This window comes from Carcharhinus amblyrhynchos, chromosome 20, assembly GCF_965287045.1.
Source record: "Carcharhinus amblyrhynchos chromosome 20, sCarAmb.v2.hapA, whole genome shotgun sequence".
NCBI lineage: Eukaryota > Metazoa > Chordata > Chondrichthyes > Carcharhiniformes > Carcharhinidae > Carcharhinus > Carcharhinus amblyrhynchos.
In genome coordinates, this window is record NC_137343.1 from 5784601 (window position 1) to 6816366 (window position 1031766).

At 41.0% G+C, this 1031766-nt stretch overlaps 3 protein-coding genes, 1 long non-coding RNA gene and 1 other non-coding gene across 15 annotated transcripts; 3 read left to right on the forward strand and 2 right to left on the reverse strand.

Moving 5' to 3' along the window:
- The first annotated feature begins 930 nt into the window (after window positions 1-930).
- fbrsl1 (fibrosin-like 1) lies at window positions 931-884963 on the forward strand. Of its 11 annotated transcripts, none has more exons than XM_080208005.1 (23): window positions 931-1215; window positions 153379-153447; window positions 269739-269939; window positions 456127-456228; window positions 457430-457540; window positions 480717-480797; window positions 484977-485012; window positions 669422-669451; window positions 786086-786134; window positions 845150-845513; window positions 850705-850973; window positions 852821-852981; window positions 854868-854918; window positions 855950-856045; window positions 860037-860108; window positions 862388-862420; window positions 863909-863950; window positions 866233-866304; window positions 867053-867188; window positions 869936-870016; window positions 878245-878328; window positions 879282-879507; window positions 882324-884963. In XM_080208005.1, exons 1-23 carry the CDS (start codon window positions 931-933, stop codon window positions 883552-883554), a joined length of 3882 nt encoding a protein of 1293 aa, XP_080064131.1. In that variant the 3' UTR covers window positions 883555-884963. The 11 variants fall into 11 exon arrangements, with proteins under 11 accessions (XP_080064131.1, XP_080064140.1, XP_080064132.1 ...); XM_080208006.1 differs by lacking the exon at window positions 852821-852981 and adding an exon at window positions 853050-853288 and having other exon boundaries at window positions 984-1215; XM_080208007.1 differs by lacking the exon at window positions 852821-852981 and adding an exon at window positions 853050-853288 and having other exon boundaries at window positions 993-1215; window positions 862391-862420.
- On the reverse strand, window positions 683882-709967 carry LOC145355723 (uncharacterized). Its single transcript, XR_013889036.1, has 3 exons — window positions 709883-709967; window positions 705119-705270; window positions 683882-683924 (listed from the first exon to the last, which is right to left on the reverse strand). It is a non-coding gene; the product is annotated as an uncharacterized LOC145355723 (long non-coding RNA).
- Window positions 731917-732107, forward strand: LOC145356221 (U2 spliceosomal RNA). The gene has a single exon (XR_013889088.1). It is a non-coding gene; the product is annotated as a U2 spliceosomal RNA (small nuclear RNA).
- Window positions 884964-923572: 38609 nt separating the features above from the next.
- On the forward strand, window positions 923573-952324 carry chfr (checkpoint with forkhead and ring finger domains, E3 ubiquitin protein ligase). The gene is made up of 16 exons (XM_080208017.1): window positions 923573-923760; window positions 929860-929956; window positions 933431-933540; window positions 935277-935336; window positions 936119-936574; window positions 937307-937463; window positions 938007-938161; window positions 939475-939637; window positions 941381-941499; window positions 942772-942891; window positions 945779-945862; window positions 946378-946448; window positions 947709-947796; window positions 948558-948665; window positions 949946-950018; window positions 951938-952324. Exons 1-16 carry the CDS (start codon window positions 923622-923624, stop codon window positions 951978-951980), a joined length of 2043 nt encoding a protein of 680 aa, XP_080064143.1. The 5' UTR covers window positions 923573-923621; the 3' UTR covers window positions 951981-952324.
- A 20753-nt stretch (window positions 952325-973077) lies between these two features.
- Window positions 973078-1022404, reverse strand: LOC145356179 (uncharacterized). Its single transcript, XM_080208788.1, has 7 exons — window positions 1022321-1022404; window positions 1004187-1005223; window positions 993732-993783; window positions 991483-991603; window positions 989942-990075; window positions 979357-979602; window positions 973078-975163 (listed from the first exon to the last, which is right to left on the reverse strand). Exons 1-7 carry the CDS (start codon window positions 1022402-1022404, stop codon window positions 974567-974569), a joined length of 2271 nt encoding a protein of 756 aa, XP_080064914.1. The 3' UTR covers window positions 973078-974566.
- Between the last annotated feature and the right edge of the window lie 9362 nt (window positions 1022405-1031766).

Here is a 1031766-nt window from a genome sequence, read left to right on the forward strand (position 1 = left end):
CCTCCTACCCCACCCCCGCTTCCTACCCCCCTCCTCCTACCCCACCCCCGCCTCCTACCCCCCTCCTCCTACCCCACCCCCGCTTCCTACCCCCCTCCTCCTACCCCACCTCCGCTTCCTACCCCCCTCCTCCTACCCCACCTCTGCTTCCTACCCCCCTCCTCCTACCCCCCCCGCCTCCTCCTCCCCCCCCCCACTCCCCCCTCCCCCCCCCACCCCACTCCCCCCTCCCCCCCCCACCCCACTCCCCCCTCCCCCCCCACCCCACTCCCCCCTCCCCACCCCACACCCCACTCCCCCCTCCCCACCCCACCCCACCCCACACCCCACTCCCCCCTCCCCACCCCCCAACCCCCCCAACCCACCCCTGTGCAGAACTTGAGCGCCGACAGTTAATGTCCGCGCGAGGAATCGGGCGGGGTGCCAGTCGGGCGGTTACCAGGCGCGCGGAGTTTTGGTGGGGGGGGTGCGGGGGCTGGGTTTGGACGCGCAGGCGCAGGAGCAAGGCGTCCGGGGAGCCGTGGGGGGGGAGCCGGGCGGCGCGGATCTGACGGCGCGTGCGCGGCGGCTCGGGGCTGGAGTGCGCAGGTCTTTGGGGCTGGAAAGCCTGAGAGCTGGCAAGTCCTGAATGATTAAAAAAAAACAGGCGTCCCGGAGCCGCTGACTCGAGGATTTCCATTGCAGTAAGCAAAGTTTTCACCGAGGCAGTTGTCTCCATGCTGGCTGCGGGCCTGCATTGTTTTCTGTTGTGAGGAGGAAGGAAAAGCTGGTTTGGGGAGGGGAGGGGGGGTGATCGTTTCTTTTTAATTTCTTCTCCCTCTTTCCCCCCCACCTCTTTTTTTTCTGAGGTTTTTTTTAACCTCAGGATTTTTTTTGGGGGGGGTGGGTGGTGGAGGAGGGAGTGGGGCTGGGGGGGGGGCAGAGAGGAATATGGAGGGCCCACGGTGTAGTGGGCTGAAGCAGAGCAGGCGATCCCGGTCTCAGAGGGACAGAGTGAGGAGACGGGAGGCGGCGAGCCGCAATGCCCGGCCCCACAGCCCTTCCTCGGGCTCCGAGAGGGACGAGAACCCGAGCCCCGGCAAAACGGCGGCGATGCCGGCTTCCTCCCGTGCCTGCCGGCCCCCCCGCCGCAAGAGGAGGGCATCCAGCTCCCAGGAAGAGGATATCATCGACGGGTTTGCGATCGCCAGCTTCACCACCCTGGAGGCTTTGGAGGTAAGGAAAAAGAGACAAGACAACCCTACCCACCACTGCTGCACCACTGGGGGGGCTTTGCATAGCTCAATTTTTCATACACATTTATGGATCTATCTGTGAGTGCCCACTTGCTATTGACAGTCCTGGCAATGCCAGTTTATCCATTGCCTGATCACTATAGAAGCTCTCAGTGCGCAGATAAGGTAAGGTTTATTGTCACGTTGTTGCTGTCCTTGTATTTAAAAAAAATTGTACTGTTTGCTAAATAGACTTATTTTTGAGCAAATTTGTTTTTAACCTTTGAACCTTCCTTCAAGCCTACTTATTTTGCTTTATTTCTCAAGTTTTTGTAATAGCCCTTCTAAGTTGATGTTGAATTGGCCATGAATAAAATCTCTAGAAGAGATGCAGATGTTGGTCTGAAAAATGTGGAGTGCTTATGTTCTTATAAAACAAAATCCACCCCACATCCCAATTCTGTTAAATGTGATGATCTCTGAGCATCACAGCAGTGAGCAAGATATGTTCTGAAATCTTGAGCATTAGAACTTCTGGTGACATCACCAAGAAGGTTCAAAGTTTAAAAATGTATTTTAAAACTAATGTTGCCTGCAGAAATCTTTGAGAAACACATCTCTTATTCTACTTTGATTATGTGAACAGTTAGTTGGTCTTTGATTCGGTGGTAATTTTCATTACCTTTTGACTGCAAGAGAGTTTGATTTCTTTTCATTTCTTGTTCAAGTCCATATATCTTTGGGCACACTGCAATGTTACTTAGTTATTCAGTGTGATTTTGGATGTACTTGTTGGTACATTTTGTGCTGCCTGAATTTGTATTTTAATCTGCTGTGGGACTTCAGCTGTTGTAAATTTAAGCTACAATCCTGCTTAGTTTGAAAAAAAAACACATCTTTTCTGTCCCTAAATTTGCCTAAAAATGTTCTATTTTTAAAAAATAATTAGCTTCATGTCCCTGTCGAGTTTACCCTTTAACCCTATCTGCGTTCCATGTTTATTATAGGGGTCTAGCAGCTTAAAGCCAGGTCAGTGATATATGTGCACAAACTATTCATTTTGTTGCCAAAATTGACTGAGGTTGCAACAAATTCTGTACATTTACAGCTATTATGATAAGGAATTATTTTTGTTAGAAAATATTTGAATTTTTTTAGTTCCTAACTTGGGAAAGTGGAATCACTTTGCAACTGCTGAAGTGTAGTAGATCAGAACACAAATTCAACATTGCCCAAACTGTTCTATAAACTACTACCTAGTGTCCTGTATTAATGTCTGGAAAGGATGTATTTTAGTCAGTTGGATGACTGTTTCATTGTCAGTGCCCTGGACATCAGCCATGTTTGTCAGCAGATTTTTATTTACCAAACTAGATTTGGAAAATATTTTTAAAACATACAGCTTACAAAATTTTCCTAACATTTATAAATGCATTCAGGTAATTGCTGGAGTGCTGACAGTCTATTGCACTTTGGGGTAAATTTTGGATGAAGCATGATTTCTCTAGGATAAAGTTTCTCCCTCTAACATTGGTCATGAATTATGATTTAATTGTTGTACCAGCAACAAGATTCACAGCAGAAAAACAGTGAAAAGATTTTCAAAATGGTGGTTAAACCTGGGATATTTCAGTCTTTAGACAATGGCTGGAGAAGAAAATAAGGTTAGGAGAGATTTTGAGCCGAGAAAGTTCAGTGAAAATGAGGAAGTTATTTTCAGTCAGATGTACTGTTGCACTTGGGAGCATGACCATAATAGTAACTTTCATCTAGTGATTCAATCGAGTAATTACCAATCCTTGGTGTTAGTCTGGCTGCAGGAGGATGGTTATTTCTGAATTAAAACTATGATTCTGCAATATTTGATTGAATTAATTCCTTCGCTATTTTTATCCGTCCTTGGCAAGATTATGAGCTTGTGCTTTTTTAGTTTGAAATAAATAATCCAGGAATGTTTACTAAAACAGCTTTTTAATGTTGTGGGCAGCACATGGCACAATGGTTAGCACAGTTAAAGGGGAAAATAACTCGTATCGATCTAACAGTAATGGCAGCCATGACCTGGGTTCAATTCCGACCTTGGGTGACTGTGTGGAGTTTGCACGTTCTCCCTATGCTTGCATGGGTTTCCTCTGGGTTCTTTGGTTTCCTTCCACAGTCCAAAGATGTGCAGATTAAGTGAATTATAGAATCGTCCAGTGCAGGAGTGGTCCTTCAGCCCATCGAGTTTTCACTGCCACGCAGGAAACACCTGAACTCCCACCTAACCCTATGAGCATTTGACCCATAACCTTGAATGTTGCGACATGCCAGGTGCTCCTCCAGGTACTTTATGAAGAATGTGAGGCAATCTGCCTCTACCTCCCTCCTAGGCAACACTTTCCAGACTGTCACCAGCGTCTGGGTAAAAAGGCTTTCCTCACATCCCCCCCGAACCTCGTGGCCCTCACCTTGAACCTATGTCCCGTCGCAACTGACGCTTCAACTAAGGGAAACAACTACTCCCTATGCTCTGTCCACGCCCTTCATAATCTTGTACATGTCAGTTAGGTCACCTCTCAGTCTTCACTGTTCCAATATGGATTGGCCATGCTAGTGTCCAAAGATGTGTAGGTTAGGTGGATTAGCCACATTAAACGTACAGTGTTACAGGCCTGGGACCATGACCATAATAATAACTGGGTGGAATGCTCTTTCAGAGTCAGTGCAGATGGCCCCCTTCTGTGTAGGGATTCTATGAATGGTTTTAAAGTTGGAGCTAGTGGTACCTGCTCGTCAAAACTTGGGAGTATGTAAGCCAAAGCTGTATAGTGTATGTTTTCAAAGTCAGATGTATTTTAATGACTGAAGCATGTGGGCTCAAACTATTATTCAAAAGTACTGTTGTGATCTTTCTGAACTGCACATCATCAGAAATGAATCTACCATCAACTTATGTGGGATATTAAAGATTTAAAATGAAAACTTTAAAAATGGAGATTGATGTTTTAAACTGGTTCTGCTGATCTGGATGGCTCCAAGTTTACTGATTATCTAAAAGTAAAATAACCGACTAAGGTTTTTAATTTTCTGTGATATTTGGTTGGTTTTAACAAAATCTGAAATTAAAATGTTGCATAAGGTTGGACAGGCTGGGCCTGTATCCACTGGAGTTTAGAAGAATGAGAGGCAATCTTATTGAAACATACAGGATCTTGAGGGGACTTGACAAATTGATGCTGAAAGAATGTTTTCCCTTTGTAGAAGAGACTAGAACTAGGGGACACAGTTTACACAGAAGAGGTCTCCCAATTAAGACAGAGATGAGGAGAAATTATTTCTGAGGGTTGAGAGTCTTTGGAACAGTTTCTTCCAGAGACTGGAGGAGGCTGGGTTATTGAACAGTTCAAGACTGAATTGGATGTGTTCTTGATTGACGAGAGTCAAAGGACATAGGGGATAGGGAGGAAAATGGATTTGAGGCCACATTCATATCAGCCATGATCTTATTGAATTGTAGAGCAAGCTCAAGGGGCCGAATGATCTGGTCCTGCTCTCAATTTGTATATTTGAATTGTTCATAAAATAGATTATTTAAAACTCTGGTAGGATATCAGAATAAAATGCTTCCACATTTTATGTCCTTGTGATGTTTTTGTTTTGAGACTCACTGTGTAGCAAGCAGTCTTTTAGTGACTGTTTTTTGCAAATGTTGCATATTATATGATCTGAGAATTCTGCATGCTTTACTTAGGAATTGCTGACTAGATACAGAATGTGTTAAAAAAGAAAAATCCCATATATTGTTGTTGGGGGACTTTTGGGTGTAGATTCCCCATTGACTGAATCACAATACTTATTTGTGTTCACTCATTTATTTATTTGATTGAGTTTTTACTTTGGCTTGTATGGTACTGCCTTTTTTTGTTCAGTTCTAAACTGCATATTTTTAAAAATCTGGATGCTGCTGATGCAGTTGTTTCTGAAGTGAACGCCATAGGCCAGGCACTGTGATGATAGAATATAGGAGCAGGACTAGACCATTCAGTCATTCTATCGTTTACACATTTGGTAAAATTGTGGTTAATTTGTTTTGTAACTCCAGTTACATCCCTTGGCTTCAAAGGCCTTAATGGCTAATGAAAATATATTGATCTTGTATATGAAAATTAATTGATCTAGGTTCTACTGCTTTTCTGTGTTTTCTAACATCTCTGGCTCTGATTTTAAGGTTATGTCCATTTGTCCTAGACTCCCCCCACCCACCCACCCAAACTGCAGAGAAAAGTTATGAAACAGTTAAATTTCTTCTTATTGACGTGAAGATGAAATTATCAGATGTATTCAATCTTTATCTATGTCAGCCAATCGCTTTTTTGACAAAAGTTTCTGGATGTTCAAGTAAATTACAACTGAAGACAAGACTCCATACACAGATTTTTATTGGGTTCTATAAAATTGTATTGTAATTTTATATTTTGAATTAACTATGTAAAACTTTGTCTGATAAATTAGTTTTTTAATATGGCGTTTTCCTTGGAGTTATTTTGGTGTATATGCACTTTATACCTTGTTGGAATTTTAAGAATAAATACAAATGGTATTGGCATGGCTCAAAGAATAAACTATCATTTTCTGAATTAGTAGTTTGAGTTCCTGTGATGGTAGAAGTATTTGCATTTCATAACTAATTATAATAAATTTAAGTACAAAGTTTGGTAAATGAAGATTGTAGTTTTGCTTTCAAATTGCTTAAACTGAGTAAAGTGGATCTGTCTTCAAGTGATTTCTCTTATAGCTGATCTTATAGCTGAAATAGCTGAATTTTTTTTCCTTCTTCCCAAAGCAATTAGAATGAGACCTGCACAATACATCATTTAGCAGTTTGAAGGAAAATATGTAATTTCTGCAAGATGGTATTTTAAATAAGAACCAAATGCAAGGTGATGCATTTTGGTAAATCCAATTCAGGTGGGAGTTATAAAACAAAAGCAGAACCAGCAGGAACATAGAGACACAGAGAAATCTGGGAGGACAGGCCCACAGTTCCTTAAAAGTGGCAGCACAGGTGGAAAAGGTGGTGAAGGAAGCATATGGCATGCTTGTCTTCATTTGCTGGGGCATCGGGTATAAAAGTTTGCAAATTATGTTATAGTTATATAAAACATTGGTTAGGCCACATTTGGAATATTGTCCAATTCTGGTCACCATACTGCCAGAAGCACATGGAGGCTTTGAAGGGAGTACAGAAAAAATTTATCAGGATGTTGCCTGGCATGGAAGGTTTAGCTATGAGGAGAGATTGAATAAACGGGGATTGTTCTCCTTGGAAAAGCGGATGCTCAGGACAGCCTGTTAGAAGTTTATAAAATGAGGGGTATAGATAAGGTGAGTAGTTGGAACCTTTTTCCTAGGGTAGAAATGACAATTTCAAGGGGGCACAAGTTCAAAGTAAGAGGGGAAATGTTCAGTGGAGATGCGCGGGGTAAGTTTTTTTTACATGGAGTGTTGGGGGCTTGGAATGCACTGCTAAGTGAGGTGATTGAGGCAGACAGATTAGTGACATTTAGGACTTATCTGGATTGACGCAAGAATAGGCGGGGAATAAATGGATGCAGGTAGTTCGTCTAGATAGGACAACATGATTGGTGCAGGGTTGGTGGACCACATAGCCTGTTCCTGTGTTGCACTGTTCTTTGTCCTTTGACTAGGAGCAGGAGTAGGCCATTTGGCCCCTTGAGCTTGCTGCAACATTCAATAAGATCATGGCTGATCTTTTTGTGGACTCAGCTCCACTTAGCTGCCCGTGCACCATAACTCTTTGTTCCTTTCCTCTTCAACAATCTATCTGTCTTTGCCTTAAAAACATTCAACGAGGAAGGCTCAGTTGCTTCACTGGGCAGGGAATTCTACAAATTCATAAACCTTTGGGTGAACAAGTTCCTTCTCAACTCAGTTCTAAATCTGTTCCACTTTATTTTGAGGCTATGCCCCCTAGTTCTGGTTTCGCACGCAAGTGGAAACAAACTCCTTGCTTCTTTCTCATCTATTCTCTTCATAATTTTACATGTTCCTAAAGATCCCCCCTCATTTTTCTAAATTTCAATGAATATAGTCCCAGTCTACTTGGTCTCTCCTCATTAGCCAACCCTTTCAACTCAGGAATCATCAGAGTGAATCTCCTCTGCACCCCCTCCAGTGCCTGTATATCCTTTCTCAAGTAAGGAGTCCGAAACTGTATACAGTACTACAGGTGTGGCCTCACCAGCACCTAATACAGCTGCAAAATAACCTCCCTGTTTTTAAACTCCATCCCTCTAGCAATGAAGGACAAAATTCTATTTGCCTTCTTAATTTCCTTCTTAATTAATGGTGGTTTTTCAATAATTGGTATGTGCTTGTTGAAATAGAATGCCAAATCTTGATGGCTCTCATGTGTATTTGATTTGAAACTTGGGCATGGTGTTAATTTATTAATTTTTAAAATTTGACTTTTCACTTTAGCTTGTGCAGTGCAGTCCTTCTTTAATTCAGTCCAAAGCATTAACTAATGAGACCAATTTTAAATTTTTAGTATTCTTGGCTGGTTACAAAAATAAACAGTATTTCAGCTAAACATTTCACAAGTATGCAAATTTTTGTAATTGGAAAGTAATATTATGGCAGAGGATACACTTTTTAAAATTTATACATTGTACAAATCTTTTTGTTCAAATAGCAATCTGGAAAGCTTGAATCAGGGAACACATGCATCTTGCAATAATTGACTAAAAGCTGTGAAAATACTGAGTATTTACCTATATAGATATGTGGTGCTAAATATTACTGTACCTGATTTGAGCTTTTAGATGGTGACAGTAATTGTGCTTTTGAAAAAAAAACATACCTGGGTATGTCTTTCGGGTAAAAATACTGGTGTGTATTTTTATGAGCTGCTTCTGAGAGTTTGGGTAGTTTAAGCTGTAATCCTCATTAGTTGTAACTGCTTTGTATTGGACCTGTATGATTTGATTATCATTGTTGTTTGTGAGAAGGGCTTGCCTGTCTGACCCTATTTCAGAATTTCCAATTTAACAATGTGGGCTTTTTTTATTCCAATGTCCTTTGGACAATGACTTGGTCATTCACAGTCATAGTAAAATTGAATGTTTCTAGAATACAAGCAAGGCATGTAATTTATCATTCATATCCTTAGGACAAAAGTATTTGAATTATTTATATTACTAATTCATCAAGGTAAATGTTATGTAACTTTAGAATCCTCTGGAAACCAAATACAATATGTTTTAATCAAATTCTAAACACATAATTATATGTTGGCTTTAAATTATTCAAACTGCAGCAGAGAAGGAACTTCTTGGATATAATGTATATTTCTGTTTCAAACAAGTTTGTGTAATTGTTTGACAAGTATAGAAAAGTGATACTACATGTATATGCTTCATAACAGTCAGGAGTTTAAAGCTGCAGAATAACATGGCTGCCTTGGAGTGTAATAGTGCCCTACAGGGCCTGGGATTAAATAGAGCCTTTGGGATTAACACAGTGGGAGGGTGGAGGAAAAACTGCTGTGTTCCTTTTTCGATTAGTTAGGCATTAATGGAATAGTGTTTTTAGATAGACATTTTCCAAGACTTTGTTTCCCTCTCTGTTTTGGCAGAGGTTGAGAGGATGGGTAGGTGTTGTGAGAGGGAAAATAATAGGTATCAACTATTTTAATAAATCTGTGCAAAGTTGTTTTAGGTATTTGTGTGAAGTTGCAGTGTGGAATAAGGGCAGGGTTTTAATTAAGAGATATTTTGAAGTATGAAAATTTTCTGCCAAGTGCTGCCAGCAATTTTTCTCAATGCTCGTTTTGTAAGGAATTCTCCAGCATAGATATGGGAGTCTGTCAGGCACAAAAGTCATTTTGGATGAGGTTTGAAACCATTTGTATATTGTGAAGGTTCCAAGTATCAAAGCGTTGTTAGGTATTAAAACAGCATTTAAGGAATCACATTTTTTTTCTGAACAACTGTGTCAGTGATCATTAAACTTAAAATTATATGGGGTGATCTCGTATTGTTTTACTTTTTAAAAGCTACAATGATTGGAAATTCTGATGTTTTTTGACATTAGCAACTCTGGAACCAAGTGGGAGCTTTGTTTTGATAGAAGTGCATTAATGTGTCTGATGTACTGCGCATTTTGACTTTCCAATTTTTTGAATTTCCTTTTGTATAATTTATTTTAAGTACAGTGTTTCTATAACATAGTGATACTGAAAAATGTTAAAGAAAGTATTCTATTGTGTATCAACATTAGATTGTGACATCCTGTAGTATAACTTTAGCAAGGTACCTTGTTACCCAAAACACTCGTGCTATCACATTGAGTTTGGGATTCTTACTGCTGATCATTTTAATTATCATAGGCACTGAGCTTCTTGTGACTTGCAAATCAAATTTTACTAGTGGATCCTTTAAAATGGTTTATAAAAATTACTAACCTATTAGCTAATTCCCACAGTAAGTGTTTTGTGAGATGGTATATAGCACATCTGAGTGACATTAATTTTAGTGCAAGGTCTGTTGTAATTATTAAAATGCTGAGCTGTTTTTTGTTGTCTGGAAATCATGGTCATTCAGCGGTGTAAAACTTGGTTGACTGATTTGTTTATTATCTCTTGATCGTCGTCAAGTATGCCAGTATGTTTAAGATTGTTTTTTAAATCCTTCATTGTTGATGACTTCAGAGCATGTTTTTGTGTCATTTGATTAAAAATTATTAGCAATTAAATGATTTTCTCTAATGAGATTAGTTTTACAAATGCTTGGTTGGGGAAGAGTCAATTCTCGCGCTATTCAATCCATTAGTTCACAAGATGGAGAAAAATCTTGCATTTTGTTTTAAGCATTTCTTGGTTTCATGGTTGAACTTTGTTACTGCATCTTCTCCAAATTGTTGTCCTGCGATTGTTTGCAGAATGCCTCTTGCATGCCTGTGCAGTGCTTTTATTGCCCTGTAATTCAGTTACTTTGCAGTCCTATTATACAAGTGCAAATGTGTTGTGTTTTCTTCTGCATTACAGGTTCTCCCTCTTGATGGTTTGTTTCCTTCACAATGCCCTGCCTCCTCTGTCCCTGGATGCATCTCTCTCTCTTGCTTGCTGTCTCTCTTCTTTCCCCCTCTTTTGTTTCTGCCTGGGCTTCTCTCTATTAATCTGTCTAGTGTCATTCAATCTTGTAAATATCCTAGCTATCTTATGCACAGTTAGATTAGATTTATATACATGAACACAATTGTGGTATTTTTATGGGCCTTATCTTTTCCAGATATTTAAGTTTACTTTTTCACTCGTCTACCCAATCTGTCATGAAATTGGTAATTTATTTTGTGTTGTGGTTCCAAAGGTACCAGTTGTGTTTTGATATCTTACTCGAATAGGTAACTTAAACGTGTATTGACAAACTACTTGATTATAGGGACATCACAAAAAGGTTCAGTACTTTGATTTGATTATTATCGTCACATGCATTGGTATACAGTGAGGGGTATTGTTTCTTGTGTTCTATAAGACAAAGTATACTATTCATAGAACAGATGGGGAAAAGAAAATAAGAGAGTGCAGAATATGATGTAACAGTCTTAGCTTGTGTGTAGAGAAAGATCAATTTAATATAAGATTGGTCCATTCAAAAGTCTGATTGAAAGCAGGAAGAAGCTGTTCTTGGGTGGGTTGGTATGCGATCTCAGACTTATGTACCTTTTTTCTGACGGAAGAAAGTGGAAGAGAGTGTGTCCGGGGTGCATGGAGGTCCTTGATTGTACTGGCTGTTTTTCCGAGGCAGCAGGAAATGTAGACAGTCAACGGTTGGGAGTCTGGTTTGTGTGATCGATTGGGTTAGGTTCACAGCCCACCCTTTGTAGTTTCTTGTGGTCTTCGTCAAAGCAGGAGCCATACCAAGCTGTGCTACGTCCAGAAAGGATGCTTTCTATGGTGCATCTTTAAAAGCTGGCGAGAGTTGTAACGGACGTGCCGAATTTCCTAAGCTTCATGAAAAAGTAGAGGTATTGGTGGGCTTTCTTAACTGTCTGTCTGAATGCACATTTTAAGCAGGAATCAGTGGCTAATAATCAGTATGGGATGATATTCTTTGTTAGCCTTTGGGTTCTTGGGCCAATTTAGCTACTGCTGTCCAATGCTTTCATCTCTGACTGAAAGTGAACTCTGCGCTTAGTAAAATCTCACCTGGAATTATTAGAAGTTTCTCATTTACTTTTCCACCTGACATTGTTCTTCATTGAGCTCTAGTTGAAACAGTTAGTAATTTTAACAGCAGTTCCCAAAAGTATAAGTCTCTCCTTATGAAGAGATCTCATTGAGACGTAAAAGATGTTGAATGGGATGGATAGGATAGAGGTGGAGAGGCTCTTCCCGCTCAGAAAGGACAGTAGGACTAGAGGGCACAGCCTCAGGATAAAGGGGGGGCAGTTTAGAACGGAGTTGAGGAGGAACTTCTTCACTCAAAGGGTGGTGAATCTCTGGAATTCTCTGCCCGTTGAAGTGGTGGAGGCTGCCTCGCTTAATATTTTTAAGACTCGGGTTGATAGGTTTTTGATAGGCAAGGGGATTAAGGGTTATGGGGAGAGGGCGGGAATGTGGAACTGAGCCACGACAGATCAGCCATGATCTTATTGAATGGTGGGGCAGGCTCGAAGGGCTAGATGGCCTACTCCTGCTCCTATTTCTTATGTTCTTATGTTCTTCTCCTATATGAATGTGAATGGAATTGTATTGAACATACAGATACGTTGTTCATGTTACGTGTGGCTGAGTCAATGTCACATGCATTTTTAAGTGCAGAAGTTTTTTTTAAGTAAGCATCTATAAAGCACCATTCATGAACATAGCTTACCCCAAAGCACTTCAGTCAATGAAGTACCTTTTGAAATGTAGCCACTGCTGTTATGTAGGAAGTACTGCAGCTGATTTATCACAGCAAACTCCCCAAAAACAGCAATGTGATAATGATCAGGTAATCAGCTTTTTTTGTGCTAGCTTTCCATTCTTTTGAATAGAAACATTGGCTAGGATATTGGAGAGAATTCTTCAAAATATCAACATAGGATCTTTTACATCCACCTGACAGAGCAGAAAGGCTTTGGTTTAACATTTCATCCAAAAGACTACGTCTGAAATGCAGCACCACTTTGGTCCTGCACTGGAGTGTCAGTTTTGATTTTTTTTGTGTTTGGGTCCTGGAGTGGTCCTTGAAACCACAACATTGTGACTCCTGAGACAAGAGCGGAACCAGCTGAGCCACAATTGACACTTTTTTGTTTTGAGATTTGCAGTTATCCCATTGTTGTTTAAAGAGTTCAGCAACATCCTTTTATATAGATTTAGAATCTTAGTTTGTCATCAGGTTCTGAAATGCAGACAGCTAAATAAAATGTGGATATTGTGTGGTTTTGACAATTTAAAAGATGGTAGTATAGATTGGGTGGTTGCAAAATGTGCTGTGGTATTCACAAAATTCGGATATGCATACAACACAAGTTTCTGAATGTTACAGTGCTGAGTTGTCTGATTGTTTGTTGTTATGGCAACCAGATATGGGCTGTGAGCTTGTGCCAAACTTAAAGCACACAGTGTACTTACTAATGGCTGGAGGGGAGAAAGAAAACAGCCATCATTGTAATTTTATATAACTTCAGTTTCTTTTGACAGTGATTGAACAACATAAAGACAGGAGTAGGCCATTAGCCTCCCTGAGCCTGTTCTGCTATTTAGTTAGATCATGGCTCATCTGAACTCGGCTCCATTTACCCACTTTGGTACCATATTTCTTGATACTCTGCCCTAAAATAAATCAATCTCAGTTGTGAAAATTTCAATTAACTCAGTGTTCGCAGCGTATTGGGAAAAAGAAGTGCAGATTTATGCTTCCCTTTGTGTGAAGAAATGCTTCCAGATTTCACTCCCAATGGCTTACCACTAATTTTAAAATTATGTCCTCTTATTCAGGAGAAAATACCTTTTCTGTATCTATCCTATTGAATGTCTTATCATTTTAAAACCCAACTAAATCACCCCTCGACAGGTATAAGTAATAAAAGCAAAGTTTATGCAATGTGTCTTTGCAATTTAACCATTTATGCCATTGTAGAATCTATGCTATGTTCTTTTCAAGGTCAGAATGTTTTTCCTATGGTCCAGTGCCCAAAACTGAATGCAGTACCTGAGACAGGGTCAGATTTTTTATTGACATTTTTGATCAGTTGATGTGTTTACAAATGTTCAACTGTTCATTCTCACACTCACTGGTCATTACAAAAAGATACCAGTGGCTATAATTCTAGTAGACTTAATAGCTGGTGATTATTTTTCAATGTGCTATTTAGAATGGTTGGTTATAAGAGCAGGTTGCAAAAGGTATGGCTGATTGTGTACTGCAACTATTACTATTTGAGTTTAATCCAGAAATTATATTTGCATGGCATTGTGCTGAACCCCTTTAAAAAGATCCACCTAAGATATATTTTATGGGTGTCCAACCTTTCTAAGCTCAAGAGCTAAAAGAAAAGACTGCACATCAACAAAAGATTATTTGTTTCAACTTTAACCAACATTAAGTTCTTGAGGATGGATTCTTGGTGGTTGAAGGGAGACAGCCTCTAAGAAGTGTGTAAAAGTTGCTGAGGTAATGCGTGAAACTGGTTTGTTACAGAACTTTGCAATTGAATATTGCAAAGGGATCCTCATGTTTCATGTTGCAATATAGCTGAGAAAATTGCTCATTATTGTAAAAAGATAATTTAAAATCCAATCCAAACACATTTTAGTCTAAAATAAAGCAAAATATTGCAGATTAATGTCACAAGTAGGCTTACATTTACACTGCAATGAAGTTACTGCGGAAATCCCCCAGATGCCACATTCTGTGTTCAGTTACAGTGAGGGAGAATTTAGCATGGCCCACGCACCTAATCGGCATGCCTTTCGGACTGTGGGAGGAAACCCATGCAGGCACCGGGAGACTCCACACGGTGACCCAAGCCAGGAATCAAATCCAAGTCCCTGGTGCTGTGAAGCAGCAGTGCTAAACACTGTGCCACCATGTTGCCTTGTCAGGAGATCTGAAATAAAATCAGTGTTGGAAAAATTTAGTGGGTCTGGCAGCATCTGAGAAGAGAGAAACAGAGTTAAGGTTTAGAGTCCAATAATTTTTTTCAAGTCAGAATGAAAGGAAGACTTCCAAAAGCAAAATATTGTGGATGCTGGAAATCTGAAATTAAAACAGTGTTGGAATGTTCTGAAGGCTAGGCAAATCAGAGTGGATAAATCCCCAGAACCGGACGGGGTATTCCCACGGACCTTAAGGGGGGCTAGTGTTGAACTGGCAAACGTATTTAAAATGTCAGTATTCACGGGGGAGGTGCCGGATGATTGGAAGGTGGCTCATGTTGTTCCGTTGTTTAAAAAAGGTTCCAAAAGAAATCTGGGAAATTATAGGCCAGTAAGTTTGACATCAGTGGTGGGCAAGTTATTGGAGAGTGTGATAAGGAATAAGGTCTACAAATATTTGGATAGACAGGGACTTGTTAGGGAGAGTCAACATGGCTTTGTACATGGTAGGTCATGTTGACAATCTGAGTTTTTCAAGGAAGTTACCAGGAAAGTGGATGAAGGGAGGGCGATGGATGTTGTCTGCCTGGATTTCAGCAAGGCCTTTGACAAGGTCCCTCATGGGAGGTTAGTTAGGAAGGTTCAGTCGCTAGGTATACATGGGTAGGTAGTAAATTGGATTAGACACTGGCTCAATGGAAGAAGCCAGAGAGTGGTTGTGGAGGATTGCTTCTCTGAGTGGAGACCTGTGACCAGTGGTGTGCTGCAGGGATCGGTGTTGGGTCCATTGTTGTTTGTCATCTATATCAATGATAACATAAGAACATAAGAAATAGGAGCAGGAGTAGGCCATCTAGCCCTTCGAGCCTGCCCCGCCATTCAATAAGATCTTGGCTGATCTGTCGTGGCTCAGTTCCACATTCCCGCCCTCTCCCCATGACCCTTAATCCCCTCTCTTATCAAAAACCCATCAACCCGCGTCTTAAAAATATTTAGCGAGGTAGCCTCCACCACTTCAACGGGCAGAGAATTCCAGAGATTCACCACCCTTTGAGTGAAGAAGTTCCTCCTCAACTCCGTTCTAAACTGCCCCCCCTTTATCTTGAAGCTGTGCCCCCTAGTCCTACTATCCTTTCTGAGCAGGAAGAGTCTCTCCACCCCTATCCTATCCATCCCATTCATCATCTTATATGTCTCAATGAGATCTCCCCTCATTCTTCTAAACTCTAACGAGTACAAGCCTAGTTTATTCAGCCTCTTCTCATAGCTCAACCCCCTCAACTCCGGCATCAGCCTAGTAAACCTCCTCTGCACTCCCTCCAAGGCCAAAATATCCTTGCGTAAGTACGGTGCCCAAAACTGCACACAGTACTTCAGCTGCGGCCTCACCAATGCCCTGTACAGCTGCAGCAAGACCTCCCTACTTTTATATTCAATTCCCCTTGCCATGAAGGCCAGCATCCCATTCGCCTTCCTGACCACCTGCTGCACCTGCAAGCTGGGTTTTTGCGACTCATGCACAAGGACCCCAAGGTCCCTCTGCACCGTCGCCTGCTGCAGAAGGTTCACGAGAATGTTGCTGGGACTTGAGAAGCTGAGTTAGAGAGAGATTGAATAGGTTAGGACTTTATTTCCTGGAGCGTAGAAAAATGAGGGGAGATTTGATAGAGGTGTATAAGATTTTGATGGGTGTAGATAGAGCGAATGCAAGCAGGCTTTTTCCACTGAGGCTAGGGGAGAAAAAAAACCAGAGGGCATGGGTTAAGGGTGAAAGGAGAAAAGTTTAAAGGGAATATTAGGGGGCCTTCTTCACGCAGAGAGTGGTGGGTGTGTGGAATGAGCTGCCGGATAAAGTGGTAAATGTGGGATCACCTTTAACATTTAAGAAAAAACTTGTACAGGTTCATGGATGAGAGGGGTAAGTGGAGGAATTTGGTCCAAGTGCAGGTCAGTGGGACTAGGCAAAAAATGGTTCAGCAGAGACAAGAAGGGCCAAAAGGCCTGTTTCTGAGCTGTAATTTTCTATGGTTCTATGGTTTTCTATGAATAGAAACAGTTAACTTTTCATGAAGGCCTATGAACTTTCATGGAAAAACTTCCTGTTTTACTAAGGGTAACCTTGTCCTCTACTGTACTCCTGCGATCAGGACAGTGTATGGACAAAGCAGATAAACAACATATTCACAGAGCTGCAGTTCAATTACACAAGGGTGTATGTACTCCTAATACAATACTGTATGTACTGCATTGTTCTCAGCTTACCAGTGACAACCTTGCCATAATGGCAGACACTTCAGCAAATAATCCAGGTTGGCAATTCAGTGAAGTCTTGAGAGAATTTTGCACTGTCGCAAAATGCTGTCTTTTTGGATGAGATGCTAAATTGGGCCCTGATTCCATGGCATTATGGTATTTTGAAGAAGAGCAAGGGAATCCTGCTTGCCATCCCAGACAATAGTTATCTTTCCACCAGCAACACTTAACAAATGTGAGCAGATAATCTGTCTTTTTGTTTATGGGACCATGGTCTGCAACATTTTCGTCCTTCACAACAGTGTTCACTTTAAAAGTACTTAATTGGTTATGAAGTACATCAGGATGCCCTGAGATCATGTGTGGTTCCACATAAATACCCTCTCCTTAGTCTATAGCTGGCTCTTTTACTTTGAAACACTGCAATTGGTAGCAGGCGTGCAGTCTTCTTGAGAGTGGCAGTTTTTAGTGGAGGGATATCTGGAGTCTCAATAATGTTGTAGATTTTCATGGATGGGATTAGACATCTCCTACTATAGCCAGCCAATAAGCCCATGAATCTGTGCAGCTGTATGCTTGTGTTATGCTGCTACTTTGTGTCATTACACAAAAATACAGAAGTAGCTCTGCATCAATTGCTAGCTCATGCTGTGAAATTGACACGTCCTTGCACACACTATCTGTAGCTGCACTGCCAAGGAGATTTTGCTCCAGTGAAATTTCTTCTATTGCCTCTAGAATTACTTAGTGAGACTGTTTCAAGAGACTGATTTTATTTCCGCCCCCACATACATGGACAGCTGTGAAAATTACCAGCTTGTAAAGCACAGGATCCCATTTGAAATAAAATGACCCTTTAATAGTCTGTGATTAGGTGGCTCAGAAGCAACTAAGTTGAATTTTGGAGAATGGCACTCGGTTTCACAGAGCAGCAACAGCAGTGTAAAAGTATCTTTAAAGAGCAGTTATTATGAAATTGAAAGCATTGGAGATCAGGGATGAACTCCATATGAATCAGTCTTGTATCCCCATTGGCATTGCACAAGAAAACTTACCTTGAGCAATGGTATTTTACGGGCAGTATAACAGGGAAATTCTTTCCAAAAATAAACTGTCTTGCAGCATATTTGTTTATATTTACCATTCTGTAATGTATTTTGTAGGAATGTTCTATCGAGATAGCAGTCATTTGATGACATCAGTAACCTTGGTGTAGTACTGTGCTGTTAAAACATCAAAACTCAATGCCATGGAGTAATGGTTTGATTTTCCACCCCTCTGCCCCAAAACTGCTCAATTTACCATCTTCACTCAGTTGAGTGGAGGTGTGCAGAGGATATATAGCTTGTTGCAAGCATCTAGTTCATAATTCACGTTTTAATTTTAGGAATCAGTGTAAAATGAAAGATAAGTGGAAACATCTGGTTACAAAATGGCTGTACATCTTAAGTGAATCCACTAAATGCTTAGACTTAATTATAGTTAAAAGTTGACCTATGTTTATCTTACAAGGTCAGACGTAGAGGTGTTAAGGCAATAAACAATAGGGGGTCTTGTATCTGAGCTTAATGGAGCCATTTACTTCAACATAAGAATTAAATTATATATGAAGTTCCCAGATGAAGAGAGGGTCAGAATGAATGGGGAAAAGGTTGTAAAATTCCATAACGGATACCTATTATTCACATGGGTTATATAATCAGAGTTGTATTGAAAGTAAAATAATTACTTTACATTTCTGTTTGACATTGTCCCAAAGGATGGCATGTTTCATTTGAACCCCAAAGAAATTCCACAACACCAGTTTAAAGTCCAAACAGGTTTATTTGTAGCAAAAGCCTCAGGCTTTCGGGACAGCCTGTCCCTTCGTCAGCTGGTTGGGAGTTCTGGTCATGAGCAGAGCATATAAAGGCACACACAGTTTACAGAATACTGATTAGAATGCGAGTCTTTACAACTAATCAATTCTTAAAGGTGCAGGCAGTGTCAGTGGAGATAGCATTAAGCATAGGTTAAAGAGATGTGTATTTTCTCCAGACAGGACAGTAAGCGAGATGTTGCAAGCCCAGGCAAGTCATGGGGGTTACAGATAGTGTGACATGAACCCAAGATCCCGGTTGAGGCCATCCTCGTGTGCAGAACTTGGCTATCAGTTTCTGCTCAGCGATTCTGCGCTGTTGTATGTCGTGAAGGCTGCGTTGGAGAACGTTTACCTGAAGATCAAAGGCTGAGTTTAAGAACTGATTAGCTGTAAAGTCTTGCATTCTAATCAGTATTCTGTAAACTGTGCCTTTAAATGCTCTGTGACCAGAACTCTCCACTCACCTAACGAAGGGGCAAACCCCGAAAGCTAGTGGGTACTATCAAATAAACTTGTTGGACTTTAATCTGGTGTTGTGAGACTTCATACCATGTCAAATGAAACATGGTATGCTATAAGTGAATACTTGGAGGGCAAGTGAAAGTTAGAACTGAGATCATAGCATAAGTAATTATAACCTATAGTGCTAATGTATTTTGTTTACAACTTGTTTTTGAATGAATTTGTAAAATCTTGTGGTGTAGTTCTTTTAGTTAATTACTGGGATTTCAGCTTTCTCTTTAAATGTCAATGGCCCCTCATAGGTTTGTAAGTTGCCTTTTGAAAAGGAAAAAAATTCCAGTGGCTAACTGAAAACAGCAGGAGTGTGTTGTCAGGAGAGAAAATAAGGGGAAAGAGAAAAATAAATGTCAATTTTATTGTATTACTTTTGATTCAATGAATTTAGACTTCAGTCAGAAATATCTGGTGACTTTGCATACAACCCTTTTATATGCAAGCTATTTAAACAAATGATGATCACTCACTAGCCTAGGTTGTCCTTCCTTCATCTGAGTGGGCCGCAAGATTGAAATTGGGTTTTTTCACTAACATTTCTGCCATGAATTGGATTAAACATTTAATACATGCTGAGTATGTCATAAGTTACAAAAGATGCTTAATCACTTACATATAAGTATATCATTGACTTCAAATGGTAAAAACAAAAATATTTATACTTTGGATGCAGAAGGAGCGCATGGCTCACATACTCAATGTTGTGTGCAATCAGCATGCACCTCATTTCATTTGCCCTTGTTTTATGTGCGTATCACTTCAATCATACCGGTAGGAAAAATATCAGACAGAAATAGGCAAGTAGATAGTCAATATCTTTTCCCAAAGGTAGGGGAGTCTAAAACTAGAGGGCATAGGTTTAAGGAGAGAGATACAAAAACGTGCAGAGGAGCAATTTTTTCACAGAGGGTGGTGAGTGTCTGGAACAAGCTGCCAGAGGTAGTAGTAGAGGCGGGTACAATTTTATCTTTTAAAAAGCATTAAAAAATAATAAGGGCGGCATGGACAAGTTGGGCCGAAAGGCCTGTTTCCATGCTGTAAACCTCTGTGACTCTATGTGGCAAACATGAGTGGGCAATGGTTGGCAAAGTGTCTTGTGGGCTGCATGTGGACTGTTTACACCATAGTGGTATCAGCACGTAACAGAGTTGATTGAGGCGATTACTTGGCATTGAGTTGTAAACAATCCAGCTACCTATTTTGTATACTTGGCAATACAAAGACCAGTGAAGTTTTTCAATGCAGGATCACCTGCATAGTCCCAGATTGCTTTTTGAGACACTTCTCCATCAAATACTTGGACAATTAATAGCTTCTTGGAATAGCAATGTCAGCGCAAGATTGTAAAAATAAGTAACTGTGAAATTTTTGAACTGGACTAGAATAAACTGCCATTAGTGACCAAAGGGGGTGTGCTTTTGCATTAGAAGTGTGTTTTGATGGAATGCCTATTATAATTTTTGTTGTCTCTTTTGTCAGTCAAAAGGCATGTTGTCGCATTGTTTTTTATTTTGCAGTCATTAGGAAAATTCGTAAGAATATTAAATGTAAAGGGAACAATAATAATTCATGAGAAGAGAGTACTGATTGGTTGGCAAGTGATTTCTGATAGGTAGAGGCATTGACATGGAGTATGCGCCAGTTAACTGATGACTGATAGGATAGCTGGGAGTAAAAGAGTTCAAACTTAACCAATACCTCTTCCCTTTTCATGTGGAATGAAGGCACACCAAAATTGAAACTATGCGCAAGAACCAACCCATCTTTTTCCAAGAGTACGTAGAGTGATTTACTATATGCCTGGCAGCTTCACTAATCACATTGCCAAACTGCTTCTGCTTAAGTGAGTTTAAGTTTACAGTGGAGGAATGTTTCAAATGGATATTATTTATGTTTGGTCATCGTGGCATAAACGGATAAAATTTAAGAATGAAAGAAATTTGTGCACCGCAGACCAGACGTAGAGAAGGGCATGATGTAAATTAGTAACCCTTTACCAATTTGTTCAATCTCATCTTGCATAAATGCTCACTCAATTGTAGGATAATGTCTCACTTTAGCACTATCAATACACTTGGAAATTAAAAGTTTAGTTTATTTATTAGTGTCACAGTAGGCTTGCATTAACATTGCAATGAAGTTGCTGTGAAAATCCCCTAGTCACTATACTCTGGTGCCTGTTCGGGTACACTGAGGGAGAATACTGGCACAATGTTAGATTTAACATATATTCGAATTTGATAGCTTACCTTTATATTTAGTAGTTCTTTCATTAATAAGTATCTTTTAATTTATAGACAGAAATAACATGTACATACAGCATGCTTGTTTCAACTAAATAAAATAGGTGACAGCCATTTATTCTCTGGTTCATTCCCGAGAGCAATGCCTGATTATCAATCAAAATTAACCTACCCAGTTACCCATCAGTGGCCACTTGGCAGCTAATTGGCACTCCTCATATGTGAATTATTGTTTCCTTTACATTTGTTATTATTGCAAATTGTCCTGATGAGTGCAAGACTAAAAGTTTCAACAACATGTGGCTCTCTTTTTTTAAGTTACCTTTGGTCTGTTATCTGCATAAACTAAAGTGAAGCTTCAACTTAGAGAAGCTTCATTCAAATTTGGAAGGCCATTTGTTAAACCCTTAACTAGAAATGCCTATGCTTATAAATTCTTGACTGAGTTCAGTTTATCCTTTTGAGTACTGCTGTGTACTTGCCCTTACTTGAGATTATTTTCTTAGTCTGATGGAGTACTAAGGTTCTGCAGTTGAGTACTATGTTCTGCTATAGGATATAGTGTTCCAGCTTTACTTAATTTAATTTCCTGCTGTAAAGTTAAAAGACCCAAACTGTATATTTCTAAACTTTGTTTTGTTGACGGTTGAACGTAATTACATTGCACTGCACGGGATGAAATCACTGTAGTCTGAAGGCTAAATTGAGAAGTCATAAGCATGTTTCATGAGACCAATGTGCAAATAATTTCTTGGTCTACTATTAAACATTTCCAGTAGTAGATTAACTCAGCATTTAAAAAAAAATCTTCTATAGATTGTTCGTTGTTTGAACTTTAAGTGCCACAGGGTTAGACTGATATCTGATGGTGTTCCTCTAAACACATTCAACATTTTCAGAAACGTAATTGACATTGCTGCCTTGCCTGTTTTTTGAATGCACTATTTTCTCCCTAATTCTCAGTGTCCTCCCCTCCCCCACGTCTAAAAGTGAACGATTGGCTAGTCAACTTTCAGTTTCCACTAAATACACACACAGGCATAATTTGTAGTTTGGATCACTTGAGAGGGATTAGGAACCTACCTGATTTTTTTTTCTCTCTCCCCTGGTCCCTTCAAATTCAAGAAGCAGTGTGTCCAGTACTAATAGCCTACTTATTCTGGTCTGCCCCAATGCAAATATAAGATTAAGAGTCAAATAAACCTTAATTGGCATTTGTGTTGAAAAATAACACACATTGAAAATTCAGACTTAGTCAAGTTGCTTTTGCTCGGTTGTGAAGCATTTGATTAAAGGAGGCTGCCTATTTCTCATCTAGCTGGAAACAGTGTATTTGGAGCAGGCAAGTAAAACCAGACTGTTAAAACATTAATATTAAAATTGATAATTTTTTGAGAAATCAAATCAAAGCTTTACTCAAAATGGAGTGAGGAACCTGGACTTTTCATTAAGGTTGTTTATAGCCTGCTAATACAGGATTTTTTTTCTTATAGTAGTGGCTGAAAAAGACTCCACCTAAATGGTGGTTCAGCTTATGAACGTGTGCAGTATTTGCTGAGCACTATCACTCTCCTCTTTATTATCACAGTAAGTTATTGATCTCAGCCATAGGAGAACTTTACTATTCATGAAACCAAAGTTAAATGTATTTTTGTAGCGCAGATAAACACCAGGCCTCAGATGAGATGTACTCCCATAGAATAAAGGAGTTGTGGATCTCACAACATTATCTTCATAACAGTGATTTAAAAAATGTCTTTCAGATCTTTCTTCAGCTAAAGCAGATAGAATACTATTAAGTGTTTTAATTTGTTGTCACGTCCTGCAGCTGGCTATAATTGGGTTTGTCACAACATGTTCTCCTTTTTGTTTCATTATTCTGCTATCCGCTACTTTTTTGAAGGTAGTCTGTGACATTGGCGTGTAGTTCCACCGACAGTCGGCCCACAAGTGCCCATTCCAAATTTATGAGCTTAGACAGGGATTCATGTTCTTTCTAACTGGGGTTAGCAAGAATGAGGCCTGATCCTGCATCCTCATGCCCTCCCAAGGCATGCAACCAGATTGATAATTCCTCATTAAAATATCTCAACCTAAGGATAATTATTATGTCACCCAACAACTACTGTGGCTGAAGTAACTCGGTAAGAAGTCTCACAACACCAGGTTAAAGTCCAACAGGTTTATTTGGTAGCAATGAGTTTGTCTTTATATGCCCTCTTTGTGAATAGAACTCCCGCTCACCTGACAAAGGGGCAGCGCTCCAAAAGCTAGTGGCTTGTGCTACCAAATAAACCTGTTGGACTTTATCCTGGTGTTGTGAGACTTCTTACTATGTTTACCTGAGTCCAACGCTGGCATCGCCACATAATGAGTTAACTCAGCACATATCAAGAAATGAACTGGGGCCGTTCTCATCTGTTTAGCTCAGTGACTTCTCTCGTCTTCCCTTCAAACTACATGTCTAGGTCTGAGCCCTATAGGCTTCTTGAGTTAAATGATCAACTTGGACAGAAGTTTGAGACATAGGGTGGAATTACAGTTTTTATTGGTCCAGACTAACGAAGGAGAAAAATCAGCCGATCTTCCAAAAATTTCTATTGACCCCTACTGAAGCTGGGTTTGTCTGGATATCGAATGGGGGTGGACCAGGGCTCCGCTTTGATGGTCCAAGTTTGTTTTCCATTCAGGATTACAGCACTTCTGAAAAATTGTATGATGCTAAGAATTATTGCCATCCAGAATAAAGTATTAATTAAGGAGAAAAGTGACAGTGGCCAAAGAAAATTAAGAGGGATCTGGGTGTACAGGAACACAAGTCATTGAAAATGGCAACACAGATGGAGAAGGTAGTCAAGAAGGCATACGGCATTCTTTCCTTCAACGGCTGGGGCACTGAGTTTAAAAATTGGCAAGTCATGTTGCAGCTTTAGAGAACCTTAGTTAGGCTGCACTTGGAATGTAGTGTTCAGTCTTAGTGGCCACACTACCAGAAGGATGTGGGGACTTTGGAGAGGGTACAGAAAAGATTTACCAGGATGTTGCCCGATACAGAGGGCATTAGCTACGAGGAGAGGTTGGAGAAACTTGGTTTGTTCTCACTGGAACAACAGAGATTGAGGGGGTGATCTGATAGAAATCTACAAGATTGAGAGACATGGACAGAGTGGATAGTCAGAAGCTTTTTCCCAGGATGGAAGAGTACAGTTACTAGGTCACACAGGTTTAAGGTACAAGGTACAAGGGTCAAGGTTTAAAGGAGATATGAGGCAGGTTTTTTACAGAGGGTGGTGGGTGCCTGGAACTTGCCGCCAGGGGAGTTGGTGCAAGAGATATGGTAGTGACTTTTAAGGGGTGTCTTGACAAGTACATGAATAGAATGGGAATAGAGGGATATGTCCCCAGAAGGGTAGGTGGTTTTAGTTAAGTCGGGTAGCATGGTCAGTGCAGGCTTGGAGGGCCTGTTCCTGTGCCGTAATATTCTTTGTTCTTTGTAATCTTTTGTTGAAATATTGTTTACCTTGTGCTGCATATTTTATCTTGTCTAAAGAATAATTCAAAATGATTGGCAGAAACCTATAGGTTTTAAAGTTTAAAGTTTGTTAATGTCACGTGAGGGCTTACATTAGTACTGCAGTGAAGTTACTGTAATATGACCCTGCACTCTGGAAAAGTGTCATTCTGCCAGATCAATTTTGATCCTCTAGATGCGTAAAAATATCAGTTCTGTGGCTTTGAAGTTAAGGTTGATATTTGAATTTCTGGAACCATTTCAAAAAAGAACAATGGTACACATCCTTTTTAGTTAAACTTGTCATTAAAGTGAGCTACTGAAGTCAACTTTTTGGATGAACTGAGGCCATGCCTGCCTCCTCAGTGGATGTGTAAAATCCCATTCTCCTATTTCAAAGAGGAGCAGGGAATTAATCCTGGTGTCCTAGTCAATATTTATCCCTTAATTGACAAATTATTTGGTCATTATAACTACTGTTTGTGGGAACTTGTACACAAACTGGCAGCTACATTTCAGCAGACACTAATGTTACTAAGATGAAGTTTATGTGATTGTCATGTTTAATTCTTTAATTTGGAGTTAAATGGAGGAATGAAAGGTGTCATGTGTCCTCTGAATCTTGCCTGACAAACTTGGGTATCTTCATTTATAAAAGGGAGCACAGATTGTTTTATTGGGAAGAAGTTTCAAGTAGGACCTTGGCGTGTTTGTCCTTAAATCTCTGGCGGAAGGGCATGTTAGTAGAGTGGTGCAAACCTTATTAATCGAGGCACAGATTACAATAGCAGGGAAGTCATGTTGGAGTTGGATAGAACTGTGGTGATGCCACAGCCAGACTACTGTATGCAGTTCTGGTCGCCATGTTATAGGAAGTATGTGATTGCACTGGAGCGGGGTGCAGAGGAGATTCACAAGGATGCTGCTTGGGAAGGAACATTTTAGGTTATAAAGAGAGGTTGTGTAGGATTGTGTTGTTTTCATTGGACCAGAGAAGGTGTACAAGATTATAAAGGACATGGACAGAGTGGATAAGGAGCAGCTGTTCCTCTTAGTTGAAGAGTCAGTCATGAGGGGCCATAGGTTTAAGGTGAGAGGCAGAAGGTTTGGGGGGATGTGAGGAAAAATACCTTTTTACCCAGAGAGGAGTGATGATCTGGAATGCACTGCCTCGCAGGGTGTCAGAGGCATCACATCCTTTAAAAAGTATCTGGATGAGCACTTGGCACATCAAAACACTCAGGGCTATGGGTCAAGTGCTGGCAGATGAGATTAGAAACACCTGAACTCCCACCTAATGTGTTGGTACAGACTCGATGTGCATTGCATGATTCTAAAATGTTCACCCTGTAGACAATGGCAAAAGCTTCTGTGCTGACAATGGGTAGACTGATAATCTCCCAATCTCATAGGGACGTTTTAGGGCAACACGGTAGCACAGTGGTTAGCATTGCTGCCTCACAACGTCAGGGACCTGGTTCGATGACAGCTTGGGGTCACTGTCTATATGGAGTTTGCACATTCTCCCCATGTCTGCATGGGTTCCTCTGGGTGCTCTGATTTCCTCCCATGTTCTGAAAGATGTAATGTTAGGTGCATTGACCCGAACAGGTGCCGGACTGTGGCGGCTAGGAGAATTTCACAGTAACTTCACTGCAGAGTTAATGTAAGTCTTACTTGTGACTAATAAATATTACTTTTAGGAATGTTGGGTTTCATAAAAGACCGTACTTTGAACAGTCCATTTGATTTCAAGATAGAATGGAGTTTTAAGGGATATTTTGTTGGCATTTCTGCCTGAATACAAGGCTAATGTCTTTCATATTGTTAGAGAGATGGACTTTGAGAGGCAAAGAGTCCATAGAAAGATATTTTGGGATCAGGTTATTTGCCTACAGTGTGAATACCTCAGACACAATTAAACTGCAAAAATCCGAGTAAGGGAGACAGTCAGTATTATTCACCATACAGAATATGGGTGGGATTCAGAATTGGATTGAAGAGACTAGCGCTGGAATTCTGCCGGCCCGCCTGCCATGGAATAAGAGCGAGTGAGGGGCGGACAATGGGAATGTCCGTTGACCTCACTTGAGTGAGGCTGTAAAATCCTGTCTTAGGTTTGTAAGGATTTTTAAATGAGGCTGGAGGATTTACCTACTTTTGGAGGAATCTCCAGGGTAACCTTCAATGTGAAACCAGTTTGGGGATTAGCAGTTAACTGGCTGAAAAAGGAAGAAAGAAGCAAACCATCGGGAGCTGAGAATAGTTTGCAACTGTTCCCTGGGTAATTAAGTGTCTGCTGAAGGGGTGAAGTAAAGTATAACTGTGGAGCAGGTTTTTCAGTCATTTTAAAAGTTAAATGGGGAAACTGAAATAGTGTTTAGGCAGTATTGCTTTTAGTTTATTATACAATGTCTTCAAACTTGGAAGTCTCGACGTGTGATCTTTTCAGTCAGTCACTGGAAATTCAAATATCGTTGTACAAGTTATCAGTCTCTACGGAGATTGGTCACACTTCAAAAGTACTTCATTGGCTGTAATGTGCTTTGGGAAGTTCTTTGGTCCTGAAATGTGCTATATGAAAACTTTTTTTTCCCCCTCTGTGGAAAGCGAAAGGAGGTTGCATCCTTTATATAAGTATATGTTGTATATCCCCAACGTATACTTGTCAAATGTATATTGGACCCTGCACAATGTGTTTCTCTGCTGTTATAGTTCTTGCCTGAAACATAAGAACATAAGAAAAAGGAGCAAGAGTAGGCCATCTAGCCCTTCGAGCCTGCCCCGCCATTCAATAAGATCATGGCTGATCTGTCGCTGCTCAGTTCCACTTTCCCGCTTTCTCCCCATAACCCTTAATCCCCTCTCTTATCAAAAACCCATCAACCCACGTCTTAAAAATATTTAGCGAGGCAGCCTTCACCACTTCAACGGGCAGAGAATTCCAGAGATTCACCACCCTTACATTTTTTTAAAATATCTTCCAGTTCAACCGAAGTGAAAATTTAAGATCTCCCATCTGATCTGGATGTCCTTTCTCAAATACCTTCAATTCCATGGAATGAATAGCACATGAGTTCAAGTGGTGTCTCACTCCAATTCATCCGCTCTTTTCTCCATCCAAAACGTAAGATTGACACGACATGAGAGAAAAATTCAGTGTTCTGTGTTTTACTTAAAACCACGTGGTTCATTTCTGCAGTCATATCTAAGCGACATTTATCTAAAGTAATGGATATTAAAGTGGTAAATTCTATGGAAAAAGTCTTGTTGGGCTGCTAATGTAGTGTGGAAAACTTGCATTGAGTTAATTCCAGTAAGTCAGTGATGGGCAATGTAGGATACTATCTGGACCTTTGAGTGACCCTCCTTCATCTCAGTGGGCCGCAAGATTGATATTGGGTTTGTTCACTAACCATCTCTCTATGAATAAGTTTAATTATGTGGATTAAATGTGTTTAATACATACCGAATATTTCATAACGAGTTATAGAAAATGCTTAATCGTCCATATTAGTACAACTATCATCAATTTCAAACAGTAAAAGCAAAAGTATTTACATTTATTATATAGAGGGAACGCACAGCTCTCATAGTCAATATGTGAGCGCGTACACCTCACTTGCCCTTGCTTATGCATCATTTCTGTCATTCCAGTAGAGGAAAAAAACTAGGTAAAAACAGAAAAATGCTGGAAAATCTCAGCAAGTCTGACAGCATCTGTGGAGCGAGAGTAGAGCTAATGTTTTGAGTCTTTCTGTTGGGTCTCTAGAGTAACAGCTTCGTTTTATATCACCATGCCTATTCTGACTCAATATTTCCCATTTTTGTTGACAGGATGCCAAACAAAAGCTGCGCTTTACTATCCTAATTTCTATGCATCACGACTTAGGAACATAGGTGCAGGATAGCCCATTGGCTCTTTGAGCCTGCTTTACTATTGATGGATGATTTGATCTTGCATTTGTATTGTACTTTTGATAGAGTGCAGAACATATTGAGACTATAAAAATCAGGATTTTGACAAAATGAGTGGTTCAAAGATTTGATTTTGAGAAGGCCTTTAAGATTTGGGCAAGGATGTCTAGAGTAGAGGACCTGAATTACTAAAAGATCTGCCACCAATTGCAGAGTGCTAGAACACAGAATTGTGCAAGATGATGCAGAAGGATTTTGATTTGGTTCCTTGATGGATAGGGAACAAGTAGGATGAGTAAATAGAATTTTACTGTGGCATAGCCTGCAGCTGTTTTGGATGAGTCGGAGTCAAGGTGGAAATTGGCAGACTGGTTTTTTAAAAATGCATAAAAATTCAAATCTTGATATAATGCAAGTGTTAAAAATTAGCAGTAGGTGTTACGGATATCCAAGGATGCTCTCTTGATATGTCAGGAAACTAAGGTACTTAAGCCAATTAAGAACTGTTTCAAATCTGGGTGTAACAACCAAGGCACCGGCTGCTTGACATGTCAAGAAGGTCAACCAGGTGAGTGCTCAGCAGAAAAAAACCTGCACACTAAAGTTGACAAAGCTGATGAGACTTTAATTAGTGGATAGCCTATGGGTCAACTTGGACACCAGAATTGAAAACTGGTTCAATTTGGGTGAGCAATAAGGGATGGGATAAAGTTAGGGAAGTGTATTGAGTTTTTGACAGGAATGAAGTAAGATGGCTTTAATTTTCTGATGTTCAGTTGGAGAAAATACTAGACCATCCTCAACTTTAATGTTGTGACTTTGTTTGATAATACAAGGCTAGTCGTGGATTAGAGGGAAATGGTGGAGTGATAGTGCTGGGTGGAGTACATCTGCACATTGTTTACATGCTGGCCATCAAAGATACTATGGTGGGCAGGCCAAAGCTGGAATCTTTGGGCACCTGGGGTACTTTAAAGGTGGCAGGTTTATTTTACTATGCATTATTTATGTACAGAATGATGGAACAGTGAAACACAAAGGATCACCTGGTGACTATCTCACAGCACTGGTATTAATGTGGTTAAGGAATATTTCTCAGTTGTTAAGAAAACTACCAATTCGATTTTTTTTTTCCCTCTAGACTGGGTAATCTTATTTAGTAGATAATTTATCCTAATTGGACAAATTTATAGATGTGATGCTCAAGTGAGAAGGATAGAGGTAGCTAGAAGTAATTTTGTGAAAATGAAGCTTGTGTTAATAACAAGAAAACCTAAGCTTGTAACAAGGAAAAAAACCTCATATGATGGATGCTACATTCTATTTACTTTCTTGTCAGTCTCAGAAACCTGGACATTGTGGAAGAAAATAGAGGCCTTTGAAATGTAGAAACTAAGATGTATGCTTAAAATTCCATATACAGGGAGTAAGATAAATGAAGAGGTGTTTGAAATTGCAAGAGCAAAATGAAAACTCTTAAGTGACATCTGAAAAAGATTGTGTCAATATTTTGGCCATGGGGATCTCTTCTATAGGGCAAAGTGGAGAGAAGCAGAAAAAGGAACAGTTGAGTTATGAACCTCACCGAGCGGTTGCAGACAAGCTTCAGTGGATGTTTGAGGATGATGCAAGGCACACATAGTTGACATATCAGCGTATCTGGTTGGGTAGCTACAAGCAGCAGTAATCTGTTGAAAATATTTGTAATGCCTGCAGTTAACTGTGCAGTAGTCACCATACTAATTGTGCAGATATATTGGATCACTCTTCTGTGTGTTTTATTAATTGCCAATTTGATATTTTTGTTACATAATCGGTTATTAGTTTCTTGTTTTGTGACTTTCAATCAATTTTGTGGAATAAACTGGATGGGTTTCAAAGCACTGGATACCACGGCTAGTACAAAGCTGCTCCCCAACCCCTGTAATATAAATAAACCATGTGATTCCCAACTCATCTCAATTCCATGGTATGATTTTGTTTTGGTAAGGGTAGAGACTGACCAAGTTCATTTTATGTCAGATCTTCAGTTGACAAAGAAAAGTGGTGTAAGCACTTCAATTTGGTCAGTTGAAATTTTGGATCCCAGAGGCAAAGTGACAGTGTGATTAACCTGCTCTTTGAGACCAATTGAGAGATTTTCAAATGCATACATTTATGAAAGCTATGCCATGACATTGTACTTAAAATGTCTTTTAACTGGAAATAGCTATTCCTGTGCTCACAACTACTGTTTTCTGCATTATGAACGCAGACAATCCATTTTCTGGCTTTAGCTATTTTATGCTATTCAGTACTTCCTTTAAAAAAGATGTTCAGTGAGTGGAATTGGGGATTTTTGATGTATTTGCCTCTGGAGCAAACAGTATCAATATGTAATTGTCCTTGTAAGTGAATGCTTTAGAAGTCCTCAGTCTCTTGTTGCAGCCTAACAGATGACTATTTGAAAATGGTTTCTTTTGCAGTTATTTTCACACCTGATAAGTCTGCCTTTTGAGTGCTTGTTTAACATTCTTTCAAGCTGATTTAAATTCTTTTGATTTTGCATGCGTTGTCAAGCAGCTTTGTTTGAAATCTATACAGTGACTAAGCTGAATCATTTCAGAAATTAGATTAATCGAATTGAACATGATGTGCATGAACAAAGGTATATTTAGATAGTAACTTGTCTCCTTTGCCTTGATGGCTATGTGGTACTTCGTTCTGAGCTGTTTATCAGAAGACTCTTATATTAAGCTTTTTGAAAAGTTGTTATTTTAGTTCTGTGATTGATCACTCCAAGTAGTTAATTTGCCATTTGTATGTTATGTATGTTAGCTTGGTTCAATTAATAAGTACACTGTGAATTACAACGGTAAAGATACAAGCCCCATTGCTGAACTTGATCTAGGCTGCTGATACCGGAAGGACTTTTCCAATGTTGGAAACGCTGTTCTTGGGTGAGAAATTAAACTGAGGCACCCAGTTGTTCAGGTGGACCTTAAAATACCAGGGTACTAATTGATGAAGTTCAAGGACTTGTCCTGGTGGCCTGACCAAGATTCCGTTCTTAATTGACAGCACTGAAAATAGAATAATTGGTCATTCATCTCATTGCTATTCAGTTGATCTTGCTATGTGGAAAATAGAAGCTGCTTTTGTGTACATAACAGTGACTGTTTCAAAAAGTAATTTATCACATGTGAAGTGCTTTAGGGTGGGCAGAGATATAATCAGACACCATATAAATCAAGTTCTTTCTTTATGTACATGATTGAATTTTATGAGAATGATAGCACTCTGTAAAATCTACCATCTGTTTCCTTACTTTGCATTAAAGCTGCCTTACTGTACAAGTTGACCATAATGATTGCATTTGTAACCCTATAGTAAACCAGAAAACAGGGTATTTTGTACTAAAAATTTGTTTTTTTCTTTATTCTGAAATGAGATCAGTAGAATTCCCTTGCAAAGTAAAAAGTGAAAATGGCATTACTCATTATCTATTATACTGTACGCACACAAGGAATTTGCTAATTCAGATTAATGAGAATTGAACAAAATGAAATGTACCATGTAATCTATCTGCAGATTGTATCTAAATTTACCTTTCACCTATTAATTTGAATCAAGCATGTTTTGAAAATACTTTAACTTTAGTTTCTGTCTGTAATTTTAGATATGCTCCATTGCATGTTCCTTTGTGTTCTATGAAGCTGTTGTACAAGTAATTGCATATAGAGAAACATTGCGTTGTTTTGGTACTTTGCGTTGCAGCCATGAACACATACACTAGGTGTATCTATCTTGGGATTTGGGTTTGGTGGAGACAGCCACCTTGCTGCTTTTATGTTTACTTCAGCATTGCACCAAACAGCTGTTGGGATGAAAGGTTATTTCCTTTTTAGTGGGGAGCAGAATTTATTCTAAGTTCTTTTCTTTTATGGATATTCTTGATACATGTTCCTATGTTTTGATCCATTATGTCATTGGAAACTGGGTGGCAAAAATGAAGGACGTGCAGTCCATTTATTCCAGGCATGCAGGTGAAAATCTAACATGCCAATGGTATAGAAATTTCTGGGAGTGAGCAGTTGTCGATGAGTTGTTATAATCTAGTCAGGGACCAGTAATTTTTTGTCTCAAGTAAACAACGTTTGAAATTCCAATTATCCACTAGGAGAATAAAACCACAAGATTCCACAGTTTAAAGATACAGAAATGCCCATAAGTGTTCATTGCTTGATTGGATTTGATTTATTATTGTCACATGTTAGTATACAATAAAAAGTATTGTTTCATGTGCGCTATACTGACAAAGCATAATGTACATAGAGAAAGAAAGGAGAGGGTGCAGGATATAGTATTATTACAGTTATAGCTCATGTGTAAAGAAAGCTCAACTTAATACAAGGTAAGTCCTGTTCTGCCCAAGACTGCAGGGAAGAAGCTGTCCTTGAGTCGGTTGGTACATGGCCTCAGACTTTTGTATCTTTTTCCCGATGGAAGATGGTGGAAGAGAGTGGGGCCCTAGATTATGCTGGCTGCTTATCTGCTGCAGTGGGAAGTACAGACAGAGTCAATGGATAGAAGGCTGATTTGCATGATGGACTAGGCTTCATTCATGACCCTTTGTAATTTCTTGCGGTCTTGGACAGAGCTGGAGCCATGCCAAGCTGTGTTACAGCTGAAAAGAAAGCTTTCTGTTTGGCCAAATTCCCCTCCAACTCAATTTTCAAGTTTGCTGAGAGATTATGCTGGCTGCTTATCTGCTGCAGTGGGAAGTACAGACAGTGTCACTCGATGGAAGGCTGATTTGCATGATGGACTAGGCTTCATTCATGACCCTTTGTAATTTCTTGCGGTCTTGGACAGAGCTGGAGCCATGCCAAGCTGTGTTGCAGCTGAAAAGAAAGCTTTCTGTTTGGCCAAATTCCCCTCCAATTCAATTTTCAAATTTGCTGACGATGCTGCTGTAGTGGGTCCAATGTCAAACAATGACGAGGCGGGCATGAGATAGAGAATCTGGTGAACTGGTGCTGCGACAATAATCTCTCTCTCAATGTCAACAAAGTGAAGGAGATTGTCATCTACTTCAGGAAGTGTAGAAGGAAACATACCCCTGTCTAAATCAATAGGGTCGAGAGCTTCAACATTTTAAATGACCAGATCACCAGCAACCTGTCCTGGTCTCTCCATGCTGACACTATAGTTAAGAAAGCCCACCAATGCCTCTACTTTCTCAGAAAACTAAGGAAATTTGGCACGTCAGCTACAATGTTCACCAACTTTTACAGATGCATCATAGATAGCATTCTTTTCTGGTTGTATCACAGCTTGGTATGGTTCCTGCTGTGTCCAAGACTGCAGGAACTACAAAAAGTTGTGAATGTAGCCCAATCCATCATGAAAACCAGCCTCCCATTCTATCTACACTTCCCACTGCCTCGGCACAGGGGAGATGTCAGGGGTAAGTTTTTCACTGAGGGTGGTGAGTGAGTGGAATTGGCTGCCGTCGGTGGTGGTGGAGGCGAACTCGTTGGGGTCTTTTAAGAGACTTCTGGATGAGTACATGGGATTGAGGATTATAGATAAGCATGGTAGGTAGAGATATGATCGGCGCAACTTGTGGGCCAAAGGGTCTGTCTGTGCTGTAGTGTTTTATGTTCTAAAACAGCTAGCATAATTAAGGACCCCACGTGCCCCGGACATTCTCTTTTCCGCCACCTTCTATCAGGAAAAGGATACAAAAGTCTGAGGACATGTACCAACCAGCTCAAGAACACCTTCCCTGCTGCCATCAAACTTTTGAATGGACCTACTTTGCATTAAGTTGATGCTTCTCTACACCCTGGCTATAACTGTAACACATTCTGCACCCTCTTGTTTCCTTCTTTATGAACAGTATACTTTGTATAGCGCACAAAAAACAATACTTTTCACTGTTTGCTAATACGAGTGACAATAATAAATCAAATCAAATTTCTATGATGCACCTGTAAAAGTTGGTGGCAGTCATAGTGGCCAACTAAATTTCCTTAGCGTCCTGATAAATAGAGGCGTTAGTAGGTTTTCTTAACTGTAGCGTTGGCATGGAGGGACCAGGGTAGGTTGTTGCTGATCCAAATACCTAGAAACTCGAAGCCCTCGACCATTTCCACTTCATCCCTGTTGATGTAGATGGGGGCATATCCTCCACTCCGCTTCCTGAAGTTGATGACTATCTCCTTTGTTTTACTGACAGTGAGGGAGAGATTATTGTTGTCGTACCATTTCACCAGATTCTCTATCTCTTTCCTGTACTCCATTTCCTTTGAGATCCTCCGTGAGGAAGGTTGGCTCAAAGTTGATGAGCTGGAGTCTGACCTTGGGACACTGCGATAAATTAGGAAGAGAGGTACCTGAATACTGTTTTAACTAAGATGTGACTGTGAGTGAGGTAGATCCATGAGGTAAGGGTGCAGGAGCCTCAGTCCTTGTCCAACAAGTTTGAGATTCTTTCTCTGTGTGAATGAGAGCAGGGACTATGGGGAAGATGAGCAAATTGACCACAGCACTGTGATACAGGGAGCCATCCAAGTGGGTGGAGAGAAGAGAAATGTAGACATAATCGGAGATAGCATAGTTTGAGGCATAGACACTGTTATCATTGACTGGGATGGAGAGTGCCTTAGGCTGTGTTGCCTTCCTGGTGCCGGGTTTGTGATTCTCATCTGGGTTGCAGAGGAAGTCAGAGTGGGAAGGTAACGATCCAGTTGCTGTGGTCCAACGACAAAGGTAGAACAGAGCTTTCGCTCTCATTTATCCTTCCAGCACTACTTTCGGCCTTGCTCATTTTTGCACCCTCTTATCTCATAGCTCTGCTTTCATTTTCACAAAGTCCACTCTCACACTCTCAACAAAATGTCTCCTAAGCCAGTCAGAACCATGATGGGCTTCTTGCAGCCCACTGGCCTCAGGTTGCCCACCAGCAGTTTGGAGCCTGCAACAATTGCGTGCTTTGTGGAGCTTAGTCCACAAAAAGATCAGCCATGATCTTATTCATGGCCTACTCCTGCTCCTAGTTCTTATGTTCTTTCCTGCTGTGGAACACTCTGATCAATTGAAACCAGAGAACCTTTTTAAGCTCCACCCATCTCCATGGTGGCATCGTCTTTTGGAGTCATAGAGTGCTTCTAAACTTACTATGAAAGAAAATCTCTGAACTGCACAAATTTACAAACTGTGTAGACATCTCCAAGCGGCATGTTGGCACAGTGGTTTGCACTGTTGCCTCTCAGCGTCAGAGACGAGGGTTGGTTTCTGATCTTGGGTGACACTGTGGAGTTTGCATGTTCTCCTCATAAATGTGTGGCTTTCCTCTGAATGATCTGGTTACTTCCAAAGATGTGGGGGTTAGATTGCCCCTTAGTGTCCAAACGTGTAGGTTAGGTGTATTAGCCATGGTAAATGTGAGGGGTTACAGGGATAGCATGCAGGTAGGCTTGGGTGTGATGCACTTTTGGGAGCTCAGTGCAGACTCGGTGGGCCAAATGGCAGCTTCCTGCAGTGTAGGGATTCTATGGATTATGTCTCCAGCTAAGTGAGCTCACTTTCTGTCTTATGGCTGCATCTCTTTTATTCACTTTCTATTAAACTTGGGTAACCTTCTGAACTGTCATTTTCTTTAAGGTATTCGAGCAAGCTCTAAAGCACAGCATTTTACTTACTTTTCCATTTCAACAACTGTCTTCCCAGAACTAAACATTACCTCTAACGTGAATCATATAAAATTTGTAACAAGGTAAAATTTCCTACAGTAGTGTACTAGGAGTATTCAGGAAATTGCACTTTAGTTCACACCTGTTTTACTTAAATTTTTGTTGCTGTTAATTTCCACTGAAATCTCTTGGGCACTTAAACGCTGTGATGCAGTCAAAATTAAACAAGAATGTGATTTAAAAGAAAAAGAGATGCCCTTTGTTTCTGCGACATGCAGCATGGTTCTAAATTTGCCCCAACTTGTGTTTAAAAAATTTGTACATATTATCCCATTATATGATATTAATGAATTAAAGGTGATACAGTTCAGTGTGATCTGTGTTAACACTTGGGGCTTATTGGTCCAGGGATACTTGGATTTGCTGAATGCACAATGATTGAATCTTGAATGTAAAATTGTACTTTGTATTTACCTTTCTTTGTTACTTGTCTGCTTAATCACACAGAAATTGTTAACATTTAAGATAAATGTCTGACATTGGGATATCTGGAATTGTTTTCTTTCAAATTCACAGTTCCTACTACCTCGTGGAAGCACATGTTCTAATGGGAAGATGGACATATATTAATATTCATTTAACATGCATCAAAAAAGTGTATAAAACTGCTTTTTAAAGAAAGTGTAGTTATATTGCTTTGCGATCATGAAAATTAAATACTGGGTTTCCTTTTATCTGCCCTGAACAAGTGGAAATGCAGAAAAGCCTTTATGCTGAGATTCAATATGTTCAGGTGGAGCGCCCAATAAGCGCAGAAGGTCAAAGAAACTCAGACATAGCATAAGTGCTGATGTTACATCCACCCACTTTAATTTTCCTTGATCTTTTATGTTGAGATTTAGCATTACATCCCAAATGCGTGAGACTTTGGACATATGTGCAGAAATGTTTTTGTTCCTCTGGCACAATTTTTGGCCAGATCAGAAGGAGCAACTCTATGAGGCCTTTCTATGTTTGGTTTAAAATTGATATTTTGAAGTCTATTTGAATCAGAACGAAGTTTTTATTTTAGAAAAAAAACTCCAAAAATTTCACTGCACATTTCTGGGATCGATCTGAGTGATGTAGAGGTGCCGGCGTTGGACTGGGGTAAACACAGTAAGAAACCTGGTGTTTTCAGACTTCTTATTGATCTGGGTGAGCAGGACCAGCAACTGTATATCCCCTTAATCAACCAGATTGAAGAATTTTGAAATGAACAATACAAGACCTGAACAAGTAATTGTAAAGTAGAATGATGAATTCAATATCAAATCAGGTACTGAAGGAGAAGAAAGAAAAATTGAAATGAAAGAAGAGATGCCAAAAATAAAAATGATTCCATTTTATAAAGGTCTTCCAACAAAAAAAACCAATGAGATTTTATACTTGCAATAGTTAAGTTTCAGACCCAGAATGGTTGATCAGTAATTTGTTAAAAAGATACTTGGATTTTAAATGACTTAACTTTATTGGTGAGCTTTCTTTGTATCTATAACACACAGAAACTTCAAGACATTTAATTGTATGAGAACCAAAGGGTAAGATGTTGTTTTTGTGAAGCCAACACTGGAACATTGCATGCCTGCTAGCAATGTCGCGATTTTCATGCTTAATTGTACATCTGCCCTTCCTTAAAGCTGCAGTAGCATTTGCACTTTACAGCAAGCACAATTAGGCTTGTAATTTTGACAGCAATTTTTGGGCCAGCCAGAATGTATCTATTAATCTAAAAGTTGTGGTACCTTTTTAGAAAATCATTGACCTATGTTGTGTTACACGGTCCACATTTGAAGTTGCATTTTGATATGCATATTCATTATAATTATTTTAATTTTACATTTAAAATCAAGACTCACTCGTTGCAGCATTATAAATTACTCCTTCACGTTGTTTTCTTTGGTTGTAGATAACATTTGTAACCTAGGCAATGCATTTCATAAACTTGCATCTGTGACTGTGATCTTTCTTAAGAAAATTGAACTATCTGAAATCAGATTTGTGCTACAAGTATGGTTTATTAAAATTCCGTTGATATGTTGGCTGGAAGAATGGGGATTAATGTGTGGAAAATGCTTATGTACTAACAATGGATTGAATTACTGCCAATCAGTGGTTGTGCCTTGATCTGCGTCTTGTCCACAAGGAGCATTAACGTGTTCCAAAGGCCAAAGAGATTATTAAAACATGAGGGGCTGCAAGAATACTTTCGTTAGGTCTTAAGTCCTTTGACCTAACATGGCATATTATAAGTGGAACATTTTGGATTCTGCATTTCAGAAATCATTTTATACTGTGTAAGCTGTGCGTCTAGTGATGCACAAAGAAACACATAGCACAATATCACTAATGCTGCATTTTCAACTGGTAAACTACCAATTAATTGTTAATCCAGACATCTATTCAATTAAGTTCCTGCATTTGACTTTAATAGAGTTTTTGTGCACTGTGAGCCACAAAAAATTACATTGTTGTGTTACAATGCTTATAATCCTAATCAGATCAAAATGCCAAATTAATTGTATCCTAGTATCTTAAATGGTGGTGGAGATGAATTTTCTCCAAGCAGGGCTCAGATGATGGAACAGCTTCCTGAATTTGTGGATAGAACCGATTTGCAGAAATAAAAGCTGCATCTGTCTTTTAATACATCTTTAATTTGCCAAGTGAATAAGACAATTTCTGATGTGTTTTCAAATAGCTGTTTGCACAGTGCTCCTCTTGCTAAGGAGTACAATGAAACTGTTATCTATGACGGATCATGGCTTAACATAGATTTTTAATTGGCATGTCAACGTAGAATTCATGTCATGCTCCAAACATTGCATTTTTTTTACATTTTCCAGTAGAATGTTGAATGCAGATCCAGTCTTGTAGTTGTTCCAATATGATAAATCATTTAGCAGCAAGTTGTCATTTTAAAGCTAGTTTTTCCACTAAAATTAGTTTTAAATGTGGCTATCTGTCTACAAATTACAGAATGATATGTTGTTGTGCATTTCACTGAATTAAGAAGCTGAAGTGTCATTGGATTGAGTTCATTATGTTTCATCTCAATCCAGATCTAAATTTGTACTGATGGTGGCTTGATTTTTTTTGCCTGGGAAGCCATGCCCCTTATTGCTCTTAAATTGGGAGTGTAATAGATGGCCTGTATTCACATGGTATTTAATATTGTGAAGTTAGTTATGGATAACAGAAGAAACTTCTGTGGTAACTAGGGCGGCAAGGTTATCACTGCTGCGTCACAGCGCCAGGGACCTGGTACAAGTCCCAGCTTGGGTCACTGTCTGAAATTGGAATTTGCACATTCTCCCTGTGTCTACATGGGTTTCCTCCGGGTGCCTCTGTTTCCTCCCACAAGCTGGTTAGGTGCATTGACCTGAACAGGTGCCAAAGTGGTGAGAAAGGACAGTAGGACTCGGGGGCACAGCCTCAAGATAAAAGGGGGGCGGTTTAGAACGGAGTTGAGGAGGAACTTCTTCACTCAAAGGGTGGTGAATCTCTGGAATTCTCTGCCCGTTGAAGTGGTGGAGGCTGCCTCGCTAAGTATTTTTAAGACGTGGGTTGATGAATTTTTGATAAGCGAGGGGATTAAGGGTTATGGGGAGAGGGCGGGAATGTGGAACTGAGCCACAACAGATCTGCCATGATCTTATTGAATGGCGGGGCAGGCTCGAAGGTCTAGATGGCCTACTCCTGCTCCTATTTCTTATGTTCTTATGACTAGAGGAATTTCACAGCAACTTCATTGCAGTGTTAATGTAAGCCTTACTTGTGACTAATAAATTAACTTTAACTTTGATTGTGGCATGGAATTAATGTATTTCTCAGATGCCTCTGCAGCATCTGGGATATGCACTCAAATAGTGTTTTATTACTGAATGTGCCCAAAAGAAATCATATTATCAGATGTTCAAGCAGGGAACCTTCAGCAGCAGGTCACTACTGCTTTATATGACCTACTGACATCTTTTCTAGTCATAAGCATACTAACTCAACTGGGTGTGGTGTGAGACTGTGCAGCATAACAGGATTAAATTTCAATGAAAAAATGAATGATCTTAGGTGGAACATTACATTTTTCTACTCTGTAGAAAATTCCTTGTTTTGTGTTACTTTAAAGGTAAATTGGCAGTGAGGTCCTCAGTGCACCATTATAAAGTTCATGATACTAAACTGTTTACAGGATTTCAAGGTGACTGATGTTTACTTTCAGGTTTTTAGATGGAGTACTTTGGAAGGATTACCATGCCTGCAAAAAGCACATCTTATCCAATGGAGGTTAAATGAGGAATGGCATTGGTAAATTTTGTGAGCCAGACGGTTCTAACCTTTTGATCATCTGAATGAAAGAGAGGAAAGGAAGAATAGATTGTAGAAGGTTTTGCACAAAGTTGCATTGTTTTCCTGAATAATTCTAGAGAAGACTTCTTCCACTTTAGACATGTGATTTGTATGGAGGAAGGATGGTTAGTTAGCATATTAGACATTGATAACCTTTGACATACTGTAATTGTAATATTTAATTTGCTTGCATCATTTAACTGTCTCTCTTGAATATTAATGCTGTTGTGATTTGGAACTATTTAGTACTGATATAATATTTTAAACAGTAATTTGTATTATTGAAAATAGGCAAATAGAGAAGAATTATAATACAGTTCTTAGGGAAAAAAAACCAAAATCATAACATTATAAGCACAATTCAAAGGAAGCTGATAGTGTTCATTTTATTATGCCTGTCATACATTGTGGCTCTTTCTGGAAATGATTTCAAACTATCAAAAACTGATCAAAGCAGGAACTGCTCAGTATGACGACTGGTTAATTGAGACATTTGGGAATTGTAATCATTTTTAGAAGTATCCATTTTCTAAACTATGAAACTCCCTAATGTGATTGCTTGCCTGAAAAAAATTTTAAAGTAGATTTCTCAAACTACACCTTCCCACTTATGGTTTGATAAGAGGTATAGCTGTAAATATTCCTAACAGATTAAAAAATGCTATTTGACCACAGGCAGGTAACAGTCAAGCCTGATCCTGCCTGCTTGCCTGCACTAACACCTCACAGGCACATGCTCTTCTCCCACTGTGAGGTAAGCTTAATCAATAGTTTGTTTTGCTCAGTTGATGACTATATAAATGGACTAACCAATTGGCGGGGGTGGTGGAGACAGTCTGTTTGTTTTCTTCTGATGGACTTTTGTAAGAACATAAGAAATAGGAGCAGGAGTAGGCCTTTTTGCGGTCTCAAAATAGCTTCAATATTTTGTTCAAAACATAGTTTGCACTTCAGGTAGTCACAGCACCCAGGTTCGATTCCCAGCTTGGTTCACTGTCTGTGCAGAGCCTGCATGTTCTCCCCTGTCTGCCTGGGTTTCCTCTGGGTGCTATGATTTCCCCTCTGTCTGAAATGCATGCTGGTCAGGTGCATTGGCCATGCTAAATTCTCCGTCTGTGTACCTGAACTGAGTAACTTCATTTTGTGTTCATGTAAGCCTACATGTGACACCAATAAACAAACTTTTTAAAAGCTCAGTGAAGGATAAACAACAGAAGTACAGATCAAAGCACCTATATGGAATGTAAGCACATTTGTGTCTGACTGTTCAATAACTTGAGGAGAACCAATATTATTGTTCCGATTGTATGATTTGAAAATTAATCAACTTGAGCCAACCTGAATCATTAATTAGTTGAATTTCTCAGTTAAGGGTTTACTTTCTTCTGCACCATTTCTCCTCAGCCCTTCTGAAGGCATCGATTCAATTTAAATGGAAGCCAAGATGGTAAATTCCAAATGGGCGTTTGGTTGCTGAGGAATTACAGCTGAACGTGATTCTGTCTCATGTGATAGTCATATGATGTACTTTTCCAATAAAGGCCATTGCATTGCAATAAACTGATTTTCTTAGCTATAACTGAAAGATGTGGAGTTCAATTATAGTGTTCCTACTGTTTGGCTGATTGACTGCAGACTGAAAATTGCGCTTAGAATTATCTAGTCTGCTCATATCAAACATAGGAAGCTGAATTTGTTTTAAGACCCAGTAATCATTTCTAATTAAGTAATTCTTCAATATCCATAACCTGGTGAATAGCATCGATTTTAGAAAAGCATTAACTATACATTTTGTTTGGATGCATACAAGATTGACCTTGCTTTCCATGATTTGAATGGGAATGTGAATTACCCATGAAAATCGGTTAAAGTTTGGATCCCGCTTACAACTATAAATATTTGAGTTTTGTGCAATCAGATTATTCATTATAGAGCTTGTACAAGTTTAAGTGGAGGTTCAACCTTTTGGTATTGACAGTAGGAGGTTGATTTAGGGAGAGCTTTGCTTGTAATATAGATAGGTTATCACTGATGAACCCGTGGTATTTCATCTTATTAATGAGTATGCAATTTAAATGGATTTCAGACCACAAGAGCTAGTGTTTTAGCTCCAACCTCTGCATTTGCAGATCTGTAGGTGGTTGACTAAAGTGCAGTTCTCATCAGTTTCTATCCACTTGTTACATTTCCATGCAACAATTTTCATTTATGTAGCATTTTAACATAGTAAAGCACCCAGGATTCTTTACAGGAGCGTTGTCACAAAATTTGAAACTGCCAACAGCTGACCAAATGCTTAGCCAGAAAGGTCGTTTCCTCTGAAAGGATGAGAGAAGTGAAGAGTTTTGGCCTTGGCAATAGATGCATGGTTGTCAATGTTGGAGTGATTTATGTAGTGCAGAGTTGATGGAGGCATCACAATAATGAGTCTATGGGTAATAAAGGCATGGATAGTAGAATAGAAAGCCACATATCCAAATTTCCTGATGTCACAAAAATAATGGCATTGTAAGCAGGGTAGATGGAAGCATAAAGTTACGGTGATATCGATAAATCAAGTGAATGAGCAAAACTGTGGCAAATAGATTCCATTATAGGCAAATGTGATTACATCCACTTAGTACTTATACAGGATAGAAAAAGCAGAGTACCTTCTATATTTAAATATTTAAAAACAGTAGCAATTCAGGGAGAGTTGGGAATCTAGGTATATATAATGAACAGATGTGTTCAGTTTTGGGCTCTTTATGAACTAGATCTAGAAGAAACATCCTTTCAGCATCCACCCAGTCAGTTGCTCTCAGGATTTTGCATGTTTCAATAAGGTTGCTTTTCATTCTTTTTGGCTAAGCATTTGATCATTTGTTGGCAATGTCAAATTTTGTGACAACACTCCTGTAAAGCATCCTGGGTGTTTTACTATATTAAAGTGCTACATAAATGAAAGTTGTTTCTTGGAAATGGAACAAGTGGGTAGAAACTGATGGCCTCTTTACTTGAGAAAGAATATAATAGCAGTTTGGCAAAGGCTCACTTGACTCATTCCTAAAATTGAGGTTAGTCGATGAGGAAAGGTTGGACTGATTAGGCCTGTATCAATTAAAGTTTAGAAGAATGAAAAGCAACCTTATTGAAACATGTAAGATCCTGAGAGCAATTAAGTGGGTGGATGCTGAAAGGATCCTTAGCATCCTCTAGATCTAGTTTCTCCCATGAGTTTAAAAATAAGGGGCCTCCAATTTAAGACTGAGATGAGGAATATTTTTCTTCCAAAGGCCTGTGGAATTCCCTACCCCAGGGAGCAGTGCAGGCAGAGCTACTGAAAATTTTTAAGGCTGAAGTAAATTCTTGATTCACATGAGTCAAAGGGTAAAGGGGGTAGTCCGAAAAATGAAACTGAGGCCACAATCCAATCAACCATGATTGTATAATAGAATCCTACAGTGCAGAAGGAGGCTGTTCGGCCTTTCCAGTATGCATCAACCATAATCCTATGCATTTAGCCTAGCTAATCCTCCTTACACTAAGGGCCAATTTTAACATGGCCAATCCACCTAACCCACATGTTGTTGGACTGTGGGAGGAAATTGGAGCACCCGGAGGAAACCCACACAAACACGGAGAATGCGTAAACTTCACGCAGACAGTGACCCAAGCCGGGAATTGAACCTGGGTACCTGGCATTGTGAGGCAGCCTAATGGCCTACTCCTTCTAATTCATAAGTTTTTTTAATTTATTCTTTCATGGGATATGGGCATTCTGTGTTTTTGCCCATCCCTAACCTAATTGCCTTTGGAAGAGAGTGGTGAGCCATCATCCTGAACAACTGCCGTTTATTGGTGTACACAGACTGCTCTTAGGAATAGAATTGTAGGATTTTAACCCAGCAACAATGAAAGAATGACGATATCCTTCCAAGTTGGGAAAGTGTGTGGCTTGGAGGGGAGCTTGCAGATGGTGACATTCCCATGTACCTAATGTCCTTGTCCTTCTTGGTGGTAGAGGTTTGAAAGTTCTGTGAAGGAGGCTTAGTGAATTGCTGCAGTTCATCAAGAAATGGCGGAGGTGATAGTGGATGCCTTGGTGTTTATTTTCCAGATGTCGCTGGATTCCGGGGAAGTGCCGGATGATTGGAAAACGGCTAATGTTACGCCGTTGTTTAAGAAGGGTGCCAGGCAAAAGGCGGGGAATTATAGGCCGGTTAGTTTAATGTCTGTGGTAGGTAAAATGTTAGAATCTGTCATTAAGGAGGAAATTGCGAGGCATCTTGAAGGGAATTGCTTGATAGAGCAGACGCAGCACGGTTTCATTAAAGGGAAGTCGTGTCTGACAAATTTGCTGGAGTTCTATGAGGATGTGTCTAGGGCGGTGGATGTGGTCTTTCTAGATTTTCAGAAGGCATTTGACAAAGTACCTCACAAGAGGTTATTGCAGAAGGTCGAGGGACATGGAGTTGGGGGTAGGGTGTTAGCGTGGATAGAGGATTGGTTGTCAAATAGGAGGCAGAGAGTGGGGGTCAACGGGTGCTATTCGGATTGGCGGATGGTGACTAGTGGAGTGCCCCAGGGGTCAGTGCTGGGGCCTCAGCTTTTTACCATTTATATAGATGATCTGGAGGAGGGAACCGAGTGTAGGGTGTCGAAATTTGCTGATGACACCAAGATTGGTGGAACGGCAAATTGTGCGGAGGGTGTGGAGAGTCTGCAGAAGGATCTAGATAGGCTGGGCGAATGGGCCAGGAAATGGCAAATGGAATTTAATGTTGGCAAGTGTGAGGTGGTCCACTTTGGTAGGAAGAATGGTAGGAAGGACTGTTACGGGGCGAAAAACTGCAGCAGGCGGCGGTGCAGAGGGACCTCGGGGTCCTTGTGCATGAGTCGCAAAAACCCAGCTTGCAGGTGCAGCAGGTGGTCAGGAAGGCGAATGGGATGCTGGTCTTCATAGCGAGGGGGATTGAATATAAAAGTAGGGAGGTCTTGCTGCAGCTGTATAGGGCATTGGTGAGGCCGCAGCTGGAGTACTATGTGCAGTTTTGGGCGCCGCACCTGCGCAAAGATATGTTGGCCTTGGAGGGAGTGCAGAGGAGGTTTACTAGGTTGATACCGGAGTTGAGGGGGTTGAGCTATGAGGAGAGGCTGAACAAACTGGGCTTGTACTCGTTAGAGTTTAGAAGAATGAGGGGAGATCTCATTGAGACGTATAAGATGATGAATGGGATGGATAGGATAGAGGTGGAGAGACTGTTCCCGCTCAAAAAAGACAGTAGGACTAGGGGGCACTGCCTCAAGATAAAAGGGGGGCGGTTTAGAACGGAGTTGAGGAGGAACTTCTTCACTCAAAGGGTGGTGAATCTCTGGAATTCTCTGCCCGTTGAAGTGGTGGAGGCTGCCTCGCTAAATATTTTTAAGACGCGGGTTGATGGGTTTTTGATAAGAGAGGGGATTAAGGGTTATGGGGAGAGGGCGGGAATGTGGAACTGAGCAGCGACAGATCAGTCATGATCTTATTGAATGGCGGGGCAGGCTCGAAGGGCTAGATGGCCTACTCCTGCTCCTATTTCTTATGTTCTTAGATGGTGCACAATGCTGCCAGTATGCAGGAGAGATTGAATGCCCAAGCTAATGCATTGGGTGCCAGTCGAGCAGGCTGTTTTGACCTGGATGGTATTGAAACCCTTGTAGTATTGGAGCTGCACTCTTCCAGGCAAGTGGAGAGGATTCCATCATACTCCTGACGTGCATTGTGGATGGGGGACAGACTTTGAGGAGATAGGAGGTGAGCTACATTCTGCAGAATTCCCAGCTTCAGGCCTGCTCCTGTAGCCACAGTTTTTATAGGGCTGATCCAGTTCCGTTTATGGTCAGTGGTAACCTCCATACTGTTCAAGGAGGATTCAGCAATGGTAGTGCTAATGAACGTCAAGGAAAAGTGATTAGATCTTTCCTTGTTGGAGATAGTCATTACCTGGCATTTGTTTGGGGCAAATGCTACTTGCCACACATCAGCCCAAGCCTAAGAGTTTTCCAGATCTTGCTGTATATGGACATGGACTGCTTCAGTATCATGAACTTCCTTAAAAATACATCACTTTGACCAAGCTATTGAATAGTCTCCTAATAAAGGGTATGTCATTCTCTGACTTAACATTTTTGTGTCTGATTAAACCTCTATAAATCACCATTGGGTGTTTTTCTACATTAAAAAAGTTATAAAAAAGTTATATAAAAGTTATATAATTGGAAATCTGAGAAATAATATTTATTTGGCTGTAAACATTAACTGTCCCAATTGTGAAGTACTAAATGAGGTACCACAGGGCACCTTGGGCAACTGTTTGCACACAAAGCATGCTTTCATCAATATCTTGAAACAAGTACTTGAAAAGGTCAATTTGGAATAGTTTTTAGTGGGGATGTTTTAATCTAATTTGCAATCTGTCAGGAAATCAGACGTTTTCACTCGATGTGTTTAGGGTGCAGTGCATGCAAAACCATTAGAACCGGCTCACAAATTGTTTGATTAACGGTGTGTTGCAAAACCACAAAATTGTGCAGTAAAGTGATCTTGAGGGTGACGTAATCCAGTTTAGAGTCCATCTTCGACACTGATAGACATTGGTTGTCAATCAACTTTCTGTAAGACTGTGACTAGACTGGCACCACAGGTTAACTGGTAGGGTTTACTCTTAATTGCTAGCAGTGGGCATTTGGAATGTTTATTTTAAGAAATAGACTGATTTGTGTCAGATACTGCTGCCGTCCTACAAAAATGAATGTTAGTGACCTCCTGTAAAATTAAGATTTATAATATATGATTCTGGTCTATTCAGCTTTGTATTATTAATAAGGTACTCATTTCAAACACCTGTGTTAGTGCACAATGTAAGTGCGTTTTTTGTATTTTCTCTGAAGCTGGACTGCAAACAAAATATGGAACCTTTTGCCAATATTCTGATTTGATTTGATTTATTAGTATCACATCTATTAGCATACAATGAAAAGTATTGTTTCATGCATGCTATACAAAGCATACATACATATTGAAGGAAAGGAGCGATTGCAGAAGATAGTGCTACAGTTATATCTAGGGTGTAGAGAAAGATCAATTTAATATGAGAATGGTCCATTCAAAGTCTGACAGCAGCAGGGAATAAGCTGTTTTTGACTTGGTTGGTATGTGTCCTCAGACTTTTGTATCTTTTTTCTGACGGAAGAAGGTGGAAGGGAGTATGTCCGGGATGCATTGGGCCCTTAATTATGTTGGTTGCTTTGCCTAGGCAGTGGGAAGTGTAGACAGAGTCAGTGGATGGAAGGCTGGTTTGCGTGATGAACTGGGCTTTGTTCATGACCCTTTGTAGTTTTTTTGCAGTCTTGGACAGAGCAGGAGCCCTACCAAGCTGTGATGCAACCAGAAAGAATGCTTTCTATGGTGCGTCTATAAAAGTTGGTCAGAGTTGTAGTGCCAAATTTCCTTAGTCTTCTGAGAAAGTAGAGGCATTGGTGGGCTTTCTTAACTATAGTGTCAGCCTGGAGGACCCAGGACAGGTTGGTGATCTGGACACCTAGAAACTTGAAGCTTGTGACCATTTCACTTTGTCCCTGTTGATGTAGACAGTGGCATGTCCACCACTCCGCTTCCTGAAGTCGATGACTATTTCCTTTGTTTTGTTGACATTGAGGGAGAAATTATTGTTGTTGCACCAGTTCACCAGATTCTATCTTTTTCCTGTATTCCAACACGTTATTGTTTGAGATCCGATCCATTATGCTGGTATCATCAGCAAACTTAAATGAGTTGAAGGGGAATTTGGTTACAGTCATAGGTATATAAGGGACTGAGTCACTGCCGTGTGGGACACTGGTGTTGAGGATGATTGTATAGGAGGTGCTATTGCCTGTTCTTACTGATTATGGACTGTAGTTTAGGAAGTTCAGGATGCCGTCGCTGAAGGAGAAGCCGGACCTCAGTTTGGAGATGAGCTTCATAGGAAGAATGGTGTTGAAAGCTGAGCTGTAGTTGATTAAATAGAGTCTGACATAAGTGTCTTTCTTATCTAGGTATTCCAGGGTTGAGTGTAGGGCCAGGGAGATGGTGTCCTCTGTGGACCTGTTGTGACAATAGGTGAACTTAGTGGATCAAGGCAATCTGGAAGGCAGGAATTGATTCGTGCCATGACTAACCTTTCGAAGCACTTCATAATGATGGATGTCAGAGCCACCGGATGATTGTCATTAAGGTACGCTGCTTGTCTTTTCTTTGCTACTGGGTGATGGTTGTCGTCTTGAAGCAGATAGGTACCTCAGATTGGTGTGAAGAGAGTTTAAAGATGTTTGTGAATATCCTGCTGACTGGTCCACGCAGGATCTGATTGCTCATCCGGGTCAGTCGCTTTCCGGGATTGAGTTTTGAGAAACTGCTCTAACGTCTGATATGTGTATATATCCGTTGAGGGACAATTGCCAGTGTCCCGATCTGGTCACATTTCCCATTGGTTCATTCTTGCAACATTTGCCATTGATGTTCGATTCATAGATCAACTTTAAATAGGAACTCTTGTCTGAACGTCAGATCATTTTAATGCTTTCTGAAATTGACGTCATTCAGTATAAGTACTACAGATTTCATTCAATAATACTCTAATTAATCTGTGCTATGTAGTTCTGCTTTGTGTATAATTATCACATTGTTACCATTTCCTTGCCCCTTCCCCCTCTACTTTTGGCCAGTAGATTAGCTGGCTGTGCTGACAATTGCATTGCACGTGCTGTCACTGACTCCGACAGGAACCTGTGATAAGAAATATTCACACTTGGTTGCTCAGTCATAACCAAGTAATAGAACTGAATTGCAGTGCAATAAACAAATCAGTGGTACATTGTGAAGCATTTCTTTGCAGTGACAATTTAGTTCATTCTTCACTGACCCAATAGTATGTCTGTCAGCAATCTAAATATGATCTCTTGTAGCAAGGGGTCTTCTTTAAATGTATTAATCTCTCATGCGTTCAGAAGTTGGAATCCCTTTATCTGTGTCTTTTTTTTTGCTTGACTGAGCTGATGCCTGACTGCTCGAGGATAAATTCCGTTTTCTATTGTGCTTGAAGTTTTTGCTCTCTGGGAATTGAAGGACTGGATTAGTATTCCAACCATGTTTCAGACAGAACCGCCTATTCTCAATGAGTTGGATAAGGAGCACAATCAATTGTATTACTTGGCTTGTCTCTTGATTATTACTTGTGTAATCCCAAGAGTGAAACACAGGAGGTTGGTTGTCCACAGCATGCAGTTGAAATTGTGCGTTTAGTTTAAGAACCAGTCATGGTTTTTATCTGTTTTGTTTTGCACAGGGATATTCATTCAACTGGAAGGAAACACATTCTGACTTTTTGTAAACTGCTAAAGAGAAAGGCTAAATTCAGACTTCATAGTTATGGGAATGCTGAGCGGCTGTCTTTCTAGTTTTTGTTAGCATGCTATTATTTTTGTGCATTAGTTAAAATTATAATTAAAAATTTTTTTAGCAAGTTGTTTTTCCTGTGTACCTTAGCCAGAGATGTCTACCATAGACTTGCAAACTGTTTTGACAATTGTCATTTGCACAAACCATATCAAAGGAACTTGCTTGTATGTATAGGGCTCGTTTATGTGCTCAAAGGTCAGTTTGATGTTTTATTGACTAGTTTTAATCTATATAATTATGGATGGGGATGGGATGGGGGTGCTGATGGTGTGTGTACTATTAAGATAGTTGGTTTGTTAAAGCAGCCTGAGACCAGTGATTTATACTGTGATTTTTGTATAAGACTTCAATAAGTAGAATATATCCAGCTTCTTCCCACCTTTCAACAAGCAAATAAGGACACCATCATATATTCAGGAAATATGTTACATAGAAAATAAAAGCAGGAGTAGGTCATTTGGCCCTTCGAGCCTGCTCTGCCATTCATCTTAATCATGGCTGATCATTGAATTCAATATCCTGATCCCCCTTCCTCCCATATCCCTTTAGCTCCAAGAGCTATATCTAATTCCTCCTTGAAATCACACAATGTTTTGACTCAACTACATTTGGTTGTAATGAATTCCACACATTCACCATCCACTGGGGAAGAAATTTCTCCTCATCTCAGTTATAAAAAGTTTACCCCTTATCCTCAAACTGTGACCCTTAGTTCTGGACTCCCCCACTATTGGGAAATTTCTTTCTGAATCTAACCTATCTACCCCTGTTAGAACTTTATAAATTTCTGTGAGATCCCCCCTCACTCTTCTAAACTCCAGTGAACATAATCCTAACCGACCTAGTCTCTTCTCACCCTGCCATCCCAGGAATCAGCCTTGTAAACCTTTGTTCTATTCCCTTTATAGCTAGGATATCCTTCCTCAAATTAGAACACCAAAACTGCACACAGTACTGGAGGTTTGAGTTAGCTTTGAGTTTCACAGTGTATTCACTATTTGCACCATAATACCTAAACAAGGTGGCGAGGACAAATAGAACTTCATGAACAGACTATATATAGTGTTCCTGATTCGGTATGTAATGCAATTCCCTTGGAAATACGGAACTGATTTTTGGATGTGGCTGCTGAAGGCCAATAAGTGTGAACGTTTTAATATAATACATGAGTATTCCAAACATGACCTTTTCTGTGACCAGTGCAAGGTGAGCTCATGGCAAAATGAAAGTGAAATAAAAGAAATGAATGTTGAAAAAAATCTGAAATAAAAGAAATGCTGATTACATTTCATCAGAGCTAGGCAATTATTCCAGTGAACAGAGTATTTTTCTTCCTCTAAAAACTGAGTGTAACATCACTTAGTTCTGGCCAAATGTCTTTGTCCAGAAATATTAACACTGCCTTTCATTCTCCACAGATACTGTCTGACATGCTAAGTATTTCTGGCATTTAGTGTTTTTTTGTATGAAAATAACACTGCTTATTACATGTTGGGAGTAACCAACGTGTGGCACATTTAATCTCAAATTGGCTGAGCGCATTCAATTTTTATCTGATCCAGTGTATGTGCTGAGGAACTATGGAGCACCACTGGGGAATGATGGCAAGTGGTTTGACACTTTGCATAAGACAGCAGACGACAACTGGATGAAAGCAGTAAAATGCGCTATTTTACAGCTGTTAAATCATGGTAATGGAGACTGTGAATTTATTGGAGTACATTTCACCTCAGGGTATTATAGAGAATGATGGAGTACTTCGTGAAAAGCATTGTTTGTCAATTTGCACATTAAACTTCAAGCATTTGCAGACCTGGGACTGAAATTTCATAATACGAGCTTTTTCAGTAGGATTTCTGTTGAACCAAGGTAACTATCCAACCGTATATTTAAGACCACATGCATTTCTAACTATGCCTTTATTATTGTAAGATGGAACCAGACAATGAACACTAAGAAGACAATCGGAAGAAATTACTTGAAGACATTATTAAAGTGATGTATCTTGAGACTTTTGAAGGTGAGGTGACGGGGGAGCATAGTTTAGAATGTAGGCACTAGATAGCTCGAGAGTTCAATACCAATAGAGTGATGGGTGATACAAAGTGATAAGGTCATGGACAAACATTAACAGCTTATGTATTTTAAATTACGCACAGGGTAAACAGGAAGCCCATGAAAATTGATGTTAAAAAAGTGGAACGATAATGGAGTGTGGCTTGGCGCAGGATTGGGTCTGGCAGTTTTGGAAGAGGGCAGAAAGTGAGTGCTAGAGAAGTCAAGTCTGTGGGTGAAGAATGTGCAAGGTTTATCAGTGACAATGTCAAAATGACTGTTACCTAATTGAGTGCAAGGAGGGATGACATAGTTCTATTGTAGGATATCATTGTGGCTATGCTGTGACATATTGGCCAAATTTAGCCTTCATATCTAATGACTTCGTCTGTAACTCTGATCCAGAATTGATGACTGGAGCTCTGTTACTTAGACAGTCAGAGGACAGTGGGAGCTCTTTCTGCCTTTATTTGACTCAGAGCAGCCTTTCATCTACATTTGAAAGATCATAAATTCTAAGGATACATGATTTGACACCAAGATTGGGGGAACGGCAAATTGTGCGGAGGGTGTGGAGAGTCTGCAGAAGGATCTAGATAGGCTGGGCGAATGGGCCAGAAAATGGCAAATGGAATTTAATGTTGGCAAGTGTGAGGTGGTCCACTGGTAGGAAGAATGGTAGGAAGGACTATTACTTACGTGGCGAAAAACTGCAGCAGGCGACGGTGCAGAGGGACCTCGGGGTCATTGTGCATGAGTCGCAAAAACCCAGCTTGCAGGTGCAGCAGGTGGTCAGGAAGGCGAATGGGATGCTGGCCTTCATAGCGAAGGGGATTGAATATAAAAGTAGGGAGGTCCTGCTGCAGCTGTATAGGGCATTGGTGAGGCCGCAACAGGAGTACTGTGTGCAGTTTTGGGCGCCGCACCTGTGCAAAGATATTTTGGCCTTGGAGGGAGTGCAGAGGAGGTTTACTAGGCTGATACCGGAGTTGAGGGGGTTGAGCTATGAGGAGAGGCTGAATAAACTGGGCTTGTACTCGTTAGAGTTTAGAAGAATGAGGGGAGATCTCATTGAGACGTATAAGATGATGAATGGGATGGATAGGATAGAGGTGGAAAGACTCTTCCCGCTCAAAAAAGACAGTAGGACTAGGGGGCACAGCCTCTAGATAAAAGGGGGACGGTTTAGAACAGAGTTGAGGAGGAACTTCTTCACTCAAAGGGTGGTGAATCTCTGGAATTCTCTGCCCGTTGAAGTGGTGGAGGCTGCCTCGCTAAATATTTTTAAGACGCGGGTTGATGGGTTTTTGATAGGAGAGGGGATTAAGGGTTAGGGGGAGAGGGTGGGAAAGTGGAACTGAGCAGCGACAGATCAGCCATGATCTTATTGAATGGCGGGGCAGGCTCGAAGGGCTGGATGGCCTACTCCTGCTCCTATATCTTATGTTCTTATGAAGTTGAATTTGTTTTAAAATGAAATCAAATGAATGTTCCCACGTTTAATGGTAGCCTTGGGTAAGCGGTAGCATATTCACCTCTAACTCAGAAGAGCCTGTGCAGGTGGACAGAAAAGGTTGCTCAAAAAGTGGCAGGTGATTTGTCCCAGCATCTTGCCTTAGCATCCATGGCTCAGTTGGTAATACTTTTACCTCTGAATGAGTTCAAGTGAGGAGACTTGAGCAGAGAAATATAGGCTGACATTCCACTTGAGTGCTGAGGAAGTGCTGTACTGTTAGGGGTGTTGTCTTTCAGATGAGACATGAAACAACAATCCTATCTCTCTCTCTCTCTCTCTCTCTCTCTCTCTCTCTCTCTCCCCCTCCCCCTCTCCCCCTCCCCCCCTCAAGTAGGCATACAAGATCCCATGGTACTTTTTTGAAGAACAATTTTCCTAGATGCCCTGGTTAATATTTATCCCTCAACCAACATGACTGATCATTATCAAAATACTGTTTTTGGGACTTACAAATTGACTGCCACATTACCTGCATTACAATAGTGACTTCAAAATACTTCCATTAGCTGTAAAGAGCTTTGAGATGTCCTGAAAGGCATTAGATTGGTCACTAAAAATGGACTTTCATGCCATTCACTACTGCTGTCTCTTGGACCTTGCTTTGCTGTGTGATGTCTTGAGTGTAAAAGGCACAACATAGATGTAAGTTCTTTCTATTTGAACACAATTAGAAGCTTCTGCCAGCAGACTCAATGTATGCAGATCCTAGCTGTTATATACCTCGCCTGAGTCATTATGCATATGCTGGCCATCTGATGACATTTGAGTGTGCTGTAATTATTCCCTAAATGTAGAGAGAATGCCTGCATGTAAAACAGGTTGTTGTGGTCACACATTCTTAGGTGATACCTGCTAGCAGTAACCATTTTTAGAAATGATCTATATGTGATCAAGTTGGAAACTCATTCAAGTCACCCTCTACTTAACAGGTAAATTCTATTTTGACACTAGATTATTTTAATTTCTCAAAGGGAAGGAGGTGGGTTGAAAGAAAATATATAATCTGATTGTGCACTTTGTGTGTCCACAGAGCAGTATTCAATCCATAAGATATGAATTGCCTGATAACTTTGCAAAATAATTCCTAATTATGCATTAATATCTTCTGATTCTTGAATCCTTAGTGTGTTACTGCCCCTTGACCTAAGTTTCTGGAAGAAAGATGTTAAGGGAATTCATTGTGCTAGAGTGCTCACAGTAGAGAGAACCAAATGTTCCCAAATAAACAGATGACTCTGATCATTGCAGTAACAAGGGATATTTTGATTTAGAAATGAAGTTTAACCAGCAAGACTTGTGATAGCATGTTGCAATGATGTTTATATTGTGAATTAATTGTGTATAAAGGTACATTGTTTTGAGTTTTTTGTAATGTTGAGAGCAAATGAAAGTCCTTGCGTGATTCTTCTGTTTGAATTCTTTAACTGCACGTGTTTAAGGCAGCTGGTAGTGTGCTTAAAGACTCGATCCATAAATAGGTACCATTTAATAGCCTCTTGCCAATCTGACAACACTCCTGAAGGGGAAAATTTCCTATTTGAACATTAAACGAGTCACAGGATTTCCTTTTGTTTTTCAACACTATCTCATGCAGTTTGCCTGTCTCAGCTTACTGTTAACATGGGTGACTTCATTGCTTGTTACTAGTCTGTATCTAGTTCCTCTTTCTTGCCAAAGTGTAAAGTAGCTTTTACCAACAGACGTTTTGACGCTAGCGGCTATATTTTGGAAATCCTTTTGAATGACCAGTTTGTTGCGGAACGGTACTTAGAGATGGAAAGAAGAGAGTGGAAAATGTGGTTTAACAGTCATAGCTAGAGTGTAAAGAAAGATCAAGTTAATGCGAGATAGGCCTATTCAAAAGTTTGATGGCAATAGGGAAGAAGCTGTTTTTGAGTCAGTTGGTATGTGATCTCAGACTTTTGTATCTTTTTCCCGATGGAAGAAGTGGAAGAGAATATATCTGGGGTGGGTGGGGCCCTTGATTATACTGGCTGCTTTTCCGAGGCAGTGGGAAGTATAGACAGAGTCATTGGATGGAAGGCTAGTTTGAGTGATGGACTGGGCTTTGTAGTTTCTGGTGATCTGAAACAGAGCAGAAGCGGTACCAAATTGTGATATAGTCAGAATGCTTTCTGTGGAGATCTGTAGAAGACATGCCAAATTTCCTTAGTCTCCTGAGTAAGTAGAGGCTTTCTTAACTGTAGTGTCTGTATGGGGGGACCAGGACAGGTTGTTAGTGATCTGGGCACCTAAAAGTCTGAAGCTCTTGACCATTTCTACTTTGTTCCCATTAACGTGGATAGGGGCATGCCTTCCACTATGCTTCCTGAAGTCGATACTCCTTCATTTTGTTGACATTGAGGGAGAGATCATTGTCCTCGCACCGACTCACCAGATTCTCTATCTCTTTCCTGCACTGTGTCTCGTCATTGTTTGAGATCTGACCCACAATGGCGGTGTCATCAGCAAACTTGAAAAGAGAGTTGGAGGGGAATTTGGCCATACTTAATATGATTAATATGAGTCAGAATTAACAGTAATATCTGATGATATATTGGTTCAACACTTAAGATGAGAGGAAAAAGTAGTCTTGTTTCTAGCAGTTTATCTGGATGGCGCTTTCCAGAATTACAGCTTTTACAAACTTTGAATTAATCTTTGATTCAGAACAAGGGATTCCAGATTTACATTTGCCATCATTTGAATTATAGCCTAACTTAGTGCTTCTGCACTTATTCTATTTCTTTTATACTGACTAACAGTAGGTTGCTTAACAAAGAGACATGTTGAAACTTTTTACCTTGTACTCATCAGGATACTTTGCAAGAATACTAATATATAGGGAAAACAATTTATACTGTATGAGAAAAGAGTGCATGCTTGGCAAGTGGATTCTTGATTAGTAGGTGCATTGCCAAGGAGAATGCACCAGTTGATGGTGACTGAAGTTACGTACTCTGCCCACATACACCACGAGCAGGTTGCTGCTATAAGCCAAAAAGACGTCTGCCTGTCTCACACATTAGTGATATGGCATGTGGATTTCAGTGCCATTGCAACAGTACGTAGGCCATATTCCCCAAAGACTGGCAGATTGTATCAAATACTATACTTCAGCCACTGTTTGCAATGGGCAAGGTAGAGACTGTACCCCAACCAGCCAATGCTTGCAAAACTCAATACACAATGTTCAACATTAGATGTGATCTCACGATTGGACAATGTTTGCTAAATAATTGTGTACTAAAAATTAAGTGATTTAAAATTGTCAGTCAGGTTCACAATTTGGTGCATTGACGTGTACTGGATGCTACACATATTACTTTGCAGACAAAAAAAAGTACACACATTGCACCTGTTTCATCTAAACAAAGTAAGTAACGGCCTTTTGCTGACTCGTTCCTCAGGGCATCAATCAGAGTCAGGCTACTTGTTTAAAATATCAAACAATGTTTGGCAGTTAATTGTCGGTCGCCATCAGCTAGTGCATTCTCCATGGCAAAGCCTCTACCCATCACAGTCCACTTGGACGATATAAATTGTTGTTTTTTTTCTCGTTTTTTTCTATAAACATTCCCTGCTTCCTTGGTTTGAATTCATATTGTATTGTAGGGGCTGGATAGGCAAATTGTTTCCAAATTCATGCCAATAACTTTCTAAAGAGGCAGTGGCATGAGAGTGTAGAGGCAGTCTGTTGTCCATTATTGTGATACTGGATTGATGCTGTTGAGTTTGGAAACTTATTGGCACGAAAAGTGATTAGCAAGAACCCACATCCTGTGTCCCAATTTTAAACACTTGTTAATAAGATCTATAGTTACAATCCTTGGCCACACGCAGGCAGGCGCATGCGCAGACAAACAGACAGATGGACGCACACACGCATAGACACACTCTTGCTCAGTGAATAAAGCCCCAAGATTCCATGAGTCTTGAACAAAAGCTTCATGATACAAGTTCAGAAAGATAAAACAATTCATAATACCTATTTTGTACCTCATTACTCTGAATGTTAGCATATATGTGAATTAACAAGCCAACTGTGGTGGCACACACCACATGATAAACGGCAGAAGCAACCAAGGGAGAGTCCATGGGTTTCTCAACAACTCATTATCTATATGTGACAATCAGTCTCATTGAATTACACTCTCTGAATCTTTTTCAGGATCCCAGTCTTTACCGTCACATATCTAACCTGAGAGTTTTCTCCAAAAGTTGCTCCAAGTTAAACATCATCAGTGACGGCCTACCTTGCAGGCTTTCAATCTCGTCACCTGTGATTCTATTTTCTTGGATTTCTGAATATGTATTCAAACACCAACTCACAAGCATAAATTCTGATCTTTGGCCATGCCAAGCAGAACGTTGCTTCAAAGTTGCCCAAGGTGCTCATAGCACTGAGTCACTGCCTCCTTGGATCTTCAGGGCTTCTCTTGGGCCTTCTTTACTTAAATTTTGCCATCCTCAGCCCTTTACTATTTGGAGTTGTTTTCTATGCTCCTTTCTTAACTGAACTGGGACCTGTTCCTGTCCTTGACACCTCTCTGGGACACTTCCTTTGGGACCTCTCCTTGTCCCCTGTGAGGGGCACTCACCTGTCATGGTGCTGTGCCACTGGTTACCTTGCCTTGTGCAGTTTTCCTTGTATAGGTATGCTGGACCCTCGAGAAACTAGGACTGCATATGTATAGCCTGCTCCTGGTCTGCACGTGCACAGAACCTCTGAGGTATTTTGGTATTTGAAGTTTGTGACTTCCACTTTCAGCACCAAGTTAAGTTTGGTTTTTGCAGTATACTCTTGAAGGTTTCATTGGTTACTGCTACCAAATCTATATTGTCATAGTGATTTGTAAAAGATGGATTAATCTGTAAAGTTTAAAATTTAATTGGATTAGTTGGGCAGCGCTCAGAACAACTGGTGTAATCTGGCAATTTACTAAACCAGATGGTTTCATTTAAAATGCTGTTCTCTGATTCAGCTCACTGAGCTGAGATGCTGTTTGAAATGAATTGATAAAGTCTTGGAAAAGCTGCTCTCCCAAGCTTACTATCTGATCAGATTATGTAGATGTCTCAATTATTAGGTATTTTTGAAATTTCTATTATATTGTAGCATTTCTCTTAATGGGCTGAGTTATACAAAACAATTAACATTTCCTTCCCAAAGCTCAATGATTATATTTGGTTTTCCAGAGTAATGGTAGCTTCTGGCAAATGTATAACCATGATTATCATAGGAGATTTTCAACATTATGTGTGTGTTGTGTATTCAAATAGCATGTTTTATATTCAAATAGTCTCCTTTTTTAACAATTATGTTGCCTCTGGGTTAATTTATCTAAAACAAACAAGTGCAAAACAAATCAATTTCTTCTCTATAGAGCAACATGTACATTTCTCATTGGGAACTGTAAGTCAGGCTAAATCTTTTTCCTACCTACTATGACTGTTTATTGCTTTGTGATGAGGCCTGGACTCCTTCTGAACTAAACCTAGATTAATTTCTCTTTACAAAAGAAATAAAGCACTTATACATTGTAAATGTGTGTGAGTTTCTCACAATCTACATTTTGGGTAGTGAGATTGTCATTCCTTTTCCATTTTTCCGTCTTGCACCATTCCTAGTGTTTTGGGAAGAGGCAGGAGCCTTGACATTACCTGTATCATTCAGAAACCATCCGTTAGGACTTGCATAGAGAGGGTGTTTTTCCAAAGAGAGTATTAGAAACTAATGGGGAGGAGCAATTTGCAGTTAAGAAAAAACATAGTTGTATTAGAGGCAATACAGTGAAGTTCATCAGATTGGTCCTGGGATGAGGGGGCTGTACTATCATGAGAGAGAGAGAGCAAATTGGGTTTGTCTTTCAGGGAGTTTGGAAAAACAAGGCGCAATCTCACTGAAACATAGAAGATTCTGAAGGAACATGATGGGATAGACACTGAAAGAATGTTTCCATTGTTTGAAGAATCTAATACAGGGGCACACATTCCCAGGATCAGGGACCAGTCATTTAGGATTGAGATAAGGAGAAACTACTTTACTAAAAGATTTAAGAATCTTTGAAATTCTCTGCCTTGGGGGTTGTGGATGCTCCATTTATGAATACATTTAAACTTGGATAGACAGGTTTTTGGCATTTCATGGAATCAAGGGCTAAAGGAAGCCATCAGAGAAGTGGAATTGAAGTCCATGATCAGCCATGATTGTACTGAATGGCTCAAAGGGCTATATGGTCTACTCCTGCCCCAACCTCTTGTGTTAATAGCCATTCACTGCTTCTCCAGTTGCCTGGTTGGAAGAGAAACGCTGGCCAAGGGGATGTCTTGGTGTGAAATGGCCTTTTGGTGCTTCATGATATAGTGAACCTGGTCTCTAATGTTATTTCGCAGAAACCTCTTTAACATCTAGACAACTGTATCAAAATAGAGGAACCAAAAATGCCTTTTTCAAAACAGTATGTTTGGGTGTCCTTCTATCTGTGTCAATCCTAATGAGCATTGAAAGGAAGAAAATGGAAGGGGACAATAGAATGCATTCATTTTTAAAAAAAATTTAACCACTGATTCCAGAGGGTTTTCTGCAGTATGGAATTGATTGCTTGGGGATAGTGGACGCAGCGTAGAGTCCTGTTTGCTCATTTATTAGCACACTACAACACAATGTTTGGTGGCTTCTGCTATGGTTTTATATTTTTATTTGTCTCCTGCATTATTAATAGCCCCCTTGTGATGTAGGAATCACTGATTCTATTGTAACATGTACCTGTAGCCTGTTCGTTTTATTGTTTATGGAGAAGCACCTACATGGATTTTTTCCCTATTTGAAAAGGCCCAATGTTGCATCAATTAGAATGTATTGTGTCAAGATTGGAAGGTTAAGGACAGACTATTGAACAGCATTAAAAGGTTGCATCTTTTACATAAACTATTAGACAAAGAACTAGTGGCATTTGAACTTATGGGCTGAATCTGCTGTTGTCCACATCAAATCACTTTGCATCACAAGCGTGCAGTGACAGTTCTGCTGGTTTATCTCCATCCTCTTTCTAGTTAAGAGGTGATGTTGATTAAAGTTCCATTACCTCTATTTGAGAGGTAATTTAAATCTGGCACGTTTTCTGTGTGGGTCTGTTTGACATGGCGGGTTAATTTGGAAGTGCCTGATAGCCCTGATCATCTATTTAACAAAGTAAGACTTTTCATATTACTGAGTTGTTTTTAGAATGATCAAGATTAAATGGTGATTTAGGCTATCGTCTTCAACTGAAATGATAGTTTTCTGAATATACCTTGAGACTTGGCAGAAATATAAGGAACATGATCATTCTTGACAGAGCTTGTGTCAGCAATTTTACCTGAAACACCTCAGTTTTTTTTCATCTTGCGGAAGTTTTTAAGAATATCATCAGATAACAGAGCTCCATTAACTGCTTAATGTTCTGAAAACATATATTTGTTTTGAGAGTTGCTGTGAGTTTGTTTGGTTTAAGAGTTTTGTTTTAATACCACTACATTACACAAACAAATGGAAGCTGTTTCTCCAGTTCAATTTTGGAGAGTTTAGTTGATCCAAATTGTCCTATTTTAAAAAGCAGCATGTTAGATTATTACAGGAGGATAGGCACATTGGCATATCTGCTAATCAAATGCACTGCTTCCACTAATGAGTCATTTGTCCCTGCAGTGCTCCACAGTGTCTCAATGGGGTAGAGCTTAAAATCCTGCTGGGTCAAATTTTGGTGGAAAATGCATGCCATTGTTAATGCCAAAGCAACCATCCAGTTTGCGATCAAGAGATAGGTACGTGAATCTTCAAACTTGTTGGTCAGTTTGCACTACTTGCTTTGTACGAGCTTCATTGTTATTTTTAAGGTAGAGCTTGTTAGGTTTGCAAATTAATTGATTCTATTAATTAATAATTAAATTAATTAATTTATAGAATCAGCGATCCCTACATCACAAGGGGACTATTCATCATGCAGGAGACAAATAAAAATATAAAATCACAGCAGAAGCCACCAAACACTGTGTTGTAGTGTGCTAATAAATGAGCAAACAGGACTCTAGGCTGTGTCCACTATCCCAAATAAAAATGTAAGTACCCTTTTAAAAATGTGATAGTAATTCACTGCCAATCTGATTCTTTCTCCAAAAAAAGAATATTTTTATATATAATAAACGCTTAAGGAGAAAAAAAAATTTCCTTTTTCTGTCAATCTGATCTGTCCTTCAATCTTAGTTTTCTGTTTCATTCACATTTTTAAAATCTCATTGGTTAAGGAGGATGGCCTGTTGCTCTCATTGTTTACTAAAGGCCCAGATGTACTGTTAACTTCACCTAGCTGATATCAGCTTAAATCTTCAGCAATTTATTTCTTTCGAGCACAAACTTGGATATATAGGTATGTGATATATGTCGTGAATTTCTCACTCTAGCAAGATTTGGCCAAGACTTAATGGACCTGAATATCAATATTGCGACCATTTTATGGTATTAAAGTTTTGAATGTAATGTTCGGGGTTGTGGATTTTAACGGAAAAAGTAAAGACTTAGTTTGCGAGCGCGGTTTCAAACAAATACACAACAGATGATCAGCTCTCTTGCACTGCATGAAGCAAAAACAAAGTAAAACAGCAGCATGAGAGCACACCCTAATGATATCACCATCAAATCATGTGCTCAGCTCTTAAAGCAAAGGGCAGTACAGTGGCACAGTGATTAGTACTGCTGCCTCACAGCGCCAGGGATCCAGGTTCAATTCCTGACTTGAATCACACTCTGTATGGAGTCTGCACGTTCTCTCTGTGTCTGCGTGGGTTTCCTCCAGATGCTCCAGTTTCCCCCCACATGTGTTGGTTAGGTGCATTGGAAAGCTAAATTCTCTGTGTACCCGAACAGACATCGAAGTGTGGCGACTAGGGGATTTTCACAGTAACTTCATTGCAGTGTTAACGTACGACTACTTGTGACACAAAAAAAACTGCACCTTTTTAAAATATATAACAGTGCAGAGGAATTTTTTGTTGCTTTCATGGCAGAGTTGATTGAGAAAAGGATGTACATTTTTTGTATTCTTTCGTAGAATGAGCGTGTCTCTGGGTATTCGGATTGGCGGTTGGTGACTAGTGGGGTGCCCCAGGGGTCGGTGCTGGGGCCTCAGCTATTTACCATTTATATAGATGATCTGGAGGAGGGAACCGAGTGCAGGGTGTCGAAATTTGCTGATGACACCAAGATTGGGGGAAAGGCAAATTGTGCGGAGGGTGTGGAGAGTCTGCAGAAGGATCTAGATAGGCTGGGCGAATGGGCCAGGAAATGGCAAATGGAATTTAATGTTGGCAAGTGTGAGGTGGTCCACTTTGGTAGGAAGAATGGTAGGAAGGACTATTACTTACGTGGCGAAAAACTGCAGCAGGCGACGGTGCAGAGGGACCTCGGGGTCCTTGTGCATGAGTCGCAAAAACCCAGCTTGCAGGTGCAGCAGGTGGTCAGGAAGGCGAATGGGATGCTGGCCTTCATAGCGAGGGGGATTGAATATAAAAGTAGGGAGGTCTTGCTGCAGCTGTATAGGGCATTGGTGAGGCCGCAGCTGGAGTACTGTGTGCAGTTTTGGGCGCCGCACCTGCGCAAGGATATTTTGGCCCTGGAGGGAGTGCAGAGGAGGTTTACTAGGCTGATACCGGAGTTGAGGGGGTTGAGCTATGAGGAGAGGCTGAATAAACTAGGCTTGTACTCGCTAGAGTTTAGAAGAATGAGGGGAGATCTCATTGAGACGTATAAGATGATGAATGGGATGGATAGGATAGAGGTGGAGAGACTGTTCCCGCTCAAAAAAGACAGTAGGACTAGGGGGCACAGCCTCAAGATAAAGGGGAGGCGGTTTAGAACGGAGTTGAGGAGGAACTTCTTCACTCAAAGGGTGGTGAATCTCTGGAATTCTCTGCCCGTTGAAGTGGTGGAGGCTGCCTCGCTAAATATTTTTAAGAAGCGGGTTGATGGGTTTTTGATAAGAGAGGGGATTAAGGGTTATGGGGAGAGGGCGGGAATGTGGAACTGAGCCACAACAGATCAGCCATGATCTTATTGAATGGCGGGGCAGGCTCGAAGGGCTAAATGGCCTACTCCTGCTCCTATTTCTTATGTTCTTATGTTTATGTTATTTGTTGCCGAACCTAGTTGCCATTGCGAAGGCTGGGATGAGCTGCTTTTTTGAACAGTTTCAAAGCAGTCTAACAGATCCAGTTTTTGAAGGTACTTTTCTAGGTGGATGGGGGGAGCATCATCATTCCAAAGTGAACTCTATTTCCCGCCATCTGCTCTTTCTCCATCAGTGATAAAGAGTGCAAGAACAGGAGTACTGCAGAAAGAGTGGGGAAGCTGCACTTGTTTGGTGTGATGTTTCAGCTTTCCGTTGGTCTTGGTGCTGTCCATCAATTGAATACTTGCACAGGGTTGACTAGGCATGCATGTGGCGGGCAAAGGCATTGGAGCACTGCATGTAACACAAGGCACAGGGAAGACAATATAACTGTGAGTCAATCTGGTTAGTTTTTTTAGGACTTTGAATTCTTGGCATACACAAAGCAGTTAATTTAATCGATTCTGGAATTTAAAAATTTGATTCACTATTTGGCCTTTTGAATTCTTCACCTATTTAGATCTATAAAATATATCTTGCTGTTACATTTGTACTTAACCTAGTTTATTTCAAGTAATTTGCATTATATATTTAAGGCATTAAACTTATTTTTTTTGGATAACAATGTGCTGTACATTTTAAGTGACCCTGAACACCTAACTCTTGTAGGTAACCAGTTAGGGTGATTGATTGGATGGTTTCCAAAACTAAATAAACCTGGCTCAATTTTTTTAAAGGAGGTGAATAACTTACCTTTAGGTGATTGCAACCTCATAATAGGTTGAGGGTGATTCACTGTGGCTCATAGTAATGAAAGGTTTATTGCCAAAGGTTAAAGGTATTTACAATAAAACGGTCAGATAAAATTAACCATGCAACTATACAATACTCCTTCCTGACCTGAGATATGTGCCCTTGCAACTGGCTCAACTTCCTGCCTTGACACTCCATGTGGTCCAGGTCGATTACATGGCCCTTGGGGAATGCCCCCTTAGAGAGGCCATGCTACCATAGAGCATAGAACATTACAGCGCAGTACAGGCCCTTCGGCCCTCGATGTTGTGCCGACCAGTGGGATGAATCTAATGACCCTCTAACCTAAACTATTCCAATGTTATCCATATGCCTATCCACTGACCATTTGAACGCTTTTAAAGTTGACGAGTCCACAACTACTGCAGGCAGGGCATTCCATGCCCTTACTACCCTCTGAGTAAAGAACCTACCTCTGACATCTGTCCTATAATTACCACCCCTCAATTTAAAGCTATGTCCCCTCGTGTTAGCCATCACCATCCGAGGAAAAGGCTCTCACTGTCCACGCTATCTAATCCTCTGATCATCTTGTATGCCTCAATTAGGTCACCTCTTAACCTTCTCTCTAATGAAAATAACCTCAAGTCCCTCAGCCTTTCCTCATAAGACCTTCACACCAGACTGGGCAACATCCTGGTAAACCTCCTCTGCACCCTTCCCAATGCTTCCACATCTTTCTTATAATGCGGTGACCAGAACTGTACACAATACCCCAAGTGCGGCCGCACCAGAGTTTTGTACAGTTGCAACATGATCTCACGGCTCTGAAATTCAATCCCTCTACCAATAAAAGCTAACACACCGTACACCTTCTTAACAACCTTATCGACCTCGGCGCCAACTTTCAGGGATCTGTGCACATGCACACCAAGATGTCTCTGTTCATCGACACTACCAAGAGTCCTTCCATTAGCCCTATATTCTATATTCCTGTTACTCTTGCCAAAGTGAATCACCTCACTCTTTTCCGCATTAAACTCCATTTGTCACTTCTCAGCCCAGCTCTGCAGCTTATCTATGTCCCACAAAAAATATTCATTTAGTGCCTCTCCTATCTCTTCAGGCTCCACGCACAACTTCCCACCACTGTCCCTGACTGGCCCTAATCTTGCCCTAACCAATCTTTTATTCTTGACATACCTATAGAAAGCTTTAGGGTTCTCCTTGATCCTACCCGCCAAAGTCTTCTCATGTCCTTTTCTAGCTCTTCTTAACTCTCTCTTTAGCTCCTTCCTGGCTAATTTGTAACTCTCCAGTGCCCTAACCTAGCCTTCACATCTCATCTTTACATAAGCCTCCTTCTTCCTCTTCACCAGAGATTCAATTTCCTTAGTACACCACGGTTCCCTCGCTCGACAACTTCCTCCCTGCCTGACAGGTACATATTTATCAAGGACTTGCAGTAGCTGCTCCTTGAACAAGCTCCACATTTCAGTTGTCCCCAGCCCCTGCAGTTTCCCACTCCAACCTATGTATCCTAAATTTTGCCTGATAGCCTCATAATTACCTTTCCCCCAGCTATAACTTCTGCCCTTTGGTATATACTTATCCCTTTCCGTCACTAAGGCTGATACCGGAGTTGAGGGGGTTGAGCTATGAGGAGAGGCTGAATAAACTAGGCTTGTACTCGTTAGAGTTTAGAAGAATGAGGGGAGATCTCATTGAGACGTATAAGATGATGAATGGGATGGATAGGATAGAGGTGGAAAGACTCTTCCCGCTCAAAAAAGACAGTAGGACTAGGGGGCACAGCCTCAAGATAAAGGGGGGGCGGTTCAGAACGGAGTTGAGGAGGAACTTCTTCACTCAAAGGGTGGTGAATCTCTGGAATTCTCTGCCCGTTGAAGTGGTGGAGGCTGCCTCGCTAAATATTTTTAAGAAGCGGGTTGATGGGTTTTTGATAAGAGAGGGGATTAAGGGTTATGGGGAGAGGGCGGGAAAGTGGAACTGAGCCACGACAGATCAGCCATGATCTTATTGAATGGCGGGGCAGGCTCGAAGGGCCAGATGGCCTACTCCTGCTCCTATTTCTTATGTTCTTATGTTCTTATGTAACCGAATTGTGGTCACTATCACCAAAGTGCTCACCTATGCCCAAGTCTAACACCTGGTCTGGTTCATTACCCATTTCACATACCATATATGTATGTGGATGGTTTGTACTGTGGGAGTGTGTTATCAAAGCCAAGCAGGAACCCAGATCATTGTTTAATGAATAGAAGAACAATGCATTCCCATTTGAGGCTTTGTTACGGAAAGTTAGAAAATTCATTACTTGTAACTTCATTTATGAGAGTTTTGGAGAGGTTGGGACTGTTCTCTTTGGAGAAAAGAGGGCTAAAAGGAGATTTGATGGAGCTGCTCAAAATCATGAGGTGGCTGGATCGAGTAGTTGGGTAGAAACTGTTTCCGCTCGTAAGAGATCAAGATTGAGAGGTTAGAGAATTAATGATTTGCAAAAGGAGGAAATGTGATGAGAAAAACTTTTTCATACAGTGAGTAGTTTGGCTCTGGAATGCACTGCCTGGAAGTGATGTGGAGGCAGGTTTAATTGAGGCATTCAAGAGGATGATTACTCGAACAGAAACAATGTGCACAATAATAGGGAAAAGGCAGGGAAATGGCACCAAACCCCGATATTTATTTGGAGAGCCGGTGTAGGTATGATGGGCCAAATGCTGCTTTCCTGAGCTGCAGCAATTCTGTATAATTTATTCAATATTACATCAGTTTGGCACTTTATGATGGAAAGCTCAGCTTAGTGTTGAATGAGATGTTGAGATTGCAATTTGGTTCAGCTTGAGACCGTGAATAGGGAGCAAGATAGAATGGTGCTGTTTCATCTGGAGGCTGTTACTGCTCCTTTAAGACTTGATCTCCGATGAGGAGGCAGGCAATGTAATGATAGTGTAGTGAGAGTTGATAGAGAGGGTAGAGCTGGATGAGCTCAATCAACATGTGGATTCCTGCAGAGATAGGGAGAGAAGGCATTGTTGGAGAAGTTGTGCTGCTGATCAGGAGGTAGAAGTGTGGGAAATCACAAAGCTGAATGGCAATGAAAATGAATGTATTGGTGGGACCACATCAAAAGAAGATCAAGGCCAGATATGCACCTCGGTTGCCGTCACAGAGGATGTCATTGTGACTTGGCCAGAAGCTATTTTAGCGCTATTGCAGTGGCAGAATCCTGATTGGAGAGGTTCAGAAATGGACTTGCCTGCAGTGCCCATCCTTTCTCCAACTACGTATTCAGTGGGAAAGACCATTGGAGATGGAGTGGTCATGTGCAAGAACAGAGATTGAGAGTTTTCTTTAGGGGAGGACTTCTGAATGTGGAAGACAGCACCTGAATGTTTTAAACTAATTCAGCTAGCTAGGGACCAGGAAAGTAAGCTGTGGGGTCAGCCGTTTTGTGAGAAGGGGGTGAATAGAGTGCAAACATCTGGAAGATATTCTAGATCTAAATAAAGCACAAGTTCCCTCCACCTTGAATTTCGTGATCAATTCTCGGCACCACACTTAAGGGAGAATGTGATGATTTCGGAGAGACTGCAGTTTAGATTTACTAGAATAGTTTTAAGAACGTAAGAACATAAGAAATAGGAAGAGTCTCTCCACCTCTATTCTATCCATCCCATTCATCATCTTATACGTCTCAATGAGATCTCCCCTCATTCTTCTAAACTCTAACGAGTACAAGCCTAGTTTATTCAGCCTCTCCTCATAGCTCAACCCCCTCAACTCCGGCATCAGCCTAGTAAACCTCCTCTGCACTCCCTCCAAGGCCAAAATATCCTTGCGTATGTACGGCGCCCAAAACTGCACACAGTACTCCAGCTGCGGCCTCACCAATGCCCTATACAGCCGCAGCAAGACCTCCCTACTTTTATATTCAATCCCCCTCGCTATGAAGGCCAGCATCCCATTTGCCTTCCTGACCACCTGCTGCACCTGCAAGGATAAGGATAATCATAGAAGTGGCATTGTTTCCTTCAAGCAAAAAAAGTGATTTGATAGATGTGTTTAAAAGCACGAAGGGTTTAGGAAAAGAAAATAAAGAGAAACTGTTTCTAGTAGCTGAAGGGTCCAGAGCCAGAGGATACACATTTAAGGTGATTGACAGAAACCAGAGGCGACACGAGGTAAAACATCTTGTTTGCAGTGAGTGGTTGGAATGCTCTGCGTGACAGGGTGGTGGAAACTGGTCCAATAGAAGTTTCCAAAAGGAATTGGATAAGTATTTGGAAGGAGAAAAACATTACAGGGAAATCGGGGAAAGTGTGGAACTAACTGGATTGCTCTTTGCAAGAATCTAGCTAGACTCGATGCGTCAAAGGGCCTCCTATGCTTTACTATTCTCTCCACTTTTTAGGTTCCTAAGTGTGTGGCTGTCTGCAGGAATGGTTCTTGACTCCAAATCACAAAGGTTTAATCTTACAAATCATAGAATCATACAGTGGCATTTGGACTGCCATTCATTCTCCTCTGAGTTAGAGGATATGACATGAAAAATTCAGCAGTTCAAATGATTTTGGAAAGACATTTGAACAGAGCTTGAAAATTAATATTGTGCACGGTGTTTTGACGAGCTGATTGTTCAGTTGCTACTATTAACTATCTGTGTATAGTTTAACATAGCATATTCAATTGAAATGAAATTGGTTTTGTGTGTAAAAGAAATTGAAATTCCAGAACAAACAGAATTGTCGAACTTATTTAACTTGAATAATGTAAAATTGCTAAATAATGTGATCAGTGGGCCTGGAAATAGGGAAGTACCAATGCCTACAATTTCTCTCCCTGGCCTGAAGGCAGTGTAGTATATGGTTTGGAAGGGAACTTGTAGGTTGTGGTCTTCCCATTTCTCTGCTGTCTTTGTCTTTCTCGGTGAAAGAGATCACGGGGTTGGAAAGTGCTGTTGAGGCAGGCGTGGCAGGTTGCTACAGTGCATCTTGTACGTAGTGTAGACTACTGCCATGTGCATTGGTGTGTAGAGAGTGAATGTTATGGTGGTGGATAGGATGCCAATCAAGCAAGCTGGATTGGTCCTGGATGCCGTTGAGCTTCATGAGTGTTGTTGGAGCTGCACTCATCCATGCAAGTGGAGAGTATTCTTTCATCCTGACTTGTGCCTTGTCGATGGTGGAAAGGCTTCAGGAAGTAAAGAGGTGAGTAGTTTGCTTCAAAATCCCTGTCCTCTGACCTTGTAACCACATTATTTGTACAGTTGGGCCAGTTTTCTAGTCAGTGAAACCCTCAGGACGTTGTCAGTGGGGAATTCAGTGATGGTAGTGCCACTGAATGTCATGGGGAGATGATTAGATTCTCTCGTTGGTAATGGTTGGTCATTGTCTGGCACTTGTGCAGCACAACTTTCACTTGCCACCGATCAATTTGAGCCTGAATGTTCTCCAGGACTTGCTGTATTTGGACTCCTTCAGTGAGTGAGGAGTCACCAGGACTGTGTGTTTAACCCAGGCTGTTTCAATATGCCATTTTGATGCTGCTGATGCCTGAAGCAAAGGGAAGAAAGGTGAAAGGTTTGATGGTGCCTTTTTTTTTAAAATAAGACTTATAGTTAACTTTTCCAATTTGTATTAACATGAAGAATGAGTTAAAAATAAATCGGCCTCAAGAAACTTGACATATAAACAATATTGCAGGATTAAATTTAAAGTTCACACTTGTTATTTACAAGTTTGTTGGCAACTGGGGAAAACAGCCATATTTATCATTTCGCCAATAAGGATAAGATACTGTGTATTGTCTGCAATCTCAAAGGTTATGTTTGAATGGTATTCAGTTGGAAGCAGTTTAAAGTTTTAAAGTTTACTTATTAGTGCCTCAAGTAGGCTTACATTAACACTGCAGTGAAGTTACTGTGAAAATCCCCTAGTCACCATGCTCTGGTGCCTGTTTGGAGACACTGAGGGAGAATTTAGCATGGCTGATGCGCCTAACCAGCATGTCTTTCAGACTGCGGGAGGAAATTGGAGCACCCAATGGAAACCCTTGCAGACAAGGGGAGAGCGAGCAGACTCCACTCAGACTGTAACCACTGCTGTCCCAATTTGCTAAATTATTCTCAATGGTGCAAGCTATTGAAAGAGCTGGGGTATTTAATTGGAGAAAGAAGTAGCAGTGGCTGGGGTAGTTGTAGAAGGCAGAATTAAAGGCACATGCATAGGGAATGAGAGGCAAAGCTTACAATAGTTGTGTGGGTCATTGAGTGCATGTCTGACATAAGCAGAAATAAATCTAATTCTAAGGCAAACATACAATGGTGTAATAGTAGGCTGATTGCGAATTGTTACTTGGGAGAGGTGAGATCACCTGTTTAAGTATGTGCTGGAAAACACAGCTATTTTGAGTTCCTTCAACAATCCTCTGACCAGTGAATTTGTGGAACACTTCAAGAAGGTGAGATTTCACCAGGGCTGATAACATTTTTGTGTGACCTGGTGCAGAAAGCTTGTTGTTTTCCATTCAGCAGTTGAGTGGGCATTGATCCAGCAATTGTCTGAGCATCGGTCAGATAGAACAAGATTTAGTTCATCCTGTTGCCCAGCTTGGACTCTTGCAGGATGAAAGTGTACTCCGAGAGAGTGAAACAAGCGATTTGCTTGAAACCAAAATGGCTGGCTCTTACCTGCAATAATTATCCATAATGACTGGTCAAAGGAGCCTTTAGAATATCACAATTAGCTAAACTTTTTTAAAGTAACTGCATGTAATGTTTCGAATAAGACTTAATTGTCCAGCAATTTCTTTCATAATGCTGTGTGCTATCTATCTGGCTTATACAAATGATTGGATCTGTGATATTAAAATGTGTTTCTTTGACATTAAACCATGTATATTTATTTACGCTACCAGTAACAAACGTGTGCTATTTCATCTCTAGATATTTACCTTTCTGATTGGGAACTCCTCGTGCTACGCAGAAGTTCTCTTAAGTAAATATTTTGCTAGCACTGGAATGGTGATCTAAAATGATTTATTAAAATGGATCCTGCAATTACAAATGATGCCTGAAATGATTAGTTTTGCAGCTTTGATTTTCTGGTACATTATGAAGTGTTGTACTTAGCCTGTTGGTCTTTTTTTTTGCTAATTCTCAGTTAAACCAGTTATCATTTCCTTTCTCACTTTCTAGCCAACAGCATAGACAAACATTAACCTTAAAATATGGAAGAAGAAAGGTCTTTGATCAAAACAGGTTGTTCTCTTTTTCAGATGTTGCACAGTTTTCCCTATTGCAGGCTGTACTCACACAGACAATTTCTTAAGGTAAACATCCTTACCAGTACTTAAATTTATCCCTGGAGTAGGAATTCAACCTTAGGGCAACATTGGAACGCATGACAGTTGCAAAACAAAAGTAATTTATCCATAAATCTAACCACACATCAGCTATAAATAGTTGATAATCAATGTTCTCCTAACCTAAGTTTGTTCTTCACTAGAAAGTTAGCTGTTAGAATAATGAAGCTGTCTACCCATTAACTTTAGTACAAAGGAACATTTTCTTGGTGGGTTTTCTGAATTAAAATAATATTGGTCAGGTTTTAAACCTGCTAGATAATATTAGTTCAGAATTTAAACCCAAATCTCCTGGTTTAAAATGTGAACTAATGTTATTTAGTAGGTGCTGCATTCATTTTAGAAATCTGAATTGACATAAAATCAGTTAATAGCAATAACTTAATACTCCAGAGTTGTGCAGTTTTAGTCTTAACAAATGCATTTAAAGCTTATTTGACAGCACTGTGTTCCATTGCAAAATTAACAGACGGTCATATTAATTGTGGCATTGTGCAGCAAGCTGCTGTCCACTTTACAGGAAAAGACTTCAGACTTTCTGGATCAACAGTTTATGTCTGAGATGCTTATTTCAGGCTACTGCTAGCTGGTGATGTCACTTCCTGCAATAGCTGTGAAAATGTCAGGCGAGAAACTCAACAGGATTTGTCACTTAGATTTCAGAGTCTGTATAAAGAAACACTGTACGATGCATGGTAACTGGTAACAGACGGCACATTGCAATTTCAGCCAGCCAATAATGCTCCCTCATCGATTTTAATAAAACAGATGTCCTCTCAATAGCAATGTTTGCAGTGGGGATCTCACAATGCTCTGGCAGATGTTTGGATGATATACTGCAATATTTATCAGTGATGTGCTAAAGCAGGATTGCCTTCAAAGATTTGTTTTGCCATCCCCATGTTAATACATTTAACTTACTGCCTGAGAGACCCATCATCATATTAGTAATATAACAAAAATGTACGATTCACAATAAAGCCTTTTCAGTGTTTTGTTCCCTTTTGTCTTCAGGAGATTGCTTCAGCCAGGAACAATATATAAGACATTCCTAATTGTTACTACATTATAATGGTCAGGCGGTTTAGGAGAGCTGAATTGTTTAGAATTTCATTTAATTCTTTGGGTCATCTGCATCTTTAAAATTGTTAACTATTTCTATATAAGACACCCGAAAATTTTATTTCAAATTTCAGAACTTAATTGGTTGTCTTTAAAGCATTTGACGCAAGCTCCAAAAACTGGTTCTAAACTTGTTGCCTTCAAATGCTTTTAGATGCGGCTAATTCATCTTTGAAATTAAAAAAATGTTAATTTTCGCTTTGCATAGTCATCTTGTTTGGCATTTTAGAATTAGTATTATGTCAGATGTAGGATACCTTTTTTAATAGTTTAGTCATTTGAAAGGTATTAAATGGAGAATGGTGAGGCAGGGTTTGCATGTTATAGAGGGACAGCTAAAACAGATCAAGTACGTTATGGCAAACAAAATTATATTGACTGCCCTTGTGCATTGTATAGATGTACATTAGGCATGCATGGCTGATTCAGAAGTGGGAGCACAAGCCTTCTGTTTGGTATGTTGCATGCTGCTTCAGTTTGCCAGTGACCTCAAATTTTCAATGCAAAATATGTAAAATCTTGTGACTTGTCATTTTACATTCATGCTGAAAATAGACTGGTTTCCCTGCTTTATTACGCACTTGAAAGGCATAACGTTCATTCATAGGTCCTTGAAATCCGCATGATCTCGCATTTCTGTTCCCACCCCGAAATGTTTTAAATTTGGGGCAGTTCTTTTAGCCCTGTTGCCTCACAGCGCCAGGGACTCAGATTCGATTCCGATGAATATTCTGTGTGGAGTTTGCATGTTCTCTCCATGTCATAAAGTCATTGAGGTTTACAGCATGGAAACAGGCCCTTCAGCCCAACTTGTCCACGCCTCCCTTTTTTTAAAAACCCCTAAGCTAATCCCAATTGCCTGCATTTGGCCCATATCCCTTCATACCCATCGTAGTCATGTAACTATCTAAATGCTTTTTAAAAGATAAAATTATACCCACCTCTACTACTACCCCTGGCAGCTTATTCCAGACACTCAGTACCCTCTGTGTGAAAAAACTGCCCCTCTGGACACTTTTGTATCTCTCCCCTCTCACTTTAAACCTATGCCCTCTAGTTTTAGACTCCCCTACCTTAGAAAAGGTATTGACCATCTACCTTGTCTATGTCCCTCATTATTTTATAGACCTCTACAAGGTCACCCCTCAGCCTCCTACACTCGAGAAAAAAAAACCCCAGTCTATTCAGTTTCTCCTTTATTAACCCAATCCATCAAGTCGCAGTAGCATCCTAGTAAATCTTTTCTGCACTCCTAGTTTAATAATATCCTTTCTATAATAGGGTGTCCAGAATTGCACACAGTATTCCAAGTGTGGACTTACCAACGTCTTGTATAACTTCAACAAGACGTCCCAACTCCTGTATTCAATGTTCTGACCGATGAAACCAAGCATGCCGAATGCCCCCTTCACCACTCTGTCCACCTGTGACTCCACTTTCAAGGAGCTATGAATATGTATCCCTGTATCTTTTTTCTGTAATTCTCTCCTACGCCCTACAATTAACTGAGTAATTCCTGCACTGGTTCAGTCTACCAAAATGCATCACCTCGCATGTGTCTAAATTAAACTCCATCTGCCATTCGTCAACCCACTGGCCCAATTGATCAAGCTCCTGTTGCAATTGGAGGTAACTTTCTTCATGTCCACTATGCCACCAATCTTGGTGCCATCTGCAAACTTACTATCTATGGCCCCTACATTCTCATCCAAATCATTAATATAAATGACAAACAACAGTGGGCTCAGGACTGATCCCTGAGGCACACTGCTGGTCACAAGCCTCCAGTTTGGAAAACAACTCCCTATCAGCACCCTCTGGCTTCTCTCAAGAAACCAATTTTGTATCCATTTAGATACCTCACCCTGGATCCAGTCAGATGTAACTTTATGCAACAACCTACCATGTGGTACTTTGTCAAAGGCCTTGCTAAAGTCCATGTAGACAACATCAACTGCACTGCCCTCATCTACCTTTTTGGTCACCCCTTCAAAAAACTCAACTAAAATTGTGAGACATGATTTTCCACTCACAAAGCCATGCTGACTATCTTTAATGAGTCCTTGCATTTCTAAGTGCCTGTAGATGCTGTCTCAAAATACTTTCCAACAACTAACCGGCCTATAATTCCCTACCTTTTGCCTGGCACCCTTCTTAAACAACGGCGTAACATTAGCCGCTTTCCAATCTTTTGGCACTTCCCCGGAATCCAGCGACGTCTGGAAAATAACCACCAAGGCATCCACTATCACCTCCGCCATTTCTTTCAGAACCCTCGGATGCATTCCATCCGGTCCTGGGGACTTGTCCACAATCAGCCCCTCCAGTCTGTCAAGCACCGCCTCTCTAGTAACAATAATGTCATTGAGACCCTCCAGTCCTACCACCTTTCCATCGCTAACACCCAGCAGATTATTCACGTCTTCCTCTGTGAAGACTGAAACAAAAAATTATTCAAGACCTCAGCCATTTCCCCATCCCCTACCACTAAGTCCCCCCTCTCATCCTCTAAGGGTCCAACGTTCACCCTCGCCAGCCTCTTCCTTTTCATATATTTATAAAAACTCTTGCTATCCTTTTTTATATTAAGCACTAGCCCAGCTTCATAGTTTCTCCTACCCTTCTTTATCAACTTCTTTGTCAATCTTTGTTGACATTTAAACCTCTCCCAATCCTCTTCTCGCCCACTACTCTTAGCTAAACGCCTCCGCTTTTAATTTAACACTTTCCTTCACCTCCTTTGTTATCCACGGCTTATTACCTCTCCTCCTACGGTCCTTTTTAACCATCGGAATAAATTTCTGCTGAGCACCAAGAAAGGTCTCCTTAAAGATCCTCCACTGCTCCTCAGCAGACCTACCTTCCAACGCGCTCCCCCAGTCCACATTCGCCAATTCTTCTCTCATCCTACCGTACTCCCCTCTGTTCAAACAAAGGACGCGTGTCCGGGAACCCACTTTCTCCTCCTCCATCTGCACCAGAAACTCCACCATACAATGATCACTCTCCCCAAGAGGATCCTTCACCGCAAGGTCCCTAATTCTACCCGCCTCATTACATAGCACCAGATCCAAGATAGCTCGCTCCCTCGTCGGCTCCAACATACACTGTTCAAGGAAACTATCCCGGCAGCATTCCAAGAACTCCTCCTCGAGCCCACCGCGTCCAACATGGGTCGACCAATCAATATGCAGATTGAAATCTCCCATAATTACGGCCGTTCCATTCCTGCATGCCGCACTTGTTTGCTCGTTAACAGCCCGCCCCACCTCCAGATCATTATTCGGGGGCCTATAGACGACACCCGCCAGCGTCTTCCTCCCTTTGCTGTTCCTAATCTCCACCCACAACGATTCCACGTTCTGCTCTTTGGTTCCTATATCATCCCTTGCTACCACCCTGATGCTATCCTTAATCAGCAGAAGGGTGTGTTGTCTGCCTGGTGCTCGGGTCCGGGATGTCGCAGCTGGGCTGCAGAGGAACCTGGAATGGGAGGGTGAGAATCTGGTCGTTGTGGTACGTGTGGGTGCCAACGACGTAGGCAAAATGCGAACTGAGGATCTGGGGAGAGAGTATGAAAAGCTGGGAATGGAATTGAAAAGTAGAACCGACAAGGTGGTTATCTCTGGCCTACTGCCTGAACCGAGTGCAGACGGGCGTAAGGTTGATAAGATTAAGGAAGTGAATGGGTGGCTCAGGGATTGGTGTGGGAGGAATGGGTTTGAATTTATGGGGCGTTGGCATCAGTATTGGGGTCAGTGGGACCTGTTCGGGCGGGATGGGGTTGGTCTGAATTGTGCTGGGACCAGAGTCCTGGTGAATCGTGTAAATAGGACTGTAGACAGGGCTTTAAACTAATTTGGGGGTGGGGGGGGGGAGAGAGAGAGAGAGAGAGAGGGTGCGAGGGTAGGTGACATTACGGGGCCTAAAGTTAAGGAGAGGGTACAGGTAAGGGAAGAGGCCGAGGATGTCCCAATAATAAAGGGAGTAGGGGGCGTGAGTATGGTTGGTGGCGTTCTGGCAAATAGGGTCCAGGTGAAGGCTGGGATGAAGGCACTTTATCCGAATGCACGAAGCATTCGGAATAAAGTGGATGAGCTGGTGGTGCTGATCAGCACAAATGGATATGATCTGGTGGCCATTACAGAGACGTGGCTGCAAGGTGACAGGGACTGGGAGCTGAATGTCCAGGGGTATCAAGTGTTTAGGAAGGATAGGCGGGAGGAACACAGTAGGACTAGGGGGCACAGCCTCAAGATAAAGGGGGGGGGGGGGCGGTTTAGAACGGAGTTGAGGAGGAACTTCTTCACTCAAAGGGTGGTGAATCTCTGGAATTCTCTGCCCGTTGAGGTGGTGGAGGCTGCCTCGCTAAATATTTTTAAGACGCGGGTTGATGGGTTTTTGATAAGCGAGGGGATTAAGGGTTATGGGGAGAGGGCGGGAATGTGGAACTGAGCCACGACAGATCAGCCATGATCTTGTTGAATGGCGGGGCAGGCTCGAAGGGCTGGATGGCCTACTCCTGCTCCTATTTCTTATGTTCTTATGTTCTAAAGATGTGAGGCCCACTGGCCTGTAGCTCCCAGGCTTTTCCCTGCAGCTCTTTTTAAACAAAGGCACATTTGCCACTCTCCAATCTTCAGGCACCTCACTTGTGACTATTGATGGTCGAAATATCTTGGCTAGGGGACCATGTCTGCGTGGGTTTTCTCCGGGTGCTCTGGTTTCCTCCCATAGTCCAAAGATATGTGGGTTAGATTGATTGGCCATGCTAAATTGACCCTAATGTCAGGGGAGTAGACGGTTAATAGGGGGGTTACAGGAATAGGGTCTGAGTTAGATTGTGTTTTTTACAAACTTGATGGGCTGAATGGCCTCCTTCTGTACTGCAGGGATTTTATGATATTCAGCATTTTTAAAAAAATGACAGCTTTTTAAATATATTTAAAGTTAATGCCCTCTTTGGTATTTCTTCTGTATTATAAATGCTATGTAATTTAGAAAATAAGTTTACTTGAGTGAACAAGCTGACTAATTTTATCTAATGTTCAAGGATTGGTTTGGTAGCTTCTGTCCTCTAACACAGCAAAAGCCGTTTTGTTCTACTCCTGGGCTATGATTAGTTGCAGATTTCTACACACTGAAGACAAGGTACCTTGTTAAAGCAGAAGTAATTAATCCTTTTGGCTTCAACACATTGTTCACAAACTGAAGTGATTTCTCTCAAAACTGTGCTAATCCTTTGTCGTCTTAGAAGATTAAATTCCTGTTTTTGATCTAAATGGCGAAACATAGCTAAAATCGTGTTGACTTTTTAAAATGAGAATTAGTGTAGACCGAGGTAGGATTTGGCATCATTAGAGAGGAAGTTATGGTGTTTGGGGAGGAAACATTTCTATCCTTTAATTTCAGTGCAAGCAAGGGGGTAGGATACAGCTGTTCACATCAGTATTAGACAAAAGCAAAATTGTAGGGAATTGTAGAGAAGTACTATATTGCACAATTAACTGAGAATGAATACCATGTATTATTCTGTTAGATTTTTTACAACACTGAAGGGTAATACAAAAAAAAGAATAGTTTCTATCCTAGGGAACAAAGTTCACGTTAGACATTTGGATGTTTTGATGTAGAAATGAGGGCGAGGAAGATATAACCTGATATCTGCAAATTTAGCACTAAGTATAGTTTATTTCAAACCATTGGTCTCATCTTATGCCCTGTAAGATAGTGAAGAAGTGATTTTGTTGCACTGATGGGCTTTGCTTCTCTTTTCAGTGAAACCTGTGGGTATTTCTCACATTGGGATGAAAATGAGACCCAACATTCTGTTGGCTCTTTAGATCTCAATCCTGTAAATAAACTTCACCTCAACATTTCAAAATTAAACTCTCTGTGTGACCCCCAGCTGAACATTAAGATTTAATGGACAAAGCAGCCCACTTGATTGGCACTACATCCACAAATATCTGCTCCCTTCACCACCCTTGCTCAGTAACAGCAGTGTGTAATGCAGAAATTCACCAAAGATCCTTGCACAGCACCTTTCAGATCCATGGCCATTTCCATCTAGAAACAAAGGGCAGCGGATACATGGGAACACCACCACCTGCAAGTTCCCCTCCAAGCCACTCACGATCCTGACTTGGAAATATATTGTCCTTCCTTTGCAGTTGCTGGATCCAATTCCTGGAGTTCCCTCACTAATGGCATTGTGGGTCAACCCACAGCCCATGGACTGCAGCGTTTCAAGAGGCAGTGCGCCTGGCACAGTGGTTACCCCTCTGTGTACACAAACAGGCACCGGAGTGTGGTGGCTAGAGGATTTTCACTGCAGTGTTAATATAAACCTACTTGTGACACTAAGTAAACTTTTAAAACCGCCTTCTCAGGGGCAACTAGGGATTGGTAATATGTGCTGGCCAGCCAGCAATGCATATGCCCCATGAATGAATAAAAAAATTGTGCTGCAATTTTAAACCCCCTCGATTAAAAACATTCTTCAACATCTAGGACTCTCAATAAAATTCCGTGTCAACATGAAATCCCCACCTCAGCACTAAACTGAATGACTTGTATTCAAAACTTCCTTTATACTGTAATAATTCTGAAATAATAATTCTAAGACTCCACATCTGAAATGTGGAGCTTATTCAAGGAGCAGCTACTGCGAGTCCTTGATAAATATGTACCTGTCAGGCAGGGAGGAAGTGGTCGAGCGAGGGAACCGTGGTGTACTAAGGAAGTTGAATCTCTGGTGAAGAGGAAGAAGGAGGCTTATATAAAGTTGAGACGTGAAGGCTCAGTTAGGGCACTGGAGAGTCATAAATTAGCCAGGAAGGAGCTAAAGAGAGAGTTAAGAAGAGCTAGAAGAGGACATGAGAAGACTTTGGTGGATAGGATCAAGGAAAATCCTAAAGCTTTCTACAGGTATGTCAAGAATAAAAGATTGGTTAGGGCAAGATTAGGGCCAGTCAGAGACAGCAGTGGGAAGTTGTGCGTGGAGCCTGCAGAGATAGGAGAGGCACTGAATGAGTATTTTTCGTCAGTATTCACGCAGGAAAAAGTCAGTGTAGTTGAGGAGAATACTGCGATACCAGGTAGTAGATTAGATGGGATTGAGGTACATAAGGAGCAGGTGTTGGCAATTTTTGAGAGTATGAAAATAGATAAGTCCCCTGGGCCGGGTGGGATTTACCCTGGGATTCTCTGGGAGGCTAGGGAGGAGATTGTAGAGCCTTTGGCTTTGATCTTCGTGTCATCATTGGCTTCAGGTATAGTGCCGGAAGACTGGAGGATAGCAAATGTTGTCCCCTTGTTCAAGAAGGGGAGTAGAGACCTTCGTGGGAATTATAGACCAGTGAGCCTTACTTCTGTTGTGGGCAAAGTTTTGGAAAGAATTATAAGAGATAGGATTTATAATCATCTAGAGGGAAATAAATTGATTAGGGAAAGTCAACACGGTTTTGTGAAGGGTGGGTCATGCCTCACAAACTTTATCGAGTTTTTTGAAAAGGTGACCAAAGAGGTGGATAAGGGTAAGGCAGTTGACGTGGTGTATATGGATTTTAGCAGAGCATTTGATAAGGTTCCCCATGGTAGGCTATTGCAGAAAATGCAGATGCATGGGATTGAGGGTGATTTAGCAGTTTGGATCAGGAACTGGCTAGCTGATAGAAGACAGAGGGTGGTGGTTGATGGGAAATATTCAACCTGGAGTTCAGTTACAAGTGGTGTACCTCAAGGATCTGTTTTGGGACCACTGCTGTTTGTCATTTTTATAAATGACCTAAATGAGGGTGTAGAAGGATGGATTAGTAAATTTGCTGACGACACCAAAGTCGGAGGAGTTGTAGACAGTGAGGATGGAAGTTACAGTTTGCAGAGGGACATAGATAAGCTGCAGAGCTGGGCCGAGAGGTGGCAGATGGAGTTTAATATGGAAAAGTGAGGTGATTCACTTTGGTAAGAATAACAGGAGTACAGAATATAGGGCTAATGGAAGGACTCTTAGAAGTGTTGACGAGCAGAGAGATCTCGGTGTACATGTGCATAGCTCCCTGAAAGTTGGCACCCAGGTTGATAAGGTTGTTAAGAAGGCGTACGTTGTGTTAGCTTTTATTGGTAGAGGGATTGAATTTCGGAGCCGTGAGGTCATGTTACAACTGTACAAAACTCTGGTGCGGCCGCACTTGGAGTATTGCGTACAGTTCTGGTCGCTGCATTATAAGAAAGATGCGGAGGCATTGGAAAGGGTGCAGAGGAGGTTTACCAGGATGTTGCCTGGTATGGTGGGAAGGCCTTATGAGGAAAGGCTTGAGGGACTTGAGGTTATCTTCGTTCGAGAGAAGAAGGTTAAGAGGTGACCTAATTGAGGTGTACAAGATGATCGAAGGATTGGATAGGACAGTGAGAGCCTTTTACCTCGGATGGTGATGGCTAACACAAGAGGACATAGCTTTAAATTAAGCGGTGGTAATTATAGGACGGATGTCAGAGGTAGGCTCTTTACTCAAAGGGTAGTAAGGTCATGGAATGCCCTGCTTGCAGCAGTTTTGGACTTGCCAACTTTAAGGCCGTTCAAATGGTCAGTGGATAGGCATATGGATAACATTGGGATAGTTTAGGTTAGAGGGTCATTAGATTTTTTCCACTGGTTGGCGCAACATTGAGGGCCGAAGGACCTGTACTGCGCTGTAATGTTCTATGTTCTATAATTAGTCCTTTCCTTCCTCTCCTGACTCTGGTGTGTCTCCCCCAAGCCCATGCTAGGTAGGCCATCCTATATATTTAATATAAAGTATTTAATATACAAGGATTGAACCCCTTGGGATAAATATTGACCCTATCGATCCCTTTCTGGCCTGGCTTCCTACCCCTGAAAGTATCATGACAGCGCTTGTGACGTCAACTACAATGGCTGGGGCCGTGTCATCAGAGTGAGTTATGGTTGCCTACCAAATGATGAGAGCTTTCGCGGGTGCCGGTTGACCAAGGAATCATGCAATTGAAATCATTTTATGCTGGATTGATGGTTGTTGTCTGCACGTGATGAAAGCACTTGGCGCTGGATTTTCCAAACTGAAGCATGGAAATTTAAGGAACTATGTCCTCAGATTGCCACAGAAAAGCACCATTATTAGGATGCATGCGGCCATAGCCTCTTGTGGGAAGTTTGCCACTTCGGAGTCAGACTTGGAGGTTCAACAAAACAGTTTTATTCAGACAAAGCTTTGGGAGAAGCGCTGGCACTTCGCAGTACTGGCAGCCACCTTCTCAACTACACAGTGGCAGTTGAGCTTTTATACTTTTTAGATAGTAGTACAGACATTAGCCATTAGCACGTTGTTACAGGTTGAGTAGACAGATATGGACATCAATGGTTAACACATCGTTATACACAGACAAGTATGGACGCTGACAGTTATCACATTGTTGTATATAGAGTAGATACATTTATGCAGTTGTGTCCTCTACCAATGACTGGTTTTGTTATATACATTTTATGCATTTATGTCCCCATCAGTGGCTGATTGCGTTATCAAACTCATTGTTCTGGGTCTGCTCATCTCGAGTTTTAAGGTGTCTCAAGGTCTGATCAGTTTCCTGCAGCGACTTAAACACTACAGGTTTAACTCTTTGTGTAACTACGTGTGCCCAAAGTCAGGACTACTTAATGTCCCATCCCAGAGCCTATTTTGTGTGCCAGGTAACCATTTTGTGTCCTTTACTTCGATTTCACCCTAACACACCTGCATCAATGAATGATGACTTTTGATGCTACCATTACAAGAGGTTATTGCAGAAGGTCAGGGGACATGGAGTTGGGGGTAGGGTGTTAGCGTGGATAGAGGACTGGTTGTCAAATAGGGGCAGAGAGTGGGGGTCAATGGGTGCTGTTCGGATTGGCGGTTGGTGACTAGTGGAGTGCCTCAGGGGTCGGTGCTGGGGCCTCAGCTATTTACCATTTATATAGATGATCTGGAGGAGGGAACCAAGTGTATGGTGTCGAAATTTGCTGATGACACCAAGATTGGTGGAACGGCAAATTGTGCGGAGGGTGTGGAGAGTCTGCAGAAGGATCTAGATAGGCTGGGCGAATGGGCCAGGAACTGGCAAATGGAATTTAATGTTGGCAGGTGCGAGGTGGTCCACTTTGGTAGGAATAATGGTAGGAAGGATTATTACTTACGTGGCGAAAAACTGCAGCAGGCAACGGTGCAGAGGGACCTCAGGGTCCTTGTGCATGAATCGCAAAAACCCAGCCTGCAGGTGCAGCAGGTGGTCAGGAAGGCGAATGGGATGCTGGCCTTCATAGTGAGGGGGATTGAATATAAAAGTAGGGAGGTCTTGCTGCGGCTATATAGGGCATTGGTGAGGCCGCAGCTGGAGTACTGTGTGCAGTTTTGGGTGCCGTACTTACGCAAGGATATTTTGGCCTTGGAGGGAGTGCAGAGGAGGTTTACTAGGCTGATGCCGGAGTTGAGGGGGTTGAGCTATGAAGAGAGGCTGAATAAACTAGGCTTGTACTCGTTAGAGTTTAGAAGAATGAGGGGAGATCTCATTGAGACGTATAAGATGATGAATGGGATGGATAGGATAGAGGTGGAGAGGCTCTTCCCGCTCAGAAAGGACAGTAGGACTAGGGGGCACAGCCTCAAGATAAAGTGGGGGGGTGGTTTAGAACGGAGTTGAGGAAGAACTTCTTCACTCAAAGGGTGGAGAATCTCTGGAATTCTCTGCCCGTTGAAGTGGTGGAGGCTACCTCGCTAAATATTTTTTAAGACGCGGGTTGATGGGTTTTTGATAAGAGAGAGGATTAAGGGTTATGGGGAGAGGGCGGGAATGTGGAACTGAGCCATGACAGATCAGCCATGATCTTATTGAATGGCGGGGCAGGCTCGAAGGGCCAGATGGCCTACTCCTGCTCCTATTTCTTATGTTCTTATTACAATAGAAAGTGCCTTGCTCAAATTGGAGTGGATTCTCACTTGATTACTCCCAACAGCTGAGCAGTAAACAAAAACTGAAAAATGCTGGAAAATCTCAGCAGGCCTCTGGAGAAGTAGGAAATCTCACAACACCAGGTTAAAATCCAACAGGTTTATTTGGTAGCAAATAAGGTGTTCATTCATCCGTTGTCGTAGAATCTACATAGTCTCTCCAATATACGACAACGGGTGATTGAACACCACTTGACAACACCAGGCAACACTCTTCCTGTTGGGGAACACTTCAACAGTCACGGGCATTCAGCCTCTGATCTTCGGGTAACTGTTCTCCAAGGCAGTCTTTACGACACACGACAGCACAGAGTCGCTGAGCAGTGACTGATAACCAAGTTCTGCACACATGAGGACAGCCTCAACCAGGATCTTGGGTTCATGTCACACTATCTGTAACCCCCGTGATTTGCCTGGACTTGCAAAATCTCACTAACTGTCCTGTCTGGAGACAATACACATCTCTTTAACCTGTGCTTAATGCTCTCTCCACTCACATTGTACCTTTAAGACTTGATTACCTGTAAAGACTTACATTCCAATCATTATTTTGTAAATTGAGTTTGTGTCTTTACATGCCCTGTTGGTGAATAGAACTCCCACTCACCTAATGAAGGGGCAGCAAGTGCTCCGATAGCTGCTGGCTTTTGCTACCAAATAAACCTGTTGGACTTTAACCTGGTGTTGTGAGACTTAAATGTGTCAGTATTCACCACAGAGAAAGGCTTTGTGGATGATGAGCCTGGGGAAAGGGTGTGTAGATAGTTTGAGTCATGTTGAGATCAAAAAGGAGGTGGTATTGGGGTTCTTGAGGAACATTAAGGTAGACATGTTCCCAGGGTCTGATGGGATATACCCCAAAATACTGAGAGAGGCAAGGGAGGAAATTGCTGGGGCCTTGAGAGAAATCTTTGTATCCTCATTGGCTACACAGGGAAGGTCTCAAAGGATTGGAGAATAGCCAATGTTGTTCCTTTGTTTAAAAAGAGGAGCAAGAATAATCCAGGTCATTACAGGCCGGTAGTAGGGAAATTATTGGAGAGGATTCTTTGAGCTGGATTTACTCCCACTTGGAAATTAGTGGACATATTTGCGAGAGACAACATAGAAGAGAGTGGGTTGCAGTGGAAGGGTATGTTTCTGAATGGAGGGCTGTGACAAGTTCTATAAAACTGCAATATGACTTGCCAACATTTAAACTCAGTGGCCTGGCTGATGAAGGAAAGCATGCCATATGCCTTCTCGACTACCTTCTCCACCTGCGTTGCCACTTTCAGTGATCTGAGGTACCTGTACATCCAGGTCCCACTTAAAGGTTCTGCCATTTACTGTATATTTCCTATCTGTATTAGACTTTCCAAAATAAATTACCTCATATTTGCCCAGATTAAACTCCACATTTGGGTTCAATTCTGGTCGCCACACTATCAGAAGGATACGGGGGCTTTGGAGAGGGTACAGAACAGATTTACCAGGATGTTGCCTGGTATGGAGGGCATTAGCTATGAGGAGAAGTTGGAGAAACTTGGTTTGTTCTCATTGGAATGGCAGAGGTTGAGGGACGACCTGATAGAAGCCTATAAGATTATGAGGGGCATGGACAGAGTGGATAGTCAGAAGCTTTTTTCCAGGTGTAAGAGTCAATTACTAGGGGACATAAGTTTAAGGTGCGAGGGGCAAGGTTTAAAGGAGATGTACGAGGCAAGTTTTTTTACACAGAGGGTGGTGGGTACCTGGAACTTGCTGCCGGAGGAGGTAGTGGAAGCAGATACGATAATGACTTTTAAGGGGCATCTTGACAAGTACATGAATAGGATGGGAATAGAGGGATATGGTCCCCGGAAGGGTAGGGGGTTTAAATTGTCAGGCAGCATGGTCAGTGCAGGCTTGGAGGGCTGAAGGGTCTGTTCCTATGCTGTAATTTTCTTTGTTCTTTGTTTTTGCTTGCTGGCCAGCCAGTGAAGCCCATGTCCCACCAATGAATAAAAATAAAACTCCAGTTGGTGTTACTATTGGCACAATGTTATTTTTCTGTAGTGTTGACAGTTTCCTCTCTCCAAGTAGGAAATTTGATTCATCTTCAAATCAGGTTGAATATCTTGCATTGTACAATTTACTTGTGCTTGACTAAAGCCTTGCTTTGGGGTGGCCCCATATCTCATACAGACGTACACTCACCTCTGTGTGTTAAACCCTTCCAGCAGACTCCCAGATATATTCCATTTGTACCCTGCAGTGCAGAGGGAGGCCCTTCGGCCCGTCGGGTCTGCGCCGGGCACGGTCCCATCCGGGCCCTACCCCCCTGTCCCTTCGTATCGTGCCCACTGATCCCTCTGGCCTGCGCATCCCTGGATGCTGAGGGGCGGTTTCTTGGCGTGGCCGGTCGGCCTGGCCCACGCGTCTTTGGACTGTGGGAGGAAACCGGAGGAGGCCCACGCAGACGCTGGGGGGGCGGTGTGCGGGCTCCTCACGGGCGGTGGCCCGAGCCAGGAGTCGAGCCTAGGGCCCTGGAGCTGTGAAGCAGCAGTGCTAACCACTGTGCTACTGTGCCGCCCTTTTGGATGGGTATTGTGTATGACTGCCATCCCAAATCAATCCTATACTTCCTTCCTGATTATTGGCAATTACCTGACTATTACCTGATAGAGGTTTATAAAACGTTGAGAGGTATAGATAGGGTGGATTTTCGGAGGCTATTTCCCAGGGCTGAAATGGTTGCCACGAGAGGACACAGGCTTAAGGTGCTGGGGAGCAGGTACAGAGGAGGTGTCAGGGGTAAGTTTTTCACTCAGAGGGTGGTGAGTGAGAGGAATCGGCTGCCGTCGGTGTTGGTGGAGGCGAACTCATTGGGGTCTTTTAAGAGACTTCTGGATGAGTATATGGGATTTAATGGGATTGAGGTTTATAGATAGGCCTGGTAGATAGGGATATGATCGGCACAACTTGTGGGCCGAAGGGCCTGTTTGTGCTGTAGCGTTCTATGTTCTTATTGTGTTTACTCCTGTCCAACGCCGGCATTTCCACATCGAGAGAGTGTAAAGCCAGCGTTGAGTCTAGATGATTCGTCGTCAAAGCTCTGATGATGGTCATCTAGATTCAAAATGTTGGCTCTACTTTCTCTCCATAGATGCTGTCAGACCTGTTGAGATTTTCCAGCATTTTTCTTGTTTTTGTCTCAGAATCCAGCACCCTCAGTATTTTGCATTTATCTTAGACGAGCAGTAGATATGAATAATTGGCATTGGTGCAAAAAAAATTAAAACACAGGGAATAGGCAAGGAGCTGTCTTTCTGGGTCATCAACACCCCAAACACACTTTCAATGCTAGACTAAAATATGCTAGTGTGTGTAAGCTATAGATAATATAACTGCAATATAAGCATGAGTTTTTCATTCATGAACCAGCTAAGACATTGCACATTCAGAAAACTCCTCATTACAACAAACAAAGAACAACCCAGCACGGCAAACAGGCCCTTCGGCCCAATGAGCCCGCGCCGCCGCATCCTCCTACACCTACCCTGCCCTGCGTGTCTGCGAGTGGAACCCCTAACTTAGCCAGATTCAGGGGAGAATAGTGTCAATTTGGTATACCAATCAGCCTAAGAGCACATCTTTGGGGTGTGGGAGGAAACCGGAGCGCCCGGAGGAAACCCACGCAACCACAGGGAGAATGCGCAAACTCCCACAGACACAGGCCCAAATCCATGTATCTGCGCAGCTAGCAGTGCTAGTCACTGAGCTGTTGCAGCGCCCGTCTACCGCTCCAGGATCAAGCACACACACCGACACGAAGTACTAGGCCACTCCCGGAACCTCCAAGAGCAGCCCACGCACGACCCACCGTGTGCATGCCCCTTGTTTGACAAGGTGGACCTCCACCTGCGGAATAAAAAGACAAAAACGTTAACATATAAGTCTGCATTTCCGGTGTCTCCCGAGGCTCTGACCCTATTTAATACCCCCTACTATAACCCTCCATCCTTGTTTCGCTCATGTGTCTATCTAAGTAAACCTTAAACAAGTCCAACGTTCCTGCTTCCACCACCCTACTCGGTAGCGCGTTCCATACCCCCACAACCCTCTGCGTGAAGAACCTTCCTCTCACATCCAAATTATACTTCTCCCCCCTCACTCTTAGATCATGACCTCTCGTAATTGTACCCAGTCTAGGGAGTAGCCTCTCACTATTGACTCTATCTATTCCCTTCAGTATCTTATATATCTCTATCCTATCATGTCTCCCCTCAATCTCCGTCTTTCCAAGGAGAAAAGTCCCAGTTTCTCCAACCTTTCCTCATAACTCAGTCCTTCCATGCCAGGCAACATCCTAGTAAACCTCCTCTGCACCCTCTCCAGAGTCTCCACGTCCTTCCGGTAGTAAGGCGACCAGAACTGGACGCAGTACTCCAAATGCGGTCTAACCAACGTTCTGTACAACTGTAGCATTAGACGGCAGCTCCTATACTCTGTACCCCTTCCTATAAAGGCTAGCATTCCATAAGCTTTCCTCACAACCTTCTCCACTTGTGTCGCAACCTTCATAGACTTGTCAACCTGCACTCCCAGGTCCCTCTGTATTTCTATACTCCTAATCGGTCTACCTTTTATCACGTAGCTCCTCTCTGCATTATTCCTTCCAAAATGCATCACCTCGCATTTGTCAGGATTAAATTCCATCTGCCCAATGTACCAAACTATCTATATCCTGCTGTATCACTTGACATTCCACCTCAGTATCCGCCAACCCTGCCATCTTGGTGTCATCCGCAAACTTGCTGATCACACCACGTACGCTATCTTCCAAGTCGTTTATGTATACTACAAAGAGGAGAGGTCCCAGTACTGAGCCCTGCGGCACACCACTGGTGACTGACCTCCAGCCAGAGAAGGACCCTTCCACTACTACTCTCTGTCTCCTATTGCCAAGCCAGTTCTCAATCCACCTAGCTACCTGCCCTTGTATCCCATGTGCCTTAACCTTTTCTACCAGCCTACCATGAGGGACTTTGTCAAACGCCTTACTGAAATCCATATAGATGACATCAACGGCTCTCCCATCGTCAACCGTAGAAATCTCAGTAAACCTTTCTTTGACCTATATCATCCTATAACTCAACAGACATCTTAACCAGTCTCATTGTTGGATTACAACAGCTTGGGATGAATTTGCTACATTGTGATGGCTGTGCAATTGGAGTGAGAATTGTTTTGTGGAGAAAACCTGTTTAATTTGTACTCGGGCGTAGTTTAGGTTTTTAAGAGACATAAAGCCATTATAAGATAGAATGCAATTGTGTTTAAGTGAGCATAGATGAATGGTTGCAATCCAAGTCGATCATTTAAGGAATGCAAGTGCTGCACAACAGTAGAATGTAAAAGATTGGTCTTTTTAGAGTGAGACCAGGAAAGTACCATGGTTAATTGATTTGTTTGTGGTATGCTGTTAGACTTTGTGAGCAATATTTCAAGAGTCAAAACAAGTAGGATTGCTGATTGTCTAATACAAATATTATCAAGCTGGAACATAGTTTAAACTCCTAGAACAATTATTACTTTTTCCTTGTGCGTTGCAACGTTTGACGTATCTGAAGAGAAACATTGAATATAGTGGCTTAATTAATATGAGTTGTGAATAGGCTGGCTAGTATTTGAGCCTAGCATTTTGGTCAAAATTTCAATTTTTAAAAAATTTTGTTTTGCCCTGACATTTTTAAAAATTTTCAGTTTTAGATGTCAAATACAATATAAATATGACAAAAGTATCCAGTGTACTCATTTAAAAATAATTACAGAAATTAAGTTAGCCTAAAATTGTAATGTCACATGCCCAACATCTGTTCAGAATTTAACTTTTTTCGTGAGTGATTAGAAACTTTTATGCACAGGTAGAGCTACAGAATTTAGCTTTGTTATAATTACTAGAATCATGTAGTCCACCAATTTTTTATGACTCGCTGATCTCTTATTTTGTTAGATGTATTGACTATAGATCAACAGTTTTGTATCTCCGAATAAACCACTTCCTGTGGTCATTGGTTCTAATAATTACCTGAGTTTCACAGAAAGAACAGTGCTTATTATCGGCTTGTAATCAGAATGAGATTTTGAATTGCATACTTCTGAAAATTGTGGCTCATTCTCATAGGCTTATGGATTTCTATGGGATCCCTATAATCAATGAAAATTTGGTGATTTGTACCATGAAGATGCATTGGCTAATGGTTGTTTTTTTTTGCTTTTATAGTGTAATATCATCTGTTTTATAGTTGTTGGCCAACATTCAAATAGCTTAACATGCGAACAATTTAATTGAAAAGAAATTACTTGAAGAGTTTTGACGAAGGGTCGTCCAGACTCAGTGTTAGCTGTGTTCTAATTTCATAGTTGCCACCAGACCTGCTGAGATTTTAGAGCATTTTGTTATTGTTTCAGATTCCAGCATCCGCCGTAATTTGCTTTTACCTTTTGTCTGCATTTGAGTAGTGTATATGCAAAGATGGATATTCTAATTTTTCCTCCTTAAATATTGGGTTTCTGTAACTATTTAGCAACAGCACACCACAGGAGAAAAACTGCATAGATTGCAGATATTCAGTTCAAGTGACGCACTACTTCTGTGAGATTCAAAATAAAGCTGAGCAGAAGAGTTCAAACTGTAGTTCTCCATATAATTTGTATTTCACATTTTATAGATTTCCAGATCATTCATTCTCAGTCAACTGAAGATCCATGTGGAAAAGTTTATTAGATTGTTAATTGAATTTTGATGCTGACTGAATCACATCTTACGAGTCCGTGATCTGTTGCATGGATCATTGCTGTGTTAATTGCTGCTGCTCATGAAGCACTTTTGCAATCGTTCCAACTAATGAAAAACTGGTTTGAATTACAAATTATTTTAAAAAGAATATAACTATATTTAAAAAAATCTCCTATGTATAGATTGATGGTTTGAGACAAGCATCCAAACATTGATGTATACTTCAATGTTTGGATGTCTTGTCTCAAACCAAGTCTTAACTTTTCATTACTCCTGTCTTTACTGATCTGCATTGGCTGTATATTAACTGACCTTTAACCTAACATGTTATTCCTTCCCTTCAAATCCTTCCACGACCCCATCATCCTATTTCTTGAACATCCTCCACTGGCTCTAGCCCAGTATTCTCTTGCCACAAATTTTTTACCTTCTCCCATTCACTTTGCTAAGCATTTGACAACTGCCTTGTACCAATCTCTGTTTTCTTTGCATTTGAGAAACCTCCAAAATGTTCTCTACATTAAAATCTATGTAATAAGGAGGGAATAGAGGGGAATGGACCGATTAAGGGCAAAAGTGTTTTTCAGTTTAGTTAGTGTATCATGATTGGCATGGGCTTGGAGAGCCCACAAATAATAAATTGTTCTTTGTTCTCTTTGTAAATGCAAGTTGTTAAATGATTGGTGAAAATGACACTATTGAATTGGAATATAAAGTTATACTACAATACGTGAAAATGATAAACGCACAAAAAAAGCACTTGCTTTTATAGTGTGCCTTTCATATTCTCATGATGCTAAAGTGCTTACTTAAACTTAAAGACTTTCGCTGTGCAGTTATTGTTGCTATGTATGCAAATAATAGAGCCAATCTTGGCATAGCAAGGGCCCACAAATGATAAGGTGAATTTGTTTTGGCTCATTAGTAGAGATAGTAGTATTGTTCTGGATATTGGGAGAACGGCCCCTGCTCCAAATTAAATTATTACCTGCTGACATTGTAGCACTGCCTCAGTGCCGAACTTGATAGCATTTCTTCATATTGTTTCAAAGCATTACTTGGTTTCTAGGAGTGTGCAGTTGTGTTCTATGCATTTGAGAAAAAAGAAACTTCTTGGTTAAAAATGAAAAAGAAACCTCTACCCAAAATGACAATTATCTTGAGAAATGTGTACTTCTGTTTTCTTAATGCTGCTACCAGCTATTATGACACTTTTGTCTATCAAACCTTAGCCACAAACTAAAAAAAACATAATAGTTTGATTTCAGTTGTGGTTTTGTTTGGGAGAGCTGCCAGAATTGTCTTACCATTACATTCTTGACTATCAAATCTATCCTTATGACCTATACCAGCTTCCTGCTAGCCAATGCCTGAAATGTAAACTTTTTTTAAAATCAACAAAACTTTGTAAGGCCTCATTTCATCCTGTCCAGTTACCATCTCCTGATTTGAATCTCTTCAAATCTTTGACTAGTCTACATTCTTTCTCTCCATGCCTTTCTCTTCTCAACAGCAGATGTAAAGGGAAGAATAGTCGTTTTTGGAGTTGGATGGCAGAAAAGATGTTAGCTGTGAGTGATGGTTACATCAATTTGAACTTTTTGGAAATCCAGAAAGTTAAAATAGTGATCTTGTGAATGTTGTTCTGTGGATCAAGGTACTGATAAATTGTCATGCGAAAATTTGACACAATGTTCAAAGTTATTTTCTTTTTATTTCATGCCAATAATGTTCATCTTTCCTCCCTATGGAATAGAAAAAAGTCTACATTTCTGTAGCACCTTTCCTCATCTCCAGTCATCTCATCTCATAGCACTTCGCAGTCAATGAAATACTTGTTGAAATGCAGTCACTATTGCTATAATTTAAGAAGTTTGGCAGTTTGTGCGCAGCAGGCTCTGACAAAACAACAACGTGGAGTGACCATATGATCTCTGTTTTGTGACATTGTTCGAGGGATATATATTCCACTGACATGTAATACTCTGCCTGGGAGATTTTAAATTAATTCAAGGCAAATGGACTTCACTGGCTTTGCCAGCATTTATTGCCCATCCCTAATTGGCCTTGAGAAGGTGGTCGTGAGCTGCCTTGTTGAACCGCTGCAGTCCAAGTGCTGTAGGTACGTGCCAGTGCTATTGAGGAGGGAGTTGTAATCCACAATTATGGGTTTACTCAGGAAATGTTGGGTATGCCTTCTGTGACCAGATTCCCTGAAGAGCAAATTGATTAAAAACAATACAAAAAAAATCTGTAAACTGCCTAATTAGATTTGCTGGATGCTGATAGATATTTATAGAATAGGAATCCAGGCTGACTCCCCGTGCAGTGCTGTGCTGAACAAAGAAAATGAAGAAAAGTATAGCCCAAGAACAGGATCTTCAGCCCTCTGTGCCTGTGCCTCTCACGATGCCCTAATTAAACTTAAAAAAACGCCTTCCACTCCTACTTGGTTTGCATCCCTTTATTCCCAGCTGACACTTGATCTTACCCAAAAGGCTGAGGAGCAATGCGTTGCTGGAATCCCTAAAGTGCAGAAGGAGGCTATTTGGTCCAGCAAGTCTGCACTGACCACAATCCCACCCAGACCCTATCCTGTAACCCCATGTATTTACCCTGCTAATCCCCTGCCACTATGGGCAATTTAGCATAGCCAATCCATCTAATCTGCACAGTTTTGGACTGTGGGAGCAAACAGGAGCACCCGGAGGAAACCCACACAGACACTAGGAGAATGTGCAAACTCCACACACAGACAGTGACCTGAGCTTGGAATTGAACCTGGTTCCCTGGCACTGTGAGGCAGCAGTGCTAACTACTGTGCTGCCCTTAATTAACCAGCCTCACCTGAGGGCACTCTTATCCTTAACATTTCAGATAGTCATGGATATGGAATTATGATTGCTAAGCCCAAAATGCTCCCCCACTGAAACATCAATCACCTGACCTGGTTCATTCCTGAATCCCAAGTTAAGCATGGCCCACTCCATGATTGGACTGACAACATACTGTATGAAAAAGCCCTCCTGAACAAATTGCTCTCCATCCCAGCCCCTGGTTGTAAGGGAGTCCCGGTCAATAGTGGAGGGGAAGTTAAAGTCACCGATTGCAACTTTTTTTTGCACCTTTTCAGTATTTGACAACTCTTCTGTCTCCTATGGGCAGCTGGGAGCTCTATGGTACACTCTCACCATCGTGATTTCACCCTTCCTATTCCTGAGCTCCACCCGTAATGCCTCACTACAAGCTCCCTGAGATGTGTCCTCCCTCAACACAGCTGTGACGTGCTCCCTAATCAACAATGCAAACCCCCATCCCTTTTGTTTCCTCTTCTGTCCCGTCTAAAACAATTCTATCGTGGGATGTTGAGCTGCCAGTGTGTCTGTAATTGCAATAACGTCATAATTCCATGTAATAATCCATGCTGTCAGTTCATCTGTCTTACCTGTTATACTACTAGCATTGAAGCAAATGCACTCCAGATCACCAATCCCACTGAGCCCTGCAGTTGCTCTCTGCCTGCCCTTACCCTGCACTATGTTTATCTCAGTCTCACTTTTTTCCCCAGCCCTTACACTGACTGGCTTGCTGTTTTATGATAGCTTTTAAATGGCGCATGAGGCAGTGTCTGTCTCAGGTAAGGGCAGGTGAGTCAACTCCAGTGTTGTGATAAATATGTATCATTTTATTAATGTCACAAGAAACAGATTATCTGATCAATATCGTAATGCTGTTTCTGGGAATTTGTGTTTCCAACATTGACAGTGACCACAATTCAAATTTAGTGCTTTGGCTTTAAACCACTTTGGGATGTATTGTGGTTATGGAAGGTGCTGTATGAATTTTTTTGTTGCAGTTTGCCTAAAGCTACCCTAATTTTTAGCACAAGTTTTTGATCTAATGCATTTAAAATTTTTCAATCTTTAAAATGTTTTCATCCAAAAAGTATTTTGTGCCGTGATATTTGACAAGAAGTAGTTTAGAGACAGGATCACAAAATGCACTTCGTATTAATCTGTGAAAAAGCATTGTACTGTAATTGAATTGTGACTGAAAAATAGTGGAATGTATGGGGCACATAACTAGATAGTACATGTAAAAATGTGTGAGCTAAGCAGCAGGCTAATTTCGAGGAAAAGTTTAATATTTTTACAGAGAGACCTGTATGGCCTTCAAACTAAGATCCCATAAAATTGGCATGAAGCACAATATCCTGATTTAAGAGGCTATTTGCTTTGGCTGACATGGTTACAATTAGCAAAAATCCAAAGGGAAGCTGGTGAGCTATCTGACAATCCTATGAAAAGAGTTCTGATATTTTCTTAACAGTTTGGTAAATTGTTCGTAAGTTGTATCAAAACACAGCTGTGGTTAATTTCATTAGTGTTTTGCTGACTGACACCTCAAACAATGTTGTTTTAACTGTTTTTCAAATACTGCTTCAGAAAACCTTATAAAGGTGCTGCTAAACTGAGTTTTCCAAGTACCGCTGTATAGTCTTTGTTGTGTAATTGATGGTTCAGTTGCCTGTTATAGTTTGTTGTATACAGAGACAGGGAATTCTAACTGGAGTTAATAGGCAGATTTTATTTGTAGATATTTATAGAGCTGTCAAATCGAGTTTCACCACATAATTACCATATTCAGCAAATCGGTATTTACCTGAAGTAATTGTAGTTTAGGCATACAGTCATTGAGCCTCTGTATATTCAGCTAAGGAACAGATTTATTGAACTTGTTTAAGGCATTTTCTATAATATCCTAATCTGATTTTAAAAATACATGGAAATAGACTGTCTTGTAAATGAACATGTTGGGATGGGACTAATATCTCTCTCTTTCACCCATCCCCCTTCACTTATTTCTAGCCTGTACCACAGCAGAGCAAAGAAGTGTATGGAGGGAAATCCAGCTGACGATTGGTATACATTCAAGAATTGAGGATTGCTCAAGTTGACCATTAATCCATTGCCTATGGCAAATAATCCATGCCACAGGATGATTAAATTCATTAATTGCTGTCCAGTAAAGCAATTGATGTCAGTGTTCAATAGATGTAGAACCAAATTATAGGCATGGTGTTGCACATTGAGCTGCAAGAGGCAAGCTAAGATTATAAAATCAGTTCCTTCACATGGTTCACTTATCCACATGATGCCAAATGCTTGTTTTTTTTTAAAATTTGTTCATGGGATATAGGTGTTGCTGGCTGGTCCAGCATTTATTGCCAATCCCTGAGGGCAGTTAAGAGCCAATCATATTGCTGTGGCTCTGGAGTCACATGTAGGCTAGGCCAGACCAGATAAGGAGAGCAGGTTCCTTCCCTGAAAGACATTAATGACCCAAATGGGTTTTTATGACACTAGACTCCCTGTGGTCGTCATTTGATTTTTAATTCCAGCTTTTTATTGAATCCAAATCTCACTATCTGCAGAAGTGGGCTTTGAACCCAGAGCATTACCTGGGTCTCAATTACTAGTCAAGTTTCAATACCACTATGCCTCTGCCTCCCCAGTGTTCCCTTGGCAACAGCAGCTTGGACTGGTTTTTATTATGTGAAAGTTGTTGTACATGCCAAGGACTTTTATAGGAGAATTATTAGATATTAGGATGTGACCAATAGCTTGATCAGAGGTAGATTTTAATAAGGATCTTAAAGGAGGACAGAAATGGAAGGAAATTCAAAGTTATGGGCCTGACCACATTGGAGTTTCTTATCTATTCTTCAACATCAGTGTTAAATTAACAAGTTATGCAAATTGCTGTGCATATTACAGATCCTCCTGTCAGATATAATGTATTTCAAAATGAGGTTACTTTGCATATACGAGTAGATGAGTTAGGGAAATATACTTAACAGATGGACATGAAAAGTGCTGCAGCATTCCATGAACTCCCCATTTCCCAAAACACAAGCCAGCTAGTTGAAGTAGTTTTGAAAGTGTTGTCACTGCAAACTTAGCAACCATTTTGTACACAGCAAGGTATGACAAGCCATTATGTGATACTGACCAGGTAATTTTTTAAAAAAATATTGGCTGAGGAATAAATATTACCTATGACATTGGGGAAAATGTGCCTTTTGTTTTTGAAATAGTGCACTGGATCTTTCATGTCACCTGAGTGCAAATTGGGCCATGGTTTAATGTCTATTTAGTTTATTCATTAATATCACAAGAAGGCTTGCATTAACATTGCAATGAAATTACCGTGAAAATCTGTTCTGAAAGCCTGCACTTCTGACACAGTAGCACTCCTTCAGTGCTATGTTGATCTGTTTGTCTAGATTTGGACGGCACATTGATTAGCACTGCTGCCTCAGCGCCAGAGACTCTGGTTCAATTTTGGCCTTGAGTAACTGTGTGGAGCTTGCATGTTCTTCTGCGTCTGCATGGGTTTCTTCTGCGCTCTTGTTTCTTCCTACATTCCAAAGATGTGTAGATTAGGTGTATTAGTCCTTATAAATGTACAGGGTTAGAGGGATAGGGAGGGGTTTTGGGCTTGGGTAAGATGCTCCTTCAGAGGGTCAGTGGGCTGAATGGCCCCCTTCTGCACTGTCAAATTCATTGTCATTGGCATCCAAAATTCATCAAATTCATTCTGATATGACTGCAATGTGGATATTATTTTTTCACAGGTGACTCATGATCTCAGTTATATAGGATCTGAACGCGTCCCACACTAATATAAGAACGTGACATAAGAAATAGGAGCAGGAGTAGGCCATCTAGCCCTTCGAGCCTGCCCCGCCATTCAACAAGATCATGGCTGATCTGTCGTGGCTCAGTTCCACATTCCCGCCCTCTCCCCATAACCCTTAATCCCCTCGCTTATCAAAAACCCATCAACCCACGTCTTAAAAATATTTAGCGAGGCAGCCTCCACCACCTCAACGGGCAAAGAATTCCAGAGATTCACCACCCTTTGAGTGAAGAAGTTCCTCCGTTCTAAACCGCCCCCCCTTTATCTTGAGGCTGTGCCCCCTAGTCCTACTGTCCTTTCTGAGCGGGAAGAGTCTCTCCACCTCTATCCTATCCATCCCATTCATCATCTTATACGTCTCAATGAGATCTCCCCTCATTCTTCTAAACTCTAACGAGTACAAGCCTAGTTTATTCAGCCTCTCTTCATAGCTCAACCCCCTCAACTCTGGCATCAGCCTAGTAAACCTCCTCTGCACTCCCTCCAAGGCCAAAGTATCCTTGTGTAAGTACGGCGACCAAAACTGCACACAGTACTCCAGCTGCGGCCTCACCAATGCCCTATACAGCCGCAGCAAGACCTCCCTACTTTTATATTCAATCCCCCTCGCTATGAAGGCCAGCATCCCATTCGCCTTCCTGACCACCTGCTGCACCTGCAGGCTGGGTTTTTGCGACTCATGCACAAGGACCCCGAAGTCCCTCTGCACCATCGCCTGCTGCAGTTTTTCGCCACGTAAGTAATAGTCCTTCCTACCGTTATTCCTATAAACTGTATTGTTTATGTAAGTTACCAGGACATCTGTTCCATAACTTAAATTTCTTTTTAATCAAATCATTGTCATGGGCATGCACAAAACCTCTTGACTGTTTCTTATCAGCAATGTGGTGAAAGGTGTCGTCAACAATGTTTGCTCATCAATAACCTATGATTAGCTTGGGTTTTGCCAGGCCTACTTGGTTCCAGGTCTCTTCGCAGTTTTTGCCAAACATGGACAAAGAATTGAATTCCAGGGGTGAAGTGAAATTGACAGTCTTTGACGTCAATACAGAGTTTGACCGAATGTAGCATGAAGGAGCCCAAGTAAAATTGAAGTCAATGGGAATTGGAGAAAGAGAACTCTGCAACGACAAGTTACCACAAAGGAAGATGATCATGATTTGTGACCAATCATCTCAGTCCCAAAACATTGCTGAAGGAGTCTATCAAGGTAGTGTCCAAGGCCAATTTTCTGATGGCTGCACATTGTTCAGTTCAATTTTCAGCTTCTCAGATGGCGAAGCAGTTCGTGCAAGCATGCAGCAAGGCCTGAATATGCAAAGTTGTCCATAGTTGTGCAGGTAGGCTGATTGGTCATGCTAAATTGTCCTTGATGTCAGGGGATTAGCAGGGTAAATACATGGGAGTTGGGGGATAGGGGCTGGTGGGATTCTTGAGAGTGCAGTCTGTGGAGGCCAAATGGTTTCTTTTTGCACTGTAGGGATTCTATGATTATATGGCTGATATGTAGCAAGTAATATTTGTGATACCGAATTGCCAGGTAATGGCTGTCTCCAGCAAGAGAGAAGCTAACCATTTCTCCTTGATCAATTGTGCTTCTGTGTTGAACCCCCTGCCATCAACATCCTGGGTAGGGGGGGGGAGTTAACTGAATATCTAAGTACAAGAGCTGAGACTGGGTATTCTGTATCATAGAATTATAGAATCTACAGTGCAGAAGGAGGCCATTTGGCCCATCGAGCCTGCACTAACAAACCAATCCATCCAGGTCTTGCCCTATCCCTGTAACCCCACATTTACCCACCTAATCACCCTGTTGTTAATGGACAATTTGTCATGACCAGTCAGCCTAACCCGCACATCTTTGGACTGTGGGAGGAACACAGTAAAAAGTCTGACAACACCAGGTTTAAGTCCAACCAATTTATTTGATAGTAAACTCACTAGCTTTCGAGGTTCCCCTCTTCTTCAGGTAAATGGAGAGTTCTGGCCTCAGACAGAGCATATAAAGCACAGACAGTTTACAGATTACTGATTAGAATGCGAATCTTTACACCTAGCCTGCTGATCAAGTCCTAAAGTGGCCGACAATGTAAGTGGAAGGAGCACTGATCACAGGTTAAAGAGATGTGTATTGTCTCCAGACCATACACGTCCAGTGAGTTTACTATCAAATAAATCGGTTGGACTTAAATGTCTGGAGACAATACACATCTCTTTGACCTGTGATCAGTGCTCTTTCCACTCACATTGTTGACCACTTTAGGACTTGAACAGCAGGTTAGGTGTAAAGATTTGCATTCTAATCAGTAATCTGTAAACTGTCTGTGCTTTATATGCTCTGTCTGAGGCCAGAACTCTCCATTCACCTGAAGAAGAGGAGAACCTCGAAAGCTAGTGAGTTTACTATCAAATAAATTGGTTGGACTTAAACCTGGTGTTGTCAGACTTTTTACTGCGTTTACCCCAGTCCAACGCCGGCATATCCACATCTGTGGGAGGAAACCAGAGCATCCAGAGGAAACGCACGCAGACATGGGGAGAATGTGCAAACTTCACAGGGAAAGTCACCCAACGCCAGAATTGAACCCAGGTCCCTGGCGCTGTGAGGCAGCAGTGCTAACCACTGTGCCACTGTGTTAAGTGACTCACCTCCTGAGTCCCTTGTGTCAAGTGACTCACCACCTGAGTCCCTGAAGTGTGTGCATCTCTCAGAAACCACAAATAAGAAGTGAGATCGAATACTTTTCACACACCTAACTTAATGCAGACACTTAAGAAACTTGACGCCTTCCAGGTCATTGACACATCGTGGCCACAGTGTTTACCAACTACAAGATGCAGCAACTCAACAAGGCTTCTTTGGCAGCACCTCCAAAACCTGTGACCACTACCACTTAGAAGGACAGGGACAGCAGGCACATGAACAGCATGAGCTCCAAGTTGAAGATCATCCTGACCTGAAAATATCAGCATACCTTCATTGTTGCCAGCTCAAAATCCAGGAAAACCCTGTTGCCAAAGTCTGCAGCAGTTCAAGAAGGTGGCTCACCACCTGTTTTTCAAAGCAATCAATTCTGACTTTGTCAGCACTGTCCATATCCTGAAAATGAATGGAGAAAAGATTGGACATTACTTTTCACAAGAATGATTTACTACTTTTGTCACTTAAAAAAAAGTGACCAGAAACCACTCTTGACAGGCTGGGTTTAATAGCATTGCTGAACTCAGCTGGGTGGCAGTTTGTGCTGCGAGAAGGATGCTGAGAAGCTGCAAGGTGATTTGGACAGGCTGACTGAGTGAGACACATGGCAAATGTAATATGATGTGGATAAATGTGAGGCTATCCACTTTGGTGGCAAAAACAGAAGGGGAGTTTATTATCTGAACGGTGGCAATTTAGGAAACTGGGAAATGCTCTGGGTGCCATTGTGGAACAGTCACTGAAGGTTGGCATGCAGGTACAGCAGGCAGTGAAGAAAGCTAATGGCATGCTGGCCTACGTGGCAAGAGGATTTGAATATAAAAGTAAGGATATTTTGCTGCAGTTATACAGGGTTTTGATGAGGCCACACCTTGAGTATCATGCCGTTTCTGTCTCCTAGTCTGAGGAAGGATATTCTTACTGTTTAGGGAGTCCAGCAAAGATTCACCAGATTGATTCCCAGAATGGCAGGACTGACGTATGAAGGGAAACTGGATCGACTGGGCTTCTACTCAGTGGAATTTAGAAGAATGAGAGATGATACTGGACAGGCTAGATGGGGGATGAATATCCCCGATATTAGGGAAGTCCAGAATTAGGGGTCATAGTCTAAGGATAAAGGGCAAGCCAGTCAGGACTGAGATGAGGAAGAATTTCTCCATTCAGAGTTGGGGACCTGTGGAATGCTGCACTACAGAAAGCTATTGGGGCTAGTTTGTTAGATATGTTCAAGAGGGAACTGAATGTAGCCCTTGCAGCAAAGGGATCAAAAGGTTTGGAAAGAAAGCAGGAGTGGGATACTCAAAGTGCATGATCAGCCATGATATTGAATGGTGGAGCAGGTTCGAAGAACGGAATGACCTACTCCTCCACCTGGTTTCTACGTTTTATAGTTATTGTGAACTGGGATTTGCTTGAATAGAAGAATTAGATTGAAGAGAGAGCATTAGAGTGGGTAATTCACTCCTGGTTCACATTGTGTATTTTGGCGTGCATATGTGTACAATATATGTTTCTATTGCCACCCAGATACCTGACAATGGTATGTTACTAGGTTTTGATTCTGAAAAGAAAATACAAAACTCCAGCTGCCTTTTACAAGGTACTGCCTGACATTTTTGTGGAGATGGCAATAAATAATGTCAGCCTTATGTTTTTATTTTTTTTTAGTTCAATAAGTGGTAATATGAGAGGTGAATTGCTCATGCACAACACAAATATATGAATTATAGTGTTCTCTGTAATCCTGTATTTGTGTGAGTAGCAGTGAATGATGTATGAACTTTGGCCATTAAAACCAGCCTTGGAATAATACTGCCTGCGTAAATTGCACTCTCAGTGAATTACTTTTCTTATTTCCTCTTTTCCATCTGCTCTATTTCAGCAAGTTAGGCATTTGCAGGATGTTTATTGCAGAGTGCTATGTGTGTTCAGTGGAGAAGAAATCTGATTCTGTCGAATGTTCGGAAATAATAGTGTTGAATAATGTTGCTGTGCATTTGCCAAATGTTAAAAATACACTTGAATGCCCAAGGAGCAGTGGTCCATCATTTGACTGAAGAATGGGTAATCTCTGCAGCATTGGCAGCGATTATATACAACATGCTCAACTATTTTTCTCCACCCTGCACAAATTATTGATGTGTGGTAGGTTAATTTCACAAGAAAAACTAAACACCCCTCCATCTATTGCAGTGTTGTTTTTGAAGCATAGATTTTTGTCTTTGGTTTTCACCAGCACTTTTGTCTAAAGACTACAATGGTCAAGCACAGGAGAAGATTGAGAACTGATGAGAAAAATTCTGATGTTTATGCTAACATCTGAACTGTTGAGAATTTGTCACTGTAAAATCAGTGCATCTATTGCATGAGAGTTTGTGGGCAATAAAATGTTTCCCTTTAACTGAAGGTTAATTTTCTAACACTGCTCTTCGAACTCAATGTGTTAATGATTCTCCATTCTGCTGCTTTGTTATTTATGATGCCTTTTTGATAACTGAAGTTATCTTTTTGATGAGCTGTCCTTAGATTTTGAATCTCTTATTTTTAGTTTTATAATAAGATGTAAGTAAAATCTCAAGGCACTTCACAGAGGAGCAATTTTTAAAAATGTAGGAAACCAACCTGAAATTGGAAAATTAAGCGTTTGTGATGGTTTAATGCTGTATTTAATCAATTTTACAAGGAAAGTTGAGATTTTGAAAGTGTTTTCAACCTGATCTGAACAAAGGCAAAAAAAATTGTAATTCATCTTTCAAAGCTGTGCAAGTTAGGTGTACTTTTAACAATGTGTGGGGCTGTGGGGATAGGGCGGGGGAGAGAAAAACTGCAGCAGGCGACGGTGCAGAGGGACCTCGGGGTCCTTGTGCATGAGTCGCAAAAACCCAGCCTGCAGGTGCAGCAGGTGGTCAGGAAGGCGAATGGGATGCTGGCCTTCATAGCGAGGGGGATTGAATATAAAAGTAGGGAGGTCTTGCTGCAGCTGTATAGGGCATTGGTGAGGCCGCAGCTGGAGTACTGTGTGCAGTTTTGGGCGCCGCACCTGCGCAAGGATATTTTGGCCTTGGAGGGAGTGCAGAGGAGGTTTACTAGGCTGATACCGGAGTTGAGGGGGTTGAGCTATGAGGAGAGGCTGAATAAACTAGGCTTGTACTCGTTAGAGTTTAGAAGAATGAGGGGAGATCTCATTGAGACGTATAAGATGATGAATGGGATGGATAGGATAGAGGTGGAAAGACTCTTCCCGCTCAAAAAAGACAGTAGGACTAGGGGGCACAGCCTCAAGATAAAGGGGGGGCAGTTCAGAACGGAGTTGAGGAGGAACTTCTTCACTCAAAGGGTGGTGAATCTCTGGAATTCTCTGCCCGTTGAAGTGGTGGAGGCTGCCTCGCTAAATATTTTTAAGAAGCGGGTTGATGGGTTTTTGATAAGAGAGGGGATTAAGGGTTATGGGGAGAGGGCGGGAAAGTGGAACTGAGCCACGACAGATCAGCCATGATCTTATTGAATGGCGGGGCAGGCTCGAAGGGCCAGATGGCCTACTCCTGCTCCTATTTCTTATGTTCTTATGTTCTTATGAGAGGGCCCAGTTAAGATACTCTTGACAGAGTTGGTGCAGACTTGTTGGGCCACATGGCCTCTTATGCGCTGTAGGGATTCTGTGATTCTATGATCTTTGGAGAGAATAATAAGTTGAATGCATTAATAACTGACCTGTCTGCATGTTGATCTATGCTGAATAAATGTGATTATGTATTCATTCACCCACACCACGAGAATGCAGATTAATCTGCTTTCTTTGAAACCTAAATCTGATTAAGATTTATCAAGAAGATAGCAACAAAAATCTTCCAGATATTGGATTTGTGGAACTTACAACCTCTGTTGCAATTTTTAAATGCTTATCTTAGCATGTATATTGAATAGAATACATTTAACAATGCCATTCTTATTTTTCTATTTTTGCACATCTGTTGTGGCTGTAAGTGTCAGCCGCATTCATACTGTGATTTGAACACATATTGAACAAAATCCAATGGTATCACATGGAAGTCAGTTTTGGCTGAACTAATTGTTGTCACAACTTCTTACTTTGGTTCTGACTTTCAGAGGAAATGCATGCCCCCTTACCAAGGCACCTTCCAGTAATCGCAGATGTAACACCTGCCCCTTTCCCTCCACCCTCCTCACTGTCCAACGCCCCAAACACTCCTGTCAGGTGAAGCAGCGGTTTGCGTGCACCTCTTTCAGTTTAGCATTCGTTGCTCCCAAGTGATCACCTCTACATTGGGAAAAGTAAACTCTGACAAGTTGATTGCTTTGCTGAACACATTCAGTCAGGCAAGCGCAACCCCAATCTTCCTGTTGCTTGCCATTTCAATTCACCATCTTGCGCTCATGCCCATATTTCTGTCAGAGCTTCTTAAAAAGTTCAAGTGAAGCCCAACACAAAGTGAAGGAAGAGTACTTCATCTTCCGATTAAGCACTTTACGGCCTACTGGAATTAACATTTGAGTTTAACAACTTCACACCATGAATTCTGTTCTCCATTTTGATACCCCTGCCCCAGAAGGCTAACCTATAACCTGTTCTTATGTGTTGTGCTGACCCCTATTCTGCTTTTCACACATTGTTATCTGACCCTTTTGTCACTGATAATATGAAAGCAAATTACTGTTGCTGCTTGAAATTGAAACATAAACAGAAAATGCTGGAAAATCTCAGGTGTGAAAGCATCTGTAGAGAGGGAATAGAACTAATGTTTTGAGTCTGGATGACCCTATGTCTTATGTCCATGACATCTTTGTCAAATCCCTCCAGAGTTCTGATCTACTCCTGACGTTCTAATTAGCTCCACACCCTCTCTTCAATGGTATAAAACCCACCATATTTCTATCTCTCCAGCTGTGAAGAAAAGTAATTCAGATTCTAAACGTTAACTGTGTTTCACTTTCTACACAGATGCTGTCAGACCTGTTGAGTTTTTTCAGCATTTTCAGTTCCTATTTCAGAGGAAAAATGCATGTTCAGTTTTGAAAGTTGGTCTTTGGCTCGTTGGAAATTGGTAATCTGGGCACCTAGAAACTTGAAGCTCTTGACCATTTCTGCTTCTTCACCATTGATGTAGACAGAGATATGTCTTTCACTACGCTTCCTGAAGTTGATGACTAACTCCTTCATTTCACTGACATTGAGGGTGAGATTATTGTCATCACACCAGTTCACCAGATTTTCGATCTCATTCCTGTACTCCATCTTGTCATTATTTTGAGATCCAATCCACTGCGATAGTGTCATCAGCAAACTTGAAAATGGAGTTGGAGTGGAAATTGGCCACATGGTCATAAGTATATAAGGAGTTTACAATGGGGCTGAAGACACACCTTTGCGGAGTATTGGAGTTGAGGATAATCATAGATGGTGCACATGATTGCCACTGTCCATTGGCGGTGAGGGAGTGAATATTTGAGAATGGGGTGCCAATCGAGTGGGCTGCTTTGTCCTGGATGGCAGTGAGCTTCCTCTGTTATTGGATCTGCACTCATATAGGCAAGTGGAGAGTATTCCATTACAGTCCTGACTTGCCAAAAGTTACTTGCTGCAGGTTTTCTAACCTTTGACCTTCTTTGGTAACCATAGTATTTATATGGCTAGTCCAGGTCAGTTTATGAGCAATAAAGCCCCCAGGTTGTTGATAGTGGGGGATTCAGTGATGTTAATGCTATCGAATGTCAAGGGACAATGTTAGGTTCTCCCTTGTTGGAGATGGTCATTGCCTGGCACTTGTGTGGTGCGAGTGTTACTTGCCACATATAAGCCCAAGCCAGGATATTGTTCAGATCTTGTTGAATTTGGACATGAATTGCTTTAGCATCTGAGGAGTTGTGAATGGTACTGCATCCCTACTTCTGACCTTATGATGGAACAGACTGTTTGGCCTGGGTCCTTAGCATTTGCATTTAATGCACTGTTATTATCTCTATAGAGACCAGTAACTTTTTAAAAATAGAAGTAATGTGAAATCCAGGGTTTTTTACTACAAGAATGAAGCCACAGTGAAAAGCAGATGCAATTTTACTATGTTTGAGTCAGCAATGCAAATACTATCTATCCTATACTCTACCATCCAGAATGAATGCAAGTATGAATTAACAGATAAATTGCAGTCAACTATGAACAACAAAATGTACATTAAATGGCAGAAACAACTATGACGGATCTTGTGAATTGGCTCAACAGTCCACTCCGATTTTAGTGATTGTACTCGGTTACAAAGTCCTTCAAAACTCTGTCATCATTACAAAGAATTTTAACTCCTCTCATTCTAGAATGTGGAGTTACCGGCGTTGGACTGGGGTAGACACAGTAAGTAGTCTCACAACACCAAGTTAAAGTCCAACAGGTTTATTTGGTAGCACAAGTTTTCGGAGCGCTCACCTGATGAAGGAGCAGTGCTCTGAAAGCTTGTGCTATCAGATAAACCTGTTGGACTTTAACTTGGTGTTGTGAGACTACTTACCCATTCTAAGAGCTAATCTGATTCCCAGTTAACAGCAGTACAGAACTAACCGTAGTTCTATGGGCACAGTCTTTGCCACAAATATCATGCCTCTGCAGAACCCGCTCAACTCAATCAGATGTAGATCCAGCAATTTTATCTTCAGATGACAAAAAAAGCTGCTGCAACTATCATTGTTTATTTTCAGCTTCTGGATTTAGTCTCTGTCTTTTTGAATTTTCTCAAATTTTCTTCAGCTTGTTTGTACTGCACTAGTGAGCTCATCAACTACTACTGTTCAGCCTGGACAGATCTATGCCCTTTAAATAAACGGGGTCAATTTGCCGAGATGTTCTCATTCCCAAGCATCAGTTTTTTTTCTGTTTCCTGTTATGAAGATGTGTTGTGTAAAATATTAATTTCTGATGTCTGCAATTGGCCATACTTTGTATTGAACTTTTTTTCTTAAATAACACTTTTCCTGCGCAATGGGCACTGGCCTACAGCAGCTACTGTATTGCATTTGTGAAGGACACAAGCTTCTTTTAAAGAGGGACAGACTCTATGGGACACTGAGGGAGATCACACCAATACTGGCTTTTTAGATAGAGGGAGACTTCTATGGGGGCAATAGTCTTGCCCCATGTCTCATTCTTTTGAAACCTCTTTTGTTAAAACTGTTTGTGATTTGAAAAACTAATTAGAAGATCTCATTGCTGCAAACCAAAAGATCTTAAGTAAGAATTCAGAATCAACACTGCTGTCTCCAGTGAGAAACCCCAGGAGCCAACAGCTACTGTGCACCGGTATCTTTCAACTGTGCAAATGCACCTGGATACTCCATTAATATTTTATTTCTGACTTCTTTCTTACTTACGTTTTTAATATCTGATACTCTGCAGAGTTTTACTTTTTTGCATGCTTGGGGGGGATTATGTCTGTTTTTGCATTAGTGGATTGTTGAGCATATCTATACATTTTAAATAATCTGTTAATTACTGCATCTGTACCTAAATGAGTTTAAGCAATAAAACTAAAGTTTATTTATTAGTTACAAGTAAGGCTTACATTAACATTGCAATGAAGTTACTGTGAAATCCCCCATCTCATTAACTTAAGGAACGTGGATTGCTTATTTCTTGCACCGAGCAATGTACAGTTAAACTGAGGGTCAGTTTCCATTCTACGTTTGCTTGTTCTGTTTCTCATTCTGTTCCCTTTTCAGTGCAGTTTCTATTTTAGTTATGGTCTGCCTCAAAAACACACAAACTAAATTTAGAAAACTCAGAGTACCCCTCAGCCTGCAGAAGCAGCTTGATGAGAATGCTGGCATTTTTGATGTTGATGTTTGGAGGAGGCACTTTTGGCAGAAAACGATTGCAAATACTTCAAATTATCACTTGTACTTGCAATGCGTTGTACTATTTTTAAGGATGGGAATGTTCACAGATCTTCCCTAGTTTGATTGCCCATTGCCATTCTGAGCATGATAATATTTGCACTGTTTTTCTATCTATGCAATGAGTCAAGGTTGATGATGGTTTATGCAATTTAGGAACCTAAGTCAGTAATGGATGCCTGGGAGTGATTTCAAGGTTGTAATTAAATCGAGTGGATCAGATCACAAAGCACATAGCTGGTGTTGTAATCATCAGTGCCCGAAGGATTATCTTAGAGCCTTGAAATTACTGATTAATTCTTAAATAGTATTATTTAGGCTGGCTATTCTGTTGTGTTGGCAGTAGCTGTTAGTGCTGCACTACCTCAGCCTTTTGAATACTCTTGTGTGATGGCATTCATTACCGGTAATTGTAAAATGGAGGATTATGATCAATTCTTATTTCCACCATGTATTTCTTTTTTATTATTCCAACATTAGATTTTATAACTTTATATTGTCTCATGTTGCAGTATTTATTAAAGCTTTGAAATGGCAATTGTTTCACTGCTTTCATTAAATTGAAAGAAATAAGTGAAAATTCCTGAATATAGTTTCTCTGAGCACCATTGGTTGTTTGTAGATGGATTGCATGGTTTGTGAACTTGTGATGTTGGCACTTTTGATGGATTTTGGCTCTGTGGTTAGTTGGAATGCAGCTGAAGAGAGATCACATGAGAGTATGCCCATTTGATATTGAAGTTGGTCTCTGTTCAGACAACTTGAATACCTTGCAAAACAGTAAACAAACATATTAATTTTGTTTCCATTTTATCTCCTCCTCTGCTCTTTTTATTTAGGATCTGTGCAGAGAAAGTTAGTCTTTACCATTTGGACGTAACAAAACTGTTTTCAGTGACCACATGTGTCAGAGTTGGCAGTATCCTGTCACATCCTGTCTTCACCAGAGCACTCACGAGAAATTTCAACAGGAGTTGCATAGAGCATATCGATTTTCCCCTCTTTGTTCCAATAGCACTTAGGCCATTTTTGATGCCCCTTCTGGTTCCTTAGCCAAGGTCGGCGAGGTATTTAATCTGGAACTTCCATGGTTTATATAGGTCGCTTCCTCACCCAAATATATTTGCCGAACTGACTTTACTTTAAAATGTAAATGGTTTTATTCCAGCTGTTAAGCCATTTTATAATGTATTGAAAAGGCACACTTAATTTTCTAACTGCCTTACTTACGCTGATTTGATTCCCAAAACTGTACTTGCCAATATGAACAAGGTTACTTAAACAAGCAGAAGCCCTAGATACCTGCAGCTCAAGCTTTGCTCCGGATTATCCATATTTGTCGCAACCCAGGACAAGCACAGCCCCAACTTGAAATTTAAATTCAAGGACTAGAAGGTACATACTAAAGATGTGAAAACTAACATTTTTGTGTGCAATTTGATTTAAATGCATCTCCACCAGCCAACAGACAGAACATTGCTCCCCAACTGAGACTACATGTGTTGAGCTGATAAGAGATGACGTTGAAGTAGCAGTCCACATTTTCAAAGTCATCTCTAAAAGGAATTAGACTGTGTGCTTTTCCAGATAATTGAGTTCAGCAATGAGATTCTGTCAGCACCACAAACTTCTTTACAATTCCTTATTGCAAAATCTTTCACAGTTGACATTTAAAAGGATTTGTACCCATTAAATATTTGTACAGATTCTATCTGAATCACTTTTACAAGCATCATCACACAGCTAATGCAGAAAATGTGCTGCAGAATAGTGGTTATATTTAAACTCTACATTTATGAAGTATATATGATGTTTAATGTTATCTACAACGAGGTAATTAACTTGATATTAGAAGCAAGATGGGTACAATTGTGGTTTTGAAAAAAACAGTGAATCAGAAAGAGCTACATCACTAAACTCATTTTCAGTCATACAAAGGAAGAGCTTTAATCGAGAGCCCTCAGGCTTGCAAATCTTCCAACTCCACATTTAGGCCAGTGGACAAGAATTCCCTCTTCCTCCTGTTCCACCACTTTGTAACAGAGCAGTGAAAGCTACTCATGTTGCAATTCTGGTGACATCATGGCCGTGGGGCCGAAGCAAAGTCCCCAACAATTGTCTCAAACCTCAGATCAGTGTGTATAGAGTCCAGATCACCACCACCCTCCTAGTACTACCACTCTTTTGTTGAATGGATGGGATCTAAATTGGAATCGTAGTGAATCCTCCTTGCACTTGTTTACATGATTAGAATAGCCAGAGATCGTTCTTTTATTGCGTATCTTGAAAACTGTAATAGGGAGGAAACAATGCAGTACAGGTATCAGTAACCTGAACAATGAAAAAGCTATGGCATTGCATAATGTACAAATCCATTCAAGTCATTGCAGAAAGTCAATATTCAGTAAGATTTTCAGCTCCATGTTAGTTTTGTCATTCGATTGATCAGTTGTACGTGTCTTTGGCAGTCTTTACCTCTGAAAAATAAAAGGTTAATGGGCAGCATTTCAAACGATTATTTTGCAAGTGGGCCTCAAATGTTGGCAGGACATAGCTGGAAAATAAATCTGAATGCAAACTATGTAGTGCAAAATGGATTATATGGTTTATCCATTACAGTTTTAATGCCTCAGTTATATTTACCTGGTCTCAAGTTTAGATTTTTTGTAAGCACATCCAAGGTAAGACTAGTTGTGTTGTGATTAATTGGAGGATGGTCACACCTTGGAAGTATTGTTAGTAAAAGCTGCATGGCTCTCCAGCCCTTAGTGACTCTTAGATCATAGACCATAGAATCCTACAGTGCAGAAGAAGGCCATTCGGCCCATTGAGTCTACACTGACCACTATCTCACCCAGGCCCTATCCCCATAACCCCATGCATTTACCTTAGCTAGCCCCCCGACACAGAAGGGACGATTTAGCATGGTCAAATTCACCAATTCACTTAACCTGCGCATCTTTGGAGTGTGGGAGGAAAGCAGAGCACCTGGAGGAAACCCACACAGACATGGGGAGAATGTGCAAACTCCACATGACAATGACCTGAGCTAGGATTCGAACCTGGGACCCTGGCACTGAGAGGCAGCGGTGCTAATCGTTATGCCATTATGCCACCCAAATCCTTGCAAATAGGAAATGAGCTAAACTGTCATCCAACTACTAATGGACTAGTTACTTCCTAAGCTGGATTTCGGAGTGCGCACCTTTTTGCCTAAATCATAAAAAGTCAGGGATTTGAAAAGTGAACTCAGCCTCTTGAGGTCATCCTTCTAGCATTTCAACCTAACGTTTTGAATTTTTGCATAGTGTCCTTTGAACAATTGCATGTTGTGTTGGAGATGTGCAGAATCAGCTTTACATCAACTCGAGTGAAATAAATCAAAATTTAATTGCTACAAAAACCTGCTTCAAAAAATTGCTTCAATAAATTCTTCTTAAATCATACATATGATGATTTTAAATGTTAAGATCCAGGAAGATCATGACATCGAGTCCTTCATCCCCAAACAGCCACAAAAATGCTAAGCACAATCCACACTAAAAACAGCTTGGTCACATCTTGATTTGCAGTGGGTCGGGAAGCAGAGTATTCGGGCATTAAAGTACGATTGTTTAAAGAACCTAAGTTAAATAATCCTGTACCTTTTGCTGCTCAGGCAAGATGTGTTTGAAATGTGCAATTAATGAAAGCAATTTGAAGATGCTGGCCAGCAGTTCCACTGCTATAAAGTACTTGCACTACAACCAGTTTTAACACTAGGAGCTGGACTCATCTGTACCCAATTTAATACAGCACTGGGAACTGTGCACCACCTCTTGGGAGTAGTTACTTGTAGCATCAAAAGTGGTATATGACATTAGAAGGGATTTGAATCTTTCTACTCAGTGTCCTTGGCACTGTAATTCATGCTTATTCATAGAGGTCTTAAGTACAAAAGGGGTGCGCTACAAACGCTACCTCAGAGATCCTGAGGAAAATGAGTGTTCCTGGCATGAACTGAGTGTGACACACTTGAGTCTTCGTAACTCTTAAGTATTCTTACCTTTTGGAAACGAGCTATCATATGCAGTAGCCGTATGCCATAGAAAGCAAATAACAAGATTCAGGAGATTAATTCAAAACATTTAACTGATTGTGGGATTTCTCCAAAGTATCAATTTTTCTGAGAAACTGTACCTCCAGGAATAAGGTTGCAGTAGAACATCAGCACGTTTAGTGCCTCAATTAGTTAGGCACTATTTACTGTATACAAACATCAAAGTACAAACTGATTAGGGAATTATCACAAGTTTTCACGCAATAACTGCTGTATTTGCATTCATTGGATAATCAGCACCATTACGTTCTTGGTTTTGTATAACTGTACTTGGGAGAGGGACACACTTGACAACTGAACACAGTAATTTGCAATGCAGTTATAGTTAAATAACAGCTCCCCTGCTGCCATCAGACATTTTTGAATGGACCTACCTCGTATTAAGTTGATCTTCCTCTACGCCCTAACTATGACTGTGACACTACATTCTGCACTCTCTCTTCCTTCTCTACATATAAGAACATAAGAACATAAGAAATAGGAGCAGGAGTAGGCCATCTAGCCCTTCGAGCCTGCCCCGCCATTCAATAAGATCATGGCTGATCTGTTGTGGCTCAGTTCCACTTTCCCGCCCTCTCCCCATAACCCTTAATCCCCTCTCTTATCAAGAACCCATCAACCCGCTTCTTAAAAATATTTAGCGAGGCAGCCTCCACCACTTCAACGGGCAGAGAATTCCAGAGATTCACCACCCTTTGAGTGAAGAAGTTCCTCCTCAACTCCGTTCTAAACCGCCTCCCCTTTATCTTGAGGCTGTGCCCCCTAGTCCTACTGTCTTTTTTGAGCGGGAAGAGTCTCTCCACCTCTATCCTATCCATCCCATTCATCATCTTATGGTATGTTTTGTCTGTATAGTGCACAAGAAGTAATGCTTTTCACTGTATACCACAACGTGACAGAGTCAAATCAGCTCAGATGAAATAATGCTATGCCTAGTGAATGAGAAAAGATACCAGTATAATTCTAATTGTTATTTGGGTAACTTCAGAGTTTGAGAACTAACTTTATTTGAACTGAAAATTGGAAATAGTTTATGTCAATCTCTTGTTTACTCTCTCTTTATGTTCATGTGTTTAATCCTGTATCTATATGTCCTAGTTCCAGCCCCTCAGTCACTGGGAACACTCTGTTTCTCTCTCCTTTTTCCCATTCTTTACCTTCTATCAAATCATCCCTAAATCCCCTTTGTTCTGACATGAACAGCATTACTTGACTAAACAAGCAGATCCTGTTGATCAAGTGAGCTGGAGTTACAGATTCGATGATGAGATAATCACTATCATTCTCATATTGCAATAAGAAATCGTGGTAGACTGTAGTTAAATAAGACCATCCTTGGCCAGTCCACCACCTTAAAAAAAAATCCAAGTCATAGCAGGGTAATATGCTCCTTCTCTTCTGCCAAAGAAACCTATTTAGGGCCATTCTGACAGCAAGAATTTGCCATATTTTGAAGTTACAATGCACAATCATTCCCAAATTTGAACTGCAAAGATCTTTCATTGTTCTTTGGGATTTCTGTAGATTTTTACTTTATGGTGCCTTTCATAGAATTGTTTTTATCCACCATTTTACAAAATTGGCCTCCTATCAAGCCAAACATTGCAAGCAGAATTAGGAAAAGACATGTATTTTAGAATTGGCTACACAAGAATTGTAAGACTCAGCCTTAGTGTGAGAAGTTCAGAGCCCCCTATTGTTGGGGGTGTTTTTATGAGTTCCCATTGTTTTGTGCAGCTGTTCAAGTCCCTATTGGATAGTAATGAATGAATTCAACTGAAGATGGATAGTCGACCGCCCAGATTGTCCTGCTCTCCACTTGAAGACAGTAGCAGGGATAATGAAGGAGCAGCTGCAGGAGAAAATGTTTCTGAGTATGTTTAGAAACTGCATGTTACTTTTGTCTAGAATAGCATTACAGTCCTTATAGAAATGAGCACTCCATTTCTTAAGGTTGCCAATTTGGTTTTCTACATTTTCAGCACTCTGTTGCTCCTACCTTCTTCACATCCACATTGAGTTTTCTCAGGAAACGGATTTATCTTTCAGCAGTCCTTGGGCATTTTGACATCTCAGCAATCTGAAATACCCGAGGGTTTCAGACTGCAGGCCTCAACATTTTGTATTGTTTTGTTTTCCATCAAAGTCAAGGAATAAAGACCTTGAATTCCCTTTTGTGTTTTTATCACCTAGCACTTTAATCGGATCTGCAAATGTTGTGTTTCAGCGACTTTTACGTGTAGTTCCATGTTGGACTCCAAAGTAAAATTTGTGGCAGTAATGTTAACATGCATGAACCATTTAGATAGTTTGGGTACTGATGGGAACGTTTTATTTTGCTGCTTTAGTATAAGACTTTTTTCATGGAGCATTTAGCAAAAGCAAATCTTAAATAATCAGTAGGTATATAGTTAGATGCAGCCACCACCTTAAAAGAAAATCCAAAGTCAATCTTTTGGAAAATTTAGAACTCAAAGCTACTCCCAGATCATAATATTTTACATCCTACAATAGTCACAATTGATGGTGTACACTTGATATACTTTTGGGGGACAGGAGAGAAGAAAAAATACATAGTCTGACACAGAAAGCAGAAATGGGAATGTCGAGGGGAGAAACTGAGGGAGGCAGTTCCAGTTAACTTTGGCTTAAGAGCTGAAGCAGCAGTTGTTGATAATGGATCAAAATACACAATGATGGAAATAAATGATGCAAGGTCAGCTCATGGCATAAAATATTGCACATCTCTGCTGTTAGAGATGGATTAATTTAAATTAGAAATGACAATGAAAGCTTCCTGCCTATGATATGTTGCCTTTTAGTTCTTTACATTTAAACTTAATTTAAAGTTATGCTTGATCTACCATAAATATAAATTATCTGAATTAAATGTCTTATCTCCCAGTCTTGTTGGTTCTCCAGTTGAGGTGTACCTAATGTTGAAGAAATTGTTTGTTATTTTTCTTCTGTTTAAGTGAATTAACATAGGAACATTTCTCCAGGAAAATGGCAGTTGGTTGTCTGACTATTGACTATATTAAAGAAAGGAAAACTGGTATTGTACTTTAGATGGTTTCCAAACAGCCAAACCATTTTACCATCATTCAAGTACTTCTGGCATATATTCATTGTTGTAATGTAGGAATGATTTCTCATAACCATGAATCCAACCTGTGCTGGTAATCTGTTCCAATTCCTTCCCACACTTTTTCATGAAAACATTCCTCCTTCAATTTTTCATTTAAAATGTTCATTGTAAACATATTAGAATTTTTTTTGCAATAGTCCACTTTTTAAGTATAGGTATTTTGTGCAGTTGCATCAGTGTTTAAACATATTTTAGAATTCCGCAATCATAGAAACAAAGCTTTTAATGTTTCATCAGCTACAATTATTTAGCTGGCCAAGGAAATTCCTTCCTTTTTTAAAAGTCTGATATTTTGATGGAATTAGTGAAGCATAATGACTTGACGTTCCATTAAAAATGCAGGTAAGGGATTGAGGCCTAAGTAAATATTTGAGCAGAGTCCTGATATGTGAGTTTGGGGTGTCTAGATGTTTGTCTGACACAGTTCTTAAGTCCTGCCATCTAGTCAGCTGACTCATCTATTTTCCTGATTATTTTGATTTTTTTCAGCTCTGCCAGAAGACTATTCTCAATTTTTGCCTGAAAAGTTGACATCTCTTTAATATTTTGTATTGATTCTGCCAGCATATTCAAGTAATTCAACTGCAGTTAAAAACTGATGACTGATGCAATTATTTATTAGTCACAAGTAAGGATTAAGTTAACACTGCAATGAAATTACTGTGAAATTCCCCTAGTCCCCAGCACTCCAGCACCTGTTTGGATCAGTGCACTTAACCAGCGCATCTTGCAGATTGTGGGAGAAAACCGGAGCACCCGGAGGAAATCCATGCAGCGACAGGGAGAACTCTACACAGACAGTGACCCAAGCCAGGAATCGAACCCAGGTCCCTGGTGGTATGAGGCAGCGGTGCTAACCACTGTGCCGCCCCTTTTAACTTCCTAAATTACTGTTTATAATTCCTTCTATGCTTGTCTGGCTCCAGGTACAGCCACCCTTTGCTTTGGCTGATTTACAGCCCATTTCTGAAGGGTTCCACAGTTTTGTGCCTTGCAACCCAATATGCAAGATGGCGCTAGATATAAAGCGGTAAACCTAAATAAATGACCCCTCCCCTCAGTGCTGTGTTTTTAAATAACTCAGATTTCGTATGCTTAATCTGCTTCATAAAACTGCTGGCTTTCTATTCAAGTTTCATGATTTGACTAGTGATTCATCATTCAGTCTTTCAGGAATTCTGCTAATATTGATAGATGTCAAGCTGCCTTGTCCTCATTGATGCCCCTGCTGAGTGAATTAAACTAATACTTTAGAAGTGTGATTTTCATTCTGTTGCACAAGGGACACTAATTATAGCGAATAGCATGTATCTAATTTGCTAAATTGTTAAACAATGCATGGGATTGTAATATTAAATTCATTATAGTATTTGCATTCTTTCAGTAAAAGCTATCTGGGGCTTGGTGTTATACTCATCTCTTTAAATATCCATTGATAAAAGAAATGGAGAATATGCTGTAGAATAATTGTCTATACTATAATTTGTCTCTAACACCATCTAGCAATTACTGTTAGCCCCAGTCTGTCTGAAATAATCATTGGGGTTGTGTCTACTCGCACTGTATACAGTACAATCCATGGGTTTCATTGTAAACATGACAGGTGTAAAGTTTCACTTTTTTCGCTAGTTGTTTTGCAGTTGTACATTTTGAACGTTTTCTAAAGTTTTATTTTGTCCTGTTCTTACCAAAGCCCAGCTATCCCTTTGCACTGTTGAACCAGACCAACTTTTAAGTGGGGCTATGAGCTTTTTTAACTTCCTAATAATTTAGGCTAGATTTGGGCTAGAATTGCTCTTTATATTTTTTTTGTTTGTCTATTTGTTTAAAACTGGAGCACTGCGCTTGCTATAAATTACTGTGTATTTTGTTATGGTTCAGGTTAGAAACTCCAAAGTGTTTTCTGGAGCCTGCCCTGATCATAAGTTTTACATCTTGAATTTGGCTAGGATAAGCAACGTGTGTTTCACTTCAAGTATGATTCAAATGACCCACTAGGAAGCTTTTATCAAACAAAGCTTATTTAAGAATATAGTTAACATGTACAGTAAGAAAATTAGCAAGAATAATCACATTTTAAAAAGCACTTGGATAAGTACACGCATGGGAAAGGATTAGAGGGAAATGTGCCAAATGCGGGCAATTGGGACTAGTAAGAAGACGCAACACCAGGTTAAAGTCCAACAGGTTTATTTGGAATCACGAACTTTTGGAGCATTGCTCCTTCAGATGAGTGGAGGCAGATTCACAGACATGGCATATATCTCACCTGATGAAGGGGCAGTGCTCCAAAAGCTTGTGCTACCAAATAAACCTGTTGGACTTTAACCTGGCATGACACTTGTACTGTGCCTACCCCAGTCCAACGCCGGCATCTCCGCATCACGGCATATATAGGCAAAGGCACAATTGCAAGAGAATTATAGATTAGAATGTGAAGAATGGTTTGAATGTGAGTCTTTAAAGATACAGACTGTGTGTGTGAAGAGAGGAATAATCACAGGTTAAAGCGGTGTGAATTATCTCTCAAGCCAGGACAGTTAGTAGGATTTTGTAAACCCAGGCAGTATGGTGGGGGTTACATGCAGTGTGACATGAACTCAAGATCCCAGTTGAGACAGTCCTCCAAGCATGTGGAACTTGGCTATCAGTTTCTGCTCGATAATTCTGTGTTATCGTGCATCTTGAAGACCGCCTTGAAGAATGCTTACCTGAAGATCGGAGACTGAATCCCCTTGATTGCTGAAGTGTTCCCTGACTGGAAAGGAACACTCTTGGCTGGCGATTATTGCGTGGGGTAAGCTCATCCATTGTTGTAGTGCCTGCATGGTCTCGCTGATGTACCACGTCTCAGGAGATCCTTTCCTGCAGTGTGTCAGATAGACAAAATTGGTCAAGTTGCATGAGTATGTACCTTGTACCTGATGGGTGGTGTTATCACGTGATGGTCGTATCCATGTTGATGATCTGGCACATCTTGCAGAGGTTGCCGTTGTGAGGTTGTGTGGTGTCATGGTCACTGTTCTCCTGAAGGCTTGGTAGTTTGTTTCAAAATTTTTTTTTAAAGTTTGTTGATGTCACAAGTAGGCTTACATTAACACAGCAATGGAGTTACTGTGAAAATCCCCTAGTCGCCATATTCTGGCGCCTGTTTGGGCACATCAAGGGAGAATTTAGCATGGCCTGTGCATCTAACTAGCACGTCTTTCAGACTGTGGAAGAAAACTGCAGCACCCAGAGGAAACCCACACTGCTGGGAGAACATAGTCTCCACAGAGAGTAACCCAAGCTGGGAATCAAACCTGGGTTGCTGGCGCTGTGAGGCAGTAGTGCCAACCACCGTGTCACCATATTGCAAACAATGGTTTACCTGAGGTTGGGCGGTCGGTTGAAGGCAAGTAGTGGAGGTGCGGGGAATAGCCATGGTGAGATGTTTGTCATCACTGATGACATTGAAGGCTCCAAAGAAAATGTTGTAGTTTCTCTGCTCTGGGTAAGTACTGCACAACGAAGGATACTCTGTCGGTCATGTCTGATGTTTGCCCTTTGAAGAGGTCTGTGCTTTTTTTTGCTGTGGCGCATCAGAACTGTTGATTGATGATTTGAGGACCATATCACATTCTTACGAGGGCGAGTTTTGAGGTGTCTGTGCATTTCTCTTCGTCTGAGCAGATCCTGTGTGTACTGAGGGCTTGTCTGTAGGAGATGGATTCTTTAATGTGTTTAGAGTGCAAGCTGGAGAAGTGCAGCATTGTGAGGTTATCCGTGGAATTGCAGTGGAGTGAGTGCTGAGGTGTCCATCCTTGATGGAGATGCATGTGTCCAAGAACTTAACCAATTCTGGAGGGTAGTTCATGGTGAGTCTGATGGTGGGATGGAACTGGTTGTTGTCATCAATTGAGACTAGGTGGGTGGGTACCATGGTCAGTATGGACCCATTGGACCGAGGGGTCTCTTTCTGTGCTGTATTGCCCTATGACTCTATGATAGCGCCTGGGACACTCTAATGACTTGTAAAGCATGCAATTGATATTTAAATCAACAAAACAGGACTGGTATGATCACGAGCAGTCAAAAACCAGGTGTGAAACTGAGTTTTCACCGCTTACGCAATCTTACTGGCTCATCATGCTGACCAACCAGTGCAGTGAGCCAGTAAGACTGCTTGTTGTCTTTTTTGATCAAGTTGCAGGATATGACACAGTCTAACACGCTAGTGTCTTTTGTCAAAATCTCAAGAGTACTCCCTCATGGGTTATAAATACCATCGAACTATTAGTTTGAGACAGATGGTTCAGGGTGCGCATGGGTGATGAGACAAGCAACTGGCTTCCTAGGATCTTGTTATAGCCCCAACCCTTTTCAATCTCTATAGCAACAATGTGCTTCCAACCCTATCTTGGAAGTTCATCTATTCTGACGATATCTGCTTTGTCTGTTAGGCTCCAGTGAGTTGTTTAATTGTCCATTTATGGCTAGATGTGGCAGGACTGCAGAGCTTAGATCTGATCCGTTGGTTATGGAATTGCTTAGCTCTGTCTGTTACTTACTGCTTTTGCTGTTTTGGCATGCAAATAGTTGTGTTGTAGCTTCACTAGGTTTGCACCTCATTTTTGGATAAAGCTGGTGTTGCTCCTGGCATATGCTTCTGCACTCTTCTTTGAACTACCTTATATTTACTATGCTAAAGCCAACATAAATGTCATTTGCTGCTGCTGACAGCAATTATAATAACTTGCAGAATGAAAGCCAAAAGCAGATGTTGGAAATCTGGTACAGAAACAGTAAATGCTAAAAAAAATTCAGCAGGCCTGGCAGCATCTGTGGAGAGAGAAAATAGTTAACATTTTGAATCCACATGATTCTTCAGACAACTTAATGTTATGAAATGTTTTGAGGCACTTTGTAGGAATATTGACACTGAACCAAAGAAAGAAATATTGACAATTTTTAAAAAAACTTTCATAGGATGTGGGCATTGCAGACTAGCATCCTTAATTGCAGCCACTCTCACCTTAGCTCTTTTGTCCATGTTTGAACCAAGGCTGAACTGAGGTCAGGAGCTGAATGGCCTTGGCGGAATCCAGACTGAGCGTCAGTAAGCAGGTTATTGCCCAGCAAGTGCTCCTTGATATCATTGTTGATGATCCTTTCCACCACTTTTTACTGACGGTAACAGACGGATGATTGGCCAGGACGGATTGTCCTTTTTTTGAACAGGACAAACCTGGGCAATTTTCCATGTTGCTGGGTAGATGCCAGCGTTGTAGCAGTACTGAAACAGCTTGGCTTGGGGAGTGGCAAGTGCTCAAGCACTATTTTCAGGGCTCGTAGCCTTTGCAGTATCCAGTGCTTTCAGCAATTTCTTGATATGTGAACTGGGTCAAATTGGCTGACACTGGCACCTGTGATGCTCAGAACCTCAGGAGGAGGCTGAGATGGACAATCCACTCAGCATTTTGGAGCTTGTAACAGATACCTTATTTTTTACACTGATGTGCTGCTCCCTCATTATTGAGGATGAGGATGTTTGTGGAACCAATGAATTGTTTAATTATCTACCACTATTTGCTACTAGATGAAACAGGATTGCAGAGCTCAGATCTGATTTGTTTGTTGTGGAATTGCTTGACTATCCCTTGTTGTTTATGCTGCTTGGTACACAAGTAGCCCTGTGTTGTACCTTCACCAGGTTGGCATGCCATTTTCAGATATGTCTGGTGCTAATCCTAGCATACTTTCGTGTCATCTTCATTCACTCAAGGTTAATCCCCTGGCTTGGTGGTATTGGGAGAATGGCAGATATATTGGCCCATGAGATACAGATTGTAGTTGAATACAGATCTGCTGCTACCTGTGGTCGAAGTGTCTCATGGGTACCTGGTTTTGAGTTGCTAGTTAAAAATCTACCTGATTTGGTATGGTGGCAGTGCCAGACAAGTCAATAAAGGGTATCCACAATGTGAAGATGGGATTTCGTCATCACATGGACAGTGTGTTGATCACCCCTAATGATACTGTAATGATGTAGTTCTGTGCAAACCGTTGTTCTCCTGAGATGGCTGCTGGAACCAACAATGATTGAAGAACTATTTAATTGATCTGCCAGATAATGATGATACTGTCTACAGAATAAACAGCATGTGCACGAACATTGTTGTTTCAATCCATTTCTTTTTTGTTTGAGGCCTAAGATGAAATATCTCGGCGGAAGTCCCATGTGCCAGTTTTTGTTATTGGCTTGCATGAAATCAAACAGCTTAATACACATGCAGCACTATTCCATAGTTTTATTTGGGTTTCTTGAGCACAAGCATGTCTGTTGAAATTGATTAGAAATCTTTTCAAGTACACTTGCCATAAAATTTAATCCCAGTATGTGGACAACTGCATTTGCAGTGTTTATTTGACGCATCTTTCACACTCTGATGCGTAAGGTTGGCAGTATATTCAATTCAGTTCTGGGGTCAGAATCTGTTCTGAGTTTGAAGTGATGCACTTCTCCGGGAAGTCTCAGCACATCATACTCTGGAATCATTTGGGACCCAGTTCTGGGTTTATGTTGCAACTTTAGCTTTTGCATCAACACTTAAGCTAAAATGCATTCTTAAGAGCTTAATACAATTTGTTAATTTTCACAGCCAATGCTGCTGCAGCAATCTGGAATAAAAAGTCTAATGATTACCATGAAACCATTGTCAATTGTCTTAAAAATCCACCGGTTCACTAATGTCCTGCAGGGAAGAAATGTGCCTTCCTTATGTGATCTAGGCTACATTTGACTCCAAATATACAGCAATGTTGTTGACTCTTAAATGCCTTCTGAAATACCATTCAGTTCAAGGGCAATTAGGGATGGGCAATAACTGTGGGCCCAGCCAGTGACACCCATATCCCATAATGAATAAAAGAAAAACCCTGGAAACTGGGAGGGTCAGCAACTAGTTGAGAATTAAAAATATTTGCATTGCATTATGTATACCGTAAATTTAATTTGTCAAGCAGTACTTAAATGTATGAATCTTGTTCGATGAAAATTGCAAGTAATGTAGAACAATAGGGATAGGATGGATCTATTTCTATGGTAAGACTGATGTTAGCACATTCACATATCTACACAATTGTGAAACATGCTACGTTTAAACTTGATTGGTTTGAAATGAGTAGGTCAAAGCCAACTGTATTTCGTGGTGGGGCTTCTGCTGCAAAGTAGACTTTGTTTTATTGTATGTTTACTTTTTAACTTAATTGAGCTTGATAAATAAAAGTATAATTTTGCTGTTTAATTGTTTCCTAATTGTGAAAAGCAAATTTGTTTATTCCAGCACAAGATAGATGAAGTGCATAACATACCAATGTAATAAGGAATTGACAGGAAATTTCAGTTAACTTAAATGATCAAAGCCAGCCATTTGTGGAGAATTTCTGATGGTAGCCTATGAGACACCAAAGGTTCCCTTGGAAACCAGAATGTGGAGAATCTATGAACTCTTGCCTTTTTTGTTTTTGTTTTGTTTATGTTACATTACTGAACCCGTATAACTTTAGCCAGTCTGGTTCCCACTTGCAAATAAACACACACATATTATCTCCAATCACATGCCAGTAATTTCAGTGTTGATTGCTTTAATTGGAAGATGATTAGTATTGGGTAACTATGTTTTTTTACTCTCTCTCTCTCCGTTTGAGTTAACAGAATAAAAGTTTTTTTTACTAAGTACCAGAGGATGCTGGATCAATGATTCATTTCTACATACATAGACAGCAGTTACAGTCATGTTATGGGCAGTTGCCAGATGCATGTACTTCACAGTTTCTGATGAAAAATTTGTTGATGGGTCCTTGTGCACCTCTTTGTGGATAGTTTCAGAGAAACACTCCAGATGTTAGGGATGTGTTGGTTGCCCTTTTGTCCATGGAAGAGCTGTAGCCCAAATAAACCAGAAAGGAGGGAAGAAAAGCAAGAGAATTCACAAAGTAAAGAAAAAAAATCTTGTTGACCTACTTTTCAACCTCTGAAGCAACAATAATTTAATTCCATTCTTTAATAATGGTCAAATTACCAATTAAAAAGCATCAGTTACACACCTTCATGTACAGTAAAAGGGTGACTTGCCAGTGGAGGAAGTTTGTTTCTTTCACTTAAGCTCTTACAGGAAATGGTGATAGTGGTTCAGCAGCAGAATTAATTTGTGGACCAGATTCAATTTGGAATTCAGCAGGCAAATATAGACTCTGTGTCATGTATTGTTGGACCATAATGATCCAGTGTTTGTCCATGGTTTACCTTGAGTTAGCTAACCTCAGTTAATGTAATAGTAGAGATACCAAAGTTGCCTTCCATAGCTGCTGAGTAATCTATGCAGAATTTTCTGTCCGATTCTCCACCTCTGTAAACCTCTGTGCAGATACCATGCATCTGATACCACTTGCCCTTATCCTTGCTAGCTGCTATTGATTCCTGATATCCAATTACCTGTAGGCTCAAAATTCTTAAACTTGCATTTAAATTCTTCTCTAGGCTTGTCCATCTTGACTACCTGAAGTTCTGCAACCATCCTTCACTCAAAAAAGCTTTCTCTGACTCTGGCCATGTGTGCTTTCCCTTGTCCGTTCACTCTCCATGTTAGCAATGCTTTCAGCTACTTTGCATCTCTGTTTCCCTCAGTTCCCTGCCCCCTCCCCAGTGTAGGGTATTACTCTGTAATAAATGTAAATTCAAGTTCTTGTTTTCTCTTCCAGTTAATTTTCCCCTCATGGAAAGTGCACATATTTGTGTACAATTGAGCTTACCCTGAGCTCCCTAAATTTGAATGATCATTTTCTTCTTATTATCTAGGCAAATGGGTGAGGAGGAATAGTGATTTTGATGAGATTACCAAAGAGAGGCCACCATGTTTGCATCTTAACACAAGTAATGTCTTTCGAGAAAGTAAAAGGGCCTGGGATGGAACCCAGTTCAAATTCTGAAGTTTTGTTTCTGTTGTGGATGCTAATTCTTTCATGACATTCTGTGCTGCCATACATATTTTAATTGAAAACAGCTTGATGTTTCATTTCTGATCCTGTCTGGTTCTATTCTTAAGCTATCTAGTTGTAGCCAGAAAATCATCTGTAATTGTTTCTGTTCCTGCCCTGCTGCGTCTTGTGCCAGAGGATCTATCCACGACTTCATCCAAAAGTCCAAGCTGAGGACACTGCAGGCAACACCCCACTGCCACCTCTGTCAACCACTGCACTGCTTTTAAATTGTCTGATATCCAACACTGGCTAAGTAAATTAAAAAAACCCTTCCTTTATAAGGCACTTTTCAATACCACAGGACATCTCAAAGTGCTTTACAGCCAATGAGTTACTTTTAACATAGAACATAGAACACTACAACACAAACAGGCCCTTCGGCCCACGAGTTGCACCGATCACATCAACACCTACCAACCTACAGACCTATCTATAACCCTCAATCTCATTAAACCCCATATACTCATCCAGAAGTCTTTTAAAAGACCCCAGCGAGTTCGCCTCCACCACCACTGACGGCAGCCGATTCCATTCACTCACCACCCTCTGAGTGAAAAACTTACCCCTAACATCACTTCTGAACTTCCCTCCTTGCACCTTAAATCTGTGTCCTCTCGTAGCAACCATTTCAACCCGGGGAAATAGCCTCTGAGAGTCCACCCTATCTATTCCTCTCAACGTTTTGTAAACTTCTATCAGGTCGCCTCTCAACCTTCGTCTCTCCAGGGAAAAGAGTCCCAGCTCTCTCAACCTAACTTCATAAGGCATGCCTCCCAGTCCAGGCAACATCCTTGTAAATCTCCTCTGTACCCTCTCAATAGCTTCTACATCTTTCCTAGAGTGAGGCGACCAGAACTGCGCACAATACTCTAAATGAGGCCTGACAAGGGTCTTATAAAGTTGCAGCATTACCTCCCGACTCCTAAACTCAGTCCCTCGATTAATGAAGGCCAGTACGCCATACGCCTTCTTGACCACCTCCTCCACCTGCGAGGCCGATTTAAGAGTCCTGTGGACCCGGACCCCTAGATCCTTCTGCTCTTCAACACTACTCAGACTTCTGCCCTTGATAGTGTACTCGTTCATCCCGTTGGTTCTGCCAAAATGGACGACTACACATTTATCCGCGTTGAAGTCCATCTGCCACTTCTCCGCCCAGTCCTGCATCCTATCTATGTCCTGCTGCAACTTTTTCCATCCTTCCAGACCATCCACAACACCACCGACCTTAGTGTCATCAGCGAACTTACTTACCCATCCCTCCACTTCCTCATCCAGGTCATTTATGAAAATGACAAACAACAAGGGTCCCAGAACAGATCCTTGAGGCACTCCGCTGGTGACTGACCTCCATTCAGAAAAAGCCCCATCCACAACCAAAAAAGCCCCATCCGCAACCATAGTCACTGTTGTAAAAAACACAGTAGCCGATTTCTGATTTAGTGATATTGATTGAGGAATAAATATTGGCAAGCATGCTGAGGAGATGTTCCCTACTCTTCACTGAGATACTTCCATCCATCTAGGTTTAATTTCTCATCTGAAAGGACAGCGCCTCCTATCGTGCAGGAACCCTTCGGTACTACACTCGATCATCAGCCTTGATTTTTGTGCTCAAGTCCTGGAGTGTGACTTGAACTTGCAAACTTGTGACTAAAGTGCTACCAAGTGGATCATGGCTGACACTCTTGTCTTTGGTCCCTGCCATAAACTCCCTTTGCTAGCCACCATTTCCATTCAATTCACTGAAAACAGTCTGAGGTTGAACCAGGCTGTTCTCAACATTGGTGTCATCTTTAATCCTGAAATGTACTCTTGAGTGCATAATCTGCAATGTTACTAAGATTGCTGTTTCCATCTCTGTAACATTGGTTGATTTTGCTTCACTTCACCCTTCTGCTGGAACCCTCAGCTATTCTTTTGTTACCCACAGACTTTACTCTTCCAATGCACACTTAGTGTCCCACATTAGGTGAGGCCGCAGCTGGAGTACTGTGTGCAGTTTTGGGCGCCGCACCTGCGCAAAGATATTTTGGCCTTGGAGGGAGTGCAGAGGAGGTTTACTAGGCTGATACCGGAGTTGAGGGGGTTGAACTATGAGGAGAGGCTGAATAAACTAGGCTTGTACTCATTGGAGTTTAGAAGAATGAGGGGAGATCTCATTGAGACGTATAAGATGATGAATGGGATGGATAGGATAGAGGTGGAGAGACTCTTCCCACTGAAAAAAGACAGTAGGACTAGGGGGCACAGCCTCAAGATAAAGGGGGGGCGTTTTAGAACGGAGTTGAGGAGGAAATTCTTCACTCAAAGGGTGGTGAATCTCTGGAATTCTCTACCCATTGAAGTGGTGGAGGCTGCCTCGCTAAATATTTTCAAGAAGCGGGTTGATGGGTTTTTGATAAGAGAGGGGATTAAGGGTTATGGGGAGAGGGCCGGAAAGTGGAACTGAGCCACGACAGATCAGCCATGATCTTATTGAATGGCGGGGCAGGCTCGAAGGGCTAGATGGCCTACTCCTGCTCCTATTTCTTATGTTCTTATTATACCCTCTGTAAACTTGAGGTCATCCAAAACACTGCTGCCTGTGTCTTAACTGACACCAAGTTCCATTCATCCACCGCCTAATGTTTGTTACCTGCACTGGCATCCAGTTAGGCAACACCTTGATTTTAAAATTCTCATTCTTGATCTTGTCTTTCCCTATATAACCTCCTTTAGTCCTACAACCCTCAGATATCTGCACTCCTTCAACTGAGCGTTTTCAGTTATAACTCCACCATTAGTGGATATACATTCAATTGCCAAGATCCGAAGCTCTGGAATTCCCTTCCTAAACTTATCTGTCTGCCTTCCTTCCTGTCTTTCCTCCTCTGAGGTGGTTCTTAAAATTTAGCTCTTTGATCAGCTTTTGGTCACCTGTTCTAATGTTTCCTTATGTGCTTTGGGGTCAGGTTTTTAGAATAACATCATCACCACCACCTCCAACACCTGTTTTGTGCCTTGGGAAATTTTACAACATTGAAGTTTTAAAGTTTATTTTAGTGTCACAAATAGGCTTACATTAACACAGCGATGAAGTTACTGTGAAAATCCCCTAGCTGCCACACTCTGGTGCCTATTCGGGTATGCTGAGGAAGAATTTAGCTTAGGTGCACCTAACCAGCACATCTTTCGGACTGTGGGAGAAAACCACAGCATCCAGAGGAAACCCACCTAGACACGGGGTGAACATGCAGACTCCACAGAGGCAGTGACCCAAGTCGGGAATCAAAGCCAGTGAGGCAGCAGTGCTAACCGCTGTGCTCCTCCAGTGTGCAATATAAAATCTCATGACATTTGGCCTGTGGACAGCACTCTGTTTTTATGCATCTGTATCAAACTTCATATAATGAACACAGCACTTGGCTTATGCCACTTTGAAAAAAAGTGAAGCAATTTTAGATCCCGTAGATTGAAAGATAACTGGTTTAAGTTGTAAACATTTACAAAAATTAGGTTCAAAAGGTTTCGCAAAACACTAGTTAACCATCCTGAGCATCATCAATATTCAGTGTTTGGTTTAGAACTGTTGCAGTAACTTTGAAGTTAGAAATGGGCAGTTAGTATTTTGAATCAATTTTTAAAATAATCACTAAGGTAAAAAGACTGTAGGAATACTCTGCAAATGATCCAACTATAAGTTTAGAACAGTACCTTTGTAACTGGGACCAATAGTTATTCTAGGAGGAATATAGTAAATATTCAATATAATTCATAAAATATAGCAAATCTAACTAATTTATTGTGCAATTTAATCTTCAAATTCCAGTCTCTCTTTTTGGGCACGTTGTTACAGGAGTTAATGCATTTAATTGAAAATGTTTTGACATGTTCACATGGAATATTTTAAAACTCTTTTGAGGACTTTAGGTTCTGACCTTAAAACTAATTTTTTCTGAAATTCTTGAACAACCTAATGGCAATTAAGAATACATAAATGATCCGTGTGCATGTTTAAAAGATCATTTCTAAAAACATGGGAGCACTGTATCGGAATTCTTCAAAGGATTGCTTAGTTAAAAGGATACTACCAGACCGATCATTAGTCATAGTAGCTCCCAGAGTTCTAAGTTCCAAGCACCTTAGCCGCAAGTGATGGTCTTCCACGTGAATGAAAAGATTTTTAAACTTTAGGTCACTGGCAATGCATTCTGTAATACATAAATATTCATCACATTAACAGCTTCCAACTAAAAGGGAATAAAGCATACACACTACTGTTGCAAAATTATTATTTTTGATGATACTGAGATTTTTTTTGTATACCCCCATTCTTTCTAATCGTTAACTATTGCACTTGCGAAATCATTCACTCTTGCCATATCCAATGACCTGTGAAATTTCTGCTTCTGTGCGTTTTGAATAAAAAAGGAATCCTTCTGTATTTAAGTATTGCAGCAGATTTTTGCAAAGGAAGTAAGACTTGCATTTATATACCTACCATCTTCTTGTGACTACCAAATGTCCTGAAGTGTCCCACAGTCATTGAAGTACTTTTGAAGTATAGTCACTGTTGTAATGTAGGAAACGCAGGCAACTAGTTTGCGCACAGCAAGCTCCCACAAACTGTAATGTAATAATCTATTGTTGGTTGAGGAATAAATACTGACCAGGACATTGGGGATAACTCTGCAACTCTTTCCTTGGCACTTTTTCAAGAATCTTTTAGATCTACCTAAGATGCCAGACAGGGGCTCAATTTAACATCTCATTTAAAAGACAACCTTCGACAGTGTAGCACTCCTCAGTACTATACTGGAGTGTCAGTCTTAACTTTGGCACTCAAGCCTGAGTGGGACATGAATCCGGAAGCTTGTGATTCTGGCGAGAGTACTTCCAGTTGAATTGTAGTTGGCAGGTGTCACAGATCAGGTCAGGTATAGCAACACAGCAAACATTTTTACAATATACTGTGGTTCCTGATATGAATTAGGTATCATAAATTGTGTATCATAGATTGGTAACTTCAGGTTGTTCATTTAATAAATGTTTTGATGGTTCACAATCACAGCAGCTGTGATTGATATGACAATGCACAGTTGTTGTGACAGTGCAGTGAACAAAGGTTTTATACTAAGCCATATGGACTAGAAGGTCCTGGTTCATCTCAGTTGTAATACTGCAAATGACCTCTGTTCCCCTGTGTTAGGGAGGGGCAAAGGTCACAGTTTCATATTGAACTAAGCTAATAGTGCTTCAAGCATTTTGTAAATGAATTGATGCTTGAGAAATATTGGTGCCTAACAGCGTAGGGGATCCCTTGAAGCAATTTGTGTGAGTGCATGTTATCAGTTGGTTTAAATGTCCTTGCCCTGGAGCTCGATTGAAGAAATTATACTATTCCAAGTGATGTAACTGCAAGCTTCCAAATATTATTTCAAATAAAGGAAGCCATTAAATGATGAGCAGTAGTATTTCTGAATACACAGGAAACCACTGTTCAGACATTCAAATTGAATGTTTCTCTCCTCCCCCTCTTGGATTATACTTGTTTTGTTTTGGTATGAAAACTTGCCATTGTAAAAATAGGTGCCCAGTCAAATGTAGGCTTTAGAGTTACTAACTTTATGAATGTACAGCTGCCCCCAATGAATTAATCTGCATTTTACTCCATTTTCTCATTTAATGATGTGCCTCCTTCCACTTTTTTTCCTAAACTTGATGAATCTTGCTTTGTTTGTGCTGGTCAAATGTTAGAATGTTAATATGGTCATATTATTTCCAACATAAAACTTTGTCTTAGATGTGGCTTCATTGGTAGCATTCTTGCTTCTGAGTTAAAACGTTATGGGTTTGAATATCACTCAAACTTAAACATGTCATAACATTAAAAGACGTTCCACCTGCCCTCTGCCATGGCACTATTTAGAAGGCTGACACAGTAAGTTTAAAAAAAAATAATTTTTGGAAGCTCTTACCCATCCAATCTTATTCATCACCCATTCTCTGACTGATTCTTCTAGTTTTATTTTAACTATCCTTTACTTCATTCTAGCTGGTAAACCCTGTTGAAACACTTTGTGCTGCTTTCCGTATTTTTTCCCCCAGAATCTCTGGTTTCGCAATCAATTTTGGAAAATGAACCAAATTTTGAGAGGAAATGCTAGAAATACACAGGACCCCCAGCAAGTGAAAAGAGGAAAAAATGTTCTTTATATTTTGTAGTTCCTCAAACCATCTTATTTTGTTCATTCCTTTAAAGGTTTATTTACCAATTACTAGTTCTAATGAAGAACTTGCAAACAAAATGTTAACCTGTCTTCTTTCTTAAGCTGCTGATGGGCATTCTTTATTTTTGGAGCAGTTTCTGATGCCATTGACAATTGACCTTCGAGCCTCTATTGGCTCCAAGTGCCAAGATAAACTAAGTTTTTCAAGGTGGAAAGAAGCTTAGATGGATAAAGGCAGAAAAGATGGCAGGATTAGAATTGGAGTTTGAGGATAAGGCTGAAGTAGTTAAATACTCTTATCACAGGTAAGCAAGAATATTGGAAATTCACAGAAGGCCAGAAAGAAGAACCCAAGGATGCATGGGCGAGATAAAAGTCTGGAGCAGTTTGCAGAGTACATAGGCTGAATGGGGATTTCTTTTTGTATTGTTGATGCAGGTTAATAAGAATTGATAATTGGGACATGGTGCCGGCCTGATATAGTATATTGTATCAACTTTCACAGCCTCCTGCATCCCAGTTTTTAACCACCTCCACCCTTAACAGTATTTGACTCTATGGCCTGTTGTGCACTAGCATTAGGAGCTGTATCTTCAGCTGTTTAGACCTTGTACTCTGGTATTTCCTCCATAAAGCTCTGTGCCTTGCCATTTTTTTAATGCGTCTAGGCTTTGTGCTCCAAAATTTCCTTCCTGAAACTCGGTGCCTTTCTCTCTCTTCCTACTCTTTACACCTCCTTGACCAAACTTTTAACTCCTTCCATCCAACCACCGATCCTCACCAATATCCCCTCCTTTGACTTCATGTCCACTTTGGTCTGATTTTGTGAAATGCCTTTGAACCTCTTTATTACATTATAGGTGTAATTATAAGGAATGATAATTCGTCAGATTTACTTGCTGGTTAAATTATTTTGTGTTGCAGTAGTCTGACTCTGTTTTGCTGAGATAGCATTCATGCCGCAATAAGGAATAAATCAGTTTCTTTTAAATGGTCAGAATATGAAGAACTGGAGCAGAGCTTCAAACTCCATGACCTGTTCTTCATCTAGACTTCTCAATTCCATCACTATCACATTGACCAACTCCACCTTTACCTCAGTGCCTCTGCTGTTGAAATTGGAATCTATGTTTTTGTTATCCAAGACTATTGTCTCTCAACATCACCTCTCCAAATCTCTGTATCTTTTCAAAAAACCCTTTTGAATTCATCTTGTCAGATAAGTTTTGTTACCTGTCCTAGTCTAACTTTTCCTCTGTTCATTCATTTATCTACCTCTCTTCGTGAGATGCCTTGGGATCGTTTTTATATTAAACATGTTGTGTCAATAGACATTATCAATTATGGGCTGAATGGCTTGATCCTGTGCTGTAAGATTCTTTGATTTTATGAATAGCGCCATGGGACATTTTATGCCCATTTGCGAGAATAGATACGACTCAAGTTTGATGCCTTATTGGACAATACACCATTCCCTGAATATTGCAATGTGTGGAATGGGAATCCTGTCTTTTTAATCAGAGCGTGAGCTCCCATCTGCATTGGTTTGATGAACCATAGAGACTTTAGCTACTCTCCCAAACAGACAAATTTTCTCTGTGATATATACAGTGATATTTTAGGGAAGCCTGTAATCTAATCCTCTGCTCACTTCCTCTCTCAAAACTCATTTGCTGGCAGTCTGAATCACATGGGCCTCCTTGGGCCCAAGTAGAAGTGCTGATTACAAAAACAGAAAATGCTGGAAAATCTCAGCAAGCCTGACAGCATCTGTGGAGAGAGAATAGAACCAGCATTTCAAATCTGGGTGAACTTTTGTCAAAGCAAAAAAAATCAGGTGAGATTTATTTTGGGGGTGGGGGGGGGCTGTAATTGGACAAAGGAAATGTAAATGAGGATGAAAGCTGAGAAAAGTGCTAGGAGTGTTCATTAAGTGAACAGAATGTGCGAATGGCAGAATAGCTGTACAGATTAAGTGCTGATTAGCTATTCTTTAGATCCCACTCTACAGTTTCCTGGAATCAAATGAACAGTTTTAAGTATAACCATGTGCAACCTGACAGTCTCAACACATTCATGGTACTTTGGAGAACACAGTAAGAAGTCTCAACACCAGGTTCGTGTCCAACAGGTTTATTTGGTAGCAAAATCTCATTGAGACGTATAAGATGATGAATGGGATGGATAGGATAGAGGTGGAGAGGCTCTTCCCGCTCAAAGGACAGTAGGACTAGGGGGCACAGCCTCAAGATAAAGGGGGGGCGGTTTAGAACGGAGTTGAGGAGGAACTTCTTCACTCAAAGGGTGGTGAATCTCTGGAATTCTCTGCCCGTTGAGGTGGTGGAGGCTGCCTCGCTAAATATTTTTAAGATGCGGGTTGATGGGTTTCTGATAAGCGAGGGGATTAAGGGTTATGGGGAGAGGGCGGGAATGTGGAACTGAGACACGACAGATCAGCCATGATCTTATTGAATGGCAGGGCAGGCTCGAAGGGCTGGATGGCCTACTCCTGCTCCTATTTCTTATGTTCTTATGTTATGTTCAAAAGCCACTAGCTTTAGGGCCTCTGACACTTCTCAGGAGAGTGGTGAGAACTCTCCACTCACCTGACAAAGGGTCAGAGGCCCGAAAGCTTGTGGCTTCTGCTACCAGATAAACCTGTTGGACTTTAACCTGGTGTTGTGAGATGACTTACTGTGTTTACCCCAGACCAACACTGGCATCTCCACATCGTGATTACTTTGGTGAATGCCAGTCTCACCACTGTAAGCACAGATTCTGCTGCTTTTGTGTCTCAGTATGAACGCCAAACACATTCTTCCCAGAAAAGCAACCCAAGCCTCCTTTTAATCTTGAACAGCCATGTCACCCAGGCCTGTTGTCCCAGAACGGGTCAGATGACTCCCTTCATCTTATCCAAAACATCATCATCATCATTCTAACACAAATGACAGGCAGAGCGTATGGAACATAGAGCCTAACAATATACGAGATGTGCCCTGCTGGGCATTGAAGAAACACCAGCATAAGATGTTCACTGTGTGAAGGAATTTTGGGCGATCTGAATGTGAAAGATGATCACTTGGCCAAATATCGGTTAATTAAGAAAAACTGTTATTGATTTGTTAAAATGAAATAATATTTAACTAACTAAAGTTCTTTTGAGATAAGGATTATTGTGGATAATAAGGTTGGTCTGCAATCGGAGTGCTAAGAAGTGTTTAAGGTCCCACCTAATAGGCTTGAGGGCAGAGTTGAAGCCCATGGAATGAAAAGGAAGTGGCAGCATACATACATAAGTGATAGGAAACTGAACAGTGTGAAGTGATACATTTTAGTAAGAAGAACATAAAATAAAAGGTATAATTCTGAAAGGGATGCAAGAGCAGAGACCCCTGGGGGATATGCAGGAGATTTTGAGAACGTGATTAGTAAGGCATACGGGATCCTGGGCTTTATAGGTAGGGATATGAGTGCAAAAGCCTGGAAGTTCTGGTAAATGTTAAGAAATGTTGGTTTACGGCCTCAACTGGAGTAATTCTGGCTACTATGCTTTAAGAAGGATGTGAAGGCATTAGAGAGAGTGCTAAAAGATTTACAAGAATGGTTGTTGGGTTGAGGGATGTCAGTCTCATGGATAGATTGGAGAGGCTGTGACTGTTGCCTTTCAAGAGAGGGTTGAGAGGAGATTGGATTGGACATCTTCAGAATCACAGGTTTAGATGGGGAGAAATGGTTCTCATTAGTGGAAGGGACAGTTGCCAATGGTGGATGTGTGGAGAACGAGAGAACCATCAATTTGAAATGAACAGCAAAAAAGGAAAAACATTTTTACACAACAAATGGTTAGGATCTGGAATGCCTTTCTCCTGCATGAGTGTGGGGGAAGCAGATTCACTCTTGGCTTTCAAAATGGAATTCGAAAGCATGTAAAATGGAAAGGTGCTGATTTAAGACAAGACATTGCACTCTGTCATGGATACTAGCTGGAATGAAACACAGCTGCTTATAACCAGAGCTTTCAAAGTGTACTTTTGTGGGGAATAATTGCAGAGTTGCTTGTGGAAAAAGGATTGATAGTAGATTGTTGGGCTTTACTGTGAAAAGAGTACTCTGCCGTCAATAAGGCTTGCTGGAAGCATATGGCGGCATGCACTTGATCATAATAACTATTACATAAGCAAGCATTGACAAGTAAATCCCTGTGATTGTTTTCTCAGAGAGAGGGAAAGGGGGCAAGGAGGATTGGGTGAGGACCCCAATAAATATTACCTGACAACCACTGTGGGCACACTCCCTGGAAGTCATAGAACCAAATTTTAAAATTTGCATATGTGTGATCCATCTGTTGTCACCATGCTGTGCAGCCCTGAATTGTGCTTGTACAGATGTTTGCCCAAGCAAAGGCTGATGCTGGCAGCCTTGGGATCCATGGAATGATGTCAGATTTCTGTGCACGCGCAGAGCAGTGCACAAGTGCAGACCGTTGTCTTGTGTTGACAAGAGACACAGTGATTTATTAACTGAATTTAGTGGTGGGGTTTGAACCCATTTCTCCAGAGCATTAGCCTGGCCCTCAGCATTACTAATCAGGGATGTTACCACAATGCCACCATCTTCATTATTTTGAAATATTGGACATGAAGTATGCTTTGTTGCTTTTCTTAAAAGTTCATTCTATTTTAATTTCGCTCACCTCACTTCTGGTTACTCCAAGCCTTTTCCACACACTGACATTTCCTACCATCTCATTGATCATATAGATTACTGCATTTTTTTGTCTAACTTTTTCTTTAAAAATAAGAAATATGAGATTGCATTATCAGCTACATGTTCAATTATCGTATGTAGATCATTCAGTTCTGAGAATTGAAGCTCTTGGAATGATAATTGTAGATGGTGATACATTCAGGTGGGTGAATTATATCCCCTATGAACAACTTTAAAGCTGGACAGAACCTAAATTTATAAGTATTTTCTATTTTATGCTTTTATATCAGTGTTAATGTTTAGTAAATCACCACCTGTCTAAAACAATCTAGTTATTTTAACAATGAATTAAAAAGATGAACCTGAACTTGAATGCAAGCAGCGTTTAAATCCATGCTGGAGGCATCTAGTATTAGAAAGCTAATGTTTTTGTATCTTCTGCGGTAGAGCTTCTGTTCCTTTCCTCCTGGCAGTAATGGTAATTGGTAACCAATGAAGTAATTGAAAGGAATCTGAAGTATATTACACCAGTGATCACCCATCAAAAGTGGTAATTTTCCTTTGGGATGCCCTGGGGTTGTATAAGGCTTCCTTATACAGGATATTAAGAATGTAGTTCTGAAGCATATAACAAGATTGCAGGAACTTGTTAAAATTCAACAACTTTTAAGTTTTGGCTTTGGTATTTTTTAAAAATTGTTTTATTTATTCCACTTTGCTGATAACTTAATATTTTGTGTATATTCAAACTAATTCCATTATATTTTGGTTAATCCTTTAAGAGCAGTTTAATTTTTATTCATTAAAGAAAATTTTCCTAGATGAGTCTATTTCAGCCTGATTTTATAGATAGTGAAGTTCGATTTCATTTCGTTACACTTTTGCTGCAGCTTTTAAAAATCTCCTTTAACAATTACACAAATGAAAGCTTTGGGTGCAAGTTAAGTTTATGCTAGTCTATGTTGAATTTATTGCAGCTCTATTCACAATGTTAATTAAAACGAGAAATTTTTAATTCTAACCTGTGTACTTGATGAATATTGAAACTATTTTGGAAATGTGGGAGCGGAGGAAATAAGTGAGAAAATGGGCAAGCTTTGGAGCTAAGATTAGACAGCTGGCAATATTGCTACCCTGTGCTTCTTGTTTTGTCTTTGGCAATTGGTGCTAGTGTTTAAGGATTGCAGTTAAACTCTCCCTCCCACTCCATTGTAACCAGGCATATTTACTTGGCTGACTACTGTGCAACAAATGGAGATTCGCAGCTCTATGTTGATCTGTTTTTTATGAACAGAAATGCTCACAACAAAATATAACATTAAAAATATACATTTCACTGCATGGTAAAACAATTGTGCAATGATGTTGGGGGGTTAAAGATTTTTGAATTGGCTTCTTTACAGCTGTTTAATTTTGAATGCAGTTACTGGCATGATTGAACAGCTGCCAGCCCCAGTCTAAACCAGGAGTGTTGTTGTTTCCTCCTCTTGATGGACTGCCAAGTTTCCATCTTGCTGTGGGGGGAAGGAGGGAATCTTGCATCAATCTTTCAAAGATTGACATTGACTCTGTTCTGCTGACTGGCTAAACTCTAAAAAGCCAGTCGAGAATTGCACCCTCTGTGGTTAATAACTTTAAGACTGCAAAGTAAAGCTTTGAACTTGGCGATGTTTAAGTTGCGTTCAAAAATGATTCAAAATTAACCTCCTCTATAACCTTTCCACCTGCCCCAACTCCGATCACCAAACAATTATTTTGCCTCTTGTGGCTCTATTTCAGTTTCACTCCACTCTTGCCTCTGAATTAGAAGGTTGTGGATTCAGATACAATGCTAGGACCAAAGTACATACTAGGACTGATATTTCAGTGAAATGTAGTACCGGGGGGAAGCTGGACTGTCAGAGTTATGTGGTGTTAATTCTGCCTGTTCTACTAGACATTGCATATCATCATAGGATTCCCTAAGGCAAGTAGGGAGTTATCCTACTGATGTGGGTGACTTTTATCTCTCAATTAATGCTATCGAAATAGATGAGCTGGTCACTTTTCTTGTTGCTGTTTGGGACTGAGGCATGCCCAAATTGGTTATGATCTGTTTATCTGAGGAAGGATGTTGTTGCAGCAAAGGTTTACCAGACTGATTACTAGGATGGTGGGACCAATGCATGAGCAGAGTTTGAATCAGTTAGGACTGTATTTGCTAGAGTTTAGAAGAATGAGGGGGGAATCTCATAGAAACCTATAAACTTCTAACAGGACTAGACGGTTTGAGGTAGAATGAATATTCCCAATGGCAGGGGTGGCTAGAGATGGGGGTCACAGTCTGAAGAAATGGGGTTGATCATTTAGGATTGAGATGAGGAAAAATGTCTTCACCCAAAGTGGTGAACCTGCAGAATTCTCTACCACAGAAAGCAGGTAGGCCAAAACATATTTTCAAGAAGGAGTTGCACATAGATCTGGGGGGGACGAAGGTGATCAAAGGACAGGGGGGAAGTGGGAACAGGTTACTGAGTTGGATGATTGACAATGATTGCAGAGCAGTTTCGAAGGTCTAAATGGCTTGCTTCAGTTCCTGTATTCTATGTTTCTCTGTTTGTCTACATAATAAATACCCACATCATGTCTACATAATGACAGCAATTGCACTGCAAACATAATTAATTGGCTGTGATGCACTTCGGGGCACCCTGAATATGTAAAAGGGGATATATCATTGTAAGTTTGCTTTAAATAGAGAATTAACTTTGGCGTTGACAGGTTTTTGTCAGTGGGCCCTAAATTTGCAGAGATCCTTCTTCTGAGGTTGACTTTGAACTGGGCACTGTAGCAGTGCTGGTCTGCATTTTAGCAGCAGCTGTAATAACTGCACTTTGTTGTTGAAAGAAAGGCTGCTGTTGACAGTTACATCTGTGAAGTCTGTGCTGTGGGCTAAATTGGCAAAACTGGTAAGTTTCTGAATGGTTGTAATTGATTTTCAAGAGACACTTCTGTTTGCTACAAACAACAAAATCACTAGGGACCTGTGGAAAGTCTCTGACATGGAAAAGAAAGCAAACTACTTGGTGGTATTTGATGTAGCTAAACAAAATTGTAGCCTGAGACTTTTTTTATTATGAATTCTCAAAACACTTAATTATTTAAAGTCAGTGAAGACATATGTTCTAATGAAACATAACATTAGTTCAATTAAATAAAAGGGGAGTTTTGCTCTTTTAATTTTACACACATTGTAAGATTTTGTAATAGAAGCAAATCCCTCTACCTTGAGATCAGAAAATAATTTAATCGGGTTGTCTGGGAAAAATGCCATGCTCAATTTCAGATTGTGTTTGTTGGCTTGAACAGTTAAACAGCAATTGGATCCAGACCTTGCAAAAAATGTTTACTTGTTAGATTTGAGGAATATGAGTAAAACTTGTAAGTTGTCTGTTGCTTGCTGTTATCATTTAAGTACCTTATCTGGCTGTCGGTGATAAAGACAGACTTTGGAAATATTTATCATGTCACTAGTGCCATCCAAATTGCAGTGTCATCTGTGGTTTATCTTGGAGGTTGAAATGTAGGGTTACTAACAATAAGGAGATGTCTGAATGGACTAAGTGTCTGATGTAGGTTTCTTCCCAAAGCCAGTTATACATCAGATTAGCAATTTATAGTGGCTCACTTAATGATTTGCTCCAGAAGTTCCCTGGGGGAGTTTTTACTCTAGAAGCTGAATATTTGAACTTGGGTACCTTTTGATTTCAAGGTGCAGTTAGTGGAAAAATCTTGAGCAAATATCAAAAACGTCATGCAGCAACTAAATTCTGACAGTCACTTGCTTTAGCCAAATAATCCAGTAATGCAATGAATAAAGCTTATAGCTTTTTGCTCCCAAAAAAATGACATTGGGATGTATTAAAACAAGCGCAAGAAAACTTGTCATATTGAGGCAGTTTGATACCTTAATTCCATCGTTCTTGGTGTTGGTGTCATACGGGCATCAATTGATACAACTGCATGATAAAGTCGTAGATTATGCATCACTGCCAGACTTTGAACTGTAAGAAGGCCAACTGAAAAAGAAAGCCTTTCAATACTGCCATGGGAAAAAATTAACTGATTTTAATAACTCAAAAGTGATACCCAGCTTATGTGAATTTCCTTGTATGGCCAAATTGTTGCGCAGTGCAAATTGCATCAAAGACACTTTACCCTCCATGGATGTCATAAAAAGTGAAAAGATGATTTGATTTTGATTTGATTTTGATTTGATTTGTTATTGTCACATACTAGAATACAGTGAAAAGTATTGTTTTTTGCGTGCTATACAGGCAGAGCATACCATTCGTAGAAAAGGAAAGTAGAGAGTGCAGAATGTAGTGTTACAGTCGTAGCTAGGGTGTAGAGAAAGATCAACTTAATGCAAGGTAGCTCCATTCTAAAGTCTGACGGCAGCAGGCAAGGAGCTGTTCTTGAGTCAGTTAATATGTGACCGTAGACTTTTGTATCTTTTTCCTGACAGAAGAAGGTGGAAGAGAGAATGTCTGGGATGTGTGGATCCTTACTTAAGCTGGCTGCTTTGCTGAGGCAGCAGGAAGTGTAGACAGAGTCAACGGATGGAAGGCTGGTTTGCGTGATGGATTGGGCTATATTCACGACCTTTTACAGTTTTTTGCGATCTTGGACAGAGCAGGAGCCATACCAAGCTGTGATACAACCAGAAAGAATGCTTTCTATGGTGCATCTGTAAAAGTTGGTGAGAGCCGTTGCTGACATGACAAATTTCCATCATCTGAGAAAGTAGAGGCTTTGGTGGGCTTTCTTAACTGTAGTGTCGGCATGGGGGGGTGACCAGGATAGGTTGCTGGTGATCTGAACACCTGAAAACTTGAAGTTCTCGTTCTTTTCTACTTCGTCCCCATTGATGTAGACAGGGGCATGTTCTCCTCTGTGCTTTCTGAAGTTGATGACAGCCTCCATCGTTTTGTTGACATTGAGGGAAAGATTATTGTCGTCGCACCAGTTCATCAGAATCTCTATCTTATTCCTGTACTCTGTCTTGTCATTGTTTGAGATACAATTTACTATAGTGATGTTGTCAACAAACTTGAAAATCAAATTGGAGGGGAATTTGGCCACACAGTCATTGGTGTATAAGGAGTAAAGTAGGGGGCTGAGAACTCAGCCTTGTGGGGCACCAGTGTTGAGGGTGATTATGGAGGTGTTGTTGCCATTCCTTAGTGATTGTTGCCTGTGGGTTAGGAAGTTCAGGATCCAGTTGCAGAGGGAGGAGCTGAGGTCTGGTCCACGGAGGTGTTGAGGGCTGAGCTGTAGTCAGTAAATAGTAGTCAGACAACGGTGTCCTTGTTATCTAGGTGTTCCAGGCTGAGTGCAGGACCAGAGAAATGGTATCTGCTGTGCATCTATTGCGGCGGTTGGCAAACTGTAGTGGACCCAGGAAGTCCAGGAGGCTGGAATTGATTTGTGCCATAACTAGCCTTTTGAAGCACTTCGTAATGATGGATGTCAACATATTTCTATATGAACTCCCTCAGAGCCACTGGACGATAGTCATTTTAGCATGCTGCGTGGCTTTTTTTGGTCGTCTTCTTGAAGCAGATAGGGACCTCAAATTGTTGTAAAGAAAGGTTGAAGATGTCTGTGAACACTCCCGCCAGCTGATCTGCGTAGTATCTGAGCGCTCATCCGGGTACCCCATCTAGGCCAGTCACTTTCTGTGGGTTGACCTTCAAGAAAGCTGCTCTGATGTCTGCAATGCTGACCTCGGATACAGGTTCATCCAGGGCTTCCAGGATGGAGGGCATGCTCTCTCTGACCTCTTGCTCAAAACGGACGTAGAATGCATTGAACTCATCAGGGAGGGATGTTGGAGCCAGCGACTTTACATGCCTTTATCTTGTAGCCTGTTATGTCTTGCAGATGTTGCCATAGTCGGCGAGAATCTGTGTGGCTAGCCTGGGAGTCTAGCTTGGTCCAAAATTTAACTTCCATTTGTATTTTGTTTTTCACTTTATAACAGGACATAGAATCTTTAACAGTCAAAAGCAATGTAATGTTAAGGGAGCATTGAATAGAATCTTGTGCATGGGTGTGTTCATAACAATTCAGAGAACCTTTTCAATTCTGTCTCTAAACAGCCTATCTATTCTTCTGTTGCATCCTCAATGGAGTCTATAACAATACTTTATCTGGGAATGACTGAATCCCAAAAAATAAAATCTTAACCTTTTAGTTTAGGTCTTTGTCTAGCATTACGTGAGTGAATATGCCTGTTTACTCTTTTTTTTGTGTGTGGTGGGGAGAGAGAGAGAGGATTTGCGTGTCAATTGCCTAGGAGTGCAAACTTCCCCTGGGAATCTTCCGAAAATACCATTTTAATTAACGAGCTTCAGATGATTCAGACGAACTGACTTGACCTGACCAAAAAACCCACTGTCTACAGTGTAGGCCTGACTTATCTGAGGCCCAATCTTTTGGCCTCTGGCCTCTCTGACCTGTAATCCCTCCCGCCTCCCTTACATATTCACTGTCTCCCCAGTCTGATGCTAATTGCCACTCTGAGGAAGTTCATATAGAAATATGTCAAAATCCAATTTTTCTTATCAAAGAAATTGTAATGAATAAAAGTGGCTGCAATGTTCTATGTGGCTGGATTAAAATAAGAGAGTCTGATCTTTTTCTTTACAAAATTCACACCAGCTCCATCTAGCAAGGAATGGAAAACTGGCAGGTGACTGCAGGAAGTTGCACATGGGGAATTATGAGCTGTTTGCTTCCAACAATCAGAAAAACGATGTTATTTATTGGAACTATTTGAGATACGACATTATGGTGTCACGGAGTACAAATATCCTACAAATTCCCTCAAAATCTCCAAGTAAAAATTCTTGCCTATTTAATACAGTAATGAAAAGGTTCAACATTACTTGAATCAAAAATGCTGGTTTGCATTGATTATAAATTTTGTAACAGTTTTAAATTTGATATTTATCTGCCTCTATATGACGGCATACGAGGATTATATTGAAATAATTAAGGCCTTAATGCTGGATTTTTCACCCTTGGGGACAAATCCAGCCTTGGGAAAGAGCTACTATGGAATTTTCAAGTTTAAAAAGACCAATGAGTGCAGCTCGAGAAGCTCTTGGATAGAAATACATATTGTAGAAGGGCTGAGGCTAAAGGAGTAGATCGTCTATCCACGTTTCCGAGACGTATGAGTCAAATCTTGTGTTTGCTATATATTCACTGATAAAATAATGTGACTGTGCCTTTTTACAATGATCAGTTTTTATTGCCATGACAACAGGGTAGAGACACAATGTATGACAAGTGTTTACAGACACATTAATGTGATTTATTATGATGATATTTATTGTAAATCAGCACTTCAGTAGTGTTGCCATAAATATGGATTTGAAAAATGTTATGTGAATTGATATAATAGCTTCATTTTTCCAAATCTGGATAATTGTTTGTAATTAATAGAATTTGCTCTTTTCACTTGCCTCACAGTATGCTTGATGACTAATCTAATAATAGGCTGCATGTTGAGTTTGTGACAGAATTGAACTGGAGCCAGTTGAAAAGCCCACTGTGTAATGGTCTCTATTATTGTAAAGGATGGTGATTCTGAATGGGAGAACATTATTAGTATAATAACTGTTTCCTTCCTAGGCTGAAAATAGCGTTCTGGTACCAGATTTTGATGAGTGTAAGATCTAACATGGATGCAATTGCACAACAGAATTTGGCACATGTAAACTAGTTGAGTGACCACAAAATGCACATTTGAGCTATAATTCTTGTGTGATTTTGAAATTCAGTCTAAAATTATTGGCACCTTAAAATAACAGCTTAACACCTCGGTTACAATTAGTGTCACAGTTGTGTTTAATTTTTTTGGCAGGGGTGGAGAAGTGGAAAGCAGAACCTGACTTTTAGCAGATTGTGTTGTCTGATTTTGAGTAATGTTAATCAAGTGTGACCCTGTCTCTCAAATTGAAGGCAAAAGTTACTGACAGGAAAAGTGGAAAAGGAAGGGGAAAAAAAAGACAGAATATCTTGTATCCTCCAGACATCTCAAAGTGCTTCATAATCAAAGCATTATTGCTAATAGGCTGCCAGAGCAGAAAATGAGCATATAACTAGATCCCATAAACAGCAAATGAGATGAATGACCAAATAACATACTTGAATTTGGAGCCCTGGGATGTGTACTGAAATTTTTAAAAAAGACTTCTAAGATCTTTTTATCCTATTTGGGTATTTCCTGTCTATGGGGAAAATGTTTGAAATAGATGTTGCTGAACAGTTGTGGAGTGTGGTATGACCACAGTGGAAATCAGTGGATGTGGAGAAAAGAAAGTGATGCTTGGTGAAGAAAAATAACCAGTTTCTTGAATGTGTAGTTCTGTGAGACTTTGATCTAACAGGTTTATTTGGTAGCAAACAAATAGTGTGAACAGAACTCCCACTCACCTGACGAAGGAGAAGTGCTCCGAAAGCTAGTGGATTTTGTTACCAAATAAACCTGTTGAACTTTAACCTGGTGTTGTGAGATTTCTTACTGTGTTTACCCCAGTCCAACGCCAGCATCTCCACATCATAACTTTGATCTTCACAAGGCAATTCAAAGGGTATGCATTTCCACAGCAAGGGAGCATGCTTATCCAATACTCCATATAATTTGCAGGGCATCCCTACCTTTGATTCATTTTATGTCAAAGCATGTTACGAGGCTATGCCTCTTTATTTTTGAAAATATGATGTTTCAGTTGGAAATTGTGCAGTTTAAACTGAGACAAAGCAAAGTGCTTAAAAATGTGAAGCTACATTCCAGGTCGAAGGAGAGAAACTAACAAATCACCCTCAAGGGAGTGTGAATGGAGAGGCATTTCCTATAATCCACACAACCACCAAAACTTGTAACTATCACAGGAAGAGACAATAAAAATGCAATAAGTATTGAAACAATGGCTGCCACCAACAGACGCACCCAAACTTATTGGAAATAAAAGGAATGAAGAATTTGAAGGCAAGACTGTCAGCCACTAGAGAGAGACTGCAAATGACACATAATGCCCAGAAAGTCTTCAGCAGAGGAAACATGCTAAGGGCACTCTTCCTCCTTACTTGGAATAATTGTGTTGCCCAGTTCAAGAAGTGAATTCCACCAGACACCTACCAGCAAACTGAGATCTCATAATAATTGTAACAACTGCGCCTGACCATATCCATGACGTGGAGATGCCGGTGCTGGGCTGGGGTAAACACAGTAAGAAGTCTCACAATACCAGGTTGAAGTACAACAGATTTATCCATGACACCAGCTAACCTAAATCAGCTGCAACATTTAAATTCTACACGTCAGGGATAACCAAGCAGTTTGCAACTTTGGTATTCTGTTTACCCCGAGACAAGCTACTGACTACACTGTGCTTCAGCACCAAGACTGGCTACTTCTACCTCTAACACTGTCCTGCTTCCAACCCTGTCACTGCTTATCTGCTGAAGCTATCATCTGGATTTGACTATTCTAATGTTGGCCTGGCAGCCCTGCCATTTTCCACCGCATGTAAACTTGAACTCAGCTAAAGCCTTGCTACCCATTTCCTGACTTATCCATCATTCCTGTGGTTGCTGACCAAGATTGGCTCCTGACCTCCAACAGCTCAAACTTTTACATTCTCCTACATGTTTTCAAGACCCTCTATGGTTTTGCCCATTTCTATCTCTATAATGCCTCCAGTCCTACATCCCTCTGAGAATATCTTATCCCTCCAATTTAATTTCGCCATCTGAGGCAGCTATGTTTTGAGCTTTTATAGACAGCTAATTTTGGAATTCCCTTTCTTAACCTCTCTACATTTGTAACTTGTTCTCCTTGTTCCTTAAAACCTCCCTTTTTAATCAAGCTTTTAGTCATCTGTCTTAATAGATGGCTTGGTGTCATATTTTATTTAATAACGTTCCTATGAAACATTTGAGGACCTTTTATCATGTTAAAGGTGCTATACAGTACAAATATTGGTTTGTTTAAATATGAAGAGAATTTTGAATTTGAGATCTAAAAGAATTAGAAGCTGATGTTGGTCAGCAAGGATGGCGTTAACAGTTGACCAGGACTTGCCTGCAGTTTGGGGTCCGGCAGCAGCAATATTTTAGATGACCTGACAGGTAACATAGTGCAGACTAACAGCTCATATTAGCATAAGTACCTGCATAGATGAGATGGTCTGAATAATTTATTTCTGTTCTGTAGACACTTGTAATTCTCTGCCCTTCTTCCTCTGACATAAAACTGAGAGTTGAGGGTATATAGGCCCGGATCAGTGTCAAAGTGGAGACATGCACTGCTGACCTCATTTAGATCAACGTTCTTTCCTTCCTGCACCTGGAACTTCCTTTTCTGGCAGCTGCAGCGTGGTAAGATCAATAGGGAAGCATAGTGACAAGGCGTGATTCTAGCAAATCCATGCCCCCTTTGATATCACAAACTGAAGACAAACCCCTTGAGGTCTGCCATGAGCTCAATGACAGGCAAGTGTTTTTGTGCATTTATTAATCTCCGCATCTGGCTCTGCTCATATCCTCCCCATCACACTAACTCTTTTGTGAAATCCGTGGAATTGAAGGATGTGGATGTGGCTAGTGGTGATTTTGGGCTGCAGAATGGGTTGGAGATGATGGGGGGCAGGGGGCGCACATATCTCCATGCAGTATTTCCTGTATAACATTGTACAATTCAATAGGGTTTCCAATTTGCAGCTCGCGCTCTCTCACGCATACAGATTCATTACCCTGTAACTTCGTTGGTGGCACGGTGACAAAGTGGATAGCACTGCTGCTGACAATGCCAGGGACCTGGGTTCAATTCCACCCTTGGGTGACTTTCTGTGTAGAGTTTGCACATTGTCCCCATGTTAGCATGGGTTTTCTCTGGTTTCCTCCCACAGTTCAAAGATGTGCAAGTTAAGTTGATTGGCCATGTTAAATTGCCTCTTACTGTCTGGAGGATTAGCAGGGTAAATACACAGGATTATGGGGATAGGGCCTGGAAGGGATTGTTGGCGGTGCAGGCTCAATGGGCTGAATGACCTCTTTCAGCACTGTAGGGATTCTATGATTCTAACTTATAGTTCAGAAGCCATAGATTCAGTAATCTAAGCAAAATTTGCCAGTGCACAATTCCCATTATCCCTATGTAATCTTGATTTTAAATTGCTCAAAAGGAGATGTGCTATAAATAGTACAATTATCAGTAGATGTAAACTGGATTATAACAGTTGCATCCCTCTCGATTACAGGATGGTTTAATTTGGAAAAAATGGTTCAGGAGCTGCTTGAAAAAGCAATGGTCAGAGTGCCTCATGTAGGTTTTCATCTTATTTTAATACAAGCTATCAAACAATTAGTGGGTTTTTTTAAAAAAAAGTGTTTATTTTTTGAGTGGCCCCATCAAGTTCAATGTTAATTGTCAAACATTATAATCAGTGGAAGACTTTATACACAACTTACCAATTTGTCAGCAGCTATGAGGCTACAAAAAATTATCCTGATTTTAAAGCGTATCCACTAGAACTATTACAATGCTACTTCACTTTCTTAATCATTAATTTTGTTAACACTCGTTGGGAGGAATAGCCCACTAGGCTACAACTTGCTCACGTGCAGACGCTGATGTATTGGCATTATTTGGATGTGCAATTTTTAATGCAACCTAAATAACAGTGATAAACCTCTAAGCAATTCTCTGCCTGAGAATATTCAGATTTATACAAAATTCAGTTGTTTCTGCCCACCTGTGTCTCCTTGTCTCTTGTGGGTGCTGTCATGTAGAATGTGGTTTCAAGCTCCTGGCTGCCTCCTGTCACCACCTGAAATGGTTGGCTTCATGTAAGACCCTGTACTGCACATTTAATATTATTTGACTATGGAACTGTGACTCAATCTGCATCCATACAAATATATTTTCCAGCTGTGACCATTACATTGTGATTAATAGCAACAGTCTTGGATAAGTTCCACTTCTCAGTAGCTGCACCCCACCCTTGCCCAACTCCCTGTTCAGTGACATGGTACAGACAATTTTGGTCTAGTTCCAAAGTGCCACTCTGCCACTGTAAGTTGATCTTATCCTCAGTTACACCAATAAGGTGAATCCTAACTAAGTAGCCTTACTTACATTGACACTTGCCTAGTTGACAACTGCACGTGCGAGCTTTGACAGTGAGTGTTTGACAAGTTGTAAAGCTTAGGAATGGATATTACAGTGAAGCTTGACAGAACCCTCAGGTGACGTGTACTTCCGGTTAAATTGTCACACAGGAGCAGGGAATTCTGTGTTTTTGTCTAGTAGCTGAGAAGCCAGTTGTAGCCATCTCCTCTGACCGAGGGCAGTGTTGAAAATTGTTTACAAAACTCAGTCTTTTTGTCATTCTTGCTAAGTCATATGCAGTCTGCCCTGAGGTAAAGCTATGCAGGCAGCTATACTTCCTAAGGCCAGAAATACCTGCTTTAAATTCCTTTCTGGCCAGTATTGGCTAGCTGTTTTGCAGATAACCTCAACCTTTCAGGGAAGCTTTTTTTTAAAAACTGAAGATAGATTCTAGTTTAACACAATGTATAATTTTGCAAGAGTATGAGGTAGTTTCCTTCTAAAATAATGTGTCAAAAGGAAAATGTCTTGTAATATTGAGCATGCAGGAATGTGCCTCTTTGCAGGAACCACCCCTTTGATAGATTGACTTAATTCTTGTGTAGTTTTGAGATACTTCTGTGCTGTTCAGAAAACATAATATACGCTATCTGAGTTTAAAAGGCCAATACCCATATTTTTCTCCCTCTCGATGCCTTCTCCCCCAAGCCAGCAACCAGCTTCCAACGTGCATTTTTTTTTAGAGTGAAGCTTATAAGAACATAAGCCCTAGGAGCAGGAATAGACTATCTAGCTCCTTGAGCCTGTTCCACCATCCAGTAAGATCATGGCTGATCTTTTCATGGTCACAGCTCCAGTTACCCGCCCGCTCACCAAAACCCTTAATTCCTTTACTGTTCAAAGCTTTATCTATCCTTGCCTTAAAAACTTTCAATGAGGTAGCCTCAATTGCTTCACTGAGCAGAGAATTCCACAGATTCTCTAGTCAGAGTAATATTTGCCATACTACAAAAACATTAATGGACCAGTGTTTGAACTGAATGTTTATCGAAACCTAAGGGAAGTTTGTAAACCTGTTTTGGATAATATGTGACCTTTTTTATCTTTTCTCTTGGCACATGCTAGCTAATGTTGTAGCTTGTAAATTAAATGTTCTAGCGTCTGAGGATTTCAAACCTATGCTATTTAGCATTGTCTCTGTCACTGATGCAAATTCAAGTTATCCAATCTGTGCTGTTGATGCTTTCTCACATTGTGGGATGGCAAAGGCAGTTATTGCAGTTGAAGTGAAATTTTCTTGAAAAATAATAAATGATCGTTGGCTCTGGGTGCTGATCATTGATTTTTATGAGGTTTTTTTATTACAGTCACAGTGAGTGCCCGCTGTTCTCATATGATTTGTGAAGATTAGTATTAGAGAGGAGTCAAGAGAAATAAAACTAAACTAATTAGAGTAACTTTTGACTCTGCAGCTGGAATTTTAGGCAGGCCTGAGGAAGGACTAAGCAAGACAGCTGTGAATACATAGCTCTAGGTGCAGTATGATTGCAAAGCAAAAAGCCTTGCATATGCAGATCAGTTTTCACAACAAAAGTGCTTTGCAGCCAATGCTGATGTTTAGGCATTTGTCATTATGTTGTAGGTTTGGCAGTCAGTTTGTGTACAGCAAAATCTCCTAAACAGCAATGTGATCATATAAGTGTACAGAATTGACTCTCATACTATTCTTCAAATAGCACTGTAGGATATTTTACTTCTACTTGAGATAACAAACAGGCCCTTGGCTTAATACTTCATATGTAAGACAGCACCTCTGACAGCGCAGCACTGCCTCAGTACCACACCAGAGTATCATCCCAGATTTTCTGTGTAAACCTCTGGGGTGAAACCCATGACCTTCTGACTGAGAGGCCAGAGCGCTCCCCACTAAAGTAGCATTCAGGTCTGCCTGCAACAGTTCATCTGTGTAAATTGTTCACCTTTAATTCCTAGCAGGCAGTTTGATTCTTTTTTTCCAAGATTACATTCTCCAACAACAACTTGTATTTACAGTTTGGCTGCCTGCAAAGCTTTGCCTCAGAGTAAGTGCATGTGACTTAGCAAGAATGATAGCAAGGCTATGTGTTTTCTAAACAAATACAGAGCTTGACAAAATTAGAACAATGTAATAGGTAAAGATCCAGGCAAAGAATGTAAATAAAGAAGGTTGCAAACTATATCTGGTTGGTGAATGTTATTGTACTTCAGTCTAGCTCAGTGACTTGTAGTGGCTAGGTTTCAACTCTTTGCACATTCAGCACCAAGAATTTACCTGAAATCCTGTTTAATTTATGGGATGTGTATATCCCTGATGAGACTAATGTTTATTGCCTTTCCATAATAGCCCTTGTAAAAGTGATGGTAAGCCACTGCCTCAACGCCCATATGCTAAATGCTAAAGCTTAAACTCCCCTCCAAAACCAACTTGCATACCTTTGCAATGCTTTTCTTCTTCAGACTGTCACTAACATTGAGCATGTTCACTTCTGTCAAACATAATCCTGAAGTTGTCTCTTGTCAATCAAAGAAACTTTTGTTGGTATTTGCAGGAGCAATGGGCTAGCACTTAAATAGGTTTGTTTTTGTACTGTTGTTCCTTTAGTTATAAATTTCCAGTAACTGAGTGAGCAGGAAGAATTGGAATAAAAGTGATCTTTTTTCAACCTACAAAAATCAGTGTTGTTTTGATGTAGATGCTGGATTCCACATAGCTTAAAATGAACTGGCAGCTAATCTTCAAGGTTCCAGCTCCAGGATACGGTTCAGAGAAGGAGAACATGCCCCTGTCTACATCAACTGGGATGAAGTAGAAAGGGTTGAGAGCTTCAAGTTTTTAGGTGCCCAGATCACCAACAATCTGTCCTCCTCCTCCACCCCCCCCCCCCCCCTCCCGTGCCGACACTATTGTTAAGAAAGCCCAACAATGCTTCTACTTTCTTAAGAGACTAAGGAAATTGTCTCTCTCCAACTTTTACGGATGCACCATAGAAAGCGTTCTTCCTGATTGTATCATAGCTTGGTATGGCTCCTGCTCTGCCCAAGACTGCAAGGGTCTACAAAAGGTCATGAATGTAGCCCAATCCATCACACAAACCAGCCTCCCATCCATTGACTCTGTCTATACTTCCTGCTGCCTCAGCAAAGCAGCCAGCATAATTAAGGACCCCACGTACCCTGGACATTTTCTCTTTCACCTCCTTCTGTCAGGAAAAAGATACAGAAGTCTGAGGTCACATGCCAACTGACGAAAGAACAACTTCCTGCTGCTGTCAGACTTTTGAATGGACCTGCCTTGCATTAAGTTGATCTTTCTCTGCGCTGTAGCTATAACTGTAACACTACATTTTGCACACTCTCGTTTCCTTTTCTATGGACGGTATGCTTTGTCTGCATAGTGTATAAGAAACAATACTTTTCACTGTATCTTAATACATGTGACAATAATAAATCAAATCAAAGAAGTTGCTAATTTGTTAAATTGTTAATCCAATCATTTATAATAGTAAATGGAAAGTATTTTTGGTAGATGCAAAACAAAGTTTCTTACTCAGTTCTGGATAAATAAGGAGCCCAGTGTAGTGTTTTTTAATATTTTTCGCAGGATTTATTGAGTGTTGGTAAAATTGGTCCGTGTTTCTGTTCCTATTTCTGGTCCACTTTGGTAGGAATAATGGTAGGAAGGATTATTACGTGGAGAAAAACTGCAGCAGGCGGCGGTGCAGAGGGACCTCGGGGTCCTTGTGCATGAGTCGCAAAAACCCAGCTTGCAGGTGCAGCAGGTGGTCAGGAAGGCGAATGGGATGCTGGCCTTCATAGCGAGGGGGATTGAATATAAAAGCAGGGAGGTCTTGCTGCGGCTGTATAGGGCATTGGTGAGGCCACAGCTGGAGTGCTGTGTGCAGTTTTGGGCGCCGTACTTACGCAAGGATATTTTGGCCTTGGAGGGAGTGCAGAGGAGGTTTACTAGGCTGATGCCGGAGTTGAGGGGGTTGAGCTATGAGGAGAGGCTGAATAAACTAGGCTTGTACTCGTTAGAGTTTAGAAGAATGAGGGGAGATCTCATTGAGACGTATAAGATGATGAATGGGATGGATAGGTTAGAGGCGGAGAGACTCTTCCCGCTCAGAAAGGACAGTAGGACTAGGGGGCACAGCCTCAAGATAAAGGGGGGGGGCGGTGGTTTAGAACGGAGTTGAGGAAGAACTTCTTCACTCAAAGGGTGGTGAATCTCTGGAATTCTCTGCCTGTTGAAGTGGTGGAGGCTACCTCGCTAAATATTTTTAAGAAGCGGGTTGATGGGTTTTTGATAAGAGAGGGGACTAAGGGTTATGGGGAGAGGGCGGGAATGTGGAACTGAGCCACGACAGATCAGCCATGATCTTATTGAATGGCGGGGCAGGCTCGAAGGGCCAGATGGCCTACTCCTGCTCCTATTTCTTATGTTCTTATTCTACCTGCCAGTTAGTGTACATGGACATTGGCTGATGATAAAATTCAACTATTCAGTGATGTTCTCACATTTGAATGGCTTGCTTATTCTTACTGCCCAGGCATGATTCATTTCTACTTGGGCTGGTTATCTGGTAATGGTCAATTCTAGAAGAAAAATGCTTTAACAGAAAGTTGGTTGGGTTGATAGACTGCAACTTGCACAGTACTGCAAAGATATCAATGACTTAGACATAACTCTCGTATCTTATGTATCCAAGTTTTCTGATGATAAAGCTAATGGTGAGAACACAAAGCAGCTGCAAAGAATATCATAAACAGGTTGTCAGTGGGCAAAATGTGACAGATGGAATGTGACATGGGAAATGTAGAATTATCCACTTTAGAAGGAAATTAGGAAAGCAAAATTTTTCTTAAATGGCGTGGGCCTGGGAAACATAGGTATCCAGAATGACTTAGGCGTCCTTGTTGCACACACAAACAAGGAGCAGGAGTAGACCATTCGCCTCCTCAAGCCTGCTTAATAAGATCGTGGCTGATCTGATAGTAACTTCAAAACATTAATCCCAAAAGTTAACATGCAGATGCAGCAAAGAATTAGGAAACCATTTGGTATATTAGCCTTTATTACAAAGGAATTGGGATGTATGAGTAAAGATGTTTTACTGCAGTTATACAGGGTTTTGTTAGGTTTACACTAGATTACTATGTTCAGTTATGTACGGTTCTGAGCTCCTTACCTTAGGAAGGATATACTTGGTGGCAGTGAAATTGAACTATGAGGAGAGGTTGAATGGACGTGACTTAATAGAGTAATAGTGAGGAAGTCTGGCAATGTTAAATTGATTCCCAAAAGCACAACCTGTGAATGAATGAGGAATCACTAGTTGGACAGCAAATTCTTGTATGTTTAACTGTGCAAGTGCAGATGCCAGAAGTTGCCATCAGCCTCATAGTGATAGCAATGCTCTGATTTGCTGTCTTTATTGTCATAAAATTTGGAGATGCATTCTGTAGATTCAAATAGATTATATATGTTTGAAGACTGACTGTTCCTTTTCAGTTTTAACTACAACTTCTTTTAAAAAGTGCAGCACTTTCAGGTATTATAGAACTTGCTGTGTGATATAACACAGTATTGTACTATATATCCAGAGTGGATACTATTTTCCTGTGTTAATAGATCTTGCCAATGGCACATTATTAGAGATTGCAGCTTGGGTTATTAAAAATTAAATGGATTGTAACATTTAAGTATTGCAAATAGATGTGTTTTTTAAAAGTATTTATTATATGAAATCTGTCATTTATTTGGCAACTGATTTTGTAAGAACTTCGCTATTTTACCTTTTCAGGAAGAAAAGCATGGTGACATCCCCAATCATTTTCTTCATTTAGATGTGTTTCAATTTACAATCGAAACCGTGAGTCAAATATCTGTGTTGCCATTCGAACAATTGTCATAAAGTACAGCTTTGCTGCTGGTTATTATCATTGGATTTTTGGGACATTCTTCATGTCAGCTATGTGTTGCACTGGGATTTCCAGAAAGTTTATTAAAATAAAAAAGGATAAAATTACAGTTCACTCTTAGTTGATTTGAGAGCTTATTTGATCCTTAAAATAGAAGTTTTGTTTACAATTTACATGAACTGAGATTCAGAGTGCCCCAAAACATGATGTGAGGAAGATTGAATTTCTGAGAGTGGCGGATTGAATTATGTCGATATCAAGAGGAAGCCTTTCATAAGTACACTTCTACCACTGCTTGGGATAAAGAAACATTTCTAACTTAATTGAAATGTCAGGAAATTTATCAAAGTAAAATAGCAGAAAATAAGTAGTAGTAATGAGCTGTACTATTTCTTTGCTGAGAATTAAGATTGAAAAGTCTGCTTTCAGAATTGTTCATCATCTCAACCTATTCATTAGTTTCTCAGTACAGTATAAGCAGCCATCTTTATTAGATGCCTTTTGTCCTGATTCAGTGTCTGTCTTGGGCAGATTTTTTTATAAAAAAAGTAAATTCAGCAGAAATTATGACTGGCAACTGTGAAATAAGGAAAATGTTACGATTACATGATTGATGTTTCTTGACTGGATGAAATTGAAAGAACAGTTTGAGACTTGGTTGTGTTGTTTGAGATCAGCATTATCTGAACTAGCACAGGCTACTTCCTCCTAACGGAAGGTAGTTTGCATTTACTGAAGTGCTCTGGTAGTAAAGTGATGGTCAGCTGTTTGACATTGGAGATGTCTGTATATGAAGGATATTTTTGACTGTGCGCTACAAATCTCTCCATTTAAGATGGGAGCTACAATTCTATAATAAACCATAATCTCAGTAGCCTTTAAGTTACTCCAAACATCATATTTCCAAACATAAAAATATAATAGTACCTATATAGTTATTCCAGTATTCTGCTTTCCAACAAATGTTGGTTCCTGAATCTGCAGATTAGAAGTTTTTGCTCATTGAGTATGAAGTACATCAGTTTCAAATCTTTCGTATGTTATTATCAAAGTTTTAAACCTGTATATCACATCTAAGCAACCCTTCCCTAAAATTTAACCATCTCTCTGAGATAGAATTGACAGACTTGCGGTTCACCTCACAGTACCTACTAAATTCAAACAGTTTTAAAAAATGTTTTGATGCCTCTCCGATTTTAACCTCAGGATCTACTTCGTTACACTCTGTTGGGAACTATAGAACTGCTTACACATGTTTCCATGTTTGATTACTGTTAATTCATGTTGCTGGATAATTCAAAAAATATTACACCTTTTTGGCTGATACATCAGCATAACTCACTTCCTAGCATCCCAAGCCCTATTCAACAAGTCAGATGTAATTAACTCTCAAAAAGAAAACCAGGAAGTTTTGGGAGGGAGATTGGGACACCTTTTAAAATATTGCACTCATTTCTCAACTTTTGTTTTTCAGCTTCATCCAGGAATGGCTGTACGTTTAATTAATACCAGCAGACTATAATTAGCAGAAAGTACTTGGTAATGCTCTACCATGATGATCTAAATTCTGATAGCTACTGAAGTAGGTGATCTGGTGCAGCATAATATGCACATGCAGATGCGGCTATTTGTATTTTGGTGAATCAGTGCTGGGGATCAGGTTGGCTGGCCCTGTGGGTATCGTCATTTTTGTTGATAACCTGCTATTTGCCATAGCTCTGTAAATATTTAAAAGTGATTTTAAAAGAAGGATGATGAGGGAAGCTGCCTGTGAGTGGAGTTGAACAGTACTTTTCGTGTATTGTGATTGTAGTGGCATTTACTTTTGTGAATGATTGACAATGAAACTGACTGAAAATATATTGCAATCGCATAGTTCTCTGAACCATCCCAGAATTGGATATGTTTCTTTTGCATGCATATTGTGCATTTCTCCAATCTTTTCCAGGATTGACAGAAACACTTAGTGGAATGACAGGAAATATAAATTAATGGTTACTTCATTTTATAGAAGTTAATTAATATACAGAGTAATGAATGTAATCAAAACTCATTTCAGTTCAACTGACTACAGAACTTGATGACAAGGAAAATATAAATATGCAACACTCTCAATTAGCGGGCTTGTTTAGTTTTTAACAGTTCATTTGTCCGAACGTGGCCAGTGCTGATCTTGTGTTTTTCCTTGTTTTGTACAGGCTTCTGTCTTGGACTTAATTAGCAGAATAATGGTGTCCTTTTGTCTTTGTACCCAGTTAGTGGTAGAATTGAAAGGAAAACAGAAAATGTTGGTAAAACTCAGCAGGTCTGGCAGCATCTGCGGAGTGGGAAACAGAGTTAATGTTTTGAGTGTAACACGACTCATTAAATTCTTAATCAACTCTGTCCTGTCTTAGCTTTGTAATGGAACCAATGAGTCTGGTAGGATTACAAGTATCCCTATTAGAGGTTTACATTATTCATATTTCCCCAGATCAGAGAAGGGTTTGAAAGCCAAGGGTACAAAAGTACGTTTTTGAAATCAAAGGGCAGGTTTAAATTTGTAAGTTAATTTAAATTTCTGTCTGGGGCATCTTAAGTATGCTATGTTGTCATGGGGATAGTTACATAAAAGTATTTATTTCATTTTTAGATTTTATCTCTGTGATTTCTCACAAAAACAGTCATCTTGGAAGTAGTTTTGAAACAGTTTGTATCTGGTGCGTGGAAGGAGCTGTGGACCAGGAGCAGGGGAATATCGGGAGCCAAGAGTATTTTCTGATATGGAGTCACTACTCGGGAATTATGAGTGAAGCTCATGCTTGAACTGAGGAGTCCATAATTGTGAGGTGCTCAAAAGAAAATTGGAGGGTTGTCTTGTGGAAGGACCCCAAAAAATCTCATAACTCGGAATAGCGGGTTCACTGAGTCAAATCAAGATGAATTCCTGATTGCTGTGGTATACCTTGCTTTGTCCCAGAAGAAGTGAAGGAACTCTCGGGATCCTGTGAAGTAATGGGGAATTCTTGGATAGAAATAAATAAAAGTAAAATGGGAAGTGTCATGTTGAGAAGTTGGGCCTTAACACCAATTTTGTAAACACTTTTAAGAACATAAGAACATAAGAAATAGGAGCAGGAGTAGGCCATCTGGCCCCTCGAGCCTGCCCCGCCATTCAATAAGATCATGGCTGATCTGTCGTGGCTCAGTTCCACATTCCCGCCCTCTCCCCATAACCCTTAATCCCCTTGCCTATCAAAAACCCATCAGCCCGCTTCTTAAAAATATTTAGCGAGGTAGCCTCCACCACTTCAACGGGCAGAGAATTCCAGAGATTTACCACCCTTTGAGTGAAGAAGTTCTTCCTCAACTCCATTCTAAACCGCCCCCCCTTTATCTTGAGGCTGTGCCCCCTAGTCCTACTGTCCTTTCTGAGTGGGAAGAGTCTCTCCACCTCTATCCTATCCATCCCATTCATCATCTTATACGTCTCAATGAGATCTCCCCTCATTCTTCTAAACTCTAACGAGTACAAGCCTAGTTTATTCAGCCTCTCCTCATAGCTCAATCCCCTCAACTCCGGCATCAGCCTAGTAAACCTCCTCTGCACTCCCTCCAAGGCCAAAATATCCTTGCGTAAGTACGGCGCCCAAAACTGCACACAGTACTCCAGCTGCGGCCTCACCAATGCCCTATATAGCCGCAGCAAGACCTCCCTACTTTTATATTCAATCCCCCTCGCTATGAAGGCCAGCATCCCATTCGCCTTCCTGACCACCTGCTGCACCTGCAAGCTGGGTTTTTGCGACTCATGCACGAGGACCCCGAGGTCCCTCTGCACCGTCGCCTGCTGCAGTTTTTCTCCACGTAAGTAATAATCCTTCCTACCATTATTCCTACCAAAGTGGACCACCTTGCACTTGCCAACATTAAATTCCATTTGCCAGTTCCTGGCCCATTCGCCCAGCCTATCTAGATCCTTCTGCAGACTCTCCACACCCTCCGCACAATTTGCCTTTCCACCAATCTTGGTGTCATCAGCAAATTTCGACACCATACACTCGGTTCCCTCCTCCAGATCATCTGTATAAATGGTAAATAGCTGAGGCCCCAGCACCGATCCCTGAGACACTCCACTAGTCACCAACCGCCAATCCGAATAGCACCCATTGACCCCCACTCTCTGCCTCCTATTTGACAACCAGTCCTCTATCCACGCTAACACCCTACCCCCAACTCCATGTCCCCTGACCTTCTGCAATAACCTCTTGTGAGGTACCTTGTCAAACGCCTTCTGAAAATCAAGAAAGACCACATCCACTGGCTCTCCTCTATCCACCGCCCTAGACACGTCCTCATAGAACTCCAGTAAATTCATTAAACTCCATTTAATTCTTAAATTTTCTTTAAGTTAGTGAAATTTGCTTTGTCTAGTACTTGTACAGTAAGTTTTTTTTTGTTTAAAATGTGAAGCCTTGTGCGGTAATTCTTTCAATTACTGGCGTTCAAATCTATTTTTAAAAGTTACTCGTCTCCACTGAGATCAGAACACCAATCTTTGCTTAGATGCAAATTACAGCTATCTGGGATATACTTGATTTCTATAACCTGTACAATTATTCTCCATTTCTTACTGTCTTAATGAGTCATCTGTGCTTCCAGTGAATAGGCCAAAATTTATTTGTTCCAGCATTTCCCTGTGTGAAACCTCCCCCTTCCCAAAATGTGCAAGAAATCTGAAAGTCTTACCTTGCAAACTGCTGTTCTTGTATGAATGGCAGGAGGCTATTTCATCATCACAGCCAGATCTGATCATGTCCTTAGTGTTCATCCGACAGTAAGGCGCTTCTATTGTAAGCAATAAAAGAACAAACTTCAGATAATAAGTCAAAAGAAAAAGTTTAATAAAGAAATTTCATTACACCACATCTCAGGCTACACAACTCCCACAATTCCCATATGCTTTCTATTTATACCAGCCCAGCTGACCATCACATTTTGCTATTGGTTTCATTGTCTGCCTGGTCAACTGACCCTCACTGCATATTACCATTGGTTACATTATAACAGATTCCAATGTTATATTATAACATTGTTATATTATAACACTTCCACACACGTATAATTTGCAGCACAAGTTAATGGAACTGGAATAACTTCTGGTGACTGTGTATAGTTTAGTACAGCGTTGGATGGTACTCTTACTAGACCATTGAGAGAAGTTTTATAACCCTTGAATAATAAATATCTGTTCAGTACCCTGTTCTACAATATTTTTTAGGTCAACACAGTAGTTCTTGGTTGTTGATAGTATTGCTAGGTGAAGGAGTTGAAGTGATTTGCCCACCAGTCTTTTTATATTCCTAGAGAGATCAATAACTTTAAAAAGATTTGATCTTTCAGTTCGTAGCCAAAGGATAACACAACAAGATTTCATGTTTTAAGATTACTGTTGTAACACGACTAAAATGCTAATGATTAAACGCTACCTTTGTAGGCAACATACACTTTAAATCACAGCATAGAATTTTCTCTTTTTACTTTTAGCAAAACTGCGAAAGCACACTTCATAGGTGTATGCATACTTCACACTGCCTTTTAAGTCGACATTCAGTTCGCCCAGAAGCAATCTAAAGTGAATCTTAGTTCCTGAGAGTTATTTCCCTTTGTCAACTTGGTTACTTGTAATCTCAGAACCACCTCTCACAGTGAGGTTTTCCCTTCTAGCATTACTGCCTCTGGTGAAAGTGAGGCAAATTTTCCAGCCTGTTCCAACTCCTCACAGATGTGGTCTTCCCAATCCAAGGTGAGAACCCCCAACTGCATTACTGCACAGTGAACCATGGAGACCTCTGGTCTCCAACTGCCGTCTTTCTCTTGGACCCACAAAAGACTACCTGTGTCTGAATATCATGGGTATCCTTGGCCTTTCTTTTCTCAAAACCAATCTCCAGACAGCGTGCTTTGTAAAGGGGAAGAAATGTTAATTAGTTATCCTTGAGATTCCAACACTCCATCTTGGAAGTAAGTGGACAGCTGTTTATAACCTGACTGTTGGGAAGTGTATTTCATCTGTCCATATCTTAATCCCTGCAACAGGCAGCTGTATATTTAAAGACTGAAACCACAAATAGTTAAAAACATAACAAAATGTTAAATTTTCACAAGATCCAGCTTCTTGGATAATTTCTTTTCAGTTTCCAAGCCAGTACCTTTTAGTTGCCAATGCAGGAGTTACGAGGTTAACCCGGTTTAACGAAGCAGCATAACGGAAGTGTTAAGTTCAATTAATTTCATTTTCTAGGGATTACTTGCCTCTTATTGATGCGCCTTTTAAATATATTCCATGTTGGTCCCTGTACTGTATGGGCAACTGTTTATTGAAGGATAAATTAAATTGTTCCATTTTGTCTTTAATTTGTTATTAATTAAGAGTTCTCTAATTTTAATATTGATCAGTATTACATTCTCTCTTGTTTGTCCTTCAGTATTGAAGAAGGCCGTCTTCGTTTGTCATCCACATGTTGGGCTGTGTTGGTGTGAAGATGGCTGATGAGTTCCATCTTGACACACAAAGTTCTAGTGCAGTAAGGACAGGAAAATGAGGCTGCAGGTAGCTGGGGGCACTGTTCTCATGGTTTTTATGTTTTGGACTGATGCTAACCATTGCTCCTCATCTGCAAATGCACCTTCAGCAATTACACTCCTGTCGACTGAGCGACTCTGGGCAGTGTCAATTTTAAAATTCCTAAGGGTGGTTTTCAGGGTACTCTCAAAGCATTTCTTCAAGCCACCACGGGAATGTACTCTGTTCTGTAGTTCACCATAGAAGACTTGCTTATGAGTTGTTTGTCAGACATTCTGGTGACATGTCCAGTCCATCAACGTTTGTGTTGTAACATTGTGAAGATGCTGACCATGCCAGTTCTCCTGAGGACCTCTGTGTCTGGGACTTTGCCTTGTTGCTTGATGTTAATGTTGAGGAGCTTGAGAGGCAGCAAAGCTGGAAGTGATTGATTTTCTGTGTAGGTCACTGGTAGAAGTCCGGGATACTCATGCATTGAGGAGAGTGGAGAGGACGACTGCTCGGTAGACCTTGAACTTGGTGTTTAGATTCACCCCCTTACGCTCCCATACTGAATAGCGAAGTCTTCTGAAAGACGTACTGATCATGGTAATTCTGGCATCGGTCTCATGTCAATATGCACACAGTGCTGCATAGGGAGGTGAATTTGTCCATAGTGGTCAGCTTCTGGCTGCTCACTTTCACTATTAGAGCTTTCCTGGAGCAGGTTGGAACATGACTTCCTGTCTTCTTTGTGCTGATGGTGAGACCAAAGTTACCTTAGGATGCGGAGAACAGGTCCGTAATGTGCTACATATCTATCTGACTTCCAGAATTTAGTGCATAGTCATCAGCAAATAGAAAGTCATGCAGTTTTTCAGTGAGGACTTTGTCTTGGCCTGGACGCACTGCAGGTTGACGAGCTTGCATTTATTTCGCAGTCGATGTCTATGCTTGTGTCTGCATGCCATCATGGGACTGTTGAACAATCTGAGTGAATTTGCCTGGGTACCCAAACTTGCCCATAATCTTCCAGAGTCCTTCGTGGCTGACAGCAATATTACTCTCATGTGTCCAGCTGCTTTAGTAGGAAATAATGTGATTTATGAACAGTTCATTAAACAAGAATCCCAGTATGATCTCGAATTCGAGAAGTTGCAATGCACAGATGCAACAGTTGAGACCATAAAAGGTGACTGGCTCAGATCGTTCCCACATATCATGATTGAAAACTTTCAGTCTTGCAGTGGTTTTCTAACCATGTTTTGATCTAAATTTGGAATTACTATGTTGGACTTTTTTTTAAAAGTCAAGCTTAGGGAACTTTTTCACAAGCGTGTTCAATATCTTCCTGTCTGTTAGTGGAGAGCTTACTCAAATTGAACATTCGGCTTGAGAGGCTCAAAAGTAGTGTGGACAAAACAAAGGCTAATCATGTGGTTTTAGGACATAAGAATAGGAGGATTTCTGACATGCAAACTATATAGCTTTTGAACATAGACATATCTTAATTTACACACCAGCCTAGCTTACTATGTTGGAGACAACAAAGCATTTTTTGTTTGACCACTAGGTATTAGATTCTACTACACTCAATCCCTACCTGCAACCTCCCCACCCACCAAACCGATGTATAAAAATATATTTGGAATGTATGCTAAATTGCTCTTTGGTGTCCCAAGATGTGTCAGTTATGGGGATTAGTAAGATAAATTTGGTGGGCAGTGGGGCCTTGTTGTTGATTCATTGTTGTTGAGTTGATGTGTACCTGATGGACCAAATGACCTCCTGCATTATAGGGATTCTGTATGTTGTTGCTATCTAGGATTGGAAACGCTTGTGACATTGGGCAAATGGAGTTGTATGCACACTGAAGACATTTGATGCCTATCCATAGGAACAGGGCTGTAAGGGTCATTAAGACTATAGTGATGTTTAGCCATAGCAGCATTGTGCCCCTTTAATGACAATTCCCTGTTATTCATCATATCCTTAATATCCCTACTTTCAGAGGAAACACTTTCATACACCATAGTTGATTGTACGCTGTTGACTTTCTGGCATCTTGTGTTTGATATTCTCGATCAGCATTTGTCTTTGAATTCGAAAGCTATTTCACCTCATTGTGGGAAGATTTATTTCCTATCTGTCAATTTCCTTCATTATTTTAATTATTTCAATTGAATCAATCCTAGGTATTCTTGTCCCTAGCTGTATGCATCCTTTATCATATATCCCATCATTTTAGCTGTAAGACCGTAATAAAATCAATATATCCTTCCCACTATCAGGTATTAAAGCTGAACACATCAGTTTAATTGATGTCTCTCCAGCACTTAGCTGCAGTAATACTTTCTTTGATATTATTGTCTTTCTCTTATGTTGAAGTTCAGCATCTTGTTCATTGTCTTGACCACTTATGTGCCTGATTCCTTAAGTTGTTCCATCAGTCCCCTCACCCAGTGTTTGTGTTGAGACTGTATTTGTACCTCTCACTTCCTGTTGAATTGCTTTTGACTACTATTGATTCAATCATTCACTTAACTTATTTATGTCCTTTTGCAATCTTCTGCTGTGCACTTCACTATACCCCCAAGTTTGTTATCAGTTGTGAGCTTCAATATAATTCAATCCTTGTAATTTCTGGTCATACATAAAGAAAAACTGGGCCCAGTTTCTGCAGATGCAGTTTGTCACCTCCCTTTGATTCAAGGGTGTCCCCTTTATCCCTTTACAATCTACCTCATTACTGATTTCCTCCAAATTAATCTATCTAAATGTTAGTCATAAGCCTTTTATCAAATGCTTTCTGAAAATCCATATATATATGACATTTAATTTTTATGTACCACCCCATTGACACCATCAAATAATCTGTTGCATTAGTTAGAGCTAACTAACATTTCACACAAAATGCTGACTGTTTTTACTTGGCTTGTAAGTTTTCATTTCTTGTATTTGGTAATGGGTTCCAACAGTTTCTCACTACCTTCCAGTTAGACAAGAACATGTAAAATTGATGGGCAGGCAAAGGCCAGCAGGTCTTTCAAGCCTGCCTGTCACACTTGGCGGTTCCCTGCAACTCTACCGAGCTTTTGTATCTCAAATTTTTGTGCCCACTTGTTTTTAATAACCTTAACCATCTATGCCTGAAAATTAGTTTGACTTTACTTCAATTTATTTAGCGACCGGTGAGTCTAACCTCAGTGGTTGGTAAGTTGATGGAGAAGATTCTGAGGGACAGGATTTATGAACATTTGGAGCAGTTTAGTATGCTCAATAGTAGTCAGCGCGGCTTTGTCAAATGCAGGTGGTGCCTTACGAGCCTGGTTGAGTTCTTTGAAAATGTGACTAAATACATTGATGAAGGAAGAGCGGTAAATGTGATTTATATGGACTTCATCAAGGCGTTCGATAAGGTCCCCCATGCAAGACTTCTTGAAAAGGTGAGAGGGTGTGGGATCCGAGGGGCTGTTGCCTTGTGGATCCAGAACTGGCTTGCCCACAGAAGGCAGAGAATGGTTGTAGATGGACCTTTCTTTGCATGGAGGTCGGTCTCCAGTGGAGTGCCTTAGGGGTCTGTTCTGGGACCCTTGCTGTTTGTAATTTTCATAAATGACCTGGATGAGGAAGTGGAGGGATGGGTTGGTAAGTTTGCTGACGACACGAAGGTTGGTGGTGTTGTAGATAGTTTGGAGGGATGTCAGAGGTTGCAGCGTGACATAGATAGGATGCAAGGCTGGGCGGAGAAATGGCAGATGGACTTCAACCCGGATAAATGTGTAGTGGTCCATTTTGGAAGGTCAAATGGGATGAAGGAGTATAATATCAAGGGTAAGACTCGTGGCAGTGTAGAGAATCAGAAAGACCTTGGGGTCGGGGTCCATAGGAGTCTTAAATCGGCCTCGCAGGTAGAGGATGTGGTTAAGAAGGCGTATGGTGTACTAGCCTTCATCAGTCGAGGGATTGAGTTTAGGAATCGGGAGATAATGTTGCAGTTTATAAGACCCTAGTCAGACCTCCCTTGGAATACTGTGCTCAGTTCTGGTTGCCTCATTACAGGAAGGATATGGAAGCTATTGAAAGGGTGCAGAGGAGATTTACAAGGATGTTGCCTGGATTGGGTGGCATGCCTTATGAGGATAGGTTGAGGGAGCTTGGTCTTTTCTCCTGAGAGAGACGAAGGATGAGAAGTCACCTGATAGAAGTGTATAAGATGTTGAGAGGAATAGATCGGGTGGATTCTCAGAGACTTTTTCCAAGGGCTGGAACGGTTACTACGAGAGGACACAGGTTTAAGGTGCTGGGGAGTTGGTACACAGGAGATCTCAGGGGTAAGTTTTTCACTCAGAGGGTGGTGGGTGAGTGGAATCGGCTGCCGTCGGGGGTGGTGGAGGCAAATTCGATTGGGTCTTTCAAGAGACTTCTGGATGAGTACATGGAACTTAATAGAATTGAGAGTTATAGGTAAGCCTGGTAGGTATGGATATCACTGGCACAACTTGTGGGCTGAAGGGCCTGTTTGTGCTGTAGTTTTTCTATGTTCTATTTCTATGTTCCTTAATCTCATTAGTTTGTACATTAAAAATATTCTGTTTTACCTTAATCCTTTTGGAGTTTCTCTTCACAAATCACTGGTACTCTTGCACTTGGTGACTAAAGCAATCTATTTAGTGGTTTTGCATTATCTTTACTTTTATTTTCTTTCCTAGATCTATTTTTATGGCCTATCCACATAGTTACTGGGAAAAAAAACTTTGTACCTTTTGATATTGTTCATCTTCTCTCATTATTTTCTTGGTCTTTTTGTTGTATATTCCTGGCCTCATTCATTTTAAAAACCATTCCAACCATGCTGAAATAGACCACGATTACATCACCCCAGAAGTATCTTGTTTTGCCTTGTTGGGTTTATATTTCTTTTGTATTTGGCTAACTAACTTTTTAAATAGATTGTACTCATTAGACTGTAGATTTCCCAACTTAGCATTTCTTTGTCTGATTTTAGTCAATTTATTTTTCATTCCTTCAAAACGTAGCCACGTCCTTTTTCTTCTCTCTCAAGCCCTGTAGTGAACTCAGTTATTTTAAAGCCAAGATTCCAAAGATGCTTTCGTAGCACTACATTAGTAACCATTTATTTCACTGCTCATAAATGAATAGTACATTGTCTGCTTGATAGCTTTAAGGCATAATATTGAAGAAAACTTTTTAAAAATGTAATCAGTACATCCATTTTCTTCCTACCTATATGCAAGGTATTGTGTTTTCTTGTTAAAAGCATACGTGTGCTTATTTCTAATTGTGAAGTAATAATCATAGCTAGATGCACTAAATTCCCCCACCAGTGTTTTGTATCTTCTATTGTTCCTCAGTATGCATACTGATTACATTAAGTTAGATGTTTCCTTGCTAACATCATGGTGACATCTTTGTTAATATTGCCACACCCCTGTTCTCTTACCCTATCCTTCCTACCCAGTGCACTTGATTCCCAGTCGTGTTCAGGCTGCAGCCAGGTCTGTTTAGCTGCCTATGAACCACCAGATGCATTTTGTTTCCAATGCCTCTTTTTTTATTTGCAATTCTCCAACAATTTTTTGAAAAACGGTAATTGACTGCTTTCTTTCCATTTCTCCCTCCACCTTGTACCTTGGTTAGTTTATTATGTTTATTAAACTTGTACAAAAGAGGATTATCTCCACCATTCCAACTTTTCCCTTTGTTCCCTCACCGCCCCATGCCATCTATCTTAAAACCTTAATTTGCTGCCCTCAAAAAAAAAGCACCCCATTTTCTAAGGTACAGAAAAACGAAAAACTAAAAACTGCACGATGATTTCCCATTCGGGTAAGTTTGGAGTTGTGGTCACCTTCTGGTTCCTGATTTTTAACTGTGGCCTTGGCAGTTAACTGGCAAATCATACTTCGATAAGAAAAATTGAAACATGTTGAAAATGAACTGATTGGATGGGAGAGGTAAAGAATCTAAGGATGCAGATGAAGAAATCATTAAAAGCAGCACCATAGGTCAGCAAAGCAGTTAAAAATGTTACCATGCACTGGGATTCATTTCTCCAGGTATAGAATTCAAAAGTAGTGAAGTTACTTTACAGTATCCTCTTCAGGCTATGGTAAAAATTAGGTGTCCAGATCACCGACAATCTGTCCTGGTCTCTCCATGCTGACACTGTAGTTAAGAAAATCCACCAAAGCCTCTACTTTCTCAGCAGACTAAGAAAATTTGGCACATCTGCTGTGACTTGCACCAACTTTTACAGATGCACCATAGAAAGCATTCTTTCTGGTTGTATCACACTTTGGTATGGCTCCTGCTCTGTCCAAGACTGCAAGAAAGTACAAAGGGTCGTCGTGAACGAAGCCCTGTCCATCACTCAAACCAGCCTCCCACCTACTGACACTGTCTACACTTCCTGCTGCCTCAGAAAATCTGCCAGAATAATGAAGGAATCCACACATCCTGGGCATGCTCTCTTCTATCGTCAGGAAAAGGACACAAACCAACCGACTCGAGAACAGCTTCTTCCCTATAGCCATCAGACCTTTGAATGGACCTATCTCGCATTAAGTTGATTGTCCTCTGCACTCTAGATATGACTGTAACACTATATTCTGCACTTTCTTCTTTCCTTTTCTTTGTATGGTATACTTTGTCTGTATAGTATGCAAGAAATAATACTTTTCACTGTATACTAATACGTGTGTCAATAATAAATCAAATCAAAGTAATTTACGTAGTTCTGTTCTCCATACTATAAAAAGTAGAAGCAATGAACAAATTGCAAAAATGGAGATTTGCAGAATGGTATCAGAACTGAGAAATTACAGTTGTTGGGGAAAGTTGAACAAGGCCTTTAGAAAGGAAAGTATTTAGAGGCGACATTTGTTGGTTGGACAGAATGGATTTACAATGTTTCCACTTGTGAGAAAATCCAGAAGAAAATATAAGAAAGTTATTAAATCCAGTGAGCAGGAACTTTTTTTAGTGGGACTCATTAGCGCACGAGTGTTTGAGGCAAATATCATAGATGCTTTTGTAAGGGAAAATAGATGAGTATGTGAGAGCAAAGGATTAGGAGGTGGCACAACTGAAATACAATCACTGACACACATACTTGTTGAGCCAAAACGGTTTGTTTGAATGCTATAGGTTCAAAGTGGACTGATCTTTGTTTCAACTTTGAATTTGACACCTATCGTTAATAGAATTGATGGATTGTTTTTTTTAAACTTCAGGTAGAAAAAAATCTATGCTATTAGCATTCCACAGACTGCTAAGTTTTAACCAATTATTTGAATTTGTGTTTTGGATAGAGGTGTAGTTTGTCATAGTGATTTTAACAGTAAAATAAACATTGAGTTATTTTTTGTTAAGGGAGGTTATTGCTGACATTGGTAAAGAATTCCCTTTGTAATATTGCTGAAGGACTTTCGTCTTCACTATCTTCCTTTTCCAGTAGTCCCTACCTGGAGATAGCTGGAAATGAGATAAGGTATAATAGCAACTTGTTTTGAACTAAAGTGCTTAATTTACATGATACTGGACAAATGATGCTGCAGCACAAATAAGTAAAGACTTCAAAATTGTTCGAACTAAGGCATGGTACATGGATAAGGATATGAATTGAATGCCTGTGACTGAATGCTTACAAAACCAATTTATACTTTGTCACTTATCAAGGTGTGTATGGAACTCTTATTGGTTTCTGCAGGTTAATCTAACCAATTTTGAAAGGTTGAAGTAGACTCACTCAGCAATTTTGACCCTCTAACTAGATGCAATGACAGCTCAGCGAGTTTTGAGTACATTGAGCTATGATAGAATTGACAAAAGTTACAATAATAAATGCCTAGCATTGTTATTCTGCCTGGGTAAGGTGCTCTGTTGGAGAGTCAGTACAGACACAATGGGCCAAATGGCTGCCTCCTCCACTGTAGGAATTCTGTTTCTATGAATGTCCGCACCTGTGGTAATTTGTTGGTGAGGTGCAGGATTGCAGCGAGGAAAATGGAGACTAGCACTGCTGTGATGACACAACTTGGTTGAATCCAGTTTTCACTTAGAGCCTGTGTGCTTTGGTTAGGATCATGACTTGCATGCCATCATGGAGAAGGTGGATGATAAAATTTTGAAAGGCAGCCACATTTGAGATGGTTTCATTAGTGCCAGTTGTACTGAAACTCAAGCAAATGGTTAGGCTTCATTTCTAAAATTATGTTCTATTCTAATTGGGTTTTCATGCTCAGAACTGACTTTTTTCTAGCCTAGCAGCCACAAATCTCCTTGAATAGCAATCATGTGCATGGCTAATTTCCTCATTTTCCTCCTCAGTGCCAGGGCACTAAAGCCAATTATAGCATCCCTACTGGTGGCTTAGCTGAGAGTAATTAATGCAGCAGAGACCAAGGACTGGGATGGAGTTGTCATTTTCATTGAGATACTTGGGTGATGCATTTATGCACTTAATATATTGGAACACCCCACTCAACATTATTTTTTCTACCTCATATATTTCAGTGATTTCTTGCCTTTTGCTGTTTAAGAAGTATGTGCTAGAGTGGTGAGCGGCCCTTTTTTGGACGTAGCATGTAGCTCTGTATTATTTTGACTGACGTGGCTGTGATAGTGTTATAATTGTCATTGTTGTCTTTTTTTCTGGTTGCTTCCAATGCTTTTAAAACCCAATGCATCACAAACCTTGTCTGATTGGACTTGTTTATAGATTTCTTTACCCATGATTAAATATACTTTCTCACCTTATCGGGTGGACAGCTGTTTGACTACAATTACAGCTGAGCCCAAACCTATCCTTGCCCAATGCCTGCATCAACCCTCCCTCCCTCGCACATGCACAGACTTGCTTCCAGGAGAGTCTTAACAGCCTTTCTGATAACTGATCAATTTCTCTCTACCTATTCCACGATAATTCATTTCAAACAAGCATGACTTATTTTACTTTCTGGTTATTTATTGTACTTTTTTTGCATTGAATTATGAGTTTTTTTGGCCTTTTAAAAATTCAGGGAGAATAATGACAGAAGTAGCTAGCACAGTTTTTTGGCAATGTTTCTCTTTCACTTTAGAAATACAGTGGCTGATTTTGTTTTTTAATTCTAAAATCTTTGGACAGCATTGTCTAATTCTTTGAAGGGTAAACGTATTTTCAGCAGCTGAGCTGCATTGAATTTCCCTTTGCGATATCAGTACTAATTACTTACAGTTTCCTGAGGCTTCATTTTCTCCTCAAAGAGGTGGACTGGGCCTCTGCTTCTGCACTTCTTTCAGTGCTGTTGACTGATGTGCTAAATGGAAACGATAATGCTTTGTGACAGGCCAGATGTAATAGACTTTACAGGGTGTGATTGAATGATCTAGTAATTAGAATGGAAGGCTATTCGTACAGTCGTGAAGTTTGATGAGAACAGGCCCTTGTCACTCTTTGCAAGTGCATACAGAAGCTTGTGTTTGAGGTGTTAATACTTCATAACAAAATTAAGAATTTTCACGTAGATGTTTTATTGCATATTATCCACGACTTACCCTTATTTTTAATATCTCTTGTCTCCAACTCCATTGAAATGATCTATAGTATAGTTGGAGCATGAGGATATTCATAATACATGTATAAATGATGGATAACGTGTTGTTTCAGGACAACACAGAATTAACTCCACTTGGCAAAAACTTGTTGGCTGGAATACGGGAAATAGGACATTCAGCCTCTCGAGCTCGTTATGCCAACTGGGAGGGGAAGTGGGGGAATGACACAATGTTGGGGGGGGACGGTGTCCTTGGGGAGGGCTGGGGGTGAGGGAATGATGCAATGGTTGGGGGGTGGCGTTGACAACACAATAGTAGGAGGGACAACATCGGAGCAGGTGGGTGACAATGATGCGGTGGGTGTGAGGGGGACAACACAAAGGCAAGGGATGACACAGTGATGGAGATGGGGTGTGTGAGGGTGGTGGATGACACAATGGCTTCTGGAGACACAATCCAACCTGTGGGCAAGGTGAATATGGGCACAGTCTGTTCTATTTCTCCTAATGGGTCAATCAAACCATCCCAGAGATCCGTCTGATGAACCTTTGTTACACTTCCTTTATGGCAAGTGTATCCTTCCTTGGGTAAAGAGACCAAAGCTGCACAGCTTGGTGTGGTCTCATCAAGGCCCTGCACAACTGCAGTCAGACATCCTTGCCCCTGTACTCAAGTCCTCTGACAATGGAGACAAACATACCATTTGCCTTCCTAACTGCTTGCTGTACAAAGCGTCCTTCAGGGACATCAGCCTGCATTCTCTAGTATATTGCAAAAAAACTAAAAATTTGCATTGTAGATTTTTTATTGCATATTATCCACTAATTACCCTTATTTAATTTTTAATATTTCTTTCCAACTCCATTGAAATGATCTATAGTATAGCTGGAGCATGCATATATCAGAATATATGTAACAAATGTACAAGTAGTGGATGACATGTTGATAACATGTTTGTTTCAGGACAAATCATGTCCCTGATGTCCTTGAAGGTGGCTTTGTACATCAACATTTCCCAATCTATCGCCATTTAAATAATACTCTACCAAAGTGGATAACTTCATAATCCATGTTATTCAGCATCTGTCATGTGTTTGCCCACTTGCTCAACTTGTCTGTATCACCTTGAAGACTTTTAACATCCTCCTCACCATTCACATTTCAGGGAGGCAGTGGCATAGTGGTATTGTCAGAGGACAAGCAATCCAGAAATCCAGGCTTCAAATCCCACAGACCATAAGACATGGGAGCAGAATTAGGCCATTCAGCCCATCAAGTCTGCTCCACCATTCAAACATGGCTGATAAATTTTTCAATTCTATTCTTCCTCCTTTTCCCTGTAACCCTCGATTCCCCTACCAATCTATCTCTGCTTTAAAAACTCATTGACCTGGCCTCCACAGCCCTGATGGCAAGTTATAGGTATGTAAAAAGAAGATTAACAAAGGCAAAAGCAGCTGACCGTCTAACATGGCCTAGCAAACTACTCAGTTCAAGGGCAATTACCGACGGACCCAATAAATGCTGGTCTTGTAAGTGATGCCTACATTCCCTGAACAAATGTTTTTAAAAATTTCCATCAAGTTTTGTCGTCAGCAATGTTGGCACTGCCCAGAGTATTCAGATTCACATCTTATTATAATAGATTCTGAGCATTTCCCTAATAATGTTAAGTTGACAGATCTGTAGCTCCCTGTGTCTCTTATTCTTTCCTTAAATAGTGGGATTGCATTTTTCACCTTTCCAATCTGCAGAAATTGTTCCAGAATCTATAGAATTTTGAAAGATGACCGCCAACGGATGTACTCTTTCTACAGCAACCTCTTTCAAACTCTGGGAAGTAGAGTAACAGATCCATGGGATTTATCAACTTTCAACCCCATCAATTTCTCCAATATTGCTTGATACTAATTTCTTTTCAGTTCCTCATTCTCACAAGTCACTTGGTTCTCTACTATTCTTTGGCGGTTTTGATACCTTTATCTATGAACATAGACACAAAGTACTGGTTTAGTTTCTCTGCCATTTCCTTATTCCCCATTATATAAATTCTCTTGTCTCAGCCTGTAGTAGACCCACATTTTTCTTTGTTAATCTTTACCTTTTTGCATGCTTATAAAAGGCAGTTTGTCTTTGTTTCCTGTAGAACTTTCACATTCTATTTTCTCCATCAGTTTCTTGGTTCTGCTATGAAATCTAAAATGCTCTCAAGCTCACAACTCTCTTTTTAGGCAACTTTAGAAGCTTATATCTTTGATCTAATCTTGTTAGTCATAGTTGGATCACCTTTCCTGCTGGGTAGTGGAGCTAAAATGGAGGTGTTTCTGCTCTGCTGGCAATTTTCTAGGGCCTTACCAGGTGGCTGAAGTGTTTGCTTCAGTCAATGAGGAATATTTTTAAACTATTCAAATTGGGGTCATATAACTTGCTGAAGCCCCTGGTATTAGCTACCTGCTAGGAGATATATCTGTCGTGGAAGCTCTACTCACTAAAACCTGACAGTATAGCAGAAGAAGCCCAAATGGTTAATGTTGAAATTGTTTTTTATCTTGGTTCAGGAACAATTCTTCAGGCTTCACAGAAATGTGGGCTGCTGCCATCCAAGGTTCCTCACCCTGGGACCTATCCTTTTGCCCTTCCTTGGTTAGTCTGCAAACAGAATTCCCTACAATTACCATAAGCAGACAGTGTGAGCTGCATTGGTAAGCCTATTGCTGTTAGTAGCCCACGCATTTATGTTACTGAGACGCTTCCCACAAGATGGACCTCCCTGTGGCACTATGGAGCATGAGTTAGCTTTCCAATTGTTAAAATCTAAACTATGATTTCTTAAATAAGTTTGTGTTTTTTAAGTTAATTTGTGAAGAATTATCTGGTTCATCATGATATTAGTTATCGGAAGCACAGAATACTTTGTCAGTGGTCTCTACTGGCAAACTTGTACATAACCAACTTACCACTGTTGCCACCACTGGGTTGAGGAACCACTGAGTTGCAAATCTTCAAATGTAGGTTTGAATAGAATGGCAGTACTCCTGTGGTGTTTCACCACATGGACTTTAAGCATTGTATCTGCTTGAAAGATTTCCATTTGCATCAGTCTTTGATTCCAATAATGACATATAGCTGCAAGCAAGAGCTATTTGATTTACTTTGTTCACATAGAACTGCAGTCCAGTGTGCTCCCAACTGACTGATCAAAAAGGTGTTAAATTCAGTCTTTGACCTGTGCTAACTAGTTTTATCTTAATTGGCATGGTTATATTACTTCATGAGAAGAGAAGTCAGGACTCCTGTTTCTCATTATCTTCTGATTTCTATCCTCTATTTGAATAGTTCATCATCATTTGTTGAGGCTCATGCATAAAGGCTGCCCAATCGGGCAAAATAATGCAGAGCAGCAGTGAAACTGTATCTGTTTGAGTCATTGTATTTAGCAATAAGATAGAGGAAAAATCTGGAGAATGAAAGGAGAAAGATGGCTGGGGGTATAAGTATGGATTTGTAGGAGGTGATTTGTTTGAAGTCTTCCCCTCACCAGCGAAAAGTTGGTGGGGCGATGATGCATACATTAACTAAACTTGTATTTCATGCACTATGTTGGATGCAGAGCAGGGAAAAAACCAAGAAGTATCTGAATGTGAAGCTGTTCTTGCTATCACAAAGATATCCCATGGCATAAAAGTAATATAAGAATTATTGTTATTAGCATTGTCTGGTTTTCCTTCAACTAGATATTGAGGCTTTTACACTGTTATATCTATTGCTTGATTCAGTACTTCACTGTGAATTCATAGGGTGCGTTTTCCTGGTTCTTGGCTATAATAGTTAAAATAGCTCACCAACGCTTTGTCAGACGATGAGGAAATTTGGCATGTCAGCTATGACTCTCACCAGCTTCTACAGATGCACCACAGAAAGCATTCTGGTTGTATCACAGCTTGGTATGGTTCCTGCTATGCCCAAGACTGCAAAAAAACTACAAAAGATTGCGAATGTAGCCCAATCCATCATCCAAACCAGCCTCCCATCCATTGACTCTGTTTACACTCCCCACAGCCTCGGGAAAGCAGCCAGCATAATTAAGGATCCCACTCACCCCAGACATTCTCTCTTCCACCACCTTCTGCCAGGAAAGAGATACAAAAGTCCGAAATCACGTACCAACTGACTCAAGAACACCTCCCCTGCTGCTGTCAGACTTTTGAATGGACCTACCTTGCTTTAAGTTGATCTTTCTCAACATCCTAGCTATGACCATAACACTACCTTCTGCACGCTCTCCTTCCTTCTCTATGAACGGTATGCTTTATCTGCATAGTGTGCAAGAAACAATAATTTACTTTTCATTATATACTAATAGATGTGACGATAATAAATCAAATCCCCTCAAAATCATTAGAAGACTCATGAAATGCTGGAAAAATGGTCTAAGTGGTTTTTAGATATTTTTCTGAGTTGACTTTTTTTTAGAGCTATGGTGGACAAACTGGAGAAACTTTGAAAAAAAAATCACTCTCCATTTGTTTTCCAGGTTACCTTTGAGGCACCTCTGCAGAATTTTTTTTAAGTATTCACTGATTTTCTAATGATGGTGTTGAAGTCAACAAAACATCAGAAATCCTTATTTCTATAAGGATGTGACTAGTGCGGTAGACAGGGGAATCGGTGGATGTGGTGTTTCTGGATTTTCAAAAGGCGTTTGATAAGGTGCCTCACAAAAGGTTGCTGCAGAAGGTTAGGCTGCATGGAGTTGGGGGTAAGGTGTTAGCGTGGATAGAGGATTGGTTGTGTAATAGGAGGCAGAGAGTTGGTACCAATGGGTGCTATTCTGATTGGCGATTAGTGGAGTGCCGCAGGGATCGGGCTATTTACCATTTATATAGATGATCTTGAGGAGGGGGCTGAGTGTAGGGTGACGAAATTTGCTGATGACACAAAGATGAGTGGAAAAGCAAATTACATGGAGGGTGTGGGAAGTCTGCGGAGGGATTTGGATAAGCTGAGCGAGTGGGCAAGGACCTGGCAGATGGACTCTAATGTTAGCACGTGTGAGGTTATCCACTTTGGCAGAAATAATAGTAGGAGGGATTATTATTTAAAGGGCAAAAAGCTGCAGCATGCTACAGTGCAGAGGGACCTGGGGGTCCTTGTGCATGAGTCGCAAAAACCCAGTCTGCAGGTGCAGCAGGTGATCAAGAAGGTAAATGGTTTGCTGGCCTTTATAGCGAGGGGGATAGAATATAAAAGCAGGGAGGTCTTGCTGCAACTGTACAGGGCACTGGTGAGGCCGCAGCTGGAGTACTGTGTGCAGTTTTGGTCACTGCACTTGCGCAAGGATATTTTGGCCTTGGAGGGAGTGCAGAGGAGGTTCACTGGGCTGATAGCGGAGATGAGGGGGTTGGACTATGAAGAGAGACTTAATAGACTGAGTCTGTACTCGTTGGCGTTTAGAAGGATGAGGGGGGATCTTATAGAGACGTATAAGATAATGAAAGGGATGGATAGGGTAGAGGTAGAGAGATTCTTCCTGCTTAGAAAAGGTAGCAGGACTAGAGGACGCAGCCTCAAAATAAGGGGGGGAGCAGTTTAGATCGGAGTTGAGGAGGAACTTCTTCACTCAAAGGGTGGTGAATCTCTGGAATTCTCTGTCCGTTGAAGTGGTGGAGGCTACCTCGCTAAATATATTTAAGTCACGGGTAGATAGGTTTTTGACAGACAAGGGAATTAAGGGTTATGTGCAGCGAGCGGGAAAGTGGAACTGATCCACTTCAGATCAGCCATGATCTTATTGAATGGCGGGGCAGGCTCGAAGGGCTAGGTGGCCTACTCCTGCCTCTATTTCTTATGTTCTTATCAATAATAAAATAAACACCTCTACACCTTGTATGGAAATTAAATGAGGTGTGTGTCACTCAGTGAAAGTGATTTCTAATATTGAGTATAGAAAGTTCAGAGGGGAATAAATGAAATAAAAGAGGGAGTATGAAAAGAGACTTGTAGCCAGCATAAAAGGGAATCCCAAAGTCTCTGTAGACGTATAAGTAGTAGTAAGGTAGCAAAAGAAGGATTAGGACCGATTAGAGACCCTAAAAGGGATTTACACATGAAAACAGAAGGTAAAAGCAGAAAGCAAATCGTTGAGGCACTAAACGAATACTTTGCCACCCAGGTCATGGTAAACGATGAGGCAAATCAGCCATTAGATGGGTTTAAAACCTGGGTCCCTGGCGCTGTGAGGCAGCAGTGCTAACCACTGTGCTACCATGCCGCCCAACCACTGTGCTACCATGTTGCACCCTTTTCCTTACATCCTTTATTGTTCAATAAAGGGTGTAAAGAAAAGCGCCGCAAATATAGGCCAGTTAGTTTAACTTTGGTAGTGATGAAACTTAGGAATAAAAATTTGGGCAAAATTAGCAGTCACATGGGTAAATCAGTATGAATTTCCTAAGGGAAAAACATATTTAACTAAATTGCAGGTATTTTTCCAAAAAGGTCAGAGAGAGTTGATGAGGGCAGTGCCGTTGAAATGGTGCACATCGACTTTGCAAAGGCATTTGATACAGTGCCATGTAACAGACTTCTGAGAAAAGAAATAGCTTATGAATAAAGCGCCTAATAGCAACATGGATTCGGAATAGCCTAAACCACAGGAAACAAGAGAGTAGTGGTTAATGGATGGTTTTTGTGTTGGAGGAAGATTTGCGGTGAAGCTTCCCAGGAATCAATGTTGGGACCCTTGTTTCTCTTGACATACAGCAATGTGTACAGGGCTTAAATTCAAAGTTTATAGATAAAATTTGAAGCATTGTGAATTGTGAGGAGGATAGTATAGAATTTCAACAAGATATAGACAAGTTGGCGGAATCAGTGGACAGGAGGCAAATAAAGTTCAATACAAGAGAAATGTGAATCGATTCATAAAATAGAATCGTAGAATCCCTACAATGCAGAGGGGGCCATTTGGCCCATCGAGTCTGCACCGACCACAATCCCACTCAGGCCCTATCTCCACAGCCCCAAGTATTTACCCTGCTAATCCCCCCACACTAAGTGGTCATGCTAAATTGCAAATCAACCTGGCCTGCACATCTTTGGACTATGGGAGGAAACTGGAGCGCCTGGAAGAAACCCACGCAGACATGGGGAGTGTGCAAACTCCACACAAACAGTGACCCAAGCTGAGAGTTGAACCCGAGTCCTTGGCGCTGTGAGGCAGCAGTGCTCACCACTCTTGCCACCGTATTGTGTGATGATGAAATAATTCATTTTAGTAGGAGGAACATGGGAGACAATATAAAATAAGGACAACTCTAAATGGAGTGCAGGAACAGAGGGACCCAGCTGTATATCATTGAACGTGGCTTGAGAGAATAGTGAATAAAGCATACAGGAGCATAGAGTGCAAGAGTAGGGAGGTGGCACTGAACTTGTATAAATCACTAATTCGGCCTCAGCTAGTGTATTGCTTCCAGTTCTGGGCACCACACTTTAGGAAGAAAGTGAATGTATTAGGAGAGGTTGCAGAAAATATTCACGAGAAGTGTTCCAGGGATGAGAAACTTCAGTTAAGAAGATAGATTGGCTATATTGAAGAGGTTAGGGTGGTTTTCTTTAGAGAAAAAAGTTGAGAGGAGATTTGATGGAGGTATCCAAAATCATGAAGCATCTGGACAGAGGAGATGGGGAGCAATGTTCCCATATGTGAAAAGATTGAGAGGGCACAGATTTAAAGTAATTAATGAAAGAAGCAAAAGGGATAAGAGGGGCCATTTTACACAGCAAATGGTTTAAGTTTTGGAATATCCTGCCTGTGTGTACTGGAGTATTGATGGCAAAGGGATCCGGGTGTACAGGTACACAGGCCACTGAAAGTGGGAATGCAGGTGGAGGAGGTAGTCAAGAAGGCATACGGCATGCCTTCAGCCGGGGTATTGAGTTTAAAAATTGGCAAGTCATGTTGCAGCTTTCTCGAACCTTAGTTAGGCCGCACTTGGAATATAGTGTTCAGTTCTGGTCTCCACACTATCAGAAGGATGTGAAAGCTTTGGAGAGGGTACAGAAAAGATTTACCAGGGTGTTGCCTGGTACGGAGGGCATTAGCTATGAGAAGAGATTGGAGAAACTTGGTTTGTTCTCACTGGAGCGACGGAGGTTGAGGGGAGACCTGATGGAAGTCTACAAGATTATGAGAGGTATGGACAAAGTGAATAGTCAGAAGCTTTTTCAGAAGGGTCAATTACTAGGGGGCATAGGTTTAAGGTGTGAGGGCAAGGTTTAAAAGATACACAGAGTGGTGGGTGTCTGGAACTCGTTGCTGGGAGAGGTAGTGGAAGCGGATATGGTCGTGACTTTTAAGGGTCGCCTTGAAGACCAGTGAAGACTTTTACAGTCGTTCTCTAATAAATTTAAATAAATATTAAACTGTAAAATGCATGAGAAAGGAACTAAAAACATGCGCTTAATGACATTAATGTTGGAAATGTATTCTGGAGGATGTTTGATTAAAAGAGAGCAACTTATTTTTATGGGAGTTTGTGAGGAAGATAGATTGGTTGAGGAGAAGGAATTGATGTCTTCAAATCTATCTTCGTGTTACGCCAAATTGTAAAAGATACAATTAGAAACCGGCATTTCAAGTTTTCTTTCTGGGATTTGTAATAGGTAGGTTCTTAACACTGCCACGTACAACACCCTGCGGTTCAGAACTTACACCATGATATTTGTACCTTTAAATTTTTCACTAAGCATATTAACAAAAGTAACATGGCGAAATGATTTTACAATAGAATCGTTACAGCACGGGAGGCCATTTGGCTCATGGTTTGGCACTGGCTCTCTCTCAAAATCCTACACATTCTTCCTTTTTAGCTAAATCCAATTCCATTTTGAATGTCTTAGATCACCCTCTTAATGACATGTCTTACATGAATTCACATTTTAAAATGCAGGTATGAAATTCATCCTTATCTCTTTTGAACTTTTGCCATCTTTGCTTTAACTCCTGAATTTCTATACCCCATTGGTATCCACTTCTCTTAGGCAAACATTTGCTTATGCTGTTGTTAGGCTAATTTGCATATCAAAGACATCAATTCCTTCTCAACCAATCTGTCTTTCTCATAAACTCCCATTTAAAAATAGGTTGCTCTCTTTTAATGAGTATATCCACCAAAATACATTTCCAATTATTAGGTTCCTTCACTTTCATTTTATCCCAATTTCTTAACAGGGAGCCCCTGAAGATTCACTGCGGGCCACTTCCCACTTCCACCCCTGGGGCTTGCATAGCAATTGCCTGTAAAGCACAAACTTCTTAAGGACAATTGCCCCACTCTGGAAACCATCTGAAAATGCAATTTAAATTAAAAACCTCAATGGTTCTGACTAAGTTACACTAGTAGTTCCACCCCAAAAAGCCAGATGTATTAAAACCAATTATAGCTTTTCTGTAACTATTGTAAGACCCACATCTGTCTCTGTAAACTGACTCTACCCATTAAAGATTTTTACAATTGGATGTCTTTAATTTGAACAGAGTTGATCAAATTGAACATTTAATCAAAATGCCAGAACATTCTGTGTGTAAAATTGTATAGTGTAGGTGAAGATTGCTGAACTGATGTGCAGCGCAGCACTGGAATTAATACATACTATTCAGAAGTGTATTTCTCTACTGTTTGAATAGAGTCTTGGCTGTTCTCTAATTATGCTAACTGAGAAGTGTCCATTTTGTGATCACAAATGTGCAGATGTTGCAATTATTTTCAAACCTTACTTCAAATCTCACTAATCTTATCTGTTGAGCTCTGGGCATTGACACATGCACTCCAAAAGCCATCTTAGTCTGCCTTACATTTCCCCATGTCAAATTCCTCATCTTTCTGAACTGTTCTATATTCAAAAGCTGTTGTCTCTCCCAGTCCTCTGAACACCTTTATATTTCCTCTTTCATCCTGATGACCTTGTGCAAAATAATTAATAAAATGCCAGATTGTTCATAAAAAGGCTAATCTTTTAACTGACACAGTAGAGACATGCAGTAGCTACATCCTTCATCATTCTCAGTAATATGAAACATAGAAACTAAGAGTAGGCCATTCAGCCTTTTGAGCCTGCTCTGCCATTCATTACGATCATGGCTGATCATACAACTCAGTAACCTGTCTCTCTTCCCCCTCCCATTTACTTTGATACCTCTAGCCCCAAGTGTTATATCTAACTCCTTCTTGAAAACGTACAATGTTTTGGTCTCAACTGTTTTCTATGGTAGCAAATTCCACAGGCTCACCATTATCTGGGTAAAGAAATTTCTCTTTATTGGAGATCAATAAGTCTTTATTGGTTCACCCTGTATCCTTAGCCTGCAATCCCTGATTCTGGACTTCATTGCATCTATCCTGTCTAGTCCTGTAGAATTTTAAGGTTTCTATGAGATCTCCATCTTCAGACTTCTAAACCTTTTTGTTTCTCATTACACAATAGCTGGTCAAGGATGACCTGTTCTCTAGTTGGTTCCTTAAAGTATTGGTCCAGAAAACCATCCCATACACACTCCAAGAATCCGTAGCCCTAATGTTCTTATGCATGAAGTTCCGAGTTATTTTATGCACAAGTCTCATTTCAGTTAATTGGAGCTAGTTTCTAAGTTGCATGTGAGAAAAAGTTATTTTGAAAAACCAAATGAAGGTACCATATTTGAACACACATTTGTGGAAGGTGCAAGCAAGTATTTGTCAGAAATACCGAAAATGTTCATTTTCTCTCATTGACCACCAGTTGTCAACCAAAATTCCAATTTATGGTTAATTTGAAAGAGAAAATACATACTCAGATATTCATTTTATAATGTTCTCAGTTAGCAAAGTTGCTCTGATAAACTTAAATAAGGTATTCAGCATATTGAAGCTTTATGGCTACAGCAGTTTGGACATTGAGATGGGTATGGCCTCCTTCATTCTATGTTCATACCAGGGAGTGATCAATAATAGATTTCTTCCGATCATAAATGGTTCACAGCAATTGCAAAGCACGTCCAGCTGCTGTCAATACTACATTGATTGCCTCTATAAAGTTCATTTATACCCTTCTTGGAGTCCATTGCCTTGATGTAGTGGGGTGCCTCAGCCTGTTGACTTAAAAAGTGACTTTTCCAATTAACATGTGTCACCTGAAGTCATGGTTAGCCTTTGATTAGGAACTATGATCTTCTGGTTGACTAGATTATTAGCTGTTTGGTAATAGACAATTGTATTTGCCATGCCATGAATTCTGTGCTCCCTTCCGCTTCAAATGGACCGTTTTAACTTGGTGAGCTAGATTAGTGAACCATTATAAACATCTGTTCGCCAATACAGCATTCAAAAGAGTTTTTGCTTTAAAATATTGTTTTTAGGAAGCAGCAGAGTAGAATTGTAATGTTTCAGACCCTGGAACTCCAAATTTGGCTAGAGCTTTAAATATGTCATGTAATCTCTGTTTAGCCCAAAGATGCCCAGTGTTGTGGAAATTTGGCTGCAGTAATAGCATATTCCTAAGTGTAGTGTATGGTCTTTGGGGCGCAGATTTTAGGTTCTAAAAATTGTAAACAAAGAAAATCATGAAACATTGGTCAAAGTCTGTATGTTTCACAGATTTAAATTATAGTTGCATTTTTTATTTATTCCATCCAGCATGTACATCTGAATTGGTGCCAACGTCATCAGTTTGTTCTTCTGAACCATCAAATATTTCAAAAACAATCTTTTCAAGTACTCCAATGTTCAACCATACTGTTTGATTTTAATAAAATGAGAATAATCGTCGGGGTCAAACCTGATGAACTTGATGGTGTTAATTTCTGCTAAATTTAATTAGTTTCTGAGATTGCAGAGCCGTGGCAGATTACGTCTTAATTAAAAACTGATAAGTTATCGTTGGCCATCATAATGTTGTGAAGGAGCCAGAGAGGCCTGCAACTGGTTTAGTGGTTTAGTCAATGTAATGTTTGACCAGAGGTGTTTGGGTGTTCCAGATTATGAACAATGTCAACTCTGCATGAACCCGTGGGCATGCTTGTAGGTCATTGGTTTCGTAGATTTCAAATCATGCTGCTAAACAATTCAAAGTTGAACAACAAATTTCTGATTTTGGAGTGACAACCAATAATTAACTCCCTATCCTGCCCACTTTGCAGAAAGATGAATGCTGGTTTGAATCTGCAAATTGTGGCTTCAGTCATCTGCAACATGTACCAGACAGCAATGGACACTTGCAGTATGTTTGAACTCTGACAGTGCAGTGCTTCCTCAGAAATGCCATCTTTCAATGAGATGTTAAAGCAAAGGCTTGTCTGCTACCCTCAGGTGGACATTAAAGTTCCAATGACAAAAGCAGAGGCATAAAGAAAAGCAGAGATTTCCCTAATGTCCTGGCCAATATTTACTGTTCAACCAACACCATACAGATTATTTGATTTGATTTATTATTGTCATATATTAACATACAGTGAAAAGTATTGTTTCTTGCATGTTATACGGACAAAACATACCATTCATAGAGAAGGAAATGAATGTAGTGTTACAGTCATAGCTAGGGTTTAGAGAAAGATCGACTTAATGCAAGGTAAGTCCATTCAAAAGTCTGACAGCAGGGAGGAAGTTGTCCTTGAGTTGGTTGGTGTGTGGCCTCAGACTTTTGTATCTTTTTCCCGAAGGAAGAAAGTGGAAGAGTGTGTTTGGTGTGCGTAGAGTCATCATTATAAAAATGATAGAAACGCTACTGGGCAGAAGGAGCCCATCAAGTTTGCACCGACAACAGGCCCTATCCCATAACCCCACATATCTTCCCTGCTAATCCGTCTAACCTAGAGTCAATTGATGGGAGGCTGGTTTGCATGATGGATTGGGTTACATTCACAACCTTTTGCTTTTCCTTGGCATCTTGGGCATTATCTGGTTATTATCACAATGCTGTCTTTGGACCTTGCTATATGGTAATTGCTTGTGTGTTTCTGACGTTGCAATTATGTCTACACTTCAGATGTACTTTTTAAAAATTCTTTTATGAGATGATAGTGTTGTTGGCAAGGCTGGTATTTGTTGTTCAATCCTAATACCCTTCTAGGATGAGTGCCATTGGCAAGGCCATCATGTTGCTCATCCCTAATTGTCCTCAAGAAGATAGTGGTGAGCCATTTTCCCCCCATCTACTATAAGACAAGCTATCTTCCACTCATCCATCTGGACTAATTGCCTTCTGAGTGCCAGCAACAAATCGATACTTGGTCTATATATCAGCGATCTACTTTATGTGCTGCTGAACTATTCCAGAGACTGACACCCATGTAAACTTATATAGAATTAATTCCTTCTGCAGAACAAGCATGTTTTTTTTAAAGATGCTTTTAGTTACATTATTAATAAACATGCAGCAATGACGTAGCTCAAGACAGGCCTCGTGGTATCATCGGTAGACTGTTAATCTAGAAACTCGGCTAATGTTCTGGGGATCCTGGTTCGAATCCCACCGTGGCAGATGGTGGAATTTGAATTCAATAAAAAAAATCTGGAATTAAGAATCTACTGATGACCATGAGACCATTGTCCATTGTTGGAAAAACTCATCTGGTTCGCTAATGACCTTTAGGAAAAGAAATCTGCCATCCTTATCAAGTCTGGCCTACATGTGACACCAGAGCCACAGCAATGTAGTTGACTCTCAGCTGCCCTCGGGCAACTAAGGATGGGCAATAAATGCTGGCCAGCCAGTGATGCCCATGCCCCATGAATGAATTTTTTTAAAAATCAAAATTATTATAGCCTCTGGTTTAACTCTTGCTAAAGTAAGGTAGAGAGCACAAAGAGTAGCCTGGCGGTTGATGTGGATTGCAAAGACCTAGATAGGTTGGCTTTCCTTCATGCAAATTAGAAATTAGATGTGCTCAGGTCATAAGAAAGGCAAAGGCAGATTATTATAAACATCAATTTATTATTTCGGGGTGTAATCCAAAACATTTTGGAAAACTCTGAAATGTTTAGAGAATAAATCCTTCTCCTTCTCAGTTATGTAGTTCTGTAACTTGCGACAATATCATACTTCACAGATAAAATGCATGTAGTGGACCTGTTCAATTCTCGTCTTATTAAAGCAGGTCAGGTATTCAAAATGGCTATATCTAATAAGGGAGCTATTGGGGGCTCACCAATATTCATCAATATCAACTGTGTCCCTTGTCCTTATAGTTTTTCCTTATCACCCCACATAATAGAGAGGTGTTAGAAGAACTACCCAACTTGGACCCTATTAAGGTAATTGGTCCTGATTACTTGGACCCCATTTTTTTGTCAGAACTGCAACTTATGTAATTTCTGCCGTCTTAGGCCATCTATTTAATTCCTTTATTCAAACAGAAAAATCTTTAGCACGGAAGTCTGCCACTGTTCTATCCCTTTTTAAGGGCAGAATAGTTCAGATACAAACTGCTACAGACAATTTTCTGTTTTTGGTTTTCCAAATTATAGAAAGAATTGTCCATAAGCAGCTAGCTTCTGTTTTAGACAGTGAAAACATCTTGTTAGATATGCAGCCTGATTTTCACTTGTAGCATAGATGCTTCGCATTATCATTTAAAACTTTCAACGCAATTACAACTGTCTTAGATAAGAAACAAACTAGTGCTGTTATTTTTATTGTTCTGTCAGTGGGATTTTGACACAGTTGATCATTCTATTCTCCTGAAAAGGATTGTCTTGCGTGATTCATTCAACTATCTTTCTAATCATATTGAATGTGTTAAATCAGACTTGTTTCTGGTCCTCTTCAATTAAAAAAGGGTGTCCCACAAGGTGCTGTTTTAGGCTGTGTTCTTTCTATTTATATAAACAATATGGTTCAAGCAATATGGAGCTCTTTTATTTATTTGTATGCGGATGACACAATCTTATATTCTGTGGGTCCATCCATTCCTTCTCTTTTGCACAATTTGCAACTCAGTTTTGCGAACATACAAAAGACAATTTTTGGTACTCATTTTTTGCTGACCTCAACTAAAGCCATGTTTATGCTGTTTAATAGGAAAAAGTCTTACTCTACTTTTTGATCACAAAATTTTAACACTCGTTAATTCAAAACTTGAGCAAGGTCCCACTTATAAATACCTTGGAAGCTGTTTTGACTATGCTTTGACTTTTAATTCCCATGTTGATGTGTTACAAGCTGAAGTTAAGTTTAGACTTGATTTTCTGTATTGCAATATGTCCTGCTTTACTCGCTCTACCACAAACACTTTAGTTCAGATGTCTGTCTTGCCTGTTTTGACAACGGTGACTGTTATTGATAAAATAGCCTCCATTGATAAAATGCACCAAAACCCTTCAGTGCATTTTGATTTAACATAAAGCTGATTTATTTGACTTTAACTCAGCATGTTAAACTGGACTTATTAACCTCAACATAGACACCAGTGAACATGTTTCAGTCCTGGATGTGATAAACAGCAAAATCCCATTATTGCAGTTAATTGTGAATTTGCCGGTGTCTCAGCAGAGTGGATGACTGAGTTTTCACATTCTGAGCAATTGAATGGCCTCTCCCGAGTGAGAACTCGCTGGTGTTCCTGCATGGGGTGTAAACTCAGTGGGCCAAATGGCCTGCTTCTGAATTGTCAGGATTGTATGATTCCATGTGGGATGACCGAGTGAATTCCTTCCCACGTGGAGCAAGTGAATGGCCTCTCTGCGGGTGTGAACCTGCTGATGTGTATGCAGGTGGAATAACTGAGTAAATCTCTTCCAACGCTCAGAGCAGATGAATGGTCTCTCCCTGGTGTGAATCTGCTGATGTGTCAGCAAGTAAGATGGCTGAGGCAATCCCTTTCTACAGTGTGAAATTGATGGTGTGTCAGCAGATGGGACAACTGAATCTTTTCCTACACAGCAACAGGTGAATGCCTGTCCCTAGTGTGTGCATGCTGGTGTATCAGCAGGTGGGACGACTGACTGAATCTGTTTTCATAGCCTAGGCAGTGAACGGCCTCTCCCCTGTAAGAACCCATTGGGTCTCAGCAGGTGGGATGACTGAATGAATCTGTTCCCACACATGGAGAAGGTGAGCGGCGTCTCGCTAGTGTTGAGTGTGCTTATGAATTTCTAGTTCAGATGATAATTGAATTCCTTCCCGCAGTCTTCACAGTTCCACAGCTTCTCCCTGAATTGACTGCACCTGTATTTTGACAGGCCTAATGATCGACTGAAGCCTCAATCACACTGCGCATATGGTTTTTCACCACTGTGAACGGTGCTTTTTTCTTTCTTGTCCAAAATCTGATATTCAGTTCAGAATAAATTGAACAACTCTTGCCCAATCCTGATGTGATGTTTCGTTTGAACTTCTGAGCTACAAATCTCCAAAATGACTCCAGCAGGACACCCCTCAAAGAAAAGGTTTTAGTTTTCTGTTTATCCTCGCCCCTTCCTAACCCCCATGTGAAAGGAGTTTTGTGAAAGTGCAGTGTGGAAGTTACTAATTGGGGTTTTCAGGCTGTATTGCTGCTAGAAGCTCCCAATCCATCCTCTTTAGATGTCCTCTTTCACTCCGAAATTAAATTTATGATTAGTGCCCCTTTTCACACCCGTCACTATGTCCTGTACTCTGTGATTAACAGTCTCTAATTTCACACAAGGTGCCAACTCCACTGGCTTTTGTTAAATTTGTTTAAACCCATCTGTTTTACTGATCCCTTTTAGGGAAGGAAATCTTCTGTCCTTACCCGGTCTTGACTACATGATTCCTGAGCCGCAGTAATGTGGTTGACTCAATTGCCCTCCAGGGGCAACTGGGGATGGGCAGTAAATGCTGGCGCAGCCATGATGCCCACGTTCCGTGAATAAATAAAAAAAAAATTGAACCTTGAAGGGGAAAACACTTGTTTATTTGATAAGTTTGTTCCGTTTTACTGTCTCCCAATCTGAGGTCATATGACTTGATCAGATCAGTTACTCCAAATATTATTTTCATCCATAATTCATTTGAGTTTATACCTGCCAATGACTGGAATGAGGTATAATGAAGTTGATGCTGAATAATTTTACTGTGGATGCCTTTTGCTGAAAGGTTAAGGGTCAGTCGACTGATATTTGTAATTATTAAGCTGTCAATTCTCTTTCACTGCTAGTTTGTATTTTATTGTCTCCATGTTTAAATGAGTTACGTTGTGTAATTTCTGTGCTGTGGCATTAGTCTCTTGATCAGGTTGTTGTAAATGAGAATTGGTTTTCAATTGACTTATCTAGCTAAGTAAAGGTTAAATAAATAAGATGACTGAGACAATACTATCAATCATCCAATCTAATCCTAAACTTTTGTAGCTTGTACTTGTGTCCTCTGTTGCTTGCCTGACTCAAGTAACATGTCCATTTGGACTTCATCTAATCGTGTCATTGATTTTAAAGGCCTCCATTGTATCCCCTCATGAACTCTGATTTTCAAAATGAAAAGCCATACTTGTCGAATCCTGTCCTGATGACTAAGGGCCCTTAGTTCTCCTGTGTACCATTTACAAGGCCTTGATATTCTTCGACATGTGTGGAATTAGAAACTGGAAATGGTAGACCAAGGCCTTGTTTAGGTAGTACTGGTTTTATAATTGTCTTAGCTAAATGTCTTAATATCCTATTGTGCTGGCCTTCACAACAGCCATTTGAGATTCAGGACCCTGGTCTCAGGATCAACTAGTCACTATCCATCTTGACAAAGAATTCTACCATATTATGGGCACTCATTCCCAAGGGTTCTCTCACAACTAGATTGCCAACTCATCCTTTCTCATTGCTCAACACCCAGTCCAACAACACAAGCAGCCAAGTAAAATTAACTTCTAAATTTACTCAGGCAAGGTGGGCTGAACGGCTTCTTCTGCACTGTACAATTCTATGATTTTATAGAAGTAGCCAGGTAGAACACTTGGTCTCACTGTGTCTTTTTGCTTGCAGCAGGTTTTACTGGGCTAGTAAATATGTGGTTGTCAGAGCATACATCAGAAGTGCTATGATCATCATGTTTTTTTTGATTGTTGTTGTGCTCGTGACATGGTGTCACTACTTCATATATGTGCACTTTCAAAATGTACAGATGGAATTTTACATAATTTCCCTGAGACTTCTGCCGAAGTTGCCATGGGAGATTAGGAGAAACACCATGGAAATCCTTCCCTGTGATGACCAGCCCAAACTAAAGCCTAACATAGAAGTGAAGAAGATAAGAGCAAGAGGAGGCCATTTGGCTCTTCAAGTCTTCTCTGCCGTTCATTACAGTTATGGCTGATCATCCAATTCAGCAGCCTAATCCTGCTTTTTCCCCATAACCTTTAATCCCATTCACCTCAAGTGCTATATCTAGCCGCCTCTTGAATACATTCATTGTTTTGGCATCAGCTACTTCCTATGGTAATGAAATTCCACAGGCTCACCACTCTTTGGATGAAGAAAGGTCTCCTCACCTCTGTCCTAAATGGTCTACCCTGAATCCTCAGACTGTAAGCCCTGGTTCTGGACTCCACTGGGAATATCTTCCCTGCATCTACCCTGTCTACTCCTGTTAGAATTTTATAAGTCTGTGAGATCCCCACTCATTCGTCTGAACTCCAGTGAAAACAATCCTAACCTTAGTCAATGTTTCCTCATACATCAGTCCCACCAGCCCCGGAATCAGCCTGGTAAACCTTCGCTGCACTCCTTCCCCAGAAAAGGAGACTAAAACCACACACAGTATTCTAGGTGTGGCCTCACCAAGGCCCTGTAGAATTGCAACAACACATCCCTGCTCCTGTACTCAAAACATCTCGCAATGAAGGCCAACCTGCCATTTGCCGCCTTTTTCGCCTGCTGTACCTGCATGCTTATCTTCAGTGATTGGTGCACAAGGACACCTAGGTCCTGTTGCACACTCCCCTCTCCCAATTTACAGCCATTCAGGGAGTAATCTACTTTCTTGTTTTTGCTTCCAAAGTGATTAACCTCACATTTATCCAAATTATACTGCATCTGCCATTGATTTGCCCACTCACCTAACCTGTCCAGATCATTCTGAAAGATCTCTGCATCATTGACACAGTTCATCCTCCCACCCAATTTGGGGTTACCTGCAAACTTTGAGATGTTACATTTTGTCCCCTCATCCAAATCACTAACATATATTCTGAATAGTTAGGGTCCCATCACCGATCCCTCTGGTACCCCACTCGTTATTGCCTGCCAATTTGAAAAGCACCCATTAGTTCCTACTCTTTGTTTCCTCTTTGCCAACCAGTTTTCTATCCATCACAATACACTTTCCCCAATCCCATGTGCTTTAATCTCACACAACAATCTCTTGTGTGGGACTTTATCAAACTTGTTTACGTGTTGCACTTTTAGAGAAAAAGATGAATATGGCAGAGCAGCTCATCTAACCTATGTTTCTGGGACTTGGGCTGCATTGCAAAGCAGCTTTAAATATAGATGTGTGGTGTAGCAGTGGATCCATTTTCAATGAACTTTGGTTCTCATTCAAAGTGAGATAAGAGCTCTAATGTATGCAGTAAAATCTGTCCCACCTGGGGACCTTGCATGTTCATTGTTTCAATTCAAGAACAATTGAGTATGTTGATATGAAAACGCAGGTGGGCAGGTTGAGTGCACTGTGATTTTTCATGAATTTTATTTTAAGAAAGAGCTGTTACTTCCAATCCAAATACAAGCAATGTTTTTCTCAGTTGTTGTTGATTTTCCAAATTAATTTGCTGCTGTTCTTTTCTGAGTGGGAATGTCGTATTTAACAAAACTGCTTTTCAGTCAACAGATTGCTAGCTCTGTATAACTTAAGTTGTACTTACTTTGTAGTGTTGCCAACTCCAAAGGCATTAAGCCCTATCTAAAGAGATAATTTTCATTGACACAGTCTAAGCTACAATGTAAAAATTGCCTCTACCTTGGCCACCATCATTTCGGCCTTGAGCTACCATTAGGAGAGCAGTGCTCTGATGTAATGCTGGTTTGAAATATTCCACTGTAATCTTTTATAATGCAGAGTGTAGAAAGGCACTATTTGTATTATAGTGTATTACAGCTGTACTCAGGGGCTATCATGTCTAACTGAGTTAAATGACTCAAAACTTTGTAGAATTTGCCTGTTTTCTGAATAGGCCTAAAGAGTTTGAAACAGGAAACAATCCTGTTTCCTGTTGAGCTGCTGAAAGAGGTTCTATTTTCAACTTTTGTTGTCAGTCACTTTTTTGAATTATCTCTAGTAGTTCACCTGTGACATTCTAGCAGAATTCCAATAATGAAGAAAAAATAGCTTCAGTAAATTTTGACACGTTAGCGGATGTAAGTGATCAGGGCTCAAGTGCTGGCATATGGTGAAGCTGGTATCACTAATTTATTTATGGTTTGCTAGATCACTGCTCACTGGTCATTCTGAAATGCAATGCCCACGATGTGAAGCTCCTCTTTTTCAAATTTCATCAGCATTGAATAGCAGAGATGTTGTGACTAGAGTCTTGACAAATTACTGGAAAATGCAAGACTTTTAATGCTGCTTCATTCTTTTTTCTGTAACCAGAGCTTTATCTACTTAATTCTTTCCCTGGTTCTGTCATGAAGGTGACTGATAGAGGAATGAATATTCCTGTAGTTTGCATTCAGCAACAATACAGTGCTAAGCACAAGGGTCAGCAATAATGAGCGTCAGAGCTTAGCACAAAAGAAGCAGCATCATTTCATGAAATGTATTGTTACCTGTGCGGTTTTCCTTCTCGGGGGTGGAGAGTAGGGGATTGTCATGTGCATGTTGGAACCCACCCTTGAAAACCATTTGGGGGTGGCTACAGGGACTGCTGAGTGCCAAGGTGGGCCGGTTGAAAGTCCTGTCTTGGTTCTTTGGGAATTCATCCCAGTTTTGTTCAATCTTGGACCCTTGCACCCCACTCACTTCCCATGCTCCATCCATAGCATCACTATGCATTTCTATTCTCCCCTAACAGTTCCTAATATCGTCCATGCCAACTCATAGCACTGCCATTCCTAGTCACCCAGTATGCGCACTTTTGAAAATTAAGATGTCCTATTATAACGTTTGGCACATGTGGAAAAACTTTAAAAAAAACACCCATGCATAACTTCCTTTAAAAAAAATTGCATTTATTCCAACCCTGTAAAAGTATCAAATATCCAAATCTTCAAAATGCCAAAACAAAAAGTACTTTTATGTAAATAAAATAAAATATTGCGTACCGATCTGCATGCCACACTACCAGAAGGATGTGGAGGCTTTGGAGAGGGTACAGGAAAGGTTTGGAGAGTATTAGTTATGAGAAACGATTGGACAATCTTGATTTTTTTTACACTTGAACATTGGTAGCTGAGGGCGACCTGTTAGAAGTTTTCAAAATTGAGAGGCATGGGTAGAATGAATAGTCGATCTTTTTCCCAGGGTAAAAAGATCAGAAACGATTTACTCGGATGCTACCAGGACTTGATGGATTGAGTTATAAGGCTGGATAGACTGGGACATTTTCCTCTGGAGTGCAGGAGGCTGAGCGGTGATCTTATAGAGGTCTATAAAATAATGAAGGGTACAGATCAGCTTGATAGTCAATATCTTTTCCCAAAGGTAGGGGAGTCTAAAACCAGAGTGCATAGGTTTAAGGTGAGAGGGGAGAGGTACAGAAGTGTCCAGGAGGGCAATTTTTCACACAGAGGGTGGTGAGTATCTGAAACAAGCTGCCAGACGTAGTAGAAGAGGTGGGTATAATTTTGTCTTTTAAAAAACATTTAAATGGTTACATGGGTACAATGGATGTAGAGGGACATGTGCCAAATGAGGGCAATTGGGATTAGCTTAGGGGTTTTAAAAAAGAAAGGGTGGCATGGGCAAGTTGGGCTGAAGGGCCTCTTTCCATGCTGTCATCTTCTATGACTCTAAATGTCAATTACAAGGGGATATAGATTGAAGGGACAAGGAGGAAAGTTTAAAAGAGATGTGAGAGGCAAGTTTTTTTTTAAATGCACAGTGCCTGGAATATGCTGCCAGAGGAGGTGGTAGAAAAAGATACAATAGCAATGTTTAAGAGGCATCTTGAAAAGGCAGGGAATAGAGGGATATGGATCATGCAGATGCATAAGGTAATTTGTTTAGAAAGGCATTATGTGTCAACGTAGACTTAGTGGACCGAAGGGCCTGTTCCTGTGCTGCACTGTTCTTTGTTCTAATATTTCTATGTGGTTTGGCATCAAATTTTGCTTTATACCACTCATGTGAACCACTGTGCGTCGTTTTATTACATCAGTGGTTCTGTATGAATACAAACTGCTGCTGTTATGCTTGTGTAATACTTGAACCAAACTAAAACGAGTACTGAGTGCAGTTCTGGGCTCTATTATTGAAAGGGTATAGACACATTGGAAAAGGTAGAAGAAAGATTTACAAGAGTGATAACAAGAACAGAGAGCTTATCAAAATGACCGAACAACCTTGGGCTCTTTTCTCTGGAAATGAGAAAGATGAGGTTTAAAGTTTAAAAGTTTAATGTTTGTTTACTAATGTCACAAGTAGGCTTATATTAACACTGCAATGAAGTTACTGTGACAATCCCCTAGGGAAGCGGTAAGCTAACAATGCTTTTTAAAATGATGAAGCAGCAAGCCAGAGTCGGCTTAGAGAAAATTTATCACAATTTAATAGATTGAGCCATTGACAAAACAGGTTTAAGAAAAATAGCTGCCAATTAAACAATGTTTTCTCTCCTGTGCAGCAGTTTCAACAAAGTAATCAAAGTCTGTTTGGACTTGCAAATGAGGAATAACTACTTGGGCAAGGAATTGGAGAGCTATACTATATTTTATAAATATATGCCATAGCATGATTTAACCTTTAAGAAAATAGGGTGGAAAATTGTGAGGAAATTAGCAGTTAATTGTAGCATTTGTTTAGGTATAAACATATTGCCTGTCACTAAGAAGTGGGACTCAGATTTTCCTGGTTTGCATAATATAGCTTTGTGCATCTTAACCCACACACTTTTTATCATTAAATTCATAATTCAAAGATCTGACCTCTATACCTTGAAACATTACATTCTCACAGTAATCATTTCTAGTTCAATATAATTTCTGGTCTTTCTGGAATATATCTTAAATGGCAGTGATATTATTAACCTCAGCCATAATGTTTATATTATCTCTTCCTAGAATCGCTTTATCACCAGCTGCATGATTATTAAAATTGCAAGTATATTCAGTAGACTACAGTGACTTTTGGAAACCTTCCAGTAGCTTCCAGTTTGCTTTGCATTCTGCAGCTTGTTTGTTTCAGTGGAGTTGCCCACTTTAGGTGAATTGCCTTTGCCTGCATCAGAGTATGCAAATTATTCAAGCCATTTGGGTGGCAGAGTGATTAGCACTGCTGTCTTTTGGCACCAGGACCTGGGTTTGATACCCAAACTTGGGTCACCGTGTGTGGAGTTTGCAAGTTCTTCCCATGTCTGCATGGGTTTCCTCCAGATGCACCGGTTTCCACCCATAGCCTGAAAGACGTGCTGTTTCGGTGTATTGGCCTTGCTAAATTCTCCCTCAGTGTACTGGAACATGCACCAGACTGTGGCAACTAGGGGATTTTAAGAATAACTTCATTGCAGTGTTAATGTAAGCTTGCTTATGACTAATAAATAAGCTTTAACTTTAATCATTAATGTATATTGTTCAATATCATCACAAGCATGAATAGAACTGCCTTTTTGCTGAAGCTCTATTAGGTTATTTCGTACTACCCTCAGTTGTTTAGTGAACATACAAGGCAAACGTGTAAAGCATTGACAATTATTTTCCCCTAAACTGTTCACTTTGGTCTTGAGGAGAGATGGTGATTTAATGGTACTGTCAGTGGCACTAGTTGCCCAAGAAACCAAGCTGATGCTCTGGGGACTTGGGTTCAAATCCCATCATAGCAGCTGTTGGAATTTAAATTCAATCTGTAATATAAAACTAATTCTGCTGATGGCAACTATCATTGATTGTAAAAATCCACTTGGTTCTCTAATGCTCTTCAGGGAAGGAAATCTGCCAAATTTACTTAGTCTGGCCTGCATGTGACTCCAGCTGCACAGCAATGTAGTTGACTCAACTAATGTCAGAATTAGCCTAGCAAGCCACTCAGTTCAAAGGTACTTAGGGATTGACAACAAATGCTGGCCTTGCCGATGATGCCCACAATTCATGAAGAGAAAAAGAAACTGTTGTAACTGAACTTCAATTTGCTGACTGAAACAGAACAGAAAACCAGACTGTCAGATTTAAATTGGAAATTAACTGCCAGAATGTTTAAGTTTTCCTGCAGAATTCTTAGAGATATGAAGTAACTTTGACTAGGTTTTTGCCAATGAATCAGAGCCAACAGCCGTCATTAAGTGTGAAACTTGCTGAAGGGAATTTGTAATGCATTGCGCTGCCAATCTGAATTTTATGCGAATAGCAGAAGCCTGGGGAAGTGCAAGAGTCTTTAATTGCTGGTAAAAATGGGATGTGTAAAGAGAAACTTCTGTTCACAGTACCAGAAATCATAAATCAATATTTTGGGAACAGGCTAATTGATGATTGCATTTTTACAGTTACTTGGAAATTACAGCTCGGAAACAGGCCTTTAGTATTGCTGGACCAGTCTGTGTTTTTATGCCACATGAGCCTCCTCCCAGCCTACTTCGTCTAATCCTATCAAGAAAACCTTCCGTTCTTTTCTCTTTCGTGTGATTTTCTAGCTTACCCTTAACTGTGTCCATGCTATTCAACTTGTCAGCAAGTTCCACATTCTTACCACTCTCGAAGATATTTTTTCTAAGTTCCTTATTGGATTTATAAGTGCAATATGCAAATGTTTTCTCTAAGCCAACTGTAGCTTGCTGCTTCATTTTAAAAAGCTTTGTCAGGTTACCCCTTCCCTAGGGGACTGTCACAGTAACTTCATTGCAGTGTTTATGTAAACCTACTTGTGACATTAATAAATAAACTTTAAACTTTAAACCTCACCTTTCCCATTCCTAGAGAAATGAGCCCAAGGTTGTTTGATCATTTTGATATAAGCTCTCTGTTCTTGTTATCACCCTTGTAAATCTTTCTTGTACCTTTTCCAATGTGTCTATACCCTTTCAATAATAGAGCCCAGATCTGCACTCAGTACTCGTTTCAGTTTGGTCAAAGTACTATACATGCGTAACAGCAGCAGTTTGTATTCATATAGAACCATTGATGTAGTAAAATGACCCAAGGTAGTTCACAGGAGTGTTATAAAGAAAATTTGATGCTGGACCACATAGAAATATTAGAATAAAGAACAGTGCAGCGCAGGAACAGGCCCTTCGGTCCACCAAGTCTGCGCTGACACATAATGCCTTTCTAAACAAATGGCCTTATGCACCTGCCTGATCCATATCCCTCTATTCCCTGCCTTTTCAAGATGCCTCTTAATGCTATTGTATCTTTTTCTACCACCTCCTCTGGCAGCATATTCCAGGCACTGTGCATTTAAAAAAAAACTTGCCTCTCACATCTCTTTTAAACTTTCCTCCTTGTCCCTTCAATCTATGTTCCCTAGTAACTGACATTTCTACCCTGGGAAAAAGATTGACTATCCATTCTATCTAAGCCTCTTATAATTTTATAAACTTCTGGTTGCCCTTCAGCCACCGATGTTCGCGTGAAAAGAACCAAGTTTGTCCAATCTCTCCTCATAGCTAATACCCTCCAAACTTTTTCTGTACCCTTTCCAAAGCTTCCACATCCTTCTGGTAGTGTGGCGACCAGAACTGTATGCAATATTCCAGATGTGGCCTAATTAAGGTTCTATACAGCTGCAGCATGACTTGCCAATTTTTATACCTATGCCTTGGCCAATGAAGACAAGCATGTCATGTGCCTTCTTGACCACATTATCCACTTGTGTTGCCACCTTCAGGGAACTGTGGACCTGCATGTCTAGACCCCCCTGTATGTTAATGCCATTTACTGTGTGCTTTCCTCCTGCATTAGACCTTCTAAAATGCATCACCTCACATTTGTCTAGATTAAATTCTATCTACCATTTCTCTGCCCAAGTCTCCAATCGGTCAATATCCTGCTGTATCCTCTGGCAATCCTCCTCACTATCTGCCAATCTTTGTCTCATTTGCAAACTTACTAATCGGACCACCTACATTCTCCTCCAAATCATCTACATACATTACAAACTTTGCCAAAGAGTTAATTTTTAAGGAGTGCCTTAAAGGATAAAAGAGAGGTAAAGGCAAGAAGCTTAAGGAAGGTATTCCAGCATTTATGGCTTTAGCAGCCACCAATGATGGAAAATTAAAATCAGGAGTGCTCGAGAAGTCAAAGTGTTTTGGGCCTGGAGGAAATTACCTGGAAAGTGAGGAGTGAATATTAGATGATCAGGGAAGCAATGCAGAGAAAGGAATTGAGAATGTAGCATTGTGGTTTTTGACACAAATAATGAAGATATCTTCAACATGTCATGATACCAGTGTAGAGGTATTAGTTGAGACCAAAAGAACTCTTTTGACCAATGTCATCAGGAAGAAACAGTTGGAATTTCTTGGAAACGGAGTAATAAATTTAGATTTAGTCTAATGCTGATGGAAAAGGTCGCAGGGCGGTGTGGCCTAATCCGAGTTTCTATGTCACCTGTGTCCTCTTAGGTCATGATGCCTGAAGAGAGAGAGAGTGAATATTATTGCTATTTTTGATAATTTTTAGTGAGTTATGGGTTTAATATTTTAAGTAAATTGGTGTCCTTTACCCCTGGATGAGTTCTTAAATCTCGTAAGATCCCCTACTGACTCAGTTTCTAAGTTCAGTGACTGCTGTGACACTATGCCCTGCAGATCTGGAAAGTCTTGGGTTTGATCCCCAATCTGATTTCAGTTGGGAAGCCATATTTCTCCTAAACTATTCTTGGTGTGACAGGGGAGAAAAATAAATTGTTGTTTTCATTCTTGATTGCTTTGCACAATATTGGGCAGCACAGTGGTTAGCACTGCTGTTTTACAGCTCCAGGGACCTGGGTTCGATTCCCAGCTTGGGTCACTGTCTGTGTGGAGTTTGCACATTCTCCTTGTGCCTGCGTGGGTTTCCTCCAGGTGCCCTGGTTTCTTCCCACAGTCCAACGATGTGCAGGTTAAGTTGATTGGCCATGTTAAAATTGCCCGTTAGTGTCCTGAGATGCATAGGTTAGAGGGATTAGTGGGTAAAATACATAGGGATATGATGGTAGAGCCTGGGTGGGATTGTGGTTGGTGCAGACTTGATAGGCCAAATGGCCTCTTTCTGTACTGTAGGATTTCTACAATTCTACGAATATCTTATGGAACAATTATTAAGTAGCTGTTTGACTATTCTGAGTGCACCTCAAAGATGGCTACACAGTGATTACAGTAAGAAGTCTCACAATTCCAGGTTAAAGTCCAATAGGTTTATTTGGAAACACAAGCCACAAGCTTTCGAAGTGCTGCCCCTTCATCAAGTGAGAGGGAGTTCTGTTCACAAATGGGGCATATAAAGACACAACTAAACAGAACTCCCACTCACCTGATGGAGGCAGCACTCGAAAGCTTGTGGCTTGTGCTACCAAATAAACCTGTTGGACTTTAACCTGGTGTTGTGAGACTTCTTACTGTGCTTACCCCAGTCCAACACCAGCATCTCCATATCATGGCTACACAGTGATTACCAGAGGGCAGGCACACCATACCAATAATGTATTCAAGCTGGCCACTGTCTTTCAGAAAGTAGGGAGGAATAGTTTATAAACACAGCAAGTTTCAACTAGGACAACTGAATGCATCTGTAAAGCTTTTCATAAAACCTGAGTTATGTTCCATGATTGGAGGCACGTATTTTCATAGTTGAATTTTACAATATTTCACTAATATATGCAATATAGATTCTGTCAAAACTGATTATCACTGCTGCCAGGTACCCGGGTTTGATTTCCACGCATGGGTCACTCTGGGTGGAGGTTGCACCTTCTCCCTGTATCTGAAGTGGTTTCCGGGTGCACCAGTTTCCTATCACAGTCCAAAAGACGTGTTGGATAGGCGTATTGACCATGCTAAATTCACCCTCCATGTACCCAAACAGACACTGGAGTGTGGCAACTAGGGCATTTTCACAATAATTTCAATGCATTGTTGATGTAAGTCTACCTGTGATGCTAATAAATAAAGTTTAAACTTTATAAACTTTTATGGTTCACTCTGACTTCACAGTATAGTAATAGGAGGCTAATCTTCAGTTAGTTTGGAACCATTTGTTTATTTAATAGAACAAGTATGCTTCTGAATTCACAGTACCTTGTTTCATAATTGCAGTTATATAACTAAGGAAAAAATCCAACGAGTTCTTCGGAAGAAAAAGTAAAGCAACTGTATGAGATTAGTAGCGACCCAGGGCAAAGTTATTTGTGTCCTCTTCGAGCTATGATTGTGATTTAGATGAAAGGAGTAAAGAAATTTTCATTGCTCTATTTCTTGCAATTTGTTTGTTCCCTCAGCATGTTTTTGCTGATAAGTTAATTTATGATGGTCAGTCTGGACAGATGTCTTATCATGAATGACTGCCACTTTTTTGCACATGTCCACGGAGTCCATTCATTTTTTTGCACAGCTTTTGGGATCCAGTAGGAACAACTCAATTAGTCATTCGTTCATTCTTGATTCCCAGTATATTCTCATGATTATTAACTGCTTTGATTCTAACAAATCAAATTTTTCCTTGGTAGCTAGGGGGCATAGATTTAAGATAAGGGGAAGGAGGTTTACAGGGGGGTTGAGGAAAAGATTTTTCACCCTGAGGATGATGAGAATCTGGAACACTCTGCCTGAAAGGCAGGAATCCTGACAACATTTAAGAAGCATTTAGATGAGCATTGAAACACCATACCATATAAGACTACGGACCAAGTGCTGGAAAATGGGATTAAAATAGGTGCTTGATGGCTTGTGCAGACATGATGGGCTAAAGAGTCTCTTTCTGTGCTGCAAAGCTAGTATGTTGAATGCAGACGCTATTATTCTCAAGTCAATAAAGAAGCCAGTAACTCAATAGTAAATAGACTATTCTGTCTAAAACTCTCTGCATTATGAAGAATTTCCACTCATTTTGGTGTGTTAAAATTGGTTTGGTCTCCCGGGTAGAATTAGGTGCTAAGTAGAATATAATGTGTTTTCTGTGTAATGATACTGCATTGGAAGAGTTCTATTTAGATCTGCACATCTCAGAAAATGACGCAACCCTGTACATTCTTAACGTAAACTAGGAATGTTTTCCCAGTGGAACACTGATTTACTGTGGCACTCTTGGTTTAGTTTAAATCCAGCTGAAAAATGACAAATGGCCACAGGTGGCTTTGTGTAAAAATGCAGTCTGGGGAAAGTTATACCATTTTAGTTTCCTGCTAATGGAATAAAATGGTAATGCAGGAATGTCTTTCTTCTGACCCCTTAAGGATAAGAGTAACATTTTACACCAGTGTAAAAGAAATAGGAAGGAGCTACTCTGGAACCGTCAAATTTAAGCACAACATTTTGTCTTTGAAGCGCCTTAGATGGGAAGTGTTTATAGGCTTAGTTTTTTTTTACACCAAGTCTTGTTTCCACATATGAAAATCTGGAGAGAAACTGTTTTTGAGTCAGTAAGTTTGACAATCCAGAAATGTTACTGCCATCAGAAGTACTAAATTTCCTTGTGAAGGTGGAACCTGTGATTTTGCTTGGTCATCTTTGCTGTTCTCATGTCACATTATCTTTGCTGAGTGACAAATTGGTGTGTCTGTATTTCTCATTGTTGGAGAAATTTGTAACAGGTCAGAGAAATTTCAAACAATTAGGGATTTAAGATATTAATAAGTTACCAACACTGAGTGAAATGACCTCCGATCAGACTCTCAGACTAACAGGAGAACTGTCTGAATGAAGACAGTATGGGATTTAAACAAGTAAGAGATTTGAACATGTATTTTGGATTTTAAAACATATTTTAGCAGTATTTTTAAAGTAATTGTACACTTTAGCCAAAGGCAGGTTACGGCACAATTTGATAGGGTGAAGACTTAACAGATGAACCACTTTCTTTGAAACAATGAAACCACAGAATAGGCATAGTTTTATCAACAAACGTTACAAATAGTATGGTACCCAAAGACACTTTATAAATAGGGCTGTTCAGGTTGTCTTGATAAGACAGTTCATCTCGGATGTGAGAATTTTAGCTGTTTGGTTCAGCCATTGATGTAAATGAGAGTTGATGGGAACAGTAATTTTGACCTTTGTCACTAAGCATCTGGGGTTGCTGAGCGACCGGGGAAGAAGCATCCAGATTGTCCAATGAAATCCCATGATGTCAGAGGGTAGAGTTTAATTAGCTAAGGTATGTGACAGCTTATAAAGTTCATTTATTAGTCACAGGTAAGGCTTACGTTAACACAGTGTAACACGGTGAAATTCCCCCAATCGCCACAGTCCGGCACCTGTTCTGGTCAGTGCACCTAACCCGCATGTCTTTCAGAATGTGGGAGGAAACAGGACACCCGGAAGAAACCCAGGCAGACACAAGGAGAATGTACAAACTCCACACAGATAGTGACCCAAGCCGGGAATTGAACCTGCATCCCTGGCACTGTTCTGTTAACAGTGATTGATTTGTGCTAATATTGACTGGCCCATAATGTAATAGAAGGCAGGAAAAGCAAACTTGAGAAATGTGTGATTGTTCTGACAGCTGTATTGTAACTTTTGAGTGATATTGGAATGCTCAGAGCCTTCTTTTCTAGAGTTGGACTGCCCAATGCTAATCTCTCTCTTCGATCGTTGGTCAAATAAAGATGCGTCTTTAACAGGGATACTGACTTTGTGAGTCTTTGTATTAGCTGAAGTTTTTGGCAGTACCTAGTCTCTGAAAAGACACTGCAGCACTCACTAAAAGTAGTAAGTCAGAACTGGGACAGAAACAGAAAATGCAGGAAAATCTCAGCTATTTATAGAAAGGGAATAGAGCTAATATTTGACGTCTGGACCAGGCTCAAAACAGCTCTATTTTCTCTCTCTACAGATGCTGTCACACCTGCTGAGATTGTCCAGTGTTTTGTTTTTGTTTCAGATTCCAACGTCTGCACTATTTTGCTTTTATCTTGAGTCAGAATTTGGGTTGAATTAGTCAGGCAGATGACATCATAGATTGTGAAATTTTCCTCAATAAGCCCAATTCTTAGAATGCAGTACACTCATCGCTTAGTGTACATTATTTAAATTTACTGTAATACATAATTTTGAACACTCCATCAATCTCCTCTATTCCTTTTTTAAACCAGTATCGTCATTCATCAACTCTTAGTCTCATCATCATCTTTCCAAAAAGCTCTGTCCCCTATTGGGAGGATCATTCTTGGTTCCAGGTTCTTTTTGTGCAAACAATCAAGTGAGTTTCTTCATGGGCAGCAGATGTTGCTAACCAGGAGGATTGAAAGCATAGTTCAACGTCGCCCTGTGAGACATAAATAGTATTAGCCTTGGTTCCGTGGTAGCACTTGAGAGTTGGGACTGTTTTGGGTTCAAGTCTCACTCTGGTGACCTCCATAAATAATCCGTACTGAGGGAATGAGTGCTGCCATTTGTCAGATGCAGTGTTAAACTCTAGACTGATTTGCTGTTTCAGATGGATATAAAATGTTCCATGGAATTATTTGAAGAATAAGGTGTTGTAATGGTGTCCTGTCTAATGTCTATGTCTTAACAAACATCAGTATAGTACCTGATTGTTTATCTCATTGCTGTTTATGGAACCTTGCTGTGTGCAAATTGGTAGCTATATTTGCCTACATTATAATAGTAACTTCACTTTAGAAGTACCGTATTAGTGATGAATCGCTTTGGAACACGCTGGATTTCCCAACTCTCTCAATTGTCAGGGTAACTAGGAACGGATAATGAATGTTTGCCTTGCCAGCAATACCTACGTTCTGAGAATTAATGGTGGTGTATAGAAAAGTGAGTAATAAATCACAACACCAGAACTGCAGCAGTGATAGGCCAATATGTAAAATCAATTGGGAATTACGACATTGTCTTCCAGAGCTACTTCTGATTATCTTCTATGCAGCAAATTATGCTCTTTGAAAATTACTTACTTACAAAAGAACCAACATGATCAGTAAGTATTCGGAATGCGTCCACCTGTGAACGTTTCTGTTACATATTGATGTTTGATGAAAATGTGCTGTATCTTTCTTTACTGTAGGGTCATGTTTTTTAATCTAATACATTTTAGGGGCTGAATTTCCATCAGATTGAAGATAATCTGTTTCAATGGAATTTAAATCAATGTTTTGAACTGTAAAGAGTGGATTGGGAGGGAGCATTAATATTATACTATCTTTAAAATGTTATCTCTAATGCAGGCTAAGACAATTGCAAAGAATTGGTTAAAAAAAAACTATCATAACATGAGCTACCTGATTAGAAAAGTAATGGAGAAATACATCTCACTGCTTCATTGAAATGTATATCTACCTCATCTTTTAGCAACTGGAGCTTTACAGATCTTTTTATAAGCTGTTCCCAGTTAAAATATCCATTTGTTCTTGGAATAAAGGAAACAGGCCATTTTTGAATATTTCACCACATATTTATAAACTACGCAAGCTTCTCCAGAGTATATCTGCATATACAGTAAAGGCACCTGTCAACTGGTGTGCTTTTAGGCAAATTAATCCTGATTTCCAGCAAGAAACTCTCCAGCTTCCTTTTAATCTCTCTGGGTAAAGGGTGTTATCTCCATCAATCCCAATCTGCATGCACTCAGTTTCTCTGCTCCTGTCACTATAGCAAGTGATTTGGCTTGACAGGAATTGCCAGAAATCATGTACCAGTTGTGGCTGTTTAGTTAAAACTGTGGGCATCTTACTTGAAATCCCATTTGGTTCTTCCTGCCCTGACTGTGCTTCAATTTTAATCAATGTGTTGTAAGTGCCAGTATTCTATCTCTGTCGCTCTGCACACAAGTGAAGGAAGTTACCAGCTAGTGATTGCAACTCGTTTGTTTGGCAAGTGGCCTGCTTATTGGCAGTTTCCAAATTGGAGTTTGAAGTCAAAGTGTCATTGAACTGTATGCTTGCTGCCATTGAGCAAATGTTACAGTGATAAGATGGTAACTTCTTTCACTCATACATAGGCTGATAGAGACAGAGCACCAGCATTTTAAAACACGTTGCTTAGTATTGGAGTTGAAAGAGGGCATACATTTGAGACTGATGTTGTCACAAAAAAATGGCTTCCATTACTTGCCAGCAACCTTTAAAAATTGAAAGCAAATGCGACAAATCTGAAACAAAACAGAAAATTCTGGAAATATTCACCAGTTCAGGCTGAATCTGTGGAGAAAACAAATGAGTTGAAATTCTACATATTGGAAATGTTACAGCAAATTGTTTTTAAAAGGAAACACAAAAAAAGGAGAGGAGAAATGAAAAGAACCAACATGCAAGGAATTGAATGCCCTGCAGTGTTTTAGTGGAGAAAGAAGTGGTAAAAATGATTAAAAATATGAGAAAACAGGAGTCATAATGAGAAATCACAGCAAAAAGAATGGATGAATCTACAGGATATGATTGTCATCTGCACACAGATGGGTGAAAAAGCTCCCTGCTGCTTGAATCATATTGTGGTACTGAGAATGCTGCACTGTTAGAAGTCTCATAGTTCAAAAGAGACATACCAAGTCCCCGTCTGTCCTCTCGGGTGAACCTAAAAGATATCACCATACTATTCTGAAGAAGGAGGAGAGTATTTCCGGATGACCTGGCCAATATTTATCACACTGCCAGCATCATTGGAAAACAAATTACTGTATATGGTCATGATATTAATGTGTGAACATTGGCCGCCATATTTTTAATATTACAACTGTTACTTCAGAAAGTAGTTCCTTTGATGAATATTCTTTGGAATGCCTTGAAGTTGAAAGGTGGTAAAGTTTAAAGTTTATTAGTCGCAAGTAAGGCTTACATTAACACTACAATGAAGTTACTGTGAAATTCCCCTAGTCGCCGCATTCTGGCACCTGTTTGGATCAATGCATCTAACCAGCACGTCTTTCAGACCGTGGGAGGAAACCGGAGCACCTAGAGGAAACCCATGCAGACACGGGGAGAATGTACAAACTCTGCACAGTGACCCAAGCCAGGAATCGAACCTGGGTCCCTGGCACTGTGAGAGACAGTGCTAACCACTGTGCCATTGAAATGCAATGTTTTATTGACATTTATTGAGCCCCTACAAAGATCAGCAATCCAGTACAAATTAGGGGTGGTGGGGGGCAAACAAGCCTTGTACCTTTTTGGTCTGCATGTTTCAATCCCACGTTCATGTGTGCATTTACTCATGCTATAGGGCACCTAAGAAATAAACATCTAAATAAAAATCATGTGGAAAAAATCCATAGCTCTCCTTACAGAATAAACTTCCTGGGGAATGGGGAGCATTCAGGCTTGTGCAAACCACCACATGAAGATGCATAGCATGGGCAAAATTAGCCAAGATTAGTTAATTGTTTGCAGCACTACAATTTAAATTGATTTAATACTTTGATTGAAAGTACATGATTTAATTAATGAGTCTGCTATCAACAATGACACCCACCAGAAGAAAATCCCATGTGTGTTAATAGCTTGTACTTTTAAACAATATTTTTCGAATAATAGCCTACAGTAATATTAAGTGGATATGCAACAGATTATGTAAAGCTTTGGTCAAGTCCACAGCTTCATTTGTATAAAAGGAATAACACAGCTGAGTTTGTTTTAAGTGTGAATTAACTGTGACTCTTGATACTGTACTTTATGATATCAACTGATCTTTCTTGCTCTCTTACTTCCTTATAGAACTGGTTCCACATAAATTAAATTGTATATTTAATTTATACAATGATATTTTCTCAAATCAGACTGCTACCTGTCAATTAAGTCCCACTTTGCATCCCACATCCTTTTTAAAAATTGCCTCCACGTATATTTGTTTGAGATGTGTGTGTTGCTGACAAAACCATCATTTATTGCCCACTCCTAATTGCCCTTGAGAAGGTGGTGAAATGCCTGCTGACAAACTACACAAGAAAAATTTGTCAGTTGTCTTGATGCCAATTAGTGGTAATAACTACATATATTAATTGTAATAGAATTACAGATGCAGTGGAACCCCAATTATCTGTCATCCTATTATATATGTGCTGCAAGCTTTCAGTTGCTTTGGGTAGGGTCCTATGTTCAATTAGGTGAAAATTGTATGCACCTTTTGAGTTAGGTTCAGATTGCTAGTTAAGTCAAATTGCAATTATTTTGCTGTGTTTTTGATTGTAGATCAGACCTTTGACATAAAGTTTCATTATCATTTGCTCTGCTGACCTCATTTAACTGATCTACAACGTTCTCCCTTTTTTGGAAGTCTCTTATTAACCTCCAAATAACAGTTGAGGGCTAAAATTGAATCAGCATATTAGCCTTTTGAGCTCCTAATGCTTGACCTGTGTATCTGCACAGCTGAGTTGAAGCTCAGAGGGCAAAATGACATTTTCCTGCCCCTGTTCTCATGAACTGGACTCTAAATTTCTAGATAAGTGCAATCATCTGCTATCTGACTTCAGGAGTTTCGCAGTCTGACTTGTTCCACACCTAGACAGACCAATTCTGCACCAAAGAAACGCTTGGAGGTCATCCAGTTTGACCAAAGGACACCTGTGGTATTTTTGTTAATTGAAAATTGCTAAAAATGCTCCCTTTTTTAAATAGGTGAGGTGATTTAGAAATTAAATGACTCAATTACTGCTTGGTTTTTGGAACTATGCATAACAACTTCCCTGTTTTTTGATTTTTATAATGCGGCTGTTTACCAGTGTGGGAAATGTGAATCGTGTGTGTAACCATAATTAAATTGGAGGCTTGCGATGAAGAACAATTGGCCTATAAACTCCCCAGATGGATTTGCAGATCAATGACGTATGGCATGACCAGAATACCGAGTCTAGACATATTGTTCAATGAGACAGAAGTAATCAATAATGTTGTAGTGTAGGAGCCACCATGCGACAATGAACATAACATGGTAGAATTTTATTTTCAGGTGATTGTAAGGGTTTGAAAACAGAATTGGCTAAAATAGACTGGGAAACGATGCCCCTCGGGCGTCCTCACGCTAGCTCAGTTTAGTATTGGGTGAGAGAAGTTGTATGTTTAAAAAGTTGTTGTTTGTTGTTGATGGTTATGGTTGTGTGAGCGACAGTCAGGAGGATTGAAGGAGAAGTTGTTGCTGCTGCTGACTTGCTCTCTCACATTCCCTCTTTCTCCTGTTTGGACAAGGTCGAGAGCTGCCATTACGACACAGACCCTCATTGGTTATTGGCTGCCAGGCCCAAGCAAGAGCTGAGGGCAACTAAAGAGACAAACTGTAATAACTGGGGGAAACATGCACTGTTCAAATGACCTCTCATTCATAAAAATATTTCTATGTAAATGTGTGTGTATGCACAGCTAACCTGCATTTCTTTTTTCTCCTGCCAATTTCTCTCACATGCATGCAAAAAGAATTAGCTTGTTACATGAACCCTTCGTTTTTAGTTTGCTTAAATCACAGATAGATGAACACTTGGCCGCAGTGGGCAATTGTGTATACAGGGACTTCTGTGCAGGTAAACAAAATTGTAAAAGAAGTCACAAATTGCGGGACTTTATGTATCTGGCAAAAGAAGCAAAAGTGATGTGAGAAAAAAAATTCCACGCAGTGCGTGACTAAGGTCTGGAATGCACTGCCTCTATGTGGTGGAGGCAAGTTCAATCAAAGCATTGAAAAAGGAGTTGTTCTGTTTCTGAGGAATGTACAGGGTTATGGGGAGAAGACAGGACTAGCTCATTTGGAGAGTCGGGGTAAACGTGATGGGCCCAATGACCACTTTCTGTGCTGTAACATTGAATCTGTGAAATGCTAACTTTTTCCCACTCCACAGGTGCTGCCAGATGTGCTGAGTATTTCCAGCAGTTTCTGTTCTTATTTTAAATTCCCAGCATCCGTAGCATTTTTCTTTTATTTTGCTTTTTTTAATCCTTGCAACAGGAGTCTTCCCAAGTTTAAAAATTTGTATCAATAAGCTGTTGAGGCAGCTGTGCAGTGCAAGTGTTATTCAGCTAGGGTTGAAAAGAAACCCTGGTGCAACCAAACACAGGATTAATCTCATGCTTACACTTAATATTTGATATTGCTTTTAAATGCTTTGTTCTTCACCATTTCGTAGACAATGCTAATGTGTTTTCAATAAGTTAAATTATTTGTTTTTGTTGTAATTTTGGGAACAATTGTCTGGTGGTTGTGGAGATGAAATTGATCTTTGGTTATCACTTATTCTGCGTGACCATGGTAAATCTGCTTAACACCTCGCCTCATTTCCCTTTTCCATTGAGTTCCACAGGAGGAGGAAAAGATCAGAAGGGGTATGAAACAGATGTTAATGTGCTATCATCTATTTTGTACCACTGCTAAATACCAATTTATCCTTCAACTACTCTAAGTAACCCTGTTAATGGCTCCTGAGAGAGAGTGCACAAGTACTTTTTTACTCTACAGTCTACATGTAGAAAACCAGAAATGTACTGCTCTGCAATTGTCTGCGACTTCACCCAAACTTTGGAATCAAATGGATCAAGCTGCATTTAAAACAGATGTTTGAGACTCTGGTGCTATTTGCAGGTATTTAAACTTCATATGGATTGTAGAATGTGAACTCCCTTCTGATTTTTCAATTATGCGTAAGTTTTATTTATGAACTTTAAATACCTATGCCCCATACTGAACGTAATTAAATTTTATGGCCATCGGCAATAAATTACATCTGTGGTTTGAAGGCAGCTAATGACAGCCCAGGGATCTGAAGATCTGTTTACAGATCGTAAAATGTATCTTACTGGTTTCTTTTATATGGGGGGTAAAATTGTGATGTTATTCCCAGGTATCTGCTAATGTTTTCGATTCACAGATTTAATGTTCAATGAATTTCATAGCAATGGGTTCTTTCTGGCTACTGTGAAATATCAAGTATCTAGATTCTGTATACATTCTCAATTCTCCGCTGGATAGACTCTCACATTGGTACATAGAACATAGAGCACTACAGCACAAACAGGCCCTTCGGCCCACAAGTTGCGCCGATCACATCTATACCTATCAAGCCATAGAACTATCTGTAACTTCCAATGCCATTAGGTCCCATATACTCATCCAGAAGTCTTCTAAAAGACCCCAGCGAGTTCGCCTCTACCACCACCGACGGCAGCCGATTCCACTCAATCACCGCCCTCTGAGTGGAAAACTTACCCCTAACATCTCCTCTGTACTTGCTTCCCAGCACCTTAAACCTGCGTCCTCTCGTAGCGACCATTTCAGCCCTGGGAAATAGCCTCCGAGAGTCCACCCAATCTATTCCTCTCAACATTTTATAAACCTCTATCAGGTAGCCTCTCAACCTTCGTTTCTCCAGGGAGAAGAGACCTAGCTCCCTCAACCTATCTTCATAAGGCATGCCTCCCAATCCAGGCAACATCCTTGTAAATCTCCTCTGCACCCTCTCAATAGCTTCCACATCCTTCCTGTAGTGAGGCGACCAGAGCTGCACACAGTACTCCAAGTGGGGTCTGACAAGGGTCCTATAAAGTTGCAGCATTACCTTCCAACTCCTAAACTCAATCCCTTGATTAATGAAGGCCAGTACACCATACGCCTTCTTGACCACGTCCTCCACCTGCAAGGCTGAGTTAAGAGTCCTATGGACCCGGACCCCAAGATCCTTCTGCTCTTCAACCCAGCTAAGACTCCTACCCTTGATATTGTACTCCGTCATCCTGTTGGTCCCGCCAAAATGGACCACTACACATTTATCCGCGTTGAAGTCCATCTGCCACTTCTCCGCCCAGTCTTGCATCCTATCTGTGTCATGCTGCAACTTCTGACATCCCTCCAGACTATCCACAACACCACCAACCTTCGTATCGTCGGCGAACTTACTAACCCATCCCTCCACTTCCTCATCTAGGTCATTTATGAAAATGACAAACAGCAAAGGTCCTAGAACAGATCCCTGGGGCACTCCACTGGTGACCGACCTCCATGCAGAAAAAGACCCATCCACAACCACTCTGTGCCTTCTGCAGGCAAGCCAGTTCTGGATCCACAAGTCCAAAGCCCCTTGGATCCCATGCCCTCTCACCTTCTCAAGAAGTCTTGCATGGGGGACCTTATCAAACGCCTTGCTGAAGTCCATGTAAACCACGTCCACCGCTCTTCCTTCGTCAGTGTTCAGTCACATCAAAGAACTCAACTAGGCTCGTAAGGCACGACCTGCCCTTGACAAAGCCGTGCTGACTATTCCTGATCATTCTAAACTTCTCTAAATGCTCATAAATCTTGTCCCTCAGAAGCCTCTCCATCAGCTTACCAACCACTGAGGTCAGACTCACTGGTTGGTAATATCTTGATGCTGTGCCCTCTAGTCCTGCTATCCTTTCTAAGCGGGAAGAATCTCTCTACCTCTACCCCTTCATTATCTTATATGTCTCTATAAAATTCCCCCCCTCATCCTTCTAAACTCCAACAAGTACAAACCCAGAGTCTGGACCTCTGCCTAACCGTCTGCAGGGGGCTGAGCCTCTATCTCTGGCCATGGAGGGAGTTGGGGTGGTGTGATGCTTTATCCCCACCCCCAGTTACTTGTGCTTCACCACTCGAATGGCGGCCAACAGCTTCCAGTCCCTTCTGTGTGCTCCTGTTCTCCAATCTCAGGCTTAGTTCTCTCCCTGTAACCTCAGCCTCTCATCATGGTGGCAATGGCAATTCTGTATCAGAGCGAGGTTGTAACTGACCAGAATGCAGCAGAAGGGGGCAGATTCAGAGTGCGGGCAACATAGAACTGAAAATAGTGACACAAATCTAAAAAATGGACCAATTCAAAAGAACAAGCAATGTTAATATAGAAAGTAAAGCAAGTTCTTATTTGTGGAGAGTCTGGCTCTTCCATTATGTGCAGTGTAAGAAGTCTCACAATGCCAGGTTAAAGTCCAACAGGTTTATTTGGAATCAGGAGCTTTCGGAGTGCTGCTCCTTCATCAGATGAGTTGAAAGGTAGGTTCGCAAACACGGCATATATAGGCAAAGATGCAATAATTATATATGCCATGTTTGTGAACCTACCTCTCCACTCACCTGATATAGGAGTAGTGCTCTGAAAGTTCGTGATTCCAAATAAACCTGTTGGACTTTAACCTGGTGTTGTGAGATGACTTATTGTGTCCACCTTAGTCCAACACTGGCATCTCCACATTATGTGCAGTGATAGTCAATGAATTTCATGAATATTGTTGATACAAAACACTTGTTTGATATTCAGAGCTTATTGGAAATGTATTTCACTGGCCGCTAGTCAAATTTTTACTATTAGGTTTGAGATCAAGGAAAGATTCCAATTCAGGAAGTGCCTATGTTTTATTGGTCATTCTCTGCTGATTCAGGCAGCTCCTTTATGGCATTACAAATAATTTCCCAATTTTTGTTCTACAAATTAAAGTTGTGTTTATGCTGACACTCTTTTGTCATGGGGCTAGCTGCCATGATTTATACCTGACCCCTTATCCACTTGGCCAAGGCTTTGAATTTTGTAGGTTTATGAGTCTGCCATTTAGATAAGAAGCCAGCTTTGATCATATAAACTTGGAGAACGAGCTCAAGGGAAGTGCCGTCTTAAATTCTGAACTAAAGCAGCAGCATCATCAAGTAAACAGCTTGAATTTGCCTCAATGTTTTTTTTCCAAAAATCGTATGCTATAAAGCTTGTTTGTGTTGTGTTGATAATCTGCTTTGAAACTGTTGGAAATGTAACATCGGTTATTGTTGTTGAGGTTTACTGTCCTGGCACATTATTGGAGAAAAATGATTCAAATTATCCATTCACATTTGGCTGTTAAAGTGACTGAGCACTTGTATCAGCACTGTGCTCTTATCAATCTAGATTGAACATACTATTTGTATTATAATGTACTCATTCCTTCTCTGGTGTTAACTCTATTAATTATGTTAACAGCCATGTCAGTGTGACAGCATGCAATTATGCCATATGGCAAATTTTAAAACTTGCCTGTAGCAAGGTATGGACAGTAAGAAGTCTGTCAACTCCAGGTTAAAGTCCAACAGGTTTATTTGGTAGCAAAAGCCACTAGCTTTCGGAGCGCTCCAAAAGCCAGTGCTTTTGCTACCAAGTAAACCTGTTGGACTTTAACCTGGTGTTGTCAGACTGCTTACTGTGTATACCCCAGTCCAATGCCACGGCAAGGTATGGACACAGAGGATACTGAGCACCCTAGCTGGATGATGGCTACTATTTCAGTTACTTAAATGGATCATTGCCAATTGCAGGTTATTTGTCTCAGAGCTGAGGAATGATAATATGGCTATAAATCCTGAAGAATGTGGAGAAGAAAATGTTTACACAGCTATGAATAAAAGAAAAATCATGTTGAGAAGATAAAACTCAGGAGTTGTGTTTCCAGATTTGCTAGAGTTGAAGTGGGGGGTGAGAATAAAACTTGTGGTAATCCAGTGGTTAGATCATTTATGTAGTCCAGTAGCGAGCTTTCTTTAGCTAGAGGTTGTTGGGTTACTTATCTCAGTGGATTAGTAAGGCATTTGACAAGGTCCCACATGGCAGACTAGTACAAAAACTAAAATCACATGGGATTCAGGCTGGCTAGATGGATACAGAACTGGCTTGGTTATAGAAGTAAAAAGTCTGACAACACCAGGTTTAAGTCCAACCGATTTATTTGATAGTAAATTCACTAGCTTTCAGGTTAGCTCCTTCGTCAGGTGAATGGAGAGTTCTGGCCTCAGACAGAGCATATAAAGCACAGACAGTTTACAGATTACTGATTAGAATGCAAATCTTTACACCTAACCTGCTGTTCAAGTCTTAAAGTGGCTAACAATGTGTGTGGAAGGAGCACTGATCACAGGTTAAAGAGATGTGTATTGTCTCCAGACGGTACAGTGAGTGAGGTTTTGCAAACCCAGGCAAGTCACGGGGGTTACAGATAGTGCGACATGAACCCAAGATTCCTGTTGAGACTGTCCTCGTGTGCGGAACTTGGCTATCAGTCTCTGCTCAGCGACTCTGCGCTGTTGTGTGTCATCTATCTGTAACCCCAGTGACTTGCCTGGGTTTGCAAAACCTCACTCACTGTACTGTCTGGAGACAATACACATCTCTTTAACCTGTGATCAGTGCTCCTTCCACACACATTGTTAGCCACTTTAAGACTTGAACAGCAGGTTAGGTGTAAAGATTCGCATTCTAATCTGTAAACTGTGCTTTACATGCTCTGTCTGAGGCCAGAACTCTCCATTCACCTGATGAAGGGGCTAACCCGAAAGCTAGTGAATTTACTATCAAATAAATCGGTTGGACTGAAACCTGGTGTTGTCAGACTTTTTACTGTGTTTACCCCAGTCCAACGCTGGCATATCCACATCTTGGTTATAGAAGACAGAGAAGCACTAGAAGATTGTTTTTCAGAATGGAGATCTGTAGCTAGTGGTGTTGCACAGAGACTGGTGCTGGGACTTCTGTTTGTAATATTTATAAATGCTCTGGAAGAAAATATGGGTGGTCTCATTAGTAAGTTTGTGGATGACGCAAAGATTGAGGGACTTGCCAATAATGCTGAGGATTGTCAGAGGATACAACAGGATATAGATAAATTGGAGACTTGGGCATTGAAATGGCAAATGGAGTTTAGAAGGGTACAGAAAAGATTTACCAGGATGTTGCCTGGCATGGAGGGCATTAGCCATGTGGAGAGGTTGGAGAAACTTGGTTTGTTCTCACTGGAAAAACAGAGGTTGAGGACCGACCTGATAGAAGTCTACAAGATTGAGGGCATGGACAGAATGGATAGCCAGAAGCTTTTTCCTAGGGTGAAAGAATCAGTTATCAGGGGGCATAGGTTTAAGGAGGGGCAAGGTTTAAAGGAGAGGCAAGTTTTTTTACGCAGAGGTGGTGGGTGCCTAGAACTTGCTGCCAGGAAAAGTAGTGGAAGCAAATATGATAAAGACTGTTAAGGGGAGTATTGACAAATACATGAATAACATGGAGATAGAGGGATATGGTCCCTGGAAGGGTAGGGGGTGATAGTTCAGTCAGGCAGCATGGTCAGTGCAGGCTTGAAGGGCCTGTTCCTATTCCTGTGCTATAATTTTCTTCATTCCTCCTCCTCTTCGTTCGGTATAGAGGGGTACGGACCAAGTAAGGGCAGAAGGTTTTTTTAAGCTAGGGCATCATGATTGGCTTGGAGGGTCTAAAGGCCTGATGCTGTGCTGTACTTTTTTTTGTTCTTTATTCAGTACATTTGATGTCGAGATCTGAACATTTGAGTGCTTTCAGGACCATTCTGGAAAACTTGCATTTTTGATTTTGTTTTGGATACTATCCATCTCAACTACTTGTGGGAGCGGATTTCACATGCTTATCACTGTCAAAGTTCAGAATTTCCTTCTGGATTCACTGTTTGACTTTTTCAGGACTATCTTATATTGATAACCCCTGGTTTTAAAAATATAAGAAATTGGAGTAGGCATAGGCCATTCAGATCCCTCCGTGGCTGAACCCTCCCTAGTCTTGTAACATCTTGTAATGTACCAACCTCCAAGATCTTGGCATTCCTCCAATTTTGGCCTTTTGCATATTCATCACTCCATAAATGATGGCAGTGCTTTTGGTTAACTCGGCCTTAAGTTCTGGAATTTTCTCTTTAAATTTCTCCATAAGACGATTGTTTTTGTGAAGCTCCATATAAATTCAAGTTGTTGTATTCATCACTTTCTGCATAAAACAATGCTTCTTGACATCTGTCCTGATATTAGTTTGTGCTTGTAACCTTTTGATCTGCAATCATGGCCCAACTTGAAATATATTTCAGATTGGTTTCCTCCTTTGAGCTTGCTTCCTTTATTAGTAAGGCATCCTCACAAAGCAAGGGACTTCCTTTGACACTTGGCTAATCCTTATTGCTCTTTCTTGGCACCACTTAGATATTATCCTCAACTGTTGAGGATGGTGCTTGACTGATTTTCTGATGTAGCTTGGCTTGCTTAGTTTAAGAACATACGAAATGGGAGCAGGAATAGATTATCAGACCCTTTGGACCTCCTGTGCCATTGAGTAAGATAGTGGCTGATTTTTAATCTCAACTTCTGATGCCTGCACTAGTCCCATATCCCATAGCTCCTTGAGTGTATATAAATGAAGATTTTATCAATCTCCTGTTTTGGATATTCTTAACAAACTGAGCTTTTTGGGGTAGATGATTCCAAAGATTCACAATCCCAGGAATTTAGTGAATCTTTGGTGCACTCCCTCTAAGGCAAAGTATCCATCCTTAGATGAGGAGACGCAAGCAGTACGTGGTACTTGCAGCGTGGCCTTATTATGGCTTTATACTGTTGCAGTAAGACTTCACTTTTATGTACCAATCACTTTGTAATAGAATCTAGCATGCTATTTGCTTTCTTAATTGGTTGCTGTACCTGTATGCTGCACGTTAACTTTCAGTGATCATGTTCAACGACATCCAGGATTCTGAATATCAATATTTCCCTGTTTCTCATCATTTACAAGTGGCAGTTTATTGCTGCCACACCATTAGAGGGAGCGCCTCATGCAAAAGTTTAGTTGCAGTCAGCATCAGCTCACACCATTGCAACAAAGTTAGCTTGACGCAGACTAACAGTAAAGATCAAGTTACCCATTTTTTTGCTCTGTGCAGCCTTTATCCAGTTGCAGGTTCTTGTATCCACTCTAACTATGATTTATCAATTATTCTTTCCGTAAAGCATCCTTCTGGGATTCAGTTCATGATGAAGATGTATAATCGAAACATTTCCGTAAATGAGGTTTTCAACTTCCAATGTGGGTTATGGATTGCAATATTCTGTTGCAGGGAAAATGCTTTTTCTCAAAAAAAAAGCCAGTAAAAACGCAATTTGGGTAATGATCAATGTAAGATTCTAAGCAATGACCTTGGAATTAAGAGTCCTACTATCTACGTAATGAACTTTCCTATCTAGACTACATCAAAGCTCCTTGCGCAGACCTGTAACACACTGGGTCCAGTATAAGGTGAAGACACATTCATAAAATCTCATTGAGATTAAGAGCCCATTAGAGATTGAGAACTGAAATGAATTGTAGCCAGCAAATTATAAATTTATTTTCTTTGTTATTTGCTGCAGTGAAATTGATGCCAATTGTGCATATCCCAAGTTCCAAACAGTTACAATTTGTGCATATGCACAGTTGCTCCTGGTGGCTTTCTGGTTGCAGCAGGAGTGACTGTTTAGAAACTATTCCCCTTTTCTATTTTTTTTCCTACTTAAACGTCACACATCATATCAGATTCCATCTGCTGCATTCAACCCATTCACTTAACCCATCTATATCCCATTACAGCCTCTTTGTATCCTCCTCACAGCTTACTTTCCCACCTTATTTTGCAACATGAGCAGACTTGGGTTCATTATGCTCAATTGTTGCAGCATGACATAGATCTTTTAAAGAAAAAGATTCATACACAAAAATGCAAGTAAAAAGAAAGATGTGTGCCATAAATGAAGTGTAGTATCCAATTAGATATGTACACAGGAGTGCAACATGCATATATGCTTCCACAATTTAACAAATCAATTTTGAAATAACAAAACCAAGACTGCCTAAATAAAGTAAATTAACCTACTTGTTTTCTCAAAAGTTGCACAATGATTTTTAGGCAAAATGGGCAATACAAAACTTGCTGCCCTGCCATTAGAGAATGCTTTCTGAATTAATTTGACTTTGGACATCGTTTATGTGCAGCTAGAATGAGGCTACTTGCTCTCCTTCCTGCCCAACATCCTCTGCAAGTAGAATGCAATTATATAGCTGACCCTGAATGTGCTGTGTTTAGTCTTTTGCTGCTTGTCAGTGCAAAGGGTCACAGAAGAGTGAGCTTAGACTAAGCAGTTCCTTGTGTTCTCTTTGTATTCTTGATCCATTGAACACAACTTGCATGTCAAAAGTATTCAGGCATTCTGTGATTCAGTTAAATGTCACAGTATGTCAATAGCAACAGGCAGTATCTCCCTTCAAAGGAGCAGACAACCTTTTATTTAAAAAATAACTATTCATAAATATATAACACCTTTTAAAATGGGTGTTCAGTTCTTTGATTACTGAATGTGGAATATGCTTGCAGCCTGACTGCATTTTTTAATATTATGCTAAAAGCTGTACACTAAAACTGTACCAATCTATCACCATTATTGTGATACAAAATAAACTGTTAACTTAATGTGTGATTAACTTCGAATGTTCCTCTAAAAAGACAGCTTGATCCATCTCCTAAAAAAAAGTTTTGCGCCAGGCTCTGTGAAGTTTCAGCTAAAATAAATTGGAAAGCTGTGAAAATCACAGATAATAGTGAATTAATAAAATAGGATGTTTTTATTTGAAAAAAGGCAAAACATGGTAAGTGACAATTAAGTTGGACTATTTACGATCAACTTGGCTTGATCCTGTTTCTTTATCTGAATGCAACTCCGGAATCAAAGCCAGCCTTAGTAAACTGGACCAGTGTTTCTGAAATACATGTTTTTGTACTGGATCTGATTTTGCACCACACTGATTCCTTTGCTGAGTAAAAGGATATCATCAGCATCACAGTGAATAAGATGGTAGGAAGAGATCGGACTGGATAAAAATGAATGAAGAGGCAGGGGTCTCTTAATGAAGAGTAGAAGTAGTTAAAGTCTGGGATGCATTGCTGAAGGGGCAAGGGAAATAGTGGAAGCTTTAGCTGCAAGTTTTCTGTCATCCTTGGAAATGGGTTGTGGTGCCACAGCACTAGAGTTGTATATGTTACTTTGCTGTCCAAAAAGAGGAGTCGCTTAAACTAGGAGTTACCTCTGATGTCCTGGCTAATGCTTATTCCTCAAGCAATATCATAAAAGCAGGTTACCTGGTAATCATTACATTGTTTCATTCACAAAAGAATACAGATGTTAGTTCATAATGTTGACAAAACCAGCAACAGAGACCAGCCCAACCACACAGATGGAGGAAACCTTTCAGACAGTAGATCAGACCAAAAATAACTCATTTGGCAAAACATGATTGATAAATGACAGCCAACACAAACCTGTTGAAGGCCAATTATGTCTGACGTTTGATTTGAGTCTTTTGAAGTAACAGATTTGAAAGAGGTGGCCTGGTCAATGATCTATCTGCACTTCCAAAAGTCATTTAATAAAGTACCATGTTTAAAAAAACTATTTGCAAAACTGAAACCCATGGGATTAAAATGACTGACAGTGTGGATACAAAATTTGCTAAGAGTAAGAAAGCAGAACACAGTGGCAAATGTTTGCTTTTCAGACTGGAGAAAAGTGTGTGTGTAGTATCCCCCAAGGTTCTGTATTAGGATTGCTGGTCTTTTGGATATGTATTAACAATATGACTGTGTACAGGTGTAATTTCAAAGTTTGCAAATGGCATGAAATTACAGAACATAAACAGCAAAGGAGGATTTGATTTATTATTGTCACATGTATTAACATACAGTGACAAGTATTGTTTCTTGCGTGCTATACAGACAAAGCATATCATTCATTGAGAAGGAAATGAGAGAGTGCAAAATGTTAAAATATTGCATTAAAGCATTTAATAGAGTTAGAATAAAGTTTTAGGAGCATAGAATGACAGTAAAAGCTAGAATTAGAAGGTATGCTGGGCACAGTTTGCAAGAAGCCCCCTCGCTCTGGCGCCATCTTGAAATTAACAGACTCCCGGAGGACATAGCTTAGTGAATTGAGCTTACACTGCAGATAAAATTTAATGCAGAGAAATGTGAAGTGTTGTATTTTGATAGGAACAATGAGGGGCAGAAATATAAAATAAATGGTATAATTTTAAAGGGACCTCAGCTCAGAGAGACCTGGAGGGTTTAAGTGTGCAATTATTTGAAGGTGGCAGGGCTAGTTGAACTGACTTTGTTCTTTTTAAAAAAAAGCACATGAGATCATTAGTGTAAAAAGTAAAGGCAAAGAGTACAAAATCAAGGAAGTTGTGCTAAACCTGAAGTACTTAGTAGAACTCTGGGCACTATCCTTTCAGAAGGATGTCAGGTTCCTTAAAAGAATGCAAATGGAATTTACTGCAGTGATGGGAGAGATGACGGTCTTGAGTTATGTGCAGAATTAGAGAAGCTGCGATTGTTCTTCCTAGGGCAGAGAAGGTTTAGGAGAGATTTAGTAGAATTGTTCAAAATTTTGATCAGTTTTGATGGTTCAATCCCTGTATCACCTGATGTAGCTCATGCAGGCCTATTTCCTTGCCTTGTAGAGTGCCCCTCGAACTAATAAACCACTTGCCTCTCTAATAGAGATAGCTATGGTCCCATTTAGACTATGGCTAGCTAACAAGCTCTGAGGAGGAGCAGTTTCCAAAAGAATCAGAGGGGAGATGAGAATTTTTTTTGTGCATTGAGTTGTTACAGTCTGGAATACACAGCTTGAAAGGGTGGTGGAAGGAAATTCTAAACTTTCAGAAGGGAATTGGATAAACGCTAGAAGAGGAAAATATTGCAGAACTGTTTTGTCCACAACTGTCCACTTTGGTAGGAAGAATGGTAGGAAGGACTATTACTTACGTGGCGAAAAACTGCAGCAGGCGACGGTGCAGAGGGACCTCGGGGTCCTTGTGCATGAGTCGCAAAAACCCAGCTTGCAGGTGCAGCAGGTGGTCAGGAAGGCGAATGGGACGCTGGCCTTCATAGCGAGGGGGATTGAATATAAAAGTAGGGAGGTCTTGCTGCAGCTGTATAGGGCATTGGTGAGGCCGCAGCTGGAGTACTGTGTGCAGTTTTGGGCGCCGCACCTGCGCAAGGATATTTTGGCCCTGGAGGGAGTGCAGAGGAGGTTTACTAGGCTGATACCGGAGTTGAGGGGATTGAGCTATGAGGAGAGGCTGAATAAACTAGGCTTGTACTCGTTAGAGTTTAGAAGAATGAGGGGAGATCTCATTGAGACGTATAAGATGATGAATGGGATGGATAGGATAGAGGTGGAGAGACTCTTCCCGCTCAAAAAAGACACTAGGACTAGGGGGCACAGCCTCAAGATAAAGGGGAGGCGGTTTAGAACGGAGTTGAGGAGGAACTTCTTCACTCAAAGGGTGGTGAATCTCTGGAATTCTCTGCCCGTTGAAGTGGTGGAGGCTGCCTCGCTAAATATTTTTAAGAAGCGGGTTGATGGGTTCTTGATAAGAGAGGGGATTAAGGGTTATGGGGAGAGGGCGGGAAAGTGGAACTGAGCCACAGCAGATCAGCCATGATCTTGTTGAATGGCGGGGCAGGCTCGAGGGGCTAGATGGCCTACTCCTGCTCCTATTTCTTATGTTCTTATGTTCTTATGTTTTAGTTTATTTGTTATTGTCACAAGTAAGCTTATGTTAACACTGCAGTGAAGTTACTGTGAAAATCCCTAGTCATCACACTCTGGCACCTGGTACTAATTGGATAATCCTTTAGTCACAGGCACAGTGAGCTGATTGACTGACTGCCTGTTGTGCTGTATGGTTCTATAATGTGTGAACTATTTCATGTAGATGTTTCCTGGGAAGTGTTATCGTGTTACTTGATAGAAGGGGAAGCACAGTATGAAGGGTGAAAACACTCCGGTCTTTTGTCTTTGGTGATCACTCGCTAATGTGTGATTGTTCAAAGAAACTCTGTCACTTTTTTTACACACTGTGGGTCCATACATGGCTGACGTGCCCGATCCTAGAGCCATCTCCGACTTGGAGATGCTTCCAGGAGGTGGGATTGGTCCTTGGACTTAAATTGCTGATATTCCTTTCTGAAGCTGCTTTTCCAGGCCTCCTTTTGCTGTCGTGTTCTCGAAGAATTGTGGCCCTACAGTCAGCAGGTTTCTTCAAGTAGGCCTCTTCTGAGCAAGGGTCTCCCAGGCATTGATGTATATGTTGCATTTCTTGAAGAAAGCCTTCAGGGTGTCTTTGACGTGCTTCCTTTGTTCTCTTTTTGTTCGGGAGCCTTCCTTGAGCTCGGCAAATTGGTTTTGGAAATTGGGATTCTGGTGTCCTAAGCTCCTGGCTACACCAGTGCAGCTGGTTTCAGATGATCATGGTCTTGATGTTGGTGCTCTGGAATCCTTCAAGGATGCTGATATTAGTACACTGTCCTCCTAGCTTACCCGTTGAATTCATATCAAACAACGATGATACCTGTGCTGGATCTTGAGGTGGTGTCTGTACATAGTCCAAGTTTCTGAGCCATGTAGAAGAATTGGGATCACATGATCCTCAAGTTTTCTCTCCACAAGGAGTGTAACTACCACCACCTTCCCTCAGCTGCCTTTGCTTGTTCTTCAGATCTCTTGCAGGTTAGAGACATCAATGTTGAAGTGCCTGAGCCAATGGGCAACAAGGGCAGTTCTCTGTTTTGGTTGATTGTTTTCCAAAATGGTTCATACATTCCAGATTTGGAGATTAAGTTTAACTTTGATTCTCTGACCATGTGTAGTTGAGCTTGCTGAATGTGGTTATCCAGTCAGATGGGAGACGGAGCAGGCTATTTTTAGGGCTCCGTTCTACCTGAAACCCAAATGCAGTTTGAAATATGTAGCTGGCAGAGCAGTAATCATTGAATTTTTGCTTTTTCCCTCTGACATATTGAAACCAGTTGTGCACCATTATTGCTGTTCTTGCTAAGAATACTTTACGAAAAAGAAATCAAGGCTTGAATTTTTGGTGTTGGTCACAGCACAGGTAGCTCTCTCTCCTCTGTCAGAAAGTAGTTTCAAGCTCTTCTTCAGAGAATTGAACACACAAAGCTGAGGTAGCTGTGCATTGTTTAAGATCTCATCTTTTGGATGCTCGGAAATGGACACAAAGAATGCCATTGCACTATTTTGGAGAAGAACAAGTAGATTTTTGACCAATATTTATCCCTCAACCAACGTCACCTAAAAATTGGAATTAAAAATCTAGTCTCCACAATGGTGGTAAGTAAAGTACCCAATTGTTTTAAAAGCCCATCTTATTCACTAATGTCCTTTAGGGAAGGAAATCTGTTATCCCTACCTGGTCTGGCCTACATGTGACTCCAGACTCTCAGTTAATTCTTAATTGCCCTCTGAAATTAGCAAATCACTAATGCTACAGCAAATTACCACTGAAAAGTCGTTAACAGCATTGTATACGTACCTCTCTCAGACTCATAGCATACCTACAGTGCAGAAGTTGACCATTCAGCCCATCGAGTCTGCATCAACTTGCCAACAGAGCATCCTAAGCAGGCCCTATGCCATAGCCCCAAATATTTACCCTGCTAATCGCCCTAACCTACACATCTTGGGACACCAAGGGGCAATTTAGCATGGCCAAACAACCCAACCTGCACATCTTAGGACTGTAGGAGGAAATGGAGCACCTGAAGAAACCCATGCAGATATGGGGAAAATATGCAAACTTCACACAGATGGCCACCCAAGGGCACCAAGGCAGCAGTCCTCGTCACTATGTCACCATGCAGTTTAGGAAAGTGGCTCATCTCCATCTTCTCGAGGCCAATTAAAAATGGATAATAAATAATGTCCCTGCTATTGACAGCTACATTCCACAAATGCATAAAGATGAATAGTTGTTCAGGTCATTGTCACACAGTATCAAACAAAGTGTTTGTGGGAACTTATAAATTTGCTGCTGTGATTTCTACATTACCACTATGATTACGCTTTAAAAATATGTAATTGGTATAAAATACTTCAGTGTATTTCAAAATCAAGAAAGATGCTTTACAAAATAATATATTATTTCTTTTTGGGAACCTATTAGTCCTTGGGACTTGTTGGTACATTTATCTGCAAATAAATTTATTGAAAGTTATGAAATATGAATCAATTTCTGTTGTTGAAATATAATAATTTAATATATAGACATACACTGTCTTGGGTATAAAGCATAATTACAATTTAATAGCAAGTTAAATATCAACTTAACAAGATTCTCAGTATTCTGATTGCAAATAATTCCTTGATGAGGCAATGGTGTTCCTTTGTGATTAGAGATTTGATCAGCTGTATCACTTCAGATCTTTGTGGCATGGTGTGTATCTATTTTAAATGGTGATAATTAATTCTAAAATTTCATGTTGCAAAGCAAATTACAACACAGATAATATGGCATTTCGTAGTTGTTCTGACTGAACAACCAACCAATGTGATTATCTTCCGAGTGTTGAAGCTTTGCATTACTAAAAACACCTCATCATTTGGGTAGAATGAACAGATTAGCAAGTTTAAACAGGCACTCCAGAGACAATTAAGAATAAGTAGGCTGGTTCAACAAGCATTGGACAATGAAGGGAGCACCTTAATGTTTCGCCCTATTACTGCGATTCTCAAAGGAATATGCATGGCAACTCTGGGGGTAGTGATGTGGAGATGCCGGTGTTGGACTTGGGTAAACACAGTAAGAAGCCTGTCAATACCAGGACAATGAAATGTCTTCCTGTTGGGGAACACTTCAGCGGTCACGGGCATTTGGCCTCTGATCTTTAGGTAAACGTTCTCCATGGCAGCCTTCACGACACATGGCAGCACAGAGTCACTAAGCAAAGACTGATAGCCAAGTTCCGCACACATGAGGACAGCCTCAACCAGGATCTTGGGTTCATGTCACACTATCTGTAACCCCCACAACTTGCCTGGACTTGCAATATCTCACTAACTGTCCTGTCTGGAGACAATACATATCTCTTTAACCTGTGCTTAATGCTGTCTCCACTCACATTGTCTGTACTTTTAAGACTTGATTAGCTGTAAAGATTCACATTCCAATCGTTATTTTGTAAATTGAATTTGTGTCTTTATATGCCCTGTTTGTGACCAGAACTCCCACTTACCTGACAAAGGAGCAGCGCTTCAAAAGCTAGTGGTGTTTGCTACCAAATAAACTTTTTGGACTTTAACCTGGCTTTGTGGGACTTCTAACTCTGGGGGTAGGTGAGAGAAATTGTTGAATGGCAGATCCGCAGCTTGCATGCTCCCTTTGCACTTCTCTCATTTCACTGTAATTTGTTGAGACTTGCTTTAAGTTAGGAGCTATGGATCTCGGTCTCTGAAACCGATGGCATTGTGGGCAGTTTAATACAAGGATCTTTGACATTTACTGGATTCACTTGATTGGCTTAGACTGGCTGACTAATCCAGTCTCTGTATAATAAAAGCAAAAAGGAATCTGAAATAAAAGCACTGAAAAAACTCAGCAAGTTCTGGCAGCATCTGTGGAGAGAGGAAGAGTTAACGTTTCGCATCCCATATGACTCCTCTTTGGAAGTCATGTAAAATTGCGGGTTTCTGTTAAGTATGAACTGATGCAATTTGAATCTGAAATGTGCATCTTGACTAAGCAGCATAGCATCATTAAAATGTGAAACGTTTTAATTTAAAATGTGAATTTTAAAATGCAGAATGTTTTAATTTAAAGTGTAATACTTAAAAGAAACAAAATATTCAAAGCAATTCTGCATGCAATCCTATTTTTAACTGGGTTTGATTGCAAGTTCAAAAGGATGCGAAACAAAATGACACCAAATGTTGAGAATCACAGAAACCAAAACTGATGAGTTTGTTTTTGGGGAAAAAGAATAACCTCCACATTCTTGAACTTGACAGTGAAATGTCAAGTAGGCAGGAATGGTCAAAATTGGAAGTTCCTTAATTATAAATCCTAGATTTATATGAAACTGGTGATAGAAGTTCATTCTTTACCCATCTGGGCCTTTAACAGATTTCTCTGCAAAAGAAATTTGTCAATTTGCTGGTTGAAAACTAATGTTGGTCTACTTTTAAATACTGTTACATCTGGAGCACTTCCTTGTCTTAAGAACAAGAAGACATAAAGTCTCTTGTATGCTACATGGTCATGTAAATCTTCCATTAAAGAAGTTGAATAGACTATTCTGTAGCTTTTGGGCAACCTGTCCAATCATTTTTAAACAGAGTAACAAATACAAGAGAAGAGCAAACACAAATGGCTGCGATATTTTCTTCAAAATTTAATTAAATCCATCTTCACCCCAATGGAATTAAAACTGATAAAAGAAAGATGTGCATTTACATTGTGCTCTTCATGACCATGGGGTGTCTCAAAGCACTTTACAGCCAATTAAGTACTTTTACATAGAAACATAGAAAAACTACAGCACAATACAGGCACTTCGGCCCACAAAGTTGTGCTGAACATGTCCCTACCTTAGAGGTTACGAGGCTTACCTGTAACCCTCTATCTTACTAAGTTCCATGTATTTAAAAGACCCTATCGAATCCATCTCCACCACTGTTGCTGCAGCCCATCACCCTCTGAGTGAAAAACTTACCTCTGACATCTCCTCTGTACCTACTGTCCAGCACCTTAAACCTGTGTCCTCTTGTGGCAACCATTTCAGCCCTGGGAAAAAGCCCCTGACTATCCACTCGATCAATACCTCTCAACATCTTAGACACCTCTGTCAGGTCACCCCTCATCCTTCATCTCTCCAAGGAGAAAAGGCCGAGCTCCCTCAAATCTAACCTCATAAGGCATGCTCCCCAATCCAGGCAACATCCTTGTAAATCTCCTCTGCACCCTTTCTATGGTTTCCACATCCTTCCTGTAATGAGGCGACCAGAACTGAGCACAGTACTCCAAGTGGGGTCTGACCAAAGTCCTATATAGCTGCAACATTATCTCTCAACTCCTAAACTCAATTCCTCGATTGATGAAGGCCAGTATACCATATGCCTTCTTAGCCAAAGCTTCAACCTGCGCAGCTGCTTTGAGCGTTCTATGAACTCGGACTCTAAGATCCTCCTGATCTTCCACATTGCCCAAGAGTCCTACCATTAATATTATATTCTGCCATCTTATTTGACCTGTCAAAATGAACCACTTCACGCTTATCTGGGTTGAACTCCACCTGCCACTTCTCCATCCAGTCTTGCATCCTATCAATGTCTCGCTGCAACTTCTGACATCCCTCCACACTATCCATTACTCCTCCAACCTTTGTGTCATCAGCAAACTTACCAACCCATCCCTCCACTTCCTCATCCAGTCATTTATAAAAATCACAAAGAGTAAGGGTGCCAGAACAGATCCCTGGGGCACTCCACTGGTGACCGACCTCCATGCAGAATATGACCCATCTATAACCACTCTTTGCCTTCTGTGGGCAAGCCAGTTCTGGATCCCATGGCCCCTCACTTTCTCAATAAGTCTTGCATGGGGCACCTTTTCAAATGCCTTGCTGAAGTCCATATTTACTACATCTACTGCTCTTCCTTCATCAATGTGTTTAGTCGCATCTTCAAAAAATTCAGTCAGGCTTGTAAGGCATGATCGGCCTTTGACAAAGCAATGCTGACTGTTCTTAATCATATTATACCTCTCCAAATGTTCATAAATCCTGCCTCTCAGGATCTTCTCCATCAACTTACCAACCACTGAGGTTAGACTCATTGATCTATAATTTCCAGGGCTATCTCTACTCCCTTTCTTGAATAAAGGAACAACATCCGCAATCCTGCAGTCCTCCAGAACCTCTCCCATCTCCATTGATGATGCAAAGATCAGTGCCAGAGGCTCAGCAATCTCCTCCCTCACCTCCCACAGTAACCTGGGGTACATCCCATCCAGTCCTGGCGGCTTATCTAACTTGATGCTTTTCAAAAGCTCCAACACATCATCTTTCTTGATGTCTACATGCTCAAGCTTTTCAGTCTGCGCTACAACCACCAAGATCCTTTTCCATAGTGAATACTGAAGTAAAGTATTCAATAAGTACCTCATGCTATTTCTTCCGGTTCCATACAAACTTTCCCACCATCACACTTGATAGGTCCTATTATTTCATGTCTTATCCTCTTGCTTTTCACATACTTGTAGAATGCCTTGAGGTTTTCCTTAATCCTGCCTGCCAAGGCCTTCTCCAGACCCCTTCTGGTTCTCCTAATTTCCTCCTTAAGATCCTTCCTATTAGCTGTATACTCTTCTAGATCTCTAACATTACCTAGCTCTCTGACCCTTTTGTAAGCTTTTCTTCTTTACTAGATTTATTACAGCCTTTGTACACCATGGTTCCTGTAACCTACCAGAACTTCCCTGTCGCATTGGAATGTTGCTATGCAGAACTTCAGAAAAATATTCCCTGAAAATTTGCCACATTTCTTCTGTACATTTCCCTGAGGAAACCTCTTTCCAATTTAAGCCTCCAGTTTCCTGCCTGATAGCCTCATAATTACCCTTACTCCAATTAAACACTCTTCTAACTTGTCTGATCCTGTCTCTCTCCAATGCTTTTAATGTGTCATCACTGTTATAATGTCGGATCACATCAGCTAATTGCACAGAACAAATTTGATTTATTATTGTCACATGTATGAGTATACAGTGAAAAGTATTGTTTCTTGCGAACTGTACAGATGAAGCATACTTTAAATAGATAAGAAACGGAGAAGTTGCAGAATGTAACATTACAGTCATAGCTAAGATGTAGGGAAAGATCAACTTAACAATAGGTCCATTCCAAAGTTGACTTGGTCCCAGGCAGTTCAGTAAACAAACAGTGCAAAAGATTATAGTAGCTCTGGATGAGTGCCATTGCACAGGAATAACATTAAGTTTAGTAAAGGTTCAGAATCAAATGCAGGCGAAGCACTGCGTGTCAGTGGGAATTAGCAGCCAAACGATGACAGGGCTGAAATGAAAACAGCAAAACAGTTCAGGGTATCTGGCAACAGGACAGAAGGAGTTCTTGAGTCGCTTGGTACGTTATCTCAAAATATTGTATCTTTTTTCCCGATGGAAGAAGGTGGAAGAGATTATGTCCAGGTGCATGGAGCGCTCGATTATGCTGGCCTCTTTTCCGAGGCAGTGGGAAATGTAAACAGAGTCAATGGATAGGAGGCTGGTTTGAATGATGGACTGGGCTTCATTCATGACCCTTTGTAGTTTCTTGCACTCTTGGGGGGCCCTATACAGCTGCAGCAAGACCTCCCTACTTTTATATTCAATCCCCCTCACTATGAAGGCCAGCATCCCATTAGCCTTCCTGATCACCTGCTGCACCTGCAGGCTGGGTTTTTGTGACTCATGCACAAGGACCCCGAGGTCCCTCTGCACCGTCGCCTGCTGCAGTTTTTCGCCACGTAAGTAGTAGTCCTTCCTACCATTATTCCTACCAAAGTGTACCACCTCGCACTTGCCAACGTTAAATTCCATTTACCAGTTCCTGGCCCATTCGCCCAGCCTATCTAGATCCTTCTGCAGACTCTCCACACCCTCCGCGCAATTTGCCGTTCCACCAATCTTGGTGTCATCAGCAAATTTCGACACCATACACTCGGTTCCCTCCTCCAGATCATCCATATAAATGGTAAATAGCTGAGGCCCCAGCACTGACCCCTGGGGCACTCTACTAGTCACCAACCGCCAATCTGATGAAGCACCCATTGACCCCCACTCTCTGCCTCCTATTTGACAGCCAATCCTCTATCCACGCTAACACCCTACCCCCAACTCCATGTCCCTCGACCTTCTGCAATAACCTCTTGTGAGGTACCTTGTCAAACGCCTTCTGAAAATCAAGAAAGACCACATCCACCGGCTCTCCTCTATCCACCGCCCTAGACACATCCTCATAGAACTCCAGTAAATTTGTCAGACACGACTCCCCCTTAACGAAACCGTGCTGCGTCTGCTCTATCAAGCAATTCCCCTCAAGATGCCTCGCTGTTTCCTCCTTGATGACGGATTCTAACATTTTACCTACAACAGACGTTAAACTAACTGGCCTATAATTCCCTGCCTTTTGTCTGCCACCCTTCTTAAACAACAGCGTAACATTAGCCGTTTTCCAATCTTCTGGCACTTCCCCGGAATCCAGCGACGTTTGGAAAATAACCACCAAGGCATCCAGTATCACCTCCGCCATTTCTTTCAGAACCCTTGGATGCATTCCATCCGGTCCTGGGGACTTGTCCACAATCAGTCCCTCCAGTCTGTCGAGCACCGTCTCTCTAGTAACAATAATGTCATTGAGACCCTCCTGTCCTACCATCTTTCCATCGCTAACACCCGGCGAATTATTCACGTCCTCCTCCATGAAGACCGAAACAAAAAAGTTATTCAAGGCCTCAGCCATTTCCCCATCCCCTACAACAAAGTCCCCCCTCTCATCCTCTAAGGGTCCAACGTTCACCTTAGCCAGCCTCTTCCTTTTTATATATTTATAAAAACTCTTGCTATCCTTTTTTATATTAAGCGCTAGCCCAGCTTCATAGTTTCTCCTACCCTTCTTTATCAACTTCTTTGTCAATCTTTGTTGACTTTTAAACCTCTCCCAATCCTCTTCTCGCCCACTACTCTTAGCTACTCTAAACGCCTCCGCTTTTAATTTAACACTTTCCTTCACCTCCTTCGTTATCCACGGCTTATTACCTCTCCTCCTACGGTCCTTTTTAACCATCGGAATAAATTTCTGCTGAGCACCAAGAAAGGTCTCCTTAAAGATCCTCCACTGCTCCTCAGCAGACCTACCTTCCAACGCGCTCCCCCAGTCAACATTCGCCAATTCTTCTCTCGTCCTTCCATACTCCCCTCTGTTCAAACAAAGGACGCGTGTCCGGGAACCCACTTTCTCCTCCTCCATCTGCACCAGAAACTCCACCATACAATGATCACTCTCCCCAAGAGGATCCTTCACCACAAGGTCCCTAATTCTACCCGCCTCGTTACATAACACCAGATTCAAGATAGCTCGTCGGCTCCAACACACACTGTTCAAGGAAACTATCCCGGCAGCATTCCAAGAACTTCTCCTCGAGCCCACCACGTCCAACATGGGTCGACCAATCAATATGTAGATTGAAATCCCCCATAATTATCACCGTTCCATTCCTGCACGCCGCACTTATTTGCGCGTTAACAGCCCGCCCTGGTGAGGCCGCAGCTGGAGTACTGTGTGCAGTTTTGGTCGCCGCACTTAAGCAAGGATATTTTGGCCTTGGAGGGAGTGCAGAGGAGGTTTACTAGGCTGATGCTGGGGTTGAGCTACGAGGAGAGGCTGAATAAACTAGGCTTGTACTCGTTAGAGTTTAGAAGAATGAGGGGAGATCTCATTGAGACGTATAAGATGATGAATGGGATGGATAGGATAGAGGTGGAGAGACTCTTCCCGCTCAGAAAGGACAGTAGGACTAGGGGGCACAGCCTCAAGATGAAGGGGGGGCGGTTTAGAACAGAGTTGAGGAAGAAGTTCTTCACTCAAAGGGTGGTGAATCTCTGGAATTCTCTGCCCGTTGAAGTGGTGGAGGCTGCCTCGCTAAGTATTTTTAAGATGCGGGTTGATGGGTTTTTGATAAACGAGGGGATTAAGGGTTATGGGGAGAGGGCGGGAATGTGGAACTGAGCCACGACAGATCAGCCATGATCTTATTGAATGGCGGGGCAGGCTCGAAGGGCTGGATGGCCTACTCCTATTTCTTATGTTCTTATGGGCAGAGCACGAACAATACCAAGCGCCGACCATCAATGGCTTTGCACGTTCTCCGCAACCCGCCTGCTAAAATTCCATGGTGGGTTTGATGGAAGAATTCCGGCTGCTGTCTCTGTCTCAGCAATCGGAATGTGAAAAGTTCAGTGATGTAAATTGGGGTGGCCATCTTTACTTAGGAAATGAAGCCATCTTCAGTTTTTGTGGATGAAGAAATATTTTTAAAACTTTAATTCATGTTTCCAGTGGTGAATTTTAATATTATCTGACATGAAGCACAGCCCTCTGACATAAACTCTTCCTTGAGGCTTTCCCTTTCCTGGGTGGTGATCTGTAAGTACAAAGCTGAAAAAAAATCCTTTTATTAAGAGCTTCCATCTCATTGAAGAGACTTCAGGCCAATCCACACACAACAACCTGTTCTGAAAATTCATTACGTTTTGACGGCTGAGACAAATTCCATCACCACAGCTGGGATAATCATGAACATTTTAAATGAAACAACCCGTAACATTCTTTTTAAAAAATTGTTAACAGATCTTTTAAAAATTCCAATATCCAGATCCGCATCTTTGCTGAAAACTAATCCATTCTTCATTGGGTCATGTTCTATCTCTCTACCATGTTTCATTGAAATCTGACCATTAGTTTTTGAGATCTGTTGCTTATCCACAAAAAGACTAACAAATGGGCTAAAACATTACCTCTGCCGACCTTCAGTGACCGAGGTAACAATATGGAGAAGATTGTATTTTGGCATCAAAACACCTAGTACTCTGTGAAGTTATTTGGTGCTTAAAAAGAGGATTTAGAGTAAAAAAAAATTTTGAATTACAGCGAAGCTGAAGCTTGTAATGAGATTCATTTTTCTACAGAAGTTCACCCATGAATTATTCTTTACCAGAAAATGACCTCGCCTTCACTTGAGCTGCTACTGTATACTCGCTGCTAAATATTATATGCAAATCAGCACAACTTGACTTGTCGCCTGGCTTTCTCTATCCCTCATAATAAAGAAGATTCTGACTCTTCAGAATTTCCTTAGGCAATAAAACATTAAGAAATTTTGGAGAGCCATCAGTGGATTGACTTATAAGGTCAAGGTAACTTGTTTTATGCAATCCATTTTCTAACATTCAAGGAATATAAATTTTTCACAGCTGCTACTTTTCTTATTTAATGTTCTTTTGCAGTTAGATTTTTAATACCTCCTGGTACTTCGTTTTTGTAAGAGAATTAATCTATTGCTGGACATCGTCTGAGAGCCGGATACAATTCAATAAACACATTATTGCTATACTTTTACGGTAGGCTTTCTACCAGGCACAATGTTAGTACAATAGGTCTGTAACAAAGCCAAGATTTTGGATCTAATTGAGAGTGTGTTATTGTAGACTTGCTTTAGGAAATGGGCATTTACAGTCAGCTGCTTGTCATAAATTCAAGTCCAGATTATGTACTTAAATCTACTTAAAAAGAGGACTGTTAATTACTGTTTATGGGATCGATATTCTCTGAGGCAAACTCAACTTCACAGATGGCCCTTATTCGTTTGTGGGCATTCCTTACCTAATTTGATTTTTTTTCCCCCGAAACACAGTTAGTCTTCTATAATATGATCGGTCATAGGACTAAGTATTTGTGATTGTGTTTCAAAATTTACATTAAACAATCCTGTTCCTGTACTAGAATGATTTAATTTTGGGCCTCTAGAATGTCCTAGCTAAAGACTATGTTATGATCTAAAGACACTTTTTTCGACCTTTTTTTGATGTATGCTCCTAAAATTGTGATCTGGAGTCATGCTTAATTCCCCAGTGATAATTAAATCTTTTTATGTGTACTTTGTGTATTCTTTGTGGCCTTTTATTATGCAATTACTCCCAGCCTTGTTATTTTAAGGTCTCTGCTTTCTATTCCTCCCATAAGTACTCCTATTTTATTGTATAAGGTTACTGACTGTAATTTGCATTTGTTTTTTCCTTCAATTTAAATTGCCGCGCTAACTTCAAAAGATCAATCAGTGCAACTACGAGAATTAATGATTCCATTGAAAGCAGTACCCGTGTAGTTAAAATTATTTAGTGACGTCTTGGTGCTAGTTTCAGACAAACTGGTCTTGTGTGATTGGCAGAAACCCCCAAATAACCTAGCAGGATTAATTAAAGCCAAATTCTGGAATACCAGCAACAAAAACAGAAAATCCTGGAAAATCTCAGCAGGTCTGACAGCATCTGTGGAGAGAGATTAGAACCAACAGGAATACCAGTTTTTCACTGGGTCTTTCTGGTGGCCGACCTTAGTGAATTGAGTAAGTTTGCTTCTCAGTTGCTGCCTGCGTTGGTAGATCCATCCTATGGGCACTTAGTCTCACAGGGGACACCTGCACATATACAACCCACCCGGGGGACTACCAAGCCACCCACCCCACCCAACCTGACCCCCTGACATGGACGGGGACACAGACGGGAGCACCACCACTGACCATTGAAACTTACCTGCTCCCTTTACGGAAGCTACTGCCGTAATGCAGCGGAGTGACCTACTTCCCTGTGCCCAGTTACTCTGCACTTATGCAGCCTGAGTGAGGAAGGTTGGGCTAGACAGGAGCTGCGCAATTAAAGCAAAGGCAAATTTGTCAAGAGTGGCATTTTGACAGATTGTCACTCTGCAGAAGTTGCAAGCCCATTATAATGTATAAAGTAAGAAACTGACAAATGTCAGGAGTTAGCTCAAATTTTTGAAAATTGTATTTTTTTTCCATTTCAGGTGTTTAAAGGAGGAAATGTGTTTTCTACAGTAACAGTAGATGATCTAGGTCATTGACTTTTTGAAATAATCCTTTTGTGTTGATACAGTATAGAAACAGAAAATGCTGGAAATACAAGGCTGTTTGAAATTGCAGAGACACTGAGGAGGTTGAGAATTCTTGTGTTTTCTCGGGTGTATGATGCAAAAAAAAATTTCTGATAATGTAAGGTCAGAGTTTAAAAACGACAAATGGTATGTCTAACCATCTAACGTAAAATGATGATCATCAACTGTGTACAGGAACATCCCCATCCTCTCCCTTATGGGGAATCCGAAGTTGGTTCTGTGCCAGTTTTCTGCACAGTTGCAGCAATTATGCGGAGTCTTTTTTTCATTCATTCATGTAGGCCAGACCAGGTTAAGGACAGCATTGTTCCTTCCCTGAAGGACATTAGTGAACCAGATGGCATTCTATGACAATTCCAAAGTTTATTTATTAGTGTCACAAGTAGCTTTACATTAACACTACAATTAAGTTACTGTGAATGGTAATGGTTTCATGGTCATCATTAGACTTTTAATTCCAGATTATTATTGAATTCAAATCCCACCATTTGTCATTTGTGGGAGTTGAACCCAGGTCCCCAGAGCATTCTCTGGATCACTGGTCCATCAACAATAACAGTATGCCACTGCCTTCCCCTGATTTGGGTATGTCACAGATTTAATGTTTAATATCACTGCCATGATGAAAGCACAGTAATGGTGCTGGTCATCAATTCAGCAAGCTGTTCTTATGCTGGAGCATAAGGAATAGCTTACTTTGTGGGCACAGTAGGAAGCCTCATAACATCAGGTTAAAGTCCAGTACGTTTATTTGGAGTCATGAGCTTTCGGAACACTGAAGGAGCAGCGCTCTGAAAAATGATTCCAAATAAACCTGTTGGACTTTAACCTGGCATTCTGAGAGTTCTTACTGTGGCCACCCAAGTCCAATGTCAGCATCTCCACATCATGCTTATTTGTGGGGTGTGCATGGAACTGTATTTGGGAGTGAGTAGCACGCAGTCGCTAGAATCATTAATTTGTATTATGTATGTAACTGATGCTTGATGCCTTGGAAGCTTTTCCATTCTTTGCTTTTGCTGTGACTCTGATAGTGCTGGATTCTGCTAGTTATGTGCTCAGCAGTCATTTATTTTTGAGAGTCAAAGCTGGCTATCTGACTTGGCAAGGAAGACAGTATGCCCTTGCCTGACATCCACATCTGCACACTTTCTATAAGAGATGAAGTCTGTAGATAGCATATGGGTAAAGGAATTCTGTCTCTTCTTGTTTTCCCTCCTGCAAGCCAGACACGATGAGAGGTCACTCATTGCAGGCAAATATCTAACTTAAGACCTCCTTGGTGCATTTCAGTTTTGCGTTAAGCAATACATTTGCTAATTAATCTTTTGGGGAAATCTACATATCTATTCTGGATTTTATCATCATGGCTTTTTTTTTTCAGGTTTTGTGATGGATTAAAGCACTGAATTCTGTTTAAAGTTAAGGCATTTTATCTAATGTGAGGGCTATCTATTTCTGATGCCTGATTGTTAGTAATTTCTCCACAATGTAAATAATCTGATTGCTGTGAATTTATTAGTTCACATCCAACTTTTTCTAACTTTTGTAATCTGCCCTATATGCTTTTCTTGCTGAAGATGTGTCATAGAGTCATAACCATAGAGCTTTACAGCATAGAAACAGGCCATTCGGTCCAACTTGTGTTGACTAAATATGCAGAAGTACTGAACGTTTTATTTCTGAATGGTCTTTAATAGTCTACTGGAGAACTACAGTGAACAAAGTTAATATCCTGGAGAATGATGTTTAGTAATCAGTTTTGTCTTTCCATCCCAGCTTCTGATTCAGCTAAAGGAAAAAGATCTTTTCGACACATCAAATTGCTGTAAAATTAAAACTAAGTCCACTAATTTCCTTAAAATGTGTGACATTGAAAAACGCAAATGTAGAATCTAAAGCCATAAATTGTAATCGGTCAGGTTTGTTTTTCATGTTTATTTGTGATGCCCTTACCAGCAGAATTCCAAGCATAGTTTAACATTTCTTATCTAAATACAGTCCATGTTTGAGTCCTTTCTTACCATTAAAAAATCTTTTTGGAGCTCATTCAGTAGAAATAAAGTGACTAAAAATGTTTTCTTCAGGTTGTAATTAGCCTCAGGCAATGTGTTGTAGCAGTTGTCAAGGCCAGATTAGATCATTGCCTCCAATAGATACACTACAGGAATGGAAATTGATTTTATTACAGTAAGCACCAAACTACTCATTGTCAGACAGTACTATTTTATAACAACTGGATGTTATTGAGGAAGTGTGACAGGGAAGTGTTACAGGAAGAAAGTGTGACATTAATAACAGAAGTGCAAGATGCTTAACATATATTGTTCTCATTCAGGATAATGAGAATGAGCAAATCTGGGACTATACTATGTTATCTGAGGAAGGATGTCCTTGCAATAGAGGAAGTACAGTGAAAGGTTACCAGACTGATGTCTGGGATGGCAGGTCTGTCATAGGAGAGACTAAATTGGTTAGGATTTTATTCATTGGAGTTTAAAAGAGTGAGAGAGAATCCCATAGAAACTTATAAAATTCTAGCAGGGTTAGAGAGGGTGGATTAAGGAAGAAGGTTCCTGATGATGGGGAAGTCCAGAACTAGGGGTCATAGTTTGAGGATAAGGGGTAAATGTTGTAGAACTGAGGTGAGGAGAAATGTGTGGAATTCACTGGCACAGAAAGTAGTTGAGGCCAAAATGTTGTGTGATTTTGAGAAGAAATTAAATAATGCTCTTGGAGCTGAAGGGATGTGGGGCATCAGGATATTGAATTTGATGATCAGCCATGATCATGAATGGCAGAACAGGCTCGAAGGGCCCACTCCTGCTTCTAGTTTTCATAATTCCTTGATTGTATGACCTCAAGTCCTATTTGTCCATTTCACTCCAACCCAGCCTCATAGCCTGTTCCTGGATGTTGTTCGTTGTCTGAAGGAAGGCCTTGTATATTACGTACAGCGATGAATTACCTGAACAGAAATCTTAAATATTACAGATTTAATCTGTATTGGAATATCGCTGCATTTTTAAGAGTTTTTTTAAAATTGTAGTCCCAAAGTGGTCATGTAGATTGTTTTGTATAATTTATAAATCTTGTTAAAACTCTGTCTTAAAGTGGAACTGTGTGCCACATTTAATTGACAGAATTACAGAAGAAAACTTAGATGCACATTTTTCTGCAATGTCCCAAAGTGTAGCAATCTTGGGCATAAAACGTTTTGCAGCCTAGCAATGAAAGACTGGGAGAATTTACTCTGAATGCAGATGGTGTTCTTTGTCATTTATAAACTAGATTGCACAGGAAGCTGGAAAAGTTCCAGCTTCCAATTGACATTATAAACAGGTCACTGGATTCACTACAGTGATTTTAGAGTAGTTAAGATAAGGTTGCCATGCCCACCTGCCCTCAGTGTGTGCGCGCACACTTCGAAAGATAAAATTTGGCTTCATCATCGTTGACATACTCATCTTGTCCTTGCAAGTAGTTGAAATTGAGATGCTTTTCGATTTGGGCAAAGGACCAATCTCTCAACCCTCATAGTTGCAGAGCTGCCAGTGTGCAGTAATAAATGCAGAATTAGCACAAAATATCCACATTTGTAATAAGAGACTGGTGAGTACCTTTATTAACCGTCTGTCAGCCTCCTGCTGTAGCTTCCAATTTGGCACTTGAAGTCCTGGTTTATTTATTTTTGTTGATATTGTAACGGCTTTATAATTCTTGTTTAGTGATTTCAAGTATTTAATATCTTAGCAATGTTGATCTTGTTATGACATACACCAATAAAAGAAACCAATAAAATAAATGATTGCAGAGCGAGGCTCTATTGACTTTTAAGAGTACAGTCTCTTCGCATTCCTAAGATCAGTGACTCTGAATCACCAAGTAATTCAGGGTACAGATGGGAGCTAGAACTTCTCATGTTCTTTTGTGATTCAAAACAAATGAACCGGTTTCATTTCTCTAATTTTCCATCCAGTTTATTTTCCTTCACCTCAACAAACCCGATAACCATGAATTTGTAGCTATCTGGCACGTTGTCTAATATGAACATTAGGTAAAGGGGAAATCTGGGCATCATGTCAGTTGTTCATGTCTTGTGCTGTTGTAGCTAAGCATGGTCATTTCATTGTCATCAATCTTGCTCAGCAAAGTTATCCTAAAATTAGCTGAACCATAAGAGTGCAAAAATGGTCCTGGTTTGATTCCTGTATCTCAAAAAGTGGCAGAAATGATGTTGCATTGCTGCTGTGATGAGGTGATGACCCTGCTTGTGATCACTGTTCAGTGATCAGTGTTGGAAATTTGTAATTGCAGGAAGAGCAGACCTGAGCTTAGGTGGCTCCATGATATCGAAACATCCATCTGTGATCATAGAAACATGCACATGCTACAGCAATTTACACAATGCCTTGAATATGCATGCTATCCAAAGAGGAAATGTTAGCAGGGATAATCTTTGGATCAAAAGTTGGACTTTAAAGAGTACCTTAAAGCCAGGAGTTGGGAAGGCGGAATGGTTTTGGGAAGAATTCCAGAGCATGGAGCTTGGTTAGCTGAAGGCACAGTTTCAAGGGACTTATTCGCAAGGGGCCAGAGCCCAATTTGGGGAGAGTTTAAGGGTTGGGTTGTAGGGCATGGTTGTAAAGTTGAGGCTCACGAAGGGATTTAAACCTGAAAATTAGAATTCTGAATTTCAGATGTTAAGGGAAGTGATGGGCTGAGTAGGACATGATGTGATATAGAATGCAGACACCAGTTTGCAATAGAGGATGCAATAGTTACCAGGTTATTATTACAAAATAATGAAGTCTGAAAGTGCGAAAGCTGCTGATGGTTTTAGCAGCTGATGAACTTGAGGTGGGGGAGAAGGTGGGCAATTTTAGGGAGTCAGAAATAGGTCATTTGTGATATTGAGAACATATTCTGGTTTGACTTGAGATGGTGGCTCAGGAACAGATTGGATTTGTTGATAGGGCTGTGGGTTTTGTGGTAGAGGTTGAAGGTAACAACTTTGCTAATTCCAATATATAGTCGGATGAAATAGACTATGTGTCCGACATTGTGTCAAACTGCATGGAGGCAGTTGAAAAGTGCATGTGATTTTTTAAATTAAATCCATGCCCAGCTTGTGTCAATGTGTTGCCAAGAGGTGGAATGTAAATGAGAGATAGGGATAGATCTTTGGAAACAATGGATGTAATGGTGCAAATGGAGAGAATTGGTGCCATTGTTGGAGATTCTATGGTTATGATTAGATCAGTAAGAGCAAGAGCAGCTCCATTGTTTCTGAACATTGAGGGAATATGGTGTGGTCGACCATATTGAAGGATGCAGAGAAAGGCCAGGAGGGTTGATTAAACATAGTCACAGAACACATCATTTGTGACTTTTATTAAAGATTTTACAGCACTATATGAAAGGAGGAAGTCTGATTGGAGACATTCAAAGTAGGAATTGTTGGAAAGTTGGGTATGGATTCAATTTGTTCGAAGGAGTGAGCAAGGGAAGGGAAGTTGATGTTGCAACAACAGAAGTTAAAGGTTAAAAATAGGTTTTCAAACAAGTGCTAAATGTTGAAAATAATTCATTGAAACAAATAGGAAGTGTATTTTTTGTTTATCTGCCACAAATTGGAGTAGATCATTACCATACTGTTAGACAATCCAGTATATATTACTCACAGGTTAATGACATTTATTGATATTTGAGAATACAGTTTAAATATACTTTATCAGAGATTACTTTCTTAAGTTTGCTATTTAAATTCTGTAGAATTGTATTGCCATGAACTGGCAATGTGAAACTGCAATGCAAACTTTTGTTCCTGTTGAATAGATGTTAGATTTTCAAAACCATATACTTACTGAAAGTGATACTGGATATAATTATATAGTACATGTTCATGTTGCAGAGGCACATTGAATGGTGAGTTTCTTGACAGAAATTGAAATGCTTCCTGGTTTTATTTCTCAGTTTAGTAAATTAGATCCTCCACACATATGCTATATACACTTTTTACTCATTTGGCTTGGCACAGAAGACTGCAGCTGTCTTTGGCTGGCAGTGATGTGGGCTGGAAGGTAGCTAAGCAGTCTCATACTAAAATGCTCTTGAATTGAAGGGACGTGTTAGGAATGTGAAGAATTTCACTCTCTTTTGTCTTAGACCCTCATTGCTGCCATGTCAAGTCTCTAACCTATTCAGTGTATTGTATGTCTGACATAGTCAGTCACAGTTGTTAATTTGCCCACAAGGGGCTTTTGACAGGACATTGTCAATGAATGGACAAGTTGAAAGGAGCATTTTCATGCTTGAGTGTGCTTCCACTAGACCCTGTATTAGAATACCAAAAAAGGTTGCCATTGCATAATGTAGGCAGGCTTAAAAGAGTAGTTAGCCTGATCCTAATTGGCATGAAACTCACTGAGCTACTTTCATTTCCTTTTGATTGGAGAATGAAATTATGTTTGTATGATATTGACATTGATCTGAGAAAACAGCTAAAAGAATTATTTGCAATTTCAAAAATGTTTCAGGGTGCAATCTGATGTAGCTAATAATACTTTTACAAATCTGCACATTGTTTCACTAGTAGAGTTGTTTTGTTTCAGTGCTATAATTATTCTTGTGTATATAATACATCACTTTTGTTGTAATAACAGTATGATGTATTAACAATCCTTTTCACACTGATGGACTGTTGAATAAAAATTGTCAACTTATAAACAATGGCTTCACTGTATCAGGGACCTGGGTTCAATTCCAATCTTGGGTGACTGTTTTGTGGAGTTTGCATGTTCTTCCCCTTTCTGCATGTCCACATGATGCGCAGGTTATATGGATTGGCCACGCTAAATTGCCCCTTAGTGTCCAGGGATATGTAGGTCAGGGGGATTAGCCATGGTAAATGCGTGGGGTTACGGGGATAGTCATGATGTGGAGATGCCGGCGTTGGACTGGGGTAAACACAGTAAGAAGTCTGAAGTAAGAAGTTTAAACCTGGTGTTGTCAGACTTCTTACTGTGTTTACAGGGATAGGGCAGAGGGTGGGATGCTGTTTTGGAGAGTTGGTGCAGAGTTGAGGCCGAATAGCCTCTTTCTGAGCCAAAGAAGGGGAAGAGTGACCAAAAATTTGATCAGGGAGGTGTTAAGAAGGATTTAAAAGATGAGAGGCAGTTGGATGCAAAGGTGTTTAAGGAAGGGAATTCTAATGTTTTGGTGCCTAGCTGGCTGAAACATTGACTGCCAATGACGAACCAGAGGTTTACAGTCAGGAAAACAAAAAGAGAAATAAACAAAGAACTTTCAAGTCAGCAGGCTGTGAAGACTGGTGAAGTGCTACGCAGATCAGTATTGGGGCCTCCAGAGTTTCAATCTATATTAATGACTTGGACAAAGAAACCAAGAGTAAACCATTCAAGTTTACTGATTATACACAGCTAATCCGAGTGAACCTTCTCCAAACTGCATGCAATGAAATAAAATCTTTCCTTAAATAAGGGCACCTAAACTGCACACAGTACTCCAGATGTAGTCTCATTGGTATCTTATACAGTTGCAGCAAGACCTCCCCACTCTTATATTCCAACCCCCTTGACATAAGGGCCAACCTTCCTTTAGCCTTCCTTATTACCTGCTGCACCTGTGTGTTTCGTACACAAATGCCCCCAAGTCCCTTTGTCTCGCAGCTTCCTGCGGTTATTCTCCACTTAAATAATACTCTCTTTTTTGTTCTCCCTCCCTAAATGAACAGCTTCACATTTGCCCCATATTATACACCATTTGTCAACTTTTTGCCCACTTACTTAACCTATCAATATCTCTTTCTTTGTATCCCAGCTTACCTTTTCTTTTATATTTCTGACATCTGCAAACTTTGCTATCGTAGACTCGCTTCTTCCAAGTCGTTAATATAAGTTGCAAACAGTTGCGGCCCCAGCATTGATCCCTGTGGAACCTCACTGGTCACCAACTTGATAAAGAATCCCTTATCCCCACTCATTGTTTCCTCCTCAGTATCCAATTTTTTATCCATGCCAATATACTACTTCCAACACCATTGGCTGTTATCTTAGGATGTAATCTTTTGTGAAGTACCTTGTCAAACACCTTCTGGAAGTCCATCTTCCTTGAAAAATTCTAATAAATTGGTCAGACACAATTTCCCTTTCACAAAGCCGTAATGACTCAGCTTGAATAGATTATGATCTTCAAGTGTGCTGCTATTACTTAATTGATTCCAATATTTTCTCAACAATAAGTATTAGGCTAATCGGCCTATAGTTACCTGCTTTTTACCTCCTGCCCTTTTTTGGATAGGAGTGTCACATTGCCAGTTTTCCAATGTTCCAGTACTTCTCTAGAATCCAAGGATTTTTGAAAAATTGCAACCAAGGCATCCACTATCTCTGCAGCTACATCTTTTAGGATCCTAGGATGCAAGGCATCAAGGCCAAGAAGCTTACCTGCCTTTAGCCCCATTAGTTTCTCTAATTAATTTCTCTCTTGTATTCTTTAGTATTAGTGAGATATTATCTTCCACTGTAAAGACTGATGCAAAATATCTGTTTAACACCTTTGCCATTTCCTTGATCCCCATAACTATCTTCCCAGATTAATTTGCTAAGGGGCCTATGTTCGCTTTGACCTGTCTTTTCAGTTTTATATTTTTAAAGACGTTCTTATTGTCAGGTATTACGTTCCTTGCTAGTTTGCCCTTGTAGTTTATTTTCTCTCTCTTCATTACCTTTTTAGTACTCATTTACTGAATTCTGAATTTATCTTAGTCTTCGGGACTACCACTGACTTTAGATTCCTTGCATGCTTTTTTTCCAACTTGATATTTTACTTCCTTGGTTAGCTATGGTTGATTTATCTCCCCCTCAGATTGTTTCCTCACTGGGAAATATTTATGCTGAGTCATGAATTGCATCATGATCTCGTTGAATGACAGAACAATTTTGGTGGACTGGTCTACTGTTCCTACATCTTATGGTCTTATCCTTGTCTGGGAGGTATATCAAAGGTTTATTGGATTAGCTCCTGGGATGAGAGTTTTGTCTTCTGTGAGAGGCTGAGTCTGTATTCTCCAAAGTTTAAAGAATGAAGGGGGGTCTAATTGAAACATACAATTGACTGGGTACATACAGAGGCTGTTTCTGTGGGAATCAAGAACAGAGGAACATGGTCTCATGAAAAGGGGTTGATTATTTAAGACTGAAGTCAGGAGACATTGCTTCACTCTTTGAATCTTTCCACAGTGGGTTGTGATTGCTCCATCAAGGTTGAAAGAGAAATATTTTTAGGGAACCAAGTGACATGGGGAGTGGGTGGAAAAGTGGAGTTGAGGCAGAAAATTAATGGACTGGTAGAGCAGGCTTAAGGAGTTTTATAGTCCACCCTTACTCCTGTTCCTTATGTTCTTCTGTAAGAATATGCACAAGAGGCCATAGCCATAGGTGTAATGGGCAATCTAGGCCAATGAAGGGCTGCATGAATGGTCTGCCTTCATCTCATTGATTAAAACCTGGCTTGTTCACTCGCTATGACCCCTGAATAAGATTAAATGCATATAATACAGACTATCTCATAAGTTACAGAAAATGCTTGATCATTTATATATTAATAGAACTTAAAATGGTTAAAACAAAAGAAGTATTTACACTTTGGGCACAGGAGGCACGCACAGCTCTCATAGTCAATGTTGTGAGTAATCATCACGCACCTTGCTTTATGTGTGTATCATTTCAGTCATATCGGTAGGGAAACAATTATGCAGATGGAAATCAGGGAATGTGACAACCCTGCATGTGGGCGACAGTCAACAAAATGCACTCAGAATCCAGATGGCCCAGATGTGGCCCCAGGCCACAGGTTGCTGAACACGGATGTGTAGAGTTTGTCAGAGATGGGGCTGGAGGCAAGGGCCGTGGAAGGAGCAGCTCAGTTTTGGATGGCCTGAAGTTATGAATGAGAGGCTTTAAAGCAGTTGAGCCTGGAGGTGCTGTAGCATAGTTGAGGATTTCAGAAGCAAATGAATAAAGGTAGAGATGGAGATGGAAGTAGGTACTTGTTGTGATGGAGGGGATGAGAGACCATATGGTCAATTTGGATTAGGTTGACAATGGTAGTTCCAGTATAGCCATTGAGGGAGTGAAATCGCTGGCTGGTATGCCGAGTTTCTAGTAGACGAAGCTTTGGTCTTGAATAATTAGCTGGAGGAATATTCCAAGACTGAATCTCGAGCAGCACTGAGACAGAAGATAAAGCACAGTGTCATAGGGATACAAATGGAAGCTGACTGCATTTCTCTGAATTATGTTGCCAAGAACTGCATGTAGGTGAAAAAGTAAAAGTATGGAGGTTGGAAGAAATACCACTGCTAGAGATGCTCTGGTTACAATTGAGTAGATTAATGTGAAAACAGGTGAAGGCGGTCCCATTGAGCTGCAAAATTGAGGGTATTGAGGAGGATAGTGTGGTTGATGAGGTAAAAGTCTGCAATTTGTATGGAAACAGATACTGCACCATGGCAACAGTCAAGAGAATGTCATTTGTTACATAGACATAGAATCATAAAAAATAGCTGCAGGGGAAGCCATTCGGCTCTTCGAGCCTGCACCAACATTCAATGTGATTCATGGTTGATCATGCACTTTCAGTATCCCACTCCTGCTTTCTCTCCATACCGTTTGATCCCTTTAGCCACAAGGGTGACATCCAGCTCCCTCTTGAACATATCTAACGAACTGGCCGCAAAAGTTTTCTGTGGTGGGGAATTCCACAGGCTCACAACTGTGAAGAAGTCCTTCCTTATCTCAGTCTTGAATGACATACCCCTTATTCTTAAACTGTGACCCCTAGTTCTGCACTTCCCCAACATCGGAAACATTCTTCCCACATCTAGCTGATCCAGTTCCATCAGGATTTTATATGGTTTTGGGATCCCCTCTCATTGTAAGTTCCAGTGAGTATGAGCTCAGTCAATCGAGTCTCTCTTCATATGTCAGTACTGCTATTCCAGGAATCAGTCTGGTGAACCTTCGCTGGACTCCTTCAATTACCATGTCTCCAGTTTTCTCTAGCCACTGCTTAAACTACAATCTTTCTTTCTTCTTCTAAATTCCTGGGATATCTAATCTTTCTTAGACTTGCTTCAACTTTCTCCATTACTTTCTGGTCAAGGAAGTCTAGTTGGGATTCTGACCTGTTTGCAGTTCTGAACATGCTGGCCAAAAATCACTCAGCATCCTCTCTGACTGAGGTGGTGGTGGTTCTATGTCTCTGCCTTAAAAGACCATGAAAACTTTCTACTTTTGACTATCAAATCTCTCCAAACTGACTTTGGTTTCAATGATGTTTTTTCACCGGAGGCTGTATAGTGAGGTGGTTTACTACTTAACCCTCTGTTGAACTTCCTTGGTCAAATTCATTTTGTTGTGAATGGTGCTTTCTTCTACTTCCACATTATCCTCTTAGACCCACTCCTAGCTGTTATCATAGAAACCCTACAGTCCAGAAAGAGGCCATTCGGCCCATTGAAGCTGCACCAATAACAACCCACCCAGGCCCTATCCACGTCACCCATATATTTATCCTGCTAATCCCTCTAACCTATGCATCCCGGGATGCTAAGGGACAATTTAGCATGGACAATCAATCTAACCTGCACATCTTTGGACTGTAGGAAGAAACTGGAGCACCCGGAGGAAACCCATGCAGACAATGGGAGAACATGCAAACTCCACACAGAGAGTGACCCAAGCCGGGAATGGAACCCAGGTCCCTGGAGCTAAGAGGCAGCAGTGCAAACCTGTGTGCCACCATGCTGCCCTGAAACATTAATGAACACCTCAAAACTTGACCTGCCTTCTTGCAATGAGCCTCAGCCATGTCCTCACATTGTAAAAACCTTTTCATACCCACTCTCTTTTCCCAGCTCTATTTATCACCTGACAAAAGCAATCTCCTCTATCAATATAATCATGCAGACCTCTGAAAACAGATTAATTTATCTCCAGTCCACCATCGATGCCCATCATTTTAACTATGACCCTCTTCAGATTTCTCTACTTTGCCAATACCTCCTGTTCTCATGTCCTCTTTATCAGTCTTCCCATCTCCCTTCATTTTCCCTAGCAGCTTTTCACTATTTTTCTTTCCACTTGTAGAAGTTTTTATATAGCTCTTGGGGCTACAGGAAGCAAAAGAGATATTGGGGGAAAGGGCGGATCAGGATATTGAATTCGATGATCAGCCATGATCAAAATGAATGGCGGAGTAGACTCAAAGGGCTGAATGGCCTCCTTCTGTTTCCAGTTTCCATGTTTCTTTATGTAAGAGATTTAGTTTTGTCTTTCAGTCTTGTTATCGTAGCATGAAGGAAGGAGTGAATTTCAATAAAAAATTGTGTATCAAGGTAATTAATCCACTGATTCAATTACTTGATAATGACTGCACCACTCAGCACCTTTGCTGAGAAGTAGTGAAGTCTGCCATATCAGTTTGCTGTTGGGGTTACTTAACTTAATGTTTGAATATTTAAACTGATAATTAATAAAAGCAGATTGAAAGTATATTCTCTGTGATGCAATATAGTGCAGAATTACTGTTACGGGAAGTGTTGCATGCCAGTGAAATGAGTCACAATAAATGTCATATTAACTTGTCCTTTTCCAAAAATTATTTTTAATAAAACCTTCATATTGTGAAATACTAACAGCAGGGTGTGCATTGTTTACGAGTCAGTGAGTTTGATGGATTCAATAACTGTTGCTGCCTTGAAATGATGAAGCAGTGTTTGTATTCGATTTGACAAGTGAGACTGCAGCAAAGAAGCATGTTCTGTTACTACTGGGCTTGAGATTTCATGGACTGGGTCACTTGATAGATTTGTTGTGCACAGGAAAATGACATGCTCCATATAATGAAGTGCAGCAACTTGTCCAGGCCTACAGCTCTGCAACGCTTTCTGTCTTTTACAAGATTTAATGGGAAAATGATAGGCTGTCCTTCGGCTTTATTTTGATTTAGACAACTGTACTGCAGACTAACATTCTTTCCAAGTCTATTGTCAACTAGGGGTCAGTGTCATGAAATCCCATCCATATTCTAGCAAAATGGAAGCTGTTTGAATTAAATGCTGCTATATTTATTGAGTAGTTGGTCGTGTCTACTTGCGTTGAAATTATCATTTTTACACTATGCTATACTGTAAACTTTCAGTGCGAAAGAGACAGCTTTATGCAAAGTTCTGTCATTCGCTGACTTGTCATTTTAATTTTATGCACCTATATCTATCTGAAACTGTCTTGGTTGTATTTGTAAAATATTTGGCTTTCCCATTAGAAGCTTTGGGTTATTTCTCAATCTGTGCAATAGTGTGAGCTGATTCCTTGGCATTGGTATTTCCACCTTAAAGTAATTGCACAGTATAATTTATCTGGAATGCTTGGGGGTATTTCTGAGCTGATAAATGCTCTGTAGATGTAGTGTCCCGTCCCATCCCGTCTGTCCCCCTTGTGATTCATTCCACAATGAAGTCAACATGCAATTGCTTTTTAAAAATTCATTCTTAGGATGTGGGCCAGCTTTTATTGCCCTTGAGAAGGCAGTGGTGAGCTGCCTTTTTGAACTGTTGCAGTCCATGTGGTTTAGGTGCACCCACTATGCTGATAGGGAAAGAGTTCCAAGATTTGGGTTGAGCGACACTGAAGGAACAACATATTTCCAAGTCAGCTTGGTGAGTGACATGGAGAGGCACTTTCAAGTGCTGGTGTTCTCCTGTGTCTGCTAACCGTGTCCTTCTGTAATGCATTTCACTGATATGCAATACTTACCAGAACAGCGGATTTGGAAGGTGCTGTCTAAGGAGACTTGTTGTGGTCCTACAATGCCCTTGTAGGTGGTACACATGGCTGTGCATCGCTGGTGGAGGGAGTGAATGTTTGTGGATGAGGTGACAATCAAGCAGGCTGCATTTATGCAGGATTGTGTCGAGCTTCTGGAATGTTGTTGAAGCTGCACTCATCCAGGCAAGGGGAGAGTACTTCATCACACTCCTGACTTGTTCCTTGTGGATGCTGACAGGTTTTGGGGAGTCAGTAGGTAAGTTACTTGCTGCAGGATTCCTAACCTCTGACCCCGTAGCAATTGTATTTATATGGCCAGTCCAGTTCAGTTTCTGGTCAAAAGTAACCCTCAGGATGTTGATTGGTGGAACTCAGCAGTGGTAATGGCATTAAATATCAAGGGCTGATAATTACATTTCTCTTGTTGGAGATGGTCATTGCTTTGCACATATGTGGCACAAATGTTACCTGCCACTTGCCATCCCAAGCCTGGATATTGATTTATTATTACCATATGTATTAGGTTTGTGATCAGAACTCCCTACTCACCTGACGAGGGAGCAGCGCTCCGAAAGCTAGCGGCATTTGTTACCAAATAAACCTGTTAGACTTTAACCTGGTGTTGTGAGACTTCTTGCATGTATTAGTATACCGTGAAAAGAGTTGTTTCTTGCACGCTTTACAGACAAAGCATACCATATGTAGAGAATGAAAGGAGAGAGTGCAGAATGTCATGTTACAGTCATAGCGAAGGTATAAAGAAAGATCAACTTAATATGAGGTAGTTGCATTCAAAAGTCTAATGGCAGCAGAGAAGAAGCTGTTGTTGAATCAACTGGTACGTGTCCTCAGATTTTTGTGTCTTTATCCCAACGGAAGAAGGTGGAAGAGAGTATGTCCAGTGTGCATGGGGCCCTTGATTATGCTGGCAGCAGGAAATGTAGACAGAATCAACGGATGGGAGGTTGGTTTGCATGATTGTTCAGACCTAGTTGTATTTAGGCATGGACTACTTTAGTTGCTTAGGAGTTGTCAGTGGTGCTGGACATTGTACAGTCATCAGTGAACAGCCTCACTTCTGACTTTCGGACTTCTGACTGGGCTGGGGGATTGTTGAAGCAGCCATGAATGTTGGACAGAGGACGCTACCATGAAGAAGGCAAGCAGAGATGTCTTGGAACTGAGATGATTAACCACAACCATCTTCCTTTGTGCCAGGTTTGACTCCAGCTCCCCCCTCCCCAAGTGGGAAACTGTGCAGTCAGTTGCTGTTTTACAAGCCACCATTATTTTCTGTTGAACTGACTGGAATGTATAATTGGGAAGTGTGTAAAGCACAGAACCGATCTGACCACAATTGTTCCCCACTAGTTAACTTGCGTGATAAAATGATCCTCCTTGCACAAATTTCTAACTGGTATATGACGCTGACTTTCTTGTGTTTTTGGTATCATTTCTTCTCAATGCTAATCATTTACGTGTGTGTGTATTTAACAACATCTCTGGCAATGCATACCTATGCTCAAATGCTTGGGGAAAATTTTAGTTGTGAAGTTATTGCACAATCATGCCAAATGGCAAATTATGTTGTGTGATATTTTTAATTGGCTCACTTACAGAAGGTTGGGGTTGGAAATCAAATAGGAAACAAGAAATCAAACTTGAGTATGTTTCACTGAGCCATTAAAATCTCCTGTAACCCAAATTTGCTTCACGTTATTCTGGTGTTGCGAGTAGGATTATCAGTGTGTGTGCACAGACCTCCTTTCAGTTCCACATGATATTCATTCCTCCTCATTGGGCTGCACTTCAGTATATTGATATTGATATTGAGAAGGCAGCAATTGCTGCATTGCCCATCACATCAAGTATGAATCCTGCTGGAAAACCAAATTTCTCAGCAGTGATTTGGAAGCTGTTGGCTGACATGGAAAATCCTTGTTCATGCAAATACTATGTTAATCCGTTGATTATTACACGTGTTGACTGTTACACTGACATTAATTTATGGACTTCTCAAAGCTGAAAACTTATTCAGCTGTTGTAATATTAGAAGGTAAAACTCCTCTCATCTTCCCTGCCAGCATTCTGTTGATGTTGCCATTCCCCTCTCAAGTTTGTTTTTGCTTTGGAATCTGAAGACATTGAAATCATTTGTGTCATTATTGATCAATCCTTTGGCGTCCAAAGCATTATCTTTTAACTTCTGGTGATACAACAGATATTGTATTCTGCATGGCATATTGATTTATGATATTCTGCTGTTCTTTGCATGATTCATATTTTGGAGATTCTAAAATTACTTTACAATCCCATTATACCATTTGATATGATTATCCTGAACCACTTGTTGGGCCATATCTTGTTATAGTATGATTTTGCTTTATTTATTTTGGGTAAAGCTTTTTAAGAAAATCCCACTTTTCTGTGCCACACATAATCTATGACTAATGAAAACCAGCATGCTCCCTGGCCCCTCTAACTGCCTATCTGCAACTCATTGCATGTGGAAATTTTAAATCTTTGAAATCAATTTTCTTTACTTCTGCCCACTGGGCGCTCACTAGCTTTCCCACAGTACTGCAACAAAAGAGTGGTGTGCAGAATTGCAAATCTAAAACCTGCATAATTATGCTACTACAATGTCCATTTTTATTTTCGCACAGTTTATTTTAGTGTTCCTTTTACTCAAATTTTCCCAGTCACAACTAACAAGAAGTTTAGCATACAAATGTAACAGCTTTTCAAAGTTTAAGCCCTGGACGCAGTCACTTTGTAATGTTGTTCAAAGATCAATCAGCATCAACAAAAAGGATCAAACTCTGTTTTTTTGAAAAAAAATGTAAAGTTTATTTATTAGTCACAAGCAGGCATACATTCACATAGTAATGAAGTTACTGTGAAATTCCACTGTCGCCAATCTCTGGTGCCCGTTTGGGTACACCGAGGGAGAATTTAACACGGCCAATTCATCTAACCACCTGCACTTCTTTGGTCTGTGGGAAACATGGAGGAAACCCATGCAGACACAGAGAGAATGTGCAAACTCCACGCAGGCAGTGACCCAAGCCGGGAATCGAAACTGGGTCCCTGATGCTGTGAGGCAGCAGTGCTAACCACTGCTAGTAATCAGATACTTTCGTATGTATGTATATTGAGTACTATACTACAGTTGATCTGTTAATTGTAACTTTGTGATTAATATCTGAAGTCAATAACAAAATATTACAAAAAGTCACCAATAGCAACCTGATTCTTTGAAGTCGTGATGGTGAGACTTGTGGATCTGTCTGATCACAATTAAAAATTAGCTGCACTCAGTGATTACAGTAGTATGCAATTCCCAAGTTTTAAACAAAATTGTGACATATAGGAGTGAAATAAAGCACTGCAGAGAGGCATAAGGTACATAGCTGCAGTAAGATACAACATCACTGCAGCATATGAGGCTCAGGAGTGTCGTAAGGTACTAACGGATAACAGAGTGCTACAAAATACAGGAGTAGCACTTTGGTGTGGTATGACAAAAGCTTTTATCGGCATTGTCCCTCCCGCACTTGAAATGTGTCAATGTGATAAATGGGGAGGGTTAGGGAAATGGAAGGTTAAATGGACTGGAGGGTATTTTCAATGTAAACACAGTAAAAAGTCTGACAACACCAGGTTTAAGTCCAACTGATTTATTTGATAGTAAACTCACTAGCTTTCGAGGTTTCCCTCTTCTTCAGGTGAATGGAGAGTTCTGGCCTCAAAGAGCATATAAAGCACAGACAGTTTACAGATTACTGATTAGAATGCGAATCTTTACAGGGAAACCTCGAAAACTAGTGAGTTTACTATCAAATAAATCGGTTGGACTTAAACCTGGTGTTGTCTGACTTTATACTGTGTTTACCCCAGTCCAACGCCAGCATATCCACAAAATGGGTATTTTCAATCCATGTGAACAAACATTGAGATACATTGATAAGACTCATTAATGTAATAATTCTTTTTCAGATATTCTGTGATAAATGTGCCATTTTATATGATATAATTTGGTTGTTATGTTTCTTGATATTTGATTGCTGAACCCAAGAGGATGTTTGGGTAACTTTTGTACTAAGTAAAACTCAACTTGACGGGAGCTAAATCGTAACATACAACCTTTCAGATCGCAGGTTATAATTCAGCACATAATCTTGGAGAAATAGCTGTGAAGATGGTGTTTTCCATGTATGACAGCGATAAAATAAACAGGGAGTTTATTGAAATCGTTCTACTGCATAAGCACAGGTGATGTGTGAGAATGGCCCCTTTTCACTTAACTTAGTCCAGGCTTGGTTGATCAGACCATATGGGTGGCAAGTTTTCTAATCTGAGATAATATCAACCAGTTGAGCCTCATCGAGTGTGGGGGCAAGTTAGAAGTCAAACCTTTATCATTTTGTCCAGCTATGAAAGGCACGTGTAAGTCTGCAAGAACTTAAAAATGGAACAGTCCTAACAAACTGAGATACCTCCTTTAAAAGTTTGAACCAGTTAGCTTAGCAAGTACTGACTTTAAGTAGGCCCACATCAAAGATTTGATTTATTATTGTCACATGTATTAGCATACAGTGGAAAGTATTGTTTCTTGTGCGCTATACAGACATAGCATACCATTCATAGAGAAGGAAACGAGAGAATGCAGAATGTAGTGTTACAGTTATAGCTAGGGTGCAGAGAAAGATCAACTTAGTGCAAGGTAAGTCCATTCAAAAGTCTGATGGCAGCAGGGAAGAAGCTGTTCTTGAGCCCTTTGGTACATGACTTCAGACTTTTGTGCCATTTTCTCGATGGAGGAAGGTGGAAGAGAGAATGTCTGGGGTGCATAGGGTCCTTGATTATGCTGGCTTTTTTCCGAGGCAGCAGGAAGTGTAAACAGTCAACGGATGGGAGGCTGGTTTGCATGATAAAAATGTCTTTGTTTTATCAAAGTCTTTGTTTTTATAATTATTTTTGATTTTGCAGAGTAAAATCAAGAAAAAATGCATTGAAGGCTGCCCTTTCTGTCCTGTATCTTATGTAAAATACATATATACATTGGTATATAATGACTTTGTCTTTCTTAAGTTTCATAGTATTCCTGTAGAAAGGTGTGAGAAATGCAAGTGGAGGCACAAATAATTGTGCAATATTCCATCACACGGCAATGTTTCTTTTTATGCCATTTCAGAATTGGATATGAAGGTAAACTTCTGACTATGAGAAGTGGAATCCACTTGTAGGTGAGATTGGTAATTATGAGTTTAAACATCTAGCACAGATCCAAAATTCGTTAAAATATTCCATGTTGCTTTGTTGTGTTGTTTACATTGAAAGGAAGGGAAATGGAGGTTAAATCTAAAACTACATTCAAATTTGATTGCGGTTTGTACTTGTAACATTTGTTGACATTGCTGCCCCTGTGATTTCATAACAATATAATGCAAGCATTAAAGCTGTTTAGTGTTTCAGTTAATTTTGGCATTTGTATTTGGTAATGAGATTTCATTTCTAATGGGATTCTCGAACTACTTGCTTGTCTCGGGGTTCATTACACAAAATGAGATTTAACTGATCAAACCAGAAGCTTTTTACTCTGGGCATGGAAAGGATTTCTGCTGAACATGCTGTCTATGTTTTAAAGCAATGGGCTAGTTGGACTGCCAAGTAGCATGACTGGAATCAATACCTCTGATCTCTATACCAAATCCACAAGAGTAGTTAAATAATAGCAAAATATGTTGTTGCTGGAAATTTGAAATAAAAACAGAAAATGCTGGATAAACTCAGCAGGGCTAGCAGCATCTGTGGAGAGAGAAACACGCTAATGTTTAGAGTCCATTGACCCTTCTACAGAACTGAAAAGGGATAAAAATGTGATGAATCATATACTGCAAAGGTGGTGGTGAGAGGGATGGGGTGTGTTAAGTATGGAATGGAAAGTCAGTGATAGGGTGGAGCAAAGGATAGATTGGCAAAGATGTCATGGACATGAAACTAAGGGATGTAAATGGTGCCATCAGAGACTGCAGAGTGTTAATAGCAAAGGTACTATTTAGGGATCACAGAATGAGTTGATGGGAAAACAGGTCAGTGCTCAGTGGGAGCAAAACTGAACAACAAGGGGCATTCGTGCAGTGTATGTCAGCTGCCTTCATGCATCGTATGGGTCCTGTTGGGTCGATGCCATTGTTAGTTAGCAGTGCGGTATTCAAAACAGCATCAATCTTTATTTAAAAGAGACATCCAAATCCAGGGTTTATTAAATTTTTGAGTTTTGCTGTGATTGAGATCAATAAATCACTTATAAACATGATCAGTAAATGCCGAATAAGTGGTGGTAGTGTGCCTGCTGCAAAAAAAAACAAGAAAAGCTATCAGCCTAGCAGAGAAATTGGATGTTTTAAAACAACTTGAGACTGGCAAACGAGCAGTTGATATTGCTAGTGTGCTTGGGCTTCCCCTGATGATACAACAGCGGATTCCCCCCAGGTCAAAATGCCCAACTTTGAGGCTTGAAATGATTCCAAACCGCCTCCACTGAAACACTTTCAGGATGTTTTGGGGGCCTCCCAGAAGATGCAAGACATCTCCCCAATCCAAGGAACTGGAGTTGAAGCATGTCATCTCCAAACCCAAGGGACTGCCTTAGAAGAGAGAGAGACTGGTGAATGTTAACTGATTTGAATTTTTGTAGAATTTCTTTTAATATTTAGTAAAAATTTATTTTGCTTTGCAAGTCATTTATGGTTGGTGCAGACTCGATGGGCCTAATGGCCTCCTTCTGCACTGTAGAGATTCTATGATTCTATAATTTCAGCTAGCAGTGCACAGATTGGGACATGTATGATATAGTATTTCAACTTGTGCTTGGTTTTTCTGGGGCAAGAAATGTCTGGAACCTCACTTCACCATTAACATTGGTTTCTATGGGAAGCCATAATTCACAAAAAGTCTCTATTTTCAAGAATACAATCACAACCTATAGTGAGGACTTACTTTATTTGTATTTGAACCTTTTTATTGATTTTACTGAAACATTACTTTATGGTAGCTTAAGCTGTTTTAATCAGTTGCTCTGTCATTCAGCTTTCTATGCCAGCTGACCCATTGGACATGATTCAAATTTTTATTTAAAATTCAGTTGTAAATGGATTAATTTTTGGGAGATTGTTAGCTGTTTACCCCCTTTTGTGTTTTTAATCAAGATTACTAGAAGAACAAATTTGGCTGGGAGATCTTGCTGTGGTGTCAGTTGACCACTTGTGATATAGCATAGAGAACTGTTGTTGTGGCCATGAGCTATTTTTAAATGGGATAATAGTGACATTGGCTATGAACTGCAAATCACCTGTGGATCTTTTACAAATAAAATTTCTAGTCGAATGGAGAAAGCATTAGGTATTTGACTCAACTGGTCTCAGCCAATTTGAGGCAGCATTTTATTCCATATTCAAGTACAAAAATGATGTGTTTTCTCTCAACGTGACAAAATTCTACTTTACTCATGGAGCAGTCATGATTTGCAAAATCTTATGCTGCCTATAACCCTACTATATGAATTATTCTATTCATACATGATAAGAGATTCATGGTGTATCATTGATGTAAGGTTTTTATCATATTCTGATCTTATTGACCAATATCTTTCAGTTCTGTAATTCAAGATTACAGCTGTGCAGCCCTAATATATTTTGTGACTATTGTTTTAATTTAAAAATTAAGAACCCCTTAATTTTGATATTTTTCTCCCCGATTTTTCAAAACTGCAATCAAGTCAGAAACAGTTAAAATCAACTGTAAAGTGTTTTTACAAAGTTAAAAACAAAAATGTTAATCAGTCAGTTCAGGGTTGTTGCCTTTGGTTGAGTGAAAATAGTTATTTTAATTACAATAAATTGTTTTCTTGCATTAAAGTTGTTCTGCTGATTAAAATTACACCAACATGTAGGTGAAAGCAATGAAAACGTTTACAGAATTCTTTAGATTTATCATTGAAGGTGAGAATGGGGCAGGGGTGAATGGGGGGAGAGAGGCTAAAAGGTCCAAAGAGGCAGTTTATCATGGAGAAAAAGTGCAGTAAATGCTTGCCTTCCAGGATGATCCAGAATTATTTAGATTTGGCTGAGGAGGGTGAAGCAAAGTAGAACTTAATGCGGTTTGGCCAGATTTGCAGACATTTGACTACATTACTTGTTTGCCAAGTGTGCTCAAACTTACAGTTGTCAGATTATCAGCAAAAGTGCAAATTGTATCAGAATTGACAGGAGTGGGAGATGGTGCCTTAGTGGGAATGTGGCGCCAAAGGCAGAGCTGGTGGAACATCCCATTGTTCTAGTGGATCTCCAATGATGTTTCTACCAGGTATTCATAGGTCTTCAAGATGGCTGTAATATAGACCATTAACCATTTCTCTACTAATTAGCCACTGTGTGAAAGTAGTCTAAATTGGCAAAAGCATAAGAACATAAGAAATAGGAGCAGGACTAGGGCATCTAGCCCCTTGAGCCTGCCCCGCCATTCAGTAAGATCGTGGCTGATCTGAAGTGGCTCAGTTCCATTTACCCGCCTGCTCCCCATAACCCTTAATTCCCTTATCAATCAGAAATCTATCCAGCTGTGACTTAAACATATTCAACGAGGTAGCCTCCGCCACTTCAATGGGCAGAGAATTCCAGAGATTCACTACCCTCTGAGAGAAGTTCCTCCTCAACTCTATTCTAAACTGCCCCCCCGCCCCCTTATTTTGAGGCTGTGCTCTCTAGTTCTGATTTCCTTTCTAAGTGGAAAGAATCCGTCTACCTCTACCCTTTCTAGCCCTTTCATCTTATATGTGTCTATAAGATCCCCCCCTCATCCTTCTAAACTCCAACAATTACAGGCCCAATCTACTTAATCTCTCCTCCATAAGCTAACTCCCTCATCTCCAGAACTGTCTCTGTACTCCCTCCAAGGCCAATATATCCTCTCGCAAGTAGGGGGACCAACATTGCACACAGTACTCCAGTTGCGGCCTCACCAGTGCTTTGTACAGTTGCAGCAAGACCTCCCTGCTTTTATAGTCTATGCCCCTCGCGATAAAAGCCAACTCTCCATTCGCCTTCTTGATCACCTGCTGCACCTGTGGATTGAGTTTTTGTGATTTGTGCACAAGGACCCCCAGGTCCTTCTGTACAGTAGCATGCTGCAACTTTTCACCATTTAAATAATATTCCATCCTACTATTATTTCTTTCAAAGTGGATAACCTCACATTTGCCAACGTTATACCCCATCTGCCAGGTCCTCGCCCACTCACTCAACCTATCCATATCGCTCTGCAGACTTTCCGCGTCCTCCACGCAATTCGCTTTTCCACTCATCTTCGTGTCATCAGCAAACTTTGTTACCCTACACTCGGTCCCCTCCTCCAGATTGTCTATGTAAAGCACATAGCTTGTGAGCTTCTGAGATCAAAAGGCAATTGTAACTGTTGAAACGCTAATGGTTGCAGACAAGAAGGAACCATCATGAAGTGAAATGAGTTAAGAAACTAAATTAATTGATAGTACATTGTAAGTGTATTGTGCAGTGCTTCTGTAATTGGTATCATGTTCTTGGAAATTTGCCAGTTTGCAATGCTAATGCTTGGGATTTTCAATATTGTGTTGCTGACTGCTGTATTTGACAGTGTTTCAGTAATTATGCCAAGTATGCAAGTATTGTGACCATGGGTGGGTTAATGTTTTGCTTTAAATGGTGGAGTTAGTGATTGAGTTGAGACTATGTATAGAGGAGTCAGAATAAGTAAGCAGACAGTTGCAGCTATTATGGAAAAGCAAAGCAAGAGCAGTGAATGGAATTACAGAAATGGCACACTGGAACAGCTACAAAATAAGAATTAGCAATGATGTAAACTTAATGGGTAGTTTTGGACAGAAGGGGAAAATAACACTCAGCAGCGTACTTACACTGGAATTCATGATATAATGCTCTTGCTTTTGTGCTTATATTCTCCAATGTAGCATGGGCAGCAGTTTAGAAGATAACAGTATAATTTCAGTATGTTGGAACTGCGCTGTAGCTAGTTTAAAGTGTTCACAAAATTTGTCCTTCCACATGAAATGTGATCAAAATTAATTTAGAGTCCATTCCAAATGAAATAAAAACAGGAAACAATGGAGATAATCAGGTCTGGCAGCATCTATGGAGAGAGAATCAACCTATTTCCTGTTCTTTTTCTTCACAGATGCTACCAGACCAGAGTATTTCCAGCATTTTCTGTCTTTATTCTGATTTCCAGCATCTGCGGTATTTTGCTTTTGAATCCATGCCAAATGGAAATTGGAATGTACATGGTTCAAATTTCACTGTCACTGCTTGATACAGTTATGTGATTTTTCTTGTTTCCTTTTAAAATAAAACTTCTTTCTTGTCTCCTTTTCTACCTTCCTTCCTTCCATGTTGCCACATGGCATTTTGTTTTAATATATTGCAGCTGTGAACTAATAATATTTTTCATTTTGTTTTAAGTTTCTGCCTGCCTACCTCTCTTCCATGTTGTCACTCTGGCATGAACTGGGTACTACAAAACACATCATGTTGATCCTGATATTGGACTTCTCTTTGGAATTTTCTGCTTATCCAAATCAAGAACCAACACTTGACGAGCCAATAGAATTTAATGTCAATTTGGAGTCTAAAATTATCTGAAAAAAATTTGGTTAACTTGACCTGGTTTTGACAATTAACCCACAGCCAATTTATCTTATCTAGACCATGTAGAAGGAAAAATAATTGTGGCTGTTCTCCTCTGTCGTAAAACATACTGTTTCTGACAGCTTTTAATTGATGGCAAGGCAATATACACAACAGAAATTGTCACTGTCCTCAAGATTTGTGTGGTGATGTAGAACTACTGTAGTTGATCATTAGTTTTTAAAATCTGATCTAAGCAGATTCATATAATCCCTATAGTGCAGAAGAAGGTCGTTTGGCCCATCGAGTCTGCATTGACCACAATCCCACCTGGGCCCTATTCCCATAATCCCACGTATTTACTGTGCTAATCCTCCTGACACTAGGGTCAATTTAGCACGGCCAATCAATCTAACCCACATGTCTTCGGACTGTGGGAGGAAACTGAAGCACCTGGAGGAAACCCACGCACACACGGGGAGAATGTACAAATTCCACACAGATAGTGATCCAAGCCGAAAATCGAACCTGTGTCTCTGGCACTGTGAGGCAGCAGTGCTAACCACTGTGCCACTATGCAGCCCAGATTATTGAATTTTGGAGCTCCTGCTTGAATGCATGTTCTGCTGTGAGAAGCCTGAACAGTATTTGCAATTTTATCCCATCTTACAGAAAAGAAGAATTGTCACGTGCTATTGTGCATGCGAAAGCACATTATATGTTGCTTAGCTAACAGATGTATGACAAATAAACTTCAAGCTCAAATCATAGGATTTTTTCAATTGCAATTATCTGGACAAGCAATATTTCTTTAAAATAAAGTTGCCTCATTGCACATCGGGTAACTTATGAGTCTTCTGACATGGCACCGTAGACAGATGGGGCATGGACTAACACCTATAATTTCTTAAATTACAAGAATCTCTGCCTTGCCACCAACAGAAGCTGCCAGAACCAATATAGTTCACCACAGAGGAGTACAGTCACTACTGTTTCTATTCTGTACAGGATAAGTAAGATAAATCAATTGTGGGTTAATTGTCAAAACAAACAGTAGATGCAGAATGATGCACATCAGATGATATAAATTAAACTTTACAAATCTTTTTGCAAAAAAATTGATATGTAGAGCTGTGCCATTCGAATCAGAAGATTGCTGTTGCTAATTTCAACCATGTTGTCAGAAGGGGCTTTCCAATTTGTTCCACAACCTCTGATGAGATCAACCAGGGCTGAGATTTTCTTTTTGTTTTATGCAGTGACTTTCAGGTCTCAGGAAATAGTCTAGAACACTATTCCTTAATTCTTTTAGTGTAAGTTTGCAGCATCTTCACAGTCCTTTGACTTGGTCCTTCAAGTACAACCATGGAAAGTGCTATAAAATGTCACAACATCTTTATCTGTCACCACCTTTTCGAAGGGATTTAGGGATGTTCAGTGTTGACATTGGCAATGATGCCCATATCCCATGAATGAATTAGTCATTTTGACAAGACTGTGAAGAGTTAAGTACTTAGGATAGGCTAGCTCAGCTTTATCCACACCCCCAAAAAAGTTGAAAATTGGTAGGGATGGGTGAGGAATAGCACAAAGACCAATCTGCCACCTGGTTTTCGCTTCCCAGAATTTTGTTTTGATCGTGCTTCTTATCACACAGATCCAAAGAAGCTGTCATGAGAGCTTTGTATTTTCTATAAAGAAACCTAAGCAAAGTGATAATCTCTTGGTAACAAACACATGACACATTTGCCCTTTAAGCAACATTTATGCTCTGTTTTTGTTGAAGTGGTGTTGCAGCTGTCAGTCTTATTATTCAGCAACAGTGCTGTGAAAATCCCTGGATATTTTTGAGATGATGATAGGTAGTCAAGGTAAGTTCTCTTCTCTTTGTCAATTTCTCAAATATGGTCAGACACTCCCAATTGTGTCAATTTGTATAACTATTTAAGAACCATGGCAGACCTTTTATCAGAGTGTGGTGCTCTGACATGAAACTTGATAGTATTGTCAATTTATGATTGATGTCAAGTAGACCTCAAATTCTACACCAAAGCAACACCTTTGGTGTCACTTCAACAAATCATTGATTCATTTTAAACATTGTCAAAAGTTTGCAATGCCTGGAGATAAAACCTGTAGATGTTTTGGTAGCTAAAATTGTGACTGACAAACATGAAAATGTAAGGTGACAGCGCTCTTGTATTATCCAATAAAGCAATTAGTATGCAAGATGATTTCCATTGAAAAGCTATGTTCTTGAACTACAGCCAACATTACAGATCCCTTGCCTATTATCAAGTTAGGTGTTATCTGCTAAAATGTTTTCCCTCACCCTTCACTTTTCAATCAATATGTTTCTGTAAGGAGTTGCTCCCTTCCTCCAGCATTGTGATGCGTAATTAGCAAGTTTATAATTTTTCTACCTGTAAATTTAATCTTGCTCTTACTTTCCCTATCCTGTTGGACTGGTTTATAAACCCAGCACAAGAGTCTGGACTCAATTTTGTTGTCAGGAAGGAAACCTGTTGTTTATCTGGCAAGCTGGAGGAGTGGTGCACAGCAGCAGGTGATAGAGGTCTGCTTTTATGGTTGTACCTCTGGATTGGCTACTTTCAGAAATGGCCACCAAATTCTAATAATGCCCAACTATCATTTGTACCTGTTTAACATTATCCTCTGTTTTTGAAAGATGCTACAAAATTATCACCAAGTTTACTAACCTTTATGGGGACCACTACTTGGTTTGCCTTTAAAGCAGAGAAAGTGGAAAAAACATCAAATGCATTTAATTGTTGTTAGTTTTATGAGAGTTGATAGTTGAGTATCAACACTGGATGAGTTGAGCTTAAACACTTTCTTCACAAAGTAGGTCAACTATCTAATTTTCATGTCCATCTCTGCAAGAATTTAGAAAGCATAGGCACCTTCGGTGGCTTGATTGATTTTGGTACTGATGGAACCATCTCTGGATTTGGTGATAGTTAAGAAACTGAAGTTGATCTTAGTTCAAATCATGTCAAATATCTGACCTCCCAAGCACAGTAAGTTTAGGTTGATTAACTGACCAGTTATACTCATCTGCATTAATATAATGGTAAATAGTGCTGCATTCAGATTAAGAGTGCAGGGTATATGGGCTATGCCAGTCATGGCTCAATTGGTAGCTCTCTTGCCTTTGAATCAGAATGTTGTGGGTTCACATCCCATTCCAGAACCTGAGCATAAAAATCTAGGCTGATCCTCCAGTGCAATAGGATGTACAACAATGCCTGAGATGCCATCTTTCAGATGAGATGTTAAAGTCTAATTAATTGCCCCTTACGTTTTCTATATTGCCAAAGAGCAATCGACACAACAACCTGTTAGCTAAAATTAAAATTTTACTGCCTTTCAGGCGCTGGTGAGTAGAGTTCTGTACTTGCATTACAGGTGCCATACAGAGATTCACTTTGTTATAGAACTATTGGAATTCTCACTTCTTCAAAATAGGTGCAGGTGTCAAACTGGCACCTGTAGTGTAAAAGGCACCATTATACTTTCCAGCTTATTGCTAATGTTCTTGATGCTCAGTTTCACTTCTAAATTGGAGCTGCATTTGTGCACATCTGATATGGTGCCACAAATGCTAATCCTCATTACAGTGATCAGAAAATAAGTACCAGTTTAACCCAGTTTCAGTCGAACATCCAGATTAGCCCTCCAATGTTCAACCCCAATGCATCATCCAATGTTTCTTTTCATGATTTCTACCTCCACGACACCAGCCAGAATTCCATTCTCTGTGTTGATCACTTTGTTTAAGATCTTCCTGATATTAGTCCTTGATTTGCCTTTTCCTACTTTGAACCTGCCTGCTGCGCCCTAATCTTATAATTTAGCTGGAAATAATTTCTGCAGACTGGTTTTCTAACCAAAAAATTCACTCATCAAGGCTAAAAATCCCAATTTTTCTTCTTCCCTCTGATTTCTAAGGGAAATTAGATAAACACACAAGAAAGGAAAGAGTAGATTATGGAAAAAGGGATGGGAGCATGCTTGTGTGGAGCATAAAACACCATGACCAAATGGCCAATTTCTGTATGTACGTTACATGTTTGATTTATTAATGTCACATGTATTGGTGTACAGTAAAAAGTATTGTTTCTTGCTATACAGACAAGGCATACCATTCAGAGAGAAGGAAACAAGAGTGCAGAATGTAGTATTATAGTCATAGGTAGGGTGTAGAGAAAGATCAACTTAATGCAGGGAAGGTCCATTTAAAAGTCTGATGGCAGCAGAGAAGAAGCTGTTGGTATGTGACCTCTGGCTTTTGTATCGTTTTCCCGACGGAAGGTGGTGGAAGAGAGAATGTCCAGGGTGCGTGGGGTCCTTGGTTATGCTGGCTCCTCTTCCAAGGCAGCGAGAAGTGCAGACAGAGTCAATGGTTGAGAGGCTAGTTTGTGTGGTGGATTGGGCTACGTTCACAACCTTTTGTAGTTTCCTGCAGTCTTGGGCAGAGCAGGAGCCATACCAACCTGTGATACAACCAGAAAGAATGCTTTCTTTGGTGCATCTGTAAAAGTTGGTGAGAGTCACAGCTGACATGCCAAATTTTGATGTAAATATGAAGGAGGTCTGGAAAATTTTTAACAGTGCTCCAGTTCAGTATAAGGAACTTTCAACCCTTTAGCTATTCATATAATTGTGCACAGTATTTATCCCTTTAAAGCATTCTGCCTTTTCCCCAGTAAACAAAGACAAATTGAACATTATAAATACAGAATAGAATTCCTCCTTAGAAATTAATCAAAACGTAATTTTTTCAATAACCTCATTGATGCAGTTTATTTGACGGTTTCTAAGACTCCTTTCTAAATCCTTTTCAATACTGAATCATTTTCCCAGCAGATTTATTTTCTAGTTTTAGCAGTTTGGGACATCATAGCACTAGCACAGATCTAAAATTTTCTAAGTACAGTTCTAAATTAGATTGTTTCACATTATATTTATCCAGAAAAATTAGTTCTATTCTCAGTAAATGGGATCATGCATAAAACTTTCCGACTGAACTGGGAAGGTTGGGTGGGTGGTTGTGTGGAGTTACAGTGGTAAGAGTGACCAATGACCTTTTGTAATTGGGCTAAGGAGTTATTTCTCAGTACTTGACGTAACTTGTTTCCCTTACTAGTCATGTGAACAAATTGCAGAGGAACCAGAGCTGCACTTGTAAATCAAAACTTGACAGCAGATTAGTTGCCATGTGAGCAACTACCTTTTTTTATTCACTCGAGAGAGAATTGCAAGATAAGTTTGTCCCGTTGCTAACATAATGCTCCTATGCAAAATATTAGTTATCCTTTTGAGAGTTATAGAAAGCCTTTATTTAGAATTCCTACCTTGAATTTTAATGGATGGCAGAGCAAATTTAGTTTTTGCTCATGTTTTAGTTAAAACTCATGCTCTGGACCATTGTCGGAAATGCAGGGAAAAGACAAACTTTCTCCAAATTTTCCTCCTCTTCATCCCTTACCACACTCAGTGCATAATCATGGCAAATGTGTACTTTTGTTAAATGCAATTTCAAACATCACTGGGATCACCATTTCAGTCTTAAGAGGCAATAACTAATGGCATTATTTTTAGTTTTCAATAACAATTAATTTGTACATTAACAGTCACTCCCACAAGTCAATGACTTTATGCTAAGCCAAAAGATGTCAGTATTAAATGATTTCAATTTCTTTTGCCTGCCATTTGTTCAGAGGAAATTCCATTTTATTTAAAGTAATAATGAAGTTGGAAGCAGCCTCTGGCAGATTTCTTTTTAGATTGATTGTAAAATAGGCAAGCTACCTTTCAAGTGGGAACAGCCAAGTATAATGCGGATACATCAAGATTTCAATCATCACTGTTTCTTTTATATAAAATTGTTTTTCATTTTTAGTATGGTCTTTGTAGTCAGGAGGATCATGTAAGAATGGCTAATACTGCCTGTTGGGGCTGGGATTTTGGTCATTCTGAGGGATTATTAGCCAGTTTTATCCATTCTTAAAATTCGAGCTGGTCCGAATATTTTTCTCATGCTCAACACATGAATCGAGGTAAGGATTTGTATGTCAAGTAATGAGTTAGAACATTTTGAGCAAACAGCATACCCGGTTTAACTTGATTTATGCGTAGGCTTTCCACTCTTTGTCCATGGCATCTTAGATAATGATCAATATTGGTTATGCTGAATGCTTTCCCAGCAGGTGAAAACTCCAAATGCAACCATAAACAAAACTTTTTTTTAAGTGATTTGGAGCTTTCACCTGCTAGGAGAATATATGGCTCCAAGCCATTTATTAGGAGAGGGAAGTTACCATAAACTATTGAATTTAATCTAAATTATGTATCTTTAAAGCAGCACATGAAAAGATTAGACTGACACTGCAGTGAATGGTTTTCTCTGTAGAGCTTTTAAACAAAAAATACATACGTTTCCAAGGGATTAGATGCCAGATCCTTGCTCATTATAAAAACAGAAAATGCTGACTAAACTCAGCAGGTCTGGTAGCATCTTCAGAGAGCGAAACAGAATCAACGCTTGAATTCCGTATGATTTTTCTTCAAAACTGAGGAGGGATAGAAATGTAATGAATTATGTTGTTGGAGAAGGGGATTGGAGGATGTGGCAGAATAAAGGTCAGGGATGTGTTGGAACTAAGAAGACTTTGACAAAATATCATGGACACAAGATAAAGGGAGCCTTAATGATAGCATTAAGGACTAAAGAAGCACTAACAGTGGCATTACCTTACTCACTATAATCTATTTCTTTATATTATTTGGGCATTCTTACCCGCAGGTCGCATCTATATCTGTTGCGATTGGATCCAATTCTTAAAGCCCTCAAACGGAATCTAGTTTAAACTACTAATTTGTGAAATAGAGGCACTTCAATACAGTGCAACAATCTGTGCCAAACAGACAATCTTTGTCAAACATAAAGGGATGCAAATGTTGTCTGTTTCGACACAGTGGTTAGCGCTGCTGTCTCACAGCTCCAGGGACCTGGTTCAATTCCAGCCTTGGGTGACTGTGTGGAGTTTGCAGGTTCTCCCTGTGTGTCTGCATGGGTTTCCTCTGTGCTCCGGTTTTCTCCCACAGTCCAAAGGTGCGCTGCTTAAGTGGATTGGCAATTCTAAATTGTCTCTTAGAGTCTCAGGGTATGTAGGTTAGATGGATTAGCCATGCTAAACACGTTGGACTAAGGGGACTGCGCAGGAAAGAAGGATCTTGTCGGCGCAGACTCAATGGGACAAATGGCCTCAGCCGCACTGTAGGGATTCTGTGATTCCTATGATGGTTCCTGTTTTTAGTTTACCTTTCTCTCCCTCTGAAATTATCAGACCATGATCAGCTGGAGCTTGAGACTTGCGCACTATAATGTGACACTCAATGGTGTACTGAGAAAGCATTACAGAGTTGGAACTGCTGTCTTTCAACTAAGACATTAAACCAAGCCAATAAAATATTATTGATTATTGTGAGGTGAATTGAATGCAAATGTAGGGAATGTTGTACAGAGCATTGGTAAGACAACATCTGGAGTAAAGTATTGGTCTCCTTATTTAATGAATGATGTGAATGTATCAGTAGCAGTTCAGAACATTTAAAATCCTCAGGGGCCTTGACTATGTGGATTTGGAAAGGATATTTCCTGTTCTGAGAGAATCGAGAACTCGGGGGTCACTGTTTAAAAGTAAGGGGCTGCCCATTTAAGACAGCGATGAAGAGAAATCTTTTCACTGAGGGTCATGAGTCCTTGGAAACTCTTCCTCAAAGGATGATGGAAACAAAGTCTTTAAGGCAGAGGTTGATATATTCTTGATAAACATGAAGGTGACTAGCTGTTGTGGGAAAGGTGGAGTTGAGGTTTCAATCAGATCAGCTATAATTTTATTTAATGGCAGAGCAGGCTCAAGCTTGCTTTTCTGAATTCATATGCTTACATATAACCAACAACATCCATCACATAAAAAACAGTTTGGATCATTGTCACATTGTAGTCTGTGAGAGTTCATGCACAAATTGGCTGCTGAATTTCTAACTACAAGAGTGACCATCTTTGAAAAAATACTTAATTGGCTGTAAAGCACTTTGGGACATCCTGAGGTTTGGAAAGGAACCAAATAAATCCAAGTGCTGGAAAAACTTTGAATCTGTGGAGAGAGAAACTATTTTTTTGAGTCAAACTTTAGAGTAATATTTGATTCAACGTTAATTCTGTTCCCATCTCTCCACAAATACTGCCAGAATCACTGAGCTTTTTCAGCACTTCCTGTTTTTGACTTTATATTTACAGTATCTGAAGTATTTTGCTTTTACCTTTGTCACTGTTAAATTTTCTTTGTTTTAAAAGCTACTGTTAATTCTGAAATTATCCATCAGCTGGGCAGAGCTAGCCCAATCCATGACTTGTCCGTACGGTTTTCTGCATGGCTACCCCACTGATTATCCTGTTGTATGTGATGTATATCTCTGGAACTCTATTGTTAAACACTTGAGTGAATCTTCCATTTTGCTTTTCCAACAGCTCCATAGCCTCTAATGCTCATAGGTCTCCTACCAATCTATGCTTGTAGCTATCTAGTTTCCTGTTGCCTGACCCGTAAGTAGCATAATTGATGGTTTATCTCAAGGTTCTATTAACTCTAGAGAATTTTAGGCTTTATGCTGTCTTGAACGATATTCCTACTTAATATCAGTGGCCCCTTCACCTATTTTCCAACTGCCTGTCCATTTTGCTGACGATTCTTTGTGATGCTTAAAATATATCACTATATTTTAACCTTCTTTGTTGCAGCCTGGATGGGCCGAGTGGGCTCCTTCTGCATTGTAGCAATTCTATGATTTGACATTGTGTGCTGTAAGATAACTTCAGTTAAAGACATTTCCTTGTTAGACCAGCTGTCCTCTTGATCGAGGAATCCTGTAACACGGGAGGAGACGGATTTTTCCTTCATATTCGCTTCTGCAGATATCTCCCAATCATGATGACTGAGTTGAACAGACAGACAGCAATGAAAGTCAAAATCATAGCCTACTGATCCTCCCCGCAAAATTACTTTTTAAGCAATCAATCAAATAAAATTAGAACATGTTCCATTCAGCATGAAAATGCTCGCTGACCCCAGATTATAATTGGTCTGGCCACTTTTACTATTCTGCAGCTGTTCTGCCTAATAGGTTAAGGATTCTCCATAGATCCAGTATTGTCATAACAGAATCATGTTCCCCATTTAAATGGGGCTTCAGAAATGTATTTGAATTCTCTTCCCAGAGAATAGTGGGGACAGGGTCATTGTTTTTAGGCTGAGTTGAATATATTCTTGACTGAAAAGGAGTCAAAAGGGTATGGGAGAAGACAGGAATGTAGAAGCCACTATCAGATCATAAATTAACTTTAATAGTGGAGTAGTTGCCTTATATAGTGGGATGGTTTTGGGCAGAATGGCCTACTTCTGTTCTTATTTTGTATGTTTGCATTTCAACACAGCCTTTTGATGTTTAGAGTTTTGTAGTTTTTTTTCAGGTTGAGTGGTTTCAAGTTTTGCTGAACTTTGGATATAATCTGTATGGGTATTTAACTTTTTGTTTAGAGTTTCTTCTGTTTATTGAAGTAGCTGACGGATATGTTCTTGCTTTCACCTTGTGTTTTCATAATGTTCCTGGCCACTTTACTTCTAATAACCCTGTATAAATTTTCATATGTTTGCAATCTCATAGGAGACTCCCAAGAGATTTGTTCTGTATTTTGGAATGGAGCCCATGGGAGAAAAAAATCAAATTCTGCATTTGAATGACATTTAACACTTTGATTATCCGTTTACTGAAGCATGATGAGTTGGTATACTGAATTTTGACCAGCGTAACGGGCTGAAATACAAAGGGATGTACAGAGAATGGTTGGATATTTATAGGAAATAAATTATATTTTCCTTGTCAGTGTAGATAAGTTACAGAGACATGGGTGTCTGTCTCATCGTGCTTGATAAGCACATCTTGAGCATTTACGAATAGTTTCATTGAGCTTTCAGTGACTTAATTGATATGGAAGTTGATTTTGTGTGTTGTAACGCATGCAAACTAATCTATAATCTAGGAGTAAATTAATGGGCCCAACGATGTTGCCCATTCATTACGACTATGAATATTGACATCACCATAGCAATGAGGCCTGTAAAAGCCAACTAAGAAACAAATGCATGAAGGAAGTTTTAAGTTTTGTGCATAGGATTAATTCGGTGTACATATTTCATGTCCAAATTTGTCTCAATTAGTTTTCATGAAATCACGAATAAGAGTTGAACAAGGAGCTTTCAGAGATTTTATTTTTGTGTAATTCTTTTGTTATAAGAAAGAATTAATTCATGAGGAATAGCAAAGCCTTCAGCACACCTGAACAGTCATTCACACGGACAGGGCTGTCAGTAAGATTTATAGTTAGTAGTTAGCAACTCGTAAAATATTTGTAATATATCCTTAAAAGTTGGATGTACCGTTTTATTCAAGCAGTAACTTGGCTTTGCTCTCTCAGTAGTTTCAAAATAATAGTGGCAGTATAGTGTGATGTTGTGGTTTTGTATTTCAAGCAGTGGCTGGCACTCAGTTGAACTATCTGTGTGCAATGAGTTTGTTAGTTCTCAAGTGCTTCACTTAACAGTACACCCCGTAAAGGGATTGGAATAAACCACTGTGTGTCTCCTTGAATTCCTTGTATTTCGTAAATGGCTCAGAATTTGGAAGAACAATGCTCAGTTGTCAATTGTGGATGGATTTCCAATTTCAGTCTTCACTTCCAAGAAGTTGAAAGATATCGAGCACTTCATAAACAACGGGAGAAAATGATGAGGCAAATCTACACTACTCAAAACTTGTCTACCTTCTGATTAAGGTGTTGTCTCTCTACTAATGATCTACCGATGCTGGAGACAATATACAGCTCTTTAACTGTGCTCCACACACATCGTCTGTATCTTTAAGACTTGATTACCTGTAAAGACTTGCATTCCGACCATTATCCTGTAAATTGAGTCTGTATCTATGTATGCCCTGTTTATGAACACAGCTCCTCACTCGCCTGATGAAAGGGCAGTGCTCCAAAACTTGTGCTGCCAAATAAACCTGTTGGGCTTTAACCTGGTTTTTGAGACTTCTTACTGTCTCTCTAGTGCCTAGGATGACATCATGCCATCTGAAGATTTATGGTTACAAATTGCAGATGAATCGTAGAATCTTGGAACCCTACAGTGCAGGAAGAGACCCTTCGGCCCATTGAGTCTGCACCAACCACAATCCCACCCAAGCCCTACTCCATATCCCTACATATTTTACCCGCTAATCCACGCATCTCTAGACACTAAGGGAAATTTTAGCATGGCCAATCAACCTAACCTGCACATCTTTGGACTGTGGGAGGAAACCGGAGCACCTGGAGGAAACCCACACAGACATGAGGAGAATGTGCAAACTCCACACAGACAGTGACCTGAGCCGGAAATCAAACCCAGGTCCCTGGAGCTGTGAAGCAGCAGTACTAACCACTGTGCTACTGTACCACCCTGAAATAAGAAAGTTATAAACTATTTAAAATGGACAGCAACTGTAACCGGAATTCTCCGGTCGTTCACACGGCAGGATCCTCTGGTCCCACCAGCAGCGCACCCCTGCTGTAGGTTCCTTGGCAGTGTGGTGTGGCTGTGTTTTGAGTCTCAATGTGACACTTCCTAATATTTATTGCAAGTCGGGATCCTGCGTATTACCTGTACAGAATTGTTAGGATTTCCATGGGCATAAAGTCTCCTCTGCCTACAGTTTACAATATGTGAATACATTACTTGAAAAGTTGTCAAAATAGTTTGCTGCAAATCTGGGAACATGGTTCTTGCATTTAATTATCTTTTGAAGTAGAAATTTAAGAGCTTGAGAAGCAGGATCTTACAACACTGGACTTGTTAGAGAGCAGCTTTTCTGTAATACAGTTATTGTTGGCTTGAATTTCTTAATTTGTTTCTATCTCTGAGCTTATTTACTTGCAACCTAATGGCATTTTATGTTGATGAGGATGCCATGTTCAAAGGTCTTCATTTATGCAAAATCTGCTGTGATTAATTACAACACGATCTATTCAAAACCGTATTTTGTTTACGTATTTCTGAACTTTAAACTTGATTGCTCAGTACAAACCTAAATAGTACTACCGGCAAGGGACTAGGAAGATGTGTGCTAAATTAACTAATCTTATCTAGGACAATTGACTTGAGCATTCCAAAGGTGGGGATAAATGGAAGAAATCAAGCATTCTAATATATAATCATTGTCATGGTTACTGCTAAAACATATGGCACTATCTCATAACCCGTGCATTTAGCATGGCTAATCCATCTAACTGACACAGCCCTAACACTAAGCAGCAATTTAGCATGGCCAATCCATCTAACCTGCACATCTTTCACTGTGGAAGGAAACCGGAGCATCCCAAAGGAAACTCATGCAGATGTGGAGAATGTGCTAACTCCACACGGGCAATGACCCAAGGCTAGAATTGAACTTGAATCCCTGATGCTTGAAGCAGCAGAACTAAGCATGTGCCACCTTGCTGCCAATGCAGAAACATCACTTAGGCAAACTATTGAAAGGTTACCAATGCGCATAAAACAGTATCCATGTAACCATCACTTTGGGGGGAGTACAAAAGGAGGAGAACATAAGAAATAGGAGCAGGAGTAGGCCAACTAGCCCTTCGAGCCTGCCCCGCCATTCAGTAAGATCATGGCTGATCTGTCGTGGCTCAGTTCCACATTCCCGCCCTCTCCCCATAACCCTTGATCCCCTCTCTTATCAAAAACCCATCAACCCGCTTCTTAAAAATATTTAGCGAGGTAGCCTCCACCACTTCAACTCATACATTCTGATTTAATAACTGTAAGAAAAGATTCGATGATTTGTTTACTGAAATGCTTATTCTTTAATTTTTTCAGAAGGACCTTGCACTTAGACCACAAGAACGAAATGAAAAATGGGAGAAGCAAGTTGGGAAGAAACCACGGCAGGTGGCAAATGGCATGTTGGCAGAACCAAGTGAAAATGGGCATGAGAATGGGAATGGCACCTTTGATAGAGGTCGAGATCAGGGGAGGGATCGAACAAAGAAAAAAGTTCCATTGAAGAACTCTACGCAGGTCTGTGAAGTGTACCTCTTTCATTTGTATGTATGTAATGGAGAGTGCACTGGTTTGAACAGCAATGTTTGTTCAAGAATGTGGATTTTCATCATAGAATTTTAAAATCGTGTCTGTTTATATTTTCATTTAATAGAGTATATTAATTACCATTGTAATGAAGGGCTAGCTCAGTACAAATATTGGCCAAGTTTGGTTTGTTGTGTACTGCTTCCATTCCATAAAGTCCTGAGACACATCAAATCCATTAGAAGTGATATAATTGTTGACTTAAGTGAAAATTTCAACTGTTCTTGGATAAGCCAGCCAATTTACAGTGGATATTCAGCATGCTTTGTTTCATCTGCATTCAGTGACCATTGTAGTAAGAAACATTTACATATAGGAGGAAAATGCAGTTTCTTAAAGATATAGTGCAGTAGATAAAATATAAGGCAAGGAACTTGAGACAATGATTGTTTTGTTTTGGCATTTGATATTTTCAAATTCTAGCCAGCACTGGTTGTTGTCTGTAATTAAATGCTGTTTGATTTATACTCTTTTTTGCTGTATTTTTGCTTCAACAGAATATACTGTCAGTCTAATGTGCTATTTTATTGAAATCCATTACTTGGTTGGCAAAAAATGGCTGTTTTCGTAGCTTGACATTCATTTCACAATTTTCTTCGTGTTAATTTGGGGCAGCATATGGCAGGAAATTGACAGAAAACCACACGGGAAGTGTAATGCACAAACCAGATAAGCAAATTATCAGAACTTCCTTTGTCAACATATTCTTATGAGCTTTAAAAGTTAAAATAAACATTCAACTGGAAACTCAGAATCAAATCACATGTGCTTTACAAGATTTCAACTGACTGTATATTTCAATCCTGGGTAATTTATAATTGTTAAATAGTATGAAGGTATAAAGAGTGATGTAGGTTTCAACAAGTACAAACTCACTTGATGTCTCATTCAAAATCCTGGCTTTGAGAACAAAGTAAGTTCTTGCTTTACGTGAACAATAATATCAAGTCATGTGTAAGTTATCTTTGGCCAAGAAATGGAAATAAGTGATATTCTTCTCCCTCAGTTCTTACAAGGAAAATGAAAGCATATCCAATGTGACAGTTCTTCAAAAATAATGCAAATTATACCTCTGGAGATGCTTGACTTCATTGTTGGCTAAATAGTATGCTGTCTGAAATGGCATGGCACATGAACAGAAGAGTACAAATTGGCAAAGTGCCAACTTAGGCATGTGTGACAGTTGTGTTAAATTCAAAACTGATTATGGGTTGAAGTTCATTGATTTGCTTTTATTTTAAGCAATGTGCATTGGATTAGTTTAGGATTTATATTCATTTCTCTGGGAAACTACTGCAACAAATCAACCACATTTATAGAATTAATCTGCTCTGGTTTTGACCCTAGTTGCCTAGATGCTACCTTGCTGTAGGAGACACAAAATTGTATTAATTTGACAGGGCCCCTTGGAGTTTAACATTTTTCTACTGATCTAAAAATTAATTTTGGTTACGTCTATGTTGCAAGTGAGTCAATTTTTAGGTCGCCTGATTTCAATTAGCTTGTTTCTCAGCTAATGAAAATTTTTAAATATAGCACTTAAAACAAGAAACAAAAAAGAATTTTTTTTTGGATTTAGACAAAATAAACTAGAGAGGATTAGGTGAAAAGAGGAAAAATTGATAAGGTAATTCAGACAGAATATGAACATAGAAAATGGGAGCAAGAGTGGGTCATCTGGCCCTTTGTCTGTTTCCTCATTCAATATGATCATGGCTGATCCTCTATCTCAGTGCCATACACCTGCTCTCTCACCAGACTCCTTAATGCCTGTACAGTCTAGAAATCCATCTATTTCCTTAAATATATTCAGTTACTTGGTTTCCAGAGCCTTCTCTGGTAGAGAATTCCACAGGTTCCCCACACTGAGTGAAGTTTCTCCTCATTCAGCCCTGTGAGAATTTTATACATTTAAATTCCAGAGGATACAAGCCTAGTTGACCCAATTTGGCTCAAGCATTCGCCCCTGCGACACTCCCCTTTCTACTCCACCCACACTCAAAAAAAATTTATTCCCACTCTGTTTTTCCTGTCTGTGAACAAATTCTCAATCCATGCTAATATATTACCTGCAATCACGTGCTTTAATTTTGCACAGTAACTTCTTATGTGAGACTTTCTCAAAAGCTTTCTGAAAATTCAAATATAGCACGTCTGCTGGATCACCCTTATCTATTCTGCTAGTTGCATCCTCAAAAATCTCCAGTGGTTTTGTCAAACATGATTTCCCTTCCATAATCCATATTTATCTAATTGTTAGTATTTTCTAACTGTCATGTTATCACATCCTTTACAATAGACTCTAACATATTCCCTACTACTGATGTTAGGCTAACTTGTCTGTAATTCTTTGCTTTCTCCTCCCCCAATACCCCTTTTTTAAATAGTGTGGTTACATTTGTCACCCTCCAATCTGTCGGGTTTGTTCCAGAACCTATAGCATTTTGGAAGATGACAACCAAGACATCTACTATTTCCATGGCAACCTCATTTGGTATTCTAGGATGTAGGTTATCTGGCCCTGGAGATTTATTGACTTTCAGTCCCATTGCTTTCTCCAGCACAAGCTTTTTTCAGTAATGCTAAAATCCTTCCATTCTCTTTCTCACTAGACTTTTGCTCCTTAATGTATCTGTTGTTTGTTGTATATTCGTCCGTGAAAACAGAACTGAGTAACTGTTTAATTACTCTGCCCTCCCCTTGTTCATGATAATAAATTTTCTAATTTCAGACTGTGAGGGACCTGCATTTGTCTTCACTATCTTTAAAGCTTTTACAATCTGCTTTTATGTTCATTGCAGGTTTATTTTCACTCCTTTTCCCCTCCTCATTAATCTCTTGTCCTCTTTTGCTGAATTCTAAACTTCTTGCAATCCTCCGACTTACTACTTTTTACAGCATGTTTTTATGACTGCTTTGGATCTAATATTATCTGGAATTCCTTTTGTAAGCTATGGTTGGTCCACTTCCAGGAAGGGATGTGTAATTCTTGTAACGCATACATTCATTCCTTAAGTATTAGTCATTGCCTATCTACCAACATGCCTTTTAATGAAGTTCTTCAATCTGTCTGAGTCCCCTCACCCCTCCTACCTTCGTAGTTTCCTTTGTTTGGATTCAAGACCCTAGTTTTGGATAGGACTACTTCACTTTCCATCCTTAAGAAGAAGTCCATCCTGTTATGGTCACTATTTCCTAAAGGGCCCAGCACACAAAGATTATTAATTAACTCCTTCTCATTACACAGTGCCATATCTAGGATGGTCTGTTCCCTAGTTGGTTCCTTTATATGCTAATCTAAAAAAACACTGTGCACAAGCCAGGAATTCACCCTCTGCGATATTATTGCTAATTTGCTTTACCCAATCTATGTGTCAATTAAAAACCACCCATGATAACTGTAGCACCCTTGTAACATGCAACTCTAGTTTCCTGATTCATGCCATCCTCTACCTCTCCACTACTTTTTGGAGGCCTAGAGACCATCCTCCCCTTGTTGCTTGGAGTGGAATAAAGCAAAGAGAATCTAAGCAGAATTGAAACATTTAGTTTTTTCACCCCCACTCCACTACCTGCAGTTAGATTTCCTGGTGGCACTGATTCTTTTAGGGATATTAACTCTGTGTAAACTACCAGTTCTCCAGTAGCTCATGGAGTGGCTGCTCTATTAAATGTTAGCCCAACAAATGAGCATCAATGACAATATCTTTTCCTGTGACCACTTGTACTTTCTAGCCAGCATAGTGAACGTGAGAGCTTTAACTGAATTACTTGTCCCCTTCATTCTCGCAAACCCACCACACCAATGGTGTTCTGGTGTCCAACGTCCTTCTCAATTGTTATTTATCAACTTAGCACAGAATTGCTGATTTTGGTAGCCCAGAGCATTACAGGAAAATAGATGCTTTCTACATTTGTGCAGTTTTATTATTGTGCAATTAGTTTTGTGTCAACATCATATTTCATGAGCTGAGTGTTAGTCAACTCGGAGAGGAATTTTCTGGTCTAGGCAGCAGTTTAAGTGCTAACCCTTAAAATGTTATTTTGCAGTCATTAGTACTGTTTGCTTCTGCTAGGTAAGGTATAGTTGATAATTGCTTCTTACCAATGTCTAATGGGTTCTAAAATAGGATTTTCTATGAGAGTGTTTCTCTTCTTGTGTTTTTTGAGCCGTGTTGTTAGTTGTACCAATTCAGTTATAATGGCTGCACGCCCTGAGCACTCTGGTACCTCATGTACGTGCTTGCACTTGGATGATCTTTGAGTTCTATTGCATTTTTAATTTTAAGTTAGATACTTGTTTTTAAACCAGTGTTGCAGACCATCCTGTGTCACCGCATTACCTGTGAGCTTTAGTTTACCCCTTGTTCAAGTAAATGGACCATTTACTGTGGGGAAGAAGGCATTCAGCATGCTTTGTTTCATTAGTCAGAACATTGAATACAGGAGTTGGGACGTCTTGTTGAACGTAAGAACATAAGAAATAGGAGCAGGAGTAGGCCATCTAGCCCTTCGAGCCTGCCCCGCCATTCAGTAAGATCATAGCTGATCTGTCGTGGCTCAGTTCCACATTCCCGCCCTCTCCCCATAACCCTTAATCCCCTCGCTTATCAAAAACCCATCAACCCGCGTCTTAAAAATATTTAGCGAGGCAGCCTCCACCACTTCAACGGGCAGAGAATTCCAGAGATTCACCACCCTTTGAGTGAAGAAGTTCCTCCTCAACTCTGTTCTAAACCGCCCCCCCCCTTTATCTTGAGGCTGTGCCCCCTAGTCCTACTATCCTTTCTGAGCGGGAAGAGTCTCTCCACCTCGATCCTATCCATCCCATTCTTCATCTTATATGTCTCAATGAGATCTCCCCTCATTCTTCTAAACTCTAACGAGTACAAGCCCAGTTTATTCATCCTCTCCTCATAGCTCAACCCCCTCAACTCCGGTATCAGCCTAGTAAACCTCCTCTGCACTACCTCCAAGGCCAAAATATCCTTGTGTAAGTGCGGCGACCAAAACTGCACACAGTACTCCAGCTGCGGCCTCACCAATGCCCTGTACAGCTGCAACAAGACCTCCCTACTTTTATATTCAATCCCCCTCGCTATGAAGGCCAGCATCCCATTAGCCTTCCTGACCACCTGCTGCACCTGCAGGCTGGGTTTTTGCGACTCATGCACAAGGACCCCAAGGTCGCCTGCTGCAGTTTTTCGCCACGTAAGTAATAGTCCTTCCTACCATTATTCCTACCAAAGTGGACCACCTCGCACTTGCCAACATTAAATTCCATTTGCCCAGCCTATCTAGATCCTTCTGCAGACTCTCCACACCCTCCGCGCAATTTGCCGTTCCACCAATCTTGGTGTCATCAGCAAATTTCGACACCATACACTCAGTTCCCTCCTCCAGATCATCTATATAAATGGTAAATAGCTGAGGCCCCAGCACCGACCCCTGGGGCACTCCAAGTTGTACAAGACATTGATAAGGCCACATTCGAATACTGTGTACCATTCCGGTCACCATATTATAGAAGGGATATTATTAAACTAGAAAGAGTGCAGAAAAGATTTACTAGAATGCTACCAGGACTTGATGGTTTGAGTTTTAAGAAGAGGTCGGATAGACTGAGACTACTTTCTCTAGAGCATAGAAGACTGAGGAGTGAACTTTATAGAGGTCTATAAAACAATGAGGGGCATAGATGAGGTCAATATTTTTTCCCAAATATAGGGGAGTCTAAAACTAAAAGGCATAAGTTTAAGGTGAGAGGGGAGAGATATAAAATTCCAGAGGGGCATTTTTTTCAGAGGGTGGTGAGTGATTGGAACAAGCTGCCAGAGATAGCAGTAGAGGTGGGTACAATTTTGTCTTTTAAAAAGCAGTTAAACGGGTAAGATGGGTATGGAGAGATATGGGCCAAATGCGGGCAATTGGGATTAGTTTAGGGGTTTTTAAAAAAAGGGTGGCATGGACAAGTTGGACTGAAGGGTCTGTTTCCATGTTGTAAACCTCTATAGCTCTGTGACTCTAAATGTAATGAGCTCTTAATTTCAGAATTCCTATCATTGTAATTCAGCTTGGTAGATATATTAGATGTTGCCACATGCATCCATCAAAAAAATTCTGCCTAGACAGACAATATCTGCACAACCTAGTGTGTCCCATTGGACTTTGAATAGTGCCACTTCCTTCCCTTCCCCTAGCCCACAGAGATGAGCTTCCTTTACAGTTCCCTTGCTTAGCCTTGAATTTGATGCTAAGTTCTATCCTCTCTTCCTTCTGAAGGCTCATCTTGTCTGTGAGATTCACCTTCTGCTTCCTTAACCCTATTCCAATGTAATTGCTAACTACCCAATTTCCCGTCCTGTCTCCATTTTAGCTGACATTGTTAATCACAGAGTCATAGAGCTTTACAGCACAGGGAGGCCCTTCAACCTTCCGTGTTTATGCGGGTTCTTGCCTCAGCGCCCTTTCAAACAATGAGTTCCAGTTTCCACCACCCTGTGAGAAAAAGTTTTTCCTCAAATCCTCCATTAAGATGTTGGGCTGGATTCTGGTTATGTATTTACTGAATTTCAGTTGTAGCGATAAAATTTGCAACATGGATGTATATAAATTATTATTCTGTAGACTGCTGTGTACTTAATTATTCCTTGGTATTTGATCTTTCAAGAAAACAATGCTGCAGTGAAAACCAAGTGAGGAATCACTTCTTGGCATAGCTCTTTTTGCACTGTTGCTGTAGAATGAAGGAGTGTGCTTTGGTATACTTTTGAGCAGCTTGGTATAGGAGAGGACATCTTGAGGAAGAGCTATTCTTTAAAGCTTATTTAGAAATACACCAGTAATCAGTGTATTATGTCCGCGTCCTGAGTTTTATAATGTCAGCTTGACAGTTTTTATGCTTGTGTCTTTGCTAAATAAAACCATTTGGTCCTTCGTACCAAAGTGCTTTAATGCTGCTTTGTGTCCAGTAAGTCTAACAGAGTGTGGTACAGGACATTTGCCAAATACTTGAAGTTGTTTTTGGTGTGCAGGACCGCACATGGAGTTATACTCAATTGGTACACTTAACAGTATGTGTTTATAGAAGTTAAATAGACTAAACACCAAGCAAGTAAATTTTCCTTTTCACCCCTGTTTCATCACACACATACAAAAAAAAGCTTATAAAATATTCAGTGTATTTTATAATGGCTCATCAGATTTGTGAACTGTTTAGTTTTTATTCATATTAGACCAATTTTAGAGTACACTGAAGGATATCCTACATAGTTCAAAAGTTGAGTAAATTGATGGGCCTAATCATAATCTGATCTCAGTAGGTGTATTTCATTAAAACTGGCAATATGCCAGCCTTGTTGAGCCCTATTTACCAGTGTAGATGATCAGAAGGATCTTGGGGTCCGGGTCCATATGACTCTTAAATCAGCCTCTCAGGTAGAGGATGTTAAGAAGGCCGGTGGTGTACTGGCCCTCAATCGAGGGATTGAGTTTAGGAGTCGGGAGATAGTGCTGCAGCTTTATAAGAGCTGAGTCAGACCCCACTTAGAGGATTGTGCTCAGTTCTGGTCGCCTCATTACAGGAGGGATGTGGAAGCTATTGAAAGGGTGCAGAGGAGATTTACAAGGATGTTGCCTGGATTGGGTGGCATGCCTTATGAGGATAAGTTGGAGAGACGAAGGATGAGAGGTGACCTGATAGAGGTGTATAAGATATTGAGAGGTATAGATCGGGTGGATTCTCAGAGGGTTTTCCCCAGGGCTGAAATGGTTGCTATGAGAGGGCACAGGTTTAAGATGCTGGGGAGTAGGTACAGAGAAGATGTCAGGGGTAAGTTTCCCACTCAGGGTGGTGGGTGAGTAGAATTGGCTGCTTGTCAGTGGTGGTGGAGGCAAATTCGATAGGGTCTTTTAAGACACTTTTGGATGAGTACATGGGACTTAGTAGGATTGAGGGTTATAGGTAAGCCTAGTAGGTAGGGATATGATCAGCGCAACTTGTGGGCCGAAGGGCCTGTTTGTGCTGTGGTTTTTCTATGTTCTACCATCTGAACAGCACCTGTTGCATTTTTATAATATTGTTTCTTTGCCTTTTCTCTTTGGGGATGGGGTATATTTTTGGACAAAGGCAAAAATGGAAGGAAGTAGAGGTATTGGACACTGGCAAGTAACTCAGATAAGTAAGTAGTGTTAGTGCTGTTAGGTACTAATTGTTAGGTGTGTTAGATGCTGTTGGAATGCAGGTTGGCCCCTGTGATCTGCACACCAGGCTGTTTTGCTGTGGTTACCAGACATTTCCCAGACTGAGGGAAAGTTAATGGACAAAGTGAACCTGGATGTCTATTCTACAGTTTTCATTGACCAGCTGGTGACTCATATTGATGGAGATTTTGATGACCTGGTCTGTCAGTGGGAAATAGTGTGTGGCACCTGAAAATATCTAAGTAACCCTTTAACTTGTAGCCCGCTGGTGAATAATAGGTAGTATTTAAATGAAAGCCCTTTTTCTTTTCGAGATGTGCACTTTTATGTATGTTTTGGTAACTTTGATACAGTATCCCCATAGAACCATAGAATTCCTGCAATGCAGAAGGAGACCATTTGACCCATCAAGTCTGCACCGACTCTCCAAAAGAGCATCATACCCAGGCCCACCCCATGGTACCGTGACGCAACAATGCTAACCACTGTGTCACCATACCGCCCTCTATGTAGGGATGGCTTGCAGGGTCTCTCATTAATGACATGATGGAAGCATAAATTTGTACATGGGATTGACACCCATAACAGTTCACTCCTCTTCAGCTCGTCAAAACACTTCCATTTTTGAACCCTTTATTTCAATCTATCACTTCCTCGCTATCTGTGATGAGGCAAGAAGGTTGTATGTTATCAGTAGTGCTGTTGAACAGAGCTGTTTGAAGACATAGCAATGTCAATCTTTTAGATCCTGGATCAAAAGTAATATGGCCTCTGCTAACCTCCTCTCTCTGGCATTATGAAAATTGTTTGTAAACTAGTAATTTTCTTAACATTGATATTGAGCTGACTGATCAGTAATTCCTGGGACATGTCCTGTCCCTGTTTTAAATAAAGGAATTACATTAATAATCCTTCGGAAATGTACCTTTTTCTAACAAATTTGAGGAATGTTGCTTTTGCTCTCTCTTGCTTAGATTCTTTTAAAATTCACATTCTATCCATCTGGTCCAGGAGCTTTATTTTCTGAGTTACTTTAGTTTATTCAGTGCACTGCCCTTTTTTTAACCTTAAATGCGCACACCACATTGTTCTTCTCATCATTCAATGACATGCCTACCTGTTATATCCTCATGGTAAAAACTGTAGCAAAATAATTAGTCAAAATTTCTGTGACGTGTCCATCATTATCTGTGGTATCATCATTTCTATCACTAATGGTCCTATTCTCAAGATGTGCTCATAATTTTTCTCATTTCCTGTTTTTGAATTATTTTGAATCCATAGTGTGGTGATGATGTTGCACCAGCTATAATATACTAAGGCTTCAGTTCAAGAAGCATAAAAGCTGTTCAATATTTCCATTATCAATATCTATCTACAGTACATTTAACATACAATGTTTGGCATACAATTTGTACACCAAACACAAAATAGATTTCACACTTATTGTCTGAGCTATGATTTTTACAGCACGTTAGCTCTCAAATTCCCAATCTGTCATACCTGAATATCATGCTTCTGCGATACTTATTAATTTAAATTTTTTTGAGTTATCGCTCTACATTATCTCATGTTGGTTGACTCTCCTCATGACTGAGTCACTGAATAGTCTTCTAAAGGGAGTCTGTTTATTGTATTAAGCTCTTTCCTAACAAGCATTGATCTAATTAAAACTTCACTGTTTAATATTAATAAAGTGCTTTAATCAAAACAGAAAAAGCCAGAAATGCTTTGCAATTTAATCTGAATCTGGAGAAAGCAGATGGATGTTTGAGCGTTCACTGTATGTCAGGAACAGAGACTGAAATATAGTCAGATATTTTGAAATAGTAAAAACGAGGAGTAAAAAGAGTAAGGTCATAGTGTAAATGGGCTGACAGTTAAATTGGCAGGTCGCAGGAAGTGATGGTACAGGCTTGTGAACAGGATAGAGGGTGTTCAATACCATAGTCACCACTTCTGCCTTTGGTTCCCCATTATGGAGGAAATTACATGAACAACAATTATAGCATATTAGCTTAAAGAAAGTTCACCTCAATCATTGATTCTGATGGAATGAAATGGGGAGATAGTAGCATAATGCAGAGGTGCAGGCTAATGTTCTGGGGACAAGGGTTCAAATCCCACCATAGCAGCTGATGGAATTTAAATTCAATTAATAATCTGGAATTGAAACCAACTGGTTTCGCTCACGTACTTAAGGGAAAGAAATCTGCCGTCCTTAGCTGGTCTGGCTGACATGCCACTCCAGAGACACAGCAGTGTAGTTGACTCTTAACTGCCCTTTGAAATGATCTGGCAAGCTATTCAGTTGATTAGGGATGGACACTAAATGTTGGCTTTTCCAGTGATGCCTGCATCCTATGAAAGAATAAATTAAAAAGTATTTTGGGCTCTTGACAGTGACATAGGAGAAAGTAAATAGATAAGAGTTTCATGCTTGTTGTAAGGAAAAATTCCAAGCTAAGAAAGAAGTGCGTTTTTGTAGCACCATTCATGACCTCAGGATGTTCGAAACTTAGTTACAGTTAGTCAAATACTTTAAAGCCTGGTCACTTCTATAATTATGATCCCCATAGAGACTGATAACTTATTCAATGAAAGGAATTTCCATAACACCAATGGAAATAAGCCAACTGACAAAATTTAACTTTTTAAGACTTCTTACCATAACAAATAAACTAAAATCAACAAAGCTCTAACAGTAATTAACAGGCAAACGATGCATCAAAATATTGAAAAGATAACTTCCTGAGTGAGCCAAGGATGCGTTTTTGAGTTTTTGATTTTCAGCAGAATGTATTTTTGAACATTGTGAATTGTTTCTGTAATTGTTTCTCACTATTCATTTATGCTCTACTTTTTAGCCTATTTATCCAATTAACTTTAGCCAGTTCCCCCTCATACATGTGAAATTGACTTTGTTTAAAATTCTTGTTTATGATTGCAGTATGTAGTTTCAAACATTACATGGAATTCAATGGTATTATAACTATTTCCCAGTGGATCTTGATGACATTACTAATTAACCTTGATTCATTAAACAATGCTAGATCAAAATAGCTTTTATCTCTATTTAATTCCACAACATTTTGTTCCAAGAAATTAATCTACAAACTCATCTTCTACATCACTTTTACCAATTTGATTGTCCCATCCATATGAGTATGCAGTCTCTGCAATTACTACATTGTCTTTTTACAGGCTCAAATATTTCATGTTTAATGCTGTGTCCAATATTATAAATATGGTTAAGGGGCCAATAAACTGTTCCTGCAAGTGCTTTCTGACTCTTGCTTTTCCTTAATTCACACCCATACTGATTTTACTTCATGATCTTCTGAGGCCAGATCCTTGTTCATTAATGTCCTTAGGTCATCTTTTACCTTTATGTCTGTCTTTCTGGAATATTGTGTACCTTGGAATATTTGTTTCCCAACCTTAAACACTTTGTAACCATGTTTCTATATTGACAATTAGATCTAAATCATAAACCTCTCTTTGCGCCACTAGTTCATCCATCATTGCAGATACTTCCAACAGAGGTGAGACTCCTCTGTGGCTACAGCAATCCGACATGTCTTCCCTTTTGAGTATAGTCCCAACCATATCATTCCTGAGCTCCAGCATGCATCCCTGTTCCCAGATGAGAGGTATGAAGTTGAGCAGCTATACCGGAGTGCATCACACCATGTTTCAGAATTTCAGCAGTGATTCCATCTGCCCCAGAGATTTTGTTGTTCTTCAACCATCGAATAGCTTTATCAATTACCCTCTGGACTGGTGTGATGCTAGGATTGAGCCAGAGTGGTTATGATGAATGGAACTGAGGAAGTCAAAGATAGAGTCATGGTTGAGGAATTTTTCAAAATGTTTTCTCCAATGAGCGCTAACTGTTTCTCTGTTCCTGATAAGCGCTGTCCCATGTTCGGTTCTGAATGGAGTGGGCCAAGATGGCTTTTACAGCACTGAAGAAATTATGCATGTTAATATAGGTGAATTGTTGGATCCCTTGTGCTTATTCTTTGTGGCAGGTTTTATACTATTGCCTTCAGGTGCCCATAGGAGTGATGCTTTTCTCTTCAGACGTAGCGAAGTTTCTAGTCTGCGAAAACATTGCATCTATGCTCAGTCAGGTCCTATATTCTGTATCATTGACAACACAATTCATTGTGTGTCAGCTTGGCCTTTGACCAACTGAGGAAAAGAACATTTGAGAACCAGAATCTCAAACCCTAGACGAAGGCCATGATTTACCAGCAGCAGAGATCTCTAAGATCCTATGTGTTTTGGAAACTTGGACGACTTACAGCAGTTGCCTAAAAGCGTTGGAAATGAATCATCAGTAGTGCCATTACAAGATCCTCCAAATTCAATGCCAAGAAAGGTGGTCTGACAGCCACATCCTCTCCATGCAAATATGTCCACCACTGAGGTGCTAATCCCTCAAAACCAAGCTGTGCTGGGTGGAGTAGTTCATATGCCTGAGAGCAGGCTCCTAAATCAGCCACTCTTACTGGCAGGAGACTCCCAGGAAATCAGTGGAAATGCTTTAGTAATGTCCTCAAAACATCCCTGAAGAGATCAAACCTCTCTGCTAACTCATAACATAAGAACATAAGAAATAGGAGCAGGAGTAGGCCATCTAGCCCTTCGAGCCTGCCCCGCCATTCAATAAGATCATGGCTGATCTGTCGTGGCTCAGTTCCACATTCCCGCCCTCTCCCCATAACCCTTAATCCCCTCTCTTATCAAAAACCCATCAACCCGCGTCTTAAAAATATTTAGCAAGGCAGCCTCCACCACTTCAACGGGCAGAGAATTCCAGAGATTCACCACCCTTTGAGTGAAGAAGTTCCTCCTCAACTCCGCTCTAAACCGCCCCCCCTTTATCTTGAGGCTGTGCCCCCTAGTCCTACTGTCTTTTTTGAGCGGGAAGAGTCTCTCCACCTCTATCCTATCCATCCCATTCATCATCTTATACGTCTCAATGAGATCTCCCCTCATTCTTCTAAACTCCAACGAGTACAAGCCTAGTTTATTCAGCCTCTCCTCATAGCTCAACCCCCTCAACTCCGGTATCAGCCTAGTAAACCTCCTCTGTACTCCCTCCAAGGCCAAAATATCTTTGCGCAGGTGCGGCGCCCAAAACTGCACACAGTACTCCAGCTGCGGCCTCACCAATGCCCTATACAGCTGCAGCAAGACCTCCCTACTTTTATATTCAATCCCCCTCGCTATGAAGGCCAGCATCCCATTCGCCTTCCTGACCACCTGCTGCACCTGCAAGCTGGGTTTTTGCGACTCATGCACAAGGACCCCGAGGTCCCTCTGCACCGTCGCCTGCTGCAGTTTTTCGCCACGTAAGTAATAGTCCTTCCTACCATTATTCCTACCAAGTGCACCACCTCACACTTGCCAACATTAAATTCCATTTGCCATTTCCTGGCCCATTCGCCCAGCCTATCTAGATCCTCCTGCAGACTCTCCACACCCTCCGCACAATTTGCCGTTCCCCCAATCTTGGTGTCATCAGCAAATTTCGACACCCTACACTTGGTTCCCTCCTCCAGATCATCTATATAAATGGTAAAAAGCTGAGGCCCCAGCACTGACCCCTGGGGCACTCCACGTCACCATCCGCCAGACCTCCCCAGCGGTCCCCCAAGATTCATCGACAGGGGCACAAAAGGATAGACAGGAGGGCCAGAATGACTTAGAGGGACAGAAGGGTGCTGGCAAGGTGGTAGTGATAGGGGATGGGAGGGTCAAAGGAATTGACAGGAGGTTCTGTGGGCAGAGGTGTGACTCCAGGATGGTGGTCTGCCTCCCTGGAGCAGGGGTACAGGACATAACGGAAAGGATAGAGGGAATTTTGAAAGGGGAGGGGACCCAGGCAGAGGTGATAATACACGCAGGGGAGAGGGACGTAGGAAGACGGAATAGGGCAGATGTACGTAGGCAATTTAGGGAGTTGGGGTCCATACTGAAGAGCAGGACCTCCAGGGTGGCATTCTCTGGGCTGCTGCCTAGTACCAGCAGGGCTAGGAATAATGAGATCATGCAGCTGAATGCATGGTTGAGGGATTGGTGCAAGGTAGAGGCCTTTACTTTTGTAGACCACTGGGAAGTATTTGTGAGAGAAGGGCAACTGTATAGGAGGGATGGGGAAAATTTGAATGGGAGAGGGACAAATGTCTTAGCAGAGAGGTTAGCTGGAGTGTTTGGGCAGGGTTTAAACTAATAGGGAGGGGGGTGTGGGGATGTGACTGATAGCTCATTAGACACTGGGGTTGGGAGTGATTTGGGTGATAGGGTAGGTTTGGGTGAAAGGAAAATTATCAGGGAGAAGGAGTTCTGAGTGGCACTGGTGGGTTGGACTGCGTCTGTTTCAATGCGAGGAGTGTGATGGGTAAGACAGATGAGCTTAGGGCCTTGATGTTTGTGAGGAAGTTAGATGTGGTGGCAGTAACGGAGACGTGGTTACGTGAAGGTCAGGATTGGCAGCTGAATGTTCCTGGGTATAAGTGTTTTAGGTGTGACAGAGGAGGGTTGAAGAGAGGTGGTGGGGTGGCGTTGTTAGTAAAGGAGCACATTGCAGCAGTGCAGAGGGAGGATAATATGGAGGAGTTAGGGATTGAGTCGCTGTGGGTGGAGTTGAGGAATAAAAAGGGAGAGATTATGATGCTAGGAGTATACTGTAGGCCACCCAACAGCCCGAGGTCAGTGGAGGAAGGTATTTGCAGAGGCATTTTAGATAGGTGCAGAAAGAATAAGGTGGTTGTAGTGGGTGACTTTAATCTTCCTGGAGTGGATTGGAAGGTGCCTAGAGCTGGGGGTACGGAGGGAGAGGAGTTTGTAAAATGTGTGTTGGAAGGGTCCCTGGAGCAGTACGTAACTAGCCTGACTAGGGAGGGGGCTATACTGGATTTAGTGTTGGGAAATGAGCCGGGGCAGGTGGTTGAGGTTGAGGTAGGCGAACATGTGGCTAACAGTGACCACAAGTCTGTCTACTTTAGGATAAAAATGGAAAGGGATGAGTGCCGTCCGAAGGGGAGGGTGCTGAACTGGGGGAAGGCGAGCTATAGCCGGATTAGGAGGGAGCTGAAGGACACTGATTGGGAGGGGTTGTTAGCTGGCAAGTCCACGGTTGGTAAGTGGGAGGCTTTTAAGGGCAAACTGATAATGTTGCAGGAAAGGCATGTGCCGGCAAGGAGGAAGGATGGGAAAGGCAGGATTAGAGAGCCATGGATTACAGGGGGTATCGAAGACTTGGTCAGGAAGAAGAGGGAGACATATGTTAGGTCGAAACAACTGGGAACGGAGAGTGCACTGGAGGAATATAGAGAGAGTAGGAGGGAGCTAAAGAGGGGCGTTAGAAGGGCAAAAAGAGGGCATGAAATGGCTTTGGCTGATTGGATTAAGAAAAATCCAAAAGCATTTTACTCATATTAGGAGCAAGAGAGTGGTTAGAGGGAAAACTGGTCCTCTTAGGGACAAAGGAGGGGAGCTATGTATCGAGTCTGAGGGAATGGGGGAGATCCTGAATGAATACTTTGCGTCGGTATTCATGAAGGAGAGGGGTTTGGTGTCTTGTAATGTCTTGGAGGGAGCTGTAGATCAGTGGAAGGAAATATCCATTACGAGGGAGGAAGTGCTAAGGTTTTTAGGTAGCATAAAAACGGATAAAGCTCCGGGGCCTGATGGTATTTATCCCAGGCTGCTTAGGGAGGTGAAAGATGAAATTATTGGGCCTCTGACACAAATCTTTGTTTCTTCTTTGGACACAGGTGAGGTCCCAGAAGACTGGAGGGTAGCTAATGTGGTACCGCTGTTTAAAAAGGGTAGTAGGGATAACCCTGGTAATTATAGACCAGTGAGTTTGACATCGGTGGTAGGAAAATTATTGGAAAAAATTCTTAGGGATAGGATATATGAGCATTTGGAGCGTTGTGATCTGATTAGGGATACACAACATGGCTTTGTTCGGGGGAGGTCTTGCCTTACGAATCTGGTAGAATTCTTCGAGGAGGTGACAACAATGGTTGACGATGGGCGAGCTGTTGATGTCATCTATATGGATTTCAGTAAGGCGTTTGACAAAGTCCCTCGCGGTAGGCTGGTAGAAAAGGTTAAGGCACATGGGATACAAGGACAGGTAGCTAGGTGGATCGAAAACTGGCTGGGCAATAGGAGACAGAGAGTAGTAGTGGAAGGGTCCTTTTCTGGCTGGAGGTCAGTCACCAGTGGTGTGCCGCAGGGCTCAGTACTGGGACCTTTCCTCTTTGTAGTATATATAAATGACTTGGAAGAGGGCGTACGTGGTGTGATCAAGTTTGCGGATGACACCAAGATGGCAGGATTGGCAGATACTGAGGAGGACTGTCAGGTGACACAGCAGGATATAGATAGGTTGGTATATTGGGCAGATAGATGGCAGATGGAATTTAATCCTGACAAATGCGAGGTGATGCATTTTGGAAGGAATAATGCAGGGAGGAGTTACGTGATAAAAGGTAGGCCGATTAAGAGTATAGAAATACAGAGGGACCTGGGAGTGCAGGTGCACAAGTCTCTGAAGGTGTCAACACAAGTAGAGAAGGTTGTGAAGAAAGCTTATGGAATGCTAGCCTTTATAGGAAGGGGTATAGAGTATAAGAGCTGCCGTCTAATGCTTCAGTTGTACAGAACGTTGGTTAGACTGCATTTGGAATACTGCGTCCAGTTCTGGTCACCTTACTACCGGAAGGACGTGGAGACCCTGGAGAGGGTGCAGAGGAGGTTTACCAGGATGTTGCCTGCCATGGAAGGACTGAGTTACAAGGAAAGGTTGGAGAAACTGGGGCTCTTCTCCTTAGAAAGACAGAGATTAAGGGGGGGGATCTGATAGAGGTGTATAAAATACTGAAGGGAATAGATAGAGTCAACAGTGGTAGGCTTTTCCCTAGATTGGGGACAGTTACGAGAGGTCATGATCTAAGGGTGAGGGGGGAGAAGTATATTTTGGATACGAGAGGAAGGTTTTTCACGCAGAGGGTCGTGGGGGTATGGAACGCGCTACCGAGTAGGGTGGTGGAGGCAGGCACGTTGGACTTGTTTAAGGTTTACTTAGATAGACACATGAGCGAAACAAGGATGGAGGGTTATAGTAGAAGTTATTAAATAGGGTCAGAGCCTCGGGACGACACTGGAAATGTAGTATTACATGTTAATGTTTTGTCTTTTTATTCCACAGGTGTCGGTCCACCTTGTTGTCAAACGAGGGGCATGCATACGGTGGATCGTACGTGGGCTGCTCTTGGAGGTTTCGAGAGTGGCCTAGTACTTTGTGTCGTTGTGTGTGCTTAATCCTGGACCTGCAGACAGGCACCACAACAGCTCGGTGACTATCACTGCTAGCTGTGCAGATACATGGATTTGGGCCTGTGTCTGTGGGAGTTTGTGCATTCTCCCTGTGGTTGCGTGGGTTTCCTCCGGGCACTCCGGTTTCCTCCCACACCCCAAAGATGTGCTCTTAGGCTGATTGGTGTACCAAATTGACACTATTCTTCCCTGAATCTGGCTACATTAGGGGTTCCACTCACATACACACAGGGCAGGGTAGGTGTAGGAAGATGCGGTGGCGCGGGCTCATTGGGCCGAAGGGCCTGTTTCCCATGCTGGGTTGTTCTTTGCTCTTTGTTTAATCAAGAGGAAAACCTCAGTTGATGAAAAAGCTTTGTTAAATAAACTGTAGATGTGATAGAGGAAGGGTAACTGGAGGAAAAAATATGATTTGCTTCTGGGAGAATCAAACATAATCAAGATGGTTCTGGGAGTTGGGCTTGTAATTGATACCTATGTACTCCCCAATGGCAGACTTGTACAGACTCGAGTCCAGGTAGGCAAGAGTCAAGAATAGCTTCTGTAAAGGTGACGAATGGGTGTGAATTGGAAGTGTTGTTAATAAATTTCTCAATCAGAGCAGAAGCAGAAACAGTGCCAACACAGTTAATATAAAGGAGGAAGAATATGAAGACCTGAGCAGAACTGGAACAGAGACCTTTTATTATCTGGGCAGACTTAGCTTGAACCTGTGAGAATCCTATAACAACGCCTTGTTCCTGAAGGAAGTGAATGGAAGTTAAAATATGTTTTTCAACATGAGAGTGAGTAAACAAAAGTGGTGGCTTGATACTGGCTAATGAGTTAATGTTTTAAGTGTGGATCAGAACTGTTTATGAATAACTTTCAGCTATATGATGGCTTGGCTTTCAGTGGTGAAGTGCAATCTAGAAGACAATGTTGAAAACATTGGGAGGGAGGGAGGGGTTCAGGTACTTGAGCAATTGGGGCTCATTCTGGGGAAGGTGGGACCTCTATAAGAGTGATGGTCTACACCTGAACCAGAGGGGAATCAATATCCTGGGGGGTAAATTTGCAAAGACTATGCAGGGAGGTTTAAACTGATTCGGAGGGGGGGTGGGATCGTGAGTAGAGGGGGTGAAAGTGAGGGGGGCATAGTTGGGAAATGCAAGGCACGGCATAGTGGGGGTGGGGCGGAGCAGGGTTTGAAATGCGTGTACTTTAATGCAAGGAGTATTCGCAATAAAGTGGATGAACTTGCAGCGTGGATCAGTACCTGGGACTTTGATGTTGTGGCCATTTCTGAGACATGGATAGAGCAGGGTCAGGAATGGTTGTTGCAGGTTCCGGGGTACAAATGCTTTAGTCGGAGTAGAGAAGAAGGTAGAAGGGGGGGTGGGGTAGCATTGCTAGTCAAGGACTGTATCACAGTGTCGGAGAGGAAGTTTGATGAGGACTTGTCAGTTGAGGTAGTATGGGCGGAGATTAGAAATAGGAGAGGAGAGGTCACCCTGTTGGGAGTCTTTTATAGACCTCCTAAAAGTTCTAGAGAGGTTGAGGAAAGGATTGCGGAGTCAATCCTGGTTAGGAGTGAAAGTAATAGGGTAATTGTTATGGGGGACTTTAACTTTACTAATTGGAATTGCTATAGTTCTAGCTCGTTAGAGGGGTCAGTGTTTGTACAAAGCGTGCAGGAAGGTTTTTTGACTCAGTATGTAGATAGGCCAATTAGAGGTGAGGCTATATTGGATTTGGTGCTGGGAAATGAGCCAGACCAGGTGCTAGACTTGGAAGTTGGTGTGCATTTTGGTGATAGTGACCACAATTCGGTTACGTTCACCTTAGTGATGGGAAGGGATAGGCATGAACCTCGGGTCAGTAGTTTTAGCTGGGGTAAGGGTAATTATGAGGCTATTAGGAGTGAATTAGGAAGCATAGATTGGACTACGAGATTACAGGGACTGGGAACGTCCGAAATGTGGAGTTTTTTCAAGGAGCAGCTACTGCGAGTCCTTGATAGGTATGTCCCTGTCAGGCATGGAGGAATTGGTAGATCTAGGGAACCGTGGTGCACTAAAAGAGTTGAGTCGATGGTTAAAAAGAAAAAGGAGGCTTATGTTCGGATGAGATTTGAGGGCTCAGGTAGTGCACTAGAAAACTTTAGATTGGCTAGGAGGGAGTTGAAGAGGGAGTTAAGAAGGGCTAAAAGAGGACATGAGAAGACTTTGGCTGATAGGATTAAGGAGAATCCTAAGGCGTTCTATAGGTATGTCAGGAACAGAAGGTTGGTCAGGGCAAGATTAGGGCCAGTTACAGACAGCAGAGGGAAGTTGTGTGTGGAACCGGAGGAGATTGGAGAAGCATTGAACCAATATTTCTCTTCGGTGTTCACGCAGGGGGACATGAATATAGCTGAGGAGGACACTGGGTTGCAGGGGTGTAAAATAGACAGTATTACGGTTGATAAGGGAGATGTGCTGGATATTCTTGAGGGGCTGAAAATAGATAAGTCACCTGGTCCGGATGGGATCTACCCTAGGATTCTCTGGGAGGCTAGAGAGGTGATTGCAGAGCCTCTGGCTCTGATCTTCAGGTCGACATTGGTCTCTGGTGTAATCCCGGAGGATTGGAGGATAGCGAATGTTGTCCCATTGTTTAAGAAGGGGAACAGAGACTTTGCCGGGAATTATAGACCGGTGAGTCTTACTTCTGTTGTGGGCAAGGTTTTAGAAAAAATTATTAGGGATAGGATTTATAGTTATTTGGAGTGTAATGGATTGATTAGAAATAGTCAGCATGGTTTTGTAGCGGGTAGGTCGTGCCTTACTAACCTTATTGAGTTTTTTGAGAAGGTGACCAAAGAGGTGGATGGGGGCAAGGCAGTTGACGTATATATGGATTTTAGTAAGGCGTTTGATAAGGTTCACCATGGTAGGCTTCTGCAGAAAATGCAGATGTATGGGATTGTGGGTAATCTAAGAAGTTGGATCAGGAATTGGCTATCAGATAGGAGACAGAGGGTGGTGGTTGATGGTAAATATTCATCATGGAGTTCGGTTACGAGTGGCGTGCCTCAGGGATCTGTTTTGGGGCCACTGTTGTTTGTAATCTTTACTAATGATCTGGATGAGGGTATAGTTGGGTGGATTAGTAAATTTGCTGATGACACCAAAGTCGGAGGTGTGGTAGATTGTGAGGAAGGGTGTCATAGTCTGCAGGGAGACTTAGATAGGTTGCAGAGCTGGGCCGAGAGGTGGCGGATGGAATTTAATGCGGAGAAGTGTGAGGTAATTCACTTTGGTAGGAGCAACAGATGTGTCGAGTATAGGGCTAACGGGAGGACTTTGAATAGTGTGGATGAACAGAGGGATCTAGGTGTATGTGTACATAGATCCCTGAAAGTTGGGAATCAAGTAGATAAGGCTGTTAAGAAGGCGAACGGTGTCTTGGCGTTTATTGGTAGGGGGATTGAATTTAGGAGTCGCAGCGTCATGTTGCAACTGTACACTACTCTGGTGCGGCCGCACTTGGAGTACTGTGTACAGTTCTGGTCCCCACATTACAAGAAGGATGTGGAGGCTTTGGAGAGGGTGCAGAGGAGGTTTACTAGGATGTTGCCTGGTATGGTGGGGAGGTCCTATGAGGAGAGACTGAGGGATTTAGGGTTGTTTTCGTTGGAAAGAAGGCGGCTAAGAGGGGATCTTATTGAAACATATAAGATGATTAGAGGTTTAGATAGGGTGGATAGTGATAGCCTTTTTCCTCGGATGGAGAAAGCTAGCACGAGGGGGCATGGCTTTAAATTAAGGGGGGGGTAGCTACAGGACGGATGTCAGGGGTAGGTTCTTTACCCAGCGGGTGGTGAGGGATTGGAATGCCCTGCCTGCTGCAGTTGTAAATGCGCCTAGTTTGGGGGCGTTTAAGAGATCTATGGATAGGTTTATGGACGAAAAGGGATTGGTATAGGCTAGTGGGTCATTGTTTTTTGTAACTGGTCGGCGCAACTTCGTGGGCCGAAGGGCCTGTTCTGAGCTGTAATGTTCTATGTTCTATGAAAAGGAAGCTATGGTTCAGCTTTGGTGAGGTAGAGATCCTTTGACGACACTACCAGATTATTTCGTCATTGTTGTGTTGGAATTGAGAGAAAGCGAACTGCAAGATGGGATAGATAGGGGGACAAGAATGTTGGATCAAAGATGAAACTGGATGTAATGCATTTATTGAGCAGTAATAATTTGGGACTTTATCTTGAAGTGACTCCTTTTTAACATGAATTTGATTCCTTTGGAATCGCTAGAAGTTCTGAAATTTATTGAGACAGAACTAGAAAAACTTTATGGACACTTCAATAATATCCTGAATATTTTGGCTGAGAATGATTGTTTAAACTTTATTTATTAGTGTTACAAGTGGGCTTACATTAACACTGCAATGAAGTTACTGTGAAAATCCCGTAGCCACCACACCCTGCCACCTGTTAGGGTACACTGAGGGAGAATTTAGTATGGCCAGTACACCTAACCAGCACATTTTTTCAGACTGTGGGAGGAAATCCATGCAGACATGAGGAGAAAGTGCAGTCTCTGCACGGATAGTTACCCAAGCTGGGAATCGAATCTGGATTCCTGACACTGTGAGGCAGCAGTGCTGACCACTCTGCCAATTGCAATTGGTGGGGGGAGTAGTAAAAGATTGGTGAGGAGAGTGATATTTTTGACACCATTTTTATCATTGCTGTGAAATCTTTTAAGGTTTTTGTGTCAAAAAATCTATTTGAGAGGTACAGACCTTGAGAGCCTCATAGAGCTACTTGATAGATTCAATATGGTGGGATGGACATGTATTTTCTGTGTCTTGAATAAGATTCATTGTGTTATTTCCAGTCACCCTCATGGGAAATTATTTTGTTTGTTTTCAAATAAGTTCACTTGTACAGGCTGCTGGAACTGTATACCAGTTTAAGAAAGCAAAGTTCTGTTGAATACCTCCATAGGTAATGCTCATGTTTCACCAGTAGTTTTGGCTGCACCAATTTGGAAGGAGATTGCACTTCTTAGTGATTCAGCTAATAGGGAAAATGAATGAAGCACAAAGAAGTTTATTATGGCCGACGTCCAGAATATTGTCCCAGTAATCTCCAGGACAACGTTGTTGGAGTATGCACTATATATCATACCAAGCTACATTCTGTCAGTTTTTTTAGAATTTGAGGATTATTTTATATTATGTTGGACCTAACTGCGATGATGTGTAGTTACTTTTATGATACGCCATTGTGGGGTAATAAAAGGTGGCTTAACGACAATTACTTCCTATTGCATTAGTTGTACTGTTGTGTGGGAAGGGAAGCGGGCTAGCAAGAATGGTTGAACAGATTCATAATACCTTCCCATGAGGTGAATGGGGAAGAAAATGTAGGAAGTTCTTCCATTCTCCTGTATTGAGGCCACTTGCGTGCATCTGCATGTCAACTATAACACATCATTGGGAGAAGTCTGGGCACAGAAAACCATATTCCCCTCAGGAGAAAATAATAAGGACAGTAGAAAATTAAATGGGCTGTGAAACAGTTTTATTCCAACATTATTAAATCAATCAAAGCCATTCCCTCCAAGCCACGTTAATTCCTCCCACCCATCACTACTGCCCTGGAATTACAGAGGTTTACAACATAGTAGACAATTTGGCCCATTGTTCCTGTGCCAGCCCAAAAAAGAGCTATATACGACCTAATCCCATTTTATAGTTATTGGTCACAGCCCTTCAACTGCTTTTCACATTACTTTTTAAACGCGTTAAGAATTCCTGTCTCTACCGCTCTTTCAGACAGTGTGTTCTAATTCCCAGAAATAGTTCTTCTTCAACGCTCCTCTGAGTCCTTCTGTAAATTACTTTAAATCCATGCTGTCTGGTTATTGATTTCTCTGCCAAGGGGAATATGTCCTTTCTCTCCTCTCTATTCAGCATTCTTATAATTTCATACATCTCAGTTAAATTTCTCCTCAGCCTTCTCTGTTCCTAATGCCGCAAGTTTATCCATGAATATTTGAGCTCTCAAAGCAGAATAGTGCCAGATTCAATGATTCAACATATTTGAGTTTGTTGATGTTTCCTGGTTCACCAGTGGTGCCATTACAGTACACCTCTGTGCCCCTTTGTTGGGGATATTTCCTGTCCTTGGTTGCTATCCATCAACTAGCTGGAAAAGCATTTCTGTGTACTTTGGATGAGAACAGATTTTATCTGCCTGCAAGCAAATTGGCCAAAGAAATCTCATGCCTCGAGGAAGCTGTCTACATGGATGCGTTTTGTTTTGCAGACCGGTCGAGTTTATTGTTAGATTAATTAATGTTTGCAATCACTTATTGGTGCAGCAGACTTGCAAAAGGTGCTTCATCAATGCTGGGATAACGTACTATAATTGCAGCCATGTGATGGAAACCAGCTTAAACATTGAAATCAGCTCTGCAAGAACCCTTTTAAAGGCCAGTGTGGAAGTTTTGAAATTAATATTTTTGCTTTAGTTCTCTCGTATGTCTCTTCTTACCCCCTGGCTCCAAGCTAACTGAAATCATTAAGCGAATAATAATTGATTTTGTTTCTGGTTGACTTCTCATTTGATTGACTTTATTGTGATTCAAATAAAATCAAGATGACCTCAGTAACTAGGGTGAATTTACACTTGTCTCAGTTACTTGTGGTCACACCACAAGGGGAAGATAATTTCAATAATTCGTTTTTTTTTCAAGGCTTCCCAGTCGGAAGGAAGTGTCACTGTTGTAAGGCCAACAACACGATTTTTTTTTAAACCAGCTTTGCCGCACAGTTTCGGAAGCCAGTTATTTATGAGATCATTAGAAGTTCTGTGTCATGCAAGAACAGCCGGTTCAGCAGCCTGCTCAGTTGGGTTAGCAGAAGAGAAACAAGTCATTGTCATCTGTGAGGCCTCGGTTAAACTGTCCTCTGAGCAAAGGAATTGCAGTGTTATGAATAACATTTCAACTATGCAACGTATTTTATGGAAGCACAGAGAATAAATGATTCGATGATGATGCCTTGAGCACCCTCGATTCAATTTGAGAAATTCTTGTAAATAAATTCTTGTAAGAAAATGAATTGAAAATAAGCTACTAAATGTTGCCATTAGTAGTTGATTGTCCTACTGGGAAAGTGAATGATCAAAATTCAGACAGTTGTGCAACAAAGTTTACAGTAGCTAAGCTGTCCACATCTTATCTGTCCCCCATTTATTGCAATCTTTCTGCAGCTTCCTTCCATTCTGTTGTGCCAACTGGGTGCATCCAGTCTTCTGTTTGTTAAAATTGGAATTGGCTTCTTGAAGAAAAGTTGCATGCATTTGGTTGATTTTGGATTTTGGCTTTTGGCTCTGTGTCCAATTAATTATGTATCCCCCTTGACTTGCTATATCACTGTCAATCTAAGTAAGAGCAGAAAAATTGGAGAGAGGGTACCTCCATGGTCTCTTCCATCGTAGCTCATTGCTCCTTCAGGCTGAAAGGCCTCTGATTGGCTCTCTAGATTCAGGAGCCTGCCCCACTGCTCTTTATTGGATAGTGAGCCAATAAAACAGCGATTAAGAGGATGCCTCATGAAAATTCCGATGAATGACTGTTCACCCCCAAGGATGGGTTCAGGACCTGGAAACAGACACAACCTCTGTTTCCCATCCCCAGTGGGAAACTCCTGCTGACTCAGTCTCTTGGTCCTAAGCATGATACTTTATTTCATAGAATCAGAGAATCCCTACAGTACAGAAGGAGGCCATTCAGCCCATTGATCCTTTACGAACAACAATCCCATCCTATCCCCCATAACCCACATATTTACCCTGCTAATCCCCCTGAAGCTAGGGTTAATTTAGCATAGCCAGTCAACTTAACCCGTATATCTTTGGACTATGGGAGGAAACCAGAGCACCTGGAGGAAATCCACAGAGACATGGGGAGAATGTGCAGACTCCACACACACACACTGACCTTCGCCGGGAATCGAACCTGGATCCCTAGCGCTGTGAGGCAGTAGTGCTGACCACTGTGACACCATGTCACCACTAATACTAGTCGTACTTTTAAGATTGTAGACAGTTGAAATGAGGAACAGGTAATTTTTTATATCCTTCTTTACATCGCAAAATTTCAATCATTTATCCTAGCAGGAAACGTTTATAATGCGGCTTGGCTTTGCTTGAGCTCTTAGCACTCAGTCAGAGTAGAAATGTTGGTAGTTTCAGATACAATTCTTTCTAGTGTAGCTGGGAAACAAAGTATGATGGTAAACAACTTGTCAGGGAAGTCAATAGGGAAACAATTGTTTTGATATGTTTCTGCAATATTTTGGATCAGGTAGTGCATATGTTAGCTGAGGATAGCATAAATCCATTGTTTGCTAGCTGTCCGCACGGATGTGGTTTGAAAGTCTGTATTTTTGTGACTGTGCCTAATTGAAAAAATTTGAGCTTTTTGGAAAGTGTTGGGACGATTGACATGCTGGGTAACCCTTGATTTCTGACTAGGAATCAGGTTCCTGAAAAATGACCTTTGGTTGCCAGAGAAGTGGAAATTCATTTGGAGCTAAAAGCATGAAGCCGAGTTGTCAAACTTCAGCCAGTGGTTAAGTATAGACAGGCTGTGAAGAGCTGTGTGTGATTGAGACAGCTAAGGAAGAAAGTTGTGGAAAGTTGGAAAAGAAGGCCAAAAAGGCTGGTTATATAAGCAAAGTTGAGATGGATCTGGGGAAGTATGCCTTTTGGTAGAAATTATACCTGTGGAATTTGGCTGGACTAAAGTCAGTGTTCGATGCTTAACTCTTGCGTAAATAAAGGGAATGAATTCTGTCTATAAAGGGATTAGTTAAGAAACTTTTTGTTTTATTCGCCATTTAAAATATAGTTTATAGTTTTTACTAAATACACTTTGCCTGTTAATTCATTTTAAATTTAGGTTGATTTTGTTTGTTACAGTAAAAGTCTTTAAAAAATGGAATTTTTTTCCATTGGTTTCTTTTGTTGGGGTCATTTGGGAAATTCAGTTCATTTGCAGTATTGGTCTCCACAGGCATTGTAACAAATGGGAGTCACTTGATCACCAAAATCAGAAAAAAAAATGCCAATGTTATAATAAATTTTGTTGGGTTTTTCTCAGCTAAGATTGTGGTAGTAGGAAAATTGAGAGCACAAGTCAAATTTGTACTACTGCCATGTACAATTTAGTCACATTGACAGTGAACTGGCAGGAAATCACAGATACCTTTATCTGAGCATTGTGGCTGAACTGGGAGAACTTAAAATCATTGTGATTCATAAATAAATTTGCATTTCCAGCAACTAAAATACAGTTTCTCCTGTCCTAATTTATTGCATATTCTGCTTTAAGAACAGTTCAAATCTGATTCTGTCATTGTGGAAGACAGGTTTCACCACCTCTTGCCAAAATACCTTTCAAACTCTTCCACCACCAATGCCCCTACTCCCCCACAATCACCTATTTACTGCAATTGTAACCAATACTTATGGTCATCTTCATGCAATTCTGGACTTTTGCTTGTGATTTTGAAAAAAATGTGCACTGGCTTTTAATATGTTTTATTCATCCAGAATCCCATGGGCTCACTTCATTTTTCTTGGAGTCTGTTTTTAACTATTTCATCTGGGTGATGCCATGGTGCTTTGTACAATATACTACTTAGTTCCTCTCTATACCACTAAAATTCTTTGCTTTAGTTTTATGTTTAGTAATTTTTTTATGCCTCACTATAACTAAGCTCAATTTCCTTGCATTACCAGGAGTGCTAAGGTATTTCTGCTCTGAATCTGGAAATTATATTTTTAGTACAAACCGAAAAGGTGATATTGGAGGCAAAGAAGCCCTTAGTTTTTGTGACTTCATTCTGTCTCCCAGGGCTATATGACCGATCTAGAAACCCAGTTTAAGGTTTCTATTAAGACTAATGTGCAATCAACTATAAACAGTCATAGAACAGTGGCACAAGATGATCGATCTGCTTGCTTTCCCCCAGGTCACTTCTCTGCATCTTTTTACAGCCCGTTACACAAGCCTCAAACTAGGTTTCAAGGCCAAAAAGGGAATTGCCTGGCAGTCACATTAATGTAGTTTCTTTTCAAAACAGTATCTTTATGTTGATTCAGTGAAGTATGGCGGATGAGAACCAGCGTGTAAACAGTTCTGTGCAAACTACTCTTTCAACCATTGCAAGGGTGATTTGTCCACATGGTCGAGTTTTTGCCAATCTGAATATTGTAGTACAGTATAATGCAAGATCATTAAGAGTGAAGCTTATGCAGCCTGTGCTGGAATTGTTATTACAGTGGTCCAGCAAATGACTGAGATGACTTCTAAACTGTCCTATTTACAAAGGGTTTTTTTTTCTCAAATCAATGCTATGATGTATGATTATTTGAACTGATCATAAGCTCAAGTAAAACTGAATTAGCTTGTCTTCATATGCTGAACTTTCAGATCAGTGACAACATGTTGTTCTTGGGCCTTCTGTTGGATGCGCGTTACACACCATCACCTGTCTTGGGTGAACAGTAAAATTTTGTCTACTTAGATCTTCAATAGTAAGACAGCTATATCATTCTTTATTACATGTAAAAAGTCAGTGCCCTGAATTGACTTAACAATTACAAAACAGAATACAAAGATGTTATGATCTATACCTTTTATTTAGTCATCTGTTTGCATCCATTGACCCTATTTCAGTTACCCATACTACCATGTTTGCAGTGATCTCTACCAATCACCTGTGTGCAGGTAAATTATTTTCCAAATGGAGAAAAGCTAAAGCAGTGGAGGCCCAATGAAACTGGAACCAGATCAGCAAAATACTAAGATATCAAACAAGTAGAGGAAATAATTTAAATGGCTAAAGGTGGTGGCCTTTATATTTAGATGAAAAATTCAAGGGGTAGATGTAACGTTTCAACTGTGAACTGGTGAATTGAGTGATTGGACACATTGTTGGAGAACTGATGTAGGAGTGAGGGCATCAGATTCCTGAGGTGTGGGGACTGGCTCTGAGGCAGGTGGGATCTGCACACAATGCTTGGGCTGCATATTAGCAGAATTGGGACAGGAGAGTCACTCGTGCTGTTGGGGAAGGTTTAAAAGTAAGAAAGTTGAAGACAAACAAAGCATAGGCACCAAATTAGATCAGAATAGAGAATAAGATTTAAAGGAAGCAGAAGTAAAAGCACTCTATCTGAATACATATAATGTTTGTAAAAAGGTTGATGATTTGAACGTACAAATTGAGATAAATGGGTATGATTTAATCTATTGTGGAGACACGACTACAGGATGACCAAGATTGAGAATTGAATATCCCAAGGATATTCTGCATTTAGGAGGGCTAGGCAAAACTGAAAAAAAGGTGGGGTAGCACTCTTTGTAAGGACAAGATCAGTGAGAGAGGATCTTAGATTAAAGGACCAAGATGTAACATCACTTTGGGTAGAGTTATGAAACAGCAAGGGACAGCAAGCTTTGATGGAAGTTGTTTACAGGCTACTAAACTTTAGTGGTAATGTTAGCAATGTGTAAATCAGGAAATTAGAGTTGCATGTAAAATGCGTAAATTAGTAATAATGGGCAACTTAAATTTACATATTAACCAAATCACTAATGCTGTGCAGGATGAATTCCTGGAGTTTTTACAAGGTGGGTTTCTGGATCAGTAGGTTGAGGAGCTAATTTGGGATTGGACTATTTTGGATTTAATGTTGTGCAATGAGAAAGAGCTGATGGTGGCACAATGGTTCGCATTGCTGCCTCTCAGTGCCAGGAACCAGGATGAAATTCCCGGCTAGGATCACTGTCTGTGCGGCGTTTCGAAATGAACTGTATCACATTCAAACTAAAAATGAAATTCTATCATATTATTGTCATTATTTCCCAAAAGCTCCTTTTACAACAAAGTTATTAAAATGTTTATTTAGTGTCACAAGTTAACACTACATTAACACTGCAGTGAAGCTACTGTGAAAGTCCTCGTTGCCTGTTTGGGTACACAGAGAATTTAGCATAGCCAATGCACCTAATCAGCAAGAACATGGTGAATGGAATATAATGTGATTAAGCCTGAAGTTATTCACTTTTGTAGAAAGCAAAGAGGCAGAATATTTCCTAAATGGGGAGAGGTTGGGAAGTGTGGGTGCCCAAAGGGACCCTGGAAGTCCTTATTCATGAATTACTAGAAATTAGCATGTAGGTATAGAAAGCAATAAGGAAGGCAGATGGTATATTTTTAAATTAATTTTATGGGATGTGGGTGTCTCTGGCTAGGCCAGCATTTATTGCACATCCCTAGTTGCCCTACAGAAATTAGTGGTGAGCTCCCTTGAACTGCTGCAATCCCTGATACATCCACAGTGCTGTTAAGGACAAAATTCTGGGATTTTGACCAAATGACAGTGATGGAACATAGGAATTAGGGGCAACAGGATGCAATTCAGCCCTTTGAGCCCGCTGCATTGTTCTATATGATCATGGCTGATCTCTATCTCATCCTGACTCCACTTCCCTGTCTTTTCCCCATAGCCCTTTATCCCGCTTTTGATCAAATATTTATCTCTCTTGAATCCATTGATTCTGCATCCACTGCACTCTGGGGAGTGAGTTCCATAGATTCACAACATTCTGTGGGAAATAGCTTCTCCTTATCTCTGTCTTGAACCTCCCCCCTCTTGCACTACAATTATGACTTCTTGTCCTAGACTATTCTAGAAGGGTGAACATTTAGCTAATGTTTACTTTATCAGTCCTGTTGACTATTTTGTATACCTCAATCAAATCCCCCCCTCATTCTTCTGTACTCCAGGGAGTACAAGCCCAAGCTACTCAACTGTTCCTCAAACACCAGCCCCTCCAAACCTGGAACCAATCTAGTGAAGTCTTCTGAATTGCCTCCAGTGCTACCACATCCTTCCTCAAAGAAAGTGACCAGAACTGAATACGATCCTCTGTGTGGTCTCACCAATGCCTATACAATTGTAACAAGCCTTCACCGCTTTTATACTCTAGACCCTGTGCCAAGATTCTATTTGCCTACCTTATAACATTCTGCATCTGCATACCCACTTTGAGACTTTTGAATCTGTTTCCCATTTAAATAGTAATTTGCCCTTTTATTTTTCCAGCCAAAATGGATAACCTCACATTATCCACATTAAACTTCATCTGCTAGATTCTGGCCCATTCCCCTAGCCTGTCAATATCCATTTGTAAACTTTTTCATCTCCTCTTCACAGCCTGCTTTCCCACCTATTTTCGTGTTGCCAGCAAATTTTGTTATGTTATGCTGTGTCCTCCTTGTAGATCATTGATATAGATTGTAAATAATTGTGGTCCAAGAACTAAACCCTGCGGGATCCCACTAGTTACAGATTGCCAACTGGAGAAGGATCCATTTATCCCAATCCTCTACTTTCTATTAGTCAGCCAATCCTCAATCCAAGCCACTGTTCCATCCCCAACCACTTGGGATCTAACCTTCTGGATCAGTCTCTTGTGTGACACCTTATCAAATGCCTTCTGGAAGTCCAGATGGATCACGCCCCCAGGATCCCTGTTATCTACCTTGTTGGTTACATCCTCAAAGAACTGTAGCAGGTTTGTCAAACAAGACTTGCCCTTCACAAAATGTGCTGACACTGGTGAATTGAACGTTTCTTTTCCAGATGCTCCTTAATGATTGACTCCAGCAACTTTCCCACCACGGAGGGCAAGCTGACTGGTCTACAGTTTCCCACTTTATGGCTCGCTCCTTTCTTGAATAAGAGCACAATTAGCACGAAGGAGCAGCAATATGTTTCCAAGTCAGGATTGTGATCGACTTGGGGGGGGACCTCCCAGGTATCTGCTGCTCTTGTCCTCCTTGATGATAATGATGGCGGGTTTGCAAAGTCCTGCTGAAGGAACCTTGGTGAGTTCCTGCAGTGCATCTTGTAGATGGTAGAAATGGCCATTTACCTTGGTGAGTCATTAGTCTGTGCAGAGCAGTGAGGCATTGTGAATGGTTTAAAGGCAGAGTTGGACACATTTTTGAACAAGAGAGTCAAAGGGTACGGGGATATATGGTAATGATAGGGCTAAGTCTACGATTTGGATTGGTCATGATGTTATCAAATGGTGGAGCAGACTTGAGGGGCTGAATGGCCTAGTACTAATTTATATGCTTATATCAACGCTGATAAATCTATCTGAATCAATGCAAGTTGTACTTGAAGTCAGTGCAGAAATGCAGTCCTTAAAAAAAAAAAGTCATTAGCAGTCTCAAATTAACAAGCTGGTATGAAAACAGTTTTCACATTTGGTTTGAGATTGCATAACAGCATTGCTGAAGGACAGATCTGTTAAGTTAGCTTAATCTTGAGCAGGACCCACTTAAATCTATTGTACTGACTGACCTGTGAGTGAAATTATTAATAATCTTCACATGACAAGTAAATTCTAGGAAATGTAATGAGAATTTAACCAAACTGAATATGTAATTTAGTGTCTCACACATGAAAATGTATAGATTAATTTTGATCCATTAACTACCTGAAGTCATTGTGTCACAAAGGGGTAGTTGGTTGATTCTTTCAATTAGCAATTTTATTTTGGTTCTTTATTTATTAATTGTGGATGAAGCAGATGGAACTAATTTAGCCATGTAACCTTGAAGATTAAAAGATCTGAGACATAAAGGTGGCAATCTATAACTACTGCATCACTTCAGGAAAATTCCACATTTTCACATGTTTCAGTCACACTTATTTATTTCTGTGGTTCCAGACTGAGTTTCTATAGGCACTCCAACTCTCTTCTTTTGCCAACTGTCACTAGGCCAGATATCCAGCAGTTAATTGTTGCTGCATTTACCAACGTGGGGAAGTCTGGTATCAACTGATTCTGACAAGCTGTACAAGAAAGCTCAAATGTGGTTTAGAGAGGGGAGAGATGTTTCCATAACCGCCTGGCATAGAGTGCCCATCAAAACACTAAAATATTGCTATTTGAGAGGATCACCTTCCCTGTAAAAAGCTCTGACATTCTACTAATTGACTGTCATTGTATTTAGGTATCTGGCAGCAGAATACTCTAAAATCGTTATCATTGTGCCAATAAGGATGATGAGTTGTGGATTTGGAAAGCATTAAGCTGCAGCATTCAAACACTAAAATAGTGGTACAACATTGCTAGAACTGTTACAAATAGAAATTAGTTATTATTTTGAACTTGCTCTTGTTCCAACCCTGATATTTTGGTAGTAGTTGGTTAATTATCTTTCAGCACTCAGCACAGAATTCAATACATTCACAGGGATAAAAATGTAAAGGGAATGTGCATTGGTTTAACTAGGGCATAAATTTGTTTGACGTATCTGATTAAGAATGCCATTGTTGAATGTTTAATTTCTTTCTTATTTAATTATCAAAAAACGTGGCTCATCTGGTGGTGTTCCTCTGCCATTCCAGTCATTTTAGCTACGAATAAGCTGTTGGCTTTATTCCAGGACTCTACCTCTGCTGCTGTTCAACTGACAGCTTTTGAGGTGTGTGATTTCAGCATGACCTTGGGTAACTCCTCCTATTGAAGAGTGGTTAATGCTTGGTTTCCACTTAGTACCTTTGCCCACTACTTTCTCTTCTAACAGTTCAATTGGAGCAGAGTGCTCTGTGTGGTGAGTTGTGGGTGTAACTCCAAGCAGACATTGCCACTCGGTACAGCAGATGTACAAGGTCAATTTGCTACTGGCATAACACTTCATGCTATTACTTACTGTGTAGTTGGGTCATTTTTTTCATCTTTGGTGCTCACTTGTGAATAACCAATAGAGTCAATTGGATGGATTGGGTTTAGATGTGTATTGGATAAATTCTGTTGGAATTCTGTAGAATGTGAGCGTGGCTCAGTAGACACTGTGGCCTGATCTGCTGATTAAATGTTATGCTCAGGTCTAAATATTTCATGCAGATTAAATTATGCAAAAACTAACAAGTGAGTCACTAGGGTTTTATTTCTTGATTATTTCACATTTATAGTGATTGTCTTTTGTTGGATTGCCTATGTAATCAATTTCCTGAATGTGAGCGCAGCAAAATATTGTGTATTTATGTGCAACATTTGCATGTGCTAAATCAATGACATGGCGTTTGAATATGGATAAATATAATGTGCACACTCTTTCAGAATACTTAGTTATTCTTAACCAACCTCATCAAGTTCACTCTGCTGTTTGCTTCTTGCCTACAAAACTGCAGAATGAAAAATTGGATTGTTTGGGAAAGGAGAGGGAACAGGGCAGCCAAAGCAGGTCTTGTCCTCATCCCTCATTCCTCATTCCCATCCGTACTTACCCCAGCAGAAATCATACACTCACAAATGGGAACGCTGTAATTTATTACCCCACTTTCTACATTCCTAACCTTAGCCTGTGCCACTGAGATCAATGGTAGAACCCAGGGCTCGAATCAAATGCAGCACCTTCTGACCTGTGTGTTGTAGTACACACGAGAAAGTGACTATTTTCCGTTTTCTTTGCAAAAACATTTCCATTGTAATTCCTGTCAGAAAACATCAATCCAGTTGTCACAAGTGCTCAGGGGGGATTCAGTAAATAGACTTGATTTTAATTTTTCCCTCGCAGTCTGTTTGCATGCATGTCTGTAACCACGGGAGACTTGGATTGTTATAAGATTGCTATTCAGTCTTGTAGTTCAAATGGCTTTTTGCTTTGCTCCTGTGGCTTGACATCACGTGAAACTCTTGATTGCATTACTACCGTGTAATATACTCCAAACCAGCAATTAGATGTAGACATGGTGAGTAATTTTTCTGGCCATGGGATCAATAATTCACACATGAAAATCAAAACTGCTGATTCACATGGATGAAATAACACACAACGCTCAGTTTTCCAAAATTAGCAGCACTTGATGCAATGTGCAGTTGTCATTGATTGTTTTTGTAATTATCCTGGGCCTAAATAAGGCTTTCAAAAGCTGAAGATACTCTAATGGTTTGAACATTATTTAATAACAATATTAACCTATACTGTTGTTATAAACATTTATTTTTTGATGTGTGTTACATTTTTTTAAAATTTTGAAAACCATTAATATGCTGGGTCGTAATGACAGAAGATCAAAATTCAGAATCTTTTTTCTGTTTGAAATGATCAGGGACCATCTTTCTGGATCCTTGACTGGTAGACACTGTTTCAAGAAGTGAACTAACCCAGCATAATCTCCTGCAGAAAGCATGAATGAGTAGTAGCAGTGTTCAGAAGGCTGAAGCAAGTCAAACCTGTTGCAGCTTTTCTGTTCCTGGCACAGTGGGGTGCTATAATTAAATTGTAAACTTATTTCTGAAACAGAAATATTAAATATGTCAGTGGTTGTGATTGGTTGGAGGATTTCAACCCTTTTTAGCAACACTCCTTATGACATTATTTTCACCACTTATGGAGACGGTCTTTCGTGTTTCCTCTGTTTTCATGGTGAGGTTGAAGACTGTTTTCCAAATGAAAATGCATCAGTGGGTGTGCTGAACTGTTTTAATAGACAAATAGTTGTATCAGTGTGTTGCCATGATTAAGGATATATGGAAATGTATTGCTGAGAATTAAGCAATCTGCACATGACTCCCTTCGCACTTAGCAGCCATAGACCATGTTTTCTGTCATGTAAGCTGCAGACATCTTGCCCATAATAAATTGTTAAATATACTGGGGAATATCTGTAAAGTGAAAGGTCCAGAATGCAAATTAAAGTCAATCAATGAATAAAGTGGGAAAAATGTCAACTTCCAAGCTTGTATTTCTTTCAGTCATGAGAAAGTGTAAGATTTCTCTTCGCCACAAAGGGCTGAAAGCTGATTTTGTTCTGGGGTGCAATGCCATAGCTGATACTAATCTCCTAGGGTCTTAGCTGAGTGGTCATTATGTGCCTTTGGATTCAGTCAAACGGTGTAAAAGTTTTAACTTCATATGCAGCATCAGAGCCGCACCTAATCCTTGTTTAACTTGTATTTACAAACATGTACTTGCTAGCAAATTCCCTTCCTTTGCCTACAGAACAACAGTGACGCGCTTCAAAAGTAATTCATTGGTTTTAAGCAGCATTGCACCATCTTGAGAGTATGATGGGTGTCTGATCAATTCAACTTCTTTGTTTTTACATAAAGTAGAAATGCTGTAGAATAGTAGCAATGTTCTGTTGCCAGAAAATTATTATTTGTTTGTAAGTTAAAGGGAAAATATTGGCATTACTTGTTTAGTCATTGGTCATTTTAGCCTGTAGTAATTTTTCTATTTCTGGGGATCGTTGGAGTTAATCTGCTTGCAAATGCTTTTTTTTTTGCAGACCACTTTCTGTCAAGTGGTCTGCAAAAAAATAGAACACTTGCAAGCAGATTAACTCCGATGATAATATCTAGGAACTAGCTAGAGAAGAATACGTTGTCTAAATGCCTTGCAAGAAGATTTTGATTTTAAACTGTTGCACTGACCAGTAACAGGGCACTCATGAAAACCATAGAAATGATAATACAGCACAGAAGGGAGCCATTTGACCTAACTTGTCCATGCTGGCCCAAAGACATCCGGGTGCCCAATCTAATCCTGTCTTCCTGTACAGGCCCGTATATCTGCAATTTACAGCACTTAAGGTGCAGATCCAGATACTTTTTAAAACGAGTTTAGGGTCTCTGCCTCCACCACCAACTCAGACAATGAATTCCAGACACTCACCATCCTCTGCGTAGAAGGGTTTTTCCTCACCTCCTCTCTAACCCTGCTGTCACTTAGTTTGAATCTATGGCCCCTAGTTTTTGAACTCTCTGCCAAAGGAAACTGATTCCTCCTGCCTGCTCTCTCCCTACTCACAATTTTGTGTACCTCAATCACATCACCCCTCAGCCTTCTTTGTTGCAAGAAAACAACCCCAGTCTTCGTCGTGACTATGTTTCTCCAGACCCGACAACATTCAAGTAAATGTTTTCTGCACTTTCTCCAGAGCTGCTATGTCCTTTTTGTAATGTGATGACAAGAATTGCACACAGTATTCCTGTTGTGGTTTTACCAGTGTCTTGTACAGTTTCATCATTATATCCCTACTTTTGTATTCTATACCTCTGCCAGTGTGAAGGGAAGTATTCCATATGTCTTTTTTACAATCTTATCTACATATACTGCTACCTTTAGGGACCTGTGCACTTGCATGCAAGATCTCTCACTTCATCTATTCTTTCCAATATATTCCCATGTATTGTGTATTCCTTTTTGCCATTTGACTTCATCTTGGAAGTTGAATTGTAAATTTTGATTCAGAATTCTTTAATCGTAAACAACACATCCTCCACCAATGTGCTGCTGGTTGTGAAGTGCTACTTCTGGGGAAATATTTCGCCCCATTGACTCCAACTTCAGTGTTGTTTCCTGAGTATTGTTGAAGCGGGACTCATCTACGATTTTTCCATCACACTCCTGACTTGATGGTGGGGGATTCAGCAAAGGTAATGCCTTTAAAATCATGGGGGGAGGGGGTATGGTTAAATTTTCCCTTGTTGGAGATGGTTATTGCCTGGCACTTGTGTGCACAGGAATGTTACTTGCCACTTAACTGTCCAAGTCTGAATGTTGCCCAGGTCTTGCTGCATCTGGACATGGACTGCTTTAGCACCTGAGAAATGTGGACAAACATCATGCAATCATCACCAAATATCCCCAGTTCTGATCTTGCGATGGAGAGAAGGTCCTTATGATGAAGCAGCTGAAATGGTTGGATCTGTAATACTACCATAAGAAACCCCTGCAGCAATGTCCTGGGACTGAGATGGTTGGCCTCCAACAACCATCTTCTTTTGTGCAAAAGGCTGGCAGGTGAAGAGATCCTTGAAGGAAGGACAACAGTGGAAAAATTCCTAAGTTCACCAAGATGCTGGGACATTGTGAATCTGTAGAAGCAAGTTATAAAACAGACCCGGAGACCAGACAGCAATGAATGGGCACCCTGGGTAGTTTAAATTTGACACAGGAGTAAAGATTTCTGTTTTATCAGATGAAGTCAAATGGCTCAGTCACATTACACTGCAACCCTCACCTATTAATTTAGTGTCCAAGGGGACCAAAAAAGTGAAAGGCCAGCTCATGGTGAAACTAAAATATAAAGATTGAGAAATCCTCGAACCTCTCCCTGTCATTCAAAATCAAGGATGCTCTCTACTAAACAGAAGGACATGTCTAAAACTGAAATTAGTTTGTAAGGTGGAGAAAGTTACTGGTGAAAATCAAAGCATTACATTCCAAAATGAATTCCCAAAATTGTTTATAGGGAAATTAAAGAGTACCACGTCACCCTACGAGCTGAAGCAAAACCAGTTTGTCTCTTTCCACTAAGGTAATCCTCACCCACTCTTGGACAAAGTCATGGCAGAAACGGAAACGGTGTAGCAGCATGGGGCTATCTCACCAATCACCATGTCAACAAAATGATGTTTAGAAATGGTAATCATTCCAAAACCAAATGGCTCCATAACGATCTGTGTGAACTTAACTAAACAAATCAGTAAACAAAACTGGAATGTGAGATCCACCCCATGGCCTCAGTGGATAAGAGTCTCACCAATCGAGCCAAGAACACTTCATTCAACAGCAAATTGAATGCAGACATTGGATTTTGGCAGGTCCCTCTGGAAAAGGAATCCTGACCATATTTATAATGCCATTTGGTCATTATTATTTCAATGGTTTGCCATTGGAATAGTGTCCACTCCAGAAATTTATCAGCAAACGATATCTAATACTTCAGAAGGCATGGAAGAAGTAATATGACACATGGGCAACATACCGGTCTATGAGAGAAGAGCATGATCACAGGGTCAATCCTAAGAGTCTTACAGGATGCAGACCTAACATTGAATGAAAAATTGCCAAACCCATGACCAATTTTATGTTCCTGGTGATAGTTGTGACAGTGTGTCTGTGCTTCTTGACACCTTCCTTCCATTTAATCTGTGATTCAGTCATATCTCATCAATCTTAATCTGAACAGCCCTTTCACAATTTTGTTCATATATAGAATGGTGACTAGAGCTTTATGGTCCATTCCAACTTTGAAACATAAGAACATAAGAAATAGGAGCAGGAGTAGGCCATCCAGCCCTTCGAGCCTGCCCCGCCATTCAATAAGATCATGGCTGATCTGTCGTGGCTCAGTTCCACATTCCCGCCCTCTCCCCATAACCCTTAATCCCCTCTCTTATCAAAAACCCATCAACCCGCGTCTTAAAAATATTTAGCGAGGTAGCCTCCACCACTTCAAGAGGCAGAGAATTCCAGAGATTCACCACCCTTTGAGTGAAGAAGTTCCTCCTCAACTCCGTTCTAAACCCCCCCCCCCCCCCCCCCCCTTTATCTTGAGGCTGTGCCCCCTAGTCCTGCTATCCTTTCTGAGCAGGAAGAGTCTCTCCACCTCTATCCTATCCATCCCATCCATCATCTTATACGTCTCAATGAGATCTCCCCTCATTCTTCTAAACTCTAACGAGTACAAGCCTAGTTTATTCAGCCTCTCCTCATAGCTCAACCCCCTCAACTCCAGCATCAGCCTAGTAAACCTCCTCTGTACTCCCTCCAAGGCCAAAATATCCTTGCGTAAGTACGGCGCCCAAATCTGCACACAGTATTCCAGCTGCGGCCTCACCAATGCCCTATACAGCCGCAGCAAGACCTCCCTACTTTTATATTCAATCCCCCTCGCTATGAAGGCCAGCATCCCATTCGCCTTCCTGACCACCTGCTGCACCTGCAAGCTGGGTTTTTGCGACTCATGCACAAGGACCCCACGGTCCTTCTGCACTGTCGCCTGCTGCAGTTTTTCTCCACGTAAGTAATAATCCTTCCTACCATTATTTCTACCAAAGTGGACCACCTCGCACTTGCCAACATTAAATTCCATTTGCCAGTTCCTGGCCCATTTGCCCAGCCTATCTAGATCCTTCTGTAGACCCTCCGCACAATTTGCCGTTCCACCAATCTTGGTGTCATCAGCAAATTTCGACACCCTACACTCGGTTCTCTCCTCCAGATCATCTATATAAATGGTAAATAGCTGAGGCCCCAGCACCGACCCCTGGGGCACTCCACTAGTCACCATCCGCCAATCCGAATAGCACCCATTGACCCCCACTCTCTGCCTCCTATTTGACAACCAATCCTCTATCCACGCTAACACCCTACCCCCAACTCCATGTCCCCTGACCTTCTGCAATAACCTCTTGTGAGGTACCTTATCAAACGTCTTCTGAAAATCAAGACAGACCACATCCACCAGCTCTCCTCTATCCACCGCCCTAGACACATCCTCATAGAACTCCAGTAAATTTGTCAGACACGACTTCCCTTTAACGAAACCGTGCTGCGTCTGCTCTATCAAGCAGTTCCTCTCAAGATGCCTCGCTATTTCCTCCTTGATGACAGATTCTAACATTTTACCTACAACAGACGTTAAACTAACCGCCTATAATTCCCTGCCTTTTGCCTGGCACCCTTCTTAAACAACGGCGTAACATTAGCCGTTTTCCAATCTTCCGGCACTTCCCTGGAATCCAGCGACGTCTGGAAAATAACCACCAAGGCATCCACTATCACCTCCGCCATTTCTTTCAGAACCCTCGGATGCATTCCATCCGGTCCTGGGGACTTGTCCACAATCAGCCCCTCCAGTCTGTCGAGCACCACCTCTCTAGTAACAGTAATGTCATTAAGACCCTCCAGTCCTACCACCTTTCCATCTCTAACACCTGGCAAATTATTCACATCCTCCTCCGTGAAGACAGAAACAAAAAAGTTATTCAGGACCTCAGCCATATCCCCATCCCCTACCACTAAGTCCCCCTTCTCATCCTCTAAGGGACCAACGTTCACCCTAGCCAGCCTCTTCCTTTTTATATATTTATAAAAACTCTTGCTATCCTTTTTTCTATTAAGCGCTAGCCCAGCTTCATAGTTTCTCCTACCCTTCTTTATCAACTTCTTTGTCAATCTTTGTTGACATTTAAACCTCTCCCAATCCTCTTCTCGCCCACTACTCTTAGCTACTCTAAACGCCTCCGCTTTTAATTTAACACTTTCCTTCACCTCCTTCGTTATCCACGGCTTATTACCTCTCCTCCTACTGTCCTTTTTGACCATCGGAATAAATTTCCGCTGAGCACCAAGAAAGATCTCCTTAAAGATCCTCCACTGCTCCTCAGCAGACCTACTTTCCAACGCGCGCTCTCAGCGTAGTCTGAATATTTTTCACATTCTCAGGTTGTTGCCAAAGCTTCTTTTCCCATTATGGATTATCGTCATTCTGTTGTGTCCTAGAGGCATGATGGACTGTTCTACGTTTGCCATCTCTCTGCACTTAAAACAGTACTGCATCAGACCTGTAGAGGAGACATCTGCTGCTACTATGTTGGTAATTTTGGTTTGTAATGCTTCAACATCTCAGGAGAAATTAGAATCATTATGTGCCATAAGCAGTCAGGAACAAAACACAAACCCAACATGGTCACAAGCAAACAAGAGGGGGTAAATCCGCTTGAGGAACAGCAGAAGTTACCAGGTTTGGAACTTGAGTGACAGGTGTAGAACGTTTCATCATAGAATCTACAGTGTAGAAGAAGGCCATTTGGCCCATTGAGACTGCACCGACAACAATCCCACCCAAGTCCTATTGCTATAACCCCATATCTTTACCCTACTAATCCCCCTGATGCTGAGGGACAATTTAGCATGGCCATTCAACCTATCTCGGACATCTTTGGTGTGTGGGAGGAAACCAGAGCACCCGGAGGAAACCCATGCAGACACTGGGAGAACGTGCAAACTCCACACAGACTGGCTTGCATTACCCGTACCGAAGCCCAGGGAGCAAGTATGCATCCAAGCAGGCATAATCATTGGAAAAACTCCACGACTAAGATGGTAAAGGATTGAGACAGACCAGGATATCAGAAGAAACCACAGCACCTTCATTTTCTTGGAGGGAAAGCCATTAGGAACTTGGGCTTACTACTCGGATCCTGATGAATAAGAAAGACGTACTACAATCTGTGCAGCCATTCAGGAGAAGAACACTCAAACCAACAAAAGGGGGCAGGTATCCTTGACCTTGGATGGAGATCAGAATGAGATCAGGGAAGATTGGTCAAGGCATCTTGCAGACTAACTTTGTAAAGTCTGAGACTTTGTGGAGATTCTAGGAGTTTGTAAGTATATGGATAAAGACTTGTGTGGGGAGGAGATGGAAGAGTAAAGGATTAACATCGGAAGCCTACATACATGATGCTAATGTACTAATGTTAGATCAGGTGACTGAGAAGTAAGTGAAATTGGGAAGGAGGAGAAGCTCCAACCTCGTGCAGAGGTCCAAATGTGTCAATACTTTAAATAAATGTGTTTGAAAAACTACTGACTCGAGCAGCATATTTTGGGAGAATAGACAATCTTCAAAACTCCTGCCTAGATCTCGACCACATAATGCAAAAACTTCTGGCTGAGAATGCTGAAGCTTAATCTTCAGTTAGATTACTGGGAAAGTTAAAATGGCTGTAAAATAGTATTAGAATGGGAATTAGGAATTCAATGTCTAATGGGTTCACATCACCTTTTGATAACAAGCTTCTGTTGCCATATGTAGTTTTATTTTGGTCATTTACTTTTTCTTAATTGTCTATTTCACATTGATTACATTCTGAAAACCGAATATAATGTTTAGTTTTACAAAAATAGGCAGATGGAATAAAAATAAGTAGTTTCCAATGTCCCAGGAACTTTCTAAGTTGTTTAATGGCTCCTTATAGGAATGTTGTGTCTACAACAGCATACTGCATTTAAAGTACAAAGAAGCCTGAGGCAATCTGTTTTTGTCTGTGTACCAGTAGCTGCATTTCTGTTTGTGGACTTCATTGTTTGGTAGTTCACTTACAACAGTGTAAACAGCTTGTCTTCCTTTCAGTCTGCAGCCATAGTAATCTAAAGACCTGTTTACACTGGCACATGCTGGAGTTACACACACTGAAGTTGATTACTTGCAAATGATGACCTTTGCTCCCGTTAGTTATTTTTCATTGAATTACTGATTCCTGCCTCAGTGGATGTTTAGTGTTGTAAACTGCTATATGCTCAATAAAACCAACCAATTTACAGCCAACCAGTAGGTTGCATGAAAAATACTTGACTGTAGATCTAGATCCAGTTTAACGCTCAACAGGACATTAGCCTGGCATTAACAGGAGTAACAAATTCTATTTACAAGACAGAAGTTAACTTTTCCCCATTCACATGGTTTAGTTCATCGTGTCAGTTCCTAATGAAAGAACACATACAAAGTAAGAAAGATTTATTTATTAGTCACAAGTAAAGCTTGCATTAACACTGCAATGAAGTTACTGTGAAATTCCCCTAGTCACCACCATCCGGTGCCTGTTTGGGTCAATACACCTAACCAGCATATCTTTCAGATTGTGGGAGGAAACGGGAGCACACCCGTGCAGACACGGGAAGAACGTTCAGAGACAGTGACCCAAACCAGGAATCGGAACCCGCATCCATGGCGCTGTGAAGCAGCAGCGCTGACCATCGTGCCACCCCTGAGGTTATGTACATGACTTCTTTATCAGATTTTTAAAATGTTTTTTGTATGGATAGCATCTCTTGACCAGCTGATAATAATGTGGCATTGATACTGCCTGAATAGCAATTTTTAGTTCACAATTTGGGAAGGAGTAAGGTGGGTGAAGGAGAAAATGCATGACAGTGAAAGGCAGGAAGAAAAGTCTTTATGTGAATACTCTGGATTGGTGCAGATTTCAGATGTTGTCATCTCCACCCCACCCAACTTCAATTGCCAGTTATTAATGTTGAGAGTTAGTAAACTGCTGCACAGGCCAACTCATGACCTCAAAGCGAGTTAAGCTTTTGGTGAAAATTACTACGTTTGATGTTTCCACCACGTCAGTATCACAAAACATGGAGTCTCTGTCAAGGGAATTTGAGAGAGTGTTCACATAAAGCAACAGTTCCACAACCTCTGCTGTCAGGCAACATTTTTTAGAAAGTTCTTGTACCTTTAACTCTTGTAGTGGTTGTGATACAAGCAAAAAATCTACTGTGAGCCCGTTTTTAGAATTAGGAATGCAAGGGTTCTTTTCCAAGCTCACTGCTTTATTCCATTGCTGTACTTGGTGATGAAAGAGGTTATTTTGTAGCCACTTGGACTACAAGTTACTGCACTCTAGTATTGGGTTTTGTAATCCTTTTTGAGATTCTTCTGTCAAGATACATTTTAGTTTTTAGTAAAATTCTGAAGGAAAGCTGGCTTGGTAAAATTATTTCAGTCTTGCTAGAATTGCACCTTCTGTGAAACTATACAACATGGACTTGACAGCATCTGTGCAATATCAGCTGTGTTTGATCTTGAAGTCCAAGGAGGACAAGAATTGATTTTGGGGGAGATGATGATATGGAAGGGAAATTAGGGAATTGCTTCCGTGAAAAAGAAAGTTAACTTGTTAAGTGACTGCTTTGCAAAAGAGAACCTGACATCATTTGGGCAGAATTCATCAGGAACTGATTCAGCTTGTTCATTAGAAGCTAAATTTGTTGGGATAGTGAGGAAGGGACAGGACATGGCTAGAAACAAACAGCGTGCAAATCCACCATGCACAAAGCTCCCTGCACGCAACTGGCCACCAAGGTAGCTGGGAAAAGAACCTTGGCCACTGACGGGGTCAAGAAGCCACACCACTACCGGCCCAGTGCTGCGGGAGATCCACTGCTGCAAGTCCATTGAGCTGCTAATCAGCAAACTACCCTTCCAGAGCCCAGAAGTTCACTCAGGACTACCTGTCCAGAGCAGGAGATCACTCAGGACTATAAGATCAACCTGTGCTTCTAGAGCTCGGCTGTCATGACCTTGGAGGAGGCCTGTGAAACTTTACTTGGTGGGTTGTTCAACGACATGAGCTTGTGTGTCATCCACCCCAAGCAGGTCACCATCGAGCCCAAGGACATCCACCTTGTCCGGCAGATCCAAAGGGAGCAGGCCTAAGTCCACTTGTAGTTGTATCAAAATAACGATATTGCAAAATACAATAGTAAAAAAACTGCAAATGAAGGAATGGAGCTGAATTTCTTTGTTTAAAACAACAGAATTCCAGAAGGCAGTGGTAGCATATTAACATGGATGGAAGCTTGGTTACCCAACAGGAAACAGTAAGACTAAATAGATCATTTACAGGTTGGTAATATGTAATCAGTGGAGTGTCACAGAAATCAGTACTGGACCCTCAGCTATTTACAATTTTTATCAATGACTTGGATGAAGAGGCTAAAGGTCTAGTAGTTCAATTTGCTTGTGACACAAAATTTGGGAGGAAAGTAAATTGTCAAGATAGCAAAGTGTCTACAGAAGGATTTAGGTTGTGAGTGGGCAAACATTTGGCAGCTGGACTATAATTTGTGAAATTGTGAACTTGTTCACTTTGGCAGGAAGAATAGAAAATTAGAATGTTAATGATTGTCGAGAGACTGCAAAACTCTACGGTACAGAGGAATCTGGGTATCCTGGGACATGAATCTCAATGTTAGTATGAATGTGCATTAAGTGTTTCAAAAGGCAAATGTAATGGTAATATTTATTACAAAGGAAATAGAATATAAAATTAGGGAAATTATGCCATAGTTGTATAGGGCTTTGGTAAGACCACTCCTGGAGTACTGTGTACAGGTTTGATCTCACTTAAGGAAATTATATAATTGCGTTAGAAGCAGTTTTAAAGAAGATTCAATCGAATGATTCCTGGGATGACAGGGTTATTTTATGAGGAGAGGTTGGATAGGTTGGGCTTATAGGTTGGACTGAGAAATGATCTATCATAAGATTCTTAGGGGTCTTGATAAGATGAATGCAAAGCAGATGATCCTATTGTGGACGGAGTCTAGAACCAAGGGGCACAGTTCAAAAATTAGGAGTCTCCTATTTAAGCAGAGGAAAGGAGTTTTTTTTCTCTGTTATTAGTCTGTGAAATTCTCTTGAGAGCAGTGGAGGTTGGATCTTTCAATGTCTTTAAGGCTGAATTAGAAAGATTTTGATCAGCAAAAGTGTCGAGGGTTATAGAGTGGACAGGAAAGTGGGGTTGAGGCCATAATCAGATCAACTATGAAGTTAACAAACAGAGGAGCGGGATTGAGAGGCAAATAGCCTACTCCTGTTTCTGATTATTGCAAAACTCATTTCTTTGAGCTTGTACTTCTGACAGAGTCACTACTTGACAACACACAGGAGCAAGAATAGGCCATTCAGTCCATTGAGCCTGCTTCGCCGTTTAAAACGGCTGATCAAATATTTTGATAGCTTTTACACCCAATATATCCATAATCTTTTGCATTATTGTGAATCAGAAATCTATCAATCTCAGCTTTAAACATATTGAACACTTCACATGAGATAAGAGTACAATTCTTTTTAGTTTGTGTATTGGGTGCGAATGACATACATGGAAGAAAGGTTGAAATTTCATTTGGTTCTGTGATGCAAAAGTGCCCCCTACTGGACAATTCTACTTGTAGCTTGATCAATTTAACAAATTGCATCACAGCAGTTTGGGAGTTTCCTTGATAATTGTGTTTACTTGCATGACAAACACTCTATTTAAAGTAAAACCCATGTAGTAGATGTATGACTCAGAAGTTTAAATAAAATTTGAGATTAGTAAATTGTTCATTGCTCGGGAAATAATGCAAATCATCACGTTGAATGTAAAAATATCCAATGTTTAAGGTTTAGTTCATTAAAAAAAAATTAAGTTCAATTTGGCAACTCAAAACCATAGAACTGCAACTATTGATATAGTTTCAACCTGATTTTCAGCTATGCCACTACCATGCATTAATATTGTACCCATTTCAGGTAATTAAACATAATTGCAGGGGGCATGGCTGAGATACCAAATACTTTTGTTCTACCAAGGGACAAAATACTCCAAATGCACAGTGAAAGCAGAGAGAGTTGATGAGCTAAATAACCTAACTAGATAAACTAAAATTTTAACCAAATAACCTGACTAGATGAGCTAAAATTTGATTAAGAGGAGGCAGAGGCTGGCTGTATTTATGTTGTAAAAAGTCTGACAACACCAGGCTTTAGTCCAACCGACTTATTTGATAGTAAACGCACAAGCTTTCGGGTTAGTCCCTTCGTCAGGTGAATGGAGAGTTCTGTTGACAAGTCACCAGAACTGAACAGGATGCATCGGAAGATATGTATATGTGTTTATGGGGACTGTTTAAATTACCCTTTTTTTTTACAGGCAGTCAAAATGTTGGAAAAGATACAGCTCAGATGCTGAGAAAGCATGATAAATTACTCATTTTAGCCATGTGATGTTTGCTTAGGAGAGAGACTTTATTGTATTTAATTTACAGAAGATAAGGGCCCCTAAGGTTTTTGACTAAAGGAGTGGAAGGTGGGTTTAGATTGACAGTGTCATGTGATAATATGGTTAATGGAAGGAGCTAGGTATGTAGCAGAGAGAAAACAGCTTTTGAATTCTGGCTTGAATTTGTTTAAAGTCAGGTCTGCAAGCTGCTCTCTCCACAAAATCCCTCTGAAAGTTTTAAGGCTGTTCACACTCTTGTAGCAATTATGTTTATGGTTGCCAGCTGTATTTAAAGTGGTTTTTGAGATTGTAAGAATAATGTTGCTTTTTGGAACTAAAGCAATGATATGTTAGAAATTAGAGTTATTTCCTTTAAAGTTTAATTATTGTTCAACAACTAAGAGTTAAGGTGCTTCATTTGTTATAGTTACACTGTATTATTAAATAAAGTTTGTTTTACTGTAAAAGATTCCTAATTTGTGAATAGAATTATTCCTAGAGTGAAGCATCCTACATTTATGCCAAAATACAACAGTTGTTGGGATCTAGTCTGGCTTCCTAATGTAACTTGGGATGCTGGTCCAGGATCCTAACAATAGACTGGTTCAAGAAAAGAGTATAAGGATAAATCTAACAACTACAGGTCTATTAGTTTACATTCTGAGTTGGGAAAGCTTTTGAAAACAATAATAACAGTCTCACGGAGAAGTGTGGGTTAAATAAGGAAAGCAAACATCGATTTATCAAAGGCAGATTGTTATTAACTAATTTGATTTGAGTTTTTGGATGTGGTAATATAGATGATGTAGCATACATGGACTTCCAAAAATCATTTGATAAAATGTCACAGCAGGCTTGCGAACAAAGTTGAAGCTTATGGGAAAAGTCCAAGCCATAAATTCCGTTTGGTGACACGGTATTCTTTTATCATATTTTTCTAATGTACCCTTTAATTTAGCTCTTAGAATATTATGATAGAATTTGCACACCACATATTCAGTTGTAATTAGAAAATCTGATTGAGGGCATTAGAAATTACTATTGAGAAGATAATGATTGCCAGAACGCACAGTTCATATTTGGGACAATTTCTTAGAACAATACATTCTGGAGTTAGCCAGAAATGTGTAATGAGACAGAATTAATTAATGATCTCATAGTAAATGATCCCCTGGCAAGAATTTAAGCATGCTGTGCACAAATTGTCTACCACTGTGATGAGCATAATAGTATGATAGAATTTCACCTTCAACTTGAGGGTGAGGAACTTGGGTCTGAAACTAGTGTAGTTTCATAAACTTAAGTAAATGTAATTACAAAGGCATGAAGACAGAGTTAGCTAAAGTGGAAAGGGAAATATTCTAAAAGGTAAGATTGTAGAGAAGCAGTAGCAGACACTTAAGATACTTCACAACTCTACAAATATATATTCTGTTGAGAAAGTAAGACTCATTTAAAAGAATGTGCCATCCAAGGCTGACTATTACGCAAGGATTACGTCAAATTGAAAGAAAAGGCAACAATGTTGTGAATGTTAGTGGGAGGTCAGATGATTTGGAAAATTTTAGAAATCAGCAAAGAATGAATTTTAAAAAGGGAGAAATTATAATGGAATGTCATCCAGAAAGAAGTGTAAAAACAGTAAGAGCCTCTATAAGTACATTAAAAAAAAGGAGCTAAAGTGATTTGATTTGATTTGTTGTTTTATTTAGTACTGACACATGTGTTAGCATACAGTGAAAAGTATTGTTTCCTGTGCTCTATACAAAGCATACCATTCATAGAGAAGGAAAGGAGAGAGTGCAGAATGTAGTGTTACAGTCATAGCTAGGGTGTAGAGAAAGATCAGCTTAATGCAATGTTCACAGAACCACAGAATACTATAGTGCAGAAGAGGCCCCTTGGCCCATTGAATCTGCACCAATGCATGAAATGCCCTAACCTGCCCAACTATTCCCACTTGTCAATGGCTGGCCCTTAGCCTTGAATGTTATGGGGTGCCAAGTACTCATCCAGGTACTTTTCAAAGGATGCGAGACATCCTGCCTAGTTTTGGTCCCTTTGGGCCTGAGACTGGGAAATTAATAATGGGCAATATGGAAATGGTAGAGATTTTGAGCAAGTATTTTGTATCTGTCTACTCAGCAGAATGCAAAAAGCATCCCAAGGATAGTAGAAAATCAAGGGGCAAACGTGAGGGATGAACAGTCAGTCATGTGAGAAAAAGACTAGGAAAACCAATGGGACTAAATACTGACAAAGCCCCTAGTCAAAATTGCTGGCATCCTGGTTTAAATGGTTCAGCTACTGACTAGATAAATTTGCTGAGCAGCTAATAAAGGGAATATGAATGACGCTGGATAAACTTAGCTGAAAACCTGACTTGTGTCCAACTTCCTGAGTGGGCAAAGTTCAATAAATGCTAATCATCCTGATTAAAATTTAATTATTTTAATTTCTTAAGTGAGATTATTACTATCCATACACATTCAGAAAGTCAGGTTCTCTGCTAATGGAGGTAGATCTCATCCATGCTGCTTTCAGTGAGGAGTAGGGGTGAAATTCACTTCTATGAGCATTAAACTGATCTTGAACCCTTGGAGCTAATGTTTCCAATTAATCTATCGATTGATCATAATGGAATGAACCATTAAGATGCTATTCAAAAAAGGATTTTTCTTTTGTGTTAAAAGTCTAAAAATGACTTTTCTTCATAGGCAAGCCAGTATTACTTGTAATAACGGGACCTTGGACACAGAAAAAGTTATGGAAAATTCAGTCACAACATTGGAACAAATTATTTTTCTGTGAATGTCAGCATTCATGTTTCTATGTTATGTTTTATTTGGCAGTACAGAATGAATTTGGTGTCTACAAATCAATACGGAAATGTTAATCAGGTACACTTTATTATTCTGGCACTGTCAGCCATTGAGAATAGATGGGAAGCAATGGTCAAACATAACATTAGCCGTTAAAGTAGCTAATTTCTTCCAAAAGACCATGCACTGGTTAGAATAAACACAACAGACCACAGAATGTTTGCTGAATCTCTGCCTCATCAGGGAGAGAGTTCCAAACTTCTGATCTTCAATCACTGGTCTTCAATCATTGGCATTACAGGCTATCAAGTCATTATCGGATTGCTGTTTGTGTGAGCTTGATGTGAATAAATTGTCTACTACTTCACCCTCTATCACATGAATAGCTACACTTGAAAAAAAACTTAATTTACAGTAAAACAATTTGGGATATCCTAAGATTGTGAAAGGTGCATCCCTCTCTGATTGCACATATATGTTGAACTGAACTATTTTGAAGACGGTAATAAAGAAATGCATATACTATATTGTGTTTAATTTTGCAACACAACATTTTTTGACTGTTAATAGGATTTATCGGCAGATGAGAAATGGTGAGGATTATTGGTTTATTTCTTCTTGGGCCTCAATTGAATGAATGCAAATATTGAATTGAAGTGGTCACTGCACTTGAAACTTCGAGAAGACCAATTAGTTTGAAAAAAATCTCTTGATCGGTGGTGGGCTGTGGGAGTATTAAAACACTCCTAGGCTAGAAATGCAGCATTCTTGTCAAAGTTATTTTTAGCTGGCTTCTTGGAAATGGAGAGCAGCCAGGCTTGCAGTAATATTGGTGCCACCCCTTGCAGAAGTACAGATGGAAAAAAGGCACAGCTACATCTTCCTTTAAAATTGAGAAAGTTCTAAAAGTATGCCTGGAAGCATATGATGCTGGCTATGTTATTCAGTAATTATGATGTATTGGAGTTTGAGTTGTTTCTGGAATGTGGTGGGGTGAAAGTGGGAGGGTGAGGAGGGAAGGGAAAGGAGTTTTGAGCTTAATAATAAAATAATAGTTTTGCCTGGAAACTGACTAGATGTGCTGGAATTCAGAAGTGAATAAAATTAGATTAACACTTGCTGACCATGTTAGGACAAACTCACTATTATCTTCAGAAACGCAAAGGCAGAGGCGACTTGACTGAGGTCTTAAAAATTATGAGGGGGCTTGATATGGTTGACAGAAATAAGCTATTTCCACTTGTGGGGCAATCCAAAACTAGGGGCAGTAAGTATAAAATTGACACTAATAAATTCATTGAGGCATTCGGGAGAAGTCTTTTTATGCAGTGTGGTGAGACTGTGGAACTTTCATTCTGGAGTGTTTGAGGCGAAAAGCAAAGATGCATTTTGGAGGAAACTAGTTAAGCACATTTGGATTAAGAAATAGGAGGAGATGGGTGATATGGTAAACACATGTTGGTCTGAATGATGTGTTTCTATGTCCCAAATTCTTTGTAATTTCATGTAATAAGTACAACCAGCATAAAAATAATTTTGTATTTAGCTGATTGAAGCATGAGAATTTTGATACATGCAGGTCAGAATTACATCCTTAAACTTAAACAATGGACAGATGTGTGTGAGGGTTCCTTGACCTGAAACCATATTTTCATTTGTAACTCAATAGAAGTGGTCCCAGAAAATAATTTGTCAAGAGACAACCTTTTAAACCTGGGATTAACGAACTAAGGTCCCCTTTGTTTGGTGCGTTTTGATAGGTGCTGATAGCTTCAGTCACAGGAATGGACATTTCCTTGCATATGCTGATAATATTTAAATCTGCCCTGCACATTTGGCAAGCAAACATACCAGTTTTTATTATGGAAACAGCTTTGTAATATAAACAGTAACTGTGAGCTGTTGCACTTGTAAGCAACCAAGGCTTAACTATTTCCAGAAATTGCACTCCTGAAAGCTCCTGATTGAAACATGCAGGTGTGATTTGAGCATGGCAAAATGATGTCACCACATACATCCTCTAGTGTCTCCTGTTACCCAGTGGTAGTCTAGCTGAAAGACAAATTCTGATTGCACTCCTTGGCAGTTCTTACACAGTGCTGATATAGAGGTGAAGTGCTGATACATGAGGTCAGATAATTGAGGTGGTGATTGATTACAGTCTGCTTGTAGCACATCAGTAGCTGAATGAGTATCTGAAGTTGAAACTCAGATAAAGGTACCTGAATTTAGGTCACTGCAACAAGTACTTTGAGATGTTTGAGCTTGCTACTTAGTCATCAAAATGGTGAGTCCTGCAAGTAACTTGTCATCTATATTTTGAACCTTAGAGAATTCAAATCGTTGAGAAAGAGATTGCTTTTCCTTGTGTATTACCTGGCAGCAGAACAGACTATTGCTCTATCTACATGTAGAAAGAGAACAGTGGGGCACTGTGGCTTATAAGCATGCTGAGGTCTGAAAGAGAGTGTCAGCCATATTTATTATTCATAGTGTGTTGGGAGCCTGTGTCCGCTCCCTTGGGGAGATTGCTGCTTCTGTACTTAATATACTGACATGTGCCATTTTTAATGAGTGTAACACTAGTCCAATTTCTGACTTTCTTTCAAGGCAGCCAATCTGTCAGGTCAACGCTAAGCAGATTAGCTGTTGAAAACTAGGTTAGATATTGTTTTTGTAAGAAACTAATAGAAAAGCTTGATATTTTTGAAAGAGCTCTTCAGTTTATTTTCCTCTGTGATACTTCACGTGAGACTAGAACTGACTGTGGCACCATGATCAAATCAAGCTGGTTCTTCATCAAATTCAAGTATGTGGAAAAGGTAACAAACTGTCATGAGTTTTACGTAGCTTTTGTGCTAAAGCTGGTAATGGGATTTTCTTTTAATTGCTTATGCTTTGAATATCTTTGAGGTTACTTCTGCTAATTTATAACCAGAATAGTGACATGAGTTAACTAGTGTTTCTGTTAAAGAGCAATCTGTCAGCTTCAGCCTTTCAAAAAACTTGTATATCTGAAAGTACTGGACTTTGTATATTAAGAATGAATAACAAGCAACACACAGTGTACAAGAGAAAAGGGGATTAATTTGTTCCAAGTTATAACAAGATTTAAATAATCCATTGTAGAAAGGAATCTATTCCATCGGTGCAAAGTTCCTTTAAACAGCTATAACTTTAACTTGCTTTGGTTTTGAACATCTGACGAGGAATGCGCCATTTTTAATGCACTGTGCAAACTAGATAATATTCTTAAAAACCGTGCTGTGTTGAGCTGTTGAAGCTTTTGATATTTCATAATAAAACTATAAGCTCTGTATCTACTTTCAAATCTCAACAGTACAGGAATGTGTACATGTTTACTTTAGAGTTGAAGATTAGTTATGAAGTGCTAAATAAAAAGAGTAGAATGTGTAAAATAATAAAATGAACAAAATGCTGATCAAGTGGTGGGTTTTAATAGACTATCTGCACAAACATAAAGGATTAACGTTTGGATTTGTTTCTTCTTAGACCCCTGCTTATATAACTAACTGCCTTTAAAATGGGTAGCAGTGAGCAAGTTTCCTAGATGGTGACGTTATCATGTAGTAAAAAGTCTGACAACACCAGGTTTCAGTCCAACCGATTTATTTGATAGTAAATTCACTAGCTTTCGGGTTAGCCCCTTCATCAGGTGAATGGAGAGTTCTGGCCTCAGATCGGTTGGACTGAAACCTGGTGTTGTCAGACTTTTTACTGTGTTTACCCCAGTCCAACGCCGGCATATCCACATCATGACGTTATCATGTAGGCCAGCTATGTTACAGTTTAGTGCCTTTATTAAGGCAAAGTATGAAGTATTAAACCTTTGAGGACATTAGTAGCACTTTGTACCAGAATAAAAGATTATGAAGATTTAAAGTTTAGAGAATTGCATAAATTCAACTTCTGAAAATGTCATATCCAAACAAAACAACATTCTGTTATTATATCACATTCACAATTAATCTGATAATTGGAGATGAAGCCAGCATTAGAATTGAGGGAAATTAGATTTGAACTCCAAGCTAACTGAGAATATATTGCCACAAGGTTTCACGTTTTTAACAAAAACCTTTTCCTGTACAAGAGTTAAACAAAGCTAAACTATACTTCATAAACGTTTTATTCTTTAAGTTCAAAAATCTCAACCGGTTCTATTTCCACCCAAGAGATCTCATATATTTCCCAGGATCTTGAGCGTTCATTCAGTCCTCCTGGGAGCAAAGCAAGGTGTATGATAGCCCCCATTAATTTGCTTTCATTCTCCTGGATTGTCCCTGCTTTCTTGGAGTTGAGATTTCTTGGGGTCCTTCCATTAGCTTCTGGCTAGGCAGCAGCCCATGTACAAATGCCAAAATCTAGGCTTAGGAAAGTAGCAAACAATGTCAGTCGCCAACAAGGGAGAATCTAGCCACCGCCCTATGACATTCAATACACAGAAGGCCCTTCGAGCTTGCTCTGACACTCATCTTGATCATGGCTAGTCATCAAATTCAATATCCTGATTTCTCCCCCCTTCCTCCCATACCCCTTGATCCCTTTAGCCCAAAGAGCAATATCTAATTTCTCCTTGAAATCAGACAATGTTTTGGCCTCAACTACATTCAGAGGTAGTGAATTTCACACATTCGCCACCCTCCAAAGAAATTTTTCCTCACCTCAGTTCTAAAAGGTTTGTCCCTTATCCTCAAACTATGACCCCTGGTCCTTGTGTATTTCTGGGATTCATTCCAGAACGATCTCGGGATGTCTTCAAGCAATTTCTTTTTTGTCCAAGTGCTGGAAATTAGGCCCCAGTCAGTATTGAGAGTCAGCAATCATGGCGTCCTCCATTGTCTGTATCACTGCAAAATTTTCAACATCTCTCAGAAAGGTAACTGGAAGCAATTGTTTCCCTGATGATTTTGTTTTAGAACAGCAGTCATTTGATAAAAAACAGATTCCTCATCACGCAGTGGAATACTTTTCAAGACCAGAACTCTATCCATGTGAGATTTGTGAACGCAAGTGCGGACTTCAGATTTCTAGATTGAATTTCATGAGCCTTTTATATGTAAGCTTTCAAAACCCATGATATTCATTCATGGATTGATTTGGTTATTAAATATTGATCGTGGTTCGTAGGCTTCTTCTAACAAACCATCTTTTTTGTAAATTCTGTCCATAAATTGTAGCAGAATCAGCAGCCCCTTTTCAGTTTCCAAGTCAGATCGGAAAATACTGTATTCCTAATCTTCGTCCTGGTAATAAGGCAAGGCCAAAGCCATTCCTTGCTTTCTCTTGACGAATGAATCACAGAATCCCTACAGTGCAGAAAGAGGCCATTTGGCCTATCAAGTCTGCACTGACCACAATCCCACCCATGCCCTTTTCCCATAACCCCACATATTTACCCTGCTTACCGCCCCCCCCCCCGGACACTAAGGGTCAATTTAGTTTGGCCAATCAACCTAACCCGCACATCTTTGGACTGAGAGAGGAAACTGGAGCACCCAGAGGAAACCCATGCAGACTTGGGGAGAACATGCAAACTCTATGTTCTATGTTCCTCACACACTCACAGTCTCAGTCACACACTGACCTGAGTCTAGAATTGAACCTGGGTCCCTGGCGTTGTGAGGCAGCAGTGCTAACCACCGTGCCACCCCCAGTGATCAGAGTTCACATTTCCACCTCATTCTTCCATTGTTCGCATTGAGCCAATTCCAGAAAGACACATGGGTAGCCATAATTTGTGATCCTGCAACGCGAGTCAGCATTTCACCTTAAAAGCTGCAAGAAGCTTTCCTGTTGTCAGAATCGGGGAACACTTTGTTTTCTCTATCTTCCCACCTGAAGCAATTGAGGTCAATTCTCTGCTTTCATGGTTTATATGTGAATACCCATTTACTGAATTAGGCAGCAGAAGACATTCTGATTCACAACTGTTTTATTGTGATACTATAGTCCAGTAAAAGCATTGATTTCCACTCCTCTCTGTTGGATTCTCCTGTCCAGAAACATCCCCAACTGGGGAATAACCCAGCTCTTAAGTACAAGCAGCATGGTGGCACAGTGGTTAGCACTGCTGCCTCATAGTACCAGGGACCTCATAGTACCAGGGACCGGGGTTCAATTCCCAGCTTGCCCCTTAGTGTCACTGCGTGGAATCTCCTTGTCTGTGTGGATTTCCTCCCACAGTCCAAAAGACTTTAAGGACAAGCTTCAAGGAACATTATCTGTTTGCAATTCCCTCTAAAGCAAGACCTGGTATACTCTTGAAGGGACAATGCATTTGTAACATTGTTAATTGACTTCACTTTCCAAAATATCCTTTTGATTCAGGAGCCCACATGAATAATTTAAACCCCCTATGAAGACAACTGTAGACCTTTAAACATCCATTGTTTAATGTTTTCTCACTTGCAACTCTAAGCTTATTAAATAAATACAGGCCATCCTTTGAATTGAAATTACTTTAAGTCTGTTTACAAGCCTCCCACCAGGGATTTTCATTTATATGAATTTTATATTAGAATTTCAATTCTCAAACTAAAAATTATGCTTCTAAAACATATGAATCTCAAAATTTGACATTTTCACAACACCTGCAAATGAGAGTGAGGTTATGATATAGACACAAACACTTTTGAGAAGTGTTGAGATATTTTAATTTCTCTTTGTCTTTTGTATGAACTCTTTGTTTCAATTTTATTTATTTTAATTCCTTGCCAGTTTTTAAAATGTGTTTTTAAATAACTGCTTTCCATCATCATTTGACCAGAAATAAAAACAGAAAATGCTGGAAAATCTCAGCATGTCTGACTGCCTCTATGGAGAGAGAATAAAGCCAACGTTTTGAGTCTGGTCTGAGATTTTCCAGCATTTTCTATTTTTGTTTCAGATTCCAGCATCCGCAGTATTTTACTTTCAGCATTTGACCAGAACTGCTTGCATTGTGTTTCGACCTCGTCACCGAGGAGTATTTGCGGACATTAATCAGGAGCAGGAACCTAGCCAGTTTCCTCTAACTTGGGCGTGGGGGGGTGGTGAAGGAATTGGTGTCAGTGGACAGTGATCAGAAATAAAAAAACTCTAGCTGATTTTCTTTCTCTTTTCTGATGCATACTAAATGGGCCAAATGACCTTCATTTTGCTCGGTCAATCTTAATTCCATCACTGGCTACTGAGGCTGAATTTGTACTATTCGTTGGGGAATGAAATTGATCTTTTTGTGCTGTAGGTGATGATGTCTGGCATCTCGTGACTTTAATGTGCCTAGTGGTCTTTCAAATTGGGGTATATCACTTTTACCTTGGAATGTATCTAACTTCTTTACCCAACAGAATATCAGAATGAATGAGGTATGACTTCTCCAATAACTTGCATTTTTCATGCTCTCCTGGGGAAGTGCCTTAAGTTTTAGTGTCTCTTTTTGATGGCACAGGCAGATTTGAGAGCCTAGGTATATGAGAAATTGCTGAAGTGAAGACACAGGATACTACTCAGACCAATGTGCAAAAATGCAACAGTCCCTTGACACCAATTATAAAATAATTGATACAGATAAATTTTTTAATTAAGTGACAATTGCTTTCCAGAGTCCTAATTTAATTTGCTATGTCCCTTTATATTTGTCAGTCTTGATTTAGTATAAGGACTATGAGTCAGAATGTGGAGAGTTCAAGTCCCACTCCAGAGACTTGAGCAAATAATCTCGACAGACAGAAATACCAATAGAATACTACACTGTAAAAGGTTACCGCCTTCTCATGAGATGTTAAATTGAGGCATTGACTGCCTTTTGGGCATGAAGGATCCTATGACACTAACAGGAGAGTTCTTCTAAATTCCTTGCCAACATATATATCCACAAACCAATATTATTAAAGAAGCAGGTTATCTAGTAATTTGTCTCATTGTTTCTCAAACCTTGGCATGTGCCTATTAACTCCCATTTTCCCTACACTACAACAGTGATTGCACTGCAGAAGTGCTTAATTGGCAGATGTGTTTTGGATGATCATGAAGGGCAATATATAAATGTGAACTCATTTTAATGCTCTTCATTGCATTTCATCTTTAGGAGAACTGAGATAACAAAAATCCTGCTTATGTTCATCTTTGTAAATAGATACCTATCATGAATCAAACCGTAGTTCTACCATTGCAGCTAGCCTGGGCGGATCCCATCCCCGTCGCCAAACTGTTGTGAAGACTTTCACAGTTATCCAACTACAGTGTACCTCATTCCTCCAACCAACCAAGCAACACTCCAAGTTTAAGTTTAAAAATTACCTCTATTTCAAGATATAGCAAGGGAGCTAGTCGTCCACCACGTGACTTGCTAGCTCCCAGAACAAAGGAATACAATGACAATGGTATCTTAGGTTCAGATACAAATTAGTTGCACACACCAATCAAGAACTAACATTAAATTTACTATTATCTATAATCTATTACAATAAGTATTCCTGCTTCGGACACTTGACATACATTATTTCAGATAACCAGTTACAGCATCAATACACTTGCCTAATTACAATATTCAAGTACTAATAGGGCATGTCTACATAATATACTCTCTGATTGTTAATGAAGCACGTATTACTGTTATCTGGAGCAGCGGCTTGAGACTCCCTTGTGGTTACCAAGTTACCGATTTTGTCCATTATTCTACTTTATGTGCAGTTATAGCTGCTTCACAGCATGTCTGATTTTTAACCCTTTCAGATAAAATTAGAAAATGAGCAGGCTATGTGAAAGCACAAAATACGTTGATAGGCTTATCAATTTAATTACAGATGCATTTAGATATTCTTATTAAAAATCTTGATTATTTATCATGTTTACGCGCAGTGAAGTTCTCATTTTTTTAAGTGGATTTCTATGAATATTTACAGAAATTATGATAAGCTGTGACACATGGAAAATTTTGCTGCCACTATAAATCATATTGATCATTTAATTTGATCATAGGAACAAATGCTGAGAGGCTGCATTAATAAATAAGGTCATGAAATAGGTTCAGATAAATCACAGAAGTTTGCAGTACAGAATTAAACTGCTTGACCTCTTGTGTTTGTAAGCTCTTTGCTGTAACAGTCCAAAATTAATTCTATTTCCTTGGTGTCTTTCCACAGTCCTTGTATACCTCTCTACTTTTAAATGTTTATCTGTGCAATGGTCTCTGCCAATGAAAAGGCTGCAGCAAAACCAATACAAGAATGGATTTGACAGGGTAGAAAAAGGAGATTGTTTCCCCTGGGAAACCACAAACACAGTCTCAATATGAGGGGGTCAATTGTTTAGGACTGAGTTGAGAAACTTCTTCACTCAAAGGGTTGTGGGTTGGAATTCTCTACCCACGAGTGTTGTGGATGCTCCCACATAATTAATTTTATTTATTTATTCATTCATTCATGGGACATGGGTGTTGGTGGCTGGCCAGCATTTATTGCCCATCCCTTGTCGCCCTTGAACTGATGGCATGCTAGGCCATTTCAGAGGGCAGTTGAGAGTCAACCACATTGTTGTGGCTCTGGAGTCACATGTAGGGCAGACCAGGTAAGGACGGCAGATTTTCTTCCCTCAAGGACAATAATGAACCAGGTGGGTTTTTCCTACAATTGACAATGGCTTCTTGGACATAAATAGATTCTTAATTCCAGATATTTTTAGTGAATTCAAATTCCACCATCTGCCGTGGTGGAATTCGAACCTGGGTCCCCAGGACATGAGCTGAGTTTCTGTATTGATAGTCTAGCAATAACACCACTAGGCCATCACCTCCCCATTTTCAAGAGGCAAATATTACGAATCCTTCATATTTCAACTGTAGCTATCAATGGAAATGGGAAGATAATAGATGTTACTACAATACCCATGAAATTGTCAATGAGATATGCAACAGTCTCATTTACTGTATCAAGTGGGTAACACAGGCATGAAAGAATAGACATTTCAACCCCAGAGTAACACATTTCTATTTCAAATTTTGAAACGTATTTTCACTTCAAATAGTTTGTTTAAAAAAATCCAATTGCAGTTGTGTTATTACAGAATCAAAATAGTCTGAGGTGACAACCAACTTTGTGATCAAGGACATCCATAAAAGAAAATGCTGAATATTCTACAATAAAGTAGCCAGCTATTTCTACCCACGATGTATACAGTATTAATGATCCACTTGATGGTATTGTTCCCTGCGCTATATAGAGTTGATGGTTCAAAATTGGTCCCTAAAGGTAAGTGGTGATAACATTTGTTTAGCTATGCCCAATTAATTGTTCAATATGCTGTCAAGATCCAGAGCAGGAATATTCCTGACTGGCCTTGTACATTCCAGCAGACTAAGTAGAAGAGGCATATAAAGGTATTACAACCAGAGGGTTGAGACTTTAAAAAAGTGGTAGTCTTGAACTGTGTGTTTTCAGGTTGATTGTAGTTATAGGTACTTGGGAACTTTGACATTCGGACAGTGAAGAGCATTGGATGTTTAGCATGACTGTTTAAATCCCCCCAGTAGGACTCAATTTTAACAGGACTTGTCTTCCAGCTCCGGTACAGGAATGTATCATTGTTGTTTGCAACTACCATCATATAAGACTATACTAAAAATCCAAAGGCCCTGGATTAAAGTTGCCCGAGATTCATTTGAAATTCAGTTGGTTAAGTGGTATCATTTAGAGTTTGTTTTATAATTTTAAACATCATTTCCCTCTGTTGGGATTGAACTACTTTGACACATGCAGGGATAGAAAATTCATTGCACCAATTCAATATTTTTTCAATGTGGAATATACCACAAATAATAATAAGTATATAATATGTGAAACTGGGACTTAGGAAAGTGACAAAGTACATGTTTGTGAAATAATTTAGTTTACTCCTGCACCTGTCACTGTGCTCCAGAGAGGATTGTACTGTGACAAGTGACTGTTCACAGAACAGCAATTAGAAAACAGAGTTGTCATTTTGGATTATTTTGACTCCTTTGGTGATATAATTGCATAGGAATTTTTTGAATTATTTTAACTGAAAATATGTTTCGAAATCTGGAACTGAAATCTGTTACTGAGGACTGAAATATGCACTCTTTCAAGCTTGTGTTGCCTATTTAATGCAGCGAGAGAGACTGTTGGCACGTCTCGTTGGCAATTACTCTGATATTATGATAACCGTGAACACTTCCCTTTTCCATTAATGGCTACAGTTAAAATGTGGAGGATTCCTATTAGATGTACAGGCTAATTGAAAATATATAGCAGGTCCTTCAGCATCATAAAAGGCAGGCTAATATTTTGGCTTCAGACCTTTGATAATCGGATAAATCCCAAATCAGAGCATGACAGTCTGTAATGTTCAGTATCTTTATGGATAGGTAAATTAATGGGAAGGTTCAAATATATTAATGTAAGTGCCTATAGTGCACCACTGCATACAACAAGACATGCATTTACATCACAGATTGAGACCATTGGACCCATGTATGTTGGCTTTCTGTCCATCAGTCCATAGACCCAACCCAGGTCTATCCCCGTAGCTCTGAAAATTTATTTCTCTCAGTGCTCGTCCTCTTTCCTTCCAAAATACATAGTTGGATGTGAAGCACTTAGGAACATCTTGAAGCTTTGAAAGGCACGTTGCAGATGCAAATTCTTTTTGTTATGATTAGTATTAAAATAAAAGACTTGCATTTTTATAGCATTTTCACACCCACAGGATGCCCCGTAGTTCTTTACAGGCAATGAAGTACTTTTGAAGTGTCCATTGCTGCAATTTGGGAAAAGCAGCAATATGGGAAATGCTGTGCGCAGCAATTCGAGGGATAAATATTGGCCAGGACGCTCGGGATAGCTGCTTTTGGAAATAGTGCCGTGGGATTTTTTATGACCATCTAAGAACACAACCAGAGTCTCAGTTTTGCGCTGAGACTTCTGTACTCCGTCTGTACGGCCTGCACTGGGGTGTCAGATTTCATAAGAACATAAGAAATAGGAGCAGGAGTAGGCCATCTAGCCCTTCGAGCCTGCCCCGCCATTCAATAAGATCATGGCTGATCTGTCGCTGCTCAGTTCCACTTTCCCGCCCTCTCCCCATAACCCTTAATCCCCTCTCTTATCAAAAACCCATCAACCCGCGTCTTAAAAATATTTAGCGAGGCAGCCTCCACCACTTCAACGGGCAGAGAATTCCAGAGATTCACCACCCTTTGAGTGAAGAAGTTCCTCCTCAACTCCGTTCTAAACCACCCCCCTTTTATCTTGAGGCTGTGCCCCCTAGTCCTACTGTCTTTTTTGAGCAGGAAGAGTCTCTCCACCTCTATCCTATCCATCCCATTCATCATCTTATACGTCTCAATGAGATCTCCCCTCATTCTTCTAAACTCTAACGAGTACAAGCCCAGTTTATTCAGCCTCTCCTCATAGCTCAACCCCCTCAACTCCGGTATCAGCCTAGTAAACCTCCTCTGCACTCCCTCCAAGGCCAAAATATCTTTGCGCAGGTGCGGCGCCCAAAACTGCACACAGTACTCCAGCTGCAGCCTCACCAATGCTCATATTTGTGCTCGAGTCTTGAAGTGAGATTTGAACCTCAAACCTTCTAAGAGGTGAGAATGCTACACACTGAGGCACAGCTATTACTGCATTGAACCACCAGGGAATGATGCATAAGGATGATGGCTCTCTTATTATCAAAGTGGGCAGTAGTTATTCTGATTTTTCAGACAATTAAATTTGAGGTGTCACCTTTCTAAATGGTATTTAATTGATTCAGGGTTGCTGCAAACACTCCATTCACACTTCAAAAGTGGGTGCCGTCCTTTTGAGCAAAATATATACTGTCTTATGTAGTTTAACCTTTTTGATATTGCAAAGAAAATATTGGCATCAAAATTAGAATACAGCGTTGTCTGTAGATCCCATTAGGAAGATGAACATTGATGTGATCTTTAATTCTGGTTTCCTTGAAGATTAAGAATTGCACCTTGTGCCTCACCTCTTATAGACACACTTTATCTTCTTTTCAATATTTTCAAATTTCTTTCTGATGCTCCTTATGCTAATATACTCAGGAAGAACTCCAAGAAATCCAGTTACTAAATTCCCTGTATGAGAATGTACTTTTAATAATTCATTTTCTAATTACTTTTTTTGTGCCAGGTGCCACACTATCATAGGAGTCTGAGTTCATAATGATACTGAAAAGTTGGGTGCCGTGTCCTTACTTTTCTAGCTTCAACACTGAGCCATGTGTTTGTTAGAACCTAAATATTTCTTCAACAGTAAACTACAATTCCAACAGGCAATCTTGTTACATTTTTCAGGAAATGATTTGAAATTGTGATACTGGAAAGCATGTGTTTTTAGATTAGGAAGTATTCATCATTTGATTTTAGGATGATAAATACGATCTGTATGTGTCATTTACATTCTTTTGGGTGCAGAAAATTTAACTAGTTAGCAAATTCAGTTTCATATTTCAAATAATCTGAGTTGGGACCACTTAAAGAAGCTGGAGTGCTTTTATTCTTCAAGATTGTGAAAGATTAATAATTTGCATTGAACATTGTGGGATTGTAGTATTTAACATAGAACTTGGATAATTACAATTCTTGTCAAAAGTACGATATGTTAACTTAAAATTTCTGAGATTTAGAAATTCAGTAACAGAACGTTTCAAGTGCTGTTTTGGCTATGTACAAAATTATGTATGTAATAAGACATGGGGTTTACAAAGCAAATTACGTGAACTGTAGTTACTGAGGAATAAATTAAGATATAATTTAATGAGCATTGAAGCTTAAATGTGATTTCCTTGGCAATCTTCACAAAATCAATTAAAGAAAATTGTGTTTCTTCATTTGCTTTCGCAATGTTCGGTCTTAATCTTGAATGGGCTTTTAAAAATTTCTCTACACCCTCAAAAACAGTTTTATCTTTATCCCAAGTGCATTAATACCTCCTTGTCTGTATTCCTGTACTAAAGCAATTTAAAAAGGGTTACATTTTAATGATCTAACCATTGCTGAAGTGTTCAGAATTGACAAGTGTTCATTCACAATAGTGCCTTGTCCCTTAGTTGAAGTGGTCCCAAGTGTATTTCCCCATTTCACAGTACGTGCACTGAAGTGTTTAAGTACATCCTCAAAACTTAGCTGAAGTATGCAAGACACTTACTATGTCAAAATGATGTATTGTGTCTCTGAAATGAGAAGTGAAACCTTTTGAAGCAGTTGCAGTGTGAAGGAGGGTATCTGGTCATATGTTGGAAATAAATTTCACAGTATCATTTTTCTTGTAATTTTAAATGGAGTATTTTAAGATATTGTTTTTGACTTTCGCTGTCGTCCCTTTCTTAAATCTCATTTTTGGCAGTTTTACTCTGATTAAAAAACTCTACCACATGCCTAAGCTATTCACACCACTTTTTAGGATTCAGTTTATTTTTAGCTTACTCGTATATCAATCCAGTAAGAGCTTCTGAAATCCTGCTTTTCTTATTGCCAAACAGAAAACCAATCTTTTGATCGAGTGCTGCAAGCTTCTCCTTATATGAATTGTGTCCCTCTTAATTTTCTGTCTGCTTTCTCATTGTGACTGCTTTGTGTACCGATTGCATTCACCCTGCAGCTCTCCTGCTCATAGCTCTCTGTGGTGTCTGGCCACACTGTTTTGGTATCTGAACCTGCTGGTACTGCTTTCAGGCCAAGAGTCACCAAGGTGGGACCAGAATTTCTTATTATTGGAGACAATTGATCTCAAAGTCTTTTTCAGAGATTGCAACAAGCAATTACAGATTCCACAAACATTTTAAAGAAATTATATACTTCTGTAGTGTACAGCTTCAAAGATTGTCACGCCACCTACTAGTTGAATTTGACTTTGCTTTCCCCTTGTGTAGGTATTCTATTGAGGCTGCTGGGCTGAAATTTAAAACTCATAATATGAAGGATTAGAGGTGACTATGCCACTGAACCCTGACACTATTTCCAGCATGGAATGTGGTTCCCTAAAAGCTCAGTTTTGCTGTAATAATTGACACCTGAAACTTCAATGTCAGACATAAATGTAATTGAGATTTTTAATTCATTCACACCTTATAGGTATTGCTGGTAAGGCCAGCATTTATTGCCCATCTCCACTGTCCCTTTAGAAGGTAGTGGTGAGCAGTTTTCTTGAACAACTGTTGTCCATGTGGTGAAGATATTCCCATGATGCAGTTTGTTTTCTATGTGGAAAGAGTGACACCCTGCCATACGCACTATTGTGAGTGGCATAATGGTTAGCACTGCTGCCTAATAGCACCAGGGGTCTGGGTTCAGTTCCAACCCCGGGTCAGTGTTTGTGTGGAGCTTGCATGTTCTCCCTGTGTCTGCGTGGGTTTCCTCCAGGTGCTGCAATTTCTTCCTCAGTCCAAAGATGTGTGGGTTAGGTTGATTGGCTATGCTAATTTGCCCCTTAGTGTTAGGGGTTACTGCGATAGGGCTTGGGTGGGACTGTTGTCGGTGCAGGGTCAATGGGCTGAATTGCCGCCTCCTGCACTGTAGGGATTCTATGATAAGCCTAGTAAACCATTGGAGTACCTCTGTCATCTCGTCCAAAGAAACAGTTAGTTACTTGAGGGAGATCAGTAACGCAGCAACTGTGGGAAACGCAAGAGGTCTAATCTCATGGATCACCTCAATCCCTCCAGAGACCCTACTGGAGGCAGTAAAGGTTGGACATGGGCCAAAAGAATAGTGGCAGAATTTGAAGAAAAGGGGATGTGTCATCTCTCTATCTGACCCCAGAAACCTACCTTAAAAGCTCTTGGATGCTAGATTAATTAATTGTTTGTAATAAATTATGTTGCATGCAGAATGAATGACTGATTTCAAAATACCTTAATTTATCTAATAGGTTAGTTTCTATGTAAGCTCTTTGTGTTCCTTTACTGTGCCATTTTCTCCTTTTTCTTGCCTAGAGACATTGATTTCTTACCACTGGTGTAGGTCCACGGATGCCAGTTATCCTCCATGATCCAAGCAGTAGTGGTCATTTTTCAGCAATCCCTATTTAAGTACCTGGAAGAGGAGTTGAAATGCAAAAAAAAACCTAGCTTAGTCATGTTATTACCCAGCATCAAAATCACCAGCAGAAATATTACAGAAACTGACAACATAAAATATGATTTGCATTGTTGTGTATGAAATTGTAAATCCCATCTATGACAGCACTGGAAATTTCAGAGGTCTTTTTGAACTGCTTCCTGCTGCTTTGTTTATGATCTTTTGTATGTAGAATCATTTGAAAAGAAATGGCTAATGATGAGTGCAGTTCTTTTTAATGTCATGAACTGTGATTAGAGTAGAAAACTAATGGATTTAGTTGAAAAATCAGGAGTTTAACATGGGGCTTACTAAATAGATTTTATCTGTTGGCCTCATAGAGGAGTAAATGGAGAGTGTCCGATACACATATACACATTAGGAAGAGTAGGCCATTCGGTCAGTTGAGCCTTCTTCAGCATGTGATAAGATTGTGGCTGATCTGACTGTGGCCTCAGCTCGACTTTCCTGTCGGCCCCTTATACCCTTTGACTCCCTTGTTGAGCAAGAATCTAACAGGGCCTTAAAAACATTCAGTCTTGATGCCTTCACCGTCCTCTGGAGAAGAGAATTCGTGCCTTCACAGCACACGACAACGCAGAATCTCTGAGGAGAAACTGATAGCCAAGTTCCGCACACATGAGGACGGCTGCAACCGGGATCTTCGATTTATGTCACACTATCTGTAACCCTCTCAACTTGCCTGGGCTTGCAAAATCTCACTAACTGTCCAGGCTTGAGACAATTCACATCTCTTTAACCTGTGTTCAACCTTCTCTCCACTCACATTGTCTGTACCTTTAAGACTCAATGACCTGTAAAGTCTCGCATTCCAACCATTATCTTGTAAATTGAGCTTGTGTCTTTATATGCCCTGTTTGTGAACACAGCTCCTCACTCACATGATGAAGGAACAGTACTCCAAAAGCTTGTGCTACTAAATAAATCTTTTGGCCTTTAACGTGGTGTTGTGAGACTTCTTACAAAGAGAATTCCACAGACTAATGGCCTTCTCAGCCCTTAAATGGGAGACCCCTTATTTTTAAACTTTGCCCTCTCCCTCTCGGCAGTCACCCTGTTAAGTCCCTCAGGATCTTGTGCTTCAATAATATCACCTTTGACTCATCTAAATGCCAATGGATTGGAGTTTAGATGAATGAAAAGTGATATCATTGCCACATGATGACTTTATTGTTGTCAACTGTCCAGTCTTTCCTCATAAGATAACTCATCTATCCCAGGAATCAGTCAGAATTGCTTCTAATGCAATTATATCCCTTCTTAAGTAATGGGACCAAAACTTACACAGTACCCCAGATGTGGCCTGTACCATTGTAGCAAAAACACGCTATTTTTATATTCCATTCCCTTTGCAATAAATGACAATTTTCCATTTGTCTTTCTAATCACTTGCTGTTTTATGCTATTTGTTCTGATTCATGACTCAGGGCATTGATATTCCTCTGTTCAACAGAATCCTGCAATATTTCCCCATTTATATATTGATCTCTCCAGTGTCTATTTTATGTTGATCATCATTTGCTCAGATTTGAATTAAAACTCTTGAGTGCGTATAGACTTAGTCCTCTCACATTGCTACAACTATGGCACAATCTAGCACAAAAACCATTTAATAGCTACTGTGTTTATTTGCAGCCTTTCAGGCAAGCAAAATGGATTAAAGGGAGTAGATGAGAAGTTTGGCAAGGTGGTCCTCTCTGTTGGCCAACTGGAGAAGCACAATCTGTCTGGCATTAAGTTCAAATAAGGTTATGTTAGCCTGCCATTCTGCAGTGAGCTACATGCACAAATATGTCTAGCAATGGAAACTGCAGGCAGATTTCATTAACTGATATTGAGCCAATAGTACCAGTGGAATCTGAGAATCATTGTGCAGCATTTTATCTCCCTGGATCAATGGTATGGATTATTAAAGGATGCAGTCTCGCATAGAGGAGGAGTCTACAGTGTTGATTGTCTTTCAATCAAGTAATGCTGAAGCTTCCAACATAACAGTGAGTGGAATACTGCTGTGTGCAGTTCTGGTCACCCTATTATCGAAAGGACATTTTTAAACTAGAAAAGTGCAGAAAAGATTTATCAGGATGCTTCTGGGACTTGATGGATTGAGTTATAAGGAGAGGCTGGATAGACTGGGACTTTTTTCTCTGGAGCGTAGGAGGCTGAGGGGTTATCTTATAGACGTCTATAAAATAATGAGTGGCATAGATTAGCTAGATAGTCAATATCTTTTTCCAAAGATAGGGGAGTCAAAAACTAAAGGGTATAGGTTTAAGGTGAGAGGGGAGGGACACAAAATTGTCCAGAGGGGCAGTTTTTTTCAGAGTGGTGAGTGTCTGGAACAAGCTGCCAGAGATGGTAGTAGAGGCGGGTACAACCTCGTCTTTCAAAAAGTTTTTAAACAGTTACATGAGTAAGATGGGTATAGAGGGATATGGGCCGAAAACAAGCAATTGGGACCAGCTTGAGGGTTAAAAAAAGTAGTTGCATGGACAAGTTGAGCCAATGGACCTGTTTCCATGTTGTAAATCTTGATGACTCGATGACCCTATGGTTTGTTCCGTGATGAGCGCATGATTGCATTAGATTTGTTCACATGTGGGTGTATTTTGAACTGCAAAGAGTAACAATGTATTAATGATTTGCTACAATGACAAAAAACTGCATATCTATTTTAAGGAGGACTACTTTACAGTTTCATTCTATATCTTGTGCACCAATCCTGTTTACTACAGAGAGGTATGAAGAGAGGTGCTGGCAAGGCACTGTAAGGTGCCATCAGCATTGGTGTAGAACACTGTTGATATTGTCAAGGAACAGCATGTAAAAGGAGCAGAGGTAAAGGAGGGGCCAACAATAAATTCTTGGCAATTCCAGAGATGACCATAATGAGTGGGAACAGAAGTCATTGCTGGAGGTGTTCTGCCTACAATTAGATAGGCAAGTGTAGAATCAATCAACAGCAGTGTAATTCAGCTGGACAATGAACATAAGAACATAAGAAATAGGAGCAGGAGTAGGCCATCTAGCCCCTCGAGCCTGCGCCGCCATTCAATAAGATCATGGCTGATCTGTCGTGTCTCAGTTCCACATCTCCACCCTCTCCCCATAACCCTTAATCCCCTTGCCTATCAAAAACCTATCAACCTGCATCTTAAAAATATTTAGTGAGGCAGCCTCCACCACCTCAACGGGCAGAGAATTCCAGAGATTCACCACCCTTTGAGTGAAGAAGTTCCTCCTCAACTCCGTTCTAAACCGTCCCCCCCTTTATCCTGAGGCTGTGCCCTCTAGTCCTACTGGCCTTTCTGAGCGGGAAGAGCCTCTCCACCTCTATCCTATTCATCCCATTCATCAACTTATATGTCTCAATGAGATCTCCCCTCATTCTTCTAAACTCTAACGAGTACAAGCCTAGTTTATTCAGCCTATCCTCATAGTTCAACCCCCTCAACTCCGGTATCAGCCCAGTAAACCTCCTCTGCACTCCCTCCAAGGCCAAAATATCCTTGCGTAAGTGCGGCGACCAAAACCGCACACTGTACTCCAGCTGCGGCCTCACCAGTGCCCTATACAGCTGCAGCAAGACCTCCCTACTTTTATATCACATCTCCCTCGCTATGACGGCCAGCATCCCATTTGCCTTCCTGACCACCTGCTGCAGCTGTAGGCTGGGTTTTTGCGACTCATGCACAAGGACCCCGAGGTCCCTCTGCACCGTCGCATGCTGCAGCTTTTTGCCATGTAAGTAATAGTCCTTCCTACCATTATTCCAACCAAAGTGAACAACCTCACATTTGCCAACATTAAATTCCATTTGCCAGTTCCTGGCCCATTCGCCCAGTCTATCTAGATCCTTCTGCAGACTCTCCACACCCTCCGCACAATTTGCCGTTCCACCAATCTTGGTGTCATCAGCAAATTTCGACACCATACACTCGGTTCCCTCCTCCAGATCATCTATATAAATGGTAAATAGCTGAGGCCCCAGCACCGACCCCTGGGGCACTCCACTAGTCACCAACCGCCAATCCAAATAGCACCCGTTGACCCCCACTCTCTGCCTCCTATTTGACAGCCAATCCTCTATCCACGCTAACACCCTACCCCCAACTCCATGCCCCCTGACCTTCTGTAATAACCTCTTGTGAGGCACCTTATCAAACGCCTTCTGAAAATCAAGAAACACCACATCCACCGGCTCTCCTCTGTCCACCGCCCTAGACACATCCTCATAGAACTCAAATAAATTGAACTCATAGAACTCCAATGGGGGAGAGGCATTGGATGAGGATGGTGTAGTAACTGTGTCTTGAGGCATTGGAGAGACTCGACTACTGCTCCACTTCAGATTAAGAACTCATACTTGCAAGGCTTGCACATTCTAATAAATAGAAGAAATAAACAAGTTGGTATGCTGCTAACTTGCAATACTGGGACTATTTCCACTGAATTATAAATCCCTACAGTGCAGAAAGAGGCAATTGGCCCATCAAGTCTGCACCAACCTTATATTTTAAGATTGTTTTAAGTTTTTTTGTAGCATTCACTGCTCCAGTGGGCATCACCATAGCAGTGGTTAGCACTGCTGCTTCACAGCTCCAGGGACCCGGGTTCGATTCCCAGCTTGGGTCACTGTCTGTGTGGAGTTTGCACATTCTCCTCGTGTCTGCATGGGATTCCTCCCACAGTCCAAAGATGTGTGGGTTAGGTTGATTGGTCATGCTAAAATTACTCGTTAGCGTCCTAAAATGTGCAGGTTAGAGGGATTAGCGGGTAAATATACAGGGATATTGGAGAAGTAGGAAGAATGGTAGGAAGGACTATTACTTACGTGGCGAAAAACTGCAGCAGGTGACGGTGCAGAGGGACCTCGGGGTCCTTGTGCATGAGTCGCAAAAACCCAGCTTACAGGTGCAGCAGGTGGTCAGGAAGGCAAATGGGATGCTGGCCTTCATAGCGAGGGGGATTGAATATAAAAGTAGGGAGGTCTTGCTGCAGCTGTATAGGGCATTGGTGAGGCCGCAGCTGGAGTACTGTGTGCAGTTTTGGGCGCCGCACCTGCACAAGGATATTTTGGCCCTGGAGGGAGTGCAGAGGAGGTTTACTAGGCTGATACCGGAGTTGAGGGGATTGAGCTATGAGGAGAGGCTGAATAAACTAGGCTTGTACTCGTTAGAGTTTAGAAGAATGAGGGGAGATCTCATTGAGACGTATAAGATGATGAATGGGATGGATAGGATAGAGGTGGAGAGACTCTTCCCGCTCAAAAAAGACAGTAGGACTAGGGGGCACAGCCTCAAGATAAAGGGGAGGCGGTTTAGAACGGAGTTGTGGAGGAACTTCTTCACTCAAAGGGTGGTGAATCTCTGGAATTCTCTGCCCGTTGAAGTGGTGGAGGCTGCCTCGCTAAATATTTTTAAGAAGCGGGTTGATGGGTTCTTGATAAGAGAGGGGATTAAGGGTTATGGAGAGAGGGCGGGAAAGTGGAACTGAGCCACGACAGATCAGCCATGATCTTATTGAATGGCGGGGCAGGCTCGAAGGGCTAGATGGCCTACTCCTGCTCCTATTTCTTATGTTCTTATGTTCAACCACAATCCCACCCAGGCCCTTCTCCAATATCCCTGTATATTTACCCGCTAATCCCTCTAACCTGCGCATTTTAGGACGCTAAGGAGTAATTTTAGCATGACCAATCAACCTAACCCACACATCTTTGGACTGTGGGAGGAATCCCATGCAGACACGAGGAGAATGTGCAAACTCCACACAGACAGTGACCCAAGCTGGGAATCGAACCCGGGTCCCTGGAGCTGTGAAGCAGCAGTGCTAACCACTGCTATGGTGATGCCCACTGGAGCAGTGAATGCTACAAAAAAACTTAAAACAATCTTAAAATATAAGGTATTTTGCTGAGAAGGAAATTATATGTAATAAGGAGTTGTCAGTAATAAATTAAAGATTGATAATTGTCGCTCAGCAAGGAAAGAGGTTAGCAATCTTTTTATGCAGAGTTATTGAAAGATAGAATGCTTTGACACAAGGAGTAGTTGAACATTGCATCTGTTAAGGAAAATATGGATAAATATTTGGAATAGGTGATAATAAAGAGCAATGGGGAGAAAGTGTCAGTTGGAATTAGTTTGGATTTCTCCTGCAAAGACCCAGCATTGAAAGAATCAACCAAATGCCTCTGTGCGCTGGAAGTGCTTTTGTTCTATTTGGCAAAAGGAGGAAATAGTCGAGGAGCAGCAATAGCAGCCACATGGAGCAAAGTTACCAGTATTTGAAAAGCTCAGCTCCGTAAATGTTATCAGACTTGCAGTATGTTACTGGATTGTGAGTTTAAAGTCCACTGTAGAAATTTGAGAGTATCCATTTGGTAAATTGTGTAATTGGACTGGAATGAGAAAATCATGATGCATTTGTTATTAAAAAAACTACTCCTTCGTGGCTGGGAACTGTCCACACTTGCATTCTCTGGCCTAATCATGACTCCAGTCCTAGTCTGCATGATTAGCTCTTAATGCCTTACAGGAAATAGGACTAGACTATAAGTAGTGTCTTTCTGGAGTCACTGACATTCCATAAACAAGTACTTTTTTAAGGAAACATTGTCTTTCTGACCCTTTTATGACACGTTGGCCTCGACTAAAATGCCTTCCTTGATTGTTGAGGTTGTTAAAAATTTAAAACTTGAGAATGTGCCCCTAAATTGCTGTCAAAGCATCCATTGCTGTTTTTATCACAGCAGATTTTATGTTGTGCGAGTATCATGCTATTCGGAAATGGAGCACTTGATCAACAGGTTTAAATCGACCTCCTGGTGCAGTTGGTAGTGAAAGCAGGAAAATATCTTTTACATTGCCCCTTGTGAACCAGGAGTGTTCCTTTGGTCTCCCATCTGCCAATCATAGTTCCTCCACTCCTCTCAAACCACCTATAGTTGCTTATCCTGCCCATCTCCGCCCCCGAGCCCCCCAGTCTTTTACTATCTGTTTTCGAATGGCTGTGGTCCACTCTTCATGATCTTCCACTGTGCCCTTCCACTGCTAGTTTTTTGACTCAACAGCCTGTAGTTTGGTTCCCCCTATACCGCCCTGTTGGAAAGAGGAAGAAAAAGTGAAATTTAACACAACTTTTACATCTCTGAACTTGCTATGTTTTTCTCTGTGGTATTGCTCTCCACCACCCCACCCCTACTCCAAAATATCATGAGTTTGCTTTTGGGAAAATAATAGTGTGTTAGCAGCAAGGGGTTAATAACACAATTAATTTCTGTCCTCTTGCAATGATTTTAATTGACTTGATTATAGTGTACCTTTTAGTCATTAGATCTCTTCCTCCTCATTTGACAGATGAGTAAATGAGGATTGTAACTTCAAATGAAAAACTGGGTTTTACAGCCAGGTGATAGCTTTACTGTTGGCTCAAATTACACCATTCATTTTGTACAGTGATGTTTTCTACTTAAGGAGAGACTCAGAGGGACTGATTAAAGGTAATTGGAGCATGGTAAAAAGCAGAGAAGTGTCACTTAATGGATGTGGTTCATTTAATTGTAGACTACTTGGAACACCCAAGAAATGCTTAGATTCACACTCTGGTAACTGACAAGCACAGCTTTAATTGGTCTTTGGAATGGCTGTAATTAACCTGATTGCTGTGAGTAAGGAGCTATATTTTATTTGTATTGGGAGCAGTTGGCATAAAATTGCTTTTAAAACTGCCTTCATTGCATGATTTTTAAACTGAGTTTAAACAAATGAGTTAAAAGAATCTTCTTTGGGCAAGTTACACAAGACCTAGAGAAGAAAAGAATTTATGAAATTTCTTTTGGTGCAAAATTCATTATCTCGCTGTCCAAAATGAATGTGAAATCCAGTGTCCCTGATAGGAAATACTTTGGAACCTTGTGATTTGTGTCTGACTTCCATCAGAAGTATTGTTATGCTATTGTGTAATAATAATACGTGTAGCTGCTGATGCTGTAAGTCCAGTAGCTTTTCAAAATTATATTTGTTCGTGGGATTTGAGCATTGCTGATATCTGCATTTATTACTCATTCCTAATAATCTTTTTGCAGATGGTGGTGAGTCATAATGAGTGCATGTTACACCCACAAAACTGTTCAGAAGGGAGTTCCAGGTCACAGAATATTTACAGTGCAGAAGGAGGCCATTTGGCCCATCAAATCTGTACTGGCTGTCTGAATGTGCCTTCTACCTAGTCCCACTCCCCTCTTTATTCCCTTGCATGTTTGTTCTTTTCAGATAGTAATCCAATTCCCTTTTGAACATCTGCCTTCACAACCTGGTTCCAGGCTTTCAACCACTGGGTGAAAAAATTTTCCACACATTACTTCAACGTTTTTTTGTCAATTACTTTGAATCTGTTCCCTCTAATTCTTGATGTCTCTCTCTTGAGAACAGCTTCTCATTATTTACCCTATCCATACCCTTTGGGATCCTTAATACTTCTATCAAGTCTCCTCTCAGCCTTTTTTCCCAAGAAAACAGTACTGACTCCTCCAATCTATTCTCACAATTACACCTTATACCTGGAATAATTCCTGTGAATCTCATCTGTATCCTTCCAATGCATTCACATCCTTCTGCAAGTATGGCACTCAGAACTGGATATCATTCAGTGCCTTCATTCATTTCTTGACATTTTGCACACATAATAGTCAGAGGAGCAATGATGTGCTCAATTTGTGAAGGTGTGTAAAAATAATAAAAATAGGGTTATTATGTGAGGTGATTTCAACTTTACCAACATTAGTTGGGATATACATAGTGTTAAGGGCTTGGACAGAGTAGAGTTCTTGAAGTGTGTACAGGAGAACTTTTTAGATCATTATGTAGACAGTTCAACAAGGGAAGGAGCTGGGCTAGACCTAATTCTGGGGAATGAAACCAGATAGGTTGCTGTGGTGATGGTGGGGGAGCATTTTAGTGATAGCTATCACAACATGGTACAATTTAAGCTCATTGTGGACAAGGAAATAGACAAACTGCAAAAAAGAAGTTTTGGATTGGGAGAAGAGTGGATTTTATTAAAATCAGACAGGATCTGGCCAAGTTAGACTGGGAGCAACTACTAACTCGAAAATCTATAGAGGAGCACTGGGGGGTGTTCAGAAGGGAAATGGGGAGGGTGCAAACCCAGCAGGTTACCTCTTGGGTGATAGGTAGGAATAACGAGCCCAGAGAATCATGGATGACTAGAGATATTCAGGATACAATGAGAAGGAAAAGAAAGACTTTCAAATAGCACAAGCGGAGAAAATCAGTGGAGGCATTAGTGAGGTATAGAAAGTGCAGGGTGGAGCTTAAGAAAGCAATTAGGAAAGCAAAGAGGGGATATGAGAAAGTTCTGGTAAGAAAATCCCAAGATATTCTGGAAGTATATCAATGGGAAGAGTATAGCCAGGAAAAGAGAAGCGCCCATTAGGGACAAAGAGGGCAATCTGTGAGTGGAGCCTGAGGATATTCATAGAGTGTTGAATGAATGCTTCACATACGTCTTCATCCAAGAGAATCATAGAATCGTAGAACCCTACAGTGCAGAAAGAGGCCCGTCGGCCCATCGAGTCTGCACTGTACACAATCCCACCCAGGCCCTACCCCCACGTCCCTCCATATTTTACCCACTAATCCTTCTAACCTACACATCTCAGGACACCAAAGGGGAAATTTTTTTTACCATGGCCAATCAACCTAACCCACACATCTTTGGAGGAAACCAGAGTGCCCGGACGAAACCCACGCAGACGAGAGGAGAATGTGCAAACTCCACACAGACAGTAACCCGAGCTGTGAATCAAACCTAGGTCCCTGGAACTGTGAAGCAGCAGTGCTAACCACTGTGCTACCGTACTGCCCCAGGAATGTACATAATGGTATGGAATTCTTAAGCAAATTGACATAGGGATGGACAAGATATTGGAAGTGTAGGCAGTCTTAAAAGTGGTTATATCTCCAGGTCCAGATGAATTGCGCCCTAGACTTCTGTGGGAGACGAGGGAGGAGACACAGGGGCTCTGACCCAAATTTTCAATTACTGTCTGGCCATGGGGGAGGTGCCAAACGATTGGAGAACAGCTAATGTGGTTCTGCTATTTAAGAAGGGTTGTACAGATAAACCAAGGAACTGTAGGCCTGTGAGTCTTATGTCAATGGTAGGGAAACTATTGGAGAAACTTCTGAAGGAGAGCATCTATCTCCACTTGGAGAGGGAAAGCTTGATCAGAGATAGTCAGCATAGCTTTGTCAGAGGAAGGTAATGCCTAACATATCTGATTGCATTTTTTGAGGAGGTGGCCAGTTGTGTAGACAAGGATAGTGCAGACAAGGTGGGATACAGGGTAATTTGACAAAGTGGATTCAAAAGTGACTCAGTCGTAGGAGACAGAGAGTGATGACGGAAGATCACTTTAGTGACTGGAAGCCTATGTCCAGTGGCATACCACAAGGATCAGTGTTTGGCCCTCTATCATTTGTCATTTACATAAATGACATAGATGACTATGTCGGGGGGTAAGTTTAGTAGGTTTGTGGATGACGCAAAGATGGGCCAGGTGGCTAACATTGAGCGGACTACCTTGGGTTACAAGAACATATAGACGGAATGGGCAGATAAGTGACAGATGGAATTTAACCCTGAAAAGTATGAAGTAATACACTTCAGAAGGAGTATGACAATAAAGCACTCAGTGAATGGTAGGAAATGCGGAAGTTCTGTGGAACAAAGGGACATTGGCATGTTTGTCCACAGACATCTGAAGGCAGAAGGGGTATTCATAGGGTGGTTAAAAAGGCATATGGGACATTTTCCTTTCCTGATTTGAGGCATAAATGACAAGAACAGGGAAATCATGTTGGTGTTGTATAGAACTTTAGTGAGGCTACAGAGTCCTATCTGCAGTTCTGTTTGCCACATTATAGGAAGGATGTAATTGCAGTGGAGGGGGTACAGAGGAGATTCACCAGGATGCTGCCTAAGATGGAACATTTATGAAGAGAGGTTGGATAGGCTTAGGTTGTTTTCGTTGGAACAGAGAAAACTGACGCAGGGAGACAGGGTTGGGGGTTGGGGGTGGGGGGTGGGGGGGGAGCGGTGACATGATCGAGGTACAGGATTATGAGGGACATGGACAGAGTGGATAAAGAGCAGCTGTTCCCTACAATTGAAGGGTCAGTCATGAGGGGACATAAGTTCAAGATGAGGGGTAGGAGGTTTAGGGGGGAATGTGAGGAAAAACTTTTTAGCCAGAAGGTGATAATGGTCTGGAATGCGCTGCCTCAGAGGGTGGTAGAGGCGGGTTACTTTGCATCCTTTACAAAGTATCTGGATGAGCACTTGTCACATCATAATATTCAGGGCAGTGGGCCAAGTGCTGGCAGATAGGATCAGGTGGGAGTTATGTTTATAATGTGTCAGGGCGGACTCAATCACCTGCAGGGCCTTTTCTGTGCAGTAAGATCCTATGAATTCAATTGGCTAAAGACTGGGGAACTCGGGAGGAGGCCAAAATGGGTCAACCACTCAGCACTTCAGGCTGAAGATAGTTGCAAATGGTTCAGCTTTGTACTGATATGCTGGACTTCCCCATCATTTAGGATGGGAATATTTGTGGAGCTTCTTTCTCATTTAATTGGGTACCATCCCTTCACAACAGCGAAGATTGATCTGACCCATTTGTTGTGAGATCGCTTAGCACTGTATTTTGCATACTGCTTACATTTATTGGCTTGCAAGCAGACCCGTGTTGTAGCTTCACTGGGATGGCACCACACTTTGTGGCATGCTTCGTGCTGTCCTGACATGTTCTCCTGCATTTCCCCTTGAACCAGGATTCCTGGCTTGATACTAATGGTAGAGTGAAGGATATATCAGGCTATGGGGTTGTTTTCGAGATGTGGATGTGCCGGCGTTGGACTGGGTTAAACACAGTAAAAAGTCTGACAACACCAGGTTTTAGTCCAACCGATTTATTTGATAGTAAACTCACAAGCTTTCGAGGGGACTGCCTCTTCGTCTGGTGAATGAAGCGTTCTGGCCTCGGACAGAGCATATAAAGCACAGACAGTTTAGAGATTACTGATTAGAATGCGAATCTTTACACCTAACCTGCTGTTCAAGTCCTAAAGTGGCCGACAATGTGTGTGGAAGGAGCACTGCCATTATTCAAAATGGGATAGATTGATATCAAATGCCGTCAAAACTAAACCCCCATGATATGAGGCCAGAACTCTCCATTCACCTGACGAAGAGGCAGTCCCCTCGAAAGCTTGTGAGTTTACTATCAAATAAATCGGTTGGACTAAAACCTGGTGTTGTCAGACTTTTTACATTGTTTTCAAGTACAATTCTGCTGCTAATTGCTCACAACATATCATGGGGGTTTAGTTTTGACGGCATTTGATATTAATCTATCCCATTTTGAATAATGGCAGTGCTAAATGAGTTCAGCCTTTTCAATGCTGAGAATTACTGGGGCTGTGACTTCTGACTTTATAGTATTGTGCCACCATTTTTGGTGGGTCTGTCCTGCTGGTGAGACAGAATATAATATCCGGGGATGATGAGGGAGTAATAAGATATAATTTGATGAGTATGACCACGTCAAAGCTGTTGACCACCAGAGAGGGGGCATAAATAGGGTTTTTTCAAGTTGACAGGAAGCGAATAATGCAAAGATCAGTGCTGGGATCTCAGCTATTTACAATCTGTATTAATGACAGGTGAAAAGACAAAAGTAATTATCAAAGTTTGCTAATGATACCAAGCTGGGAAAAAAGGTACACGATGGAGAGGACACAGAGGCTGCAAAGAGATACAGAGAGATTAGGTGAGTGGGCAATCAAAATGGCAGATCGAGACTAATTTAGGGAAGTGTGTAGTTACTCACTTCCGTTGTAAGAATAAGTTGTAAGGGGCGGCACGGTGGCACAGTGGATGGGCACTGCTGCCTCAGTGTCAGTGACAGGGCTTGATTCCCGGCTTGGGTCACCATCTGTGTGGAGTCTGCATGTTCTTCCCACGTCTGCATGAGTTTCCCCCCTCATTCTGAAAGACATACTGGTTAAGTGTATCGACCCGAACAGACACCGCCAGACTGTGGCAACTAGGGGAATTTCACAGTGACTTAATTGCAGTGTTAATGTAAGCCTTACTTATGACTAATAAAAAAAAACTTCAAGAATAAAAACGCTGAGTATTCTTTAAAAGATTTGGGTGTTTCTACACGGAACACCAAGATAGCGCGCAGGTACAGCAAGCAAATGGCGTGTTGGCCTTAATTGCACAGGAATTGAAGTACTACAAGAATTTTTAAAAAAGTCTTGATACAATTACACCGGGTTTGGTGACACCATATCTGAAATACGGTGTGCAGTTTTGATCTTGGCATTTAAGAAAGATATTCTTGTGTTGAAGGCAGTACTGCAAAGGTACACTAAATTGGTCCTTGTGATGATCCTATGATGAGAGCTAAGTACATTGGGAGTATAGAAGAATGAGAAGTGATCTTGCTGGAACCTACAAAATTCTAAAGGGGCTTGATATGGTGGACACAGATTGTTTTTGCTGTTCAGAGAATCTAAAACACGGACACAGTCTTAAGAGGTGAGGAGGAATTACTTCACTCAAAGGGTTGTGAATCTTTAGAATTTTCTACCCCAGAGCATTGTGGATGTTTCATCATTTAATATATTTAAGGCTGGGATAGATGGATTTTTGGTCTCTTAGACTTGAGGGATATGGGGAGCAGAGGAAAAATGGGGTTGGAGCCAAGATCAGTCATAGTATTGCATAGCAGAACAGTCTTATTGGGCCGTGTGGTCTACTCCAGCTCCTATTTCTTGTATTCTTGTGTTGTTTCATGAGTCAGTGGGACAGCATTTTTGTACAAGTTGCCAGATGTTAGTGAGGTTAGCTTTACAAGATCAAATAGTGCCTAGGTTGATGGGTGACCATTTAGTTTTATTTGTAGCTGTTTGAATGATTTACCAGACCATTTCAAATGGCATTTAACAGGCAATACATTATTGTTGATCACATGTAGGCCAGACCAGTTAAAGGACTTGAATATTAGTGAACCAAATGCGTTTTTAATGATATTCTAGTATTTTCCTGGCTGCCATTACTGACACTAGCTTTTTATTCCAGATTTATTGAATTTAAATTCCACCAGCTGTGTGATGGGATGTGTTTAAAGTTTTTATTTATTTGTCACAAGTAGATTTACATTTATTGTGAATTTACTGTGAACTTGTGTTTTCAGAACATTAGTCCAGGCCTCTGGATTGCTTGCCCAGTAGCATTAACAGGATGCTACCATTGTGATCACGAGACTTTATAAGTTAGTTATGTGTTAAACTGTCTCTTATAATTTAAGGTAAAACAGAATGCCCTGGTATGGGGGTTGGTGTGAAATGTTAACTCAAAATTAATGTAATTAACCTAAAACTAACATCGTCTTTTGCTCTGTGGTTGGCACCTCCAAGACCCAATGAATTTTGGGTCCCTCGTCCATACACCAGCTGGCAGAGCTGCATGCACACAGTTTAGGTTTTTTAATGTTGGTCAGACCCATGCACATGACCAAGGGGACTTCGAGCTGAAGACAAAGGTTCTATGTGCCTGCACAAAAGCAGAAACTCAAAGGGTGCAAAAACCCATGGAGAGAATCTCCAGAAGATCACGCATATCGACACAGACATAAAGTTTCTACAAAGATGCAAGAAAGCAGAGCTCCAAGAGATGAGAAAATCAGGGAGAGGTTAAAAAAAAACAGACGAGAGGACAGGGAAAAGTTAAAAATGGAGTTCACAATGGGAGAAGAAGACAGAAAATAGGACGTGTGCCTCAAAGTATTATCTATAGTATAGAAGAATGCCATGACACACAAAAGGTTGGGAACCACTGGTGCACAGTGGAGTATGGTGGCACAGTGATGATCACTGCTGCCTCAGAGTGCCGAGATTCCAGGTTCAATTCCGGCCTTGGATGACTGTGAATTTTTCATGTTCTCCCTATGCCCGCATGGGTTTCCTCCTGGGTATTCCAGTTTCTTCCCACAGGTGACTGTTTCTTCAGGTGGATGTAGCTGTTACTAAGGGACATAACTATAAGGTTCATGGTGGGAGAAATAGGAGGGATGTCCGAGGTAGATTCTTCACTGAGTGTGCTTGGGATGTGGAATACACACTGCCCTCTGTTATAGTGGAGTTGGACACTTTAGGAACTTTTAAGTGGTTATTGGATAGGCACATGGAGCACACCAGAATGATGGGGAGTTGGATAGCTTGATCTTGGGTTTGGACATAGCACGGCACAACATTGAGGGCCGAAGGGCCTGTATTGTGCTGTGTTTCTATGTAAGGTGGATTGGCCATGCTGAATTGTCTCTTAGTGTGTTCTCACCAATGCCTGGTGCAGTTGTAGCAAGACACCTTCACTTTTATACTCTAATCATCTTGTGATAAAGCCAACATACCATTTGCCTTCCAAATTAGTTTCTGTGCCTGCGTGCTGACTTTTTGTGATTCATGTACAAGGCCAAATAATCTGTTTTTCTGTCCTGTCCATTAAATTGGGCAACTTTACATTTTCCCATATCTACCAATTTTTTGTCCAACTGCCTTTGCAGAATAATTTTATCCTCCACACAACTTGCTTTCTCGCCTATCATCAGCAAATTTGGTTACAATACAGTCAGTTCTTTTGTCCAAATTATCAGGATAGATCATAAATTATTGAGGCCTCAGCACTCCACTAGTTGCAGTTTGCCTTTCTGAAACTGACCCATTTATCCAGACATTGTTTCTGTTAATTAGCCAGTCCTCCATCCATGCCGATATGTCATCCAAAGCACTATAAGCTCTTATCTTGTGTAGTAATCTTTAATGTGACACCTCATTGAATACTTTTTGGAAATCTAATACACTATCTCTATTGGTTCCCGTTATCCATCCAGCTTACTACATCATCCTGTCTTTGGGATGAGGCATGACCACATCTGCCCGATCAGATAGACATAAAAGATCCTATGACAGTATTTTAAAGAATAGCAGTAGCATCCTCTATGATGACATGATATTTATTCCTTAACCAATATTACATTGCTAATAGCGGTAGCTTTCTCTATGTCAACTGACAGCTGTGTTTCCAACATTATAACTGTGATTGCACTTTAAAAATACGTTATTGCATGTGGAGCACTCTATGAATGAAAAATAGTTGTCTTCTTTGTCTAAGCATTCAATTAGCAATCCTGGATTATAGCACTTGGCCTCAGAGCAAACAAGATACTTGACCTATAAAGCTGTTTAACACACTAATCCATTTTCATGCCTGAATTAGAGTTGGTCAGTGAGCAACATGTGGAGTTGAGCCTCACAGTTGAAGAAAATACCAGGTTCAAATGCCTGTCTGCCCCAAAATAGCTGATCACAATCAAGCAACAGTGGAGTTGCTGTATTTAACTTCACCAGGTCAGAAAAAGGGAAGCTTTTTTTTGATCACTATCCAATTGCCCCTGAGTATGGCAGACCTTTTAGAGGTTGGATTTGGCTGCAATGCTTCTACTGTTAAATCTGGCGCTCGCTGCTAAGACCCATGCATGAGAGTGGTAGCAGATGACTTTTGGCATTTATGCAATTTTATATGGAGTATGTTATCATCTGCAGCAAAGTTTGGGAGAAAATTGTAAGGAGGTCATCCCTTTTACAAATAAAATGATATTGTCCATAATTTATAGTGCACTATTTGACATTTCAGCTGTTAAGAAGGTGAATAGTTGCATACTTTTATCAAAAGTGGGCTTCAGTGATGTGTTTGTTACCATAGAGACCGTGCTTATAAGGACTGGTCTTTTGTACATCATTCAGTGAGCTTTCGTGCATCTGGAAGATGAATAATTTCCTGTGCTGAGTCTTTGGAGTGGAATTGTTCTTCGTTTGTTTGCTTTGACAATACTTTTTCCTTCCTGTATAAATAAATAAGTCTCACTGATGTGACATTTTGTTGAACTATACTTGAGCAAGGCGAAGATATTTGTAAGTGCAAGTTGGCAGACAAGTGCATTTGGCCACGCAAATCATTTGGACAAGCTACTGGAGAGCAAGTTTTGCCTGATTAAATATCGAGGTTTTTAGAAAGTCAGTAGTGCCCGGCCACACTGAATTAAAGAGAGCAATGCTTTTTTTTTGATATGTTTTAAATGGATGTTGATTTTAGAAATATTTAAATTGAGGGTGGTGGTGTCAATGCACACACTACTGCACTTCCACATACAGTAATTAAAGTAACGACCTCATCCATCCATCACTCAGCATTTCCGAAAGCCTCAATTTTGGTCCATTCCTCTATCACCTCGTCGACTCCTCACCCCTTCCTATGGCACCTTCCCATGCAATCAAAGAAAATGCAACACCTGCTCTTTCATTTGCTTCTTCCATCCTCACTGTTCAAGGTCCCAAACACTCCGTGAAACAGTGTTTCACTTGAACCTCCTTCAGTCTTGTATTCACTGCTCCCCATGTGGTCTCTTCCAAACTGGGGGCGGGGTGAAAGAATGGTGGTGGTAAACGCTTTGTGGAACCTGTTTACTCGGTCTGCAAGCGTGGCCCCAATCTTCCTGTTGTTTGCCATTTCAAATGCCTATCCTGCTCTCATGCCCATCTCTGGCCTGCTGCAATGTTCCAGTGAAGCCCAATGCACACTTCATCTTTTAATTAGGTGCTTTAGCGCCTTTTGGATTCAATATTGAGTTCAATAACATCACAATGTGAAATCCCTCTTCCATTTTACCCCTTTTTAATCCAAAAATGTTTTTGTCCCAGTGCAAACCTCCCCACACTTCCCAAGATGCCATCTGTCACTTGCTATTGTTTTCACACAACACTGACCTTTGTTCTGCCACTAACACATTCTGCCACCTTGCATTTCTGCCATTATAAGCAATTTCTTTAGTCCTTAACACTGCTAACTCTTCCAAAACTCTTGTTTTTCCAATCTCTTGTAGCTTCCACCTATCCTAGACCACCACCTTCACTGTATTCCCTTTGAAACAGAATGAAATCCATCACATCTCCTACTCTTTAGCTCCGAGGAAGAGTCAAATGAGTTTGAAACGTTAAACTTTCTCTTTCCACAGATGCTGCTAGACCTGCTGAATTTTTCCAGCATTCTGTTTTTATTTCAGATTTCCAAGCATCTGCAGTATTTCGCTTTAATTTACCTCAATTTTATTGTTGAAATTCCTCTGTGGCTGTACATATCCCCATCTCTGTAACTTCTCCAGCCTGGGAACAACTCCTCTGGACTTTTCATTGTTTATCATTTAGCACCTTTAGCAACTTATGCACCTTTTCTCCCTAGACCATTCCCCTTGCTACTGTGCTCTGAAATTCCTTGCTTCCACTATCTTCTGCCCCTTTTAAAAAACCTCCCTTTGTATCCTAACAATTTCCTGTTTGATTCACTTGTTAATTGTACAAATTTATGTTAAGTGTGTTGAGGTAGAGGATGCTTATTGGATAATTATTGTGCATATGCAAAGAGATACTTATTAACATTGGTAATGGGTTATGGAGATAGGAACAGAACTTTTCTAATGACTCACTTTGTAAATAAATCTTAACACTGTGCTAAGACTGACTTTTGGTCCCCCCCCCACCAACTGGCTACTGGAAGTTTAACATTGGTGTCCATTTTTTCTGATTCTATCTTGAGACATTTTGCTGTGTTAAATACTTGATATAATTGTCAGCTTCAGTTGACCACAGATGTTTCCTAGATGACCACTTCCTATTTATCATTCTCTCCTTCCTCCACGCCAAATGAACCACTGACAGCTACTTTAAAGGTTAACAAAACCCAAGTGGCAAAGTGACTCCTTTGATTGTGTTACTAATCTCCTATCCATTCAGTTCTGTTGATCTTTCTTCAAAAGTTCTGTCTTTCACTGATGCACTCTGTGGACTTGCAGTTATTGTGTTAAATAAAGGTCAAGTGCTGTGAAAGAATACTTTTGTAGACTGGTTGAAATCATTTTGGATGTGTTGCTTCACTGAGATTCACCCAGGATGAAGAGATATGCGGATTCTTGCATATCTGAATGAAAGAGTTGTCAGATAGGCATCTACTGTACATTTTTTCCAGCTGGGGTAGGTTTTCTCCACATTGTGTCTGACCATGAAAAGCATTTAGTCTATTTTGGAAGTTGCTTTAAATTGTGCTTTACAAGCAGAGTACTGTGCATGGAAAATATTCTCCAGTCCTTCTTCCCACCTCACCAATTCCATATCAAATATTGTATTTGACATTTTATATGACACTTAATCTGTCTGGTGTATTTTAAAATAAACTTCAACAAATAAACTTCATATTAAAGACATTTCAAATGCAAATCAAGTTTCTGAAATATTTTACAATAGCTTAAAAAGCATTGACCTGGAAGATGACCTCACTGAAAAAACTAGCCATGTTTCTCCATGTCAAATTAAGCATCACAGCTAAGTGTGCCCATGAGGAGCTTTTTCAAAATATGACGGGTATTTTTAGATGCAAAGGCACTAGTAATCACCTTTTAACATTTTTTTGAAGAATGAAATGTTTAGTTTACTAAAACTGAATTTTATGTAGTTTTTTTGTGAAAGTAATCTTTCATTATTTGTAAAGTCAGATTCATCACAGTTGATGAATGGCTACCTCCTTTGGTCAACCCATGAAACAAGTGGGATTACACCAAGCTCAAATTTAGGGCCAAGCCGATAGTTTATATAGGCTGTGTTCTCAGCACCTTGCTATGAATCATGAGCGATGTGCAGCTACAGGAACAAAAACTTGATCATTTCTAGCTTTGCTGTGGCGACGCATCTTGGCAGGGCAAAATCATGAATGCCGTAGTCCCCTTAAAGGCAAAAACAACTATCTATAATGTCATTTGGAAACTTCATGTGTGCTGCTCTTGTGGCAGAACATACCATCATGGATTGGTCTCAAAGCAAAGGTGCACATAAGAACATAAGAACTAGGAGCAGGAGTAGGCCATCTAGCCCCTCGAGCCAGCCCCACCGTTCAGTAAGATCATGGCTCATCTGATAGTGGTTCGGTTCCACTTACCTGCCTGCTCCTCATAACCCTTAATTCCCTAATTGGTCAAAAATCTATCTACCTGTTACTTAAATACATTTAACGAGGTAGCCTCCACGGCTTCATTGGGCAGAGAATTCCAAAGATTCACTACCCTCTGGGAGAAGAAGTTCCTCCTCAATTCTTTTCTAAATTGACTCCCCCGTATTTTGAGGCTGTGCCCTCTAGTTCTTGTTTCCATTCCAAGTGGAAATAATCTCTCTCTTCTACCCTGTCTAGCCTCTTCATTATCTTATATGTCTGTATAAGATCTCCCCTCAGCCTTCTGAACTTCATTGAGTACAGGCCCAGTCTACTCAATTTCTCCTCATAAGCTAACCCATCAGCTCCAGAACCAACTTGGTGAACCTTCTCTGCACTCCCTCCAAAGCCAATATATCCTTTCTCAAATAAGGGGACCAAAATTGCACACAGTACTCGAGGTACAGCCTCGCCAGTACCTTGTACAATTGCAGCAAGACCTCCCTGCCTTTATACTCCATCCTTCTTGAGATAAAGGCAACATTCCATTTGGCTTCTTGATCACCTGCAAACTGAGTTTTTGTGATTCATGCACAAAGATCCCCAGGTCCCTCTGCACAGTAGCATGTTGTAATTTTTCACCATTTAAGTAATAGTCCATTGTACTATTATTCCTTCCAAAGTGGATAACCTCACACTTACAAACATTATAGTCCATCTGCCAGATCCTTGCCCACTCACTTAGCCTTTCCAAATAATTCTCTCTACCGACTTTCCGTGTCCTCCACGCAATTTGCTTTCCCACTCATTTTTGTGTCATCTGCAAACTTTGTTACCCTACACTCGGTCCCCTCCTCCAGATCATCTGTGTATGTGGTAAGCAGTTGAGGCCGCAGCACCAATCCCTGCGGCATGCCACTAGTCACCAACTGCCAACCGGAAAAGCACCCATTTATTCCAACACTCTGCTTTCTGTTAGATAGCCAATCCTCAATCCACGCTAACACTTTATCCTCAACTCCGTGTACCTTAATCTTCTGCAGCAACCTTTTTGTGAGGCACCTTATCGAATGCATCAAGTGAAGACACCATACCAAAACAGATTGCTTGCTGTGTGTCCATCACCACTTGTAGATAGAAGAATGTCAACACACACAGGTAGTGAACAAGACACACTTCATAAAATGTCTAATTTTTTTTGTGGTAAATCCATTTTCAGCTGATATAATGAAACTGCATCAGTCGACCAAAGTTAAATATATTCATGCAAGGAGGAAAAACAATTTCTGTTCTAAAGTGCTTAAGAGATTCTATGTTTGTGAATATGCAACTAATTTTGAATGGAATTTACGCCAGGTTGTTTGTACTGATTTGATTGTTGTCAAATGTAATAGCATACAATGAAAAGTATTGTTTCTTGCTTGTTATATAGACAAAGCATAGCATTTGTAGAGATGGGAAGGAGAGGATACAGAATGTAGTGTTACAGTCATAGCTAGGATGTAGAGAAAGATCAACTTAATGCAAGGTCAGTCCATTCAAAAGTCTGAAGGGGCCAGGGAAGAAGCTCTTCTTGAGTTGGTTGGTATCTGACTTCAGACTTTTGTATCTTTTTTCTCAAAGGAAGAAGGTGGAAGAGAGAATGGGATGCGTGGTGCCCTTAATTATGCTAACGGCTTTGCCAAGGCAGCAGGAAATGTAGAGAGAGTCAATAGATGGGAGGCTGGTTTGTGTGATGGATTGGGCTACATTCATGACCTTTTGTAGTTTCTTGCGGCCTTGGGCAGAGCAGGTGCCATACTAAGCTGTGATGCAATCAGAAAGAATGCTTTCTATGGTGCATCTGTAAAAGTTGGTGAGAGTCATAACTGGCATGCCAAATTTTCTTAATCTTTTGAGGAAACAGAGGTATTGGTGGGCTTTCTTAACTATAATGTTGGCATGGGGGACCAGGACAGGTTATTGGTGATCTGGACTTCTAAAAACTTGAAGCTTTCAGTCATTTCTACTTCGTCCCCATTCATGTAGTGCGTGTTCTCCGCGACGCTTCCTAAAGTCGATGACAATCTCCTTCCTTTTGTTGACATTGAGGGAGAGATTATTCTGTTGCACCAATTCACCAGATTTTCTATCTCATTCCTGTACTCTGTCTTGTCATTGTTTGAGATCCGACCCACTACAGTGATGTCATCAGCAAACTTAAAAACCGAGTTGGAGGGGAATTTGGACGTACAATCATGTGTATAAGGTGTATAGTCGGGGGCTGAGAACATAACCTTATGGGGCACTGGTGTTGAGGATGATCGTGGAGGGGGTGTTGTTGCTTATCCTTACTGATTTGTGGTCTATGAGTTAGGAATATCAGGATCGAGTCACAGGCAGGAGCCAAGGCCACAGAGCTTGGAAATGAATTTCGTAGGAATAATGGTGTTGAAGGCTGAGCTGTAGTCAATAAATAGGAGTCTGACGTAGGTGTCTTTGTTATCTAGATGTTCTAGGTTTGAGTGCAGGGTCAGAGAGATGGCATCTGCTCTGGACCTGTTGCAGCAATAGACAAACTGTAGTGGATCAGGCAGTCCAGGAGGTTGGAATTGATTTGTGCTATGACTAGCCTTTTGAAGCACTTCATAATAACTGTTAGAGCCACCAGACGATACTCATTAAGGCACACTGCTTGGCTTTTCTTTGGTACTGGGATGATGGTCGTCGTCTTGAAGTAGATAGGGACCTCAGATTGTTGTAAAGAGAGGTTGAAGATGTTTGCGAATACCCCCACCAGATGATCCACACAGGATCTGAGTGGTCATCCGGGTACCCTATCCAGGCCAGTCGCTTTTCATGGGTTGACTTTGAGAAGGTTGCTCTGACATCTGCAATGGCGACCTCAGATATAGGTTCATTTGTGGCTTCCAGGGTAGAGGGCATACTCTCACTGACCTCTTGTTCAAAATGGGCACAGAATGCATTGAGCTCAAGAATGAGGGGTGCGTTGTAGCTGACGATTTTACATGCACCAAAATCAGAAACTCTTCCTCATTGTGTTTAAAGTTTTCAGCTCAACCATGCGTGCCACAGGATGGTTTACCATCTACTGTGGTGGAATTTGAGTCTAGAACCCTGGAGCATTGGTCTTGTGGTTTCCCAGTTCAGTGACCTACCTCTTGGCCACTGGAGTGCTCCAATGTTGAGCCCAGTTAAGGTGGAATTGCTAATCAAGCAATGCTGGTGACAAGTTCTGTTAAAGTCAGTTCAAAGGATTTCAGTTGTAGCTTGTGAACTTCTATTACTGACTGTTCAATATTGGCAAAGATCATGGATAGCTTATATTCAGCATAAGTTCACATTCCACAAAAGAGAGACTCTCATTCATTGAATCCAGCAGACTCTTAATGATTTGGTGTGATTTAGGAACTGGAACATCATTAAATTAGTTATATTCTGATATTTTAAAACATTTAAGTCAAAATATCTCAGATGCATAGGATAACAATTTATTCACACAACATGGCTCCTCTGTAGCTGCCTCCATTCCATCACAGAGCTCTTCTAGGACACACAGCACAACAGGAAAGGTGAATCAAACAAAATAAGTTAAAGATTGCATTAGATCAAAGGAAGTGGAGTATAAGATTGGCAGAAAAGACGAGGATTGGAAGCAATTTTAGAACCCAACAAAGAGAGACAAAAAAAATAAAACTATGGATGTAAACTGAAGATGAAACATAAAGGCAGACTGTAAAAGCTTCTTCAGATATGTGAAAAGGAAAAGATTAGCAATGGCAAAAGTGGTCCATTACATGAGGAAACAGAAAAAAATTATAGTGGAGAAACTAAACAATTACTTCGCCTCTGTCTTCGCAGAGGAAAATAGAGAAAATCTTCCTGAAATACTAAGGAATCAAGCGGTGCATGAAAATTAACTGAAAGTTTTAGTATTAGTAAAAAGGTAGTTGAAGGTGGATAAATCCCCTGGATCTGATGAGCTTCATCCCAGAGTGTTGAAGGATGTGGTTGTAGAGATAGTGAAGGGACACATTGATGGTTATCTTTCAGTAGATTTTGGGAAGGGTCCTGCAGCCCGTAGAGTAGCAAAAATAACCCCACTATTTAAGAAGGGAGGGAGAGAGAGAGAAACACTTCTTTTCAGCTTGCTGTCCCTCCTAAAAGAAAACTGAACTCCTGTAGCACAGAATTGAAAATGAAAGAGCTGCTGTCAGCTGACTTGCAATCATTCTTCCTCCGAACAATGCAGGGTCATAAACATCCCAGTAAAAAGCAACAAACCCCCTTTAAGCAGCAATAAAAGGACATCATCAGATAAGCCGGCCACAATGACATCAGCTGAGTCTGTGAGAGCATGATTTTAAAACAAGTCACAGAGGATGTTACTTACAGCAGGGATAAAGGCAAACCAGTGGATGTGGTGTATTTGGATTTTCGGACAGCTTTTGATAAGGTCTTACACTGGGTTAGTAAACAAATTGGAGCACGTGGGATTGAGGGACATATGCAAGTATGGATTGAGAATTGATTAACAGACAGAAAACAGAGTAGGAATAAAAGGTCATTATCAGATTGACAGGCTGTTACTAGAGGGATGCTGCAACAATCCGTGCTGGGGCCATAGCTGTTCACAATCTGTGAATGGTTCGAATGCAGGGGACAAAATGTATGATTTTGATATGCGATAACACAAAACTAGATGAGAAGATAAACTGTGAGGACGATGGAAGGAGGCTTCTATGTGACTTGGATGGGCTAAGTGAATGAGCAAGAACACGGCAGTTGGAATATAATGTGAATAAGTGTGAAGTTGCCCACTTTGATAGAATAGAAAGACATAGTGTTTCTTGAATGATGAGACGTTGGGAAGTGTTGATGCCCAGAGGGACCTGGGTGTTCATGTTCATGAGCCACTAAAAGTTAGCATGCAGGTACAGCAAGCAATTAGGAAGATAAATAGTAGTTTGGTCCTCGTTGCAAAGAGATTTGAGTATAGGAGTAAAAACGTCTTGTTGCATTTATGTAGAGCCTTGGTGAGGCCACACCTGGAGAATTGTGTACAGCTTTGGGCGAGCGCTGGTGTGGTGGTATTGTCACTGGATTAGTAATCCAGAGATGCCAGACTAAAGCCCTGGGGACCCAGCTTTGAGTCACAACATGGCATGTGGTGAAATTTGAATTCAATCAAAATTTGGAATTCAAAGTCTAATGATGACCGTGAAATCATTTTTGATTGTCATAAAAATCCATCTGGTTGCCTTTTACCAGGTCTGGCCTCCATGTGACTCCTGGCCCATAGTAATGAGCTTAAAATGCCCTCTAAAATGGCCTAGCAAGCCGTTCAGTTCATGAGTAATTAGGGATATCCCAACTAGCAACACCCATGAAATTTTGAAAATCTAAAATCGGATATACTTGCCATCAACTAATCAAATGTGGCATCAAGAAGCCCCCTCAAAACTGGAGTTGGTGTGAATCTGGGAAAACTCCGAGTCATACTTAACACAAAGTAAGATGGTTATAATTATTGGGGGTCTGTTATCTCAGCTCGAGGGCATCACTGCAGGAGATCCTCAGGATTGCATCTAAGGCCTAACTATCTTTAACTGCTCCATCATCGACCGTCCCTCCATCATAAGGTCAGATGTTCACTGTGCAATATTCAGCACCATTTGTGACTCCTCAAATACTGAAGCAGGGCATGTCCAAATGCAGCAAGACCTGGACAATATTCAGGCTTGAATGGACAAGTGGCAAGTAACATTTGCACCACACAGGTGCTAGGCCATCTCAACTAAAGAGAATCTAACATTGCTCCTTGACTTTCAACGGCATTCCCATCACTGAATACCCCACTATCAACATCCTGGGGATTACTATGGACCAGAAAGTTAACTGGACCATCATACAAATACTGTGGCTACCAGAGCAGGTCAGAGGCTAGAAATCCTATAGCGAGTAACTCACTTTCTGACTTGCTAAAATTTGCCCACAATCTGCAAGAGACATTAGGATTGTGATGGAATACTCTTCCGTTGCCTGGATGAGTGCATCTCCAACGGCATTCAAGAAGCTTGACACCATCTAGTTTATAGCAGCCTATGTGATTGGCACTCCTTTCACAAATATTCATTCCTTTCATTGCCAACGTACAGGAGCAGCAGAATGTACCATTCACAAGAAGCGCTGCAGGAACTCGCTGAAACTCCTTCAACAGCACTTCCAAATTCACGACCACTGCCATCTAGAAAGAAAAAGGCAGCGGATACATGGGAACACTACCACTTGACAGTTCCCCTCCAAGCCACTTATCATCCTCGAAATATATCCATGTTCCTTCACTGTTGCTGGATCAAAATCTTTGAGTTTCCCCCCTAATAACATTGTGAATGTAGCTACAGCAGTGAACTGCAGCAGTTTGAGAAGGCGGCTCACCATCATCTTCTCAAAGATAGTTAGGGATGGTCAACAAATGCTGGCGTAGTGGGCAAAGCCCACATGCCTTGAATGAATAAAAAAGAGGGTCATTCACCAAACTAATCCCTGGGATGGCAGGATTGATTTATGAAAGATTGAGGAAATTTAGCCTGTATGGTTTGGATGAAGGGACCAAATGGTTTGGCTGCTAGATTTTCTGATGACACAAGTTAGATGAGAAACTAACATGTGAAGAGGAGACAAAAAGTCTACAAAAAGCTGTAGATAGTTTAATAGAGCGGGTAAGATTTTGGCAGTAAAATGTGGGAAAGTGTGAACTTGTCTATTTTGGCAGGGAGACTAGAAAACCATCATATCATTTGGATGGAGAGAGATTGCAGAACTCCGGTACAAAAGACCTAGGTGTCCTGGTACATGAATCACGAATGATTAGTATTAAGGTATAGCAAGTAATTAGGAAGACAAATGGAATGTTGTTGTTTATTGCGAGGGCAACAGTGTATAAAAGTAGGGATGTTTTGTTACAGTTGGTGAAACCACAAATGGGGTACTGTGTATGGCCTTGGTCTGCTTATTTAAGACAGCATGTAAATGTGCTAGAAGCAGTTCAATAAGACTGCTTTTGATTGATAACTGAGATGGGAGTGATTACATTAGTGGACAGGCTAAGCATTAATCTATTGGAGTTTGGAAGATTAATCGACCTTGCTGAACCATACAAGATCCTGACAGGAATTGACAGAAGGGATGCTGAAAGCATGTTTCCCCTTGTGGGAGAGAAACACAGTTTAAAAGTAAGAGCTCTCCCATTTAGATGGTGAGAAGATGATTTTTTTTCCCCTGAGGTTTGGAAGTCTTTGGAACTCTTCCCCAGAATATGGTGGAGGTAGGATAATTGAATATTTGAAGACCGAGGTAGATTCTTAACTAACAAGAGGCAAAGGTTATCAAGAGTAGGGGGAATAGGGAGTTGAGGCCACAATCAGATCAGCTGTGATCTTGTTACATGGTGGAGCAGGCTCGAGGGGTTGAATGGCCTCCTAATTTGTGTGTTCATATTCTCAAGCATTTAGAAGAATGAGAAGTAATCTATCATAATATACAGAATTTTCACAGGGCATGTCAATGTAGATGTGGGTTGCTTGTTTGCCTTGGCTGGTGAGTTTAGAACCAGGGAACAATAATAAGAATCAGAATAAGAGGCAGACCCTTTAAGGCTGAGGTGAAGATAAATTTCTTTGATCAGGGTTGTGAATCTTCGGAATCCTTTACCCTGGAAGGAAGTGGAAGCTCAATCATTGAGCATGCTCAAGACAAGGATCAATAGATTTCTAATACTAATGACGTCAAGGGACAATGGGATAGTACAGAGAAATGGCATTGAGATAGATGATCAGTCGTGATCTAGTACAGGTTCATGGATGAGAGAGGTGTAGAGGAATTTGGTCCAAGTGCAGGTCAGTGGGACTAGGCAAAAAATGGTTCGGCACAGACAAGGGCCAAAAGGCCTGTTTCTGAGCTATCATTTTCTATGGTTTCTATGAATGGCTGAGCAAGCTTGACAGGTCAAATGGCCTTCTCCTGTTTCTGTGTTCCTCCTTCTTTATGTTTACGTCATAGCATCTGTTGCATAACTGTGTCATGTTCTAGAGGGAGGCTTTACTTAGGAATTGTCACAGTTGGCAATATAAAATATCCATCAAAATTATGAAATTAAGACAGGAAAGGAGACTTTAGTAAGTGAGCACAGAGTGCTGTGCAAAAGGAATAGCACAGCACAAAAATTAATCTCAGCAATTGGAGGGAAAATTGAGGAAAATCATGAGTGCTGTTTTTTTCAAGTATGTGAAAGAACTGGGTCATTCTTAATGTCTGAAATCTGCATGGAGTCACACAATCAATGTTGTAATTATTACAAAACAACCAGGGCTTTATTCAGTCAAGGTATAGATCAGCATTTATATGTTTGGATTTTCTTCTTCTAGACTCGTCTGTATTTTTAAAAATTTGTTGTGAGATACAGACGGTGACAGTAGAAAGACTGCAGTTATTGTCCAGTTCTCGAGAAGCTGTTAGCAGGCCTTTCTTTTGAAATGTTGTGATCCTTGTGCCAGTGAGCCACCCACATTTCTGTGAGGTGTCGGATTCCAAGTTTAACCTTCACGACCATGCAAGAGCCATAATTAATGCCCAAGTATTTGGCATATCATTACTCAGCATTTACAAGCTAAACTATTGATGAATCATTCTGTTTACCTGAAATTTAATACACTCTGCTTACTACAGCCGACAAGATTCATATCCAGAAGTTGGGGATCTCAAAGTTGCATTCGGGTAATATTAAGGTTTAAACAACTAAAAACACAGGTTCTTATTATAAACCACTTGTAAAGCTCCTGCCACTAGTCCGACAAAGGCTTGCAGTAATACCTGGAGTCAAGTAGGAAAAATTAGAATGCCAAGTAACATTTCCATTTTTTCAAGTCTGATCAACGAACTAAGCAAGTTCAGGTACACCTTTATTCTACTCAACTAATATTTATTACAAGTCCATCTGCTCTCACAGCTACCTCATTTATACCTCCTCAGACCCTGCTTCTGGTAAGAATTTCATTCTCTCAGTTTCTCCACCTGCATCACATCTGTTCTGACCATGTTACCTTCCACAATGGCACTTCCAACATGTGTCTCTTTTTTCTCAACCGAGGATTCCCCACTCCCTTCTCCACCGTGGTTGACAGGCCCCTCAATTGTGTCCACCCTATTTTCTGCACTTCTCCCCTTACCCCATCTCCACCTAGCCAGAATCACATCAGATTTCCCTTTGTCCTCACATTTTTTTCAATAGCTTCCACATCAGAGTATCATGCTCCAACATTTCCAGCATGATGCCACCACCAAACACATCTTCCCCTCCCCATCAGCATTGAGAATTTCCCCCCCATGACATTTTGGTCTACTCCTTTATCACCCTAGCACCTCACCCCCTTCCCACCACACATTCTCATGCAATCGCAAGAGGTGCAATACCTGCCCCTTTATTCCCCCCATCTCCAATATCCAAGGCCCCAAACACTCCTCCTATGTAAAGAAGCAATTTATTGGCAGGTATTGTACCTCTTTTAACTCAGACTTTTGCATTTGCTCTTCACAATGTAGTCTGCTTTACACTGGGGATACCAAATGCAGACTGTGTGATCGCTTTGCAGAACTCCTTTGTTCAGCCTGTAAACGTGACCCCGACCTTCCAGTTTCTTGTCATTTCGATCCACCATTTTGCTCTCATGCCCACATTTCTGCCCTCAGCCTGCTGCAATGTCCCAGTGAAGCCCACGCAGCTGGAGGAACAGCATCTCATCTGCCAATTTGGCACTTTACAGCCTTCTGGACTCAACATTGAGTTCAGTAAATGTAGACCGTTTTGTTTTTTTTTCTGTCTAATGCCAGTCTGTTTCTTGTTTTGCTTTCAGATACTACTGACCTTTATTCGGCTATTAACACCAGCTCTTGATCAATGCTTTGTTCCTTTATTACTCAATTTCCACTCTCTTTGCCTCTTGTTCCATGACATCTCTAATTTAGAGTAGACGTGGAGAGGATGTTTCCACTAGTAGGAAAAACTAGAACCAGAGGACACAACCTCAGGCGAAGGGATGATCCTTTAAAACAGAGATGAGGAGGGATTTCGTCAGCCAGAAAGTGGTGAATCTGTGGAACTGTTTGCCACAGAAGACTGTGGAGGCAGGTCATTGAGTGTCTTTAAGACAGAGATAGATAGGTTCTTGATTAATAAGGAGATCAGGGATTATGGGGAAAGGCAGGAGAATGGGGATCAGAAAAGTATCAGCCATGATTGAATGGCAGAGCAGACTCGATGGGCCGAGGGGCCTACTTCAGCTCCTATGTTTTATGGTCTTATTTAATACCCCCCACACACTAACCTATTTTACAGTTTTGGGACAAGCAAGGCTGTAAAATCACGCCCCACATTTCAGAAATGATTGTTTTTGCCATATTTTATTTGATTTGATTCAGGCAACAGATATATTTTAAAAGCTGCAAAATACAGTTGTAAAATGAAAAGGTTAATTTTTTTTGGCACTCTGACTATCCAAATGATTCACCTGAGTTAATATTATCCCACTACTTGATAAGATCCATAATAACATTGTCCCTGAATTTTCCTTATGGCCTTATCACTTCTCACTACTGCTAATGAGTGTGTTTTTTTGCTTTGCAACAACTTACTGCATCATAAAATTGATACATTTGCAGATTGTTGAAATGTGATTAGTTTTTATTGAAACAATTTAGATTCATAATTTTAATGCAAAAATAATACAAGTTTGAAGTAAAAACAACCTTGTAAAATTAGCTGGCAGGCTATAAAGTCTCAAAGAAGCTAAATTGGTCCAGTTTTCAGCATAATCCTGCCACACCAACATTAGAATTTAAACTATGTGCTAGGGAATTAAAATTTTCAAAGCGGGTGAGTGGTAAGTGAATTAGTGGAGTATTAACACTTAGAAAATCTAAAGGCTTAATTAAAATGAGCAGTTTAAATAAAGATTCAGAAAGAGGGAATAGTTTTTTTTATTGGATCATGGATGGACAGCTGAGGCTTGTTTCTTGCAATTCCTGCGTGATGTGGGAACTTCAGGCCACTTCGTGTATCTTAGCACCATACGTGTAGGCAACAGCATCCCCAGCTACTTAAGCTCAGTATGCCCAAGCTTGAGGCACTGTGGAACATCAGGGATGATGAGAGTTTCCCGGATTGCATGTTCCAGGAGCTGGTCATTTTGCAGGCTGATCATCTCATTGACACATCAGGATAGTAAGTGGGTGACTATCCAGAAGAGTAACGAGGTAGGAAGTGTATGCCACTTTAAAACCTGGTACCTCAGCGTTGTAAACAGTTCAGAGTCTCGAAGAACTGTAGTCCAGACTGTGGCACCAATGGGCAAGGAACAGCAAAGAGTAAAAGTGTAGTTGTTAGTGGAGATTCCTTAGTTAAGGTGGACATTTCTGTAGGCATGAGTCCCACACAATGTGCTGTTTAAATAGTAGGAGTTTGAAAGTAGTAATCTCCAGAGTGGTGCTGATTGCCATCTGCTGTTAGAAACAGAAATAGAAAGGGAGGATTATTACATTGCTTGGGACTGTGCAAGAGGAATGGCTTCAGATTCTTAGCTTTGGGACCAGTTCAGGACAGGAAACACCTATTCAAAAGAGACAGGTTGCGCCTCAAAACACTAGAATCGTTGTTGTTACAGGAAAGTTTACTAGTCTGGCTGGGGAGGTTTAAACTAAATTGACAGGGGGATGGGCACCAACATATAGAAGTAGAATAGTGGATTATAGTGCATAAAGAAATGAGAGTATTGAGTAGTCCTAGAGAAGTAAGTAGTGTCATATTAGATAGGATCAAACAAAGAAGGACTACAAGGACCAGATTTAGAATCCATCTATGTGTATGCAGAAAGTGTGGTAAGTCAGATCGGTGAGCTCCAAGCACAATTTTTCATGTGGGAATGTGATGTAATGGCAATAACGGAAATGTGGCTTAAAATACTAAAACCAGGTGCTTAATATTCAGGGATACGGTGTTCAGAAAGATAAGGGAAAAGGGGAACTGGGGTGGCAGTACTGAATAATGTTGGAATGAAAGGATATCTTTGAAAGATCGAGGACAGAATCCATTTGGATAGAGTTGACAAGCAAAAAAATAATCTCACTACTGGGGGTAGTCTATAAGTTTCTGAATACTGAGAAATTGATGAATAAATTTCTATTCAAGCACAGGTGAAAAAGTGGCGATGTCAGGGTCATTAATTACTCAAATATCAATTGGGATATTACTTTAGAAATAATCAGAGGACTCAGTAACTTGGAGAGCTTTGATTTAGTTAAGGATAGACAACATGAATTTGTCAAAGCAGATTTTGCTTGATTAATTGAATTATGTGATGAACAGTGAAGGTTGATGAAGGAATGCAATGGATGTTGTCTATATGGATCAGCATTTGGGAGCATACCTCATCAAAGGTTGATTAATAATATCAAGACTTATTGAATAAGGCCAGTGTCAGCTTGAATAAAAAAATTGACTTGGAAAAAGATAGAAAAAATAAATAAAATGGCTATTTTTTTCTGTTTTTGCAGACTGAGTCAGTGCTTATTCCACAGCTTTTTTTGATAAAACTTCAAAAATTGCTAATGATACCAGACTTGGTGTGGTAGACAATAAGATCATACCAATCGACTGCAACATGGCATTAATAGACTAACTGAATGGGCATACAAGTGGTAAATGGGATTTAACATAGAAAAGTGTTAGGTGATATATTTTGGCAGAAGACATGGGGAGAGGCAATATACACTAATGACACAGTTCTAAAGAGTATTCAGGGACAGAGGGACATTGAGGCCCATGTACACAGATCCTTGAAGGCAGCAGGACATATTGAGAGAACATTTACCGAAGCAAATGGAAACTTGGGCTTCCTAAACAAAGGTGTTGAGTACAAAATGGGGAAGTTGAGCTGAACTTGCTGGTTAGGTCAGAACTAGAGTATTGTGTCCAGTTCTGGTCACCACACTTGAGGAAGAATAGAATAGATACCCTACAAATGCAGAAGGAGACCAGTTGGCCCATAAAGTCTGCAGTGACACTTCAAAAGAACATTTCAACCAGGCCAATCATTGGTTTGGAGATGATGGGCAAAGGCTGTTTCCATTAGCTGCCTCAAGAACTGGGGTGCCCAGATCTAAGATAAAAGCAAAATACTGTGGATGCTGGAATCTGGGGAAAAAAACAGAAAATGCTGGAAAACCTCAGTACGTCTGACAACATCTGTGGCGAGAGAGCCAACGTTTCGAATCTGGATGACCCTTCCAGAATCAGCATTGGCTGCCTTCTCGCTCCATAGATGCAGTTAGACCTGCTGAGATTTTCCAGCATTTTTTGTTTTTGACATGCATCTAAAGTTTTGGGCAAGAGATGCAAGGGGGATGTGAGGAAGAACTTACACAGTGCAGGGTAATGACCTGGAAAACTCTGCCCATGAGAATAGTGGAAACTGAAACATTGAATGATTTCAAAATGAAATTAGATGTGCACGTGAGGACAATCGATTTGCAGGACATCAAAGATGGAGCCAGCAAAACCAAAGAGCTAGTGGATAATCGGACTTAATAGACCAAATGATATTCTTCTCTGCCACAAAAATATGCTACATGTTTTTCTTCTTGTTTGTTTGCAATACTGATTTCTCACTTTTGATTTAACACCGCAACTTACAGGGCCAACTTCTGTTCAGAAAGTGGAAAGATTTAAAAAAAAATCTTCAGAGCAAGTGTCCAAAATATAGCCTGTAAGCCTGTGCAACCAGATTATCTAGTTATTTACCTAATAACTGTTTGTGAAAGCTTGCTGGTTGTCACATTTTCCTGCATTACCATAGTAACAATACTTCAAAAGTACTTCATTTGCTGTGAGTCATTTTGGGATATCCTGAGGCCATCGAGAGAGAGTTTGATAAAATTGTAATGTTAAGATATGTTGGTGTCCGCAGCTTGAGGTACGTGCAATTTAACAGAAAGATTCAGTTGAACTTGAAAGGTGGCCTGTAAGGTTCTGTGATATGCATATTGACTATACAGACAGTGTGTTGTTGGGTGCTCTAGCACACTTTCACTTTAATTTTCTCCTCCTTGATGTGAGGCATTATTCTGACTGCACATTACCTTTTATATCCTGTGGTTAGCACTGCTGCTTCACAGTGCCAGGGACCCAGGTTTGATTCCCAGCTTGGGCCTCTGTCTGTGTGGAGTCTGCACATTCTTCCTGTGTCTGTGCGGGTTTCCTCCAGGTGCTCCAATTTCCTCCCACATCCTGAACGACATGCTGGCTAGGTGCATTGACCCAAACAGGCGCCTTACTGTGGCGACTAGGGGAATTTCACAGTAACTTCATTGCAGTGTTAATATCAGCCTTACTTGTGACTAATAAATAAACGCGGATAAAAGTGTAGTGGTCCATTTTGGTAGGCCCGATGGGATGAAGGAGTACAATTACAAGGGTAGGACTCTTAGCAGTGTTGAGGAGCAGAAGGACCTTGGGGTCTGGGTCCCTAGGACTCTTAAATCGGCCTCACAGGTGGAGGATGTGGTCAAGAAGGCGTATGGTGTGCTAGCCTTCATTAATCGAGGGATTGAGTTTAGGAGTCGGGAGGTAATGCTGCAACTTTATAAGACCCTTGTCAGACTCCACTTGGAGACTGTGCTCAGTTCTGGTCGCCTCCCTACAAGAAGGATGTGGAAGCTATTGAGAGGGTGCAGAGGAGATTTACAAGGATGTTGCCTGGATTGGGAGGCATGCCTTATGAGGATAGATTGAGGGAGCTAGGTCTCTTCTCCCTGAAGAGATGAAGATTGAGAGGTGACCTGATAGAGGGTTTCCTCCAGGTGCTCCAGTTTCCTCCCACATTCTGAAAGACGTGCTGGCTAGGTGCATTGACCCAAACAGGCGCCTCTCCACATCTTAGAGGTATAGATAGCCTCCGAGAATCCACCCTATTTCCCAGGGCTGAAATGGTTGCTACAAGTGGACACAGGTTTAAGATGCTGGGGAGCAGGTACAGAGGAGATGTCAGGGGTAAGTTTTTCACTCTGACGGTGGTGGGTGAGTGGAATCGGCTGCCGTCGGTGGTGTTAGAGGCAAACTCGCTGGAGTCTTTTAAAAGACTTCTGGATGAGCACATGGAATTTAATGGGATTGAGAGTTATAGATAGGCCTGGTAGGTATGGATATGATCGGTGCAACCTGTAGGGCGAAGGGCCTGTTTGTGCTGTAGTGTTCTATGTTGTTCTGTGTTTAGCAGTGCATTCAAGTTTTTTTAAGTAAAATAGTGGAGTAATATTTTCTTGTATATAGTGATTGTAGTTAATTGCAAAACATTTGTGGACGTTCAACATTATTTAATTGAGCTTTCAATTAAGCTGTAGTTTTGAAAGGTGTTAACGCATGTTTTGAAAGTTTTGTTATTCTGTGTCAGGTGCTGAAGTCTTTTCTGTCGCCCCTCTCTTTCATTTGAAAGCAACATCAGTTAGTTGATATGCAGAGTGTTTTTTTCTGTTTTAAATGGCAAGTACCTTGTAAGACCTTGTATATTCATTATCTGATTTAGTCCAGGAAGCCAGCTGTTTGGAGCAGGCTCCCATGTGCCTGTTCTGTATAAAGTAAACTGGGTACACAGATCTGGAGGTGTTCTACCAAAATATGGTTTAACGCCGTAATTATGAGAAACCATTGAAAGAATCTCGGATGCCGAATTGAAGAGGCAATTTAGGATTAACTAGAACAGACAGATGTTTTCTGTGGGATCAAGACTTTGGGAAGCCTCAACACCAAGTTAATGATTAGCTATGTGGGCAAAGAAAGAACTTGTTTCATGATTTTTCATATACTCTGGCCACACTGAATACAGCTAATGAAGTACTTCTGAATTTCTAGTCAGTGTTTCTATGCTATATCCAATGTTATTTCTTGGGAAGGCCTGAGACAGCCAAGTAGGTGAGATAGGTCAGTGATTCTTCTATTAATGTTTTCATGAACTTTGTAATTGCATTTCCAATTATGTGGTAGCTTTATCTATCAACAAAGCCCCAGCAGTGGGCTGACTTCATTTAGTTTTAGCCAAAAACCCAAAAAGATTTCAATATGATGTTTTTGAATTTAACACTGCAGTCTGTCTACTTTCTATATTAGTATACTGGGACAGTGTGCTACAGGAGAGGAGTATGTGGTAGATGCATTTATTTTGAATAAGCCTGCACTTACCTCAACTTGGTAACAGCATCTTGGTGTGATAAAGGACATAGATATTATACTGCACAACTGTAAAACTTGGAAAGGAATGATTTTGCAACATCTTGTTATTGGTGTACCAAACTTTGGATGTCCAATGTACCCCACCACTGTAATTTAGTTTTGGTATAAGTGGCCTTCAACCTTACCCCAGACAATTGCATGTGACAGTTTTTCATGTATGCAATTAAAACACTCACCTAAAAATGAAGCAAGAGTCTCAGCATCCAATACCCCACCCTCATGAGAGCTCATTTATTTTTATTCATTCATGGGACCTCAGCATCATTGGCTGGGCCAACAATTATTGCCCATCCCTAGTCGCCCTTGTTCAAAGGGCAGTTAAGAATCAATCACATTGCTGTGGCTCTGGAGTCACATGTAGGCCAGACTGGGTAAGGACGGCAGATTTCCTTCCTGATGGGTTTTTCCGACAATCAACAATGGTTTCATGGTCATCAGTAGATTCTTAATTCCAAATATTTTTGATTGAATTCAAATTCCACCATCTGAGGTGGCAGGATTTGAACCCCATGTACCCAGAAGATTGACTGAGTTTCTGGATTAATAATGTAGTGCTAATATCACTAGGCCATCGCCTCCTTTTACTGCACCAACATTCAGTTTATCTTTTTTCCGATTTTGTTAAGTTGGAGCTGATTCAGCATGAGGAGTGTTTTACTCTGTCTATTGATGTACTCTAGCACTGAGGACTACTCAGTGTATTTAACCAAGCAGGAGAGAGATGAAATTAATTGTTTTGATTTAGTCACAAAAATTAATCCCAGGCACTACTCAGTTTATAGTAAAGTAAAAACTGTTCATTAATAATGATTCTGTAACAAAACAATAAAGTATGGCCCTACACGCTTGTTGCACGTTATCGGTTATTTTGAAACAATGACACTTGTCAGACACTTCCTGCTGGGATTTGTACCCACACAATGTGATAGAATCATTGAATGGTTACAAGCACAGAGGAGACTATTCAGCCTGCTGAGCCTGTGTTGGTCCTCTGCAAGAACAGATCCACTTGATTTTCTTTTAACTCCCTGGCCCTTTTCCATAGCTGTGCAGTTATTTTTTCCTTCAACTGCTTATATGCAATTTCCTTTTAAAAGCCATGATTGAATCTGCCTCGACATCCTTTCAGGCAGTGTATTCAAGATTGTAGTTATTCAGTGTGTACAAAAATCGTTTTTCCTCATATCACCTTTAATTATTTTGCCAATCACTTTAAATGTGACCTGTGATTCTTGACCCATTGATGGTAACAGTTTCTCTATTGAATCTTATGTAGATCACTTGGTCTGTTGTAGCATTTCTAGCATTCAGTCCACAATGAGTTTTAATGATTGTGATCATACTGTTATACAGCAAACATTATTTTAAGTTAGTTGGACTTAAGCTAAGCTGATTCAGCTGCATTTTTTTTTATTGAACCAATTTACAACGAGATTGCAGCAGTTTCCTTAGTGGAAATCCGGACTTTGTGAAAAGATTAGCCTGTTTATTTACGTGTGGCTGTCTAATGTTCGACATTTGATATGAATTATTGCTCACATAGCAGTATTAGAGGGCGTTGCACTTTGATAACATATCCTTGATCACCTATTGTAAAAGTTCAGTGTGATAAACTACTGTATCAGGTTGTTTGCCTATTTTACAGCGCTGTGGAGACTAATTGGATAGCTCTGTCAAAGAGCCGATAGAGGCATGATGGGCCAGATGGCTTCCTTCCGTGCTGTATGATTCCACGATAAAGTAACTGACAGTCGCTGGATAATTTCCAACCCACAGCATGATGTTTCAAAGATTTTTACTGTGGCTTAAGAAATGGTATGGAAGTGATAGCAGCCTGTTAAATATTGTTTGTTAGTTATTTACTAAGTTTTTATCTCTTTTAAACAATGTATTTTGGGCAAATATTCATGTTTGTCCAAATATCTTTGGTTTTTCTCAGATTGTTTTTCAAATTTGACTGCAGTACAAATGGATAATCAGAGTCATGTCTTCTAGGGCCAAGGGAATGAATGATGCAGGGCAAGAAATGAGACACAAATTTGTGCCTAGAGCAGACTGCAAGTAAAAATAGGAGAAAACCAAAACATACAAAGAAAAGGAAACAAAATGAGTCTGAGGTTACAATCAATGTGGAGTCCAGTGTGTGAAAATGCCAAACTGAAAAGTTCTGCTCTTCAAGCTTCTGTTGGACTTCACTAAGACTGTGTAGTATGCTGAGGGCAGAGTTGACAGTGTGAAGGCCAGGAGGAAAATTAAAATGATAGATTATCAGAAACTCAGGATTGTGCTTACAGATTTGAAGGAGATCATAGAATCTCTGTAGTACAGAAGATGGCCATTCGGCCCATCGAGTCTGTACCGACTGCAATCCCAACCAGGTCCTATTCACAACCCCGCACGTTCACTCTGCTAATTGGAGCACCCGGGGGAAACCCACGCCGACATGAGGCAAAGTGCAAACTTCGCACAGTGACCAGAGGCTGGAATTGAACCTGCGTCCCTGGTGCTGAGAGGCAGCATTGCTAACCACTTTGCCACTGTGCCGCCCATTTTTTTTTAAATGATCAAGTTCCCCTTCTCCCCTCACCCCCTTCTCCCTCTCTCTAAAGATGCACTGAAAAGGAGATGGGGTGTTGGGGTAACTGGGGTATACATCGTGGTATCACTGAGGGAGTGGTTCCTTCAGAATGCTTAAAGGAAATGGGTTGGGAAGTTGTTTGGTAGCGAAAATCATCTATTGAATAAGAAGACTGGTGAGATGGAAGGTGAGAATAATGGAAACCGTGTTATCATTCTGGGAGGAAAAGATGGGATGAGAGCAAAAGTGCAGGAAATGTGACAGAGATAGTCGAGGACCCTGTTAGCCACAATTGAGAGGAATGTGGGGTGAGTACTATGCATATCGAATTGAGTGGTTGCATAGTGCAGGAAGTGAGGAAGTGTAGCCAAAGTAGTTGTGAAAATCTGAGTTTACAATGAACATGAGTTGATAGCCTATCATCAGAAATGGTGACAGAAAAGTCAAGGTTGGGAAGAATTGGCTATGGACCATGTAAAACTGAGAGAAGGGCAATTGGAAGCAAAGTTGATGACGTTTTTGAATTCCTCTACATAGCAGAGTTAAAACATCTGTACTTCATTCAGATTCCTCCATACCCTCACCTTCCCTTAACACTGCAGTCTTCAGCTCTAGTTCATCTCCTGGGATGTTATTCCCATGATTCCAGAATCCCCCATCAGTGGTTGCAGACTCGCCAGCTACCTTACTCCTTGTCACTGTTTTGAATTTTTTGGCTGTTGTTCAAATCCTCTCTATGCAAAAAAAATTAGTTATTTTTAAAAGTCGTGTTTTAGAAGCACTGTGTCTGAACCTAAAACATGGAAATCTGAGACTGTAGATAATGAAAATGCTAATAGGCTAGCTTTGATGATCTCTAATAGACAACCAATAATGAGTAATTGTGTAGCTTGACTCAAATGAGCAATTGGATAGCTTGACTCCCATCAATAAATATTTCACATTGTGTCGAGGCGTCTTGATTTCATTCTTTCTGTGAAAAGTCAGGAAGGAAGCAGAATTACAAATATCTAAAAGGTTATCTAACTGTTCCATCAGAGAAGCTGCTGAAGCAGAAAAGCCTCCAGAAAAGGCAGAAGAGCTAATCTGTTTAAATTACGCAAGAACATCTGCTGAGGTCAGTTAGCGTTGCCTGTTCGCTATTTTCCTATTACGCAGGTATCACTTACCAAAGCAAATTTCACATCATTTGTTAACCCAGTTTGACTTTGTAAATATAACTGATCTGCATGTGCAAAAGATGGGAGAATCCTGTCCAACTCACACAGGAACACTGCTGTAATATCCTTGGGTTATAGTATTTCGTAAGTGCATATCAGACCTTTTGGAACACTTGTACAATTATTTAGACATTTGGATCTCATGAAGAAGTAAATGTCGTTACAGAATCGAGGTCGGGTATTTGAATTTGGTCAAACTCTTTGGAACTCCCTCTATGTGTTCCCACCTTGTCTGAAGTTATTTGGAATATTTCCTCCTACTCAAAGTACTGTAGAAATTCTAGTTGTTTAAGGACGTGGTGCTTGTGTCATAGGTGCACTGGGAGTAGTTTCTCCTCCCTCCCAGCTTATCCCAGTGGTAAAGTAGCACTCGTGTATTTGATACCTCCTTATTCATCACAGCTGATGGTCTGGGACTTGAGATGGAGGTCTTTGCCAGCCAAAGATTGCCCGGCGTTGAAGAGCTGTCACACCCCCTGTTCCTCCTTTTCAAATTTAAATAATTCTGGATAATTCCTGCAGAAATAGGTTTATCTTACTTAAGAACATAAGAAATAGGAGCAGAGCAGGAGTAGGCCATCTAGCCCTTCGAGCCTGCCCCGCCATTCAATAAGATCATGGCTGATCTGTTGCTGCTCAGTTCCACTTTCCTGCCCTCTCCCCATAACCCTTAATCCCCTCTCTTATCAAAAACCCATCAACCCGCATCTTAAAAATATTTAGCGAGGCAGCCTCCACCACTTCAACGGGCAGAGAATTCCAGAGATTCACCACCCTTTGAGTGAAGAAGTTCCTCCTCAACTCCGTTCTAAACCGCCCCCCTTTTATCTTGAGGCTGTGCCCCTTAGTCCTACTGTCTTTTTTGAGCGGGAAGAGTCTCTCCACCTCTATCCTATCCATCCCATTCATCATCTTATACGTCTCAATGAGATCTCCCCTCATTCTTCTAAACTCTAACGAGTACAAGCCCAGTTTATTCAGCCTCTCATAGCTCAACCCCCTCAACTCCGGTATCAGCCTAGTAAACCTCCTCTGCACTCCCTCCAAGGCCAAAATATCTTTGCGCAGGTGCGGCGCCCAAAACTGCACACAGTACTCCAGCTGCGGCCTCACCAGTGCCCTATACAGCTGCAGCAAGACCTCCCTACTTTTATATTCAATCCCCCTCGCTATGAAGGCCTATACTTATAGTACTGACACTGCGTATCTGGAGTGTGTATAATAAAGGAAGTGTATTCTGACGTATACAGTAAGTAAGATTTATAGCCTGATGTCATAAAGCAAATATTTTAATAGCTGTGCAGGTAGGTTGTTCATTCAAAAGGTTTGATATAGTAGAAAATGAGCTAACCAAATGATTCCAGGAAAAGCACTCCATTGTATTAATCTTTAAGATTTGAGTGAGTACTTTCCTATTGCATCAGTTGGTAAATGCATTACTAAACTGTGCAGACCAGGAAAGGTTCAGGTTTTATCCTCAGCACATGCTGGACTGAGAAAATGTCATTATCCCTAAAATCTGACAGGGAAGGGTGGGGTGGAGGGTTTTGGAGGCGTGGTGAAAAAGCACTGTTTTTCTCAAATTGCAGACAAGTGACTTGCTATGAAGTTTTGACGTTTATGTTAGGTGAGGACAGGATTGGGCTTGACTGTGATTTTTAACAAACTGGATTTTTAAAACAGACTGACAAGCGTAAAACACATAAACCCAGAAAACTGCCATTGACTTAGGATTAATAGATCATGGGTAAGGACTTTGGGACCAGCGTTAGATGAGTGGAAGCAGCTTGTGTAGGTACCAACGAGCTTTATAGACCATACAAAACAGGGCAGAGGTAAACTGTAAAACTCATAAATTCTCACAGGCTGCTATTATCGCCACGTTTAATTGCTATAACTGCCATACCACGGAGGCTTATCAGCTGCTGTTCTAGCAAGTGTTTGGTTTAGATAAGTGTAGAACTCTGATAAAATACTGATAACAGTAGCATGATAGAGACGTTTTGAAATCCTTGTGACTTAAGTCTTAGATCATCCCAGCGTACTTGCTCCTAACTCCCTGGTTGCTCGAACTTTTTGAGTTTTCTCTGCACTGCTTATCTTCACTCAACAAGTGTCGCTTTACTTCCCTCAGCTGGACACCTGAACTGACCACGTTTTCATGATTCATTTTCATTTGGCTTCTCTTTGCCTAAGACAAGTTGTCGGTGAAATCAAGTTACAAGGAAGTACATAAGGTATAAACTGCCTGAAAACTGTTGTCTTCATTTTCAAAGGAGTCTGTGTGGTATATGTGGAGGTGTGTCTGGAAGTAGATCGAAGTATAAGTGTGATGGATTTTTGTTTAAAATAGATTTCTCATGATAAATAATTTGGAGAACGATAAGTAAATATCAGTAATGAGTTATAAAGATATTATTGCTTTAGAATAAGAAATGCTATTGGTCCTCCAGTTTTTCTCAGCATTTTTCTGTTTCTTCCAAAATGTGTGAATGGCATTATGAAAACTTGGTAACTTGTCCATTAAAGTAAATTAAAGAAATAGCCACAATTGTATTGATAGTGTTGCTTTTAAACAGTGGTGTAGCGATAATGTCACTGGATGAGCAGTCTGTGGCTCCTGGTTCGAATCCTACCATGGCTGTAATTTGAATTAAGTAAAAATCTGACATTGAAAGTCTAAATGATGACCTTGAAACCGTTGTCGATTGTCATAAAATTCCTGCTTACTAAATGTAAGAATTAAGTGACGTTTTGACCTGTTAAAGGAGAAGAAATAAAATGCAAATGTTTTACTGGGTATTATTGTTGGGTATCAATAAAAATACAGGTGCTTGATTGTGATGAAATTATTTGAAGTGAAGGTCCAAATAAAACTACCTTTGTTCACACTCTGCTGGTGACAGGAGGCAGGAAGTGTTTCAGAAAACTTTTTTAAAAATCTGAAACGATTGGGCAAAGAAGTATTTGTTGACTTTTACAGACCATCTTCATTGTAATCTGGGGACTAGTCCATATACACGTGAATTAAGTAGTCTGGGGTATCTGCTGGATTGCGTACAATGGCTCAGTGGGCAGCACGGTGGCACAATCATTTACACTGCTGGCTCACAGCACCAGGGAACCAAGATTGATTTCCAGCTTGGGTGAGTGTGTGTGAGAAGTTTGCACATTCTTCCTGTGTCTGCACGGTTTTCCTCTGGGTGCTCTGGTTTCCTCCCGTACTCCAAAGACATGCGGGTTAGGATGATTGGCCATGCTAAATTCCCCCTCTGTACTGAAAAAGCACTGGCATGTAGTGACAAGGAGATTTTCACAGTAACTTCACTGCAGTGTTGATGTAAGCCTACCTTCTCTGTGTCCAGCTGAGAGAAGTAAAGCGACACTTGCTGAGTGAAGATAAGCAGTGCAGAGAAAACTCAAAAAGTTTGAGCAACCAGAGAGTTTTGGAGCAAGTACGCTGGGATGATCTAAGACTTAAGTCACAAGGATTTCAAATAATAAAACTTTAAATTCTGTAACTAAGTTAGTGTGAAGAATTCCACTGTAAACATTCACATTATCTATTTGTATTGATCTGCCAGTGACAAATGATCAAAATAAATAAGTAGAAGGTAATAATGGCTAGACCAAACATCTTAGAATCATAGAATCCTACAATTCGACCCAGGGTGGGATTGTGGCCTGCACAGACCACCATCTCACCCTGGCCCTATCACCACAACTCCATGCATTCACCCTAGCTCATCCCCCTGATATTAGGGGGCAAGTTAACATGGCCGATCCATCTAATCTGCACATTTTCGGACTGTTGGTGGAAACTGGAGCACCCAGAGACACGGGGATAATGTGCAAACTCCACACGGTGACCCAAGCCGGGAAACAAACCTGGCTCCCTGGCGCTGTGAGGCAGCAGTGCTAACCACTGTCACCAAATCTTCAATTGTTTAATATATTCAATAATGCATTTGTGTTGTCAAGATTTCTTATTGATCCTTGGGTATGTTGATTTATTTGACAACTGCTTAGCACTATTTATTTGTTGTTCTTTTAAACTTCATTTTATTAGTGTCACAAGTAGGCTTACATTAACATTGCAGTGAAGTTACTGTGAAAATCCCTTAGCCGCCACTCTTCGGCGCCTGTTGGGTACGCTGAGCGAAAATTTAGCATGGCCAGTGCACCTAACCAGCACATGTTTTGGACTATGGGAGGAAATCAGAGCACCCAGAGGAAACCCATACAGACACAGGGAGAAGATGCATATTCCTCACACACAGTGACCCAAGTTGGAATTCGAACCAGGTTCCCTGTCGCTGCTTCATAAGGGAGAGTTGTTTCGAAGTTACTGACAAATTTTCAGATAAATTGGTAGGTTTTCCAAGTTTGAAAAAATACTGTTATAAAAAACAATTCCAAGACCATTAGATGTGGTCCTGTGTGTTTATAATCCAGAAAGTTCTGCAAGAAGCTAAATTTAACCCCAGGTCTACACTGAGTTGGCTAAGTTTGAACCATTGGTAAAGATCTTTCAATTGACCTTGGCACATTTTGGCTGACAAGGTTAGAAGTGATAAAGCAGCTACAGTTTACTTCACATGGGCATACATCCTCTATTTTAAACTACAACATGAATTGTAGGTCTGAAGATTATTAATTGTGAAATGGGCAAAACTTATTTTGTTTGAGCAAGGTTTGGCAGCAGTACCAAATCTACTATGTAGATGATTCAGTGGCTACTCATAGTTAAGTGCACTGTTGTTTTATATTGTGGTCTTTCTTGTTATGTATTTTTGCATGGTAATAATCATTATTTGAATGGTTACAACAAAGCTGGATATTTTCTCACTGGTGTGCATATCCTTCCTCACATTATAACATTGAATTATACGCTGCTATGAGCTTGTGTTCCAAGTTAACCTTCCAGGTTTTGAGATACTCTCGTGTCAGACATCAGTGGGGTTCTTAGCATTAAAGTATATCTGTAACTAATCATGTACCTTTTCACGCAGACTAGTTAAACCCAAAATAAACCACCTTAGATGTGATTTTGTGATTGGGCAGCACTTGCTGAATAGCCCTGAGTGTGCTAATAGTTACACTAATAATCAATTTAAGATAATCAGTTGAGCTCAATAGTTCATTTACACTTCGTAAGTAAGATACATCTATACGGTTCTCTATAAGAAAAGGAATATGTCAAACTTTGCAGCTTTTTGAATAACCCGGGACCTTGGGGAGCCCACAGTTCCCTGTTGCTTTCTCCATGGCAACAGTTTGGTTGGCAAGTCAACCCAGCCAATCAGCAGTCCCCTGTAGTACAAATTGGTGTGATTGTTTAAAATTTGGCTCTTGTCCTGCCATTCACTTTTCAGTCAGACTTGGTGGCCTGAAAGAGACGTAAGGTTACAATTTTGCAGAAGAATGCTACATACTGACTCTGAACAATTCTTTGGCAGCTTTGAAAATATTGGGAGCACATAGCAGACTTGTCAGCATCTCCAGAGCAACATGGAGTTAATGTCTCCAGTATGATTTTGTAAGGTTGGGTGTTGAAATGTAGAGATATCTGGCATAGCAATGGTTAATGTCAGGCTGGGAAAGTATACCGCCGCCCATGGTGTGATGCAGAAAAACACATGATCTGAAAATAAGCTCAGTTCTGGACTGGACAGAGACTTGTGTAGAAGCAAGCATGAAGTTACCCCATAGGTTGGGCTATATCCTGTATACTTGTTATGTTATCATCAAAGAATATTTAACATTCAACTTTACAAAACACAGAACCTCTTCAAGAGACTAACTGAACGTAAAACAGTAGCCTTTAATCATCTAATGAGACCATGCATGAGACTAATTATGAGCAGCTTTAATCCAAGCATTTTGTGTTCTAGGATTATAATCTGATGAAATTCTTGCAAGGACACAAGAAATTATATAAATATTCAAAAGCTATTTGACAGTTTTTTTTTCATTTATGGGATATGGGCATCGCAGATCAGGCCAGTATTTATTGTGCATCCATAATTGCCCTTGAGAAGGTGGTGGTGAGCTGCCTTCTTGAAAAATTTGGTTTAAAGTGGCCCGCACCAACCCTGGGTTGAATTCAGTGTGCACCAATATGTTGCAGCCATGGTGTTGTTAGAGGTGGAGTTCCAGGACTTTGATCCAGTGACAGTGAAGGCAATATATTTCAAAGTCAGGGGAACTTCCAGGTGGTAGTGTTCCCATGTGATCAATTTTTTTGTTCTTCTGGATGGTAGCAATTGTGTGTTTGGGAGATGCTACCAAAAGAGCTTGGTGGGTTCCTGTGGTGCATATTGTAGATGGTACACGTGGCTGCCAGTATTTGTTGGTGGTGGCAGGAGTGAATGTTTGTGGAAGGGGTACCAATCGAATGGGCTGCTCTGTTCTGGGTTTGAAAGTTATTTGACCTACGTTTATCCAGGAAGTGGAGAGTATTCCATCATGCTCTTGACTTGTACCTTGGTGATGAGAAGTCAGGAAGTGAGTTATTCCTCACAGAATTCCTGGCATCTAACCTGCTCCTGTAGCCAAAGTGTTTATATGGCCAGTCCAGCAAGTTTCTGGTGAATGATAACCCTCAGGATGTTATTACTGGGGGATTCAGCAATGGTAATGCCATTGAATGTCAAAGGGAGATGATTAGATTCTGCCTTGTTGGAGATGGTCATTGACTGACGCTTGTATTAACTTTCCACTAAATTGTTGGAAAAAAAGTCTAGTTTAAAGTGGCCCCCCTCCATTCTAGGCTCAATCCAGGATGCCCCAATTTGTTAGAAATAAGGTGGTTTCCTCTTAAAATTTTCCATTCATTTAGCGAGAATTCACTTTACCACTATGCATGGGTTTAAGTTTCAAAGAGCCTGTAAAATTCAAAATAAACTGAGTTTATTAGACCACTGTACAGTGAGCAGAAAGGCTTGTATGAGCACCATTGATCATCAGCATGTGCTACAGCTGAGGGAGTAAATAGGCCTTTCTTTATAATTTAATCGTTTGCTCTCAACAGAGCTTCTGTGGAAGTTGATACAATCTATTTGGATCAAACTTGCACTAAAGTTTAACAATGTGCAAAAAGCCATCATCTAAGGCCCAGCCTGGAAATGGTGTCGTGTGAATATTAGCATCGGAGCAGTTACTTTAATGGCAAAATTATGAAAGTAGTGTTGATGTATTTTAAAATCCATTTGTTTAATAGAGGCTGTCAACCTGTTTGTTAATTCATGTAACATAGGCCTGAATTCTCTGGCCATTCGTACCTCACCAGCGCAGCCAGTGGGGACAGAGAATTTGGCGCTTAGCTAAAACCTGGGAGAATCTTAGCCACGAATGAGGTCAGAGAATGTGGCCCAAAGCTTCAAATCCCAAGTTACAGTGAATGTCCCATTGATGAAAAAGACGAAAGTTCAAGTACAGTCAGCCTTTATTTGCAAAACATTTCCTCAGATAAACCCCATACCCAAATTGATAAGACTGCCCGTTATTGATATTTCACTGTAGTTTTGACTATTTTCTCCCTGCTGCATTTGTACCTTTTGGGAAAATAAAAAATCTACCTGACGAGTATCCAGTAAAAAATTGTATTGTTTGCTTTTCGGCTCTGGGCGGCATGGTGGCACAGTGGTTAGCGCTGCTGCCTCACAGCACCAAGTACCTGTGTTTGATTCCCAGCTTGGTCACTGTCTGTGTGGAATTTGCACGTTTTCCCCGTGTCTGCGTGGGTTTCCTCTGGGTGCTCTGGTTTCCTCCTACAGTCTGAAAGATGTGCTGGTTAGGTGCATTGACCTGAATAGGCACCAGAGTGTGGTGACTAGGGGAATTTCACAGTACCTTCATTGCAGTGTAATATAAGCCTTACTTGCGACTTATAAATAAACTTATGGTTTTTTGTGCAGGAACGTGACTTCAATATTAATCTTTCTTGTAATTATGACGGTCACTGTAGAGGAAAACACTCTGCAAACTATATATGTAAGGAGACCAGGAGGAGTAGATTAATAGTAACAATGATTCTAATTTTGTCTTTACTTGTCTAGAGTGCTAGCTATCCACAGTTTTTGTAATTGAATAATCTCTGGTGGCCATGCACCATTAAATAAACTTGTGGCAAGAAAAGTATTATTTTTATCCAAATCACACTGTGGCACAGAGAGACAGAGAAAGAGCAACACCGAGGCTGGCAGATGTTCATATGGAATCACTGCATGGTTTAATTTACTATCATTAACAAAATGCTTTATGAATTGCACTGCTGTTTTTAAATACTGAAAACTTGCCAGTTGCAGAAAACCTGGTGAGTGCACTATTTGCCTATTGCTCTCCCTCCTGTTGTGAGTGGTGGAGTTATTGATTTATTACTTGTTAATTATGTACAGTGAGTTTAACTGACTAGGTCAGAATTTGAACAGATCGTACACTCAACCCTCTCCTCATTTGCTAATCAGCATTTTGCTTGAGTTAGAAAATGCAGTCTTGAACGTTGCATGTCAGGTTATTTTTGATGTACTTTGCCCCCTCCCACATTTTTATTTATTTATATTGACAGCTTTGTTTCAGTTATTTTCTGATGCACTAATTAGAGAACTAGCCGCACAAACAGTATAAATAATTTCACCCAGATAATTATCTAATTGAATGAAATAAATATAACTTATTTGTCTGTTATACACTTTAGACAAGTTTTAGATACATGGATTACATTTTATCCCTAGCTATAAAATGGATGGTATCTGGCTTAACAATGGGGAATCAAGGTGTGACGGGACACACAACTAGAATTAATGCAGAAGAGGAAAGGTTACTGGAATATGGGAAGAAAACATTGGGAAATTGGAGGCTAGCTTTCACAAATTTTGAGTTGCTGCTAGCTGCAAGGAATTTGCCTACGCCTTTGAAACAGGGCAGCCCACTAAATCCAATATAAAAACAAATTTAGAATTATTTATATTGGGAATTGATGTGTGGAGTTATTTCAGTAAATTACCAATCCTCCCCCTTCAACTGTATTTTCAGCCACTAGAGGTTCAAGTTGTTTGTTGACTTCTGGCCAAACAGTGTCTATAAAGAGAATAAAAAATCGTGTCTTGATCACTTTTCTGTTACGTGGTGTGGGCATTGCTGGCAGATCAATAATTTGTTGCCCATTCCTAATTGTCCTTGAGAATGCCTTCTGAAGTCACTGTAGACCATCTGATTGCAAGTGCACACAGTGCTATTAGCAAGGGAGATCCAGAATTTTGATCCAGCAACAGTGAAGGAATGGCATCATTGTGTCACATCAGAATAGTCTGTGGCATGGAGGAGAACTTGTGACATGAGTATTCCCATGCATCTGCTGCCCTTGTCCTTCACAGGTTTGGCAGTCACTGTCAAAAGAATCTTGGTTTTCAGGGGTCCAGGAGATGTTTTTATTGAGGAAAGAAAAGTTTTAAGTTTATTTATCACAAGTAGGCTCACACCAACACTGCATTGAAGTTATTGTGAAAGTCCCCTCATCATCACACTCCGGTGCCTGTTTGGGTACACTGAGGGAGAATTTAGCATGGCCAATGCATCTAACCAGCAAGTCTTCAGACTGTGGAAGGAAACTGGAGCACCCACAGAAAACCCACGCAGACATGTGGAGAATGTGCAGATTCTGCACAGACAGTGACCTAAGCTGGGAATCGAACCCGAGCCTGGCACTGAGGTAGCAGTGCTAACCACTGCACCGCCCTCAAGGCATCCAGTTTTCCAGAGTCTTAAAATGAACTTCTTTAAAATTTTACCACACAAGATGTATCTTGTTTAGTTTTAAAAACTGGCAAGTGTTTTCAGAATATTATGTCATATTTTGCTATTTAAATAGTTCTTTTCCTGAAGCAAGTTGGACATCAGTGGATTACTGGTTTAATGAATTTGAATGCCCCAACATTCCATGTGTAAAATGGAGTTGGATTACCGTAAAGAACAACTGCAGCCTTAAGGTGCAGTGAGTGGTGAGTACCTGGAACAAGCTGCCAGAGGTGGTAGTAGAGGCGGGTACAATTGTCTTTTGAAAAGCATTTAGACACTTGCATGGGTAAGATGGGTATAGAGGGATATGGGCCAAATGCGGGCAATTGGGACTAGCTTAGGGCTAGCTTAAAGGGCGGCAGGGACAAGTTGGGCCTAAGGGCCTGTTTCCATGCTGTAAACCTCTATGACTCTATCACACCAAGTGACCCCATGTCAATACTGTTAAATTGTATATTTATATGGAATTCTGAGTAATGACTCACCCCTCTCAATAGTTGAATTGGTATTGGCTGTGAAGCAGAAGGTTTTCCTCAGGCTGGTGTAAATAAGAACATAAGAACATAAGAAATAGGAGCAGGAGTAGGCCATCTGGCCCTTCGAGCCTGCCCCGCCATTCAATAAGATCATGGCTGATCTGTCGTGGCTCAGTTCCACTTTCCGGCCCTCTCCCCATAACCCTTAATCCCCTCTCTTATCAAAAACCCATCAACCCGCTTCTTGAAAATATTTAGCGAGGCAGCCTCCACCACTTCAACGGGTAGAGAATTCCAGAGATTCACCACCCTTTGAGTGAAGAAGTTCCTCCTCAACTCCGTTCTAAAACGCCCCCCCTTTATCTTGAGGCTGTGCCCCCTAGTCCTACTGTCTTTTTTGAGTGGGAAGAGTCTCTCCACCTCTATCCTATCCATCCCATTCATCATCTTATACGTCTCAATGAGATCTCCCCTCATTCTTCTAAACTCCAACGAGTACAAGCCTAGTTTATTCAGCCTCTCCTCATAGCTCAACCCCCTCAACTCCGGTATCAGCCTAGTAAACCTCCTCTGCACTCCCTCCAAGGCCAAAATATCTTTGCGCAGGTGCGGCGCCCAGAACTGCACACAGTACTCCAGCTGCGGCCTCACCAATGCCCTATACAGCTGCAGCAAGACCTCCCTACTTTTATATTCAATCCCCCTCGCTATGAAGGCCAGCATCCCATTCGCCTTCCTGACCACCTGCTGCACCTGCAAGCTGGGTTTTTGCGACTCATGCACAAGGACCCCGAGGTCCCTCTGCACCGTCGCCTGCTGCAGTTTTTCGCCCCGTAAGTAATAGTCCTTCCTACCATTCTTCCTACCAAAGTGGACTACCTCACACTTGCCAACATTAAATTCCATTTGCCATTTCCTGGCCCATTCGCCCAGCCTATCTAGATCCTTCTGCAGACTCTCCACACCCTCCGCACAATTTGCCGTTCCCCCAATCTTGGTGTCATCCGCAAATTTCGACACCCTACACTCGGTTCCCTCCTCCAGATCATCTACATAAATGGTAAAAAGCTGAGGCCCCAGCACCGACCCCTGGGGCACTCCACTAGTCACCATCCGCCAATCCGAATAGCACCCGTTGACCCCCACTCTCTGCCTCCTATTTGACAACCAATCCTGTATCCACGCTAACACCCCAACCTGCAACTCCAAGTCCCCTGACCTTCTGCAATAACCTCTTGTGAGGTACTTTGTCAAACGCCTTCTGAAAATCCAGAAAGACCACATCCACCGGCTCTCCTCTATCCACCGCCCTAGACACATCCTCATAGAACTCCAGTAAATTTGTCAGACACGACTTCCCTTTAATGAAACCGTGCTGCGTCTGCTCTATCAAGCAATTGCCTTCAAGATGCCTCGCAATTTCCTCCTTAATGACGGATTCTAACATTTTACCTACCACAGACGTTAAACTAACCAGCCTATAATTCCCTGCCTTTTGCCTGGCACCCTTCTTAAACAACGGCGTAACATTAGCCGTTTTCCAATCTTCCGGCACTTCCCCGGAATCCAGCGACGTCTGGAAAATAACCACCAATGCATCCACTATAACCTCCACCATTTCTTTCAGAACCCTCGGATGCATTCCATCCGGTCCTGGGGACTTGTCCACAATCAGCCCCCTCCAGTCTGTCGAGCACCGCCTCTCTAGTAACAGTAATGTCATTAAGACTCTCCAGTCCTACCACCTTTCCATCGCTAATACCCGGCAAATTATTCACGTCCTCCTCCGTGAAGACAGAAACAAAAAAGTTATTCAATACCTTAGCCATATCCCCATCCCCTACCACTAGGTCCCCTTTCTCATCCTCTAAAGGACCAACGTTCACCCTAGCCAGCCTCTTCCTTTTTATATATTTATAAAAACTCTTGCTATCCTTTTTTATATTAAGCGCTAGCCCAGCTTCATAGTTTCTCCTACCCTCCTTTATCAACTTCTTTGTCAATCTTTGTTGACATTTAAACCTCTCCCAATCCTCTTCTCGCCCACTACTCTTAGCTACTCTAAATTCCTCCGCTTTTAATTTAACACTTTCCTTCACCTCCTTCGTTATCCACGGCTTATTACCTCTCCTCCTACAGTCCTTTTTGACCATCGGAATAAATTTCTGCTGAGCACCAAGAAAGATCTCCTTAAAGATCCTCCACTGCTCCTCAGCAGACCCTCCCTCCAACGCACTCCCCCAGTCCACATTCGCCAATTCTTCTCTCATCCTACCGTACTCCCCTCTATTCAAACAAAGGACGCATGTCCGGGAACCCACTTTCTCCTCCTCCATCTGCACCAGAAACTCCACCATACAATGATCACTCTCCCCAAGAGGATCCTTCACCGCAAGGTCCCTAATTCTACCCGCCTCATTACATAGCACCAGATCCAAGATAGCTCGCTCCCTCGTCGGCTCCAACACACACTGTTCAAGGAAATTATCCCGGCAGCATTCCAAGAACTCCTCCTCGAGCCCACCGTGTCCAACATGGGTCAACCAATCAATACGCAGATTGAAATCCCCCATAACTACGGCCATCCCATTCCTGCACGCCGCACTTATTTGCGCGTTAACAGCCCGCCCCACCTCCAGATCATTATTCGGGGGCCTATAGACGACACCCACCAGCGTCTTCCTCCCTTTGCTGTTCCTAATCTCCACCCACAACGATTCCACGTTCTGCTCCTTGGCTCCAATATCATCCCTTGCTACCACCTTGATGCTATCCTTAATTTGCAGAGCTACGCCCCCCCCCTCTTTCCTCCTGCCTATCCTTCCTAAACACTTGATACCCTTGGACATTCAGCTCCCAGTCCCTGTCACCTTGCAGCCACGTCTCTGTAATGGCCACCAGATCATATCCATTTGTGTTTATCTGCGCCACCAGCTCATCCACTTTATTCCGAATGCTTCGTGCATTCAGATACAGCGCTTTCATCCCAGCCTTCACCTGGACCCTATTTGCCGTAACGCCACCAACCATACTCACGCCCCCTACTCCCTCTATTATTGGGACATCCTCGGCCTCTTCCCTTACCTGTACCCTCTCCTTAACTTTAGACCTCGTAAGGTCACCTACCCTCGCACCCTCTCCCCCCCCCTAATTAGTTTAAAGCCCTGTCTACAGTCCTCTTTACTCGATTCGCCAGCACTCTGGTCCCAGCACGGTTCAGACCCACCCCATCCCGCCCGAACAGGTCCCACCTACCCCAATACTGGTGCCAATGCCCCATAAATTCAAACCCATTCCTCCCACACCAATCTCTGAGCCACCCATTCACTTCCTTAATCCTGTCAACCCTACGCCCGTCTGCACACTGTTCAGGCAGTAGCCCAGAGATGACCACCTTGTCGGTTCTACTTTTTAATTCCATTTTTAAATGGCTCACGTAAACCTCTTGCTGTTTTCCGTGAGCAAAAAGGATGCATGCAAGGAGCTGGTAACGAACTGAAATTGGGCAGCCATACATGTAAAGCCCTGGGAGACGCATTCAACTTGAATCAGGCTGATGCAAAATGAGTGTGGTCTTCGTGACACCACAGCATAAGTGTAGCCTCAAGACTATTTTTTTCAAACTGATGAATGTGTTTGGGGCATTCTCTTAGTACCAATGGAACTTCACCGGCCTTGATATTTCCAGTTGGTCTGGCGCCAGCTGTAACTTTCCGCCTGATTGCATGGTGACTTTACGAATAGCTAGTTTGCTTGTACATAATTTGTTACTTGTCTGGTTGAATGAGTTGGGGGAGTGATTATGAATATTGTCTTCAAGTAGTTGTCATTAACCCTCAGCCATGTGATTGGCAGTGCCACTGCTTTAGTTTAAGTTTATTTATTAGTGTTACAAGTAAGCTTATATTAACATTGCAGTGAAGTCACCGTGAAAATCCCCTAGTCACCACACTCCAGTGCCTGTTCGGATACACTGAGGGAGAATTTAGCATGGTCAATGCCCCTAACTAGGACATCTTTCAGACTGAGAGGGGAAACCGGAGCACCCGGAGGAAACCCACACAGACACGAGGAGAACGTGCAAACTCTGCACAGACAGTGGCCCAAGCAGGGAATCAGACCCAGGTCCATGGCGCTGTGAGGCAGCAGTGCTAATCTCTGTGCCACCGTGCTGTCCATAGTTCAGTTAATATGATCTAATTCTGTGGAGTTCTTTTTGAAATTAGCTGTAATTCCATCCAAGAAAATTTGCACATTATCAAATGTGGAATGCAAACTGCTATTGCCTGAGCACTGTCTTTTCAGTCTTCGTTCTAGTGCTTTTCAGTCCAGTGACAGTCAATCGTGGGCAGCATGGTTATCTATTATCATATGAAATTCTTACTTAACATAGTAAATAAATAGCATATTCTAGAGTTCTCTTTTCTCATTTGAAACTTAAATTTGTATTAGCCAGAAAATCAGTTTGAACCCATTTATGCTCCTGGTTGGACTGCTCTGCTAATATCTTTATTGAGAAACCTAAACCCACCATGCATGACAGCTTGAAAAGAAAGATAAATCTGTCGTGATTAGGGATCACTAAAGCTGGTATTTTAAACTTTTATAGACAGTAGGAACAGAAAAGCCTCTGGAAGATCATGCTTTCCTTGAAAGAATGTGTTGAGGAATGTGTTGATCTTGAATTCAGTGCAATAAGGAAGAAGATTAAGTCAAGAAACGAGAAGGAAATTCAAAACAGCATTGATCGTTACTGCAACAATGGAGTAGAAACAAGGCACACTGCAATAAAACTCATTAGTCCTTTCATTTTTGGAAAAAAATTCTGTTGGCTTTGTTGCAAAACTTGAAATGCTACCCATTGCTTACAATAATTACTTTCCGAAGTTTGCTCAGAAGAGTTGGCATTACAGCACTTAGGTGGGCACAATTGTCAATTTTCTGGAATTTCAATGTACAGCCTGCCTGGTTAAACTTTAACAGTTATTTAGGAGAGAGCATTGAATTTACATTGATAGAATTGGGTCAAAATAGCGGTATTATTGCTAGTCTATTAATCCAGAAACTTAGTTAATGTTCCAGAGGCCACTGCAGATGGTGGAATTTGAATTCAATAAAATATATCTTGAATTAAGAACCTACTGATGGCCATGAAACCATTGTCAATTGTCAGGGAAACCCATCTCATTCATTGATGTCCTTTAGGGAAGGAAATCTGCCATCTTTTCCTGGTTTGGCCTACACGTGACTCCAGAGCCACAGCAATGTGGTCGACTCTCAACTGCCCTCCAAGGGCAACAAATGCTGGTCAGCAGCAACACCCATGTCCTGCAAGTGAATAAAAAAAAAAATTACTGGAACTGCCTCCCTAGCAGACTGTGGGTATACCTAAACCAGGTCCACAATGGTTCAAGAAGGCACCTCACCACCATCTTCTCAAGGGCAATTAGAAATGGCTGAATAATGCTGGCCTAGCCAGCAATGCTCACATACCATAAAAAATCATAAGTGCAAAACTCTCACATGAATTAATAAGTTAAATATTCTGGAGAATGAGGAGAGTGGAATTGCTGCTTTTTAAACATTTAAATTGAGTAAATGTAGATTTAAGAAATAACCAAAGGACATCTTTGGGTTGACCTGAAGATTACTCATTAGCACATTGCTATGAGCAAAGACAACTTGAGTTTAAAAAGCACACTTTAATATAGTGAAAGGTCCCAAGGCGCTTCATAGGAAGGATATCGAGCATTATTTGACACCAAGCCACACAAGGAGAGATTAAGGCAGGTGACAAAAGATGCAGGTTTTAAGGAGTATCTTGAAGGAAGAAAGAAAGGTAGAGGTTTTGAAAAGAAATTCCAGAGATTAGGATCTTGGCAACTGCAGGCACAGGCATTAGTTGTGAAATGATTAAAATCGGGGATAATGAAAAGGCCAGAATTGGGAAGCACAGATATATCAGAGAGTTGTCAGACTGGTGGAGATTAGAGATAGGGAGAGATGGGGGTCTTCAAGGGATTTGAAGAGTATGGTCAAGGTGTGGAAGATAGAAAGTGGGATGCCTGCTAGAAGGGTATTGGAATAATCACTGTCACAATTCCTAAAGCAGTTAAGCAACATTTGAAGTTTAACATAACATAACATAAGAAATAGGAGCAGGAGTAGGCCATGTAGCCCTTCGAGTCTGCCCCGCCATTCAATAAGATCATGGCTGATCTGTCGTGGCTCAGTTCCACATTTCCGCCCTCTCCCCATAACCCTTAATCCCCTCTCTTATCAAAAACCCATCAACCCGCGTCTTAAAAATATTTAGCGAGGCAGCCTCCACCACTTCAACGGGCAGAGAATTCCAGAGATTCACCACCCTTTGAGTGAAGAAGTTCCTCCTCAACTCCGTTCTAAACCGCCCCCCCTTTATCTTGAGGCTGTGCCCCCTAGACCTACTGTCCTTTCTGAGCGGGAAGAGTCTCTCCACCTCTATCCTATCCATCCCATTCATCATCTTATACGTCTCAATGAGATCTCCCCTCATTCTTCTAAACTCTAACGAGTACAAGCCTAGTTTATTCAGCCTCTCCTCATAGCTCAACCCGCTCAACTCCGGTATCAGCCTAGTAAACCTCCTCTACACTCCCTCCAAGGCCAAAATATCCTTGCGTAAGTACAGCGACCAGAACTGCATACGGTACTCCAGCTGCGGCCTCACCAATGCCCTATACAGCCGCAGCAAGACCTCCCTACTTTTATATTCAATCCCCCTCACTATGAAGGCCAGCATCCCATTAGCCTTCCTGACCACCTGCTGCACCTGCAGGCTGGGTTTTTGCAACTCATGCACAAGGACCCCGAGGTCCCTCTGCACCGTCGCCTGCTGCAGTTTTTTGCCACGTAAGTAATAGTCCTTCCTACCATTATTCCTACCAAAGTGGACCACCTCGCACTTGCCAACATTAAATTCCATTTGCCATTTCCTGGCCCATTCGCCCAGCCTATTTAGATCCTTCTGCAGACTCTCCACACCCTCCGCGCAATTTGCTGTTTAAAATTCTCATCTTTTCTTTCAAATCCCTCTGGCGTCACATTCCTCCTTATCTCTACTTTCCTGGAATAGTCGATGTTAGTGGTAACAAAGGAACAGATAAAGTTTTCAGCAGTAGATGAGCTGAGGCAAGGGGAGGTGGGATTATATTACAAAGGTGGAATTAAACAGCATCATCTGTCGGAGGCTTATCTCAAGATCGAATATGTCAACTTTGTTTGTTTCTCCACAATTGCTGCCAGACTTGCTGAGTTTATCCAGCATTTCTGCTCTATTTCATACTTCCAACTTCCACGGAATTTTGCTTTTACTTGCATGCAGTCTAGTTCTGCTGCAGTATTTGTCAGGGAGAAGGAATTAGTGGCTAGGGAACAGAGTTTGTGGCATTTGCTTTGGGCTTCCCATTATTTACTCAAATTTCTGCTTATCCAGTATTGGATGTCAGGCAACCAGCCTAACAATTTCAGAACAGCAGCAGGTCAAGAGAGGTAAAAGCAAATTAGTGCAGATGCTGGAATCTGAAACCAAAAACGAAAATGCTGAAAACTCTGGCAGTATCTGTAAGGAGAGAAAAGAGCTGACGTTTCGAGTCCAGACAACACTTTGTGAAAGCTTACTATATCTATAAATCTTCTGCTTAGGCAGTCTCTTGGGATTGAGGATGACTTGTTTCCATCCTGGTTCTTTGACAAAGAGTCACCTGGACGCCAAACGTCAGCTCTTTTCTCTCCTTACAGATGCTGCCAGATCTGCTGAGATTTTCCAGCATTTTCTCACTTCATGATCAAGAGAGGTGGTGGTGATGTGGAACTGGATGTCATCAGCGTACATATAGAAACTGATGCTGTGCTTTCAGTTGATGGTGCAAAAGGGAAATCCGAGGGCCAGGATAGATGGTTGGAGGATTTCAGAAGTAATAGTATGGGAACAAGAGAAACTATTGCAGATGAATTAAGAACATAAGAAATAGGAGCAAGAGTAGGCCATCTGGCCCTTCGAGCCTGCCCCGCCATTCAATAAGATCATGGCTGATCTGTCGTGGCTCAGTTCCACATTCCCACCCTCTCCCCATAACCCCTAATCCCCTCTCTTATCAAAAACCCATCAACCCGCTTCTTAAAAATATTTAGCGAGGCAGCCTCCACCACTTCAATGGGCAGAGAATTCCAGAGATTCACCACCCTTTGAGTGAAGAAGTTCTTCCTCAACTCCGTTCTAAACCGCCCCCCCTTTATCTTGAGGCTGTGCCCCCTAGTCCTACTGTCCTTTCTGAGTGGGAAGAGTCTATCCACCTCTATCCTATCCATCCCATTCATCATCTTATACGTCTCAATGAGATCTTCCCTCATTCTTCTAAACTCTGATGAGTACAAGCCTAGTTTATTCAGCCTCTCCTCATAGCTCAACCCCCTCAGCTCCGGCATCAGCCTAGTAAACCTCCTCTGCACTCCCTCCAAGGCCAAAATATCCTTGCGTAAGTACGGCGCCCAAAACTGCACACAGTACTCCAGCTGCGGCCTCACCAATGCCCTATGTAGACGCAGCAAGACCTCCCTACTTTTATATTCAATCCCCCTCGCTATGAAGGCCAGCATCCCATTCGCCTTCCTGACCACCTGCTGCACCTGCAGGCTGGGTTTTTAGAACATAAGAACATAAGAAATAGGAGCAGGAGTAGGCCATCTAGCCCTTCGAGCCTGCCCCGCCATTCAATAAGATCATGGCTGATCTGTTGTGGCTCAGTTCCACTTTCCCGCCCTGTCCCCATAACCCTTAATCCCCTCTCTTATCAAGAACCCATCAACCCGCTTCTTAAAAATATTTAGCGAGGCAGCCTCCACCACTTCAACGGGCAGAGAATTCCAGAGATTCACCACCCTTTGAGTGAAGAAGTTCCTCCTCAACTCCGTTCTAAACCGCCTCCCCTTTATCTTGAGGCTGTGCCCCCTAGTCCTACTGTCTTTTTTGAGCGGGAAGAGTCTCTCCACCTCTATCCTATCCATCCCATTCATCATCTTATACGTCTCAATGAGATCTCCCCTCATTCTTCTAAACTCTAACGAGTACAAGCCTAGTTTATTCAGCCTCTCCTCATAGCTCAATCCCCTCAACTCCGGTATCAGCCTAGTAAACCTCCTCTGCACTCCCTCCAGGGCCAAGAGGTCCCTCTGCACTGTCGCCTGCTGCAGTTTTTCTCCACGTAAGTAATAATCCTTCTTACCATTATTCCTACCAAAGTGGACCACCTCGCACTTGCCAACATTAAATTCCATTTGCCAGTTCCTGGCCCATTCGCCCAGCCTATCTAGATCCTTCTGCAGACTCTCCACACCCTCCGCACAATTTGCCTTTCCACCAATCTTGGTGTCATCAGCAAATTTCGACACCATACACTCGGTTCCCTCCTCCAGATCATCTATATAAATGGTAAATAGCTGAAGCCCCAGCACCGACCCCTGAAGCACTCCACTAGTCACCATCCGCCAATCCGAATAGCACCCATTGACCCCCACTCTCTGCCTCCTATTTGACAACCAGTCCTCTATCCACGCTAACACCCTACCCCCAACTCCATGTCCCCTGACCTTCTGCAATAACCTCTTGTGAGGTACCTTGTCAAACGCCTTCTGAAAATCAAGAAAGACCACATCCACTGGCTCTCCTCTATCCACCGCCCTAGACACATCCTCATAGAACTCAAGTAAATTTGTCAGACACGACTTCCCCTTAACAAAACTGTGCTGTGTCTGCTCTATCAAGCAATTCCCCTCAAGATGCCTCGCTATTTCCTCCTTGATGACGGATTCTAACATTTTACCTACAACAGACGTTAAACTAACTGGCCTATAATTCCCCGCCTTTTGCCTGGCACCCTTCTTAAACAATGGCATAACATTAGCCGTTTTCCAATCTTCCGGCACTTCCCCGGAATCCAGCGATGTCTGGAAAATAACCACCAAGGCATCCACTATCACCTCCGCCATTTCTTTCAGAACCCTCGGATGCATTCCATCCGGTCCTGGGGACTTGTCCACAATCAGCCCCTCCAGTCTGTCGAGCACCACCTCTCTAGTAACAGTAATGTCATCGAGACCCTCCAGTCCTACCACCTTTCCATCTCTAACACCCGGCAAATTATTCACGTCCTCCTCCGTGAAGACTGAAACAAAAAGTCATTCAAGACCTCAGCCATTTCCCCATCCCCTACCACTAAGTCCCCCTTCTCATCCTCTAAGGGTCCAACGTTCACCCTAGCCAGCCTCTTCCTTTTTATATACTTATAAAAACTCTTGCTATCCTTTTTTATTTACTAGAGCAAAATCATAGGAGCATTAAAAAGAATGTTGTTTTACTTTATTTTTACCACCTGTAATTAGCCATATCGGTGATGGAGGAAAGGTTGTTTGACTGACAATCAAGACTCATTAGTTGGGAAATTAGTCTTTTCAATTGGTGTTGCTCCATCTTCTCGCAAGATGATAAACTTAACCACAGGAGGAGTGTGGGGGTGGGCATTTGGATCTGGAGAGCATGTGATGAAATCTCCAGAAATGCATTCAAATAGAACTGAAAACTTTGTGTAAACCAGGTTTCAGACTACATTTAATTTGCATTTCCTAAAATGTCAAACTAAAGTGGTTTGGGACTATCTCTGCCAGTCAGGTACTGATTATGGGTGTGCCCTTAAATTTAGTTGAGTGTGAAGCAGAAATTGTTATGCCCTAATGCTGAAGGTGTTTACAAAAACCCTTGATATCCTCCATTGGCCTGCTCGAGAGATATCATGGTTTTCTTTTTGCATTATTTCTGATGAATGAGTTACTGCTGATATCTTTCCTTGAGGGATCTGAACCATGCCTTTTAAGTGCTATTGGCTTTGTTACAGTAGCATATCAAATCTAACAAGAGATCACTTCACAATTTTGGTGGGAAGGAGAACTGATTCGAAGAACTATCTTGTGGGTTTTGTGGTCACAGATGTTGCTGCTGCAAGCAGCAGAACTAGTGTATTTTCAGCAGTAACTAAGCAGCTGCATTGAAAAGAGTTGCATCAGAAATTTGTGGCTTAGTTATGATAAAGAGCTCCACCCTAACCATGTGAACAAAGAAGTTACAAAGCAAGTTGCATGTGGATGATAAAATCAAGTATCAAAGAGCCTAAGATTTGGACCCAAGGGTTGTAGTATTGTAAAGTGAAGAAAAATCACAAAATATCAACACGTGCTGAGTAGAGTTCCTTGCTTCAGTGCTGTTTGATCTGCCACCTTTTTTAAATTGAAACCACAAACTGCAAAACAAAATAATTGCAGTATTACATTTGACTTGCTTTCTGTCCAGGTACTAAAGACAGCACTGGACGTACTGTAGTTTCTGCTGTACTGTAAAATTGGATGATCAACGAATTATTAAAATTCCTGTATTGTCTTATCATTTGGAGTGACTTTGAAAGACTTTGGCTGTTTTTTTAATGTTCTCCCTTTGTCAGATTGCACTTAAGCTAGTCTGGCAAGTGGGCTGCTTTGAGAATCTGCTATGAATATAAAAGGACCAGAAACTGGAGCAAGGTGAGGCCATACAACACCTCAGTTCTCTGCAATTCAGGAATCATGACAGAACTTGGCCACAACTCCATTTCCCTGCCTGTTCCCCAAAACTGGGATGAGTCCAACTCCATCAACACTCAAAGCTCAAAGCAGCCCACTTGATCCACAACCTTAAACATTCACTCCTCATTCCTGATGCACAATCACAGCTGTGTTTACCATTTGCAAGATGCATTGCAACAACTATTTGAGGCTGCTTCTACAATACTTTCCAAATTCACAACTTCTATCACCTAGAAGGACAAGGGGAGCAGATGCGTGGGAATATCACCACCTGCAAGTTCCTTTCAAGCCACTCACCATTTTGGAAATATATCACCTTCCTGTACTGTTGCTGATCAAATTCGTGAAACTTCCTTACTAACGGCATTGCAACAGTCCACAAAACTAACAGTGCCTACACTATATAGACGGCAGATCATCAAGCAGGCTGCTTGCTACCATGTTCTCGCAAGCAATTAAGGACTGGCAATAAATGCTGACCTCGCTCCTCTACAGTTCCAGAATCTCTGTATCTCAGCATTGAATATATTCAATGATTCAGCCTCCACAATTCTTTGGGGAAGAAATCCCAAAGATTCAGCACCTGCTGAGAGAAGGAATTCCTCCTCATCTCCATTTGAAATGGAGACCCTGTTTTCTAATACCCTTTCTCTAAATTCTCCCACGAGGGGAAACATATACTCTCAGCATCTACCCTGTCAAGCCCTTTTAGAATCTAATGTATTTCAATAAGATCAGCTTTGGCGGCACGGTAACACAGTGGTTAGCGCTGCTGCTTCACAGCTCCAGGGTCCTGGGTTTGATTCCCGGCTCGGGCACTGTCTGTGTGGAGTTTGCACATTCTCCTCGTGTCTGCGTGGGTTTCCTCCGGGTACTCCGGTTTCTTCCCACAGTTCAAAGATGTGCGGGTTACGTTGATTGGCCATGCTAAGAAGTTGCCCCTTAGTATCCAGGGATGCATAAATTAGAGGGATTAATGGGCATAATATGTAGGGATATGGGGGTAGGGTCTGGGTGACCAGTGCAGACTCGATGGGCAAACATAGAACTGTAGGGATCTATAATTCTAACCTTTCATTCTTCTGAATGCCAATAAGTATAGACCCAATTTGCTCAACCTTTCCTTATAAAGCAATCCTTTCGTCCCAGGACTCAGTCTAATAATAAACCTTCTCTGAACTTCCTTAAATAATAATATATCCCTCCTTAAATAAAACAACCAAAATTGTATGCAATATTCCACGTGTGGTCTCACCAACACCCTATACAGGTGTACCAAGACTTTCCTCCTTGAGTGACTCCATCCCTCCTGCAATAGAGGCAAACATTCTATTTGCCTTCTGAATAAGTATATACAAACTAATACTTTGTGTTTCATGTTTGAGAATATATGGAATCCTCTGTAGTGTAGCATTTAATAGTCTCTGTATTTAAATAAGAACTTTTTTTTGTTCTTCTCACCATAGTGGTTATCCTTCCAGTGTCCAATATTGTACTCCATCCACCAAATTTTTGTTCACCATATATTCTTTTGTATGTGCTTCACAACTTCTTTTACCAGCTTCCTTTTGTATTGTCAAAATATTTGGCTACAACACACTTGATCCCTTCATCCAAGTTATTAGTTGTGAATATTTGAGTCCACAGGTCCCCTTGCAAGTTACGTCCAAGTCACAGTTTTTCAACCTGAAAATTATCCATTTATCCCAATTGCCTGTATTCTGATAGCCAATCCTCTAACCATGCTAATATATTACCCACAATACCATGAGCTCTTATCCTGTACTGTAATCTTTTTATGTGGCATGTCATTGGATGCCTTTAGAAAACCAAATATAGCTACTAGTTCATCTTTATCTAACTTCCTTCCTACATCCTTAAAGAAGTCTAGTTAATTTGTCAAATATAATTTCCCTTTTACAAAACTATTGACTCTGTGTGATTGCTTTATAATTCTCTCAATACCTTGCTACTACTGCCTAAATGAATGCCAGCATTTCCCACTAGCAGATGTTAGGGGAACTGGCCTGTGCTTTCTGTCTGCCTCCTTTCTTGAGGAGGGGCATTACATTTATGGTTTTCCAATCTGCTGTGGGCCTTTATGGAATCTAGGGAAATTGGGACGATTACAACCATCACATCCATTATCCCTACAATGCAGAAGGAAGCCATTCGGTCCATCGAGTCTGCACTGATTCTCTCTGACAGAGTACCTTCCCCAATCCCCATAACCCCACACATTTACAATGGCTAATCCACCTAACCTGAACATCTTGGAACACTAAAGGACAATTTAGCATGGCCAATCCACGCAACCTGCATATCTTTGGAGCCACTTCTTTTAAGATTCTAAGGTGGAGGCTTTCAAATGCAGTAAACTTATCAGCCTTTGGTCCCATTACATAGAAATTAAAAGCAGGAGTAGACCACTTGTCCCTTTTGAGCCTGCTCCTGCTCCTGCTCCACCATTCATTTTGATCATAGCTGATTGTCAAATTTAATATCCTGATTCCGCCAACATCGCCCTCACCCTCACCCTCACCACCACCACGTGAAATCAGACAACGTTTTGGCCTCAACTACATTCTGTGGTAGTGAATTCCACACATTCACCACCCTCTGGTGAAGAAGTTTCTCCTCACCTCAGTTCTGAAAGATTTACCCCTTATCCTCAAACCATGACTCTTGGGTCTGGACTCCCCCACCACTGGGGACATTCTTTCTGAATCTACTTGTCTAACCCTGTTAGAATTTTATTAGTTTCTATGAGATCCCCTCTCTCTAAATTCCAGTGAATATAATCCAAACTGACTTAGTCTCTCCTCATATGACAGACCTGCCATCCCAGGAATCAGCCTGGTAAATTTTCTCTGTACTTCCTCTATAGCAAGTCAAGCTTCCTCTGATAAGGACATCAAAACTGCGCATAATACTCCAGGTGTGACCTCACCAAAGCCCTATACAAATGCAGCAAAACATCCCTGTCCCTATACTCACATCCCCTTGCTCTGAAGGCCAACATACCATTTGCCACCTTTACTACCTGCGTGCTTAATTTCAGAAACTGATGCACAAGGACTCCAAAGTTTCGTTGAATATCCACCTCTCAATTTATACCCATTCAAGTAATAATCTGTCTTCCTATTAGTGCTACTAAAGTGGATAACCTCACATTTATCCACATTATACTGCATCTGCCATGCCAAAGCCCACACACTCAGCCTGTCCAAATCATGCTGAAGCATCTCTGCATCCTCCTCACAGCTCACCCTCCCACCCAACTTTGTTCATCTGCAAATTTGGAGATTCCCTCTTCCCATTCAGTTCCCTCTTCCAAATCATTAATATGTAATGTGAACATTTGGGGTCCTAGCACAGATGCCTGCGGAACCCCACGAGTCACTGACTGCCAATCAGGAAAAGACCCATTTACGCCAACTCTTTGCTTCCTATCTGCTACCCAGTTTTCTGTCCATCTCAAGACATTACCTGCAATCCCATGTGCTTTAACTTTACATAATAGTCTGTTATGTGAGACTTTGTTGAAAACCACTAGTCTTCTTTGTACCTTTTCTCTTGTGATAATGGTTTTTAACTATCCCATCTCCTCTTCCTTCCTGTCTAACCTTCCAAAATGCCTGAACATTCAGTCCCAGCCCTGGTCACCTTGCAACTACATTGCTAATGGCTATCGGAGCATGCCATTTATTTCACTCTGTGCCATCAATTCATCTGTCTTGTTAGGAATGCTGCATACATTCAGATAGAGACTTTAATTTTGCCTTTATGCTGTTTCACCATACTCTTGATCCTATTTGCTGGTGCTCTCTAATGTTTGTGCACCGTCCCTTCCTGTCACATGGCTGTTATCACTACCCGTATTGCTACACTGCAGTATTGCCAATTCTGCTTTGTGATGGTTTGCAAGGGATGTTTTCGTGCAAATTTTATTTCTCCCGTCCTTCACAAATATCAAAGCTTACATAGTTGTGATCAGCAGTTATTTGCATGAGGAATGATGGGCGCAAACCCAATATTTACTAGACAGTAGCACAGTATGTGGAAGCTTTTAACAAAAACATAATCTGTGATATTGCCAGAGAAGTGGGCAGATGCATTTGGCACAGTAGCATAACACTGCATTTACAAAGTAATTGAATCTTCACCATTTTCATTACTAAATATTAGATAGAATGGTAGGATTTGTAACAGGTTGTGTCATGTTCTGGAGCAGCCAGGGTTTACAGGTAGGAATAAAAGCAAATTACTGTGGATGCTGGAATCTGAAACCAAAAGAGAGAATACTGGAAAATCTCAGCAGGTCTGACATCATCTATAAGGAGAGAAAAGAGCTGACGTTTCGCGTCCAGAGGACCCTTTGTCAAAGCTCAAAGGATGACAAAGGGTCATCTGGACTCGAAATGTCAACTCTTTTCTCTCCTTACAGATGCTGCCAGACCTGCTGAGATTTTCCAGTGTTTTCTCTTTTGAAGGTAAGATGATCATTTAAGTTTGGGCTGCATTCGGCATTTACCTGTGACAGTGGGTAAAATGAAAATCATTAATAACCAGTGTAGAAAATTATGAATACTATTGATTTCATATCAAAGCTCAATCTAGAAATCTCAAATTTGTCAGCCACTGAGATGGTTGGGTTGGGTTGTATGGAAGTGAATAATCAGCATCTTAGAAAATTACATGCTATGTTTGAGATATCCTACGAGCAATGAAGGATTGCTTGTAGGATATCTCAAACATATCATACAATGAAGGATCTCATATGTTTCTGTGAAATTACTTCGGCCTAGAGTTAAGATGTATCTAAATATGAATTACTTCTCGTGGAAAACTGGGGATGGCGGTCGATGCTAGTCATGCCAACAGCACACTCATTCCTTGATGTAAAAAAAAATGCACGAAATATTAATTCTGAAACTGGAAGTAAAAGTGAGCAGGAATGCAGTTTAAGTACTAAGTATCTGAATTCTGACTGCCTATTACGCAGATAAAGGAGGTTATTGGTAAGATCATTGGAATTTTACTCGATGACTATACAACGCCTATTGAAAGTTCACACATTATTTTAAATGGGTCCTGCATCACTGAGGCCCGTTAACACACATAAACCTTAATTTACTCCCTCCCGGGACTGAGATATGTGACCTAGCAATCCTCCAGACAATCAAATTACTAATTTTGTAGTCATGCACAAATCATTATTTTTAGCAAAAATTGGAGGCTGTAACCTCAAGATCAGTTGAATTGGGAGTGCGCTAATGATTGTATAAATGTACGTAGCTATATCTTTTGCGGAAAATATATTTTCTTTAAATTTTTATTTGTCACATTCCTCCGCTGCAACCAGTCCACTTCCAATCAGCTTTCTTCCTTCCCTTGCTGTGGCGCTGATTCCTCACAGCAGCTGTTCAGTGGTGCTGCCCACTTGTCAGTACAGGTGATCATTTTTGTGTGAACAAACATGATGGAAATTTCAGAAAGTTTTCAACAAAATCCCACAGGAGATTAGCATGTAAGATTATAGTGCATGGGATTGGGGTAATGTATTGAAATGCATAGAAAACTGGTTGGCAGAAAGGAAACAAAGAGTAAGGATAAACAAATAACTTTCCAAGGGGCAGGCGGTGATTAATGGAGTACTGCAGGGATCGGTGCTAGGACCCCAGCTAATCTCAATAGATATTAATGATTTAGATGTGGAAACTAAATGTAGTATCTCCAAATTTGCAGATGACACAAAAGTAGGTGGGAGAGTGAGCTGTGAGGAGGATTCAGAGATGCTTCAGTGTGATTTGAAAAAATTGAAAGAGTGCACAAATGCAAGGCAGATGCTGTATAATATGGATAAATGTGAGGTCATGCGCCTTGATATAGAAAAAATAAGACATTTTTATCTGAAAGGCCAAAAATTAAAAGAGGGGAATGTGCAATGAGATTTGAGTGTCCTCATACACCAGTTGCTGAAGGTAAGCATGCAGGTGCATCAGGTTGTAAAAAAGGCAAATGGTATGTTGGCCTTTATAGTGAGGGATTTCAGTGCAGAATTAGGGATGTCTTGCTGCAATTATGCAGGGCCTTGGTAAGGCTACACCTGAAATACTTTGCGATTTTGGTCTCCTTATCTGAAGAAGAATGTCCTTGTTATAGAAGGAGTGTACATAAAGGGCAAAAGAGTAACAAGTGAGAGAGTAAGGCATCTTTGAGGAGCAACAAGTCATCTATATGCAGATCCACAAGAGATGGGTGACATCCTAAATGAATATTTCTCATCAGTATTTACTGTTGAGAAAAGCATGGATGTTAGGGAACTTGGAGAAATAAATGATGTCTTGAGGAGTGTACATATGACAGAGGAGGAGGTGCTGGAAGTCTTTAAATGTATCAAGATGGATAAATCTCCAGGACCTGATGAAGTCTATCCCAGGACATTGTGGGAGGCTAGGGAGGAAATTGCGGGTCCCCTAGCCAAGATATTTGAATCATTGATAGTCATGGGTGAGATGCCTGAAGATTGGAGAGTGGCAAATGTTGTGCCTTTGTTTAAAAAGGGCTGCAGGAAAAAGCCTGGGAACTACAGCCCAATGAGCCTCACATCTGTGGTGGATAAATTGTTGGAAGGTATTTTGAGAGACTTGATTTACAGGCATTTAGGGACACAAGGACTGAGTAGGGACAGTCAGCATAGCTTTGTGAGTGAAAAATCATGTCACTCAAATTTGATTGAGTGTTTTGAAAGGGAACTAAGAAGGTCGATGAGGGCAGTGCAGTTGATGTTGCCTACATGGACTTTAGCAAGGCCTTTGACAAGGTACCACATGACCTAACGCTAAATCTCACAGGTTCCAGGGTGAGGTATCTAAACAGATGCAAAATTGACTTCTTGATGGTTGTAGAGAATTGTTTTTCAAACTGGAGGCCTGTGACCAGCGGTGTGCCTCAGGGATCAGTGCTGCATCCACTGTTATTTGTCATTTATATTAATGATTTGAGTGAGAATATAGGAGGCATTGTTAATAAGTTTGCAGATGACACTATAAGATTGGCGGCATAGTGGACAGTGAAGAAAGTTATCTCTGATTGCAACGGGACCTTGATCAATTGGGCCAGTGGGCTGATGAATGGCAGATGGAGTTTAATTTAGACAAATGTGAGGTGATGCATTTTGGTAGATTGAACCAGGGCAGGACTTACTCAGTTAATGGTAGGGCATTGGGGAGAGTTACAGAACAAAGAGATCTTGGGGTACATGTTCATAGCTCCTTGAAAGTGGAGTCACAATGGACAGAGTGGTGAAGAAGGCATTCAGAATGCTGAATGTCTTGTTGAAGTTGTACAAGACATTGCTAAGGCCACACTTGGAATACTGTGTGCAATTCTGATCACCCTATTATAGAAAGGATATTATTGAACTAGAAAGAGTGCAGAAAAGATTTACTAGGATGCTACCGGGACTTGATGGTTTGAGTTATAAGGAGATGCTGGATAGACTGAGACTTTTTCCTCTGGAGCATAAGAGGCTGAGGGATGATTTTACAGAAATCTATAAAATAATGAGTGGCACAGATCAGCTAAATAGTCACTATCTTTTCCCAAAGATAGGGGAGCCTAAAACTAGAGAGCATAGGTTTAAGGTGAGAGTGAGGAAGGTTTTCAAAGCTTGCAGAGGGATTTGGACCAACTAGAAAAATGGGCTGAAAAATGGCAAATGGAATTTAACGCAGACAAGTGTGAGGTATTGCACTTTGGAAGGACAAACCAAAGTAGAACATATAGGGTAAATGGTAGGACTCTGAAGAGTGCATTTGAACAGAGAGATCTGGGAATACAGGTACAGGATTCCCTAAAGGTGACGTCACAGGTGGGTAGGGTCATAAAGAGTGCTTTTGGTACATTGGCCTTTATAAATCAGAGTATTGAGTATAAAAGTTGGAGTGTTATGTAAGGTTGTATAAGACATTGGTGAGGCCAGATTTAGAGTATTGTGTACAGTTTTGGTCACCTAGTTACAGGAAGGATGTAAATAATGTTGAAAGAGTGCAGAGAAGGTTCACAAAGACGTTGCCGGGACTTGAGAAGCTGAGTTACAGAGAGAGATTGAATAGGTTAGGACTTTATTCCCTGGAGCGTAGAAGAACGAGGGAAGATTATAAGGTGTATAAGATTTTGATGGGTATAGATAGAGTGTATGCAGGCAGGCTTTTTCCACTAAGGCTGGGGGAGAAAAAAACCCAGAGGGCATGGGTTAAGGGTGAAAGGAGAAAAGTTTAAAGGGAATATTAGAGGGGGCTTCTTCACGCCGAGAGTGGTGGGAGTGTGGAATGAGCTGCCGAATAAAGTGGTAAATTCGGGACCACCTTTAACATTTAAGAAAAACTTGGATGGGTTCATGGATGAGATGGGTGTGGAGGGATATGGTCCAAGTGCAGGTCAGTGGGACTAGGTAAAAAATTGTTCGGCATAGACAAGAAGGGCCGAAAGGCTTGTTTCTGAACTGTAATTTTCTATGGTTCTATGAGAGAGATACAAAAGTATCCAGAGGGGCAATATTTTCATACAGAGGGTGATGTGTCTGGAACAAGCCAGAGGTAGTCGTACAGGTGGGTACAATTTTGTCTTTTAAAAGCATTTAGACAGTTACATGGGTAAGATGGGTATGGAGGGATATGGGCCAAATGTGGGCAATTAAGATTAGCTTAGGAGTTTTAAAAAAAACGCGGCATGGGCAAGTTGGGCCAAAGAACCTGTTTCCGGGCTCTAAATCTCTATGACTATGAGTGCAGCGAACATTTATCAGACTGATTCCTGGGCTGATGGGACTGATATATGAGGAGAGATTGCGTCCATTAGGATCATATTTCCTGGAGTTTAGAAGAATGAGATGGGATCCCATAGAAACCTATAAAATTCTTATAGGACTAGATAGGGTAGATACAAGACGAATGTTCCTAATGGTGGGAGTGTCCAAAACCAGGGGTCATAATCTAGGGATATGGCGTAAACCTTCTAAGACTGAGGAGAGGAGAAATTTCTTCACCCAGAGAGTGGTAAGCATGTGGAATTCGCTACCACAGTAAGCAGTTGAGATTAAAACATTGTATATCTTTAAGAAGGAGTTAGATAAAGCTCTTGGGACGAAGAGGATTAAAGGATATGGGAGAAAGCAGGATCAGGCTATTGAATTGGATGATCAGCCATTATCGTAATGAATGGTGGATCAGGCTTGAAGGGCTGCATGGCCTACTCCTCTTCCTATTTTCTATGTAACAAATCCGTCATTTATCTTTTGGTAACTTTAACAATAACATAGCAATAAACTTGGAGTCCACTATTATATCAGCTTAAACTTCTCAGTTTCAATGGGAATAAAAAATCAGTGGCCCAGATTTTACTAAGTCAGTAATGGAGAGGCTCTCAGCACTAGTTATTGTAGAATAAAACTATCAGAAACTTGTGGCATTTGAAGTTAGATGTGGAAATCTGGAAGTCACTGTCAATAATAACCTGATCCTCCATAGGCTGTGCTGCTGCAGTCTTCACCAATAGAACCTGTACTAAGATGATTGTAATTGCATGATCTTAGACTAATTACTAGTCTTTTTCTAAAGACAGATGAAAAAGTTTGGGCTTGTGCAGTCAGGTATTCACATTTTAGTGGCGTAGTAAATGTAATGCTGAATATATTCTCTGGCCCCGAAACAATTTTTCTAAGTGTGGAGTCTTATTCCTTCCAAAGAAAGTAAATATTGAATAATTTTTTGTTAAATTTTCTTTTATCTCTCTCCCTCAGTCCCATGACATTCTTTATTTTTCTTCACATAAAATGGTTTGCAAGCAATTTATATTTTCTCTTCCTTTTAACTTCCTGCTTTGCGGACTTTGAGAATCCTCCTTGTTGAAGAGCCTTCCTGTTGCTGCTCTACTCCGAGATGCCACAGATTCTCAGCAGTGGATTAGATGCCAAATTACTAGAATCTTTCGCTGACAAGCCCACGATAATCATCTGGGCAACTATTATGCAAAGTGAACTGAACTTTTGCCACTCATAATGAAATCTAGGCTATTAATGCTATTTATTAATCTCTTGAGTCTCTTTTCATAATTGTAACCCTTCACCACCAAGCAAAATCCTAATGGATCTTTTCTGTCAATTTCTATTGATTCTAAGATCTCTCACAGCGTGACGGTGCTGACTGTCCTCCTATTTCTTAGCCAGTGGCAATGACATCAATTTTATTAACCCCTGATGCCATCTTGCTAACTCAGTACAGACCAGGAATTGAATCCAGGACCTTCTAGTCAGTAAAGTGCCTGTGAAGTCCCATCTATTGATTCTGTCTATGCTTTCCACTGCCTCAGCAAAACAGCCGTCATAATTAAGGACCCCACGCACCCCGGACACTCTCTTTCACCTTCTTCCTTCAGGGAAAAGATACAAAAGTCTGAGGTTAGGTATTAACCGAGTCAAGAACAGCTTCTTCCCTACTGCTGTCAGACTTTTGAATAGACTTTATCTCGCAGCATGTTGATCTTTCTCTACACCCTAGCTATTCTGCACCCTCCCCCCCCCTTCTCTATGAACGGTATGTTTTGGCTGTATAGTGCGCAAAAACAATATTTTTCACTGTATGTTAATACATGTGACAATAATAGTCAAATCAAATCAACTGAGGCATTTAAACACAAGATAAATAATTTAAACCAAAATAAAAGACGCAAGTTACTCTTTGTACACAACATAACAGCAGCGTTGTTTATTTAGCTGTAGATGCCCCACGTAATACGAGTCCAGCTGATATAGCTGCCCTGGTATTTGATAACATATTCTGATCCTCGTGTTTGTGTTACTGCTTTCCATCTCCCTCCTTAATGACCCTTTGAGGCCATTAAGATTAATGTATTAAAAACATTCCAGCCACTGGCTACAACTGTTATCTTCACTTACTGCCATCCTTCTTTGAACCTTTCATTTTTTGGTCTTGTGGGACCAAGGTCAGGGTTAATCAGCAGACACAACAGTAACTAATTTGATGAACCGCTATATGCTGTCACAAGGATGACTGGCTTACATTACGAGTCAAATCTGTCACAATCATTTTGTGCCCAAAGGACCGACTTTGATATATTTGCTATCAACCAGCAAGAAGGAGTCTGCTCCCACTTGCAACATGGTCATTTAGTTTTCACCTTGTTGGATGATGTAAATACTGTGGCTCAGACTATTATTGCCATCATTCTTCAGTAATGTTAATTTTTATTGTTTACTGCGTCTAATCAGCTCATCAACGGCAAATTGGGAATCTTGATATAGCGGTTTTTTATTATGCATTTATAATTTCCTAAACCATATATCATTCACTTTGTTGTACAATATTGTGTGAAACGTACTGTAGTTTTGTATAATTGTATTCCTGGAGTGTTGAAAAATATACTAGATGTGATGTTAACATGCTGCAGGTAGCGATCTGGTCTAGATTGGGAAAGCCAGGCAAGTGCTGATTCTGCTCAGAGAAACTGTACCCAGACCTGAGTCAGTGTTATTCAATACCAGAGCTTAGGGTGTTAATACCCCCATCAAGTGCTTGAGAAATGAGACTACTGTTTTTAAACAAGGTATTGTATACAAAAGCATTATTATTTTTCAGTATGGAAATCAGACATCTGGGAAAAATTAAATCCAGGAAGTTATTTGAACTTCGAAAGAAAATCATTTTATGCACCTGAAGTACAGACAACACCTCTGGTCACCCTATTATAGAAAGGATATTATTAAACTGGAAAGAGTGCAGAAAAGATTTACTAGGACTTGATGGCTCAAGTTATAAGGAGAAGTTGGATAGACTGGGACATTTTTCTCTGGAGCATAGAAGACTGAGGGGTGATCTTATAGAAGTCTATAAAATAATGAGGGGCACAGATCAACTAGATAGTCAACATCTTTTCCCAAAGGGGAGTCTAAAACTAGAGGACATTGGATTAAGATAAGAGGGGTGGAATACAAAAGTGTCCAGAGGGGCAATTTTTTCACACAGAGGGTGATGAGTGTCTGGAACAAGCTGCCAGACATAGTGGTAGAGGCGGGTACAATATTATCTTTTAAAAAGCATTTGGACAGTTAAATGGATAAGATGGGTATAGAGGGATATGGGCCAAATGTGGGCAATTAGTATTAGTTTAGGGGTTTAAAAAAAAGGGCGGCATGAACAAGTTGGGCCAAAGGGCCTGTTTCCATGCTGTAAACCTATCACTCTATGACTCAACAATAACAAGATTTCCAAAGCTGAGCTCTGCAGTAGTTCACTTCATTTTTTGATTTTTTTAATCCATGTTTTGTTTCTGTAAAACATTACAAGCAAATTACAAGTTTGAACCAGCTTAAACGTACAACAGTTTATCATCTATTTTTCACACTAATAAGGTTAATGTAAACATAAAAGAGCGATTATCAGGAATATATAAACAACAATTTATACTTTGAGTCTGATGTAGTGATGGCTGAATCAGCACGCAGTCGCTGTCAGGCCACCTCCAAGTTGGATTTATGTTCTCTGTAGTGAACATGTGCACTTTCGTTAGCGGGGATATGTTATGGAGCTTGTGAAAGGTGACTTATTTTAAAGGTCCCCAGATTGCTTGCTATTTTCCCAGCTCTAAATGGAGAGTGTTGGTCATTGAAACATAGAAAATAGGAGCAGAAGTAGGCCATTCAGCCCAAGCCAGCTTTGCCATTCGTTATGATCATGGCTAACTCAACTCAAAAACCAATAATTCTGCTTTCTTCCCTTGTCCTTCAGTCCCATTAGTCCCAAAAACTATATCTAACTCCTTGAAAACATACAATTTGTCGGCCTCAAGTGCTTTCTGTAGCATAGAATTTTGTAGGCTCACTACTCCGAGGGAAGAAATTTCAGTCCTGATTAATCTGCCCTGTATCCTCAGACTGAAACTACTGCCATTGGGAACATCCTTCCTACATCTACCCTTGTCTAGTCCTGTTAGAATTGTATATGTCTCAGTGAGAGCTTCTCCTCGTTCTTCTAAACTCCAGCGATATAATCCTAACTGACTGAATCTCTTCTCATATGTCAGTCCTGCTGTCCCAGGAATCAGTCTGGCAAATCTTTGCTGCATTCCCTCCATCTTTCCTCGGATCAGGAGACCAAAATTACACACAATATTCAGGTGTTTAAGGGCTTAATCTTTATGCCGGTCATGTTTTGTTGCAGTGGGGGAATACATCATCTTGCTCCTCTCAATGAAAAAACAAGAGGTAGGGACTGGCGTGTCACAGTGGCACAATAGTTAGCACTGCTGCCTCACAGCGCCAGGAACTGGGTTCGATTCTTGGCTTGAGTCACTATCTGTGTGGAGTCTGCACATTCTCCCTTTATCTGTGTGGGTTTCCTCCAGGTGTTCTAATTTCCTTGCACAGTCCAAATGATATGCTAGTTGGATGGTTTGGGCATGTTAAATTCTTCCTCAGTGTACCTGAACAGGTGCAGGAGTATGGCGACTAGGTGATTTTTCACTGTAACTTCATCGCAGTATTAATGTAAGCCTACTTGTGACTAATAAATAAACTGTTTTGTATTTGAGAGGCCTCCATGACTTCACAGTTCATTTCCAATAAATTGTTAGATAGGGAGAATGAGCTTTAACTCTTTTAAGTAATAGAGCATGCTGGTAATATCCTCTCCTTCATCCTTCGGAGAGCTGCAATGCTCTGAAACATATAAGAACATAAGAACGTAAGAATTAGGATCAGGAGTAGGCCATTGAGTATATTTAACACAGAGATCGATCCCCTTACCTTTCAAGAATCTAGGGTTACAGGATATAGGCGAGAGATTGAGGTTGAGAAACTTATCATCCATTATTATATGTGAGACACGATGTATTTGTGTAGATTTTAGTTAAACTTCACATATTCTCATGTATTTCTTAGGTCCCTGATTCTCTTTTAGACTTTCTGTGGGGCTGACAGTGTAGTGGAGGGGGAAGTTAAGCCCTTAATGTGTGTTTAAGGGCTTAAGAATGAATCATTTGGTTTTCACTGGTTTGTGATATGCTGCTGGTACCTTGGCAAGATACCATCTTTGTGACCAAACCTGGTGATGTCTTCTCGTGTCATGTTCAGAATCCACTATTTAATTCAACATTTAACTACTTTGTAACTTTTAGCATGGTCTTTGCTTCTGGTAATCAATTCCACAACCTCATCACCCTCTTTGTGTAAAGATAATGTCACTGAACTAATAATTCAAAGGCCCAGGCTAATACTGTGGAGACGTGGGTTCAAACCACACAATGGCAGCTGGAGCATTTAAATTCCATTAATAACTCTGGAATATAAACTATTGGCGACCATGAAACAATTATCAGTTGTTGTAAAACCCCATCTTGTTTACTAATGTCCTTCAGGGAAAATAACCTATCATCCTGATTTAGAAACATAGAAACTAGAAGCAAGAGCAGGCCATTTGGCTCTTTGAGCTTAGTCCGCCATTCATTTTGATCATGGCTGATCATCGAATTCAATATCCTGATTCCCCCGTTTCCCTCCATATCCCTTGATCCCTTTAGCCCCAAGAGCTATATCTAATTTCATCTTGAAATCAGTCAACATTTTTGCCTCAGCTACATTCTGTGATAGTGAATTCCACACATTCACCACCCTCTGGGTGAAGAAATTTCTCATTACCTCTTCTAAAAGGTTTACTCCTCATCCTCAAACTATGACTCCCAGCTCTGGACTCCCCCACCTTTGGGAACATTCTTTCTGAATCTACCCCGTCTAATCCTGTTAGAATTTTATAAATTTCTATGAGATCCCCTCTAACTCTTCTAAACTCCAATGAATACAATCCTAACCATCTCCTCATATGACAGACCTGCCATTCCAGGAATTAGCCTGGTAACCTTCGTTGTACTCCCCCTATAGTTAGGACATCCTTCCTCAGATCAGGACACCAAAACTGCACAGGGTATTCTAGATGTGGCCTCACCAAAGCCCTGTGCAATTGTAGCAAAACACCCCTATCCCTATACTCAAATCTGCTCATATGAAGACCAACATTCTATGTGCCTTCTTTACTGCTTGCTATACCTGCATGCTACTTTCAGTGACTGATGCATGAGGACTCCAAGGTCTCATTGAGTATCCACCCCTCTCAATTTACACCCATTCAACTAATAATGTCTTCCTATTATTGCTACCAAAGGGGATAACCTCACGTTTATCCACATTATACTGCATTTACCATGCAGGTGCCCACATACTCAGCCTGTCCAAATCACACTGAAACATCTTTGCATTCTCATCACAGCTCACGATCCAACCCAACTTTGTATCGTCTGCAAATTTGGAGATAATCCATTCTGTTCCCTCTTCCAAATCATTAATATATAATGTGAACAGTTGCGGTCCTACTACAGATCCCTACAGAACCCCACTAGTCACTGACCACCAATCAGAAAAAGACCCATTTATGCCAACCCTTTGCTTCCAACCTGCTAACCAGCTTTCTATCCATCGTTAAGACATTACTTGCAATTCCGTGTGCTTTAACTTTGCCTAGTAGTCTGTTTTGTGAGGCCCTGTCGAAAGCCTAAATAAACTGCATCCACTGGTTCTCCTCGATCAACTCTATTAGTTACGTCCTCAAAAAATTCTAATAGATTTGTCAAGTGTGAGTTCCCCTTTGTTAATCCATGCTGACTTTGATTATAGCACTGACTTTCAAATGCCAAGTTATGAAATTCTTAATAAGAGATTCTAGGAACTTCCCCAGTATTATCGATATTTGGCTCACTGGTCTATAGTTCCCTGTTTTCTCTCTACCTCCCATTTTGAATAGAGGGCTTACATTAGCTACCCTCCAATCTGCAGGAACTATTCCAGAGTCCAAAGAATTTTGAAAAATAACCAGCAATGGATCTACTATTTCCAGGGCCATTTCCTAAAGTATTTTGGGATAAAGATTATCAGGACCTGGAGATTTATCTGCCTTCAATCCCATCAATTATCCTAAAACCTTTTCCCTACTAATGCTGATTTCCTTCAGCTCCTCTCTGAAATATGTTTCTCTCAGCATGTCTGGTACATTATTCATGTTTTCCTTTGTGAAGACTGAAGCAAAGTACAAATTTAATTCCACAGCCATTTCTTTATTCCCAATTTTGAATTCTCCCGTTTCTGACTGTAAGGCACCTACATTTGTTTTTGTCAATCATTTTCTCTTTACATATTTATAGAAACTTTTACAGTCAGTTCTTGTATTCCCTGCTAACTTTTTTCATATTCTATTTTTCCCTCCTTAATCAATCCCTTGGTCTTCCTTTGCTGAATTTTAAACTGCTCCCAATCCTCGGGCCTATTGCTTTTTCGTGCCAATTTGTATGTTTCATCGTGATTTGATTTATTATTGTCACATGTATTGGTATACAGTGAAAAATATTGTTTCTTGCCTGCAATGCAGACAAAACATACCGTTCATAGAGTACATTGGGGAGAAGGAAAAGAGAGGGTGCAGAATATAGTGTTACAGTCATAGCTAGGATGTAGAGGAAGATCAGCTTACATAGCGGACATGCTTTCTTAACTATAGCATCAGGTTGGAGGGACCAGAACAGATTAGGAGAGACTAAGATCCGAAGGCAAAGCCTCAGAATAAAGAGATGTGCCTTTAGAACCAAGATGAGGAGAAATTTCTTCAGCCGGAGGGTGGTGAATCTATAGAATTCATTGCTGTAGAAGGCTATGGAGGCCAGGCCATTGAGTATATTTAACACAGAGATCGATCCCCTTACCTTTCAAGAATCTAGGGTTACAGGATATAGGCGAGAGATTGAGGTTGAGAAACTTATCATCCATTATTGAATGGCAGAGCAGACTCGATGCGACAAATGGTCTAATTCTGCTCCTATATCTCATTTTTTAGGACAGGTTGTTGTTCCTACGTGTGACTCCAGACCCACAATAATGTGATTGACTCTTAACTACCCTCAGAAATGCCTTTGCAAACCATTCACTTCATGGACAATTCTGAATGGGTCACAAATATTAATTTTTCCAGCAACATCTATGTCCCATGAAAGAATTTTTAAAAACTTTTTACCTGCTCTTTGTTCCCTGATTCTGTCTTTAGCCAAATCCATGCTCTTGTTTCCTAGTCTCAGTGAATGATTGGCAACTGAGACGAACAATGCTAACTGGTTTTTGTTCTTTGTCACTCTAACAATGGTGAGACCAGTCATGGTGGCTCCACTGTTGACTGCACTGAACGACAATGTCATGAGTCAGTTGAGGAACAGGAACATCGTTTTGTCGTCTTGAGTCTGTTCCACCAGGAACTGAACCTGGGTCTGTAAGGTGATTGATCTACCAAGCAAAGATGCCTTCATCCAAACCCATTGCAATAGCTGTGAAGCTAAATATAATGTCTTGTGGTTTCGAAGAGTTTACAGACGAGGTCTGGTGTTATGCAGTTGAACATTTTATTGATTCATGTGTTTACTCTGCTCTCAGATAATGTCGCTAAACATATAATGAAAAATTAATAAATATTGCAGTAGGCATTGCAGTTAATTATTATTCAATGCAGGTTGCTTTATGCAAGTATACAATCTTCTTTTAACAAATTATCTCTTGTAAAGATTTCACAACAAAATATAATACCTGGTGGCACTAAAGTAACCATTAGTTTTATTGGGGTTGTTTTCAACTTTTAGGCTTGTAGGGCAGAACAAAAATCTTGTTGACTTGTGGTGATCGCAGAGACCCTGTCATGAATCCAAGGGATGGGACCATTTGCATTACTAGGGTAGAAACATCATATTTGCAACGGTGCTTCAGCGGTTTACGTCCTGAGCTATTGACAGGAGTGTTGAAATGACACCATTTTGGCAATTGAGCTAGCACTCTATGACAGAAATTCCTGTTCTTCACATCTTCTGTCCCAATGGAGCAATTGTGCTTCTATTGGTTGTCAAGTAGGAGGCAGAGAGTGGGGGTCAATGGGTGCTATTCGGATTGGCGGTTGGTGACTAGTGGAGTGCCCCAGGGGTCGGTGCTGGGGCCTCAGCTATTTACCATTTATATAGATGATCTGGAGGAGGGAACCGAGTGTATGGTGTCGAAATTTACTGATGACACCAAGATTGGTGGAAAGGCAAATTGTGCGGAGGGTGTGGAGAGTCTGCAGAAGGATCTAGATAGGCTGGGCGAATGGGCCAGGAACTGGCAAATGGAATTTAATGTTGGCAAGTGCGAGGTGGTCCACTTTGGTAGGAATAATGGTAGGAAGGACTATTACTTACTTGGCGAAAAACTGCAGCAGGCGACAGTGCAGAGGGACCTCGGGGTCCTTGTGCATGAGTCGCAAAAACCCAGCCTGCAGGTGCAGCAGGTGGTCAGGAAGGCGAATGGGATGCTGGCCTTCATAGCGAGGGGGATTGAATATAAAAGTAGGGAGGTCTTGCTGCGGCTACATAGGGCATTGGTGAGGCCGCAGCTGGAGTACTGTGTGCAGTTTTGGTCGCCGTACTTATGCAAGGATATTTTGGCCTTGGAGGGAGCACAAAGGAGGTTTACTAGGCTGATGCCGGAGTTGAGGGGGTTGAGCTATGAGGAGAGGCTGAATAAACTAGGCTTGTACTCGTTAGAGTTTAGAAGAATGAGGGGAGATCTCATTGAGACATATAAGATGATGAATGGGATGGATAGGATAGAGGTGGAGAGACTCTTCCCGCTCAGAAAGGACAGTAGGACTAGGGGGCACAGCCTCAAGATAAAGGGGGGGCGGTTTAGAACAGAGTTGAGGAAGAAGTTCTTCACTCAAAGGGTGGTGAATCTCTGGAATTCTCTGCCCGTTGAAGTGGTGGAGGCTACCTCGCTAAATATTTTTAAGAAGTGGGTTGATGGGTTTTTGATAAGCGAGGGGATTAAGGGTTATGGGGAGAGGGCGGGAATGTGGAACTGAGCCACGACAGATCAGCCATGATCTTATTGAATGGCGGGGCAGGCTCGAAGGGCTAGATGGCCTACTCCTGCTCCTATTTCTTATGTTCTTATTAAGGATTTGTAGCTTTTAGGTTATTCAATGGGACCCAAGCAAGTTAACCACTGGCAAGAGTTTCCTTAAGCATTCAAATTCATTAAGAATTGAATTCCACTGGGAACACAGGAAATTTTTCAGACATGCCACTGTTGATGTAGCAGTGTCAGGTGGAAGGTCCACTCAAGATTTATAAGACCACAACCAGCATAATAATGTTCGCATCTAAATTCCTGGATGCTTAGACAGACGTCAGGTGTTCAGTTGCCTCAAGCCAATCCAGGAATTTTTAATGATAATTACTGTAGATCCATTGTGATTTCACCTACTGGGACAATCCATCATATTAACAATCTACATAGCAGAACTACCTGTACATAATTTTCAGGCCACCTTCAAACTAGGAAAGTCTCCAACCATAGTCAAAGTTCAAGTCAGCCTGGTTGATTTATGTGTCCATCATGATGCAGCACAGGCTTTGAAACTGTGATTACTACATTCTACAGACCACCATTAAATTACTTTAGTTATTGTATATAAATGAAACTTTTTTTGCAATTGGCGTAGCTGCTATATCTTTCTAGAATAGTCATGATTGGACTGGGGTAAACACAGTAAGAAGCCTCACACCACCAGTTAAAGTCTAACAGGTTTATTTGGTAGCAAAAGCCATTAGCTCTTGGAGTGCTCACTGCCCTTCGTCTGGTAGTTTTGAACTCCCACTTACCTGACGAAGGCGAGCGCTCTGAAAGCTAGTGGCTTTTGCTACTAAATAAACCTGTTGGACTTTAACCTGGTGTTGTGAGATGACTTACTTTCTAAAATAGGACAGGCAATTCTTAGATTGTATCAATATTTGAAACACCATTCTCCATTGCCCCCCTCCCCCAACTCCCTTCCAGTCCGAAATGTTGGACAACTACCTCTTTGCATTAAGCAGGTGCAGTTTCCAGTGGTGTCATGCTAATGACGATTGTATTTAAAAAGGATGTTTGTTTTGGATTAAAGTCTAAACATTACATAAGAACATAAGAAATAGGAGCAGGAGTAGGCCATCTAGCCCCTCGACCCTGCCCCGCCATTCAATAAGATCATGGCTGATCTGTCGTGGCTCAGTTCCACTTTCCCGCCCTCTCCCCATAACCCTTAATCCCCTCTCTTATCAAAAACCCATCAACCCGCGTCTTAAAAATATTTAGCGAGGCAGCCTCCACCACTTCAACGGGCAGAGAATTCCAGAGATTCACCACCCTTGGAGTGAAGTCCACCACTGCCCCTTTTTTAAAGCTGTACTTGTTCATTTAGACATTTTTAATGGCTCAGTAAACACTGAAAATCCTTTTCATTTTCTCAAGAAAAGTTTGCATTTTTGAGACGAAGGCTAACGTATTGAATAACTTTTTTGTTTGTCTTCACGGAGGAGGAAGTGAATAATTTGCCGGGTGTTAGCGATGGAAAGGTGGTAGGACTGGAGGGTCTTAATGACATTACTGTTACTAGAGAGGCGGTGCTCGACAGACTGGAGGGGCTGATTGTGGACAAGTCCCCAGGACCGGATGGAATGCATCCGAGGGTTCTGAAAGAAATGGCGGAGGTGATAGTGGATGCCTTGGTGGTTATTTTCCAGACGTCGCTGGATTCCGGGGAAGTGCCGGATGATTGGAAAACGGCTAATGTTACGCCGTTGTTTAAGAAGGGTGCCAGGCAAAAGGCGGGGAATTATAGGCCGGTTAGTTTAACGTCTGTGGTAGGTAAAATGTTAGAATCTGTCGTTAAGGAGGAAATTGCGAGGCATCTTGAAGGGAATTGCTTGATAGAGCAGACGCAGCACGGTTTCATTAAAGGGAAGTCGTGTCTGACAAATTTACTGGAGTTCTATGAGGATGTGTCTAGGGTGGTGGATAGAGGAGAGCCGGTGGATGTGGCCTTTCTAGATTTTCAGAAGGCGGTTGACAAAGTACCTCACAAGAGGTTATTGCAGAAGGTCGAGGGACATGGAGTTGGGGGTAGGGTGTTAGCGTGGATAGAGGATTGGTTGTCAAATAGGAGGCAGAGAGTGGGGGTCAATGGGTGCTATTCGGATTGGCGGATGGTGACTAGTGGAGTGCCCCAGGGGTCGGTGCTGGGGACTCAGCTATTTACCATTTATATAGATGATCTGGAGGAGGGAACTGAGTGTATGGTGTTGAAATTTGCTGATGACACCAAGATTGGGGGAACGGCAAATTGTGCAGAGGGTGTGGAGAGTCTGCAGAAGGATCTAGATAGGCTGGGCGAATGGGCCAGGAAATGGCAAATGGAATTTAATGTTGGCAAGTGTGAGGTGGTCCACTTTGGTAGGAATAATGGTAGGAAGGATTATTACTTACGTGGAGAAAAACTGCAGCAGGCGACAGTGCAGAGGGACCTCGGGGTCCTTGTGCATGAGTCGCAAAAACCCAGCTTGCAGGTGCAGCAGGTGGTCAGGAAGGCAAATGGGATGCTGGCCTTCATAGCGAGGGGGATTGAATATAAAAGTAGGGAGGTCTTGCTGCAGCTGTATAGGGCATTGGTGAGGCCGCAGCTGGAGTACTGTGTGCAGTTTTGGGCGCCGCACCTGCGCAAAGATATTTTGGCCTTGGAGGGAGTGCAGAGGAGGTTTACTAGGCTGATACCGGAGTTGAGGGGGTTGAACTATGAGAGGCTGAATAAACTAGGCTTGTACTCGTTAGAGTTTAGAAGAATGAGGGGAGATCTCATTGAGACGTATAAGATGATGAATGGGATGGATAGGATAGAGGTGGAGAGACTCTTCCCGCTCAGAAAGGACAGTAGGACTAGGGGGCACAGCCTCAAGATAAAGGGGGGGCGGTTTAGAACGGAGTTGAGGAGGAACTTCTTCACTCAAAGGGTGGTGAATCTCTGGAATTCTCTGCCCGTTGAAGTGGTGGAGGCTGCCTCGCTAAATATTTTTAAGACGCGGGTTGATGGGTTTTTGATAAGAGAGGGGATTAAGGGTTATGGGGAGAGGGCGGGAATGTGGAACTGAGCCACGACAGATCAGCCATAATCTTATTGAATGGCGGGGCAGGCTCGAAGGGCTAGATTGCCTACTCCTGCTCCTAGTTCTTATGTTCTTATGTTCTTTTTGTGAAGTAATGTGCATTGTTGAGAACGTTCCCTGAAATTGTATTTGTAAATTTCCAATTTGCTTGTCTTTCACCCTGTTTCTCTTGTACTGCTTTACAGGGAAGGCAGTAGGTGCAACGAGCCGACCTTGCCTATTTCTATTGCCTGCTTCACTTTTTGCCCAGATGCATCAAAGCTTTAATCAAACATGCTGTATTTGTAGTGTAAGAATGTTTGGCATAGCAAGGGTTAATGTGGGACTGGAGAATAGCTCCACCCACAGTCTGATGTGGAGAGACACATGACAGAGTTGTATGGAAGACTCGAGAAGTCACTATGAAGTTAGCTCCTGGTATGGACTTATGTATTTAGTTGTGTGTTATCAATAAACACTACTGTTTAAGCCACTGAATTTTTTCATGAGACCTACTGAACAAACCCTTAGAACATGACCAATTATTAATGTTGAAGATATCTAGTCTGAGATACCAAGATAAAACTATGTGGAGAAGTCTTAAATGCACCAGAGTATCTGAGTGCTTGGAGGTTTTACACGTGGAGCAACATTATAAAATTAATGATGGTGATAACATTTCACTATAAGAGCAGGCAATTTAACACACCCTTGGTCCATGGGCTAGATGAACTTTAACCATGTTTAATCACTCATCCCTCCTGCTATTTGCAAAGGTTGTTCAAGTGTTTGGTAAGATCTATCTGGAAAATTAAAATGATTTTGTGTCTGACGGCTTCAAAAGGATGCAGGCCTTTGGAAATAGTACATAAGAACATAAGAAATAGGAGCAGGAGTAGACCATCTAGCCCCTCAAGTCTGCTCTGTCATTCAGTAAGATCATGGCTGATCGGATAGTGGTTTAGTTCCACTTACCCGTCTGCTCCCCATAACCCTTAATTCCCTTTATTGATCAGAAATTTATCTACCTGTGACTTAAACATATTTAATGAGGTAGCCTCCACTGCTTTAATGGGCAGAGAATTCCAGAAATTCACTGCCCTCTGAGAGAAGTTCCTCCTCAACTCTGTTCTAAACTGGCTCCCCCTTATTTTGAGGCTGTGTCCCCTAGTTCTTGTTTCCTTTCTAAGTGGAAAGAATCTCTCTGCCTCTACCCTGTCTAGCCCCTTCATTATCTTATATGTCTCTATAAGATCTCTCCTCAGGTTTCTAAACTCCAACGAGTACTGGTCCAATCTATTCAATATCTCCTCATCAGCTAACCCCCTCATCTCCAGTATCAACCCGGTGAACTTCTCTGTGCCCCCTCCAAGGCCAGTATATCCTTTTGCAAATAAGGGGACCAAAATTGCACACAGTACTGTAGCTGCAGCCTCACCAGTACCTTGTACAACTGCAGCAAGACCTCCCTGCTTTTATACTCCATCCCTCTCACAATAAAGGCCAACATTCCATTTGCCTTCTTGATCACCTGCTGCACCTGCAAATTGAGATTTTACGATTCATGCACAAGGACCCCTAGGGCCCTCTGCACAGTAGCATGTTGTAATTTTTCACCATTTAAATAATGGTCCATTTTACTATTATTCCTTCCAAAGTGGATAACCTCACACTTGCCAATGTTATACTCCATCTGCAAGATCCTTGCCCACTCACTCAGCCTATCCAAATCTCTCTGCAGACTTTCTGCGTGCTCCACGCAATTCGCTTTCCCACTCATCTTTGTGTCATCAGCAAATTTTGTTACCCCACACTCGGTCCCCTCCTCCAGATCGTCTATGTATATGGTAAAGAGTTGAGGCCCCAGCACCACTCCCTGCGGCACACCACTAGTCACCAACTGCCAACTAGAAAAGCTCCCATTTATTTCCAACTCTGTTTCCTGTCAGATAGTCAATCCTCAATCCACGCTAACACTTTACCCCCAACTCTGTGCACCTTAATCTTCTGCAGTAACCTTTTGTGAGGCACCTTATCAAACGCCTTCTGGAAATCTAAAAACACCACATCCACCGGTTCCACTCTGTCAACCGCACTCGTTACATCTTCATAAAAATCCAGTAAATTCGTCAAACACGACTTTCCCTTCATGAATCCATGCTGCGTCTGCTTGATCAAACCATTCTTTTCCAGGTGTCCTGCTATTTCTTCTTTAATGATGGATTCCAGCATTTTCCCAACTACGGACGTTAAGCTAAACAGCCTGTAGTTACCTGCCTTTTGTCTAACTCCTTTTTTAAACAGGGGTGTCACATTAGCTGTTTTCCAATCAGCGGGCAGTTCCCCAAAGTCCAGCGAATTTTGATAAATTACGACTAACGCATCTGCTATCACTTCTGCCATTTCTTTCAGTACCCTTTCAGTACAGAGAAGAATACTAAGAATTACCTTGAAATTTACCCTAACTCAAAAAGCTACTTTTAAGTATCAAGTTATTTTCATTGAAAGAAAATTGAGAGGGGCTGTGGTTCTGAGGTTCAAATACTGAATAACATGTATGTTAGTTATTTTATCTGAAATAGAAGCACAGAACTGGACAACACAAAATTGTTCAAAATTAGCAATGGACTCCAGCAAAAAATTAATGATGATGTGTATTTTACTCCTTCAGTAAAGAGTCAGTTGGAGGGTAATAAGATTAAGAATGAGATTGAAAAGAATTGATTAAGTACATTAGTTATTGTGTCATTGGAACCATACTATCCACACCTAAATAAAGGAGATTTGGTGTAATATTTCACTTGACTGCTTACTGTGATTAGCAATCACTTAGAAGTTAAGTGTAGAACTTTTCTTGCATTGCATAACTTTCTTTTATTCTTCAATTTTCCTGTGGCTTTTGTTGGGTTATGGTCACCCCTTTTTCAGTGACCTTCTACAAATGTAAGCCCAGGTATCAACAACCTGATCTATGCAACCTTTTAGCCTGTGGAATTGATGACCTCTCCCATTGTCCACATAAATGTTCCTTTAAATCAGTGCATCTCAATTCTTGAGCCAGCATTTATATTATTTGCCTTCACAATGATGGACTTCTTTTTATTCGCTGTTTGGAAGGGGCAGCACAGTGGTTAACACTGTTGCCTCACAGCGCCAGGGACGTGGGTTCAATTTCCGGCTTGGAGCAGTGTCTGTGTGGAGTTTGCATGTTCTCCCTGTGTTTGCATGGGGTTGCTCCGGGTGCTTCAGTTTCCTCCCACAGTCTGGAAGACATGCTGGTTATTTTCCAGCATGACCCGAACAGGGGCCAGAGTTGTGCAACTAAGGGAATTTCACAGTAACTTCATTGCAGTGTTAATGTAAGCCTACTTTGATGAGTAAATAAACTTTAAAAAAAAGTGGTTGTAATGCCAGGCAGGTGTCAAAGTACTCCCACGGATTTAGCTGAACTTTCCCCAGCTTTCAGTTGATCAAACCATGAGCTGAACAATTGCAAAATAAAATCTGAATTCTGATTTCAATTCCACATAAGTGTTGAGAGAATATTTGCTTCTGGAGGTCCAGGTGAAAGCAGTGCTCTTTATTTGATGCAGTGTGGTATGTTAGCGCCACTTACTGGACTAAATTTTACATGCCCAGTTGAACTATTTAAAACCATATTACATCTTCAATGGTCCGCTTTCAGATATCAGCTACATAGTTTTGTGCTGGAAAATAAATTGTCAGGATGAAATCTTTCATCTTCATATCTGTCTGTATATGAACAGTGGCTGCACAGCATTAGAGGTCATGATATATTACAGTTTTCTCTGCATCTGAAAGTCTGGCTTACAGCAGGTTAAAGAGCAGAGAATTGTATGACTTGTCATTTGCGACAGATTGCAGCAGTAGCTTTCCTTTGGTGCTTTGACTTGATGACAAAAGTTCTGTGGTTACATGTTTAACAAGATGATAAATGTAACCAGTGAATCTGTAAATGGGTTGTGTTCTAAGGAATATTTAGCCAACAGAATAAGTGGGTACAAAATCATTTCCATCTTTGAATAGTCCCAGCTTGTTTGGGCAAATGTGTGCGTGAGGAAGAGTAACAATTGTAAAACATGCCGTTAAATAAAAACAGAAGAATAAAAGTGGCACAGTGGTTAGCACTGCTGCCTCACAGCACCAGGGACCCGGGTTCAATTCCCAGCTTGGGTCACTGTGTGGAGTTTGCACATTCTCCCCTTGTCTACGTGGGTTTCCACTGGGTGCTCCGGTTCCCTCCCACAGTCCAAAGATGTGCAAGTTAGGTGAAGTGGCCATGCTAAATTGACCCTTAATGTCAGGGAAACAAGCTAGGATAAATGCATGGGGTTATGGGGATAGGGCCTGGGTGGGATTGTGGTCAATGCAGACTCGATAGGCCGAATGGTCTCCTGCACTGTAGGGATTCTATGATTTCTATGAATATTTAGTCTAAAGCTTGTCTCTTCCAAAAATGGGAACTTAGTTTACAAAAATCATGTTAAATTGCCATTGCTTTCCAATGCAGTAATTCTAAAACATTAATTTGGAGAGGGAGATTGTGCAATGTCTAGCAAATGGTTCTTAGAAACTGTTTAAATTGCTCATTGGGCCAAATGGAGGCTGACGAGTTCGATGCTTTGTCATCTTGACTTTTTTGTGTTATACTCATCATTTATAACAGGATAAACCTGTGAATATATAATATATATATATATATCCTAAAATCATAGAAGCCCTATAGTGCAGAAGGAGGCCATTCAGTCTATTGAGTCTGCAGTGACTCAGCATCTGGCTGATGCACACAAGATAGGAGCTTGCAGAGAGCTCAGTATGATGTATTGGGAGGACTGTCATGTGCATTGCTTAGTGTGCCTCATCTGTCCAGTGAATCAGATTCAGTCACGTTAATGAAGGCTGAAATATTCCTAACTCTGCTGTTCCACCTGCTTAACAACAGAAGGATGCAGGTGCTAATTTGCCTGCAAAATAGATATGCTTTCTGTCTCACCTGTCACTCAAACCCGTCATCACCAGTTGGGTGATTTTCGGTTATTACCTTGCCTCAAGATTTAAGAGAAACCAAAAATGAAGTATTCCATGCTACAGAAGAAAAAGAATAACACTATCACTCACTGAATTTGATTTATTCTGCTTCCTGCTGTTGGCTGTGATTGAGGTAGATATTTAATTTAATTAGATGTTCCTTCCTGGATATTGGGGAGACTCAGATTCTTAATGCTGAACTTTCACAGGCTTCAAATTAGGTTTTTATTTACCTCAAGATCTATTATCTAAGAACAACTCATCACCGAAAAGAGTTACTTAAACAAAAATGTATTGTAGAACTGGCCTGCTGATGAAAACGAAGGACTGGAATTGACTATTGGACCTACTTAGGCAAGTTGTTTTTGATTTGTTTAGGGAAGTGCAGTATTTTGGTTCCAGTAGTCCCCTCCTGTGCTACCCTCATATATTATTGGGTAACATCAGTCAACAATCATAGCCACTTGTCAAATCTGGGTGGATTAGATGCATTGTCACAAAGTTAAATTCCACTTGTATGTTCCCTTTTGTTTGACGTCAGTACAAGCGAACCATGTTGCTAGTCGGAGCTCAGGGCTCCCTAAATTGAGGTACCTAATTTTCATCTGTAGATTTACTTGATATTTACATTTGCTCGCTCTCCAGTAAAGAATTCTAAGAAACTACATTTCCTGCAATAATATTTCAGCCATTTGTAATGGCACACTGTACATTTTCTTTATTCCTGAAAGGCTTTATGCCAGAAGCCTATTGTTTTAGTGGTCAAAGAGTTACTGAAAGTATTAATTTTGCATGCTGGAATGGTGCTAGACGCATCACTCCCTGCAAACTCATTTCTCAATCCCAAAGTCTTGACAGATGCACCTATTTTTAAAAAAACATACTAGAGAAGGGGAATTGTTCTGTAAAGTACTTTGTCAAACTTAAATTTAATGAAGTCCTTCCAGACAAAATAATGGGGAAATCTTGTCTGTGTTTTGGAACTCCGCAAAACATTATAGATAGACACTAAGGAAAGCATCTAAGAGAGATGTTATTTACATATTGAAGTACTATGAACTTCCACTATGTGTGTCCAATGTTAAGTATCTGTTCTTCTAACCAAGACTACCACCTGCTGGCAGAGAACTGAGTACTGCCATGAAGAAACACTTCACAGAGTATTTTTCATTTTGTAAGTTTGAACAGCAGTAAATAAATTCTATTTGGTGCTATTCAACTTGGAGAATTGGTTTAACCCATGACTGTCACTAATTCTGTATTAAGTAGCAAACAGCTATTGTACTGTTAATGTGATTCATTCATTGTTGGGATGCAAACTTAACCAAAACGTAGAGAAAATATTCTGTGTCAACTACACTGAATGCATCTGCAGGCAATTGAGTTCTCAGGCCATTAAGGCATGCGCTTCAGTCTACAGACCAGATAGAATGCACTGGTCTAAGCTAGGGCAGTAAAAAATGAAGTATAACTGACTTCAGTGCCTTAAATTTTTAAAAAAGGGGAAATCGTTCAAATTTCCTCTTCCTTATTGTTGTTTTACCTCCCCCCAACCCCCCCCAATGAAAATTATGTCTATGGATGAACTCTGTTGTAATATGTATGTGGTAAAATTGCCAGTTTAAGTTCACTTATGAAGAATAGCCACTGATGGGACACTGGGGGCTGCTGATGTCCATAAAACTATATCTCATGAATCAACTTAAGTAGAAAATTTGGAGAAAATGTATTTTGCAAAACAGCTCTGTGGAACATTAAGGTCAAGAAGGTTAAATCCACTCCAGCTTCTGCCTGATAGCCACTTGTCAAATCTAGACAGATTGGGTGCATTGCTAAGGGGAGACTCCAAAGAAACATCAAGAGAGTTTTCATTTGTTTGACGTTTGTATGAGGAGTGAAGGTTGCCAGCTGTGGTTCTGGATTCCGTGAATTGAGATAACTCATTTTTAGCTGTAGCTCTACTTAATATTTGCATTCTCGCCAGTAAAGAGCTTTAAGGAATAGTTTGTTGCTTTTTGTATTAGACATTCAGCATTATTTCTTCATTCCTGAAATTTTTGCATGAAAAGTTTTGTACCAGATGTCTGTTGACTTAGTGCTCAAAGAATTGCTGAGAGTATTAGCATCACTTCTATTTGCTTGCTGTCAATTCTATGTTGCAGACTATACTGTAACCTCTCCAGTCTGGAATGCTTGGGACCAAGTCATCTCTGAATTTTGGAATGTTCTAGATCTTGGAATGGTTAGAATGCCTAATCCAAGTGTGTGAACTAGAAGCACTAAAATGATGATGATGACATCAAAGTTACAAGGGATTCTGGTCAAAAAAATTCCAGACAACTGGTGTTTCTGAACAGTAGATTTCTGGACTACAGAGGTTACACTGCTCTTAAACTTACGGCATTTTTAAGCCAGACAAATATTTTAGTTTCCTGCCAGAAGTCCTTGCCTGAGTTCGGAAAAAAAATCTGAACGTTACGCCTTGACAACTGAAGGGATGTCTGCCAATGATGGAGCAACTGATCTCAAATGGCTAGAATTAGAGAAGGGCAGATAGCTCAGAGGTTTTTGTTTAGATTTATTGATTAGTGTCACAAGTGTGCATTGACACTGCAATGAGGTTGCTGTGAAAATCCCCTAGCTGCCGCACTCTAACACCTGTTCGGATACACTAAGGGAGAATTTAGCATGGCTGATGCGCCTAACCAGCATGGGTTGTGGTGCAGAAGGAAATTACAGAGTTTGCATTGGTGAGATTATGGAGGGGTTTGAAAACAAGGACGGGAGTTCTGAAATATGTTACTTAACCTGGAGCCAGTGCAGCTCAGCGGAGCCGAGTGATGGATGAACGGAACCTGGTGCAAGTTAGGGCAGAGTGCTGGATGGCTTTCAAGATTACAGAACATTGAATGTGGGAGGCTGGCCTTGTTAAAAAAAAATTCTTTCATGGGATGTGCGCATCACTGGAATGGCCAGCAATTGTTATCCATTCCTAATTGCCCTTGAGAAGATGGTGATGGGCTACTTTCTTGTATCTGTTCTAGGTACATCCATGAGTATGTTGGAATATTTCAAAGGGGAAGAAATGCATGGATGAGGATTTCAGCAGCGATTATCTGAGATCGGCTGAGTCAGGCATGTGGAAATAGATGGTGTTGGTCAGAAGCTCATCTCGAGGTCAAAAATAACACCAAATGCTGCATTTCCCTGAGAAACCACCTCCCCCCAGTTGTATCCAAAAATGGGAAAACTTGTTAGAGAGGGAAATGGACCCAGGATCTCCTGCATTACCTGTTTAGTGCTTTTGCTCTGCTGGCAGTTACCCATTCCCTTTCTGCTTGAACACTCTTTACCTGCAGTGTAACTACCTCACCAGTCGCTCTATCCATGAAGATCTCATCCTCGTAGATGCTCCACCAGCAACCCCAGTCACAGCTCCAGTTCCAAAACACTGATTTTGAGTAGCTGCAAAGGCATCTCCTGCACACACATTTGCCTTGGGCACTGGAAGTGTCACGGCGCAAGAGGAGCATTCCTCACCTGTTCTGCTCATTGCATAGAAAGCTTAGTATCTACTGCGATGCTGAAAAAATGTTTCCAGTTAATTGTCAAGCGTGGTCATTGAATTCTTACTGTTAAAAGTTACAACTCTCACAATGCAGATGTTAGTTCCCTCTTGGTAGCTTAGCCTATAATGTAGAGTTACAAATGAGATGAAATAAATGGATTTTAAGTATAGTCAAGGGAAGTTAAAAACTGAGACTAGTTTAAAATAGTATCCCTTTGTGGTCCGATGTGTACCAGTGGGGAATAAAATAAGCATTATCATTTTTGCTTATCTGAGCAGAGTCACAAAGTTTCTTACAGATAAATTAAATGAATCAAATAAAAAGCCAGATGCAGCTCAGAAACCAGCTGTTGGTTTTATCTCCTCTCCGAGAAAATTTACTTTAAAACAATCTATCTTCATTTTCAGAGACTTCATAAAATTTGTACTTAGAAAGATATAGAAGGCTTCGTTTCTGGTATCATTGTCGCCTTCAGTAATTAGGCTGTAACTATCAGAAAAAAGTGACTTTTTTTTTAATTCTGTGCTGGCATTGCTCTTGTGTTAATATTCTAACCAACGAGCAATGCTGGGATGTGTCCTTTTCCGAATGCCTTCATTTACGGAAGCCTATAGTCAGAATTTTCTGGCCATGCACGCTCTGCTGCCACGCAAGCGAGGACGGAGGATTGGACACTCAGCCAAATCTCCATTCACTGCAGCGGGACTAGAGAAACTCACTGGTGTGAATGGCCAGAAAATTCCGGCCCATGTGTTCCATCCAAGTTTGTATTTATCAAATAACATGCTTTTTTATGAATTATAGACTTTGTCTCAGAGATTTATATCTGATACTGTGGAAAATGTTTGCACGTTATCTGAAAATGTATGCATATCTGAAAAGAGCAATTGCAACATTTAAGTGTAGACCATTCAGACCTAAATCATTTGATTTGATTTATTATTGTCATATGTATTAGTATACACTGAAAAGTATCGTCTCTTGCGCACTATACAGACAAAAAATACCGTTCATAGAGAAGGAAACGAGAGTGCAGAACGTAGTGTTACAGTCATAGCTAGGATGTAGAGAAAGATTAACTTAATGCAAGATAGGTCCATTCAAAACTCTGACAGTAGCAGGGAAGAAGCTGTTCTTGAGCTGGTACGTGACCTCAGAATTTTGTACCTTTTTCCCAAAGGAAGAAGGTGGAAGAGAGAATGTCCGGGGTGTGTGGGGTCCTTAATTATGCTGGCTGCTTTGCTGAGGCAGCGGAAAACGTAGTTAGTGTTAATGGATGGGAGGCTGGTTTGAGTGATGGATTGGGCTACATTCGTGACATTTTGTGGTTCCTTACAGTCTTGGGCAGGAGCTAAGCTGTGATACAACCAGAAAGAGTGCTTTCTATGGTGCATCTGTAAAAGTTGATGAAGTCGTAGCTGACATACCAAGTTTTCTTAGTCTTCTGAGAAAGAAGAGGCGTTAGTGGGCTTTCTGAACTATAGTATCGGCATGGGGGGACCAGAACAAGTTGTTGGTGATCTGGACACCTAAAAACCCTTAAAGCTCGCGACCCTTTTTACTTCAGTCCCGTTGATGTAGACAGTGGCATATTCTCCTTCTATGCTTCGTGAAGTCGATGACAGTCTCCTTCGTTTTATTGACATTGAGGGAGAGATTATAGTTGCCACACCAGTTCACCAGATTCTCTATCTCATTCCTGTACTCTGTCTCGTCATTGTTTGAGATCCTACCCACTATGATGGTGTCATCATTATCCAGCCTCTTCATTTTCAGACACTGACCTATACTGCATTTCCAATTTTTATTAAGTTTATGTTCCATCATGTCAGTTACTGGTTGGGTTCAGTTTGAAGTGATGAATTGAAACTTAAGTGGGTTTATTTTTATGATAGCCACCATCCCCAACCCCTGGCATAACCATTTAGCCACTGAGCTAAATTCAGCCTGGAGGTATCACTGCAAGTTTGGTTGTTTTCATGCAAAAGCTCTTAACATGAAACAAAGTTATTTGTTTTTCTGAGAATAATAAATAGACAAAGTGCAAAAGCATCATTTACTTTGAGAGCTTGTATTTATATAAGGCTTTTAATGTAATAAAAACTGCAGTGCATGTCACGAGCGTCATAACCAAAATTTGGCATTGAGTCAGATAAGGCCAAAAGGTTGATCAAAGAGATTAACCTTCAAGAAACCTTGAAGGAAGTTGGAGAGGTAGAAAGGCCAGGAGGTTTAGGGAGGGAATTCCAGATCTTAAACCCAAGTAGTTGAAGGCTAGCCACCAGTGTTAAAATCAGGGATGCTTAAGAAGCCAAAATTAGAAGAGCACAGATATGTTACAGGTTTGTAGGGCTGGAGCAGATTATAGAATTGGTGAGGGGGGAGGACATGGAGAGATTTAAAACAATCTGGGAGTTTTGAAATCAGAGCATTGTCTAACTTGGAGCTAGTGTAGGTCAGCGAAGACAGGGGTGGGTGAACAGGACTGGGTGCAATTAAAGACACAAGCTTTTCAAAATAACAGATGGGGTTTGTATGCGCATGCTGCTTCTGTATGAATTGTCATCTGCACAGAACAGGTTATTTATTTATAAAATTTATGCATGAATGTAGCTCAGTTGTAGAATTCTCATCACCTGAGTTAGAAGATTATAATTTCAAACCACACTCCTGAACCTCAGCACATAATCTAGATCAGTGGTGGGCAGTTTGTGGCCTGGGGAACACGTGCAGCCCACCTGGATTCTCAGTGTGGTCCACAAGACATTTTGTTTACCATTGCTCATGTGTAGAGTTCTGCTGGTTTCCATCCATGTACCTTTTTTTCTTACTGGCATGACTAAAGTGATCTGCATGTAAAGGAAGGACGCATGAAGTTTGCATTGATTCTGAGAGACTGCACTCCCTCTGCATCCAACCAAGTGTAAATACTTCTTTTGCTTTACCACTTGGAGCCAATAGTTTAGTAATATATGAGTAAGCATTTTCTATAATGAAATATTCGGCATGTGTTGAATGTCTTCAATCTTAGTCATGGTTAGTGAACATTCCCAACTTTAATCTGGGGGGTCTCTCATGGCCCACTCACTAGGTTCCCCGACGCACTCTCGATTGACACTCAGATATCCTAAAGAAATGATGTACTATTGGAAGTTCTATCTATTAACATAGAACATTACAGCGCGGAACAGGCCCTTCGGCCCACAATGTTGCGCTGACCAGTCTTATTTTTAAAAAAAAACATTGACCCTCTAATCTAAACCAATCCCTTTTCGTCCATAAACCTATCCACCAGTCTCTTAAACGCCCCCAAACTAGGCGCATTTACAACTGCAGCAGGCAGGGCATTCCAGTCCCTCACCACCCTCTGGGTAAAGAACCTGCCCCTGACATCCGTCCTATAACTACCCCCCCTTAATTTAAAGCCATGCCCCCTCGTGCTAGATTTCTCCATCCGAGGAAACAGGCTATCACCATCCACCCTATCTAAACCTCTAATCATCTTATATGTTTCTATAAGATCCCCTCTTAGCCTTAGGTCAATTGCTAAACTGAGATCCTTTCTCCATGTCCCATAAATGAATTCTTCTGGCATCCTGGACAACATTCCTTTCACTCAAAATTAAAAAGTTGATTTTGTAATCCAGAATGGATGATGTAACCACCTGTATCCCCACAAATTAATCTATGAGAAATATTCTGAGATGTTTCTGAGAGATGTGATAAGATGATGTACGAGTGCATCCAAATGAACATGAAAGACTAATTAATTCACTTGTGAATACATCAACAAATTTAATTTACATAACAGTTAAGTCACAGCAGTTTAAAATAGAATGCAGTGTAGCTTCACCAGGGTGGCGTCTATGATGGGAAACTTGCTATAACAGGAGAATTGATATATTTAGACTATCTTAATTGGAGAAGCAAAGGGCGAGAGAAGATCTCACAGAGATTTTTAAATTACGAATGTTAGGATGAATAAGGAAGTCTGGTCGAGGAGTCAGCATTGAGGGGTGATGAGTTTGACAGAGTGGAGAGAGATTAGCAGGAAGTTCTTTACACAGCTGATTATTTATGCAGGGGTTTGTTGAAGCATGAAATGCATTACTACTTGGAGTAGTTGAGGCTGTGATCTTTGCATCTTTTAAAGGAAAATTGGATAAATATTTAAAACAAAGGAAGATACAGGGGTTAGGGATAGAATATGGTAAAATTTAATTATATTTTGGAATCTCTAACACAATGGATAATTGCCTTCCTTCTGTGCTCTAAGCTTTTATCGTTCTGCAAAGTTTTTACGTTATTTTTGCATCCGGTCAATTACCTGTTGTAGCAGAATATTGTTATAGAGGAGCTCAAAGATAACACCACACTTATTGGACATAACTTGGATTACAATGTGGAATTCAAGTTATTTAATACAAACTTTGCCTTGTTCTCTTTGCATTGAGGTAACATAGATTCTTTTGGTAACATAGATGTTAATATCTATACTTTTGAAGTAGTCCCAAACTAGATTCAAATGAGGGTTAAGAATGCAGAAGGCGGCAGGGTTGGGTGAGCTTTTAAACTCACCTGGAGCATTAGCCCCATCTCCCCCTGGTCTGTCATCAGGAGGCTGGCTGTACCATTAACCAGCCCTTGCAGGTCCTGGAGGTGGATGGGAAAATCCCAGTTTATCTCTGACAATTACCCTTAGGTAGCCACTAAAGGGCTGGGTTGCCTACCTGCCTTTTGTGGGCAAGAAGTCCTGCTATTCTCCCTTCCTGCCACTGGGTAAATGGCCTGGGGCAGGACGGAGCCACGGCACTGGCAGTGGCATGAAGTTCTGCATCTGCCCGCCTTTGTTCTCACCCCCACTGGAGCTAAAAATCCACCCTGGCTGGAAACTTAGACAATAGCAGACAGTAGACGGCAGAAATCCCTCGATGTTGTCTTGCCCCCTATATACTTTTGAATTTTGGATGCTGGTGATTGGGATGGTTCATATGAGACTGTAGCAAGAGTCAGGTTCTTGGCACCATGGGTGGCTCAAATGCACAGTAGGACTGAGGAAAAAGTAGAAGTACTGTGGTAGGGTATATTTTAGTTGGGGGAGCAGACTTCTTTTGCGACTATAGTTGTCACTCCAGGATGGTGTGTTGTCTCCCTGTTGCCAGGGTCAAGGATGTCACAGAAAAGGGAGGAGCAGACAGTACTGGAGAGAGAGAGGATGTTCCAGTGGGCTCAAGGATAAAATTCCTCTGACTAGAGGTAAGGAATGAACATTGATCAGTGTAGATATGTAGATCAGTGGGATGGATGTAGAAGAATAAATTTGCATTGAAATTACAGAGATGGTGAAAGAATGATAGAGTAATTCTAATGGCAGACTTCAATTACCCAAATTTAGACCGGGATATGAATATTGTAAAGGGACAAGAGGGCAAGAGTTCCTGCAACGTGTTCAGGATAAATTTTTTGTAGCAGTATGTTTCCAGTTCCAATGAGAGAAAAGGCACTGCTGGAACTGGTTGGCTCAATTGGATCAGATATCAGTGGGAGATCATTTAGGAGACTGTGGTCATTGTATCATAATGTTCAGAATGGCCATGCAAAAGGAGAAGGAGCAATACAGGACAATGATAATTAACTGAGGAAAACCAACTTCAGTGCAATGGGAATGTATCTGAGTCGAGTGAGCTGGAATCAAATGTTGGTAGAAAAAATGGTGGCTAAATGATGAGATGCCCTCAAAGAAAATGTATCACAGGCAGTATCAAGGTACGTGTCCTTGACGAGGAAAGGTAGGACAAATAAATCCAGAGTGCCCGGAATGTTGAGAAAGACAGAGGTGAAGATAAAAATGAAGTGGTATGACAGATGTCAGGTAAAAAATAAAATGGAGAATCTGGCTGAATATAGAAAGACTAGAGGGAAAGTGAAAAAAAAAGCTAACAAGAAAAACAAGGAAAAATATGAACAAAGACTGGCAGCTAATATAAAAGTGAACTAAAAGTCTTTTATAAGCCTGTAAATAGAGTGATAAAAGAAACAGTTGGGCTGATCAGGGATACAAGAAAGAGGGCTTATATGCGGAGGCAGGAGAAATAACGGAATATTACACAAGTACTTTGTAGCTGTCTTTAGAAAGAAAGAAGATGCTCTCCTGGCTAAGGTGAGGGAGGTAGAAACTAGTGCTAAAATAATTCATAGTTGAGAAAGAGGCGGTGTTAGGCTATCTTTGCTTAAAATTGATGAGGTATCAGGACCAGATGGGATGCAGCCAAGGGTACTGAGGGAAGTATAAGCAGAAATTGCAGAGGCACTAGTGATAATCTAGTCTTCCTTGGACACAGGATTGGTCATGATGTGGGTATGCCGGCGTTGGACTGGCGTAAACACAGTAAAAAGTCTGACAACACCAGGTTTTAGTCCAACCTATTTATTTGATAATATACTCACTAGCTTTCGGGGTTACCCCCTTCGTCAGGTGAATGGAGAGTTCTGGCCTCAGACAGAGCATATAAAGCACAGACAGTTTAGAGATTACTGATTAAAATGCGAATCCTTACACCTAACCTGCTGTTCAAGACCTGAAGTGGCTGATAATGTGAGTGGAAGGAGCACTGATCACAGTTTAAAGAGATGTGTATTGTCTCCAGACAGTACAGTAAGTGAGGTTTTGCAAACCCAGGCAAGTCATGGGGGTTACAGATAGTGCGACATGAACCCAAGATCCCTGTTGAGACCATCCTCATGTGTGTGGAACTTGGCTATCAGTCTCTGCTCAGCGACTCTGCGCTGTCGTGTGTCGACATTCAGCCTCTGACCTTCGGGTAAGCATTCTCCAAGGCGGCCTTCACGACACACGACAGCGCAGAGTCGCTGAGCAGAGACTGATAGCCAAGTTCCACACACATGAGGACGGTCTCAACAGGGATCTTGGGTTCATGTCGCACTATCTGTAACCCCCATGACTTGCCTGGGTTTGCAAAACCTCACTTACTGTACTGTCTGGAGACAATACACATCTCTTTAAACTGTGATCAGTGCTCCTTCCACTCACATTATCAGCCACTTCAGGTCTTGAACAGCAGGTTAGGTGTAAGGATTCGCATTTTAATCAGTAATCTCTAAACTGTCTGTGCTTTATATGCTCTGTCTGAGGCCAGAACTCTCCATTCACCTGACGAAGGGGGTAACCCCGAAAGCTAGTGAGTATATTATCAAATAAATAGGTTGGACTAAAACCTGGTGTTGTCAGACTTTTTACACAGGATTGGTGCCAGAGGACTGGAGAATTGTGAATGTTACACTCCTATTAAAAAGGGTTGCAAGGATGTAGATAGCAACGACCAGTCACTTTGGCTTCAGTGGTAGGGAAATTTGAGGAAACTATAGTTGGGACAAAATCAGTAGTCACTTAAACAAGTGCAGGATAACTTAGAAAAGCTAGCATGGATTCATTCAGGGAAAATCATGTTTAACTAACTTGCTGGAATTTTCTTTAAGGAGGTAACAGAGAAGGTTGATGTGATGTATGTGGATTTTCAATAGACATTTGATATAGTCGCACAACAGACTTGAACAAATTCTAGCTCAGAATAAATGGGAAAGTAGGTGCTTGGATAAGAAATTGGCTGAGTGACATGAAACAGTGATGATAAATAGCTGTTTTTCAGATTGGAAAAAGGCTTGCAGTGTAGTTCCCCAGGAGTCAGTATTGTGACCCTTGTTCTTCCTGATGTGTACTAATAACCTAGACTGTTGTGTTCACGGCATGATTTCAAAATATGCTGATGATGCAAAGATTGGAAATGTCCTCAGCTATGATGAGGATATTCTTGTATTTCAAAAGGACATAGACATGTTGGTGGATTGGGCAGACAAATAGCTAAAGAAGTTAAATGCAGGGAAGTGTGAGGTGATTAATTTTGGCAGGAAGAATATGGAGAGACAGTGTAAAATAAAGGAAGAAACTCCAAAAGAGGTGCAGGAACAAAGGGACATCATCGTCTATGTACACAAATCATTGAAGGTAGCTGGGCATGTTGAGGGAGCAGTTAATAAAGCATGTAAATTTTAGGTTTTATCAATAGGTGACATTGAGTACAAGAATATGGAGGTCATGTTGAACTTGTCTGAGACACTAGTTCGGTCTCATCTGGAGTACTGTGTCCAGTCATTGGAGAAGGTATAGAGCAAGTTCACAAGAATGATTCAAGAACTAAAGAACTGTAACTATGAGGATAGATTGGAGAGGCTGGGACTGTTATTCTTGGAGAAAAGAAGGTTGAGGAGAAACTCGACAGAGATATTCAAGACAGAGTGATATGGGCAGGATAAATTTGATAAAACTGTTCCCACTTGAGAGCATCAACATCTCTAGGGCATATATTCAAAATAATTGGCAAAAGGAATAAAAATGAGGGAAAAGTTTTTCACCCAGAGGGTAGTTGGAGTCTGGAACAAACTTCCTGAGGAGGTGATGGAGGTAGGTTCAATCAAGTTATTCAAAAGAGAATAGGATTACTATCTGAACAGGATAAATGTGCAAGGTTACGGGGACGGGGCAGGGGGCAGGGACTAGATAAAATGTTATTTCAGCAAGCCAGTGCAAACTCACTGGACTGAATGACCTCTTGCACTGTAACGTTCTGTGAACTGTGAAATCTATAACTATATCATACCTGTACATTTTTATTGAATTGTTGACATACTGTAACATTTGAATAGACAGTACCTGCTTGATAGCTTTTATTTATCCAGAGCTAAATTACATAGCTCCCCAGCACATGCTGCACTCTTGACACAACAGTGCGGGATTGAAGATTTCTTTCTAAGCGAAGTACTGTGGATCAATGCATAAATTGTTTTCTGCAAGTGAGGAATATTGAGTTAGACCATTAACAGGCTAGCTGAACATTATTATTGGGAGCTCCACATAATACTGAAATAAAACTTTCTTGCATAGCTGTTTGTTTTCCTGAGTTCCAGCAATTTAATGTTATTGGTAACAACTCACTCTGCCAATTAATCAAATATAATCGATTACAGATTTTAATGAACAGGAAATTAAACAATCACCCAAGCATGTTGTTGAGCCAGATGGTATAAAGCTACACACAGTTGTTTGATTCAGTTATACAGAGATGTGTAATGAGGCAGATTAGTTGAGTCTGATATATGTAATCATTGACTTGAAAAGTTAAACATAATAATTTTGATGCTACAGAGATTTTTGGATGAAAGGATGTATAACCAGTTAAACTGGAAATTTCAATTCCAGGAAGGCACATACAAACATTACTCCAGCCCAACCTTGTGGTCTTGAGTTTCAGGAGTCCCTGATTCCAGAGACCTCCCTGGCCTGTGCCAGATTATATGTACTTCTGTTAATTATCCAACAATGGGGAAAACAGCAGGGATTTGTGCTGCTGCTTTTCAGCTGTATTTTCTCTCACTGATTTAAGTAAACATTGAAATTATAAACAGCAGTTTGTCTTGAACGTAGTTCTTTGAGGAGCTACAGTTGTGCACCTGTTTTCAGAAACTTGGGCAATGTTCCCCTGATTAGTGAGCAGCAGTGCCATGTCAATCATTTCACTCGCAGCTTTGATCTCCCCCCCCCAACCTTTGCTGAACTTGTTGAACTCAACCAAGGTGCCACTTCTATTCATTGGTGACAATACTATTTCCACACCTAGTTGACTCAAGACCATTAATAAACTGGGTCACAACTGACAGGTTTCCTTCCCCAAAGGACCTTAGTGAACCATTTGAATTTTTACAGCAGTCTTGACAGTTTTTGTGGTTATTTAACCCAGCAGGTTGCTTTCCAGTACCCCCTGCTCCAGAAAGCAGATTGGCTGAGTTGGTGCCACATTGTTGAATAACTTACAAACATTAATTACTTGCTCTCATATTGGATGGCACGGTGGCATAGTGGTTAGCACTGCTGCCTCACAGCGCAAGGGACCTGAGTTCGAGTCACTGTCTGTGTGGAGATTGCACGTTCTCCCCGTTTCTCTGTGGATTTCCTCCAGGTAATCCGGTTTCCTCCCACAATCCCAAGATGTGCAGGTTAGGTGGACTGGTCATGCTAAATTGCCCCTTAGTGTCAGGGGGATTAGCAGGGTAAATACTTGGGGTTACAGGGATAAGGCCTGGGTGGGATTGTTGTTGGTGCAGGCTCAATGGGCTGAATGACCTCTTTCTGTGCTTGTGGGATTTTATGATTCCATGAAAATTAGTAATTTTCACAAGTTATCAGAGAGAGAAGATGACCAACTGCAGTAGAAGTATATTTTATTTGAAATGAATATCTGACAGAAATGGAAGTAAAGAAATGAGCTATATGCGTATGTTTATCATTTAGTTTCTTATTGTAGGTCTGTTTTATTTTTCATGCTATCATTTTAACACAGTGGCACAATCAAGTCTCTCCCATTGAGACCTTTGATGGTAATTCAGTAGTGCTGGAAACCCAAATTTCAACAATTTACTAAATTCATAATTAACTTTAATATAATAGTCATTTTTCCAATCTTGCTCATGGTGGCTGTAATAATTCAGTTTGCCAGGTAGGTAAATAACAACTGCAATGTTTATTTATAAATAACTATAATACAGAGCTTGCACCCTCATGGCTACCAGTCAGCTCCCGAGAAGGTGCCTCACAAAAGGTTGCTGCAAAAGGTTAGGGTGCACGGAGTTGGGGGTAAGGTGTTAGCGTGGATTGAGGATTGGTTGTCTAACAGGAAGCAGAGAGTTGGAATCGATGGGTGCTTTTCTGGTTGGCAGTTGGTGACTAGTGGAGTGCCGCAGGGATCAGTGCTGGGGCTTCAACTGTTTACCATTTACATGGACGATCTGGAGGAGGGGGCTGAGTGTAGGGTAACGAAATTTGCTGATGACGCGAAGATGAGTGGAAAAGCAAATTGTGTGGAAGGTATGGAAAGTCTGCAGAGGGATCTGGATAGGCTCAGTGAGTGGGCGAGGACCTGGTAGATGGAGTATAACGTTGGCAAATGTGAGGTTATCCACTTTGGTAGAAATAATAGTCGGAGGGATTGTTATTTAAAGGGTGGAAAGCTGCAGCATGCTACAGTGCAGAGGGACCCGGGGGTCCTTGTGCACGAATTGCAAAAACCCAGGCTGCAGGTGCAGCAGGTGATTAAGAAGGCGAATGGAATGTTGGCCTTTATAGCGAGGGGGATAGAATATAAAATCAGGGGGGTCTTGCTGCAACCGTACACGGCACTGGTGAGGCTGCAACTGGAGTACTGTGTGCAGTTTTGGTCCTTGCATTTGAGAAAGGATATATTGGCCTTGGAGGGAGTACAGAGAAGGTTTACCAGGCTGATAGCAGAGATGAGGGGGTTAGCTTATGAAGAGAGATTGAATGAATAGACTGGGTCTGTACTCGTTAGAGTTTAGAAGGCTGAGGGGGGATCTTATAGAGACTTACAAGATAATGAAGGAGCTAGAGAGATTCTTCCCGCTTAGAAAGGATAGCAGGACTAGAGGACACAGCCTCAAAATAAGGGGGTTTGTGGGGGAGCAGTTTAGAACAGAGTTGAGGAGGAACTTCTTCACTCAAAGGGTGGTGAATCTCTGGAATTCTCTGCCCGTTGAAGTGGTGGAGGCTACCTCGCTGAATATATTTAAGTCTCGGGTAGATAGATTTCTGATAGACAAGGGAATTAAGGGTTATGGGGAGAAAGCGGGAAAATGGAACTGATTCACCTGAAGATCAGCCATGATCTTATTAAATGGCGGGGCAGGCTTGAAGGGCTAGATGGCCTACTCCTCCTATTTCTTATGTTGTTATGTTCTGGAACAGATACCCGAGCTCCAGTATGATTCCTCACCCTGCTGCTGGATTGGTACCCTGGATTATGTCACCCTTACTTTGCAGATGAATCCTTAGGGACGATCACCACATTCCTCTAAATCCTTTTATACAAATTTCAATACTCAATTTACACAGTCCCAGATAATAAAACATTGGGTGCGCGAATTTAGTCAATTATAAATTGTCATTTTGGGGGTTTCTAAATCGTTCTGGAGCGGCACAACTCCTCTGTCTGGGACACTTGCACGTGATTGCTGTCGGCCTAAATCACAATGACAGGTGCCTCTTCAAGCACAGGCAGTTCAGTTCTCTCTCTTTCCATGGAGATGTTGGTTGTGCCTGCCTCAAAGTGACAAGATACTTCAGTACTTGGATCGTCACAACATTCCCAGATGATGATATAACTCCTGATGGCAGTACTGGTGGCTAGGACAACTCTCACTCTCTCAAATGGTCTGTATTTTCAGATGATCCTTCCTTCTATGTGCTTGATAAGACAAGGGTCCAGTTTTGGATACAATGATTCTAGGGACCCAAGTTGACCCAATTCTAGAATTACTCTCACACATTGCTTCATCCACTGAAAATGACAGTGTTGACTTGCATGAATCATGTTTTGCCTTCTGACAGCTTTTGCTGGCTTCTACCCACCCTGGCAAATTTGGAAACACGAAGCTCAATCAAATCCTGAGATCATGGTTTATTAACAGCTCTGCTGGCTGGGCTCCCATTGTTGCATGTGGAGTGGTCCTCTTGCACAAAAGGAATCATGAGATTCTGGTCAGTAGAATCCTGCCAGCTTCTTTTGGCCAGACTCAAAGGTTTGGACGGCTTGTCATGCTAAATTGCCCCTTAGTGTCGGATGCTGGGTTAATGTTGGATGTGCAGTCCTACTGTGCTCGATACCATTGAGGGCAGTGAAGTTCGTGAAGCCCGTGGAGGCTGTTCCATTATCAGTCACTATGACTTATGTATTCAGTGGATAGAAAAACAGTTTCTCAACTGTAGTGTGCAATGTTGAAGACTTCACCTCAGACACTTCCATCCATTTTGTGCACTAACAACGAGCAAAAACATTGTGCCCATAATTGAACCAACAGCATCAATATGCAATCATACCCATGTCCAGCCAGACCTCTCCCAATGGTGCTGTGGGGCTCCAGCAGGCAACCTTTATTGCAGTTGGCACTGTTCACAGTGTTTGACTAGGCTCTCAATGTCAGCATCAATGCCAGGCCACCAAACATAGCTCCTGACAATCTTCATCTTAAATATACCTGGTTGAACACTGAACTCTCATCCTGAAACGAAAGAACCACTATTCTTTCTCCCCGAAGTATGATACCATCTTGGCAACTCATCTTTTTGTATAAAATACGGTTTCCCCTCCACATTACAGAGGCTACAGAGCCTCGTTACTGCCAGTTAACTCTTGAGAAGATCCTGGAACAAAAACCCAAACTCACTAAGATTATCCCCTACCCTGCTTCCCGATTGCTTCCCTGAGCCATGTGATCTTTACTCTGCATATGGATCCTTAAAGGGACAATCACCACAATGGTGTAATAGTTAAGATCAGAGTATAAACTGACAGAGACATTGATAGATCAGCAAATATACAAAATTGTAATGAATAGATTTCAACACCTTTAAGCATGAGATCATCTATTTTGGACCAAAAATAGATATACCAGAATATTTTTTAAATGATGAAAAGTTAGCAACAAGGGAGGACCAATGGAGATGTGGAGTTTATGTACACCAATTATTAAATGTAGTCGTCATCTGGTCCAAAAAAAATCGAAGAGGCTAATGGAATGTTAACCATTATAATTAAAGGACTGGAATATAAAAGGAAGGAAGTTTTATGACAACTATACAAAGCCCTGTCTCGACCCTGTCTGGAGCATCTTGTACAGTTTCTGGCACCACATCTTCAAAACATTATACTGGCCAGTTGAAGTTAAAGTTTATTTATTCATCACAAGTAAGGCTTACATTAACACCGCAATGAAGTTACTGTGAAATTCCCCTAGCCGCCACAATCTGGCACCAGTTCAGGTCAATGCAACCAACCAGCCCGTCTTTCAGAATAGGGCAGTGTAGAACCACCAAAGTGTTACCAAGGCTTCAAGGATTAAATGATAGAGAAATTACATAGTCTCTATATTCTAGAATATTCACAAGCTAAGGGGTGATTTTTTTTTAAATTTGAAAAGAATTGATAGGTAAATAAAGAGAAACCTTATCTGCTACTGAGACAATGTGCTATAACCTTCAAATCAGAACCCAGAGAGAGAAATCAGAAAAAACTACGTTCTTCAAAGAGCAGCAGAACATTCTCCCACAAAAAGCAGATGCCACCTCCTTTAATGATTTTATAATTGAGGTCAATAGACTTTTGTTGGCTTGAATTTGGAGCCAAGGTGACAGGATGAAGTTAGGATACAGATCAGCGATCACCTCATTGAATGGTGAAACAGGCTTGAGGGACTGAATGGCTTCCTCCTGTACTATCGAAGGCTGAATTTCCAGTGAAATAAATGAGCACGAGCAGAAAATGCTGAACCACTCAGCAGGGCTTCAGCAAAAAGTTAATGTTTCAGGTGAAGACCCTTCTTCAGAAAAGGGGATGGGTGCGATGAAGATGTTACAGAAAGATAGAAACCTGGGGTTGAGTAAGAAATTAAACAGGCTTGAAAATAAGGATATGGTTGAAGTTCAAAGTTACTGAACTTTGTATCCTGATTGAAGGGTTACAGATTGCCTTGGTGAAAGAATTAATTATTATTCTTTGGGTTTATTTTGAGTTTCGTTGGGATAGTGTATGATACTACAGGCCTAGATCTGAATGGAAATGGGAAGGGGAATTTAAAGTGTCAGGCTGCAGGTAGCTCAGGCTCGCATAGCATACAAAATGGATGTGTTCAGTGAAGGAACCGCCTAATATACATTTGGATCCCCTGAGTCAGAGGATATCACACCATTAGCCATGAATACAATAAATAGAAAATCAGAGCAAATAAATGTTATTGTTGACAGGAGTACTTAGGACCCTGGGCAATACTGAGAGAGGGTGCAAATGAGGTAAGTGGACTGTAAATTAATCTTTCAATGTTATAAAATATGTACTTACCACCATTGCAAAATATTGAGATCAAATAACTGGAAAAACTTCAAACCTATTAAATGCAGTTTAATTTTCTCAGTGCTCAAAGGTTGATGAGCTAGTTTAGGGTACGCACATCATACCATTCGGGTCTTCTGTAATTATGTTTTATTTGTATTACTAAATTCAAAATAACAAACTGCAAAATAGAGTCAGCACTGATTAAATTCACTGCCTGAAGTAGTAAAAAACATCATACAGGTAAGGGAATCCCATTCTGTTCTCAGTGAGCTAGTCTTAGCCAGGAAGCAGTTGACCTCTGTACCCAGGACTTGGAGGAAGAAAAGTCATTAAGACTAACGATTAGTGATTTGTATCCAGTGACTGCCACTGGACGGTGGATTCTGGTAGTGACATCCCTCGCAGTTGAATAGCTTGATAACACTCAGTCTCTCTTCACCCATGCGGCCAATTGGATGAGTTAGCAAAGGGCTATCACACATATCTGGAGTGTACCAGGAGAAGAGAGGGTAAAGTTTACATAAAACCCATCCAACTTGATTTGTCCGTAGATTCAATAGGACTAAGAGACAGAGTGCAGATTCAAAGATCAAACCCAGTTTTACTAAAATAATGTTTTTTTTTGTTTGATAACCCTTTTCTTCACATTGACCTTGATTTTATAAAAGATTAAATTTATGTGTATAAGCTTCTTAATATGATTAATAGGCATAGCTTCCTTTATTTCTGTTCCATTTTTTAGTGTTTTCAAACACTGTAGTCAGTAAGTACTCATGAGACCACTCTGAATCAACTGCTGGGAGGTCCATGACACCAGCCCAGAGGGATCCTTTCCTCTTGTTTGTTTTCCTTCTGAAGGGAAAGCCTGTTTCACAATACTTTTTCATGATGGCATTGCTGTGAATCAACATGTGGTCTAGGTGAGGGATTGAACCTGCAGCTACCACGTACGATGAGGCCCCAGTTTTCCCAATTCTAAATATTATGTAGCTTTGAGACTGTCATCACAGTAAGTGAGGACTCTGAGTGTGATGTCTCCAATATTGAGATAATCATTTATCTTTCTCAAAAACCTGTGTGTTTAACAACATGTAAACCCACTGGTTCTGAATAATCAAACATAATCAGCATAATCAAGGACCTCACACACCTCCGATATACTCCCTTCCACCTTCTTCCAAAGGGAAAAAGATGCAAAAGTCTGAGGTCATGCACCAACGGACTCAAGAACAGCTTCTTCCCTGCTGCCACCAGACTCTTGAATGGACCTACATTGTATTAAGTTGATTTTCCTCTACACCCTATCTATGACTGTAACATTGTGCACACTCTCCTTTCCTTCCCTATGAGCGGCATGCTTTGTCTGTATAGTGCGCAAGAAGCAATACTTTTCACTGTGTACTAATAATGTGACAATAAATCAAATCAAAATGAAGTAGTCGTAAGTTGCAGGAGGGTAGTGTACCCAAAAAATCAAAAGATTGTGGGTTAATCACGGCTGAATCCCATTCTGCTTATTTGTATGCTGACACTGCTTGGATCAACATTGTCTGGATGTCAGGTGGATTAACAAAGCCAGATGGTTGTGGGTTTAATTCCCAGGTCTGCACGATGTTTAACATCTCAAGACTCACTTGTGATTTATCAGTTCTGGGGTGGTCTGTGAGGAGGATTATCTTTCAACAATATAGTGTACCATCATTCAGACAGGATTGTGGTTACCTTGCTCCTTTAGAGCTACAGTCTTATGGTCATAAAGCGTTCTTGCCTTCTTTCTCCACTTTGACTGGGTTATGCTATATGGAGACAAGCACTCCTGAGAAGAAAATATGGTTGGAAAAGATTAATGGGAAACGTTTCAATAGTAAAGTAGGCTGGGTGTCAGTTGATGATGTAAATCAACTTGTGTGGTACTCATTCATTCCAAGATTGGGAAAGCATGTTTATCTGGACTGAACCACAAGTTGCACTTCTGGCTTAACGTGCTTTGAAATAAGAAGCATGGTAAATAGCACTTAATTTGCTGTGATGCCCTGAACAAAAAAGGTTCATATTTGGTGTAGAAAAACTGCACTTTTCAGAATATGTATGTGCCGTTCCCAACACTGCCTCGGGAAATGAAAAAGAACTGATAATTGAAAGGTGCTGCTTATGTAAAAGAGCAGCGTGCAAGTTTCCCAGGAGCTGGAGCTCAATAAGTCATCAAACCCAGCAAGAGGGTAGAAAAGTGAGCAACGTTGAAATGTTTTGAACGTAACCTGGGGAATAGGTAGCCTCTGAACTGCCAACTTACTGTGAATGTAAAACACAGATGCACAGAATATTTTTCCCAGTTGATCTAATTATAAGATAAAACTAAGCATATATAAAACCAGTTGGAATGCATTAGGGTGAGACTTGCAGCTAGAAGTCAGAAAAGTCTTTAGCTGATTTATGTCTTGCTCTGATATTCGTAGGTTTTGGGCATGTCAGCAAGTTTGTGCTGTTATTTTAAGATCTAATTTGATTGATTTATTTTCAGAGGGGCATGTACAAAGGAAGTTTGTATTACAGCCAATTCCCCTTCAGGGTGCAACATTTTCACTATTGTGCAGTCATCAGTAAGTGCTATCTGGACTACTGTTTGTTTGACAAGGACAGCAAAAAGTAAAATGTTGGCTAGTACCAACCAGAGCGAAGATCACTATTCTTCGTGTTTTTTTGCTACTGATAACTCTTCACTTCGTCACAAAAAGGCTGCATTTGAAAAGCACCTTGGATTTCAGTTCAAACAAGGTTGGGATTGTTTAGTAGATCATTGTGTAAATGCATTCCTGGTATAGCACTGAGCTATACAGATGAGGAAGAATGTTGCAGTAGATCTCTGGTTAGGTAATGCCTGGGTAGGAATGGGAGTGATAATGTTTTCCTCAGTGCCCCCATTGATCATTATTTGGTGACTCCTGCTGTGAAGTGTCTATATGTGGATGCTAAATGAGGAAAGAATTAACCTTGGATGTGATGTCAAGAGCCCACTGATAGCAACTCGCACAGTAACTTGAATGAGGAACTGGAGAGTTATTGGTTCCTTGGTAATGTTGGCTTAACGAAGATGGTAATCAACCGATAGCATAAATGCTTTGCTTAGCTTATTCAGGGGAGGTGACAAAATGTTCTATATGTACAATAGACCCCGAAAAAGCATGGAAGTATTTAAAAAAAGTCAAATGATCGTTACGTCTAGGTTTAAGCAGAGGTTGGGGGTTTCCCTAAAGAAAGGGAAATCACTACAGGTTTGCACAGAGGTTGATGCTGTTTGCCAGTTGCCATTTTAGTCAGCCATGCTGCACTAGATAACTCAAATAAGTGGAGAACATCAATCCAACTGTTTAAAAAAAACTGCAATTTTATTCAATGATGGAGATCAATATTCTTCAAAAGGTAAGCTTAGTTGAGGGTGTTGTCTTTTTACAGTTATAAAATATAATACAAAGTTCAGTTCGCTTACAATAAATATCTGCCCTTTTTGGACAACAAGAAGGAGCAGCAAAGTTATTGTCCCGTACAATCAAATGCTGATATGAGTTGTAAATGTAGATCAATGTGTATAAGTTCCAGATTAAACCGATTAGATTCTGTGCTTTTATAGTTTGATATCCTGTAATACTATTCACACATGTTTCATGGGTTTGAGTATGACTGTAATGTTAGGTTGTTAAGGTTTTACACTGCTTGGCTCTTTTAGGCCTCAACATGTGCTACCAGTAAGGAAGTGCTTAATAGGCACGTCCTGAGACCAATTTCTGTTGTTGAGGGAACTTTCTTTGAGAAGAGTCTAGAAAGCAGCAGAAAATAGCTGACTTTTTTAAAAAAATTGTAATATAGAAAAAATCATTTGCATGTTTAGGAGCCAATGTGACACAGACTTTTACAATACATGATGTGTTACTGACCTTAGCAAATCCAGAAAGTTTCCTCCTATGTTCCCACTATCTCCATAAAGCCTCTGCATCAGGAGGTGGTGACCCTAGCATCCCACAAAATGCAACATAGAAGTAGCTTAGATTACTATTCATTGTGCAATCCAGGGAGCAAGGTCACAACAGGACTGTTCAGGCAGACAAGAATAGAATATAGGTCAGTGTGGATAAAGTGAAAGCATATGTAAATAGGTTGTTCTTCAGCTAATTCCATATCAGAAGAGAACAGGAAGTTTCAACATAATCTTGGTGTTCAAATAATTTTATATTTTTGGAATCTACTTGATTAGGTTGTTGGTAACCATTATTCTAAATACTTCTTTCTAAGTAGACCAGGGATGCATTTTTGTTTCATATATTCTTTGAGTTAACAAAATAAATGATAAAAATAAGAAAGATTCTATGTTCTTTATGTAACAAAAAGAGCAATGACTTGTGTTAAGCAGCAGAGTTCGGGGACTATTGCAAAATGCAGCCGGAACCCAGTAGTTCACGATGGCCCTGTTGAAATTGAGAGCTGTAGAAATGTTAATATCGAGAAAAGAAGAAAATACACAGCCCACACAGCAGCTGCAGCTTTGCACCGTGTGGAAAATTAAGGCAGATGATTCAATTTGGCCCTTGCCCCAAGTACATTTTAAAATGCTTCTGTGTGTGCAGAAGATAATGAACAAATATATTGAGATGGCACAAGATCACTACTAGTTTAGCTGCTGAGGAGGCTCATTGTTCCCAGTAGAAGCAGACTAGAAGCTGGGTTAATGGGGGTTAGGGTCGCTCAGTGCGACACCTTTCATAACAACTTAGAGGAAGAATTTGTCTCCTTTTGCCCCAGGCCCATGTGGCACTCAAATGGAGCGTTTGATAAATGAAAGTGTATTTATTAATAATGAGGGGGAATGTGCGTATGCTTTGAAAGCAAAGCATAGAAATGTGTTTTATGACACTGGGAGAAAAATAAATGAAGTAAGTGTGCAGGTCCATTATGAGCTGAGGCAGGAGGATGTGGCAGAGGGACTGGCACGATTTGGAGATTAAACTGTGAGCTTTTCAGATGAAGCCACTTATATCAGGAGCCCTTGACAGTGGTGAGAGATGTGAAGCAGTGAAGGGATGATTACAAGAGAACATGACAGATAACGGCTGTCTTCTCTCGTTGACTTTGTAGGCCTCAAAAATAAGGAAAAATCGTGGTGATCAGCATCAGATAGCTGGCTAGTTGCTTTACTTTGAAGCAACCCTCATGGGGGTTCCATCGCTTGAATTTTTATCACGTCACAGTTTTAAAAATAAACCCCTGTTTTATTTGATCCCCATGCCCTTGCCTGATGTCGTCTTCATCGGTGTACTTGAAGACAACAAAAAGAGCAGAGCATCATGGAACCCTCGTGTTTGAGATTTCAATGTGGCTAATGGTAGGAAACAAATGTCTTAAATTATTGACACAGGAGTGGAAGTGGACCATTTATATAACTCCTCCTGCCCTCCCACCCCCATTTAAACTGTATATTGTGTTCAGTACAAGAAGATCCAGACCTAATGGAGGGAGGGGATATATAATTTAGCGAAGTGACTGCCTTGAACTTGAAATTTTTCATTTTTCTTTTTGTTTTTCTCCATTTGTGGAATGACTTTGCTGGTCTAGTTGAAAACTTATTAAATTCATTACTCTTATGCCAGTGTAAAAGTTTAACAATGATATCTAAAATCTAATTCTTTATATGCAGTTAACTATTAGTTGTTTATAAAGCATTTTTGGAATGTCTACCACTGAAGTATAATTTTCCCATGTTGCATGCCAATTTTTGAATTGATTTGATTTATTATTGTCACATGTATTAGCAAACAGTGAAAAGTATTGTTTCTTGCGCACTATACAGACAAAACATACTATTCGTAGAGAAAGAACGGAGTGCAGAATGTAATGTTGCAGTCAAAGGTAGAGTGTAGAGAAAGATCAGCTTCATGTGAAGTAGGTCCATTCAGAAGTGTGACGGTAGCAGGGAAGAAGTCATTCGTGAGTCGGTTGGTACATGACCTCGGACTTTTGTATTTTTTCCCAAAGAAACAAGGTGGAAGAGAGAATGTCTGGGGTGCATGGGGTCCTTGATTGTGCAGGCTGCTTTGCCAAGGCAGTGGGAAATGTTGACAGAGTCAAAATGGATGGGAGACTGGTTTGCGTGATGGATTGGGCTACATTCATGATCTTCTGTGGTTCCTTGGCAGAGAAGGAGCCATACCAAGCTGTGAAACAACCAGAAAGAATGCTTTCTGTGGTGCATCTGTAAAAGGTGGTAAGAGTCGTAGCTAACATGCCAAATTTCCTTAATCTTCTGAGAAAGTAGAGGTGTTGGTTGGTTTTTGTAACTATAGTGTTGGCATGGGGGCAGCAGGACAGGTTGTTCACCAAAAACTTGAAGCTCTTGACTTCATCCCCATTGATGTAGACAGGCACATTTTCCTCTATGCTTCCTGAAGTCGACGGCAACCTCCTTCATTTTGTTAACGTTGAGGGAGAGACTATTGTCTCACACCAGTTCATCAATTCCTTTATCTCATTCCTGTACTCTGTCTCGCCATTGTTTGAGATCTGTCCCACTACGGTGGTGTCGTCCGCAAGCTTGAAAATCAAGTTGGAGGGAAATTTGGTCACAGTGTCATAGGTGTATAAGGAGTATAGTAGAGGGCTAAGAACACAGCCTTGTGGAGGACCATTGTTGAGGATGATCATGGAGGTGTTGTTGTTGCCTGTCCTTACTGATTGAGTCTGTGAGTTAGGAAATTCAGGATCCAGATGCAGAGGGAGGAGCCGATGCCCAGGCCACAGAGTTTGGAGATATGTTTCATGGGTATAATAGTGTTGAAGGCTGAGCTGTAGTCTATAAATAGGAGTCTAACATTGGTGTCTTTGTTATCTAAATCTCCGAGGTTGAGAGCAGGATCAGGGAGATGGTGCCTCCTCTGGACCTGTTGCGATGGTAGGCAAACTGTAATGGATTCAGATAGTCTGGGAGGTTGGAATTGATTTATGTGATGACTAGCCTTTCGAAGCACTTCATAATGATGGATGTCAGAGCCACTGGCAATTAGTCATTAAGGCACGCTACTTGGTTTCTCTTGGGGACCGGGATGATAGCTGTCTAAAAGTAGATAGGGACCTCAGATTGTTGTAAAGAGAGGTGTCTGTCTGAAGATGGCTGCAAATACCCCCGCCAGCTGATCCACACAGGATCTGAGTGCACATCTGGGCACCCCATCTGGACCAGTCGCTTTCCATGGGTTGACCTTCAAGCAAGCTGCTCTGGCATCTGCAATGGTGACCCTAGATACAGCTACCCTGGCATCTGCAATGGTTTTATAACAACACTTTGTATTTATAAAAATTTCTTTAATGTAATAAAATGCCCCAAGACATTTCACAGGGTATTATAAAATATTTGACACCATGCCACATGAGATATTTCGGCAGATGACCTAAAAGATAATAGAGAGGTAGGTTCCAATGAGTGTCTTAAATGGAGAAAGCGAGGTAGAGAGGCAGCGACATATAGGAACGAATTTCACAGCTGAAGGCCTGGGCATCCAAAGGCCTGGCCACCAATGGTGGAGTTAGTTGAAATTGGGGATGGTGAAGAGGCCAGAATTAGAAGTGTGCCTGTGACTTGATGTGGGGAACTGGAGGAAATTACAGAAAAAGAAAGGGGTTGGGCATGGAGGGATTTGAAAACAAGGATAAGAATTTTAAAATCAAGGTTTTTCTTAACCTGAAGCCAATGTGGGTCAGCGGGCACGGGATGAACCGGACTTGACGCAAGTTAGGACATGAGCAGCGGAGTTTTGAAAGATCTCAAGTTTACAGTGGATAGAATATGGGAGGCCAGCCAGATGTGCGCTGGAATAATGAAGTATGGAGAGAACAAAGGCATGGATGAGTGTTACAGCAGCAGATGAGCTGAGGCAGGGGCAGAATCAGTGCCAATACAGACAGATCAAAGCAAGATGCTGTGGATGCTAGAATCTGAAACAAAAACAGAAAATGCTGGTGAAGGGTCATCTAGATTCAAAACATTGGCTCTATTCTCTCCATTCTCTCCCTGTGGGCAGTCTTAGTAATGTGGAAGCTAACCTTGGGGTCAAACATAACACCAAGGTTGCAACTGTCTGGTTCAGCCTAAGACAGTTGCCAGGAAGAGGGATGAAATTAGTGACCCGTGAGTGGATTTTGTAGCGGAGACTGAAGGTATTGATGTCAAGCTTTCTAATATTTAATTGGAGGGAATTTCTGTCCATGTGTTTGTTGGACAAGCAGTCTGACAATACTGAGATGTAAATGTAAAGGGTGGAGAGAGATACTGGTGAGCTAAAGCAGGATATCATCAATGTAGAGTCGGAAACTACTGTTGTATTTTTGACTGAGTGAGTGCGCAGGATTGGTCTTTGGGAAGCCTGAGAGGTAATTCTGCAGGAACTGGAAGAGAAACCACTGCAGATACTTCTCTGGCTACAATTAGACAGTTAAAATGGAGGATCTGAGTGCACATCTGGGCACCCCATCAGGACCAGTCACTTTCCAGGGGTCGACCTTTGAGCAAGCTGCTCTGACATCTGCAATGGTGACCCCAGATACAGCTGCAATGGTTTTATAACAATACTTTGTGTTTACAAAAATTTCTTTAATGTAATAAAATGCCCTAAGACATTTCACAGGGTATTATAAAACAGTTGACACCAAGCCACATGAGATATTTGGGCAGTCCCACCCAACTGAAAGATGGTGGAACAGAGTTGGTTAAGAATGGTATGAGCAATTGTGTTAAAGACTGCAATCAGGTCAAGCAGAATGGGGAGTGATAGTATACCTTTTGTCATTTGTAATTTTGATAAGAGCTGTATATGACAGGAGCATGATCTTACCACCTTTACCATGCCGGTTGGTCAGCATAGTGAGTCAGGAAGATAGCATGCAAGGCCAAAAATTACTATCCTTTGGGCCCTGTTTTGCCAGCGAGAACAGCTTCACACCTAGGAAGAGATTGATTGGCAAGGGGAGCTCTGTAAGGGGCTGCGGATGGACGTATGATAAGGGGGAGGGGGCATGTCAGGGTGGGTGGGGGGGGGTGTGGCAGGGCACTCATGGAGGGTTCCAATGCTGAAACTTGTGTTGGGGAGGGATGGCGAGGCTAGGGGGCAAGGTGTGGGGGGCGGGGGGGTGACAATGCCACTGCCGATTTGCCAGGGTGGGGGGAGGGATCTGATGTCCATGGGTGGGATGGGAGGAGGTCTCCCAGTTCAATAGAAGATTGGGACATTCCAACAGAGTGCCAGAAGATTGCAGTGTCGAGCTTGCCTGATGTGAAATAATCCCATTTTCACACTGTTGTGACGCTTAGAATTTTTGGGGGAAAATTCCACCGAATATGTTGACACCAGTTCCATCTTCTTCTGTAAATAGGAAATCTGCTGCTGCATGTGTGCACCAATGACTATGTTGAGCTATGTGCTAATGAATATCATTTTGTTTGCAATCAAGATAATGTGACTGGTGCTTCTATACATGGATTGCAGCTGTAGAGGGCAAGTTAACATTACCAGGAGATATCACTCCCTCCTGTCTCTTGCCTGTGCTGAATATTTCAGAGAATCAAGGTCCAGGTGTGGAATAATTCTGTGTCTCTGTGATGGGGACAGACAACCGGAATGTAGGTTAGACCATTTAATTTGTTTAGCTGATCAGCAACTCCTGTTACCAGAATTATGACTAGAGCTCGTTAGGATAATTACAAATGATTAAGACAGGTTGGCTTGCCTTGCCAGTGGGTGTGCGGACTCCTGCTGGCAGCCAGCAGGTGTAAAGGAACACGATCTGTCAAATCAGCTGATGACCCTCTTAATTCAGAGCAGTGTGAGCCAGAGGAACAAGCGTGTTTAATAATTGATACTTACTCTAATAGGTTAATTGCAACGGCATTCATTCTAATTTGCATTCTTGATCAGCTTCTCACAGTCGGTGTTACTTGGACAGATTTTTTTCAACCTCTTCCTCGCTCTCGCCTCCTGCTTGTTCATTGCAGTGGAGTTAATTGCTGACATTCCCTGAGTCATTCAAAGCATGTTGATTTAATGAATGTTAAGTATGCAGCTCCTGGGGGTTTGAATGGTGCATATGCTGTTTGTTTATGGAGGAAACCTTTTTGATATAATTGTGGCCAGGTGGCTGCTATTTATAGAATAAATGAAGAAATTTCAGGGGGGGTGGTAATAACATCAGCTTATCGTACATGTCCTCTTTGAACTGCAAATATTGTGTTGTGGTCCTGATGCCCTTGTGATCCAATTTTTAAAAAAATATTATTTATGATTGTGAAGTTAACTGGGTCCTTGGGTTACAATAAAGCTTTTGTGCCACAGCATTTTTGATGATTGACAAAATGGAAGAGTTTTTTTTGTATTTCCCTGCACCTATTACATGCAGAGCTTTGATGTCAAAAGCAGAGCTTACAATGCACGCCTGTTTCCAAGCATCAAAAGCAAAGCTTCCTTCTAAACTTAAGACAGCATCAAACTAAAATTCGCCACCTCAGTTAGCCCTTGTCCATATTCCTCTGCCGAGCAATGAAAAGGTCAGAAGGCTACTGTAATTCAGCAGCTCCTGTGTTTCTCAGAAATGACCATCTTGGATTGGCAGCCTGGCCATGGGTTGAACTGAAATTCTGCAGAGGGATATCCAACTGTGGATGAGTAGTTGGACCATTCTGTGATTGAAGTCAATGTCCTGCTTTTATCTTGCATTTGAAATCAGATTGGCTTCCAAATTGGTGACAGTCAAACTCTGGTGCAGAGAATAGCTTCTAAATCTTCATGTATATAATGTGAAGATGCCGGTGTTGGACTGAGGCAAGGATAGTAAGAAGTGCTTTTGACACCTGAGTTGGGGGTAAGTTTTGCAGTGGCAGTGATTCATATGTAAAACAGTTATAAAATCATATTCGGGTCTCACACCTGAGTGAAAAATGCTTATGAGCAGACATGAAAATACATTAAGGTGCATGCAAGACAAACACACTGATTTCTCTTGGGTCTCATGGGAGGGATGGCCTGTGTTACACAGAGGCTAATTTATAGTGGGATATTAGAGTGATGTCCATGCAGGTTCAAACTTTCATCACAAAACAAAATCAACAGAATCAGAATTAGAAATATCAAATAAGAAGGGGGAAAGGCGAGTGGAAGGTTCCTAACTTCATTTGACCCTTTGGGAGAAAGTGAATGTGAGGTGCCAAGCTACTTTTCTTGGTAGCCCTGTTCTCTGTGAATGAGAAGGCTGAGTTTTATTTTCACTTCATAATTTGACGTAATTTTGGCTAAGAGTTCAGGATAGTGTTGAAGGAGGACTGCATTTGTAGAAGTGCTGAGTGTTGGTTGAATTCTGTTTGCGCATTCCACTGGATATAAAAGGGAAATCTGCCTCCTGCCCCACGTTCTTCCCTCAACTAATACCATCAACAACAGATCATCTCATCCTTTGTACAACTGTTGCTAGTTGGTTCTTGCTACTGCAAATTGGCTGGCACATTTTTAAAATTAACAGTACAATTCAAAATAATGTGAAACACCAGGATATAAAATTATGATTTAACAAGATCTTTTCTTCCTCCAACCCCTGAGTCTCAGTGTGTCACCAAGTTTTTGGTTGAATTTACCATACAGCCTGTTTAATAATGCTGCTTCTGATTTGTCTTTCCACCTCCCTTCACATGACAGCCCTGCACAGTGGCATGGTTGAATTTGGGAACCCACCGTATGTAGAATTATATTCACAAACCCAACAAAGCTGCAACTGACTGTGCATCGTGATCACCAAATGTTCTTATTTCTTAAATTAGTATCAATTCCATCATGTTTTTCAATTCATTCTTGATTCAGACTGCCAATTAATGGAAAACTTTTAGCCATTTGGCTCAGTTAGTGATATGCTCTTCTTTCAAATCAGAACATTTTAAGTTCAATCCCCTTCAAGACTTTATGAAATAATTCATTAATGTGAATTATTTTCATGTATCCTGAGAATGTGATGAAGTGCTATATAAATGCAAATTTGTTTGTTCTTCCCTCTATTCCATTTATTATTTCGGTATTAGATTTCAAATTTTCAGTCCTACACAAGGAGATGATTGTATTTATGTCATTCTGCCAGAAAAGGATCAGCAGCCTAAAGATGCCATGTTGTCTTTGGAATGCAACCTTTCATCAATAAAGTTAACACATTGATCCTACACTAGGAGCTGTTCATTCATCAGCCAACAGTGAAATTTTGTCATAACTCAGGCATTTCTTTCTCCTTTGTCATGCAGATGAAGGTCTCTTCCAACCAAAATGGAAGGAACAGCGAAGATGAGAGTGTCAGAGAAGTCAACAGTCCGGAGAAGAGTAGCTCCAGAGACAAGCTTAGTGATGTAAGTACTCATTTCAAAAGAAAGAATCTGCACTTGATGTTCAGTGGCAATGACAGGCCATTGGAATTGTTTTTTTTTGGAGGGATTTTTAAGAGTAGAGATGAGGATTGTTTTCATAAAATGGTATTTAATGCTTCATCCTATTTGAAGACAGACATTGGGATTTTAACTGATGCGGTATTTGAATAGAATTTTCCTTTTAAAGGGAAGTAGCTAGATATCTAAAGACCTGTCTGCCAGGTATTGATGTGCGAATACCAGATTCATTGAATAATGAACGCGCAAAGTCAGGTTAGTAATACCTGTGATAATGGAGTCTAACAATACAAATATCTCCTCCATTTTTGACAGCACTGGTATATACCATCCTTTATTTCATACCTAACTTGCATATGAATGTTATGTAACATACATAGGTGCGATGTGGGCACTATTTCATGATGGCTAGTGCCTGTAAATACTCATTTTTTAAAAAATGCTTCAGAGCATTCCGTGTTGTCTTACAAGGAATAAAAGTTGTTGACAAAAATGAAGGGAGGTCCCCCACAGATTTACTTAAGGATGGTGAGTGGTAGTCCTTAGTCCATCCCAATGTATAGGTACATCACTTGTGAAATAGCCTGTAAGTAATGTTATGTATTGCAGAAATGATTACTTAAAACAATGTTGTTGTGACCATCGGCTGTGTACACTGATTCATTTTGACTATGAAAATGGTAGGAGAGTATTTCCAACAACTGGCTTCCATTCTGTATTATTTACAGTATTATTCCATTGAAACATATCACTAAATACTGAATGACAAGCAAAGTAATTTGATCATACACTGTCACACTATTTGTCCTTGTGGACAACTGTTGTATATCAAAATACCAGTTAGATCTAGGACAACAGTTTATTACTGTTGGTTTCAATGGATTTTGGTTAGTATAGGGAACAAAATACTCTTGCACAAATACTCTACAAACTGATTATAAACATTTTGATGTGTGCACAAATGCACATCTAGCAAGCACTTGTACACTCAAACTTTACTTATTTTCAAACAAAACCTCACTACTTTCCTTCATCTTTATCATGTTATGTATTCCACACATTTTATTTATTTTAAAAAAAGAAAGCACCACATCTCCTAAAATGCACATTTACATGGAAAGGCACCCAAGACACACTTGAAATCACGTTTCCACTTACCTCACAGCGGGAAAACTACCGCAATCTTCAGGAGCAGTCAATATGCCGAATTCACTACCGAAGTCCACAACAGAACAAGATGTCCAAAGCTCTTTCAACATCAACTCACACTAAAGAGGTAAGATTTGATCAAAATAAGTAAGTCTAGCTATATTATTCCTGGGAATTGATAGTTAGGAAGAATTGATCAACTGCAAGTACATGCCTGGAAGCTTCCTTCAGCCAGCATGCCTGTTATCAACCTCATGGTATTATACAGATGGCCTACTGTTAATAAGTGATAAAATGCATGAAAGGTCTAATTCTGTATGTTGCTTTGTGAGCCATAGAATGTTCTGATTTTGTAAGGGATTCACGGCTATGGTGCATTCTAAGCTTCAGTAGTATGCAGCTAGGCCTCTGCTATGCCCTTGTATTTGTGGGCTGAAGATTTTATTATTCACAATGTATGACATGCTACAATAGTATGTAATCGCTGCTGTTGATTTTTAAGATAATTCTTTATTATAACAATTTAGGATCTTGCCCCGCTGAACCAATGCTGCCACAGCTGAGATCAGTTAACCACCCCTAATTAGGAACCAAACCTAGGCTAATCAGGTTGATGTGATATTTTGTTTGGCAACCCAAGATGAAAGACCATTGTGAAGCTTACTCTCCTCGGGTACCATGCCATCTCAGGGCTTTGGCAACCACAGACTTTTACATGTTGGTCTGTGATTATGCAGTTACCACGAGATACCCTCGCTCCTACTACCTGCCATAAGTGTATTGGAGGGATTTGTAGGTTGATAATCAACCTATTTGGCCACGTTATGAATGCCTTCCATAGCTATCAAGTCCTGGAGTGGGACTCGTGCAGAGTTTCTGGCTCAGACATAGGGATGCCATCCAAACCGTCACAAGACACCACAGTGAAGCCCATTACCAAGTTTGAAATCAGCCAAAGAGGCAGAAACCAAGAAGCATGATAAAGTGATGCCAATCTTGAATAAGTTCCCCCAATTATTGAGGGAAGGAAAGATTGAGGGTGGTATGGAGTTCCACAATTCTGAGGTTGTGGAAAAGATTGAGGTGAGTCAACAGTTGCTATTTGAACACAATGGGAATGTGAATATGAAGAAGACTTGTAGGATGACATCTTTGCAATGTAGAAGATTGAGGGAAGAATATTCAGAAAAGGGCTATAGCAATTCCAATGGTTTGGAGGAAAATTCGTTACAATGAAAAGCTGCCGGTTGGTATATTATCAGACAAAACTGTATGTCCAATAGTTTGAGAGGCTATGAAATAGTTTCCCCAGATTTGGGCAAGTTTGACCTTTTATAGAAGGTTAAGAATCATTTGGGGAAAACAATATGTCTTGCATCAAAGAGAAACTTGGATCTTATTGGAGTTTGCAAATAGAGAGGGATGGGTGTTCTGTTGTGATTAGAGGAGATAATGACTACAAGGACATTAATGGATGAAAATCTACAGGTGAAGTTGGCAAAGGTAAGAAGTGATAGTTGTTGATTGGATTTACAAGAGACACAAGGCTACAATATCATCAAAACAAAAAAAATAAAGAAACAGTATTTACATTGCTCCATTGACAGTATAGAATAGATATGGATGTAATGACTCACTCATCGTAGCTGGAAATTGTGACCAATGTGAATTTGCTAACTGTGATTTGGATTCATCAGCATGGGTAGAATTGGAAGGAAAGTGGAGGAGATTATGACATGAAGGAAAAGGTAGAGAACAGGGAACCTGAATGAAATGAAACAGGGAAGGGAATTGAAAGAGGACTGAATCTCACGTAATACATAAGGAGGAAACTGCATGAGAACATAAGAAATAGGAACAGGAGTAAGCCTCAAGGCTCTTGGAGCCTGCTGCATCATTCGGTGAGATCATGGCTAATCTTTCCACTTCAGTGTCCTATCCTTTGTGTCCCAAAGTCGATCGCTTTCTGAATTGAATATATTGGTTGACTAAGCATCCTCTGGTTTCTGAGTAGAGAATTACAAAGATTCGCAACTCTTGGAGTGAAGAAATTTCTGCTCATCAGTCCTAACTGGCCAACCCATCATTCCAAGACTTTGAATACTTTTAAACGTACTAGTTCTATTCTCTGCAGCTTCTCAGGAAACAGCTTCTCAGCATCTAACCTGTCAAGCTGCTTAAGAACTTTATACATTTCAATGCGATCACTTCTAATTCTTCTGAATTCCAGAACATAAATGTCAGTTCTACCAATCTTTTCTCATTGGACAGCTCTCATCCCAGGGATCAATCTAGTAAAATAAAAGCAATGTACTACAGGTGCTGGAATCTGAAACAAAAACTGCATTTTCTGTTAGCAATCTGTTAACCTTGGTTGCATCACCTCCTAAAGCACCATCTCTCCTTAAATAAGGAGATCTAAACATTTCACATTACTTCAATCTCACAAAGGGCTGTACAATATTTTCCTACTCTTATGTTCTGAATTTCTTGTAATAAAGACAAACATGTCTTCTGATTGTTTGGTAATCCTGTGTGTTAATTTTTTGTAGTAAAATAATTTAAATGTGATTTAGTAAGTTGCCATGTAGTGGCATCTTTCTTGGAAGTACTCAATGATAAGTGCATTTTACTGAAGTTTTCAAGGGCAGATCACCATAAGTAAGACCACCAAGGCAGTGATGACAACTTGAGAATTACTGTCACCTATATCATCCACACCTTGAGAAAATGTGAAAAACAAGCACTTGGTAAATAGTTAGAATTGCAGGGAAGGGATAACCACCAGTGACTTTCCAAAAAGGTGAAGTGTACTGGGATTAGGATGTGTGAATAAATGTGACTTGACATGCATCTGTAGTACTAAACCATCAGGGAAAGGAAAGCTTGATCACAGGTACTCATTATTCCACATAGATGCATGCTGCAGGCTGTTGAATGTTCTCTGTTGTGCAGCTTGACCACACAGAACAGTATTAGATTCACATTTATTCATACATGCTATCATTAACTGACAGTTTAAGCAGTCAAACAGAATGGCTGACAGTTATTTCACTTCTAATTACAGATTTATTTAATAACAGCCTACAGTTTGCCATTTTACCATCAGATGTGCAAAGCAGATTAATGTTCGAGTGGTCAAACATGGCAGGTTAAATGAGAGCTTCGTTAAAGCAAGGTGAATTTATGCAAATCCCATGCTGCGGATTTGAGTGTTCGCTTACTTGGCTGTGAAATATGCTTCTTAACCAGAAGCAGTCATGAAAATGTATCAACCTAACAAAATCCAATTGGACAGTTCATTTAGCTTTCAAATTAAAAACGCTACCTTTCCTTTCAGATGTGAAACATTTTTGATGGGATTCCGAGTGAGCATAATATATTGGTTATTAATGCTTTCATTGTCCATTGTGAAGCAAATAGCTGTAAAAGACTTTCAGCAAATGTGTTTGGCATCTAAAAGTATTTATTAAAAATGTCAGCTACAAACTGGATCTGGCAGATAAAAGCAGGAGCTTGCTTGACAGTTTTGACAGGAAGTACAGCTAGAAAATTCTTTGCGCATGTAAAGCGTGAGAATTGTGTGCAGTAAACATTTCATGCTTTTTAAGATGTGTGTCACTCTGATTCCCTGCAAGACTTCCACACTGTAGTTAGTGGGCAGCAGGTGTCTTGGGAGGCGGTTTACTCTTGCTAAAATTCCTCAGGAGAGCTACTTTGTCGCATTTAGGTATGCAACCCCAGGCTTCAGGTTGTGTGTGGCAGTCACATATATGACAGTGTACGAGGCCGGGTTTCTAGTGTAAAAGTGAAAAACATTGTTCTTTGCTATCACAGTGAGCCTCATCAACTACTGACACTTGACTTAACAGACAATGCTCTCCTTGTAGGAAGACAAGAATTGGTATCTTGAACACCTGTATGTTTGAAGAAACTGCACTAATTATTTATTTATATGGTACTAATGAATAAGAAAAATGAAACCTGATATTTTCACCATTTTAAGCATAGTACTAAACTATTCAGAATTTAGCTTTTCACATTAATACCTTGAATGCATAAAGACCTTTTCAGCTTTTTACTAATGTTGATTACTTTGGTTAGAATTGGAGAATGTGCCAAACCAAATAGTAATTCTAAAATCATCATAATCTTAGAAACATAGAAAATAGGAACATAAAAAGTAGGCCATTTTGGCCCTTTGAATCTGATCCGCCATTCAACATGATCATGGCTTCTTTGACCATATTGAACACCATACTGCTGCGCTTTCCCCATACCCCTTGAAATAATTTGTGTCCGGAAATCTATCTAATTCCTCTTTTAAGATGTTCAATGAATTCCTTCTTAAAGATATTCACCACTTACATTACTCTTTTCTCATATTTCATTTTAATGTAGAAATTTTAAATCTTCGAACAAAATATGTTTATAATGAAGAAGGTCATTGCACCCTCAGGCTATAAATGCACTTCTCTGAAAAGTCACTTTAACTAGTAAGGTTTTGAAGATGATACTCAGTTTATGTTGAATTTACTGATCCAAGGTGATGGTAGTCAAGTTGTTATCTTTTAGACTTCTGGACTTGGGAGGGTGAAAATGATCAGTTGTTGCTAGTCACTATCTGGTATTCTTTGTTGTAATCTTCCTGTGTATGTCAGATGTGGATACAGTTGGCATTGTGGTTCAATAGCCTACTTAATAAGAACATAAGAAATAGGAGCAGGAGTAGGCCATCTAGCCCCTCAAGCCTGCCCCGCCATTCAATAAGATCATGGCTGATCTGTCGTGGCTCAGTTCCACATTCCCGCCCTCTCCCCATAACCCTTAATCCCCTTGCCTATCAAAAACCTATCAACCCGCGTCTTAAAAATATTGAGCGAGGCAGCCTCCACCACTTCAACAGGCAGAGAATTCCAGAGATTCACCACCCTTTGAGTGAAGAAGTTCCTCCTCAACTCCGTTCTAAACCCCCCCCCCCCACTATATCTTGAGGCTGTGCCCTCTAGTCCTACTGTCCTTTCTGAGCGGGAAGAGCCTCTCCACCTCTATCCTATCCATCCCATTTAACATCTTATATGTCTCAATGAGATCTCCCCTCACTCTTCTAAACTCTAACGAGTACAAGCCTAGTTTATTCAGCCTCTCCTCATAGTTCAACCCCCTCAACTCCGGAATCAGCCTAGTAAACCTCCTCTGCACTCCCTCCAAGGCCAAAATATCCTTGCATAAGTGCGGCGACCAAAACTGCACACAGTACTCCAGCTGCGGCCTCACCAGTGCCCTATACAGCTGCAGCAAGACCTCCCTACTTTTATATTCAGTCCCCCTCGCTATGAAAGCCAGCATCCCATTCGCCTTCCTGACCACCTGCTGCACCTGCAGGCTGGGTTTATGCTACTCATGCACAAGGACCCCGAGGTCCCTCTGCACCGTCGCCTGCTGCAGTTTTTCGCCACGTAAGTACTAGTCCTTCCTACCATTATTCCTACCAAAGTGGACAACCTCACATTTGCCAACATAAAATTCCATTTGCCAGTTCCTGGCCCATTCGCCCAGCCTATCCAGATCCTTCTGCAGACTCTCCACACCCTCCGCACAATTTGCCTTTCCACCAATCTTGGTGTCATCAGCAAATTTCGACACCATACACTCGGTTCCCTCCTCCAGATCATCTATATAAATGGTAAATAGCTGAGGCCCCAGCACCAACCCCCGGGGCACTCCACTAGTCACCAACCGCCAATCCGTGTAGCACCCATTGACCCCCACTCTCTGCCTCCTATTTGACAGCCAATCCTCTATCCACACTAACACCCTACCCCCAACTCCATGCCCCCTGACCTTCTGTAATAACCTCTTGTGAGGCACCTTGTCAAACGCCTTCTGAAAATCAAGAAACAAATCTCACCGTCTGGTCTTCCACATTCTACATTGGTGAGATAGCAAAGGAAAAGTCATACTTTTCAAGAATAATGTAGAATGAGTCAATGCCAGCAGGGAAGAGAGTTGAAAACGAAGACTCGATGGTGTTTGTGGACTTCTAAAAACGATATGATAAGATGCCACATAACCAAGCAGCTTGTCAGTAAAGTTAAAATCCACAGAATAATAAGAACAGTGGCAGTATGGTTGCATTAGCAGGAAACAAAGGCTATTGCTGAAATGAGCGACATGTTGTCAAAGCTTTTTATCTTGTACTCGTGAGGACAAACACATCCAAATTTCATATGTTTGCAGCAATTTATGCGACAGGAGAAAAGGGTGCTGAGATTAGTGATGAAAGGTTATTTCTTGGACCAGAGGTAGGTATATAGTAGAGAACCCCTAAGGATCTATAACAATGGCCTAGATGTGGGTGTGCAGGAGGAAAGTCATAGGCTTCAAGAAGACCAGCGGAATGAGTATTAACATGACAGATTAAGTTTAAGGCAGAGAAGTATAAAGTGATACATTTTGGTAGGAAGAATGAAAATAAAGGATACAATTCTTTAGGAATGAAGGAGCAGAAGGACCTGATATGCATATACAAAAATCATGGAAGGTCACGGTGTCAGTTGTGAGTGGTTAATAAAGTATTTGGGATCTGGAGCTTTATAAATATGGGCGGCACGGTAACACAGTGGTTAGCACTACTGCTTCACAGCTCCAGGGTCCTGGGTTCGGTTCCCGGCTCGGGTCACTGTCTGTGTGGAGTTTGCACGTTTTCCTCATGTCTGCAAGGGTTTCCTCCGGGTACTCCGGTTTCCTCCCACAGTCCAAAGATGTGCAGGTTAGGTTGATTGGCCACGCTAAGAAATTGCCCCTTAGTGTCCAGGGATGCGTAGGTTAGAGAGATTAGTGGGTATGATATGGGGGTAGGGCCTTGGTGGGATTGTGTTCAGTGCAGACTTGATGGGCCTCTTTCTGCATTGTATGATTCTAAGAACAACCATGGAGCACAAAAGCAGGAAGTTGTGGAGAATCTTTACAACACATTGATTTATCTTCAACTGCAGTATTGTCTAGTTTTGGTGACTGAACTTTAGGAAGACTATGAAGACATTAGGGAGAGTGCAGAAAGGAATCATGGGAATGGTTCCAGGGTCTTCAGTTATATGGATGAATTGGAGAAGCTGGAGTTGTTTTCCAGTAAGAAGAAACATTCGAAGGGAAATTTGGTAGTGTTCAAAATGAGGTGCCTGCACAGAATAGTTGGAGAGAAACAGTTCCATTGATGGAATAGTGGAAAACTTGTTTCATTTATTTATTAGCATCACAAGCAGACCTACGTTAACACTGCAATAAAGTTATTGTGAAAACTAGAGGATACTGATGATGAATGGCAAAAGTACTTAAAGCAACATGAGGAAAAATTTTCACATAGTTTACGGCGACGATGAATGTGTTGCTTGGAAGTGTGTGGAGGCAGAATCAGTCAAAGCTTTCAAAGGGGGATTGGATAATTTGCTAGAGAAGAAGCTTGCTGGACAATGAGGAAAGGGTGAGGGAGTGGCACAATCTGAGTTGCTCTTGCAGAGAGACAGCATGTACAGAAGAGCTGAACCTTTCTATTCTCTAACTGTTCTCTAATTCTATTACACATTCTTCTCAATCATGACTTCTGACAGAAATTAAAACATTGCTTGTGGCTGCCTCATTGACAAAGGAACAATATCAAATACCCTTTCTGCAATGTGCAAAAGCATATGCAAGGTCTTTCTCCTTAGTCTCTGGAATTGCTTCTTCTTTTGCACTGAAGTTGCATTCTATCCATATTATGATGCGGTGTAGTTCAAATTGCCCACCAATTGATCAACTGTGTCAAAAATCCTCCCAATTTCAAAGTTGATATTGCACTCCTCTATTATGCATTATGCTGATATTTCTCTTGTCCACACTGCCTACACGTGAAGCACCAAAAGCCACAGCCTTTCAACAGAGTTAAGCAGTTCACAATCAAGAAAGCACATGTCTGTTGTTTCAAATGATGGTGGACAACCATCCAAAGATCATCATAAATACCCACCTCGTCAACAATGGTTGAATGCAGCAAGTGCAAGTGGCAAAGCTGAAGTGTTTGCAAATGCCATCAGCCAGAATGTGGTTAGCACTGCTACCTCACAGCGCCAGGGACCCAAGTTCAATTTCAACCATGGGTAACTGTCTTTGTGGAATTTTCACATTCTCCCTCTGTGTGGGTTTCCACTAGGTGCTCCAGTTTCCTCTCTCTGTCCAAAGATGCACCACCATCAGTGTTCAATTAATTTAGTTCATTCCACATGACATCAAGAAGCATAATAATAGTGCAGCAAGCACAGCAATAATGACCTGTGCATCAGAAGTAACCAACCTGTTTCAGTACGGCCGTGACACCAATAGTGGAAGATTGACCAGTCATAAAAAAAATTCATCCAGTCTCACAAATGACTAACTTAGTACTTCTCCAAGTCAACAGTATAGTGATGGAAGGAATAATTAGTAGTACCAGTGAAGAAAAATATTCTGCTCTCTCGTGCACAGTTGGGGTTCCAGCAGAACATTTCACTCCAAGCTGCAACATAGCCTTGATCCAGAACAGCAACCATCGAGTTGAGAGCAAAACAAGTTGTTTCTGATTATCATAACCCTAGGACGTAGCTAATACATTTGATTGGGAATTGTTGGGAAACAATTGGTGTTTGATTGGGAACATTAGGTTCCCAACTGGTGTGCCACAAAATAAGATTCAAAAGGATTAAAAATGAAAGTAAATAAAACAAGTCTCGGTCTGTGTGGCATCTCTTAGTCCTTGATGAAGCTTGTGCCTCCCTCTCGTGCGTCAGCTAGGGTAGGGCCGCACAATTCAAGATATTATACATTGGTTAGCTGCTCATGTACAGCCCAGACTATCAACATAAAACAATCCTTTCTCTTTTAATCCTTGAAAATAAGGAGCCCATGTCAAGCTAAAGAAAAATCTAGATGGTTTTGGTAACAAGTAGCAGGTAGTATCGTGCTGTGCCAATGCCAGATAATTACTAATTTGAGGAGATGGAACACCATTGTGTCCTTCAATTACTATCAATGACCATGCACAAGAAGCTTAATAACATTCCAGACAAAACAGTTTACTTAGTTTGTTCCTCCCAACACAATCAGTACCCTATCCTTCCATCACTGGGGCAATATTATTGCTGTATGCACAATTTCCAGTATCCACTGCAGAAACGTGACACTTGGACATAAACGCCTCTTTGACAGTACTCTGTGATCTGGATCAGCAAAATGGATAAGAGCATTAATGTTAGGAACAACGCCATCCCAAAATTCTACAGATCATCCTCGCTTGGACTTATATTCCTTCATAATCTCAGGCTTGGCCTTTTGGATTTCTCAACCTAACACCATTATGGCAGTCCCATCACCAGAAAAACTATAATGATTCCAAAAGGCCACCACTACCACACTTAAACTAAGGAAAGATAGTAAGTGCAGATTTGCTGGTCTTGCCCGTGCTTTGAAAACAAATAAAACAAAATTTGGCACCAGTTATTAGCTCAACAATAAATGCTGTTCAGTTAACCTTCTGTTGTCAGGTTGAAACAGTTTTTTCAGAGTAGGATAAGTGTTGTCTATGTTCAATACTATTCATCTTTTCCTTAATTTACATTGTTTTTAAACAAGTTTTTGTTGTGTGTAGTGGACCTTCAATTTTAACTAGTGTTCCAACTTGTTTTAGAGTTGGATGCAATCTATTAATGATTGTGGCTTATTTAATGTTGTATTTGGTGCCATGTGGAATTGAGCATCATAAGAACATAAGAAATAGGAGCAGGAGTAGGCCATCTAGCCCTTCGAGCCTGCCCCGCCATTCAATAAGATCATGGCTGATCTGTTGTGGCTCAGTTCCACTTTCCCGCCCTCTCCCCATAACCCTTAATCCCCTCTCTTATCAAGAACCCATCAACCCGCTTCTTAAAAATATTTAGCGAGGCAGCCTCCACCACTTCAACGGGCAGAGAATTCCAGAGATTCACCACCCTTTGAGTGAAGAAGTTCCTCCTCAACTCCGTTCTAAACCGCCTCCCCTTTATCTTGAGGCTGTGCCCCCTAGTCCTACTGTCTTTTCTGAGCGGGAAGAGTCTCTCCACCTCTATCCTATCCATCCCATTCATCATCTTATACGTCTCAATGAGATCTCCCCTCATTCTTCTAAACTCTAACGAGTACAAGCCTAGTTTATTCAGCCTCTCCTCATAGCTCAATCCCCTCAACTCCGGTATCAGCCTAGTAAACCTCCTCTGCACTCCCTCCAGGGCCAAAATATCCTAAAGGTGGCAGATGTACAAACATCTTGTTCCCTTAATTTTTTATGGACACAAATATGAAATTGGTAAAAGGGTTTCTTGTCACAGGCTTAACATGTTAATGATTTTACAGATTTAACTGTTCGGATGGGAACAATTACTAAGTATTGTTATACCTGAGGAATGATGTTTATTTTCCAAATGGTTGTGGATTGGAATCATATCTTCCAATCTCAAGTCAGCATTGTGTGAAACACATTCAGAGTTATTTGTAATTTTTGGCAAAACCATGTTATTTTTTATTACTACTTCCTTCCTCTTAAAGCTTGTTGTGCAGCAAAAAGTAATAAGTTGGAGCTATATTTACCCAGGACCTACATTCTCCTATTTGGAAAAGAATTGTTTTTATAAAGCTTTTAATGACACCAGCTGCTGCCGTACAGGTTTGTAGAACAAACGGCGATGCCAGCAATGAACGAACCGATTAATTTAGAAAAATATTTCTGGACACTGACCTGAGGAAAATTTGGACCTTTATGCTTGCATTGCTGCCACCATGAGGGCCAGTACATCAGCTGGCATCACGAACGCAGTATAAAACAGCTCTTTCTACCTGATCCATTCGTCTGTTATTGGGCTCCAATTTTAACAAAGTACTTTCTATCAAACACACTCTATAGTACCTTGGCACAATAGCGCTGCAAGAATTCAGCAGCTCCCTTTGAATTTCATGTAACAAAATTGTGTGCCTCGGTAAAGAAGTTCTTTTAAGATCGGTTCAATTGCCTGCCTTACTTTTGTGTGCTAAAACTGCATTTGAAATAGTCCTGAAGGTATTTGAAGTCAGGAGATTTTATATTAAGTTGTAATTGTAAAATTGTTCTTCAGTGATTTGCTTTGTGTTTCAAGGCCTGTGATCTGTCTTGTACTGATATATGTTCAGACACCCAGCATGCCACAAGCAATATGAGTATTTCTATTCTGTGGGCTTTTATCCTAGGAGCAAGTAAAATGCTTCAATTCGTGTTTAATGGGTAACTCAGATTATACAATATCATTAGACAGGGAAAAAATAATAGCCAATAGTGCTCCAAACAGATCAACGGATATTGCCTACTTTATAGGCTTTAGTTTGTGATGTCTAAGAGTGCAAGCATAGGGTCCATCTAGCTACTTATGCTTTAAAAAATAATACAAGCATGACAATTTATTTATATAGTAGCTCTAACATAAAACATCCCCGAGATGCTTTACAGGAGCATTATAAAACAGCGTTGACACTCAGTCACGTAGGGAGATACCACGTCAGATGATCAAAAGCTTATTAGAGAGGAAAGTCTTAAGGAGTGTCTTGAAAGAGGAAAGTGAGGCAGAGAGTGGTATGGAGCATATCCTAGAGCTTAGGACCTATGTAACTGAAAACAGTGGAGCAGCTAAAATCAAGGATGCTCAACATGCTGGAATTAGAAGAGTGCAGATACCTGGAGTTGTGGGGTTGGAGGAGATTACAGAGACAGGGAAGAGAGATGCCATGGAGGGATTACCTGAGGCAGTTTTATCAGATAATTAATAAACTGGCACATAGGCATAATCCTTTGGGGATCTGACCTAACTAGCTGTGAGGCTTGTTAAGATCCCCTTGACGGAACAATACACCAGATTTACCAAATGATTCCCAAGGAAGAAATTACCAACAAGATTTCACTGATGGGTGGCATAGTGGTTAATGCTGCTGCCTCATTGCACCAGGGGCCCCGGGTTCGATTCCTGGCTTGGGTCACTGTCTCCCCGTGTTTGCTTGGGTTTCCTCCAGGTGCTCTGATTTCCTCCCAGTTAGTAAGACGTGCTGGTTTGGTGTATTGCCCATGCTAAATTCTCCCTCAGTGTACCCAAACAGGTGCCAGACTGTGGCGACTAAGGAATTTTTCACAGCAACTTCACTGAGTGTAATGTAAGCCTACTTGTGACACAAATCAATTTAAAGTATAAACTTGATTTCAACTTCTGCTTTAGCACAAATCTGACTTGCATTAACCATGCATGAAGGAGCAGATGATACTTAGAATTAAACAGTAAAGTTCACTTTAAACAGTTGGTCGATACAATAGAGGTTACCAATGAATATATGACTTTTATATTTAGTTACTTAATGCAGACATTGATTCCCCAGGTACAGTGAAGTGAAACTGTGACTGACGGATTGGAATGTTAGTATGTAAAAATGCTCAATCATTCTGTTTAAGTTGGAACACGTGCCACTGACGTGCTAAACACTAAACTTATTTGAATAGTAGTGCGCAAATTTTATTTATAGTTATCTTTCTTTGCATGTAGATAAGCTAGCTGTTCTAACATGAAGATCTGTTGCAGATGCCATCACATGATCATGAAAGAGTACCATATTAACATGACAGAGTTTTATGGTTATTTTGAATGAAGTATGCAGAAACCAATTTGTTCTTGTAATACAGAGTACCATTACCCACTAAATGGTTGAGCAGGCACCTTGCTGGGAGGCATGTAACTTGTGCAGCTATTTTTCTTTCCAAGCCAATTTTCTTCCGCTCTTTTGAAAACACTGTTTCTCACAAGTGAACAATTCCACAGATATTTCAACCAAGGTGACATTCTTCATTTGTAATATTAGTCACCGAGAGTCAGCAAGCTATTCTGGAGGGCATCATAGCCAACCCAAATCCTGCTTTCGTCTCAAATTCACACGCGAGACTTTCCAGCAGTTGGAATCCACATGACAATCAAGAGCCAACATTTTGACATGCATATTGAGGCTGATTAAACCAAACTCTTGCAGTGTTGTGGGAGATTTGCTAACCTGGCACAGGCATGAAACTTTTGCAGCTCTTTAACTGCTTCCTGTGATTGCATAATGAATTGCCCTACAATTTGTCTTCCCTTTCAATCAGTGTTTGGTCCCACTCCCAGTCAATCTGGCTGAAAGAGTAACCTGTTTTGCTAAATCTCCTGTAGACTATCTTGTTTGAAACAATGCACTGAAATACTGATCTACTGGGTTTCCTTTAACCAGTTGAATTTATGGACAGTGTCATATTGATAATCCATAATGAAGTTTAAATTCTCTGAAAGAAATCCACAATGGAATTATTTTTAATTGTTGCATCTGTTTTTATATAAATTATCTAGTCCTTGACAAAGTAAAGACAATTACTTGTGCCAAGAGCAAACTTTAAAATATTCATGCTGCAGGGAATCACTTTGAAAACAATCAACAGAAATCCATGTTTAACTTCAATGATTTGGAGATATGTTAATGGTAATCAATGTACAGTGTTTTTCTTTCTCTATAATGACTCCAGATCATTGTTATTTAATGAGGTGCACTATGATATTCACAACAAACCTGCACTGTCCAGAAATTAAATGTAGCTGAAGTACACACAAGGGGTGCATTTGATTCTTCTAGGCAGTTTTAAGAGTCTCAGCCTTTGTGCCTTACATTCGTTGTCCTGAGAATTCTCCAGAAGGCACAATATAGATTCTGTAGTAGTTCAAGGATATCAGTGCAACATTATATAATACAAACGTATGAATTAGGAGCAACAGTAGGCCATTCCAACTGTCGCACCTGCTCTACCATTTGTTGAGAATCATGGCTGATTTGATTGTAGTTGCTACTTTTCTATTTCCTTTGCCCTTTGATTCCTTTGTTAGTCAAAATTCTGTCAAACTTTGTGTTAAAATATTCAATCCAGACTCCACTGCTCTTTGCAGAAGAGAATTCCACAAATTAATGACCCTCAGAGGAACAAAATTCTCCTCATCTCCGCCGTAAGTGGGAGACCCTTCATTTTTAAACCAGGCCTCCTAGTTCTAGTCTCTCCCTCACAAGTGGAATCATCCCTTCAGCATCCATTCTGTCAAGATTCCTCAGGATCTTGTATGTTAAAATAAGATCACCTCTTATTCCGAACTCTAATAGGAGCAGACCCAATCTACTCAACCCATTCTCTTAAGATAACCCTTTCATCCTAGGAATGAGTCAAGTGAATGTTCTCTGCACTTCTTCCAATGCAGTTACGTCTTGCCTTGGATAAGGAGACCAAATTCTGCACAGTACTCCGTCCAGGTGTGGTCTCACCAATGTCCTGTACAAATGTGGCAAAACTCCTTTACTTTCATATTCCATTCCCCTTGCAATAAAACACAACATCCAAATTACGTTTCTAATTCCTTGCTGTACCTGCATACTAGCATTTTGGAATTCATGTACAGGGACACCCAGATCTCTCTGTACCACCAAGTTCTGCATTCTCTCTCTATTTAAATAATATGCTTTTTTTTTTATTCTTCCTGCCAAAATAGACAAGTTCACATTTTCCTATTTTTCACACTCATCTGACAATGATTTCCTATTCACTTTGCTGACTCCTTATGTCCCCTTCACAACTTATTCCCCTGATTATTTTTGTGTTATCAGCAAATTTAGCAACCACACATTTGATGCTTTTATCAAAGTCATTGATATAGATCATAAATCATTTGAGGCCCCTTGATCCTTGATGCACTCCATTGATTACATCTTGCTGACCTGAAAATGACCCACTTATTCCTGCCCTTTGTTTTCTGGTGGCTAACCAATCTTCTAGCCATGCCAATATGTTACCCCCTAGACCGTGAATCCTTATTTTGCGTAGTTATCTTTGGGCCGGAATTTTATGGCTCATGGTGGCGGTGTCTCCCCAGTCGCGGATTTCCCAGTAGCAAGGGGTGTATTCAACAGGAAATCCCATTGACAATAGCGGGACCAGAAGATACCATCAACCATTGATGGATCAGCTTTCACGGTAAGTTTCATAGAAAATCCTTTGCTTGCAGAATTATTCCTAACCTCATTCAGTTATTTATGTAATTAATATTTTACCTTCCTCTTACTCTCTCAAGACCAATAGAAAAATCTATGTTTGGCCTGTCATAATACTTTATGTTCTTTAAGGCCTATGTGATCTATGGCAGAAATAAATAAATAAAACTTTCTGTTTCATTCTCTTTGCATCATAATTTTTGCAGCTCCCATTTCAGAGGCACTGGAAGATAATGCATAGACAAATTCAAATATAAATCTATACATAATAGTTAAAACTCTTGTTTATGATGCAAGTTCTGCCCAAAACCCATACTACTTGTCACGATTTTTGAGTAGAGCTTTTATATTAGCAATTGCATCAAATTCGAAGAATATTTATAACGGGAATTTTTGAACAGGAACATTTTGTGGCATAAAAGCCTATCTGCGAGTCATGCTGTAGCTTCACATTTGCTACCACTGGAAACATTACAGTATTTCTCACCTAGGTTGTCGGCCATTTTTGTTTTTGATGTGGAGATGCTGGCATTGGGTAAGCACAGTAAGAAGTCTCAACACCAGGTTAAAATCCAACAGGACAATGTTTTTGCCCTGTGATTTCTAATTTAATAATTCTGAATTTTTTTAAATTTCCAAAAAACATCTTTGCTTTCTTTCTAGCCTCTGTTTTTCTGTTATCTATTCTTTGCTACCTTCCTCTTCCGCCATTCTTCCGACCACAGCCCGGTTGGGTCTTGCACATCTCCCTCCACCCTACTAATCTACAAATGTCTAATTGATCTCTGTCACCAAGTCTGTACAAAATGTAAAGTACCTCTGTGCAGCTGCTATACAGGCCATTCCAACCCATCTCTCCAGCTTTCCCTTGATGTCACCCCTAGACAATCTCGACCATTATCCACTACCTCTTCCTGACCCAACTCTCAAAACTTTGGAGCCTTTCACACACTTTACTGTGCCACCTGCTGGACCTTCTAACCTATTTTAATTCCAAGACTTTTTACCTGATGCGTCCCGGCCTCTTCAAGTTGATTTGTGGCACTGCCACAAGTACCTGTACATATGCTATTCTAAGCCTTGTGCAAAATTCAGCACCAGTAGTTTTTGGTCAAGCCATGGTCTTCTGCCTTTCCCGTGACTGGAATTACATTTTTATCAACAAAATTTCTTACAATTCTTTAATTGAACCTTTATTATATGGAAAACATCAGTTCAGTCTAGCCACTTTTTAGTAGCATAGGATTATTTTACTAGCGCAGGTTTATGAGTGCAGTTCACAATATTTGCTTCACGCTCTGAGCTAGCCAGTGTAGTCGAGATCCTACCTTTACGTACATTAAGCTTGCCGAATGTCATAAGTCCCAGCCCTGTCATTGCAAGTAATGTAGAGTGGAAGAACAGAAATCAGATACATAGATTGTTAAAAGCAAGAATGCAGGCAGATAGAGCTATAAAAGTTAGAGTTTCCACATTTTCCGTACAAGAGGATTGACTATAAAGGAAATTGCTGGTGGATAAACAAGGTATTTGTTACATTACTTCTGACAAGAGTCATCCAGACTTAAAGGTTAGCTCTGTTCTCCCTCCACTGCGATGCTGTCAGACTTGCTGAGGTTTTCCAGCAATTTTTGTTTTGTTTCAGATTCAGTAATTTGCTTTTATCCCATTCAAGAAAAGGTTATGGTCCCTCAAAAAGGTGTAATGTATCTGGTGTAGTAACCAATGATACAAGGCTATATTTGCAATGAGGACATGGGAGAAACTTAATTCAACAGAGAGTGAACGTTAAGATGGGAGCTAATAGATGTATTCTAAACTTTCCAGGATTTAGATAGTAAATAAATTGTATTTCTGTTAGTAAATGAATTATTAACCAAGGAGAATATATTTAGAATGAATGTGCAAAACATAAACAAGGTTAACATTTTTTCACTCAAAAGACTGGGAAAATGAAGAATGCAACATTGGTATTTTCTGCTGAAGCACAGTGAGGTGAACGGACTTCCTTTTGCACTGAAATTTCTGATTATTCAGTTTTTAAGTACAGTGATAGAGCTTAACACAAAACCAGCCACAGTCATAGCTCTGAAAATGCAGTCATAAGTGGCAAAGGAGATGTTCCCAGGCTTCAGAGTCTGAGCATCAAGGGTTTGTTTTTCCCGTAGACAATTTTTATTTCTTGATTCAGACTTCGTGTTTTTAGGTTTTTTACCCCTCCCCTATTCCATTGGACTGCCGACACTGCAGACTTCTGTGTAACCACCCTCACTGTCAGGCTGAGCATTGACAAGACTATGCTTCTGTGGAACATTTCCATTCAACTTTGCAGCTCTGCTCTTAAACTTGACCATCGTTAACACCTATATTCCACAGCTTTTATCAGTTGCCTCAACTTCTCCAGCAACTGGTTCAGCAGCCTCTACATCTATTCTACAGGAACATCTGCTTATCTAAAACTGCACTTCCCGTATCCTTTTACTTGTCCCATCCTTGCTGATCCCACGTAACAAACAATCCACTGACTCTGGCCCCTTTGTTGCCTTCCCTCTGCTGACCTAATGGCGGAGCCATCAACTGCTTGACCCCAACTACGACCAGTAACTTCCAGCCTAAATCTATCTTTTTTGACCATTTTTCAGTCAGCTATCTTGCTAATCCTTAAATTTTCATTTACTTCCATTCAGGTTAACCATTATTTGAAACAACAATGTAAACACACTGATTAAAAATCTGAGAATTACCACAGTTTTTCTCGACCATTTGCTTGACAGCTGCTAACTTGGCAAAGGATTGCTTAAAGGGTATAACAATGATCATTAACTCTGGAATAAATTATCCGATATTTAAGCTCGATGTTTGTAAGTGGGCAACTTTTAAAATTTGTTCTGAGAGTCACTGAAGCATCTTCCTGTAACTGTTAATCAAATAGATACTGATTTCTCGCAAATACTTTCTTTGTAACAAGTTAAGATTCTTTTGGCTGCCATTAATACAATTGCCCAAAATGCAAATACAGAGTCCCTGCAATGTATTGACTGAAGCATCACTTTCTATTTGCCTATGGAGCTATTTTTATACAGTTTTGAACCTGTTTTACCAGGCAATTCCTGAAACCTAGGGCCTTTGAGGATATTAAGTGAAGCTTTCATAGCAATAAAATACAGTTGATAGAAAATAAAAATTTAAGCTGGGATTCACCCCAAAAAATTCTTGTGTCAAAATTGTGTGAAAACAAGTCATTTATGCTGGCTTTTTCAGTGGGAGTTCAGAGAAGAATCTCCCATATTCTGCACTGCAGAGGCCTTCAGTGTGAATATCATTAAAAACTAGGGCGAGAACCTACCCCTGGTGGAGAGGCTGGAATCAGCACACTGAGTGGGCTACTGCACATGCACCTATCTGTCAGTGCCAAGATCGGTGCATTTGCAGCGGCCCTGTACTGACGTCCTCCTGATTGCTGGCCAGCTCGATCACTGACGAGCCCTGCAATTCCCACAATGTCTGCTCTACGCCTGCCCACTGCGGCCCAATCACTGGACCCCAACCATTCCATGGCCCAGCCCTGAGCCCCACCCAGCCCCAACACCCCCTCCCCCAAACCCCAGATCCATCCCAATCTCCAGCTCCCCACGAGGGTGCCAATGCCCAGGGGGCACCTCACTCCCACCATGCCTGACCCTCCAGTGGGATTGGGCCACTAGCTCCCCAAAATGGAAGAGCTACTGAAATCTTGCTGGAGTGAAATACTTCTTGCGGGGAGAGGGCTAGCAGGCCCAGAGACTTTAGTGCCCAGCCCGCTAAATCATGTGCAGAGTAAGATTAAAATTAGTTCCGCGCCTCCCCATCAATTTCCAGCATGGGGGGGAATGCATGCACAAATCCCATGGATCGCCTGCTGCAAGATTCTCCCAGCCCGCTGCACTTAAAAATTAGCACATTGGGATAGGAGAATCGTGGCCCTAATGTTATTGAGAGAAAATATATTTCTCAGTCACATTAGGGCAGACCTTCCCACTGTATTTGCCTACAGTTGAGATGAAAATACTTTTAATGTATTGTTCAAAATATAACATCCATTTTTATCATGTTACTATCTTGATTTATTCAGTGAGGACCTAAATCGCTGGAGCTAAATGTGTGCAAGTAATGTGCATTGCCTAATAATGTCTTTTACTTTTAGAGGGTCTTTTTTATTATGCTTAAATAGCAATACAAATTACATATTGCAATAAGCCACCATTAGTCCCAGATGACTGGTCGTGATTTAACCTGAGAATCACCACACCTTAGGCGAAGGACAAGGGTGAGAAGCATAACCTCTTGGTCCAGGAATTGAACTCATGCTGTTGGTGTCGATTTGCATAGCCAACCAGTTGTCCAACCAACTGAGCTAAAGCAACCCCGTACTGCAATATAGAACATTACAGCACAGAACAGGCCCTTCGGCTCACAATGTTGCGCCGACCAGTTAAAAAACAATGACCCTCTAACCTAAACCAATCCCTTTCCATCCATAAACCTATCCACGGATCTCTTAAACGCCCCCAAACTAGGCGCATTTACAACTGCAGCAGGCAGGGCATTCCAATCCCTCACCACCCTCTGGGTAAAGAACCTACCCCTGACATCTGTCCTATAACTACCCCCCCTTAATTTAAAGCCATGCCCCCTCGTGCTAGCGTTCTCCATCCGAGGAAAAAGGCTCTCACTGTCCACCCTATCTAAACCTCTAATCATCTTATATGTTTCAATAAGATCCCCTCTTAGCCGCCTTCTTTCTAATGAAAACAACCCCAAATCCCTCAGTCTCTCCTCATAGGACCTCCCCTCCATACCAGGCAACATCCTGGTAAACCTCCTCTGCACCCTCCCCAAAGCCTCCACATCCTTCCTATAATGTGGGGACCAGAACTGCACACAATACTCCAAGTGCGGCCACACCAGAGTTGTGTACAGTTGCAACATGACGCTGCGACTCCTAAATTCAGTCCCCCTACCAATAAACGCCAAGACACTGTATGCCTTCTTAACAACCTTATCTACTTGATTCCCAACTTTCAGGGATCTATGTACACATACACCTAGATCCCTCTGTTCATCAACACTATTCAGAGTCCTACCGTTAGCCCTATACTCTACACATCTGTTATTCCTGCCAAAGTGAATTACCTCACACTTTTCCGCATTAAACTCCATCCGCCACCTCTCGGCCCAGCTCTGCAACTTGTCCAAGTCTCCCTGTAGACTAAGACACCCCTCCTCACTATCTACCACACCTCTGACTTTGGTGTCATCAACAAATTTACTAATCCACCGAACTATACCCTCATCCAGATCATTTATAAAAATTACAAACACAGTGGCCCCAAAACAGATCCCTGAGGCACACCACTTGTAACCGAACTCCATGACGAATACTTACCATCAACCACCACCCTCTGTCTCCTATCTGCTAGCCAATTCCTGATCCAATTACCTAGATTACCCCCAATCCCATACATGTGCATTTTCTGCAGAAGCCTTCCATGGTGAACCTTATCAAACGCCTTACTAAAATCCACATATACCACGTCAACTGCCTTACCCCCATCCACCTCTTTGGTCACTTTCTCAAAATCTCAATAAGGTTAGTAAGGCACGACCTACCCACTACAAAACCATGCTGACTATCTCTAATCAATTCATTACTCTCTAAATAACTATAAATCCTATCCCTAATAATTTTTTCTAAAACCTTGCCCACAACAGAAGTAAGATTCACCGGTCTATAATTCCCGGGGAAGTCTCTGTTCCCCTTCTTAAACAATGGGACAACATTCGCTATCCTCCAATCTTCCGGCACTATACCTGAGACCAACGACGACCTGAAGATCAGAGCCAGAGGCTCTGCAATCGCCTCTCTTGCCTCCCAGAGAATCCTAGGATAAATCCCGTCCGGCCCAGGGGACTTATCTATTTTCAAACCCTCAAGAATATCCAGCACGTCCCCCTTATCAACTGCAATACTGTCTAGTTTACACCCCTGCAACCCAGTGTTCTCCTCAGCTACATTTATGTCTCCCTGCATGAACACCGAAGAGAAATATTGGTTCACTGCCTCTCCAATCTCTTCCGGTTCCACACACAACTTCCCTCTGCTGTCTGTAACTGGCCCTAATCTTGCCCTAACCAACCTTCTGTTCTTAACATATCTATAGAACGCCTTAGGATTCTCCTTAATCCTATCAGCCAAAGTCTTTTCATGTCCTCTTTTAGCCCTTCTTAACTCACTCTTCAACTCCCTCCTAGCCAATCTAAAGCTTTCTAGTACACTACCTGAGCCCTCAAGTCTCATCCGAACATAAGCCTCCTTTTTCTTTTTAACCAGCGAATCAACTTTTTTAGTGCACCACGGTTCCCTAGCTCAACCAATTCCTCCTTGCCTGACAGGGACATACCTATCAAGGACTCGCAGTAGCTGCTCCTTGAAAAAACTCCACATTTCGGACGTTCCCAGTCCCTGTAGTCTCCTACTCCAACCTATGCTTCCTAATTCTCTCCTAATAGTCTCATAATTACCCTTCCCCCAGCTAAAACTACTGACCCGAGGTTCATGCCTATCCCTTTCCATCACTAAGGTGAACGTAACTGAATTGTGGTCACTATCACCAAAATGCACACCAACTTCCAAGTCTAGCACCTGGTCTGGCTCATTTCCCAGCACCAAATCCAATATAGCCTCACCTCTAGTTGGCCTATCTACATACTGAGTCAAAAAACCTTCCTGCACGCTTTGTACAAAAACTGACCCCTCTAACGAGCTAGAGCTATAGCAATTCCAATCAATATTAGTAAAGTTAAAGTCCCCCATAACAATTACCCTATTACTTTCACTCCTAACCAAGATCGTCTCCGCAATCCTTTCCTCAATCTCTCTAGAACTTTTAGGAGGTCTATAAAAGACTCCCAACAGGGTGACCTCTCCTCTCCTATTCCTAATCTCCGCCCATACTACCTCAACAGACAAGTCCATATGTTTAAGACTCCCAACAGGGTGACCTCTCCTCTCCTATTTCTAATCTCCGCCCATACTACCTCAACAGACAAGGCAATATGTTTATTTTGTTATCTTTGTTCTTCTGCACCCACCCCCTAGTTGTGGGTGTCTGCTCTTGGTAAAGGCTATCCATCTCCAGGTGGATTCACCTTTCCACTTTTATCTTTAGTAGTTTGGAAATGTAATCATGATCACCATTGATATTGTTCAGTTATTGTCCAAAGGAGGTCAAATTCAAGCAGGAGGCAGGTTGGTGTCATTCCTCCTTTACCAAAATAAATTTTTGCAGTGCAATGTCCTTTTTCCATAAAGCGCTACTACTTGGCTGCCAATTCCCTGTTATTATTTCCCTTCCCTCATAGACCATTACGTACAGTCCCCATCCAATTGCCCCTGGGGCTGAAGACTTTGTTACTTTCTATCATCCTCTGCAAGTGAACTGGCAGAGGATTTGGCATTGATGTAATGAGATGACACCTTTACTGCTGAAGTCTTTCACTGGGCATTCTGGTCTGCCATCACCTTTTCTCACCTGCTACCCATCCAAACTCCTTTTGAGATGATATCCTTCTTTACAAGGAGCTGTTCTGCCCACCTCAATACCACAGTTGCATGCAGAAAATATTTATAAAATATCTGGTGACATTTTGTTTCTGGTACCTTGGAAGCAAAATGTTATAGCTGCTTTTCATTGGTGCTATTTAATGAGGGTTGCAGAAAAATGATTTTTTCTAAACCTAGTTGTCGCACCACTAATTCGGACGATAAGTCTGTGGTAGAGTCTATCACGGTGCCAGATTCTGTATCATTAATGTGAAGAACCAGCTTTCAAGGGATCAGTCCCCCAAATCTGAATTTAAGGAAAATTGACATGTAATCAGCTAATGTTCATGAATTGGAAAATTTGGGTCAAGCTACATGCTGCAACTTCATTTAATATTTCTTTTAAAGCTTACATTAGTTATAGTCAGTTTGTGTAAAATGTAACCAAAGGCCCACTTTCCTCAAACTATTGTAACTCTAAAGAGCACCATTGCATTGCACCAAGACCAAATTATATCCAGTTTGCAATTTTGCTATATAACTCCTAGCACTGTGAGTTAGCATGTTATCTAGGTCTGAACGTGCTTCTAATTCTACTTTATAATATTTTCAGATGTCATATACAAAAGATGTGCGAATTTCGAAAGCTGAAAAGGCCTTCAGTACTCAAAGGGTTAATCCTCCAACCAAACAAGTGAATATCCTTTTTTTTAATTTGTTTTTCTAAATGTGTAGGGCATTTAATCTTTGGAGGACAATTAGAGCATGTTTCAACATTCTTTTTACTATATGCAACACTATCATCAGAAATTCAGAGCATAAATAATTTCAAAAATGCTGCTCACAAAATGAATATTGAATGCTACCAGATGAATATTTTGTCCAAAAGATTAAATAATTATTCTCAACCAGATGATGATCCCTTTGTTCCTTTACTATCTGTGACTGGGGAAAAATTGAAATAAATGTAGCATAAGATTTGAGTTGCTTCCTTAAGGCACTATATTAGAAACTGTTAGGCCATTCACCAGTGCTGTCAAAAAAATTCTTGAGACTATTGTTCACATTTTATTTTATTGGTTGGGGATGGGCTGGGGGAGCCATTAACTCTATTTCTGGGTCTGTGGCTAATTCCAGACTAACAAAAACAAACAATCTGAAGATATTTCTAAAAACTTGGTTGTGCTTAAAATAGAAGCACCCTTTCCACATGAGAAAAGCAAAGATGCAGCAGTGTTCACTGGGCAGAAGTGGGGGGAAATGGCATCTTAATTTATTTCCCCCTTGGTGCTAATTGACGAGAAAGCTTTTCTCTACTAATGAAAGGTGGCTCTGTTTGGGCTCTGTGAATGCTTTGTTGCATGCTTTGTATGGCTTTCAATCCCCAATATCAGTGCACAAAACCAACAGTGTATGCTCCCAAAATCAGATTTTCTTATCATTTCTTTCTCTGTTGGGTAATTGGAACTTAGCAGCATATTAAGAGTCTGATAAGTGACATTTCGTATTTTGTTGTTTTGACCTAAGGAAAGCAGGGAGCATTTTTGCCTTCTCTTTTATTTGTCATACTAATCCCTTTGATGTTTGTACTGCTTTAGGATTCTATATACAGCCATGCACAATGGTTAAAAAGGTTTTTGCTGTTTCTTGACCCGTCAGCTTAAGAACTTGCCGTTTTTTAGTAAATTGAATGGATCACCTTCATTATCATTTAAATGAACCCTGTATCCTTCCAAATGCTGAAATTTGAATGTGGTTGTAAAGCTGTGATAATTTGAAATATTCATTCCCTCAAGGGTAACATTTCAGAGGCACTGAATGCCATTGTTACACATTCTCATATTTTTCTGGGTGAGATGGGAAAATAGACTGGTAATTGTCTGCTGAGCCTCTAGAATGGGTGCTCCTGTTAGTCAAGACATTGGCTCTAATTGTCATGGGGGGGTTGCTGATGAATCATGGTGTATGCGTGCAGCAGCCAGGGCCAAATTGAGTGATATAGCCAGAGCTATGTGCAAATTGGCAATTATTAGCACAGCAGAAAGGCTGGCAGGTGTAGAATGCCTTCTGAGCTTTTGATTGAAATAGGAAATAGCAAAATTTCTGTGATGAAGACTAGCTGATTGGGGCTGATGAAGCAAGTAAGGCTAGCCAGCTCAGAAACCTGACTGCAGCGGAGGTAAACCGATTATTGGAATATTTGATTAAATTCTGATTACAGCACTGGTCGATTATTAATTTCATAGCTGAATACTCTTCCAGCTAGCACATGTTTGCTAAAGAGCCAATGATTAGTACCTATCCTATGATAGAAAATGTTTCTTCAGCAGCTTCTCGGCTGCCTTTGTGGCGTCCGCAGTAATTTGTGTCACAGTTCATCATCAGGTGGTCACTCTTGGCTGATATCCATTGGATTTATGATGATATGTGCTGTGCAATAGTCAGTTGTGATCGAAAGACCAAGGTAGTGGAACTACACGGATGCTAGAATATTTTGAAATTTTTGCGGTGTTTGCACATTTACCAATATTCAAGTTTTATTTCCACACATTCTGATTGGAAGGTACCTGAAAAGATTTCTACCACAGAAAATACTTGAAAAGAAAGAATAAGAAAGACCTGTTTTACAGACCTGCAGATCCCAGGGCATCCCAAAGCAGTCACTGTTGTAGGTCACAAGGCAGCAAGTTGGCACACAACATGATAATGACCAGATAGCCTGTTTTTCTGATGTTGGTTGGGCGATAAATATTGGCCAGGATACTGAGGACGACTCTGCGGCTCTTTAAAGTAGTGTCATAGGATCTTTTATATCCATCTGAGAAAATAGACAATTCCTTGTTTTAAAGGCTGCAGGGGTGGCACAGTGGTTAGCTGCCTCGCAGCACCAGGACCCAGGTTCAATTCCAGCCTTGGGCAACTATGTGGATTTTGCATGTTCATAAGAACATAAGAAATAGGAGCAGGAGTAGGCCAACTAGCCCTTCGAGCCTGCCCCGCCATTCAATAAGATCATGGCTGATCTGTCGTGGCTCAGTTCCACATTCCCGCCCTCTCCCCATAACCCTTAATCCCCTCTCTTATCAAGAACCCATCAACCCGCTTCTTAAAAATATTTAGCGAGGTAGCCTCCACCACTTCAACGGGCAGAGAATTCCAGAGATTCACCACCCTTTGAGTGAAGAAGTTCCTCCTCAACTCTGTTCTAAACCGCCCCCCCTTTATCTTGAGGCTGTGCCCCCTAGTCCTACTATCCTTTCTGAGCAGGAAGAGTCTCTCCACCTCTATCCTATCCATCCCATTCATCATCTTATACGTCTCAATGAGATCTCCCCTCGTTCTTCTAAACTCTAACGAGTACAAGCCTAATTTATTCAGCCTCTCCTCATAGCTCAACCCCCTCAACTCCAGCATCAGCCTAGTAAACCTCCTCTGCACTCCCTCCAAGGCCAAAATATCCTTGCGTAAGTACGGCGCCCAAAACTGCACACAGTACTCCAGCTGCGGCCTCACCAATGCCCTATACAGCCGCAGCAAGACCTCCCTACTTTTATATTCAATCCCCCTCGCGCCCCATGTCTGTGTGGGTTTCCTTCACCTGCCCCCACAGTCCAAGATGTGCAGGTTAGGTGGATTGGCCATGTTAAGTTGCTCCTCAGTGTCTTATTGTTCCATGATAGTATATATTAGGGGCATTCATGGAGTCAGATATGTGAGGATATAGAGATAGGGTTATAGGGATAAGACTTGGATAAGAGTCAGTGCAGACTCAATGGGCTGAATGACCTCCTCTTGCACTGTAGGGATTCCACAACTGTCTCATCTGAAAAATGGCACCTCTGATAATGCACCACTCCCTCAGTCCTGCACTGGAATGTCAGTTTGCATTTTTGTCCCCAAATCCCTGGAGTGGGAGTTGAACCCACAATCTTCTGACTCAGAGGAATGAGCATTACTAACTGAACAACAGCTGACACACTTTGTCAGACTTTGATTTATCCTCAGTTTTGCTCTCTTCACTCCTGAGGATGCTGACACTTTCTGATGTATGATTCCACAGACACTGATGTCTCTCTCAAGTGGTTTAGGTAGTGAATATTAACCCTGGTTGACATCACACCTGTGCTTGATTGTGCCCTCACCCAGAAGTCTCACTTTGCAAAATAGAGTGTAAACCTGTGCTGTTCATCACATTTTCCCCTACCCATTCCAATGTCCTAATATGGGCAATGAATTAGCAGCTAGCTTGGAAGAGACTAGGAATTAAACCTGGGACCTTTTGCCTTGTGTGGCTTGGTAATGCACTACCAGGTACACTTATTATTAAGCCAAAGTTTTGTTTCATGAAATGAGAAATTCCTTTCCATTTCAGATATCCCTGTTATATCATTTTTACAGGGAGCATTTATATATATATTCTGGAAATTGTGTATTTTATACATTATATGTTTCTAACAATGTATTGCAATGTAAAGATAATTCAGCAAGTTGAATCCTATGGTTCTTAATCAGCTGGTATAAAAGGGTCAGCATCTCTTCAGTTGATTGAGATATACATATATACTGTAAACCTTTTTAAACATTTAAAATTAGTCAGATCAGTCAAAATGGAAACTGTAGTACCCAAAACATACAAACTTGACAAAAATATAGAACCATATAGTGATAAAATATGCAAAGTCTGTTAACAAAAAGAATATGGTTCAAAATTGTTCAATTGCCAAGAAATGTGCATAATCATCTCCACTGCTGTACAATAGGCCTCTGCACTTGCTTATAAATGCTAAAGGTCTGTTACTGGGTGTTTAAAAAGTCTCATGGAAGTTCAGTGCAACATCTAATGCATTTTCCTATTTTCTTTTCTCCCCCACAGAGTTCTGCTCATTCGTTTTCAGGGCGAGGATACTCTGTAAGTCATTGCAAACCTTTGAATATTATACATCAGTTCTCTTGGGTATCGGTGCTCTGTTTCAGAGCTAATTGCATATATTTCAGAGTATACATGCACATACATCCACTTACACAAAGTAATAAATTGCAGAAATGGCCTTCTAGCATGGGATTTCATTACATGATGACAATAACGTTAGTTCCTACTTGGTTTATAGAAGTCTTACTATCGTGAAAAGAATGGACTGGATTTAGCCATTCACAGCACTTTTTAGTTGCTCTTGTGAATCATTTTGCCAGTCTAGCATATGTTTACATTTCAGCCATTTGTACATCTTGGGCCTTTTGTACTGCTGCTTTAATTCTAATTCTAAAATGCTTGTTGACACGGTAGCATTGGATCTACAAGGCGATGTTGGCCCAAGGAAACCAGGTTTTACAGCATAAAAGATGGGCATTGGCTTATGGTTCCTGGTTTCTGATTTTGTATTTGTTTTCTGGATGGGGGTGATTCTGACAATGACACACTTTTTACCCATTCCTGGTTATTAAAAGAAGGTGACTGAGAGCTTTTCCTTCCAAGGCAGCTTGCGCAACATATGAGAGACTGCCGTCACTTAAAGGCCAAAGGGGAATGGGGATGACATTTCTTTTCCTGAAGGGCCAGTAAACTGCTGGTCCTTGTCACCAGTGCTGGAATTCAGCACTACCTTGCTGCTTTCTGCTCTCCAACCTGAAGACTCGCTTGATTGCTGTTTAGAACTGAGGCTGCCCTATATCAATAGTATGCTTGGAAAAAAAAGGCAGTTAAAGCAGAGTTAATAAGATTTTTACATAAAATTGAGGATAATGGGCTGATTACACCAATGGAATAAAGCAGGGGTGACCTGCTTGTACACGCAACCTTTTTCTTGTAAGTTGGGACTCTGTAGAGGCAAGACTGCTTGTATTTCTCGTAATTAATATTTTTCAATGACAGCTAAAATTTGATATTTTCGAAAGCTGATAATGAATGTGCTTCAGGGAGATTTTAAATAAACAAGAATCCACACAGTGACAAACAAGAATTTTATTTTATTAGTAGCTATTGTTGAATTCCAACTGGCTGATGATGGAGATAAAATTTTTGGAGTGTCTGTTTCTTCCTGATCCTAGTTAAATGCAGGAATATATCATGCATTGCGGTGATGTGCTGATGTATTGATAGCAGTGGACTTGACATTGCTTGGTAAAATTGAAGATGACTGGGTATTATCAGCCTAAACTAGGACTCAAATCTGTCATTCTTCCACAGATCCTTTTGCTCAATTTCACCTAAAGTTCACTATTGTCATATTACATAAATACTTGGAATTTACAATATTCTTGTTAAAATATATTATATTTCAGTGATTCCTTTAAAAGCCTAAAACACTTCTCCAGCTCCTGTTTGGTACACTGTCCACAGTTAAACTTGGTATGAAATTATCACATGATCAGGATCATTTGTTAGTAGAGTTCACATATGTGATTTGTCAATCTTGCATCCATGTAGATAAAAATGAAAAAAGGATTAGAAACTGCAGTAGCCAAAGGAACTCCATTTTCAGGTTCCTGGTTTTTGATTTTGTGGTCTCTTGGTTCTGGAGGTTAATTTGCTATTTGAATGCGTCAACTGTTTGTCTCAATATTGTCGTCATTCTTACAAGCTTTGAGAGTATTTTCCCCAGTAATTGTTTCCGTTTTGGTGCTGTCCATACAACTGATAGCTATTGTGCAACAAATCACTTTGGTGACTTGGGCATCAAAACGGTGTAATCAGAGCATAGCAAGCTCACCATACTGGATTTCATGGCTGACTGCGTTCAATTAATGGGATTAAATTCAGAAAAGTGATTTTTTTTTCCTATGGGGAAATAACTTCAACCTACACCTTCAGAGCAAAGTTTTATTTCCCATAGGTAAGCCAAGTTTACTTGATCCACAGTTATTTAGCTTAAAAGATGTAGAGTTTTTCACTCTTTTAGATTCCATGGGCTTCTGAGATGTTGTAATTATATTTGTAGCAGGTTTTGTGTTTAATACTAATCAATGAATAGTAAGCTTAATCATGAACCCTGAAAAACTTGGCAACAGCAAGCTTCGTGCTCCCACACTCATGTACTGGCTCTTAAGACTGCTTAAAAGTTGCTTGTAGGGAGAGCAAATCAGAGGATTAATTTGCAGCACCAAAGTACCACTCTGCCAAGTGTCAGTCTGAAGAGTAGTACCAGTGGATGTTTGGAGCAGGTTCCTTGACTCTTCAGTCATAGATGTTTTACTGTGTGCAAATGTGTGTGGTGTAAAAGAGGAGCTAAAGCTGCCATTGCCTTGAACTGAAATATTTGGAATGCAGAATACTCAAGTGGAATTTACTGAATTGTAAGATTTCCTGAAATTATATTATGATGGTATAAATAGCACAGAATTAAACATGTGGCATGACTTTTCATAGAATCCCTACAGGGCAGAAGGAGGCCGTTTGGCCTATCAAGTCTGCACCGACAATGATCCCACCCAGGTATCCCTATAACCCCATATATTTACCCTACTAATCCCCTGACGCGAACGACAATTTATTACGACCAATCCACATAATTCGCACATCTTTGGAGCGTGAGGAAACCAGAGAACCAGGAAAAAACCCACGCACACACAGGGAGAACATGCAGACTTCACACAGACAGTGACCCAAGCCGGGAATTGAACCTGGGTCCCTGGCGCTGTGAGGCAGCAGTGCTAACCACTGTACCACCTTGCTGCCTTGAGTTTTTTGCTTGCCCCTTAGTATGTAAATAAATGTGTTAGATATTTGTTTTTATAGCACCCATGGGCTTTATAAAATCAGTGGCCCTCTCTTTGTGATAAATTATTTCCACTGGACAGTTACCAACACATCAGTTTTTACCCGCATTTCATGTGTGACTAATGCAGTGGAGTTGCCGGCATTGGACTGGGGTAGGCTCCCCAAAATAATGCAGCCAGTGTTGCGTATGCAAGTTTTCCTGCATTTGCATTGTTCTCATGTAACTTGCTGTAAGATAAAGAATTGTATGATGTTATAGCTGTACTCCACTTGAAAGTTTGTGTGCACACATTTACAAAGGTAGGGAGAACTTCATGTGAGGGTGATGTGATCAGACGAGGCAGAATTTGTAAATCAAAGTCATGTCAAAAGAGATAAAACCTTATCATCGTGGGGGAGGGGCTGGTAGTTGAGAAGATCTCAGCACAATTTATTGATAAAAATAGCTTCACAAACATTGAAGGGAATGAGACACGATAGAAAATCAATCCCAACAGAAGAAAATCTACTGAACAATGTAAAATAATTGTACTCTTTGACTCCCGAGAAAAACCTTAGTAACAGTCCATCTGCTACATTTTGAGAGCTCTTAGCTGTGATAAGTGAAACCATGTGTGGAAACTGAAGTCATCAGCCCTTAAACGGGTAGTGGTATTTAGCATTTAATTTGAGATGCATAGGAACATAGGAATTAGGAGCGGGAGTAGGCAACTCAGTCCTTTGAGCATGCTCCATCATTCTGTATGACCATGGCTGATCTCCAGCTTATCCTGACTTCACTTCCTGGCCTTTTCCCCACAACTCTTTATCCTGCTTTTGATCAAACGTTTATCTATCTCTTTCTTGAATCCAGATTAATCTTGAGTCTGTGCAAAGATAGCCAATATTGGCCTGGACAGTAACTAGAACATAATTAACATTGCTTACTGTTTTGATGTATTGCCATGTGATTTCATTCTCTCCCCCCCCCACCCCCCAGAAGGCCTCACCCTGTCAAACAGTATTTCTTTCCTCCAATATTTTAACTAATAAATGAAAGTGGTCAAAACTAACGACAGAAGCACAACTTTTAAAAACTTATTTCTCACCCAAGTTGTGCAGTAACATCCAGGAGACTAAGCAATAATTCCAGGACAACCTAGAAGTTTTGATCACCCAGGGAAAATAGCCTCAGCACTCTTGGATACATAGGGAGAAAAACCTCACCAGGATTTCTACCATAATTCCTAATCAGTGATGTCCGCTGGAAAGTGTGCATGTCTTTTGGACTAAGCAGGGATCAGCTGTCAAATATCCAAGAGACATTTAGACCCTCAGTTTTGGAACCTATCACAGACTATGAAACAGTATCCTAGAAAAAGTTTAGCAAATGCAGACAAGGAAGGAAAGAACTAGGTCTGGAAAATAAAAATGAAGTAACAGAAGTAAGGTGCATTGCAAAATACATTTTTGATAACTCGAAGTGGGCAACAATGCAAACTCCCTTTCCTTTGACTTCTTCTCATTCATGGGGGTCAGTTTAGCTCAGTTGCCTGAATGGCTGGTTAGTGATGCAGAGTGACGTCAAAAGCACGGGTTCAGTTTTCATACTGGCTGAGGTACAAAGGCTCCATCTTCCCAACCTCACCCCTCACCTGAGGTGCAATGATCCTCAGGTTAAAATCATCATCAATCAGCTCTTCCTCTCCTCCAACCCTCCAATCCTTGGAAAATTTTGTATTCCTTCAAATTTGGCCCCGATGCATTCCCAAGTTTGCCCCACTATTGGTGACTGTTCTCAAGTCGTCAGGGATCTAGACTCTGGAACTTCCTTCCTAGACTTCCCTACCTTCCTCTGTCTCTTCAAGATACTCCTTAAAACTGACCTCTGACCAAGCAGTTGATCCCTTGCCTAATGGCTTCTTCTTTGGTTCGGTGTCGGGTTTTTTTTTATCTGATTATGCGCCTGCTAAGTACCCTGGGACATTTTACTATGAAATAGGTACCATATAAATGCACATCATTGTTTTGATCAACTCGTAGAAACTCATATGAAGAAATTCAATGGAAAGCTCTGCATTTTCATAGAAATAATGCAATTTTAGTAGCTGATTTCATTCTTTGTTCTGTTCCAGTGTTTGAAAACAAGGACTTGGATTTTTCAGTCCCTTCCCCTGGGCAGGACAGGAAAATTTCCCCATCCCTCCTTTTAGCTGCAGCTGCATATCTTGGGAATGAAGGAAAGAAAAACGAATGAGAAAAGAGAATTAAAGAATAAAATATGTCCAACAGAAATAAAGATTTATTAGTTGTTTAGAAAAATTAACTGCAGGAATTAAGTCAGAAAATATTTAAATTAGGAACAGGAGTAGGCCTTTCAGAACCTTGAGCCTGCTTTGTTGTTCAATAAGATCATGGCTGATCTGCTTATGGCCCCAACTCCACTTTCCTTCCTCCTCCTTTATTCTTTGACTCTCTTGTCAATCAAGAGTCTATCTAATTCAGCCTTAAAAATATTCAATGACATTATTTCCATTAAATAAGGAAGAGAGTTCCACGGATTCACAACCCTCAGAGAAATAAATTCTCATCATCCTCCTCTTAAATGGGAGAGCCTTTGGGGCGAATTTTCCTATTCCGCGCACCATGGGAATCATAGCGGGTGAGGGACAGACCACGGAAAGGTCCGTTGACCTCGGGCGGGATGTTCTAGTTTCAGGGCAAGCAAGACCAGAAAACCATCCTTTATTCTTAAGCTGTGCCTAGTTTCACCACTAGGTGAAACATCTCTCAGCATCCACCTGTACAGTCTCCTCAGGTTCTTATGTTTCAATAAGATTGCTTTTCATTCTTCTAAATTCCAGTGGATAGACACCCAACTTACCCAACTTTTTCTCAGGACCACTCACCCATTTCAAGAATTGTTCACATGAGCCTTCTCCAATTTGCATCTAATGCAGTTATGTCCTTTTCTAAATAAGGAGATCAAAGCTGCCTGTCATACTTTGGAGAAGGCTCATGCAAACTTAAAACATTAATTGTTTCCCTTGTCATAGAGGCTACCAGACCTATTTCAGAGCTCCAGTAACTGCAGTATTTTGCTTTTATTACTATACTCCAGATGTGGTTTCACCAATACTCCATACAACTTTAGCAAAATATTCCTGCTTTTATATTCTATTGCTCTTGCAATAAATGGCAACATTACATTTGCCTTCCTAATCACTTTTTGTACTTGCATATTAACATTTTGTGAATCATGTACCAGGACACTCAGATTCCCCTGTACCAGAGCGTTATACAATCTTTTTCCATTTGGACAAATGCTGCTTCAGTATTCTTCTGGCAAAAGTGGACAAATTCACATTTTCCTACATTATAATCCGTCTGCCAAATTTTGCCTACTCACTTAACCTATCCAAATCTCTTTGCAGACTCGTTATGTTTTCTTCACAATTTACTTTCCTATCTATATTTATGCTGTTAACAAGGTGGTACCCAAAGCAGTAGAGAGACAGAAGAGAAGGTTGAGGACAGCACAGAAGTTAAAGAGAGCACATTAAATAGTAAAGGCAGTGTCAGTAATCCTAGTGTCAAGCAGATCAGGCAAAAACAGGACAAAAAGCAAGGGAAGTCCAGATTAAACTGCATTTATTTCAATGCAAGAGGCCTGCCGGGCAAGACAGATAAACTCAGGACATGGATGGGTACATGGGACTGGGATATTATAGCAATTACTGAAAAATGGCTAAGGAAGGGACAGGACTGGCATCTTAATGTTCCAGGGTACAGATGCTGTAGAAAAGATAGAACAGGAAGTAAGGAAGGAGGGGGAGTTGCACTTTTAATCATAGCGAGGGGGATTGAATATAAAAGTAGGGAGGTCTTGCTGCAGCTGTATAGGGCATTGGTGAGGCCGCAGCTGGAGTACTGTGTGCAGTTTTGGGCGCCGCACCTGCGCAAAGATATTTTGGCCTTGGAGGGAGTGCAGAGGAGGTTTACTAGGCTGATACCGGAGTTGAGGGGGTTGAGCTATGAGGAGAGGCTGAATAAACTGGGCTTGTACTCGTTAGAGTTTAGAAGAATGAGGGGAGATCTCATTGAGACGTATAAGATAAGAACATAAGAACATAAGAAATAGGAGCAGGAGTAGGCCATCTAGCCCTTCGAGCCTGCCCCGCCATTCAATAAGATCATGGCTGATCTGTTGTGGCTCAGTTCCACTTTCCCGCCCTCTCCCCATAACCCTTAATCCCCTCTCTTATCAAGAACCCATCAACCCGCTTCTTAAAAATATTTAGCGAGGCAGCCTCCACCACTTCAACGGGCAGAGAATTCCAGAGATTCACCACCCTTTGAGTGAAGAAGTTCCTCCTCAACTCCGTTCTAAACCGCCTCCCCTTTATCTTGAGGCTGTGCCCCCTAGTCCTACTGTCTTTTTTGAGCGGGAAGAGTCTCTCCACCTCTATCCTATCCATCCCATTCATCATCTTATACGTCTCAATGAGATCTCCCCTCATTCTTCTAAACCCTAACGAGTACAAGCCTAGTTTATTCAGCCTCTCCTCATAGCTCAATCCCCTCAACTCCGGTATCAGCCTAGTAAACCTCCTCTGCACTCCCTCCAGGGCCAAAATATCCTTGATGAATGGGATGGATAGGATAGAGGTGGAAAGACTCTTCCCGCTCAAAAAAGACAGTAGGACTAGGGGGCACAGCCTCAAGATAAAAGGGGGGCGGTTTAGAACAGAGTTGAGGAGGAACTTCTTCACTCAAAGGGTGGTGAATCTCTGGAATTCTCTGCCCGTTGAAGTGGTGGAGGCTACCTCGCTAAATATTTTTAAGACGCGGGTTGATGGGTTTTTGATAGGAGAGGGGATTAAGGGTTATGGGGAGAGGGCGGGAAAGTGGAACTAAGCAGCGACAGATCAGCCATGATCTTATTGAATGGCGGGGCAGGCTCGAAGGGCTGGATGGCCTACTCCTGCTCCTAGTTCTTATGTAAAACATCACAGAAATACAGAGAGGGGGTATATCTGAGGTTCAGCCACTGAGTCCATATGAGTAGATCTGAGAAATAAGAAAGGGAAAATCACTTTGATGGAATGTATTATAGGCCCCCAAATAGTTGGCAGGAAATTGAGGAGCAAATATGTAAAGAAATTACAGATAGCTCCAAGAAAAATAGATTGGTAATAGTAGGGGATTTTAATTTTCCCAACATTGAGGCAGCCATAGTATTAGAGGCTTGATGAAGAGAAATTTATTGAGTGAATTCAAGAGGAATTTCTCATTCAATATGTGGATAGTCCAGCTAGGGAGGAGGCAAAACTTGACCTCCTCTTGGAAAATAAGGAAGAGTAGGTGACAGAACTGTTAGCGAGGGATCAATTTGGGACCAGTGACCATAATTCTATTCGTTTTAAGATAGCCATGGAGAATGATAGGTCTGGCCCAAAAGTTAAAATTCTAAACTGGGGCAAGGCCAATTTTGATGGTATTAGGGAGAAACTTTCAAAAGTTAGTTGGGGGAGCCTGTGGGAAGGCAAAGGGATACCTGGTAAGTGGGAGGCTTTCAAAAGTGTGTTAACTAGGGTTCAGGATAAGCACATTCCTCTGAGAGTGAAGGGTAAGGCTGGAATAATTATGCAATCCTGGATGACTCGGGATATTGAGGTCAAGAAGAAGGAGGAGGCACATGACATTTATAGGCAGCTGGGATCAAGTGAATCCCTTGAAAAGTATAGGTGGTGTAGTAGTAGAGTTAAGAGAGAAATCAGGAGGGCAAAAAGGGGACATGAGATTGTTTTGGCAGATAAGGCAAAGGAGAATCCAAAGAACTCCTACAAATACATAAAGGACAAAAGAGTAGCTAGAGAGAATATGACCTCTTAAGGATCAACAAGGTAATCTATTTGCGGATCCACAAGAGATGGATGAGATCCTAACTGAATATTTCTCATCAGTATTTACTGTTGAGAAAAACGTGGATATTTGGGGAACTAAATAGTGATGTTTTGAGGCGTGTACACATAACAGAAGGAGGTGCTGCAAGTCTTAAAGCACAGCAAGGTAGATAAATCCCCGCGATCTGATGAAGTGTATCCCAGGGCACTGTGGGAGGTTAGGGAGGAAATTGCGGGTCCCCTAGCAGAGATATTTGAATCGTCGATAGTCACAGGTGAGGTGCCTGAGGATTGGAGGGTGGCAAATTTAGTGCTTTGTTTAAAAAGGGCTGCAGGGAAAAGCCTAGGAACTATAGGCTGGTGAGCCTCATATCTGTAGTGGTTAAGTTAGAAGATATTTTGAGAGACAGGATCTACAGGCATTTGGAGACACAAGGACTGATTACAGACGGTCAGTATGGCTTTGTGAGTGGAAAATCATGTCCGACAAATTTGATTAAGTTTTTTGAAGGAGTAACCAAGAAGGTAGATGAGGGCAGTGCAGTTGATGTTGTCTACATGGACTTTAGCAGACGTTGTTCGTCCATCGTCATCGATGAGGACCTCGACACCATTAGTCATTTTGGGGCTGGTTGCAGTGTGCCTGAAGCTGACTGATCAGGTCAATTCGGGCACGGAATGTCCTGCACATATTGGACAGATTTGTGTAGACACTGTAGTTGTTGCACTGGTGGCTCTGGAATATGCATCTCGCGCTTAAGTTGTACTTCAGCAAAATACCTTGCTTCGTAAACTTGACAGCCTTTGTGGATGAGGCAGCGCCAGGTAGGGTGGTTTTGTGCCAGTGTTTCCAGGTGGTCGTGTTTACGGCAAGTGAGGGAGGCTTTAAGTGTGTCTTTTGAAACGTTTCTTCTGCCCTCCATGCGAGCGTCTTCCAGCAGAGAGTTCCCCAAAAAGGAGCTGCTTGGGAATGCGCTTGTCTGACATATGGATGACATGACCTACCCACCGGGTCTGCACTCTCATCAGCAGCGTGTGGACTGATGGTAGACTTGCTCTAGAGAGAACTTCAGTGTCTGGTACTTTGTCTTGCCATCTGATGTGTAATATTCTGCAAAAGCAAGTCATGTGGAAATGATTGAGCTGTCTTGCATGCCTTCAATACACAGTCCACGCTTCACAGGCATACAGGAGGGTAGTGAGTACCATGGCATTGTAGACCTTCAGTTTTGTTGCTGGATTGATTCCTCGACATTCCCATACAGTGGAGCGCAGTCTACCAAAAGCAGAACTTGCCTTTGCTATTCTGCAGTTAACTTCTGTATCAATAGTCACTGCTTGGGAGAAGGTGCTGCCAAGATAAGTACCATAGAAACCCTACAATGCAGAAAGAGGCCATTTGGCCCATTGAGTCTGCACCAACACCAATCCCACCCAGGCCCTACCCCCATATTTACCTGCTAATCCCTCTAACCTACGCATCCCAGGACAATAAGGGACAATTTCTTCTGTATGCTCCATCCTACAGTGTAGTTACTACTGGGATTTTCTCACTAACTTCATTGCAATGTTAATGTAAGCTTACTTGTGATAAATAAATGAACTTTAACTTTAGGGGGCCAATCAACTATTCCTGCAAGTGATGTCTATCTTTACTATTTCCTATCTCTATCCAAATTGATTCTGCATCCTGATCTTTAGAACCAAGGTCATCTCTCTCTTTGCCAACCTTAAAACCGTATACCTGGATTATGCAGTACTCTTCTCGGCCTTTTGGCTAAGATAACTGTAGTATCAACATTCTGTGCTTGGTTGATGTCATTAGCTTACATTTTAGCATCATTTGAAGCAATTTTTAAAAGCAGCATCTTGGCCTTTTGGCTAAGATGCAGATGAGATCAAGCCTTAGAGGAGGAGCTATGCCTACTCCAATCAGCTTGGATCATGTAGATCAAGCCCAAGACAGGAGGTGAGAGGCCTGTCATGTCAGCTTGGATTGGGAATGTCTCAACGTGTTGAGACAGTGAATTGGACTTGATTTGATTGAATTGGAATGTAAATGGGGAAGGTTTAGGAGAGGGAACATATCCTGACACAGTCCAGAGATCAAAGTAACAAATTTCCAAATCATTATCTCTTCTGTAAATCCTATTCATTATGTTCTACATTGTTGCCTTTTCTATATTTTTGTGTAGTTTATTATTATTAATCAGACTTAATGTGATTCAGTTTTGAAGCTTCATTCTCTGGTGACAAGGCTGTTTCTGTATTAATGGTATCTCGCAAGATTGTCACTGAAAGACATAGGATTTTGATTAAATGTGACAGATTTACATATCACATGGACTGCCACAGACAACGTCCATATCTCTTTCAATTCTGCTAAGCTTTTCCATCTTAATGATACTGAAGTATTGTATATCGACTGATGGAGCAGTTCTGGCAGCATTTGGTATAATTATGACATAGTCTAATATTCTTAGGCTTGGGATTCCATCAAAGATCCCTTGATGATTTAATCCTGACATTTAAATTTAGGTTATTAGTGTCACAAGTAGGCTTTCATTAACACTGAGTGAAGTTACTGTGAAAATCCCCCAGTCACCATACTCCAGCTCATGTTTGAGTACACATAAGAACATAAGAAATAGGAGCAGGAGTAGGCCATCTAGCCCTTCGAGCCTGCCCCGCCATTCAATAAGATCATGGCTGATCTGTCGTGGCTCAGTTCCACTTTCCCGCCCTCTCCCCAAGGGATCATTTCGCACAGCCAATACACCTAACCCTTGCACTTGAGAATTGAACAGGAACTAGTTTATTTTTACGGATTGGACGTGTGTTCTGTTTTTCAACTTTTTGTGTGCTATTTCAGATATTTGGTGTTTGCCATGTGATAAGTAGTTCCAGAAACACAGTTTCTGATAGAGTGGTGGTGCTGGCAGATCTTCTGGCTGGCTTGATTCAAGCAGTATCTTATATATGCCACACTGTGTAACATAGTACTTCTGTCCAAGAGGACCAGGAGAGTGGAAAGAACAGTGCGCGTTTCTTCAAAGCTGTCCAAAGTGCATTTTGTGGTGCAAGTCATTAGAGTGAGCCAAACATTTTCCATTCTTCCCTTTTCTAGGTGGATTTGTACTAACTTCATTTTGTAAATTGGGACCAATTCAGTATCTGAATATGATAACCTTAGCTTAGTTAATACCACTGTTGCCACAAAGCTTTATATTCAAGTCATGTTACAGGGCTCAAGCTGAAACTAAATTAAAGCTGAAACTCCAGTGTACTGAGGGAGTGCTGCAGAATTGGAGATGCCATCTTTTGAATGCAATATTAAACCAAAGCTCAGTCAGCCTGCTTGGAAGGATGTAAAAGATCCCATGAGGTGACATATTGCAGTTTCCTATTGATGTTTTTAACGTACGTGACCCCAAGATGAGCTTCCTACCTTATATCCATGTCATCACTAGAATCATATATTTCCATTCCTTTAACATTATTTGACCTAAGCTTGCTTCAGCTCATCTTTTGTTGAAACCCTCATCCATGCCTTTGTTACCTCTAGACTTGATTATTCCAGCGCATTCCTGGCATGTCTCCCACACTGTATCCACCACAAACTTGAGGTAATTTAAATTACTGCAGTGGATGTCCTGACTCATGCCAAGTTCCACTCTGCTGCTCCTCATTTCAATTTTAACCATCTCGCCCTTGTTAACAAATCATTTCTTGCTCCTCCCTAACTCTGTTTTACTCTTCAGCCCATGAATCCCCTCCCTTCTGCATGTCTGCATTCTGTCAATTCTGCCCTTGGGTATTGAGTGTCCATGATTTAAATCATTCCACCATGTGTAGCCATGCCTTCAAATGCTAAAGCTGTGTTGAGCTCTGGAATTCCCTCCCCGTAGCGCTCTTTCCTCTTTAAGTCAATCCTAAAAAAAACTACCTCTGTGACCAAGTTTTTGGTCATCTGGCCTAATAATTCCTCTGTGGCATGTTGTCCTATTGTTTCATAGTGCTGCAGGATGTTTTATTATGTTACAGAAGCTATGAAAATGCAAGTTCTTGTTGTAAGGGTAAGTTGTGCAGGATTTTACACATCCTGGTATCAGTTTGGCTTCCAGAATATTACATCACAGTTGATAAAGCATGCATGTGGTGATTGTGGCCTAATAGATGGAGTTTGAAGGGAAAGGGACACGTGTCTTAATAGCATTGTTGCATTCTCAGAAAACATGCAGAATCATACCGTGTTAGCATAACATAAAAACTAACTTTATTAAATTTCATAATGGTCAGGCCAAAGTCCCTTATGATATGTTCATGTCCTTAGCTGTGTTATCATTGGGTACCAAACAAAGATTAAATGTTACACCAGATGGTGAGTAATTGTAACCACTCTTCCACAATATTATGTGGTTGGTTTTGGAAAGCATAAGCGGAGATCTGTGAGTCGATTGTTTGCTAACTTGCCCTTTGGCCAGGGACCAAGTGTGCAAGAATGCCTTCAAAAGAGGAAGGCTTTTTTAAAAGTTTTATCTCAATAAACGCTGTGTAGTTTGATCCTTGCAATGTTGTGTTTTTGTGTTTCACAGAGCATTGGCAAAATCTTTTTAAAGATGTGTAGTTTTAAAGTTTCAGTACATCACATTGTTAAAGCACGCATTATTCTTGAGACAACTTGAAATACTGATGGGAAGAAAACTGGCTGAATAAAATGTTGGTTTCAACCAAGTATCTTTTAGGTTACAATTGCATTTCCTTTTGGTACCTGATAGCCAAAAATATTGCTGCATGCAAATCGTAGAAGTCAGTAACTTTTGAGTTGTGTATTGATAATCTTCATCTACACTGCCTGAGGCTGTAAAAGGGTCACTGGGGAGAAAGACTGTCACTGGAAAAAGACAGGTTATGGAAAAGGAACCAAGATTCTGCACTTAAGGAAAAAATGTAGAATTTAGTTTGCAAGGCCTTCCATTTGCTTATCTCTTATAGCATTGAGTAGCATTGAGATATATTATTTTAGATAATTGGAGATAAGAAAAAGGAACCCAGCCGTGCATCTTATCAGTTGCACTTCTTATCATAATGTTTTGTGATAAACCAAAAGATAAGTTAGCTGCTGTTTGTGCAGGGAGGTTTACTATTAGTTACATCAGGCCAGGGTGTGGGGGAAGGGGGAATGAATTTGTGGGAGGCTTGAAACAGGAAGTTCTAGTTACCAGCCCCAGTTTTGTTATCTAGGTAGTATCTGTGGTTGATCCTCTATAGCTTGTGGCTTACTTCTGGTTTTATATAAATACAAACTGAGTGAAGCTATGCTTCTGTTCCCACATGCTTTGTCAGTTAGATTCTGATGTCTGTGGTTACACGAGTACTGTAGGTGTCTCAGTGTGGTTACAGCTACAGGAAGAGGGAGACATTTGGCCTGCAGAGACAGGAATAACTCGGTTATCGGATAGTTACCAAAAGCACCGATTAAAAATGTGCTTTCTGAATCTGTTTCAGAGTGAAACTCATAGCTATTACTGCTTTAAAAAGTTTTTTTAAAATAAAATTTCCATATCCACTGAATAAATCCAATGATGTGACATTCATATACATTGCACACTACCATGTTTGAGAATTTATTTTCTAATCTTGTTGATCTTGAATACGTGTGCTAAACTAGTTTTGAAATATTTTCTCATTTTGTCCTAAGAGTAGTGTGATGCGAAATTTGCTGCAGGTTCCAGTGCGCAGGTGGTTTTGAGCGCAGGAATGCAAAATCTGTGTTCAGCACATCTCTTTGGTATTAGGTGTTATGTCAGGCTGCTAAATGAGACGTTTACCATTTTGGTGAAGGACAACCTGGAAATACTGTGTTACAGCTTGTGAGCTATGATTTTACAACCCATGTTTATTTCTACTACACAGGTGCGATTGTACTCTGTCAACATGATATGAGGATTCTGCCCTTTTTTTGTTAGCTTGAATTAACAAGAAAGATAGTTGACATAAGTTGAAGTTTTAAGAAAAAGTAACACTGCCAATTACTGTTGAAGAGCTGGAGATTGCTGAAGGAATGTCTTCTCTTGTCACTCCCTTAACTACCCGGAAAAGAGAAACATGTATTTTAGTAGGCTTCAAGAAAATGAATGGCTTCAGCACCAACACTATTATGGGATACGTGCTAAGCAAGGAATTAATTTCACTCTTTTCCAGTTGCCTGGTGTGCTAGTGTGGCCCCTTTAAGGGGTGTTTGCTCCTAGGAGAGTCTTATGACCCATGAACAATCAGGTAGAAGCTCACAAACCTCTGTCTATTGTATGTTAGGGCGCAGGACCTGGTAGATGGAACCTGCAGTGAGAGGCCTGGAGTCAGTGAGACTAGACCTGTATCTGTACTGAACTACTTTGTATATAGTTTTAACCATTGTTCAATAAATCACAGCTGTGATCCAAGGCTTCCTTGTCATGTTACCTTGTACCACAGTAGCCAGTATAATTCTGCAGATAGAACCAACAATAGCAAATCCTGCATGCGCCAGAATAAAATAGAGAAGTATTCAACTCTGTTTGCAGAGGCTTGACGGTTCCTAAAATGATAGCCTGATGTAAAATACAATTCTTTTGAATTTATTCATACAATGTTGATTGTTTGTAATTGTTTTTAATTTTTGGATACTATAATTGGGATTCTCTTGGAGGAAATAACTTTTCCCATTTGTCAAGTCAACAATATTAAAGAATCCTAATAGTGCTTATTTTATTTTAAAGTAGACGTGAACCAAGAAAACGTATGTTTTCATTAAGAAATCCCCTGACAGGTATCTAACCATCCTGCTAAAGAACAAAGATGCACAATGAGTAGTTTGTCAAAATAAAGGATGTTTCTTTGCTATCTTTATATTGACTAAATGTTTACTCACAAGACAGTTGTATCTGACAACATGAACACACTGCAGCATTGAGTAACATACACCTACATCACCAGAACACACCTTTGTGCTTAGTAATTTGTAGATGTCACATATGCTAAACTATTTTACTATGCCCAAGATTAAGGTAGCTGGCTGTGAATGATGTATCATCTTAATGCTCGTCAAGTGCAGTATATTCCAAAATCCTGCCAATAAGTTGGCATTATTTCAAAAGGCATTATGAAAATATAACCAGACTATGTTGGAAATAATTTTGTAAGTGAGGTGTTTTTGCACCCTAAAATACCTATCCATTAAAATAAGTGCTGGACCAGCAAAATGCTTTTTGGCCGTAAACATCTGATGTATAGATTTGAGAAAGTGTGCAATACATTTACTTTTGGAAGGGGACTATAATCTAGTGCAGATGAGTGAAGCTCTTCAGAATTACTGCCTGGATGATTAGAATTCTCTAAGTGCCAAATGGAAACTTAAAAAAATTTAATGCTTAGTCTTCTCTTCTAAAAGACAGATTAACAAAAAGAAATATGATTGAACACCATTGATTGCGAACAAATCCCGTAATATTGCTTTGTGCTACTATGGAACTGTAGTACTCTAAGCCAAGGACTTTGGATTTTAAGTCTATTTAATTGCCACAGCTAAACGATTGTTTGCTTTATTGGGCAACAGATTGACACATTGACCTGCAAAGTTGCCAATCAGCTATATAGTTAACAATAAATGTATTTGTTTTCAGAAGCATCATCAATTTTATCTTCTGATTTTCAGCCTTGGCAAAAATGTACATTATCTAGGTACAGTAAAAATCACCAAAGTAGTGGTGTATTGTTCTGCCACTAGGTGACACTTGTATATTTAGCAAATACATTGTATTAAAAGTATGAAAAATATATATTGAGGTTGAATTTATTGCTACACCAATTTCTTCCAATTAATATTTTACTGTTGAACTCAAAATGGATACTTGTCCTTGAATGAACTCTTAGTTACAGATTCTAGACAGACACCATATAAATTCACCTGAAAACTCTGTTCATTCTAGTTGAGTGCATATTGGATAACCAATCCAATACTGGGGGAGACAGTGGCATGGTGCTAATGTCACTGGACTAGTAATCCAGAGGCCTAGACTAATGCTTTGGGGATATGGGTTCCAATCTTACCCACTAAAGGGAGACAGTGGTATTGTCACTGGGCTAGTAATTCAGAAACCCAGGGGAAAGCTCTGGTTTGAATCCCACCATGGCAGATGGTGAAGTTTGAATTCAACAAAAATCTGGAATTAAAAATTTGATGATGACCATGAAGCTATTTTTGATTGTTGTAAACACCCATCTGGTTCATGAATTAAAGAAGGAAATCTATTATCCTTACCTGGTCTGGCCTACATATGACTCCAGCCCAACAATGTGGTTGACTCTGAAATGCCTTGGCAAACCACTCAGTTCAAGGGCAGTTAGGAGGACAAATAAATGCTAGTCCAGCCAGCGACACCCATATCCAATGAATTAAAAAAAACCACAACAGCTGGTAGAACTTAAACTCAGTTAACTAATAAATGTGAGCTTTTTTAGCAATGGGGGACATTATTCACTTCATCTCCTCAAACTGCAATTTCTAATGGCCCTTGATTTTTATTTATCCTCTTCCAAGACGAAAATTGTTTGTCTGATAAATTGAATTGGAGTTGATTTCAAGCATTTGAGTTGACTTCCACATCAGATATGATAAAATTAGTGAAGTTCTCTATCCTCTGTTTCAGTCTCATGTGAGTAAGCACTTTTTATCTCACCATTTTTCCATTTCCCATACTATCCATGAGATTGCTAATTAAATCTCAAGATTGAAACAATTGTCTACACCCAATCCAAAGCACATTTGCGAATTGTCCACACTAATTTCATTTGGGATTCTTGTAGCCAACATAGGGTGAAAACACATTGTGTCCCACCCACTCTTGGGCTTTAAGGCTAGCTTTCTACTGCCCAGTAACTCAAAAATAAATCACTGAAAAGTGCAAATGATCCTGTGATATGCTACTGTATGATCCGATCAACTCTCTTTTATTCACAGCCACCTCTATCATAAATTTGTTTACCTGTGTGAATATGTGTGTACACCAAGTCATAGTTCACAGCCACAAAACTTCTCTCGTCTGTGATTTAGACTCTTGCACCTTGGTTAGACCTCATTGTCTATGAAATTGCCACAGCTCAAAGCACAATTGTTGTTCATTGAAAACCTTTCCCAATATCCTGCTATGATGATTGTAAGGGCGGCCCAATGTCTGCAATCACAGATAGGTCCCTCCCTCCTCCTCCTCCTCCTCCTCTTCCTCCTCCTCTCTCTCTCTTTCTCTCCTCTCTCTTTCTCTCTCTTCCCCCCCCCCCCCCAAGAATCCAAAATGGTGAGCCCAATGACCAGAGGAGCACCACTAAGCCCTCAGAAAAAAGGGGCATCTGTGTAAATATACTCAGCTGGCTGGAGACTAAGTAGAAAAGCATTAAGCTGTCAATTAAATGAGTGTTAATGGCACTAGATCAAAATTGAATGGAAACAAAGGTTTTCAAACACTCTGAGCTTTCTAGAAAGGTTCAGAGACTTCAAATAAAAGCTGTGTGAATAGAATGGGGCGAAGTGAACAGCTGTGGAGAAAGGGACCCACCCCACAGTGAAAGTAAAATCTCCTCACTTATGGAGTCCTGTGATTTAGAAGCCTGCTATCAAGGAGCAGCACAGTGGTTAGCACCACTGCCTCATAGTGCCAGGGACCTGGGTTCACTTCCAGCCTCGGGTCACTGTCTGTTGGAGGTTGTGAGTTCTCCCCATGTCTGCGTGATTTTCCTCTGGGTGCTCCGGTTTCCTTCCTCACTCCAAAGATGTGTGGATTAGGTTGATTGGCCGTGTTAAATTGCCCCTTAGTGTCCGGGGGATTAGGAGGGTAGGTATGTGGAGTAATGGGGGCGGGACTTGAGTGAGATTGGTGTCGGTGCAGTCTTGATGGGCTGAATGGCTTCCTCCTGCAGTGTGGTTTCTATAATTTTATGAAACGGTTAGAGGCACTAGATACTGCAAAAGCCCTGATAACATTCTGGCAACAGTACTGAAGACTTGTGCTCCATAACTTGCCGCTCCCCTAGCTGAGCTCTTCCAATACAGCAACATTGGCATTTACCCAACAATGCGGAAAATTGCCCGGGTATGTCCTGTACACAAAAAGCAGGACAAATCCAACCCAACCAATTACCACCCAATCAGTCTACTCGATCATCAGTAAAGTGATGGAAGGGATCATTAACAGTGCTATCAAGCAGCACCTGCTCAGCGACACCTAGTTGGGGTTTTGCCAGAGTCACTCAGTTCCTGACCTCGTTATGGTGTTGGTTCAAACAATGACAAAAGTGCTGAATTCCATGGATGAAGTGTTTAATGCACAATGTTCAGCACCATTCATGACTCCTCAGATACTAAAGCAGTCCATGTTTAAGTGCAACAATGTCTGGACAATATCCAGGCTTGGGCTGACAACTGGCAAGCAACATTTGCACCACACAAATGCCAGGCAACAACCATCATCAACAAGAGACGCACTAACCACTGCTCCTCGACATTCAATGGTGTAACCATCGCTGAATCCCCGTGTGCATGGAACTAAAGGCAGAGGGCTCGTGTGTCCATACAAAAAGTGAAAATTCATAAAGAGTGCTAAAGGGAGAATGAGAGAGAGGTTAAAAAATGGCAGATGATGTTCTGAAAATCATAATATTGAAATCATGCCAACAGTTTGTGTCTATAGTCAAGATTAGTTAATGCCCTGACATGATATTAATATTATGCCGTGACTTCTGTACTGCACTTAAGCTTTTTTTCTTTATTAACTATGTTACCATTGTTTTCCCATACTTCATTTTTCTAGGTGAGGTTATAATATCCAAAATATTAATATAAAAGCAAAATACTGCCAATGCTGAAAAAATTCAGATGTTCAGGCAGCATCTATGGAGAGAAACAGCCAACACTGAATATTTTGAAATATCAAAACATTAAATTAGTTCAAAGTGAATAAATTATTTGTGAATTGTGTTTTTAAGGAGATCAATGTTCCCTTTATACAGTTTACACTTGTATTGTTTTGTATTTTTAAAATTTTTCCAAATCAATGGCCACATTTTGTGATAACCAGAACTGAAGCTATCAGTGCTCAGCACTATTTTGATGGAAATCAGATCATTGGCATCCACACACACACACAATAAAACAAAGGAACTTGCAATTCCCAATTCTCTTTGGATTTTCTGTCCACGTCACTGTTTGCTCTGATGGCAAATGCTGCTGAAAATTCTCCCAAGAAAGAGGGCAGTGTAGAGAAAATAGGAGTTATGCCTCAAATTTCTTTTTGCATATGGAGGTGTGCCATGATGTATAAAAGCTTGGAAACCACTTCTCCCTTGTTGTACTTCTGACATACTGGGTTAGAAAGGAGTCCTGTACATATTATCACACTGCAGCCACTCCATTCCCTTATTGTTGTTCATGGCATCACCTTTAATCTAAATAATAATTGCTTCGTAAGTGTGGATCCCAGTCAATTCTGGTGTTCAGCCTTTACAGTTATATGTCTGGTTTCAAGAATATTTGATTTGTTCTAGTTATTCCCACCCTGTTGTATTCTAACACTTGTATATATTTTTTCCAGGACTATCTGTTGTATTTCTAATCATTTTAGGTTCTTTTGTCAGCTTGGTGTCTCTGGCCTGTTCTCAGCAAATGATACACTTGGATTAACTCTCGCCACGCAATGAACTCCAGTGGTTTGCAGGTGTTCACATTGCACTGCCCTCACACACTGAGACACACAGCACAAATTAGTAACAGAAACCAAGAGCCCAGCATGCCACCATCAAAGGATTGACATTTTCAGCCTTTCCAAAGAGTTTTTTTTTGTCAGAACCACACCATGAACACTGTCCAGCTGAAAGGCTATTTGTCTGCCCCTGTGTGCAGCACTACTGTAGCAGCGGAGCTTGCTGCTAGCCTCACGCTGAGACCCTGGCTGTTGCTGCTAGCAACAGATAAAAATTGCTGTTAACTGCAGCAAGGACCCACAGCACATCAATCATGGCCCTGGATGAAGGCTTCAGGGTTCTGGGCCATTCTCTGGACTTGACGGCATGTTTTCCACTGACTGAACACACTATGGTGGAGGCTGGGCTATTCAATCAAGAAAATTTTATTTCCATAAAGTTTTGACTGATTTTCTTTATATCCATAATATTTAAAATAAGTTAATTCTTGACCATGCACGTGTCCAGCAGAACATGACGTTTTGGAAGAGGATGAATTAAATCATATCTTAAACTAGTGTAAAGTTTAGCCTTGCCTTACGCACAAAAGGCTTTTTAAAAATAAGCCAAAAATTCCCATTTGAAGATGTGCATGAGAGTTGCGACATATGAATTATGAATTATTTTTAAATATCTGATTAATTTTTTTAAAATTAAATGTTCAAAAGAGAAAGCTTACATTTCCACGGGGAACAATCTAATATTTGAGAAGTTCTAGGAAGGACTATAAAAAAGCAAAGCAGGAAATGGATATTAAAAAAGTTACAAAGTAAGATTCGGAGAGTTCAAAGTTACAGTGGATCTTGTAGCTGAAAAGGTGCAGCATGAGGTAATAGGTCTCACCATTAACTGTAATATGCAATGGAGCAGTGATTAACTATCTAATAAATAAAGGATTTGTGTGGGAGATTTGTCTCTTGATTCTCCCTATGGATAGTAACATCTCATCTCTGAACATTGCTACCTGCCTCAAACTGCCTTGGTCAATGTGAACTACTTTTGATTTTTGTAGCAAAGCTTTGTTAAAACATATTTTCCATTGCGTCATGTGTTGGACAGCATGATGAAATGTCAGGAAAAAGTATGTACTTAAACCAGGCTTGCCCAACTATTTAAAATGGAGGGGCGCAGTTCAAAATCCTCTCAATCACCAACATGCAAATTTCAGAAAGATTAAGTTTGGCATGGCATCAAACATGAATTTAGGGGGCGGGAGGATAGGGGATGCCGAGGGAGGTCAGGAGAGAGTGATAGCAACTTCCAAGAAATGGGGGAGGCTGGGGGAAAACGGTGCCCCAACTCTGAGGGCACCTTCAGAGTGTTCTGCTCCCCTTCTTGGTTGGATAGGGAAAACTTTAAATGTCACTTTCCCACCTTTTTTGCACCCACTCCCGCCAGCCTAAAATTTAATGCTGGGCTGGATAAGGCCTTTAAGTGGTGACTTAAGCGTCTTAATAGGTGAATGGACGGGTTGCCTGTCTGAGGCCCTGTCTGCCCAAGTGTGAAATTGCATCTGGATTTGGCGGGTGGGTTCTGCCCATTCAATTTTACATAATATTTTGGTCATGGCAAAATTATTCTTATATTGTCTTAGATGTACATTTCTGGATCCTAGATATAAGTATACATTGGCTCAGATTAGAAAAACCTGTCTGGTAAATTTCATTTTAATAGAAGTCAGAAACATGCGAATGCAGATTCTTTGAATTGGTTTATTATTGTCACGTGTATTAGTATACAATGGAAGGTATTGTTTCTTGCAATTGCGTGCTATACAGACAAAGCATACCATTCGTAGAGTACATAGAGGAGAAGGAAACGATAACGTGCAGAATATATGGTGCCAAATAGAGATTCTACCATCCTTACAGATTAAACTACATGCTAATGTTTAATGTCCAAGATTCCTGCATTCATGGGCCACGTATATCTGTACAATGAAACCTCAATGACCATGCATGAAATTTAAATCCAATTTCCTTTGATTTATATGTGTCATAAGTTGCAGTTGCTAGTACAACTTAATGTTTTGATTCCTGATTTGTCCATCACTAAGACTTTAAGCTTTAAGTACAGCCCATTTCAAACCACCTAATGACTAAACTTCAAACAGAATAAATGAGCACAAAATATAAATACAAGTAAAAGGAAAAGTGTCTTTATGTTGTGTATTTCACATTTTAAAATTTAAGATGTCCTGAAGTTCTTCACAACAAATGACTTATCTTTGAAGTATAATCACTTTTTATACAGGCAAGTTGAGGCTCCTGGGCTTAAATTGCAATGGCACACTGCAGTTTGGAGCTCCAATGTAGTTCTCAAACTACATGATCCTGCACTAGAAAGTGGATTGTCTCTAAGTATTTTATTACAGAGTACAATGTATGCAATTGTACACTACAGCCATTCATTGATTGTTTGGGTGTCCTATTTTAGGTCCACTGTAAGTAAATTTGTTTTAAGAACAGAGAAACAAAGGCCTTGGAGAGCAGGAATACCATTCAGCCCTTTGAGCCCACTCTGGCATTCAAGATCACAGTTGAGCTGATCTGAAAATTACATTTCCCTGTCTGCTCCCCATAACCCTTGACTCCCTTGTTGCAAAAATCGATCTAACTCAGCATTGAATAACTTCAATGATCCAGTTTCCAATGCTTTCTGAGGAAGAGAAGTCCATGGACAAAGACTGTGAGAAAAGAATTCTCCTCATGTCTGTCTTAAAAGGAAGATCTCTTATTTTCAATAGACCCTGTTTCTAATTTTCCCTAGAAGAGGAAACATTCTTTCAGTATCAACCCTATTAAATCCCCTCAGAATTTTATATGCTTTAATACGATCACCTCATTCTTCTAAACTTCACTGGGTATCGGACCAATCTGTTCAACCTTTTATCAAAGGTAAGTCCTTCATCTCAGGAATGATTCGAGTGAACTTTCCCTGAACTTCTAAAGCAATTGTATTCCTCTTCAAATAAGACCAAAACTGTTCTTAGTACAGCAGATACGGTTTCACCACAGCCCTGTTCAGCTGAGCTAAAACTTACCCAGTTTTATATTTTATTCCTCTTGCAATAAATGTCAGTGTTCCATTTGCACTCCTGCGTACTAACTTTTTGTGACTCCTCCCATAAAGTTCTGCAATCTTTTTCTATTTAAATAGTGTGTTGCTTTTCTATTCTTCTTGCCTGTTTTGCAATGGATGTTTACAAAAATTATCTCAAGATGTTGCTACATTAAAATACTATGCAATTATGTGTGTGTGTGAGAGAGCAGGGGTTTATATTTGAGTTCCCAATCTCAGCCAGACAAGTATGAAGAAGGTCACCAAAGCAAAGGAAAATCAGATCAAGCAATATGTTTGCAGAATGTGATTGTTTCAGACTCCATATTTAAGACCAGTGCCACTCCTGTCCCTGCATGTTCAAGAATGTGGACTGTTCAAATTCTCTGATCCAAGTACAGAAGTGTCAAAATTCACAATTAGAACTGATTAGAGCAGAAGGATTTGTTTATGTATGAAGGTGGCAGTATTTTATCCCGGGATTACAAATAATACATTAATCCAAACCCAGGCCTTGATTTTTTTTAGAATTGCCAGAGGCTTTAATTCCAAGCTGCCTTTTCCAGACATGTTTAAATGTTGCATTCATAATGCCCAAAAATATTTAATTGTCTGTCTGTTTATTACTTTGTGTTTAAGGAGCTTGTTACTAAATGTTGTTGAAACATTATTGAAATATAAATCTTAAGACGTAGTCTTGTAGACACGTTCTGTGCCAGGTGGACTTCTCTAACATTTACTTGTGTGTAGTTTTACTTTAATACCTCATAGTTGAGTACTCTGCTTGTTGTTACTGCCTAAACTCATCACTTCTAAGCCTTTTGGCTCAGATCAAGCATGAGATCAGTTGTAATGCCAGTTCTTGTCAGCTTAGATCTAGTATGTCCCTTTTGTAGGGACCATGAATTGGATTCAATGTCAATTTGAATTGGTCTTTGGAATAAGCAAGAAGATGGATTAAGGGACTGCCCTGTCCATTTGCGCATTCGCTTTGCAACTCTGATAAAGGAATATCATTTTTTGAAAATGTATTATCAAATAATAATTACCAGGGCAAAGGTGATGAAGGATGCTGAACAGCTATGGAAGAATATTTAGGGGAAGATGACATAGGTGGAATATTGGACATAGCTCTAGAAATATTGTGTCTTTCATGACCTCTAGATATTTCAGTTCTACGCATCCAATGAAGAATTGTACTTTAGGGAAATTTACACACATGATAAATGACCAGATAATTTGTTTTGGTCATATTGGTTGAGGTATTAATGTTTTCCAAGACACTAGAAAAACTCTCCTCTTTAAGGAGACCTGTTAATGAGTCAGCAGTGTGTAAAGTGAATGACCACATTTGCTAGTGACCATCACTTTCAAAACCGTTACAGATTCATATGGATCTTTTACAAATCACATATTAATGTATCTGGAAAAATGGTTCAACTTCATGCTTTCACTAACAAGAAGTTAAAATGTAAATGATTATCACGTGGACATTGGAGCAATGCTTGATGTGATGTTAGAAATGAAGGAGTTTATGTTTCATTGTGATGTAGCAGGAGTTAATTGAAACATTAAATGTACATCATCTTTATATAAGAATGGAAAATCATTTTCATTTGGGAAAGATGCAATTGTACCAGCTCTTATTATGTTATGAAAATGCCTGCTTATGACGTCAATGGGCAGAAAGTAATAAGTGGCTCTTCTGTCCCCAACAATAAAGACAATTTCTTTTTAAATATATAATAGCAATATTGAAGATTAGTATTGCTGTGTACCATATAATGATTGTATATACACATTGCTGATGTATTATACAGTACAAGACAATGATGTAATGCTACATCGCCAGGAAAGATAAATGAAAATACTTAACAAATTCTGGAAACGTGCTTTAAATGTTTTAGATTAAAACATTTATAAGAGTCTCCCTGTAGCAGTGCAGAGAGTGTCACTGCACTGATGTGCTAAGTATGATGATGTTTTTATCCCCGCAGTTTCCAACAAAGCCGCTTGCTCTGTAGCTATCTGTACAGGTACATTGTGCCGATGAAAACCACTCCTCCGATGGTGTGGCATGAAAGCCTACCATCTTCCCCAACATTATTGACGAACAGCGTGGTCAGTACTTAAGAGGGAAAGAAATAGACTGAAAATTGGTGTTTGCATATGCAAATATCCAGGAGAATGATTTGCTCTTCGTCAAATAACGGCACGGGATCTTTCGCATCCACTTGAGCAGGCAGACAGGCCCTGATTCCAGATTTAATCAATATTCATCTCTCTCTGAAACCAGAAACAGCTTGTGATGTCAATGTGGGCTAAGATTCAAGTGACTTATGTGTGAAGAGTAGATGATTTTCTGATTGTGGCCATTGAGTGTAACTCTGGCTTATTTGCTGTGTGGCATTAAAGAGATGTATGCATTCACATAGCGTGTGATAATATCTAAAGTGCTTTATCATGTGAATTGTTTTTGGGTGTACTGACTTCCTGTGTTGGCAAGCACATAAAACTGTGATGATTTTACTGAATGGTGCAGTCAGAGCCAAATAGGTTGGTCCTGTCAGTGAGGATGTGTTTTAACACAGTTGGTGAAACCATGCCCTCCAGTACCCATCTCCAAACTTTCCCTGGACTCTTAAAGTAAAGTTTATTTATTAGTTACTAGTCAGGCCTACATTAACAAGTCAAAGAAGTTACTGTGAAATTCCCCTAGGGTCATAGAGGTTTACATCATGGAAACAGGCCCTTTGGCCCAACTTGTCCATGCCGTCCTTTAAGTAAGTTAAGTTTATTTATTAGTCACAAGTAAGGCTAGCATTAACAGTGCAATGAAGGTACTGTTCTCCGGTGCTTGATCAGGTCAGTGCACCTAACCAGCATGTCTTTCAGAACATGGGAGGAAACCGGAGCACCCAGAGGAAATCCACACAGACAGTGACCCAAACTGGAAATCGAACCTGGATCCCTGGTGCTGTGAGGCAGCAATGCTAACCATGGTACCACCATGCTGCCCCTTGAGAGGATCTTGAGAGGATTTTACCCTATCTCATGTTTAGACAAATTGATAGAGATTATTCTCCAAAATTTGTCAACCACTTCACAGTCATGCAACAATCAGACTGGTGGAAGGCAGTCCTTGGAACTTTTATCGAACAGTTCCCTTGTTCTTAGCTATTTCACTATTGCTGGCCACTTGTACAAATGTTAACCATTGTAGCTGTAATATTCAATGCAGCTACAGATTTCATGTAGGAGGTTAGGGAAACAGCACATCTGGCTGTAACTGGCAGACTAATCTATCAGTATACCAGTGACTGGGGAGAAATGGTGGCCGATTACCACTGCCTGCACGGTTGCCCTTCAAGAACCGGTGGAAGCTGCTTTTTAAGTTGTTCTTCATTGCAGCAGTGCTGCTTCATAATATTGCAGCTTTGCAATCATCTTCAGAGTCTGATGTTAATTGGAGTGTTGTAATATAAAGGGGACATGAGTAAATATGCAGGTATCAGTCACTTCGTTTGGAAACCTCTTAATTTGTTTTGTCCTGTATAGCATGTCTTTGCTACACATCAATGTCTGCATTATGGGCTTTTCCACTCAATTATATCATAGCATTAAAATGTTGGGTTCAAATGAAAATAATCACTTGGTAACTTTATTTCTTTTTCACAAAACAAGTACCCTGCATTAACAGATATCAGGCAGTCATAGAGAGTGGCTGTAGTTTACTATCTGCTGGGTCTTGAGCAATATTACAGTTTGTGTCCTCTTAATCCTCTCCAAATGCACAGTGTTGACCTGTGAGTATTTTAGGAGCTCTGATTATGCCAATGCAATAAGTGTTCAACTTTTACACTGAATGGACTGTGCCTTTTGGGTTTTTTGTATCCAGTTTTGCTCCATAGGATCTGCTTCCCTCAAAGGGAATAACAGCTATCTACAATTTAAAGTCCATGGTGATTTAAAGATTGACTTGCTTAGTATATTATTTGCCTTGGGGGGGTCTATTCGGAGGCCCCCTCCCCCTGATTGGTAGCATCACTAGTCTGTCTATGTCCGTATTCATATGATACTTTTGGTGGAAAATAATTACTCCAGCACCATTTACAAGGTACATTACATTCCAAATTTGGCTGAATATGGACTAAATCAGAATCGAAAGACCTTTACGTAGATGCGGCATTGACTTATTGCAGTTGAAATTAACAGAGACAGGAGCTTGCGGATCATTATAATAGGAGTGGAGAATTGAATACATTTAAAATCAAAGCTTTTCTGCTTTGGCTAAGTATCTGTCCCCAGCATGAACTAATAAAATACCATACATTTTATATGCTTCTTGAATATAGAATAAGACGGGGTTGGGGGTGGTGGTTGCAATGGGAGCATCTGCTTTTCAAAGTGTTCAGTGGATTAGAATATGCCTCATGAATTGTGAATTTAATGAACTATTGAAATCTCAGCTCGGAGGGAGGGCTTTGGTATTGGTTGTGAAAGACCTGTAAACGAGATAGAATTTACCAGTAATAGAAAAGAAACTAGTACCAAAGGATAAATAAAAGATTCTCCTAGCTGTCCACTAGCCTTCCCTTTATACCAAGACACGTCTGGATTTTGACAAACTTCTGATATCTAATACTCCTTTTGTGATTTCATTCTAACAATTCTCATATCACACTTTTTCCATTAAGTGCAAAAGTGAAAGCACAACAAGGAGAGGTCTGTAAACATCTAAAGCTGGTACACAGCGCAAATGTTAAAATGTTATCATATGCTAATTCCTTTTGTTGTTTTTCCTTGCCTTTGTAATGTGTCTGCCTAACTGATTTTCTATTTAATTCTGTCACTCTCATCTTTCTTTTGTAATTCCAACTTTGCTAATTTGTTTTTCTGTTTTTATTTTGCTGCTTTCATGTAATGCTGTCAGCATAATTTCTTCTTGAAGAAGGATTCTTGCTTCATTATCTGCAGGGTAGTGTTTGGAGCAGGCAGTCAGTGACACCATTTTGTATTCAGTCACTGTTACATTTTGACATATTTCTTTGATACAGCTTGAAACTATAAAGGAGTTTCCGAAAGCTCCAAAAATGATCAATTTGGGAAAATAATTTCCATATCTGACTGAATAAAATTCAGTTGGTTCTTTTCTAAATCACAGTTAACTTGATCATAAAATCAATGTTGTATAATTTAGAGTTGTTAGCTTAGTACTCACCATCTAGTAAATACTCTCTTCCATCTTCGTTTGTCAGGAAAAAGATGCACAAGTCTGAGGTCATGTACCAATAGATTCAAGAACAGCTTCTTCCCTGCTGCTGAGAGAATTTTGAATGTACTTACCTCGCATTAAGTTGATCTTTCTCTATACCCTAGCTATGACTGTAACATTACATTCTGCATTCTCTCCTTTTCCTTTTCTATGAACAGTATGCTTTGTCTATATAGCATGCAAGAAACAATACTTTTCAATGTATACTAATACATGTGACAATAATAAATCAAATCATGTGTAGAATGTGGATAATTTGCAGCTCATTGTAACATTTTTCTCATGCTCGTGTCTTAAGTCATTCCCCATCCGGGGAATCTGAAAGTTATTGTTTTATTGCACCTATATTGACACAATTTTCATGCTTTTTTTGCTGCAGCAGATTGTGCTGTCAGCTGCTTTTGAATATGATGCAAAATTAAAACAGTAACTATAGTGCAAAATGTCTGAAGATTTTAATTTTAACTGCAGATGGTTCATTTCAAATGCTTGTTGAAGAAAAACCTTTGATTGTGATGTTGCTATGAAATGCCTTTGTCCAGCTTTGCTGAAATTAACAATAACAGGAATCCATTGTATTATTCCCTTTCTGTATGCCCCTAGAAGATTTACTCCCATTTTCATTCTGCTGGAAGGTCACACATTATAAAGCATCTGTAGCTAAGCAAAGAGAAAAATCACTCTCCAAGTCCTTTACAACTTTAAGAGACTGCTGCTTTGATGCACACACAGTGCAAATCACAAATCAGTCTTTCTCTCTGCCACTGCTCTGGATGGCATATCTCTACTCTGTATTTGACATCTCTAGTTGAGAATTGACTGTGCACACAAATAAAAGTACATTGGACAATTGGAAGATGATAAGATTTAAATTCAGGACTCTAGGAGACAAATGCTTGGATGTTACAGGGCAGCCAATTCTTTATTGTTCTATCTTTGTCTTTCTTTCAGTCTCTCCCCTCCAACCCACTAGCTACTCTTCACTTTTACTGGATTTTATAAATTTAGTGCTTTTCTACTTTTGCTAAGTGTCCCCTTAATAAATGCCAATAAATATTTAACACCAGGCATTATTTTATCAACAAATGTCTCCTCAGAAAAGTCTGAGGAGGTGTGTCTGAAATGGATATCATCCTTTCAGAGTGCACTGACTTCCTGAGCGAGCATAACATATCAATTTTACATGGTCATTGGGACTGTTTGGGTTAAGAACATAAACCACTTGGTAGTGTTGCAATATCCCTAATGTGCTATTCGCAGTATTCCAAAGGGACTTCATGGGGTCTCCATTCTGCTAAATAAAAGCACAACAAACTTTGCAAAAATACAGAAGATGTTTATTAACAAAACACTTGCATTGAGGCAATGCAGCTAAGACAAAATGTCAAGGCAGAGAAAGAAAACGCACCTGTCACCCAAATCACATCACTCCAGTCAGGCTTGGTGCGTGCTGCAGTGTGACTGAGGTGTTTGGATTTGTAAAATTTTTTGCCCTTTTCATTGCCTGCCAGCATGTTCTGCAGTTCCCCAGTGAAAAACTTTAATGGACTGCAGTCAGCGCCATTTGTTGCTTGGGTGAATTCAGCAGTACTTTAATAACCTTAGCGTGAGACTGGAGGCAGGAGATGGGAGCAAGGGAAATCTAAAACTCAGGCACCTTATTGTAGATGTCAACTCAGTAAACACCATAATTTTCATGGGTCTCTTTTTATTTTGCTCTTTTATTGTAGTTCATCCTCTGTCAGCAGTCACCCTCCAACTCTTATTTTTTTTAAATCAACTTCTTCATCCACTAAAAATAAAAGTTCAGTGTTGACTTTTTTAATTTGCACTTTAGAAGCCTGTGTTTTTTTTTGACATTTTCTCACTCCTCTCCTGGAGTTAGGTTTTCAGGCTGAGGTTCAAATCCATGTCCATCAGCAGCATTTAAATGCCTCGCTCACGTGACTGCTTCACAGTGGAAGCCAGGCAGTCAGCGTCAGCAAGTTATTCACATTTGATTTGGTCAGGATGGAATGGGGGTTTAGGGGTGGGGGGAGGGGCTGCAGCAGTTGCGCACGTGGGCCAGAGACTGGCAAGAACCAGACCTATTATTCCTGTGACGAATGTTATGAAAATCAAACTTCCTTTAGCACCAAGAGTGGAGGAAGGGAACTTCATCTCCCACTGGGCCTTGGAGCTTTTGCACATGCAAAGACTAGGAACTGGTGACATGTGCACAGATAAGCATTTTCACTTTCTTAGAGCCAAGTGCACCTGGGCAAGAAGAAAAACTGTGAAAGCCTGGATCAGATGACTGGGAATGAAGCACCATCAAGAAGAGTCATCCCTGGCAGGAACAGGGAAGGTCCCAAAGTAAGTGTCCCAGAGAGAGAGGGCAGGGGCAGGAAAAGTCCCCTTAAAAAGAGAAGAGTGTGGAAAAAAGGCTCCAATAAGCAATGGGTTGCAGAATTCAGAATTTAAGTGGTGAGCTCAAGGAAGGCCCAGGTAATTTAAGAGAGCTCAGAAGAAGCCTTGAAGATCCAAGAAGGCAACAGACGGTTGGTGACTCAATGCTGCAAGATGTTGGGGTGAAAGTAACTCTTGGGAGCAGCAGCATTCCTCTGAGTGTGACTGAAGACCTGAAGTTGTGTTTGTGAGTTAGTGTATACTTGGGAATTGAGGGGAATGGAATCTTGGGAGAGGAGATTAATTCCCTGCAAGGTGTGCCATCAACGGTGCCATCCAAGCTGGGGTGACAAACAGATTGAGTTTCAGTGACTTTGCTTGATCTGGGTGGGCTGTTGAGAAATCTGTGGAATCTTCTTTGGTTGTATTTGGCATTTATTATGTAATGGGTCTTACCAAAAATGTGGGGATCTGGTCAACGATCACAACAGAAACTGTTTACAAGCCAGGTTTATTGTATTGATGATATTAGACACTAAGGGAACAAAGAGTTGAAAGTGCCTTTTGTTAACATAGAATGAAGTTACTTTGATCGAATGAACCAACCTTTTTAACTTCCTCTTTACAAAGCTGAGAGCGGTGGAAGGGACGCAAAGTGCAGCTGTTGACAAGCCCAGTCGAACAGTGAATTATCATTGACAAAGGTTTTGTAAAGGACACAGTCTATTTTTAAATGTCAAATTATTTAGTAGTCTGAAAAGAAGTGCAACATTCGAATCTAACAATCTGAAACTTTTGAATTTTGTCAAAGGTGAAGGATGCTTTTATTTTGACTGAGATGGTCAATAAGTTAAAGATGTGATGTGCATGTTGTTTCCTTCAATGGCTATTCAATCTAATACAATCATTATTAAGAGTGAGCACACAAAATATATAGGAGATGGACTGTACTCTATAAACACCTTATTGCATTAAATATTAAACATCTATAGAATGAGTTTTCTAAACCTAACTGCAAGATTTTTTAAAAAGTTTATGGTTCCCACAGAATCAACTGCATGAAGGACTAATATTAAACTAACATTTGAAAGTCTAAACTGGTAGTAATGGGTTTTTGGTACATTTTGATGATGTGGCGATCTGCTGTTGGACTGGGGTAGGCACAGTAAGAAGCTTTTGAAGCACTGTTCCTTCATCAGGTGATGAAGGAGCAGCGCTCCGAAAGCTTGTGATTCCAAATAAACCTGTTGGACTTTAATCTGGTGTTGTGAGACTTCTTACTGTACATTTTGATGTCAAGTTTGCAGTTTTGACATATCTGTGCCATGACCAGGATACAATCATCAGTTGTACTTCACCACTTTTTTGGTACAGTTTCAAATTCTGATTAAAATAACTTTGTCTATAAAAGGGACAAACCAAATTTGGTCCGAAGTGGTTTGAATTAGATCATATTTCGATATTTGCAAATTAAGTCTGAATCTCCCAATTTAAACCTGTTTTGTTTGACATTTATCCCCAATCCACTTGTGATTACTGCAGCACTGGACTTAATAGGACCTACTTTTCATATTTGCCCATACCTGTGTGCAAATGTAAGCCTCTGTGCTATCGTACCACTCGACACTGAGTCTGCTTCATACTGATTATCACCAAAATGTAAGTTGGTATTTTCACCATGGTAGAGATTTTGTGATGTGCCTCAATTTGATTGTATGGATCTGCATACTATTTGTTAAGTCTTTAAACAGCACAGATTTCTTCAGAAATATAAATAGCTGGTAAATTATTAAGTGGCTGTTGGGATAGAATACGTCCCTCTCTCAACCATCGTAATGTTGGAGATATTTAAAAACTGTTGCTAGTTATGTGGTTACAGTGTCTTGAGGATTATTTTCTTCAAATATGGCCCCTACCTAATATTCATGTCTCTCTGTTTGTGCTGGACTTGGTTCGTTTTACCATCCTGTGCATCCTGCTTAATTCAAAAGCTGTGTTGCCATAATAGGTCCTGCCGCATGCGGAGGAGAACCAATCACCTATCAAAATAACTTTGCCTTTCTTGCAGTTTTTTTCCCTTTGCCATTTAATTATATGTAATAAAACAGTAATTCAAAGTAGACCTTGCCAAACCTGAACATAACGTATAATTTTTTTAAACTAACAACAGTTTTGAATTACAGATGTGAAGAATTAATATTAGAAGTCTTTGTCAAAACGGAAAAAGTCAAGTCACACCTAACTTGTTTTTCTGGTAAATGCTATTCATATTAAATTATGGTAATTTGACCCAAGTAAGAGTTACAAGGTAGGCAGCTGTACAGCAGGTACAATTATAGATGTATCCAATGTTTAAAGTACTGTAATTTAACAATGACATTTTTTTTACAGATTAAAAATTCAGCTGCAACTGTGTTAGCATTTCAAGTGGGGGAAAAATACAAGCCATATTCAGATGAAAACACAGGATCATTTAAGTTTGAGTTTTCTTGAATAAGAAAATATCTTTATTTTTCCCTGTCAACCTGTAGACAGATGCAGTGATAAAGCAGATCAGTGGTCTCACAACACCAGGTTAAAGTCCAACAGATTTATTTGGTAGCACAAGTCATAAGCTTTCAGAGCACTGCTCCTTCATCGGGTGAGTGGGAGCCGTGTTCACAAACAGGGCATATAAAGACACAAACTCAATTTACAAGATTATCTTGCAGATCAGCTTTTGTTTTGAGCTGTCTCATGGTTTGGTATTTTTTGGAAAGTTAGAGCCAATGAAAAATAATTTGCATAATGAAAATGTTTGCTTTACATATGGGGCTTTGTTATGTTCAGTGTGTGCAGAGGTATATTCCTTCAAAGACTTTGTCTAATTCAACAGCAATTATGGTTCAGAATTGTTTTTGTTTAGTCAAGCCTATAGTAATTAATCTTGGGTGACTGTGTCCATTGATATCTCTTACACTGCTAACTGCTGTTAAAGCATCACTAAATCTCGACTGGTTTTAATGGCAGTCTGAAATAGAAGTAATGTTTTTTGTAACCATGAACAGTTAAAGAAAAACCAACACTGAGTTTCAGATTTTCCTATTTTTAAAACATTTGCCTAAAATAGCCAGACTAAAGTCTGAAATTTTCCCATGTAAATGTTGCTGCTGTATCCAATGGTGACCATGTTAGTGGTTTAGACACATTTTCTGTTGTGCAGTTATATATATTTGTCTTTCATCCATGTATTTGTTTATATAAAAATGTTGAAAGTTCTTGAGTTACAAAAGATTAACAGGCCTTTATCTCTGAGACATCAAGATTTAGTTTTCTTCACAGCATTTAGAAGCACAGGACCATGCCTGAGCTTTCACTTTGTCCCAGTTGTGAAAATAACACAGATGGGGGATAACATAAGGAGCTCAGTCTGCTTGGATGTGGTCCCTCTATGCAGTACTGGGTGATGGGCCACTATCCATCCTTGTATGGCAGAGTTAACTCAAAGGGCCAAATGACCTACTCCTGTTTCTATTTTCTATGTTTCTTGTATATTAATAAAAAATCAGGGTTAAAAATACAGTAACTTCCTTTTGTTTTTTTCATTGAAATGATGTGGAGAGTTTGATGAAATAACATGAAGTTGGAACTACCAATTTAAAAAAAATCCCAATAATATTAATTAGCCAGCCTCATGTTTACATAGGAACATAAGAAATAGGAGCAGGAGTAGGCCATCTTGCCCTTCGAGCCTGCCCTGCCATTCAATAAGATCATGGCTGATCTGTCGTGGCTCAGTTCCACATTCCCGCCCTCTCCCCATAACCCTTAATCCCCTCGCTTATCAAAAACCCATCAACCCGCATCTTAAAAATATTTAGCGAGGCAGCCTCCACCACTTCAACGGGCAGAGAATTCCAGAGATTCGCCACCCTTTGAGTGAAGAAGTTCCTCCTCAACTCCGTTCTAAACCGCCCCCCCTTTATCTTGAGGCTGTGCCCCCTAGTCCTACTATCCTTTCTGAGCGGGAAGAGTCTCTCCACCTCTATCCTATCCATCCCATTCTTCATCTTATATGTCTCGATGAGATCTCCCCTCATTCTTCTGAACTCTAATGAGTACAAGCCTAGTTTATTCAGCCTCTCCTCATAGCTCAACCCCCTCAACTCCGGTATCAGCCTAGTAAACCTCCTCTGCACTCCCTCCAAGGCCAAAATATCCTTGCATAAGTGCGGCGACCAAAACTGCACACAGTAATGGATCAGCATAACATGGCAGGAGGCATTGCAAACTTTTCTATCATTTTGTGGGTTATTGCAAGTAGGCGGATATGTGGAGGATTGATGTTTGCCAGAATAGCGAGCTAAGGGTGTTGAGGGTAGTGTTCCAGTAATGATACGCATGGTACCATTCATCTGGCTGTAAACTGATAAAGACCAAATGGGCACAGTATTCTGTCACTGAGTATGAGAGTACAAGTGCTCTTGGAGGGTGATGGTATCAGCACCCAATGTTGAGTTGGCTAATTTGGCAATCAAATTATTGTCAAAGCAGTTGTCAATTCCCTATCTGGTGTCATTGTAGTATGCTGCTTTACCTTGGGGAGCAATTGGTCAGTGTTCACTTTGTGCCCTCCCCCAACTTCCCTAACTCCCCAATAGAAGATAATGCTAGGGGAAGATAATGATCTTACCAGCAGATTCAAAGGAAGTTCATGTTTACCTCAATATCAATTTAGACTAACTGTATCCTCTATAGGAAGTACCCGACCAATGATCTTAAAGGATTGGCAATGTTCCAAATCCCAAATATCTAAGAGCAATTCTACAGGAAGTTCATTATCTGCTTCATTATTTAAAAACAAGACAATCCATTTGTGACACTTTAGATGAGAATTGATGAGTGTAACTCTCGTCTCTGACATTGCCAGGAAGTGGCTGAGATAAGGTTGAGAGCAATGATCTGGTGGACCATGCCTAATGCAACTTAATTCGCAAACACAAATGTATCGGTGAAAATTACTTTTTTCATCTCTCACGCATCACAACATTTGCAAGAATAGCAATGTCAGAGGAAACAACTTTATACCATATGAAAAGGGAGTGCTAATTGGTTGGCAAACAAGCTCCAGTCGATGCATTGCCATGGTGAATGCACCAGTTAATGTTGAGTGACAGTTAACTGCCCAACTATGTTTGAAGGCACCAAGCAGTTTAACTTTGGTCAAGACATTGTCCTGAGAAATGAACTGGTGCGTGGCTGTTACTTATTTTGTTCAGGTAAAGCAGGTGCAATTTGTGTACATAATAATATAAAAGGAAAACACTGAGGATACTGGAAACTAAAATAGAAACAGAAAATGCTGGAAAGACTCTGCAGATCTGGCAGCATCTGTGGAGAGAGAAACAGAGTTAATGTTCCGAGTCCGTATGACTTCAGAGCAATATGTGTATATGTTCTTTCTATTCGTAAAGGCCAGGGCCCTGTGTGTTAATGTATGTAGCGTCCAGTGCACGCAAATGTGCCACACTGTGAACCTGACTGACAAATGTGTTTGTCTTGCAGCATTGTGAGGCCTTAAGAGCAATCCAGGCATGCACATCGGTAAACCATCTGGTTCACTAATGTGCTTTAGGGAAGAAAATTTGTTGTTCTTCTCTGGTCTGGCCTACATGCAACTCCAGATCCACAACAATGTGATTGACTCTTAATGCCCTCAGGGATGGACAATAAGCCACATCCCGTGAACAAATAAAAACAAAATTCCCCAATATAGCCTCTTACTAAACTGATTTCCTTCAATTTCTCATTCTCCCTAGTCCCTTGAATTAGACCCAGAGAACCTCCACAGTGCGGATGGAGGCTATTCAGCCCATTGAGTCTGCACCGATTCTCCAAAGAGCATCTTATCCAAGTCCACCATCCGGCCCTATCCCCCTAACCTTGTGCACTTACTATGACCAATCCATCTTTAGACTGTGCAAGGAAACCAGAGCACCCAGAGGAAACCCAAGCAGACACGGGGAAAATATACAAACTCCACATAGACTGTTTGTCTATGTGCAGTTTGCATATTTTCCCCTGCTCTGCTTGGGTTTTCTCTGGGTGCTCTGGTTTCCGAGGCTGGAATGGAAACCAGCTCCCCGAAGCTGTCAGGTTTGCCACTGTGCCACCCTAATTCTTGAAGATTTCTTGCATCCTTCTCGGACAGAAAGTAATCATTTAACTTTTCCTCTGTTCTCCAGTATGAATTCTACCTACAATGTTTACATTTCATTTTTACATCCTTCATTTTTATGCTTTTTGTTAGCTTATATTCATACTCTATTCTCCCTTTTTTTCTTCAGTTTCTTGGTCCTCCTTTATTGTATTCTACAATCCTCAGGTTTACTATTCTGGGAACTTCATGGCCTTTTCTTTTGATTTTATACAATCCTAACTTCCTTTGTTAGCCACAGTTCACTTACTTTTCATTTTGGTTTTTTGATTGAATGTATAGTTACTGCAAACTGTGTAATAATTCTTTAAAGTATCCATTGCTTGTGTACCGTCATACCTTTTCCCAGTCCACCTCAACCAATTTGACCCTCGTACTTTCATAATCTCTTTTGTTCAAACTAACACCTGGCTTCAGATTGAACTACCTCACTGGTCACTCATCTCTAAAGGTTTGTTTACAACAAAATTATTCATTTGCCCTTTTTCGTTACAAAATACTAAACCTAAAATAACTATTGTCTAGTCACTTCTTCAACATACTGCTCTAAGAAACCCATCCCTAAAAACAGTCCAGAAGCTCTTCCTCCATGGCATTAGTGCTTCTTAGGTTTATTCAGTCTAAAGCAGAATGAAGCCAACCATGATTACTGTATTATCCATGCTTCTCTACTCTCCTGATTAATGCCATGCCCCAAACTATCACTATTGTTTGGTTGGTAAGCAATTTCTACTGATGTTTGCTAGCCCTTGCTGTTTCTTAGCTCCAGCCCAAAAAATATTCCAATTTTTGTTCTTCTGATCTGAGATCTTGTTTTCCCAACCCAGCCATTCCTGTAACCTGTTTAAGTTGTACTGTGATTTAATGCTAACTTATGGTTGAGGCAATTGATTTGTTGTGTTGACTTAACAGCTTGCACTTGGGTCCCATCAAACAGCATTTTCATTTCTCCTGCAACTTTTTTAGGATAACAGGCTATTCGGCCCCACTGGCCCTCGGCAGTATTTACTCAAGCCGCCTCCTATCTACCTTCATCTAAATCTATTATCATTGCACTCTGTTCCCTTCTCCCTTACGTACTTGTACATCTGTACAATTCACTTCGACCACTTGCTGTGGTAGCCAGTTACACATTCTCACCATTCCAAGTACAGGATTCTTCTGAATTCCTTATTCATTTCTTGGTGACTTCCTTCTATTGAAACCCTTTAGTTATGCTGTAGTTCTGAGGAAAGCTCATCGCAACCTGAAACTTTAATCCTGTTTCTCTCACAAATGCTGCCTGATCTGATGAGCATCTCCAGCATTTTTTTGGTTTTTATTTTAGTCGTGCACCTCTCCACAAGAAGAAACATTTTTTCTGTATCCACTCTATCTAAACTTTTCATTATTTTAAATACCTCTTCTCAATAGCCCTCAGCCGCCTTTTAACGGGAGAAAAGAATCCCAACCTGTCATTTTAAAGCAAAATTGCAGTATTGTGCACTGCAAGGGATAATTTCAGGAATTCACAAGTTGAACAACGCAAAATGATCTGTATAGTACAGTCAGTCATGATTTATTGACTTGTTAAGAATTGAGAATGGCCAGATTCATCTTAGAGGCGCACAGAGATATATCCTTTAGTCTGAATTTTAACCCAAGTTCCAGAGCTGCAGGAGTGGCATTCCGATGTATTGTATCACCTCTTTCTGCAATGCTATTGTTGAGGAACTCTTTTATGCAACTTGGCTGTGATTGATTTCCTCTACATCTTGAGGGGTGTGCAAAACTGGTTTCACATTGTGTAGGCCAGGAGAAAATTCAACTGAAAAACAATTAGAAATAAAATACTGTTAATACATAGAAATGCAGATTGCAGCAATGCTTTCAACAGGAAGCTTTTGTCAAAGTGATACCAGACTATCATTGCTGATTCATGTCAAAAGAGGGGAAGGAATACTTGTATTTAGAAGTAGCCTTTGTGATGTTTTTATGTGTTATACATAGATTATGTAGTTGACGGTGCAAACAAGGCTCAAGTGTTTCAAACTGAGGTTCAGATTACTTTTAAAGGTCAGTGTGAAGATGACACAGGATAACATGAGTGCCCTGAATGTTCCTCTCACCCCTCCTCAGTTAATGTTATAATCCTGACAGAAGTTGTTGCATGTCATGTCTTTCTCACTTAAGAAAACATGTCCTTATTAGCTCTAAAAGGAGAAATCAACCAGTGCCTCTGTGCAGGCATGCAGAGTTCATTTCAACTGTCTTCTCTGATTACACCGTTTCAATTCTCCCTTCTGACACATTTAGCTGCCCTGTTAGTTTGTAGGGTCTCTAGGGAATTTCACAATTCTTATCTGTTAGCTTTTTCAGCCTTTTTCTAATCACTGAAACAACCTGCCTACTGGGCCTCTATCAACTGTCAGTCTAGCTGATGCAATAGGGATTTGTGGGTAGATGGTTTTGGGTTGAATTTTGTTCTCTACTGAAAGTTTCCAATCATCTATTGACCTTAAACCCTTGGGCATGGTTACCATTATAAAATAAACTACCTCGAGAGATGGCAGCTTCAGGGAATTCTGTACTTTTTTAACCTAAATTTTCTTATCTTTTCTCTGCTGTTGGAGACATTGATTCTTGCTGGGATATAATTCAGTGTGTAGTCAGAGACCTCTAGATTAATGCCCAAGTGGCCAGTTTTTATGTGAAAGTATGGTTGAGGGTCAGCAGGTTATCTGATTGTCCAAGCATTGCAACTGAATCCTACTTGTCAGTGTAGAGCCACCTGACAGGCACATTGACCTCTGGGGACGTAACATAGGATGATAGAGGCTGTCCTGAACGTATAGCAGGGCACCTCTCTTTGCACCCACATCATTTAAGACTGTTTACAATTAAGTCATCAACCTGGGAATCAAATTGCCTCACTTCCTCTTCACTAACTCTCAGACTTAATTTCCAACCTCCACATTTATGATGCCAGCCACTGAATATTGCCAATCATTTCCCCAACTAGCCTTTGAAAATACCATATAAGTATCTACAGCCTTAGTGAGAGTTAACATAATTATTGTTCACCTTTGCCAATGATTCATTCAGAGCAAACTCCTGGCCCCCTCCCTTGATGACCTCCCAGTGGCAAACCCAATATGACTATAGCACCTTTAACCTGAGAGAACGTCACAAGATGCTTCACAGGAGAATTAAGAAACAAAATTTGTCACTGAACCAGATATTGGAGCAGATCAGTAAAAGCTTGGCCAAAGAGATGTGCATTAAGGAGCATCTCAAAAAAGGAAGCAGAATGAAAAGGTTAAAGAGGAGAATTTGAAAAATTGGGATCCTGGTACCCGAATGCCTATGGTGGAACAATTAAAACCGGGGATGCTTGGGGAGCCAGAATTAGGGGAGCTCAGATAAGAGGGTTGTGGAGTTGAAAGAGATTACAGAGATGGAGAAGGGTGAGACCGTGAAGGAGTTTGAAAATGAAGATAAGAATTTTGAGCTGTTGCTTAATCAGGAGCCAGTGTAGGCCAGCGAGGACAAGGTTTTACTGATCTACTCCAATATCCCATGTGATTCAGTGTCAAATTTTGTTTCTTAATTCTCTTGTGAAGCGTCTTGTGAAGTTCTCTCAAGTTAAAGGTGCTATAGTCATATTGGGTTTGACATTGGGAGATCATCAAGGGAGGGGGCTGGGAGGTTGTTCTGAATGAATCATTGACAAAGGTGAACAATAATTATGTTAACTCTCACTAAGGCTGTAGATACTTACGTGGTATTTTCAAAGGCTAGCTGGGGAAATGGTTGACAATATCCAGTGGCTGGCATGATAAATGTGGAGGTTGGAAATTAAGTCTGAGAGTTAGTGATGAGAAAGTGAGGCAATTTGATTCCCAGGTTGATGACTTAATTGTAAACAGTCTTAAATGATGTGGTGCAAGGAGAGGTGCCCTGCTATACATTCAGGAATCAATGAATGGGACTTGGTATGGATTAGAAAATGGGCAGCAGAGTTTATAGAGACCAAACTTTTGAGGGCAGAACATGGAAGGCCAACCAGGATATGTCCTATAGGTGAAGGGACGTGGATAAGTGTTCCAGCAGTAGATAAGCTGAGGCAGGAGCAAAGTCAGGTGATATGGAGATAGAAATTGGCAGTCCTGTGGTAGCACAGATATGTAATTGGAAGCTCATCTTGGAGTCAAAAGTTAGACAAAGTTGCGATCATTCTGGTTCTTCCTCAGACAGTTGCCAAGGATAGGTATTGAGACAGTGGCTAGGGGACAAGGTTTGTGGCATGCACTTTTCTATTTTCAATGGGAGGAAATGTCTGCTTATCCATTACTGGATGTCAGACAAGCGATCTTGACAATTTAGAGGCAGTGGATGAATCAACAGAAGTGGTGACAACGTGGAGCTGTGTGCCTTCAGTGTATGTGTGGGATCAACATTGTGCATCCAGATGATATTGAGGGGTAGTGCATAGATAAGAAATAGGAGGTGAGCAAAGATAGATCTTTGGGGGACTCCAGAAGTGATGGAGCTGGGAGAGAAGCCTTTGCAATTGATTCTCTGGCTACGACGAGATAGGAATGGGGTAGGCCATTCAGCTCAAGTAGCCTGCTCTGCCATTCAGTTTGTTCATGGCTGATATCCATCTCATGCCATTTTCCCGCATTAGCTCCATATCCCTTGATGTCATTGATCTCGATGATCGTGCTTGCACAGCCTCTGGGGTAGAGAATTTCAAAAGTTCACTGTCCTCAGAGTGAAAAATTCCCCCTCATCTCAGTCTTAAATGGCATATCATTTATCCTGAAATTATGTTCCCTAGTTTTAGATTCACCAGCCAGGGCAACATCTTCTCCTGTCGTGCCCTGTAAGAATTCTGTAAATTTCAATGAGGTCACCCCTCATTCTTTGAAACTCTTGGAAATTCAGACCCAATATCATCTTATAAAACAATCCAGTCATCCCAGGAATTATCTGATGAACTTTAGTTGCAGTCCCTCTTTGGCAAGTATATCCTTACTTAGATAAAGGACCAAAAGTATGCAAAATACTCCAAGTGAAGTCTGACCAAGCATCCATACAACTGCAACAAGACACCCTTACTCCTGTACTCAAATCCTTTATGATGAAGGTCAGCGTTCCATTTGCCTTCCTAATTGTTTTTGTTTGCTCGTTTTAGTGACCCATGAACAAGGACACCCAGGTCTCTTCAGGAACTCGCACTTCCCAACCACTCACCATTTAAGAAAAACTCGGCCTTAACTTCATATTATATATTCCATCTGCCATGTTCGAGCCCATTTACTTAGCCTGTCAAGTTCTTTTGAAGCCTTCTTGCATCTGTCTCACAACTTGCTTTCCCACCTAGTTTGATGTCATCAGCTAATTTGGAAAAATTACACTCAGCTCCCACATCCAATTAATTGATATAGTTTGTGAACAGCAATGGACCTAGTCTAGATCCTTGCGGTAACCCACTAGTAACAGCCTGCCATCCTGAGAATGATTGGGTTTGTTAACCAATTCTCAGTCTGTCCTAGTATGTTTCCCCCAAACCCATGGCTCTAATTTTATTTACTAACCTCCTTTGTGGGACCATATCAAAAACCTTTTAAAAATCCAAATACTCCACATCCAATGGTTCTCCTTTATCAATGTAACAGGTTATATCTTCAAAACATTCCAACAAGTTTATTAAACACCATTTCCTTTCCATAAATTCACGTTGACACTGCCTAATTTTACCATTCCTTCCTAAATGTCCAGTTACTGCGTCCTCAAAAAAAAATTCAACATTTTCCCTACTAGTGACATCATACCAACAAGTCTGTTCTCCATTCTCTCTCTTCCTCCTTTCTTAAATAGTGGAGTTACATTTACTGCTTCCCAGTCTGCAGGATATATATGTATATATATATAGAATTTTGAAAGATAGCCACCAAAACATCCACTATCTCTCCAACCACTTCCTTCAATGCTCTGGGATGAAGTTCACCTGGTAGAGGGGATTTATCAACTTCAATTTAGTTAACTTTTCAAATACTACCTCTTTACTAATATTAATTTATTTTAGCTCCTCAGTTTCGCAAGCTCCTTGATTTGCCTACGATTTCTGGGAGATTTTCTGTATTTTCTCCTGTGAAGACAGAACCGAGGTAACCATTTCCCTGTCCTCCCTGATGATTTATCTTTTGCCCATCTATGATGGTCCAACGTCTGTCCAAGCTAATCTTTTCCTTTTCACGAAAGAAGCATTTACTGTCTGCCTGTATGCCATTGCTAGTTTGCATTTATGTTCTCTTTTCTAGTTCTTAATCAGTCTCTTGGTCCAGTTTTGCTAGGTTGTAAATTGCTCCCAACCCTCAGGCTTACCACCTTCTCTGGCATCCTTATAAACCACCATGCCCTTTAATGTAATTCAATCTTCAACTTCTTTTGTTAATGCAAGTTGATTTACTTTTCCCTTTGGGTGATTGTGCCTTAGAGGCATGTATATCTCTTGTAGACTGTATAGTTCTTTAAATATTAGCCATTGCCTGTCTATTGTTAACTCTTAATCCACCACAGCCAATTTGTCCCTCATTCCTTCATAATTTTCTTTCTTCAGTTTGGAGATCCTAGTTTCAGAATAAATTATATTACATACAAAATTAAGGTGAAATTCTATCAATTATGGTCATTACTTCCAAAGCCACCTTTACAGCAAGATTGTTAATTAGTCTCTCATTACTCGACATTAAATCCAACATAATCCAATCCCTAGCTAACTTAACCTATTGCTCCTGAAACACTCCAGGAATCCCACAGTATTGGTGCTGACTTGGTTAAGCCAATCTATGTGTAAATTTAAGTTGCCCATTTTTACTGTATTGCCCACATTACATGCCTCTCTAAATTCTTGATTTATACCATGCCCAACATTAGCACTGTAGTTGGGTGGTCTATAAACAACTCCCATCAATACTTGCTGCACCTTGCTGTTTCTTAGCTCCGCCCAAACTGATTCTACATCTTGATTCTTTGATCTAAGATCTTCTCTTACTAATGTACTGATCTTGTCCCTTATTAAGAGTTCTTTTTCATTTTTACCTATCTCTCCTAAATGCAAAATATTCTCGATAGTTCCCAATCTCGGTCACCCTGTAGCCACATTGTCAGGACGGCAATTAAATCATTCCCATTTACCTCACCTTGTGCATTCAAAGTGGAAAACTGAATAGTGAGCAGGACCTCAGGAGACTCCTGCAATACCTGTCTGTTTCTCTTGAATGGTCTGGCGGCTGCCCATTTCCTTTCTGCCACTTGTGGTGTGACTACCTCGCTGAACGTGCTATCCACATATCTCTCAGCTTCGCGGATACGTCACAGTGACTCCAGCTGCCTCAGTAATCAACGAATAAAGAGGCCGGTGTGAGGGCGGGATGCATGATGGAAATAACTGTGTCTCGGCCAGCCCCACAAGGAACATTGGGACTGGATTTAAAATAAAAACTCCTCAGTTATGATAAACCTTTAGTTTTATTGTGTGTACTATCAGTATTTATTTATCAGAGATCCCTCAAACCCATAAACAAGGTGTTCTGCGTAGCCCCTTGTTGATTTTAAGAGGGGAATGGATTCCAGAAGCAATTCACAATGTCACAATCATGACAACTGCAGATCGTCTCAGCTGTTCTTGCCCTTTACGTCCACACTCTGCTCACTGAAGTCTTGCTCTTTACATTCTGAAACCCTCATGGAATTTTTGTTCCTTCTCGGCCCGTCCTCTGCATGGATGCCTCACTGTTTAATCTCCCATCTCCTTGCCCGTTCTTCATACCCGCTCTCCTGATTAGCACTCTAACTAAAGATCCACCCTTCTTGTACCTTGTAGAAATCCAGCTATTTACAACACTGCACAAATTGATGAAGCCTTGATTTTTGTCCCCCGTGCACTTCACTAACTTCTTGCTAATTTTATCTCCCTATAACTCGCTGGTGTATCCTTACTGTATCTCTTTAATCTCTTCACTGATGTCTCCCACTCCCGTCACTGAAATCTTTTTTTTTGCAGCCTCGCTATACCCTTTTTAGAACCCCCCGTCCTCTCTGAAGTATACCATGTTCCCCTCATTGACGCCATCCTTTTCCAAACTGCTGCCCTCACTCAGGCATAGTATCCCGTCTCCTAATGCACTCCTTACCGATAAATAATAATTATCACTGATCCACTTAGGTGAGTGCAACTTCCCACATTCTGGCACAAATATTGGCAGTACTTGTTTTTACAGACTGTAATTACATTTGTTTGGAATCTAATTATTGACTTGACTCTTCCCTCCATCTCCACAGTTATAATGTCACCCAGTATATTTCTGGAGGGGATGATGAGGAAAATACCTTGCCATTGAAAACAACACATGATCTCCACCTAACTCTAAAATTACAAATCACCATTAAGAATCAAGTAATGTCAAAAACTAGGTCCTTTTTTCCCTCATGTACGCCTAACATGACACAGACAGGAGAAATCAGAATTTCATAGGATACGGTAGGTATATCCATTGGAGTATTGAAGGTGAAAAACTACCTAGTACAAAGCTAATGTTACCAAAGCAGATTTAAAAGCAGCAGAATTCTTTTGGCAGATGTTGCAGTAATTGCGTTCATTCGCTTTCCTTTTATAATGCTGTGGAACATGTAGTTGGGAATTGAGCTAAATTAACCCCTCAATCCATCTGTCATTAGAGCTGCTAGATGAAAGATTATGTGTTGAGTCTTGTAATTTATCTGCCAGGTGAGACTGTTCAATTTACTATGAAAATAACTATTACTGATAACCATTCATCCCTGGGGCCTGCAGCATACATTACAAGGTGTATTAAGCTGACTGGCTGTTTTAAAGCTGAATGCAACTGCTCAAGAAACGATCGAAGAAGGGCCTGTATATTTTTTGTTTAGTTTTCGAAGGCAATGTGTTTGCTATTTAAAGTACAAGATTATTTCCCCACTTCTGAATTAGCAAGAAAGAAGAGTGATTTATCTGGAGATACGCTGGGATCGTTGTATTGTGCCACCATGGACAGCACGATTAACATTGCTGCCTCACAGCGCCAGGGACCCGGGTTCGATTCCCGGTTTGGGTCTCTGTTTGTGCACAGTTTGCGCGTTCTCCCCGTGTCTGAATGGCTTTCCTCTGGATGTTCCGGTTTCCTCCTGAGTCCAGAGATGTGTGGGTTAGGTGGATTGGCCATGCTAAATTGCCTCTTAGTTTCAGGAGGACTAGCTAAGGTAAATGCATGGGGCCATGGGGATAGGCCCTGGGTGGGATTGAGGTCAGTGCAGATTCAGTAGGTCAAATGGCCTTCTTCTGTACTGTGATCTCAGGGAGGAAAGAATCAGCCGTGCTTCCTGCTATCCAGTGATCCCTTCTGGAAAGTATGTTTGAGTAGACATTGTTTCAAACAGGATAGGAACGGCATTAAAATAGCACACAAAGGTATGTAGGATGAACATATTTTTGGCACTTGCAGAAGTAATTAAATCTCCATGCAAAGTTAGGTTCGGCTGTAATGGCCCCAAATGGTTGAATAACCTGTTATCATTCATTAGCACTATAAATGTAAAGTGGGGAGGCTGAAGGGCCTCTATTGGCATGAGTATATAATTATGACATGACTTGTGGGATCCTGAGTACCACCAACGTACAATGGCAGCAGTGTGTACCATCTACACGATGCACTGTGGCAACGCAGCTCACTCCTTCAACAGCACCATCCAAATCTGTGACCTCTGCCACCAAGGACAAGGGCAGCAGATGCATGGGGGCACCAACACCTGCATGTTCTCCTCCAAACCACACACCATCTTGACTTGGAAATGTATCATTGGTTCTTTACTGTCGCTGGGTCAAAATCCTGGAACTCCCTAACAGCACTGTGCATCTATCTACATTACATGACTCACCATTATCTTCCCAAGGGCAATTAGGAATGGACAATAAATGCTTCCTGGGGGAAGGTGGTTGGATTCCCTATTCTGGAGGTGGCCGTTGCCTGGCACTAGTGTGGTGCAAATGTTACTTATCAGCCCAAGCCTGAACATTGAATGACATTTTGACATGGACTGCTTCAGTGTATGAGAAGTCATGAATGTGCTGAACATTCTTATGATGGATGGAAGGTCCTTGATGAAATAGCTAAAGATGAATGGGTGTAGGACACTACCCTGAGAACTCGTACCGTGATATTCCAAGACTGGGAATTTTGACCTCCAACAACTGGAACCATTTCCCTTTGTCCTTGTTATGGTTCCAACTCCCTGATTCACAGTGATTTCAGCTTTGCTAGAGCTCCATAATGCCACACTCTGTGAAATGCTGCTTTGATGTCAAGAGCAGTCATTCTCATCTCGCCTCTGTAGTTCAGCTCTTTTGTCCATGTTTGGACTAAGGCAGTAATAAGATCAGGGGTGACTTTGGCGGAAATCAAACTAAACAACAGTGAGCAACTATTGCTGAGTATGTGGCAATTGATAGCACTGTCAGCGACACTTTCAATCACTTTGCTGACGATCGAGAGTAGACAGATGAGGCACTATTGGCCAGTTTGGATTTGTGTTCATTTCTGTGGGCAGGATAAGAATTTTCCAAATTGCCGGGAAGGTGCCAGTTTTGTAATTGTACTGGAACAACTTTATTCGGGGTACAGCTAGTTCTAGAACACAAGTCTTCATTACAGTTGCTGGAATGTTGTCAGGGCCCACAACTTTTTGAAGTATTCAGAGTCTTCAGCCATTTTATTCATATCACATGGAGTGAATTGAATTGGCTGAAGACTGGCATCAGGTGGAAGCTGAGATGGATCATCCACATGGCACTTCTGGCTGAAGATGGCTGCAAATGTTTTGGCCTTGTCTTTTCCACTAATGTACTGGGCTCCCTCATCAATGAGGATGGGAATGTTTGTGAAGCATTTTCCTTCAGGTAGGTGTAAGAATAGATTTATTCTTACTAGATTGCTTGTTGAATCTCCCAATATTCTCATTGCGAGATTCAAGAAGCAGGGGACATTGATTTAAAATGAGTGACAGAAGGAATCAATGGCAACAAGTGAAAAAAAGGCTACTTCCACACTAATGCTCAACATGAAACTGTGCCTCAAAACATGGTTGCTAAAGGGTTGGAGCGCTGTGATTACCTTTGTACTTTTGGTGATCTCAGATTCGCGAGTGAGCTGAGGTCAGGCAGCCAAAAGTAAGTCCATGTGGGATATCCAATAGCTATCGGGTTTGTACAATTCCTTTCATCAGCCAAGCCATTGGGACAGTTCTCAGCAGCCAGTTTTTCAGCAAAGTCTGATGTAAAATTTATGGCAGTTATGCAGTATTGTATTACAGAAATCATTATACAATTACATTCCTATTTAAAAAATAATTGCGATGCTGCATGGTATTGTCAGATATCTCCTCTGTTCCTGTTCTAAGTTCTGTTCAGCAAAAGCCCAGCAACATTATTGACTTTTAATAAAATATAACTGCACACAGTTCCCACTGAAGTAACCAAGAAATAAGTACCACAGGCACGTTTTGGCAAGGTTTTTGGCAGAGGGCATTGCCACTTATTATTTATCACCGGTTAATTATTTTTGAGGCATTGTTGTGATTCTTGCAAATAACCATTAGCATTTTTACGATACCATACGCCTCCTTTCTTCTATTTCCCGTGTGTACCTTTATTTCCTTTTTCAACATGTATAAATTGAGTAAAAGTTGTAAATGGCCGTACGCTTGCAGTTAAATGATGTTGCTTGGTTTCTGCGGCAGTCAACAGCTTTTGAGCCCATGTAGAAATGACACCAGTAACGCTGACAGCTTTATTTTTTTAAAAATTGATACTTTTATCAAGTTAATGGACCCTGAGTCGATTCTCCTTGAATTGCTGTTTGAAGCAATCGGGCTTGCTGTGTGAATTTTAATAAGCGCAGTATTCTCTGTTGTGGCCGCTTTCTTCAACAGAGCAGGGAGGTTGTGTTCAGGTTGCAAGACTGTGTCTTGCCGACAGACAGCCAGCCAATCTGTTCAAAATTTCCCTTCTGAGGTTACAATCCTGCTGTATGCTTAATCACGGCAGCCAGATGGGACATGTATTAGGTTTCAAATCCCTGGAAAACATAATGGTTTTTGTTTTCATTTACAGTGGAAGTTATTACATTTTAATGCTACACCTTGGGGACTGGCTTGCATCAATGGACGTACTTGAATAATGGTAGCTAACTGTTAGCACATGCTGGGGAGAAATGAAATTAGCAACCATGACAAGTTGCTGCTTTGCATACTGGCTCCTTCAAGTGCAGTTACTGGTGATTTAAGTCTCGCGCTTTAGGGGATAATTTTAGTTCAGTATTAAAAGCATTTGCAGTCTGTTTGGTTTTTCATTAAGATGACACATCTGTTCAGAAGTTTAGTCAAGTGATGTTTGATTCCACTTTCATCAGCTAATTTTAATTATTCACACCATTGGTGCTGTATCATGGTTCATCAACTTAAAAAGCCCGTGACATTGCTTGTGGAACAATGATCTTCGAGTAGTGTATTAGTATAATTCCCTTGCAAAGAAGGTACCCTGATGGCTGTTTCAGGTATCTAGATTTGCTGAGTTTGGCAGGAGAAATTTAATATTCTGTTTGCTGTTCATCTCCTTCAGTTTCCTTTTTGAAAGTTATAAAACAAATCAAGTTAGTGAGGAGCTACCTGGTAGCACAGACTCTCAATACATTGATATGAAAAATGTGCAGGCCTATCACAGGATTTTATTGACTTGTCAAAAATTTACAGGGTAAATTTAATTTTTCACAGTTTCTTGCAAGTGTTTCATCATCATTAAGACATGTATTGTGATTTCCTGTTGTTTAATATTTAATAGCTTGACAAGTCAAAAGTTAATGCATTACACAATACTTGGGGGTGCAATTGCAAAATATGTAAAATTTACAGAAGTACTAGTTGTCAACTGAATAAAAACAGTAGGTATAGCTAGGGACTGACTTTACTTCCTAAGTGGCATTAATACAAATTAATACATTATCTGTCTGTTAGCTGTAAAGTGCTCCCTGAAATGGGGTTTAGTCTCAATCCAGTTCCTTGGTGGCAGCAGATCACCATACAAGGTTTCTTTCCAATTTAGTGTTACAGTGATTGCCATTTTCACTAAAATATAATTTATCAGGTGACATCTTATAAGGAACATTCAAATGAAGTTGTTCAAAGAAAAATCAGAGTACACCGCTGCCCTGAGAGGCAGTATTATTTGGGACTATTCTCTTGGTCTAGTATAAGCATCATTGGAGAACTGCAAGTTTATCCTACCAGCTGAAAAATATCTGTCCAGGCACCATTTCCAGTAGGCCTGTTTCTAGCCAGCTGCTCCTGACATTCCACTCTTGGGCATAACTCTCAATACATAAATGTAATGTTCAAGTGAAGGGATGTTATTGAAACTTTTTTTATTCATTCAAGGGATGAGGGTTTCACTGACTAGGGCACATTTCTTCCACTTTTTCTAATTGCCTTTGAAGCTGTGCTGTCTTCTGAACCATTGCAGTCATGTGGTATAGGTACATCCACAGTGCTGTTTGGGAGGGAGTTCCAGGATTTTGATGCAGCCATAGTGAAGGAATGGTGAGTGGCCTGGATGGGAACTTCCAGGTGGTGGTTTTTCTATCTATTGCCTTTGTCCTTCAAGATGGTAGGGTTAGAAGGTGCTGTCTAAGGAGCCTTGGTGAATTCCTGCAGTGCATCTTGTTGGTAGTACATACTGCAGCTACTGTGTATCTGTGGTGGAGGGAATGTCAATCAAGCAGGCTGCTTTGTCCTGGATGGCATCGACCTTCTAGAGAGTTGTTGCAGCTGCACTCATCCAGACAAGTGGACAGTATTTCATTACACTCCTGTCTTGTGCCTTGTCGATGGTGGACAGGCTTTGGGGAGTCAGGAGGCAAGTTCCTCGCCGCAATATTCCTAGCCTCTGACCTGCTCTTGTAGCCACAGTATTTGTATGACAAGTCCGGTTGCATTTTGGGTCAATGGTAACTCCCAGGACGTTGATAGTGGGGGACCCAGTGATGGCAATTTTTAAAAATTAATTTGTGAGACATGGATGTCGCTGGCTGCCTGCCATTTATTGCCCACCTCTAGTTGCCCTTGAACTGAATGGCTTGCTAGGCCATTTCAGACAGCAGTTATGAGTCAACCATATTGCTGTGGCTCTGGAGTCACATGCAGGCCAAACCAGGTAAGGTTGACAGATTTCCATCCCTAAAGGTCGTTAGTTAGGCCGATGATCGGGAGTAGACTGATGTGGTGGTAAATGACTGGGTTGGATTTGTCCTGCTTTTGCGTACAGGACATACCTGGGCAATTTTCCACATTTCCAGTGTTGTAGCTGTACAGGAACAGCTTTACTGATGATTGCACAAAAGTGCTTGGGCCTAATGTATGGCTGCAGCAAATTCTGCAGCACAGCTCTCTGTGCTGTAGCTGGAATATTGTCAGGGCCCATAATCTTTGCAATATCCAGTTCCTTCAGCCATTTCTTGATATCAAGTGGAGTGAACTTAATTGGCTAAAGACTGGCATCCATGATGCTGGGAGCTCTGGGGGAGACTGCGAGGAATCATCCATCTCACACTTTTGACTGAAGATTGTTGTAAATGCTTTGGCCTTATCTTTTGCACTGATGTGCTGGGCTCCCCCACCATTGAAGATGGGGATATTTATGGAGTCTCCTCCTCCAGTGAGTTGTTTAATTGTCCAATATCATTCGTGGCTCAACGTGTCAGGACTGCAGATCCATTGGTGTGGAATTGCTTAGACCTGTCTACCACTTGCTGCTTATACTGTTTGGAAAGCAAGCATTGGTATGTTATAGCTTCACTGAGTTAACATCTCATTTTTAGGTATGCCTGGTGTTGCTCCTGGCATGCCCTCCTGCACTTTTTTATTAAACTAGGGTTAATCCCCTGGTTTGGTGGTATTGTTAGAGTGGAGAGTGTACCGGGCTATTAGGTTATGGATTGTGGTCGAGTACAGTTATGCTGCTGTTGATGGCTCACAGTACCTTATGGATGCCCAGTCCTCAGTTGCTAGATTGTCCACCCTATTTAGCACTGTGATAGTCCCTCACAACATGATGAAGGACATCCTCAATGTGAAGATGGCACTTTGCCTCCACAAAGACTGTGCTGTGGTCGCTCCTACCAATACTGTCATGGACAGATACAACTGTGGCAGGCAGGTTGCTGAGGATGAGGTCAAGTATGTTTTTCCTTCTTGTTGATTCCTTCACCATCTGCGTCAGACCCAGTGTAGCAGCTGTGTCCTTTCGAGTTGACCAGTTTGATCAATACTGATGCTACTGAGCCGCTCATAATGTTGGACATTGAAGTTCCTGCACCCTTGGTGATATTTAACATGGAGTACAAAAATCACAAAATTGCTGCTTTGATCCATGGAAGCCACGAGTCGAACACAAAGTTGTTATTTCACAGTTTGCTGTGATGACTAATAGCAGTAGAAAACAGACCCAGCTATGTTTTCTGAGTGAGTAAACCGTATTAGCTTCATTTTTTTCTGACATGTCTCTTCAGACTGCCCCAATTTCGACATTCCCTCTCCAACTGCCCCTCAATTTTTGGTTTGGGAACTAGGGAATTAAGGTGAATGAAACCCAAGGATGTAAAGTTCAAGAACAATCCAACACAAACCAAATGTGATGATCACGTGCAAATTTGCGCAGGGTCAATAGGACTAAGGAGGTGAATGCGTGGCTCAAGGATTGGTGTGGGAGGAATGGGTTCAAATTCATGGGGCATTAGCACCAGTATTGGGGCAGATGGGCCCTGTTCAGATGGGATGGTCTTCATCTGAATCGTGCTGGGACCAGAGTCCTGACAAATAGTATAACTAGGGCTGTAGATAGGGCTTTAAACTAATTAGTGGGGGCGAGGGTGCAGGGGTATGGGGAATTACAAAATCAAAAGTAAAAGTGAGGGTATGAGTGCAGGTTAATGTTGAGGACATTCCACTAGTTAAAGGAGTAGAGGGCATGGGAGAGGTTGGTAGCGTTTCAACAAATCGGATCCAGATAAAGGCTGACATAAAGACACTTCATCTGAATGCACAAAGCATTCGAAACAAAGTGAATGAGTTGATGGCACAAATCAGCACAAATGGGTATGATCTAGTGGCCATTACAGAAACGTGGTTACAGGGTGACCGGGTGAACTGAATATCCAGGGGTATCAGACATTTAGGAAGGATATTCAGGAAGAAAAAGGAGGTGGGGTAGTTCTGTTAATAAAGGATAATATCAGGGAGGTAGTGAGAGATGTTACAGGCTACGAGGAGCAAAATGTGGAATCGTTGTGGTTGGAGATAAGGAATAGTCAGGGGAGAAAGTCACTGGTGGGTGTGGTCTATAGGCCCCCAAATAATAACTTTGAGGTGGGGCGGGCTATAAACATGCAAATAATGGATGCGTGCAAAAACGGAACGGCAGTAATCATGGGGGATTTTAACCTGCATATTGATTGGTTGACTCAAGTCGGAGGCGGTGGACTTGAGGAAGAGTTCTTAGAATGCTGTCAGGATGGTTTCCTTGAACAGTATGTTACAGAACCTACAAGGGAACGAGTTCGCTTAGATCTGGTACTGTGTAACAAGGCAGGTAGAATTAGGGATCTTCTTGTGAGGGATCCTCTTGGGACGAGTGATCACAATATGGTTGAATTTCTGATACAGATGGAGGGTGAGAAAGCAGGGTCCCAAACCAGTGTCCTCTGCTTGAACAGAGGGGAGTATGATGGGATGAGGGCGGAATTGGCTAATGTAGACTGGGGGCGCAGACTGCTTGGTAGGACAGCTGAGGAACTTTGGAGGATTTTTAAGGAGATTTTTTTCAGTACTGAGTAAAAATATATTCCGGTGATAAAGAAGGCCTAAGAAAAGGGATAACCAACCGTGGATAACGAAGGAAATAAAGGAGAGTATTAAATTAAAAACCGATGCGTACAGAGTGGCTAAAAATAGTGAAGCATTAGAAGATTGGGAAAGATTTAAAAAACAACAAAGAATGACTAAGAAAGAGATAAAGAAAGGAAAGATAGAGTATGAAACTAAACCAGCTCTAAATATAAAAAGTGAAAGTAAAAGTTTTTACAAATATATAAAGAGGAAGGGAGTGGCTAGAGTGAATGTTGGACCCTTGGAGGACGAGAGGGGGGATTTAATGGTAGGAAATGAGGAAATGGCTGAGACTTTAAATAAATTTTTTTGTGTCAGTCTTCATGGTGGAGGACACAAATAGCTTACCGAATAGTAATTAATGTGTAGGTTAGGTGGATTGGCCATGCTAAATTGCTCTTTATGGACGGCACGGTAGCACAGTGGTTAGCATTGCTGCATCACAGCTCCAGGGACCTGGGTTCGATTCCTGGCTTGGGTCACTGTCTGTGTGGAGTTTGCACATTCTCCTCATGTCTGTGTGGGTTTCCTCTGGGTGCTCCGGTTTCCTCCCATAGTCCAAAGATGTGCGGGTTAGGTTGATTGGCCATGCTAAAATTGCCCCTTAGTGTCCTGGGATGTGTAGGGATATGGGGATGGGGCCTGGGTGGGATTGTGGTCAGTGCAGACTCGATGGGCCGAAGGGCCTGTTTCTGCACTGTAGGGTTGTATGTTCTATGAAAGATAGAAGGTTGGTAGGAGGTGACTTCCTTAAGACAATTACTGTTACTGAAGAGATAGCGCTTGGTAGACTAATGGGACTGAAGGTAGACAAGTCACCGGGACCGGATGGAATGCATCCCAGGGTACTGAAAGAAATGGCAGAAGTAATAGCAGATGCATTAGTAGTTATTTATCAAAATTCGCTGGACTCTGGGGAAGTGCCACCGGATTGGAAAACAGCTACTGTTACGCCGCTGTTTAAAAAAGGTAGTAGACAAACGGCGGGTAACTACTGGCCAGTTAGCTTAACATCCGTAGTTGGGAAAATGCTAGAATCCATCATTAAAGAAGAAATAGCAGGACACCTGGAAAAGAACAATTCAATCAAGCAGACGCAGCATGGATTCATGACGTGTTTGACGAATTTACCAGATTTTTATGAAGATGTGACTAGTACGGTAGAGAGAAACCGGTGGATGTGGTATTTTCAGATTTCCAGAAGGCATTCGATTAGGTGCCTCTCAAAAGGTTGCTGCAGAAAGTTAGGGTACACAGAGTTGGGGGTAAAGTGTTAGCGTGGATTGAGGATTGGCTATCTGACAGGAAGCGGAGAGTTGGAATAAATGGGTGCTTTTCTGGTTGGCAGTCGGTGACTAGTGGCATGCCGCAGGGATCGGTGCCGGGGCCTCAACTGTTTACCATAAACATAGACAATCTAGAGGAGGGGGCTGAGTGTAGGGTAACAAAGTTTGCTGATGACATGAAGATGAGTGGAAAAGCGAATTGTGTGGAGGATGTGGAAAGTCTGCAGAGAGATTTGGATAGGCTGAGTGAGTGGGCGAGGACCTGGCAGGTGGAGTATAATGTTGGCAAATGTGAGGTTATCCACTTTGGTAGAAGTAATAGTAGGATGGAATATTTAAATGGTGAAAAGTTGCAGCATGCTACTGTGCATTGGGACCTGGGGGTTCTTGTGCACGAATCGCAAAAACTCAGTCTGCAGGTGCAGCAGGTGATCAAGAAGGCAAATGGAATGTTGGCCTTTATCGCGAGGGGGATAGAATATAAAAGCAGGGAGGTCTTGCTGCAGCTGTACAAGGCACTAGTGAGGCTGCAACTGGAGCACTGTGTGCAATTTTGGTCCCCTTCTTTGCGAAAGGATATATTGGCCTTGGAGAGAGTACAGAGAAGGTTCACCAGGTTGATACTGGAGATGAGGGGGTTAGCTTATGAGGAGAGATTGAGTAGACTGGGTCTGTACTCGTTAGAGTTTAGAAGGCTGAGGGGGGATCTTATAGAGGCATATAAGATAATGAAGGGGCTAGATAGGGTAGAGGTAGAGAGATTCTTCCTGCTTAGAAAGGAAACCAGAACTAGAGGGCACAGCCTCAAAATAAGGTGGGGGGGCGGGGTGCAGTTTAGAACAGAGTTGAGGAGGAACTTCTTCACTCAGAGGGTAGTGAATCTCTGGAATTCTCTGCCCATTGAGGTGGTGAAGGCTACCTCGTTGAATATGTTGAAGTCACGGGTAGTAAGATTTCTGATCGAAAAGGGAATTAAGGGTTATGGGGAGCAGGCGGGTAAGTGGAACTGATCCACTTCAGATCAGCCATGATCTTATTGAATGGTGGGGCAGGCTTGAGGGGCTAGATGGCCTACTCCTGCTCCTGTTTCTTATGTTCTATTAGAAAACGTTCTTGATTCTCATTTGGTGGAAATTTATCACATTAATAAATTGTTAGCAAGTTTGGTGTTAAACTTTGCTGGGAGCGTACAATCAAAGATGTGAAGCAAGCACCTTAACACAGCAGCAAGCTGTACTGGCAGTCTGTGAGAATGTGTTTACTCACAGGACATCACACTACATTTTATATGGAGAATGAGATTATAATGTTTAGATTTTATATTTTCCTTCCCGGTAATAAGGCGGTTTTCATTTTAGATAAAAGCTAATTACTGTGGAAACCAAAAGAGAAAATGCTGGAAAATCTCAGCAGGTTTGGCAGCATTTGTAAGGAGAGAAAAGAGCTGATGTTTTGATTCCAGATGACCCTCTGTCAAAACTTGGACGAAGGATCATCTGAACTCGAAATGTCAGCTCTTTTCTGTCCTTACAGATGCTGCCAGACCTGCTGAGATTTTCCAATATTTTCTCTTACTGTTTTCATTTTAATGAGCTTTAAGAACTGGAAGTTCTGCTTCCTCTTGCAAACCGAGTCGGTGATATTCACACAGGAATTTGGGAGTTCATGACTTCATTTGAAATCTGGATTAAAGTTTGTACAAATTATAGGAGATATATTTATGTTTCTGTATTTATAAAAAAACAAACTGGGGGAGAACAGATCAGGTGGCTATGTGGGTAAATTAATTGTACAGTACTGAGCAGCAGGCCCTAGGTTTGATTTCTAAATTAGCTGATCTGGATGAGGTCAACAGTTGGATATTACAGTTAACCTTTGTTCTAATTGCTACCTTGTGTTACAAAATGCACATGTGATTATCGAGTGGGGACAGACTCTGACGGTGTGGCTATTTGGAAAACAATTTATAGTCAAATCTTGTACATAAAGGGCAGCAACTTAAGTAAATTGTTGGAGGATTGCCTGCCCTCATCGAGCTTTACTAATATGACAGGAAAGCATGATGGAAAATTATAGGCAGAGGCATTTTTAAAAGAATTATAGAGTTTTGGGCATAATAAGTGTACTTTCCATACACTTGCTTTGGTTTTCTTTGATGAGAAGCCAAATATTGTAGTCAGGATTTCCATCTCTATCTGTCAGTGCAGTAACTTGAAAAATTGTTCACAGATTTAAGCTGCACCATATATAGTGTAGAAACTTATAAGACCTGCTCATGTTTAGAATGCAATATTCTTTTCACAAGTTGAAATGCTAACATAGCATATTAATACAATTTCTTGCACACCCCCCCCCCCCCCCCCCCCCCCCCACACACACACACACACACACACACACACACACACAAACAAGATGCGGAAATGTCTGGAAATCTCAGTATCATAAGTTGCATATATTAGGACTATATATTCTCACCTTAGAATATGTGCTAGGACAGATGGTTATTTGTTTTGTATCAACTAATCCCAACCTGACACTCAAGCTCCAATTCTGCACAATATCAAGTCTCTACGCTAAAGCCCTGCAATAGAAATCCAGCACCTTGTATAAAAAAAAAGAAACCTTGCACTAAAAAACTGATGCCAATCCATTACAAAATCTTCAGTGTCCAGATCAAAGAACCAAATTTGACTGTACAATAAAGTCTAATAAAAATGACAACACCATTTGATTTAATTTATTATTATCATATGTATTAGCATACAGTAAAAGGTATTGTTTCTTGCGCACTATACCGACAAAGAATACATTTCATAGAGAAGGAAAGGCCAAAGTGCAGAGTGTAGTGTTACAGTCATAGCTAGGGTGTAGAGAAAGATCAACTTAATGCGAGGTACGTCCATTGAAAAGTCTGATGGCAGCAGGAAAAAAGCTGTTCTTGAGGCGGTTAAGGCTGATGATTCATTTCTTTGGCATTTTTTGCTCTACTAAGTCTTTAATGGCTGGCCTATAGAACCACAGAAATGATACAGCACAGAAGAGGGCCATTCAGTCCATCTTGTCCATGCTGACTATAAGACACCCAGATGCCCTTTCTAATCCCACCTTTCTGCATATGGCTCATAGCCCTGCAACTTAGCACACTTAAGGTCCAGATCCAAGTATTTTTTAAATGAGCTTAGGATCTCTAAGTCCACCAGCATCTCTGGCAGCAAATTCCGGATACCCAACACTCTCTGCATCAAAATATTTTTTTCCTCGTGTCTTCTCTAATCCTTCTGCCGCTTAACTTGAATCTGTGACCCCTGGTTTTTGAACTTCTGCCAAGGTAAACCAGTTCCTCCTGTCTACTCTATCTCTTTCCCAATTTTATATGCCTCAATCATGTCACCCTTCAGCCTTCTCCGTTCCCAGGAAAACAACCCCAACTTCTCCAATCTCTCCTCATAGCTACAATTCTCCAGCCCAGGCAGCATTCTAGTAAATCTTCTCTGCACTCTCTGCAGAGCAGTTACATCCTTCCTGTAATGTGACCAGAACTACACAATACCAACGTATTACCTAGTTTCATGATTATATCCCTACTTTTGTATCCTATACCTTTGCCAAGAAGGAGAGTATTTCATGTGCTTTCTTTACAACATTATCCACCTGTATTGCTACCTTTAGAGACTTGTGCACTTGCACACCAAGGACTCCCTCTTCATCTGCCGATCTCAGTATGTTCCATTTATTGTGTATACCCTTTTACAGTTTGACCTCCCTAAGTGCATTACTTCTCACTCAGCAGAGTTAAACTCCATCTAACTTTCCCACTCCACCAACCCATCTATATCATTTTGGAGCTTAAAGCTATCTTCTACACTATCCATTACATGGCCAATTTTTGTGTCATCTGCAAATTTCCCAATCATGGGAGAGAAGGACGAAGTTGATAGAGAATAAAATTTACAGCAAGGGCCAAACAATTACTTCAGTCCTCCCAAAATTTAATTGGAGGAGATTTCTGTTCATCCACTTTGAATGGCAGATAACCAGGCTGATAATTTTGTAAAAGTAGAAGAATTGAGAGGTGTGGTGGTGAAGCAGTGTTTCGTTTTCACTTAAAACATCTAAAAAGTTCTAAATATCAACTGAATTATGACCCGACTTATTCTGTCACCATTTGCTCACTCCTCCTATTTCTGATGTCCTGCAACTCTCAAGATGGAAACTCTCAGCTCCTTCAGACTTCCTTGGCACAGATCATATTCCAATTCGCCTATTAGAAATCAGCTCTTTCAGTTCTCCAGACTCTTGGAGGTTGAAGAACTCAGGAAAATCTTTATTGCATCTGAGAGAGGAAGTGGAAGGCGAGAGCTCCAGGTGAGATTGGAAGAGCTTGCAGACTGAATTCAGCTTACTAACTGCTTACTAGTTGATGTGAAAAACTTTTTCCAACAGTTATCTCTCCAATTAATTTTTGGGAAGACTGAAGTCATTCTCTACCTACCAACTCCATCCTTCTCGCACCTATATAAAACTTTGGTTAGGCCGCATTTGAAATTTGATAGACTAATGGGACTGAAGGTGGACAAGTTCCCAGGACCGGATGGAATGCATCCCAGGGTTCTGAAAGAAATGGCAGAGGTGATAGTGGATGCCTTAGTGATTCTTTATCAAAATTCGCTGGACTCCAGGGAAGTGCCGGAAGATTGGAAAACAGCTAATGTCACACCACTGTTTAAAAAAGGTAGCAGACAAAAGGCAGGGAATTATAGGCCGGTTAGTTTAACGTCTGCAGTTGGAAAAATGCTAGAATCCGTCATCAAAGAAGAAATAGCAAGGCACCTAGAAAAGAATGGTTTGATTGAGCAGACGCAGCACGGATTCGTTAAGGGGAAGTCATGTTTGACGAATTTATTGGATTTCTGTGAGGATGTGACTAGTGTGGTAGACAGAGGGGAACCGGTGGATGTGGTGTTTTTAGATTTCCAAAAGGCATTTGATAAGGTGCCTCATAAAAGGTTGGTACAGAAGGTTAGGGTGCACGGAGTTGGGAGTAAGGTGTTAGCATGGATAGAGGACTGGCTGTGTAATAGGAAGCAGAGAGTTGGTATCAGTGGGTGCTGTTCTGATTGGCGGTTGGTGACTAGTGGAGTGCCACAGGGATCAGTGCTGGGGCCTCAATTATTTACCATTTACGTAGATGATCTGGAGGAGGGGGCTGAGTATAGGGTGACAAAATTTGCTGATGACATGGAGTTGAGTGGAAAAGCAAATTGAATGGAGGGTGTGGAAAGTCTGCAGAGAGATCTGGATAGGCTGAGCAAGTGGGTGAGGACCTGGCAGATGGAGTATGATGTTAGCAAGTGTGAGGTTATCCACTTTGGCAGAAATAATAGTAGGAGGGATTATTATTTAAAAGGTGAAAAGCTGCAGCATGCTACGGAGCAGAGGAACCTGGGGGCCCTTGTGCACGAGTCACAAAAACCCAGTCTGCAGGTGCAGCAGGTGATCAAGAAGGCGAATGGAATGTTGGCCTTTATAGCGAGGGGGATAGACTATAAAAGTAGGGAGGTCTTGCTGCAGCTGTACAGGGTACTGGTGAGGCCACAGCTGGAGTACTGTGTGCAGTTTTGGTCGCCGCACATGCGGCAGGATATATTGACCTTGGTGGGAGTACAGAGGAGGTTCACTAGGCTGATACCAGAGATGAGGGGGTTAGACTATGAAGAGAGACTAAATATACTAGGTCTGTACTCGTTGGAGTTTAGAAGGATGAAGGGGGATCTTATAGAGACGTATAAGATAATGAAGGGGATGGATAGGGTAGAGGTAGAGAGATTCTTCCTGCTTAGAAAGGGTAGCAGGACTAGAGGACACAGCCTCAAGATAAAGGGGGGGGGGGCAGCTTAGATCAGAGTTGAGGAGGAACTTCTTCACTCAAAGGGTGGTAAATCTCTGGAATTCTCTGCCTGTTGAAGTGGTGGAGGTACCTCGCTAAATGTATTTAAGTCACAGGTAGATAGGTTTTTGATAGACAGGGGAATTAAGGGTTATGGGGAGAAAACGGGAAAGTGGAACTGATCCATTCAGATCAGCCATGATCTTATTGAATGGCGGGGCAGGCTCGAAGGGCTAGATGGCCTACTCCTGCTCCTATTTCTTATGTTGTTATGAAATATTGAGTGGAGTTCTGGTCACCACATTACTAGAAGGGCGTGGAAGCTTTGGAGAGAGTGCAAAGAACGTTCACCAGGTTGTTGCCTGGTTTTGAAGGTGTTGACTACAAGGATTGTTTTCACTGGAAAGACGGGCTAAGGGGAGATCTACAAAATTACGAGAGGCGTCGACAGGATGGATAGTCAGAGGCATTTTCTCAGGGTGGAAGTGCCAGTTACAAGGGAGCACAGGTTCAAGGTGAGAAGGAGAAATTGCTGGGGAAGTCTTTCATGAAGAGAGTGGTGGGTGCCTGGAACGTTCTGCCAGAAGAGGTCGTGGCAGCAGACACATTAGCAACAGTTAAGAGGCAGCTTGATGTGGACATGATTAAGGAGGAAATAAAGGGATAAGGATCGAGTAAGGACAGAAGACTTTTTTAATAAGTTTAGTTCAGGCAGCATGATTGGCACAGGCTTAGAGAGCCGAAGGGCTCGTTCCTGTGCTGTACTTTCCTTTCTTTGTTCTTCCTGGCAGCAGTTGAGATTAAGCCAAGCTGTTCACAATCTTGATATGTTTCTGGCCTGATATTTGTGCATTACCATCACTAAGACTGCCTATTTCCACCTCCATAACATAGCTCAACTTCATCCCTGTCACAGTCTAGCTGCTGCTGAAACCCTCGTTGATACCTTTATTGTCTCTGGACTTGATTGTTTCAGTGGCTCCCTGGCTGGCTTCCTACATTCTACTCTTTATTAACTTTGTCATCCAAAACCTTCCCCATGTATTAATTCACAAGAAGCCCATTCCCCATCTGCACACTGATCTAAATTCACATTCTTGTTTTCGTGGCCTTGCACCTCCCTATCTCACTAATCTCCTCTAACCCAGCTGTCACAAAATATCTGTGCTCTCTAATCCTGACCTCTTGTACATTTGTAGTTTTAATTGCTCCACCATTGGTGGCCATGCCCCCAGTTGCTGAGGCCTCAAACTCTGGAATTTCTCCTCTCCACCTCTCTACCTCGTTTTCCACCTTTAAGATACCAAGCTTTTGGTCATCTGTATTAACACCTCTATGCTTCTTGATGTCAAACTTTGTTTTATAATGCTCCTGTGAAGCACATTGGGACATTTCATTACATTAAATTCACTATGTAAATATTCCAGGGTTGGGCCACTGTCTGTACGGGTTTCCTCCGGGTGCTCCAGTTTCCTCCCACAGTCCAAAGATGTGCAGGTTAGGTGCATTGGCCATGGTAAATTCTCCCTCAGTGTACCTGAACAGATGCCGGAATGTGGTGACAAGGGAATTTTCACACTAACTACATTGCAGTATGAATGTAAGCCCACTTGTGACTAATAAATAAACTTTATTTTAGACCCAGTTTCCAGTTATAGTTTCCACTGTTCCATTCATGGTGGCCAAATTAATCTGTTTGAGAAAATTATACATCTTCTCATATTTATTCCTTCATCTCACAAAGGTAGTGATTACTGCTGGGGTAGGCTCTATAGATGCCAGTAGGCCTCTAATAATTGGCACAAATGGCCTTTCTTCACCTATAACCCTTCATAATGGCAATTGATAGACAATTCAATTGTGGGGTCCATCATTGTCTGGATGCACATGACCTCATCACATCAATACACTTGCACCTCTCCATTGTGCATTAGCATAATGACTTTGAATGTCTTTAGAACATTATTCTTTAACAATACTCATTTCAGAACCATAAACACCAGTAAAATGAAGCTTTTGGACAGTGAAGCAAGTTTAGTGCCCTAAGATCGGTAACACAAAACGCACTTATGAACTGCAGGGACTACAGCCAAAAAGGCCTTAAGTGCATTAAATAACGTTTCCTAAAAGTAACTTAATAATCAGCAATATTGTAACAAAATGTGTAATAAAACAGATCAGAAACCCCTTCGTCTCTATTTGCTGCATTGTAGATTTAATTTTGAAAAATTCATGTTTTGGGTGAAAACAAGTTTCATTTATTTTCTTGTGGGTTCTTATTTTGCAGTCTCTGTGGAATATTATTGAGATATTCAGGAAATGGAATTGTTGCGGGCTTTTGCACGTATGCTGCAGAATGTAACCATTTCAACACTTAAAATAAACACCTTTGAGGTGTTTCACACTCGCTTCTCATTGTCAGATTCTTTGAATAAACCTGTTTGTTCTCACTCGCATGTAGGTGAGAAATGTCACACCTGATAAAACTACTGCGGAGGTTGTTGGCTCTGATCCAGAGATAAAATCTGACTTCACTTCTGAGTAAAAACACTAAAGTAACAGGATATCTCTCCTGATCAAGTAAAGAACACTCTTTACTAAAAGCAAAATTAAATCTACAATGCTGCAAATTAAGGTTGATTCAGTGACTAAATCACAATTCTGTCCCCATTAGGCAAGTGTGAGCAACATGTTTTTCAAAAGTACACTGTATTTCTCTTGTTTTATTTTGTAATCTTCATAGTTACCAACATACGAATTAGAAGCAGAAGTAGGCCACTCAGCCTCTCGAGACTGCTCTGCCACTTGATAAAATCATGGCTGTTCTTCCCTGGCACTGTGAAGGGGAAGTGCTAACTACTGCGCCACCCTGCCTACCTGTGATAACCTTTCAGCTCTTTGTTAATCAAAAATGTATCCAGCTAAAAGCCTTAAAAATAATCAAAGACTCTGTGTCTATTGCCTTTTGAAGAAGAGACTCACAGCCCTCTGAAAGAAAATATTTCTCCCCATCTCCATCTTCATCTTAATGAGCAAGCTCACCAACTTTTCCAGACGCATCATAAAAAGCATTCTTTCTGGTTGTATCACAGCTTGGTATGGCTCCTGCTCTGCCCAAAACCGCAAGAAAGACCTGTTCCTATGTTGTACTGTCCTTTGTTCTTTGTGAGCTATAGGGGTGTACTAGGTTGGCACTAGTGGCATTTCAGTGAGACTCGAGACAGCATTTGGCTCAGGCTGGCACGGACTATTGACTCCACACCAGTTTTGGGTGCAAGTTGCCTACCTGTCTCTCTCAAATGTAATGTTATTTGCATTATTTGGAAGCAGGAGGTGTTGAAGATTTGAAAGAAATTAGGTGATATTCTGGAAAGAGAGCTTCTACTTGCTGTTCACCTTTTAAACACGTGTATCAGCAGCAGTGATGATTACCACTCACTTATCCATTGCGTTGCACACAGCATTTTAAAGTCACGCTTTGTCATTGCCTGCATGGAGTCCAATATCATGTGTAACTGGAGTCACTTGAAGGCAGCTTGTACCTCTTAGAGGAGAGGTGAATTGCAGCTGTAAGAAATAGTGGAATTCATTTGAAAACTGAATCTGTGCTCTGACACTTGAAAGAATGGCTGAACGTATGGGTCATGATGCTGGCGTTGGACTGGGGTAAACACAGTAAGAAGTCTCACAACACCAGGTTGAAGTCCAACAAGTTTATTTTGTAGCAAAAGCCACTAGCTTTCGGAGCTCTTACTGCTCCTTTATCAGACTCCAAGAACGCAACCGATTCTGGAGAGTAATCTGTGGTGAGTCTGATGATGGGGTGGAACTTATTGATGTCATCATATAGTTGTTTCAGTGATTGTTCACCATGAGTCCAAAGGAAGAAAATGTCATCGATGTATCTAGTGTATAGCATCGGTTGAAGGTTCTGTGCGGTGAAGAGGTCTTGTTCGAACCTGTGCATGAAGATGTTGGCATATTGAGGTGCGAATTTGGTCCTCATAGCTGTTCCGTGTGTCTGGATGAAGAACTGATTGTTGAAGGTGAAAACATTGTGGTCCAGGATGAAGCAGATGAATTGTAAAATTGCATCTGGAAACTGGCAGTGGTCAGCGTTGAATACAGAGGCAGTTGCAGCAATGTCATCATCGTGGTGTAGCGTGCCAAGACATCCATTGTGACTGCTTTGTGTGTGCTGAATTTCTGTAGGAAGTCTGTAGTGTCGTGACATAAGCTGGGGGTTCTTTGTACAATGGGTTTTAGGATGCTCTCGACGTAGTCAGAGAGGTTCTCGCACCGGGTCCCATTGCCCAATACGATGGGACGGCCAGGTGGGTTTGCCTTGTGCACCTTTTGAAGGCAGTAGAAATCTCCAACGCAGGGAGTACATGGGATGAGAGCTCAGAGAGTGCTTTGAAGGTCAGGATCAAAGGTCTTGATCAGAGTGTTGAGTTGACGGGTGTATTCCTTTGTCGTGACACTATGGACTTCCTACAGAAACTCAGCTCACATACAGCAGTTGAACTAGGAGCACCCCTCGTCACAATGGAAGTCTCGGCACTCTACACCAGCATCCCCCATGATGATGGCATTGCTGCAATTTCCTATCACTGCCAGTTTCCAGATGCAATTTTACAACTCATCTGCTTCATCCCGTTCCCTCTCCCCTTCCCTGAGACTGAAGCAAGTGTGATCTCCACTGCTGCCTCCAAATCATCCAGTGTGGAACTGTTTTTAGTGACTTCTGTGACACTATGAAGAACATGAAGCTTGATATGCCCAAGAGTATAAATTGGTAAACGATTATTATGATCATAGAACTATTTTTCAAAACCATCCAATGATGACAGAATAGAATGTTGCAGTGGCATGTTCAAACTGTTCTTTCAGTCATGAGAAAGATCTTCATAGTTTGTTTGTCCCTGTGGTGCTCTTGAATTGTGTGTCTTTCACATTTATGAAAGAGCAGCAAGAACACACTGTCACCCAGTGTGATAGCTTCGATTTGTTTTGCCTTGGTTTTATCCATCCTAAGAGATATGTGACAGGTTTAGTTGCTGAGCCAAAGTTCTGTCATATTTTATGGGGAAATGAAGTAAAAGGACCACTTACCGTAGCAGGAAACCAGATTATGGTTTTAGTATAAGGCCTTGGTCTAGCCTGCCATATTCCAATCTCCCTTTTAGTCTCTCTCTCTCTGAAGAAATGATTCTGTTTATAATAATTTCAAATTCCCGAAGGTCATGCAATGACCTCTGAAGGTTGAAAGTGAGGAATTTCTTAACATTCAAATGGAAATTGTAAGAAGTCTAACCTTGTGTTTTCATAAGGGTTGCGTTTTTGCTGTAAACCCTTGAAGATTCATCTTGTTAGATTTGTACTTGATCGCTCATTCCTGAAGAGTTCAAAAGGGACAAAATGCCACATTTTCTCAAGGGTATAATTGGAATGTTGCAAATTCGGTAAGAATATGATTTTAGGCATTTTTTTCACTGATAGGGAAGATGAAACCATGCCAGTAATGAATCTTCAGGATTTACAATATTTTCATTAAATAGTAAAACTAAAAGTGCAAGTGAAGTGAGAACATGTTGCTTTCAATTTATTGCAGAGCTAGCATTAATTTTCAGCCAGTACTCACCCTCAAATGTTATTCTCTGATTCTCATTGTTGCTTATTATAAAGGGAAATCATTTCTGTGTATAGTTTATTAACAAACACGTTGTTGCATATACTTTGATCTGATTTATTATTGTCACATATTAACATACAGTGAAAAGTATTGTTTCTTGCGTGCTATACAAAGCATACCATTCATAGAGAAGGAAACAAGAGAGTGCAGAATAGTGTTACAGTCATAGCTAGGGTGTTGAGAAAGATCAACTTAATGTGAAGTAAGTCCATTCAAAAATCTGACAGCAGCAGGGAAGAAACTGTTCTTGAATCGGTCGGTACGTGACCTCAGACTTCTATATCGTTTTCCCGAAGGACGAAGGTGGAAGAGAGAATGTCCGGAGTGCGTGGGATTCTTCATTATGCTGGCAGTGGGAAGTGTATTCAGAGTCAGTGGATGGGAGGCTGGTTTGCGTGATGGATTGGGCTATATTCACGGCCTTCTGTAGTTCCTTGCAATCTTGGGCAGAGCAGGAGCCTTACCAAGCTATGATACAACCAGAAAGAATGCTTTCTGTGGTGCATTTATAAAAGTTGGTGACAGTTGTAGCTGACGTGCCAATTTTCCTTAGTCTTTGGAGAAAGTAGAGGCATTGGAAGGCTTTTGATTCAGCCTTATTTACATATGAAATTTTTCTATTTTTCTGTGTTTGTCTCCTTCTTGCACCAACGTATCTCTTCCTTTGTGGGAGCTCTGTTCAGATGTGGGGTTGAGGGGAAGAAAATAACATTTGAAAAAAATGAAGCACTCTTCTAAGATTTAGCATGGTATTGGCTTCTTTATCTGTTATGGTACAATAAAGGATTAAAAACTATCTGAATTGAAAATTCATGCTCCGGTTTGTTAGTGTATTGCAGCAGTGTAGTGCCAAATGTTTGAGGTGTCAGAGCTCTAAGAAAATGTGTTGGTCGTTTCATTTCTAAATCCACTATTACTTTGTTTTAAAAGCAAATTACTGCAGATGCTAGAATCTAAAACCAAAAGAGAAAATGCTGGAAAATCTCAGCAAGTCCGGCAGCATCTAAGGAGGAAAAAGAGCTGATGTTTCGAGTCCAGATGGTCATTTGTCAAAGCTAAAAGGCATAGAAAGTGAGAGATATTTATACTGCAGGGGGAGGGAATGAAAGATGAGTCATAGCCACAGAAACCAAGGGAAAAGACTGCTGATAGCTGTCCCCATAGAGAATAAAGGGTGTGAACTTTGTTTTCTTGTGTATTAATCATTTGAGTCCGCAAGTGCCCCACAGCCGCCAACCTCTGTCTCACCCCTCCCTTCAGCAACCTACCCAGCCCCCACCCCCTCTCCTCAATCCCCCCCCATTCAAACACAACCCCTATTCCCCTCCTCAGAGGCCCTTGAAAATCATCCCCCTGCCCCTGCCACACCCGATTCTTCCTCCAACACTCCCAAACTCCAAATTTCTTGTTGCTTACTTACTGTGAGTGGGTGTGTATGTGTTGGTTGTGGTGCTGAGGATACGTGAGACTGGAGTAAGGCATACAATCTCACACTAATGACAATCACTCACTCACTCACCTCACTCACTCACTCACACACATTCTCTCAGATACACACTCTCATATATACACAAACACACACTCTTTCACTCCCACGTGCGCACACGCACACTCATATGTTCCCTCACTCATGCACACATACTCATTCCCTCATGCATGCACGCATACTCATACACATTTCCTTTCACATGTGCTTTCACACTTATTCCCACGCACACATGCTCAATGTTCCACACGCAGCAGTCAGCGCCCTCCGCAGCCCTTCGCTCTCAGGCCTCACTGTCAGCCTATCCTCCCCAGCGTTGTGCTGTCCAGTCCCTTCTTGGAGGCGCCAGAGGGGCATTCTGGTGTGCTCCAGCAGCACTACATAAGAACATAAGAAATAGGAGCAGGAGTAGGCCATCTAGCCCTTCGAGCATGCCCCGCCATTCAATAAGATCATGGCTGATCTGTCATGGCTCAGTTCCACATTCCCGCCCTCTCCCCATAACCCTTAATCCTCTTGCTTATCAAAAACCCATCAACCCGCGTCTTAAAAATATTTAGCGAGGCAGCCTCCACCACTTCAACGGGCAGAGAATTCCAGAGATTCACCACCCTTTGAGTGAAGAAGTTCCTCCTCAACTCCGTTCTAAACCGCCCCCCCTTTACCTTGAGGCTGTGCCCCCTAGTCCTACTGTCCTTTCTGAGCGGGAAGAGTCTCTCCACCTCTATCCTATCCATCCCATTCATCATCTTATATGTCTCAATGAGATCTCCCCTCATTCTTCTAAACTCTAACGAGTACAAGCCTAGTTTATTCAGCCTCTCCTCATAGCTCAACCCCCTCAACTCCGGTGTCAGCCTAGTAAACCTCCTCTGCACTCCCTCCAAAGCCAAAATATCCTTGCGTAAGTGCGGCGCCCAAAACTGCACACAGTACTCCAGCTGCGGCCTCACCAATATCCTATACAGCTGCAGCAAGACCTCCCTACTTTTATATTCAATCCCCCTCACTATGAAGGCCAGCATCCCATTCGCCTTCCTGACCACCTGCTGCACCTGCAGGCTGGGTTTTTGCGACTCATGTACAAGGACCCCGAGGTCCCTCTGCACCGTCGCCTGCTGCAGTTTTTCGCCACGTAAGTAATAGTCCTTCCTACCATTATTCCTACCAAAGTGGACCACCTCACACTTGCCAACATTAAATTCCATTTACCAGTTCCTGGCCCATTCGCCCAGCCTATCTAGATCCTTCTGCAGACTCTCCACACCCTCCGCGCAATTTGCCGTTCCACCAATCTTGGTGTCATCAGCAAATTTTGACACCATACACTCAGTTCCCTCCTCCAGATCATCTATATAAATGGTAAATAGCTGAGGCCCCAGCACCGACCCCTGGGGCACTCCACTAGTCACCAACCGCCAATCCGAATAGCACCCATTAACCCCCACTCTCTGCCTCCTATTTGACAACCAATCCTCTATCCACGCTAACACCCTACCCCCAACTCCATGCCCCCTTACCTTCTGCAATAACCTCTTGTGAGGTACCTTGTCAAACGCCTTCTGAAAATCAAGAAAGACCACATCCACCGGCTCTCCTCTATCCACCGCCCTAGACACATCCTCATAGAACTCCAATAAATTTGTCAGACACGACTTCCCCTTAACGAAACCATGCTGCGTCTGCTCTATCAAGCAATTCCCCTCAAGATGCCTTGCGATTTCTTCCTTGATGACGGATTCTAACATTTTACCTACAACAGACGTTAAACTAACCCCACATCCCCATAAACTGACTACATCCCCAGTGTGTTGTGTGACCAGGCATTTCTTTGAGGAAAATCTCCTGATATATAAGTTAGCAATGAAAGAAACTTCTTAATTTTTTTTAACCAGGTGTGGGCGTCGCTGGTTAGGCCAGTATTTATTGTCCATCCCTAACTACTGTTTGAAATGTGGTGGTGAGCTGCCTCCTTGAACTGCTGCAGTTCATGAGGTGCTTGTGCACCTGTCAGGAAAGGAGTTCCAGGACTTTGACCCAGTGACACTGAAGCAACAGTAATATAGTTCCAAGTCAGGAACAAGTCAGGATGATGTGTAGCTTGCGGGGGAGCTTGCAGGTGTTCCCACACACCGGCTGTCGATGTCTTTCTGGATGGTAAAGCTTGCAAATTCAGAAATTGCTTTCAAAGGAGCCTTTATAAGTTTCTGCGGTACATCTTGTAGATGGTACACACTGCTGCCTCTGTGCATCTGTGCTGGATGAGGTGTTGATTCATTTTGGATGCTGAAATTGATGTTTCCCCTTATGAGAGAATACCAGGGGGCACAGTTTAAAATTACAGAGTCTCCCATTTAAATCAGAGATGAGAAATCTTTTCTCTGAGGGTTGAGAGTCTTTGGAGTTTTTTTTCCCTGGGAAGCAGTAAAGACAGGGTCATTGAATATATTAAGGCAAAAGTACATAGATTCTAGACTAACAAGGAAATCAGAGGTTACCAGAGTAAGTGCAATGTGGAGTTGAGGCCACAATTATATCAGCCTTGATCTTATTGCATGGCTGAGCAGGCCCGAGGGGCCAAATGGTCTTCTGCTAATTTATATGTTCGTATATTCAAGCACATTGCTTTCCCTTCAGTGGTGTCAAGTTTCTTTAGTGTTGTTCAAGCTGCACTCACTCGGACAAACAATGACTATTCCTTCACATCTGATGGTGGACTGGCTTTGGAGAGTCAGGAGGTGACTCCCAGCTTCTGACTTGCTCTTATGGCTGCAGTATTATATGGTTATTCTCGTTCACTTTCGGGTCAATGGTAACCCCCAGGGTGGTGACAGAGGGGGATTTGGCAATGGGAATACCATTGAGTGTAAAGGGGAGATAGATTTTCTCTTGTTCAAGATAGTCTTTCTCTGGTATTTCATAGAATCATAGAAACCCTACTGTGCAGAAAGACGCCATCCGGCCCATCGGGTCTGCACCAATTACAATCCCATCCAGACCCTACCCCATATCCCTGCATATTTTACCCACCAATCCATCTCAGGACAACTAAGGGGCAATTTTAGCATGGCTAATCAACCTAACCTGCACATTTTTGGATTGTGGGAGGAAACCGGAATACCCGGAGGAAACCCACACAGACATGAGGAGAATGTGCAAACTCCACACAGACAATGACCTAAGCCGGGAATTGAACCCAGGTCCCTGGAGCTGTGAAACAGCACTGCTAACCACTGTGCTACCATGTCGCCCCATGTGTGGCACATTTGTGTGGCACCAATGTTACTTGCCACTTATCAGCCCAAGCCTGAATGTTGTTCAGTTCTTGTTGCATATAGACATGGATTGCTGCAGTGTCAGAGGAGTTATGAACGGTGACATTATGCAATCATCCATCTCATGATGGAAGGAAGATCATTCATAGGGCACTGAAGATGAGTGGCCTGAAGACAATACCCTGAAGAACTCCTGCAACAGTGTTCTGGGGCTAAGATGATAGACCTCCAACAATGACAGCCATCTTCCTCTGTTCTCAATATGACTCCAACCAAAGAAGAGTTTTCCCCCGGACTCCCATTGACTCCAGTCTTGCTAGGGCTCCTTTTGTGAGATGGTTCCTTGATGTGAAGGGCAGTGGTTCTCACCTCTTGAGTTTGCAATGTCCCGATATGGGTACCAATTATAACTATAGAAGTTTCAGTTAAAATCAAAACAAGCATTGATTTTTGTTTCATGGAAAGAGTGAATTTTATTGAATAGACTGGGATTGTTTTCCTTGAAGCAAAGAGATTGAGGGGGGACGTGATTGAGAGGTATACAATTATGAAGGGCTGGAGGAAACTTTTCCCATTGGTGGAAGGATCAGTGACTGGATAGCATAGATTTACGGTAAGGAACAGAAGGGATGTGAGGAAAAACTTCTTCATGCGAAGTGTGGTGGAAGTTTGGAACTCACTTCCTGAAAGGAAGGTGGAGGCAGAGACCCTCATTACAGTTAAGAAATATTTAGATGTGCACTTGTGATGCCAAGGCACACAAGGCTATGTGCCAACTGCTGGGAAATAGGATTAGAATAGTTGGGTGGTTTGTCTTTGACTGGTGCAGACGCAATGAGCTGATGAGCCTTTATCTGTGCTGTATACCTCTATAACTATATTCTACTGAGCTTGTCCTTTTAGCTTTAGCAGCTCTAATGTGTGGGAAGATCTTCTTGCAATGCCGCCCCCTAATTGCAGATAAACTACCAAACAAAAAAATACAAAATGCACATATTCCCCGGATTGCTGGTTGTTGTAACAGGAAGATATTCTAAGCTAAAACATGAAATAGAAAGGACAGTATTGTTGTTGCAACAGTATCATGCTGCTTATTGAGTATCATTTTATTAGTGATTGTTTAAGGCAGAATGGGACATCTTTTCATCTCTTCATCTAACTTTAATTCGACCTATGTAAATAGTATCAAAGAGTGATCATACTGGAGCTACTAGAATTTATCTTGTAGCTGTTAACAAAAGGTTTGCACCTAATAATGAAGGACTTATGTATGTTTTTCTCTGATCCGTCAGCTTTGGGAACATAATCTGACAGTTTTGGCACATATAATTAAGAAATGGATAATAAATGCATTTGAATGCTGTGGTCTGTTCAGAAGTGTTAATCATCTTGTTTGCACAGCCCAGATAAATATAGGTTAAGAGCACTTTTTATGATGGTTGTTTCCACTGCATTATCGGACAACAAATGAAGCCACACCAGGGAGCCTTATTTTTTTCCAACTATGATTTCAATGGGGATCTATGCATCCCAAGTGCCTGTGGATCCTCAATTGCAACTTGTGAGCACAAAATGATAGGTTGCATTGACACTTGCAACATGGCAACCGGAGCCCTTGGGTGCACTCTGCACCCGAATGGCTATTGTGCATTCTCTACATATTGTAAAACAACCATTAGATCAGCGTTGTTAAAATTAATGGTGCTGTGATTATTTAATTGCTTGACAAGTAAATGATTGTGTAAGTAGTGGAGTACTTGAATAAAAAGAACAATTAAAGCTATCTTAATTCTTGTCACATTTGCAGAGCAGTGTATTTTAGCTTGACAGCATTGAATTACATGACTGGACATGTATCACTGCTTTTAAAGCTTTTGTGGACAATGCCAGTGGTGATGCAATATCTACCTGCAAAGCTTGAAGTTTATCATTGCCAATGGTAACATGTTCCAGATTATTACAACTATAGCAACATTATATTTTCACTTGAATAGTGTCTGAAAACATCCTGAGGTGCATTATAGAGAAGACATACTTTAAAATGAAAGCTGGAGCAATTGATAAACATTTGGAGAAGGAGTTGGAAAGACAAATTTCAGAACTTGGGCCCAGATCTTCAGTCTCTGGATGGTCAGAGGTCGGGTGTACCCTGGAGAATTTGCTGCAGGCCTCCTTGGAAGTCTCGATGCAAGAATTCCTTGGGAATTGCACAGAAAAATTTGAATGGGCAATTACCTCCCTCCTGGGACCCTGTGAAAAAATCCCTACTTCTGAGTTGGTCAAACAATTTGGATGGCTCTGACTTGCTTATCTGAACAGTTACTCAGGGAATTTTAGATAGAAAAATCTAGTCTAGCACCTGGGTAACTTTACAAACAGCAATAAGTTTTTTGATCCCGATTGGAAAATCTGGACCATAGAGTCAACAACAACCCTATTATTTCTATGTCTGTTCAGAAGCTGCTTACATATCCGTTCTTCAAATCCCCATGGGCTGTTGGGAGGCCTGTATTACACCCCCATCATATTGACTGCCTTTTGTTTCTGAGCTCAATCCACGGTGTCTCATTATATGATTCTTCCAAGGTGTCCTCCCTCTGTGCAGCAACAATATGTTCCCTAACCAATATTGCAACTCCCCCATCTCTTTTGGCTTCCCCTCTGTCTCGCCTAAAACACCTATTTCCTGGAACATTTAGCTGCCAGTCCTGTCCTCTTTTAGCCAAGTCTCCATTACCACAACTACATCCAAGTTCCACTCATGAATCAAGGCTCTAAATTCATTTGTTTTACCTGTTATATTCTTTGCATTGAAGCTGATGCACTCCAGACCTCCAGGCCCACTGAGTTCAACTTCCCCTCAGTCTACTCTTCCTATTAGCTAGCCTGGTCTTAGTCCCATGCTCATCCCCAGTCTCTACACTTGCTGACCTACTGTTCTGATTCCAACCCCATGTCACACTAGTTTAAACCCTATGAAACCTCCTAGCCAGGATATTGGTGCCCCTCCAGTTCAGGTCTTGCCCAGGCCTCACCTTCCCTGGAAGATATCACAGTGATCCAAAAATCTGAAACTCTCCCTCCTGCACCAGTTCTTTAGCCACGTGTTCAGCTGCACTGTCTCCCTGTTCTAGCCTCACTAGCACATGGCATGGGGAATAATCCTGAGATTGTTACCCTAGAGGTCCTGCCTTTTAATCTTCTGCCTAACTCCCTAAATAGCCATTGCAGGACCTCGCTACTCTTTCTACTTACATCATTCATGCCAATGTGGACAATGACATCTCTCTGATTTCCTTCCCGTTTTAGGAAGCTTTGTATCTGCTCAGAAATATCCAGAGCCCTGGCACCTGAGAGGCAAACTACCATCCTGGAGTCCCTTTCACAGCCACAGAAGCAACTATCTTGCCCTGGACTATTGAATCCCCTACCACTATTGACCTACCCCCTCTGTGCAGCAGGGCTTGCCATGGTGCCTTCGCTCTGGCCACTGCTGTTGCTGTCCCCTGATGGACCTTCCTCTTCGTCAGCATCCAAAATGACATATTTGTTAGAGAGGGGGACAGCCATAAGGAATCCCTAACCTGTTTGGCAGTTCACCCATCTATCATCCTGCACCTTAAGTGTGACCACATCTCTGTAGCTATTCAATTATCTACAAGAATTTCTGCTAATTGTGTGCTACTAATTAGAGCTGCTGTCCTAACCATTCCATGTATTCAGTGAGCATTCCCATAGGTGAAGGGTCCATGATACCCCACATCTTGCAGGAGTAGCACACAACCCCACCGATTGACATCTCTCTCCCTCTTTTGGTTGTTATATTAAAAACTAAATACTGGTTAAGCAATTAAAAATTATTGCTGCTGCTCTCATGACTAGGCCCTCTAAAATTAGTATGCCTCCTGATTAGTACAAGTTGGTATACATATTAAGTCTAGCTTGCTACTCCTGTAATAAGTATGGAAAAAACTCTTGCCTTGCAAAATGTAGCTCAAATTCTACTCTGGTTGGACTAGGTAAGATGCTGTTTTGGAGAATTGGTACAGAATCAATGGGCTGAATGACCGCCTTCTGCACTGTAGAGATACTATTCCAGACCTGCAATGGAGGGAAGCATTATTTCCCTCCTTTTCAAGATGTACACCTACACTGAAATGTGTACCCATGTCAATTCACTGCATTTCCCAAGTGTCAATCTTAAATTGTGATCCTACAGAATTGAGTAAGAATTACAGAAAGGCTAATCCTGGCAGGAGTGACTCACTCAGTTTTGATTGCATATAGCATGTAATTACCCATGTGCTTGCTATGCGGTATTTTATTAATACTGTGATCGTACCGATCTCCCCAAATTATCTTGGTGGCCTGAACCTGGCACTGACTTGAGAACCACTCAGGAGTGCCACATGACATCTGACGTCAACAGGAAGTAATCCTGAAAGTTCTCCCGGTGCTGCTGAAAATGGGGTGCCAATTCAGGTCTTGCTGGCTGCTCCTCTAAGCTAGGCTTCCTGGAAAAGACTGGGCTGCAAGTCTGCCTTGAGCTCTATTTATACACTTTATTAAAGTGCCATTTGGTTGGTCAGGCAAGTGAGGTCTGACTATTGATTTTCTTCTCCCTAGTGCAAGGATTGTGGTACAAGTTTCAAAAAATGTTGCTAAGATAATTTTGGAGTTCTTTGTTTGGTTTTATGCCACCAAGCATTAGGAGAGGGGAGCCATGGATAGTTTAAAATAGGAACTTTGGTAATAGCTGCTCCCTTTCACCCATTGCAATGAATTCAAAATCTCTCCAGGAAAACTAGGTCGTTACATTAAAAAAGGAAGGATTTGCATTTCTATAGCCTCTTTCACTACCACAGGACATTCCAAAGCACATTACAGCCTATGAATATTTTTGAAATGTAGTCACTGTTATAAGATAGGAAGAGCAGCAGCTGAATTGCGCACAGTAAATATGTCTAAACAATAGAATAATGAAGTGATCTGGCAACTGCTCAGTCATATAGTTCACCTTTGTATCCAACGCCATTCATCACTTGTATGCGCTGAGAGTGATAACTTACCACAAGAAGAAACGAAGAAGTGCTCATTTTCCTGACCGTTAAGCCACAGTGTGGATGACTCATTGAGTACCTTAGGGGATTTCCGGGTACCTTTTGAATATGTTTTAGTGCTGGTAGATAAATAGTTAAAAGTAATTTCCAGCTAAAAGGTTTGATATGAATTTTGGTGGTAAGTTTACCGCTTGTGGTTGCCGTCTAACACTTTCATATTAAGTGTGCATAGTACATAAGATGTAGTTTTAAGAAATTGACCCAAACTGGCTGAACCAACAAACCAAGATATTTTTATTCTGATGTCAACTGTATTGCTCTGAGGTTGTACTGAGTGGAAAATAGCTGCTTCACATAAAACGAGAGAAGTGGTGGAAGATTTAGCACTCATCTTGCACAGTCTTGCAGAGAAACATTTAGCAAAGGCCTTGGAATAGTTGTTGAAATTGAGGTGCTGCATTCCGTGAGAAGTCTATATCCAAACTTTAGTCAAGGCGTAATTGGAAGTTGAGCCTCCCATTACATAGCAATTGTGCTGCTTCTTTGCCCAATTTATTGAAACAATTTCAAATATTTTTGTAGTTGTATCAGAAGGTTCTGTACAAGGTTGATACAGTTTAGTCCAGCAAGGAAGTTTTGTGGCAATAACATTGCACACGGACAATATCATCTAGTTTTTTCCATGGCAAAACTCGACTTGTGCTTTATCGTGAAGAAAGAAAATTCACTTGATCCCTTCTTTTTGCAAGTGTTAACACAGTCTAGTTCAACTTTGTTTCAAGTTAAAAATAATCTAAGTTTACTTACTGTGGAAGCAGTCTGAACATTTGAGTCAAGAGGCTGAGGGTTCAAGCCCCAATCTAAGATTTGAGCACATAATCTGAGGTGACACGAGGGAAGTATTGCATTGTCTCTCAATCAACACTACCAAAACCAGATTATCTGATCATTTGTATGACTGCTGTACCTATGATGTGCAAATTGAGTGGTATATTTGCCTTTGCAACAATAATAACCACACCTTAAAATTATTGCTGAAAAGGGAGAAATGTTGCTTAAGCTTTTCATCTTGCAGTCATCAGAATAAATGCAAGCATGCCAAATTTTAAACCATCACAATTGCTCATGCCACAGGAGAATAAGACGCTGTTTGGCTGGCAAGTTGACTCTGTTTGGATGAGTTATTGCTGTGGGGAAAGCAACAGTGAACCATTGGCTCCCCGAGCTCCCAGATAATTCAAGGAAGCTGCAAGGCTTGAACTATTCCTTTTGTTTGCATTGCATATGAACACATACCACTTTTAATAAATGTAAATAAGCCAGATAACAAGCTCTGCTGATTATCTTAAATAGATTGTTAGTATAGCTAATAGCGCACTCAGGATTGTTGAGTGAGTGCTTTCCAATCACAAAATCACATTTTAACAGCAGAAGTTTTTGGTTTTGCTAGCACGGCCTGGTGGAATATGGTCTGTACTCTGCCTATTGCAAATAACTGAAGGAACAAACTGTTTGATTCCTTCAGTCAGTCGTTGGGATGTACAACCTACATACCTGGCATCACACCAGAACTGAAATTCATACAGGATGTTGCTCAATTTTGTGGTAGACTAAATGTTGCTTTGGACTGATGACAGCAACTTCTTAGTGGAAAATACCACTTGCATGGCCATTTCATAGCAGCAGCATGAAATGGCTTACTTAAGCTGTTTTCGCATTTTTGAGATTCTTGGCCTTTGCAGGCTTATTTGAGGTCGATAAGGTGCTTTTCAGATCTGAAAGTGGTGGCCTTTGGCCCATTTGCGAGTTTGCACAATACACAGTAAATGTTCGTCTGTTCAGGAGAGCCACTGTCCAGCAGGATAGCTTTGACATGTTCTATTTCTGCATCAGGTTTAGAAGGTGAGCAAATACAAGGGCTCTATTTAGATGATTGCCAACAAGACCACTCTTATAGAGCATAGGGCTATACGAATCCTAACTGTGTATTGACTGGTGAACATAGGCTTGTATTAAACAGTAGTGTGGAACACACTAACGGATTTCTCAACTGGCATGCCAGGGGAACGGAGTGCATTAGACTGCCCCATCTCGAGTTGAAGTTTATTTACTAATATCACAAATAAGCTTACTTTAATACTACAATGAAGTTACTGCAAAAACCTCCTAGTTGCCCATTCCGGTGACTGGTCAAGTACATCTGAAGGGGAATTTAATATGGCAGTGCACCTAACCAGCGCATCTTTTGGACTGTGGGAGGGAACCAGAGCACCCGGAGGAAACCCATGCAGACACAGAGAACATGCAGATTCCATACAGACAGTGACCCAAGCCAGGAATTGAACCCGGGTCCCTGGTACTGTGAGGTAACAGTGCTAACCACTGCACCACCTTGAATTTGAGCACAGAATGGAGCATATTAAGGTGCGTGAAGAAATCCTTACACATGGAGGTAGATTCAGAGCATCACTCACATATTGATTTCATTTATTATTGTCACATGTATTAGTATACATAAGAACATAACATAAGAAATAGGAGCAGGAGTAGGCCATCTAGCCCTTCGAGCCTGCCCCGCCATTCAATAAGATCATGGCTGATCTGTCGCTGCTCAGTTCCACTTTCCCGCTTTCTCCCCATAACCCTTAATCCCCTCTCTTATCAAAAACCCATCAACCCGCGTCTTAAAAATATTTAGCGAGGCAGCCTCCACCACTTCAACGGGCAGAGAATTCCAGAGATTCACCACCCTTTGAGTGAAGAAGTTCCTCCTCAACTCCGTTCTAAACCGCCCCCCTTTTATCTTGAGGCTGTGCCCCCTAGTCCTACTGTCTTTTTTGAGCGGGAAGAATCTCTCCACCTCTATCCTGTCCATCCCATTCATCATCTTATACGTCTCAATGAGATCTCCCCTCATTCTTCTAAACTCTAACGAGTACAAGCCCAGTTTATTCAGCCTCTCCTCATAGCTCAACCCCCTCAACTCCGGTATCAGCCTAGTAAACCTCCTCTGCACTCCCTCCAAGGCCAACATATCTTTGCGCAGGTGCGGCGCCCAAAACTGCACACAGTACTCCAGCTGCGGCCTCACCAATGCCCTATACAGCTGCAGCAAGACCTCCCTACTTTTATATTCAATCCCCCTCACTATGAAGGCCAGCATCAGTGAAAAGTATTGTTTCTTGCACACTATACAGATAAAACACACCATACATAGAGAAGGAAAGGCGAGGGTATAGAATGTAGAAGCATAGAACAAGAGGAAAAGATAGAAATAGAGGATATGCAGGGCACAGCTCACAAGAAGTCACCCTGCTCTGGCGCCTTCTTGGATCCCAATTGGAAATACATGCTGTTATCAACTTTAAACACCAATCAGCATCCTTCTTGTAGGATAGATTTTTGTGCTCGATTGAAATTTGGAATTCTTATGTTTGCCCTGATGAGTTAAAAGGAAGAAGCTTTAACAGTATATTTCTCCTTTTAAGCAATATTCTGTATGACCAAGCGACTTTAAAAATAATTCATTGAGTGTACCAATCTTTGCAACTTTCTGAGGTGCCATCTGACTGCAATTTTCTTCTTTACATATAGACTTTATTTTGGAGCTCTATGATTATTCAGGCCTTAATTAAATGTTAAAATCTTGGTGAAAGTGTTCCATGATGACTCATATTCCTCATTTTGATCAGAGATTAACTTCGGGGGAGGGGTGTGGTTTCACTACTGATTTCAAATGTCAGATATTAACTAAATGACTACATACGCATTTGATTATATCTCTTGACAGCTCTCTACATTCGGTCAAATTGTTTGACTCACCTCATTTGCAAACCTCAACATTTCTGTGAAATAAGTTACTCAGCTTCAGTTTGTCTCTATATAATATGCAACTGTTAATTATTTTGATTTTGATTGTTCTTTATGCTAATGTTGGGTCTGCCCCCTTTTATACACTTAAAAGAATACTGAGGGGGAGGGGTGCAAATTACATCCATTACATACAATGGAAATACAGTTACTATAGGAAAAGCAACTTCATTTTCTGACTCTTTATTTTATATACTGAGAGTTGCTTTATAACACTGATGTTATATGAAAATGTTTCAATGTCTTAGTGTTACTTTCAAAGAGTGGACAGGGCTGAAAATGTTTGGGTGCGGTGAGTTAAACACTTATGAATTCATGGAAATGCCATGTGAACAAGGGGTCCCAGATCTATCGCTGAACTTGAGAAACTTCAAATTGGCCATCATGGCAAAGTTGTCGTCCTGGCACCATTTGGTGCTTTCCTGAAGTCAAGTTTGAGGCAAAGGTTTACTTACACCTTAAACATACATACTAAAACAAAATACAAATTAAGAGTAGCCATTTGGCCAGTTCACACACTCACCATGCTACTTTTAACCTGGGAAGATTGCTGCTGACAACAGGTAACTGAAGTGGAAAAATAGACATCTCTCAATCTGAACCAAAAAAATTAACAAATAAAGTGAAAGAAATTTAGAAGAAAGACAACAGTATAAAGGTTGCACATTTTCTCAAATGACCATGAGTTAATTTTTCTTAAATAGTTTCCTATGGAGTGACTCTGATGATTTGGCAGGTGGTGGGAAACAGGTAAACATCAGTCCTTACGCCTGACCTGCATTTTGATAACTTACCTTATGCGATAAATGGTCTTTGCATTTCTGAACTAGGTAAGAGGAAAATCGATAATTCCTTTGATTACTTTCTAACTGCACGTTTGCGGATGTGTAAGCAAAAATGTAATGAAACCTAATCTGATTCACTGTAAATCTGGGCTCTGCACTAGCACATAATCCAACTTTCTTTGCCAAAGATGTTTGCTTGATCATTAATTCTATCACCAGAAAAGGAAGCCCCATTTAGTTGTGTAGATGATGATCTGTCAGAATCCATTCTAAGTAAGTGCCTGTATTACAGCAACATGAATGGAGACAATGTTGTTTTGATTTAGGAGAGGTGGCTACACAATGCCAACTACTCTTAAAGATACTTTTCTGTGAGATGGTCTTGTAGCTATAATACTTGAATATTGGACTTTGAGTTGCATTGAGACATTAAATCCCAAACCACATTACTGGCTAACATTCATTCTCAAAGGGCAATCTCTAGTGATACTTGCTGGTCGTGTAGGCCTTGAGGATGGACCTTAATGTTTCCCCTATCCTCTCCCCATACTCCAATCACCTACAAGCAGTTTATAATTGTTGACGTGGGAAATTATCAGAAAATAATCAGCACAAACGGAGTTCTACTTCAACATTGAACAACATAGCTTCAAATTAAAATAGGGAGCAACAGGAGGATGCTGACTCAAAGAAAGGAAATTATCAGGCAGTTTTGAATTCTGATACATTTATGTTATATTGGATAAGTAGTGGTAAAGGGGCAATGTGAGGAGAAGAAAGGATATACATCTATGCGGTGACTTTCATAACCTCAGAATATCTCAAAGCACTTTATGGCCAGTGAAAAGTAGCACACTATTGTACTGTAGGAACTAATAACCAAAAGGTTGTGAATGTAATCAATGTGGCCATTTCTAAGTTGGCACTAGAACAAAATGGCTATGAATGCTGATGGATTGTTATAAACATACAGCTGATTCACTTCTCCCACTCATTTGGATAGGATTTGACATTGGCCCCAAATTGTGTAATTGCTTCTGAATGACTTCTACATGACCTTGTAGGTCACTCAAGTTACAGAAACAAATGCTGTAAAAGAAGGCCTACCCTTAGTGAGATCTGGTAGCATAATGATTATGTTACTGGGTGAGTAATCCAGAGACCTGGACAAATGACCTAAAGACACAAGTTAATATAACCTCAGTTAATCAAGTCTGCATTAAAAAGCTAGTATCAGTAACAACCCCTGCAAAACTATTGGGTTATCATAAGAACTCCTTGAAGTTCACTAATGTCATCCTTATCTAGACAATGTGACTCAAGAGTCACAGCAATATAGTTAACAATTAACATCCTTTGAAATGGCCCAGCAAACCACTCTGTATTATAGAGAATAAATGCCAGCTGATTCAGTGTGGTCCACATCACCAGATGAAATAAAAATTGATCAGATTGAATTGAAGTTATGTGTTTCACATGCTAACTAAGTTAAACACCGGCTAATCTAATACTAAAGCTGTTCACTGTCAAAATACCTTCTTTATAAAATGAAGTTTATTAATCTTTTGCTATATTTTAAGAGTCAAGTTCAATAGTATTGGGATGGCATGTGAAGTTTGAAAGTAAACTCCATTGATAGTGTTGATAGTGTTATGGTGGGAGTTGTACATTGACTGAGTATTGGTCAATCATTGGTTAATTATTAGTTGCTATTGATCCTTATTGTGTTGCTGTAGGACTGTCCAGAGATGTAACCGGTAGCAGTGAAGCAGACAAAATATTCAATGCCTGTGGAAGGAGCTCTGCTTCTGTGTTAAATCCGCACATAGCGTGATAACTATAGTGATGATCCGAAGATACATTTCCACATTGTTTTGGTGCTGATTTCTATCTATTTTAACACTGAATGGTTCATTGGATACTTAATGGGGAAAATGTTGGTTCAGAATGGTGAGGCTCTTCTTCAAAGGTGACACTTTCATTTTTTGTTAAATCTTCAGCGGATTGCTGGAATATTTACTGTACTGAGTAAAGGAGATATGTTTGAGATATATAATATGTCAAACTTTTAAATAGTCCCAAGTGTTACAATCCCAGTTGGTGTTACTCCTGGGTAAGATGGTCCCAGAATGGGACTCTGGCTCAAAAGACCATAACCTTTACTTTTTTTTAGAAAAAGTGGATGAACGGGGTCACAGATTTGTCAATTAAACAACAGAAAAATATATTTATTAAGCATGAACAGTTTACCTATAGTAAGATACTCCTTCACTCTTCCATATCTTCACACATGTACACAGTTTTTAAGGATAACATAGTTTATAAACTATATCTTGTGCTGTAAGTTTTTCAATAAACAGTCTGTAATCCAACAGGCTAACTGTGGTCAGATACACCCCACTCTGAAACCAAGTGACAGATGCCATCCAATTGATCATCTGTGTATTTCTCTGCAAATTTCCCCCCAGATGAATGTTTACAAACTCCACTCCATGTTTACGGATGACACAAATATTGACAGAGTGCTTAAGAGTGAAAAAGAAGGTTCTGAGGTTACAGGAGAATGTAAATGAGTTTATCAGTGGCAAATGGAATTTAATCTTGATAAATGCAAGCTGATGCAATTTGGAAGGAGTAACAAGACAAGGAAATACTGCAGACTCAATGGGCCAAAGAGCTTCTTCCATTACGTATGACTTTATGACATCTTGTATTCTCCTGGTGGACAAGCTTTAGACCTATTGTTTCTTTCTATTCATGCCCCACTGAACTGATTTCATCCGTTCCAACATTTTTTCCCCAAAATCAAAATGCAGTGGATGCTGGAAATCTGAAATGTAATTTTTTTCTCCTTGTTCGGTCTCTTTTTTTCACCTACATTGATTGGCTCTTCCAATGCCCTCTATCTCTTCAGTAGTTTTTAGTTTCCTGATTGTAACTGTTTCCTTTTCACCATGGATATGGAATTTCACTACACCTCCACCCTGAAAATACGAAAGTTCTCTGCTTTTTCTTTGAACAGAAGCCCAACTAGTCCTCATGCACCACAACCTCCTCCACTTGGTTGAATTTGTTCTCACATTGAACAAATCCACTCACTCACTCTAAATAAAAGGTGTTTTATGATCCCTAGCCAGGTCCACCTTTTTGTAGGATGTGTGGAACATTCTTTGTTCCAGTCCTACTTGCGCCCTTTCCCTCACCTCTTTTCCCAGTATGTTGAGGGCTGTATGAGTGCCATTTTCTGCTCCCATCCTGAGCTAGAAGATTTCATTTACTTTATTTCCAATTTCCATCCTTCTCTGGCCTTCTCATCCCCTTCCTTTCTTTGACTGCTCTGTTTTACTTTCTGGAGATGGTCTGTAACTAATATCCACTGACTCCTGCGACTACCTTGATTAAATTTCCACACATCTCGCTTCCTGTAAGAACTATATTCATTTCTTCCAGTTTCTGCATCTCCATTGGATCTGTTTGGACAGGGCAACCTTCCAATACACACCCTTTTTCCTTGACCAGCGTATTCCCCGCACTATGTGCCCCAGTATTTGAATACCGCATGTCCATTCTATTCACCTCCCAGAACCACCATATGGTTCCCCTTGTACTGACTCCCAGCACACCAACTTCCTTATTCAACAGATCAGCCTCCAAATTGATATCACCACAAAATACAGGTTCCCCTCCTATTTCAGCATTCTGAAGGGACCATTTTTTCCACAACACCCTGGTTCACACCCACTCTTCCTGCTGCCTCGGCAAAGCAGCCAGCATAATTAAGGACCCCACACAGTCCGGGCATTCTCTCTTCCACCTTCTTCTGTTGGGAAAAAGATACAAAAGTCTGAGGTCACATACCAACTGACTCAGCTTCTTCCCTGCTGCCATCAGACTTCTGAATGGACTTATCTCGCATTAAGTTGGTCTTTCTCTACACCCTAGCTAAGACTGTGACACTACATTCTGCAGCCTCTCTTTTTCTTCTCTATGAACACTACGCTTTGTCTGTATAGCACGTAAGAAACAATACTTCCCACGCATGCTAATACATGTGACAAAAATCAAATCAAATCAAAACAACACCTTCTCCCTTTCCTACAGTACCCTTCCATGCAAGTACACAATTTGCAACATCTGCTCTGTTGCTCTCTCTCTTACCCTCCAAGATCCTATTGGCTTCTTTCAGGTAAAACAGCAATTTGCTTGCACTTCCTTTCAATCCACTATGGCACTAGATACTCATGACATGGTCTTGTTTCACACTGGGAAAACCAAACATAAATTTGGTTAACGCTTTGCAGAAAACCTCCATTCAATCGCAAGCATGATCCCTGGCTTCCAGTAGCCTATCGTTTCAATTCTTCACCTGGCTCACACCTCGCGTTAAATTGATCTTTCTCTACACCCTCGCTATGACTATAACAGTACATTCTGCACTCTCTTCTTTCTTTCTCTATCAGCAGTATGCTTTGTCTGTATAGTACGCAAGAAACAACACTTTTCACTGTATACTAATACATGTGACAATAATAAATCAAATCAAGGCCACTCTGATCTTTCTGTCCTTGATCTGTTGCAGGGTTCCAGAGAAGCTCGATGTAAGCTTTTTTTTCAACTCAGCACTTTTCATCCTTCTGCACATAACATTGAGTTCAACAATTTTATACTGAGACTTTGTCCTCATTTTGTTTTGTTTTTCTCTGCTGGTTTGTTTGTTTTTCTCCAGTGCCCCTCATTTCCTTTGCTTTCTGGTGGCAACTACTCAGTATTCTGTCCAGATAAATCTTTTGTACCTTGTCCCGATAAATCTTTTGTACCTTGTCCCATTACCACTCCCTTTTAACATTTAATCCCTCCAACCTACCACATACTCTCCCTCCCTCCCCTTTTCACTTGTTTAAAACCAATTCAGTTTCTAAGTTTACAAGCTCTGATGAAAAATCGCACATTTGAAACATTAATTCTGTTTCTCCCTCCACAGACACTGCCAGACATGTTGGATATATCCAGCAACTTTTGTTTTTATTCTAGTCTAGAAATTACTGTTCACTTCACTTGTGTTTCACCATGGCTCAGCAGCAATGCTGGGTTCAGTGGAAATCGCGGGTTTCAATTTCCATTGCAAAACTTGGTCCAGGTTGGCAGTTCTATGCAGTACTGACAGAGTCGGATAAGATGTACATCTGAGGTCTCATCTATTTGTTCCGTGGGCGTTAAAGATCCCATGACACTATTTGAAGAGCAAGACAATTCTCCTGTGGCCCTGGTACATTTGTCTATTAAGTTGAAGCAGCTCCCCTTCTGTGGGATATTTAGGGAAAAGTGTTGCATCAGTTCAGTGTGCTTTTTAATTTTAAATGGCACGTGTTTTATTTTAGAGGTACCGGGGTGAGGGACCTAATGTGGGGAGATTGGAGAAGCTTGGATTGTTCTTAGAGCAGACGTGTTTGAGAAGGGTTCAAAATTGGGGCATTTTAGTACAGTAGAGAAGGTGAAACCAGCAGGAGGGCCAGTAAGTACTGTGCACAGTTTTAAAATAATTGCCCAAAAGTTTAGGAAAATCAGGCAAAATTGTTTCTTGCTATGAATTGTGATGATGTGGAACACACTGTATTGAAGCATATTCAATAGTAACTTGAAAAAGGAAATTGGATATACACTCTCAAAATAGAAATTTGCAAGGCTATGAACCAATAGCAGGTGAGTGGGATTAATTACACGGCTCTCTTAAAGAACCAACACATACACAAAGGGGTGAATGTCTTCTACATTTTATGATTCTCTGAACACGCCTTTAGAATAGCAGACAGAGAACTATCTTAGGACAATTTGAGTTTGTACTGTCATTAACTTCTAGGCTTAAAAATGTTTCCTTCCCCAGTATAATTTCCCTCATTATGATGAGCGCAAAAAAAATTCAAAATGTTTAGGAAGAAACCAATTTTAGTTGCATTAAAAAAAATCAATGCATCCAGGTAAATGTTGTGGAACATTTTCTGAGAAACCAAATATGTTTGTTGGGAAAGTGTGTAAAGTCCAAAACTGCTGAGAATGAAGTGCAAAAATATTTAAGTTGAAAACCCTATTAGTAATTCATCCTGTATTTTACAGAATTTATGCTGCAGTTCTTTTAGATTTCCAAAGCACCTTGCATGGATATTCCTTTAAAAATGAATGGTAGAGAGGCCTTTCAATATTGTAAAGATACATTTCTTGAGAGGTTTCTATATGTGTGCAGTCAACCACGATATTTCCTTTGAAATAATGGTGCAGGTGAGTGCATGATTCTCCGTCACACTTCTGCTTGCCTGATAGATACAGATTTATTAATATGTGCAGTGTTGGACTGCTGATAGCAGTGTAATTTATCGCTAAGTATCATTTTGACATGATAGTTTTGTAACAAATACATAATGCATATTGTTCCATTTCCCCCCCACCTCTGCCAGTTTAAAATTAATGGAGTTAGACTCCCTCAATTCAGTGTAATCTCATGTCCGATGACTGTGCTGACTCTCCCTGCATACCAATAAGACTTCACTGACTCCTTCATTTAGTGTCACCTTGAAACGGAATGATTTCAGCCAGCTTCCCATTTGTTTTGTGCTGTCAAATTAGGCAAGCCCTCACTTCTTCATGAGGAGCAATTCTTTATTCATGAGCCTGATTTCATAAAAATGGCTCACATGAGAGAGTGAGAGAAAGATGGTAGAGCTCACCCTTGCAACTGCTTACAATCTCATGCATTGGGCTAAGATAAAGAGGCTTTTAACAGGAAACAGGAAATGGCCGCTTAATACAAATATATTTGATGCTTCGTAGTCTATTTGCCATGTAATTTTTAATATCTGAGCATGTTCACATTCAACCAAGGACAGTACAAAACCTATTTGTAACTATAATGTTGATAGTCAAGCAGCATAGCTGTCAAGACACTCACTCCCCAGCAATGTACTCGAGTTTAATCAGTTTCCAGTGCAGTGGGGGAAGGGGAGTAAACATGGCTGACAATGAGCTGATCTAGTTTGTGCCTAATAGTGGATGTATTCTTGGTCTTTTTCTCCGTTGCTTAATTGATGCAGGTGATGTTTGATTAACAGAGATAATATCCTAAATAAGATTTTTATCCCTTAAAATTCTATTGTTCCAATTCAAAAATTACCTTGATTACTTTGGACCCGCATGAATGTACTATTATTTAGTCATATTTATCATGTGTAATTCACTCAAGCCGTTACTTTCCTGCCTCTTCTGCATTTTTTCACTTTAGCTCAATCATTTTCATTTCGAGCTCCAAACTGCGCTTAGCCGTGGCTATATGAACATGAATTAATTGCTCTTGTACAATTTCAGCTGATGTTAATCCTGGAAAATCGGATCCCAGGGTGAAACTTGACTTGATAGATCCTAATTTTATTTTTTTTTTAATATAGAAACCGTGGAGGAAAGTTACTGAACAAATTCACAGGGGTTTAGTGATTAATTTTTTAACATAAAGAATAAAATATTTCTTAAGTAGAACTCCTGGGACAGATGATTTTGATACGTTGTTGATTGGAAGGTGGGATGTAACATTGCATGGTAGTCAGTGTTTATTATCAGGGAGGGCAGGCAAAATGATATAGACCAATTGGCCAAAATTTCTTCTTTGATCATTTGTAACTATTTATTTTGATGGAGTTATCAATAGAGAATGCCATGTGACGGCGGCCGTTATGGTAGATTAAGAAATAACTTGCATTTCTATAATGCCTTCAGGGTATCCCCAAAGTACATAGAACCCTACAGTGCAGAAACAGGCCCTTCGGCCCAGCGAGTCTGCACCGACCACAATCCCACAGACCCTATCCCCATACCCCTACACATTTACCCACTAATCCCTCTAACCTACACATCCCAGGACACAAAGGGGCAATTTTAGCACGGCCAATCAACCTAACCTGCTCATCTTTGGTTCACACTTAAACTATTCTTGACTGGTGCGTACTCACGACAGCTAATTTGCACTTTGTCAGGTCCCACAGAGAACAATTAGATACATTACCTGTTGTTCACTATCAAGAAAATATTAACTTGAATATTGGCTGAATTCCCTTCCTATTCTTCCAATTTTCACCCATTTGAATAGACAGTTAGATGTTCAATTTAAAGTCTTGCACAATTCAGAGAAGGTTCACTTGACTGCTTAAAGTAAAGTTTATTTATTAGTCACAAGTAAGGCTTACATTAACAGTGCAATGAAGTTACTATGAAATTCTCCTAGTCGCCACACTCTGGTGCCTGTTCGGGTCAATGCATCTAACCAGCATGTCTTTCAGACTGTGGGAGGAAACTGGAGCACCCAGAGGAAACTAAAGCAGACATGGGGAGAATGTGCAAACTCCACACAGACAGTAACCCAAGCTGGGAATCGAACCCAGGTCCCTGGCGCTGAGGCAGCAATGCTAACCACTGTGCTGCCCCTTCCTAAGATGTGGGGGTTATCTTTTGAGGACATGTTGGACTGTTTGGACCTGACCTTTTGGAGTTTAGAAGAAAGTCTCTAGGGGAAGGATGCACCATTCATGGTTAACAGAGGAAGTTAAAGATAGTATCTGAAAGGGTGAGGGCTTGCCCTGGTAACCAAAACGCTTCGATAGTCGAATGTCTTCAAGAGATTAATCTTCATTATAAGCAGGAAAGGAGATGACTTACTCTGATGAGTAGGGGCTCTATGTTACAATGTTTTGAGCATTCACTTTATACAGTTACAAAATGTTCAATTGACTAGCAGCCTGGTCTATAATCTTTTGACCTTATTCCCCTAGCCTCATTTTTCCTGAGTCACATTGTCATACTTCTCTCATTGTCTCTTACTCCCCTGATCTTGACTCCTCTTGCTTAGATCTTTCATATGATTCTGTGTCACAGACAAGCTCCTCTCAAGTTATAGCAACTTAACTTTTATGCCAAGTATCCCATGATTTTCATTCTTGAGTCTCCCATTATAGTTCTCCCCTTTTATCCATTGGCCAACACCCAGCCCAAGCTAGTCATACCTAGAGTCCTCCAAGAATAGTTGTTCCATGGGCCTCTGGACTTCATTAACTTCCTACTAAAATCTCACGCTACTGATGACTTTACATTGACTCAGATGCCTCCACTGTGTCAGGATAAATGCTAGTAAATATAGCAAGCTAAACCACATTATTATTCTGGGGTCTTACTCTGGTAGTTCCCTTATTCCTCGGTGACACTAGTTTAGCCTTCCTTACAATTTGGGCCATTCTTTATCTTTCAGACTCTGTGTGTGAGGCAGATCATGTACATTGTCACAATGGACTGCACCACTACCAGGACAAGGGAGATAATTCTGATCCAGGAGTGGATTTATATATTAAACTCCCCCAATTCCAAACATCCTCCCACCAAGGTGTGATTTGGGTTTTCTTGCCCTGATTCTTAATGCGCTCCATTTCCTGATAGAGTGTGTAGTTGGCCTTTCATGAGGCTAACCATCTGGTGAGCCTGCCATACATTTCCCTGCTGAACTAGGATAATGATATTCTGGTAAACTTCCACATTAACTACTGCAATTTCCTTTGCTAATCCCTGCTTGCCTGTACGTGATTCTTACTAATCTTTTTGTGTTATATATGACCTCCCCCTCAAATATATTGTATAATGTATCTATCCTTCCCTGTTCATGATGGTTGTGTGCACTACCTCAAATGCATACCTACTATCCATGTATATGTTAATTCGTTTTCCTTCTCTTTTAGGAGTTTGGCTGATGCGACAAACTCTGAAACCTTGCTTAAACAAGATTTTAAAATCATTATCTGTGCACTTTAAATAGATTACCCAACACACAGTAAACATTTCATATCAGCAGCCTGTGGGTTTCAAACTTCCCTGGAATACTGTGTTCTCTGAGAACTGACCACTTTTGAATTGCTTCTTCTTTAAATTTTGGTGTGAAAGTCTAGAACTTAAAAATGACTAGAGCTTCGCCCACAGTTGTGCCCATTTGTTTTAGCTTTAAAGTCACACTTATACGGGAGTGGAGAATCTCAGCTGAGGGCGGTGTTGGAGAATTCTGGCCCTTGTTAAATTTCCAACAGCACTATATATTATTACGATATTAGATTAATTGTCAAATCTCTTCAAACTTCTGTTTCTTTTTTTCTTTTGAATTTAGATAACAAATGTTGTTTCTGAGTTCTGAAATTAAATAAAATTCCTTTGAGTCTTCTGCGAATTGTGGCAGGAACCGAAATCCTTAAACTTAGCAGCAAACTTTTTGACCCAAGAATGAGCAATCCAACTCGGAATTAATTATAACTACTTCATGTACTTAAAATAAAGTGTGCTTTCCCTTTAATCAAAATCATAAAATCACACCACATACACAACAGTAAGAAACTAGAGGTAGTGATTCGTGGAAATGTAGAAACATGTCAGAAGACAATACCTTTTGTTGGTGACCCAAGGGTTGATAACTAAATTCTTGGTTGGCAAAGGAAAAGATTTGATGCGTTGTAAGTTTCATAGAATCCCTACAGCGCAGGAGGAGTCCACTTGGCATAATCAGATCAGTCATGATCTTATTGGATGGCAGAGCAGGAGAGAGAGGCCAAACAGTCCATCCTTACTCCTAGTTTGAATGTTTATGCAAAGGTGGCAATGCAGCTATCTCTGTGTGCTACACTGGTTGTGCTCAAGTCCTAGAATAGAGCTTGAGGCTCTTGATTCAGAATTGGAAATATTGCAGCTGAGCCAAGCTGGCACCGAAAAATGTCATTTATATAAAATTAAATGTAACATGACAATCTTGCCGTTTAGAGAAAGCTATTGATACAGCTATATTTGGAAAGACTGCTGTTTTCAGTACAGCCTTGGAGGTAACATCAAGGATGATGGCTTTGTCCTTTCAATTTTGAACTTTCTGATGTTTTCAAAAACCTGACCTTGACATTATTAAAAGATAGAAATGAGAAAAATCTATTTATCTGGTCATGTCATTCAGGTGCACGAGTAAGATCCAGTCACGTTGTCCTTTGTTGCTTGAGTGCCAAGTTTTTAAGTCTGTAATTCCAGGTTTTTGTGAGTTTAAAAGTTTATTTATTAGTCACAGGTAAGGCTTACGTTAACACTGCAATGAAGTTACTGTGAAATTCCCCTAGTTGCTGCATTCCGGCGCCTATTCAGCTCAATGTAATGTACAAAACTGTACCAAAGATAAATTTTATCACACTTTGTGTTAATTTTGTGTTATTCTGCACTCTACCAAACAGAATTTTCTACTAACCGATATTTTCTACTAACCGATAATCTGATATTCCCCTAATATGACCTGTCACTTCACCAACTGGAAGCAATTATGATGTTATCTGGAATGTGTACCTGTTTTAATCTAATGTCGAAAATTAGAAGTGAAAAGATTGGTGCTCTCCCTGAGTATTTGCATGCTACACCATTGCATTGTATTCCATTGTTAAAAGATGTGGAGATGCTGACATTGGACTGGGATAGGCACAGTAAGAAGCCTCACACATCAGGTTAAAGTCCAACAGGTTTATTTGGTAGCATGAGCTTTCGGAGCGCTGCTCCTTCATCAGGTGACTGTTACATCTGATAACACCAGGTTAAAATCCAACTGTTCAACAGTCCAACACCGGCATCTCCACATCATGGCTACACCTGCTGGAGGAGCAGTATTCCGAAAGCTTGTGCTACCAAATAAACCCAGACTTTAACCTGGTGTTCTGAGACTTCTTATTGTTAAATAGCATTTTTGATTAACTAGCACCACCCATTTCTTGTGCATGTCAGATAATAAAGATAAAAACAAAATACTGCAGAAACTGGAATCTGAAGCAAAAACAGAAAATACTGGAAAACCTCAACAGATCTGACAGCATCTGTGGAGAGAGAATAGAGCTAACATTTCGAGTCTGGATGTCCCTTCATCCGACAAAGGGTCATCAATAATGTTTCGAATCAAATGTTTCGAATGGTTCAGACTCAAAATGTTGGCTGTATTCTCTCTCCACAGATACAGTCAGACCTGCTGAGATTCTTCAGCATTTTCAGATAATAAAGATTTTGTTGCAATTACTCATTATATTTAACTAGGTGTTTTGTCAGTTATCCTACTTCCTACTGAGTATGTAAGAGTTCTCCATTATCTATCCCACTGATTCCTTTATACTCAATTAAATTCTTGGAGACGTGTTTTTTCATTCCCTCGACCCCTTTTCGCCTTTTAGTTTCCTTTATCTTGTCCATCCAAGATCTTCTTGTGATAATATATCAATTTAAAAACATAATACTTTTGAAGAAAGTTTCCTCACGTACCCATGATCTAATCTCGATGCTACAAAAGCTGTTATCAAGTTGCTAAATCATTGACCTTTTGAAAATAATTCCATAAACATACATTACAGATTTTTGCTTTTAAATATATTTGTCAATATTGCATGTTCTAGAATGTTACTTCTGCCAATTCTTATGCATAATTATGCTTCCGGATGACATGTTGAGAGATTCAGAAATACTGTCTTTGCAATGAGTTGTAAATTGTTTAAAAAAGAAAAAAAACTCATTTGAGTAATATTTCCTTCAGCATTGTTGCACACTTAATGCAGTTTCACACATCACATATTATATACAGCTATTAGAGAACTGTGACTGCATCATTTTTTCATTTAAATGTTCATAAAGATTGCTGAAATGAATAATGCGAAAGATTGTAATAAATGTTGCAGAATGTGGTTTACAAGGAATTTGCATTTGATAGAACTTAAACCATGTAGACAATAACTGAATTTTTAAAAAGATTGTAACTATAAAGTTTGAGCACCTGTCATTTGAAATAAGTAAATGTCTATCGAAACATATCCTCTGAGTATAACCTACAAAACCATATCTAAAGAAAACTGGGTTTGTAATTCATATTTCAAAACAACTGCTCATGATGTAATACATGATGTGACAACTGCTTATTTTCCCTCATCGTTTCCCCAATGGTTCAGCAAGTTTGTCCAGTGAGTAGCTGAATCTCTGAATCCACAGAAATACCGTGAACCCCAATCACCTCTCCACAAATAGCCCATCATAAGACATGTGCATTTCAACAATATTGTATTCAACTGAAAGCTTACACAGCAAAGCTAATCTTCTCCAAGGTCAACATAGTATCCTCAAGTGCTCACTGTGCAAAATGTGAGCCATTGGGAAACCAAGATTTAAACAAAACCTTTTCTATTTACCACGGGTGCAGTTTAAATGAACCCCAGTCTGTGCTGAGTTAGCCAGTGTCAGGTGGGTGCCGAATTTGGCCATCAATTGAGATTACTTGCGGTGCCATACATAATGAGTGTTGAAATAGTGAGAAGGAGCAGATGAATGCTTGTGTGGAGAGATGGTGCTGGAGAGAAGGGCTGAGATTCTTGAGACATTGGGAACAGTTCTCGGGGACATGGGATCTATACAGGTTGGATGAGTTGCTCCTTATCAGAGTTGTAATAAATTGCCTTGGGGATAATTCGCTAGTGCTTTTGGGGAGGGAGAACCAGGAAGTAATGCTAGAGCGGAATACCATGGTGCACTCCTGCCACCATCTGTCATCATGGTTTTATATTGCGACTCATTAGCTTCACTACAGAGCAGATCTTACTGGAGAAAATGGCCTTTTGCAAACACATTTATCACATACTATTTACAAAGATTAAGTAAGACAATAGCTGGAGCTATTCACTGAGATGCTTCTTGGCCATCATGTCTGTGATATAATCACTGTGACATAGAGAGCCATGTTCTTCCAGCTGCATTAGTTAAACAATTGGTTGCTCTGTCTAATCAGCATCCTGATGATTTTTTTAAAGACTTTTCGGCCTTTTAGAAAATTTTGCTCTTTTTTTGTGATCTGGCTCGGTCCTTTGACTCTGCATTCAATCAGGTTTGGTTTTTGCTCACCCTTCTGTGATTTGGCTCGATCCTTTGACTCTGCATTTAATCAGTTTTGGCAATGAACCTCCACTTGCTTCAGCTGCACTGTGGGTTTTTCTTCTGACTTTCAGAGCTGAACTCCAGAGGTGAGGTGAGAGTGACAGCCTTTAACATCAAGATGGCATTTGATTGGGTATGACTTCAAAAGGCCTTAGCAAAACTGAAATCAATGGGAAATCGAGAAAAACTCTCCATTGGTTGGAGTCATATCTGACACAAAGGAAGATGGTTGGAAGTCCATCATCGCAGATCCAAGACATCAGTGCAGAGATTTTTCAGGACTGTGTCCTAGACCCAACTATCTTCACTGCTTTACCAATAACCTTCCTTGCATCATAAGGTCAGAAGTGGGGATGTTCACTGATGGTTGCACAATGTTAAGCACCATTTGCCACAACTCAGATACTGAGGCGGTTTATGTCCAAATGCAGCAAGACCTCAACAATATCCAGACATGGGCTGACAAATGGTAAGTAACGTTCATGTCATGCAAATGCCAGGCAATGACCATCTCCAACAAGAGAGGATCTAGCTATTAACTTTCAATGGCATTACTATCACTGAATCCCCCACTATCAAAATCCTGGGGATTATCATTGATCAGAAACTCAACTGGACTAGCCATATAAAAACTGTGACTACAAAGCTAGGAATTCTCTGGCAGTAATTCACCTCCTGACTCCCCAAAGCCTGTCCACCATTTACAAGGCACAAGTCAGGAGTGTGATGGAATATTCTTCAATTGCCTGGATGATCAGCTTCAACAATGCTCAAGGAACTCCACACCAATCAGGACAAAGCAGCCCACTTGATTGCTACCCCTTCCACAAACATTCAACCTCTCCACCACTGACAAATAGTGACAGCCATGTATCCCATCTACAAGATGTATTGTAGGAACTCATCACGGTTCCTGAGGAGGACCTTCCAAACCCACAACCATCTGGAAGAATAAGGGCAGTAGATACCAGTGAATGTCATCACCTGGAAGTTTCCCTTCCAAGCCACTCAGCATTTTGATAGTAATATATTCCTTCATGTTAGAGGGGGTTCCAGGATTTTGACCCAACAACCAACACTGTGGGTGTACCTACACCGAAGAGACAGCAGCAGTTCGAGAAGGTGGCTCACCACTACCTTCTCAGGGGCAACAAGAGATGGACAATAAATGATAATGTTTTTGCTTCTCCAGCCCTGGAATGCTGAGGCCAGCCCAGTTACTGACTTGGCTGAGATGAAGCCTTTTAACGCCAACCTGTGATTTTCTGATCCGAAGGCTTTGTGCTAAAACAGGTGTTGCATTTGATCACTCAGCTGTTTAAGGAGCAGTTTTTAACTGCTTCATCGTATGTATAATCGTTAGTATGAGCCTGTTGATTATACAGTGAAGAATTACTGATAGTTTTGCCTCTAGTGTCAATAGAACTGCAGCCTAGAAATAGTTAATAGCTTATTTTCCTCATTATGGATGTAAACAAGTGGTTTCAATTGTTTGATCTCCACAAAAGGAAGTGATTTCTTGTGCAACTGTTAAGGCCATGAACTGGGCCTCAACTCAGTCACCGTTTCCTATTCGGAAACAGTAGTCTAAAACTGCAGCGATGTGGGAGGGTGGTGGGATGGTAAGGAAGTGCTGACCTCGTGCAGGCACCCAGGGTAGTTATGCTGTTGTTCAGCTGATTAGTACATGTTGGGCTATATCATTCAGATCGCTTCCGGAAGTCATCTGTCAACATGTCATTAGTCAAATGAGGAGATAGGAAGTTGATTGTGTTTTATTAACACCAGTTCAAAAACAGAAGATGCTGAAACAACCCTAAAACAATCATTTCGCCACTATATAAGAAATAGGAAATAGGAGCAGGAGTAGGCCAACTAGCCCTTCGAGCCTGCCCCGCCATTCAATAAGATCATGGCTGATCTGTCGTGGCTCAGTTCCACATTCCCGCCCTCTCCCCATAACCCTTAATTCCCTCTCTTATCAAAAACCCATCATATATATATATGTTTCATTTTTTTCTGAAATTAATGCCTTTGAAGTTGCCCATTATTACTGTATTTCCCATGTTGCAATACTGTGCCCAACATTAGCATTACAGTTTGGTGGCCCATAAACAATTCACCAACGTTTGCTGCTCCTTGCTGTTCCATCCAAACTGATTCTACATCTTGATCCTTCAATCCAAGATCCTTTCTTAATGTACCAATCTTGCCCTTTATTATTTTTGCCTGTCCCTGCTAACTGTCCAAAACCTGTTGGACTTTAACCTGGTGTTGTGACACTTCTTACTGAACTGTCAGTACTCAGTTCCCACTTAGTCTCCCTGCAGTCACATCTCTATAATGGTAATTAAATCATTCCCATTTACCTCAATTTGTGTATTCAAATCATTAACATTTTTTGCGAATGCTATGTGTCTTTCATTTTGCTTTTTTAACTTAATTCTTTATTCTGATCTGATTTGATGCTTGCCTATGCTTCGTTAGTCTTCTATTTTTGTTTTCTACTTCATTTTATCAGTTATGCTTCACTCAAAGCTGCTCTCCCTCTCTTGGGTTCCAAACCTTCGGTTAATCAAATTTAAACCTTTCCCAACAGCACTAGCAAATCTCGGCAAGGATGTTACTCCCATTTCTGCTATGATGCAGTCTGTCCATCTTTTATAGGTTTCACCTGTTCCAGAACCAGTCCCAATGTTTCGGAGTCTGATACCCACCCTCCTACACCAGTACTCCAGACATGTTTTGAAGATCCCCATCTGTCTGAAAAAGAGTCATACGGATTCCCAACACAAGCTGCAGCTTTGCTGAACTTTTCCAACATTCCCTGTTTTTGTTTCAGATTCTAGCATCTGTTTTCCTACTTCTATGCTTATTCGCACTTGGAAATGAAAGTAATACAGACAAACAGCAATGTGGCTGACTTTTAAATACTCCTTAAAATGGCCAAGCAAGTTACTCAGTTGTATCAAATTGTTACAGGTAAATAAGAAAGAAAATAAATTGGAAGGACTACCTAGCATCAACCCAGGCACCAAAAATAACAATGACAGGTTATGGAAGCAGAAAAGAAATGTTGGATTATGAGGATAAATTGGAGAGGTTGGAACCGTTCTCCTTGGAGAGAAGGCGGCTGGGAAGAATTGTGTTAAAGTTTTCAAAATCATGAATGGCTTGGCCATTTTAAGGAGTATTTAAAAGTCAGCCACGTTGCTGTTTGTCTGGAATCATGTAGGTTTCCTTCACCAAAGGAGAGGAAATCACCATTGAACTAGATAAGTTGCTGTGACAATTGATAGTTTAATTCCTACTGCTTTCCAATTGAGCATTCAGTGGGCTGCCACATGCCCCTGACAGCCAACAATCATTGTGATTCAGAATTGACTCATTAATTGTTAACTCCTGGCAATATGCTGAAGTGATGATAAGATGCTGCCTGCCTACCAGCACAGGCACAATGGGGTAAATGTCTTCCATATTTCGATATCCTTCTGTGTTCTTAAATTACAGCAAGAAGTTTCACGAAACCAAGTTAAAGTCCAACAGGTTTACTTGGTAGCAAAAGCCACTAGCTTTCAAAACACTGCTCCTTTGTCAGTTAAGTGGGATTTCTGAAATAAACCTGTTGGATTTTAACCTGGGGTTGTGTGACTTCTTACTATGTTTACCCCAGTCCAACACCAGCATCTCCACATCATTTCTTAAATTACAACAGTAGCTACACTTCAGCAGTACTTCATTGGCTGTAAAAGTGCTTTTAGACAGAATACAATGGTCGTGAAAGACACTAAATGAAAGTATTTTTCCTTTGTCTGCATCTTTCTCTGAAAGCAAATTTGTTCATTTTTATTGGCACTAACTAACCTCTGGGACTTTAATCCTGAGGGTGAGTCAATGCATTCAAGCAGGGGAGGAGGAGGAAATTGTAGGGAAATATTATGACCACCAAAATCATTCCATCTGAAACATTGTGCCATCAAATAGCGAAACTAATTCTATCAAGCAGAGAATTTATCTTGCTAATAAAAAATAGACACAGTAAGATGCCTCACAACACCAGGTTAAAGTTTAACAGGTTTATTTGGTAGCAAAAGCCACTAGCTTTCCGAGCGCTGCTCCTTCGTCAGGTAAGTGGGAGTTCTGTTCACCAACAGGGCATATATAGACACATACTCAATTTACAAGATATTAGTTGGAATGCGAGTCTTTACAGGTAATCAAGTCTTAAAGGTACAGACAATGTGAGTGGAGAGAGCGTTAAGCACAGGTTAAAGAGATATGTATTGTCTCCAGACAGGACAGTTAGTGAGATTTTGCATGCCCAGCAAGTTGTGGCATTTCCATATCAATAAAGAATAGTCCAGGACAAAGCAGTCTGTCACCTTAAGCATTCACTCATTCCACCACCGATAGACAGTGGCAGTAGTGTGTACCATCTGCAAGATGCACTGCATCTTTGATAGAATGTGCTAACCTGTCACCTCTACCACCTAAAAGGACAAGGACAGCAGACTCATGGAAACACTATCAACAGCAAATTCCCCTTCATGTCACACAGCATCCTGATTTTGAACTATATCACCATCCCTTTAATGCCACTGGGTCAAAATCGTGGAACTCTTATCCTAATGGTGCTATAACTGAATCTGCAGCAGATGGATTCCAATCTTTCAAGAAAGTGTTGAGCATCACCTTCTTGAGGGCAATGTCCAATGCCGATAGCCATTTCTTGGTAATGCAATGGAATGATTCACATTGGCTGAAAATTGGCATTTTTGATGAACTTCAGAAGGATGCCTAAATGGATTATCTATTTGGCACTTGGGGAGGCGATGGCCTAGTGGTATTATTGCTACATTATTAATCCAGAGATTCAGCTAATGTTCTGGGACCCAAGTTCAAATCCCACCGTAGCAGACGGTGGAATTTGAATTCAATAAAAAATATCTGGCATTAAGAACCGACTGATAACCATGAAAACATTGTCAATTGTCACAAAATCTCATCTGATTCATTAGTGTCATTTAGGGAAAGAAATCTGCCGTCCTTATCTGGTCTGTGACTCCAGACCCACAGCAATATGGATGACTCTCAATTGCCCTCAAAGAGCAACTAGAGATGGGACTTAAGTGCTGGCCAGTCAGCGATGCCCCTGTCCCACAAATTAATAAAATAAAAACTTCTGGCTGAAGACATCTGAAAAGTCTTAATTTTCATACTGATGGGCTGTGTTAATTGAGAATGGGAATGTTTGTGGAGTCTCCTCCTCCTCTGTTTAGTGTTTAATTGTACACCATTCAAGACCTGGATGTGAAAGCATTGATTCATTGATTGTTTAGCATGCCAGTATCTTTCTCAGCTGAACACCTCATTTTTAGGCGGTGTTCCTGGCATATAAATACTAAGAAGGTGGTAAAAAGATGAATAGGGCCGATTAGGAACCAAAAAGGGGATTAACACATAGAGGCAAGGTGCGTGGCTGAGGTGATAAATATTTTGCACCTGTCGTTACCAGAGATGCTACCCAGGCCATAGTTACAAGGAGGAAGTTCTGTCACTAGAGGGGTTCAGAACTGGTAAAGAGGAGATACTGGACAAACTGTTGGCACTTAAAGTTGACAAGGTACTGGGACCGGATGAGATGCACTCAAGGGTATTGAAGGACGTGAGAATGGAAATTGCAGGAACACTGTCCATAATCTTCCAGTCTTCCCTAAATATAGGGGAGGTGCAGAGGACTGATGAGTTGCAAGCAATATATCCTTGTTCAAAAAAAAAAAGTTGTAGGGATAAGCCTCGCAGTTACAGGCCAGCCAGTTTAAAATAAGTCATCAGGAAGCTTCAAGAAAGAATTATTTGGGATAGGATTAATAATCACATGAAAAGGTGTGGGTTGATTAGGAAGAGCAAGCATGGATTTCTTCAGGGAAAATCATGTTTAACTAACTTGCAGAGTACTTTGAAGAGGTAACAGAGGTAATGCTGTTGATGTGATTTGGAAGTACATGGACTCCCAAAAAACATTCAAGTATAGTGACACAATACAGACTTGTGAGAAAAGTTACAGCTCATGAAATACAAGGGACAGTAGGAACAGAATCAGCTGAGTAATGAGGGATAATGAGTAATGGTTATTAGCAAATAGGGCAGCACGATGGCACAGAGGTTAGCACTGTTGTTTCATAGCACCAGGGATCTGGGTTCAATTCCAACCATGGGTGACTGTCTGTGTGGAATCTACACTGTAGGGGTTCTATAGTTCTATGGTTAATGGTTATTTTTTTGGATTGAGAAATGTTTGGGGTGGAGTACTGTGGGGTGGACATTAAGACCCTGGCTTTTTCAGATACATATTCATGTGCAGGGGACAATTTCAAAGCTTGTAGATAATATAAAACTTGGGAGCATTTGTAAACAATGAGGAGGACAGTGTAGAACTTCAAGACAAGTTGGTGGAGTGGGCAGTTAGGTGGCAGATGAAGGTCAATATGGAGAAGTGTGAGATGATTAATTTTGGTAGGAAAAATGTTGGGGTACAACTTTAAAGGGTGTGCAGGAGCAGAGGGATTTGGGTTTGTATGTGCCTAAGTGACTAAAGGTGGCAGGACAGGTGGAAGGAGCAATAAAAAAGCATACCATATCCTAGGCTTTATTCATCATAACAGAGTGCAAGAGCAAAGAGGTGATGCTGAACTTGTATAAGACAACAGGTAAACTGAGCTGGAGTATTGTGCCGTCTGGGCGCCACACTTCAGGAGAATGTGAACGCATCAGAGTCCTGGAGTTTCACAGCAAACAAAGAGGCCTTTTGGCCCATCATATTTGTGCAAGCATCGAGCATCCATCCTAATCCCATCAAAGATCGTGCAGAAGGGATTTACAAGGATGGTTCCAGGGTTGTGAAATTTCAGTTACGAAGATAGATTGGAGAAATCAGGACAGTTCTAGGAGAGAAGGCTAAGAAGACATTTGATAGAGAGATTCAAAATCATGAGGGGGCTGGACACGCAGAAAAGAATCAAGAACAAATGGGCAGAGATCAAAAGTGATTTGCAAAAGAAACAAATACATTGTGAGAAAAAACTGAGAGTGTGCTGGAGACAGGTTCATTGAGGCATTCAGTAAGGCATCAGACTATTATTTGAATAGAAACAATGTTCAGGGTTATGGGGAAAGGGCAGGGGAATTGGCATTAAGTCATATGCTTATTTGAAGAGCTGGTGCAGAAATGATGGGCCGAATGGCTTTCCACAGGCTAACAGTTCTGTGATTCTGTTCTCCTGCAGTCCTCATTAATCCCCTGGCTTGATGGTAATGGGTAGAAGTGTGGCATTTGCCAGGCTAATAGGCCTGAATACTATGGTTGTAACAAACTGTCCTGTTTGAAACAATTGCTCTAAATTGTTCTTGGACAAGAGAGAGTTGATCTGGAAACTAACTATCCATCAGGTTTCAACATTTGCCTCCATCTATCCTAGACAAAACATAGCCACGGATGAATAAATGCTTAGTATAATTTAAACCATACATGTGTTAAAGTAGTGCATTAATGAACATATAAGAAACACAGGTGCTTGCAGGCATGAATGAAGCCAGGTTTTGTTTTTCAGCAGATTTTTATGTTGTCCTTCCTCCAGCTCCCATCCCCCACCTCCTTTGCCTGCTCATCTAAATTATAGCTTTGGGAGAGATACAGACTACAGTTTCTTTCTTCTGTCAGAAAGAAACCCTAAACAGAAGTGTGTCACCACTGTATCTGTCAGCCTGATCCGCCTTTCGAAAGAACAGCTGGAAGCCTGTTCTGAGCACATTCATTACAGTGCCACTGTAATTAAGAGGTTTTCTTAAATTATAGCTTTGCTTTCCTTACAGATGTTCTTTAACAAGGCGGTCTACAAAGGTGTTAGTGTATAGTATTCATCATTGTCAGGCAGGGCTAATTACAGGCCCATAAATCACAAGACTGACCTGCTAGGCCTCTATTACGAAGCTGCGAAAATAACTATTTTTTTGCAGCAAGGGGGTGGGGGGGCTAGGAGACTTGAGGTTCAAGGTAAAATACAGTGAATTGAGCAGCTTGGCAATACGAGTTTTTTGTCCTGTAGGGGAACTGGTATATTTTACACTATTAAGACTTGAAATATTAATGTTCATTAATGGTGTCATTCAGCCATTTTAAATGATTATACTTTTAAGTCTCTCTTGGGTGAGCAGGCGAATTTTTAATGAAATGTTCTTCTTTGCCTGACCTGCTGTAATACTACAGGAATGCCATTTTTATTAGGCAGGTTTATGACGTTCATTACTCCACTACTTGAGCTACTTCATGGTCACTATAAATTTGAGCTACAGTTGAAAATAAAAAAGCATAGCTTTCCCAGGGCAAGCTAGCTCTGCCTTTGACCTTTAGGTTGTCACAGAAGGATTAACAGTAAAGTGGTGCAAGGTGGGCCAGGGTAAAGGATGAACCTGGTAAAGCAAGAGATTTGCAATTCCATTGAGTACTACCTTTCACCTTGACATGTTACCTGCTAACTTTGCCTGCCAGAAAAAGGACATTAACTCCAGTTCAGTGACAGCTGCTCTCTCAGAGGTAGTCATTAGCTCAAATGGCTTAACTCAGCAGCAAGCCGCTGTCTACCCCAGACAGTGTGCTGTTTTGTGTGGAAGGACACGTGCGCACACACACCAGTGACTATTTGAGTGATTTAAAGGAATGGTTATTTAAATGAAAGAAATTAAATTCTTTATTAGATCATTCAACAAAGACTTCATGAATCCAAATGGCAATTTTCAGAAATTTTATGCAAATTTAAGTACAGTCACAGATATTTGTGAGATTCAGTAATATATTAAGCAAATAATAAATGCAGCTATATTTCCATTGATTGAAATATATTCAAGTTCAAAAACAAACTTTTAAAATTAGATTTCTGATGGAATAAAATATTTTTTGAGCATAGCACTGGTTAAAGACTACAATGTTGTACCCAATAAATCATAGGAATGGTTTAGTGATGTAAAAGAGCATATATTGAGTTTAAGTAATAAACAACAACTTGCATATATATTAGTAGGCTAAAGTGACTACAATCAGAAGGAGAAAATGCTGTTTGGTGCTCTGACCTAAAGCTTGGTCAAAGAATTGAGTTTTAAGGAGGAGATCTAAAGAAAGGTGAGGGCAGGAAGGAATATCACAATTTAGTGCCGAAGACATAGAAGACAGCACTGTTGGTGGTAGATGCACCAAGAGCCCAAGTTAAAGGATTGAAGGTTGCATTATACTACCTCCCTTCAGCTGTCAAGGCTCTAACCTCTGGAATTGTCTTTAAATCTCTCTCTCTTCCTTTTAAAAGATGCATTTTGAAAGCCACCTGTGACCAAGCTTTGTTGTCAGTTTTTGTTTGATTACATCCCAGTAAGCTTCTTTTGGGATGTTTTATTATGTTTAAGATGTGATATTAAACATGTTCTGTTACAAATGTTAATATGTATTCAGAAATATCACAATAAAGAATCATGAGTAGGATGAGAGGTGTTGTGCAAAATACAGCACCATACACTGGAAGGCTGTACCTCCAATCTCCCTCACTATTCCAATCCCTTCTTGAAACATAAACATGTACTGCTGTACTCCCATTCCACACTTGCTCTCAGGAAACCAAGTGCAAAGGTAGTCTTTGAGCAGATTGCTCCACTGCAATGACAGGACTTACACACAAATGTGAGAGGACATGGCTTTCTTAGAAATGCAAATACTTCGAGAGGAAAAAGCGCAAAAGATATTAATCTGACTAATTTCATTTTGGAATTCGGTGATACATTTTTGGAATTGACAAAACCAAGTTTAGTTCATAAGTATCATTACTTGGTACTGTGAATTTTTTCAGGTTATTAATTATTCAGTTCCAGGCAATGGCAACTTAGTGTGGCTCACAATGGAATTGCTTTTATATTGCGGTTAACACTCTACGCATTTGTCTCGTGCAGTAACACCAACATAAAGATTTGTTGATGGGCTCCTGGGTTTATTTGGCCAAATTGGCCTTTGTGAGATGCAGGAATCAGAAGAAAATATCATCAGTGCAATATTACCTGTAAGAATCATCTTAAAATTAATCTATATGGTGTTGCATTTGAACCACAGCAAATCATTTGACAGCTTTCCTTCTAGTCCTAACTTATTTTCTACTTTGTGCCATGTGACCTTGTGGTGAACACAATAAGAAGTCTCACAATACCAGATTAAAGCCCAACAGGTTTATTTGGTAGCAAAAGCCACTAGCTTACAGAGCACTTCTCCTTCATCAGGTAAGCCAGAGTTCTGTTCACAAACAGGGCATATAAAGGCACAAACTCAATTTACAAAATAATGGTTGGAATGTGACCCTTTATAGGTAATTAAGCCTTAAAGATACAGACAATGTGAGGGTTAAGCACAGCTTAAAGAGATACGTATTGTCTCCATCCAGGATAGTTAGTGAGATTTTGCAACTCCAGGCAAGTCATGGGGGTTACAGCTAGTGCGACATGAACCCAAGATCCCGGTTGAAGCCATCCCCATGTGTGTAGAACTTGGCTATCATTCTCTGCTCAGCAACTCTGCTTTGTCGTGTGTCATGAAGGCCGCCTTGGAGAGTGCTTACCCGAAAATCAGAGGCCGAATGCCTTTGACTGCTGAAGTGTTCCCCAACAGGCAGAGAACACTCCTGCCTGGTGATTGTCGAGCAGTGTTCATTCGTCCGTTGTCGTAGCACCTGCACAGTCTCCCCAATGTACCATGCCTCAGGACACCCTTTACTGCAACGCATCAGGCAGACAATTTGGCTGAGTTGCTAGAGTATGTACCATGTACCTGGTGAATGGCGTTCTCACATGAGATGATGGCATCTGTGTCGATCCGGCACGTCTTGCAGAAATTGCTGTGGCAGGGTTGTGTCTTGTAATGGTCACTGTTCTCCTGAAGGCTAGGTCGTTTGCTGTGGACAATGATCTGTTTGAGGTTGTGCGATTGTTTGAAGGCAAGAAATGGGGGTGTGGGGATGGCCTTGGAGAAATGTTCATCTTCATCAATGACGTTGAAGGCTCTGGAGAAGATGTCATAGCTTCTCCACTCCGGGGAAGTACTGGACGATGAAGGGTACTCTGTCTGCCGTATTCCATGTTTGTCTTCTGAGGAGGTCGGTGCAGTTTTTCAGTGTGGTGGGTCGGAACTGTCAACCGATGTGTCCAGTCAACCGATGTGTGCAGTTTTGGGCGCCGTACTTACGCAAGGATATTTTAGCCTTGGAGGGAGTGCAGAGGAGGTTTACTAGGCTGATGCCGGAGTTGAGGGGGTTGAGCTATGAGGAGAGGCTGAATAGATTAGGCTTGTACTCGTTAGAGTTTAGAAGAATGAGGGGAGATCTCATTGAGACGTATAAGATGATGAATGGGATGGATAGGATAGAGGTGGAGAGACTCTTCCCGCTCAGAAAGGATAGTAGGACTAGGGGGCATAGCCTCAAGATAAAGGGGGGGCGGTTTAGAACAGAGTTGAGGAGGAACTTCTTCACTCAAAGGGTGGTGAATCTCTGGAATTCTCTGCCCGTTGAAGTGGTGGAGGCTGCCTCGCTAAATATTTTTAAGACGCGGGTTGATGGGTTTTTGATGAGAGAGGAGATTAAGGGTTATGGGGAGAGGGCGGGAATGTGGAACTGAGCCACGACAGATCAGCCATGATCTTATTGAATGGCGGGGCAGGCTCGAAGGGCTAGTTGGCCTACTCCTGCTCCTATTTCTTATGTTCTTTACGACTTGATTAGCTGTAAAGACTCACATTCCAACCATTACTTTGTAAATTGAGTTTGTGTCTTTACATGCCTTGTTTGTGAACAGAACTCCCACTTACCTGACAAAGAAACAGCGCTCAGAAGGCTAGTGGCTTTTGCTACCAAATAAACCTGTTGGATTTTAACCTGGTGTTGTGAGACTTCTTACTGTGTTTAACCCAGTCCAACGCCGGTATCTCCACATCGTGACCTTGCAGGTGGACAGTGCGCATTACATCAAACCAGCTGTAGAGAAGTTGAGTTGATATTGATCAAAATTATTGCTATTAAAGTAGTTTTAAAAATAACTTGCTTTAATTGTACACAATATACCTTCTTGTCTATTCACTTTTCTACATCGCTGTTCCAGATGTTGGGTGTAATTGTAATCTTGGGTAAAGATTTAAGACTGATAATATAAGGTAGGCCACCCATTGTGCACAAATTTCCTTTCCAATCAACCACCACCCAATTTACACTATCATCCAAAGTTAAAATTTCCCTTTTTGTTGGCAAGAGGACCAACAAACGACCTGTCCTCACTTTGTCAATGTCTGTCTGCTTTTTTGACCTTTTTCTTTTCTCAAACGAGTGGTTGGCCTCTACTGGTTGCTACTGAAGAAATAAAAATGACATTAAAGCCAGTTAGATGTTAAATGGTGCCATTGTTATTAGCCTTAGATCCTACTTAAGGCAGTTGCCTATCAGTCAGTGTCAACAGAAACTGGAGCTGATCAATGTCAGTCACTTGAAAGTCTAATGACAATAGCTGGAATGGCTTTTATCTGTTCTCTTTAGTTGAACATTGCTTGTAATGGCCAAACTTGAATAGTTAGACATCACCACCAATAGCCGCTGTGTACAATGACCCCATAATGTTGCAAGAGCCAGTTAGACAACATATAATGTCATTCATGCAACAAGTACCAGCAAAAAGGTCTCGATGGTCATAACAGTCAGATGCGATGAGAAATTGAACTGAAATGTTGAAAGGGATTTGAAGCATTTGGAACGTAGGATGAAAAATTTAGTTTCTAACTGTACTGGACTGTACACTAACTCTATTCTGCTAGACTTCGACACAATTTCAACTAAAAGGTATAACTTTTCAGAGCATGATCAGAATTGAGGGTAGTAAGCTAGTTTATGGTCAAAGTCCCTTTCTACACCTCTTGAGGTCACCTGATGGCTTGACTAAAGAGATGATAGTGATAGAGTGCTAAAAGACCCTTCAAATTAGGGTAGTATATAACTGGTGTTTAATCAGGTAGCATAGCAATGGAGACTCAAATCATGCCTTTAAAAAATTACAGTGTAGATGTATTGATATAAATTTCTCCTGCCACCCTGATTTCAGTCCCTGCAGAGAAACACAAAATATTGGTTTGGTTACAGCTGGTTCCTGTTCATTTGAAAAGAAAACTGGATCCTCCCAGACGCTGGCCATGGCGTACTCATAAAGTTGCAAGATTTGCATTTCTTAAAAGAAATTGGTATGCCAGTAAGTCAATACAAAGATTGCTAAATTGAGCCAAGCTTGTAGAATCCAGATTGTCTAAACTCAAATCCAGAGAGTTGATGTGAGTGCTTCTATCTGAATATGATAAGCCAATCCCTTTTTGTCAAATTTAACCTCTTACATGTCCAATCTTCACATTTTTAGAATAAATTAAGTAAAAATATAAATGGATTCAATTCAAAGTCAGGCAATCTATCTGCCCATTTGAGTTCCAAAAATAGAATCCTGGGCAGTCCAGTGTTGCACCAACTGAGGACTCTGAGATGCATCACATTCTCTTTCCTTTCCAGTTCATGCGCTTTGCCTGAATGTATTCAACCCCAGATTCATTTGATTGCTGAATTATTTGACAAATATACCATCATGAAAATTGTAAGCAAATTACTTTATAACAAGTATGGGCTTACAGGAAACCCAAAACAATATTGATAGCTGGTGTGAATGGTGGTATGATAAATATTTACAGATGTGCACCCTCTATTTGTATACCTGGCACTCAATTCAACTTAGATTTACACGCAGGGTTTCATATTTAATAAATAATTCTCAATATGCATGTCTAGGCAGCTTTCCTATTCTGTTATTGCAACATAAACCTAAGTGATCTTTTTGACACCAGTTTTGATGTATTTGCTTGTATAGGATTGATCTTGAACAGTGAAAGAGTTGAGCTGCATGATACTATGTGATTATTATAACAGAGAGGGCAAATAACTTCAATGTTTGTAAATCTAAAATTCTTTTGCATTGCACAGCTCATCCCAAACTGCCAGTGTAGTGCCAATTTGTTGGATGAGAAGTTATGTACCAGTTTCTTCTTGGAAATGTGCCTGATTTCAAAAGGTTGAACAAACATAGATTCTGTTTTCACCAGAAGTGAATGGAACAAATACTCAGGGTTTTAATCCACAGAATCAGGCTGGATTGAAAGGTGCTTGAAAACCTCGCCTGATAATATCTAAATTTGAGTGCTTTGGGGAAAATTAACACTTCTTTTCCTCTTCAGTACATCATGCTGTTCTCATCAGATGAGAATGTGGGATGGCCAGCGTAGAGCATTCTCCATTGGTGCTGGTTTTCAATAAATAAACGTTGAAGTGCTTCAGAGGTTTGTAATATCCTTCCCATTCCCCCTGAACTCCCCAGCCAGTTCTGTCCCAAGTATCTAATTTTAAAAAAGATAACGAAACTACTCCCAGAAACCAAGGCATGTGATTATTAATCAAGATCAGCTTCGCTAAAACAAATAACTTTGGATGCTGGAATCTGAAGCAAAAAACAAAAATGCTAGAAAATCTCAGCCTGACTCTCAGCATCTGTAGAGAGAGAGTAGAGCTAACATTTGACTCAAAACATTAGCTCTACTCTGTGTCCACAGATGTTGTCAGACTGCTGGGAATTTCCAACAAAATCAGCTTTGACTTTGCCACTATTCCTCATCCTGATGAAAGGTCACTGAACTGAAAAGCTAACTCTTTCTCTCTCTGTAGACGATGCCAGTTCTGCTGTGTGTTTCCAGCACTTTCTGTTTTAATTTCAGCTTTAAGATTGCATTCTTCACAAGAATGCCGTGCGGTGCAATTCAAACTTTAAAAAGTTTGTTCTCCTTTATCTTCCCCGCCACCCCATTGTGTAAAATGGGCACTTGCAGCTGAACTGTGTTCTCATTTTGGTGAGGGAATAGGAATATTGTTTGCTCTGATTCGGTGGGAAGACATTTTCCCATTTGCACCAAAACAAAGCTTTATTTTTCTTCTCCTTCAATTTTTCTCCATTTTACTGAGATATGCATCTGTGATTGCCATGTTGCCCAAGTGGCAATGCAGTACTTCACATATGAGACTAAATCAATGTGTTGGCAAATTGTTGAATGAGGGACAGCATTAGGTATCAATGTCCTGGAAGTTACCATTGACCAGAAACTGAAATTGGACCCCACACACCCTGGAAATTCTCTCTTCCACCTTCTTCCATTGGGAAAAAGTCTGAGATTGCGCACCAACCAACTCAAGAACAACTTCTTCCCTGCTGTCATTAGACTTTTGAATGGACCTACCTTGCATTAAGTTGATCTTTCTATGACTGTAACACTACATTCTGCGCTGTCTCATTTCTTTCTCTATGAACGGTATGCTTTGTATAGTGTGCAAGAAACAATACTTTTCACTGTATGCTCATACATGTGACAATAATAAATCAAATCAAAATGAATTGGACTGATCATATAAATACTGTGGCTACAAGAGCAGGGCAGAGGCTGGAAATTCTGGTCAGAGTAGCTCCCTTTCCAAGTCCCCAAATCCTGTCCACCATCTGAAGTTTGAAGTTTATTCATTAGTATCACAAGCGGGCTTACATTAATACTGCGATGCCAGGGACCCAGCTTTGATTCCCGGCTTGAGTCACTGTCTGTGCGGGGTCTGCACGCTCTCCCCATGTGGGTTTCCTCTGGCTGCTCCAGTTTCCTCCAACGGTGAAGTTACTGTGGAAATTCCCTAGTTGTCACACTCCAGCGCCTGTTCGGGTACACTGAGGGAAAATTTAGCATGGCCAATTCACCTAACCAGCACGTCTTTCAGACTGTTGGAGGAAACTGGAGCAGCCAGAGGAAACCCACATGGGGAGAGCATGCAGACCCCGCACAGACAGTGACTCAAGCTGGGAATCAAAGCTGGGTCCCTGACATCGTGAGGTAGCAGTACTAACCACTGTCACAAGTCAAGAGTGTGATGGATGTGTGCTGCTCCAGCAAAACTCAGGAAGCTTGATAACATCCAAGACGAAGCGACCCACTTGATTGACACTGCATCCGTGACTTGCAACATTCATTCCCTCCACTACCAATGTACAGGAGCAGCAATATGTATCATCTACAAGATGCACTTTAGCAATTCACCTCCCAAACTCATGACTTCTACCACCTAGGAGAATAAGGGTAGTAGATGCATGGGAACACCACCATCTGAACGTTCCCCTCCCATACACGTACCTTCCAGACTTGGAACTAGATCACCGTTTCATCACTGTAACTGGGTCAAAAGTCCTGGAACTCCCTCCTTAACTACGCTGAGGGTGTACCTACACCATGTAAACTGCAGTGGTTCAAGGAGGCAGCTCACCACCTTCTCGAGGCAAATAGGGATAAACAATAAATGCTGGCATAACCAGCAATGCCCACTTCCCGTGAATGAAAATATAATGGCAGCCAAGCACAATTTTGCCCCAAACAAACATCACAGGAGCATGTTTTCCAGCAGAAATCATTGGATCGCAATTTGCAGCAACAGATTTGGTTGTGTTTCCCCTCACTCCCCGTCTAATCCAGATGGAGAGGTGATAATAAGTTTCTCTGCTATCACCAAGCTGACACCAACTCATTCAGTACAGAACAGAAGATGAAATGTCAGTGTGAACAGAAAATTATGGTAGAAACTGAAAACCTGAGAACAAAACAGATAGGTCTCTGAATATAGATGTGCAGCCAGCTTCTTTGGAGAAGCAGATGCATTCAGTTGATGTTTCGGGTCTTGCTGAGTCCTGAGAGAGGATGTTAAGCCTTTCAGGTCAAGCAATAGCTCAAGTTTAAAATTCTCATCCTTGTTTTTGAACCCCTTCATTAACTCACCCCTCCATATTTCGAATCTCCTTCAGCCCTACAACTCTGCCATAGCTCTCTCTCTTCTACCATTTCAGAACTTCTTACCATCCTCAATTTAAAACACTGCACAGGTGGTACCAGTCCTTTCGGCTGGCTAGACCTTAGGCTGTGAAACTCATTCATTATATTTCTCCACATTTCTTTCCTCTTTTAAGATGCTCCTTAAAACCTGCCTCTTTAACCAGCCTTTTGATCATATGGCCTAGTGATCTATGGCTAGGTGTCAAATTTTGTCACACAACACAATACTCTTGTAAATGGTGTTTTATAAATGCAAGTTTTTGTTGGCTGAAGTTGATGGTCTGATCACATGCTGCTTTTATCAGGTTTTAGTTTCATGGAAGAGAATTGGATTTCACAATTTTTCCCAAATTAACATTTTTGCCTACATTATGCTGAATTATTGTCACTGTTCAATTGTCAATGGAGTCACCCATTGCAGGTGAAGGGAGTTTTTATCTGACCACTGAAACACTTTGGATTTATCATGTGACAGATGAAACTGACAAAGATCTGAAGAGAGGGCGTGGCCATTTCATTTGAGACCAGACTAAACTGATCCTTTGTGTAAAAACAAAGTCCATTAGTCTTCCTCTTCAAATGCCAAGTTAGGTTTAAAACCAAACATGTTATTACTTAGAATGGAAGGAGCCAAGTCTGAACAACCTGCAAGGGAATATTTTTGGCAGCGATATAGATTCTTGCCTTTTCCTGCCCATCTCCTCACAAGAAGCAATTCCAAAGTGAAAATACATATTTGACCAGAGGCTGAAAGTTCCCACTGAACACTTATTTTAGAGGCTTTAGTATGGTTCCAGCTGTTTAGCATAGCTATTTCTTTAGCTTGTGATTTATCCAGCCAAATATATGCCACATAATGATGGGAAATCAGTGCCATTAAAAAAAATACAAGATGCTTCTGTGATTTTGTGAAGGGAAAAATGTTTAATTCTTTCTTGTCTTGATCGCTCATTGTACTTTCCAGATTTATCCTTGAATGGAGATGGAAATGTCACTTGCTGTAAATCATTAGAAACAAAAGGAAGTACCGTAAGGAGCAAAAGCCTAAATGTAACAATCAGCCTCACCCACCTCCGCACCCCCACACCCTGAATCTTTCCAAAATTATGATGGGGAGTAGGAAAGTTTTGGTGAGCTTCTCTCCAGACAGGTGATTAAAACCAAACCAGTGGGCACTGTGTATGTACTTTTTGTCAGAACAAGAAACACTGTAATTGGATTCATGTTGAGGGAAGATGCTTAAAATACTGTAGTAACAAGAAAAATCTGTTCAGCTAAATTACTGACGTCATTGTGGATGTTTTTATTTCAGCGGAATAAATTGGTCTCAATATTTTTCAAACAAAATTGCATTTAGTTATTTTCATAGAAACCATTTTTATAGTATAACAATGTTCAAAACAAAACTTAAGCTAGCTACCCAATAATTTAATGTGCAGTTGAGCAATGTAGCAAACAGCTACTTACTCTAATATTGCTTACATTTGCTTCCTATAATCAGTTCTTGAAGTTGACAATTTTATAGCATTATCATTAAAATTTACAAGCAAAGATTTGGGAAGGGAAAGTAAAGTTTTATGGGCTTCTGGAAATCCAGGTGTTGGAAACAATTGTGAGAGTTGGTCAGATGGGTGTGGCAAAGTGGTTACAGATTGTCCCAGCACAGAAATCTGCACTGTCCTGTTCTTAGAAAAGTGGAAGGTATCATACGATTCAAGTAGGGAAACCTCGATAATCCTGGGGGATAGAATTTTGGCTTCAATCCCTTGAAATCTGGTGGAATGGATCAATGGAATGAAAATCAGCCCAATTCTACTCCTTTCACCAGATTACCATGCTATGAGGTTAATACTGGTCTCAACTCCCTCATAATCAGAAGCAACTGCGCTGGTTGTGGATCACAATTACATTGTTAATCTGCTCCTTTCAAAGTTCCCTTTGTTCTGCAGCTGAAATTTTGTCATTTAACGGTTAACTGGATTTCAGTCATTATTCTGAGCACTCTTTGCCACTGTGTGTGTTGCCCAGTTTTCTCCTGCCCTGAAGTTGCTGACTTGTGGTGTGCTATGGATCCATGAATGCCAATTACCCTTTGCTATTTAGCTTTTTCCAGGCAGCAGTATTTGACCATTTCGAACATCACAATTGAGTCAGTCCTACTGTTTTTGCAAACCCCTGCACTCGTACAATCTGTAAGAGGGAGAATGGGGCAAATTTCTGCCCTCGACCTTCCGAGCTAGGAGTAATGAGACAAACTACAGCAACCACTACTCAGATCAGCAACTGGACATTGATCAGTCCTGGGACCTTCCTAGTCCGTATAACTCAGGTATGCAAAGAGTCCCTTATAACAATTTCTCCATTAGAAGCATATGTTGATTTTATTTTATGCAAAGTTTCTTTTTTAAACAGTGCTTCTTAGTTTATTCAAGGGATGATGCTAATTAATTAATGTGTAATGACCCCTCAAGCATTTTGAAAGAGTTTTTCCAAGATATACAAAGTAATCCAAGTCAATTTGAGTATGGGTCCAAATTAACTCAATTCCTCCAATCTGGGTGAAGTCACATTATCTATTCAATTTGATGTTGATTCGATGGACAATGTTTCAAGTTACTAAGCAAGCTATTATAAAAACACAGTCCTGCAAATGTAAATGACACTTAACGGATGATCATGTTGTATAATACACAACAGCAAACTTTGCACACTGACTTACAAAATTGTTTTAACCTTAGAAATGTACTTCTGGAATATTTGCCAGTTTACTGATTAAATGATTTCATTGAAATTTATTCTGGAATTATTAAAGAAGATCATTAATTCCTGTATAGTCAGAATTTGCTGCAAACATTAGCAACTGGGCAGGACCTCCCTAAAGAGGAAGACTAGATGCAGAACAGTAGTATTATATTATTGCTTAATGTGAATCACAGGTATTCCCACAGACAAATGGTTCTTAAGCACCAGATTTCTCCAACACCTCATGGAAAAATATTTCATATTATGAAAATGTAAGTCTCATTGAGACTGAAAATATAGAATAAAAGTTTAAAAGTTTGTTGCTTGCCTAACTTAATTGAGCACGGTAAGAAGTCTCACAACAAATCCAACATGTTTATTTGGAATTGCAAACTTTTGAAGCGCTGTTCCTTCCTCAGGTGAGTGGAAAGGTACGTTTCACAAACACGGCATATATGACAAAGGCACAATTGCAAGATAATATTTGGAATTCATTGTCCATTCCAACCATTATCTTGCAATTGTGTCTTTGTCTAAATATGCCGTGTTTGTGAAATCTACTTCTCCACTCATCTGATGAAGGAGCGCTGCTCCGAAAACTCGTGAATCCAAATAAACCTGTTGGATTTTAATCTGGTGTTGTGAGACTTCTTGCTGTGCTCACCCCAGTCCAACGCCAGCATCTCCACATCATAACTTAATTGAAAATGCTAATACAGTAAATTACACTTCTTTAGAATCTAGTGGTGCTGCTCAGCAAAGACTAGTTCCTGCTTCATTCCTGCATTCCAAGAATGTTGTATTAGTACAAATCCACCTGTTTAAAAAATGTATTTGATATTCAACCTACATTGTACGCAGTTTGCTAATAGCAGCAGTAACAAGAATAGCACTTTAAATAAGACTTCTGCTCTTTAAGCAGTATGTTCTTCAAGCACAAAAGCTGTGAGTGCTCTATACTCAGAGGGTTAATCCTTTGGGGTCTGCAATAGCATTTCTGCCTGAAAATGAAAAATATCCTTTATATAATCTCGTTATATCTCACGAATGACAGTGAGTTACAACATTTCTTTCATGAATGTGAAAGACCCATAACTCATGAATGCTGCAGGAGCAAGAGAATTATGGTGGTCTTTACACATAAAGAAATGACTGGAAGTTCCTGTAACTATAGAGGTGTTTAGTGGCTGCAAGGTTTTAATTAGAAACTTGAGCTGTTTTTGTTAATGATTTCTGAAGCACCATCTGCAGATGTATTTACGAGTTGTTTCTCACATCTGAAATACTCATCTTGAGCACCCATGAATATTAGCATTTTCCTTTCAGTACTGCTAGCAAACCGCAGGAGCATATACTTAAGTAACTCTTGCCCCAGCCCTGAATTTTTGGCTATTAATTTTTATTGTTTTAAAAAAAAATGGGCTGGCAATTTGTGCAACTTCCCAATGTTCATTTGGGGACTGAAGAAGTACAAAATCAGTAAAATATATGATGGTCCTTTTAAAATTTCTATAGTTGTTTTATTTAGCACATAATTGTTAAATGACTTTGGCAAATATTAACAATCCAAACCGCTCCTCGTAATCATAGACAATGACAATTGAGGGATGCTAAGGTGAGGTAACCTATATTTTGATATTTATAGAGAGTTATACTTTCAAACAAAATAATAGGAAATAATATCATAGTTATATAAAGTTTATTTGTATTCAGCTATGCAAAAAAGTGAAATAATTGGTTAAACATTTGTACTTAAACTACATGGTGCTTATCTTATTGTCCTATGTTCATCGATAAGTAATTAAAATAAATAAGTGGTGCTGTAGAAAATCTGATCTGGTTCGTTTCTGTAATTTTCATAATATGGCTGTTGTGCACATGAAAGGTTCTTGACATTATAGGTAACTGCTAATTATGCATGATTCTGCAATACTTTATTGCAGCTCTGGGACTGAGCTGGACATTCACTAATTGCTCATATGACTTTATATGGGGAGATGCATGTTCATTTGGCTAATAGAGAATAGGTATCCTATCATTGTATTTAATGGGTTGGCTGATGAATTTCAAAGCTGCCTAATAAATTTTGTGATGAGTTAATATTTATGGATAGTATTAAGAACAAACTCCAGCTTTCTTTTTCCAATCCTCCTAATATATCAGATGTATCAACGAGCAAGAATTAGCCTTACTGGCTGAGGTTATTCATGAAGGCCCGCCTTCTCAACCCTACTGCTCGCCTGAGGTGTGGTGATCCTTAGATTAAATCACCACCAGTCTCACCTCAAAGAGGAGAGCAGCCTATGGTCATCTGGGACAAAGGCAATTTTACTTAGTTTACTTTCTTAGTAGAGCATCAGTGATTATAGAAATTATTGCTCTTATTAAAAATACTATAATTAATACATCTTAATTCTTCATGGGATGTGGACAACACTAATCAAGTTTGTTGAGAGCTAGCGGTGGTCATTCTGCTCTGCAGTGACTATTGCGCCTCTTCAGAAGGGATTATGTATCAATCAGTAATTATGGGCTTGTAGGTCAGATCTGGTTGCTGAAATCATTTGGATTTTTTAATGACAATTTTGATTGTTCTTCCTAGTGCTAGCTCGTAATTATCAAGTTTATTGAATTCCGTTTCACAGTCTTCCTTGGTGAGATTGAAGGCTTGTCTATTATCATAATCATTTTACTAATAGTTTGACTTTTTTTTCTCTACCCAAACCGATCAAAATAGCATTATACAAATTTAGAATTAGCCTTTGAAAATTCTGTGCTGTGGCAAGTTTTGAAACATTTCTCTGTGGTGTTGTTACCTTTCACATTAGGCTTTAAGTCATGCCCTATGTAATTTGATTGTTGCAACATTAATTACCAAAATACTTTCTGAGATTTTGGTTACAAATTTTGCTATGATGGCTTGGTGTCTAAGTGGACCAATGCTGTGTTACTAGGTCGTCTTTCCTTCTCTTCATGACTTACTGTTCTCTTCTAGGGCAAGGGTTAGGCACTATACTTGGCCTCAATACCGAGCTAGGGAGACAAAACCCAGCCCAAAATTCCAAATCTCAGTTGTTCTCCTGTGAACCAGGACACTGTAGACACTGGGATAGGACATGATCAGGGTCAGCTGTGAAGAACCCATTGGTTGATTATTCTGTTGACCAGTGCTCTCTAGCTTGCATCTGATAAGTAGCCAATAATGTGAAGTAGCAGCTAATCCCCATGAACAAGATCAGGATGTAATGCCGTCCTACCCTATCCCACCCCATCCCAAGCCATGATCAGATAACCCATCAGTGATCACCCAAAAGAAGAATGGCCCTTGAAGCAAGGTCATAGAGGACAGTCGCGTCTTTGAGTTAGTACTAAATGCTTCTGGAGGACAGCCCTTGATGTACTCTTGCAGTAAAGAAGCGCTCCATAACCTGCACTGGTTTATGCTTTTGCTGTTCATCCTCCTTTCCCCCTTCACCAATATTCTATCTATGTATTGGTAATGGGGCCAATCATGCCTCAATTTTTATTCAGGCTCTGTATTTCTGCAATTTTGTTGACAGGATTGCCAAAAAAATGTTGTCAGTGGAGTATTTGAGCAATTGCAACTTACATGACTCAGGTTGGAGTACATGATGAAAAATGACCTTTTCAATATGACTGTAGATTTGAAAAGATCTTATAATTTGATTTCCAGAAGAACATTTCTCTCAGTATTATTGAAAACTCAATAAATTTGATCTCACAAGGCTGATAACCATAATCCCCTTTGGCCAGAGGCAGAGATGATGGCAATGCAATGCCTTCTTATTTTAGCAGAGTTTTTTAATTGATATGTGGTCTACATCCCAAATTGAATATTGAGAGTATAAATGAAGGTTAACATCTTACTACTACTGGTTATCCTCAGCTGGAAATGAGTTAGAGCTCTCAGTTACAGTAAACTGGAGTATTTATGCAAAAATACAGTTTCCATTTTGTAATGAGGATACTGAGAACTTTCAGAAATGTTGTTAAAGTATTTGTGCAATGTTGAAGATATTTGAAAAAAACATAATTAAGAGTTGTTTAAAGTTCTTTAGACATTAAATTGAAGGTGGCATAAAACATGTTATCCTTAACCTGCATACTGTGGTATTTCACTAAGGAAGCATAATGCCTGTAGGAGAGTAAGGAATCTCAAAACAGGTTAAAGTCCAACTATGCTCAACCCAGTCCAACACCACCATCTCCACATCCTAGCCTGTAGGATATACTGAGAAAGTGAGTTTGTTTGAAATTATCACTTTTTCATCTTTCACCCTTTCCCTATGAACAGAATCAGTTGTCTGCACTTTGTAAGTGCTTTGCTCAGGAGCCACCCTGACTGTAACCAATCCACCGTATCGTGAATGGCCTTTAGTGAAATTCTGTGTAATTTTATGGAAAAGGAAGCTTTTAATATTTAAACTGGTTTAATTTGCCTAATTTGTAAAGTTAAATATGTACCCACTGGGTTTTAAACTGTCATAGTTCAAATGTTCTGGATGAATTTCTGTCTTTTTTTTAAATGCAGTTTTTTCTTCCTTGCCTGAAGATTTTAATAGTTGTAGGATTTCAACTCATCTCCAAACCTATGAGGTTTTGAAGGAAATTTTTATCTTTAACAACTTACTGTCAGCCATTTGGAGCTAGAAGGCTTCAGATGTGAAATCATTAACACTACTGTAGGCGTTTATCTGCATAATGCATTCTGACATTTTGTCTTCATGCAAGACTATGTGCATAATGGTACGTGCAAATGCTGTCATATCTCTTTATAGAAATGCTGAATGGCTTCCCTTCACCTCATTCCCTATCTGCTCAATCTTCTATTTGGGAGGGTGAACAGTAACACATTCTTCTTTAGGTTCCCACATCTGTTGTGATTCAAGAGATACATTTTCAAGAAATTAGATTGATAATATTTGTTTCCTCGCATTACTCAGTCTGCTTGGAGATTTAATTGAGAACTATTAGAGTTTCAGAAGATGACGATTAGATTTTTGCCCAGAAGATGTAAGATTAGAATCCTAGGTTGTTGCACAGGAGCAAGCGTATTCAGTCTGTTGTGTCTGTACATGCTCTTTTCAATGGCAACTTAGCTAGTTCCACTACCTCACCTTTTATCCATAGCCCTGCAATTATTTTTCTTTTCCAATAGTTTCCAATTCTCTTTTGAAAGTTATGACTGAACCTTCCTCCACTGCACTCTAAGGCAATGCATTCCAGATCCAAACTACTCACTGCATGAACCATGTTTCCTCATGTAGCTTTTGGTTCTTCTGCTACTCACCTTAAATTGGTATCCTTTGGTTCTCAGCCCTTCCACCAACTGAAGCGGTTAGTCTCTATCTTACCTACCTCAATCCCCAAGGTTTTGAACATCTCCCTAGAATATGCTCTCAACCTTCTTTAAGGAAAACAGTACCAGCTTCTCCATTCTATCCACATAACTGAAGTTTCTCATCCCTGCACTCATTCCTCGTAAATCTTATTTTCACCCTCTCTGATAACTTTACATTCTTTCTGAAGTGTGGTGTGGAAAATTTGTCACAATACTCCAGCTGAGGCTGAATCAAAGCTTTATGAAGGTTCTGCATTACTTCCTTGTTTTTGTATTTTATGTCTCCATATATAAAGCTCAATATTTGTAAGCTTTATTAACCACTTTCTGAATCTTCCTTGTCAATTGCACTGATTTATGCACATACTGGTGGCTGGTCTTAAGTCGGTCCACCTCGTGTCCAACGAGGGGCATACACGCGATGGGTTGTACTGGGGCTGCTCTTGGTTGTTCAAGATTGGCCTAGTGCTTCATGTCGTTAGTGTGTGCCTAAACTGGACAAGATACTGGGCAAGACGACAGCTCAGTGACTATCGCTGATTGCTGTGCAGACACAAGGATTTGGGCCGGTGTCTGTGGGAGTTTGCGCATTCTCCCCGTGCTTGCGTGGGTTTTCTCTGGGTGCTCCGGTTTCCTCCCACACCCCAAAGATGTGCTGTTAGGCTGATTGGCAGGAATAAATTGTCCCTAAATCAGTTTCCCTCAATCTGGATGGCCATAAAACATTAGACAGGGGTCGTGGGTGGAGAGGGGGACTGGTAGTGTTGAGATGGCGGCGCGGGCTCGTTGGGCCGAAGGGCCTGTTTCCCGGGCTGATTTTGTTCTTTGTTCTATTTTGTTCTTTGTTAAGTTCCAGCATCTTCTCTAGGATTGTATCCTTATTTTATTTTGCCTCTCCTCATTTTGCCAACCAAAATATATAATTGCATACTTTTCTGCATTAAATTTCATCTGCCACATTTATCTGCCCAGCCCACCAGCCTGTTACTGTCCTCCTGAAGTCTATCCTCCTAAGAATTCACAATGCTTCCAAGTTTTCTGTCGGCCACAAATTTTGAAATTGTGGCCTGTGCACCCAAGTCTAGGTCATTAAAGATCAAGAAAACCATGATCCTAATACCAATCCGTGGGGAATCTCACCTTCCTCCAGCCTTAAAACAACCATTTGCCATTACTCTGTGTTGCCGATCACCTAGCTAACTTTATATCAGTGCTGCAACTGTCCCTTTTATTCCATGGGCTTCAACTTTGCTGACAAGCTTGTCTGTTACTTTATCAAACACCTTTTGGAAGTCCACATACACAAATCATCTCATCAGCCCTCCCTGTTACTTTGTCAGTCTCAGTATCAGCATCATTTATACCCAACCCAACTTCCATGAGTGTGTTTTTGGCTAGGCCATTTACTGGGAGCACAGAATGTAACTGAGTGTGGATGAAATCAAGTAGGCCCAGTCCCATCCTGTAGAGTGATATTTACTGTTTACTGTTAATCAGCTGCATTTTCAGTCCTGTTTAAATTCCAGTATAATGTAATTTGGAGTACAAAGTCCAGAATTCAGCCCATTGCTCCTTCTGGCTAACAGGGAAACCAGGACAGCAATAAGAACTTGATGGAGAGAGGAGAATCCTGTTAAAGAAAAATCCTTAAAGAGCATTATTAATCAATGAATGATAGATCAATATGTAGTGAATGCAAAGCTTGCATGATAAATATGTAGAATCATATTTCAAAGTACCGATGATCCCATACTCTGTTGGTTTGAATCCTAACCAGCTGTATCCAGTTCAGCATTAGTTAACAGCAAAAGAAGAGCATCTGACTGGCTTCTTTACTGATGCTGGTGACTGTGGGTTCACACAAGTCCATTAGTCTTCATGAATGGGGAGAAAAATGGAAAATAATGATCACAAGACATTTACCAGAGGCTGTTTGACAAACCTTAAGAAACCTCACACTAAAACCTTTGTATACAATTCCTCACTTACATAAATGAGCCAGTGTTGTAAAGAATTAGCCCACCATATCAAAAGAACTTGGAAGTTCATATCCTGAAGGTTGTTCTGTTTATAATGTCCATGTGATCCTGGGATCTAATTACAATTTTCAAAGCTTAATCCTTGAAAGATAAAGGGATAAAATATAAGTTTTCTTTGCCATAATGGTTGAAATAAACTTTTGTAATTTTTCCACATCAGCCACATCTGTGTCTGCCTGTGGTTTCATCTGAAATATTTAAGTGCAGTTATAAAGAACTCCTTTCATATTCTCTTGCTTGCTCAAATAATTATCCAGAATGCAATAGTTTAAAATAAAGGAAAAAGAATGCAATCAATTAACATGTCTCGGTAATGAAAAAACCAAATGAATAATTGAGTACAGCTGATTTTGATTGCTTTGGCCTGATTGAAACTGATCTGGTTTTGAAAATTGCACTGTAGTGGCTGCCATAGTGGATTTTGTGTCATGAGACTTGCACCATATGTGCATCAAACTTGATGTGTACTATACACTAATCAACATCACATGCTCCTTTTTAATGATGTTTCCAATTAACTGTGGGTTAGGCAGATTTCAGATGTTAAGCTTTTATGTGATGTGGGATTTCTGTATAATCATTACCAAACAAAAGTTATTGAAACATTTGAGCTAAATGAAAATTATGCTACATGGATCAAATTTTTAATATAAAGATTTGATGCATTATTCAATGTTTTACTCATGTTGCACCCGTGATGCTGTAGTCAGACTAGTTAATTTCATTCATCCACATATTTAATTTGCTCTGTCACTTTAGTCCAGTTGCTTTGGTCCACCCTGCAAAGCCATAGAACAAGAGCCCCTGTTGATGTCACAAAAATGTGAATTCACACAAGTGCAACATTTTTTTGGTAAATAAAATTAAAGTCCTCCACAGCAAGTTGGCCCAAACTCTGCCCTGCATCGGACATCAGACCAATTGGAGCCCAATTGAGAAAATGGCAGTTGCATACCCAAATTAATAGAATATACTTTCATTGTGAGTTTGATGGTCTCTGCAACTATTTTTTCCCACAGAGTACAAAATGGACAGATGCCCTTTTAAACTAAATTGGTGAATTCCTGACTAAATATTCTGGCTGTGTTTCTGCTTCACCTAGCTGAGCAGCACCAAGATAAATATCACAGATATTGAAGTTCCAGTTGCTGGGGTAAAAGGGACTGGAAAGAGTGAGCTTGAAAAATTTGGTTTTAATGGCTGTCCTTCACCACCAAACGCACCAAATGATGTTGAGGAACAGTTCAGATACATCCTCAGTTACTTCAACAAAGTGGCTAATAGAACCATAGAAAATTACAGCTCCGAAACAGGCCTTTTGGCCCTTGTCTGTACCGAACCATTCTTTGCCTAGTTCCATTGACCTGCGCTTGGATCATATCCCTCCACGCCCCTCTCATCCATGAATCCGTCCAAGTTTTTCTTAAATATTAAAAGTGACCCCGCATTTACCACTTTATCCGGCAGCTCATTCCACACTCCCACCACTCTCTGTGTGAAGAATCCCCCCCTAATATTCCCTTTAAACTTTTCTCCTTTCACCCTTAACCCATGCCCTCTGGTTTTTTTTTCTCCTCTAGCCTCAGTAGAAAAAGCCTGCTTGCATTCACTCTATCTCTCCCCATCAAAATGTTTCAGAGTTCAAACTAGACAGCAAGCTTAATTATTTTATCAAAGCTTCATGACTTTTCAATGGGTGTCGCTGGTTAATGATCAACAGCAAGATCTCTGGCTGTCTTTTCCCCTTTCCTTTGCCAAACACCATCAACTTGCATTTATTTAGCCCCCTTTTTTGTTGACAAGCTGTGTGTTTTAGAGAGAGGGGTATGAGTGTGCAGGAGATTGTGCTGAAAAAGCTAACGAAGAGCTAAATTTGAAAAGGCTGACAAGCAGGCAGGGAGAAGGTATGACTGAGATGATTTTAGGAAAATGCAGGATAAAGAAACATGCGATCTCGGACATAAAAAGGGATAATTTTAAAAAAAGGGAAAGAGGGATATAGGAACAGATGGTGAGGTAGATTCGTGACCAGGGAAAGATCAGCCATGATTTGATTGAATGGCGGAGCAAGCTCAAAGAGCTAAGTCTACTTCTTCTAATTCCTGTGTTGCCCTGATATACCCCATGCAGAGGCCAGTTAAATCATGCCTCTGTTCTCCTATCTCAAATTAGCTACCACAGCATCGATCAAGGGTCAGCATTATAACCTTCTTGGTCTATACAGCTCTTTTTTTTAACTCATGTGGCCACACTGACAAGGCTGTACTTATTGTTGATCTTAAGTTGTGTGATGGTAGTGGTGGGCCTTTTCCTTTAATTGCTGTATCCGCAAGGTATTGATGGGACACAGGGAATATACAAAGCTTGTGTGAACTCAGTAACATATGAGAATGAAGTTGCTGTCTCGAATTTCCCAGAACCTCTCACATGGGGACAGTGGAGAGGTAGAAAGATGGAAGCTGACTTTGTGTAGGATAATGTTGCCAAGGGGTAGCAGATGAATGAGAGAGGAGGGAACCATAGATAAATCTTTTGGGACTCTACCGAAGACATTCAGGGGTGGGGAAAGTATTCATTGAGAGATACCATGCTTGAATAGGTAAAAATCCATAGCCGTGGATGAGAAAAACATGGAAGGAGTGTCATGTGGTTGACTGTGTCAAAAGTTGCAGAGAAGTCCATAGCAAACTGGATACTGTGATTAATACAAAGTGGATAAACTCACTACTGAATTCAGGTGGCACAGTGGTTAGCACTGCTGCTTCACAGCACAGGGAGCTAGGTTCAATTCGAACCTCGGGTCGCTCTCTGTGTGGAGTTTGCACATTCTCCCCGTGTCTGCGTGAGTTTCCTCTGGGTGCTCTGGTTTCCTCCCACAGTGGGAGGAAGTGTAGGTTAGGTTGATTGGCAACGCTGAATTGACACTAGTGTCAAGGGATTAGCAGGGTAAGTATGTGGGGTTATGGGAATGGAGCCTGAGTAGGATGGTGCAGACTTGATGGGCTGAATAACCTCCTTCTGCATTGTAGGGATTCTGTGATTCTTCAACCACGTTTCCGTGTTTATCAAACTTAACATGATACGACATAGCATGTTCTTTTCCTTTTGGCATGTTTTATCCTGAGCTGCTGATTGCTTTAATTGGAGTAATTAATAATTGGTATTTAATGCCTTGAGATTAGTTGAGTAATAATTGGCCTAGCAACTCAACAGGTAGACGAAGATTTGCAAACTAGGAATATCCCTTTCCTGGTGCTCTCAACTGGGGCAATAATGTGGATTATCAATAAGCTCACTCACTCTGAGAAAGGGTTGCCAATCCTAACTACTATCCAATGTTTGTTGATATCAGGTGACGACATACTTAATGTGGTAGTTCCCATCGAACAGTCTGCCAACATTCACTATCCAAACTCTTGCTGGACATGTTACTTATCGCCATCCGTGCTCAGCTGAAAAACCAAAAAAGTGAGTGCATATCTTTAGCAGAGTAAAGAAAGGACAGGATTGAAGAAAGTGTTGAAGGACGAAGAAAGACCTGGGTAAAATAATGTCACTAAGATTGATAATGTCAAGGGGCTCAGTACATCTCCTGTTCTTCAAAGGAAAGTGATATTTTGGTAACTCAGGAACTCCAAATGTTTAGTTCTTTGGTACCTAGGCAACCTGACTATGATCCAGCTGAGAAATAGCCCACAGGAAAGCCAGTGTCACAAAAAGTCTCAACTTTACTATGCTTAAACTTTACTATGTCTTTAAAGAGGTACCATAGCTAACCTTTGATTGGAAAATATGCAATTTATAGCTTTATCAAGCAGCCTACCAGCATTCACTACTCTTTGGGTAAAGGTTCAGATCTCCTGTGGTTTTACCAGTGGATAATCTGGAGTCGGGTGCACATTTGTGATGTCCAGCAATTAAAATGGAGCTGTGTTCAATCTGGCTTGTTCCTTAAAGGCTATTGCTCAGTTAGTCCCTGTGGGAAGTAGTCTCATGTTCGCTCACAGCTGCTGGTCACAAGGAAAAGTCGGATCGTCCTCATCAGGGAATAAATAATTATTGTAGAAAATTATTGTTCTTTTCTTTTGGCACTTGGAAGTGTGAAAGAACATAAAATGTTTTGTATATAGGTAGGTATCCCAGAGCTTAGAAGCACTGGGCGTCTGTGTGTCGAGCCAGAAGAAACCAACTCAGGAAGCATAATCAGCATGAGAAGAACATGTAGTACGGCCAGGAATGAAGCTTTGACTCTGACAGAAGAATCAAAGCCCTTATTTGTCTTGATCAAAAAGTAAATATTTAATGGTGGTAATATTTCTTTCTGGAAAACATTGAAACTTGCTGTAGTATAGCTTCATGGGTGCCAATAGCTCTCAGATACTTCTCCCAGTGTCCAGTTTTTATGCATAAGCCAGCAGCAGTTTGCATAGGCATGTTACTTAACCACATGGAAGAGCACAGCTGCATGGACCTTGACACATATACAGTCCAATCAGAAATAGGAACAATGCTTGATTTACTTTCCTACCTCACTCAAAGTAACTCCTCCAACTATTCCAGTTGATGTCGGTGCAATCTGGGGGTTGACTGTGCACCCAGCGATAATTCAGATATTTTAAAAAAAAACATAATTTTTTGGCTAATTGTGAGAATTTTTAAAGATTCCTACAATAGCCTACATTAGGTCATTGAATTGAAGGAGACATGAGAATACCCAATATAAGATTCAGATGAGCCAAAACACAGCAACAAATAAATCTTTGTTCTGGAGAAACTTGCATGTGGTAGAAAATGTATGCAAAGTGTGGTTGAGCCTAAAAGAGCTTACGGGTATATAAATATTCCTTTCCCTTGCAGAAGTATTGTACAGCAAAGCAGTGTTATAAAGCTATGAATATCTCACTGCTGGTGATATTTTGAGCTAAAACCCATAAACATTATGTTAACAAACTGCTTGTGATTTTCACCTGAAAGTCCTTGGGTGATAACACCAGCATCTTCACCAGTGTATATGAATACTTAGTATTGCAGCCGTAAAACAAACTTCTCTCAGTGAAGCGATAATTTGTATAGATATGTAAATATTCTTTGATTTTGTATGTAAGCAGACTACCAAGGAAGTAAGTTAAGCCAATAGTTTGTTGTAAGCTTTTCAAGCTTTGTTTTTATTAGTGGTTGCAATGCAACACCTACTGATTTTCAGGGTGAACCAGTTACTTCCTAGTATGTTTCTGTTTTCAGTAGAACGCCTACATGGTAAGATCACAGTGGGCTCTAATTCAAAAGTATTAATCAGCCTACGAAATACCAAGGAACTATAAACATGTCGAATGCAATATAAATATTTGCATGTTGACAAAATATGAATTTTCTGTGTGCAAATGTTCTTTTGTGAATTGTCTTTCCAATGCACATCCTGTATATGACAAATTCAAATCACAAAAGCAGTTTGCAACAGGACTGCATGTAAGATCAACAGAGAAAACAATCTGATCATTATTCAGGTTTAATGAGAAACTCTCGAAGAAGCTGGTCCTTTAAGATAGGCTTTGGAGGAAAGGTCAGATTGACAGGGAGAATAAGTTTAGGAGAGAACTTTTTTGTTCAAAGTACACCTATCCTCACTCATTTTATAATGCAGAAACATGCAAAAACCATTACCAGTTGCAAGGTGTGAAAGTATAAACTTCATACAAAACTGCCCCATGATATACTGGCAGGATCAGTCTTTTTACATTTCAGAGTAGCTTGATTAGAAACATTGGGGCTCCTATTTCAGAGCCATGAGATCCTGTCTACGTAAATGTGATAAGCAGAAAAACAAGTAGCACTAGTTCTGAAGCAGATTTTCGAAGAACAAAGAAAATTACAGCACAGGAACAGGCCCTCCAAGCCTGCACTGGCCATGCTGCCCAACTGAACTAAAGTCCCCTACTCTTCCGGGGACCATATCCCTCTATTCCCAACCTATTCATGTACTTGTCAAGACGGCCCTTAAAAGTCACTATCATATCCACTTCCACTACCTTCCCCAGCAATGAGTTCCAGGTAACCACTACACTCTGTGTAAAAAACCTGCCTTGTACTTCTCCTTTTAAACCTTGCCCCTCGCACCTTAAACCTATGTCTCCTAGTAATTGACTCTTCCACCCTGGGAAAAAGCTTCTGACTATCTTCGCTGTCCATGCCTCTCATAATCTTGTATACTTCTATCATGTCTCTCCCCTCAACCTCCGTCGCTCCAGTGAGAAGTCCAGAAGTTTCTCCAACCTCTCCTCATTGCGAATGCCCTCCATCCCAGGCAACATCCTAGTAAATCTTTTCTGTACCCTCTGCAAAGCCTCCACATCCTTCTGGTAATGTGGTGACTAGAACTGAAGGCTGTATTCCAAGTATGGCCTAACTAAGGTTCTATAAAGCTGCAACATAACTTGCCAATTTTTAAACTCAACACCCGGCCAATGAAGGCAAGCATGCCATATGCCTTCTTGACTACCTTCTCCACTTGCATTGCCACTTTCAGTGATCTGTGTACTTGTACACCCAGATCCCTTTGCCTGTCCATACTCTTAAGAGTTCTGCCATTTACTGTATAACTACCTGTTGCACCTACATATCAACTCCTTGAGATTCCTGTATGAGGACACCCAGCTCCCTCTGCACAGCAGCATGCTGCAATTTTTTACCATTTAAATAATAGGCCATTTTGCTGTTATTCTTTCCAAAATGGATGACTTCACATTTATCATCATTGTATTCCGTCTGCTATTTATTGTATATTTCCTATCTGTGTTAGACCTTCCAAATTGCATTACCTCACGTTTGTCCAGATTAAACTCCATCTGCCATCTCTCTGCCCAAGTCTCCAATTGATCTACATCCTGCTATATTGTCTGACTTGATCAAGTTTGTGAGATAAGACCTCCCCTTCATAAAACCATGTTGCCTGTCATTAATGCATCCACTTATTTCCAAGTGGGAATAAATCCTGTCTCAAAGAATCCTCTCCAATAATTTCCCTACCACTGATGTAAGGCTCACCAGCCAAATTCAATTAGCATTTCGATATGGAATGTTAGTTGAATTTGTGCTGCCATGATAGATTCTGCCATCATGATAGATCCTTTAATGAGTGCAACATTTTTTGACATAGATCATAGATTAAATAAGCACCATTGTAAGCGCACCTTTGGATAGAAACAAAAACAGAAAAATGCTGGAAAATCTCAGCAGGGCATTTAGACTAGAAACGTTGGCTTTACTCCCTCTTCATAGATGTTGTCAAACCTGCTGAGGTTTTCCAGCATTTTTCTGTTTTTGTTTCAGATTCCAGCATCTGCAGTATTTTGCATTCACCTTTAGATAGAGTTCAACTGGAATTAAATAAGCTAACTCAGTTAATTTTTAACTTTTACACTGTGCAAGACCCATGTTCACGTGGCTGGTTTCTAAAATGCAAGTGACATTGTTGGGCAGCCGGTCATACTTAGAGTCATAGAGTCAGAGCTTTACAGCATGGAAACAGGCCCTTTGGCCCAACTTGTCCATGCCATCTTTTTTTTAAACCCCTAAGCTAATCCCAATTGCCTGCATATGGCCCATATCCCTGTATACCCATCTTATCCATATAACTATCTCAATGCTTTTTAAAAGACAAAATTGTGCCCGCCTCTACTACTACCTCTGGCAGCTTGTTCCAGACACTCACCACCCTCTGTGTGAAAAAATTGCCCCTCTGGACACTTTTGTATCTCTCCCCTCTCACCTTAAACCTATGCCCTCTAGATTTAGACTCCCCTACCTTTGGGAAAAGATATTGACTATCTACCTTATCTATGCCTCTCATTATTTTATAGACCTCAGTAAGGTCACCCCTCAGCCTCCTACGCTCCAGAGGAAAAAGTCCCAGTCTATCCAGCCCTTCCTTATAACTCAAACCACCAAATCCTGGTAGTATCCTAGTAAATATTTTCTGCACTCTTTCTTGTTTAATAACATCCTTTCTATAATATGGTGACCAGAACTGCACACAATGTTCCAAGTGTGGCCTTACCAATGTCTTGTACAACTTCAACAATACTTGGTGAGTCCTTGCAGTCCTACATCCAGCCTGCAGCCGGACATGTAAGGCATGTACTCCAGAGCCAACCCCACTAACATGGATCTCATGCAATGTAAAAGCAGTTACTGAATCTGGAAGACTTTTCGCTTTTGCCCTGAAGCTTGGTCAGTCTGTTACTAATCGATAAAATAATTACAATCATGATATGTACCTTGCTCGAATTCTGAGGAATAAATGGCTACTGACAGAAACAAGAGTAAAGCAAGTCAAAAAATGAGGATTACAAGTGATTTATAAAGAAATTAAAATGGAGAACTGAGAAAAGGGCTTTGTTGGCTAAAACAAAAAGTGCAAAGGGTTTGACGGTTAATTAATTGGAAGAGTCTCCCTCTCCATCCTGTGATACTGGCAAAATTTATTGCAGTTTTACATTTATACTCTATTACCTGGAGCATCTATCCATCTCAGGTATGTGTAAGTTCTGTATTGAACATTATCTTACATTGTAGAGGCTGAATTGAGAGTGGTGGTCCTTTCTGCAGCTGACACAGATGAATAGCATTGGTCCAAAGAAGACTGATGTGTTTTTCCTTCTGGCTTGCACTCTTTTCCACCATCTGGTTGTTTCTTTTGTCCCCCATTTTTTCCAAAACCTTCCTGACTGTTTGTCTCTGGGCACTCCAGTTAGTAGCTAAGGCTTTCCTTGCATCAACTCTGTTCCTGGTCAACTTAAAAGTTATTGTTTGCAGACATGCTTGTCTCATGGGTGGGGTGATTTGTTGTCTTGTGCTGGTGGCAAGCTCGCCATGGAGCCTGTCTGTGGGGATGTGGCCAGTGTTCATTCAGCTCTAATAACCCAGCCAATGGAACCACTGCTAATTCAAGAGGGCAAACGTGCTGGAGATCTCTGCACGCTGGTATACTTTCTCATTTGGCCTTACAGGGTGATGTCCAATATCACCTGAGGGAGCACAGGTGAAAGCTGCTCAGCTACTTTTCTTGTCTCGCCCAAATTGACCATACCTCACTGTTGTAAAGGAGGTTGCTGAGAACACAGCCTGGAACACATGGAATTTTGTATTTTTGGTTAATTTGTTACTGGTCCACACTGGCTTCCTCAATTTTGGTGTGACAGCTGTGACCTGGGCAATTCTGGTACTGATTTTGTTATTGAGGGATAGGTTGCTGGTAATTGTTGATCCAAGGTGTGTGAAACTGTTGACAATCTCCAGAGTAAGCCCATAGCTTTGGCCTTCCTGATGCTGACTGTTAGTCCAAATCTTTGCAGGCCACAAAGTGTTTTGAGTGAACCTCAGTAAGGGATGTCAGCATAGCAGCTCACTTTTGTCTTGGTGCACAGTCTTGTCAAGTTGATCAGCTTGCTGTCGGCTCTGAAAGACAGGTAGACACCTAAAATAACAGCAAAGAGAAACATATGCCAAAGAGAGCGTTTTATAGCAGCATGTTATTCAAAGATATGTTTGTTTGGCGTTTGGATGAGGCATTAAACTAGGGCTCCATGTGTCTTTTCTGATGTAAAAATTTCGTGGCAACAAATGGAAAATTCAATCACTTAATGTCTCAACCATGACATTTATATTGATAGATATTTATAAGACCTCTCTGTGTGCATCACTGCAACAGTGCTTCAGAAGTATTTAATTAGCTAAACACACTATGGGACTTCTTGAGGACATGACTGAGACTATATGAATACTAGTTTGTTAATATATTCAAGTTAACTGTGAGTCCTTTACACAGGAATATTGTGCATCTATGTTCGGCTTTGTGCTGGTCTCAATTGGAGCAGAAGTCAGAGATTTGCAATTGAACAAGAGGAAAAATCAGACAGTGTGCCTGATCATAATCCAGTGGACCTGCTAGAAAGTGTGAATGCCTGGGAAAGATTTGGCTGTGCTACTACCATTCACTCAACTTACTGACATGCACGGCCTCAGTACAGAAAGAAAGAATAACTTTGAGTAGGGTACCTGAGGGGCAGCCGTCACTGTGAAACGAGCCCATCAATAGCCTTCAAAAAACATGAGAGGAAGAATATTGGAAAGAAAATATACTGCATTATTACTTCACACCAAAATTGAAGAGAAAGTTAAAAGGTAAGGCAGCCTGCAGGTGGAGAAAAGGGGAACAATGTTGGAAAGAATATACTATATAAATTCTGTTCAGGAAATCCATCGTGTGAATTAACATATCAAATATTTACCTAAGCAAATTTAGTTTAATCTGCTGGTGCAATCCAGTTTACATTATCTGCACAGTTTATTTTTACCCTTTTCTCCTTCAGAATGTTCACCAGGTACAGCAAGTTTTATGTAGCTGGACTCAGTAGAATGTCACATTAGGCTGCTTAGACCCATTTCAATTCTAATTGACTTTTTTAAAAACCAAATCTTAAACACCATTCTTCCCTCACTATTTTTCAAATTGTCCTCTAATTCTCCCATTCCTTATTTCCTGATTGAGAAGATGAGCTTTTTGCCAGTGAAACTTTTGCTTCAGTTGTCCTTAAACAGAAAATATGACAACATCATCACAGATTAACTGCCCTCATAGTTTCCACCCTTCTCCATTTCTTTCCACTTTACACTTTCCCACATTACAGAAACACAAATAGTAAAGCACGCTTGGACCCATAGAGAGAAATCGCACTTCATTGCTCCATGACAATGTTTCAGTGACCAAGTGCATCTTTGGATTCCTCAAGGAAATCTACCCTCGCTAAACCACTTTCAAACTGAATGGATGAAAAGAAGGAAGGTCAAAGTTCCTGCACAATTCTAATGAGAAAGTTAGCTGACCCACATTGTCCAGACAATCCTCCATATTAAGAGACATCCATTAATTTGATAAAAGTAGAATTTATAGCTAAAATATTATATTACAAAAAATGGCAGACTAGTGTTGGTAAGTCTGGATTTTCAGTACATCTCAGTAGGTTTCATGTGGACTAGTAATATTACTATGTCAATCTCTGCTTAAAATGTTGCATGTACTTGTATTACTGTCTAAAATCCCAACAGCTCTGAAACTTTGAGGCCTACTTCACACTTGTCCAAGGCTCAACCAACTTCAGTTGTTTCATCAATGACCTTCCTTCCATCATGAGGCCAAAGGTGGGGATATTCACTAATAACTGCACAATGTTCAGCACCATTTGCAACAACTCTAAATGCAGCAAGACCTGTCCAGGTTTGGGCTCAAGTGGCAAGTAACATTTGTGCCATGGAGCGCCAGGCAATGATCATCCACAGCAAGGGAGAATCTAACCATCCCCACTTAACATTCAATAGCATTATCATTGATGAATTGCCTAATATCAGCATTCTAGGGGTTGCCATTGACCAGAAACTGGAGTAGGCTAACCATATTAATAACGTGGCTACAAGAGCAGGTCAGAAGCTAGAATCCTGCGACAATTAATCCCCCTCTTGACTCCCAAAACCTATGTACAAGGGCTGAGTCAGGAGTGTGGTGGAATGTTCTCCACCTGCCTGGATGAGTGCAACTTCAACAGCATCTGGGACAAAGTGACCTGCTTGATTGGCACCCCATCGACAAACATTCATTCCCTCCAGAATCAACGCACAGTGGCAGCAGTGTGTACTATCTACAAGATGCACTGCAGGAACTTACCAAGGCTTCTTTGACAGCACCTTCTAAACCCACAACTGCTACCACCTTGAAGGACAATTCCCCTCCATGCCACTTAACATCTTGACTTTGAAATATATCACCAATCCTTCACTGTCACTGGGTCAAAATCCTGGAACATTCTCCCCAACAGCACCATGGATGTACCTACATCACATGGACAGCAACAATTTAGGAAGGCAGCTCAGCACCACCTTCTCGAGGTGAACAATATTTGTTAGTCTAGCCAGCAATGCCCATGCCTCATGAATACGTTTTTAAAAATTTTGAAGTCTGAACCATAGCCCAATTGTGATACTAGAGTGACCAAATAACAAATACATCAGGGTGCATTCCAGGCAGATGTACAGTCCACATGACAAATTGGAGTGTCCCAGCACTATATTTCCCAAGTTATCCTAATTCCACATAGACAGTGGTGTGATTGATTGAAGCTCCATCTTGTTTTGGATAGTATAAATTTTATTTTAATGGAATTTTAGTAACTGGTCAGCAAATAGCCATTGTGTTTGAATGGCTACCTGGCATATATACTATCTTGCGTGTTAATCAGTTGGAAGAGCAAAGAATTTGATCTGCTCAGGCATCTGTCTTAAAAAGAGCGAGTCAACATGGCCAACTAAAATACAGAAATGCTTAACATTAATTGCCTAGCTGCAAGAGAAGGCATAGTTAATCAATATGAATTGACAGTCTCCAAGGAGGGTGAAGCATCTAACCTTGCAGTGTGTGAGTTGTTTTGTTTCATGGGTGTAAATATTGTACCAGGAAATCCTGTCAGGTTGACAAAGAAAGAATGTGCAGTAATATGGCCCTTTTCACAACCTCAGGACGTCCCAAAGCATGTCATAGCCAATGAAGCATAATTGAAGTGAAGTCACTGTAGTAATAATACAGTAAATGCAGCAGCTAATTGACTTACAAGATCCCACAAACAACAATGAGATAACTACCGGATCATCTGTTCCACAGAAGAATTATATTGAACTTGAGATATTAACTCTGGTTTGCTCTCCACAAATGCTGTCAGACTAGCTGAGTTTTTCCAACATTTTACTTTTTTTCAGATTTCTAGTCTTTTGATTTTATATTAATCTGTTTGTGCTGTTGGATGAGAAATAAATCAACACAGTCTTTCCCCTGCTGTTTGAGTCGTGTCATGAGATGTTTAACACTTACCTGAGAGGGCAGTCAGACCAGCACTCTAACATCTCATCCCAGTGATGGCCTCTCCAACAATGCAGCTCAAGTATCAACCTAGATTTTGTATGTTTGCTATCTTTGAACCTTACTTTGAATGACTGCTTTGTTTATTGTTAAGGCATTTATTTTGATCTTTCTTTGACTCAATTCAACGTTTAAAGTTATAATTTCGGGGGAGGCTGTCAAGATTTCTTGAGAAGATTCCTGTTTCATCAGGTGGCAGGGTGGGATTAGGGGAAATATTCAAGGGAATGTTTCATCTCATGCAGAAACTTCACATGCCTCTGAAAATGATTCCAAATGTAAGTTGTGTAATTGCTGTGTTTCTGTTCTGTATGAATAATAAATTTCATTCATAGTTTATAACCAGAGCTATGATCTGTCAAAGTTTACTGGTCATGTCTGGCAAGATCTGCAGACCACAAGGCATCTTCTACTATATCTGGTGAGCTCATCTGGGTCCTGACGAAGTGTATCCTAGGACATTGTTGGAGGGTAGGGAGCAAATTGCGGGTCCCCTAGCAAAGATATTTGAATCATCAGCAACCACAGGTGAGGTGCCTAAAGATTAGAGGGTGGCAAATGGCTGCAGGGAAAAGCCTGGGAACTACAGGCCAGTGAGCCTAATATCTGTAATGGATACGTTGTTAGGTATTCTAAGAGACAGAATCTACTGGCGTTTAGAGAGGCAAAGACTGATTAGGGACAGTCAGCATGGCTTTGAGAGTGGAAAATCTTCTCTTGTGAATTTGATTTGAGTTTTTTGAATGAGTAACCAAGAAGGAAGATAAAGGTAGTGCAGTCGACTTTGTCTATATGGACAAGGCCTTTGACAAGGTACCACATCGTAGATTGTTGCATAACGTTAAGTCTCTCACGATCCAGGGTGAGACAGCCAATTGGATGCAAAAGTAGCTTGATGACAGAAGGCAGAGGGTTGTTTTTCAAACTGGAGGCCTATGACCAGCAGTGTGCTCAGAGATCGGTGCTGGGTCCACTGTTATTTGTCATTTATATTAATGAGAATTTAGAAGGCAAGGTTTGTAAGTTTGCAGATAGCACCAAGATTGGTGGCATAGTGGACAATGAAAAAGGTTATCTAGGATTGCAGTGGGATCTTGATCAATTGGGCCAGTGGGCTGATGAATGGCAGATGGAATTTAATTTAGATAAATGTGAGGTGATGCACTTTGGTAGATTGAACCAGAGCAGGACTTGCTCAGTTAATGTAGGGTGTTGGAGAGAGTTACAGAACAAACAGATCTAGGAGTACTGGTTTTTAGCTCCTTGAAAGTGGAGTCACACGGTGGACAGGGTGGTGAAGAAGGCATTTGGCATGCTTGGTTTCATAGGTCAGCACATTGAATACAGGAGTTGGGACGTCTTGTTGAAGTTGTACAAAACATTGGTAAGGCCACACTTGGAATACTGAGTACAGTTCTGGTCACCCTATTATGGAAAACATATTTTTAAACTAGAAAGAGTGCAGAAAAGATTTACAAGGTTGCTACCAGAACTGATTGGTTTGAGTTATATAGAGAGGCTGGATAGACTGGGACTTTTTTCTTTGGAGCATAGGAGGCTTGGGGTGATCTAATAGAGGTCTATAAAATAATGAGGGGCACAGATCAGCTAGATAGTCAATATCTTTTCCCAAAGGTAGGGGTTTCTAAAACTAGTGGGCATAGGTTTAAGGTGAGAGGGGAGAGATACAAAAAGGTGCAGAGGGGCAATTTTTTCAAGCAGAGGGTGATGAGCCTCTGTAAGGAGCTGCCAGAGGTAGTAGGAAAGGTGGGTACAATTTTGCCTTTTAAAAAGCATTTAGTTACATGAGTAAGATGGGTAGAGAGGGATATGGGCCAAACGTGGGCAATTGGGAGTAGCTTAATGATAAAAATTGGGTGGCAAGGGCAAGTTGAGCTGAAGGAGCTGTTTCCATGCTGTAAATCTCTATGACTCTATCAAGGGTACCAATGGTTAATTGTTCACCCAGGCATGCTGCATTATGAAATACTTTGCGTATAAATTCATGCTTTGATTCATAGGTAATGAGCACTTAATTGCAGAAGCTAACTTCTGAATTTAGTGTGAATAAAAGGTGTCCTGAGAGTATGTGATTTGTAAAGCTGGTTTTGGGCCTGAGACTTTCCTCTTATAATTGGCTCAGTATTAGACCACAGTGTGTGTTTAGCCATTGAACCATCAAAGCGATCCTTAATAATGTTGATAATGGACTTTATAAATTTTTACTCCATCAAAATGCCTCTGCTTCTTTGTTGGGTTTGACAAACTGGGAGACAGGGGATACTAGATGTGGCCTTAACTGAAATATTTGTTGTTACTGGAGCTGAGCTTCCAACTTAAATAACAATGATACTGAATAAGCTTATATGGAGTTATCTGTCACCTGCCATCAGTGTGTATCAAGACCACTGACATAGAACCATGATAGTGTATTTAACCCATAGCATATAGCAACAAGCCAGCAGTCATGGGACTACTGAGATAAACAGCTATATTTTAAACCAATAGTGAAAGTGGGTGTGAAAATTGTATAGTATTTTTGGAGCCAAACTTTGACCCTGCTTGGCTTTGTCATGTTTGCATAACTTGTATCATTAAATAATAGTGCAACAAGAAAGGGCTGGAAAGCAAATCGAGTTCATCCTTTCGCTGTATAATTTGTGGATGTATACACAGTATTAAAAGTGTTGTAATTATTTTGTAGGCCAATCTGTATATATTGTAGATGGTTCATAAATTACTGTCTGGACCTTGAGCTCCAGCACCAACATTTAGACAATGTTTTAAAAATTGTTTTTATTATTTTAGTTGTCTTGTTTACCTCTCTGCCAATGTTATCGCGTGGCCATTGAATATCCCCTCAGCCTCAAATCTACCTGTGGGCTTCACTTTGCTCTGACAGCATGACTGAGGTCAGAAGCTCACCTCTTGAAAAATGCTTTCTACCATTGCTTTCACTACCAATTTAGTAGCTGTTTCACAAAAAGGCATGTTCCTGATTTGGAAATCGACAGCTGTGTTTGGTAGTGAAAAGGTAGATGATTGTTTCAAAGACAATGTGGCTGTCATATTAGCCAAAACAGGAAATGTGATGAGGTTTTTTGGTGACTTATTTCAGTTCGGTGAGATGTAGTAATTGGACTGGATGATGTCAATCTCCAGACATGAAGCACGTTCGTGCCTAGAATCTCAACCACATTGAAAGGCCAATCAAATGTATCACTTATATTTCCAGAAAGAATAGTAAAAACAGCAAGAAGACAATGACAGTAAGTGACAGTAAACTAACTTAAAAGGCGAAGACATTTCAATTCCAATTAACAGCAGTAGAGTTTTTTTTTAAAAAGGCTATCACACAGTTTTTCGTCTGTCAACAGCATAACTTATTTTTAACAGATGTCTTTGCAATGAAAAATAACTTGCTCAGTTTTCAGAATAAGTCTACCGAATTATTGAAAGCTATTCCCTCGCCCCTCTTGTCCCTCACTTAAATCCCTTTTGCCGCCTGAAAATTCGCCATTGTCTCTATCTGTACCGCTCCTTAGTTGACTCAGAAGGAGACACGCTTGATTGGTGGATCAGATTTTGTCTGTTTTGCCCATCCTCCACAGCTAAGTATTGCATAACGTGATTTCTGGAAATGAGAATGTCAACTGAGACTGCAGTGTGAAGCAGGGCCTCCTAGCATTGTATTGAGCATTACCTTGATTAATAAATGGCAATTGAGGCATCACCTAACCTCACATGATTGATATGAAACTTACCATCATTCCCATAACCTATACAAAACAAAAAGAAGGCCATTCAGCCCATCAAGTCTGCATCAGCTTTTTCGAAGAGCAATCCTTCCGTTCTAGTCCTCAGCTCTTTCTCCATGTCCCTGCATTTTCTCTCTTTCAAGTATTCATCCCATTCCCTTTGAAGGCTATTTTAAAAATGTACCCAGCCTGCTATCAGGTTGTGTATTCCGAATCCAAACCACTCATTGCAATCAAAATGATTCTTCTCAAGTAGCCTTTAAGTCTTCAGCCATCACCCTACATTTAAATTCGTCATTAGAAGAATGGCCAAAATCAGGAGAAACTAGAATTCTATCCAAGTCGCAGAATCTCAGCAAATTAAGAAACCAGTAATTCACTGTGGTATGGTCTTGAAATTCAGCAATTATCATTTCAGTTGGTAAAGGGATGGGCACTGAAGAATGGAGTGATTATAATAAACTTGAAGCAACTGTGTGGCTGCAGAATCTTGGCAATCAAAGCATGTACTGTAGACAAGTGTTTAGTCTTGAGAGGAGAAAATGGATATACCTATAATGATACTCGTGTTTTAAGTTTTATAAGCCATTCTTACGGTATTTGACTAGGTCATTTACTGCATGATTTAAGCACTACCCATAATTAAGACATCTGGGGGCGGGGAGGACCAATTCAAGTTCGAGTGGCGCAGCAACAGCTGTTTTGTGGGCTTGCTGGGCGTCACAGCCTTCACATGTCTCCAAGCCTAAGAGTTTTGATGTAACCAGCTCTACGCTGAAATTCAGCACGCTGCTGATTATGATATGGAAACCTCCATTTCCATATGATTAGCAGGCCTGGGATTGAATTCTCCAGGCCTGTGAGCGTTCAACCCCACCCCATCCTTGCTGGGAGTGGTTCCCTAAAGGGGGGTTTACTACTACTCCCCACTGATGGGAACAGGCATCCCAACCCCACTGGAGGGAACAGAGGCCATTGATGCACCCCCCTTTCAGGAGATCAGGGGGGTGCCTGTGGGCAGTGCCAGCCTTGCATCCTGGCACTGTCCAAGGTGCACCTTGGCACTACCCACCAGGCATTGAGCAATGCCAAGGGGCAGAGCCTGTTGGGGGGGCATCGGCGTGGGGCCGGGGTGGACCTGCTGCCACTCTACAATCGGGATCGGTGAGGGAGGGCTGGTCATGAAGGGAAGGGGGTTGGGATGATAGTAGGGGGTGGGGAGGATTGGGGCTGTCAGGTGGTAGATCGGGCTGGTTGGGAGGATGGGTTGGAGGACATAGGAGCTGGCCTAGGGAGGTCCAGGAGGCCAGCGATCGGGGGAGTTGGGCGTTCCGGAAGGCTAGTGATGGGGCGCTGCAGGACTGTCCAGCGAAATAGCGGGCCATTGCGCATATGCCGATTTCCACTCTGACAGGTTAGCACATGTGAAGTGGCGCCCTCAGGGCTATGCTGCCAGCCTTTCAGGTGGGAATATTCCACATCCCCTGATTTTCAGAGGGAACTCCACTAGGGCACTCTGTGATGCACAGTGTGCGAGATTCATTCTGGAAATCACACTTAAAAAATGGTAGGATTTACTCCCATATATTGAGAACGGAATTTTTATGGGGAGAATCCTGGCCCTGGAAATTCATGGCATATGAACATTAATTTTTGGAGCATGAGAATGTAGGTGGTTTTTGGGTATTTCAATGTAGTTAGATACCTGTTTAATACAGTTACATGACAACTTGCCTTTGTCTACGTTAAAGGCACTTTATAAACATTGCAAGATGCTTGACAGGGCTGTAAAGACTGATACCAAGCCAGGAGGGGGTAGCTAAAAGTAATGCTGAAACTATATTTGTCATATGAGAAGATAAAATTTGTAAATACTACCATTGCTAATGCTTAAAGATAAGCTGTGGAGAGTATCAGATGCTCAGAGTTAGAGGCCCAACTCTGCAAAAGCAGCTGAATGAAGATTTGATACAAATAGAGTTAGATGATTGAGTGGGCTGCCTAGCCATGAACTAAATGGTTGAAGGAGTGAAATGAATAAGTAAAAGTGAAGTAAAGTTTATTTATTAGTCACAGTTAAGGCCTACATTAACACTGCAATGAAGTTACTGTGAAATTCACCCAGTCCCCACAGTCCAGTGTCTGTTTGGGTCAATGCACCTAATCAGCGTGTCTTTCAGAATATGGGAGGAAACTGGAGCACCTGGAGGAAGCCCACGCAGACATAGGGAAAACGTGCAAACTTCACACACACAGTGAACCAAGCTGGGAATCAAACCCAGGACACTGGCGCTGTGAAGCAGCAATGCTAACCACTTGTCACTCCAAATGTGGAGTACCACTGCAAATCGGTGGCAAGTAGAAGATTGGTGACAACTGCACCATTGGAAGAGCACATATTCCCTACAAACACGGGGACTTGAAAAAATTGAGCTAAAGATTCTGATGTCACTAATCACACAATACTAGGACATTGCCCATAATTTGCCATCATCTATCTGTGTGAACAGTTAATATTGTTCCTCCAAGCAGGGAAAATAATGTGATAGTGGTGATACTTCTTTATTCACTCTTGAAGATCATTTGCATCAAGCCTTGGAGAAATTTTCAAGTTGTGGAAAGCTGATGATTGAAATCACCATGTGGCATTGCAGTGTCAATTGGGAAGGTCACTATAGGCTTGATATCAGTCAGGCATCGAGAGAAACAGTACAATTCAGCAACCTGGCCAATCCTTATTCAAGGCACCATTCTGTCTTCATTAATAGGTGGTTTCACTTCACAGCCTGAAAGAGCAAACAGATTAATCTTTGGGATGCATTACACTATCAAATAATTCAATTATTGTCTTTGTGAAACGGGCACTGGACTCACTTCTGATTCCCAGTTACAATATATACTATACGTGTCCTGATAGAAGGCACAATAGCATGCAGTAATAACATCTTGTTGCAGACTGAAATTCCCCAACCTGCATCGTGTAAGTAGGGGAAGAGTAGGCCTGTTGTCAAATGGAGTCACTTTCCTTGCGTAAATGCTGTTTAAAGGATGTGGGATAGAGAATCCGATTGTGGTCAGTTTGGCATGGACATTCATTTAGAATCATCAGTTGCTCAATCACAAAAGTACAATTCCCCTTTGGGTACTTGGTCAGTTTGGTTTTCTATATTAAGACGTGCAGATCTACAACTAGTTTAAAATCAGAAGTGGTTTCATGGTTAAGATATGACTCATTCTGTGGAACTATATCAGCAATTTAGTTGCAAAATCTTTAATATACAGACACACAGCAGCTGCTATAAATAATGAAGTCTGCATTTTGGGATCAACTATAAAGCCTTTTACTTTGTTGTGGAAATAATGAAAAACACCTCAAGCAGAGCTGGCCTTCTCTAAACATTCCCTTTGTTTCCAAATAAGTCATTGGCTTGGTATGTTCAAAGTCTGAAGGAGTATCTGTGTCAAACTCTAACTGTTTCTCGATGATGTTGGTGCATCCTGATGATTCAGAGAGTCTTTTTATGTTTGAATGAGGAACTGTTCCTAATCAATCAGCTAATGTGAACCAATTCAATTCCTTAGAAGTCCAGATTCGTATGAACAAAGACCACCTTTTTCAGTCAAGATTGGTCAACTGCAATAGATTGAAGAAGCCCTTTTGGTCTCCCTTTGCTAGCAAGTGAAAATAACCTAATACTGTACCAGGACCAGCAAATGGAGCATCAGGAGTAATTTGGATTGTAGTTACTCAATGGGTGAAGACAGAAATGATGTGGGTATGCCGGCGTTGGACTGGCGTAAACACAGTAAAAAGTCTGACAACACCAGGTTTTAGTCCAACCTATTTATTTGATAATATACTCACAAGCTTTCGAGGGGACTGCCTCTTCGTCAGGTGAATGGTTCACCTGACGAAGAGGCAGTCCCCTCGAAAGCTTGTGAGTATATTATCAAATAAATAGGTTGGACTAAAACCTGGTGTTGTCAGACTTTTTACTGAAGACAGAAAGCCAGGGTGTTCTCAGGGAGAACAGATTTGCTCATGTTTGACCACCTGGATTATACTGACTCCCAAAATAACTCGTGGGATATACATTTTTGGGTGCAGAATATAACTTAAGTTTTTGGAAATTTCAATTTGCTGTTTACTTTAAACACTATGAATGCAGTGACCTGAATGCAGAAATGTTCCTGGGCAGGGGATTTACCTGAAGTACACACAAACGCTTCACTTCAGTTACATTGTAGGCTCAGTGGGTCAAATGCAATGCCAATCATGGTACTGTGACACACAGACCAGGAAGGCCTAAGCCAGTACAAAAACAGGACATGCTGGAAATGCTCAGCAGGCTTTGGCAACATCTGTGAGAATTCTCCGACCTTATCTGTGAATAGAATTCTCCGCTCCTGCTGCAGTGACTGGAGATTTGACTGAGTGCCAAATCCCCTGTTCTCGCTGGCAGCAGGAGCAGGGTGTGCGACATCAGAGAATTCAGCCCAAGTCCTGATGAAGGATGATTGACCTGAAGTGTTAATTATATTCCTCTTTTTCCATTCCTACAAGGCCGTTCTCCCTGGGTGAGGCTGGTAAATGATTATCTGTACAGTAATCTGTACAGAATTTCACAGTAACTTCATTGCAGTGTTAACATAAGCCTTACTTGTGACTAATAAATAAACTTTAATCATCCTAAAGAAGGGCGGGGGAATGGGCGGCATTCCAGCAAAGCGCAGCTCTTCTCCTATTTAGGATTCAAATACCACGCTCCTGAATAGAGATGGTGAACAGGATCTCGGGGCTGTTCTTTTTATTTGTCTCTCTGAAATCAAGCTATTTGTAAAAGCCTATTCAACGACTCTTTAGATTAGTTGGGAACTTTTTGGGCTCTATGTTTTTCTAATAAGTCTTTTAGCATTTCATTCTCACAATTCCATTGTAAGTAGCCAATTTAATATTAATCAAACCATTGACTTCACTGAAGTTTATTATTCTTGTAAAAATAAGCTCCCATATGTACTGAACCTCAATGTGCCTTCCATCACCTCAGATTGCTTGTTCAAATGCTACCCTTGAAGATCTCTTTACTTTCACTATCACAGATCTCATCTAATATGGAATTCTGCAGTCCACCTCCTCTCTAGCACGTCCTTCACATCTATCCTTTGCCAATCTCCACTTGTTCTTGATCAGGATTCCCTGTTGACTCAACTTACTGTGTTAAAATATCTACTACAATCTCAGTTGTTGTCGGCACTCTTGTGGCACAAAGGAATCAAATATGAAGACATCCAGAAGACTTTAATTTGGAAAATGATTTTAATTATTGCAAATAAAAAATGATTTTGGTCTTTGAAGCTGTTTTGTTTTACCTAAATATAATTGTAAATGCTACAAATTCTTTCATGTTTGCAGTATGCTATGAATTGAAGGGCTGTTCATCATTCACAAGAATGTGAATTGTAACATTCCAGATATAAATATAAACATTACTAGCAATCATTAATTTCACTTGGTTTTGCAATATAGACAGTCTGGAGTCAATGCACAAAAAACAGATGCCGCAACTTACCACAAGAATACTTTAATAAGAACTTCATTCAGCAACTCCACGTCTACGAAAAATCCAGTCAATCACTGATTTCTATTATTAGCTACACCAAAAACTGTTTTATTCCTCAACTTTAATATGACTCCCAATTTTGTACCTCTGATTGAAAGAGTTGAACGAATGAGTTTCAGCCAGTGTCAGGAGCAACAGAAAAATGGATTGCCTGGCTCGGTCCCATCTGGATCATGTTCCTTTTGGTTAATCATACAGCAGCATTGAAGATGTCACAAGGAGGTGTCATTGGCCCAAACCATTGCATGTTGCAGCTATGAGTGATGAATCATAGAACCCTGACATTCAGAGGGAGACCATTCAGCCCATCATGCCCGCACCAACTCTCCGACAGAGAATCTGACCAAGACCCGCCCTGCCCTCTCCCTGTGACGCCAATGTATTTACTTCACTAATCCCCCTAATCTATACATCTTGGGACAAATTAGCATGGCCAGTCTACCTAACCTGCATGTCTTTGGATTGTGGGAGGAAACCAGAGCACACAGACAATGCCTTGGTGTAAGAAATTGAAGAAAATATAAACTCTATTTTGTAGAGGTTTCACTAAAAAGTAGTATGTAGAGTCCATACCAACATTTGCACAGTAGTTTATTCGATCCTTGTTATTATGCTGCATTTTTATCTACTTTGTAAGTCTATGTAATTTGATGCTGTTTTAAATGTTTTCTAGATTGAGGCATTGGTGCAGTAGAAATCCTACATACAAGATAATTATAATTTATAGTAAATCAGGTCTAATATAACAGAATCTGGTTGCATTTCCTTTTATAGTAATTAAAAAACAAGATCTTAGTGCTTTTCCCATGAGAAGATTAACATCACATGATGGAACCAGATTCAGTATCGAAAATGTATTTATTTGTTTCTTTTTACTTGGGCTTAAAATATGTTAGCATTGACATTGAACATTTATAGCTAGAGATTCCTTTGTCTCTGTGTCAGTAGCTGATACTATTAAATAAAACTGGTCAGACATATTTATCGATTTAAATATATTTCTTGTTACTGCCATGGCCAGCAATAACAGAATTACTCACAATGCTGTGGATGCTGGAATCTGAAACAAGAACAGAGGATGCTGGAAGAACTCACGATGACTGGCAGCATCTGTAAGGAGAGAAAACAGAGTTAACACTTCGAGTCCTTTTGGCTGTTCATTGGAGCTAAAGCAACAATAACAGCTCACATTTGTATTTATATGGTGTCTTTAGCATAATAAAGCATCCCAAGATGCAGCACAGAAACATTAAAGCAAATTTTGACACCAAGCCATATATGACTGATTGCTAAAAACTTGGTCAAAGAAGCAAGTTTTAAGGAACACTTTAAAGGAGGAAAGAGAGCTGGAGAGGTTTAGGATGGGTATTTGAAGGCACGGCCCCCAATGCTGGAACAGTTAAAGCTGGCAGTGTTGAAGAGGTCAGAATTAGAGGGGCATATTCTGTGGGTAGAATGTGGGAGGCTAACCAGGCGACATTGGAGTAGTCAAGTGTCGTGGTAGGAAAGACATGAATGAGGGTTTCAGCAACAGATGAACCGAGGCAGCAATGGAGTCTGGCAATGTGAAGGATGTGGAAAAGGTAGGCTTACTGATGATGCAGATATGTGGTCAGAACCTCATCTTGGTGTCAAATATGTCACTAAGGTTAATAACAATTAGCCTACGGTTGCCAAAGCAAGCGATATCATCAGTTACAAGGGAATGGAATATGTAGTGGAGACAAAGACAATTGCTTTGACCTTAATATTTAAAGAATTTTCTGCTTATGCAGCACTGGATGTCAGGTGAACAGTGTGGTAGTTTTGCAATAGTAGACTTGAAAAAGATGGTAAAAGGTAAAGCTAACCGTCATCAGCAAACATGCAATGGTCAAACTCATTGAATAATAGTTGGGTAGCTTTTCTCTCAAACAAATCTAATGTATGGCAGTTCACAGATTGGAGCAAGAAGATGAATTCATTGTTGTTTAATAATTGACTCTTTGATGTATACTTAAGAGAAAGAATGTTAATAATAACAGTAACAACTGTGCCACAAAAGATTTATTTTGACAAAATTGGCCTAACTGTTTAGCTTTGTGTCACATGATTGAAGATGGGTACTTTGCTTGGACTGTAGTTTCAAATCACTGACAAATATCAGCTTGCAAAGAATACAGAATAGTTTTGTACATAATCCACATGTGAGAAATACAAACGAAAGAGGAGCCTTTAACCTTTGTGGTTTTAATTTCTTGTATGTATGTGCTATCTAATTCCAAGTAACTTGGTTGTAAATTAGCCATCTAAGTTGTTTTGACCTGTAAGTAATAGCCATAACTTCCCAGTTACCTCGCGTTGGATTTGGGGTGGCCCCAGTGGTGCACTGAAGAAACCCTATAGGAAGTTCCCACATAAAGGTCTATCCGGCAATTGCCCAGAGGCGCTAACTTCCTCTTGACAATTGCGCTGGGCAGGGAACCATCCAGCAGAAGCGATTTAAATCACTAACTTCGAATAGTTCTGCCAGTTTTACCCTGATAATTACTTTGAAAAAGTTAGAAGAAAAAACTCTTCTAACTCCAGAGTAACTGTATGAACGGCCAGAGCCAGCTTCACGCAGGACACCCCGCACACACACAACCCACCTCATAGGGGTCCCACCGTAACACCCCCAACTTAACTCCCTCTCCGATCATCTGCTCCACTCCCACCCACCCTATCCTCCACCATTTGGAGGACATGGCTAGTATCCAGTGCAATACATCATTGAGGAATGATGACTAGTCATGTGATCTGCTATCCACTCAGAAGATGTGTGTGATTCATAAGGCGGGGGGTGAGGTGCAGAGATGCCGCTCCATTTTGTCTCTTCACCTAAGGCCTGAGGTGGAGGCAGATTCAATGGTGACCTTCAAAAGGGAAATTGGATCATTATCTGAAGAGAAAAAATTGCAGGGCATGCAGGGAAAAGAGGGAAGTGATACTGGCTCTCTTGCTGAAGGCCAGCCCAAGCACACTAGGCCAAATGGCCTCTTTCTGTGCTGTAACTATCCTATGATTCAAGTCATTATGGTATATACATAATGATGCTCACTGCTGGTTCTTTTAAACCTGTGTTTAATAGCCTTTTATCCTTGGATTGGAAAGAAAGACATGACTAACCTTTCACCCTTCAGTAAGCTCTTGTGAGCAAACCTTTTAATTTCTAGCAATGGGAAGGAAGAAAATACCTTCCTGGCACATTGTCATCCATCCATTGTTCATAATTTTGTTTCTTGAAAACATTCAACTTTGTATGCTAGCATGTGACACCTCCCAGAGCCTACCACAATTGGGAATCTGGCTACTTTTAAGAAAAGCACTCTGCTCCATTCGTATGAAGGGACGGATCTAAACTCTACTCAGAAAATTCGATCAGTTGCCCATCTGTATCTTTTGAGACTCCAGTGTTTTCCACAGTTTTGGTAAACAAGAAAGTAAAGTTTTATTTTCTTCAAGTTTTTTTTGATAAACAAGGTTGGTCAAGGATAACAAATTGCCATCATTTCTAACCAGTGTATTTTGATATCCTGATAGTAGAATGCAAGAAAATACAGCCAGTGCTTCAATCTGAGCATAATTTAATAAAGGATGATAATGTTCTGCAGGGCCTTTCCCAGTGCAACTCGGTTCTTAATCAGATTGAATATGTAAAGTTTCTTTAATTGTTTGAGGTAATAGCTTTTTACCTGACAAAACGGAGGATCTGTTGGTGACAACTTCCTGTATTAATTTGGACTTCCAAACAGGAAGGATTGCAGAGTCCGTTGAGGTGAACTTGTCTTCTCATGAATTTTCATGGCTCCATTAAAATATACCACACAAATTTTTGAAAAGGCTGTGTCAATTTGCAACATTAGTGGAGTGGACCAGATTTCCGATGGATACCCTTGAAGGACAAACCACACCCACCAGTTTGTGTGGGATGTGTAATTTGATCGCGTCTGATGTAGATTGAATGTTTTTTTGCCCAAGTGTAACTTGATCCAGACATTGACAGGCAGGCTACAAAATCCTGACAAGGCAGAGTGCAACATTGCTGAGTTCAGGGAATGCACAGCACTCACACCCAACTTCAGAGAACACAAAGTACTCACATTGCTGAGTTCAGAGAATGCATGGTATCTATATTCTGCAGTTCAGATAAGGAATGCTGAAACCATGCAGGAATTTAACATGCAGATGAGAATTTTAAACGTGTGGACCCTGAGCCTGTGTTGGTCAACCAGCATAGCAGTGACAGGTGAGTGGCATTTGCTGTAAGTGAGGATGTGGGCAGCAGAACTTGTGTTCGTTAGAGTTGGCCATGAGATTTCTAAATAGTCGAGTCTGGTAGGTGCCACGTGAGTGTAACATTGTGTATGTTGCTCAAATCAACACAGAATATGTTCTTGTTTTTTTTAAATGTTAATTCTCAGGATCCAGCATTTATTACCCACTCCTAATTGCACATGAGAAAATGGCATTAAGCTGCCTTTTTGAACCACTGCAGTTCAATTGGTCAGTGTGCTCCATGCTGCTATCAGAAGTTCCAGAATTTGACCAATCAATAAAGAGGGATGGCAATACAGGGCAGAATGATGATTTGGTGAGAACTTGGAGGTTGTCTTCCTATGTGCCTTGCTGACTTTGTATGTCTGGTGGTGGAGGTGACAGATTTGGGAGGTGTTTTTGAGATAGCCTTGACAATTTGTTACAAATTGAAGTTGGTACACCTTGTTACCACAGTACATCACTAAGGATGGGAATGAATGCTTTAGATGGTGGATAGAGTGCCAGCTAAGCCAGATGCTTTGTCCTTGGTGGTGTTAAGCTTCTTAAATGTTGTTAGATCAGAAGTCATCCAGAAATGTGGAATGTTTTCTGCCAGACTTCTGACTTGTGCTTTGTAGATAGCAGAAAGCTCTTCACCTAAAGTGTTGTGAATCTGTGGAATTCCCTGCCCAGTGAAGCAATTGAGGCTACCTCGTTGAATGTTTTTATGGCAAAGATGGATAGATTTTTGAACAGTGAAGGAATTAAGAGTTATGGTGAATAGATGAGTGGAAATCAGTCCGTGAAAAGATCAGTCATGATCTTATTGAATGGCAGAACAGGCTCAAGGGGCCAGATGGCCGACTCCTGCTCCTGGTTCTTATGTTCCCGTGTTCTTTGTGGCATCCGGAGGTGAGTCACTCACTTCAAAATACTCAGCCTCTGATCTGTCCGTGCAGCAATTATATTTATGTCTCTGGTACAGTTTCTAGTTAATGGTGACCTCCCCAAGGCTGTTGATGTTGGGATTTGGTAATGGGAATGCCACTGAAGGTCAAGAGGAGATTCTTAATGCTTTCTTTTTGGAGGTGGTCGTTGCCTGCTAAATGTGTGGCACAAATGTTACTTGTTATTTAGCTCAGATGCTGATCAGGTCTTGCTTGTGAGCTCTGACCATTATGTTGTTCATGAAATTATGGACTATATTGAACACTGTGCAATCACCAATGAACATCCCCACTTCTGATATAAAGATCAAGGAAACATAATTGATTAAGTAGTTTAAGGTGACTGAACTTTGGATACTCTCTGAAGGAACTATTGCAGTGGTGCATTGAAGTTGAGGTGATTGACCTCCATCAATCACAACCATCTTTGTGCTAGAAAGATGTAACTTCAGCTAATGAAGAGTTATCCCCATGATTCCCACTGACTTCAGCTTTGCTAGTATTCCTTGATATCACATAATGAAGAAATCATTATGATGTCAAGGGCAGTCATTCCCACATAACCTCTGGAATTCAGCTGTTTTCCCCTTGTTCAGCCCCAGTTCGTAATGAGGTCTGATGTTGACCAATTCTGGAAAAATTCAAAGTGAGCAACATGAGTAAGTGCTGTATAATAGTCCTGTTGATGACACTTTGCATAACTTTGTTAATGTTTGCGTATTGAGATCTGTGGTAGTTAGCCCAAATGAATGTGTTTTGCACTTTATGGACAGGGGAAACTGGACAATTTTCCACTTGTTGAGTAGTTACGAGCAGCTGCACTGGAATAGCATGGCGAGAGGTACCACTAGTTCAGGAATACAGGTGTTCAGCAGTATAGCCAGGTGTTGTCAGGTTCCATAGTCTTTCCTGTATCCAATGTAACAATTCTTGATATCATGTGAATTGAATCAAATTGATTATAAGTATGGACCTCTGAAGGAGGCAGGGAAGACAATGTGCAACAGGATCATCCACTGAATTTTATTCAATGGGAATGAAAAGGATGAGTATAAAGTCATTGTAAGTGACATTAATGGAACTACAGGTTTGTAGCATTGTCAAGAGGCTTGATTCAGGTGCAGGATGATATTATGGATTGAAGACAATAATTACCCACATTGTCGCTAATCAGTCCATCAAATGAAATGCTCTGGATGAGATCAATGGTGGCCAATTTCAAATCCCTGACTTAGATGAGGGCAGCAGATGCACGAGCACCCACCCCACCTGCAAGTTTTTCTCCCAAGTCACTCATCATCTTGACTTGCAACTATATTGCTGTACCTTCACTGCTGCTGGGTCAAAATCCTGAAATTCTTTCCAAACTGTATGCTTTATGTAGCTACACCACATGAATTGCAGTGCTTCAAGAGGCTGTCTCACCAAGACCTCTCAAGGTCAATTGGGGATGGACAACAAAGGCAATGCTCACACCCCAAGAATAAACAAGGCATTGTGCATGGGCCAAGTATCATTAACCGTTTTATGTGGCACAAGGAAGGCACAAAGAAGTTTAAAAATTACATCAGTTAAAAACGGCAATGGTCAAGAGCGTGATCCAGTGCTGATATGGGAGGAGGGAGGGGGAACATGATGCAGTTATAAAGTAGGAAGGGGAGGAGGTGGGAAGACAATGTGCGTCAAAGAGAAGAAAACATGATCCATCTTCCCATCTGGATGATAATCCCCCTCCTTCTCCTAAACATAAGGTACGCATGCGCCTTTGAGGTTGTTGGGGGAAGGTTTGAGTGACCATTTTCAATGCTATGCCAAGAAACTCAGCGTTTAACATAAGGCTTCTGTCCTTTGAATGCTTTAATTACTATACTTGTTGCAACACATGTCTTTTTCTCTACAGTCTTAAATGGTTTGTTACTTTTTTAATATGAATTATTTCAAAGCATTACTGTATATAAAATCAGATCAGTTAAGCATCCTGTCTGCTAGGTGAGTCTTTGTCTACACTGAAGCTGTACATGAATGATGCTGAACTTTGTTAGAGTCTTGTAGCTTTCAAACTAGGGTCATTAATTCTATGACTTGTGTAGCAATTGATAAGTTAAAACTTAAAGTATATTTACAGACAGGGGTTTGCAGATTTATACCAAGGAATTTAATTTACAGGTTACTTTGATAGACAGAAGAGAACTTACTCGTGTCTGAAGTGGCATCCCTTGTTCATTCTTTAATTGGACAGAAGATTTTCATCTTTATTCTCTCAGCTTTTTTTTTAAACTCAAGATCATTTTATTGCTGCTCTCTTGACAGACAAGAAGCAAACTCTTCCAAAACCTTGCACGCTTAGTTCCATTTTTATCTATCAGCTTGAAACATGGACTGGACAGACAGGAATGATCAGTTTATCTGTTTCTGAGGTACAATATTTTTACCTCAGTAAAGACAGCACTCTGTGGAGTCTAGACAATGGATGAACCTGATGCTCTGTAGTAAGTATTGGGAGCCCCCATCAAACTAGTGTGAAATTAGCATTGTGTTCAAACACATGTTGTCTGTTTAAGTGCAAATCTTTTATAAACGTTTGGAACATTCCTGACTTCACTAATTTCAACACAAAAATCTTGAGGAGCTGAAATCTCTATTTCTATAAATGGGCGGCACAGTGGTTAGCACTGCTGCCTCACAACGCCAGGGACCTGAGTTCGATTCCTAGCTTGGATCACTGTCTGTGTGGAGCTTGCACATTCTCCCCCTGTCTGTGTGGGTTTCCTCTGGGTGCTCCCGTTTCCTCCCACACTCTGAAAGATGTGCTGGTTAGGTGCGTTGACCCGAACAGGCGCTGGGGTGTGGCAACTAGGGGAATTTCACAATAACTTCATTGCGTTATGTAAGCCTTACTTGTGACTAATAAATAAACTTTATAACTTTATGGTACTGTGTAAGATTTGTGAGGAGCCTAAATTTAACACAAGGCTAGAGTGGTCTCCTTCTATGCTACACATTTCGATTCCTAAAACAGCTTAAATTTGCACTCAAACTGTTTTTAGGTATGTAGTGAAGAATATAGTTAGACTGCTGGTAGTATAATAGTGTTGTGCATAGAAATTCTGTACATTTAGTAAAAGTGATGAAGTCAGCACTTCTCAAGGCTTTGACAATGCAACAGTCCACTCAGAAATGTTTTACACATGCTGCGAATAACTACAATTGTGCAATCTTGTCCCTGTGATATATCTTGTATCGTTTGACACAACTACTACTTAAAGTAAATTTGAAACATAATGATCCTCAAGAAAACTTGGTCTTTTCAATAAGGTCTGACGTATAAAGGAAGGAAAAATAAGCTGCATGTACAGAATTCCCCTCCACTTTTCCTTTTTGTTTTCTTTTCTGGCCCATGCTGCTAACCAGTGACCCAGTCTACTACAAATAGAGGGCAGAAGAGTGTGGGTGGTATGGTTTTTCTCTGGCTGACGATGTTGCTTTATAACTGAGTTAGCACCAAGCAAGGTCCGTAGAATCGCTACAGTGCAGAAGCAGGCCGTTCAGCTCATCGCGCCTGCACTGACAACAATCCCACCCTAACCCTGTAATCCCACGTATTTACCCTGCTAATCCCCCTGACACTAGGGGCAATTTAGCATGGCCAAACAACCTAACCCACACATCTTTGGACTGTGGGAGGAAACTGGAGCACCAGGAGGAAACCCACGCAGACATAGGGAGAAAGTGCAAACTCCATTTTTATGCGGGCTTCTGATTTAGAGGTATTCAGTCATAATCCCACGAATGGTAGCTTCCCACCATTGGTTCCGCAACCAAGCAGATACACCAAATGTCTGAACCTGCAGTTCCCTCATACTGAGCAGGATTACTATTGCAACAACACTTTGTAATCATCAGTGGGGTAAAACTAGCCTGTGTTATAACAGTCTAAACCCAGCTCACGTTCCCTATTACCCGAGGCCGGAACTGAACCCGGATCCCTGGTGCTGTGAGAAAACTGTGCTTCAACAGTGTAAGATTGATCTGTGTCAGCTTATCCACCTCCACCTCTACTCCCCTCTAAAATGGTTCCACCCAACAGCCTAACTGAGAGTAGCTTGAGCTCAATAAACAACGTTGAGCCAATTGGATCGACAAGCATTACTGGGACACTTGACTCTTGATTTTCTGGTTGCGACTCGAGAAATCTTGGTGCTCTCGTTACTCAAATACTTTTTAATGCATTTGCAGCCTTGTGTGATTTAATCAAGTTATTCATAGACCCCAATGATTGTAACAAGCTTGAGAACTATGAAAGTGAGTCAAATTAATCAAGAAATGAATGGAATATAAATTAATTTTCTAAATTAGTAGCGTAATTTGTTGATATCACAAATTCTAAGTGGCCCAGGGGTTGATTTGGAGCTCTTCTTTCAGTCCCTTGGAATGTGATGACACAAAAGGTTAGAGCTCTCTTTTGGCATATGAAGGTGCTCCCTGCATGACTCGCACTGAAAATTGAGCTGTTGGTTGGACTGGCTAAACTTTCCCTTCAATTTTTTCTCGCTTCATTATCAGCCCTGTCAAGTGGTGGGTGGTGTGCTTTAGTCAGCAGAGATGTTTCGAAGGTCATTTCACCAGACGCGTTCAAAATCTGACAGATCTGGCTTTTCTTCTGAGTAATTGCCTTTTTCTGTTTTAGGGTGGCTGCACAATTAAGCAATAATTTAGTGGAAGAATTTAACAATAATGTCTTCAGTTGCGTTCCTGTTCAACTTACTTCCATTTAATAACAGCACCAATATCTTTAAAACCACAGACAGTTAAGAACATTAGAACATTAGAACATACGAAAAAGGAACAGGAGTAGGCCATCTGGCCCCTCGAGCCTGCTCCACCATTCAATAAGATCATGGCTGATCTTTTCATGGACTTAGTATAACCCACTCACCATAATCGCTAATTTCTTTACTGTTCAAAAATCTGTCTGTCTGTGCCTCAATATTATTTAAGATTCTGGTCTTTTCTCGAGAAAGAGGGAGAAATGAATTTGGATAATATTTGAGTGCTAAGATATCTATGAACATTACACAGTACAAGCATATTTCAACCACAAGAACAATATTCTGCATAATGTGCTAAGTTGTGTAAAAGAAATCGAAATTTGGTATCTATTTATGTTAAATTTACTTGTGTCAACCTGGACTCAGTGGTAGGATGCTGAGCTCCAAGACCAGAAGGTTCAAATCCCTCTGCACAGAATTGAGCACACAATCTCGGCACTAATGGGCAGTTTGGGGAGAGTGCTCCACTGTTGGATGAAATGCTAAACCAATGCGCTTTCTCAGGTGATACTAAGGCATATAGAAGTGGTGAATCTCTGGAATTCTCTACCCATTGAAGTGGTGGAGGCTACCTCGCTGAATACATTTAAGTCACGGGTGGATAGATTTATGATAGACAAGGGAATTAAGGGTTATGGGGATAAAGTGGGAAAGTGGAACTGATCCACTTCAGATCAGCTATGATCTTATTGAATGGCGGGGCAGGCTCGATGGCCTACTCCTGCTCCTATTTCTTATGTTCTGCCACTTATGTTTTAAGAGGAATGTGCCCAAGTTCAATCTCAAGTCCCTGTTCTTCTCAGCCAGGCCAAGCTATGCTGAAATTCCATCTGTTTGAGGGGACAAAATTAGCAATGGCTCCATGCCTGATTAACATTCAGCAACCCTTGCTGACAAGTGCGCATTTGTGGGCATCAGGTATAGAAGCAGAAAATTGAACAAGCTGTCAACAATTTGCACCTTGACTTGTCTAAAGAGTGGCCTCTTGGATGAGATACTAAAGGAAGGTCAGCATGCATGAGATAGTGGGTGTGGGCTGGGTAAGTATCTAGGTGTGTAGAGGGTGATGAAGCTTGAAGAAGGAATAGAATGGTGGCGTGTCAGGGACTCAACATAAACTTGCAATAATAAACCAATGAGGCATTTGGGGATTGTAGGACAGGTGAGTCTGCAATTTAAGTATGTAGAAAAGCTGAAGGTTTAACCCTACATTCTGACTTTAACTGCCAGCACGCAAACTGTCTGAAGATTGCCATGGTCAACAAGGTGAAAGCACAGTGGGAATTGATGTGCCTTTAACAATCAGGTACAAGTTATAATCATGCCTGCCCACTCACTCCAGTTGGCTGGGAAAGCTAGAAGCAGAGTGCTAATGCTAAGACTGAGTTAAAGAGCATAGAATAACCCACACCAATATCTTTTAAATCGTCAATCTGCTGTTGGCCTCCCAGGATAAAATCAAATTCTGTCCATTATATTTCAGCTCTAAAGTGAAAAGAAAATTGCGTCCTACTTTCATGGTGTGTTTTTCATCTGTGGCTAAATGACAAACAAAGAAATGCATTAGCCAGTCTTCAAATTTTGCAGGAACAGAAAGGGAAAAACTGTGCTTCTCTTAAAATCAGCATTTGATCTGTTAGTGGAGGTGGGGGTGGTGGTGGAAGGAATTGTGGAAGCTGGTGTTTATATTGCTGCATAAAGTGCAAACCATGGGTTTGAGAAAAGACTCAGTAAATTGGCAATGGTCACTTAAAAACAACAATCTAATAAGCTATATTTTGGATAGTCAAAAGCTTTTTTCCCAGGGTGAAAGAGTCAGTTACTAGGGGGCATAGGTTTAGGGTGCGAGGGGCAGATTTTTTTACACAGAGGATGGTGGGTGCCTGGAACTTGTTGCCGGGGGAGATAGTTGAAGCGGATAAAGTAGTGACTTTTAAGGGGTACCTGGACAAATACGTGAATAGGATGGGAATAGGGGAGGTTGGTGGTTTTAGTTAAGTCGGGCAGCATGGTCGGTGCAGGCTTGCAGATGAAGGGCCTGTTCCTGTGCTGTAATTTTCTTTGTTCTTTATCATTCATTTCCACTTGTGTTTTAATTCAATCTGAAAACCTCTTCACATACAGCTCAGTACTTGCCTGTCATGTGATAACATTTGTTGGGATACTTTGTAAAAGATTATTTTCTGGATGAGGTTGAAGTTAGCAAAGCCATATTCCCAAACCCTAGTTGCGCAGTGAAAATACCTTGATTTTGCTCCATAGCATTTTTTTTGCAATTGAGTGATATGTTCAGCTGCTCCAGAAGTGGGGGAGATGACTTTTTCTCTGAAGGAAGTTGTTGCTGGGTGTGATGTAATCTGTTAAATGTAGTTGGTGTGAAAGGAACATAATGGAATCAAACAATTTGGGCAGTTTGAGTTCAGTTTCAAACGTTGCATTGTTCCCCATCCCACCAGACACCATGTGAGAGGAGGAGGAAAAAGTTAATCAGTCTTATCAAAAATAGAATTAAGGAAAATCTTTAGTAAGGCAGAATTATGATTTTGCCTGTTTATTAATGGAAATTTCAAAATAATTTGAATGAATCAGATTTAGCACAGAGGCTCAAGTGATTTATATCCTTGCCCTTTATTCTTCCCGATTCAATTATGTCATTTATTTGTGTATTTGTTTCAATTTTTTGAATGGCTTCAACTTTTTGAGACAGGGTTGGCGTGGCGAACCACTGATAAGCTGCAGAGAACATTGGTTATCGGATCTCCCATGATAAAGACTGCAGCTATTGATATAACGTAGCGACTGAAAGTTAATGGTACCTTGTACCAGGAAATTCATGCAACAAATTATAAATATGCATAAAAACGAATTTTACTTTGTTCTTCATAGGATTTTTCTAGAAAAGAGAAAAAAATGGAGGTCTATTGGGAGAGGGGAGGGGAATAAAACTAAACTGGATAGCTCCTTCAAAAGCTGGCACATGGACGATGGCTGTATGGTCTCTTTGCTCAGTGATTCTCTGACTATCCTCTGCTGCCTGGAAGGTTTAATAAAGATGTTAATTAGAACAGTATCAATACAGTTGTGGTGTGCCGAAAGTTTGAAATGCTGGAGATTTGGCATGCTTTAGCAAAATTTGATATTTGGTTAACTCTTCAATGTGTGTGAAAATATAACGAGAGGAATACATGCGGCAGAATTTTATGCTCCCCTGGGACAATTTCAGGCAGAGCATTGCAGTACCACTTCTGACTGCTGCAGCACCGATGGTAGTCATGATGTAGAGATGCCAGCATCGGACTGGAGTAAACACAGTAAGAAGTCTCACAACACCAGGTTAGAGTCCAACCAGTTTATTTGATAGTAATCCCACAAGCTTTCGGAAACAGTGTCACCATTTCCAAAAGCTTGTGGGATTACTGCCAAATAAACTGGTTGGACTCTAACCCGGTGTTGTGAGACTTCTTACTGCAGCGCTGCCAGGTTGGAGTTATCAGCCAATGTGATTGGCTGATTGCTCCTACGAGTGGGGACTTCCTTCCAAGGATGGGCAGAAGTCCCAGGCACTGTCAATTAACATTAAATGGCAGTGGGATTCCATGAGTCGCTGGATACACATTAAGTGCCGACTCTTGACATGGCAAGTGCCAATGACACGCCATCCTTAAAATCCTAGCCACGCAGTTCTGAAGTTTTGCCTATCACATGAACAGGTTAGAAAAAACTTTTTCTGCATCTGGTAGCACAGGCCTTGTCTTGGAGAGGTTGGTGCTGCTATTGCATGTATAAATTGTGTAGGTGTCCGTATCTGAGGAAGGATGTCCTTGCTATAGAGGGAGTACAGAGAAGGTTTACAAGGCTAATTCCTGTGATGGTTGCCTGTCATATGAAGAGAGACTAAGTCATTTAGGATTGTATTCATTGGCATTTAGAAGAGTGGGAGGGGATCTTCTAGAAAGTCGCATAATTCTAACAGGATTAGTCAGGGTAGATTCAGAAAGAATGTGGGGGACTCCAGTTTGAGGGTAAGGGGGTAAACCTTTTAGGACTGAGGTGAGGAGAAATTTCTTCACCCAGAGGGTGTGGAATCTGTGAAACTCAGTACCACAGAAAGTAGTTGAAGTCAAAATATTGTGTGATTTCAAGGAGAAATTAGATATACTTCTTGGGACTAAAGGAATACGGGGGGGGGGGAGGGGGGGGTGTGGAGGGATGGGATCAGGATGTTGAATTTGATGATCAGCAATAATCAAAATGAATGGCAGAGTAGGCTCAAAGAGCCGAATGGCCTAGTTCTGATTCCAGTTTCTGTGTAAATAAATTCCAATCTCCAGCACTAAAATTCCCATCCTTGTTTTACTGGGATTAAAAAGAGCTAATTTCAATAATCTTGGTCCAAAAACTCCTTTTTTTCACCCAGACATAATTCAAGGACACTTGTAGAAATTGTAAAAGACCATGAGCTAATGATGGCATCAGTTGCATTAGCCATTTTTGCACAATAATCAAAAAATATTTCCATAATAGAATTATCTCAATTTAGCCCTCCTACTGAGGCTGTAATCTCGCTCTTGAGATCGTACAGATAGATATGTGTCAAATGGTGGCGCTTTCAGGGTAATACAGATGTGCATCAACAGCAGTTTATGAAAGAACATTCTGCTCCAGATCTGATCGGAGAGTGCTTATCTAGAAGTAGAAAATGTAAAATGGTTCTGTTTTCCTACCATTATTTGTGCTCATGACAATGTAGAGAACATTTTTTTAACATGATGCCTCTTACTGCAATTTCCTCTACTTTATCTGTCTTCAAAGAAAGTTAAATATCACTGCCGCAGAGTATAAAAATGTACGCTCACTTTCCATGGCCCTGTACTCTGGGACAAAAATGTTTCATTAAGCAATATGAAACATTATATTGTACTTCCACAGTTGTATCACTAAGCTTTAAGGACCATTTTGACTTTGTAGCCATATCTGCAGATGCTGTTTTACATTTTGAAACCTTCAATTAAAAAGCAGCAACAGAATTACTGGTATTGTAAATCACTTAATCGATGTAATTTATTTTGGAAAACTGAGATCCAAGAACCACATAATCCCACAGTTTCTCCCAGGGATTGGGGTAGGGGAATGGAGTGGGGAGACAAGGTGCAATGATTCCTTCAGAAACTTGCTGTTTAAATTTGCTGATGTAAATAAAAGCAATTGTGAAAAATCCTAAAGCATCAGTTCTTGATTTAGGCTGTCATATTTAAGATATTGTGAGTATACCCGGTCTTTTAAAATGTAAATAGCTTTTACTTCCCATTCCTCCTTTGGCATGTATTCTTCTCAAATAGAAAGAACTGCCAGGCAGGCGTCTATAGGAGACAAGAAAGAGACCTATCAGATTGCTTGCTACCAGCACAGAACAACAAAGGAACCTCAACTGCTTTAAAAAGGTTATTAGTAAGTTCTCTAAGGATTTGCTTCTACAATGCCTTGTCTGCCTGTGGACACCTTCAATTAATAATAATAACTCTACCATCTCTATTACATAAATTCAAGGTAGATTGCTATGGATCTAAAGTAATATTCAAAATGTTTTTATAAAATGATTTGGGAATTGTTCAATTAGTATCTCTGCTACAGGTGTACGTCTGGACCAGTATAATATTCTTGACATAGATGTTTTATCACTTCAGAAACGTGGTGTGATCTCTTTGGGGCAGGGAATAATTATTGTGGCACAAGCTGATGTCTGTGCCAGCCAGAGGCTGAGGCCCAGGAATTTTTCTGGTGGACTGTAAGCAGCTAAGCAAGCCAGCCTGGACACTTGGTGTTCAAGTACAAACTATACTGATGATACAAAGGCATAATGCCCATCATCAGGTTGTAGAGTAATTTCCAGTTGAAGCAAGTTCTGTTGTTGAAGTAGTACAAATCAATGCAATTTGGATTGAATGCAATTGCAAATGAAGAGATCAGTATCTTGGAGTGAGCCTGTAACTTAATTTAAATTAAGTTCTCTTGTCCTGTTAAATTTAAATGGACGGGTTTGCCTGATTTAAGAAGGGGCAGCACAGTAGCATAGTGGTTACCACTGCTGCTTCACAGCTCCAGGACCTAGGTTCAATTCCCGGCTTGGGTCACTGTGTGGAGTTTGCACATTCTCTTCGTGTCTACAGTGCTCCAGTTTCCTCCCACAATCCAAAGATTTGCGGGTTAGGTTGATTGCCCATACTAAAATTGCCCCTTAATGTCCTGAGATGTGTGGATTAGTGGGTAAATGTGTAGGGATATGGGGGTAGAGTCTGGGTGGGATTGTGGTCGGTACAGATTTGATGGGTCAAATGGCCTCTTTCTGTACTGTAGGGTTTCTATGATTCTCTGAAGACTGACATCCTTCGCTCTGATTTGTGCCATTTTGTGCCAAAATGTGCCATTTTGAGATTCAAGTGTGTGTTCTGTCCACAGCTTTAGGACATGTCAGGCTTAAAATGGAATTTCACTAATTCAGTGATAGTTTACTTAAAACTTTGGATTGTTTAGATTATGCTAATTAATTTCAGATCATCATTAATGGAAATTCAAACCTGATTTGATTCCAGTGTAGATCTGGAATGTTGAGTTAAGGAAGATATGGTATGAGCTTTTGCCTGAAAAGTGGTAACATTTATTTTGTAACAGTTTAATTCATTCTGAAGAGCAGCTTTCAAAGCTACATGTGTAGAAGGTACAGATCTCCACAGTAATCTTCAGCTTCCCGTATGGACACTACTAATGCTGCTGTTATTTTTGGAAGGAGCCTGTGTTTCAATGTAATGTAGACATTTCATATTTTAAATGTATTGTGTATTGACAATTTATATTGGAGTTTATAATGTGAGAATGCTATGAAGCCACTAATTTTATTTCAGGATGTTATGAAGCCAGTACTCAATCTGCTTGCAGCCAGTATGGCTGTCTAAAGATAAAGAGACAGCTTAATGGATTCATAGTGTATGCTGAAATTTATCTATGATCATTTATTTAAACAATATAAATGCAGACTTGGCTTAGGTCAGCTTGTGTCTTTCGTTATATGGATAGACAATACTGCGTGGAATGTTCTGCCTGATAAAATGCTGCTGTCCTCTTCACTTACATGTGTTCACCTGCAGTTATGCTAATATTTGTTTTAAAATTGTCAATGTGTGTTTAGTTATCCTATAGATTGGTTTAAAACTCAACAAAATGAAGTTCTGGAACATTTTGATTTAAAAGTTGTACTGTATACAATATCAAAGCAGGCTTGGAATTTACGTTTGGTTACCATTTTACACTTTATAAGAGAATGTGACCTTTTTACACTTGTTTCTCCCGGTAAGGAGGAATCATTAGCTACATCTTTCCATTGTCTGTTTCCAGATAGACATTGTGTATTCTACCTGTTTGTAAGAATGCTGCCCTTTAAATCTTAATATGGCCTTACAGGAATTTCACACACAGCTGTCCACCTACTGTTGTTCCAGCTCTCAAAAGATTCCTTACTTACATCATTACATTTTTCTTTAAAGTTGATGGCACTTGCATAAATTCAGGGATGTTGTAGCCAACAATAATTCTATAATCACCGATTGCTCAGGCAGTAGGGACCACAGGATTTGAATCTTACCATTGCTTGTGAGGCTGAAGTAGCGGGTGAAGTATATCCCCACATTGCTGTGTCATTAGGCATTCGAATTCCTAGGAATAGAGTGACTAGAATAGAGTCTTTTAGTGGTCATACAGACTCAACCATTCAATATGCACTGTCTGGCTTCTGGATGCCTCTTATGTGGTCCATCAAAAAGGCAGCGTTAGAGAATTTGATACAAGCATTGTCAACAATATTATTTCCTAATTGGATGCTGTTTGATTTGTGCACCTACATATCTCAGAAAAGCTCCCCACCCATTTTTGGAGCAGTATCAAATGCTCTTGTAAGCAATGACAGTTATGTCATTCAGTATTTGGTAAGATTAGAACTAATATGTTCAATGTCCAAATCACTGATTTCCATATTAAAATGGGAGTACAGGTCTACAACTGCATAAGATCCTGATTTGCATTTAAATCGCCTCTTGAATGTCAAATTGACTCAGGCAGTTTTTACCTTCCGGTTGTCCACTTATCAAGCACAAAACCTTCAGGTAGCCATACAGATTGTCCCCGGTAGGTCAAAGTTTGGTGGGTCAATAATGTTTAGCAATCCAGAGATTGGAGAAAATAGACAATCATTATTTCAAATTCTGACCAATGCCTTAGTATTAACAACTGTGCTACTAAAGCCATTCAAAACAACAGTGGCTGGTTTCAGCTGCAAAAGTATTGCATCAGAATAGATGCACACTTGGTTTGCAGAAGCCAGTGGCACAGACTGGACTACTTGCAACATCTTGTGGATCTGTCAGCTTTGGAAGGGATGGGCACAGTAAGAGTTTCGCAATACCAGGTTAAAGTCCAGCAGGTTTATTTGGTAGCACGAGCTTTCAGAGCGCTGGTCCTCCTTGAGGTGAGTGGAGAGTTGGGTTTGCAAACAGGGCATATACAGACACAGACTCAGTTTACAAGATAATGGTTGTATTGCGAGTCTTAACAGGTAATCAAGTCTTTACAGGTACAGACAATGCGAATGGAGAGAGGGTTAAGTACAGGCTAAAGAGGTATGAATTGTCTCCAGCCAGGACAGTTGGTGAGATTTTGCAAGCCCAGGCAAGTTGCGGGGGTTACAGATAGTTTGACGTGAACCCAAGATCCTGGTTGAGGATTCATCAGGTAGGATGAGGCTCCGGGAGTTCTTCCACAAACCCCAAGAGGCCAACAGCGACCCAATGAGACAGCCAATGAACCGGAATAGCCACACAGAGTCAAATTGGATTCCCCCGGAAGGCCACTGCCCTCGACTCAACATGTATGCCCAAGCTGTCAGGAGGTGCCTCAATGCCAGATTCATCAGCTGCAGTCAAGACAGCCCTGAACATCACCCAAGCACAATGCAACGCCATCTACGCTCTCAAGACCAACCGCAACATTGTCATCAAACCAGCAAAGCAAGGGCCACTGTCATACCGAACAGAATGGATTACTGCAAAGAAGTGTACCGACAACTGAACAATGAGGAATACTACAGACAGTTATCTGCAGATCCGACCAAAGAATATACCCATCAATTCAACTGACTGATCAAGACCTTTGATCCGAACCTTCAGAGCACCCTCCATGCTCTCATCCCACAAAATCCCTGTATTGGAGATCTCTACTACCTCCCGGAGATACACAAGGTCAACACACCCGGCCTTCCCATTGTATCAGGCAATGGGATCCTGTGTGAGAACCTCTCTAGCTATGTTGAGGGCATCCTAAAACCCATCATACAAAGAACCCCCAGCTCCTGTCGCGACACTTTGGACTTCTTAAAGAAACTCAGTACCCATGGAGTAGTTGAACCAGGAACACTCCTTGTCACTCATCGTTCTCAGCTCTCTACACCAGCATTCCCCACGACAACAGTATTGTTGCAACTGCCTCAGTACTCAACAATTGCCAAATCTCCAGACCCAATTCTACAACTCATCTGCTTCATCCTGGACCACAACATCTTCACCTTTTAACAACCAGTTCTTCATCCAAACATATGGAACAGCCATGGGGACCAAATTCGCACCTCAGTATGCCAGCATCTTTATGCACAGGTTCAAACAAAACCTCTTCACCGCAGAGGACCTTCGATTGATGCTATACACTAGGTACATCAATGACATTTTCTTCCTTTGGACTCACAGTGAACAATACTGAAACAACTATATAATGGTGTCAACAAATTCCATCCTATCATCAGACTCACCATGGGCTACTCTCCAGAATCGGTTGCATTCTTGGACACCGCATCTCCATCAAGAATGGTAACTTCAGCACTTCACTGTACTGCACACCCACGGATAACCTCTCAAAGCTCCATTTCTCCAGCTTCCATCCTAAACAGGTTAAAGAAGCCATCCTTTACAGACAAGCCCTCCATATACACAGAATCTGCTCAGATAAGAATTGCAACAGACACCTCCAGATGCTGAAAGATGGCCTCATAGGAACAGGATATGGCATTTGACTCATCGATCGACAGTTCCGATGCATCACCGTGACAAACTGCACCGACCTCCTCAGAAGACAAACATGGGACACTACGGACAGAGTATGCTTTATCGTCCAGTATTTCCCCGGAGCAGAGAAGCCATGGCATCTTCTCCAGAGTCTTCAACATGTCATCGATGAAGGCAAACATCTTGCCAAGGCCATCCCCACACACCCACTACTTGCCTTCAAACAACCGCGCACCCTCAAACAGACCATTGTCTGCAGCAAACTACCTAGCTTTCAGGAGAACAGTGACCACAACTTCACATAACCCTGCCACAGCAACTTCTGCAAGACATGCCGGATCATCAACACTGATGCCATCATCTTACATGAGAACACCATCCACCAGTACATACTCCTGCAACTCGGCCAATGCTGTCTACCTGATACGTTGCAGGAAAGGGTGTCCCGAGGCATGGTACATTGGGGAGACTATGCAGATGCTATGACAACGGATGAATGAACACCGTTCTACAATCACCAGCCAGGAGTGTTCCCTTCTTGTCGGGGAACACTTCAACAGTCAAGCGCATTCAGCCTCTGATCTTCGGATAAGCATTCTCCAAGGCAGCCTTCAAGACACATGATAACACAGAATCGCCAAGCAGAAATTGATAGCCAAATTCCATATGCGTAAGGATGGCCTCAACCGGGATCTTGGGTTCATATCACACTATCTGTAACCCCCATGACTTGCCTGGGCTTGCAAAATCTCACTAACTGTCCTGGCTTGAGACGATTCACACTTCTTTAACCTGTACTTAACCATCTCTTCACTCGCATTGTCCGTACCTGTAAAGACTTGATGACCTGTTAAGACTCACATTCCAACAATTATCTTGTAAATTGAGTTTGTGTCTTTACATGCCCTGTTTGTTAAACCAATCCTCCACTCAACTGATGAAAGACCAGTGCTCTGAAAGCTCATGCTACCAAATAAACCTGGACTTTAACCTGGACTTCATACTGTGCAACATCTTGATCTCTTCCCTGGATCACATTTTTTCCAGAAACCCAGTAAGAGGGGTTTTACTCTTATATTTGTAATTTTACACTGTTTAGTCCATGCCCTTAATTTCTAGATAACTACAAATTCTGAAAAATTTTGAACATGGGCTAGGAAAAACTAAAATACAGAATGAGAGGAATCTCATCCAGCATTGGAATGGCCCAACATTTTGAAAGTAAGAAAGGGACCTGTATGATAGCCTATGGATTTGAGATTCTTATTGGATATTTGCTATCCCATTTTCTCTCTGCCAGTAAGGTCTGTATAATTTTGCTTCATTTGATACACTTACCTTTTACCCTCCCAAGATGGTGTTTCTTCACCTACTACATGGCGATGTATGTAGTACACCAGCTAATTAGTAAAAAAAAGGTTAATAAGGTATTAAACTTTAATTGGTAGTGAAAGACTAGTTTTTAATGCTTGGAATCCTGTGATCTCGTTGCCTGACCTATGAGACAGCCTTGCCTCATCTTTTTGATGTGTTGCAGAAAGTTGAGGGTTAATTTCAGTAAAAAATTAGATTTTTATTAAATACGATTCTTAGATGGGTATATAGCAGTTTTACTGCTGTAATAACTGCCTAGTGTGGCAAGAAGTGCATTTCTGTATAATGCTTCCAGCTTTGTCATTGAAGACATCATAGTCATGAATTCGAAAGTGGAATCGAAGGCAATATAATTTGATTACCTATATTAATCAAGTGCAGTTAAACATTTAAAAACCAGTAATGTATGTGCCTGACTGATGCCAGATAGCCAAGTCTGTAGTTCAGAAGATTTATTTTCAGAAATATAATTCATTTAAGATGAGAGGACCATAATTGCAAGTGCTGTGTGGAATTTCAATGCAAGCTCTGGAATAATAGGCACCATATCTGGGCTGCACACAACTAGCCCAAGGTCTGCTTAATGAAAAGGAAATGAATGACACAATGTATGATATTGGAGTGAGTATAAAATAAAAGAACTTGACAGTTATAATGAAGAGGGACAAAATAAGCGTCTGTCTTGTCAGGGCTTCATTTTTAATGTAAATTTTAAAATGTGATGGCAGGCATTCTGCTTTAGATTGGGTCTAGCTTTAATTAACAATGAACAGTCTTCAGTTCCTCTAGACTTGTATGTAGTGAATGGGAGTAATTCGTTATCATATCATCTTGTGATATTTGCATCCCAGCAAGCACAAATTGAGAAATAAAGTCCATTAAGGAGCTTATACTATTTGTACAGCTTTCCAGAAGTATTACTCACTTCTGTACTCTCTTAGTAATAAATTTTTATTACAGCTTTCAAAATGTGTGTGCTGTATAAATCATTTTCTGTGAATTTCTAATGTTGGGTAGGTGGGAGAGGGCTTTGTGGTGGTGGGGGGTGCAGTGGCTGCTGGAAGCATTCTCTCTGTTTCTCATTGTATTTGTGGCATTATTCACTAATTTCTAAATAGCTCAATATCATTCAGAATAATGTACTGCATGACAATCTTAATTCCTTATCTTCAGAATAAATGTAAAATATATGTACTTAGATTTTTATTTTCTGAGAGGAGGGAAATTGCTGCCTCAGTCATCAAAGGGTGACAGTATAATAGCCTAGTGCTTCATTCAGATTCACTCCAATTCGTACGCTTCACTTTCTCCATTTTCACATTGGTATAATTCTGTTCTCAAGGTCGAGACACAATCTGAATTGATCTGAACCCCATAACAAAAATCATCTGCTGCTAAGGTGGGATTTATAGCAACCAGTGATTAAAGTGATCTGTAAGGCATTCCAGTCTTTAAATTACATAAATCTAAGGGTAGAAATTAGTCATCAGTGACACAAAATTGGTGCTGTTGGATCAGTTAGACACAGCGCTGACCATTAGAGACTGCAATGCAAATGAATATAACAGGCTACCAATTCAACATCACCCATTTTGTGCCACCACTAGAGGCAAATTTCTACCCTGTCTCGTGTCCACTGTATATATATTCACCCACAAGGAGTATATGGTCAATCTAGGACCGTGGAGAAATCTCTAGCTATCAGATTGCAACCACTGTGAAGCCAGTTCAGGAAAGGCAGAATGGTTGTATCAGGTATAACCAATCTGAATCTATTAAATGGCTCACAGTTTGAAAGAATTGAACCCAATACCACAGTCTTGGGAATACAGGCAGTAAGTCTGTGATGTGACAGATACCAATTACATGGAGTTCGGTAGAAGATTGTGCAAGAAAGTCAAAGGAAGGATGTGCTTGAGTGAGATCTTACAAAATATGAAGATTTTGGTCTGGCTTAAAGAAAAGCTGATGGTGCAGAATGGCAGAATAAAAAGACACAAAGAAGGAAGCGGCTAGATAAAAGATACAGTGAAACAGGAATGGGAGCTGTAAGGTTAAACTTGGAGATGAGGAAAACTGGAGAATGAACAAGCTAGAATAGCAAAAAAAGGCATGGGTGAGATACAATTGATGAGATGAAAAGGAAGAGAAAATAGGGGGAAAAAGTTGGTACTGGGAAATTAGTGGGGGAGTGGAGCATAGAATAAGATAGAGGATAGAAATTGGCAAAGTTGTGGGTTGAAAGAAAATGGGATGGAGACAGAAAGGAAAGAGTCTGCAGTGTAATTATTCAAGTTAAAATAACACACTCAAAGATTATATCTTGCTGAGTTAAATGTTGCTCCTTAACGGGTTTGGTTTCTAACATAGGTGCACAGGTACAAAAATTCTGTTATTGGTTGCAACATTATAATGTCTGTCCTGATGGCTCAGCTGGCCAAGGCAATGGGTAACTGAGAGATACAGACAATAAGTCTAGGTTTGTACTGATTTCACCTGAGGTAACAATGTAACCACAAATTGGCGTCAGCATCTTTGCCTGTGGTGGTGCAAATCAGTAAAGTTCCCTGCTCCCAATTGCTATGCATTGACCACTTTACATTCATGGAGCTCAGTTAAGGATAGCATTTAGATTAGCTGTTATGTCCCTCACTGTGCAGAATCCTCCCAACGCTCACTGTGTTGGCTCACAAATGAAGAGTGGTTATTTCAGCAAAGTACCAGAGGTAGGCACATCCTTGAAGTGATGCTGCAACACAAGTTATTACCTCTAAGAGAAGGTGAAGGGGGCGGAAATCAACATTAAAACATCCAATGTATTAAACTGTGGAACAAAAGGTATGGAAATTAATTAAGATAGCTTTACAGTTACATTCCATTATTTAAGACCCACAAATTATTAGCTGGTGCCTTTGTTTGAATTTTAAATAATCATGTCATTGATTTAACTGGAAGAGCTGTGCTTTTCAAACAAAACTATTAAGATAAAAATCTTGTTATTCTGTTTCCTAGTTCCTGCCACATGACAGGAAATAAAAGGTAGAATAAATCTGAAGTGATCTCAGAATTACAGCAGTTGTGTTTCTGATGGTCTTTTAAGTTTAAGTGACATTTTCTGTGATGCTGGCAGGCAACAACATTCTGTGGAACAGGACAGTCTCACTTAGAAGTAATTGCCTTAGATCATCTTAGCACAATGACAGCATTGGTGACCTGAGTTAGCAGTTTGTTTTACGAGGTCAGTCAGGAGTAGAATTGCAAACAAATTTAGACTGCAAGTCATTAATGCCAACTTTGTTAGGTTGTCCACATGTGGTCGTCATTACAAATCTGAGTATGCAGAAGAATAGGGCCTATTCATAGGAGGCACTAACGAAGCCCCACAGGGTGTCTGCTGATGGTCGGCCCATCTGGGCTGGCAGACCATACAGAAGCTGGTGACCTTAAACGTTGCATAGGAAGTGCTGTGAGTCGGTTTCCATGACCATCTGCTATTTGCTCCCCTGATGACTTTGCTTTTTATAAAGCTTGGTGCAGTGGACCTCAGCAGTACTTAGCCCCTGAGTTACATATTCTGTGTTTTCCTCTCTTTTTTTCTCTCTCTTTTCATGATGTTGTCTACATTATTTATTTGGATTTAGGCTATAAGCTGTGAGCATAGTCCCAGAGCTTTTATCTTGGAATCAAATAGGTTGTTTTATTTTCTCCTTTGCAATTCTGACAGATCAGTTCTGTTCTCACAGGAGTTTCTTTCATGTTGTGCTGCAGACAATTAGTTGTCTTATGTCTTCTTTATATATTCATGAGAGCTATAAAAACAAAGTTCTTCATGTGATGCAAGGCTAAAGCTGAGTCCAAGCTTGGTATAAACTGCCCTCATGGTACAAATATTCATTTATATGCCTACAGATGACAGCTTTTTATGGTCACTTAACAAAATGTCCCTTAACTGTCATACCACGACAGGGGGTCCCTTTTGACTGATATGCTAGGGGACTGTAGGACGCATCATTGCCCCCCCTCAGAATTAATTCTGATGCCTTTGGCTATATTCAGTTGCCATAACTAATATACGCTTCTTGCTGCTTGCACATACACATAAAGCACGAAAAAACTTGCCATCTACATCTGTAGTGCTGGTTAAACCCCCAGAGAGTAGAAAACAGAGTGCTGCCCTCAGGCTCAATCTGTTTCTTGCATTGCTATCTCAGCATTGGCTGTCTGCTGGCCAGACCTTAGGGAAGCCACTGCACGTTTCATCAAACTGTCTAAGACCCAGTGAAGCTGAGACAACCCTCTTATTTTAGCCTGGGGCAAGTTCAAGTCAACATTCTATTTCCTTCCATTCAAATGTCTTTGTGGCTGAAAAGGGCAGGAGAGGAAACAGAATTCTGAAAATTCCTTCCCCTTGATAGGTTACCACTTGCGTGTGCTTGCTTCTATCGGTGTTAAGACTTGTGGGAATTTATAAAGGACAATGTGAAAATCTCACTGATATATCAATTGCTTTTAATGCACTTTTTGTGGCAGCCTAATATTTTGGCACTTTTGTCCTTCATGTGCTCCAAGTCCCATTAGCAGGTTTTTCTGTCAGCATGTGTGATGCATAGAACTCCTCTTGCTAGACCCCATTAACTGAAATGTTTGGTAAATAATCTGCTCTTCCCCTCCTGCCCTAAAAATGTCCCATTAGTGAGTCTGATCAGGTCTCAAAAACATTCTCTTTCGTCCTTTCTTGAGATTGTTTCTTCCTGAAATTTTCATGGGAGGAAAATGTTGCCACAACACATAATTAGAGCCTATTCTGCTAACATTCCTTAAAGAATTAGAAGGCAATTGGCACAACTAAGTAAATAATCCCCTACTAGCCTCTATGTAGACAGTGCTGCAATGAGCACAATGGTCTGTTTACAGTTTTGTGTTAGAGCAGGTGTTAACAGTGGGAGGAAACTGCAGGTAATAGAGCCCTTTATCTTTCAACAAGCCCCATAGCTGTCAACAGTTGCCATTCTTTAGATTTCTTCAACTTCTTATTTTGACATGAGCCTTTGTCCAACTGACAAGCTGCGTGGGAGGTGAAGGCCGGCCTCTTTCTTCAGTGTTAACACTCTTTTGGCAGTGCTGGAGCAGAAATTAGTTGTCTGACTTACGCCAATTTTGACAGTACCAGTTTTGTTCGCTCCTTTTGAATACCTCAAGAAATATTCTCAAGAGACTTCTGTGAACTCTTAGGGTCAGTTTGAAGTTTCTCCCGTTACTTAATTATACATTTGGACTATTGCACAACAGAACTGCAGTTTTGATTTTCCTTCTTTTATTTTCTTGATTCAGGGTCTTTTCTTTGCCTCTTGAATAGCAATGAAAAAAGATGGTTAGCAATGTTTCTACAGGATTTGAATTGTCCTATTAAATTCTGGTTTTCAAACATTTTTATCTAGCTAAGTGTCTTTCACTACAGATGTCTTTTTGTGTTTTCTGTTTGTATGTAATCTACAGCTAACCACACAAGTTCCTGTTTCATTTATCAAGCCAAAAGACGTTGCTCTCTTGATTTCTTTTTTACGTATGCATCTACAGAAGTCAGCTTGGAAACACCCCTGACGGATAGCCTTATCAATGACACCCCTTCTGAGTAAAGTATTTTTGTGTAAACTCAAGTCTATAGCTTCACACATTGATCTATTCCAGGGAAATTATTTTTTCTCTCCCAAAACATAATTCACCACGATGAAAATAAAAGTGATAATGACACCCCTGTGTGCCCTGATGTTGTCACACTGCCACGATTGTTGGAAGTTTTTAAAGCAGAGCTAATGTTCTCAGAATATCATATCAATAACATTTGAGGCTTACAGAATTTCTGAACATTAATAAACCCAGTTAGTTGTGATCTTTGTTACCAATGAAATGGAAGACATTGCATTAGCGTGTGTTTCCAGCATTTATGATTGTACTTAGACCACTTTTTTGATAAGTTTTTGGAGGACAAAATTGTGGTGATTTATTCAATGGGGTTGGAGGTCAGCACCATTTACCCTAATGCAGACCTCAAAACATTGTGAACTCCAGCCATGAGGGGCGGAAGAAGGACAGCTGTGTGGTGACATCAGATTATAGCACTGACATATCCTGTTGTTCAGTTGCCTGGTTACTCATTGGTATGGCTCAACAAGAGAATCTAATCTTACTCTCAGCTGCATTTAATATACATCGGTACTGCTAACATATTGAAAGTAATCTTAATTTGCACTAGTAACTTCACATTTGCCAGACTCTGATAGCCATTTCTTAGTGAATTTGGAACTGGAAACCATGCTAGGAGAATATTGCAACTTGGTTTAGTGCCCGTAGACTTAGTTAAGATATTATGGCTGTTGACTCAGTGTAACTTAACTAAAATATGCCATTACAATAATGTGCTTTGACCCAAACACTTCTAAAATATTAAGATCTAGGCTGAAGTGAATACAAGTTTTGTATGTTTTGTGTTTAGTTAAGTGTAAGATTTCCTCCTGAAATCTTCTTACATGTAACCTGTCCTCCTTTTGCTACTCGTTACTTATAGAATCTAAATACGTTTATGCAAATTCAATAATTCAGGTGAACAATCTTCATGTTGTTGGTTACCGGAGTCAGATATTATTGTATGTGATGAGTGTATATTGTGTTGATATATTGGATTTTGCTGTGAAAAGCTGGTAGGAAATTTATCATGTTAAGTGAAACTCCTGGGTCTTTGCAGCATCCATAAGATGCCCATTACTGTTCATAATGGGTGTTACAGCTGAGAACTGAACAAACATACATCAATTACGACATTGTCCATTTTATTAAAAAAGACGCAGAAAATGGACAACTAAACTAATAAACTGTCTTCCTATTAAAATTAATTGGCCCTATTATAAATTACCTACCCTCTGTATAAACTTGTCTTAGGGAGGCATACAATAAATGTGCTTCAAGGAAACCAATGTTATAGAGGTGTTCACATTTTACGTTTTTACACTTGGAGGGGTAGTGGCTAAGTGGTATTGTTACTGGACTAAGAATCCAAAAACCCAGGGTAATACTGTGGTGATCAGGGTTCGAATCCCACCATAGTAAATGGTGAAATTTGAATTCCATAAAAATCTGGACTTAAAAAATGTGATGATGGCCATAAAACCAGTGTTGTAAAAACCCATCTAATTCACTAATGCCCTTTAGAGAATGTAATCTGCTGTCCTTATCTGCTCTGGCCTATATATGACTCCACAACAATGTGGTTGTCTCTTAAATACTCTTGGAAATCACCTTTCAAGTCATTTAGTTCAGGGGCAGTTAGGAATGAGTAATAAAAGCTCATCCAGCCAGCATGAATACAATTTTTTGAAAATATTTCTTTCCTATCCTGATATGGCACCTAATGTATCTCGCTCAATCAGCCCTCCTCTTCTGTCAGGTTATTGAACAATGTCCTCTCCATGTCCTCACCCAAGACATACGAGCAATGGTTTCTGCAGCCCTATGCAATGAGGGGAATATTCCAGACAAATTTCATTTCTCTATTATATATTTTGGGACTTCTGGAAAATCTGAATGCTGGGTCAGGCCACAATTGGGCTGGGCAGTGATGCACTCTGTGCTCGCATGGCCCGGTGATTTTAGCTTTGATACTCACATTTTCCCTCAGTGTTTGATGTATTTGGCGGCCTTGATTTTTGAAATGGGACTTGAACCCTGAAACCTTTGATTCAAGAGGCAAGAGTGCTATCACTTGAGTTACAGCTGACACTGTTAGATATGCAGACATGAATACTTCAAAAGAGGCAGTAAGCTATGATGGGTTAATTTGATAGTAAGGAGAGTTTTCAAATGTTTCATTCATTCAGTGGATGTGGGCATCACTGATTAGGACAGCATTTATTGCCCAACCATAATTGCCCTTGAGAGGCTGGTAGTGAACTTCCTTCTTGAAATGCTATAGTCCATGTAGTGTCGGTACTGTGCTGTTCAGGAGGGAGCTCCAGGATTTTAACCCAGTGACAATGAAAGAACAGTGATATATTTCCAAGTCAGGATGGTGAGTGACCAAGATCGTGGTGTTTCCCATGTGTCTGCTGCCCATGTCCTTCTAGATGGCCGCAGTTGTGGATTTGGAAGGCAGTTAGTGAGTTGCAGCATTGCATCTTGTCGATGATGCACCGCTGCCACTGTGCATTGATAATGGAGGGAGTGAATGTTTGCGGATGGGACTGCAATCAAGTGGCCTTCCTTTTTCCTGGATGGTGTTGAGCTTCTTGAGTGCTGTTGAAGCTGCACAGGAACAGGAATAAGTCATTCCACTTGTCAAGTCTGCTTACCATTCAATTAGGTCATGGCTGACCATCCACTTCAATGCAATTTTCCCATGCTACTGCCATATCCTTGACGTTAACAGTCTCCAGAAATTCCTCCTCACCTCAGACATAAATGTCATATCCCTTATTCTAAGATTAAGTACCTTGGTTGTGGACCCACCAGCCAGGAATAACATTCGATCTCCACTCACTCTGTCACGCCCTGCAAGAACTTTATAATAATCAATGAGGTCACCTCTCATTCTTCAAAACTCTAGTGAGTTTAAGCTCAGTTTCCTCAATCCCTCTTTATTAGACATTCCCCCATCCCAGGTACTAGTCTGGTGAACCTCTGCTACATTCCCTCTATGGCAAGTACATTCTTCCTTATTGAGGAAACCAAGACTATACACAGTATTCCACACATGATCTTGCCAAGGCTTTAAACAGTATAATGTTTCTTCCTTCAATAGTTAAGAGATTTAATGGTGTCCGGCTTATCGAAATGTCTCTTTCTTCACACTTGCCTGAAGGTGATTTGTTTGTTTCTCACCTTCACTTTGGAATGTAGCCTTGCACTTTAGCAGTTTGCTCTCAGTTCAAGTTGCAAAATTTAGTTGAAAGCTGAAAAATTATATTTATAATATATTTTCAAAAGTAAGGGTGTATAAATAGCCTTGTGACTGGCTTCAACTCCATTTTATCACTCAGTCCCCATTTCTCTTACTTCCCGGGGGGACCAAATACTTGTCAATCCCAGCCTTAAATGTATTCAACAGTAATGCATCATTCAAAATTCCAAAGATTCATAACCCAAAAATTTCTCTTAATCTCCTAGTATTAGATGAATGGCCCCTATCCTGAGACTGTTCCCCATGTTTTAGACAATCAACCAACAGAAACAATTTCTCAACATCTACCCTATCAAACCCCATTCAGAACTTTTTAGGTTTCTTTCTTCTAAGTCCCTGAAAATTAGAGTCCAATTTACTTAGCCTCTCATCATGGGACAACCATTTAATCCCAGCGACCAGTTTCATGGAAGTTTGCTGCACCACTTCCACAGCAAGTATGTTCATCCTTAAATGTGGAGACCAAAACTGTACCCAGTACAATCATAGCAACACTTTTGTTTTCGTTTGCCAATCCCCTTGTAATGAAAGCTAACATTTGCCTTCCCAATTGCTTGCTGCACATGCATACTAACTTTGTGTTCCTTGTACAAGCACACCCAAGTCTATCTGAACACCAAGACTTTGAAATTACACACCTTCTCAAGAATAGTTAGCTTTTCCTTATGACCAAAGTGAATCTTGTCTCCTCCATTCACGGCTTATGGTTAACACTCACTGTACCAGTATTTATTATGCATCCCTGAGGGCATTTCAGGGAGCATTTTAAGAGTCACTCACATTGCTGTGGATCTGGAGTCACGTGTAAACCTGACCAGATAAGGTGGCAGATTTGTTCCCCTAAAGAATGTTAGTGAACCAGATGGGTTTTTTCAACAATTGGTTTCATGGCCATCATTAGATTTTTAATTCAAATTTCACCATCTACCACGGTGGGATTCAAACCTAAATCCTCAGAACATTACCCTGGGTTATATGGAATGCAGTGATATAGTAGTGTTGTTGCTGGATTAGCAATCCAGCAATAATATTACTATGCCACTGCTTCCCTTATGACTTCACACTTCCTTGCATTATATCTGGTCTGCCATCTTGTTGCCCACTTATCTATCCTTTCTATAATCTATTTGCAGTCTCTGCACTTTCCCACCTAGCTTGGTATCATTAGAAAACTTTGATACATTGCTCTTTATGACTTCAATTGTCATTAGTATAATATAAATAGCTGTGACCCCAGCACTGATCCTTAAGGCACTCCATATTCACTGTAGACCAGCTTGTAAAAGCTCCATTCACGGCCTCTCTCTGCTTCCTATCCATTAAACAATCATGCTAAAATATTACCCTTAACTTCATGAGCCCTTATCTAGCTTATTAACCTTTTGTGTGCCACCTAATCAAATGCCTTTAGGAAATCCGGGTATACTAAATCAGCTAAGAACATAAGAACATAATAAGAACGTAAGAAATAGGAGCAGGAGTAGGCCATCTAGCCCTTCGAGCCTGCCCTGCCATTCAGTAAGATCATGGCTGATCTGTCGTGGCTCAGTTCCACTTTCCCGCCCTCTCCCCATAACCCTTAATCCCCTCTCTTATCAAAAACCCATCAACCCACGTCTTAAAAATATTTAGCGAGGCAGCCTCCACCACTTCAACGGGCAGAGAATTCCAGAGATTCACCACCCTTTGAGTGAAGAAGTTCCTCCTCAACTCCGTTCCAAACCGCCCCCCCCTTTATCTTGAGGCTGTGCCCCCTAGTCCTACTGTCTTTTTTGAGCGGGAAGAGTCTCTCCACCTCTATCCTATCCATCCCATTCATCATCTTATACATCTCAATGAGATCTCCCCTCATTCTTCTAAACTCTAACGAGTACAAGCCTAGTTTATTCAGCCTCTCCTCATAGCTCAACCCCCTCAACTCTGGTATCAGCCTAGTAAACCTCCTCTGCACTCCCTCCAAGGCCAAAATATCTTTGCGCAGGTGCGACGCCCAAAACTGCACACAGTACTCCAGCTGCGGCCTCACCAATGCCCTATACAGCCGCAGCAAGACCTCCCTACTTTTATATTCAATCCCCCTCGCTATGAAGGCCAGCATCCCATTCGCCTTCCTGACCACCTGCTGCACCTGCAAGCTGGGTTTTTGCGACTCCTGCACAAGGACCCCGAGGTCCCTCTGCACCGTCGCCTGCTGCAGTTTTTCGCCACGTAAGTAATAGTCCTTCCTACCATTATTCCTACCAAAGTGGACCACCTCACACTTGCCAACATTAAATTCCATTTGCCATTTCCTGGCCCATTCACCCAGCCTATCTAGATCCTTCTGCAGACTCTCCACACCCTCCGCACAATTTGCCGTTCCACCAATCTTGGTGTCATCAGCAAATTTCGACACCCTACACTCGGTTCCCTCCTCCAGATCATCTATATAAATGGTAAAAAGTTGAGGCCCCAGCACCGACCCCTGGGGCACTCCACTAGTCACCATCCGCCAATCCGAATAGCACCCATTGACCCCCACTCTCTGCCTCCTATTTGACAACCAATCCTCTATCCACGCTAACACCCTACCCCCAACTCCATGTCCCTCGACCTTCTGCAATAACCTCTTGTGAGGTACTTTGTCAAACGCCTTCTGAAAATCCAGAAAGACCACATTCACCGGCTCTCCTCTATCGACCGCCCTAGACACATCCTCATAGAACTCCAGTAAATTTGTCAGACACGACTTCCCTTTAATGAAACCATGCTGCGTCTGCTCTATCAAGCAGTTCCCTTCAAGATGCCTCGCAATTTCCTCCTTAATGACGGATTCTAACATTTTACCTACCACAGACGTTAAACTAACCGGCCTATAATTCCCTGCCTTTTGCCTGGCACCCTTCTTAAACAACGGCGTAACATTAGCCGTTTTCCAATCCTCCGGCACTTCCCCGGAATCCAGCGACGTCTGGAAAATAACCACCAAGGCATCCACTATCACCTCCGCCATTTCTTTCAGAACCCTCGGGTGCATTCCATCCGGTCCTGGGGACTTGTCCACAATCAGCCCCTCCAGTCTGTTGAGCACCGCCTCTCTAGTAACAGTAATGTCATTAAGACCCTCCAGTCCTACCACCTTTCCATCGCTAACACCCGGCAAATTATTCACGTCCTCCTCCGTGAAGACAGAAACAAAAAAGTTATTCAATACCTTAGCCATATCCCCATCCCCTACCACTAGGTCCCCTTTCTCATCCTCTAAAGGACCAACGTTCACCCTAGCCAGCCTCTTCCTTTTTATATATTTATAAAAACTCTTGCTATCCTTTTTTATATTAAGCGCAAGCCCAGCTTCATAGTTTCTCCTACCCTTCTTTGTCAACTTCTTTGTCAATCTTTGTTGACATTTAAACCTCTCCCAATCCTCTTCTCGCCCACTACTCTTAGCTACTCTAAATTCCTCCGCTTTTAATTTAACACTTTCCTTCACCTCCTTTGTTATCCACGGCTTATTACCTCTCCTCCTACTGTCCTTTTTGACCATCGGAATAAATTTCCGCTGAGCACCAAGAAAGATCTCCTTAAAGATCCTCCACTGCTCCTCAGCAGACCCTCCCTCCAACGCGCTCCCCCAGTCCACATTCGCCAATTCTTCTCTCATCCTACCGTACTCCCCTCTATTCAAACAAAGGACGCGTGTCTGGGAACCCACTTTCTCCTCCTCCATCTGCACCAGAAACTCCACCATACAATGATCACTCTCCCCAAGAGGATCCTTCACCGCAAGGTCCCTAATTCTACCCGCCTCATTACATAGCACGAGATCCAAGATAGCTCTCTCCCTCGTCGGCTCCAACACGCACTGTTCCAGGAAACTATCCCGGCAGCATTCCAAGAACTCCTCCTCGAGCCCACCGCGTCCAACATGGGTCGACCAATCAATAAGCTGTTTTTTCTTTACTTTATTTTCATGCTCAAAAAGCTCTAATAAATTTGTTAAACAGATTTCCCTTTAGCAAAACCATGTTGTGACTTTTACAACAGTATTTTTTCTAAACTGTGTATGAAAAATTAAGGTTTGAAGAAGTAGATCGATTAACTATAATCTATTAAATTGCTGAACCGGTTTGAACAGTTGAACAACCTTCTCCTGTTCCTATGTAAATATATGCCCTTAAGCCTGTCTGTACTCAAAGTAACATTCAAACCTTGAACAATGCAGAAGTCAAATCAAGGACATAAGTGAACTATTGCTTTAGTGAAGCCCACAACTTACCCACATATAAAATATATTCAGTACGGTGTTATGAAAATGTAATAAAGGAATTGCTACTTTTAAGACTCAAAGCTCTCATTGGTGAGCTTTTCTTTAACAAATTGCATTTCCTAAGATCAGACCTTCTGCAGTCAAATTTAAATTTATTTTCTTAACTCTCCAACAGATATCCTCCTTGGTGAGAAGAATTTAAGACTAAGAATTTAATATTAAAGTACATGTGTTGGGATTGCTGAACTATGCATTGATTATTAGTAATATTTATCATAACAGTCTATACTGTCCTCCCAGAGGCTGAGTACATTTCAGTTCCAAGTAAGCATTTAAAATATTGCCTATTGGGAAGGTTGTACACTTCCTTAAAATAGTTCTGTGCTCCACACCATCAAATGCCAATTTCAAGTTTTGTGATGAAAATGCACAATGGAACATGTAGTTATATTTATCTTGCAGTGTAAGAAAATTAAAAGGTAAAATACCTTCTCTGGGTATATTGAAATTCACAGTTTTGATTGGAGGAGAAAAGCGGATGTTGGTGAACGTGCATATTTATGAGCCTGCAGTATTCCTTTAGGAAAATTGCACAAAACAACTTTTGGTTTTCGAGGAATGCTGGCACTAGCTGTAAGTATCCCTCTATTCCATTTCTGATCGAAAGAAAAGCTGTCAAATCTCTGAATTTGACTTTCAGCTCAGTGTCACTAATCGTATGGTTATGCTGCATTATAGACATCTGACCTGGAAACTACTGGAAATCCGAGTTCTGAATCTGTAAACCACCTCCAGATTAATTTATTGTGTGTAACAATTTGAACATGCACCATTTAACCTAATAGAAGTCTCAAATGGCTTCCTACTTTGCATTAAGTTGATCTTTCTCTGCACCCAAGCTCTGACTGTAACATTACGTTCTGCACTCTCTCCTTTCCTTCTCTACGAACGGTATGCTTTGTCTGTATAGCGTGCAAGAAACAATACTTTTCACTGTATGCTAATACATGTGACAATAATAAATCAAAATCAATTTGCATATGCCAAATTTGGCTACCGTTTGTGTTCCATTCAGATGACCTTTCAGTGATTTCCTTTCAATCTGGGATAAAGAATGGCTGTGCCATTGCCAACAGGCCTAACAACCATAGGCTAAAAATAACTATTACTGTAGTTGTGGTACTATCCTACAGAGCATCTAGCATGGCTGGAGGAACTCCATTCAAATTGCACAGGATGATATGAGCAAGGACTATGACCTTTGATATTTAAGCCATAACATTGCTCTGCCTATGGTGAACCTATCACTGTAACTTGGCAATTTGCACTTGTGCCATCCATTTATGAAGAATCAAAAATGGCTAGTCCTAGCCTGATTAATGGTTGTCTTTCAGCATAGCTGGAATGTCCGCCATTTCATTCTCAGAAGAGCTGTTATATTAATCAACCTGGTGCAAGTATGGGTGGTTAATTAATTTTGCTGCAATTAGCCAGGTTGATTCCTTTAAAACATACAACAGAACTGTAGAGGGTGCAGTTTTGTATAAATTCTTTAAGCAACAAAAATTGCCTTCACATGCGTAGTAGTCCTGAGAATTTAGGAATATCTTGTAACCTAACTTGTGGGGCCTGTATAATTTGGCTGTAGAACTGTTTTATATGCCCAAAAGCCTTGGGGTCAAATTGCATTAGGAGGGAGGAGGTGAATCCAATCTTTATGATGCTCGGGTCACTGGATTGTCTCCAAGTACTTCTGTAGAACTGACACAAATTAGTCATTGCAGGACAGCCGATAAGCTGTGGCGGAGGTGGTATATCATATTGATTGAGATTTGTTACAATGTGACTTTTGTTCCTCATTTATGTGTAAATTCAGTGCAGAAATGTAATGTAGCAAATGAGTAGGAGATTGGAACCAGTCAAAACCTCTGCAGGATAAAAACTTTGCATTCTTTTGCCTAGAATTTTGTTTTGATAATCTACTCTGGAATTTTTTTGTGAAATACCAGTCCTCCCACATATCAGACATCATGATGTAATTTAAGTGTGATCTACATGATGTGCTGTTGACTTAACTCCTAAAAGCTTGGTTTCACTGTCAGGCCACTGATTACAGCCAACCAGGTAACAGAGCAGCGTGAGTCTGAATAGATGTTTAGTTAATTTCATGTTCCAATTGTGTACGAAAAGTTTTGCTTTTTTTTAAAAGATTGCCTGGTTAGCTAATCCCCCTCTCTATTAAACAGGGTAACAGTATTGTGAATGTTTCAATCCAAATTGATCAGAGGGTAAATAAGAACATAAGAACATAAGAAATAGGAGCAGGAGTAGGCCATCTGGCCCTTCGAGCCTGCCCCACCATTCAATAAGATCATGGCTGATCTGTCATGGCTCAGTTCCACTTTCCGGCCCTCTCCCCATAACCCTTAATCCCCTCTCTTATCAAAAACCCATCAACCCGCTTCTTGAAAATATTTAGCGAGGCAGCCTCCACCACTTCAACGGGTAGAGAATTCCAGAGATTCACCACCCTTTGAGTGAAGAAGTTCCTCCTCAACTCCGTTCTAAAACGCCCCCCCCTTTATCTTGAGGCTGTGCCCCCTAGTCCTACTGTCTTTTTTGAGCGGGAAGAGTCTCTCCACCTCTATCCTATCCATCCCATTCATCATCATATACGTCTCAATGAGATCTCCCCTCATTCTTCTAAACTCCAACGAGTACAAGCTTAGTTTATTCAGCCTCTCCTCATAGCTCAACCCCCTCAACTCTGGTATCAGCCTAGTAAACCTCCTCTGCACTCCCTCCAAGGCCAAAATATCTTTGCGCAGGTGCGGCGCCCAAAACTGCACACAGTACTCCAGCTGCGGCCTCACCAATGCCCTATACAGCTGCAGCAAGACCTCCCTACTTTTATATTCAATCCCCTTCGCTATGAAGGCCAGCATCCCATTCGCCTTCCTGACCACCTGCTGCACCTGCAAGCTGGGTTTTTGCGACTCATGCACAAGGACCCCGAGGTCCCTCTGCACCGTCGCCTGCTGCAGTTTTTCGCCCCGTAAGTAATAGTCCTTCCTACCATTCTTCCTACCAAAGTGGACCACCTCACACTTGCCAACATTAAATTCCATTTGCCATTTCCTGGCCCATTCGCCCAGCCTATCTAGATCCTTCTGCAGACTCTCCACACCCTCCGCACAATTTGCCGTTCCCCCAATCTTGGTGTCATCCGCAAATTTCGACACCCTACACTCGGTTCCCTCCTCCAGATCATCTATATAAATGGTAAAAAGCTGAGGCCCCAGCACCGACCCCTGGGGCACTCCACTAGTCACCATCCGCCAATCCGAATAGCACCCGTTGACCCCCACTCTCTGCCTCCTATTTGACAACCAATCCTCTATCCACGCTAACACCCTACCCCCAACTCCAAGTCCCCTGACCTTCTGCAATAACTTCTTGTGAGGTACTTTGTCAAACGCCTTCTGAAAATCCAGAAAGACCACATCCACCGGCTCTCCTCTATCGACCGCCCTAGACACATCCTCATAGAACTCCAGTAAATTTGTCAAACACGACTTCCCTTTAATGAAACCGTGCTGCGTCTGCTCTATCAAGCAATTCCCTTCAAGATGCCTCGCAATTTCCTCCTTAATGACGGATTCTAACATTTTACCTACCACAGACGTTAAACTAACCGGCCTATAATTCCCTGCCTTTTGCCTGGCACCCTTCTTAAACAACGTAAATGCTTCCTAGTTACTTAGTGAGTGACCACAATGTGTTATGTTAATGAGTAGGACATACAGATCAGGAAGTTCCCAAATCTTCTTCATCTGTTTGTGTCCTAAATTAGCTAACCTCAGTTGGTGGAGTTGGAGCACAATTCGCCTCAGGTCTCATTGCCTAGGAAAAAATTATCAGTCAGGGTTGCCGCTTGTGCTTGTTAGCCAGTGAAATCAGGAATTATAAGTATAAACATCTGAATTAGGAGTACCAGACTATGACAGTGTCACAATTGACTAGTTTGTCAACAAGCACTGTCTTAGCTTAAAAAACAGTGGCAGGAGTGCCCTTACAACAGCACCTGAGTATAAATAAATTAAATGTTTCCAAGAGGTGGCTAGATACAGCACTTGGAGCAAATGGGATAACAGGTTATGGGAAAAAAGCAGGATTAGACTCTTGAGTTGGATGATCAGCCATGATCGTAATGAATGGCAGAACAGGCTTAAAGAGCCAAATGGCCACCTCATGCTCCCATCTTTTATGTAAAAGTGAGGCAATATAACTTAACACGCTTTTTCTTTCTGGCCCTGTTTCAGAACCCAATCTGATATCTTAGAAAGGTTTTCTTTACTGTTCACTAAACCGACCTGTTAATTGTTTTACTACCTCAGAGATGACTAAACTTTCAGTTCTATAGTTTTGAAATGTGCTTTTTGACTTGGAACTAATTAATCATTTTTCTTTTTCCAACAGTGTGACAGTGAGAGTGACATCGATGATAAGGTAAGATCAATTCCTTTTTGACTAAGTAGTTGGGTTTTTATGCAGCAACACTGCCAGGCTTTCTTAATGGCACATAACTTCAAGAAGGCAGCATAATGGTTGAAAATTGCTGTAATTTTCATTGTGGGAAGAATTTCATGTTGCATATGGATAAAGTGGCCTTGTGTCAGAATCTATATCAGTCAGTCTAAAAGGTCCACTGCAATACTGTGGATGGGCTGAGAGAAAGCTTAAATCTGTTGCGAACAAAGGTACTTTATAAAATAATAACTAGAAATTTAAATCAATAATTTTAACATTTATGTAAGCCATGGTATTAAATTTTATTATGGACAAAAACTTGTATTTGGTCACCTCCAGCAACTTGTGGTTGTAGAAAATTAGGAATGCTTTCATTTGGTGTGGCCATTATCTTGTTTTTGAAATATGTTAATGGCAGCAACAGATTAAAAAAGAGAGCAATCATTATTTAATGACAGAATTTTTAGGACAGGATCCTTTTGATAAAGATTTATTAAATCTATGGCACAACAGTGCTAACTGAATTTTAGAATGTAATACAAAAATTAAGCACCGCTGAAACCTTTTGTGATTTATGCTGTATTTTCTTAGATCACATATGTATAGTATGTTTGCATGAAAGAGACTCATTTCATCTTTGCCTTCCCATGAATTGTTTTCCAATTAAAATGCAATAGTTCTAATTGCCCCTGAGTCCTCTAACTGATGAGGTTTTGCCATTAGCAAGGCAGAGCTCCTCTGCATATTTAGGTAGTATGAGAATTTCAGGTGCAACATGACTTTTGTCTACAAAAGCACTAAGTGAAAAGCTGTGTGCAGATGGATTTTAATTAGCATAGCAGGATTCAGCTTGAAGGGGGTTGAGTACTTTAATGGTCTTACACAGCTGCAAGCCTCAATGATTGGAGTTCTTTACTGCTGTGAGATTCCACTTTGTTCTGTAATAAAAACTACAAAAAAATTATATTTTATGGGGCTGCCTTAATATCTTTGATCTTGAGGAGTTGATATCGCTTTAGGAGGTCCTAAAAACTATGTTATTATAAATATCTCTACATAACATTTCTAAGCATATTAACAAAGTTCCTGGTGCTTCCAATAGATGAAAGCAGAGATTGCTCACATTTGTATCACCATCTTACGAACATTTTTTGAATATTCATGTTTTCAAAAATGTCGAAGTTCTTGAAGAAAAAATCTAAATATTTAAAGAGTATTGTCTATTTCAAAAACTTGAAAATGTACGACATCCTGGCTGATGAGGCAAAAACAAATCAGTATGCCATTGATAATTATATTCCTGGCGGATGCTTCCTAGTTTTGAAGTTCAAATAGATCCGTGTAGAGCAAATTTTTAACAGTTTTTTTTGGGAACAAAAATGATGGTGTTGAATTTTTCCTACATGGAGGAAATAAATTCCAACAGATTATATATCAGATACTGTTCTCCATCAAGTATGTTTCCAGACCCCCTCAATGCTAGCCTCACTTATAATGCTGGAGGGCTAATGACAACAGACCTCTAAAGTGAAGGGAGCAACACAGCTGTGCTCCAAGGCCACACACATAACCACATTTTGACAGTGCCACTTCTGCCTTCAAATAAATGCCGCCATCATAGCAGCCAAAAAAGCCCTCTGTCAGCCAGCTGATGAGCTGAAGTGTGTCTACCTGTCTTTGTATAGCTGACCTCGTTACCACTTGTCTATGTGGACCTATCCTGTCATTAGAAACAGCACTGGCATTTATAAAAAATTATGAACTGCACGTGCACAGTTGGTTTAAAGTAAAGATGTTTCCATAGCAGAAAGAGGCACATAACTATCGCAGCAGAACTTGGGAGCAGTTATTGGGAATGTGGCTGCAGGAATGTTATTGATGACCAAAATCCTGTTTCTGAAAAACTAATATTAAAATTCACTGTTGTCGCACATGTTGAATTGAAGGATACTATGCAATGTCGGTAGCCGGTTATTATTTACGCCTCTTATTTTCCTTTCTTGAATGTTGTCTTAATGGCTTGAGGTAAAATGGCCATTTGTATCGTTCCGTTTTGTCATTGCCTGTCACGTCATCACTGTTGCCAATCTCATATTTAGTTTCCTGCTTTCTTTCATAACTCTAAGCTTTTCAGTTATTCATTCATTATTTCAAAAATGTAACTAATGATCTTTCTATGTCCCTACATCTTAAAGATGTGCAACATTACGATGTCCCTCCGTTTTGATGTCAATGCTTTCCATCCTTGGAGGCTGGCTATACAGTAGTTTCTTTAATACATTTTTGTCGGAATTTGAGCCATTCTGACAAGGCTACATTTATTGCCTAACCTGAATTTGCCTGACACTAATATGAGTAAATCACAGTGTGTGACTGTTGTGTAGGCCAGGCCGGGTGATGTGGCAGGCTTATTCCCAAAAGAGCATTAGTGATGACCTGAAAATTTTTGGGGTTATTTTTAGTGCAGCCATAATTTAAAAGATTTGCTGACTTGCTATAGTAAGATTTGATTTCACCATTTCCAGGTTGCCACTCCAGGACCATGACCACTAGCCTGTTATATCCATACTAGGCATCTCCTTGTTCAAGATAGACTTCAACCTTCCAAACTTTGTTGAAGCTGGGGTTGCCATCCACTCTGTCAGCCAGATCAGACTGCTCAGTTTGCAATGATCCCAATCTCAGAAGAGCAGTCTGGAGTACATCGCTGTGATTTTTTTTCATTTTCCACAACAAGGATTCTTCAGCCTACTTAACATAGTTAATTGCTGCCAAATTAAGGACACATATGTCTATCACGTACTGCATCTAATGTTTGGCATGCAAGTAGTCCTTTGTTATATCTTCACCAGGTTAGAATCATACAATCCCAACAGTGCAGAAGGAGGCCATTCAGCCCATCGCGTCTGCACTGGCCTCAGTCCCACACAGGCCCTATTCCTGTGACCTCCCATATTTAACCTGCTAATCCCCCAACACTAGGGTCAATTTAGCACGGTCAATCAACCTAACCCATACATCGTTTGACTGTGGGAGTAAACTGGAAAACCTGGAGGAAACTCGAGCAAACATGGGGAGAATGTGCAAACTGCGTACAGAGAGTGACCTGAGGCCAGAACTGAACCTGGGTTCCTGGCGCTGTGAGGCAACAGTGCTATTCACTATTCCACTGTGCTGCCCTGAAAATGAAGTTGGCACCTCATTTTTAGGTATACCTATGCTGCTTTGGGCATATCCTTCTGCACTCTTCATTGAACTAGAACTGATCCTTTGGTTTGGTAGTAATGGTGGATTGAGAGATTTGTTATAGATTGTGGTTGAATACTGTTCTATTGCTGCTGACGGCCTACAACGATTCACGGATGCCCAGTTTTGAGCTGCCAAATCTGTTCAGAGTCTATCCCATTTAACGCCATGGTAATGGCATACAATCTATTGAGGGTATCCTCAGTGTGAAAGCGAGACCTTGGCCCCACAAGCACTGTGCAGTGGCCACCGCTACCAATGGCTACATTTGTTAGGATGAGGCAGGGGGAGTAGGTTTATTCATTCACCCCCTGTCACAGCCCCAGTCTAGTAACTTATGCCTTTAGGAAACAGCCAGTTGGGTCAGTAATGTTGCTATCGAACCATTCTTAGTGATGGATATTGTACCCTTCCCGCAATTATTGCTGTTTCCAAGTGATGTTCAGTGTTGATGATTACTGATTCACAGCTTAGGGACATTGCAGGGGAGTGGGGATTAACAGTGGGTTATAATCAACATGGAGTTTCCTTCTCCATATTTAACATGATGTCATGAGACTTCATGGGGTCTGGAGTCAATGTTGAAGACTTCCAGGGCAACTTCCTCCTGACTGTTTACCACTTTGCTGCCACCTCTCGTCTGCCCTGTTGGTGGGACAGGACATACCCAGAGATGGTGATGGTGGTATTGGAACATTGTCTGTAAGGTATGATTTGGTGAGTAGATTTGATTTGTTTTATCATCGCACGTACTGAGATACAGTGAAAATTATTGTTTCTTCGACGCTAGACAGGCAAAACGCACCCCTCGTGATGTACATAGGGGAAAAGGATAGGGTGCAAGATATAGTGTTGCAACTACAGGTAAGTTGAATAGAAAGATAGGAGCAGGAGGAGGTCATTTGGCCCTTTGAGCCTGCTCCACCATTCATCATGATCCTGGCTGATCGTCCAACTAAATAGCCTACTCTTGCTTTCTCCCCATAACCTTTGATCCCATTCACTCCAGTTGCTATATTTAGCTGCCTCTTTGAATGCATTTAGTGTTTTGGTATAATATATGTAGAACCACTGAAAAGTATGATGATAACAGAGAAGGAGGTGTTCTTGAGTCTGTATATGTTTTCGTACTTTTGTATCTTTTTCCCCAATGGAAGAAGCGGAGGAGAGTATGTCTGGGGTGCATGGTGTCCTTGATACTGCTGGCTGCTTTTCTGAGGCAGTGGGAAGTGTTGACAGTGTCAGTGGAGGCTGGTTTGCATGATGGAATGGGTTACATTCACAGATCTTTGTAGCTTCTTGCAGTCTTGGTCAGAGCAGGAGCCATACCATGCTGTGATACAAATGGATAGCTTTCTATGGTGCATCTGTAAAAACTGGTGAGAGTCATAATGGACATGCTGAATTTCCCTAGCCTTTTGAGGAAATAGAGGCTTTGGTGAGCTTTCTGAACTGTAGAATTGGCATGGAGGGTCCAGGACAGATTGATCATCTGAACACTTAAGAACTTGAACCTGTCAACCATCTCTACTTCTTCACATTAATGTAGACAGAGGCATACCCTCCACTACATTTCCTGAAGTTGATGGATGACTACTTCATTTTACTGACATCAAGGGAGAGATTATTGTCATTGCACTATTCCACCAGATTCTCAATCTTTTTCTTCCATTTCATCATTGTTTGAAATCTGACTTACTACAATGATGTCATCAGCAAACTTGAAAATGGAGTTGGAGGGGAATTTGGCCACACAGTCATAGGAATATAGTGAGGGGCTGGGGACACAGCCTTGCAGAGCACCAGTATTAAAGGTAATCGTGGAGGAGGTGTTGTTAACTATCCTTACTGATTGTGAGTCCATAGGTTAGGAAGTATGACCATGTGAGGCTGTTTCTTCAGCCTGTGCGACTGTTCTTGACACAAGCCCCATTTATTAATAAGAAGGACTTTGAGGGTTCGGAATGGTTTGGTATGCTGCTGTTTGCCAGGTGGTCTTCCAGTTTCAGTCCTTTTGGACTTTTCTGTAGCCATTTCAGAGAATATTTAAGAGTGAATCACTTTGCTGTGGTTTAAAGTCACAGGTAGGCCAGAATGGGTAAGGACAGCAGATGGGCATTAGTGAATCAGTCAGGATTTCTATGTCAATTGTTTCACGGTCACTATTTCATTTTAATTTCAGATTTATTAATTAAGTTTAGATACCACCAGGGATTTGAACCTGTTTTTCCAGAGCATTAGCCTGGACATCACGATTGCTGACCCCTTAATATAAGAACATAAAAACTAGGAGCAGGAGTAGGCCATCTGACCCCCAAGCCTGCTCCACCATTCAATAAGATCATGGCTGATCTTTTGTGGACTCAGCTCCACTTACCCGCCTGCTCACCATAACCCTTAATTCCTTTATTGGAATTTATCTATCCTTGCCTTAAAAACATTCAATGAGGTAGCCTTAACTGCTTCACTGGGCACAGAATTCCACAGATTCACAACCTTTTGTATGAAGAAGTTCCTCCTCAACTCAGTCCTAAATCTGCTTCCCCTTATTTTGAGGCTATGCTCACGAGTTCTAGTTTCACCTGCCAGCGGAACCAACTTCCCTGCTTCTATTTTATCTATTCCCCTCATAATCTTATATGTTTTTATAAGATCTCCCCTCATTCTTCTGAATTCTAATGAGTATAGCCCCAGTCTAGTCAGTCTCTCCTCATAAGCCAACCCACTCAACTTTGGAATCAACCTAGTGAATCTCCTCCACCCTCTTCAGTGCCAGTATATCCTTTCTCAAGTAAGGAAGCCAAAACTGTACACAGTGCTCCAGGTGTGGCCTCACCAGCACCTTATACAGCTGCGACATAACCTCGCTGTTTTTAAACGCCATCCCTCTAGCATGAAGGACTAAATTCCATTTGCCTTCTTAAGAACAAAGAAAATTACAGCATTGGAACAGGCCCTTTGGCCCTCCAAGCCTACACTGATCATGCTGCCCAACTGAACTAAAACCCCCTATCCTTCCAGGGACTATATCCCTCTATTCCCATCCTATTTGTATGTTTGTCAAGACGCCCCTTAAAAGTCACTACAGGATCCACTTCTGCTACCTCCCCCAGCAACGAGTTCTGGGCACCCACTACTCTCAGTGTAAAAAATCTGCCTCGAACATCTCCTTTAAACCTTGCCCCTTGCATCTTGCACCTTAAACCTGTGCCCCCTAGTAATTGACTCTTCCACCCTGGGAAAAAGCTTCTGACTGTCCAATCTGTCCATGCCTCTTATAATCTTGTACACTTCTATCAGGTCGCCCCTCAACCTCCGTCATTCCAGTGAGAACAAACTAAGTTTTTCCAACCTCTCCTCGTAGCTAATGCCCTCCATATCAGGCAACATCCTGGTAAATCTTTTCTGTGCCCTTTCCTCATCCTTCTGGTAGTGTGGCGACCAGAATTGAACACTATATTCCAAGTGTGCCGAACTAAGGTTCTATAAAGCTGCAACATGACTTGCCAATTTTTAAACTCAATACCCAGCCGATGAAGGCAAGCATGCCATATGCCTTCTTGACTACCTTCTCCACCTGCATTGCCACTTTCAGTGACCTTTGTACCTATACGCCCAGATCCCTTTGCCTATCAGTACTCTTTAGGGTTCTGCCATTTACTGTATAATTACCTGCTGCACCTGCAAACCAACTCCTTGAGCTTCCTGCACAAGAACACCCAGGTCCTTTTGCACAGCAGCATGCTGCAATTTTTTACTATTTAAATAATAGCCCATTTTGCTGGTATTCCTACCAAAATGGATGACCTCACATTTATCAACATTTTACTCCATCCGCCAGACCCTCGCCCACTTGCTTAGACAATATTACTACTATGCTATCACCTCCTCTCGGTATTATTTTGTATGTTATAGTTATGTGGTACTCGTTTCTATGTGCCGTATGCATTACTAAACATCCATCATATTAAATGCTAATTATTTAATTAATTTGACCAAACATTTAATGCACCAGTATTCTTTTTAGTGTGATTTATCTCTTCAGTAATGTTCAAATAGTACAATATTAAGGGAAGTTTGCTGTTTCCCACATTCATGAAGTGGTGTATTGGCAATAGATTCCCTCGTCATTACTCTTAGCTGCTTATCATTGCCACCTAGTCTCCATTGCCAAACCAGTTTTCAACCTGCTTGGCATTAAAATCCATGTTTGGCCTCTTTAGGCCTCTTTACTGTGTGCAGTTTTGGTCGCCGCACTTACGCAAGGATATTTTGGCCTTGGAGGGAGTGCCGAGGAGGTTTACTAGGCTGATGCCGGAGTTGAGGGGGTTGAGCTATGAGGAGAGGCTGAATAAACTAGGCTTGTACTCGTTAGAGTTTAGAAGAATGAGGGGAGATCTCATTGAGACATATAAGATGATGAATGGGATGGATAGGATAGAGGTGGAGAGACTCTTCCCGCTCAGAAAGGACAGTAGGACTAGGGAGCACAGCCTCAAGATAAAGGGGGGGCGGTTTAGAACAGAGTTGAGGAAGAACTTCTTCACTCAAAGGGTGGTGAATCTCTGGAATTCTCTGCCCGTTGAAGTGGTGGAGGCTGCCTCGCTAAATATTTTTAAGACGCGGGGTGATGGGCTTTTGATAAGCGAGGGGATTAAGGGTTATGGGCAGAGGGTGGGAATGTGGAACTGAGCCACGACAGATCAGCCATGATCTTATTGAATGGCGGGGCAGGCTCGAAGGGCTAGATGGCCTACTCCTGCTCCTATTTCTTATGTTCTTAGAAATCTCAAAAGTGGTACTTTGGAAAATCAAATTTATCCATTGGATATGTACTGAAAGCTGTTTCATTTAATTTGGAAAAATTCACTTGCCCCCTATCCCCCCACCAAAGACAGGAAATCTGTCACTTCCAACACTATGTAAGTTCTGAATAACCTTTATGCTCTACAGGCAAGCATCAGTAATACCTTGCAAAATTGCTACTACCAGTGATGAATCATCTAGTTATAATTCCCTAACTGGCATCTTGCTACAATTTTTTTGTAAATAATATCTGAGCTTCTCCAATCCTCTGGCACAATCTGTAAATCTGAATTCCACAAATGCTGGTCTGATGCTGCCTTTCACATACACTTCCTTTAAGTATTTGATGGAATCTGCCAGTTGGTGCATATTTAATGGTTTTAGTTTTTTCACAACACTAACCTCTCCATTCATTACAAATTCTCAATCAGAAATCGAGGCAAAGTATTCCTCCTAAGTAGTTTTATCTAGTGATCCAACTGAGAATTTCTGTGGCAGTTAAATTTGACTGACAGGCAGGCCTGAGATTTTCTACTTTCAGATCCCTGGAAAACCAACTTAACAAAGAACTAAGTAACTGTGTCACCCACAGTGTATTTAGTGTTTTCTCACAAGGGTGGGATTAATAATGGTCCTGTTGGCAGATGAGTTTGTCAGCATAACATCATTCCATGCACAACTGACATCTAACAGATTAGATTTGCCTCTGGGTTGTACTGGTGAAAATGCAAAATGAACAACATTGATTGGCTTTCAAAGCATGTTGTTTGAGGTCAATTGTTGTGAAATCTTTGCAATGTTCACCTTTTAGTGTTGTTTTTCATTTTGCACAACAGTTTTACTAGACAGCAAACCATTTGTGTATCACTCGTAACATTGCTTTACACTCTATGAAGAAATAGCAGTGGAATATGGATCACTGGAGGAATTGAACTGGTCAGTGGTGGCAACATTTGGAACAGTATTTGTTAAAGAATAAAAATAGAAAATGCAGGAAATACTCTAGCAGCATCTGTGGAAAATTGTGAAATTGTTAAGTTTTAGTTCTGTGAACTTTCACCAGATGTATCTTGCTTTTTTTTTTACAGTTAAAGGACAATGATAGTCAAAATCCTACCACAGATGATGAATACTTTAAATCCCCATCTAACCACATCAGTTGTTCTTATGTGGAGTAGCTTCTGGATAAATCTTTTTAATATTATTCCAGTATTTGTTTCCTTCCGCTTTCTTTCTTTTCCATCTTTCACCTATCTCTTTTTTCATACTTATGCATATGTCTCTCACTTCCACCACCATCTGTGATATTTTTAATCCTTAGAGTACTTTGGGGATTATATCTGCACAGATTTGTACATTTCAAGATTTCACTGCCAGTTTACTATATTTTTCTTTTTTGGGAAATATTACAGAATGTTACTTGCCATTTGCAATTTTTGCAATTTATTTTGTTTTGGAATAAATATGACATTTCATGCCTTGTTTCTTTTAGAGTCACTAACTTGGCCAGTATTGAGTACTGTTTAAAGTTTCTGTAATTCTGTTAATACTAGACGGTCAACATGGCTTTGTCAAGGGCAGGTCATGTTTGACAAATTTAATTTGAGTTCTTTGACGAGGTGACACAGGCAGTGGATGAGGGTAGTGCTATGGGTGTTGTATGTTTGGACTTTCTGAAAGCATTTGACATGCTGCCACATGACAGGATAGTCAGCACATTAGGAACATAGGAATTAGGAGCAAGAGGATGAAATACAGCTCTTGGAGCCTGCTCTGCCATTCTATATGATCATGACTGATCTCCATTTCATCCTAACTCCGCTTCCCTGCCTTTTCCCCAATGCCTTTTATTCTGCATTTGATCAAATATTTATCTATCTCTTTCTTGAATCCATTGATTCTACATCCACTGCACACTGGCGCAGTGAGCTCCATAAATTCACAACCCTCTGTGAAAAATAGCTTCTCCTTATCTCTGTCTTGGAACCTCCCCTTAATCCACAACTATGACCTGTTGTCCTAGAGTCTTCTAGAAGGGGAAGCATTAGGTTAACATTTACTTTATAATCCCATTGAGTATTTTATATACCTCAATCAAATTCCTCCCTCATTCCTCTGTATTCCAGCGAGTACAAGCCCAAGCCTCCTCTTATAATAGCCCATTCAAACCTGGAATCAATCTAGTGAACTTCTTCTGAACCACCTCCAGTGCCACCACATTCTTCCTCGAAGGTGACCAAAACTGAACACAATACTTCAACTCACCAATGCCTTATACAGTTGTAACAACACTTCACTATTTTTATACTCTAGACGCTTTGTAATAAATGCTGAGATTCCATTTGTCTTCCCTATAACATTCTGCACCTGCATATCCTCTTTCTCAGACTCATGCACAGGGACACCCAAATCCTTCTGCACAGACGCCTTTTGAATCTGTTTTCTATTTAAATAGTAATTTGCCTTTTTATTTTTCTGGCCAAAATGGATAATCTCACATTTATCCACATTAAACTCCATCTGCCGGATGCTGGCCCATTCCCTTGCCTGTCAATATCAATTTGTAAACTTTTTAATCTCCTCATCACAGCCTGCTTTCTCACCAATTTTTATGCCATCAGCAAATTTTGCTACGTTACACTCTGTCCCTGCCTGTAGATCATTAATATAAATTGCAACTAGTTGTGGTCCGAGACTGAACTCTGCGGGACCCCATTAGTTACAGATCGCCAACTGGAGAAGGACCCACTTATCCTAAGCCTCTGCTTTCTGTGAGTCAGTCCTCAATCCAAGCCATTACTCTACCCCCACCCACTTAGGATCTAAACTTCTGGATCAGTCTCTTGTGTGGCACCTTATTAAATGCCATCTGGAAGTCCAGATAGATCATATCCCCAGGATCCCCTTTATCTCCTTGCTGGTTACATCCTCAAAGAACTCTCATAGGTTTGTCAAACAAGACTTGCCCTTCACAAAATCATGCTGGCACTGGTGAATTGCTTTTCCAGATGGTCAATCACCTCCTCCATAATGATTGACTCCAACAACTTTCCCACCACAGAGGTCAAGCTGACTGGCGTGTAGTTTCCTACTTTTTGCCTCGCTCCTTTCTTGAATGTTTCCAGTTCACCAGTGCCTTTCCAGAATCCAGGGAATTTTGGAATATCATTACTAATGCAACCATTATCTCTGCTGTCACCTCCTCTAACACCCAAGGGAGGCCATCAGGTCCCAGAGATTTTATTTTAAAACCCTTCAGTTTATTGAGTACCCTCTGGTGATAGTAATTTCACCAATTCCGCTGTATTAACTGCAGTTTTTGGGACAGAATTATTATCTTCTCCTGTGAAGACAGAGACAAAGTGTTGGTTCAGTACTTCTGCTATCTCTGAGCTTCCCATTATTAATTAGCCCATCATTTCCATCCTGTAAAGGGTCACCATCTACTTCCATTATTCTCTTCCTCTTTATATGCTAGTAGAAATTTTTGGTGTCAGTGTTTATGTTTTCAGCTAGCTTCCTTTCATAGTCCATTTTAGCATTAGAAATGTTTAGGATTGGGCCTTTGGCAGCGTGGTTTAGACTTTGGCTAAGAGATAGAAAACAGAGCATGGGTATGGGTGGGCATTTCTCAGAATGGAGATGAGGTGAAAGTGGTGTCCCCCAAGGATCAGTGTTGGGACTCTTGGTTTTTCTGAATTATATAAACAATTTAGAGATGAATGTTGAGGGCAAAATCTCTAAATTTGTCGATGATACTAAACTAGGGAGAATAGTGAATTGTGAGGATGATGCTGAGTGACTTCAGAGGGACATTGACAAGTTGGCCAAATGATCACACACCTGACAGATGAATTTCAATGCAAAAGAATGTGAGGTAATGCATCTTTTTCGAAGAAACATGGGAAAACAATACAGACTCAATGATACAACTTTGAGGGGAGTACAGGAGCACTGGGACCTCGAGGTTCAAGCACATAATCCCCTGAAGGTGGCCAGGCAAGTTGATACAGTTAAGAAAGCTTATAGGATCCTTGAATTTATAAATAGAGGCATAGAGTATAAAACTATAAGGAAGTGATGGTACATCTCTACAAATCATTGGTAAGATCATGTTTGGATATTGTGTTCAGTTGAGGGCACCTTATTTTAGAAAGGAAGTTAAAGCCCTAGAGAGAGTGCAGAGGAGATTTGCCAGAATGATACCAGGAGTGAGGAATTTTAGATACAAGAAAAGATTAGAGAAATTAACCCTATTCTCCTTGGAGCAAGGAAGATGTGACCTTATTGAGGTGTTCAGAATTATGAACAATTTTGGCAGGGCAAAGAAGGGTATTCTGTTTCCTCCAGTTAATATGTCAATGACCAGGCGCCACAATTTTAAGATGCTGACAAGAGAGCGAGGAATGAGATGAGGAGAAACTTCTTTACTCAGGTAGTCGTTGGGATTTGGAATGTGTTGCCAGGGATGAGTGACAGAGGTGGATTCCATAGGAGATTTCAAAAAAGAGCTAGATACACATTTAAAAGTGATGAATTCAAAGAGCTATGGAGATAGACTGGAGAATGGGACTAGCTGGGCAGCTCTTTCGGGAGCCAGTCACACATGATGGGCCACATGGCCTCCTTTGTGTTGTAAAATCCTATAATTTTTGTTTGCTGTCTTGTGAAATTTCTGGCATTTTTTACAATTAGTGAGCTTTGGGCCAGTGGTAATCATCTTAAAGTCATTGCATCACTTAGGCCTTGTATTGCTGATCTTACTATAGCGTGAATCTTAGTCCAAAGTCAGCAGGAGCAGTTTGAAGCAGAATTTAGAACCTGCTGGACTGGAACAATGTGAAAAGAGATCAGGTTGGCCTAGAGTGCTGTTGACAGTGTGGATGTGTTGAGCCATTAGGTATCAAAGTAAAGGTCTTTAGGGCTAACTTGGTCTGGAGATGAGGCCGTGTGAGTGGGGCATTGGGTGACTAAGTTATGTCTGCAGAAGATGATAAGAACTATATAAAACAGTCAGATCAGCAGCAACAGGACAGAATGGTCAGCAAGAACATGTCTCAAGAACATGTCCAAAGATATGCGGGTTACATTGATTGGCCAGTCTAAAATTGCCCTTTAGGTCCTGAGATGTGTAGGTTAGCGGGATTAATAGGTAATATAATGTAGGGATATGGGGATAGGGCCTGGGTGGGATTGTAGCCGGTACAGATTCAATGGGCCAAATGGCCTCTTTCTGTACTATAAGGTTTCTATGATTTCTAGAAGAACAGGAGTAGGCCATCTGGCCCCTCGAGCCGGCTCTGCCATTCAATAAGATCATGGCTGATCTTTTCGCGGACTCAGCTCCACTTATCTGCCCGTTCACCATAACCCTCAATTCCTTTACTGTTCAAAAATCTATCTATCTTTGCCTTAAAAACATTTAATGAGGTAGCCTCAACTACTTCACATGCAGGGAATTCCACACATTCACAACCCTTTGGTTGAAGAAGTTCCTCCTCAACTCAGTCCTAAATCTACTCCCCCTTATTTTGAGGCCATGCCCCCTAGTTCTGGTTTCACCCACCAGTGGCAACAACCTCCCTTTTGTCTGTTGTGCATGTGCTGTACTGTCTAGGCCTAGGGGATGCCTGCTATTGGACAAAAAAGGGTTCTAAGGGGATTAAGGAAGGATGTATTGCATGGTTGTTGATTTTGCATGAGGACATTGGAGCAGACAGAAGGAAGAATTTGTGATTTGTAGACAAAAGGATTTCTTATGGAGAATAATGGATTAGCAGAATTTTTTGGTTACCAATATCTCATAACTTAATTCTGTCCTGAAGGATTTTTTTCTCAATAAAAATACATATGGTCAAGGAGGCATTGCCTGCTTGACAACAATTCTTTAAATGGTTTTGGCTTTTACCTACAAAAGCCTGATGAACCTTTGCTGTGTTTTTAGAAAAGAAAGCTAAAGTTTCTGTTAGAAATAAATATGCACCTTGGAAAACATTATTTATTCACTCATAAATAGGATTGAAAAGTCATTACTTCATTTAGGATAGTTACATTACATAGAACCATGATAAACTAGAATTATCTTTTTAAGCTAAGAAGATGTCGAGGGCACACTTGCTCATTAGCACTACAGAAGCACTATATACAGAATTACAAGAATAAGCTTCAGAAAAGCAAGTGAGTAAGCGATGGTATCATGGAGAGTACTGCCTTGAGGGGAGTACACAGCAATGGAGCTGGATTAGCATGTATAGTTGATGCAGAGGCACTGAAGGGTTACCGCTGTGGCTTGATTGAAGACAAGAATATTGAAGCATCACTGTGTAGTGGAGCATAGGTTTGTGCCTGCAAGTGCCACACATTGATTCTTGACTGCAGTTGACATTTATTTTGGAGAGACCTAGAAGGAAAGAGAAGAAATTAACTTGAGAAATATCCTCACAAAGAACCATCTGTTATCATAATCAGGTTGCTTATACTGTCTAGTTCAACAGCTCCTCTAATCCAGCATGTCATCAGTACTCACTGTTTAATGATTATTTGCTTTTAAAATGATTGTTTTTGATTATCTTCCTAATTTTAGTGTTGCATTATTTAACAGGCATTTTTTATTAAAAAGATTATGTGCTTAATATTTTACAACAATTTTTTCAAGTCAGTTTTAGGAAATCATTCTCATTGGTATTGTGTTGTAGAATGAGTATTTGAAATTATTCAATGGAGACAAAGTACTCAGGAGATTAATTGTAACAGTTCATTGCGTTTATTGCATGCTGTCAGAGTTCCTGTCCATTGGACCACTGTGGATCATGTCAGTGTATATTCCTGGAACACTAAATGTTGAATTTTGTATTTTACCATTGTATTCCAAATGTCCACATAAACATTTCGCACTGTTGACACATGACAGCTACGCTAAGCTTAAATGTAGTTTCAAAGCAAGAAACTTCCCAGCCAAGTTTTCCAATTTTGCCTCATCTTTCAAATGCAGTTCCTCAAGTGCCCATAACTGACTAGCTCATCATATAAATGGCCATTTTTCATGACCATGATTTAATTGTGAGGGTATTGCACATTAACCTCACTATGTTCTCATCTTGGTTTCCATACTGGAAAGTGTAGGAGGCATGGTTTGTAAGTTTGCAGGTGACACCAAGATTATTGGCATAGTGGGCAGTGAAGAAGGTTATCTCGGATTGCAACGGGATCTTGATCAATTGGGCCAATGGGCTGACAAATGGCAAATGGAGTTTAATTTAGATAAATGTGAACTGATGCATTTTGGTAGATTGAACCAGAGCAGGACTTATTCAGTTAATGGTAGTTATAGAACAAAGAGATCTAGGGGTACAGGTTCATTATTCCTTGAAAGTGGAGTCACAGGTAGACAAAAGTAGTGAAGAATGCATTCGGCATGCTTGGTTTCGTTGGTGAGAACATTGGATACAGGAGTTGGGATGTCTTGTTGAAGCTGCATAAGACATTGGTAGGCCACACTTGGATTACTGTGTACAGTTCTGGTCACCCAATTATAGAAAGGATTTTATTAAACTAGAAAGAATGCAGAAGAAATTTACTAGGATGTGACTGGGACTTGATGGTTTGAGTTATAAGGAGAGGCTGGATAGACTGGGACTTTTTTTCTCTGGAGCCTAGAAGGCTGAGAGGTGATCTTATAGAGGTCTATAAAATAATGAGGGGCATAGATCAACTAGAAATTCAGTATCTTTTCCCAAAGGTAGGAGAGTTTAAAACTAGAGGACATAGGTTTAAGGTGAGAGGGGCAATTTTTTCACACAGAGGGTGGTGAGTGTCTGGAACAAGCTGCCAGAGGTAGTAATAGAGGCGCTACAATTTTGTATTTTAAAAAACATTTAGACAGTTACATAGGTAAGATGGATATAGAGGGATATGGGCCAAATACAGGCAATTGGGACAAGTTTAGGGGTCTAAAAAAAGGGCAGCATGGACAAGTTGGGCCGAAGGGCCTGTTTCCATGCTGTAAACCTCTATGACCAGAATGGGAGCAGTGGTTTTCCTTCTCCACGCTCTCCATTTGGGGATGCTGTTGTTAACTAGCTGCTGCATTGTTGTCCTCAGTTGAGAACAGCCACCTTGGCGTAGAGATTGAACCTGACTTGATATAATTCTGGTATGTTTGAATCAATGCAATACCAAATGACACATTTACTACCAAGACAAGAGGGGAGCTGAAGATTGGAATTTACAAAATCATCATTAGAAAAAAATGAACATATGGTTTCCTTTTTAAGCAGATAGGGACATATCCGTCATAGACCTAAAGGAACCTACCCTCAGCCTGGCACCAATGTTGGCAACCAGTTGATGACACCGTATTATCCTATTACTTTTTATTTTTGTAGTAGTTGGTATTCCTTGATGGCTCAGTAAATAAATGCATTTGTTTACTGCTTATGAGCCACAACAAACCTGGTTTTGGATCAGTCCAAATGCCTAGATTTAGAAGAGGAAACATTGGACAGGGCTCCCCTGATTGCTATCCAGTCGGAGTACTTGCAATGCATCAGACTAGATTGAGTTTGACCTCATTGAACCTTGTAGTTCAAAGGACAGCTAGTACTGACCATTCAGTCTCACGTGAAAAATGGTCACCTGGAAAGATCCAAGTGGATGTGCACTGCTTGAGTAATAGTGATTGCAAACTCAAAAGATATGTCTATTTGGACCATTACCATTTTGTTTGTTCCCACACACCATGCTAAAATGATTATGGGTGTATTGCAAGCTTTCTTCTTAAATACATTGCCAAAATTTGCAATTCCTTGCTGCATGTTAGAACTAAACTGACTTTTTATTTTGTAAGGTGTTTTTATTGCCTCACTCAGCCACTTTTTTTTCCCTTATGAAGGAGAACAGTTCAAACTGTGCATCTGTACAAATGATAGCCAGGATCAGATGATGAGAGGTTTGATTAAAGCAAGGTAACCTGAGCAGTTTCAAGCTTTTTTCGGTGAGGTGAAATGTTTTCCAACTATACAGGTCTGTACCTTGCAACCTGGCCAAGGGCCATCAAACTTCAGTCAAGTAAGGCAGACAGGATCTTTATAATGACACCTGACAGTATCTGCTTTCAAAGCAATTTAAAACTTAACAGTCTAAGCAATTAACTATAATTTTGAATCATTATTACATCTTCATTAATCATTCATCATTACTCCATTTTAAAATGACAAATATTGACTGGCAGCCAGCATACTCAACCCCATGACGTAGAGGTAAAGACAGCAGTTTGACCTGGTTTATGGCTGTGCACCATTGATGCATTACCAGCTGTGCTGTCTCTAGCTGTGCCTCTGTGCCTGGTTGACTCAGTGTTTCTCCAGAGGCTAGGATAATTTGTCATTGAGTGGCTTCTATCCACCACATTGTAATCTCCACCTCATTCTCCATTGATTAGCAGTATACGTGCACAATCTGAGTCAAAAGACCACCACTCCTCATGGGATTGGTGCCTTCCAGTTCTCATCAATGTTTAACTTTTTAGGATGGCAACAATTATCTCACAAATCTTGTATGCCCCTAATTACTTTACCCATAAGAGTCAAGAGCCAGAACAACTATCAAAGAAAGAAGGATAAATGTGATGGTCAACTATTCAAAAAATAGATGGTTTGCAACCAGACCTTTACTATAGTTAATGCAGTCTTCATATCCTTTCAGTTTGAAGCATTCCACTAACCTTTTTGGCCACTTTCTGTACCTGAGTTTAACGTTTTTAACAATCCATATTCATGAATCGCCAAGCCTCTACTTGCATCCTTTTTCTAGCTTTCCCCATTTAAAATGCTTTATCCTTTTTAGGTCCAAAATGGATGACCTGGTATGCGTCTACCTTGAAACCTATTTTGGCCCAATCACTTAAGATTCATAGTAATTTAGATAAAAGCATAAAATTACATTCAATGCTGCCCAGCTTTGTGTCACTGGCAAACATTGATTTGTTTTTGTTGGAGTAGGGAAGATTGAGGAGCAACCTGACTGGGGTATACAAAATTATGAAAAACGTTGACAGAGTGGATAAGGAGCAGCTCAAGGGAACCTATGTCCCCTTGTGTCAGTCACAAGGGGACATAGATTCAAGATGAGGGGCAGGATGTTTGGAGGGGATGTGAGGAAAATCTTTTTTTACCCAGAGGGTGGTGATGGTCTGGAATGCACTACCTGAGAGGGTGGTAAAAGTGGGTTGCCTCATCCCTTAAAAAGTATCTGGATGAGCACTTGGTACACCATGACATTCAGGGCTATGGGTCAAGTGCTGGCAAATGGGATTAGATGGGAGTTCAGGTGTTTCTAATGTGTTGGTGAAGACTCGATGGGCAAAGGGCCTCTACTGTGCTGTATGATTCTATGTCGTTATCTCACCTATATCTTAGTTTGAAGACCCAACACCAATCCTTGTTGGACACCACTTGTTACATCCTGCAAGTTGGAGTTGCCACTACACTTTGTCTCCTGCTATTCAGCCAAGATAAGAGACAAGGATTTGGGGAAAATCTTTATCAGTCAGAGGGCAATAGGAATCTGGAACTTATTGCTTGAAAGGCTATAGAAGCAGGAACCCTCGCAATATTTAAGAAGCATTTAGATGAACTCTTGAAATGCCTTAACGTAGAAGGCTACGGATGAAATGCTGGAAAAAGGGATCAGAATAAATAGGTGCTTGATGCGAACACAGGTATCTAAAGGTCTCTTTCTCTGCAGTAAAACTATAGCTGTATGAAATAGCACTAGGGGAATTTCACAGTAACTTCATTGCAGTGTTAATGTAAGCCTTACTTGTGACTAATAAATAAACTTTACTTTCAAAACTTTTAAATTAAAATGTCCACATTAATACCACTCTGTTCTTGCTAAATACTGTCTAAACTCTGCATTTATATAATCTATGAGATCACAACTGTTATTGGGGGCCCTTAATGCAACAACCACTAGTCTTAAATGCTTGTCTATTTCTTAATTCTATCCATAATGTCTTCATTCCCTGCTTACACCTTATTATATCCTCTCTTGTCACTGAAGTGATTTCATTGTTAATCACTTAAACTACTCCTCCTCCTCTTCCATTTCCCTACCTTTCCTGTAGACTTTATAGTGTGACACATTTGGTCCTTAGTCCTGAACTATCTTGCAGCCATGTCTCCATAATGGCTGCATTGTCATACCCTTCCAAGTTGAATTTGTGCCTGCAAATCATTCAGTTTATTCCTGATATACTTGTATGTTGAAAAGAACTCTTATTTGAACCACACATCCTATCTTGCCTTTCTGTTTTATTCTCACATCTCTTATTTTGTTTTCCTGATTTAATTGCATCTTTTCATTTTTAAAATTTCTGCTAAAAACACAATTTTTATGCTTTTACTCTCCTTACTCTCTTCACTTCCATTTGTGTTTTATTCACTTTTTATGCCATATTTTTCATCAGACTCCTTGTTCCCCACACTCCCCTCATCCCCAGCACTCCAAATTTACAAACTTAAAGTCTTCATCGCCTCCAATGTATTGTGTTCTTTCTCCTAGCACCTTGGTCTGAGTTCAGGTGGAGCCCATTCCAACAGGAGGGTTCTTCGCTGTGCCATTGTCCCATGAAATCGAACCCCACTTTTCCACACCATTTATTCAATTGTGTGTTATCTCCATAATTTTCTTATGTTAATTTACACATGGCTTAGATAATCTAACGATTATAACCCTTGAGGGTCCTGAACTCCTAGTTCCTGATACTCTTCAAAAAGGACCTCTTTACCAATGCTTCCCTATTTATTGATCACAATGACTAGATATCACCCCCTTCTCTGCAATATTCTTTCAAACCAGTTGAAGATGTCTTTCAGTTAAGCAGCGTGCCAGGTGGGACTCTTGATAGTATCCTCTGAATACAGGAACGTTTCCCTAATTATTAAATCCCCTATAACTGCCTCATTATATTTCACTACTTCTTCCTCCTCACCGACCCCTTCCTTTAGACAGCCTTCTGCTTCAGCGTGCCATGGCCAGCACTCTATTTTTATCCTGATCGAAATTAATTGGATAGGATCAGTTTTTGTGAATTCTTATTCTCTATCTCATTTGGATTTCCCTCATTCTTAATCATAGAATCCAACAGTGCAGAAAGACGCCATTTGGCCCATTGAGTCTGCACCAACCACAATCCCGCCCAATCCCTATCCCTATATCCCTACATATTTTATCTACTAATCCCTCTTACCTATGCATCCCAGGACACCAAGGGGCAATTTAGAATGGCCAGTCAGCCTAGCCCGCACATCTTTGGACTATGGGAGAAATGCAGAGCACCCAGAAGAAACCCATGCAAACACAGGGAGAATGTGCAAACCCCACAGACAGTGACCCGAGCTGAGATTCGAATCCAGGTCGCTGGAGCTGTGAAGCAACAGTGCACTCTTGTTCTGTACATGCTTCGTCACACCAACCAACTCTGAACCAGTACTTCTCTACAAGCTCCAACCGCAATCTTTCTCCTCCTCCCAATTTTGTATTGAGATGTCAACAATACACATCCAGCTCGTGACTCTGACCCAGAACAATTCAAGGCAGAGGCATTTACTGCATAAGAATGTTCTGAAGAAGAGCCATATTTGACTCAAAACATTAACTCTGTTTCTCTCTCCACAGATGTTGCCTGACTTGTTGAATATCTCCAGCATATGGTTTTTATTTCATATTTCCAGCATCAGCAGTATTTTGTCTTTGGCTGTGCAAATCTCTGGAATAGTTGCGCTTTCAACAACTCCCACACATTGTTAAAAACCTGCTTTGCCTTACCTTGGCTTAGATTGATTATATATACTTTTGAGTTATGTCTTTTGAAACCTTTTTCTGCAGACTAACTTGTACTTAGATAAAGATTTTAACTACTTTCCAGCTTGATGCAATATTAAGTACTGAAGGCAGAAAGCAACACCTTCTTCCTCTGCACCATATTCTCACTCTCACCAAATGTCCAGTTTTTATACACTATAATTTTGAAATGCCTATGGCCATTCTGTGCAAGCACTTTTCATACATCACTTGAAGCCACACTTCAGTTTTTTTGAAAAAAACAAACTACATTGCAGAATTTGATCTAAAAATAACAATAATAATCCAGAAATCTAATATAAATTATTTTAACTTGTTCAGTTGTTCTAAAGCAGTTGCCTTGATTGTTAGCTTTTGTCCAGAGGTAATTTTCAGTCCTGTGCTTTGAGTTCCCACTATTTTAGAAGATTATTCTGCTTTTCTGTATGTTGTAGTTTGCATGTATGGAAATGCACCACCCAGTCAAACCAGAAGGTTTCAGGTTCCGTCCCTATGCATTTTAAGTGATCTGAGTTGAGGCATCAATTGGATCATTAAAATTGTTGCCTCTCAACTTGGCAGTGGAAAAATCAATCAGGTTTTCCATTCCTGATTGGTCTTGGTGTGAATGTTGAATGATGACTTGAGACCATCAAATCATCGCGGCTTTCAAATAAATGGCACAAACCTTAAACAGCTATAGTCTCATAGAATCCTACTGTGCAGAAGGAAGCCATTCGGCCCATCAAGTCTGCACCAACCACAATCCCACCCAGGCCCTATCCCCATAATCACATGCATTTACCATAGCCAGTCCGGACAATCTAGCTTGGCCAAACCATCTAACCCACACATCTTTAGACTGTGGGACGAAACCAGAGCACCCAGAGAAGATCCACACAGACATGGGGAGAATGTCCAAATTTCGCACAGACTGTGACCCAAGCTGGAAATCGAACCTGGGTACCTGACACTGTGAGGCAGCAGTGCTAACCACTGCGCTTCTCCAAATTAATTCAAAAATGAGTGGGAAAATTAAGAAAGTAAATATATAGATTTGCACCAATTTATTAATTGTATATAAACAGCTATAGAATATATTGTTTTGGTTTGGTCTTAATAATGAAGTCTGTTGATTATTTGTGGACTAACTAGTCCTTTGAATTATATTTGAACAGTTTTGGCAGTCTTGTGCGAAGCATAAAAGATTCTGAAATTACTTGTTTCATTGGATCTATCTGTAAGAAGCTGTAATCAGGACTGTTAATTTTTTAAAAACTCCACTGAAATAGTCCCTAAGTATTTCTTGGCACACTGTAGTTTTAATCAGAGACAACTAGCCTAATCTCTTCAAGCAAGTTAGATTAAATAACTTGCTGCTGTATTCCCTAATATGTATAGAATTTATTGTTAAAACAATACTCAATCATTGTGTCCCATAGACATCTGAAACAAACACTCAGTTCTTGCACTGTTTACAGACCCCTGCCCTTTAAGAGAACATAGCATCTGCATAAATTGAGAGTGATGTACGTTGTGAAATGACCCAAATTGTGCAGTTCAGTGAAATTCATAGGAGTTGCCAATTCCAGTAGGAATTACCTCATATTTCTAAATGAACAGCTCAACACTAGTGTATCCTTAGGGATATGGAGATTTACAGCACAGTGACCTAGTTTACCAGAATCCTGGACTTGCAGATGAAAAAGATATAAAATACTGTCTGAAAGATCAAAACCTGCAACCAGGATAACTTAAAAGACTGTCAGATTTGACTGTAGTTTTGACGTCTATAGTTGGCATCATCTGGCAGGCAGCAGGCAGATTTGCTGTCTGAATGTTTGACAACTGACATTGATGTATCCAAAGGCAGTCATGCTATGGGCAAAGGAGAGATTAGGCCAGTGACAGGTTATATTCCATTTCTACCCCCCCCATCTCCATTACCAACCATCCCCCCTAACCCCCATCACCACCAAATCACCAAAAGAAAAGGCAGAAGGCCCCGAACTCTAGGTCATTGTTTCACTGTAATCGTAACACTGCTTGCAGCCAATATCAGAAACAGCAGTTAGCTTTTCTATAAGATTCTTCCTCAAATGCAGAAATAGGTCTCAAAATTCTTTGCACTGTGGAGGACAGAACAGCGGACACCCAGCCTGATGGGGACAAAGTGCCAAGTGCTGATAGTAAGGACAAGGAGCTGACGTCTTTGCCAAGTGTGGAGGGAGGTAACATGGGAGAGAAAATGGTATAAGTTGCATCATCTGTAAGAAGATGTACCAGAGTGTTTACAGTAAGGAGAAAAAAACATGGTGAATGTTGTAATGGTGCTGGTTAGGAACGTTTCTGTATGCTAACAGCAAGTCTTCATATAATATAGAGAGAGAGAGAAAAGCGTAGAGACAAGGAATTATCTCCATGCCTAAGTCTTAACACATCTCTGACCAATACCACACTGGCCTAGGTCTGGGCCAGGTGTGTCCTTGCATCACTGTGTGGACAGTACTTTACTCAGTCCTACGTGGAGCTGTATATGCTAAGCCCATGTACTAGAGTGAGGACTGAGTAAGGGGAAGTAGTGGGGAAATGAAAGATCTAGGACAGAAACCAAAAGCATAGTCATAAAAGCATTTTATAAGGCTTATTTTGGATAGCAGGGATCAAAGTGCAAAATGGGGGATGAAGCTGTGGAATTCCAGAATATAGTGGTATAATGATCGAATGAAAAGCTACCACCAGTGGAACTGGACAAGGAGATGCCCAGTGTGGGAGGGACATAAAGGCTAGAGGCCACAGGCTGGGTGAGAACTTTGAGGAGTTTGGAACCTGTATTTGGATTTATTAATTTTAATTCCTTTTCCAAATCTTCAATTGAATTAAATATAAAATCTTTCAAAAAGAGAAAATTACTTTCGTGTTGCATTTGCTTGCCTTTTCTACTTGTGAACTGATCAAGATGAGAAAATGAAACACATTCCATTTCAGGCACCTAGTTACTGTATCAAACACTCCAAGATCAGGTTATAGCACTGGTTCAGTGCACCATCATGTACGCTGCAGCAAACACAAAAGAACCATTTCCTCTCTAGCAATTTGTCTTTCTTATTTCCCACACTAGCATCTCGGTGAGAAATTGCAAACTTAGTGCCATACATATCCACGAATATTGTACAAACCCACTAGCAATTGGGTTGCGACTGCCTGAAACTAATTCTACATTGGATCCATATTGTTAGCAAATAGGAGTCATAAACTACCACTCTGAGCTGAATATGGAGGTTGTCTGTGGAAGTAAAAGCTCGTTGCATATTTCCCTTACAATGTCTTTAAATGTCCAGGATTCCCCCTTAAAAATCTGGTATTGCATGAGGCCTCTCTGTTAGGAAATGCAATGCTGCAGGAAATTACAAACCAAAAACTGAGCCTTCCTGTTGAGTCCACGCAGCTTTTCAGTTGTGGAAATTCATGAATGTCTTTATACTTGAGTGATTGCTGCAGTTCTGAGCAGTAACAAGACATAACACGCAAAAACACCCACGGCATTCATTTCTTCACTTGCTCAATTTTCTTTCCCAGACAGAAGCCTGAATATTCAGTATTTGAGACCAAGTTATCAATCTTGTGAGAAAGAAATGTTTGAATAAGGCTGGGAACAAAAGTCTCGTGTTATATCTGTTCTCAAATTTTCTAATATTGTCAGGAATTTGATCTTAGCATATTTATAATGTAGGTACAATAATGTGTAGTCATAGTTGCAGTATTTTAATCAGAAGAGTAGATATAGTTTTAGCAGAAAGTAAAGTTCCGTTACATTAATATATTGAGTTATTTCTTGCCTTCCATTCAGAATTGTGGTAATGCTGTTGGTTTAAAGTTGTTTTCCAGGTATAACGTTTGCTGAAACAATTGTGAATAAGGAAATGATGTAACAAAACAATAATAGTGTATCAGAATTATACAAATCCAGATGATTTTTAGTTATGACAGTTTGTATACAGAATCCTTCCACAGTAATGCATCTCATTGGAAAGTCAGCACATAGATGGGCAGAAACCCACATTTCGTGAATCTGCTAATTGGGCTTGAGTCCAGCACCAACACATTATCCAGAAAGTGTCATTGTTAGCATCAGCAATACAGTAACACTTGGACATGTTTTCTGAAGTTGATGATTGACAGGTTGTTTATAATCAAGTCATCTATTTGAGCTCTCCTCATCCATAATCATTAGTTACAAGTGGTATAGTCACTACTGAAAGATACCAGTAGAAAACATGGAACTTTAAAAATACAATAACATTCTCTACGTTACCTTTGGCCCCTTTGATGCGACATGCAAATGAAGCATAAGTAGGAATGTGTAATGAGACTCTGCCTTTGATATTCTCAAACCACAAACAATATGACCTATAGATAATAAAAGCTGCAAATCTGGCCTGCAGCACAAAACTGTCCCTCATTCAACTAATTGACAATTTCACTCAGGGGCCACAAATGGAAAGAATGTCAATTTGGGGCAGAATGGGGGAGCTCTACTCTACATATTGTTATGTTATACCTTATTTGTGAGTGCTTGTTGCTGACACTTGGCATTGAAACACTCAGTACTTTCATTCCCCAGTACTCGTGTCCTTCTACTTGATAAGCTCAGAGAAAAATGAAATTAAACAGTGACATGCAAAAAAAAATTAAATCTCACTAGAAGGCTTTTATGAAAAGTGTGTCACATCACTACAGATCTAGATTAATTTGCAGATTAATGTGTGGGTATGAATGGAGCAATATCGCAAAGGTTCATCTTATGCAACCAACAAATCCTTCTAACAGACATTGCTAAGCAAATGAGCGATAGCATAAATATGGAGGCAGGTATGTTCCCTTCTTGGTTTGAGAGGGTAAATTCATTACCTGATATGTTCTGAGTAATACAGACTGAGAAGGCCTATGTTGATTTAGCTAATCTAAGTAGAGCACAGTTGGCCTTTATTCCCAGGCAAGTAAAGAAAAGATCTAACTGATCTCGTTCCACTGAGTTCAGTTGGAAAGTGAACATAGGTATTGAGTGTGAGGTTTGTTCTCCATGCACTGCATGGCTAATAAGTCTCTTGAAATGTACTATTAGGACTCACACATGAAGAATGACATCTTGGATCAAGCACGAGATTCTTGCTAGTGCCTGTGAAATTGCATTTCAACAGAAGATTAGTACGTGCAGGAGGAGCAGGTGAAAATTGTGAAGAAGCAAGAATAGGTGAAAACAGTGATTTCATAGAATCCTTAACATGCAGAAGGAGACCATTCTGCCCATCTAGTCTGCAGCGACTCTTCAACGGAGTATCTTAACCAAGCTGACTCCTGCCCTATCCCAATAATCCCATGCATTTACCCTGATAATCTCCCTACCATCTTGAGACACTCGGGCATGGCCAGTCCACCTAACCTGCATATCTTTAGACAATGGAAAGAAACTGGAGTACCCAGAGGAAACCCATGCAGACACAGGGAGAACATGCAAACTCCACAATCACCTAAGGCTGGAATTGAACCCGGGCCCCAATTTTACAAGATCCGGGTCTTGATTTTACAATGAGCTTTAATTTTGGCAGCAAAAAACTTGATAGAATTGTAAAATCTGTTTTTAATTTGTGTTTAAAACAAAATTGTGGCAAATATGGCCATTGCCAGCTTTCATGTCACTGAACATGCTGCGATAAGAACAATAAGGAACACAGTTATAGCAGTTTTTGTCAGTTCTTTCATGTTTGTTTTTTAATCTAACCAGTAGAATCAGTTGCCTCTGAGTGCTCGCTGATAGGCTGAAGACTTGAATAACATTCTAAGTCAAAATTGGTGTGGTAGAGAATCTAGGTTTTATACAAATATCTTGAAGTTAGCATGGAATTGTAGCTGAGTTCCTTGGCAACAGGCTTAATTTGTGGTTGACTGTTCTTGACAGATTATTGGGAATCTAAGCCCAGCTCCCATCTCAAATAATAAACAGCTTACCCGCTGACACATTGACAGACTTAATGGTTTTATACAAAAATGGACAGACTTAATGTTTCTACACAAGTGATCATCTGTCCTGATATCCTTAATGAAATTAGATTAAGTGCACCTGGGAAAATGCTGAGAAGGCACAATACCTTCCGCCTCCTTTAATTTAAAACCAATTTGCAGAAATATTCTCTGAAGCGGGATGCTGAATGAGAGCAAATCCATTTGGACCAGTGCTGATAATTTTAATTCTGTCCCTCAGCAGCATAGAAATAACAACAGGACTGTGATTGAGAATTTAATACATCGACATCACTTTTAATGTTGTTGTGTCTAAGGGCACATTTGCTTGAATCAAAGAAAAAAATTTAGTTCCCCTACAGTTTGCTGATGTGTTTCATTGCCAAAATAATATAACTTATCCTATTAGTGAATGATTCAAGCTGTGAGTTCTGTAACACTGAAATGACATAAATGTGTTTATGGGACTAATAAAGTTATAAGTAATGAAGTTCCATTACAAGTGATAGTTGCAATGTAATTGAGCAGTTAAGACGGCAATACGTCAAATAATGAGATGAACAAGCATGTGTTTGCAACATAAGATTCAGCAACAACATGATTATAAAGCCCATGTAGCAGTAGGGCAACTTGCATTGTCACTGCATGGGCTAACTGAACTTGGCTCCTGAATCTTACTCTGGACAAGATTGCAAGCAATAAAAACCTCTATATAAATAGTGCAGTGCATTAAAACCTCTTCTTGGTCATCTACTTCGGATATGTTAATAATGTATTTTATAGAGAAGAGATTTGCATGGTATTGGTTATAATGATATTGAAGTAATTTAGAAGGTAACGATTCCAAAGGAATCTCCTTTCCTCGCCTTCTCACCAAAAACATGGCATTTAGCACAGCTGTGTTCTTCTATTGTAAGTTTATTCCTGCTTTAGTGATTAAGCATTGGGATGCTTAGAGCATTAATTATATATTATCCCTTCCCCACCTTAAAATGGGAGATGCTTACCTTTTGCAGTCACAAGAAATAGAAGCAGCCCCACTCGGGATTGTCAGAAAGGAAAAGGCCATCAATGGAACATTCAATGTATTGTTGCTTTTTCCCCTAAATATCCTCAAAATGCATGTGAAAGTCTTTGTAGAACTGGCCAAGGGTGCCATATTGCAACTGGATACCTGAGGGCATAAAGCTGTACACGGGTTGGATTTGAGATGGAACGCTGGCCAGTTTTCTCTAACCCCACCCCTTGCCAATTCTATTGCTCCTGATAACTAGCTGAGTCAGCTTAGCTGAGGGCGCAGCAAGTTCTGGAATATGACTCTTCAATAATTTGATAGGATCAATACTCTTTGCAATATCCAGTGCCTTCAGTTGTTTCTTCATATTATGTGGAGTGAATTGAATTGGCTGAAGATTAGCATCTGTGATGCTGAGGAGCTCTGGAGCAAGGCCATTTCGCCCAGTTGGAAGACACCAGGTCTACCCTACAAAATATGGAAAAAAGAACCATCCATTTATAGCAGTTTTAAGAAGATACTTGCCTGGTATGGAGGGCATTAGTTATGAGGAGAGTTTGGAGAAAGTTGGTTTGTTCTTACTGGAACAATGGAGGTTGAGAGGCAACCTGATAGAAGTCTACAAGATTATGAGGGGCATGGACAGAGTGGATAGTCAGAAGCTTTTTCCCAGGGTGGAAGAGTCAATTACTAGGGGGCATAAGTATAAGGTGTGAGGGGCAAGTTTTAAAGGAGATGTACAAGGTGTTCTTTATGCAGAAGGTGGTGAGTACCTGGAACTCGCTGCCGGGAGAGATAGTGGAAGCAAATACAATAGTGACTTTTAAGGGCGCTGGACAAATACATGAATAGGATGGAAATGGAGAGATATGGTTCCTGGAAGGGTAGAGGGTTTTAGTTTGGTCGGGCAGCATGGTGGATGCAAGCTTGGAGGGCCAAAGGGCCTATTCTTGTGCTGTAATTTGTTCTCTGTTCAAACATTTCTTCATTATACATTTGTAAATATATAATGACCTATTATATTAATTTGGAATTTTCTGAACAATTTTTGCAATTTGTGCCCTGGAAAAGAAACCTAGCTCATGATGTGGAAGAAACCTAGCTGTCAGTGAACTCTGAACTTGTCCTTCCAGGCACATTTAGTTATCCCTCAAGTCTCACTAACAACTAAGTTTATTTTTTTAAATCATTGGAGGCTTTCAGGGTATCCTTAAAGCGTTTCTTCGAGCTGCCATGGGAGTGTGCCCTGTTCTGTAGTTCCCTGTAGAAGATTCGCTTATGAGTCTGTTGTCAGACATTCTGGCGACATGTCCAGCCCACCTTAATAGTTTGTGTTATAACGTTGTAAAGCTGCTGACCATGTCAATTCTCCTGAGGGACTCTGTGTCTGGGACTCTCCTTGTTACTTGATGCTGATGCTACTTGATGTTGAGGAGTTTGCAGAGGCAGCAAAGATGGAAGTGCTTGGTTTTCTTTGTGTGTCACTGGTAGACCTTGGACTTGGTTTTTTAGACTCGCCGTTCTACGTTCCCATACTGAATAGCGAAATCTTCCAAAAGACACACTGACCATGGCAATTCTGGAATCGGAGTCACCATCAATTTACGCACAGTGTTAAAAAGTGCTGCCTAGGTAGGTGAACCTGTCTACAGCGGTCAAATCCTGGTCGCTCACCTCCACTGTTGGCTTTTGATAGAGCTTTCCTGATGTAGGTTGGAACATAATGTCAGTCTTCTTTGTGCTGGTAGTGAGACCAAAGTTATCTCAGGATGCAGAGAACATAATGTGCTGCATGTCTACCACACTTCCAGCATTTTGTGCATAGTCATCTGCAAATAGAAGTTAACATCTATCAATGAAGACTTGACCTGGAGATATCGCAGTTTGGAGAAATTTCCAATTATTTAGGCACTTTCTGTGTAACTTATGTTTTTCAAGAAGATTGTGTCTGCACCGGCTCCCCAAATGAGCAGTTATACTTAGTGCCATTCTCTGCTTTCTCCAAATTAAATAGTCACTGTCGTAACTCATGGAGTTTTGTTTTTATAATCACCTGAATGGGCAGTGGGAATTGTGATTTATTGTCCAACTGAATGTAGCTTGTCATTAAGACATGCACAGGAACATTCAAATAAGGTCTGCAGAATCACTCAATGAACTTTTAGAAACATTTGAAACCTTTATCCCCGATAGGCATGCACCTGTTTCTGCCAACAAACTTCTCTCCTTTGGGAATTCAGCACGGCCGAAAAAGATCCAATTAATTTCCCCTCTGAGGTCCAAAGTGCTGGTTCAGAATTATGCCACCAGTTAACAGAAGGCTTATGTTTACGTGAGACGGGACCATTTGCCAAGTTTCTATTTCCCTTCTTTCACTAAATGTCCTGAAATGGTGTGCAGAAGTCTGTAAGAGTTCATCTGGTTGTCCAACACAGTTCTCATCTATTGTGGGCAAATTTGAATTTTCAACTGAGATTGAAAAACTGGTCCATCTGGACTGATGATCAAAGTTGGGGACTGCTGATGTTACTTTTTTTGTTGATCAGTAAAGTCTCCGTATTTATGATAAATGCAAAGTCTCTGCCCATTAGAAAAACTGTTCTGAGATTTCCTGACCGGACTAATAATCCAGGGACCCAAACAAATGGTGGAAACTGGTGAAATTGGAATTCAATTGATAAAATCCTGAATTGAAAGTTAGTTTCAGCAAAGGGGATCATGAAGCTGTCATCGTAAAAACCTATCTGGTTCACTAATGTCCTTTAGGGGGTATCTGCCATCCTACATGTGACTCCAGATCCAGAGCAGTGCAGTTCACTCTAACTGCCCTCCCAATGCTCAGCAAGGGAAATGAGGGATGGACATCTCCAGACTTGCCAGAGATGCCCACGTCCCATGAAAGAATTTTTTTTAAAAATTTCCTGTGTACCCTCTGAAAATATTTGCTCTTAAAAAATGTTGAGATCATCAAAGATAAATATTGCATATAAGCTTTCCAATGTCTTTGTATTCATTGAAAATGAAAGTTTGTTATGAATGTTCAGGACAGCAACCTTTTAATTTTTTGCAGTGCTTCTACGATGCAAATTGAACATCTGTTTGCAGAGAGAGCTTTGATGGTATTGAGTACCATAAATACATCGATTTTACTCCAAGCTTACAACTGCATTAAAGATGCAAGCAACTGGAGATATATGACTGCTAAAAGATTCAGTCTGTACTTTTGTGTGCAATTAATCTAGAAATAAGAGTAGGCCACTCAGCCCTTTGGGCCTACTCTGTCATTCGTTTTGATCATGGCTGATCATCGAATTCAATATCCTGATTTCCTCTTCCACCCCCACAAAACATTTCCAAGATGCTTCACAGGAATATGATTGAACAAAATTTGACACCAAGCCACATAAAGGCAATGTTTAGGGCAGATAACCAAACACTTGGTCAAAGCAGTTTAGGGAGGTTTGAAAAGGAATTCAAAAGCTTAGGACCTTGGCAGGTGAAGGAATCGCTGCCAAGGGTGTTGCAGTTAAAATCTGGGATATTCAACTGGAGACCAGGATTGGAGAAGTGCAGAACACAACAGTTGTGAACATTTGGAATTCTCTACCCCAAGGAGGTGTGGATGCTCATATTGAAGTCCGAGATTGATCTTTGGTTACTAAGGGAATCTAAAAATATGGGGAATAATGCAAGAAGGTGCAGCTGAATACAACTGGCCACGATCTAAATAACTGGCAGAGAACACTTGAAAGCCTCAATAGCCTACTCCTGCTATTATCTTGTTCCTATAAGCTGAGGTGGGGTGGAATGGGCAATGTTATAGAGGTGGGAATGATGCTCAAAAATCAAAGAAAATTACAACATAGGAACAGGCCTTTCATCCCTCCAAGCCTGCAATGGCCATGCTGCCCGACTGAACTAAAGCTCCCTACCCATCCGGGAACCATGTCTCTCTATTCCCATCCTATTCATGTATTTGTCGAGACGCCCTTAAAAGTTACTACCATATCCACTTCCACTACCTCCTCTGGCAATGAGGTCCAGGCACCCACTACTCTCTGTGTAAAAAATCTGCCTCGTACATCTCATTTAAATTTTGCTCCTCGCACCTTAAACTTGTGCCCCCTAGTAATTGACTCTTCCACCCTGAGAAAAAGCTTCTGACTATCCACTCTGTCCATGTCCCTCATAATCTTGTTGACTTCTGTCAGATCACCCCTCAACCTCCAGTGAGAACAAACCAAGTTTCTCCAACCTCTCCTCATAGCTAATGCTCTCCATACCAAGCAGCATCCTGATAAATCTTTTCTGTGTCCTCTCCGAAGCCTCCACATCCTTCTGGTAGTGTAGCTACCAGAATTGAACATTATCCAAGTGAGGCCTAACTAAGGTTCTATAAAGCTGCAACATAACTTGCCAATTTAAAACTCAGTGCCCCAGCCGATGAAGGCAAGCATGCCGTATACCTTCTTGACTACCTGTTCCACCTGCATTGCCACTTTCTGTGACCTGTGAATCTGTACACCCAGATCTCTTTGCCTATCAGTATTCTTAAGCTCGTTCCCATAAGCTGAGGCAGAGTGGACTGGTTGAAGCTATAGAGAGGACAATGATGCTTTGGCTGTGTTGTCAGGAGCTCTTCTTAAGGTTGTTTATGGCACTAAGATTGCGAACAGTCTGGGCTCCTTGCTGCCACAGTTGTTCAAATGCTGCCTTGATCTCTCAGCTCACTTCTTGAGTTCAGCTCTTTTGTCTGTGTTTGGACCAAGGCTGTAATGAGGTCAGGAGCTGATGTGGCCCAGCTGGAACTCAAACTGAGTCAGTGAGAAGCTTTTTGCTGATCGCACTGCCAACTGTAACTTTCGTCACTTTGTTGGTAACATTGAGTAGACTGATGGAGCTGTAATTAGCTGGGTTAGATCTATCCTGCTTTTTTGTGGACAGAGCATATCTAGGGCAATTTTCCACATTGTAGATGCCAATGTTGTTGCTGTTCTGGAACAGCTTGGCGAGGGATACAACAAGTTCTGAAGTACAAATGCACAGTACTATTGTTGAAATATTGTCAGGGCATTTAGCTGTTTCAATACTTAGTGCCTTCAGCTGTTTCTTGGTATCACATGGAATGAATTGAATTGGCTGAAGCCTGACACCTAAGATGCTGGGTAGCTCAGGAGGAGGTTGAGTTAGATCACCCACTGGCACTTCTGGCTAAAGATGGTTGTAAATGCTTTAATCTTGTCTTTTGCACAGATGTGCTGGCATCCCCAATAATTGAAGCCTCCTCTCTCATTAGTTGTTTAATTGTCCACTATCATTCACGACTGGATGTGGCAGGACTGCAAAACTTAGTCTGACCTGTTGATTGTGGGATCACTTAGCTCTGTCGGCTGCATGCTGTTTACACTATTTGGCGTGCAAGTACTTCTGTCTTGGAGCTTCACCAGGTTGACACTTCTTGAACTAAAGTTGATCTCCCAGCTTGATAGTAGTCATGGAGGGAGAATCACCAGGGATTGTAGTTGAATATGTTACTGCTGCTGATAGCCCACATTGAGTTTTGGATGCTCAGTTTTGGGTTGTTAAATCTGTTCTAAATCAATCCCATTTAGCATGAATGGAGGGTGTCTTCAATGTGGAGATGGGACTTTGTCTCCACCAGGGCTGCATGTTGGGCATTCCTGTTGATACTGTCACGGATGGATGCATCTGTGACATGTAGATTGGTGAGGCCAAGGTCAAGTTTTTTCCTTGTTGGCTTCCTCACCACCTGATGTGGACTCAGTCCAGCCGCTATGGCCTTTATGACTCAGCCAGCTTGGTCAGTAATGGGGCTCCTGAGCCATTCTTGGTAATGGACATTAAAGTCCCCCATGCAGAGTACATTCTGTGTCCTTAACACCCTTCTGAGTGGTGTTCAACATGGAGGAGGACTGCTTCATCAGCTGAGCGTTGGATGGTAGGTGGTAATCAACAGGAGATTTCTTTACTAATGTTTGACTTGATGCCATCAAACTTCAAAGGGATCAGAGTCAATGCTGAAAACTCCCAGGAAAACTATCTCCCAATTGAATACTGTGCTGGGTCTGAGACAGGACATGGAGATGATGATGTCTGGGAAATTTTCTGTAAGGTATGATTCCATGAGTCTGACTGTGTCAGAACGTTTCTTGACTAGTTTGTGAAACAACTCTCCCAGTTTTGGCACAAAACGTAATAGACACTTTGCAGGTTTAACAGGACGATGTGTGATCTTGTTGTTTCTTGTTCCTAGGTTGATGCAGGGTGGTACATCTGGTTTCATTCCTTACTGATTTTTCTGTAACGGTTTGATGCAGCTAGTGACATGCTAGGTCACTTCAGAGTCAAAAACATTGTTGGGGTCTGGAGTCACAGGTATGCCAGATTAATTAAGGATGGCAATCTTTCTTCCCCAAAGGGCATTAGTGGACCAAGTGGGGTTTTCACAACAATTGACAATAGTTTCTTAGTTACCATTCTCTTTCAATTCAACATTTAGTCACTGAATTCAAATTCTGCCTATAGCCATGGTGGGATTTGAACCCATGATCCTAGAGCATTAACTTGAGCTTCTGGATTGTTGATCTTCAGTGATTTTACCACTGCCAATGCCAACATACACAAAATTAGAGAGACATGTGCCAAGCTATTCGTGGCCAAAATTCTTCCTCATTTCACGTTTTCACATTGAATGTGATCAGAAATGTGTTCTAAACATAAGAAAGATGTTGGACTTATTAAACATTATGCTTTTGTACTGACCAAATGGTAAGGACATGCATGGAATATATTTCACTTCAGGTGTTTCATGGCATTTCACGGCATCGTGGCAATACCGGCAAGAATAAATTGACCGCACCAGTCATAGACCAGTGATAGTGGATGTTTGGAGTTTCACATTGATTTGTTGCCAATTTCAGAACTAAATGGAAAGGTGCAATGAACAGGCTGCAGACTGTGCCAGCAGTAAGGAAAAACACGCCTTCAAAGCTGATACGATTGTGTACAGGTGTCCTTTGCAGTAACTGGTGCCAATATATTTGGTGAAGGAAGGGCATTACACATATCCTAACTAATTGTATCAAAATAGTCCTGAAGATAAATATTTATCCATAGCGCTAAGATATCTGTAAATATAAGCAAGAAAAGGTAAAATTAAGAGAGTGTAATTATCTGTGTAGAGTCATTTTAAATTTCCATTTAGGAAGCATTATTAGTTGGAGGAGCAGAAAATGAGATTGATTTGAGAATTTCCCAGGTCTACCTTAAATATTCACAGGAGTTATTGTAAAGCAGCAATCTCATGGAATTTTTTGGGGAACATCACAAACTGCAAGCATAAAACTCTAGCTATTTGTTGCCTTATGTCAAGTCCATGGACTTAATTCCTGCATTTAAATCACTATTGGTTCAGGTTTACCATATACTTCACGGTTGGGAACATTTGCTGTCATTGTAAGTTTTTTGTGCTGGATGTCATGCAGACTATGAAAGATGTGAGGTTTCTGGAAAAATAGTGATTGCAACGTGTGGTCATTTGTTGGAAATGCTGCTTAGTGTTAAGCCAGAATAATATTTTTGTTCAGTTGGCTAAGTTGCTTTTAAACTTGAATAACATTGTGTACATTCAATTTGTGTTCTCTTCCTGCTCATTTTTGTAGCTAAACATTAATGTTTGTAGCGATAACACATACCATCAGGCTGGAGCCCACCATGCTCAGATAGTTATTGTTGGTCATTGTGCAGGTGCCGTCAATGCTGCCCACTTGGATGGGGTACTGGATGATACCTGATTCCTTTTAGAAATGCAGGTCATTAAGGAGTCAGAAATATGAGAAGAGAAGCACTGACAAAAGAAAAATATAATGAAAGTGTTAGTTGTAACTGGAACCATTTCTGTTCTAAACATTCCTTACAAATAACTTGTTAAATTGGTTGAAAATGATTTGTTAACATTCAACCACCAGCAAGAGAAAAGTGAACATTGGAAGACGGCAATTAGGTTACATTTTCTGGGGCAGTATCTAAAATACAGGCTATTTTTGCATTAAACAAGAATTTGTGTCAGGGCTAATATAGTTTGTATGAATTAATGATAAGCTAAATTTCTAATAATATATCTTTAAAATTGGTGCCAAATTTGAATAATTATGAGTGCAGAGTTTTAACTTTTTTCTAAAGAAAAATGTAAATGCTTCCATTTAATAGCTCAAGAGTACAGGGAAAGATTAATAGGCTATACTATTCAGAAAATGTAATTCCTAATATGAGAAACAGGCTGACAAATCATTACATTACAGTCTATTTTAATGATCACTTATTTTAATTAGTTTGATAGTAATAGCAAATTGGAGTCACCATGTTGATAATTTGTCCCATAATGTAAAAGTAAAGGTTCCAGATAGAGGTACCATACCTGATTGATATACCCAAACATTGCATATTTCTTAACTTCTATAGAGCTGTTCATTGAGGAAAAATTCTCATTTACATACAGGGGGAAAATGAGCTATTGACATTGAGGAGGACGTGAAAATGAATATGTTATGGGTTATGGCGGAAGATCAAAGGCGCAGTCCAAGGGAGGTTTTTGATAACAGGAATGGGGACTGCAAGGCAGAGAGGTATCTAATTAGGGAATTCCAGAGAGCAGGACAATAGCGGCTGAGTAAGCTGCCAGTATCCATGAAAAGGGAAATGAAGAGAAGTGTGGAAGGAATGGGGAATGTTTTTTTAATATTTGTACGCAGGATGTTGATGTCACCAACAAGGCCAGCATTTATTGCCCATCCATAGTTACTCTAACAAGGGTGGTGCTGAGCTGTTTTCTTGAATACAACTGAGTTGCTTGCTATGGTATCTCGGAGGTCAAGAAAAAGTCAATCTCACTGCTGTGGACCTGGAGTCACATATAGGTTAGACCAGAGAAAGATGGTGGGTTTCCTCTCCTCAAGATCAGATGGGCTCTGATGAATAATGGATTCTTTCATGGTCATTTACTGTTATGGACTTTTTGGGTGGGATTTTCCATCGACACTTTCCCCAACACGGGAAAATCCTGCCCAAGGTCAGTGGACTTTTATATTGTCCTGTTCCACCCACTATAATTCCTGTGGCGGGTGGGATGGGAAAATCCCACCCTTTATTTCAAATCTATTTAACGGAATTTAAAGTTCCCCAGCTGGCATGATGGGATTTGAATTCATGTCTCCAGACATGGAGTTTAGACCTCTGAATTACTAGTTCTGAGAAGCCATTATTGTATCTTTGAATCCACATATCTCTGGCCTTGATTCCATCAACCTCCTTAGCTGCCATGCAGTGCTGAATGTGAGTTTCAATATCAGAGTCTTCCATCACAATCTGCTTTGTCATTTAGGCACCTTTTTTTTGCATTTGCAACATAATGTAACATACAGTATGGTATCATACTCCTACTTAACAGAGCAAGGGGACAGGAAAAGATTAATAGGCTATAATTTTCAGAAAATGTAATTTCTAATTTGAGAAATTCTGACAAATCATTACAGTACACTTTAATGATCACATTTTAATTAGCTTGGTAATAATAATGTGGGGATGTAGAATCATAGAATAGAATCATTACAATGCAGAAGCCCATTTGGCCCATCAAGTCTGCACAGATCATAATCCCATCAAGGCCCCATCTCCATGATCCCACCTATTTACCCTAGCTAGGCCCCTGACACGAAGGGGCAATTTACTATGGGCAGGCAACCTAACCCGCACATCTTTGGACTGTAGGAGGAAACTGGAGCACTGGGAAGGAACTCAAGCAGATATGGGGAGAATGTGCAGACTCCACCCAGACAGTCACCCAAGGCCAGAATTGAACCCAGGTCCCTGACACTGTGCCGCTCCATGTAATATAAGGGAATCACCAATATAGATTGAGGCAAGTGCATGGATAAGATTAAAGGTGAAGGTGAGAATTTTGATGTCAATTTTACTGAGATTAGGGAGGACAGACTTGATGGGTATGTAAGATTTTGATTAATTTGGATGTGTTCAATTGTGCATGGAGGCTATTGAGGGAACTACTAGAAGAATTGAGCCTCAAGGAGAAGGATGGATAAGACTGGGGACAAGAAATGTTGCAGATGCGTAAGAAAGTTACCTATATGACACAGCAGATGTGATTGAAGAGGATGATCCCTGGATCGAGCAGTGTACCTTGGCAATACATCTCGCATTCAGCACTTGATGGCAGCTAAGGAAGTGAATGGAATTAAGGCCAGCGTTATGTCAAGCCAGAGATAAAATATTGGCTTCTCTAGGTCTTGTTGTCAGATAAGCGATTGCAGAGTGTGAACACAGCGTTTGCATTAATACTGAAGTGAAGTTATAGAACTCGGTATTACCACATACATAGACATACTTTTCTCCAACGGTGTTATAGCAAGTTAAAGATTTCCATGTAGCTATTAAAAGAATAATTGAATAATGGAATTCTGAAATTAAACAGGAATTAAGGGAACTACTAGTGTCCAAAAAATTAATATTTTGAGCTGAGACCCTTAGTTAAATTGTTTTGTGGTTTTGAAACCAGATTGCAGATGTGAGATTGATGTCTATCAGTCTGAGCTGAAAATATCATGAACGCCTGCAAAATAATTGAACGTAGTTAATTAGCCATTTTCCCCATTCAGTCACTATAATTGCATTCAATCCTTGAAATCTTGCAGTATTTTTTCAAAAGAGTAAAGATAAAAGCCAAAATTGGTTCTAAACTTTATTGCCAAAGGTGGAAAGACTGGTTTCACCGCCATGATTGAATAGCACATTATAACATAGGCACAGTTCTTCCATTGAAATAAACTGAACTGAAGCATTTCAATGTTTGATTACCCTGAAATTGTCAAAATACTTCAGTTTCTTCAGCCTTTGATTTAAATTGAGGTCAACTACCTGAACACAGGCAATCTATTGCATTGCCCCTCTCACTGCCAATTGTAAAAATATCTGAATAAAGTATAGCTGAGCTGTTTGTGGCTAATTTAAAACCTAATGTCTAATGATCCCACTGTTTCATGTTCTCTGGCATACTGTAATATTTCACATATTGCTACAGTACCTCATGTTAATATTTTGCCAGGCGTCTTATGGAAATTGGTAATCATTGTGAAGCAAATCACGAATTTGTATTATCAAAACATGTGCCTAATTTATCCTCTGCATGAAAGTGCAGATTAAAGGTAAAGGTGTAGGCTGACATTGCATTACATGAGCACTGACTTAAGCTTGGAAAGTTTATAAAGCATTAATATTGGATCCATCCATTGTAAAATGAACAGGCAAGTAGCGTGTAGTAACTGATGTTCTCTACCATTCAGAAAAAGAATAAATGATGACTAGGAGAGTGTTACAAACTCAAGGAGTTCAGCATGTACCCCAAGAACAATTTCCAAGCAGTGTCCAAATCAGCATGTTCAAGCCTTGAACATGTTTCAAAGCAGTGTTGTTTTTGAATAGGTTTCATAATGCTAATCAATTTGGAGCAGAGCCTTTGAAGTTGTATCTTCTACTACTATCACCATAATAAGAGCAAATTCTTTTCTGCTGCCATTGTTTAAGATTACATGAAGGAAGCAATTTAAAGCATAATACTGCCAAACTGGAGTTGCAATGAGCGGGATGAGATTTTCAGATCTTTGCTTCTGAAGGCACTTAATCACTCTTTTGTACAGTTTCTGAGCTTCAGGAGCCTTCTGATATCTCATTGCACCCCGGTGGCCGTTTTCCAAGATAAGAAACATAAAAACATAAGAAACATAAGAAATAGGAGCAGGAGTAGGCCATCTAGCCCTTCGAGCCTGCCCCGCCATTCAATAAGATCATGGCTGATCTGTCGCGGCTCAGTTCCACCTTCCCGCCCTCTCCCCATAACCCTTAATCCCCTCTCTTATCAAAAACCCATCAACCCGCGCCTTAAAAATATTTAGCGAGGCAGCCTCCACCACTTCAATGGGCAGAGAATTCCAGAGATTCACCACCCTTTGAGTGAAGAAGTTCCTCCTTAAGATAAGAATAAACAACTATAGAGTACTTCACAGCTGAGTCCAATCCAGTTCCCAAAAGCATTAAGACACTTCAGGGGTACTACCATCCTAATGGAGATCAGTTAACTCAGCTGCAATCTTCCTGACCTGTTTAGGTCTTTGCCAGACTTTGCAGTAAATGTACACACTGAGTGTAGCATCCTTGTGTCTGTCTGTGTATTATATTTAATGGAATCAACTTATCTTGGAAGCTATATGAATATAAGCTTTTAAATTAGGTGGCTTGTTAATGCAGTCCTGATAAGTTTTTGTCCTGTGACGTTCTATAAATGATTAATAGGTTTCCTTGATTCCAAATGTTTCTGCAGGATTCCCTACTTTCATCTGCTTTAATTGTTCAAAGTACATCAAGAACACTCCAAATATTTGTATACATACACTGCTGTTTCTGGTACAGGCTGAAATGTATTTGTTGATCACTTTCTTCTGTTAAGCATTTGGTGATGACCCACTGATATCTTGGTGTTCTTCATGAGGGTGTTAGAATGCTCAGAGTGTAGTGGGTAATGTGGCAGTGGAGGCAGGAATGGGAAGTATCTAGCAAGAGTGGCACTTCCAACTGCTCATTCCTCCCCCCCACCAGCACCCAGCTGAGATAAATTAACTTAGCAAAGGTCATGGTTAAATTTGGCTCAGTAGCACACTGTAATATTATATATACTCTTTCATCCAGTGTGGAAGCTGTTCCATCTTCGTGATCAAACATGATCTGGGTGTTTTGAAAGGCAGACACTGTTGGGTGAAATTGCTTTTTAATCATCTTCAATTTAAATATATTAAAAAATTTCCAAAGATCCACTGAAGGACAAAAGAGAGCCATTCACACAAAATTACTTACTGTGATCCTGTAAAATTCTTGAATGGCCCACATCTAAAGTTGTTTGTATCTAAATTTGAATTGGTATACACAAGCTGAAAGAACAATGCCTGCCTTCATAGATGGCATTTCCATTATTAACAGGCATTGCTTACACTTAATAATTCTAAATCAACAAAAATAATTAGCTTGCATCAATGGACAGGATTTTAACAATGTCAGCAAATGTAGTGAAGCATGGCATGCCAGTGGATCGGAGTAGTCTACTCCATTTCAATGAAGCACCTTAGATGTCTACATCATGTGCTGTTTATTGCTGTGACAATGTTTATTTATTTGTTTTCATCACAAGTAGGCTTACATTAACACTGCAGTGAAGTTACTATGAAAATCCCCTAGTCGCCACACTCTGGCACCTGTTCGAGTACACTGAGGGAGAATTTAGCATGGCCAATGCACCTAACCAGCACGTCTTTCAGACTCTGAGTGGAAAACAGAGCACCTGGCGGAAACCCACGCAGACACAGGGAGAACATTGGGACTCCACGCGGACAGTGACCTAAGCTGGGAATCAAACCCAGATCCTTGGTGCTGTGAGACAGCAATGCTAACCACTGTGCCACCGTGCTTTCCCAAGGGCAGAAAACATGTGTTTCAGTCCACATGCAATGAGTTCTTCTCTTGGCTGCGCTGTCAAAAATGGCAGCAATTGGTTACAAAATACTTAACCACATGATGAAGGAAAGTCGAAGTATGTGTCGTATACCACCAACCAGACATATAAAAATAGTTACATTTCTACATTGCCTCCAATGTTGATAAGTGTCCCAAGGCATTTCATAGTGGTATGGTGAAAAATAGGCAGCAGACCAAAAAGAGCAACTGTGATGGATGCCAACAGCTTTTCCAGATGGGTGGTTTTTTAGAACAGTATTGAAGGAGCAGGAGAGGCAGAGAGGATTTGGAGGAATTTGATAGTTGAGGGAAAGGTGGTGGAAGGTAGAAGACAAGAGAACAGAATCCAAGAAATGAAATGTTCTGGAGAAGATGTCTGAAAAAGGAAATTAAAGAGAGAAGTGTTAGGGCTGGGATAGATGCAAGGGTTTCAGAGACAAGATCAAGACGTTTTAACACTTCAAGCATTGTAACTATTGGCCCATCTCTGGACAAGAAGGACAACTAACACAAGATAAAGATTCATAATGTCTTAATTTGCCTCCTTAGCATGAGTGATTTCAATCTTGAGTCCAAATGAAGGTGCGTCTTGCAACCTCACTAGAAAATTCAAGAGTGAAATGTTTTAATTTGTCTTGTTATAACCACATTTTTACCTTTCTTAGTGTATTAATTTCTTTTGAACAAAACACTGGTGCAATAACCTGTACTATGTATGATTAGCAAATATAAATTATACAGTGTGCTATCATCTGAAATGGATGCTAGTTGGGTTTTAACAGAATTAGCCATTACATCTTAAGAGAATTGCTCAGAAGTGTTTCCATTAAGAGCAGCAGGCCTAAATGGTAGGGTGCGGACTTGGTTCACATTGCTTGCAGATGTGCATTGTAAAAGTTTTTTTTATTACTGGCTGTTAATATCTTTTAGTTCTGTATAAACATAATGCTGGAGTGCTTTTATTCAACAAACATGACCCGACAGTAATTAGTTTCAGGTTTGCAGTACTGTAAATGGAAACCAGACATTGTTCAGATTGTAGTGTACGGCCTCCTGGTACAATCAAGGCAAGGTATACAACATTAAATATTTGGATGCTCTTGACTAGGCCACCATAGGACCAAAGTCGTGGTTTTGTATAGCGGGCAGCTGCTGTCATCTGTGTCATAGGAAACTTACACACAGAGCATTGTGCTTCCCTACAATGTTGATCAGCCTTCTTTAAAAATAAGTCTTTCTGTGATGTGGAGATGCTGTGGGTAGGAAGGAACAATCAGCATGTCTGGAGGCTGCCAAACAACGTGCTCAGCTGGGTTGAATTAACTTAAAATAGAATACATGTGCTTTTCACGCAACTGAAATCCTTTGATGTTTGAAAGACGTGCGGTACCGAGAGAAATGAGCTCGAAAACTGGACACCGCAGGTGTGTTATCATTTTATGGGGACTTGTTAGTGAGCATCATGCTTTCTGTATTGAAGGGGGAACTAACGTGGATTAGACGATTGGAGCAGTGATTACTGCTAATGGCAAAGAAACTGCCATGCTCTGAAGGGAGCAAATATGGCGCTAACTGCTGTTAATGTTAGCAAAAGCCTTCGCAGCTCAAGTTGCTCCCCAGTGGTTTACTTTACAGCATACAAAGTCCATTTAATCCATAAAGCTTGATAGAGTGTGCATGGTCCCTAGTTTCATCACAGGAGTGTCAGAAAATTCATTGCACATCTGCACTGGAAAAGAAAGGTGTAAACGGCCAAGAACCATTTCATAAAAGCTGAAGAGAAAAATGCACAGATGGCAGGAGCTGCTGCAGCTGTGGTTGGTATTTAACTACTACTTTATTGGTAAAATATGGGGGGTGAAAAACTGTGGGATTCATTAGGCAAGCCTGCTGTGGTTCTGATCAGCACGCCAATCTGTATGGTATGGCTCAGATCCAGCCAAAGTGCTATAAATTTTAACAGCATTTTAAATCAAAGCCCCAGGCCTGTCGCACTGTCTCCTTTCTTTATGTCCTTTTTTTAAATCTTGATTGTTCCAGAAGAATATGAAATGGCAGCGAAGTATGTTATGTCATAAAAGTGCAATCCATTACCCCAGAGTTTCTCCATCTGCTTCCATGGGCGTACTGGGAGCCTTTGTGATTATGAAGGAATTCTCTTAGGCCATTACCAGGAAGAGGAAAAAGGCTTACTGTAGACAGCTTAATGGACTAATTTGTAACTGGAAGGGGGAAAAATGAGTTGTTGGCTGTGGTTTAATTTGACAGAGAGTGGCAGCACAAATGCTAAATGTGATGAGTGAGCAGACATGCTCATTTGTGCAGTGCACTTTACAGGGCCTCCTAGTATTCTCCTGAGCATCGTCACAATTATGTTTCTTCCTCGCAGTCTGCAAGGAATGGAAAATGCATGGTAAAACAAGGCTCAGAGGACTGTTAAAAAGAATGGGCCTGACAGAAGTGGCTACATCCTCTCTAACTTATTCATGTGGGCCTTGAGAAATACAAATTGCAATCAGTGCTTTGTGCTTGGTAATGTTTCTTTTGATGATCATGTTTTTTAATGAACAAGCCTGTTAGTGATTTTGCACGATGACCCCAGAAGAACTGTGGCTCACTTTGGAGCATTGCGTTCCAATGAAGTACCTGATAAAGCTCCATCAAAGCAAATAGAATGGCACATTAATGTTATCACTGCCTATTTAAAAGCGTACTGCAGTAATTGCTCAGTTTTGCCACCAGTTGTTTGCCATAAAATGCCATAATGCGAGTACTGATTATGTGCTTGTAAAGATCTACTAATACTGTGATGGATTCATTTAAACTAATAGATTTTTTTACCCTCGCTTTCCCTTGCCTTGGGTTCATGGGGAAACAGTGTGAATAGAAATTTGCTTGAATTTATTACACGTTTAACTGGCATCCCAGCAAGTCTCTCTTGTTCTAGGGAAGAAGGAACACCTTGCTGTTGCAGAGGCACACTAGGCTCAGTTCTCGAGACAGCAAGGCTCCTATTCACTCCTTTTCCCTCTTTGGCTTTCAGCTGGCTTCATCTGTTCCAAGGCCCCAAGGGCTTTAACAAGCACTAGATTGTTAGTGACAATCAGACACTTTAACACTTAAGGTAGAAGGTTTGATTTAATCGCTGAGCTGTCATTTATTATTTGTCTGCTGTGTTCCACAGGGACGACTGCTGATCAAATGCCTACTCCCAGGAGCATAGTTTTTTTGTTATGTCTAAATCCTCAATACAAATTGCTGAGCTCCCTGTGGTCCCACTGGGACCCATTACTGCCTGTGGGGCATTAAAGATCATTAATAGTGCTGTCAGCAAGGTAGCCAGTTGGTTATCTTCTCATAAATAGGAAATTAATACATTGACTTCATTAATAATACCGTGTGTAGCTATTTTGTTCCCTGGTGAGCAGACAATGTATGGGTCTGTGTTTGTGGGTAATGTGATAAGACATAACTCTAAATTAGCATCAAATGTCTTGATTCAGGAGCAAGGACTCAATTACTCAGGAGATTTTTATTTCCAAACCTTCATTTGCATTGTTTGATAGTAGAAAGGCACCAATTTGCCACATTGTTAGTGCTTTATTAATTTGGCTATCCAGTTTCGGGTGTATTTGGTATTCAGGCATAGAAAAAAATCCTTCTAGTTCAGCAGAGGGTCAGTGCTGTCTTTGCTTACAGGAAAGGTGATGTTCCTTAATTAGGGTAAAGGGTATCATTATTTTATGTGTCATTTCTTTTTGTTAGCTGATCGGAGGAAAAGCTATTCATTACACTTTTCACAGTTATTCTGAAGGTCATACCTGTTGGCCAAGAGCCTTTTAGAATGCAGAAATAAAGTGTCTCAGGGGCCCCTTAAAGAAAGCTTACCTTTCACAAGTGCTTCTGTGTGTTAATAAAATGTAACATTCAAAAACGTTCACATGGATACAGACATGATCCTTCCTGTCTGCCAAAATCATATCCAGTTTAGTGTTAGCTTTGTTGTGGTTGCACAAAAAGTTGCATCTGATTTCTATGCACGTTGATATCAGAAGTTACTAAAATCCAAATAATTCTGTCTGGCTGTTGGTAGTGTTAATTAGAAAAGGCTGTGGACTGCTGCAGCATTTCTCATTCAGTTGGTCCTTTCTGGAGGCTTACCAGATATCAGTAAGGTCAGTATGAATGCTGAACATTCAGTGTGGATGCTGCCAAACTATGCTGAGATTTTGCATGTAGTCTGAGATATTTTTACATTACAGTACAAAAAATTTATGGAAGTTATATTGTGGAGCAATATTTGATTTGATTGATTATTGTCACATATTAGTATACAATGACAAGTATTGTTTCTTGCATGCTACACAAATTCATAAGAAAGGGGAGAGAGCAGAATGTAGTGTTACAGTCATAGCTAGGGTGTAGAGAAAGGTCAACTTAGTGCGAGGTAGGTCCATTCACAAACATATGGTACCTCCTGTTACAGAAGCCATCATTTTTGTACTTGAATATCCAAATTATGAAATTTATAGTGGGAGAAATATATTTTACTGATGTACTGAATTACATTTGAGTTATAATGTTTATAAATATATGCATATCTGTATCAGCAGCATAATGCCATATTTCCTTGTTCGTAACTGTTATGTGGGCTTGTACCATTTTACTACTGAATTAACAACTCAGTCGATGTCCTATCACCTCTGAATCTGAAGGTCATGAGTTCAAGTCCCACACCATAACCTAGGCCAAGACTTCAGTCCCATTGTTCGGTGGAGGTGCCAATCTCTCAGATGGGAGCATTGGAAATGAGAGCAGGAATTGGCCATTTAACCCATCAAGCCTGCTTCACCATTCAAATAGATCATGACTGATTATCTACCTTCTATGCCATTTTTCCCCACTATTCCCATAACCTTTGATGACAATATTCAGAAATCTATCAGTTTCTGTTTTGACTGAGCTTCCACAGCCCTTTGGGGTAGAGTGTTCCAAATATTCACCATCCTGAGTGAAGAAATTCATCTTCACCCCAGCCTTAAATGACCTGCCCTTTATTCTGAGACTATGATTCTTGTTACTAGACTTACCAGCCAGGGAAAACATCCTTCCTGCATGTACTCTGTGGAGCCCTCTAATAATTTTGTAAGTTTCACTGAGATCACACCTCATTCTTTGAAATTCCAGAGAACACAAGCCCAGTTTGGGGGAGTCCAGAACTAGGGATCGTACTTTAAGAATAAGAGGTAAGCCTTTTAGCATTGAGGTGAGGAAAAATGTGTGGGATTCACTAAAACAGATTGTAGCTGATGCCAAAATGTTTCCTGGTTTCAAAAAGAAATTAGATGTAGCTCTTGGGAATAAAGGGACCTAGGGATATTGGGGGGGGGAATCAAGATATTGAATTTGTTGGATCAGCCATAATCAAAATGAATGACGGAGCAGACTTGAAGGGCCTGCTCCTGTTTCTAGTTTCTATGTTTCCTCAATCTCTCCTCATAAGGCAATATTTATGGTATAAATATAAGGTTCCTGGTGGGAGATATAGAAGGGATGTCTGAGGTAGGTTCTTTACTCAGAGAGTGGATGGAGTATGGAATGGGCTGTCTGCTGTGATAGTGGAATCAGACACTTTAGGAAATTTCAAGCAGTTATTGGATAGGCACACGGAGCACACCAGACTGATAGGGAGTGGGATAGCTTAATCTTGGTTTTGGACAAAGCTCAGCACAACATTGAGGGCTGAAGGGGCTGTACTATGCTGTATTGTGTTATGTTCTAAGGTGATCTCACCGTCCCTGGGATTAGTCTGGTGAATGTCTGTTGTATTCCCTCTATGGCAAGAGCATCCTTCCTTAGGTGAGGAGACCAAAACCATACACAATACTCTAGTTTTGGTCTCACTAAGGTTTTATACAATTACAGCAAGACATAGTTACTCCTGTATTTGAGACCTATTTTCCTTCCTAATTGCTTGCTGCACCGGCATGCTAGCTTTTAGAGACTCATGAAGAAGGACACCGGGGTCTCTTTGGCCATCAACACGTTCTAAGTTCTCACCATTTTAGAAATATTGTATCTTTCTGTTTGAGACATTAAACCAAGTTACTGTCTGCTAATGATTCCAGCCAAAGACAATGTTTTCTTTGGCCCTCATTGACCTAATTTTTCTCAATCTCCTTGAAGTCAAGGTCAACTATTCCTTCCTCTGGCTTTCAGTTCTTGTCCTGGCTGGAGTAGAGGTGTGATGAGTCCTAGATCTCAGTGGTGCTGGAGGATACCCGAATGAAAATTGCCACACAGTGTATTGGTGAATGTGCATTGCCTAGCGGAACAATTGATGACTCCCTTCGACTGCTGCTGCTGATAGTGCAGCAATTGACTAGAATTGCTTTCTCTTGTTTTCATGAATAGGACACATGGACAATCTTTAACTTGTTGGTTGAATATCATTGGTGAATGTAAGCTGGTGGGTAATACAGCTGGATCCATTATCAGCATTACAGCTGGAATATTGTCAAGGCCCATTGTAGTCACTTTGTCCATCGCACTTAATAACTTTTCATTGTTGTTTGTGATATTATAAACCTTTGAGGAGACCTAGGTAGAATAATCCACCCAGCAGTATTGGCTGTAGACAATTGCAAAACTACAAGCTTCTCTCTTGTACTCATGCAGCGATTCACCATGCTTAAGGAAGGGGATATTCACTAAGCCCACTCCTATTAACTGCCTGGTTGTCTGTCACCATTCATGTCCTGGTAGGTCTCTATGATCTACAAGGCTGCAATCAGGTGACTAATGATCAAATGGCTCTCCTCTTTTCCCACTCTTCATTTGAATGCATTCAGGGTTTTTGAGAAATTTGATTTAGTCTTTAGTTGGTAAGCTATGATCATAAAATACACCAGGCAGGCTCTCTTGAGTTTTAACAAAGATGGTTAGCTTTATTATGTTTAACCCAGTCTAAGAAAAACTATTAAAATGTGTTCTGATGTTTGTGCATGCACACATGCCCACAAAGTTCACACTTACACACAAAAAATTTAACAGTGGGGAAAGGTAGTTTAAACAAATTAGAAACCAGAGAAATAAAAACAGTATATGGCTCTTGGAGTTTGGTAACTTGGCTAGCTTCAGGATGATCTTTGATTATCCTGTTAGTTCCCTTATGGGTGTGATTTTAAGAGTGTTGGTGATGGATTAGCTGTCCTTCTGGAGATAGTTGTGCAGGGTTGATTTCCTTCATTAAGTCACTGTTGGCAGCAGGGCAGGGACATCGTGGGTGGTCACAGTCAGAAAATAGGCTTTAGAAACTTGCAAGGTGGGCTGTAGAGAGAGGATCTCCCCCCCGCTCCCCCCCCCCCCCCCCGCAATGTCTCAGCTGCTTGACCTCTTACTGTAGAGAAAGCAGAAGCTTAAATACACAAAAGGTGGGCCTGTCAAATGTCAGCCAGTGGTTTAAACATGGTCATTACTAGTGTATATATATTCTCTTGTAACTTAATCATTGCAAATATGGGAATCCCCCCCCCCCACCCACCCACCCTCCACAACACCCCCCATCCTCTCCACCACCTCAAACCAGGGTTGCATTGTTTGTTTGTGGCTGGATGATTTCATGTCTAGGAAGCCCCTGTAGAATATCTCAGGTAATTGAGTTGCTAATGGGTCTGGGTATCTGGCTCATTCATGTTCTCCTGAGGTTATTGTCCTTGATGGGTCTTTGCAGACTTGGTGTCTCCATTTCAGTGTGTTGGAATGTGGAGGGCACCGAGATGCAAATTATGTCACCATCTTTGACTGCAAGCGAAGGTCACATTTTAGCATAGAGATTCTTGGGCTGAAGGAGGTAACTGTTCTGAGGAATGCCTGCTGCTGTTTCTGACATGCCATTCTACCATCCTATTAAACAAAGGTTGGTCCCCTAGTTTGATGATAATCATAGAATAGAGATTATGTCAGCCCTGAGGCCACAGATTGTGATAGTCCACTTTGCCTCGTGTATCCACTTCTGGGGCTGCTAAGTTTTGTCCTTTGTTGTTACAGTTAACACAGTGGTCATGCTCTATTAAGATGCCTGCACTACGGAGATAAGACCTTGTCTTCACACGGATTGTTGTGGTGCTTTACTCCAACTAGTTCTACTGTGGAGATGCACGTCTGCATTAAGTAGTTTGATAAGAAAAAGGTGATATAGGTTAGGTCTTCATCCTGGTTCGCAGATGTAGGCCATAGCAGCTTTGGCAATCATAGTTGTATTAACAAAGAACAACTCAGCATGGGAAACAAGTCCCTCGGCCCAACGAGCCCGCGCTGCCACTTCAACAAAGCATTTTCCTACACCTACCCTGCCCTGTGCGTATGTGAGTGGTACCCCTAATGTAGCCAGATTCAGGGAAGAATAGTGTAGGGTCAATTTGGTACACCAGTCAGCCTAAGAGCACATCTTTGGGGTGTGGGAGGAAACCGGAGCACCCGGAGGAAACCCACGCAACCACAGGGAGAATGCACAAACTCTCACAGACACAGGCCCAAATCCATGTATCTGCACAGCTAGCAGTGATAGTCACTGAGCTGTTGTGGTGCCCGTCTGCTGGTCCAGGATTAAGCACACACAACGACACGAAGTACTAGGCCACTCTCGAAACCTCCAAGAGCAGCCCACGCACAACCCACTGTGTGCATGCCCCTCGTTTGACAACAAGGTGGACTGACACCTGTGGATTAAAAGAGACAAAACATTAACATGTAAACTACATTTCCAGTGTCGTCCCGAGGCTCTGACCCTTTTTAATAGCGTCTACTATAACCCTCCATCCCTGTTTCGCTCATGTGTCTATCTAAGTAAACCTTAAACAAGTCCCATGTGGCTGCCTCCACCACCTTACTTGGTAGCGCGTTCCATACCCCCACAACCCTCTGCATGAAAAACCTTCCTCTAGTATCCAAATTATACTTCTCCCCCCTCACCCTTAGATCGTGACCTCTCGTAATTGTCCCCAATCTAGGGAAAAGCCTGCCACTGTTGACTCTATCTATTCCTTTCATTATTTTATACACCTCTATCAGATCCTCCCTTAATCTCTGTCTTTCTAAGGAGAAGAGCCCCAATTTCTCCAACCTTTCCTCGTAACTCAGTCCTTCTATGCCAGGCAACATCCTGGTAAACCTCCTCTGCACCCTCTCCAGGGTCCCCACGTCCTTCCGGTAGTAAGGTGACCAGAACTGGACGCAATACTCCAAATGCGGCCTAACCAACGTTCTGTACAACTGAAGCATTAGACAGCAGCTCTTATACTCTATAACCCTTCCTATAAAGGCTAGCATTCCGTAGGCTTTCTTCACAACCTTCTCTACCTGTGTTGACACCTTCAGAGACTTGTGCACCTGCACTCCCAGGTCCCTCTGTATTTCTATACTCTTAATCGGTCTACCTTTTATCATGTAACTCCTCCCTGCGTTATTCCTTCCAAAATGCATCACCTCTCATTTGTCAGGATTAAATTCCATCTGCCATCTATCTGCCCAATATACCAACCTATCTATATCCTGCTGTGTCACCTGACAGTCTTCCTCAGTATCTGCCAATCCTGCCATTTTGGTGTCATCCGCAAACTTGCTGATCACACCACGTACGCCGTCTTCCAAGTCGTTTATATGTACTACAAAGAGGAGAGGTCCCAGTACTGAGCCCTGCGGCACACCACTGGTGACTGACCTCCAGCCAGAAAAGGACCCTTCCACTACTACTGTCTGTCGCTCTGTATTAAGCCACCCTTGGTGCCAAACTTTGATTTCCTTTGTGGATTCTCTTGGTTGTTGCTTTGAGTGATGTTCAGCGCAAAGAATTACTGATTGATTTGTTGAAGGGGAGGCGGTAGATGGTGTTCAGCAGAATTTTTTTTGAACTTATTTGACATTAACTCTATATAATGCTTCATGACTTTATGTTGTTGATCCCCAGGGCCAAGTACTGAATGCAACTATCAAGTTGCCAACGCGCTCCCCCAGTCCACATTCGCCAATTCTTCTCTCATCCTACTGTACTCCCCTCTGTTCAGATGTCTCACTATTTCTTCCTTGATGATAGATTCAAGCATTTTTGCTCCTACAGAAGTTAAGCTAACCAGCCTCGTTACCCGTCTTTTGTCTACATCCTTTTTTAAAACAGTGGCATCACATTTGTTGTTTTCCAATCTGCGGGAACCATCCCAGAGACTAGCGAATTTTGGTAAATTACCACTAGAGCATTTGCTATTTCTCCTGCCATCTCTTTCAGTACCCTGGGATGCATTCCATCAGGACCAGGAGACTTGCCTACGTTTAGCCCCATTAACTTGCCCAACACTACCTCTTTCATGATAATGATACTTTCTAGGTCCTCACTTGTCATAGCCTCCCTGTCATCAATTTTTGGCACGTTATTTGTGTCTTCCACTATGAAAATCGACACAAAATACCTGTTCAATGCCTCAGCCATTTTCTCATTTCCAGTTATTACATCCCCCTTCTCATCCTCTAAAGGACCAATGTTTACTTTAACCACTCTTTTTCATTTTATATATCTGAGGAAACTTTTGCTATCTGGTTTTATATTCTGAGCTAGTTTACTCTCATAATCCAACTTACTTTTCTTTATAGCTTTATTTTTCATGGCTTTCTGTTGACCTTTAAAAATTTTCCAATCCTCTAGGTTCCCACTAATCTTTGCCACTTTGTATGCATTTTGGTTCCACTGGTCGGCGCAACATTGAGGGCCGAAGGGCCTGTACTGCGCTGTAGTGTTCTATGTTCTATGTTCTATATCCAGGGGAGAGGGGAAAATATCTGGGATGATTGCTATTAGATCTGATTGGGTGAATCTGATTATATCCAGTCCTGGTGAGATTTAAATTTGCAACATTTTGAGTTGTTAGTCCAGTGCTATAATCACTAGACTACAAAATATGTGACCTGTTTCCAGTGGAGTTTTGCAGGACTCAGTGCTGAGGCCTTTGCTATTTGTGGTGTACATTAATGATTTAGACTCAAGTGAAGGGGGTATGATCAAGAAGTTCACAGGTGACGCGAAATTGACAGGGTAGTAAATAATGAGGAGGATAGCCGTAGTATTAATGGACTGGTCAGGTGGGCAGAGCAGTAGCAAATTCAAGCCAGAAAAATGGGAGGTAATGCATGTGGGGAGGGCTAACAAGGCAAAGGATTGCACCATAATTGGTAGAACCCTGAAAGACACTGATCTGAGGGACCTTGGAGTGCATGTCCGCAGATCACTGAAGGTGGCAGGGCAGGTAGATAAGGTGTTTAGAAAGCCTATAGGATGCTTGCCTTTAGTAGCCAAGGCACTGAATACAAAAGCAAGGAGGTCATGCTGGAACTGTATAAAATGCTGGTTAGGTCACAACTGTAGTACTCCGTGCAGTTCTGGTCACCACATTATAGGAAATATGTGACTGCACTGGAGGGGGTGCAGAGAGGATTTACCAAGACGCTGCCTGGGCTGAAGGCTCCAAGCTATGAGGAAAGATTACATAGACTGAGGCTGTTTTCCTTGGAGCAGCGAAGGTTAAGACTGGCCTATTGGAGTATATAAGATTATGAGGGACAGAGATAGGGTGGCCAGGTAAGCACATTTACCATCTGTAGAGGGGTCAATAGCCAGGGGGCACAGAGTTAAGATAAGAGATAGAAGACCAAGAGGTGAATTCAGGAGAAACTTTTTAAGAAGCATTTAAATATTCACTTGCATTGCCATAGTCTCCGGGGCTATGGGCCAAGCGCTGGAAAATTGGGATTCGTGTAATCAGAGACCAATGTGGACATGAGAGGCCGAATGGCCTCCTTTTGTGCTGTAAACAGCTATGAATCAAAAACAGCAACTTGTATTCACATAATATATTTAAAATAGGAGAATTAACAAACAAAAGGAAACATTAAGACAGATGTTGGTCAAAGTAATAGTTTAACGAGTAACTTAAAGAGAGGAAAGAATCAAAGGGATTTCAGAGTGGAATTTCCAAACTCAGGGCCTGCACAGCCTCCAATGATGGTATGATTAAAATCAGAGATATTCAAAAGACAGAATTGGAAAACAACTGATATCTGGAAGTATGAAGGGTTGAAGGAGACTGCAGAGATAAGAATGGGCAATATCATGCAATTTGAAAACAAGGATGGGAGTTTTGAAATCTAGGTATTTCTTATCAATGAGCCAGTGCAGATCAGCAGCACAGAGATGCCTGGTGAATTCGATTTGGTGCAAGTTAGGACATGGACAATACAGTTTTGGATGGCCTCAAGCTTACAGAGGGTACAATATACCATTGAAGGTGATTCTCTGGCTATAACTGGATAGATAAGAATGGAATCAAATGAGTCTAGTTCCACCCAGGAAGATGATGATAGAAGGTGTTTTATGGAGTATGGCTTGGTCACCTGTCAAAGGCTGAAAACTGGGTGGAAAAGAATGAAGACGGGTAGCTTACCTTTCCTACAGTCAAATAGAATGCCATTTATGACTTTGGTAAAAGCCATTTGATACTGTGTAGGGACAGAAACCTAATTGGAGGGATTCAAATAGGAATACTGGAAAAGGTGAATATGGATTTGGGAGTGCTGTGTGAAAAGTACTACATAAAAAGAAGTTATTGTCCCTTGAATGCCCATAATTAAATTTCCCAGCATTTCCCTAACCCAATCTCTGACCTCGTCGAAGGCATACATAATCCCCAAGAGTGTCTCTGGCCCAAAAATGGATTACTAATGTAAACTACTTTGAGCTCTGTGATTTTATGCACAAATTAAAATAATTTTTCAAAGTAACTGTTGGGTATTATGTAAAACTTATCCTCTCATTAACACAGTTGATTCTATTTTTAAAATGCCTTATATTCGATGTAAAATGTAGACCATGGCAGCCATGCTGCTCTTAAAGCCTGCTGTGCAGAAATGAAACAGTAAACATGCAACTGGGAAACCATACTAACTACAGACATAAATTTTCAATATGTTTCATTAGTGTAGCAGGCTTTTATAGCATTCACTGCATAATGGCCCAACAGCGACAGCATTTATCGTAAACCTGAAGCACTCTTCTCAACACAGATATTACCTTTTAAATATAATAGTATTATCTCCAAGTTTTTTATAAAGCTGAAATATTAGGACAATAATACAACAACCTGAAAATGTTTTAACTTCAAATGTGGATTCTAATATATTAGTTATATACCTGCAAATAGTACTGTCAAAAGTGTAATCTGATTAACATTGCTTACACTGTAATAGCAGACTTATTTTAAGATTTTTACATTCCAAGAATATTTTGTTAAATCTGTTGTAACACTGATATATAATAAATATCCACTTTCAACTATTTGTCTTTATTGTAACACTCATCAAACAATATAGTTTATATTTTGAGCTGTTGTATGTATGTATGTATGTATGTATGTAGCGAATGTTGTGTACAAAAACAGATTGCCAATCCAGTATGAATGTACTTTCCAGTAATCTACATTATCAGAATATATAGATCTCTTTTAATTACATCCTTTTCAGTCAGCAGTTAAATGCTTTTTTTTCCAAACTTGTTTTCCAGCAACGTATTCAAGGAAATGAAGTGTGTATGTAACAAATTCTAAGATTAGACCCAGAGATTACAGTGGTCTCGTTGGTAACCTTCAGGAAGGAGCTTAGGTTATGCATAGATATTTCCAGATCAAAGCTTTCCCCCTCAATTCTGCCATTTGCCTGAATATTGCTGTAAACAATTTCTGGCTTGCTGAAGGAAGTCAGATAATCTTAGCTGATTTGCGGTTGCCCCTTTATTGGCTTGCCAATTGCTGGTTTCTATAATTCAGAAAGGTGGGGGGGAGCATATGTTGAAATTTCTGACCTAACAACCTTTAACTGTATTGAAGAGTAGAATACAGACAAGTTACCCTTTGAGAACAAAGCGTACGTGGCAGCTTTCATGAAAGATAAAAATCCCCTGTAATTATGGTTTGTAAAGTGTATACTGTGTAAAGTATATCATGGATGTGTAGAAAGCTGAGATCACAACATTACACCCTGAATATTGCTTTATCAATGGTGTCCTGCTGGTGTGCAATGAGCAAAAACATTAGTTTTGTCAAATTCACTAAGTGTTGAAATGTGTTTTACACTTGCTGTGTTCAATAGACCAGTATATGTTTTTGGATGAATTTTTGGAGACTGGTTTCTCCAGGCTCAAGTGTGGCACTTTGTCATTTCCAGTTGATTTGGAAAAAAATTCTGAGAAACTTTTGCTGTTCTCTTATGACTGCACTATAGCCTTGTACAAATTCAACAAAGAGGGGTTTCTCAGTAATTTAGTTCATAGCAGCCTAATTTTGTGGATATCACCAAAGATAAGGTTGATTGAAGGAAACTTAAGCAGACTTAGCCCATAAAGGCCACCTGTGCTAGAAAATCATTCATCCTCTTTCCATATTGGAACTGAAACAAACTTTCTAGGGATCACCAGTATCTGAGTTATTATCACTCACTGCTGTCATTTTGTGCCATCATGCATCTACTTGAGACAAGTTTTGAATGCATAACAGGATCTTCATACATCCAAACTACAATATTTGGTTGGGCACTGCCATTGGGAAATCAATTGCTTCGTCTTCATATTTTATTTCTTTCTTTCCTGTTCCAATCTATCAACCTGTTGCTTACTCTGAAGCCATAGACTGGAGTATGTTTCCAGAGGGCACATCCAATACCTCACTGTGCTTCACTTCTGACCCCAGATATTGAATATTAGCAGGCTATTTGACTATATTAGGGGCCTCAGTTGAGTTTGATCTATACTTGCCAGATGTACAATTACATAAGGTACCACTGGATAACAACCAGGGTGACAAGTTTGTTTTCCCTCTTCACAGGGGTGCTAATGTTCCTAGTGCCACCCCAGCTCAGTTACATGTGCAGAGGTTAATAGAAACTAGAAGCAGAAGTAGGCCATTCAGCCTATCAAGCCTGCTCTGCCATTCATTTTGATCATGGCTGATCATCAAATTCAATATCCTGATTCCCCCTTCCTCCCAGTATCCCTTTTGCCCCAAGAGCAATATTTAATTTCTTCCTGAAATCAGACAACATTTTGGCCTCAACTACATTCTGTGGGAGTGAATTCCACACATTCACCACCTCTTGGGTGAAGAAATTTCTCCTTACCGCAGTTCTAAAAGGTTCACCCCTTATCCTCAAACTGTGACTCCCAGTTCTGGACTCCCCCACCTTCAGGAACATTCTTTCTGAATCTACCATGTCTAACCCTGTTAGAATTTTATAAGTTTCTATGAGGCCCCCTCTCACTCTTCTAAACACTGGTGAATATAATCTTAACTGACTTAGTCCCTGCTCACGTGACAGACCTGCTATCCCAGGAATCAGCCTGGCAAACCTTCACTGTACTTCCTCAGATAAGGACACCAAAACTGCACACCAAGTGTGGCCTCACCAGTGCCCTATACAATTGCAGCAAAACATCCCCTTCCTTATACTCAAATCCTCTCGCTATGAAAGCCAACATACTATTTGCCGCCTTTACTGCCTGCTGTATCTGCACACTTAGTTTCAGTATCTGATGCACAAGGACTCCAAGGTCTCGTTGAGTATCCCCTTCTCAATTTACACCCATTCGAGTAATAATGATTTGTCTTCCTATTATTGCTACCAAAGTGGATAACCTCACATTTATCCACATTATACTGCATCTGCCATGCAGCTGCCCACACACTCAGCCTGTCCAAATTACACTGAAGCAGCTCTGCATCCTCCTCAAAACTCACCCTACCACCCAACTTTCTCATCTGCAAATTTGGAGATAATATATTCAATTCCCTCTTCCAAATCATTATAATGTGAACAGTTGCGGTCCTGGCACAGATCCCTGCGGAATCCCACTAGTCACTGCCAATCAGGAAAAGGCCCTTTTATGCCAACTCTTTGTTTCCTGTGTGCTAACCAGCTTCCTATCAATCTCAAGACATTACCTGCAATCCTAGTTAACTTTATATATAGTCTGTTATGTGAGACCTTGTCAAAAGCCTTCTGAAAGTTAAAATAACCACATCCACTGGTTCTCTTCAGTCAACTCTACTAGTTATATCCTCAAAAAATTCCAATAGGCTCATCAAGCATGATTTCCCTTTTGTAAATCCATGTTGACTTTGTCTGATTATGCCGTATTATGAAACCCTTGATAATGGACTCTAGTAACTTCCCTGGTACTGATATTAGGCCCACTGGCCTATTGTTCCCCATTTTCTCTCGACCTCCCTTTTTGAATAGCAGGCTTACATTAGCTACTGTCCAATCTGTAGGAATTATTCCAGAGTCCTAAGAATTTTGAAAAATAACCACCAACGGATCTACTATATCCAGGGCCACTTTCTTAAATACTCTGGGATGAAAGTTATCAGGACCTGGAAATTTATCCACCTTCAATCCATCAATTTCCCCATTTCTCTACTAATGCTGATTTCCTTTAGCTCCTCTCTGAAACTTGTTTCTCTGAGCACTTCTGGTACATTATTCACGTTTTCCTTTGTGAAGACGGAAGCAAAGTACAAATTTAATTCCTCAGCCATTTCTTTATTCCCCATTATGAATTCTCCTGTTTCTGACTGTAAGGGGCCTACATTCGTTTTTGTCAATCTTTTTCTCCTTGCATCTCTATAGAAACTTTTATAGTCAATTTTTATGTTCCCCGCTAGCTAACTTTCTTACTCTATTTTTCCCTTCTCAATCAATCTCTTGGCTCTTCTTTGCTGAATTTTAAATGCTCCCCACTCTCAGGCTAATTGCTGCTTCTTGCTAATTTGTATGCTTCTTCCTTGAATCTAATACTATCTCTAATTTCCCTTGTAAGCCATGGTTTAGCCACAATTCCATTACCATTCTTGTGCCAAACAGGAATAAACAACTTCTATAGTTCACCTATTCGTTCCTTAAATGCCTGCCATTGCCTGTCCACTGTCTTTCCTTTCAGTAATGTTTCCCAGTCCATCATGGCCAATTCATACCTCATGCCATCGTAATTACCTTTATTGAGATTCAGGACCCTGGTCTCAAAATCAACTACACCATTGTCCACCTTGACAAAGAATTCTACCATATTATGATCATTTGTCCCCAAGGGTTCTCTCTCAACTCAATTACCAATTAATCCTTTCTCATTGCACAACACCCAGCCAAAGATGGCCTGCTTCCTTGTTGGTTCCTCAACGTATTGCTCCAGAAAATCATCCTGTATACACTCCAGAAGTTCTTCCTGTATTGTACATGACTAATTTGACTCTCCTAATCTAAATGCAGTTTAAAGTCACCCGTAATCACAGATGTCCCTTTAACAAAAGTATCTCTGATTTCCTGTCTAATGCTTTTCTCAACATTACCACTACAATTTGGTGGACTGTATACCATCCCCACCAATGTTTTTGCCCATGGTTGTATCTTAACTCGACTGGGAGAACAACTGACTTCCAGCAAGAACACATTAATTGTACCTTATAACTGCAAACATGTCACCTCATCCACTGATTAGTGTACTACTAATGGATGCAACATGACCACAATTATCAACAACTGAACTTTAATTTTGGAGTTTTCACATCATCTATGCTAATATATCTTTTCTCAATATCGCATCAATATCATCTTTAATCAACAATACAACGCCACTAACTTTTCCTTTCTGCCTGTCCTCCCTAAGCACTGAATAGCCCTCAGTGTTTAGTTCCCATCCTTGCTCACCTTGGAGCCCCATCTCCATAATGCTGACTATACCCTTTACATCTATCTGTGCAACTAATTCATCCATTTTGTTTCGAATGCTCCAAGCATTGGCACTTCTAACATTCCTTTTCCCTTTCCTACTATTTTTTGCTTGGTCTTTATCTGGCTTTGTCCCTTGATTTCTCTGCCTCCTTATTCTCCTTACTGTCTTTTCCTCTTGTTCATAATTCCCCTGCTCTGAATCCTTGCAAAGGTTCCCACCCAATCAGTCCCAATCCCAGGTATAACCCTTCAGTTTGGACAGAACCCATCTCCCCCAGAACCTGTCCCAGTGCTCTTGAATACTTTCAACCTCGTATTCATCCTGCGTATCCTGCTGTTTCTACTCTGACTAGCACGTGGCACAGGTAGTAATCCTGAGATCACTACCTTTGAGGTCCTACTGTTCAGCTTGCTTCCTAGCTCCCTATATTCTGCTTTTAGGACCTCATCCTTCTTTTAACCTATGTCGTTTGTACTAATGTGTACCACGACCACTGGCTGTTTACTCTTCCCCTTCAGAGAGTCCTGCAGTCATCCGAGACATCCTTGACCCTAGCACCAGGAAGGCAACATACCCATCCTGGAATCTCGTTTGTGGCCACAGCAACACCTATCTGTTCCCCTTACAATTGAATCCCCTATGACTATTGCTGTCTCCCTTTTTTACTCCTCCCTGCTGCAGCAGAACCAACCGTGGTGCAATTTGGCTGTTGCTCTTTTTCCCTGAATGGCCATACCCCCAAAATGGTATATCTATTTTGCAGCAAAATGGTACAGGAGATTCCTGCACTCCTGCCTAGCTCTCTTGCTCTGCATGGTGGTCACCTACTTCCTTCCTCCCTGTGGAGTCTGAGCCTGTGGTGTGACCACTTCTTTATATGTACTATCCACAATACTTTCTGCATCATGGATGCTCCACAATGTCCCCAGCCACCACTCCAGCTCCGAAATGCAGGCTTCCAGGAGCTGCAACTGGAGACACTTCATGCACACAATCTGGCCCTGGGCACTGGAAATGTTCCCAGCATCCCACTTGGAGCACAAAGAGCAGACCACGACTTAGAGCTCTCCTGTCATGTCCTACCCCTTTAAATTAAACTTAAAACTTTTGGAAAATGTTTTGTTTCAGATTATATCCCATTCTCTAGGGCTTGTTACTACCGAATATAACCTTTACAAACTATAAACCTCAGAAATTACCTCTGAGACTGATAAAATTATTAAATACTTATCCAACCTTTCTACTTACCAATCAGCTCTTTCCCTTGTGTCCTCTATTACTGCGGAAAGACAACACCACACCTTGCTTTTACCTTGCTTATCCTCCTCATGGTGCATTTTTTTTTGGTTAGGTTGAGCCCAAAACCTTTATCCCTCAATTTGGTACTTTTTATTACTGCTTGCTTCTCTTTCCTTCTGATCTTTCTCATTTTTCTCTCCCATTCCTTATTTTACCAAAATGTTCTCAATAGTTATGTCTCTGTCATCTTTAGAGAGAAAGGTGCACAGTCAAGCAAGATGGGTGCTGAGAGCCAAATGGGGTTGCTGCTTAGGAGCATCCCTGAAGCTGTACTCCTGCATGCTTTATTCCAACATGAGACATTTTAAAGCACTTAATGAGATGTAGTTTTTATAAACTAGAATGTTTTGTCAGTTAAGATTAAGTCCCAGTTGGCTTTGATTGCCCAAAGTGTGCTAATGCGCCACATGAACCTAATTATCAAGATCCCTACATAGCATTTGTAATTTTTTTTAAAAAATCTTTGTTCCATCTTAGCTGACTGCATGTTCACACCAGTAGTGTAAAGTTTTATTTTAAGATTCAAAACTGGAGCTTGGCTAGAAATTTAAATTGCCATAAGAACAGACCTTCAGCATGAATGGCCATTTCCATCTTACGCTCCAGCCATTTTTTAAAGTTAATTCTGTGAGAGAAAATGGGGGATGCGGCACTGTTTAATGCTGTACAAATGATTTTGCTACATGGTGACATTTTAAGCCATGTAATTGATTGAGGATATTTAACTTTATCACGAAGCAGCAGCTGGCTGGTGTTACCACAACGGCTGAGTTCCTGAGAAAACTTATACAGCGGCCGCTAAATAAACCATGAGGCACTAGCAGCTGTCAGGAAAATTGTAAGAGGCCCTTAACCAAGACACATGGATGTTTATAATTCACAGTTTGCAATTGTTGTCACCAGAGATTTGTATTTCCTCTTTGCAGGGGGAAGAAAGGAAGGATAAAATTGGTACCATAACAGATACAGACGTTCCTTGTTTGAAAGATGGGATCCTATTATTTACTTAAGGAAATAGCTGGAGATTTATTAATAACCTCTGGCAAGTGAAATAGCTTTAGTGATTTCCATATGTGACCTGGTCTGCAGTCCTCTTGGCTGATTGAGCATTCAGCTTGAACCAAGGATCTGACCTTGCTTGTCTGAAGTGCTGTTGGTAGACTCCCAAATGTAGAGGCTAGCAAAACAAGTAATTTAACACTTTCAATTCGAGACACACAACGTCTTTACAAGGATGTGTGTTACAGATGGTTTAAAGTTACTATAATAATTGCAAAGGAAACCGTTTAATAAGATAGTGCATCTTTTGTTCTGCACAGATTGGATTTAGAAAGTACCAGAAATCAGTTAAGAACAGACTTCATTTGTTATTGACTTTGACATGTCGTTTGATATTTTATGTGAGCTCAAAGCAACATTCCTGCCTTTCTCGGAGAAAATGCAAAGTGCCGCATGATTTATTGCTTTTGTTGTAATCTGTGGAGGACCTTTAGTAATGGTTACTGGTCCATATCTGAAGTGCTTCCAAGAGATACAGAAGTGTACAAAAACTGCTTCAATATTTAGTGTCTTTCTAGGTGTCAAAAATGGAACATATTGCATCATTTCAAAGTTTGTGTGATTGGCAAAATGAGTCTTTTTAAACTGAATTATGTAATTAAAAAACTAGCATTCTGAAAGCTGCTTCCTGCCTCCAGTATTTGTATCCCAGAAGAAGAGGGTAATCAAGAAATTTTTGGAGATTTTTTGCAGGACGGTTTTATATATATAAAAAAATTAGGTAGGTCAAAAAACTAAAATGTGATTGCTTCTCGGCCTTTTGGCTAAGATCAAGTGTATGTTGACATGCCGTGCTTGGTTGAAGTTATTAGGTTACATTTTAGTTTCATTTGGAGCAATTTTTAAAAGCGGCATCTTGGTCTTTTGGCTAAGATACAAATGCGATCAAGCCTTGGAGGAGGAGCTATACCTACTCCAATCAGCTTGGATCATGTAGATCAAGCTTAAGACAGGAGGTGAGAGCCCTGTCTTGTCAGCTTGAATCGGGAATGTCCCAACTTGTTGAGACTCTGAATTGGACTTGATTTGATTGAATTGGAATAAAAACAAAAAAAAAGATAATGATCCAGGAAAAGTAACAGGATGAGCAACAAAGTGATCATTATTTTAGTTGTGTTTCAACTCTTAAAATTGTACCTTAATTACTCCAGTTAATAATTTCAATATCCCAAAGCCACCTGGCCAGAAAGAGAAAAAATTTACTGTACTTAGCCTGCAGTCCAAGAGCTAATACTGGCGCCAGTAGTTCTTCTTGCATATGTTGTGTTTTAAGGTACCACATTCCAAATTTAGCAACAATATATTACGCTCAACACTTTGTAACTTAATTTTATTCTATCCATCCCTTACGTCCACAAATATCAGATGGCTGAAATGTGATTATATATTGGCATCAAGTACAAACTGGACTCCTTCATGCTGCTGTTTGCTTATGAAGTGGCTGTAAGAAGTAAGTAATCTTTCTGCTCTCCAAAATGAAGAATAAAACATTCTGCATTTGTCGAGTGCTCACAGATTACTTGTAGCTGTTGCCTTCAACCATTTGGAGCAGTGAGCTGTATTCATGAGTCAGATCTGGTAAGATGAGTACAATGAGTCCTCACTTGTGATTGCAAATCGAAAATTGTGACTTTAAGGGAATCATGGGTTCCCTTGGAAAATGATAATTTGGACGTTTCTCACCCAGAAAAAACAATGTGCAAATCGAAATACTGTACCATAATATGTGCAGCACTGTGCATTCCAAGCTGAAATAAAATACACCACTAAATATAAAATAAATATACTCTGAGATACAATTAAGTTCTTTATAAAGGTTACAGCATGGTACTCATCTCTATGATCTATAGAGACCTTTGAGTCAGCAGAATCATAGTTAAACACTATTTGCGATTAATTTATTTTCTTGGAGCTTTTGGATCATAATTTTTATCTTCTTATCTCTCCTGAATTTCCTGTTTCTCATTTTTTCTCTCTATCACTCGTTGCCTTTCTTTCCACTTTCATCCTTCCTCCTTGGCATCCATCCCTCTTTTTTTACTTGGTGTTCCATGAGATTGGGAACTTCACAAGGAGGCTCCACATCCCCTTTGGAACCCTTCCAAGAGCCATTTTGAGTTTCCTGTTGCTTCATGATGGGAAGGGAAAACATTGATGGAAATCCTGTCAGAAGAGTTGCATGTTAAGATAGATGGGCACTATTAATGAAGATGTATTGGAAGAAATGACCTCTCTTCCAGTTGGTTGTGGGACTAAACCAGTTCAATAGCACAACACTGCCTAGGTACAGAGGCACTTGCCTCCATTTCCTGGCAGTCAACATGCTCTGTATTTTGGGGCTTTAGCTAGCAGTTTGGTAGTTTATGTACACAGTTAACAATCTGTCAGCCCACTGTGCCTCCCTACCTGCCACTTAGAGTTCTCCAAGCTACTTGTATTATGCACCAGAACCAAGCAGAGGGTAATTGCTATTCCTTTTTGATAATGTCTATTCTCGCTCTCTTTCACTGGTTTTGTTGATTCCTTGCTTTCTGGCTGATCCCTCTTATTAATTTCCCTTTCTCTGGCTGATCCATGTTAGTAATTTCCCTTTTTCCCCTTATCCTGTATAACTAAACATCCTTAATCTTTCACACATGATCTCTCACGTCCTTGTTCTCATCACTTGTTCTCTCATCCTAACCAACCCTCTGTCTTGTTGATTCTGTTACTAAAATATCTCTCCTTTTGCTGCTTGACTCTTATCTCACTTTTCTCCATGTTAGTCTCTAATACCTCTCCAGACTTTAATTGCACTCTGTGTAAATATGAGAAAGCCCTATCAGATAGTACAACTAGATCCCTAAAGTTCTAAATGTGAAAGGTTGCTGTAAAAACTAATTGTTGCTGCTGCCCCTGCTTCTGGGGATGGTCAGTAAAGTCAGATGAAACAATCAAGGCTTTACAGACCAACAGCAAGTTTCTCTCTTGGTGTGGGCAGAAAATTGGCAGTGGTTGGTACTAATTTCAGTGGAAGAATAATTGAGTAAGAAGTATAACAGGCAACCGATCTACAAGTGTCAGTTTACTACCCAACCCAAAAGTGTATGTTACTTCCAATATGAGTAGGGCTTATGGTAATTGGTATTCAATTTAGATAAATGTGAGGCCTCACACTTGAAGTTATTTGGCATAATAAATGATGATGATTAAACTCAGACTGAGATGAGAGAGTGATAGTATATTAAGGACATCCATTCATTGAAGAACAACATCAATAGCGTTTAGGTTAATGCAGTCAGGTCAGACTATTTATTTCTTGAATAATACATTCAATTCTGATGACCAAGAGACGAAAAAAATGGTAGCTTTGGAAATGGTGCAGGAAGGATAATGAGGCTGAATCCTCATGCCAGATATCTGAACTACAACAGCAGCTTATAATTTATGTAAAGTTATAGGGGTGCTCTCTCCGTAGTATATGGCTGCACAGTGGTTAGCATTGCTGCCTCACAGCACTAGGGACCCAGGCTCAATTCCCATCTCGGGTCACTGTGAGGAGTTTGCACTTTCTCCCTATGTCTGCCTGGGTTTCCTCCCACAGTCCAAAGATGTGCAGGTTAGGTTGTTTGGCCATACTAAATTGACCCTATGTCAGGAGGATTAGTAGGGTAAATGAGCGTTATGGGAATAGGGCCTAGATGGGATTGTGATTGATGCAAACTCAATGGGCCAGATGGATTCCTTCTGCATTGTAGGGTTTCTATGATCTATAGTGTAATAAAACAGCCCAAGATGCTTCGCAGGAGCATGATCAAACAAAATACAATACTGAGATAAAGGCAAAATACTGCAGATGCTGGAATCAGAAACAAAAACAGAAAATGCTGGAGAAATTCAGCAGGTCTGACAGCATCTGTGGGGCGAGAGTAGAGCCAGTGTTTCAAGCCTGGCTGAGCCTTCGTCAGAGCTCAAGGGAAACTGAATCATGTTGAGAAATATTTGTAAGGTGAATGGAGAGTTCTGGCCTCAGACAGAGCATGTAACAGCACAGACAGTTTACAGATTACTGATTAGAATGCGAGTCTTTATAACTAACCTGCTATTCAAGTCTTAAAGAGGCCAACAATGTGAGTGGAAAGAGCATTAAGCACAGGTTAAAGAGATGTGTATTGTCTCCAGACAGTACAGTAAGTGAGGTTTTGCAAACCCAGGCAAGTCATGGGGGTTACAGAGTGCGACATGAACCCAAGATCTCTGTTGAGACTGTCCTCTTGGGTTCATGTCGCACTATCTATAACCCCCATGACTTGCCTGGGTTTGCAAAACCTCACTTACTGTACTGTCTGGAGACAATACACATCTCTTTAACCTGTGCTTAATGCTCTTTCCACTCACACTGTCAGCCTCTTTAAGACTTGAATAGTAGTTTAGATGTAAAGACTCGCATTCTACTCAGTAATCTGTAAACTGTCTGTGCTGTTATATGCTCTGTCTGAGGCCAGAACTCTCCATTCACCTGGCGAAAGGAGAAACCCTGAAAGCTTGTGAGTTTACTATCAAATAAATTGGTTGGACTTAAACCTGGCGTTGTCAGATTTCTTACTGTGTTTACCCCAGTCCAACACTGGCATCTCCACATCATGAGCAATATTTGGTCAGATTACCAAAAGCTCAATCACAGAAGTTGGCTTTAAGGGGTGTCTAAATGAAGGAGAAGTAGAAAGGCAGACAGCTGAAGGCACAATCATCAATAGTGGAGCAATTATATTGGGAATGCTGAAGGAATAGAAAAGGCTAATGTTGAGTACTATTTAAAGTTGAACCATAATGCTGAACAAATAGATGCAAATTGGCAAAAGAAAAGTTCAACAGTAACTTCAGCAAGTACTTCAAAAAGATTAACACCTCAAATAGTCTTGGAAATGCAGGCAAAAACTTTGCATTCATTCACAAGGTATTTGGATGCCTGAGGTAAGAGTCTAAATTTCAATAGGGTATTGCAGGATCTGACGAGGCTTCTGTATCTGTACTTAACAATGATCTCCCTATAATAGACTCCATGGCTGAAACCCCTATCTGTCCTTCCGATGGATTTTACTCTCTTCCAGTCCACTTTCACCCAAGAAACAATAATGATAGTAATAATGACAACACGTCACAAACCAATCTGAATCCCAGGTCTTTGGTGTTTCACATAGGGACATCACCAGGTTCTTCAGCCCTCAGATGTGTTTCTCCATTAAGTTAGATCATGGTTGATCTGTATCTGAACTCCACCTTTTCCACTTGGTTCCATAGCCAAATGGAAACCTAGTGCCCCCCCACCTTCCCCAACCTCAACAGAATTTTTTGAGGGACTAGGGGGAAGTGTTCCAGATTTCCACCACTTTTCCTGTTGCATTGTACAGGGTACTCCAGGTCAGTCTAGTTTCCAAAATGTATTCATTGGTAATTTTCTGTAATAGATCCTACGGTGAATATATTTCCTAACTGAAAAGTGACCACCAAATTATACACTCCCTGCACAAAAACAAAACCCAATTCCCTCACAAGATATCCAATCTCCATTCTCCCAGGATGCTAACAGTCTGGATTCTCGTACATGATGTGCATGAGCATTAGCCAGATTAAATGTTTGGAATAGTTGTGTTGATGCTTGCTTACAGCCACCTGTGAGCTGAAGCAAGAAACTTTTGGTGTTCTGCACAAGCAGGGTAAGATTAAGAAGCATACTGGATTCAGTCCTTAGGCTAAACATTAAACACTTGAGTTATTGCACATTTCAGTGTAAAGTTCTCTATGTTTTGTCCTATTTCTTACTCGCATGGTGTCCTCAGCAATATCATCTGAAAGCACCATGATAGTTTTCACCTCTACATCACTGCCACCTCTCTTGACTCGCACCTCCTACTAAATCACCTGACTGCTTATCCAATATCCAGTACTCATGAGCAGAAATTTCCTCCAGTTATAATGTGGAGATGTCGATGTTGGACTGGGGTAAGCACAGTAAGGAGTCACACAATACCAGGTTAAAGTCCAACAGGTTTATTTGGTAGAAGAGCTTTCAGGGCACTGCTCCTTCATCAAGAATTGAAGGAATAGGCCTTCAGCCCTTCGATTCTGCTCTTCCATTCAATAAGATCGTGGTTGGATCTGGCTGTGGTCTCAACAAAAATCTATCAAACTTTGCTTGAAGAAATTCACTGTCCCAGCCTGCTTTTTGGGGAGTGGAATTCCACAATTTAATATCCCTCTGAGAGAAGAACATTCTCCTAATTTTTGTCTTAAAAAAGAGGCCTCTTATTTCTTACCCTCTGACCCCTTACTTTGGTCTTCCTATGTGCACCCTATCAAGTGCCCTCGGGATCCTTTGGCCGGAATCTTCTTGGCTGTTCACACTGGCGGGACCTTCTGGTCCTGCCGACAATGCACCCCTGCTTCAGCGGAAGATCACACTGCTGCCAGCAAATGGCATGCTGCATCTCACTATGAGAAATATGCTGCCAGGAGGCCAGAAAATCCCCCCTTTTATGTTTCAATAAGATCACTTCTCATTCTTCTAAACTTCATTGGGTATAGACCCGTCTATTTCAACTTTTCATCAGAAGATAAACTCCTCATCCCAGGAATGAGTTGAGTCAAATGAACCTTCTCTGAACTGCTTCTAATAAGGTGACCAAAACATATTCCAAATGTGGTCTCACCAAAGCCCTGTACAACTGTAACAATACTTTTCAACTTTTGTATTTCATTTCCCTTGTAATAAACACCAACATTTAATTTGCCTTTCTAATCATGTGCTGTACATTTATACTAATATTCTGTGATTCATGTACCAGGACATCCATATCCCTCTGTGCCACTGAGTCTTGCAATCTCCATTTAAATATTTTAGTGCTTTTCTATTCTCCCTGCCACAAGTCCACATTATCTCAAATCGTACTTCATCTGCCAAATTTTTGCCCACTCAGTTAACCTGTTTAACCTTTGCAGCCTCTCTATACCCTTGACAACTTAACTTTCCGACCCAACTTGGTGTCTACCATACTTTCAGTCTCTTCATCCAACTCATTGCTGAAGAATCCTGCTTCAGACGCCGTGAAATAGGCTTCATAGCCCAAAATATGTTGACAGCAAGTCTTTATTGACAGTTCATAACTATGTACATAGTTACAGCGGAGAGTGCAAGTAAGGAGCTGATTCCAATCTCGGTCATTATCTAATTCTGTCCATCTCCATACTGACCTTGGCTCCAGGTCATGTCTTTTGGCATCACTGTGTGGATGGGAACTGTAATCAGTCTCACATTAAACAATATGTACCAGATTGCAAACGGTTGAGATTTCAATACTGATCCCTGGTTGCACGCCACCAGTTAGCTGAAAAAGCTGCATTTGTCCCTATTCTTGTTTCCTGTTAGCTAACCAATCCTTTATCCATACTAGCATGGAACCCCCAAAAGCATGTAATCTTATCTGGTGTTATAACCTTTATTAACTTTGCCCTGTCTCAGGTCATCTGCACAAACTTCACTCATACCTTTGTTACTTCTGCATTTGACTATTCCAGCACACTCCGGGCAGGTCTCCCATATTCTGCCTCCATGGTCTTACTCCTCTCTATCTCAATAATCTCCTCCAACTTCACAACTCTCCAAGATATTGGTGTTGCTCCAACCCTGACCCCTTGTGCATTCCTAATTTTATTCATCCCACCATTGGTGGATGGGCTTTCAGTTGCCTAGTACCTAAGCTCTGGAATACCCTCCCCACACCTTTTTATCTCTATGCTTCTTTCCTCCTTAAAAGACACTCATTAAAATATATCTTTGACCAAGCTTTTGGCCTCTTGATCTAATATCCCCCTAGATGGCTCAGTGTCGTATGTTGCTCTATAATGCTCTTGTGAAGCAGATTGGGACTTATTACATTTAAAATGCTGTATAAATATACTTTATTCTACCCCTCCGATGGAAATGGAAGGGTGGCATTTCCCCTACCAGCCCCTTGTGACCTGTCTGAATGAGATGGTCAGTTTGTGCCGAATTAGCAACACTTTTATTTCCATCAGGCAATGCCTGCTAAAAATTGGACTGAAAGTGCTCAAACTGATTTGCTTCGAATCTCAACAGCCAGCAGCTAGAAATGACTTTCATCTCATCGATCATAAAAGCAAAGTACTGTGGATGTTGGATCTGAAATAAAAACAGAAAATGCCGGATAAACTCAGCAGGCGCCTCTCCACAGCTGCTGCCAAACCTGCTGAGTCTATCCAGCATTTTCTGTTTTTGTTTCATCCCATCAATATAGGCAAAATTTAAGCTTCATCTTAACAGTGAAAAGCCAGTGTCTAACCCAATAGGTGAGAGACAGCTCCTCTATCCTAATATCCTCTGATGTGTGTGAGTTATGCATGCTTTTTTTAATTTGATTTCATGTCAACTTGCAACTAATTTTGATGTCTCCTATGATATTTCTTGGGAATTATTTTTCTTTATGTATAACAAAGTAACAGTGCAAAAATTTTCAAGACATGTTTCTGGAGCATGATGTAATTGTCAAAAAGAGCTGTCTGTCCGAAAGACGTGCTGGTTAGGTGCATTGGCCATGGCTAAGTTCTCCCCCAGTGTACCCAGATAGGCACCGGAGTGTGGCGACTAGGGGATTTTCACAGTAATTTCAATGAGGTATTAATGTAAGTTTGCCTGTGACACATAAATAAAATTAAAAACTAAGCTATCGTCAGTAATGCATACAAGGTAGTGATATTTCTTCACAGCTGTTTTGCTTTCAGTGTTACATTTCCATTAATGCTGTGTCTTCAACATGTTAAGTGCCTTAAAGGCCTCAGAAGATATTAGTGTTATTATTCAAGAACTGAAGGAATATTGAATTGATGCCATGCCGTATATTTGGCAGCAAGTTACATGAATATATACCTTGAATATATTATAAATCCATTCCAGCACACAGGATGACAGAAGTTCTTGCTGAACAGTATTTAACTGGAGCATTTTAAAATTAAATGTTACATAGTTTTATTTTTCAGCCAGTTTTGGAGGTTTGTCACACAATTGTCACAGCAATTGCTATGAACAAAGTATAATTGTGAGTTGAATTTTGTGTAAATATATTGAAGAAAAGTTTTGTTCATGAATCTTGGTGTGTGTGTGTGTGGATAGACTTACGACTGAAAGGTTTCAGGTCTTTTGAGTTTGTATATATACGTTTTAGTCAGTTCTTACCAACCCTCATATTAAATAGATGGGCTAAAATGGATTGCAGGTTCAGTGATTCTGGAAACAAAACACACAGTAAAAAAACTTTACTGTTGCCTCATGTCAGTAATCCTGTAATACTGACACGGAAAAAACAGGAATTGAGGGAGGGTACGTTCAGAGTGTGTATCAGAAAGAGATGAGGATTGTAAACTCTGCGAGAAGAAAAGCTGCAAGGCTAGTAGGACAGTGGTTTGCTGAATAATCCATTAGGGACTCAGTAAAGTGATTAGAGTTTAGCAGATATGTTACTGGAAGATTAATTTTGGGGAACTTGCTCTGTAGTCAAAAAAATTGAGTTTAGAATGCAATTTTTGGGTCAGCGAGAGATACAAGTTGGGGAGAAGCATCAAATGAATGCTAGGAACTCCCTTCGAGAAAACAGTTTAAGACTGTGCAAGTCGCAATGGAGAAACCTTGTATCAAATTAATTGTAACTCTTCACTGGTTTATGTGTTTGTACAGATAATACTGCAGTAAAGGAATCGTGTGAATTTGAATTCTCGTCTTATATTTGTACTGAGATCGTTCCAGCCGTTTTGTCTGGTGTAATATAGTTCAGTTTGCTTGTTTTAAGAACATAAGAACATAAGAAATAGGAGCAGGAGTAGGCCATCTAGCCCTTCGAGCCTGCCCCGCCATTCAATAAGATCATGGCTGATCTGTCGCTGCTCAGTTCCACTTTCCCGCCCTCTCCCCATAACCCTTAATCCCCTCTCTTATCAAAAACCCATCAACCCGCGTCTTAAAAATATTTAGCGAGGCAGCCTCCACCACTTCAACGGGCAGAGAATTCCAGAGATTCACCACCCTTTGAGTGAAGAAGTTCCTCCTCAACTCCGTTCTAAACCGCCCCCCTTTTATCTTGAGGCTGTGCCCCCTAGTCCTACTGTCTTTTTTGAGCGGGAAGAGTCTCTCCACCTCTATCCTTTCCATCCCATTCGTCATCTTATACGTCTCAATGAGATAATAAATATTTTATTATTTGTATTAGAAGTTCATCATCAGATCATGTGAATTTGTTCAGCAACTTTCCTCCTAAAAAAGAACAAGTTCTATCAAGATAATCTACCAAACCAGGTTTCACTCTGGGACCTGACTTGTCCAGCTTTAACAACAGCTGGGTTTGTAACACTGTGCTATACCAAATTAAACATGCCCCATTTCAGATTTCCCCCATTTCTTTATAGCTTAATATACTGCCCGAAATGGTACACATCTTCATGGACCAGGGCAGACCCAAACTCAATACCCAATCTGCAGAAAATTAACTGATCCCAGTTAATTGGGTTATCTCAGCACTGGAGCGATGGAAGTTTTGGGGAGACCTGGTAGACCTGATAGTCTAAAAGATTATGAGAGATATGGACAGAGTGGATAGTCAGAAGCATTTTTACAGGGTGAAAGAGTTAACTAGGGGGCATAGGTTTAAGCTGTGAGAGGCAAGGTTTAAAAGAGATGTAGGAGGCAGATTTTTTACACAGACAGTAGTGGGCATCTGGAACTGGTTGCCGGGGAGGTAGTGGAAGCAGATACAGTAGTGACTTTTAAGGGGCATCTTAACAAGAATATGAATGAGATGGGAATAGAGGGATATAGTCCCCAAAAGGGAAGGAGATTTAGTTAAGTCGGGCAGCATGTTGGGTGTAGGCATGGCAGGTGGAAGGGCTTGTTCATGTGATGTAATTTTATTTGTTTTTTGTTCTTTGTCTAGATAAACTGATAATTAAATTGCAGAAAATTAACTAATCCCAGTTAATTGGGTTATCACATTAAGTTGACCCACTGAAACTAGTAATGAAGGTGGAGAAGGTGGTCAAGAAGGCATATGGCATGCTTGCCTTAATCAGCCGGGGAATTGAGTTTAAAAATTGGCAAGTTATGTTGCAGCTTTATAAAACCTTAGTTAGGCCGCATCTGGAATATAATGTTCAGTTCTGGCTGCCACACTATCAGAAGGATGTGGAGGCTTTGGAGAGGGTAGAGAAATGATTTTACAGGATGTTGCCTGGTATGGAGGGAATTAGCTATGAGGAGAGGTTGGAGAAACTTGTCTTTTTTTCACTGGAGCGACAAAGGTTGAGGGGAGATCTGATAGAAATATAAAAAATTATGAAAGATATGGACAGAGTGGATAGTCAGAAGCTTTTTGACAAGGTGGAAAAGTCAATTACTAGGGGGCTTAGGTTTAAGGTGTGAGAGGCAAGGTTTAAAAGAGATGTAGGAGGCAGATTTTTTACAGAGTAGTGGGTGTCGGGAACTGGTTGTTGGGGAAGGTCGTGGAAGCAGATACAGTAGTGACTTTTAAGGGGCATCTTGACAAGTAAATGAATGAGATGGGAATAGAGGGATATGGTCACTGGAAAGATAGGGGATTTTAGTTAAGTTGGGCAGCATGGCGGTGTAGGCTTGGCGGGCTGAAGGGCCTGCTATTGTGTTGTAATTTTATTTGTTTTTTTGTTATTTAATGCTAATGCCACACAATCCGATGGAGGGTATCTTCAGTGTGAAGATGGGACTTCATCTCCACAAGGGTTGTGCAGTTATCACTCTTACCGATACTCTAATGCACCTGTGGCAGACAGATTGGTAAGGATGAGGCCAAGAATGTTTTTCCTTGTTGGTTACCTCACCACCTGCCACAGCCTGAGTCTAGCAAATGTGTCCCTTCGGACTCGGCCATCTTAGTCTGCAGTGGTACTATCAAACCACTCATGGTGATAAACATTGAAGTCCCCCACCCAGAATACATTATCTATTCTTCCAACCTCACTGTTTCCTCCAAGTAGTATTCAACATGAAGGAGTGCTAATTCATCAGGTGACTGAGGGCAGGCAGCAAGAGGTTTCCTTGCCCATGTTTGATCTGATGGTATGAGACTTCATGGGATCCAGAGTCAATTTTGAAGACTCCAAGAGTAGCTCCCTTCTGACTGTGCCGCTACCTCAGCTGGGAGGGTGATGGTGGCGTCTGCTAACTGACTAGAATATGACTATGTTGCTTGACTAGTCTTTCTCTCCCAATTTTGGCACAAGCCCCAGATGTTAGTAAGGAGAACTTTGCAGGGTCTACAGGACTGAGTTTGCCATTGTCAATGCCAGGTGACCCATTTCATTGCTTTGAAACTTTTTGAACAATCTGATCCAACTAAGTGTTTTGCTAGGTCATTTCAAAGGACCTTTAAGAGTCAAACACATTTCTGTAGGTCTGGACTAGGTGGGTATGGGAGGTTTCCTTCCCTCAAAGATATTCATGAAGCAGATGATACTGGTTTCCTGGTCATTGTTAGACTTTTACTTCCAGATGTTTTATTTCAAATTCCCCATACCTGCCTTGGTCTCTGGATTACTAGTCCAGCAACAATACCACTGTGCCACCAGTTCCAAGAACCTGGAATTAGTCATGTTTTGAACTGATAATACATTAGATTATATTTGTTAAATATACAAAAGTTGGTTTCCCGTATCGGTAGGTTGCTGGCTTTGGGAGTTACTGGAGAATTTGATGTTGTAATTCACCACTCCTCTCCTCGAATCACCAATACAAAAGCACTTTTGGATTGATGTATTTTAGTTAGAATCCCAGCAGAATCTCCTCCATGGACTGGCTCCACGTGCTAAAACCAGCTGTTTCATCCTGGCAAACAAATTATGGAAATTGAAAAAAAGGTAGTGTGCAAGTGCTGAAAGTATAGTTGCCACCATGCTGTGTTTGTATTGCAGAAGTTTTAAACATAAAAGCCACAAAGGCTAATGAACCCAGCTGGACCACAGGACATTGCCATCTGAAAACAGTATGCACTATGAATATCCCTTTAAATATGGAGCTGAGTGCATATCATCCAACGATGCAATTGTGATTTTTTTCCGTAGACCTCATACTGGGAAAACTTAGTAATTTTATGTAAGATGCATTTGATACATTATTTGCTCATACATTGCTATATCAGAGGTGAAATCACTGGTAATCAGGTGTTTTTCAGCAAATGTTTCTTACTCAGTACAGTAAGGGTGCAGTAATAACAACATGGTGCAAATGGCCATTATGTTGGTAGGTTATTCAATCACAGGCTCGAAGGGCTAGATGGCCTACTCCTGCTCCTATTTCTTAACCCCAAAAGTGATCCAAGTGTTGTCCACATATTTCCATCAGGCTGGCAGGATCACTAACAATCTTTTCATATCTCTATCGCAATGTTTTCATATCTCTATCCCAGTGATAATTAGATCAGTGGCAGTACCTCTAGTGCTGCCTTTGCTGAGATCAACTGTCTTGATCAAGACCAGGCTGAAAATTTAGGCCTTCATGGAGCTCAATACACAGCACTCGGTGCTTTTACCTGAGGACAGGTAAATGTTAGTCTTGCTGCTCTGGGAATAGTGCCAATGGGTGTCAGTTTACACTATGGAGAGGAAGGATAGAGAAGTAACCAGAAAAGAACATGAACATAAACAGATTCAGGGAAAAGGTTGAAGCTAGGTGTTCCATTTTTTTGCAGTTTTATTTCAGATTTCCAGCATCCACAGTATTTTGCTTTTATCGAAGATGAGATGTCTAGTCATAACTCCCATTGAGGTAAGTTCCACTTTATATAGATGCAAGGATTAAAAAAAAAGCAACTTTCATCTTTCTTCCTTTTGGTTTAATACTAATATCAGATTCTTGTTTCTGAGGAATTTGATGAATGCTTCTTAATGGCTTAATATTTAATATAACATGTTAATGGAGGTCACACTTGCAGACGTTGAAGTTCTTTTTCATTTTCACATAACGGAAAGCTTCAGCTTTCATATTTAAAAATGACATTTTGCAAAGATGCATCCACATGCACATTAGTATTCTCCAAAACTCCTACACAGCTGAAAATGATGTTCTCATCTCAGTGTCCCTCGGGGTGGACATATTGGTCTGTACTGTCCTGCTGTGATGCTGAAGTACTATGTCCTTTGCACAAACCACCACTCTGTGTGAAATGCTCCAACAGACAGTGGCCGTGGTTGCTCCTCAGCGGCTGTCTGTCCCTGATGAATGCAGTCCTTTTGGTAAGCTGACCTCTTCTCTTGCAGACTACTGTGACATTGATACAGCTCTCTTAATGATGAGAAATGGAGTTATAATGCCGGTTGTTGAACCGTAGGCTGCAAATAAATGTGCTTCAGAGAACTGCCATCAGCGCCTTTAAATGGATTATATATTTTGTTTGGTAATCCAATATTTAATACCAGTCTAATCTCGAGTGGTTATCTCTATTCCACTCAGTGACAAGTGCCCTGATTTTTCTTCCCTCAAATGGACCGAATCACTGTTCCTAGTTTCATTCTTTTTATTATTTATGCTTAACAATATTATTTTATTATCTGTCTGTCCTGATTGCCCTTCAATTTTATATATTCATTCCTTTGTTAGTGACCCGTTCCTCAGTTTCTAACCAGTAAAGTCCACCTCATGCATTGCCTGCTGCCTTTTTTTTTAGAAAGCCTTCACTGTTCTATGTTTCTATTGATCTTGAATGCTGTAAGATGCAAATTACTATGCTTGACAGGGTTTGGGGCATTTTATCATCAATGGAAAGTAATTATCCCCAGCTACACTGATATTGGATTGTTAAGCTTGAGGATAATGCGCTACGCAAGTCCTCAGAAACTGGTCCACCTCTGGGATTTGTGTGAATATGATGGATAGAGGGAAAGGAGAATGGCTGACTGGGACTCCTCTGGGACACATCACGATATGGGGGCTGTTCATTTTTTTTAATTCATGTGGCAAAGGCACTACACAGATTCATTCTTTCAAGACTCTCTGCTGCTATGACTGTTGAGTTATATTTTTGAGAGAATAGGTCACAGGTTTCTTCTGGCTATTTCAGTGCAGTCTAATGCCAGTGCACTTGCGAAGTATCGAAGTGCTATTTATGAGGAGGACCTTCTATCTAATGCCAATTTATGTTTTTTTCCTGGGCAGTAACTACAGTAGCTATTAATTTTTAAAGCTACAGTTCTCCAACGTGGATCAAATTGATTTTTCAATAATTTTGTATATTTTCTTAATTTGCATGTACCCAAAATGTAAGAAGATAACTTCATAGGTTTTTCATCAGACTTATAAAATTTCAATCAAGAGAACCAAAGCTTTGAATCTGTATTTGACTGACTTTTGTACCTGGCTGCCCTGGCTCGGTGGATGGATTTTATTTGCTCTTTACAGGATTGCAGCACTTTATAGTCGCAAAAAGCTCCAGGTCTGGGAGAAGGAGAATGTCATGGGATGAAGACACATCATTGAGAAATAACTCCTTTTGGGCAGTTTGAGTAAAGGGAAAATCCGTCAATTTCAGGCTGGTCAGGCTAATGTCAGTGGTGAGGAAACTTTGAGAGATTATAATCAAACTTAAAATTAATTGACATTTGGAAAAATAATTAATAAATAGCAACCAACATTGATTTGGTATAAGCTAATCATGTTTCACAAACTTGAGACCTCTTTGGTGAAGTAACTGAACAGGTTCATGAAGGTAGAGTGTTTGTATTGTATATGGACTTTCCAAAGTATTTGACAAAGTGCCACAAAATAGACATATGGCCGATGTAATTTCATAGGATCATAGAATCTACAGTGCAGAAGGAGACATTCAGCCTATCAAGCCTGCACCAACAACAATCCCACCTAGGCTCTATCCCCGTAACTCCTCGCATTTACCCTGCTAATCCCCCTGACACTAAGCCACAATTTTGCATGTCCAATGAGCCTAACTGTACATCTTTGAACTGTGGGAGGAAATCAGAGCACCCGGATGTAACCCACGCAGACACAGGGAGAACGTGCAAACAGTCACCCAAAGCTGAAATTGGACCCACGTCCCTGGTGCTCTGAGGCAGCTGTGCCAACATGAAAATTGTGAAATCGTGCATTTTGATGGGAGGAATGAGAATATGAAATATAAATTAAATGATGCATCTTTAAAAGGGACGCAGGAGCAGTTGGGGTGATATTTTTACAAACCTTTGAAGCTGGCAAGAAAAGTTGAGAACCCTGTCTTTAAAAAAAAGAGCATATGCAATCCTTGCCTGGTCAAACAAAAGCAAGGGGATGCTGAACCTTTATAAATCACTAGTTATGCCCCAACTGGAATTGAGCAACAAGCTTTAGAAAAGATTCCAAGGCCTAAGAGAAGGGTGCAAGGGAAATGTATGATAATGGTACCAGTGATGTGGGGCCAGTTACACGGAGAGAAGCTGGAATTGCTCTCTGGAGAGCAGAGAAGGTTAAGGGGAGATTGAAGAGGTGTTCAAAATCATGAAGAGTTTTGATAGAGTAGATCATGAAAAACTTTCTGTTAGCAAAGATCAGAAAGCAAAGGGACACAGATTTAGGCAATTTTTTAACAGAACCTAAGAGAATTTTTTCTACACTGAGTTTTTATGATTTTGAATACATTGTCGGAAAGGCGAGGGATGGAAGCAAATTTTGTGCTAACTTTCAAAAGGGAATTGGATAAGTTCTTGAAGGGAAATACTTTCAGAGCTTTGGTGGAAGAGACCAGGAATGTGGCTAATTGGATAACTTTTTAAAAAGAAGCACAGTGGACTGAATGGCTTTTTCACTTTGATTCCATGACCTGTGCAGCTATAAGTAGAACTGTTTAGATAATGTTGCACCCTCCCCATGCCAAAACTAATAGTGACAGAGCAACCAAAGGGCCTTTAGTATAATTCTCAAGACAACACAGCTTTAACTCATAGAAGAAGTGCCTTTCAGTTATGCAAGGTAAATGTCTATTAATTTGGTCATATGATCAACCATTTTTAGAATTATCGTGTTCAGTGATAACTCAAAATTCACATGTTTGTATGCCAATCCTCATATCATTTGATACAGTTAATGTTTTATATTTGCAATAAATTGTGGTAATTTTTGAAAGTAGTGTGTAATACTAGTCTGTCTTCTGTGGCATTGACACAGGAAGAACAGTTATAACATTGAGGTGAAATATGGTAAAAGGTTTCAGTGAATTGGGGTATGCCGATGTATTTCAGTCATTCATTCTGTCATGTAAGCTCCTTTGTTTCTAATGGAACTTGTTTGTGTAAATTTGTCTTGCAATTGCACATTGCTGTGCTGGTAACAGATAGCAATACCATTGGGAAGCAAAAAATAGTGTTTGCTGAAACATAGAAGTTTCTTGGTACAACAGACTGGGGAGCTGTAAATTGCAAAACTGAGGCACTAGATTTGTACTGTGAAGATATAATTACAGCATAACACATTTACATAGCAGTTTCCATTGTAAACATAGACTTAAGAATTGATAATGGAAATAAGTTGACAAGGTATTTTTTAATTGTTTACTGTAGATAGCTCAAGCGACACCTTGATTTTAAAATTCTGTCTTGTTTTCAAATCCCTCCTTAGCCTTCCTCCTCCCCATCACTGTCATCTCCAGTGCCACAGCCTTCTGTGGTTCCTGTACTCTAATTATTGATTCTTGTCAATCATAATTGCACCACCATTGGTAGTCTTCAATTGCGGAGGCCCCATTTCTCTCCCTACATGTCTCCACCCCGCCACCTCATTTGCTTCCTTTAAGACACTTCTTAAAATCTTCCTTTTTGACCAAGCTTTTGGTCATCTGACCTAATATCTCCTTATGTGGCTTGGTGTTGTATATTGTTTGGTAGTGCTTCTGTGAAGAGTCTTGGGCAGTTCATTACATTAAAAGTCCTATATAAGCTGTTGATTTGCGCCCAAGAGAAATTTAAACTGTGAATGTATCTGGATGGATGATACAGTTTGGAAACCATACCTTCATGTTTCTGTGTTACATTTGTCGTCTTGCATGAGTCTGATATGTATCTGACATGAGCCAATTATGTATCTTTTTGAATCATATCATGATGACAGGTACTGCCTGTAATTGCAGTCAGATCTTGAGATACACCCAGGAAGAACAGACTTTAATTTGTATGGCACCTTTTATGTCCTTCAGGTGTCCCAAAGCACTGACTGATAATTACATCATTTTATAGATTGTATTTAGTGAACTAATTTTACTGTTCCCGTTCTAAATGGAGATTACCACAGTTTACAATAGCAGTCCTAATTTCTCACTAACATTGCCATGGCCTGTAACTATCACATTGGAATTGTACTAAGACTGCTGTATTTTACAGTTAGAACCCTGAGGCTGTTTCAGAACCCCAGGCCATGTGAGCAGGCATGCCCTGCCCTCCACTGCAGCCGCCCCAAGAACTGACCAGTGATTTAGTGAGAGGTCCCAGAAGGGCATATATCTTGCATTATGCATACCTCTTATAGCAATACCTGCCTGTGTGGTAATGAATGAGCAATGTAAAAACAGTTTCAAAGTTGAAACATCTTTATAGATCAAACAATGAAAAAGTATGGAACTATTTTAAAAAGTAATTAGAAAAGCAAGGCTCAGCCTGTGCTGTGCAGTACAGAATTCATGTAGACGTGTAACTGATTTATCATTTTTTTTAACAAATTGCTATTGAGTCCTACCATTATCTCATTCTTTTGTAGACTTACCTATATATCACTTCTGTTGTTCTTAACTATTAAAGTCATTGAGAGTAAATACCAGGAGCATAAGTATAGATTCTGGGCATTGTCAGAATAATGCAAAATTGCAGAGTGAAATGAAATGCAATTGCTGATAAGAATTATAGTGACCCTCAACATTTATCTTGGTCAGTTATAGTTGCCAGTGATTTTCTTACACCATGCCTTGTAGCAGAGCATGTTGACAATTTCAAAATGTATTGCTATTTGTTAAAGGTAAGGTTACACCCATAAAGTTCAGTGACAATGTGGATTCTCAGGCACTATTTATCTGCATTTCAGCAAAATCTTCAGGATGTTTATTAAAAAGTTGGAGAAAATAAAGTTTGCAGCATTAAAATTACATTAATATTCTACTACAATTACTTCTCTAAATCCCTGTTTGTATAATTTTTAAATTCAAATTAATTTAAGATTTACTATACCAAATGAAGCTGCTCTATCTAATCAAAGTAATTTAAGATCACCCTATTGAATCCCACTTCTGTAAGTCTGTAGCAGAGCTAAATTCTCAATTTATGTGCAACAAATGATCTGGTGAATGCAGTGTATTTATCACATAGTTCAGTCATGTCACAGTAAATTAAAAATCACTGAGCTTCATCATAACCCCATTGGCAAATATTATCCAGTGGGAATCTGATCCATGTGGGTTTAATTCCTAATCTGAGCTACATTGGGCCATAACATCCTCAGAGTGGCAATCAGCATTGGATTGTCACTTTGTGCCAAATTACTTAGGTGATTTACCTTCCGATCCTATCTTGCCTGACCTTCCAACTCAGGCTGTGAGATCCAGGCAGCACTGCACATCCTCAAGGCCCAGCATTTAAGTCAAGCTCTGTCAAAGTGAAACAGGACACACCCTTTTTTCTATGGCGCTATCTGCTATAAACCAGTTAAAGGTCCTGTAGAAATTTAAAGATCCTTGACAGACCTTTAAGGATAAGTGGATAGGATTTGCGGGGTAAGGGGATCAAAGATCCATGGAGGGGGGAGGGGGGGTGGTGGTCAGACCTTGGTGGATGGGCGAAGAGAGGTTGAGATGCCAGGTCTGCAGGAGGGATCGAATCGGATTTGAGGGCAGGTCAGGTCTTGGGCAGGTTTTGGGGTGGGTGGGTGGGACACAAGTCCTGTGTGAGGGGGATAATCCCATAAGGAATCAGACGGTGGGCAACACTTGATGAGGTGGTTAGTGGGAGAGTGGGGGTTGTCTTTGGGATATCAGTGGTGTTTGGTGGGGGGGGGTGCGGTTCCATGCAGGGATCATTCAGGGTCTAATAGTTAACCAGAAGTTAGAAGAGGGTTTAATTCTAACTTTTTCTGTGTAATGATTGATGTAACCCTGGTACAAAGATCCAAAGTTTGCAGTTTAAATTGCTTTTTCGGATGATTCCCAGTGCAAGGCAATTGCCATGCACACCATCCTATAAATATTTTACCTGTGTAGTTCTGAGAGGGAATCTACTGCACATTTTTGAGTTACCCCTCCAATTGGACCCTACGGAGCTTGAAAGTTACAGCCCACAATCTTGGGCAGCAGGTGAAACACAACATGGATTATTTTGAAATGTTTGGGGGTGGAGTCCAATCTGATGTTTCCTCATGTTTAAAATAAAACGTTGGGCAGAATTTGAAAAGTGACGTGTAGCCCACTAACTCTGCTGTCAGCTTCTCCCACTGAATTTTTAAACACACTGGAATAAAAATGCTAGAGGCGGGTTCCACACTGACAGGAATAGCTCTTTCAGAGTCTATGCCAACAACATTGATCTTCCAGAGATTGGGGCCGATTTGAAGGATGCCCTGATCTCATAGGATGAAAAGTAACACCAAAGATTTGACTTTTTCTCCCCCACCCTCCACTGGACATAGAGGACCTCCCCAAAGGAAGCCCTGTTCCCCCTCCCCGGAACCAGTTATGTCGTTGGCAGGGGCCAGCAACAAACACATCTCAATTAGTGTAGTTACAAGGTGCAATGTTTCAAATGATATGTTAAGCTATGGCCCCATCTTTGTGGTCTAGTCAAAGATTCCATGGCGCTGTTTGTAGATTATCAGATTCTGCCACTATCCAAGTCAACATTCCTCCTCCCTCAATTAACACCACCAAAAAGAAATAATGGATAATGTAACTCATCTGCTGTTTTTGGACCTTCCTGTGTACTAATTGGCAACTTTATTTGTACATCAGATCACTGACAACACAAAAGTAATTTATTGTTTATGAAGTGCTTCAGCGTGGCCTGTGATCACTGTGTAGTGTTGCATTGGATTTATGAAAGGGAAATTATGTTTGAAAAATCATTTGGTTTTTTTGAGGATGTACCTAGTGAGATGAATAGAAAAATCTGGCAGGTGTAGTAAATCTGTATGTTCCAAAAACATAAGAGGTTATTACACCAAATTAGGACTCATGGGATTTGGGGTAATATTAGCATGCATTGAAGATTAGTTAATGAACAGTAGGAATAAGTAGGCTGTAATCAGTGGTGTACTGCAAGGATCAATTCTTAGGCCTTTTTTTTACAATCTATTTATCACTTAAATAAAGGGGCTGGGTGTAATTTTTCAAAGCTTACTTACAATACAAAGTTAAGTAGGAAAGTAAATGGTGAGAATGCAAAGAGGCAGCAAAAGATAGAGACAAGATAGTGGACAAGAACGTGACAGATGGAGTACAATGCAATGAAGTTATCCACGTTGGTAGGAAAAGTAAGAAAACAGATTTTTTTTAAAATGGAGAGAGATGGGGGAATGTTTGCCTTCTGAGAAGCCTTGTGCATGAACCACAGAAAGCTAGCATATAATAAGCAATTAGGAAGGCAAAGGGTATGTTAGTTTTTGTTACAAAGGGATTGGCGTATAGAGTAAAGAGGTCTTGCTACAATTATACATGACATTGATGAGGCCACACATGGAGTCCTGCATGCAGATTTGGTCTCAAGGATGTACTTGCCCCCAAATGGAATGCAATAAAGGTTCACTTGACTGATTCCTGGAATAAGGAGATTGACCACTGAGGGAGATTGTAGTACACTAAAGCTTAATACCCTAGAGTTTAGAAGAATGCAAGCTGATCTAATTGAAACATATAAATTCTTTAGGAACCTGACAGGATAGATGCTGAGAAATTATTGCCCTGGCTCAGGAATTTAGAACAGGATCACAGTCTCAGAATGAAAGGTCAACTTTTTAGGGCTGAATTGAGGAGAAATTGCTTCAATTAAATGGCTGTGAATCTTTGGAGTTCTGTATCCTAGAAGGTTGTGGCTACTCTGTCTTTGAGTATATTAAAGACAGTGGTTGATAGATTTTTGAGTACCAAAGAATTGAAGAGATATAGGGGTAGTGTGAGAAAGTGAAGTTGGGTGGAAGACCAGTCATGATCTTGTCGAATACCTTCTAATGTGAATGCAAGATTGTCCTCCTCCCCTCGTACTCAAATTCCTCACTTCATTTCACCAATAAACTAACCATCTCTTGTGAGTCTGTTGACTTCATCTGACTCCACTATCAACTTCATCTGACTCCATTGCCTTCCAAAGAGTCTGTTCATACATTCTTCATCTTCTGTGTAAGCCAACATATGAACTCAGAGCAGGAGTAGGGCATTTGGCCCTTTGAGCCTGCTCTGCCATTCAATACGATTGTTGCTAATGTGACTTTAACATCCTCGGTAACCCTTCACCACCACCACCGTTTATCAAGAATCTATGTAAGTCTGCCTTGAAAATATTCAAAAACCTATTTCTAAACTCTAGTTTTCACTTCTCCCACAAGACGAAACATCCTCTCCACATCGATCCTGTCAAGACCCCTCAGAATTTTTTATGTTTCAATCAAATTGCCTGTTATTCTTCTTAACTCCAGTGGATACAAACCTGGCCAGTCCAATAGTAAATCTGAGCCACCAAAGCATTTACATTCTCTCTCAAGGATTAATTAATTAACTAAATCTAAATGTTCACTCTTCCTGTTCTAAGGTTGAAAAAATGAACTAGCTCTGAAGTTTGAATGTTAGTTTACCTGTTCCCTGGCCCTGAAAACTTGTGGGGCGGTCGGGGGGGGAGGATTTCTGGTCCCATTTTATGGGGGCAGGAATGGCGGGCGGGGGTTGGGGGCAGAGAATCGAATGAGAGTCCCGAAGCAGCTTTTACATCAGCAGCATTTCCCTGCTTGAATGTCACTGCCCCCCACCAATGACATAATGGGAATCGCGACTTTAGAAGTCAGGATATTGTTTGCATCAATTTAACTATATGTATCAGGACTTTATGTTAAGTTGTCCATTCCTGCTGATGTGAATCACAACAAGCCCACCATGCAGTGTTCCTGGCAATCAGAACTGACTGGAAGCACAAAGCTGAGAAGAGCCTGTGGGGGAGAAGGTTATGCCTTGGCAGTACCCTGCATTGCTTCCAGGACTACTCCCTCTCCCCGACTCTGCTGCCTAGCACTGCCCTATTGTTTTAAAAGCTGAAGTTGCTGGCAGGAATAAGCCTGCTCTGTCAGCATGTCATGGGACCCACCCCTTGGATTTTTTAACACAGAATGTCTAAATATTCAGAGGGAAATGCCAGCAGCGCAGCCAGTGGGCTGCATACCGCTTTTCCAGCCCAAGTTAACACAAACCACCCTTTATTGAGGTATCTTTGGGAAAGTTACTTTTCTCCATCATTCTGAAAATGAATGTCCATCTTCCATTAGCATCCGAGCCTATCTCCAATCACGCTTGAAATGGAATGCTTTAATAAATAATCTAGAACCTGGATATAGGGACCAACGCTTACACTCCCAAGGCTCAGTCAGAGTTTAACCTGGTTGAATTGGAACCATTGAATCATTCTACCCCACACTGTTAATTTCACATCTGGTGCACCCAGTGTTTGGAGGGTAACATGTTAGACCAAATGCACAGAATTCCAATGCAAAAATTGAAAGAGATTTGAATGTATTTTCCTGGCTAAGTATCTAAAAGCAACAGACTAAATTATGGTATTGTAGTGAACTAGAGAACTGCCAAGGAAAAAAATCTCGAGACTAAGACAAGGTGACCTCATAGAGGTGATTGATCTGAAGTACTCAAGAGCATGAACTCTCTTTAAAGTGAACAGAGTAAAGCATGTTGTTTGAAAAACAATCAGGGATAACAATGTAAATGGATATAGAATATAACTGCTTTTGATCTGTTGAGTAACAAACACAACTAACAACAAATATCAGCAGCTTTTCCAGTATATGTTAATGGCATTTAATGTTACATTGTGGAATAATGCAGCATTATTCTGCTGTGCAGAACCTCATTAACAAACATGTGATTGAAGCTTTATAGTGCAGATTTAGCTGTTTTTATAATTAAATAAAATAGACACATTAGTTCCATGCCTGAATTTTCTGGAATGGAACAGATGCAGAAATTAGTGGCTAATTAGTATAGATAGTAGGGAAGATAACTAGAATGGCTTATTTGCTCAGCATGATTTTTACAGTATAATTGTTAAAACACAAAGTGATTTGTTGCACAATACTTGATTGGTGAAGATTAAGGTTTATCAAGGTGAAACTACAGCACATGAGATGGTATTATGGGTGGGAATTTCCCGCTGGCGGGATCTTCTAGTCCCACTGAAGGGATCTTCTAGTCCCACTGAAAGTGGCCCCCACGCAGCGTGTTCCCAGGCGGAGGGACAAACAAGCCATGTGAAACATAATACACCTCAGTGAGACCGGAAAATCCCACCAGTAGCCAGTGATGGGCCACGTCTGCCACTGGAATTCACACCGGGGGTAGGGGAGATGCAGGAGTGCAGAGCGGAAAATCTCACGCTACAGCTCATCATCAATCATTCCATTATTTGTTCTATTTAAACCTGAAAGTAATAGTTTATTGTAGGTCTTTTGCCTTTTTAGTGCAATAGATAATGCAACAGGAATTTAAACAAGTGGATTTGTCATCTTACTGGCCACTACACTTTTTGCAAAACAGCATAACATCAACAACAATGTGCATTTATATAGCACCTTTAATACAGTAAATCTCCCTAAGGCACTTGAATATATATATGGTGCACCATCTATGTGGTGTATCAAATAGAATGCTGTTGAAATATCATAAACATATGATAATTTTCCTTTCACAAAATGTAGCACATTTTGCTCTATTGAGCTGTTGAAAAATCCTGGTAGTGCTGTCTGATAGAGGCATGTTGTGCCTCATGAAATCACACATGGTTATCTCTCTACCCTCTTCCAATTCTTGTTACTGTACTTTGCTCAACTCAGCAAGTGCATTCTGAAGAAAATAAATATTCTTAAAAATGAAATTACTTTATTAAAAAACATAACAATCTAGTATTACATTCAACAAAGCCATTCAAAAACCAAATCCTGCTGTTGTTCATTATTGAGCTGCCTTTTGCCCTTGCAATTTATGGCATTAAAACTATTCTATTGAAATACTACTCTGCAACATGTTCTGGACCTCCGTTATTACCCTTTATGTGTGTAAATTTGATTTGGTTATTCAGATCCTTTTCTACAGAATACTAGTGATGATATTGTGGTAAAGCAAAAAATCTTGGCTGGAATTGTCCAACCTCGCCTGTGGCTGGGATTCTCTGGTCCCGCTGCTGTGAACAGTTTTGGCTGACAGTGGATGCAGAGCATAAGAGACCCGAGAATACCAGCCCTTAAGTTTATTAGCCAGCCAGCTAATGCATGAATCAACTGCAAAATACATGATTCAAATTCAGAATTTAATTGGCAGAATATCACAACAATATGAGAAACTGAGCATTCAAACAGGATACACTATCATAGTTTTGACTAATATAGAATCCCCACATTGCAGAAGGAGGCCATTCAGCCCATTGAGTCAACACCAACCTCATTCCCACCAAGGCCCTGTTCCCATTACTCCTCATATTTACCCTGCTAATCCCCCTGACACTAGGGTTAATTTAGCATGGCCAATCAACCTAACCCACACATCTTTGGGAGAGAACCAGAGCACCCAGCGGAAACCCACACAGACAACTCCAAAGCATATCAATTCTTTTAATAATAAATAGAATGTTCAGTACTTCAGGGTACACTCATATTCAGTGGTCCACTGCAATTATACACAAAGATGAATAAAGATGACAGTTCAATTTTAAGCATAACTCCATAATGACCTTGTGATATCCATGAAAAAATATTCCAGCAAAACAGGCCATCATCTGTCTGGCATTTTGGTGCTGGGCAGGGAACTTAGTGTTTGTTCCCAGCACCCTTTGCTGTAAGTCGGTTTTAGTTGACCAACGATGAGGTAAAGTGGAGAGGATCAGGTTTGCACTATTAAGTTTTGTTACTTGCAGCTTTGAAAGGGCATGACCTATTGCACAGTGTGACTTCTTTTTTCCATTTCCTATATCAGCCACTCTGTGATATTAACAATCAGTACTGAATTATGCACAGCTTCATGCACTCGGCCTATGCCCACTACTCAGTGAATTAAATTCAACAAATCTCAAATTAGACAGGGCCAGGATCATCAGGTCTCATTCTCTCAACCACTGCTGTCAGCGAGAATGGATAATTTGGCACTCAACCAAAACCCCACTGCAGCAGGGCCAGAGAATCCCAACCATGGGTAAGGTTGGAGAATTCCAGCCAGGAACGAGAGAGGATTTTTATCCCATCTGCTAACTAGATTAGAAACTAGATCTTACAGAAAAATGCAAATGTCTAACCCACTGTATCGCTTAGTTGTTTCTGCGAAAGGTTTTAAGAAGATATTGTCTCTGCTACCTCATTTAGAAAATGCACTTCCCAGTTTGAGAGTAAGCTGGGCAGGCTGAGGGTTCCCGGTTTGTTCTCAATGCTGAGTTAACTGATCAGTAGCACTTTCATTGAGGTCAGCAATCTTAAACTCCGTTTTCTTCTCCTGAGCATTACGCAATGACCCCTGCAATGAATTGTGCAAAAGGATATCGGAGAGTGGCAGGATTGAGTTTAGCTCTTTATATCCTTTTGGTTGAAACAGATACTTATTCTAACTGGTTCACATTTGAGATGATGTGACACAGATATGGAACTACACCTCAATTTCAATAAGTGCCTTTAGAAGAGATCAGAAATGGAGAGAAGAAGCACAGTAAGAAATAAATACCAGTTGATCTTGCATAACATTCCACATTGGAAGTTAAGACCAAATATCACCTTTAAACAAAGTAGGATTAGATGATGGGCAATAATTGGAAAGGGTGTGCAGATTTATCTTTCTCACTATTTTAAGTTGTTTCTCAATTTTACATAATATTCTAATATGGTGAGCAGAGAATTAGAGTTGCTTGGAGCATAGGATTTTCTTTCTGCAATAGGCTGAGTAGTTGGGTGATGTAAAACTGAGGCAATGTAGTGCTGTTACTGGTGGTTTGACTATGTTATATTGGTAGTTTTGATTTTAAATGTGGGCACAGAAATTGAAATGGCAAAATTAATTAACTAATTTAAAAATGGTAATGTAAACGTAGATCTTTATACAACTAATGCAGGAGAGTAATTATTCTAGAAGTATTTCTTTTTGTTCACGCGTGAGACATGGGCATCGCTGGCTGGCCAGCATTTATTGCCCATCCCTAGTTGTCTGAGGGCAGTTGAGAGTCAACCACATTGCTGTGGCTCTGGAGTCACAAGTAGGCCAGGGCGGGTAAGGATGGCAGATTTCCTTCCCTAAAGGACATTAGTGAACCAGATGGGTTTTTCCAAATCCATCAATGGTTTCATGGTCATCAGTAGATTCTTAATTCCAGATTTTTTATTGAATTCAAATTCTACTGTCTGCCATGGTAAATCCCTGGAATATCAGCTGAGTTTTTGGATTAATAGTCTAGTGGTAATACCACTAGGCCATCGCCTCCCCTAATAACCTTAAAATTAGAGCCAGACCTTTTTCACACAAAGGATAGTTGAAATCTGAATTTTATACCACCAAAATGCAATGAATGATGGGGTCAACTGCAGTTATTTTTGCTCAAACTCACTTAGGAACCTATATCTGAGAACAAAGCATCTTCCTGTATTTAAAACTTCACCTCAAAACTGCACAGTCCTCCTGTCTTTCAACCTCTGCACTGTACCAAAGGAATTGTGTGGTGGCGATGAATCTTTACTTATTGGTAACCCAGATGACTTCCAGTGTTGTGCAGCTTTGACAACAATATTTATTCACATCTTCTGTGTTGCTGAACGAAAACCTGTAAACTTTATTGGAGCAGCTCATTACAATTATTGGACAACAATTATGACACTTCCTGCCAGTAATAGCTTGGCATATGCAGCAAGCATATCAAACCACAGAACAATCAAAACACAAAAAGCAGCTCTAACAGCCCATTTGGTTTTATTTCATTTGAGTTGTTCTAATTAAACAGCAGTAATCAAAGTTCTTTGTGAGTGATCTTTTCTCCTTATATTTCTATGGATTTCTATGGATTCAAGCTAAAGGAATAATGTACACTATAATTTCAATGTTTGAATTAAGCAGGGTAGTGCAGTTGCTTGAAATTAAAACAGAAAACTGGTTTTGAGTTTCGACTGACATGTTTAAGTACTGAAGATGGTGTAATCATCAGCAAACAACCCATTTCTGACTTTATTATAGAGGACAGCCTATTAATTAAGCAGCAGGAGATGGTTGAGTCTAAGACACAACATTGAAGTCATGTTCTAGCCAAAGAAGATAGACTTGCAAAAATGACAAGCATCTTCCTTTGTGCACATTATCAGTAGTGCTACTGGAAAACATTGTTGCTATTTGAGAGAAGGTTGATAGAGTAATCATTGACCATTTGGCCTTGTCCTGAATTTTGTTGACAGAACTTGGCTGGGCAACTTTCCCTTTGTTGGTTACATGCAAATGTCGCAGCTTTACTGAAACAACTGGCTATGAGTACTTCTTCAGTACCATGCCCATTGTTTTTGTTGTATCCAGTGCCTTCAGCTGTTTCTTGATATCATGCAGAATAAATTGAATTGGCTGAAAACTGGCTTCTCAGTGTTGGTGGGACCTCCGGTGAAGGCCCAGATGAACTAGGCATGTCTGCTCAGAACAATTGGCTGAAGGTGGCTACAAAGGTTTCATCCTTGTCTTATGCACTCATGCTGGGCCCACCATCATTAAGGATGGATATGATCATGGAGCTGCCTCCTCCCATTGGTTGTTTGATTGTCCACCACCATTCATGTCTGTGTGGCAAGTCAACAGAGCTCTGATCTAATCCATCAGTTGTAGGATCACTTAACTCGGTCTATGGCACTCTGCTGCTCTGTTTAACATACATGTAGTCCAGTGTTATGCTTCATTCAGCCTGACAGTTCATTTTAGGAGCGTCAGGTGCTCTTCCTGGCGTATCTTACACTTCTCATTGAAACGGCGGTTTATCCCTTAGCCTGATGGATTTTTTTGGTAGAGTGAAGGATATGGCAGGCCACAAAATGACACATTGTAGTGATATACAAAGTTTCTGCTGCTGATGGCCCACAGTGCCATTGGATGCTGAACTTTGAGTTGAAAGGTCTCATGATCTAATCCATTTAGCAAAGTGGTATTGCCACACAATGCAATGTGTCAGGGAATCATCAAAATTTACAGCGGGGAAGAAGGTAATTTAGTCAATCATGTCCATGCTAGCTGACAAGGAGCTATGCAAAGTCCACTTTCTGGCTTTTGGTCTGTAACCTCAATCTGTAAAGGACCTTGCAGTGGTCACCCTACTAATAGTAATAACCATGGACAAATGCATCTGCAATGGCTAGATTGGTGAAAATGAGTTCTGGTATGTTTTTTGTCTCTTGTTGGTTCTCTCACAATCTGCCAAAGACCCAGTTTGGTAGCTGCATCTTTCAGGACTCTGTCAGCTTGGTCAGTAAGGGTACTACTCAGCTAATCTTGGTGATGGACTTTGAAATTCCCTACCTAGAGTATAGTCTGTGTCTTGCTACCCTCAATATCTCTTCCAAATAGCATTCAGCATAGAGGAGTATGGATTCATCAGCTGAGGGAGTGCAGTGGTGATAATCGGCAGCAGATTTCCTTGACACCTTGTGACTGCATTAGTCCAAAGTCAGTGTTAAGGTCAGAGGGCATCCTACTCCCCACTGTATACCACTGTGCTGCTCCTTGCAATGGTACAGGAAATAACCAGGGACAGTGATGAAGGAGTTTGGATCTTTGACTGAAAGGTTTGATTCTAAGAGGAAATATTTAGAAAAGCAAAAATAAAAAAAAGGCAAACCATTTGGCAACAACCCCTGCACCTGAGTCTCCAGCCAGCTTTGTGAGAGCGTAAGAATGACCATGTCAAGCTGTTGCTTGACTGGTCTATGGGACAGACTGCTCCCCTAATTTTGGCACAAATCTCTAAATGCTAATAAAAAGGACTTTCGAGCTTTGCTGGGCTGGCTGTGTCTTCATTGTGTCTGGTGTATAGGTTGATGCAGAGTGGTTTATCTTTTTTTAGCATTTCAATGCAATTGAATGGCTTTGCGGACTTTTTCAGAGGATGGTTATAAGTCAACCATGTTGTTGTATGTCCAGAATCACATTTAGCCCAGCCGAGCTAAAGACGGCAGATTTCCTTCCTGAACGAACATTAGTGAACTAGAGGTGTTCTTGCAACAAAATAGTAATTTCATGACTGCCAAATCAGCTTTTTTTTTGTAGATTTATTTAATTAACTGAATTTAAATTCCCTAACTGCCATGATAGGATTTGAATTCCTATCTCTGGATCATTAGTCCAGTAATATAACCACCATGTTACCCTACCCATACACCCATTGACTGACTCTGAAATACAAAAGGATATGAAAGGCACCAAGTTAAATGTGATGTGGAGTTGCCAACATTGGACTGTAGCGTACCAAGTTAAATGTTAGTTTGTTTGGTTTCATCGTTCTTAGCTAGATTCAAACCAAAGGAACAAAGGAAGTTTGCTAACTACGCTGCCTTCACAAAAAAAAATTGCATGCACAGTAATGGGTCAATTGATGTTGTTTTTCTATGGAAGAGACAATTAAGTAATACCCAATGGTGGCCAAAACAATTTGGGACTTTGCTTCTTGGAATGGATCTTTTCCCTTGTATTCTTATTGCCACAAGCATTTCACTGGGGTTTTGGCATCAAAGTACCTCCCTTTATAGCAAAATATTTTACAACAGAGCAATATGGCTTATCGGTAACTTGCCTTTTGCAACGGTTGTATATGATTTTGAAGAAAATGTTACTTAGACTATTTATTTTCCTTTCTTGTAAACCACTAGATTTTAAAAATATTAAGTGTCAAGTGTGTGTACAAGAGATAGGAAAGCCTTCAAAGTGTACACTTTATGCAGCTAGGCAACAATGCGGTAATTTAAATATCATATTTTTACTGAAAGTTAAATGCAAAAAGATTCATAAAATAAATGCATACTCCCAAAACATTCACAATCTTTGCCTAATTTTCAATTATTCTGTATTTTAAATTTAAAAGCATTATTATTTTAATGTGAATTCATGGCACATCACAAATTTGAAATTAGTTTTGATGGTGAACTACAGCAGGTTAAATATTAAAAGAAAAATTCAAAGTAATCATTCAACATATTTTCAGGCTTCTATAATGCTGGTACATTATAGGTTAAAATGGAAGATATTTGAAGGTGGAATGTAGGATCTCCACATGATGTACTTGGCGAGCAATCCATTTTCTCACTATTATCATCCAAACGATCTGTGTTTGCAGTGACCAAAGGTCGTCATGCATGAGTTAGGTCTGATGACAACTGTGTTTGAGCAGTGGGGAGAAAAATGAAGCATCAAAGAGATATCTGACAGCCTAAGCACAACCACCACAGTGTTCATGTTGGCTTAAAATGCTTCTACAGCAGGTTTTTCAAGGTGGGGTTATGAAAGAGCTTCTCAAAACCATATTACATGCACATAATGGTTAAATTGATGTATTTCAGGTGGTGGGAGGCTTTTGGAGGGGGTGGATGACAGCTGATATAAATTTTAGGAAGCAATTTGTCTCATGCTCTACATGTGAAACATAAGAAAAGGTGTCCTGACTGAAATATCCTGAATAAGGAGATTGAAAATATATGGATGTAATTTACAGCAAGACTGTAAAAGTATCAAAGGGTTACATTGCCAGGCATCTGTATATTAATGACCAGTTAACGCAGAGAATTCATTAAAATTCTTTTTAATGGTAAATGATGTTTGAACTTTTGAAATTATTTAACAAGGCATTTTGACAAACTCACGGGCTTTTAATTGTGCCAGTGTAAAAAAATTAATACTGTACTTTGCTCCCAAATCATGGCCTTTAACATACACAGCATTAATTTTTTTTTGCCTCCCAGGGAATTATAAAATGCTTTGGCAGAAAATTTCAACCTTTCTGTAAATATGAGAAATTGAAACTCTCAATTTTTTTTGAAGGGAAGCGTTTTTGTCTTGGGTCAAAACTGGTGTCTCAGTCTGACAACAGCGACCCTCCTGGATCTTTTATCCTTGAAAACAGCAGGCCAAATCAATCAATCTGAATACTTCAGCAGCTTTCAGATTCAATGCTGCATTCAAGTGGCTAACAGCTTTTTTGGAGCTACTTTTATTTTGTCACTTTTGCATCAGTGCATAACATTTTTGGGAGCATATCTTTGAAAGTACAGTCAGAAGACATCATACCTTGGAGATCCTTCCTTGAGGCCATCTCACCAAATTTCCAAAGAGTGTAGTGTCCAAAGTGTTTATTTGTGCATTTAAAGTCCTGTTAATGTTGCTGTTCTGTTTCCATTACTGACTGAAAAGTTTAAACCTTTTTGATCAATACGGAAACATCACACCTCTTCACCACCGGCATGACCGTGCTAAACTGTCTTGTGAAACACTTTGCAACCTTCACTCATATTTCTTAGTATTGTGCAGTGACATCATTGCATTATCAGCCAGCGACTGATCACATAATTTAATTATTAAAGCTGTAGTGTCTAAACGTTGATCCAAACTTTGGGAGTATTTAATGAAAATGAATTCTACATTTTGGACCAAATTAAGACTGTGGTAAAGAATATTATTGAAATACCAGTCTTTACAATATTCACGTTGAGCGTTAGAATGCAGACGCTGCAGATTCTGGCATTGTTAACAAAAAGCAGAACTGGGAGGGACAATAAGTGAGTGCATTGCACCACATGCACGTTCAGACCAGGAAGTTTCCTGATGCAATTTCTTATTCAGACTGAGTTAGCTGATCTCAGCTGTCACTGGAGAAATAGCAGTGGTCATGCTGCTGCAGTTGGCCCCAATGTTTCTGGTTAGGAAAAGAAAAAAATCGTCCAGTAAACATGTGGATAGGATTGAGTTCAACTATGACGTTGAGTCTCACCATCAAAGTTTACATGTGAAAAGCTCTCATTTTGTGCTGTCATATTGGATAGATTTTCATGCCCAAATATAAGCCTCTGTCTTCAGGAGAATCATAGAATTCCTACAGTACAGAAGGAGGCCATTTGGCTCATTGAGTCTGCACTGACCACAGTCCCACCCAGATCCTATTCCAGTAACCCTATACATTTACCCTGTTAATTTTCCTGACACTGGTGTCAAATTAGCATGGTTAATCAACCCAACCTGCACATCTTTGGACTGTAGGAGGAAACTGGAGCACCGGAAGAAACTCACATAGGGGAGAAAGTGCAAACTTCACCAGCAGTGACCCAAGGCCGGAATTGAACTTGGGCCCCTGGTGCTGTGAGACAGCAATACTAACCACTATGCCACCATGCTGAATAGGGTACAAACGAAATTCACTTTGTCAGCAATTACAAATATTATAATTCAATTTTTCAGTTGCAATTCAAATTGTAGGCTTGAAATGTATTAGATGGAACTCCTAGATGTAGGTAGCAGAATAGGCTGTACGTACAATGGTGGGGAGACCAGATATCCTGCCAGTTGCATGAATTGTGTCAAGTGCCCTGAAGTATGATGCATTCATACTTACTGTAGAAAGCTGAAAATAGGATCCACAATCTAATTTCCCAGCAGGAAATGGAAAGTGTCCTTTAACCTATACATCATCAACTGCAGTGCCCAACCCCTTGACGGAGCAGAAAATACCCTGGTCTAATGTTGCTGGCTACCATTGGCAGCACAGAAGGAGGGTCATAAATGACACGTGCATCCATCCATTTTATGTAAATAACACTGCCCCAAGGATTTGCAACTCATCGATGTTTTGTGAGGCAATCTGTTTCACGAAGCATAAATAACTCAGCCCTTTCTTTTTGTATAGTAGTTCTTTGCTTGTTGGTTTGTCCTACTGGAATTTGAAGAACCTGGACTTTTGTAAAGTTCTTTTGGCTCATTGAAAGATGGTTAAATCCTAAATCCATAAACCAGATATCAGCAGAATCGGTTATATGCAGGTAACTCAAAACATAGACTTAAACCTCACATGTTCCTGAGTTATGGTAATCAAACCATAAAACAAAAGTAGTTTATTGTCGGTTTTTTACCCTCACCTACTGTATTGTGATAGTTCTGTCTGCTGCTTCACATTGTCTGAGTTGCATTGCAGACTATCCATAGTCCCGTCTTTGTTTCCTAATTTTTCACTTGAGCTCATTCACTGCCACGGTTTGCAAGAAAATTATTCACAATCGAGGTAATTTCAAATTAATCTAAGCCTTGCATCCGAAATACTTCTCAGTCATAGATTAGTAAATGAATAAAACTTGAGCCAATACATTAATTTTTATAATCTAACCAAAATAATACAATAATAGCTGTTTGTGTCAGGGAGGACAGAGTAGGCTGAGATTCATTTCATTAATAAAGAGAAGGCTGATGGGTGGCCTGATAATGTTTGGTAAGTTAAATGTAGAGAAGGTGTATCCACTCATGGGGAAAATGAAAGTTCAGGGACCATAAGTATGAGACAGTTGCTAATAAATCAGTAGGGATTCAGGAGAAACTTCTTACTGAGAGAGTAATGTGAATCTGGAATCCAGTACTACCAGGAGTAGTTGAGGTTAATGGCGTGGATACATTTACAAAGAACTTAGACAGGCTCTTGAGGGAGAAAGGATGATAACAATATGCTGTTAGGTTCAAGGAAGCTCATGTGGCACATAAACACTGGTACATAAGTAACATTGAATGGCCTGCATCTATGCTGTAAACTCAATGTAATTCTCTGAACTTGGATCATCAGTAATCACAAAATAATTTACTTATGAAAACAGCCACTTGGTAGTGTCAAACTTGAATATTGAAGATTCTGATAAGAGAGTTATTTTGCCAAATTTATATTCTGATTGGTTGGCAGGTGGACTCAGGCTGGCTGGTCAGCACCCCTTTCTCCAGTGTATGAATTGTTGTGATTGTTCGAAATTTGACGTTCTTGCATTTATCCTGACGAGGGCAAGGAGAAAAGTTTCAGCAACCTGTCTCTTCACTAATAATTGATGTCTGACGTATTTCAATAATCCATCAAGCCATTAATTTCAGCAGCAACTCTTCACCTCAGAGGGGCGAGGTTTTCCAGCCTTGCATGTCCCAAGGCCAGAAATTCCAGCTTGAGGCCAATGGACTTTTGCATGGTCTGCCCATGCATTCACTACGATTCCCATGGCGGGTAGGATGGGGAAATTCCATCCCAAGGTTTTTAGACAGAAGATCAATGGGAGGGGGTGGGGACTGCTCAGAGACGAATAGAATCCTAAGTGGGAATGCCCACATTTACATGCCTTCTATGAAATTCAGACAAATTGAGCACATAGGACTGTGAGTTTTATTTCACTCCCTGCTGCCACCCCCCTCATGAAAGCCCCTTTAATATTCGGTTGCAATGGAACTTCAGATATCCAGGATTAGAAAAATCCATCTATGCTTCCCAGCCCTTCCCCACATCAAAGTCTTGCACCAACTTCTTTGAAGGCAAGTACATAAATACAATGTTTGTATTTTTTTAAATTGCCAGCGTGTAGAATAACTTTGAAAATGAGCTAAAAGCTCACAATTGGATTTGAAGATCCTGATGCTATTTATAAACCAAGACGTCGTTATTAAAACGCCACATCTTGACTGAGAGTTTGGGATCTCACTAACAAAGCCACCTAATCTGTCAGTACAGCTGGCCAGCTGTATGAGAGGAGGGGAGGCCCGCTGACAGTTGCTCAGACAGCCGTGCGCTGTCCCTTTAAGAGAAAGAGGCAGCCTTTGTAATCCATCTTTCTTGAATAGATCGCTTCAGTCTGCTCGCTGGCATTACAACCCTAAGCCACCTTAGGAGGTTGAAAGCGGCAGTTGTCCAGAGCGGCTCCAAAGCTGATTTGGAGGCTTAACAGTAACAAGATTGAGATTACAATGTGCAGAGGGGATTGCTCTTCGCTCATCATGGGAATTATGGATATCCAGACCTGAGAGAATCACCCGAGTGCAGTTTGTATGAGGGGGAAGCGGAGTGAGGACTGGAACTGAGTAAGAGGCAGCGGGATTAATGAGCGGAGCAGCGGGGCAGCGCTGAGAGGAGCCGCGCCGTGTCCGCCTCTCTCTGCGGGCTTTGTGTGCGGGCTGCCGGGCTGCCCAGCCGCCAGGGTGCGGAGAGGGAGAGGCAGCTCTTCACTGCGCCCATCCGCAAAGAAAACTGGTCTTTTCAAACAAAAAGCCGCACGCTTTTCAAACACGGCCATATTTCACCAAGACTCATGTTTGTGTTTCACTGCGAAGGGAATGTTCCGGATAATTGTGGATTCCTGGATGGTTTGGGATTTACTGTGTGTTTGCTCCTTGGATTGAGATTATCAGTCGGTTTTTGTATTTAGGAAAATAACTCTCCGGTGTTGGGAAGGTAAATACATTTCACTTTCCTCCTTTCGAGCAAATGCCCTTGTGTTCTTCTTGCTTATAGTGTTTATTTTTTATTGTGGACTCCTCTCTGTCTTAGATCAGTAACAAAGGGAATCCTCCCTGTTGGCTGCATGCCTTTTCTCCAAAGTAGTGCTCTGAGCGATGCTGGCTCTCTTTATATATAAATATATATTTTAAATGGCCATTATTCGTGCTATTTAGTTAAAGATACATGAGCTTAACCAGCTGGTTGGCATTACTGAACAACAAAGTTAAGCGTTTGGGAGTAGGCTGCATGAAACGGATCATAGCGTGGAGAAATGAGTCCAGGAAGCCCTTTGTCAGCTCACTGAGCTGCTTTCTTATCAAATATGAATCCAATAACTTTGGACAGTTGAAAAGCTGCTGGTATAATAGAAATCAATATTTTCTTGTAAAATCATTGGGCTCCTTTGTTTCCTCTGGTACCTTGTTGCTGTGAATAATCATGCAGTGTTAAACAAGTCAGTGTGTCTGCTCCCTGCCAGCACATTGATGCGGTAGTGAATATGTATTTTATAACTAGGAAATATTTGAGACATTCACATTTCCTTAGGCAGATGTTTTCCAGTCTAATTAACCGAGTAGACAAATAATTTTAGAAGCGTCATATCTTACATTTCTTCTGATGAGCAATCAACATTTCCTGTATTTTAAATAGTTTCCCTTTTCTATTTAAAAAAACAGTAATTAAAAACTACATCATCAGAAAAAACATTTACAAATTGCACACTTACAACATTAATTTAGGATAGAAATATTCTCTAAAATTAGCTCCAAGTCTGTCATTAGTGTTATTTTGGATCAATTTATTTTAAGTAGTTTTCTCCTACCTGCCACTTTGTAGACCCAAGGATTGAAAGCGCCCCATTAAGCGAAAGATTCCTGTGCACCAGTGCAGTATTAAAATTTATGTATTACTTAAATCTTATTTCTTGAAGAAAGCCAGTATAAGATTTGGAGGCTGAGCTGCTTTTGAAACCATAGTCATGGAATTGGAATGTTTATGTTTTAAAAGACAAAGACTGCATATTGTTGGCTGCCCAAAAACTTTTAATCTGATAAACTCTTGTAGTTAGTCTAACCTTTGGACAGGACCTGTACAAACGGAACAATATCTGTATTATCTTTTTGAGTGCAACATGTTAAGGGACTTAGTTATAACATATTGACATTTATAATGGTTGCTGGTTTTCAACCAGGCAATTGTCTCTCCAGACAGAATTTGTTGAAACATCTTATTAAAGGACAGAAACCCAATATTTAGGCGTTTCTGAGCTAAAGCATACATTTACCTCATTTTATTTTGCAAATGCTCATTAATGCAGACTGAATGTTATGTTGTAGACTGTTTATAGCATTGGGCACTAGTATGCCTTTGCTGTCCCAATACTGGCCAGATCAAAGCCATTGAGGTTGGTAGCAATGTTCAAAAGGTATCCTGTTGTTGGAAAGATGACCTTTTCACAAAATCTACTGTTCTACCAAAGACTCTGGGGTGGGCTTTGTTGCTTTCAACACTGAAGGTCACATCATTGTGCTTTCCTGTCTCACGAGGCCTTGAGAACTGCACAAAAAGCATCCTATTATCCCAGGCTTAAAGCAGTGCCTTCTTCACCGGTGCCTGGCATGATAAGTTAAAACAGTGTTTCCTCTTGATGCAGCATTTACAAGACAAACGTTCTTATCACTCCTGATTAATTCCTGCAGAAACGGAGAAAAACAGATGAAGAGCCTGAGGCGGGTTCCCTGGAGAAGTCATTTGTATGTTGTCACATGCTCCCTTCCATTAGTATGACACCACAATGAAAGTAAAAGCTGTTCTTCATTGTGCACCTTTGCCTCAACGTGTGTTCATCTCAGCCCCCACCCCCATTTTCTTTCTTCATTGGGAGATTAAAATGTGTTTAATATTTTTGGGAGGTTGGGTGTATAAAAGTAATTTTGTGCTTCAGTCCTTTAAACGTTTTCTCCCAATTAATTGAACGTTGGTGTGAACATAAAGTTAAAAGCTTCCTTTGATTTAGTGAGAGAGAAGTGTTTCTTGTTCTTTTGTGGAAAGGTGCAGATGAGACTCTCAAGCAAATTGGTCCTCCTTATTCACAGCTTACGCTGTCTTGTTATCCTACAGCTGCGTTTTGATCTTCTAGTGCCATTGTGGATTAAATTGAGTCGTCTTTTGTTACCTTTAAGTGCAGTAATTAAATCAGCTCTGCATTGGTTATGTATGGTAAATGTCACTTGTATGCCTGCAGGCTTGCTGAAGTTGCCATTTACCAGATGTTTTTTTCCGAGTGTTAATGATGGGAAGAGTGGGATCCAATGTGGCAAAGAGTTTTCATTTTAGGAGCTTTGCACTACCTTTGACCCCATTCTTATGCAGGCTCTTAGATCTCCTTGGTGAATATTGTGCTTTAATGACCAAAACAGGGCCTTTAAAACTTGAAAAATGAAAACAGCATTTTGCAAAAATGGTTATTTTGGTGTACTGAAAAATGTAAATATACCCTGTCTCACCATCCCCCAACCTCAATTTTTTTAAGGCCAATTTCTGACAAACCACGCTTTTTGTCAGGTAAAACAGGTGCTTGATAAGGTGGTTTATGTTGTGTTATCAAGTTGGAACTTTGACTTACTGACTGAAATGTTTCATCTGAATGTTGAAAGAAAATGTTTATTCACTTCGCAACAGAAAGAGCAGAGGATCATGGGGCTAAATGAATAGTACGTTCAAAGGACCAACAAATGTATGGTGGGCTGAATGGCCTCCTCCCACGCAGCACAGTTGTATGAAAAATTGTAACTCTGGCTTTATATCAAGCCAACAGTGAAATAATTAAACCACAAGTTTTATTGCAAGCACCATACATCAGTCATCCTACTGTCATCTGCTTGTGCTGGCGGTCTGTTTGCTTTATGTCTAATTTTGCTCACCTTCCAAGAGGGTTATTATTAATGTATAGAAAAACCCTCTTGCGCTTACAAAGGAAGTCAAGATACAGGGTCTGGGAAAAATGGGCTTCTTCATTAGCTGTGATCTGCTGAGTTTCAGCTCACATTAGGGTAATTAACACAAGTGCAGATTGCTGAACATCTGTGCGTTTAACTCTGTGTCAGACTCTTAAGCTCATAACACATACAGAAGCACAGCACCAAATAGATATTGCCAGCAGTGTCCTTTTCTATCGTTACGCTGTACCCAGGCAGTATTAGCACCGTTCATCAACCCCAGCCCCCAGTCACATTTGTATTCTCTCGCCGGGGTTGGAAGCAAAGTTCGGGCAGTTTATTTTCTAGCTTCTGCCAGTTCTGAATTATGCATGACCAATTTATCATCTCCCCAACTGAAAACTAATTGTGTCCCTAGGATATATTTACTAGAAATTATAGTTTGCCTTGTGAAGTCCCCAGGGCTGCTGGAAGCAGATGATGTGAGGGAAGTTGAACCCTGCAGTACATGCTTGATGTCTCCAGCTAGGGCAGGGACCTTTGATAGATATGCAACTTTTGTGTTTTAATTTGACAGAGATATTTTGCTCGGTAAACATATAAAAATCCTGCCGCAGAGGAAGGAAGGCCTTAATCTGATTAAAAGTGTCTAAAGGCAAATAGAATTGGGAATGTGTCCTAGCTAATAGAAAACCTTGTAGAGTATGTAGATAATTTGTTTATCGGTTGGGTAGTGTTACATCTATGAAATTACTACGCTCCTGGGCAATGGAAAGTGGAGAATGAGAGATGAGGAATAAAATTGTGATGGTCTTGCTTGTAGCTGCGGGGGGACTAAAATAGCGGCTTTTGCTGATAGCATGTTCATATTTGCAGCCAGACAGGCGGCTGCGGATCATCTGCCCTTTCATTATTCGAGAAATGGCACATTAGCAAGCACAGGTTAGCTCATCTATTCACTGATGTTCTGCATGATCAACTGCAGCCTTTACGGCTTTTTAAAATATTAAATACTGATAGCTGACTTGTCTCTGCTGCCTTTGATGCCTCCCATCAATCATGCCAGCTGCAATTTTGCACCAAAGCTCAGTGAAGGCTCATGCTGACCCTGTCTACTTTTGTGCAGCAAAGTGTGGATCCTTCTAATTACAAGCCAGAGCAGCACAGCAGGTGAGCAGGCTTACTGAGCGTCTTAGCCCACACCTGATAAGGCTTTCTAGGAGGAAGAAGTGCTTACGCGCTTAAGCGTGCTCACCGAGATACCTAATTATCTGTAACTCTCAAGTTGTGTAAAAGGAAAAGCTGAAGGGATGAAATAAGGAATGGTTCCCCTGCTGTGACTGTGCAGCTTTTCACAGCTGATTAGATCTGAGCACTGATAAAGCTGTTGAAAGATACCAGGAGGTGGTATGGTTTTCCTGGGGATGCAGAAAAGTAGAGAATGGAAGCAGGGGAGCAGTATCCTAAAGAAACATGGTGAAACATAGTGTGTTGAATCAGCCGTCCTGTGGGGAGAAAATAGAGACAAGATTAACCCATTTACTGTTTCACTTCCCTTCTGGAGACTGGTGTAATGTGATTTCTACAGGGCTAGCCTACGCACGCATTCATCCAGAGCAGGGGAGGACTTCAAATGAAATTCCGTGAAGCTGAATCAAACTGATAACACATTAAAGAAAACAGCATATCCCTTCAGCTTTGGATAAGCTGGTTTGCTTTTCACTGCCAAGCCTTTCATTTTTTTCGTGCTAGCTGTCTGAGCTACAAGGCCAAGACTGAGGGAGACTTGGATTAGCCTCTGTGCAGACAATGCCTGCAGGCTGATAGCCTGGTAAGAACAGCATGAAGCACAAGGCTGTTGGCTTCACTGTGCCTTTTGTGTAGAGGGTTCCTAACAGCAACTTCACGAAATGAAGGCCGTGTATAAATTTTCAATGAAGTCCTTCCTTACCGATTGGAAGTGTTATAATTTTCCAAATTTAATGTTTGCAAAAATTAAAATGAGCAGTTGGCATAACGCTATGGATACAATCCATTGGCCTAATGTTTTTTCTTTCCTGATTAATATTTTGTAAGAAAGTCTGATATAAATATGTATACATTTATGTGTTAATAATGCAAATTAAAGCTTTAGGTTATTGTGGTTAAATGTGATGTAAATTTGGTTAAAATCTTCTTGAATTGTTTCTGTTTCACATACAAGTGTCAAGTATTGACTACATAACTGAAGTAGTACGTGAAACAAAGGGTGAGGTAGCTGCAGCCTAAATGCAGGTTTTCTGTAGTGGAAAAGTTCAAAACATAACTAAGATTGCTTTTAATCATGCTTACGTTAATACACAAATGAGCTTCCAAGTAGAAACCTCTGCTGCAAAGCCATTTCATTACTGCAGCAAGACACAGTGTATGGCATTATTGCAGCTGAACTGTCAGCCCAGTTTGTGCTGGAATTATTTAAGAAAGCCTTTAAGAGATGGCGTTGGAATACTTAGTTCATACTTGTTGCTGCAATAAAGCTATTGGAGCACAATCAACTCTCTGAACTTCAAAGTATCATAGGCAGTCAGATAATCAGACTTCACATCTGACAGGAATTGTCACTAATGTTGGCGGTTTTTTACCATTCAAAAATCTTGCCAGCAAGGATGGATAATCTGAGTATATTTAAGTACACAAGCATCGAGACCATCTCTCCCTTGATCACCAGCTAGTACATGTTTGGCAGTATAATTTCATATTTATGTGAGAGTACTTGCCCAAAATGTTGAGATAAATCCTGCATATTGTGAGGAGTTAATGTAATATTTTAACATTAAAAGGTGAGTCCATTATTTGCAGGACAGTGGTCTGCTGAACTTTAGCCCCTGTTTGAAAGCTAGTTTATTGAGGTTGATTTTTCACATTATAGTGTTTATTTTGAACACACTTGCTTGCTCCCCACCTCCGTCTGCTCTATTTCCATAATTTGTGAACCATGAACCTGTATCAGGTTTGATCTACGAGCACATTAACCAACATCAGCGGGATGTCAGTCTCGTGCTTGCAGAGAAACGGTTTCATGCTTTCCCACACTACTGAATTATTGATTTATATGTCAAGATAAAAAGTATTTTCCCACAGTATTGAAATTACCATTCTAGGCGGGTCACTTGACTAATTGCACAAATTAACCTGTCTAATTGCACTTGTAACTAAGTTTTTGAAGAGATGTGCAAGCTGATACTGGTGCAGATCTGATCTTTTGGCTGCATAGACTACTAATCATGCGAACAGAAGTGTTGTGATAGGGTCTGTTCTTTAGCCAGAGCTGTTTAATGTTCAGTGGTACAAGGTTTGACTTTGTACATTTTTTGCAGTATCATAAAACCACAAGGCACTGAAGTCTGAAGCGCACATAAGCATTTATTTCTTAAAACGTTAAGCATTTACCTGTGAAATTGTGATTCAAATCTGCTATCTCTTCACTGATATCATTTACTGACAATTAAAGGGACAGTAGGTTACATTAATTTATTACCCACATTGATGATTTGTGCAATGTTCAGCACCATTCACACTAACTGAGATATTGAAGCAATCCAAGTCCATATACAGCAAAATCTGGACCATATTCAGGATAGGGCTGGTAACATGGCAAATAATATTTACATGACGCAAGTACCAGGCAAGGCTCATCTTCAGTATGACAGACTTTAACATTCTTTTCTTGACATTCAGTGACATTGCCATTGCTTCCACTATCAACATCCTTGGGGGTGTTTACCATTGACCAGAAACTGAATTGAATCAGTCATATGCATACTGTGGCTACAAGGGCAGGTCAGAGGCTGGGAATTCTACAGCAAGCAATTCTCCTTCTGACTCCCCAAAACCGCCCACCATCTACAAGGCACAAGTCAGGAATGTGATGGAAAACTCTCCACTTATCCGGATGAGTGCGGCTCCAACACTTAACACTTAAGAAACTCAACGCCGTCCAGCTTGTTTGGTAGGCACCCCATTCCCCACCTTCAACATTAATTCATTCCACCATCAGCAGCAACAGTGTGTACCATCTACAAGATTTGATGCAGGAACTCACCAGTGCTCCTTCAGCATTTCCCAAACCTGTGATTTCTACCATCTTGAAGGACAAGAACAGCAGGCATAGGGGAACACCACCTTTCCTCTCCAGGCCACACTCCATCCTGACTGTGATCGTTCCTTCACTGTCATTGGATCAGGATCCTAGCATTCCCTTCCTAACAGCACTGTAGGTTAATCTACACTACATGGATTGCAACAGTTTCAGAAGGTAGCTCACCTTCTCGAGGGCAACAGAGATAGGCAATATATGGTAGCCTAGAATAAATTTTTAAAAATCTACAACCAGATAAATGTTTCGAGGCTTGAGAACCTATCGGGCATTGCTTTGTTGATGTAGCAGGGTTTATGTTAATTATCAGTGAGCAGTTTGTACTTCTTTTCCACAAGAGTTTGCTTTAAATCTGTACAAGTAGCATTGGCAAACCATGCATACTGAAAGATTATCTGCTGACGACTGCTTCTTAATATAGAGAAGCATGAATTTGAACTAGATTAAAAACTTTACCCAATTAAACAGCTGATGATTACTGTAGTGGAAGACGAGAGGGCCACAGAAGAATGCATGAAACCGCTTTGCTGGCCACCCAAATTACAGCAGCTGCTTATTTCCATATCTGGTCTACTCCCTGGTTACAAAACCAGTATAAACCCAATATGTGTATTTCATGAAGCATATATTTTGTATTAAATATCCACTAGATCATGATTTGGTGCCAGTAAAACTGCAGTTGAAGTGGGAAGTGTTAGTGGTAATGTCAACAGCTCAGTGGTCGCATCAAGTTTGCATCATGATGGTACTAAAGTAGCTGGACGTTTGGCTAACTGCTGTATTAGGTTCTGTAATGTAAAGAGAAAGCTTATTCACTTCCATTTCTGTGAGTAGTATGAGCAGGTAGTCACAGTCTACTTCCAGCCTGTATCACTATTGAGTGGAGGAATGCAGAGCTCCACACAAGCATCCCAAAACCATGCCTGGAGTTCTTTTCAGTTGCATCCAACTAGGGATAATTTTCTGATTCTGAAGAACTGATGATATGGTAAGCTGTTTTGCATGAGAAAATAAGGTAGTACAGTGGGTTGTCAAGCCCATATTGGCTGCATGTTGATAGTGGCGCACAGCCCTTTTTCAGATTGTACATCATTATGAAATATGAAGCATTTTTGAATCATTCAGTTAAATTGACAGAGACCAGGTCCTCTGGAAACTGGAACTTGGGTCTCGATCAAAACAGGATAACTGTATTCTTTTAAAAATGTGCTGATGTTGCTTGTAATATTTACCCTGTATCTGGCAAATGTATAAGTGCACCAGATTCCCAAACCTTCCACTGCAGTCACCTGCCTGTGTATGCTGGAGCTAGATGAATGCAATTTCAATAGATTTCTGCAGCGAAAAGTCAAACAGGTTATTTTGAGTTATAGAAAACAAAATTGCAGTGAGATTGTAAGAGAAACAGGCAAATTTGGTAACAATTAGACCAGAAGTGGGAGCCGTTTTGATTGACAAAGTTAAGAAAACAGAACAAAACTTTGATTGAGTTCCTCTTCTTCCGATTTCTTGGATCAGCAATGCTCCAGCAAGAGGTTAGAGGGGGTTTATGTGCTTGGCTTCGAAGTCATCATAGGATAGACAGAAAGAGTCATCACAGCATTTTGCCATGTTTTTTTTCCTTCCACGTGTTAATTGCCTGGCTTCCACTTGAATCTCTCAATGATCGGAATGAAGGCAATGTGGAATTGCAAAGAATGAAAGCCAGCTAGGGAGCATTTAATTCAGTAGTGACCAGATTCAGTATTATTCAGCTTTGCGATACTTAACATCAGGGGTTTGACTCTGCGAGTTATCAACCAAGGCATACTATGGAGTACACAATTCCTGGTCAACAGGAATGGCCAGATGTTTGTTTCATTGAAGGAAGATATGATGCAAAATAAAACTTGGGACAAGCTTTTGTGTCAGTTTGGCATTGAAATGCATTTTCAATGTTTCCACTGAAGATTTAAATTCCTGCTCAGTTTATCTGAGAAGACCTGATAGAGGTCTATAAAATAATGAGGAGTACAGATAAGATAGATAGTCAATATCTTTTCCCAAAGGCAAGGGAGTCTAAAACTTAGAGGGCATAGGTTTAAGATGAGAGGGGAGAGATACAAAACTGTCCATAGGGGCAATTTTTTCACACACAGGATGGTGAGTGTCTGGAACAAGCTGCCAGAGGTAGTGGTAAAGCAGGTACAATTTTGCCTTTTAAAAAGCATTTGGATAGTTACATGGATAAGTTGGACAAAAGAAGGATATGGGCCAAATGCAGGCAATTGGGATTAGCTTAGGGTTTTAAAACAAAGGGTAGCGTGGGCAAGTTGGGCCAAAGGGCCTGTTTCCATGCTGTAAACCTCTATGACTCTATAAGACATCTCCAGTGTTAAAAGGACTTACAATGAGACACTAAAGTCTGGTGTTACTAAGAAAAACAGTGGTAAATATATGAAACCTTATCATCTATTAAATCCAGTATCAAAAACATTGATTAGAATCTTTTACTTTTTGTTTCCTGGAGTGCTGCTTTAACAAAGATTTGCTGTAGATGCTTGTCTTAGGTTGCATGTTCATCAGATAAAATTCAGTTTGGCCAGAGTTTTTTGAATTATCTGCTAAAGTCTGTTTGCAGCTTACCAGAAAAGAAATGTTGTGTTTTAGTACAGACACCCTATCTGAGATAGAAAACCTTATAAGAGCAAAGATTGTTATCAAATTTCTCGGTATAGATGATGCTGCACCTTTGCTTGTTTTGTTAATAAAGAAAATGAGGAGTTTTTGGTGATATATTAGCTTAGATGTTCCTGTGGGTCATTGTTGCTTGGTTCATGAATTTTCTGCACTTCTCAGATACATAATGCATTTCTGTATATATCTATGCATTTCTGAACCACCTTCAGTATTCAAGTGTTAACGCATCTTCAAAAAATGTAGTCGATAATCAAAGTGTAACTGAACTGTGATAAATTCAGAGATTATTCTTCGAGGAATATTTTTCTTCGTGTTTCCAGCGGAAACTAGAATTTTTTTCTGGTTTGCACCATAATTTGGGTGAGAACTGAGTTTGGATGCACCACACCACTGCAGTTTTTACACTCCTCCAACTTCCTTTTGTATTAACAAATCTTTAGCAGCAAAACAATCTGCTTGCTTATTTCTCAGTGATCTGTGTGCAAATGCATGGAAATAGTTCTGTGAAATGTTTTTAATCACTTGGAACAAAGCAGCGCTGCTGATCCTGAAAGTTCATAATTATAATGGGGGTTGGGAGTTAAATTTTAATAATCTAAATAGCCTCTACGGTTGACACAAATGGAAGCTTTGAAAAAGAATATTTTATATTCCACCAACATCTTTGTCACCACTAGTGCAAAGTTTGTCACACCCAGTGCATCCTTAATAATACACTGTTAAAATATGTGCATATTTTTACCTCAAAATCAAACAGTTATCCACCTTATACCTGTTTCTACATCCTTGCAGTAGGATTTTTGACAGTATATCTTTATTATACATTTGTTGATCTTACATGAAGTGTTGCAAAAATGATGATTGCAGAATTGATAAACCTCAAGTACCAGGCAGTAAAGCCTCTCTAAATATCTAGCAGTTGTGGGAGGGCTGAACACAGATCTCTATCTAATTCAGTGGTAACAAAGTCCAGACCTGATTTTCTGCGAAGATTAATTCAATCTGCAATTACATCTTATCTCTATAGTTCATATGGTATTATGCAACTTCTACCATAATATGACACACTCCTAAGTTAAAAGGCCTTTTCATTTTATAAGTTGCTGCTTTCCATCACATTTTGTAACGCTCGGTGGTATGCTGTGGTCTACTTATAAGCCTTTGTCATATTTTTGTGACAAGAATTTTTGTCACATCATTTAAAACCTTATTCACTACTTCGTATGCTATTTGGGAATTTTTTGTGAAATAGAGCCACGTTCACACTGTGATTTTATACTTCTTAAATCAAAGTGACTCGAAATTCAAATGTGTTCCCGTCATGTGGAACGACTATCTTGGATGTCCTGAACCTTCAAATGCCCATTTGTGGAACAAAGTAGCCCAATGTCAGCTTGTTGTTCATAGTGATGATTAGTTATTAACTGGTTCAATTCTTGGATGCTACATCTCATGAAAACCCTTTTCTTTTGGGGAGCTGCCCCTTTTACTTTGTCCTAACTTAACTTGAATTTGTTTATTTAGTTTGACCTTAAAAGAGGACAAAAGACTTGATAAAATTCTCATCCGTACAATAAATTTGGTTCAAAGCATTGGCCAGCATGAATGAGCGTTGGCCTAGTTGGCAGATGCATCATTGCTTTGCTTTCATTTTTGACTGAGGCAAACCTGATTGCATGTGACTTGGACAATGCAATCATATCAGTGTGGTGGTTAGTATGGCTTGCAGTTAGATTCAGTGAAGATAGCCCAGATTTTCACTTCATTCTTAATCAGTTCTCACAGTTTGCTTCTTGAATAATACCTTTCTGTAGTTCCTGTACTATTTGTGATATCAATTTATTATGCTGCACTTATTTAAGTGACATGCTGAGTCATCTCCAATAACTTTCCTACATTCTAATCACTAAACTTATGAAGCATGTTAAAAAGTACACCCTTACTTCCTGTCACGTTTTAGATGTCAAACTTATCAGTCACAGTTACAGGAGCCATATGAAACGTTTGCAGACTTGGGCTAAATCAGAATATGTTAAGGAAGAAGTATTGTTTGACACAAAAGAGTTGGTCAAGCTTTTTCAAAGCCAGTCTCAGGAATTCAGTTTGTGCTAGGAGGCCAATGAGGTGATTCATGAAGGACCATGAGTAAAAGCTATTGATTAGACTTGAAACATGGAGATTTTCAATACTCAATTGAAGGGAGGGATCAAGAGGTGGTTCAACCATTGCACCTTGAGGACTTTCACTGTGAGCACTGAGTCTGTGATTTGGAAACAAAATTGTGCATGTAGACTGGAGGTTTCAAAAGGCTGGATAGGGTTGATGGAGGAGAAGTCTGGAATAAAGGAGTAAGAGTAGAAGGTTTAACCACAGAGAGGTGCACTAACAATTGAATTATGAAAAAGCAGCATAAGTGGAACCTGGTAGCTGCAGCTCCCAGAAGAGGGAAATTTATCAATTGTAAGAGGGGAATTATGGCCACAGTCTGCTGCCAGGTTATACTGACGTTAGTCTGAATCCACATTGGCATGCAGCCAATGCATGAGATGAGCCTTGTTTACACTGGCACAGTATTTTGCAACATGTAGATCAAATGTGTGGCATTTCAGAGGAGATTGGCTTGTGTCTGTTTTGAATCAACCCTCTGAAACACAGGTAAATTATACTTAGATTACAGACATGATGAAATGATGAGTTTTATTCTATAGTGCTGAATGTGTGCCTGCCTATTGCAAAATGTTTGAGTGATGTCATATTGCAAGATTGAGAGAAAAATTACTGGAGTTTATTTGGATCAAGCTAATTAGATGTACTTTTACTTTACAGGTACAGCTAAGGCTAATGTTAATTTGGATTTAACCAATTTGATTTCACAAGCCATGTTAATGCTACAAATTTGATTTGGGTCTTTTTCCAAGATTCTCTTTTTTTTTGCTTCTCCCTCTTTAGTTGTCTGTTCTTTGGCCAGGCAGCTTGACTTGTTTTTCTGTAATCCCTTTATCTTTTTGTTCCTCTTCCCTGCTTTCTATCTCCTTCATCTGCCTTTCACTTCTTTCTTCTCCTTTCTCTCTTGTCCAGATACTGCCTCCAAAGAGTCAGCAGCAGCAGTTTGTAGCGATAAACCACCAGACAGGCATTCACTGATGAATCGGTGCTGCACTGCCCTGATAGGGTGTTAATTTGTAAAGTTAATGGACAGACAGCCATGATAAGCTGCAGCAGCTGCTCTGTAGTAAGAAGAGAGGGGGATGGGATGGATTTGACACCAACTGGCAACAGACTAATATTTTGGTTGTACGCGAAAAATGCTCGTCGTAAAAGTGTTTAATGTGTTTATAACATAAAAGGCAGTGGAACATGTGTTACAATTTGGAACTGGTTCAAGTGTCGGGGGAAGGAGGCGTGTTGGTGATAAAATGTTGCCGTGACTGCAAAATGACATATGTGTATAGAGTGCTGTCTGCTGCCAGCATAATTTTACTCCTCCTTTGCCAAGCCTTCCCTTCTGTGCTGTTACGCTGATATATGCAGGCACCTTGCATGGAAAGAAATCCTAGTTATGACATTGCCAAGAGCCTGTGGCATTTTGTGTGGTTGCCAACTCTGAAGTTTATATGGCAGTTTGGTATCTGAATGGAAATGAGGGAAACCGGATCCTTATATCAACTCTACATTCTAGGAGCATATAAAGGCTCTGAATGAAGTGCTAGAGGTTGGCTGCTAGGGAGAAGCAAAAGTGTATCAGGAGATAAAACATCGACTCCTTGGGGAGCTTTTTAAACTACTGAGACTTCATGCTCAACTCCCTTTGCAAAATAGGTTTCTACAACTGTTTTAGCCAGCATAGCTTGGGGGTTTGTGACCTCGAGAGCTTTAAAAGCCCTTTCCTTAGGGGAGTTTTATGGAGCTCAGAGGAAAGTGATTCATATACCGTAGCTAATGGAGAGAATAGGGAAGAAAAACTCTGCAGCTGATGGCTCTCCAGAGGGAGTCTGTGACTTCAGGCTTAATACGTGGACATGCTTAGAGGTCAAGCTTCCTGCTGTTTGTTGGGCAGGGCTTCCATTTCCGGATGAAAAAGATACTATAGTAAACATTAATGAACATAGCAGCCTCAGTAAACGTGACCCAGTGGGATTGCAACCTGTGGACTAACAGATAAACAAGTTGCCTCCTTCCTCGTAAAGGCAAAAGTATTAATATAAGGCTTGCAGTGTATCTAAATCGTCAGTCCAGAAGAGGCAATCTTTGGCATCAATTTTATGGTGAGGGGTGTTAGGAGGAGATGAAAATTAAAATCTGTAATTTGTCAATCTGTGAAGGTTCAAAGTAATTTGGTACAAACTCTGTATAAGAACATTTTCAGTGTTTCAAGTTAATTCAGTGTTTCTAACTGAATAAGAAAGAAGCAAGGCAATTTTAAGTAGAAGATTTAGACTTCTTGGGGTGGAAAAAGCACTCCAGTTTCTTAAGTATTAATTAGTTTAAGACTGAGCCATTTTAAAAACTCATTCAGCCCCTTAATCTGCTGTCTACCCACATTGAAGAGAGAGAGGGAGGCTTTGCAATTACAAGGGAAGTCTGATTCCTTTGACTATTCAAACTTCGCTTAAATTAAACATGCTATTTTTCCATTAATCGTTATGATCTTTTATTACATGTTTTGAAGGAAACAACAAGTTAAACATTGATACTTACCGCAAAAAGCATTTTGAATTACATACTGTTTATAGTACTTTTTAACCTACTTTATTTTGGTAAAAAATGACTTCTCATCAGAAAAGCCTTACGGGGGTTGACTAGAATTTTAATGTCTCTAATCCTGATTTAACATGCTTGGGAACAATCTGGGAAAGCAATTATGTATTTCGCAGGAGTTTACATTAAAATAGTGTACAGTTAATAGAAATGAATCCAGCGTGTTCAGGAAGGAAATGGTTTTGCCTTTTTAAATTGTACGTACTTTAGAGAATTATATACATTGAGTACTGTATGTTCTTCAGTCTATAGCTATAGACAGAATAATAGTTGGGAACAGCTATCAGTCCCAATGACAAATCATTAAGCCCACCGAAATGAGGCAGCAGCCATAAAATCACTCCCTTATATATTCTGTAGGAGTTGCTCCCTCCTTTAGTTCTACTTCAGCAATGGTTGTTTGTGCCTTGTACACTTCATGCACTTAATGTCTGATGAAATATGCAAAGCAATGCAAAAGGTTGTAATACTGTAACCTTGCTGGCAAACCATGGATGGTAACCATGAAAAGCCATAAATCTTATGAACATTATATGATCCTATGTGCATACACATGCACACACACTTTTTCTATTTTTTTTCCCTAAGGAAAGCTACATTTAGTTGGTAAATTAATTTTAAAAACTGCAGAACCTATCTGCAACTATTGACACGGTTGATCCCAGGAAGGCGGTGTGCTCCCTCCCATTGCCTCTCCACTGTTGCCGGGCCAGTTGGCACTGCTCTCACCTTGTTCCATTCTTACTCATCTAATTATGGCCATTGTTTCATTTGCAATAGCTGCTCTTCCTGACCTTGCACCTTTATCTCTGGTACCTTCCAGGAATCTATCCTTTATCCTCTTCTATTTCTCATCTACATGCTGCCCCTTGGTGTATTGTCCAAAAGCACAGCATTAGTTTTCACATGCATACTGATGACACAAAGCTCTTCCTCACCACATCCTCTCTCAGCCTCTCAAACTCTGTCTCCTGGCTACCAACTCCATCCCTCTCCTGGGCCACAGTCTTGAGACAAAACTAATCTGTCCCCAATCTTGAAGTCATATTTGACCATGAGCTGAGTGTCCAATTTCATATTTTTGTTGTCCCGAGACTGCCTATTCTCACCTCTCTAACATCTATCAACTTCACCCTGTCTCAGTTCATCTGCTGCTGAAACTCTCATTCATTCCACTGCACTACAGGCTGCTCTTCCCTGTTCTGCTCTGTAAACTTAATGTCATCCAAGACTCTGCTACTCAACCGTATTTTACACCAAGTCCTGGTTTACTAGCACTCTGCTGCTTGCTGACCTACATTGCACCTGCTCAAGCACATCTTGATTTTAAAATGATCATTTTTGTTTTCAAAATCCTCCATGATCTCACCCCTCCTTATCTCTGTAATCTCCTTCAGCTCCTCAACTCTTCGAAATGCATGTATTTCACATTCTTCTAATTCGGGCCTTTTGAACATCCCTAATTTTAATCACTGCGCATTTGCCAGCTGTGCCTTCAGTTGCCTAGGCTTTAAGCTCTGGAATACTATCCCTAATGTGGAGGTGCCACTGTTGGACTGGGGTAAGCACAATAAGAAGTTTCACAACACCAGGTTAAAATCCAACAGGTTTATTTGGTAGCGCAAGCTTCCAGTGCTTTACTGCTTCTTCACCTGAAGAAGGAGCAACACTCCGAAAGCTTGTGCTACCAAATAAACTGTTCAACTTTAACCTGGTGTTGTGAGACTTCTTACTATCCCTACCCATGTCTGCCTCTCTCTCTTTAGTAAGACACTCCTTAAAACTTGCCTCTTTTACCAAGTCTTCGTTTATCTGACCTAATATCTGTTTAGTGGATCGGGATGATACTTTGGAGTGGTTTGGAGCATTATTTGTTAAAAATGCTATACAATTTGTCTTTGTAGCAATTAATGCAGTAACAAACACAAAATTAACGCAGCTTCTCAGCTACTAGAACTTAGAACCACAGTAAAAAGGAGATGGTCGATGCAGGCTTGGGGGACCAAAGGGCCTGTTCCTGTACTATAATTTTCTTTGTTTTGTTCTTTGAGGTCATCTCCTGTAAACCTACTAAGCAAGCTGGAATTGTATAATATACTGCCAGATGCTACTGGAAAAGACATAACTCTTCAATCAAGGGTTTGTCACTGCCATTGCTCCCTAATCCATATCAGTGAGGCGTGTTAGCAGTATAGGATCGCTGCCCTTGAACAACCAAGAAATTATCTAACCATTTAACACACTAAAGATACTTTCAAGCCTGTGTTGAGGAAGTGAAAGAAAATTTGATTGATTTCTGGCCTAGAAACTACTCATCATCGCAGTTTTAGTATTAGCTGACTTAGCTGGAAACTTCCAACTAGCAGAAGGACTAGAGTTTTTAGTTGTGTATTCAGGTAGTTTTCTTTATATAGAATTGCTCTGTCAAGAATGCTGATTCTTCTCTCTTATATACCTTAAATGTTCAGGTTGTCAATTGAATGGATTTATACGTATATAAATAACAAGGTAGCTACACAGTCCTAAATTGCCTTTTTAAATGGGAGTCATGGTGTTTACACCTCCTATTAAAATAGACTGTGATGATTAAAAGCCCCAAAGACAAGTTATACTTTATGCCCAAATTAAAGAGCAGCAGCTTTTAATGTCCCGAGCCATTTTAACATACCAGTTAATCCTTTTCCCGACCGCCCCTCATTGGCATTGAGCAAATAATGTGTAGCTGCTTACATTAGCTGGGTTGATTGAGAATCCCGTAACCACAGATGGTTTTCATTGAAAATCAATTTTGAGTACAAAAGGCTTACTGAGCTTGACAAGCCAGGTTTATGACTGGTGGGAAGTCTTGGCATGTGAAACTTGAAGGAAGTTCAATCCCCTTGCGCCAAGGGGAGACTAGATCAAAGTGACGGGGTTAATTGACGAAATGGCACTCTCAAAGTAAGCCAGGTCTGAAGGGATCAAAGAAATTTGCTGGAACTTTGCAGGCTGCTGCATCAATTCTGTCCAAGCGTGCACCATGCACTACACAAGTTATTTTTTCTCTCTGCCTCTCTGTGAAGATTTACATAAATACTTTCTTTGTCATCCACTGTGTCTACCTTCTGCAACTCCTGAGTTTTCAGTCAACAATAACACTTGCAAAATGAATATAAATTGCAAGTTCTGCAGTGCAAAAATCATGGCTTTGTCAGTTTTTTGCATGTGTTTCAAGATCTATGGGTGCTTTCTAGTCAAAAGTCTGTCTACGTTGTTTGAAGAAATATTTGTCCAAGAGCTTGTATTGAACCAGATTCTGTCCCTTTCTGTACCATGTTTTGTCTATACACATGGAATTGTTGTGTAAGAGCATTTTAGTTTCAAGAGCCCTTGAAATGCTGCCTCTTGGTTGTGGGCACAACTGTTTCCTTGCTAAAAATTGGATGGGCAAACTATTCATTTTCCATTTACACCCAAACAAATGGATAATTTTATTGACTTTATGTTCTTTTAAAAAGTGAGTGTGTTGCTAGTGATTTTTTTTGGCCTAAGATGGCAAAACACTTCCCTCTGCTGGTGGTTTTCAAGTAATACGTTGGATATAAATCTCCAATCTTAACATATATCTTCTCCGCTTTTCCCACAGGCATCAGATGTAGGCTCAGAGAAACTCTTCTCACCTGCAGCAAGTAAAGGTATGTTTCTCTTCTCATTCAGGGCAGAATTAAAATTCTTACACTCAAAAATTCAGCAGTTTTTTTATCGTTCTATGAACTGAAGTCTCAGGTTGCCCTAAATTGATGTGTTTCAGATTTAAATCACTGCATTTATTTGAAAAGATGCATAAAATTGACAGTGGGAATTAGTAAATTACCTAATGTGTACTTTCAAAGCTGTTCGAGAGAACCTTACTGTTTGTTGGCCCAGCAAGTGCTTTTCAAATTCTATGCAACTTTATAATCCAGATTTATAAGGACATTACCTGAATCTTAAGGTCAGAATTTCCCTTCCAGATTTTAGCTCATATATAATCTGGCTAAACTTGATATTCCGCATTGTTCAGGTGTTGCACAATATGAGCATTATGGTGCTTTACTGAAAACCTGCTGAAGTAGCTCCTACTTTTTATTAACTCACTCATCTCTTTCTGTCATTTCCCTTGAACTTTGTTGGAATTACACCAAATATTGAAATACTTTGCATGATTTCTCATTAATGTGCCATTTCTTTTGTGAACTGTATTCAGTTTACAATGTGCAGGCTCAGCATGGAGTCTCAGTGGACAAAGTTCCACACTAGATACACACGCTAAATATCTGCCTGTGTAAAATTTTCCACTTGCTACATCTTCTCTGTCCTTAAAGCAAAGTTGCCAACGAATTTACAGTACAAATGGACAAAACAAAATCATACTGGAGTAATACATTGGTGTTTGGACATTGTTTAATGTCTGCTTGCATTTGCAAGATGCATTTTAATTCTTCAGAATTTGAAATGCTCAGATCATCTCTCAGTATATTTGCACAATTAGCTGATCATGTCAGAAGTTTACCATCTGCAGTGCTCAGTAGATACGTATACTATTTGAATTTGAAAGAAATAATGTCAGTGTTATAAAGATCTCTTTTGCAACAAATTTTTAAGATGGTGATTTCAGAAGAAGCTTGCAATTAAAAATGATTAGATAGCTACATTTGGAATCCAATTGTGTAGGTGAGTATGGCTATAAGCAGGCATGGTTTAATTTGGGATCATGTTTACCTTTGGCAGCAATGCCTAAGGTCCTAAGTTCTGAAATTCCCTCAGTAAATCTCTCTGTCTCTTAACCTTTCTCCTTCCTTCTGTGTGTTTCTCTCCTCTTAAGACTGTGTTCCTCTTTGTCCAAACTTTTGGCGCCCTGATCTAATACCTCTTCGTGTGACTCAATGTCAAATTTTGTTTGATTATCTGAAGCACTTTGCGATGTTTTACTACATTAAATGCTATGTAACTTCAAATTGGTGTTTAACTGGTGGTGTTTATAGCTTCTGGTGTTTCAAGAAATCCTTGGTCTGTATTTTACAAGATCAAATTTCTTGTGCTTTTGATTAGAATGCTCTTAAGAACAATAACATTTCTGCTGTAAAATGTTGATAATTAAATTTTAATGAAAATGAGCTGTAGCTTTGTGGTTTGTCTCTTTTGCATGAAATTGCTTGGCTGCAAACATTGGTTTTCAAAGTTAGAGGTTACAAAGCTCCTATGGGACTTTTCATCCTTTCCCCTCCTCTAAATGATCAGTTTTCAAGTAATAGATTCCAGCAGTTACACCCACAGTCAGTCAGTGTAGAACGTAACTGATTGTTCAGTTTCAGTGCATGTTGCATAAACTAAATGCCTTGCAGGAGCATGAAAGGTATTAATAAGAAATGATTTTATGGACAGGCCATTTATTTGAACTGGGACCACTTCTAAAGTGATGAGTGAGGCAGTTTAGTTTACAGCTGGGAACAATTAAGGTGTAAGCTTTTGAAAAGTGCTTCTATTTCACAAATATCTTTTGTCGGTTACATTGTTCTGGCATCTTGTGTCCAACTACTTCTATTCCATCTTCAAATTCCTTTTCCCACTTCCTCTGTTTATTTTCTCTCAGTCTCTTGTGTCTTTACCATCCCTGGGCCAAGCACCATTCCTTTCATAAAAAGGTAGAAATAATGACCTTGGTAAGTATGAGTGAGAAGCAAAAAAAAAGTGATAGGTTAAGAGAAATAGGGTTGGATGAGGTTCAATTGAAGCATAAACAGTGGTGAGACCTGTTGAGTTGAAAAATCTGTTTCTACACAGCAACACACTTGAATAAATCAAGCCTGTTGCAAAAGTGCTTTTGATAAGATTGCTACAAGAGTGACAATGGGTGATGTGCTGTCGCGACTTTTTTGACTTGGTTTCATTTCTCTAGTAACGTACTTGGTTTTGCTTTTATTTCTTTTGATGATTCCATAGAATGTCGCAGCTAAAATCAGTAACTTGCAGTACAGAGGAGGATCTGTGGTGCAGTGTGTTAGTGCGCTAGCCATGCTGCTAATTGCTGCCTCTTCTCAGATTAGCTCTTTGTGTAGTAACCCAGCAGTTACACCTTCTGAGAACATTTATTTGGGATTAAAGTAATAAATATTTGCACTTATAACATGCCTTCTGAGAAATGTCCAAGGACTTAACATGAAATTGAATCACCATTATGTAGGCAAATATGACAACAATTATTACATGGCAAGGTCCCAGAAATGGCCATGAATATAGTGCACAACAGATTTATACAGTAAAGCACATAGTATGTGAAAAGCAACATGCGCCAGAATATATTCCTAATTTTCTCACTTTGTGATAACATCATTGATTTTAGAATTTGGGAGGTTTAAAAAATAAACCTTGCATGACTAGCCAAAGTATGGTTTCTGTCACTTGCAATGCTGCTTTTTAAAAATTAATAAAATGTGGCCTTTTTCCTCTAAACTTTGTTTTCCTCTGCACCCAAAATCAAATTTTCAAATTTTCTACTTGTGCACAAACGGAGTATCGAAGTCTTTGTGAGGGGTCACTGCAGTTTCTTTTGAAAGATTGGTTTTATATCTGTAATGCTAATTATTTAACTAAGTAAATCAAGATTTCTGCTGCTTTTTCTTATGACAATATCTTACTGAACTCTTATTCTCATTATTTCTCTTCTCCTTTACTATTTGCAGTATTTGAATGGTAAATCAGAAAATGATAAAGGAACAAACACGCTCCAAGTGGTTGTGGCGGTTTGACAATGGATTCAGTTATAGGTTTTCAAAGGTGCTGATTTTAGAAGCATCTCCCTGATGCTTAGTTTACTGTGTAATTGTTGTTCCCCTTTAGACATTTTTATATAAATCAGACTAATGTATTTCATTTAAAATGGACATTGTATACCAATTTGGTCACCAGATTTTAAGCTGTGTGGTTTTGCAAACTGTCTCCCTTTTAATTCAGATAATGGTGCTGAGCTTTTGCTGTTTTTGCTCTTAACAAGAGGAAACATACTATTGTTGAAAGGTTTATGATGAAAATGAATCGCTTGTATATCATTAACATCTAGCGCATAAATTTGGCGTAGCCCTTCTTGGCTCTGCTATGGTCAAAATGGGAGCTTTCAGACAGCTGATTGATAAGCAAAAACTAGAGTCTTGACCCAGAGTAGGACCAGGTTTGCATTTGTTGATAAAGCTGTTTTTTTATCTTGGTTGGGTTAACGCATTTCAGAATCTTTTAGACTCACGCTGCATCTCTGTTCAAGTCATTGTATAATAGCCTACTGTTTAAAGATCCTGATTTTTGTTATGAAAACCAGTCGTAAAACATACTGCCGGTTTAATTATTTTGGAAGGATCTTCAAGGCCTTGTGGGTTCTGGTTGGTTTTACTCTTCCTGCTCTGTTAACAGAATGTGCTGGCTTGTCATGTTGCTGGCATGAATGTAGACCACCAGAGGGTATTTTCTTTTTGTCCCATAACCCAACCTCTGTTATTCTCCTTGGGGACACTTCTAAACCTTTTCAACTCATGAAATATGTAGCCTGAAGGGAGAAATGGTCAGGCTTCATCATAATCACGAGAGCTTTCTGTAGGAAACTGTAGAGAATCAGTTAAAAGAAAAGGATGTTGACCCATAAGCAAAACTGTGTCCATTATGGAAACATTTTACCCCCTGGCAGTGGACGAGTTTACTGTTGTTAAATCAACTGTTTCATTCAGATTTTTTCAGTTTGACTATTTGATCTAGGAATAGATGGCACGTTGAACTAAATATCACGTTTAGTTGTTTCCAAAAATCGGATGTTTTGGACACAAAGCAAAGCTACATTGGTTCAATAAGTTAATTATTTCAAAATACTAATGCAAGTTGGTTTAGTTAAAAGGGTTAAACCTTTTAACAAAACCTTTGTCTAGCTTGAGCACGCAAGTTGTTTTTGTGAATAGTGCCTCACAGCTATGATTAATTTTGACCCACAGTATTAAGTGCATTTTCAGAAAGTGTATTGAATTGAATGTTTACTGTATCAACTGGAGTAGACCTGGGAAGCTTAGAGGATTATGATGCTTAAACACAGATGGCATTTTAAGCCATTCTTAATTGTTTCCATTAAACCTACCAACCCAATGTGTTCTGCTCATTCCCTGAATGAATCCAGCAGACATGACCTTCTATATTTTCTCCATTTTGATGGTGCATTTAACCCATGTCAGTATTTTAAAATCACTTAAAATGTTCACTTTGCGAAGATATTTGTACGGTGATTTATTTCTAAGAATAATGAGAGCAAAGATTTCACAAAAGAAATGCTTTTGTTTCACCCGCTGTCGAGTAAGGAGACAAAAGGACATTTGAGGCCTCAATCTATGCTTTACCATTCCTTCTTGTCACTGTGCTGCCAAAATGGTTACATAATTAGTAAACCAAAGCTACGATATTTTTAGTTCAAGGTCAAAGTGATGTCAATGGGTTAAATGTGGAGTTTTTTTTGTCAATTTAATACAAATCAGAAATAAACTAAGTAAATGATAAATAAGCTGAATGCATTTTAGCAGCAACTGCTCAGTGTATAATCAAGGACTCAACAGCCATTCATCAGTGCTGACTGTGTTGAAATATATAGGCAATGTGTGTACAGTATACTTAATGCAGCAGGGAGGAACTGAAGCCATTTACCTTTGGTGTAGAGAAAGTTAGGGTGGGGGTGAGAGTGAAATAAAAGTGGCCATGGTGGGTCAGGTGTGCAGATGTAATGATAGGGTGCGCCGGCTGAGCTGTGCGGCATTGCTTGTTCCCACTTGTGCTCATGTTTTTTGTATTTATACATCTGTAATAATTGCTTTAAAATATTCCCAAGCCTGTCTGGAACAATGTCAACAGAAATTGAGTGCTCCAGAGGGAAATGGGTTGATAGATTTGTAAGCGAGCATTCAGTTTCTTCCACCACCTCTTGGCAGTGCATGTAATTTGTTGATGTGTTCATTCAGGTATTTTGTGTGGGTGCCTGGGGAATTAGGCATGTTGAAACTGTCAACCAGAGAAGCGAATGAAATTGGATGAACTATTTGAAAAGTAGCAGAAGCTTGAAGATTAGAAGTATAGTTTTAATTTCAAACAAAATGAATACTGACCAGATTAATTATTGATGTTTGGAAAGATGACATCACATCTATCAATGTAATGCACAAAGCGACAATCCATGATTCTATGTAAAGAGCGTTGTCTTGTAGGTATACGAACACGAGCAGCAGTAGGTTGCTTGGCCCTTTGAGCCTGCTCAGCCATTCACTGAAAGTGTGGCTGACCTTCTACCTTAACTTCACCTTCCTATCCTATACCATATCCCTTGATTCCTGTGCTTCAAAATACTTAGACTTAGGCAACCTGCGGCAAGCACCTCAAAGTAGTTGAGAACGACCACCAGCAGTTCCTTTGCAAAATCATCCTAATCTGGTGGCAGAAAAGATGGTTAAACAGCAATGTCCTCTCCCAAGCCAACTTATCCACCATTGAGTATGAATCAGACAACCCCAGTTCAGTTAGGCAGGATATATCTTCATGTGCCAGACTCCAGAAGCAATTATTTTAATCAGATCTTGGTTGTGGCAGTCTTTCAGTTCCCAAGAGACAGGCTAAGAGAGAAGGGAAGAATCCTCTTAGTATCCAAAATCCTCTGCCATAAATAGTTCATGATGTAGAGATGCCGGCGTTGGACTGGGGTAAACACAGTAAGAAGTCTCACAACATCAGGTTAAAGTCCAACCAGTTTATTTGACGGTAATCCCACAAGCTTTCGGAAACGGTGTTCCTTCGTCAGGTGTGTGGAAGGTTCTGATCAGAGAAGGGCATACATATAAAGTCACACACAGTATACAGAATAATGGTTAGAATGCAAGTCTTTACAGCTAACCTGCTATTCAAGTCTTAAAGATGCAGACAATGCGACCACAGGCATTCGGTCTCTGATCTTCAGGTAAGCATTCTCCAAGGCAGCCTTCATGATACACGTCAGCGCAGAGTCGCTGAGCACAGACTGATTGCCAAGTTCTGCACACGTGAGGACGGCCTCAGCTGGGATCTGGGGTTCATGTCGCACTATCTATAACCCCCATGACATGCCTGGGCTTGTAAAATCTCACTTACTGTCCTGTTGGGAGACAATACACATCTCTTTAACCTATGCTAATGCTGTCTTCACTCACATTGTCTGCATCTTTAAGACTTGAATAGCAGGTTAGCTGTGAAAACTTGCATTCTCATCAATATTCTGTAAACTGTGTGTGACTTTGTATGCTCTTCTCTGATCAGAACCTTCCACACACCTGATGAAGGAACACCGTTTCCGAAAGCTTGTGGGAATACCATCAAATAAACTGGTTGGACTTTAATCTGGTGTTGTGAGACTTCTTACTGTAAATAGGTTCAGCAGTAGAGAATTCCAAAGATTTGCAACTCTGAATGAAGTAATTTCTCAAATCAAGTTTTAAATAGCCAACCTCTTGTTCTAAGAAGACAACCCCTATTGTTTGACTTCCCAGCTAGGGGCAACATCCTTTCAGCATCTATCCCATTAATCCCTTTAAGAATTTTATTTGCTCCAATGAGATCACCTCTCATCCTTCAAAATCCCAGGGAATACAATCCCAATCAATTTGATCTCTCCTCTGAGGACAACCTCCTCATTCCAACAGTCGGTCTAGTGAATGTTTATTGTACTCAATCCAAGTCAAATATTATCTTCCTTAGTTAATGAGACCAAAACTATGTACAATAATTCTGGCATGGTCTCACCAAGGCCCATACTATTTTAGTAAGACTTCTTTACGCTGAGCCTTTATCACAAAGGGTTGGCGTACAACTTAAAATTTGCTTTCCTAATTCTTGTTAAATCTGCATGTTCATTTTGGTGATTTACGTACAAGGACATCCAGGCTCTTCTGAACACCAACATTTCCCAGTCTCTCATCACTTAAAAATGTATTGAATATGACTAGAAACTGCCAACTCCAATCCATCAATAGGCAATTGTGCCATGTGATTTAGCACAGATAAGTCATATATTCCCAAGTTCAGCTTCTGACTTGTGTTGAGTTTATAGATCTCAGTACTCCTGGAGTAGTTATCCCTACAAGAAGACACACATGTGTGGACTTTGGATGAAGAAAATGTAGGTTGTGGTTTTATATCCTTCACAGGTGAGTGGTCTTCTGAAATTCTTAATCAGAGTTCTCACACAGTGAAGCTGTGTTGGGTGGCAGGAACTAAACCACAGTGACAGTCAGTGCCCTCAGTCGAGGTGGAGGAGAAAGCTGCAAATGCACTCCATGCTTAAAGGGTTAAACTTGTTGGAAACTCCTTGCTGAATTTTAATTTCAAACAGTCAACAAATTGTCTATCACCAGTGACTTTTTGTGAATTTAAATTTTCAGATGCATGTGTTGGGGAAGGTAGTTCCTGATTGTCAGTAAACCATCTGGAGGAAAAGAGTGATAGTCTATAAATTATTAAATGTAAACACTGAACACTTGATCAGCCATCTATATAAGAAATTACTGAAACTTGATTTCATCCAGTTAGGGAGTTGAATATTTTCTGATGTGGTGTCGTAACAAGTGTTTGATGTGACCACATATATCACAGTGCCAGAGGTGTTTAGTTTAATTTTTTGAAACTTAATGTTGTTAGGTCTTTCATTTTAATGGAAGGTGTTGGCTGAATTTTAATGGAAGGTGTTGGCTGAATTTTTAAGATGATTTATGTTCCTTGATGCAAACTATTTAAATTATAAACAATACAAAATTGCTCATACAACACTAAACATACTATATAAATGTAATAAGTTGTCCTAAGATACTTTGCATTAAGTATAATGGAGCAAGCTTTGCCACTGAACTACAAAGGCAATATTGCACCCAAAATAAGAAATTAGGCCAAATAACCAAAGCATTGGAATTGAAGGAGTGTCTTAAAGGAGAGTGTCTGTCAGTGGTTTTGCCACAGAGTGATGCTATGTGCTGATAACAGTTGCATGATCCACTGTTGCTGTCTAGCTTACTGCACAGAGGGAGCCAGGCGCTTTTAAGCCAGTGGACTGCCTCTACATCATCAAAATCCTATAAAGTGCCTTCTTTCAGTGACACCCTGCAGCCTTACGTTGAGCTGCCAGGGATCTTAGAGGAACCCTGGATCCCAGAGATGTGATGTGCAGACCCACCAGCATATGGACACCCCTGGCATCCATCAGCCAGGTTTCATCTATGGATCAAATAGTTCCAACTGCCTTGTGGGTCCTGATCAGGACAATGTGAGTGGAGTCCTAAAAGCGACTGGTGATCCCTTTAAGCAAGCACCTTCTAGCAACTCCTGCAAACGAGTGGGCTCCAAATGTGGGGAGCTTCTGCCTTTCTTCTGGATTCAGTCTGTATGGTTGAGATGGAGAGTTATGGCAGGTCAGTATTTCCAAATCCTGCCTAGGCAGACAAAAAATGAAGGAAGAGCTAGTTGATCCTTCCTTTCCAGTGTCTGCTTGTTTGACAATCAAAGGAGAGGCAGAGGAGGGTCTGATCTGGCCTCACTGGGGTTCTCGGGGTGCATTCCCATCATCTCTCAGATGGAAAGATGTTAATCAAATGATTTGATTTTATTATTGTCATGTGTATCGATATGCAGTGAAAAGTATTGTTTCTTGCGTGCTGTACAGACAAGGCATTCATTCATGGAGTACACGGGGGAGAAGGAAAAGAGAGGGTGCAGAATGTAGTATTAGTCACAGCTAGAGTCATGGAAGACCAACGAGGTGGAACTATATATGGAACATCTGAATTTTAAAATTCATACACACTATTCCCTCCAATCTTTCACAATAATTTCTTTAGGCAAGATGCCTTACTGGTAATGTGAAGTTGGAAATTTATCCTAATATCTACTGACAATTAGTGAGTATAGGTATTATAGATTATAGTTGCTTTCTTTGCTTTCAGATCGTCTGTTCATTTGAGTAACATTGAAAAATACATTGCATTAAACAACTTTTAAGAGGTGATTTACATGGCTGTAGTTAAAAAATTCACATTTGTAGGGCTGTTACTGTGTTGCTAACCAGCATTTGAACGTCAGAGTTATGTGATTTCTAAGCTCATACCAAGTTATCAGAATCAAGGTTGCAGAAGTTCATTTCAGGAAAGTCAAAGTTTCCTTCCTTTCTTACTCTTGTAAAGTTTGGACCCTTTGAGGCATAATTTCTTTAACTGATCTGTGTTTTGGATATTAAGCATGGAATTTTTTTGCAGTCAACCTCAGCTGTGTTGTAGACTTTTGCGCCAATGTTGTCATGCACCAAGGAATTTGAACACATACAGATGGTTTCCATCCTTTTAACCTCGCTCCAGGATTGAGAACTGCCAAATTGATCAGATTCCAAGTGGTTGGAAACCATTTGATCTGCATTCTAACAGTTAATCCTTAATTTGGTTGTATTGTGATTACTCTGTTATCTGTTGTTGCTGAGGATTATAACAGACAAATGATAAGATCCACATTCATTTCCTCAAGTGAACATTTTGATATGTTTCAGTGAGTAGTGTTGAACTGGAATTACTTTTACGTTTAAGTTCTGTACTAGCTGAGAGGTTTCTTGAAAAAGTAACCATTGATGGTGGAAAAGATAACTGCAAAAGACATCAGCAAATGTTTGTAGGATGTACGCCGTTCATTCTGTTGATGGCACGGTTAAGGACCGAACTGAATTCTACCTCAAATGTCAGAGAAATCTGCTGTGTGTTGGTGCAAGGCTGTGTTCAGTTGCTTCCAGATTTCCAGAATTACAGAAGTAAATTTCAGCTGCAGTCTCACTCTCACTATTGCTTTGCAGCAGCCATTTCTGAAATTGGTAATGTGTAGGCGTCAAGTTAGCGTAGTGGTTAGTATCCCCGCCTGTCACGCAGGAGACTGGGGTTCAATTACCCATTGCGATTTTTAGGGGCGGCACAGTGGATGGCACTGCTAGCTCACATTGCCAGGGACACGGGTTCAATTCCAGCTTTAGGTCACTGTCAGAGTGGACTTTGCAAATTCTCCCCATGTCTGCATGGGTTTCCAAAGATGTGCAGGCAAGGTGGATTGGCCATGCTAAATTTCCCCTTAGTATCAGGGGATCAGCAGGGTAAATACATAGGAATGCGGGAAGAGGGCCTGAATGGGATTGTGGTCAGTGCAGACTTGATGGGCTGAATGGCCTCCTCCTGAAGTGTAGGGATTCTTTGAAATAAAGGCATTGATGCCTCCTACAATAAACTCGCCTGCTAACACTCACTGTCAAGATTCAGACATGAGTAATGGCCACTTAGGCACAGTGCCAGGGGTTGCCCATGCATGTGCAATGAGACCTCAACAAGGAATTGATGTCTTCAGCAGAATAAATTGGCAATTGGGGAAGAAATTGAGCACCATATAAGTCAATTCTTGAAATAAAGTAGCCATTTTCTTGCAGAAATTCTCGTTTCTGCCTTCTGCTTAGAAATTGACAGCTCAGCATTTGAGAGTTAATGTGCCAAAAATTATGCCTTTGCATTTTGATACTTCTTTGGGATGTGTCTTCAATGATGATGGAATTCTACTTTTTGGTGTCATTTGCTGCAGAGCTCTGTCCTTCCAGGTGAAATAGAAGGGAAAACTTGAGTTGGAAAAAATAAACTGTAAAACTTTTTGTCTGTAAATGTAGCTATTTGAGAACAAAACAAGTCTGGACATAATTAATTTAGGACATATCATTTAGCAGTAACCTGGTGACATGTATGGAATGTGTGAGGTACTGAGAAGTATGTAGAATCAGTGGGTGCACTTTCAAGAAATCTCCTGCTCCTGCAAAATTATTGCAGAGCGCATTTAAACCAAATAAAATAAATGTCACACCAGGGAGCAGATACATTTGTGTGAAATCAAAACTACTATTGAAATTGAATTAGTTTGGGACATCAGCATTTCTCTATATCTCTCCGTGTATGCTACATTGAAATTCACACTTGGTTTTAAATATTTTGTTTGCCAGAAATGCCAGGTTTTTAATTTCATTATTTTCTCTTCTAACTTGTTTGCAACAGATGTCTGTTTTGTCAAGCAATCTCGTTCACTTATGACAGGAAAATACTGCAAATGCTGGAATTTGAAACAAAATCAAAATACTAGAAATACTCAGCAGGTCAGGCAGCATCTGAGGAGAGAGAAACATGATTCATTGTCAGAACTGGACAAAATTAGAGATGCAACAGATTTTAAGTATGTTTGGTAGCAAAGAAAGAACAATGGGAAAGGTGTATGATGGGGTGGGGAGCAGAAGAGATTAAATGATAAAATGGATCTTACAGGAGGGAGAGGAATCTTGAACTCCTTTTGTTTTCCTCAAACCCTCCATTTGTGAAGTCAATTTTAGAGTGACTCACAGCAAATTCTCTTCAGGGCTAAATTGGAAATATTGTCTATTCATATGTTCAAATCCAAATGATCGCTATTGCAAGTATATAGACACAGACAAGCAAACAAGGAAATAAGACAAGCATTTTACAACTAGAAATAACTTGGCACACAAGAAAACAAAGATAGGAATATTAATTCATGTGACTGTTAGAGTCCAGAATGTCAGAGTGGCAGTTTCTTCATGTAGGAGTTTAGGTTCAGCCCTGGGAGTGCAGGAATGCAATGTTAAAACTTTCCAAAGACCAAAGGATCTTTGGTTATGTGGTGTTGCCTATTGATGAATCATTTTCAGGTTAACAATCAGTTTCTATGTCTCTGGTCAAAATTAATTGGGAGGTAGCTGATGTCTAATAGTGCCTCCGCGGGTATGATGGATTTTCATGGCTCTTCGTTGGGGTCACAGACCATCTGCGGTTTCCTTGTTCCATTGATTGCAGTGGATCTTCACAATGTTGGGTATAAGATTCTACAAAGATGAGAGTTGAGGTTTACCATGTAATTACTGTTGGAAATTTCCAGAACTGTAGTCAATTATATGACTTATAGCAGCCATGTTTGGTGCAACAAAGTCTATTTTCAAATAAGCAGAAAGTCAGGTTTGATCTTCACAATTTATGCTCATCTTCATGTCTTATGGACTTGACAAGGGATGATGGTGCAAATGAAAAGGAGATGGTAATCAGTCAAATAGGAGGATCAGGGGTAAACCTTCTAGAACTGAGGTGAGGAGAATTTTCTTCACCCAGAGAGTGGTGAATGTGTGAAATTCACTACCACAGAAAATAGTTGAGGCCAAAACAGTCTGATTTCAGGAAGAAATTAGATATATATCTTAGGGCGAAAGGGATCAAAGGATATGGGAGGAGAGGGGGGACCAAGATACTGAATTCAATAATCAGCCATGACCAAAATGAATGGCGGAACAGGATTGAGGGGCTGAATGGCCTACTGCTTCTAGTTTCTGAGTATCATAGAATCCTTAAAGTGCAGAAGAAGACGACTCAGCCCATCGAGCCGGCACAAACAACAATCCCACCCAGGTCCTATCCCCATAAACCCACGTATTTACCCTGCTTACCCTAATGGGACAATTTACCATGGCCAATCCACCTAACCTATACATCTTTGTACTGTGGAAAGAAATTGGAGCACCCGGAGGACTTGGGGAAACACACAAACTCCATACAAACAGTGACCCAAGGCCAGAATTGAACCCGGTTCCCTGGCACTGTGAGGCAGCAATGCTAATCTCCGTGCCACCGTGCTGCTGATTTTTCTAAGAAACAAAGAATAGTCCAGAAGAAGTGTAAATGGGAACAACAGAATCTTCACCAACAGCTGCTATCCAAAAGGAAAAACAAGGTGGGACAGAGATTATTATGATCTGAAATTATTGAACTCAGTTTTGAGTTTGGAAGGCTATGGTGTAAATTGTTTAGAAGGAGATGCTGCTCTGGGAGTTTACAGTAAGCATCATTTGGACAGTGGCCCATGGACCCGGGATCAATTCTGGATAGCTGTGTGGAGTTTGCACATTTTCCCCATGTCTGCATGGGTTTCCTCCCACAGTCTAAAGATGTGCAGGTTAGGTTGATTGTCCATGCTCAGTCGCTCCGTAGTGTCAGGGAGGGCAAGGGAAAACCCTCTTGTGGGTCTAGGGAGGCAAGGGATTAGAGAATTGGAGAATAAAACGTGGGCTTTGCCGAGAGCCTTGTCGATCAGAGTAGCAGGAATCTTCAGTTTTGGGAAGAGGAAGACATGCAGAGTATTTGAATATTTCACAGGATATGTTGTGGAGAAACAGGTCCTTCAGTGCAAACAATTCATCTTTACGCTCCTCTCGACCATCCTCCCATCCTTTCTCATTTAAATCTACCATTGTAACAATCTATTCCTTTCACCCTAAAACTTTTGTCAAACTTCCTCTTAAATACATCTGTGCTACTCCCTTTGGGCATTGCTGAGAGCTGTGTGCTGACAATTTCAATTTCTGAACTGAGGCAGCAAAATAAAATCCTTGATTGTCTGAAAAAAAAGCGATTTACTTCAAAATTAAATTTCTGGCATTAAAAATAATGAAATGAATGTTGATCTTGCATCCCAATCCATCCTGTTGGGTATCTCATATTGTGTGTGTGCAGCAAGTATTGTCCTGTTCACAACGTGTAAACCTGTCCTGGGATTCATCCCTGTTTCTGGTTCAATTTGCCCATCAGTTCTATGCTGTAAATCAGCTGCAACCCCGACCTGGAACAGAAGAGTCCTTTCCAACCTGGCTTGTGTCTTTCCGATTAATACAGCGTGGCTCATTAAGCAGAGGAACCTTCAACTTTCCAATCTTTCGATCTGCAAAATTAGTTTCCAGTGTATTTTTGCAGAGCAGTTTCTTGAACTGGCATTAGTAGAATGTCCACCCTCCAAAAATAGATAAATATTGAAGTAAAATAATTGATTTTGACACAAAGTGTAACTATATCTAGCAATACAATCATGAGTTTATATTGTGATTTTGTGTGATGTGTTCATTGATATGAATCAGGGCCACAGGTTTCTTTTGTTGTAAGGCCTCATTGTGAAATTGGCTTGTTTAGAGAATGTTGTGCTGGATTACAACATCTGCCAAAAAAAAGATCATATTATAACAGCAGGTCATCTAAGTGGGTGGCTGAGTGCATTGGTGTTCCCAGTGTGCTTGGCACAGAATGCAAATACAGGTTCACTTCCCACTCCTACACAATTTGTCCACCCAATTGGGACAGCCACAAAACATGAGGCAGGCAGCCACTTCCCTACCAGAGACTGAAAATAGGAGGATGGGAAAGTTATCAGGTTTACAGTTGGATAATTTGCTGCAGCCACTGTGAAAGAACTGCATTCCACATTCAGGAAAGAAATAAAGGAAACAATTCCACAGAGGTGGAAAAGTGCAGATGGGAGTTTCTATAAATGAACACAATTGCAAAAGAAGCATAGAATCCATACAGTGTAGAAGGAGACCATTCAGCCCATTGAGCTGCATTGATACCAATTCCACTCCGGCCCTATCCCCGTAACCCCCACCCCAGTAGTCATGAAAGTAATGGACACTTTAACATGGCCAATCCACCTAACCTGAACATTTTTAGACCATGGGAAGAAACCAGAGCACCCACAGGAAACCCATGCAGACATGGGGAGAATGTGTAAACACCGCTTAAATAAATAAATTAGAAAGTAAATTGCAACAAGGACTCAAATGTTCCAATCCTTTCCTTGAGCAATGATATCAAAAGCAACTGACGAACAATAGCAAAAATATCAGCTGTTGAATTTTTCATTGTGTAAATCCTGTGCAGGTTCCTTGTCTTAAGAGTTTTCAAACATGTTTTTGTGTCTCCCTCCCTCCCCGCCAAACGATATTTCTGGGACAATGGCCAGAATTTTACTGTCCCGCCCACCACGGGAATCGAAGCGGATGAGGGGTGGATCATGCAAAGGTCTGTTGACCTCAGGTGAAATTTTACAGTTTCAGAACGAGCAAGGCCGTAAAATCCCGCCCAAGTCTTTGAAATAAATCATAAGCTAAATATTCTTTATAATTCTGAATGGGATCTCAAGTATTGATAACTTGAAAACATCGAAAAGCTGTGGTCTGAATTTCAGTTTCTGTGTTGATCTTCCACTGAAGATGTGTTGTATGTTTAATCTCAGTCAGTCAGCTTGCATGGAACATTTCATCTCGATTATTCACTGGATGCAACATTTCTTGCACAATGGGAGGAAATGTAAAGCACAGGCTTTGAAATGTTGAACCTAATTTAAATAAATATAGGACTCGCAAGCTGTCAGAAATAATCAAAACTGTAGGTAGGATTTGGCATTCAATTGAAATGTTGGACTGTCTACATCCTTCCCTCTCTGTGCCCTTAACTGAGTCTATTATGACAATGCATCACCAATATGATCTCATTAAGGTGGCCCTAATTGAATCGGACAACTTTTTGCCCATTAACATTTTAGTTCCCTTAAACAGCTTTCTGTATTCAGATAAAGTGAATTGAAATATTACATTTCTGAAATTGTGCATGGCTGTGTTTTTAAAATTAGGCCAGTGATAATTGCGCTAATCCTATTGAGGTTGAGAAAATATCGCAACAAAGTTGACAGTGGTAGCTGTTCCCCCCTGATATTTTCAGTGTTCATGATGTGGAGATGCCGACGTTGGACTGGGATAAGTACAGTAGGAAGTCTCACAACACCAGGTTAAAGTCCAACGGGTTTATTTGGTAGCACAAGCTTTCAGAGTATCGCTCCTTCTTCAGGTGAGCGTTGCGACACTCTGAAAGCTCGTGCTACCAAATAAACCTGTTGAACTTTAACCTGGTCTTGTAAAGCTACTTACTGTGCTTTCGGTGTTACCGCAGATTGGTGAAACGCAGGGAATTCCAGGATTTATGAAAGAATAGTAGCTTAAGTCCAAGTCAGGATGAAGTTTGACTCAAAAAATGCATTTATTTCCAATCCTGATGCTCTGGTGCACCTTGGTGACAGAGCTTCTCAGGATTGGGTGACACTGTCAAGATAAACTGGGTTCGTTTCCAGTTTAGCTTCCTGCACCTTAAATTACTTTCCTTCCATTATCCACCACTGTAATTTTGGCTCTGCACTGAACATTACAGCTCAGTTCATACCTCAATTGAACTTCCACATGAAACTCTGTTATTTTTAAAATAAGATTAAATGTAGATTGAACGCGAGTTAAAACTCAAGGTAGGTGAGCAAGTTCACCACAAAGTTGGTAATAAACCTTTCGTATCTGATAAGTGTAAAGTTCAGCCACAGCCAGGGAAGGGCTTCAGATCAGCCATGATCTTATTGAATGGCGGGGCAGGCTCGAAGGGCTAGATGGCCTACTCCTGCTCCTATTTCTTATGTTCTTGTGTAGGGCGAAAAACAGCTGAGTTTTCCTATCTGTTCAGTACATCATCGCCTCTGCTAGTAACAGGGCTGACAATTTGGTACTCATCTGTGAAGTCCTTTATAATTGATTAGTTTAACATTCATTATGCAGGCTCAAGCAAGAAGAATTGCAGTTTGGGCATGGTATTGGATGGCAGTTAACACGTGGAAACAAATACCAACATGAGTCACTACTTTGAAAAAAAGCAGGGAACAAAGTTGGATAGAGGCAAGGAAAGAATGCAGTAGACTGTGCTCCAAGTTGATCCACGTATTTATTTGTCCACAGTGATAAGCTGTTTAAGAGCACACCTTGCCAGATCAATTACCCAGTGATATGCCCAGACAGAGTGAGTGCAAGTGGCTTCAGAATTGATTTTATCTATTTGTTTCTGAAATTGTGTCAGCTTCAATTTATAGGCGTAATAGAAGAAATAGGGGCAAGAGTATGCCATTTGGTCCGTCAAGTCTACTCTAGTATTCAGTAATTTCATAGCTGATCTTATCATGGCCTCAACTCCCTTTTCCTTTTTATCTGTCATAACCCAAGACTCTCTTGTAGATCAAAAATCAGTCCAGCTCAGCCTCGGATATATTCAGTGACCCAGCCTCCACTGCTCTCTTGGGTAGAGGATTCCTTCGATTCGTGAACCTCTTCTCAGCTGTCTTAAACTGGGAAACCTCATTCTGAAACTGTACCCCTGTTCTAGATGCCTCCCACAAGAAAAAACACCCTTGAACCATCTCCCCTGTCAGGCTTCCTTAGATTCCTAGATGTTTCAGGGGGTCAGTTAGCTCAGTTGACTGGATAGCTTGTTTGTGATGCAGACCAATGCCAACAGCCTGGGTTTAGTTCGTGTACCGGCTGTTGGGGTGTTTCCTACTAATTTATCTGATTAGTTGATGAGTATTTGAACCACAAAGACCAGAGGTCTCTATGTTCAGTCTCTTGTCTGTAATAAATTAGCTGATTTCTGTGGTGTTATGATACCCATCTCAATTTTGAAGTGGCGTCTGCTGCTGGAATTGCTCACGTAGCTGCCTCAAAGACAGGATCAGACTCAGCTGTGGTTGTCCTGTGATTAAATAGACAAGCAGCATTCACCATCTAGGCTTGCATTTCAAAAATGAGATGCTGATGTGTGAATGGCAGTTCTGGCATTAAACCCAAATAAGGAGAGGAAGGTGACTACACCTCAGAACTTCATAGTTTGTATAACTGATTTGTCATTCATGTGCAGATTTCAGTTCAGTGTTGATCAGAGACTTGCAGGGCTCGGGCTAATGTTCTTTCACTGTGTCGATTCATGCACAGTAAGCAGTCTCACAACACCAGGTTAAAGTTCAACAGATTTATTTGGCAGCACGAGTTTTTGGAGTCTCGCTCCTTCTTCAGGTGACACTCGCCTGAAGGAGGAGTGGGACTCCGAAAGCTTGTGCTGCCAGATAAACCTGTTGGACTTTAACCTGGTGTTGTGAGACTTCTTACTGTGCTTACCCCAGTCCAGTGCCGGCATCTCCACATCATAGACTCATGCAGGCCATTCTACATTGCAGTGGACAGGCTGAATAGTGTTAGAAACATTAACCAATTTCTTGGCTGCAGTGGGGTTAGCCTTATCTTTACCCAGTTTCCAAGCAGGGTTAAGCTATTGATGGAACAGTGTCTCTTGTTAACAAAGCAGGCCAGCCTTTGAAGAATGAGAACTCCCAGGTAAAAAGATTTAGAAACTATTCCATTATTAGTCACAATGTTAACAGGTTTTATTTATTTTTTTGTTACGATCTCCATAAAGACTGAGCTTTTAAGAAGAAATATGAATTTTTCAGTTACCTACGTGTAGGATAACTTGACAAGATTTCAAGTTTTTAAGATTTTTACTGTGACAAACTAAAATCAACACCATCTGAATATTACTTTGTAGGCAACAAATGCACAAGAACACCAGAAATAGGAACAGGAGAATAGACCATATGGCCTGTCAAACCTGCTGCGATATCCAGTACGATCGTGGCTGATCTTGGGTTTCAACTTCACTTTCGCACCAGTCTCATATTCCTTGACTTCCTGAGAGACCAAAAATCTGTTGAACCCAGCCATACACTAAACTACAGTAACGGTATTCACTAACTTCTTCATGCAATCAAAAGTCCATGCATTTATCCATTACACCTTGAGGCGTGTATTCTTGAGTTAAAAGTCCAAAGCTCCTCCCAGCTCTGACCAGCGCTTTTCTCCTGTTTCAGGTGGGTGAATTTTCCAGTCTCCTCCTCAGCAAAGTTCCGTTCACTCAACCCAATGAGCATATTCAAATGGACTCCCTGTTGCAAGCTACCTCTGGAGATTCCATGATCTTTAATACTTGACATTTCTAGTTTCCTTGAATCTGGGTTTCATCCCCACCAGTCCACCACTGGGTGGTTCACCAAAAGCAGCCCTTCTGCCTGGCACCTACTTTTCTCCTGAAAAGCTCCTTGACTGACTGTCTGAGTGAACAGCTGCCTCCATTTTGTATCCAGAAGTGAGAATGTGCACCTTCCTTTCAGTATGCTTCAACCCAAACCCCTTTCCCCATGCAACCAGGTATCATAGGCTTGTCTGTGAGTAGATATTATATGAAGTCACAAGCCCCTAATTCTACTCCGTTTTACCTTGAGTCAAAGAAGACAGTTTCAAACATAGCCACTTCATAAAATTCAGCAATATAAACATTTTTTGGGATAGTTAATAAAAATGATTTTTTTGAGTTTATTTATTAGTTACAAGTAAGGCTTATATTAACATTGCAATGAAGTTACTGTGAAATTCCCCAATTGCCACACTCCGGCTCTTGTTCGGGTCAATGCACCTAAGCAGCACATTTTTCAGACTGTGGGAGGAAACTGGAGCACCTGGAGGAAACCCACATAGACATGGGGAGAATGTGCAAACTCCACACAGACCATGATCCAACCCAGGAATCGAACCTGGATCCCTGGTGCTGAGATGAGAGGCAGCAGTGCCTCTGTGGAGAAAGGTCACAATCTGAAGTTGCCAAACTCGATGTTGAATCCTGAGGCCTGCAATGTGCCCAACCAGGAGATGAGATGCTGCACCTCCAATTTGCAACAGACTTCACTAGGATATTGCAGCAGGCCAAAAGCAGGTATGTGGGCATGGAGGCAAAGTGCAGAGTTGCATGGTAAAATGATATATATGGAAGTCTTTGTTTTAATTGAAGATTTGACTCCGTAGTGGGCTAGTTGACCTCTTCAGCAATTGTTCATCAAATAGATTCTTTTCATGGCAGTACAGTAGTCAGCGCTGCTGCCTCACAGTGCCAGGATCACGGATTCAATTCCAGCCTCGGGTCACTCTGTGTGGAGTTTGCATATTCTCCCCATGTCTGCATGAGTTTCCTCCCACACTTCAAAGATAGGTAGGTTTGGTGTATTGGCCATGATAAATTGCCCCTTAGTGTTAGGGAGATTAGCAGGGTATATGCGGGTATAGGGTCTGGGTGGAAATGTTGTCAGAGCAGGCTTCATGGGCCAAATGGCCGCCTCCTGCACTTGTAGGGATTCTATGATTAAATTCAGATCTTAGAGCTCAAGTGCAGGATTCAACTCGAATTGAAAAGAGATGGCATTGGTACTACTTTTATCTGATATATGTACTTCTTTTCACCTTTCTCAAGCTCTTTCTTACATGTCGCTCTTGAACTTAACAGGATGTATCCTAGGAATGGGGATTCTGTGTAACAGTGTAAAAAATGTTGATAAATGATTTGGAAAAGGTCTTGAGCCAGCAGTAGGCTTGGCTCCCTGGGACAGCTTCAGAATTCTTCTGTGTGTATGGTGCAATTGGATGTTTGACCATTTTAACAAGCCTGCAAATAGAGAATAAGGTTTCTCCTTCAAAATGATTTTGTTTTTAAAGAAAGTAGCAAATTCAAGGTAATTCTTGAAGCAGAGTGGGACTACTGTACACAATAATGTCCTCTTTCAAGAAACATTGCTATTTTTGTTAAATTTAAAATCCAGTTTTGATCCTTTGTCTAAAGAGTTGCTTTGGAAAGGCAAGTTGACAAAAAGTCAATACTAAGCTGTCTAAAACTCTGTAAATATCCATTAGAGCTTCCCTCTGGACAAAGCAACTGAGCCCCCTTTCTGTACAGAACTGCTAACCTACACAAGATCACATCAGGGACTGCGGAGTAATTTGACAGGTCAAGGTAACTGTTTCAGAGAGTGCAAGGGAGCAGTCTCTGGGCAACTCGCGTTTCAATATGAGCGATCAAGGAACCAGATGTGATGTGTGTTTATTGATTGAAAATGGATACGGTTGTCCTTTCTGTATGAACTTTGCCTCTCTTGTTATGGGATGCAACTTGCAATTTCACATCGCCATTCACATCACTATTTTAACTCTTTCGCTGGAACCTCTTCAGCATGTTGAAACTCTTTTCCTTGTAGATTTGTTAGTGAAAGTGTTAAGATTCAGAATACATTGCAGAGTTTCAAGCATCCTGAGAGATGACGAAGGAAAGACAACCCATTAGATTTGTAGATTGTGTGCTTCCATGGATTCCATAATCAATCTAATTAGGATCTATTACAATTCATTTTTGAAGTAATCATTTGCAGAAAAGGTTCCGATTGCTTGATTTGTTTTCAGTCTATGCGCTGAAAACATCTGCACCTCTTCTGGACAGAAAAATGTTTTTAGCCTAGTCTAATCAAATCATGATATCTCAGTCCATTTTGTTTTCAGTTCAAAATGCAATATCATTTTGTTGCACTGTTTAAATTTGTGGACTGTTTTTAGCCCACCTTTGTTTTGAGTACAAGTAATCACAAGAGTTTACATCTTTATCATTGTTTTGTAACAATGTGTAAAATGCAAATTAAAATGTTCTCAATTTATGGGAATTTTGCATAAAATCGGCAAGGCTGTTGAAGGAATTCATTGGCTATTGAGAGAATCATCAGATGTAACTGTGCTGGCCTGTTCACATGAGCTACTTTCCTGTTTGCTCCCCTTTAACAAGCAACAATATAATTCTCCTAAGATAATTTTGAATTCCATATTTGATTGCATTTGGAACAGGGAATTCCATAACCTAACATGTCTCAGTGAGGAATTTCTTTTTCAAACTTTACTTTTAATGCATTTTATTTATCTAGTTACCCTATTAGGATCCTTAGTAATGTTTAACTCTTACCTGATTATCTCATCAAGTTTTTTTCACGTCTGTCCTAAAACAAGCGTTTGTGATTTCCTGGTGAATCTATCCATTATTTTAAAACTCTTCCTTCAGTGGGGTACCAATACCTGCAGCCTAATTAAGGCCTTGTATTAGTTTAATACTTTATTTTTGTATTCTTTGTCTCTAGGCACAAAAGCAAGGATTCAGTTTCCTTTTTACAGCTGGATCCATCTGTTTTGTCTCCTTTTAATCTATGTGTTAGGGACACAGAGGTTTATCTGTCCTCTGGTACTCCCTCTTAAAATAAGTATTTTCTTGGTCTTGCTTCAATATTGTATTTTTCACAGTTTTTCCTTTTGCATTGTAACTACCATCCATCTGTAGATCCTGGTCACTCATCTCAACGTTCTTGTATTTTTTTGCAATCTTTTTCATTATTTGGTATCATCAGCAAATTTTTATATTGTCTCTGAACCAACTAATTCCAAATCATTTAAGTAAACAGTAAATGAGAGCCGCCCCAACATAATATCTTGTGAAACACCAGTCATCCTATCGTTTCATTGTCTAAACTATCTACAAGTGCTGCTCTTTGCTTTTTGCCCTCCAACTATTTCTCTATCCAGGTAGCAGCATTTCCTATAATTTACCATGCCATTATCTTGGCAGCAATTTCTTTTATGGTACCTTATCAAATGCTTTTTGAAAATCCATATAAGCCATGTTTATTTCCTTTAGTGATCTCTTTATTCTTTCTTTGAAGAATGCTATGACCTACCTTTTCAAAAATTTGTGTTTGATCTACCTTAGCTGTGAGTAATTTTCATACCATTTCTCTTCAATAATTGCATCTGCTAACAGTGCTGTATCCGCCATTACTAGTTCCACAATCCCAAACCCCAGTTCTTTGTGAAAATTGAGGCAAAGGGCTTATTTAATAACTCTGCCATTCCCTTGCTATACATTTCAGAGTTGCCTTCTCTTAGTGGTCCTACTCAGACCTTGATTATCCTCATATTGCTAACATGGTTATAGTAAATCTTTTATTGCGTTGTGTTTATTTCCTTGCATTCTCCCTTTTAGCTTTTCTGTTATAAGTTTTGTAGTTGTGTTTTATATTCTTTATATGTGCCCTAGCTTTTCATTTTTTATGTTTTCCTGCTAAGTTCTAGTTACCACTAAATGTTTCTTTACAGTTTCAAATTTGATGTAATCTCTGTATAATCCCTACCTTTGGACTAGTTTGGGATACACTTGATTTCTGCCCTCTCCACTAAATATTTAAATATTATCCTTCCTTGTTCTATTTCAAAATTTGCCTTCCATTTGTTCTGAGCAAAGTGTCTTTGTAATTTTAATTTATATTTTTCGGTTCCCAGCTTTTTTCCCTTTGTGTTCCTAAACTCAATCTGATAATACTGGGTTCTCAGTTTCCCATCTGTTCCTAAATGTTGCCTACTCGCTCCACTTCATCACCAAACCTGGGGAAGTCATGTTTTCTTCCTCATTAGCAGAGCATAACTATTCTTTCCATTTTACCTTCCATTATATTTGAACAGTTTATTTACATCAAAGTTGTCGCACTTCCTTTTGTGTTACTCCAGCTCAGAATCTCAAAACTGCGTGACTCCTTTTTTTGTTTTTCTGCTAAGAGGCTATTAAAACCTAAATTTGCTGTTCCCTGATCATTGTTTGGTTCACTTAGTTTTGTTTATTTTTTTCAAACTTGAGCTTCCCTTTCAGTTTGTCATTCACCTTGAATTTTAGTTGGAAAAAACTTGATTTTAAAATCATTCCGCAGTCAAAAAACTAAGCTTATTTCTGTTAAGCTTCACTATCCTAATGGGATAAATGTGGTATTCAAACATCTGTGCTATTTGCATTGTAAGCATAAATTTGAGTGTCCTTTCTATAACGTATATGTTGTGTGTGTGTATATTATAGATATAATTTGCTCCTTGCATGCAGTCATTTGTTAACTTAGCTTTGTGATTACTTGGTACAAAGTTGTGTCATTCTTGTTCCAGTTTATTCCAGTGGTTCCTGAGTCCATAATTATTGACTGATTAAATGAGCCATTGGTGTGTATGTTAAGGGGTCACATGCTATCATTTAATCAATGACATTAACTAATTGGGTAATAATTGAATGGGACGTTACTTGACTACAAGTTAGATGAAATGTAGCTGGTCATATGGCAGTGCTTATGTGCAGGCAGACGCCAGTAATTGAATGAACATAAGGCTTAATAGAAATTGAATGATTGTTGTTTTGCAGTACTTTCGTAAGACTAGACTGCCAAGAGTGAAGTTGAGTTGTTTTGTAAAGTTGCTCGATTATTAAAGACAATTAGACTTGGTCATGCAGTATCTAAAATCTTGGGATGTCTCTGTATGTAGGCCTCCACTTTTTTATGTACACTTGTAACCTCTGGAATTTCAGTTTCTACTTTCAACCCTCTCCCCTGCCTTAGCCCTGTAACCTCATACATTTACCATGACTAATTACCATTGCCACCATCTAACCTACATATCTTGGGATACTTAAGGGGCAGTTTTTTTTATCATGAACTGTGGGAGGAAACTGGAGCGTCTGGAGGAAACCCATGCAGACACAGGGAGAACGTGCAAACTCCATACAGTGACCTGAGGCTGGGATTGAACCCAGGTCCCTGGTGCTATGAGGCAGCAGTGCTAACCACTGTGCCACCATGCTGCCCTTGCACCCACAAACATAGGTGTTGTCAAAGTTAATAGATACAATTAGCTTTAACACTGGTGTAGTATAGGCAAATAAAGTTAGTGGAGTTCAGCAACTGCCATAGAATGAGTTAATCCTCATTCAGTCCCACTGGACAGAGGCACAAATTGCAAAGTAGAAGAGAATTTCATGCTGCAGGACTACTGCGCAGACACTATAAAGTTCAAAACCTGAGAATGATAAAATACTAAGCTCATTAAATGAGATACAGCATCACTGCTTTTCTTTGTGTTCTAAAGCATCAGCTCCCATAAGGTCAGCAAGGCAGCTTGACAAATTGATCTGTTTGGCACATCAGGAGTTGAAACAGAACCTGCTTTTACATTGATTTTCTGTCACTAGACACTGTGGGCTGTGTTACATTTCATGCCATGGCCCATCAAAAGGCCACAGCTAGATGGGCATTAATGCATATTGCCGGCCTTACTCTATCATTGTGCTAGCATAATCTGCCCACAATTTCAAATCACCCTCTGTCACAGTGTACGTACTTCTCTGATGTCATGGCGCACCAAGCTGACCAAATCCTGGGCCATTTCATATATTGGCATAGCCATTACAGCTATATGCACGTGTAGAACCCTTTGGAACACTCTGCTGCACTTGTAGGAGGACAGTGCAACAATGTGTATTTAGGATAGCAGTGTTTTTAAGTTACCCTCCAAAGATCTATGGACAAAAGACTGAAGGACCTCAAGTGATTTGTGCATTTTCATTAGGTTGTTGAACAGATGGATTTTCTTGCTTCCAGCTGAAAATATGATTTAATAGTACTTCTTGAGCTTTTTTGTACTGGAGACTTCCTTTAATTATTAGCACATCAGGGAATCTTCTTCAAATAATGACACACTTGTGTTAATCAACCTAATCTAATTGGCGAAGAATACAGTTGTCTATCTAAAAGAAAAATATTTTTATTAACATACAAAAACTGAAATACAAACCTATCAAAAGACAGACATAAAATTTTTTTTTAAAACCCTGTGACAATTTGGAGGGGTGGTGGGGGGTGTGCGGGTGGTTTTGGAAATACCAGGAAAATTAATCAAAGTGATCAAAGTAAATTCAGAAGATCACAGTAATTATGAGATGCAAACCAATGGCCCAGTTTTTTTTATAAATCCAGCCACTCTTTTTGAATTGGTCCTGTGAATTTGTGCTCACCAGAGGTTTATAATAAGACTTGATTTTTTTATCTTCTCTTGGCACTGCTCAGGAATCTTCAGAGACCTGTGACTTATTTCTTTACCAATCATGCCTGGTGTGGGTGACCTACCCATTTTCAACATAGAATAATATCTGTCAATGCAAGTCACTTCCTCATTGCAGTGCAAATACATTGTAGAATTTTTTCTCTTTACATAAGATCCTAACATTACCACAACTTTCTTTCATCTGTGAACTTGAGGACAATATCCACATCTCCTTCATCTAGATAATTAATGTCCATTGTGAAGAGCAACAGTGCCAAAAATAATGCTTGTTGGACTCCACTAGTAATCATCCTTCTGAGAACTCAACCAGTTCCCCATTCAATCTTTCCTTTTCTCCCACATGACTATATCTTATGAAGTACCTGTGGATGATGCATCGTCATACTCCAAATAATGTGCTAGTAAATTAACATAGTGAAAAGATTAGAACTTGTATCTATATACTTCCTCTAATATAACATTCCAAGGCCCTTGAAAGGATCATAATCTTAACAAAAATTGACACTTAAAGAAAAAGATATTAAAATAGATGATTAAATGTTTGTTCAAAGTGGTATTGTTTTAGGAGAGTAAGAAAGGAGGAGAGAGAAGTGGAGGGTTGGAGTTACATGTAGGAAAGTAGTTCCAGCTATCAAAGCCTAGGTAGCTGAAGCCATGGCTGTCTGTGGTAGAGCAAAGGGTGCGGGTGCTGCACAGAAATCTGGCATTAGAAGTTTGTAAGACGAGAGAAGGTAGGAAGCAGTCAAGTCAACAATTGAACACGATAAGAGTTTCAAAATTGAGGCATTGGTGGGCTGTGAGCCACTGTAGGTTAGCAGTCGCACAGAATGTTAGTGATCAAGATTTGAAGTGCATTACAACTCAAGCAGCAGAATTTTGCATGAGTTCAAAATTATGGAGATGATAGATGGGATGACGGCCAAGAGAGCAACGGGATGGTCAAGTCTGGAGATATGGGAGAGAATTTTCAGAGTCAGTGGGGCAGGAACTAAGCTGGGTGGATGTGTAATTTCCTTTTGCTGGCACCATCCCATCCCCAAGCCATTTTTGGAAAGGCCAGATTGAGAGCAGTTTGCCTTCCAGCAGCAGGTATTTAAGGAGCTCATTAAGCCTTCTATCCCACACTGTGACTGGACTATGAGTTGGCAGGCAGGCTCCACGCAGCAGCCAAAACATGGCCGGTTAAGCAAGGCAGCCTCCTAATGAAAAGTAGGGCATTGTCTATGTTTCAACCTACTTGGGATCTGCCCACCTGCACCCATCATGGTGAGTGGTCTGAGCTGCAGTTACTTGGAGCCCAAGGTGAGGTCCCCCCTCCACAGTCACAGTCATCTCTTTAGAGGGCACTTCCATTGTGGTTCCCGTACTCACTTTCTCTGTCTCTGGAAGCAGCAGATGCACTGGCTGCTGGTGAGTGATCACTGGAGGGGCTCTGTTGCCCTTGGACCACGAATTAACCAAGTCTGCAAAAATCAATGTCAGATTACTGCTTCCAACACAGCGATGCCCACATTTGGCCTTGATGCCTCAAAGTGTGAAATCCTGGCCAAAGTGAAGCAATAAGAAGTCTCACAACACCAGGTTAAAGTCAAACAGGTTTATTTGGTAGTAAACGCCACTAGCTTTCAGAGTGCTTTTCCTATGTCAGGTGAGTGGAGAGTTCTGATCACAAACAAGGCATGTAAAGGCACACAGTGTACAGAATACTGTGTGTGCCTTTATATGCCCTGTTTGTGATCAGAACTCTCCACTCACCTGACATAGGAAAAGCACTCTGAAAGCTAGTGGCGTTTACTACCAAATAAACCTGTTCGACTTTAACGTGGTGTTGTGAGACTTCTTACTGTGTTTACCCCAGTCCAACGCCAGCATCGCCACAAAGTAAGGCAGAGCAGAGATCGTTGATATTAAGATGAAACTCGGCAGTGTTGGAGAGGACGTATGTTCTGAAGCACATGAGGCCAGTGGGACACCAAGATTGGGAAATGCCTGGTGGAGCCTCGGGCCAGCAAGTGAGATGGAAACAATGTCTAGAGGAACATTGTTTTGGCACTGATGATTGTAGTGAGCTTTGTTCTTGCTAAATTTTGAACTTGTCTAGTCTGTACTTCCGACTGTCCATGGCCTGATTCCTGTGGTCTTAATGCTCCATAAACTGCAGCCAGTGGTGTGGCACCAATTTCTGGTTTCTAATTAGTCAGTGGTAACTATATCCTTGGCAATCTCGTTGGCCAACGCGCAAAGGAGTATATGTCAATTCAGTGTCCAGCTAAACTTCAGAGAAGCCAGCAAAATCAACTCTAACTTGATGCCTCACATTCCACCCTCGGATTGTGAGTGAAGAGGTCTAGGCCGGGATTTTACTGGCTCGCCCTGCCCGTTGATGTGCAGAGTGAGTCAGGGAATCAGGACCATGCCCGATTTCTCAGCTCTCGCAATCTTATGAGAGCCGGATTTCCAGCTGGAAATGGGCAAGAGGCTGAGTAAATTATATAAATTTATTTTAATGCTGATTTAAATGGCATTAATGAGGCTCGGTTGCCTTTATGGCCTCGCCAGCAAAACCGAAGGTCATTGAGGCCCCCTGGGGAGGCTGAGGGCAAGGGGTGCTCCTTGGGCAGTGCCAGCCTAGTACCTTGGCAATTCCTATTGGGGGCACGATTGATCAGGGGAGTGAAGGGGGGGCAGCATGGGCTGCATTTTGGGCTGGTGTGAGGCTTGTGATTGGCTGCAGGCCCGTGCGATTGCAGGGAGGAGGGGTGCTGTGTTCAGGCTGCCTGCAACAGCAGAGGCCTGACAGCTTGCTCTCTGTTTGTCAGACCACTGCTATTGAGCTGTGCAGAATCTGAGGTCTGCGCATGCATAATACCTTCCTCTGGCTGGCTAGCAAATTAAGCCCTGCCCCTGCCTGCAGCAGCTTGAAACAATCTAGCCCATAGTTTCAATGTCTAAATCCATAAGATTGGGAGTGAAAACTGGCTCAAACTCATTTTCATGCTTACTGGACAATTAGAATCATTCTCACAAAATTCCACCCCTAATACTTGTGATGCAGCATGTGGGCTGCAGTGATTCAAGAAGGCAATTCACTATCACCTTCTCAAGGGCAATAAGTGCTGGCCAGCCAGCCAATCGTGCCCCTGATAGGAATTACTGCCCAAATGGATCCCCGCCGTTAACCTCCCCAGGAGACCTCAGTGGCCTCCAGTTTTGCCGACAAGGCCAACACAATTGTTCCCCATTCATAGCAGATGTTTCCCTCACCAGAGAACCTCTTCCAGCAAGGCCATAAAGGCAAGCGAGCCCAAACGATTCAGTGCCGGCTCACTAATGCCATGTCCCATGAATGAATAAAAGAAAGGACAGAGGTTGATCCCGCCAGAACCACGGATCAAATTTAAAGGCAGCCAGGTGCAGATACATATCATTCCCGGCACAACAGCGCAAACACGTTATTCTCTCAGTCGCAATTTGCAGAAAATCCTGGTGCATGTTCTGTCAATGATTTGTTGGCTAATTCATTTAGCATGCTGCAGAGTTCAGGTGTTGGATGGATCTTGATAAAGGAAAAAGTTTGCCTGTGTGGCTTGAAATAAAAGCATTAACAAAAACTGCGCTATCGTTTTTTTTCCAAATTGAAAGCAGCAACACTAAGAGTAATTGTGTTGTAAAGCTGGATGCTTCCCTTGCTGAAAATGCCGAGCCTTTTCATGCCTTTGTGTTGACACAGCGCAGTTTAACTCTCAGCTCATTTAATTTCTTCTCATGCATTTTATGTGGGCTCAAAACATCCTTGCTGTTATATGCTCAAGCTGCTGCTTATGTTCGCTTTATAGCTTTCCAGATGTCTTGTTATTTATGAAGCCTCACGCCAGCTTTCTTGACGGTGATTCTCATGGCTGCAATCTGTTGTTCTTGCAGCAGGCTGCTCGGAGATTACTGCAAAATCTGGCATATATTCCCAATTACTGTGTTGTTTTAACAAGATTAGGGCAAGGATTCTGGGGAGCATCTTATATAGTGGTTTACAGCATGATGTCTCTGTAAAGACTTAATGCAAGGAGGGGCTTGTTTCATTTCTTTTAACCAAATGTTTAACACTTTGATGAGACGTGGAACAGATGGTAGTTGATTTAGTCGCATTTTCACAGTTAGAAAAGCGAGTCTTATTAAGTAGAAGTTTATATTCCTCGACAGACTACATGAATCCCTTGAGTGGCTCTACTTGAAGAGACAGAATGAAAGTACATAGCGAGCAAAACTACTGTAATTTTTATTGGAGGTTAGGGGATAACTTCACAATACACTGCATGTAGGCAGCACAATACTATTAAATATTGGATTGAAAAGCAACCTTCTGTGCTGTTCTTTATATATAACCCAGAGAGTGAAGCACTATTGATGCTTTTTTGTATTTAATTTTTGGAAAGAAATACCTCTTTCAGTTTTGTTCCCTCCCCATCTCAGAACTTAATGCTTGTAAACATAACAAACATCTGAACTAATAGAAAAAGTAAACCTGAATTAACCCATGAAATTGGTTACTTAATGGCAGCAATGCCTCCTAGCTGTTTTCTTAACGTAGGCCTGTCCTTCTGTGAGATTTGAGATTCACCAGGATCTCGGCAGCTGCTGGTCTCTGGCTGCAGGGGAGAAATTCTGTCAATGTGAGTAAGAGGATAAACATTTCCTCCACCACTACCACCTACCCTCCACTTCCCCCAAAACACCCTAGATTGCCAGCTGCTGGAAGGCTCACAAGGCTGGCTTGCAGTGACTGTGTCACAAACTTTTCCTTCCAATCTACACGCCGAAGCAACTGAAAATTAGTCACTTCTTTCAAACAATTTGGTCAGTATCAGAAACTTGCCATCTGGGGAATTGCAAATATGTGAGCTTGCGTGCTGGAACTACATTGAACTCAGTTGGGTGGTCACAATCTGCAAACACCAATTAAAGACTGGATTAACTTGTATTTTATTTTTAACGCTAACACCAGTGATTGTTTTATTGGTGCATTGAGTTATGCTTATGTACTGATTTTGATGCCATAAATGCCCATGACTTTGAAATGCACGTAGCTATATAAATATCTTGGAGCCACACCTCACAGGAGTGTGACCTCTGCAATGTTGACCTCTGCAATATTGACCTCTGCAGTATTTCATCTTAGGCCATCCTATGTTTGTTAGGGTGTTAAAATCTTTAACACAGCTAACCAAACATATAAATATGAAATACTGTGGATGGTGAAAATCTGAAGTAAGAATGGAAAATGTTGGAAGTACGCAGCAGATCCAGCAACATCTGTGGAGAGAGAAACAAACTTAATGCTTCAAGTTAATGAACTGTGGCCAAAATTCTCTCATCTTGCCTGCCATGGGAATCATGGCAGGCAAGACAGAAAATTCAGTGGACCATTGAAAGGTCCATTGACTCGGCGGGAATTTCCGGTTTTGGGGCGCAGCCAGCTGGAAAATCCACCCTGTGTTTCTCTCTCCACAGATGCTGCCAGCATTACTCGAGAAGCATTAAGTGATTGATAAAATATGGAATGAACTGATGGAAATTGGCATTAAAGAAGTCCCTTGTGCCCTCTGGCAATGACAAAACACAAGATAGCCATCCAAACAAACTACAAAGGCAATTTATTCCCAAAACAGTGCATCAACAATCTTTCTTTCCAAGAATAATCTCATAGTGGAACAGACTGCCAAAGGAAATAGATTAGCCTCATCATCAAGACCCATCTTTAGATCATCTCCATTTATAGGTTTTTCATTATCAGTGGGTCATGTTTGGTTCAGCTAGCACGAACTACATCTATCGTTTGGCAGAGTTTGAATGTTAAACTGAATTGTTGACAGAACCGGGGCAGAAGAATGGTTACAGCACAGAAGGCGGCCATTCGGCTTGGCATATCTGTGCACGCTCACTGTAAGAGCAACTCATTAATGCTACCCCTCTGCCTTTACCCCGTAGCCCTGTAATTTCCCTCTTCAGATAATGATCCATTTCTCTCTTCAAAACCATGATTTAATCTGTCTCCACTACACACCCAGTCAGTGCCCTTGCTGCTTAAAAAAATTGTTGCCTTTGCTAGTTTGCCAATCACTTTAAATCTGTTTTTCTTCAGAAATGATAGAAAGGTTACAGCACAGAAAGAGGCCATTCAGCCCATTGTGTTTATGCTGTCCGAAAAAGAAAACATAAAAGTCTAGCTGTCCATTGGAATCCCACCTTCCTTCACCTGATTCGTAGTCTTTGCCGATCACAACACGTCAGAAGTAGGTCCAGGTAACTTTTAAATTAGTTGGGGGTTTCTGCCTCCATCACCAAAGCAGGCAGCAAACTCAGATACACACCACCCTGTGGATGAAAAATGTTTTCCTCAAGTCCCCTGTAATCCTTCTACCAATTGCCTTAAATCTGTGTCCCATGCTAATTAACCTCTCCTCTACCCTATCAAGACCACCCGTAATCCTGTTCACTTCAGCCTCCCCATTCTAAGGAAAACAGCCTGAGCTTATCCAATTTTTCTGCAATCAAAGCTGCAATTTTCAAGCCCTGGCAATATTATCGTAAATCTCCTTTGTACTCTCTCCAGAGCAATTATGTATTTCCTGTAATATGTTAATCAGAACTGCACAGAAAATCCTCTACCTCATCCATTAAAGGAAAGTATGCTTTCTTTACCATCTTATCAACCTGTCCTTCCACCTCCAGAGACCTGTGGACATGCACTCCAAGGTATCTCTCTGCCTTTCTCAACATCCTTCCATTTATTGTCTATTCCCTTGTGTATTTTGCCCTCACCAAATGCATTACCTAATTTTTCATCCATTCAACCAAACATTAATATAATTCTAGAGACAGCAGCTATCCTCTTCAGTATTAGCTACATGGCCAATTCATGTGTCATCTGCAAATTTCCCAAAAATGCCTTCCACATTTAAGCCCCAAATCATTAATATAAACAACAAACAGTGAGGGTCCTGACACTGAGTCTTGTGGAATGCCACAGGAAACTACTTTCCATTTACAAAAACATTCATTCACCCCTATCACTGAGCCAATTTTAGATCCAATTTGACACCTTCCCCTGCATTCCATGGGCTGTTAGTTTTCTGACAGTATACCACGTTATATTTGATCTTGTCAAATACTTCACTAAAATCCAAGTGGACAACATGCACTGCACTACCACTATTAATCCTTCTGATTGCTTCCTCAAAAATTTTATTAGTAAGATACAAACATCCCCAAATGAGACCATGCTGACTATCTCTATCTGACAGAATCCCTACAGTGCAGAAGATGGCCATTCAGCCAATTTGAGTCTGTACCAGCTCTCCAATAGAGCAACTTACCCAAACCCATCCCCATAACCTTGCGTATTTACCCCACTAATTTCCATAACCTACATATCTAGGGACACTAAGGGGCAATCTGTTCCTTTCTGGTGACAGTTTATCTTGACTCAGAGTTGATTCTAATAATTTGCTCACTACCAAAGTCAGAATGATTGTTCCATAATGAGTCGACCTATCCCACACAACCTTTCTAAATAATGGTATAATACCTGCAGACATCCAATCCTATGGTATCTCTCCTGTATCTATTGAAGATTGGAAAACGATCCTCACAGCATCTGCTAATTCCACCCTGACTTCCTTTACCAACCTGGGATACAATCCATCTGGCCCTGTTTACTTATCCACCTTCAAAGATGACAGCCCCATCGGTACTTTCTCATAATGTTTATTGTAACTAATATTTCACAATCCACCTCTTTTAGAATGTTTGTAACATCCCTCTCCCTTTCAAGCAATCAATCAAAAATCTGATTTACTGAAATTGAATAAACCAATAGTTAAATTACAATCAAATCACAAACCAGCATGGAGCAAGATGTCTTCATAATGTTTTTGAGCGTCGTTTGCTGACTTCATTCAGATCAGCATTTACAGTTCCACGTATGCCAAACACACATTTTATGCAGTTTGGGGGAGGAATTAACCCCGGAAATACATGTTGAAAACATATGCCATCTCAGCATTTCACTCTTCTGTCTGGGACCTGAGACTTGAGGTGAAAGTTTCATGAAAACCTTGGGTTGGGAGTGTTTCTGATTGCTTTGTGTCGATGTAAGAGCCCTGATTTGTGAAAGTTGTAGTTTTTGCTCTCCTCTTGTAGAAATATAGTACCCAAAGTTCATCAGACATGAGAACTGGTCAGAACATTTGCAAGCTGTAATTCTGCTCCAGTGGCAGACAACGTTCTTTCCGAGGAAAATTTCCTTTTTTTCAAAGCAATTTTATGCAGCCTAAGCACTTTAAGAAGTATCAGGAGACAATGATCCAAGGACCTGACTTCAGGCAGAGCACGAATGAAATGGAATGAGTATTTAAATAACATTGCTCACATAATGGTATTTGGATTGAGTTTTTGAAAGGTTGCAGGGGTGGGACTGGTGTTTGTGCTAAGATCAAAAGGAACTTTTATGTGGCTGAACTTGAAAATGTGATGTGTCAATCAGCCAGGCTTAGACTGTGTGTGTGTTACAAATCTACCGTGGGAAGTAAGAACAAATACTTCTTATATCCATGTAAATAACAGAGGAAAGGTTTGGAATAGTAGGAGAGAAGAATAAATAAAGTAATAACCTTAAGCAACTACTGCTGGTTCAAGACGGGAAAGCATAACTAAGAATAAGGTTTTTTGTGAGGGAACAGCATCGTGGCATCTTTATTATAAAGATGGTGAAAGATTATATCTGAGCCTTATTTTTCAATATTAATTTAATATTTTTACCTTCAGTGATTCACATTGTTTCAGTGAATCTGTTGTATTACAACCCATGTTTAGGCTGCTATCAGAAGCTACTCACACAATCACTCAGTGCAGACGAGGCCCTTTGGCCCATTGAGCACTGGCACATGAGAAACATCTGATCTCCCACCTAATACCATTTACCAGCCCATATACTTGAATGATATGACGTGCCAAGTGCTCATCCAGGTACTTTTCAAAGGATGCTAGACAACCGGCCTCCACCACCCTCTCAAACAGCACATTCCAGACCGTCACCACCTTCTGGGTAAAATAATTTTTCTTTGCATTCCCCTAAACCCCCGCCCCTCACCTTGAACTTGTTTCCCCTCGTGACAGACTCTTCAACTAAGGGGAGCTGCTCCCTATCCATCCTGTTCATGCCCCTCTTAGTCTTGTACATCTCAATCAGGCGGCCCCTCAGTTTTTTCTGGTTCAACGAAAACAATCCACACTTATCCCACCTTTCTTAACTTAAATGTTCCATCCCAGGCAGCATCTGGTCGAATCTCCTCTGCACCCTCTCCAGTGCACTCACATCCTTCCTATGATACGGCAACCAGAACTGCACACTTCACTCTGGCTGTGGCATCATCAAAGTTCTATACAACTCCAACATGATTTCCCAGCTTTTGTAATCTATGCCTCGATTGAAAAAGGCATAGATCAATCGCCTATTGATTGAGGCAAGTGTCCCATATGCTCTTTTCACCATCCCACTAACATGCCCTTCTATCTTCAGAGATCTATGGACAAACACGCCAAGATCCCTTTCTTCAGAACTTCCTAGTGCCATGCCGTTCATTGAACACTTCCTTGTCAAATTACTCCTTCCAAAGTGCACTACCTCACACTTTTCAGGGTTACATTCACCTGACCGTTGAGCATCCTGTCTATATTTTCCTACAACCCAAGACACTGTTAATCATCCTGCCAATCTTTGTGAAATATGCAAAACTACTAATCCTGCCCTCCACATAGTCATCAATGTCGTTTATATAGATGAGAGTAATAGGAAACCAAGCACAAGATCTCTGTGGTATGCCACTTTACCCTGGCTTCCAGTCACTAAAGCAGCCTTCTGTCATCATCCTCTCAACTAAGCTAATTTTGAATCCACCTTATCAAATTACTCTGTATCCCATGTGCATTTTTTCGTCTGTATAGGTGTCCCTTGTGGTAGCCTGTGAAAGGCTTTACTGAAATCCATATAAGCTGCATCAACTGCACTATCCTCAACTACACACCTAGTCACCACCTCAAAAAAACAATCAAATTTGTTAGGCGTGACCTCCCTTTGATAAAGCCATTCTGCTATCCCTAATCAACCCTTGTCTCTCCAAGTGGAGTTCTGAAACCAGAACTAGGGGTGTAACCTCAAAATAAGGGGGAGCAAATTTAGGACTGAGTTGAGGATGAAGTTCCTCACTGAAAGGGTTGTGAAACTGTGGAATTCCCTGCCAGATGACGCAGTTGAAGCTACCTCGTTGAATGTTTTTAAGACAAAGAAATAGATTTTTGAGCGGTAAAGGAATTAAGTGTTATAGTGAGCAGGTGGGTAAGTGGAGCCAAGTCCATGAAAAGATCAGCCATGGTCTTATTGAATGGCAGAGCAGGCTTGAGGGGCCAAATGGTCTACGCCTGCTCCTAGTTCTTATGTTCTTAGGTTCTAAATCTTGGATTGATTGTGAATGATAGAATCTGATCATTTAAGAAGGGACAACTTGCATTTATGTAGCCCCTTGTCATGCTTCTGAGAATTATGTTGGTGATCAGTTTTTTTTAAACTGGGGTAGTTGTATAGCTAGGTATGTAAGGCTTTTTGTAGCAATTATGCTTTTTTAGGGTAACATGAATGGAAACATGTCCGCAACAACAGACTTGAAACTGAAACCTGTACTTACAGGTACAGACCATTGCCACTATTTCAAACTATTGTTGAAAGGTTTTAGCCTTGCAGCGTTAAGTTCTTTCAATGAATGGGAAATTGGGAGACAACAGCTTCAAAATATGTTTCAGTATCTATTCTAGACTTTTATTTTCAGAAGAGCATTCAGCAGCCTGCACAACTTCATAACTCCAAGATTAGAAGATGCGTTGTGTTGTCAGTCTGGACATCTATGACTGGTTGTCACATGCTCCAAAGGTACTAAAGACCAAAGTTACCCATAGCAAGTAGCAATGTAATTTGTGAAGTGCTATATTGGACTGTGGTTAATCTTGTATCATTCAGAACCATAGCTACTGCAAGTTGCCTTTGTGGACACATAGCTAGGTTAATCTCAGAAATGTTATTAAAAGTTTGACACCAGGACTGTTACGCAGGTTTCTTCTTTGTCAATGAGTTGGATACCATGAACTTCTTTAGACTTGAAAGTACATGGTGTCCTAATTTCTTTGTGGCCTCCTCATCCTTTTAGAAACATTATATTGAATACAAACTGGACCGACTCAGTTGCAAGTAGAATCTTGCATGGAAGTGTATGATAAACCTTTCCTCCTAATGGACGGTTGAATTAGAATTAAAAGCCTTTCATTAAATAATTAACCAGTGCTGTGGGACAAGCAAATAAAAAGCCAATCTGTTTCAAAGGTTTCTGCTGCCTAGAAATGTGGACTGACCGGTCTCTGGCTCCAATGGTGTGTTGCTCAGATACATCATGTATACTGTAGATGGAAGTGGTATTCCCAGCCCAGCTATTTTTTTCCCTGACAAACAACGGGAAGAGAGCAGGCACCAATTGAAAGATGTTTATTTCGAATGGCTACCACCCAAGCACATACTGATACTAATGACAACAATCAGCTGGAGTTCTTAAAGAACTATTTTGCAAAGATAGATTGCACTTCTTTTGACTCTGTGACTACCTTAATTGTGTAATTTCACCTGACAATTTAAAAAAATGTTTAACAAAGTTAGAGATGGAAGCCTAACATAATATGCAAAATAATAACTTAGTTGATTCTCCAACTTTCTATCTGATGCTTTAATTAAAAACAAGCAGCTTCCTGCCAGCTGATTAATAAAAATTGTATAGTCACTTTTCAGTTGGTTGTAAGAGTCTAAGATGCAATACTTTTTGCTGTATGCTAATACATAGAATCACAGAATCCCTACAGTGTTGAAGGAGGCCATTCAGCCCAACAAGTCTGCACTGACCACAATCCCACCCAGGCCCTAATCCCATAACCCCACATATTTACCCTGCTGTCACTAGAATCAATTTAGCATGGCCAATCAACCTAACCTGCACATCTTTGGGCATGGGACATCATGTACTTTCAAGCCTAAAGAAGTTCATTGCATCCAACTCATTGACAAAGAAGAAACCTGCACAACACTCCTGGGATCAAACTTTTAATAACATAGTTCTGCGATTAACTTGGCTATGTGTTCATAATGGCAATTTATATATAGTTCTGAATGATACAAGATTAGCCACAGTCCAATGTAATGCTCTTTGATAAGGGTAATTCTGATCTTTGTTACCTTTGGAACATGTGACAACCAGCCATAGATATCCAGACTGACAACACAATGTATCTTCTAATCTGGAGTATGAAGTTGTGCAGGCTGTTGAATGCTGTTCTGAAAGTAAGAATCTCGAACAGAGACTGATCACTAAAACATATTTTGAAGCTGTTATTTCCCAATTTCCCGTTCATTGAAAGAACCTTAATGTTGTAAGGCTAAAACCTTTCAACAATAGTTTGAATAGTAGCAATGGTCTTTGCACATCTTTTTACATGAGACAATAATAAATCAAATCAAGATCTTTGTTCTAAATATTTGTAATGTGATTCAGAGAAGATACTCTTCCAGGACTAAAATCTCAAAGAAATCATTGCTTCTAATTCTGTTCAGCTTTTCTTAATACCTGTGTTAACAAGTACAGGTCTTTGAATTTTGAATGGTACGAATTAATAAGCATTCAACACTGAGTGAATGTTGGTGTAAGCAAAATCAGTAAATGATATTTGAAATTAATTGTTCTTGCTTAAGTGCAGAATTGTGCATCTGAAAAAATACATGCCCTCAGCTTTCAAACTGGGAATCTGTAGAGGCGGGGGAGGTGTGGTTTACACACTTTATATCTAGAAAATAAAAGTTCTGTTAAGTTAGCGTAGGAATTCTTTGAATTACCAGTAGTTGTAGGGAATTCCCTGCACAGAAAGGTTTGAAAACCACATAGCCGTGCTCCAGTCCCAATGCTTTCCTGTTTTCTTAATTACCTGCTGCAGTGTAGGAGTATTGGATTCCTGAGATGGTTTAAATTCCTGTTCCAGTCTGGGTGCAGCAACATTGTTAACCAATCTCATTCCAGATAGCGGCGGAGCGTGTTTTCCTAGAGCCCTCTGTCTTGCAACACTTCACTTTGAAACCTGAACATGTAAACCCACCTGACCTTCATTTAGTGAAAAGAGATTCTCCCTTCCTAAATCCAAAGATTTAAGTTAATGACTTCTGGTTAACAATACTATGCATGTGCAGATTTCTCTTCTAAGCAAGAAGTTAAAAGTTCAAGCTTGGCCGAAGTCACCCAGTAGAACCAAGGTTCTACACAGCTGGAAGTAGAAACATCTGCAAAGAAGCCATTTAGCCCCTCAAGCTTGTTTTGCATCAATTAAATCATAACTGATCTGTGATTTAACTCAAAAATACCTGCCTCTGCTCCTTGTTCCTTAATACCTTTTGCAGGATGGCACAGTGGGTTAGCGCTGCTGCTTTACAGTGTCAGGGATCTGGATTCAGTTCCAGCCTCGGGCCACTGTCTGTGTGGAGTCTGCATGTTCTCCCCTTGTCTGCATGGGTTTCCTGCAGGCGCCCTGGCTTCCTCCCACACTCCAAAAATGTGCAGGTTAGGTGGATTGGCCATGTTAAATTGACCCTCGGTGTCAGGGTGATTAGCGGGGTAAATATGTGAGGTTATGGGGATAGGGGCTGAACGGGATTGTTGTCAGTGCAGGCTTGCTGGGCTGGACAGACTCCTTCTGCACTGTAGGGATTCTTTTATCAAAAACCTATTGAAATATTTTTTAATTAACATTGACATAGCATCCACTCCAAATCTTGTTCCTAAAATGCTGAGTCCTAGGCTGCAAGCACTGGCATACCTTCCCTACATCTGTCTACCTCTTCTCACATTTCTCCTCTAAGACTCTCCTTAAAGCCTCTTTGTCGAAGCTTTTGGCCATCTGACCAAGTCTAATGGCAGCAGGGAAGAAGCTGTTCTTCAGTCGGTTGTTATGTGACCTCAGACTTTGTATCTTTTTCCCAACAGAAGAAGGTGGAAGAGAATATGTACAGGTGTGTGGGATCCTTGATTATGCTGGCTGCTTTTGAGGCAGCAGGAAGTGTAGACAGAGTCAGTAATCAATGGGAGGCTACACATAATGGACTGAGCTTCGTTCACAACCCTTTGTAGTTTCTTGCAGTCTTGGGCAGAGCAGGAGCCATACCAAGCTGTGATACAACCAGAAAGAATGCTTTCTAAGGTGCATTTGTAAAAGTTGGTGAGCGCCGTAGCTGACATGCCAAATTTCCTTAGCCCGCTTAGAAAGTAGAGACATTGGTGGATTTTCTTTACTGTAGCTTCAGCACGGAGGGACAGGACAAGTTGTTGGTGATCTGGACACCTAGAAACCTGGAGCTCTCGACCATTTCCACTTCATCACCTAAGAGATGCATCTAAGAAAAAAGACAGGGCCTCTGTTTAAAATTTGATCTGAAAACCGACATTGCCATAAGCACAGTGCTCCCTCAGCACTGCCCTGAATTGTCAACTGAAATTTCTGCACTCGTGTCTCTGGAGTGATACTTGAATATAATCTTCGAACTTGGAGCTGGAAGTGCCACCAATTGTTTGCCACTTGAGTGAAGGGAGGGGTAAACAAAGGTTTGTGTGGCAACCATGCATTTCAGATGCTAAGAGAGAAAGAGAAGGCTGGATATGGACAGTACTTGGGGAACACAGAGAAGTTAAAATTAGACTTTTAAAGAACATATTTATTTTGGAATTTAGGGAGGAGGAAAGAATTAATACCTGAGGAGAGTTATTAGTTGGTAGTACAATACGAATTGGGTCAATCATAGAATCATCATAGAATCTTACAGTGCAGAAGGAGGCCATTTGGCCCATCGGATCTACACCGACCATAATCCCACCCAGGCCCTATCCCTGTAGCCCCATACATTTACCCTAGCACAAAGGGGCAATTTAGCACTTCCAATCCATCTAATCTGCACATCTTTGGACTGCGGGAGGAACCCAGAGGAAACCCAGCAGACATGGGGAGAATGTGCAAACTCTACACAGATGGTGACCCAAGCCGGGAATCGAACTCGGGTCCCTGGCGCTGTGAGACAGCAGTGCTAACCACTCTGCTATTGTGTGGCCAATGAGGATTTGTTTGACAATTTGGTCAAAAATAGTATGACTTCAAAGGATGAAGTTGTTACATCTTTGTTTCTAAAAACCTATGAGGTTTTTTTAAAAAGGACAATTCTGATGGGTCCTCTGGGAATGTCTAAACAAATGAAAGGGAAGTGAGCTTGAGCAGCAAGCTAAAACTTGGCCAATACCATGAAGAAAACAACCAATTGAAGACTTGATATGTTTTCTGTTAACACAGGAAATAATTTACCCTAGATTGGGATTGATTATTGCAAAATAGAAAAAAGACAAAGTTAACCAAATCGTTTTAATATGAAAATCAAATGCAGGTACAGTGGTGCTTAACTCTATTTAATCTCAGTTAAATGTGATTGAATGCAGCCAAAGAGAAGGGATTTGAGAGTATTAGCACATATATCAGTGCATCAGGGTCTTTAGGAAAGAACATAGCTGGTGTTCATTAATTCAATAGAAAAGTTTGTGAAGCGCCTTGAGATTAGGGATTTTGAAGGCTTTAGCCAGGGCTGTTAATAAATAAAATAAATATATACGGCCTGCTTGTGGAATACTGATAAGAAAATTCAAGGCTGTGGAAAATAGCTCTCTAGCTCTAGTTATGGTACAATGCAGCAAATAAAAATTATATATAAATAATCCATTTGTTGTTATCTGTATTTATCAAACTTCAGTTGGAAATCTAACGTTTATACTTAATATTCAGCATCAACCAGTTTTGGGAAAATATCTAAATTCTGTCAAATTTAGAAATGGGCCCTTTTTCATCTTGTGTGCATTGCATTTGGGTTTGGTATTTAATAATGTAAATCTTTTTTGCACCTGACCAGCAAAAATGTTTGATTCTATAAATCTAGAATATAGTGAAGTTTGAAATCTTGGATATTTTGGCTTTTAGATAATGAAATATTTGGGTTTTTTGTCTTTTGTGCTCTAATTTATTTCAAATCAAGTGCTAAGCTTGTCAAAACTACGCTTTCAGTAATATATGCACTAAAGCTGAATATGGTGCCTCTCAGTTCTCAACTAATACATGCATCAGTCCTCAGCAATTCACCACAGTTTTGGTTGTATTCTCTATTAAGGCCTTTAAGTCCTGATGCTGCACACATCATTCCTTTTATGTGAAGCATTCTTGCTTGCTCACATACGTCTTAGTAGATCTGTGATTGTATCATTTGGAGCATTATACCATAAAAACAGCTTATTCCACCGCTGAGAAGAAACTATGTTGCTTCAGAGTTAAATTGCTATTCAGCCTGTAGATTAGCATTCCAGCTACTTTGTTGAAAGGTCAGTTGAAGGTTTGTAGACGTTGCAGTTCTGGTATTTTCGCTTCCTGTGGTTTGACTAGCAACAGATGGAAGAGATTAATTTTACTATTATTCGCTGTTGGCACAATGGAGAAATGCATTCAGGTACTCATATCTTTCCCCTGCTTCTCTCTCCCCCAACCATAAATGACCCTCTTACAATCCCTGTGGGGTAACCTTAAACCAAAATAACCAAATTTAATAAGTTACCTCAAAATGAAGAAATAATCAGAAAGACTTCATTCTTTTGTAACTTCCACTTAAACACAAATCAGAATCAAGCAAATTAAACATGAATTAAAAGGCAAACAATGCTTCAAATCAAAAGGTAAATGTCACTTTAAATAATCGATACAACAAAGATGCCACAAGCATTCACCTTCACGTATGGCATTATTAAGCCACGTAGTTCTACAATGTGCTTCCTTTGTTCCTGTAGGGTAGGTCAAGTGTCCTATTTGACAACAGCTTTCACACTTACATTTTTCATAGCACACTTCACTGAAACCTCTCTCCTTCTGGTCACATCAGTCCCTATCGTGTAGCTTTCCAGAGTCCCTTATCAACCAATAACAACCTCGTCCACAGTTTGCTCACTTCTGGGAAGTGATCCAGTTCTTTAACATCTCTGACCTAGTCGCACAGCTTTCAGGTTTTGGGCGTTTTTAGTGAGTTTTGCATGTTGTCTCCAAGAGCTCCTGTCTCCTTTTGTGCCAAACAAAATATACTGACCTCTTTCTGAAAGTGAATGGCTTCTTCTCTTTACCAGAATTCTCTTTGTTCCTTTTTCTGATTCAGTTGGCATTTACTTTCTGTCCGCATTGTGCCTTTACCCTCCTCCTCCTGCTTGTAGCTCTACTTTGTGTCTGCAGCTCTCATTTTTGTCTGGCCAATATGATTTCTATCTTAACTTCCTTTTTCTTTGTATTGCTTTCAGGTAGGGGGTCACCACGTCACCCGGACTAGTGTTTCTTACTATCCAAGAACATTACAACTGATCCCTTTACAAGTCCCTTTATAAACATTCTTGAAAACAATTACAGATTCCTCAAACGTTTTACAGAAATTATAATCTTTTTTGCTGTACTGCTTCCAGGTCAATGTTTGTCAATATGCATAGAAATATCAATCTGGTTCTCTCTCCCCTCAGATAGTGCCCCCCCTTTTCTTCTAATTTGCTATCATTACCACAGTCCCCAAAAAACACTTTTGAATCCTTGCAAACTACCATTTCATCACCCTTTCCACTTCAAAGTCCTTGATTGTGTTGCTCCTTACCAAACCTGTGTCCACCTTTTCTTGAACACTATATTTGAATCCCTCCAATGATATTTTTATTACTGCCACTAATCATTCAAGAATGTACTCATGAAATTAGTGTTGCTGTGGCAACATGCACTTTTTACACGCATGTTGTAGCCTGGAGTTCTGGATGATGATGTGTAATGAGATTCAGGACACTTGCTCAGTAAAGAAAGCCACAAGATTCCATGGGTTTTGAAATAGGCTTTGCTGTCCAAGGTCAGAAAGACACAACGATTTATGATATTCATCTTATACTTTAACATGCAGGATAACGATGAGGTACATTTAAATTAATAGCGAGACTGTAGTTGGACACACCATTACTGGACAATAAATGAAAAATTCTCAACAACCCAGCCAGATGTTAGTTACACTTTGGGTCAAGCAATCTCACTAAAACTCTATCTCTCTCATGAGAGTCTCCAGTCGTCATCTTTGAAAGTTTCACCTCCTCAGTTTCCAAGAGGAGTTTGACGTTTCTGCTCCTGCCTTCAGTGCACATACATTCTCATTATAAAGTACCAATTGTAAATCATTGTGATAACTTGTCCCAACCTTTCCTTTGGGATTTGGGCAGCCAGGCCATTGCCATCTGCCATATCATAACATTAATTTAACTGGGACCTGTTTCCCCTGGTTTTTTTTTCCCTTGCCTGTGATTTCTTTTTTGGGACTTCTCCCCATTTCCCCTCACTTGTCTTCTACCTGGGACACTTGTTGGCTCATGTGCAGCACACCCAGTCACCTGATCCAGGTATTTGCATCATTTTTCCTTGCCCAAAGAATGTAAAAGTGGCAGTTTACTAAAGTGCAGACCCCCTGTGCATACGTGCAAAATCAGAGGTTTATCAGGACTTGGAGTTCTAATCTCCGAGCTCAAGAATAAAGTAAGTTTGGGTTTCTTAACAGGTGGTATTTCCATTACATTGCTGACCATTCTTACCACCTGCCGTTGGCATGTGTTGAAAGGTTTTGCTGGGTGCAACCTGCTTGGGTGCATTACAACTGCACCTTCTTTGGTCTTCAAGTCCTGGGGTGAGACTTGTACTCAGAGCTTCTAGCTCAAAGGCAGTGAAGCTATCCATCATCCCCAGATCGCATAAGAAAGTAAGAATAGGAGCAGGAGTAAGCCATCTGGCCTCTCGACTCTGCTCCGCCGTTCAGTAAGATCCTGGCTGATCTTTTTGTGGACTCAGCTCCACTTACTCACCCGCTCACCATAACCCTCAATTCCTCTACTTTTCAAAAATTTATCTATCCTTGCCTTAAAAATATTCAATGGGTTAGCCTCCGTTGCTTCACCGGGCAGGGAATTCCACAAATTCACAACCCTTTGTGTGAAGACGTTCCTCCTCAACTCCGTCCTTAATCTGTTCCCCCTTATTTTGAGGCCATGCCCCCTAGTTCTAGTTTCACTTACCAGTGGAAACAACTTCCCTGCTTCTATCTTGTCTATTCTGTTCACAATCTTACATGTTGGTATAAGATCTCCCCTCATTCTTCTGAAATCCAATGAGTATAGCTCCAGTTTATTCAATCTCTCCTCATAAGCCAACCCTCACAACTCTGAAATCAACCTAGTGAATCTCCTCTGCACCCCCTCCACTGTCAGTATATCCTTTCTCAAGTAAGGAGACCAAAACTGTACATAGTACTCCAGGTGTGGCACCTTATATAGTTGCAACATAACCTCACTGTTTTTAAACTCCATCCCTCTAGCAGTGAAGGACAAAATTCCATTTGCTGCCTTAATTACCTGCAAACCAACTCCTTGAGATTCTTGCACAAGGACACCCAGGTCCCTCTGCACAACAGCATGCTGCAATTTTTTATCATTTAAATAATAGTCCATTTTGCTGTTATTCCTACCAAAATGGCTGACCTCACATTTACCAACATTGTACTCCATCTTCCAGACCCTCACTCACTCACTTAGACTATCTATATCCCTTTGCAGACTTTCAGCATCCTCAGCACACTTTGGTCTGCCACTCATCTTGATTTAACCTGGAATTTTGACACATTACACTTGGTCCCCAATTCCAAATCATCGATGTAAATCGCAAACAATTGTGGCCCCAACACTGATCCCTGAGGCACACCACTCGTCACTGATCGCCAACCAGAAAGACACCCATTTACCTACACTCTTTCCTTTCTGTTAGTTAACCAATCCCCTATCCATGCTAATACATTACCTATAACACCATGCACCATTATCTTATGTAGCAGTCTTTGGTGCGGCACGTTGTCAGATACCTTCTGGAAATCCAGATACACCACATCCACAGATTTCCCATTGTCCACTGCACAAGTCATGTTTTCAAAGAATTCCACCAAATTAGTCAAACATGACCTTCCGGTCATGAACCCATGCTGCATCTTACCAATGGGACACATGATCTCTGCCGGAGCACAAACCATTTGACATTTGGTCCTGAATAATCCAGACTTAACATTTTTAATAATAGAGGGTAGAGATTCTAATCAACAGAATCCACTCTGGTTAAAAAAAGGTGACGTCATAGTACATCAGATCAGATTCCCTTCATTTAAGTCCTACCTGACTTTAAATCTAAATAAAGTGCTGCACCCTCTTTGATACTATGAGATATTTGTGAAGTCTTTAGAACCAGAAGAGCTTAATTCTGTTTTATAGTGGAAATGCATGCAAACATTGTGCTAAAAACACTTTTTCCGTGATAGGTTGTAGATGTAGTAGCACTGAACTTAAAAAAAGGATTGAAAGTCAGTATATTCATTACTGGAATGGGGCAGGCTAAATCCGAGCGGCAGTACAGAGGAGCCTCCATATCCTGCCCTAAACAAGGGAAAAATGAACTATTGTCCATGATCCTGATGGCCATCCAGTGCTGCTCGTCAGATATTTGGTGGTGGAGATTGGGTGGTGATGGTCCCCATTGTGGAATGGCCCAATGCCTGCGTTTTCTCTACTTAAATGAAAATGGTTAGTTGGGTAAAATATCAGGTCGGCACACATCCCTGGCATGAGTTTCCTATTCCAAGCAAGTTAAGGTAAGGGGAAAATCTTTGCAAGAGATTTGGAAGAATTAAGAGTGTGGTATTTTGATGATTAACATGAGAGATGTGCATATCTCGGTTATTGGTCTAAATCTATTTACTATACGGTAGAGTGAATTTGAAAGGCAGAGTGAATATCACAAGTTGCTGGGTGATTAATGGTATAGGGTCAAAGATAGGGGAACCATTAAGTCTCCTGTGAGGCTTCCAATTGTGTAGTAAATGACAAGTTAGGAATTCTTTTTCTGTTCAAATGTTTTTGAGATTATTTTGCTGTTTAAAGATGTTGACAATAACAGGTTTGTATGAAATTGGAAACCAAAGGATTCAGTTTGCAATAGTTTCAGAGGGTATATTGGGCAGAAGTAACTGAAGACTGAGTTGTCAACATATCAAATACACACTTAGCTAATCAGAACTGACTAAGAAGAGTACATTTGTTTTTCACAAGATGTGGGCATCACTAGCTAGCTCAGCATCTGTTGCTAATCCCTAATTGCCCTTGAGGAGGTGGTGATGAGCCAGCCTCTTGAAGCGCCGAGGCCCACGTGGCGTAGTTGGTGCTGTTCTGGGAATTTGACCTGTAACAGTGAATAAGCTGAAATATAGTTCCAAGTCAGAATGATGTGTAGTTTGGAGGGGAACTTGCAGCTGATGGCATTTTCATGCATTTGTTGTCCTTGTCCTTTGTAGTTGTAGAGGTCACATGTTTGGAAGGTGCTGTAGAAGGAACTTGATGAGTTCTGCAGTCACCTTGCAGATGGCACACATTGCAGCTACGGCATCAGTGATGGAGCAATTGAATGTTTAAGGTGGTGAATAGGGTGCCGATCAAGATTTGTCCTGAGGATGTCTGAGTATTGTTGGATTAGCACTCTTCCTATCAAGTGGAGACTATTCTGTCACACTTCTGATTTATGCCTTGTAGATGGTAGACTGTCTTTGGGACATCAGGAAGTGATTTGCTCTCTGCAGAATTCTCATCCTCTGATCTGCTCTTGTAGCCATTGTATTTAAATGGCTGGCCCAGTTCAATTTCTGGTCATTGGTAACCCCGAGGATCTTGACTTTGGGGTTGTTCTCAGCAATGGTGATGCCGTTGAATGTCAAGGGAAGATAGTTAGATCTGTTGTTTGAGATTGCCTAGCAGTTGTATGGTGCAAATGTTACTTGACACTTCTCAGACCAAAGTTGAATGTTGTCCAGGACTTGCTGCATGCAACCACAAGCTGCATCAGTAGCTGAGGAGTTGTGAATGGTAACATTACTGAAGATTGTGCCATCGTCACTGGAAAGCTTTAGATTGGCTAGGAGGGAGTTAAAGAGTGAGTTAAGAAGGGCTAAAAGAGGACATGAGAAGACTTTGGCTGATAGGATTAAGGAGAATCCTAAGGTGTTCTATAGATATGTTAAGAACAGAAGATTGGTTAGGGCAAGATTAGGGCCAGTTAGAGACAGCAGTGGGAAGTTATGTGTGGAACCGGAAGAGATTGGAGAGGCATTGAACCAATATTTCTCTTCGGTATTCACGCAGGGGGGCATAAATGTAGCTGTGGAGAACACTGGGTTACAGGGTTGTAAACTGGATAGTATCGCAGTTGATAAGGAAGATGTGCTAGATATTCTTGAGGGTTTGAAAATAGATAAGTGCCCTGGGCTGGATGAGATTTACCCTAGGATTCTCTGGGAGGCAAGAGAGGCGATTGCAGAGCCTCTGGCTCTGATCTTCAGGTCGTCGTTGGTCACAGGTATAGCGCCAGAAGATTGGAGGATAGCGAATGTTGTCCCATTGTTTAAAAAGGGGAACAGAGATTTCCCCGGGAATTATAGACTGGTGAGTCTTACTTCTGTTGTGGGCAAGGTTTTAGAAAAAATTATTAGGGATAGGATTTATAGTTATTTAGAGAGTAATGAATTGATTGGAGATAGTCAGCATGGTTTTGTGGAGGGTAGGTCATGCCTTACTAACCTTATTGAGTTCTTTGAGAAAGTGACCAAAGAGGTGGATGGGGGTAAGGCAGTTGACGTGGTATATATGGACTTTAGTAAGGCGTTTGATAAGGTTCACCGTGGAAGGCTTCTGCAGAAAATGCAGATATATGGGATTGAGGGTGATTAACATAGAACATAGAACACTACAGCACAAACAGGCCCTTCAGCCCACGAGTTGCGCCGATCACATCAACACCTACCAACCTACAGACCTATCTATAACCCTCAATCTCATTAAACCCCATATAGTTAATTGGATTTAGTTAATTGGATCAGGAATTGGCTAGCAGATAGGAGACAGAGGGTGGTGGTTGATGGTAAGTATTCGTCATGGAGTTCGGTTACAAGTGGTGTGCCTCAGGGATCTGTTTTGGGGCCACTGCTGTTTGTAATTTTTATAAATGATCTGGATGAGGGTATAGTTCGGTGGATTAGTAAATTTGCTGATGACACCAAAGTCAGAGGTGTGGTAGATAGTGAGGAGGGGTGTCTTAGTCTACAGGGAGACTTGGACAAGTTGCAGAGCTGGGCCGAGAGGTGGCGGATGGAGTTTAATGCGGAAAAGTGTGAGGTAATTCACTTTGGCAGGAATAACAGATGTGTAGAGTATAGGGCTAACGGTAGGACTCTGAATAGTGTTGATGAACAGAGGGATCTAGGTGTATGTGTACATAGATCCCTGAAAGTTGGGAATCAAGTAGATAAGGTTGTTAGGAAGGCATACGGTGTCTTGGCGTTTATTGGTAGGGGGATTGAATTTAGGAGTAGCAGCGTCATGTTGCAACTGTACAAAACTCTGGTGCGGCCGCACTTGGAGTATTGTGTGCAGTTCTGGTCCCCACATTATAGGAAGGATGTGGAGGCATTGGAGAGGGTGCAGAGGAGGTTTACCAGGATGTTGCCTGGTATGGAGGGGAGGTCCTATGAGGAGAGACTGAGGGATTTGAGGTTGTTTTCGTTAGAAAGAAGGCGGCTAAGAGGGGACCTTATTGAAACATATAAGATGATTAGAGGTTTAGATAGGGTGGACAGTGATAGCCTTTTTCCTCGGATGGAGAAAGCTAGCACGAGGGGGCATAGCTTTAAATTAAGGGGTGGTAGTTATAGGACGGATGTCAGAGGTAGGTTCTTTACCCAGAGGGTGGTGAGGGATTGGAATGCCCTGCCTGCTGCAGTTGTAAATGAGCCTAGTTTGGGGGCGTTTAAGAGATCCGTGGATAGGTTTATGGATGGAAAGGGATTGGTTTAGGTTAGAGGGTCATTGCTTTTTAATTGGTCGGTGCAACATCGTGGGCCGAAGGGCCTGTTCTGCGCTGTAATGTTCTATGTTCTGTGTCAGTGAGCAGTTCCATTTCTCACCTTTGTGTTTATTCTGGGTTCATTGGCATGCTAGAGGCAAACCAGCTTATGCCACAGACAACCCTTAAGTAAACCCGACAGATTCACTAAAACCAGAAAAATGTCATTTCAACTATTTGACCTTCACAAATTTGACAACTTCAGATCCCTGCACTGTGTGTTACCTTTGGTTCAGGAACTGGCAACACTTGGACAATATTAAACCAAAGCAGCTTTAATTAACAGTTTGAAGCCCACCTTTTAAAACATTGTGTAGGAATTCTATACCGCTGCCAGCTAATATTCTTCATGTTGATGGTAAAACATTATTAGCATAGAAATGTTAGACTTTTACTCAGAATATTGCTAACCACGTTTATCAAGCAATTAAATTCTTCTAGATATTTTAAGTGTTCTTCATCTCCCCCCACCACCCACTGCATCACTCCTCTTTCACAGTAAAATAATGTAAAAGTCTTTGTAGGTAAAATGTTAAAGGGATCAATTCTGCAAGAGGTTTATTCAAACTTGTATATTTGATTCTACTGCTCAGATATTGATATAAAGTGAGCAGCCAGTAGATTCAAGGACTTTTAAACACACGTTGAGCTAGGTCTCCTACATTAGATACAACGGCAGACAGAATAATTCTGTTTGTTTTGTGGCAGGTGCATGCAAAGGAAAATATGCTCTAAAATTATATTTGATGGCAAGTGAACATCTGTGTCTTCCCACAATTGTTTACAAACTCAAACCGTCAATAGTTGAATTTATTTATCATGCAGCAAATGAAAAGTAAAATGTCTTCATGCCATCAGGGCAACACATGTCACGTTTCTTATGGTCCTTCAGTTAAGCCAATACTTTGGTTCCTTAGATGCTTGCATCCTTGCACACTCCTGCTATTTGCCACTGTCACTACAGCATTACTCTGATTTGGTTCCAAATCCATTTTGACAGCTTATAGAATGGGTTGTTTATAGAGAAGGAAACCAGATGTGACAGTCCTCAGTGGCGAAATCCAGTTGCCTGCAGCCTGAAGGTTGGAAGATGAACTGATCCTGATTTGTTTCACGGCTTGTGCCCTCTCCAGTTAATTGGGTGCCAATAGCTTCCCTAATGAATGATGATGGATGGAATGCAGGTTGCCTGAGCTGGGCACTTAGAGCAATGAAAGCATCATACGTGCAGATATCACCTGCAGACAGCCGCAGTGGTAGCAAAGAAGGCAGCAATCAATGCCTGTGTGCGCATTTTCTTCCCTTTATCGTCCCTTCAGAGACAGTGTAGGATAGCATTGCTAGTTTTGACAACTGACACAACCTGCTTTGATATGTTACCTGTTGGTAGCCAGAAAGTGTACACCTACAGCTGGCTGTAAGAAATGAAACAATGTGTGACACGTAATTTATTGAGTCAATCGATGAGCTTCTATTTGATCCAGCCTTTGAACGACTTCTGTAAACCCATCTCCCTGCAGAATTTGCCCATTGAATTCAAGTGAGGAGGAATAGAGGTTTGCTTATCTTTATTCTTCCTACAGCACTGGAACAAATCTCCCTGCCTCTGCTTCAAAGCATAACATTTAAGGTAAATTATTTCTAAAATTACTGGATTTTCAATGGTAAAAACATTCAAATCCAGATTCCAGCAACTAATTCATGGAGACTGCTACCTACATTCAAGTAAAACATTTAAACAATGTAATCTTAATGTGATGTACAGCAAGTAATTGTCAGTTTCTCAAATAAGCATGTTGTAGTTCAAGATCATTGCGAAATAAAATAATTTCAACTATAGTCCTTATTAGCAGAAAATTTAAGCAGCTTTGTAAGAATGCAGCAATAAGTATAATTTGATGTCTGTAAGTCGCAAGCAATAAATTTAGAAGTCTTTCTGATTAAGTAATTGGTATTAGTTTGTTTCCTTTATGGTTTTGTTCATGCTGGCTGTTCATGCTGCAGACGTAAATCAGTGAGAGCAGGCAAGAACATTAGAAATTGCAGCTTTTGTCTTGGTGACAGGAAGAGATTGTTGTGTTTTACCCCTTTCTAGTTTGTTTGTTTTTCACCAGAACACTCCAAGTGCTATTATTGATAGAAGAAAATTAGACAGTTGCAGGTAAATGGTTGGATTTTGCTTCAGATTGTATCTCACTCATTGACATTGTCTAGATGTCCTAATGGGACTATGAAACTAAGGTATTTCCAGTTTCTTAGTAATGTGTTTTTCCATCCACCAAGTTAAATTGCTTCCCAGCTATCATTTAACCTTCACATGGCTAGAGGTAAACAATCAGCTGGAGCTGCCTTGCAACAAATATTATGAATAACAACAATTGGAACATTTTAATTAACATTATAGCTTGTAATAATTTCATAGTTGATTGACTTGAATCTAACTGGCCTGAAATGTGGCTGAAAGTTGGGTAGCCATCTGTGGTTTTAAACTTCCTCATGCACCCAGTTCATTGTGTGAGACAAACATCCCTGAATACCTACCTATTAACAGAACTCTGTGTGTGTGATTGGAAAATAGTTGGAAACATGAAGCCCATTCAACCATATCGCTATATTGAGGCAACGTTAGTCAAAATATTTATGTCCTTGGTTGAAAACAAATGAATTCTTGATGATGCCGGCCTGTGATAAGTGCTTTGCAAACAGCTGTGATTGTGGAACTTTAAGATATGATTGAATAAACAATGGACCTTTAGACTTGCCTGTTCATTGTAAAGAAAGCTGGAAGGCTGCAGGACATGACCATTGCTCATCCTAGATTGTCCATGTTTACCTTCCTCCTGCAAGGATGTCTGTATACAAAACCATTCATGCTTAACTTGATGATGTACAAGAAGGAATTTGAATGTGATACTGTGAACATAATATAAGTTGCAGATGTTTGCAAGTTAGTGATGGCATGAAGTGTTACGTATTTAGATTGTGTTTTATGAACTTTGGAATATTAAATCTGGTACACTTGTTAAAGCCCGTTACTTTGAAGTTTAAAAGCCCTAATGTAGTCAGTGGACATTGTACAGGTACAGTACATACAGTAATTGCATGCCACAACAGTACTCTCGGGGCATAACTATTGATATAATGCTTCAGTTTATACATTAGGGAGCTAAGTGCATGCATTAATTGGAATGATTAATAACTTGCTGTTTAGGGAATGGGAAAGAAAATCAATAATTTTGCTTCAGATTGGGAAATGCCTACAGTTGTCTCTCATTCATTTCCTACCCTATTTTCCAGTTTAACTATAAATTATTTTCCTGAGCTATAATTTAGTTAAATACCAAATGTAAGTAGAAGTTTGTGATGGTTTCATATTTGATTTAATTTATTATTGTTACATGTATTAGTATGCAGTGAAAAGTATTGTTTCTTGCGAGCTATACAGACAAAGCATACTGTTCATAGAAAAAGAAAAGAGTGCATAACGTAATGTTACAGTCATAACTAGGATGAAGAGAAAGATCAAATTATTGCGAGGTAGGTCCGTTCAAAAATCTGATGGCAGCAGGGAAGAAAATGTTTTTGAGTCAGTTAGTATGTAGCCCCAGATTTTTGTATCTTTTTCCCGTCAGAAGAAGGTGGAAAGAGAGTATGCCCAGGGTGTGTGGGGTCCTTGATTATGCTGGCCGCTTTTCCACGGCAGCGGGAAGTGTAGACAGAGTCAGTGGATGGGAGGCTGGTGGACTCGGTTTTATTCACAACCATTTTGTAGCTTCTTGCAGTCTTGGGCAGAGCAGGAACATACCAAGCTGTGATATAACCAGAAATAATGCTTTTGATGGTGCTTCTGTAAAAGTTGGTGAGGGTTGTAGTGGATATGCCAAATTTCTGAGAAAGTAGAGGCATTGGTGGGCTTTCTTAACCATGGTGTTGGCTTGGGGAGACCAGGACTGGTTGTTGGTCTGGACACCTAAAAACTGGGATCTTGGATCTTCAGGGTTTGGTAAACTCTAGTGCATGCAGTCAAATATTTTGGCAGGAATGCTTAAAATTCAAGTGCCGTTGAAGGTTAAGAATCAGACTCTGCTTCTAAAACCTTTTAATTCAACTAACTCCATTGTGAGATCTGCTTCATAAATTTAACAGCATTAATCAATACTTTTAAGACTAAACAAATGGCTAATCAGAACTCTAACTTACTGCTATTCTTGGGGGAGTCTGGGCTGAATCATACAAATCTCTGTTTCCAGGGGATTGAGAGTGAGACGTACCATAGTCCTGTGTTCATAAACATAAAGTTATCCAAAAATCTATTGCCCTTACCCTAACCCACATCAAGTCACGTTCTGTGCATGTTTATGCTCACTGACTGGCACTGGATTCCTAGTTCAGCAACACCACTTTGAAAATTTACATCCTTGTTCTCAAATCCCTTCATTATCTTGCCCCTCTCTATTTCTGCAATCTCCTCTGATCCTACAACCTTTCAAGATACCAACTCTCCTCCAATTCTGGCCTCTGAGGATTGCTGATTTTAAACATTCCACCATTGGCATCACATGTCTTCAGCTATCTAAGGCTCTTAATCTCTGGAAATCCCTTCCTAAATTCCTCCGACTTCTCTTTCCTTGTTTAAGCACTTCTTAAAGCTATCTCTTTGACCAAGCCTTCGTTCATCGACCCTGATATCTTCTTGTGAGGTTTGGTGTTAAACTATTGCTTCTGTGAGGCAATCGCTTGCTATTTTAAAGACACTAGCTAAAAGTTCTCTGCTACAAAATATTAACAACTTGCCATTAGATAATGTTTCCAATATTTACTTTGCACATTCAGGCAAGTCTGGTACTGTTCTCAATAGAGTTGAACACCTAACAGTGGACCAAGTCCAGACTAAAATAGCATCATTTACTTTGTGCTGTTAAAATTTGTTAAAGCACAGATTGTGAAATCCTGAACATGGTTGATATCCTATGCACATACAATATCAAATAATGCAGAATTCTAACCTTTGTACATCACATTCATCAAATGATGAATTTGATGCATCTTTTGCTCATTGTTGGATTTTAGAGTTGGGCTTAGAGCTCTCTTGTCATTTCTTTTGTATTCTATGAGATAAGGCATTGCAGATGCTGATATTCAGCAATTAAATTACCAAATATGTCTTTGTAACTACTGTTTTTCTTGAATTATTCTCCCTGCATTCGGCCCTTGAAAAGATATGCAAATGAGTTATATTTTGACACAGTTTTGTTTTCACGGGATACCAAGAGTTTTGTTTAGAACAGTGGCTGGAAACAAATTCATAGCTCCCACAGTAGTTCTCCAGATTTTCCTACATGCCAGACGCAACTTAACAATAATAAGTGGTTGTGGCAGCTGTTTCCAAGACATTTAGATTGTTAGCTGGCTGGCTGACTAACTATTCAAAGGCCATGAAAAGGATGAGAAGACTGGATTGCAGCTGTTGTATAATAGATGGCTTGATGCACTGATTCACAACAGAACAGATCCATTTTAAATGTGAACACTTTATAAAGATGTGGACTAAGGGCAAAGGATATCGAGATCATCGTTAATCATCACATCAAAGTTGAAGTATCCCGCGATCTTTGTACGTGCAATCATTAATCTACAAAGCTTGAACTAGCTAATTATGATGATCTAATGCTTAATTTTGAATGTGTTACAAGTGCAATGTATAGTCAGTGGTTGACGAAAGCTGACATTTGGTCTCCACGCTTTCAAGATGATTTAGATCTTTTGGATATATTAGTCCAAATTTTCCCGTCAGCGGTGATGCAGGCTGGGGCAATTGCCGCTGACTGTGAAGTTTGCTACACCTGGACCTTTTTGCGTCCTTCCAGCTGGGATATCCTGTCCTAGCTGTAGCAGTGATGCTTTAACTCAATCATCCACACGAAATACAGGCGAAGAGGAGCACTGGAGAGGACTCGGCCATTTTTATAACATCGGCGGCTATATTCAGTGAAGTGTTTCAAAAATGTCAAAGGTTTTGAGTGAGTGAGCGGGTGTTGGGTTTGGATGTTGGGTATGAGGCAGTTCTGTCAGTTGTGTGGGTTGTTTGCAGGGATGGGCTGTAAGATCACTGGGGAATCAGGGGAGTTGGGTAATCAATTCAGTGGAGGATGAGCAGACAAGTCGGGGTGGTCGATAGTCGATTTGGTGAGGATGTTAGTTGAGGTGGTGGGTTGAATTACGCTATTAAACACTGCATTACACCAGAGATCAAGTAGGGTAATATGGTAAAGATCGGAGTAAGTTGAGTTATGTCTCCCAGCACAGACTCGTGTATGAGACATTTATGAAGGTTTTGGGCAGCGCAAATCAAACCATCGAAAGTTCAAACTTTATGGGCAATAGCAACACTTGTATAGGATCAGGACTTCCAACAAATCCGAAAGCACAAGTGTAGCGGACACCTCAACACTTTTCTTCCAGAAACTATTTACCCTCACCCTCACAATATAAATCTTTTCTGATTTTCTTTGCTCTTTGTTCTGACAAAGAGTCATCCAGTTTTGACACGTTGGCCCTATTCTGTCTCCTCAGATGCTGTCAGACCTGCTGAAATTTTTCAGCATGTTCTGTTTTTGTTTCAGATTCCAGCATCCGCAGTATTTTGCTTTTATCCTATTCTCTAATTTTCTGTTTTCTATATTTCTGTTGCTTCTTTGGGAAGGAAATACTCTTTTTCACTGCCAATGTAATTTTGTAAAAAGTAAAAAATGCATTTTGGAGATTGCATAGGTCACTGAGTTTGCAGAAGATGCAAGGCCTCAAATGTTATCAAACTTGGCTCTGCCTTGAAAAATTAATATTCTGCTGTAAATAGATATATAATTGAGATGCATGCTCCAGTTTGCACTGTGTTCTGACAGAAGCTAATACTTTCTATCAGAACAACAGATGCAGTTTACAGATACTGTTTTGGATTTCCAGCGATTAAAAATATGAACATCTTGTTGATGCAGTCATTAGTAGTGAAGCTGTTATACTCTCTTCATTGCAGCACAGTCATAAATAGGCTTACATTAACACTGCAGTGAAGTTACTATGAAAATCCCCTAGTCACCACACTCTGGCACCTGTTCGGGTACACTGAAGGAGAACTTAGTATGTCCACTCCACCTAACTCCCACATCTTTAAACTGTGGGAGGAAACCGGAGCACCTGTAGAAAACCAACACAGACACAGGGAGAATGTGCAAACTCCACACAGACAGTGACCCAAGTCGGAAATTGAACCCAGGTCCCTAGTGCTGTGAGGCAGCAATGCTAACCACCGTGCCATCATGCTGCCCATATTGTAGTTGTACAAGTTGCTGTTGGTTTAGCCATCGTTTAAAATCTGGCTCATTAAACACAGAGGGCAGGTTACGTGAATCTACCTGCTTGGAAGGTGCACTGGACCAGTAATTGGACTGCATCATCCAAATTGAGAAGAGCCTGGAGAAACACACACACACACAGTGATTGTGTTTCTATTTGCTTATTGGGCTACTGTTTCTAGAAGTTACATTTCCAAAGCACTTGAAATGTCACAATTTTCCAAGGCCTTTCGCAGAAATGTAATCAAACAAAAATGGATAAAGGAGCTATTAAGAGGGATGACTAAAAATTATAACAAAGTGATGGGTTTATGAGGAGAACCTTAAAGAAGGAGAGGAAGATGGAGAGGTTCAAGGAGGGAATTGCAATGCATGGGAATCAAACTATAAATGTACACCATTGGCAGAAGCGCTGTAAAACATCTGGGATATTAAAAATTGTGACTGGCAGAGGCAGGATTCCAGTGTGTAGGTAAGGTTCCCCAAATGAAAAGTTCTAATATCAGTCAGAAATTATCTACAAGTTTGCTTTTCCTAGCAAGGGATCAGCAAATGAAGGAATGAGTACATGTCGGTTAGTCAGAATGTGAATGCCATCAATTAATAATAAGATCATGGAAGTGATCATGTTTTATAGGATTGTATAGAAATATAACAAGAACTATTGTGATTAATTGTTTTAAAATGTGGGAAAAATAAATTAAAAGTTAGCTCAAACAGTGCAGTAAATGGTGAACTGTTAAAACTTAATAAGCTTTGCTGCAAAGGTCCCTTAATACTTAAAAGTTTAACTCTTGTCTTAAACATGTTTTTCATTCTGCTTGCCTTTGTGTACTTAGGATTCCCTAACTCTGAGCGTGCTAAGCCAGCTGGAATGTGATTTCCATTGAATGAAGAGATTAGGCCCGGGATGTAAACACAGGCCTCACTGCCTGTTAGTTCATCCTTTAGACTATTACTGCAGAAGCAAGGCCGGTAAAGCTAGCTTGATACATGCATTCATTGAGATAAAGAGAACAGTGTCAAAGCAATTAAACTAAACAGATTTTCATTAAGTAAATTGCAGCAAGGATGTGCTGTTTGCGGCTAGACAACAATTAGTGTTAATATCCATGCCACTTTGCTTCCCTCATATTCATTTGATTGTAATTTGTGCAAATGGATTATGCCTGGACCGCAGGGCTGTAAGATTGGCCTCCTTGACGGTTTAAACAGGTAGTTTTTTTTAAATAAATTGTGGGAAACGCTATTAAGTTTGTGATAAAACCTCTACATTTAATTAATCCTTAAATATTAATAGGCATGAATGAGCTGAGGATTTTGATCAGTGCACAGTGGGAAAAGGCTGTGAACTTTTCAGAGTTGCACTGCAACATAATCATTTTATGCTAGAATGTGCTTGGCGAAGACCTGAATCGACAGGCGTTTAACAATAATTAGGAGTGAGTTATTAAAGCTGACTTTATTCCTCAGAGAGCTGGAATCAGCTGATGATGGTTAAGCATGGAAATGTACTGCATAAACACTTCAGTAAAGGTTTTGCTCTTCTCTAATTTTCTAGGTTCAAGCTTCACTGGAAGCAGTTTGACATTGAATGAGAAACCTGAAACAAAGGGACCAGGTGTTTCCAAGGTTTCTGGACTAGAACGTAGCCAGGAACAGAGCAAAGAGACACCCTTTGTGCCACTGCTGCCAAGCCCTCCAGCTGCTGTGGTACCTCCAGCTTCTTCAGCGTGTGCTTCCAATAGCACAGTGAGTCCAACAGTGAAGGAAACCATTTACCAGGCACAACCGCAACCAAGACAGCCAACGCCACAGTTACAGCCACAACTGCAGCACTACCCTCTGTCTCAGATTCACACGCAGCCTCCTGTACATCACCAGATTCACCACCAGATACCTTTCAGCAGTTTTAATAGTATCAGGTAAGCAGGGAGGGGATTGCATTGGGTTCAGAAGCCACGTGTTTTATTTGTACTGTAGATAGTGTGCTAATGACTAGGCCACTTTCTGTTTCTCTCTCAGTATCAACATGTGAGTACTCCCACGTCAGGTGTAATGCAATTCTGTCCTTGTATAGCTCACAACCTCTGTCTTTGAGTACCTCATTCTGCAGTAGCATGGCATTTTCTCATTTCCCACAAAAGTGACCTCTGAAATCTAGAGGGCATAGGTTTAAGGTGAGAGGGGTGGAATACAAAAGGGTCCAGAGGGGCAGTTCTTTCACAAGAGGCTAGTGAGTGTCTGGAACAAGCTGCCAGAGGCAGGTACAATTTTGTCTTTTAAAAAGCATTTAGACAATTACATGGTTAAGATGGGTGTAGAGGGATATGGGCCAAATGCGGGCAATTGGGACTAGCTTAAAAAGAAAAGGGCGGCATGGATAAGTTGAGCTGAAGGGCCTGTTTCCATGCTGTTAATTGTATGACTCTATGAATTGAAAAAAATAGGGACTATTTTGTGCAGGTACAGTGCACACTAAGCACTGCATTGAGATGTAAAACTCATCTTGCATAGGGTCTTTAACCGAGAAAATTAGTTTGGGGCCAGATTTGAACCAAGGTTCACCATTTGTGAGTGAAAGTTTGCTAAAGCCAAAGCCTTCTAATTTTTTGAACACTCGTACTCACCTAAGCACAAGATCTGCTTTCTTATCTCAAACCATTTAACCTTTCTGAAACTATCATTTGCTACCTGTTTAATATTGAAATCTAGACTAAAGGTTGATTTCATACAGTAGTTCTGTGAAACCAAAGTATTTCATCCAGACCCATAAGAAACTGCTACTGTTAGTCTGCCATCAACATCCATCTGCAGCTGACATATTCATCCAGCCTCACCTCTTCCACCTGCCAAAAACTTGAGCTCATCCAAAACTCTGCTGCTGTCATCCTGAATTCTACTAAGTCCCAGTCCCCCATCTCCCTTGTGCTCACTTGCTCACGTTGGCCCCGATTCAACAGCAACTGAAATTTGACATTTTTATCTTGATGTTCCGTCCTGCATCCTTTGCTCACTCTGTCTTCTCCAATTCTGTCCATTTGTCAGTTTCCATTTTCTCTCTTCCTTCTCCACCCTTTATTGGCTGCCATGCCTTCAGCTGTCCAGGATATGAGTTCTGGAATTCTTTCTATAAACCTCACCACTGCTTCGTCTTCCCAGAAGGTGCTCCATTAAAATCCACATCTTTGACCAAATGTTTAATATTTTAATATTTCTATATGGCTTGTTGTCAAATTTAGTTTGATATCACTCCTGTGATGTGCCTTGGGACATTTTACTACGTTAAAAGACATTGTAAAAGTGCAAGATAAAATTATGCAGTAGCTTCATTACTTGTTGCAGCTTTATAATACAGCCAGTAATGGTTCTGACTTATAATTATATGAGAAATATATTTTTGGCAGATGTTAAACTGTTTCCATCATCTGTGACATGCTCCAACTGACTCATCTATTTATGATATGTATCTTTATAGTCTGCAACTTTATGTACATTGTAAAATGTTCAAAGTAGGAATTAAGTTCTGGCATTCTGCTTCTTAGAATGAGTAATTGTAAAAGCTGTGCTGCAAACAAAGCTCTCTGATTAAGTTCTACAGAACTTGGCTGATGCCCAGGGTGTAAAATGAACTAACTTAGTAACTGAGGAAGTAACAAAGAGGATTGAAGAGGGTAATGCACTGAATGTTGTCCTTATGGATTTTAATAAGGCATTTGACAAGATCTCATATGACAGACTGGTCAGAAATGTAAAACCGCCCCCCCCCCGATACAGGGGAAAATGGCAAGGTGAATGCAGAATTGTCTCAAAGAACAAAGAGAACAAACAAGTCTCAGTGATCCAAAGCAAAGGGTAATATTCTGTAGCTATGACTCATTTTTCTTTCCCTCACCCTGCAGTATAAATATCTCCCACATTCTATGCCTTTTAGCTTTAACAAAGGGTCATCTGGACTCAATGTCAGCTCTTCAGTCCTTTTCTCTCCTCACAGATGCTGCCAGACCTGCTGAGGTTTTCCAGCATTTTCTTTTTTGTTTTCAGATCCAGCATCTGCAGTAATTTGCTTTTATTAAATAATATTCGATGGATACTTTTGCGAATGCAAAATGATTTTCCAATGGCATTCCACAGCCCACAGTGTTTGGGTCCTCGCTGTTTGTTGTATATATAAATGATTTGGACTTAAATATGGGAGGCATGATTGGAAAATTTGCAAGTGACACAAACATTGGCCCTATAGCTGATATTGAAGAGGATTTCCTGAATAATATTAATGATTTAGTTGAGTAGGTGGAAATGTGGCAAATAGAATTCAATCCAGAGATTTGAGGTGATGCTTTTGGAAAAGGCAAACAAAGTTAGGAAACACACAGAGGATAGAGGAAGCAAGATACCTTGGAGTGCATCTCCAGAGGTTCCTGGCAGGTGGTAAAGAAAGTATTTGGAATTCTTCCCTATATTGGAAGACATATTGAATACAAAAGCAGGGATGAAATAACGGGACTGTATAAAACACTAATTAGGCCATAGATGGAATTTTTTGTACAGTTCTGCTCATCATTTTTAAAATTTGTTGAATGTGGGTGTGGTTGGCTATGCCAGAATTTATTGTCTATTCCTCATTGCCCGTGAGAAGGCGGTACTGCTGCAGTCTATGTAGTGTAGGTACATCCACAGTGCTGTTAGGGAGGAAGTTCCAGGATTTTGGCCCAGTGACACTGAAGGAGTGGTGATCTATTTTCAAGTCTGGATGGTGAATGACTTGGGTGGGAACTTTCAGGTGGTGGTGTTCCCATGTATCTGCCAACCTTGTCTTTTTAAATGGAAGCTCCCATGGGTTTGGACACTGCTGCCTATGTAGCCTAGTGAGCTTTTGCAATGCATCTTGTAGATGGCACACACTATTGCCACTGTTCATTGGTGGTGGAGGGAATGAATGTTTGTGGAAGGATGCCAATCAAGTGGGCTGCTTTGTACTGGATGGTGTCATGCTTCTTGGGTGTTGTTGGAGCTGCATTCATCCAGGCAAGTGGAGAGTATTCCATCACAATCGTGACTTGTACCTTGTACTTGGTGGACAGGCTTTGGGGAGTCAGGAGGTGAGTTACTCACCACAGGATTCCTAGCCTCTTACCTACTCCTGTAGCTCCAATAGCTGGGTTTCTGGTCTTACAGAAAGGACATAATTGCTGTGGAGAAAGTACAGAGGAGATTTCCAAGAATGTTGTCTCAGGGCTTTGAAACTGCAGCTATGAGGAGAGATTGGATAGACTAGAATAGGCTAGCTTTGACAAAGGGTCATTTGGACTCAAAATGTCAGCTCTTTTCTCTCCTTATAGATGCTGCAAACCTGCTGAATTTTCCAGCGTTTTCTCTTTTGGATATTGAATAGACTAGGGTTATTTTCCTTAGAACAGAGAGGCTGAAGGGTGACTTAATTGAGATGTGCAAAATTATGAGGTGCCCAAACAGGGAGGACAGGAAAGACCTGTTACCTGTGCCAGAGAGTTAATTACCCAGGACATAGATTTAAGGTGATAGGTAGAAGGACATGAGAAAATTCATTTTCACCCACTGGATGGTGAGTGTCTGGAATTCACTGAGGCTGAAACACTCAACTCATTTAAAAGATTCTGGATTGGTACCTGAAGTGCTCTAACCTGCAAGGCTACAGGTCAGGTGCTGGAAGATGAGATTAAAATGAACAGCTACCTTTTTCTCTTTGGCCAGCACTGACATGATGGGCTGAATGGCTCTTCTCTGTGCTATATCTTTTTCGTGGTTCTGCGAACTTGACTTGAGCCAGGCAGAAGAAAAATTGTTCATTTTGTTCCCTTATAGTTATAGCTCTTGCCAGTCTTTTCAAAAAATGCTGCTAGTTGTCATTTACTCATTCCTCTAAACCAAGAGGACAGAAGTTCACATTAGCCTGAATGTTTTGCCTTTTGATTTGACCAATGCTACATTAAACATAAACACAGCAATTGTTTCATTAACATACCCAGATCGCCACAGAAACTGTCTGTGCTCTGATTTCAGTTTGGATTTTGCAGTCTCAGAATGTACTGGCTTCACTAACAGATGTCATCCAGGCTAGTGGAAAATCATAAAGTTAAATTTGTCTGTCCACAAATAAATTACTGTGGGCCAATTAACTTTAGAAAGAAAAATAAGTATCCAAATAAAAGTGCACAACTCTGTACAATGGCACAGCCTGATATATTAAACTAACTGCAAAATAATTTAACTTTTCATTACAATGATAGCATTAAAGTAATGGTAGAAAATGACTCTTCATCTGAGGAAATGTCATCTTAGATGTCCTTGAACATGTCTAGAAGTTGGGAGTATATTAAAGATGTAATACTCTTGACTATATTTGTTTTAAGTGGCTACATTTGAAAGTTTTCAAAGCATACTTCAGTTAAATGTTGCATTATTTGCACAGCACAGTTAACTGCTATGTTGTTCATGGTTACTTGGTGTTTTGTACCACATAACTGTGGAGATGAGTCAACCTGACGTCAGTTTCCAGATTTTCAGTTCAAAGTAACAAAGTGGACCAAAAAGCACAAAGATGTTTCAGATTAGATCTTCCAGGAGATGATTGAAATTTATCTAATTGTAAGCAAGCCATCTCAACTTAGCACACCTTCAACACATCCAAATAATGCAGTGGAGAGGAGGCACTTGCAAATCGACTAAATACTGTTGAAATAATCAGAGGGATTATTTCTATTATCTCATCCTAACTTGTTATTACTATACTTGCCCAGTACTAAAGATTACAAGATCACAAAAGAATATTCCCATTGAAATTTTAAACTCCATTTCCTATCATATTTCTTGAATTGAAAATTGCTCAAGTTTTATTAAAAATAGCACAAGGAATAATATTGTCCAATGAGACTGAATATCTCTACCAGTTTTGCTTCAAATGAAGAAAATGATTTATGTGAAATTACTTGGCTCAGGATTGTTGCAACATATTTGCAGTAAAAATTGCACAGGAAACAGTACTGCTTTGTTTTAGTCCCAGCACATGTATATATCTGTATTTTTATTGTTCTGCTTGTGTCTTATGTGAACTAATGATCAAATTTTCTTCCCCAGCAGCAGGAGTAGCAGCGCCAGCAGTGCTGCAAGCGTCAGCCTACCCAAACACTTGCCTTCATCCCCCCAAATCCACCCCCATCATTCATCCACTCCAGTCCTGCCCTTATCTATTCCAAACCTTGCTACCTCACATAATTTCTCCCTGAGGCCTCAGACTCACCCTCATCACCACGCCATGTTTGCAACACCAGCTACCTTACCACCACCACCTCCTTTAACGTCAAACAGCCTTGTACCGGGTCACCATGCAGCACCTGGCTATTCAGGTAGGTGCAGATTCTTTTTCACCCCAGTGTTAAAGATGTCCTTGACCTGCATTTGTCATTGGGGATTTTGCTTGTTTATGTTTTTAATTCCTTTTGTATTCCCCAAAATGCCAGTTTAGTTTTGTTTACTTAAGGGTTCTAGTGTTTCACTTCATATACACCTGAATAAAATACTCTTTAGTGAACATTACATTTACTTAGTTCATAACCTGACAGGATGGAAATGACCTTGAGAGATGAGGGAAGTACTACATGAAAAAAAATCCAAACTTTCAATACACAAGATTTCTTGATATTCAGAAAGCAGCCTAATCTGCTACTGTTTATATCTGAAGCATGTCCAAAAATATAATGCAATCCGATAAAATGTGAATTTAATTCATTTATGTAGACATTTTTTGTTTGACTTGACTGTCTCAGATAGTATAACACCTCAAACCACCATTCTTAACAGATTGTTTTGCCTTAAGATAATTGCAAATCCTTGGTCATTACAGATATAACTGATGAAATGAAGAAATAGCAGCACATCCAGATCTTGTAATGGTTTAATGTGTCCACTTGTTGAGAAGTCTGGTATTATAGTGGATTAATGCCATTGAACAATAGGGGTAGAATTCAACCAATAACCTTCATCACTCCCCTTCCCTTTCTTTACCTCTTACCCCACCCGTCTCACCTGGAAGAATTCACACTTATTAAATTAAGAGGGTGAGGGCTGATCAGAGAATTTGATTTGTGTTTATGGACCATAACCATAGCTTCAAAATTCTCACACATTTTGTTGCTTGTTTAGAAATCAAGTACATTGGTCTTATGATCATTAGAAATGTCAAATTAAAAAGCAGCACCCCTTACCTTTCAGAAAGCAGTCTTGTTGTTCTCATAAGCTGGCCTGTTGCTTGCTTATGTCCTCCCAGCAAAATAGTTGCTTGTTACAAATCCTTATTTCAGTCTACTTGGACACTCAAAGCTCCAAATCTCTTCCATGTTTAACTTTGAATGATGTAATGATGTTTAACAGTCCTTAACAAGCCAGATTGATTTCTGTAACGTTGCAGGTTTGTTTGAATAATTATACTAAGCACCATTGCAAGGAGGATCATTTTGGGGAAATGTTAAAACCATTTCTGTTTTGTTGCAAATTTTCAAATTCTACCCCAAAATGTTAGGAAAGCATTTGGCCAAGATGATTGTACCGCTAATTAACAAGAATATTGTCTCATCCCTTGAATTACGCTTGTATTTAATCATTCCATTCATTTTAACTCAAAGGGAATGATATTTCAATAAGTAGTTTTTCAAATGTGTTTATCTTACAAGGTAACATAATTCAAACTGATTTCTTTTCTCTTGAAGCTGTATTGAATGTAAGTCTGAAATGATGTCAAGAAACATGTCCTCATAAGAGCATATAATGATTTTGTTTTATTGAAAATATATGTTTTCAGCATGCTGCAGATGTGGCCTTGCTGTGGATGTTGCAATGCTACTAGCAGTGTAGGTGATTCAGAGTATTTGTAAGTTTTGGCTGCTTAGAGCAGCACAAATGAGCTCTGAAATGCCTGTATAAAAGTAATCAAATGGTTATTGGTGCAGACCTTGCCTTTTAGAAACTCTCAATACGTTTTTTCCAGTTTGGATGAATAAAAACTAGTAGTTTGCAAAGGTGCCAACTTCATCAATGTCCGGAGGATACATTTCAAATAGCAATGTTGCTGCCTGCTCTTATGGAGACAAGTAAAATGTCTTAGCTATCTCCTTTAGAGGTGGACTGTGTGTGTGTTTCTCATTTCCCCAGTTTGTTTTCTGCTGGGATGACTCATATGGTTCTCTTCTGTCTTTAGATACCAGCCTGTTGATATCATTCAACCAACCAATCATGTATTGTCAGCCTCAGTCGGGAATTCTGATTGGTGCTTTGTCACAGGCATCTCTGTTACCTCCACCAATGAGTCCTCATGTAGAAAACCACCACAGCATGACCTGCAGAAACAGGGAATGCCAGGTGAATATTTGGCCTTTTTTTTCCAACTGACTGGCCCACGGCCCTTGTGTTTCTTTTTTCTCTTCCAGAGCATGAACTGCTGAGGCAGGAGTTGAACAACCGGTTTTTGGTTCAGAGTTCCGACAGGGCAGGGTCGCTAGCCCCGCCACCATTCTTGAGGGCAGAGTTTCATCAACATCAACACCAGCATCAGCACACGCATCAACACACACATCAGCACACGTTTGCTCCTTTCCCTGCGAGTCTGCCACCGACTCCACTCATGCCGCCCACTGCACCACCTATGGTGCATACCCCAGGCAGAAAAGTGAGGATAAGTAGAGCATCTCTTGACTCCCCCTTTTCCCTTACAAAAAAAATCCTTCCATCTCTTTTGCCATAGTGACCATGGGTTGGCTAATGTGGTTCTTAAAAAGGAAAACACCAGTGGCACTTATTTTTCTATTCTGAATCTCCTGTGATATCTTTTGACCACACAATCAATGGACAACCAATTAAGGATGGTAGTTCATGTGTTTGTTTTGAGATTCTTTATGCACATTCCAGTACATTGGACTTCAAACTTCTGGCGTCACTGTCAAGTAATACTTAAAGAGAATAGTATCCTAAAATTTGTTTAATACTTGATGAGTGTTAAGTTAATATGGCCCTGCTATTTTAAAATAGCACAAACTGTTAACAGCCACGAGAAGTTGTTTCGGAACTTGATGAGCCACAGCAACTTTCATCTATGTCGCACCTTTAACATAGTAAAACATCCCAAGGCACTTTATTGTGCTTTAAGCTGTTGTGTAGTCAAAAGATGGAGAAATTACAAATCCTTTCTGGGCCTTGGAACACATATTTGTTCTATACTTATTTCAGGATTACAGATTTAAATTTTAGTGCACTGAACCTTTTTTATTCATCAAGACAAAATAATTGAATACAATCATAAATATATGCCATATGAGCTTGCGTACTAGCAAAAAGTGAAATACCACAGTAGCCCAGTGTGGAAGAATAAAGTATAAATATATCCACAGTGCTGTTTTTATACATATTCTTTCTGTGAACTGAAAACATTAGCAGTTCTATAACTTCTAACACACAAACACTGTTTTTGTAGCATAGTTAGAGTTAACAATGTATGGTTTAAATCATTGAGACCATATATCCATAGAATCTGGCTCTTTGCTCAGTTGGCTATTGTTTTGTTACTTTGACTAGTGTTTAAAAACAATTAACTTAATTTGTTCTGGCTTACACACCAGCTGATCATGGTGCTTGTGCAAGCTGCATGCATGTCTACTCCTTTTGAGATGCCATTTCCAAATTTTCCAAAAAAAAACTTACGAAGAAAAGCAGTCTAACTGCTTGTTGCAGAATGTGTTTTCAATTTTTTTATGTAAAAAAATGTACCATGTGGTCTAATTACGGTCATAAAGAAGTGTGTGTATAATCTACCTAGTGTATGTTTTTGTGATTAATGTTGTTTATGCTGACTAAGTGGCAGACATCTGGTAATGGCTATAATTAATGAAATTATGCATGTGTTCTGTATACACAGTTATTATATTCCGCAGCAGCTGCCATGCCAAATGGCTGTGTGTGAAGACTTTCCATTTCTTAATGTCCCTTAATTGTTTAAAGATGAAATATGTAGAAGTAATTATTAAAAGCTGTTTATCGATTCTTTTTCCAAAAAATCGTAAGTAGTTCATGACAAGTCGAAAATGATTAGCAACTAATAATATTGATCAATCATTAGTTCATTTTGATTGTGCGTGGTGATCAGGGGATGTGTTTAATTCATTTTGACAGTCTTAGAGCGTCACAATGACGGAGTGATTTAGATGTTAGGCAAAATAAAAGCTATTACAACTTGTTTTTCCTCTTCCTTTCAGTTCGAAAAGTATACACCAAAAATAGAAAATCCTTTCTATCGACATTCTAGTGTGAGTGTCCTTTTTTTTTATTCGAGAGCTCATTGTACCTGTGCTTCAGCTCACATCCACATTTCTAAAAAAATGTTATTTTGATTAAGCGTCATTTCATGTGTTAAATTTGGTGTTTTTACTCTTGTGGTTTCGAATGCATCTGCAGATCATCAAATTAGCCTCAATTTGCATTTCTAATAGAGACAGACCAAATATAGGTTAGGTGATTTTGAACTGAATATTGAAGGCAGAATGTGCTTTGGACAGTCTCACCCTTTGGGCTGCTAAAACCAAAGTTTTATATCATTGAGCATCTAGAATGTGTTTGTTTGATCACAGAGGCATTATCACGTGCGTGCAGATCAAGCATCTCCACATTCATGCTAGCAGCTCTGGTGCGGTTTAAAAAATGTTAGAGGTTTAAAGCATTTTCCCATAGAATGCAGAAATAGATGGCTGTTTTCTTATTTAGATTACAGGTACAGAAACAAGAATGTAGCTGCCTATAAATAAAAATTACATTGCTGAATTACAATTCTGTTTAAAGATATTTCATTTTATTTGGCTTCACTGAAGATGAAGCTTTATTGTTTGCTGTTTTAGGGACAGTTACCTCATGCAGACATGATACATAACAATCATTAAATCTCCTCGGATAGAAATTGAGGGTTGATGGGATAGAAAACAAATAGGTGTTAAAGCAGGCTTTTTTTTTCCAGTCTTCAGTGAAGTGCTTCAGGAGAAAAACTTAGTCCTGAGTCTTCCATACTGTAAAATTATTTTAATGTTGCATCCTTTAGGTATATGTTGCACACAGTTAGACATTTTACCATATCCTGTATCTGGTAAAATGCCTGTTGTGAACAAGATAGTACCATTTTTAAATGGTGGCAAAGGTAGAACAATCAGGTGTAGACAATTGATGTATTTTTGTTCTTGAGTAGCTGAACTGCATCATTGCATAGCTGATCCTGAGTTTGTATGTGGGATGTGTGTTATGTGACTAATTCTCAATCTGAAGCTAACTCTTCATTTCTTGTTAATTATAGTTCTTCCCACCGTACGGTCCAGCAATGCCAGGCATGCCATCCATGATTCCACATTCAGGTCCCTTTGGGTCACTTCAGGGAGCATTTCAGCCTAAGGTATGTAAATCAGTTTAAAAGTGCTAAAAACAACTTGTAAGGTGGCAGAAAAGGTGACAGGCAAAGCTGGTTCACTTTCTTTCTCACCCCTTCTGTGTTTTCTGTCTTAGTAAATTAAATTATCATCGAGTGTGCAAGATTTGTCAGCTGATTGAGGCAACTGTGTCCTAAATGTCCATTTTGATTTGATTTATTATTGTCACATATTAGCATACAATGAGAAGGATTGTTTCTTGCGCGCTATACAGGCAAAGCAAACCGTTCATAGAGAAAAGTGTTAAAATAGTATTAAAAGAAAGCAGTAGTAATACCAATAGTATTAAAACAAAGTAGCAGTAATTGTAAATTTGTAATTATCAGATAGTTTATCTGAAGCTGAGATTTGCTATGTGCTTTCTGCATAACCTTTGCTAATAAAGGGTTACTGTAAACGCACTGTGATTGATGTGGTTACCCTATGATTATACTAAGGATCAGTAAGTACAGCATTTTTCAGGCATAAAACTCGAGGAAAAAATGTGTCTGTCAAACAGAGACTGGTTTGATCTGCAAATTTCCACATAATTTACATGCCAACTTCAGTAGAAGAGGAGGCCCTGAGGGTAAACTGCAGAAGGTTAATAATACTTGACCCATCTTTGGAGTCAAAAATCCTGTGGCTGATGCATTGTAATGGTAGGAACCATTTCAAACGAGCAAATTACCCTGTTCTGTAGAGCAGATGATTTTTTTGCCCTAAAGGCCTGACTTGCGTGTGCTCGTGCTGACTGAGCACAATGCCTTTCACTGGGCTGCCATGATCAGTCAGGGTTATTAAGTTTGCCTGGGTCGCTGCTGCTGAGTGCTCCTCCATTTTTCAGTCTGAAGCGTCTGTCACTGAGGTAGGGAGAGACAGATTACCTCAGTCAATTTCACTGTCTTCGCACTCCACTTTGCTGAGCTGGGAGCCAGTTAGAGGCATAACAGGTTATTCATTATCTGACTGTCGTAGTGTAGGCAAATGGTAATTTCATGGATAGGCATGTAGTATCCTTAACTCAAGGTCACAGGAAAGAGAACATAATGAAACTTTAACATTTTCAACAACATATAATCAATTATGAAACTGTTTTAAAATGCTTTCTTTCAATTTTATGTGTATATAATTTCAGGGAACAGTAAATTTTAAACCTCCAAGTGCAGGAAGCACTTGGCAATCTGTAGCATGAGCTGTCTTTTTTTAAGTTTATTTAATAGTAGGTACTTAAGGAATAGTAAATACTTAAATGTGGAAAGCAAGGCAGTAACTCAATCAAGCACTTAAATGGCATCATAGCCTACAAAATAATTCTTCAGCTCATCAGTGCTTTCTGGATAGATTCTAAAAAAGCTGCGATAGAAATATTTTTATTGGGTGTGATATTTTATTATTTTAGTTTTTGTGAAGGTTCCTGGTTTCTTACTTTTCAAATCTCAGTGCAAAGGCAAATGTAATTGAAGGAAAAGTAGCTCTCCATGCACCGAAATGTAACTTGCAGGGAAATTCCGAACTTAGAACAGAATTCATGATTCCATAGTGCAGAAGGAGGCCATATGGCCCATCAAGTGTTCACTGACAACAATCTCACCTGGGCCCGATCCCAGTAACCCTACATATTTACTCACTAATCCCAGAACACTAAGGGGCAATTTAGCATGGCCAGTGCACCTAACCCACATGTCTTTGGAGTGTGGGAGGAAACCGGAGCACTCAGAGGAAACCCACGCAGACATCGGGAGAACATGCAAACTCCACACCGACGGTGACCGAAGCTGGGAATCGAACCCAGGTCTCTGGCGCCGTGAGGCAGCAGTGCTAACCATTGTGCCACCCAAAAAGCGGCAGTTTAGAAAGTGAGAATGTTTCACCCCAGATGGGACACAAACCCACAATCCCTGACTTTGGAGGCCAATTCCACATGGAGAATTTATAAAGAATGCTGACTTCTTAAAATATTTCATTGTTGTTTCATGCCTGAAGCTACACAAAATAGCTGATTGAATGTTGAGCTCAATTTGTCAAAAAAAAGTAATCCACTCTTGTAGACCTAAAGTCCTCATGCTTCAAACTGCAGAGAATGTTTTTCAGAATGGTGCTGTGAACATCTTTAAACCAGTTCTGCAACAGCAGTTCAAACCTCTAAATAAGAGCCAATAATTTTCATAACTTGAATACACATACACATACTGATGAAGGAAATCAAGAATGGCTTAAGTTTATATCATGCCTTTAACAACCTCAGGACATCCCGAAGCACTTCACAGCTAATGAAGTACTTCTGAGGTTTGTCACTGTTGAAATGTTGCGGTTTCTGTTAACACAGTTTCTGTTAAACTCAGCATCAGGCATGCATGAGTGTGAATGTATGGAAAAGTGCAACCTTGACAAATTATAAATTAATATTTTGTGCACACCTTTAGCAATCTTAAGTCTTTAAAAACACTAATTGAAATGGCATTTATAGCTGTTAGTCCAGTCTTCACAATTTCATCATGAATATTCAAATTTTATAAATACTGGCAATGTCAACAGCCTCGACACAGTAGCTTTTTTTTTGTGTACGATTGAAATCAATAGCCTGAATATTATGGTTGAATCTAAGCAATAGCAACAGGATTAGTCTATTTGTTCTATGAAATCTCACCTGCCATTTAATAAATCTGATTGCAGCCTCAAATTTACTTTGCTGTCTGCTACCCACCAACAACCCACCCATAAATCTATGACTTCATTATCTCTCAAAAATCTGTCTCACTCAGCCTTGAATATAATCAATAAACAGCCTCCACCACCACTCTTTGTGGAACAGAATTCCAAAGACTTAATGACTCTCAGAGAAGAAATTCTTTCTCATCTCTGTCTTATATTAGAGACCCCTATTTTCAAACTGTGCCTCCTTGTTCTAGGTTCCCCCACAAGGGGAACAAACTCTCAGTATCTAAGAAAGGCATGGACTTAGATCTTGTGATCTCTGGTGCAGTTTTCCCCTTCCCCGGTAGCAGTTGAAATCTAGCACCAAGTAAGGGGCCAGCCACATTGAAGTATTCAAATACAGCAAACCAAAAAGTTAAAAACACCAATATCCTTCACTTTTGATTTAAATTTTAAGACTGCAGAATTAATTGTGATTGCATTAACATAGAAGATGAAATAAAGATAAAATTTTACAAAACTAAGAAATACATTTCTTTCAAAATATAAGGATTTTTTTTGCCACAATGGAGAAATTTGACATTCCACAAATATAAAATTAGCTATTGGATCACTGGGGATGTTTGGTAGTAATTATCAAATTAGCACACCATTTCATCCTCTTTCAGCAAGGTTTAACTTTTTCAAGAGTATTTAGAGCAAAATTAACAGCATCAAAATTGAAATCTTTAGAGGTTCACCATTTGGGGATTGCAGTCTGGAGGAACCACAGCAGCACACCCTGAGAGGCACGAAATCACTGACACCAACTTCTGGATTTCCATCTTATTCTGCACATGTTCAGACTCTACATGTTGCTGTCAGTTTAAATTGAGTTTTGCTGTAATTACTACAGCAAAGTCTGCCCCATTAAAACCAGAGGATGGTAAAGAAGGGTTGTCCCATTTTGAAGGAATTTCTCCTCCATCTGAGCCATTCTGTGACCAGGAGGGAGAACGTTGCAAACTCCCTTCCACACACCACCATCACCGCCCATGGTGGAGAAGTGACTGATCAATGTTCAGAATCTCAGGTGCACAGTTATCTCCTGATGTACATTTTTGCAGTTCACCATAATCATCTCAGATTTGAATTTGAGTTACAAATAATGGCTATAGAAAGCATTCTTTATTTTAAAATATACATTTTTCATAAAGTCAGAAATGTTTTAGGCCCACTGGCTTTCCATTGAGTTCGTGCCCTTTTCATTGCACTGTAGTAATTTCAGTAGAGTGGAGCAGTTGTTATTAATGATATAAATGTGGTGTTGTCTTTCCCCAGACTTCCAATCCAATTGATGTAGCAAGCAGGCAAGGAGCAGTTCCTCACACGCTTCTGCAGAAGGACCCCAGGGTAAATGAACTAATCACTTTCAACCCTGAAGTCTTTCAGCCAGCATTGCATTACATACATGTTAAATTTTCACAATGGTACAATTAAACTGCACAAAGTTCATTATACCACCAAGTACAACTCTGGTTTCCTTTCCAACTTAGTTTTTGATTGTTTATGAAGAGCCTATTTAGAGAGTCTTTGAACTTCTCACTACTATTCCAAGCACAGTTTTAACAAGTGCTTTCTAAGCTTGTTTTACTTATCATCCGCTTTCCTATTTTAAATAAGCTGCTTCAGAACATCTCGATGGGCATTTTTCATCAAAAGTCCCTTCATTGAAAAATAGTTTCTTGGCAACAGTGTTTGAGAAGATCATGCAACCAGAACCAGAAAAATCATCATATCTATTAAACTTTTGTTAACCAGCCCTTTATCTAACTTTGATCCTTAAAACTCCTGATTCTGTCCTATACGTAGCATTGGCTATATCATGTTTGAGTCCATTTTACTAGTTAACAATGACATGTAAGCAGGTAGATGTACAGTGAGTGAGCTACTACATTCCAGGAGAGAAAATGCTGGAAAATCTCAGCAGGTCTGGCAGCATCTGCAAGGAGAGGAAAAGAGCTGACGTTTTGAGTCCAGATGATCCTTTGTCAAAGCAGCTTCCAGCATTATTTTTTGGTTTCAGATTCCAGCATTCCCAGCAATTTGCTTTTACTACATTCCAGGTCATTTGTTTGGTCTTATCCAATATTAACCCATATCTGGATTTGAAGATGAATGCCTACAAAATTATATAAATGGTTTTTGAGCTTTACTAATATAATCAAACTGAGTAAACATACAAGGCCAGTGAGACACTGATAATCTGAAAGGAACATGAAAGGAAAGAGTTTGCATTTATAGTGACTTTCACATGCTCTGCTCACCCCAAGCCCTTTACAGTCAGTTAAGTACTTTGGAAATTAGTTGTCATGAGGGAGATGGTGGTGTACTGATATTGTCACTAGGCTAGCAATTCAGAGACCCAGTGTAAAATCTGGGCACCTGATTCAAATCCCACTGTGGCAGATTTTGAAATTTGAATTCAATTTAAAAAATCTGGACTTAAAAGTTTTAATGATAACCATGAAACCACTGTCAATTGTCACAAAAAATCCATCTGGTTCCTTAGAGAAGGAAATCTGCCATCTATACCTGATCTGGCCTACATGTCACTCCAGATCCACAGCAATGCACAGAGCAATTAGAGATGGGCAATAAATGCTGCCCACATCCCATGAATGAATGCTGATATGGATGTCACCTTTTAGGCAAAAAAGAGTTGTAATAAAGGATGGCATTAAGATTCAATTTCACTACACTGGGAAAACCAATGGAAGTTTTGTGCACTTTATGTTAGTTAATTGCAATTATTATTCTGGGATATATTGACTGAAAAAATGTTCTTATTTTGATGGATTCTGATAAGAACAATCAGTATCATTGCTTTGTTAGTGCTGATTGTTGGAGGTGTTCTTTTTCCATTAAAATAAGTCAGGCAACCAAAGAAGCGCAGATACAACTTGCTCCATCTCATGAGTTAAGGAAGCTATTTATGGTTCCTAACACTAAAATAATTTTCTGGTATTTATCATTGTTGGGTTCTCAATCAGCTCCATACTGTAACTGAAGTGGCTTCTTGCAGAAAACCAGTATATTTCTGTAACAAACTATACCAACTTAGAACAAAATGAATGGTGAAATTTAGTTCAAATTCCACGGAGAGAAGCTAGCATGAAATGAATGAAGGTGATTAAATGAATGAGACACAGACACTGATGATAAAAACATTTTGAGCACAACGTTTGTTCACATTTCAAAAAGTCACTACTATAAATAGGGTGCGCAGTAATGTACAGCAGCAATCCTCGATGTATTTCAGCTGATGAGGAGTATTGACAGTGACACAGTGAACACAGATAATGTGCTGGGTATTAGTTTAGCCTCTTTGAGAAAATGTTTGCATTATTTTGCTATCTGTAAATGCTGTTACAAAGAATAATTTACCCTTTTACTATTGGTGACATGAGTATTTGATTTGTATCTGATGTTTTAAAAAAAAAATGAATTCCATCTTTCCCAAGAATTCTTTGAAATTGGCACTGACTGATTACGTTTGGGTGAGTTTAATGCATTAGACCCTGACAGCAGTCTTATTAGTTTATCCAAGATGGTTTTTATATTGTCAGTTCCCATTAATATTTTGCTTCTATCAATATAATTGTACAACCTTTCTGTCTCATCTTTTCTAGCAGTTGTCAGACCCATACAGACAGTCAATAAGAGTAAGTGAGATCTACTTCTTTAATGGTTAATCATTTCGTAAAACCATTTCATACATTATTAAGTTGTGTTTTTTATTCAAAAGATCATGTTTATAATGGGATCTATGGAAGTATGGATACTGCAAGTCACAGGTTATTTTTCTGCATTATTATAACTAATTTTTAATACCTGTTTAAAATGGTGAGTCTAAATTTCAAGTGGGCTGCTCACGCTGCCTGCTGCCAATTTGTTTTTTTTTGGCAGTTCTCATTGAAATACTTGATTCTTATGCTCCATATGCATTGTACATTTTTGCTTTGACATGCTAGAATGTTCATGCACCTGATTTGCCATTTCAACCTTGTGGTCCTGAGAAAGCAGGGTGCGAAGACTTACTCTTTGGATCCGTCTGCGTATAAGGGCTGTACAAGTTTGCCTTGGGCAGTGCTTCATTTGGATATTTTGGGCATAATTTTTAACACATTTTCTTTCACTTTGGGAGTGTCTAATTAGCTGTCGTCTTGGGGAAATTGTAGATGCTGTGGAAAATTTTAAAGGAAAAGGGTAACTTCATTTTGAAAGGAGGAGGTGTTTTTAATTGGTTTTAATCTGAAGGTGGCTTACATTGTTGAATCCAGTCTTCATAGTTCTAATTGGCCAGACATGAGCTTAGGAGAAATTCTGAAGTATGGAAATCATCCTTTATTCTTCTAAAGCCAGTGTTAGGAAGTGGCAAATGTACTCATTTCTGAACATTGTAAAGCAAAAGAACACTGCTGTTCTTTGAAACAGTTGTAAATATTCCCATAAAATTAAAGGTTTCTGTAGTCAAATGACTGTATTTGCTCCTGTGGGTTGTGCAGTTGTAATGATGTATGCATTTGCATGCATTTTGTTTTGGAAACTTAGTTGAATACTGTGGGATGTTAACTTTAGTGGTGACTCCCCTCTCTAGAACACTTAAGTGAATAAAAATGGAAAGTGAATTTATGTTTAAAATTGTTGTCAAATGTTCATATTGCTTATATTTGTGATTCTCTACCATCTGGCTTGTGGTATAGGTCTATGGTAAAATTATATGCAGCTTTTAGTGAACCTGTCCTTTCTCCTTTCTGTGGTCAATAAAGGACCCCATCTTCAGATCTTGCTTGCTTGTTAGAATCAGTTGAAAGTTGTGTTGTGATCATCCACACATCAAAATGGTTGATTCCTGTAGTGACACATTCATTATGAATGCAACTTTTCTTTGAAACTTGTTGAAGTTTCTTCACTTTCTGTCAACTTAAGATGGCAAATAATGGAATTATCGCAAAGTTCTGGCTTCAAAAATCTGTATGTGCTCCAGCAAGGCTTTCTATCTTCTCACTGAACACTTCTTTGCAGTCTGCCATGGAAGGCCAAGGGAAAAACTTATGGATCACTGTTTAAAAAATCAAGACATCTATTTTTGACATGGTTTCCTCCATGAAGAGTTCAGTGTTTCATTTGTGTTTACTGTTTTCTTCCAGCTCCCACACAAAAGGGTAAATCTACCTCAAAAACCAATGGGCGTAAGTATACCTCGAGTAAAAGTATTAGTTGAGATTCTAGCACAAGTGGAGCTGAATCTTTCCCTAGGGCTTCAATTTCATAGAAGCCTGGTTCAAAGCTGTCCTGGAAATATTCTGATCTTTGATTTTGGAATTTCAGAAAAAGATTTCTTCAAGTAACATCTTTCAGTGCCAGAAGCAGGAGGTTTGACGGACTCAATAGGTAGACCTGCGTTTAGTGGCACCAAGCATTTTTGTGGTCCCACATATCAGGCTCTTTGTGAAATTTCCAAATATGCCTGCTAACTCTTTTATTGCCTGAAGATCTAAGTTGTTTTCTCTTCCCTTCTTAATTGCCAGGGAGTCAATGATAGAAGCCCAGAACACACACGCTGTCAATCACTATTATCTTTTTTTATTCTTAATCTTGACCAGCTCCCAACTTACTTTCTACTCAATCACAGAAGTCCAGTTGTACCTCTGAGTTCTTCTTCTTGCATTGTTCTCAAAATATACTGTTGTCAACTTTTTATTATTTGCGGGGTCAGGATGAGAAGAAAGTTGGTTCACAGTGCTCTGCTTCTCTGACTGGTTTGGAAACATGTTTGGGCCATTGTTGAGAGGTGAACCATTTCGTTCTTTCTCTTCTCTTTCCTCCTCCACCCTCCCACAAAAGGACATGGACAATAAAAACAGAGTGACAGGTGCTCACTCCTTCAGAACCCAAGTAATTGGTTATTCTCTACGGCGGGGGGGGCGGGCACTGAATGTTTTCCTAATGGTTAACATTATCTATTGCCTTCTGGGTAAATACTCAATGTGCCCTCACCAATGTTCCTGTCACTAATATGTGGTAAACCAGATATTCTGGGATGGGAGGTGGGGAGCAAAATGCCTGTTTCCTACTTATGGATAGTATTTAATCTTGTACAGATGTCTGTGATTTATTGAGTCTGTTCCCTATGCTAGTTAGTGTTGTTGATTGAGAAATAATAATATCAATAGCTTTGGTCTAAATTCACAAAATAACTCATCCACGTCCCCTAATAACTTGACTGTTTTATCTAGGATATGATGTGGGAATGCCAGCGTTGGACTGGCGTTTTACTGTTATCTAGGATAGACAGGTTCTCAGACCTCATCTTAACTTCATGCAGACATGGTATCCAAATATCACTGGGCTCAGGACATAATAATTCTTTAATTCTATGCCATCAACTATGAAGGAGGGCTAATATTCTGCCTTATGGGTGCACGGATAACAGCCTGCTGCTGTACAAATCCATGTCAACCATGAAGGTGAGACATTGGGTCCATTTATCAGAGAACAAAGAATGGATAAGTGGATTGTGTAATTATGTACAATTAACATGAAGTCAGTGATCTCCATTCCATCCCAAAATAATAACTCCCCACCCTGGGAAAGACTAAATCTTTCAAGAAGAAATGTAGCCCAAATATGTGTTAACTTTGAACAGGTTGCCATAGAAGATACTTACATGGCAACCATGAGGAGTATTCCTAATATTCATATTGCCTTTTGGACCTCCCTTTTATGATGTGTGGCAATGAAATATCAGGGTCGTTTTGGTCTCTGCTGTAGTTCCTAGTCAAACTGATTCTTCTTCTCATTAAGAAAGAGTATCTGTGTCAGAATGAACTATGGAATGTGCAGAAAATTGCTCACCATGGGTACAATGATTATGAATCTTCAAGTTAAGCTGTCCTTGGCGTAACAACTGTACTGTTGCCTGGATTGAGGAAGGGTACTTTTGATTGCTTGTGTTCCACATGAGAAAAAGCACCTAACCTTTGCCAGTAAGTGAAATACGGAGGATGTACCTCACTGGTTACCAATTCAGCTGAAATGCAAATTGTTATGGTTTCTTCATAGTAGAAGCAACACTTTCATAAAGTCAAAACCATTTTATCATCCACGTATGTTGCCTTGACATTCCATTCCAAAATATGGGAGCAGTAAGCCAGTCTAAACCTAAATGCAAAGTGCATTCTATCTCCGGATTGCGTGTCTTTGTTCTGGTGTATATTTGTCTACTTACAAGCAGTTCTTGCATATAATTGAAAAGGATTTCTGCCTTCAGGCCATTTCGGCTTACCTGTCAAATATTTGCTTCAAGCTTCACAACAGATGTATTTGGCTGCAGTCCATTTAGAGGTTTTCCTGCTTGCTATTTTATGCGGTGCTTTGCATTTTATTTCAGTAAGCCTATAAATTTGCATATTTTCGTTACTGCCAGTTGAAACGTGTCTGCTAAGGTGTGATGTGTCTTTGTGTTTTACAGAAACCTGGAAAATGGTGTGCAGTTCATGTGCAGATTGCCTGGCAAATCTACCATCACCAGCAAAAGTTAAAGGTACTGAAAAGACAAACCTTGGCAAATTCTGTGATCTTTACTCCCTGTAAGCATTTGTTAACAATCAGTGTAAGTGAAGATGTATTAAATAGTCAATATTAAAAACTGCCATATGTGCTAGCTTGGTGAAATCTCAATAATATATGTAACCACTTATATTAAACCAAGGTTCCCCAAGCCAGGTTCCACAGAACTCTGGGGTTCCATTGGATACACCCAGGGATTTTGTGGTAGGCAAGGCTGATTTCCCCCTGCATTGGCTACTGATACAGCCATTGCAGTGAAAAGCCAACCTCTGATTGGACAAGCTGTAAACAGCAGATAAGTAAGTCCTTAGATGTCCAAACCAGAGCGAGAGTGAGAAAGAGAGTGGACAATGGAGCCAGGAAGAGAGCGGATGGTGGAACAAGTTAGGCAGAGATCATAAGGCGGGAGGAGCAGAGGCTTGAGAGCAAAGGGGTGTGCGAGTATGTGTGTGGTGAGTGGGAGTGTGGGTGTGTATGATGAGTGGGATAGGGTGTGAGCATGGGTATGAGCATGTGTGTGAAACGCGGGTGTGTGAGTGGATGAGAGATTGGCAGGAATATTGAATATGCCAAATTCATGAGACTGATCAGCAGGGCTCCTGAGGACTTTCCCAACCCATATCTCTGCATTTAACAGCTCAGTCTTGATTGTGGAATAATTGTTCTTTTGGTGCTATTACTCTAATATAGGATGTTGAAGATGTTTGTTTTTACTTTTAAAGCAGCAAATGCCATTGGACCATCACAAACTCGAAATAGGGGGAAAACTAGACTTATTTAGTCGGCCACCTGCGCCAGGAATGTTCCCAGGATTTTCATATCCACATGACCTTGCCAGGCCCCTCTTCTCAACCACAGGTCTGTCAATGATGAAATGGAATCTTTACTTCCTCTTTGTTTTGTTGCAAAGTTGGGGACAGTAATCGTAGATTGGGAGGTAGGACGTTAGAACTTGGTGTTTGTAAAATTGCCAAATGCTGTGGGCATGGTGGGTGGGGGGAGGGGAAGCATGGCATGGTTCCATTAAAAGATGTTGCTTTTTCTGTGCTTAGAGATTTAATGTGCAAGTACACAGACAGCCCAAACTGAAACATTGAAAGGCCAAGCAGCAGTGTTACCAAGACTTTTTGAATTTAGCCAGTCAATTTGAATCAAGCACTTAGATACCAAAAACCTATTAAATTTAAATCTGAATGTTTTGACAATCTGGGACCAATCCTCTTGTGCAAACGTTGATATGTCATCACAGGTGTAAAAGAACGGGGCAGTGGGACAAAGAGGGTAGTGCAACTGCCACTTGCCAGACCTATCAGCTCTCAACTCAGGAGAGAGAGAATCACTGGCCCTCGTAGCTTCATCTATGTCTTAGAGAAAGCACCATCTAGCTTGCAAAGGTACCAAAGAAGAAAGAAGTTACAGACACAAAAATCAACAGCCAAGGCCCAGAATATTCCGGAAGAGAAAATCTGTTTGCAGTTTAGAGAGTGACTAAATTCTATTTTGTTAATGAGTGGGAATTGTATTTATTTGAGCAGCATTCCATTAGAATTGTGTTTTATTAACTATTCCCAAATAAAAGGGATTTATTCGGTTTGTTAATAGTTTAGTTAACTTGCTCACTATTAGTTAGATAAATAAATTATTTTGTGTGGGTTAAAACTGCATTCCAGCTCAAATCCAATTTCGGAGCTAGCTTTGCTGCTCCCAAAGCTAGTGGCTTTGGCTGCCAAATAAACCTGTTGGACTTTAATCTGGTGTTGTGAGAATTCTTACTGTGTTTACCCCAGTCCAACGCCAGCATCTCCACATCATGGCAAATCTAGAATATGGGGTTCCAGTTTCAGGGTAAGGGATCAAACATTTTGAACTGAGTTGAAAATTCTTCACTTAAAGGGTTTGAATCTTTGGAATTCTGTCTCCGAGAGCACTGGATGCTCAGTTGCTGAGTATATTCAACATAGAGATAAATAGATTTTTGGACTACTAATGTGAGGAAATTACTGGAAAGGGAAGTTGAGGTAAAAGATGGTCAGCCATGATTTTGTTGAGTAGTGGAGCAGTTTTTACTGTGTTTTGAATTTTTTTCACCTATTGATGGCTTCCCAGTTTGTGCAGCCTGGGACGCAAGAGAATGATTGAGTGTAATCCTCTTTGTCATTTCTCCCAGTGCTTGGGCATTGGTGAATTGCAACCTGAGAGACACAGGTATTTCGAGTTTGCATTCCTCCTCTTGGTAAAGCAGCTGCTGAGAGTGTATTGCCTGACAATGAAGCTGAGATCAGTTACTTCTGCGGAAGCCTGATTGTGAAGTGTTTCAGCCCACTGAGTTTACTTGCTGTTTGAAGCTCCCACAATGCTGCCAGGCTCCTGGGGTCAAATTTCACCTGTGCTTGATGCTTTAACTCCAAGCATTCTTGAAACTATCATCGTTAGCACTTAGTGCAGCCACTTGCTAAGCGAGAACATAATCTAAACTTCTTCTTTTTCTGATCTTATTAATGGTACATACAGTGCAAAATAAATTACACCTGGGTCTGAATTAAATTTTTAAAATAAATATTAAAATAAAGTATGCAGATTAAAGCTGCTGTTCCAGTGGTATAGTTTGAATTTTCATGGCTGCCAATCTATATAGATTGCCAACTCATCTGAAACTCAACTGCCTATAGTCTGCTAGCCTATCAGTTTGCCACCCCTCCTTCCACAAACGCATTGAATTCAAAATTCTCTTCCTGAATACCCTTGCCTCAACCCTACCTCTGTAACCTGCTCGACACTCTGATCATTTGTACATCCTCACCCCTCCAGTCAACCCCCTGTGCACTGGATCCTTCTGTCGTTTCAGCCTGACTCTCCTGAGCTTCCCAGCTGCAAGTATCCAGCAGTATTCACTGTGTTGCAGCCACAACATAACTACAGATCACTGGATATCAGATGAGGATTTCTTGAGAATCAATAAAATATAGCAACTCAAAAGTGTTAACAAGGTTGCCATCGGATGAAGATATTACTGATGTGTGTTGCTTTCGTCCCACTGCGGCTGGCACATTGGACAGCACCCCACCCCTTTCAGCTACTGTACATGTGCTGGGATTTTTGGTACTGTGGTAGGTGTACATGGTAACTTTGACTAGCTGTCCACAAGACAGATGGTTGGCTGCCCAACCAGCACTATGTTCAATAACATTCTGCCACTTTGCAGCATTCCCTTTAGTTTCTGTGGTGGATCTTCATTATCGCCTGGCTGTTGTCCTATGCATTACAAAAGTTTGTAAGCGATCTCATTTAAAACCTGTCACTGGGGTTCTCATCTGTTAGATGTGTCCTGAAATCTTGGTGGATTGGAAAATGACAGTCTCCATTAGTCATGTGGAAGTATAGTAGTAGATATGTTTCAGTGGATTTCCATTTCAACAGAAAGCTGCCTCCTGGGTTGATGATATAGTAATAATTTGAACTGTATGTACGTGTTCACTGAAATGACCCTATGTATCTCTATTCTCTGATGACTTGTTAACAGTATTGATGGATTGTTGCTTTCATCTTTTCTTGACTTCTTTATCCTTCATTTAACCGAGCTTTTCATTTTTGTCCTTTCCTTGTAGGTAATGCACATCCAGCTGCAACCACCTTTGGACCTCCACCCCATCACCACAGCAGCTATTTACCCACTGGTCACCTGGCAGGTGAGAACCATTGGGGCTGGTGAGCAGATATGCAGGGTTGTACAACCTTATACTTTACTGGGGGTTTGACACAACAATTGCTCATATTCACCCAGCCACAACTAAATCCAGTTGTGATCAACTTTTCTATTCTTTAACTGTTCTCTCAGTTACTTTTCTTTCTAGAGGTGAGGATTTTGCAGTTCTTGCTGCAACTCACAGGATACATCACTAGGCCGATCTCAGCACCATGTAATAGCAATGCTGTTTCCTAGTTTTATTAACAGGGGCTCCATTCAGAATAACAACTGCTCAATCTACATTTCAGCATCAGGTTAGAAGATGCCAGTCTAGGCTTTTGTATCCGCCAAATGCTGTTCTTTGGATTTGAAAAATTCAGAAGAATGAGGGGAGATTTTATCGAAATGTACAAGATTATGAAGGGAATAAATAAGATAGAATCAGGGAGGTTGTTTCCACTGGTGGGTGCAACTAGAACTAGGGGGCATGGCTTCAAAATAAGTGGGAGCAGATTTAGGACTGAATTGAGGAACTTCTTCAACCAAAGGGTTGTGAATCTGTGGAATTCCCAGTGTGTCCTGTCTGGGTGAAAAGATGGGGCTTCTTTCACAACCATGGAAGATGGTGTCAAAATTTGCAGATGACACTAAGATGAGCGCAGAGCAAAGTGTGCAGTGGACGCTGAAAGTCTTCAAAGGGATATAGATAGTCTAAATGAGTGGGCGAGGGTCTGGCAGATGAAATACAATGTTGGTAAATGTGAGGTCATCCATTTTGATAGGAATAACAGTAAAATGGAGTATCATTTAAATAGTAAAAAATTGCAGCATGCTGCTGTGCAGAGGGACCTGGGTGTCCTTGTGCAAAATCGCGAGGAGTTGGTTTGCAGGTACAGCAGGTAATTAAGAAGGCAAATGGAATTTTGTCCTTCATTGCTAAAAGGATGGAGGTTAAAAATAGTGAGGTTATGTTGCAGCTGTATAAGGTGCTCGTGAGGCCATACCTGGGTACTGTGTACACTTTTCGTCTCCTTACTTGAGAAAGAATATATTGGCACTGGAGGGGGTGCAGAGAAGATTCACTAGGTTAATTTCAGAGTTGAGAGGGTTGGCTTATGAGGAGAGACTGAGTAGACTGGGGCTATACTCACTGGCATTCAGAAGAATGAGGGGAGATCTTACAGAAACATACAAGATTATAAAGCAAATAGGTAAGATAGAAGCAGGGAAGTTGTTTCCACTAGCTGATGGAACTAGATGTAGGGGGCATGGTGTCAAAATAAGGGGAAGCAGATTTAGGAATGGGTTGAGGAGGAACTTCTTCACACAAAGGGTTGTGAATCTATGGAGTTCCTGCCCAGTGGAACATTGAGACTACCTCATTGAATGTTTTTAAGACAAGGATAAGTACTTTTTTGAATAGTAAAGGAATTAAGGGCTATGGTGAACAGGCGGGTAAGTGGAGCTGAGTCCACAGAAAGATCAGCCATGATCTTATTGAAAGGCAGAGCAGGCTTGAGGGGCCAGATGGCCTACTCCTGCTCGTATTTCTTAGGTTGTATCAGTGGCACTGAAACCCGAAGGAAGAAACTAAAGCAGAATTTTAGTGGTTTGGTTTCTCCTCCCTATTAAAAGAAGATTACTCATAGTTAATTGAAAGGGTAGTTTTTGTTTCATGACTGCGTGACACTTACACATTGTTGCTACTTAAACTGTCATGAAAATATTTGCAAATATTGTTCTTCAATGACCTGTTTTTGGCTCTGACAGAGACCTGCTTGAGCCAAATCCAGGATTGCAGCCACCCACCTCCAGTAATATGAGCCAAGTGGTTAATGTGGTTTGCCAGTGAAACTCCATTCAAGAGCAGCAAGCAAAAGAAATTGGCCTTGCCAACAGCAGCCACACCCCAATAATAGAGAGGAGCTGACAGAAGTTTCAGGATGTGGAATAGAGCAGCCTACACATGCAATAGTCCAAATTCAGTTCATGTATAAAAATACGTGTGAGCTGTGTGACGACTGAATGTACCCATGATTGGGAGCACCCATATGAGTGTGGAAACAGCAGTGCGATAAGAATAGTTGCATGAGAATTTTGTCACCTTTGAAAATATTTGGGACAAATGCAATCCTGTCCTGATGGTCTGAATTCCACCTGCCTGTGAGGTCTTTCTGGAGGCAACCAATTAAGAGACCACCTCTGGAAACGCTGTCAGTTAAGGATGGTAGTCAGCAAACCTCCAGCTTTAGGAGACCACAAGCCCCACTTGGATAAGTCGGTGCTATTTGGACAGAAAGGAGAGCACGGGGGTGCCTCGACATCAAGGCATGAACTCGATCTGATGGAGCACAGGGGAGACCCTTCCAGTGAAGTCATTGGGGCTGTGGGCGTGGGGCCTTTCCTGCTGGTATGCAGTCATTGGAGCGCAGGGCCTGGGACTCTGATGGCCACCCAATCTACCTTCAGCAAACCACCTTCACTAAGCAGCTGGCATCAGCTGTAGGCTATTCCTGGCAGAATCCTCCCTGTGGCCCTAATTATCCTCATACTTGCTAATTATTTGTTACTCACTGCTGCCATTCCTCACCACCTGATCCTGCCAAGTTTACCCAGCTGGGATCATACCAAGCTGCTAACCCAACGTCAACATTTCCTATTGTCGTCCAGATCCTGCCTCCATGTTTGTAAGAATCTCCCCTATAAATAAGAGCCCGTGATACATGAGTACCAGCACTTTGAAAGTGATTTGAAGTGCTGTGACCTCGAGATTGACTGCAGGGGTTAAGTACATTTTTACTGGCAATCTCACCAGAGAACATAATAATGAAGGACTGAGGATTCCATCATGGAACCAAACTGGAGCCTGGCCAGACCATGTCTCATAGGGATCAAAGATTTAAATGAAGGAATTAGCTATTTTGACAAAAATCCCTTGTAAAAAGTTACTTTAGGTTGCAACAATGGAACTATTGCTCAACCTACTTCTGTGAAATAGCCTTGTTTTCACTGAAACTGAGGATTTGTTTTCCCAAGAAAGTGAAGCTGAGGCCTTACCCCTCCCCTTCCCAATGGGTATGAGGGAAGCTGAGCTCACACCTGGCACCTTACCCAGTTAAAAAGGGGTCTGTTTTCCTCCTGTGCAATTTGTAGACACTGACTTGGACACTTCCTGTAGACTGCAGCAAGAGCACAATCCTGGATCTAAAATGATGCCATCCTTTTCACTGAACACAGATGGGTTTTGAAGGAGGAGGCTTAATAAACATCCCTGCCGCTGGTCTTATGATAGAGGGAAGATCATTGATGAAGATTGTTGGGCCTGAGGTGGGGGCTAAGATAGTTGACCTCCAAAAACCACAGCATATTCCTTTGAAATCAAGCTTGTCACAGTTGTCTGAACTCACCTCTGGAATTCACCTGTTTTGTCTATGTTTAAGGCTACAGTGAGGACTGGAGCCAAGTGGCCTCAGCAGAACCCAAACACAGTTGAGTAAACATTGTTTGGTAGCACTGTCACTGACACTTTGTAGCACTTTACTGATGATCGGGAATAAAGTTATAGGACACTGGCCGAATTGGTTTTATCCTGATTTCAGTGAGCAGGACATACCTGGACAATCTTACATGTTGGTGGCTAGATGCAAATGTTGGAGCAGTTTGCCTAGGGTTGTAGCTAATTTTGAAGCAGAAGTCATCAGTGCAGTATTCTGAAAAATATGAGAAGGCCGGAGTAAATCGGGAGCTTGTGGATTTTACTTCACGGGGTTGCACTTTCGGCCATGTCTGAGTGAAGTGCATCTTAAGAGGTCCCTGAGTGTGACCATGCTGCCTAAATCAACTAGTTACAAACCCTAGGTGGGATCAATGGTTAGGGTAGATTGGTTCTTCAGATTGCTTTGGTTGAGTGATGCTTTTTCGGATGAATATTATTCACAAATTCTCCCTCCCCCTACCAAAAATAAGTTATAATATTATATAATGCTCCTAATATGAAAGTGCTGCACATAAAGAGTTTTCAAAATGCTTTAATGAGTGTAATGTGTGTTTACTTGTCGGTGAGGTGAAAATACCCACTCACTGCAGTCTCTGCCTACGTTTGATGTAATGTTTGACAGTGAGACTCGTAAACTATCTCCCCTTACAGTGAAGTCCTGTGTTTTATCTATTCAAGCTTGGCAGTGCCTTTCTTTGCATTTTAACTATGTAATAATTTTTTTAAAATTCCCCTCTCTTGAACAAGGCTGAACTTGCCATCGGCCTCGTTTATTGCAGGTTTACAATCCTCAAGCCCTTCTCAGCTTTGTTCCATTTCCCTCCCTGCTGAGATAGTCAACTTATTCTGTGCTGCACATGGCAGCCGCACCCAGCTGCTAACTTATACCAAACCTTCCTTCTGCAATAAGTCACTTAATATTCTTGCACACAGCAATTGCCCATGTCACCCATTTTTACATTATTCTGTAGCCCCCAGGAGACACCCTGTGGGCCCCTGTTTAAGAACAACTAGGGTAGACACATGGAAGATAGGAGTAAGAGGTCATTCTGAAGGATCTCTGCATCCTTGTCACAGTTCACCCTCCCACCCAACTTGGTATCATCTGCAAAATTTGAGATGTTACATTTTGTTCCTTCACCCAAATCATTAATCTATATTGTGAATAGCTGGGGTCCCAGCACAGATCCCTGTGGTACTCCACTCGTTACTGCCTGCCAATTTCAAAAAGCACCCATTAATTCCTACTCTTTGTTTCCTCTCTCCAACCAGTTTTTTATCCATCTCAATATACTCCCCCTAATCCCATGCGCTTTAATCTTGCACAATAATCTCTTGTGCAGGACTTTGTCAAACATTTCCTGAAAGTCCAAATATACCACATCGACTGGCTCCCCTTTGTAAACTTTGTTAGTTACATTTTCAAAGAATTCCAACAGATTTGTCAAGCATGATTTCCCCTCTGTAAATCCATGCTGACCCTGAGGCTGCCACTGCTTTCTAAATGCTCTGCTATAAAGTTCTTGATAATGGGTTCGAGAATTTTCCCCACTGTCGATGTTAAGCTTACTGGTCATCTCCCTTTTTTGAATACTGGAGTGACATTTGCTATTCTCCAATCTGCAGGGACTGTTCCAGAGTCTATAGAATCCTGGAAGATGACCACCAATGTATCCATTATTTCTAGAGCCACTTTCTTAAGTACTGTGGGATGTAGACTATTGGGCCCTGGGGATTTATCTGCCTTCAATCCCATTAACTTCCCAGCACCATTCTTCTACTAATATTGATCTCCCTCAGTCCTTCCCTCCCACTAAATCTTGCATTCTCCAACATTTCTGGTGTCTGATCTGTGCCCTCTTGTGAAGGCAGAAGCAAAGTATGTATTCAATTGCCCAGCCATTTCTTTGTTCCCTATTGTACATTCCCCCACGTCTGTCTATAGGGAACCCAGAAAGGTGATATCTTTGAAAAGCAATTTTATACTGAACGCCATTTAACAAAACCTTTTAATTATCTGGTCCCAGCTCCCTAATGCTGCAGAGTGTTTGTCGGCCAAGAAAGCAAAGAAGCAATATGCTGTTGTAGGATTGTCATCTACCAAGAGATAGTGAGAAGGTGCCAATGACATTGCTGCTGTTTTTCCCTCAATCAGGAAGTAACCGGCATTAGATGCCAACTCACGTCTCTGCACCACAATACTGCAAATTGCTCTTGTGCAGCCATTCTAAAAATGTTTAAAACACGTACGGAACTGTGTGTGCCATGTCCCTTTGCCTTTCACACGTGCCAGTCTGTGCCATTTGCCTTAATAACCAACGCAAAAACTAAAGTTTAAAGTAAAGTTTATTTATTAGTATCACAAGTAAGCTTACGTTAACACTGCCATGAAGTTACTTGAAAATCCCCTAGTCGCCACAGTCTGGTGTCTGTTTGGGTACACTGAGGGAGAATTTAGCATGGCCAATGCACCTAACCAGCATGTCTTTCGGACTGTGGAAGGAAACCCACGCAGACACGGAGAATGTGCAAACTCCACACAGTGATCCAAGCTGGGAATTGAACCTGAGTCCCTGGCACTGTGAGACAGCAGTGCTAGCCCACTGTGTCACCATGGTGCCCCAAACGCAAGTCATTTCTGGCAGCGGTGGGATTCAAATCCATGCCTCCGCAGAGACTGGAGCCTTTATCCAGCACCTTAGACTGCTTGGCTATAATATCACACTTTTTTAAAGTCACACATTGATTCATGTTGGCACATTGTAAATCCCAAGCAGGTATTTAGAGGTGCCACCACTTTCATAATCATGCTTTCTTTTATGCACTTGACCTGCGCAGAATCTGAAACGTGCGCATAACGGAGAAATTTCCCAGAGCTTTTGCTGAACAGGGCACAGGTTTCTTTCGCTGTTTTTCCTGCTCTCAGCAGTAATGAATCTGAAGTCTGAGAGATTGCACCGTGTCCGAATAGGCCTTGTGATCTTTTCCGGCGCTGTTCATGTACTTGTCTGTACAAACATGTTAAATTCAGGTGAAATTTAAACTTTGCCCAAACACAGGTAATGGAACGCATTATAGATAGAGAGGAAATAAGAACCACACTAGTTAACAACTTGCTTGGGGAAATTATTGTCCCATGATAGATCTTGGAAACTTGAAGCTAGCCATAACTATTTCATTAAGCTATAATTGAAAACACTCTAATATTTTCACTCAGTAATATTTCAAGATGGGTAAAGTGTTGTATATCTTGCAGCTGCTTTTTTTTCCACTTGTTTAATAATTTTAACTCCTTGAATATAAGATTACACAGAAGTAAAGTAGCAAGTATGTCATATTTGGCACAAGCTTAGTTTGAAATTTGTATCCGCATATTTTTCATGTTGATTTACATTTGTAAAGGCTGCAATGACCTCCTTTACATCTTTTCTGATTGGAGAGATAAAAGCTGAATAAATCTGCCAGTGGGAAAAATTGTCTGGCCATTCATTGAGTTAGTAACTTTTTGCAGCAGAAAGTGTTAGCTGAGAAGGATCTACCACAGGCCCGTACAACACAGCAGTCTTCCACTGTAACAATTATAAATATCTTCAAGATGGGCAGCATGGTAGCACAGTGGTTAGCACTGCTGCTTCACAGCTCCGGGGACCTGGGTTCGATTCCCGACTTGGGTCGCTGTCTGTGTGGAGTTTGCACATTCTCCTCGTGTCTGCGTGGGTTTCCTCCGGGTACTCCGGTTTCCTCCCACAATCCAAAGTTGTGCGGGGTTAGGTTGATTAGCCATGCTAAAAATTGCTCCTTAGTGTGCTGAGATGCATAGGTTAGAGGGATTAGCGAGTAAATATGTAAGGATAAGGGAGTAGGGCCTGGATGGGATTGTGGTCAGTATAGATTCAGTGGGCCAAATGGCCTCTTTCTGCACTCTAAGGTTTCTATGATTCTATGGCTATGATGAAGGCCCCTTTATCTGAACCAATATTGACTTTAAGGGAGAATTATAAGCAGCTGTAGTTTTAATGTGATTAACATTTAAAATACACATCAATTAATTTGCACAATGGGTTTTCATGTGCTCTGGGTAAATGAGGAGAAATACAAGTTATTGGAATGTTGCATTTCATTTGGGGGGGGGCTGAGTTAAAGTTACCCCTTCAATGTCAGGCACAGAGGAGCTGTTTCACTCCTGTGAGAATAAGAAATCTGTAAAAGGCAAATTGAGCATGAAATCATAGGGCTTGCATTGTCATTGGATGGAAAATCTAACTCTAGGATCTAAAGGACCAGGTTAACCGAAAATTGACCGAATATTTTCTGTTGCTGTTTTGAATAAGTGTTCAGGTGCAGAAAACAAACAAGTGTTCTCTCATCTTGGAACTTTATGACTTTAATTTTTTTTAAGTAACCTTTAAACATTCTCTTTGACCAGCTTTTGAAAGGATTGTGTTCATTCAGACAAGTTTTATTAGGCAGCTGACCTTGTAGTTTTGAGCATTAGGAGAAGAAACAAGATGCTGCCAGGTTTTAAAGTGAACAGTTTCTGCATCAAACCTTCAGAAAGAAAGACTCTGGGTAAACCACCCCCCTCCCCCCCACCCCACCCCCCCCACCCCCCACCCCCACCCCCCACAGCTCCCTCCAGATTCAGTCTGCGAAGTAAATGAATGTTCTCCGACCTCAAAGACGGGCTTTTCTAGAAGTAGCTGACTCTCTTTTAAATCCATGATCTTTTTCAGATCCATTCAGTCGATCAAACACCTATGGTGGCCTTGGAAACCTCAGCACTAGTGCCTTTGGAGGATTAGGCAATCCAGCACTTGGTTAGTACATGTTTGTGTTGTAAATCTAAAGTACCATTATTCTTTATGTTGTCAAAACAGTTCCTTAAGATAATGTATTTATTTAGGCAAGATCACAGTTGTTTATTTTGACTGGCGTTGGCTGTTTGCCAATGTGTTTTCTTCATGCAAAAGTTATTTTAATGGGTCATTGCCATTTGAGCATGTCTTGCCTGAGACGTTGCCAAGTTTTTTTTAAAACTGAAGGAGGTAGTTGCTGATGTAATAATATTGTGTTGCTAATCCTGCCATCTAAATCTGGCAACTGTCACCATGGTACAGATCACGTAGCAGCAGCCTCCTCTGCGAACATTCTTTGTCAACCAACACTGCAAGTGTCAGACTGAGTTCTTACAGTTGACTGATTCAGGAAGTTGAGCTATCTGGGTGTAACCTCATCTTAAAGTCAGTATAAACGCATGCCTCCACCAGCTTGGTGACAAATGCAGTGATGTGGAGTATTGGCTATCAAGACTTGTCTCTACTGAGTGCCTTATCTGATTAACCTTTCAAGTTTATTTATTAGTCACGAGTAAGGCTTACATTAACACTGCAATGAAGTTACTGTGAGATTCACCAAGTCACCACACTCCTGCACCTGTTTGGGTCAATGCACCCTAACCAGCACATCTTTCAGAATGTGGGAGGAAACCCACGCAGACATGGGGAGAACATGCAAACTCCACCCAGACAGTGACCCAAGCTGGGATTCAAACCCGGATCCGTGGCGCTGTGAAGTGGCAGTGCTAACCACTGTCCTGCCCCTTTTTCAAATGAATAACTTGACTGAATGTTGTCTGAGGCTAAACTTCAACCTCAGCTCTAAAGTATTTTTCTTTTTTTTTAAACGATGTAACATTTTGACTTGTACTATATTTTTAAAAGGTCTTCCAATGCTCACCCTGCGTGTTTTCCTCCATTTTCCACTTTCTTAGCTTCCAACAGCATATTTAGTCACAAAGAAGGTCCAGGTATACAGACCCTCAATAATGCTCATGAACCATGGAACCGCCTCCATCGAACTCCACCTTCATTTCCAACCCCACCACAATGGCCAAAACCAAGGGATTCTGAGAGAAGCTCCTCAGTAACTAATCATGACAGAGATCGAGATTTGGAGAAAAGAGAATCTTCACTTAAGAGTGACAGAGAGAAAGACAGGTACTTGCTTACTAAACTTGTTCTCCTGGTTAGTATGAGTATTTTTTTACAGTTAGTTTCCCCTTTGTGAATGCTCAGTCTCTTTCATGTATTGGCAACTTAAATCCTCTTGATCCATGCACCTTTCTCCTCTACTGATTCATGCTTTCAGGATGGTTGCATCGACATTGGGTTCCCACCAACACTTACCAAATGTCACAACCTAAGTGTGAATGGGAATTTGTTGCATGGAATTTAACCACAGAAATTGCTTCATCCAATTTTTGGGCAATGTTTAGTCAGTCCACTTGTGACTGAGGTTATTGGATAGTGGTCAACAAACCCTAATGAGAAGCTCATCTCCTCTTCCCATCGCCCACTGAATATTAGAACCAATTGTAATGCCTCTGATGGTGATGTAACTCAGTATAAGAATAGAAACTGAAACTCAGTTCCCTATGCTTAGCAATGAAGAATAGACTATCTAGGACATTTTGCTACATGGTCACACCATCCTGAGTTTGTTTGACCATCCTGCCCACTCATACCATGTCTCCAGAATAGCCTAGAATGAGGTTCAAAGTGTGAAGTCCCAGTCCATTCTGGAAGCCCTCACTGGCCTCATAAAGGGTAGAACCTAACCTAAGCTAGTGACACAAAGGGGAAAGGGCAACTGGAATTCCCACATCTCTGGGAAGCAGTAGAAAAATGGACAGAGATTGATCCATACTGGGGTGCAGAACAAAGCAGCCATGAGCCTGAGTTTCCAGCATATTATGATGCCCCCATCTTAGCTTGGAAACCCATGCTAATGGGATACCATCTAGGTGACCCTGCATTTTACAGCAAGACAGAGTTGTAGGCATTATCCCAGCTTGTGCAAGGTCAATGTCAACATTTATTTGTGATGTGGAAGAGAATATTAACGATACGGAAATAACGTCTTCATGTTCCTTTTATAGACCAGATAGGCAGGACAAATCACAAAAGAATCATTTAAAGTGAGTTCTAGAATCAAACCTCGTAAATGCAGAGGTCTTAGGGAGTCCTGGCTCCAGGATATTCAATGTGTTAGAATCTCAAAGCACAGAAAGAAGCTATTCAGCCCAACATGCCTTTGTGGACCCTTTGAAAAAGTTATCAAATTAACCCCACCCCGCCTCTCCATCTCTTTCATAAGAACATAAGAAATAGGAGCAGGAGTAGGCCATCTAGCCCTTCGAGCCTGCCCCGCCATTCAATAAGATCATGGCTGATCTGTCGTGGCTCAGTTCCACATTCCCGCCCTCTCCCCATAACCCTTAATCCCCTCTCTTATCAAAAACCCATCAACCTGCTTCTTAAAAATATTTAGCGAGGTAGCCTCCACCACTTCAAGAGGCAGAGAATTCCAGAGATTCACCACCCTTTGAGTGAAGAAATTCTTCCTCAACTCCGTTCTAAACCGCCCCCCCTTTATCTTGAGGCTGTGCCCCCTAGTCCTACTGTCCTTTCTGAGCGGGAAGAGTCTCTCCACCTCTATCCTATCCATCCCATTCATCATCTTATACGTCTCAATGAGATCTCCCCTCATTCTTCTAAACTCTAACGAGTACAAGCCTAGTTTATTCAGCCTCTCCTCATAGCTCAACCCCCTCAACTCCGGCATCAGCCTAGTAAACCTCCTCTGCACTCCCTCCAAGGCCAAAATATCCTTGCGTAAGTACGGCACCCAAAACTGCACATAGTACTCCAGCTGCGGCCTCACAAATGCCCTATACAGCCGCAGCAAGACCTCCCTACTTTTATATTCAATCCCCCTCGCTATGAAGGCCAGCATCCCATTCGCCTTCCTGACCACCTGCTGCACCTGCAAGCTGGGTTTTTGCGACTCATGCACAAGGACCCCAAGGTCCCTCTGCACCGTCGCCTGCTGCAGTTTTTCTCCACGTAAGTAATAATCCTTCCTACCATTATTCCTACCAAAGTGTACCACCTCGCACTTGCCAACATTAAATTCCATTTGCCATTTCCTGGCCCATTCGCCCAGCCTATCTAGATCCTTCTGTAGACTCTCCACACCCTCCGCACAATTTGCCGTTCCACCAATCTTGGTGTCATCAGCAAATTTCGACACCCTACACTCGGTTCCCTCCTCCAGCTCATCTATATATATGGTAAATAGCTGAGGCCCCAGCACCGACCCCTGGGGCACTCCACTAGTCACCAACCGCCAATCCGAATAGCACCCATTGACCCCCACTCTCTGCCTCCTATTTGACAACCAACCCTCTATCCACGCTAACACCCTACCCCCAACTCCATGTCCCCTGACCTTCTGCAATAACCTCTTGTGAGGTACCTTTCCCCACAGCCTTGCATGTTTTTTTTCCTTTTTCCAGTTTCTGTGGCAAGTTATTATTGAATCTGCTTCCGTCATCCTTGTAGAAGCATCATAACTCACTGCTCTTCGTTAGCTCTCTTATCCAAATGATTTTTTTGTTTTTGTATTATTTCTGACTTTAAATGGTGATGTTATGATAATTTATGAAATCGAGCAAGCTTTAGTTATTTGAGAGTTTTAGGCTCTGCATAGTTATTTGAAGAAAAGCTTCAGTCTGGGATATGCGACTGTCCATCAGCATCTGTGAAAAGAAAGAACAGTTTAACAATCTGAAGGGACTGCAACGTGTGTTTGTGCTGACTGACCTGTTGAATATTTCCAGCCTTTTACATGAAAGATAACTTGTCTGAAAACCTTCCAGAGTTTCCAAACTCTCAACTAAATTTGAATAAACAAATCACCAAATTTTGTTTTCAACAATACCGCATTTTAAAAATAATTTTTGTTTTTCCAGGGATGGAGTGGAGAAAAACAGGCACTCCAACCGATCTTCACCAGCATCTGCCCCTGTCAACCATCAAATCAACAATCTCATCCATAGCAACAGCCGTAGCACTAATGATCCAAACAGACATCACAGCAGCACTGAGCGAGATCGGTCAAAGGAGCTGGAAAGAGATCATACAGACCCAATGAGGGAGTTACCTGGCACTGAACATAAAATCAAGGAGAACCGGTCACCAATAAAGGAAGGACAGAGCCATGAGAGGCGGCTTCCAGAAGACAATACAAAGCCAGTTGTGAGACCCACTTCTCCATACAGTAGAGCCGTACTGAGCGAAAGCATGAAGCTCAGCAATTCACTGAGCAAAGACAGCGAAAGGAAGTCCGAGCCCTCCTGTGACCTTCAGAAAATAAAAAATGACATAAAGATTAAAGAGGAAAGAAAGGAGGATAATGAGGTGATGGTGATAGGTTCGGACTCATCACAGCATCCCAGAAGCAATGAGCCACCTCACCACACGTCTATTCACGGACTCCCACTGGGTCATTCTGTGGGCCCTATGCCTATTACAATGAGCAGCATCCATCAGATGAACAACATGAATGTGCTTGATCGTGCTCGGATGGTGACACCTTTCATAGGCATAAACCCGCTGGCGGGAAGAGAGCGACTGCCCCACCCTGGATTCTCTTGGGATCCTGTCCGGGATCCTTTACGTGATGCATACCGGAGTTTTGATTTGCACCGAAGGATGGAGTTCCCTCTACGCACAGATTCCATGCACAGGTTCCCAACACCAGCCGGTTTCTATGAGCACGACCGGTCATATAGAGACAGGGAGCCTCACGACTACAACCATGAGCACGTCCTGGAGGTCAGGCGTGAGCAGGAGCGCTTACGACACACGGATGAAAGAGAACGATTACATCTACGGGAAGATTTTGACCATCCTAGGTTGCAGACCTTGCATCCTTCAGCCATGGACAGTCACTTGGCACATGTACCATCCTTTATGCCTCATTTAAGCGCAATGCACTATCCGAGGTTAAGTCCATCCACTGCCAATCACAATGGTATTTTGAACAGGACCCCACCAACTGCAGCATTGAGTGCGCCACCACCTCTGGTACCGGCAGGCAGTGCACGGTCTGTGTCTCCCCGGAGGACTACCCCACTCACTAACTCAGAGCCCCGGGACTACTCCCCTTCTCGTAATCCCAAAGAAGTTGAGGCGAGGTAGTTCTTGGACTTGATGAGAGAGATGTCCTGTGTACGAGATCCTTTGATTTAAAAATGCACTGCAACAAGAAGAGAACGCTGTAAATTTATAGAATTGAAGCACAGTGGGGGAGGGTTAAAAAGTCTGAACTTTGATACCAGAAGATTGCTTATAATTGGAATTAATATATTATCAATTATAAATCTCTAGATTTCTTTGTGCAGAGAATTCTGAAATCATGTTTGTACATTTTTCCAATATTTGAAATCTAATTTGTATGAATTTGTAATTTTTTGTTTCACTTTAATTTGTTTGCTTTTAAGTTTTACGTTCTGTTTTCGAGCAGTTACAGGCCTCAAACTATTTTAATAATACCCAGAGTTTGCTATTGATATTATTTATCAAGATATCAATTTACAATGAATCCACTGTGAGGTTTCACACTGAGGCCAAAATAATGACTTTCCTTTATTTGGTTCCCAAAAATGTCTGTGTACTCTGAGAAATGTACAAATCTGAATTTGTTTTGCCTTATTAACAAATACAAGATATGCAGAAGAGGTCCCTGTGGTTCCTGTACAAATGTAAATACTCTGTTGATACTCAGAACATGCTAATTAAATTCTTTACTTAGGTAGCCTTTATAAAGGGTTTTTGAAACCAGAACAGCTCACTGGATATTTGTAGCACAGTTATTCCTATAGTATCACGTGGAGGTGTGCTTGAAGCTCAGTTTCAGAGAAGCATATTCAATTCAACTATGCAAGAACCGCAGGCAGGTCTTTCACAAAGGCTGTACATCCAAGCTAATGGCAACACACAGTGGAGGAACACCACTGTGTGCAACAGGGGGGACAAAAATGCAAATCCATTAAGAGACACGGAACAGACTGCATTTACAAGAGAGAGGGAGAGAAAAAAAACTGTTGGACCAATGAGGCACCAGTTCAGAGAGAGGTTTTATTTCTCAATCCACAATGCAGACAGTAATGATAAACATTGTATTGGGCAGAAATTCTTAGTGGCTGGCAAGGACATTCAGTGTGGACCTTGTGTAATTGTGCAGTGTTTTTATGGAATCTGTATACAAGACAAAGTAGTATTTTAGGATCAAAAATCTCATGGTAACATTTCTGATAAAATACTGTTAGCAATTAAGTCCTTAAACAGATGTTTCTTGCAGTGTGGTTCAGGCTGAACTACTCTACATGACTCTTTATTTCTTGGTCATATGTAAATTTTGCCATGTTTTACTTGCTGGACAAAAAAAGCAGCATCTGTGTTTATATATCTGGGCTTTTACTCTGTAGTTACTTCATACATCAGCTGCCATTTCCTCCTTTCTGCTCTGTACTTTGGTTTCTGTATTTTAAACAGACTTGATTCCTGTAGATCAATGAGACAAATACAGCATTGATTTTGAGACAAAATGGTTGTTTGTTTGTTGTGTCAGAGATTGTACCAATTGATCTGTTTAACACCACCACTTGTGAGCTGTTGATTCAGAATTGTTTTGACAATCCCCGCAAGTGATTCTGTCTGCCTGTGGCAATCTTTTTAATATTCAGCTGAGGAATATATCTGCCGGTGGTTACAATACAGACTCATGAGTGGGGGAAAAAAAGCCCTCATCAGTAATTCTGGTTGTTTGTTTCTCTGTTCATTCCCTGTGTGCAGTTTATCACCTTGTTTGACTTATTATAAGACATAATATATTGTGAATCTCGTTGCAATTCTCTCAGCGGGACTTACAATAGGTCTGATCATCCATCTAAGTAAGAAGTCTCACAATATCAGGTTAAAGTCCAACGGGTTTATTTGGTAGCACAAGCCACTAGCTTTCAGGGCGCTGCTCCTCCTTCAGGTGAGTGGGAGTTCTGTTCATAAACAGGGTATATAAAGACGCAAACTCAATTTACAAAATAATCGTTGGAATGCGGGTCTTTACAGGTAATCAAGTCTTAAAGGTACAGACAATGTGAGTGAAGCGGGGTTAAGCACAGGTTAAAGAGATGTGTATTGTCTCCAGCCAAGACAGTTAGTGAGATTTTGCAAACCCAGGCAAGTTGTGGGAATTACAGATAGTGTGCCATGAACCCAAGAACCCGGTTGAGGCTGTCTTCATGTGTGCAGAACTTGGCTATCAGTCTCTGCTCAGCGATTCTGCATTGTCGTGTGCAGCAGAGACTGATAGCCAAGTTCCGCACACGAGGACAGCCTCAACCAGGATCTTGGGTTCATGTCACACTACCTGTAATTCCCACAACTTGCCTGGGTTTGCAAAATCTCACTAACTGTCTTGGCTGGAGGCAATACACATCTCTTTAACCTGTGCTTAACCCCTCTCCACTCATATGGCCTGTACCTTTAAGAGTTGATTACCTGTAAAGACGTGCATTCCAACCATTATTTTGTAAATTGAGTTTGTGTTTTTATATGCCCTGTTTATGAACAGAACTCACACTTGACAAAGGAGCAGCGCTCCGAAAGCTAGTGGCTTGTTGTGAGACTTCTTACTGTGTTTACCCCACTCCAATGCTGGCATCTCCACATCATGACATCCATCTAATCCACAGCAAGTTTATAAGATAAATGTGTGAAGTGTCCATCCATCCCTTGTTCATTCTACTCAGCATTCACATTGATTCTCATGTTATTGACATATTTGTACCAAGGCTCCTTTCGCCTTCATCCTATTGAAAAACAAACGTCTGGTCATTTCCTTTTTCGAAAGTTAAAACCAAGCCTCTGTTCCCTAAGCGAAGAGATGACCTCCTCTAACTTATTGTGAGGTAATTGCTCATAATTTTGGTGTTTTTGAGATTTTGATAAGAAGGGTTTTCCTGTTTATAAAGGATGTTTCTATTTGCATCACACTGACATCACATTTTAACAGCTTGAAATATGGAGCCCCAGTAAGTACAGCTACTGAAGACAGTCAGCTTATGAGTCATCAAGACCTCAGATTTTATCCACATTCTACACTGAATTGGCTGATCTAAACCAGCCAAGGATTTCTGCAATTGGCCTCCATGTTCCTGGATTAAAGACAAACAAGAGGACACCGATTTAAGTGGTTAGCAAAAGATCCAACAGCAACTGGAGGAAAAGTGTTTTTACACACCAAATGGTCAGAATCTGAACTGCATTCCTGAATGTGTGATGGAGGCAGGAACGACTGAACCTTCAACAGGACAGTGGGACTAGCTGAGTTAATCCTGCATTGAACCAGCACAGAAGTGATATACCCATTCAAGATTATCACCAGAAGAATAATTACTCATGTTCCCATCTTATGTAGTCATGAATTGTGCTTCAAACAAAGTTGAGACGTTTTCAAATATTTGCAATACATTATCTTGATACATGAAAGGAAAAATTGCACATTAAGTGTCAAACCTTAGGAACTGCACTTGTTGTCAGTGTGAACAGAAGCTCATTAAAACAAGATGCAACTCTGTGAATCTATGAACAAAAATTAGACTTGGAAACCTTAACATTCTGAAACTTCTCAACTTCAAATTTCACTCTACATTTAAACATTGCAATATCTCACTTGAACATAGCAGAATATAGGCAGGATGTTTTTCAGCACATTTCTTCAAACTTAATAATTGAGGTGCTTTAACTTCAGTATTTTCTGTACTAGGCCTACAGAGAGCAGAAAAACAGAGCAGTCAGTGGTACTAGTAATTCAGAGACCCAGGGTAATGCTCTGGGGACATAGGTTCAAATCCCATCATAGCAGATGGTGAAATTTGAATTCAATAAAAATCTGGAATTAAAAAACACTGACTGTGAATTATGGTAAAAACCCATCACTGATGTCTTGTCATCTTTACCCAATTTGGCCTACATGTGACTCCAGATCGACAGCAATGTGATTGACTCTTCTAAATGGCCTAACAATTCAGTTCAAGGGCAATTGGACATGGGCAATAAAATGCTGGTCCAGCCAGTGATGCTCTTACCTCTTGAACGAATGATAAGAAAATCACTTTTCTGATCGGTTGCAAGGCTTGATTTCAGTCAAGATGCCCATTTAATGTAACCTGCTTTCAGTAGTCTGAGTCACGTTTACCTTTCGATTAGTAACAGTGAAAAAATTATAGCACAGAATGAAGCCATTCATCCCATCAAACCTTTCCTCATTCTTTAACTGCAGTTATCCACTGAATCCCATTGACCTCTTCTCCATATCCTTTAATGATCACGTATTTACCAATTCCTTTTTTAAATAGTAGTGGATCTGCCTCAGTAGCTCCTTGTAGTTAATTCCAGGTTCTATGTGAAAAAAAAGTACCTTGTGTCTTTGTTCTTTCAATAAAATTATTGTCATATAATACAAAAGTGGCCCTTTGGCCCATCAAGTCTGCACTGACAGAACTATACTGGCCAGTAGCTACCAACTCATTCACTAATGGGAGCAATCATTACAATTTTAAATCTCAATAAGATCCTCTTTAACTGTTCCACTGAACAGATAAAATTTATCAAATCTTTGTCCATAACTATAACCTCAATGTTTTACCTCCAGTAATAACTCTTCTATATTCCCCTCAGCTGCTCACCAACCTCTTGTTAAAAGCAGCCAAAATATTTTTGACTGAAATATTCTCATTCTCAATTTGCCATTTCTCAAAAATCAAGTCGAGCAGAAAATGCTGGAAACACTCAGCAGATGAGGCCAATGATGTGTAGGTCGGGTAGATTGGCCTGCTAAATTGCCCCTTAAATGTCCCAAGATATATAGGTTAACAGGGTAAATATGTGGGATTATGGTGTAAACCAGGGTGAAAGTCAGTGCAGGCTTGATGGGCAGAATGACCTTGTGTACTGTGAGGATTCTATAATCAGGCAGTCTATGAAATGGGAAACAGCAATTCTCCATTTTTGTGAAGACCAAACACAGACTAGGTAATTTTTACTGAACACCTCCATCTGTCTAGAAATCCCTCCCTAAGCTTCCTATCACACTTTTGTCTTCAGCCTTCTCTATTACAATAAGAGTTCATTTTAATATATTAATGAAATAACATCTAAACAGTGCTGTAAAAATATTCCGTCCTCTAAATGTTCAGGGTGACTTGCAAGGTACTTTCCTTAATAATGGAGCTTTTCTGTTTTAACTCAAGAGTCAGCAGTTCCCCAGCAAAGTGGCTATGCATCATGTCTGTACTTAATGTGGATTATTTACCCTCAGTTGCTTCACACTGGTTCATGTTCCAGCACAGGTTTCTCTACTTATCGACACTAAGAAAACGTGCAGAACAAAAGAAAGACTTGCATTTCTACTGCATCTTCCACAACCTTGGGACACCTCACAATGCTTTACAGCTAATGAAGTACTTTGGAAGTGTCTATTGTAATATGGGAAACCTGAGGCTAAATGACTGAAATTGATTTATTGCAGTTGAATTTTTCTAAAATCTCATCTATTTGCCGGCTAGATAGACAGAGAAAGGCATTAAGTTTTTATTCTTTGCTGTGATCTCCAAAGGCGCTATCCAATTGCAAGTCAAAGCCTAAAGCAGTGAGTGGACTTCTCTATTCCCAAGGGGATTAGTCCCATCACGCAGGAATGCGCAATCAATTTTCACGCGGCTTTGATGGGAGCCTTGGTGAAACCCATCATCTAAATCCTCCCAACTTGGCAAATGGCACTTGTAACCTCAATCTAACATTTTTTTTTAAATGCTTGTAACCAGACCAGAAGAACGTTTTACTGCTCTGATAGAGGACATGATAACTTCCATGTCCATCTCAACCAACAATGCCAGAAAGCATCTCAATTCTATGCAAAGGACAGCACAAGGCAGCATTAGTGCTCAGAGCAGTCAGTGGCACTTGCACATAAAGTGCAGATTTTGTTAGAATTGCGTAAAGATGATATGCTGATATCAGAATGAAAATCCATCAAGATAATACTGAATTGATGGGAAACACAATTTAAGACTTGGTTTTCAGAGGAGAGGCCTGGTTTATCCATCAAGGTCATATAATCACATTTACAACCACAGCGCAAATAACTTCTGTAAGACTAAGATTCACTTTCTACTCCATCTTCCTCAATACATTTCACACCAATACTATATATTATTTTTATAGCAATATATTTCATTCTCTTGTGTACAGCTTAATGAATTGTGCCTGAGCTGTCCCATCAATGTGCACTGAAGCTTCAGTTTGATTTTACTAATACACACCAGGTGATAAATTTATTGATGTAATTTACGAGTACGAAGAGAGAAGTTTTCTCTTACTATGTACAAAGTTTGCTTGCAGAATCAACAACATTCATGCATTTGTCTGACACACTAATAAATATGAGCATTTCATTATTTTAGCAACACTGAAGTCAAAAAACGTGTGTCTCTGTAATAAACAATTTGCATTTGAATGGCACCTTTATCACAGAAAAAAGTATCCAAAGGTTAATAGGAATTAACAAATGTGCAGCCAAAGATGGAGATATAAGGAGGGGAAACTGAAGGTTTGACTGAAGAGGTGGGTTTAAAGCACTGTCTTAATGAAGGGCAAGGAGATAGATGGAGAGGTTTGGAGATGAAATTTCAGAACCAACAGCTGATTGTAAAAAGGACCCATTCCTTTAATTTTGGAATTTTACCCTGTGTTAATGGCAATCTTAAATTAGCTATAAAGTAGTTTCAATTAATTGATCCATTTAATATATCAACTTGTATTTTTATAATGTCTTTAACATAGTAAAATGCCCCAAGGTCGTCCTCAACGTCATTATCAAAGGTGTATGATTCAAGAATTGTCTTGAAACAGGAGACATAAACAGGAGAGGTTTGGGGAGGGAATTCCAGAGCTTGGAGTCCAAGCAGCTGAGACACAGTCCCCAGTGATGGTGCAAAGGAAATCAAAGTTCCACAAGAGGCCAGAATTGGAGGAATATGGAGATTGCTAAGGGTTGTAGGGTTGGAAGAGGTTACAGAGTGGGAGAGATAAAAGTTCTGAAGAAAAGTTTTGTTGGACTCGATGTTGACTTTTTTTTCCTCTCTCCACAGATGTTGTGAGACCTGCTGAGCTTTTCCAGCACTTCTTGCTTTTATTATCGGAGGAAATGTAACCATGGAGAATCCTTACATTCCAAAAGGAGACCATTCAGCCCATTGAGCCTGCACCAAGAGCAATTCAACCCAAGATTTATCCCATAACCCTATGTATTTGCCCTGCCAATCCACCTAACCTGCGCATCTTTGGATTGTGGGAGGAAACCAGAGCACCCGGAGGAAACCCACGTAGACAGGGAGAATGTGCAAACTCCAGACACAGTTAACCGAGGCTGGATTTGAATCCAGGCCCCTGGCACTGAGGGGTGGCAGTGCTAACCACTGTGCCGTATAAATGATAATTTTAAAATCAAGATGTTATTTAACATGGAGGTAATGTAAATCAATGAGTACAAGATGATAGGTAAATAGGAATTCTATGAGTCAGGGCACAAGCAGAAAGTTCACAGAAGATGCAATGATGGGAGACTGGCCTGGAGTGTCGGTCAGGTAGAAATAGCAGAAGTATGAATCAGGGTTTTGGCAGCAAGTGGGGTGAGGCAGAGGCTGAGGTAGGTAATATTGCAGAGGTGGCAATAAGTGGTCCCTGTGGCACAAGCTGGGTGGCACAGTGGTTAACACTGCTGCCTCACAGCGCCAGGGACCCAGGTTCAATTCCCGGCTTGGATCACTGTCTGTGTGGATTCTGTGCATTCTCCCCGTGTCTGCGTGAGTTTCCTCCGGGTGCTCCGGTTTCCTCCCACAATCCAAAAGACGTGCTGGTCAGGTGCATTGGCCGTGCTAAATTCTCCCTCACTACCCGAACAGGCACTGGAGTGTGGCAACTAGTGGATTTTTCACAGTAACTACATTGCAGTATTAATTATAAAACCTACTCGTGACGCTAATAAATAAACTTTAGCTTTAGTTTAGAACTGTGTTCGGAAGATCAGTTCAGGGTCAAAGATGTTGCCAAGATTGTGAACCAAGTGACAAAAATCCTCACTCAGTTTGGTAACTGGAATGATGGAGGAGGATGGAGTGGTCAGCAGTGTAAAAAGGTGCAGACGGGTTTTGGAGCCAGTTCCAGTGGTTCTGTTCCAGTGGAGAAGTGTTTGATTTTGTTTCCCATTGCTTCCTCCAGCTGTAAAGAAAAGCTTGGTTTCATGTACAGATGACTTGTTAACTCCCTCAGGTCAACACCACACAGTCACCAATTATCGGAGTTATTGTCATAAAATCCTGACTTCAACACAACAGGAGAGCAGATTTCGCATCACAAACCCAATCTTATTACATCTCTGGGGCAGTGTCTTAAGACACATCATCTTGCCATTTTAAACTTAAAACTTTCTCTGAAATGGGTTAGATTGGCACAGGTGGGCATGGGATTATGGACAAGAATAAAGTGAGACATTTTATTATAACTGATGCCAATGAAGGCTGTTATGTTTGTATCTGTCTGATATAATGTTGGCGAGTATGACAAGAAATTATTGCAATGGCACAGAAATTCTCCTTAACATGCTTCCTGAGGGTGGCATGGTGACACAGTGGTTAGCACTGCTGCACCTCAGTGCCAGGGACCCAGGTTTGATTCCTGGTTTGGGTCACTGTCTGTGTGGAGTTTGCACATTCTCCCCATGTCTGTGTGGGTTTTCTCTGGGTGCTCCGGTTTCCTCCCACAGTCTGATGTGGGAGTTTTATTCCTCTCTGTACCTGAACAGGCGCCAGAGTGTGGCGACTAGGGGATTTTCACAGTAACTTCATTGTAGTGTTAATGTAAGCCTACTTGAGGCATTAATAAATAAACTTTAAAACTTCAGAATAATATGTGGTTTAACAAGGCCAGGAGAGAGAAAATGAAATCTTATTGTTATGTGAGATTCATTGATTAAACTCATGCCTAGTAGTTCATATAAAGCCAGCAGAAGATTGAACAGTTCTGGTTGTGGAACAGAATTATTGTTTTCAACACTCTCTTCACCAGGTCTGATGATCTAAATACCTCATCGCAAGGAATAAGTTTCACTTTGTTTTTGCTAAATCCCTCTGTTAGTTGGTCAGTGGAGTGGCGCAAAATAATTTCCCTTCTGTATTGGATGGTGCTGTTTCCTGAGACACACAACTGTCTGTCTGCTGAAATGTTTAACCCCCAGAGATGGAAAAATCAATCTGTCCACCAGCTCAGCACAAGATCGCAAAGTGATGTGTGGTCAGTTTGGTTCAGCTGACTGGACAGCTGGTTAGTGATGCCAATATTGAGGGGTTTAATTCCCACACCAGCTGAAGTTATTCATGAAGGGTCCACCTCCTCCACCTCGAGCAGGTTGCAGAGGTGAGCATTGCTGTTGTCAGCGCACACAGACACAACAAAGTATCAGCCAATCCTGCATGGGAATGCTGATGGATTCTCCAGACTACCCTTACCCCATGATACATCAATAAGCATTTGTGTGGAAGCATTTTCTACTTTGAGCAAGTAGCTAACACTCCTGTAACTGCAGGTCAAGCAAACCAGGAATCATCCAGTACAGTCAGAGGTGCTTGTGGCAAGTCTTCGGGAGCAATCCCTGAGTTAAAACTGCAGGTACAGATAGTTTGAGACTCAAATTATCTGCGCAGGCAGCTTATCTCCTTTATTAAGGAACAGCAAAGGTCCCAGCACTGAGCCATGAGGAGCTCCACTTGTCACAGCCCTCCATTCAGAAACATACCCTTCCACTGCTACCCTCTCTTCTGTGACTAAGCCAATTCTGTATCCAGATATGACTGGCTAAGGAAAGGTTACAGAGATAGAGATAAATCATGTTTGTTAAACCAATTACACAAAAGCTGCTCTGGCATTGTAAGAATGAAGGGGATGGGCAAAAGCTGTATTTGGTGGCTAGATCTTACTGGACAAATCAAGGAGAAGGTGGGAACGTGTTCACCTTGTACCAAAGTTTGAAAGCTGCCACCATTAACTCCATTAGACCCATGGCACTGACCAGAAGGGCCATTACAAAGAGTTTGTATCAATTATGCCAGATCATTCGAAGGACGAATGTTTCTCATTCGACGCGCCCTGAAAATGGCCAGAAGTTGCTGTTTTGAAGACAGCGTCCTCGGAGACTGGTGAAATTATCAGCAGATTCACTTACCCTGAACAACTCGTAAGTGACAATAAGCTGCAGATCATTTCACTGGATTTCACAAACCATTTAAAGGAGAATGGGATTTGATCCATTCCTTATCATCCTGCTATAAATAGGCTAGCAGAGCGGTTTGTACAGACAATAAAACATTCGGTGAAGGTAACTAGAGAACAAGGTTCTATGTCTAAATGATTGAGCCAATCCCTGCTGACATACAGGAACAAACTCAACAACCCAACTTCCTCCAGTATTGCTGATTGTTACACACCAATTACACACAGCATTTGATTTGCTTAAATTACCAAAGAGAAATTGTTGAGAAAAACCAGCAAGTTCAAGTAATACACGTGAGAACAAGGTGTTTTATGTTCTTATGTTTTGTGTCATGGTAAAGCGATTCTGATGAGGAACTATATCACAAGTGATAATGGAAGCATGCCATCGTCTTAGCATCAACAGGATTGGTTTCCTACACCATACAAATATGAGATGATGTAATCTGGAGAAAACATATGGATTGACTTTTGGCAGCAAGAACAAATTTACCAGAGACAGAACCAACAGAGTTCACATCAAGCTGTGTCTGGAGAAGATGTGGACCTCCCTGAGAATGTAACACTGCAGAAAGCCCCTCAATTGAGAAGACTTTTACACCGAGTCTATCTCAGAACACGGCGCCGATTCCGGTTAAGACAACCATGGCCAATGCACAAACCAAACCAAAGACATCTGAAGTTGCAGCAAACATTAAAAAGCAGACACCTAAGTTTCGTTAGCAACAAGACAAGAGGGCAATGGCCTCCAGAATGTCTGACCTATTGACCCTTATTTATTGATTGTTCATATTGCTAATGTTGATTGTTAATGTTATTTTGTTTTTGGTGTTAGGAGCCTTTGATTTAATGGAGAAGGGAATTGTTGTACGTTTGTATTATTTTTCGTGTTTCACTTTGCAGTGAAATGGGCAGACGTGAGATTACTGATGATGACACTGGCCATTTGCGTGGGCTGATGGGAAGTCAATCTCAGCATCTCCCAGAATTAACATCTTCTCAATAAAAATCCTCGTTTGTTTCAACCTTCGAGCTCTGTGGCTTATATTTTAAAACCACCAAATTCTGTGATTTGAAATCTCCAGGATTTTGCCCAGTGGAGGATTGGGTGAAACGGTGGATCAGGTTCCTGAGGGCAGTGTTTATTCTGCTCGAGCGCAAAGCTCAGCTCCTAGGCCAGGATTTGAGGTTTTGGTGGAAAGTTAATTCTGTTTCTCTCCCCACAGGAGCTGCTTCCTGAGCGTTTCCAGCATTTTCAACTTTTATTTTTATCCGAGATTTATTTTATTTGCATCAACAAGAATGGCAGATGCTCAAAGCTGAACTTCGATAGTTTAATGTCTTGGTTTTGCATTGTGAATCTTTGATTATTAAGCTGCAGCTGACAGTAACACAGCGATTTGCATTTCTGTCCTGTTTCAACATGTTTACCGGATGTATCTCAGCAACAGTGAATTTTTTTTGTTAATGTAGCAGCTAATTTACTCCCAGCAAATTCTCCTCTTTATCTTAAAGAGAAACAGCCGAACGAAGCCTTTTCCACAAGTTTACCAGGATGGCCGGGGGAAACTCCCAGACCCCTCTTCGAATAGCATCACAGTATCTTTCTTTTCCTGGACAGGCAGACAGGCTTTCCGTACAATATCTCTGTATAATGTCTCCATTAGTATCCGCCCCCATCGTAGCCCCTCCACCATACGCCCCCTACTGTTTTCCCCCCACCATAGCTCCCCCCCCCCACCTTAGCTTCCCCTCCGTCGTCGCACCTCCGCCACCCCCCCCCCCCCACACTGTAGCTCACCCCTATCATAGCCCCCTCCATAGCAGTTCATCCACAAGCAGTACTCAAGACAGTGAAACACTCCTGTTGCTGGAATAACAGGAATCGCCTCATTTAACATCCACAGGAGCACCTTCCCAGTGAGGGAGGAAAGGGAGAGCGATGGGGTGTCTGATACATCACTGTTTGAAGTCAGGAGAGAAAATAGAACTTTGCAGCTACACACGTTATATTTCTAGAACCTCAGCACATTGCAAAATGCTTTATACACAGTGAAGCACTCTTGCAAATATTGTTGTAGGGAATATGAGTGTAGCACACTCCCACAAACAGCCATGGGTAATGAGGAGTGAATCTGTTTTGGTGACGTTGATTAAAGGATAGAAATATTTGCCAGACACCAGGGAGAATTTGCCTGCTGCTGTTCAGAGGAAATAAACCTCTGCTGCATCCCTCTACCTGAACTCCATCAGCCATCCTGAGGTTCCTGACAAAGAAACCTTTGCATCCAGGAGGATATCTGACTGCAGATTCTGCTCAAAACCAGTTGCACACAACTGGTGGATGTGGGAAGGCGGCGGGATCGAGCCTCCCTTTCACCTAACTGAACACTCTGCACCATGTAATTCCTAACTGATCGATGTTCGAATTAATCACCAGTCCTCCTTGGTAACCTAGCCACTTTTGAAACCCAAGCTTGGCATGAACATCGAATTCTCATTTGACAAGGTGTGTCTATTTCTCCCCCTCCTGTCTTGGGAAGGTCCTGCCTTGGAAAAGTAAAATCCAGTTATCCTTCTGTTCCTTCAACTCCTCAATAATGAAATATTCAGTCTTTCCACATTAAAGGTACAAAAACTCCAGTTTCTTTACACTGAGGTCCAGCAACAGAATGATTTGATTTGATTTGATTTATTATTGTCACATATATTAGTCTACCATGAAAAGTACTGTTTCTTATGCAGTATATAGACAAAACATACCACTCAGAGAGAAGGAAAGGAGAGAGAGTGCAGAATGTAGTGTTACAGTCATAGCTAGAGTGTAGAGAAAGATCAACTTAATGTGAGGAATATAGAAGCAGGGAGGTCTTGCTGCAACTGTACAGGGCACTGGTGAGGCCGCAGCTGGAGTACTGTGTGCAGTTTTGGTCGCCGTACTTGCGCAAGGATATTTTGGCCTTGGAGGGAGTGCAGAGGATGTTCACTGGGCTGATACTGGAGATGAGGGGGTTGGACTATGAAGAGAGACTAAATAGACTGGGTCTGTACTCATTGGAGTTTAGAAGGATGAGGGGGGAATCTTATAGAGACGTATAAGATAATGAAGGGGATGGATAGGATAGAAGTAGAGAGATTTTTTTTCTGCTTAGAAAAGATAACAGGACTAGAGGGCACAGCCTCAAGATAAGTGGGGGACACAGTTTCAATCAGCGTTGAGGAGGAACTTCTTCACTCAAAGGGTGGTAAATCTCTGGAATTCTCTGCCCGTTGAAGTGGTGGAGGCTGCCTCGCTAAATATATTTAAGTCACAGGTAGATAGGTTTTTGACAGACAAGGGAATTAAGGGTTATGGGGAGAGGGCGGGAAAGTGGAACTGATCCACTTCAGTTCAGCCATGATCTTATTGAATGGCGGGGCAGGCTTGAAGGGCTAGATGGCCTACTCCTGCTCCTATTTCTTATGTTCTTATAGGTAGGTTCATTGGAAAGTCTGATGGCAGCAAGGAAGTCAGTTGGTACATGACCTCAGGCTTTTGTATCTTTTTCATGATGGAAGAAGGTGGAAGAGAGAATGTCTGGGGTGCGTGGGGTCCTTAATTATGCTGGCTGCTTTGCTGAGGCAGTAGGAAGTGTAGACAGCATCAATGGATGGGAGGCTAGTTTGCCTGATGGATTGGGCTTCATTCACCACTTTTGTAGTTCCTTGTGGTCTTGGATAGAGCAGGAGCCAACCAGAAAAAATGTTTCCAATGATGGATGTTGAATGTAATGACAAAGATTTTTTTATATAGTTCCATTGTACACGTGAGAATAAGTTCATCCACTTTTCTAGATGAATAGTCTAGTGATAATACCACTAGATCATCGCTTCCCTTCTTGGTGAATGTTTTTGATAAATTTGCTGAGTTATGTAATTATCTGTTAATATTACAAATCCCTGCCGGTTTTCAACACTGAATTTGAAATGGATGTGCCCCAGATTCCCAAATTAAAAAAACTCATGTTTTAATGGAACACTTGATCACATTTTTGTCGAATATGTCCGAGTGAAACCTGGTTTGCCCTGTTGCTGGGGAAGAGAGTCTAATGGCTGTTATGTAGCTGGTAGCACCCTTATGTCCAGCTGCTTCACCTGTTTTGTGTTTACTATTGGCTGCAGCCAATGTTCCTGTCACGAGAGAACATTCCCATCTCATCCACCGGAGGTTAATCCTGTTTCTGGATGTGGAATGACCGGAACCAGTGTGCCAATTTTTGGTGGGTCATGAAATGTACAGTTAGAGTCTGGTTTGTCAATGTGAGCAGCTGTCTGAGCTTCGCTCAGAGACACGCTGAATGTGAACTGTGTTTCTGAAGTGATTTCAAAACTCTCTGCCTCCCTGGTTCTGTGTAAAGTCTCTCCTGTGAGTTACTCTAACCTGTTCATAGGGAGCCAGCGTTAGGGAAGCTTGCGTGAGAGCAGCGAAAGGAAATTTCTTTTCTTTTCTATTCTCACAGCTTGAGGGCTCAGTGTGTTGGAGCAGATGTGGGAGTGGGAAAGGTGCTTTTAATTTTCTATTGTAACTGATCTTGGCTTCGATTTTGACTGTCGGAGCCAGAGTCTCTGCAGTTCAGCCTGAAAAATGCACATCTTTCCCCAATCTTAACATCAACTATATCACTGAATCAGTAACAGGTTCTTTATTCTGCAATCTCACCCTGTCTTCTTTGGCAGCTGTGGGTCCTTGTGGAGTGTTAAGATCTTCTGGATGATTAGAGATCAGATGTGCTCCCCAAGACGTGCTTTATAACCCATTGGAAATCCCTACTCCATAGGAATTGCCCAGGAAGTTTGAACTTTCAAGAAGCCATTCCCTGCTCCCAGGGACCCTCCAAAGAAATCTCTTGCTCTGAGTTACACTCAACAAATTCGGACTTACCCACCTGGATAATTCCCCAGGGTGGCACAATGGTTAGCGCTGCTGCCTCCCAGTGCCAAGGACCCAGGTTCAATTCTGACCTCAGGTCACTATCTGTGCAGAGTCTGCACATTCTCCCTGTGTCTGCGTGGGTTTCCTTCAGGTGCTCCCAGTTTCCTCCCACAGTCCAAAGATGTGCGGGTTAGGTTGACTGGCCATGCTAAATTGACCCTACTTTCAGGGGAATTAGCAGGGTAAATATGTGGCGTTCTGGGGTTAGTGTGGGATTGTTATTGATGCAGGCTCGATGGGCTGAATGGCCTCCTTCTGCACTGTAGGGATTCTATGGCAGTGAATATTGACCAGAACATGGCAGCTGGTGTCACAAGATTGGGCCCTGTGTTCCCCCACGATAACCCGGTGGTACGAGGAAGTGATTGGACGGATCACAGCTCCGCACTGCTGAGGTAGCCGGAATGGGAAATGTGGAGCAGACTCAGGCCAGGGAAACGGAGGAGCAGGATGGCTATCTGATAATCATTGCCATTCCTGGGAAGATTTGGTCTTTCCCTGATCCAGCTGCCTCTCTTTACCAATCAAACTCATAATCCATCGAACAAAAAAAAACCCTGTTCTGGAAACATCTGTGAATCCTCCATGTGTGGAAAGAAAGATCTGCATTTATATAACACCTCACTCTACCACCAGACATCTTAAAAGAGTTTTAAAGCCAATGAGGTTGTTTTTGAAGTGTGCTCACTGTTGTCTCACAGGAAATGCAGCAGCCAATTTGTGCACAGCAAGATCCCACAAACAGCAATGAATAATCATCTATTCTTTTGTGATGCTGGCTGAAGGATAATTATTGGCCAGGACACTGGGCTAAACGCCTCCAATATTGTGCCCTGGGATTGTTTTTTACAACCTACCAAGCAGGCAGATTGGCCTTTTTAACTCAGTGCAGCGCTCCCTCAACATCGCAGCCGAGCGTCAGCTCAACATCCTCCTGGGTCTCTGGAGGGAGACACTAACCCGGAACGCCCTGATTCCAAGGGGGATTCCTCCAATCGGAGTCCCCATTCCCTACAGTCCAATGCTGACTCTGGAACAGAGTCATAGAAACCCGACAGTGTGGGTGGAGGTCGTTTGGCCCATCGAGCCTGCACTGACCACAGTCCCACTCAGGCCCCATCCCCGTAACCCCGCATGTTTACCCTGCTAATCCCCCTGACGCTAAGGGGCAACTTAGCGTGGCCAATCAACCTAACCCACACATTTTTGGACTGTGGGAGGAAACTGGAGCACCCGGAGGAAACCCACACAAACTCCACACAGACAGTGACCAAAGGCCAGAATTGAACCCGGGTCCCTGGCGCTGTGAGGCAGCAGTGCTACCCACGACACCACTGTGCCAGCTCTGGAACAGACTGATACTGTGAAAAGCACTGGACAAAAGCAACTTTTTTATTCTATGCCTCAGGATTGTTGCTTTCCTAAATGAAAGCTGTTCTTTATCCCCCAATACTGAATTTGATCAAAACTGAAATCCCATTCTGACTAAGCTGAGGGCAAACAAACATTCTGCTTTCTGCGTTTTCAATCATTCTCCATCCCTGGTGGTTCCTGTTCACCTCGTATATCTCACTGAATTTATTCCCAGCCTGTGAAATCTCTCCAGCCCTCTGTCCTCAACCTTCCTCACCTCAAAGAGGTGCTCCTGAGGGCCAGATTTTCCAGCCATTCACGCCAGCGGGATTCTCCAGTCCCGCTGCAGTGAATGGAGATTTAGCTGAGTGCCAAAGTCTCCGTCCTCACTGGCTGCGAAGGCAGGAGCTCTCAGTACTTCCCCCAATGTAGTTATCAAAGCTGCTGCTAAATAATCAACTGGGAAACTCTCCCAAGCATCATTTCAGCATCTCCGAAAACCGAGGAGGGATCTGAGTGCTGAGGATGTGGAGGAGGAGGGAGTCAGGGAGGGAGAGGAGGCCTTCGTGAATTAGAAATACCAGAATGGAACATTAGGACTGAATGAACTGTGTCTATGCAAATTGTATGAAATTTGATACAAACAACTCCATGTGGATTAACAGCTCATCATATTTCACATCATTTTTAAAAATTCATTCGTGGGACATGTGTCGCTGACTGGCCAACATTTATTACCTATTCCTAGTTGCTCTTGAGAAGGTGGGGGTGAGCTGCTGCCTTGAATCGCTGCGGTTCCTGTGCTGAGGGTTCACTCACAATGCCGTTAGGGAGGGAGTCCCAGGGTTTTGACCCAGTGACTGTGAAGGAACAGTGATGTGTGTCCAAGCCAGGATAGTGAGTGGTTGGGAGGGGAACTTGTGGGTGGTGGTGTTCCCATGTATCTGCTGCCCTCCTCCTTCTAGATGGAAGTGGTTGTGGGTTTAGAAGGTGCTGTCTAAGGATCTCTGGTGAATTGCTGCAGTGCATCTTGTAGATAGTACACACTGCTGGTACTGAGCGTCGGTGCGGAGGGAGTGGATGTAGATGCTTCGTCCTGGATGGTGTCAAGTTTCATATAAACCAATGGCTCCCAACTCTCACAAGGAGACATTTCTCCCGTGGATGAGATGGGAAGAACGAACATTCCGGGGAAATTGGGATGGGCTTCCAGGGTTACAGGGAGTAAAATAAGAGGGATGCAGACATAGTGATTTCAGAGAAGCAAGTTTGTACTTTATTCAGCCTAGGAGCCACCTTCTAGAATCAGAAAGTGGATAAATTATCAGAATGAAGATGGTACCCAGTGATTTGCTGAATGATTTCACTCTGTATTTGGGTCAATGTGTGAGATACATCACTACACACAACAGTAAGGTGTCGGCTTCAACTTGCTGATCTCCCAGGGGGTCGGGGTGGCCTCAGTGAGGGTGACCTTTCAGGGGTGATCTCTTCGAGGGACAGGGAGATGGCTTTGCACACGCACAAAAACTCAACCAATGCTGGACATTGGAAATGTGCCTGTCTGTGCTGTGAGGGGTTTTTACTCTTTCATGGGACATGGGTTTCACTGGCTGGCCAGCATTTGTTGCCCATTCCTCATTGCCCTTGAACTGAGTGACTTGTTAGACCATTTCAGAGAGTCAACCACAATTTTTGTGCGGATGTGTGTACGTGTATTTCTATATGTGTGTGTGGTATGTGGGTGTATGTGTGAGGGGAGGTATGTCTGTGTGTGGTCAGGGGGGACAGGGTGGAGGAAGTGTAGACACTGAATGTATTTTGATCAGGCTTGCCAGTGATGCAGCATGTGGTTGAATATCTTGGTGGCACCGACTGTCATTTCCTGCAGGAATCTGTCGCTTGGTAGCCCCTCTATCGTCTTCACCACCACCCCTGTGAAGAGGGGAGGAAATTCTCAAAGAACGAATTCTCACACCCAGGAATAGATTTCAGGTCAGTTGATATTCCGGGAGTTTATCTCTCTATTCGGTTTATATTCGGGGAGTGCAGCTGAGAGCAGGAATGATGTCCCCAGACCAGGGAGATCCCCACAGCAAGGAGACCAGATCAGTTCCCGCTCGTGTATTTACTGGAATGGGGTCGGGGGGAGTGGGGGAGAGACACCAGGAGGTGATCTTCACCAACGTCACACACCCCCCACCCCAAACCCCTCCACCCCCTCAGTGCCTCCGCCACAGCAGCCGAGCTCAACATAAGCAAATCCCAACTCTGCAGGAAGAGGGAGAGTTAACGCTGTCAGTGCCCTCGGATGGTTCTGGAATCTCCAGGACTCGAGGGGTTAAAATCCTAAAGCCAGCCACAAGTCAGGAGAAAAATAATCAAGACTTTGGAGAAAGAACAGCTTTTAATGATTTTCTAATGTATTAAATGTAAAAAAATGTTTGCAAAGGGGGAAGTGCCTGTCCGGGTGGGGCAGTCAGAGGCGTGAAGTCATGTGTTGGGACGACAGTGATTTGCATTTACATAGCGCCTTTACTGTAGTAAAAGCCAGTTACGTGGGTAAGATGGGTTTAGAGGGATATGGGCCAAATGCAGGCAATTGGGACGAGCTTTGGGGGTTTTTTAAAAAGGGCGGCATGGATAAGTTGGGCCGAAGGGTCTGTTTCCACGCTGTAAACCTCTACGAGTCTAAATCAAAATTTCACACTGGTGCCCAAAGTCAAGATCTGTCTGTCCGTTATCGCTGGACAGTAACGATAAACAGAAGTTCCAGCTGGACCCTGTGGAATAATTCTGTGATCGGTTAGATTCGCGGCTGTCCTCGACTTGGATTTTGATGTTTGTGTTCCCAGTCAGACGGTTCAGCAGGCCTGCACCTTCCAGGGTCCAGTTCAATCCTTGCTGTGAGTTTCATCAGTTACGGCTGAGTTGTGGGTTCGGTGATTTATTTTTTATGTGGCAAACGCTGTTTTTTCTCTTTCAAGCAATCAGCTGTATTTAATTAAGTGTATGATTGGCAATTTGCAGCACGACAGCCAACACTCTCCGAGATCTGATGAGCGTCAGCGTGGGTGAACTGTTGACCCAGATCCTGGATCTGCTGTGGGGAATTCTGCCATGAATTCCCAAGTCATGTGACTGAAATATCGCTTCAAATATAGTTTGGAACGTGGAAAGGTGCTGGAGAATATGCGGAGGAAAATAGGTGAAGTCCGATTGGATTTGAGGGTAGGAGAGACAGAAAAATGGAATAGCATAAACTCTGCTGCACAGACTGACAGATTGTTGGTGATACAACTGGAGTCAATTCGGACAGAAAGGTTTGCATTTATTTAACATCTTTCATAACATCAGGATGCCCCAGCCAATTTAGTCCTTTGTTGTAATGTATGGAGAGTGGCAGACAATGAGTGGATTGCAAGATCCCATACACAGCAACAAGACAAAGCCTGGGTCACCTCTGTCTGTGGTTGGGTTGAGGATCTGAACATTCTTCAAAATAGCACCATGGGCTGGCACGGTGGCACAGTGGTTAGCACTGCTACCTCTCAGCTCCAGGGATCCCGGTTCGATTCCTGACTTGGGTCACTGTCAGTGTGGAGTTTGTACATTCTCCCCATGTCTATGTGGGTTTCCTCCGGGTGCTCCAGTTTCCTCCCACATTCCAAGCCTGTGCGGGTTAGGTTGATTGGCCGTGCGAAATTTTCCCTTAGTGTCAGGGTGACTAGCAGGGTAAATATGTAAGGTTATGGGGTGGGATTGTTGTCGGTGCAGATTCGATGGGCTGAGTGGTCTTTTCCTGCACTGTAGGGATTCTATGATAAGTTCACCTTAGAAGACAGGTGAGGCCTTGATTTAACACACGTGAAAGACAGCACGTCCGACAGTGTGGCTCTCCCTCAATACTGCACTGGCCCCCAGTATGTCCTCAAGTCACTGAATTGGGATTCAAATCAGGGCCACCGCTGAGCCCCAGGAGAATAGTGAAGATTTGGGCAAAATCATGGAAAAATCGCCAGAAATCAGTGGAAATCCTGTGAATCCGAATAATAGAAGCAATTGATGAATACTCCACAACCATGTTCTCAGCTATTCCTGTAGATTCCACCCATCTGAAAGTGGATAATTTGCTGCTGGACTATTCCTTTGGGAATTCCCTGTGTTTTCATGTTTCCGGCAGGGAGGAGCAGTCAGCTATCCCGGGATCAGAGGGGAACTCACTGACCACACTCCACCCGAGGGATTAGGGATTCGCCAGTGAGAATGAAGGTGATGAAATGATCCACTAACCTGACACCTCTCCCCACCTCAACATAGCAGCCATTGGCACAGGAAGGTCAAACTCCGAACCAACTGGACTTCTGTCTCCTCCTCTATCTCGTTCCTTCCTTCTTTCCATCCCCTCTCTGACCCTCCATCCTCTCCTCACCCACTACTCCTCCCCCCCACCCTCCCCTTCCGGCCCTCCTGCATCCATCCACTCCCTCTTTTCCACCCCCTTCCCTCCTCAATCCGCCCCTCCCCCCCCCTGCACCCAGCCCCACTCCCTGCCCTCCCACCCCCCCACCCTGCCCCGCTCCTGCCCTGCCCCTGCCCCTGCCCCCCCCTTTACACTGGGTTTTATGCAGGGACGGACACTGGGTCTCTGTTTGTTTCCCATTTCTGCTTCTTCTAACTTTAGTTTCTGTCTTCAAGAGAGTTGTTTCACCGTCTCATAAACTAAAGAACATATTTCAACAACAGCTGGAATTTACAGAGCACCTTAATGTAGCCAAATGTCCCAAAACACTTCACAACTAAAAAAAAACCAAACCTTTGGTCAGTGTTTGCGGGAATTAAAGGAGAAAAAAACTGAGAGATTTAGGGAGAGAATTCCAGAGTTTAGGAAGAGGTTTAGGGAGGAATCCCAGAGTTAAGGGAGTAAATTAGGAAGAGATTTTGGGGAGAGGTTTAAGGAGCAACTAAAGTTTAGTTTATTTATTAGTGTGACAAGTAGACTTACATTAACACTGCAATGAAGTTACTGTGAAAATCCCCCAGTCACCGCACTCCGGTGCCTGTTTGGGTAACACTGAGAGAAGATTTAGTACGGCCAACGCACCCTCACCAACACATGAGGAAACCTGTGCAGACTCCACACACACACAGTGGCCCAAGCTGGGAACTGAACCCGGGTCCCTGGTGCTGAGGCAGCAGTGCTAACCACTGTGCCAGAGGCCTTTAGGGAGGGAATCCCAGAGTTGGGGAGGTTTTGTGAGTAAATTTGGGTGAGGTTTAGGGAAGGAATCCCAGATTTTGGGCTCAGACAGCTGAAGGCAGAGATGGCAATGATGGAGCGATGGAAATTGGGAAGTGCAGGAGGCTGGAAGGGAGACATTCATCGTAGAGAACGGAATGAGGCCTCTGGGGGGATTGAAACAAGGAATGAGGATTTGAGGCGTCGCTCAGTGAGTGCAGATGTATTGTTTTTGCCTGTAACGTTGTGGTTATTCTTGTGTTGTTTTTAATTTTTCCACAAAGCGGAAGTGTTTACCAACCCACTTTTGTCTGCAGCCAATCAAACAGCCGGGTGGGGAAGGTTTAAAAACTCCCAAAGCCTGTGGGAGACAGGCAGAGTGGGAAAGGAAGCAGATTGAAAACTGCAATGGAAGATGAGAGGGATAAGGCAGGTTTTAAAAAAAAAATCCTTGAAGTGAATTTATGCTCTGATACTTTCATGGCTGGTTAATTTTGAGACTGCGTGGTTTGTGTATGAACAGTCTGAAAGGGCTTATCTTATCTACCATCTGCACCTGATATCTCTCACTATCTGTGTGTGGATGTCATGTCCAAATAGACTTACTGCTGGTTTAGACAGAACTGCACTCCCACAATTGATAGTGACTGATAAGGTTAGGTTCTGTGTAAAGGCTTGCTGAGGCCAACAACCTGCCTCCTGATAAGGTGCCCCCCCCCCAAATCACGGGGTGACCCTCTAGTATTTTCACTAAAGTGTTCCATTCAATTTATTGAACCCACTGGAAGAGACGTTATTATTTCTCAACAGCTCCTCCTTTGGAATAATTTTGCACGGCTGAGTTTCTGTCTTATCTTTTATCTGCCCATTAGTATCTGCTCCTGAGCAGATGCTCAATTTCTTCGTGTTATCAATTATCACAGCGGCGATTCAGAGAAAAGTCACCCCAAAGGACGTTTGTAAAGCTACAGAGAAAGCTGCCAAATGTGTTCACAGCGACGCCTTTTATCTGTGAGTAAGCCCCAGGGCCCACCGAGGTTTTACAACATGGTGTGAAGATTACCATTTGCATTGAGCAGTTGAATTATTTAACCCTGTGTGTGTGTGTGTGTGTGTGTGTGTGGGGCACTTGCAAAGTGTCTCAGCAAGTGATCAGGTGCCTGACTGCACTGGGGGAAAGTACCACATTGCCATCATGTGGTGAGTGCCAGAATTTCAACACCGTCTCATCTAATCGAGATGTGGAGATGCCGGCGTTGGACAGTAAGGAGTCTCACAACACCAGGTTAAAGTTTAACAGGTTTATTTGGTAGCAAAAGCCACTAGCTTTCAGAGCGCTGCTCCTTTGTCAGGTAAGTGGGAGTTCTGTTCATAAACAGGGCATATAAAGAAACAAACTCAATTTACAAAACCCAACCATTATTTTGTAAATTGAGTTTGTTTCTATATACGCCCTATATAGACTCCCACTTACCCGACAAAGCAGCAGCGCTCCGAAAGCTACTGGCTTTTGCTATCATCTAATCAATCCAGGTGGCACTCATTACACTGGGACCCTTCAAATCCAGAGGTCAATTAGATAAAGTTAACATAATCAAGGACCCCACACACCCCAGGCATTCTCTCTGCCACCTTCTTCTGTCGGGAAAAGGATATAAAAGTCTAAGGATGCGTACCAACTGACACGAGAACAGCTTCTTCCTCAGCTTCTTCCCCTACCCTACCTTGGCCCCCTTTGTTTTTGTTCTATTTTATTAAAATTTTTTACTGTTTTTTACTTTTTATTTCTTTATTGTCTTAATGTTTCTTCCCCCCCCCACTCTTTCCCCCTGCTTTATCCCCCTTCCCAAACCTTTTCTCCCCTCGCTTCCCCTTTTCTACATTCTACCTCTGTCCCATCTTTCCCCCCCTTCCCCCAATAGCTCCATCTGGCACAGTTTACACCTTCTCTGCCATTTGGCCGTTCACACCCTTTTATTCTCTCTGTGGGCTGCTATTAATAGTCTTTTCCCCTTGTTTTGGTGGCTATGACTCACCTTACTGTATAAATATCTCCCACTTTCTGTGCCTTTTAGCTTTGACACAGGGTCACCTGGACTTGAAACATCAGCTCTTTTCTCTCTTTACAGAAGCTGCCAGACCCGCTGAGGTTTTCCAGCATTTTCTGTTTTGGTTTCAGATTCCAGCACCTGCAGGAATTTGCTTCCTTCCCCGCTGCCATCAGAACGGAAAAACACAAAATGCTGGAAAACCTCAGCAGGTCGAATAGCATCAATGGAGAGGGAATGGAGGTAATGTTCCGAGTCTGGATCTTCCACTACTGCTGACAGTCTGTGATCCCCCCCCGCCTGCTGCCAGCTTCCCCGAGGTGGGGAGGGGCAGTGGATTCAGTGGGAAATCCCATTGACAGCAACAGGACCAGAGGATTCCACAACAGCCAACAGCGCGTCCCCACTCACCGTCCAAAAACACACCACCGGGAGGCCAGGGAATCTCAGCCAGGCCAATGGCCTTTCCTCAGACCCGCAGGGTGACGGATACCACCAAAACTAAAGTCCGTCAGACGGTGGGAGCAGGGTAAGGACAGAACCAATCTTGTGATAGGGTGGCAGCAGGAATAATTAAACTGAAAAAGAGGGACGGTGATGCAGTAACTCTTCTGATCTTCCACACGTGGCCAGGACATCAGTTACATCCAGCTGGAGGGCATCTCTGACAGTGCTGCACTCCCTCAGGACTGCAATGGGTGTGTCTGTATCGATCATATTCCCAAAGCCCGGGAGGCAATTTCCTGTCCTACTGGCCAGGGGGGAATCGTAGCGATTGGGGGGGGGGGAGAGGTGGACACACTCACACTTGGAATTTCCCTCCCACTGTAACTTTGACGGAAGGTCGTCTGAAATCCTGGGAAGCAGCGTTGAGGAGGTGGGTTGGGAATTTCAGGGGAACTCCCGTGGAAATCCTATTCTGGAGTTTGAAATGGTGAAGGACAGATGGTAACATTGTCAGTAAGTAGAGCAGAAATGGGATTTTTTGACATCTGAGTGACATTTTTGTAACACTTTGAACCTCGTTTCCACAAAAACAAAGCAGCGAGTGGTTCAATTCACAAATCTAGTCTTTACGGGGTTAAAACGTGTCGTCAGTGTTTCTGTCAGACAGGAGGGAGATTGATGAGCGTCCAAAGAAAAAGACAAGTATCGTTTTTGAAATGTTCGAGCTGTGTGAAGCCTGCACATTCTCCCCGTGTCTGCATGGGTTTCCTCCGGGTGCCCCAGTTTCCTCCAAACGTGTGTGGGTTAGGTCGATTGGCCGTGCTATATTGTCCTTAGTGTCGGGGATGTCGGGAGGGTTGGTGGGGTAAATGTGAGGGGTTATGGGGATGGGTGGGATTGGGCCGAACAGGACACAAAGCTGGACAGCCGAAAGGTGGAATGAATTTTACTTCCTGTTGGTGGATGTTGTGAGGTCACCTCGAGTTGAGAACAACAGTTCAATTTTTTTTTCCCCCAACCACTTCCTGTGGGGTTCGGGCATCACCAGAAATGGTTCACTATTTATCTCAGCGGTTAATCATATTCTGCTGGGGTTTTTAGTTTGAATGACACAGTCTCCACCACAGAAAGGCTGCTGTCAGTTTGTTCTGATGTAGTTCCCTGGAAGTCGATGTGATTGAGAGCAAAGCTCCTCTTTACCCACGTGGAAAGCTGTAATCTTGGTTTGTCTGCCACGCGCTGCCCTGTGTGAGCAGCCTCTGAACACCTCTGCAAAGCTTCAAAGAACAAACACAAAGAGAACAAAGAACAACTCAGCACGGGAAACAAGCCCTTCGGCCCAACGAGCCCGCACCGCCATTTCAACAAAGCATTTTCCTACACCTACCCTGCCCCGTGTGTATGTGAATGGTACCCCTAATGTAGCCAGATTCAGGGGAGAATAGTGTAGGGTCAATTTGGTAAAACCAATCAGCCTAAGAGCACATCTTTGGGGTGTGGGAGGAAACCGGAGCACCCGGAGGAAACCCACGCAACCACAGGGAGAATGCGCAAACTCCCACAGACACAGGCCCAAATCCATGTATCTGCACAGCTAGCAGTGATAGTCACTGAGCTGTTGTGGTGCCCGTCTGCTGGTCCAGGATTAAGCACACACAACGACACGACGTACTAGGCCACTCTCGAAATCTCCAAGAGCAGCCCACGCACAACCCACCGTGTGCATGCCCCTCGTTTGACAACAAGGTGGACTGACACACCTGCGGATTAAGAGACAGTTCCAGCAACCCTGACCCCATGGGCTGCTTCAGAGTCAGAAGTTTGTGTGTTCGAATCCCCGTCCGGGGAACGGCCCAGGGAGAGAGTGCTGCATGGTCAGGGTATCACCTTTCAGATGAAAGTTTAAACCAAAAGCCCCTTTTAAACGGGAACAGAAAACTTACATTTATGTAGCGCCTTTTGCCACCATGGGATATCCGACATTGTTTCACAGAATATCTTGAAATGTGGTCACTGACAGTTCAGAGATTTCATCTAATTTGCGAAGAATGGCTGCAAAGGATTGTGAATTTAACCAACCAATTGTTTCACTGAGGGTTATTGGGATTATGGCGCTAACTGGCAGAAGTGTTGCCTGTGGGTCAGGGTCGGGATCAGGGAGGTGGGAGTTTAAATCTTTCGCTGCCTCACGGCGCCAGGGACCCTGTCTCGGGTCACTGTCTGTGTGGAGTTTCTCCCCGTTCTGTGCAGATTTCCTCCGGGTGCTCCAGTTTCCTCCCACAGTCCAAATGTGTACTAGGTGGATTGGCCATGCTAAGTTGCCCCTTAGTGTCAGGGGGACGAGCAGGGTAAATATGTGGGGTTAGGGGGATAGGGCCTGGGTAGGATTGTGGTTGGTGCAGACTCAATGGGCCGAGTAGCCTCCTGTGCACTGTAGGGGTTCTACGATATTTACCTCTTTTCCAGTCTCCGATTACAGCAGAGAGTAAACCCTCTGGGGGGAAAGAAAACACAAACATTTAGTGAAGCCTAAAAGTGATCAAAACTCAGTCTGAACTCCATGGGTTCCATTAATGCCTCAGAATTTGTGAGCCTAAAATCTCACCCCATAACCCACAGCTTGGGAAGCTGTGTATCTTGGCAAGGATGCTGTCTTTGTCACAGAAGTTGATCAAGGCCCACCCCTCCTCCCCCCAAGCCCCCAGTAAAATTCCTCCATGTGTTAGTGACTGGGATCCCCGTCACCAAAACATCTCCCTGAGTGGTTTGGTAAAATCCTCTAGTACAGCCCCTCGCCGTAGGAAAAACCTGGGGCCAATTTCTCACCCAGATGATCATGCTTGAATCTGGACAAACCAGTCTCCTATCCATCGACTCTGTCTACACTTCCTGCTGCCTCGGCAAAGCAGCCAGCATAATCAAGGACCCCACGCACCACGGGCACACTCTCTTCCACCACCTTTTGTCTGGAAAAAGATTCAAAAGCCTGGGGGTCACATACCAACCGACTCAAGAACAGTTTCTTCCCTGCTGCTGTTAGACTTTTGAATGGACCTACCTCGCACTAAGTTGATCTTTCTCTACCCCCTCGCTATAACTGTAACACTACATTCTGCACTCTCTCCTTTCCTTCTCTATGAATGGTATGCTTTGTCTATACTGTGCGCAAGAAACAATATTTTTCACTGTGTGTTAGTACATGTGACAATAATAAATCAAATCAAAGGTGGCTATTCCACTACAAGGAGCATCACAGTTGAGGTGCCACCAATGTCCACAGTTAGTAGGGTATACAGTGGGGAGGCGGGGGCCACAAGGGGAAACCTTTTCCCTCGGCTTTACTTCACAGAGATTCTCATTTGTATTTTGTTACTGAGGTTGTCTACAGGTCGGGTGATATCCTTGAGGCTCAGAGATAACGAGTGACTTTATTCCAGTAGCTGTGGGAATGAATGTTAATGAAGGAGTGGCCACTGAGGAATATTCAGCCCATGTTCCTTTGGGACATCCACTATTAACGGACACAGTGCTGGTATCAGTCGTTCCTCAGAGGGTAACACTGCCATTGCTGAGTTAGAAAGCTGCAGGTTCAAGTCTCACTGGCTGACAATCCCAGGGACAGAACGAGGGAGTGCTACACTGTCAGAGATGTTAGATTGAGGTCCTGCCTACTCGCTCAGTTGGACAATATTTATCCTTCAGACAATATCTCTGAAGAACAGATTATCTGATCATCAACGTTGTGGTTCGGGCTGTTTCAGTTCTGGTGGAAGGCCATTGTCTCTGTTTCCTCTCTTCACACACGCTGCCAGACCTGCCGAGTATTTCCAGTGTTTCCTGTTTTTATTTCAGATTTTCGGCATCTGCAATACTTGGCTATTTTTTTTTTGCTGTTTATGGGGGCTTGCTGTGCACAAAATCAGCTGCCGCGTTTCCGACTTTACCCCACAGTACGGGACACTTCAAAGGAAGGCCATTAACAGTCGTGCAATCGGAGATATCCGAAGGTTATGACCGGCGCCATAGCAATGAAAACTCTATCTGTCGATATTGATCTGCATCTTTATTGATCCGGATAATTGAGGCTGATGGGATTCTATTGGGTGAGAGGATGAAGGGACAGGAATCAAAGACGGGTAAATGGGCCTGAGTGCTCAGATCAGCCTTCCTCTGATCGAAGGGCTGGAACAGGCTTAAAGGGCTGAATGGACTCTTCCTGACCCTGTGTTTCTTTCGAAAGTGCTGCAATGGCCTTGAGGAGTTTGGGACATTCTGAGGTCTTTTTTGTGTATTTTATTGATCTTCCTTTCAGAGCTGTTTGAGAATGACACAGAGATATTGCCTCTCATTTGCAGATGCTGTTCCCTGTGTTTAATGTCCTCTTGTTATGTTAATAACTGGGCTTTAGTTCCAGTTTACCACGAGTTGTATTTTTTAAGTGCCTCTCTGAAGGCCGACCTCGGAATGTCCCATTATCCCACATATGGGATTTCTGTGTGTTTCCACAGTAAATCCGGCAAGGTTTTAACTTGTCATTTATAGAGCATTCTTGTTGTGTTTGTTTGAAATGGGAATTACCAGGCTCTTGGAGAGGAATGTGAAAATCCTACAGGATTTAATTCTGGTAGGAAATGCTGCCAAATGAAAGCTTCTGTACACAACCCAGAACAACACGAACAAGATCCAGAGAGTCATGTTGGAAGCAAAACTTGTGAGGACTTGTTTTAAAGAATTGAATCTCATTTAACTAATGTCAGCGTATAAGCCTAGAGTCAGTTCGTTATCCATTAATCTCAGTATAACTGTATGAGTAACTGTGTAAATACTGATCTAAACTGTGTGTCATTCAGTGAAGATCTGTGTTCAAGCCCCACTCCAAAGATTTGACCACATAACCCAGGCTGATACTCCAGTGCAGTACAGAGGGAGTGCCGCACTGTCAGAGGGTCAGTGCTGAGGGAGTGCCGCACTGTCAGAGGGTCAGTGCTGAGGGAGTGCCGCACTGTCAGAGGGTCAGTACTGAGGGAGTGCTGCACTGTCAGAGGGTCAGTGCTGAGGGAGTGCCGCACTGTCAGAGTGTCGGTGCTGAGGGAGTGCCGCACTGTCAGAGGGTCAGTGCTGAGGGAGTGCCGCACTGTCAGAGGGTCAGTGCTGAGGGAGTGCCGCACTGTCAGAGGGTCAGTGCTGAGGGAGTGCCGCACTGTCAGAGGGTCAGTGCTGAGGGAGTGCCGCACTGTCAGAGGGTCAGTGCTGAGGGAGTGCCGCACTGTCAGAGGGTCAGTGCTGAGGGAGTGCCGCACTGTCAGAGGGTCAGTGCTGAGGGAGTGCCGCACTGTCAGAGGGTCAGTGCTGAGGGAGTGCCGCACTGTCAGAGGGTCAGTGCTGAGGGAGTGCCGCACTGTCAGAGGGTCAGTGCTGAGGGAGTGCCGCACTGTCAGAGGGTCAGTGCTGAGGGAGTGCCGCACTGTCAGAGGGTCAGTGCTGAGGGAGTGCCGCACTGTCAGAGGGTCAGTGCTGAGGGAGTGCCGCACTGTCAGAGGGTCAGTGCTGAGGGAGTGCCGCACTGTCAGAGGGTCAGTACTGAGGGAGTGCCGCACTGTCAGAGGGTCAGTGCTGAGGGAGCGCCGCACTGTCAGAGGGTCAGTGCTGAGGGAGCGCCGCACTGTCAGAGGGTCAGTGCTGAGGGAGCGCCGCACTGTCAGAGGGTCAGTGCTGAGGGAGCGCCGCACTGTCAGAGGGTCAGTGCTGAGGGAGCGCCGCACTGTCAGAGGGTCAGTGCTGAGGGAGCGCCGCACTGTCAGAGGGTCAGTGCTGAGGGAGTGCCGCACTGTCAGAGGGTCAGTGCTGAGGGAGTGCCGCACTGTCAGAGGGTCAGTGCTGAGGGAGTGCCGCACTGTCAGAGGGTCAGTACTGAGGGAGTGCCGCACTGTCAGAGGGTCAGTACTGAGGGAGTGCCGCACTGTCAGAGGGTCAGTGCTGAGGGAGTGCCGCACTATCAGAGGGTCAGTGCTGAGGGAGTGCTGCACTGTCAGAACGTCAGTGCTGAGGGAGTGCCGTACTGTCAGAGGGTCAGTACTGAGGGAGTGCCGCATTGTTGGAGTTCCCATCTTTTAATTTGGATGTTAAACTGTGATCCTACCTGCCTTCCCAAATGGGTGTAAAAGATCCTGTGATACTCTTTTGAAGAGTGTGGGTCTTAGCCCCAGTATTCGAGTCAGAGATTTTCCTTTGTCTCCTTGCTGGTCCCCATCTCCGTCATCCGAAGAGGTTCTGCGATCTCGGTCTACCCCTAACTTGGACCTGAGATTCATCACTCCTCCATTTGTGGCTGTACCTTCAACTGCCTGTGTAAGGTTATATATAAATGCAAATTATTATTGGTGGTTGTTGTTGTTATATTGCTGCATCCAGATTGGCCACGATACATTAATAACTGTATTTTTGAAGCACCTGATTGGCTGCAGTGTGTTTTAGACCTGAGTTCAATAAAGGTGCTACATAAATAGAAGTCTGTAATTAAAAAGGTGATAACGCAGAGTCCTGGGGAATTAGGCCAAGTTAGACAGATTTCTGAACTGCAAGTGAATCAAAGGCTGTGGGGAATGGGCAGGAAAGTGAAGTTAGGGCCATGAGGCAGAAGGGGAACATTTTAGCAATAGCAACCACAACACGGTACGGTTCAAGTTTGCTATGGACAAGGAGAAAGAAGACCTACCAAAGACAGCTTTGAATTAGGGGAAGGCAGATTCTGTTAAAATAAGGCAGAATCTGGTTAAAGTTGACTGGGAACAGCTCCTTGTGGGAAAGTCTACAGTAGAACAATGGGGGGGGTGGTGGTGAAGAGTCTACAGCAGAATAGTTGTGGGGGGGGACAGGAGGGCATTCAAAAATGGAATGGGGAGAGTTCAGGTTCAACATGTACCTTTTAGGGGGAAATGTACGAGCAATAAGGGAACCATGGATGTCTAGAACAATTCAGGACTGATTGAGGAAGAAGAGAAAGGCTTTTAGCAAGTCCAAACTCAGCTACAGCTTTAAAGGGATATAGAAAGTGCAAGAGGGAAGTTAAGAAAGCGATTAGAAGGACAAAAAGGGACATGAAGAAGGATTTGCAAACAAGATTAGGGAGAATCCTAAGATATTTTCGAAATATGTTAAGGGGAAGATGTTAATCACGTAAGAGTAAAGTCCATTAGAGACCAAAGGGGGAATGTGTATGTGAAGAACAGGACATTGGAAGGGTGTTAATTGAATCCTTCTCCACGGCCTTCACTCAGGAAAAGAAGAATGTGGGTACAGAATTCGGGAAAAGGGGCTGTGAGGAATTTGCACAGTTTGACGTGGGAAATGAGGCTCTGATGGGTTTAAAAGTGGACAAATCCCCAGGCCCGGATGAATTGCATCCCAGGCTGCTATGGGATGTGAGGCAGGGAATTGCAGGGACTCCGATAAAAAAAATTTTAATTCCTCTGTGGCCATGGGAGAAGAGCCAGAGGACTGAGGGACGGCTAATGCGGTTCCACTTTTCAAGAAGGGAGTAGGAATGAACGAGGAAATTACAGACCGGTGTGTCTCGAGTCAATGGTAGGGAAACTACTGGAGAAAATTCTGAAGTGAATTAATCTCCACATAGAAAGACATGGATTGATTAGGGATAGTCAGCATGGCTTTGTTAAAGGGAAATTTGCCTCACAAATTTGATTGAATTTTTTAAAAATGTGATCGTGTGTGGATGAGGGAAGTGCAGTGGATGTAGTTTATATGGATCTTAACAAAGCTTTTGACTAGATCCAATATGGGAGACTGATTGAGAAGATTAAAGGCATGGAATTCAGGGAAGCTTGATGATATGGATCCGAAACAGGTTTAGTAATAGGATACAACGGGTGGTGGTAGAAGGCTGTTTGAGTGACTGGAGGCCTGAGTCCAGCGGCGTGACACAAGCTTCAATGGTGGGTCCTTTATTGTTTGTTATAGACATAAATTATATAGATGATAATCTGGGGGGAATGATAAGCAAGTTTGCAGATGGTCAGGTGGTTAATAGTGCAGAAGATGGTTGTAGGTTACAGGGAGATATAGATGGATTGGTCAGAGGGGCAGAGCAGTGGTAGATGGTAGTTAACACTGATAAGTGCAAAATAATGCACTTTGTGAGAGTAACAAGACAAGGAAGTATTTAATGAAGGGCCGGACACTGGGAAGCTCAAAGGAACAGATGGATCTTGTGATACTTATTCACAGATCCCTGAAGACAGCACAGCAGATAAACAGAATAGTTAAGAAGGCCAATGGGACACTTGCTTTTATCAGTGGTAGCATAGAATATAAGAGCAAGGTGGTAATGTTGGAGTTGTACAGAACTTTGGTTAGGCTACAGCTGGAGTACTGTGTACAGTTCTGGTCACCTCACCGTAGGAAGGTTGTACCAGAGGGGTTACAGAGTAAATTCACCAAGATGTTGCCTGGAATGGAGTATTCCTGCTATAAGGAGAGACTAGATCAGCATGGGTTGTTTTCTCTCGAGGAGAGAAGGCTGAGGGGAGACATGATTGAGATGTATAAGATTAGGAGTACTACGAGCAGGGTGAATAGGGAGCAGCTGTTCCCCTTGGTTGAAGGATGGGTCACGAGGGGACATTGTTTTAGGGTGAGGGGCAGGAGGAGTGAATTTGAGAAAATTTTTTTTACTCAGAGGGTGATGGGAATCTGGAGTGCGCTGCCTGGGAAGGTGGCGGAGGCTGGAAACCTTACAACCTTTAAAAAATATTTGGATGAGCACTCAAAATATCATAACATTCAAGAAAATGGGATTAGTGCAACTTTAGTGGTAGTTTTGTCAGTGCAGACTCGATGGGCCGAAGGGCCTTTCCTGCGCTGTATGACTCTATGATCTAATGGATTGGTTGTGTAGGCTCGAAGGTTATGACCGAGTCCTGCGTCTGTTTCTCACGTTTTTATCTGAAACTTCTTGGACTCTTGTTGTTAGAAATCATAAAGATCATTATTGTAGGTGTAACACTGGAGTAAAACGCCAATGAACCGTCTTGAGTCACACACATGCACATTTTCACATGCGCACTCTGGACAGGTGAATTCCAGCCACTGGGATTCTGTGGTTAAAGTGGAAAATGCCGGAAATGCTGAGTGGCTCAGGTAGCATCTGCAGAGAGAGGGAAACACTTTCTATATTTCAGATCTTCAGCAAGATGTCACTGGGTTGAAAAGTTCCCCCACGTTTTTCAGCATCTCCAGTATTTTGCATTTTGTTTCTATCTGAATTTGAGAATTGAGTAGTTCCAAGATCTGAACCACCAACACCAGAATTAAAACTCAGCATCTCCAGAATCAAATAAGATATAATTAATTAAACAAAATTCACCGGAGAGGCTGGTTATTTTGATTAAACTAAAAATATTCACAGCTCATGCAAATAATGGCAAAGACACTTTATCCAGAAAGAACGCAGTCAGCTCATTCTCAAAACACAACACTCACCGGGACGGGGTTTGTGTCAAGACCACTGGATAACAGGATGCTGGATAATGGGTGTGGCAGGAAGACCCAAGTTCCGATGTTGCAAATTGATAAAAATCTTCATGAACGTCACCAAACAGAAGTGTGTGTGAGTTTCTATGCACATGTTAATGAATATGTGTGCATATGTATGTGTTTCACTGTGTGTGTTTCAGTGCTTTCTATCTGTGTTATTGTGTCAGTATGTGTGTGGTGTTAATATGAGTTTGTGTGTGTATCAATGTCTGTGTGTCAGTGTGAGAGTTAATGTGTATGTCAATGTGGGGGTCTGTGTTTGTGTTGTCAGGAGAAAGTAGTGATTGCAATAACTCCTCTGAGGCTGATGACCCTTCACAAATTTAGATTTATTTACATAGTCAGCAACACTCAGACAGGCACCGTATAAACCCAGCATGCCAGTAACCCTGACACTCCACATTATATAGACAGGCAGGGCTCCCTAATTGGACAAGTCATTACACACACATGCACAATACATGCGCACACACACACACACACACACACACACACACACACACACACACACACACACACACACACACACACACACACACACAGATATCTACATACAGGTACACAGACACATACACACACACAGACACAACGCAACTGATGGTAAACACCACGTTAGTCCAAATCCCAGAAGGGAAACTTAAAACAGCTGCCCTGAACTTTATTTTGCAAGTTGATTTCTTTTTAAATAATTTATGGGATGTGGGTGCCGCTGGCTAGGTCAACATTTATTGCCCATCCCTAATTGCCCTTGAGAAGGTCGTGCTGTCTTCTTGAACTATGTGTGTGAGAGTCTGTGCGTGTCTGTGTGTGTGTCAATATGTGTGCGAGTCTGTGCATATCAGTTTCTGTGTCAGTGTGACAGTATGTGTGCGTGTCAGCGTGCATGTGTGTGTCAATGTCAATGTGTGTGTGTGAACAAAAGTTGTTTGATTTAAACAACCTCTTTTAATTTTTATAAGTCTTCAACAGTTCATCACAACCTAGACATTCTGGTCTGAGACCAGTCCAGATTCGAGTGAGCCAGGAAGTTTATCAGACTGGAAATTAAAAATAAACTCTTCATGCATTGCAGCCACATTAGAAAGTCTGTGTGCAGGGCAGGTTTAAAGGATTGTTAATTACCAGAACCACAATGAATGATTCCGACCTGACTTCTTCTCTTCCGGGGTGCAGTTGTTGCTCAGTGTAAATTGCTAATTCATTACATTCCTGGAATAAAGCAGGTTGTGGAAGGATTCTGTTTGTAGATATTCTCCATTGAAGTGGAGGAATCCCAGCCAACTAACAGAACTTTGGAACTTCAGATTAACAGGCCAACAGATGGTAGAATCAAACTGCAAAGGAGGAGGCCATTTTGATGTGAGCTACCTCTTTGGCAGAGCTATCCAGTTACTCCCACTCTTTGCAAATTAGTTGCCTGTGGAATTGTTGGATTAAAAAGAAGAAACAGACAAAAGAGAAAATATCTCCTCCCATATTTATTGAAGCCAAAAGGTGGAGGACAATGGAGATTCTGCATAGTGATATTTATAACATTTACACTGGAATGTTACTCTCCTGCATCCACACACACTGAACCGCTCACATTTCCTGCGTTTGCAGGATGTCACCGGCCTGTTACTCAGTCCACTGCCCAAGTTAACCTGGTACCAGAACCAGGTGTCTCTTCCGAAAATGTTACCTCCTGTTGATTAGTCTCAGGTTCAGCAGCCACTCAAATGTGGGCAGCAGCAGATTATTTAAATGTGACCTAACTCCACATATCCATCCTTATCCTGCAGCCGTTAACTCCTTAATAAAAGTCCTCTGTCGCAAATTTAAAATGAACAATTGATTTAGCATTGAAAGAGGTCACTGATCCCTGGAATGAAGAGCTTGTCGTATGAGGAACGGTTGAGGACTCTGGGTCTGTACTCATTGGAGTTTAGAAGGATGAGGGGGGGGATCTATTTGAAACTTATAGGATACTGCGAGGCCCAGATAGAGTGGACGTGGAGAGGGTGTTTCCACTAATAGGAAAAACTAGAACCAGAGGGCACAACCTCAGGCTAAAGGGACGATCCTTTTAAAAACAGAGATGAGGAGGAATTTCTTCAGCCAGAGAGTGGTGAATCTGTGGAACTCTTTGCCGCAGAAGGCTGTAGAGGCCAGGTCATTGAGTGTCTCTAAGATAAAGATAGATAGGTTCTTGGTTGATGAGGGGATCAGGGGTTATGGGAAAAAGGCAGGAGAATGGGGATGAGAAAAATATCAGCCGTGATTGAATAGTAGAGCAGACTTGATGGGCCGAGGGGCCTAATTCTGCTCCTATGCCTCATTGTTTTATGACAAAGAACAATTTTTAGAGAGGATTACAACTAGGATCAGGAGCAACAATTCAACTCCAAGCCTGCTTCACCATTCAATGGGATCATAGCTGACTCTTATCTCAGTTCCAACTCCCAGAATTGGGGTATCTCCATATTCCTTGTTTTCTCTACAGTTCAAGGTCTCTCCATCCTGAATGCACTCAGTCACTGAGTATCTATGCCTCTCTGTGATACAGAATTCCAAAGACCTGCAACCCCTGGGTAAAGAAAATTCTCCTGCATCGCAGGTGTAAATTGTTAACTCCTCACCCTGAACTGTGAGCCCTCAGACTTTCCAACCAGGGCAAACATCCTCTCAGTATCCCATTCTCCTTAAGGGAAATTAGGCTCATTCTACTCCCTCCTCTCATATCCTATATTCATCTCTGGATTAATCCCGGGGTCATGTAGTAGTGAGCATATGAACAGAAGGATAGAGTAGATGACTGCATGGCTGGGGAGACAGTGCAGGAGGACAGGCTTTAGATTCCTGGGGCATTGGGACTGTTTGAGGGAGGTGGGACCTTTACAAGTTACATCCAAACAGGAACGGGACCAACATATAAACACTATAGTTAAGGAAGCCCACCAACACCTCTATTTTCTCAGGAGATTAAGGAAATTTGGCACATCCGCTACGACTCTCACCAACTTTTACAGATGCACCATAGAAAGCATTCTTTCAGATTGTATCACAGTTTGGTATGGGCTCCTGCTCCGCCCAAGATGGCAAGAAATTACAAAGGATCATGAATGAAGCCCAATCCGTCACGCAAACCAGTCTCCCATCCATTGACACTGCCTACACTTCCCGCTGCCTCAGAAAAGCAGCCAGCATAATCAAGGAGCCCTCACACCCTGGACATTCTCTCTTCCACCTTCTTCTGTCAGGAAAAAGATACAAAAGTCTGAAGTCACGAACCAACTGACTCAAGAACAGCTTTTACCCTGCGGCATCAACTTTTGAACAGACCTATCTTATATTAAATTGGTCGTTCTCTACACCCTAGCCAAGACTGTAACACTACACTCTGCACTCTCTCCTGTCCTTCTCTAGGAACGGTATGCTTTGTCTGTACAGCGCGCAAGAAACAACACTTTTCACTGTATACTAATACATGTGATAAAAATCAAATCAAAAAACATCCTTGCAGAGAGGTTTGCTGGTGCTGTATTGGAAGGATTGAACCAAAATTAGCAGAGGGATGGGATCCCTGACAAGTAAGTAGTTCAGGACAAAGAGAAGTTAAAATCCCAGCAAGTGAGTCTGAAAGGCGGGGGAAACATAGGCTGATAAGAAAGAAATGAGTCTGGCAAGGCCAAATGGAATTTCTGGAATGCAAAGAGCCTGAGGAATAAGGCAGATGGGCGGAGGGCACGGATACACACGTATCTGTGACACTGAGCTATCATAGCTCTGACAAAGACTTGGCTGAAAGTTGGGCAGGATTGGCAGCTCAACATTTCTGGGGTATTCAGATGAGATAGAGGGTGGGATGGGAAAGGAGGGGATGGTTCACAATATTGATCAAATAATCAATTATAGCAGCATGGAGGGATAATATCCTGGAAGAATCATCAAATCAGGCCATAGTGGGGGAGAAGTAAAAAAGTCACACAAGGGGCAAACATGCTGCTGGGTGTGTACGATAAACCCCGAAACAGTCAGGGTGAGAGAATCAAACATGTAACCAAATTACAGAAATGTGTCAGAACAATAAAACAGTAATAGAGGATTTTAACAACCCAAATATTAGTCGCCAGCTCTGCCCAAGACTGCAAAGGAACTACAAAATGTTGTGAGTGTAGCCCAGTCCATCATGCAAACCAGCCTCCCATCCATTGACTCTGTCTACACTTCCCACTGTCTTGGAAAAGCAGCCAATGTAATCAAAGACACCATGCACCCCAGATGTTCTTTTTTCCACCTTCTTCTGTTGGGAAAAAGAGAGAAAAGTCTGAGGATATGTACCAACCGACTCAAGAACAGCTTCTTCCCTACTGCCATCAGACTTTTGAATGGGCCTATCTATGACTGTAATACTGCATTCTGCACTCCTTCTTCTCTATGAATGGTATGTTTTGTCTTTATAGCGTGCAAAAAACAATACTTTTCACTGTACACTAATACATGTGACAATAATAAATCAAATCAAATCAAAAGTTCCAGATCTCCTAATTTTCCTTTTTCGCTGTAGCTCGACAGTCTAAATGAGAGTCACTTTGGGAATTGTCAACAACTTGCTTCTAACACCATGGACCATGTTTTATGCAGAGCTTCTGTGTCCAGCAGTGAGCCTTCTGACTCCATTTCAGATGGGAAATAAGAAGCTGAGAAGCAAGTTTGTAAATATGATGAAACTTTCCTTGAGTTAGACTTCATGAGTGTAAATCTAAAGAAATCCCAACATGATCTTTTGTCTCTAAGTTTGAAACCAAATAAGCTCTAGTGACACTTGGAGACCATTTACAAGGAATACATCAGGAAACTAAGATTATTTTTCCAATGTTGAAGAGGGAAATTTTTGCAGCAACAAGTTTTAAAGAATGCATTAACTGTTTCTGAACAAGCTGGAAAAAAGAATCTTTTGAGATGAGCTGTCACAGAATCATTGAGTCATTATGGTGCAGAAGGAGGCAATTTGGCCCATCATGTCTGCCCCAGCTCTCGGAATGAGCAACTCACTTAGTGCTGTTGCATGTTCTTTAGTAGAGAATCCATAGAATTGAATACTTACAGTGCAGGAGAAGGCCATTTGGTTCATTGAGTCTGCACCGACGCTTCTTCCTGTTCAAGTAATGACACCAAACTAGGTGGAAGTGTGAGTATATATTCCCTGTGAACGGTGGGGAGGCAGAGGCAAATAAGAAATTCTCAGGAAGGTGATGGGAAACAGATCTGTTTTTGTTGACATCGAGAATCCCTACAGTGCAGAAGGAGGCCATTCAGCCCATCAAGTCTGCACCAACAACAATCCCACCCTAGCCCTAGCCCTATCCCCATAACCCCACGTATTTACGCTGCTAATCTCCCTGATACTAAGCAGCAATTTACCATCGCCAATGTACCTAATTGCACACCTTTGTATTGTGGGAGGAAACCGGAGCACCCAGGGGAAACCCGCACAACCACGGAGAGAAGATGCAAACTCTTCATAGACAGTGACCTGAGGCTGGAATTGAACCTGGGTCCTAGCGCTGTGAGATAGCAATGCTAACCACTACGCCAGCGTGCCACCTCTGGAACAGACTGATGCTGTGAAAGGCACTGGTCAAATGCAACTTCCTTATTTCACTGTCACACATCCTGTCCTTTCCTTCTCTATGAACGGTATGCCTTGTCTGTATAGCGCCGAAGAAACACTATTTCCCATTGTATACGAATACTGGTGACAATAATAAATCGAAGAGGGGGTCATATTGGGGAACAGTTTGGGGAGCAGGGCTGGGAGTCAGAGGGATAAACACAGTAACAAGTCTCAGAGCACCAGAGTCCAACTAGAGGGACGTCATGATGCCGCAATTCCAGGAGGTGCGCCCTGGGGGGCAGCATAGAGCAGAGGGTGGAGCCTACCCCTGTCACGTGATAAGGTTCACGTCAGCTTCGTGCCGGGTTTGATTGATGTTTCTCTCAGCCATACAGCGTGCGGGGAAGAAGGGCGGACAGCCAATGGTGGCATTCCGGGGGGCGGGGGCGGGTTTTCACCGGAAGGGGGCGGGGCTAGGGCTGGGCCTGTCCGCGGGCGATCCCCGCCCTCCCGCCGGCTGGAGCCGCCCTGTACTGTCAGCGGGGGCCGGGCTGGGAGGGGGAATGCCGCGAGAGCGGCTGCTGTGAAGTTACTGGCGGAGTGTTTCCCCCCCCCCCCTCCTCCCCTTCACCCAGCCCGGGTTGGAGAGGCTGGCGGATTTATGAGGCGGTAATGGACGGAGGCCTGGGCCTGGGCCGGGAGATGCAGCCGCTGGAGAGCCAGGCCTGGGGCCGCCTGAGCCGCATTGACAGGGAGAGCGAGAGCCACATCCTGCTGGTGAACAGCGAGTGGACTATCGGCAGGAAGAAGGGTGAGTGAGGCCTCGGGGAGTGGGTGTGGAGAGAGGCCGCCTCACAGCTGCTGCTGAGTGGGGAAGAGGGGGAGCAGATTCCCCCCCCTTACCCTGGAACTGGCTTCATTGTCCCCCTGGCAAAGGGAGCAGTGGGGAAGAGTTCAAGTTATTAATGACTGCAGGATCTCTGAGGAAAATGCCCCAGGAATGTACAAGATTTGTCTTAAATTATACGTTATTTTTTCCATTTTAAAAATTTGCTTTGAACGCCCATCCTTGTTGGCCAGAACGAAAGAGGAACTAGATTTCTACCCTGAATAATGTTAGGTTTCAGTTTCCCTTTTGCTGCCTTTTTAAAAAATCTTGTTTGTTGGATTTTCTCACCCTTGTTTTGTCAGTCAAAGACATTTGAGAGTCTAAATGATGATCTAGTCAACTTCTGGGCTTCCTGTCTATAAAGAAAGAAAGAATTTGCATTTCCACAGCACCTCGCATGACCTCAAGATGCCCCAACGTGCTTCACAGCGAATTAATTTTTTTTCTTCTGAAGTATTATCACTCTTGCAACCTGTTAACTTCTGGACATAGCTGATCCTGTCCATAAAGAAAGAATTTGCATCTCTATAGCACCTCGCAAGCCCTCAGGATGTCCCAAAGCGCTTCACAGCAAATTAAGTACTTTTTTCTGAAGTGTTATCACTCTTGCAATGTAGGAAGTAATGCCACATGTTCCCAGGAACAGCAGTGTAATAACAGCTACATTATCTGTTTTTAGTGGTATTGATTGAGGGGTAAATCTTCACCGGGATAACTGCCCTGATCCTCACATAGCCCTCGGTTATACTTTACATCCACCCGAAAGGATAGTTGGGGCCTTAGCTTGGTAGCTCATTCGTAAGACAGCACATCTGACAGCGCAGCACTCCCGTGGTACTACACTGCCCAATCTCTCGGACCTTCCAACTAGGACACGGGTGGCACGGTAGCACAGTGGTTAGCACTGCTGCTTCACAGCTCCAGGTTCCTGGGTTCAATTCCCTGTTTGGGTCACTGTCTGTGTGGAGTTTGCACGTTCTCCTCGTGTCTGTGTGGGTTTCCTCTGGGTACTCCAGTTTCCTCCCGCAATCCAAAGATGTGCGGGTTAGGTTGATTGGCCGTGCTAAGAAATTGTCCCTTAGTGTCCAGGGATGTGTAGGTTAGAGGGGTTAGTGGGTGTAATATGTAGGGGTAGGGCCTGAGTGGGATTGTGTTTGGTGCAGACTCGATGGGCTGAAGGGCCTCTCTCTGCACTGTAGGGCTCTATGATTCTATGACAAGAATACTTCCACTGTTGTCTGCTGGAAGAATTTCTTCCTGCTTAGTTTGATATCTGCAGTGGTACTAATTCCTGCTTCCATGTTGTTCTTATCTTCGCGATTCTGAGAATTTCTGTATTCTTTTCCATGACCTTGTTCCCCCACATTTCTTCATGAAGAATTTTAAAAATATTTACAGTCAGACTTCCTTCTTCCGTTTTGGAGCTACTTAGCAAACCTTGAATTGTATCCTTCCTGCAGTTTCAGCAACATGTTTTTCATTTGGGTATGTTACTTAGTATTTATGGTTCCTGACTAGCAGAGGTCAGTCATTCAAATCCCATGATGTTGAGCAGGGAATGTACCATCACCAGCTGGTCTGACTTGTGTTTAGACTCAACATACTGTTCACTCTTGATACCCGAGGAAAGGCTGTGAATGTGATAACAGCAAAAATACTGCAATTGCTGGAAATCTGAAATAAAAACAGCAAATGTTGGAAAAACTCAGCAGGTCTGACAGCATCTGTGAAGAGACAAAGAGTTCACTTTTCAAGTTTGTATGACTCCTCTTCAAAGCTGAAGATGCAATATAAAACATATCAGCTTTCTATTTCTCCAGTTCTGAAGAAGTCATGTGGACTCAAAATGTTAACTCAATTTCTCATTCCACAGATGCTGCCAGACTGGCTGAACTTTTCCAGCATTAGCTGGCATTAAGTTGATGCTGGCTGGAGAGGCTAAAACATGGATCACGGCCTCATGATAAGGAATCGGCCATTTAGGACTACAGAGTGAAATTTCTTCACTCAAGCATTGGGAATCTTTGGAATTTTCTGTCCCGGGACCATGGAGATTCAGTGTTTGAGTTTATCATGATGGTCCAATAGATATTTGGGATAGTGAGGGAAGGGTAAGTTTAGGTAGAATATCAGCCATGATCTTGTTGAATGGCAGTTCAGGCTCGAGGGGTCGGATGGCCTCTGCTAGCTTTTATTTCTTGTGATATGTTAAACTCAAGGCTGACATCCCAATGGTGTACCAAAGAAGTGCTGGACGGTCAGAGGTGCTGTCTTTCAGGTGAAACATTAAACTGAGGCCCATCTGGTTCCATGACTTTATGGAAGCTTTCCTTGGTGTCCTGACCAATATTTATTTTTCAATCAGTGTTATAAACCATAGGGGTGGCACAGTGGTTAGCACGACTGGCTCACAACGCCAGGAACCGGAGTTCGATTCCCAGTTTGGGTCACTGCCTGTGGGGAGTCTGCACGTTATCCGTGTGGGTTTCCTCCGGGTGCTCAGGTTTCCTCCCACTGCACAAAAGACGTGCTGGTTAAGGTGCATTGGCTAAATTCTCCCTCAGTGTACCCAAACAGGTGCCAGAGTGTGGCGACTAGGGGAGTATCATAATAACTTCATTGCAGTGTTAATGTAACATTAATAGTGTAACATTAATAAAAAAAAGTTGGGAAAAATCTAATCATTATCACACTGCTATTTTTGGGAACCTGCTGTGTGCAAGTTAGTAGCAAGTTTCCTACATTGTGACAGTGACTATGCTTGCTAGGAGATGACCCATGGTTGTTAAGGGCGTAATAGAAATTTTTTTTTGTTTTCTTTCTAATTGTTACATAACAGTCACATCAAACATGGTCATGTTCTTGGGCTGTCACCAGAAGTGCTGCAACCTCTGATCATTAGTGGATTGAGATGTTAGTTGTCATTTGGTGCCTCCCTGACGCATTGTGCCCTGAAGGAATTGTGGAATTATGAAATTGGATTTGAAACCACGTGGACATTTTCAGTTTAATTTAGATAGTTTGAATAATGCGACCAAAATGATCTTCTGTTTACATTTTACTTTGTATCTTTTGATAGGATAAACTGTCACCTTCAACCTGTTTTCAATCTATTTGGCAAGCGTATGCTTCCTTGGATAAAGAGACCAGAATAGTACACAATACTCTAGGTGCCGACTTACCAAGCCTCTATGCAGTTGCATATGACATCTATATTTGTGCACTCAAATCCCGTGGAGGTGAAGGCTAGCATACAGTAAACAACTAGGAAAGCAAACTACCTGTATTCGAGCTTCTAGTGACTCGTGAACAAGGACACCCAGGATGCCTTTAGATACCAACCCTTCCCAACCTTTCAACATTTAAGAAATAATCTATTGTTCGATCATTTTCTATCATCTACCATAACTTCACAATTAATCACATTCTGCCTGACACATTCTATTCCAATCACTAATCCTGTCCAAGACTATTTGAAGCCTCTTTGCATCCTCCTCACAACTTCCATTCTCATTCTGGTGTTCGTGAATGCACTTCCACGTAGATCTGTTTCACTGGCTGTTTGTTGTGGGAAAAGTGGAACTGATCCACTTCAGATCAGCCATGATCTTATTGAATGGTGGAGTGGGCTCGAGGGGCTGGATGGCCTGCTCCTGCTCCTATTTCTTATGTTCTTGCGTTTATGTTCTTATGTTGAATCCAGTGTCTGATACCTGTCAGTCATTCATGGGTCAGTTTGGTCAGTCAGTTTTTCCATGTTGCTGCCTTTGTCTCCCGCACCACACCCTTCTCTTACGCCCATCTCCCTGTCTGGCCTAAAAAGATTGTCAGTTGTTCTCTTGTGCTTTTTCTTTTGTTTAGGTGTTGCCCATCTTTCTAACTATTCTAAATGTCACTGCTGTACCAAAAACAGCAACTAACTGGAAAAAATGTTTATTTATCAGTCAAAAGTAAGGCTTGCATTAACACTGCAATGAAGTTATTGTGAAATTCCCCTAGTCGCCACACTCCGGCACTTGTTCGGATCAATGCACCTAACCAGCACTACTTTCAGATTGTGGAAGGGAATCGAAGGACCCAGAGGAAACCCATGCAGATATGGGGAGAACATGCAAACTCCACACAGACAGTGATCCAAGCCGGGAATCAAACCCGGGCCCCTGGTGCCGTGAAGGAGCAGTGCTAGCCACTGTGCTGCCCCACATATGTACAATTATTAAGGGTAAAGTGGCAGTTTCTTGACTGACCACAGTCCATAGAATCCCTACAGTGCAAAAGGAGAGTGGTTGACCCATTGAGTCTGCACTGACTCTCCAAAAGAGCATCTTACTCAACACACCCATTCTATCCCCGTAACCCTGGACATTTATCATGGCTAGTCCAGTTTGCACTATCCAGATAAATCCAAGTGATTCTTTCATTAGACAGTCACACTTCTGTTCCTACGTCACTGTTTGCATTGAGGCTGTCTTCAATTCATTTTGCCAGCAGTTGAGCTCGTTTGTGTCCTGTGTTGCCAGTGGCACTAATGTCAGATGTCACTTTGTACTGAATTTGAGAATCTTCCAATTTCTCTGACCTTCCTTGGCAACGTAGTTAATGAGAGGGAAGACTGAAGTTCCCATTACTAGAAGATTCAAATATGCAAAATGTGGCCTGAATTTGCAACTTGTGTGACTATACTTGTTAGAAACTGTATAGAAACAGTGCTCATTGCATGAGTTATGCTGGTAGTGAGTAGGAACTCTACCAGAAACAAATTAAAATGTTAGTGTAACTCGATTTATTAGCTGAGCAAATCGTTAAAATCAAGGTAAACTGGTTGGATAAAGGAGTGTGCAACAGCCCAAAGGGGTTCGGATTCAGTAAGGATGAGAAAGCATTAATGAAGCGTTGATGTTATTGGGGCAGTCATTCAGGTGTCACTAGAAAGGCTGGGGAATTGTTTTGTTTGTCAGTTCAGTTGGAGCTAAACAAAGTAATTTGCTTGAGCCAGCTGCATGGAATTTCCAGTCACTGGGAAAGGTGGTTCTTGTCCCTTTTCATTGGTGCAGGCGCTCAGTATGTTTTCTCATTTTATTCTAATGTTTAGAAGGTTTGCCCATTTTTACAAGTGGGTGAGTAGGAAAGAGTTCTGAGATACAGATTACTGATTTTTGGGTGCTGCTTACTCGTGTATATTGCACAATTTGAATAGAGTTGAATATTGTTTAGGTTTCGACTGTTCTTCAAAAAAGACCTGCACTTGGCATTAAACAGTCTTCTGCTGTAACAGACATGCTGGTCTTTAATGGACTGCTCTGCTTTAGAGCTGTATTTTATGACCTGTCAGGCCCTTTTTTCTATAAGCCTGTTGTAAATGATGTCCTTGTAGAGTTGCTCAGGTGTTGGCTTCTACTTTTTATGGAAACCGATCATTAAAGTTAATGGAGTGTCCCTCCCCTCCCTGGGGAATAGCATGTGCTGCAGTATTTAATCTGCTGATTGCAATGCACACATCCCAGAGTGACTCATTGGGGTTTGTGATTCAGATTTTTTCCTGGTTGCACAATACCAGGATTATTCAGATCCTTCTCCACATGTAATTTAGAAACAAATAGTTGTTCTGTCCCTGATTTCGCTCCCTCCTCCCCCCCAAGCAATGTCCATCTCCTCCCTTCCCTGAAGGGGTTTGATCCTTGATGGACCACCATCATAATAAGAAGCACAGAGGGAGGCCATTCAGCCCCTTCTGGCTGTGTTGGCTGTGTGACAAAGCAACTTAGTGCCAATCCCCTGCACTTTCCCATAACCATATGATTATTCTCCCTTGAAGTAATTGCCCAGTTCTCTCTTTAAATGATACTATTGATTCTGTGTTCACCACCCTTTTAGGAAATGCATTTTGTAATAAAAGTAGATTTGGTGCTGGAAGTTAAATTTCATTTGTGAAGGGAACAATTTTATATCGAACTATTCTCAAATTAGCTAAGTGACATAAGTTAACTTTTATGTTAAAGATCAACCTTCTGTCTCCTGTAGGTTGTGATTTGTCATTTCCTGGCAATAAACTCGTTTCTGGAGACCACTGTAAAATAATTCGTGAGAAATCAGGACAAGTGTGGTTAGAGGACACGAGGTAAGTCATAAATATATTCTGGATTGAGTACTTTTTTTTTGAAAAGTGCACTCTGAAGGAGAGTCATGCAGAGAAACATTAACTCTTTCTCCACAGATGCTGCTAGACCTGCTGAGTTTTTCCAGCATTTTCAGTTCTATTTTGGATTTCCGACATCAACAGGGCTTTGCTTTTATTCTGAAAGTGAAAATTTGTTAGGCCATGGTGGTGCTGCTCTCACTTGTATACATTTGAGAATGCTGGCTGTTTCTAGAGTGGAGGGACAGTGGTTTAGCAAGCTGTCCTCAATGCTTTGGACAGAGATTCAAATCCTGCCTACACTATTGAACAAACAGGAGTAGGCCATTCAGTCCTTTGATCCAGTTTTGCCATTCAGTGCAGCTGATTTACTTCAAACTGCTTTCCTTCATTATCACCAGATCCCTTTTAATATGTAGAAAACTATCAAATCCGACTTGAACATACTCAACAACTGAGTCTCTGCAGCGCTTTGAGGCAGAGAATGCCAAAGATTTTCCACCCTCCGTGTCAAGAAATTTCTCCTAGCTTCCATCCTGAACGTCCAGTCCTTTATTCTGAGACTGTGATCCCTGGTTCTAGATCTCCCCCACCCATCCCCCTCCAGCCAGAGGAAACACCATTCCTGTATTTACCTTGTCGAGCCCTACTAGAAGTTTGTATGTTAGATTGAGATCAGCTCTCTAAACTCCAGAGGAGTCTATTGCATCTTTACTGCAAAGGATAATTCCCCCCCCCCCCCCCCCCCCCAAAAAATCCTTCCCATCCCAGGAATTCGTTTTGGGCATCTTTATTGCACTCCCTCTTTGGAAAGATAAGACAAGTACATTTTGCCCCCTCTCTTCTGCCTGTCAGGGTTTTGCTTGAAATGTATCATGTTCCCCCAGCTTCATTCTTAGTGGCTAATAGCCAATAAACTGAACTGTCAGCAACTTGGCATAATTTGGCACCAAAGTGGCAGTCTCACTCAGGCAAAAAGTGAAAGATAGAAAACTGCATTTTAGTGGATTTGCAGGTTCTGTACCGAGATTGAGGTTCTTCACCGGTGTCAAGGCAGCATTACTATACTTTTGGTGATACTTTATTGTTATAAGGTATTGTGGTGTTGACACTGGATAAACAATCCAGAGGTTGTGAACTCAAACCCCTTCAAATTGGAAAAAAGTGCTTAAATGTGAGATGTAAAATATTCAATGGCAAAAAAAAGTTGAGTCGCTATTTGCAAGTGATGTCTTGATGTGATTTATTGATTAGATTAGATTAATATTTTTGGCATGTTAGAGTGGTGTTAAATGTGACATTGAGTTTCTAATGTCTTCAGAAGGCCACTTACCATTTAAAATACTAATGTGAACATTTCAAAGCTTAAAGCCCTGATTCAACTGTATCTCAATTAACTCATGAAGTCCCACCATTGACAGACTGGAAAAGTAAAGATAATTTGTGTGGTTGTTAGTCTGAGACACAACAACAGGTCAATGTTGAATTGGAAAGGTGGATCTATGACTCCTTAACGCAGCTGAGCTCCTTGCCTAACTGGCCTGCTTAAAGTAGATTTTGTCCTGCAGATTTTTCTTCATTGCAATTGTTCTGTGTTGCCAGTAGATGGCTGCAGAATGCATTAAACTTCCAGTTGAGTTAATAGCATGGCTACAGTGCTTTGCTGAAACCTCTAACTGTTCTGCCCAGATGAGAAATCAGTTTGTGAATGTATGTGTGCTTTTTGCTGATCGTTAGAAATATAGATATTTGGAGAGCAGGGAAGTCCAACATTGAACTTTGTAAACGTAGCTGACTTTAATTTAAAAGGGCTTGGTGGACCCTCCTGAATACTTTCGAAACAACACTGACGCCAACTGGATTTACACTCTATAGGAAGTTCCCATTCTAGATTTGGTTTGCTTAACTCTGGAATCAAATCTTAGCTAAACTTACAGAACCCGAATGGTTTAACTCCTGGGAGACTGGATCGATATTATGTGGCTATTCTTTTCAGGGTTGGATCTGCAATTAAACAGTTGAAAGGTGCTGTTGATCTCCAGGCACACACTGCAACGTTTTCCTCAGGCATTAATACTTTCTTGTGGCTAGGAAATTGTTTACAGGCCATTGTTAGTGAAACAACATTACTGTGTGCAGGTATGTGTGAGCACCATTGCAGTGGCCTAATAGATCATCGACACAGATGCCATCATCTCCCGTGAGAACACCATCCACCAGGTACACGGTACATATTCTTGCAACTCGGCCAACGTTGTCAGCCGAGCAGAGAAGCTACGACATCTTCTCTGGAACTTGCAACATATCATCAATGAAGACAAACATCTCGCCAAGGCCATCCCCACACCCCCACTTCTTGCTTTCAAACAACCGCACAACCTCAACAGACCGTTGTCCGCAGCAAACTACCCAGCCTTCAGGTGAACAGTGACCATGACACCGCACAACCCTGCCACAGCGAACTCTGCAAGACATGCTGGATCATCGACATGAATGCCATCATCTCACGTGAGAACACCATCCATCAGGTACACAGTACATACTCTTGCAACTCGGCCAATATTGTCTGCCTGAAACACTGCAGGAAAGGATGTCCTGACACTTGGTACATTGGGGAATCCATGCAGATGCTACGACAATGGATGAATGAACACCACTCGACAATCACCAGGCAGGAGTGTTCTCTTCCTGTTGGGGAACACTTCAGCAGTCACAGGCATTCGGCCTCTGATCTTCGGGTAAACATTATCCAAGGCTGCCTTCGTGACATACGACAACGCAGAATCACTGAGCAGACATTGACAGCCAAGTTCTGCACATGAGGACAGCCTCAACTGGGATCTTGTGTCCATGTCACACTATCTGTAACCCCCACGACTTGCCCTGGCTTGCAAAATCTCACTAACTATCCTGGATGGAGACAATAGACATCTCTTTAACCTGTGCTTAATCCTCTCTCCTCACATTGTCTGTACTTTTAAGACATGATTACCTGTAAAGACTCGCATTCCAACCATTATCTTGTAAATTAAGTTTGTGTCTATATGTGCCCTGTTTGTAAACACAGCTCCCACTCACCTGATGAAGGGGCAGTGCTCCAAATAAACCTGTTGAAGTTTAACCTGGTGTTGTGAGACTTCTTACCGTGGCCTAATAGACACAGGTGTTCTGCTGGCAGGCATGTCTGATGCATTGGAATCGCAAGCCAACAATAGTGGCACCTTGTTTTTACATTTAACTTTGGCACCAGATATTGTGGGTATAACTTCGCTGTAATGTCAACTCATTCATTCTATTGCTTAAAGAAGTGTAGTGCTTTAAACTTTAGCATGTTATAATTCCCAGTTAATGTTGAAAGGCATGTGTTTTGAGAATATAAGAGTAGGTTTTATCCTCCTCTGTATCAAGAAGATTAAAGGCAGCCTGACATGTTCCTGTGGCACTTTATTCTTTCAGTACCAACGGAACGGTCATCAACAAATCCAAAGTAGTGAAGAAACAGACCTATCCATTGCAGAATGGAGATGCCATTTACGTTGTCTACAGGAAGAATGAGCCAGATCAGAGTAAGGATAATATAAAATAATGTACTTCTTGTGATTTGAAATATCCCATTTCTGATATCTGTCTGGGCGTGATTATGTTGCAGCCTACTAAGCTGTCTCTGTGAGAAATCGGCTGTTGTCACTGGCAGTTAGTTCTTGGCTTGTTCTTGTACGCTGCTAAGTAAGATTTGTTACTAAATTATCAGACTGCTTATCCAACATCCAGAACTGAATGAACAAAAATTTCCTTTAATTAAACATTGGCAAGACTTGTGCCATTGTTTTTGCTTCCCACACCAAACTCAATTCCTGAGCTACTGACTTCAATCCTCTCCTTCAGATTGAATCAGACTGTTTGCAACATTGGTGTCATGTTTGACCCTGAGATGAGATTCCAAGTATATATACGTGCTATCACTAATACCACCTATTTTCATCTCTAACTTTGCCCCTGCATCCACTCATCTGTTGCTAAAGCCCTAATTCATGCCTTTATACCTCTAGACTTGACTATTCCAATGCAATCCTAGTTGGTCTGCCACATCTCATGTTCTAATTTGCACCAAGTCCCCTTTCACCTACTGTCTCTCTGTTCATTTACCTATTGTCACTTGGTCAAGCATAGTTTTGATTTTAAAATTCTCATCCTTGTTTACAAATGGTATTGCCCCTGCAAATCTCTAATCTTCTCTGGCCCTGTAACTCTCCCAGGTATCTACATCATTTTAATTTTGGCCTCTTGTGCATCCCCATTTCCAGTCGGTCTAAAATTGATGGCTCTGCCTTCAGGTACCTCAGCCCTAAGCTCTGGAATTTCTTTCTTACCCCTCTCTGTATCATGTTTTCTCCTTTAAGACATTTCTTCAAACCAATCTCTTTAGCCAAGCTTTAGTTTAAACCTATTCTAACGCCTCTCAAGAAGGCTTGGTACCAGATTTTTTTAATAATGATCCTGTGAAGCAGCTGGGGATGTTTTCTTATGAGTGATATATAAACACAGGTTGTTGTGCCAAGCACCTTATTCTCCACTGATCCTGATCAATGGATCAGCCTTTATTGCTTTGTGACTGCATGTCCTTGAAACTGCACCATGGTTTATACTCTAGTAAGGAGATAATGCCTTCAGAAGGGAAAAAAATTGAAAAGAACTTCTGAAGTTAGGTTAGATATTGCATTGTACAGTGTAGATAATTGCATAGTTTAGCTAATCTTCTTGTGAATTACAAGTGGTAAATCTTACTACTGACTACATAATGATTGTATTCTGTACTGAGGTTAGTCTGTAATCATTAAGAAAAACAATTATAGTTCAGCATAATTGATTTTCATTAGGCAAACACCCTGTTAAATTATATTCCCTTCTGAAACACCGTTTTAAAATGCCAGTCAACTCTTGTGTCCAAATAGCTCCATATGTGAGTGTAGACTCTGTGTAAGCAGATCATTTAATTTTGGGCAAAACTTGTAGCTGAGCTTAGCTTTATTGGCATCTGCAGTACATACACTGTGTACACAATTTTAGCGCTTAGTAATTAGGAGTGAAATATTTTACTGAGTAATTTTTCCCTAGGACTCCCTTACCCATTCAATCCCTTCTATATCAGCCATGAGACAGTTCCTGAAGCATACTGCACCCTATCATTCAGCTGAAAGGATATCTCATAGTTTTAATTTTTTGTACTGTTCTCTCTGGTAAGGGGTGATATGATGCCTTTAAGCAAAAAGATTTTCTCCCATCTTATTCTTTTATATTTTAGATGTTGCCTATTTGTACAAAGCACTGAATTCTGAAGAGGAAAACATGGAAGATCCATTGGGTAATTAAGAAATGCTTCTGATGATATTTTTAATGTTGGTACATGAGCAGTTTCTGGTTCTACCAGAAGTTGAAAGAAAATGTAAACAAATGCAAACTTCTGAATACAGGAATGTTTCATTCATGATATGTAGAGTGGGAGAATTGTGGAGAATAAACACCAGCAAGGAACAGTTGGGTCAACTGGTCTGCTACTCTGCTGTAAATTCTGAGACTTGAACCCACTGAGTGCTGCAGTGTTGCTTGAGAAACCTGGGCTGTTTTTATTGGGACACAGTTAAGAAGAGGTCTTATAATGATTGAGCTTGATAAATGTAAATTGTGGATATTTTTGTAAATTGTAAATATTTTTGGTCACTAAAGGGCACAAATTTAATATGTTCACCAAAGGAACAGGAAAGATTTGAGAATTTTTGTTTTCAGACAGAGTTGGTAGGACATGGAATACAATGACAAGATCAGAATCCATAGTAGCTTGTAGAGGACAAGTGGAGAAATATTTGAGAATGTAAGAAACAAAGAGTATGGGGAAAAGGGCAAAGAATTGGACTGGTGTTTGCACTTGCAGATGGGCAGCATGGATGTGATAGACTGGTCATCTTTTGTGTTGTAACATTCCAGGTTTTTCTTCCTATTTTGTTCATATAACTTCAGCATATGTTGTAAAACTATACGCAGTTAGTACTCCATAAACTAGAAGGTTTTGTAATAAGGGATGAATTGACTTGTAATGACAGTATGAAAGTGCATTATCATTTATTTACAAATGGTTTTCATGTACAGGATCCTCTTGCAGTATGGTTGAGCGGATTATTAAAGAAACCTCAAGCTTAGAAAGCAGCTCTGACCAAACAGCAGTCACCTCACTATTTTGTTCAAAACAAGTTGAATACCCTTCCCAAGAGGAACCACAGCCATGCACGTCTTACTACGATCCGTTCTGTACCTCTGGAGCAAACTCCAACATTGTTCAGCCTTCTGCTTCCACCATGGAGCCATGCACTTCCTCAGCAGGGCCCGTGCCCACCACTGCTGGACCTTCAGTGCTTGCACGTGGACCTAGTTGCTTGGCAACATTTTGGACTTCATGTCAAAAGCCACTTAGCTCTGGTTTATCACCTACAAGGACTCCAGTGAATAGAGAAAGCACACAAGGACCTGACACCCCAAAGTCATCAGTTTCAGATGTCTTGGCCAAAGAGGAGGATCTAGAACCAACCAAAAAGAAACAGAAAATGGGCAAGTATTTATCGTGTATGTTTGTTTAATAAGGATTTAGATTTTGTTTTTAGGATTGATTAATTGGACTTCAACATTGCACTCTGCTGTCTGTAACCCCCTTAAAATTTCAACCCCAAATGCCCTCTCTAAGACAGCTCGGTCCCATTCTATGGATATCTTCATTGTCCGTATCTGGTCTGAGCTAGGGAGGGAAATATCAGACAGAGTTTCAACTTCAGGTAATGTCTGCATATTTGTGAACATCAAGTGAGAATTAGGATTCTGCTCCTAGAGCAGAACAACCTACCAGCTCACGCAGCATAGACTTTAATGGAGAACGGACCTTTGGGCAGAAGGGATACTGGAATTATAACCTACCTCGCCGCAATTACTCATGTAGAGATTAAAGAATAAGAATAGCAAGGCAGTTGTAATTGTCCTCACAACAAAATGAAGAGAAACCATTTTCAAAAACTTGTAAGAAAAGCATAATGAACATGTCTATCTGAAGAGAGAAAATACAGTTTAAATGTTTCGGTTCTAATCATTTTTCTAATTGGTGAGGGTCCAGATCTTCAGTATTAACGTAGAATCAAGGCCATTTGGCCCATTGTGCCTGTGCTAGACTTTTCACTATTCAGATGGCAACAGATCTATTGTTTATTTCCATTTTTTTTTAAGTCAGAGGTCAGATTGTGTTTTTCTTTTGCCCAACTCAACCAATAAATTTGAGTTTTAATATTTTAATAGAGAATGATGAGATTCCAGATGCATTGCTACTCAGTGAAGGTCAAAGTTTAAATACCAGACATGAGGATCAAGGAACTTCTGAAGGAAAACAACCAGACAAAATGGAGGAAACTCTCACCTGTATCATCTGTCAAGACTTGCTGCATGATTGTGTCAGGTACATTTGAGATATGACAGCCTTAGAAATAGTGTTGACAAACTGCAGTTTCCAATACTTGACATGCTTTAAAATAGTCTATTTAAATATTATTTACCAATGCTTCAAGGCTGCAACATATTTTGAACAATCTATCTTCAATGACAATGCGTAGAATACATCGTAGGCCCAGGTGTAAACTCCTAGTGATGTGGAGTTTGAGGATGTGGATGCAAAATAGATGACAGGACAAGTCCAAATGCTGTGTTAACTCTGCCTTGTCCCAGTGACAAGCAAGCTGAATGTAGCATTGCTCCCAAGAATAGTACACTTAGGATACAATCAGTGGTGGTTAACGACTAGTAAATCCTGTCGTAGAACATGCTTACCTGGTCATATTTGCATATTTATTGATTCAGGAATGGACGCTCAGAAAAATGAATGATTAAGCATTCAAACATTGCAGCACGCAATGTAAAAACATCTGGGCAGCAATAAACCTCATGGATCTAATTTTCATCTTTCTGCCTCTCCTCCTCCTCCTCCCCCCTCTGACTTCGTCAGCCTTCAACCGTGTATGCACTCTTTCTGTGCGGCATGTTACTCAGGCTGGATGGAGCGTTCGTCACTCTGCCCAACTTGCCGTTGTCCTGTTGAACGCATCAGCAAGAACCACATGGTGAATAATTTGGTAGAGGCTTATCTACTGCAACATCCAGGCAAGTAATTGCTGCATTAAATTCATATGCACTCATTTACATGGATAAAAAAGGGCTACGTAGTAATCAGAATAGTAGGTAGTACAATTGTGGATCCGATTGTGTCCCTGGTTACCAGGTGTTGAAAGTGCCCCTTGAATTATCTCTATGAATTTAGACTATTTTTTCTACCTTGGAGCTTATCTGGAAGAAATTTCAGTTTCATATGTGATTCTGTGTGTAAGTTCGTGGCCTGTCCTTTTGAGTAAGAATAAGTTTGAGGCAAGAGTGATCTGGGGACGACGCTACGGACCAGATTGGAAACTATGTTAAATATTGTAGGAACGTTGGGCAATTCACAAATGTAGTTTTCGGTTACTGGCTTGGAATGTAGTTCTGCTAGAAAGATATATCCTCACAATAGGGAATGGTTTAATGCAATAAAAAAGAAGAAATGTGATTATAAAATCTCAAATAGTGGAACCTTATTGGAAAATATGCCAAGTGTGATATATCACTTGACAGAGTTTGGTAAACCTGTTGACCTAAATCATGTTCTCTCCTCAAATTATCTTAAAGTTTCTTAGCTTGTCCAAGTGAGAGTAAAGGGATATGATACCAATTTGCATTTTGTGTAGATTACAATCCTGGTTTAAAGCTTATTTATTTATTAGTCATAAGTAGTCTTACATTAACACTGCAATGAAGTTAATGTGAAAATCCCCTAGTCGCCACACTCCTGCGCCTGTTTGGGTACACTGAGGGGAAATTTAGCACGACCTAACCTGTACATCTTTGGAGTGTGGGAAGAAACTAGAACACCCGGAGGAAACAGACAGAAAAGGGCGGCACAGTAGCACAGCAGTTAGCACTGCTGCTTTACAACTCCAGGGTCCTGGATTCTATTCCCGGCTCAGGTCACTGTCAGTGTGGAGTTTGCACATTCTCCCTGTGTCTGCGTGGGTTTCCTCCGGGTACTCTGATTTCCTCCCGCAGTCCAAAGATGTGCAGGTTAGGTTGATTGGCCACGCTAAGAAATTGCCCGTTAGTGTCCAGGGATGCGTAGGTTAGAGGGATTAGTGGGTATAATATGTAGAGATATGGGGGTAGGGCCTGGGTGGGATTGTGTTCGGTGCAGACTCGATGGGCCGAAGGGTCTGCACTGTAGGGTTCTATGATTTAGAAACTTGCGCAGACATGGGTAGAACATGCAAACTCCACACAGACAGTGATCCAAGCCAGGAATTGAACCTGGGTCCGTAGCACTGTGAGGCAACAGTGCTAATCACTGGTTTAATTTGTTTTGATCATGTTTGTGTGATCTACTATTTCAGAGAAATGTCGTAGTGGAGATGAATTGCAAAGCATGGATGCCAGAAATAAAATCACACACGACATGTTGCAGCCTAAGATTAAACGATCATTCTCTGATGAAGAGGTCAGCTCTGAGGATTTTCTTGAACTGTCTGACGTCGACAGTGAATCTTCGGATTTTAGGTGAGCTTTTGAAAGATTTGCTTTGATGTGCAGGAACAAATGTTTGAGGAGCAGACAGTCCCTGTTAAAGTGTGTGATTGTTAGTTAAAGTGCATGTGACAATTTGAGCAGCTCTGAGAACGTCAAATTAGTTTGAGAAACTACTCTGAAGAGCATTAAATGGCCTGCTTTGTAGTGAATTGTCAGACCTTTATTGAGCTTTACTGAAAATGTGCAGACAGAAAATGGAGTATCTGCATCTGGCAGAACTTTATTGCCAAGTAGCCAAACATAATACTGGCCACATTCTTGTAATGCTTCAGATGTAGGCTCATGAATATTGACTTCTAACTGCATGTTAATGGTGGATGGAAAGACCTACACACGTTCCCTTGCTGTCCTTTCCTGAAGATGTTAGGTCTTTGCTTGGACAGCTAATGGATGCTGCGATATAACCTGGACCAAAATGTGTAATCTATAAAATACAGAACATTAAGCAACGATCTGATTTAACATTTTAGGATTTAATGCGGAAGATGGAGAAAAACGTGTTTACTGCCATCAGGGGATTTTGGGGACAAGGGCACATAACTTGAAAATTGGAGCCAGCACATTCAGGGGAGAAATTAGAAAACTGTTGTTTAGATAGCGGGATAGAATTATAGAAGACACTCCTTCAAAAAGCAATAGATGTTGGCTCCATTAATTTTAAACCTGAAATCAATAGACTTTTTTCATAGAAAAACAGGTGGATGGATTTAAATAAAGATCAGCCATAATCTCATTGAATTGTGCAACAGGCTGAAGGGGCTGAATGGCCTTCTCCTATTTCAGTGTAAGCACCAACAATAAGTGTTAGCAGATCACTTAATCATGTCAGCACAGTATCCAAATTGATCCTGTTATAGCCCTATGTGTAGACTGTGCACTACGTAATGCATTAGCAACAGTGGGAGAGAGTGTCATTGAATAGCAAAGAGGAATCCAAGATCATTTTTATTTTTATCTTCTCTCCCCTTTCCCAGTCTCCATATCCAGGCTTTTGAAGCTAGTTTTATTGCAGCAATTTTGTGTCTTGGTTGAGGTCCACTAAAAAATCTTAGAATGAGTGGCTCAGCTCCTTAATGAAAATTATTAAGGTACTGAAAACCAGAAGAAGGAACTTGCATTTGTGTAGCACCTTTCATGTCCTGTGTCCCAAAGCTTTAGGATAATTTGTTGTAGTAATGGGTAAAATTTCATTAGGATACGTGAGAGAATTCCCCTGCTTCTCATTTAGTGCCACGGAATCTTTAACTTAAGCCTGAAGGCAGACGAAATGTCGGTTTGATGCCTCCTGTAAAGAATGGCACTTCTGACAAGCAGCACTCCCTCAATACTGCACTGGAGTACGACAACCCATGCTCTGTTCTCAAGGGGGATTAGAACCTTTCTAACTCTGAGGCAAGATTGCTACCAACTGAACCACAGCTGACAGTGTTTGAATAAAATGAGAAAACTGGCACTGCTTCACTGTATTTTGAACATGTGATTGTTCAACTCCGCTTTCTAAAGAGAAAGGTAGTTTGGAACGTGAGAGATACAGAATAGGAAATGGTGATGCAATACAATGGGACCTGATTTCTGGTTGGGGAGTAATAGGGTACGATATAAAAGTTATTCCTTTGCATTCTTTCCTGCTCTTTATCAAGATACACAAGATTGAAATACAATTTTCTGTCTCACCATGGTTGGCTGCATTAAAGATTTTCTGTCTATTTTCAGTCAGCCACATATTGTATGCAGACAGTGTCCTGGATATCGGTCTGAGAGCAATCAGTCTATTTTCTTGCCAGCTATCAGAACAAGTGATGCTCCTTCAACCTCTACCAGTATCCCTGTCGGTAAGTATCCATGTTCCAAAATGAGTAATGTTGCTATTTCATGAGAGTAGGTGCCAGAGATCTAAACAAAAAGGTAAAATCTATAAAGGTGATGTAAAAGGGGAGGTTAAAAACGGATTGTGTTCAGTGAACCAAACTGGCATGAACATTTTGCGATACATAGATGGTAGTTTTGGCTGTGATGACCTATTTTAACCATCCGAGTGTCAACATCCAGGTTTGCAGAGAGGAGGAGGAGATGTTTTAAGGAAAGTGTGATCTCTGTGTGGAGCACGGCATTATGTTCGAGCTTACAAATTTGCAATGTGCGTTGTACAATGCAGAATGAGAAGTTATAGGTTGTTTTCCAAAAAAAAAGTAAAATAAGAAAAGAGTAAGGTGAGCAGAACTGGGTACTAACGTGGTTAGGTGAGCCAATATTTTGAGCCCTCATTTATTTTAAGAACTGTATTTTCAGAGATCTTGAGGATGGACCTGCTGTTTTTCTGGGTAATAATGCATGTTTGACAGCAACACAAGCAATATATCCAAAGTTTTAATTATAACTTTGTTTTTGCAGTGAAAGTTACTCAAGTTATTTAACTTGGTTGTATTACTTCAGATTTTTGAATACTCGTTTGTCTTGCCATTTGTCAGTAGTTGTAAGCTCCTGCCCAATACTGATTTAACCAATGAACTGCAAGTCGCAGCAGGAACTGGCCACGTTGAAATTCAGATCTGGAAAAGTCATGAAAATGACTGCAGCATGAACCCATTTACCCCACTGTGCCTGTGTCTGAGTTAGCTCCTTCCATCCCGTTTCTCAGCATACTTTAAAATGTCACTTCAGTTACATTGAAAATCATTTTGCAGAACACTGTTAGAGCGAGAAAAGTTGGATTCTAAATGACATTTAATAAGCATTCCAAATTGAGTTTACAATCTGATTAAAAATGCTGCTTAATTCATTTGCAACTATAATAATCAACACTCTCCCAGTCTTTTATAGCATTTGTAAATGAACTGTTTTAAATTTGTTTCCCTCAGCATTCTGCTTTTTACCTTGTTTAATTATGAATAGTTTCCGCATAATGTTCACTCATTTGACAGTGTAACAGTGGAAGAAAACTAGACTCTTACTGGTGTTTTAAATTAGATTGTATTCAGCAATGAAAACATAATTTGTGTTTACAGATTTGTTGAAGTTTTCTGATCTCGCTAGTGAATTATTTTGTACAAGTCCTAAACTTGCTAACTGTATCACTGCTGTCTGCTTTTTGATTTTTTTTTAAGCTGTCCAGGACTACACTTGCCCTGCTCGTGGTCCTCACATGATTTGCACTTGCTGTTTTCAGCCGATGCCTGACAGGAGGGCAGAGCGTGAACAGAACCCGACCATTACACCTCAGCAATGTAAGTGGCAGCTTTGCAATGTTTTAAATTTTTGTTAATTCATTACCTGTTTGGCTGTTCTGAAATGGAAATTGAGTTGGGTGCCAGTGAGTGCAATTTCTGACTCCGCTTCCTTGCTAATAGGATGGCTGGTCTTGACCAGGGCCCCAAGATTTGGGCATGAACAAGCGCTCCAGTCTGCATAAAAGTTTAGTTTGATAAAATTTAAAGATATTGTTAGTGCAGTTCAGCTTGGTTAAACCTTTCTCAGCTGATCTGAGAGTGTAGCACATTTTTCTTCATAGAGTCGTAGAGGTTACAGCATGGAAAAAGGCCCTTTGGCCCAACTTGTCCATGCTGCCCTTTATTTTTAAACCCCTAAGCTAATCCCAATTGCCCGCATTTGGCCCATATGCCTCTATGCCCATCGTGTCTGACAAATTTACTTGAGTTCTATGAGGATGTATCTAGGGCGGTGGATAGAGGAGAGCCGGTGGATGTGGTCTTTCTTGATTTTCAGAAGGCGTTTGACAAGGTACCTCACAAGAGGTTATTGCAGAAGGTCAGGGGACATGGAGTTGGGGGTAGGGTGTTAGCGTGGATAGAGGACTGGTTGTCAAATAGGAGGCAGAGAGTGGGGATCAATGGGTGCTATTTGGATTGGCAGTTGGTGACTAGTGGAGTGCCTCAGGGGTCGGTGCTGGGGCCTCAGCTATTTACCATTTATATAGATGATCTGGAGGAGGGAACCGAGTGTATGGTGTCGAAATTTGCTGATGACACCAAGATTGGTGGAAAGGCAAATTGTGCGGAGGGTGTGGAGAGTCTGCAGAAGGATCTAGATAGGCTGGGCGAATGGGCCAGGAACTGGCAAATGGAATTTAATGTTGGCAAGTGCGACGTGGTACACTTTGGTAGGAATAATGGTAGGAAGGATTATTACTTACGTGGAGAAAAACTGCAGCAGGCGACGGTGCAGAGGGACCTCAGGGTCCTTGTGCATGAGTTGCAAAAACCCAGCTTGCAGGTGCAGCAGGTGGTCAGGAAGGCTAATGGGATGCTGGCCTTCATAGCGAGGGGGATTGAATATAAAAGTAGGGAGGTCTTGCTGCGGCTATATAGGGCATTGGTGAGGCCGCAGCTGGAGTACTGTGTGCAGTTTTGGGCGCCGTACTTACGCAAGGATATTTTAGCCTTGGAGGGAGTGCAGAGGAGGTTTACTAGGCTGATGCTGGGGTTGAGCTATGAGGAGAGGCTGAATAAACTAGGCTTGTACTCATTAGAGTTTAAAAGAATGAGGGGAGATCTCATTGAGACGTATAAGATGATGAATGGGATGGATAGGATAGAGGTGGAGAGACTCTTCCCGCTCAGAAAGGACAGTAGGACTAGGGGGCACAGCCTCAAGATAAAGGGCGGGGGGGGGGGGGGGGGGGTTTTAGAACGGAGTTGAGGAAGAACTTCTTCACTCAAAGGGTGGTGAATCTCTGGAATTCTCTGCCCGTTGAAGTGGTGGAGGCTACCTCGCTAAATATTTTTAAGAAGCAGGTTGATGGGTTTTTGATAAGAGAGGGGATTAAGGGTTATGGGGAGAGGGCGGGAATGTGGAACTGAGCCACGACAGATCAGCCATGATCTTATTGAATGGCGGGGCAGGCTCCAAGGGCCAGATGGCCTACTCCTGCTCCTATTTCTTATGTTCTTATGTAAATGCTTTTTAAAAGACAAAACTGTACCCACCTCTGGCAGCTTGTTCCAGACATTCACCTCTTTTTGTGTGAAAAAATTGACCCTCTGGACACTTTTATATCTTACCCCTCTCACCTTAAACCTATGCCCTCTAATTTTAGACTCCCCTACCTTGGGAAAAGATATTGACTATCTCACTGATCTATGCCCCTCATTATTTTATAGACTTCTATAAGATTGTTCAGATGTTATTGTTCAGCCTGATTGCAGCAATCACATGATTAATGGAGACCAATGTGGTTAACATGGACCAACGAAACTGGGAGAAATTCTTGGTTGGATGTTCACTCTGGCAGAACTTAATCATGATAGTAAATGCAAATGGATACAAAAACATTGAATGTCATTTCCAAAGATACTGACACTTGCACCTTTTGGGGTTGAAACAATTATTGCTGATAGTACTGACAGAAGACAAATTGTCTTTCATATCCCCAGTGTCCACAAAATGCTTCATAGCAAATTAATTAATTTTCAAAGTATTCTTTTGGATCTCTTGGAGAATCATAGAACAATGCAGCATGGAGGGAGGCCATTCAACCCATTGTGTCAGAGCCATCCCTTCTAAAGTGATATTCAGTTAACCTGATTTTTTTCCTGTAGCCCTACAAATTTTTATTCGTCAAATATTTTGACAATTTATTTTTAAAATTTATTATTGAATTTGCTTCCACCGCCCTTTCAGGCAGTGCAATCCAGTTCACAATTCACTGTGTAAATACATTTTTCCTCGTCATTTTATTTTGTTAAATACATTTTTTTAGTAACAGTTGTTTAATTTGAAATTCTGTTGCCATGGAACTAATTTTATATCTTTTGCTGTAGGATTAATTTTATACCTTGTTACAACTATTTTACGTCTAATCTGTATTCCATGCAGTTCCCATTTAAACTTTTGAAAACTTTGTGATCTCTAATAATGAGAGAAAAAATTCGGATCAGCCTTTCCACTAAAACCAGAGGTGCAAATCTACATTTAAAATGTTAGTTTGTGCAGAACTTGCTGTGAACTCGTGTGTTCAAAGTAAAAAAATGAGCCTTGCTCCACGTAGCTGTCTTTCAAGCCTAAACAAATACTCTGTTCATCCTTTCATATCATTGTCACCACCTTATTAGATAGATAATGGACAAGTAATTCCGAAATTGTCTTTCCTTCCAGGCACAATTTGTTTACGGACTTTCTGCCACATGTACTGGGGCTGCTCTCGAGTGGGATGCTCTGGCTGCCTGGCGAGATTTTGTGGTAGATATATTTTCCATTATACGTTATTTTGTACTAAAAAGGCCTCCTTCAATGATGAGACAGTAACATGGGTCATTTTATTTAGACTGATCTAGATATAGTCTATTTGGTTCCTGATTGATGGTTTGGCGTAAATGATTTAGCAAATTTCAAAATTCAGTTTTGACTCTGGTAATTTGTCAATTCCTTTTTCCCATTGATTGGAATCTTTGTGTAGTGACTCTGATGGCAGATATCAGTACTGATGAGTGGAACTCTTTCTTCCCCAGTTTCAACTGTTATAGAGGTTTACAATAAGACAAGTATTTGGCCCATTCTATTGTTTCTTTTCCTGGGATGAGATGAAACTAGACTTGCTGTGCCCGTTGTCCTGTATTCTGAGTTAGGTTTTCCGGGACTGATCCAGGGCCAAGTGCTGAGAAGCAAAGCTGATATAAACCTTTTGTTAGGGTTTTTTTATGAATTTTAAATCTGAACTTTTGAGAGTTCTGACTGGATAATAATATTTTTGACAGATGTAAATTTTGGAGAGAAATGTTTGGATGGAATATTAAACAACAATAGCTACGAATCAGACATTCTGAAGGTAAGCTGCCCTTTGTAAACAGACTCCCTTTTTTTTAATGCTTTTGTTTCACTACCTGTCCTTGGTTGTCCTTGGGGTGCATGTTCTTCATGTGACAGTCGGGCAGGTGGACTCGATGTTTCACGTGCCTTTATTGCCAGTGTTGTGGGAGAGGTGTGGAAGAGTGACCTGGAGTGGCTCTGATGTTTCCCATTCAGTTAGGGAGAAGAGTAAGTCTTTGTCACTAGGAATTGAAAATGTGATGTACTACCCACTTCCTGAATTGGAGACTTATTATCCAAAGCATAAAGAAGAAAGATAGATGGATGGTGCTTAACCAAACACCTGAAAGCAGTTCAAAACGATAAGGGAATTAAGGGTTATGGGAAGCAGGCGGGTAAGTGGAACTGATCCACTTCAGGTCAGCCATGATCTTATTGAATGGCGGGGCAGGCTCGAAGGGCTAGATGGCCTATTCCTGCCCCTATTTCTTATGTTATGTTCTAAAAGGCAGTCGTTGTTTGTAACTAAACACAGCAGCGTTTTGTCCAGAGTATGGTCCTCCAAACAGTGATGAGATCATCAGCCAGGTAATCTGTTCTTGGTGTGGGTCAAGAAAAGGATGTTAGCCAAGACACTGGGGGAGTGTCTGTCTATTCCAGTAGGATTACATGATCCTTCAGTCGGATTTGAACCCATTAGATTTGAGAGGTTAAGTCTGACACCAAATGGGCCAAGCTGTGAGTTCAGTTCGCAGAAAGTTGGCAGTTTGGTTAGTCAGTGTGCCTTACATTTAGCCAATGTGCCTTAGGTTTTCTCCTGAGATGACATACTTATCCTGACTGAGGCAGGTTGCCTACTCCCAAGCCTCCTATTCTGCTCTATATCTGTGCTCCCTCAGTTGTTTAAAACTGCACAACTCCTTTTGTGGGCTGCATAAATGATCCTGCCTTTTTTCAAAATGCGAATATCCTTCCTTTATCCTTCCTTTCAAGAATTAGATTCACTTCCAGTTAGTGTAGAAAAGTTGTGGCATAATTGCAACAGATTGTGATAATCTAATGAGAGTTACTTGACATCTTTTAACCCCCATTATCAAAACAGAGCTTCATTTCTTTTTAGAGAATTGTTCTCTGTCTCCTGCTCTGTGCTGAACCAATGAAAGGTTAAACTTGACACTTCAGGAGCAGAATAAGTTTGGAACTGGATAGCAGACATGCCTTTGCATGTATTGATACTTGATTTAACCATAATCTCATATGCCTTGGCATTACCTTTCAGAACTACCTTGCATCTAGAGGCCTTACTTGGAAAGAGATGTTGCAAGAAAGTCTATTGGCCCTTCAGAGAGGGAAGTTTGCTCTTGCAGGTATATCTAACTGGAACATACACTTGCAATTAAAATGTTGATGAGCATAGTAATAAAACGTTAAAAATATTAGTAAAAACTGTTTAATGAAGGTCTTGCATTTCTGTAGCAACTTTCATGGCCGCAGCAAATTCTAAAAAGCTTTGCAGCCAATGAAGCCAGTGATATTAACCTCAGTAAATTAGAGTGCTATTGTAATAAAGATATTAATGTCGTTGCAAATGTTTTGAAGTACCTGAAGTTGTAGTGTAGAAAATGTGGTAGCCAGTTTGCACACAGCATGATCCCACAAACAGGAATGGGATAGCAACAAGATAAGCTGTTTTAATGATGATGTTTGAGGGATAGATATTGTGCCGGGTACCAAGAAGATCTTCATTGCCCTTTGAAATAGTGTCAGGGGATCTTCTGCTTCCACCTGACAGGGCAGACAGGACCTCAGTTTAACATCTCATCTGAAAAAATGTACATTATACCGGAGTGGTAGCCTTGATTTTTGTGTTTAAGTTTCAAGAGTAGAACTAATGAGATCCTACAGCATTATTACCTCAGTAAATTGTAGTGACTACATGAGAGCTTTCAGTTGGAGAGAAAAGTGCTGTTAGCTAGTGTTCGATTTCTTTTAAATTTGACATTTTTGCACTGTTTAATAAATGAGAATGGAATGAGAAATTAGAAGCTTATCTTGTAAACTGAAGACAATAGGGCCTTTAATTCCATCGACGAGCACTATCTGCATTTTTTTTATCTTTTAAAAACAGATTATCATATTACAACAAATGTTGTCCTTTGTTACTGTTGTGGACTACACAGTTTCCGTGAGCTGGCTTATCAGTACAGGCAGAATATTCCTGCTGCAGAACTTCCAGGTTAGTTCCATTTAATGACTTGTCAGTTTGTAAGGAAGCTGTAATCTGCATTTATGCTGTTCCTAGGTGTGTCTTCAGGATGCCTCAAAGTACCTGCGGGCCATTTGAAATCTTAAAAGTTCAGCCACTATTATTTGAACAAAGTTTTAAGGAAGATAAATATAGTTACAATGTTAACATTGAGGAAAGCCATCAATAAATGTACAGGTATCTTCCTAAACAGCTTTGATTGTGGCAAATTCAACAAATTAATACATTGCTTTAAATTAAATTTATTTTTCAAATTTTCTTAGGAAATATATTATTTGTTGCATAAATCCTCAGGAATTTTAAGGATATCAACTGGAAATTTGTTTTCAAAAGAAGTCTGGTTTCTCAACAGCCACTTGCTGATTCAGGGCAATGCCTTGACCAATCAGGGTTAACTGTCTGGTTTAAGTAGCAAACACAGCTTGGCAGTTTTGTCGGTCACTATCAACTGGTACGTTTTTGATGGCAACACCTCTACCAATCAGAGTCTACTTGTCAACCAATCAACATTAAATTCTCGTGAATTGTTGTCTTTCCCTTGAACGCAAAACAAAAAGCTTCATATCTCATTTCCACAATATTCAAGTATATATTTCTAAATTAGACATGGTTTGATTTGAATTAATATTGTCGCATGTATTACTATACAGTGAAAAGTATTGTTTCTTATACACTATACAGACAAAGCATAAGGTATGCTGGGCACAGCTTGAAAGAAGTTGTCTCACTCTGGCACCATCTCCTTTACTGCATTTGAGTTGAGTGTATTATAATTTAGTATGTGCACTGATGGGTGTATATTCAAAAGAACACTCATTTGTATACTGATTTATACACTCAAAATAAGGGAGAGTAGATTTAGGACTGAGTTGAGGAGGAACTTCTTCAACCAAAGGTTTGTGAATCTGTGGAATTCCTGCCTAGTGAAACAGTTGAGGCTACCTCATTTAAGGTAGAGATTGATAGATTTTTGAACAGTAAAGGAATTAAAGGATATGGTGAGTGGGCGGATAACTGGAGCTGAGTCCACGAAAAGATCAGCCATGATCTTATTGAAATGCGGAGCAGGCTCGAGGGGCCAGATGCTACTCCAGCTCCTAGTTTATATGTTCTTTTCAGCAGGAAAGCTACATAGGCCTATTTCTCATGTTTTACCCTGTGCAATGAAAAGAGCTATTGAGGTCTTTCAAAATAATCTTGTCTATTCTTTTAGCAATTTTAGTTTAAATTACAACTGCTTGATCTTGTAGAGTCTGTAACTACACGTCCAAATTGCTACTGGGGTCGAAACTGTCGCACGCAGGTTAAAGCACATCATGCCATGTAAGTACCAAATACATTAATTATTTATTTTCTTGCTTGACCATTTGCCTGTCACTTTACAGCTGGTCTCAAGCCTGGTTAGAACTTCATGAAATCTACCATGGCCACTTAATCTATAATAATGCACAAGTTTGTCTGCATTTTTGATTGAGCAGTGTTTTAATTTGGTGGGTGGAGCCTGGAGCACCCAGTTGACTTACTGACTCTCTGCTCTTGCAATTCCATGGCTAAATGACTGGGTTCTGGTTGTCTCTACCTCCTGCTTTTGCTTATTGGCCCTTGGACCCTGCTCCTACATGACCTCACTTATTGATGCCTAGCCCTTGCTGTTCCATGTTCTCCGGCTTTGATTGTGGGCTCTATGATGATAGAGGAATGGGGACAATATGGGGTTGAGGAGTGATGGAGACAGCCTCAGGGACAAAAGGTGGCTGCATATGTTGGAAAGCATGGGACTGTGTGTGGGAGGATAGGCTGAAGGGGCTGATACAAGAGGAGGAGAGGGTTGGGGAGGAAGGGGGGAATGGAATGCCTCTGAGCAAGTAAAGGGAGAGTGAGGTGGCAGTGGGAATGAAGGGCACGACATGGGGGAGGGCATAGGACAGGAGGGATGGGTGACGACATGGGAAGAGAGACTGCATGAAATGTAGGGAGACGGGATCAGCAAATGCAGATGTGGAAATGACTTGATGTGGATAGATGAGCTATTCTGAGCAATGAGAGGTGTGAAGTGGAGGGTGGTATGAAAAGAGATGGCATGAGAAAGATGAAATTCCACATAGGGATTTGAAGTACTGTAGCAATAAAGATGCTAATTTCACTGCAAGTGCTTTGTGGGTTTCTGTTTGAATAACAAAATTTACAAAGTGAATGCCCAATGGCATTGCTTATAGTCAGTCAGAGGATGTATTATTACAAAAAGGTGATGCCACATTCCAGTAAGTATGTTATGTAATAAAAATAGTCTTTACCTTGATACCATTTGCCTAATAAACATAAAGGAAAACTATTTGTAACTATGGAGAAGCTGTGTTTTATGGCCTGACAATGTAGGGCTGCAGAGTTTAACAAAACCAGAGCAGACATCTGCTCAAATATTGGTTTGCTGTGAAGAACAATCTGAAATGAGCTATTGCTCCGGATGTTTGCTCATAAAATAAATTTCAGACAGCAACAAATGCTATTGCTCAATCTGAGACTAATCTGAAAAATAGAGTTAATTGGCTTCCCTAATGCATCAAATTCACATCTGATTATAAATTCTCAACTTCTCCATTTGGAAGCCAAGAGTTTTTGTTAATAGATTATTCAGTTGTAATCCACTGTTCCATGTTTTAATGCTGTGTTTCCCCAATTCTGGCTTCTTATTCACCTCAAGTATTCTTCAACCCACCGTTGATGTTGTGCCTTCAGGTGCCTAGACCCTAAGATCTGGAATCCCCTTCCTAAGTATATCCTCTTCTCTCCTTTCCTTCAAGACATTCCTCAAAACTTGCCTCTTCTACTAAGCTTTCAATTGCAAGTCCTGATGTCGTCTTTTGTGACTCAATGTTGATGAAGCACCTTAGGATATTTTGCAACTCTAAAGATGCTCTAAATGTGGTTACTTGCAACCAACAAATACACTCATTGTATGAAACAGCCAAGTTGCACATGATGGGTGGGATTTTCCGGTCATGATCGCCCCGAAACTAGAAAATGCCGCATGAGGTCAACGGGCCTTTCTAGGATCTGCCCCTTGCCCACTATGATTCCTGTGGCAGGCAGACCAGAAAAATTCACCCTGATGCATACATATGGATTGTTTCTTGTAATATAAACTGGAATTAATTTTGATTGGGAAAATAGGTTGCTTTGAAATGAGTCAAATTAAAGAACTTTTGCCACTTTTCAAAAACCTTTTGTCTTTTTCCTTCCAGGAAATTCAACCACATCTGTGAACAAACACGCTTCAAGAACTGAGGTTTCTTGACATCAGAGCCATGCAGTCCCTGGAGATAAAGATGGACTGCATTCGAACATCAAGAGTTGTCTTTAGGAATCTTTTTTATACAATCAACCTGTGAGGCTGTGGGCCATTGTAAAATTTATTATGCCTAAAAGATGAGAGCAAGATCAGTCGACTGGCAGGGAGTACATCCATTTTTCTGTCATGTGGTAGGAATCTTGTGCTTTGACATTTATTAAAAAAATGTTCTATATTAAAAAAAGTGCGCAGTTTCAGAGCAAAGCCTGCAAATGTTTGCTCTGCTGTATACTACTGTAATATCACATTTTCCACATAAAATTGATTATTCTTGATGTTCTTTTACTGCTGTGCAGTCAATATAGGAGTATATTTTTTATTTAAGCTTGAAACAACTGGAGCTGAAACATTTTTTAGAAATGTTACTTTTATTGGACCATTGTCGAGGGCAACCCAATGACTTGAGCATAGCAAAAAAACACAAGTAAAATTTCCTGCTTTCTGAAGCATTCCCCACTGAGATGACCTCTGACAGTATTTGAACAGTATCTTTTATAGAAACTAAGCATAAGTTTAAATTGCAGTGGGTTGCATTTTAAGTGAAAGCTTCCCGTAAATCTGTATTCAGGGCTTGCCTTTGTTTGACTTCATACTTCCTCCTAATACAAACATCATTTGGCTTCAGAAAGAAACAGATTGTTCTGATTATTTGGAATGATTTTCTTCAGGGTTTTCTCCAAAGCTTGGAGGTCTTCCTCAGATTTTCTTTACCCTCTTGAGGTTCCTTACCTGAGCTACGGTTCTTTGGATGTTGGACACACTAGACTATCTTGATTGAGGGACCTTCCTACGTTTAAGGAGTCGTATTAGTGAACGTCAGTAGGTTATTTGACAGTGGGAGCATTGTGGATAACCCTGAACCGTTCCTTGTCCAATGTCAGTTATTAAGCCCCAAGCAGTTGTGGGAACCCTGACTGACTTTTATTCTTCTTATTTAACACCATGACATGAGAACACTTAAGAATAGGAGGTCATTCAGCCATCAAGTCTGTTCTAATATTCACTGAGATCGTGGCCAATAACCAGCCTTTGCTCCATAGCATTTATAACTTGCCCGACAAAAAATCTGTCTTAAATTCTATTGTCCCAGCATCCACAGAGTTTTTGGAGGTGAGCATCTCGATTTATAGTATCCATTGTGTGAAAATAAATCCTTCCTGATTCCACTGATTGGCCTGAATTTAATTTTAAGATCTGTCACAACCCAAAATCTTAGTGATGTCATGATACCTTCCTGGTTTGAATGACTCTGTAACCCTTGGATAAACTAACCATCAGGCCCTTCAATAGAAAGTGTTTAAGATAAGCTTCCATTTTTTAGTTGGAGGGAAGCTATGAGGCTGAAATCTTTGAGGTTTGAACTAAAATTAACAGCCGATGAGTACATTAAAGCAGAACATACGGGATGGGTAAATTTACTGCAAGACACTAAGCCATAATGAGAGTCATGTCCCAAGCTTGACTTCTAGATCATGTTAGCTGATCTCGCTTAAGATTGAGGGGAGGCCGCAGCAGTTGGTTTCAAAGTCCCTGGACAAGAAAACAATCTGATAACCCACTTCCCAGGGACTTCCTGCTGGAGCATAGACAAGTGACAATAATATTTGCTTAGCCATGATCCATTCTACAGTGGACCATCTGGCAAACTCAAATGTCTAGTCTTCAGTCAAGAAATGATCACTGAGATGTCAGAAGCTCTCTGTGGATCTGTACCCCAATTAGGAGCTTTTCCATCGGAAAGAAGTTGAGGTGATGAAAGGAAATTGCATTTAGGTTATTTCAAATCTTATTTTGCCAGCCAAGGTGTGCGTTATAACTTCTGCTTGATTGCCCAGGGAATGGTGAGAAAATGGAACTTGCTATCATTGTGTAATAGTTGAGGCAAATATTATGGATGCATTTAAGGGGTAGCAATGAAAAGTACATATGGTGGAAAGGAAGAAAGCTTTTGTGATTGGGTAGGAAGAGGCTTGTGTCAACCACAAACACCTGCATCGACCTGTTTCTGTACTTCAAATTCTAGGTAGTGATTTAACTTCTTAACGTGGAAGAGCTCGTCACAGTTTGCAAAGACATATTCACTCCAGTGCTTCTGTATCTTAAATCCAGGGCCAGCTTTTATGGATCAGGGAATTTGATTTATTTAGCATATTTATTTGAGCCATCTAAATTTTAATTCCAGCTGTAAATGATTATTTTATCCAAAGGAATAAAGCCAGAAAATAAACTAGGTTCACAGCTGAATTACTCAACTGGGACACTTGCTTCTCAATTAATATCTCAGCCTGGGTCTTTTATACAAGCACTTTATTTGGATAAATTGTAATTGCCATTTAATATTTTATAGATCACTATTCGAAATGAGTATGTGTTTTAACACTGGAACAATCCATCTTATATAAATGCTTATGGGGGTTTATAACCTGATCTGAGGCTACCCTGATTTTAGGCAAGATATTTAAGGAGCTTACAAATACTATTTTGTGATAATGATGCATAATTTTAATTTGCATTTTTCCAAATTTTAGAAAGTTTTAATTTTCCTGTCCTGTTGGTATGGAACCCTCAGTAGGAAATAGAGACCCAGTCTGTTCCCTTGGAAACTGGGCACCTAAAACAAGACCCACACTTGAGTACTCAGTGATGCTCCCTCTGATTTCTAATCTGTGCCACATCAGAGCTGGTGCAACCACTTGGTGGTCACTTAGGGCCGCAAGATTTGGGGAAACGGCAGCCCCAGCATGCCAGAATTGGCATCATGGCAAAAAATGAAGTCTAAAGCTTTAAAATTATATCGCTAAGACGCAAAATGAATATGAGAAACTTAACCAAGTGCATGCAGGCAGGGCACTATTCAGTTTCCGTTCTATCCCTCCTCCCTCCCTTGTCCTTTTGGAATTTTCTAGCAGGCAATAACAGCAGGCAACTATTACTCAGCTCCACCGAACCGCTGCAGCCTCCTGACTGTTTCCCTCTGCTTGCTTACTGATCATCTGATTACTTTCCCTTCCTTTCCTCATCCCAGCCCAGTTTATGATCTCATGATGTGGTTTAATGTCTCATGAGTGATGCAGGGACGGAATGCGCGAATCTAACCAGCGCTCGGGTGACCCAGAGCAGAACAGTGGGATAGGACTCGAGAGACACAGACCAGAGCAAAGCTTGAAGGCAGGCTGTGGGGAACAATACCTGTGTATCTTACAGCTTTTAGTAATTGAGTGAGAGTGGGTCCATTTTACTAGATTCAAAAATTAATTGTGGGAGCGCTGTCGTTGGGCTGAAGCTTCCCCTAGAGAGGCAGATATCCTTGTGCCGGCTCTGTGGTGCTTAGAATCATGCCATTCAGACTTTTCTGTTCTGGCACTTTGAGAAAGTTATTGAATTAGTCTCACTACCCTGCTGTTTCTCCAGAGTCTGGCATATATTTTGTTTTCAAATATTCCTCTCTCAAGTATTCCCTTTAAGAAGTTATTGTTGAATCTGCTTCACTCATCCTTTCAGACAGCGTGTTCCAGATCACCATAAGTTGCTGCATTTATTTAAAAGAATATCTTCTCACTTTGATCCTTTATCAATTACTATAAAGCTTTTCCTTATCAATTCTTGTCAGAATCTTTCATAATTTTTAAATATCTTTATTAAATCTCTCATAACCTTTTTTGCCCTAAGGAGAGCAACGCAAACTTATCTTGTTGGCATGGTGGCACAGTGGTTAGCATTGCTGCCTCACAGCTTCAGGGACCCGGGTTCAATTCCCAACTTGGATCATCGTCCGTGCGGAGTCTGCATGTTCCTCCTGTGTCTGCGTGGGTTTCTTCTGCGTGCTTGGTTTCCACAGTCCGAAAGACGTGCTGGTTAGATTTGTTGGCCATGCTAAATTTTCTCTGTGTACCCGAGCAGGTGCCGGAGTGCAGCAACCAAGGGATTTTCACAGTAACTTGATTGTAGTGTTGATGTAAGCCTACTTGTCACACTGATAAATAGACTTTAAACTTTAAAATCTTTTGTTTGGATGTAACTAAAACCTTCATCCCTGGTACGGTTCTAGCAAATCTCTGCCCTTCTGCAAGAGCAGTGTAGAATTGAATACACCACTCCACTGAGGCTAGAACAATGTTTTCTAAGGGCTTAACACAACTTGCTTGCTTTTTTGTATGACATCTTTGTTTATAAAGCCTGGGGTTGCATCTACGTTCCTTTTTCAGCCTTCTTGATTTGTCATTTAATCCCTACAGTACAGAAGAGGCCATTCAGCCCATCAAATCTGTACTGACCACAAACCCACCCACACCCTATTTCTGTAACCCCACACATTTAGCCTGCTAATCCCCTTGGCACTAAGATCAATTTAGTGTGGCCAATCAACCTAATCAGTACATCTTTGGACTGTGGGAAGAAATCTGAGCACCCAGAGGAAACCCACACAGACATGGGGAGAATGTGCAAACTCCACACTGGCAGTCACCCAAGGCTGGAATTGAACCCAGGTCGCTCACGCTGTGCGACAGCAATGCTAACCACTGTGCTGCCCTTGTCCTGACTCCTTCAAAGACTAATTTACATAAAATGCCAGATTTCTCTTGTACCCTGTTAAAAATTATTCCATTTTGTTGGTGATGCCTCATTTCTCCTCCTCCTTCCTCCTGAAATGCATCTGCATTAAATTTCATATGCCATGTGTTTGCCTGTTTCACAAGTCAATGTTCTCCCAAAGTTTGCTACCATCCTCCTAGTGTATGTTCTCAACCAATATTCACTTTTCTTGTACACCTTATTTCCTTGTTCTGGAGGCTACAGTTCAAGCTAGTTTATGGTTCCGTGGTCAATCACAGCTCTCCATTATCTCACTTGCATGAATTGCAGCAAGCACTCACCTTATACATTTCCAATGCGTTTTTAAGACCATAACAGATAGGAGCTGAATTAGGCCACACGGGTCCATCGGGTCTGCTCTGCCATTCAATTGTGGCTTCCCAATGAGGTCATCACCAAATGTCCCGTGTGTCCAGCAGCCATTGTAAGTGGCACCTTCTCTCTCACTCACCCACTTGGGTTTGGTTTTGAGTTGTGGATAGCAAACATTGTGATTCTATGGCAAGGCTGTACAGTGTTTGTGGAGATCTCTATTCTCTGCAATATTATTTCAGTGCTGTATAAGCACTGCTAAACTGGCAACCTTTGCTTGAAAAATGGCATGTTTTATGCTGATTAAAAGCAGTCTACTAGTCTGAGTCCCCAGCAATAGCTACTATTTAAATGCTTCAGTGTGCTGTTGGATTTAGTACGGTGTTAACTGATGATCAGTGTTATATCTGAATCACAATTTGCATCAATCTTCTAATCTGCGTTGAGTTGTAGACTGTTAGGTATCCTGCACATTTATCCATGAAAGTTATGTCAAGACTTTTTTCAAAGACATTTGTTTAAAGAGTTAGTGCAGTGCTTCCCAATTTTTTTCCCTGTATGACCTGCTTTAATGCCTCAGAGTTAATGTGAGTTATCTATGATTGCTGGGGGTGAATGTGTTTGGGCTTCTGAATTGATGCTGTTGGGTGGGGTAGGGGTGGAATTGTTTAAAAAAGAAACACCTACTTTGGAGCAGCGATCAGGCCTCAGATTAAGTTACATTCACCAATAGAAAAGTAAATGATATGAACAGGTTCTTGCACTTAGCTTGAGTTTCACAACAGCCTCTGAGCTCACGACACCAAAGTCTCATCTCGTGGTCCCCACCCACACTTTGGGAAGTCCTGAGCTGAAGATTGATGGGTAAAATAAAACAGGAAATTAGAAATCTGAAATACAAACGGAAATGCTGGAAACAGCAACAAAAATTAAGGTAATTGACTGAAAGATTAATTCAGTTTATCCCCCTCCATAAACGCTATCAGACCTCCTGAGTGTCTCCAGCATTTTTCAATAACCTGCCTCTGTCTGCATATTTCCAACATTCTGTTTCTTATTTTAGTGAGCAGTGAAGTTAAATAATAACGTGCATTTCAAACATTACAAACTACAAAAGGTAAGTGAGATTCTTGCATTGAAAGAGCTGTTTGTGATTACGGGTTAGGTTGGTGTAATCAAATCTTCAGAGCTGAGACTGAGTGAGTGCCAATTTATCAGTTCAAGATGCAATGTTGTTAAATATCCGGAAATGTCTCTGAATATGACAGTTCTTGGGTAGTATGCAAAATTTCTTCCTCTTGTTGTTTATGCTGCACTTTATCATGTTCTTGGAATGTCCAAATTGCCTCACAACAAAGCATATTTCCAGAGTGGTCAGTGTTCTGTAGCCAAACAAAACTGCAGAGAGAAAGACTCCCAGACAGCAATACAATGCACGAGTTAGCTCACTTTTTGATGGTGTTTTATGCAGGAATATAAAACAGGACAACAGGATCTATCCTACCACTGTAGGTTGGCACCTTGAGCAATATAACCCTGAATATTGCACTGAAATATAGGCCTAGATTGAGTTAAGTGCTGGAGTGGGGTTGGACGTTATCAAATTCCAGTATAAATACATCTATATCCAAATGCTTGTTTGGTAGTGCAGAACTTGAGTGTTGCTTAAAAAAAGACGTTGTCGAAGCTTTTTTGTCTTGTACTCATCAGGTCAATTCACAAAAATACTAAATGTAAGGGAACAACAATGTATGTTTCATGAGAAGAAAGTGCTGATTATTTAGCAAGTGGCCTCTGAATGGTAGCGACATTGCCATGGAGAATACACTGTTTAACTGATGACTGATAATTAACCACCAAGCTTTATCTAAATTTAAACCAGCAGAGCTTGACTCTTATCAAGGTATTGAGAATGAATCAGCAAATTGCTGTCACCTATTTGTTCAGTTGTGTGTGCTCTATGTCTCCTAAGAACAGGGCCCTATCTTAATATTTGTTGCTTCTAGTAAGTGCACCACACTGCGAGTCCAACTAATAATCTTGAATTGTTATCAGTATAATTCATAGACTCAGGATTGTTTAGCAAATGTTGTCCAATCACAGAACCCCATCTAATATTTGACACGCTATTTTGAGTTTTACAGGCATAGGCTGGTTGGCCATCATTGTTATCTCGCCTGTTGTGAACGGGGCAATGCCTTGATTAATCAGATTCAACCTGCCTGGTTTGACTTTGCACAAAGCTTGGCAGTTAACTGTCAGTCATTATTTACCTGGTCCCTTCTCCTTGGCAGCACCTCGATTGTCAGTCTACTTAGCAATCAACACTTTCTTCTCGTGATCTCATGTAGTATAAATTATTGTTCCCTTTACATTTGATATTCTGGTGAATTGTCCTGATGAGTGCAAGATGAAAAACTTTGATGACATCTATTTTTTCAAAAGACAACCGCATCCTTGATGTTACATGCAACTTTGTGAAGTAGGCATTGTAACTAGCAGCGCAGTCCACACAATATTGTATTTCAGTATTTGTATATTTTCAAATTCTGAATGAATTGAATTCCCCCTGCTGTTTTGAGAATCCACAATGATACTCAAACTAAAAACTTGGATAGTATTCAGAAGACTTAGTTCCTGGCAACAGCTGACCCTTCCTTTCTATTAATTGTCTCTTTCTCTGGTGTCTCAGTACCAGGCACCAGTTATGCCCGAGAGATCTGCTCCTAATGCATCTCCAGTACCAGCAGCTAGCAGCAGCTGCTTGCATTTAGATTGGGTCTTTAACTTGGAAAAACATCCCAAGCGATTAAAGATACATCCTTACTAGGATGGCTAGGAATTCTGTCTCTCTTCCTTCGTTGCACAGCGATAACACACACTCCATTGGCCGTGGTGTACTTTGAGACATCCTAGGATTGTAAATTTAACAGATCAGAAGCTTCATAGTTCCATACGAATGATATGGCATCTCACAACTGCCACTGGGTTCTGTATTGCTATGACACTCTCTTTATTTAAAAAATAAATGCTTGTAGCAGGTAAGAACAAAACTTAAATTTCCTACAAGCTGGTGAGTAGCTGGAGTTTGTAGATAATATGTTGAACTTTCAGTTAGATGTGGTCTGTCCCTTTCCAAATTTGCTGCCCCGTGGCAAAAACCTGATTGTTGTTCAAAATCATCTCGGCAACAACCACCAAAGCAGGAAACGCTGATTTTTAACCTGCTGTGTTAAAATGAATCAAAATAAATACAAGAAATTCTTGAAGCATTCAGTGTGTTGGAAGCGCAGTCTTTGATACCTTGGGCTGCTTAATGAAAAGATCACCCCATAAGCCGAAGTGTTATAGGCAGACACTGCAGTTCAGTTGACACAGGGTGGTCAAGGCTCATTATCTGGAGGTGATGTAGCTACTCTTTATGCCTTCACTGGGATGTCCACACCAGAAGACCATCTTTTTCGCATGACTTATAAAAATTAAATAAATTGAGCACCAGCTGATCCTCAGTGTTGGGAATGGGTGCCGCTGTATATAGTGGATCAATACTTGATAATCCTGTGGTGTGACTTACTGTGATCTGACTGATTAGGGTTTGAGACACTCCTGATTGAATGGTGTGAAGTGTGAGTTGCTGCCTGCAATGACTTGTGCGTGACATTTGATGGGATGGCATTGAATAAAAGTGAATTGTTGCCTGGTTGGCTTCTTCGCCCAGACGCTGTGATAGTTTAAATTTTAGCTGGTGACCAGTGAGGAGTTGACTGTGAATGTAGCTCCTGTTAACTAACCTTGCTGTTATTTTTATTCTGTTTATAGGATCTTTGCTATTATTGTTTGTGGTAGCACTGCAGTCCACAGATGGGTTAGATGGATTGGCCATGCTAAATTCTCCCTCAGTGTCAGGGGAATTAGCTAGGGTAAATGCATGGGTTTGTGGGGATGATGCCTGGATGGGATTGTGATCGGTGCAGACTCGATGGGCCGAATAGCCGCCTCCTTCACTGTAGAGATTTTATTCTATGATCTTCAGATTGTAGAAGAAAACCAGAGCACCCAAAGGAAACCCATGCCGACAGAGGTCGGATTTGAACCCAGGTCCCTGGCGCTGTGAGGCTGCAGTGCTAATCACTGTGCCATCATGCAGATTTTTCCGAGAGATTGTCGTATTGCATTTTTGTTTTTATCCGTCTGTGGCATATTGGCTTATTGCCAACCTCTATTTGTCCATGAAGGCGGTGGAGAGCTGTGGTCCGGACCCATTGCAGTTCTTGTGGTGTAGGTCCTTTCAAGGTGCTCATGGAGAGGAAATGCCTGGATTTTGACCCAGTTTGAGGGAATGTAGTTCCAATGCAGAATGCCATGTATGTAAATTAAATTGTATGTGCGGTTTACCAATCAACCGAAAAATTAACCTCAAAGTAATACTTTGAAAACCTGAAGCTGTAATCTGAATATTTTGTATTATTTAATTCTACAGTATAACTGAACATTTTTTTTAGTTCAGTTAACTAAACAAAGTAGTGTGTTTTTGGCCATGGACATCTTATTTAACTGATACATAGGGGCTGTATTTAGATCCAACTGCATGTGCAAAATGTTACAAATGTAATTTCCAAATCTTTCAATTGGGAATTAAATCGATCCGTTAAATGAGCCAAGTTGTGCATTTATTTGCACAGTATGTATTATATCAACAACATGCACTGGTTAGTGATGTGGGCCAGGAGTCCCACAGGGATTTAGATGAGTTTATTCCAACCTGATTAAGATCCAGGCACATTCTGTAAATCTGCACTGTATTGCTGCTCAATTTTTACTTCTGAGTCCAAATCAAACACTCTTATTTCTGATGGTCTTGCAAACATGTTGATAAATTCAAGCTTTTGCTGTTTTCTAACGTAGCACATCACAGATTTGCTGCTTTGGTGCTGTTTCTACTCAAAATCCAGTTTCCCCATGGTGATTTAATTTGAATCAGCTGACTCAGAGAAAATCGGAACACAACATCATGTTGATACAAACAAGTGATGTTCAAATTTGCAACATCTGATCCAAGATGTTTCTGCATTGGCTTTTTGCAACAGGAACTGTTTTCTTTTAATTCTAACCAAAGAAAGTTCAGTTGGACATTTTGCCAAATGTCTTTACCTCTGGACATGCTGCTGGAATCTCCCTGGAAGGGTTTTTATGAACACTGCTACAAGTTCAAAAAAGCATGGAGGACATGTTCTTTTTCCCCTAAATCATGCAGCCGGTGTAACTTTCAAAGGCATGTTGAGATTTACTGTTGGGTAATGTAGATGTTTTAAAATGCTAGGTTGCTGCATTCTTCATGGAAATGATGAGAATGGTACAGAACAAATATATTTTGTTCCTCTTATAGCAAATTCAGGCATTAAAGGGATGCACAGATTCTCTCCGTTGTGTAGAAATGATGAGCTCAAAGATTTTAATGCCTAAAATTGAGCTCGGAAAGTAGCTGTTAATTATCTGCAATAAAAAAAACTCACTGTACGTACAGTTAAAAGCACAGAGTGGACGTAAGAGCACTGGTTTCAGTCTGGGATGATTTGGGTGTTCATTTTTCATGATAAATGAAACCATTCCAGAATAATAAACCCTGGACAGAATTATTTTGTGTTGAATTTCATTCAAGAGTATGCAGTTTAACTTCTTAAAAAAAATTAGCTCCGGAATTCGCAGTTTATTCTGAACTGGTTCGACATTAGTGTTGTGACAATTTTTTTCTCCTTATTTTGGAACTTGTAAAATGTGTTTGATATGTGGTAACATTTAAAGACAAAATTGTTCTTTTAACTGCACTATTGTTAACTGGCAGGTGTCAGTCTCTTCTGTTTCGGTAAGGACTCATGAAACAGACAATCCTCAATACTGGAATTTATAAAATAAAGGCAGCAAACTTCATATGACAGATTTTGGATATGTCTTTACTTTAGCTTGTAGATGATGTATTCCAAAAATTGGTTTATTGCAGGATTAATTATATATCATTAGATATATTTGACTTTGAAACTATAAGCTTTTATTTTAATGTCCACTAGCAAGAACAATGCGTTTCATGATAGCACAAGGCATCTAAAGTTATTGTAGAATGTGTAAAAGGAACAATAAGCCTCAATATAGAAAGTTCATTTAGTAGGACCCATTGACTTCATTACAAAGTTTAAAGTTTATTTATTATTATCACAAGTAGGCTTACATTCATACTGCAGTGAAGTTACTGTGAAAATCCCCTAATTGTCACACTCTGGTGCCTGGTGAGTTACACCTGAGGATAATTCACCTAATCTGCACATCTTTGGACTGTGGGAGGAAAATGGAGCACCTGGAAGAAACCCTAGCAGACACGGGGAGAATATGCAAATGCAGAAAAGTTTGCATATTCTGCATTTGACCTAAGTTGGGAATCGAACCCGGGTCCCTGGCACTGTGAGGCAGCAGTGCTTCCCACTGTGCTGCCTAGATGATGGTATAACAGAGTAGGCATGCAACATAGCAGGAAGCCTTTTGCCCATCATGTCTATGATGATGCTTTGACAGAGTTATCCCATTAGTCCCACTCAGGATGACCCATTTTGGATTTTCTGGGACTGTCCTGTCACTTGGCCATACATGTGAGGTGTTCTGCTGCAGGGGGAATATCAGGATAAGGAAACAATTGTCTCAGTGATGTGCAACCAAGCTTACAGGATAATGGCAACAGAGCTACAGAACTTATAGAAAGCAAATCTTTAAAGTAGCTACTGCCATTGTTTATTCAGTCATTAACAAATGCAGGATATTAACACAGGTAAAATGGCTGTTAAACTGCCAAGGATTTTCACACCACACTTGGGCATGCACCAAAGGATGTTTTCCCCCTTCTCCAACGGCAGTGATTAGCACTGCTGCCTCAGAGACCCAAGTTTGATGCCAGCATTGAGTCATTGTCTGTGTGGAGTTCTGTGTCTGCTCCAGTTTCCTCCCATAGTCCAGAAATGTACAGGTGAGGTTGATTGCCCATGCTAAATTGTCCCTTAGAGTCAGGGGGACTAGAATGGTAAATATGGGGTGTTATGGAGATAGGGTCTGGGTGGGATTGTGGTTGGTGCAGACTTGTTGGGCTGAATAGCCACCTTCTGCACTGTAGGGATTCTATTCTAACTACATTGGAGGCAGCAATGATACAATACAATGTCTTTTCCCATAACAGGAGTTAATCAGTAATTCTATAACCCCAGAACAACTGAAATATAAATATGGGAGCCCATAAGTTCTCGGAGGGGAGAGGTCCTTGCTCGCTCAGTGAGGACTTGTAGCTCCCTACCCTCCTCCATGTTAAACCACTTGCCCACCTCCCTGAAGTGGTGCTATTCATTTTAACCATAATTGAAATGAAGATTATCGGGTGAAAAAGTTCACTGCTCTAGATACAGGATTATACGATGAGAAGGTGGATAAAAATCACACACTTACATCGTACAACCTGCACAGCACACTCCTCAGAAACGAGAAGTACATTGTGGGATGCGTTCCACTAAAGATAATGGGATGCCTCTGGATTCACCAGGATAACAAGTTAGGATTTATTATCATGCACACTCAGAGGATTTCTCTATTAATGTGATAAATAACAGGATCAATTAAGAGACAAAATTGCAGGGGATGCATTCAAAGATTGACAACAGACTCCAGAATTGGAAAAATTTGCCTCAGAGCTCAGTTACAGGATTGCTCCATCAATGTGAGATTTAGTTATTAGTGTCACAAGAAGTTACTGTGAAACTCCTCTAATCACCACACTCCAGTGCCTATTCAGGTACACTGAGGAAGAATTTAGCATAGCCAATGCATTTAACTAGCACATCTTTCGGACTGTGGGAGGAAACTGGAGCACGCGGAGGAAACCGACGCAGACATAGGGAGAATGTGAAAGCCACAATGCCAAAAGGCACAGTTCAGGATCAAAACAAGGATATAATTACAGGGAGAACAGTCCAGGATTAAAAGAAAACTGATTTCTGCAGTGTAATAGGAATAACTGGCAAACACCTGTGCTTGTATACCATACGCCCTTGTCAGGATTCAAGCCAATATCTCAAACCAGGAATATAGTCACAAGGAACAGAGTTCAGGATTAATGATGAATTGCAGGATGATATAGCTATTCAGAGCTTGAAATGGCCAAAGCCATGACAAGATCATCGAACATTCCTCAGGATCCATCCAGAGTTTCGAGGCTTTGCATCTCTGCCATGCTGTGGTCCTGAAGCCCGAGTAAAGAGAAACCTAAGACCCAACGGGTGGCAAAGACCTGTTGCTTCTGGCCACCTCCAGCCCTTTTTGATAAACACCGAGGACAAGATAACATAAGACCAGTGGTCGGAGTCTTCAGCTTCAACGAAGACCAGATACGATGTGCTCCACAAACTCCAGATAACTGGCCCTTCAAATATAGAAGGCAGCCATTATCAAATTTGGGCCAGTACCTTCAAGAGGAATTTTGTAACAGTAATGGTAGCCATTACATCTCCCACCGAGATCATCTTTGATGCTCAGCAGAAATATATTCCGATGGCAAAGGAGGGATGTAGGAGAAGGGATAATCAGCTGTGGTTATCGAAGGAAATAAAGGAGAGTATTAAACTAAAAGCTGATGCGTTTAGAGTGGCTAAAAGTAGGGGCGAGTAGAAGATTGGGAGAGGTTCAAAAATCAACAAAGAATGACTAAGAAGTTGATAATGGAAGGATAGACTATGAAGCTAAACTAGCACTAAATGTAAAAAAGGACAGTAAGAGTTTTTACAAATATATAAAGAGGAGGCTGGCTAGAGTGAATGTTGGTCCCTTAGAGGATGAGAGGGGGGATTTAGTGGTAGGAGATGAGGAAATGGCTGAGGCCTTAAATAAGTTTTTTGCCTCGGTCTTCACGGAGGAGGACGCGAATAGTTTGCCAATATTAAAGATAGAAGGATGGTAGGAGTTGAGGGCCTGAATGCAATTACTGTCACTAGAGAGATAGTGCTTGATCGACTAGCAGGACTGATTGTGGACAAGTCCCCAGGACCGGATGGAATGCATCCCAGGGTTCTGAAGGAAATGGCAGAGGTGATAGTAGATGCCTTAGTGATTATTTACTAAACTTCGCTGGATTCCGGGGAAGTGCCGGAAGATTGGTAAACGGCTAATGTTACGTCGCTGTTTAAAAAAGGTAGCAGGCAAAAGGCAGGGAATTATATGCCGGTTAGCTTAACGTCTGTTGTTGGAAAAATGCTTGAATCCGTCATCGAAGAAGAAATAGCGAGGTACCTGGAAAGGAATGGTTTGATAGAGCAGACGCAGCACGGATTCGTTAAGGGGAAGTCGTGTTTGACGAATATATTGGATTTCTATGAGGATGTGACTAGTGCAGTAGACAGAGGGGAACTGGTAGATGTGGTGTTTCTTGATTTTCAAAAGGCGTTTGATAAGGTGCCGCACAAAAGGTTGCTTCAGATGGTTAGGGGGCATGGAGTTGGGGGTAAGGTGTTAGTGTGGATAAAGGATTAGTTGTCTAATAGGAGGCAGAGAGTTGGTATCAATGGGTGCTATTCTGATTGGCGGTTGGTGACTAGTGGAGTGCCGCAGGGATCGGTGCTAGGGCCTCAGCTATTTACCATTTATATAGCTGATATATAAATCAGCTATTATATATAGCTGATATATATATCAGCTATATATATCAGGGGGTTGAGTGTAGGGTGATGAAATTTGCTGATGACACGAAGATGAGTGGAAAAGGAAATTGTGCGGAGGGTGTGGAAAGTCTGCAGAGGGATCTGGATAGGCTGAGCGAGTAGGCGAGGACCTGGCAGATGGGATACAATGTTAGCAAGTGTGAGGTTATCCACTTTGGCAGGAATAATAGTAGGAGGGACTACTATTTAAAGGGTGAAAAGCTGCAGCATGCTACGGTGCAGAGGGACCTGGGGGTCCTTGTGCATGAGTTGCAAAAACCCAGTCTGCAGGTGCAGCAGGTGATCAAGAAGGCGAATGGGATGCTGGGTTTTATAGTGAGGGGGATAGAATATAAAAGTAGGGAGGTCTTATTGCAACTGTACAGGGCACTGGTGAGGCCGCAGCTGGAGTACAGTGTGCAGTTTTGGTCGCCGCACTTGCGCAAGGATATTTTGGCCTTGGAGGGAGTGCAGAGGAGGTTCACTAGGCTGATACCGGAGATGAGGGGGTTAGACTATGAAGAGAGACTAAATAGACTGGTTCTGTACTCGTTGGAGTTTAGAAGGATGAGGGGGGATCTTATAGAGACGTATAACATAATGAAAGGGATAGATAGGGTAGAGGTAGAGATTCTTCTGGCTGAGAAAGGACAGCAGGACTAGAGGGCACAGCCTCAAGATAAGGGGGGAGCAGTTTAGAACAGAGTTGAGGAGGAACTTCTTCACTCAAAGGTGGTGAATCTCTGGAATTCTCTGCCCGTTGAAGTGGTGGAGGCTACCTCGCTAAATATATTTAAGATGTGGGTAGATAGGTTTTTGGTAGGCAAGGGGATTAAGGGCTATGGGGAGAAAGCGGGAAAGTGGAACTGAGCCACTTCAGATCAGCCATGATCTTATTGAATGGCGGGGCAGGCTCGAAGGGCTAGATGGCCTACTCCTACTCCTATTTCTTATGTTCTTATATTCATACATAGACTCAAGTGTACGGTTGTCTGTGAGAGAAAGTTGCACATGGTCTGGTGTCTCTTCATCCATTCTGTTTAGGATATCTTACAATTCATCAATGTGAGTACCAACACTCCTTGCCGGGGAGCTGAGACCATTGTCCACAACTTCACTCATAAAGGTGGCCATCTTTGCAGGGTAGGCCTGCTCACCAGCGAAACCTCTATTGCAAACAGGGCCCCACCTCAACCATCTCTGAATACGTCAATCAAACAAGGTGAGTCATGCCAGAGCTCTCAAAAATGGAGCTGCTCCCGCACTTACATCAGCTGACCCCGGACCCCCTTTTTAAATTGTGACCCCTTGGGTCACAAGGAAGCACTGTCTCCACATCCATCCTGTCAATACAATAAGAGTTGCCTCTTACTCCTGATACTCTAGTGGATGCAAATCTCTAACCCCTTCATCCAACCTTTCCTCAGGAGGCAACCTTCCCATTCCCAGTATTTGTCTAGTAAACCTTCTACAAACAACTTTGAAAGTATTTACATCTCTCTTTGAATAGGGAGACCAATAATGCACACTTCAGATGTCTCACCACTGTCCTGTATAACTGAAGTATAACCTCCTCGCTTGTATAATTAATTCTCCTCCCATAAGTGATAACATTCTATTTGCTTTGCCATTTAGTTGTTCTACCTGTACATCAGCCTTTTGCGATTCATGCATTAGGATACCCAAATCCTAAGGCACTTCAGAGCTCTGCACTCTCATCATTTAGATACTAAGCAGTTTTTGTTCTTCCTGCCAAGATGGACAATTTCACATTTGCCCACATTATATGCCATTTGCCAGATCTTTGCCTATGCCACAACCTATCTCTATCCCTTTGTAGTCGTCTTATGGTCTCTTTACAATTTCCTACTTGTTTTTGTGTCATCAGCAAATTTAGCAACCATATTTTCTTTGAAGTCATTTATATAAATTGTAAACAGTTGAGGCTCCAGCACTGGTCCTTGTGATACACCACTCATCACATTCTCCCAACCAGAAAAAGACCCATTGATGTCAACTCTGTTACCTAGCTAAACTTCAATCCATGTCAAAATGTTACCCCTATAACGCGAGCTGTTAGTTTCTGCAATAATCTTTGCTGCGATACTTTATCAAATATCTTCTGGAAATGCATATATGCTCAAGGAAATATTTCCTTGAAAGAAATAAAAAAAATTTCCTTGAAAGAAATCAAAGAAATAAAAATGCTTCATCTCCACTTATAGGTTCCTTATAGAGAATTTGATTTGATTTATTATTGTCACATGCATTAACATACAGTAAAAACTTTTTTTGCGTGCTATACAGCCATAGAGGTTTACAGCATGGAAACAGACCCTTTGGCCCAACTTGTCCATGCTGCCTTTTTTTTAAAAACCCCTAAGCTAATCCCAGTTGCCTGCATTTGGCCCATATCCCTTTATACCTATTGTACCCATGTAACTATCTAAATGCTTTTTAAAAGATAAAATTGTACCCGCCTCCACAACAACCTCTGGCAGCTTGTTCCAGACACCATCCTCTGTGTGAAAAAATTGTGCCTCTGGACACATCTCTCCCCTCTCACCTTAATCCTATGCCCGCTAGTTTTAGACTCCCCTACCTGTGGGAGAAGATAGTGACTATCTACGTTGTCTATGCCCCTCATTATTTTATAGACCTTTATAAGGTCATCCCTCAGCCTCCTACGCTCCAAAGAAAAAAGTCCCAGTCTATTCAACCTCTCATTATAACTCAATCCATCAGGTCCCGGTAGCATCCTAATAAATCTTTTCTGCACTCTTTCTAGTTTAATAATTTCCTTTCTATAATAGGGTGACCAGAATTGCACACAGTATTCCAAAACATTCCGTTCCTAGAGAAGAAACGAACAACTGCAGAAAGTAGTGTTACGGTTATTGCTACGGTGTAGAGAAAATCAACTTAATGCAAGGTAAGTCCATTCAGAAGGCTGACAGCAACTGGGAAGAAGCTATTCTTGAGTCGGCTGGTACATAACCTCAGACTTCTGGAAGAAAGGATGTCCGGGATACATACGGTCCTTAATTATGCTGGCTGCTTTGCTGAGGCAGCAGTAAGCGTAGACAGAGTCAATAGATGGGAGGCTGGTTTAGCAAACAATCACCAGTGTCTTCATCTCTCTAGCCATGTCAGGGTGCAGAGGAACAGTAAATGTTACCTATGTGTCCACTTCTGTTACTCCCGGCTTAGCTCTATCTTTGAATGGACCAATGTCTCAGCTGGAGCTCAAGATAATTCTTTTGCCAGGGGGTGGGGGGTGGGTGGATGGATGGAATGCAGCATGGTGGCACAATGGTTAGCACTCCTGCAACACAGTGTCAGGGACCCAGGTTCAATTCTAGCCTCAGGTAACTGTGTTGAGTTTGCACATTCTCCCCATGCCTGTGTGGGTTTCCTCTGGGTGCTCCATTTTCCTCCCACACTCCAAAGCTGCACAAGTTAGTTGGATTGGCCTTGCTAAAATTACCTTTAGTGGAAGGGAGATTAGCAGGGTAAATACATGGGGTTATGGGTGTAGGGCCCGTGTGGGATTGTTGTCGGTGCAGACTCAATGGGCCAACTGGCCTTTTTTTTGCACTGTAGGGATTCTATGATTCTTGAACGGCTGATAGCCAAAGCAATGCAAAACTTTAAATCTATTTTGGAGATTTATCAACATGAAGATGTTATTTGGCTGAGCAATGCTGAATACTGGTAGGAACTAGTTCAAGCATTTTTCGTTTTGAAATGTACAATGCACGTGAAATGAGACTTATAGCACCAGGGACCCAGGTTCAATTCCCAGCTTGGGTCACTGTCTGTGTGGAGTTTGCACGTTCTCCCTGTGTCTGTGTGGGTTTCCTCTGGGTGCTTTGGTTCCCTCCCAAAGTCCAAAAATGTGCCGATTCGGTGAATTGGCTATGCTAAAATTCGCCCTCAACGTAGCTGAACAGGTGCCAGAGTGTGGCGACTCGGGGATTTTCACAGTAACTTCATTGCAGTGTTAATGTGCTTGTGACTAATAAATAAATTTTAACTTTATTTACCAGGGTGTTGCTTGGTACAGAGGGCATTAGCTATAAGGAGGGGTTGGAAAAAAACTCCTCTCATTTGTTCTCATTGACATGACAAGAGATTGAGGGGTGACTTGATAGAAGTCTACAAGATTATGAGGGGAATGTAACGTATGCCTACTTTTACTTTAGATGGAGCACACCAAGGTTGGATAATATTCTTTGTAAGATCCATTTTCAAATAATATGTTTTAGAAATTTTCCAACTAACAGCAACAACACCAACTTGAAATTTCATTGTGGAACTTCTTTCCTGAAATTTATTTTGGGAAAGTATGAAGGGCTGAGTGTATATTAAGTTGTTTTAATTATATTTATTTAAGATGAACAAATTGAGTGTTATTTCCTAAAAAAATCTTTTGTTTGGACTGTAAATTATGATTAATTTAGGGACTGATGAACAAATTGGTTATAATGTGGCCTCAATTTAATAACAGGATCCTCCTTGTTAGCAGTAGGTCATGAATTACTTAGAGGTCACAGAGATAATAGAATTATAACTGGGTCTCCAGCACTAACAAATGGGCCTATTCCATTAAGCTGTTGCCACAAAACAATCACATGTTATTAAGGACATAATTTAGATTTTTTACTTCATTAGCATTCAGATGAGGTTGCAAAATTGTACATACTGTTGTGTTTACTGACCTTTTCAACCACATCTTTCTTTAAATCCTAGTCTCCTGCAGGCAGGCTTGTGTGTGTGTTAGAAGCAGTAACTGCTGGTGATCATTTTGACAAGTGAGACACAGCTATATGTGACACATTGAGTACATTCCAAACAATCCTCTGATGCACGGTCTCTTGTGGTGGTTCATGTAGATAGTTAAGCTCCTTGATACCTATAAGAATAATTAGGGGGCAGGTGGTGAAGGCAATTCCTCCTCAAGCAACTGGCCATTCAATTCGTTGTTTGTATGATTCCCCCTGAAGAAATGTGCCACATTCACCTGCATCGATAGCTATTCTCACAGCAAAAGCACTGCGCCTGTGCCAAAGCTAATCAATATGTATGAAATGCTTAGGCATGTTAATGAGGTATGATCTCATTAATCAGATTCAATACTATTTTAATGTAAGTTCTTCCATACGCTAATATTACTTCAAAAATCAACTGTTCTCTTGCACCTGTACAAGGATATTCATGACCTGTGAAGACCAGACCATAATAGGCCTCTCCGCCTCGAGGTACTTAACAATTTAGCACTAAATCTCTGCAGCTAATCAAGTACTGGTTCCCACATCATAATGAAAATAGAGCTCCTATTATCTGAATGACCTCAATAAGCAATTCACAATCCAAACTAGTTTCACAGGGATGGAATAGTTATTAAATTAAGAGCACGTTGCAATGAAATAAGGGTATTTATTCTCCTAGTTCACCATCTCTCCTGGGATTGATGCCACCTTTGATCTAATTTCAGGTTCTCAGTTGAGTTATGTTGGAAGGTTGGAGAAATTGGGATTGTGCTCAAAATAGGAAATGTTCAAGGGGGTTTTGAAAATCAGGAAGGATTTTGATTAATAGCTAAAGAAACCAGTTTCCATTGGCAGGAAGGTTGGAAACTAGAGGACACAAAATCAAGTTAAATCGGTAAAAAGAGCCAGAGGTGGAATTTTTGTTTTGTTAATTCATGGGACATGGGCATTATTGGCTGGACCAACATTTATTGCCCATCCCTAGTTGCCTGAGGGCAGTTGAAAGTCAACCACATTGCTGTGGCTCTGGAGTCACATGTAAACCAGACCTGGTAAGGAGAGCAAATTTCCTTCCCAAAAGGACATTAGTGAACCAGCAGGGTTTTTCCAACAATTGATAATGGTTTCATGGTCATTGGATTCTTAATTCCAGATTTTTTTTTTATTGACTTCAAATTCTACCATTTGCTGTGGTGGTATTCAAACCCAGGTCCTCAGAATATTAGTCGAGCTTCTCAATTAACAGTCCAGTGATAATACCGCCTCCCCTAAATTGGGAGAACTTACTTTAACACTGCATGCCATGAATGCACTGATAAAACGAGGGATAGAGTTTTGGTGGTAACGTTCAAAAGGGAAAATGGATATGTTCAGAGAAAAAAAAAGAGAGGACATGGGGAAAGATGGTGGTGGGGATATTAAATGTGAGCAGCTGGATGGCTTTTTGAAAGAGTTGATACAGATTTGATGAGTTGTATGATTGTATGAAGGCATAGACTTTATTCAGTGTCTAATGATGGTGGTAGTTTTAAAGGTACCTTCATGAGGAATTTGGTAACAATAGCTATACATATACTCAAGTGTAGGATTGTCTAGTGTCCATCACCATACGCACATGTCAAATGAAAGTAAGACACTGCAGCTAAGCCAGCATGTTTATTCTCATTCACATTTTCTTAGACTATAAGCTTACTTGGAAATATTTATGATTTAAAAAAAAAACTAGATTGACAGTTAGCTCAATAACTTGGGAAGTGCCTTTAGTTTAGAGCACAGCTTTTCATTGGATCATCAGGCTCAGAGTTCAGGCCTCAGTGGCATGCGTGAATTTTCACCATTTTGCCCAACATGGGAGAAAACTGAAAATGATGTGAGCTGTTCATGTACTCTGAGAAGGTGATTACAAAATTCTTGTTTCCAATCTGATCATTTTATATTTTGATATTAATTTTTTGAGACAGCTTAACACCCTTTGTACATGCGAATTACAAAAAAAAAGCAATAAAAGTAAACTTTGAATATAAATTGCTATGCGAGGAACCTAAATTATTAAAGATAATTTGAATCTTCTCAACTTTCAATGCAGTTCGCACCAATTTGTACTGCTCAGGGAGCTGCAAAGAATGGAAGTGACAGAGGATCAGTCAGCACTGGAAGAGAGAAATGATAATATACAGTACAGTTTGCAGATACTGCTGCAGCTTGAATCGATCTTCCTTTCACCAACTAACTGCTCAGTGCCATTTTCTTTTGGATGCCACCTGCTTCACAAACCTTAAAATTCTTCCAGATGTTCTGAAGAGGAGTCATATTGAACTCAAACCTCTCTGTTCTCCACACATGCTGCCAGACCTGCTGTGTTTCCATTTTCAAATCTGCAGCATCCACAGTATTTTGCTTTTGTCTTAAAACACTCCATTGATTTCCTTTTAAAAATGACAGTGAAAATTTCAGGAGTTGTTCAGAAATTTACTGCAACTCAGCGGGACAGGACAGAGCAGGTAGGAGTTTCAGTTTCATGAACCAATATTTGCCACTGACACATTTATTTGTACAACGTTCACCAGCTGAATGTGTGACAGAATTTAAGCTGTCTTCACTTATCTACAAAAATAATCTAGGAGCTGATCAGAGGAGCTGCACAGAAGGTTGTCTTGTAATTGAGGTATACAGTTCATATTTAACTCAAGCCAAATATAAATCCATAATCCTGACCTGTTCACTGCTTCTGAATGAAAAGTTAAAGTAGTCAAACGAAGCTCTTGTCATTCTGCCACAAGATACATAATCTTTAGGATCTATCATGTTTCAGTTCTGACAAGCTTAAAGGAATCAATGGAAAGCTGTCTCAAGGGGCAAACAACCAGCTGTCAATGAAAGACTGACAAATTTCTCCGTCATCCCAGTAAAATAAATCACTTTGCCACTGATGCCAAGTAATTCCTTTAACTCCTTCTGCGTGTTTTCCAGCCACAGTGTAGGTCACTACTTGTGTGAGATAGTTTTGGAGCTGGTGTATTACAGACCTGCTAGTTGTCTCTATCAGCGAGATACAGCTTTGCCTTCTTGGAGTATCAGTTGAGTCTCTTGACGTGTGAGGTTTGACCCTTCATCCACTGGGTAGAATCAGAGGTCAGAATTACTCTCAGGCTGCGGATGGTTGAATTCCTGCTCTGACGCTCGGCTAACTTTGTCCAGCTTTATTTCCTCAAAGTGACCGAGATCAGTGGACAGGCCGGCAGGATCCAGGGCTTGCACCAGAGGCTGTCGATCTTCACTTGCTTCTGAGATGACAAAAACGGGTTTTGTCAGCGTTATTCGATCAGCTCCGTTGGCAAGGTGCCTGCTTTTGGTAGCATCAGCCTGCAAGCTCTTGATGATGTTGGTTGGCACTGAGCCGTCTGCTGAGCACCGAGGCCCTTGGCCACACGGGATATATTCTGGGTCCAGTTGCTGCCTGGCACGGTTCTGACAGTTGGTGCTTGAGTTGTGTGGACGGGTAGTAGGCCGGAAGCCAAAGCAGGGACTTCCAAACCAGGCTCTCCTCAGATTGGTGCCTGCAAAGACCTTGCGGTGACTCTGTGCCGATTGAGTGAGTGGATATGAAGCAGCACTTCCTGAAGAATCGGAATATAATTGCTCTAACTCTGTTTCCAACCGCATGTCAGACACAACTTTCCGCTTGTTGTCAGTGTCGAGGTCACTGGGTGAATTGCTGGAGCCCTGTGTAAAACATAAGACATAGAATCACTACAGCGCAGAAGGAGGTTATTTGGCCCATGGAGTCTGCAACGATCGCAATCCCACCCAAGGCCCTATCTCCACAACCCCACACATTTACCCCACAAATCCCTCTAACCTACACATCCTGAGATATTAAGGCACAATTTAGCATGGCCAATCCACCTAACCTGCACATCTTTGGACTGCGGGGGGAACCCAGAACACCTGGAGGAAAGCCACACAGACAAGGGGAGAACGTGCAAACTCCACACAGAGAATGTCCCAAACCGATTCAAACCCAGGTCGCTGGCGCTGTGAGGCAGCAGTGCAATCCACTGTGCCACCGTGCTGTCCCTGAACATGAACTGTAGGAAGCGGAGTCGTGAAGGAAACAGTGAGATTTCTATTCACTATGTTGAATCTGTTATTGTACAAAGACTGCTGGATCTTAGATTAAAGGTACAACGCAGTGTGCAGCATAGCTGCCTCTGACTCAGAAGATTGAGAGTTCGCACTCGCTCCAGATATCCAGACTGTCCTTCCGGTGTAATGTTTGAGGGAATGCTGCATTGTCAGCTGTTGCCTTTAAGAGCAGTTCCTGACTATCCTCTCAGGTGAACATAGCAAAGAATGGGGGAGACTTCTCCCTCATGCCCTGGCTAATGTTTATCCCTCAAACGACATCTTTGAACATAGTATTTGGTAATTATTTGATTGCTATTTATGGGAGCTTGCTGTGAGCTTACTGGCCATCATGTTTCCTGAATTATAACAAAAACTAAACTTCTCATTGGCTGCAAAACATTTTGGGACATCTGGATGCCATGGTTACAGCACAGCAGAAGGCCATTCAGCTTGTCAAGAGCAATTTAGCAGGCCCCATTTTCACCTTTCCCTACAGCACTGCAATTCACTCTCATCATCAGATACTTATCCAATTCCCCTTTGAAAGCCATGAATGAATCTGCCTCCACCACTCTGAGGCTGTGCCCAAACCATTCTGTATGTAAAAATACACATCACCATTGGCTCTCTTGCCAATCAACTTGAATCAGTGTCTGCTGGTTCTCCATCCTTTTGCAAATGGAAACAGATGTTCCCTATCCACCCTGTCCATGCCCTCATGAATTTGGACATTTCTAACAAATTTCCTCTCCATCATCTCTTGCATCTCTGAAACCATTCTCTAAAGTCTTCACCTTTTTCCAGGAGTGTGTGATGCCCAGAATTGGGCAAAATATTTCAGTTGAGACCAAACCAGTATTGTTTGATCCTTGCTTCTGTATTCCATACCTTCTTCTAAATAAAACCCAAGATCCTATATGCCATTTATAAAAACGGATGTGTGACTGGAGAGCTAACAAACATTAAAGTTTTGTGATTTGATGTGGAATTGCCATTGGACTGGGGTAGGCACGATAAGTAGTCTCAATACCAGGTTGAAGTCCAACAGGTTTATTTGGTAGCACAAGCTTTCGGAGTGCTGTTCCTTCATCAGGTGAGTGCAGGATTTGTTCACAAACAGGGCATTTATAGACACAAACTCAATTACAAGATAATGGTTGGAATGCAAGTCTTTATAGGTAGTCAAGTTTTTACAGGCACAGACAACATGAGTGGAGAGAGGGTTAAGCTCAGGTTAAGGAGGTATGAATTGTCTCCAGCCAGGACAGTTAGTGAGATTTTGCAAGCCCAGGCAAGCTCCTACCACCAAATAAACCTACTGGACTTTAATCAGATGTTGTGAGGCTACTTACTGTTTCTGTGATTTAACTGCTCACTCTGCCCCCAAATCAAATTCTATTTTGTCTGTTTATGAAGAAACTGAGCTAATGAAGGCAGATTATTTGTCAACCTCTGACTGACTATTTTAATAGATCTGAAGGGATGAGGGAATTGATTTTACTTCCTGTCTCAATTCCCTGAATGCGATTTTACTGTGGGGTGCACCAGGCCTCAGACGGGAAGCTCACCCATGTACCGTGCAGCTACCAAAGCCCTTAAATGGCCACTTGAGGGCTTTTAACCACCAAGCCTCAATTTTCAGGCTGGCAGGTGCATGATGACTAAAGGGTGGGAAAGAGAAAAAGTTCTCACCCTCAATCTAGGGTGGGAAGGAAGAGCTTCAAATGAAAGGCCCTCAGACAGAGGGTGCCCACTCTTCACAGACCAGGGGAAGACTGACTTCCCCCACTGGCTTATCCCCCCAGCAATGATATTGACCCCTCATGCCCCCTCCCCCTTCTCACGCCATCCCCTTTTCTCACCCCTGCCCCCTTCTCAACAACCCCCCCTCCCCCATCCCCTACCCTCCTATCCCCAGGACCTTTAGTACTTCCAGCACCGTGGTTTCTGGGACAGTCTCAGGAATAACTCTTCCAGCCACTGCAGCACTGTGCCGGGATGTGCTGGAGAGCTGTCGGCCAATTAGGCTGACTGACACTTCTCCAAGACATGACTTCCTTCCAAATGGGGATGGAAATCCCACCTGGTGCCAATCACCACCCATTAGAGGATGGACAGGCCTGTGGGAGCCTGTGAGAGTCGCTGGCGATGTGTTCCCTGCCGACTGTCCAAATAACAGGCACCATGCACTCACCATCCCAAAAATTCAGGCTGAGAAAATTGCAGCAATATGAGAAAAAACTTTTTATTAAAAAGCACAGCAAGTGGTTAGGATCTGGAATGAACTCTAGTGTGTAGTGGAGGCAGATTCAACTGAGGTTTCAAGAGGGAATTTATTTATTTTCCAGTAATCTATCTGCAGGGATACAGGTTATTCAGAGAGCTGGTGCAGACACAATGGGCCTAATGGCCTCCTGTGCCGTAACAGTTCTGAGATTCTGGGACTATATCCCATTTTTTAAAAAAATAGCATTTGTATAAACTTTATTCAATGTAGTGCTTTTATACCTCAGCCAAGTTTTGCTGTCTGGATTTTGTTCAACAAACTTTGCCCTTTGAAATGTTACCCATTTTTTAAAAAATACACCGGAATATCCCACAATCATTTGTGACATTCTTCTCTTTGTGCTCCTAGGTAAAGTTTGTGATGCATTGCAATTTAATTCCCATTGTGGCAGGGCTGGGTTTAGTTGTAGAGATTGTGGTTGGTTGTTAAGGCACTATGGAGGTGAACTCACTCGCTAACTCGCTAACTCTGGTAATGCAGTCACACCTTAAAACATTTTTTGTTACAAATCTAAGGTGTTACATATTCCTCCCCTCCTGACAGCACACAATCACAATCAGAGGTCAGAGTTTCAGGATAAGGGTGTGGCAGTTTTAGGACAGAGAATTTGTGGAATTCACTACCCCAGAGTGCGGTGGATGCCAGGACAGTGAGTGAAATTGAGGAGGAGATAGACAAATGTTTAATTAGTAATCGGTTGAAGGATTATGGGGAATGGGTAAGAAAATGGAATTGAGGGTAAAAGCAGATCATCCATGATCATATTAAATGGTAGAACAGGCTTGAGGGGCTGAATTGGCTACTCTTGCTCCTATTTCTTATGTTCTTTATCAATATGAAGACATTTATACCGCTTTCTCATCAGTGGTATTGCTCAACTGAACTAACAAGAAGGGGAATAATGGGGAGGGCGAATAACAGGGAGGGAAAGTGGCAGTAAGTTTATTTCTTAGTGTCACAAGTAGGCATACATTAACACTTCAATGAAGTTACTATGAAAATTCCCAGTAACAGTGTGGAGTATGGGTGGCACAGTGGTTAGCACTACTGCCTCAGAGCGCCAGGGACCTGCATTTGATTCCTGGCCTTGGGTCATTCTCTGTGCAGAGTCTGCATGTTCTCCCTGTTTCTGTGAGTTTCCTCTGGGTGCTCCGGTTCCCTCCCACAGTCCAAAGATGCGTGGGTTAGGTTGATTGGCCGTGCTAAATTGCCCCTTAGTATCAGGGGGATTAGTAGGGTAAATATGTGTCGTTAAGGGGATAAGGCCTGAGTAGGATTGTGGTCAGTGCAGGCTTGATGGGCCGAATGGCCTTCTTCTGCACTGTAGGGATTCTATGATACTATGAAAACTACTAGAAATAATCACTGACCCTTCACCTTGTATATGGGACTACGATTACCCCAACTCAACAGTATATTGTATTACATTTACATATTTTAACAAGTTTTGTTACCTGGTGGATTTCATGACTGAAATAGCTCTGACCTTAGATATACTCACGCAATTCTCCAGCAGTTTTGTGAATGGACCGTTATTAGTCCAGTCACGCCACTCTCTTGGCAATTGTGGCAGTGGCCCCAGAACATCGTGGAAGTTCCGAGCACTCCAGGCTCGCCGTCGGCTGGGGGAGTTTTCTCTGCCACCCGTTGTTCTCAGTGACGGCAGCCTCTCTCCATCAGAAGGTGGGAGATTTGGCACGAGCCAATCGCAGGCGGCAGGTGGAGTGGTCGGGCTTCTCTTGGTGACCTGTGGATGAGGGATCAGTGAGAGAACGAGCAAAAATCCCCAATGTGCAGAAGGAGCCAAAGTCAGTGCTGTCTTGTGCATCTGCCTTTATTACTGAGCCCAGTGTCTATAACAACATCCAGCAAAATGTCCCAGAGGTGCTTTTGCAGGACTGTAATCAGATAAGATTGGACACCAAGCCACATCAAGAGCTTCTTGTCTAGATTTTGCATTCACCTGTGATGTGAGCAAGATCTTTAACGATCTGGAGGTGCAATAGTTTGACATGTAAATTGTGATTCTCATATTGAGTTGCAGTAATATCATCAAGCTGTCATAGCAGCCAATCACAGTAAATTAACTCTCTCCAACTGCCAGCTAAGAAATAAAAGCACATAAAATAAAGAAATCATTTTTAAAGATTGGAACGTATCTATGGAGTTAAGGCAGAAGTGAAATATCATCAGCAAACATTACATTTTTAAAATTTAAAAATCTAATAATTAACCTGACAAACATTTAACAACATTCCATAGATTATAGGATTTTTTCAGGGTCAGATAGGTTGTTTAACAGTAGTAGTGATGTGTTAAATATCTAGCCACACCTCACTGAGCAAGCCTTGACATTCTATGGGGTTTCTAACAGTGATTTTGATTTGATTTATTATTGTCACATTTAATTAACATACAGTGAAAAGTATTGTTTCTTGTGCACTATATAGACAAAGCATACCGTTCATAGAGAAAGAGAGCGTGCAGAATGTAATGTTACAGTCATAGCTAAGGTGTAGAGAAAGATCACCTTAATGCAAGATAGGTCCATTCAAAAGTCTGATGGCAGCAAGGAAGAAGCTATTCTTGAGTCGGTTGGTACGTGACCTCAGACTTTTGTATCTTTTTCCCAACGGAAGAAGGTGGAAAAGAGAATGACCGGGGTGTATGGGGTCCTTAATTATGCTGGCTACTTTGCTGAGGCAGCCGGAAGTGTAGACAGAGTCTATGAATGGGAGGCTGGTTTGAGTGATGGATTGGACTACATTCGCAACCTTTTGTAGTTCCTTGCGGTCTTGGGCAGAGCAGGAGCCATACCAAGCTGTGATACAACCAGAAAGAATGCTTTCTAAGGTGCATCTGTAAAAGTCGGTGAGAGTTGTAGCTGACATCCCAAATTTCCTTAGTCTTCTGAGAAGGTAGAAACGTTAGTGGGTTTTCTTAACTATAGTGTCAACATGGGGGGTCAGGACGGGTTGGTGGTGATCTGTTCACTAAAAACTTGAAACTCGCGACCCTTTGATGGGAGCAGGAAAGGGGAAGTTCTTGCCCATCGATGGATCCTGCTGATTGCTGTTTCTGCTGGAAAGCTGCAGCACCGATGGCGATGGAGCAATGAATGACAGACACAGTGTCAGGATATCTGCAGTAATCTACACTTATCTTTTCGTCAGATTCCGAGGAACAATGGTGGCAAACACTGGCAGATCTTATTAACAATCTCTCAAAGTCTGAGCCTTTATGACTAGTAACTGGAAACTTTGTCAAAGTGGTAAATTTGAGAGAACTTCTTAAAATTGGACAGAAGTGGGAAGGTTTCTGGAGCGAATTCCAGAGTTTAAGGTCTCAACAGTTGAAGACACAGCCATCGTGGAGGCTTTGGAGGGAGTACAGAAAAGGTTTACCAGGATGTTCCCTGGTATGGAGGGTATTTGCTATGAGGAGAAATTGAATAAACTGGGATTGTTCTCCCTGGAAAGACAGAGGCTGAGGGGTGACCTGATAAGTTTATAAAATTACGAGGGGAGGTTGGAAGCTTTTTCCCAGGGCAGAAATGACAATTACAAGGGGGCAGAAGTTCAAGATAAAGGGATAACGGTTCAGTAGAGATGTGCGGTGGTGGGGGCCTGGAATGCACCAAGTCAGGTGGTTGAGGCAGATACGTTAGCAATACTTTAAGACTTATTTGGATAGAGACATGAACAGATGGGGAATAGAGGATACAGGCAGCGGGGTCTAGGTAGGACAACATGATTGGTGCAGACTTTGTGAGACAAGGAGCCTGTTCCTGTGCTGTACTGTTCTTTGTTCAACGGTGGAAATGATTCAAAATCAGAGATATGTGAGTTCCAGGAATTGGAGGAGTGCAGAGATCTCGGGAGAGCCGTGAGGCTGTGGATGGATTTGAAAACCAAAGGTGGCATGAGAAACAATTTTTTTGGGTTTTTTTTTATAAAACATAGCAAGTGTTCACAATTTGGCCTAAAAGAGCAGTGGATGCAGATTCAATCACGGCTTTTAAAGGGGAAATTGGATAAATGCCACAAGATTTTAAAAATTTGGGAAAGGGACAGGTTAAATTACTCTTGTAGAGGAACAGGCAAATTTTGTTACCTGGTGGATTTCAGGAAGCCTCCTTCTGCAATCATTCTCTTTTTTTTTTAAACACTACCCGTGTCTTTTCAGAAAGAAAAGGATCTCCACAGCAGTTTCAGGAAGATACTGTTAAAATTATCCAGCCAGCATCTTGCAGGTTCGTGATGCATTCTCAGCAGAGGCTGACATACCAGCACCATCCCATCACTGGGAATTCCCTGGCACCGATAGGATTGCAAACTGGACAATGCGGCTGCTTCTAAGCGGTACCTCTTGGAGTCCGAGGCTGAGAGTTCATGTCCCAGACTCTTCAGCACAAAATCCAGGTTGCTACTGCAATGCAGTACTGAGGGTGTGCTGCACTGCCAGAGGTATTGGCTTTTGGAAGAGACGTTACACTGTGCCTTTCAGGTAACCGTAAGCGATCACAGGGCTACCACTGGAAGGAGAGGCGGTGAGTTCTCCCCGTGTCCCAGCCGATATTTACGATGCAACCAACAGAATTTAAAAATGGTTTATCCAGTCGATAACATGTGGGACCTTGCTGTGTGTTAATTGGCTACCGTGTTTTCTACATTACAGCAATGACTAGAATTTAAACAAACTTCACTGGCTGCACAGTGCTTTAAGGATGTCCTTAAGTCATGAAAGAAATTAAGATTGTCTTTTCATTGAGGGCTGGCACATATGGACCTTTAATATTTGCTGGTATAAGTTACAATGGAATTCCAGTTTAAAATGGTTTTAAAAGTGAGACCAGACAATTTGTTTTAGAGCACGTGACCCCTTAAAATGTACAAAATCAGACACTACCAGCTGCTTTAAGCGATTAATCCTGTTTAGGTTAGGAAGCTGCACCATTCTTTCCTATTAGTCCGATTTCCTTCTGATAGGAATGAACTTCAGAAGAAGCTCGATGTTGTTGAGATTTCCTATTTCTCTCTGTCCTGCTCTCCATTAGGCCAAACTGACATTCTAGTAACTCGCTAGAGAGGAGAGATCACTGAAAGGAATTTCCCATCTGGGAAGATCTTGCTGGTTCCCAGGAGGAACTGATTGAGCCAGGAAGGACGTTCAGGAATATTCGGCAACTTTGAAAATGAAAGTGAGAACCTGAAAAAAAAATTTGAGAACTAAGGATATTATTAAACTAGAAAGAGTGCAGAAAAGATTTACGAGGATGCTACCGGGACTTGATGGTTTGAGTTAAGAGGAGAGGCTGGATAGACTGGGACTTCTTCCCCCTGAGCATAAGAGGCTTAAAGTAAAGTTTATTAACGCTGCAATGAAGTTACTGTGAAATTCCCCAAGTCGCCTCACTCCGGCGCTTGTTGAGTCAATGCACCTAACCAGCACATTTTTCAGAATGTGGGAGGAAACTAAAGCACCTGGAGGAAACCTACACAGACACGGGGAGAAGGTGCAAACTCCATACAGGCAGTGACCCAAGCCGCGAATCGAACCCGGGTCCCTGGCATTGTGAAGCAGCAGTACTAACCACGCAGGTGATTTTGGAGGCCTATAAAATAATGAGGGGCATAGATGAGGTAGATAGTCAACATCCTTTCTCCAAAGGTAGAGGAGTCTAAAACTGGAGGGCATAGGTTTAAGGTGAGAGGAGAGAGATACAAAAGGGTCCAAAGGGGCAGTTTTCACACAGAGGGTGCTAAGTGTCTGGAACAAGCTGCCAGAGGCAGTAATAGAGGTGGGTACAATTTTGTCTTTTAAAAAGCATTTAGACAGTTACATGGGTAAGATGGGTATAGAAGGATATGGGCCAAATGTGGGCAATTGGGACTAGCTTAGTGGTAAAAACTGGGTGGCATGGACAAGTTGGGCAAAAGGGCCTGTTTCCATGCTGTAAACCTTCATGACAATAACTTGAGAAACATGTACCATGTAGTGAATAATAAGGTGCAGATAACATGGACCCTTGTTTCATAGGCCATAAGCAAACCCTGGAATAAGAAGTGATTAAACACTGTATTTTTCACATAACACATTTTAAATGTAAACAGAAAACCTTGAACTTAGGGCTGGGATTTTGTGGCAGTGGTAGCTCTATCCATGGACCAAAAAGGGGCAACCCAAACTCAGCTAATTCTGGGAGCCCCAACTGGATTTGATATCCTTCCAGAAATTAACTGCCTAGTGTCTGGTCTCCATCCTTTAAAGGGCTAAATCCTTTCTAGGAGCATTGGACACAGGAACAATTTGACTGGAGACTGGCATCAAGGAGCCCTAATAAAACTGCAGTCAATGGGAATCGGGGAAAATCCTCCACTATTTGGAGTCATACTGAGCACAAAGGAAGATGGTTGTGGTTGTTGGAGGTCAATCATCCCAGTTTCCGGGACATCACTGCTGGAGTTCTTCAGGATAGTGTCCTAGGCCCAACCATCTTCAGCTGCTTCATCAATAACCTTCCTCCCATCAGAAGGCCAAAAGTGGGGGTGTTCATTGATTACACAACATACAGCATTACACCTCAGATATTGAGTACACACCCAAATGCAGCAAGAACTGAACAACATTCAAGCTTGGGTGGATGTGGCAAAATGACATTCACATCATGCAAGTGCCAGGCATTGACTATCTCCAGTAATAGACCTTTTGATTTGGCCTTTATAGCGAGGGGTATAGAATATAAAAGTAGGGAGGTCCTGCTGCAACTGTACAGGGTACTGGTGAGGCTGCAGCTGGAGTACTGTGTGCAGTTTTGGTCGCCACACTTGTGGAAGGATGTATTGGCCTTGGAGGGAGTGCAGAGGAGGTTCACTAGGCTGATACCGGAGTTGAGGGGGTTGGACTATGAAGAGAGACTAAATAGACTGGGTCTGTACGCATTGGAGTTTAGAAGGATGAGGGGGGATCTTATAGAGACGTATAAGATAATAAAGGGATGGATAGGGTAGAAATAGAGAAATTCTTCCCGCTTAGAAAGGATAGCAGGACTAGAGGACACAGCCTCAAGATAAGTGGGGGGACAGTTTAGATCAGAGTTGAAGAGGAACTTCTTCACTCAAAGGGTGGTGAATCTCTGGAATTCTCTGCCCGTTGAAGTGTGGAGGCTACCTCGCTAAATATATTTAAGTCACGGGTAGATAGGTTTTTGATAGACAAGGGAATTAAGGGTTATGGGGAGAAAGCGGGAAAGTGGAACTGATTCACTTCAGATCAGCCATGATCTTATTGAATGGCGGGGCAGGCTCGAAGGGCTGGATGGACTACTCCTGCTCCTATTTCTTACGTTCTTATGTTCTTATGTTCTTAAAATCCAACCATCTTCTTGACAATCATTGACATTACCAGCACTGAAGCCCCCCCACTATCAACATCCAGGGAGTTATCATTGACCAGAAACTGAACTGGACTAACCATATAAATCCTGCGACTACAAGACTAGGCCAGAGGCTGAGTCACCTCCTGACTCCCCAGATCCTGTCCATCATCTACAAGGCACAAGTCAGGAGTTGGAATACTCTCCATTTGCCTGGATGGGTGCAGCTCCAACAACCCTCAAGCTCGACACCATCCTGGGCAAAGCAGCCCAATTGTTTGGCACTCCACCCATCACCTTCAACATTCACTCCATCCACCGACGTACAGTGGCAGCTGTGTTACCATCTACAGGAGGCACCTGCAGGAACTCACCAAGGCTCCTTCAACGGCATCTTCCAAACCCACAACTACTACCTAGAATGACAAGGGCAGCAGGTACCTGGGAACACCACCACCTGCAAGTTCCCCTCCAAACCACTCACCATCCTGACTTAGAACTATAATTGTCGTTCATTCACTGTCACCAAATCAAAATCCTGGAACTCCCTCCCTAACTGTGCTGTGGGTGCACCTACACCACATGGACTGCAGCTGTTCAAGGCAGTGGGTCACCACCACCTCCTCCAGGGCAATTAGGGACGCGCAATGAAAATGCTGGCTTAGCAGGTGATGCCCACATCCCATTAAAGAATACATTTTTATAGAATAGCTTTGAGCCTGACCTGCCATTTAATTAGATCACGGCTGATTGGAACAGAATGTGGCCTCAGTCCACCTTTGCTGTCCGCCCCTCAAAATGCTCGAATATCAAACATTTATCAACTCAACCTCGAATAAATTCAATGATTCAATCTCTACTGTTTTCTGGAGCTGAGAATTCCACAGACCAACAACCCTCAGGGAATATTTCTCCTCCTCAGTCTTAAAAGGGAGACCTTGTATTTTTAAACTGTGTCCCTTAGTTCTAGTCTCTTCCACAAGAGGGAGGATCCTGTTCTCCATTCTATTAAGTCCCCTCAAGATCTTATATTTTCAATAAGATTGTCCCTCATTCCTTTAAACTCCAATGGAAATAAGCCCAAAGTATTCAACATTTAGGTAAGCTCCTCATCCCAGGAATGAGTTGAGCAAACTTTCTCCAAAATGCATCAAATGCAGTTATATCCTTTTTCGAATAAGGAGACCAAAACTGCACACAATACTCCAGATGTGGTCTCACGACAGTCGAACTTCCCAACTTTTATATTCCATTCTCCTTGCAATAAACACCAACTTTTCATTTGCCTTGCCATTCACTTGCTGTACCTACATACTAACTTTGATAATTCATGAGCACCCAGATCCCTCTGTACCGCTGGGTTCTGCAGTCTTTTTCCATTTAATTAGTAAACTATTTATCTATTCTTCCTGCCAAAGTGGACAAGTTTACATTTTCTCCTAAATATACACCTTTGCAAAATATTTGCCCACTCACTTAACCTACCGATAACCTTTGTTTCAGACCCTTTCTCCTTTTGAGAGCTTACTATCCTAGCTATCTAGGTGTCATTGGCAAATTTAGCTATCATACATTCGCCCCCTTTATCTAAGTCATCGATCTAAGTTGTAAATAGTTGCAACCCGAATACTGATCTCCGTGGCACTCCACTACTTCTAGCTTGCCAACCTAAAAAAGACTCATTTATCCCTACTCTCTGCTTTCCGTGAGCTTACAAACCCTTTATCCATGCTAATATGTTACTCCCCGCACCATGAGTTCTTATTCTGTGTTGTAAGCTGTGCAGATGGTCAACTACCACTTTCTCAGGGGGCAACTAGGGAAGGCAATAAATGTCAATGATGCCCACAATCCAAGTGAATTAAAAAAACGAACTGGGGTCATAAAAATTTTTAAAAGATAAATTATGAAACAAAACACATTAATCAAAATGAAGAAATAATTATCTGGAAAACAGCACACTACATATTTTTACATTGAAAACCAGTCTCATTTCTCTGGCTACAGAAAATAGAATCCCACAGTGCAGGATCCATCAAATCTGCACCGACCACAATCCCACCCAGGCCCTGTACCCATAACCCCATGCGTTTAACTTAGCCAGTGCCCCTGACACTAAAGGGCAATTTAGCATGGACAATTGGGGCGGCACAGTAGCACATTGGTTAGCACTGCTGCTTCACAGCTCCAGGGTCCTGGGTTCGATTCCCAACTAGGGTCACTGTCTGTGTGGAGTCTGCACATTCTCCTCGTGTCTGCATGGGTTTCCTCTGGGTGCTCCGGTTTCTTCCCACAATCCAAAAATGTGCGGGTTAGGTTGATTGGCCATGCTAAGAAATTGTCCCTTAGTATGCAGGGATGTGTAGGTTAGAGGGATTAGTGGGTATAATATATGGGGGTAGGGCCTGGGTGGGATTATGTTCGGTGCAGACTCGAAGGGCCTCTTCCTGCACTGTAGGATTCTATGATCTTTGATCTAATCCACCTAACCCACCATCTCTGGAGTGTGGGGGGAAACTGGACCATCCAGAGGAAACACAATTTTTGGGTACAATGTGAAAACTCCACGCAGACAGTTACCCAAGCCAAGAATTGAACCCCGGTTCCTGGTGCTGAGAGGCAGCAGTGTTAACCATTGTGTCACCATGCTGCCCCCTTTGATGTTTCATTACTATCTTCCCATTAATACAAATGGTGAAGTTGAAATTCAGTCATTTCCTTAACGTGCTCTATGCTTCTCCAATTCTAGCCTTTTAGTTACAATTATTCCACCACTGTTGACTGTGCCTTAAGCTGTCTGGGCCCCAAACGCTGGGATTTCCTCTCTAACCTCCTCTTAAAGACGACCTCCGTGACCAAACTTTTGATCACCTGCTTTAAAATCTCTTTATGCAGCTGGGGTCAGATTTGGTCCGATAGCCTTTGCTATGGGAAAAGCTCTACGTAAATGCAGGCTGTTGTTGTTGTAGTTGTAATGCAATATTTAAACAGGAGTTCCAACGTCCAAACACAAACTCACTGTTAATCTTTGTTTTCCTTCCAGAAAATGAGATAATCCTTGCAGCTTATTCGTCTAGACAATTATTACAAACCAAAACATTCACCAGCTGTTGTGCCAGCATCAGATCTTTCACTTTAATGTGAGGGGAGTTGGCGTTGCTAAGAGGCAAAAAGCCACAGCTCCGACCTTAAACGTAACAGATATTCTTATAAAAGTACAGAACATCTATCTATTTTACTTCAGTTTAAAGGGAAACACATTAGTTTGTCTGAGTATATTTTATAGATTAAAAAGATAATTTAAAGCTCTAAAATTGAATCACAGAGAACATAAGAAATAGGAGCAGGAGTAGGCCATCTAGCCCTTCGAGCCTGCCCCGCCATTCAATAAGATCATGGCTGATCTGAAGTGGATCAGTTCCACTTTCCCGCTTTCTCCCCATAACCCTTAATTCCCCTGTCTGTCAGAAACCTATCTACCCGTGACTTAAATATATTCAGCGAGGCAGCCTCCACCACTTCAACAGGCAGAGAATTCCAGAGATTCACCACCCTTTGAGTGAAGAAGTTCCTCCTCAACTCCGATCTAAACTGCACCCCCTCCCCCTTATCCTGAGGCTGTGCCCTCTAGTCCTGCTATCCTTTCTAAGTGGGAAGAATCTCTCTAGCTCTACCCTATCCATCCCCCTCATTATCTTACACGGGCAGCAAAGGGCTCTATATTAAACTTCATTGGAACAGGTGAAGGTTCAAAGTTCATGGTGCAACAAGCCATCGAGGTTCTTGATTAATAAGGGGATCAGAGGTTATGGGGAACAGGCAGGAGAACGGGGATGAGAAAAATATCAGCCATGATTGAGTGGTGGAGCAGACTCGATGGGCCGAGTGGCCTAATTCTGCTCCTATATCCTATGGTCTTATGGAGGTTGGCAAGATGAGGAAAGGACGACCTAATGGGTGAGTTGCTGAACCAGTAACCCTGTATCTTAGATTAATAATCCAGATATAAGAATTTGAATTAGGTTTTTTTTAAGAAACAAATGGAAAGCTGCTATGAGCAATTGTGACTCCAATGTGGTCAAATTGTTTAGGGAAGGCAATGTGTCCTTACTCAGTCCTGGCCAACATGCAATTCCAGGCATAAACCAACATAGTTGAGGTTTTTTACAAACCGCCCAAACAAGTCATATCATACCTTTTCAAGGCAACTAAGGAGGGGCAATGAACGTGTTGGCCTTATAGCTGATACCTCCACCCCGAGATTGAATTCAAGTAATAGACAAGACACGAAAAATAGTGATTCAGATAGTATCACATTTGGATTTTAAAAGCCTTTAGGCTTCAGGAGAAAAAGACAGCTGAGGGGGCTAAGCTGTTCTAAAGTTAACATTCTGGTAAACAAAGAGCTGTCTGAGGAATTTCAATGTTGTGAGGACTGAATAAATGGCACATTTCCAGTTTAAGATATGGAACTTCACAAACAAGATACGCTGCAGGAACACATCAAGGCTGCTTCAACAGCATCTTCCAAACACACAACTTCTACCATCTAGGAAGGACAAAGGACAGCAGAGAACATGCAAACACCACCACCTTTCCCTTCAAGTTTCCCTTCAAGATATTAACCAATCTAGCTTGCAACTATAATTGCTATTCCTTCACTGTTTCTGTGGCAAAATTATAGATTCCGCTCTCCCCCAATCCCCCATACCTTTGTTTTAAAGCTGGAGAAATGTAAATTGCCCAAGCTCAGACCAGTCGAAATCACAAAGATCTCGTCACTCCCAGACTCAGTCACTGCTGATTCACTGGAGGCCATTTCCATTTCATTGTAGAGTGAATTGCCTGCAGCAGACAGAATGGGAGTTATAGTGGATTCTAACACAGGCTGAATCACTTCAATAACAGTGCAAATATCAGATGCAGCTAGATCCAAATGATTCTTTAGGAAATCTTTTTATTAAAAACTAAGCCCAGTTCTGGATTATTTAAGAAAGTAAAATCTATATATCGCAAAGTGTAGGGCCATGATCCTACCATTGTGTCCTGCTGGTTAACGGGTGTGGTGATCTGGTAAGATCGCAAGAGAGCCAAAAAATCAGGTTCACACCCCATTTCTCACCTCTCACGATCTTACTGACACCTGGTATTAGGCGGGATCAGTCTCGTGCCTGGAAAGGGCATGAGGTTGATTGTAATAGTGAGCATGAGATTCAATTGTCCAGGCTCCTTGCCTCTGTGGATGACATGTGATGCCTATCAAAGGGGAGCAGACGGCATGGTCTCACTAGTAGCGCAGAACATCATTGAGGACTCCCCCCCATCCCTGAGAGGTCGGGGGGGGGGCAGAGTCAATGCCCATTGGGCAGTGCCCACTTGGCAGTCTGGCAGTGCCAGGTGCAGGGCCTGAGGGGGCAAGATCACTGTACCTCTGCAACAGAGATTGATCGGAGGGGGCGCAGTGGTCGTAATCATTCCAGGTGGGGGAGGTATCAATTAGCCATGGAGTCCTGCAGTAGTGGGGTGGGGATGGGCTATGAATGCCACCAGCTATTGCTAGAAGAGGCAGAAATCTGCCCATGCGCATTTGCTCCCTCTGCTGCTATCAGCTGGCTTTCAGATTGCCCATCCCCCTACTGACAAAGTGGGGTAAGATTGGATTTTTAAGTTGCCCAAACAAATAGCGCTAATTTCTCTCGTTTTCAAGCTCATTTGGGACTTAGAATTTTTTTGATAAGATCGCCCCCTACACCTTAGAATAAAAAATATCACAGCTGTGATTTCAAAAGCCATGATAAGAAAATAATTATTGATCTTTAGTGAACTTCATAGCAAAGTAAACCATTCTAGTAATTTTTTTAAAAAAGGTTAGAAGATTTTCACTTATTTATTCCTATAATAAAAACAGAAAATGCTGGCTAATCTCATCAGGTCCGACAGCATCTATGGAGAAAGTAACACAGTTAATATTCTGTGTTATTTTGTTCCCATGTTCAGCTGTTTGTTTTGAAATGCTTTTTGGAAATGTAACTTCCCGATTGTTGGGAATGTCATTTTTTCCAGATGGGCAGAGGGATGAAACGTACCCAGGACAGAACCTTCTGTTTTCAATTGTGAAGAGGTGAAGATGTAACTGGTAGTAAAACTAATCTGAGCTCACAGTTTAGTTTTTACTGACAAGTAAAGGAACACCCTTTGCCTGCACTGTAACCACATCCTAAGTATTTACAGCAATCTCCATATTGTACTGACCCATTCCCTCGAGGCTGATGCTGTGATTGTTGTTCTCATTTTCTGTTGAGACCTCCCGAGTTGTCCCATTGGTCACAAGCTGCATTTCTCCGATATCAACGGCAGAATTCTGGATTCCGTTCTACAAAAGTGAAAAATGAATACACTAAATACACAGCTCAGTTTTAGCTCAACAGTTCACTGTTATCCCGGGATGTGACAGGGATTGATGCAGCAGTGTGTACACCATCTACAAACTCCTTCCAACCCTGCAACCTCTACCACCTAACAGGACAAGGGCAGCAGACACAGGAGACCACCACCACCTGCAAGTGGCCACCACCCCCCAAGCCACTCACCATCTGGAGGTGGGAGCTATAATTCTGCTCCTTCACCTTCCTAACAGCACTGTGGGTGCACCTACATCACATGGACTGTGGCATTTAAAGGTGATGATTCACCACCACGCTCAAGGACAATTAGCCAAGGGCAATAAAAGCTGGTCTAACCAGTGACAGCCCTGTCAAGAGAATGAATGTGAAAGAAACATAGCAAGGCCTGATCGTAATGATTGAAAGATGACTCAAGAGTTTTGGTAGAGAGGCAGCAACTCATTTATTTATCCCCTTTCTGAATGAAGCAGTCCCCAGCAGTGGGTGAAATGTTCCTTGTTTGAACAGATTATGACTATTGTTCACAATAGAGACACCTGGCTCTTAGAGTCAAAAACAAGTCAAAGAAATCAACTGGGACTGGGAGGTCTACCACAAATCCCCACATCTGTTAATGTGTTTACATTTCCGCCCACCTGCTCCACCACCACCACCCCCCCCAACCCCCAGACCCCCCAGATCTCAAATATCTGACCCTCTGGCCTAGTGAAAAAGAGAAAAGACATACTTTTCTGAAGTGCCTTTTATGACCACGGGATGTCTCGAAGTGTTTTACAGTCGATTAAGTACTTTTCCTGTTGTAATCTAGGAAATGTGGCAGCAATTTTCACCCAGCCAGCAATGTGACAATGATAATCTCTTTTTGCAACGTTACTTGAGGGATAAATGTTGTTCAAGACACCAACAAGCATCTCCCTGTACTTCCTCAAATTAGTGCCCACCAGAGAAGACAGACAGGAACTTGCTTCATCATTTCATTCAAAAGATGGCATTTCCGAGGTGCAGCATTCTCTCAGTAATGCACCAACACCCCCCCACTCACCCAGCGTCATCCGTCAGCACCACCCACCCCAGCATCACCCGCCAGCACCTTCCTCCCACCTCCCACCCCCCCCCGCCCCCAACGCCAGCACCCCCCTTCCACGTCACCCACCTTGGCGAGCCGCCAGCACTGATCTGCATCAGCTGCCTGCAACGACCTGTGCCAGCTGTCGGCACCCAGCTGGGTAACACATTGTCAGCCTTAAGTTTTGTGATCCAAGTCTCTGGAGTAGAATCTGGACTCATAACCATCTGATTCAGAGGCAAAATTCCTACCTATTGAGCCACAGCTGACATCAGCCATGAGGAGAAGGGTGATGGCAACACCCGAGTCCCATGGAGGACTGTAACCACTGCTGTGGAGACCCCAGTCAAACATGCGGGTCTTTCCCACTTTGAAGGCGGGGGCGGGGTGAGGGAGGAGGCCTCTGTGTTGTAAACCTCTTACAAAAAAACAGAAAATGCCAGAGGTACTCAGCAGGTCAGTCATCCGTGGGGAAGAAAGAGTTAATGTTTCAGCTCTGTGACATTCCATCAAAATCCTTCTCTTTTTGCCTTACACTGTCATCTTTATCTTTTAGTCTCTCCCGCTCTCCACCCCATCACAGATCTCCCATTTTGTTCTTTCCTCCTGACTGTATTTGCATTAAAACGGTTAAAGATCTCAGTCAACCTTTTCCACGTTGCGTGAAAGGCGCCTGACGGGTTAACTGTTTCTCTTGCCACCGATGCTGCCAGACCTGCTGAACGTGTCCAGCATTTTCTGTCTTTATTTCCGATTTCCAGCATCTGCAGGATTTTGCTGTGGAATCATAGAATAGCACAGGAGGCCATTCAGCCCATTGAGTTTGCGCCATCTCTTTCAGAAAGTTAACATTTCAAGCTCATATGGTCCTTCTTCACAGCACTTTAGAGAAGTCACAAGGACTCGAAACATTAACTCAAGTCACTCTTCACAGATGCTGCCAGACCTGCTGAGTTTTTCCAGCATTTTCTGTATTAATTCTTTCAAAAAAAGACAGTTTATATAATCAAATTGTTACAAATCAGAATTACCTCTCCGGTTCTTGAGCAGTGGGAGTGATTTCCTTTACAATGAGCTCTTTTTCTAAATTAAAAACAAAACATTTTGCTTTAGCCTTTGAAAGTTGGCAGGTGTGTCCCATTACTTGGGTCTCTGAATAAAAAAAGGCAGATTTTTGTTAATACTGGCCCGCTCACAACCCGAGAACCTCCCAAAAAGCTTCACTGCCAAGGAAATACTTTTGTTTTGAAGAGCAGTCACAGGAAACAGGTTGTAAAGCGGATCACAGAGTATCTTTAATTCCATTCATACCTTCAATTCCTATGGATTGTAATTCAATTGCTGATTGTAAAATAAAAATAGTTGCATTTATATAGTGCCTTTCACAACTCAAGTGCTTTACAGATAATGAAAAATGTAATGTAGCAAACATGGAGAGCCCATTTGCACACAGCAAGATCCCACAAACAGCACTGAAACAAATAACTAGATAACGTGATTTCAGATCTTGGTCAAGTTGTGTGTTAGCCAGGACATCGGGGAGAATTCTTCTCAGAAACCAGCTCATCCGAGAGACAGCAGCCAGAACTTTCCAGCTGTTCATGGCCTGCTATCGTAAGGATGGAGAATTTGGTGCTCAGCTAAATCTCCATCCACTGCAGCAGGACTGGAGAATCCACCGCTACGAACAGCTGGAAAATCCCTCCTAGCATCTTGAGCAAAGGTGTTGCCAGGCAGTGTCAGTCTAGGTTAACCACAAGCGTTAAGATTTCCCACTGGAATTCAGGCAGTATTGGCTGCTTTCCATGGAGACAGGTCAATTGCTTTTCCCCCCCACAGTCAGCCAGAGATTCCCCCTGTAAACTGTATGTACCTCCTCTATGCTCCTGCAATCCTGACTTCCAAGACCCAGTTTAATAATCACATCCATGTGTGCCAATTCTCTTTAAACAGAACTAGGAGCAATTGTGTCAACTAACAAAGACAGTCTTAGTGATTTGGTTAGGCTTAGTAAACCAAAAGTCACTCCTGAACACACTGGTTTCATTGGGCCTCACAGCAGCCTGACTGTGGATGGTGGATGTTTCACGTTTCCAAGCAACATTTGGATTGAGGCAGGTGCTTTCAGGAGGAATCCGGTACAATGGAAGTGGATTTGTTCATAGCGAATGAAAGGAATTCAAACAAGAAACTACTAGAAATGCACAGTATCTCAAAGAGTAAAATTTTTAAAATTCATTCTTGGGACAGTATTTATTGCCCCTCCCTACTTGCCCTTGGAGGGCGTTTGAGAGTCAACCACATTGCTATGGATCTGGAGTCACATGTAGGCCAGACCGGTTAAGGATGACAGATTTCCTTCCATAAAGGACATTAGTGAATCAGATGGGTTTTTCCCAACAATCGACAATGGTTTCATGGTCATGAGATTTTTAATTCCAGATTTTTAAAAACTGAATTCAAATTCCACCATCTGCCATGGAGGGATTCAAATCCGGGTCCCCAGAACATTAGCCTGAGTTCTTAGATTAATAGTCTAGGGATAGTGCCACTAGGCATCGCCTCCCCCAACTGGAATAAGGTTTCAGATTTATCCGTCCAGTATTTGCTGTTTCTTCACTTTTTAATCTTAAATGATGATATTATGTAAATTTTGCACTCTGAGTTTGTAGATTCCAATAACCATAAAGTCCATCTGCAGACTGTAAGGTTATCAGCAAGATTACTGTAAGTTCGGACAGTAAATAAATGAGTCAATGCAACAAAAACTTGGGGTTCTTCCAGGAAACTTTGGTTTGGACCACACGTGCTGGCTGTTGGCCAATAATGTTGAGTCTTTAGGTCACTGGAGCTGCACTTTCTGTCTATCTGCTTGTTGCTGCCACAGTTATCACAGTGTGTGCTAATGGCACCGACAGGTCAGAACACACTCACAGCCCAGTGTTAGAGTTGGTGGGGGGAGGGGGGGAGAAGGGGAGAAAAGCTTAGAGCACGAAGAGAGTGCATTTGGCTCATTATGTCTGTGTCGACTTTTTCCCTCAACCCCACAACGATATTTAGAGGGTTAAATGATGAGGACAGGTTGCATTTTCTTGAGATACTAGATTTAAAATGATTAAAAACATTTTCTCTGGTGAGATTCAGAGTTTTAAAAACAATGGACCATAATCTTAAAATTGGAGGGAGCACTATTGCACACAAAAGTGACATGCGCGCACACACACACACACCCCCCCACACACACATTCGCTCGCACGCACTCGCTACACCCCAATCATTTTGGGGATGGGTCTCCTAAGGTTCAGACGCAAAAAAAGTGTCAAGGCAGATTAAAAGGCGCTCACATCGAACAAAGCTACACTTGACCTAGAAATACTTATTACTATTGGGACCTGGGAAGAATTATAATCATCAGAAAAGATTGAAAAAGCCTCTTCTCTTTTGTTCATGGGATGTGAGTGTCGCTGGCAAGGCCAACATTTAATGCCCATCCCTAATAGCCCCCACGATAGTGCTGATCAACCACATTCTTGAACTGCCGCTGTCCATGTGGTGCAGGGACCCTCACGGTTCTGTGAGGAGGAGAGTTTCAGGATCTTGGCTGTGAAGGAATAGCCATATAGTTCCAAGTTAGAAATAGTGTGTGGCTAGGATGGGAATCTTCCCTCTCTAATAGAGAGGGCTAAAGGTTGTTTGAGGAAAGGTTTTTAAGATTATGAAACAAATTAATAAGGTGACATCAAGGAATCCTAGCAAAACTGATTTCATTGGAATCAAGGGGAACCTTCTCAAATGGGTGGAGTTGTACCCAGCACAAAGGGAGATTGTTGTGGTGTTGGATGTCAATTATCTCAGTCCCAGGATATCACTGCAGGAGAAACTAAATAGAGTCGTAAAGTTTTACAGCACAGAAAGAGGCCCTTTGGCCCATCGTGGCTGTGCTGATCTTCAAGCACCTGTCTATTCTAATCCCATTTTCCAGTACTTGGCTTGTAGCCTTGTATGTTACAGCAATTCAAATATGCATCTAAATGTTGTGAGGGTTCCCGCCTCTACCACCCTTTCAGGCAACGAATTCCAGATTCCCATCACACTCTGGGTGAAAAAGTGTTTCCTCAAATCCCCTCTAAATCTCTTGCCCGGACTTTAAATCTATGCCCCCTGGTTAATGACCCTTCTACAAAGGGGAAAAGTTCCTTCCTATCTATATTTCTAAATTTTGTACACCTCTATCAAATCCCCACTCATCCTTCTCAGCTCTAAGGAAAACAACCCCAGCCAAACCTAGAGAATGTGGAACTCCATATCATAAAGGAGCAGATGAGATGAATAGTATGGATACACTACAAAGGAAGGTGGATCAGTAGAGGAGGAAGATAGGACTATAGGTAGACTATGGTGCAACGAAATGGGGTATGAATCGGCTCACGTGCAGCATGGACACTGGCACAGAGTAGTTGGGCCGAATGGTCTGTTTGTGCTGTGATCCATGTTGTTATTCTGCACTAATATTCCTCTTGTTAATAAGCAACTAAGTACAAGAAAAAAGGCAAATTGTTGTTGCTTTAAAGAAAAGCACAATGCAACAGAGCACAATTCTGTCACTTAAATGTAGACGTTTAGCAAATACATAAAGTATTTACAGTTATCACCATGAAATGATGATTCAGTTCTAATAGCAGAGTGTTAGAATTACCACCTACATTACCACTTACCAAGCATTTTAAAGTGCTTGAAATAGTTTGCTGCATCAATACAAAAAAAAAGCTCTTCAGAATGTAATCAAAATATTTTCACAGTATGAATGAGATGGCTGGGGTTGGGCTTTTACAACTGCTTTTGGGGCCACTCAGTGATGGAATTGGCTGTACTTCCTTCGAGTCTGGAACGTGGACTAAAATCCAACCCCATCTAACATGTAAAAATCTCTTTTCTGAAATGGGTTTGTCAGTCTCAACTCAACAACAGGAAATCGCCACAATTCAGTTCTAATTAAACTCACACTCTAGGAGATTATGAGAAGACTTGGCTCGAGGAAAGGAATGGTGGCGGCTTTTATGAGATTGGCTCTTGGCTCGCAATGCCTCAATTTTTAAATTCTCATAATTGTTTTCAAATTCCTCCATGGCCTAACCCTTTCCTATCTCTGTCATCTCCACCAGTTCTACGAACCTCAAAAGTCTCTGAACTCATCCAATTCTGGCCACTTGCACGTCCCTGTTTCTGAATCATTCCAACACTGGTGGCTGTGCCTTTAGCTGCCTGGGCCTCAAGCTCTGGACTTCCATCCCTAAATCCCTCACCTTGTTTGATGCTCTCTTAAAACCTATCGCTTTGACCAAACTTTTGATCACTTGTGCTGCTATCATTTTACATGGCTCAGTGTTGATAATCGTTCATAGAGTCATAGAGGTTTACAGCATGGAAACAGGCTCTTCAGCCCAACTTGTCCTTGCTGCCTCTTTTTTGAAGCCACTAAGCTAGTCCCAATTGCCCGCAATTGGCCCACATCCCTCTAATTCCATCTTACCCATGTAACTGCCTAAATGCTTTTTAAAAGACAGAATTGTACCCGTCTCTACCACTACCTCTAGCAGCTTGTTCCAAACACTCACCACCCTCTGTGTGAAAGAATTGCTCCTCTGGACCCTTTTGTATCTCTCCCCTCTCGCCTTAAACCTATGCCTTCTAGCTTTAGACTCCCCTACCTTTGGGAAAAGATGTTGACTATCTAGCTGATTTATGCCCCTCATTATTTTACAGACCTTGGTAAGGTCACCCCTGAGCTTCCTACGTTCCTCAAGAAAAAAGTCCCAGTCTATCCAGCCTCTCCTTATAACTCAAGCCATCAAGTCCTGGTAGCAGCCTAGTAAATTTTTTCTGCACTCTTTCTAGTTTAATAATATCCTTTCTATAGTAGAGTGGTCAGAACTGTACACAGCTCCTATAAAATGCCTTGGAATATTAGATTTGCTATACGAATGCAAGTTTTGTTGTACTCTAATTAATTATGACAGTATTTATAGCTATTTATCTCTAACTAACTTTATCACAATTCCCTTTTGGTTGGTTGCTTATGTGTACACACACATGTCCAAGTCCAATAGTCCCTGAAAATGCAAAGGGTCTATTGACTAAGGATAGAATGCAGCGCAGAATCAACAGAAAGTTGGGATTCAATACTAGAGAGAGATCACAGGTCTGAATACTTGGAATACAGAAGTTTAAGAGGTGATTTGATACAGGTTTTTAGGAATTGACAGGGTTGAGAGCAAGAGAGAGAGCGAAATAATGTTTCTCTGATAGTACATAGAACATAACAGCTCAGTACAGGCCCTTTGGCCCTTAATGTTGCATCAACTTGTGAAACCACTCTAAACCTACACTATTCTAATATCATCCGTGTGTTTATCCAATGACCATTTAAATGCCCTTAATGTTGGTGAATCCACTACTGTTGCAGGCAGGGCATTCCACATTCTGACTACTGAGTGAAGAACCTACCTCTGACATCCATCCTATACTTATCACCCCTCAGTTTGAAGCTATGTCCCCTTGTGCTAGCCATCTCCATCCGAGGAAAAAGATGGACACTGTCCACCCTATGTAATCCTCTGATCATCTTATATGCCTCTATTAAGTCACCTCTTAACCTTCTTCTCTCTAATGAAGATAGCCTCAAGTCCCTCAGCCTTTCCTCATAAGATCTTCCCACCATACCAGGCAACATCCTGGTAAATCTTCCCTGCATCCTTTCCAATGTTTCCACATCCTTCCTATAATGTGGCAACCAGAACTATACGCAGTACTCCAAGTGCGACCGCACCAGAGTTTTGTACAGCTGCAACATGACCTCATGGCTCCTGAACTCAGTTCCTCTACCAATAAAAGCTAACATACCATACACCTTAACAACCCTATCAACCTGGGTGCCAATTTTCAGGGATCTATGCACTGGACACCGAGATCTCTCTGCTCATCCACACTACCAAGTAACTTACCATTAGCCCAGAACTCTCTATTCCTTATACTCCTTCCAAAGTGAACTACTTCACACTCTTCCACATTAAACTCCATTTGCCACTTCTCAGCCCAGCTCTGCAGTTTATCTATATCCTTCTGTAACCTGCAACATCCTTCCAGCACTGTCCACAACTCCACTGACTTTAGTGTCATCCGCAAATTTACTACCCATCCTTCTACACCCTCATCCAGGTCATTTATAAAATGACCAGCAGTGGCCCCAAAACAGATCCCTGCGTTACACCACTAGTAACTGAACTCCAGGATGAACATTTCCCATCAACCATCACTCTCTCTTCTTGCAGCTAGCCAATTTCTGATCCAAACTGCTAAATCACCCTCAATCCCATGCCTCTGTATCTTCTGCACTAGGACACAACCTTAAAAAAAAATCAGGAGAGAGAGGAGTTATGAAACATTTCTTCTAAAGGGTGGTAGAAGCGTGGAATGCAATCCCACAAAGTGGGAGTAGAGGGTAGCACAGTGGGTAGAACTGATGCCTCACAGTGCCAGAGGCCCTGGTTTGATTCCCAGCTTGGATCACTGTCTGTGTGGAGTTTGCATGTTGTCCCCGTGTCTGCATGGGTTTCTTCCAGGTGCTCCAGTTTCCTCCCACAGCCTGAAAGACGTGCTGGTTAGGTGTACTGGCCGTGCTGAATTCTCCCTCGGTGCACCCGAACGGGCGCCGGAGTGTGGCGACTAGGGGATTTTCACAGTAACTTCATTGCATTGTTAATGTAAGCCTACTTGTGACACAAATAAATAGACTTTAAAAGCAGCAGAAGCTGGGACTTAATCTGTCACTTTAAGTCAGAGATCATTAAAGTTTTGCTAACCAAGGGTATTGAGGGATCTCTGAATGAAAGCAGTGGACGGAGTTAGGATTGGTACACGACTAGCAGGGAGTTGAAAAGATTCTTTTCCATCCAGAGGATGATGGAGGTCTAGAACACAGTCTGAAAGGGCGTCAGAGATAGAAATCCTCCTGACATTTACGAAATACTTGGAAATGTGCTTGAAGTGCTGTAACCTGCAGGGCTATAGATCAGGAGTTGGATAGTGTGATTAGACTGGATCACAATTATGGGCACAGATGTGATGGGCTGAATGGCCTTCTTCCATTTGATGTCGTGATTTCACCCTAATCAGCCATGATCTCATTGAATGGCTTGGAACAGATTTGAGGGGCAGAATGGCCTCTTCCCAACCCATGGAGAAGAATGAGAAATGCTTTGCTGCTTGGTGGAGTTTTGCCTCCATTCTGTGTGTAGGAACCATTTTAATTACAATATCTTAGAATTGGCTGACTAGCTAATCAGCGTGCATTATTATGCAATTTGTAGCTATTTTTAAAATCAGCCGTAGACACTTAGCAATTTAGAAGTACAATTTGGCCTCAGTAATGTTGTTTTCAGTGGGTAGGCAGTGGAGAGAGAGAGAGAGAAAAACAAAAATCAGGAAACGAAATGTCAGTCAAACAGGTCATGAGTCACAATTTGTGAGGTTATTCCATCTGGGCTCAGTTAACCTTTGCTGAAAACCTAATTTTTCAGGATGCTGGTGGCAATTACTGACTAGAAGAGTTATACAGTTGAGTTCTAGGTCTAGACATACTGCTCCCAGCAGGAAATTCTCTTGTGATCCCATCGGTGTGTCTGAAGTGAAATTCTTGTGTGTTCAGGGTGGGCTGTGGCCTGTTTTCAGTATAACACCAGGGTCGACTCCAAAACCATTCCAAGACACACAGAAATAGCCAGCAGCAAAACATCTGGAGGGGTTAAAAATTCCACTGGGGATTTCTCAATCCCCTGTCAGTTGGTGAAGCCCTCCTAAGACAACCTTTCACCAAAATTAACAGTGGAAATTTGGGGGAACTCTCACAGAGATTCCATCCATTGAGATACAGATATTCTGATCCTGTCCAGTTTGGAGATTCACTGTTTCCTCTCCTCAAGAGGGGAAAGAAACTTGTGTACAATCCAGACACAATTCATTCCACAAGTCCATCCCTCCTGTTTGGCAGCTCAATATTCTTAATGGTGGCAGCAGAGGAGGTGGGCACAAGGTGTTGTGTGGGAAAAGACCTCCAACAAATTCCTGGCGCTTCCCCACAGGGAGGACTAGAACATACATCTGGTTACAGGGGGGACATTTCCAGAGGCCTGCGGGCAGATTGTTATCCGAGAGAGGGATGATCAATGGCACAAGATGATCTAGACATAGAGAAACCTCATCAGCACATAAACTACTACACTGATTTGTCCTTTGGTTGATCCATGGGGGAATCTCACCGAAAGTGACCTGAAATCTGTGATTTGCTCCACTGTTCTTCCACAGTACCACAGAATTGATTTTGGATTCAGACACGAATGTGAAAAAACCTAATGGTCTGTTTATTCTGAAACTTAATGGGCACATTGATGTATTTGTATACAGAGTGGCAAGATGATCAAGGCCAGATTGTGTGAATCAATTAAGATTCTGAGCACATTCTAATTAACATAAAAAATTCAGAACTGCAATAATTCAACTCGTTCTTATAAATAATAGATTCCTCTTTATTTGTATCCAAACCGAGAAAACAACATAACAAAGGCCATATATTGATGAATGCTCATAATAACCTTAAACACCAGCTGTTTGCCACACTAATCATCTTATCTGTAAAATGCAACTGCTTCATTGATTATGGGAAGGTAATATCGATTCACATATAATCATTGTCATGGTAACGTGAGAGCACTCTGGTCAAGGAATCAGCTTTGGGTAGCACTGTCATTTCTTGAGTCAGTAGCCTGTCAAAGTTGAACTCCTTTGCCAAGGAAGTGCTGCACTATCAGAGGTGCCATCTTTCACAACGAACAAAGAAAATTACAGCACAGGAACAGGCCCTTCGACTCTCCAAGACTGCAACAACCACGTCCGACTGAACTAAAACCTCCTACCCTTCCATAGACCATATCCCTCCATTCCCATCCTATTCATGTATGTGTCAAGACATTCCTTAAAAGTCACTATTGTATCTGCTTCCACTACCTCCCCCAGCAGCGAGTTCCAGGCACCCAACACCATCTGTGTAAAAAATTTGCCTCATACATCTCCTTTAAACCTTGTCTCACATCTTAAACCTATACCCCTCGTAATTGACTCTTCCACCCTGGGAAATTGCTTCTGACTATCCACTCTCTCCATGCCCCTGATAATATTGTAGATTCTATCACATCGCTCCTCAATCTATGTCGTTCCAGTGAGAACAAATCAAGTTCGTCCAACCTCTCCTCATAACTAACGTCCTCTACACCTGGGCAACAACCTGGTAAATCTTTTCTGTACCTTCTCCAAAGCCTCCACATCCTGCTAGTAGTGTGGCGACCAGAATTGAACACTATATTCCAAGTGCTACCTAACTTAGGTTCTATAAAGCTGTAAAATGACTTTTTAAACTCAATGCCCCGGCCGATGAAGGCAAGCGTGCTGTATGCCTTCTTGACTACCTTCTCCATTTGCATTGTCACTTTCAGTGACCTGTGTACCTCTACACCCAGATCCCTCTGCCTATCAATGTCTTAAGGTTCTGCCATTTATTGTACATTTCCTCTCTGTATTAGACCTTCCAACCTTAGACCTTAGACCTTGCATTACCTCACATTTGTCCAGATTAAACTCCATCTGCCATCTCTCCGCCCAAGTCTCCAACCTGTTGTATCCTCTGAAGGTCCTCATCGCTATCCCACAAATCCACCAACCTTTGTGTTGTCCGCAAACTTAATAAAACCAGTTACATTTTCCTCCAAATCATTTATATATAATACAAACAGCAAAGGTCCCAGCACTGATCCCTGAGGAGCGCCACTTGTCACAGACTTCCATTGCTACCTTCTGTCTTCTCTGACTGAGCCAGTTCTGTATCCACCTTGCCAGCTCACCTCTGATCCCATGCAACTTCACCTTCTGCACCAGTCTGCCATGAGGGACCCTTGTCAAAGGCCTTACTGAAGTCCATTCACGTATGACATTAAAATGACATTCCATCCATGCTCTCAGGTAGAAGTAAAATATACCATAGCATCACCTCAACAGTCCTCCACATTACCCTCAGATAATATTTAGCCTTCAACAAATATCATTAAAAAGATTATCTGGCCACGATCACATTTCTGTTTGTAGGAGTTTGCTATGTGCAAATTGGCTGCTGTGCTTCCCACATTCCAACATCTCAATATTACTTAATTTGGACTTTGGAACATCCAAAGGCTATATTTAAATGCAATCCTTTCTTTCTATTCTCAGATAATCAAACTGTATTTGACTAAGGAATGCATATTGGGAATAAACCTTAAGCTGAATCCTGAAAGACATCTCCCCCTTAAACACTAACGATCTTCCACAGTTTTGGCAGAATGTTTAGTTTCTAGGACATGTTCAGAGGATCAGAGACAGAAGTGAATAAAGTTTAAACTCACCTCCAGGTATGACAGAGCGCAGTCAAAAGTACTACAGACAAGAGAGCAACACCAGCAATGACTAAGGAATGGATCAGGTTGTCTTGGTCCCAGTGTTTAATCAAGGTTCGGAAGTCAGCATCACGGCCAGCTTTAAACTGATAAAGAAGAAGAAAGCCTCGCCCCCGGTTTGTAGTAGTGATCATCTCTACCACCACCTCCACCATCTCCTCGGAAGAACCAAACATCAACGTCCTGTTGACGGGAGTGTTGGCTCCGCAGAAGCGGGCGGAGAATGTGATCAGATCGGAAATATATAAAACATCATTTGGACAGACCTCAGGAGGTACAAAGGGCGTCACCTTTGTTGCAGGAATCATTGTGGGTATAGCTGAATCATTTACTTGTTGCACTTCAGGATGGTTAATTCCCAGCCTCTCCTCACCCTGTCGTTCAATGTTGAATTGTGGGTCTACATTGACGTCTTTGTGATCACCAAATTCAGAAAGTGGATCACTCAAATTTAACTTTGTAGAATCATCCTTATGCAAGTCAACTGGAGATTCTGAGACTGAGAAATCTTGTCCTAATGGCAGCATCTGGACTATCTCCAGCTTTGCGGAGTCTGTTCGTGCAACCATTCGCTTGCCTTCAGCTTCATGTGATTGGGTGACAGAGTAGTCACCATCAAAAGCTTTGGAATTAGACACATTGGTCTCATTAAAAAACACCTTCATTCTTCCGTCTTGGACAGGTTCCTTCCTTTGAGGGTAGAGGTTATTGGACTCTCGAGTCTGTTCAGTGGCCCCATTCTGCGACGAACCAGAAACCTCCCTCGATATCAGTGTAGAGGTTGAATGTTCACCAAGCAAGGTTTTATCATTATGTGGATCCTCAAACACGTCAAAGTCAAAAACTTCCAAAACAAGGTGGATGCCAGCTGGAATGAAGAACTGCCACAAACAGTGTGTTCCTGGAACATAACCAGCTGGAAAGCCAGGTGAGAGGATAATACCTTGAGCTTCAGAATCAACAATGGCTCCACACGAATAATAGACCTGAAAATAAAATATTGCAGGAGGTCACCAAAGCAATACATGATTTTTTTCAGTTCCTTCCTCTAGTTCCCAGCTCCAATTCCCTTTCCCATATGATGTGGAAATGCCGGTGTTGGACTGGGGTGGAAACAGTAAGGAATCTCACAACACCAGGTTATAGTCCAACAGGTCTATTTGGAATCACGAGCTTTCGGAGCACCGCTCCTTCATCAGGTGAAGGAACAGTGCTCCGAAAGCTCTTGATTCCAAATAAACCTGTTGGACTTTAACCTGGTGTTGTGAGACTTCTTACTGTGCCTTTCCCAAATGGACAGCTGACCTAAAAAGATAATGAAATATTCTTAATAAATCACACACAACATAGGACAGGCTGGATGATCAACTAAACAAGGATGGGTTGGAAATGTTAATATAACACACAAATACCATAATTGTTCTCGAATTTTGGTATATTCTCTCATTCTAGGATAAGCATTCAGCCGGTATCCACAGTTCAAAGAGAGGTTAAAGGTTATGACCTCTGGAACAAGCTGCAGCTCCTGTGTGCCAATTTGCAGAATTCCTTCAAGCTAAACCTGGACTCTTTCTGGCTGGGATGAAGTTCACCTCCTACCTAAGGTTAGGTACTGCAAGGAATTAGTGGAAATGGAGTAATCTCCTGGACCAGCTCCAATCATCTGAGGGATTTGGAATGGAACATTCTAGATTTTCCTCTCTATTTTGCCTGGAGTTTTTAAAATCTGATTTTTGCCTCTTCAAAGAGATCACATGGTTTTGAGTGGGCTAGGAATCAATATAGAATCCCTGCCACGCAGGAGAAAGCCATTCAACCCATCGTGTCTGCACCGACTTTCCGACAGAGAAACTTACCCAAACCCCCTCCATCCTATCCTTATAACCCCACACATTTACACCACTAATCTCCCTAACCTAAACGTCTTGGGGCACTAAGGGGCAATTTAGAACGGCTAATCCATCTACCCAACACATCTTTGGGCGCTCTGGTTTCCTCCCACAGTCCACAGGAAACCCATGCAGACATGGGGAGAACATACAAACTCCACACAGTCACCCAAAGCTGGAATTGAACCCAGGTCTCTGGTGCTGAGAGTCAGCAGAGCTAACCACTGTGCCACCATGCTGCCCAAAATTCATACGTATTGTCATGCATAAGATATCGCAATTCTGGGGTAAAGGATGGATCGACATAATTGCTCATAATAACATTAACAATAAAATACATGCCCTCCAGGGCATCCTCATGATACAGAGTGTTTTTACTCCAGAAAGATTTATTGGCCCCCATTGTGGTGTGGCTCAGGGAAACAAGGGGAATGTAGATACAACAGAGCTTTTGGCATAGTGATAGCATTCCTGCTTTTCGCGTTAGCGAGTACAGGGTTTGAACCCTGCTCCACAGTCTATTGAGTTCAGATTGAAGTTCCAACTCTGAATCCTGCATTAACATCCAATGGAATAACACATCAGATGGAGGTAGGGATGGGCTTTCCCTCTCCCCAACATTGTGTGTGTTGCAACAGCCCCTGAAACCCTTCCACCCTAAAGGATTAGCCTCCTGTAGCAGCTGGGATAAAGGTGGGTGCAGCCGTAAAAGAAGTATTCACGTCACAATTACAGGTAATATCTGTGCATAATCAGTAATGTAGCGTCCACTCTGTATCAAACCACAATCTTAGGTGTCAACTCACACATACATTAGTGAAAGAACACATTTTGAAACTATTAACATTTTTCCATACTTAAAAAGAAGTTTACAACTACCAGATGTGACAGATGTGCTTGAAAATCTCCTAAAGAACAAAACCCAGCATGTCAACTTTAATCTTCAGTCTTAAAACATACCAGGGTTTCTTCAAAGTCCCATTTTAATTCAAACCACTTGTCACCACATTAAAGAGGTTGATTCCAGCAAACAATTTGAACATTTTCTGATCCAGCCAAGATAATAACGAGAACTAGTTATTTTTCTGTATTTCCAAAACAAGCTTTGTAAACACAAGATCAGTTTGGTCTTTTTCTCATTTTTGAGCAATAGTGCGCTCTTAACAAAAACTTAAGGACGATGCCATCTCTGGAATGGAGATAATAAAAGATGCACAAAGTCCAACTGGCTATAGAGCAAATGGAAAGGGATAACAGCAAAATCCATGGCCTTTCCATTGGAGGGATCTATCCACCTTCAGTGCCAATCTCACCAAAGTTGGCGAGTTTGGGGACACTCACCCACAACAATTTACACTACATTGTGCCTGGAACGTAGTTAAACATCCTGAAGTATTTCACAGGAACTTCAACAAGATTTTAACCAGAAGCTACAGAGATAATGAAGGCACTGATTGTAATCTTCCAAGAAGCCTTAAATTCTGGAAAAGTCCCGGAAGATTAGAAAACTGCTAACATACTTATTCAAAAAGAGAGAGAGACAAAAACTGATAACTACAGCCAGTTAACTTAGTATCTGTCACTGAGAAAATGTTAGAGTCTGTTATAAAGGATGTAATAGCAGGGCATTCAGAAATACATAATATAATCAACCAGAATCAGCCTGGCTTCATGAAGGGGAATTCATACCTGACAAATGTATTAAAATCTTTGAGGCGGTAATGAACAGGATAGATAAAGGGAAACCTGTAGATGTAATATACTTGGATTTCTAAAAAGCATTGGTTCTGCACAAAAGACTGCTTAATAAGATAAGAGCCCATGGTGCTGGGGTTAATATCTTGGCATGGATAGAGGATTGGCTAACTAATAGAACAGCCAGCATTGGACTGGGGTAATCACAGTAAGAAGTCTGACAACACCAGGTTTAAGTCCAACCGATTTATTTGATAGTAAACTCACAAGCTTTCGAGGGTCCCTTCTTCGTCAGGTGAATGGAGAGTTCTGGCCTCAGACAAAGCATATAAAGCACAGACATTGTCGGCCACTTTAAGACTTGAATAGCAGGTTAGTTGTAAAGATTCGCATTCTAAACAGTAATCTGTAAACTGTCTGTGCTTTATATGCTCTGTCTGAGGCCAGAACTCTTCATTCACCTGACGAAGAGGGAAACCTCGAAAGCTTGTGAGTTTACTATCAAATAAATCGGTTTGATTTAATCCTGGTGTTGTCAGACTTCTTACTGTAACTAATAGAAGACAGAGTCAGGATAGGAGGGGTGTTTTCAGGATGGCATCCTGTAACTAGTGGAGTATCACAAAGATCAGTGCTGGGTACAATTATTTACAAAATATATTAATGACTTGGGCAAGGGAAATGAATGTATTGCCCAGTTTACAGATGACACAAAAATAGATGAGGTTAGTGGTGAGGATGACAAATCTACAGATGGATATAGGCTGGTTAAGTGAGTGGGCAAAAACTTGGCAGGTGAAATATAATGTAGGAAAATGTGAAGTTATGCACTTTGGTAGCAGGAATAAAGGAGCTGAATATTATTTAAATGAATGACTGCAGAAAGCTGCAGCACAGAGGGATTTAGGGATCCTCATGAATAAATCGCAGAAAGCTAGCATGCAGGTTGAGCAGGTAATCAGCAAGGCAAATGGAATGTTGGCCTTTATTTCAAAAAGGAATGAAGTATAGAAAAGGGAAGTCTTGTTAAAACAATACAAGTCACTAGTTAGAATACACCTGGACAACTGTGAACAGTTCCTTATCTAAGGAAAAATATACTGGCTTTGGAGGCAGCCCAGAGAAGGTTCACTAGGTTGATCCTGGATATGGAGGGATTTTCTTCTGAGGAGAGTTGAGTTGGTTGGGCCTGTATTCACTGGAGTTTAGAAGAATGAGAGGCGACCTTATTGAGACATAGGATTTTCAGGAGCCTTGACAGGGTAGATGCCGAGAGGTTGTTTCCCCTTGTGGGAGAGTCTAGGACCAGAGGGCATAATCTCAGAGTAAGGAATCACCTATTGAAGACAGAGATGAGGAAGAATTTCTTGTTACAGAGGCTGGTTCAAGGCTGAGAGACAGACTTTTAATCAGTAAGGGGTTATGGGGATAAGGCAGGATAGTGGAGTTGAAAATTATTGAATCAGTCATGATCTCATTGAATGGTGGAATGGGCTGAACAGTCTATATCTGTTCCTACATCTATCTCATGGTCGGATAAACAAGAAGATATTAGGAGATGTAATCAAAGAGGCTGGGGGTTTTAGGGAGTGTCTTAAAAAAAAGAGGCAGAGAATTTTAGGAAGAAATTCCAGAGATTAGGGGGAAAGCAGCTGAAGGAAATGAGAATGATAGAGCAATTAATATAGACCAGAATTAGTACAAATGCAGCGATATTGCTGAGTTATAGGGTTAGAAAAGGTTACTGGGAAAGGGAGGGAGTGAAGCTACAGCAGGATTTGAACACAAGAATATGTGTTTTAAAACAGAAGCAATGGCCAATTGAATTAAATTGGGTATGTCTCTGCACCAAATAGGGGTGACTCTCTGGAGCTGTCCAGGAAGCTGAAACAACTGATGGGCCAAGTGCTAAACTAAGGACCAGAAAATCCTCTTGAAATCCGCAAAGCCTTTGCTCTGTCCCCCACAGTCCCTCTTAACTCAAGTGTCCTCGAGACAGTGACAACTCCATCACAAACAAGGCTATGTAGTCTTTGGTAGAGGTGTTAGTATGGAGAATGCACCAGTTGATGCCACGATTGTTTGAAATTTAAACCAGGCAGCTTGACTCTATTTGATCAAGACACTGCCCTGTGGAATGAACCAGCGAATGGTTTCACTCATTTTGTTTAGCCGAAATAGGTGCAATTTGTGTACCTGTTCTTTCTGTCTGTAAAGGACAGGGTCTTTTGTATTAATATCTGTAGTTTCCAGTACACGCCACACTGTGAGCCCGACTAACGATCTTAAATTGGTTGTTAGCTTAATTTTTAGCACACTGAGGATTATTTAGGAAATGTCCAGTCACAGAATTGCATCTAATGTTGGACGCATTGTTGCATTTTGCAAGCACTGCCTGGTTGAGTATGGTCTGCACCTTGCCTATTGCAAACAGCAGAAGAGACATGCAGCTGAATACGATCCTCCAGTCTTTGAGACATGCCTCCCACACATCTGGCATCACACTGACACTGAAATTCATATACCACATCACTCACTTGTGTCACAGGCAGAATGTCTTTTTGACTTGACAGCAGTCATTTACAGTTGCGTGAATACGCTTTGATGTAATCGGTTTCTAATAGAACCTTGGCCTGTGGTAACTGAGTTTAAGAAAGTTAAAGTAAATCTCTGGATCAAAGCAAAGCATTTTCACACCCTGGTCTGCAGTTACTGTACAAACACTTGACTCACTGCATAGCAATTAAGCTAAACTAAGAACCAGCAAATCCTCTTGAAACCTGCAAAGTCTTTGCTCCATCCCTCCTTAGGTGGGCCCAAGAACTCTCAGATAATAGCGTTGGTGTTGACCACTTCCTCTGCTGACCACTGCCCCTCTTTGTGCCTGTTTCAGCTAAACAAAATAGATGATGGCTGTTCGCTAGTTCATTCCCCAGGGCAACATCTTAACCAATTAGAGCCAAGTTGCCTGGTTTAAATTTTAAACAATTCTTGGCAGTTAACTGTCAGTCATCTTCAACTTGTGCATTCTTCAAAGCAATGCCTCTACAAACCAGAGTCCACCTGCCAACCAATCAGAACTCTTGTGCTATATAAAGTTGTTGTTTCTCTTGACATTGTTATCTTGCGATTATTCTGATGTGTGCAAGACTAAAAGCTTCAACAATGTCAGCAATATTAAAAAAACATAAAAATTTATTTACTGCATTTCACACCTCAGTGTCCTGTATCAATTACAAGTGCTTCTTGGGCCAACTTTAACTGGAATTTGCAACTGCACAAACCATGGATTCAGTAATGAATCATATGAAAGCTCCCAGAAAGAACTCCCAACATCCAACTAATTAAATAAGTTTAAGGGCAAGAGACTAGAATTGAGTCTCATTTACAGTTGCATGAATACACTTTGATGCAATCGGTTTCTAACAGAACCTTGGCCTGTGGTAACTGAGGTTAGGAAAGTTAACGTAAATCTCTGGATCAAAGCAAAGCATTTTCACACCCAGGTCAGCAGTTACTGTACAAACAGTCCACTATAAAGACTCTCTGTCTGCAGCACAAGTTTGCAAAGATCGGAGGGGAAAGCAGCAAGTTAAGTAAACGGGCATGTTTCCACAAGGATGACTATAGGCACTTGGACTGTATTCACATGTTGCTAAGTTCATACAGAGCAAATGCAGCATGAATGGCACTTTGGTACAACCTTGGCAGCATCAATGTTATAAAGTTATGTACTCTGAGGCACCAAAGAGGGGATCAGTATGGGCAGCAAAAGCACTCGCCTCTGATTCCAGAATTATTATTTGGAGCCATGCATTGAATTTAGAAAACTGGGCACTCAACCCACTTCTTCACCTTGATACTTAGACTCCACACCTTAGTCCATCCAACCCTATCGACACATCTTTCTGTTCCCTCTCCCAGCTTCTCCTCCAAATGTATTGATGTTCTTCATCTGAACCACTCCCTGTGTTAGGGAGTTCACCTTCTCACCAGTCTCTGGGTGAAGAAAGTCCTCCAGAGTTCTCTATTAGATTTAATAGTGACTATCATATATTCACAACCCCTAAGTCTGGTCCATCACAAGTGGAAGCTTCTTCTCTGCAGTTGCCCTTTCAAATATTTTAAAATCTTCAATGCGAGAGTGGGCTACAGAGAAAGAGAGAGAAACAGGGTGAAGGGGAAGCTTTCACCCTCTACATTAAGGAGTGAGTTGTTGCAGTGTGAAAGGATAAGACACAGCAGTTAGATGTCTGATTCAGAAAGGAACAGCTCGGTACAGGAACGGGAATGTAGGGTGGGGCAGGACAGGTGAGACAGTAAAGCGAACTGTTGCAGGCTACATTTCATTGAATCAGAGGATAATACAGCACAGAAGAGGCCATTCAGCCTATCGAGTTTTCACCAGCTTTTTTGAAAGCAATCAAGTTAGTCCTCCTCCCTGGTTCTTTCACCCAATCCTTGCAACTTTCTCTCTCCAAGTATTTATCCAGTTCCATTTATAAAGCTGTATTGAATCTGTGGTCACCACCCAACAGACAGCGCATTCCAAATCCTAACCATTCACAACATTTTAAAAAATGCCTGTCCTCATTTCACCTCTGTTCTTTTGCCAACCATCTGAAATCTGTCCTCTGGTTATCGACACTTCAGTCCCCAGGAAAGCTTCTCTTTTTTTCTATCTACTCTATCCAAACACCTCAAGCAAAACTCCTCTTAGCCTTCAACACTCTAAGTAAAACCACATCAGCTTCTCCAGTCTCCATATGTAATACAAGGACTTGGCACATCCAGGGTTTCACAACACCAGGTTAAAGTCCTACCAGTGTATTTGATAATAAACCCACAAGCTTTCGGAAACGCTGTTCCTTCATCAGGTGTGTGCCTTTATATGCCCTTCTCTGATCAGAACCTTCCACACACCTGAGGAAGGAACACCGTTCCTGAAAGCTTGTGGGATTACCATTGAATAAACTGGTTGGACTTTAACCTGGTGTTGTGAGACTTCTTAGTGTGTTTATGTCAGTCCAACGCCAGCATCTCCACATCAGATCTAGGGTTAACATGATACTGAGCACCGCCCACAGTGATGTCAGAGAACACATGACCCATACCAAGGGATCAGTCTAGTCTTGGATAGAGCTGTGTGCACTAGCGAGAATGGAGACAGCTCCTAGCTTGAATCTTTGACTGTATATTCATATTTTTGATTTAGGTATCAGTATAGAGTGGAAAGTATTGTTTCTTGCATGCTATACAGACAAAGTTTACTGTACATTGAGAAGGAAAGAGCGCAGAATGTAGTGTTACAATCATTGCTAGGGTGTAGAGAAAGATCAACATAGTGCGAGATAGGTCTATTCAAAAGTCTGATGGCAGCAGGGAAGAAGCTGTTCTCAAGTCAGTTGGTACATGCCTCAGACTTTTGTATCTTTTTCCTGACAGAAGGGGGTGGAAGAGAGAATATCTGGGGTGCGTGGGGTCCTTGATTATGCTGGCTGCTTTTCCGAGGCAGCGAGAAGTGTAGACAGAGTCAATGAATGTGAGACTGATTTGCATAATTCTTGTAGATAATAAATAGATATAGTTAACTTACTCATGACTACAAGGACTTTGTCAATACCTAACAAGTTGTATCCAACACCCTCTAAGACACAACTGTAAGCCCTCATTTGTGGAATTATTTGAGCAAATCTCATCTGTATTCTCTATGAGGGATTGTGATGCCAGAAAACTACAAAACACTGGTTCAGTCCCAATGTTTGCTATCGCCCCCTTTAAGGGCCCTCCCCCCCAGCAACACAAATCTCCCATCAAAATCTGAAAAGGAAGAAAAAGGCAGAAAGAAAAGCAAAAATAAGATATGAAGAAAGAAGTTAATGAAAGAGATGGAAGTGGGAATGGGAGATGAGAGATGGAAATGAACAGTGACACAGATTTCTCCACGAAATATAATGCAGATTCACATTAACTTGTGAAACCTTTCTCAGTCACAAAGCTTTCGGTTAATCAACACCATCCCGAGGAACTCTGTAGAAAAGATCAGTTGTACTGTCAAACATAAATTTGGAGTGTGTCCCATCAGAAACTATTGCATTGTTTGAAAAGGTTGATCTATCAATAGCTGAATAATGAATCAAATTTAAATCCCACGGATTAAAACCTCCTTGCACTGCTTGAAGGGAAAAGACTTCTCTAAAGAAAAGGGGTTCCTTACTTTAGGAAGGCATACAGTGGGAAGGGGGGGGGGGGATGTAGAAAATGCAGAATATATCATCCCCCAAACCAGCACTCTTGTAGTCTTTGATTTGCTTTGTTATTGTCACATGTACTAACATACAGTGAAAAGTATTGTTTCTTGCGCTACAGAGCATACCGTTCATAGAGAAGGAAACAAGACAGTGCAGAATGTAGTGTTACAGTCATAGTGAGGGTGTAGAGAAAGATCAACTTAATGCAAGGTAGGTCCTTTCAAAAGTCTGACAGCAGCAGGGGAGAAGCTGTTCTTGAGTTGGTTGGTATGTGACTTCAGACTTTAGTATCTTTTTCTCGAGGGAAGAATGTCGATGTCAGGAGGGATAGGTATATGGAGAACCTCCATGTTAAATCTACCCAGATTGGAAGAGGGTTGTGTACAGGCAGGGAGGCGTTTAGGATCCAGGGATGTTGCCCTGCTCTTGTTGCCAATTTTGGTGCTAATAACATAAACGAAAAGGCTTTTTTGCAAAAGTTCGAGTGCAAAGAGGAGAGCAGAAATAAATCAGATTAAAAAATCAGTGTCAAGATAAAGGGAAATGAGGAACATGCACCTTCCACAACCGCAGGCTGGTCAAAAGAGCCTTACAGCCAGTGAAGTCCTTCTGAAATGTAGTCACTCTGGTAAAATAGGAAACGTGGCAACCAATTTGTGCACAGCAAGATTCCACAAACAGCAGTCTGACAATAACCAAACAATCTGTTTGCAATTTTGGCAGTGGGGTAAATGGTCAGAACAGCTGGGAGAGCGTAAATAAAAAAACAGAAAATATTGGAAGTATTCACGAGATCTGGAAGCATCTGTGGAGAGAGAAACAGTTATATAATTTCAGGTTTTTCACCTGACTTTGGAAAAGTTAGAAATGAAAGGGGAACAGATTGTTTAAAAAAAGGAAGTCGGGAGAGATTAAATGATGAAAAGGTGCAAGGCCAAAGAGAGTGGTGACGGGCAAGGAGTAAAATACGTGTCTGGAGGAGGTGTGAATGGCAGAATAATGAACAGACACCGTCCAAATGCAAAGAAAGACAAATGAGTCAAACCAATACTTGTAAAGAGAAAGGAAAAAAGAAGGGGGCAGAGATTACCATCTGAAAATTGCGTGACACAATGTTGAGTCTGAAAATGCTGGTCCAAAGATCCAGGCCTTTTTCAGTGAGCTTGTGCTGAGCTTCACTGGAACACTGCACAAGGTCAAGGTCAGAGTGGGAGCAAGGTGAGTAATGAAAATGACCGGTAGATAGAAAGGCAGGGTTATACATGCAGACTGAATGGAGGTGTTCCACAAAGACATCACCCAGTCTGCCTTTTGTCTCCCCAATGTAGACTGCCTTGTGAGTAGCGATTACAGTAGGCAACAGTAGAAAGTGGGTGTAATCATTAATTCAACTGGAAGCAATGCTTGGGGCCTTGGACATCGAGAAAGGAAGCCAGTAGACAGGTGTTCCAACTCTCCTTCCCTCCTGGAAAGGTGTGGGGTGATTGAGGAATGGAACAGCGTACTGCAGAAGGAACAGTTCTTTCAGAATGCTGATTGAGGGAGGAGAGGGGAAAGATGTTGTTGATGGTAAGATCCTTCCAGTCTCCTGACAGCAAGAAGTTTGTGCGACACCATAAACCTGCTTACTTCTGCGAAAACAGTCATTCATTCATTCAGGCCTTAACTGTCTTAATTGCCTCCTCATCTCCCACAGCTGGGCTGGAAGCATAGTGATCTTACTCAGATCAAATGTTCAGCACTAATGCTTTGGGGACCTGGGTTCAGTTCCCACCATGGGTGGAAATTAAATTCAATTAATAAAATCTGGAATTGAGAAACTAGTCTTGGTAACAGTAACCATGAAACAATCATCGATTGTTGTAAAAACTGAAGTTATGCTACAGTACACTGGTGAGGTCGCATTTGGAGAGTTTTTTTACCTTATTAGTCACCATGTTTAAGGAAATGCATTGAAAAAGTGGTTCAGGGAAGGTTTAGAATAAACCATTCAGCCCATCAAGCCAGCTCCACTATTCAATGAGACCATGGTTGATTGAACACTTCAATGCCTTTTACACCCACTAGCCCCATAAACCTTTACAGGATTGTTAATCAGAAATCTATCAATCTACTTCTTAAACATACACAATGATTGAGCTTCCACACCTTCTGAGGTAGAGAATTCCAAAGATTCACAATCCTCTTGTGATAAAGGTTTCATTCCGTTAACTTTCCAATAGCTTGTTGCACTTGCGTGTTAGTTTCAGTGACTTATGGACAAGGACACCCAGGTCCCTCTGTACATCTACACTTCCTAATTTCTTACCATTTAGGAAATACTCATTACTAAACCAATACCTGGAATGGTTGGGTTGTCTTAGAAAGAAAGGATGGACAGGCCAGGCTTCTACCTGCTGGAGTTTAGAAGAGTAAGAAGCAACTTGATTGAAAAAAACAAGATCCTGAGGGGTATTGACAGGGTGGATGTGAAGAGGATGTTTCCTCTTGAGGGGGGGGGGGGATCTAGAACTACGGGGTCACTGTTTAAAAATAAAGGACTGTCCATTTTCACTGAGTGGAGCTCTCTTCCTGAAAAGGCAGTGAAAGCAGAGTCTTGGAATATTTTTCAGGCAGAGGTGGAAAGATTCTTAGTACATAAGGGGCAATAGGTTATTGAGAGGGTAGGCAGGATACAGATTTAAGATTATTATGAGATCAGCCATGATCTTATTAAATGGTGGAGCAGGCTCAAAAGGGCTGAATGGCCTCCTTCTGCTCCTTGTTCGTAAACCCACAGATGGAAAATTTGCGTGGAGTCAGGAACACATCTGAGGAGAGAGTCTGACGTGGTTTTCTCCAGTTTCCCCAGCACCACGCTCATACCCCCTACCCCAGCTCCAGTTTCAAATTGCCTCCAACAGCTGGGAAAATTCAGGCCATAGTCATCAACATTGACCCATCAACCGGAGCTTTCAAGATTGAGATTAATAGAATTTTTTTGTGAGGTAACAGAAACGAGGAATGTGGAGCAAAGGTAGATAAATAGAGTTAAGTTACAGATCAACCATGATCTAAATTAACGGCAAAGCAACCTCCAGGGGCAGAATGACCTCCTCCTGTTCCTATAAATACACAATTCCTAAATACAAATTTAGAAATGCCAACTGTAGAAAGACTTAGAAAGTATTTTTTGAAATTAACCTGTAGACGACAGCCTTCAGCAGAGATTTAGTCCAGAATGTCTCTGCACACCTTAATAATGATTAATAAGGTGTCAAAAATGCAATACAGAAGAAGCCAAAACTGCAAAAGGAATTTCAAAACAATTGCCTCAGCAAGTTGTTAATGCTGCTATTCCATTTGAAATTTATTTCAGAATGAACATTCCTTCCATGATTTCCTTCTCTCAACGTTGGCCTCACCTTCAGCTTCCTCATGTGCATCAGGTCAGAGCAAAGTGCTTACCTATCAGCTAATGGTAATTTTCACAACAAAATGGTTCTAATCATACATTTAAAATTTCCATCCAAACAAAAGTTAATGCAGTAACACAAATGTTCATAAGGGGACCAGGGGTTATGGAGAAACGGCAGGAGAATGGGGATGAGAAAAATATCAACCCTGACTGAATGGCAGAGCAGATTCGATGGGCTGAGTGGCCTATGTCTTATGGCCAACCATCATTACTGCATCCAGTCCGACCACCCTGTATTAGCGCTAGTTAGGATTCTCAGACACACTAAATTGGAGTCAAGGTTTTGGAAGAGGAAAGCAGGGCAGAGTGATGGAGCCTTATGTTTCAGGGGCAGGACATCTTTTCTTAAACTAATCGGTTGAAGATATCGGTGGAGGTGTCAAGGAGATTACATCTGAGTGTGAAATATTCTCCATCCCACTCAAATACACAAAACATATAAATTGACTTCTCAATTGTAAAGCAGAAATGCTATTTTTAGAAATTAAGTGATATTATATCTGAATAGAACACTGAACAAGGCAGTTCGCATTTATACAGTGTCAGAAAAGAGATATGTCCCAGTATAGAAATTTTATGCAAATAAGCTTTATGAGAAGATTGTAACAAAGGACATTTAAATTTAGGTTAAATGCAGCATTGCTATATATAATTAATTGTGCACCATCTTATACATTGCTCAACTAATTGGCTTGCTGACCTGGAGTATTACCGAGTATTTCAGGTTTTGCATTGTTAACTGGCACTTGAACAGACTCTCAGGATAGAATTAGATTGGGAAACAGAATGCAACAGAGTTCACTTTCACCAGTTTCTTCCAATTTCTCACCAACTCAGTGGAACTTCCCTCAGAATCAGGTCATCTCTACTTCATCAGTCCCACACTGTTACATCTGGAGTGCAGCAAGGATCTCCCTTTCGCTTCCTCTCCTCTCTCCTGATCCACTTGGTGACATTATCCAAAACCACAATGGCAGGTTCCACAGGTACGCTGAAGACACCATCTCCAATGGTGAATCTCTCCACCATCTCCCTCAAACCCTCCACTGCCTATGCAATGTCAGACTACATCCATCACCTATTTTGTCGAATTAAATATCAGCCTTCCTATAGTCATTGGCCGAAACTGGGGCGGGAGATGTTCCCAGAATGGAAATCTCCGTAGGCCTCAGGCGGGATTTTACGATCTCGCCCAAGCAAGGCTGTAACAGTTGTCTTTGTTTCACATCATAACTGCTGTTCCCTCCCTGGCATGTCTCAGGCAGGGTGGGGAACAGGCTGTGAAGCTTATATATTTTGAAAAATCTAGATTAACTCTATATTTCCAACACTGCTTAACACTTTTTAAATGGCCATTTTAATCAATGCTGGACATCATATATTTCACTGGTATTCTCCTAAAAACAATAAATGACATAACCACATTTACCAAATCTACACTCTTTCCTTCCATTTCAGAAATAATGAGATTTCCCAAGTGATGTGAATTTTTGATGTGGAATTAAGGTCAGGTCACCTTTTAAATACAACATTATTTTGAAGGAAACAAATTAAGCTTGATACTGGCACAAAACAAAATTCTCAAAAATACTCTCAAAATTCTATTTGATTCAACTTTCAACCTCTGAGCTCCTAAAAGAAAAGCAGGTTTCTCTGGGCTATAATCCACAGACCTAATGCTCTGAGAACACAGTAGCTCATGGAATTTAAAGTCAATTAATAAAATCTGGAATTAAAAGCTAGTCCCAATAATAGTGACCAAAGAACCATTGTTGTAAAGACCCACCTGGTTCACCAATGTCCTTATCGGATCTGGCCTATATTTGACTCCAGATCCAGAACAATGTGATTGATCCATTAATGCCCTTTGAAATGGCCTAGGAAGCCAGTTGTATCACCCTGCTATGTATTCCTATGTAAAAGGAATGAAACTAAGAGGACCATCTGGCATTGACCTAGCCCAATTAACCTTGCAAAGTCCTTACTAATACGTACCCCCCAGTATGCTTTAACTCCCTTGTTAATCAAGAATCTATCTCCCTCTACCGTAAACCTGCTTCCATCGTTCCCTGGGGAAGAGAGTTCCAAAGACTTGTGATCCTCTGAGAAAAAGGATTTCTTCTCATCTCCATATGAAATGAGAGACCCCTTTTTTTAAACTTTGTTAAGAAGTTCTAGATTCTTTCAAAGTGAAACATCCTTTCAATATCTATCCTGTCAAGTCCCCTCAGGATCTTGTATGATTCAATAAGATCACCTCTCAATCTTCTAAACTCTAATGGATACAGGCTGAAGCTGGACCTGTCCAACTTTTACTTGCAAGGCGACCCTCCCCATCTCAAGTATCAGTCGAGTGAACCTTCTCTGAATAGCTCCCAACACATTTATATCCCGTCTTTACTAAGGAGACCAAAACTACAGTATTCTAGATGTGGTCTCATCAGTGCTGTGTACAACTGCAGCAAAACATCCCAACCTTAAATTCCATTCCCCGAGCAATAAACAAAAATATTGCATTTCCTTTCCTAATCACATGTTGTACCTGAATACCAACTCTTTATGATTCAAGTACTAGGACACCCAGGTCCCTCTTCAATCTCTCTCCATTTAACTAATATACTGCTTCTCTATTCTTTTTGCCAACATGGCAAAGTTCACATTTCCCCACGTTATTACCCATTCAGATGTGGCCAATTCCTAGTAAGAAAGACTAGGCTGTCACATTGAATTCCAGGCTCTCACAATAATATTAAATAATCTCCAATTGTGCAGAATGTCACACACTAATTATCTATTCAGTCTGACTTCATCAAAATACCCTGAAACATTCTACAGTTATAGCTTCAAATTATTTCCAAATATGAGTTCAGGGTTTGCTTGGCACTTGCTTTCCTTTTCTCAGTTTCTACATGCTCTCAATGCCAATTATCCCCCAAAGTGATCCTAGGGATAGGAAAGGGGGAGGCAATACATCCCTTCAGTCTGTCACCATTCATTTAACTGATCTATTTCTTAACCCAATCTATTTGCCCTTGATTCCATAACCCTGAATTGTGGAATGCCTGAAGGTGGCACCCCATTAGTGAAAAGCAGTGTGAAATGCTTAACCTGTTGCTCAAATCAGCCCACCACACAATAGAGTAACATCGTGTGTGAATTTGTGCCAGATAAGTAGGCTGTATGATTGGCTGATGAAATCAACAGCTTGTTCTTTTAGTTAATAGGCAGAATACTGATGATATTTGACCAACCGTGCTTGCAAATGCCAAAATGTCTATGGTTAGATGTAATTTCACAATTGGACAGCACTTGCTGAACACTCCTGAGTGTGTTAACAGCCACGCGAACAACCAATTTAAGATAATCAGTCTAATTTGCAATATGGTTCATTTATGTTTGCCTGAAGTAACAAATTCATACGCAAGGACCCATTTTCTGCAAACAAAGTGAATAAGTTCAATCGTTGTTCCTTTTTGAATTACCCGGGAGCCAGATGCCCCCTGTCGCTTTCAGCACGGGCAATGCCTCAGCCAACCAATCACTATCCTTTTCAGTAGAAGTTGTGATGTATTGAAATTTGGCACCCTTGTATTTATCCTGATGAGTGCAGGAGAGAAAGCTTTGGCAACACCTCTCTGGCTTCTCAGCAGACGGCTCTGATCTAACAGAGGGTGGGAAGAGTCGCCACAGCTGCCGTGTATTCTGATGCTGGTAGTATCATTTTCCTGATCATGTCAACACCCAACGATAGGAGATTTAATACGGGAGAAACAGCCTCCAGCAAGCTGCTGGTCGAGGGAAGGGAGAGAAAGAGAGAGACAGACAGAGAGAGAGATAGATACTGGGGGAAAGGCGCACAATTCTCGGATCTCAGGCTGAGGGCTAACCCAGAAACAAAGGCAATATTTAGCACAGCTACTTCAGACTGGTAATTGCAGAGAAGGAGGTTTGAGCAAAGCAAGCCATTACAATTGGGTCATTTGATATGATGTCCGCCCTCCTGTTTGTGTTTTGAAACAGCATTTTATTCAAAAGGCGCTCCTTTAGGGTCTGGCTAATGTACACAACACTTAGTGTGAAAATCAGCTCCCTCCTCTCCTGACCCATTAAAGCCCCTGTACACGTTTACTGTCCCCTTAAACAATCATTCTTACTCCAGCCAGGCTGCTTACAGATGTTGTGCATTGACTAATCTATGGCAATAATCAAAACCTTCCTCAGTTCCTGGATATTAGGGACAACTTTTAAACATAGCCTTGGGAGAGAAGTAAGTTACTCAAAACCCCCCCCCCCCAAGAAAAAAACTCCTCCAGTTTTTAAAACTAGAAGTTAATCTTGGAGCTAGGATCGCACAGATTTTATATTTAAGTTAAATCCAGAGAGCGGGTTAGTAATAAACTGGCCCACCCGCTGTTTTAATTGTTTTAAATCGGGTTCCTCCGCAGAGCTGGAGATCTATTACCCCTGGCACAGACTTCACAGACTTTGTCTGAATGTAAAATGGATTACAACCACAAGGTGAATTCTGCATTTCTTCTGCTTAAAACTCTTTCTCCTCCAAATTGCTTATCAAAGTTTGCAAAATGTATTTATTTATTAGTGTCACAAGATTAACACTGCAATGAAGTTACTGCGAAAAGGGAGAAATCGTTGCTGCTAAAACTACAAGGAGATTAAACACTGCTTTATTGTCACTGTAATCTGTGCTCACAGCATCTTTCTACACAATATCTGATACTGCTTTAAGATGCATTGCCTGTTGTATATCCCGGGTGAGTTCAGTGCACCTACCCTGCGGGGTGTCGCCTCCACGCTACCGATGCTACAAGTTGTCAGCAGAGCCCCGATCCGCAGTAAGTTCAGACTCTCCGCCATGGTGCTGCTGTCAGTGCAGCTCGCTGCCCCCTTCATTCACCTGCAATTACAGCGAGAGCGCGGCCCGAGCGCGCCCCCGGCCAAGGAGGGTGCGCGCCCCCGGCCAAGGAGGGTGCGCGCCCCCGGCCAAGGAGGGTGCGCGCCCCCGGCCAAGGAGGGTGCGCGCCCCCGGCCAAGGAGGGTGCGCGCCCCCGGCCAAGGAGGGTGCGCCCCCCCGCCCGCCCCCCGCGTTCACGCGGTTTGGGGACGGCGGGTGCGCGCGTCCGAGCCCTGCTGTCCCTTGAAACTGCAACAATTTCTGGATGTTGCACAAAGTGGACAGAGGGTCTCCTGAGGTTGAAGGTGAGTCAAAGACACCTCCAGTTGTTGCCCAGACGCAGCTTCCCCAGTCACTCTTCTTACTGCTGTTGTTAATTGTAACGTTTCTCTATGTTGCAAAAACGCAGTGAATTTGCAATCTGTCACATTTGTGTATAGTGTCCTGACCTTGGTGATTGTTATATTGTCAGCAGAGACTGTGGATTTGGCACTGACTGAGACCCACAAACAATAAAGACAAATCACACCTTCCTGACTTGGAAATCTATCACCCTGTCTTCACTGTCACAGGGCAAAAATTCGGGAACTCCCTCCCTAACAGCACGGTGGATGTACCTGCATGACAGGGACTGTAAAAGAAAGCTCACCAACACCTTCTGGAGGGTAGTTAAAGTTTATTTTTATCAGTCACAAGTAGGCTTATATTCATATTGTAATGAAGTTACTGTGAAAATCCTCTCGTGGCCACACTCTGGTGCCTGTTCGGGTACACTGAGGGAGAATTTCGCAAGGCCAATGCACCTAACCAGCCAGTCTTTCAGACTGGGAAGGCACCTGGAGGAAACCCACACAGACACAGGGAGAATGGCAAACTCCACACAGATGGTTTTAGACAACAGAATTGTGAGTCTATCACTTTTTTTTCCCAAAAATATACTTTATTCATAAAAAGTTTCAAATAAACTGTTGCAAAAATACGTGGCTTTGAATTGCAAACAGTGCAGAATCAAAACATTTTTACATTTTATGCAAATTACCGTCAATACACTTCAATACTTAAAACTATATACATGCCTCAGTAAATTACTGTGTGCCGTTAGTGCTCAGATTGGCACACAGTTACGCAGGTCGAGGGTATTCTGCAGTTCCTGGGCCCTCAGCCTGCCTCCATTAAAAGGCCTTACAGCGTGGCCTTTCCCCATTGTGCCTTTGCGGCGGCCGCTCCAAGCTTCAGCGCGTCCCTCAGCACGTAGTCCTGGACCTTGGAATGTGCCAGTCTGCAACACTCGGTCGAGGACAGTTCTTTCAGCTGGAAGATCAGCAGGTTTCAGGTGGACCAAAGTACGTCCTTCACCGAGTTGATGACCTTCCAGTGGCAGTTGATATTTGTCTCGGTATGCGTCCCCAGAAACAGCCCGTAGAACAGAGTCCTGCGTCACTGAGCTGCTCGGGACAAACCTCGACAAATACCACTGCATCTCACTCCAGACCTTCTTTGCAAAGGCACATTCCACAAGGAGGTGTGCGACCGTCTTATCAGCCCCGCAGCCGCTTCGAGGGCAGCGTGCGGTGCTGTTGAGACCTCGAGCGTGCATAAAGGATCTGATGGGGAGTGCCCTTCTCACCACCAGCCAAGCCAGATCTTGGTGCTTGTCAGTCAGTTCTGGTGATGAGGTGTTCTGCCAGATGACACTGACAGTCTGCTCAGGGAACCATCCGACAGGATCCGCTGTCTCCTTTTCTCTCAGGGCTCCAAGGACGTTACGCGCTGACCACTGCATAATTGCCATGTGGTCAAAGGTGTGTTTGCGGAAGAATTTCTCCACGAAGGACAGGTGCTCCGGTACGGTCCAACTACTCGGAGTGTTCCGTGGCAGTGTGGCCAGACCCATCCTTCGCAACACTTGGGACAGGTAGAACCTCAAAAATTAGTGGCACTTGCTGTTAGTGTACCGAGGATCTACGCACAGCTTGATGGCAGCCACACACAAAGGTGGCCATCTGGATGAGGGCAGTGTTGGGAACGTTTTTGTCTCCGTTCTCTGGAGATTTGTGCATCGCTTCCCTCCGGACGCGATCCATCTTTGATCTCCAGATAAACTTGAAGATGGCCTGCGTCACTGCTGCAGCGCAGGATTTGGGGATAGGCCACACCTGCGCCACATACAACAACACGGACAGCACCTCGCACCGGATCACCAGGTTTTCCCCATCATGGAGAGGGAGTGTTGCTCCCACCAGCCCAGTTTCTGCCTGGCTTTGGCGATGCGCTCGTCCCAGTTTTTGGTGCATGCCCCTGCCGCTCCAAACCATATCCCCAGCACCTTCAGGTAATCTGCCCTGACGATGAAGGGGACAAAGGATTCTCTTCCATGAACAGCAGTTGATGCTTGATCCGTTGCTAACTTTAAATCTGAGATAGATACATTTTTGTTAAGCAAAGGTATTAAGGGCCAGAGGCAGGTAAGTGGAGTTAGGCTTCAGATCACCCATGATCTCATTGAATGGTGGAACAGGGTTAAGGGGCTGAATGGCCCACTCCTGTTCCTATGTAGGAGATCCCAGGATACTACTTTGAAGGAGAGCAGGGGGAATCCTTCTTGGTATCCTGGCTGATTTTCATACCTCAGCCAACGTGATAAATACATTACCACGTTGCTGTTTTAGCGAACTTTCTGTGTGCAAACTGACTGCCGCATTCCCTATATTACTAAAAAGAGTGCTTCATTAACTCTAAGTGGGACTTCCTGAGATTGTGGAATCAGCTAAATATAAATTCCTTTCCTTTCTAAAATTCTGGTTTCTCTCCTCCTCTCTCACATGTTCAGATTGGTGCTGAGCGAATGTTTTATGGCTTCAGTCAGCTCACCAACATCTCGTTCAAGTAACTCCCCTTTATGTGCGAGTCAAATGTTTCGGCAGACATTGAGCACTGAGGGAATTCAAGGATTTGGGGAATCGGGCAGGAAAGTGGAGTTGATGTAAAGTTTAAAGTTTATTTATTAGTGTCACAAGTAAGCTTACATTAACACTGCAGTGAAGTTACTGTGAAATTCCCCTAGTCACCACACTCCGGTGCCTGTTCAGATCAATGCACCTAAAGACCACCTGTCTTTCATACAGGTACGTCAGCCATGATTTTTCATAGATTTCATAGAATCCTACAGTTCAGAAGGAGGCCATTCAGCCCATCGAGTCTGCACCGACTACAATCCCAACCAGGCCCTACCCCCATACATTTACTCTCACTAATCCCCTGACACTAAAGGGCAATTTAGCATGGCCAACCCACCTAACCATGATCAACCCACATGGAGTGTGGGAGGAAATCGGGGCACCACCAGGAAACCCATGCAGACATGGAAAAATGTGCAACCTCCACACAGGCAGTGACCCAAGGCTGGGAATTGAACCCGGGTTCCTGGAGCTGTGAGGCAGCAATGCTAACCATTGTGCCACCGTGCCAGCTTATCGAATGCTGGAGCAAGCTCGGGGATCTGAATGACTACACTTGCTCCTATTTCTGATGTCCATACTCCCTTCCCAGTACCTTCTCTGTTTATACTGGGGAATCCTCAGGTGGTTCTAAGGGAGGAATCATTGCCCTCTGCTGGACGAAAGGCAGAGAAGCAATAAAGTTGGATTTTGTCTGGCACATACTTCCCTATGAAGTAACTATCCCGCAGAATTCAGGACACAGCTTTTTTACATAGCAAATTCAAATAAATATCCTGATGTTACTCACGCTGTCAATGAGATCTTTCACACCAATGAAAATCTACTTTGGCAGAGTCAAGCACAATATAATTGAGAAAATGTTGTGGAAATGTATTAAGTGGGATGAATTAATGAGTCAAACACTCCATCTATTGTTTTATCCAAAATAATGAAATCTGCATTAGCACTGCTCACAAACTCAGATATCTTTCTTTATTTGCGTGTCTGTGCATATTGGTTTGTGTGGATGATGAGTATATGAGGTTGTGTGTTCTTGGTGGTATGAAGTGAGATGTGTATGTATTTGGTGGTGTGTGTGTGTGGGTTGGTGTGGATAAGAGCTTTCTGGGTGTGAGTGAGAGTGTGTGCAGGAGTATGTGAGAGTGAGATGTATCTGTATGTATGTGGTGGAGTTGTTGTGGATGGGAGCATGTGTGTGTTTATGTGTACACGTATATTGGTCGGGTGTGTGTGTGTATGAGTGTGTGAGAGTTTGGGTATGTGTATTTTTCCCCGAATTAATTCTAGGTTGTGTTTAATTGTGTTGCAACACAAGGAGCCACTCTTCTTGTACATGCTGAGTGGCAGTTTCAGTGTTTGAGCCTCAGTGTGTGTCACAGTGTCAGCTGGCAATTTAAAACAAACTATTTGGCTTGCCACAGACTAATAATAAAGTTCAAGTTACCCAATTTTAGTTTTGTGCAGTCGGGCTTATACAACCTTTCCGTGCAAGGGGCCACATTTTCATTTTTTCTCACTCGAGACTGATGAGCGAGTTTCGAAAAGATTTGGTGCAACATTAAACATGATTTTTAATAAAATGCTAAGGTATGAAGAGAAACAACTTAAGCAAACATAAAGTAATGTCAAAGCAATAAATTGATCATTTTAAAATATTGAGTAATTAATAAAGATGATCAGTAGAGTTTGAGAGGGTCAAATTGGGTTTGCTGATGACACCACCGTAGTGGGTCAGATCTCAAACAATGATGAGACGGAGTACAGGAAAGAGATAGAGAATCTGGTGATCTGGTGCAGCAACAATAATCTCTCCCTGAATGTCAGTAAAATGAAGGAGAAAGTCATCGTGTTCAGGAAGAGTAGTGGAGAATAAGCCTGTGTCTGCAACAATGGGGATGAAGTGGAAATAGTTGAGAGTTTCAAGTTTTTAGGTGTCCAGATCACCAGCAACCTGCCCTGGTCTCCCCATGCCAACACGACAGTTAAGAAAGCCCACCAATGCCTCTATTTTCTCAGAAGACTAAGGAAATTTGGCAAGTCCACTACGACTTTCACTAACTTTTACAGATGCACTATAGAAAGCATTCTTTCTGGTTGTATCACAGCTTGGTATGGCTCCTGTTCTGACCAAGACCGCAAAAAACTACAAAGGGTTGTGAACGAAGCCCAGTCCACCACGTGAACCCGCCTCCCACCCATTGATTGTCTGCGCTTCCCGCTACCTCAAAAATGCAGCCAGCATAATCAAGGACCGCACATATCCCAGACATACTTTCTTCCATCTTCTTCTGTTGGGAAAAAGATACAAAAGTCAGGTCATGTGCCAACTGAAGCTTCTTCCGTATTGTCATCAAACTTTTGAATGGACCCACCTTGCATAAGGTTGACCTTTCTCTACACCCTAGCTATGACTGTACACTACATTCTGCACCCACCCCTTTCCTAGGTATGCATTGTTTGTATAGTGTGCAAGAAACAATACTTTTTGCTGCATACCAATTCATGTGACAATAATAAATCAAATCAAATCAAATCAAATGCGGGAGAGGAATGGCATGTGGTTGGAGGAGCAGTTTTTTGCAGCATCTTCAGATTCACTCAGCAACATTTTGAACACTGGCCCTGTGGACCAGATACAGAGGCCTGGCGAGACAGGTAATGGCCTGCTGGCTACATGGGAGACAAGCCCGGTGCAGTCCTTAACCAATTTCGGGTTCTTACATTGAGTCAATCTATCATTTAGCAACTGTCCCTCCTGAAAGACTTTCTTCAGATGTTTCAATATGTGATGAAGGCGTACAATCAGGAAATTTCAGTAAATGTTGCTCTCAACTTCCAAAGTGGAGAATTGATTGTAATATTTTGTTTAAGATTGGTTTTTGGTAAAAATCAATGGAAATGTATTTTGATTATTTAAGAAAATCTTTATTACCCAATTTGGGACCTGAAATGATGACCCTGAGGTTAACAGTCACAGAGTTTTACAGCACAGAAAGAGGCCCTTCAGCCCATTGTCAGCCATCAAACACCTACCTATTCTAATCCCATTTTCCAGCACTTTTTCTGTAGCCTTGTGTGCTATGGCATTTCAAGTACTCATCTAAATGTTTTTTAAATGTTGTGAGCGTTCCCACCTCTCCCACCCTTTCAGACAGTGACTTACAGATTCGCGCCATCCTCTGAGTGAAAAAACCTTTCCTCAAATACCCTCTAAATCTCATGTCCCTTACCTTCAATCTGTGCCCACACCACCCCCCCCCACCCCCCAGTCATTGACCCTTCTACAAAGAGGAAACGTTTCATCCTATTGATGATGTCTATGTCCCTCATCATTTTGTACACCTCAATCAGGTCTCCCTCTGCCTTCTCTGCTCTAAGGCAAACAACCCCAGCCTAATATCTGAACTCCAGCATGATACCACACTCAACATGTCTTTCCCTCACTTCCCCTGTATTGCACAGGGACTGTTCTCTCTGGAACACCCTGGTCTACTCCTCCATCACATCCAACATCTCACCCACCGCCAACAGCACCTTCCCATGCAAACACAGAAGGTGCAACACCTGCCCTTTCACACCCTTCCTGTTCCCCATCCCAGAGCACAAAAACTTTTCAGGTGAAGCAGCGCTTCACGTACACATCCTTTAATTTGGTCCAATGCATTCGCTGCTCCCTATGCGGTCTCCACATTGGAAAGACCTAATGCAGACTAGGTGACCACTTTGCAGAACTCCTTCAGTCCTTCAGCAAGCAGGACCCAGACCTTTCTGTCGTTTGCCACTGCAACAAACCACCCCACTCTCCTGTCCTCATGCCCGTCCTTGGCCTTTTGCAATTTTCCAGCGAAGCCCAACACAAACTGGGGGGAACAGCACCTCATCCTCTGATTGGACACTTTACAGCCTTCCAGACTGAACATTGAGTTCAACAACTTCAGAGCATGAACTCTCCCCTCCACCTTCCCATTTCCATTTATTTTATTTCTTCTTTTCACCTTATCCATCCATTTTTATCACTTTATACTCTTATTTTTCCAAAGTCTCACTTCCCATCTCGTTTTCCACCCCCCTCCCACTTCCCCACCTCATTCCCCCACCCCACCCCACTAGGATTGACTGTCACATTCTTCAGTTTGTTATTTGAAATATTGCACCTTTGTTCTGCTATTCACACATTCTGATCTCTTAATGGATGCTCTTAGCTCCATTCTCAGCCATTATCATCCCTATTTACACTCCGTTTGTCTATTGTCAATGCCAGTCCCATCAATTACAGTCACCCACCCTCCCCGTCACCACTCCCCAACCCCACCTTCATAGTATAAATCTTGTGTAATCTTCTTGCTTTTCAGCTCTGTTGAAGTGTCATCCAGACTTGAAACGTCAGCTTTATTCTCTCTCCACAGGTGCTGTCAGACCTGCTGAGATTTTCCAACATTTTCTGCTTTTGTCTCAGCCATCTAGCCTCTCTTCATAGCTGAAACACTCTAGCCCAGGCAACATCCTGGTGAATCTTCTTTGCACCCTTTTGAGTGCATCTACATTCTTCCTATCATGTGGCAACCAGAACTGCACACAATATTCTAGCGATGGCCTAACAAGTGTCTTACACAGCTCCATCATAATCTCCTTGCCCTTATATTTTATGCCTCAGCTAATAAAGACAAGTACCCCATATGCCTTCTTGGGTGGCACAGTGGCTAGCGCTGTTGCCTCAGCGACAGGGACCCAGATTTGATTCCTAGCTTGGGTCACTGTGTGGAGTTTGCACATTCTCCCCGTGCCTGTGCGGATTCCCTCCAGATGCGTCGGTTTCCTCCCATTGTCCAAAGACGTACGGGTTAAATGGATTGGTCACGCTAAATTGCTCCTTATTGTCAGGGGACTAGCTGAGGTAAATGTGTGGGGTTATGGGGATAGGGTTTGTGGTCGATGTAGACTCAATGGGCCAAATGGCTTCCTTCTGCACTGTAGGATTCTATGATTAACCACTTTATCTATCTGTCCTGCTGTCTCAGGGATCTATATACATGCACCCAAGATCCCTCTGGTTCTCTGTACTTCCTAGCGTCCTACCCTTCATTGAGTATCTCCTTGCCTTGTTAGTCTGCCCAAAATGCAACACCTTACACTTTTCAGAATTAAATTCCATTTGGTCTGCCCATCTGACCTGTCCATCTATATCGTCCTGTAATCTGAGGTTTTCCTCCTCGCTATTTACCACATCCCACCAATTTTCATGTCGTCTGTGAACTTACTGATCGTACACCCAACATTCACATCTGGATCCACATCTGGATCATTAAAGTGTCATCGATTGATCTATCAGGCTATGTGGGAGCTCCTTGTACAAACAGACTGGATTTAGCCTAAGGAGACAGAACTCACATAGAACCTCACTGAGATAGTGATTCCATCACATATTGGAATCTGGGATGAATTGTTGCCAGCTAAGAGTGTTTTCTTATGTGCTACAGTGCCTCATTGAAATGCTCCAGTGGAATTCCCATTAATGTTACTTGGTGATATTACTGGAAACATGCACACATGTAAGTGGGAGATGCTTACATTGTGAGATCCAATGCAGTGTGAGATGACAAGCTTTTGATCTAAACATCTGCTGCTGACCAGAAAGATGTCAGGAGCAGCTGTGCATGCAGGCAATGAGTTCCAGATTCCCACCCTCCTCAAATCCCCTCTGAATCTCCTGATACTTATTTGAAATCTATGCCCCCTTGTTATTGACCCCTTTACTATGTTCCTCATAACTTTGAACACCCCCTCCCCTCTTCAGCCTTCTTTGCTCTAAGGAAAACAACCCCAGCCTAACCAATCTATCTTCATAGTGAAACACTCCAGCCCAGGCAACATCAAACATCCAATGTTTCTACTGCAATCAGATCCCTCCTATAATGTAATGACCAAAACGGCATGCAATATTCCTGGCCTAACCAGGATTTATATAGTTCCAGCATGACCTCCCTGCTCTTATATTCTTTGCCTCAGTTAATAAAGACAAGTATCTCAAATGTCTTCTTAACCACATTATCTATCTGTCCTGCTGCCTTCAGGGATCTATGAACTTGCACCCCAAAGGTTCGTCTGCTCCTCTGTAATTTGTAGTGTTCCTAGCATTTCACCAATCCAAATAAATGGACTGTTGGTAAAAATGCAGCTGGTTTGGCAGCAATGATGGAGAAATAAACAGAGTTCATGTGAGTGGGATACTGAAAGTGCATGAAACCAAAAGAGAAAATGCTGGAAAATCAGCTCTTTTCTCTCCTTACAGATGCTGCCAGACCTGCTGAGATTTTCCAGCATTTTCTCTTTTGGTTTCAGATTCCAGCATCTACAGTAATTTGCTC

Excerpts from the sequence above, each read along its gene's own strand:
- fbrsl1 (XM_080208005.1), top strand. The coding sequence starts at position 931 with ATGGAGGGCCCACGGTGTAGTGGGCTGAAGCAGAGCAGGCGATCCCGG. Across the intron at positions 1,216-153,378 it reads CCACCCTGGAGGCTTTGGAG|GAAGAAAAGCATGGTGACAT; the intron begins GTAAGGAAAAAG and ends TTACCTTTTCAG. Across the intron at positions 850,974-852,820 it reads TGCAGCACCTGGCTATTCAG|ATACCAGCCTGTTGATATCA; the intron begins GTAGGTGCAGAT and ends TTCTGTCTTTAG.
- chfr (XM_080208017.1), top strand. The coding sequence starts at position 923,622 with ATGGACGGAGGCCTGGGCCTGGGCCGGGAGATGCAGCCGCTGGAGAGC. Across the intron at positions 929,957-933,430 it reads GTGTGGTTAGAGGACACGAG|TACCAACGGAACGGTCATCA; the intron begins GTAAGTCATAAA and ends TTATTCTTTCAG. Across the intron at positions 937,464-938,006 it reads TTGCTGCATGATTGTGTCAG|CCTTCAACCGTGTATGCACT; the intron begins GTACATTTGAGA and ends TGACTTCGTCAG.
- LOC145356179 (XM_080208788.1), bottom strand. The coding sequence starts at position 1,022,404 with ATGGCGGAGAGTCTGAACTTACTGCGGATCGGGGCTCTGCTGACAACT. Across the intron at positions 979,603-989,941 it reads TCTCCAGCTTTAAAACAAAG|GTCACCAAGAGAAGCCCGAC; the intron begins GTATGGGGGATT and ends CCTCATCCACAG. Across the intron at positions 975,164-979,356 it reads CAAAACTGCTGGAGAATTGC|GGCTCCAGCAATTCACCCAG; the intron begins GTGAGTATATCT and ends TGTTTTACACAG.